This window comes from Zonotrichia leucophrys, chromosome 3, assembly GCF_028769735.1.
Source record: "Zonotrichia leucophrys gambelii isolate GWCS_2022_RI chromosome 3, RI_Zleu_2.0, whole genome shotgun sequence".
Taxonomy (NCBI): Eukaryota; Metazoa; Chordata; class Aves; order Passeriformes; family Passerellidae; genus Zonotrichia; species Zonotrichia leucophrys.
The window spans coordinates 100,221,171-101,289,323 of record NC_088172.1 but is presented as its reverse complement, the minus strand read 5'-3'; the positions used below and the strand labels follow the sequence as shown (position 1 = coordinate 101,289,323).

The window sequence follows — 1,068,153 nt, the reverse complement described above, 5'->3', positions numbered from 1 at the left end:
TGGTATTTTTCACTTCCCACCCCAAACCACCATGCTGGTTTGCTGTGACTGATTAGGCATTTTCCCCCTGTCCTGTGCAGAAGATTGTTCTGGTGGTGAATGAAAGGATCCACACATATCAACTGTTCATTTGTTTGTAAAAAGCAGAAGAACAAGCACGGGACTATTCAATTAATTAAGCTGTGTCTGCTCGGAGCTCAGCACCCCTGGGCCCTGCACTCCATTCAGAACACGCCAAACAGAAATAGGAACCTGAGGCTGAAGCTGACAAAAGGGCTTGAGCAGAGACGGAAAAATCCTCCAACAGAGCATTTTGACAGTGCTTAAAACCGCGTTCTAACATACCTGCGAGGCAGCATGGGGGGGACACACAGGTGAGCAAAGGCTGGGGCTCACTTCCAGGCTTCAGGTTCCAAATGCTTTGCCCGTTTGCAGACACACAAACCCCATCAGCCTCTCCTGGTGGCCCGGGGGGTGACCTGTGCTCTGTTCTCATCGGGACCTGACCCGAGAGAGGCGCCTGACCCCGAGCATTCTCCTCCTGCCGCTCCCCGTGTTCAGTGTCCCCGCTAGTTCAGCACAGCCACCTCCCGCTGTTACAGCTCCGGGACAAACCCTGGCCCCCGACAGCACAGAGCTGCCCCAGCTGGGACATCCTGAGCGCCCCAGCCCGGAGTTTCGCTCCCTCAATACTCGCATTATTTATTTTGCAGGAGGAGCGCGTTTGTTCTCTATGCCCGAAGCGCCGGGGACGCGCTGCCCCCTCGGGCGAAAGGCTGACAAAGAAAGGCGGAAAGGGGGAAATCCCCGTCCCTGTACCCGCAGCTCCGGGCGGAACCCCGGTGGCGCGGGGAGCACCCCGATGGAATTTGGGGAGCAGCTGCGGGGCCGCCGCTCGCCTTGGGCTGCCGCACCCGGAGCGTTCGGTCCCCGCTGCCGCTGCGGCCACGGAGCGAGCCCGGCCCCGGCGACCCCCGCCCAGGTAAGTGCCGCCGGTTCGCTCCCGTCTCCCCCTCACCGCCTTCCGTCCCTTTGGATTTTTTTTCCCTCAAAGCCATTGAATTCCGGCGATTTTACCATCGGGCAGCGCCGCGGAGAGCGGGGGCCGCCGCTCCAATCGCTAGCCGGGGATCCAGAGAGAAACCGCCTCTGGTCCGGCCGCGCTTCCAGCGGCTCCGGGCAAACGGGACCGACCGCAGGGGCAGTGACCGCAGGCACCGGTGACCGCAAGCAGCGGCTGACCGAGCGCGGCGGGGTTGAACCGGGGCCGCGGGAGGTCGCCCCGGACCCGGCAGCCTGTGCTGGGGTGAAGCGATGCAGAAGGGTCCGCTCGGAGGGCCGCTGCCCGCCGGGGCACGGAGGGGCCCGGGTTCCCGCTCCCCGTCCCCCCGCAGGTCCCTTCTTACCTGGGCTCCGGGCTCGGCTCCGCCGCCGGTGCTGCCGCTCCCGCCGAGGCACGGACAGGCAGCAGCCACAGGGAATTTGGGGTCTTGCCGAAGCCCTGCCGCCCTTCCCGAGGGGGGTCAGGGCCGGCGATGCCTCCCCCCGGCCCCGGGATCCCCCCGGTCCTCCCCCCGTATCGATTCCAGTCCGGCGCTGGCAGCGTTTAGGCCAGGATTGGGGGATAATAGGAATATCATCTGGAGACAATTACCTTTGGAGCGCGCTCGCTTCTCCTCCCAGACACTGTTATTTGAGCAATAGGATCATTTGATTTCATATCGCACTAAATAACCCCCGGCCGCCGCAAATTGCCGCCTTCTCAACAGCCACCCCTTGGAATAAATTGCACAGCGACTCCTTGGGCTCCAGCTTCTTCTTATTTTTTTTTCCCCCTTATTTCCCCCCTCCTTTTTCTCCTCTGCAGAACGGTATTTCGGGAGAAGCAGGGACAGAGGCCCGATGCTGGTGGATAAACTGCGTCCAGCAAAGCTCCAGCTCCCTTAATAAACTAAGCAGCCAAGCCCTACCCGCACTGCTTTTCCTCATGTTTTTCTCCCCCTCCCTCGTCTATTTTTTTTTCTTTCTTTCCTCCTTTCTTTTTTTTTTCTTTTTCTTCTCCCCCTTTCAAGCAGTTTTTCCCCTGCCAGGTCCCACTGACTGCAGGGCTCGATGTGCCTTTAAGGCTCTGTCAGCGCTCGCCTGATAATCTGGTCATCGCCGGCCTCATTAGATCTGTATTAATGTCAGCCACGGATTGCTAATTAGATTTGCGGGATAAATGAAATTACCCGAGTGGGCGGCGTGGGAGGGGGAGTGCAGTCTCCCAGCGCTTCCCAGGATTTACGGGGGGGAAAAAAATAAAAAAGGAAAAATAGAAGGGAAAGATAGAATTTTATTTTCCATTCTTTTCTCCTTCCTTTCCCCTCCTGAGCCCCATCCCCTCCTCAGGCTCCCCTCTGACAGCCACTAACCAGAGAATTCCCCAAACTGCTCCGTAGCTGGACCTGGGGGTTCTGCTAACGGAGCCCATCAGTGCCGCATCGGGTGCTCCGTGCCGAGGGATCCTGCTCGCCTTGGATTCATGGATCCCAGGGAGCAGCACTGCACTGCTGGGGTCTCACAGGGGTCGAGGGAGAGACTGATGGCATTATTCATCCTGTTTATTTATCCTTATTAGAAAATGGGATGAAAGAACAGGCCCCGGCGCCTGCCTTTAAGCACCGGCTGAGCAGCGCACACACAGCCCCAATTAAACACTGCCCGGACGAGGCCTCTCTCCATATTGGAAACCCAGCTCTGTTTAACGAGGACCAATTAAATCCTGCTTCATTTTACCTGCGATCTCACAACAAATTCCTTTTCTTCTTCCCTGGTAATTACAGGCAGAATCAGCCCCGCTGTCGGGGCAGGAAGCCCTCCCTGATAACCCACCTGCACCCCGGCTGGATTCCAGCAGAACCAGGGGCCCCTTCCTGCCCCCAGCCCCACCAAAACCCGGCTGGGACCAGCCCGGGCCTCCAGCCCTCTCCCACTTCAGCCCACCACGGTGCTGGCAGAGTGGGGCCCCTCCTGGGGAAGCATGTGGAGCTATTCCAGCCTGGCTCTTGCCTACATTCCCAGGCCTCCCCCGAGCACCCCACAATGTTAAAAACTGCACCCTGTCTCCCAGGGGACATCGCTGCAACCGGGACATTCAATTAAATAATCCTGGCCCTTTGCACCACAAATAAATGGCTTTTTTTCTTCCCACAAATATTTCCTTTCCCAAGTTCCCTTTCAAAAGGGAAAAAAAACCAACAACAACAAAGAAACAAAACCCCAAACTGGAGAACAACAGGAAAAAAAGGAGAGGGGGGGAAAGAAAAGAAAGAAACTGTTCTCCTTTCTTTTCCCTGTGTGCAGGGTAATTGATAGGCTCTATCAGAGGTCAGGATTTGCATAAGAATTAAGAGCAGTAAATTAATTTAATATTCCATGCACATCTCCAATTATTCCTGCAGACCTTTGTCTCCCCGGCTGGCAGAGAGAAGGTTCAGCTGCTCTTCAACCAAACAACATCTGTGCAGTTAATAATTTGATAAACAGCTCATACAAATAGTTTCTGAATTATCTGCCAAACCAATGACTATTCAGTTTGGAAACACTCGGCAAGGGCTGTGCCGGCGGCTCCGGAGCCCCAGCCCGGGGATTTGGCTGCGCGGACAGAGATTCGCCCTGCGTATCCCTAAAATATCAGCAGCCCTCTGCAACAAAATCCCATCAAGAACGATATGTGAAATAAGTTTTTAGCAGTAATTAATAAGAGCCCACGCTGCCCAGTGTGTGCACACCACCTGGAGAGGCTCACACGGCTCCCAGCTCTGGGCTCCAGGTGCATCCATGTGAGGTCTGTGGCCCCATGAACTGCTCTCACTGGGTGCAGCATTTTCAGCCCTTCAGCTGCTTCCTTCCCTGCACAGCCCCCTGGAAAGGGGCTGGGTTCTCCTGGCTGTCTCCTTGCCCCCAGTCTGCAAGGAAGAACAGCTGACAGTTTTTTCCTGCTAAATCCAAATTTCAGCCCAGGAAGAACATCCTGATTTTCTGCCAGGGAAACCCAATCTTAAAATAAAACTGAGTTGGCTCCTTCCTCCTTACCCACATGGATGCAGAGGTCCAGCTCCAGGCTGGCTAAGCACCACCAGCTGGAGCTGAGTGCCCTGGAGCTGAGTGCCCATCCCTGGAGGGGTTCAAAAGATGTGTGGGTGTGCAACCTGGGGACACCGTTTAGTGGTGGCCTTGGCAGTGCTGGAGGAATGCTTGGACTCGGTGATCTTAGAGGGCTTTTCCAACCTTCACAATTCCATGATTCCATATCTGCATGGTTCCTGCAGCACTCGCAAGCCTGACCTTAAGTTAGAGTGGCAAAGAGCTCCACTGGTGCTGCCACTGCTCCTCACTGCCCTCAGGCATTAAGCATCATTCCAAAATTAATAAAATGTTGATTTTTAAAAGATTATGAAGTTCTCCAAGCTAAAGAAAAGGTTAATGCACTTCTCCATAGTCATACAACTTTAATGTCTGCTGTCATAAAGAGCTGATTTTTTCTCCCATTTAAAAGGAGAATTTACATCATGAACAGAAATCCAGTAACAGGGACACAAACAGAAGCGCAGGGATAAGGTGCCAAATTTGGAGGTATGTCTGGGGCTTGATAAACCACTGCAGGCTTAACACAGCCAAAACAAGGCCAGATCCCCGACTGGGACTGTGGGACAGGCCAGACCTGGTGCCTCCCCTGGGGGAGGGAGATCCCTGCGCCCGGTGGAGATCCCACATTTGGGATTTGGAGCTCCCAGGCTCCATTCCTGCTGTTACCTGGCTGCAGCGTCGGTTCCGAGCTCACCATGGGGAATCAGCCCTCTGAATATTCAGCACCAGCAGCTCCAGGGCTGCCCAGAGCCAGGGATTTGCTGGGAAATGGAAGCTTTTTCCACTCCTTTCCAAAATTCAGATCAATGCACTGTGCTGTCTCTGGAGCCTGAGGCTGGTTTGACCTGAGTGTGTGTTTTGCCTCAGCTTTAATTAAACAAACACATTCCAGTTTTTATTTTGGAAGCTAATTGTGCTGTTTTAAGGAATTCAAATCCCCCTTTTTCCAGCCCCCAATTCCCAATGCTTCATGCTGTAAGGAGGGAATTGAACCCTCAGCTGTTTTCTGTCACCTAGCATGGGCATCCCTCCCTCCTGTCACATTCCTGTGGTTTGGCAGCCCAGGGCCTGGCACGGTGGGTTTTGGGACTGGGGAGATGCAATGCTGGCTCTGGAGAGCAGGATGCTGGAGATGTAGCATTTTTGGGGCTGTGGGCTCACCCTTGGAGCCCTTTAGCCCTTCTGGTCCCTGGATTTAACCCCAGCAGGGGGATTTCAGCACTGACACTTGCCAAGGGGCGCTGGGCAACTTGATTAATGTTTGCAGAGCTCTGGGCAGAGAGTGCCGTGTGTGTGAACATTTTATCATATTCCAGTTAGGCCACAGCCCCCCTGGACATCCTGGCACTGCCACATCAGCCACATCCATGGCTGCACAGAGCTTCCTTTGGCATCTCAGCCACCCTACCACCACCAAAGGCTGAGGAGGAAAAATCAAAACCCCAGCCTGTGGAGATTTCTGGTGCTCGGAAGCCACAATCCCAACACCGCTTTTTGGCACGGAAGATCTCTCTTTACAGACTTGCTGTGCGCCACTCTTTTCTTTATGGAGCCACAGAAGTGTCTGTAATGAGAGATTAAAATAGTAGTCGTGCCCCGTGATTTATTTTTGAAGTTCTCGCATCTCCGCACGTGTAAACACCCCGGGCTGCGGGATAAATAACGCAGCGCAATATATTAACGGGGGAGAACACAGAGATGGAGAAGGGGGAAGGCATTTGCTGGGTGGTAAGTTATGGGGCCTTTGGAGGCAGGGCAGGGGGAGGCTGAGTACGGGGAGGGTTCGCTCCTGCCTTCCCCCCACCGATAAATCAGCAGTCTCGCGGTGCTGGAATAAAATATGCTGGGTCCCTGTGGCGGGGTGGCACACGGCGCGGGAGCGCGGGCCACGCACGCTGACTGCAAATGGGGTGGGCCATCAGACGCCGCCATAAAACACCCCCTCGCCTCCCCCAGCTGATTATCAACTTCATGCATAGCAAATGACAGAGCGGGAGCGCCGGCGGCGCCTCCACTGCTCTGCCCGAGGTAAAAAAAAAAAAAAAAAAAAAAAAATATTTACAGACTGACAGGCTAATGGACACTTTGCCAAAGAGCCGTTCGAAAGAAGTAGTAAATGGGCCCGTGCTGATGCAGGGCAGCGGGCCCGGTCAGGGATCAGGACACACGGCACCGGATCGGATAACATCTAATTGGCAGGTCACATCCAAATGAGTGTAGTCATGCATCATCCGGAAGGCTTTCTGCTGGTTATAAAGACACTTGTAAACAATTCAGCCGCTGAACATGGCAATAATATGTTGATCCGGCATGTAATGAGGTGTTCCTGGAATCAATAAACTAGTCATGAAGAGCAGGGAGCAAGGTCAGCGCCTGCCTTTTTGATGACCTTTGCTGGCTGGTGAGGACATCATATACTCTGAAGAGGACTTTTCTCATATTGCAGAAGGCGCCGAGTGTCAGAACTTCCATTCGCAGCAAGCAAATGAACAGCCGGGCTCTGCATGCTAATGAAGTCCAGGCTATTTTCCACCTTTTCATCTGCACATTATGCTCTTGACTTTGGAGAAGGTGGGAATTAGGTTGGACCCTCGTGTCAGACTGCCTGATGGCTCGGCTCCGGAAAACTGGTAATTGAAGCTGATGACTGATGCGGAGGAGGCCTGAATTTGGAAATAAACAGTTTCAAGCACTGCATGTCATTTCTAGAGAGACTGCTGAGTGAATGGAAATGAGCTCCGTTTCGCCGATCTAATGCAGTTTCTCAGCAGGAAAAACACTGTCTTTGAGACAACAATGCCAATCAGTGAGATTTAAATGTCCTGGCGATAATGTAAGGAATAGCACCTGCCTCGGCAAACAGCACTTAGGGAAATGCTGCCCCGTGCTGGGGCCTGAGACTTGTGTCCAACCCCCAGCTCCAGGCTGGAGGAGCTGGAACGCTGTGAGGCCAGCAGCAGGGACTGGTCCTTGCCACAGAAAAGCCACCGGTGACACTGAGGAACGTGGCTTTGAGTGACCTTAACTGAACGCGGTGCTCTCTGTGCCACATCTGCTCCTCCCTGGCACACTGAGGAGAAATCCTGCTGGCCTCATCCCCACCATTCCTCTCCTTACCTCCTCCAGTCCAGCTGCTGGCCCCACAGGGATTAAAAAATGGGGTTTCTAGACAAAGCACCCAAAGGCCAGTAGGTTCAGTCTCAACTCTGAACATCCCAGCAGCTGGAAACAACATGGCAGATGTTATAAACCCTCCCCAAGTCCTGCTTGGGGGTGTGGAATGGGGCACAGCCACCCGTGTGCTGGGGCAGAAGCAGTCTCGCTGAGGCTTCCAGGGCTTTGAGGTGTTTTCCTTCAGACACAGAATCCTGGCTTGGAAAGACCTTAGAGTGCATCTCATCCTACCCCCTGCCATGGGCAGGGACACCTCTCACTATCCCAGGTTGCTCCAAGCTGGCCTGGAATGCTCCCAGGGATCCAGGGGCATCCACAGCTTCTCTGGGCCCCGTGTATCCTTTGCAGGTCCCCCCAGGCACAGGCAGGACTGTGACTCACCTGCCCCACGTTTCTCCAGCAGCCAGGCACCCACAGCTCCGTGCTGGAGGTACAAAGTGGGGTGAGCTGCAGGCTGGCGCTCCCCAGAACCCCCCAGGTCCCCGAGCAGAGGGGTCAGTGTCCCCCCAGGCCACCACATCCCGCTCCCCGCTGCCGAGAGCCGCCGGCTGTCCCCTCCCTGGAGGTGGCTGCAGCAGGAGCGGGTGTGTTTGTGTAATAGTTTGCAACCCTTCAACATGAAAGGATGGAGACGGATGCGAGTTATTATTATGAAAATGAACCGAGCAACAGACAAAAATATTCAGGAGATGTAATCTGCTTCCCTACAATGCGCTCGCGGAGAAGAGCACTTGGCAGACAGGAGAGTCGCCGTCAGATACATTGCCTTTTGTTAAATTGCTTTTGCTCTGACAATGCCTTTTAAAACCACATGCAATCTTAATTTAAAATACCCAATACCTCAAGGTATAGGGGCCCAGTGCCGGTCTCCAGCTTGGGATTTGTCCAAAACTATTCCCTCAGCTTAATACCGCTATTCCTCGTTTTAATCACACAACAAATGTGGGAGCCTGAATTTGCTTGTAGGAATCCATCACTAAAAACTAATGGGGCACAGGTTGATTCCCCTGCCTGCCACCTCAGTGTTGCCCAAATCCCCAGAAGGTTTGCCCAAGGTTTCCCTGAGGGGCAGCTTTGACATGCATGATGGTCGGAAAGTAAAGCTCAGCTTTTTCATCCTTTTAGGAAATGGTTAATGGTGAGGAAATGCCAAATGTGGCAGGGCAAGACACTATTGCATTTTTATTTTCACAAAGAGAGTGGTGGGGAAAAACCCCCAAACAAACCAAGCAGCACTTGCAGTTTGCTGCTCCTGCTCTTGCCCTACTCTTGGCCTGGCAGGCCATGTGTCACTCCCAGCATGGAGCATGAGGCTTCCATGAACTGAGGCTTTGGCTGTGGGTGCCAGCTCGGCACCGCTTCACTCAGCATGCAGAAGAACACCCCACCACTCCCTCAGAGGCCCCTGGGTGCCAGATTTATCCTCTGTCCATGGGAGCTGAGAGCCTCGAAGCACGTGGTGGCATTCTGAGGCCATCCTGAGGAAGGGCAGGTGTGTGTCCAGGCACGATGCTGGCTCCAGGCTCAGCCCATCCATCAGAGCTCCTCCGGCCTCCCACCTCCACAGATAACCTCCTTCCCTATGCTAATTCCCTCAGAACATTATGCAGACTGTTTATATTTCTCTACAGCCAGAACAGGCTGCTGACACAAATCAGCCATTAGCCATTCACACTGAGGAGTCTCCGCTAATTGTGCAGAATGTAATTAGTGATTATGTAATATCTAAGCTCTTGCAACTGTCATTAATGTCCACTATTCACCAGAGATAGTTCTTACTGAATTAGGGAATGATTACTGCATGCTAAATCTACTTAATCCTAAATATGCTAATTAACACCGCCTGCACTTTAGACAGTGGTTAAAAGCACTAGTCACCTCAAAAAAAGGCTCTGATACACCAGAACCCAAATTGCCTGCGAAGGATTTTCCCTCAAAAGGTAAATTTGTTTAATTAAATGCTGTAGTAAACTGTTGGGCACAGCCCTTGATTAGTGCAGCCCAAGGAGGGGCCTTCTGGAATGATCTTGTGAGGTGCCACCGCAGGGCAACCATGTCCTGGAGCATCCCAGGCCTCCTGCAGCATCCCAGGTCTCCTGCAGCATCCTGGTCCACAGGATGGACAGCACAGCCTTTCCCCCACACCTGCCAGTGCTCCCCAACAGGCCTGACATGAGCAGAGCCCAATTTAAAACAGTATTCCAAAGGCTGTCCCTCCAGGATTAACCACCCCACTCCTCAGGTCATAAACAACAATATTCCTGCAGGCAGATATAGGAGCTTCCCCTCAATAAATTCTGGCTTAAATTCTAATTTGAAGATCAATTGTGTAATTTTAAGATTGATTGTGCAGAACAGACTTCAAATATGAAATGCTAAAGGAATGGGATAAACAGAGCAATTGTACAGGTTTGAAAGGTCCCTTTCAAAGGCCTGGGGTGTTTAATGTATTCTGGGTTTCTGTAGGAAAAAAAAAGATATGGCTGTCATGAACCCCAGGATAATAGCAGCCTGTGATTTATGAAGATTCCTCCTGCTTATATATTTTAGATAAATAATGCCCCTGTGTGTCTCTCTGCACTCATTCATAACCAAAAGCTGCCCGGGCTTGTGCAGGAACCTTTGGAATCAGCTCAGAGGGATGGGATAACTCAGGGATCAGACACTGAATAAGTCACGGTGTGACAAGGCCAGGGGTGCCCTGGGCAAAGCCACAGAGAATGGGCACATCCAGAGCCAGAGGTGTGCTCCACACAGGAGCAGAGCCAGAGGTGTATTCCACATAGAAGCAAACCTGGCTCAGGGGGCAAACACGGCCCAGGGATCTCGGCTTGCCCGCCACTGCAATCACCAGCGCCACGGAAATGAAAGAATTAGCCACACAATGAACCCCTAATTGCCTGGCAACAGCATTTAGGCCCCATTAGGTAGATTTGTAACTGCTTCCAGAGAAATAAACTCCTGTGTCATTAGATAACAAGGGAAGAAATAGGTTATTTCCTTTTTGAAAGGTATGAAAGCTTCCAATTGCCTGATGTACGTGCTCAGTAGATTATTTTCTGTCATCTCAGTTAATTGAATTTTACCCATTGCTCTTAGAATTCCTCCCTTTCGTGTAAAGGTTAAAAAGTTCAGAGGAGTCATATTTTTGAGCGGCGTCCATTTATCGCACGAGCCAACCCCAGCTGCACAAAGCGCGCCAGGAACAGGGAGCAGCGGCCAGCAGTGAGGGGATGGCTGCAGCATCCGGCTGGGCTGGCCTGGGATCATGGAAAAACGTCACTTGTCAGGCAGCCTCCAGCTGGGACATTGCCTGGAGCCACAGGAAGGAACCTGCTGCGAGCTCCGTGGCTGCTGTGCGGTCATTGTGCATCCTCCCATGCAAAACCAAACTGGACAGCCAGAGTTAAACTAATTGCTCAGACTGCTAGGGTGCCAGCTGGGATGGAGTGCCACGGGCATGGGAGGAGCCTGTTATTCCAGCCCTGCTCCAGTGGTGGCTCTGTCACCCTGTGTCACTCTGCCTGCCATCGCTGGAGGTGCCCAGCCCTCACCCTCAAACAGCCCCGTCATTTCTGTCTTCCAAAGCAAATCTAGGCAGACATCCTTGATTTCTGAGTAAATCCAGAGCATGTGTCATACCTCTCATCATCACTCTTAAACCTCACCAGTTCCCCCCAGTCACTCCTGAGAGGCAGCAGCACCTCACATCCCCAGCAGTGCTGCCGTGGGGAGCTGAAAGCCAAACTTAAACTTCTGTAGGGAGCTCTGGTTTGATGTTGTGGGACATTTGCTTTGCAGACCAGCACCTCCCAGAACGAAAGGGCTGGCTTGGCCACAGAAATATTACCGAAACCATCATCTGGTGACTCCAGAGCCACTTAATTTTAAACCCTCCTGAAAAGCCAGCTCCATTTTCTGCTTTGGTGGAGACCAATTCCCTGCGCTGGCGTAGGAGAATAGATCAGCCCCGGCAGCGGGGCGTTGTTATCCAGCTCCCAACTATTATGACATAGTTTCTATCAGAGCAGTTTTCTTCTGAGCCAGTCGAGTGGAATGATCCCTGAAAGCCGCAGTTTGCGGCAGGGATGCGCTCGGCGCTGTCAGAAATCCGCGGCTGCCCACACGCAGGCCAGCAGCCGGAAAACAAGGCCGTGCCAAAGGGCCTGCAAAGGCACTGGGCAGGGGGCAAGCAGCAAAAAAACTCCAAGGATGGGAGGAAGAAAAATAAGTATGGAGAGATGAGTAATGTGGAGCAGCCAGGCCCAAGGAATGCTCCTTCCCCAAGTCTCTGAGGTGCTGCGTGTGTTGGGAGCTGGGTGTGCCTCCTCCATCCTGCCAGCCCAGCTTGGGGACAGGGAAACCTCCTCAACACCACAGGGGCATCTCAAACCTCGGGACTGGAGGGGTCTGGCACTGCTCCTTTTCCCCAGGAATGAGGGATTCAGGACTGGGAGGCCTGCTTTAGAGAGCTGGATGCCAATCCGGCCTCTTTGTCGGCTGGTTTATGGAACTCCTGAGGAGGACGGGAGAGGCCCCACAGGCCCCACATCACCTCCAGGTGAGAGGCCTCACATCACCTCCAGGCTCACCTGCAGGGCTCTGACCCCAAAGTGCATGGGGGGCCATTCCCCCCATTTGGAGAGAACAGGATTTGGTTTCTGCTGAGCTGGTGATCCCCAAAACCCATCCCTTGTGGGCTGGATAGGCATCACAGACACCAGGGAGGCGGAGAAGACGGAAGGAAAGAGCAGGGTTGCGCTTTTCCACGCCGCCTTTTTGTTTTATTTGGTTTTAATTGCACCCCAGAGCCCTCGTATTAAACATCCCTAATTAAGGAGGGCCAGGGAGCGGGTGGTGGCCGGAGTGAGGCGGGAGGCAGCACGGAGCCCCTCCACCAGCAGAGCCGTGCGTGGGGACAACCTTGTAATCTACAGAAATCTGGGAATTATGATGGATATTACATAAATCAACCCCCCTGTGTCAATAAGGAAAAAAACATTTTTAAAAGAAAAGCAGCTGATAATTAACCCTGAGAGCACGGGTTTAACCCAGATCACCTTGGGGAAGCGCCCGGACAAAGGCAGGCATTCATCCCGGCCTTTCTCATTTAAATAACCCGGCCTTCATTGGCTCCTGAGGGATTGCTCGGGAATTGCTAAACCGGAGGTTTGTTCGGGTTTGATGTGTAGTCGCATTGATTTCCCCCCTCCCTCATCTTAATAAAAGGCATTTTACCGAGCCCCGGAGCGGGGCAGGGCGAGGCATCCCGCAGTGGGTGTTTGCCAGCCCACAGGAGCTCTGCTGACACCTCCGTGCTCACGGAGCTGCAGGATGGCTCTGAGCAGCATCACCAGCCCCTTGCTCATTAGGAATAACCTAATTATTGCTTAGCAAACCAGCTTTGCCCAGAGAAGCTGTGGCTGCTCCTGGATGGGGCTTGGAGCAACCTGGGATCGGGGAAGGTGTCCCTGCCTGTGAAATGAGATGGGCATTAAGGTCCTTCCAACCCAAATCTTCCTGTGCTCCTCTGCATTGATTTTGAGCCTGCCTTTTGGCTTTTTTCAGAAGCCCATAGGATCATTTAGGTTGGAAAAGCCCTGTAAGATGAAGTCCAACCAGTAGTGCCAAGGCCACCACTAACCCACGTGTCCCATCCATGCATCTGTTTAATCCCTTCAGGAATGGTGACTTCCCCACTGCCCTGGGCAGCCAGTTCCAATGCCCAACAGCTCTTCTGGACAAGAAATTTTTCCCAACATCCAATCTAAATTTGTTCTGCTGCAATTTTTGAGGCCATTAATCCCATGGTGTCTCCTCAGACAAGCACCTGGCCAGTTTTGCTCTTAAGGCACCCAGCAAACCTGCCAGTTGGTCAGACCAGGCCCCAGGGAAGCTTCTCCAGGCTGGTTCCTGCCACCCTTCCCTAATGCTCCTCGCTTTCCCCCTGCATCCATAATTATTCACAGGGCAGTACCTGAAAACTCACACCAATCCTGGTCTTTGCTCTCGTTTTTCCTTTCTACAAGCCATCTGTGTGTGTGAGTGCTGGAACCAGGATAAAACAGGGATGGCTCAGGAGAGAAAGCTGTAGGCTGGAGGGAGAGCTCCTGCAATGCTCTTTCCTCCCATGGCTGCTGCTGGAAAGCCTGGCAGGGATGCTCCTGCACATGGTTCTGCAGCACCCACACACACACACCTCCTGTAGCCCTCAGAGAGTTCCCTGTCCAGGTCAGACCCTGCTGGCAGCCCCACACGGGCCAGAGAAGCCAAGCACACAGCCCTGGCAGGGAGGACACACAACCTGCCTGCTCACAGAGGGCTGCTGCCGGTGATGGACACATCCTTATTCGTAAGTATTTAATGTTTCTTAGGAAGCACTTCTAAAAGAAATTGGTATGTAATGACAGCACTCACTGGAAAACAGGCCGATTATAAAATGCACTAACTTATCTGGTATTCATTTGAAAAGTAAATGGATGCAAGTAAAGGTGAGAGTTCACTACCAATTCAAATATTTTGCTCTAACAGGCTCTAGCACTCCTACTTTAATTCAAGCAGAAGCACAAGTATGAATAATCAAACTGGATGATGCTCATCAAAACCTTTGTGCCTTGCACCATTTCAAATGGTCATTGAAGCTTAATGGCAAAAAATTTACATTATTCCTTTAATTTGTATTCTGTTCCTTCCTTCTGAGTGATGTGATTGTGATTTTCTGTTGCCGGCTGTATTATTTTGATGCAAATGTTATGTGCTGCTACAGTCCAATTTCCTGCTTCGCCCTCCCCTTTTCTTCCCCCAGGAAAGAAACGACAGCTAAAATAGTTCAGAATTGGGGAGGGATTCTGAAATAGTTCCTTAACTACCGCTCCCAATTAAAGCAAACAATGCAGGGTCTTGAAGCACCCTGAAAAGCTGAAAATTAATTATTAGCTGAAGGGGGAGGGAAGTGGCTTTGCTCCCCGGACCTTCAGAAAAAACAAAAAAAAAAAAAAAAAAAAAAAAAAAAAAAGAGAGAGAAAAAAGTGAGGGATCCCAATTCTGCCTACAAAAGAATTAGAAAAGAAAATTTGTAATTCAGTTAAAAACTCCTTTTGCTGGCACATAATCACCTAGGGATGAATGCTTTATTGAGAGGCATGGGGCTGCAAACCAAAGCTTTGAAAACAGGAGGCCCCCGGGGTGCTCCCGGCACGTAATATATGCACCGACTAATTTATTGCGCTGTGACTAATTTCCATTCCTTGTGCTCGGAGTTGCCTGGCTAATTACAGGGATGTTTTCTTAACTTGGGTAATTGCACTGCCCGTGCGCCAGCCCCACGCTGGCTTTGATGCGCCCCCATGGGGTGGCGGCGCGGGGCACCGCCCTAATTAGATTGGCTGCCTTAATTAGGGGAGATGGATGTGGGGGTGCCCAGCTCCCCACCATGCAGGCACCAGCCTGGCAGGGCAGCAGGGTGACACCCAGCCCCAAGCTGGGCTCTCCCAAAACCAAAGGACATCCCAAAACCAAATGACATCCCAAAACCAAAGGACATCCCAAACCAACCCATCCTGTCCCACCAGCAAGGCCAAGCTCCCAACAGGAGCACCCCTCCAAACACAACAAGGGGACAGCCTTGAGTGCCCGTGTCACTGGGGACAACCCCATGTGCCCATGGGGACAGCCCCGTGTGCCCGTGTCACTGCTGCTTTGCCCAGCCCATCTCCAAATCCGCTGCCTTGGCTCTTCCTCTGGCGGTCACTCACGCGGGCACAGTCGTTATTAGGCAGATAATCACTTCCCTGAAATAATTCCAGCACTCAGCTCTAATAAAAAAGGTTTCTTAGCAAGGACTCTTGGTGAAAGGGGCTCAGCACTGCTCCCTGCACGGTGTGGGTCAATTGGGTTCTGCTCCGTCCTCTCTCCAGCCCAACAATTGCCTTTCACCCACTGAAGAGTGGCCCAGGACACCCATCCAGGGCCAGCCTTGAACACTCACCTTAATAAAAGCTTGACATCTGAAATTCTGCTGCTTTACCCCTGCCCTAGGAAGGACTTGGCCAAGATCCTGGAAAATTAATGTTGTAGTGGTTAAAACCCATCCCCTGGCAGGGAATGCCAAGGGAAGGTGGCAAACACCTCAGTGCCAGAGGCTCCTTCAGGGTGGTGGTGATGGAACCACATGGGAAGCATTGCTTCCCGCTGGGATGTGCCAGCCTCTCTGCAGAACTGGGCCATGGCTGTGCCACCCACACCCATGGGATCCTGGCAGAGGTGCCAGGGAGAGGCCATCCAGCTGGGAGACTGGGCAGCACCAGGAGTCCCCAGGTTGTACCCAACCTATGGGCTCTGACAGACCCTGCACTCCTCCAAGGTGATTTAAACCCTCATCCAGCTGCAGACGCTTTCCTCCGAGCATTTGGGACCTCTGGCAGCTTGAGGAAACAGTAATTTTCCTTTTATATTCAAATAAACAAACCAAGTGTTTCAGCTCCTGCTCAAAGGACCTAGTTTCACACACAGAGACACCTGAGATAAGGAGAAATTCGGTGTCTCTACCCCAAAGTGAATTGACACAGACACCCAGGCAGGGGTGGATCCAGCACCGCAGATTCTCTCCACGGCTGCCCAGCCAGGCTCTGGGTGCAGCCCTTAAGCAGCCCCCTTCCCAACACACCAGCAGGCTGGAGGGCTTGGAACAGGTTTGGGAACTTGGTTTGTTCACCACGAAGCCAGCTCCATGTGGCCTGCTGTGCAATGCCAGCCATTCCCAGGTGGATTTTGGGGTGAGGAGCCCGTGGCTGCCGGCACGCGGCGCACGGGGGCTCTCGTGGCCCGCCGGGCACCAGGGGTGCGTGGGAGATGCTCACGTGTGTGAAGCATCTTCTCAGGCTCACACTTGCTGTGAAAAAGGAAATAAAAAGAGCCTCCCCCCCTCCAGCTGCCTTCGGCATCTCCTTTCTAATAACTTGGCATATTCACTTAATACAGGCCAGCTCCTTCCAAGTCGTTAGCGGTGGCGGGAGACACAGCCGGAACGCTGACCTGGTTTGCTTGCCAAGACAGAGCAAAGAGAAACCTTCACATAATCATTTCCAAACATTAAAATGGCTCCATTGTCATTATAGCTGAGAGATTGAATTCGCCTCATCAAAGCAGCGTATGACAGGTGACTCAATAGGCTGGTGCCAAGCGCGGAGGCAGGAGATTAGCAGGGCACTGATATCATTATTTCCGCCTATCACAGATTCGGCAGGGAGGCAATTGTAATTTCTGGGCTTATTAGTCTGCATTCGCAGGAAAAAACCTGGTGATAAACCTCAGTGTGACAGCCAGGCATTTGTGCAGCAAGTGCTGTCACAGTGACACTTGGAAAATGCCAATGTGGATACGTTCTCCTAATCCCCCCTAATGGAGGTTAAAGCCTGGCACAAAGGCACTCTTATCACTGATCGGGACACTAATAACATTTGCATTTTTAAGTTAAATATAGTAAGTAAAGAGTAAGTCTCCTCCTCGCGGCTTCGGCAATTAACTCGGCCTCGGAAGGATGAGAGCCGAGCGGAGATTCCAGCCAGGAGCGCTCTCTCCCATTCCCAGAGCTCCCACCTCCACTCTGGGTGGGTCAGCATTCCCAGAGCTCCCACCTCCAACTCTGGCTGGGTCAGCATTCCCAGAGCTCCGACCTCCACCCTCTGTGCTCTCCTTATCCCAGGATGGGACCTGGCAAAGCAAGGGAATGCTGGCTGGTGGAGGCTGGGCTGGACCAGGGCTGCACTTTCCCCCATCAGAGGAGATCCTTCCCGTGCTTTCACACACTTTTACAAGTGGTTTTGCTTCAGATGGACTCCTAAAAAACTCTCAGGGTTTGTTTCCTGCCCCACGGTGCCAGCTGGGCTTGGGGCTCCTGTGGGAATTCCTCCCGGACACGAGCCCGGCACGTGTGCCACGGGCGTGCACACACACGCTCTCCACAGGAATTTCTTAAGGAAAAGAATAATTACAGGTGGTAAACTGTTACTTTTCCACATTTAAATAAGAGACCAATTAAGAAGACTATGTAATTCAATTCTGGAGTGAGTGCCACTGAATTCAATTTGTTTCAGGTCAATGAATATAATGTGAAGTTATTAACAAAAAGGTCAGGGACTGCATATAAAATATACACACATGACACAGGCAGAGTAATTAGTACACATTTCACATGTTCTGCTGCTCAGACATATGGTGTAGAAAACCTGAGCGGGATTAGATGGTAATAAATGTTCCCCTCTCCCTCCCACCAGCTCCCTATTTAAACAGGGTTTATGGCTATTTCCCCGGTGTTCCTGCCCGAGGCTGAGCACCCACAGCCCACACAGCAGCCACACCTTTGTGGCACCCTCACCAAAAATCACTCTCTTTTTCCCTGCCTGTTTGCTACAGGTGCACACTCAATGTGAAGTTACTGCATTAATGATCATAAAACAGTCAAATTAAACAGTTAAGCAGTGGTGGAATTTGAAAAAGTCCACAGCACACATTAAAAAAAAAAAAAAAAAAAAAAAAAAAAAAAAAAAGAGGATAATAAAGTCCAAAACATCTTTCTGACCCTGAGATTGAGTACTGGACACCTGGATTCTCTTGCAGGTAAAGATGAACTTTCAGAGGGGAGGAACACAACTTGGGGAAAATTACTCTGAAAGTAACAGGAAGAAATCCCAAGGTATGAGAACTCTGCCTAGAGGTGCTCTGGTGTCCAATCAAACCTGCTAGGGATTCTCTGCTGGTAAAGGATAACCCAGATGTTATGGTTTGTTTGCTCCAGCATTTTCCTTGGCATCTTGTGTTAAGAATGAGATACACAACCCATTTCCCAATTATGCTTTACCTCCAGTGTGGCCTGATGTGCTAAGGAAATGAAGTAGTTTGTGTATATTGATTAATAATTGCCATTTACTACTGAACCTGTGAGCAGAATCCTCAGCTGGAGATATTTATTTTACCCATCATTCCTGTCTGGGTTTTGTACAGCTGGCTGCAGAAAGCAACAGGAAAAGCAGGAAGTGGAGAGCTCCAGGAATGGTAGGGACAGCCCTGGATCCACACACGTTTAGGATTTGTCTGCAAAGAGGGAACTGCAATATTGGCTCGTACAGCTTCAGGGGAGAATTACACCTGAGATGGGTGTGTTAATTCATGTTGCATTGGCCAGGTATTCCAGGCAGGATCCCATCTCCAGAGCAAGCAGCAGGATTCTCTGGGTTTGCTCTGAGGTGTGCTCTTAGTGCTCACAGGATAGCCTGTCCTTAAATCAGGGAGAGAGGGGTCTTGTGAGGTCTGGCCACAGCTCAGCCCTCATCCCATTCCTCCCTGCAGCAGCCCCTTGGGAACATCCCATGGGGATCCCATTCCATGGGATGGGGCTGCAATCAGCAGCAATCCCAGGCACAGCAGCAGCCACCTGGATTCCCCACAGGTGGCACCTCCCAGGCACAGCACAACCTCCCTGGGCTGTTGGGAAAAGGTCTGATCAGTCCTGCTCAAACTGGCAGATTTCTCCCCACTTCCCTAAATCCAGCATCCCATATTCATCCACAAGAAGAGGAGTGAATAGGTTGCTGAATATACCATATGGAGATGCCAAAAAAGGCAAACAGCAAACAAACAAGAGAAATCTATTTTGTTGCTAATTAAGAAGTCATTCCTTCCTAACCGCTTTGCTCTCCCCCTGATTCTCTGGTCATTAAAAGCACTAAAGCAATTTAGTAAAAAAATTAACAAAATTTTACTGTCTGGCCTAGTAGGAAGAGAACCAAATAAAAAGCAGGGAAATACCTACACAAAGCCTTTGTTTTATCTTTCCCCCCCCCCTTCCTTCTGAATCTTCTGTTCCCCTACCCTAAAACCCCACAGCGCCATTCCCCAAACCTCCCCATGACCGCAGTGCTTCCCAGCGATGCTGCCACCCCTCTCCACGCCCCAGGCTGGGATTTTTGTGGACACCCCAGGGATGTGCCCGGCGTTTTCCCATTCCCGGGGGTGGGAGCAGACCTCCCAGGCTCGGGCCACCGCGGGGGCCACGCGCGTTGGGGACAGGAGGGGACAGGAGGGGACAGCGCGCTGCCGCCCGCGGGGTCGGCGCCCCCGGCCCCGGCGCCTCTCAGCGCCGCCGCTCCCCGGCGCTCTCATTAACTGAGGATTGCGAATGGGTCAGCAGATCTATACACTCCTGTGTTCCCCGGCCTGCTTTATTTATTTCTTTCTCTTTGCAGGATGCTGAATAACTAACCTTTCCCTCAATAGGCAGATTTGAAAAAAAAAAATAGGATCCATCGCACAGCAGCAGGATAGCCTTGCTCTGTTTTGACCTTTCTGAAATTAATTTCCCAATCTTAGCTTTCAAAATCAGAGATTGAAAAGACCTATTAGATCAGCCAATCCATCTTATCACTAGCACGGCAGCAAGCAGAGACCCCAGCCAAGTGCTTCTCTATGCAGGGAAAATATTCTGGAATAAGACGGGGCATGAATTTAAAGTGAAATACCTGTTCTGGAATATTCTGCACGTGGACACGTACTCTGGAATAACTGCAGCTCATCCTGACTCTGCTCAGTTGACACCTGGAGCTGCCCACTGGAACAGAGGGGAGAAAAAAAATCCTATTTTAGGGTAAGAAGTAATTTTTGTGGGGTGGATCTGGGAAATAATTCTCCCCCTCTGACCCTTTTTTCCCAGGCAGGCTGTTGCTCACAGGGCAGCACCACCAGGGAGGAGAGGGATGGGTGCTCAAGGAAATTCTGCCCTGACCTGCAAGGGTGTGGATCAGGACACAAAATTCTGGTCTGCAGCTACTCCAGGAGCCTGGGGTGTTAACAGGCACCTCTCCCAACCTGCAGTGTAGCTCCTTTTCTGAGAACACTGCTCTTCTCAGTGGGGCCCTGCTTTTCCAGACATTTGGGGTAAAACCCCAAATTTTATTGTTTGCTGCCCTGGCCAGCGCTGCCAGCCCATGGTGGGGGTGCCCAGGAGGGCCCCTTGGTGAAGGGAGTGCTCCTGCTCCCTCTCCTCCTATTCCCCTTGGAATCCCTGGGGCTCTGAAGGCTGTGTGGATCAGGTGGGAACAGGTCACCACCCTGTGCGGACCTTGGTGTCCACCTCCACCCTGCCCCTCAGTGCCCAGCAATGCCTGGCAGGCTTGGACATCTCCAGTGTGGCATTCCCGGGGCTCTTGGGGATGTCTGCGGGGTTTGGATGCGCAGGGCAGCACTGAGGGGAATCCTGCTTCTCAAAAATGAAGCAGGCCTTGCAGCGGGTCTGGTCACACCAACCTGCCCCAGGTGGCTCGGGGAGGTGGCTCCAGCAGCACATGGAGCCCAGGTGTAGCCTGTCCCCCCTGGAGTGACTCCACTGTCACACAGGGATGGGGGAAGGTGCTGGTGATGCCAAACAGAGCCGTGGCTGTCACGGATATCGGTGCTGGGAGACAGGAGAATGCATTCCAGGTGTGTGGGAAGCAGCTTCCCCCCATGAAACGTGGAAGGAAGGAAGGGAAGGAAACCCTGCCGACACCTGCAGCGAGCGTGTGCGCCGAGGAGCTGGGAGCTAACACCAGCAGGTGCCTGGCAGCTTAAAGCCTTGCTACATTTCCTATCAGCGCTGTGGTTTGGTGAACAGCTCCAAGTCTTTTCCCATGGAAACCTCTCTGTTCTGCCTGGGCAGCTCTTGCTCTGTGCACCCAGCACGCCCTGCTCGGGGAGCACCGAGAGCACACAGCAAACTCTGGGCACTCAACAAGTCCTCTCCGCACACACTCAGGGCCAAAAGATCAATATTGACACTTTAGATGATTTCTCTCGATTTGTTTTTTCTTCAATTGTTGGGGCAAAGTTCCACTTTTCCAATATCTTGGGTTCTCAGCTAATAGAAACAAATAAAGTGAAAGCTTCTGTCCACAATGGGTGAGGAGCATCCATTGTCAGCGGGCGCTAATCGGATTAAATTGGCTCCTGGCTCTATTGCTCGGGGATAACTCACTCCTAAATTTTTTCCCATCTCAAGGGGATGGGCCATTGTTGCTTTTCCCCCCCCTTTTTTTTCCTATTTAAATCTGACAGATAGAATGAGGAGCGGCTGGAGCTGACGGGAACAAAGAGCGGAGCCCAGCCCGGGGCTGCGCCTGGTGCCGGCCCCCCAAGGCCCTTCTCCTGCTCGGGCATCTCTGCCCTCTGGAAACCGCATTTAAAGCCTGGATGCGGCTAGGCAGGGAAAAACCTGCGGCTGTCCACGCTCAGGTGGCTGCCCATTATCATTTTAATCCTGGCACAGCCCCTTGGAAGGAGCAGCAGCAGCAGCAGCCACGTTCCAGCGAGCAGCCCGAAGAGAAGAGAGACACGGCCTTAAATAATGCCACCTTCGCAGGGAGGCCCCGCCAGCCGCCAGCCACATCTTTGCCCGGAGTCTGATAATTTTCAAAGCTATTGGCAACCTGGGAATTTTCCTGCCTTATCACCAGGGCTCAGCTAACTTCACTAACACTAATCAGAGCTGGAATCATTCATTCAAGGATTGCATGATCATGTTTTTCTTTAGCGGTGACAGCTGCCTGAGCCGCATTAGCAATGCAGATGAGTCAGCCTAATAGGTTAATGCAGAACACGCGAAAATTAGGTTTAATCCCCAGTGAAATAATCTAACATTTTCACATTTCTTGATGTTGGGATAGAGACATTGGTGGTGACTCAATTAGGTGTAATGTAGATCAAAGCAAATTTACCTTCTGGCTGAACCTTCCCCGTAGTTTAGATAGAAGAATATAAGGGTTCTTTGCTAATTGGCCAATGGCTGTGGGGAGAATTGTAGGGAAAGGGAATCACGCTGCAGATCGGGGTCTGGAGCAGGACATGGCTCCAACACCAGGCACAGCGAGCAGCCCCTGCTCTTCTCCATGCAGCCTCACAAATGAAGATGTCTGGGGGCTTTTCTGCAGTTTTATTTTACTCCCCCATTCGTTTTTAATGTCCCGTGCCGCAATATCCCCGGCGAGGTTTGAAAGACCTTGTGCGATAAAAGGAGCGTATAAAGGAGAGGAAGGACCCCACCCCGTGTAATGTTTCCATTCCCGGGGAATAACATATCAAACAGCAATCGCTTCCAGTCGTAAAGGGAGGGGAACAAAAAATTACATGCCCTCAGTTGCCAAATTATTTTTTTGCCTTGACATCTTAATTCTTAATCCTTGTGTGTGGTCAAATCAGCCTACTATAGACAACCAATCAAGCAATTATTCCTAAATTATATTTGCCCAGCTCACATTGATTGGTTATTCTTTTCTTATTGGGTAAGCTCATTAATTCCGAGCAGCTTGCTTATTATGCTTTCCACATCATTTTCCTTCGGAGCCTATCTACTCACACCAGCCTGCTGATGTTTCAAGATGCCACGCAGAAAAAAAAGGCCGAGTGATCTATTGCATTGTCTCTTCCAGCAATTACAATTCACATTGCTGATTAACTTTGATGTGAAAACTAATGAGATAAGGCAAGTTATCAAGGCGGACCTGATCGTCATCTCATTTATAGAGCATTTGCCATCAGTGAATGACAAAAACTAATGAAGATGTATCTGACAGCAGGCTGAGCCGCGGCCGAATTTCGTTTCTCATCAGCGAGTGCTCTGCTTCGAACTCATCAGTCTATCTGAAACATGTGGAAATTAGCTTAATAATGAAAACACTTCATCCAAATAGACAAATGTTTACATTAAAACAGCTACGTGATAAATAGATGTTAAAGATTTTATGCCTTCTTGAGTCTAAACAATGGAGCACAAAATATGTTCTCATATTCACTAAATCATGCCCATAAAAGCTCCTTCCCTCCCCACGTGCCGCCGCCGTACCTGCAGCGGGCTCCCCTCCCTGTGGCTCACCGAGATTCCTGGGCTGCGGCTGGAATCGCTCGGGCTCTAACTCAGGGATGGATGCCCGTGTTGGATGCCAGGGGGGCTGGCCCTGCCCACACCTGCGGCACACGGCTCCCAAAAGCAGCTTTTTTAGTTCTTTTTTAACTTAGAGATGCTGACATTTACCCAAGGTGGAAAAGAGACCCGGTTGGCCCCCTCTGTACTTTACAGAGTGTAAAGCACAGGCATAATTCATGTAAATACAGCAGCGTTCCTCTCCTGAGCCGTCACCAAAAAGCCGCCTGCGGTATCAGCCCAGTTTAGAAATGTTGTGATAAAAGGGAGGCAAGGCAGAGCTGCTCCCATTTTTAATATTGTGGCTTTGGTATCTTTATTTATGAGAGACTATTTCATATTTGTCGGGCACTATTTCACACGCTGCTGCTACGTCCAAACGTGTCCCCGAGACGTTTTTGCATCTGGAATAAAATATTCGTCCACAACGCTGGTATCAGAACAACGCTATTTTTAATAAAAAAGACAGGCATCTGCAAGGCAGAAGGGCGAAACTCTCGCTTTGAAAATGATTCTAAAAATTGCGATACTTCAATTAAAATAAAGAATGGGTAAAAGATTCTGTTCCTTTAATATGTGATTTCCCTCTCCCTGAAAAATCTATATGGACAGGCTATGAAGCATTGCCTCCTTTAGGAAAAAAACAAACCCAAGCACGTTATCCCCAATGTAAGGGGAACTTTAAATTTGATTTTAAAAAAACGGTTATCCAAGCGGATTGGGAAAAAAAAAATTAAAAAAATCTAAAAAAAGAACTAAAAAAAGAGAGAGCTTTTGCAGAAAAGGCAGAGGAGCTGCTATAAATTCCGGGCAGCGGTGGCTCCGTGGAAAAGCCAGCGGGTCGCGGTGTCCCCAGCGCGTTCCCTGCGCCCCGCACTCACCGCATCCCCGGCTCGGCCCCGCTCGGGCTGCCCTGCCCGGGCATTGTGCGGCTCAGATCAGCCCGCACAAAGGGCCCGCATCCCGGCCAAGTTAAAAGAAAAGCCTGCTAGGAAGCGCCGGCGACAAATTACTACTTCAGCGCTGGATTAAATGTAAAAGCCCTTCACAGAGCCGCAGATAAATCCTGCGCGCTAGAAGGAACCATAAAAGTACTCGTTCAAGAGCTGCAGGCACAAGTGGAAAATTGACCCCAAAGATTTTTTTTTTTTTTTTTTTTTTTTTTTAAAGTAGACGAAGTTTATAAAATTTCTGCGGCCGCCGCAGGGAGAGGGTCGCGGCAGTGCAGCGCTCCCGGGCACCGGAGCTGGACACGTCCGCGGCCACCGGAGCGAGCATTCCGCGAAACCCCGGCAAGGTTTGCTTGGTGCCTCGGAGGGCTTTTGCTTTGCGCGTCTCTTGTTTGTTTGGTTTGCGATTTGTCGGGGTTTTTGGTCGGGTTTTGTTTGTTTGGTTTGTTTCTTTTATTCCCCCTTTTCCCTCCTTTCTTTTAGCCAGCTAATGAAGCAGAATGGTTTCGCTTTCACCACCCGCGCACGGAGTGGGAAAGCACTAAAGCACTGCTCCCATCCTCATTTCCCTTTTTCCCTACATCCTTCCCAATCCTGCCGTGAGACCCCCGCATCCCGCGGGATGCTCCGGGCGCGGCAGCCGCGTCCCTCCGGTACCCAACAACTCTGAACGTGTCACCCGGGCATGGTTTATCCCTCCGGCTGCACAGCCATCGTTTGACATCTCTCAGGTGCCATCCTGGGCACGGCCTGGCCCTGCTGGCTGTCCGGGTGTGCATCTCCGTCCGTGTGTCCGTCCGGGGAGAAAGACACGGATGCTGCTCCTCCCTCCCCCTCCCCGGCCTTCATCCCGGCCGCCTATTTTAATAAATAATTACAGGCAGCTAAAGGATTTGTTCATTCCAAAAGGTCTCCCCTTCACATTTCTCGGAGGTTCAGCTCAAGGAGACACCATGATAATAAGGCTGACTCGGGATCCCTACTCCACAATGTCATTATGAGCTACCATTTAAAATGGAAAAAAAAAAAAAAAAGTCTGTATATTATACCTAAAAGCATTACAAGGTTAGTGTCTCAGCTTGGGGAATATTTAATGCTGCTGGGAAAGCAGCTCTGCTGCTCTGAGGAGGAGGAAAAGGGAGAAAAAAAACACAACGAGAGAAAAATCCTTTCTGATACACAAGCCTAGAAAAAAGATGTTGGGAGCGAGCAGGGAGATCATTTGCATTTCCAATGACTGGGACTAATCCTCCGCTACCACATTTATATTTTCTTATTACTTTTCCTAATTGTCTTTTTTTTTTTCTCTCTCTTTTTTTTGCTTGCAGCTTTTCCTCCCGTCTCTGTTCCCAGCTCCCGTTATTGTCTGGCTCGGGCTGGATCACCCAGAGCTGCTGATGGCCCCTCCACACTGCCCAGGCCCCACAGCTGGGAAAACCTGGGTGCCTCACACACACACAGAGCCTGGGTGATGCTCCGAGGAGCTTGGCTCTCTTAGGGATTGCCAAGAAACATTTCTGGGGGCAAGGAAGGGTTTTTGTCTGGTGCCCGGGGCATGGCGCAGGCAGAGAGCAGCCCCAGCAGTGTCCCACCCTGGCATGGGCACCTCAGGAACCAGCCAAGCCCTGTCACCTCCCAAAAGCCACCTTGGGCTGGCAGGGAGTGGAGAACAGACCAGCCTGAACCCCTCAGCAGACAGATAGCACCCACCCAGGGTGTTCCCAAAATCCCAGGTTCCCTGGGCAGGGAGCGTGGTGTAATCCCCAAACCCTGCTCCAGAGGCTCTCAGCTCTGAGCGCTGCCTGAAACTGGGGCTGTGCCTCACCCCCAGCTCTCTCGGCTGAGGAAATTACACAACCAAATGCCTGCTCGAGACCAGCCACTAAACCGCTCCCACAGTATTATCCTAAAATTTGCTAATAGTGGCTCTTTCACATAAATTAAGTTATAATGAAAAAAAGCCTCCCTTTGAATTTATATATATTTCAGCAGAGAATAATGTTTTATTTAAAATAGTTACAGCGTGCCTTTTGATTTGGAGTTTAAAGTAAATAATATTTGTACATCTAAAACATACTCAAGACAAATGAAAAGCCTCTAGATGCTTTTGTATGAGATGCTGAAGAGCTCTACAAACTTAAAAGCACAACCTCAATTAAGCCCATCTTCATCTGGAAAAAAAATTAGCAACTGAAAGCTGAATATATTAGATAATGCACACTTGCAGGAGAGCATTCTCTTAGCAAAAAATTCTTGATAACCAACCTAAAGCTGGCCTTCGAGTTGCTCGATGCTAATTTTGTTTGAAACTGTTTAACTAACTCTGAATAGATATCCATATTCAACAAAGACATAATTAATGGCAACCTTTTCTTCTGCTTAGAAGACATCATAACAAGCAGAAAAGTACAAAAAGATTTTTATAGTAACTAATTTAAGGACAAAGGGTTGACCTCTAGCATTTCATTAAATAAATGGAGCGAATGAAAGAAGAGTGACAGTATTCATCCTTGTTCAATTCAAGCAGCCAATTTCAAAATGCAAATCATAATCTGCAGATGTTGGAGCCTGATATATTTTTTTAAAATATCATTTGTTCAATTTAAGAACATCAGACATTTGAATTTTAAATTATTAAAAAAAAAAAAAAACAACAAAAAACCAAACCAAACCAATTCCCAGCTCCAGGTTTAGGCGCAGCGTGACTGCGCGCTCGGAGCCGGGGTCTGCTGCCGGGGCTCTCCTCCCTCCTCACCTCCCCAGCCATTCATTTTAGACATTATTCTCAAAACCTTTTAATGGAGAAGTTTTGCTAAGCTGCACATTATTCCTGATTAGCAGAGCTGGCCGGTGCTGCTGCCTCTGCAGCCTGGGGATGGCCGAGAGCAGCTCCGCATGCAGCCTGGCCAGCGGCTCCATCCCCACCTGTGGGCACCCTGCTCCCAGCGGCCCAGGGGGATGGATCCTCCCTGCATGTGCTCCCATGGCACAGGGACAAGTGTCCTGGCTCTGGTCCCCATGGGTGCCAGAGCTCCAGGAGGTGACCAGAGCACAGGTGGGGACAACAACGGGCGGCGCACTGACTCTGAATTTGGGAACACAACCCCAAACCTCCAGAGCTGGGTTTTCTTCCAGGTGCCAAGGTGGGAAAGGAGGAGATTTTGGCTGGACCATGGATGATCTGCAGTCCTTTAGGAGGGGAGGGATGGAGTCTCAGTGTCTCACACCTGTTCCACAGGGCTCTGGGGAAGTCAAACATGAGCAAAGGCACAGGGGGAGCCTGGGGGAGCAGCTCCAGACCAGAGGGTTTCACACACTGTGCTGAGTACAGATCCACAGGTCCATGGAGAGCTTCCTTCCTCATGCCCTTCAATCCCCTCATTCCCTTCAATCACCTTTCTCCCCCGAGCTCAGTAGTGACATTAAGGGACACTTTTAATGTGCCCAAGGGGACCAAAGGATCCGTGGCCACGCCTGACACAACGGCAGCACAAGTTCTTCCCTTCTCCTTTCTACACCAGCTCCCACAGCAGTTTCCAGATTTGCAGGGATAAAATAGAGCTGGTACTGCTGAGCCTGGACACCTGTGGGGTTTGGTTTCTCCCAGGAAATGGCTTTAGGGTGTTTGGAAGTGTTTTTGGAGAAGCACGAGATTTTAACATTTATTTTGGCCACTGAGACACACAGAAGTTTCTGGCCTCACTGAACTGGGCACAGTGCACCAACACTGACATCTCCTCAGCGAGAGCAATTCCCTTCCTTCCTTCCTTAATAAATGGAAAAGATCCCACATTCCCACCAAAGGGCCCCTAGCTACTGCTAAGTTACAGTGAAGCACAACCTCTGCAGAGGCATGTATATTAATTAAATTGCTGCTGATTAGGACCCATCAGAGTGCGCGGAGAGGGACTGAAATAAACACCCAGGAGCATCCCTGGGGAAAGGAAAGGAGAGCAAAAGTGCTGTGTTGTGGCCTCACCCTGAGCAGAGCAGGGCCATTTCTGAGAGCAGTTTTGTCCCTTCCCAAAGGCCACGAGCCCATCCTGGCCCCACTGGAGCTGGGCACGGGCAGGAGGAAGGGCAGGGCTTTGCCAGCCCTCCTACACAAACAGACCCTGCAGCTGTCGCAGGGCAAAATAAATGACTTCCGGAGGTTAGGGAGAATAAATGAATCCATTCAGGCATGAGTGAAGGGGACATTGTTTTCCCCCTCGAAAAAAAAAAAATCTCTCCCCAACAACCTATATATTAAGGTATCAATGAACAACAAATTCATTCAGTTATGACACAGGAAATCTAAAGCAGAATGGGCTGCAAAACAAACTCGATTTATCTGCGCCACACACGCAAGAGGAAAAAATGCCTCTTGTTGGCTGCTCTGCCAGGGCTAGGGCTCCTCTCGAGGATTCCAGCCACACACAGAGTGTTTTCTGCCACTGCCTTAGCTGTGGGTGCGAACTTCTGAGATTAAGATTGTTCCCTTAGGTTTATCCTCTTCAGGGACAACGTGTGCACAATACGCCTTTGGAACGCATTTAAAGCCAGGCTGCAGATGCACATAATCTCCATCCTCCTGCACCACAAACAGGAGATGTGGAGGTTTAGTTTGTGGGGGTTTTTTTTCTCTAAAGGGAGGGGAATTACTCATTCAAAGGGAAACCGAGTTTTCACTGTGGAAACTTTCATTTTTATATTAGAAAAGAAGAGGCAAAAACTAAAAGGCTTGAGCCAGACCTGATTTCTCAAAACAAGCCAGCAGCTCCCTCCTCTCCCAGCTCTCAGCAGCAGCCCTGAGCCCACCCAGGGGACCCCATCTGCTCCACTGCATGTCTGGGCACATGCTGAGCCCGAGGGGACACCCCCAACCTCCAGAAGGACAGAGGGACAGTGCCTGTCCTACCCTTGGCATTGCCATGGACCCGCTTCCCTGAGCCCACTCCCCTTTGCTGTCCAGCACCACAACCCCAAAACGTGGCTGAGAAACAAAGCCCATCCTCCTCTTATTTCCAAAACATTTATGCTTAGCTGTTTTCCCCGAGTAACGTTAAAAAAAAAAAAATCTCTTAAAAACAGAGTGCAGCGGGTCAATCCTGCTGTAGAAATGTAGAATTGGTACCCAGCTGCAAGGAGCACTCGGCGTGCAGGGGAATAATCCAAAAGGTTTTAATTAGGCAAAGCAGCAATAAATGAAGGAATATGAGCTTGGATGAGAACACTCAAACGGATAAATAACGGGGAAAGGCGGGATACGGGAAGGGGAGCTCTCGCTCCTGCCAGGGAGCCCCGAAACAAGGCAGGGCACAGACCCGGGGGCGCATTAATGCCGAGCACACCCCCGATCCCATGGGCAGAGCCTGCAGCCCAGCCCTTCCGTCAGCCGCTGGCTTCCTCCGCGTCCCGGACAGCTGCCCGTCCGTCTGTCCGGCCGCGGCTCCCTCGCTGCCCGGCTCCGGAGGGCTCCCCGACAAAGGCGCGGTGCGCCGGGGCTCCCTCCCGGCCGCTCCTTAGCGAAGCAAGTCACGCTGCCGCCACAACTGCTCCTGTGTGCCTGTTTGAACTGTCCCTCCCAATTAGCAGTAATAAGGGACTCTGTAAAGATGAGCAAACACGGCGCATTCATTAGTCCCGGCGGCCCCCGCCCTCGCTGCCGGCAGCCCCGGGAGATCCCCAGGGCACCGCTGCCGAGGATGCCGAGCGCATCCCGCCCGGCCCCAAAGGCAAATTAATGATGAGCCGCTCCGAGAGTTTGCCCGAAATTATTTTATTCTGCCCCAGAATTGATTACTCCCCGCCTGGAAATATGTCCAAATCAATACGCCGAAGCCCAAGACGAAAAAAAAGACATGCTCTAGCCCCATTTATTTATCCACTTTTTTGAGGAATGGCACATAATTTACTGGGTCGGAATTGCTAAGCCTTTCCAGAGCGAGGACTAATGACAGGCTGAAGGGAAGCAATGCCTCCCATCCATCTCCCAGGCGAGCCACGAGTCCCCACACGCTGCTGGTGATGACCTTGGCAGTGGCCAAGACGCCCACGGTGACAGAATGTGCCTGAGGCCATCGTCAGGCAGGTGGATACAGATGTGAAACATGTGGGTCGAGGCAGCCACCAAAGGAAATGCTTTTAAACCTCCCCACAAGGATGAGTGGTGCCCAGGTGGGGGTCCCTGCACAGCCTGTTCCTGCCTGGCCAGCTGGAACCAGGCTAGAGAAGCCAGTGCCTCAGGAGTGAGCTGAAAGTGATGCTGAACATCCACCACAAACCCTGAAACTCTGGGCAACACCTGTGGCTGGGCCTCAGCACCGCCCAACAACCACCTGCCCTACCCAGGGCGTGTGGGCTCAGCTCCCCAAAGCAAATGGCACGAGGGACGCCAGGGGACAAGGACATTTTGCTGAGCCCCAGGCCTGTGGGAGGTGGCAGCAAAGGCTCCCCACTCTCCGGGTGACACGTACCTGCCAGAGTGCCCCAATTGCCAATGCTCTGCATGCTCCACGGGGCCCTGCATTTTCCAGGGCATTAAACGCTCCTATCCCCCCTGGGAAGCTCGGTGGCAGCTGTCACGCTGCTCACGGGGGGTGGCTCCTGCTGCTCACCATCAGTGTCACTCGCGAGCCGCTGGCGGGTGAAGGACGAGGTGGCCCCGGTGGCCCCAGGAGCTGCCGGCACCAGCACTGAGGGGCAGCTACAGCAGCACATCTGCATGGACACTCACAAGGCCTCCTGTGCACTGCCACCCACGGAAAGGATGCTCCTGACCGTGTTAAAAAAGGAGAACTCAATCCTTTCTGCCTGCTGCGAGCCCTTCAGGCAAACATCTGCATGTAAAACAGAGATGTGAAGCAGCAGAGCACTGCAAAAATCCAAACCCAGGGCTTGCTGGCTTCCCCTTGAGCAAATCCCTTCCTACCCAGGCTGCTCCAGACATCTCTGAGGGCATGGTGTCCCCAGGCCTGGGCAGCCTTGGGCTGGAAGAGAATTCCCCTTGGCCTGGAAGAGAATTCCCCTTGGCCCCATCTCACAGACGAGAGATGCCAGGGTGGGAGAAGGGAACCAAGGAAAGAGCAAAACACAGCGGGGTTTGCAGCACACCTTGCTGAGCCCCAGCTCAGAGGCAGGGCAGGGAGAAGAGTGGGTTTGTACCCAGAGAGCCCAGCCTGGCACTGCTGGTGAGCCCAAGCCCCCAGCCTGAGCCCATGGCCAGGGGCTGCAGGGCACAGCCCAGCTCACACCCTGCTTCAGCTGCACTTGGCTCTGCTCACAGGGGATCTTTCTAGACTGAAACACTGAAACACTGCTGCTCCCCCATTCAGAACGGGAACATCTGTGAAAAGGGATCATTCATAATAAACTTGTGAGGGCTGGGTAGGGGAAAAAAAAAATACTCGTCCCAGCAAACAACACAGCCTTTATTTCTCAGTGTGGCCGCCTGAGCCTGCAGCACCCTGGAGGGTGGGGCAGGGAGGGCTGGGGGGCTCAGCTCATCCCCCTGCACCCCCAGGCTGCACAGCTCCCCAGGAACAGCCTGGTGCAGCAGGACAGGACAGCAGGGACACACGGCAGGGCCCCATTCCTCCACTCGCCTCCCTCCCAGCCCAACAGGCACAAATCCCCCCATGTGGCAGCAACACAAACGAGTTTTATTACTCAATAAAATATTTGGAACAAAATAAATGGTTTTGTCAAACACTACATCTCCTCAAATAATAATGATGCACCAGCTCACCGGGAAAAACAAGCGACATTCATATTCTGTGGCAAAGGTTTATTTCGCCTCCCCGAGGAGAGGGGAACAGGCATCTCAATTCGGAATTCAGACACTGTATGGGAATACAGTAACTATAGTTCTCAGAGGGTTTGTGCAAATGCCAGCAAAACAAACCCCAAATCAAATTTATTAGCTGGTGGAGATCTCTAACAATCTTACACAGTGACTGATGAAGCCATCGGGGAATTCCTTTCAACATTTAGTGATTTAAAGCCCCTACAGAAACTTCATTGTCTGCTCCAAGACAGAAAGAGTTCCTTGGTGCCCAGTGCTGCTCCGACAGCAGCACTGGGGTGGGTGACATTGCCAACGTGTGCTTTCTTTCATCTGGAAACATTTCCAGGAATCCTAACATCCTGTGGAGCACCATAAAGGGAGGAAGCACAAATGAATTAAGAACGGCAGCCTGTGTCCTGAAGGCCCTGTCTGTGGTTTGATGGCAAGGTGGGGATGTTCACTGCTGCCACAAATGTGCTTCCAGAACCAATCTGGACATCATTCCCCACACGGATCACCCACCTCTGCTCGGCAGGGACAGGGCAGAGCTGCAGGTTTTGGACACAGCCAGCTCCCTCCAGAACAGGGCTGGCTGTGCCTCAGCGGATCAGAGCTGCTCTCTGGGAAAGCACCAGGACTGGGAAAGCACCAGGCTCCCACTCCAGGTGAGGCAATGCCCTTCCTGAGGATGCCTGAGGGAAGGAAGGCGAAGGTGAAGGCACAGCTCTGCCCCCAGAGCACCCACACCAGGCCAGCTCCCACAGAACTGCTTTTGAAAGCAAACCCAGAAATGCACAGCTCTAATTGCCAGGTTTTTTGTCATGCACGCTCATCACTGGGTCATTTGCATTTTAGCTGCTAAAATATCAAGGGGATGTTACTTAATCAATCACTGCAGCTCACAAAGTCCTAAGTGAGAGAATATTTTTTGATTGTCTCTGCTTGTATCTAAACATCTCACAAACCCGCCAGCCAGTTCTTCATTTCAATTAGGGCAATGCTGATCGTTAGCTAACTAATAAGGACCAATTTTCTGTCACAACTATTTCCTAATTAAATTCAAAACAGAGATTTCTAACCCAGATGGTCAGCAATGCTACAGATTTGTTTAAATTTGGTATCACAGTAACAAACTACTAATTAGGGTTTGTAAATACGCCAATTCCCTTATGACTTAGTTGTTAGTAATGCATACAACCGGTTTATTAAAGCACTAATTGTGTCTGGCTTTACTTGGGCCTAACACATAATCCACTTATCACATACTGGTACCAACTCATTTTGAAGGGATTATGAATGAAATCATAAATGAGGTCTCGCATCCCTTTCCTGGTATGCTTAATAAAGGTTTGCTGTCATATTTAGATGGCATATTTAGATTTGCTGCCTCTGATGGAGAGCGGCCCCGCAGCGACGCTGGCGCTCCATCCTCCAAAGCCCGTTTGACACAAAAAGTTTCTGCCCCAGCTCCATTGGGCAGCAAACTGTCCCAGCAGCCAAGCCACTCCAAAGGAGCTCTGGCACTTCCCAGAGAAAACACTGAATTGTTTATTTCTGAAGTCAAGCTCAGCCCCTCCACAGTGTTGAGGCCTCTCAGAACCCTTGTCCCTTTGCCTCATGAGCCTGGACCACGTTTCTGTAGAGGGATGGAGGGCACCAAATCCTCCTGGATTTGGAGGATTCCCTCCTGCCCCTGCAGAGGGACAGCCCTCTGGAAAGGACCCTGTTTTTGAAGGAAGGCTTTGTTCTGAGGAGCCCAAAGGGGTGACACCCCACAGCCGGGGCACTGACGCCCCTCGCCACCACGGCTTTATCAAGAGTGCACAAAGTAGGAAATAAATGATAGATAACTGTGAATTGCAAGGTTATGTAAACATGGAGGGGGTTCCAGAAGAATCCTATTAAAGCATAAAAGAAAAGCGTGGATGGTTTATCACATCACTAAGACCCAAGAATGCATTAATAAATAGAAGAATAGATAACGAATCGTGGAGTACAAGGCTAAACTATCCGCTATTGTGAGGATCCTGTGACAGTAGAAACAATGAAGGGGAAGAAAAAAGCTTTGTTGGTCTGCCACCAGAACCTTGTAGTGTATCTTTTATAGCCCATTTTTAATGAATTCACAGCACCTATCAGTTATTCTCTGCCCAAATCCCTCATTTTCCTCCCTCTTGAATGCAAATTCCCATGCTGCACTCTGCCTTCACCATGACTTCCCCCGTTAAACTGGGGGGCTCTCTGGGTTTCAATGGCCTTTCAGCCACAACCAGAACAGGTTTCTGCTTTCATATTTCCAAAGGGTTTTCAGGATGGTAACAAAAGTGGGGCTCAATGCAAAGCAGGAGTACCTCTGAGCCTTGCTGCATCCTTTGCTTCTTCTGTGACAGGAGGGTGAATGCTCAGACAGGTCTGATTCAGCTCAGAGTGATGATGCTCAGACGTGCCTGCAAGGGAAAGAAAAAACCAAACACATGAAAGCTGCTGCTCCCCTTGCTGTTTTCCAGCCCTCTGCAAATAACGCTGAGAATTGTTGGAGGGGACTTCATATTAATCCAAGAGATAGTACCCTCTTTGTGGACACTACTGAGACTCACTAACAGTTTATTTTCACTGCTCTGAGGGGGTTTTATCATTAAATAAGGGCCTGGGATACATTTACTGTAGATTACTTTTATTTTTACTACAGCATCGTTAGGTACAGAGCACTAAGGAGCCAGGGCTGACGACGACACACTCTGCAGTAAAACCCCACAGCCTCCAGCAGAATCCAAAATCCTGATGGACTTCCATGTAAAAAATCCCAAGGACTCTGTGCTGCTGTGCTGGCAGGTTGGTGTGGCACCACCATCTTGCAGAAGCACAGCCTTGGCAAGGCTGGCAGGGGCAGAGGAGGATCTGTGTTAGAGATGGGCACAGCACAATGGATGCCCAAAGTTTCAGAGCTCTTTTGGTGGCAAACCCCACCTGCTGCAGGTCCCCAAACTGGGCCTAGTTTGAGGCTCACACTGGGAACTCCTCCTGCCTCCTCACTCTTCACATTCTGCCTCCTCACTCTTCACTTCTGCCTCCTCACCCTTCACATCCCCAGAGGATGCTGCAGGTAGGCAGGAGAAGTCAGCTGCCTTTCCTCACTCTGAGGAAATGGAATTAAAGAGACCTGACTGAGCCCCAAGCAGGGGGCAGAAATCTGGATTTGCCTTTTTCTGGACTATCCCCCCTCAAGATCCCAGCAGCTCTTGGTGCCTGTCCCACCAGCACATCCCCTGTGAGCTTCCAGGGGGTCCTGCAGGACAGCCACACCACAGGGAGGGTCCCTTGTCCCCAGAGACAGGACAGGGAGACACCTCCCCTCTCTTTTGTGGGTGCCAGAGGCGAGGCACAGGCAGGGAGCAGGCTGCCCTCCCTCCCCTCAGCCCAGAGCCTCTGCTCTGACCAGGAGGAGCAGGGAGCAGGCTGCTGCTCTCCCAGGCACACTTCAGGCCAGCGAGGAGTACAGCCGAGTGCTCAACAGGCTCTGGAAATAAGTGGAAGTCAAATAAGTTTGCCACTCTTTGTCCCCCTTTCAATATCTAGCTTTGATCAAAATCCTTGGATACTCAAGTGGTTGTTGACTTAATGTAGTAATGAGACATAGCCTTAAGTGAGGCCATTTCCGTGCCCATTCAGGCTCTCTGAGAGCAAGGGACGCAGGAGGAAAAGCCTCTCCTGGTCTCTGGGAGCTGCAGCAGAGCCCAGAGCAGCAGGAAGGCCTGGTGGCCACAGCTACACGAGGCGCGCTTTAACATGTAACACTTCAACATCCTTTTTGTGCAACACAGCCGCTGGCATGGCGCTGGCTGACACCAAGAAATCCACTGAGAACACCTCCTCCAAAAGCTGCAGCAGGTGGCCAGCTCCAGAACACCACTGTCACCATTGCCTCCTCCTGGGGAGCACTGGGGAACAGGGTGGCACCATCCCAAGGACGTGGACTGGATGATCCTAAAGGGATCATAAAAAGTTTTGGGATTCCCTGGGGCAGGCTATGGACCTGAGGCAAGCAGGGAGGGAAGAGCCCAGGAGCCCTGAGAAAAGTTAAAAATTCTCCAGGTGACGGGGAGCAGCTCAGCCAATTAGGATTTTAATTCCCCTCGTTATGCACAGCCAGTCAATAAATTCTGCACCAAGCAGCTGCTCTAATTCTTAAGCCCATTAAGCCCTACATCTGATAGGCGGGCGGGAGGGGCTGCCAAGGGGCACAGACGGTGCTCCTCGAGATATGAAACATTTCCTCTTGTGCATCTGGGTCACCCCAGCCAGCCCCACTCCCAACGGGTATTTTATGGAGGCAGCGAGCAAGAATTTATAGAAATATCCTGCCAGAGACACACACACACACACACACACCACATACGGAGAGAATAAAGAGGTGGCTGCATGAGATGCGGGGAGGGAGCGCTGGTGCTGCGACGGAGCAGGAGAGCAGAGTCTGGGATGGAGCAGCAGGATTTGGGTGTCTGGAAACAGAGGGAGATGCTCCCAAAGAGCTGGGCAAGCAGCCAAGAGGGAAGAAAAGCAGGATCAGAGATGCAAGGAGGAAGAAAACTCCTGGAGCAGCATGGCAAGCCTGGAGAGGGCTGGCTGCCTCTGCGGTGGGAGGAGGCCAGGAGCCACAACAACAATTCCTGGAGAGAAGGGGCAGATGGCTGGATCGGAGGTATTCCCCCCACTGCAGAGATGAAAGGCAGCAGAGGAAAGGGAATACACTGGGAGTGGAAAAGCCTTTGGCAGCCAAGACGGTTTTGCTTGTTAATTGGCAACAAGCTAACACATTAATTACAAGCTAACACATTAATTACAAAGTTACTGGATGGTCAGGAAAAACACTGGCAGCGGAGCAATTCGCATTCCTCCGGAGACTGAGCAGAGCCTGCTCTAGGAACGCTGCCTCTGCCCACCCACATCCAGGATCTAAGCACCCCAAAGCCCCAGAGCCAGGCAGAACATGATCAGGGATTAAAAACCACCCCACCTTCAGCTGAGATCTCGCTCGTCTCAGATTAGCGTGAAAGATTAATTGCAGGACACGTGCAACCGGCCAAAATTTAATTTATTCTCTTTTCATCCCTTAGACACAAATTTGAAAGTAAGCTGCCCACTGCACAGCAGGAAAACACCAGCCCTACAAGGCACTGCTCCCCCTGTCAGCTCCACAGGGCCCTGGATGAGAGAGCAGCCCTTAAGCCTTGATCAAGGCAAGGGGTACAAATGAAAGTTTGCCCTCCACTGATCTCAAATGGAAGAATATTTTGCTTTTCCCTGAACCTCCCAGCAGCTGGAAGGTTGGTGCACTTTGGTTTGGATTCAAAATCTTCTTCCTGGAAGGAGCTTATGGGTTCAAAAGCTCCATTATTAGGAAGAAATTCTTCCCTGTGAGGGTGGTGAGGCAGTGGTGGAGTTTTCCCAGAGAAGCTCCATGTGTTTATTGCAACTCCTGCAAACAGCACTAATAAGTTTGCTAATAATGGCACAGATCAGTGGCTGCTGCTGGTAAATTAATTAGGAACGGCATCACTGTGCTCTGATTAGTTGCCATCCTTCCACCTTGTAATTTTGTCACCAGCTCACATTTCAAACGCCACTAGAAGCCCACTCGAGCAAGCCCATCCAGAAGGGGGGACCTGCAGTGCTGGGCTCATGCTCAGAACTGAGAGAAAATGGCTTGAAAACCTTCAGAGCTTGTCAAGGCCAGTTTATTCAAGGTAATTAATCTGTCGTTTTGAGAGCATTATGTATTTCCTGCACAAGCCAGCTGACAACATGAGGCTGCTGCAGAAGCATCTCAGTGCAGCAGGCCCCAAGAAGCTCAGGGATCAGCCTTTCCCCTCCCAAAGCACAGCTGAAGCTGGAAATTCATGATTACGTGCATTGGCTTCTCTCCCTTGCCTGCTGGGGTTTGAACTCAAGGAATTAAGTGAAAGTTTCAATTCCAAAGCCCACTGAACACTCCAAATCCAAGGAATGCACCTCAAAGGCCTGTGGCTGCGGTGACAGGAGCCAACACTCCACATCTAGAACTGCAGCCCTCAGCTGTGGCAGCAACAAAGAGGGGGCACAGAAATCTTTCTGTCACTTCTGAGTTAGTAATTCAGCAGGAAATGGGGTTCCTGCAGGTCATTAGCATTAATTATTCTGCAATGCCTTGCCCCTGAGGAGAGACTGAGGACACTGTGACACACCCAGTGATGCACTGATGTACCTGCCTGTCCACCTGCAGCAGAGAGAATTTTGAGTGGAACCAGAAAAGCCTTCTGAGGTTTGGGGGAACAGGCAGCAAACCCTGCCAGGGCCGTTCGGATGCTCCATGGTGCAATCCCTGGGTGCCGCCACAGCAAATGGAGATCAAAAGCAACAACAGCCTGCAATCAAGGATATCTGCATAATAGTTTTCCTGAAGGATGTTTGTGCAGGTGAGCGAGGAGTAAAGCATTGTTTCATCAAATGGTAATTTCCTTGTATCGCAGAGAATGAATCCCACTCGCTCGCCGGGGTATAATTCAATTAAAGGGAGAACCCTACGCCAGGCAATGAAATCTATCGGTTTGACTGCCATGCTGCAAATCACACCAAGCAAGAAAATGGCATTTGGTCCTGACATCATGATTTATTTCCTACTCAGTATCTTATAATTCTTACAAGATAAGCCAAGACGAGAAATTATCACGTGTGCGTGGGGGTCGCGCCTGATCCTCTTTTATTTTCCCTTCTCAACTGCAGGACTGTGTGTTTCAGCCTTATCTTTGAAGAGGCCAGTAAAATAAATGGAAATATTTCACAGAGGCCAAGCAATCCTTGCTCTGCACCCATGGCTGGCTCAGGCATCTCCAACATCCAGCCACGTCCAGCATGGGACCAGAGAGCCCCATTGCTTCTCCTCCCCCAGCCCACTCCCCTTTCCTCAGGAGGATAGAGAGGAAGGAATGCTCTGCTCCATGGGGAACTCTCTCCTCTCTCCCTCCACAGGGAGAGTCCCCAGCGGCTTGGGAAGGCTGTCAGCTGTCCTGGATGAGGTCCCAGCATGGAGCCCTGCCAAGGGGAGGCTCTTTGCCTGCCAGCCTAGGGACACTGTCCGTGCCCCAGCTGTGCCCAGCCCACCTCGCCTGCCCACATTCCTCTCCCCTCCCTTGGCAGCTGCCTGTAAAGGCACCTCAGCCCATCTCCCTGGCTACCAGCAGGAATGCCCGGACAGGGGGATGTGCTGTGGGGTTGCTGTCCTCCCCAGTGAGCGTGTCAGGAACCCTTTTCCATGGACAATCTGTGAGTTCATTGTCCACCCAATGCAGCTCGGCTCTTGGGCTGCCCATGTCACAGATGCCCTTTGCACGGCACTGGGGGAAGCTGTGGGCAGCATCACCAGACACACTTGGCTTCCTTCAGAGAGACTTTTTTAGCTATTTGACCCTCCTCCTCCTTATTTGCTTTCAGGAATTTAAAATCTTCCCCCTCTCACCATCAGGGGAGCATCTTTTCCTCTCCTTGCCCACACTCCAAATTCCTGAGCACAGGTAAACAGACATTCATTCCAGCCTGTCAGCAGGCAAGGAAAGCTAATTAAAGCATTGGTAGCACTGCTGGATGGCATTGCAATCCTCTGCAACTGGATCAGAAAGCTGTCTGGCCAAAAATAGGCGGTATTTGAATTTATTGTATTTTTATTGTATGCAGTTTACCCCTTTAGCACCACTCCCCACAACATCTCTATCACAAAAATGTCCCCACTCCATGGAAATCTCTTCTCCCAGACCTTCCTGAAGGGCTGTGTGCCCACACAAACCTGACCTCCCAGTGAAGGCTGTTTTCTCCCAAGTGCCCTAAAAACTGTGCTAACAATGGGGGCGAACAGGCAGGCTGGGGAAGCTGCAGCAGAGGACAAACCACCCCAGTGTGAGTCAGAGGAATAGATGGGTGACAGTCACCTTGTGCTTTGCACTTCACCTGTTACCTGCCCGCACTTTTCCCTCTGGGAGACGCGGCTGCACCGAGTCACTCCAAGTTCCATTCCTGAACCAAAAGTTAATCTGAGTTTGAGAACAAAAGCAGTGCTGTTTGTCCTTGCACACCAAGGACTATGACTATTGAAAGGGTTCCTCACCATAGGCTTGTCACTGTCCCTGCTTTAATCTCCTCCTCTCCTCTGCTCCCTGCCTCCCTCCCACCGCTCCAGAATTCTTGGCCAGGCCAGTGGGATGCTCTGGGTGAGCCCACGGCCCCTTCAGCTCCCTAACAAGATCATCACCTCCTGCCAGAGAAGAAACTCCCACCAAAAATAATTCTGATATCCAAACCCCGTTACGAACTGCTCTTTGACACAAATGGCCTCGGCAGCCCCAGCAGATCCCAGCGCTGCTGCGGGTCAGGCATGTTGTGCCTCCAAAAGCCTTTCTGGAACTCAGGTTTCCCTTTCCACAGAATTTATTGTGCTCATCTGCCGACAGAATGAGGCAAAACCCGCAAACAGCCATTTTTAAGACACCCAGAGCATTTCAGGAGCCGGGGCAGCGATGTCACACACATTAACAGCTGGTGACAGCCCAGCGCTGTCACATTAGTCAGCGCTGCAGCAGACAAGCATTATTTGCCCATCAGCCTTGAAAGCTATCGCCACGACCTGGGAAAGAGACAGAGACAGGGAACACATGGCTTGGATGGAGTCACACACAGCATCGTTATCGAAGTGAAAAACAGCTCGTTTTCTAAAGCTGTTGGCGGCGGAATTCTAGGTTATCCAGGTTATCTCCCGGCCCGCACAAGGAAATCTTGGCGCAGCCATTATCTGAGAGCAAACTGGTTCTGTAGTTCGCAAAATTAATAATATTTAGCCCGCTAGTTTCCGTAGTAACCAGCCTGCCATCCCTCCCTGGCTGCCCGTGGCAAGGTCTCTGAAGCATTTCACATAGTACTTATCCATTTTCTTGCTCTCACCTCGCTCTCACCTTTACTTTCAGCGCAGAACGCAACACAATCCACCGCCACTAAAGACTAGGCTGAGAGTCAGATTAAAATTATCCCTGTTTGCCCTGACCTCTTTTCTCTGCAGGTGAGAGTGTCCCCATTCAGCAGCTAAATGAAGCAGAAATGATGGAGTGTTTGTTTTCCCTGACTTTTCCTCAGCTTGCCAGTAAATTTACAGCCACGAATATGAAGTGTTAATTTAATGTTCCCACTGAGCATCTCATTGTCAACAAAGGCTTCAAACCCTACGAGAGGAAAAGGTTAGCTCATGCAGAAAATGACCCTTATGGCTTGATTGCCTTCTGGTCCAGACTCGCTGCGAGCAGAAAGCGGAGGGCTTTGACTCGCAGCTTAATGCATTTGATGGCGATAAATGGGAGCTCTCTGCTTGGCGCGGGGACGGAATCACCTGTAATGCTCACTTATTTGTCCGCACACACAATCTCCGCAGCCCCAAAGGGAAGTGGCCTGCTCGTCGGGCCCCCCCATCCCCTCCTTCCCCCCCCAAACTAATTTGACAGAACCGAAAAGTTAAACCCTTCATTATCCCCCCCCAACTTCAGCGGAAGGGGCTTGCTGGCTGCAGATTACAACAGGACAAATTAGCGGTGGCGTGAAGCATGAAATTGCTTTCTTCACTTGGGTTTCAAAACTTTAAGGCCTTGGCTCTGATGACGTGCAGGGAAAAAAAAAGTTCTTCCAGGGAGGAGAAAGAATGAAAAAAAGAAGGAAGGAGGGAAGGGAAGGGAAGGGAAGGGAAGGGAAGGGAAGGGAAGGGAAGGGAAGGGAAGGGAAGGGAAGGGAAGGGAAGGGAAGGGAAGGGAAGGGAAGGGAAGGGAAGGGAAGGGAAGGGAAGGGAAGGGAAGGGAAGGGAAGGGAAGGGAAGGGAAGGGAAGGGGAAATGGAAAAGGAAAATGGAAAAGGGAAAAGGGAAATGGAAAAGGGAAATGGAAATGTAAAAGGAAAAAAGGGAAGGGAAGGAAAGGAAAGTTACTTTGTCTGGAAAAAGGAGCTTAATACCCACTGTAAGTAACATTAGCAGAACTAACTTGTGAACCAGTTGGAGCACAAGCAAGTGCCACCGCGTGGTTTGTGCTACACTAACCCTGCTTGGGATCTTTAGGAGAAAAAAGAAACCCTGATGGTGGTGTGGAACAGGATACAACAATTCAAAACAGACTCAAATACCAGATTTTATTTTCCTTACAGCTAAAACTAAACCTGGAAGAAAGACAGAGATTATGACACACGCTAACGCACACATGGTGGGACTATTCACTGGGAAATCAAGCAAAACCCTCTATTAGCAGCCAAAATGTTAAAAAAAAGAAACATCCCAACCCTAGCCAGAAGCTATTGACTCAAAACCCACAAAAATGCCTTTCCACAAGCTTTTCTGAAAGCCCAGTACCAGAGAGGATTAATTTGGGTGAAACCCTTTTTTGCACTGCTGCTGGCATTTGGACTTCCAAAGCCTGTCTGGAGTCAGAGGTATAGGTAGAAGAAAATGTCACCACCTGGCCCAGCAGTTTGCAGCCCGTGTCTCACTGCTTCCCAAGGCAGACAGGGATTTCAGAGGTCACAGCTGAACCACTGGCATTTCATCAAGGACCTAAATTACACAAACGAGTCTCTAACTCATCCTGCTGGCTGTGCACCTGCTGGGAGGCAGCCCCTCGCATCCCACATGAACACACCACTGAAATCCCAGCCCCAGGAAATCCAGGGGAAGCCAATGGGGCTCACAGGGACACAGGAAGCATTCACGAACGCGAGAATTGAATTCCACAAGTGCCGTTTGAACAGAATTTCCTTCAGCAGGGAGCAGGCACAGGTCTGGCATGTCCCTGAGAGGAGCAGGAGTGTTTGCAGAGACACAGCTGCTCCCAGGCCCCAGTGTTTTATTCAGTGTGTGCCCAGCCACGCCAGGCTGGAGCTGCACGGGCTGCTCCCAGCCACGCCGCCTTTGGGAGCCATTTGCCGGTCACATTGTCAGTTAACAGGAGTCATTTTGAAAGCAGCAATTCAGTCTCTACACTCCTTTCCTAACAGCATTTTCAGCCTGCAATTTGGATGATAGGAAAATTACAACCCTGCTGCACTATATTATGTGATATAAATGTTATTGCAATTAAGCCGATGAGGAGAAACCCCAGAAAACAAAGATGTGTCGTCGCTGCTTTCTCCGTGTTCTCTCCCCAGAAGCTGAGCAGTTATGGAAGGGCAGTGCAGGGGAAGAAGTTTCCATGAGCTGGAGGGGCTGCAGGACCATGGGAGCAGCACAAAGCCCTGGGGACATGCTGGGATTTCAGCCAACGAGTGATTTCCCTATGGCACACACGAGGGAGAACTCCTCTGAGGAACAAGGAATGGCCAAAAGCAGTCCAGGCATCCTTCTGGGGATGGAATAGGACACATCAGGGCACTCTGGAGGGGATTTCCCACCAATTAAGCCAGAGATCTTCATTCCTCATCTCCTCAGCACCCACCCATAGTTTCCTTCTCCCAGCTCAAGCTCCAAAGGCCTCTGGAGCATTTTGATGTATTTGGAAGACATCACCCAGGTAGCACAGCATCACCTCCCTGTGCAGAGCAGGAAAATGGAATTACAGGATACCTGTGCTGTGGGTGAGCCAGCCCCAGCCCCAGTGTCACCTACAGGCAGTGCCTGGGGACACAGCCTGTCCCAGACACCAGCCAGCTCTGCGAAAACCTGGCACCTTCTCCCCAAAGCCTCAGCTGGGCGCTGAGCAAATGTTTACTGACAGGAGCAGCAGCCACAGTAAATGACTTTGATTTCACTGTTTCTGAAGAGGGAAAAAAAATAAAGCAAAAAGGAGTCCTAGCACTCATCATTTACTCCAAGGTGCTGTAACCAGGTAGAAACTTGTCTTTTATATGCTGAACTGTGTCCATGAAAACACATTATCTTTAAGTGGGCACTGGAGGAACCACACTCAACATTGACTTCTTCATGCCATCGCTAACACTGGATACTTCAATCATTTGAAGGTTTAAGTGGAGATTAGCAGAGACCTCACCTGCATCTCTCTCTGGCAGTTCAGCATGTTTTGGGCATGCTCTGCAGCAGCAAAGCCCCTGGAAGGCAAAGCCCTGCAATCTGCAGAACAAGGTCTCTGTCACAAAATCAGAGCCTGGAGAGGCAAGTGCCAGATCCCGCTGCTCCTGCAGCTTCCAAAGGGTGCCCAGCTCTTCCCAAGCCTGGCTAGCACCTCAGCAGAAATTCTGTTTCCTCAGCAGTGGACAAGCTCAAATGATATTTAAGAAATACCCCAAGCAACTCTGCCATGCAAGAAGCCGGAGAAGCAAGACAGTTATTTCTTCCTTTTTATTATTTTTTTTTTTGGGCTGCCAGGCCTGGACACTGGAGGACTCCAGAAAGTGCCAACCACATGTGGCTTCTTTGAACACCTTTAAACATCAGGAAGCTGTGGAAAGCACTGGTTCCCATTATTTTGGGTGGAAGATCTCCAGTCCTCCAGCAGACAGATCAAGCCCCTTGCTGGCAGGGAAGCCGGGGTGCCCAGAGCAGGGCATGGGGCTCAAGCCCTGGAAGCTGGATGCTCCCCAGCCCTGTGGAAACTCTCCTGGTCCTGCCCCTGCCCTGGCAGCACGGGGACTGGCAGCCACACGTCCCTAATGGCCAGCTGGGATGTGCTGCCACGTCCGGCTGATTAGCTACGGGTGATCCGAAATGTCAAACCATTATGTGCGACAGCCAGCGCCACCGGCGCACAACGCCCTCCTAATCATGGCCTTGCTGGCTGTAAGTGGGAAAGGTGATGCTTAAAACACAGAGAGGAAATCAGCCTGAATTACTGAAACAAACCAGCAAAGCCCTTTGTTCCCGTCAGCCTTTCCTAGGCTGGCGAAGGGCTCGTGTCCTCGCAAGGCGATTTGCAATATTCTAACTAAGATTAAGGGCATGAAAAGCCTCCTGTCCCAGCCCTGCACCCAGGTACCTGCACACCTGCCCTGCTGTGGGTCCATGACTCTGCTCTGGGAATGCTCCCACCCCTGGATGGGAGGAAAATGCTGCTGAGGGCGAGGGGGACAAAGCTCCTCACAGCACCTGCAGCCCGTGGAATAAACACCCCCTTGGTGCAGGGCAGGACAGGGGCAATCAGCTCCTCCTCACATCATTTGCTTCCAAACACAGCTCCTGTCCGCACGTGCTCTCACCCCAGCACTCTGGAACAGGCAGCCTGAAAACACTCCTGGCCAAAACCAGACCCAAACGATGCTGCATTCAGCTACTATCATGCTTGACACTTCTTATGATTTCTTGGGAAAATGTTAATTTGAAACATTTCTATACTCCACGCCAGTGCCACAGCAGGGAATAATCGCCCCATTTCAAGCTCAGAGCAAGGCTCGGATATAGGGAAAAATTAAACAAGGATAAGAGCAAGAAACCGTTAAATGTCAAAAATATTTTACTGCCAGTTCAACAACAAAGTCTGGAGGAGATAAGTCTGTGTGTGTACTAATGTTATATAAAAAAGTGATTATTCAGCCCTGGGAACAGAGCTATTGATTCCAGTAACAAAGGGCACTATATACACTACAGTGGGTTTGCTCTTTTTAGCCTGGGAAAATTGATTTTCTTAAACTTTCCCTTGAACCTGCAGTAGGGTTTAATCTGAACCTAAAGGAGCCTTTTAAGAACTCCCATAAATTAAAATTATATCTCTTCATTTGGCACATTTTGGGTTCCTGCTGTTCCAGCAGAACCACGAGAAGCGCTGGAGAAAGAGGTGGGAGGAAGTGATAAGGGCATTTTGTGACAGCTTCCCTGCACACGTTTGTTTCCACACACTAGAAATAACAGGTAAACATTGAGATGTTTGTTTCCATACGTTAGGAACAACATGCAAACATTGAAAGTGACAATGGGTGAAGGTGTGAGCACCCTTCATACCCATCTCCATGACCATGGGTGAAGGTATGAACACCCCACAATCCATCTCTATGGCAATGGGTGACGGTGTGACCCCTCTCACCTCATCTCTGTGACCACGGGTGAAGCTGTGAGCACCCCACATACCCCCTCTCTCTATCACTGGATCCATGGAGATGTGACCCCTCCCAGAGCCCCTCTCTGTGTCCCTGGCCCCCGTGGAGGTGTCCCCCTGCCAGGTCACACCATGCCCAGCCCCACACCCGTGGTGTGCCCTGTTTACAGCTCCTGCACACCGTCTCCTTTGTGGCCCCGCTGAAAAACCGCAGTGTGCAGCACACCACTGTACATTTACGCTCTTGTTTTCCCCCCAGTGAGGCAGTAAATGACCTTTTATTCAAACAACAATTCCTAAAACAAAACCAAAAGCCAGCCCCTGGTCAGATGTGCGCGCGGCGAGGCAGGGTTTGTTATTTAAGCGGCAGCCAGACTGTGTGCTATGCAAACAAACCCCACGCTCTGTTCTCCCAACCTCCTGCTGACTTTGCAACTAATTTTGTTAGCGAGGAGAACACACTGAGCCTGACATCAATGCAGCAAAGAGCCCTGAGACGTTTGTTCATAACTTTGTAACAAACATTGATCAATCGATTTTTTGCCCGCGTGGGGAGGGAAAAGCCCGCAAACAAAACAAAACGCATATGGGGAGATTTTTTTTTAATGGCACAAAGGGCAATTAGGAACCCAACCTTCCAGTGAAATGAGATTCCTTACAGTCCTCTGTGCTTTTAAGTCTTCCCCTTATGCTCAATGGAAGCAAAATCTACTGCCAAGCCTACAAAGGAGGAAAAAATATCAGCTGCAACCAAGAGATGGTTGGTGGGCCTGGCGCAGCATTTCCGAACGCGACAGAACAAAGACAGGTGAAGGCTCCTGACAAAGTGAAGGACACCCCATCCCACATGCACAGTCTTTAGCACCGTGTACCAGATCAATGCAGAACCAGCAAAACAGAGAAAACACTAATTAGCCATCCAAAGTAACTGAGTGCTGTGCAAACAGCCCAACATGAGCGTGTTTACCCAAGCCCACTCCTCCAGCTGTGCACCACAGCAGCACACAGGGACCCTGGGGCTCCTCACCTGGCCAGGCAGGACAGGTGGCACAGGATCCATGGAGGCACAGCTGATCCAGCCTGCATTCCCTGTGGTGTCTGGCACAAGCTGCTCCCTGAGCAGCCTCCCAGCCACTGGCACTGTGGCTCTGCTCAAAGGCAGCTCCCGGGCACATTTGATCACAGACTTAGGCAAAACTTGATCTGAGCATGTTTCAGCCAAGCCTCAGCCCTCAGCCTGGACATTTAATCACCCTAGGCAGGTGCCCAGGATCCTGCCTGCCCTTTTCCCAAGGTGTTCCTCAGCACTAAGGGGTCAGCAGGCTCCCACCACTCTCCTGCACAGCCCTGGGATGTTGCAAAGACACAAACCCACCTGGAAAGGGAACTCTCACAGGAGGGACACTGAGCCTGGAAAACCAAACAGCTCAGACACTGCAGGACCCAGAGAAAACACCCCCTGCATGCAAGAGCCCAGGGCTGCCTTACACAGCTCCAGGGAAAACAGCATTTTGATTTCAGATACAACAGCAGCCAGTGGAGAAGAAAGATGAAGCACAACTTCCAAAGTTACTCTTGCAGCCTAACTAACAGCTCACAACAATACTTCCTTGGCAAGCAGCTGTGACCTTATTTTTCCTTTGGAAACAGCCCTGAGGTTTCACTGACACAGACATCACCTGCTCATTAGCAGGTCCCAGAGCAGGGAAATGCCACGGGGTGATTCCAGCACTGCCAGGCTGCTCCCGGGGAAGGAAGGTGGCTGCCCAGACTGTGTCCCTCCTACGGCCGGTGACATTTAGCCAGTCCCTGGGAGCTGCTGACCCACAGAGCCCCTGGCTGTCAATCTCCTGCTCTGCATCCCTGGGGGCTGTAAGAGCCCCTGACAGCAGCATCCCCTCCCAGCCCTGCCCCTCTGGTTCCTCACAAACCACTGAGACCCTCTGCTCCAAGTCCATCCCTGCCGCCACTCTGCCTGGAGCTGCACGAGAGCAGGCGGTGCCACTGGGCAGGGAGAGCTGGATTTTAAAGCTGCCCCTGATAAAATGAGCTCTCCTAATAGTTCAGAGTGCTTCTATACTTATAAATACTTAATTTTTTTTATAAAACAGGACAGCTTAAAAGATTTCTGGTGGGGGCTGACAAGAGAAAACAGGAATGTTTTCCACAGATTGACCAGATGAGCACTTGGGTCTTGCTGTGCTTGCAGGCTCAGGGGCTCAGCCCCAGTGAACCAGCCTCTCTCTCAGGACTTTAGCTGCTCAGAATGATCCCAAGATGCCTTAGAAAGTCTCTTTTTCCAGCCTGGCAGTTGAAGAAGCAGTCAGAACTCTTCAGTTTTCAGTCTCAAGGTTGTTTATTGTTTCTTGTCTATAAAATTCTTTCTCTGGGCTGCCGAGGTCTGCTCAGCAGGTCAGACAGAGGCACACTGACTGCCCTGGGGCAGTGTCATCTTTTTATACTAAAAACTACATGTACTTTACTTACAATAACTTCCCAATACCTATCACCTATGTTAGACAGTGAGCTTCTACCTTAAACCAATCCAAAAGTGCCAACATCACAGCAGAAGATGGAGGCCAAGAAGAAGAAGAAGAAGAAGAAAGGCTGGACACGCCCAGATTCCTCCATCTTACCTCCTGAACGCCCATTCTAAAAACCCCAAAAAATCTATTTTTCACCTGGTGACAAACGAACTATTATTCTACTTAGACTTTCGTGGCTTGCAGATCCTCATATAAGGTTGGTAATTTTTTCCATGGGTCATAACCAAAGTCACAGGTGTCTTGGGCTCTGTGCCAAGGTCTCTGAGTCCCCTGGCAGGGGGATGTCCTGAATTCCAACACCTCTCCCCAGAGGCTGCTGTGGATCAGTCAGGGGAGCACAGAGCACCACCATCCATGCTGGCTGAGAGTTTGGGAGCCCTGTCCCCTGCGCGTCCTGCTCGGGACAGAGGTGGCACAGGGACAGACATCGGCCCAGCCGGCGCTGCAGCCGCACAAGCTGCGCTCTGCCCTGCCGCTATTTACTCACAGCTACAGATGTTGACAAAACAAAGAGCTACAGACAGACGGACAGAACAGCAGCAGTGTTGGGGTGCAGACACTGAGGGCTCTATTCTTCAGGGAAGCGCCTCTGGCTTCCCCACTCAGCCCTGTGATTCCTTTGGGAATCATCTGGCCTGGTGAAGCTCGCTTTCCTGTCGTGGGACAAAGCTGGTGGGAGAGAACATCAGCCTTGCTGTTTGTCCCTGTGCTGAACAGAGCCCTTATCAACCCACAGAAAAAACCAATTGTTTCAAATCAAGGGGCTGGAAGCTTGGGGATGCACTGGCAGCGTGCAGCTTCTGCTCATCCCTCTGAGGAGCCACACAGGGAAAATCCTGGCTTTGCACTCTAGAGAGCCAAAATTAAAGGGATGACTTGTTCCACAGGAAAAAAAAACCCTCACAAGGTGGTGTGTCCCTAAATACTTTTTGGGACACACCACCTTGCATTTGAAAGCCACTTAACTACATAAAAAACCATTCAAACAGCAAAATGAAAAAATTTTCAAAAACACAAGACAGTGGCCAGAGGGGTAGAAAGTGGCAGAGCTGGGTGTGGGAGATGTGCCAGCGAGGCCGTGCAGCACTGCCCAAACTCTGTACAGACTGTGCTCAGCCCTGCTCTCCGCCTGGCCAAGCCGTGCTGGGATGTCCTGAGAGCCCTGTGCTGCCAGTGACAGTGACACAGGCACTGACCCCCACTCTGAGCCCATCTGGGAAAGCCACAGCCCCACAGCAAGCCCTGCAGCTCCAGGGCACTGCTGTGCTCTTGGGCTGGCTATGGGGACATGGTGCATGAGGGGACGCGGCCTGCAAGGCCTCGGATGCCTCAAGCACCCCGCAAGCTGGGGAAGGGATTCAAGTTTTTAAACAGTTGCTTTTTTTAAGCTTCTGGTGTGAAGCAAAGTTCAGATCCTTCACAACTGGTAGGAAAAGATATTATTGCCTGGAACCATGCCCAGAAAAACTCAAAGCTGAGCTTCCTCCTGCCTGTGCTGGCTGCCAGCTCCCAGCGCTCCACCATGATGCCATCTGGTGCCCACAGGCAGAACGGCCAGAGAGCTTCTCCTGGGCAGATTTGGGAGATGTTCAGGGGGGAATCAACAGTGCCCAGGCAATAACTCACAGCGTTTGTTCTGCTGGAAGATTAACACCGCCCTTGCACTGCAGCAGTGTGTCTGAATGGCTCAGGCTGGGCTGCAAGGAGAACATGGGGTAATAGTCACTCCCAATCTTGAACATGGGGTAATAGTTACTCCAAATTTTGCTGTTGTCTCCTCTGGATGGGGATTTGCAGTGCTGCACTGCAGATATCCATCCCTGCTGCTGGAGAGCTGCCCTGGCACAGCATGCAGCCCCAGAGCAGCCGCCCACCCCACAGCCACACACCAGCGGTCCTGAAGGGGCTGTAAAGAGCCCTTCTGAAGAGCAAATAAATGAGTTGACTTCATAAAGAAAAGCAGGGAGCCAAGTATCCTCCTTCCCTCAGAGAAATGAGACTGATTATGAGGTAGGTGGGCTTTGGAGGACCTGAGAGCAGCAGCTTTGTGCTGTGGCCGGTGGCCAGCAGACCGTGTGCCAGGACAGTGGCGACAGGACAGATGCTCTGACTGTCCCTGTCACCCCCCAGGGTCCCAGCACCTCACAGATCCCTTCCCTGTACTGGGTGTTGCAGCAGGCACAGCTGGGGACACGCCAATCCTGGGAGAACCCAGAATTCCCTTTAATTTAGCCCATTTTGCCATGTCCAAAGCACACAACAGGAAATAAACTCGGCACCCTTTTGGAGATCTTGCAGGATGCTGTTTCCCAGCATCCCTGGGGATCATCAAGATCTTGATTTACACTGGATCTGCCACTTGATTTACACTGGATAAAACCAGTTTGTCCCCATCACCAGTACACTATTGCTTGGACAGCACACTGGTGGGCCCTGCTGTACCCCAGAAATGCACTCCTTCCTCCACCACGCTCTGCAAACATTCCCCACCACAGGCCAGGGAAAGTGGAGGAGATGAGTGGCTGGGTCAGAAGCTGGAGAGCTCCTGCCATGAGCACCAGCAATGCTGGATGCACTGAAACCAAAACAGATCCCCAGGGAGGAAAGGGGAAACACGAGGCGAGATGTTTTCCAAACAATCCGCAGGGAGCGTCCGAGCCTAAAGCAAACACAAACTTACTGAGTAGAAACAATGCAGGAGGAGGAGATGTTCAGCCTACAGCTTTTTTTATGAGTCCTGGGAAAACAAATGTGCATTTTTTACAGGGAAAAGGTGCTCGGAATCCTGCCGCAGCTCCTGTGGGAGGCCAAGTGTCCATCCAGCCGCATTTCAGGGCTGAGTGACTGATCCCTGAGAAGTGCCAGTTTTATTTCCTGGTGCACATTGCCACCTCGTGGCTTTCCTCCGACTTCCAGAAGAGCCTGCAGGAGTCAGAAGTTGTTTGGAAATACTTCCATTTGTTCCACCACAACCCGCAGATGCAGAATGACCAGGCTCTGGAATATCACTGTTTATGGTTATAGAGCTCAGCCTTGAGAACTTTAATTCCACACCAGTATTTTCCCCAGTTCCAGTTTGTATTGTCTGACATCATGGTAGGAGATAGAATCAGGCAAGTAAAGAATTTCACAGAGAAAAATGATAAATAATTAATTAACCCCCCCTCAGTAACTGCATCGTCTGCATTTCTCCCGTTCCTCTGCTAATTCCTGGGGAAGTTAAACAGGTATGTTAGCTGCATAATTATTTGTTTGCAGAGGAGGTTGACACTGGTTTACAGAGTACAGACAAGCATGTAATTCCTCTGTAGCTACATGGTAATTATTGCACTATTATAGAGTAATTAAACATGCAAATAAGCATTAAACCAAGGGGTCTCTATGGTTGCTGCCAACAACTGCAGGACAGAAAATCAATAGTAAATCAAATTACAGTGTACTACAGCAGTACCAGCTATAGCAGGTAGTTAAAGAGCATCATCTTTTACACAGCAATTTTTGTAGCTTTTCTGGCTGCACAAGTGCCCGGCCTAATGACCCAGGAGAGATCTAATTTTGCAAGTTCTCTATGTGGGTTAATCATTTTGCCATCCCATTATGCCTCTCCTTTTCCTGAGGATGGCAACAAATCCATCACTGATCCTGAGACTGGTACAAACCCTCCAGAGAAGAGTTCTCCAGAGCTCTGTGACACACATGAGTTTGGCTTTGCCCCAGTTGGTTCCTTCAAGAGATAAATCTGAATATGAACATACCCCTGTCCAGCTGTGAGCTGGCTGCCCTAAACACAAAGTTCTTTGCTGCACACCAAAGTCAAAATGTTCACAACATCCCTCAAGCCAAAATGTTCACAATAAGACCTCAGAGCATGTTCAGGGGTAGGACCCGACAAACTCAAATCTCATTTTTGCCCAGAGATTCTCCACCTGCCTTTTTTACTTCTGAAAATGTTTGAGCACAACCTACCCCTAAAATTAGGGGGGTGTGTATGAAAGAGAGATCACAACACACACTGGGACAGAGAAGCTTCCCCAAGTAAATCAGTTGTATTTTTACTCCAAGTTTGTACCCAAGCCTGTGAGCCAAGCAAGCTCAGAAGGACCTACACCTTTAACATCCTTTCCTAGGGATCTCTGCCCTGTCATGCTCACTGAAAGGAATATCTGCCCTAAAATAGCAGCTCCCTCCATTTAGTCAGCAACTTCCACTGCAGAAGCATCTCTGCTATGCCCTGGCTGTGGACAGTGACGTGGCTCTTGCACCAGCCCAAAATGCACAAAACCAGACTTGGGGCAGGCTGGCATGAGCTGTGGCCACTGCATTTTCTGAACTACCTGACACATGTGCCATGCTTTTCCAGCCCTGGCTCTTAACATAACAAAGACAAATAAATACCATAAACCATTTACACCTAGTGCCAAAATTCTGCAGTTTCCAACTTATTTTGGCCCCTCCAGTGGGCTCTTTGCAGGACTCAATCCCACACCTGCTGCAGTCCAGGGGAAGCTCTGCCTCCATCCCAGGGGACCTGGATCAGGGCTTGATGTAAAGGCAGGAATTAATGAAAGCCATTTCCCTTGCACGTGTCTGCAATGAGCTGCTCCTCACAGCAGTTTCCCTTCCTGGCGCTGTGCTGCCATTGCCAAGGCACAGGCACTCAGTTAAACCTTGTTCAGGAGCCCCAGCACAATTTTAGATATTTATACACATTCATTCCCAGTGACCAGTTGAAACAGACACATTTATTTTGACCACTTTGAGATACATACCAAGGCTCTTCTGACCCTTAGTTCTCTTACTCTGTTTCCAAACACAGAAATCCTGCATGGTTTAAAAGCAGGCTCTTGCTACCTTTAATGCATATATTTGTTAAGGCAGCAACATAATCACAGCCACTGTTACCCTTCCCCTGCTCTGCCCCCTCACTTAGCAACCAGTCTGAGTGCTGCCAGGATTATTCTTGGCCTGCCAAGGAAACTATTTCTGTCCCCTGAATTTCATTTCCTAGCAGAGTTTAATTTATATTTTGATGCTTTCTGGTTGTCATGAAAACCCTCTTTTCCCTGCTAATAACAAGGAACTCTGCAGCCTCCTGCTCCCACTCCACAGATCCCAGTTTCTACCTCCATCCCTGGGGCTGCACCCACAGCTTGCTGAGGATCACTCACTTGTCAGCATGTGTGCCAAACATAACATCTTTTCATATTTCATCCATTGGTATCTCACAGGAGACTTCTCAGGAGAAAGGAGTTTTCCTGCCTCTACTCTGAGGACAAACCCATGCAGCTGGAGCTCCCTGCAGAGGGAGCAGGACCTCCATCCCATCACAGCCAGGGATGGGAGTGGAAATCCCTCCTTTCAGATAAGCATCTGCCACCAAACTTACCTGCAGTCCCTTGCCAGCTCCATCAGGGCACCTTGCTCTCTGTGTGGGAACCAAACAGAATTCTTGACTCGGGCTCCAGGTTCCCTCACTCAGCACCACTGGCACACCTGCAGAAGGGAAATAACTTTCCCACACTGCTAGACTTTTCTAGAATATTGGCCAAGTAGTGCTGGAAACAAGAGGTTTGGTCTGGAAACAAGAGCTTTGGGCTGGAAGCAAGAGCTTTGGGCCAAGGGACTTGGAGAGGGTCAGACCATCACATTTCTCCTCCCAGGGTGTCCTGCTGCAGCACATCCTGGTTTTTGTGGATACCCACAAGAAAGGAGGGAGCCCCTGAAGGCAGGGGGGTATTTTACCTCTCAGACCCCAGCACAGGACCCCTGAGTCACAGCAGTCCTGCAGGGATCTCCCTCACCCTGCAGATACCCATCAGTTCCACCTGTATCCTGCTCTGCCCAGCTCACGGTGGGTCACTCCCAGGAAAAGACCAGGCCTTGCTGGTGGCATCACCAGTGATGCCAAAGGGATTTAAACCTTTCCAGCTGCCAAGAAGCAGGAAACCCCTCTGTAATGGGAGCCCAGCACAGGCCATGCACAAGCACTCACAGCCAGCAACACTGGGGTACACAGGCACATAGCAGGACCTGCTTTTACCAGGTCTTACCTGATTTTTACACCAAAGCAGCTCCTCCACAGGCTCCTGAGGACCTGCTCCAGCACCCCAGGCTTTTCTACTGCTCCTTTGTGCCTTAGGGCCCTCCAGAGCACACCAAGCCCAGCCCTGCGTTTTACCTCCTCTCCAGGTGACCAGGAATGCTGGCAAAGCCAGGGTAGAACAGTGGGGAGCTGCAGCCTCTTCCGCTCAAACACAGCTTCCCCTAGCAGCTGGGCAGTGCATGAGAATAATTTGTCAAACAGTGAACTGGAACTGTGGATAAGAATCATGCTTTTTGCACAGAAAATTGAAAATGAAATAGTGCCTAGAACTGCAGCTATTACACGGCACATTATCTTGGAGGGCTTTGGTGTAATTTAGATAAAACACCATATCTCTGATTTCAGAAATGTCAACATCATTCTAAATGTACATGTGTTTTTCCATCCTTTTCCTCAGAACTCAGAACTCCACGAGCCCCTCTCTCTCTTGTTCTCTCCATTTTCTTTTTAAATTGGCAAATGAGTATTCCATCTTTCAAAATTTCAGGTACATTGTTATATGTGGGAAAAGTGCATGTTCAGAGATGGCCCTGAATGGCTCCATTATGGATCTCATCAGCTGTGACACGCTCTCTGAAATAAAATCCATGCATTTGGATGAAACAGAAAAAATTAATACCAGAACAAGGATGAACTGTTTCACTTCCCTCCTGTGCCCCTCATATTCATGCTGCACTTCATCCCTAATGCTCTGCACCTTTTCTTCAAACCTCCTGCAAAGAGGAAAACACACAAACTGCAACACAGAAAATCCCATTCAAGCATACAAATCCCCCTTTTTCTGGTGGCCCAGGTTATCTGCAGAGGCTGTGCAGGCTCCATCCTTAGATATATTCCAAAAGCCAACCAGACACAGTCCTGAGCTCCCTGCTCTGGGTGTCCCTACCTGAGCTGATCCCAGAGGCACCTGCTGGCACCACCCACTCTGTGGGCTCCTGTTTCATTCTAAGTTCATTGGAAAATGTGCACAACCAACATGAATTTTATCTGCTTCTTGCCATCTCCAACCTCTGATCAGGTTTCAAGAGCGTCCTACGCTCTCCTGCTCATTGTCCTCCAATGGCTTCGCACTGTTCTCCTGGGAGAGGGGAAAACAGGGCTGGCAAATAAAATAAAAATAAAATAAAATGAAATGAAATGAAATAAAATAAAATAAAATAAAATAAAATAAAATAAAATAAAATAAAATAAAATAAAATAAAATAAAATAAAATAAAATAAAATAAAATAAAATACATTTTACTTAACTCTCCTTTCCCAACAAGGGAGCTGGAGCACACAGCCCAAGCTGTGGGAAATCCCCAGTCCTGGTGGATTTATCCTGGTTAAAATGTCCTGGGAGTGGATAAAGGGGCAGATCCCCACTCCATGGCTGTTTGCAGTGACACCTGAGTACCCCAAGCACTTGTGGCTGTCCACCACTCCCAGCAGTGCACAACAGGAATAAATAAAGGCGTTTCTAATTAGATTAAGGCAGATCAAAAATACACAATGAATTCCCATTCTTCTTTTTTACAAAGACAAACACTTTGTGAGATGAATGCATTGCCATCGAAGCCTTCAGCTTAGCCTTCAGAACTCCTTACACTAAATCTTGCCACTTCCAAAGTGCCATGGACAGTTCTGGGCACCTTTACCCACTGCTCCTGCACACACACACACAGAATCCACCCAGGGAATGTTTACAGGGATGCAAGCCTGCAGCTTCAATTTACAAGTTCATTAACAGTGTCCCTGCAAAGATCAGGTTTTTTTTTCAGTTGGAGCCCTAATTAGCAATGAATTCTCATTATTTTTCATTGAAATCCCAAAGCAGCTTCGGCACATTCCCTTTGTTCTCTCGAAAACGGGGAAGTGGAGGAGCGCAAGGAAGATAAAGACACAGCTGATGATATACTTGGGGGGGGGGTGTGTGTGTTTTCTCCTTGAGCCATTAATACACTTTGCAGCAATTTTCTTTACTATTTAAGATTTGAAGAAATATTTATTTCCATAAATAAGCGCTAAGACCACTATTGGCTGCCCCCCATCCTTCCCAGAAGGATGTGTCCCTAGGATAAGATGCACCCTGTGATGAGGTTTGCTCTTCATTCTGTGCTCAGACAAAGCCTCCATCCATGTCCAGAGGCATTTTCCAAGTGTGGGGGGCACGAATCCAAATGGTGGCCATGAGAACAAGCCTGAGAAGCAGCCAAGCAGCCCCTGACTGCAGTGCAGCAGCAGCTCTGACAGGGAAATGTTAATCAGGGGGAGAGCTCTGCCAAGGCTTTCATTAGCCCTGATGAGGTCAGGGCCTGGCGCAGGCAGCTGGCACTGGCACTGTCCCCTGGCAGCTCCAAGGACCAGGCAGAGGTGGCTCTGATGGTGGAGGGCTCTCAGAGGCTGCCTGCTCACTCTCATTCCTCCTGAGATGTAAATGCAACATATCAATATCAATAAATCTAATCTTTCCCTGGGTTTGAGTCCTTTCGTGGCCCAAGCGCTTTGGAAGGGCCACAGCAGGAAAATAACCAGTCCCACTAAATTTGATCTCTCCTTTTTAGCACAGCTGATAAGCAAATAATGGAACACAGGTCAGTTTTCCCCACAGAAGAACAGTGCAGCACCTGGGGCATCTCTCCCTTATCCAACCTGCTCTGCATCCACTCCTGGAGCTGTGTGGCAGCACAGGGACATCTGGCAGGGCACTGAGGAACACAGGCACAGCAACAAATGTCACCCACCCTGGTGACAAGCAGAACTCAGGAAAGGACTTGGGCTGTTACACTGCGCTGGTTTCTGCTCCAAATCCAGAGATGTTTTGGGCTCTTGGCAAATTCTGATTGTTTTTTGCCAAGGGGATGGATAATCATCAGATTGTTTCCACAGTCGTCCTACAAATTATTTTGATAATAAGGGACCTCCTGTGACATTAAGTATATTTTAATTACAACATTGTCTGTAATGCATATATCTAATTGCAAATAATTATTTTATCATATTTTGTCAGTAGGCCTGTTAGATGCATCAGATATTATCTTCTGACTCAGTGGTACAGGTTAATTAAAATTTCTCTTTTAATACTGTTTCAAAGCCAACCACATAATTTCATCTGAACACCAGCTGTGCCAGTAAAAAATTATTTTTTTGTTAGTTTTTGTCATGCTTCTCCATGGAGGAAAACCCGAGCTGTTTCTGCAGGCTGTAATTACTGCACTGCTTTCTGCAGTCGTTCATTTGCAAAGGAAGAAAAGAAGGAAGAATGTGTGGAACATCAGTGGCCAGTGGTTGCTTTGTGTGGTGCTGCTTCATTTTGAAGGATTTTTTTTGTTCTCCTTCTCATGTACAAAAAAGCATTTGAGATCTTCTCTTCAGAAGGAGAACTGAGGATACCACACAGCCTGGTTTGTCAGGATAAACTGCACTAAGACAATCACAGTGGTCATTCTGGGTGCTAACAAAGCCCAGCTTAAAGGTGATCTCAGTCAGAGTGATCATTCTGGGCGCTAACAAAGCTCAGTTTAAGGGTGATCCCAGTCAGAGTGGTCATTCTGGGGGCTAACAAAGCCCAGCTTAAAGGTGATTTCAGTCAGCAGCTTCCTCCCTCATTCATTTTTCCTCTGAGTGATAAAGACCCAACACAAGATGAGAGAAAAATGAAAGCATGAACATAACTTTCAGTCAAAGAAAAATGAGACTTCAGGTTAAATACACAGCAATGCAAACCCAAGAAAGCTGAGGAGGGGGCACGAGGACAACAAAAACTCTTTCTGCAGGTGGCAGGACCCTTCCCCTGTAACTTGCAGGAACAAGTGACCCTTCTTTCCCCCTCTGAGCATCATTTGCTGGGACCAGAAGTGTTCCAACCCATCAACCCCTCCGAGCTGTTTCAGACCCCACACTCTGAGCGCGTGTGCTCAGGGCTGGCAGGGACAGGGTTAACAGCGTCCCCAAAGGAGGGGACCGGGCTCTGCCTCACCCGGCCAGAGGTGAACGCTGCCAGGAGGAAATTGCTGCTGCAGCTCCAGCGAGATCACAAGTGACCTTTCCTCTTGGAGAGGGGCGAAGTAAACAACACTTATCTGGGATTTAATGCGCCCGAGACAAGCAGCGCTTTATCTCTGCTCCACACCACAAGGAGCAGGGAGGCACAGGGATGATTTTCCTGTTTTTACCACATAAGCCATCTCTTAGGACAGCCCTCAAGTTGAGCTGAAGCGTTTCCTCATGGAAAGATCTCTCTTGGAGCAGCAGTGGGTTATGGGCTTGCACAATGTGCCACACAAACTCCTTGGTGCAGTGCAACCTTTGGCAAAGGCACTCTGAGCACTCCTTGGTGGGTTGGTATTTTTACTCCATGAAATTTTCACTTCCTCCAGACTGTTTCCTTTAGGGACATGCAATCCCTGTTCTTTCTATTTCGGAATTTTTTCCATCAGTAGACATAAATCCTTCCCTTTTCCCCTCTGCACAGTTGGAGATTCTGGCAGAAGGAAATCTGACAGGGCTTTTTGACAGTGGATTTCTCCTGTCTATCATTTTTACTATAAGAATGACATCTGACTGCCTCATATGCTGCAATGGGTGGAAAATTTTCCACCAGGTTTTTCCTAAATAAACCTCCACAGGCCAAGGGACAGTGAGAACTCCTTTGGGTGCCAAATGAGAAGGGCTGGAGGAGACCCTCAGTGAGGGTTAAATGGATGAGACACCTTTGCTTCCATAAACTCCAAACCTTTGCAGAGGTTGATCCATGGAAATCAGATCACAGGATCCAGACTTAGAAGAAATCATTTAGCAGAAATTCAGCACTTTCTGTGTGGTTTGAGCCTGAAGCAGAGCTTTGCAGGAGCAGGGATCCATGCCTGCATGCCCTACAGGAACACTGCTAGGAAAATAACCCCTCAAACCCGGAGCCCACTGGAAAAGTCTTTTCCACAGGCTTAGTCATACCAGGGCAGAGAGGGCAGAGCCTCATTTCATTATGCAGCACGCTGGCACAGCACCAAAGCTCTGCACCTGAGCCAGGAAGCATCCAGGGAGCTGAATCCAATGCAGGGATAAGCAGCTCAGGCACCTTAATGGATGTGTTGGACCAAGGATATGCAAGAGGACACAAAACCAACTTTGGAAACGCAATCTGAAGCATTTGGTTCGAAGGACAGAAAGTCAGCAGAGGCATTCCATGCTAAGGAAACCATTACCTCACCTGTAGGTTGTCTCCTGTGTTTGCTTTTCCCCTACCTTTTCTCCTGGGCTCAGTATAAAGTGTTGTATTGACACAAGCAAGCGGAGGAGTTCCGTAATTTAATCTCTGCCATTAAAATTTCAGGCTCCACGGGAAAAGAAACCCTGCCTGTTCATCAGGTCCAGCGAAATTCAGGTGGCAGCCGGTGTCACATTTCCACAAACTCCACAAACCCTGCACACCAGGCTGTTTCCAGCATGGGGGGGAGGAAGGAAGGGCATGAGCTGTGTAATCCAGGGAGAGCGTGCTGGCCTGCGGTGCAAACTCATATTAATAATTCAGGCCACTCTATTTTGGACTGGGAATGTGCTGCCCCTCACCTGTACTGCTCAAGGCAGTGCCTGAAATAGAAGCTGCAGCAGGAGCAGCCCCGAGGGCAGTGCCAGCAGCCTGGCAGGGCGGGCACTGCAGGGCAGCCTCTGCAAGGTCAGCCCTTCCCCTTGTTCAGGGAGCTTTGGCTGAGCTGTGACAGCCCAGAACTCTCCCCCAGACTGATGGAGGCTGGTCTGTCCTCCTGTGAGCCCAGCCAGGTAGGCAGGGTTCTGCATGAGGAGGATTTTCCCAAGGAATACTGAACCCCTGCCCAGCGCTGCCATGCCTGCGCTGGCATTGTCACCTCCCCCAGGACACCACACGGTGCTGGGGCCTTTAACAATTTAATTCTGCCACAAGTGATCACTGCTCTGTTGCCTCAAGTGACTGCTTTTTATAGATTTTACCTCAGATCCTGAAAGCTGAATGACCAAATCTCTTTCAGGAAATTATTCTACCTTAAGCACCGGCTTTCGGAAATGCATCATCTGACTTTCTGGAAATTGCAAATGTTGCATTGTCAGAAAACACAAGTCACAAGCTGTTCTCCTGCACAGGCTGAAGTCACTGCTGCAGGTTTACTGGCATTCTCTGGCTTGTGCCGTCCTACGCCAGCTCCTAAGTGAATAATTTGAAAAGTTGTGTTTGGTGATGTTTGAACTCAAAGGGAGAGCAAGGGCTGTCCCAGAGCACTGTGATTCCAGGCATGGCATCTCCGCTCCCTGGAGCTTTTCACAGGCAGAATTTCCAGCACACCTCAAACCAGTGAGTGCTTAAAGCTGTGTAGTTTGGTGCTAAGCACCACAACGATGCCCTGCTTATCACACAAGTTATCAGACATCAGAAGAACCACAATCCCTGAAGCTGCAATGGCTCCTTTCTTAACAAAGCAGAACATGAAAAAAAAGTGGAACAACCAGAAACTGACAGAAGAGACAAATTGGAAGCTGTTAGTTTTGTAAATCAATTAAAATAAAAGGGAAGGAAAAAAAAATTAACAAGAACAAGCCAAGAGTTTAGTTATGTGCTTCCTCAGCCAGCTGCAGAAATTGATTTGTGCCAATGGAAGGGGAGAGCCAGAATAGCCCAATTCACTCTCTCAGGAAGATGCTGAAATCACACCACATGACCCAAAATTTGAGAAAATTGCCAGAGAATGAGAACTGCTCCAGAAGGAGATTGTGTGTCATGGTGTGATGGGAAGGGTGTGCTACAGGAATTACCTGGGATGGGAAGGGTGTGCAATAGGAATTATTCCCAATGATGGGAAGGGTGTGCAATAGGAATTATTCCCAATGATGGGAAGGGTGTGCAATAGGAATTACAGTGATGGGAAGGCTGTGCAATAGGAATTATTCCAAATGATGGGAAAGGTGTGCAATAGGAATTACCTGGGATGGGAAGGTGTGCAATAGGAATTACCTGGGATGGGAAGGATGTGCAATAGGAATTACCAATGATGGGAAGGGTGTGCAATAGCAATTATTCCCAATGATAGGAAGGTTGTGCAATATGAATTACCTGGGATGGGAAGGGTGTGCAACAGGAATCACTGTAAGCCTGAGCCCAGCTCCAAGGCAAGGGACGATGTGACAGCAGGGAATTTTCTGACTCCAAGCATTCAGCCTTTCTGTGTAAGAAAAGGGATTAATCTTTTTTTTTTTTTTTCATTTTCAACACTGTGCATCATCACTACCCATCTTCCTGACTCCTACAAGTGATTCCTCACTTCTTACCACAGGGTTTGGTAGCACAACCAGCCCTTGCTCTGCCTTTCCACAACCCAGCTGTGCTGCAGAGGGGCAGAGCTGTGCCCTGCTCTAAAGCAGGGCAAGCACTGCCTGCAGCCCCCTACTCCTTTATTTATGCATTTTTTTTGTCCACTGCAACTTCCAAGCAGAGCCTTTCCCTGCTCCTGCATGCACAGGAGGAGCTGGGACTGCCCTGTCCCCAGGGGGATGTGTTTAGGGCTTGTTGACCTGCTGTTTCAGTGACCTCAGGCCTCTGCAGCAGAAATGATTGCTGAGAGGGCTCAGAGGAAGTGAGATTTCTGCTTCTAACAATAGTAATTCCTGTGACATTTTATTTTCTACACCAACTCATGGCTGTAAAAAGAATTTTTATATGATGTGTAAATTGATCATTTCATTATTTTGTTAAAAACTAACAAGCATATACACAAGCCATTCCCCTGAAACTCCTTGTTTGTTTTCTTTCTCAGGACCACAACCTGCTTTGAAACTTACTAGAATTTACTTTTTAGCCCAGGAATTTTACTGGGGTCATCTGATGGCCTTTAACTGAAACCCTGCTGGCTTCTGCCTCTGGGATGGATTGTGCTTTTGTTGTGTAACTAAAAGCCTGCTCTTTTACCTTCCCTGGGTGTAAAGACAGGGAAGAAATGAATGCAGAAATGAATAATACGTCATTACACACAATATATGTAAAGACACATTATTTATATTCATATATTGATACACTTACAGTGCAAGTGACTATTCAAAACCTGAGTGTTTTCCAGCGGAGATCCGCACTGGATATGGGGAAGAATCTTTTCCCTGTGAGGATGGGCTGGCACAGGATGCCCTATAATCCCTGGAAGCGTCCAAGGCCAGGCTGGACGGGGCTTGGAACCCCCTGGGACAGTGGAAGCTGGAAGGGCTTTAAGCTCCTTCCCACCCAAACCTGTGGTTCAGCGGTTCCATGGCAAACCCAGAGCCTACCTAGGAGCCAGCTCCATTCCAGCTGCCCTGCCCGGGGCATTCCCGCGCCTCTCCCGGGATGCTCCGCTGCGCATCGCGGCGGTGCCTGGAGCCGCGCGGGGCCCCGCCGTGCCCAGGGGCTCCTCCCGGAGCTGCCCCCGGTAATTCCCGGTAATTCCCGGTGGTTCCTCCCGGGGGTCCCGGTGCGCGGGCTCCCGGCGACCGCCCCGGTGACGTCAGCGCCACGCCGCGGTGACGTCAGGAGCGGGGCGGGCGGCAGCTCCCGGCGCGCCCCGCGCAGGGCGGGGGGCGGGAGCGGCGGCGCGGGGAGCGCGCCCGGCTCTGCGCCTGCATCCCTGCCCGCCGTGCCGCCGGCATGTTCTCCAGGAAGAGCCACGCCGACGTCAGGAAATCCACGCAGAAGGCGCTGGACCCCAAGCGGGACGTGCTGACCCGCCTGAAGCACCTCCGCGCTCTGCTGGGTGAGCGGGCGGTGGGCGCGGGGGGAGCCGGCCCCGGGGCCCTCAGACCCTCGGGGGGTGCCTGGGCAGAGCCGCGGCCGCGGGCGGGTCTGCGAGCGCTACTCGCCCTCCGCTGCCGTGTCCGGGAGACAGCAGCGAGCTGTAGCAGCTCTCCGAGGGTAGCAGCTCTCCGTGCTGTGGGCAGGGAGCCTCCTCAGCCAGCCCCGGGCTCTCCCCGCCTCAGAGGCGGCCCCGGTGCGCGCCCTCCGTGAGGCGCTGCCGGAGAAAGTTTGGGGTGCCTGGGGAAAGCCGCGTGTGCCGCTGTCCCGGGGCTCGCCTTGGGCTCGCTGTGGAGCCGCGGGGAAACGCTCAGCCCTGGTCAGTTTCAGAGACAAGCTCGCAGAAACTCCGCTCTTGTCAATATCATCAACTCGGGGTGTTTGAGCTCTGAGAGAAGTCGCGCTGTGGCGTTTTGTGGTGACTCCATGCTTGGGGCAAGGCTGCACGGGTCCAGGGGCGCCTTGCAGGTGACGGCTTCCACCCTGATGGTCGTGGAAAGTCGCCGATGGGTTTCGGCTGTGATCCTGCTGCAGGTGGAAAAGCCACCGATGGGTTTCGGCTGTGATCCTGCTGCAGGTGGAAAAGCCACCGATGAGTTTCAGCTGTGATCCTGCTGCAGGTGGAAAAGCCACCGATGAGTTTCGGCTGTGATCCTGCTGCAGGTGGAAAGGCGCCGATGAGTTTCGGCTGCGAGCCGCGGTTCGGGAGGGTTTGTGTGGCCTATGTTCGGTGTTCACAGGCGGCAGGAGGAGCAGGGTGTCCTGAGGGGAAGAGGCTGTGCTGGGTTAGTGCTGTACCCCGCTGGTTTGCAGGTGATGCTGGTTTGTGCCACACTTGTTCCTTGGGATCTCCTTAAGGAGCTGGCTGGGAGCAGCCGCTGGGGGACAGAGTGTGGGGTTGATTTGGCCTGGATTTCTCAATTAAAGGTGTTTGTGGACGCTGATTTCAATTAAAGGATTTTGTGGGGCTGTGGTGTGTCCAGCTGCCCGGCTGGTCAGTGCAGGCACTGTCCGAGCAGCTCTGGGTATGCCCCTGATATTTCTGCTCTTGGCAATTCCGGTGTAAACATTCATGGTAGCACGGGAGTGGCTTCTGGAAGATGCTCTCTTGATAGATACCCTTGCCTGGGTGTCTTCTGTTCAGCACAGAAAAAAAACTCCACACGTGGGAGTTGTTAAAAAATATCTCCCAGCATGTAAAGCTTTTGGTATAAAGGCTCAAAAGTGGTTGGATTTTTTTTTTTCTTGGTATAAAGGCTCAAAAGTAATTGGATTTCTTTCTTCCCCTTCTCCCCAGATGTGTCTCTCCTTGTCCTGGCCAGGGGTAGGATTGTGTGTGTGTCTGCTTCTCCAACTGCTTCCCTCAGGCCACAGTGCCACAGGTCCCCCAAATAGCTGTTCCTGCTCGCCTGTTTCCTTGGGAGATGCCAGCTCCTCTTCCTTTGCTAGTTTAAATCACGGGAATTTAATTGTAAACAAAATGTCAGTTACTCCTCTGTGATCCCACTGCAGCAGGAGGATACGGATCAGAGGGAAGACGATCATAGGGGAGGGATGAGCAAAAGGAATGTGTGTTTCCACAAATAAGGGCTCATGTGAGCTTTGGATTGCTTCAGGTCCTTTAGTGGCACATCTGTAAGTTTGTCCAGTGCCCAAAGTGAAAGAAAATATTCCACTTAAGTTGGTGTTGGTTATGTTGGTATCTCTCAAGCCTCCAATGGCCTTTAGGATCTGAGTTCCAGCTCTGTGGGGTGCTCTGTCCACATGGCAGGGCAAAATGCTACCCAGATCAACAACAGGACTTAAAATTGGGTGTTCAGTAGTGTTTGAGAAGTGACCAGAACATTTCCCTTATTTCTTTATTGCTATGGAGACGTTCTCACGGCCAGAACTTCTGTTAACTTAGTAAAGTTCTGCATACAGTTTGTGGAAGTGCCTTTTAGTAGTGTGGCCTTTTTTTTTTTTAAAGATAGACTTAAAAAGCAATGGCCTGACAAAAACTGGTGGGGATGTACAGATTTGGCTCTTCCCCACTGCCTGGCCACAAATGAAGCTTCTGCTCTTTCCCAGAGTGGTTTCTGTGGGACTTTTCTAGGACAAAACCAGACCACTGTGCCTTAAGAAGTTTTTCTGTGGCTCTTCTTGGGTAAAAATACCATTTTTATATTGAAACTTCTCTTTCAATAATGTGTTCTCCTTGGGCACAGGAGTCAGAAGTGCTGCTGCTGACAGATGTGGGATGCTGCTTTGTCCAGTGCTTCAGCCTTTTCTCTGCGAGCAAACACATGGGAGACACACAGAATTAAGACTAAATGTGGAATTTATAAGGTTACCAAGTACAATCCTTATTGTTGCCTTTAAAACATACCTGTTATGAAAGCCCATGCTTTCCATGGACATGCCTTGATCAGAGATGAGATGACAAAGGAGAGTTAGTGGGGTTTTGCTTCTGGCACTGCTTGGCCTCTTGTAGTTTTCTGCACAGCTGCAGGACCAATGCTGGCTGGGCAGAAACTTTCATTTACTGACAGTCAAAAAGGGGATGTGTGCACACTTCCTGCTGAATTCAGGGCTGGGATTGTTCTGTAGAGCTGCTGTGAAATTGGAGGTGTTAACATCATTTTGGAAGTTGTTCCAGTTGGAGGGGTGTTTTAGTAACGGGCTGTTTCATGCTGACATACTTTTTTTGAAGATAAGTGAGAATTGTGCATTATTTCTGGGGTGAGGCTGGTCGTAAAGGTTTATCATTAACCAGGGTGTGGCTGCAAAATTCCCTTCATCTCCTTTAATTTTTCAAGTACTTGAGGATTAAGAGAGCTTTGAGAAAATAGCATGAAGTGACTTTGGAAGTTCATGGAGTTAAGGGATGATTATCACAGGTGTCTGTGATAACATTTAGCAGCTAAGAGGAAAATAAAAGCCAAGGTTGTGTGGTAGGGACAAGCTTAGTGTTCCCTCTGAGTTTTTTTTTTGATGTGAGGAACAGCAATGAGAGTTTGGCAATAGACTCAGGCTCTTAAGTGGTACCTGAGTGTTACCCTAAATTTTAAATTTAATAGTAAGGCGATTCAGTGTGACTGGCAGTTATTGGTGAGCCCACATGTCCTGTTTATAGAGAAGAAATAGGGTGTGACCCTGGTGAGTGTCTCACTGTTTCCTGAGTGTGCTGCAGCAGCTCCTGTCAGGTGTTTGCTAAACTTGAGAGCTTGTCCTGTGTGGGAAAGGGGGAAATTCTTTGGGTTTGGGGTGGCTGCTGATGCTTGCCTGAGGGGTGAGTGCTCTGGGTGCCTGTGTGCAGCTGTAGCGACCTGGGAGAGAATTCCATGAACTTACTCTGGGAGTAAACACAAAAATAAACCCAAATTCCTGCACTTCAGCCCCAAGCTTGCTGCTTCATTTCCTCGGGTGCTTCTCAACTCCTTCAGGCAGTGCACTTCCCCAAAGTCAGGGTTTTATCTTCTTATCTCAAGTGATAAATGGCACAGGAAACTTTCCCCGATGTTTTCCATGTCTGAAGCAGGAATGAGCCCTGCTGGAAGTTACACACATCTGTGGGAAAGGGCTGTGGCTGTGGGGATGCAGCTCAAATCACACTCACCCCTGAGTCACCACCGAGATGCCACATTTAGAAAAAAGGAGGATTTGCTTTCTTGGTGAGGCAGTTCCTTTCTCCTCCCGTCGCAATTTAGAGGGAAAGTTTCCTTTTTGTTTAGATTTTAATGACCTCATTCCCTCGTATGAAATCCCTGTAAATGAAAGCCTTGTTTTCCCCTGGAGTTGTGTTTAACAGGATGCATTCATGGAGAGGAATAATTGCACTTAGCTTGCAGATTCAGAGCAGTAGTTTGCAGGAAACAAATATCACGTTAAAGAGTTTCCCTGCTCTAATTGTTTCCATAGCACAAGCAGCCAAGCAGAGCCTTACTGCTGGAAAGGTACTAATTTAAATAAAAATCAGGTTGTCCAGGACTAAAGTTATTCTTTCTTCTGTAGTTGTGGGATACTATTGAGCCTTCTTGCTAGAATCAGCTTTATTTTGGGTAACAAATGGGTTTCTTGCAAGGTGAGGCTTCAAGGAGGATATTAATATTGATATTAATTTATTAATTTTGGCTCTTCATCTTCCTCTGGGGGAAATGAGCCAACTTTCCTTGACAAAACCAGTTGCAGTAAGGACCAAAGGGAGGAAATTCATGTGTGTTTAGCAAGTGTCAGGCTTAGAAAACAGTGGACTTCTTTCTTTGTAGAAAATAAACTTATTTCAAATTTCAGACCCCAGTTAACACTTAGGAAAGTGCTACGTGCTCGAGTTGCCATTATTCTAATAAATGAATTGAGAATATGCTGTTTTCTGCTTTGATCTGCTTGCCAGATGAATGCAAGAGGTGAAATTGCATCCAAAAAAAATTTTTCCTCCTTTTTTCCTCTCTTTTTTCCTCTCTTTTTTCCTCTCTTTTTTCCTCTCTTTTTTCCTCTCTTTTTTCCTCTCTTTTTTCCTCTCTTTTTTCCTCTCTTTTTTCCTCTCTTTTTTCCTCTCTTTTTTCCTCTCTTTTTTCCTCTCTTTTTTCCCCTCTGTTTTCCCCTCTGTTTTCCCTCTTTTCCCTCTGTTTTCCCCTCTGTTTTCCCCTCTGTTTTCCCTCTTTTTTCCCCTCTGTTTTCCCCTCTGTTTTCCCCTCTGTTTTCCCCTCTGTTTTCCCCTCTGTTTTCCCCTCTTGTTTTCCCCTCTTTTTCCTTTTTCCCTCTTTTTCCCTCTGTTTTCCCCTCTGTTTTCCCTCTCTGTTTTCCCCTCTGTTTTCCCTCTTTTTCCCTCTGTTTTCCCCTCTGTTTTCCCTCTGTTTTCCCTCTGTTTTCCCCTCTTTTTCCCCTCTGTTTTCCCCTCTGTTTTCCCCTCTGTTTTCCCCTCTGTTTTCCCCTCTGTTTTCCCTCTTTTCCTCTTTTTCCCCTCTGTTTTCCCCTCTGTTTTCCCCTCTGTTTTCCCCTCTGTTTTCCCTCTCTGTTTTCCCTCTGTTTTCCCCTCTGTTTTCCCTCTGTTTTCCTCTTTTTCCCCTCTGTTTTCCCTCTCTGTTTTCCCTCTTTCCCCTCTTTTTCCCCTCTGTTTTCCCTCTTTTTCCCTTTTTTCCCTCTGTTTTCCCCTCTGTTTTCCCCTCTGTTTTCCCTCTTTTTCCCTCTGTTTTCCCCTCTGTTTTCCCCTCTGTTTTCCCCTCTTTTTCCCCTCTGTTTTCCCCTCTTTTTCCCCTCTTTTTCCCTCTCTGTTTTCCCTCCCCCTCTTTTTCCCCTCTGTTTTCCCTCTCTCTTTTTCCCTCTTTTCCTCTGTTTTCCCCTCTGTTTTCCCCTCTTTTTCCCCTCTGTTTTCCCTCTCTGTTTTCCCCTCTGTTTCCCTCTGTTTTCCCCTCTGTTTTCCCCTCTGTTTTCCCCTCTGTTTTCCCCTCTGTTTTCCCTCTTTTTCCCTCTGTTTTCCCTCTCTGTTTTCCCCTCTGTTTTCCCTCTTTCTGTTTTCCCCTCTGTTTTCCCTCTGTTTTCCCTCTCTTTTTCCCCTCTCTTTTTCCCTCTGTTTCCCTTTTTTCCCTCTGTTTTCCCCTCTGTTTTCCCTCTCTTTTTCCCCTCTTTTTCCCCTCTGTTTTCCCCTCTTTTTCCCCTCTGTTTTCCCCTCTTTTTCCCTCTTTTTCCCCTCTGTTTTCCCCTCGTTTTCCCTGTTTTCCCCTCTGTTTTCCCTCTGTTTTCCCCTCTGTTTTCCCCTCTTTTTTTTCCCTCTGTTTTCCCCTCTGTTTTCCCTCTGTTTCCTCTGTTTCCCTCTGTTTTCCCCTCTGTTTTCCCCTCGTTTCCCCTCTGTTTTCCCTCTGTTTTCCCCTCTGTTTTCCCCTCTGTTTTCCCTCTGTTTTCCCTCTGTTTTCCCTCTCTGTTTTCCCTCTGTTTTCCCCTCTGTTTTCCCCTCTGTTTTCCCCTCTGCTTTTTCCCCTCTGTTTTCCCTCTGTTTTCCCCTCTGTTTTCCCCTCTGTTTTCCCCTCTGTTTTTCCCCTCTGTTTTCCCCTCTGTTTTCCCCTCTGTTTTCCCCTCTTTTCCTCTTCCTCTGTTTTCCCTCTGTTTTCCCCTCATGTTTTCCCTCTGTTTTCCCCTCTGTTTTCCCTCTGTTTCCCTCTGTTTTCCCCTCTGTTTCCTTGTTTTCCCCTCTGTTTTCCCCTCTGTTTTCCCCTCTGTTTTCCCCTCTGTTTTCCCTCTGTTTTCCCCTCTGTTTTCCCCTCTGTTTTCCCCCCTGTTTTCCCCTCTGTTTTCCCCTCTGTTTTCCCCTCTGTTTTCCCCTCTGTTTTCCCCTCTGTTTTCCCCTCTGTTTTCCCCTCTGTTTCCCCTCTGTTTTCCCTCTGTTTTCCCCTCTGTTTTCCCCTCTGTTTTCCCCTCTGTTTTTTCCTCTGTTTTCCCTCTGTTTCCCTTGTTTTCCCCTCTGTTTTCCCCTCTGTTTTCCCCTCTGTTTTCCCCTCTGTTTTCCCCTCTGTTTTCCCCTCTGTTTTCCCCTCTGTTTTCCCCTCTGTTTTCCCTCTGTTTTCCCTCTGTTTTCCCCTCTGTTTTCCCCTCTGTTTTCCCCTCTGTTTTCCCCTCTGTTTTCCCCTCTGTTTTCCCCTCTGTTTTCCCCTCTGTTTTCCCCTCTGTTTTCCCCTCTGTTTTCCCCTCTGTTTTCCCTCTGTTTTCCCCTCTGTTTTCCCCTCTGTTTTCCCCTCTGTTTTCCCCTCTGTTTTCCCCTCTGTTTTCCCCTCTGTTTTCCCCTCTGTTTTCCCCTCTGTTTTCCCCTCTGTTTTCCCCTCTGTTTTCCCCTCTGTTTTCCCCTCTGTTTTCCCCTCTGTTTTCCCCTCTGTTTTCCCCTCTGTTTTCCCCTCTGTTTTCCCCTCTGTTTTCCCCTCTGTTTTCCCCTCTGTTTTCCCCTCTGTTTTCCCCTCTGTTTTCCCCTCTGTTTTCCTCCCCCTCTGTTTTTTTCCCCTCTGTTTCCCCTCTGTTTTCCCCTCTGTTTTCCCCTCTGTTTTCCCCTCTGTTTTCCCCTCTGTTTTCCCCTCTGTTTTCCCCTCTGTTTTCCCCTCTGTTTTCCCCTCTGTTTTCCCCTCTGTTTTCCCCTCTGTTTTCCCCTCTTGTTTTCCCCTCTGTTTTCCCCTCTGTTTTCCCCTCTGTTTTCCCCTCTGTTTTCCCTCTGTTTTCCCCTCTGTTTTCCCTCTTTTTCCCCTCTTTTTCCCCTCTTTTTCCCCTCTTTTTCCCTCTTTTTCCCTCTCTTTTTCCCCTCTTTTTCCCTCTCTTTTTCCCTCTCTTTTTCCCTCTTTTTCCTTCTTTTTTCCCCTCTTTTTCCCTCTCTTTTTCCCTCTTTTTTCCCCTCTTTTTCCCCTCTTTTTCCCTCTCTTTTTCCCTCTCTGTTTTCCCCTCTTTTTCCCTCTCTTTTTCCTCCCCTCTTTTTCCCTCTTTTTCCCTCTTTTTCCCTCTTTTTCCCTCTTTTTCCCTCTTTTCCCTCTTTTTCCCCCTTTTTCCCTCTTTTTCCCTCTCTTTTTCCCCTCTCTTTTTCCCCTCTCTTTTTCCCCTCTCTTTTTCCCCTCTCTTTTTCCCCTCTCTTTTTCCCCTCTCTTTTTCCCCTCTCTTTTTCCCCTCTCTTTTTCCCCTCTCTTTTTCCCCTCTCTTTTTCCCTCTTTTTCCCTCTCTTTTTCCCTCTCTTTTTCCCTCTCTTTTTCCCCTTTTTTCCCTCTTTTTCCCTCTGTTTTCCCTCTCTTTTTCCCTCTCTTTTTCCCCTCTCTTTTTCCCCTCTTTTTCCCTCTTTTTCCCTCTCTTTTTCCCCTCTTTTTCCCTCTTTTTTCCCTCTTTTTCCCTCTTTTTTCCCCCTTTTTCCCTCTCTTTTTCCCTCTCTTTTTCCCTCTCTTTTTCCCTCTTTTTCCCTCTTTCTCTTTTTTCCTCTCTTTTTCCCTCTCTTTTTCCATCTTTCATTTTTTTCTTTTTTCTTTTTTTTTCCTATTTTTAAAATTTATTTTTTAGTGGAAAGCAAATGAACCAAAGCCCCACTGCAGACTTTTGTAAATTTAGTGAAATCCTTTGCAAGGATGGACCAGCAGTTTGGTGCAGAATACTCAGTGAACTCACTAAAATAGTTTTGTATTGCATTTATTTCATTCTCTTGTGCTAAATTTGCAGAATGCCTGAAATTCTTGTCTTTCTGCTCTTGTGTAATTGCTCTGTTCCTCTTTTCAGATATTGTGGATGGAAGTGACCTCAAGCAGTTTTTTGACAACAATTATTCTCAAATTTATTTTATATTCTATGAAAACTTCATAACACTGGAAAACAGCCTGAAACAAAAAGGTGAGTTTTGGGGTTTTTCCAGCAGCTGTTGGTCAGTGTTCCATAGCTGTGCTCCAGGGCATTCCATTCAAGGCTGTCCAATGGTTGTCTAGTCCTCAGTTTTCTGTATTTACACTAACAGTTTCCTGCAGTACAGTGTGAGTGTTAATCACTTTAATTTTATGGTAGCAGGAGAGATGAGCATGGAAAATCACTCTCTGAAATGAGAGCAGCAGCTGATCACATTTCTGGGTTCATTTCAGCATTTGCATGCCCATCCTCTCAGCTTGCTCCAGGCTCCTGCAGCTCCCTCTGCTCAGCTGAGACACAGCCAGGGCACAGAGGGGCACTGCAGCCTGGGCACAGCTCACCCTTGGGACCTTTATTTAAGATGAGAAATAAATTGAGTGGCATCTTTGACTTGAGCTGAACAAGCCTCATTCTGCTGTCTTTTATTGTATGTTTCTGGCAAGCAACGTTGTTTTGTGTCTTCTTGCAGGGAATAAATCACAAAGGGAGGAGCTGGACTCCATCCTCTTTCTTTTTGAAGTAAGTTTTCCATACCATGCAAACAAATTTGTGTTTTAAATGTCACTGTCATTCTGTGTTTGCTTAGAGCTTTGCAGTGAGGGGTGAAAGCAGGTGTCAGTCACCTGAGTTTAGAGATGTTACCAAAATGCCCTGGAAATCCAGCAAGAACACCTCAGTCCTGAGGATCTGGGAGCTGATGCTCTGAAAACAAGCCAGGTGGAATTTGGGAGCACTACTGCAATCAGTATTTGGTTCTGTTTTAGACTAAGGCTTTCAGGAAGTCTGCTTTCTGTTGTTTCTTTTCTGTTTTAACTAAACAAGAGTTTGCTCCTGTGTTTCATGGAGGGCCAGTTCAGAGCAGCAGCACTTTCCCCTCCTCTGTGTTTATTTTCCATGTGTCCCAGCAGGAGGCTGGGCTCTGCCCCCCTCCCTTGGAGGCATTGCTGTGATTGCAGTGCTGGGTCCTGCAGCTCGAGGGAAATAAAAGGACAGGAATTGTCAGCTGCACATCAGCTTGATCTGAGTGTGTGAAATGCTGATTTGCTAATTTGGGTTTTTTTTGTTCACTATAACATCTTTCATTTCCATATCCTTCCCTCCTGCCCAGCACTGGCCACCAGAGCATTGGCAGTGTCTGGGGAAGAAGTGTTACCTAGTTAACTTTTGCATAATCAAATTAGGATTGCTTTAATTTAAGCAAGAATAGTCTGGGATAGATCATTTTCCAAGATACCTCTTTGGAGTTATTACCTAAATGTATTTGGATGTGAGAAAATATCACTGGACCAGATGAAAGCCTGACACATAAAAATATTCTTATAATGCACACTGAAGTTCTCAGCTTAAGCTCTGCCTGTCTCTACTGAAAAAGCTCTGGCAGTTAATTAAGTAAATAATTGGCCAGATTTCTCTCTTAAGGTTAAACACGTCATCTACTGATTTCTTTCTCTTTTCTTTTTTTTTTTCTCTTACTACAACAACTAACTTTTTACTTGAGTATTGCATCGCAGAAATGTCATTTTTGTTTATATTTTGGGGTTTGTTTGGTAGGGAAAAGCCCTTCAAACTTTCAGTGGGACTCTAGAAATTGAAGCTAAAGGTTAATTGTTGTCAACTCCTCTCACTTCCTCTGAAACACCCCCCAGACCCTCAGAAGTATGTGGCTTCATGGTTTTGCATTAGTGAGTAGTTTGTGGTTGAAATGGAATTTATAGTGACAAGAAGAATGATGCTGTTTAGCCTAATGTGCCTGTTGTGGGGAAAGTGGCCATGAGAGTGATGACATGGAATCCTGGGGCTTTGTGGCTTTGAATTCTCACTTTGCTGCCTCCCTTTTCCTCTTGTCCCTCATTTCCCCCTCTGTGAGACCAGATTTTCACCCTGCTCCTTGTGGCATTAGCAGGGGTCTGCTCTGGGGTTGTGCCCGAGGCAGTGGCAAAGAACACGAGCTCACAAATTTGCCAGGACTGTTTGGGACAGGAGAAACTCTTCCTCAGAGCCCAGCTCGGCAGAGAAGGTGTTGCTGTGTAGCTGAGCAAGGCTGTGCAGGTTTATGGAAGCTCGTTAATACGGTGGGGCCTTGAATAAGGAATGACATTAAATAGGAAACAGCCAATGCTTGCTCATCTGAGTGGAGGGAATAACTGGGCATTCCCAGGGCTTGGAAAGGGGTGGCCAATCACCACCCCTTAATACTCCTTAAAAGCAGTGGGAGAACTTGCTGTCTGAAGGAGAAAAAATGGATGGTTGTGTCTCAAGCAGGGGCTGCTTGGGGTCCCAGCGGAGAGAGCTGTGCAGCAGCCTGGTCACCCTGGGGGAGAGGAGATGCTTTCAGTGTTTGTGTGGGATTCAGAGTGATTCCCTTCAGTGTTTGTGTGGGATTCAGAGTGATTCCCTCCATGATGGAGATCTGCTGGATTGAGTGTGCAGTCCATGGATAGCTAACCCTGGGTGAGAACAGCCCGAGAGCCTCAGCGCAGGACAGGGAGTCAGAAATGCCAAGTGATGAAACATTCATACTCTAAGCCATAGGAAACAGAACTAATTGATTGTTAAGCTTTCCATATTTAGTGTGATGGCAGCAGGAGCCAGGGGGATGCTGCATTTTCTGCTAATTAGCTAAATGGGTAGTTACTTAGGATTAACAAATCCTGAGTCCCCATGCTGAGGGTCAACAGCTTAAAAATCAATACAAATATTTATGAGGGAATTGCTGCCTTGGAGGTTTAGTGGGATTGTGCTGCTGTTGTGGAGTGACACCTAGTGTGTGTATTGGGCAGCAAAGCTTTTCCCACAAATCCTCTGGAAACTGACTTGGCTTGGTAGTAATTTATGGAAGTTCTAATTTTACACATAAGCTGCACAGCTTGACCACACAGCAACAACTTCGAACAGCATGGTACTCAAAGAAGAAATGTTAACCAGCAGGGAGGAATGCCAAGGGTTAACTGTTGCAATTAATACTGCAAAATGCTTGGCTCTAACTCTATAAGGTGCCTTGGCCTTTTCCCAGATAGATATTTGAGAAGTGATACGGCAGCAGTGCTGTTATTTTTCCCTGTTTCAGCTAAAAGCCCAGAATTATGTGACACACAATTTTTTCCTGTTGAGCTATGGCTCTCTCTATTTGCAGTGCATTTGCAGAACAGGTTGCTGTTGTTCCTTGTGTCCCTGTTCCCTTTTGAGGGAGCAGCTCAGAACCTCAGATTTTAGGGCAGCTCTGAGTCCTGTGTGTCACAGACCTGCCATGAGGTGCGCTGTGTTTATGTCCATTTTCTGGCACCAATAACAGTAATGTTCGTTATATATGTTTATCTGTTTGTGAAAGTTTGGGGAATTTTTTTAAAATAATAAATTAAAAAAATACTGATTCCTCTGACACTGTGATTTTTTAATCTTTAATGAAGTAAAAGCAGATTGATGGTTTTGTGATACATAGATCAATTTCCTCCCATTCTCTATAATTTTTCTTCTTTAGTTGAGAGCAGCCACATCTGTCATGCTGATGGTGTCATAAAATTCATTCCACTGATCCGGCAGGTTCACTGGATGAAATGTTTTATGCTCAGAATTTTTCAGATGTAGAAAAGCTTCCCCAAGTCCAAGTTTGTGGTTTCTTCAGCCTGGTGCAGATGTGAATGCTGAGTGTCAAGCTCAGTAGAGTAACAAAGGGGCTTTTTTGTTTATAACAGTGAAAGTGCTTGTAGCTCTACTTTTCTACACATAGAAAATTACTTTTGGAGCCATTTATAGTTTGTTCTGCCATAGTTCCAATAACATTGCTGCTATTCTTATAGCATTCTGTGATAAATTCTAGCTGTATGTTTCACATATTTTACTTCAGAGATCTTACTGTTTCTTGTTATGGCAGGGGCAGTGCTAAGTGCCCTGTGTGCTTTGGGCAGACATTTTCCCTCCACAAATAACTGTAAATAATTTATTAATGCAATAAATGGAGTATCCCTTATTGAGCTTGAGCTGCTGCAGGCACACTGACTTTGTTGGCCTCTTGGCTTGTCTGAGCCTGCGAGTAGGAGATGGAAAATTCCTAAATTCATGCAAGCTTTGGTAGTTGAACACCCTGAAACCACCAGCAGCCCTTGAGCACAGAGAGAGCCTGGGAGAGCTCTTGTGCCTTGGCTTGGCTTGAAGTAGATCCACCTGCTGCTGACTCCTGGAAATTGTGAGTCCATTCCCTCAGAGGGGACGTGATGCAGGCTGGGCACTGGCACTGATTCTGCCTCCAGGGGTGGATTTGCCCAGCGAGGGCACCTTGGGGTGGCTGCCATTGATCCAAGACCATCCTGGCATGTCCAGAGCAGCGGAACAGCAGCGCTCATTGTCCCCCTGTGGCCATGGAGCTGGGAAACATCCTCTGGGATCCAGGTGGGGCTTGGGCCAGCCTCAGCCTGCCCTGTGTCCTGCAGCAGGGGATGGGCACAGAGCTGCCAGTCACGGTGAGATTCAACCAGGGGGGCAAAAGTGAAGGGTTTTAAAAAGAAATAGCAGTTTTGGTGAAATCAGAGGGAGTCTGTCGAAATATGAGCCTGGGTGTTTTTTTGTTTTGCTTCAATAAAAGAGAGAGACACAGCTTTCAAAAAGCAGCATCCTGTGTAAACTAAGATTTAAAGTTAACATTATTCCTAGTCATGCAGGAAGTCCAAACGAAAAAGAACTATGGATAATCAGTTAAAAGAACTGACAGATACCCTGATGTGTTGATCAGTAGTAATACCTAATTTCTATTTCAAGTGTGTTATAATGGATTACCATATAGATGCAGCAAAGCACTAAGCATTAAATAGATCTATGTGTTTTCTGAAAAAGCAATATTATTTTGCACTGTGGGGTTTCTTAAAATATTTCTTATTAGTGTAGTGTGAAACCAGGAACAAGATGTCAATAGCCAGCTCGGATTCACAGCGGTGTGGCTGACAGCCTGGGCTGGAGGGGAGGAAACTCTCATTTGTTACACAGCAATAGCAGTGCATGTTCTTTAGAGCACCAGGGCTGGGGAGGGTGTACAGAATGTTGCTGGATGTGTGAAGTTGAAAAGGGAACAACTGGAGCTGGTTCATGATTTGTGCAGTCTCCTGTCATGCTGCAACGCCACCTCAGTCTGGGAGTGAACGGCAAAAATCACCAGCTGGAAGCTGTGCTGGTGGAACTGGGGCTTAGCTTGGAACCTTCAGAATTTACATTTAATGATGCAGACTTTGCACCTGGGTGCGATTTCTTTTTGCATTGCAGGAGCAGAGGTGGGCTCTGCATTTGTGTCATTTAGAGTGGCCCTGCTCTGCTGCAGAGCTGTGCTGCCTGCGCTGCATGAGGAGGGACAAGGTTGCTTTTTGAGAGTGCCTTGCTGTGAGGCAGGACCATGCAGGTGATCCTTGCATTTTTTCAAAATGCATATATTTATTGTTTTCCTGGTTTTGAGATGCTGAAAAGGAGAACACAAGGGAAGTGACTTAAGTGCCCACATTTTTTTGCTGTATGAAAAGACTCTGGAATATGGGAGCTTTTCTCAGATAGGAACTTCTGTCCTCTTACTGATGGTTTGAACCCTTGGATTGTTTTTGGTTCAGTCACCTGACAAGGGTGTTGGATTCTGTGTTTTGTAAAGAGAACAGAATGGTAAGCTTGTTGTTTTCTGCCCTGACCCCCCCACTTTCGTGCAGTTTAGAGTTTAAGCTTGTTTTTCCTGCTCGTTGAACTGTGCAGCAGCATTTGTTTTTCTGCTTTTCTTTGCATACAACATAAAGTTCTTTGAGACTTGGATGTGAAAATTGTTACCAAATTCTTTTTCAAATGGGTCTTTATTATGGAGCTTTACACTTTTGCAGCCTATGCAGCTCGGACCTCATCACAGCTCACTTTCTGGAAGGGAACTTCATGTTCAAATTTAGATGAAACTGTGTAACAGACTAAAACAGTGGAAACAAAATACTTGTGCCTTTGTCTGATTTTCCATGATAAATGTGCCCATGTGTGAAGCTTCCTTCCTGCAGTGTGACACCTGAACCCAGCCCAGTTTTTGTGGCTGGTTTGCCGTAGGGTTTTGTTTCCTGGAGCTTTTCCTCGCACACCTCGGGCACACGGCTTGTGGTGAGCCTGGGCACAGACCCAGCTCCCACGCAGAGCTCCTGGGTCAGCTTGGGTTAGGAGTGCTCCTGGGTTAGCTTAGGACTCCCTTCTGCCCCGTGCCAAGTTAAGTAATGATTAATGATAGAAGTAGTCTGGAGAAATGGTGAGCTGCCAGTGTTTTAATGTTTAGATGGATAACCATAACTCTTTGTCCGTGGATCCTGCAATCTGATTGGCAGAAGCCTGGTGCTTAACTAACAGGTAAAGCCCCAGTGTGAGTCATGGCCTCATTTTCAGCCAGTCAGATCCTTCATCCCAAGCATTCCTGCTGCCCACAGACAGAGAGCTCGACCTCTGGACCCGCTGCTCCTGGGGTCCTGCTGCCATGGTGTGCTGGGGGAGTGACACTGAAACAAAGTGCAAGGAACATGGAAAGGACCTGCCTGGTTTGCATTTGTATTCTGGTTAACCTTTCAGAAGTGCTATTTGCTGTGTGGGGAGCACATGTATGGGGAAGGTGTGGAGGACCAGCCTGTCTGTGACCTGAGGTCTAGCTCCCTGTGTCCACAAACTTGTCATGACTACCATCCTCTGCCATGGAGAAAGTTCTGTGTCCAACAAGACTGTTCTGAGTGTTGAATACAATTTCTGAAGCCCTTTATTGTCAAAAGCAAGAGGTCTGTCCTGCTCCATGTCTCGAGCACATGCTCTGGCAGTGGTTGTGACTCTGTCACCCGGCTCCCAGGGGTGGCCCACAGTGCCAGCTGCTTTCTGGGCTGTGATGCTTTGTTTTTTCCTGTGAGCTTCTGTGCAGAACACCCTCAAATGTGTCACTGTTGCTTAGGTGACCTATCATCCATTTCCATCTTGCATGTGGTATTACTGAGAACTTAGAGGTGCTTTGTTGTGCAGAAACTTGTGCCAGTCATTTTATTTGATAATTGCAAGAAGCTCTGTCAGTCACTTATAACATTGTTTAATTTAATTTGATTTCCAAAAGGAAGAGTGTTCAAAACTAGTTTCCTGTTTAAATATATCTTCCTAATTATTTCAGTGCTGTGAAGTTGTAAGTTGGAGATGGTTTTTTGTGTGGAATTTATGTGAAGCCCTGTGTACTGCCAGACCTTTGTGAGGCAGCAGTAGGTGAGCTGTGCTGCTGCCACACCCGTGGCCGAGCCCTAGTCCATGTGGCCAGTAGTTTAAAAAGAAACTCTGTTTGTATTCCCATCTCATTTGTATGTTGTGCATCTGTTTCTCTATATCCCCTGATGAACCAGTTCTATTACAGAGAATTTGACTAGTTTTGTTTCCTGCAGAAAATATTGCAGCTGCTACCAGAGAGGATTTTTTATCGATGGCATTTTCGCAGTATAGGTAAGAAGAAATTGTTTTTTTTAAAAATGTGGACTTTTTAGTAGTTTTTTCACATCAATTTTTCTTTTAATGAGCAATATATTAGTAGAGTTATGAATACATGGTATTTGTGCAAGTTTGTCCCCAGCTGTCTTTCCAAGATTCTCATGAAATGGGGGATTTTCCCAGCATCCTGTTAGAATATGGCCTTGGCCATGACAGACACAAGAGACTGTTCTTTCCCTACGCTCCAGTGCTATGGAAGCTTCTGGAAGAAGGGAGGGTGTAGGAGGAGTCTGGCAGAGAGCAGCCTTGGGTGGCCAGAACACCTTGAAATCCACTGAAGTGGTTTAACTTGATAATTTCCTCTGAATCAAATGCCTTGGATTCGTCAGTGCTTTTCAAATTCTGCTTCCAAATGCCACCAGTGTGGCAACAATGGGTTTTTATGCTGCTTATTAAAATTTTTGGGGGGGGGTTCTATTCCTTCCAAGTAGGGCTTTTTGGTTGGGGTTGGTTTGCAGCGCTGTCTGACCAGCTGCCATTTTTGTCATCAGAACAAGGAATTGCTTTTGCAGAAGAACAATGAGCGGAAGTTAAAGGTCAAGGGAAGGGCTGTTGTCACATTTCCACTCAGCACTGACAAAAACAAGAGGAGACATCTGCCTGGCCACTTCACAACGGTTCAGCTGCACTAGTCCAGACCAAATTGGTTCCACTTGGTTGCTCTGTAGCTGATACATTCTCTATGCTTCTATTGAGTGGTCTTAGTGGCAGAATTTTTTATTTGTGTCCAAAAAGTGATGTACGAAATTTGGCAGAGCATTTATTTATGCCTCTGCTTTGTGATTTCCTTTTGCTTAATGTTCGTGAATGTGAATTTGCTATATATGTTAATAATTTCTATATAATCTTGTGAAATGGCGAGATCTTGCCATTGGGAAGGAGCCCATTTAAGGAATGTGTGTAATTCACAAATCTTACTATTAATGAAAATAATTTGAGACATGGTCCTCTGAAGAAAACCCAGAGGAAAGAGACATCACAGTTAATCTTGGGTGGTGGTGATTGTAGCTATATTCAGTTGGGGGTTTTCCCCCATAGTTGTCTCAATACTCAGTGCAGTGGCCCCAGAATAAATTAAAGTAGGTTTTTATGAAATATTTTTGAAAGCATTGTGGTGGGACATGTCTGATAATGTCTCCTTAATTTTCCTAATCCAGGATCGATTCTGAAGAAGCTTTTGCACACTGGAAATTCTCTCAAGGTATCATGTTGATGTTTTCATATTTCTTTTCACTTAAATTCCTGTGAAGTATGCTACTTTGCAGCCTTCCAATAGCAGTGTTTTCCAGATTGTTAGGCTTTGTAATTTTTTCTTGCTCACCTTTTAATCTTAAGTTTTATTATTGTTATCCTCGATTATTTTAATATGTGTTTTCAGTCATTTTGCTGCTGTCATGACCTTTGTGAAGTTACCTGGAGGATATTGCTTAATACCTAATTTTGCTTAATACCTAATTACTTAATTAGGTTTTGGTATTGCTTAATACCTAATTTTTTGAGCTTTCTCTGGCATTAGAGCTAGGATTGTATTAATAATGTGAATACCCTTGGTATGATGGCAAGACTTTGCAGCACCTAGCAGGGATGAAGCTCTCGCCCTGCCTGCTGTGAGCTATTTACCCGTGTTACTGCGCTTACAGACGTGTGTCACTGCCCTTTCTGCCCCCCTTGCAGCTCAGGTGTGAAGGAATCCGCCTGTTCCTGCTGTGGCTGCAAGCCCTGCAGACCAACTGTGGCGAGGAGCAGATCCTGATGTTCGCCTGCCTGGTGCCCGGCTTCCCCCCGCTGCCGTCCTCGCGCGGGCCCTGCACGCTGGAGAGCCTGGTCAGCCCCCCGGCCGCGCCCGACGGTGAGCCTGCTCCTGAGGGGAGAGTCAGCCCCTTCTCCTCTGGGATTCATTCCCTGAACCAGTGAGAGAAGCAGAGAAAAGAGTGATCCAAACCATTCTTATCCGCTGCTCCTGTGTTGTGCCAAACTGGAATGCAATATGGAGGTTGTTCACCCAAAGCGATGGTGTTTTGTTTCCTTGGCGTGTCCAGACTCTTGGTCAGCAGTCAGGAGGTTTTGTTCACTTGAGTTCTTGTTCACTTTCAGTTTAGATGTAGTGTAATATAGTATGGAACAATAGTATCATAAAGTAATTAATTGGCCTTCTGATAGCAGTGGAGTCCTCCTCATCATTCCTCCCACCAACTGGGCGAAATTTCAATGATAGGATGAAATCCTAGGACTGTGATAGTGTTCACAGGGGTCTTAGGATGAGGGAAGCAACGCAGATCTGACTCCATGTTCCAGAAGGCTTGATTTATTATTTTATGATATATATTACATTAAAACTATACTAAAAGAATAGAAGAAAAGGTTTCATCAGAAGGCCAGCTAAGCTAAGAATAGAAAGGAATGATAACAAAGGCTTCATCTCAGACTCTCTGTCTGAGCCAGCTGGGCTGTGATTGGCCATTAATTAGAAACATCCAACATGGGCCAATCACAGATGCACCTGTTGCATTCCACAGCAGCAGATAATCAATGTTTACATTTTGTTCCTGAGGCCTCTCAGCTTCTCAGGAGGAAAAATCCTGAGGAAAGGATTTTTCATTAAAAGATGTCTGCAACATAGGACCTCCAAATCCTTCGGGGGGACCTCCAGGTCCCCCTGCTGGAGGAAGGGACAATGGGTGCTGCCCATGAGCCTTCTCCTGGGATGCCTCTCCTGGAGGAAGGGACAATGGGTACTGCCAGCTGCCCCTGGAATTCCCAGCTGGCTGCAGTGTGTGTCCGGCTGCTGGGCTGGTGTGGCTCTAGAGCTGCCTGCTCTTTTCCTTCTGAGGATTTGCTCTTTGGCTCTAGGGTGATTTTAATCCAGATGCAGCAGCAGTGGGAGCATTTTACTGCCCCTCAAGCAGATGTGGAGGTTTCCTCCTTGTTGGCTTCCTGCTGGTGTCAGCCCTTCCAAGCCACCAGGAATCTGGTGTCATCCTTGCTAGGATGTGCCAGGACTTTGGACATCCGAGCAGCTGCTGAACTTGCACAGCTTGGTAGTGCCCTAATGGGTATTTTCAAGTCAATCTTTTACAGAAAATAGCTTTTATTTCAGTATTTTAATGCTTAAAATATTATTTCAGTATTTTTATGCTTAAAATATTTGATTTTAGCCAAGATATTTCCAGAAGAAATAACGCCGCTTTTGCCAGCTGTCTCTGGAGAGAAAATTGCAGAAGACCAGACCTGCTATTTTCTCCAGCTCCTGCTAAAATATATGGTAATTCAGGTGAGGAGGATGGATGTTTAAAAATGTTCATATTTGGAGGATGTATTTGTGGTAGAAATTAAGCCTACACTACATCTGTGCAGAGCTGGGTTTGCCCTTCCCCAGCACATTTTTTACTCTTAAGTGGAAAAACATCCCAAAGGTATTTCCTCGTGCCATTTTTGGTGAAAATAAGCAGTTTGTCACACTTCTGTGATAAGAGTTAATGAATGTTATCCAAACTTGCAGAATAACTGACTGTTTTATGTGCTCGTGGTTGCATTTAGAAAATTGATGTGGGGTAAAGATTCAGTTTGTTCTCTTTGGACACATACTTAGATGAAAAGGAATGTAAAGGACCACTGGAGGAAGAGATAAAGAGAGATGGCTTCTGTGATGTTTTTAAAAGGATGCAAGTAACATGTACATAAAATTTAATTAGAAGTAGATCAGATGAATCTGTACAGGAAATAAATGAAGATAATGTATATATTTTAAAAGTACAAATTAAGCAACATTTTGAAATAAAGTGGAAGCTGTGCAGACAATGAACATTAAAGAGCCTTGTTATTAAAAAGAGATAAATTATAATTAAATACTTTGAGATACACTTTTTAGTATGAAAAGGCAAGACCAAAATAATATTTGGAAAGGGTTTTGTCATCTTGAATAAATGCTTTATTTTAAAAAGTGGCTGTATGAAATTATCAGCTTCCTCCACAGCACCCTTTGTTTTACATATCAGAGTCTCACAACACTTCAGTTAAAGACAAAAATGTCACTCTTCTTTTTGTGCTCTTGTTACCTGTGTGGGGTCTAAACAAACCTGCTTACTCTACAAATCCCATTGCATAGTGGTTCCAGTGTTTGTTTATTTGTGTTTATTCTGACAAAGAAAATATTAATGATAAAAGCAGAGCTCAAAGCGACTTTGTCAAAATGTAAGAAGCAAATTTATTGGGAGCAAAACAGGACAGTTGCTCTCCTCCTCTAGTTAGAACAGCTCAAATCCACTGGCTTCCAGCGAGCTTGCTGGCTTTGGGGCGATGCTCTGTTCCTACTTTCTGTTCTTACTGCAGTTTGTAAAGGTAGTTTTGGAGCTGTGCTGCTTTTTCTTTTCTTGTTAAAGTGTAGTTGCTTGGGTTTTTTTGTGTTCAGGGGGAAACAATTGTCAGTATAACACATTAACTTAAAACTTTTTGTTTGTTTAACTTTCTGACAAAGGCTGCCAGCTTGGAGTGGAAGAACAAGGAGAACCAAGACACTGGGTTTAAGTTTCTCTTTACTTTGTTCAGAAAATACTATCTTCCTCACTTGTTCCCATCTTTTACAAAGCTAACCAACCTCTACAAGCCTGTGCTGGGTAAGTAGTGGGTTTTGCCTTTGAAGAAGAAAAAGTTAATTACTGCTCTCAGCAGCATCTCTGTTCCCAGCTGGTGTATCGCTACAGCTCTGTGGGATGAGGAGCTTTTTCTCCCTGGTTTTGTGTAAAACTAACTTACATTGTAGCAGGGCTGGTTCTTTGTTTCAGCTTTTGCCCTTCTTTTTGCAGCCCTTCTCTTTTGCTTTCCTTTGTTTTGAGTGATGCAAGTGATAACCTCAGGAAGGAGCTGTGCTGTTATGTTCTCTTGAGCAGTGATAAAGTTAGAATAGAATACGGCATTAATAAAATAAAAGCAGTCACTCATAGCATCTGTTACTTTTTTGGTGATATGTTCAGTACATTTAGGAAGCAATTACTAAGATTCCACTTTGTTTCTTTCTTCCTTTTTGTCCCTCCCTCAGACATCCCTGATATCAGGCCAAGGCCGGTGTACGTCACTGCAACACGGAACAATGAGAGTGTCTACTGCACCAAAATCCCCTACATGGCAGCTCGGGTGGTTTTCATCAAGTGGCTCGTTACCTTCTTCCTTGAAAAGAAGTATTTAACTGCTGTTCAGAATACAAAAAATGGAGGAGAAATGCTCCCTAAAATTATTCAGGTGGGCTTTAAAGTTGAGCTCTCTTCTTGCATGTGTGCTAACCTTGCAGGTGATCTCACTGCACTCACAGCTGAAGCACAAAGAAATGCTGCCCCATAGTGAATTAATGATGTAGCTGTTTATTTGATTTTCTTTTTCTTTGGTGGAGGAGGGAATCTCCAAGTAAAACCCTTCAGTAATTCACTAGAAGTTTTTTCCTTCATAACTTGTTTCATCACCAGCTTCAGCAGTATTATATTTAGACTTTTGGAATTTACTCTGTAAACTGTCATACTTGGTGGTTCCATGGACCATTTCCCAGTGACATCAAAGGCTGCTTTGTTTTCCTCTCAGTTATAGCAGCTGTTTACAATGAGATATTAGAGAAATATTTCATTTATAAACTCATGGTTGAGACTCCTCTGGCATTAGATGCCTAACAATGAATTTTATAAATCCATGTTTTTGAGAGACTCTCCAGCTTCTGTCAAGAATTTAGAATCAATCTCAGCTTGCATTTGGTCTTGAATCATAGGGGAGCATCAGCTGTGAGCTCAATAGAGAAGCAACACAGTTTTAAGTAATACTAGCCTTCTTGAGCCAGGTTTCATAAGCTCTTGGAGATCTATTACTCACCCAGGATAGTTCAGCTACCTTTGGAGGCATAAAATCAGCAGGATGGCTTCTGTGGTACTATTGGAAACAAAAAGGTTTAATAAAAAGCAAAATAACAGAGAAAAACTGAGCCAATTGCAAGAGGTTCTTGCTCTTGGTAAAACACCTCACAAAAGTGATTAATTTATTTTTCTTCTTTTTCTAGTAAATTGCCCAAGCAGGACTTTTTAGCTTCTGTCTAATTAGCTATCCTTAAGTTTGAAGTGAAGTCTCCAAAGTCTTATGAAGTATCTTTTTCACTTAATTGAAGAGAGAAACTTCTGAGCTCCTTTCCTTTTTGAGAAGATAAAAGATAATTTTGTCACTCCATCAACAGAGAGCAAATTCCTATAGTTTGAGAGGTTGCAAGACACAGGCAGTGCCAGAGCAAAATGTGGCAAAAAGGTGTTGGGCTTTATAATGTGTAGTGCTATAATCCATCTTTTCCCCAAGGTAAAGGGACTTGGGGATTCCTCTCCACTGTGCCTTCCTTTATTCTCTTAGCATGGCGTGGAGAATTCAGTTGTTGTGTGCCGTCAGGAAGTGTCCAGTTTGCAAAAACGAAATTCCTTCTTGGATGGAGTGGCAGACTGAAATCTGTTCTTGAGTGTTGTGCCAGACAGGCTATCCTGAGCTCTCCGTGAGGATCCCAGAGTGTGGTGGGTGCTGCTGCAGGGAGTGACAAAAATCACATTTTGGCCCCAAAAATCCCCTCCAGTGTTACAAGCTGAGTACAGTGTGGCTGGACAGTGTTCAGGCAGAAAGGGACCTGAGAGTGCTGGTTGACAGCTGGTTGAACATGAGCCAGCAGTGTGCCCTGGTGGCCAAGAAGGCCAGTGGCATCCTGGCCTGCATTAGGAATGGTGTGGCCAGCAGGAGCAGGGAGCTCATTCTGCCCCTGTGCTCGGTGCTGGTGAGGCCACACCTCAAGTGCTGTGTCCGGCTCTGGGCCCCTCAGTTTGGGAAGGATGTTGAGATGCTTGAGCCCGTCTAGAGGAGGGCAACAAGGCAGGTGAGGGGCTTGGAACACAAGCCATGTGAGGAACATTTGAAAGAACTGGGGCTGTTTAGCCTGGAGAAGAGGAGGCTTAGAGGTGACCTTATTGCTCTCTACAGCTGCCTGAAGGGAGGTTGTAGACTGCTGAGGGTCGGTCTCTGACACAACAAGAGGACACAGTCTCAAACTATGGCAGGGAAGGGATAGGTTGGATATTAGGAAAAAAATTTTTACTAAAAGAATAACAAAGTACTGGGATGCTCTTCCCAGGGAGGTGGTAGAATCACCATCTCTGGATGTGTTTAAGAAAGACTGGACGTGGCACTTGGTGCTGTAGTGTAGTTGAGGTGTTAGGGCATAACTTGGACTCGATGATCTTGGAGATCTCTTCCAATTCTGTGATGCTGTGCTGTGCCTGCAGACGGTCGCCGCGGGCCAGGAGAAGAGCGCGGAGCTGGAGGCGGGCGCGGCGGTGCCGGCGGGCGAGCAGGAGCGCGGCCACTCGGGCAGCGGCAGCAGCAGCCTGTCAGACAGGAGGCTCAGCAGCTGCAGCCTGTGCAGCGTGGAGGAGCAGCACCGCGGTGTCTACGAGATGGTGCAGGGCATCCTGCTCTCCACGCGTGGATACGTCAACTTCGTCAACGAGGTGTTCCGCCAGGTCTGCTTCTTGTTTCTGTGTGAGACACACCCTGGGGGGCTGGTGCTGGGCTGTTGAAGTGAAGGGAGCGACTCACTTTTGTCGGTTCAGCATCTGGCTCTAATTTATTGATCAACTAGGCACTTTTTATAACAGTGTTAATTCACTTCATGCATATTGCAAAATCTGAGCTCCCGATAGGCTGTAGAGAAAACTTCAGCTCTTCCTTTTGTTTACAATACTTGAAGTTAGTTTACTGAAACCAAGATCAGTGTTCTCACCATGATATGAAAAGTTCTCAAAACCTTCATATCTGTTCCCAGTAGCAGCCAAGGACAGAACGGTCTGAGAATCTTATTGTTTATATAAAAGGTGGCTGAGAACCTTAATTATTTACAGAATCAAGCCTGGGAAAGGCTGCTTTACAGCAGGCTTCTATCTTTCCCTCAGCTGGGTACCTTCATGGCCTCTTTCTTTAAGCCATGTCTGAACCAGGCTCTCCACACTGGGCAAACTTGGTCTGTCACAAAACTTGCTGGTCTGTCACTGACAAGTTTTCTGAAAAATCCTCTTTGCCCAGGATTCTTCTCCTGGGATTCTTTCTTTCATTTCTTAGAGAGAAATGAAAACAATAATTATCTCATTGCTTCTCCTGTGTTTTGCTGCTTTGCAATACGGTCTGGAGATTGTTTACCAACTGGTCATTGTTTGATTGGCTTCATGTGAATTGTTTTAACTTCATGACTAATCACCATCCAGCTTTGTCAGGACTCTGGAAGCAGTCATGAGTTTTCATTGTCATTCTTTGTAGCCTTCTGTCTGTATCCTTTCTCTATTCTTTAGTATAGTTTTAGTACAGCACTCTATAATATATCATATAATATATAATATCATATAATATCATAATAAATTAGCCTTCTAAGAACATGGAGTCAGATTCATCAATTCCTCACTCACCAGCAAATACCACGCTGGTCACAACAGCAGCCTTTGAGGTCGGGCTCCTTCCTAGCTCTAGTTTAACGACCAGATTATGGAATTTTTGTGGGAACTGAAGCTTGCTGCTTAAAATGGCAGTGTGGGTGGTGGTGTGTGTGCCTGTATGCACCACATTTGTGTCCTGTGTGGAGTGAAATCTGTGAACTTTCCTTTTCAGGCTTTTTTGTTGCCGCCTTCTGATATCTCCGCAACGCGGAAGGTGGTAAAAGTGTACCAGAAGTGGATACTGCAGGAGAAACCTGTGTTCATGGAGGAGCCAGACAAGAAGGAGGACAGCCAGGACGCTGTTGCTCCCTTGGAAGACTCCTCAGTGCAAACAGACGGTAAACATGTATGGTATCCCTGTTCCTTACTTTGTCTGCTGCAATATGGGGCTTTTCACCTCACTACGTAGAGGAGTAACATTTTAAAGTGTAGGGGAAAATAGAAGTTAAAAAATGCTTTCAGTTAAGGACTCAGAGTTGAAATACTTACTGAGTAGCACTTAGAGTGCTGAGACAGTTGCCGCTGGTTTGAGAAACATCATTTGTGGTTATTCCCTGCATTTGTGAATATGACAGCAGGAACTTAATGGAAGAAACACTGATGGGTTTTGCAGTGCTAAAATTTACTGTCTGGTGGCCTAAGGCATGGAGAGCTATTTCATTTTGGTGGTGACAAACTTGACAATATGTATTAATTTCTGTATATTGTAACTGGATGCCTTAATCTAGAAAATTTACCTGTAGATAAAGTTCCTGTGCATCATCTTTTAATATCCTGTTTTGAACCATCAGTAACTGACACATGACACTGTTAAAAGGGAAGTTTTCTAGTACTGAGTAAGAAGTTTGATTTATAAAACAGTGAGAATTACAGGGTTTTTATTTTGTTTTGTATTTATAGTTTTGCCACACTTAAATTCACTTGTTACTACAATCAGTGACTATGAAAAGTGGTGAAAAATATTTTAGGTAACATACCTTCTAAAACTTTTATGAGCCTTCAAATTCCACGTGCGGAAATGAAGAAAAAACAGCCAGGAATTCCCTGTGGAAATGAGTGCATGCCATGCCAGTTCCCCTGCTTTTGCTGCTGACCTCAGGGATGGTTTTGTTTGGGTTGTGGTGTGTTCCTTTGTGCCCTGCCCCTAACCAGGCTGTGTTTGGCAGCTCTCCTCGGAGCCCTGCGGGCACAAGCGCTCCTCCAGCTGGGGCAGGACCTACTCCTTCACCAGCGCCGTCAGCCGGGGCTGCGTGCTGGAGGATGAGGACAGGGACGTGAAGGCTGGAGCTCAGGCTGCACTGCAGGTGAGCTGGGTGGGAGGGGAACACGGGGGGCTGTGACCTGCCTGGCCACAGAACTTGCACTGCAAATTCCTTTACCATCTCTGAGATGGAGGAAAAGAACTACCAGGGCTTGATTGGTTCTATAAGACACAATTTGGATTTCATGTGTCACTCTGAAACGTGTATATTAAACCGCGTGACCATGTCTTAGGGCCAGATATCTGTGTTTTAACACAAAAGGGTAATTTTTTTCCTCCTGTGAGTACTAGGAATTAATCAGAACCATGCATTTACTTTTTCTGAGCTTGATTTATTGAAAATACTGGTGGCTGTTTAAGCATATGATGGCAGGAAATGAATTGCTAGAGGAATGTCCTCTTGCCTGCCCAAGCAGAGGAGACACCCACAAACCACATACTGAGCCTTGGTGGGTGTGTGATGGCTGGAATAACAGAAAAGTAAAGTGATGGGTAAAACATGAAGCTTCCTCTAAGGAAAGGAAAAGGTTTAACTAAAGGAACACAGGTGTTTTGTTGTAGTCTTGCCTGTTTTCATTCCTAACACTGTGCAAATGGACTGTCAATGCCAGGTATTCCTGACAAACTCAGCGAACGTTTTCCTGCTGGAGCCATGCACTGAGGTCCCTTTGCTGCTGAAGGAGCAGGTGGATGCCTGCAAAGCTGTTCTCAGCATCTTCAGGCGCATGATAATGGAGCTGTCCATGAACAGAAAGACATGGTAAGGTTAACACACTGTCATTTAAGAGAAAAAGTTGTTACCGCCCACAACCAAACAAGCTATTTTACGAATGATCTGTGAAGTCTGAAGTGTGACTGCATTCTCAAAAATAAGGCTTTGCTGCAGGAGCAGGTACAACTAATGGAACACAATATTTTGTTTTGGAATCAGGGAGCAGATGCTGCAGATACTCCTCAGAATAACAGAAGCTGTGATGCAGAAGCCAAAGGAGAACCAGACAAAGGACACGTTTGCTCAGAGCATGGCGGGGCTGCTGTTCCGAGTGAGTGAGTGGGGCTGGTTGGTTTGCTCTGTCACACTGCCCAGTTTTAGTTGAGTACATTAAGCCTACTTGTATTACTGTGAAAAAGGGGTTTCTCATGTTTTGCAAGTAATTATTTTTTAAACTTACTAATGGAGGGAGAGTTGGGTTTGCTCTGTTCTTCAGGGCACTTTTACAAAATGTGGTAGCACAGATGGGATATTTTAAGCGAGTGTCTCTAAAGTGTAAGAATCAAATAACTGTTTTCCTAAAAGTCCAGCTGGCAAGTCAAAACTGAGTCACACTGAGTGAAAGAGACATTTATGCTTCCTACTATACTTCCAGCCTGGATAGTGTATCTGGGTGTGTAGTGCTGCCCCAGGGCTCTGTGGTTCTGTGGGTGTAGGACAGTCATTCATTCTGCTGTTATTACAGAGTGTCTTATTTCAGTTTGCCAGACAACATTTAGTCTGATTTTTTTTTTATTTAATTTCCTTCATCAGTAACTTTCCCCATTATTTCTGGGAGTGTTTTTTGAGGGAAAATGCTGAGGCACAACTGATGTGCAGCACTAAGAGCCCTTGCTGATGTGCAGGTTGGAGTTGTGGGATGGGCTTGGTGCGCTGAACTCATCTTGTCAGCCCTGCCTGAGCTGCCACTGGTGTCTCTCCCCTCAGACCCTCATTGTGGCTTGGATCAGAGCCAACCTGAGCGTTTACATCTCCCGGGAGCTGTGGGATGAGCTGCTCAGTGTCCTGTCCTCCCTGACGGACTGGGAGGAGCTCATCAACGAGTGGGCCAACATCATGGACTCCCTGACAGCCGTGCTGGCCAGGACTGTGTATGGTGTGGAGATGACAAACCTGCCCCTGGACAAGCTCAGTGAGCAGAAGGAAAAAAAGCAGAGAGGCAAAGGTTCGTCTTTGTGCTTCGGTGCTTTTTAGTATCAAACCAGTTAAATATTGAAGCTTAATCTTAAAAATTAATATAATGTTAAACCCTACCTAATCTGGTGTAAGAACCTGTTTAATCAAATGTGAAGCACTTGGGATTTGTGTGTTGTCATCCTTCACTGGGGAGGGCAGGTAGCTGGGGAGAGGCTGGGGTCTGCATCTACAGTTAGGGTTTTTTGGATGGCAGAGATTAAATGTGATTTCTTGTGCTGTTGGCTGGCACTGGCAACTCTGTAAAAATTCCTTTCTGTGTGTTTTTAGTAAAGTTTCTAATTGACAGTATTTTAGCTGCATTTGCATGCCACCTTGAGATTAATGCACATAGTTTGAACTGCCAGTTGGTTTTGATTAATAGTAAAAGTTAACCTGTGTTCTGTAAAGTATTAATATTTGTCATGTCTGAGTCCATTCATACTTCAGCAAAAATTCATACTTCAGCAAAAATACATACCGAAGCATCCAGTGCCCAAAAATTCTGTGTTCTTTATCCTAAGGTGGTGTTTTAGAGCCTCAGAAGACAGCTGTAGTAGGAAGATCTTTTTCCTTAAGCTGGAAAAGTCACCCTGAAGTTGTGGAGCCAATGAGATTCAGAAGTGCCACAACCTCTGGGGCCCCAGGAGTGGAGAAAGCAAGAAACATTGTCCGTCAGAGAGCCACAGGTTAGACCTCAGCTGGGTGCTTTGGTACCCAGGCACTCGGGCACACTCAGGTTTTACATCTCCCTCTGAGGGGTGGCTGCTGCCAAAAGCAACTCAATAATTTACTGCCCCAGAAGAGAGGTTGCACGTCCGTGATGTCTTGGCCAGTGTGAATCACAAAGTATTTTGGGAAATTCTCTGTGTAAGCTTTTAGTTACAGGACATTGAAGTGTGAGTTAAACTTGTTCACTTTAGGGGTTTTTCTAGAGGTACTGGCTATTTTTATCAGTTCCTAAGAGAGCATTTATTACTGACAGGCAGATAGCAGATATTGATGCAACTGTTTTCTGGGAGCACAAGGTAAACCAGGTATTTAATAAATAATATTATCCTTTGATAGTTGTTTTATGTGCTCTCTTTCTTGGCATGATGAGGATTTCCTCTCATGTTTACTTCTGCAAAGAGGAAAGCAGGAGGGAGACTGGGGAATGTTGGGGTAATGACTGAGACCCCAGACATGGAACAGATCTCAGTCTGTTCAAGCATTTCAGCAGCCTGAACCTGGCCTTTCTTTATGCCATGTCAGCGTGTTTCCATGTGCTGGTTTGCTGGGGCAGACTCCTGTGGAAGCCCCCTGCTTTGAGCAGGAGCTGCTGGGCTGCACAGCTCCCTCCCCAGCTCCTTACCAGGAGAGCTGGAAGGAGGGAGAGCACTCGGGGTGGTTTGTGGCTTCCTGGCCGAGCCACGGCCTCCAGCCTGGATCACAGAGTGCTTTGGCAGTAAAGTCAGTTCAGTCTGAGTTTTATTTCTAAACTCAGTGAGTCCATGTTTGTGCTCCAGTGAAGGGTTCTCTCTACCACTGCAGCATTTTCCCCTTTGACATCTTGCCAGAGCAGTAGGGAGAACCTGGATGTGTTGATCCACAACATTTCTTGTTTGTGTGTGTTCAAATGAAAGGCACTTCCACACTTGCTGTGGGTCAGAAATCCTGATTATTACCCTTTCAGTGTGGGAGAGTGTAGTACAATATTAACTTACATCTCAGGGGAGAAGCCCCTGGGCTTACTGCTAAAAAGCTTTATCCCAAAACTCTGGGTTTTATTGTGTTGTGACACTCAGAACTGCAATATTTCACTGTGTTCCTGATGTAATTATTGCTCTATTTTTTCCTGTAAGCTAAGCGAAGCCAGTCTATCAGCAACTGTGTCCATCTTTATGAGGCTTTGCCAGCCACTAAAAGTGTACCTCTTCTGCTTCACACTGTGAGCTCTCTCTTCCCTGGTATCTCTTACACTTCTTGCTCTCACAGACTGTCAGGTACTGTACTTTAAAGTCATCTTTGATATCAGTGTTCTTTATATTTTTAAACTGCTCTCTGTCTGTTCCCTTTCTGTCTGGTTGGTTCTTCTCAGAATGTTTGCAGCACTGCAAGCAAAGCAATTTTTGTTCATGTTGATATTAAAGACTGCCATCAATTGCAATTAGATCTATGCTGCCTAGTAACTAAAGTAAAAATTCCCATGTTTTGCTTCCTGGGAGGGATTTGTGACTCCTGAATCCTGCTCAGACTCATTACCTGCAGTAGCTAGAGAGAGTTCTCTCCATGGTGCTTTATGGCCCTGTGGGGATTCCTGCTCAGTGAAACATCTTTGGTGTGTTTTCATCTCAAGTTATTGTGGTGGGAATGCTGAAATTGTTCCAGTTGGTGAATTGCATTGAATGTTTTATTTTATTGCCTTCTGTAAGACATTGAAAGTCCGCTGAAGTCAGTCAATACCAGAAATGTTCATTTTTGTGCACGTGCCTCCTGAGATAACTTTCTGAAATACCTACATTGTTTATTAAGTAGTAAAGCAGTATTAAAACTTGTACACTGCAGGGTGGAAACACTGGAGTATTATTAGCTTCTTTTTTTTTTCCCAAATGCTAAGGGAAATGAACTTCTCAAAGTGTTGTGTTGCTCTGCAATCTCAAGAGTTCCCACTGCTCCTTCCCCAGCATGTCAGTTTATTTTCTCTTGGAAATTTTCATGCCTCTCTCTCCTCCTTTTGTTTCTCATTTGCAGTTACAGCCAAACCAAAAGTTGCCTGGTTGGATTTGTCCTCACAAGCTAAACCCAAGTTATTTGTACCTCAGAGCTTTTTTTACTCTAAGTTTTTGCCTTTCTTTATTCCTCCTCCCTTCCTCTGTTTCTGGAGGCACTCAGGGAGCACAGCCAGCCTCTCCCCACATTCAAGGGAGTTCTGTTGCCTCTCCTCTTTCTGTCTCAAGAATGAACAGGGCCCAGTTGGGGTCTCCAGCACTGAAAACCCAGCTTTGTTCATGGGACCTGCTCCTCTTTAACTCCCAAAATCACTTCTCTCCTTTTGTAGACCTTTTATCCTGATCATGCATCTCTAAACTTTACAGTTTTCTAAGGATATTTTAGAGAACTGAAGTTATAATTTGTAAATTTTATCTTGGGAATTTTTAAAATATTTGCAAGGGTTGCTTTTTCATAGAGCTTAGGTGAGGAGTTCACAGATGTACATATGAGCTCCTGAAAATATTTTGTGTTGTAATTAAATCAACAGAAGTTGAAGAATCTCAGCAGCTGGAAAATTCAGAAGGAACAGAAGCTGCAGGCCTTTTTGCAGACCAAGAGCAGCAGCTAACTCGAAGCAGCAGCACTTCAGATATTGCAGATCAGATTCCATCTGATTTTTTCCAAGGTAATGCTAATAAAGTGCGGCAATACTGTGTTTTTCAAGGAAAAGATTTGAGACTAGTTCAGCCTCACAAATGCTGCTCTTAATTAATTTAGTTTCCAGCTCTCCTCTAAAATACGTTTTTAGCTCACTTTCTTAGTTGCTGCATAGTTGGCAAGTTGTTGAAAGAACTTTTTTAAAGAAGTTAGAGACTGTCAGTGCAGGATGTGACCTTTTGTAAAGCAGGGAAAATGAAACCTGGAATGTGTGTGCACTTTGTATGTAACTCTTTGACTTTTCACCTGACTTGCATCTGAATTTTGTGTATTCAAGCTGCAGTTGGAGTTCACTTCCTCTCTTGTAAGTATGTTATGCTTCTGAAGGATTTTTCAAAGCTTCTTGTATCCCATTTAAGTGTTGTGTGGCCCTTAACTATAAATATGAGACGTGTAAACATAGCTGAAATTTACATGAGACCTCTTGTGTGTTTTGGTCCTGCAAATGTTTATAGTTCTTGTTTCCTTTCTGAACCTTCTAGGTAAAAAGGCTGGAAATTCAACTTCAGACTCCAAATCAGTTCAGGAAAATAAGGGATATGTAAAGGAGCACGAAGCTGAGCAAGTAAGGCAAACCCAAAAGAAATGTCTGTGAAGATCCTAGCAGTATTTTCTTTCTAATCAGAAGCCTTTTAGCATTCAGAAACTCTAGGAGGTGAAAGTGTGAAAAGTGATTAATCCCTTTTCTGGTGTGACATCAGGAAGTGAGCCCTGTAGCAGGTTATTGTCCTGCTGGCTGTGATCAGTCTGTGCCTCCTGATCTCATCAGCTGCTTCTGCAGTTGCATCTCTGCTCTAGTCTTACACAAGGCTTTGGTCTTTTTTTGAAATATCAACAAGAAGTTTGTAACTGTTAAAAGATAAATAATTCATGGCTATTACAGAGCTACAGTACACTGGAATAAATGTTTGATGGTTTAAAGCACTGATGAAAATGCTTCTGTTCAGCACAGCTCCTATCACCAGCCGTGCATGGCAGATGTTAGTGTGAGTTGACATCAGCACAGGCAAACTTCATACATTTTTAATGGCAACTTTTGACTGAACAGTTGAAACACTAAATGACTTAGCTTGATCATCTCTGTGAAATATGAAGGCTGAAAGATTTTTTTTATACCTTAACAAATTTAGATGTGTTTGAAAAACATAGGTAAAAAATCTTGCTTGTTGATGTGAAAACTGAAGTTGTGAAAGGGAGGATAAAGAATGAAATGGAAAGCCTGAAGGACACTGACAAACACTTGGGTACTCTGAATATTCATGAGGATGTCTTGACCGGGTTGTGGTTAATTTCTAATGACTGTGTGTGTGTGAAATTTGCTGGAGTGTGGTGTAGTGCTCAGAGCCCTATAAGCTGAGATGGATTCTTTCCCTGCAGGTGCTAATGCAGAGGAGCAGCAGTACAGCTGAGTTGGATCTGAAAGCAGACTTGCAGCAATCTCACGGGTATTACAGAGAGAGGGAGAAAAGTGAGTGCCCCTTTTGCCAAGGGCAGCACCTGAAATCTGCTGTGATTTTGGTGCAGCCAGCCGGGACGCTTCTCTGGAGCGCCCTGCTGCTGCAGGTGTGAGCAGCACCGTGCTGTTTGCAGGTGAGAGCGTGAGCAGTGACACGTCCCTGGGCTGTGCAGCTGACGTGGACATCGCCCTGGTGGCCTGGCAGGCGGCTGAGGATGAGCCCGAGGCGGGGCCGGCCGCGGGGGCGGGCGGGGATCCTGCGGCACCGCGCTGGCTCCAGCTCAGCCCCTCGCAGGAGCCCGCCAACCTCACAGGTACCACGGGGTGTGTGCTCACACTGTGCCCCACAGAATCACAGAGTAATGAGGTTGGAAGAGACCTCTAAGGTCATCAACCCCTAACACCTCAACTAGACTATAGCACCAAGTGCCATGTCCAGTCTTTTTTTAAACACATCCAGAGATGGTGATTCTACCACCTCTCTGGGAAGAGCATTCCAGTACTTTGTTATTCTTTCAGTGAAACATTTCTTCCCAATATTCAACCTATACCTTCCCTGATGTAGCTTGAGACTGCATCCTCTAAAGAGGAGCTTGTGCCCCTTGCTTGGCTTATGTGGCACAAGGCACCAAGGACCCTTCATCATACTCACTCAGAGTGGAAGGGGTTTGGATCATCCATTGATTTGCCAGTAAATGATGATCCAGAAAACCACTGCCCACCCAGCTGAAAATAACTGGGCTTCTTAGAGTGGTAGCTGGGCACTCATGGGCCTGTCCATTAGCACACTAATATATGTTTCAACTGAACAGGTTTTATTTCATAGCAGTGTGGTCTGAGGAAATGTCTCACTGTATTTTCTGACTGATAGGAAAGAAATGGTTCATTCTTTGCCATTTGTAAAGGTACCCTTCATCTGGTAGTGCGAGTCAGATAGTAGGTCAGGAGCTTAGTGCAGTAATGTAGGGATGTCTTACAGGCTGCCTTCCTGATGGATACACAATTTCAAGGGTACTTTTTCATGTTGACTTTTCCTTTGAAATATCTGTGCTTTAATGAACCAGCACACACCTAGTCCAACTGGGACTGCTGCTGTACAAAAAGGTAATACTGCCCATGGTAAGAATGATCGTGTATGATAAATTCATTGTTTGTTGATGTGGTGCAAGAATTGCTCTTTTGGGGGTACAGAGGAAGAACCACATGTAGCAACCTGGCAGGTAGTGTGGAGTGAAAGGAGAAGTGGGTAACAGATGTGTCATTGCCCAGCAGAGCCAAAGTGCCCTTGACTGCATTCCTGCCTCAGCCAAGCCACAGCTTGCTCTGCTGTGGAAACCTGATAGGGTAAGGCAGAACAGCACTGCCACTGCCACTAAGCAGCAGAGATGCCACTTCCCTCAGCACAGGTCTGTAGGAGGTCATTCTAATGTGCTGAATAAATAACACGTGGTTTAGCACTTTGAGACTTTGTAATGCTACAAAACAAAAGGGAGGAAAAATCCCCAGAGTTATTTTTTAAATATATTCAAACATAAAAGCATCTAAAATGCCTTTTATTTCACTAACCTTCTTTGAGTCTTTGAGGACATGAGTTATTTCCTTCTGCCTGTGTCGAGGTTTCCTGCACCCTCCTTCCATGCCCTGGTTGCTGCAGGTATGCCAGGAGCAGCATGGCTGTGCTGCTGTCTGTGACAGGAGGGCAGCTACCAGCTCTTGTCATTAAAATGTGCACTTCAGTGTGGATTTGTACTGTTTAAGAGCGTAAATCCCATTACAAATCCCTGACAGCCTTCTCCAGGCTCTGCTGTCTCAGGAGCTGCTCTGCATCAGTGGGGATGCCTGAGCACATTCCTCAAGACTCTTCAGCTGTGGTTTTTTATTCCTTTGTCCAGTTGCATTGCCAGGTCTTGATACACTGTGTGATCTTAAAAAAAAAAAAGGAAAAGGCCTTTATAAATATAGGAATACTACCTGTAAGAGTGAGTTATTGATTGAATACATCCCTCAGGTACCTGAATATTGCATTTAGCTGAATTTGCCTCCCTGCTGAAAAGCCCTCTGGGGTGGGGACAGTGTGGAGTGGCAGTGCTGTGCCCTGTGGTGCTGTCACCTGTGAGCCCCTTTGCTGTCATGTTTTTCTTTGACTCTAAAGCAGCTCCAGCAATAAAAGAGAGATTTGGGGAAGAAAATTCTTGTGAGATGGAAGATGGTTAGAAGGAGTAAAGACCAGATTTTGTTGACTAAGTTCATGCTTAGGCTGCATTTCTAACTTGTGGAAATGGCACACTTTAAATTTACAGACAGCAGTGAGTTCCTGGCTGATGATTGCAGTATAATTGCTGGTGGAAGCCTTATTGGTTGGCATCCTGATTCTGCTGCTGTGCTGTGGAGGAGAATCCTGGGAATTCTTGGAGATGTGAACAACATACAGTCACCTAAAATCCATGCAAAAGTTTTTGGCTACCTTTATGAGCTGTGGTTTAAACTTGCAAAGGTATGTAATACTTACAGCTAATGATAATGACACGTTTCTTTTGTTGTGGAAATTATTATTAAATGGGATTTAGTGTTGGCAGCTGGAGCATAAACATGGCATGGGAGGGCTCTGCTGTAAAGGAAGCTTTGTCTTGTTTGGTTTCCAGCAGAGAATCCTGTCCAATGACAAGAGAATTTAAATGGGGTGAGGAAACAGCAGCAAAGAAAAAAGTAGTACAGACATTGGTATTTGTGTAAAGGCCCACAGTGTGACTCAAACTGGCAATGTTTGCTTTGGCCAGGGAGCAAGCATAGACCAAGCTTTCCTGGTGGCTTTGGCTGAAGTGGGAGCTCTGTATAGCCCCAGGTGTAGTACCTGAATGTATATAAAGTAAAAGTAAAATGTACTAATGCAAAAAAAAAAGAGTGTTAGAAGAGATATTGGTTTTATTAATGCTGTTCTTTAAAAACCATCAGATCCGGGACAACCTCGCTATCAGCGTTGACAATCAGTCAACTCCCTCTCCTCCCGTCCTGATCCCTCCTCTCAGGATATTTGCATCATGGCTGTTCAAGGTCAGTTCTGAAGTTCTCACACAGGCGTGTTTTCTTCTGTATCAGAGCTGAATTGGGTGTGCCTTTAGTTGCCTTATTTTTAACTTCCACCATCGCTGCTGGCCAAGACAGCGCGTGCCCTCCAAAGGCTCTGTGGAGTTGAGCTGGTGCTTTGTGGGAGGGCTGCTGGGCACGCCTGGCATGGGCTGGCTGGTGGGGCAGGCAGGGAGTGATGCAGGGTGTGTTGTTGTTGCAGGCAGCCATGCTGCCCAGCGAGTACAAGGAGGGCAAGCTGCAGGCGTTCCGGCTGCTCTGCGCCATGATGAGCCGGCGCCAGGACCTGCTGCCCAACTCGGACTTCCTGGTGCACTTCTACTTCGTCATGCGCCTGGGGCTCACCAGCCAGGACCAGGTATGAGCTCTGCTTCCTGTGCCACTGCTGAGCCATGCCAGGGCTGCAGGAGATGCTCCAAAACCTGCTGTTGCTGCTGTGGGCACAGCAGTTGTTCCGGGTCTCCCTGTCCTCAGGAATAACGCATTCGGTGCGAGGTGAGGAACAGACTTAGTCAGGGTGTTGAATGATGGTTGTCTCACAGAAACAGCTCAGTGCTCATGGAAACTCTAAGAAATATTCTTTGGACAAAATAAAGACTGTCTAAGAGCACTTGAATGTTTTTATAGCTGTAGGAATGAGAGCTATGGTTGGCAACAAAGGGCAGAGGGACCGCTCAGGAAATCCTGGGAGTTACTGATTGTGCCTTTAGGAAACCAGACAGGTTTGATTGTTTCTGAGATGATAGAGGGAAAGAAGGAATTGTTACCAGATTCTTGCCCCTTCGTTTCCCTCCTGAAAAGTTAGAGCATTTGGAAAACTCTCCATTTAAATAGATAAGAATAGAGACAGGGGTTTTCTCCTGGAAAATCCTAGAAGTCCTGCTGCAGCTACCCATTGCTCCAGGGTTCCCCGGGTATTTTGTATCCCCCATGGTGCAATCCCTCCATGGTTTCCCTGGGTATTTTGCAGCCCCACACTGCAGTCCTTCCATGGTTTCCCTGGCTGTTTTGCAGGCTGCTGCTGCTCTTTGTTCTTGCTCCCCACTCTGGTGGCTGCATTTGCCTCTTGGTGGCACACTTGACCACAGGTTGGCTGCTGTGTGTGTCCTTCCCGCCTGTTTTCCTTAGCTGTGGAACTGGATGAGGTGTTAACTGGCAGTGCCTTGGAGCAAGGTGTTGATGGGAAGCAGGATCCTTAATCCTGCTCCTGTATTTCCAGGGCAATTGGGTGCTGGGAGAGTGGGAGCCTCTTTATCAGAGAGAGTGTGGGATCACTGGAACAGGGATCCCAGCATGCTTTCCAGGATTTCAGAAATAAAGTAAACTTGGGGTGGCCTTTTTAACACAGAGTGGGTTTGTCTGCTTATCTCAGGCATAAATTTCTCCCTAGTAAGGAACGTTCTCAGAAGAAAGGGTAGGAGGTGTCTCATGGAGGAATTTTCCTTCTGTATGGATCACTAGTGCAACTTTTAGCATTTATGTGGGAAAGCCACAGAAAAACACCCCAGCTCCAGGCAATCACCTTGGCTACTTCAGAAGAGCTTTTTTTAGGTAGTTACATAATTAAAAGTATTACAGTCAGGAACCTCTTTCACCTGAATGGCTTTCAAGATTTTGGTTTGCATGACAAATGTTTTTTTGAACTGTATTTCTCTTTTTGCTCCTCACTCACTTAAGGATGCGAAAATAGGAAATTGCTGTTATGTTGTGTAGCTTTTGGTGCTGCTAGAAAAACAAAATAATACAATTTTGGATATGCTATGAATGAGTACAGAATTATTCCAGCAAGTGCAGCCCAGCTTTGCAGCCTGCTCTTGGGGGGTGCATAAAAGAGCAGTGTGAGGAGGGTGTATTTTATAGGAGGCTCCCTTGGCTCTCCGAGCCCAGGATGTAGCAATTAGCTCAGCAGAGGAGACAGCAGGGTAATGAGCTGCAGCTAATTTGTCCATGTGGAAGTGTCTAACAACAAACATCCCTGGAGAAGTGAACAACTCTGTGCAAGAATTGCATCACCTCTCCAGGTGGGAGAAGCCGGCTGCAGGGAGCGCAGGAGGGGCCCGGGGTCAAGGGCCAAGTGACCATCTGTGGGGTGCCTCCCTGCTGAGCTGCTCCAGCCTGTGGCACTGCTCTGCTGCTGGCCTAGTCTGGGCTTTTTTCCTGGTTTTTTTATGAATGACATTCATTTAGGCTCACAGCCTTCCCTCCCTGGCCTCCAGCGTGAAGGAAAGAGAACTGGGATGTTCACTGCCACATGGGGGCTAGGGAAGGTGCTTTACCTATGGTTAGGGGGTTGAAAATCAGGAAATGTTCCTGGGGAGTGGTTGGTAGGGGTGCTGTGGGATAGCCTGCTGCAGTTTGGGTGGGCATGACTGCCTTTGCTGCCAGGTGAGCCTGATGGTCAGAAAACTCCTGTTGGAGCAGCTGCAACCAGGTGTGTCCTTTGGTTTGGGTAATAAATGCAGCTTTGTTAATCAGCCCAAAATTTGACACTGCAATGCACAGGTTTTGCAAATACCTGAACCAGGAATAGAAATGTATTTTATTATTGCTGTTATATTACTATTGCTGGCTGCTCACTGTAACATTACTTTTTGCTTCATTCACCTGAAAAAGTTGATAAGCATCTCCTTGCTCCACAGCTTCCTCCTTTTTGCTGAATAACAAAAGGAGCAAAACAATCCCAAAAAAGCTACCAACACTTTTCAGAAAATGGCATAATTGAGATTCTTCAGCTTGAGTCTTTCTGGCACTTAAATAATCCTTTGAGATTGCTGGTGATTGTCTTCTGAGAATTCTGTGGACTTTTGTGTTGCCGTTTCTTATTTCTGTCTAAATTTCTGCACGTAGAGAGAAAAAGGAAGTGCAGGTGAGGTTCTTACCTTGTAGGCACACTGTAAAAAGAGGCAGGTTTTCAGTTCTTTTTCAGGGTTCAACCCTCTGCTGCTCAGCGTCATTTTTTAGCCAGTCTCACCCTATTACCATGGTGAGCATCACATACTGTGCCTGGTGCCACCTGTCACCAATGCTGGGGTGTCACCTGGAACTCAGAGGTTACCTGCAAAGCAAGCAAGGGGGTCACTTGTATTCCTGACTTTAAGAGTGAGTTTAACAAATAAATTTGAATTATAGTCATGCTTACTTGCCAGAGGACCTCTGGAGTAGGACGCTTATGTTTTTGGAGAACATAATCAAAGGTAGAGACTTCAAAGGTTCTGTGTGGAAAGGACAGTGGATGGCCAAGGGAGGAGACTCTGCTGGTGGCTTTTTTAGTCCAGTGATATGAGGAGCAGAACAAACTTTAAATATGGAATAAGAGGAAAATCGCCACAGTCCAGCCAAGCTGGCAGATGTCCTGGGTGATTAAATGTCAGCACAAGCAGCAGGCCTGCCTGTGGAGCACAGCCTGGCTGCAGCCAGGGCACTCAGCAGCTTTGTGTTTGTTCAGTTCCTTTTAGCAGTGCAAAGATGCTGTGGGTGAGAAGCTCTGTCAGTAGAGGTGCTGAGATAACAGTGCCCATTGTCCCAAAGTTGTCCCAAAGCCTCTTTATTTGTTCCAAAGGCACTGTAGGTGATGAGGGAAAGAAAGCTGCTGCAGCAGCTCCAAGCTTCTGTAGAAACACCCACTGGAGCTCTCTGTGTGGAAAATGGCTAATTTGTAATAGGAAGCATTTCTCAGCAGGGCTGCTACCAGAGAAGTCATTAATTAACTCTTTGTGTTAAAAAAACACCCCAGCATTTATGGGCTTTTGTATCTTTCTGCCTGATGGTGGAGGTACAACTGAGAGCAGAGAAGGCTTCAAGCATCAGCACTTTCTTGTTCTCCAGTAGAACCTTTCATAGCCTTCATCTTACATGCCCTGCACCTGTGTGTCCTCTGTTCCCTTTGGTGTTTGGTCAGTGCCCCTGGGCACTCCAAGGCTCATTGCTGTCAGTGCTGCTCTCCTCTTCTCACAGCTGTGCCCATTGGGGCTGGGCTGCAGCCCCACTCCCCATCACCACAAACTGAGTGCCTGCATCTGCCCAGGTGTCCCTCAGCAGCCAGGAGCAGCAGCAGCTGTGTAAAGGTGCAATAAGTAGTGAGTAGCTTTGCTTTTGTCCCCTGTGGAACGGGTGCTCCTTGCCTGATGGTGTTGTACAGAAACCATCATGCTGTTTAGATTCTTTAAACTGCCATTTAAAATGAAATAACCTTAATGCAGTCTATTAAGGCTTAGATTCCCCTATTTTAGCTTCTCGAGACTTCTTTCCAATGGATGCCATGATTTTCTCCCTCTTTTAATCCACCCCTTATCTCATTTCCTGTGGAAAATTTGCCTGTATGCTCCCATTATGTGCTTTGAGTGCTTTGAAAAAAGTGTTAACAGACAGCATGTTTCCAGTAGGGACAAACAAAAGTCCAAATGCCAGGGTCTCATAGGAACTCTCACATCCCCCTCTGCTTGCCCAGACCAGGCTGAGTGGGAAGTGCTGGATAAAAAAGCTGCAAGATTGACTGGAAGCAGGGGGGAGCCAGGCCCTGCCAACTGCAGGAGCTGTGCGCTCTGGAGTGATTTTGGTATTTTTATTCTTTTCTGTTTATTTTGCTGTAATTCATTTGTCCTTCCTGAGGTTCCATCCCACCCAAATTCTGCTCTTGTGGTCTGTCAGAGCTCAGAGCAATGCTGCCACAGGCACTTGGGATTGATGTGTGTGGGGACACAAAGCCACCTCAGCCTTCCAGGCAGTGCCATGGATTGGCACCCACACCCTTGTACCTGTATCCACCAAAACATTTATTCTAGTCCTTTATCCTATTGCTCTCCCCACTTGTGAAAGCATCAGACATGCCCCAAAATGGGAGAAATTAAAAAAAACTCCTTCTGTTATATTCCAGCCTTGAGGGACTTGGGGTATAAAATGTAACTGTTTTGGGGTTTGGTTTTACCTGGCACCTTGAAATGCAGCTTTCTGATAAATTAATCCTGTGTCTCTTTAGGTTGTCAAAATACTTAATAAATTTGTGTTGCAACTTAATTTTTGACAAGTTAACTCTTACCTGAATCTTCATGGTAGGTAGGAAAACTTGACATAAGTAAATGGAAGTAAATTTGTTCCTTTAAAGTAGAAAAGGGAAGTCTTAAGCCTTCTGTAAATTAATAATCTTTCCCATGCCATAGATCTCAGCTGCCAGTGAGGTGTCTGTTGGTGAGGAACAGAGTGAACTTTCAGTGAAAAATCCATGTTGTTCCTGTGGAGGGACAATTGGAAACATGAGGAAGGCAGCTGGCAGGCTATTTGGTTACACCTGTAATCTGCAAAATCTTCAACAAAAATTAGGTGAAGAATATTTTTGCAATTGACCTTTCAGTGAACTTGCATATATTTATTTCGCTTACTCAGTGGATGTTTACAACCTTATAATTTGAATTACTAGATTAACCTACACTGAAATATGATGCCATTTATAGGGTTAATGCATTTGAGAAGGACATGCATGCGATTGCCCCCTCCTCTTCCCTCTTCCCCAGCTTTAACACCACAGAGCATCATTCTGAATTGAAATAGTCCATAATGGTCCTTTTTTTCACTTTTCTTTAACAACATGAACACTAAATTATAGCTGTGCAATTATGTAAACAATGGAAATGCTTCCAGAATGAATACTTCCTTTTAAATTTTCATTTTGTGTAATTGCTGAAAGGTTTGGAGCCATAATAAACCAAAATTATTTTACACATTTATCGTTCTAAAGGTCAATTATGAAAGAAGTAAAGCAACAACACTGTGCAGAATGAGTAAACCAATTTCCACGGCCATCACCATATGTTTTTCTTATGGCTTGTGTTTTCCAGTTGCTGTGTACATAGCATTCAATTAAAGTGATTCATTGACCAGCCTGGGAGCTGCTACCCGGAGTTTACGTTTGCAGGGAGGGAAGGAAGCCCGGCTCTGTTTGAATTACCTGATTTTGCCCTATCGCTGATAGCACAGATGTCCTGGCTCCCTCGCCCTCTCACAAGCCTCTCTCTGCTGATAAGCTCCCTGAGCCCCCAGATTGCTGCCCCAAATCCTGTGGTACTGTGAGCTGGGCTCTCTGCTCACTGGGAGAGGGGACAAACCTGGCAGGCCACCTGAGTGCTGTCCTGGCTGGTGCTGACCCTCCCCAGGCAGGGACAGCCTGCCCAGCCCCAGCTGAGGTGCAGGGACCCAAAATGCCCAGGGTGATGTGCTCAGGGCCTGGGGTGAGCCCGGCTGAGCAGGTTTGTCTCCTGCCCTCCCTTGGGAGATGTGTGTTGTGCCTTCCCTCTGGGTGTGTGTGCCTGCACTGGGAATGTGAAGGGAAGCTAAGGACTGCTTCAAGAGCTTTTCAAAGGGAATTTTTGAAAGGTTTCTCACTATGGAAAATGATTTATTTTTAGTAGCACTACATCTCGTAACCAGCGAGTAAATCCCTGCATCCTTTTGGACCGTGTGTGCTGTCACAGCATTCGTGTGTGACAGTAATGTTTTGTGGTTCTCCTTGCCCACAGATCCCTTGTGCAGGGATCCGTGCCCTGGTGTGTGACAGATGGGAGCTCTGGGGTGAGGACAGGAGTTAATGCAGTTGTTTGGAGCAGCTCCCTGTGCCGCCAGGTTAGCCCGGGCTCTTTTATTGTGGCACATGTCAGCAGCAGCCTGCTCCCATCTGCTGCTCTGCTCAGGGCCAGCCCAGCCTTACCTGGCCCTGCTGTACAGGTGTGCTGTGCTGGAGCAGCACGGAGCGTTAATCAGCCCTTAATTATAACAAGGTATGTCCTTTGTTCTGCGCCGACCGAGAGTTTACCACCCGCTTTATGAGCGGCTGCATCCATCTGCTCTGCTTCTCAATGTTTGCGTTGACCCATATTGACTTAAAATGTATCAAAGGAAGTGATTAAAACAAGTTTAAACATTAACTTGAGTGGCATTTTATCTTATTCAGGAAAGTGAAAGCATTATCTGCTACTATGTTAAAAACTAATACTGTTTATTTGAATATATAGCAGTTTCTTCATAGGATACTGGTGTTGCAAACGCTTAGTGGAACACGAAGTAGGAGCTGTGCAGGTGTTTAGAGGGCTTTGAGAAAATAGTGGTGATGTTCAAGCATCTCTCTGTGAAGAGAAAATTGGGTTTGTCAGCTTTGGCTTCCTCATGTAGAGATTGAGCATGTGTTTGTCAGCTTTAGCTTCTGCATGAGATTGAGAGGACATTATGGGGGTCTCTAGCTTAGGCTGTCTTTGACACATCATGAAACCACTAAGGATGGACACGGAAAAAGGTTTTCCTTTGCAACTTTTCAAAATTTTATTGAGTGGAAAAATCATTATCTAGTGAGTATAGAGGTAACTTGATGTAGCTCTTCAGCAAATAGTGTCATATGTAAAGGATTATATAGATTTTATACCTAATTTTAAACCTGCTGAAAGCTTGCACGGAAGAAATCTTCACTCAATATAGGAACTTTGCTCTGGTTTGGAGAGACTGTGAAGACTTAAAATGTGGAAGGATTAGAGATGAAAGGCTTATCTGGAATGTGTTCTGTACCGCAGGGTGATGGTGAGCAAAGCTGGGCCTGCTGCTCTGTTCCTTCAGGGCACCTGAAGCAGGGAGCAGGCCTGGGAGGGCAGCTCATGTTCTTGTGGCATGGAATTCTGAGAGATTTGAGGAACTCACTCCTCTGGACTGCTGCCGTGCTTCATCTTATGTCCATTCAGTGTTTGGATGCTTGAGTCTGAAGTCTTGTTTAACAGAATGGTTTTGTTTAGGCACAAAGAGACGTGAATGGCGGTGTGGGCTTTGAACAGGAATTTAGGGGTACAAATGTTTCCAAAATCCCAAATGCACTTTGGCTACTCCACACCCATGAAGTGGGAGGTCATGATTTCACTGAGGTCAGTTTGCACACGGTGCTCTGCTCTGGGAATTTGCACCTCAGTCAGTGTGGGACTAGGGAACCTCAACGTTAAATCTTCTCAAACCTCAAAGTTAAATCTTCTGACACTCTCCCTGTTGCTTTTGGGTGTCCTGGCTTTTCTCACAGGTGCCTTCTCTTGCAGGACATCCTGAACACTGTCATAAAGCACTGCCTGCCGTGGTTCTTCTTCCTGGGGCTGCCTGGCTTCACGATGCTGATCGGGGACTTCCTCGGAGCAGCGGCGCGCGTGCTGAGCGCGGACACGCCGGAGGTGAGCGCGGCTGCCTCCGCACAGCCACGCTGACTGGGGCAGCTGGGCTGGGAAATCCTGGGAGAAGGCAGCACACTGCTGCTGCAGAGGTGTTTGATCCAAAGGCTGATGCGTGAGGAAAGCGTGTCCTGCTGTGAGCGCCACTGCAGCGAGCAGACACTGAGAGAGAGCGGGGAACTCTGGGTGAGGCAGCATCTCAGGCTAAATGTCAGCACTAACAGAAATGTGACTCTAAATGATTAAATTATCGAAGGATAAGTCAAATAGCAAGTCAATGAGGGGCTGCCAAAATAAAGGTAAAGGTCTGGCAGTCCTGGGAGAGACAGGAAAGCTCTGTTGCATGTGAGGCACCAGCTCATGGGAGACCTTTTGGTCTGTTCTGGCTCAGGGCTTTTGCTGCTGCTCTTGCCATTTGTGTGGCTGAGCAGGTGGCCCTGTGCAGGGCCACAGCCCTCTCCTGTTACAGCAGAGCTGGAATGGTTATCCAGCCACACTTCTTCCATCAGCTCTTAAATAGCTTGGTCAGCCTTCCTGTTGATCCAAAGCTTAAATGCTAATAAGAAATGGATGCTCAGTTTTCCAGGAAAAAGCCATAAACCAAAACACCCTCTTCATTTCTCCTGTGTGCATAAAACTGGGTGTGCATTGCATTTTTAACATATACACAGTAGTTAATGTGTTTGTAGCTCGTGCTGTGGTGCTTTTGATGGCTCTATTGGAGCAGGGATTTCTCTCACATTGAGATCACCTATTTTTTTGTGACTATTTCTTCCTGCTTGCCCTTCGCCAGGCTCCCCGCTCTGAAGCTCACACCATCCTTGGTGCTCTTGTGTGCTTTCCCAACACCTACCAAGGAATCCCACAGCTGGGACCCATCTCAGAAGCTGGTGAGAGCATCACAGGAAGTGCAGATTTGAAGGTAAAGCCACATTTATTGTAAATCCTTAGGTAGCCTAACCTGATTTCCCTATGCAGTGACTTCATTCCTGCCCAAGTGATTGCCCTCACACAAGCCTCTGTTGCTTTTGATAAATGTGAGGCACCACAGTGATCCACTGCTCAAAATTAGGGATGGCTGGGGAGGAATCTCAGAGTTCCTCATGTGTGGCCTGAGCAGGCAGAATCAAAGGGAATGCAGAAATCCCTTCACATGCTTGGCTCCTGTTCTTGCTTCTTCATCAGGCCTTGGAGAGTCGCTGGAGGTGTCTTACTTCTAAAATTAAGACAGCTTTGTGTACTAAATAATACACTAAATTTTTCATGACATATTTTGCTTAGAGCCTGAACACTACAGTTTGTATGGAGCGACCACCACTTGTTGTTTGTAACTGCCCCTTGACACTGTAAATGAATTGATTTCCTCTTGCTGCCTGTACATTAGTTGTAAGCTGATTTGATTTGTCCTCAAGGGCCTGTATGTTTGAGTTGTAATCAATGTTTCTCCCTTGACAAAATACAACTGGCATGAGGTAAAGATGCTTTAGCAACAGATGGGGAATTAAAGTCACTTCACCTGTAACTATGTCCAACTTCAACAACTTTAAGATAGATGTATGACAAAGATGCTAATTCTAATTTATTTTGTTATTTTAGTGTTGCCTCATAAATATTTTATTGAAGAATGCCACAGAGGAGCCATGTGAAGCTGCAAGGTAAAATACCAAGTAAAAGAAATGGGAAAATATCATAGAATTGGTTAGGTTGGAAAAGACCTTTAACATTATCAAGTCCAACCATTTATGACTTAGAAAAGTCTTTCTTGCTGCTTATCTTCTGCTGCTGCCTTGTGGTTTGGTCCTGTGAGGTTAAGCCTTACTCTGCACCATCAAGGTGCTGGCCTGTCGTGCTGGAGGGGAAACAGAGATCTCATCTTTGTGCATTTTTTTCCTTTTTTCCCCCCCTAAATATTGCTTTAAATCTCCTGCCCAGCTCTCTTCCTTTTCCCAAAGGTGCATAGCCATCTGCGGCCTCGGTGTGTGGATCTGCGAGGAGCTCACGGAGTGCACGAGCCACCCCCACGTGAAGAAAGCCATCAATGTCATAGGTGTGACACTGAAGGTATTGCTGGGGTGGGCTCTGATCACTGTGCTTTGGGAAAAAAAAGCATTTCCACTTTGCAAATAACCACTGATAATCTGAGGCACAGGCTGCTGCTGTGGTGTCCTGTGCAAGCACACAGAATATTTGCAAAATAGCCTGTGTGCCTATAGACTCCTTCCCCAGCAAACTCACATAAAAGATCACACAGACAGTGTCAAACCTGCTGGTTCCTGATGCTGACCATGGGATCTCACAACACTAATTATTTTTTATTTCTTGCAAAAATGCAAAATAATGAAATGTAGAAAATCTGAACGCAGTGTCTTGTATTTGAATATTTTATTTGGCTTTTAATCACCTTTTTTCTTCCAGTTTTCCAACAAGCTGGTAGCTCAGGTAGCCTGTGATGTCCTTCAGCTGCTGGTGTCTTACTGGCGGAAGCTTCAGGAGTACGAATCCTCCCTGTGCCGGAAAATTACGGAAGTACGTCAGATTCTTTAAAATGTTTGTATGGAAATCATATGCAAAGTTGTCTTAATCCCTTCCTTGGGCTGCTGTGATTTTGTTAACTCCTTTTTTTTAATTGTGAGGGAGGTACTTCCTACATTCCCAGTGTAGGTCCCTTGTTTGTAGTGACTCCTTTGCAAAATGCTCAGTAAAATGTTCTCATTGATTGGCACGGGCAGTTGGGTGCTCCTAGGAGAACTTAACCTGTTCCACGCCCTGTGGAACTGTCTTCCACACCCTGTGGAAGGTCTGTCTCTGCAGAGGAAGAAGCTGAGTGCCTTTCTGACACTTGTTTGTTTGTCTGCAGATCCTGGTGGCCACCATCGCGTTCCTCCTGCCCGGTGCTGAATACTCCTCCATGGAAGCGGATAAAAAGGTGTGTCACTGAAAAGAGCTGTTTGAGGGGGGCTTTAAATGAGGTTGCTCCTAACCAGAGCTGAATTTTAAACTTTCCAATTCATACCCTAAAGTCTGGGTGAATATAATAGAGTGTACCTAAGCACTGTGTTCTTGTTCAGTTCATAGTTTCACTGCTGCTTTGCTTGCTGGACTGGTGCATGGCACTGCCCATGAAAATGCTGCTGGAGCCTGTGTCTGCTGGTGCTGTGGAGGATCAACATGCATCCAGAGCTCCTTTGCTGGATTATATTTACAGAGTGAGTACGGGAAGAGAAGGTGATTTGCTCTGCCTGGCTGTTTAAAGATGCCTTTCACACACCCAGAAGGCACAGAAGCAGCTTTGTCAAGCACTAGAAAATCATGTCACCCAGGTGAGAAGTTAAAATGGAAAATGTTAAGAAGATAAGATTAGAGATGTAGAACAGACAGGGGATGGTGAAGACAAAGGTAAAATGCTTAAAACAACAAGCCAGGCAAAATAATCTTTGCAGTACTATTTGGATTATTTGAAGTGGGCTGTTAAAATACAGAACAAGTCCTGAAGCAAGCTGTTAAAAGCACAGAATCAGTGCAGATGGAGACTGTTAATTTAGAAATGCTGAATTTGGACATGGGTGGGTTGTGTAGTGTGTCAGAACTGGGGATCCTGCTTGCTGGGTGTGTTGGGGACTGTCCCACGTTGTCACTGGCTCCGTGTCCCCGCAGGTCCTGCACTGCTGCATCAATGGCTCCAGCACCTACACGCAGCAAAGCCACTATGTGCTGAGCCTGGCCGACCTCTCCTCCTCTGACTACGACCCCTTCCTGCCCCTGGGGAATGTCAGGAGCTCCTCAGAGCCGGCCCAGTGCCCCTCCTCCACCGATTTGGGCGACCTGCTCACCGTGGCTGAAGGTAAATGCGTGCCCAGAGTGTGGGCTGGGCCAGCATGTGTGTGCAGCAGCGGGAAACAGAGTTCCAGGCTCCATCTCTGCCTTGGGAACGTGCTTCTCCTTACTGCATGTAGCAACTGTTCCTTCAGAATGGGGAACAACTCTCTCTAGTTGAATTCTGGTTGCTTCTGTGATAGGATGTTTGAGTTCATGGCCAATGCTGTTCCTTAGAACAAATTTGTGTTTAGAAGGTGTAAAAGGAAGGAGAAACACTGTAATAGTTAAACACAGATAAATAGTTTTACACTGAATATGAAAAAACCTAGAAATGAGGAGGTTTCTGGCCATAAAAGGAGTAACATTCTCATGGGAGAAATGGAGGCACAGCTCAGAGCAAAGTCACTTAAGGAAATACGTGATGGATGTGCCTGTGCTGAGGGGACCATGTGAGCATCCAGGAAGAATCTCCCTGCCTCCCTTCCCACCTGCCAGGGATGGAGAAGCATTGCTTTGCAGTGACATCTCTGACTTGCCTTGGCTTTTCTGCCATGCCACCCTCCTGCTCTGACAGCTCTGTGGATGTGGTGAAGTAAAAAAAAAAAAACTGTGGAACAGATAGGATTTCTTGGAAAGCTGTTGGAAATATTTCCTTGAACAGAAAGGATCAGCAGGTAACGTAGGGCTGCAATGTGGCAGAAATCTGCAGGTGCTCCTTTTGTGTTGCCTCTTGCTGCTCTTACTGATCCATTGTGTTTTCCTTGATGGTTTCAGAGAAGAGGAGGAGGAATCTGGAGCTGATCCCTCTCACAGCGAGGATGGTCATGACTCACCTGGTGAATCACCTGAGCCACTACCCGCTCAGCGGGGGCCCTGCCATCCTCCACAGCCTCCTGAGCGAGAACCACGACAATTCCTACGTGGAGTCCTCCGAGCTGTGCTCGGAAGTGTTCCGCAGCCCCAACCTGCAGCTCTTCGTGTTCAACGACAGCACCCTCATCTCCTACCTCCAGATCCCCGCTGAGAAGAAGGCGGGAGCCGAGCCGGCGCCGCCGTCGGACGTGCGGGTGATCGTGCGGGATATCTCAGGGAAGTACTCCTGGGATGGCCGGGTCCTGTACGGGCCTCTGGAGGGCTGCCTGCCCCAGCGCAGCACGGCCGCTGCCTTCGCCATCTCCAGAGACCCTCAGCAGCAGCAGGGCCTTTCCCAGAGCGATGGCTCCCAGGTGGAGGAGGGAGAGGACGCCCTGGACCAGCTGCTGGAGAGGATCGGGAGCAGCAGCCCCGAGTGCCTCCCGCACCCGCAGCGCAAGCTGAACGAGCCGGCGCCGCCGCCCTGCGGCATGAGCGCCGAGCAGGAGCGCGCCATCACCGAGGCCCTGCTGCAGCAGAGCGCCCAGGAAAGGGAGTTCATCCTCAAATGCAGCTCGGACTGCAGCATGAGCGTGGCCCGCCAGGAGCCACCGCCGCCTGCCCAGCCCCAGGCCTCCTTTTATTTCTGTCGGCTGCTGCTGAACGACTTGGGAATGAACTCCTGGGATAGAAGGTAGGGAGAGAGGATCCGGAACATTCTTAGGGTACTCTCCTCACTTTTTACCTCTGACACTCTTAAGAAAACAAGGATCATACAGCTGGGGGTAAGAGCAGAGTTTTGAACTTCAGTGATGATTTGAAATACACACCAATAGATTGTGTACAACAATAATTCTAAGAAACCATATCATGTTAATCCTCTTAGCTATTTGGATGGTGAAATACTGTGTCTCCACTGTGTTGCATTTGTCTTCAAACCTTTCCTATTTTTTTTCAGAAAAAGCTTTCATCTGCTAAAGAAAAATTCAAAGTTGCTGCGAGAACTGAAGAATCTGGATTCCCGCCAATGGTAGGTGATGTGTTCTGAACAGACCATTGATAAGGTTTGTGTTTCCCAAGGAAGAATGAGTCACCAGAACCAAAACTTCATTCCTGTTGAATCCAAATATTGGTATGAAAATTGGACTGTTTGTTTCTCCAGAGTTCTGTAGCCTGAATGGAGAAGCCACCTGTGTTGACACATTCTCTGTGTACAGAATACTCCAAATCAGTGGCAAAGAATAAGAGATTTTTCAAGTTTCTGTTGGCTGAGAGGGAAGGGAGTAAAATTGATTGTGATCTGGGTACAGCTGATACAAAACAGGATTTTGTACAGGGTGATCCCTGTGTCAGGGGCCGTACTTTGAGGGGTGATCCACCCAGAGCTGCTCCCCAGCCAGGAAGTGGCAGAATGAATTTCTGAATGTTACAGTTATATTTTTTTTCATTACTTGACATAGAGCTGTTTAAAAAACATCTGCAGCCTTGCAGAGTTCTGAGTTTCTTCTGTCCCAACAGTTTCCACATCAAATGCACTTTGCATGTTTTCAGATAAGCCAACTGTCCCTGTCAGCCTTGTAAAACTTTGCCCAGGGTCTGAAAGTCAATAATGCCTCTTCTGCCTAGTATGTCATCACCCTGTAATTAAAATTCTGTAGGTCAAATTATGCTCCCATTAACACCTGTGCCACCTCACTGTCTCTGCAGTGCTGCACAGATCTGAGTCATTAACCCTGTAATTAGAATTTGGCCACCAGTTCTGTGGCTGATGTACAGGAGGACCAGGCTTGACTCTGCTCTCTAAGCTGGGGTGTCTCTGCAGGGATGTTTTGGTGGCAAAAAGTGGGAGGAAATCTCAAAGTGACTGATGTATTTGTGTGCCTAGAAGAAATTGACACACAGAGCTAAATGTGGGTCATATGTTTGTTCGGAGTGCTGGGGGATCTGAAAAATAATTTTGAGTTGAAGCTTGTTTAATTTTGATTTCTTTTTCCATCCCGTGGCAGTCGTGAGACTCACAAGATCGCCGTGTTCTACATCGCTGAGGGACAGGAGGACAAGTGTTCCATCCTGGCCAACGCCAGGGGAAGCCAGGCCTATGAAGATTTTGTGGCTGGGCTGGGCTGGGAGGTAACAGCCGTAATTTAGACAAGCTACCTTGTTGCTGGGGACATTTATGCAGTTTTTAATTAAAAAAAAAAAAAGGAAAATTTGGTACACACTGATGTGTAGCTGCTTTGAGCTCTTGCCATGGTCAGAGCACACTCAGCACAGGAGTTCTTTATGACATGTGTGGGTTTAATTTGCTTTGTCAAAATGGTGTGTCATAATCTAAATGCCATGGACATTTTGGTGTTTGGGGAATGTAGCTGCATGTCACATTTAAGGATCCAAGTGCCACAGCGAGATGCAGCATCCTCAGGCTGGTGCTGTTGGGAAAACAAACAAACCTTTGGACTCAGGCTTGACTTCAGAGAGGTGTTTCTTCTGAATGAACTTCTGGAATAATTTATTCTAAGGGTGTTTTTCCTGTACAAATCTCCAGTTTCTTTTGCAGTTTTTCTGTTTTTTTCTCTCTGCCTTTTGTGATGCTCCTGGCAGTGGGAGCTGCCAGCCCCACAGGGCCCTTAGCCAGCAGTCTGTGGCAGAATGCTGTTGTTTCCTTGCTGCTGTTTGCTGGAGGAAGGTAAAATAGCTGGATAGATAATGACTCAGAACCAAGTTCAGAGAGATTTACTTTCAGTAAATGTCAAATACAGGCACGGGAAAGACAAATCTAACGGAAAGATCGCAGAGCTGTAGGGAATACTTCTTTTTGTCTGGGATGGAGAGACTTCTTTTTTGTCTGGCTGCAGAAACCTAGGGTGGTGATTTCATGAACCTTGACAGAGAAGCAAATCCTGGTGATGTGTCAGTGCTTTCAGGTGGCTGCTGTTTGTCTGTCTGTGCCTTTGGCTCCCTCAGGTCGACCTGTCCACGCACGGCGGGTTCATGGGCGGCCTGCAGCGCAACGGCAGCACGGGGCAGACCGCGCCCTACTACGCCACCTCCACCGTGGAGATCATCTTCCATGTGTCCACCAGGATGCCCTCCGACTCAGACGACTCACTGACCAAAAAGGTAAAGGCTTTGCAGTGTGTTTCCATCAAAATCTGAGCTGGAATCAGCCTTAAGCTGACTGGCCCTGGCAGGCTGTGCCTGCGTTGCCACGTGGTGCTCCTGCAGCTGGGCTAGCTGAATTAAATGGCATCTAAATTCTGGGTTCTGAAACACAATTAACATTTCCATGGTAGCCTCAAATGCCACCGTGGGTAATAATATTAGCAATAATTTCATTTGTACATTGTCTGCCTGCCAAAACTGCTGTAGGTTGGTAGAACAAAGCAACCAAATGCAGCATCATCAAACCGTCCTGTGGGGAACAGCCAAGGGAAAGAGGGCTGACAGGCTCAGGAGCTCAAGCAGCCAGCTCAGAGTTCAAGGCAGCAGCCAGTTAGACACAAGTCTGACAGGCAGCCTCTGCTTCAGACAGCCAGAACCAGCCCAAAATTGTGTTGGTATTGGTACTTAATTGTTTGTCTTTCCTAGCGAGGAGTGGTTTCAGGTTATGCTGTTTGCCAGCTGCTGCTTAGACTCAAAGATTTTTGGGGCAAATGAAATACCTGCCTTTTTAATTAGGATGGGCATCTTGCAGAGGTTGTTAGCATGCATCAGTAATGCTGCAGCAGCCATCCAGTTGGTTTCAGAATGATGTGTGTTTTAATTTGAAATATAAAGGTACTGAAGTCAGACCTTGTCTTTTTATTCTGTTATCTGTCACTAAAAAAAGGAAAATCAACAAAATTTCTTGTTCTTCTTCATGGATGCAAGGCTATGGAGAAAAGTACTCTGAGTGCTTCAGGAAGGAGCAGTGGGGTAGTGGTGTGTAGGACAGGGCTGTGGAGTCTCTATGACCATACCAGTGTAGAACTGTTTTTATTTTCATTATTCCTGACGAGTATTTGTCCAGCTGCTAGACCAAAACTCCGATGATGAATGATTTACAGTTGCCCTAGGCAACACCCTCCATATTCCTGTGCTCCACTTCTTGTACCACAGAAAAATCTCTGGTAGTGCCTATTTTGCTTCAAATTAAGCCCATTGATTCTTACCCCTATTTCACATGGATGTGAAGGGCAGATTATTTTGCAGCACATTTATGCATGTCTGAGAACTGCTACCATGTCTTTCCCAGATTTAGTTTTCCTGCACAAACTGTGGCCATTTGTTTAGTCCAACCTTCCCTTGCAAGTCCTGGGTTTTGTGGAAGCCTGACAAAGACACTGGGATATGGTCTGGCTGTTGAGTAATTCATCACCTGGGAGAGGAGAGGAGAGCACAGTGTGGCAGAGCTGCCACAAGGGGAAGAAATGGATTTAGCTGCAAACAGTCCACTTATTCTCCTTATTTTCATCTATGTTATGAGTTATCACAGGCACTGAGGGTCTTGTTATTCTCTTTGTCTTCCCTGTGTTTGCTCTGAGAGAATTCCTTCTCTGTGAGAAACAGAAACCAAAAGCATTTAGTAGCTGTCAGTCTCCAAGTTTTGTAGTGCCAGGAAACCAGGCCAGCTCCAGCACATGCTGTAACAGAAAATAACTGCAAAGGAATTGCTCTGGGACCTTTTCAGAAAACCTGAGGTCTGCTCTAGGATTGCAGCCCTGTGGGGATCAGACTGGGAATTCCAGTGAAGGACAAATCTCTGAGCAGGCTCAAGGACCCGAGGAGCTGCAAGGAGAGGCTCAGACCTGATGACTTCCAGAGGGGTTTTCAGTGTGTACTCATCCATGGTTCCACTCACAACAGTTTCATTCAGTTTGTCACAGCTTCTGTTGTGAGCACACATGCAGTTCTGTGCAGATGAGCAAGGATTGTTGACAGATTTTGCAGCCCTGCAGCTGTGAGTGGAGAAAAGGTGCATTTCAGAAGCACTGCACTTTCTGGAAGGTGGCAACTCTCTGGGCTTAGGTCCTTGCCTCACATTGTTGGGGTAGAATGGCCAGGTTAAAAAGATTATTTCTTACTTCATATTTATTACTTCTGGCCATCAATGCTTTTGTTTTATGGGAGTATGGAGAGAAAGATGGAAGCCCATGGCATTCATTCAGTTCCTGCTCCTGCAGCTGAACTGTACCTGGTGATACAGGGCAGTGGTGCTGGGAGGAGAGAAGTTCATCAGGATGCAATGGGGGCCACAGCTTCTCTTTCCTTGCCCTCCCTCTGGGATCTAAGGTCCCCCTAATCTCTGAAGTCTTTGTGATTGCTGGGGTTTCTTCTCTGCTTATTTTGCCTCAGACCAAGAGAGGCTTCATCCCTGTCAGCACACTCCCAGCTGAACAGAAGGACTGACCACCTGCTGCCCTGGGGAGCCACAGCAAGGCCATAAATTCTGGGGGCTGGGGAATTCAGCAGATGTAGTAATTTTACTTAAATATGTTATTGTGGTTCTTTTTTTTTACTGAACGCAAGGATAACTTAAGTTCTGGTATGAATTTCCCAGAATAAGTGCATTTCCACTGGGGATGAGCTTGGCCCCTTGTTTTTGTGCAGTAGAGCTGTGATTTGCAGTCTGCATATTTTTTATTTGAGGTATATGCTGATATTATATTGCTAATTCAGGAGGAAAGAAAAAAAAAAGAAAAAAAAAAAAGGAAGGAAATCTCCTCTCCAAATAAGTCTTGGCCCTGACAGAAATCTTTCCTAGTGGAGTAAACAAAATTCAACTGATCTCTTTTGCTGCTGTAGGCTTCAGCATCATTGGTTCCAAAGTTTATCTGCCTGTCTTGTGGCAAGAGTGAAAATCAATCCCAGGAATGGCATCCTACAGTCCCTGTCTCATTCTGCTCAAATTGTGCTTAACGCTTTAAAGATGTGCTGCTGAATTTCCCAGTGATTTATTTCATCTTCTCCATTGTCAGAGCAGAACTTTTTCAATTCAGAAATCTGGTTGCAACCCCATACTGAACTCTTGCTCCTTTGCTGCAGAAATTTGTTAGCTGGGGCTAGATTAGATTTTTAGCAGCTAATCTGACTGCTGTAGGGGTTTGCAGAGTGGGGACAGAGCTGTGCTATTGGATTTGTCCAATTCATTTGACTCCAGGACTATAATTGCACTTATGTCTTACAAGGCTTTTATGGCCTCGGGCTGGCGAGCAGCAGAAAAACAAATTGGCAGTGATACAGTGAGAGTGAAAGGGAATGAAAGGCACACATTATCAGTCTCCAGGCAGCCCTGCTCTGGCAGGAAGTTTCTTGCTTAATTTACAAATAAAACTTAGATTTTAGGATGGGCACACAGTCAGCCAGACAATGGGGATGTCAGGCCCCACTGTTACTTAGCAAAAGTAGCAGCCATGCCTCCCCAAAAGCAGGAATTCTTCAGTCAAACAGACGACTCCTCTCTGGAGCCAGCTGGCTGTGTAATGCAATTAGGAGGGAAAGGAGGTCATGCCGGAGGTGTGCACCGTGACCAGTGTCACCCACAGAGCTGGGGCTGGGGCTGGAGCTGGAGCTGCCCCTGCCCTCCCAGGGCTGGAGAGTGCAGCCCCGGGCAGGAACAGCAGGGCTGACCCAGGCCTGGGGCTGGGGCTGTGTCCCAGCACCCTGTTAGCCAAACCAGGGCCAATTCCTGCGCCCACCAAAAATTCCTGTGCACCAGGGAGGACATGCTGCCAGTGCCACACTGCCTTCCCTCACTGTGCACATCACTCCAGACTGCTGTTGGGGTTTGCTTCTAAAACCAGTCTGATTTCATGTCTGCTTTGGGATTTTTTGTAATGTAGTTTTTCTCTTTATTCCCCCCACCCCTAAACTGGATGGGAGCACAGCCTGGAGCGCTGGCTCCGCACGCATCGACCATGGGGCTTTCGACATTTCTTGCTGAAGTCCTTCAGGGCACTGAGTTTGCCCCACAGCTGCTGTTTTGAATAAACAACACAGGAAAATAGCAGCTGGCTTATTGTCACTGATGAGATTATTGTAACGGCTTTTTATCAATGGAGTTGCCTCTCAGTAACAAATATTTTTGATTAATGCCAGTTTTTTCCTTGTAACATTATACCTTGAGACTGTGATGCTTAAGGATGTGTGTCTTCAAAACAAGGGCAGTAGCTCAAGCTCTGAAACAAGTTGCTGTCATGCACTGGGGACTGTGGCAGACTCATGAGCACAGCAAGTGTTGGTTCAGCTAAGTTCCCTTCGTCACTGAATTTTGTTCTGAAGGGTGCAATATCAGTACAAATACAGAATATCAGTACAAAGTGTTTGATTAAGATCAGAACAGTTCCTTGGGATTTTAAAAATGGTCCCTCAAGCAGTATTTGGACATATTTTCATGGCTGTTTTTATAGCAATATATGTTGTTTCTCACCCCAGAAGCCATAGGAGGCACAGCAGTACAGAGCCTTTTCTTCAGAAGAGCTGAGCTGCGTTTGTGAGCTGCTCTCCACGCCTGGGCAACGAAATTGTCTTATGGAATTTATTTCATGTTTATTTTTTGGACTTCCTTCAGCAGAGGAAGGTTTGCTGGGTGCCACCATTGTAGACTCTCTGTGCAGGGGAGCCAGTGCCAGAGCTGGCTTGGGCTCAGCCTGGCAAACGTGGGCACTCCCAAATCCCTGGCGGGGGTTCCCTGAGCTCAGCTGGGCTGAGCTGGGCCCGTCCTGGGGCGGGACAGCCTGGCCAGGCATCCTCAGCATCTGGGACCTGCTGTGCACAAGGTCTGCTCACCCAGATGGGTTTAGGGTGTATCTGACTAAACCTGACATCTCCCTTCTGATCACTTTGGAGGTGACCTGGCTGCAGCTGGTCACAGAGAGTGAGATCAGGGTTTTGTCCCGTGGGTGAATTCCTGCTGCCTTTGGTACGTGTCAGTTTGTGACATTCCCAATGTGTTTTTTGTGGGTTGCTTTGTTTTTACTAAGCTTCTGCACAGATATCAAGGTGACCACAAGAACAGCAATTTCTGTTTGCTTTGTACATGTAAGAAGCTCTAGTAATGGTATTGTTCATGTTCCCATGTTTTTCCAAGATAAAAATGATTCATATTTTTTTCAAACAGAGCTAAAATTACCTTTATTCATGGGTGTAAATAAAACAGAATTATTATCTTCTGTTTAATTTGAAATAAACTGGGAATCTCAGTCCTTCTGGGAACTGAGCTTTACTTCATTCTGCTGGAGCATGAACTGTAAGCCAAGTTCACAGTTGTAACTTTTAAAAATTTTTCACAGTGTGTTGGTTTTGCCACACTTCTCTCGTGACTGAGGGGTCCAGTTTGTCACCAATACGTAGGAGTGAAAGTTTTTCCTTCTAAAGGCTCTGCCTGGCTCTGAATAGGGAAGCCTCATCAGCACAGTGTGGGCTGATCCAAAGCGTGTTGGGGTTAGTTGTTATTTACCAGTGAAAATCACCACCTTCTTTTCCCTTTTTTCTCTCCCCCTACACAGAGTGAAGTAGCAGAGCTTCGTTTTGGCTTCTTTGTTCGCTCTGTTGTGCACATTGTTCCGGGGGTAGCACCAAATTGGAGGGGGGGGAGTGTCTTTTAAGCTTTAAGTGGGACTTAAAGTCTCTTTATGCTTGGAGCTGGCATTGTGTGTGTGGATTACATTTTAACTTTAAAGCTTACAGTTGAAACCATTGTGTGAGGCTTGTACGTGATTGCCAAATAGTTTTTGCCATCTGTTAGATCACCTCCAGCTCCTCCAGCAGCAGAGCAAACACACACACACACACACACAGAGGCTCTCAGAGGCTTTCTGTGTATGTCATGTTTAAATTTTTTCTGTATTTCTTGCAGCTCTGCTCCAAATGAAAAGGTGTAACTGCCACAGTATTTCCCATTCTCCTGTACTTTACCCTGCCCAGATATTTTGCTGACGTTTCAGGCAGGAGACCCCTCCAGACACAGTCAGTGAGGAGATGTTTGTGGATAATAAATTCTGTTATAGTGGTTCATGACAGGCAGTTTCTTGACATTCTGAGTCAAGGCATTTTCATATTTCTGTGACAGCTGCCTTATTTTAGCTGGAATACAATGCTCTGTTGGTTAATGCTTTGTTCCAGTAATTCAGTTTTCCATCTTAAATCACTGTAGGTAATGTACATTTACATATCATGCTAATGGCTAGTTTGATAATGACTTAATTAAGCCATCAGACAACAATGAGTTCTAAATGAAGCAAATTATTGAGCCGATGCTTTCATGAGCAACTGGAGAAAAACAATATTTTAACTTTTCTGTAATGAAATATTCCTGCTATCGAGCATTGTAATTCAATTTGTGAGCCGTGACCCCTGGTGCAGCGTGGTTATCACAGGGATTAATAAAGAGCCAATTTGCTGTTGCAGCTCCGTCACTTGGGGAATGACGAGGTGCACATCGTGTGGTCCGAGCACACGCGCAACTACCGCAGGGGCATCATCCCCACCGACTTCGGCGACGTCCTCATCGTCATCTACCCCATGAAGAACCACATGTTCTTCATTGAGATCATGAAGAAACCCGAGGTACGTTCTGGGTGCCTCCCTGGCCCTGCTGTGCTGTGCCACAGTTGTGTTGCTTTAACCAGGGCTCAGTGGTTTAGAGTTTGGTGGCCGTTTTCTCCCAAATCAGCCTGTGCATGTCAGGTGAAGGATAAGCTGAGCAAAGTGCCTTGCTGACTCTACTGTGCCACTGAGCAGCAGTTCTGCTGCTTTCAGCAGGGCTCAGGATTTAGAGTTTGAGAACTGTTTTTGCCCAAATCAGTCTGTGCATGTCAGGTGAAGGAAAAGCTGAGCAATGAGCTGACTTTAAAACTGGCTTTACTCATGGTGATCAGTGATTGCTCATTTGTTTTATAGCCATACTTAGCCCTGAGTGAAACACTCCAGAATACTCAACCCACAGAAGTTACTGGGCAAAGATCAGTATTTAGGCCATTGTGAATAGTTTGCTTTCACTGCTTCAGAGGACATTCATGATTTGAGTTCCTTGTGTGGTGTTGGGTCACTGCTGTACCCACGGCACCAAGCAGAACCTCACACGTCTGTGGCACTGTCATTGTCACCTGACTGGGTGGGATGATGCAGACTTTGGGCATCCTGTCATCAAACAAAGTATGGGAGGTTCACAGCTGAGACGTTTTTTGGAAAAAAATGCATTTTTTTGCAAAATGTCAGAGGTGTGTGTATGTACATCTGTGCATGTGTGTGAAAAAGCCACTGCAGTAAATGCTCGTCTGGTACATTGTGGATGCAAAAATATGCGTAAAATATACTTTGTGAAAGTAGTCATTGTGATAAATACCCTTTGCCTTATGGGAGGGACAATATTTGTCCAAAGGGGTAGCCAACTGTGGTAAATGCCTCCATCATATCCCATACTGACCAGGTGTAGACACTGTTTTTTGAGTTGTGCGTGATGGAGTTGTTGGATAGTGACAACCAGTGCTTTGTCAGTAGACATTTCAAACTTGAAAATTTTCTAGTAGTGGGTTGTTGGGGTTTTTTTACGCTCAGTGTTGAGCTGTGCAGTTTAGTTTTTGAGCATTTTAGCTTTTAGGTTTTTTTAATGTTCCATCAGGGAAATGAGAATTTAGCGTTAGGAACACGCTTGAGACTTCTCTGGAGCGATGGAGAAAAGCTGTGTCATCTTACATATTAGTCAAAACCACCCAACGGGCAGCCAGAATAAGAGCTAACTGGAAATTTAGTGTTATCCCTACATTTAAAGTACAAACCATTACAATGTAATAAAATTAATCCAGACATTTCCAGGGCAAGTGTGGCTGACCTTTTGTTCACCAGCTACTGACCCCAGGGTGAATGAACGAGCCTTGCAGAGAGAAATGTCTGTTGTTTGGCTTCAGTCCCTGGCATTTAAATTGCATTCCCTAATCGAATGAAAAGGCTGTCCTCTCTATCAGGTTACAGAATCCATGGCAACATTTGGCCTTTTATATCCATAATGTTAGCCTTTTTGTTTGCAGCCAAGTAGAGACACCTGGAGCAATGTTAACATTAACCGCTTTAGCATTAATAGCTTCATTATAGAAGAATTTCTGATCAGATAGCTGTTACTTTTGTTATATTGCTTCAGCTTGTATTGTTTTCATTTTTGATCTCCCTGCTTGGCAACCCGGCAATGATTTGCAAATTTTTTTGTCTTGATTAATTAAGCAATATAATTATCAGGAACTGTGCTGCAGTCTTTGCCCGACAAAGCTTGGGAGGGAAGACAATAGTAAGTCTGTTAGTGTGAATGCATTCCACGCGTCACAGATGCACGAGGATATTGGGAACAATGAGAGGAAAAGCTGCCTGCGAGAGGGGACAAAGCATGCCAGGCAAGCTCCGCACTGCACATACCGCCAGGGACATGCTGCGGGTTCCCTGGGACACAGATGCCTCGTTAGATTGCAGCTCGTCATCAGAGATTAATTCTCAGCCATTTGGTACAATAATTTACCCATTCCCCACTCTTTTAACTAGTGCTGCTTGCTGTAGAGGGGAAGTCTTTGTGCTCAGAAGGTTTATTTAACCTTGCCTACTTTTACTGCGGGCAACAGAAATAATGATTTTGCTGTTGGAAATTGGAACGAAGCAGGTGTTTGCGGTGGGCTGAATATTAATTTTTGCTTCACGGATAACTTGCAGTGACATTTGGAGTACTCACAGAAGGGGATCTTTCCCTCTATTTTTTTTTAATTGATTCCTGTCAAAGCAGGCTGTTTGTTTGTGGTGGCCACTGAAGCCCTGCTTTGCTGGCAGGGTGTTGGGTGCCGGACTGGGAGCGGAGCCGGGCGGGGAGCGCGCCCCGCACGTTCCATTGGCCTCCCCCCAAGCCTTGTTAGGGCAGGGCCCCCGTGCAGATGGAAGCTGAGGAGATGCAGCTCCAGTGACTTTAATGACCCTTGGCGAGGCCACTGTGTGTGCTGGGGAATGAATAATTCCGAGCCCTGCGCGCACCCGGCTCGGATCGAGGCGGGCTCCGAAGCCTCGGCTCTGCTGCTGCTCTCCCTGGCCGGGATACACTCACCCTGTCCCTGGGTTACATCTGTAAATTCTGTGGGGCAGTGGTGAGAGAGTCTGCCCCGCTCCCCAGCTCCTGGTGAGTGTGAAACCGTGAATGTAAGTGCTGTAAGCAAAATCTGCTGGTCCAAAAAGCCCAGCAGGGAATTTCCCTGCCCCAGTAGCATCTGCTGATCTGACTTTACATATCTGGTATTTGTGTGGTGCTATCACTTCAATACTAGTATGTACTTAACCTCCTTATCTGTACTTTTGCATTCTTTTCTCTTGCTGTCAATGCTTCTGGGCAGTGCATGGGATAAAAATTTCACTTAAAAACATTACTGCCTAAAGAGGCAAAACTTCATGCTCCATAATGTTATCATTTTGGTGGCATTGATTTTCCTCTGACCCCTTCCCTTCCAACTGCCTGGATAGTCATGCCAGCAGTAAATTTAAAAAATTGAAAAGAAGGCAAAACCACTATGGAAAGATTTTAGACTTTTTTGTTTTCTTGAAGGGTGGGTAATTATTTGAAGTAAAGGAATGACAGAATAAGTGTGCGCAGAGACAGCTGTCATTTCCAGATGTTACATTAAACCAAAATTTCTTCTGTAATTCATTGCCACTTCTAATTAGAGGAATTCCCTAGATGCAGGGGATTTATATTATTCCCTTTGTCCATTTATTGAATGACTGTCACAGTCACCCACAAGCAGTTGGAGAAGAATAATAGAGGGTATTTATTTATGTGATAAGCCTCTGTACAGATGGAAAAAATCCGTAGCTTAAATATTGATAATTGTTGGTGGCTTCTATCTAGGGCTTTAGTTGGGGGGTTGTTTTTTTCATTTTGAGTCTCTGAGAGGGAAATGAATTTGAGTACTTGCAAGTACTGAAAGTTGTGCATTTAAACATGAAAATGTTCTGGGTTGGGCAGGCTCAGGTCTGTTTTGTGTCTGCAGATCTGGACAGGGTTTATTTTTAGAAAGCATCTCTTGTTTGTAGTGTTGTCTTTATCTGCAGAGCCTCAGGTCACCAGAGGATGTCACACAGGGGTTTCCTGTGGAGGTGGCCCTGAAGGAGCAGCATTTGGCACCTTGACCCACTGGGCCCATTTGTGCTGTCCCCACCCTGTGTCCTGCCCTTGAGAGAGCCCCTGCTCTGCCATCTCCTCTGCTTTCCACACACCTCCTGATCTTGGACCAACCCAAGGGTTTTTTTCTCTTCTGTGAAGTTCATGAAAGGAGTTTATAGAGGATTATCTGAAGTAAATGTGTCTTTGCAAATCCTCCTGCCAATGCTGAAGTCAGCCAGTGAATCAGGGTCTCCTGTTGGGATCCCAGATGGAAAACAGCTCCTGACATTCACTGCCAAAGGCATATTGATTGCAAATTCATAGATGGCCTCAGTTTCTATGTGTAGCAAGCCTGTGCTTACCCAGCAGAATGTTCTGAGCCCTGTGTGTGTCTGTGTGGTGTGCTCATGGCAGTCATGGGGGATTGAAACACTCACCAGCTCGGGAGATGAATGTCACACTGCAAGTCTCAGTGTGAAAAACAATGTGGTCACACTGTTTTTGTAGCAAAATGTTGTACTAGTCTCCTGCAGTGGTTCTGAAGCCTGCTTTTCTCTTTTGGGGCGCCCAGGTGCCGTTTTTTGGTCCCCTCTTCGATGGCGCCATCGTGACGGCAAAGCTGCTGCCCAGCCTGATCTGTGCCACGTGCATCAACGCCAGCAGAGCCGTCAAGTCCCTCATCCCTCTCTACCAGAGCTTGTATCCTTTTCCATGGGGCCAGGCTGCCCTTGTTAGGGTTCTCACTTGGAGCATCATCCTGCAGAGAGGTAGGTTGGGATGAAAATCCCTCCTGTTTGATTTCATTGGGAAAGGTCAGAGCTTTCTTTGCATGCACTGGATGTTCTCAGTGGCTCACACGCAGGTGCCATCCCATGTTTTCAAAATGGAATGGTAACAGCACTGGAGTCTCTCACCAGCAGCTTCCACCTCACTGCTGGTGGGCTTGGGCTTTGATCTGTGAGGAAAGGTTGCTTTCACACTGATAGAAGTCATGGACTGTGTATGTCAGGCTGGTAGCCAGAGCTCAGCCATGCTCTTATCCTATCCAATTAACTTTACTTGGACTCATTACATTAATAAGGCAGATGGGATTTGTCCTCAGATACAGATATTTCAGGTCCCAAATTCCTGTTTCTTTCCAGTCATGCCTGTGTTTGGGCATTTTCAGAACCTGTTTTCCACCAGTGGCTGGAAGGCAGCTGGAGATGTGCTTCTCTGGGACAGGAGTTGTGACACGGACTGTGGTTCTTGGCTGCTACACAGTGTTAGCACTGGTTTGCACCCATGCTGGGGTCTTCTCCTAATGCCATCATAGATTACATAGCTTGTTTTGCTAATCACATCACTTACCTCAGGACAAACACTCACTGCACTTTGCTTTCTCTGGGGAGCATTTGATTTGAGTATTTTTCTAATCACATGACTTTGAGAAAGTGTTTGTGAAATGTTTTGATCTTTGAAAGAACCTTGAGGAATTAGTTTAAGATGCACAGTTTTTAAACGTGGAATATCCTCAAAGTACTTGTTAGGGTTTTGTTTTAAAAAATAAACTAAAATAAATAAATTTTATCCAATATGCTTTGCAAAAGTCATCAGAAATTAAAAGTATCATTGCAGTTAAATAGATTTGTGTTAATAACTAATTGTTTACTCATTGTAGAGCAAATGGTGGTGGTTGTGCAAACCATGGCAATGCCTGACAGGTGAGTCAAGGCTCGCTGTGTTTTTTTCTGTTTCTTGAGAGAAATCTAACAAATTCCTGAAACTGTGCTGTGCAGAATTTATCTTCATCTGTTTCTCAGTATTTAATAGTAAAGTAACAGTGTATTAAAATGGACATAAGTAGCAGCAGTTATAAGAAGGAAGCTGTCCCATCCCCTCGCTCCCAGCTGGAGTCCTCCCATGTTTTGGCACTGCGCATTTTGTGAGTGAGCAGCACTCGCCAGCTGGCCGTGCTCCCGCTGTCCAAGGGGGCGTCCCCGAGGGTCCCCGTGCATCCCTGGGGGGACAGAGCTGCACAGACCCTGCAGCACAGGGCACTGCTCTGCACAGGTCCGAGGCAGCATCTGTCCCCACATTCTTTTCCGCCTTTTTCTGCATCTGCTTTTGCACCTGTGCTGTCCATAGTGAATCAACCGCCACTTGTCTGTCTGATAAATGGAAGTGGATTGAGAAACTCCTGAAATGGCACAAAGGGGATGTGGTGGGCAGGTCCCTCTGGGGCCATACTGGAGCAGGAGAGAAAGCTATCTGTAATTCATTCCCCAGATAGTGCAGACTCTGAGATGCACTACAGCCAGCAGCTGGAATGTGAGATGTGTAAAGGTGGTGTTGGGCCTGTCCAGTGCAGCTCCCAAAGGGTGAGTGACTCAGGTCTGGTGTTTGCTGTGCCAGCTGCTGTGAGCAGGACAGGAGACAAGCAGACCCAGCAGTGCAAACAGTAAATGGAAGTGCCATGGTCAGACTGGAGGTGGAAATAACTCAAGAAATATCAGTGAGAGGGAGAAATAGAAAGCAATGTCCCTGACAAAGTGAGGGATGATGTTTGGCACACACCAGTCATACCTGCAGTTGGAATGAGGGCTGCAGGCTGAGCTGAGGAGGATCTGCAGCTTCCCTTTGGCTCATGGGTCATGTTAAAAGGCAACATCCTGGCTAAGGGTCAGTAGCTGAAGCTGTTTGGACTCTGGTGTGGTTACAAACGGATCAAGCCCTTCATCTGGTGTCCGTGTGGGTTCCATGAGGTGCTGCATCCATGCTGGAGCAGTGGCAGGGTGTGAAGTACCTGCAGGGAGTCATCCCTGTCCTGCCCTGGTGGTGCAGGGAAGCCGGGGCAGCGTCTTGCCAGCAGTGACAGCTGAAGTCACTTGTTGGAAAGTCTGTAAACTCCGGCTACAGCTGCACTTGTCAGGGGCTGTAAGGGAAGTGTAATCAGCCACAGAGATTAATTTGCATCTCAATTAGGAAAGAGTCAGGAGGAAGCTGTAGGGTCTGTTGCTGGAAGGTTGTGGAAGAAATCTCATCAGGCACAAAAGGCTCCCGACTTGGTGCTCCATCGAGCGGAGGACAATATCGGAGTCTGGTTTCCATGGGGACCGGGACCGCAGAGCCGCGGGAGCATCGCGCTGCCCGCAGCCGCTTGGTCACGATGACACAAATTCCACTGCCGTGCCCAAATACACATTTCTGTTGGAAATCTCTGTGAAAATTAGGAAGGTAACTACAGCAGACCACATCAGATTTTTAATATCTTGTTTTACATTTATGTAACGCTTTTGGTTTTAAGGAATTCAGTAGGGCAAGAGATTAGTTAAAAAACAATTAACTATATTTAAACTTCAGTTTAGAACCGTTGTGGCTACAGGTTCTTTGTGTCCATGGAAGGGCACATGATGGCACTCGCAGGGTGCTGCATGCACAGCTCAGTTGTCTTTGGAACAGCGCTGTCTCTGCTGCTGCCGCAGTGCTTCCATGGGCGGGGATGATTGTGCATCAGTTTATGTTCCAAATTCCCATTTTATTCCTCCTTGGTGCCATGGAGCAGAGAGGCTGAGTGGCTGCAGCCCCTGCTAATTGGGACTCTTGCCATCCTTGAGTAACTGCTGAGCATGAGGCAATGTGCTCCAGCAGCCTCTCCAGGCTGCTTTTTTCAGGCAGTGTCTGACTTTTAATGTGACTAGGACTTACAGAAATCCTAAGTAATAAGATGACTTAAATTTTACAATAACAAATAATATTTAAGCTTACTATAATTGTTGTATTGAAAGGAATATATTCATGCAAGTTTTTGAGTGCATCCGAGCCTCTTTTGTATGTGCTGGGGAAAGGAAGAAACAACCTCTCTTGCAAACAATTAATTACATGTCATAACTAAGCAAGGGTCTGTTGTGTTTCCGGCAATGCTGAATTTTTCAAAACCTGGTGGGAGTGGGGCTGTAAAAGTGCATCTCTGAACGCTCTTCGAGCTTGTGTGAAACAAGCTGTGTGCTGGGAAGGATTTCTGAACACTTGTGTGATCTGGAGTGCTGTGGCACTCAGCTGCAGCAGAGCTCCTCTCCGGGAGCTGCTCTCGTCTGAGGGGAAACAGGGTTTGGATTGAAGTATTACAGCTCTGTGGCAGCTGCTGTCTAAGCTGACAGTTCCTAAGCTCAGGTGCTAGTCAGCCTTCAGACATGAAAATGTAGCTGGTTTGGCAGGTATCAGGCCTTTTGGTTGGCCCATAATTCAGTCCTGGTCTCCAGAAAGACACTGGGATTTGGAGGTAGTGATGTCTGAGCAAAAAGCTCCTCTTAGAATGCCCAGGGAAATGCAGTTCTCACTGCCCAGGTTATCTTTCCAAATGGAGCTATTTTTTTTCTCCTTGGATTGAATTGGCTTAATTTAAAAATTGTTTCAGTGTTATTTTGAGTATCTCACCACTTTTGTTTTTTTATTTCCTCCACCATTTCAAATAACTCTTGTACTCTCCGTCCTTCCTGACTGGGATGCTAAGTGAATTTAGAGAAAAGTAGGAAATACCTCAATGTGTCTGAAACATTACCTCAGCTTTGAGGAGCTCTTTGTAATCTGCCCTGGGGAGAGTGGAATGTGTCCTGTGTGCCAGTGCCAGTGGGCTTCTTCCCTGTGTGTTTTCTATTTCTGTGTGTCTTCTTCCCTGTCTATTTTCACTGTTTTTCAGTGACTTCTGGTAGTCTCCAGGTTGTCTTAGCAATTCAAGCCTACTACATGTACTCCTGTGAATGGGTAAATAGGGAGCTAGTTCTTGTTGGGGTTTATTAAGGCACTGATTATAAAATTATCTCTGTGCACAATCTCACTTTTGGGATGAGTTGTTTGTTCCTATGGGCAGCAGAGGGGTTTGATCTCATGCTGCCTGCGGACTCCTGCACTCCACTTTGCTGTGACATCGGGCTCTGGAGGTGTCTGTGCATCAGGACGGGCACAAATGAGCATGGTGGGGATGAGAGCTCCTTGTGTAATGTCTGAGCACTGGATGTCACCGTTTCCCAGCTCACAGTTTGCACTCCTTTTTGAGGACCTGAGGAAAACACAGCCCTTACCCTGAAGAAGTAATTTGATACATGAGTAACTCTCTCACTGTTTTCTCCACTGTAGTGGCAGTGGTGTGCCTGCTGACCTGTGCCAGCCAGCAGCTCGCTGGGGTAAAGCCAAAACTCCATCTAAACACATAACAAAAAGACATTCATAACTTTAATTCATTACAACTCATCCAGATATTGACATACTAATATATCCTAGATGTGTTAATATCTGGAACCAAGAAGATTAAGCAAAGAACATCAGCTTCAAATTCTGAATTAAATCCCTTTCTTGGCTTAAGCCAATTTCTGATTAACCTAATAGAGAGTGCCCAATCTGCTTACCTGCTTTATCTGTGAAAGAAAGGTATTTGCTATGATGGACTTAATTGTGTGAATGGCTGTCAGATGTTCTGGAGGCTCGTGTGGTGTCAGACACGTTTTGTGTCCCTCTCAGTGTGTGTTTCGTGGCACTGGCATTTGGAGCTCTGCTGTGGGTACAAGGCAGCGTTTGATCCTGCCGGGGAAATGAGATGGAAAGCCTGTTATTCCTTTCAGAGAGGGTTCACAGTTTGTCCCCTTTATTTCATCCCAAGCAGTGGTGCCCTCCAGCTATATCGATGCTGATAGGAATGGCTATGAAATTCTAAAGCATGTGTCACAGGAGCTGTGACAATTTATGTGACATGGCACCTGACGGTGTGCTGCGAGCGGCCGGCCCTGGCTGGCAGGAGTGCTGTCAGTGCCCAGTGTCTGTGGGCAGCAGCAGGTCCCTCTCCCTGCCCTGGGCCAGGGGTGCCCCGCCCCGAGGGGGGCCAGGCACTGGCAGCTCTGCCCTTCATCTGCACGGCCCCTGCTGCAGCCGATCAATGGCCGGGCTGGCTGTGTGCTCTGCCTTCCCTCCTCACAGCCAGAACCTTCTCCAGGCAGCGATCGATGCCTCTAATCTGCTCCAGCCTGTAATAAGTCATGCGAGGCAAAGCTTTTAGGTGGCATTACATGGGATTGTGGAGGCGGCTCCTCAGCTCTCATTCATAGAGCTCTTCATGGACTCGCAGAGAATCCACTGCGTCCCCTCGGTGCATATCTAAAGAGTATGAAATGCTTCTGCAGGTCTAAACTCCACATGCTGCTGCACTGTGCACACACAATGGGATCACATTTCTCTATTTTCTGTTTCGTGTCCATTCCTGAACCTGCTGGCGGGCCCTTGTTAGACACACAGCTTGTACCCGCATTGCTGGGGGAGCAGGGAGCAGCCAGGGGGGCTGCACAGCAATGGTGCACTTTATTTTGTCACTTTAACATGAGGCACCACTGTCCTCCCCCACGGCTGGGAGCTGCCAAGTTTGCTGAGGGATGTGGAGAAAGTCCCAGACTGATTCTGACACGGAGTTTCTGAGCTCTTCAGTAGCACTAAATAAACCCCAGCAGTAGTAGAGGCTCTTCTTTGCTGGCTGATATAATGGAGAGTTCCAAAGAAAAACCTGGAGTTAAGTGACATTGAGAATGTAATATGTTTTTAAATGAAAAGTGAATTCACTGTGTCAGGGGGAAAAAACCCAACAAAACAAACTCAGCGTTGGATTTCTAAATTACATGTGTATTTGTATGTGTGTGCTGGTTGGAAACAAGGGTCCCAAACTACACAGCCATACCTCTTTAAGCCCTGCCAGGGACCGGGAAGTTCAGATCTTGCTGGAAATGGTGTGGTTTGGGTGGTGTAACCGTGCCCTGCCAAGGCCCTGCCCAGCAGCCCGGGATGGGGATGCCTTGCAGGCAGCTTGCAGGGGCACACAATGTGGTACGGGGCTTTGTTTATGAGCAGTAAATATCCCTTTCACGAGAAGGTGTGCACACAGGTGCTAACACCTGTCCTACCACGGTGCTTAATGTTTTCTCCTGGGTTACACAGAGCCTCCAATTTGTGTTTCATGAGACGCGCTCATTCTTTGGTTCTTTGACAGAAGCAAAATTGGTATATTTGGGTTACTAACAAGACGGGATGAAGTAGTTGTGGTAGTTCTTGCCGGTTTGCGAGGGCTTCCCATTCTGTGTCTTTGCAAAGCAATTTTTGCCGTTTCCCCCCCATTAACTTTGAAGGGATGCGCGTAGCTAAAGCTCCATTGTCTCTTTCAGGAACTTTACTCGGGTTTTGTCACAGGCGGGTCGGTGAAAAGCAGAGTTGTGTTTCTGTGGCCGGGCTGAGCGAGGGGCGCTGGCAGGAGCGGTGCCGCTGTCGGTGCCGCAGCCGGAGCGGGCGGCGGGGCCGCGGGCCGAGCCCTCGCAGGGCTCCCGCGGGCCCCGGGGTCGCTCCCCCGGGCGAGCGGGGCTTTGTGCGGCCGGGCCGGCTCATTAGCATGCGGGCCGGGCGAGCGGGGCTCTGCTGGCTTACCAGCTGTTCCTGCTGCTCCCGACAATGTCCGGCGGGCCGGGCTGGCCGCGCTGCGCGGCCGCCGCTGCGCTCCAACAGCCTTTCCGCTGGGGATGCCCACGTGGCACCGCAGCGCCGGCCGGCCTCGCATGGCATATGGTGTCTGGATTCATACAAGATGCAAAACTATTCTGCCGCTAATGCACAATGACTCATAGCATTGCTAATTTTTCCAACAAAAGCCCACTTCCACACCCACACTTTTAACCCCTCAGGCTAAAAAGCCTCTTCTTTAGTTTCAAAGCCATGGAAATGTAAGGAGGTGGCTTCTGGATCAATATCTGAAACCCTATATTTATTTAAAGCATATGCACGCTCTAACGCGTATTTTAAATTTCTGTGAAAGCCGATTTGCAAATTGCCACTATAACGTGCGGCAGGTTTTTTTGTTCCAAAGTGGATTCGTTGTCAAATGCTGGGGTTTTAAAATTTTTCGGTAGTTAACGTATTAAAAAAATAATCTGAAATTGCCACCATAGATAATAAAAGGTTATTTTCATTTAAGAGGAGGGAATCCAAGCACTGTACCCAGTGGATCTACAAGGATTACGTATTCCAGCACAAGTTCCCAAGCCGCTCTGTGTAGGCAGTTTGTAGTATTTGGGGATCTTTGCTATTTTACTGGCTCTTCAGGGACAATAATAATGCACTTTCCAACTAGAGGGAGCTGCTGGTATCTCTGATGCTGATTCTTAACCTCCCAGTCTAATTCCTTTGTGCGGAACGTATGGCGATCGTTCCGATGTTTTAATAAAATCAAGTTAAATTACCCCGAGTCGTTTAGATTAAAAGGCTGCCTCTCAGTTCTTGCAGCGCAATCATCAAATTAAACTGCGAAATTCGGGGCAAACCGAAGCAGATCTTCGTTGCTTTTTGCGGAATTATGTAGGTCGTGAAAAGGCTGGCGCAGAGCGCTCCGAGACAAAAAGCGTGCGGGAGGCAGGAGTGCGGGAAGCGCCCGCTCCGCTCCCTCCGGCGGAACAAAGGAACAAAGGGACCTGTGGGCAGGCTCCGAGGTGGCCGGGCTTGCTGCTCAGGCTCCCCGGGAGCCACTTGTTACAGGGTCCCCGCGGGCAGCGCTGCAGCAGGTGAAGGCTCCTGCCGGCAGGGATTTGGGAAGGGTCTTTCCTAGGGAATGGTTTGAGAGCTCCTGGTCGGCTCCATGGTGGCCTGTGGTGGGATGCACTGTGTCCTAGGCAGAGCCAAAGGCCAGGTGCTGGCTTTGGAAAGGCGGTTTCCATCCAGCAGGGCTGTTCCCTTGTCCCAGGAACAGCGGTGGGAAGGCTCAAAGGGTGCAGGAGAGCAGATCCGCGTGTGGGCATTTCCATGGGTATTTCCCAGCACTCCAGGGACTGGTGGTAACACAAACATGCAATCACCAGTACAGGTTTGTGTCATGTTTCAAACTTCTCTTTTGAAGAGACCCTGACTTCAGTGTGCGGTTCTCATCAGCCATGCATGCTGAAATTGCTTAATGAGAAATTAAGGAATTACTTTCTAAACAAGAAAAACGTTTTTAGGCTTAGATTTGTATTTTCTTTATGACTTTGTTTCTCTGCTTTGAAAATGAGTGGCTGAGTTGAGTGCTGGCCATGTTTTGAGGAGGTGAGACAGATCTGACTCCCCTCCAGCCTGACTGGCTCTGTGCAGCTCATACCAAGAGGAGGCAGGCACAGAAATTTTTGTGCCTGCTATATAAAAGATACTTTGATGGGCAGCACCATAATCCTACATTGCCCTTTAGAGAGGCAAGGCTTCCCCTCCACCTGCATTTGAAAAACTTTGAAAGCCATCCTGTTACTGGGGACATGAACATGGTGACATCAAATGAGAGGAACAGGAGAAAGCTACTTTTTGTAGCAGGTTTTCTGGCTGGCATAGTCAATTTATGGGGTTTTTCTCCTCAGCATTGTAGTTCTGTGTGTATTTCCCAGTGCTTTTAACTGTCAGGTTCTACTGTATAAACAGGAGCAGATGGCTTTTGATGATTTCTTAAACCTAATGTTTAGTAACAATCTAGGGCATGTACAGTATTTCCTGTTAAACAAAGTCTCAGGTAATCTTCTAGGTTTTAGTACTTCTCTGAATTGGCCTGGGTCAGTTTTTTGGAGAGCTCTATCTGTAACTTGTGCTGAACAGCTGGATTTATGGCCCCTCTTTAGGTCATCCACCTGGCTGATTTTCACCCATGAGACAGTGTAGATTATCTGACACCTTGCTGGCCTATGGTTTGTGGCTTCCTGAAGTAAAACTGCCCTTCCCCTGCACCCCTTCCATCTGGGAACCCCTGAAGGGCTGTTTGGGGAGCAGTTATTTCTCTGAAATCTTGGTGTCACCTGTGTAATAAACTTGGGGGTAGCTCAGTCCTGCAAAGCCTGAACACCAAAAATGTGCTGTGACAGTGAATCCATTGCAGCTTAGGGAGAGAGCTCAAGCTCCCAGGCCTTTGCTTTTCTGTGTTTCCGAAAGCTCTTTCCTGAACTTGTGCCATCCCTATGACCCTGACTGGCTTCTTGGTATTGAAAGGGGGCTTGTGAGGACTGTGCTTGCCAGAGTGGCACCCTTCAGGCAGGATCACAGAGGCCCAGAGCACTTTGGAGCACAAGCCCTGGGGCTGATGCTCAGACAGCCCCCAGATCATAAGTGAACAGGGCTCTGCACTTTGAATTTCTGTGTCCAGCCCACCACCTTCCTCTCCCTACTGCCAGCCTCTCTCAGAGCTGGGAAATGTGAGGCTCTGAAAACACCTATTCCCACATGCAGCTCTGGTGGTAAGAAATAGAAGATTTTTCTGTCCTTAACTGTTAAATACAAGTCTGTGTTATCTGAAGGTTTCAGGTTGTAGGAACAGCAGTTACACCCACAAGTGCCAGGCTGAGTGATCGACAGAGAGCACAACCCTCATCCTAACTCCCGAGCCTGGCAGGAGAGAGGGATTGTTCCACTCCAGGAGAGCTGTTTGAATTCAGAAACTTTTCCTTTCTAGGCTTTTGCAGAACCTGTTGGGTTTTGTGCTCCCGTGTTTTATGACTTGTTGCCATGATAATTCAGCTCATCTTACAGGTTTCTCTAATTGTGATTGATGTGTAATCATTCATTTTATTGAACCTCATTAAGGTCTGTGAACCTCTGTCCCAACTTGCAGTAATTAGAGCCCAGATAGCCATTCCATCTGTTCCCAAGCACTGTTTAATTAATGAACTTTTAACGTGTTCTTTGCCTTGTAAAAGCCCTCAGTATTCTCAAGTTGCTGAATAGGATTTGCATGCCAGCATTTCCGTTTGTTTCAAATGCCACAGCAACGTGCAGTTTGGAATCCCAAAAGTCAACACACAAAGTCCCAGGATCTCGGAAAGCAAAGTGGAGAGATTTTACTTTCTGTTCCCACTTTGTGCATCAATTACAGTATCTGTGAAACTGGAGTTTGCAAACAAATGCCTCACAGGGTCTCCAGTGTTCTTTACTGCCCAAACCAACGGGTTTGAATCTTCTGTTGTATTGCTAAAGAGAATACACAGACATCAGTAAACCAAGTGTTTCATTTTTCATGGTAGTACTTACTGGAGGAACATTAGAAATGTGATACCTACAGACACACATTTTCCTGCCCTCATATTTCATCCTTTTGTTACATTTTGAGCATCAGGCCTGAGACAGCTTTGCTAGTTTTATGTAGCATTCATTACAAGGAGATTTTTAGGATGGAGCACAATCCACCCCTGCTGCTGGAGTTGTCAGAGAGAATGCTGTGGGCCAGGACTGGGAGAAATCAACAGGAGCCAAGCCTCTGAGAGTTTCTCTGCTTCACCTCTGTGCATTCGGACTGTGCAGTAAATGCTGAGTCAGTGATCTGTGTGCAGAGAATAAATCATTGCATTTTTTAAAAATTATTTCAATTTCTGTTTGCTGAGCAGACAAGAGAGGCAGCATTTCCAGTGGCAGGAATTCAGAGAAAATGTTGGGGGTTTTGTGCATTGTTGTGTTTGTGATCTGCTGCTGGTTTTTACACACAGGACTGTAGTGCAGGGCTGTAGCTGTGGTCTGCCTCATTTAGATTGATCTGTGTTTATCTTCAATATTCAGGACAAGAATTAAGTCATACTGCTCAACTCCCTCAAAATCCCTTTCAGCATCCAAAGGCCAACCATCTGTCCAGTGCAGCCATTCTTTCCTCCCCCAGTATGTGTTTTAGCCAGTGCTTTGAGCGAGGCTGCATCCTGAAGAAGCAAAATATGAAGGGAAATAAAGGTCTTAGGCCTGGGGCCATGTTTAGCAATGCAAACCCTGTAAATTGCAGATAATTTTAGTGAAACAAGTGCAGAGAGCCCCTGGTTCTGTGGTATTCAGTGTGCTGGTCTGTGGCATGGTGGGTGTCCAAGGCACAGGCAGGCTTCTCTGTGGAGAGATTTCCAGAACAACTACTTTTAATTCTTCTTCCAGTATTTCTGTGTGCCAGATCCTCATCTCACCACTAATCCCACGTTTCAAACAATCTGCTTGGCGAATTCATGTGTGCTCCCCTGCTCCTTTTTAGGACTGAAGCATTTTAAATTACTGGCAGATCTGCAAGAAAAATGTATTTCTTTCTCAAGCATTTTGGGAAGAGCAGGTGTTTTGTCTGGAGATGTGCTGGCTTGTGTGCAGTGTCAGGTGTGTGGGGCTCAGTCGTGGTGCTGCCTCTGCTCCATTGCTGATGTTCTGCAAGTCCAAGGCTGGGATCTTGGTGAAGCTCTTCCAACATGGTGTTCCTCTGGCTGAGATTTAGTCAGAAACAAATCCATTCAGCATGTGCATTACTAAGGTGTGTTTGTAAATCATACCACTCCATTAGAGCTGATACGTAGGGGGTGCACTTCTGTTTACATGAAGGAAACTGGGATGTTCTTCCTGAGCAGTCCCTCTCCTGCTCTCCACAAGCATTTGCACTCTGTTTAACACATTTTCACATGAAAAAACATGCAGACAATCTTGGTGAGGTTTGAGCAGCAATCGGGTCATCCAGGTGAAGGAATGAGAGCAGAGACCTCTTGCCCCTCTCTGGTGGGATTGTGCTGTTGCCTGTGCTCTGATTTTCTGGATGTGCAGAGATGTCCCCAGTGTTTACTTCTTGGGACTGATGGATGTGAATCCTACTGCAAGGACACCTACAGGCACAAATCTCTGCTTTAATGCAACAGAATGAGTTTAGATGCTGCATTTGTATTTTAGCAATATTTTCTTTTAAATCTGTAAGCAGGGGTTGCATTCCACCTTTAGTTAGCTAAATGGAAGCCCTAATTAAGGGAATTACACTTAAGGCTGTTCTCTGTCAGGTAACCAATTTTATACAATAGGCATTTTACATTAAGATTTTAATATTGCCTGTATTTTGTTTAATACAAACTTATTTTTATTTTCAGATTAAAAAGATTAAAATATTTTAGCAGCCTTTCTGTAGGTTGCCTTTAAAATGTTTGCTGTTATTTGGGTTTATTAAGAGAGATAAGAGGGATGTTGTTCTATCAGCTGTTAAATATTATTGCATGTTAATCCATATTTTAAAAGTTCAAAGTCTGTGCTAGCTCATGTTTCTCTGTTCTTGTTGCGGTTGGTACAGAAGTGCTCGTATGGAGCATTCCCATTTGTGTGAAAAATAGAATTCAGCTCAGGCTATGCATAGATTGTCAGAAAGATTAAAGTGTGCATCGTGCAATTTTTCCTCTTTCAGAAAGGGGCCTTTGATGTGCTAATGTTCACTTTCTCTCTTTTCATGGCGAAGTGCTGGGCATTGTTTCGGGCTGCAGAGCAGTGTCTGCCTCAGAGAGGCAGATTCGAACGCCCCAGAGCCCAACCTTGCAAGGTAGCAGCATCTGCAGGGAGACTGTCTGCTGGCATTGTCCAGGGATCAGATAGCAGCGTGCCTGCTCAGATAAACACCAGGGCAGGCAGCGAGGAGAGGTGGTGCCAAAACAGCCAAATATTTAATATCCAATATCCCACTTCTGTGTGCCAGTGTTCCTGCTGTTACACCGAGTCACACTCCGCAAGCCCAAACTGGAAAGCTTGGCAGTGCAAGAGGCACTCACTGTAGGCTCTGAAATCACACCCAAGACAAGGCTGTCATGTATTTCCAGAGTTATTTGGCAAGTGAAATTATTTGAATGGGCTCATCTTGGGTTGCAATGGGCATTTTCCAGCTAATGGATGAAATCCTGCAGGCTGCTCACAGGGCCAGCTTGAGCTGATGTAGCAGGGGCCTGATGTGAGTGGTGACAGTCATAGTGACAAAGGTGTGGAGAATGAGCAGCTATGAACTGCCTTTCTAATGCCAAAAGACACCAATTCTCCTTTTGTAATAGACTGGGAAGGAATGATTTCCTGAGTTCCTCAGAATGTAAGAATGGGAAGGGACAGTGTGTAACTGGGCAGGAGTGAGTGAGTGCTGGTTGTGTCCAGCAAAAGACGGATTAGTTGGTATTTGAATGATAAAAGCCTTTCTTTTCAAACTGGGTGAAATTTGAGACAGTAAGTTAAACAAAACCTGGAATAAAACTTGAATACAGGAAAACCTGACAGCAGCATGCAGTGTTCCTGCTGTGTAGCTTCTTCCCTGGGTCGCTGTCCCTGCATATCCCCCCCTTCTCCTCTTCCACCAACTTTGATGCTTCATTAAAAATTCATCCTGTGGTCCAAGCCTTCTCTCTGGGATCCTCACGATCTCCTTTTATACCCAACATGACTCAGCAGTTAAGGATGTCACAGAGCTTCAGAAGTTTAGCTTAAAGGGCACTGGCTGGAAGCAGCAGCGAGAACACTGAGGAAGTGATGAGCTTCCCAGGTTTGTGCTCGGGCTGGCTCTGTGTGGAGGCAGTGCCCAGGTGGCAGCAGGATGGAGCTGCTGGGCACACACACAGGCTGGCTGCTGCCCCGGGGTCCTTTCTGAGCTGTGTGGAGCTGCAGACGGTGCTGGGAGGCACGTGCCGGGGAAGGGTCGGCCTGTGCTGTGATTTGTGGTGCCCTCACAAAGGAGCGGCTCTGTGCTGGCTGCAGAATGAGACGTGTCACAGGGGCCTGGCAGGAAGCAGATGGAAGGGGCTGTGCGGAGCAGAGTGCCTGTCGCCGGGGGCTCTGGGGCAGGTTTTTGGTAGCCTTGGAAAAATGACTGGAGCAGCTCACATGTCACCAGTTGCCATCCACCTCTCCTGCCTGCGCTGGCTTGCAGGGACCGGTGACTTTTCTGCAGGATTCCCCCCTCCCATCACAGCTGTCTGTGCAGCAGCACTGCCTCGCTCATTTGCCATCTCAAATCAGATTAATTGTCCATTTTAACAAAGTGCTGCCGCTCTGCGAGCCGGCCGTAATCTCATCGGGGTGGAAGTGGGTGCTCCATAACCCAGACACCTCGGGGATGCAGGAGCCCAGTGCTTGCACAGCACAGTTGCTCACTGATGCTCTTCCCTGGTGTATCTGTGTGACCCCCAACCTTGTGAGCACCTGGGGGTCCCACATGGGCACAGGTCATTGCACCTCCCACTTGGTGACATGCAGGGCCCAGCCCCAGCCTGCTCTGCTCCTGCACTGCTCTTCAGAGGCTTTTAACATGAATACACAGAATGCCCCCAGCTGGGAAGGGCTCCAGCAGCACCTCAGCTTTTCTTTGAGACTGCCTTGTGATTTGTCACTTCTTGTTTTTGCCATATTTATTCCAATAGGCAGGAGATTTTCTTTTGCACTGTTCTGGGATTCAGCACTTCCATTCCCCATCCCCTGTGTTTTAATACCTGTATCCAATATGTACCTGTATATCACAGTCTGGTTGCTGTCTCATTCTCACTCCTTTTCAGAGCTGGTTTGAACCTGGCCAGTCCTGGAAGCAGGCTGGCAGCTCAGGTGTGCAGCCAGCCAAGCAGCCTTTCCCACTGCCCTCTCTCCACTTCCACCATCACTTCTCTTGTGCTTGGATTTAGAAGTTGGTTGTTTAATAGTGTATTGCACTGCTCACTCAGGAACTTACCCTGTAATTAACTGTAATGATTAGACTTCATGGCCACCCTGAGTTACTAGAAACTTAGAGGAAATTTTTTTCAGAAACAGTAGAACATTTAGAGGAAGTTAAAGGCAATGCATTGACTTGCCTTTTTGTGAAGGAGTCACTTATATTTTCAGCTTTGCTCCCTCTCCACTCACACATCCCACCTCATAAGTTTAATAAAAGCAGATTTTATAATTATGCACCAGAATTTTAATTACTCCTCTGGGGAAATGGGAAGCCATCACAGCATACACACTGGCTGAGCTGTGCTGTAGGAGTGGAATCCAGTTTCCCTACTGGGAGGTCACTTTCAGGGGAAAAAAATGTAATTTTAAATGTTGACTTAATCTTCTGCTTTTGGGGATGTCGTTTGGCCGAGGCAGCCGGCAGGGAGTGCGTGCTGCTCTACCTGTTGTGGGCTGTCTGTTGGAAGGGTATGTTCATTTAATGGATTTTAAGCAACATTATTCAAAGATCAACAGAAGGCATTCTGTGTTATATGAATAAAAGATTTCCCCGTGCTCCTTGTTAACCCCACAGTGACAGTCAGTGTCATTGAAGTGCAGCCACCTGGCAGGGTGCTCTGGCCTCAGCTGCTGCAGGGCCTGGCTGGAGGCAGCACCAGGTGTTGCTGTGCAGTGCCAGCCACTGGTCAGCGTGCCCAGGGTGGCCAGAGGGACCTGCTGGGGGCACAGGTACAGCAGGGAAAGGGACACGAAAAATGGAGCCCTCACTGAGCCCTTGGTCAGCCCTGGGAGGTGTTTGTCTGTGCCACCCACAGCCCCATCCCAGGGCAGCCCATGCTCAGAGCCTGCTTTGGAATATCGACAAGTGTCTCAGGTGTTAATTTTAAACCTCCATCCTCCTTACAGTGGTTTTAATTTAAAGTTGGGAAATCCTTGCTGTTTCTTACTTGGCTTTCTCTGACTTGTTCTTCCTACATCGAGCTATTTCCCAGCTTGTCTCACCACAGCAATAAGTCTGTTTTGTGTTAAGCGTCTTGCAAATGGTGTCACTCATAATGGATGTGACCAGCCACTGGTCAGGGTGGCCAGAGGAACCCTCTGTGGGACACAGGTACAGCAGGGAAAGGGACACTAAAAATGGAGCCCTTACCAAGCCCTTGTTCAGCCCTGGGAGGTGTTTCTGTGCCACCCACAGCCCCATCCCAGGGCAGCCCATGCTCATTCCCTGCTTTGGAATATCCACAAATGCATCAGGTGATAATTTTAAACCTCCATCCTCCTTACAGTGGTTTTAGTTTAAAGCTGGGAAATCCCTGCTGTTTCTTGCTTGGCTTTCTCTGATTTGTTCTTCCTTCCTACCCTCTAACATGGAGCAATTTCCCAGCTTGTCTCACCACAGCAACAAGTCTGTTTCGTGTTAAGCATCTTGCAAATGGTGTCACTCATAATGGATGTGATAATAAGCCCCAGTTACTTGTCCCTGATTGTAATAAATGTAATATATAGACCTATAATAGACCTGAAACTGAGCCATTTAGTGTTAGACCCAGAAATAATGAAAAGGTCTGTAATAAACTAGAAGGGGCAAAATTACTTTGTGTAATTGTATTTTGTTCTGCTTGTAGCTGCCAGATCATCGTACCCTTATCAAACTGACAGGGTTTGGTAACATTCAGTAGGTGATAAAATATATTTATAAATTGAAAAGACTTGTTCCTTAATGAGTGAGCTTTGACAGTCCATCAGTTACATCCAAGGCACAGAGGTGCCCCTTTCTGAGATGTCGTTCCACAGGCTGTGATTCAGTTAAAACTAAATTAATTGAGCTTCTTTTAGCAACAAATTCATTTGGCATGTGTATTGATATTCCATATAATTCCAGGAATCCCTCCATCTGTGTGCTGCTCAGCAGCAGCTCAGTGAGGCTGTTCTCCTGAGCACACAAAGCCACCTTAGTGTCACTGCAGTTGTTCCATGGGGTGGGAATCACACCCCATGAATGGCAGCGCAGATAATTTTGTTCTAGACTGAATGTAAACAATTTTGTGGCATATTCTCATTTACAAAGAGTCTGGCATTATCTCCCCTTCCCCTGTCTCTGGCAATTTGGGTTCAAAGCTGGGAGTTCCAGAGGCTGGTACCTTCAGGTTCTGAATGGTTTAAAGTATGGCATTATCCCAGCAGATTCCCAATTGTACCTTCACTTGGGTAGTGCTGTGATGGAGCTGACCTGTTCCTTGTCACAGGTGCACTGTGGAGCAGATCTCATGAGGCATGTGAACTCTTCTGGTGACATTTCTGTCTTTAGAATATCCTTGTGTTTGGGGAGAGGGGTGGCAACAAGTGTAGGAATGTTAAATATATATGGCTGTTATATTGGAGACACTGCTAGTCTGTGTGTTTGTGTATGTGCAATGACCAAAGCATAACAGCACCAGTGCAAAAACCTTTATAACCCTCTGGTTTGGGTTTCTTTTAAATTATATAATTTTAAAAATAATTATATAAAATAATTATTATAAAATTTTAAGATATAAGTGAATACCAACAGCATTTTTTCATCAACAGATATAATTCATAAAATAAACTCACAAACCTTGTGGGCCAGTCTGTGCCTTTCCTACATGTCTGGGTATAGGACAGGAAGGTGTAGCTGGCCCAGCATCCCCCTGCCAGCAGCTCCTCTTCATTTATGGTGGGAGAATCTCATTGCCCAGCTGTCCTGCTGCACCACCTTGGGATCTGGAGTTTGGCTGGATCCCTGTGAGCTCCACCTGGATTTCACAGTGGAGCTGGTGTGGATCCTGGCTGAATGGCTTGCTGTGGTCCTAGCATGGCTTCTTGCTCTCCCCAGTGCCCTCAGGAGAGAGGAGCTCAGCATCACTGCTCTGGGGCATTAGGAAGGTGGCTTTCAATGGGACCTGGGCAACTCCTGTCCCTTTGTCTCTCAGAATTGAGGAGGGAACTGTATGGCTACTTCCAGAGAAAGTATATTTGGGGGGAATGATGCCCCACTAATTTGCTGGTGGAAAACCTTGTTCCAGGTGTCACAATACAGAACTCTTTCATCAGCAGCCTCTTGGTGGTTAGATCTCAGTGTGTCCTGCAGAATGAGTTACCAGTGAGGGCTCCTGCAGCTCTGAACTGGTAACAGGCCTTTATGTCACCAGTGTAATTAAAATATTTTTATACAAGCCGTGTTAGTACAGTGGTAAGCATGGAATGCAGTGGCCAAGTGGACCTTGGATGGGCAGAGGGCTGGTTGCACCATACTAAATGTAGACTGCCATGTTTTAGGCACAGTTGTGTGTGGTTTGTCACCTCTGAAGCACAAGGAACATGCTTAATGGGAACAAAGTTAATAAAGGGAATGATGTGCAGGCCCAGCTTTTTTTTCAACACAGCAGGTACAAGCACAGCTCTAGCTGGGAGGAGAGAGAGCATTGCAGGGTAGAATTACAGAGCTTTGGGCAGGGATGAGCTCTGGTGCTGTCACAGTACAGAGTGGTATGGGAGCAGGGGGTGACCCGGTGTCCCTTTGCTCCTGCTGCAGGGCAGTTGGTCTGTAATGGTACGTGTGTCTGCTCCCAAGGGCTCCCCGCCTGCACGAGTGCTTGGAAATTAAGATGAAAGCTTCTTTTCTGCCTTATTCATAATAAATGCAAGGTTCTCCCCTGAAGCACTTGGCATGACTAATGTGCCACATATTCTTGCTATCCCAGAGCAGCAGGCGAGTGCTTCTGCCAGACAGGTGCTCACAGCACACCTTGGGCCCCGCGCTGCCCAGCAGCATCAGGAGCCAGGCGCCAGCATGGAGCTCCCCACAGACAATCCTGAGCTGGAGCCTTTAGCCTCAGGGCACCTTCAGGATGGCTTTGCTGTTACACTGCTTGATTTCCTCAGAGATGCTCTGAAACCGTGTGAAACGTGTTCCTGTTGTTGTTTTGCTGCAGTTTCCCCTTTAAGGCAATTACTGGCAACCGTCTGCGTGGGAGCCGCCGTTTCGCACCGTGCGTGCTGGGAAATACTCCCTGTGACTCGGGGCACTCACAGGTTCCCTGGGACCTGAGGCCCACCTCCATCGGTCAGCACCAAGGTTCTTTGGTGATCTTTGTGATGGATCCAGGTCCCACTGTGGGGTGGAAGGTAACAGAGCTACAGGCACCGTGCTGAGGCACTGGGAAAACAAACGCTTCACAAACAAGGAATCCATTTGCAGACCTCTCTGTGCCTGTGGGTCTCAGGGGGAGTCATGTCTCTTCCACACCAGGGTGTTCTGTTCCAGCCATTCCCCCCCAGCACAGAGGGCTGCCTGTCAGCGTGATTGGTGGCACAGCAGCAGAAAATTGTGCCACAGAGAGGATGAGCTCTTGGTTTTGGCAGCAGAGAATCCTCTGCCTGTTTTGGATAAGGAGGAGGAACAGCAGCCCTGGCACCGGCCGGCCCTGCTCCGCCAAGGGAGCCCTGGCTCCCCTGACTGCAGTGGGGACAGATGGCCGTGATGGGGGCTGGCCATGGGGACAGGGGCCCACAGACCCCCTCAGTCACACAGCCTCTGCTCTCGTGCGTCTCATGTGTTACATGGACCGATTCAAGGCAGGCATCGCTGGAAAGTTTCCATCTCAGATGCTTTGGTTTATAAAAAGCACAGAAGTCCGTGGTGGCTGACAGGTACAGTTTGATTGCACCTGTTTAGTGAAAGATATACGTTACTAAAATTCCCCCAAAAGTTCTCGGTGAAATTCGTGCGGCAGTGGTGGTCACTAGACCGTAAACGATGGCGAGCCCAATCAAGCAGATTGAGTTTCACACCAAGACTGCCTAATACCACATTTTAAAAGCACAGTAACTCCATCCTCTTCAGAGCTGAGGAGGACAATTAGGTGCAGAAAGGTCATCAGCCAACACATCTCTGCTAACCTCAGTTTTATGGTCCTGGCTTTGGTCTGCTTTGGTAAGTCCCAAACATTTATGTTCTTGTTTTTTTCAAACCGCTGTCGCAGTGTCAGGAGCAAACCCTTTTTGTGAACCATGATACAATCAGGAGGAAACTGAAATAGATATTTCTTGCATTGAACAGTAAATTCAAAGATTTTCTGCAGGTCTCTAATTGGATAAAGAAGGAATTGGCATTGAGGACATACAGCCAGCCTTGATATCCGATGGGCTGGAAAGAGCTGTCTCCCTCTATACTTTGAGCTTCTCCACTGGCTTGATGCCCCAAAAGCCTTCTCTGGGTGGGCTGCACGTGGCAGATGGGAGTTGCAGCAGGGCCATGCCGGCAGGCCGCATTAGGGTCCCTCTGGAGCCACAGGAACAGGCGTTGCAGCTCCCGTAGACCCTGGCGGTGTCCTGGGTGCCAGTCATGGCACTGGTGCCCTGTGGTGTTGGCACAACCTGTGGGCATGGAGAGCAGCCAGGCATTTCTCCCCAGCCTGGGCACAAACCCACTAACAGTCCTGTCTTTCACTTGCCCGCTGTCTCAGCAGAGTGCACTGTTCCTTCCATGTACTGGTGACAGTATATAAATGCTGCCAAAATGTTTTTATTTTCAAACAGTAGCATGGGGCAGGATGGGCTGGCCATTACCATCAGCAGGAGTGGGGCCCTGAGAGCTTTGCTTGAGGTCAGCATGGAGTTCAGGTTAATAAGCAAAAGTTCTGTATTTTCAGGATCTGCTTGAGTTTCTCAACAGGGCAGTTTGTATGGTTTAGTGTTGTGTTTGTATACAGGGAGGGAAGCAGTGGGAAGATCCTGGCCCTGGGATGGCTCAGGTCACCTGCAGAACCCAGATTTTGAGAACTTTGAAGGGTTTTCAAGGTCATTATGTTTTGAACTGTGTGTCTGAAACTGGCTCTGTGTTGTAGAGGTTAAACGTGGAAGTGATGCTGGTGCTGGCTGGTATCTGCTTCTCCAGTGAATTTTCAAAAGCTTCTGCCTTTTGTCTTCCTTTGCATCCTCCATCTGGAAGGATGTCCTGTGTGTTTCACTTTGCAGGTCATCCTGCTGCTACAATAAGATGTTGTGGTTTTTTGTGAATAGCTGATAGCTGATGTTTACATTTTAATATGTTGGGGTTTTTTTTCAAACAGCCTTTAAGGTGTGGTTGAAATGTTAAAATAATTGGTATGCTGATAAAACACTACTAAAAGTTCATAATATTCAAATAATGAGATTTGATTGCTGTATTCAAATAGGACCTAAATTCCTGCTCTCCCACAGTTTTATATGTCAATATATATCAATAATTCACACCTTGTCATGGCTCTCAATGTCATTATTTCATATGAAATGAAAAAAAACCAAACCTGTTTGTGTCCATCTAAAACATTTTGCTCTGGAGTTTTGCCTTGGCAGAAGCAAAATGTAAAATAATGAAGCCGTGGAGGGGTGGGTCAAATTGCCGTACATATTAAAAGAGGAGCTTTTGATCAGCTTCTTTGAGGGTCTGGTATAACTCCATTTATCTGCAGATCTCAGGGGACGCCCCGAGCCCCCAGATAATGGGGGACTTAGTTAATCAGGGCAGCCAGCTGTCCAGCTTTCCACCGGGGTAGGGTTCAAGCTCACAGCCCATCCTGCGCATCCAGGCCTGCTGCAGCCGTGGATTTGTGTGTTCCCTGCAGCGCTCCAGCCCCAGGCTGCTCTAGGAAAGCCAGCCAGGCACTTGGGGCTCCCTCCCAGCTCTGCTCTGAGCTGAGGGATTGCTGATCAAACCAGTACTTTGTGTGGCACTTGATCTAAATTCTGCTTGGTGTTGGGGGCACCTTGGTGACAGAGCTTGCAGGAGAGCTGTGATACAAAGGTCAGGTTAAAGAGGTTCAGAGTGAGGTTCTAATGTTTGTAACTCAGTGATATTTTGTGGTTGGCTCTTGGGCTGAAGGCACAACATGTTTCTATAGGGCAGCCCTGACAGAAGTATTGCTCCAGAGATTTTCAGGATAGACTCATTCCTACAGGGCAATAAATAGGAAACCTTGCGATGCTTTTTTACAGAATGGACGTGGTTTTTTTACAGCTTGTTCATGATACCTCCACATTCAAATTCCTAAACTTCAGTAAAATTTCAGTTGACTTTTTCTTTTTTTAATGAATCCCAAATGTGCGTGTATACTGAGACAGAGATAGCAGGGAGCTTAATTTCACTTTGCTGCAGTCACTTAAGTCCCTTCTGATTAAGCTGTGAACACAAACAAGCAGGGGCATCCTGCTCGCTGCCCGTTTGGCAGGAGCTGCTGTGCTCTGCTGCTGCAGGGAGCCCAGGAGGGCACAGGACTGCCAAGCCAAGGTGGGTGGGTGGAAATGGGGTGCCAGGAGAGGCCTCGCTGCCCTGGGGGTATCTGCACCTACTCTTCTGCCTTTTCAGCCGGCAGCAGAGGTGCTGGGCTGGGCGCTTCCTTGCGTGCCTCCAAAGCACTGGTGGATCTGCGGGGCTCTCCCCATCTTGGAGTGTCCTTCCTCAGCTGCCTCTCCCGTAGCTGCTCAGCTGTTTGTCCAGGCGGTTTTTCCCAGTCTTTTGTGTGGCGAGCAGCATCCTCCAGCTCATCAATAGGATTTTACCAGGTGCAGAGCAAACCTGGGCGGCGTTTCCGTGCAGCGTTTATCTGAAGCAGGCAGCAATGTGAGCTGTGCCGAGCCGTTCGGGACCCAGCAGGGCATTATCAGGCAGAGCCTTTTCCTGGTTGGGAGCATCCCCGGCTGGGGCCGAGCGATGAATCGAGCGCTGCCGGCCGGCCGCAGGCTCAGGTGGCCGCTGTCCCCCGGTGTCGCCGAGCCCTTTCAGCGATTTGTCACGGCCGGCTCCGCTCCCGTTGCGGCAGCACGTGCCAGCTCCGTGTCACAGGGGCCGCTGCCAGACGGGCCCGACACCCCCGGACAGCGCCCGCCCGCCCGCAGCCGCGGCTCCGCACGGCCCTGGCAACAGCCCAGCGCCGAGGAATCAGCATCTCCATAATGAGGAGTGAATGGCATCCATCAGTCCCTTTAGAATTGGGCCCAGGCGTGTGCCTCCTCTCCGAGGAAGTTTGGCAGCCTATTCATTAACAAGAGTCATCAGGAGTTCAGCCCATAAAGGGGAGGCAGCCCCGCACGCTGCGGGCTGGCGCTGTCAGGAATGCCTTCTCTCCCCGGCTTCGGGCGAGGCAGGAAAACTGAGCAAATAACGCTGTCAGCAGGTGCAAACGCTGAAATGCTGGCTATTGATTTTCTTTCTTTAGGCTTCCACGGGAAGTTTATAAGAAGATTTATCACATATCAATCGTCCTCTGCGAGCGTTAAATGCAAAATTCTTCCTTTCTTTCTCTTCCCTTTGTTGCCACCACGCCTGCAGGAACTCGCCGTGCAATGAGAAAGTGCTTTGCTTATTCCCTTCGAGGTCGCCACTAGACCACTGTCTCCTGGTTTAAAGCACTGCTTTTCTCTGATTTTTTTTTTTAATAGTGTTTCAGAGTGGTTTTGTTAATGTACTGCAAGTCACAAATGGCACTTCAATATTAATTAGTAATGCTTTTCAATTCTAAATACCCTCACCTGCATTCTGTTGTCACTGGTGTTATTCTCCTGCTCCTAATTTCTAAATTCAGCTTGGCCTTTGCTCCCACCGAACAGCCTTGCGGAGCTCGAGTGCATTTCCCCATAACAGAAACACAATGAGGCGCTGAAAACTTTTGTTTTCACTGAGGAAACGGAGAATGAGATGTCATCCTGGCTCCTGCGAGCCCTAATTCATAAAGTCATACATGAGGCTCTCCAGCCCATTGTGGGTTTGTCCCAGGCGTTATCCTGTTATTGGAAGTGTATGATTCACCTTCTGAGCAGACAGAAGCTGCACACAAAAGGGGAAGATTTGCTTTCTCCGCTGTGAAAGGCTGCCGCAAGCAGGGGTCCTATTAAGACAGCTGGAAAGTTGCTTCAGCTTGTTACGCTTGTAAGTTTTATTGGTGACTGGTTTTTGATTACACATTTGAATGCTGTGTGTTCCAGGTTGCCGAGTTTTAATTAAAAGGCAATAGTCTCGATGTTAGCTCGCTTTGTTGTCTGCATTATTCAGGCCATAATGCATGCAAGTTGTGGGCTGGGTTTGTCCACTGTGCATCATTTATTTGGGATACATAAGGTTGCACCTTCTAGCACCTGCCCTAAATACAACCGTCACGCTTTTGGAATTGGTTTATTGTGCTTAATTTCTTCCAAGAAGTCCAGTGATCAAATGAATGTGGGGGGAGGGGGGGTGTTATCCCTCTTGTCCTGTAGCATTTTTTTCTCCAATCTAGTTACTTTTCTGGTCATTGGAACAGGAATATTGAGTGCCAGGAGCTTCCCATAGTGCCACAGCCTGTCTGTGGTGGAGGGTTTTGATCTGGGGCTTTGCTCCTGTACTCGGCAGCTCCCAGTCAGGAAGCTCAAGCGGTGTTATCCTGAATTTCCAGCCCTGAATGTATCCCCTGCTTGTTGCTCCCATTCAGAATCACTGGGCAGTTCTGGTCTGGCTCCCTGCCCATTCCAGCCTGGTCAGTGTGGATGTGGGGCTGGGGGCTGGTGCTCAGGGATGCCGTGGGACAGCCTTGAGCTCTGCACACACCTTTCCTTAACGGGGCATCGCAGCTACGAGGAGAGAGCTCTGTACCTCGAGGCCATCATCCAGAACCATAAAGAAGTGATGACGTTTGAGGATTTTGCTGCTCAGGTCTTCTCTCCCTCTCCCAGCTACTCCCTCGGTGGAACTGGTGAGTTCTGTGCATTATTCTTCTTCTCTGTAGCCCAAAGAAGCACTTGAGCAGCAGATGTACACCTGTTTTTTGTAGATAAATGCTTGCAAATTTAAGACGACTATTCTTCCCCTGAATCAACTAATGAATATCAAAAGGAATGATGACATTCATTTTAATTTGTTTTGCATCAGAGCTATTCACACTGCTCCTTTCTTCAGCTATCCTGTTAACCTCCAACTCCAGCAAGGTTAATGAACTTTCTCGCAGTGATGGGCTCGGGCTCATTCAGGACTCCGGGTTCTTGCTGAGCTGGGAATATGTTGTTCAGAAGTGAGGCCTGAATTGGGGCTCACTTATCAGAAATAGTTCCTCGCAGGGGAAGCTGCTGTTAATGCTAAATGGGGATTATGCTGCTGAGCTACCAGGGTCAGGGATTAATGCACAAGAAGCGCAGGATTGGTGCTGTTGGGGAATCGCGGCAGCGTGCGGGATGCAGGCACGGGGTGCTCTGCGGGCTGCCCTGCAGCACCTGGCCTGGAGCCTCTGCAGCAGGGCTTGTGATGGGGTGTGGGTGTGAGGGGGTGTGCATGCACATCGGTGCTCATCACTCATCTGCCTGCTGAGAGGTGACAGCAGCGTGCCCAACTCGGGGAATTTACTCCTCGTGTGCCTTGTGGAGGGTTACGTTAGTGTGCAGTGTGCTGTCGCTGTCCAGCTGGTTTGATTAAGTTTAAGTGAACCTCTCCTGAAAGGGAGCTTTGGCTCTGAAGTGTACATTTCTGGTGCCTTCAAAATGCGTTTTTTTCCAGCACCCAGCATGTATCTGGTCACCATGTGCTGGACTCTCTAACAAAGATTCCTTAATCTGTCGTTGACACTCCTAGGGTGACACTGGCACTTTCTCCTCATTCCCTGCTTCTCTTTTGGATTGCTGAATAGATTATTTCCAACCTGTATAAACGTTGCAGGACATCTGCTCTATTTCTCTTTAGCCTGACTTGTTAGCAGATATCTTCCATCTAAACTGAAACACTGAAGGAAGAAATTAAATTTGCTCACATAAATCACTTAGGAATAAAACCAGCCGTGCAGCATTGTCTGGCGTTGCTGGCTCCAATCCTGGCGTGCTTGGAGCTTTGTGAGGAGATAAGAGGCCTATGCTGGCCGGGCAGTGGTGGCCAGGAGCAGCAGGCAGAAGGCTTTGGAGATAAGCACTGGCAGGAGGGGGGAGGAAGCCGGGGCCATTTACATAATCGCACCTCCTCGTCCTGGAGAGGCGTCAGGGAACATGGGATGGATCTATTGATCTCTGCTGAACTGGAATACTAAACAACGCTAGGAAAGCTTATAACTTAAAGCTTTGATTAATGTTTCCTACATTAAAAAGTAGAACAGCTGTGCATTAAATTCTTTTATACACCCTGCCAAAAGTCTGAGACAAAAAAATCGCCCATTTCAATAGGAGCGCAGCTCGTGCCCAGGGCTGGTTGTTAGCACTTGAATCGTTTATCTGTCGACGTATCAGCAAATAGAAATGTAGATATAGTGATTTGTTTTTGCTCTGTGCATAGCTGTGATTCATTTTCATGTTGTTCTTAGCACATGGTGTTGTGTCACATGTGGTTTGACAGGGCAGACCCCTCCCCAGCCCCACTTTCTGAAGGATAAGCTGTGTGTGCCAAACACATTTAAACTGTTTCCCAGTAGCTCAGGATTTCAGAACACTGTTAAATCAGGAGTACCCGGGTATGATTTAATTATTTTAATTGCTTTAAAGTGCAAAGCCTCCCCCAGTCAGGTCCCAATTTTCAGACCTGTGAACCTCAGAATTAATTTCCCGCTCATGAACTGGAGGCTGGCCATGACTTCTGGTGTCAGAATCTCCGCTTCAGAGAGTCTCCTCACATTACCTGCTGATTCTCCTGCATATTTAGCCAGTGATGAGCAGGGGCAGTGTCAGCTGTGGCCATGGGGATGTGTTTTCCATCAGATGCCCCTCAGCAGTCAGCAGGGAGGCTGGATGCAGTCCCAGCAGCTCCACTGTTCCCCAGCCAGGCCTGCTCCAGGCATAGATCCACCTCTCCTGCACCTGCAGGAATCACCTGTCTGCCACTTAGGAATGCAGGGGGCATTTTTCTATTCTGAAACAGAAAAAAGGAGTCAGGGAGCAGTTAATAAAAAGAAGCACCTTTCCCTGAAGGAGTGGTCAGGCACGGGCACAGGCTGCCCAGGGAGGCACTGGGTTCCTCGTATCTGGAAGTGTCAGGAGATGATCTTGGGATGATGATGGTGGTGCTGGGTTGGCCACTGGACTTGTTGATCTCTTCCAGCCTTGATGATTCTGTGGGATGCATGGTGCTGGCACAGGTGGCAGTACAAGCCAGCTGGTACTGCTGACTCTGCTGAGCATAAACTGCTCAGGTAAATTTAAGATTAATTCTCATCTGACCTGATTCTTGTAATGCCCTTCAGGTGTGATGCTGTCAGTGCTGCAAATGCATGTGTGCAGCAGAGAGGGTCAGGGAGTCAGGGTGCTGCTTATCCCAGTGCAGTGTTCTCAGGAGTTACCCCAGCACAGGGAGAAATCAAACTCAGCTCTCAGTGACATACTGGGGTCTCGCTGACTATATTTGATAATTCTGAGATAATTCTTGGAACTGGATGTTTTTGTGTTTCTGATGCTGCCTCTGGGGATGCATCCCGACTCATGTGGGATGTGGTTTTCCTGCCCTGGCTTAGTCTCCCTGTCACCAGTCTTGCAGGTGCTGCATTTTCTGCAGGAAAATAGTCCAGCTGATGTCCTTTGCTGTTTTGTGGAGCAGAGCCTTATACTCCCTGTGTGGATTGCAGATAGCCCTGATACCTTCAGCCTCATAGGCAGAATGGCCATCCCCAAACTCATGCAGGGGATGTGCAGATTAGGAACAAAAGCTGGGAATACGGCCCTTTGTTGTTAAACTGGTGCATTACATGCTGTATTTTAATTAGGCAGGGTTTGAGAGGCAGCCCAGGAAATCCTCCATAATCCAACACTATTGAATTATTCTCATTCTTTCCCTCTGCAGATTTCTCTTCTTTTAGTGGACAGGCTTTAAGCTGCTGCTCTTGCTCTCTCAGCCAAAACCAGAAATAATTATTCCACAAAATACTTGTGTGTTCTTTAAAAAAATTGGTGAAGCTGAAGTGGGCAGAGCAGCACCTCGACTTCATCTGCCTCAGTGGCTCCTTGGGGCTTTGGTGTGCTTTAGTGTAAGATCAGCAGGCAGAAGCAGGGTGTGAACCTTTGGAAGTGTATTCCAGGAGAACTCTGCAGTCACAGAGGATCCTGTGCGAGGGGTTTGTGCTGGCCAGGGCCGGTCCCTGCGTTCCAGGGAACCCCCTAGCGGAGCGCTGCCGCCGCCGGCGCCTCAGGGGTTAATGGCAACGGGCACACTTGACTGCTGAGAGGACTGATCTAATCACTGCCATATCCAAGTGCATCTGTTCACCATGAGGTCATTCTTGTGCATGCTAATGACTTGGAAAATAAAGCACAATGCTCAGCGTTATCAGGGAGGATATAGTGTAAATCTTGGCTTTTTTAGTTGCTAATGGTAGTGTGGAATGGGCAGAGAAAGCATCTTGGATTCTCCAGCTTAATGTTTTTAAAGAATCCTTTTCAGTAGATCATCAGAAGAGCTGTGCTGGAAAACTTGGACATGTGGTATCTGTTGATAAATGGATTCTTAAATGAATATTATGGCATTGCCCAAGCGCAACACTTGAGTCGAGGAACTATTGAGGTTTTCAGCATTCCCTGGTTTTAAAGCCCCGGGAGCTGTGCCTGCTGATTTACATAAAACCGAGATTTTGCAGCCTTTTTGTTGCAAAGGTGACACATGCTTTCCTTTTGTCTCTGGACTTTTGCATGCATAAAGTTCTTGTAGAAAATATTTGAATGTACAGCAAACAAGATCTGGCTTATTTTAAACCACTTTTTGTTCAGTGCTGAGCTTTATCTTTCCTACTTTAAAGCAAAAGGATTATTTGAATTGGACATGCAGATTTAAAATAGATTTTTGACAGAAACAAAACCAAACCCAGAGAGTAATTCTTGTTTTAAACAGGACTGATGCTTTTAGTAACAGTAACTGAGCTAAGGATTCATTTTGCTTTAATTTGGTTTTTCTGGGGTTTTTATACTACTTTGGGATTTTTGTTATTTTGTCTTTTTCCTTGAAGCTCTGTAGGTGTTTTGTCAGATCTGTGTCCATGTCCTGTGTGTGTATATATATATATACATATACACACACACATATATATAGATATGTAGGATTTTTGCCTATTTTCCTGGGAATTTTAAGAACATACACATCTGAAACCGAGTAGCTGTGTCCTGGTATCAGAGCATGTGCAGTGTGCCAGGGGTTGGGTTTAATCCGTGTGTCAGCCTTGCCTGAAACAGAAAAATTTGTTTCTAATATATGGGATTTAGGAAATTCCTGACTGTCCTGGTTCCCGGCAGAACAGGGAATTGTTGCTAGCATGGAGCATGGCTGAGGTGGGACACTGTGCAGTGTTGGTGCTGCCATGGTGGTGCAGGTTGTCCAGGCAGTGAACAAAGAGGAAAAGCTGAGGGAAGTGGAGCAGAGGAGCCAGGACAGTTACCACAGGAGGCAGGACTCAAGGGCTTTCTCTTCTTCCTCCTTTCCTGTGGGGCACAGGGACCTGTCTGTGGCTTCCCCATCTGTTCAGTCCAGGTAGTTCCTCATCCTCAGCAGAGTGGAGCCTGCCACAGCTGGGCTGCCCTTGGGAAGTTCCTGCAGTGCACCAGCAGAGGTGGGAGCTGCTCCTTGCCTGTGTGCTCTTGCTTATCAGTGCTCTCCCATAATTTTCCTGCCTTAGTGTCCCCGTGAGGGCCAGGAATGGTCTGGCATTAAGCAGGGCAGGGTCACAGGTGCCACCAAGTGTTGGGGCAGCAGCTCTGTCCCCCTCCAGTTTCCTGTGGCTGATTGATGAAGGGTGTGCCCAGGAGCCCAGATCCCTGCAGAGCCCCAAGGAAGTGGCTGCCTGCCCAGTGTGCTGGGGCTGTCCCTTGTGCCCCCACTGAGGGTGGGCAGTCTGAACTCATCCCCCGAGGCTGGGCAGGTGCTGGGACTGCTTCCCCCTCCAGCCTGATGCTCCCCTCGGGATCTCCAACAGTGCAGGGGGGCGTGAGAGCCGCATCAGGGTTCTCAGCCTGGCCCCCTGCCTTTCCCATGTAATTAATTGGCTCACAGGGTGCTCCCCCAGCTTCGCTCTCCAGGAGAGGAGGTGCTGAGGGAGGGTTTATCCCAGCAATCAGTGCTGGGATGGGCAGAAATATGAGCTTGATGGGCCGTCTCTTCTGCCCAGTGACAGCTCCAGCTGCTCGAGCTGTCAGCTCGCAGAAGGCTCCAGGCAATGTGGCCCCTTTGCATTTCCCTCTGCACTGAGGCTCTGGCAGAGACCTGCAGCAGAGGCAGAGCAGAAATGGGGCAGAGCTGTCCTGCAGGGCTTGGGCTGCCCCACCTGTGACACCCACATAGCCCCCAGCACTTGGGATCCCTCTGCCTGAGGCTGAGCCTTGCAAAACTAATCAGCAGCTGCTCCAATTTGAGAGTAATTAAAGTTCAATGTGTACATTTCAGGCTTATTTCCGAGGTGCTCAAACCCTGGAGGCCCACAGAGGTGCCAGGCACTCCCACCTGAGCTGGGAGCTGTGGGTGCTGTTTTAGGGCCCATTCTTCCCCAGTTATTAACCTGTAGTGTCAGATTCTCTTTACTGTGTCACTTACAGCTTTCCAGGGCACTGGAGGAAGTGTGTAGCTTTAACCCAGTTTCAGTTATCCATGGGTTTTTCTACACAGGCTCAGGATGCTGCTTACAGTGTACTTGGAACCTGTCTTGGGGAGTTGGAAGCAGAACGCTGTGCAGAGTTATGACAAGGATTCTCTCGGGAATTTTATTATCTTTGCATTTACTAGGAAGGAAAACAAAGATTTCCACAGACCTGTCCTGGCTGAAAGGTTAATAGGGGATTGGAACAGTTCACAGCCCATGTGAAAACTTCATGGTTCTTCTCAAGTACCAGTCTTCAGCATCCTTACAGGTCATGGTCTTACCCACCCTTGCTTTCAGGGGTGTTCTGCTGCTTCATGAGCAGTGGCTAAAATGCCATTCCTAGGGCACATGCCCTGGGGAAGGAACCAGGTTTATTCTGTAAACTGGATTTAAGATGCAATACACCATCTCTCTCTGGCTTCCTGCAAGGTAACCTTGCATTTATAATGCCATCATCTATATTTTAATTGTTTTTAATCCCTCCTGCAAGAAATGTATTTTAAAAGCTTAATGCTCTCTAAGCAGCCTCACCTGTGAGAGGCCCTCCACTGTGTGTGTGTGTCTTAGTGCAGGTGTGTGACTGCTCATGGACAGGTTTTATGCATTCAAGGACTTGCTCTTCTGGCACCAGGATGGCTACACTGCTCAATTCCTGGAGTTTTAACCTGGCTATAGTGTCACAGATATCTAGGTCTCCATGAAGCCTCAAATTTTAGTCAGTTTTAAATGGTGTGACCAGCAACAGTGCTGAACGTGGAGCTGAGGCATGAAGGAGCTGCACACCGCCATCGCACAGCAGCAGGTTTGACAGAAGATGAAGCACAATGAATATTCATTCCAATTTTTGCCAGCTTTCCCTCCCTTGGTTGTTTCAGTCCTCAGACCCCAGGAGAAAGTGCATGGGGGTGTGTTTCTGCAGGTCCCTGAGGGGAGCTCCCCTTCCTGCCTTTAATGGGGTGTGCTGTGTCAGGTTGATGCAACCACAGCAGTCACAGGGTGCTGGTCCTGCAGTGACATGGTTCTGTTCCCCTCGTTGGTCCTGCACTGACATGGTTTTGTTTTTCCCCTTTGGTCCTGCACTGACATGGTTTTGTTTCCCCACTTTGGTCCTGCACTGATGTGGTTTTGTTCTCTCCCTTTAGATTAGAGTGTTAATGCTCTCGGTACAGTAACAGCCACAGGTAAGAGCAATGCTTCCCGCAGGCCCCTCTGCTGTGGTTCATCAGGAACAGCTCTCCTTGCCCTCCTCCTCCCTTGCTGCCTCTGCTCCATGCTCAGCTCACACCTCCTCTGCTCAGCCTCCCATGCTCTGTGTTCACCTCGTACCTCCCAAACTCTGCGTGCAGTTCTGCCTCCTACAAACACCACAGTAATACCTCCTGTACATTAATGCCCACAATATGTGTACAGTAATGCCATCTCATGATCTGTGAACAGTACAAACTCTATGTGCCAGGTAGTGCCTCCCGTGAGCCACACGCAGTAATACGTCCCACGATATGTGCCTGGTAATTATTTTTTACTTCTAAGCTGCTTCAGCTTGTCCATTTGGAGAAAACTATTATTTTGACCATCTGCCATTCTGCCTCACTGCAGGAATGTCAAGCACAACACCTCCCTCGAAGCCCTTCCCTCCCCCACGCTTTTCTCCCCAGCCAATAGCACCACAGGTTTTGTTTTAATCCAAAGTTGACAGCTCTCCATTTTTCACAGAAAATGCCTTTACAGGCTAAGTCACACTTTCCACCTTTTTAAAATGTGCTATTTCCCCTCAGTCAGTTTTCTCAAAGAACCAATCTGGTAAGTAAAGGCTGTCTTTGAGATGCAAACGCAGGGCTGCAGGCAGGCTGAGGGGGTTCACACTTCGGGCTGTGCTGCTGCTGTTCCACTCCTGCTTTCAGTCACTCAAACACCCAGAGCTGCTCAAGCACAAGCACAGGTTACATCTCACCCTGGAAGTGCAGCCCAGAGCCAGGGTGTCTTTGTCCTCAGGCAGCAGCTGAGGGCTCATCCTGCTGCCACACTGACCTGTGGCCATGTCCCCACCTGTCCTGCAAGCACAGTGCCCTGCTCACCTGTACCCGAGGGCCAGCTCAGCCAAGGCCCTGCTGCATTTTGGGGCATTTTGCACACATTTGAGATTTACCTGGGCTAGGAAGGTGAAGGGAGGATGAAGAGCTGTGGCCTGTCCAGGCACAGCTGAGAATGGAGTCAGTTGCTGCACTGGAAGTGGGTCTATGCTTCAAAACACAACCATCCCTCAGAGGTTCAGAGGGGGTGCCAATGGTGCCAGCCTTCAGAGAGAGTTCAGAACATTCCTCTGCTCTCCCTGCCTGGTTCCAAGGCTGTTCCTCCCTCCTACGTGTAATAAAAAACTTGTGTTTACACTTCGGGAGAGAATTGTAACGTGGTTTAAAAAACACTGTTCCCCTGAGAAATGCCTTGGGACAGGTCGAGCCCTCAGGAGCAGGGCAGGGTGTGTCCCTCACAGAAGCTGCACCTGGATTTGGTCATTAGTGCCTAATTTAATGACCATGTGCTCGCCTGTTCCCCCTCAGCCAGCCTGGCCTCTAGGGAATAACCAACAGGTGACTCCACTCAACAACAAAGCATAACCCCCCATACCCACAGCCCCCCAAGACCCTTCCCCAGTGGTGACCATGAGCACCAGTAACAAGGGTACCTGTTACGTAGTGGAAGAAATTGTGATTCTCTAGAATTTTTCCAAAGGTTAAGGCACCTTCCAGGGAGAATTCTGTGCCAGCCCTCATGCTGGGAATGCTTGTTTCCAGCTCTCTGTAACAGTCCAAACAGACAAGAACAGTTTAATGACACACAGCAACAGTTTTGTGTCACCCACACAGAACTATTTTATGTTGGAGCTTCAAGTGTGGAGGATAGGAGCTTCCCACCTCCCTCCCATGGAGCTGTGGGGCCCTGAGAGCCACTGGGGGCTGTGCAGACCAAAAGGGGGTGATGCTGGGGGGCTCAGTGCTCACCTGGACACCCATGGCCTCTCAGGGCTCCTCACTTCTGGGAGCTGGCAAAGAGAAATCCCTGCTTTCTCTGGGAAGCATAGCATGGCAGTTCTTCAGCTGCCTACAGCAAATTCCTCCTCTGGAGGTCAAGTTCACCTGAGTGATCCCAGGGGAGGGGCTGAGCTGTGCCACACAGTTATTCTGAGGACACAGCTGTTTTTCCTGACTGGGTTTTCCATGTCTGCTCTGTTTTCCAGGCTGCCTCACCACAAGTGCAAGCGCCGACCTCGCTGGCGTCGAGCTGGTGGAGCTGCCCCTGCTGCCACGTGCCTCCAGGAGCAGGGTCTCTGGGAAGCTCTGCCAGCACCCTCAGCAAGGTGTCCACCTGAGGTGTCCACCTGAAGTGTCCACCTGAGACCCTGGACAACAGAGCTGTGGCTGGAGCAGCCCACAGCACCTGAGCACAGATCAGAACGGGCAGTCTGGGTGAATACATCTTGAAGGGGCTGGGTGAGGGGTTTGCTCTGTGAAATGGCCCTTCCCCAGTCTGGTCAGACATGGCTGGGGACTGGATGTCACCTGTGTCACCATCACCACTGCACTGGCACCAGGTGAGCAAGGGCCCCAAGCCCCTGGGTGCAGGTGCTGCAGCCAGAGGTGAACTAGCACTGAAAGTAGTTATTTAATGTACCCTTAGAGCATTGCTTTAGTCATTCCAGGCAGCACTAACCTGTGCATTAGGGAATTTCTTCTAAGGAGAGGCTTTCCTGTGACTGGCCAGGTAGATGTTCCCTGCTGGAGCACAGGTCGTTGAGGAGGAGCTCTCTGGTTGGTGCTGTCCCACTGTGGGAGTGCCATGGCCTTTCTGTGCTGTGTGCAATGGCTGTGCACTGGAACTGCTCCCTAGAGAAACAAAAATAAGCAAATCCCTTTTAGAAGAACAAAAGCCACACTCCTGCCATGAGCCCTTCCCAGCACAGTGTGAACAAGTGGGTAACCTCCTCACCTTGTCCCAGCAGGCTGTGACCTGTCTCCAGCCAGAGTACAACACAGCTGAAGGCTTCTGAGGACTCTGTGTGCCCTCCTGGCACCTGCTGTAGTGGGCAGAGCTCCTGTTGGCAGTAGCTGATCTGTTTTGGTTTACACGTGTCATAGGCTGATGGGGTGAAAATTGTTATAGTTCAATCCCAGGTATTTTAAAGTAACAGAAATCTGAGATGCAGCAGCTACAGAGCCCTGTCCTGCTGCTGGTTGCTCCTGGGCACACACACACACATGCACACCTCCCAGCAGAATGGGAGCTGCTTTAAGCAAAGGGATTGTGTTTTTAGGAAATGTGCCGTTGGGCCCCCATCTGTTTTTGCACTTACACTTGGTGTTACAGCCATCTGTCTGTCTGACCGTCTGAGTGCCAGCACCTGGCCAGAGGCCACCTGTGCCTGTGGGGCACATTCCAGCCATGGCCAGTGATGCCAGTGTGCCCAAGGGGCAGCAGCTCAGCCTCAGTGCCCAACAGGAACTCACCTGGTGCAGCTGCTGGGAGGAGCCTCTGTCACTGAGGGCTTGGACAACTGGTTTGATTTTCTGCCTCAACCCACAGTTGGGTTTTGCTTTCTGTTGATTTTCTGTCAGTGAAGGAACCTAGAAAATAAAACATGTATTTTAATTTATTTTACATTCAGGGCCGGACAGGCAAGGCTGTCTGGCACTTAGTTATCTAATAGCTGGTCTGAAACAATTTCAAAGGCATCCTTCTGAGTAAGGAGCCCTTTCTCCTTAGAGCAATATGTACCTCTAATTCAGGGAAGAATTAAGACATCAATGAAAATCATGTTTTCCTGATGTCAAAAAACTGTTAATTTGTACAAACTCCGCTGTGGTTTTGCACCCTGAACTGGATGACAAAGCCACTCTGTTCCCCCTCACAAAGTGAATAAATCTTTGCTCACAATAAATTTCTCCCCAGAGCAATAAAAGGCAGTACCTGTGGTGTGTGTGGCGGCGGTGGGAGGTGCTGGGGCTGGAACTCGATGACACTGGTGGTGCTGTGGGTGCCATGGGTGTGCAGGCTGGCTCACAGGGACAGGGACAGTCCCTGCTGGACGCGGTTCTGTCCCTCTCTGCAGGAACAGCTGCCAGGTGTGCAGCAGGCAGGGGTGCTCCCAGACCGGAGTGCTCTTGAGGAGTTCACACCACGCTGTGACTGGCACAGGGGCACCCACGCTCGTGCCCTGCAGGTCCCACATGGCAGCAGTGCCCTCTGCCACCCTGCAGGGTGGCACCTCCTGCCAGCCCAGCACTGCCCACGGTGCCAAGCACAGAGAGACTTTTGGGGCACCCAGAAGCCACTGTCCATAACCTGCTTCCCTGCAATGTCTCATGACCCAACCCCCCACGTTAAAAACAAGACGTTTTTAGTGGTGTACTCTACAGTAACATTCCTTAAGCAAATGCAGGGGGCTGCACTCAGCCATTACAATGTCTGAAAAGACAAAGGAAAGTTCCCTTCTTTTGCTGAAGAGCCACAGCAAAGTCCTCTCCTGAATTGCTTTCAGGTGCTCAAAGCAGAAATGGAGAGTGAATCCAGCTAGCTCCAGATAAAGCTCCCTTTGCAGCAGTAACTGCCCACACTATCAAGCTGCTGGGAACCCAGCTCCCACCTACGTGTCCCAAGGAGGATCCCAGGCCCAGCAACACCACCCTTGGAGTGGAGAGCAGGCTGGGGCTGCTGCTCTGTGCACTCAGGGGCAGTGCTGGCACCCCTCACCAGGGCTGGCACCCTGGCAGCAGCCAGGCCAGGGCAGGCTCTGGCTGGAGGGCATATGGCTCTGCACAGCCTGGCACTGGCACCCAGGGGGGCTGGGGGCACTGGGGACACAGGCAGGACACTGCACAGCCTGGCACTGGCACCCAGGGGGGCTGGGGCACAGGGGACACAGGCAGGACACTGCCACAGCCAAGGGGCTGCAGCAGCACTGGCAGAGCCAGCCCAGCATGGGGCAGGAACTTGGGCCCAAGGCATCCCCAGCTCTGCACCGATGGCAGCAGCTGCAAAAATGGCATTAAAATAATATACTAAATTAAATAATATATATATAATATATATAAATAAGCTTAAAGGCTAGTTTATACTTACCATGAAGTCCCAGATCGGATTGTGTTGGAAAGGAGCTTAAGTTCATCTCATTCCACCCTTACCAAGGGGAGGGACACTTCCCACTATCCCAAGTTGCTCCAAATCTTGTTCAACCTGCCTTGGAACACTTCCAGGGATCCAGGGGCAGCCACAGCTTCTCTGTGCACCCTGTGCCAGGGCCTCACCATCCTCACAGCCAAGAATTTCCTCTCAATATCCCCTCTAATTATACCTTCCTTCAGCTTTAGAAGGATGCCTAACATTTTTTACAAACATTTGTATAGGTATTATCTTATTCCTACACCCATTAATATGCACTCTTTAACTACAGAATATATATTAGGGATCTCATCCTATGTTCTATATATTGTATGCTACAGTATTTCAAAATATATATCTAATGTTAGATGTTATTAATGTCTATATGTTTCTATTAGCTAGAATATATATTATAGGCATTAAATACACACAGATACAATATTATTACATCAAGGAAAATATATGCAATCTATGATGTATAATCTAGGTATAATGCAAGATATATATAATGTGATATGCATTATATATTATACAATGTATAATAATAATAATAATAATAATAATAATAATAATAATAATAATAATAATAGTGTATTAATATAGTCAATAAATATTGAATATAAGGGTAATAATTTTAGGCAAAAATGGATTATAGGCTACATAAATACAACATATTCCCTTTACATTATATGTGTATATCTACATATGCACACACCCCTGGAATATATTTCAGCTATATGTACATATCATGACAAAAACTGTAACATTTCTTTGCTAACTGTAATACTGTGTGCAAATACATGCACTATACTTTTCTTTAAAATGTATATAAGAAAATCATATAAATCATATCAGCAATGTATGGATTCTATATAACGTGATATAATGAACATGCAATATTTGGCACATATATGATGTGCATCATGGAGTATTTAGTGCACTAAAAAGATCATGACTCTCATGTATGTGTAGTGGATATGCCAGCTGTGCACACCTACACTCTGTCCTGCACAGCACACAAATCCTGGCTGCAGAGCTGACAAAACCTGTCAGATCAGAGTGTTTCATTACATCAACATTAGTAATGTATCAGTAATTATGTATAATGCATAGATGATATTATGTACTGTAGATAATATATTTAATATGCATTGTCTAAGTGGCAATATATAACAGACATATATTAGTATCCATTGTATAATATAAATGCTTTGATATAATACATGTAATAGATTATTACATTTATATATAGTGTAATATATTACATGTAATACATTATTACATTATCTACAAATTACCTGTTATTACTATCTGTGTTATTACCTACATATTCTGAAGTTTACTTATACAAATCATTTCTATTGAATATACTGCTATAAAAAGAATATATTTTTTACATTTATTTTATCACAGAATCCTAGAATAGTTTGGGTTGGAAGGGCACAATAAAGCCCATCTTATTCCACCCTTACCATGGGCAGGGACACCTTCCACTATCCCAGGTTTTCCAAGCCCCATCCAACCTGGCCTTGGACACTTCCAAGGATCCAGGGGCAAATGCAAAATATAATTTATTCTGTGTAATAAATTCTGATTTTCTTCTGTGTGTGTGTAACTAAACCAAAACCTCCCAACTCAGACATCCCCAACTGTACATAATTTTCCTCACATTTGTCATTGGACTGGTAATTCACTATAGGTAATTTCCTTCTAAAAAACTGTAGAAATGAGCCAGTAAAAACACCGTGGTCCCATACCCTGAGAAAGCAGAACCTGGTTTAACCTGCAGCTGAACCATGCTCCTTTGCTCTGGTTAAATCCTCCCTGTCACTCACCTTCCCCATTCCCTAAGGAAGGCTGAAAAGCCTCAGCAGAGCCGTACAGCACAAGAGCCAGGCAGGAACAGGCTGGGCTGTGCATGCCCTCGCCTTCAGAGCTGCGAGGGGGCTTTATTAGAGCTTAAAAACAGTGGATCTTTTTAAAGAGGAACAGGTGGTTTAGCTGGGCCTGGCTGCTGCAAATAATGTCCCAATTACCATGTCCTAGGAGGGCTCCTGTGCCGGCGTGGGGCTCCTGCTGCTGCCACTGTGCCCATCTTTGTCCAGCTTCAGTCCCTGGCTGCCTGCTGAGGAGAAAACAGCATGGTCACATCAGCACTGGGGGCAGCCCAGCACATGGATCCAGTGGCACAGCTAAGAACCAAGCCTGGCAGTGTCCGGTGTGGACAGCCCACACTTGGCATGTCCCATCTCAACGATTAATGTTGCCAGAGGCAGACCTTTGTTATGTGGACTGTAAATGACATTTTATTTCAACCATTTATAGTCCCAATGAGGCTTCTTAGCTGCATGGAAGGATCTGAGGTGTTTAATACCATTCGCAAGGATGCACCTGCAAACCCAGATCCTTCACCGAGGGGAGATGCCTGGGTGCTTCAGGGAACTGCTGACCCACCCAGCCTAAAACACTTACCACAACCCAGCACTCCTGACCCGGGAGCAATGGGCAGGAGGTGTGTTGGCACCAACACCACAGCACCCTGCAGCACCCTGCAGGCATGGCACACCCCAGAGAAACACCTGTGACTCCATGAGCCATTTCCCAGCTCATCAACAGCAACACCTTTTTTTAAACAGGCTTGTGTTGTGTGAGGAAGAGTGAAATCCAAGGCAAAAGCCAATGTTTGTCCTGTTTCCAGGCTTGCCTCAATCCCATGGATACCTCCCAGCTGCCCACCCCAGGAACAGACCAGGAGGTGCTGGGCAGGGTCCCCCAAAACCCTGAGCTGTGCCCAGCTGTGTTTCCCAGTGAGTGCATCCAGCAAGGCAGCTGACAGATGCCTTACTGCACTGATGGCTACGAGGGACAGTGGTGTTGGTACCAAAACTTGTAAAAACCTTCCCTGGGGACAAGCATCCTCCAGAGTCTTCCGCTGTGGACAGGAGCAAGAGCAGCTTGCCCCAGGTCCCCAGCAGCTCTGAGCCCCTGGGGCAGGGATGGTGTCCATGCTGTATTTTCAGGACCCTGCAGGTTCCTCTATCCAATCTTCCTTTCCCTGTGCTCACAACACTCAGTCTCAGACCACACATTTGGCTCTCAGCGTGCTCAGAGAGGAGGAAAGCTCCAGCACAGCAGGCAAACCCCTCTGCCTGAATGAACAGAGCATGAGCAACCTCTGCACCAGCTGCCTCCACTGCATCTTATTTGGGGCAGGATCAGTGTTTTCCGTGGTGCCCAGACCTGTTCCTGCTGGAGGCACTGAGAGCCATCAGCAGTTGATTTGTTAGCTGACGGCAGGAGGCTTTGTTTGCGCAGCGCTGGCCAACCGTGCTGCCAGGTGGCCGGGACATGGCACCCACCAGGCAACACCTGCATTCCCAGGGTCTGCACTGAGAGCACTCTGGGTTCAGACATGCTGCTCGGCCCCTGGGACAGCCACCAAGCCACAGTGGGCTTGGAACTTCACAGACACACAGCAGGAGAGAGGCCCAGTGCTGGGGGCCTGGGCAGTGGGACAGGGTAAGGCAGGAACTGCTGAGGGGCAAAGACAGATCCATCCCCAGAATACTGTCCAAAGGATACTGGTGTGAGTGGGAGGCTTTGTAACCTGTCATGGAGGTACAATGCCCTTCACTGCCAGGTGGCATGAGATGCAAAACAGAATGCTGATGGCTCCCTGCAAATCCCCTTGGGTTGGGGCTCACCTTCACCAGGAACCTCTCCAGAAACTCCTCAGGCCATCAGGACTCACCCTCACAAGGAACCCCTCCAGAAACCCCCTGGGCAGTCAGGGCTCAGCCTCACCAGGAACCTCTCCAGAAACCCCTTGGGCAGTCAGGGCTCAGTCTCACAAAGACCCAGCGGTGCAGATGAGGGGAGAAAGGCTATAGACAGAAAGCACAGCAGCTCTGCCCAGGTTGCTGCAGATGTCAAAAGTTAATTCCATCCCTTTTACAGGATGTTTGTGAACAGAGCCATTTCCAGCATACTCTGGTGTCACCTCTCCTTACTCCTCCCCAACACAGGAATCTCCACTAATCACCCTTCCTGCTCAGCAAGAGATGAAACACATCAGTGCCATAGGTTACCCACACAGCTCAAAAAACCTGGGGAATTCTAGCCCTCAGAAATTTCAGCTGATTCTTATCAGGAGAGACGTGGATTTATCTGACTATCAGGAAATGGACAGCAGTATGAAGCTGTCATTTTGTGGCCTGCTGCTGCCACAGGGATTGAGCACAGATTTCAGCAGGGACACTGCTGTGACAGTGTGGATGGAGCCATTAGGCTTCTCTGGAGGAAGTGCTGGGCATGGTCTGGAAATGGTGTCCAGTGGCCTGAGAGAACAGCCACGTGTGCTGGCAAAGTCCCCTCGGGAAGCAGAGAGCCCGCTCCACGGACAGCTGCAGCACCGTCTGCACCAGCCCAGGATCTGGGGCTTTCCAAGGCCAGGGAAGCCAGGAGAGGCAAAGCTGCACCTCTTGCCAGGCAGGCTTTGCTGCCTGCATCTCCCTGGCTGAGCTCTTTTCCAGTGCATTGATTTACAGCTAAAACCACAGCATTGCCTAGGTCTGAAGTCAGCCCTGGTACTACCGAGTCGGTTTTCTAGGAGCATACCCATACACTGATACTGTTCAGCATGACTGAACAAAAAAAACCCAAAAACCAACCAAAAAATCCCCAAAATCCCAAACAAATATTTCTCTAGAAAGATGCTCTTTCTCTACCAGCTTTGCTTTATCATAAAATACTCAGCCTGTTCCAGGAAACTTTCCTCCAGGAAGCTCCACCACCTGCCTTTCCCACAGTGAATCAGAGTTAGGAGTCTTTAGGGGAGAGAAGATGGCAGGAACAGGCTGGAAACCTCTTCCAGGGAGCCAAAGCCTCAAAGCATTGCTACCTCAAGACAGAGCAGCCCCTATGCCCACACCAAGCCCTCACAGCCCCCTGGCCCTTCACACACCAACCAGTTTGGGAGCAGGGATTTGCTCCTGGGGCTGCCAAGCAGATTTGTATGCCGTAAAGTTCACACTGTACCTGCTCCTGCTGGCAAAGGGGGAGATCCTATAGGTGCAAACAACACCTAACTGTGAGAGGGGTTTCACAAACCCAGCATGCACCTTCCCACTTACACAGATTTTACAACAATTCTGACCAAACCCATCAGGATTCCCACATACAAACACAAGCCCTGGAGATAGATCTATCTGCATAGATCTGTATGTATCTATACATACAGTTTCCAAAGGCTGCTGCAGGGCACAGAGGACCAGGCAGGAGCTGGCTCCAGCCCTGCTAAGAAGCAGAGAAATGCCTGGCCTTCCTTGCCCCAGCTCCACAGCTCATGGCCAAGGCAGGGTGATGCTGCTCTGCCGAGCCCCACACCTCAGCACTGAGCACACCCAGCAAACAGCACAGCCCTCCTAGGCAGGGATCTCTACAAGTTCTGCACTTACAGGTGCTGCCTCTCCTCGAGCTTTCCCTGCAACACCTTCCAGGGAAGGCACCTGGCAGCTCTCCCCAGCAGCAGAGCACAGGGCAGGCTGTGCCCAAAGAGAGCAGGGGCAGGGCTGGGGCTCCAGCCCACGGCCAGGGGACCCCTTTGCTCAAAGGGCAGCCTTCCCCCAGAGCAGCCATGCTGCACCCTGCTCTTCTCCTCCCTTTAATTCCTTTTTAATTAATCTCATCAAAGGGCACGGAGCAGGCTGGTGCCTATGGAGGCACCCTGCCAGCTGCAGTGCAGAGCCGGGTGCCAGCCCCCTCCACCCCATCCTCCCCGAGCCCCCAGGGCCAGCCCGGCAGGGAGAAGCAGCAGGGGTGGGGGCATGCTTGAATTTGAAAATATTTTATTCGAATAGTAAATAATTATACAGTTGAAACAGTTCTATCGAAGCACTCTATAAATAGCTAACAGTTAAGAAAATAATGTGTGTAGAAAAAGAGATTGCATCTAAAAGTAAGAGCTGTTGGTTGCACGGGATAAAATGGTTAAGATCATGTGTTATTCTAGGTATAAAAGTTAAAACCTTTTTAGCAGATCCCTTAAGAAAAAAAGATCTTCTAAAACGCACAGTGAAATGGCAGGTGGGGAGACAAAAAAGCGCATTAGAATATCTGCAATCAAATAATATCAATCTTCATAATTAATATAAATAAATAACAAATAAATAACATAATTACTCAAACCAACATATACAGATAGACAACTCATGAGCTACCTTAGAAAGGGCAAACGAACAGAAACAGAAAGTTGGCATGTCACAGTTAAGGCAGTTTCTACAGCATTTTCTGGAGACCATCAACAGCAGAGTCAAGGCATTTGTGGCTACACTAAAGGAAACGCTTGTTTCTCTCAAGCAGTTTGATCTGTTCACATCGATAAAAAACAGAGCAAAGGAACAAAATAAAAAAAAAAAAATAAAAATAAAATAAAGAAAACAGAAAAAAAGAAGAGAGAGACCCCGGGAAGGTAAGTGTAAAGCCAGATTCCAGCAGGTCACAAGCTGTATTAAAGCTAATCGTGTGGCGGCCCCGGGGGAGCAGCGCGGGGCGGCGGGGAAGGCACGGGCGGCTCAGCAGGCAGGGCGCAGCGGCACCTGGAGCAGGATGACCTGCCGGTTCTCCGAGGGGTGGCACTTGTTGATGTGCCGGGTGAGGCCGGGAGAGCTGTAGAAGGTGGCCGGGCAGTACTTGCAGGGGAAGACCTGCGCGGCGTGCAGGAGGCGCAGGTGCCGCTCCTGGCTGCTCTTGCTGGGGAAGGTCTCCCCGCACACGGGGCACAGGCGGCACTCGGCGGCAGGCAGCTCCTCGGCGCTGGGCTCCGGGGCCGGTGCGGGTACCGGGGCCGCCGTGGGTGCCGGTGCAGCGTGCCCCAACAGGTGCTTGCGCAGGTAGGCTTGCCGGCGGAACCGCTTGGCGCAGCGGGGACACTCGAAGAGCCCCTCCTCGGAGCCCGCCTCCGAGGCTCCGCCGGGGCTCGGCGTGTCCCGCTCGCTGCCGCTGCCACCGCTCGCCTCCTTCGGCGTCTCCTCCGCCGGGGCAGTACCCGGGCCCGCGGCCGGTGCCCGGCCCGCCTCGGGGCCGCTCTTGGTGGCGGGCGGACGCGGTTTGTGCCAGCGGCGGTGGGAGGCGAGGTTGGCGGGGCAGGAGAAGACCTTGTCGCACTCGGGGCAGCGGTACTCCACCCGGACGATGCGGGAGCAGCGGTGCTGCGCCAGCGCGAAGGGGTCCCCGTACTCCTCCTTGCAGAGCTGGCAGATGAACTCGCCCAGCGGACGGGCGCAGCCGCCCCGCGCCTTGGCCGGCACCTCCACCGGGCCCTCCTTGATGCGCAGCCCCAGCACGGGCGAGGTGGTCACTTCGTCCTCGAAGGTCAGCTTGCGGATCGCCTTCGTCTTCTTGCCCGACGGGGCCTTCTGCCGCCCGGGTTCGGAGGCACCCTGCGGGCGCTTGGCGGGCAGCGGGCGGCCCGAGGCGGGCGGCGCGGCCGGGGCGGGCGGCGCGGGCACTCCGCCGGGGCCGGGGTGGGCGGCGGGCGGCTCGGCGTGGCCGGCAGCGGCCCAGAGCTTGAGGTCAGCCGGGGCGAAGAGGATCGGGTCCATGGTGCCGGGCACGGCCGGCGCGGGGAAGGACTCGGCGGAGACGGGCGAGCCCAGGCTGAAGCCGCGCTCCAGGTACTTGTCCCTGCTGACGGGCCGCGTGGGGCTGTACAGTGCCTGCACGGCGGCATCGGGCGTCCCGAACGGCACCGGCGGCGGCGAGTCCCGCGGCAGGGGCGGCGGAGCGGTGGGGCAGGCGGGCGGCTGTGCGGCGCCGGCGGGGAGCGGCGGGCCGGCGGCGGCTTCGCGGCAGCAGCGCGCCCGGTACGACACGGGGGTGGGCCGCCGGCTGCGCTTCACCAGGAAGCCCCGGGGCATCTTCGCGCCGGCTCCGGGCCGGCGGCGGCCACGACGGAGGCTGCTAGCTCTGCCCGCGGCGCGGCCGCCGCCGCCGCCTTTAAGCGGGCCGGGGCCATTGTTCGGGCCGGCGGCGGCGGGACGGGCCAATCAGCGGCGGCGGCGGCGGCGCGGCCGCACCTGAGCCCGGACCGGCACACGCCCGGCCCCGCCCCCGCCCGCCCGGCACGCGCGGCCTTTGTGTGCCGCCCCCCGCGCCGGCAGCAGGGCCGGCACCGGGTGGTGCTCTCGGGCCGCCCGCCAGCCCGGGCCGCGCCGCCGGCAGGCTCGGCACGGAGCGCCGTCCGCTTCCGGCGGGCCGACTGCTTGCGGGCTGCGGGGAGAGGGGAGTTCGGCGGAGGCGAAAGTGGCGTTTGTGGCGGCGGCACAGAGGGGAGCGGAGCTGCCCGCCGGGGGTGCTGCCCAGCGGCGGCAGCAGGTGGCCAACGACGGGTCTGTCCGAGCGGGAGGAATAACGAACGGGTCACCAGGGCCCGGCCGAGCCGGCAACCCTGCGAACGCAACAACTCCGCGCTGCTGCGGGGTCGGGGCAGGCGGAGCTACAGCCCCGGCCCGCGGGTAACCGAACCTGTTACTCTAACCCTAACGGGTGAGGCCCGGTTCCCAGTACACGCAGGGACGGCGGCAGTGGCGCTCGGTTTCGGCCCGAACCGCTGCGCGTCGGGTACGAGGTGCGATGGGGAACGGGCAGAGGGGTAGGTGCCCAAGCAAACACGCCCGGAGCCGCCGAGGATGCGGCAGGTGCAGCCGCGGCGGGCAGAGCCCCGGGCCGCGGCCCCGCTCCCGCAGCCCTTTGTCCGTGGCGGCGCGGGGTTGCGCGCGGGGGGTCGCGGGGCCGCCCCGCAGGTGGCGGGACCGGGGGATGAGGGGCGGGGGGGGAGCGGAGCCGCCGCCAGGCCGGGGGCGCGTGCGGGCAGCGCCCTCCCCGCCCCCCGCCGGGCCCTTTGTGGGGGGCGCGGGGCACGCGGGCGGCACGCGAGCGAGCGGGGCCCCCCCGCGCGCGCCTTTGTGCGCGTCATTAGCATAAAGCTGCGCGACCCTCGGCACAAAGGGCGGCGGGCGGGGGGGCGCGGGGGCCGCCGCTCCCCCGGACACCCCCCCGGCGGGCCGGGACAGGCGGCGGGGCAGGCAGGCAGGCAGGGAGGGGGGGTTCGAGGGGCCGCCCCCGCCCGCCCGGGTGGGACAGGCGTGCGGCGCGGCGGGGCGGGGCGGGCGGCCCGCGGCGCATTAGCATACAGCTGCGGCCCCGCGGGCACGCGCCGCCGCCGCCTCCCCGCCGGGGCTGCGAACCGAGACTCCCCTTCACCGACGGGGCTGCGCACCGACAGCTCCCTTCACCGACGGGGCTGCGCACCGAGACTCCCCTACACCGACGGGGCTGCGCACCGAGACTCCCCTGCACCGACGGGGCTTCACACCGCGACCCCCGGACACTGCCGGGGCTGCGCACCGAGACCCCCATCACTGCCAAGGCTGCGGCCCGAGACCCCCCTGCCGTCTGTCTCTTACCTGCGGGCGGGAGCAGTCTGTAAGGATCGGTCGGGGCGTACATGGGCAGCTGGGCGCGGTGGTGCCGCAGGTAGCACAGGACGGGTTCCCGAAGCGATGGCCGGCCGGGTTTCAGCCTAGGCAGCTGCCCGGGCACCTGCAGGACAGAACTATCTGTCAGACAAACGGGACTCGGGGCACACGGCAGCGGGGTCCCAACACGGCCTGAAAACATGTCAGGGTTAGGATACAGGCAGCAGTGGGGTGTGGAATAGGGCTCACACTGAGTACGCCCTGGGGCCGGTGGTGCTCGACTGTTTGTTCACCTCTCCCTCACAAATAACCAGCCACAGGTGCGAGGGTTGTGAGGAGCAAACCCGTGCGGAACCCCTGCCAGAGGGGTTTTGCCAGAGGAATTCCACACTTCCCCCCCACCCCCTCCATGCCCTGTATTTACTGTGGTGGCTTTTACCCGAGCCTCAGCCCGGCCCAGCTGCCGCCAGAGCACCAGGCCATGACTGCTGACGGACCACAAGCGCTGCTCCGGTAGCTCTGGCACAGCACGTGTGCCCAGGCCGTGCGGCAGGCAGCATCCAGCAGCTGATGGAGGTGCAGCCCCCAGCCCAGCCCTGCCATCTGCATGTTTGCATCGCCGGGGCTGCCACAAACACATGGCTGCAATCCCCGAGGGGTAAACACGGCCCGTGCCAGCGGCCCTGCCAGAGCCCCGCGCTGCCAGGGCAGCCTCGGGTGACAATTTCAACACAGGCTAAATGCACAGCCCGGCCCCAGAACATAACTGGCTTTTCTGCGCAGTTAGTGCTTCGATTAGCAAATATTTCTGTAAATATTATCCCCAGTGCAGGACATTTTCTCTTTTTTCACTTTCCACTTTCTCTGGAAACTAATCAGAAATATCTGACTTCTGTGCATTTATGCCCACAGCTCTTAAACATCTCTCTCCCTCATTTTTACACTTCATTAGTAATTTTTCTGCATGCTGAAATGAGCTAGAATATGAGCATCAGGAGGCAAAGACAGTAGGTCTCTTAGTTCATACAGAAATACAACCAGTCCTGAGGCATTTAAGAGATATTCCAAGAGCACATGGTACCAGCTCTGGATCTGGGAATGTGCCCAGAATGAACACCCAATGAAAACATAAATTGTGACATTTAGTAAACATAGTTAAAATCACTGTGGAAAAAAAAATAGAAGTCCAAAATGCCAAATTTTCATTCAGATGGAGATATCATCACCTACGTCCACAGGAATCCTGACTCACACAGAGCTGATTCCAGGCTGTGCAAGGAGACCCTCTGTGTCAGGACTGCTGCCACAAAGGGTAAGGCAAGCAAGTCCTTCATTTGTAGGGCACAAATTCCCTCTCTCCCAAGTTGTTCACACTAACAGCATGATAAATAAGTTTGAATGATGGCAAGAAAAACACTTCACATCAGGTGCCTCATTCTGCACAGAACTTAATTTTGCACTCTTTTATAGAGGTCTTCCAAGAGAACCCAAATTAAACTGCACCAAGGCCCTTTCTGGGTCAGGACAACAGGAGGCAAACAGCTCTGAGCCCTTTGGGGAGAGGCAGGGCTGAGCACACATGGCTGCAGCTGGGATACAGCAGCATTGGGCTCTGGGCTCCACTTCCTCCTGCCACCCTGCCTCCATTTACACTCAATTCCATTTGTTTTCTGCACAGTTAAAAACTCAGTGAGCACATGTTTAAAACCCGGTGCCACCATCTGGAACCACATGGGGTTAAACAAAGGCACAGCAGTGTGAGCAGGGACAGGGTGAACTGGTCCCGGGTACTGGGCTGGAAGCACTAAAATCAGACCACAAACTCTGTTTGGGATCAGCCAGAAGTTCCTCAGGAGGTGGGGAAGGCAGCTCTGGGGGCTGCCTGGCACCTGCTGTTATTAGTTCTCCCCATAGAGCACAGTGACTCTGGATTTTGGGCAGGCAGTTCCTGGCTGCTGAGGCTTTATGCCTATGCCTCTGTTATGGTGCTAGGGCCAAAGCTGTAAAACAGCATTAGCAAACATTTTAATTCCACCCTTATTCAGGAAATCCACTTATCACTGAAAAAGCCACTTGCTTTCACCCTTTGGACTACGAAAGGTATTCCCTGTGGTTAGGTGTTGAAAAACCTACCCAAGGCTCTGCTGAGAGAGGTGTAGGATGGATGGCCCATAGCATATTCCTGTTAGGGAACACCCCTAAACCTAAGGGGGATACATGGACAAGCCAGGCTCCAGATTCCACTTGTACAAAATTGCAGCTATAATGCAAAAATGCAGTCATGGACAACAAAGCAAGTTTGAGTTCTACTGGCAGATTTGAGAATACACCCAAAGCAGAAAACTGAACGCTGTGCTGTACATGGTGACCCCCCTGGGAGGTACACAGTCTGCTCTGGCTTCCCTGAAGAGAGAGGTAAACAGAAATATAAAGCTTCAGGATACAGATGGGAGCAGAAATCAAAGTGACCAACACCAACAAATTGCCTAAATAATAAAATGCACTCGCCAGTCATTTTTCTTACCTCTTCTGACATCAGCATTTGGTGCAGTTCCTTCTGCAGATCAATAAACCGATCGTGATAGATGGCCAAAGACCAAGGTTCCCTGAAGTAGCTGGGTAAAAAAGAAGAAATTTAGTTATCTTGTGAACCTCTCATTAACCACTAATAAAGTATTTACCTGCTTTTTTGCCTTTATAAATTACAGTTCTGGACCCATCATGATCGTTTGTTCATAAAATGCCTCCTTGTAACAGCATGGTCAATCAATTCTTTTAATGGATGTTCCTGATGTACAGCCAGCTCCAGTAATTACATTTAAAGTGGCTTAATTCAGAGCTGTGGCAAGACCCAGTGAAGAATCCTGATTTTATCAGAATTTAAAAGCCTGAAGACCTGTAAAGAACGGTGTCTCCATTATCTGTCCTCATTTGAGAAAAGCAGATTGCAGGATTAACTGAACTACTGCATAAACAAATTAAATTTGTGTAGACAATGACACAAATGTTGTTCATCATTAAGGTTTCTGGATTAATAAAAGCCAGAAAAACAGGCCACCACAGCGCTGCAATATGTTCTTTGCACTAGTGTGATGAAGCTAAATTGAACCGATTCTAGGAGGAAGCTCTTGTAACTTTTTCTTTTCAGTGACAGCATTCACAGCAGCATTCTTCCATGAAAAAGGAGGAAAAGGATGGAGAGGGCCCTGCTCCCTGTAGAACCTCATGGCTGTAAATATAACTGGGGGCAGCCAGATTACAAAGCTGTGATTTATTTCTCTCTATAATGAAAGATAAATTTTACAGCTTGGGTGAGATGCTGGGAGTGTAATTCTTGTTAATGCTCACAGTGGTCAGGAGGTGCCCTGTGCTCATCTTCATAATGACCGAGCAGATGTCAGCAGGCTCACCCAGGAAATTGGGAGAGGGGGGAATTTGTGTGGTTGCCACCAACATTCATGCCTTGGGAATGGCAGCAGGACCCTGGCACTGCCCTCTGGAGCACAGGAACCTTCTCCTGGTTCAGCTGTGTGGATTTTAAGTAAGCACCTACATAAGGCAATTTAAACATGCTACACAGATTTAACAATCCTGAGATTTCTGTCCACAGAGAACTAATGTGCAGTTTCCTCTCTGCAGATTTTACTTCCTCCATGTCCAAGGGCAGGATTTCCCCCTCCTGCTCCAAAGACACCTCAGCTCTCCCTCACACGCATTAAAATGCTCTGTGCACCTGGCACAGCTTGGCTGGATGTCCATGTGCTTGGCCCTCTCTATCCCAGCACCTCATTCCCCTCTGAGTGCCAGGCTGGCTGGGGCTGCCTCTTGGAATCTGCTTGGTCTGCAGCACAGCAGGGCTCTCTCTCCCCCACAGACCTTTTCAAAGTATAAATATTTATGGACACCATTCCAAGCATCACATCCGTGCTATAGCAAGTGCTGCCTAGCCCAGGAGTTACTGGGACTGACACCTGCTCATTTGGATATGCAGGTTAGGATGAGCTCAGCTTTAAGGATCCTTGTTTCAGTAACTGCACACCCCAAAAGGGTGCAGAGAGCTGGAGAAAAACACAATATCCCCCAATATTTAAAACCTCTTCAATTTCAGAAGAAAAACCCCACCCAACACAAACCTTTAACTCACTGTTGATAATAAATAACAAAGAGAGAAAGGGAGGTGTTATACAAGAATACATTAAGGTAATTAAAGACTCTGTTTTTACTGATATGCTGTGGTAAAAGCCATGTTCTGCTGGCCAATTGTTTTGTCTTCAAGCTGGCATCTTAAGACTATAATCCTGAGCAGATGATTTCCTCTCTCAACTGAGGTGCAACCTTCCCAACTGCCTTACCTCAGTTAAGGGGCTCACCTGCCTCACTGAGGCTTTGCACTTAATGCTTTTTATAAATGTTTCAGGGGTGCTACATATTCCTGCTATTGTCACCAGCGCCATCTATAATCACAACTTTACTGTTCTGGTCAATTTACACAGATTTGGAGCTCAAAACCTGAAATTGGAATATTAAATGCAAATAAAATGCCTGGTTTTGGGGAGCAGAGAATGCCTTGTCCATATTTTCTAGTTAGACTGCCAGAAGGAGCTCCTAGTAACCAACATTTACTCCCAGACTTCCTTCACTTCCTTTCACCTGAAGAACACCAAGGGCCATTTGGAGATTCAGCTCACATAAACAATTCACTTTCTTTGCCGGCTCTGTGCTTCTATCTATTTATCTTTTCAGTTCCAATCACCTTTCTCAGAGAGGGTACACGGTGTTTTTGACAGAGCAGCTCTACATATGGCTGCTAAAGAGAAGCTTAATAATGAAAACCCCCATTTGAAACCAACAAGTTGACTTTCTGAGGCTCATTCTGAATTTTATTACCACTTCAGCAGCAGTCCCTCAGGGCAAGCCGTGGAAGGCTTCAAAGTATAAAGCTCTTCAGTGTATGAGACAGAGCTGGCACCCTCCCAACAGGGGCTCAGCGGCTCCTCCGCTATCACAAGAACGGCATCTGCCACATGTGTTTGCACCATTTAGTCTTTCATAACCTGCCAGAGTGATCAGGCTAAATGTGTACAAGATGACAGTGTCTGCCAGGAACATAAGGGGTGTGCAAACTTGGTCACTTCCTAGCGGGGATCCCTGCTGGAAGCATTTCTGGCGATGACAGCGATTGGGGGAAGGCGTTTGTGATGGGTGGGATGGAACAGGCTCCTGCAGAAGACAATGAACAACATCCTCTGCGTTGCTAAGGAGCTGGGCTCACCTTTCATTGACAAACAACATCTCAAGTCTGTTCTGCCTCATTTGTGAGGTGTAGCCTACATTAGATGAGAGGCAAGGAGGAAGGAAATATTTTGTGGCACAGAATCCTTCTCTTTGCAAGAAATATAAATAAAATGGACAGAGCTGGGCAGTGCTAGCAAGCAAAAATGAGTGTACACACAGCTGTCCACCTGAGAGCTGCCTAGAGTCACATACCACATTTGGAGAAGAAGCCTCTGCCGCTGTGGAAGACTGTTCTATGTCCTGGCAGCAAGGACCCAACACTGACCTGCCACCTGAGTCAGGTCTGGTGGCACAGGGTTATAGCACTGGCAGCAAGGTGTGAAGCCAGAAAATCTTTAAAAGTGAATCAAAAACCTTCAGAATAACACCTTTTCTGTTTTCTGCAAGGATGAAACAAAAAGGAAGTTTTAAAGATAACAAAAGAAATGAGTAATTTCAGCTCTGTGGTACATCCCCTACCTGCAGGGGAGCTTGTCCATGCCAAGTGCCCCATGCTCTGGCCCAGGATCTAGTTCCAGGGATCAAACCTGACCCCTGAGCTGTGCCACACTCTGGTGCCTTCTTGCTGCAAGGAGGCTGGGATGAGGAGGGGATTTTCCACTGCTCAAAGGGCAGTTGGCATCTTGTGATGGTGCCTTTGAGAAATTCCACTGCAGACTGGTCTCTTCTTATGCTTGCTACTCACAACTTGCATGGATGGAAACAACACACCCAAATTAGACTCCTTGCATCCCTCCTACCCATTCTTCCATTAACACACACACTTCAAGGGAAGTTCACAAACTGATGTGGGTTGAATCTGCAGCTCTCAATGTCTCTAAGCAATCCTGAATACAGATCCCTTGAAATCCCATTTGTTTCTTCCCAAAGCCATCCACGAGTCACCAGTGCCATTAAGCCCAGGGCCCTCTGGTGATGGCTGTGCCACCAGCACTGTGAGCACACACAGAGCAGCACTATGGCTTTTAGTACACAATACAAGCAGAGCCACTGATCAGCTTAATCTCCTGGTAATCTGTAAGGAGTGGATGGAGAGTCTCCTTTCCTCTCTGTACCTTCTCAAACTTTGTACAACCCAGGGAATCTTTAAGATAGACGTTCACCTTCCTAGGTCGAATTGTTTTTCTAAAAAGAGATATAATGCTTGAAATGCAAAATTCTCTAGGCTGTTCATCTGGAAGATACTCTATCCCGGCTGAAATTCTCAGACTTCAGGACATAAAAAGTCATTCTCCAGCATGTGTGGATGGCTCTGGTGGTGTCTCTCATTGGTGCCTTTGGCAAGTGATGGCCAAAGCTGGGAGCCCAGTCAGGCAGGGAAAGGCTGCTGCTCACACATCCCAGGAATCACCCCAGGAGAACAAGCACAGAGGAGATTGAAGCTGTTCAGCTGACATGGGCTCAAGTGGAACACAATTACACCAGGAGTGCCTACACAGAGCAGGGACTTCCACTTCTCAGGAGTGGGAAGAGTAAAGTGCTGTGGAGTGATGGGATGCAATGCAATTTCAATTTTCAGGCCATCCTGACAATACTTCCCAACCACAGCCTGAAGATGAACAAAAGTCTTTTCTCCAACACAAGCACACAAGATGGAACATCCCATCTTGCCAGCAAAATTAAAAGTGTTGTTTTGAGAACAAGATATGCATGTCTTTAAGACTCTTAATTACAAAGGTATGGTAATACCAGCAAAAGATACCAAATGTTTCCTGATATACCTTGGATAGCTGGACCAGGAATCATAGTGTGTTAATTTAAAGATAATATAAATAAATGCTCCAGTGAGCACTTCCCGCATTCATATGACCAATAATTTCAAAAGACAGCTTGTTTACATAGGTAAAAAGCAAGACCAATTTGTGTAAAATCCCCTAGAGCACCACCTAAGAGCATTGTTCTTCAGCACAAGGGACATAACATATTCCCTGACCTGCAATTTCTTAACATTCACCTACAACTGCTGAGCAGCAAATGCAAACCAACAGCCTGTTTGTAGCAAGAAGGGCCTTTACTGCCTTGCTCTGCAGTTGTGCTCCCTGAACACCTGCTTGTCCAGGTGTTTGAATATCTCCTGTTAAATTCAGTGGTCCGTGACTCTGTTACTGCTCTCACTCGGTAATTAGTGAAACCAACAGCCTTATGGACAACAAATCTGAGTGAATCCACAGAGCAGGTTCACAAAGTAACAATAGTGCTCACAAATTCACAGGCTGACATTTCTTTTGTTCCTTTTGAGAAGCAAACCCTGCAGAGGAAGGCTGTGCTGTTTTACCTCTTCTCACATAAACAGCAATGTCTTGTCTTTGGAAGAGGGCTGGTTTAAAACTCGTGGTTTACAATCCCCTTTTAAACAGCACTGCAATGGCAAACCAGAGCAAAGGACAACTGCTCTTGCAATTCTTGTTCTGGAAAAATGGCCACTGGCTCCAGACCTCGTTGAGGGTGACACTGCTCCTGCTGGTCCAGACCAGCCTCCCTGGGGCTGCTGCAGGGACCTGCTGACGTCAGGGGGTGACACTGCACCACTCACCAGCATGCTCCCTCCCAATATGCTGGTGATCCATCATGACTGATAAATCAGCTCTGCTGCAGTTTTAATATCCTGGAAATGTTACAGCACTGTACCCAGAGGCACCTTCAGAAAGCAGATCCTGGTATTGAGATAATGCAGTCCTTTCCTGTTCTCCTAAGTGGCCTCAGGAGAGACTCTCTGTTATTTCAGCACTGGTATTTGGTAAAGTTTAGACACCTTAGTTAGATCACAGCAGTTGTGGTGTACCAGCTCTCACTGAACTGCTCTCTGAACTTTCTAACCTCTGTGCTTTTTAAAGCTGCTGTCTGTGCTCTCTCTATGAGCACTTTGTGGCTGACCCTGACATCAGGCTTACTGCATTTTTTTCACATAGTGTTATTTCACACATAATGTATTATGGAAAATTATTTAAAGGAAATTAAACCTGAGGCACAAAACCATCAAACAGGCTGTGTGCAGGAGTATGATTGCTTTTCTGCAATTGTTTATGGATTCAATCATTCATAATGGTTTGCATAATTACTTGTATGAATCAGCAAGGTTTGGCTGCAAATTAATGTGGCAGGGTTCAGCTGACAAGCTTTAACTTACTAATTTGAATGTGGGGTTTCTTAGTAACATGGCTCTTCATTGGCAAGTTAGCTGCTCCTTTAAAGCTACTTAATATCTGGAAATCTCCAGCCATTTGTATCGATTTGCTCAGTAAGTGCAGCTGTAGCAGAGCACTGCGGGGTGAGCGGTTAATTCCGGGAGCAAAAAAGCCCTCAGTGCTTTGATATCCCTTCAACGTGTTCCTCTTTCCTTACCCTGGCTCTCTCTCCTCAGGAAAAGCATACACATTTCCCTCTAATTAGGCTGCAGAAGGTACAGAGCAGCACTAGTCCCTCTCAGTCATGCTCACTACCTGTTACAGAGTTCCTTTTTGGTCTTTTTTAACCGTGCAGAAGAAACATCTCTGAGTCTGCCTGATGAACAAAAGCCTACAGTAGAGTCCCTCAAATGTAATCCCAGTGTGCTAATGGTGTGGGATCCAGTAGATTCCAGACAGCAGCAGGGCATTCTAGTGCTCCTCTTAACAAACAACCACTCTTCATTTCAGAAAGCTTGGGTTAAAACCAGCTTTTCCATGTAGCATTATTCATGTGTAAATAATCACTGATTATCCAGCCTGTAAGTAATGAAATTCTCACTACCTTTCAACAATAATGCTGAAAACATTAAATGTTCTTCTTTACCTTAATGCATTTGTTACATTGTGAGCTTTATTAGTGTTGAGTCAATAAACAGTCCAGTGTGGTGTTTCTGCTTGACAGTCTCACTGGATGACACTGCTTAACAGATCACCTTCAGCCTAATGTTAACAGCACCAGGATGTGGGAAGTGAACTTCAGTGGAAAAACCTAAATGGTTACTTCAAAATAAGATAATGCAGTTCATGCAGCTCAAAGTACTTTTGAGCATTTAGCTTGAACAGCCAATATGAAAATGCAACGTGAAAATAAAAGACAGGGCTTGAAGAGAGCAGCCAAGGAAACATCTGGTGCTGTTATCCATGTTTACAGTTTCAGGGTGGATTTTCCAAAGCCTCTCAGGGAAAGGGAGCCTGACTCCCTTCACATATTCCTGCAGCATGTTTGGCAGCCTCATGTTCCATGGCCTGGTGCAGTTGAAGCTGTGCCACTTTGTGGATTTTCTTCAGGGTGCCCAGCTCCTGGACAGCACCACACAGGCCTGCTGGGAACCACCTGGCATGGATCTCCACAGATCCATGAATGGATCACCTGTTCCCTTCCTCAGGGAAAACTGAATCCTACCTGCATTCTGGCACTGAGGAAAAAACATTTTTTTGTGACTACAGTTTACCTTAATCCCCTGTGCTTTTTGTCCTACCCTCAAGTACTGCCATAAAAGCCACTCTTCTCAGCTCCTTCTTGCCAAAGAGCCCTGGTCATGTCTGCTGGGGGCTTCTCCCCCCTCATGGTGCCCAAGATCCCTGTGCAGAGCAAGCAAATTGTCCAATTTGACAAGTCCTGGAAACAAAGCTCTTGAAACAAAAAATAACCAAGTGTTTTTGAGCTCTGCCTGGATGACCATGCCTGTGAGGTTTCTCTGCTCATCCCTTATTAAAACAGCCCTGCCTTTGTGCACTGCTCCCCTGTGCCCCTGCCTGGCGCTGCCCTCACCTCACTGCTGTGAGTGCCACACAACTGAGACACAACCAGCATCTTCTGCAGGTCATGGCTGACAACCAGTTCATTAACACACAATTACAAAATCCCAAGTAAAAGCCACTCACACCTCATTTGCAAAACAAGCTCCTTAAGTATTTTAGAATCTAGTGGGTCAGATTTTTATGCATTTATGTTAGATTTGATTTTCATTAATGCCAAATGAACCTTACATAAAGCACTTCTATCTCATATTAAAGGCATGATGCCAGTGAGCATCCGTTTGGTTGCTAAGTATCAGGAGATCCTCTAATTATCTGTTTTGTACTTAAGATGCAGCAGAGGGAGATTCCACTGCTCTGTGGACATGTTCCATAACTTGGCAACTGCCTTGCAGCTGCCTTCAGCTCAGGAGGACACAAAAGGAATGCTGGCTGCATTCCTCCTCTGTGAAGCAGTGCGGAGGACTGATGACCAGTAAATCTATAAACTTAAAAAGAAAAGAGAAAAGCTTCAGACCTCTCTCTCCACCCCTCTCTTTTATCTGCTGCTAGGGCAATAATAATGGAAATATTCTGAAGGCCTTTCAGCAAGTGAGGGGGGGCAGGAGCATAGCATACACCATGGTATCCCTTCAGAGCACATCACCAGAATTTGCTTCCTTTTTTCTTCAGGAAAAAAGACTCCCTGCAAGAAAGAGCCTTGCTCTTGGGGACTCAAATTCTAGTTGACTTTTTGAGATGCAGCCTGATGGGAAATGAATAAAAATTGCAGAAAACTCCTTCCTGAAGTGGATTCCAAATCTAGTGAGTAATGCCATTCAACTCACAGGTGATGAGCCTTTGGCGCCTACATTTTTTCTTGCCCTGGCATAGAAGAACTGCACTGTCAGGCCCCTCTGCTGAGAAATGCACTGGCTGCAGGCCCAAGTGCAAGGAGAGCACCCACTGCATGGCACAAGGCAACAAGAAAGGAGGACAATGTATGCCTCACCTCCTCCAAGAGTCCAGGCAGTGACCAATCCTTCCTTTGGTTGTGGGTCAAGTCCTGCAGCTTTTAAAACCTGCTGAACTCACACCCAAATCAATGGAACTATTCTCCAGACAAAAGGGAATGTTGTTTCCCTCATTATTCCCATTAGCTATGGTTCCAGGCACACAAGCAGAAGGGATGACTTTGTCAAGTTTGCTGGATCTCAGGGGCCTGTTGTTAAAGCTAATTTGAGAATGGCATTGGCACATTCTGGCCAGGAAATCCAGTACCACGGGGTTAACTTTCAGCTCTTACACCGAACACAAATCAGTGAGGAAATTCACTGCTAGGTGCAGTCTCTAATTATTTAAAAGATAATTTGCATGCTACACAGAAATAAATTAGCTCCCAGGTGACAGCTGTTCCACTGTGTCCATTCCTGGAACGAGATGCCATGCTGGGAAATCTAAATGCAGACCAAAAGATTAAAACACTGCATTTTCTCGCCTTGTAGGAAGGCTCTTCCCAAAAGAGAGGCATAAAGAAGAGAGGAGGGGAACAGATGTTTCCAACCATCAAGTTTACAAGCTGAACTAGCACACCACATTTTCACAGTCTATATTTTCATTTCACTAAGGGTATTTCACATCTTGCCAGTAGATGTGGATGCAAGTGTAACAGGTACTAGTTTAAAAGGAAGGTTTTGAAATCCAAAGACAGGAGCTCAAACCTCACATCAGGTTTGTGTTCATGTGGGAACCTTACAGACCACATGAACAAGGCCAAAAACAGTTGTTTTATCACACACATAGAAATCAGTGAATGCATTTTCCTATTCTACACCAAAAGCCAACCAGGCACCTCTTTTTCTCTACATAAAAATCTCAGGACAACTCACAAGAGATGCTAAACCCTTTTTCAGTGGGTTTTCTAACAAACAGTCTTCTCATGGTTTGGTTTTAGCAGTGTCTGTTGCACACTGCACACACATGTATGCACATTTTATGTGACACTGTACTGTGGGGAGGTAGATGTGCTGTAGATGTGAAATATTATGAGAGTACATTATACTGCCAGCCTTCCTCTGTTGCTCCATGTCCTTCTGAAAGCATCAAGTTTCTTTGCCAGCTTGCTGTGTGCCAGGACTGCTCCATGGGGATGCCAGGGAGTTTACCTGTTACACCTGCTGGAGAATGCTCCCTCCTCACAGGGTGGACATGTGTAACAGGAACACTAGACTGGGATGAGTGGGAGTGTCTCTGTGTGTGTGTTAAAGTGCCACAAGAGCCACACAAGCAAGGATTAAAGAGCAGCATATGTTCACTGCTGCAGAGCAACATATGGGATTTCATTCATAGGACCAAACAGCAAGAAGAGAAGGAACAAATCTATCTAAAGATAAGGTAGAAAGAAGACTGAAAACAACTGGAGGCAATAAAAAAAAAAAAAAAAAAAAAAAACAGATAAGAAAAACCTGGCAACTGTAATTCAGGAATTCTGCCACAGGCTAATGAGAGGCGAGATAAAATAATGAGGCAAAAGGTCCCAAACAACATCACTGTCTAATGGCTGTAAAAGACAAGTCCAAAATTAGTTCATCATCACTAATTAAGGAGAGCTGAATGGATGTGATGAGGCCCTGATACATGGTATCCCTCTGTGCAGCACACCAGGGATCCTTTGGTCAAGGTCAGGAAAATACTGCTACCTGTATATACCACAGGCTGAAATCCCAAAGCAGGATGATTTATTCTTCCAAATGTTACTACTGGTGTGAAACTTGCTGGTGCCTCTGACAAATGCCACATACCACATGTCAGAGTGGTTCACAGAAGAGGTGATCTCACAATGTGTGTGTGCACAGTGTGATGCCCCAAAAGGACTGATGGCACCTTGCACAGCCCGAGGAGTTCTCAGAGTGCTCCAAATGTACCATCAGCATGAGTAGTGACAAGGAGAGGAAACCAACTGCTTAGCCCATCTCTCATGCACTTGTGCCACCCTCCTTCAGTTCCTCTTTGACACTCACTGACAGTGAATTTCAGGTGAATTTCACATCTGCTATGCCCCGTTCCTCTCTTGTAAAACAACCCCAACATTTGCTATAAATCAAGCCCTACAGCAGCAATATTCACAAGCATCTGGACCACAGTACACTCTTCACAGCAAACTTTTACAAACTATTATCTAAAAAACAACATTTAATCTGAAAATTTTGATACCATTTGTGTCTTTCTTCTAATCACTTGTAAATAGAAGAAAATCAAACCTGGAAATGTTTCAGGCACCACTTTGTATCACAATAAAAACTGATCATTTGTTCCTGAGCCTGGCTTCCTGTCTCTACCCAGCTGATGTAAGGCAGTACTTCACTACTCCATCTGTGACAGTTTCTGTTCCAAAGCACCATTTGTGAGGGATTTCTTCAAATGAAAATCAAAAGCAATGAAACATTCTCTCAGAGGAGATGGCACATGACTAGAACTAACCAGGCCTTCAATCTCTCTCACCAGATAAAAACAGGCAAGTTGCTGAGTGTGACTATCACCATGAATTATTTAAAATCTCCCTACGAACCTCTGACTTAAAAATTTGATTCAAAGCAACAAAAATACTTTTAAAAGCGACTTTTGAACATGACTTCAGTAATAAAGGATTGTTCAAGTTCAGCTTAATGATTAACCTACTGAATATTCTAAACAAAAGTTATAAAGACACCAAAATGCTCATTCAGATGAAAAATAATCAAGTAAACCATTGCTCCTCCTCTAAGTAAATCTTAGACACCAAGCTCTTTCCAGGAAGGTCTTCAGGACTTACATTTTTACCGACAATATTGCTAAATAATGGAAAATATTTTTAAATCTGTTTTTCTACCTTTTTTTCCAATGAAAAGCAGCCAAAAGGCAAAGCACAATGGGACAAATGTTAAATTCTGCCAGAAGGAAGATTTTGAGCACAACAACGAGCTCCTCTCACCTGTAGAGGTCTGTGAGCTGCCCGGCCCCCCAGCGGTAGTACAGGTCATTGAGGAGGCGCTCGTGCTGCCCGTACAAGCAGATGTAGTTGGACACAGGGAAGGGCTCCTTGGAAAAGCAGGTGATGCTGTCCACCATATTGTATCTGCTGAAGTGTATCCTGAAGTAATTCCCCTGAGTGGCCTCCCCTGTTACAATCTCTGTCCCCTAGAACAGAAAACACCAGGAAAGCTGTGGAGAAACAAGAACACCTGACCTGGCACATGTACAGGGTCAGCAAGGCTTTCCCACTGCTTAATATCCACAACCCTTCTGTTAAAACTGAGAGACCACTCCTGGCACAACAGTTCATTGGGCATGTTGCTGTGGTTTGGACACAGATTTTCCATGTGGTTTGGTTGCTCACATCCCACTGTCACTGCAGACACCTGGGGAAACCCAGGCCCTCTGGCTGTGCTGGCAGCATGACACCAGATCCACAGGGACCTGTGACCTCCTGGAGCAGCAGCTGGAGTCAGGAAAGATGACCTGGGGCATCCCAAACAACACTGGATAGCTCTGTTTGGGTAACTGAACTGAACTCTGTTCAGCTCCTTTATGACACAGAGCACACACATGACTTATCACATTTACTGTCAATAAAAAAACACCAATATTGAATGTTCACACTCAAATTGTAGCACACGCAAACTTCAGCCACCTAAATCAATCACTCAGACAAAAACGTAAAAATTTCTTTCAAATCTCACATTGCAGTGGGATGATCAGATAACTTGGAGCTATTTTTTCCAGTTGTATTCCTGTCACAGTTTTATACATTTGTACAACCTGTTGCTAGGCTACAGAAACCTTTAGTATTTCCACATCTAAGCTAGTACCTTTCACTAGCTTCTCTTACTTCTTTCTTAGAAAATCCTTTTAGGATTTTTACACAAAGTTTCTGGAGTGGCTTTAAAAAATATCGTCCCTTTTCAGGTAATCAGGAGGTAATCAGAGTGGCAGCAAAATAAGTCTAATCATATTCTAGCAATTTGGAGTAACAAAACCAATTCCTGTCTCTAACAGTGCTTTCTGCTTTCCACTACATGCTGCTTTGGATGGCTCATCCTGGATCTGAAAAGCAAGGTGAGCCATGCTTTGATTCCTCTCCCTAAACCATTTCCTTTTTAAAAAGCCCATTTGTTTCACTGCTGTTCAGGTTTTAGAATCAGCACTGAAGTACCTTTTTAAAAGCTGCTCTTTAAATCAACTGTAAAAATGGGCTTGATGAAGAAATTCCTAAGGAAAAAGGTAGAATCTGTATGAAAGAGAATTTTGTCTAGGTGGAAAGTTCTCTCTGGCTTTAAAAGACATTAATCTAGTACTTTTCTTGCCTCAAGTTCTCCAGTAAGAAAACATAGCCCAGCATGGTGAGTGCTTCCCCGTGCCCTGTTCCAAGACAACTCTCACAGCTGCAGGACTTGCTATTTTCTAGCAGCACAGAGCATCTCTTCCACAATACTTTCTGCTCTTCTAGAAATCAGCTCAATTTCCCTGCCAGACTGCCATCATCTGTATGCACTTGCAGCACCATACTGCAGGGAGTAAAGAAGGCTGAAAGCATGAAATGCTGCTAATACTGTTCTGTGTCCTCTGCATGAAACCAGGCATCTTTAGAGAAAGCCAAATACTAGGAAATGTGGAAAGGAACACGCAAGAGGTTCAGTTAGCTCCGTGACTGCTCCTGGTTTTCTCTCCAGCTGTACCTGGTGTGTACTGTGCCTCCAGAACCAGCTATCCTAAACAGGAACATTTTTTCAAACAAACAGAGAGGACAAAACAAGAAAAGATCCATTGTTTAACTTACACGATCATACGGGTCAAGTTCTACATCCAAGGGCACAGGGATTCCAGGCTTGGAAATGTGCAAGTAGTTATAACCTCCAGGAAGAACACCACCTGCCATAAATGAAAATATGAGGTTTATTAGATCATAAACAATAAAGAAAATAATGTATTTAATTATTATTGATATAATGTATTATAATGCAATGTTTGTCCTCCTTCTGCCATTATCTTTTTCCAGTACATAAGGAGCCTTGAGTGCTGTACTGCACTGGTTTAGATGGTTTTGAAAAACCATCATTCCTAAGGTGAGATAGACCTGCCTACACTATAGAAGAGCAAAAATATCTGAGAGGGGATGGAAATGTGACAGAAATCCAGCTGGACATACCTTGAACTTTACACCTCCTGTATACGGGGATGAGTCTGTCTGAGCCTTCTGGTGGCTCAGAACTGGGCTGAAGCTTTGAATCAAAGAGACTCAGCATGGAAGCAGCAAGCTCAAAGCCAATCTCCTTGGAGTTGAAGTTGCTGTGTGTTAATTCATCCCTGTAGTATCTCCTGGAGAACTTTGTCAGAGGACCTGCAGCCCTGATGCTGGCATCATTGGTGTGGAATTCTGTATCAATCACAACTCTTCCATCAAAAACAAGGCAAGCATCAGTGACAGCCTTAAAGATGTCATAATCCAGTGTCCTGTAGGCAAAGCTAAAAAATGCCTAAAAAGAGATGTAAATAAGTGAAGATAATTGTATATTACTTATTGGCTGATTTCATAAATTAAAACCCAGACCTTATTCTGAATGTTATTTTACAAAACAAGAATGTGAAATACAGTGTGATTTTAGCCACACTGTCACAGCAGAGAGATCCTTCTGAACCAGCATTTACAGTTACCAAAGTTAAGACCAAGACAGCAGAAAGGAGAATTACTAAATTAGACTCATCTGCTTCTGGTTATTAGATAGTTTAAAAACTCCCACATTTCACTCCTGTGAAACACACAGGAGTGAGTTTCAGTGCTCTCAGCTTTTAAAACCATCAGACAACAAGCTGCTGCCCCTCCAGCAAGAAATATTCCTTTACTGGCTGAGGAAAGGGTGGAAGGGTCTCAGATGAGCACATTTTCCCTTGTTGCCTTCATTCTGAACAGCCCAAGACTTAATTGTGCCAGGCCAAAGCAGTATCTGTAATCTGTCCTTCCCTTAGCACCAGCTCAGGACAAATCTGTGACTGGGGTAAAGTTGTTACCCAGTTGTACCCCCAAAGAGCTTTCCTGGGGACTAAGGGCAAGTATCAGATACTCAACTGCTGAAAGAAAAGGCACAGGGAGCTGGAAATTTTAGCAGCACTGGCATAAGCAGAGATGTGACAGTGAAGGAGATAGAGCCACTGGTCTTGCTTATAGATAAATTGAATTATTAACTATGCACAGCTAAGGGAATTTTGACAATCTCAGGGAGCCAAAGATCAAGGAAGCTCTGCCCATGAGTGCAAGAGGACCACACAGCCCCACATCCTGCTGGCTGACAGGCAGGGCAGGGTCACTAGAGGAGGGCTGCAACCTCCAGGTGGGAGCCATCTGTCAGCCTGGGCAGGAGGTAGGGAAGAGGGAGGCTGCTGCTGTAGGGAGAGATTTTCTCCTGTTGTTTTTATCCTGCAGGACTCAACAAATTAAGCCCCCAAGAACTGCCAATCAACAGTTGATACTGGCTGCAATCCCAAAAGGCCCAGAGCTGCTGCAGAGATGATTCCTGCAGAGCCTGGTCTCTCGTGAATGCAGCTGCCTTCCTGGTGGGGCTGCTCTCCAGAGCCTGCTCCTCCTCCGAGTCCAGCCTCCCACATGGCTGGAGGCAGACACAGCAGCCTTGCATGGCAGCTGAACTGGTTCTGGAAAATACAAAGCCCTTGACATCACAAGTAATTGAAGGTCTTTCATCTTAGAGGCTGTGAAAGAGAGACCTCCACAGGGAAGGACCATGGATGGAGGAAGGAGGAGCATGGGGCACAAATGGGCAGGAGAAAGAAACCCCAAAGCAAGGGGCACCTGAAGGAACAGTGTAGGACCATGCAGGCAAGGTGGTGGGGAAAAGGTGGGGCTGGTCAGTGGATACCAAGTTACAAAAAAACAACCACGTTGAGATGTTTGTGGAAGGATAAAAATAGAGAGATTTCAAGGAAAAAGAAGAGAGTGGGAAGAACATCATTACTGATATGAAGACCAGGAGACTACTATGGATAAAAGTGCTGGGTGAGGTCTTCACCTCATCACAAAAGGCTTTACCATCCCTATGGGAAAAAGAGAAGGGCTGCAGAGCAGGGACCCCAACGCCTGGGGAGCTCTCTGTGAGAGGCACAGGGCTCACCCTCTCCACATTTAACCCCAACAGCTGCACAGAGGGGAGTGCAGAGGGTCTTAGTGGCTCCCTATGGATGCAGGTTTGGAAGTGTCTCACTCCTGTGGATTAGCCCAATAAAGGAAAACAGAGCTATGCTGACCCTTAGGAAAGGCTAGAACCCGCCCCCAGGCTCAGAGCAGAGCCACACCAACAGCTTCCTTAAAAATATTGGTACTGGAAGTGAAAAAAACTGATGTAGAGGGAAAGGAACTTGCTTAAAATATATTTTCATTAAGTTACATACTATCCCAGTGTTTTTGGCTTCTACTATGACAATTAAATGCACATAACTATAGACAGGAGTAACTGCACATTTAAATAAGAAAAGGATTTCTGGAATTACTTTGAAAATGAATTAAGAGTATTTGTCACTCAGCAGTCACAATTACTTGTGTGTCAGGTGACTTAAATACATTTTAATCCAAATCAGTCACGACATTAACAATAGGTTTAGTTGGATTTTTAAAAAATAATCATTGAGACTAACAAATTCAATCTCCTAGAGACAATGAGGATATAGATAAATATATGATGGAGCAGGTAAATGTGATGGCTTTTTATTGGAATTTACCAATATAGCTGGATGGGATGTGCCTCAGCTTGTCTGGCCCTTGCTGCTGAAATAAATAGTGGCAGCCGTGGTGTTTTACCCCAGAGACACTTTTGGCTGGCTGGATGTGTGGTGTTTCACCCCAGACACTTTTGGCTGGCTGGATGCTGCAGCTGGGCACTTGGAGACAAGTCCAGGCTTGCAGGAGCTCTGGAGGAGGCAGGATGGAGCCTCCTCCTTTAAGAGGGTCTGCTCCTCAGGTTTACCTCTGGTGGAGAAGCTTTAAGGGGATGGTGAAGGAAAGGAGTCAGTTCTGATGGAGGGTTTTGATTCAGAGTTTTATTTTGGCCCACAGGCCTCTGAATCCAGCAATAGCTGCAACAGAACTCTCTGAACAGCGTGGTTACTGTTCCTTTTAACCCCAGGGAGAGGGGAAGGGAAGGGGTAGGAAGCCACCAACCAGGTACAGAAGAGGAGGTCTCAAGGGACAAAGGACACCTGGATGGCCCAATGCCCCCCAGGAGTAGAGGGCATCCTTTGAATCTGCCAATCACTTCTGGAATTCTAGGACTGACAGACAGTGCTCAGCAGGAGAAAGGAGAGGTGATTGATACACCTGGGAGGGAATCTTCAGGGAAAGGACCTGAAATCACAACTCAACAGCTTCCGTGTTAAAAGCCCAGCCTGAAGGGAAGGCGCGGGCAGCGCGTACTTACAGAGCACTGCAGGTGGAGGAGGGTGGAGGCAGTGGTGAAGGCAGCCCAGGTGAGGAGGCCATTGTCACCGTGTCCCCACTGTGCCAGGATGCTGTTGGGGTGCACAACCACACGTGCCCCTTCCAGGGCCTCGCACACTGCTTGTTCCAGGGCAGCCTCGAGCAGGCAGGGGCTGGCAGAGCCCGGCGGAGCCCACACCAGATGGATGCGGGAACCCTCGATCCCAAGGGATAAGAGGGCTTCTACCGTGGTGTACGTGTCAATTGTGTTCCCATAGACAATGATGTTCTCTAAGAGGGGAAAAAAAAGGGCAAAAGATTTCTAAGACATACAATGAAAACCTTATTAGTGTAACTCAGACGATAATAATGTGGAATTGCACTCTTTGACCCTCTTGTTTCTCTGATGCTATGAAGCAAACAATGTTACCTAGCAACAGCAGCTAAGATAATTTAGTGAAGAATCTGTACAAAACATCCCACAAAGTAGGCAAGTACTTAACACAGAAATATGATATTCATCCTGACCCCATAACCTGAATTATTTTGATTGAAAAGCCTCTAGGGGTGTATAAATAAATAAATAAATAACCATTTTTATTTTGTTTTCCCCCCTCTCCCTAATTTTGCTCATTCAAAGGACTGTTAGAGGGGGGAGCAGTCGGAATCAAACTCAATACAGCATTCAAAAAACCCCCACAAACCATGGAAATGCCAAATTATAGAAAACAAGCCCTTGTGCCACGTGGAGGTCACCAGTGCTGCCACTCCCTTCTGCCAAAGCCTGATCTCCAGAGAACAGGGATGTACCTGTCCCTGGTGGTGAGGAAAGCTCAGCACAACTCTGAGGCAGCTGCACATGGCACAGAGCCCAGCCCAGAGCCAGTTCCATCCCTGCTCACTGCTGGGAGCTCAGCAAGCTGCAGGCAGCCATCCATCCCAGCAGCTGCCATGACAGCAGCGTGTAGGAACTGCTGCTCCTTCTGCAGAGCATCAGCACCAGCACAGAAACAGCTCCTGAATGCAGCCCCATCCTCCTGCCCTGGGCAAAGGGAGCTCAGACCTGATCAATCCCTCCTGCCTGGCACTGCACAGCTGCAGGGCCCTGCTCATTCCTGTCCTGAACTTCAAATGGTACAGTCAGAGCTGAGCAGGAACATGAGGAGGGGAGGGTCTGTTCTGTGTGAGCACGATAGGGCTCTTTAGCCTAAGGGCTAAAGCCCTCCTGACAATAGGAGGGGCAGAGCTGGGAAGCAGCAGAGCAGCTGTGTGTTTTATCTCAGGATGGCTTCATATAAAACCCTAACATTCCTCCGAGCAAGACTGAGACCTGCTGCTCTCCCTTTCATTCCCTCTGCCCTCTTCTTGGAACAGGCAGCATTTGTCTGTTGTGTGATCCACTAAGCCTTTAAGCAACCCAGGCAAAATGGAACTCCTCATCTGAGGGCCAGAGCCCAGCCCTGCAAGCTCTCTGTGCACCACACACCCCACAGCCATGCCACACTCAGCTGCCCCAGCCCTGAGCGAGTGGCAGGGTCTAGAGGGAGGCAGGAACACCCCCACCTGCCTGCCCATGCCCACATCAGCTCCTGTGTTTCAGATGTGTCCTGTCAGTACAAGGATGCCCAAAAACCACCTTCCCAGTGCTTTCATGTTTCTCACCTGGGCAGTGCTACAACCACCCAATGTTTGTCTCAGTGGTGGCATTTCCATCACACCACAAGTGACAGCATCCCCAATGCCCTGAATTGTATTTTTTATGGGCTAAGCTAATCTCACTGGACCATGTTTTACTGCATGAGATGCAGGGCAATACTAATCTGAGCAGGCACACAGCCCCAGCTCCCAAGAATATTAATGATAAAAATGTTAACAGATGTTCTACTATTCCCCTTTGACTACAAGGTTATTTCATTTGTCCCCATCAGTTTGGCTACTTGTAGGTGCCAAAGAAACATCTCTCTTCATAGCTGCCAGAGAAAAGACTTGCCCCATGAGGACACTGCACACTAGTGACAGAAAACATGTTTCTGCTGTTCACAGCCATGACCCGAGGGATGAAACCATTTTATCTGCAAATGTATCAATTTGAAAACATGTGAAGAAAAGATCTTACTACTTCCATAAATATAATATAGAATACAGGAATGTTCCAGTGAGTCCATCACTTCCCAAGCCAGAAGAATCTATCCCATAGCTTGTGCCTGCCAGGACACCTGTCTGCAGCTACACTGGCCTCAGGAGAGTGCCAAAAGAGAAGACAGATGTAAGCCTGACTGTTTTTTCCCTGCTGCAGCAGGGTGTAATGCAAGAAGCAGCCCAGCAGAACCCGTGGGTAAAGACCAGCTTTGCTCTACTCATTTTTATTAACTCCATGTGCTGACAGTGCAGGCCAGGATGTGGTGTGCAGGTGTTGACAGCCTCGTGCTACATTTACATGTTTTCAGCTTGCAGGGAGTGAAAAGGATGCTGTGGCTGGAAAAGGAAGGTGAGGAGGGCTTCCCTGAGGCACAGCCAAGAAAAGCTCCATTCTGACTGCAGGGCAAAGCTGGGCTGAGACCCTTCACCCTTGGGCAGCACAGCCCCCTCAGAGAGAAGCTCAGTTCCTGAAGTAGACACTGGCATTTGGGGATGGACAAGATCAGATGAGAGTCCTACATTTCTCAAGCAAAATTAAAATTCTGGTTTATATGGTAATATTAAATACAACTGCATTAGATCAGGGAAAGCAATGCTCCTTTATTGACCTCTTGTAAATCAACAATTTACTGCTTCTGCTTATTACAATATTAGTGGCTTTTTAGATGACAGTGCTAGTAGTCTAGGAACTGCAGATATTCATTATGGACTGAAATTATGTCTACCGAACAGAGAGCAGTTCCTCAGGATGCTTTTATTATTTAACTACATGAAAATGTATGTATCTGTGAGTAAACATAATAACCTTCTACAGAAAAAACAGCCATAAATAAAGATCATTACAGTAGTTTTATCGTTTATTACCTGAATGTCAGCGTCCTGCTGCAGAGCAGACTCATTAATTTTCCACAAGTAAGAAGCACAAGATTTCAGTGACCCTAATGTGACCTGAATCTTTGCAGTTTGCAAAAGCCAAAGGAGAAACCCAGTATGAGCTAAAGCATTGGTGGCTCCAGTCAGTGATTCATGCACTGGAATTTTAATGCAAGAGTATTCCTACAAACACACTTTTAATAAGGCAGTAAACTATGCTTAGGTGAAGAGGAAAAAAAAATAATTGCTTCATTTTGGGCCATTAAAGCAGTTTTGCTCCTTACTTTACTTCCATCCTACTTTTATTTTCATGGAAAGTGCAGAGCTAATAAGAGATGAATTTCAATTAGTCCCAATTACAGCTGTAATAGGTTCCATGCATTAGGTGGCTGGGTTTATCAGTAAATCACAGTGGCAGCCATGGGGCCGGTGCTTGCCCTGCTCTCAGGCCCTCAGCAGCAGAAAGCCTTCCCAGAACCCTGGCACAAGCGTCAGGACTGAAGGAACAACGTTGGTAAGAAACACAGCTGGAAGAAGCAGCAGGGTAAGGAATGAGAAACTGAGATCAGTGGAGGAAGACTCTCCACTGGGCACTCTGCACAGCAGCAGAGAACGTGATGGGAAGAGCATGGAGAGGGAACTGAAGCCAGAGCAGGGGGAAAGGGGAAGATGTCACATCTCTCCTGGACCACATCTCCAAAAGTGCCTCCAGACCAACCTCATGGTGTTGTGTGTGAATTTACCTTCTCTACACATGAAGCCAGGCCAGGGCCTCATGAAGGGATGCAGCTCCACCTTGCAGCTAAGGCCAGCAGCAATAACAAAGTGAAGATGAACATTCCACGGCTCCAGCACTGCTGGGGGAGCAGGCGCACTCATGCCAGGGCAGGTGAGACAGCCTGACTGTGCCATTTGCTGCCGAGTGACTGATCCTCCTGGCACTGTGCATCCCAGGCAGCAGCTGCTCCCAGGCACAATCCTGCACAGGGACACCAGAGCACATTCCAGGACTGGGCACACAGGGAGTTACATGAAGGACTAGCAGCAGCAAGCAGGGACAGCTAACACTCTCATGTGCCTATGCAAAGTCAGCTGCTGTAGCAGCTGGATGCCAGGTAAGGCTGTGTGGGCAGGGCTGGCACCAGCTGGAGGACAGGTGGAGGCCAGGAAGCTGGCCAGAAACACTGCCATGTTTATGAACCCCTGTGCTGATCACAGCAAGACCTGGAGGACGATAAAGGAATTCCCAATGCTTTTAGAACTTCCCTAAAGGACTGCCAAGCAGGCGTGAACCTTGCACCACACCAAAGCACTGCCAATTTTCATCACACTCCACAAACAAGGCAGGTAAAACACATCTTCAGGAAAGTCCTGCTCTTGCACTCTGCCAGCAGGAATTGCCCACAAGGACAGCTTTCCTGCTCTGAACTCTCCTGACTCAGAGCCAGCAGGAACTGACATTTCATCAACTCATTGACTCTCTGGTCTCTGTTTTTCTAGTTCAAAGTTGACTCAGAAAGCTGGATGGTCCCAGGTATTTTCCACAGTGCACACACTAGTGAACATACAAACAGAGCACACATGACAAGGCTGAGGAAATACAGGGATGGTGCACATCAGCATAAAAGTCTGATTTTAAGGGTTAAAAAGCACCAGAAACTTGCAGTTCTATGTGAAAATCTGTCACTGATGCAACTGAATACAATGCTGTCAGACACTTCCTAATTTAGGCTTATTTTCTTTTTTTATGCCACAAATCTAGATATTTTTCTATACAGTAGAAACCCACATCCACTAATTAAATTATTATTTCACTGGTGAATTAATGACTCCAGACAGATTTGCATTTGGGACTCATTTGGTTTTCTATAATAACTGCAGATAATTAATCTATCTCAAACCTTTCTTTCCCAGCTAAATATACTGGGTATCAAAAATAACTAAAATTCTAAATTAATCTGGAAAACAAAGCCCACCAGATGAAAGACTGTTAGAATCCATCAGGCACCAATTATACCAGGGAATAAAAGAAGTAATAAGCCTAGGAAACATTTCTGTAAGTGTGTGTGCTTACCTGTGGACTTGATGAGGCGGTGTTCCTCCAGCCAGAGTGCTGCCTCAAAGCAGTCCTGGGCATCATTGAGAGTGAAGAGATTGGAAGGGACTTGCTCTGTGTATCTCTGTGGCCACTGGCTCGTGACTTCACTGATATATTCTCCCATGGGAGCCAGGGCCTGGAGAAATGAGTCAGTGAGTGGATATGGCACAGACCTTGGAGATGTTAAAACAAACTGACACCTTCACTTTGGCTACCCAAGGGCTGCTGTTCTGGCACATCCCAGCCCTTTGTCACACTCAGCAGCAGCAAACACACCCATGGCCACTCAGGGAACATGGAGTGTACATGTGTGCACGTGGTCCCTGTTTCCTGTGGGATGTGGGTGACCACTTCAAACAGCCCTGCCAGTGCAAGTGCACGTGGCAAACGCCAGGGACTGCACAGCAAACAGCAGAAATGTCCCAACACACAGGGGACAGGCTCTCAGCAGCTGAAAAGGATCTCAGCAGCTCTCTGAATAACAGATCACTTTTAAAAGCTCTGCCACCACCTTTTGTCAGCAAAAATCAACCTTCTACAATGACAGATTTTGTCCCAGAGAAAGGGATCAAAATCTGCTTGATAGCTCAGATGTGAAGATTCAGTAACATGGTCACTGTGTAATGCTACTTTACAATAACAAACTCAGTTTGAGTTTGAAAAAAGGAAAAAGGGAATCTCATCTCTGACTTCCTCAGCATCACTGAGTCACATCTTGAACCCTGTTCTCACTACCAGCCAGATCAACTGAAATATTGCTGGGTCATATAAAACCAGGCATGACACCAAAAGATCTTAACAACTAAATCTCCAAATCATAACGCATAATGTTTTACTAAGCATTAATTTGACTGCTTACCAAACATGGAACAACTTAAAAAAACTACGGACTAGAGCTCTGTGTAATAAAACAGAAGCTACTAATTTCTTCTTATTCTTTTGTATTGTTTGAAAATGAGAATAGATGATGGAATTTCTCCTCAAGGCAGATAAAACCTGCCTTTTCCCTTGCTGTCTTTACCTTTCTCCCCCACTGCAGTTACTTGTCATAAATTATTTTGCAAGTCAGAGTGACCTCCAAACACCTTTACCAAGGAGCACTTTTCCAGCCCACACTTCAGCTTTTGTTTCATGCCTGCTGAGCAGTGCCCATGGGCTCCTGTTTAAGTGTGCCTCTGCCTGAGAAGGGATCACAGACCACACAGCCTGCTGCACACAGGCAGCCAGACACTGCTGTGGGATGTGGCACAGCTCTGCAAAGCTGCACACATTGCTTACATCCATCTCCTGATTTTAAAGGCAAAATGCCTTGCTCACAACTTCTACCCCAAACCATCCAAGTAAGGCAAAACCCAGCAACAAAGGGGCTGCACCAAGCTGCCTGTTTGGTTATGGGGCCTGAGGGTCTCATGGGGATACAGGAGCCAGGGAGTCTGAGTGGAAGCTGACCCTGTGAGACTGGAACTCAACTTGATTCCACATCTCCCATGCAGCTAAGGGTCTGCTTCAATCTCACTGGAAACTCAGCTGTGTGCTACAACACCAAGCAGCACCACGGACTTGCCTAGGCATGGTCATCACGTGAGATGAGTAATTAATTTGATAAGGAATTCTCTCCATTTCCAAAACTAGGTCAAATGGTGTTAGACCAGCTGGAGTTCAGTCTCGTGTGGCTGGGACCACATGTCAGTTGAGCCTGCTCCTCAGCAGGTTTAATGGTTATGGTGGCAAAAACACCAGCAGCTTTGCCTCCTGCCCAACCCTGAGCAGTAAACTGTCCAACTCTCCTCTCCTCCAGCTTCAGCACCAACACAGCCCTACACCCTGCTGCACTGCAGGGCTGCCAGCTGCTGGTGCTACCCTTGCTCTGCCTAATCCCAGGAACACCACTCAGTGTGGAAAACCTGGAAATACTGTGCTGTTCACTCTGCTCACCTGGTAGCTCTGTCCCGTGCACAGAACCAGGTAGTCGTATGGCACTTTCTCCTTGGAAACGACGACGTATTTGGCACTGCGGTTTATGCTCGTCATTTTACCAACCACAACGTTAACCCAGGAACAAAGTGACATCTGTGCATAATCTTCATCATTAAAACAGTGGCTGCAAAGAAAAAATATCTGTAAGTGACATTTCGGCAGCTGACAGCAGGCATTAATTAGACATCTGGTGAGCTCAGCCCAGGCCCCCAGTGGTTCCTCCTGCTCCCTTGCTGTGAGTTTACTGCAGCCTGTGGTAAAAGATTAGGCATTAGGAAATACTCAGTTACAAATTGACAGCTTTCTGCTGAACCCAAACAAGGCCTTACAATGACATAATTCAAGAACAAAATCAGAAATCTATGCTTTGCTCTGCTTTTCCTTTGCAGGCTGATGGGAGTTAGAAGCTTTTGAACCTGCAAAGAAAATAATTCAACAGTCCAACTCTTTCTCCAAGACAAGACTTCTTTATTCAGCTTTTCCTCAACTTTCCTTCCTTTGCTATTCAACTTCACCAGTCATAGCTAAGGTGAGACACAAATGCAGGGAATGCACCCTCCCATTTTAGCATCTGTATTCCGAAGTATTAGTCCATAAAGTTTAAAAATAAATAGAAAGCTAGAAAATGGTTGCCAGAGCTAAAAGCAAAAGGCAGAGATCTCAAGTCTCCTATTGGTGGCCCTTTTCCAAAAGAACTTTTCAGCAATGCAAGAATGACAAATACTGAAAGCACATTAAACTGGTTCTGAGTGGTGCAGTCCAGGACGTTCTGGGTGTGCATAGAGCACACATCACAAGCAAGGTTCTCTGACAGTGTGAATTCCATATCAGTACCCTAAAAATCATGTGTTGGCTTTGACAGTCTCAGACAAGGTTTGCTTTTCTCAGGTTTTAAGGCTGTTACAGCCTGCTCCAAGCAAAAAGCATTGGATATCCCTATGTGTGAGAGAAGTATAAAAGATCTGGAAGCTGCCATTTTAAAAAGCCAATTTTAAAGCAAAATACAAGTGGAACAAAACCCCTTTTAATGCCTCAGCAATGAAAATTACAATTACTTTCAAAGGCTTGGAGTGTGCCCTCAACCAAGGATCTCCAACCAAGTAAATACCAAGACACTTCTTACTGCATTTGTACCACCCTCTCTGTTAATAATAGCCTTTGGCAAAGACAAAGATTCCTGAAGATAAAATACTTCCATACAGATGCGCAACAAACATTATAAAACATGAGGAGAACATTCCCAACTAGGTCCATCATGACTCCTGAATGCCATGAGCCTGGCAATGGCCCACCATGGAAATGCACAAGAGGTTTCTGGCTACTGTGCACACCCAGCTGGGCTCAGCTCCATCCCCCCCCAATACTGAAAACCTGCACCAGGCAAAGCTAGTCAGGTTCTTTCAGTAGAACTGGACAAACATATTCATACCTTTGTAGAGCAATAAACCCACAGGATCTAGCAAAGAGAATGCAACAGGTTTAAAACATGCAAAAAAAGAATGGCTGGTGTAACACAGGTGTCTGGTTTGTGAGACCAGAGCCGCTCTATTAGAAGAATCACTGTGAACAAACTACATGAAAGAAGCTGAGCCTCACCCCTGCCAGGACCTCAGGAGGGGAATGGCCAGCACAGAGACCCTGGGCTTCACCCAGGCTGTCAGCTCAAGTCACCACAGAAAATACATGGCAATTTAAAGGTCCAAAATCTTCACTTTCTATATATACTTAGTGATGAAAAATATTCCACTTTCTCCCAAAGGCCTCAAAGTGATTAAACAGAAGGGGCTGGGCCCATGCTCAAGCATTTGATGTTTTCTGTGGCACCAGCAGCTGCAGCAGAGAGTGCAGGCAGAGACCGCACTGACAGCTGCTGCTTTGCCATTAATACCAGGATATACATCCCAACACAGAGCTCCTGGTTCCATGTTAATCATTGCTACCAAATTCCCAAAACTGGCATTCAGGATGCCACAGGAACAAATACAGTTGATTTCAAACCTGGAGAATTTTAGGATTGAATTGCCAGGCTTTCTGTGATGCTCTGCATCCTCTCTGCTCAGAGACAGCAGAAGGGAAAAAAAAAAGGGAAGAAAAACACTGACAATTCTGAACTGTAGTAGTGCAGAAATCTGTAAATAAAATGGACATTAAGGACAGAGGAAGGTTTCCAAAAGCACCTCTATAATTGAGGTGCGCAGCTCCCAGGAGATTGACACTTCAAAACCACTGGGATGCTTTCAGAAATCATACCCTGCAGAGTTCAATTTTCACTCTTAATCTACTTTCAGATTTTAACAGCCAAATCTGTTGAGGTGGCTCTGAACTACAACTTTCTGTCAGGAAGGATGCTTTGTTAGTACAACTCTTTTCTACAGTGAACTTAGGAAAGAGACTATGTGCATTTATGTGAGAATATAATTCCTTCATTTGCTACATTTGCACTTGAACACACCCCTTTCTACAGTACAAAAAGTAATACAGGCAACTACTTTTACAAAATCTCTTGTCAGTGCAAAATGAGATGGTTTTAAACAGGTTCCTACTACATTATTTTCACATCTTTGTAGAGATTCCATTTGTAAGGTTCAGCAAGCAGACATGGAGCTGTTTTGTCATTTAAAGAGCCAGTCCTTTAGTGCACTGCAGCTCATGGAGGAAAAGATTTGGTGAAATGCAATGTAAAGGCTCCAAAGAATCACATGCCAATTCTAAATAACTTAGTATATTTTCATTCCCCAGCTATTCAGAATAATTGATCCATTTTAATTCTATGCTTCTCAATGTTCAAAACAATCACGTCCAAGTCCACAGTGATGATTTCCCCAAAACAAAACCCAAAAATACTGTATTTAAATGAGAATTACGTACTTAGAATTTTAAAGAGGTAAGATTTTATCAGGCTAAATGGAAGCTGTTATATTTATTGGCAAACAAGGATGCCTGAAAAGTGTTTGACAGTCCCTAGACAAGGCTCTTCCTCCATTTCCCTTCAGCTGTACACAGCTCTGGTCAGGACAGACTGCCACAGCCCAGGGATTGGCACTCACAGCCCACAGCAGCAGAACTGATGCAGAACAGTTCTGCCAAACTGATCAACAGCAACTCCCCTGTACCCAGCAAAATCCCCACCAGCACTGATGGGCTCTGCATCCCACCACACACTGCCCAAAGTCAGTCCCTGTCACGTTACCAATATTGATTCTTGCAGGTTCTTTGGTTCAGCATTATTTAGAACAAAACTCATGGAAGTTAAAAACCAAACAAGATTTAAAAAGTAAGCAGACATTTTGTGTCATTTGGCTTCAGCCTGGAGATTTAAACAATCTAAAAAACCTCAGAAAGCTGGGGCCACTTCCAAGGTATAACACAGTGGATTGCTGTCCTGAAGTTACTGCTTTGGCACTATTTCCCTATTCATAATTCTATCCAATTCCTCTTGTAGGTGAGTGCATGCTGGATAGACAGACTGGAGTATTTTGGGGCTCTCTACGGATGTATCTAAGATCTAGGACAAGTTCACAAGAATTACAGAGTGTTATGTTTTCTGCAGGAGTTATGGAAGTGTTTAGACATGAAGTCAAACCTGTTAATTAAAAATCTTCTATATTTGGAGATCAGTGGGTCTTTTCCTGGAAGGCCATGAATGGAAATCAAGGTCAGGTTGTTGAACTTCAGACGTGGCCTGTGGAAAGAAAAAGAGTCCCAGTTGGAAGAAATTCAGAGGGCACATCCAAGGAACAGTATAGCTCAGAATTCCATGTTCAGGAGGATACAGAAAGCAATTCCTTTACACAGGGTCAAAGTGTTTCACTCTGCCCAAATGCAGGTGGCTCTGGATACAAAGAGAAGAACAATTTCCACCAGTTTCAGCAATGCCAGGGCAAGGAGGGGGACAAGACTGACAGTATGTTGAACTAAATGTGATCTGACATTTGAAAACAAGTAAATATGATGAGTGATTAAGCCTTCTAATCTTCAAGGCTTTCTGTAAGTTAAGGATGGACTGATGCAAATGGTACAAAGGAATCAGAATGTTTTTTATCAACCAATGTTAATTTGTTATTCATACATTTAAAAAATATATTCAAACATAGTTAAAGGTCATACTTAAACCAAGGAATTTCAAGGTTATGGCTGCCCCTCTCAAAATGCATATTAATAGTTTAATTCTGGATTATGGATTATCTGTGGTAAATCTCCATGCATACTCAGGCCAAACACAAAGTAATAAATAACCTTAATGTAACAGAGTGCATATATTTATACAGATTATGGGTCTGATTCTCATTTAAATTAAGGTCACTCTACAAAGGTGGATGTAAATAGAATTTGCTTTTCATTTATGGCCACCTTATGCTGCCTGAGTGATACAAAATGGTCTTCATGTAAATGAGAGTGAGCCTGATCCACAAGGCTGAAAGCAGAGTGTTGAAGCGATGCCATCTGCACACCGGGAACGTCGCTCGTGGGGTGCGAACAACAACTACAGCAACTTCACACACCAACAGAGCACAGCTCCTTGGCATTTATTTACATGGATCAATTACATAAACACCCTACACATCCTCCCAACCTCAGAGCAAGGAGATCTCATTGCAGTGTGGAGCTGAAGGCATCTCTACATGCTGCATGGTCTCTTACCAACAGGTGCCCAAATCCAGGGGCTACAGTCACATTACATTTAAATACTGTTAATACTTAGGATGGAAACCTTGTGAGCTAGCACCAGAAGCATGGCATAATCGAAGTTCTAGGCACTATTAATGTACCTCTTTTGCATGACTGCACGATGATGCACTTCATTGATCTGGTCACATACCATTTTCCTCTGCAGATGCTCTACCTCTATTGAATCCCCACGCAGGCATCCAGGATTTCCCCAGTCATATGGTATTTGTTCCTTCTTCCCCACTGAGTGGGAGGCTTCAATCAGACCTTCCAGTCAGTACAATTTACTAACTAATGATTTACTTCTACCTCAGCACTCCCATGGCATCCCCATATTAACTCATGTTTCCCACTCATTCATCTTGTCAGCATCAAAACGTTGATTAGCATCTTCTGGGATGAAATGAGAAAAAATGAGTAGAATCTTTGATTTCCCCTTCACACTGAGGAAAAGCCAGGCACAAAGCATGGTGGCTGGCAGCTCCCCAAGGGCAGGGTGGTTCAGGGGCAGAGCTGCTGGGGGTGGGGGCTGTACTCTGAGTGCCACGCGCTGCCCCTCTGGCTCCATGGTTCCACACAGCTCTAGGCAAACAATGGCCCCGTCTCCACACACACAGAGACAAATCCCTGCTGCTGCAAAGTGTCAGAATTTGGTCAGTGTTTAAGCACAGGCTGGTGGTATTTGTGCAAATTATCAGAATCTTTAAATAAGTACCAAATGTCCTATCTTGTGTTCCAAAGGCCTGGCTCCAGAAGCGTAGCTGGCACGTGTGACCCCAGGATTTAAAATACATTTACACACACACAGGCACTTAAGGACAAGCCTGAGCACTAGAGGGGAGCTGCAGCTCCTGCTGGCACTGGCAGAGTCACCACAGGGTGACAGGTGGGGGATTTTGTGCTTTATTATTTCTAGGCTAACAAAAGGATGGCTCATTTACTACAGCTTTGGACTCCTTACTGGTGCCTAAAAGCTCTTAACTGGAGAATAACCAAGGCCCTGGACATAGGCAGTGGTGTCAGGACAAGGACTGACTTAGATGCTGCTAATAACAATGTCCAACATAAAACAGGGCAAAGTGAAGGTTCCCATTTGATGAAAAAGTCTTCAAGTTAAGAGCCTGAAGCAGTGCAACGTTAAACAAGTGCACCTGCATTTTAGAAGCAAATAATTCCAGCAGGGATTCACGTTGCTGTGGATACAGAGGGAAGAACAGCTCAAAGATACTGGTAAAGCAGGGAGGGATTAGAGTATCTAGGGAAATAAGTAAAAGGTGTTAGGTTTCAGTGCAGAGCTCTAGAGGACAGCTACAAAAAGAAACTGAACACTCTTGTCCTCAAAATAAAACAGGGTTACCAATCTATTGAGCATAATCAAAAGGACACAGAAAAGTTTTAGTACAGTTTTTACATATATCCTGGTGTTTGTGAATTTGTTAGAGCATTCCTTGCTCATTTTGCTGGATTTTTTTGCCTGATGTCTGTTTGGTATTTTTTTCCTTCTGTGTGTGGCATAATGATGGAAGCTTAGATGGTGGAAACTGCCTGAGCAAATAATTTAATTACTTGCTTTCATTTAACCCCTCATTATCACAACAAGTCAAGCTACTTTTGTTACAAAAAATAAAGTGCAGCAAAGCAGTCTCCATGAACCTGAGATCTCAATTTATTCAAAATCTTGCACTTTATAGGATTCTTTTCCCAGTTATAAATAAAAACTAAAATAAAGGAGTGACAGAAGATAATGTTTTATCTGCCTCCTAAAGTTGGTAACTATGTGAACTGTTCTCCTGTGTACACAATCTTTAAACAATAATATCTGAAATTACAACCTATCCAAAAGTAAAGTCCTAATGACACTGGACCCTCAGCTTCACTGCATCAGAGCCCTTATAAAAATGGCAGCTCAAGATCATTCTGAAAATAGTAAAAAAAAAAATCTGATTTCAGCACTAAACACTGAAAAGTAAGATGAGATAAAGTCTTGCAATAACAAAATTTTGAAATCATCATTTTGAAATCAAGAAAAATCTCTGTCCTGAAACAAAAAAGGAACACTAACTTTTTGCAGGGAGGAAGAAGCCCAGAAGCAGAGATGATAAGAGTCCCAACAGGCCATAACCTGTGGTCAAGGCACAGGAGCTCAGCATGTCCAGGTGTCACTCTCACTGTACAAGGCAGATGGAGACAGTTCTCCTTTCCCCCATAAATCTAACAATTTAACCAAAGCAGGACTTTTTTTTTAAGGAAACATTTCAAGAACACAGCAGTCAGAAGAGAGAAGACACTTCTCCAAAAGGAAAAGGAATCCAACAGATTTCCCAGCTCCACACCAAACTCACACAGCTTAACAAAGGTTTCCCATACAAATAACTAGAAAGAAACCCCACTCACTCAAGTTGTCCCTCTAGGATAAATGTGCTACTCAGTACTACAACCCTGCTTTCAGCCCCTCCCCAAACAAGGTGTTCCCATGCTGTCTCTCCATTAATTCCTTTGCCAGCCCCAGGGTTTTCCTTCCCCTCTGCTGCCTCTGCCTCCCCAGACAGCCACACTTAGCTGCAGCAGCAGCAGAAGGGTTTGTTGTTTGTATCAACACCTACCAAAAGCAGCTCTTCTCAAGAACCTGCTCTGAGGGCATCAATTACAGCCCCCAGAGCAGGATTCCAGATTCACTGCTGACCAACAGATGTCCATTTCCAAGATATCCCTCTTCAATTACCAGGAAACAAATATTAGCCAGTCCTCCCTTGGATTTACCTTAGGAAAAAGTGTTTAAATTGTGAATGAATTTGCTCAGCAAAAGAAGGGATAACAGCAGTGTTCACTGGGACACTTGTCAATGCAAGGGTCAAGGAGGGGCTTTCCACTCACCTGGCCCATGACCACCCTTCCTCTCTCAGCAAAATATTTCATCATGCCCCAGTTGCTTCCTCCTGGTATTAAAACAACAGGGTCCCTTCAAAAACTTCTATTTTGATGAAAAGATACTTCGTTTTTTGGGTTTTTTAAAGAAACTTCCTGCCAGGTTTATTGGTAATTTCATCAGATGCTATTATCCTAAGAAGAGCAACCTCTAAGCCCAGGCCACGAAAGCCACCACTGTCACCATTTTCAACATCTTAGCAAGAATCCATTAAAGAGCTAAAGAACATTTCCTTCACCCTTTGACTAAAACCCTTCAAGGATGCTTAGGAATCTTTCTCCAGCACGGGTAGCTGGGCGTCTCACCAAACTTTGAACTTGATGGCTCACTACTTAGTAACAATTACATCAGCGAGTTATCAACGTTATTCTCATACTCAATCCAAACACAGCTACTAGAAAGCAAATTAACTCTATCCCAGCCAAACACAGGGCAATCCTGTCTTAGAAGATGTTCCTCTCCTGTTAAATTTGGATTCTCCTGCAAGGTCTACTCCTCTCACTCTTCCTCCTTCAAGTGATTAGCCCTAGATTTCCTTCTCTGTGGTTATTTTACTGTGGCTATATTGCTTGTCTCTTATCCTCTGTGCTGATCCTTTTCCTAGACAATATAACTAAAAACACCAGCAACTCTGACTGTTGACTTCCAATTCCTTTACTAATTCCTACTTTTTTAGGTGGCTTTATATCAGTCTACAATCTTGACTTCTCACTGAGCATTACCAAACATTTTTTTCCAGTTTCTTCTTTTGAATTCCAATCCACATTATAGCTCCATCCACCTTGTCCCCCTCCTGTGGCTTCACTGTTTTTGTCCCTTCCAGTCACCTCTCACTTCCCAGAAACTGGTTTGCTTACAGAAACTAGAGCATTCACTCAAGATCTGCGGCATTTTCACAATCTAGGTTACTAAAACCAACATGGTAAAGTTCCTACAGTATGAATTGTTCTGAAACAGGGCAGGGAAAACTAAAGAGCTCTTTTCCTTGCCCACTCAAAACACACAGCTAAATCAGACCCATCCATATCCTTCCACAGCTACAGCATTCACAAGGGCAGCCCTCCATCCCAAATCTAAGTTAGCTTTGAGTCTGACCTAATCAAAGCATTACCCAACCACTCCTTCAGTGAGAGCACTTCCTGAAATTACAATTTCCATTCCACAAGTGTTCCAGCATTTCATTTTCTTTAAAATTGGCAATTATTTTTCTAGATAGAAAATAAGGGATATCTGATGATGGCCTTGGTAGTTACAGTCTCTTGCTGTTTAATCATCTTGCAGATTCCAAACTACATCTGAGAGACATCAACACCATTTCCCATAAACAAAGGTACCATAAACTGGGCAGTAAAACTAAAGTGTGGTAGAAACTTCATCACTTTGCCCACTGCTGTGCCAGTGCTTCAGTGAGTAACACACAGTGCAGATTCCAGCTTGTTAATAGGACATTTCCAATATTAATGGCCAATTACCTATGTTTAAAGCTAAGGTGATGGGGTTTTTATGGCTGTATACAACACTCCAATTTTCCAAACTATTGGAGAGAAGATAAGTATTCTGACCCCATGATGTAACCTGGTACAAATCTGGCAATGCTGCCTTCAGAGTAGGCACCCTTGAAATATTCCCAGATGCTACCAGGCAGACAGCCATTAAACCTGGAAAGGGTTGAGGTCTAATCACATGTGCTCCTCCAGCCAGCAGGAAAACACAAAACTCATTGAAGTTGCACATTCTAAGGCATCCTTGCAGTACCAGGTCCTCACAACATAAGGCTGGCAGCCCACTTCAAAGGACAGGGACACAGCTGGCAGAGGAGTCAGCTGTGCCAAAACTCCTGATCCCAAACATTCATTTTTCAGTTATTGGCGTCCACATCTCAGCACCCTCACTCTGGCCCTCACCGTACACACACACAAACAGGAATCAAATCCATGCTAATCACTACTGGGAAGGATCACAGCTTAGCCAGACAAGTAATTTTTTCTCCACTGCAGCAGCCTACCCAGTCTGCTGTGCTTCCAAGGCAGCCTGGAGACTGCTCTGGAGGGCTCAGCACTGCACCTTCTCCACAGCTCTGGGAACAAACTTCAAACCAATTAACAGAAGGGAAAGTGGTGACATCTCCATAGCTTTAGCAGAGAGCTGGAGAAGCTGGGTGCAGTGTTTGCACTTGGAATGCTGCTGTATTTGCTCTGAACTGGATCAATCAGAGGTACCAGGTTACCAGGCTCAGAGCTGTGGATGTCCTGCTGAGTCACCACGAGGAGATGACAGATGCAGCTCAGCATTCTATAAAAACCCTTGTGACTCATTCCAATTCTGAGCAGGCTTTTTATAAGAAAACTACTATTTCCAAGATCAGCTTTAATACTCACCAAGAAGTATTCAAATATAAATAGTAACAAGAAAAAAAAAATCTACAAATACTTACAAATTTCAAGTATGAAAGAACAGTTTGGGCTCAGAGACATGTTTGCATATGTTCAAAGGACAAGTATTTCAAGTTGAAGCAATCTTATTTAAAACTGCAGACAGTCTCAAAAGCAAGATTGTAACTATAAAATAAGCCCATATTGATGCTAATTGAGCCTCATTTTCTGGCAGAGGCTGTTAGGAAGGCTGCTCCTGACCCACATCCTCTGCCCTGTTTATGGCTTGTATCAGTCACTGCCAGCGTTCATTGTGATGCCCACTGCGTGACAAGGCCAGCCCTGACCCATCTGATTTATCTCTGTCACAACTTGAGCCCTGCTCACCACAAGTGATGGAAGGCAAACAATGACTGAGGGATGCAGCCTGGTGACACTGAGCACATGGCCTGGGCCCGCCCTGCTCTGAAGGGAAGGCAGAGGGAAGCACATGTGTGTCAGCTCATGTGGCAAAGACAGATAGGACAAAACAGTGGGCATCACTAACCCATTCATTGCATGTTAGCTCTGTGATCAGCAAGTAAGCACTAACTATTTAATTAGTCAACTAATTAGTGACAGGCAACATGGAAGGCTTCAGATGTTCCCAGACAAATGCAAAGATAAAAAGCCTAATTAACAATCAAGCATTATGCTAACTACAGCCAAACAGGCCAGATGTGTGGGATATTGTGTGCCCCAGCGCTGCCAGATAACGGGCTCTGACAGGAACCCTGCTACCTCAGAGCTGATCCTGGGTGCTCCCAGCAGGAGACACTGTCCCACAGCAAAAAACTCAGGCTTACTGTGCTGGATTCCAATTCTACTCTGAGAAAAAAAACTCAGCCCTTTGATTAAAATATACTTAATTCTATCTCGGTCTTATATGCAATAATTATTTTCATGTGCCCATAGGGAGAAGGAAATAAATTTCATAACAATTTCATATTAAATATTGTGATTTTAGGCACCATTCATTTATGGCTATCTGATGTAGCAGGTTATGTACAATCCAACATCCTCAGAGACATATTTGCATCAGGGTTTGGATTAAGGAGGTTTTCAAGACCATGGATTAAAAATGTTTTTCCCTAAAATCAAAGACAATAGTAATTTCCACAGCTATATGCTAAGAGGTGGATAAAAGCCAATGGGTTCCCTGCTCTGGAACCAGTGACAAGACATTGCTGGGAGCGTGCTCCACAATCCTTAAGCCTTGCCACCCTGCATTCTGCTCCAGGAACCAGGCATTGGCACTAAGTGGAAACACTGGGGTTTGTAACCCTATGTCCTTCTGGTCTAACCCCACTGCCCTGCTCATCCCTTTGAAACTAGCAAAGGAATGAAGAAAAAAACCAAAACAACCAAATAAGAACCCACCCACTGTCACACCTGCAGCCCCAGAGCTGCTGTCACACCAAGACCTGGCCAGGCAGGATCTGCCTCTCCTGCTGCAGTGCTGCTGCCTCCACTGGGCACCTGGCCCTCTGGCAAAAAACCAAAAAATCCCTGTGCATCCTCAAGAAAAGCAGCTCTACAGCTGAAAACATATACCTGCACATGCTGCCTGAGCAGCACGGAGAAGTCTAAAGCTCCTTTGGAGTTTGGGTGGGTGAGCAGTGGTGCCATGGCTCTGTAGCACTGCACCCCAGGATGTGCTGCCCATGGCACAGTGGGAGGTGTCCTGCCACGGGGCAGCAGAGCTCATTCTCAGGGTCATTTCTCTGCTTAATGAAAAATGGATCTCTTCAGTCTCAAAGAAGTTGAAAACACTTGCAAGATCGAGTTCCAATAATTGTCACATCAGTAAGTGAATTACATTTATGTGTTTCCATGGTGACTGGTAATGTAAAATAATTAAGTATGAAGAATAATGATGAGAAAACAACTTCCTCTTTTTAAGGATTAGGGCTCACAAATTGATTCAGTCCAGCTATTTTTAGTGCATGTAACCTTTGCAGGGAATATTAGAAAATTATGAGTAAATTAAACTAAATTGTTTTAAAAGGCCTTCACACTGATCAGGAGCCTGATGTGAAAATTAAAACCTAATCTTTTGCAAATTTATCCCTCTATTAATATACATGTTGTGACACTGCACTAAGTGCTGGCTCTGAGGTTCTCAGAGCAGCACCCCATGTCTGAGGCTGGGTGCCAAGACAAGCTCCAGGACGATGTGTCCTGCAGCAACTCTGCCACAGTTTGGTTCAAATTCAAGCTCTGGCTGCAAAGGCTCAGCCAAGGGAGCTCTGAGGGCCACAGCTGCAAAGGCCTGTTCACTATGAACAGACTCAGCTCTAAAGGTCAGGTTTAACTGAATTTGGAGTGGAACTAAAAGCCCAAAAGGTGCTGGAAGCAAGAGGATGAGGGGAAACTATTTACCATGAGATGTGATGCTTTACAGGAAGTCAAGAACTAAGAGAAGGGCAAGAAGCAGAAATTTTCTTCTACACTGCTCCAGCAATACAACATCTATAAATCACTTAAACTCATTCTTCTCTTGATGCATTGAAAATATAATTTGTGATGTTATCAATGGCTGTTGTAGAAATAGCTACAACTCCTTGCTTAACTGAAAAAAAGGCAGAATTTTCCATTCTCTGCCCCCCACAAAAGCACCAGACAAATCTCAGTTCTTGCTGCATCTTGTAAGAATCACATTCAGATTTTGAGTTTTATATTCATTTATGCAAATCTTTAAGTATTTGATTAAACTCTGCATCAAAGGAACTGCATTCTCACAGTCTGACTGCCCAGTAAGCCCCTGGGGAGTACAACAGTGAGACAGCAGAGAGAGCACCCTGTCCTTGTGCTGTGAAGGCTGTAAACAGCAAAACTCATCCACAGGTTTCCCTGCCTTAGACTTGGGGAAAGGGAGATCCAGACAGGTTTGGGATCCCACCAGGAACAACTGGTTTTAAAGGACAATACTGCTTGGGGGCATTGGCTCCACCTCCCCTCACAAGACTGCAGTTTAAGAACAATGGCCAAAGCAACTTCAGGTGTTTTCAACACACATTTTCAGCATGCATTCACCTTAAGGGTCCACATGCAACCAGGAGTTGCTTAGAATCCCGTGAGTCCCAAGGCATCCAGGATGCCAGCACCCATCTCTCTCCATCCACACTGGAATCCCGTGAGTCCCAAGGCATCCAGGATGCCAGCACCCATCTCTCTCCATCCACACTGGAATCCCGTGAGTCCCAAGGCATCCAGGATGCCAGCACCCATCTCTCTCCATCCACACTGGAATCCCGTGAGTCCCAAGGCATCCAGGATGCCAGCACCCATCTCTCTCCATCCACACTGGAATCCCGTGAGTCCCAAGGCATCCAGGATGCCAGCACCCATCTCTCTCCATCCACACTGGAATCCCGTGAGTCCCAAGGCATCCAGGATGCCAGCACCCATCTCTCTCCATCCACACTGGAATCCCGTGAGTCCCAAGGCATCCAGGATGCCAGCACCCATCTCTCTCCATCCACACTGGAATCCCGTGAGTCCCAAGGCATCCAGGATGCCAGCACCCATCTCTCTCCATCCACACTGGAATCCCGTGAGTCCCAAGGCATCCAGGATGCCAGCACCCATCTCTCCATCACACTGGAATCCTGTGAGTCCCAAGGCATCCAGGATGCCAGCACCCATCTCTCCATCCTCACATGCTCAGACATTTAACACCCAGTACAGAGAGACAGACTCAAGGAATGCTTTAAATACAAAAAACAACCCCCTTGATACAAAAGGGAACACATTCTTTTCAGCAAAGGAAATAAAATTAAAAACTTACCAAAAAATCAGTGTTTCCAGAAAAGAGATTCCAACATCAGATGCACCAACCACCACAATTCTACTGTTGATACACACTTTTGGTTCCAGCACCAGCTTTCGATTTATGAGGTTCAAAGAATATTTCAGCTGTTAAAAAATAGGTAAGACATCGAAATGCATTAAAAAACCAGTCAAAGCCTGCTAGGAATCATTAAACTCTCAGTGATGCATTACCTTGCATTCACACAAAACTTCTTATGGCTCACTGACATGACTAATACCATTTTTCTGTGCACAGCACCAGATAAGTGGTACTAAAATATGAGGAATATGTGCATGTTTAATAGGTCACAGAAAATTACAAGAGCTGAATGGTCTGGTTTCTCCTGAGTAAGATGCTCTGTAATCCTTGCAGGAGAGGACAAAACACTGCCTCTGCTATCACTCATGGCCATTTATCAAACACCTCAAGAACTGGTATTTACATACTGCTAAGGCCATTTTTATATTTCCTAGAGCAGTTTTTACTCTTGCTGATTTATTTATGGAAATGGTTTTACTTGTAAATTAATTAGGAACTTAAGTTTGAGTGGTTGTGTGTTTAATTGAAAACTCCCTTTCCAAAATTATCCCTCTCTTTTCTTAAGTGCAGAGCAGCTACCTGGAAAGCCAGATTGCCACACAAATAGAAGAGGAGCTCAATGCCACTGGGACCAGTGCTCCAGCCACAAATCTTACTGCCACGTTGGTAGTTACTAATTTCAGCTTCCACATCACTTCATGCACATTCTGGCTAGGGGAATAAACTCCACGTGGGTTTTTTCCATGTGTCTCTGGGTCTCACTACCTAATAGAGATTCTCAAAGCAAATATGCAGCTAAGAGACAAGAGATATTATTGCATTTGACAGGTTGGATTGTGGATTTTTTTTTCACCTTGACTATATTTAGCTTTCAAATTTCTGATGAAAGACAAGGAAATACTTTCCATCTCATGGTACAACACACTTTGCACTTTTCCTACTTCTCTGGGTTGCCTATATTCCCATTTCACAGAATGGGTAACTGCAGGTTCATAAATGCACTGGGAAGACCAATACAAAATGGAGCCACTTTTGATATTTGTCAGATACTTCTCCTATAAATTCCTGCTGTGGCACTCAAGAAGGAAGCAATCTAGGGCTGCTGTGGCACTCAAGAAGGAAGCAATCTAGGGCTTCTAACAGGGTTTCCTCTACTACAAATAGGAGACAGCACCAGTAAAATTAAGTCCTCTAAATTCCTCCTATGGTAGTACAGTAGAAATATATTCTCTAGATATCAGCTGACAGAGTAACTCACTAGATGAAGAGTACTTTCTTTAAAAGCTGTGGTAATTATATGGGCCTTCTCAATAAGTACATAGCACATTGAGATCCCCAAGAGATCTTTAATGCCATGTCTTTGCACTGGTGGGGCTCCACAGCTGAGGTTTCAGCACAGGCCCACTACACTGTGTAATCACTAGAGTGCTGTCCTGCTCCCTTAAGGAAGCATTATGGATCAATTCCCTGCCCAACAGCATGACTGCACAGCAAGTCATTCAGAATGTGGCAAAATTAAATGTCACCTTTGGTCAGGCAACATTATTTTTTACTGCCAGATAAATGTTCTTTGAGCTGCACTTCACCACAGTGCAATGATGACATCCAGTGGTGAGCCAGATTCATCTCAGGGGCTGGACTGCCCTGGGAAAATTCCAGAAGATATCTCAAAAAGCATGCCAGCCCAGGATGGTTTATGGTAACCACTTTATGGTGATCAGCTGTGTGGCAGCCAGCACAGGCCCACAGTGAAAAATGCCTTGGTGAGGGACAAAACCACCCTGCTACTCCAAACCAAGTTTGCACAGGACACAGGCAAGTCCCTACAGAGAACCTCCATCACCCCATTTAAACCCAGTGGCCTTGAAATGTTTGAACGCCCCTTACACAAGGATCTGCCAGCAAAAAGGGTTTTAATCATAAATTAAATAATACAGACTACACCTGTAACAGTTCCACATTTCAGAAGCTGAAAAAGCCCTTTGTATTTCCCTGGAAGCGTACGTCTTCAGAAGAGATTTTAGGAAATGAGAAGAATCAGTGCTAAGTATTGCAGACATCCCCCACGACTTAAAAATCAAGCTCAGACTGCATTTCTTATAACACACTCAATGGTTATGCCCCAGCTACAGGAGCTGTTGCTCTGCTGACACGTGTGGAGCTCTCCCAGTCCCACAATAAGCTATGGAGGACTCTGTGCCCTCACCTCAGAATTCACATTCCTGGAATTGGCAGACAGCAATTCTGACAGGCTGAGAATTGCTGCACACACAGACTTGCAACTTCCTAGAAAAGTGAGAGTTTTCCTCCTTCTGGAGGAAAAAGGATTAAGTGATATTTGTGTTGAAATGCAGCTTTTAATAAATTAATAAAATGGTAAAAACCATGAAAAGAAACTACTTGTAATGTACCCAATCAATGAAAATAGGCAGGAATGCCAGCAGCAAACAGCATAAACCCAACAGGCCTCAAGGCAACGCCAAGCCCAAACATCTCCTCCTGCTGCTGGGCTGGTGGTTTATTTTAATGCACTGCAGCAATGAAAGCAGGAATACAATTTCCCTGCAGAGAGTTGTCTAATTTACAAAACAGCTCCTGTATCAGTGACACGAAGGCAGCCTATGAGCAGAATATAACCTGGTTTGTTCCCCACACAACAGCCCCAGCACCAACAGCTGTCATGCTCCAGAAATCACCTTGCTGCAGCTAAGCACACCAAACAGCCCCAGGGAGTGAGGAATTAGATGGACTGGTCCCATAATACCACCTATTTTAACAAAATGTCAGGACAAACAGCTACCTGTGCTCCCCAGAGGGGTAATCAGACATCATAATTGACAGGTCAATAGCAAACTAACATGTTTGTTTTGTATCCAATCTATTAAATAAACCAGCAATCATTAACTAATGCAAGGCAAAAAGCATTAATTGCCATTGGTAGAAAAGGCATATGTAGAAAGGAGGATTTCCTTTGGTTATCAGATGATTGTTTGGGGTACTGGCACCCCTTAACCCCATGCTGTTCCCGTCTGGGTGCAGAGGGACAGGGGTGGCAGTGGTGGCCCTTGGCATCAGCCCATGGGGCTATTCCTGCACACAGACAGCCAGTGCCATCACTGAGTCCTCACACTGGACCTTGTTAAAGCACTGAAGCAGCCCCCAGACAGTGACAACACATCCCCTGCATGGAACCACGGCTTTCACTTACAATTCTCACAGCACAACATGGGCCAGAGCAGGATTAATCTATGCCATCCACAATTCACACATCCTTCTACCCCAAGCAACCAATGGAAAAAGAGTCATGAAATATTGATTAGGTTTCAGCAAACATATTATTTCCTTTGCTCATACAGCTTCACATCCAGCTTTTTTGTTTGCTTTGCACATGCCTTGGGAATGGATTCATGGTACATTTATCCACAATTTTACATTAAATGTTGATGGTATAAACACACATCCAGAATATTCTGAGGATCCTTTTAGTTCTGATTTTAAATATTGGACCTTGGGATAGCTGTAGGTTTTCAACATATATTTATAATAATTGTTCTACAATAGGTCAGGGTTTACATTAGCTTTGTTCTAACAAACAAAATCATGGAAATTGAACACCCAAAAATATGAAACCAAAAATTAGGAAAAAGTGTTTAGGCCCTGACAGGAAGAAAACAGCACTGTGTTCTGAACTGGGCACTGAAAGTCTATCCCAGTAACACTCAGTGGTGTGTCAGAGCTGCTGCAGTCCACTCTGGGGCTCCATAATGCTGCAGAATTTGCAGCATCACACAATTCTTTTTGTTTGGAAAAGACCTCTAAGGCCATCAGCTCTAACCACTAAACTCAGACTTGACTTTATTAGACCCTGAGGACTTGGGCTTTGCCCAGCTAAAAGCACTGAAGTGTTGGCTGCAGTTCAAGCACCTAGCAGTGGTCCACATTCAGAAGGGCTGCTCGGGGCACTGCCTGGCAAACACGGGGCAGCTTCATTTGTTGTGTTCTTGGTGTCTTCACTGCTCCCTCGCTACTGCTTGGAGGGGCCCTCCCAGCCCTGGCTTGTGGGATTCTACATCTGCCTGCAGTGCTTTTGTTTTATTCCAACATTTATTACTGAGAAATCCCAGTGATAGTTACCGCTCTGGAGGATCCACATGATCTGAGCTGTTACTGCAAAAACCACCAGAAGCAGTGAAAGCAATTAACAACGCTGTTAGCAGAGGAGTGCTGAGCTCAGCGACAGTGACAGGCAAACAAGAAGGTGAGCAAACAGAGCTATTTTAATTTCAAGCTCCATTTGAACCACAAGTTAAAAAAAGAAACATCAGTGTTTACCAAGGCGATATGAACCAAACTGATTGGAAAATGCAAGCTTTTCCAGCTTGCATTAGGAATTGTTTTCTAAATACTAGCTACATTCCAAAAAGCCTCATTAGAAATCTCTGCAAACATGTTTTCAAAAACTGTTTCCAAGCATTCACAGATTTATAAAAAACATCAGAAACAGAAGTAAAAGAAACAGTGATGAAGAGTGCAGCCTTAATTGTTTTGCCTTCATCAAAGAACCCTTCTTTAGGTACTGTGGCACGGACAGATAACAACTCACCTTTACAGAATATTTTCATCCACAGATCCCCAAAGCCTTTATGGATGAAGTCAGTATTATTAAACAATTATTATGCCTATGTGGGTAAATGCTGATCTTCAGCTCCTGGGAAAAGCCGCCTCTGTACTCATAACCAATCACATGCCAGTCCCAATGGCTCCATACGAAACCAAGGATTTCCTGCCTGACTCCAACCAGCAGCAGAAGAGAGCAGAGCATGGACACATCTCTAATTTCCTCACAGAACCACAGTTACCACGGTAAAAAGATGCTCTTTTTCCCTTTGAGCACTGACATTTGGATCCCCAGCCCAGACAGGGCTGGGCAGTTCACACTCACCTAAGGACCTGACTACTGCTTGCTGCTCTGCTTCAAAGGCCAAAGAAATGAACTCAGAATGGTGCCACTTTCAGAGAGGTCAGTTCTCCCCTGTTTCTCTGGGAAGAAAGGGAAGGACAGGAAGGCACAGGAATTCAATCAAAGCATTACAGCTGGCAAGGGGGCAAAGCACATGGCTGGCTCTAGTCCTCTGACAGCAGCCATTGCTTCCCAGGTCACCTGTCTATGGCTTATTCTTCAAGGCAGGAGGAAAGAGTGGCAAATACAAACTTGGGCTTTGGCCAAGGTCTGACCCCATTAGCTCCACATCCCTCAGAGAGAAGCAAGCCTGACTTTCCCTAGGGAAAGGAGCCCTACAGGGACCCCTGGCCTGAGCACAGGGGCAGCTTGCACTGGTCTCTGGGCACACTGAGCCAGCCTGCACAGGCAGTGCCCACACACACAAACACCCACCAGCAACAGAGCGGAGCCAGAGCAAGAGAAGGCACAGGCACCTCACTTACAGACTCAGGGCATCAGAGGCAGCAATTCAAATATACTAAACTGAAAAACATGAGAGGTATAAGTCAAAAGCTTGAAAAAAACAGAATAAAAATCTTAACATTTCATACTGAAACTAATGAACATGAGGTAACAAATAACAGTCCAGGATATGAAGGGAGATTGATTTGTAGGGTCAGCAAATCATGTTTTAGTGAAAGCAGACTTCTGTGGCAAAAATAGTGGTTTCCTCCTTATAAACTGGAATTATCAATCTAACAAACAGCTTTGAAAAAGCTTTAAGCCAAGTCTGACCTGTTTGTAAGCACAAGTGCCTATTTCAGTTTACTGCAAAAGTCATTAACACCTGTACAGCACTGACACCACACTTTCAAAACAAAGATAGGTCATCTTACTTTTAATTTCACACATGCACATAAGTGGTAAACATTCCTGTTAATGATGCCATCTGGTGCCTCCCACAACGGTGTGACACTCAGCCTTCCAAACAAAATGTAATGGCAGCATCACACAAACCCCACTGACATTTACAGTGAGGAAATTTGTTATCAGCCTCACTTCAGAACGCCTGTTTGTGTGCCTACTGGTGCCATAAAACCATCACCTTCACCAGTGAAGGGGAAGAACAATAAATAATGGATTTTCATCCATGCACATACTACAAAAGCATTAAAAATTCATTACTCAAGCACATGAACATTTTAAGCAACAGTTACTGCTTTAAAATTTAATACTACTCCCCTGGTTAAGTGAAAACTATCCACAGCAAGCCTTTGTTTGTAATCCCAGCATCCACACACAAATTGTAACATGAAGGAACTCTGCCATTTTAACTTTGATACGTGAGCCTTGATATTTAAAATGCAGGGAATTCTCTTGTCCATCCTCCTTAAGCTCTCTGCTATATTTGCTCTTTATCTTAGTAGAGGCCTGGTGATGAAAATAAACCCCAAACCCTGTAAAACCTTCCACATTTTAGCCACATTCAGTACATTCCAGTGCTTCAACTGCACATAAATAGAACTGAAACTCCAGAATAAACCTTTATTTGCTACAGGTACGATACCAAGCCAGCACACACTTATCACCAAGGCAGACAGAGGGTAAAAAAGCAGTGACTGCTTCCCCTGAGTTACTCCAGGCTCTGCTGTTCCAGAAGCACCTCCAGGAGCAGAGCTGGCTGTTCCTGTGGTCATGCCAGCAGACCAGAACAGGGAATGGCCAGTGCTCAGGATGGGCATATACTTCAAAGCAGAGGCTCTGCTGCTTCACAGAACTTGTGCCTCTCCCTCTCCACCTTCTTGACATTTTTCTGTGGACACATAAGGTGACAAACCATGCAGTTTGCACTCTCAGCTGCAGCTGGAAGCAGGGAACTTTGTTTGCTCAGAACAGATTGTTCTGTGGCAGCCTCTGTGAACAGCCTCTCCCCCCGTGTTTTAAAATTTCATTTTAAATCCTTTGAATTACAACTCAGCTAAAATTTTCATGCTGTAGACTGGCTGGGACTGGACAGCAAGGTGTTGTTATCAGTCAAATTATCAATTCTGAGTCCTTTCTGTTCCTCTGCCTGCATTGGTCAAGGTAAAGGCTTCTGCTCAGTCTGGGCACTAATGAAAGGTTCAGACAGCTGGTAATGAACAGGTCTAAACACCAGAAAGCAGAAGCCACAGAGAATAAGTGAATAAAGTAGAGCCCGGGGAGTTTGTTGGAGGGGACAGCAGCATCTAGGGATGAGTTTTCCATAGAAACACTCCTATAGATCATTTCATTTTTGTTTTTTAAACAAGCTTTCCCACAAGAGAAAGTTTGTCAAGTTCAAAAACTTTCACATTTTTTTCTGTTTTGATCTGATAGCTAATTTCTCCTTTTCTTTTTACAAAGCATGGTAAATATATACTCTTTTAAAGTCCTGCAATTTTATAATGGACATAAAAAGCTCAGAGAATAGAGAATCTCATCCAGGATGGCTCCTACATTCACAAATCATTTGAGTATGTAGTTGTGAACATACATTGAAATGAAACTAGTTCTAGGATGAATCTAAAAGCAAGCATCTACTGTCCTCTCATGTTCTTGTTTTAATTATTATTTTAAACTGCTCTCAGGCCATTTACTCATAGCCTTTACCATAACCATCATTGTGGAATCAGAGAAACACAAAAATACCACCACACTTGCACTGGAAACTGTTGACTTTGCAGTGCCTTGGCCTCCATTTTCTATTTGAACCTCACACTGAACTAACTAAATTTATACAACACTTCATGGGCTTCAGCAACTGTTCTGTCTTTTTATGAGCTGGAGCAGAAAAAACAATTCTAAACTGTGCAATAGAGCCTGACAGCTTGAATGCAGCCATGAAATAAAAACATAATAAACCCAATAGCATGAAAAATAATAAAAGGGCAAAAACAAGGAAATAATTCAACAGATGTGTGCCATTTTTGTTCTTCATTGTGGATCAGTTATTCTTGTTAATTATATCACCTATTCTTCCCTTACATTGATAATTACATGAAGCAGATGGAGAACAGAATGCTCCCAGATGGTGAGAAAGCAAACAAGTTTATAAATTGTTTATTTATGAAGAAATAATTAAGAATTATTTCATTACCTATAGCTTTCTACTCCACCAATAATGACATGCATCATGAAGGCCAGCAGCACTTTATAAGATATTCAGGATTCTGTTGTAACCCACTGTTTTTTGTGTAACATGACTGCAGTGACTGACAGATGTGCGAACCACAATAATAATCTAATCTGTTTTAACACTGAGGGAATTAAGAGTTTGGATCTTTGGATCTCCTGCCAGTTGGCACTCCAGCACTGATTGCTGATCCAGAACACAAAAATTAGAGATTTCCTTTTGCTCTGGCACAGCTGTACAAAGTGTTTGATCTAATGAGTAGGCAGGAGCTCTGTCAGGTCTGTGCCCTGAACCCCAGCAGAGCAGATGTGTGGCTGATGCAATTCTGAGCCAGGATGTGGCACCTCTGCCACACTTGCTGCTCAACAGGTATTCTGAAGTCTGGACACCTCAGGACCAAATGCAAATCAGCAACTGTGTCATTCCAGAGGGCTGCAGGACTTAATGGGAGGCAAGCTTAACATCTCCTGATTTATGCCTTCTCAGACTAGCCTTACCCAATTTATCCAAATCTCTTCAGCAGAGCAACGGGAGACAGAGTTTGGTAGGAACAGACACACAAAATCAGCAGCAAAATATAATTCCAAAATGTATTTCCAATCTCAAAGTAAGGAAGAATTTACAGCCCTTCAGGAAATGGAGCCACTGCCTGGGGAGTGACAGGGTTTCTGAGGCAAAGATGAAGCAGCACAGAGCTGTGGTTTAAAAGAGTAAGTGAAAAAACATGTGATGGCCTTAAAACCTACACCAAAGCATGAATGAAAAGGATGGCAAATAGGGGAGGAGCAGGGAGAGCTCCCAAGCTCTGTATTTCTCTGGAGTCAGTAATTTTAGCAATAAGCCACAACACACACCAAAAGCCTGTCTCAAACCAGAAACAAGACTGAACCAGGGGAAATGCCACAAGGGCCTGGAGAGAACAGGCTGAGTGGAGAACTGCATTTAAATGGCCACACAGGCAACACTTGGCTGTGGAGTTATAGGGTAAATTCCTGGAGTTTAGGAGCTCCTTTCTCCAGCTGACACCTAGCTCTGACAGACAGCCCACAGGAGGAAGGATCTATGCTTCCTTTAAAAGCACATAAACAGCTCATGCTCCCTGTATGAGACAGGAGGGAGCAGGCCAGGAATCCATGGGAGTGGCACTTCCCCTTTGGTGGTTTTTCCAGACACCATAGAAGAACAGAGAAAGCTGACGGAGGGACAACAAGAACAAGTTGCCACACATTGTGCTCATCTCTCTGTAACAATCGATCCAGACCTGCAGAAATATCACCTCTCCAGCACAGATGAGATCCATGTGGACTGGCAGTGCTTGGGAATCAGTTGAGAGCGGAGCTGCTGTGGTTTAGATAGATGGTCTCTCTTCTGGCTTTGGAAGAAGGGAGCAGGAAAGAGTCCATGCATGCCCTGGATCTGCATCTATGACTGAATTCCCTTTGTGCCCTAGGCAGGCTGGAATGTCCTGGGGAGACAGTGACTGACAGAGCCCCAGGGCTCCCACCTGCACTGAGATACAGAGCCACTGACAGCCCACAGACAGCCACACACAAATCAGGAGCTGTGCCCTCACACAGAACTGCTGAGCTGCTCAGCCCCAAGCTCTTACTGGGGAAAAAGGCACTCTGCAGCTAGAAAAGGGGAGCAAGAGCTCAAACAGGGCTGGAACAAGAGGAAGGCAGCTGAAAAAGCAACAGATGAGAGGCAGATGTTGATTTGTTGATTACTTGATATCAAGGGGCATCTTGTGGGTATCAAAGCAAGAATATCACTACAATTATCCCCATTACCAGCAACAGATACTCAAGCAACCAATTAGGGCAGGCAATCAATGAAAATTTTACATTTCTGAAATCAACTTGCATTTACAATCCTCATCCTGTAGTTCATGTGACAAATTCCACCACTACTACAGACCACTCTAAAGCAGCAGTTACAGTGATAACCTGCCCTCCAGCTCATGGGAACCAAGTGGGCACAGATTCACCTCTAAAGGAGCTGCTTTCAAATAGGAGAGGGCAAAGCCCCCTTGGTTTAAACCAGCTTGGTGAGCTGGTATAGAGACATGGGATAAAGAAATGTGGAGTGGTCTCAAATGCCTGGAATCCCTGCTTGTCCAATCTAAACATCTTGCAAGATCCTGCCCTGGTCTCATTTGAAACCACCAAAACAAAGGTGATAGGAGACATTTTCTCCTTACTCCTCTGCAGGTGCTGGCCTCAGACATCTTCCCACTAATTCCTACTCCAGACTCTTTGTCTGCCTTTCACCTTTCTCCCTTCTCTTCTCCACACTTTGCTCACAACATTGCTCTCCCATGTCCTTTTCCCCTTATTTTCCAGCCTGTTGGCATATTCTACAACCAAAATGTGTTTCACCTTATCTCACTGTATTTCCTAAGGTGACACTTCTCAGCCTTTCCATTCTGCTAGCACATTTATCTCCTTGGTGAGACAAGTTGTTCTCTGCCTCACAGATTGCACCTTACTGTTTACAGTCGATCTGAGAAGCCTTTTAATCACTACAAAAAGGCAGAAAGCTATTATTGTGCCTACTGAAACTCGGTTATATTCATTTATAAGACACACCTGAGTTTATTTGTAACTTCACTACAGTATTGGGCAAGTAGTGCAAGACCATTGATGGGGATCAATCTTCCTTTACGAGGCATCTGAGCAGAGAGAGGGCAAGTGCCTTGTGCCTGGCTGCAACCCAAGGTCTAAAAGCAGCACCACCTCCTTTCTGATGAGTACACTCAGTTTCCCATGGCAGCCTGCTCCTTATGTTACACAGCTTCCCAACGTAGGGTGGCCAAAGGTCGCTTCATTCACTCAACAGAAGAGTCAATTTAGCTTTATATGGTTTCAAGTTCTCGGTATTTCAGAGAAGCCAGCAGTAGCAGCAGACTAGCTTTATCCTCAAGTTACGAACCAGCACTTAGCCCCAGATGTCCATTCTGATAGAGCACAGTCTGTCAAAAATCTATAATTCATGTAGAGGCAGATGCATGGATACTTGGCTGGCCTTGAGTTGGGGTTTTTCCAGTATAACTTCCTAGCAAAAATTTCACCCATTCTATTAAACAGAACTCTGAATCTGAGATTTCAAACCATTATGCCACTACCTACAGAGAAGCTCAGAAAACCTCAAGAAGAACACACTCAGACAAAAGACTTGCAAATTTTTCAAACACAGAATGTCTGTGATTTTCCAGCTTTAACAAAAATGCTAAGATGAGCTCTTTTAGGAAGAGAGCAGTCACTTTAAAAGTTAAGAATAAGAAGCAGTTCAAAGAAAAGCAAGAGTCCATTCTGCAGATAAGAGAAAGGCAGGAATGTGCATGTGAAGGGAAGGCTGTTGAACAAAGCCAAACCCAGACCAACAGCCTTAGCCATGTTCTGGATTTTGCTTCGCCAGCTGCTGCCTAATGAAGAGTTTTAGGTGCCAAAACCTACTGACTAACTGAGAAAAGGACAGCTCTAAAAATATTATATGGAAGCCCATCTCAGCCAACTGGAAGTTAGTAGACAGACATAAAGCTCCCTAATTATGTTTCTCCACAAAATTACGACTACCTACTGAGAGAACCCATCACTAATTGTGATTTTCCTAATATTTCAGCTTCACTAGCTACTCTTTTGAGGAATCACCTTCATGCCAAATTTTAGTTATTTTAAAAATGTAAGAGAATGGGGTGTAAGTTATTTTAGAAATGAAATTTAAAGAGACTTTTCATTAAGAATCTCCAGGCTGCAGTTCTTTGCAAGTAAAACCATTTGCTACTGCAAACAACCTTTTCCTTTACTGTTAAGTCACTTGGTGTTTTAAGAGTGTCATGCATGGAAGAAACCTGACTTTGGGACTGAAAAATAAAACATAGTGAAGCAATTTCTACAGAAAGAGTCAACAGCACGACGTTGCTTTTTTCCCCTTGCAGAGCACAACACCTAAATAAAGGCAGCAGGAGCAAGGGCTCAGCAGCAGGCAGAGCATTTAGAAGGCACTGGGAGGCCACGACAGAGCTTTGCCATGGTGGGCAGCGGAGCGGGAAGGGCTCTGCTCCAGCGGCTGCTGCGTACGCCGGGCGTGGCGGCGGAGCAGGATGGGGATCGGGCAGCCAGCGCGGCTGCTGTAATTAAGGAGCAGCCCGTGAGCACTGGGAGGTCAATGCCAGCCCATCTGCCAGGCCCTGCACGAGCTGGCACGGTGCCTCCCGCCTGCTGCCGCTGCTGTTACCCACCTGATCCTTGGAGACTTGCTCCGACGGAGCGCTCACGCCAAGCTCTTGCAGAGGATAGACAATCTGTCGTCTCGGCCGCACGGGAGCCATGTAATGAAGGGCAGATGTCAGGGAATGAGCACAGGGATGCTGGAACTGAAAGACAGCAATCCATATTTCAGCAGAGAGAATGTCAGAGCAGTGCAGCGCAGATGTCTGCTGCATGGCTTCACAAACACACACTTCTTAGTTCTGTTGGCTAAATCTGAGACAAAAATCAGCAAATAAACAAACATACTCAGAGCAGAGAAATGAATTGCAGATAATTCCTGACACTAATGAAGATAATTATGAGAGTAATTACATTACTATCTCTGTGGGAATGACAGATAAACAAGTGGTTTGGTTTATGGGATTTTTCAGCACAAGTATTTTCCCCAGGAGGATATTTTTCTCCATAGTGATCATGAATCAGCTTGATTTGACCTCATTAAGCTGTGTTATCTGCTCACTGCTAACCTTTGCTCGCCTGGCAAGGAACAGAGATGAATTTATATAGAAATTCTATACTGACTGAAATGTCTGGTTCATCAAAGTGATAAATGTTAATAAACTGTCAGAAATTTGAAATGAACAAAACCCTAATGCTCATCTGAACAGCCTTGATCATTAGAAATAGCTGTATCTGTCTATTACACCATGACTGCCTCTGGCAAAATGGACAATATGGAAGGGAAGAAAATAGGAGAATTACAGGAAATACAGAATTAACATTAATGCAAACTAAATTACACTGAAGTGCCATTCCACCCACAAATACTAAAAACTTGAAGTTACTATGTTGAGAACTAAGTAAAATATCACACTTAGCAGTTATTAGATAATAATATTAGATAAGCTTAAGTAACTTAGAGTAACTCTGTAGCCAGGTAGCCTGGAAACAGTCAAAACAGGAATCACAGGTAAGATTTAGCTTCTCTTCCATCCAGTGCCATTAAACTGCATTTTTGTGAGTGCCTCTTCAGAATCTGAGAGCCTAATGCTACACAGGAACATTGGTTCCTCACGGGAACACTTAGAGTTCCACAAAAGTGCATGGGAAAACACATCCTCCTGCAAATGTACCCAAGTCTAACCTGTCAAAGAGTTCCCACGTGAAAGCCAGTGGTGGTTCAAAAACACCCAAATCACCAAGGACAGCACCCATCTCAGTCACCATCTCAATGCCAGGCGCCCCGTCCAGCCAGCCAGGCAGAAGCCCAAGCTCGTGGTCAGTCTTCAGGGGAAAATTCCATCTGTCTCAAGACAGCCAGGTACAACTGAGGGATGAACTGCCTTTGGGATGCACTGTGTGTTTCCAGAGGTGCCAGGAGCTTGGGTGATTGCCCAGGACAGGCAACAGCATCAGACAGTTCGCAAATTTTATCTTGTGCTGCCTTTTCTGACATGAGACTGATGACAAAACACATGTGTGACCACTTCTGAATTACCTTCTTCTTGGAAATGGATTTTCTCCATTGGAAGTTCAGTTCTTACAGTTCTCCCATGACACTTGCAGGAACACAAGTCCCCCCCCTTCAAAGCTAATGAGGTGCCTGGGTCTCACTGAATTTTGGTGAAACACAGCCTCGAGTACCTGAATCCCCTTGGAAGGGTTTTTATAAGCCGCCTGGATGTGTTCAGGATGATCCCCTTGCATTTACTCGGGCTGCATTACCCTTGTGCTGGGCAGGGAGCCAAGGCTATTTCCACTCTCTGCTCCCACCACACTTCCTGAAGACACTGATGGACACCATCGATCAGCCCTGCTATGCAAGAGCTGTGTCCATGGGTCCAGAATATGTCAGGTGGGAAGAAAAGAAGGTACATTTGGTGCAGATTGACAAGAAAAATCCCTGTTTGCAGTCATTCATTGAAGCAAAGAAAAAATAAAGTGACAAAATATGGCAATATTAAATACAAGAAATACTAATCACATTCTCCTTACCGTGCTCTCCACATATTCTGGATAAATAGGGTAGTAAAGAGAAGATTTGTGACCCAAGCGAAGAATCTCCTTTAGAAAGTATTTTGCATAGTGATGAAATACAGGATTCAAGACAAAGTGAAAAAGATGTCCATGTTCCTCTTGCTGGTGGTTGTTAAAATTAATGAAGTCCTCAATATTGTAATGTGATCGAATATACTCAGTATCCTGGAAAATTAGGAATTTCTGAGTCAGCAGTGATCAGCAGCTACCTTGACAGGATTTTAGAAAATACCAACCAATAAGTCACCTTCTGTCAATCAGGGAACTACATTTGAAACCTGAAATCAAGTGTCTTTGACAGCTGTCATCAATTAAAAGGCACTGACTGAACAGATTTTTCTTGAAAATCTTTTTATTGTACCAAAACCTCTCCTTGCAGCTTGCCCTTATTTACAATTTACATGCACACCCAACCCTTACCCCACAATGCCTAATACAAGTTAGACATCCAAGTTGGGGGGAAAAACCCCAATTGTTTTTCTGCATTCAAGGCACAGAAGCCCAGGCTGTGCCTCTCACCAAACTCCAGCTGAAAAAGGGAATTCCACAGAACAGAGCTGTGTAAGAAATGCCCTCCAACAAGTCTTCCTTGCTGAAGTGGTAAGCTGATATTTTTGAACGTTTATTCACTCAATCTGTCCTCTTAGCTCTTAATATAATCAAGAGAATTACTCTCAGAAACAGGAGTGACTGTTCTATTGTGAAAACTAAGCATTAGAACTCTGAACAACCTAAAATCCACCTTTTCAGTCCTAGCAGAATGTCTCAAAAGTAAGACTTGGAGAATGTTTACTATTCAATAATAATATGCAAAGTCTTTTTTTACTCCATCAGGGAATAGGCTTTTGTTCTCAAGTACATGATTCACAATCACTTAGACTCTACTGTTGGATAAAAAAGTTATAAAAGCAAATCTAGAAGAAGAATTACTGCTCTTTGCAGGATGTGGCAAAGCTGCTTATTGACTTAGAAAGCAGAAGGGAAAGAGGTGATTAAACACCTATTTAGAGGCAGAATGGCTTTGTGCTGAAGTACCAAAAAAGTGCAGGAGGAAAACTTTCAGGACATAGCAGCAACTTCTTGAAAGTAACAGGATCTTTTTTTCATCTGTGTGTCAATCATTATCTATGAGCAGAGAAATAATACAGTGGGCATAGGGTAGACAGCTTCTACAAGCAGCATTTTTACAGACACTTTGTTAGGCATAAGTACAGTGCCCAGCACAAAACTCAGCCTTACTGTGAGCAGCAGGCACCACAGAGCTCATGGAACACAAACTGAATTTACCATTTCATCCCTAGTGACAGCAACACCAACGACTTGATCCAAAACCTGTGCTACAAAAGCCTGTAGTGGCATCCCGTCCTGCAAGGTAAAGGTAACATTTCCAGTTTCAGTAAAATCTCTTCCTAGTGGTAACTGTGTATTTCACCACAGAATCCCAGTTAAAACACTCTCCTCCCAGGGCAGTTCCCAGGCACCATCCCAGTTTAACCAGCCAGCTCCCCAAGAGGGCCCTGTTTGAGCCAGGTGTGTGGCTGCACTCTGGACCACACAGACCTTTCCTCACTGACACTTCAGTTGGGTACAGCTGCTGCAGGAGTGCTGCAAGCTCAGCTACTGCTCCAGTCCTGATCTTAGGACAGAATTGAGCACATTTCACCAACAAATACTCACTGGATCCGTGCGAGTCTCAGTGAACAACTTTGAGTCATTCCACATATTTTCATTCAAGCTAAGATTTTCAATGAGCCTTTTGACACCCTCCAAGTCACTGGTTGCTGCTTTTCTTACATTAAATGACCTAAAAAAAGGACAAAAAAATAATTAAAGTTGACTCTGTGACAAAATAAGGACAACTGCCAAGCTTAAGACAACACCCCTTCAGAAGTACCAACAACACCATTCAGAAATTGTAACTGATTGCTAAATAACACTTGTTCCAAAGGCAGATATGAACTTATTGCATGTAATAGAAAAAAAATCAGAGCACCTACTTGAGACAACTCCAGATTCCTGCTTTATCTGCTATTAAACACTCAGCCCAATCTATAACCCAAGGTACCACCTGCCTTCAAATGACTAAAAGTCAGAAATAAAGGCAGGCAAAGAACCATAAAATGAACATGGAATCTTAGCTGGACATTGTGGCACATGGGGAATAGAGCTAGATTAAAACAGGGAAAGGCAAGAAAAAATGACAAAAAGACAGAAAAATAAAACTGAGCCAGCTGTCATGGTACAAAGTAAAGTAAGATCATAAATTTTTCTGAGAGCAAAATTACTAATTTTTGTGTTAGGCCTTGGTGCCTCAAGCAGTAACACATAAGGATAAACCCACGTGATTGCAACACCTCTGCTAAGTGTGGAGTGCCAGTTTGTAATGACACAGTAGTGACCTGTACCAGAATGCCTGTGCCACACATGGAACACCTCACCTACAGACAGCAGTAACCTGGCACTTAGCTCATTCACAGAATATTAGCAAACACCTTCCCACCTAGTAGTGAGGAAGAAAATTCACTTCACACAGAGTCTACAGCAGCTGAGGAGCTCTCCCAGTGTCTGTCAAAGGCAGAATCCCTTCCTAGATACACACAGTGTGCAACCCACACTTGTGGAGTACTGTTCAAGAAACTGAACTACAGCTTCAGTTCCAAGAAATAAGTTCTTTTACCCACATACAAAAAGTTGTGATTCACACAGTATAATCTTTTTATTCCTGTTATTCTGGCTTCCCATTTAAAAGTGGATGTGCTATTCTTCAGCCTCAGTCACACTGAGAGGCATCTTGTGGAATACAAGCTTAATGCATAGCACTGGTGCCATAAAAAAACCAAGATTCTGGTATGTTATGAGAAATTCCAGAGCTGAATTCATTGACCATTTTTGAGTGCTCAAAAGCACACATTTGGTTACTAAACTACAAATTAAACCTGACCTAAGCGAGCATCAGCTGAGCCTCCACAGCTTCTCACACATTTCCACTGTGGATTGCAAGACCCAACAGTGCTGAGAGCTTCAGCTCACTCTTGTGAAAAGTGCATATTATATAGCTCTACACAGATGTTTACTATATGTATTATCTTGTATTGATTAGTAGTGCTGTATTAACATTTTACTAGTATGGTAAATGGTAGTTTTGTAATTAAAATGTAACTTTTGTAGTTAAAATAGAAACTATGTATGTGGGATATTTTTTTTAAATAAATGAATGAGGTACTCACACTGAGATAGCAGCCACAGGAGACCTAAATCTTTCAGAGAAATAGAATTTATTGCTCCATTATCAGAAGAAATTAACTTCTCACCTCACTCAGCCTTGAAGATGCCATCACGATTAAGAAGAAGCTGACACTGACCAGACAGAATCCTTGGTTTGAATGGAATTTATGCATCATGTATGAGGTGTATGAATATGCAACAAGCTATTGCTTTTAAGGGTTAATCCTCTGTTAATGTGTGTCCTTTTTCAGGCTTATTTTGCCCAGAAAGAGGTACCTGGACGTCCGTAGCTGTTTGTTTTTATTGTCTTGTATTGTCCTAATCCCAAGTGTTCAGATTCTTATTACTCTAATTATATTGCTATTTTTATAACCATTTGATTACTATTAAACTTTTAAAATGCTAAAAACCAGTGATAGGTGTTTTTCACACTGCAGCCCAACTCCTCCCATCACTGCCCAGCCCACCAGGTTTGCCCCACCCCTGCCCCAGGGAAAGCAGCTGTGCCTGCAGGGAGCTGCATCTGGAGCGTGACAAAAACAGAACATGTGAAAAGTTGAAACTGCCTTTTTTAAAAAGAGCAGATCTACCAGCTCCACTGGGATTATGGAACAGGAGGAAGGACTATCCAAGGTCTGTACTCATTTCTCTCCCAGCAATGAATTAACTCATTGTAGATGCTCAAGCCCTTTGACTGCTCAGAGACAAGGACACTATTATTATTATGCCTTTTAGTGAAAATTGAGGCAAAGTACCCATTAAGAACCTCAGCCTATGCCTTGTCATCTGTTATTTTTTTCTCCTTCAGTGTTAAGTAGCAGACTCACAGTTCCATTTGCTGCACTCTTGCTTTTTGTGTACTTAACACTTTTTCTTATTCCTTTTTACTACCTGTACTAATCAAGAGTTCATTTTGTGCCTGTGCCTCTTCTGACTTTGCCCTTTCACATCCTCATATTCCCCTCTTCTTACCCCACTTTTCTTTTAGTCCATTTTCTGTGACTTCCTTTTCACTGACATGCTTTTGAAAGCCATAGGTGCAAGTACAATGTGTTGATCTTTCACTTTCACAGATTTTGGTTATTTCCAGGAAGGTATCTGCTGTTGTACCCTGTGGGTTTTGTTCTGCAGAAACTTTCCAAAAGCTAACTCTGGTTTCTTCCAAAGCTTTTCTGATCCTGAACCTCAATAAGCAGCTATTTTCCCTTACTTTCCTGCAAAGCTGCAGGGGGATTTGGAAAATGCTACTGATGACCCTATTTTGTTTTCATGAAAGGACTGGTGTCATTTGGAATATGCACAATGTAATCAGGATGGTAACTTTTTTTTAAAGAGCCTTGATAACAACTTGAATTTTGCCCAAAATTGCAAGAGGACATATGACTCCCAGCCCTACTGGTGGATTACTGAGCAGCTGGGCCTGAGATTATCAGGAATTACTCCAGCAGCTCTCTCCAGCCAGCTGGATTTTTACTCAGGGCCCAGAAGGAGAAGATTCATCCCAGGGCAAAAAGCTTCTGCCTCAGTCCAAGAGTAGCTGGCCAGCTCTTGCATGAAGTATTTGTGTACCACCAGAGGTGATTAGGTACACAATTAAACCTAGAAGTACTTTGCTAAAACCACACAGTATTTGGTACATTAGGACCAAAACCAAAAAAAAAAAAAAATCTCTAACTATACCACAATTTAAGCTCGGTGTTTGGGCCAGAATACGCTCGATATGCAAGCAAAACTTCGGAAAACTCATTACATGTAACAGAAATCACAGCAAGAAAGGTTTGGTGTTGCAATTCACTGATACCTCAGCCTACAGAAGTTTTTAGAGCATCACAGAAACTGAAGGTGTGAAATAAATGATTCAACACCAAAAGTAAAAGAGAAATTATATAAAACAGATACTCAACAGTGTTCCTGCTGTGATCTGTATGTCCCAAAAACACATGGCTACAGTTCTCTTAAGAAAGCTACAGCATATTTCCAAGAATTAAACCTATACCAGGCTATCAGGTGCCAGTGTCACACAGCCTGACCCACATCCCCAAGGTCAAACATAGCACTGTTGTAGTTATAGCGCAAGAGTTCTATTGTCATTATATTGCAGAGGTTCCATATTGCTAGAGTTTCGTACTCCTTGATGTTTCTTGTGGGCAGCTCCTCTAAGCACTGGCTCTTCTTTGTCCTCACAGCAGCCATCTGACTCCAGTTCCCCCTCAGCCAACCAATCCACTCTTCTATAACACTCTTCTTATTGGTTACAGCTGTGGCCTGTTAAAATCAGGCCTGCTCCTAATCTTTAGTAATTGGTTCAGCTGCAACTCTTTAGGGGATAAGATTACATTCTATACCACCTTCATTTACCCATACTGTATCCCCCTACACAGCACCACACTCCTCTGCTGGCCTTGGCCCACAACCAGGGAACTTGGAGCCACTGGTTTATACCAATGTCCATCCTCCCTATCTTAGTACTGTATACACAAACCCCAAATGAATCCTCTCACTTTGCTGGGGTTTTACAGAGAGCACCCTCCCTACAAACGCTGGCAGGGGTGTCCCACAGCAGGGCTGTCCCAGGGCATGACTCACGTGAGCAATCCTGCCCTGTGGAACACGTACAGCTCCCGACCCAGCCTGGACGGGCAGGAAGGGACGGCCCGAACAAAGCTCCGGATCAGCGGGAACTCAGGGACATGATGTGGCACCAGGATGACACACAAGTCTCTGTCCTGAAAGACATTGGCAGGCAATAAAAGCATTCTCTAAGCCCTCTGAGGGGACAGACAGCCCTGAATGTGAGGTTTATACTGCACACCTCCAAGCACTGCTCTGCCTGGGCAGCACCAAAGAATTGACAGCTCAGAAATGGCTTCACTTTAAGCAAACTATGGGATGAACCTTCCTTACTACATCTGGTGTTTCCATTGTGACATTTTATTTCAAAGACTGACATTGTTGGATGGATAAATTACATAAATTTAAAATTTCTGGGTCAGCTCTCTCTAGGAAGCAGTGTTTTTGAGTGTGCTGCTTCTTAGGGCCACAACAGTGTCTCTGGTACCCAGGGCCTGTCTCTAAGGCACACTGCCATACTGTTATTTGTTACATGACTTTACAACAGTGGTGTGCATTAGAAAGTCTCAGAAAGTGGACTTTGTTACCCCAGAGTGATCACACGGGGCATGAGTGGGAAACAGCTGTTGCACTGTGAATCCACAGTGCCACAATTCAGTCTGTAGGTAAATATTATGAATCTCCTTAATACCATTGTTTTATAGGTTTTAACTCCATCTCCTTTAATAAATTTTGCTGATTTTGTTTTTTATGTAAGTTCAGTCTGGATCTGTACATGGTTTTAAAGGAGTTGGAAGCATTTCTTTTTCTAAATCTGAATCTTAGAGGAGTCCTTATGGAACATAAACCGGCGAGGCTATTTACAAGAGCACATAGTGGCAGGGAAATGCCTTCACACTGACAGAGAACAGGTTTAGATTACATGGTACAGAAAAATTCTTCCCTGTGAGCGTGGGGAGGCCCTGGCACAGGTTGCCCAGAGAAGCTGTGGCTGCTCCATCACTGGAAGTGTCCAAGGTCAAGTTGGAAAGGCTTGGAGGAATCTGGTCTAGTGGAAGGTGTCCTGCCTATGGCAGAGGTGGAACTGGATGATCTTTAAGTTCCTTTCCAACCCAACCATTCCAGGATTCTAGGATAAACAGAGGACTTAGGTATGCATTCCATCAAGTCCAGAAGCAGCCAAGGAGGGGAGTAGCTCAGCCCAGGGTAACCAGGCCCAGCACACATATGTGGGGCAGACTCACTGGAGCAGTAGACCCCCATCCCCTGGCTGCCAGCTGCCCTGCTGTCCCACCACACAAAACCATTCCAACTTTCATTATACTCACTGGGAAAACATTGAAAGCATACTGCAAAAAATCCAGTGACCTGCAACAAGAGCAAATAAAGCACATATCAGAATGATCTGACACACTGTGATATTGACATCCCTGCAAGCCCAGGAGCATTTATTCAGAGCTGATCAGAAAGTCCCAATAGATCATCAATAACCAACTGCTCTTGTTGCATGCCGCACAGCAATTTCGGACTCCTAGTGCTTAAAGCATCATTATTAACAAGAATAACCAGGATGTTTGACATAATACATGAAGTTCCTCACTAAAAGGGTGGGGAGAGGAACTAACAAAACATTGGCTCTCATGTTGTTGACTCCACCCTCTTCAGAAGCCATTCCTGGACTATCACAGCAGCATTAGTATATAGCAAATATTACTTCAGGTTACAAAGAGCTGTTGCTGTGTTCTACAGTATTTTCAGTCAGCACCAAGGGCTCTGTGACTTTGCACTCAGGAAAACCTGCCTGATGTGCTCTGACAGACTAACAGGAACATCAATACTTAGAATTGTTTTTAAACACTTCTTTTCACTTCTCACCCAACTGACTTAGAGCTGTCCCAGTCTCTTTTCCATGGTGACAGCAAATTGTGACATTTCAGTTTAAAAAGACTTGAGAAATCTCACCAAAGCCCTGCTGTTTCTCCCATGTCTAAGGCTATCAAAGAGCTCAAAAACCCAGTTATGCTGAAATTTCATAAAACAATTTTCCACCACACAAGATGTATATTTTGGAGAAATTCATACAGATACATGTTACCTTATAAACACTGATAAATCCTCTTCACCTTTCAGAACTGTAATTAGGCTCCCTTTAATTACCTCTTTCATAATATTACTTAAAAGAGAAATAATTTCTAATTGCAATATCTATGCCTGAATAAAAAAATTAAAGCTGCAAGTACAGATCAGGATTTGGGCATTATATATTAATCTATATAATACATAACTAAGACTAGTTATATTACAGAAGAGCTAATCAGGGGAGAGCAAAATGCTATTGCAACTATACTGGACTTAATTTTCTCTCTGGTATCCAGGACCTTGTTGGCAGTAAGGACCACAAGAATTGAGGTAGGAGTTTTTTCAGGGGGCTTAGGAAAGTATCAGATATCAGCAGATAAGCCAGTAGTTCAGTTTCTTCCCATTTCACTCTCAATGCACTACCCAGCCACATAACAGCTCTGTGTTTAGGAGATGGAAATATTTAGCAGCTTTAGGGGTAACAACTCCCAAGGATCAAACCTCCATCAGGGCTAAGACGCAATCACACCTACACTCCAAGCCAATTGCTATTTCTGGGTCCATGCTGTGCAAGGCCAGCAGGAACTCCCTCAGGACAAGATTCCAGGAGGCAGCCAGCATCACCTTGTGTCCTCTTTTACATATATTTGCTTTGCTAATATTTCTTCTATATGCAGGTGGATCAAGCAGAGGCAAGCCACAGAAGCATACAGAAAAAATGTTTGAAAACACCAAGATCTACAGATTCCTCAGCTCTGCATGAGGTAATCTCAGGAAAAGTCTTCAGACAGAAATGCTGTCTCCTCCTGATACCCATCTTGGAATCCACACTGCTCCACAGATGAAAAAAAAAAATAAACTGGGAGCACAGCATTGAATGATAAATACAATGAGAAACATCTTGAACAGAAACAGCAAACAAAGCAAAGAGCTCAGGAGGCACAAAAAAAAAAAAATCAACATATCTTTAGAACAGGAAACTATGAGCAGAGAACTCAAGAAGCCTACAGTGAGATTATTTACTGACATAAATCTCTAGCAAAGCTCTGAACTGCTGTTTCAGTATAATGGAATCATTCCACAGCAAGCCCCTTGCCTCACTAATATTTCAATATAAAGCTTTCTTATTCTGCAATAAATATCTTGCTCACATTTTTACACTAGATTGTCCCTAAATTAACTGTTCTGGCACAGTCTCTCAGCACTGCATCACACAGTTCTTATCACACATTTGTTGGTTAACGTTTCCAAGTACAACACAAATCTTTTATGTTGACTTCCTGCACTTCACTAATTAAACTAGTTCTTAACAAACCTGAGCCATATTTCTGGGTATATAATTTTGGAAATAGGTACATAAAAGGCAATGTCTTTGCTCTGTTTTGGTAGCCTTGTATATTTCCATTTGCAGCAGATTCAGTGTTTGATCCCCTTGGGTAGGTGCCCTTCTTAATCAAAAAACTGCTCAAGAAATAGAGACAGTTTAAGGAATTCTCATTTTTCCTCTCAGTGAAGTTTACTCTTACACTTCTTTTAAGACAGAGTTCAGAAGTTGCTACTCACCAATGACTGAGCAGACATGTTTTTTCAAACTGTACATGTTCAACTGTACACATGTTCAGCTCATCTATCAAGTCCTTATCCTGATGCCTGCTGTCTGCAGATATGACATGGATTTGAAAGCATGGAAGATCCTGGGTGTGCTCAGCTGCTTCATCTATGCTGTATCTTCCTATCTACCATCACATTGAAAAGGAAAAAAGTTCCTGGAGAAGTTTCTGCTGGTGTGGTTGAATATATTCAAGTGTGGAGAGAAATTTTAGAAAAAAAGAGTCTAAACCTCATTTATAGCCCTATTCTAATCCATCAGGATCTAAGAGTGTGAGGTCAGCAGCAGCAATCAAAGAGAAAATCCCTTTGTCTCCCCCAGCTGTAGAGGATTTTAGGATACAGAATAACTTCTTTCAGTGACTGGAGACAGTGTTTAGAATGGGAAAATTTACCTGTAGAGCTAAGAACAGCTTTATTGCCCCATGCAATGAGATAACTACTGTAACATGTAGCTCCTCTTGCAGCTAGCCAGCTTCAGAGTGTCTCCATAGAAGGAAACATTAGCCTTTTCCCACAACCTCAACTCACATTTTTTCCAACAAAAATGAATTCTTCACATTTTGCCCCCATAGACCTGTCAGAGCTAGGAAGTTGCAAGTGGAGGTTGAAACATTATTACTGCAGATAGAAAAAAAATCCCATCTAACCACTGCAGGTGCTGTCACTTTCTGATTTGTCCTGAAAACATAACCTTGACAATGGTTATTAATGGGAAAGCAGTGACTTCTCCTCTTTACTTACCTACTTTTGTACTGCTCATCGATACAAAACAGACGGATACTGAAAACATTTGAAGCTCCTCCGTTCACAGGATGCAAATCCCCCTCCTCACCAGTCTCCAGCAGAGGTGCTGCTGAGCCTTGAGAGTCTTCAGTCTGGGAAACGGTAACAGCTCCATCTTTCTGCAACAATAACAGACAAGGGCTCCCTTACAACACTTCACAAAGTGTTTTCATTAGTTAAGCCCCATCCTTCCTCTTCTCTCTGTCACTCTTTCTTCCCACCTTGATGGCTGCTCATGGGGAGCTGGATGGGTAAACTCAGCCTGACCAATAACTCTGACCTCCTCCCTCCAGACCCCAGCCAGAGCAGCTTCTGACCCATGCCCCACAGCAGAGGCACACCTGGGCCAGAGCAGAGGATGGGGCAGGAGGGAAACTCAGCAGTGTTTGCTTGTCCTCATCTCTGCCAGCCTTGCTCTGTATCAGCTCTGAGAGCCAGCAGCACTGCTGGGTGTGTGCACAGCAGCACTGTGCAGCATTACCTGCACAGCTGCATCTGCACCAGGAACATGTTCCAAGTTTTGAGAAGAAACAGGCTCTGGCTGTTGACTTGTTTGGCTGCTTTCATCTTCATCTGAGCAAAGTAAAAGAGAAGGTGCACAAGGTTTAATAATGTGAGCTTTACTCTCAGAATCACAGCAATAGCTGGAGTGGGCCAGGCTATCTCTATCAAAATGCTTCATTTTAACAACCACAGTTAAAGCAGACCCTCCTACAGTTACTTGGTTAGAGCTTCATTAGACCATTTGATTTCAAAGCAAAAAAAACACCAAAAAATCCAGGGCATTAGTTGTAAAATAAGACCTGAACAAAACAGTTTGGAAGGAATTCCTAACTTGTGTTTATCCCTGTGTCAAATCTTTGCCCTATCTGAACCGAAAAACAGGAGTCAGTGTATTGACTGATATCTTAAACCCCACGTGTTGCTAACTTGCTTTAGACAACCAAGGGTTCTTCATTCTCAGATTAGTTCTCCTAATATAATTGCAATTCAGGTTAAATCCCAGTCAAACCAGAGCTCATACTGGTGCAGTAAGAGACAAGAAACAGGGATCATAATTCCTTTATAAGTTTTACACAATAAACTCCTGAGGTGTAGGCATTGCTGCTGAAGAAAACTCATCAAGCAAGGACAGCCTTGCATTTGGAAAATCGAGTAACATTAAGGAAATAAAGGTTTCTGAGTACCAAGAAGAACACAAAATGAGCTTCAGAAAACAACATAACTAACAACACACCACAACACCTTCTTACTCTGAATTTTACCTTGGGACACTCACATAAGCTACATTCATAGACAGAAGCATTTCTTCACACAGTAATGGGCACTTTTAAAAAAATACCTCAAAGGTTTAAAATAGGCAATTAGAAAAAAAAATAGCCAGAAGCAATTAGAAAAAAAAATCTCGTCTCAAAATCTGTTTCTCTGTCAATAAAAGAGTGCAGATGCAACATGCAGGGCAAGGAGAAATGCGGGGGTTAGGAATCATGGATTCTCTGGGGGTATCACAGATGTGAGCCTTCACAGAAATGATCAAATGTCGTCTTGATTAACCAGCTCCATTTCTCATTACCAACAGCCTTGCAGGTGTCAGAAGTTAATTAATACAAGTCTCTTGTTGTCATGTAAATATTGATATGTTGTTCTGACTTCATACTAAAATGCAAATCCTTAATGGCTCCACCATCCACTCCTGTCAGACGTGGCTGCATTGCTGTTTACAGACACGCTGTACACGGGTGATGTGAAGAACTGCAATACTATCACTAAATCAAGTAAAGACCACAAACAAAGAAAATTAAAATAATTCTGTGATTGCTGGTTTGTTAGCTGAGGTACAGTCATCAGGATCAAGAAGCCAGTTCACCATGAGGCCTGATGAAAAGCCCTTGAATCATTCCCACTGCATCATGTTTTCTAGCAACTAATTCATGACACCATATAGAGTAACAACCAAATTACTGTAATTACCCTGAAACCTAAGTGGCATATCAGTACAGACTGTTGTATACTCTTTCATTATTATTCAGCATTACATTTTGAAAGGAAAAAAAATACCAACCTGTGGTCTCTACTTAAAGCTAAAGAGCTTGAAAAATAACCTTTTTATATGTAGGAACATAAAATTACGAAGGAATGCAGTTTACACTTTAAAATTTCCAGCCTTTGGATTCCATAAAGCCAAGTCCAGATCTTCTATTGATGTCAGGTCACTGAACCTGCTCTGTTCTCACAGCAGGACACCACCCAGCAGCAAGTTCTCAATGCAGCCTTCATGGAATGGGCAAGGCTTTGCAATACCCACAAATGCAAACCACATGGGACTAACACCACAATAGAGTTCGAGGACACGGGCTGGCCTTCATGTTGGAAAGGCTCAACAATGGACTACTGGGATGCCACTCTTCTATTCTAAAATGTGCAAAGCTACAACAAAAATTTTAACTACTATTTCCTGATAACAGAATTAATGTTCTTGAGCAGTGAAGGGACAACTTTCAACTTTGCTATTAGGTTTCTACTGTAGTAATAGAAAATCTCTGCTCCCAGAGGTGCATTAAAAGAAATTCTGTTTTTATGATAGAACAGCTCATCCTTAAAGTAGCACCCTAATAAGCTGACATGGCCCATGAAAGCAGCTGTGAGGTAGCTGCAAGGTGTGGGAGGGACTTTTCACACCACCGCAGATTTTCTCCTTTCCTGGGCAGCTGATTCACTGTGACATTGAAGCCCCAAGAGAATTGTTTCTTGTGGCAAAATCTTCATAGCATAACAAGAGATTACGCTCCCTAAGCAGACGGAAGAAAGACTATTATAAGTTTTGTCTTACATTGTCAGTGGGAAAGGAAAAAAGGTGGGGAGGAGAAAGGTTTTAGTCTGTTTTTTTTTCTTATTATTTTTCTCTTAATTGTGTTAATAAAGTTTTCTTTGTACCCTTTAATGTTTGTGCCTGTTTGGCCCTCCTTCTCTTAATACTGATCTCTCAGCAAGAAAATAAGTAAATAAATTGTAGTAAGTGCATTGGCACTTAGCCATCACTAGACCCACTACATAATTGGGGCATTGGCCAGGAAATCGAACAATTGGCAAGCCAAAACCTCTACAATCATTAATGATTTGCACTCAAGCTAACTGGAAATCTACAAATAATTATTTTTCCCCAGAGCTGCTCTTGTCATTCCAAATAAAGGGATACTACTACTTTAAGGAGTTTTACCTGAAGGCAACCCACAGGACTGCAACTACCATCAAATCTAATGAAGTTTTTAAATGAAGAGAGAAAAGAAGGGAGATAGATTTACAGAACTGCTAACCATGCTGCTTAAAACATTTCTAAAAAGCACTCAGATGTCAGATTCTCAAGAAACTGAACAGAACCCAGTTGCTTATGCTAAGTTTTAACATTTAGAAGAATTTCTCCAAATTTACTAAATTATAAAAAACACATAACAGCTGTATTGTCAAACCCTGTAACCACACTCTCACTGAAAAGCTCAGCAGCACAGAATTTTCCAGAAAACACAGACCTACAGCTTGCAGGCTCTGGAGAAGGGAGAGGACACCAGGACAGGAACAGCCCTGGGATGGGTAAGGCTGGCAGAAGGCCCTGGTGGTCACCTTGCCCAAGCCTCTGCCCAAGCAGGGTCACCCAGGACTGGGCTCTGCCTCCTGAGTCATCTCTCCCCCTCCTCAGTCTCATTCCTCCTCCTACCCACGTCTGTCACCTCTTCTGAGCTAATACTCCTGGGGCTGCAGGAGCACAGGATCAAACAGGACACAGGCAGCTTCCTCCATCTCCTACGTGCAAGATCTTCCTTGCAGGGGAGGGGAAGTCCACAGGAGCAGCTACAAGACCCATTTCTCTCCCTTTTCTGTTCTGTGACTGCCAGATTCAAGGTACCAGCTGGTGACAGCCCTGCAGCTCCCTGGTTGCCTTTTTTGCCTGCTGCTTTGTGTTCAGAAAAGCAGAAACATAACCTAGTGGTGAAGGTGTTTTATTTCACTACTGATAATTAGTAGACAGCAAGATGCAGCCCCTTCTGCACAAAATGCCCTTTGACACTGAAAAATAAAGACAACAACTGTAAATCATTTACATGACACTTCTGTTCTACAAACAGGTGACATATTTGTGCTACTGGTTTTTATCACTCACAGGAAGCAGCTAGCACATGTGTTGCTATATTGGGCTAAATATAAAAGCAGAATAAAGAGACAGTCTCTGATCTCCCAAAATCTTGTAACCCAGGAGACTGCAAACAATAAGCAAAGAGCAGAAGCTGAACCACAAGGAAAAAAGATGACATAAGTCAACAGGACAACATAACAGGCACAGTTAGGCCAGCTGCTCAGCTACCAACAGACCTCACTTCACCACCAGATTTTACAATCTCATCTTCCTTTAACAGCACAACTGTGTCTGATAGACAGTATATGCCACACAACAGCTTTCTGAAACTTCAAGCCCACATTTATCCCATAGTTATCCCACAGGGCAGCTCCCCACAAACAGCAATCACTTCTGAGTCAAAGACCAGGGCTATCAAAATTCCCCTCCTCAAGCAAAAAAACCCAGGCATCCTACTTCAAGACCAGGTATGTTAATTTGTGTTTTCTTGCTAGTAAACCTATACATCCTTTTCCAACCTTCTGCAAAACCTACTCAGAAGCTAGACATGAACACACCTTGTATTTGTTTAGCAATATTTAGAATATAGATACCTCCTTGAACACTTGGCTTCCGTGGCACTTCGAGAATATCCTCAGGATGTGGTTTGCAGAGTCCATGGAAAGGCCCTAAGTCAAAACACTCTTGTAACAAGGAAATGTTCACATCAGAACATAAGCTCATGAATCCTACTGCAGTGCCACCAACCTGGAAGATAAAAGCCATATCACATGAACCTGCCATGCTAGGAAAGCACAAAAAAAAACTGAACAAAAAATTGCTGAAACATCAACTTTTATGTTCCATCTCTGTGGAATGACTCTGCATAATGAAAAACTATAAAGGAGCTATTTCAGCAAAAGTTAAAGATTTGCTTTTATTTTTTTCCTTGTAACATGGGTACTAGGACCTCCACAGTAGATCTTCAAATTTCTTTTTTAGCTGTGACTTGCAAGAGTGTTCAGTTTATATATATAGGCCAAATAATGACCTGGAGTTTCAGTAAAACATTTGCTATGGCAAATCTACAACATTCCAAAAACATATAATTTTGTTTAAACTTACAGTACAGCTGAAATAGAATCTGCATTCAGTTAGCTGTAATAGCTGGCTCATTACTGGACACTGATTTGGACCCAAATTGAGGTCAAACTCAAGGGTGTATTTTATTCTCCTAAGAAATTAACTCAAGAAATCAATTATGCATAATATAACAAAAGCAGTAAGTATTATTTGTAGCACTTGTAAGCCCAAAATATTTCTGTGTTCTGAAAAAAACCCAAGAACTAGTCTTAAAACCGAAATGCTCTGGCAAACATGAAAGTGATGGGATCCCTGCAGTGCTGGCACCCACAATACTCTGTGCCTGGTTGCTGCTGGAGTTCTCAGCAAGCTGGAGCCCTCAGCATGACACACACTGGGACTAGGGAGAGCTGGCATGCTGGAGAGTTTCTGGTTTTAACTGGGACAGATCTAGAAGAAGGAAGCTCTCCAATTTTTATTAGTGTATGCAACTTTCTGGTGAAACACATTATCAAAACACATTTTTGTTCCTCCTCAATGCACATAATGAAAGCCTTTATAAACCTAATGAAAACTCACATGCTGGATTTGTACAGCTGTTTTATCAAGCCATCAGCACATCAATAAAGACTTGAAAAAGTGTGACGTTTAATTTTTCTGCCCTCACACAACAAGTGATTGTTTGTTTGCCTTGTTTGCGTAACCAACAAAGCCGGGGTGCCACAGTTGCCTGGCTGCTGTGTAATTTCAGGCCCAAGGCTCAGCAGAGGCTGATTAACCAATCCATCTACCATATGTGCAAAAAGAGGCTGCCAGCTTCCTTCTCCACAGGGGAAGCTGGCATCCATCATGGTCTGTGTGGAGGTGCTTTCCCAGCCCGCCGTGGCAGTGGCAGCTGGGATAAACTGGGGCTTGGAACACCTTTTGGTGGTCTCACATTGAGCTCTGAACGTGCCACTGGAATGTCTTATTTATAGCAACAGCCCTCTGCAATGTGCCATTACACTAATGGTGCATTGTTTCCCATTTGGCTCCCAATGGCAGTGATTACATGTTGCAATTTTATAAGACCATTTACCACAAAAAGCAGATTTTGGGAATTAAGGAGGTTATATTGCCTATCAGCTTGCACTACCATGCACAATTACCAACACATGAAAATCAGGAATTTTCACTAGGATAACTATTACCACTGCTTTCTTATTTAAATTAATTCCTGGGTTTGTCTACATTTCAGCAAAAAATTTGTTTGAACCAAGAGAAAGAAAAATTATCTACAGGACTTAAAACTGTGAAAGGATTACTGGCTACTCATTTTCACATGCAATATTAGCTGTCATTGGGAATGAAAACAGGTCAGCTATAATGCAAATGTCTAAAATGACAACATGGCTTCATCAAGACAGCCTGTCCAAACTACTTGAAAATTACTGGGAATTGCTGCTTTATTTCTGAACTGGAAACATCACTCCTGAGGACAGACACAAAGTACATTGAGAAGGGCACTCACTGTGTGGGTATAGAGCACGAATTCTACTTTTAACAGGTGGGCTGCTGTTTTTGTCCCCTGAGCTAGAGTGAGCTGTCACACAGGACATCACTGAAGCTATGATCAGACAAAATCAGAGGTCATGGCAGACTGACCTCACAAACAGCTGCCTGATTTTCTTCACCTTCACGTTCTATGAGATCAACAAGGAGATATTCACCATAGGTTTCCTTCAGAGTCTCACTTTGAGGTGTCCAGATTAGCATGAGATCATCATAATCTTCCAGCCTACAAAAAAGAGATTAGGTAATGTCCTATGGCTCTGCCATTAACAGGCCATGATACTTCTGCTCCACTCCATTAATATAGGGAAGAATATTACAAATACTTGTTCCAAAGCCTGCACCCACAAATCACTTCACCTAGGACACATTCCAAGTGCACACTAAAGTGGGAGTCTCAGCAGAGACAATCACACCCAAAAGCCAGCAGAACCCACCAAAATCTGCACTGCTCAGTGGAGATGTTTCTCTTGCCGTAAGAAAATACACAGGAATCCCAGCTCAAGATTCTCCTGCCTCACTCTCCTACAACTGTAGTGGAGCACTCATACAGGTCCCAACCTACATGGATTTTTATTTAAACAGGCAACAGAGACTCTTTCCCACTAGACTGTTATTTATAGCCAGGGTCAATGTAACTCTGAATGAGAAAATCCAGCACTTTTACCAGAACAGTGGCACAATTCCTGAGTCACCCATGCTGAGACTATGGCACAAAGGTGGGTGGCAAACCAGCTTTAGCACTCAACTGCTATCAATAACACGAAGCCACTTGTATTTATCTCTCAATAAAATGCCAGAATTGAGTGGTACAACCAAAAGCGGCAGAGAGGAAACTTCGCCTGCGTTGGGCTGCCAGAAGGAACAACTGCAACAAACTGCAGGGGAAGCCCTCCCTGCTCCGGGCCGGGAGCAGGCGGCTACCTCGGCTATCAGACCGACAACCCCAGGAACACTCGGAGAGGCGGCACCGGGGCTGTGGGAGCCCCGCACGGTCTCTGCCGCCACCCGGCGGCCCCGCCAGGCACGGGCAGCGGCTCCTCCGCTTACTCAGGATGCTCAAACCTCCTCCTCTTCCTGCACAAGAACCTTGACCGAACCGCGGCCCTTCCCTTCTTGTCAGGGATGCACAAACGTGCTGCGCCAGGGAGAACCGGGAACTTCGGAGCTTCCCGGGGTTTTGGGGGAAATTTCTGCTGTGTTCCAGGGTCCCACTGGGTCCCCCATGCCTGTATGTGATACCTGTAAAGTTGGAGATCATTGCTCCACACAGGCAGGAACCCAGAAACAATAAACAGATTCTCAGTGCTACTCTTTATGTGTGTCTGGATTTGGAAGGAGCCTTAAAGAAAACACAGCTGGGCAAAAGAGGTTCTGTTCCTCATTGTATCAAACACTGTCCAAGTTCCTAAGCACTGCCTGACTCCAGCACAGGAGAGGGGGTCAGGGGGGTCTCTGGATGCTTTTGCTGCTCCTGCACACCAGAATGGATGTGACCTCTGGGTACAACCACCTTTGTAACCAAGGCAAGGGACCCCTTGGATTCTGACCTTGGTCCTGCTTCTTTTTTCCCCCTCAACTAAAATGAAGCTCTGGCAGCAATGAAAACTCCATAAAAACTTACAGTATCTCATTCCTTATCCCTCAAGCCAAAATAGTTACCCTCATCTCCTTCACAGGAAGTATACCAAGGGAAAATCTGCAGGGAGGTTTTCTATTATCAGAACATCACCACCTCAGCACAATTAATTAGTTCAGCAAATCTGTTAATAAGCTCTCAAACCTCAAAAAAACAAACGAAGAAGGGTAACAGAAGAAGACTGTATCCTAATTGAACCCTGTTATTTTGTGGAGTCCATAGCAAATGCACACCTCCTCCAAATGGAACATTGTGCCAGGTGTTTTGAGTGCCCTATGTCATTCTGCTCTGTGGGACACAAGACAAGATCACACACAAAGGTGCGGATGCCAATTCCTGAAGACTGACCCTGTGACAGTCAATGAGACTCTGCACTCACCCATTCATCTCCCTGCACACTACTCTGTAGGAACACAACCATTTCAACTTGCTTATTCTGCTTTTAGTATCTTCCACCACTACCACAATGTTTAACAAAGTAAAGAAACCCTCCAAACCCCAGTAAGCTTTCCAATATAAAAATGCCACTAAATTCCTCTACTGTGAGTGCAAGCACAGAGCTGCAGATTTGACTCTTGCCTACAGGGCACAAACCCAAGAATAGCAGGATCTAGACAAGATACCAGCAAGAACCTTAAACATCAAAGCTTAGTGGGCTGCATTCTGACACATTTTCACATTATAGAGACCAGATAGAGAGCAAGTTCGAAATCGATGGTTAAACAAAGTATCAGTTTACAGCTGCTTTTCGCCCTCTGTAAGCAGGGGAAGAGGGACAGAGATTAGGCTGATCTCCTCTCACTGCCCCAGAACATGTCGCTAGGCAGGTGGCTGCGGACAACATCCACAGAGGAGTCTCTAAGGGCTCCCACTAACTGTTACTATGGATGCCAGTGAAGCACAGGGTGAATGCGGAGAGAAGGGAAAGGCAGAGCTCCTTCTGCAAACAGAAATTAGCCTTACCTGCTATCCACTGATGGGCAACACTGAAGCATGAATTTTGTACCACCACTGTGTAATTTCAGAGGAAGACTGGTTTTCCAGTTAATTTTCTATTAGTACCAAAGCTAAAGAAATTTTTACTTTTTATAACAAACTACCAAAATCCCAGACAAGATGGCAGCGCTTATCAGGAATACTGCTATGGCCTAAGTGACATTTCCAGCCATGCAAAAGAACATTTCAACTGACAATATAAAAAAAAAAACCCAAAACCAGCTTAACCTGAAAAAAAAGACAAACATGATAATCAGAACCAAGACATAAAGACTTAATCTTCAGGCATTAACTCACCTACTGATGCCTTCTCTATATAAAAGTCTATTCACTTACAGGTGATACACAACTCAAAAGAAGCACTCAAAAAGCCTAACAATTGTACCTCTAGTTAGTATGAGAGAGATTTTTAACATATTTAAGTATCCAGAGCTACAGCAGGAGGATGTGAAGTGGCAAAGGTCAGGCCTCAGGCCTTTTTCTTAAAATGCTCAAAAGCCGAGCAACAGGAGGAGCACAAGCTGCAGATTTGCTTCAGACCCATGTGGTAAAATTTAATACATGCAATAAAACACCTCTCAGAGACAGGCTCCTGTCAGAATGCAGCCCAAGCTGGCAGCATGAACCAGCCCATAAACAAATGGTGTGATTTACCAATCAGACACACTCAACGTGGCATCACCATCTGCAGGGCACTGGTCAGTACAGACCCCCTCAAGTCCATACCATGTGCCAAAGTCTCCAAGGAACACACTTCTCCCTAAACGTCAGTCTCCACTGCAGGCATCAGAAATGCTAATTTAATCACCACTCTGCTACCTAGCCACAAAGCAACACTTACATTTACTACCTACAAAAACTCCAGAATAAATCAGTTAAATTAAACTACTGCTTCATAAAACATTACCCTAGCAGCAGTCTTCCCATGGTGAAGAGAACAAGTAACCCAAAATTTGATGGATACATGTTTTATTTCAACCACACCACAAAGAAGCACCTCCACAGCCACAACAACAGGAAAATCACCAGGCCCCTGGGTCAGAAACTTGGCATTTCTCACGTCCTGCATGCAACACTGGCACATGGCAGGAAAAACCAAGAGTGGCAAGAGCAGCCAGCAGATCACAGAATGAACATCACTGACAAAAAATAGTCTTCCTACATAGCTAACTAGCATTAGAAAAAAACACATCTTGTGATGAAAGAGAACAAAACCACCAAATCCTAGAACTACCTAGTTTGGTTATCACAGAAAGCTATCGCCAGCTAGGGGCTATGCACAAATCACAAACAGGATGGGACTGCTGAGGAACTGCCTTGAGCTGTTTTATTTTCCACCATCAGTATCATTACATGGTTATGACAATGGGAGGATGCTGTCAGCTCACATCCCAGGCAGCAGACAAAGAACTTATGTTACAACTTACTTTATAAGTTTTTTGACCAATCACACAAAGCAAAAGCATATTCACAGTAGTTCTACCCAATCACTATAAGCACACATTCCTTTGTTAAAATAACTCTTGAGAGCATCGTTTTAGAGCAGCCAAGCTCAGCTACTGATGCTGCAAACCAAAGAAGGAAAATGCTTCAGTTTCCCCCAGCCAGATGTGCTCAGGGAAGCAGGATCAAGGAGCTGAGTTACCTTGCCTGGCGCACGTACAGCTGAGGGTGACACCGATGCCTCGGGCATGCCAGCAAGGTGAAACGTCTCTCCACATTGGAGAGTGGAGCAGGCACAATCCTTTCAAAGACATCCCCCAGGTCCAGCTCTGAATGGCTAAAACCTGTCAGGGCAACAGAGAAACTTTATTATGCAAGCTTTTAATTAGCAACAAAAACGTCTGAGGAAAATGGAGTGGCAAACTTAAACCACAGATAGTAAAATGCTCCAAGTCTTTTAAGTCAGGCAATGAGGCTGAAATGACAGCAGCATAAATGTGTGAGAATCATCACCAAAGTCATCTAATTAACCCAGCATTCCAAACCTGAATAAGCTTCAAAGCAATCAGAAATTGGCAGGAAACAATCCCAATAAAAATAACATAGCAAATTCTCTATGCCTGTGGAGAATCTCTGTCAGGACTCACAATGCTGAAGGAAAGCTGATGTTGGTTGACAGGGTGGATTTGACAAAACCCTTAATTCAAGCCCTGTTTTCTGTAGTTGACACACCACTACGGTCTTTTAGTGTGACTTGGAACCAATATCTCTGGAAGCCACCATATCAGAAAAGTTCTAGCTTCCTTTCCAGCTCAATTAAGTTCGTGCTTGGTTTATCAGTCTGAATTCAGGACCAAAACTCCAAAATAGCACATCTGGTGCTGTTCTCTGCTTAACATGTATATTCCCTACCTTTGACCTCTGTTCTAGAGGAAATAATCTGAGTTTCCTTCTATGTCTCCAGCAGCCCCTCTGAGTCTCACCAAAGTGTTCTCTTCCAATCTGCACTGGCTTGGCTAAGCAAGAGAAAGTGCCCAATTTCAAGTCTCTTGGCTCTATTCAAACAGAAATCTCCACAAAACTTGCAGGTATTGATTTTTGAGATCTTTATTCCTTCCTGATGTCCTGTTTCCAGCAAATTTAAAGATTGCAGGGAATGGACAGAATGCTGAATGGCTGCTGGAGTGAGCATGGAACCTCTTGCACATGGGATCTTCACAAGAAGATACTTTTAGATTATGGTTTTCACATGTCTAGAAACTGATAACTCTTCTCAGTATTAAAAAAACACCACAACAAGCTGTCAGCACATATTAATTAGGTTTGCAATTGCTCACTTTGAAAATAAAACAGTTTTAAGCTCTTACCTAACCTCTTCTCAGCTGGTATAAAGAGAAGTATAAACTGCAGATCTGGGAGTAAGATGAAAGCTTTCCTGGACAAATAAACATATTCAGTCTTTCATTATTACACTCAATGACAGACAGCAGATAGCTTTTTAATATATACTTTTTCTTTTCTCTCCAGTATCTCTAACCTTCCTTCATAAGTCCATATGGCTCAAGGATTTAAACATTTCTGACAATGTCATGTGAAATTTATCCAGGTAATTTTGATTGGTTTTTTCCCCAACTTATTTCTTTCAAATTTCCCAATCTTTAGATTTCAAACATCCTCTTTTTTATAGCAGTTTCCCAGTGGTGAAATATTTAAGATATCAGGCTTCTGTTGGCAGATCTCTCATGGGGCATCTGGATGAGACTGCTTGGCTTGACAGATGATTTGGCAGCAGGAGAGGACACGTGCCTCACTACCCAAGGCTACACAGGAACTCACCTGACAATTTCTTGGGAACATCCAGCTGCATAACCTTCCTTTGCCACAAAGAGATGCACAAAGAGCGTGTTCAAAGGCTGCAAAACAAGAAGTGAAAGTCTACACACCATGTAGAAACTCATGTTTATTCCATCAGCCCAAGCATTAGTACACAGACATTTCCAACATACATGATCTGCACTCAAGGAGCAGCAAAATACACATAAGTGACTTCAAAGCATGTGTGGGTAAAGTTATGTGAATAAAGTGCTTTATATAATTTGGTGCTTCTGCAACATTTTTTCTTTGTACTCAGTTTACTATTGTTTGACTGCAATACACACTGTACACTTCATATTGAACAGTATTGATTCTTAACTAACAACATTCAGTCACATATAAACATTCAACATGTGTCTGACATTCTTTTAAAGTTAAAAAAACTCAAACCCAAAGCTCACCTGCTTCTCATAATCCTCATAATTTAAAGGTTTTCCTTTAAAGGTAGTAAGAAACATTACATATTTTAAGATGACATCATTAGACACACAAATACCAGGCAGAAACAGGGCAGACTAACAGACACCTTTATCTTGTGCACGCCCAGTAAACAGGGAAAACCCCTGTGCTGGAATGGCAAGGGCTATTAAATCAGCTGCTCTCTAGCATGTTAATTACAAGTGCTGGGTCAGTGAAGGTCTGCCTGTAGATAAAAATACTTGAAATGGAAAACCTGAGAGGTTCTGAATAGTATAACATTCAATTAAAATACCATAGCTAGGGGCACCAACAAACTTCAGCAATTTAAGAGCAACAATGATTTCAATAGAGGCTGCAGTACATGGACCAGCATGAGGACAACAAGCTATTGTAACAAACATCTAAAGACATCCCTAAACAAGGCAGTTTGTCTGGTTTTTTAGAAGCAAAGGGAAGAAATAAAATATATATTACTGTTGAGATCTGAGAGGACACCAAGTAAGCCAGACATGGACTCTGACTGTTTCTGAAGAGTGCTGGTAACCAGACAATCCAGTAAAGCATCTTCACAAGTCAATTCCCACTTCAGACCCCAAAATAATTTCTGTAATCTAGGAAAAAGACAGATCAACTATACTTCACAGAATTCCTATGTTCAGATGACCTCAGTTTTGAAAAGCACACCTGCATGGATTTAACCTACAGTTCACCAATGACATCTCATCAAATTATACCCCAGAAAATGTTCAGAGCTTCTGCCAATGCAGAAGCATAAAACACTGAATCTTCTACACCTCCTTTAGCAAATAAACTCCATTCTAGAAAAATAGAATGTTGCCTGTCTGTTTCAAGGTATTTCTAGGAAAATAGAATGCTGCCTGTCTGTTTTAAGGTATTTTTCACTACTGGTTCTGCGCAGTAATTAATTTTTCTTGTCTTTTCTCTCTAGGCCCCTACAGCAGATCTGCAGAGCCACCAGACAGTCTGAGGGACACCACAGCCCAGCAGAACCCCCCCAGCAGCTGTACCTGAATGAAGTGACTGCCAACAAAGTGCCACTTAAGGGACAAAAAAAGTCCATGACAAGGAAACCACAGGTCCTTTTTGCACACTCCCTTTGTACTGGTGGTGCTTCCTTTAAGAGCTCACATTTTCAAACACTGTTTTTGTCAGTTTACCTCCAAGCCATTGGTTAATATCACAGAGGACCCTGGGCAACTGATGAACAAAATGCCCAGAGATAACTGGGCAACACCTTGCTATGGCATTTGCTGCACACCTTAGAGTGCTTGGGATTTTACATTTTCTGTATTTTCTCAACAGTCCCACGATCCAGTTCCCAGCTGGACTTGGTGAAGGGGGAGCATTTGAGTGCTAAACTTGTAAAGGCCTGTTTCTAGTCTGTAGATCCTACCAGAAAGTCACAAGCAGCAGTGTCCTCACCAGCACTGACCAAGCTCACTGCAGAACAAAGTTTCCCCTTGCCACCACCAGGGTTTGACAAAGACTCCATCACCATCTGTACCCAGAATGCCTCAAATCTACTGGAAACAGACTGTAGACACCCACATGTATTTGCCATACCTGAGCCTGAAATGAAAACTCAACTAACATCACACAATTTACTTACAGTGCACTTATTGTCGGGGTAGTTTTCATGCAGGAATGGTTCCCATTCAGCCTGATCAGTGATGTTCCAATTTGGATAGTCCAGAAAGGCAGTATGTGCCATAACCTCATTCTTCTCATTGCAGAGTGTCAAAGCAAGATTTGATAGTTCTCTATTAAAACAATTTAATTTTGCACAAGTTGAAGAAATTTCACTTAGAAAAGTGACTGACTGTGAATTCAGCCTGCTGGAACAGCAAAATTAGCCATGTTCAAGAGGGTTCCCAGGATGAGGCCTCAATAAAACTTAATCATCCACATGCTAACTTGGAATTGTTCCTTCAGTTCTACCTATTTGTATTCTAGCACTATAAAAATTCAGGTGAGTTTTCAAATCCTCAATCATATTAGTAAATTTGAGATGCAAGACTTAAACATTCCCTTCCATTTGTTTGTTTCATCACAGATCTATTTTTCCCCAAACAGCCATTATCTGGGATGTTTGCTATTAAGGGGGAAAAATATAAGTGGCCCACCAGCACCTATCTGTCACACAGCCTGTCTGTTGATTGCTTTTTTTTTCCAACAGCATTTCTTCTGAGCTTTTACAAAAGGAAGCTAGTATAGAATTAAACCTTGTCCACCATGGCAGAGACCCAGGTTTGCAGTCATGCACGTGACAGACATAAAAGTAGATTTTCTTTCCACTTTTAGAAACGGCATAAAAAGTCATTACGTCACACCATGTCAAGGCTCAGAATGTTTTCCGCCACTTTAAGTGTAATTTCCCAAAAGGTGACAACCCAAAACACCATTACTTACAAGAGATAAGTGACATCCATCCTTCCAAACACATCTTCTGTGACAGAGCTGAAGAGGCTGATAATGGCTGGGACATCCCGTGACTCCGTCCTTCTGACTGTGACCACTTCTGTATTTCCACTTGAGGAGGTCACCGTGGCCATCCCACCGGCTGCCCTGGGAACCAAGGAAAACGCTGCTGGCTCCAGCGACCCCCTGCCCAACACAGCCACTTTAGGGGGGTTTTCATAACAACTCTAAATTGGGGCAGCTCCTATGGATTTGGTGCCTGGTTCCTGCGTACCTTCACACAGACACACTGCCTGTCCAGTGCACACCTGAAATGCAGCAGGCAATCACTCCTATGGGCTGGATCCTAATTGTTTTAATAGGCTACAGCTGCTTTCTATTTACTCATTTGCATGCAAACCAGCTCATCACCAAGAACTTCAAGCTCAAAGGCCTTCAGTGGGAGGCTCAGCTGCAAACAATCAGGGACACAACCTCCTGATTAAACAGCAGCTTCAGGTGAGTTGACTGCATTTTGTGCAAAACCACTCCTCAAATTTCTTTTGAGGTCAACAGCGGGGCTTAAATTCCTGAAGGAATTCAAAGTTCTACTTTCCGACACAGGAAAAAAAAGAAAAAAAGGTTTAAAAAAAGGAGGGTTTTTTTGTGGTTCTGCATTGACTGATTTGTTGTCCCGTCCAGTAACTTTAGAACACACGGGGCAGCAAATCCTCAAAGCACCTGCGAGCATCCCCTCGGGTCTAAGACCCTTCAGCTGTGCATCTCTGCTCAGTACTGCAGCTGGCAATCAGACATGTGAAATAAAGCAACCTAACAATGGCTTCCCGCAATTTCTTAAATGTGCGTGCAAAATATAGCAGCACTAACTAGAAAAAAATAGCAAAAAAACCCCAAAACCTAAACCAACACACGTAGACCAGCGGAGAAATCTCAGCGCTCTGCCAAATGCAACAGCTGACAGTGACTCCAAATACAAACGTGATGCGCAGTTATTAGGCATCCCCCTTCCCAACTAAAAACCAAAATAAATGCATATTTTGGCACCTTTTAAATACAGATAGAGTCACATGCGCTCCTACATCTTTCACAGACAAACAGGACATGCCAGCGCCGGTCCTGAAATTAACCTGAAGTGACACATCCCCTACGAACACGCGTCAATTTAACAAATAAAAACTAACACGAACTTTAAAGGGCCATTCATCGGCTGAGCTTAGCGCACTAGGATAACTTCAACTAAGGAAAGCCGCTTGCTGCAGTATCACAGTAAATTATTTAACTTAACGCAAAAACCCAAAAAAACATCCGCATCTCCACCGGCTCCCCGAACGCTCCCGCAGGCAACGAAAGCAGCATTTTCACAGTAAAAATGTATAATTTTCTAAGGAAACGCGCTGTTCCTACAGCAGCTCTTGCCCTCGTCCCGCGGAGTAGAGGGTTCCCTCCCACCTCCTCACACAAACACTCTTGAAGCAAATAAGATTCCACGCGGGTTTTTTTGGAGTTTGTAGCCCAGAACGTACCGACCACACACATACCTCAAGAGGGCTGTGAAAAAAAAAGCTGCGGACGGGCGGCTCTAAATGGGCACCCCCGGTGGCGCGGGGCGGGGCGGGGCCAGACCGGGGGCGGTACCGCGGGGTTGGGCGGGGCCTGGACACCGAGGGCAGGACACCGGGGGCTGTCCATGGACACCGGGGCTGGACACCGGGAGCTGGATACCGGAGTTGTCCATGGACATCCCCCGAGGCGGCCTCACGGACCCCCGGGCGCGAGCGGCCCCCTCAGGCAGGCGGGCCACGCCCCCGCACGCGCACGGACCCACACCGCCGAGCCGCCAGGGGGAGCCCCGCGGAGCACAGGGAACTCACCTGCCCCGTGCCCGGCGCGGAGCGAAGCGGCCACAGAGCGTCCCAAGGACACGAAAGACCGGACAGATGGAACAGATGAGCCCACGGAGGAGACAGGCCGAACAGGCGGTCCCACGGACGGAACGGACAGTCCCGCTGCCGCTACCGCCTGGGGACGCGTCGCCGTTACCGCGGCAACGACGCACGGGCGGAGCTGCGTGAGGTCAGGGGCGCCGGGGCGGGGCCTGCGCGCACAGCGGCGGCAAGATGGCGTCCACGGCGGCCGGGAAGCAGCGCATCCCCAAAGTGGCCAAGGTGGGCGGCGGGGACCCCCGGGACCCCTCGATCCCCCTCGATCCCCCTTAATCCCCACTCGCACCGAGCCTTCCCGTCCCGGCGGGCTCCGGCCCGTAGCGAGGCGCCGGAGGAAGTTGATGGTCTCGGTGCTGCGTTGGGAAACGTGAGCCGAGCCCCCCCCCCCCTTGTATTTGCCTTGCAGGTGAAAAATAAAGCACCCGCCGAAGTTCAGATCACAGCGGAGCAGCTTCTGAGAGAGGCGAAGGAGAGGGAACTCGAGCTTCTCCCACCGCCTCCGCAGCAGAAGATCACAGATGTTGAAGAGTTAAATGATTATAAACTCCGGAAGAGGAAGGTACAGTAAAAAAACAAACAAACCAGTTTAATCTCGACATTCACATAAAGCACTACAATTCCACTGATTTTAGCTTAAACACGATGTAGTCCCTATTCCTTGTGGACTTTCCAGGTAGACACCAATTCTTTAAAACTCCATTTTCATGCTACTCTTTAGCAGAACCTGCAATTTACAGATGCGTTGCTTGACAAAATCTGGTAGCAAGCTACATCACCCCCATGTCTATGTTCAGAACACTGAAACAGTAATTACTTACACAATTAATAGGTGTTTTATTCATTACCAACAGTATCTGGCCAGCCATTATAAAAACATGAACAAACAAAGTAAATAACATTACAGTAACGCTGAGTTATAGATCTTATTCTGAAATAATTGCTTTACTTGTGCACATTTAGCCACGGTTTTGCTTGGCTTTTTGCTTTGAAAGTGCCTAAGCAAAGGAAGCATTTTATATATATTATAATACCCCATAAGCCATTTTTTATGTGAATGGGGTCTGCAGAAGGATTTCTGACTTACAGATGTAACTTTCTCCTCAGACTTTTGAAGATAACATCAGAAAGAACAGGACTGTTATCAGTAACTGGATAAAGTACGCACAATGGGAGGAAAGCCTGAAGGAAATCCAGAGGTAACAATGCAGCTGCAGGCATCTCTTACAACCCTTTTTAGTCCCACACCAAAGCCTGGGAGGCACATTTTACCTGCCTGTGCTCCTGTTTTCCAGAGCCCGTTCCATTTACGAGCGAGCCCTGGATGTGGACTACAGGAACGTCACCCTCTGGCTGAAATATGCCGAGATGGAGATGAAGAACCGCCAGGTCAACCACGCCAGGAACATCTGGGACCGGGCCATCACCACCCTGCCCAGGGTGAACCAGTTCTGGTACTGTGGCTGAGCACTGAGATCCCCTTCTGGCCCCAAAAACCCACCTGGGGTTGTGCAGATTTATCCTGCTGCTCCCAAGTCTTCAGGCTAGTCTGGGAAAAAATGGAGGAAGGTTGAAGTTTTGGGAAGGTTTTGTACTTTTTAAGTGGCAAGAGAAGGATGTTGGTGTGCCTGGGTGCTGCCAGTCACTGCTGTGCTTACAGGCGTTTCTGGGGTGAGGGGAGCTCAGGGATGCACTCCAGAAATCCCTGGAGGGAGGTGCTCACCATGTGATGGCAGAACCTCCATCTGCTTTGCCCAGGTACAAGTACACGTACATGGAGGAGATGCTGGGGAACGTCGCTGGCTCGCGCCAGGTGTTTGAAAGGTGGATGGAGTGGCAGCCAGAGGAGCAGGCCTGGCATTCCTACATCAACTTCGAGCTCAGATACAAGGAGGTGGACAGAGCACGAAGCATTTATGAGAGATATATCCTTTCCAGAGCCTGGGTTAACGTCTCCATTCTGTATTTCCTTCCCAGGTATTCCGTCACTGTACTCCTTTTCCTTGTGGTGTGCTGGGAACGAGCCAGCAGGAGGTGTTAAAAGCATGTTTAGGGAGAGCCTCCAGATGCAGTGCAGTGGCTGTGGGTCCTGCCACAATAGTGTCTGTTCAACTGCACTGCTCATACAACCAGCTTTTGTAGCCTGCTTTGTTTTGGGTTTCTCCTCAGATTTTCCCTGACCTGTTGCAGACATCTTTTATGAAAAATCCTTTCCTTAGGATTTTTCCTCCTGAGAAGCTGAGAGGCCTCAGGAACAAAATGTAAACATTGGTTGTCTGCTGCTGTGGAATGCAACAGGTGCATCTGTGATTGGTCTTATGTGGTTGTTTCTAATTAATGGCCAATCACAGCCCAGCTGGCTCGGACAGACAGTCCAAGACCGAACCTTTCTTATTCATTCTTTGCTATTCTATTAGTAGCTGGCCTTCTGATGAAATCTTTTCTTCTATTCTTTTAGTATAGTTTTAATGTAATATATATTATTAAATAATAAATCAAGCCTTCAGAAACATGGAGTCAGATCCTCATCTCTTCCCTCAACCTGAGACCCCTGTGAACACGGTCACACTGACCCTTCTCCCTTTTTAACTTAACAGAAAGGCACAAAACCTTTTGCATGCTTATACCTGTCAGTGTCTTCTTCCCAGCTTCTTCCCACGTGTGTGCCATGCTAGGAGACGTCCCTGGGAAGAGCCCAGCAGGGGCTGTGCCACTCAGGCAGAGCTGTTTCCTTAACAAGAGCTGCACTTGTCCTGGTTCACCCCGAGGTGAAGAACTGGATCAAGTACGCGCGCTTCGAGGAGAAGCACAGCTACTTTGCCCACGCCAGGAAGGTGTACGAGAGGGCAGTGGAGTTCTTCGGGGAGGAGCACATGGATGAGCACTTGTACGTGGCCTTTGCCAAGTTTGAGGAGAACCAGAAGGAGGTAAGGTCTTCATTTGAGTCATGCCAGTGTTTTTCATCTTGAGTATCAAAGGCATTTAACCTTCACTGCAATACTTGCAGTTCCTGGCACCTTGTGACTGCAGTCTGAGTTAGGGGAACAGTTTTTGTTTTTTGCTCACCTCTAGTTGCCTTTTGGTGACATCAGTAGAATGTGCTCTAAGGGAGATCTGCCAAACCCAAGACCCAACAGCATTGGCTCAAACCTGTATCCTCAGACTGGAGAGGTTCTGAGAGGTTTTGTGCCTGCATAATAAAAAATTGGATTGGTCCAGATGTTTTTCACAGCCTCTAAGGTTCCCAGGCTGTTGTGAAATTGAAGACATTCTGTGAACCCCCAAACCACAACCTCTTAAATTCTTAAATTGATTTAAATATTCTAAACCTGTAAATGAAGAAGAGATGATGGGGGCTGGCATTTTCAGGTGTATTTTTTTCCCCCTCAAAGTTTACTCATCAGAGAGATCTGTGTTAGTCCTGTTCTAAAGCAATTTCTTACCTTAGGATGTCCCACAGTTCTATGTTCTATTAAATATTACCAAAAGCTCATTGAAAAACTGTCAGGGAGCACAGAAACTGCTTTGTAAATATTTTTCAAATTATATTTAATATTTTCAGTTTGAAAGAGTGAGAGTCATCTACAAGTATGCCTTGGATAGAATTCCAAAGCAGGATGCCCAGAATCTCTTCAAGAATTACACCATCTTTGAGAAGAAGTTTGGAGACAGGAGGGGAATTGAGGACATCATTGTCAGCAAGAGGAGATTCCAGTATGAGGAGGAGGTGAAGGTATGTGGGACAGGTACCCTCCAGGCTCACTGTGCAGCCAGCTGGTGCTTAAGGGACACGAGTATTTTGTGATATCAAGGCTGATGAGTTTCAAGTTACCCTTGAAAGTCAGTCCAAAAAAACACCAAGGGAATGCTCATTTTAGAGCCAGAATTCCATCCCTGGGGAAGAGAACGGTATCTGCATTCACTGTTTTTTTTTGTTTCTGCTTTCTGATTTAGATTGTGCAGGTGAGAGTTTTGGATTGAACTCAAGGCTTGGTACCCTTAAGGATAATGCACTTTAGCTTGTAGTTACTACTTAGGTTAGGGAATATCCATTCCAGGACACCTCACCTGTGCATAAATACCTTTTTGTGAGAAAACACCTGTGCCACAGGTGTTAAAAATGGGAACAGACTTCCAGTACTAAAGTGATTTCAGCATTTATTATAATAAAAAGAAAGGCCTAAGGCAAGGGGGCCCATGGGCCGAGCAGGAGCATTCCTGTTGAGGATGCTGCAGCACTGGGGCTGCTTCTGCAGCCATGTCCCCGAGGTTCCAGGTGGAGCTGCACTGCTTCCCTGGGTCTTTTTATCCTGTTTTTTGTGCCTTTGGATTGGTTTCTTTTTGGATCCTTCATTTCCATGAAGGTTTTAGATGCTTGATTGGCCCGTTAAGTTCTGTCCAGGTTGGCGGTTTGCTTGGGGAGTGGTGCACTTTACTTAGGTGTAATACAGTGTTTCGAGTATCACAATTCTTATAACTATCCTTTTAACCTCCTTTACAATAACCAAACTAACAGTACATGCTTAACAATTATCAACTGTTATACAACAGTTTTTAATCTATTTTTAACACACCTGTCTGCTGTTCAGTCCACACTGCACATTTCATTACTCCTTGTCCCTTCTCACACTTTTCTTGGATTGCCTTCATTGAGAAGTGCTGAGGGCAAAATAACAACAAAATTTAAAGCAAAGTCAATTATAACCCAAAAGCATTTTATCACTCCTTGTCCCTTCTCACACTTTACTTGGATTGCCTTCATTGAGAAGTGCTGAGGGCAAAATAACAACAAAATGTAAAGCAAAGTCACTTATAACCCAAAAGCTCCACCATCAGCATCCCCAAGAGTGACAGTTTTTGTTAATATTCCAGTGATCCGTTTTTAAAGGGGAAATTTAGAGGAGAATTTACTTATCTAAGTAAAGGATGAGGCTCTGTCCATGGTAGTGACTGCGGTTTGCTTGCTGTTGCCCCTGTCCCCTGTGCGTGGAAGGCCAACCCCCACAACTACGACGCGTGGTTCGATTACCTGCGGCTGGTGGAGAGCGACACGGACGCCGAGACCGTGCGGGAGGTGTACGAGAGGGCCATCGCCAACGTGCCCCCCATCCAGGAGAAACGCCACTGGAAGAGGTACATCTACCTCTGGATTAACTATGCCCTCTATGAGGAGCTGGAGGCAAAGGCAAGTAGTGACAATTTGGGGTTTTCCTTTCCTTGTAGGAAATAGCTGCTGGTGTTTTAATAGGAAAACCAAGAGCTAAGTGTTGTCTGTGTTAGTAGTTTTGTGTAGCATGCTTTACTATTTAAATACAGAGAAATTTTCTCTTCCAGTTTTCCCTCCTGTGCATAAGGGAAGTTGTGAGAAATAGCTACTCACTTTTCATTAAACCTTAAAAAAAATACAACAGAAGACTGAATAAAGAAAAAAGGTTATGGCTCCGGGGTCAAAAGATTTTCCCTGCCATGTGCTCAGTCCCCTCACAATGGAGGTTTTTCCCTTTTTAACCCTTCCCAAAGTTCTGTCCATCGACCCCTTCTCTGTCCAGGGGTGGAGATCTCTTCCTCAAATCCTGATTTGAGCTCAGATGTCACCACAATGACAAGCCAGCCCTCCCAGATGTCCCAATCCAGCTGTCCCTTGATAGCCACACCAGGAGTACAGCATAATTATAAATCTATAAACTTTTCTTAACCTATATACATGATATTTGTCCATTAATTGTGAGAGTCAATCATTGCATTAATCATCTATCAGAGAGGGGGAAAAAACAAACTTGTTTTACCCCAATTCATTCAGAAACACACTGGTAACAAAAGCAGGAGTGGGGATTTCTGATGGCCCTGGCTGAACTTGTGAAATAGTTTTATAGTTAATAAAAACTGTTTGTGAAGCAGCCACATTGTTGCTCTTGTGATCTTAGAGGCTGTGCAAGTATTTATTGGAACATTAGAGCTGCTCTGAGTACAGAAAACTTGTTCAGTGTCTGTTAAAGGAAAAGACTTAGTTTTCTTCCCACAACCGAGACACTCCTTGTTTTATTGTTGGCTTCCTAGCACTGAACCTTGCTTTGAAAGGTGAGTCTTGTTGATTCAGAAGCTACCACCTTTGAATTGTGCAAACTAAGTAGATAAGCATTGCTGATTCTAACCAGTTTGACTGAGATACTGTTTTGCAGTCACTGCAAGATTCAAATTCAGCATGATCTCAGCTGAGTAACAAAGTGTTTTACATGCTGCCTATTCTTACAGGATGCAGAGAGAACCAGACAGGTGTACCAGGCATGCCTTGAGCTCCTGCCCCACAAGAAGGTATGGCTCCTCCGTCAGTCTGGCTAGACTTTTGGGGTAAAATGCCCTAGATAAGATCCTTTAGTTCTCTTCCCCCATTATATTCAGGAATATAAGCAGCTAAAAAAGGCTGCTAGTGGGTTCATGAAGTCTTTGCTTAAAACTTCAAGTATCCCTTCCAGTTTCTCAAAACATCCACCTTCCAAAATGGTTTTCCAGTGGGGCCTCCATGGTCATCACCCCTGAGGCAGCTGTTTGACAAAGCAACTTTCAGGTCTGTCTTCCCCATTACAATCGGTCTTCAAGGCTGATTGATTGGGGTTTTCTGGGGGTTTTTTTTGCTTGTGAACTTTAACTAAAATATCCCTGTGGCCAGACCCTTACAACTGCATTGCTTTGGACTGTCAGAAAATCCTTGTTCATATTTGTCATTTATTGTGTCATCTGAGTGTCAGATTAATCTCAGTTATTAAGAGCTGATTAGCTATTAATTGATTCAGCAATAGCTTGTGTTTTGCCAGTTGATAATTGGTTAAAAAACTATTTTCTGCAGTTTAAAAGACTTCTGCCCTAGCCATTTTTGCTTTCACCCCAATATATTGTCCTGTTTTAGATAATGAACCCTAAACCTTTCAGCAGGAAAACACTGAGATCAAATGAGATTACCTCAAATGAGTTACCTGCAGTAAGAGTCATGTCTTGTATAGAAAGAATGCTTATTTTTTAAAGCAACTTGTGCAGTATTACATACTGACTTTCCAGCCTGAATAGCACTTTGTTCTTTTTCTTCCAGTTTACGTTTGCTAAAATGTGGCTGCTGTATGCACAGTTTGAAATTCGACAGAAGAACCTGCCCCTTGCCAGAAGGGCTTTGGTAAGCTTTTGTCAGAGCCATAATTGACTTCACTAACTAATAGTAACACAGCATCGGCATTAAAAGATCTTAAATTGTCCTTTTTAAATTGCTGATTTAATCCACTTAAAATAAAGCATCCAAGAAGTCTGCAGGGGCCAGCATTTACTGTCATGTATGATTTAAAAAGAAATGTAGCTTGTTCTGATGAATTAGCCCCGGGCAGAAGCACAAAGTGCTGCTCTGAATGCAGAGCACCCACATCAGCTCAGTGCTCTTACAAGTTCTTAGCTGCTGCTGATGGCTTGCAGTGATACTTGTTCTAACAATTGTGTTTTAAAAAGCGTTGTAGATGAATGGGAGGTTTGCCTCTAGGAAATTAGGACCTGCCAAGCTGTGTGCCAGTCCCAGCTGCTGACAAAGGCAATCACTGGGATTTCAGGCAGGCTCAGGAGCTGCTGAGCAGGTTCACTCTGAGTGTCAGCATGAGGGGACAGCAGGGTGTGATGGGGCAGCAAGAAATGGCATCTTTTGAAATGAAAAACTTCCTTTCCCTTCAGTTCAGATTTCTTAGTAAGCTCAGGGATAGCATCAGGCATTTTGAGAGAAAGCCAGTGTTGGTAGCAGTTGGGGTGGTGTGACTTTCAAGAGCAAACTGATGGGGTTTCCACCCAAACAGTGATGGAGGGCACATGGAGAAAAACTGAGCATATTCTGAAATACAGTGGCATCTGCAGAGCTGGAGGCCCATAACAGCGACCAAACTGATGATCCCAAGTTGGGTTTCCTCCATTTTTCATAAATTCCAAGGTACTAAACATGTAGGAACATGGTGCAGGAGAACTGTTGTAAGGGAATTCAGTCTCAAATTACCTCACATTGGCTTGAGGGAGCAGAAGCCACATTGCTTAATAAACAATAGTTGTCTATAGAAGTGACTCTAAGGCCAAGCTCACTACAGCCTGTCTCAGGTATAGCCCATTCTTAGCTCTTGTTTTAAGAGTTTCCCAGACTAAGAATCCAGAATTGCCTCTGACAGCTTGGCTCAGGAGAGACAGTTTTCTTCAGAGACTAAGATGCATCAGAAAGAAAGTGCTTTATAAAGACATTATTCTCCACCTTTCCATTGGTGCCAGCCAGCAGGCAGGGGTGGGCAGCCATTCTCTGTGCCAGGAGGAACAGTGTGAGGCCACAGTTTGTTTGGTATCATTTGTTTTATGAGATTCTTGGGAGCTGCTTACCTGCCAGGCTGGTACTGTGCAAAAAACCAAGTTGTAGTTCAAACACTTAAAAAATCAAGTGGGGGTTTTATTTTCCTGCAAGATCACTAAGAGTTTTGTTTTTTGGTTTTTTTTGTTTGTTTTTTTTTTTTATGCACAACAGGGGACATCCATAGGCAAATGCCCAAAAAACAAACTGTTTAAAGGCTACATTGAGCTGGAGTTGCAGCTGCGCGAATTTGACCGGTGCCGAAAGTTGTATGAGAAATTCCTGGAGTTTGCACCAGAAAACTGCACGTCCTGGATTAAATTTGCTGAGCTGGAGACCATCCTTGGGGACATTGACCGTGCCAGGGCCATCTACGAGCTGGCAATCGGCCAGCCCAGGCTGGACATGCCCGAGGTGAGCAGGGAGGGACTGAGTTAAGGTCGTCATTGCACAGTGTGGCTGATGAACGTGTTGGTAGGAAAATTAATCCACAAACACCAGAAGTTTATGTCCAAAAAGAAGACAGAGGAGTCCTTTTTGGCTTTATTCCCCTGGGACCTCTCAAATTTTTGGAGGACGCAGCCTCCCTTTTTATCCCAATTTCCTGGTTGCATTCCCTTCTCAATTTCCCTCTAATGTATAACCCTCCCTTTTACTTTTTAATTCTTAAAGAATTTAGGAGTTTTGCTTTCCCCATTGTTTCTTTCATCTTTCAATGTCTAATTTCATTTTTCAGCAAACCTAAGGTTTATTTGTAAAAGCAAATATCTTTTTCCATTCATCAATCAGTGGAATCCTTCCCATTGTTTCTTTTATCTCCCAGTGCTAGTTTTATCTACCAGCAGACCCACAGCTTGTTTGTAAAGACAAATCCACTATTGCTCTCAATGTCAATAATCCACCAGATAAAAGATGAAGTGAAAGCTGTGTGGTTGATGGGCACCAGGTTGGGTGCTGCTCAGCCCTAATCCCAGGCTGTGCCACCAAACACCCTGATCCCTGAAACTTTTCTTGTGGTATTTTCAGAGTTCCCCATTGTTGGGAGGAATTATTTGAATCTGACTGCATGTATTAGAAGGCTCATTTATTATTCTATGATATTATAGTATATAAAAACATGCTATACTGAACTATACTAAAGAATAGAGAGGGGATACTTAGAGAAGGCTAAAAGATAATAATGAATCTCGTTACTCTCTCTCCAGAGTCTGACACAGCCTGAACATCGTTGGTCATAAAGTTAAAACAATTCCCATGAAACCAATGAAACAATGACCAGTTGGTAAACAATGTCCAAACCACATTCCAAAGCAGCAAAACACAGGAGAAGCAGTGAGATAATTACTGTTTTCATTTTTCTCTGAGGCTTCTCAGCTTCCCAGGAGAAGAAATTCTGGCAAAGGGATTTTTCAGAACATATGACGGTGACAGTTTCTCTGGGAAATTTTACCTTTATCTGTATTTTCCCCTCCCAGTGTGCTAAGGAATGGACATGATGAGAGGCTTCTCTGTTGCAGGTGCTGTGGAAATCCTACATTGACTTTGAGATTGAGCAGGAGGAGTTTGAGAAGACCAGGAACCTTTACCGGCGGCTGCTGCAGCGCACCCAGCACGTCAAGGTGTGTGTGGGCACCCAGCACAGGGAAAGCCTGGGCTCTCATCAGCCCAGGTTCAGGCTCTGAAGGGGGGAGGGAAATTCCTGAATTCCATACAACAGCAGGTCTATCTCGGGTGAAAGCAGCTTTCCAAGCAGCCCTCTTTGCTGAGCAGCTTTGGTTGCCAAAACATTGCAAGGAAATCTGATTTTTCCTGTGTCGCTTGGTGCTGTCATTGACAAAATTCACACAGATTTCTCATGACTTGAAACAGACACAAGAAATTGATCCACGTGTCACTCTTGTGCTGAGAATGACACAGGAACAGGCGAGAGGCAATATTGTAGAAAGAGCAAGACAAGGCTTTATTCAAGAGAACCACGTGGTTTTATAGAGTGATATGAAACCTTTTATTTGATTGGCTAACTAACATAAACACCTTTATTATGCTCCATCCTTGAGGAGAACAGAAAGACCAAGTAGAAAAACATTACCAGATTTATACCACTACCAGAAAAACACTACTGCAGATTTATACTTAACAATCTTAAATTATAACATCCTTACAACGCCCTAAAAGTTCTCACAAGCCCCTGTGAGAAACTCTTGCTGTTTCTCTGTCCCATGGCATCCGCACACATGCCTTACATGAATGCTGTGTTCTGTCACAGACATCTTTTATGAAAAATCCTTTCCTTAGGATTTTTCCTCCTGAGAAGCTGATAGGCCTCAGGAACAAAATGTAAACAATGATTATCTGCTGTGGAATGCAACAGCTGGATCTTTGATTGGCCCATCTTGGTTGTTTCTAATTAATGGCCAATCACAGTCAGCTGGCTTGGACTCTATGTCTGAGACACGAACCTTTGTTATCATTCCTTCTTTTTCTATTCTTAGCTGGCCTTCTGATGAAATCCTTTCTTTTATTCTTTTAGTATAATTTTAATGTAATATATATCATAAAATAATCAAGCCTTCTGAAACATGGAGTCAGATCCTTGTCCCTTCCCTCATCCTCAGAGCCCTGTGAACACGGTCACAGAGTCCTGCTGAAGTGGGGTGAATCTCATGTGAAAAAACCGATTTTCTGAGCACCTGCTGGCATTGATCTTTGCTTTTTTATTATTTTCCTTTGCTGCTTTGTTGTTTGTAGCCTGTGTCCTGTGCGTGGTGGGACAGAGCAGGGCTGGAGCTGTGTGTGTGTGTGCTGTGCCCGCAGGTGTGGGTCAGCCTGGCACAGTCTGAGCTGTGTTTGTGTACCCACAGGTGTGGATCAGCCTGGCACAGTCTGAGCTGTGTTTCTGTACCCACAGGTGTGGATCAGCCTGGCACAGTCTGAGCTGTGTTTCTGTACCCACAGGTGTGGATCAGCCTGGCACAGTCTGAGCTGTGTTTCTGTGCTCTGTACCCACAGGTGTGGATCAGCCTGGCGCAGTTTGAGCTGTCGGCGGCGCAGGACGAGCGGCTGCAGCGCTGCCGGCAGGTCTACGAGGAGGCCAACAAGGCCATGCGCAGCTGCGAGGAGAAGGAGGAGAGGGTCATGCTGCTCGAGGCCTGGAGGAGCTTCGAGGAGGAGTTTGGCACCGATGCCACCAAGGAGAGGATAGATAAACTGATGCCTGAGAAAATAAAGAAGAGGAGGAAGCTGCAGGCCGAAGATGGGGTAAGGAGGAATGATGGCAGTAGTGGCTGTGTGCCCTCAGTGGATTTGTGCACGTGTGCAAACATGGGCTTTAATTTTCTGTTATTTCTCTAATGTCACCCTGACTTTTTAAGATTTTGTAAGCCTTCTGAGGTTTACATTCTTGAAACAAAATTTCTCACACACTTTCTGTAAAGAACTTATTTTGTTAGGAAAATTAATCCACAAACACCAGAGGTTTATGTCCGAAAAGGAGACAGAGGAGTCCTTTCTGGCTTTATTCACATAAAGGGAGAGGCCATGGGGCATTCCCCTGGGATCTCTCATATTTTTGGAGCACACAGCCTCTCTTTTTTATTCCGATTTCCCGGCCACATTTCCCTTCTCTCTTTTCCCATTGGCTGAGGTACTTGAGAGGTACAGCATCCCTAATATGCCTGATACCAAAGATTTCCCTCTAATGTATAACCCTCCCTTTTAATTTTTAATTCTTATGGAATTTAGGGGGTTTTTTTCCCCATTGTTTCTTTCATCTCTCAATGTCTAATTTCGTTTATCAGCAAACCTAAAATTTATTTGTAAAAGCAAATATCTTTTTCCATTCATCAATCAGTGGAATCCTTCCCATTTTTTCTTTTATCTCCCACTGCTAGTTTTATCTACCAGCAGACCCACAGCTTGTTTGTAAAGACAAATCTGCTATTCCTCTCATTTTGCATTCCTTTATAGAAGAGGAGAAATTTGCTGGGACTGTTGGTTTGTCCAGTGTCATTGGAGAGGTGGCACTTTCACCGTCCAATCCACTGTCACTTTTGGAAATCTATAAATGTTAGAGTCAGAAATTAAACTTCCCTATTTTCACCTTGAGAACACGTTTTTTCATGTCCTACAGTGACATTCTAATTTCTCTTTCTTGTTAGAAGCACCTCCTAATAGCCAACATTAACATGCAAATTAACCTCACTTTGTGGTATTTTTCTCTCTAGTCTGATGCTGGATGGGAGGAGTACTATGATTACATTTTCCCAGAAGACACTGCCAATCAGCCCAACCTCAAACTCCTGGCTATGGCAAAGCTCTGGAAGAAACAGCAGCAGGAGAGCGAAGCTGCAGCCATGGATCCTGACAAGGACATTGATGAAAGCCAGACTTAGTTCCTTGCCTTTTCCCACCCCTTTCTTGGGCCATTGTACAGTATTTTCATTGGTGATAAATAAATGTATTTGGAGAGTTTTAGTATTACTGACTTGAGGTGGATTTTGTGTGGAAAACAAGCACCATCTTGGGGTGGGTTCCCTTTAACAGTCCTGCAGGTGTCCATCAGTTAAAGGGCTCTGCAGCTGGCACCAGTGATGGGAGAACTGGGAGAACTGGGCAGTGACTTCACTTCCAGCACAAGGACCTGTCCAAGGCTCCCACAGCCTATCCCAGCACTGCTCAAGGACATCACTGTGCCAGGGCAGCAGACCTTGAGTGTGAGAGAGGTCTCCAGCCATCACCCCTGATGAATTCTCCAGTAATTCTGTTAAATTCAGTCTGTGTTTGAGCACTTCCATGTGCTGGCAGACCCCAGCAGAGCTGTGTCACTGCTCTGGGCTGGGCATCACTGACCTGTCCAGATCTGACCTGTCCAGCTGTGGCCAGAGCAGATTTTTCTGCCCCTCCTGCACCTCTAATAACACATGCTTCCCCTCCCCTGCCCTCTCATCCCTGAGTGTTTCTGCTGACCCACACCCCATCACATTGTAAATGCCATTTCTATTTTCCCTCTTTCAATCCCTCCTGCTGCTCTGTGCCCCATTGCTTTTCACACTTCATTTTGATGTTTCCCTCTTCCCTACTCCCTATCTCTGCTATTTAATTTCATTTAATTGAATTTGTTACGGAGTTTTCAGCGGTGCTAAGATGGTTTTCTTGTGTATATTTTGGCGAGGTTTTTTTGGGTGGCTTTTATTTTGTGTATATGGGGAGAGGTTTGTTTGTTTCTTTGTTTTTGCAGTGCATTTTCCAGGAATTCCTTCCTTTTCTGAAGGTGGAACCTTGCCTCTTTTTTTGCCGGCTTTGCTGCGTACTCTGCCAGTTGCTGGTGTTATCTCTCTTAATAAGAGCCATTGTTAAAAAACCAGACTTTTGGATTTTCAAGCCAGGTTGATTATCGTGGGGTGGTTCTTTGTAAGAACAGGATTTGGATTTTTTGCCTTTTCAAGCCTTGAAACTCCTGTGAGGAGTGATCTGGGCTGACACCCTGAATGCAGCACTTCCAGGAGTAAAACCATTCCCCCTTTGGAATAGTGGGACTTGGGGGTTCAATGGATTTTTCTCCTCCCACAGCCCTGTTCCCACCCCATTTCTCTCCCTCTGCCCTCTCATTGTTTCAAGCCCATCTTGAAAAGGGCAAACAGGAGGGTTTTATTCCACAAGTAAAGCAAAACCTATCTGCTCCTGTGACTTCTGGGCAGTGAGTGGTTCCATGGTTGAAGCATGACCTCAGGAGTGATAATGGACACAGATCTCTGCCCTCCTTTCCCTTGGAATGCGTGAGGCACCTGTGGAGCAGAAGCCTTGTGCCAGAGATGTCACAACTCTCCAGGAGCACTTGCCCATGTAACTCATGTCTCTGTTCCGCCCAGCATGAACCTGAGGTGTTCTCTGAACAATTTCAGCATTAATCTTTTTGCACATTTCCAAAATGAGGAAGCCAAGCTCAAGAGTGGGACTCAGTTTTCCAGGGACCTACAGCAACAGTTTTCCCTCACATTGCTGAACTGAAGGAAGGAATTCTTCCCTGTGAGGGTGGTGAGGCCTTGGCACAGGCTGTGCAGAGAAGCTGTGGCTGCCCCTGGATCCCTGGAAGTGTCCAAATCCAGGTTGGACAGGGCTTGGAGCAACCTGGGATAGTGCAAGATGTCCTTGTTCCATACCAGGGGTGGTACTGGATGAATTTTAAGGTCCCTTCCCACCCACACCCTTCTGGGTTCTCTCAATGCTTTGTAGCCTCTGTCCTCTCTGAGCTTGTGCTCTAATAGGTACTGAAATATTCCTGCCCATTTGATTTATGTCCATCTGCCTTGCTCCTGCAGAGCTGCTGTTCCCATGTTTAACTTATGAAACCCCAGTGCCCTCCTGGTCCATGCCTGGATTTATCACCAGGCTGGGTGGGAGAGAAACATTCCTGCTGGAAAGGCTGGGAAAGGAGAAGGGGGACACCCCAGTGGGGAAATGGCACCCCAAAGTTTAACCCTGCAGCAGCCTGCTACCTGAGGGGCTCTGGGAGAATGGCATGCTTTTAGATCTTGCAAAAATCAAGATTTTTGCAAAAATCGGGTTTTCATGTGGAAGACGGAACACAGTGTGGATTTGTGTAGTGGAAAAGTGATCAGCTCAAAAGCTACCTGGTCCACAGGGTGGGCAATGGAAAGATGTTGGGATTTAGGATGCATTTATTCTGGGACAGCTATTTCAAACCAGATTTGTACATGGAATTGCTTGTTCAAGAGAGGGCTGACTCCATCGCTAAGTTAGGAGTAAACAGATTTTATGCTCTGGAACTTGTGAGGCACAACCTAAACTGTCCCTGTCTCCCACCAACTGAGCAACAGCTGCTGCTGTGTTGGGGTCTGGAAATTAGTGACTTCAAAGGCTGCAGGCCACCCTTGGGTTTATAGGGAGCGTATTTTAAATGTCCTGACTCTGTTACGCACAGTATCTTTTGTGAAGCCGCCTTTTCACCTGTTTTCTATGAAAAATATCCTTCTCCGTGAAGGATTTAAAGTGTTTGTGTTCGTTCCACTTCTGTAGATATCATCAGTCAATAAAATGCTGCTCTTGAAAGAAGATAAATGCTTGTGTGTGCTTGGAAGTTGTGTTCTATCAGTGGGTGGTTTATCTGCTGCCACAAGAGCTCAGGAACGAGATAAATCCAAGGACCAGGATGGAATGTCCTTCCTCAGTGTGAGGTGGGAGGTGAGGGCTTCTGTCACTTTGTTGGTGACAATTTGAGGGCAAATTGAGGGCAATTTGAGCTGTTTCCTCCTACCTTGTGCCACAGGCACAAGGGTGGGCAAATCCCTGGTTGATACAAGGATGTCCAGGGAAAGAGGAGGAGCTCAGCAGTGAGACCCTTGAATAGAAATGAGGAAAATTCTGAGCTGTTCCATGGGAATGTGAGTAAATTGAATGTGTAACATTAGAAGAGGCAAATTCAGGGTAGTACGGGTGGGAGTAGTGCCATTGCTGTTGGGGTGGAATTCCCAAGAAGTCATCTTCCAGAGAGGGGAAGATCAGGGATTTCTTTTTTCTCCTGGCTGTGATGCAGAAAATGTAACATCTGTATTAGTGGTCTGGGGCAGCTTTGCAGCTCCTTCCCAGCATTATTCTGTGAAGTGGGCTCAGAGAATGCTTTTTGGGAGTTAGGTGTATCCATTTGGATGACATTGGGAAATGCTGATTTTCAAGGAGAGGGTAAGGGCCTGGGGCAGCATCCAGAGTCTGTAGCAAATGTCTCTGCTCTCTCCATGAATGTCCATGTAGTGCTCAGCTAAGGTTGATGATGATTTCTGATTCTTCCCATTTGGGGGAGGCTGGGAGTGGTGGAATCTGTCAGTTTTGTGGGTAATTTGCACCCAGTGAGAGGCAGCCAGTAAGGAAGGGAAGAGGGAGAGGTTTATGAGGTTTCTCAGGAAAGTGACGTGGTGACATCTGAAAAGAATAGAAACCTTTGAAAGCATTATGGATAGCTGTGGAATTCAAATTGGGACTGTTCTGTGCATTTTTCATATCCCTACCAGGAGGAGCATAGCAGATCTAATGTTTAATGCATGGACAGTAATAGAAGGCTGAACTGAACTCCACAGGCCTGTTTGTTCCATCACTGTCCAGAAGGAAATAAATTAGATTCTATTAAGTTCTAAGTTCTATTCTATGCTATTTGGACCCAGATGGTGCAGAGGGAGAGATCAGAAGAAGGAAAGCTGATTTTGGGGGGTTTTAGAGGGTTGATGTTTGGGTGACATCAACATAACATGCCCAAGGTGCAACTTAGTTAAAACCAACACCAGCGAGTGCTCTCTCCTTTGGGAATGTGCACAGCACCCTTAGGCTGAGCTCAGAATCTAAAAGTCCTCAAAAGGAGCCATTTATTCATAAGAGGATTTTACATTTGGTTGGACTGACGTGCTTGGTGCCCAGCATGCTCCAAGTCCCAGAACTTGAATTATGGGAGCATTTTGGAGACAAATGATTGTGCTGCTCAGCCTTTAGAGAGGTTGGTGGAACAAACCTGGGTTTTCTTGTTGGGTGTTGTGACTGAGACTCTTGAGAAGAGTTTGCAGAGGCGTCTGTGGAGTTCTGATCTCAGAACGGGCATCAACTTGCACAGAAAGACCAGAGGAGATTTTGGACAGCTTGGGGTATTTAAAGCATCAGCTTCTATGGCAGACTCTGTCCAGACAGAGGATCTTCTCCAAGACAAGGAGATCACCCTTTATACACACTTGTCTGCCCCATTTTAATCTTTCTTTCCCAGTTATGTAAAGAGCACCAGACTAATATTCCCTGTGTACCACTGGTAAGCTGATTCGCTCACTCCACTTTATCAGACACAAAAGCACTGCAGGGCTGGTTTGTAAATTGAGTTGGATTTTTTTTTTTTTTTACATCTGTGTTATTCCAAGCTCTTATGTAAATACTTGGAAAGCAATTTCTATATATACTCGGTTTGTTATGCAACTACTCTGTGCAGTGATGCCAAAGGGATTTAATTTTCTTATCGGTGGTTTTTAGAAGAAGTGATCAAGCATTCTTTCTGTGCAAGGCTCAGGGAATCACAAAGTGAAAACCAATATTAAATGGCAGAAAACAAGGGCAACTACAAAATTAAAAAGAGGGAAAAAACTAAAGTGTTCCTGAGTTACAGAACTATTTAGGGGGGTTATCACTGAAGGCCTGATTATTGCTCCAGTGTGAGTTGCCTTTGTTCTTTATGGAAATTATTGAATGACCAAACCATACATCTCTGTGCCAGCCCTGTGTGTGTGCTATTGATGAAAAATCTTAGAGCAGATGCTGCTGGGCTGGCCACTGCTCTCCCAAAAACCTCTTGGAAACCCGAAAACTCCTTGGCATGAAAATCAATTTTTAACCGAAACCGATTTAATTTTGCCACGAATTAATGCGCTACATGCTGAAAGGAGAACACTGAGGGAGAAACGAAGGCTGAAGCTCCGAGGCTGCTGTAGCAAAGCTCCTGGAGCCCCAGAGGGCTTTTCTGCCCATCTTATCTCACAGCCATCCCTAGAAAGCCACTGGAGAAACCCAGTCCTGATCCCAGCAGGCTCCTGTGACAGCGAGCTCCCTCCCTGCATCCCGAGCCTGCAGGATGCAGCTGGGTCGGGACATCCATGCCAGGTATCCCAGAACCTGGCTGCTGCTGAGCTGGGCTGCTCCTGGAGCTGGCTCCAGGCTCCCCATGAGCGTCAGGCTCAGTTTTAGGGCATTACTGTTATCCAGGAGATGATGAGGAGATGCTTCCACCAAGAGCCGAGCTTTGGCCACCAGCTGATTTAATTCAGCATCCTCGGTTGGGTTTGCACAGCTCTGGGAGCCCAAAGTCCAACACGTTGTGACAGATGAGAAATGCAATGATTGACTCTGACAATTAATAGCATGTATATATGTTAAAAAAAGTTTTTGGATTTATAGTTATGTTGTACCCCACCACGTGGTTATCAAGGGACATCTAGGGTTGGGACATCTGGGGTTGGGACATCAGGATTTGAGGAAGAAATCTCCACCCCTGGACAGTGAAGAAGGGGTTGATGGACAGAACTTTGGGAGGGATTAAAGGGTTAAAAAGGAAAACCTCCATTATGAGGAGACTGAACACATGGTGGAGAAAATCTTTTGCTCCCAGCGCCGTAACTTTTTTTCTTTATTCTGTCTTCTGTTGTATTTTTGATAAGGTTTAATAAACCTTCCTAAACTACAAAAAGTGACTAGCTATTTCTCACAACATCGTTTGCTTAATCCTTTGGAAGTCAAAGCAAACACATACCAAGTGGATTTTAGAAATATAAGTCCAGAGTTTTACACATTTCTCTTTTCAAAGTAACCATGCAAGCTGGAGGTTAAAGTGCAGCAAAACCTGGGTGTCTTTTGCCCCCAGAAGGTATGAAAACCGCCAATCACTTGTTTTTAAAATTTTAGAAGTTTAATAGTAATGAAATGCTTATAAAAATAGTAATACAATTAGAGTAATAATAATTTGGACAATTTGGATTAGGACAATATGAGACAATAAATACAAAGAGTTACAGATGTCCAGGTACCTTTTTCTGGGCAGCATGAGCCTGAAAAAGGACCCACGTTAAAAGAGGATTAACTCTTAAAAGCAACAGCCTGTTGCATATTCATACACCTCATACATGATGCATAAATTCCATTCAAACACAGGATTCTGTCTGGTCAGCATCAATTTCTCCCTCTTAATCCTGACAGCGCCTTCAAGCCTGAGTGAGGCTGGAAGAAGATCATTTCTTCTGATAATGGAGCAATAAATTCTCTTTCTGTGAAAAATTCAGGTGTCCTGTGGCTGCTGTCTCAGTGTGAGTCCTTTCTTTAGAAAAAAATATCTTACATAGCATAGTTTCTATTTTAACATTTTTTATAACCTAAAACTATATTTAACACACTACTTAAGAGAATTAATACAGCATTACTTTCTAACACAACACATATAATATGCAGGGGGTGCCCGTGGGGTTGGTTCATGGCTGCCTAGAACACAACTGGCTTTTTTCCTGGTTTACATAATGTTTAGAGTCCCAGGACAATCTCTGCAAACTCAGATGTGTCTAAGTCGCCACAGGCTGTGGGCAGGAAATAAATTTGCCTGCTCCTTCTCAAGGCTGATGTGAATTTCATTTTAAGGGGAGCTAAAATGATTTATTTTTAACTTCATTGTGGAATTCATTGCATAGTTTGACTCTATGGTCTTAGATGTCTTTTCCAATTTAAGTGGTTTCCTAACTATAATTTTCTGTATTTGAAAAAGGAATACATTGCCCTTTTACCACTTAAAAACACTGCTCCTCCTGCATTGTGCTCTGTTTCGGCAATATAAATAATGGCATTAACTTAATTTTGTATTAATTTTCTCATGCATGTAATGAAATCCAGTTCCCTTGTTAATCCAGCAATCTAAGCAAACACAGTACAGGACCATTACAGGAGAACACTTAATCCCCCCTCTTGTTTCTCTCTAATGTGCTTTTGACGTTTTTAAGGGTGAAATGAGAGTGTTCCTGTGCAGACAAGGCCAAGTGTTACCTTGCCACCTTTACTACCCAATTCAAGTTGTTAATGTTGCTGATGCACATCCAGCAGGTGTTGGCGGTTTCTGTCTGTACAATTTCTGTGTCTGTTGTGTGCAATTGAATTTTGTCAGGTTAAAATTTGGCAGAGGAGCTGTGAGCCCAGTGGCAATCCTGGCCTTTCCCAAGGTGGCTGCTGCTCCGTGTTTAAATAAGAACCAAATGCAGAGACCCTGGGGTTGGCCTGAACTGAAGCGGAATTAAGGCTCTGCATCGAAGCGTCACCATGATATTTTCTGAAAAATCTTCTTTGCCCAGGATTTTTCTCCTGAGAAGCCTCAGAAAAGAAATGTAAACAATAATTATCTGATTGCTTGGAATGTGTTCAGGAGGTTGCTCACCAACAGGTGCATCTTTGATTGGTTCCATGTGAATTGTTTTAAATTAATAACCAATCCCAGTCCAGCTGTGTCGGGACTCTGGAAGCTGTCACGGGTTTTTATTATTCATTGTTGTTTAGCCTTCTGATGTCTCATTTCTCTTTCTTTAGTATAGTTTTAGTATATAATTTCCAGAATAGAATAGAATAGAATAGAATAGAATAGAAAAATATAATATAATATATAATATAATACATAAAATATAAAATAATATAGTGTATAGTATATAATATATACTATATAGCATATTATAAAATATATTATATATCATATAATATAAAATACAATATATATGTAATATTTTGTAAAATGTAATATATAATATATAATATATTATATATTATATATTATATATTATATATTATATATTATATATTATATATTATATATTATATATTATATATTATCAGCCTTCTGAGAACATAGAGTCAAATTCTCATCTCTCACTCATCCTGGGGACTTCACAACCCCACACTGAAGGTCTTACATACTTGCTGGTCCTTTCTGTAGCTCTGAAACTCCAAAATCCCCAACCTTCATTAACTCTACAATTTGATTCCATGGGGGTACCCCCCTGAAGATGTCTGCTGGCCCTGAAATGATTAATGGCTGTGCTGGATTTGGGGTGCCTGTGGTGGAAGCAGCTGAGGGATGCAGTAGATCGCAGAGTCTGGCCAGGCTGGTGAAGGGTCCCAGCACAGCATCCACAATCACTTTAGGAGCTGTTGATCTGTGGTATCCCCAAGCCTGCTGCACCCTGCTCCTGTGAGAAATGGGGGAGAGGGGAGAGACAGAACTATCCCCACCTGTCGCAGATACCTTTTATGGAAATCCTTTCCTTAGGATTTTTCCTCCTGAGAAGCTGAGAGGCCTCGGGAACAAAATGTAAACATTGATTATCTGCTGCTGTGGAATGCAGCAGGTGCATCTGTGATTGGTCTCATGTTGGATGTTTCTAATTAATGGCCAATCACAGTCCAGCTGGCTCAGACTCTCTGTCCGACACACAAGCCTTTGTTATCATTCTTTTCTCTTTCTATTCTTAGCTGGCCTTCTGATGAAACCTTTCTTCTATTCTTTTAGTATTGTTTTAATGTAATATATATAATGGAGTCAGATCCTTGTCTCTTCCCTCAACCTGTACATTCAGCATGTGTCAGGCTGTCTTCTCAGGCTCATAAATAATGAATTGTGTGGATTGGAGGCTTTCTCTTGAATCAGAACACCTAAACCTGCGCACCCAAAATGTAATTTAAACTTCAAATTTGAAGATCATCCATGCTCCCATCTAATTTTAGATGTTAAACTTGCTCCCACCTGCTTTTTAAAAAACAGTGGAGATGCCTGAGTGGGCTCTCCAGAGCAAGCCTCAGGGTGGGCTGCTCCTCACACCCCTGGAAGAAGGTGCCACGATCTTGGGAAGTAAAGGAGAGCTGTGTATTTCAATCTTTAAAATTCTGTCAGCTCCCCAAAGTGCATAAAAGCAGACCATCTTCCTTTTTCCTAGTTTTTTGCTAATGATGCCTGTGTATTTTCACTTACTGGTTCCCTCATTTGGCTTCAGTTCTGCCAGATGACTCATGCCAAAAGCTCAGAAAGCCTGCAGTAAACAGCCTACTGTTCATCAGAGCAATTTGGGAGCTCCTCCTGGGAATATTGCTCATGTTCCAGCCCCAGGGGTGCTACAGTACTGCTGCTTTCAAAATCATTGGAAATCCTTGGGTGCTCTATATTTTTCTTACTCAGATGTCCAAGTTTGATGTTTGGAAATTAATAACTACACCCCTTTCCTTTTGGCAGCAATTCCTGCCCCCTGAGTGTGGTGTCCTTTGGACTTGAACTGCTCCTCATTATTGGAGGTGTCCATGGAATGGTGGCATGGTTTGGGTTGAAAGGGACCCCAAAGTCCACCTGGTTCCAACTCCCTGTGCTTTCAGCACTTATGTCTGGGCAGGTGATGTGTCCAGCTCTCTGTCCAGCTCTCTGTCCTTCCTGAGTGAGAGGAACAGCAGATTTGTCTTTACAAACAAGCTGTGGGTCTGCTGGTAGATCAAACTAGCATTGGGAGATAACAGAAACAATGGGAAGGATTCCACTGATTGATGAATGGAGAAAGATATTTGCTTTTACAAATAAACTTTAGGTTTGCTGAAAAACGAAATTAGACATTGAAAGATGAAAGAAACAATGGGAAAGAAAGACCCCTAAATTCCATAAGAATTAAAAATTAAAAGGGAGGGTTATACATTAGAGGGAAATCTTTGGGATCAGGTGTATCAGGGAGTCTGTACCTCTCAAGTACCTCAGCCAATGGGGAAAGAGAGAAGGGAAATGTGGCCAGGAAATTGGGATAAAAAGGGAGACTGTGTCTTCCAAAAATCTAAGAGATCCCAGGGGAATGCCCCATGGCCTCTCCCTTTATTCAAACAAAGTAAAAGGACTATTCTGTCTCTTTTTTTGGGCATAAACCTCTGGTGTTTGTGGATTAATTTTCCTAACATGAGGAAGTAAACTGGAAACCCTTGTGAGGATTGCAGGGGCAGCACTTCCTGCGCTGTTCCTGATGCCTCCTGGCTGCTTGTGGGTGCCCCTAGTCCCTTCCAGCCCCTTGCTCAAACAGCCCTGATTCCAGACTGTCAAACACGCATGGAAATGGTGCCAGGCACTGAGGGATCAGTGCTGCTCTCATCTGGGTAATTAAACCCTCAGCTGGCTGCACCGTTGGATCTGAGCTGCTCATCAAACCCTTCCTTCCTATTCCCACACGTGCAGCTCAGCCTGGGCTGTGATTTACACAGCCCAACATCAAACACTGCTCACAAAGCTGCTGGGAATTTTATTCTTTATTCCTTTTTAAATCCTCCCGGGCAGTCAGAGATGGAAGGGAGGGGGATGCCTGCTGTTACACAGGGTCATCTCCTCTGTGTGGCATCAATTTGAATGAATTCACACAAGGTGCTGAGCAGACTTCTGGGAAGGCAAGAACTTGTTCGGGATGGAGCTTCAGAGGAATCAGGACAACTTCCAAGCCGCTGCTCCTGTTTTCCCTGGGCTCAGGGAGCAGCCCTGGCCACATGGGAAGGGCTGTTCACTCCCTGGGCTGGCTGTGACACTGCAGTTGTGTAACAGAGCAGCTGCATCAGATGGGCTCCTGCTCCTGTGGGCTTTGTGCTCCGCAGCCAGCAGGCTGATCCCTGCCCCTCTCCAGGCCAGGGCCCTGCTGGGAAGGAGAAAGAAACCCCAGAAAACAGAGGGGAAAAGGAAACGCTGCTCTTCAGCAGCTGCTGGGGCTTCCCCTGCTGTTCCTGGATGTCTGCTGGGAACAGAGCACTGCCGTCAGTCTCTTCTCTTCAGCAGCATTTAAATACACAGGAGCTAGGATGCTTTAGCAATGTTAAGTAACAGTTCAGCACTGGTTTTCATGCCATGGCAATAAAATGCTTTTTTTTGCAGCTGAAAGAATCCCATTTTCCCCTCTTTCTGTTTGATTCTCTGCAGCTCTTCCTCATGAAAAATCTCCAAAGGACCCTCTAAGGGTTGACAGGAAGCCTGGCCACTGCTCCCCTCACGGCACTTTGGAAGGGGATAGAAAATGAGGAAGGAGCAGCAGGACCTGAGGCTTTCTCAGGGTGCTGGAATGTCCCAAGCCAGGTGCTGGGCTCATGATAGATGAGTAATGCAATGATTGACACTCACAATTAATGGACAAATATCATGTATATAGGTTAAGAAAAGTTTATAGATCTATAGTTATGTTGTACCCCCTCATGTGGTTATCAAGGGACAGCTGGGGTTGGGACATCTGGGAGGCCTGGCTTGTCACTGTGGTGACATCTGAGCTCCAATTAGGATTTGAGGAAGAGATCTCCACCCCTGGACAGCGAAGAAGTGGTGGATGGACAGAATTTTGGGAGAGGTTAAAGGGTTAAAAGGAAAAAAACCTCCATTGTGTGGGTGAGCACATGGAGGGGAAAATTTTTTGCTCCCAACAGCGTAACCTTTTTTCTTTATTCAGTCTTCTGTTGTATTTTTGATAAGGTTTAATAAACCTTCCTAAACTATGAAAAGTGAGTAGCTATTTCTCACAGGCTCGTGGCTGAGAGTAGCAGGAAGATGTCTGCAGGCAGCTGCTGCTGGGAGAAGGGCTCCTCCTGCTTCAGACCTAAATCCCACTTTTTCCTTACACTCCAATCCCAAGCACTGCCAAACACACTCCATGCCAAGTCTCATTCTGCAGTGCCACATCCTGCCCATCCCTGTGGCCACCTCTGGATGCAGAGGGTTATCACTGTGCTGTGGCATTCACATTCTCTGAAAAAATTCCTTCTCCCAGGATTTTTCTCCTGGGAAGCTGAGAAGCCTCAGAGAAAAGGAAAACAATTCTTATCTCATTTGCTTCTCCTGTGTTGTGCTCACATGTGGAATGTGTTTGGAGATTGTTTACCCACAGGTGATTGCTTGGTTGGATTTTAGTGAGTGGTTTTCACTCATTGGCCAATCAGGGCCAAGCTGGGTCGAAACTATGGAAAGAGTCACGAGTTTTTATTATTATTTTTATAACCATTTTATTACTATTAAACTTTTAAAATTTTAAAAACAAGTGACTGGCCTTTTTCACATTCTGAAAACTCCAGCCAGGGCCTCTTGGTGGGGTGTCTGTGAGCCCCCATGTTGCTCAGGTGTCCCAGGCAGGCAGTTTTCCTGTTGGGAATGCCCACCAGTTCCCAACACAATGGCAATCTGAATACAAACCTTTTTGGGACTTCTGTTAAGTGCTGGCAAACCACAGAGTGGCTGCAAATTACTGCTATTGAAATTCACATTCGCATTCCTGCATGAGCAATTTACTGTAGTTTTCTTTAAAAACTGTTTTTATTTTCTCAATAGAAAGTTCCCCAAGGAAATCTCCATGGTAACCAGAGATTATGTTAGGGGTCCTATGAAAATATGCTGCTGGTTTTCATGGACTCTTGGAAGAGAAAATAATCTTCCCAGTAAAAAATCCAGGTCAGTTGGTATCTCCCAAATGTTTTGGTCCAGGTGCTGAATTGAAGGGCCATTTTGCTCCAAAAATCAGGATTTTAAGGATGGAACAGCAGGAAGAAATGATGTTGCTCTGGCAGGCTAAAGGTACTGGTAAAAAGGATTGGAGGAGTTTAATTTGATGCGTAAATTAATTTGATGGACTAAAAGGGAAATAACTTCTGGCTCTCAGTCAATAAGACCAATCTCCAAGTGCCATGATTAAGGTGGAATGGATGAGTTTGCAGGTTCCAATCCTGAAGAGAGTGTGAGCAAGGAATTAAAAAATGGTCTGATTTACACAGGGTGGGAAATAATTAGCATAGACTCCATGATTCACAGAAAGCTGATCAATCTCTCATTATTATTATCATTATTATTCTTAAGAAACCCATTGCTTTTATAGGCAGTTACAATACAGGTAGACCTAATTGGTCCTCCAATCCAAACACCATCACCACTGGCTAATTAAGAAACCACCCTTTGGTAATCAAATCCCCATAACATTTTCCACACGTTCACAGCAACAGGTGCAGCAGGTTAAGATGAGAATTGTTTCTCATTCTTTTCTCTGATCTTCTCACAGACTTTCTGAGAGCTGCTGCCACAGGCGTGGCTCATGTTTGATCCCTGTTGGGAGCATCAGCTGCCCCTCTCCATCCCACACCAGTGCCTGTGTGACAAACAGGTTTTGGTCTCACCTTCATTTGTGGCACTGCCCTAAAATCCATCTCCAGGTGTTCCCCTAAACCAGGGCAGCTGTTTTTCTGTCTGAAAGTGTGCTGTAATTTCCTGCTGAAATGAAGTGCTCCCAGGGTGCAAGGCAGCGCAGAGAGAACTCTGGCTGCTTTAGGGCAACTGGAATGGGAATGGAAATGAAAATGGGAAAGGGGGCAGGGTTGGAAATGGTGCTCCAGGGCAGGGCTGGCACCATCACCTTGTCTCAGGTCTCCATGAGTTCCTTTCTTCTACTCCTTCCTTTAGAACTGTCCTCCTGTTCTCTTTAGAATTGTTCTCCTGCTTGTCCAGAGAGGTTGTTGGGGCTTTGTAACATTTTCCCTGCTGAGAATAGGAATATATTCAAACACAGTGGAGGGAAGAAAGGCTGGCATACTGGTGAGGCATAGCTCCATGGAAGCAGCCCTGGACAGCAATCCACTGCCCTGGATCCCAGGGATTTCTGCATCAATGGGCAGTGCTAGAGCCATGACTCACTGGACCACCACTACTGTTGTCTAAAAATACCTCAGGAGAACGTTTCAGTTTCAGATGGATATTGCAAGTGAGTCACTCTTCCCAAGAAAAGGGCTTCAGGAGAAGTATGTGTGCTGATGGAAATGACTTTCATCTCCAGGGCAGAGGTTCGCAGGGAGCACACAGGCCTTGGGCATCCCACTGCATCCATCCCAGCTGCTCCAGGCCCTGGAGCCTCTGTCCTAGAAGAGTGAGAACCTAATTAACATCAAAGGTGAAGGGATCAATAACCAACAGGAAACCAAACAGTAAGAACTGTGTGACTTGGGACCAATGAACATTGAACCAATCCATTTCTCTGAGTTTAGACTGTGTAAGTATGGGGAAAATCTAGTAAAAAGTCTGTGTGATGCAATGATTTTCTCTGCACAACCCAGGCAATGTGTGGATGAAGTGATTTGTGTTGCACAACCTGGCCAGAACAACATCCTGGACCGAATAAAGTAATGCCTTCATTCTCTAACACTAAAAATTGTTGGAGAGTTTTTGTTTTTAGCCACAATTTCAGTGACATCCTTGGAGCAGGGCCACTGTCTTGATTTGGGAAGACAAGTGTCTGCTAAGGAAGGCAGGACCCTCTTCTGAAATGGAAAATGTAAACCCCCTTCCTCTGAATTGTTACAAATCTGAAATTAAGGGGGGTTCTCAGGCAAAAATATGGGAGCAGGAATATCAGTTCTTTATTAGGGATGAAAATAAAAGAATAAAATAAAAAACACAGTGAACTAAAACAACACTGACAGAGTCAGAACACAACCTGACACCCTGTGGGGTGTTGGTAGCAGTCCAATTGAAATGTGGCTGCAGCCCTCCTGCAGTGTCAGGGGTGGTTCTGCTGGAGCAGGGATCCTGTAGAAAGGTGGAGTCTTCCTCTGAAGATCCAGTGGAGAAGCTGTGCTGGTGTTCCAGAATCTCCAGACTATATCCAGGTAGGAATGCTTGGCTCCTCCCTCTGGGTGGAGCATCTCCCAATGGGATGTTATAGTTCTTATCAGCCATGCAGTGACATTCAATAGTCTGTTATCAGCAGATGTCTCTTCGGAGGTGGAAGAGATACGGACAACTACCCACTTAACAGAAGACAACTGCCATACAGATGGCAAATAGAATACAATTTGCCTGGCAATCCAGGACAGCCAGGAACACACCTGGAGTAGCAGAGGGATGTTCCTTGCAGTCCCAGCCTCTCCTACAGCCTTTTTCCTGAGGGGTTTCCAGCACAGCTGATGCCTCTCAGAGTGGGCAGCTTGGAGATCCTGCTGCTCTCCAAGCAGGGAAGCTCCTGGGACAGACAGTCCTGGATTTTGAGCTCTAGGAGCTCATACAGCTGCCCAGCCTCGTGGCCACTTCCATGGGCAAACAGGGGTTTAAAGTGGAGGCTTAAACCCTGTTTGTGCTGATAAAAACCCAGAGTGTGTCCAAGGGAGACTCCTTCCCAGTGCCAGAGAGGCTGTGGGTAAGTTGTTCAGTTTCCTAAAGCCTGTGAGAAACAGCTTTGGAGGCAGGCAGGGAAATGCCTGCTGAATTCAGGCAGCTCCATTTCCACCTCTTGCACTGCTGCCTCCCATCCAGGATCCTGAAATTCTGCTCTTGGAGTGCTAAAATCTGCTCTTGGGATGCTAAAATTTGATCTTGGAGTGCTAAAATCTGATCTTGGAGTGTCAAAATCTGCTCTTGGAATGTTAAAATCTGCTCTTGGAGTGTTAGCCACAGCTTTAAAAAGTTTTCCTGTGCCACTGCTCACAGGGGCTTGCTGGAGCCCAGTGCTCAGCCCGGACAGTTCTGGAGCTCCAAGTGCAATTTATGGTGTTGTTTGGTCACTTTCTGACATTACTGTGTTCCTTGGAGATTACATTCCTCTACAAAATAGCTCCCAAATGAAACACTGCTGTTTTCTATGAGTTTTTATTGTGGGTAGGAAAAGAATGGGATGGGCTGGGATCTCGCCTGAGGCAGTTTGTCAAGCACAAGGAGAAGGCTTATAAACAAAAGGACAGTGAGGGGCTGGAATAAGGCTTGGGGCAGATTTAAGAGCAAATTTCGTAATTTTTTCCAAACATTAAGAGATCTTTTCCATCTCTCCAGCTACTTGAAAGGAGGCTGTGAGCACAGGTGGGGCTCAGCCTCTTCTCCTGGTCAACAAGTGGCAGGAAAAGAAATGGCCTCAAGTTGTGTCCAGCCCTCAGACACTGCCTGGAGAGGGGTAAAATGAGGGGCCAGCACACACAAATATGACATCTGTGCAGAAGCCCCCTTATGTAGCTGGCTGGCCACATAAGGAGCAGAGCTATGGATGCCTTCACTTATTTGGGCTGCTCCCCGTGCTCCCAAGCAGTGGAAATGTCCTTTGTTCCTTGTGGCAGGGTACAAACATTCCCCATCTCCTTCCTGACCCCGTCACTTTGATCCCTGTGCTTTTCCAGCCATGCCTACTGGCCATGGAAAAACACATCAGCCTGAGCTGATCTGTTTTTCCTTTACAAATCAAGTGAATTTTGTGCTGGGAAGTGGGGCAGGGAAGGGAGATCATGGAGCTGCAGGGCAGAGCAGCACATGCCTGACAAGGCTTCAGGCATGTTGGTTATTGCAGGCAGCAGAGATTTTGGGTCATGGCACCTCTGCTTCTTAGAAAGATTTGCTGTTTCTTCTTTGGTGCCCAAGAGGAAGCTGTTTGTTTCTCCTTTTGCCATAAAGAAAACAAACCCTAAGGTGTGTAATGACTCTGCCCTCTCTGAAGGCTGTTCTGCTTCAGCAGAGAAGATTAACAGGAAAAGAGAAACTTAGAAAATTGTATCAGCATAATTCTTCAGGCCAGCCTGGGAGTGAGCAGGGATCAGGTGCTCCTTTTCTGGATCCATTCTGTTGCTTTTGAGTGCTTCTCCCCATCCCTTCCCTCCCTCTAAAGCTTGTGGAACACGAAGAATGAGCCCTGCTTTGTGAATCTCTCAGCCCTGAAGGGAGCCCCAGGATTTGGGGGGCTTGACACATAATTTCTGCATAGCTGGGGCTGGCAGCTCAGCATTTAATAGCTGTGTGCCTGGAGGAGTGACTATAAAAAGTCATGTTTAGATTTCTGCAGCATTCATCATTTATTTGAGAAAATACAGCAGCAAGCTTGTAGGCAGCCCCAAATATGGTAATTGCTCTGCCATCTCTGTCCCAGACAAAGGAATAATCTGGGTTCCAACGCCTTCTCCTCATCCCAACCCACACCTGACACTAGCCATGCCTCTCTTAAGGCTGTTCAGCAGCCACCATTAACCACTGAACTCATGGAGAAGCAGGCCCAGCAATTAGCAGTTTAATGCTTAGAGCTTGGAAATATTGTCTTGTTTTGTTTCTGGTTTGTTTTCGTTTTGTTTTTTCTTGTCTATGTAAGTGGATTGCTTAAACTGAATTTAACATACACGGGGTCAGTCCTCTCTGACTGAAAGCTGTGTTAATATTATTTAAGTTTGGAAATGACTGGAGGTAAATCAAATTTAGGTCATTTTGCTTCTGAATAAGAACTTGCATTGAGGGATTGAATGCATTTTAACTAATCCACTTAAAGTCAAGCAGTGACTTAATTTAGATTATTTTTCCTGAGCAAGTCTGTCTAGGTAAGACCTTGCACTGCTTTCCAAGCCATCCTGCTTCACTCTGGAGGAGCTGTGTGCCACCAGCAGAATGAAATCCACGTACACAAATCAAAAAGTGTGAAATTAAATGCAAAATATATATCTGGGAGCATGAAGTCATGGTCTGGATGAGGTTTTATTTCTTTCCTTTCTAAACAGACAGTAGAAATACAGCACATGCCTATTTGGGGAAAAATACAGTGCATAGGAGAAGAATTTGAAGCAAGTCCAGAGACTATCTTTGCTGCCCCTGAGGCAGCACACAGTGCAGCAGCTGGGTAAGGGTCTCAAGTGATTTCATGGTCTCACCTGCCTTCAAAACACTTCTTTATCCGTTTTTTACAAAATACAGTGTCCTGATGAGTGTCAGCTTCCCATATGTGGTGTTTGCATGGCAGGCTGTTGCAGGTCACCCAGAAGCACGGGGCTAATTTGTCACTGAAACAAACGAGAGCACAAGTGGGTGATGTGGCCGCCTTTCTTCTTGGTGGGGCTGCTCACTCAGGAGATGGTGAAAGTGCTGTCCTTCAGGTGAGTAGAAGTTGTGTTTAGTAGTGCAAACAAATGGGATCCTGGATGCTTAATTAGGAGCTCATTTCACCACAAATTAACCCTCTATGAAGTAGGGATGGACTGTTCTGCTTTTCCAGCACAGCTTCTTTACACAGAACCACTTAGGTAGGAAAAGCCCTCTAAGACCATTGAGTCCAACCATTCCCCCAGCAATGTCCCCAAGTGCCACATCCACATGGTTTTTAAATTCCACCAGGGATGGGGACTCTGGCACTGCCCAGAGCAGCCGGTCCCAAGGCTGGACAGCTCTTTCCATGAAGATATTTTTCCTATTACCCCCCCTAAACCCTTCCTGGCAGAACTTGAGGCTGTGTTGTCACATCAGGGTCTCCCTGGGCAGTGCCAGCCCTGGGCAGTTCAGTGCCACAGCTCTGAGAGGAACAGCCCAGCTTGGGAGAGGCGTTACATGAAAAGGGATTTGATGAATAAGCCCAGGGCTCACAGACTTCCCTGGCTGGCAGCAGAGCTCGTTGTTTGGGCTGGATGTGCTGGTTGGTTCCTGCTGGCCGTGATAACGTGTTGGGAATTGGGAACGGTGGTGTTGGGAGCCAGCCTGGGATTATCAGCTCCTCACAGGGCTGCTGCCCTCTTCCCTGTGGCTAAAAGTGCCAGAGGGTTGTGCTGCATGCTGAAAACGTGCTGGTAACAGGAACTCCTGAAAATATAGCAGAACTTTTGCACTTGGATATTCATTTCTGAGAGACATTGGAAATATAATTTAATTTTACGGAAAAGATTTGAAATAAATTTGGCTAAATTGCAGATATATTTCTGCCTGAGAGCTAGTGTCAATCCAGTTAAACAAAACAGTAATGTATGTCAGAGTGTAGTTGTTTTATGTAGGTCAGGCCATGCCACTTGGGAAAGTGACAAAGTGTTGCTCCAAACTGTCACCTCCTGACATCTGAAGCACATTGTGTGTCACAACCTGGGCCAATACTTTGGCTAAATTAGGTGTCATTGAGGAGACAGCAAGGAGCTTAGCTTTTCCCTTTCCTTTCCTTTCCTTTCCTTTCCTTTCCTTTCCTTTCCTTTCCTTTCCTTTCCTTTCCTTTCCTTTCCTTTCCTTTCCTTTTCCTTTCCTTTTCCTTTCCTTTTCCTTTTCCTTTTCCTTTTCCTTTTCCTTTTCCTTTTCCTTTTTCCTTTTCCTTTTTTCCTTTTCCTTTTTTTCCTTTCCTTTTCCTTTCCTTTTCCTTTCCTTTTCCTTTCCTTTCTTTCCTTTCCTTTTCCTTTCCTTTCCTTTCCTCTCTCTTTTCCTTCTTCTCTCCTTTCCTTTCTTTTTTTCCTCTTTCTTTTCCTTCTCTCCTCTCCTTCCTTCTCCTTCCTCTCCTTCCTTTCCTTCTTTCTCCTTCCTTCCTCCTTCTTTTTTCCTTTTTTCTTCCATTTCCATTCTTCCTTTCCTTCTTCCTTTCTTTCCTCCATGACAAATGCCAACCAGTGGCTGTGACACCCTGGTATAATTTGTTTCTGGAGTGCTGAAGGGCTCAGTGACCAGAAGTGAGGGAGCTGCTTCCCCAGCAGTGTCCCACAGCAGCTCTCCCTTCCCACAGGGGCGTTTTTGGGTGCCTGTGCTGGTTTGCATTACGCTGATGCCTCACTAGATGTCTCCAGGAGCAACCTGAGATTCATTGCCTGATAAATCCGGTGCTGGAACTGAGTCCAAGCAGGAGCTGGCCTGTCTGCGTGCTGACACTGCCTCTCCTGGAAATGAGAACCCACCTCTGCAGCATGCTTTGGTGCTGAGAACTGTGACAAATTCTGTCATTTAACACATTTATAGGCAGAGAAGTGGGGGTTAGGGTTAGGGTGTCCCTGCTGGGCAGGGGGAAACACCCCAATGAACTCTCTCTTGGTCTTCTGTCAACCCAGGGAGGTTTCACTCACAGTTTAGGATGCCAGCAAAGCTTCCTACATAAACTGCCCCTCCATCTCCTCCTCTATGTGGAAATGAGGAAAATAAATGGTGAGCAATAAACCATATCTCTGCTCACAGGAAGGATGATCACAGCTTCCTTCCAGTGACTTTAATTAAGCCACTGTGGCTGGGCCAGTAAGTTCAGCTGCCTCAGCCAAGCAGCAGCACTTCTGCTCCTTGTAATTGTGAATTATCTCAGGAGCTGCAGCCCTGCACTCCGATTGCATCAGCTCATGTGTGAAGTGCTGATGAGCTGGTTTCAGATAGGCACCCAGGACAGTCCCAGGGATCTCAGGGAGCTCTGCACAGGAACTTCCAGTGCTAAGGGAACAAACAGCCCCCGAGGCTCTTGCACCTCTCCTGCAGACCTTGTTCTCCTCTCCTGCTGGCAGTGGCCCTGTACAGCCTTCCCTAAATCCAGGCACGCTGCTGGGAGGGTGGAGGGGAAGGAGGAGAGGAACACTGATCTGCTGAAGGGAACTCAAATCACCCCAGGGCAGCCACCTCTGCAGAGCTGAGGCCATGGAGACCCTGGATGGATGTGCTGCTCACAGGCTGGAGCTGCTCAGTGCTTATGAGAGACCTGGGGATGGTCAGAGCAAGCCCAAGGACATTCCCAAGCTGGGGAAGTGACCAGAGCTCAGGAAGGAGGCAGGGCTGCCATTCAGGGCATGAGGAGGAGGAGCAGTGGGCTGGCAGGAGCAAAGTGGTGGTTTGCTGGATGTGTCCCTTTTGTGGTGGGCAAAGCCTCTCCCCTGTGCTTGCCATGGCATCCTCCATGGTGTTTTTTGGAGGACAGTATCCCTCACAGTCAAGCCACTGGGGAGGAGCCCACCAGCCCCCAAAGTGGGGCAGAAGCATGGGTGATTATCCAAGATTTATATTAGATTTCATGGTCCTTTTTTTGTTTTCTCAGACTTTTACAAGCTGTAAACTGTGATCTCTGTATATACCAATGTTAGGATTCATTCTGACACTGCTATTTTCAATATTTACACAGCTACCCATCCTTCTTCTGCATTTCTGGATTTCTTTTTTGGCTTCAGAAACATCTTCCTGTGGCAAAGGGTCCTCTAGGGCAATTTCACTGCGTATAATAGGGTTTCATTTGCATTTGTTTTGAATTGTCTGCCCTTTAATTTTATTAAGTGTTGCTTTTTTTTTCCAGTGCCATCAGGCAGGTAGAAGAGCAGAGCTTTCCTCTGGAGCAGTTGCTATTCCCTGGGCTTTCCCAAGGTGGGATGTGCACACACACACCCACACACACACCACCAGCCTACAGAAGGGGAGGACAGCCCATAAGGGCACACAGAATCACTCTGTTTGTAAACCTGACCATTGATTGGAGAACAAACAGGCTGCTGCTGAAAGGAAAAAAAAAAAAAAAAAGAAGTGTCATCCTGAGGCATTCAGCAATGAGCTATGCAAGGCACAGCCTCAAACCACAGGAAGCCCTGATATCCCATGAAGTAATAAATATTTTTCTATAAATACCAGCGTTTTTATTGCCTCTTTCATCCAGAAAGAACCCTAGTTGGCTTTTATGCACTGCATACTCAATTTGGTAATTGCTTCTCGCCACTGAAGAACAAGATATTCCCAAAGATTCAGCAGTAGCAGAGGGATAATTGCTGGGACAAGCAGCTCCAGCAGGGGAGGGCTGTCCTGCTCCATCCTGCCTCTCTGGCCCTGGTAAGAGAAAACAGCACCCAAAAAGAGGGCTGCAGGAGAAAATACCTCCAAGCCTCAAAAAGGGACAAATACACATACAAATACAGGGTATAATACACTTTTATTTAGTGTGTTTGCTCGTGTGTGTGTGTTTAGTTGTGAATCATGAAGAGAGGACGTGGAAAGCTTTCGAAAAATGTGCACCCTAAGGAAAGGGTACAGACCAGAAAAGGAGTGAGGAAACTGGATGCTGCTGCTTTCCTTTGGCTGCCAAAGACCCCAAAACCCTCTGGCAGAAGGAGAGCCAGAAACCAGCTCTGTCACAGCCCAGTTTGTTTTCCTAGAGAGCAGAAACAGAGCGAGTGTGTCCCCTCTGCTCCCTCCTGTACCGCAAGCCTCCCTGAAACCCTGAGCTCTGCAGAACCTTTAAGTATAAACACTTTTCTTCAAGCTTTTCAGAAAGAGAGCTGCCTGCCTTCAGGAGGAGGACACCCAGCTTTATCCAAGGCTGTGACCTTAAGCTGTTTTATCTAAGCAGATGCAAACTTATTTAAATAAGTTCCTAAATAAAACGGGAACAGGCGTAGCCTAAACTCCTGTAAACTATTTTTACATTAAAATCCCATCAGCTGGGCAGCCTTTTGAACCAGCCTGAGCCTGGAGCACGGGTGTGTGTGACTGGCAGGAGGAGGTTTGTCCTCACTGCAATGACATCCCCGTGCTCCCTGGGCTCCCTTGGGGCACGGCTGGCTAGATTTACTGAAACCAGCTCATTCATACTGGGCAGCTCTGTTAAAAATGGGTTAGAAACTGCTGTAAAATAGCTGATAATTTTTAAGCATGTACTGTTAGTTTGGTTATGGTAAAAGGGGTTAAAAGGGTAGTTATAAGAAATAGCTACTCAATGTATCACACACAAGTAAAGCGCATCACCAGAGAGAACTGTGATGGGCCAATCAAGTGCCTAAAACCTTCATGCAAATGAAGGATCCAAAAAGAAACCGATCCAAAGGGACATAAAACAGGATAAAAAGGGGCATCTGACCCAGGGAAGCAGTGCTGCTCCACCTGGAACCTCGGGGACATGGCTGCAGAAGAAGCCCTAGCACCGTTGCTGCAGCATCCTTGACAGGAACACTCAGCCTGCAAGCCCCCATACTTTAGACCTTCATTTTTATTATAATAAATGCTGAAATCACTGTAGTTCTGGAGTCTGTTCCCGTTTTTAACAGCTCTACCTGGGAGCAGGGCACTTGGGCAGGCTTTCAGCTCGCTGAGCAGGCAGGATGTAGAGAGCAGTGGCAATCAGCAGCGTGTTTAATTGCATCCTCCCTGTGGCTTGCAGAGGATGCATGAGTGTGTCTAAGGTTTGTGGCTTGAACAGCTGGCTTAAGCCAGCCCCTCTCACCTCACAGGAGAGGCAACCATGCCAAGCCACCTCTTTGCTGCTGCTTTTAACTTGGAACTGGAGCTCGGCCACAGCCCTGGCACTGAACCGCTCAGGGAGGAGGCACAAGCAAATATCACACCCAGCAGCACACACCTGAGGTGAGGGTGCAGCTTTCCATGTAGGCAGACACTGGCAGGGAGCTGTGATGCAAAGGCAAGGCCTAGGACTGGAATTCAGGACAGGGAACCCTCCTGCTGTCCTCTGAGACCCAGCTGGAGCGCCTCTGCAGCAGTTCCCTTCGTGTGGAATGCAGCAGCAGTGAGACCTGGTGATTCTGCCATGCAGGTGCTCTCAGCCCCAGCTTCATGGTGCCCCTGTCCATGTTTGGCCAAGGCTCCAGAGCCACTTCAACCCTTCAAAGTGGCTTGGGGTGCTGCCCGCCAGCTGGGGATCACCCTCACTGGCAGCTGGATTCTGCCCGGCCAATGCGCATCGATTGTGCTCTGCTTGAATCCCAAATATTTTTCTCCAGGGTTGAAAGCTCTTTGTGAGCATAATCTGCAAGTCCAAACAGAAGAAAAATCTCTGTTTGGTCTGAAGCTCAGAACTTGGCGTGGCTTGCAGGGGAAGATGCCAAGTACGCGAGGGCTGTTTGCTCTCCTTGCAACAGTCACGGCTGCTCCTCGGCTCTGCTAAGGCACATCTGGCTGTCATCTCTGCACATCTGTATCCTGTGATTTACACAGTTTTCTCCCAGAGCTTTATGTGGTTTTGCACTGTGGAAGGAACAAAAGCACATCTTCCTGCCCCTCTGAGAGCCAGCTCTGTGGGAACCTTCCAGGGGCCTCTCTCCAGAGCATCCGTGGCCCTCCGTGGAGAGAGCTCTGCGTGGCACCAAGCGTGGCAGAGGTGCCACAAAGAAAACCCTGTAACCCTCATCAGTCATGTCTGGTCTTTAGCAGGTTATTTTTTGTGCAGAAGACTCCTGTAGAAGGTAAATATAGAGTGTTTCTTTCAGAATAGTAACATCCACCACGGTTCCCTTCCTTCTGTTTCTTCCAACAGATGAAGCTTCTCAAAGCCTGCTCCACCCACACACCAGTGGGAGAGAAGAGGGAATTCTCCTGTCCTCTGCTCCCCAGAAATGCACATGCTTCAGAAGCTAGTACTCACTACACTAGTAAGGCATTCTTGTGATTCTGAGTGGGAGATTTGCTCCTGAGCTTCTCAAGACAGTGAGCTCTCACCTGGTATTTACAAGCAGCCCTGCAAAGGGGCCAGAGGAAACTTACGATGGAGGCACGAGTAATGATTTTGCAGTGACTCTCAGGGTCACATTTTCAAGAAGTTATAGACTTCAAAGGGACATTTAAATGTAAAGGGAGTACTTTGGGAGCACTGTCACGGTGCTTTGTGGTGTCAGCAATGGGAACTTTCACCCCCAAGCCTCTCTCACCCATGACTGCTTTCCCATGGCATCAATTGGTGACAGTCAGGATCTCTTTCCTCATCTGGAGTGACTTGCTCTAGTGTTTGACAGTGCTGCAGGTTTCAGAGTTGTTTACTATGGGATAAAACCTGCCCTGCCAGGGGGAAGGGAGTGTATCCTACCGGGAAAAAACACAAACCAAAACAAAACCCTTCTTCCATAGTTACATCCTAGGCCAGTTCTCAGCTCCGTTTACTGTCTGGGTGGGAGCTGGCTCTGCCTACCCCGGGCCAACAGAGACACCTGTGTTGTTAAAGTTGTGTGTAGGAACATAAGCAGTAAATGAGTAAGAGTTGAGTTGGAAACTGACATCCTGGTCAAGTTCAGAACTGGCAGAAACCCTTTCAGGAGAGAGTGGGTGCACGCAATTTGTTGCTGCCCCAGAATGAGACTGTCTTCATTGAGAAAGGTTGGTAACTGACCAGAGCTACTGAAAGTGATGTTTACTTTCATTTCACTCTGTGTACAGCATGCCATGGCAGCTCTTGGGGAACAGACAGATCTTGGTAACAGATATATTTGTTCTGTTGTCCTATTCATTTCAGCTGAAGGTGGCATTCCAGCCAAAAAGGTCGATCCCTTGTGAAACTCCAGGGCCCTGGATAATGGTGCGTCTCCACAAGTGTGGGCCCTGCAGGGGCAGCTGTTCCCTGGTGTGTGCACTGTACTCCGGGCTCAGCACAGCCTCTAGGCGTTTGTGTCAATGTTCCAGCAGCAATTACGACATTACAAGAAAGGGGCGAAGAAAGGTTCTGGCTGGCCCAGGTTTCTCGAGCACGGCAGCCCCAGCCGAGGAGGGCTGGAGTAATTGTGCGTGGGCTGTCCGGGTGGCACAGCTCTCCAGAGGTGTGTGAGTGGGGTGCCAGGGTGCCCAGCACAGTGATGGGAAGCAACAGGGCTCACACAGGACCGGGATGAAGGGTAGGTGGCTGCTCACCCGGCAAAAAGTTGAGGGCAGAGTGTGAGAAACGGGAAAAAATTCCCAGCCACCCGCAATGAGAAACCTCTGAAAGGCGCAGGGGTGGCAGTGAGGGCTGCCTCCCGCCGTGCCCGGGATCACAGGTGAGGGGTCAGCGATGCGCTGGGGCTTTTCTGTGTCCCACACAGCACAGGCCGTAGCCTAGGCGGTGATGCTGCGAGGTCCCGAGCGGTGGCGGGAGGTGCGATGTGTGCGATGGAGCGACGCCGAGCGCAGGCGATGCCCAGCCAGCCGCCCCCTCCCAGGCAGGCAGGCAGGCAGCCGGCAGCGGGCACCGCGCCGTTGTCGTGCCCGCTCCGAGCGCTGCCCGAGGAGGGGCCGAGCCCCGCCGGCCCCGCCGCCGCCGTGCGGCCCCCGCCCCGTCCCGCCCGCGGTGGGCGGGCGGAGGCGGCGCTGCGGCGCCCGGCGGGGCTCGGCGCGGCGCGGGGAGCGGTCGGAGCGCAGCGGAGCGGCCGCGATGGGCGCCCCGGGCACGGCGGCGGAGCGGCGGCGGCGGCGGCGGCTGCTGCGGGGGCAGCGCTGCGCGCTCTGCTCGCTGGCCCTGCTGGCCCTGCTGCTGGCCGGCTGCGCGGCCGGGCGCGGCGGTGAGTGCGGGGCCGCGGCGGGGGGCAGCGGCCGGGCCAGCCCAGCCCGGCTGCGGGGCGGAGGGCGGCGCCGCGGGGGCCGGGGCTCCCTCCCTCACGGGGTCCGCGCCGGCCGGGGCTCCCTCACAGGGTTCGCGCTGGCCGGGGCTCCCCCACGGGGTCCGCACCGGGGCCCTCCCGAGCCGCGGTGTTGCGCGCTGGAGGCGGCCGCGGGAGCAGCGTGAAACTTGGCGGAGCCCGGCGTGTGGAGCGGGGCCCGCCTGCCCCGGGGGTCCCGGCAGGCACCGGGTGCCCGGAGCTCTTCTGCGGAGCCCCGGGGTTCGGGGTTCCAGGGGTGCCCTGCCCGCCGCGCTTGGGCTGCGCGGGGGGCGGTGGGAAGCGGTTCGCGTTGTTGCTCTGCGGAGCCGCGAATGTAAGCAGAAATTAGGCAAGGCTTATTTGCCTTTAAGGAAAGAAGAGCGTACGCCTCCGTGACTCGAATTTGCTTTTTGAATAAACAGACGTGTCTGAAGGGTTTCACGGTGTCCAGCATGGTGTGAGGAATGCTCTGATGTTCAGGGAAGAGCACAAACACCAGCTACGGCTTGAACGCAGTGTTTCTTGTGGAGTAGAACGATGTCGGGATGTGTTTTTAAGATTCGGGACTTTTATGCCCTCAATTTAATCGATTTGTCTTTTTTTTTTTACATGTCTTCTAAAACTTACGCTTTTTCTTACAAACGTGGTGGTTGCTTCCAAGAAGTAAGGCCAGGAAAAACATGAGCGTCGTTGTAAGTAAACAGGAGTTTATGTATGAACTGAGGTGTATTCAGGTCTGCCAGCACGGAAGATGCAGATGTGTGACACCAATATCCATCCTTGCTTTACCTAAACTTCAAAGGCTGCTGGTGAGAAGGGTTGTGGTGCTGGGGCCACACCTGTGCTCTCTTCAGCGGGAAGAGGGAGAGTGCACTCCTCTCTCTTAAGTGCAGTGCTCCTTCCCATCCTGTGTTTTGGGGTCCCTGCATGTGCAGAAGGATCTCCCTCTGCTGTAGAGGCTGGTGCCACAGGTGCCTTTGTGCTCTGCCTGAGCTGTTCCCCAGCTGGTGCAGCAGACTTGTGTCAGGGCTCTGGCTGCTTTGCTTCTGGCTGTTGTGATCAGTTTGCTCAAAGTTAATCTGAGAGGTGAGGAATGGCATTTGTCACGCAGAGCCAGGAGTGACAGGGAGAAGAATCATGTCACAGGGTGAGATTTACCACAGCATCCACTGCATCCGCTGGTGCTGCATGGGACCAAAGTGAGTGGGCTCTTGGGGAGCCTTGGATACAGCCTGATGCTCTCCAGCATTTGTGTTATGCTCAGGAGGTGGAAAGGTGTGTTTCTGTGTAGTTGTTTCAGTATTTTTCTCACATTATAGCAGCATTTAGTATCCCCAGCATAAACTTTTGACTAGACTGTAGTGCTTTTGTGTCAACTGGCATCTCTCTCTCTGCTGCCCTGGCAGGAGGCTCTGGGGTGGTTTTCGCTGTGTGCTGTTTGGAGTGCACGTGGCATAAGCAGCTCCCAACATCCCTGGTGCCAAAGGGATCGATGGCAGTGTGAGGTTGGGCACAGGCTTGCCCGGGGTGCTGCAGTGACTGCTGTTCCTGGAGAACCTTGGTGTCGAGGTGTGATCCAGCTCAGAAACCTAGGCTTGAATCACCTCTTTGCATGATGCACGCTCGTTTTGAGTGCGGCAGCTTTTCTTTGTCAGTCCCCTTCCCCTCAGGCACCGTTTCAGCCGTAGCCTGGATGTGGAGGAGCCAGGCTTTTGGGATCACTGCAGACCTGTGTGTGTCGGTGTTTGCCAGAGCCTCCTTGTGAGGTGTGTGTGCTGTCTCCACAGGAAACAGGCAAGAGGCAGGTAACCACAGCAGTCTGGTTTATCAAGCATCTGGAGCAGGCAACTCTAGGGGACAGGGCATGAGCTCTGGGGTTTTGCTCTGGTAGCTCCCCCTGCTTCTCTAAGGGCCTTAATCAAAGCTCTCTGGCTGGGTCTCGAAAATAAGGCTACTTTGTGAAGTGAGTTTGAGATCTCCTGTTGCTAAATGATGTGTAATAACAAAAGTGTTAAAACATTATAGTGTTCTGTGAGGCTCATTCCAATGATCTCTCTATCCCACAAGGGACAAGCTTTTGGAAATAGATATGGTGCTAAGAAGAAATCCAAGTTCACAGTTTGTCTGGGCAGTGATCATACAGCTGGGGTGCTCCTTTCTCGCTTGCTGGCATTGTAAGTCTGTGGTTGTGCTCTGGCATTAAGGAGGTCACACTGGTAACTGAGACCAAACACAGCGCTGCAGACCCCAGATCCAGCTGCCAACCTCTGGCTGCCCGACTGCCACCCGGGTTGAACAAAGTGTGAAGTTGGGTTTATTTTTTTTCCCTCTTTATCCCCCCCATCAGTGTGACTCGAGTTCTCTATTCTAAAGAAAGGGAGGAGTGGAGACTTCATTATATGAGACTGCCTTCTAAATTGTAATGATTCAGGTTTTTCAAGGGAGGTTTCTGAGTCAGGCCTCTTACCAGTTTGCTGTGACGGACAGCAGAAATAGCAGGGGCATCAGTCAGTGGGATTTTTCTCCTCTTCTTTGTGTCTGTGTCCTTGGCAGGATGGTGAGGAAAAGCTGGGTCTGATTCTGCAGCCCTTACTCATGGGGATGGGCACATCCAAGCACTTGGAGTGGCCTGCGTGATTCAAGTGTGGAAGATTCAGGTTTCTTTTAAATCTTGTTTTAACTTGATGGGAGTGAAGTGTTCAGCACGGTGGAGCAGGGCCCGCCAGATGCGTTTTGACTGGCTCTGGGACTTACCCTAAAAACGAAGCTCAGGCTGTTTTTCACAGGGCTGCTATTTGCCCGCTCCTTGTGGGCTGTGGTGTGTTGAAAGCATCCATGTCATGAGAGCACACTCTTAGAAAGCCTCTGAGCAATCCTGGGTGGTGTGATGAGAGATGGGGAGCAAAAATCCGGGGCACGTCCGCCTTCCACCCCTGTGCTGGTTGGAGGAGCTGCAATGAGCCACGTCGGCTGCTTGCTCCTGACCGCTTTGTCACGGGCCCTGCCTCAAAGGGCTTTTCCTTACAGATCTCCTTCCTGCCAAAATAACTCTGAAGAACCTTGGTGGGACAGATCCCGCTCCTCTAGCTGAGAGTTAAAGTGAAAACTCCCTGGTTGGAGTGTTTTGGTTTGTGCGAACCAAGAAACCCAAACCGAACTTTGGAGGTCACGCAATGAAAGCACACAAGCAGTTGTTTTCCTCACTTCTTCAGCGGAGCGTAATCGTAGCTTCAGCCTGAGTAATCCTAGCCCAGATGTATTGCTGTAATCGTTGGACCCCTGGATATGGGAATTTACCCTCACAAACTCGGGAGAGGCATCAGGCCAGAGCGTGGTATGTGACCTCTTTGGCAGGGAGCGTGTTTGGCCTTGCAGGAAATGACTTGTTCATTTATTTAGTACTTGTTCAAGGTCCTGCACCCACAGCTGACTGAGACTGAGCCCTTGTGTCGAGCAGCAGGGATGGGACATGTGGTGCTGCTTGCAGGGCTGAGGGGACCTGACCAGAACAGCTTGAGGTGCTGGCAGAGCAGGGCTTGCACACCTGGCTGTGGCTGAAGGACTGCCTTCAGCACTCCCATATTTCAGAGTCTGTGTGCAGCCCACTTCATTGAGGTGCTGAGGGAGTGCCAGGCTGCATGCCAGGGCTGAGGTGGACCCTGGCACAGCAGCTGCAGGGTGGTGGTGCTCGGGATGCTCAGGAGCTCTGGCTGCAGCAGGGTGTGAGGGCAAAGGGCTGCTGGCTGCCCCAGCAGTTCAACAGCAAGGAGAACAGCAGGCTGGCAGAGGGTGAGTTGCAGAAGGACTCAGGAGCTGATGTTCCTTTGGCTTGTGCTGCACACCTGCCTGTGCTGATGGGGCTCAGTCCTGCCCTGTCTGTGGCTTTTGGTCACTCCTGCCCTCACTGGTGCCTCCTGCCTGGGCTCTGGCATGATGGTGGCCCTTAGCTGAGCCTTTCCAGCAGGCTAACCCAGCAGAAAACCAGGATAAATAAGGAGGTTTATTGCCAAACCAGCACGCTGAGATGACTTGGTGAGGGGCATTAACAGAGAGCCCTTGGGTGGTGGCTATGGTCAGAAGAGCAGAGCTCATGAGGAGGGCTGGGCATGCTTGGTTGGTTCTGTCCAAGCCCTTTCCCAGTATTTCCTTCCTGCTGCTAATCTTCAGCAGTCCATAATTAGAAAAGACAGGCTGGTCACACTGTCCATTTTTGGTCAGAGATGCTCAAAATACTCGGCTGAACCTGTCATATATTCATGTGGCAGGTATTTGTGCCTGCATCCTCTTGGGAGGATACAGACATTAAAAAAAGTCTGTGCTGGGACTGGGTCATTTAGGACATCAGCATCCAGCCCTGCAGTTGTGAAACTCCCCTCACCCTGGACCTGACCTGCTTCTAGGTGTTAGCCTGTCTGTTTTGTCTCTGTTCTTTAAATTGATGGTAACTCTCTGGTAGTTAGGAAGATCATTGGATTTTTTTCTGGTTTCTGTTCCTTTGGAGTGGTTTAAGTTACCCCTTCTGGACTTCCTGTTGACGAGCATAGAAAATTTAGTAAAGCCTTAATTTCATAGAGCCTTCTCTAATACTAAAAGCTGAATAAAACAGCCAGGTTTTGTGAAACCTGAGCCTGAAAATGTCAGAATTTTGTGGTTTGGAATGGAAACCACATGAAGTTGACAGGAGTGCAGGGTCTGAGGGGTGCATCTTGGTGATGGGAGCTGTGCTGTGCTCTCTCTCCCAACTCCTTTCACAGCCCCCAGTTGAGGTACAGCAGCTCATTTTTAAAAACAAAGAGTTTAAAGCTTTTACTCTTTTTCTAGCCATGCCTTTCTTGCCCTTCTCTAGAGCAATCTTTAGGCTTTGGAGAGCACTGGGGAGGTTGAAAATCTTTGTTCTGCTCTGGGTTTTATCAGCAGGAGCCAAGTCAGACCCATGCCAAAAGCCACTGGTAACCTCATCCTAATTTTTTTTCCGCTGCTGTGGCTTCCTGGGCAGGAGTGGTCAGGCATGCCCAGGTGTGGGCAGCATGTTCCAGGCCCTTCCATGCTAATCATCCCTTCCTGCAGACATGCTCTCAGGAGAGCAGGGCTGCACGGTGAGTAAATCCTTGTGGCTGCTCGGCATTACTCACAGCATCAAAGGGAAAGCCTGTGGAAACAAGGTGGTAAATGAGTGTAATTTGCAGCTCGTGAATGGGTTCTTGGCTGACCCTACAGGGATGCAGGTGTTCTGCCTCTCCTCCCTGTGGGATCCTTGCTGGACTGGCAGACTCCTGCTGCCCTGGGCAGCCTGTCCTTGTTATTTACTGCCGAGGGCATCTGCATGGGGAGTTTGCAGTGAACTGATCCCTTGGGGTTGGATCCCTTTGTCTTGTCCCATGGCAAGGTTCACATTCCCTTTCCTTGCATCACCTCCTGCAGGAGGACAGGTCTCCAGAGCAGTCAGCAAAGGAATGTTCAGGTGAGAATGAGCCCTGATTTTGTCACCTTGGGATCCATAGGAGTGCAGCTGCTGGGACAGCAAGGTGGCCAAGGGATGAGCCTGCTGTGCCCAGGAATTTGGGAGGATGTTGAGGCCTCCATCACTTTTGGGAGGATGTTGTGGCTCCATCACTGATTTAGGAGACAGCTGAATCAGAGGATCAGCTGTACCTGTGTGAAACAGGAAATAGGTGCAGTGCCTGTGTCCATACTATTGCATGGCTGGATTTCAGCTTCATGCTCAGATTTAAAAATAAAGTGGGCACAATCTCTTGATGCTGAGCTTTTCTTTAGAAGCAGGCTGGGAAGACTTTGGAAATAACAGGATTTCTCAGTGTGCTTGATTGTTGGAGGGAAAAGAAGGGTAGGGAGTGGGACAGGATGTTGCATCCAGCAGAAAGGGCTGGACTCCAGGCCAGAATAAAGACTGAAGCTTGAGGTGAACTGGAGATGTTTAAACTGGGTTTTTCTTGCTGTCTTTCCTTTTGGTTTGTTTGTTTGTGGGTTTTTATTTTGTTTTCCTTTTTAGGTTTGATGTTTTCCTTTTGTGGGGTGGGGTTGGTTTTTTTTTTTGTATTCCTGGGACTAGGAGCATTGTACCAAGGACTCTGGGGAAAGGTTTTGGGCCTTGTTCTTCTGGAAGAAGGGAGGCATTGAAGAGGAGTCCAGATGTGGTGTCCAGGGAGAAAGCTGTGTGAGACAGGACTTGCTGGGACTTTATTTGCCTTTTATGGACTCTTTTGGCTAACGTGGAATGTCATTTGCCTATAGGCCTTGCCTGTGGGAAGCAGATGGTCCCCAGGTCCTGGCTGGGACCTGGGAATGGCCTGGAGGAGAGGAGGGGAGCAGGGTGTGTTACCAGCTGTATTTTGTGCCCCACATTCTCCTCTTGCTCAGCTCTGCAAGGCCAGGGCACGGGTCCTGCTCAGGATGTGAGTGTGTGTTGGGAAGGGGAAATACCTTCTTTTAGCAGGGGGAAAACCCTCTGGGGCACAAAGGAGTGTCAGATAGGGTTTGGAGGCATGGGTTTGGTTGTTTTGGGACATTCCTGTGCCAAGCTGTGTAAAGTGCTGGGATGCACAGCCTGGCCTGAGCTCGCTGCTCCTCCAATGATGTGCACAGAGCTCAGCTCTGGGCTGGGTTTGTGTCCACAGGCAGTCAGGATCAGGGCTTGCCTTGCAGTGTGTCAAATGCTGGGGTCCAGTTCAGGTGATTATCCCAGCCCTCCCTCACTCTGGCCATTCCTCAGCCCCCAATCCTGCCAGGGGAAATGGGAGCAAGCATGACAACAGACTGTGAGGGAGGGAAACTGAGGCACAAGAGAATTTGTGGGGTTCTCCAGGCTCAGGAGTGACAGGTACCCAGGTGGAGCTCTGGTCCCCAAGTGTTCTGCCCTGTTCCTGTGGATTAGCCCTGGGAGGTGTGTCTGTCCCCGTGGTGGCTGAGGGATCGCAGAGCGCAGCAGCAGGCATCACCTACCCAGGGAGAACTGCAAACAGATTTTAATGGTTTGACTGGGAAACAGCTTGCTGAAGTCCAGAAGAAGAATCTTTTTGATATGCAAGCCAAAAACATGCTAACTGAGCTACAAACAACTGAAGGGTCTGCTATTAAAATCATCCTTATTCAGAGAGACTCAACTGCTTTTTTTTTTCCCTAAGATGGCCAGAACATCCTGTAACATAAAGCAGGAGGAGAAACGAGCCTTACATGGACATTCCTTTTTCCTCTGACACAAACCTACCCTCCAATTCTCAGTGCACATATACATGGTGGTTGATTTGTGTGTTGTTGAGAGGATGGGGCAGAAAGAATCTCTTGTAAATGATTGCAGCAGTTCACTTCAGGGGAACCTGGTCCCAGCCATGCACAGCTTGTTGTTCAGCAGGTTCCATCCATCAGCTGTGCTCACAGCAAGGTGCTGCTGGCCCTGTGCTCCAGCTGGGACAGCAGTGGCATGGCAGGAGAGGCAGGCAGCACTTAAAAACACCCTCAAGTTAGTGAACTTTGCTGCTGGCTGTTGACAGAGTAAAACAAATTGAGTTTCGTGTTCTTTGGATTTGTTCTTGCGCTAAATCGGAGGAGGCAGCAAATGAAGCTTGTTCAGAAGTGGAGGAGTTGTCCAAGAAAGTAACAGAGTAATGAGTAATGTAAAAGCCTCTTGAATGAAGAAATGATCCAAAGGGAGATTGCAGGGTGCCTGTCTCCATAGCAGAAGCATCTTTGTGGCGTTGCTCCCACAGGTCCATCCATCCTTCCGTGGTGTCCGTGGAGCTGAGTTCCAGGTGGGGCCTCACACAGCAATATTTTTAAAGCTTTGATCACAAGGCTATTTTAAAAAATCCCCAAAAACCAAACCAGGCTTTTTGTTTCATTTTATGAAAACCACGTAGTGTCCAAGGCAAGCATGCGTTCTCTTCTTGCCCCCACTTGGTGCCCCTGGGGCATAGGGGTGGCAGAGCTGCTCAGGAGAGGGAGGCTGAGGGGCCAGGGCTCTGGGGCTGGCATCTCAAATTGTTTAAATTGCCTCTGGTGGCACAGTGCCAGCTGACACCAGCTGAGAATCTGGACAGAACAACTTGTCCAAGGTCACCTCACGGGCTAGGAGTAGAGCAGTGAATTAAACCTGGGTCTGCAGTGTCTCACTTCAGGGTAAATAAAGAATAAAGAGCTTCTTGGAGGGTCTGCCTGGCTTAGAGCCTTATAAAGAAAGGGCAGCCTCAAACACTTGATTCTGGTATGATGTGGAGCACTATCCTTTTGTTCCAGGACCTCTGGTTAAAAACAATTTTTTTTTCCTCTCTGTAGTGTTATTTATTTCTTAAAACACTTTGTAGCATTCCAGGCTCAGTTCATTTCTCAGAGGAGGGCAGGGTGCTGCTGGGGACTGGTACCTGCTGCCTGTCTTTTCCAGCAGGTAGGGAACATTCCCATGTGGAAAAAGTAAGAGTGCAGGTGCCAGTTTGGGTAGGGATTGCATCCATGTTATCTGCTTTTAGGGACATTTCAGGCATCTGCTAAGGAGCCTGTACAAGCTTCAGCCAAGCCTTAGACAGATCTCCCTTGGAAGCCTTCAGCTGCTTTGTGCTCCTGAGCCACCCTGATAAGAACCAGAGCAAAATCTGCTGGGGCCAGGGATAGTTTTTGATAATTCTCTATATTGATCTGGGGTGATTTATGAGGAGCTTCCTGGATGTGTGTCCAGAGAGGCTTTCCCTTTTTCCCCGGTCCCTTTTTCCCCGGTCCCTTTTTCCCCGGTCCCTTTCTCTCATCCCTTTCCCTCATCCCTTTCCTTTCTTCCCTGACTACCAGATTTATTTCTAGATATGTTTGCTTACTACTAATAAATATAAGAAAGAGATGTCCTGAGGCTTATAGATATATTTGTCTGTAATTAAGGTAGGATTAATTGCTTAAAATTCTGTAGAAGGGCCTGTTATGAGATCAGCAGATAAGAGCAAGGGATAAAATGCATAATGAATACCATTATGTTATAAATAATGGACACAGCCAGTGTACTGGCATCCCCGAAAGGTAATAGCTCTTTCAATATTTAATGGAGTGGCTACCTGAGGGAATTTTCCCCATGTTAGGAGTGCTTTTGGGCAGCAAATCCAGACTTGGTCCCAAACAGAGGGGTTAAATACCAGAGCCAGTGTCTTGTCTGGGGCTGAGGCTTGTCTCTGTTCCCCAAGTGCCTTTCCAGCACTGTGGAAGCAGTAAATAACAGCAATTAAACAAATACCAATTACAGATTCATGTGGTGGTGGTGCAGGGAAACACAAGGGCAAAGGAGATGTAGGGCAAAAGGACAGGAGAAATAGTCTTTTCATCCCTCATGCTTGTTTACTTTTATGCAAGATCCAGTTTTTTCATCATCTTTTGTGGAGAAAAGCATGAAAAAAATTCTCTCTTTTGTGATGTTTCCCCTATCATCAGGGATACCAGAGTGGGAGCCAGGACTAATGAGAGTCTTTTTTTCTTTTCCTTTCTTTCCTGGGAGTAGTGGCTTGTTTTTAGTGCCCCTTCCCCTAAACCATGTTGCTTCAAGCCCTGTCCAGCCTGGCCTTGGACACTGACAGAAATTGTTCAGGCAAAACTACAAGGATGTCACTTTTCAATTTAACTGGGGTGTAGTCATGGCTTCCCACATTTTTTTGTTTTGGTTTTTTTTTGGTCGTTTTTATTTCAGTAGAAGAGCTGCTGTGTTTCTTTCCCAGCACATTTTTATGGTATTTTCAGACTAAATTTAATTCTGCAGGATTCTATTTAGCTAGAAGTGTAAAAGAGAGCAAACCAAAATGAAATATTTTATTCCACTAAAACATTTCATTTGACCCAAAACCGTCTTTCCTCCCACTGTGTCAGCTCAAAATTAGGAGAGAAATTCAAAAATGTGGGGGAAGGAGCAGTGACTGCTCAGCTCCTGAGCACAAACCCCAGGTATTCACCCCTGTCACAGGGGCTTGAAATGCAGTTTGTTTTTTCTCTGCTTTTAAAAGTGAAAAACTGGGGTTTTTTTCGCTGCTTTTGAAAAGATAAATGCCTTCTCCAGAGAGTTAGCTCTTTCTGTAACACGTTACCCAATCCTTCCGAGAAGCAAGGGTCTGTCTGGTAACAGTGAGCCTCTCGAGTGCTGCCTTTCCAGCCTTGTAAGGTCATGATTGCCAGGTTCAAGCAGCCACAGGATCTTGGAATGGTACAAAAAGTAGCTCTCTTAGTGATGGAAAGTCAGCTGGAGATTAATTCATTGCTGCTCTTTTTTTTTTTATTTTTCCTCTCTGTCTACCATGAAGAAGGGAAATGGTGATGGATGGTTTTGATAGGGATGACCCAGATGTGCAGCCACCTGTAGCACAGCCTTGCTGCTGTGGCTACTGCCTTCTGTGAGCAGGGGTTTTTAGTGGAATGAGTAGGGTTTGCTAGTGGAATGTGGGAAAGGGACGGAGCAGGGGGTCTGGATGTGCTTTAGGATTCCCTGGCATCCCTCACAGGGAGCAGGGATGAGGGTGAGATGCATGAGAAGGAGTTTGGTCAAAGAGAGGGGCTGCCTCAGGGATGTGTTGGAAAGGGGGATTTGCTCTCCATCTCCTTTTTCTGCCTCTGAAAATTCCCTTTCTGTTTGTTTGGGGCAGGGGGGAAAGTGCTGGTGCCTGCAGCAGGGTAATGTGAAGGATGCTGCTTCACCTACTCCTGCAGTTTTCCTTTGTGACAGCCATAAGAGCAGGAGGAGGCAAAAGCAGTTTTCTGGTTTTCTGGTGTTAGGAGACTGTCCCATGCTTGGGACAGAAGGCAGAAGGAAACAGCAGTAACTCTATCAGGGGAAACATGCTGTATTGTGTTTGTGACGTCCCCAGGACAAAGTGAGAGATGAGGAATCTGACTCCGTGTTCTCAGAAGGCTGATTTACTATTTTATTATATTATATTACATTAAAGAATGCTATACTAAAACTATACTAAAGAAAGAGAAGGATACAGACAGAAGGCTTAACAGAAATGAATTATAAAAACTCTTGACTGATTCCTCAGAGTCCAGCACTGCTGATGGTGTTTGGTCATTAAGTAAAAATAATTCGCATGAAACCAATCAAACATGCACCTGTTGGATAAACAATCTCCACACCACATTCCAAAGCTGCAAACACAGGAGAGGAAAAAATGAGATAATATTGTTTTTCTTTTTTCTCTGAAGCGTCTCAGCTTTCCAGGAGAAGAAATCCTGGTGAGGGGATTTTTCAGGAAATGTGACAGTGGCAGTGCTGTGCCAGCGAGCTCTGGAAATCACGGCGGGCACTCCAGGGCTGTGAAGCACAGAGATGGTGCCAGCAGTGCCCAGACTCTGCACTGTGCCAGGTGAAATGCTAATGGGATCAGAGTGGCAGCAGGGAGTGAGATATCCCTGAGAAACCAGAGCAGGGAATCACAGCGGCCAGTGCTGCTGTACAGACCAGCGGGAAGCTGCTGCCTTGAGAATTATCTGAGTTTGGCCAGGGTCACAGAGGTATGTCCCTGGTAAAACTATGGAAGAGTTTTATAGAAATAGAAGCATGAAAACATTGTCAGGAGAAGTAAAACCCTGTTTACTTTAGAGAGGAGTCAAGTCACACGAGGCTGTGATAGGGAGAAGTAAAATATGGTATTTTTTACCAGGTGCAGGACTGTTCCTTTTGCACTTAGATGTAGATCAAGAAGAACAGAATGGTCAATTTCATGGTCAAGCTGATACAAATAGGAAAGAAAACATATGTTTCTGCACAAACTGGTAATGAACAATCATGGGAGCTTGGAATAATCACATATCCAGTAACAGTTTTTGGCACAATACAGCAGGGGAACACAAGACAGAATTTTATCTTTACTTAACTAAGCTTAATCCAGCACCCTTTGGGATGCAGGAACCAAGGGGTTCTTGGGGAGCCTGTTCATCTTTTGCAGGGGTACTTTTCCATCCCCTGGGCTTTGCTGTGTGAGGTGGTGCAGCACTTCACCAGGAGTTTGGTGAGCCATGGGTGCATTTCTGCTGAGCTCTGCCTGTCCTTGAAGTTGCTTTGCTCTCAGGGTGGAGCAGAGGCAGGCCCCAGCAGCATGCGTGTGGAAATTTCACTTCCAGAGGTTGGGCAGCTTTTCAGAGTTAAAATAAACCAAAAGTCACATTTTGCTGTTGCCATGAGAACTGTGGAGCTGTTGTTGGACCTTCGGAGTGTGCTCTGCCCTCCCCAACTCCAGCTGGGCTTTGTTGAGAGCGGTGCTGGGCTGGGAGGGGCAGGAGCTTTGTGGGACCCTCAGCAGGCTCTGTGCTCCTCAGGAGGGAGCTGGGGAGCCTCCCTGGAGGTTTTGTGGGGGCTGTGGGTTTTTTTTTCTACTGGTGATCACACAGAAAATATGTGAGAGGGTGTGTGGTGAGGGGCTGTTGGTGCAGGGACCCTGCTCTGCTTGGCTCTGGTTCTCTGCCTCACTCCTGTGCTACAGGTATTATCAGCAGTGTGCTTTCCCTGCCCTTCTGCACCTTTCCATGTAGGTCAGGATCCATGGAAATACAGTTTTGAAATCCGTGGAAATACACCTTTGAAATCAGGTGTAAGGAGAGCATGCTGCTTGTCAAAGCCAGGTGACAAAGCCAGGATTTCTGGGGCTTTTGTTGTTTGGGATTTTTTTTTCCCCTGAGGATGCTACATTTATGGCCCTGGCTGCTGATGATTTTGGAAGAAAAGCATCTCCCAAATCAGCCTAGGCAAAGGGCTGATCCATTTATGAGGTGTTTATGCAGTCACAAGCTCAGATCCTGGTGGTGGCTGTCTGCAGTAGGCCTGGCGGTGCAGGGGCTCACTGGACGTGTCCCTGAAGGTCTGGGGACACAGGGACAGGGCTGTGGGAGGGCAGATGTGGAGCAGGGCTGCAGCTCCTTCAGCTGTGTGCTGATCTTCCACCAGGGTTCATCATTCTGTCCTCAGGCCACCACACCACTGCTCTCCACTTCTGTGTTGGCCTGTGCAGAAGCTCGTGCTTGTTCCAGCTTTTTTTCTTCCCCCCAAACATTTCCCTGTTGTAATAACTGCAGGAACGATTCAGAGAGACAGAGATAATTCAGCTGATTGTGAAACCAACCCTCCCAAACCCAAAGCTGCCACCATGAGAACAATAGATAAAAGGGATGGACGAGAGAGGAGGAAGGGCAAGCATATTTCGGAAAAGCTGTGCTGTTTTTGGCTCTGGCCAGCAGTTTGCATAGAAAGTAGTTTATTGTCAGTGGGAGCTGTGGATACCTGCCAGCTCTCCTGTGCAGCAGCGCTGTGTGCCAGAGAAAGGCCCTGCCTGTCAGGTCTTCCCTGCTCCAGCCCCCTGCCCATCAGCTCTTCCATGCTCCAGCTGGCTGCTTACAAGCACTTTTCCATCTTTGTTGCCTTTCTTCACCTCAGTGTTGTTGAGCCAGATCCTCCACTGCAGTGGATGAGTTTTTTCTTCTCTTCCAGCTCTGGGGTTGGGTGTTCTTGTCTCCTTTGGCTTCCTGAAGCTCCATGTCCCTTGGGACCTCCATCTCCACACCAGCCTGCTTTGTACCCTGTAGGAGCTGGGTATCTGCTCTGAGGTCTTGGTGCTGTTCCATCTCGCTGGGGTTCCTGTGCCTTGCTTGCTGCTGAAAATAAATGTGCCTGTGAGATCAGAGTGCAGTTGGGGAACGCGGGGATGTTGTTGAGCATTGTAAGGTGGTGTTCTTCGTGCTGGGAAGTGCAGCCAGGATGAGTTTGGCTGTGTTTCTGCAGCACTGAAAGCTGTAAACTCCAGCCAGAGCCATCTGGAATAGTGTAAGGAGCTCCTGAGTTCCCACGTGGAGATCTGGGTCACACACAGAGCCTTTCCAGGAGTTCTGAGCTGTCTGATCTGTCCGTTTTTCCACTCCACCTCACTTCCATGCTGGAACAGGTGAGCAGTGTTGCTGGAGAGGCTGAGCCTGGCAGGGACAGAACTCCCAACAAGCACACACTTGTGCACTCCCTGTCTTATGGAAAGAGGCTGCTCGAAATGCACTGTCTGCATTGTCTTAGCTCTGTTATGAAATGCAGAGCAGGCACAAATACAGGGAAAAAATGACTCATGTACTTATTGTCCATGGGAATATCTCGGGGAGGAAGTGCAAGTAAAGCTCTCCAGAACCTGGGTTCTGAGTGTGTAATGTAAAACTGGTGCTGGGTAATTGTGGAGTTGTGGAAAATACCTTGTTGCGGCGTTCAGTGCTTGGAAAAGTAATTCTCTCTCTTTGAAATGTGCTATGGTACAGAGCTTTGGAAAAACTCTTCATAGTACCAGAGCTTTAGAGGATGTCACAGTGTTGCTTTAGTATAAAGCCAGCAGCTAGAGCATTAATAAGAACAGCGTTCCATCTTGCTTGCCCAAAGTGGCACTGCAGGTGAGGCAGTTTAGCAGTCTTTACCTCTGCTGAGAAAATGAAGAAAACTCTTTGTTGTGTTTCCCATTAAAAATAATCCAGTCCTGAATTACTACAGTTGAGAAAGAAAACTGTTAGCTTCCTTTTTTGTAAGTTTTCCTGCTTTTCCTTGGGAAGAAGAGTTTGGCTGTGATGGTGGTGTCCTGGCAGCCGTGCTGTGGAATTCTGTGGCCGAGGTGATGCCCCTGGTGCTTGTGCCTTGTGCCAGCACCTAAAGCAGGGCAGGCCTTGAGCTGCCTCCACCCCAGCACAAGGAGACTGGTGCCAGCACATGGGGAAACCACAGGGACCCTCTTGTGTGTCACTGAGTGTCCTTGTTAGCAAGGTTAAAAATCTCCACGTGTCCCTGTTTTCACAGGGAAATCCTTGGGAGGCCAAAGCTCTGAAAAAGGTTCATCTCTAACTTCTATTTTTCTCTTGCTCTGTTGAGTGAATTGTGTTTTAGAATGGAGATGCCCTAGGTAGGATTTTGGGGCTGGTGGGCTGCAGATTCTGCTGTGGGACAGACAGCTGGCCCTGCTCCAGCCTGGAGGTGCCAGAGGAGAGCTTTTCCTGGTCTCAGTCAGTGCATCGAGCTCAGCCGTGGACCAGATCCACTGCTATTTACTCTGATTTTTGTCAGTGCTGGATGTAGCCTTTATAAACACTCCTGTTGCCAAATTAAGCTTTTCCCCTTCCAAAGTCACCTTAAATGACATTGTTCTTCTTTACCCCTGGCTTGGAAGAGTTTCCCACCCAAGAGAGGCAGAGGTTCTGCAGGAGGTTGGGGGCCATCCCTGTGTCCTCCCTCCCTCGTGCCATTGCTCCATGCAGTGACACAGAGAAGCCTCTCTGGCTTGGAAAGGAGTTCCTCTGCTTTGAAAGCAGCTTGTATGTGGAACTGAAAGTGCTTTGCTCAGGCTAGCAGAGTGTTTGTTGTTAGGGGAGATCCCTGATGCTGCATTACCACTCGTGCTCCTTCTTGGAAATGCAGCCCGCTTCCATCAGCTTCATCTTACTGGTGCTCACGGGCTAAACTGACAGCAAATTCCATTCTCTAACATTTGTAAAGCATTGAAAGGACAAAGTGCTTGAAGTTTCAAATGATGGCATTTGGTTTACCGAGGTAAATGGTGGTTTTTTTGCTTAGAAAACAGGGGTGCTTCAGGCTGCTTTAGGCTCTTCCCGCAGACATGGCCCCAGATGACTCCTGTGTATCCTGAGAGAATTGGTCCCAGTTACTGCTGGTGGCCTGGGATGCAGATTCCCAGGCATCCCTTTCCCAAACATTCCCTCCTGGCATGGCATGGAGTGGCCTGAGCAGAACATGATCTGGGCAGGGCAGACAAGTCTCAGGCTGGGCAGCCCTCACAACTGGATGTGCCAGGGAACCAAACACAAGGCTTGGAACCTGCAGAGAACCTTTTCCTTTGTCCTTAATCACCCTCCGAGGCCCAAGATTTGGATCTCTATCCCACTGCTTTTTTGCCTGTGATCTGTTTGCAAAGTAGTGGACAGAACTGGGAATAATTCAGGAATCCTTGTGAGAGAGCTCATGTTCTGCTTGTTGGGAAAGGGATGAATGGCTGGGAGGAAATATCTCTCAGATGCTGTTTGTTACTGGAGGCCTGCAAGGTCTCCATTGCAAGAGGGCTGATTTGGTGTGTGGGTATCTTCTGGCTTTAACAAAAATCAGTTTTTTCTTCCTCCCATGAATCTGAACCAGCATTGGAGGCATGGAACTGACACATGAGCACGTTTGTCCAGCTGATTAGGCAGACATGGCATGTTCGGGGCTGACCAGCCTTGTGCCAGGAATATTGTAGAAATCAGCCAGCTGTCTTGTTGACATTGCTAAAACAGAGCTTCACTTAGCAGCACCAAGGAAAAGCTGAAGGGGAAGCAGAGCAAGGCTTGAGTCAAAGGTAGTGAGACAAGCACTGCCTCTCGTGTTCATGGATATTTCTTGTTACTGGAGGTGTGGAAACGAGTCAGAGGCGTGCTCTGGCTTCAGCCAGATGGTGCTGGGTGGGAAATCAGAGGTGCTCTCCTAGGATGAACTTCAGGAGCTGTGGAGGAGTGCACTTGGCTCCTGTGGGACGGGAAGCTGATGCAGTGTCCCTTCCAGTGGCCTTAGAAACTCTGCCCTTTAAAACCCAAGGAGCCATGGGACTTTTAAAATGCAAATGTTCTGGCTGCTTCAGGATGATCAGGAGTTGCCTTTCCTCATGTATCCACTGCTCTTTCCTCCAGGTTATGATGCCCTGAGCTACTCTGTGGGAGATGGTGACAAGTGGAGCGGGCGGCAGCTCCTGCAGGCGCGCGAGCCGAACGTGAGTGGCGCTCCAGAGGATGGGGGACAGCAGCTCTACATCAGAAACTGCACTGAGCCAGGTAGGAATGAAAGCAGCCTCCAGCTCCTCAGTCCTGCTGCTGCCTTCCTCACATCTCTACTGCCAAGACTTGCTTATTTCTAAATCCACACATGCATTTCCGCAAGTTTTGGGGAGAGGAGGGGAAGGGTTTTTTTTCTCTGTTCTTCAGGACTAATGTAGGTTACGTGCCCCAGGAGAAATTCTAACAAATCCAGTTCTGGCTGCACTTCTCTGCCTATAATTTTTGCTCTGCCATAATCCTTAATAACATTTCTGGACAGATGGATGATTATGGTCTTTTTTAGATAGCAAAAACTTGTACAAAAATTCTTCTTCCTCAATTTTTGCTTGTTTGCATAACTCTGGCACTGTGCAGACCCAGTGTTGCAGCCTCACACCAGCACTGGCAGTAATATTTTCCCCCACTGTGCTCAGCACCTTCTGTCTCACCATTGCAGCTGTTCCTGCTGCCCTCACCAAATAGAGTGGTTTGTGGGAAGCATGGGAGATTTTATTTGTGGTGTGTGAGTTTCCCCCCGCCCTTTTTTTCAGTAAGTAGAACAACAACTACTGAGCACCCTGTGTTTTCTCAGGAGAGAGAAAGCAGAAATACCTAGATATGTGAAATTACTGTTTCCTCTTGAAATTGTCATGATGTGACAACCCCGTAGTAGAAACTGCTGCAAAGTAGTGCAGAAAGGAAGTGAAAGTAACAGAGTTAAGGTCCTGCCTGTGGTTTTGTCGATTTTGTTTGGGTTTGTCACAGTGCAAATGCAAATAACATTAAGGAGTGTTAAGTGCTGTTGGTGTCAGGCCAGGTGCAGCCAGAAGCATTTGGGAGTGTTCCACTCCCAAAATTCAGTGTCTGTGGGAGTTACCTGTTGAGCTCAGTGGGATGAGGATGACCTGTAGGATGCACCAGTTGTGCAAACAAGTGAGTAAAAGAGCTGGCAGAGAGCAAAGTGGTGTCAGCTGTGCTTTCATGTCTGAAAGTGTGACCAGCAGTAGGGTGGCTCAAATCCTGGCCCAGCCTTGACAGCAGGAGCTGTGCTTGTCAGGCAGAGCTGCTGGGAAGTTCCATGCCAGGGCAGCGGAGTCTTTCCCTTTGGATCAGGTCCCAGATGGTGGCACAGCACTTGGGCTTTCACCAGGCATGGCTGCTTTGCCTTCTCCAAGAGCTGCTCAGGGAAACTGGGGCACTCTGTGGTGCTGCTGAGGATAATGCATCAGTGCTGTGTAACCAAAGCCTGGGGGCCCCTGTGACCTGGGAATCTGCAGAGCTCAAACCTCCCTCCAGTGTTGGCCTGCAAGTGCTTCTCCTTCCCTTGAGCAGGTGTCAGGAGGGAAAGGCTGCCTGAAAAAGAGGTTTTTTTTTTCCTGCTTACTTCCCAAGTGAACCTGTATAAACACCTCGCAGCTTGGCAAAAGTGGGTTGTTTAAGAAAGCAGTTTTACCTCACCTGCTGGTGGAGGGGAGTGGAATGCCTCCTGTTAAAATGTGCTGTGTTTTTTTACAGTGCTTGGCTTCTGTTGGCAATAAACACACCTTGACCTGCTAAAGGGAGGATCTGTGTTCTTTAGCTGCTGGGTGATTGCAGGCTCATTTGAATGCCTGCCATGACATTTGCCAACTGCTGCTTTCATTTCCTAATGGTTTATCCAGTGACCTATCTAGTATCATTTCATCATCAGAGCTGCTCCAGATAGTGGGGGTTTTGCTCCCTTTGCCTTTGCAACAAAAACTGTAGAAATATTAGAGTGCTGAAATGGACTGATTCCAGCCTAAAGACCATTTTTAGGATTTTTTTTTTTTGACGTTTTTCTGAGAAATGCCCATCATGGGCTCTGGCCTGGTCCTGTGGCTGATTGTGGTTGTTTTGAGTGGAAGCAGAACCACAGAGCAGCCTGCTGTCTTTTCTAAGGACTCCTCTGAGTATCCAGCCCTGCAGTCAGAGCTGCTTGTCCCCTCCCTCTTGGATCTTGGTGGCTTCTTACAGCATTTTCTGCTGTCTCCTACCCATCCCCTTGTCCTTGTGGTATCCACATGAAGGTGTGTGGAACTAGAGATGGACAAAAACAAATTGGACAGTTTATTCACTGGAGTAGTGATACTGTTTAAATGAAACACTTGTGATTCTGGGCCATGTTTGACAGTTTCAGCTCATGCAGAAGATGGTGAGGAAAGAGTGAGAATGACTTGTGTCAGTTCAGGCAAAGTATCATTTACTCACCCAGTCCTGTTCAGAAATGTGATTCACCCACTGGAGGCCAAGAAAAAGGATTAGGCTGGTTTAATGTTGGGTCAGGTCTCTGTGCTGCCAGATTCAGAACTCAAATTGCACTGGAGGAGCTCCAAAGCTTGCTCTCCTTTCTTTTATTGGCTGCCAGAAGGTGACAGGCTCTGGGGCTGGGTCAGGGTGGCATGTCCCATGCCTGGAGGTTCAGGTGGGACAAGGTGGCCAGGTCCCGGTGCCAGCTCCTCACCAGACTGACATGTGCTTCCTCTGATGAGCTGTCATCACCTTCTTTCCTCCCCCTCTTTAGCACTTCCACCTCAGAAAGGCTGAAAATAAAGTAACAGCCCTGCTTAAATGTGCTGTTTTAAAGTCATTATCAGTAATGGCAGGAAATACTTGATTGCTGCAGGAACAAAAAGATCTCCCTGTATTCATTTAGACCCTCAGGCATAAAAGTGCTTAAATTAAACAGCCTGACAAGTTTTTGTGCAATTATTTTTTTTACATTTCCTCATCTTATTTCAAAAGCAACTTTATCAATATTTCTCCAGTGAGTCACAGCTCATGGTAATTTGTAATGCTTGGCTGTGGAGCAGGTAACCCTTGCTGAATACTTGTGGCTGTGTTTTTGGAGCCCCTTTGGCACTGAACCACACACCCAGACCTCCAAGGGTGGAGCTGAGCATTCTGATCTCTTTCCTCATTTTTGTTTATGCATGTGGTGTGAGTTCTGCTGGGCTGTCATGTCCAGAGAACTGCAGAGTTTAGAAAGGCCTTCTTCCCAAGCAAATACAGCATCCTATTCACTCTTCACATGAGTGATTTAGTGTTTTGTTTTCCTTTTTTTCCTGTTCTTTCTTGAGCCTCAATCCAATTGAAAGTTGCCTTCCCTCAAGCAAAATTAATTTTATCCTAGCAAAAATGAAAAGTAAAAATTTGCTCCTGCCTTGCAAGTTGCCAAACCTTGCTTTCACTTGGGGGAACGTTAGCAAAATAAATTGCTGTAAGTTTAGTAACAAAATATCCTTGAGGAATAGCAAAAACGATGTTCTCCTCTCACTGAGCTATAAGTTTGGTGAATTTGACAGAAATTTGCTCGAACTTCTGCTTCCACGCTTTGCTTCTGTTTGTCAACTTCAGACCTAAAGCGTCAGAAAAACCGGAATGTTGGGGTTAAAACCTCAGGAATAGAAACAAAAACATGCTTATTTCTTCTGGGTTCTTGTGCTGGCAGGGAGCTGGGTTCTCCCTTGGTGCAGCCAGGAAGGAGAGATGTTCTTGTGATGGGGACCAGGGGCTGAGCTTTGGTGCTGGGGCTCAGGGAGGTGGGTCCTGGTCCCCAAGCTGTGTCCAAACACTGGATTTGGCTGTGTCCCAGAGCTGCACTTGTGGCTGAGTGAGGGCTTTGGAGCTCTCCTTGCAGACCTTCCTTTGCTAGAAACCACAGTGGGTATTTTCATTTTCTGTGCTGCGTGTTGGGCTTGGAGCTTGGGCTTCGCCTTCTGGGCTGGGCTCTTCTGTAGGTCTGCTGGATTGTAGGGTCTCTTAGCAATGAGGGGTGGTCACAAGTATTTTCTGTAGGATTTTCCAGCCATCCAAAGTGTGGCTGAGTGCAGGGGAGCAGGTGGCTGAGCACCATTGCTCTGAGGCAGGACCTGGTGTGTTCTACAGCAGGACCTGGACAGTGTGCCAAAGGGGGAGCTCAGAACAACTGCCTTTGGCTGGGTGCTTGAAAACTCTGGATTGATCACCAAAGCCATGCAGTTCCCTGTAAAACAGGCCCCTCTGGGCATACACAGGAGGCCAGTGGTGTTCTTTTTGCTAAAATTTTGCCCGTGTTCCCATGTGATTATGTGTGCAACTCCGAGAGCCAGAGCTTCAGGGAGAAGAATAACACAAAGCTGGTGAGATTAAAATCAAGAGGTGGCAGTGCTATTACCCAGTTCATCCTTGGTGTGTTCTGTTGCATCAGTGAAACAAGAGGAGGAGAAAGCAAACTCCAGATTCCAAAGCCAGCTTTGTCCCTGCAGTGTGCAGACTGAGGGGAGGTGCTGAGCTCCAGAGTGTCTTCCCCAAAAAGCTGCTGTCAGTTTTTCCAGAATCCATAACTACACATATATCAAACAGCTTTCAGCCCTGAAACTTGAGTTAATGCTTGAGGCCCCTGCTTACACATTCAGGTTTTATCTGTGAAATACTGTATTCACGAAAATTTAAAGCATGTGCTGATAATTACTTGCTCTGATTTCCTTCATTATCAAGCTTGCTCCCTCTACCCTTCTAGCATCATAGAGAAACTTTCAAACAGCTTAGGAAAGACACTGTCCTTTATGAGATCTGCTCAGGAACCTCATACTCTGTCCCAACAAAAACAACTCACACATTTTACATGGCCTGGGGTCAACACGCATTGAGGCAAATTCCTTCATTCCCAGATTTCTTGGTGTACTGCAAGTCTAAAATTTTCAACAACCAAAAATTTACAGCAGCACAGTAATTAAACTGCTTGTTCTGAGGAAAAGAGCCTTGGCTCAGCCTTCAGTGCATCCAGGTGTGCACCTGTAGTGTGGGCAGATCTCTCAGGCTGGAACTTGTTTGCCCCATTGGTGATGCTTGTGCTGGGCCTGTTTTCATTGTTTGAGTGTTTTAATTCCTGTTTTAATTGCTGCTCCTGGTGGGAATGCTGTGTTGTCACGGGCTGGCTGTGCAGGAGGGCTCACAGAGCTCTGGGGGAGGATCAGTGTGGCACCCTGCACAGGGAGTGAGGAGTACCGCAGGTTAATTGCCTGTTGCTGCCCAAGAATCATGTTTATAATCTTGAGAAATGATGGCAAGGGGGGAGGAAGAAAGGAATAATCCTTGTAGATAAAAAAGAACAGGAGCTGTACACTTGCTGCTGCCCAAGGCACGGGAGGAGGAGATTTCAGAAGTGCAGCCCCATCTGCATGGTAGCTCTCCAATGATGGAGTGGGGAAGCCCTGTGTCCTTTTTTATGATTATGTTTCCCCCTCTGGAATAACTTTAAAACACCCAGAAATTTTCTTGGGTTTTGGATTTATTTTGGCTTTTTTTCCTCCATTACTTTTTTGTTTGCTCTTTGTATCTGGAGGAATGAGGCTTGCTTCCTTGACCTTTCAGCAAGCTTGGGTTACTGTGTTGTGGAAAAGGCAGCAGAGAGGCTTGAAATACTGAAAGGGGACTCTTGCTTCCAAATCTTTAAATGCCTTTGCATTTAAAAGGTGTTAAGCAACAAAGCATGACTTCAAATGTGAATAAATATCACATTGTGCCTCCCTGAATTGGGTTTTACTTGTCTGACACTTGAGGATGCCAGGCTGCTGCTGTGCATCACTCTGGTAATCTGAGAAGTCTTCCATGAAGCCTGTGACCTGAATTTCTAAAGAGGCAGTGAAAAAAAAGAAAAAAAAAATTGTCAAGTCAGACTTGCTCCTTTCTCTGGGAATAAAATGCACTTGGATTTTCACAAGCTGAGCATGGAAAGCAGCACCAGTGGAAGGTTTGGGGCTGGCAACTGGGAAGAGCCAGTGTGGTCCCTTGTTTGGTGTCTCTGGCTGCCTCAGGGCATTGCTGAGGTGCAGATGGCTGCTCACAGCTGCAATAACATTGCAGTGATTCTGTACCAGATGTAGATGTTCTAGACTGGCCAGATACCAGAATGGTTTATTTTTTTTTTTTTTCCCACACCTGAATCATTTGCCTGGCGTGATAAATTCAAATTGTCCACTTAGCATTGAAAAGTACATTGCTGCATTTTTGTAAAATGTCCTAATTCTCCCCAGGAAAACCTGTGCTGCTCCAAATTTTTGATTGTTAAAAATTTTAGGCTTGCATTACACCAAGAAATTAGGGAATGAAGGGATTTGCCTTGGTGTCTGTTGACCCCAGGCCATGTAAAATGTGTGAGTTGTTTTTGTTGGGACTGTGTCTTTCCCAAGCTATTTGAAAGTTTCTCTATGATGTTAAAAGGATAGAGGGAGCAGGCTTGATAATGAAGGAAATGAGAGCAAGTAGTTACCAGCACATGCTTTAAATGTTGGTGTGTCTATAGTATTTCACAGATCAAACCTGAATGTGTAAGCAGAGGCTTCAAGCATTAACTTTAAGTTTCAGGGCTGAAAGCTGATGTAGCTCTAAGATCCAGGACAAGCCTTTCTTAGAGTTCTGTTTTAAATTTGGTATTTTTGAGCTATTACTGCAAAGGAAGAAAAATAACATCTGGCCCCATGTTGCAAACTGGATTTTTGTTGCTTGTTTTTTTGGTTCTTGCCAGTAGTTAGTAGTTAAAAATCAAAGGTCCAGATTTTCCACGAGTGTTAATTATTACTGGCTTCATTGACTTCATTGCATTTACACTAGATTTAAATGACCAAGAATCAAACAAACCATCCCAAGTCAGGTTTTAATACAGTCAGGGTGGAGTTTTTATCATCTGCAATCTGCATTTTAAGCAGTGCTTAATTGTGTAGTTTTTATATACAGACACGTGTGTAAATTCACTTATGCATGCACAGAATAATGGCTTCATGTATTAATGCTGAAGCAGTTTGATTTAATGTGCAGCAGTGGGTAAAATAAAAATATTTAATTAAAATGCCCTTTTTTGTGGACTGCATTAAAAAGAGCTCCCAGATTAGATACTGGCTGCCCATATGTGCAGGTCCTTTGTCATTCCCCTGCTGCTCCTGTTAGAAAATGGAGAGGTGAGTGGGTTTTCTTTCCCAAAGATCCCAAGATGCCAAGTGCTGGCAGAGGGATGGAGAACTCCTGCTTCAGCCCGGGCTCTTCAGGGGCTCTCCTGTTGGGATATAAATCTTCTGTGCTGGGTGTGGTGAAACCACACGGAAAGGGAGATCAGCCCTGCAATCCAGAACTGTCCATGGCAGCCCCAGGCACATGGGGGGAGTAACAGAACAGGGTGCCAGCTGCTTGGAGTGTTCAAACCAGGCTCACACCAGCATGGAGAGCTGCTCAGCACTCTGTGGATGCTCACCCAGAGATACTGGGTGCTTTTCAGATTTGGTTTCATTTCCATCCTGAATGTCAGGATTTTAGGATATGGTCAGATACCCTAAAATTTCAGGATGGGGTCAAATATCTTTTAAAAGGGTTATGCTGGTGCTTTGGGGAAAAAATGCTGATTGTGGGGCAGCAGCTACCCCAGTGCTTCGTGAGGTCTCTAGCAGCTTCTTTCTTGGGGGAACTGCTGCCCCCCAGCTCATTGAGTGCCTTTGCCAGTGACCAAAAGCAGTGTCCAGGCAGTGCCACAGCTTTCTGTCCTCATCCCTGGTCTTGGCAGTGTCCCCCATAGGCATGAGCTTGGATGAGGATCTGCCAGAAACTCTCAAGGTTGTTTGCACAGTCGTGGTTGTGCCTCTCTGCCTCTCTCCTTGGTTTTATATGTATGTGCATAGAAAAAAGAGAGGTGGGATAAAGGAAAGTGAGCAGTCCTGAGCAGAGTGAGTGTAACCAAGGCCAGTCCTGGTGAACACAAACAGCCCAGGCACCTGGTGATGGATGGATGGGCAGCTGCTGACAGCCTGAATGCCACTTCTAATTAGCACTCATTAAGAAGAAACCAACTGGAGGATGAGCTCCTGCCCCCATGAGTGTGAGTCCCCTGTGACCCAGGCACTGTGTGGCCCAGGAGAGCATCCCAGTGATTCTCCAGCACTGCAGTTCCGCTCCCAAAGGGCTCTGAGGATCCAGGAGCCAGAGGTGTGCTGCCTTCCCATCTCTTAATTGGCAGCAGAAGAGGAGGAAAGGAGAAAGTGATCATTATTTTATGTTAAAACAGAGATAATTACTGCTATAGAATTTCACCAGAAAACAAAGCGGCGATTAATTATTGATGGTCAGAACTCCAGCACAGCTCAGCAGAGTGGGGGTTCACGTGTCCTGGGGGCTGGGGCACAGGGAGCCCTGTGCCTTGTCGCTCTGCAGGGATGGCTCCCTCAGGGGGAGGGTGCTTTGGAGTCTCTTGGGGCTGCTGCCCACGGGAGCTCAGCCTGTGGCTCCATAAAACCTGGCTGCAAGCCGAGTGCCTGATGGCATCCCTGCCTGTGCTCGTGGTAGAGATGTCAGTGTGCCACAGCATGCCTGGAGAAGGGCTCTGGCAGTGGCAGAGGTGGCTGCCAGGCTGGAGGGCTGTGTCTGACCCTGCCTTCTGGCTCCCTGTATGCCCAGGGAAAAAGAGCAAGCAGAGTGTGAGATGTGTTTGCCACTGGGATGGGGCCAGTGGCCTGAGTGACACTTTCCTGGTGCACTCTTGCATCTCGCAGTAAGTCTGGTATCTCTGTATGAAATAGCTCCTTGTGTTTCATTTTCCCTGGGAATTTGAGTGTTTCCTGTACCCTTTGTGCTCTGCAGTAAGAGTTGCTGAACTTTGTGCTGCCTCTTGAGAGGAGGCCAGTGTGCTGAGGAAAAGGGAAGGAGAAGGCATGGATTTCCATGAGAGGACATCAGAGCCATTCTTGAAGCAAGCAGGATCTCAAGGACGTCCTCCAGGGCATCCTTGGTTGCTGCAAGGACCCTCAGTGAGCAGGATGCTTCATGCAGGGATGCAGTGACTTTCCTGTAGCCATAGCAACAGCTGGAGATGTGGTGGTGGCTGCTAGCATCCCTGGACTGATGGGCCTGTGAGAGAGGTGTGGGCAGGGCAGGGACCCACAGCCATGCAGGTGGGCAGGGCAGGTGTGCTGAGAGTGTCCAGCTGTGCTGCCAGGTCCCTTCTGGTCACTGCACTGTGCCCCCAGCCCCCAAAGCTGAGGGGTGGGCAAGGGACCAGACAGGAGAGCTCAGGGAGCACTGGACAGGGCAGTGCAGGTGGATCCCATTCTATGAACTATGTCCTGGAGTGAGGTTGTTGGATCCCTGTGGAGCCAGGCTCCTGTGGGTAGTGCTGAATCTTGTCCTCTCCCCCATCCCAGGTACCAGGATTACAGATTTAATCAGGATGCAGGAGCTGACAAATACCTGGACTGGGAGATGGAAAGTTCCACTGAGCCACCACCGCTCCTGTGCTTGGGGGGAAGCTGGCAGTGGGGGAATGGAGCTGTTCATGCTGCCTCTGCTTGAATTAATTTTATCTTCTTCTTGCACTTTGGACATGTCTTTCCAAACTCACTTTTTCTTAAAAAAACCCCATAAATTCCAAGTGAAGCTTTTGCTGAAACCCAGTACATCCTCTGCCCTACCTCCACTGTGTCTGTGCTGAGTGGTTTGGATTGAATCTCTGTCTCCTGGGAAAGGCTCACAGGGATATTTAACCCGCCCTCAGAACAGAATCAATGAGTAGGTGAGCACACAGGGAGCCAGGAGGCCCCAGCAGCCCACAGAGCTGAGTTATGTGATACATCCTTACCTAATACCTGCCTGGCCAGGTTTCCTTGGAGCTCCTGGTGGCTTTTGGTGGCTGCTGGAGGAGCCCTTGGTGTGCAGGCACGTGTGTTGGAGCACACATGTGAGAGCCTGGGTCTTGTTTGCTCTGCAGAGCACTTGGAGTGCTCTGCCCAGCCAGGGACAGCAGAGCTGAGGACAGGATTGATGTCTCCCCTGGCAGATTGTTCCATGTAGGAAATTCCCCGCTGCTTCAGGCCTATAAATCAGCATCAGATGGCCTTTTAAGGGTGTGTGCTGTCAGTCGGTTTCCCATCCTATCTTGATTTTGCAGATGCATGGCACGTTCCCAGTGGAGGTGCAGACTTGCCTGCAGCCAGTGGAACTAGAGAAAGTCCTGTTGCTCTGATTCCTTCTCCCAGCCCCATGGATTTTTAGTCCCACAGAGCCTGCCTGGGTGACACTGCTTCTGCAGGTGGAGCTTGGGCAGGCAGAGGGCTGGTGGGGTTAAAGCAGAGCCTGTTGCCCAATTTCAGAGGGAGGAGGTTTGCAAGCAGACCAGGTTTAATTTCCTGCCTTGTAATTAATTGTTGCATTGTTGTTGTGGGTCCTGGGATGAGGTGAGAGATGAGAATTGACTCCCAAGTTTTTAGAAGGCTGATTTATTATTCTATTCTATTCTATTCTATTCTATTCTATTCTATTCTATTCTATTCTATTCTATTCTATTCTATTCTATTCTTCTAATGATATACTAAAACTACACTAAAGAAAGAGAAAGGAGACATCAGAAGGCTACAAAAGAACGATAATAAAAAACCTGTGACTGACCACAGCCCCGACACTGTTGATTGGCATTGGTCATTAATTAAAAACAATTCACATGGAACCAATCAAAGATGCACCTGTTGGTGAGCAACCTCCAAACCACATTCCAAAGCAATCAGATAATTATTGTTTACATTTCTTTTCTGAGGCTTCTCAGCTTCTCAGGAGAAAAATCCTAGCAAAGGGGTTTTTCATTAAATATAACAGTAACACTGCTTTATTTTTCTACTCCCACAAGACCAGTAGAAGAAACACATACTTTGTAGTTTATCTGTAAAACCCAAAGAACTAAGTGAACTGCTCAGAGGTGCTGCTGTGAGTGTGTGGAGAACTGAAACAACCTGAGGCTTGTGCTTGGTGCTGGGAAGGTGTCAGGCTGTGTGCCACACCAGGTTTGTGCTGGAAATTGCAGAGTAGGGAGGTTCTGTGCTGTGTGGGAAGCTCAGGAATGGTTTGGGGTAGTGTTGCCCATCTGACAACTTTCATAGCTCAGCAGCAGGGCTGGGGCACTCAGGGATGTGACAGTGAGGTCATCTGATTTTTGGGGTAAACAGAAACTGCTGGGGAGGTTCTGTGTGGAGCCTCAGGTGTGGCTGTCAGGGCAGATCCGTCCTTATTTCCTGACATGCTTAGCAGCAGGCACAGTGGGATAGCCTCAGAGTGCTGACACAGGCAAACATACACTCTGGAGAGGCTGTGCAGTGTTTATATGGAGGTGAAAATACTTACAGGAAAGTCAGAATAAATACTTCCCTCTGTTGCCTTTATTGTTCTCTTTTTTAAAAACATTTTTTAACTTTTTTTTTTTTTGACTCTTCTGTGTAGTACTGTTTTGTTCACTCAAAATTTAAACAGAACAGCTTCACCTGATTTTTAATTTTTGAGTGGAAATACCAGAGACCCTTATCTTCACGTTTCGGCATGATGGTGCCACAGGTGATGCATCCTCTTCCCAGCCCAGGAGGTTGGGAGCAAGCTCCAGGATCCTGTGGAAGGCTGGAACAGCTGAGGAGAAACCTGTGCTGTTCCAGCTCTCCTCAGGCAGTGTGTCCTGAAGTGGGAGATGGAGCTGCAGTTTTTGGATTGAAACGTTTTGTTTCTAACATTGGCTGCAGCAAACAAGTCTGGAGAAGCATTAAATCCTGAAGCAATTAAATGTATCTGCAAAGATTTATTTTTTTTCCTTTTGTGAGATACTTTGCCAGCTGTTGTTTATGGAAAAAATCTCAATCTTTTTTATGAGAACTGTTTTTAGGTTTCTTTGTGTTTGGGGCTGATTTATACATTATGCATTAGCTCGGGAAGGCAAAACATTTATTTACCAGCCTGAATATTTAGAGGAAGAATAAGTGGGAGTCAGTGAAAAGCCTGTATGGATAGCTTAGCCACAGATTCAGAAGAGCTTTCCTGGTGTTAGAAATGGCACAATTAACTTGTAAGGGAAGAGCCAGACAATAAATGGACTTTCCTCTGCCTATGTGTGGGTGACCCCTGTGGTGGTGTTCTCAGGGGTCCCAGGATGAGAGAAGAGATGAGAATCTTGACTCCATGTTTCAGAAGGCTGATTTATTCTTTTATGATATATAATATATTAAAGAAAATTATATATTAAAACTATACTAAAAGAATAGAAGAAAGGATTTCATCAGAAGGATTGAAAGGAATAGACAGGAATGGAATGATAATAGAATCTTGTGACTGACCAGACAGTCCGAGACAGCTGGACTGTGATTAGTTATTAATTAAAAACAACCACATGAGACCAATCACAGATGCACCTGTTGCATTCCACAGCAGCAGATAATTATTGTTTACATTTTGTTTCTGAGGCCTCTCAGCTTCTCAGGAGAAAAGATCCCAACAAAAGGATATAAATAAAATATGTCTGTGATATAAAATATGTCTGTGACAGACCCCTCTGCCTGCAAGGCCTTGTGCTCCATGGCTGATGCACAAAGATTACAGAGATCCCTCTCTCTGCTGGATTTTGGGGACTGACAGCAGCTGGGGATTTCTCTGTTGTTGAGGGTGCTGGCTTCATGGAGGCCAGGGAAAGAAAGGACACGTGGAATGGTTCCTGACTGGGCTGGCTGTGTTTGGGAGGAACTGAGGAGGAGGAGTGGGTTTTCTTTGTTCAGGTTTGCTAAATGGTGTTTTTGAGGGAGTTCTTTTCTGAGGCACTGTGCTGAGAAATGCACAGTTCTTTATGCTGTTCTCTTTTCTTTTTGCCTGTGAATGAAAGGATGTTGATTAGAGCTGGGGCCAAGCAGCATGCCCTTGTCTGGGATCAGGCATGCCATAGGAATCCTGCTGCTACAGAACGAGGCTCTGAGGTGATTTTATTGCTGCTGACTGCAAAAACTTGCCACCAAATGATAGTTTATGAGAGCTGGGCTGTCTTGGGAACAAATGGAGTAAGTGGGTTGGAGCTGTGAAGAAAACAAACAATATGGGGGATAATATATCCTTATAGTTCAGAACATCAGTTTCAGAACAAGAAAACTACTTCCCTGGGAGCAGGTCCTTGGCTGCCTCAGGAGCTGGCAGGGAATTGTGAGGTGAATTTGAACAAAATGCAGCAAACTGGGCTGTGAGACCTGTGAGCTTTGCTTCAGCATGATGGCATTAAACAGAGGAGCTGCAAACCTTCCTGAGCATCGCTGTGGGAATGAGGGCTGAGCTGTGGCAGTCACGGAGCAACACTGTGAGCTGTTCCCTGGAAAAGCTGCAGGAACACACAGCAAGCAGCCAGGAATAAGGGCTCAGAGAGGGATTTGGTGTGGTCAGAGAGAGGGGACCATGTGTGGTCAAAGCAAACTCCCATGGGCTCCCCAAAAATCTCCCATTGTGTTTGCCACTGTGCTTGGCCATTTCATTGCTTTTCCAGCCAGGCTGTTCTGTGCCTGACTGTGGCTTCACTCATCCTCTGCTTGCGCTGAATAATGATAAAAGTATTATCATTAGGTGCGCTGAGCCTGGCAGAGAACATGGGGGAGAAAGCAAAGCAAAACCCCCCTGGGCTTTGTGTCTGAGGAGGAAAGAGAGGGTGTTGTTCATTTCTTTAAAGGGGGATGCAAGTAATCCATGCCTAGTTGGCAGAAAGCACATGGTCCAAAGCAGCCAGCCCCCAGTCCTGAAGGGTTCATTGATTTGCCCCACAGCATGTCCTGAAATAGTAATGTTTGGATAATGTTTTGGGGGTAACTAAGCTGGGACATGTGTATAACTGTTCAAGTTGTGAATGCCAAAAAAGGGAATCCATGTTAAGCTCAAAAATCTGGACTCGTCATGTAATTATGAAAAATGTTACAATTGTAGTTGGGTTTTGTTGCATTATGCTATAGGCTTTTTGGCAGGGATTTCATGGGAGATGAGGAAACAGCAGCTTGATGCTTCCCTCAAGCTTTTTTGAGCCTATTCTCTTTTTTGCCAAAGTGTACGTGACGCATTCTTAAAAAATCCATCTTGTGTTCCTCAGCCTCTGCTGGAAACCACTCTGGAGGGTAAATGTGGGACAAAGCAGGTCTTGAATGCCCCTGCTCCCCCTCCAGGGCTTTGTCTTTGAAAACCAGGGTGAGGTAAGGAAGGGTCTGGCCCTTCTGCTCAGCTGGACCTGGTGTTCGGGGAGGCAGGAGAGGTTCTGGCCATTTGTGCTCCATTGGGGATCATAATTTGTGTGATCTGCAGTAAAATCATAGTTAGGTGGGGTGGTCTTCAGTGTTGGGGCTGAGCTGAGCTGTCCCAGGGGTTTCTGACCCAGGCAGAGGCACTGAATGTCTCTGAGCACATGGAATGGGTTTATGACCCTTACACATGGAATGGGTTTGTAACCCTTACATAAGGGCATGCCCTGCATGGAGAGGATGATTAAACATGCAGAACCCTTCAATAGGGGCAGTTTCTCAATTTCTTTTGAGGAAAAATAAAGTCATAAGGGCTGTCCCTTTGCTTGCATCTTCAATTATCCCAGAGTTTAATTTGTTGCATTTGTTTTAGTTTGTCAGCTGAGCTCGGGCAGAGATACGTCAGAAATTTGTGCTTTACTCCTTAGAAAAAACCACAAAGCCTTACAGCTGCAGGAGTAGCAAGGTTGGTGAAAAGGAGTGAGGGGGGAAAAAGAGATTTTTAAAGCCAGTAGATTTCTTCTTTTAGTTGAGAAACCTGAAAATCCTGAGGTTTTTAAGCTCTTTTCTGCAAACACGGGGATTCAGGAACACTTTTTTGATGTTCGCTTGTTTTTCCTGGTTTTGCTTTTTAACTTGCTTGTGATGAAAATGGGTTTGACCCTCTGGCAGTGCGAGGTGGCACTGAGTGAGTGCTGCCAGGCTGTCCTACAGGGCAGCTGGCATGTGGGATGGGAGCTGGGAATGGGGACAAGGATGTGCCTCAGAGGGAGCCAGGACAGAGCGTCCCCTTTTCACAAGCATTGCCTGCTCCTTTAAGGAGTTCTGTTGGGGAAATCTCTTGGTCACTGATGGTTTTTATGCTGGCATGGCTGGCTGGGGAGCAGGGGGAGCTGGGGTGCAGGAATTGCCTCCCAGTTCTCCCCAGCTGTGGTGCTGCTGGGGGCATTGTGCAGGGGATGCTGGGCACTGAGAGCCACAGGCATATGGCAGCGGTAGGAGGGGTTTCCATGGAAACCTTTCAGCTGCATGACATCACCAGCGCTGTCACATTTAAGCTTTTCAAGGCTTTTTGGATTTTAGGGATTACATAACATTGGAGGGGTTAGGCTGGGGCTTAGATCTAATCAGTATTCAGGGTCTTAGTTGAATTAAATTTTTAGAAAATCCAAACACCCCAATCCAAAAGTGGCCAGCAGCAGCAGCAGTGGTTTTTTAGTTGTCTTGGGCAGGCTCTGTGTGAACAACGCCAATCACTTGTTTTTAAAATTTTAAAAGTTTAATAGTAATAAAATGGTTATAAAAAATAGTAATACAATTAAAGTAATAATAATTTGGACAAATTGAATTAGGACAATATGAGACAATAGAAACAAAGAGTTACGGACATCTGGGTACCTTTTTCTGGGCAGCACAAGCCCAAAAAAGGACCCATGTTAACAGAGGATTAACCCTTAAAAGCAACAGCCTGTTGCATATTCATACACCTCATACATGATGCATAAATTCCATTCAAATACAGGATTCTGTCTGGTCAGTGTCAGCTTCTTCCTCTTAATCCTGACAGCGCCTTCGAGGCGGGAAGAAGTTCATTTCTTCTGATAATGGAGCAATAAATTCTTTTTCTCTGAAAGATTCAGGTGTCCTGTGGCTGCTATCTCACTGCCAGTCCTTTCTTTAAAAAAAGTATCCTACATAGCATAGTTTCTATTTTAACATTTTTTATAACCTAAAACTATATTTAACACACTACTTTAGAGAATTAGTACAACATTACTTTCTAACACAACACATATAATGTTCATTTTAATATTTGCGAAAAGCCAATCATAAAATACATGTATTTTTCACATTCTGCAAATCCTGGAGCCTCAGGGGCTGGGGCAGCAGGAGCTGCTGGGCTGGCCACTCACACTCACACCCACCTTTGTGTAGCTGAGTCAAGGCTATTTTGCTTGGAACAAAAGAAGAATCTTCATCTTGCTTCTTGGTGTCTGTAATAATTTCCTAGTAGCTGTTTGTGTTCATCTTTCTGCCCAGTAACTTGTCTTATACGTGAACTTGTTGAAAATACTCTGTGGTTTTTTGTGAAATGTAACTTGGTGTTTTTGTGAGGCTTTCAAGACTGAAGAGCCTTGTGGGAAATTTGGAAATAATGCAATAACATCTAGTGAGGCAGCAAAGCCTGCAGATAACACAGGGAAAGTCTTGAAAGATGATGGATTTGTTTTTAACCACAGCACAACTGCTCCAGACTTGGGGTTCCTGACTCAGCATTCCTGATGGGAACAATTTCCAGCAGTGAAAGGCAAGTTAGCTCTAGGATTCCCTGGAAGGCAACTTTTAATCATGATATCTATTTATTTATTTATTCATTTATTTATTTTAGCAAAACACATTTGTGTATGTCAGAAGATGTCTCATCTGCCAGAAGAGTGTCATACATGGAATGTGATTCATGAACCAGATGGCATTTGTCTGCCTCTGGAGAGTTAATCTCCTGATCCGTTTGTCTTTTACCTGCAATTGTGTATTGCAGATGGGTATTTTAAGGGAAAATTATCAAACCCCCTCTTTTTATTAAACTAATACCACTAGAGTGCGCATAGAAAATTTTGTTTTGCTAACAAGAAATTCCTGGGACTGCCTCCAGTGAGAGAATTATCTGTGCAGGTAGCAGAATCTTTTCTGCAAAAGGTTATGGTTAGGAAAGATCAGGCTGCTTTTTTTAAGGAGACAAAAATGTTGCAAATCAATACCTGTAGCCAGAAATAATTGCATCTCCCTTGTTGAACAGCAGGATAGTTATGTTCAGTAAAACAGGGGTCGGTTGTCACCTCCTCAGCCCTCTCAGCATGGTGTTGGTCATGGGTCAGAGAGGGGACAGCTCTGTGAGGTGTGGCCTGAGCCACTTCTCCAGGTTTGAATCACTTCTTCTGTGGATGGCCAGAAGGAAGGAATGCCCCCTCCATGCTGGCCGTGGGCCTGTGTTACAAGATCTTCTAAACCTAAACCATCCAATTAAAAGCTGACACCTGGATTATTTCCCTTTTAACCCAATAACTGATCCCAAAGAGCTGCAATGTGGACTTTTCTGCCCAATTACAAAATGCCACCCAAACCCATGAAGAAGCATGAAGAAGAAACCCAGGATGACACCCTGTGCCCTCCATCTTGTTTCCATCCACAACATACTCAAAATCCCAAAACCTAAATTTCTCACCCAAGTGATACACCTACACCACTCTCTATAATCTGTTTCACACTTTTGTGGATTCCAGTCTATTCTGGAGTTTGGGAAGATTTCTCCATGGGTGAGGGTCAAAGTCAGTGCTTCCCTGGAGGTCAGGGCACCCCAGAGCAGACAGAGAAATATTCCCAGTGCCCTGGACTTCCACATCTTTCCACAGCACAGGGAGAGAGTCACTGTGAAGTGGAACTTGTTGGATAAAATGCACTCTGAGCTCTTATGGACGTGTGAAGTAGGGAGAGGATGCACAGGGTGAGTCCAAGCCTTTTCCAAGCTCCCTGGGGAGCCACTGGAGGAGTAAATCAATCCCTCAGGCAGGATCTGCACTGCCCAACTGAAGTTTTATGCTCCTGCAGAAGCAGGCAGTTTGGAAACAATTTAATAGATGGATTAATCCAGATTTGGGTCCTGGGATTGGTTGTTTTCCTTGTATTTGGTGGTGGTTTGTGTACAGAGGTTGGAAGGCAGCAGCTGTGAGTTGGGATGGAGCAGACCCAGGTTGCCATGAGGATGAGCACAGCAGCCACAGCTGTGAGAGGAGCTCCCAGCACAGCTCCTGCACAGAGGGCAGCCAGTGCCTGAGCTCTGGCACATGCAGCATTTCCAGCAGGGATCAGAAAATGTTCACAGCCCACAGCTCTACCGGGAGCTTGTTAGGGCTGCTGGCTGCAGCAGTGTCAGCACACTGAGGAAGGAACTCAGCCTGGAGCAGGTAAATGGAAAATACTGGGATAATCAGGGGACTCTGGAGGCTCAGAACAAGAAAACAACATCTTGGCCTTATTTGGTGCAATAATTAAAAAAAAAAATCAAGTGCTATCTGTGCATACCCAGGGGTTAGCACTAAACTTGTGGTAGGATTAGCACAACAACAGGGGATAGGAATGGGCAGTGGATAAACACAGGCTGGAAACAAGAAATTTTAGCCACAAGATAGGCAGTGTGGAAGAGCTTCCTAGAAAGGGTTGAGAGGGAAAACCAGCCCAGCCCCAAACTGGGACCAGTGAGGTCCCAGCTCAGATCCAGTGTTGTGCAGAAAGGCTTTTGAGGAGTACAGGGGGTGTTCATTGTTCATGGAGGTGCCAGACTGGAGCAGCTTCCTTGGGTGGAGGAATCCCTGCCTTGGGAGCTGAGGGCTCTCAGGGATCCTGTGGATGCTCTGCCCCAGGCATTCCTGGAGCACCAGGAGAGAGCTCTGGGAGCTCAGTGTTCAGGTGGGAACATGTTTCTCTTCTGCTTAATGAACTGCCATGAGACAGAAAGGTGAGCACAGCTTCAGGTAACTCCATCACTCCGTGGGCTGGTACCTTGGTGTGCTGAGAGTGCTTCATCTCCTAGAAAAAAACCTGCCTTTTGCTTGCAGCCCAGGGTCCCATGTGCTCACCCACGTGTTGAGAAACAGCTTGCAGATCATTATCTGATTGGCACCCAGCCACTAAACTTCCAGTGACCTGCCTGCTGATATTATTTTGTGTGCTGCGTTCTCCTGACATAGCCTCGTTGAGCACGTTGTGTTGGTTTTGGAATAAATATGAGGGTAAACAGTAAAAACTGCAAACAGCTGCCAAGGATGGAGGTGAAACATAAACTTTGTGGCTGGTGTTGGAAATAGGATCTTTGGTCTGGCTGCCCTCTCTGGAAAGGGGCAGGCTTGCTTGAGCAGTGCCAAAACAAAGCACACTTGACCTTTGCCCCTGCTGGATGCCAGCTCAGAAGGCATTGTATGCAGAATCTGGCTATTTTTGGATCTTGCCCCACAGGGAAAGTGCTGCAGGTGTGTGGCTTGGTGTATTTAGGAGGTATAGAGAGTTTGTGCAGTGGGCTAGGCCAGAGGTTGGTTTTACTGTCCCAGCTCCAGCAGAACTGAGTTGCACTTCAGCAGTTATGTCGAAACTGAGGAGTCTGATAGGCACTGAGAGGACCAGTCTCCCATGAGTTAGTCTAATGTGCTTTTTAAATTAATCTAAACTTTTTGGTTTTAAAAAGTCTAAACCTTTTGGTCTCTGCAGTGCACTGAAATGCAGCACCAACACAATGAGTGTCAGCCATCTCTAAAATCACAGGAAGTTGGGGCAGCCTTTTGTGCCATGCAGGGCTTGTCAGATATAGGACTGGCAGCCAAAATAAATCAGCAATGCAGGAATTTTGAAGCTTTATCATTCCAGATCTGCCACGAGCCAGCTGGGTGACACTGGGAGAACCCTTTTTGCACATGTATTTTGTTCACTAATAAAAGGTGCAAAGTTGATCCTGCTCTCTGTGCCGGGCCCAGCAGAGCACGGTTGGTTCTTGGGTGAAGCCTCCTGACTCTTTGCTGAACAGCGAGGATGTTATCCATGGTTTTTTGTGTGCTCATGTCCTGTTCTGGGTGGGGGAAGGTCTAACCTGGAAAATGCAGTGAGCAGGAGTGGCTGATTAGCAAATCCCTTCTTGTCTGTGATGTGGCAGCAAAAGGCAGATTGCTGTTGCTTACTGTGCTCCTGTGGCATTGAGGGTGGCCAGGCAATAAAAGTGAAACTGTGAATTGCACAGTAGGCAGGAAAGGACAAGAAAGAGGTGTGATTTGGGAGTGCTTTGTATTCCTGGTGTTTCTCCAGTGTTAATGAGCTGTTGGTTTTCTTGCTTTGAGTGATGGGACCCTAGCAAAGAGTCTGGGGATTCCCTCCGTGGCCTGGTGCCAGGGAGATCATGGAAGGTCAGCTCAGGTAAAGCCTCCTTGGGGAGCTTGACAAGCACTGAAATACTGCTGAAATGGAAATTTCAGTGTTAGGGAGTTTGGGTGCTTCTTTCTTCTGTTTGAAATATAGCTGTTGTTAGAGACATTTCAGCCAGACCTGCTTGCCCTTGTGTCATGGGTTGACCCGGAAGGAGTGGGAATTCTGGGAAGCTGTGGTCAAACCAATGAAGGTTTTGGGTTTCATACTGACACCTGGTGTAGCCAGTGGGGTTTGGACACACCTCCGAGAATACACAGGGGTTAAAAGCAGGGCACTGCCCTGGCACTTCCTCTTTTTGGACATCGCGGCCGAGGAGTTCAGACCTCTCTCCCTCGCCCGGCCCGCTGCTGCTGGGCGGGGGAGGGGCCAGCCATGCGGTGAGGCCTGGGGGCCTGGACAGAGATGGTGTTGAGGGGGCTTCGAGGATGGAAGGGTGGGGGAGCCCCAAGAGACATCGGGCAGCCAGCCACCCCCCCCCCCTTCCCCCCCCCAGGAGAGCAGGAGAGCAGCCAGCGAGAAGGGGGAGGAGGACTGCCCGGCCGCAGCGGCAGCGTGTGGGCAGCGTGCGTGGGAGCCGTCCGACAGACAGAGACTGAAAACTTTTAACCCTTTCTTGCATGATTGGGGCCTTACAAAAATGCTAATCCTCCTCGAAGCTGAATAAGAAGGGAGATGAGAGATAAGGACTTTGACCCGGAGATTGTGGAGATGATTGGATGGGGAGAGATGATTTGGAGTGGCCTTTTGGCTGGACTTGTTCTTGTAGCCATGGACTCAGTTGTTCCTGTGACACAGACTGCATTTAGGGGGAGGCAGTGCCTCAAAACCAGGAGGGTTCATTTGTGAGGACCCCCCGGCCCCAGGGGGTTGGAAATATATGGGGGGGACAGTTGTCCCAAAAGCAGAGACTGTGCCTTTTTGGAGTGAGACAAGGCATCCTTGAAAGACCACCCTAAAAGCAGCTCTGGCCATGTCTCGGTGGTGAGAGCACTGAGCATGGAAGGAACGTGTCACAAGCGGCAAATGGACTTTCCGGGCGGTGCCGGAGTGACAGGGAAGCACACGAGGGTCTCAGTGTGTCTCCACGAGAAGCCTATGGAACAAGAAGGACTCCTTTTCCTCTCCATGAACTGCAGTTTGAGTATACTAATGTGTGGGGCCAAGGCTGAGCAGTTGTTTTGAGAGAATGTATTGGATTGGGAAAGTCAGGGAGTGGGGAGGAGGAAAAGTGGTTTTTGTAAGGTTTTCAATTTTTTTCTTTTCCTTATAGTCTTTCCTATTTTTTTCCTGTAGTTTTAGGTAATAAAGTGTTATTTATGTTTAAGTTGGAGCCTGTTTTGCTTATTCCTGGTCACATCTCACAGCAGACACCAGGGTGGGGCATTTTCATGGGGGCACTGGCTCTGTGCCAGGCTCAATCCATGACATTTTTTGGTTCCCTGACCGGGAATCGAATCACGGGAGAATGATGAGGTAAAGCTGTGAGATGAGACCAAGAAGAATAAGGAAAGCATGTACTAAGTTAAGGTAGATAAATAGTCATAGTGAATCTAAGGTATTGTTGTATAGAAGTGCTTTGTAATTTTGTTGATAATTTTAGAAAGTGTATTCTCGGAAGGTGAAGGGTGGAGTGTCATGGGTTGACCCGGAAGGAGTGGGAATTCTGGGAAGCTGTGGTCAAACCAATGAAGGTTTTGGGTTTCATACTGACACCTGGTGTAGCCAGTGGGGTTTGGACACACCTCCGAGAATACACAGGGGTTAAAAGCAGGGCACTGCCCTGGCACTTCCTCTTTTTGGACATCGCGGCCGAGGAGTTCAGACCTCTCTCCCTCGCCCGGCCCGCTGCTGCTGGGCGGGGGAGGGGCCAGCCATGCGGTGAGGCCTGGGGGCCTGGACAGAGATGGTGTTGAGGGGGCTTCGAGGATGGAAGGGTGGGGGAGCCCCAAGAGACATCGGGCAGCCAGCCACCCCCCCCCCCTTCCCCCCCCCAGGAGAGCAGGAGAGCAGCCAGCGAGAAGGGGGAGGAGGACTGCCCGGCCGCAGCGGCAGCGTGTGGGCAGCGTGCGTGGGAGCCGTCCGACAGACAGAGACTGAAAACTTTTAACCCTTTCTTGCATGATTGGGGCCTTACAAAAATGCTAATCCTCCTCGAAGCTGAATAAGAAGGGAGATGAGAGATAAGGACTTTGACCCGGAGATTGTGGAGATGATTGGATGGGGAGAGATGATTTGGAGTGGCCTTTTGGCTGGACTTGTTCTTGTAGCCATGGACTCAGTTGTTCCTGTGACACAGACTGCATTTAGGGGGAGGCAGTGCCTCAAAACCAGGAGGGTTCATTTGTGAGGACCCCCCGGCCCCAGGGGTTGGAAATATATGGGGGGGACAGTTGTCCCAAAAGCAGAGACTGTGCCTTTTTGGAGTGAGACAAGGCATCCTTGAAAGACCACCCTAAAAGCAGCTCTGGCCATGTCTCGGTGGTGAGAGCACTGAGCATGGAAGGAACGTGTCACAAGCGGCAAATGGACTTTCCGGGCGGTGCCGGAGTGACAGGGAAGCACACGAGGGTCTCAGTGTGTCTCCACGAGAAGCCTATGGAACAAGAAGGACTCCTTTTCCTCTCCATGAACTGCAGTTTGAGTATACTAATGTGTGGGGCCAAGGCTGAGCAGTTGTTTTGAGAGAATGTATTGGATTGGGAAAGTCAGGGAGTGGGGAGGAGGAAAAGTGGTTTTTGTAAGGTTTTCAATTTTTTTTTTTCCTGTAGTTTTAGGTAATAAAGTGTTCTTTATGTTTAAGTTGGAGCCTGTTTTGCTTATTCCTGGTCACATCTCACAGCAGACACCAGGGTGAGGCATTTTCATGGGGCACTGGCTCTGTGCCAGGCTCAATCCATGACACCTTGTCCCTGACATGGGAACAGCTAAAGCTTCACAGATCCCTTGCAAACCTTTCCACTTCCAGTTTAAATGAACTCATTATGTTTCAGCTTGGCAGCAATAAGAGGAACAACGGGGAAGAGGGGAAAAATCTCAGAGTTAAAAGAGATTTCAAAAACACCTTAGGAAATGTTCCCAGCCAACCACAAACCCTCCCTGGGGATCCTATCCACATATTAGACCTCCAGCTGTGTATATCATACCGCTGAAAAAGGAAAACTTGGCCTCTGCAGTGCTTGGATGGAGAGCAGGCTGCTGTGGTGGAGTGCCAGAGAGCCTCGTCCTGTGCAGCAAAACCTTCCCTGCTCAGGGCTAGGAGGCCTTTCAGGAAACTCATCAGAAAATGCACGAGGTGGGGATGGTAATGCCTTCCCCAGGCATCATCCAAGGGCATGCTGATTTACAGATTAATTCCTTCCCCGTGGCTGGGGCAAAAATATTGTGCTTTGCTGATCAATGGAGCCTTGCTGTGGGAAAAGCACAAAGTGTGTCCTGTTTTCATGGCAGTGGCACAGTGGCAGCAGTGTGTGCTTTGGGAAGAGTGTGTGCTGTGTGGCATCCAGGGCTCTGTCCCAGGCACCTGCACAGTGGGCCAGGGATAAGTCAGGTGTGGGAAGGGAAGAGGGAAAATGCGCTTCCCTGCCTTGCACCAGGATGTTCCTGCTCTGGTTTGGGTAGGGAACTTCCTCCCATCCAGCCACTCTGTACAAGTGGAGATGCCTTTGGGTAGTTCTGGGGGGTCACATGCTGCTCTCAGTCTCAGCACTAAATTATGGCATTGACAGCAAGCTGAAGTGTGCATCCCAGATTTCCACCAGAATAACCCAGCCCTGGGAAGGCTCAGGTCCTCTGTCCCTCAATGCCTGAGCTGTATTCCACGTCCAGGTCCCCTCCAAGGGGTCCAGACCTCTGAAGCTGTCCTATTCCCAGCTTGCACTGTTGCCCTAGAAATCAGCCAACCCTGTATATTTAGGGCTTCAGGTGGATTAAAGCAGTCAGCAGAAAAACTTCCCTTAGTTTTGGTTTGCTCTGGCTGAGCCAAATTACGATAGGGAAATTCTCAGCAGAGAGCTGAATAAAATCAGGGCTTTTGGAGGCAGGAGACAGGCATTTAATGAAAATAATTTAGTTTTCTATAAAAGCTTTGTGGTTTGAGTCTCATAGCATCAAGCTTGAAGGGTTTTTATTGGGGTTTGGAAGGGGTGGGGCTGTTTCTGGTGATGATGCTGAGCCTGGTGGAAAGGAGAGAAAGTATTTGAGTCTGTGAGTGTGCGAGGCAGTGCCTTGGTTTGGTGCTGCTTTGCCATCTCATGAGTCACTTCATCCCCCTGCACCTCTGTGCTGCTCCCTGGAGTGACAGGGGTGATGCCTGTGCCTCGAGAGGATTGTCAGCTCTTTGCAGCAGTTTGGGAAATCTCATGGAAAGGAGCCTTAGAAGTGGAACAGATGGGTATCTGTGATCCAAATACTTGGTTGCTCCTTGTCCAATTCCAAATTTGCAGCTGCCAGCAACTGCTGTGTGCCATCCATCATTTTGGAGCTGGTTTTGTGCAGGCATGCAGGGATGCACTAATCCTGGCCAGCAGCAGCTGTTACCCTCCTGGTTTGGTGACCCCAACTCCTTGCTGGGCTCTGTGTCAGCAGAGATGTGCTGGGTCACACTGCTGTCACAGGGCAGGTTTCTGTTGGTTATGTTAATTATCACAGAATCATGGCATTGTTTGGTTGGAGGAGAGCTTCTTGGCTTTTAAAGCCTCTAAAAACTCAGGCTGTTCTGGAGAACAGAGCAGGAGATTGCCAAGCACCGTGGTGTTGTCATCTTGTTCTCTCTGAGATGTCCCTGCATCTCACCTGGGTGACAGTGAAGTCTGCTGCTGCCCCCTGTGCTTTAGGAAATCCAGTTTAGCCACAGGGATGCCAGATGGAATAAAATAAGATAAATGTAGATAAGTGTAGATAAAATGTTGTAGATCTTTTCCTTCCCTCACCAACAAAACCTGAGTCGGGACCTGTTCACTGCTCTGTTCCTACGTGGGATCTGATGGCTGTGCTCGCTGTGCTTTGCCCTCCACTTCCCTTGGTGGGGCTGAGAGGGGTTTACAGCCCAAGGAAGAGCCTTGGGTGTGGAACTGTGAGTGGAAAGGTGCTGCAGTGCAGAGTCCCCTGCTGTGTGTGTGTGTCAGGGCACAGAGATCTGTTTGCTGCTGTGCCTGTGGTGCTTCTCCTTGCAGAGTGCTGGGGCTCTCTGGTGCCATTCCAGCCATGGAGGGCCCTGCCATGCAGCAGGTTGTTAGCATGCACAGCCATGCCTTGCCTGGCTCTCAGCAATCCCCTTTTCCCACTCCACTGCAGCCCCAGGATTCACTGTTTCGTGCCCAAGGTTTGTGCACCAGCAAAACCCCGTGCCCCAAAGCTTGGCAGTGCATGGGGCTGTGCTGTGCCCTCAGTCTCTGCAAATACCCAGAGTTTCCCCTGCTGAAAGGGCTTCCAGCTGCTCTGCACACACATTTCTGCATCTGCATTGCATCCTCACCTTAGTTCTGACAGAAACCAGGCATAGAGAGGTGCTGTGCTTTGGGCTCCTGCATGGCTGGAATGGCACCTGGGAATAACGCCCTCAGAAACTGCATTGGGGGTGCACAGGGTCCCTTAGCTGGTGTGCCCCTGAAATGGCTCAAGCAAGGGAGATGAGAGGCCTTTTTAAGGCTGTTTGCAGATTATTGATGGCAGGGAAGTGTAACAGTTATGCAAAGGTTATGCCACCAAGGGAAACGTGGTATTTAGCTGTGTGATTGCCACTGAAATCCATTGCCCTTCTGGCTAAAGCTCCCCAAAGCTCTTTGAAAGTGTCTGGCATGTGTTCCCCGAGTGTGACACAGCAGTGTATAGGTCAGCAGAGGAAATTAGCCTGGATCATTGTGTGTGGCTGAGGGAAGCCTCCTCCTGACAGGATGAATCACTGGGAGCAGCTCACAGCCTGGTTCTGGAGTGTCCCCTCTGTGTCCCTGCTCACATCCCAAGCTGATTTGTGTCCCTTGCTGGCCTGTTTGTGCCTTTAGCAGCTCTCTGGCTCTGCATCTTCTGTGGTACAGTGCTTTTCTGTAGCCTGCTGAAACAGAAGGAGATGCTTGCCATCCTCCCTAGCTTTGCTTTAAGCATCTTCTCTCTCCTTGCAGCCATTAAAACTAAAAGCCACGTGTTGTGCAAGTGGATTTTCTCTATATTAATGCTTTCAGGGGCTCTGGGCCACTTCTTAGTGCAGCATGTACGTGCATTGTTAGGAAGTGGAGTTGGGCTGTGAATTTACAATGTGAAATGGCTGAGGTTTAAGCATTTGCATTTTCCCAGGCTCAGGAAGGTCCCAGTCCTAGCTGAGGAGCAAGTTTCCATAGCAGATTGTGGGAACCAGCACTGTCCTGCCCAGGTGTTTGTGCAGCAGGCAGCAAGGGGTGGTTTTAATGAGCTGCCCTTATGAGCTGTGTGTTGGAATGGGTAGGATTGATGGATTTTGTGTAAGACAGCAGCACACGGTAAATATTTGAGTCCATCTGCTGGAGATGGTCGATGCCTTGTGTGGGAGCCTGTCCTGGACCCAGTGGGGTGCAGGGGGGTCCCTCATCCCAGGAGTGCATCCAGAGCTGCCAGAGAAAGAAGGATGTGAGCTCTGGTTTTTGGGAATCTCTGGAGTTTGCTCAGTGAGAAGCAGAATGCAAGGAGGGGTTCTTGTCCATGATGTGACCCTTCTGCCATTCCAGCCTGTGCAGAGTGTGTGTCATGTCTGACTTCCTCAGGGATCAGTCCTTCACACAAAGGGACTTTCCTGGAGGGTAGGAATGCTGCCTTCTTGTTTTTCCATCTTGGAAGGCAGGAGGAGGAGCAGGGTGATGAGGTGGATGATATTTGCTGTAAAATGGAAGGTATTAGGTAAGGCATTGATGGGAGAACATCTCTGGGGTGCTCTTTGTCTGTCTCCAGCTGTAGCTGCAACATCAGCAGTGCCAGCACCACCCTGACAAGCCGGCCTCTCCATGACACAGGATTTTGCTGTGGAAAACAGAGCTAGGAGGGGCTGCAAGAGGAGAAATAGTTTAAAAGCCCCCTCAGATTGCTGTGTCATGGTTCCCTTCCTGCTGGCTGGTGACACCTCTGAATCCAGGACCACACCTTCCCTCCTCCTCTGGCAGGTCTGGAGCTCTGGAGGAGCACCAGAGGGAGGTTCTGGGGTGCTCATCAAAGGAGAGGCTGGAGGTACTTCCCCTGAATGCTTCTCATTTGTTGCCTGGTAAATGTAGGCTCTTCCAGGATAATGAAGTTGTAAGTGTATCCTCTGGAATTGATTGAAAGTCTGGCTCACCGTTTTAAGGTATTTAAAGACTTTAAAGACTCTCTTATTTGAAAACATAATCTTATTTTAAGACTCTGGATATTAGCAATGCAATGCTTCCATTTAGGGAGGAAGGGGAGGAAAGGATATAATTGGGATAAAACAGAAAATTAAAAAAGAGCCTAGTAGTACCTTAGTAAAACAGATGGTCCTTTCTCCAACCACACGTAAAAGAGCTCTGCCTGTGTGGGATTTAGATGTAATTACAGCTGCCCTTGGAGCTCCCTCTGATTGTTTGGAAGAACAAATTCTTGGGGATCCACTGAAATCAAACCTTTTTTGTGCCCAGCTTTCTCTTGTCATGTGGGGGAGGTGAGGGGGTTCCTCCTTCCTCTCTGCTTCTCCTTTCTGCCAGCAGAGAGCAATGAATGCTTTTTCCATGTCAACACAGAAAGTGTATAAATGTTTGCATATATAAAAAACATGAGAAACTTAAACCATCGCAAAGAGCAACTATTCTTTCACTTCTTCTTCATTCTGATTGATCCTTTAAGGTCAAATGATTGTGGTGGGAGGCTGTGAAAGGAGCTGCCATTGATGATGCCCCAGTCAGCATTGTCACCTGCCTTGGGGCACATGTCACTGCAATGAGAAGAAGGTGTTGCCTGTGTCCAGAGGCCACTGCCACCAAGGAGCTGGGACTCTGCTGAGGGCATCCAGGGCCTGCAGGGAGGAGGGATCACTGTAGGAGTGATCCTCCTGGAGAGGAGTCCCACCTTTGGGACAGAGCTTCCCAGCAGCCTGGTGTGGTCAAGCTCCAGGGAGCTGGCCTCGTGCACATCATCATTTGGGAGCTAATAAGCATGAGGCATCCAGATGGCAGGAGTGATGTGTGTATTGTAGCAGAGCTAATGCTGAGGCCCAGTGGTAATGCAATGTTCCTTGGGTATCAGTAGCGATGTTCTCTTCTAAAATGGTAATAAAGGGCACATTTGCTTATTAGTAATGAATGTCAAGCCATTCACCATCATGAAAATATCCTATTCCCATGACTTTGATAAATAGCTGCTGAAGCTCATGAATTTTTAACAGTAGTCCTATATTTAGGGGCTTTCAGTTTCTGGGTGAGATGAAAGGCGCTTCGGAGATGGAGTTCTGGAAACGCCTCGTCTTCTGCAACCACTGGTACCTATTTAAAGCCAGTATTGTCTTTCTGATGTATGAACAGTATGTTGACATTGATTGATGTGATTTTTATGCTGGAGATTGGGCTCTGAGCCTGCCTGTCACCATAAAGCAAAATGCATAACTGCAGAGGGACCTGCTGTGTACTTTGCTTCATCTGCATGAGCTGCGTGTTCACTTTTCCCCACAGTCACAGAATAAACTGAACCACTTCTTCCCTGTAGGAACCAGCTATGAGGAAAAGAGGAAAGCAAAACTGAAATCTGTCAGTGGGACCCCAGGGGAAAGGGCAGGACCCAGCTCTGGCATGTGACACAGGACAGGGCAAAGCCTGGGTGTGGGTTTTCCAAAGATCTGGACCCTGATGGTGCTCGCTCTCTGGCTTGGTCCCCTCAGCAGCACTGAGCTCCCCCATCAGGGATGCTCTCCTGGACAAAATGACAGGAAGAAGGAAGAGTGGCACTATATAGATAATTACAAAGGAGACAAAAAATCTGTCGAGCTTCCTGTGCAGTTCAGAGGTGAGATGTGGGGAACAGAAAGTGTGTGCTCTGTCAGGCTGTGCTGGAGAGCCAGAACCCCCAGTTTCACTGACCTCAGCCCTCTGAGGGCACTGGTTCCAAAGGGTGTTGTGACAGCCTTGCTGTGGGAGTCACACTGGTCCTTAGTCAGTGCTAATTGCTGGAAAGCAATTAGTTTGTTTAGACAGGGCTGTGGTGGTTCCCATCCATGGAAGATCTTGTTTGCTGCATCCTCTTCTTTCCACAGCCATCCCCAGTTCCCATCTCACTCTGCTCAGCAGAATGGTGTGCAGTTGCCTGGGCTCTTTTTAGAAATAATGTGTTTCATCCCATTTCTTGGGACAGCACGTGTCCCAGTCTTCTCTGAGATGGTCATTGCCAGGTGTATGATGAATGCATGTAATGCTGAGAAAATTGTTGAAATATCAGCCTGGAGTAAGGGAATTGCTGGTGGCAGGATAATAAGGGGGCTGAGAAACCTCCCAGTTGAACCTAGACATTTTCAGCTACTGCATCACAGTGCAGTAAAACTGGAAAAATTGAATTAAATAATGGCCAGACCATGAGCAGGTAACTCTGAGGAACTTGTCAGGTGTGCAGTTGGTGTGAGCTGAGGGTCTGAGCTACGCCTGGAGGAGCAGAGGGGTGTTCAGAAATACCAATGAACTGCACAAAGAGCTGGAGAAGATGTGATGAGGGCACAAGTAAGACCCCTGTGCTATGTGTTTCAGCCAGAGAGCTGACTGCAGCTCTCTTCCAGAAGAGCTGGGCTTGTGGCTGATCCAAGCCAAGCTGAAGCCACAGATGTTGGATGCCTTGGAAAAGGCTGGCTGTCATCCTGAGAGCTTTGTCACCTGACAATCCCTCCCATGCTAATGTTTACACCCCCAAGAATTCCCTTCTAATGTACTTTTATTGCTCTATCAAAGTAAAGAATTGCTCTAATTTCCTTTTATAGATGCTTTAGGTAGGTGTAGCATTTTAACCTTGTAATTTTGGAACAGAAATTTTCCCTGCCAGTTTTACATGCAAAGAGCTAAATGATGGATGTCTGAAGTATGGAACTGTCTCTGATTTGCTAAACATAATTTCCATAAGATTTAAGTGCCTGAGCACTTTAAGCACCTTGTGTTGGGATGGAAATGGGAAAGGAAAATTGCTTCTGTTGTGGCTGAGAGGGGAAGGGACCAGATCCTCTGGGTGTCATTTAAGCTTAAATGGAAAATCCTAACACGTTTTGGGTCCTGTCCTGTGCTCCCCAGGGTGTCAGGACAGGGGCTCCCTGTCATGGCAGGGCTGCCCTGCCTTTACAACCACCTCTGGGCCTCTAGAGGAGACAGGCCATGTGTCCTCATTATCCACAACTAATCTCCAAATAATGGTAAACACTGATTACATCAAAGTAAGAAAATAGTTAATGGGATGCCTAATGTAAAATAGCAGAGATTGTAATAGCTTTAAGCATTTATACATTCAGTGGAGCTTAAAGCATATTAGAGCTGCTCCACAGATGAGCCTGGACAGTTCAAATGTTGAAATTCATTTGCAGGCAGTAAATCCCTGCCCTGATGGCTTTGGGGGAGGCCTGGAGCAGAGGCTGCTTTGGCAGGAGGGCAGTGCTGGCTTGGGGGCTGCACTCTGTGACCTGTGAGGGCTTTTCCAGCCCAAAGGCTTCTGTGACTCCAGGGTCTCTGTGCCCCTCACATCCTCCTCTGGCCCAAGGTGCTGTCCCTGTGCCACATTCCAGGTGCTCACAGTGGCATTGCTCTGCTGCTTGCCAAAGCCAGCCCCTGTTGAAGCTGCCTTTATTCCTGGACCACGTGTTTAAGCCACAACTTTAAACATGTTTCTGGCAAAATCCAAAAGTTTGGTTCTTTGCAGGAGGTTGTTTTGGTTTTTTGTTTTTTTTTTTTTAATATGCTCCAATCCAGGTTCCCAGCCACCCCTGTATTCCTAGGGGAATTTGCTCCCCTCCTTTGAGCTCATGGCATCCCTGCCTCAAGTACTTGAGATGCTGAAAGATTAAAAAGTCCCTCCCTCTCCCACCCCCCAGAAAAGCAGAGAGGTGACAGCAGCATCTCTTCCTTTCCAGGTGGCTTTGTAGAAGTGCTTCTGTAAAGTTGCCTTTTTTGGTTAGCCTGCCCATGGATAGGAGCACAATATAAATATTTGTTACCCAAAATAAAGCTAATGAAAGAGGGACTGTATTCCGTTCCAAATCAGAAGAAGTCTGGGAACTCCAGAATAGCTGTAATTAAGCCAGTAAATTATTAGGAATTTCTGGCAGTTCGTGTGAGGACAGGAACCAGCCAGGGATGTGTTCTTTTCTTGCTTGGTTTTTGTTCTTCTTGTTTGGTTTTGCTGAGAGCCTTCCAGTACCAGCTATTTCTGCCCAGAGTGTGTGGCTGATAATGGATCACTTTGCAGGAGCATTGCATTTGTCAAGGGTAACATTTTGATCCAGCACCAGCTGTGCTCAGGTCTGTAAAAGTTGTACCACTGGCACTTGTGCTGATAGCTCCCTGTGCTGCCTCTCACAGGGAGCAATTGCTGCTCAGGATGGGGACAGAGCAGAGAAAAATTTACTATAGAATCCCAGAAAGGTTGGAAGGGACATGAAAACCTGTACAGTGGAAACCTGTACTCCCTGCCATGGACAGGGACACCTGGCACCATCCAAGGGTGTTCCAAGCTCCATTTAACCTGGCCTTGGACACTTGCAGGGATCCAGGGGCAGCCAGAGCTTCTCTGGGCAGCCTGGTCTTTTTCTTCTCACAGGGAAGAATTTCTTCCAGGTATCCAATCTACCCCTGCCCTCTGTCAGCTTAAGCATAAATTATATTTATACATATATATACACATTTTAATATATTTATATATATATTAAAAATATATAATATTTAAAAAATATATATGCTTATATAGATACATTATATATGTTCTATAAAATATTTATTATATATATAGTATTATATATTTTTACATATTATATTCTATATAATATATAGAATATATATTTTATATTAGATATATTTTATATATTATACATTATATACTGTAATAGAACATATATTTATATATATTCATATATATATAAAAATATATATATATATAAATGTATACTTACATATAAATATATATTTATATATAGTATGTATTATATATATAAGATACTATATATACATATATATACACATATATATAAATATATATATACATATACACACACACACACACACACATATATATATATATACACATATATATATATACACACATATATATATGGTCAAGTAAAACACGGGAAGATAAAAGCTCAAAGATCCTGGGAAACAATTGCCAGATTCTTGCTGTGACAGAAATTAGTTCATGTACTGAACAAAGGAAAGTATAACCTTCTCTTTAAAGGTCACTCGCTGCTGTTATTTGACTTAAACTCTCTCTGAACCATATACTGTAGCATATTATTTATTATTTCTGATTTCTCCCCCATTTTTGCTGAGATATATGTGCTTGTTGTCCTTGGATCTTGATGCACCTTTGACCTTGCAAGCAACTCATTTGCACTGCAGCCAAGGCAGAACCTTTTTGACTTCACAAGGGCTCTGCTTGTGTTCAGGGGTTTGTTCCTTTAAGGCTGTGCTTCCTGCAGTGGGGGAAAGTCTCAGGAGAATGTGTGTGCAGCTGGCATAGGGAAAGAGCCCCATGATGGAACAGGACTTGAGTCTGGGAGCACAGTGTCACCCAGCACACAGCCAGGAGAGTGTAGAGAAAAGGAGGACCACACTGTGTGGAGTGTGCAGGGCTGGGCATTTCATGTGCTTCTTTCAAAGGAGATGCACTTTGCACTTTCTGCACAGTTCTGAACATGTTAAATTCTGGAGAATTGTCAGCTAGGTGTGTATGGAAATGACAAGCTGCCCAGCTGCTGGGGACACCCACAGAACCATGCATGCCCTGGCTGTGTGCCTGTTTACACCCAGGTAAAACAGCCCTGCAGCCTGGCCAGAGCTGCCCTCCCTGGAGTTGGTGCTGAGAGGCAGCAGTGGGGCTGCTCCGTGGGTGCAGGCCCTGGGAGCTGCTCTGGCAGCTGTTTTCAGGCTGTGATTTCTCTCCAGAGTAGCAGGGAGTAATGTTTGTTCTCACTTCCCATGCAAATGAGCTGCCAGCTCTGAATTCCCTGTGGTGCACAGGGTTCACCATCTCATATCCCTCCATCTCCTCCCTCCTTTCTTCCCCCAGCCCATGCCTAAGTTACTCAACAGAAACACAGACCTGTCCCATTCTGTTGACACCACCCCTGCTCTGTCTGGAACAGGTACCTGGCCAGCCTCAGTGGCTCCAGCAGGGGTGAAGCTCCCACCCCTCTGCCTCTTGCTGCCACCTCTGTTGGGTGACTGTCCCCCCAGGGGCCAGGCACAGAGCCTGGAAAGCCACTGTAAGGTGTGGGATGGTAACTCTGGGCATGCTGCATGATTTACTGTGGGCTCTGTGCCCCGTGCTGCTTCAGCTGCTGCTTTGCAGCAAAGTGGAGACAGGAGTGAAACATTAGCAAATGTTTTATTATTGATGTATCACCATAGTTTGGCTCTCTTTGCATTTTGGCTCATGCCGCTGCAATGTAAGCACCATTTTCACTTAGTAGAGAGTAAAACATTATTTATATTTATATTTATATTTATATTTATATTTACATTTATATATATTTATAATATAAAATATAATTTAAATATATATTTAAATATATATTATATATTTTATATATATTACATATAATATATCATATGTGATAAATATTTTATTTAAATTTATTTATATATGATATATTTAAATTTATTCTATATTTATATATAGAATAAATATTTTATATTATATATATTTATATAAATAATATGCATATTAAATATATATTAATATATATTATATATTTATAGTTACATATATATATATGTATGTGTGTGTGTGCATATATGTGTATATATATATGTGTGTGTATATATATATATATGTCATAGGTGACAACAGCAGAATTCACAGAGAAGGAATTGTGGGGAGAGCATGAGAAAATGAACCAAGGCTGTAAATTTGTGAGTTTTCTTTTCTGGTAACTCACTGGCCAGGATGAACATCTTTCATTTCTTAAAGCTGTGGGAGATTTCCCAAGGGTTTTCTTGTCCCAGAGTAGAAACACTGGCTAGCAATATAAAGACTTCCTAAAAAAGCAAGTGGCTGTCACAGCATTTAGAACTATTGCTCCAGTACAGTGCTGGATTTTTGGAAAAGTAATCCTTTTGCAGAGGTGGGAACATTAAATGTGAGAGGGAAAGGAGGAGCTGGGAAGGGGGTTGTGAAAAGTGCCACCCTGAGGAGAGGCACAGCAGCACATTCTCTGCACCTGGGCAGAGACAGGTTTGTGTTGTGCCAGCCAGTGCAGAACCTTATGAAAATCACCTGTGGCCTGGGCTGAATAGGGTTCCAATTTTGCACACTAATTGAGAATAGCAGGACAAGAATTAATTCCAGCTCATTGTATTATGAAAAATAATTTTCTCTTGGCAGGTGTAGATCCAGATATTTTGTCTGAATCTGGCCATACCCTTTTGATGGTGTCCTCAAAAGGTGTGGAGTCCCTGTGCTGCAGAGCAGCCTGTCAGAACACCTGGGGTCAAGTGCAAAAGTGCACAGCTGCTCACACCTTATGCTCATCTGTGTCTGCAACATTTAGCTCCCTTTCCAAGGCCAATCCATATCTTGCTAATGGCCATCTAATTCCAGTTACTTCCAAATGTGAATAATCCTTATATTAATTCACAGTTCTACGAGTTGCCCCAGTGCCAGGTAGAACTGCACCCTTGGAAAGAGTGTTGTTCAGCCCTTGGTTTTCTGGGAATGTGACCCTCAGGAACTGAAAACTGAGACTGAGTTGTGTATGCCCAAGGGCTGGAACCCCCTGGGAAATGCACCAGGAATTGTGCCTGATGCCCACAATGCAGGAGGTAACTGGGGAGGCGCTAAATAAGCTCTGTGAAGATCCTGCCCTTCTGCTCCTCCAATCTGATACCTGCCAATCTGCAGGACCAGAGTGGATTATCAGGCTGAAGTGTTTTATTCTTTGAGTTTAGGTTCATTGCCAGGGTGGTTGGGGTTTTTTCTGTGCAATCAAAATAAACCTGGCAAAATCTGCACCTATTTTCTGACAAAGGCTGGGGACTCTTTTAGTGAAATAACAAACTGTCTGGGCTTTTATAATCCACTAAATAGGGCAGCTGTTGTTGGAGTGGTGTTCCAGCAGCACCCTTTATTTCTTCTTAGAAAGGAGCTCCTGTGTTTTGCAAAGCTCTCCTCTTATCTGTACTCATCTGCACCTGATGCAGCTAATAAAAATGCAGCAGATTTCAGATTTGCATACATTAGTTTATAATTGCATGTTTCCCAGTGTAACCCACTGAATGTGTTTGTGTTGGGGAGGATGTGCTGATGGACATTTTGGATTTTCTCTGAAAAGCAGGTGCATTTCCTGCCAGTGTGGGGTGGGAACCTGAGCCTGAGGGAGCACTGGGCATTTCTGCTGTGCGCAGGAAGGAGGGCCAGGATTCCCAGACACTACACTAAAGACAGCTTATGCTATTTTTGTACTGTTTTTTCCCCTTTATGCCTTTACCTTAGGTGCACTTCAGGCTCCTTGAGCCTCCCAGAGACTCTTGATAAAGGGATTGTATTTTTATCATCTGTCTGTAATGAATGTAAAGTCTCAGAGGCAGCTGCAGGAGGAGGGGAAGCACACACACGTGTATTGGCAAACAATTCTGCATATTGCTGCAGGCAGACCTCCCTGTGTTTCCTTTGGTCAGGAGTTTTTCTTAAAGCTTTGAGGGAAACACTGGATTTTGACATAATGTTGTTTTGCTGAGGAAAGATGAATCCTTTCCACCTCATTTACCTTTGCTGTCTCTCAGCTTCCACAGTGTTTTGTGTTGCTTTTTGGGGTTTTCCTCACTCCTGTCCTTGTGCTGGTACCTCCCTGACTACTTCCTTAGGCTGCACACCTAACACAGGGGTTTCTGGCAGCCTTTGGCAGCTCTAACGCAGCAGATGTGCTGGGGTGGGAGGGGAAGGCAGCCTGGCAGGACTTGTTCTGCCTTGGAAAGAAGGAATCACAGCTCCTGGAAGTGGTCACAGCTCCTGGTGGGTGAGTCCTGACTGGTGATGAAAAGTCACAGGCGTTGCTGGTTCTCATAAAGGAGAAGGGTATTCCTGTGTTCCTCTGTTGTGGATATTCTAAAGATGCTTCTGCTGGTTTGTTAGGACTCCTTATAGAATTTTCCAATCCATAGGAATACAATTAACAGTAATAACCTGAGCCTTTGGGTAAAAGACTGTAAAAAAGAGTGGTTTCCTCCTGTGGTGCAGTGCCTGGGTAGAGCTGTTACTTGCACGAAGAACAAAATTAAAATGCAGCTGCCTTTTGCTCAGTTATTGCTTCAGAGGCAGCAAAACCAGGAGAGTGAGCTGGATTGTTTTTCCATTTAATCTTCTGTGCAATTGCTAATTAAGTCCCTATTGCTGGAGCTTTATTAATGCTAAAGATGTGAAAGGCAGTTTGATTTTTTCCAGCTGATGGCTGAATGTGAAGAACTGACCATTAGAAGAAAGCTGTTGTTTCAAAATCTGGAATTACTGAGAAGCACTTGAATGCTAGACCATCATCTTCACACTGGCTTTTTGATTTATAACCCAAAGCCATTCCTGCAGCATAATTGCCAGGCTGTTCTTAAGAGCTTTATAATCCAATTAACATCCAGAGCAGTAATAAGGCATTTGAGCAAATGGAGGGAGTTTGTCTCTTGGTGACTTGCAACAGAGCATTTGCAGCCAAGGCTGTGAGGTGCTTGCTGTGCTCCTCTCCACGGCTCTGTGGGTTGCTGGGCAGTGGGAGCAGAGCTGCCAGCCCCTGCAGGAGATGCTGCACCTGCTCTGAGTGCTTCCCTCAAGGAAGGAGCCATGCTGTGCTCTAGGGGGGCATCTGTGGGTCACATTGTGGTGCTGGCCACAGCAGGAAATGGCACAGTGAAATTTGGGGAAGGAGGTGCCTGAGTTCAAGGTAAGCTGAGCCCCAGGGAGGTGAGGCAGAGCCTGTGGCAGCGGCTGCAGGGCTGGATGGGCACCTCTTGCGGTGCTACTGAGCAGCTCGTGGGGTGGGTGTGAGGAGCTGATTAAACATCTGAGCTTTCTTTCCCCCCTCCCTGCTTTTTGCAGCTCTCCATGAGTTCCCCAATGACATCTTCACCAACGAGGACAGGAGACATGGAGCTGTCGTCCTGCACGTCCTCTGTGTAAGTGTTGTGACTTTGCCTTTCTTCTCCTGCTGGCACGGACAGGGCCTTGTGTGCTCAGGAGCTCTGATTGAAGTTATTTTCTCTTTGGTGCATTTTCATCTCCTGGATGGACTGTGAAGTCAGGGATGTGATGCTTTTCTGTTCTTGGGATCTTCTGATATAAAGGAGTCAATAATGGAAGGATGGTTTAAACTCACTTCTCATTTTCATTCTTTCTATAGACACCATCAGAATGTCAGGCACAGTAAAAAAGAAAGTTGTCTCTGAAAATGGGACAGTTTAACATCTTTAAGATGAAAACTAAATGTCAGAGAGCTAAAAGATGCAGGAGTTCTGCAAGAAGTAACTCTTCTTTATGGGAAGTTTATGGGATGGAATAATTGACATAGAAATATCCATGGCATTACATGGATTGGAAAGTTTGCTTTATCAGCTCTTTGAGTTACATCAGAGACATTCTTAAGCAGCCAAGAAAATACCTGCTCCTAATGAATGTTTAGAAGCTTTCAACAATTTTTAGTCAAATGCTTTTAACAATTTTTAGTCAGCTTAAATGAGCAGTCACCATTAGCTGTGAGAAGTGATTCATGATTTCTTTTTGAGCATAAATTAGATTGCATTGTGTATTTTAATGTGAGCCCTCTGTGTAAGGATTTTATTTTGGCTAAATAGCTGCAGAAATTTGTTGAGTAACGTTGCTATTGACCGTGCCTGGCAAGTTCAAGAATCTCAAGTTTCCATGGGAACACTGAGCTTTGAAATGTTTTGGAAACTGAGCACTGGACCCGAGCTGGATTTTATATCACCAACAAGAATACTCCTAAAAATTCATATATGAATTCAGTTGTGAATGTGCCTTTAACACATACCAAAATGGAGTCTGGAGAACTGAACTGTCTAGTTCAGAATAAAGAGAAAAATCTGTTTTTAATGAGAAGTCGAAAAGCATCCACTGTCCCAGCAGAAATGTACTCAGTTTCTTCCCTGCTAGCAAACAGCAAGGCAGCTCCCTCCATCCATTGTTCCATGGGTGCTCCATTGTTCTCTGCAGCAGTTTGGTGGACTGAGGAAAATTTACTGACCACTCTTTGTCTTATGGTCCTTGAGGTGCAGGACCTGGCTGGATTCTGCCTCTCTAGTACTGGGATAGCTGGAGACAACCTCTTGTCAAAGTAAAAAATTATACTCAGATAAAACAGAAAATGTTAGCATTTAGCAGCCTGCCTCTAGTCTGGGTTGGAAAGGGTGCTCTGAACCTCCAGTTCTGTTTTTTACCTCCCAGAAATAGTTACCAAATGTGTGATGAAATCAGAGCAGAAGCAGAAATGCACTTTTTAGGGGAAGGAGGATACAGACACAGAGGTTTTTTTTTGCCTCTACTGAGGTTTCTTCGTGGGTTTGAGGAAACTGGACTGTAAAAGGAGCTCTGTAATGGCAGGGAGAACAATTCAGTGGTGATTAGAGGTCATCACCATGCTTCTCATGTTAGTGACCTCTCCTTAAGACAGTTTCTATTCATTTCAGTGAAAATGTTGTTCTCTGCCCTTTTGCCTGTACTTTCATGTTTAATTCTGAAGGACATCAAGGCAAAGCTGCTTTGCCAGAACCCAGAGGAATGGGACAAAACCTATCACAGGGACCTTGGGAAGAGCAGGAGGCTTCCCAGGGCATCTTCTCCCTGTTGTTCAATTAAAAGGGAAAAAAGACCCCAGCAAATCTTTACAGTGGGGCTGTGTGAATTACTAAAACTGATCTGATACTTCACAAAAATGAAAGTTAATCCCTAAACACTTGAAAAATGTGGGAAAAATGGGCAGGTCAGCAATAGTTTTAGGTCTGAACTGAAAATACTTTGGTTTGAAGGAGAAGTGGGCCACTGAGGCCATAATTCAGGTTAGAGTTATGGTGTTTAATTTCGCCTGGATACTTTTTCAGAGCTCAGCAGCTGGCTGCTTCATTGCCATTCATTATTTCCATGTCCCCTCTGAGAAGAGGCTGAGCTGCTGAGTATCTCCCCACTAAGTCACTGGTTTGGGATGTTCAGTTTGGAGGGGCCTGGGTCTGCATTTTAGGTCTGGTGCTGTTCCTGCAGCCTGGGAGCTCCCCAGCACCCAAAAGGCTTCTTTTTGCGATCTTAACATCACTGTTTGTAGAATCATAGTAGGTTGGATTGGAGGGAACCTTACACATTATCCAGTTCCAGCTCCCCTGCTATGGCCTGGGACAACTTCCACTATCCCAGGGTGCTCCAAGCTTTGTGCAGCCTGGCCTTGGACACTTGCAGGGACCCAGGGGCAGCCACAGCTTCTCTGGGCACCCTGTGCCAGGGCCTCAGCACTCTCACAGGGAAGAATTCCTTCCCAGTACCCAATCTACTGTGCCCTCTGCCAGCATGAAGCCATTCCCCCTTGTCCTGTCACTCCAAGCCCTTGTCAGAGTCCCTCTCCAGCTCTCCTGCAGTCCCTTTGGGTGCTGGAAGACTGTGTAGGTGCTCTCTTTGCCTTTTACTGGGTTTCATTTTGTTCCAGCTGACATCCCCATGTGGATCTTCAGCCCTGCCATGCTCAGGGGCACTTGCACCAGTTACCCCCTCCAGACAGGAGGGAAATGGCTTTGCTGAGAAATTCCCAAGGGGAATTTGAGAGAGAATGGGGGGTTTGGGTCTCTGCATTACCCTGGTGTTTTGATAGCACAGTGTTGCTTCCTCCTTTCCCAGCCTCCTCCAGCAGGTCTGGAATGCAGAGCCAGGATATTTTGTCTTGCCAGTGTGAGGAGCATGGTCAGAGCTGAGCCTGTCCCTGGGCAGAGCAGGGTGGAGGAGCAGTGTGTGTGCTCAGCCATCCATCGCTCCTGCTCCTGCCTTGCCACTGCCTCCTGTAGCCATGGGAACGGGCTCTGACAGCCCCTGCCTCCCTCCTGCCAGGAGCTGGGGAATGTAGGTCGCCCTGGACGGGCCCTGTCTCTGTTTCTGCATCGGGTCAGTAGCCAGACACATCTCATTCCTGCAGCACAGGGCTGTCTCCTTAGGGGGTTCATTTCCACAGTGCCCTGGCCGTCTGTGGGAGCACTGCTGGGCACATCATGGTGCACAACCTGCTGGGCACATCATGGTACACAAACTGCTGGGCACATCATGGTACACAACCTGCTGGGCACATCATGGTGCACAACCTGCTGGGCACATCATGGTACACAAACTGCTGGGCACATCATGGTACACAAACTGCTGGGCACATCATGGTGCACAACCTGCTGGGCACATCATGGTACACAACCTGCTGGGCACGTCATGGTACACAAACTGCTGGGCACTTCATGGTACACAAACTGCTGGACAGAGTCAACCCAAGCTCTGTGGCTTCCTGCTTTGGTTGGGGTTTTTAATTTCCCTCCAGCAATGGAGTTTTAGGTGGGTTTGTCTCAGAATCTCTGCTGGTCAGTGACCCCAAGATGTCTTAGAAAGTCTCTTTTCCCAGCCCGGTGCTTGAAGAAGGAGTCAGAACTCTTCTGTTCTCATTCTCAGGGTTGTTTATTGTTTCTTATCTATAAAATTCTTTCTCCTGGCATGACAAGGTGCACTCAAGAGATCAGACAGAGGCACTCTGCCTGCTCCTGGGGCAGTGTTATCTTTTTATACTAAAAACTATGTGTACATTATTTACAATAACTTCCCAATACCTATCACCTATGTTAGACAGTGAGCTTCTACTCTAAACCAATCTAAAAATGCCAACATCATCCAGAAGATGGAGGCTAGGAAGAAGAAGAAGGACAAGGCACGCCCAAATTCCTCCATTTTTGGGACCTCGAGCCCCCATTCTAAAAACCCTGAAAAAAATCTATTTTTCACCCAGTGACAAACTAACTATTATTCTAATTAAACCCTTTTAACTTGTAATTCTTCATATAAAGGTTGATAATTGTTTTTTCCTAAGGTTAGATCAAAGGCACAGGGGTCTTGCGCTCGAGTCCTCCAGGGCAGCCAGAGGAATTTCCTGGTTTGTGATGCAGTCAGAGTTGAGAAAAGCCCTGTGCTTGGTTAAGGTGGTTTCAGGGGTGGCCCTTTGCTAGTCCTGCCCCCCCAGGACAGGGTCTGTGGGGCAGCAGCAGGCACCCCACCCCTGCTTTGCTGCCAGCAGCAACCTCAGCCTTTCACAGCCCCCTGGGAAGGAGGCAGGGCTGCAGGGATTGCTGCTTCCACGGCATTCTGCTCTCTTGTGAAAAGCTTCCTTCACTCAGTGAAGCAAGGTTGAGTGTGAAGACTGTCATGGGAAGCTCAAAGGACTGCTGGACAAACACGAAGAATGACCATTTCTGTGCTGTGCAGTGGAGCAGGTATTTTGAGTAAGAAACTTAATCACCTTTAATGCAGAAATTGCATCTCTGTTTGTTAGAATCGTCATTTTAAAATCAGTCCTAATGTGGTACTTAATCTGGCATTTATAATCCTTTTATGCAGAGCCATTGCATTTTCCTAATTTTTTAATGTCCTTTGGGGGAGGAGGAATGAGTGTATTTTTTAAAGTGTGTTGCCTGGCTAAAGACTCCCATATCATCACTTAGAACTGAATGAAACTGGGGCTGAGCCTTATTTTGTGTGTTGAGTCCTCCACATTGTACTCTGCTGCCATTGCGCAGGCCATATTCTGTGTCCCCCAACCAATTCCTTAATTCCCAGTGGCACTTCCAGGTGGAACAGCCTTCAGTCTGTGCTGCCCTGCTCCTTTCCAGAGCTGCTGCTCCCGTGGTGCTCATGAAGACAGGGGGCCATGTGCTGAAGGAGAAATCCATGTGATTTCTTCGTGGAATCTCAGGATGACTTACTTGAGATCTCAAGATGTGATGTTGGCCCTCTCCTCACAGGACATGCCATACAGACTGGCCTCCTTGATGCTCCTGCCTCTCCTCCCTCTTGCACAAAAAAGCCCCCTCCTGCTTGTGTTCCTGCTGGCCCAAACTCTAAATATTGCTTTGTTGTGTTTGTTTAAGAAGCAAACAAACAAGCCCCACCAAAAAGCCCGAAGAACTTCCAAGGAAGTACAAGTGTCTATCCTCATGTGTTCGCTGACTGTGGGCAGCGTCCAGTGATTTAGGCTGTGAACAAGGCTGGGATTTAGCCAGATACTCCTTCAGTTCTGACACTTTGCACTTTATTGCACCCACTTGAATGAACTTAGGGAAGACTCAGAGCCAAAGCCAGCTTTGTGGCAGCAGTGAGGTCATGAAAGGGAATGCTGGAGTGTGCAGGTGCCATGGGCTCAGCCTGGTCAGTGCACTCCATCCTGAGGAGTGCCGTGGGTTTGCTTTAGTGCTTCCAGCTCCTGCAGCAGGGATACAGTCCCACTCCTGGGGGGAATGAGCAAGAGCCTGGAGGGGCAGTTCCTTCACATTTATTTTTCTGTTCCTTACTCATTTCAGTGCCCTTTTTGCCTTTTGTCTTGTACCTGATCCTACTAATAAGAAAGCCTGGGCGGACAAAAGCAAATTCCCTTGTCACCCTTGAAGGTGGTTGCTGTGCCCTCTCAAAACCAGGACACCATGAGATTCCACTTTGATGCTGGGATGTGGAGATGCTTTGGCAGTCTTGAGTGCACTGGAAGCGACACAATCCCTCCCCTGGCATCATTTGAATGTGCATCTAAGATTCCAGAGTAGGAATTGTCTCAACTGAAGAACTGGTGGCCCTGGTGCCTCAGTGAGCCCTGTGGAGTGTGGCATCATCTGTGGACACCTGCAGTGCAATGCAGTGCAAGTGTGGGGGCATCTGGGATGAGCTGCCTGGGTTTGGGGGCATGGGATGCTGCTTCCCCTTGGCCCCATACCCTTGCCTGGCTCTGGAAGGTGCAGGAAGCCCAGCAGGCATGCGGAGCCCTGTGCTCCGTGGGTGTGGATCGTGTCAAAGGGAGAGGACATGCTCACGTTGCAGGAATGATGCTGCTGGACAGATTAGCCTTCTTGAGGGGCATTACTGTGTGTTGGGGCAGGGCACTGAGGGCATGACTCACTGCAGATTATTATGATTAGCAGATCAAAAATCTAAGCTGAAGTTAGGCACCCTTTATCTGTTATGTTTCAATGGAATTTGGCCACATCACTCTCTGGAGCCCTTTCTGATCCTTGTTCCTATCTTCCTTTATCTCCGTTGATACAGTTGATGTTGTATCAGCAGCTGGTGCTCCCTTTGCAGGATCAGGTTCTTTGCTGCACCCAACAGAGTTGGAGACCTGGAATTTTGCTTACTCTTGTGGTCCTTGGGGCTGTTTTGCAGTGTAAGATTTTCAAAAAGCCCAAGTTACACTTACTCATGTTTATGATGAGGGACAAAGAAGCACAGAAACTATCCAAGTGACATTCTAGCACCTGTTGTGTCACGATTGTGCCAAAATAATTTGTTATGATGGAACTCCCATCTCTAATCCTGAAAAAAAAAATACACTTGAGTTATTTTTGAACTCAAAAGTTGTCATGGCTGAGATGTACAGTAATTACTGCCTTTTTTGCAGCAAACTTGTAACTCTGGCAAATTAGAATCTGTGTTTTCGGTGGGGCTGGGGGATTTAAACCTGTTCCTGGAAAATCAAAACAAGAAGAAAAAAACCTGTGGGCCATTTTTATTGCTGCTTTCTCTCCAGAAAAAAAATACTCTGGTCTCCTTGCATTGCCTGAGCTTCTGCAAGACTCCAACAGCAAGCAAAGCCAGAGGATCTGTGGGTGATGTGCTTGCAACTGTGGTTCCCTAAGATTAATACACTGTTTTTCTACAAATATTGGCCACTTCTCTCAGCTGTATGTAAGTCACTGGAGCTGCACTGCTTGTAGAAGTAACTGTGGAGTGAGCTCCTTCCCTGTGGGCAGGATGGGCCAGGTTGCCTTCCAGGGCTTTGCTGTGTGCATGTGAGCCACACTGTGCCATTTGCCCCTTGGGGCAGAGATCAGGCCCCAGCACATTCTGCTTAATAGTACAGAAACCAAGATTAAATGCTTCTTGCATGAAATTGAAGAGCTGATTGGCCCAGTTTCTTTTTGAGTCCTGTGTTCGCCCTTGGTTATATTTTTTCCTATGTGAAGTTCAGCAAGATTTACTGCTGGGACCCAGGTGACATGGCAGGGCACTTCAGTCCAGAAAAAAAGCTTCTTTTCCAGAACACTAGATTTCAAAAATACTCCTCCAGGGTTTAGATTTTTACAGAATGCAGTGATAGAAAAGCATTGCGCTGCCCAACAGGGATAAAAAGGAAGGCGAAAGTACTTCAGTGTGGCTTAGTAATGTCCAGAGTAAAAAAGAAGAAAAGCAAAAATATTTCAATGTGGATTAGCAATGTCCAGAGAATTAAAAAAAAAAAAGAAACAAAAAAAAAGCAGCCTTTATGGTGAAGATAAAATGTTGGCAGCTTTTGATAGTTTATAAGAACTTTCAGATAAATACTCCATGATTTTTCAGTTACATCCCAGAGAGCTCTATGAGTTCTTCTTGCAAGAGCGTTTTATTTTCTTGCAAAGTCTGTACCAAATGAAACCTGGGATGGGTTGGGCTGCTGCCACTCAGTTGTGTGTGACAGTCTCCAGGCTCAGCCCTCTCTCTCCTCCCTTGCAGGCTGTGTACATGTTCTACGCCTTGGCAATCGTCTGCGATGACTTCTTCGTCCCTTCGCTGGAGAAGATCTGTGAAGTGAGTGTTAGATGTTCTGCTCCTTCCTCTTGTGCTGCTTTCACAGCACTTCTGGAGAGCCCTGGGCTGTGGTGATGGTGTGTTTATTTGCTGTTGTCCTGCAGTGCTGCCTGTGCTGCTTGTCTTGTTGCTCAACATGATGTGTGCGTGTTGACTCAGCTCTGTGTTCTTCCTCGCAGGACAGGCTCTCCAGGTGCTCCAGGCATTCCCACTGGGGTGGTTCTGCTGCCTCTTGTTTGTGTGTCTTTGCAGATGTCTCTGCAGAAACACCAGGCCCTAGCCTTAGCTGACAGAAATTAAAACCTCTGGTGATTTATCCTGGTAGAAATCCATGGATCTTGTACCCTGCCCTCACAGTCATGACTGTCAGACCTTGTGTTGTGTGGGTGTGAGTTGTAAAGCAGCAGGGACAGCTAGGTCAGCTGTAAAGAAGCTTGTGAATGCTTCCAGCAATTACAAGGGACTCTGTTTCTCTTTGGTAAGGTCAGGATGCCTAAATTTTAGAAGACAAGGAGTACATTTTTGCCTAAATCAGCTCGGACAGCCACAGAGCGAGCACAGACCATGTGCCCAAAATTACTGCGAGCCATATCTGCTGTCAGTTCCAGCAGTGAAATCTCTGTGAGGGGAGAACATGGCTGGTCTTGGCAGTGAGAGATCTGTGCCATTTGTACAAGACACCTGTCCATGTGCCTGGGAAGAAGTGTCACCCGTCAGGGCGTGGGCTGTGCTGGCCCTGGGAGAGGTGTGGGAGCTGACAGGGCAAATAATTTGTGCTGACAGCACTGATGGAGGCGGTCTCCAAACTAATCTGATAGTTAAAGTTCAGCACTCTGCTGTGTGGGCCTTTTTTGCATCATCAAAGAAAAAAGCCCCCAGGAAATTCCACTTTTGGTTCTTAAGTATAGAGGTAACTGAAAGGTAACAACATAAGACAGGAGCTTCTGTCCTGCAAAGTTGCTGCACCCTCTGGGGCTGAATCTGGGGAACCCCATTGCAAGGTTCAGGAGAGGGAATGCTGGTGTGGGAATGGGGATAGGAGATGCTGGGGGATGTGGACACACTGAGTTCTTTGACCTCCTCTCTGCCAGGCAAGTGAACCTGACTGGGAAATACGGCTCTAGAAGCTGGCTCAGGTGTCTGTGGGTGAACAAAACCTGAGCTGAGTGAGCACTGTCCAGGACAGGCTTGTATTTTGGGGTGCTGTCAGTATGCCCAAGGGCAAACCACCCCCTCAGGAAGTCAGCACAGCTGTCTGGTGGCTGTGCCACCTTGGCTGGTGGCTTTGCTTTCAAGAGGCACCACCATGAGTTCCAGCAGCTGTTGTAGGATGGATGTCTCCATAGTTTCACAGAGCATCCTGCAGAGGAACCTGGCCTTTGAGGATCTGCCTCTGGTCCTGTGAACTTCTTTCATGATAGTTTTAATCCTGTTTAAAATAGCTTTCCATAAATCTGTATTTTATCAGGTTAAACAAGCTTTATAGCACTCCAGCAGTGCTGTGGTCTTCTGCTTCAAGGGCACTCCTGGTGAGGGCACATCCTGTCCTTTTCCCTTGTCCCCATAATTTATGTACAAAGGGTTGTTACCTATGGGCAATGGACAGAGTTACCCTCCCTTAGGGGTGAGGAATACCCATTGTGGAATCTTCAGAAACGGCTGCTGTGATGATTTCTGTTCTTGTCTCTGTGCAAAGGTACTCAGGCAAGGATGGAACAGCAGAGGAGCCCTGCAGTGCTGCAGGGGAATGGGGACAGAGGGAGGTTTGCTGTGTCCTGCCAGGCTGGGGGGCAAGCCAGCTCTGCCAGGGACACTTTCCACCACCCTGAGCTGCTTTCCCCATGCTCCTGGCTGCCTTTCCTGTGCTCCCACAGTGGCAGCTGCTGCCTTGGTGTAGTAACAGCTCAGGGTGGTTGTTGCTCCTCTTCAGTGCCTTGTGGCATCTGCTGAGCAGATGCAGATGGGTGCTGGCTCAATAGGAGCTGGTGCAGATGGAACAGTGGGAGTGCAAACACAGAGGGTGTAATTAACCAAGGAAATCTTTGGAAGCAGCATATGCTGATGAAGTTTTTGTAGAACAGTGGATCCTTTCCCTTCCAGAAGCCCCAGGTTTTAAGACAGTCCCTGGGTACTGCTGAGGGACAGGGACAGGAGGTCAGTGATGTAGTCCAGGAGAAAGGGAGTGAGGAGAGGGTAAAGCAAGGTATAACTTGTGCCAGGGAAGGTGGCTGGAGGTGAATGAAGCCTGAGCCCTGTCCCTGCCCTTTACAGGTGAAAGTGGGAAAGATGAGGTGTGTGTTGCTGGAGTTGTGGAGCACACAGACCCATGAGTGGTGGTGCTGCCTTCCCTGTTGGCTGCAGTGGTGACCTTTCCCTCCTCTCTAAAAGTGTCACTGCCATAGCCTGCCCTCTCTGCCAGGTGGTGCTCACTTCAGTAGCCAGTGCCTGTGGTGGCTTTTCCCCTATACTTAACCTTTGTTTACACAAAACTTTACAGGTACCCACTCTAAGCAGGCAGTTTGACGTTGGGAGTGGGATTCCTTCAGCTGCTCAGTGTGCTAATCAGTGACTGTGTTTCTCTGCAGCGCTTGCATCTCAGTGAAGATGTGGCTGGGGCAACTTTCATGGCAGCAGGAAGCTCTGCTCCTGAGCTCTTCACATCTGTCATAGGTAAGGAGCTGCTTCCCTAAACCTGCACCTTTCCCTGGCTGTTTTCAGGGCTGAAATGGGATTTCTGTGTGCCTGCAAGGTTTGTTGTAACACTGGGCACAGATGGCACTGACTGTGGAGAGTCCTTGCCACAGTCAAGGTGAAGTGACTTTGAGAGTGCTGTTATCCTGACCCTGCCAGGACCAGTGGGCACTTCACCATAGCTACCCATTATCCAGGTTTTGCCTACAGCATTATCCTCTCCTGTCCACTTTTCTGCCCCATCTGCCACGCTGTGGGAAAGGATTTCCCCCAGATTTCCCTCTCTGGTACCCTGGCACACTGTTCATGCCCTCAGTGGCAGACTCTGTGCCATCACCTCCCCTCTTGTTAGTCTTCCAACACTGCTTTTCCCTGGAAAGGCCAGAGTGGGGAGGAAAAGAGGATTTTAAATTCTTTCTTACAGCAACAGGTTGGTCAGAGCATCACATTTCCAAAGCAGCTCTCTGCTTATGGGAAGTGTGATGGAGGGATTCAACCATCCTTAAGTTGCAAAACCTGGGAAACTCTCAGAGAGGGACTGCAGGCAGTGTTACAGAGTGATGTTCTACCCAACCACATCAAGAGGGTGAAGTGTTCCTGCTGTGAAGCTGTGTGCTCTGCAGAGGTCTGATTGCACAAGCAAAGCCTTAACATTTGGGAACTTAAATTGCACCAAGTTGGGATTGTCCTTTGGTTAAGGGTAGTGCAGCACCAGGGTGAAAATAGAACCAGATTCCTTCAGGTGCCTTAGAGAAGCCCTGATGGTCACCAGGATCATTTTCCTGCTGTGGTGTAACCAGCCAGGTGCCCTGTGTCACTTGGCAGGTAAGGGCTTCTGTGTTTCTGAGAAAAGGATGAAGTTGGAGAAAATATGTGAACTGGTGTTGGAACCTTAAAAGCAAGAGGTGAATTTAAGCAGACTGACAGCTAGCAGGAGATGGAGTGTTATTTTTAGGCTGTCTTCCTAAGGAAAGGATTTTGTGCAGCACAGTGATACATGTGTCTGTCAGTTCATCTCCCTCACCATTAACCTCATTGGCCAATTTTAACCAAATTTGACAGAAGAGCTCTGAAAAAAGCTTGTAGCATAGCCCCATAACTCATCCTGAGAGACTTGTGAGTAGCTGTGGCCAGACACTCTGAATCATCTCCAGCTTCTACTGAAGCTTCATCCCACTGAAGCCAGTTGGGATGGGGATATGGGAAGGAGCAGAATACTTCTCAGGGAATATCTTAGGGGAGACAGCTTCCTGTGGATTTGTGTCCCACCAGCTGCTACCATGAGCTTGCAGTGTTTGTGGTGTGTATTGCCATAATGTTGGGTCACAGTAGCAGGAAGTTCATAACTTGGATGTGCTTGGTTTCCATCACACAATCCATTCAAGTATCCTCAGGAAACAACTCTCTGCAGTTTGCCTTTAGAGTCATTAATCGGGTATGAGGTCTGCAATTTTATGTGAAGAAAAGTCAGCTCTTTCCCATTTACACAGCTTCTCTTGAACTTGTTTTTCAGGTGTTTTCATCACAAAAGGAGACGTAGGCGTTGGAACCATCGTGGGCTCGGCTGTGTTCAACATCCTCTGTATTATTGGGGTGTGTGGGCTTTTTGCAGGACAGGTAAGAGCATTTAATGATTCCTTACAGTTCTTGCTTCACCCTGTGCCTTGGCTGAACTGCAAAATCAGATGCCAGGTTCACCACCTTACCACAAATTTCTCTGGTTTTGCTGTTTTTAATCGCACCCTGTGCCGTTCCTCCTGCATTTTTGAAATGAAAAACAGCAGCAGCAAAGGTCAGCTCAGGCATTTTGAGCTGCCCAAGGTGTGTGGGTGGGCAGAGGAATAAATGTTGGTTGTTTGCTCCTCATGTAGTTTGTGACTGCTCTCCAGCGTGTCAAACCACTGCTGACAACACAAGCTATTCATCTGAAATTAAAGCAATTAAGCTGTGAGATCTGAGCTGCTGTCTGAATTGCAGACATGATTGACTGTATAATTAAATACCTGAATCTGCATTTACCTTCACACTTGCCAACATGCCAAGTGTTTTTACAATCTCATAAATGTTCTCTGGCGTGTTACTGTGCAGACTTATTTGTAAAGAGGAGAAGCAGAGTCTTGTTACCAGCACAGGGCAATGGAAGAAGAAGTGAGAAGAACTTGGTCAGTGTGGGAAAGCACGCAGAGAGATGGGGTTTTCCTTATGATCCAGTTCTGTTTTCCTTATGATTCAGTTCTGTTTTCATTAGCAGGGAAGTTCTGCAGGCTGAAGGTGAACATTTTCAGTGTGAGGAGGCCTCAGGATAAGGTCACAGCAGTACTTTTTAACCACCCACGTGCCATGATTTGCATGCAACGTGCAGCTGGCAGCTACAGATGCTCGGTGTGTCAGTGGTTCTCCATAACTCTTACTGTGAAAACCCAGTTAATTGAGGTAAATTTTTAATGACCAAAGCCTTCCCAGGGCCATGAGGCTCTGCTCCCCAGAGGTATTCTCATGTCATCAACAGGACTTCTTCTCAGGCTGCTTTTTTCATGCAAATGAAGGTGATTAACTGTCTAGCAGTTAATGATGGCAGAGGAGCCAATTCTGATTTTTATTCTCCACGGTATTGATTGCATGCCTCAAACCTGCTAAAAAATGGCTACAAACCACAGCTTTGGAAAAGGCTGCTAGAGTTTGGGGCTTGACAGAGAACTTCAGAATGTCAGAGGCCTTTTACAGGTGGGAGATTGTTATTTCAGAAGCATAAATCACAGCCAAAATGCTCTTGTAAAACATCTTCAGCCGTGGTAGCTTTCAGAAGTTCAAGTCATCCTAGGCATAGTCTGTGAGTTTCTTTCAAGCCAGGCGTTGAGATTTTTACTTCTTTGCCCCATCTTTGTTTTCCTTGGGACTCTGCTGATGATTTGTGTGTGGTTTTGTCAAGTCACATAACCTCTCTTTGCTGCAGTCCAGCCCTCAGAGGGTGGGTGAGCACTGGAATGATTGACGTCACTGTGTGGAGCTGTGATTTTAGTGAGCAAGTAAGAAATGTCAGTGTCAATAATTTCAATGGTTTAGATAAAACTCTGGATCAATTCATGCTTTTTATTTTTTCCCAGCCTTTCACCAAAAAGTCATTCCCTCTTAGTGGTGTGATTCATCATTTGCTTTGTGTTAGTATGAGTAAGAATTTGGTTTTATTGTCAACAGTGTCTCTACAGAGGCACTAACATAGGTGGTAAATTTGGTTGTTGGTGAGATTTCTGTTCTGCTGGGGACCTGGATCTCAGTAGTGAGTTGCCAGGTAAGTCTGGGGTTGGTCACAGCTGCTTGCTGTGCTCCAGGATTTTTTTTCTTTGAGCTCAGACCTGTGGATTGAGCAGCTGGAGCTCTCAGATTTTCAGATGTATTGCCCCTGGACTGGGAATCCCAGAGGTCAGACCTGTAGGGGCCTTCTGCTGCATTTCTGTTTTTTATTTTATTTTTGACTGGTAAACAGTTGAATTGTAAAACACTGTCCAGCCCTTTCCAGGATACGTTTTATTTTTTAATTAGGTTGTAGTTTGTATGTGCTGTGTTGGATGTATTCTTCTTTGGCCTAAGAAAAGACTGGGTTTGGTTATGTGCACCATGTTTAGAAAAAGAACCAAATGCACAGCCCCAGAAAGCTGGCATGCATTTGTTTGAGCACCAGCCCTAATTGATTATTCTTCCAAGCCTTTACTGGCTGTATGCACACACTTTTCAGGATAAATCAGAATAAGCATCCCACTGCTGGAACGGGAGAAGGGAAGCATGCCCACGCCTCTGTGTGACACTGCACACCTTAAAAAGGCATTGAAAGAGCATTGTGAAGGTTGAAAGTCAAACACTGCAAAGTTAGAAAATAGCAGTGTGAGGGTTCCCTGTGCACCCTTAATTTGCCCCCCCAGTGTGTGTGCATTATTATCCAGGCTTTAATTACGGAGTCCCTTGCCGGGATCTCCACGGGCTCCCTGCCTCCCTCTGCACACAGAACGGACTTTGCTCACTTAATGAGCAGATATTCAGGATTTTGTTTTCTCTTATTGTTCACTCTGTGCCCTTCTGCCTTATTTACCAGGCTCTATTCAAGCCCTGTTCCAGAGGCAGAATTATTAATTTCCTCTTGAACTTCTGCCGATCTCGGCGCTATTGTATCTGAGCAGTTGATGAGCAGTTAATTAATCTTCCCCAAACCTCTGTGAGATGAAGGGATGCTTTAAAGATGGGGAAACAAAGCACAGAAAGATTAAATAAAAAAGAATAACTTGTCTTTTTAGGGGCCAATTAGAGCTGGCACAGGCCTGCTCTTTCCTGTGGTGCATAGGATTCTGTGGCATGCTCGTGGATCCTGGTGCTCCTGCTGCTCCACAGGACTTTCCAGCAAGGCATTGGTTTGAGTGGCCATGTCAGTCTGCACACAGCCCAGCTCTCCTTGGGAGCATTCAGCTCCTGGAACCATATGAGCCCCTCTTCTTCTCCTCACTCCCACCTCCTTCCACAGAGCACACACAGAATGCCTCTGTCCTGAGCCCTCATCCCCAGGGCTGTTCTTGTCTGGAGCTAAGCAATGACTTAACTACATCTCCTGACATTTAGTGGTTGCTCTTGCCAGTGTGGTGGTGATGGTGTTCCTTCTCCCTCCAGCTCTTGAGGCCTGAGAGAAAAACTTTCACCAGATTCCTGCCTTGGGTCATGCATCCACCCGTAGCAGCTTTCTCCCAGTGGTTTTGATCCCTTCTCCTCCACTCCTCTGCTCTATGTCTCCTTCTCCTGGCTAATGTTAGCCATGCCAGGCAGGCACCCCTTGAGATGCAGGAGTCTTCTCTGCAGCCAGGGAAATCGTGTTTTCCACTGTTTTCATCTCCTCCTGAGATTTTGGATTGGAGGAATTAAAAAAGCAACAGTGGATGCAGGCTGCCCATGTTTTTGATGGCCAGACAAGAGCCATCCCCTAAAGGCTGGGTTTTATAAACTAGCATCCACACTCTGAAAATCAGAGCTTTCAAATATAGCTTAATCTGGGCCTCTCCAGAAGCAGAACTTCATGTCTGGTGTGTGTTGAGATGTTTGATCAAGGCATGTTTGGAGTGCTCAAGTTTTCCCCATGGATAGTGAATGCTGCCCATGTGCCTGTGGCAGTGAGCCTTAGAAGCTCCTCCTGCTTTCTTCCTGCAGCCTGTTGAAATATTCTGCATAGCACTCGCACCCAGAGGAGGATATCTTTTATTTCATCCAGGCAGTAGATGCAACTTCTAAGCTGTAGATGGTTTCAGTGTATGGAAATAAGTTAGGAGCTGTTCTCATTCCCCACTTGCCTGTGCAGTGCAGGCTGGATGTGTCTGCAGCTGTTTCCTCCTATGTCCCCACACCTTTGGACATCAGCACTTCTCCTTGCAGGTAGGCAACTGCTAAGGCACATAACCCAGCTGTTGTTTTTTGGCTGCTGTGTCTGCTTTGCTTCCTTCTGGCAAAAGGGGGAACGAGGTCAGGGAACACGGAGGGAGAGTGAAATGGCAGCAGATGCAGCCCTTCAGTCAGTAGTCCAGCAGCATTCACGGGGACACAGGCTGGATAGCGGCGAGGAGGCTGCTGTCTGCCTTGTGATGGATTGCATCGGGCTTTTTCCATGCTTGCAAGCCAGCTGTGTATGGGGAGCTTGACCTTAGCCTGGGGTCCCCTCCAGGCCTTGGTTGAGCTGTCCTGCCTTCTCTCACGCTCATGTTTGTGCTTCCCAAGCCCTCCCCTCCTTCCCCTGCCCTCTCGCCGTCCTTGGCGGCAAGGACGCGGCATTCTCGGAAGCTGTCCTTGCTTCATTCAGCTCTCATTCAGGCCAGCACAAGCGGAGCTTGTTCCCTTTTGGACATTCCCCCATCCAGATTCGTCTTGTTTTCACAGCTCTGCTGCTCTCTCCTCGCCATGCTGTCCTCCCAGCACTGACCCACAGCGTTTTGCAGTGCTGCAGAGGAGGCTGAGAAGTGCTTATGTGCTTAACCATGAGTTGCAAGTCACTCCAGCATTACCATGTCATTTTGAATGTGCATGGCTTGATTTGTTAATTAGTGTTTAATTGCTCTGATTTTCAGTTGAGTCAAAGTTTCTCTATTTCACCTTTCCCCAGAAACAGACAGGCTTCTCTGGGTGGAGCAGGGGACCGGGAATGCTGGCTTGTGCCACAGATCCTCTTCCAGTTATTGGTTCTGTCATGGGGCATCATTCCTCAACATACTGGAACCGAAAAGGATGACTGTGACTGTCTGACCTGCCTCCTTCTTTTCCAGTGGGATTCTTTTACTTCAGGAATTAAACTAAATTCAGCAGGCTCTCCTTTGTCCAGGTCACAGAACCCCTGTGCCAGCCGAGGTGCCTCTAGGAATTATCAGCTGCCATGGGTTATGTCAGTGGAAAATACACCTGTGTTGACCAGGACACTAAACAGAGTTTAATAACCTGGTGGAATATTTTTTAATGAAGCAACTGGGACTTCTGTAATCTGTTTTACCCCACTTCTGCCATTCAGCCAGCTTGCATGCCTCTTAATCTTTTAAGCTTTAATTTCACTCACAACTCAGACTGCAGCCATTACTGACTTTTGGCTTTGATTGCATTCATGAGCTTTTTTATTTTCTTCTTCTTGACTGTGGAGAAGTTTTAAAAGGTGAGAGTTGAAATCCTGTTGCTTTTTCTTCATTGGTTTGTGAACATTGGTGGAAAACATGTAAAACTCTGGGGAAGTAGTTTAAGGAGAGCTTAATGCCAGCTGTTGGGACTGTTCATTGCTCTCAGAGCCCAGGACACGTTGGGGTTTGGTGCTGGCAGCGTTTTATAGTGACCATGAGCCTGGTCTTTCACTGCCAGGGCTGTGTTGCAGACATGGGACACACTAATAGGTCAGACTGAAGTAGTGCAGAGGCCCAGGCTGTGGTCCTTGGTACCTAAAACTGCTGGCATGGCACACACAGTGGTGTGTGAAAGCCCAGGTACAGGGAAAGCAGGGGGGATTGGTGGATGATGGCAGAATGCTGTGGAACATCAGGCAGTCTGTAAGGTGCCAAGACTGCAACCAGGACAGAGAGGTGGGGATGGAGTTTCAGGATAGAGAGGTACCATTAATTCAGAGGTGCTGCCCAAGGCAATCAGAAGAGTGGCAAATGGATTCCTATCAGCATCAAACCAAGGTTACTTCCTGATTGTCACAAACACCATCACCATTTTCAGTTAAGTTGTCTCTGTCAAAATTGACACACAGATCAATACCATGGATGTACCATTTGTAGGATATTTCCTCAAATCATTTATAGTGTAAATAAGGGAGATAATAAATTCTGTTTTTTACTTCTGGCAAGAACTGGTCAGTCTGAAGAGACTGGGAGATGTTTACTCTGTGTACGCCTTCCTGTCTACAGCTATCCTTGAATTCTGCTGTGGATCTTGTGGTCCAGCAGAGGCCTTGGGGTCCTGCTGCCTCAGCACTGTGGGAATCTGAGCTAAAGAGACATGCTGGTCCAAATAACTCATGGATGATTATAACCACCAGTTGAGCAGGGAAATATTTCTGGCTTTGTCCTGAGGTTTGGAGAGTGTCCACTGTTTCCATTCTGAGAATGTCACATAGACAGATTGCTGCAGCAGTGATGAAAATATCAAGAGAGGCCTAAAAAAGCAAATATTCTTGGGGAAGTAATGAGAATAGATGGAGTTGGTGCACAGTGTGCAGACTGGGAGCCAGAGTGAAAACTGAGCTCTGCAGAGAACGGCAAAGCAGAGGTGAAATTAGGGGGCTGGTAATTGGGAGGAGGCTTTCCTCACAGCAGGTCCCTTAGATCATGGCTGCTTTAACTGCCTGAGAAAGAAGGATTAGGCCTGGATTTTTCTTTGGCCTGACCTGTGCTCATATTTGGTGCTTTGCTGAAGCTGGGAGTTGTATTGGTCAAAGCCTCCAGCAAGCCCAAATGCTGCATCTTGAGACCCTGAGGCCAAAATTATGGTCTGGAAACTGAGCTGGATGCTTGCAGTGTCCTGGGATATTCAGGCACGGCCATGGGGTACAGTGCAGGACATCCTGCTGTGCTGTCAGTCCCAGCTCAGGGCCCTCTGGCTGATGCTGGCTGCCTGCTGGAAAGCCTGCCTGGCTTTCCTGGGGCTCTGCACAGGAAAGAATGGCTTTCCATGCAGGAGTCTGTCCAAAAGGTTTGCTGTGGCAGAGTGGTTCAGTGTGCCAGGAGGGGATGTGGGATCAGGACTCCAGCTGTGCTGGGAGATGGCACCTCTGGGATCCTGTGGACCTGCTTGCCTGATTTATGGATGTGCCAAAAGTGCCATCAGGAACCCACCACCCTCCAAACATACCGAGTCCTGCTTGTGTCTCCCAGGAAAGGGGCAGAGGCTCCACAATGGCTTGTTGCTGACAGCCACAGATGGATATACAGCCTAATTTAATGTAAAGATGGGTATAAGTAAGGCACTATCACACTTTCCCATCAATCTGTGATGCTTCACTGATACCTCGACCAGTGAGAATGAGCAGGCAGGTGGCAAGGTCCTTGGAATTACCTGAGCTGAGCAAAATAATCTGCTGCAGAGTTTAAAGGCAGAGCTCGTACCCTGATACCTGACATAGAGCCCTTTTTATTTTTGTATAATTCTGAATGCATAAGACATGGATTAACTGGAAACTGTGGCCAGCCTGATTCCTTGAAAATCTGTCCCAGACCTCCACCTGAGCTCACTGCTTCCTGTATCAGTGGCCAGCAGTTGGTCATTTCTCTTGCTTTGGCATGAGATCCTGCTGTTTTTACCACAGCACTGATTTGAAATCACATTGAGGGTTTGCAGAACAGCGGTGTGAGCAGCACAGCCCTTTCTGGAGGGGACCCCAACAGGCTTCAGAAGGCTCCTCCTCAGCTCTGAGGGCAGCTCCTGCAAGCCAGGAGCAGCATGTGAGGAGGTTCCATGGCACAGCTCACCCAGGGGGCTGACACAGCACTTGTGGGCCAGAGGCTTGTGAGGGATCACAGTGAGCAGCAGCTCTTGAGGCAGCACAGAAAGCCAGATCCCTGCATCTGCTAGGCTGGTGTAAGAGCTTCCCTAATCACCTCTGTGCAGTCCACATCAAAGAGGGGCAGCATGAGGAATGACCCGGATTCTCTGCTCCTGGATGCCTTTTGATGGTGGTGGATTCACTGCTGGCACGTCTCTGCTGACCTCCACAGACTCTCACAGCTAATCGCTTGCAGGGATTGTCTTTAATCTTTTGACACCCTAGTCCAAGCATTGCTGCCTCTCCACATCAGCAAATTAGGTTATTAGCTCTTAATACCTCAAAATCTAGACCTTCTGTGCCAGAGGGTAACAGAGAAACAAGATTAGGGAGATTGCTTCCAAAGCCTGGCATTTCTAGCAGGGTTAGTAGCTGATCAGCGCTTGAGAATGTCAAGCAAAGAACCGGCCATGAGATGAGGAAAACCCTCAAAACAATTCAGAGTGAAGAAGATCCCTGAAGAACATGGATGGGATTGCATGCTTCCCCTGGAAGTTTAGCAGCCAGAATACTCAGGAGTGCACATGCCTCTGGACATCCTTGCCAAGGAAGCAGCAGCCCCGTTCTGGCACATGTTGCTGCTGTGGGCAGAGCAGGCTGGAAAACAGCCACCAACAGGGTGGCCTCTGGTCATGGATATCTCCTGGGTGGAGATAGAGCTTCCATGCTCCTAAGGGCAGAGAAACCATTTGGATGAGCAGAAGAGAGAAGGGTCAGTTTTACAGAGGATAAAAGGTGAAGTCCGAGGATGAGGCGTGGGGCATATTGCCCCTGAGGTCCTGGTTGCCCTGAGCCAACTTCTGTGCTACAGGAAGCAGGAGCAGTGTGTGATTTTAGGGAGATTTTCCCTCTGGTGGCTCTAGATTTTCCCTCTACACATGTGCTAAGTGGAGGAGGTGGTGTGTGCTACATAGAGCCATGGCTTCGGGAGTTACAAACCTCAAAAATCAAGCTAGAACTGAGAAAATCTTGATTTTTCTGCTCTCCAGCCCATCAAAAAGGGAAATAAGCATTCTGAGTAGTGAATTTTATATGTGGAATTTTGCAGGGCGAAAGTTTACCTGTGAGAGACCAGGTAGCTATCATGGGTAAGTTTACCCTTAGGAGTGATGCTGTAGCATGCAGGGGAGCAGGCTCAGTGTGTCTTGTGTGGAGCATCAGGGGATGCTCTCATTAAAGCCTTGACTTCAGACCTCTTCTTTTCAGCTCAGCTGAACTGTGTTCAGTCCCCACTAACTGGTCAAGGAACAGCTAAAAGGCATTTGTCTGGAGTTTGGATTTCAGGTACTCAGTTCAAAAGGAAGAAACATCACTGCGCTGAGAATCAGTGGCTCTACAGATGCCTCCTTATGCTCAGCTCCCACAGGACCAGCTCGCTGCTGGGTTACAATATGAAAGTATTGCTGATTTGAAACTCAAATTTGATCATGTTTTTACCCAAGCTGGTCGCTTTCCTGATTTCTTTTCTGCCTTGCCGATCTGTAGTTTCAGTGGTTTCCAGCATGTTAAAGTTTATGTGGAGTCCTCGGTACATGGTTGCCTTATATGCATGGCTTCCCTGTGTCACATGGATCAAATGGCTCAGAAACTTCAGCTTGGTGACTTGGGCCCCAAAGATATCTGAGATTTAACTGCCCCACAGTTATTGCATCAGGGAGACCCACTCTGATGTCTGTGAAATGTGAGCAGCCTGTACAGGTGCCAGGCGTGAGCATCTTCCCCTACAATCCAATCTGGAATCAGCACAAGGGTTCTTGTGATTCCCACAGGATCTTGGTCTGTCAGTTCTGTGCAGTAGGACCCTGATAGAAAGCTGCATTTAGGATCTTATTGTGCTCATTCAGGTGCCTGAGGAAAATTCCTTGGGAAAATATTATCCTTCAGGATCATTGTAGAATACCAAAGAACAGGAGGAAGGCTACCTTGACTCCTCGTAGCCAGGCACCTTGCTTTCACAGGTGTGCTGTGCTGCCTGGTGACACCCCTTAGGCCACGGACACAGGTTAGGAGACAGAGCCTCTTCCTGTGGGGGCTGCCCTTGGCTTCAGAAAAGTGATTTCTGTGTGCAGATCTGAAGTTACAGCTGTAAAATCCCCACCAGCATGCATCCATGCTGAGGCAAGTGCAGAGGATCTTCAGCAGCATCCTGAAAGCTGAGTGGAATAATGTCCAATCGTTCTATAAACTTGCAAAATTTGTTTAATCAGAATGAAAGGGCACGCTGATGTAAAATGTGAGATTTAATTGAGGATCTCTGAATAGAATTATGAACCCAACTCCATGTTCCTACATTTGGAAATTTTCAACCAAAAGCATCTCCATTTATCTATGTCTGTGTGCCTTGGAATGTATTGTCTGCTTGTAGAAATCTGGTTTGACCCAAGGGCTTTAAAAGCCTGCATTTTTTGCTTCATGTAGGAGTTCCTAACATGTAAATGGTTGCATAAAGAGACTTTACACTGGGCATAAATGACATCAATTTTTTAGAAAACCATGCTGCTAAGAGACTGTAGAGATTTTTCAGGTATAATGGTCAGTATCTTTTTACAGCATTTGTTTCATTAGCAGTTTTGGAAAATTCCAATATTGTAAGAATTATTTTGAAGAGAAATTTGGAAAACTATTTTTGCTGACACTGAAATAGAACTGAAAATGATGTTACTGTTCATGTGACTGAATTCATGCACAAGTATGACTGGAGGGTACAGTCAGAAAATTAATGTATATGTTCAGATCCAAATCAGTGAAAATGAACCATCTCCCATCTTCCTCCTTCAGCTATGCACCTTTGAAGGATGTGATCCAGAGTGTTTGAAATGCACTCCAGGACTGGGAAATACAGATTTGAGGAGAAGCTTCTACTGAGGGGACTTCCTAGAGCTGCAAAGAATAGAATCATATTGAAGATGTTACCTCCACATGAATGCTTTTAATCTGTCCTTTTGACTATTCAGTGGTATATTCTTCTAAGATCTGAGTTGCAGGCTCGTGCAGCCTGCAGTGAGAATTATTCTTAATTTCTGTGGCTTTGGAAAGTCACAAGTGGCATGAACTGCACAGTGATCCCTTTTTAGTCTCCACTGCATCCAAATTCCTGAGTTTTGTTCGTTACACTTTGCTGGAGTGTTGACTTGAGTGTTTGTCCCAAAACCTGTGTAGGTGCACACAGAGCTGTAGTGATGCTCGTCAATGTGGTCGTGCTGGTAAAACCTGAGCTTTACTTTGCTGTGAAGCAGCAGCCCTCACAGATTGTGTGGGGACACACAGCTTGTTGTGGGGGACAGCTGAGTCCACAGGTTCTTGAAATGTGGCAGTTCCTGCCTGTCTCCCTTGCAGCTGTCCCTCCTGCAGCTACAGAAAGTGTTTCCTGTCTTAGGCCTCTTCCTCGAGTTCCCAGCATGTGTGGGGACATCTCCCCACACAGGTGGCACTGGGCATGCCCTGCTGGTGTGGCAGTCGTGCTGCAGAGCCTGGCTGACACCCTGTCTTTGCCTCTTTCCCCAGGTTGTTGCGCTGTCATCATGGAGTCTCTTGAGAGATTCGATCTACTACACGCTGTCTGTTGTTGCACTCATCGTGGTAAGTTTGTGAAGGTTTTGGGTGCCCATGTCTGCTGTTTGTGAAGGTTTTCCATCTGTGAGAGCCCATGTTTGCTGCCACCGCTGAAGGTGGCATAACGGTCATGTAGCTGAGATCCCAGCTCAAACACTCATGGGGATTTCTGCTTGTGGAAAGCTGCTCGTGGTCTCCCTGGCTCTGCTGGGAAGCTTGGCCTGAGGGCAGGAGGTGGAGGAGTGTCATGGTGGCCCTGTGCAGAGCAGAGCTTGTTCTGAGCCCCCAGGCAGCCCTGCAGTGGGAGGGTCAGTGCTCTCCTGGCTCCCATGACTTCCTGAAATGCATGTCACTCACCTGTAAGGAGGCAGCACTTGTGCCCAGAGGAGAGAGATCCTGAGCAGCTACTGCAAAACCTTCAGGTTAGTTTTTCCACACATAATAGGGAAATGCAGTGCATGCTGACAGCAAGTCCTCAAGCAAAATCTACACTTTCAACAGTTCTAAGTGCCTATCTCAATTTTCATCAAGCTCAGAAAATGCTCCAAATCTCTCAGAATTGGGCTATCCTTTGAAAAAAATTTGGCGCAAGAGTTAAATAAAGGCACTGCTATCATTTTAGCATTACCTTTGCAACCAGTACCAAGCAGTGCCAGGAAATGTAAAAATTGAATTTTCAGTTGCACATCTTTTTTCCCCCCACCCTAGCCTAATACCCTAGATTCCCTAAGACAGGAAGCGAGTGATTTTGGGAGGTTAACTTCCATATGTCAGCAAGAAGGGGACTTTAGAATCAGAAGAGGGTTGCTTGCAGTCTGGGTTACTTTGGTTGGTGTGTTTCAACAGGGGGTTTTGGTTTGTTTCCTGCTGAACAGGCCTGTGTTTCCAGATGTACTCTGTAGCTGCAAAGGCCTCTCTTTGCCTTGTCCCAAACAGGGGATCTTTCTCAACCTGTTTGTACTTTTATTCCCTGTACTTCAAGGTCAGCCTTTTTGTACCTGGTAAAAAATAACTTTTCTACATAATTACTAGCAATGAGCTGCAAAACAAAAAGCTTTTTTTTTGTTGGTTTTGTTTTGACAGCTTGACAGTAACCTCTTAGAAGACACTTCAGTGCTTTGCATGCAGGGATAATTTTTCCATATGAGGGCATTGAGACTTCTCTGCAGCTGGAATAGAGTAATCAATCTTAAAGAATTATATTGTTTGTAGGAGTTTGTTCTCATGGTGTTTTAAACAACAGCCTGTGGTGCTGTGTTAAATGTTGCACTCCACTGGTATCTTTAGTAATCATAAGTACACCTGAGGGAAAATAAATATATTCCTTCCAATGCTGAGATACAGCAACTTTAAAAAGCTTGATACTGTGCTGGGAAAATCAATATGACTTTGTCTCTATTTGCACTAGAAAAGGAAGTATTTCTTTAAATGCTCTTGTAAGAAATAGAGCAGTATAGACTCACCTATTTGCTGCTCCAAGCCATTTAGTGAACTCTGAACCACAGAGGTTAGAAGTAGATATAAACCACATTTACTGTACTTAATTCATCTTGATTCAGCCCTATGATTTTATTTACTTTATAATAGTATTACTTGTCTTCTAGTAGTTTGGTAAAATTTGCTCCTTGTTCTCTTGAAAGGAAAAAGATGCATGTGCATCTTAACTTGAAGGGACATGGTCAGAGTCATTAGAGGCAAAATTGAGATGGGTGTTATTTTTAGTCACAGAAGTCGGGTGCACACGCTTTCACCTCCCATCACACCAAAACATTGTAACCTAAAACAGGCCCTGTCAGATTAGATCACAGTGACTGGGAACTGTAATTTACAATGCTTTGTGGTCATGTTTTCTTCCAGTAACCAGTGTAACTCTTGCCTCGTGCTGGCTGTCACATAGGAGTTGCTATTTACGGCTGTGTGGCCAAGGGGAAGTGTTCACTGTGCTTTCAGGGCCTCGTTCCTTTTCCCTCCTGTTTACCTGGGGCACAGCCATGGATCTGTAATCCCTGGTGTGGTCACACGTTTCCCTGCTGGTGCTTTGGAAGGGCCAAATGGACCACAGCCTATCATGGGGCCATGAGGGCTGCATGTGATTCCAGCTTCAGCCTCCTGTGGAGGCACCGGCACCGTGGTGTGACCGTGTTCACAGGGGTCCGAGGATGAGGGAAGAGACGAGGATCTGACTCCATGTTTCAGAAGGCTTGATTTATTATTTTATGATATATGCTATATTAAAACTATACTAAAAGAATGGAAGAAAGGATTTTATCAGAAGGCTACTTAAGAATAGAAAAAGAAGGAATGAATAACAAAGGCTTGTGTCTTGGACAAACAGTCCGAGCCAGCTGGGCTGTGATTGGCCATTAATTAGAAACAACCGCATGAGACCAATCACAGATGCACCTGTTGCATTCCACAGCAGCAGATAACCATTGTTTACATTTTGTTCCTGAGGCCTCTCAGCTTCTCAGGAGGAAAAATCCTAAGGAAAGGATTTTTCATAAAAGATGCCTGTGACACCGCAGGGCCTTCTGCAGCCATCCCGCTGTGATGGGAGCAGGACTGGAGGCACAGGGAATGGCAGGGCTGGCAGGGCACGGCAAGGGGAAGGGCCTGGTCACAGAGCCTGGCAGCCACTGCCCCTGTGAGCCTTCAGGCATTGCCAGTGTGGGCCCTTCAGCCGCTGCCAGTGTGGGCCCTTCCCTCACCCCTTGCCATGGCGCTGCTGCTTCCTTCACAACTCTCACCATGGCGTTGGTTCTCCCTTGACACCTCTCACCTAGGTGCCGTTCCTTCCCTCATGCCCCTTTGCCATGGTGCTTGTCCTTCCCTCACACCCCTTCCCTCACACCCCTCAGCATGGCGCTCCCTTCACCATGGCTCTGGTCCTTCCCTCACACCCCTTCCCTCACACCCCTTCCCTCACACCCCTCAGCATGGCGCTGGTCCTTTTCTCACACCCCTTCACCATGGCTCTGGTCCTTCCCTCACACCCCTTCCCTCACACCCCTCGGCATGGCGCCTGTCCTTTCCTCATGCCCCTTCCCTCAACCCCTCAGCATGGCACTGGTCCTTCCCTCACACCCCTTCCCTCACACCCCTCAGCATGGCACTGGTCCTTTCCTCACACTCCTCAGCATGGCACTTGTCCTTCCCTCACGCCCCTTCCCTCACACCCCTCACCATGGCATTTGTCCTTCCCTTACACTCCTTCCCTTACACCCCTTCCCTCATGACCCTTCACCATGGCTCTGATCCTTCTCTCACACCCCTTCCCTCACAACCCTCAGGATGGCGCTGGTCCTTCCCTCACACCCCTTTCTTCATGACCCTTCGCCATTGCTCTGGTCCTTCTTTCACACCCCTCAGCATGGTGCTTGTCCTTCCCTCACCCTTCCCTCACACCCCTCAGCATGGTGCTTGTCCTTCCCTCAGGGAGGAGGTGCATCCCCAGCACTCTGGGGAAGCCACAGTGCCTGTCCATCGGCAGGTTGCCAAAGGGGCTGTCAGTAGCTGCAATCAGCTGGGGTGATGGTCACCCTGAGCTGATGGGAACAACACCCTGGGCCCAGCAGGACATGGCAGCAGCTGCAGAGCTTGCTGTGGATCTGCTGGTGGGTCACTTGGCATCCAGCTGGGAGCTGCTAGGGAAGAGGCCATGTCCAGTGAGAGAGCCGGGTGGGTAGGTGGGTCAGAGGAGTGCAGCCCTGTCTCTGGCTCACCACTGCTTTCCCTCTAACTGCTGCACAAGGACCCAGTGCCATTTGGGAAAGGGGTACCTGCCAGCCTTGACTAGCTGAGACTAACTATGGGTTAAGAAGTTCAAAGGCTTGGCAGGAGGGCAGTGCCAAAATACACCCGAGCTTGATGCCATTGCCATTGCCACGAGCCCTGGCTTGCTTTACTCTGTTCCCTGCCTCAGGTGATGCGCTGTTTTCAACTGTTGTTTTGTGTATAACATGCTATTTTTAAATCTTTTCTCCGCAGTTTATTTATGATGAAAGAGTTTCCTGGTAAGTGAATCCCTTTTCATTTTTTCTGGTTATACCACAAAGGCTGTCATAATTAGTGTTTATGAGGAGGAGAAAGCTGAAAAGTTCTGCAGGGCAGCTATTTGCTGCAGTATGAGAAACATCAGCACAAGATGGGCCAGAGTAACTAATTTTTTGAGCTAGAGAAGAAAGCCCAGGAGAATCAGACTGTTTCTGGTACAGGGGCTGCAGTCAGTGCCCTCTGCATGCCCTGCAGCAGTCTGGGGATGACAGTGTGCTCAGCAGAGCTGTGGGTGTGCAAGAAGGAGCCACCCAACCAGTCGTAAATAAGTGTATAGTTGGATTTTTCATAATTTAGTGAATGGCCAGTTAAAAGAAGTAATAAAAAAAATCCTATTAATGTGTTAAAGAGCAGTGCATTCGGTATGATAGTCTAGGAGGGCTGCAGATACTTTTCAGTTGCTTTGGTCTCATGGTTTTGTTTCTGGCACATCGCAGAGGTGATGTGGTGACATCTGGAGGTGACAGTGGAGGTGACAGCTTTGGCTTTGGTGTCACTCCCAGCTGGTGTCATTTGGATTACAAGCACTAGGGAGCGTCAGGCTGCTTGGGCTGGTGTTTTCCCTCACTGGCTCTTGCCCATTTCAGAGGCAGGTTTCAAACACCCGTTCTTGGCAATGGCCTGGTTTTCTTTGTTGATTTTTTGTGTGTTTCTTTTTAACTGGCCAGTTGTATTTAACTGTGGTCTAAAAAAAACCCCAAAACACATAACACAGAAGCTGAGTGTTGAATCTTAAGAAGCAGGGAATGAGACATTGATATAGTTAGTGCAATATCTCAAGAACCTTGTGGAGAAAATGTTCCATGAGTTTAGCATACAGTAGTTTGATAATGATGATCTCCACAAGGACTAGCAGTTTGCCATGGGGAACTAAGCAGAATGCAGCATTTTGGACAGTGAAAAAGATCACCTAGAAACAAGCTCTAAAAACCATATTGTAATTTGTTTTCATACAAATTTCATTATTCCATTAGTTTGACGTGGAAACAGCAGAGGGAAAAAGCTTGTCTGTATGTAATCAGCAGTTTGAACTGCTGCCTGCTGCGTTCTCAGCATTCCTGCAGCAGCAGTAGCAGCAGAGCAGCTGCCCTTTGCTCAGGTTGTCTCAGCACAATTGGTTTTAAAAAGCCCAGCATCCTGCTCAGGTTGTCCCAGCACAACTGGCTTTACAAAGCCCAGCATCCTGCTCAGGTTGTCCCAGCACAATTGGCTTTACAAAGCCCAGCATCCTGCTCTACACTCCTGCAGGCAGAGCAGGGTGGCTGCTCCCCTCCCTTGGCTGCGTCCCATGGTCATTGTCCTTATGGAAGTGTTGGTGGGCCTTGGGTGTGCAATTTGCTCACTGAACTCCTGGGTTTTGTCACTTGTTCTTAGCTGGCAGGTCAGTTTGGCCAAGTAAAGTCACAGAAGTCAAGAAAACAAAGAAGGATGTGTGAGCTATCTCTTTGTGCATCCTTTTTTTTAGAGGAGTGTTAAGACAGCCTAGGAGGCTTGAGCCTTTCTGCACACTTGTGGCATATCAGAAACATGAGGGAATGGCTGAACTGGGGCTGCTGATGCCATGCCCTGCTCTGATGTGTTTGTATTGCTCTTGTTTCCAGGTGGGAGTCCTTAGTCTTAGTGCTGATGTATGTCATCTACATCTTTATAATGAAGTAAGTCAAATGTACCCTCAGCTTATCTAAATTTGAAGGTTCCTTGCTCTCCTTGCCTCACCTAGCCCTTACAACAAGAAGAAGAAACAGCCTCCAGTTCTATTAGGGAAACTTTCTGGCTATTAGGGAAAAATTTCTGCACCAAAAGGGTTGTCAGGTGCAGGAACAGGCTGCCCAGGCCAGTGGTGGAATCACTATCCCTGAAGGGGTTTAAAAGATGTGCAAATATGGTGCTTAGGGACATGGCTTAGTGGTGGGCTTGGCAGTGCTGAATCAACATTGGACTGGATGATTGTGGAGGTTTTTTCCAACCTAAACTATCCTGTGAATAACCTGTGCTACATGGATCTCATCCTGTGTGAACTGACCAAGGCTTAACAGCAAACCTGTGGCAGAGCAGAGACCTGGATCCATCCTCAAGTCCCACCAAAACAGTCTCTTCTGACTTCACTTGAGCCTCCCTACTCAGAAATAAGCAGGAGTGAGATTCCAGTCTGCTTTTCATGGGTGCAAAGCTCTGCAGCAGTTTTTGCTTGCCTGGAGATCTGTTAATAAACTACAGCGCAGTCAGCAGTGATTTTCTGAGCACATTCACACATCTGGCCTGTGTGACTTCTTCCACACAAGTTCTTGCTAGTGAAACTGGTCTGTTCTGCTGTTTTGTTCACCTCCTCCTGTCTTGTTTTCAAAAGACAGTGGAAAGGAAACCCAGATTCAAACTGGAACATTCAACAAAACCTTCCAGCTGCCAAACACACCAGTGGTCTTGTCTCCACAAGTAAGACTGGAGATTTGTTTTGAAATGATGAATAGAGTAATATTGTGAGAGCAATTCTCAGTGAGAACAGCAAAACACTCAGGCTGGCTGAAGGGAGCACAAGTCAGAATTCATCTATTAATTAGAAATTTTGACATGGAGGGTAGCTTTTTACTCTTGGAACAATTAGCTGACCAGCAAGACAGTTGTAATGTGTGCAATTTTTTTTTTTTTCTAAAAACAATGTTGTGTTGTGAACAGGCTTTTCAGACCTGTTTGGATATAGCTTGAAAGGTTGTCAGCCTAGTTAGGGACCTCTGCCAGGTGTTTATAGGGGTCTGCCCTTGCCTTTGAGTGTCATGGGGAGAGCCTTGGCTCATATTTGTGTCAGCTCCCAGATGCCCCAAGAAGCAAGGATTATTCCCCACCCCTGCCAAAGTTGAGATGAATTTAGCATAAGATGTTGTGTTTCTGGGTTGAGTCCTCCCAGTAAAATAATGCTGATACTCACGTGTGATTGTGTGATTAAAAAAATATATTTGGATGATGGCAAGCAAAGATTACTCATGTTACAGGATATTCATCACACCTAACACATAAACATGCATGTCATTCAAGATCCATGGCTTCTATCTTTCATAGCATTCTGGGTATAGAGAGATTGTTTGATGTGCAGTTTAGCTGGAGCTCTGGGATCCTCCTTAAATCCAGAGGAGTTTACTTCCCTCCGTTAACTATATTGCACAGGATACAAGGCTAGAAAAAGAAGACTTTCCTAGAATTCCTTTTCAAGAATTAAAGGTACATCCTGAGTTTGTTTCCTTTGTGCAGGTACAACTCAACCATACATCACTTCTTTGAGAGGAAGACAAAAAACTCAGCAAATATGGTGAATGGTTTAGCAAGTAACACAGAGATGGATGACAACAGCAACTGTGATGCCACAGTGGTGTTACTAAAGAAAGGTAACTGTTCCAGTAAGTCACCCTGTCACTTGCATCATTCTGGATGTTCTCTCCTCACTGCTCACACAGTGGAAACTGCTGCTCTTTTGTAAGCCATGAAACAGGAGGGGGCAGGTGGTCCTTTGGAGCCCCTCTCCCAGATGTGGGACACAGTGTGGTGATCCCAGCCACCACAGCCTGTGCCACTGGAGATGGCTGAGGCCTCTTGTGGCTGATTCTTGTGCTGGACAAGGTGCTTGGCTGCAAGGACTCCTTCAAACCCAGGGGCTGCTTATCTAGCCTATTTTAATTCCTTCTGTGGGTGCCTTTACTCTGCACTGAAGTAACATGTCCAGTTAAATTTAACTCCACTCCAAAGGGACATCAACTGAGCAAGGAAAAAGGCCCTGCTTAGACCATTGTACACTTATCCCCAGTGAAGGAAGGGTGGGGACTCTCTGTGGGTCTGGGTACTGTGCTCTTACTGCACATGCTGGCTTTACCATGCACAACTTTTCCATGCAAGTGGTCTTTAAGGATGTTTCACTTATGCTGAAATCTGTTCCAGTTTGACTTTAGTCATGATCATGTATAAAAATGGTTGTATTTCTTCAGCTTAAAAAAAATTCCCCCATCCCATATCTCAGCAGCAGTTGTTCAATGTCTGCATTTGCAAGGATGTCCTAAACTCTATTCACAGTGACTTTGTCTTTTAAACAGTCAACAAGCATGTGCAGTATCTGCTTGGGATGTATATGTACCTGTTCTCAGGAATAACACCTCCCCTTTTCCTGAGGCACTGACTTAGCGTAAGAAAAAGCTCTGTCTTGTCCAAATCAGTCCTGGTCTTTGACCACAGATGGGCTGCCTCTTGTGTTTAGCTAGTCTATCAAAAAAACCCCAACCAACCACCCAAAAATAGGTCTCTTTTCCTGCAAATGGGGCTTGAGAGGCACAGTATGTATACAGCAAGCAGTTAAGCATGAAATGTAGTGGGGTTTATTTGCAGCAGCAGATGAGTCTGACAGCTCTCAGTTCCAGGCCTGTTGCAGAGGGAAGGCTTTCATCAGTGCTGTGCACTCTGATTTGGGGAAGCTGCTTTTTTGGGGACAGCTCTGTGTTGCCTGGAGCTCTTCACAGCAGAACTACTCTGGCAATTCTGTACCAGGAAAGCTGGACTGGGAAACCTCAGTGAGCACAAACTCAGGCCTTGCACATCCAACTTTACCCAGTGGGATTTGGTTTAAATGTTCCCACAGTGGGTTTTTTGCATACTCTGCTGATAAATTTATGATTTGGAAACTTGTGGTTACTCACACTGGCCCAGGAAGGAAGACAAGAGGGTTGCTTCATCTTCTTGCAGATTGTTCCTGTATCTCCTGGGGACTGGGCCACAGGAGGCCTGGAGAGGCAAGTGGTGCTGCTTTGTGTCCCAGCCAGGAGTACAGGGCCACCAACACCACCTGTTGCAATGGGGTGCTTGGGGATTTCAGACTTCTGAAGCCTTTTCTGAAACCTTTTCGGAACAGAGGACCAAAAAGTCTGAAACAGAAAGATTTCTGTGTTTGGCAGTTTTTTCCAGGTGCCATTCAACAAGTGCCACTGTGGAAAAACTTGCAAGGAAAAGCTGTGTGGTTGGTTTTTGTTGTTGGTTTGCATTTTTATTTTTTTAATATGGAGGAGCTCACATATTTACTCCATGTAAGCCTCAGTAGGCAAAAAAAAGTAACATAAAGGCTGAGGAGATAGTCAGACGAACAGTGATGGTTAAAAATGGTGATGCCACAAAACATCTGCCAGTGTTTAACACTGGTTTTAATAAACCTGTGCAGAAGTGTGTTGGACAAGGCCTCAGGTTTCCCTGCTGCCAAGTCCCACTCCTGGCACAGAATTCAGAGCCCAAGGTGTCATCCAGGTGAAGGAAGGATGATCCCCAGAGGCAGCAGTGGGCATTGGCACTGTGCTCCAGGTGGAGCACGATCCAGGGACCGGCCTCTGTCTCCCTGTCCTTTTGCTCCCACACTGTGGGTTGCTCTGGCACATGCACTTGCTGCTGGGTTTGGTGGCTGTTCTTAGCCATGAGCTGCAAGCCCAGGGTGCAGGAATGTTCTTTTCATTTGTATTTGTACCTTGCAGGAACACAGCAGTGGATGAGGACAATATCCTCACAGAAGTACAGGTTGCAACTGGGAGTAGCTGCCTGGGTGGGATAGCTGCTGTTGAAGCAGTGGTGTGTCTAACACAGGCCTGTGATGAAGTGTGCAGAGCAGATTTAGTTCTGCATGAGTGGTCATACTGTGTTGACAATTTATTTAAAACCAGGAGTATAAGGTGTGTAGAAGGCAGAAATTAAGGACAGATGAGGCCTGTTTTGAATGGTGTGGCTGAAGGAATGGTTCTTATAGAGAACTTCTGGAACCCATGGGTTCATTCTTCTTAGAGCCAAACAGAACAGAAGGAGAGACTGCTGGAAGGCCTCAATTTGTTTTTGTTCCTTGGCTGCAGGAAATTTCCACCGAAAAGCCTCAGTGATCATGGTTGATGAGCTGCTCTCTGCCTACCCGCACCAGCTTTCCTTTTCCGAGGCTGGGCTCCGGATCATGATAACCAGCCATTTCCCTCCCAAAACACGGCTCTCCATGGCCAGCCGCATGCTAATCAATGAGGTGTGTCTTTATCTCCTCCCCCACCTGCCCTGCTCCTCCTGAATTTGCATTTTCCTGTAGCAGTGTCTGTCTTGAAATGAAACTCTGGTGTTTCTTCTGGATCCCTGATAGCGCTCTCCCAGATTTTATCCTTCTGGCACTGACTTCACTGAATGTCCCTTGCTTTCTGTGGCTGTGGAGATTTTAGCAGAGGTTGTTATGTAGCTGTTACATGTAGCTGTTGCTCACAGGAGGTGCCCTCTGCACAGATCTGTTTGATAATATGATACTACCCCAAGACTGTGCTTAGTGTGTCACTTAGTGGTCTTGGAGTACTCCTGGAGTCACTTCTGCTGGAATTGACCTTGTAAAAGTTGGCCACTGGACCTTCTCTTGTAAAAGTTGTACTTGTGAGATTTTTCTAGTGGTCTGCAGGCAAGCATCATGTTGTACCCACTGAAAATCATTCTTTTTGCTTTCAAAGATAAATTTGTAAAGACTTCTACACACCTCTCTTTCTCTGTTCCTCCCTTTTGCTTAAAAAAAAAAACCCTCAAATTTAAAAAAGTCTTACCTTTCAGCAAGGCTGCCTTTATTTACAGAGACAGAGGCTGATCAACAGCAGGACTTACACCAATGGGGAGTCAGAGGTAGCCATCAAAATCCCCATCAAGCACGTGGTGGAGAACGGAACGGGCCCCAGCAACTCTGCCGAGCGCAGCGTGAACGGCACGCGGCGCGACGAGGACGCGGCCGAGGCCAGGAACGAGAACGAGAACGAGGACAACGAGAACAACGAGAACGACGAGGAGGAGGAGGATGATGATGATGATGATGATGATGATGACCATGAAGGGCCCTACACGCCTTTTGACCTCCCCAGTAAGAAGCTCTCCTGTGTTTGCGTGGTGTTTGTTTGGATATGGTGGAAAGCATTGCGGGTGGATGTAGAGGTGGAAGTGTCTCTGAGGGCTTCCATCAGCTTTCACTTGGCAGTGAGGCTCATGGTCACATGTAAAAAAGATGGGGGACTGGGAAGCAGCAGGAACCTCTCAGGGTTCCTTTGAGTCACAGTTGTCATAGCTGGAAAGATTTGCTGTGTTGATGTCCAGATGAGCTGGAATACTGTAGGGAGTGGACCTGTCCTTCGAAGTCTAGATACGATTTTGGGAACTCCTGTTCAGGTCTCTCTCAAACAGCATTTCTGGAGTTTGAGTGACAAAAGACCTGAGCCATAAAGAGAGTAGTTTAGGTGTCCTGTGGACTTCCATAGTACGTGAAAGGCTGGACCTCTGGAGATCTCTGGTTCCAACCTCTGCTCAGAGCAGGTCCTCCTCCAAGCCTGTGTTCAGTTGAGTTTTATTATCTATAAGGACGGACATCCCACAGACTTTTGGGTACCTGTTCCAATGTTTGACCACCCCCTCCCCCCCCCACCCCAACAGGAAAAGAAGAGAAAATTCACAACTTAATGTACTACCCATTCTGAATTTCCCTTTTTGGAAGTTGAGTCCATTGGCTTTTGTAATTCCCTTGTGCAAGGAATTTTGTAATTCCCTTGTGAAGGGCCTGCCTCCATCTTTTCTGTACCCTCCCATTATGTGATTGAAGGTGAATCAAATCTGTTTCTTGGACTTGCATTTTATGTGGTTTTGAAAGAACTGGACTAGGGTATGCATGTGGTCTGACCCATTACTTAAACTCTTTGTTAAACCTTCATACTCCTGTGCCTATCTCTGCCCTCCTATCTGCCATCACATCATTATCTTCTGAAAAACGAATGGCATTTTAGCATAACAGGCTGAGGTATCCCTGGCATCTTGTTTGCACATGCTGACAAAATAATAACATTCTGAAATGTGATTGTTTCCCTTTGTTTTGTTGTTTGGCAGCTGGCAAGATCGAAATGTTGAAGTGGGTCTTCACATGGCCCTTGAGTTTTGTCCTGTACTTCACAGTGCCCAACTGCAACAAACCCCACTTGGAAAAATGGTTCATGGTCACCTTTGCTTCTTCTACCCTGTGGATTGCAGCTTTTTCTTACATGATGGTGTGGATGGTACGTACCAACTAATCCAGAAACCGTTGTCTGGTGGAAGAAGCAGGAGGGGGGTTTGGCAGTCTAGAGAAATCTTCGGTTTGCTTCTATTTCTCTTGGACCTGTCCACACTCAGAGAAGAAAACTAGGGGCCATTAACCATGGCCTTTGAGCTTGATTTAGGGCTGGCATTTCATTCAGATCCTTTACTTTGGGCAGCAATTACAGCTGCAGCAGTGGAACATCTCCTTGTCCTGCAGGGTAGTGTGAGGGGGCCTGACTGACAATCTGGTCACAACAACTTTTCATTCTCTTGGACCAGGCTAGCTGAAGAGACATGGAATTGTGAATGATCACACTTTGAACTCAGCATGAGCAATAGCATGACATTCAGTCAAATTCCTGCAGAACTAGAGCCATAGGGTGGTTTTGTGTCAGCTTAGCTGGTATTTGCATATAACAATGTTTACAAACCTCATCTAAGCTAGTATTTGTATATAATAATGTTTACAAACCTCATCCAAGATCAGGAGGCAGTTACCCAGGGTAGTGAGCCACCATAGAGTCTCTTTTCCAGATTAGTATCAGGAAAACTGTGGAGGAAATGTATGGAGCAACTAACCTGAGAGGGTACTCAGCAGGTGAGGGCTATCCCCTGCCAGTTGATGAATATACCAAAAAAGCCTGCCACTGCCTCTGTTTAAAGGAAGTGTGAGTTTGCACTGAGAGATACCCTCTTTCTTACAGCACCTTGCAGATTTGTGCCAAGTTGGTGTCAGGTCTTAATCGTTGTAAACAGCTTGACAGATTATTCCATGCTCTCCTTAGGTGACCATCATTGGGTACACCCTGGGGATTCCAGACGTGATCATGGGCATCACTTTCCTGGCAGCAGGAACCAGCGTGCCAGACTGCATGGCCAGCCTGATCGTGGCCAGGCAAGGTGGGTCACTGCAGGGATGGCTTCCTGCTGTGGAGCTGTGTCCTGACATTCTGCTCCTCCTCAGGCAGCACAGATGTTCTCTCTGCAGAGCTCTTTCCACCAGCCTGGAATTTAAAACAAGAACAACAAAGGAAATAAATTGTGCTGCTATTGTGAAGCAGTTAACAGGTTCTCAACAGAAGTTCTGGCAGTATTGTCGGCTTTAAGCCTTCCTCAATAATCACAGTAATTTTCTTAATTTGAATATCAGTGGTATAGAACTATTTAATGGCATAAGGATCTTTCTGGTCACCCTCCACCTTTTCTTCACAGTCATAAGGACTGGAAGATGCTGCTGTATCTTCCTGTATCTTCCAGGAAAGCAGCTGCCCTTGCAACAGGTATGTAAAGAGGAAAAGCAAGAAGCCACTACTGCTTTGGGGAGCAAAGCCAGTGGCTTGTCACTGAAATAAGCAGCTGCTGAAGAGGTGACTCAAAGACCTTTTGCAATCAATCCAGTGCAGAAACTCATGTCATTGTCGCAGTAAAGGGTCAAAAGTCCCCCTGAGCATGGCACCAGGGAACTGGCAGGTCACAGCCAGCACAGCAGGTCCCCTCAGCAGCAGAGGATTAGTGGAGGGGAATTCTCAGATGATCCTGGAAGGTGGATTAAGCTCCTTTAAGCCTGCTGGCCTTGTGTGATGGGGGGCAAAGGGAAGGGAGGGATTGAGGGGCATCCTCCACAAATCTTGGCCTTAATTGGGGGAAATTGCCTGGATGACTTCAGATTAAAGCTGCAGGACTTTTCTGAGACATGTCTGAGTGTTTGTGGTTTCCATTCCTGCAGGTATGGGGGATATGGCCGTGTCCAACTCCATTGGAAGCAATGTTTTTGATATTTTAATTGGCCTAGGCCTTCCATGGGCTTTGCAGACCCTAGCAGTGAATTATGGATCATACGTAAGTCCTGCATTTGTTCACATCATTGTTACTTATTTGTTACTTATTTATTTCTTTTTAATAAGCCAGATCTCTCTAGGAAAAAAAAAGACCAAAATTCTATGGATTTTATTTGAAAAAATAAGTAATTTTCTCTGTTACAATATGGGAGAAGTAGAAGTTAATTGTCACTGGACATTTCTCATCCTTTTGAGGACAAGCACTTCCATTTCTTCCTTGAAGACAGAAGTCTGTGCTGAAGTAAGCTAGTTTTACTAGAGTGCACTGGATTTTCTTACTCTTGAATCTATTCTAAGTAAGAATGACCTTGTTTTTAATAAGGCAGAGGGGATAAACACACAGATGAAATATAAAATGTAGATGAGATCTGTAGGGCTTTTGCTAAGAAAAATTCTGGCATTACTAAACTGTTAACACACTGCAAAGTGAAGGAAACTGTTAAATTATTGGATGTTTCAGAGCATGGCCATCAGCTGGAAACTCTGCAGAGCTCTCCTGTTTAAGACAAAATTACCAAACACCAATGAACTTTTATCACTTGGGAAGTAAAGGATAAGAGCCAACCTCTGCCCCAGAGCTGCTGCAAGGTTTCTTCTGAGAAGTAAAAGCAGGAGATACCACAGAGTTCTGGAGGGAAGTCACTGTGGCTGTTGCTGTTACCTGGACCCCTCTCAGACAGCAGGGTAGGGCAGAGAGAAGAGTGTTGATTACAGTCACTGAGTGAATGCAAAATTAAAAGGCAGGAGAATGACAGAAGTGCTGAGCTTGATAAGTCCCTCCGTAGATTGTCCAGTCCCCAAACCTCTGCTCAAAGCTGGGCCAGCTAGAGAAGAATGCTTAGAACTTTGTCCTGTTGGAACTTGGGTACCTCCAAGGTGGAGTCTGCACTGCCGCTCTCAGCACTTTGCTTTGGTTTTAACCACTCTCAACAGTCAAAAGCATTCTTACATTATAATGTAAGTCTATTTAAAATTGTGTGGTTCCTCTTGTACTTTCAATGAATATCATGCAGAAGAATCTGGCTGCACCTTCTCTGTGTTCTCCCATCAGGTATTTATGCACATGGCTCAGATCCCCCTGAAGCTTCTCTTCTCTAGGCTGAACAGTCACAGCTCTTTGAGCCTCTCTGTGTGTCAGATGCTGCCATCCCTTAAATCTTCCTTGTGGTCCTTCACTGGACTTGCTCCAAGAAGTCCACATCTTCCTTGTATTGAGGAGCCCAGAACTGGACCAATGTGCGGAGAGAAGGATCATCTTCCTCTCCCTACTGGCAGCACTTCTCCTGATGTAGCCCAGGATGCTGTTGATGCTCCATGTCACAGGAGTGCATTGTTGACTTCAGCTTGGTGTCCACCAGGACCAGCAGGTCTTTCTTGGCCAGTCTGCTTTCCAGCTGATCTGTGGAGGTATTCCTTCCCAAGTGCAGGGCTTTTCATTTATTTCCCTTTGTGGATATTAATGAGTTTGCTGCCTGCACATTTTTCCAGCCTGTCCAGCTCCCTCTGTGTGGCAGCACAGTCCTCCAGAGCACGAGCCACCTTCCTTGGTTTTGTATGGGCTGGGAACTTGCTGAGCCTGCTCTCTCCCCACCATCCAGTTCATTAAAAAAGGCACCAAAATCTCTCTCCCCATTATCCAGTTCATTAAAAAAGGCACTAACATCTTTCTCCGCATCATCCAGTTCATTAAAAAAGGCACCAAAATCTCTCTCCCCATCACCCAGTTCATTAAAAAAGGCACCAAAATCTCTCTCCCCATCATCCAGTTCATTAAAAAAGGCACCAAGCAGTCCTGACCCCTGGGGTAAGGCCCTAGTGACTGGCCCCCAGCTGGGCTTGGAGCACAGTGCTTTGGCTGCTTATCAGGCCACTCCACTGGCCACTTTTCCAGGCTGTTCTTCCTCTGTTTGTCTCTGAGGATGTTTGGGAGAATGCCAGAAGCCCTGCTAAAGTCAACATAAACAATGTCTGTTGCTCTCCCCTCACCCAGCAAGTCCCTCCTCATCCTACAAGGCTGTCAGGCAGGGTCAGAGGGATTTCCTCTCCATAAATTAACATGTCTGTCCTTTGTGTATTTAGAAGTGGTTCCCATGATCATGTGCTCTGTCATCTTCCCAGGGATCAAGGTCAGGCTGACCAGCCTTTAGTTCCTCACATCTTCCCTCTTCTTGGATATAGGAGTGCCACAAGGAAGCAGTGCTGTAGGAATAAAATCCCTTTCTTTAATGAGCAGTTTATCTGTAGCTCATCTATGTTTTTGTGGAAAAGGATGAAAAGAAGTGGCTGAACAGAAGCAGCCAGCTTTCAGGGAGGCATAACAGTGTCACTACTGTTTTGCATACCCAAAATGTCCATTGTACAGTGTGATCACATGGTTAGAAAAGGCAGTCTTGGAAACTGCCCCACAATTAGCCAAAGAGAGTTTCCTCAGTTTTCACTTGCTGTTCCTGGATTTCTCGCCAAATTCTTGGGTAATTGGACTTTAAAACAAAGCAAGCCCCCTTTCCCCACCCTGTTATTAGCAATTAATTTTTGAAGTATTACTCCCTTGCCAGCAAAGGCTGGCATTAGCTGGCTCAGGTGTACCTTGGTGACAGTGCCTAGAGCTCCAAGATGCTGGTTGTTATTCCAGGAGTGTGGCATCATCCCTGGCACCCAGGTCAGAGGGGGCAGCACACGTGGAGCTCCAGCTCCTGAGGTCTGTCAGGCTGAGCCTTGGGCTGCTTGCATGAGCCCTGATAACTTCCCTGGGGTTCGTGGGCTCAGGCCAGCCTGGTTTTCCACTGAATATCACTGGGAGTCAGAAGTATTAGGTGTTTTCTGAGCTTATACAGGATTTAGTACTGCTCCTTTGGTGTTGGGCAGGACCCAAATGTGTCTCTGTAGTATCTCATCCTTGTAAGTGGCTTCATGTGGAATCAGGACTTTTTGTTTAAACAAGCTTACTCCATGGGATGGTGTCTGAGTGGGGAAAAGGCAGCTTTGTGATCTAACAGAATGAGTCAGGAAAAGAGCAGGAGGGGGACCTGTCAGAGAGACAAATGGGCTTGCTGGAGTCACAGTAGGTGAATGCCAGAACTGGAAATAAGCTGTGAATCCCTGGAGACATGTCCTGTGTCTAAATCTCATTTTGATTGAGTGCCTCTCTTGTGACTGCTGCTTCCCCAGCCCCATTGTCAGTTTATGCTTCAGCTTAGTATTTATTTTATTCTGCTTTCCTTATTACAAGAAGGGAGAGGAAAACCATGATTCTCAGGCTGCATCTTGGAAGCATCTGTCAGGAGGTTTTCCTTCTGTGTTCCTGCATTAAATGAAACATCTTCCCCTAGGATGTGGTTACATTGCAAGTGCCTCACCCTTTGCCTTCAGCTCAAGTGTCAGTTCCAGAATTCCTGGCTTGGACCAGTCCACTGACCCTTTTTCCATGAAAAGCCAGATCTGTTCAGGATTAAACTTTCCACATCAGATCCCTTCTGTTTTTACAATGCCAAGTCTTTAACCCAACCATATGTTTATTATTTCAAGGGCCCTTGTTTCTGAGCACTCAGTAATGTCCAGGTGCTAACTCTGCCTTCCTCTGCTTCCCACTGGAGCTTCCAGCTCCACTGCTCATGTGGCCACCCTCTTGCAGCAGCTCTCTCCTTCTGTTGTGTACACAGCTAATCTGGCAGGCTTCTGGAGGAAAAGCAGAAAAGCAGCATCCCTCTGGCCCTTGAGAGTCCTTTGACATTTTCACTCTCTCCTCTCTTCCAGCACTGAGTCCTGGACACGTTGCTGACTCTGTAATCCAGCAAGCATCCTTCCCCAGTGCACCTGGCATATGCAGAGTGGAAGGATTTTTCCTCCTTATTTTCTATCCAGTTGCTTTCCTCTGGAATATTTTTTTTTTGCATGTAAACCAGACATCATCCAGCAGTATTTCAGAGAACAGGAATTTTAGCCTAAGGATAAAGAGCCAGGTTGATTTGATCACATCAGCATTTGGGAGTATAATCATGTCAGTCCAGTTTGCTCCTTTTACCTGATAACTTAAAGTTTCAGCAAAATTTGACAATACATTAGAAGTCTGAGAGACCTGATATTCCATCCATGCAAGCAAGCAGCTTGAAACAGCAGAAATAATCATGCAATCATATTTACGCATCAGAGGATGCAGAGGGAAGCAAATGCTTGCAAAGCACAGATGGAGATGGGAAGCCTCACTGCTCTGCTCCTCGCTGACCAGTTGATTTTCACTGGTTGAATTCCAAGGCACTGTTTGTTAGGACAAAGCTGGCTCCTTGGCTTTGTGGCAGAGAGATTTTTGGGATAATTCTGCTCTAGTGGAGCAAAATCGTCCCTGCCAATCCTCCTACCATTACAGGAGTTCTCTCCAGTTACAGCTCCTGCATCTCCTGCATGATACTCTGAGTGGCCATGTGCAGCACTCGAGGTGTGTACCCTCTGCAAAATGAATTTTGTGATATGGAGCAAAACAGGGACACTTTCTTAGTAGTCTAAAAACAGGTTTAAGAAGGAAACTCCATTTAAACATGGAGCAATGCATCAATGTTTGAAGTTCCAGTTTGCTTAGACCGCTGTCTCATGGCAAGACCTCAGGAATGCTGGATTTAGACTGAATTTCCACTGCCAGGGAGAGACACTGAAGCAAAAGGATACCCAGACATACAGAAGACCTGCAGCTTTTTCAGCTGAGGGACTGGAAACAAAGCATAGCCCTTCTGAAATTCCTTACTGGGGTAATTTCTGTCATATTAAGCCCCTGAAGCAAAACCAGTGTGGGTTTTGGCAATGGCTCCTTGTTTTCCCTTAAGCAGCTGCCAGAAAAGAACTTAAGAATAGAATAACTTTTATATCCATTGTTTTTCCTCTGCTGTTTGGCTTCAGCCTTGGTTACCACAGCAGCATGGGAATGGCTGGAGCTGGTGGCAGCCTCTTTGCATTTGCTGCAGGAGCAGCAGGGAGGTGGCCCCCTATTGAAGTAGAGGGAGACGACTCATCTTCTTTGATCAGCATCTGACTCTGTTTATTGATTCAATCAGTTACTTTTTATAACTGTGTTAATTAAGTTCATGCATATTGCAAAACTCGAGTTCACAATAGGTCAGAGATAACACACTAACCCCTCCTTTTGTTTCTAATACTAAAATTTGTATTCTCAAAGCTTACTTTTACTTTCTCAAAACAGCTAAAGATAGAATATCTACTTGTTAGGAGAAAGCTGCCTAAGAACTCTAGTATACAAAGTTCTCAAAGCCTTCATGTTTGTCACTTTTACTTGTAATTAAAAACAACTTGAAAACTTCTACTGTTTACAGAAACAAACTGTGAGAATTTGCTCTTCACAGCTGCCTTCTAAGCCATTTCTGAAAAAATCTCCAACAGCCCCCCTCAAACTCTGACAGAGGAGGCTGTGAATGTGCAAACCTCCTGTGCATGATCAGCCAGAGCAGCATTTTCTGCCTTGCTTCAGCCCCTGCACACAAGCCAGTCCTCAAAGGGGAGTTTGGGAATACTGATTTTTCCTCCTTGCAGCATGAGGGAATGCTTCTTCTGCAGCTCCTTTTCTCTTGGGGAAGAGGCATTTCCTACTCTTAAATGAACAGGGGACTGGGCTTTTCCTTATGCAATTAAAAGGACTCCAGCTGAGACTCATTTTCCAGTCTTTGCCAAAACCTGAAATTATCTCCTCCCTTACTGTGAGTTTTGAATGTTTTGCTGCCCTTGTTTTCCCTGAACTTGCACATTTTCACATATCCCAAGGAAATGTATTCTGTTGCCTCTTGCAGGAAATGCCAGTCATCTCATGAGAGGGCTGCTTGACTATTTCTGCCCTAATTTGACAGATCAAGGACACATTTTTCCTAAGCTTCCGTTTCAAATTTCAGCATCTTCTGGGCCTCTGTGCTCATAATTAAAAGTCATGATAAGAAATGGGGTAGGCTGGTGATTACCATAGGATTAAATCTGCATTTCCAGAGTCAAATTCAGGAAAAGAAAGGGTTTGTCAGGAAGCTCATTTGGCTGAACTAGATACACATTACAGCTGGAATTTCTGGAAGAAAAAGTGCAACTGTTTGAATAAAAAAAAAAAATTCCTGGTGAGCTCAAAGTACTGGAGAAGGTGTGAAGGATTCCAGATGTTCTACTGAGGCTTAGGAGGTGATGTAGGTGTGGCACCTCCCTGCCATGGAGCAGGTAGAAAAGGGTTAGAAAAGGACAGAAACCACATATGAAAAGGGATATAAAACAAGAAGCAAATAGGAAATAACAGGAGGACAGCTAGAACAAGTGGTGCTCACACTGCCACATTTGCTTGGCCCACATAGGAACAGCATGATGTGTGTGGCTCTTACTGCTGTAAATAATTAGCATACATTTTCTGCTTTTGAATTACCCCTAATAATTCCATCTTTTATTCCCCTAAATGACCTCCAAGGAAGAGCCTTGCACGTAGTCTGAAGAAAGCAGCACCAAACATCTCTTTTTTGAAGCAGTGCCCTCAGCAAATTAGACACAGAGGCCTTTGGAATACTCTGCTGGTTTTATGGAGCATGAAGTTGTAACTGAGAAGCAGTGTTAAGGTTAAATTTTTGCACTTTAGGTTAAATTCAGACATTTTCCATGATAAAATAATTCCGTCTTCTTAATTTGCTTCTTTTTCCTCTAGATCCCTTTCCAATTGATACATTTTATACTGACAGTTTTTAAAAATATTTGCACTAGTCATACAAAATTCCTGACCAAAATCCAGACAGGAATTTATTGTAAAATATTATCCCTTTCCCAGCCAGCTGCTGTTCATTTGGCATATAGCAGGGAAGGCAGCTTTAAGTGTGTATTTTAGTTTCAGTACACAGAGTCAGTATAGGGCTTTTTAGAACTATATAATAATGGAAATGCAAGTTAACTGTTACATGTGGGCCATTTGAACTTTATAATAATGGAATGCAGGTTAACTGTTACATGTGGGTCATTTGAACTTCATAATAATAGAAATGCAGGTTGACTGTTACATGTGGGCCATTTGAACTTTATAATAATGGAATGCAGGTTGACTGTTACATGTGAGCCATTCTGGTGGGTGAAAGCAAGAGAGGAGTGGATGCACAGGAATGACTGAAGCCAAGCAGGCTGGTCCATCTCTGAAATTTACATTAGCAGTGGAACCATGATATTTTTCGTCTTCAGTTATGCAGACAGTCCCAAAATCAGTGTTCATGCCCTAAAACAATCCAAATACTCATTTCTTTGAGCAGTTTGATGAGGATATTGTATTTAAGATGTAATGGCCATAGGAATGTAATGGTCCTGCTGTCCATCCATACTCTTACAGCACAGTCATCCTAAAGAAATCCTCAAGCACCCTTCAGAAAAAAATTATCATCATGGTTGTAGCCTTTTTTATGGTGTCAGCAATCAGTAGGGAACTCAGCATGTGTAAAGGGAACAGCAATGCTCAGCATGGATTGGCTTAGAAGAACCCAAATCATTACTCTGGATTTAGGAGCAATAATGGGGTGAAAATGATTTCTTGGCTGTGGTACAAAATAATACAAGTGTATCTGTATTCCTGCAATCTTAAAATTGTAGTGCTGCTTGACATGTTAGTAATCCCCACTTCCTTGCAATTGGGATTCTTTATAATCTGACTAGAAGGATGGGAGCACTGAGAAGCCAACCTTTCCTAGAAGGATGTCCCCTCCACACAGTAGTTCCTGCAGAAGTGCCTTGAGAGACTCCTCTGAGTGCTGCCCTGATGATGCTGTCTGAGGTCATATAAAAATGCCCAAAGGATAATGATTAAGTTCCACAAGAGAAGGATGGGAAACCAAGGAGAAGTGTGATCCTAGCTGAGGAGCAGGATTGGAGAGATGGCTTTACTCCCTGTAGCTTCTTTTGTAACATTAGGTTTATGTCTCACAAAAATCACATTTTAACAAGTATTTGGACCTTAAAGATGCAGGTGAGTTCCTTAGGTTAGGCTCAAAGCCTCTAAAAGTGGCAGTTTAATGGCTTCCCAGCTTTGTGGACCTGCATCTCAGTTCTCTTGGGCAGTGACTGTAACTGGGGCTCTGCCTGAAGACAGCTTGCACCAGAGCCTGTGATGTGCCTGCACACAGCTCTGCAGGCAGTAAATTGCCTCCTTGTCTGATCTGCCTCAGTGCTAAATCATGTCCAGCCTATGTTAGTGTGCCATGATGCACTGATAGACAATTTTTCAGCACCTTAGGCTCTGGTTTTGAGGTTATTGACTTGTTCCCTTCACCAAGAGGAGTAAGGTTAGGGAAGAAATAAGGTGAGAGTGGGGAAGAAATCAGGCACTTGTGTGTGTCCTTGTTTATTTTCCCCCACTGTGAAGCATTAATTGGTGACTGAATGCAAAATTTCCTTTCCCCTGTTGGTTCTTACAGGACTCATATAGGAGTTAGAAAATGTCATGATATAATAGTACAAGGGATGGCAAAGCTCAGGTGTAAGTGGAACATTGAAATGTTGTCAGGTCCAAAGGACTTTCCTCTAATAACACTCCTTCTTTGGCAAAATAGGGAGTAGGCAAATTTATCTGCCATGTAATGGTCTGACTTGGCATTTACAGCTTGCAAGCCACTGTTGAGCAGCTCAGCAGTTTAGGATTGTGGAAATATAAGCAGAGAGGAATATTGTGTGAAATTGTGAGATGGTTTGATGAACTTCCTTCTTTTACAGATTCGGTTAAACAGCAGAGGACTTATATATTCTGTTGGTCTCCTGCTGGCATCAGTTTTTGTCACAGTATGTATATAGACTTTTGTTCTTCTTTTCCAAAAGAGGGATTTTTATAGACATTTTCCTCACCTGCTCCTTTCTCACCTCCAGCTGAAATAGTGGTTACAAAGTGTTGTTATGGGGTAGGGGTGCTCCCTGCTTGAAAAGCTTCCCAAGGCCTTGATTTGGCTGTTTGCAGGAGCTGTTGCTCCATGTGAGTTTTCCATGGGAGGAGCCGGGGAGAGCCATCAGGAATTTCTGTGGTAGAGCTGAAGCAGGTCCCTTGATGCATGATGAGATCCATTGTCCTGTGAGACAATCAGCCAAAATGCTGAGCAGGTTGCTTGGCCCTCTCTAGGATCCTTCTGAAATACAGCACAGGCCAGAAAAAACAGTGCTGACAGTGTTTCTGTTGAAATCAGTACTTGGTGTTCCCTGACCTTACCCAGAAATGATAGAAGAGGAATGATGTGACATCTTCCAAATCTTGAGGTGGGAGGGGCGTCCTGTGCAATGCACACCAACACAATTCCCATATACACAAGATGTTAATCTTTGCTGGGAACAAACTATGCTAAGTCAAGCAGTCTTAGACTGTGTGGCTCTAGATTGAGATGCAGAGGAGCACATGAAGCATTTTGAGTTTAAAAAAAATAAAGGAACCTGGCCTTTAAATACATTTCTGATTGACTTAAGTGGGATTGTTCTTGCCAAAATTAAATTCCCTGCAGAAACCTAAGGTGAGGTGATGCAAGTCAGGGTGGCCTTTGTGACTGCTGCTCTGATTCACTTGAGCTGTGGTTTTCTGCTCACTTGGTGCAGTCTGTGATTGCTTCCAACTAACCATCCCCAGTAAGGGGACAGCCCTCTTTTGGCTCCTGTAGCTGAGGAGGGGTTTTACCACTTTATTCCAAATGTTCCTGCTGTGGTGGCTTACTCTGTGTTTATTGTAGGTTTTTGGTGTCCACATGAACAAATGGAAACTGGATAAGAAGCTAGGGTGTGTGTGCCTTTCCCTTTACGGCATCTTCCTGTGTTTCTCCATCATGACAGAATTCAATGTTTTCACTTTTGTGAACTTGCCAATGTGCAGAGATCACTAACCCAGGTGGCAGACTGTCGGGAGGAGCTTCCTTTTTACCTGTGCAATACAAGCCACGGCTGGATTTCCTGGATGCAGTGCACCTCCAAGTCGTGACCTATATCCTGTTCACTGTTCATAGGACCCGTGGCCCCGTCTAGGTTTGCCCTCTCCCTGGCCCCCACAGCCTGGAACGATCCTTCATCCGTGTGAAGAGCTTTGTTCTCAACATCCATGTGATTTCCTTGCTCAGTTTTTGAACAGTGTGACTGAGACTCAAGATGAACTGGCTGCTAACTGGCGTTAAGCCTGTCAAAACTGGTCTGCTACAATTCCTTCTTTTTTTAAGTTATTTGATGGAAGACTAATTAATTTATGACTTAAGACTATTGCTACAATGCAGGAGAGGGTACGTCGTATGGAGGCTGACTTTCAAGGAGAATAATTTTTTTTTTTTGGTTGTGGGGAGTGTTTTTTGTTTGTTTTTAGCTTTTAGTTTTGGGTTTGCAGGGGTTTTTTGTTTGTTTGGGGGTGGGGGTGTTGCTTTTTTTCTTTTTTTTTTTTTTTACTTGCCAGAGATCAACGTCCTCTCTTGCATCTTCTCCTCCTGAGTGCTGGGTCTCCTGTAACAATCCAAAGGCCACAGGGCAGTGTAAAATGGAAATGCAATTCAAGGTACTCAGCATAAGAATGGATAAAAGAAGATTGTCAAGGAACAAAACTGATGACTTTTTACTATAAATAATTAACCTTGTACAGGTTTGTTAAAGAATGCAAGCTAAATGTGGATTCAAAGGGTAAACACTGCTACCATTTTACTATGAATGTTGGAGTTTTATTACTAGGGTGTTTGTTATTTCCAAGCAATAGTTTGATCTCCAGCCCAGAAGGGCTACCAAGGAGGTGTCCTGGTTTTTAATGGTCTGTACATGGAAATGGAAGTTCAGAACTTTCTCTGCTTCATCAGATTTCTTGTTTTGGGGGGGATTCAATAGTTCATGTCTTACTTGTTCTGAGAAGGACATAAGTACATGTGAAAACTTTTCTAAATGAGTTACAGACACTGGTTTCTTTAAGAGGAAAGAGGCATATTTTGCACAGACATAGTTACTGAAGTCATAATTTGCCATTCTTTAAAGAATACACTGGACCTGGCCAGATATTTTTCGTCTTAAGCAGCTGAACTTATCTGATAACAGATCATGTGGATTCATCACCTCTCCCTTTTGGGAGGGAGGAAGACACAGACAGAGATGGCACATTTTAAAATGTGGAATATCTTCAATGCAGACTCGCTCACAGATCTTAAGTTATTGTGAAAGTTTAGCTATTCCTTGTTCCAATATCCCTGCTAGATTTTGTATAATTCTGTATTAATATGCAGGCAGATTCCACCCCTGAGAAACACCATCACTGCTTCATTTGTATGTATTGATACTGTGCGTTCCTGCCACTGCGGCTCTTGTATTTACTTTGAGCACTGATCACTTCTGATCCTCCTGTATATGTTCTGCTATGAAATGTATTAAGAGACTACCAGCTAGGTGAATGTTTTTGTCTATGGTACAAACAGTGGCAAATAATAGTGAAGGTACAGCAAACCCTGCGTAACAGAAAGAAAGGAAAAAACCTGAAACACCAAACCCTAAACTATAGCAGGAAAAGAAAGCGCTCCAGTTTAAAAGAAAAAAGAAGAGAGCCACGTTGTGTTCACAGATGAAAAGCCAATTTTTTTTTTTTTTTTCATTTGCACTTTTGGAATTGATTTTTTCCGATCTGATTTTCTTTGGGCAAAATGTTGTAAATGAAAATATTTACACCCTGTGGTTTCCCTTCAGCTGAGCAGCTGGTTTTCTTTGTTTGTTACACCAAACACGGGGAGGCACTGGCAGCTCTTGCACTGTGTGTGGCAGTGAAGTCCTGTGGAAAAAACCATGTCCCACTGGGAACAGCATGTGCTGGTGGATCCCTGGCAAGAAGAAGAAGAAGAAAAGGTCCAGGGACAGACAGCAGAGAGAGTGAATGGCATGCCTGCATTGCCAGTTTTCATCCTGGAAAGCAATTGTGTTGCTGCTTGTTGAGCTCTGCAGCTGAGGTTTGAGCAGCCTTCTCATACCTGTGCCCACAGGACATCCCCTTGTGTTAGCAAGCCCACTGTACCTTCCTGTTGTTGAGTTTTTGTTTCTTTTGTTGTTGTTGTTAATGAGATGAATAATAATAATAGCAACCACTAAAATGCCTAAAATACTTCTGTAAGTCAAATGATGTTTGCAACGATGTGGCACACGTGTCACTAAAGCCACCCCACAAACACGCAGCTTCACTTCATAGCGAGTTGCTCCTAAGCAGAGTGTGTCCTTGCTGATAAGGGGAAGGAATAAAAGAAGTTTCATATCAGGGCCTATTATTTCTTCTATTTTGAATATTTATACTGCTGCTCCAATGGAGCCAGTTGGATCTATTTCTGCGAAATAGCCATTACCTATCCCATGGCACAAAAACTACACGTGTATTTCTTAGGAACTTTTCCTACTGGTGTGCGTTAAATACTGTAGCAATTGTAGTTTTGTGTTGTGTGTAAAACCTGAAATACCTTGCTTTGATACTTGTGTGTGTTGCCAGAATGTTCTGCAAGCAGCTTGTTCTAAGCAAGAGCAAAAGGTACTTTGAACTGCCGTTACCTGTGCCGTAGATGGCTCGATAAGCACGTCCTAAAGCGATGCTTTCTGATAGATGTGCTGATGATTTGCAGCAAAGTTATCAGGTCCAGGCCTGCATTGGAACAGAGCAGACCAACTGAGTGTGCCAGGAGGGAGAACACCTCTCATTCTTGTTAGCTCAGTCACAGCCTGTGTAGAGGAGCAAAAAACCGGCAGTTTTTGGCATCCTTCCTGTACGCTGCCTCCAAAAGTGGCATGGACAGTTCTCTTCCAATGCAGGGCATACTCAGAGCTTTCCTGGGCCTTGCAGAGGACTGAGTCTCCCAGGAGCTCTCTCCTCCCAGGGGGTTCTCTCTGCCCTCCCGAGGTCAGGCTCTGGAGGACAGCCAGTGCCTGGCTGGGTGTCCCCGTGGGAGGCTCTGCTTTGCCCATGGCCGCGAGCAGGGCTCAGGAGCCAGCCAGGCTGGCACAGCCACTGGGGCTGCAAAGAGGGAGCTGGGGGGCTCTGAGGCTCAGGGCTGGGGGCTGCAGGGAGCCACCAGGGAAGCTGGGTTGTGTTGGGCATTTTGAGCATGACTGTGATTCATTTGCGGTTTTCATCTTCTGAAAGCAAGGGTCACCTTCGCGTCCGAGGCTGCTCTGGTTCTTGGACCAGGCAACTGTTTTTGTTTCCATTCCTTGCAATTTCAGATGATCTTCAGTGAGTATTTCAAAGGGAGATTAAAGAGCCTTTTTCTCCGTGGAGAGGCTTCACTGCAGTTCTTACTTTGACTTAAATATGTGACCCTTGGCTGGCTTCAGATCTGCTTGACATGGATGGCCTTCCTTTGACAGTGGTTCAAAGGCAGAATGACAGGACAGGGTATGATAAGAGATGGTCTTAAGACATGTTGGGAAAACTGCTTTTGTCCCTACCAAAGGTGAACTTTTTACTTGCCTTTCTCCCCCATTTTTTTTTAAATTTTAATTTGCATGTGCTGCGCTTTTTAATAGACTTTTTATGTGATAGGAACACCAATATGAAATGTGTGCATGGGAGATTTTAATTTGCATAATTTGTTGGTTTTGCTGTGATGTCACTTGCATGCTTGGTTTCCAGATCTCTGTCCTCAGCTGTGCCACTGAAATCAATTGATTAACTTTGGATTTGTGATGGTGGTGCTTGTGGAGAACAAGGTGCAGGACTGGGCTTTTTTCTTGACAAAACAAATCGGGTAGAACAGCAGTCATGTTTTAGAAAAAACAACATTCAAGGCAGGTGGAGTAACCTGAAGGTAACTTTTAATACCCTGCTGTCAGAACAGGGATTTTTATGTCTTTTCCAATTGATACTTGTGAGATAAAATGTACATTCAGTATTGTTGAATAACTTTTTGGAAAACCATAGCTTTCTGCTGACTGACAAATATTTCTTATATTAAGATTTTTGGAAACACTAAACCTTTCAATTAAAGTTCACAGAGATGCAATAGTGTGAGGTTTGTCACTTTCAAAGTTACACCACTGGAGCTTTAAACTTGTTTAAAAATATATTTTAAAAATCAATCTCAGTGGACCATGCTTACCTGAATTTAATTCTGCCTTGTGCTTTCAAAGTTTTGCTTGATCAGCAGCCACTGCAAGTTAGTCTAAAAGAGACTTAAATCCTGGTAAAAATGTCCCTTTTAGACTGGTACAACTTTAACTGGATCAGTTTAAAGCCATGGTTTTAAGGAAAGCAGTGGAAGTTTGAATATTTGAAAGACCTCAGATTCAGATTTAAGGATCTGCAGAATCTGAGTGTGCTGAATGGATGTACCCAGCAGAATGCAGGGCTTAGTTTCAGGAAGGGATTGTTCAGTATTCAGGGACTTGAGTGAAATCTGACCTTTGTGAAATCAGGGGCAGAACCCCTGTGAGTGTTGTAGGGTCAGTGTTGTGTTTGTAGCAGAGTCCTGGAAGAGATGAGGGCACTGCATATTTTTGGGTGAGTGGACTTTTTATTTTCTTACCTGAATAGATAAATGACTATTAATTAATAAGACCAAGCACCTTTAAGGCAATTTACATAAATACTCTGTTACCACTTAGTGGCCTCAAATCTGAAGCACAGTTCCAAAAAGCATTAACTTCTGCCCAAACTGCTTGCGCTTGTCTGGCTGAATCTGCAGAATCAAGCTCTGGTGAGGATTTGATCCCTGCCTTTTGGAGAAGTTCATTTTATTCTGGTAAAGCAATAGGGTAAGGAATGGAAGTCTGTTTAGTTGTGCCCTGGGGATCTAAATTGGCTATGAAATTGATTATTTGCTGGCCTGAAACAGTCTGACATCTAGGCCAAGTTATCCAAGTTTGGGTAGAAGCACCTAATTTCAGGAAGGCTTCCAAAAAAAGCAGATTGTTTTAAGCAACACATTTTTATATGTATTTATGTAGCAAAAATTATTTTATTGTGGTGTTTTTAGATAGGTTTCTGTTTTTCTAATAGACTTGCAGAACAAGTTTGAAACCCCCCACACCAGAAGAACCTGACAGAAATCTTGTCAGTGTAATCTATCTCTGCCAGGTAGGATTTGAATGGTGCTAAAAGTCAACGTGATAATTTTACAGCAGCAATTCAGCACAACATTTTTACTGCCAGCTGAGGAAAACCACAGCACTGCATGCCTGCCCCTGTGAGGATGTTTGTAGCTGGTTACAGCTTCTCTCCAGTGCTGAGCATTTGTCACTGAGGTTTTCCATTGGTGTGCCCAAAGTCTCTCCCAGGGGCAGATATATCCCTGTACACCCAGCAGCCACCCACTTTGCCATCTTATTTTATCTTGCTCCTTGTGTTGCCAGGATTCAGAATTTTGCTTCCACTTTCTCATAAGCTGTATCCCTCTGGCCCACGTGCTGCTTTTTGTAACACAGAATTAATGCTCTGGGCGTGCACAAACAGTGTGCAGGTTTTGATCCAGTAAGCTGATGGAAGAAAATGCAAGGAGATCCTTGCTTGGCACACCAGCCTGTGAGCACCTGGCTCCAAACAGCACAAATTGCCTGCCTGGAAAGTGCCTGGAATGTTCCACTGGGATAATCAGGCACTGCACAGGACATGGGAACACTTCTCACGTGTTTTCAGAGACTCCCTCAAGGGAATTTTGCACCCTGAGCAAAGACATGCATTATACAGTAAATATAATTGATCTAATTAAGGGATTTTAGATCTGACCTGGGCCTTTTACACTTTTATGAAACCAGATTATACTATGGGAGTTTTACTGAGGGACTTGGTCACAAGTTTATATAATTCATTGTCAGGTTTTTAGTGGTTTTTTTAAAAATATATGGACATAGATTTGTATTCAAGCAAAATATAATATTTATACATATATATACACTTTACCTAGTAAAGTATATGTGTGAACTGTTGTTAAATTGAAGCCCTGTGGTAACCAGCTCTTTCTGCATAGGAATAAATTCTTACCATGGTAAGTGCTAAGATACTATAGGTGTATGAGTATTTAAGACAGTCTTACACATGCCTATTTATAAACTCAAGCAAAGTTTTTATTTGTTTTAGCAAGGTATTGTGAGTGGTGCATGGCAGATGCCATGCATCTGTGTAATACATCTGTGTACATTGAGTAATATTTCTAATTATTGTTAGTCATTTGAAATTCCAGTTCTATTGCTGAATATAAAGTCAGCTTTGGGAGAGAAAAAAAGAGCATATGTGAGACATTGAGGAGGTCAGAAAGTTCTGTGCTGCAGTATTTGTGCATTTTATTTATTTATTTATCAAACACAGAGTGCTGAGCCCCTGCTTCAAGAAAACATTTCCACATGCTGGCAGGAGATTTAGGAACCTAATTTTGGTCCCTTCCTAAAGCCAATGCCAGGTTTCCCTGGGTCAGGGGCCAAGCAGACTGAGCTATTTAAAGTATCATTCTGTCCTTTTAAGTGGCCACAAAAAAAGGGGTGAGACCTTCTCACATGATTCTTCTAACTTTTATTAGTAGAGAAGCTGAGAAATGCTGAGAGATCCAAAGATGCTTCTGCAGGTGATGTAGAAATATGTAAATAGTAAATACTCCTTGCACTTTTAATACTTTTAATATCACTGTCACGAGGTACCATTTGCAATAACCAAAATCCACATTTCATAAGTTACCCACAATAAATTTTTTTTTTTTTGAGGGTTTTTTGTTCCCCCTTTCTTATTAAGGAATTACTCTTCCTTTGACTTGTTTTCCCTCAGTTCTTTTTCAGCAGTAAGCGATTGGCTCTGGTTAAACGTGAAGATCCCCCTAGACCAGGTGTCATGTGCCAGCTAATGCTTGGGGGAAGCTGGCATTTATTGTCCCAGCTTTATGGCAGGGCTGTCCCCATTTACAGCAGGCAAGGACCTCCCACCTCGAAATCCTGCAGTAAAAATGGTCCCACCACTCACAAACTCAGCTCTCCCCTCTTTCCACCACACTGCTTTGGTTTCAGGGCTTCAGCAGATCTCCAGTGTAGGGAATCTGTCACATCATCACTATCAGGGGGGATACAGTAGGGCTTCCTGGGGGAACACACAACAGCAACAATGGAGTCCTTTTACAGATGTAAAAGGACTTTACAGTGTATTCAAGGGGACTTTATTTTGCCATCTTTTGAAGATATGAGGCAATTTGAGATCAGGAAAGAAAAAAAAAAGGAAGATAAAGCCTGATTGTACAAAGTACAGCCCTCAATCTTTCATGAAGATTTGTAATAATGGTCAAGTTTTACATAGAATGAGCTCCCATATTCTGTCAAGCATAGAGCTCAGCTGAGTTTTTCATCCTTGGTTCTCAGAAACAATCTTTTCTTCTCATGTTTCTCACTGCAGTCAGGACCTCTGAGCATAACATGCATTTCTGTATCACGGAACTGCCTTGTAAAATTGCTTATAGGTGAAGTGAGCAAGCACAGAGATTGAACCACAGCAGGTTTTTGAAAGAAGCCAAAGCAAGCGTGTTTGTGTAGTAATTTCATTCTGAATTCTTTTTAATGGATGCCAGGAGCATAGGACACACTGGGAATCTGTAATCATGCAGCACCAGTGGAGAGCAAGTGCAGGCAAAAATAGTATGGCATCACAAAAATTTGTCTGTAATTCAGTTTCACAGGGATCACATTTACCTGAAGATTTTTCTGGATGCTACTTGATCTTTGCAACCCTTGGTCTTTGTTCAGGACAGGTGAGAAGTACTCTGTCCCTTTCTGAGAGAGAAAGGAGAGAGATGCCTAACCCAGTATGTCCAACTCTTACCCTGGCTGCATGGATGTGCCACAGTCTGTGCACCTGAGAGTTCTCTGTTGTGAAGATTTAGGGATAAATTTTAGTTAGCATTTCCTTGAGGAGCAGTGTGATTGACATCACTGTCCCCCCTTATAAAGCTGAGAATCCCTACTATGCAGGCAGTATTGTGTGAGGTTACTGATGGAATGTTACCTTCATCCTTGCATCCAGTCTTTGCTTTCAAGACTGAAACACTACTCGGAAGATGTTTGTAACAGTTTGGGGGATTTGTTTTTTGTTTGGGTTTTTTAAAAATTTTTTTGCTGTCTGTCAAAGTCCTGTGCAATATGAAGCCTCCTGGCAAGGTCTGGCAGTGTGGTTTGGGTGTTCCTCTTGCTGGTGCATTCATCAGAGCCCCAGCCAGTGGGACATGTGGGAGGGTGGGAGTGCCACTTCTCCTGGGTGTGTGACAAGTGGAAGGGGCACTTCTGCCGAGCACTCAGCACAGGCCTGGCACTGGGAGTTGAGACTCAGGTAAATCAGGATTCCAGAGAACAAAAAGGTGAGCAGACAGACTTGTTAACCCTCTAATATGCTGTGCAGCTTTTAGCCCCTTCCAGTGTTTTTTCCAAGCCAAACCCAAAGTGATGTGTGTGCATGGGTGCCAAGCCAAAGGCAGCCAAGCTCAGCAGCCACAGTCAGCCTGGCATCACCAAGGCCTGTGGGGACAGCCCCAGGGCCAGCTCTCCATCCTGGGCAGGGGGGAGGATGATGTTTAAATCATTTCAGGGCCCAGCAGTCAGCTGTTCAAGATCTGATAATTTCACAGAGCTATAATTGAAAATTTGGGTTTATTCTGAAGTTTGTTGCTGAAGTCTTAGGCTGCTGAATGTGATCGCTGCTGTGGCTTGTTCTAAACCAGAGGGCTGAGAGTGTGCCAGTCCCTGAATCGTGGGCATGGAGAGGTCTCTGCTTTGTGATACAGTCACAGCATCCAAGCTGCAGGGAGCACAGCAATAAAAGTGACTGATAGGAGCACTTTCTGTTTGTCTGGGGATCAAATGACACTGTCTGGGTCCCTTATCTCTGGGCAATTCTGTGATGCTTCTAATCATAAGGAAGAAAATGCAGGAAAATGGAACTGAGTGCAAATGTACATATAATGTATGTTCATTTACAACCAGCAGAAAGCAAAACAAGCAGTGGTTTCTAGTAATATAATTCTACTCAAAATAGCTTTCTATTAAGTCAGCTTGAAAGTGTTAAAATGGTGGAGCCACAGACAAAACATTTGTTACCTTTTGAAATTAGTTGCAATGGTTTTGTCATACTTGTACAAGTGTTATAAGGTCAGCCTTTCTGTATGTTTTACAACTTAATCTAGAGTAGTCTTCTATACATAGCTGTTCCACTTGCCTGTGTAAGTTACAAATCTAACAGAAATGAAAGCATGCATTTTTCTCTGTTTGCTGGTAACCTATGAAATTAGAAACTTGTATTTCTGTGTTTTTAATGTGTTATACTATAAACAAAATTCACAGCACTATTGTCTATGGAATATCAAAAAGTTTTATCAGAATGAATTACTTTAAATGTTTTGTCAATTGATTTAATAATGTGTCAGACATCTACACTAAGACAATATAACGTTTATCAATAAAAATATCCTCTCTTTGTACTAACTTAACATTTCAGGGTGTGCTTGGACATAGGACTAGAGCACCCCTTTGGGTTCCAATCCCAATGATTTGTTAATTTTTGGCTTAATTTTGAGAGTACTTCATACCCCTTGTTTGACCTGAGCACTGGATTAGGGAGTGAAGGAAGAAGAAAAGAGCTTTTATAATTGTATTACCTGTGCCACTGAATGTGTGTTTGCTGTAAAGGTGTGTGCCCCACAGCAGCTCCTTTAGAAGTCATCCAGTACATGCTTCAGCTAAATTCAGTTTCATCATTTCCTGAGGAATCCAAATCAAATCCTGAAGGAAAGGTTGGAGATCCTGGCATGTAACTGGGTCTGGCTGCCTCACCTCAACCACCTTTACTTGTGTCTGTGTAACATCTGCTGACAAAAGGATCTGGGCCTTCTGAAGTGCACTCCATGTCTCCAAGAAGCAGTGCTGTGTCTCAGGCAGGTTATTTGCACATCCACAGCTCCTTGCAGGTGCAGAAGAACCCTGCAATGCAGGAAAGGCACATGTGCTGATCCTACACTCCACGAGTGCAGGGGTGAGGTGCAGCTTTTGCTGTTAATGCAGAAAATGGCTTTGATCGGTGCCAGCCCAGCAGTTGTCTTGAAAATATTTTCCATTGGTGTGATTGTTTGATTTCCATCTCTGTGTGCTTGCAACCCAAAGCATATGTTGGAATCCATACAGATGCTCCATCTCTCTAAGTATTTCCCCATGACTGGTTTTCTGGTTCAAGGATAATCTTGTTTCTTGTCACAATTTGGTGAACTCCAGTTGCCTGTTGGTCTCTGAAGATGCTCTCACTCCCTGCCCTGTGCCATGGTGATATGACAAATGTGCATCTTTTTTGATTCTGCCTTGCACGCTTCACTTCAGAAAATTTTTATGTAGCTTACAGCCTGGAAAGTTAGAAATTGTTTTCAGAGATCAGGCAAGTGTATAAATTTCTAACTGCTTCCATTAAAATTAGGAAAATCAGAGTGTGAAGGCAAGCCATCATTGCTTTCAATGGAGTAGATATGGATGAACATGTATTCATATTCATGTATTCCCTTTGCTTCTTTAGAAGCTGTTCCTGTCTTGCCTTTACAGTTATTCTTCAACCATCACAAACCCTGACTAAGCAAAGATGTGAATTCTTAGTGCAGAACAACAAAAAACAAAAATAAAGAAGCATCAGAGCAAAAGTACAAACCGGTTAAAAGAAAACTAATCTTCCTCTCCCAGTGACTACCTTAAATATGCAAAACTAGAGCACAAATCTGGGGGTTTTCCCCCTTTGGAGCTCACCTCTAGCTTGCTTTACAGAGGCTTGACTTGTGTCTTTGCCACCCCAGCAGTTATTTGCTTTGAAATAATACTTGCAGAGGTAAGAGATCTGTTCTCTGTAAATTGCAGATAAAAATCTCTCTCCAGGCTCTGCCCACTTGATTTTGACCTGTTTATTCCAGCAGAAAGAGTGTGTGCGTGCTGGGCAGGCCGTGGGGCTGCTTGGCACCCCAAAGCAATGGGGTTTTACACTGCAGGAAGGCTGGGGCATTTCCATACAGCCCTGTGCACACCTCCCAGCTCCAGGTGAGACTTCCTACCTACCTGAGGCTTCTCCCCACTTTGCACAGGCATGCCAGGACATGGACATCCTAGACAAGCCAACCACACCCTGGAAAAGAAGGGCTTTAGCTGTTAGAGCTTTTAGTGCCAAAATCAGATTGTTCTGCTGCTTGAAGCTGGGCAGCCTGCGGGTTGCTGCTGGGCTGCACAGCTCCTGGAAGTGCAGCTGGAAGCGCAGCTCCCAGTCCCTGCTGCTGGAGATGGATGCACAGGGGTGCTCCCAGCACACTGTGCTGGCTGGGAAGCTGAAGCACAGGAAACATGGCCATGCCTTGGGGAGAGCAGTGTGGAGACACTGGGACTTGGGGTGAGCTGCAGGTATGTTGGGTTTGTGTGGTTTCCCTCCCTGCTCAGCCCTCTGGGCACAGCTGAGCTCCTGCCCACTTCCCGTCCAGCTGCCTCCAGCAGGCTGCAGCATTCAGAGAGGAGGAGGAGGAGGAGGGTGATCTTCAGCCTCAGACTGCGGGGAACAAACAGCACTCTCTTCACAGTGCCAAGCAAGTCACTAGAGAAGAGTAGCACAGAATGAACAAAAACAATTGAGTGCCACAGCCTGGAGAGAGCAGGTGCAGTGAAACTACTTCAAACCGTGCACACTAGAAGATTTTACAAGTGAGCATTTTAAAAACAACCAGGGAAAAGAAAAAGTGGCATAATCAATATATCAGCTGCAATGCAAATGTCTCAAACAAGTAACATTTTAAAAAGAGAACTCTGCTTTGTGTGTGAACTTAAATCAACACTTGTCCTGCTTGAAATCCTTTTGTGCTGACTGCAGGGAGAGCTTGGATTTTAGGAGTGTATTTTCTAATGTTGCAGAGCAATGCCATCTAGGGCATAGAGCCTTACAGTTACCAACAGGAATGCTATCCATCCTTAGTGACAGAGCTTCCTGGATTGAATCTTTATAACTGGTTCATCACATCTGCATTAGGCCTGTTGAAATTTGCTCTTTTTCAATATCTGTTTCCAGTTTTCTGGACTATGCTCAGTTGTCAGATCTTGTCTCAACTGGAACATAATGAATTTCTGGATATACCTTATTTCCTCCTTAAATCCTCTTGTTAGCTTTCATCTGTGCAGCTCAGCAGGGATTACTGATGGTCTCTCTAATCTTCAGCTACTCGAGGAATCCACCATGGCTGTGATTAGAGCCACAGTACACTTGGGCAGCAGATTAAAATATTAAACCTAACAGGCCAGATCTTGTCATCCTTACTCAAAGCTTTTCACTGTGTTGCTGAGGCTCTCCTGTTCAAACCTAGCTGCCTCTAGAGTGCTGAACACAGCCCAAGAACTGGCCTGTCCTCACTCCAGGCTGATGCAGCTCTCTCCAGGCTGAAGGTGAAATGCCAAATACCAGGTAACAGTCTGCTGGGTTTTGTCAAGTAATGATTAATCAACTTGGACTCATGGGTAGTACATTTTAGGTACTATCTCTTCTTCTTGCTTCCTGCCATTTGAATTCATGCTGCTTGGCCTTTCTAGGGAATGGTAGCGATGTTTAGTGGCACTTTAGACAAATACTTTTAGACAAACAAGACAAATGTTTGTCTCTGCAATGGGTTTTGTTCTGTATACAGAAATTTGCTCCCCATTATAGAAAAGCAAGTGCTTTAGCTCACAAACCAGTCTCAGGACATTCTTCAAACTCCCAAGGCTGCACACCAGGTTCTAGACCAGCCAGCTTCTGCCTGCATCTGTGAGAGTTACATTTGCAGCTGATTGTCCTCAAGTTACTGGTTGGGTATGACTTTGTTGTTTTTACAAGCAGCTCCAAACCAAAGGCAAAATCCTTGGCTACAATTTGAAAGCATACTGGGAAATGTTAGTATTTTCGCTAATAAACACAAGAGCTTTTAATGTAGCTGCAGGAATTCTTTCCCCTCCCCTGGAATAGTGGCATTCCTGTTGCCATCTGAGCATAGAGGAGGCCTGATTCTCCTCCAGGTTCATAGTGGTCTGGTGTGGCTGCCAAGGTAATAAAGCAAATGCCTGCTGCTGCCTTGGAACAGCATTGTCTGTGGGCACTCCAAGTCTGGGGAAGGATTAAATATTAACAGTATTAATTAAGAAGCATAAAGTACATTAGTAATTAAATTTTTGTAGGGTCTAGTTAAACAGTGCACTGTCAAAGCATGATGCTGAAGTGACAAATAATTGGTTCATCACAGTTCTCCCTAATGATCTATTGTCCCATAAATTGGTATGGTGTATGGCACTCCTTGCTGTAACTGGAGATCTAGAGCACAGATGACTTTATTTAGAAAACAATTTTAAAGCCAGGCTAAAACCACTCTCTTTTTCCTTCTTCAGAGTAAAGATAAAAGGATGAATCACAACCATTACTTTCCTGCAAGTTAAGACAGCTGTGAGAGAAATACTGGAAATGTCAGCCTGGTTTTTTTGAAGGTGATGAGAGCATGCTGGTTTTTGCCAGGACTCCATCCACCACAGTGAAGGCACAGCTGGTTTACTCAGTAGCTGGTACTTCCAAATCCAAACTTGGATCAGCTCAAGTTGCTGTGCTTCAGTGGTGGGTCAGAGACAGAATCAGGGATGCTGAACTGGGGTGCACTGAGGAAGTCCTTACCCAAACACAGGTCCTACCACTGCTTCTCTCCTACCCACTCTGTGCCACCCAAAAAACAGATACATGTTCATCAGTGGGATCAGAATATGGCTCAGATCATTCCCAAGTTCCTGAAGATTATTCACAGCCAGTGTCTGGCAGTCATCATCTCCCTTGACAGAAGGCTCATCCTTGCTGCCATGTTACTTTGGTTTGGATTATAGAGAAAGGAATGGCTTTTGGCAGATACACAGCTGCAGTGAGCTTTCACTGGCAACTGGAGCCTCTTTATTGCACCTCCCTTCTTGCTCCCTGAGCTGGTGAGGTTGCTGGTGAGGACATGGATCAGATGCCATGGCCCTCACCTCTTCCTTTCACAGTGCTCAGAGATGTGTGTGGTGTTTCTGTGCTGCTCTGACTGTGCAGGGGCTTTCTGAGAAATTTGGGCTTATCCTGCACACCTTCTTTGGGAACTGAGATGTCCAAGTGTTTGCACATCCCTGCATAAGTAAACATTGTGTTTGAATACTGTTGTCAAAAAAAATCTTGAAATTAAAAGAGGGAAAGTAAAAAGTAAGTGCTGCTGAGCTGGAAACACAGTTATGCAGCTTTTCCACTTTTTCATTTCCTGGCTGGTCAGGAAGTGTAGCTGTTGGCAGCTCTGTCATCGGAGCCCCACCATGGGGATCTGTATTGATGTGAGGGAGTGTTGGAAAGCTGTTGGCCAGATCTACCTTCATGGGACAAGGCTGAGAGAAGGGGAGGAGGTGGAACAAGGAGAGATTCTGCCTCACTGTACATTGTGGGCCAACAGAACAGAGCACATAACAACTCAAGGTCCCAATACTAGCATAGCTACAAAATCTAGGCTTGCAGAAAAACTAGTTGGCTCAGTTCTGTGGGGTTTTGTTCCCTTGTTGGTTAGTGGGGTTTTTTGGTGGCTTATTTTCTTTGTATGTGTGTAATTATGTTCCCTTTGATATATTCACAGCGTATGAAAAAGGAATCAGGAAAACTAAACAGAACATCTCAGTCTGTTTTGCTCCTAAGCAGTTTTTGCTGTGCCTGCTTCATGTAGTTTGATTTTCATCTCTCTCCTTTCTTGCTATAAGGAACAGCTGAGTGCAAATCAGAACAAGCAATCCAGCTTGAAGCTGAAAGTATAATACACATAATGCTGCCAAGGGCCAGATTTGGAATGCACTGAAGTAATAACTATCACATGCTGTAAAATGAAGCACACATCATGTTTTCAGGTGAGAAAAGGTCACTCTGAAGTCATTGGTGGACATGAGCTGGTTGTGGAGGCTGGGGTGGATGCACCTCCATGGCTGGGGGATGGCACAGCTGTTCCTGTGGTTTCAGCTCACAGGAGAGAGATCCCAGCAACTGCTGTCTTTTCCTGGGCTGTGGTTTCTCTTCTCACTCCCACAGAGCTCACAGCAGTGTGACAGGCATCTAGGGCAGGAGCCAGAGCAAGAGGAAAGTGTCTGGTGCAGGAATCTTGGCTGCTATGAGAGAAACTAGCCAAAGGAATTAACAGTTTCTGCTCCTTGTTGCAGCTGCCACCGTGTAGCAATAGATAAGCAAGTCTGTGTTCTGTCCCTGTGGCATCTTCTCAGGACACTGGAGAGCCATCCTGGTAACACACTTTTCCTTTGAATTTGGGACATGGTTTTTACAGCTGAAGTACATACTGCCCTGGCCCAGTCAACCCCAAATTCTATGGGAAAGCTTCCCTCACCGCTCCATGGTTTATGACACAGCAGAGCAGCAGCTTGGGGAAGGCTGATGCCAGTCTTGTCCAGACTAGTCAGGTGCTCAGGGCCATCCCACCTTAAATCCTTCTGCCTACAAATTGGTCTCTGACCCACACTCGTATGATGGGAAATACAGCCCAGCTGTTCAGGGCTTGGAAAAATAAAAAAAATAAAAAAAACAAACCCTGCTGTTCTGCAGGCTTTCTGTATGCATAGGAAACCATGCCAAGCCCATCTCACAGCTGGATTGAGGGGAGGGGTCTCAGGCATAAATAAGAAACACAAGCCATGAAACTTCACACTAAATCTCAGATTCATCAAAGGCAGAGGCATTTCCAGTGAATTTTTCCAGGCCTTAGAGCTCAGTTCTGCTCCAGTTTGGTGGGGCTGGCTATGCCCTAACTTGCCTCTTGTTTACTGCATTTTCTGCTCTCATTTTCTGTGGCTGGCAGCTCACCTCAAATGTTTGGTGGGGAGAGGGGAGCAGCAGTGTCTCCCCTTCTCTCTGTAGAAGGGTAGCCAAAGGCTCTGATGGCTCTACCAACAAAGTTACACTTCATTTCAGTGTTCCAGGCTCCTGAATAAACACCAGCAGCTCCCATTGGACTGAAAAGCCAGTCACAATATAGTTTGTAATAAGTGCATTTTAATGTCCCAGTTCTGTGTGGTATTCATGCAGGTGGAGCCTTTGCCAGTGACCTTGCAGAAGTCACCACTGCTGTAAATGGTCAGCTGTAAATTGCATGGAGGCTGCAGCAACCGGAGCTGCTCAGGGGGCCAACAACGACCTGAAGATAAATGGGAGCTTTCACGGAAGTCATGGATCAACATAAAAATCACCCTCTTGGACATGAGACAGCATTCCTTTGTCCTGCCTCCTCAAAACTAGGTAAGCATCTACCTTTCATTTTAATGGTCTCGATTCTGGAATTGTTTACACCCCCTTTAAGCAGATTTTGCCACTGTGGTGTGTCTAAGAATGTGTATGAACTTGTTTGTAACCAGGCTTGATGCAGCAGCTGCTCCTCACTGTGGTCACTGGCATTCTTAATGGGCACTGCTGGCAGCTGCCAGAATGGAAGGGAAATGTTGCTCTCATTGTTTTGTTTTTGAGATAACTTGCACTGAAACGCAGCCTGGAACGAGCTGTGGAAAATACACAGCCTAATAGCATCGAGGCTGCGAATGATCTTAACCAGTCTCTTCAGTCCAAATCGGAGAACTGCGCCCATCGCACGGGTCCTGGTGACTTGGAGACATCTGAGGCCATCCTGCCCCACAAGCTCCGTGCCCGGGTTGTCCCCGGTGCCCTGAGGGGCTGTGCCTGGAGCATCCCCGGTGCCCTGAGGGGCTCTGCCCACCCGGCTCCGTGCCCGGGCTGTCCCCGGTGCCCTGAGTGGCTCTGCTCTTCCGTGCCCGGGCTGTCCCCGGTACCCTGAGTGGCTCTACCCGCCCGGCTCCGTGCCCGGGCTGTCCCCGGTGCCCTGAGGGGCTGTGCCTGGAGCATTCCCGGTGGCCTGAGGAGCACTGCCCGGCTCCGTGCCTGGGCTGTCCCGGTGCCCTGAGGGCTCTGTCCGGCCCGGCGGGGGCGGAGCGCCTTGCGGGAGCGGCGCATGCGCAGGGGCCGGGCCCGGGGCGGCGGAGCGGCGGCGCAGAGCCGGCCCATCCCCGCGCCTCCGCCCGGCCCGGCCGGCCGGGGCGGCTCCGACTGCGCTGCCGCCGACGCGCGGGAGGCGAGGTGAGGCGAACCGAGGTAAGGAAAGGACGCCGGGACGTGCGGGGTTCGCGGCCGTCTGTGCTGTTCGCGGGTCCCGATCGAAACCACCTCCGCGAAAGCGCCGCGGGAGCGGGAGGGCCGGGCCCCGCCGAGCGCCGGCAGCCGCGGGTGCCGCGGGGCAGCGTTGTCCTCGCCTTGCTCTCACCAGGCTCTGCCCCTTTCCCAGCCAAGGGCGGCCGGGTCGGGCCGGTCCCGGGGCTGGGCACCTTGCTGGTGTTTGTCCCGCCACCTCCCTGTCCCCTCGGGTGTCCCGGGCTCGGTGCGATCCCGCGGTGCGGTCCCGGCCCTGGCAGCGCCCGCCGTGGGCAGGAGTCCGGCCCCTGCTGCACGAGGAGTCCTCAGTGCGGGCATCTGAAACGTGGGCTCCTGAAACGCAGGAATGCGGTGTGTGTTTGCCTGCGTCCTCCTCTGAGGTGTTCCCTTGTAAATATTGCGTCAAAAGTTTGTTTTAGGTCGCGCAGGTGTGGTTTGGTAGGAGCAGAAAAGCAGACGGTGTGTTATCCTCTGTGAGCTCGTCTTCCCATCTTTTCAGGCTGCTCTCCTCTCATTTGTTTTATTTGCTGATTTCCCGAAGTGTAACTCTTCGTGGTATTTCATGAATGATTCCTATTAAATAAGGAAGGTCTTTATGTGCCTTTGCCAGCCCAGCTGTGTTGATGAGGAGTGAGCAGAGCAGAATTTCCACCAGGTATTTCCATGACAGCAGATGCCCCAGGGGATGAGCAGGACAGTGCTGGCTGGAGCCCTTTCTCTCTCCCTTTCTCAGAGGATAGCTTGGGGTTACAGGTGAGGAACTGGTTGGGTGAGTGGAGTTCTGGTACCTGAAGAGGTGTGTGCTTGCTAGGCGAGGGCTGGAGGGCTCATTGGGCAGTGCTTGGAGAGGCAGGGGTTCCACAGCCATGACTTTGCTGCTCTACAGCAGCTCTGTGTTCAATTCAGCCGTGTCTGCACCGGTTCCATGAGTAAGTCTGTGTTTTGCTGTGGTAAAAGTATGCCAGTATAGCCATGCAACCAAGCCCTTGGCTTTCCTCAGGCTAGATCTATATTAAGGTTCATTAGCTTCAGATCTGTTTAGCTCCAAAAATACCAGTTTATTCCTTGGGGCTTGGCTATTTAATTGGATCAGCAAGAGGAAGTGGAATGAGGCTGTGCTGGTCAGGGGTCTGTTGGCTGCCGTTGCTGCTGGCACAGCTGGATGCAGTGCTTTGGGGGGCTCTTGTGAGTGAGCTGTGGTGGATCACTCTCTCACCCTGTTGCACTCCCAGCCAGCTCATTTTCTCTCACTGCACCTCTAGGAAAGTAGTTCTGGTGTCTGTGTGAAGCTCTGCTCCAGTGTCCCCTCCTCCTCCCAGCCTTGCTGAGGCATTTGGTGAGTAGTGGGCAGCTGGACAGGTGTTCTGCTGTGTGGCTGACAGGACCAGGAGGGGTGGCTCCTGTTGCTCTTGCTGTAGAAGAAGACTGGCTCTTCTACTTAACCATTTTTGAGTTGTTTTTAAAGTTAATTCAAGCAGTGGCTGCTGAGAGACTGAATGATCAGTAGGGTGACTGAATTTTTTTTCAGAAGGAACCTGCTGCCTTGAAAAGAACAGCACTGTTACTATAGCAATTAAAGAGCTGCTGTTATTTATGAGAATAATGTGGGGTGATTCATCTCCCATCAGTAGGGGATTGATGGAGTGCTGTATCAAGTAGATATGGACTCAGGTCTTAACATCTCACTAAATCACAGCCACAGATTGTTTCTAGGATCACTAAGAGACTCTGTATCAGGAGGAGAAAGGAGATAAACAGCAAAATCGTGCTCTTACCTTGCAGACATGGTGACTTCAAACATCGGTGGAGCAGCTCACAGAAAACTGTTCTGTGGTCGAATGTATTGCAGGCTCCGTGGTTGTGTAGCTCCTGCCTGTGGCTGTAATAAATATTTGGCATACCACAGAGATCTCAAGAGTAAGAGGTTTAAGAGTAAGGGAGTAAGAGGCTTTACCTGTCTCTAATGTGCAACTGGAGATTTCTCAAGATGTGTCTCAAAAAAACTGTCTAATATTCCTCAGTGAGGAGTTGCTGTGGAGACAATGCTGGGCAGGGTCAAGCATGCCAGTTACCTTTTTTTTGTTTGAGTCACCATCCAGTCAGTAATGCCTGTCAGGAGAGGGGTTGGAAGTGTGGCTGAATATTCAGTACCCTGTGTTACACTGAATCCCTGTTTAGCAAAACACAGAGCTGTTTTAGTATGAATTGGATGGATATGAGGCTCTAGTTTTTTAGTACTTCAGAACACTGTAAATAAATTCCTCCTGACACATTAAATGCTACCTCAGTACACTTAATGCAATGCAGTTGTCCTGTGTCTTCTCATGGAGCAGCTTCAAAAGAGATCACGGATGCTTCTCACCATTTATGGTGCTTGTGATGCAGAGTAGGGCTACACTTCACATTACTGGTACCACCTGCAGTCAGCCAGTGCTGAGGTGCTCTGGTTCACCTTACCATGAGTTTTCAGGAGTCCTGAGCATTGGCAGCTGGAGCAGGACAAGGAGGAAGGGCTGTCAGGGACATGGAATTTTCTTTGTCTCAGCTGCTGTGAGCCATGACATGGTTTGTTTGTGGAAGAGCAGCTGCTGCTGCTGCTCTGCATTCTTGGCTGTGGAGTCTGAAGTGTGTGCATGCTCTGATCCTGTTTTTGGTCTGAGCTCTGTGTGATCCTTACCTGGCAGGTGCTGTAACCCAGACTGTGTTGATTTGGCTTCAGGGACCTTTTTGTAGGTATACCAAGGCAAACACATGCAGTTGTTTCTCTGCCTCCTTGTTCTAGAAGGCTGCTGCAGAAATGGAAGGTGGTGAAGGACCTGTAGGCACACCACAGCAGTGCATGGCTGCCTCCACACTGGGCATTCTGCCCCAAAAAGCATCCCCTGATGATGTGACTGGTGAGACAGAGGCAGAGGTTTGCGGGGTGCAGAAGCACAGGTCCTTTTGTCATTTGGGTGTTGTGCTGCTGGGAAAAGTGTGGGTAAAGTGCACTCTGTGCTCTGTGCCCAAGAGTCTCTGCATGGAGGTGTTTGTAGCTGCCTCTTTCAGCTGCCTAAAGTTTTCAGGCAAAACAAAAAGCATAATAGTGTAGCATAGCATTCCCAGATTCTCTCAGGCTTGTGAAGTCCATTCTTTATGAGGTTCATTCTTTAGTCAAAAGAGGGTGGGCCTGGTTCTCCTCTGCTGACTGTGTGTTTTATCCTTTATTGGCTTTAGGAGAGTTGCTTCTGAATTTGTGCTGTTGTGAATGCTGAATGAGCCCCAAGAGCTTGGCTTTATCCATGTAACTTTTACTTGCCTTATGTAGATTTTATGAGCCTGCATACGTAGAACCCATTGTTTACTTTTTAAAGTAAAATTGAAAATTTTGCTGGATGGCTAAAGCCATGTTTCTACCTTGCAGTGAGCAGAGTGAAACTGCACATAACAGAAAATAAATTGTGGAGCTGCAGTCATGTTCTGTCATTAGGGTCATTCAGTTTTTTGGAAATTTTGATCTAAACAATTAGCTCAGTTGAAAATTGTTGTGTGTTAATGCCTTACTGTTTCCTTTGGAGCTGGTAAGGTTTCTGCCATCAGCATAAATACGGGAGAGGAGTGTGAAGATCTCACCATGATAGAGTGAAAATAGCAAAAGGAAGTTCCTGGAGTCCTACCAGTCCTCTGGCAGGAATAACAGTATTTTGTGGTATGTAATTGTCATTATACTGCTTGGAATTAGTGCACCCATTTGTGTTGGGTGTTGTGTGAGAGTACAGGTAATGATGCTGCACCAGGGAGGGTTCTGGTCTGTGAACACTGTGTATAATGTGAGGGTAGGGTGAGAAAATGACATTTTTCCTCCTGATCTTGGAACAGGGTTTTCAAGACAGCCTTGTAAATGAGTATTCTTGGAAGATGTCTTATCTATAACTTGTCTTTGAAGAGTAAAAGCCCTGCTTTGCACATAAGCAGGTGTTGAGTCTTGAAGAGTCTGAAAGCACTGGATTGTTTTGTATGGTATTCAGAAACAAAAGGACAAATCTGCTGCAAATTGCTGTTGCTCCTTTACAACTGGCAGAGCACTGCAGGTTGACTCTGGTGAGAGATGTTGTCACCTCCCCAATTTCATGTATACACGCTTAGATGCAGACACAACTCTTTTCTGAGGGACTTTTCTCAAAAACCTCCCCCAAAATTATTCTTTTTCCTCACTCCACCAGCTCCAGAATGTGAATGTCATCTGGCCAGATGCCCAGAACTAAATACAGTGCTCTAAACAAGGTCTCACAAGTGGTTTGCACAGGAAAAGAAAGAGACCACAATAGCCAGATACTTTTTTGACTTTTAAATGGTTCTTTTGCACTTTTTTTTTTTTTTTTTTTTTTGTATCAAAAATGATGGTTTTGGCTTCTACTTTGTATTTGCTAAATAGAAACCTGTGCTTTCCAGGAATTAACTCCAGGGCTCCTCAGTGCTGACTTTGTTGAAACATTCATGCTTGCAACGTGAAAACAGCCCAGAACCTTACTGGTTTTGCTTTCATGCTTGGTGTGTGTTGCATATGCTGACATTCCCTTCTTAACTTGACTGTGGGTCTGTAGCCTTGTCTTCCTCTAAATCTAAATCCTTTGTTTAGTATTTTCTCCTAAAGGATGATGATTTTTGAGCACATGCCAAAAATCATGGCATTTGAGTCTTTAAGTGCATTTGAGAGGGAATGTGGCAAGGTGCTGCTGTGTACTCCAACTTTGTGAGCCTTGTTTTAATTTTAACTCAGGAATTTAAAAAGGCCTGGGGATGCCTGCAGTCAGTTTTGGATCTGGCTTGTATGGGAATCTGCTCACTGTCTTTTGGAAAGAAGTTCAGTTTTTTAACTGATTTTTTTTTTTTTTTTAATGCAGCCACAAACTAAAACCATAACCTTCAGAAAGATAAACATGCATCCTCGTGCCAGCTGGGGCCTTGGCAGGCTTTGTGCTGCATAACTTGCTGAGACTGTAATTTTTTTTCAAAAAGCAGTTAGATATTGGCAGCTATGAAATGTCAGCCCCCAGTTAAATGTTGTAATAAGTTATTTTAACTACAGCTGGAGATTTAAAAAAAGAATCATTTACTCACAGCATTCTTGGTGGTTAATGCAAGAAGAAAAATCAGACTTTGGACACACTGAAGAGCTTAGGAGAAGGAAGTAGGGTTCTTGTGATGTGTTTGCTAAGGGCCACAACTGTCTGGATGCATGACTAGGAACCTTTAGGGTGCTCTAGGTTATTTAAGTTGTGTGTACACCTGTGCCACAGCATATCACTAAATTTTTACTTTGGTTTTACTAGATTTATCTAGATACAGCTGTTAAAATGATGGTTGTTTTGGAAGTTTATGAGAATTCAGTTTTGGGAGGTGGAAGTAGAAAATGTGCTGGGGACTTGAACTTGAATGACTTAAATAGTAGGTGCAGTAAAACTCATCCTGAAGTTTCTCTGAATCTGTGTTAGAGCTGGGAATTTCTGGTGAGGTCTTTGTAAACTGAAACTTTAGGAAATTATATTTGAGGAGTTAAGTAGAAAGGCTCAATTCTAACTTATTGGTGTTCTTAATTTATGTAGTGTATCCTCTACAAACTGTAGTGCTTGGACTTTTTAGCAGAGGGAAAAATGAGTTCACCATCAAGCCAGCAGCTGGCTTTCCTTTGGATAGTTCAAAGTTTCTATTTAGTGGTTCCATAAAAATTCTTGGTTCATGTTTGTTACACTGATAGATGCATAGCTCCTCCACTTTGGCAGGAAGCCCTACATAGATATTTTCAGCATCTGTTTTGCAGTATGTCTCTTTAAATGTTCACCTTTATTGCAATTTTTTCCCTAGAATATAATGATCTGCCAGAGTAAATATTTGGTTTGTTATAGTGCACGTTCATTTTTTGATGTTTATATGGAAAATATTTTTTCATCCCTTGGTATTTCATGAATGCTTGGGCATATGTTAGCTATCACTTATGGTGATACACCATGATAGCTGTGGTGTGTTTCCATGTGGTTTGCAACAGCTCTGGAAGCCAGAGAAATGTTTTAGCTGGATCCTGTGGGATTTGATCCTTGCTGGAGTGGTGTGCTCTCTTGGCAAAGACACTGGGCACCTTCCTGGGCTGCTGCTGGCCTTCTGTTTGCCATTTCTCAGAGAACCATGGCTTTCACCACTCCACAGTGAGCCAGAGGAGGCAGCTGCTTTTTATCTTCTTTTTAGTATGGCACCCTGAGAGCTATGTCTAAATTCAACCTTTTCATTAAGGTTTATTTAAAGCAAGGAGTGCCTAATAGTGTGGCAATTCCTCTGATGCTCTGTGTGTTGCTTTTCATTGTTTTATGTGTTCTAAGACATACAGTGGGAACATACAGAGTTGGTTTTCAGTAGTTACTATCAATATTGTGACTGTTAACTCATATAATCTCAATAATGTTCCTCCTGCATCACAGGAGTACAGAATGTAAAACTAAGAAAGTCTTGGGGTTAGCTGGGTAGTATGTTTAACTGAGGATTGCTGGATTGAGACCATAACTTGGAAGCAGTGAATTGAAGAAAGTAATCTCAATATCAAGGTTGTTTCATACCACCTTTCCCTTCACAAAGGCCTGTGTTCATCAGTTTGGTTAAAACTGCTGCTAGGAGGCAATGCACCAGTCATGATGAGAAAACTCTTGGGGTTTTTGTTTCTGGGCCTTCCAGTTCCCACATGCAGGTGGGTGTTGTGTTCCTGCACAGTTCTGTCCATGAGGATATTTCCTCTGCTGCATGGGATCAGATTGCAATGATGCTTACAGGCATTTGCCCTGTATCGAATCAGGGCATGCCCTTGGGCCCTACAGAATAGCAAGACAGCCTTTATTTTGCTAGTGGAAACCTTCCTTTGGAACATTTTGCTGAAAGTTGGTGCATTAGGAGGAAAAGAAATCTAAGAAAGGTAAATTGTAGGTTCAGCTCATTGGCCAGTAAGCTTTCCATGCAGTGTTTGCACACTATATATCTAATTTTAGCTATGAGTGATCCATCAGTTTTTCTCTGTTCGTGCTTTTCCTGGTTGATGCGTTTTCTTAAAGTAGCACTAATTCAGGCCAACAGACCATGTTTAACTCTGGAAACTAGGGAGAGGTCTAGAGAAAGATAAAACATCAGGACTTGTCACTCACAGGTTGGATACGTGGTCTCTGACATTTTTATCTCTGACATCATGGTCTTTGACATAGTACACACTTTTTTAGTCTGGGGTTACAAACTCTGAAGAGTAGCTTGTGTAAAGTTTTGGCAAACTTGATTGTGTATGATGCCTGCAGGGTGACTCTTCCAGCATTTTATGGAATCTTTTCCTTCTATTCATCCACTGTCTGGTGGCCAGCACAGACACCTGGTTGTCAGTGGAAAGGCTTTTGTCTCAAGCTGGCCAGCTTTTAACTGGAGGCAACATGGTTGTTTGCTTGGCTATTTAAACCCATTTCCAGTCTTTTCCCTGCCTTTCAAATAGTCATTCACCACAGCAAGGCTTAGAGCTTCCTCTTACAGATCGATTTCAGCAAAGCTCCTGCCCCATTGAGTCCTTGAGCCTGTGGTGTGTAAGTGTAGGCTAACTCCAAACTGCACATAAAATGGTCATCACTCAAAGGTCAGCTCTTCCAAGGCTGCCTGTGAATGTCTGGGGCAGTTGGCAAAATTATAATTTCTTAGGGAGAGTTTCTTATATTACAGCCTTGGTGGTTGTAGAATGATAAATGGAACTGTTAATTTTACAGGCCTGAGTGTGATAGTGTAATTTGTGTGTAGGTGTGAAATGTGTTTGTGCAATGTTTCTGTGTGGATTCACTGTGGGCTTGAGGACATTGGAGAGAGATGTTTTTGTGTGGCAAGGTGCCAAGCGGCACGACAGTTGTTTGAGGGTGCTGCTGGGCTTGGAATCTATTTCTGATCAAGAGATTGTCATGCAGAAACTGTCAGAAGTTCATTGAACATGCAAGTTTCAAACAAGTAGCTCCTGCTGCAGAATTCCGCAGTGCTGGTACCATGGGGCAGCCAGTGTTTGCTGTGCACAGAAACCGTGGTGGGAAGCTTAGGCTAAGGCATCATTGGCAGGATGGACAGAGCAGAGGGGGAAGCTGATGCCAGCTCCTTGCTGGGCATTGTTCATGTTCACCTTCTCCAGCAGGCAGGAACAGAACTTTGTAAGCAGGAAGAGATGCAGGACAGCAGTCCTGGCCACTTGAGGTCATGGTCCACAAACTTGTTTTCTCCTTGATTTGCCCTTTGGTGCTGTGGTTTTAGAACAAAGGCAGACTGATTGGGAACAAAAAGATTAATTTTAGGGTTGGATTGAGTTCCCCTAGCTCAGTCACAGCAGGTCAAGTGACTCAAGAGATTTGTGACTCCCCAGGGACATGGGTTTGCGTTTGTGCAGGGAATATGTCATAGCTGAGGTACAGAGGACAGAAATGGACTTGTTGGTGTTTATTTTTAGAGTGGTTGATAGACCTGGAAGTTGTTGAATTTATACAAAGAAGCTCCATAAAAATAACTGGCACCAGATGTAGAAGCAATAAACGAATGGCGTGTTAAGTCTTGAAACTGTGCTGTGTAACCTAAGAAGTATTTTCACCTATTGGCAGCTTCCTCTTTATTATCTGCAGAACGAGAGTGATGGAATTTACTAGCTGTTAAACAATTTAATTCTTCATTTTTAAAAGGGCTCATTAAATGTGTATCTCACTACACTTAGCCTGAGCTGGTTGCCAATGTTTATTGCTGGCAGTCATGGAAATCTTTTGGTACCAGTGTGTCAGCAAGAATTAAGCCCTAGGAAGCAGCCTGTCACCTGACTGCTGCCTTACTTCTGGGTTTGATTGCATTTGGTTCGGATCTGAAAGAAAGAAACTAAGTGACACCAGCAGACTGTCTGATCTCTGTGCATAACATAACCCCCCAGTACAGTGAATATGGGGAATCACCAGTGTGTTTGGAGCTCTGCTTTTGGCAGTACTTGGACCCAGTTTCACCATTTCAGCAAATGAGGTTTATTGCCTTCTAAAAAGCCTATTTCAAAACACAGTGTCCCAGGAGAGAAAAAACAAATTGTTTACACAAGCAAACTAAGAGAGAAGAGCTAAACACCCACGCTTCTTTCTTCAGGAGTTCCCCTGCTAAGAGTTTCTATGAACTCATTAATCCATGAGGAAGGAGAAACTTTTTAGTTCTAATCAATTGGGTCTTGATGTGACTGCTGATGCTGCTGAGGAAGGAAATTTGGTTTTGATGGTATCCACCATTCAATTGGGGGATCAAAAAGAAGTTAGAGGAGGGAAAAGTGCTCATCCCAAAACCTAGGGAGAACCTTCATTCCTCCTAGTCTGGAAGGGGACAGCCTGGGAGAGGCTTTAGGCTGTTCTCCTCGCTGTTAGAGCCACCTGGTGCTGTGGCATCAATTCCTCCCTCTCTATCAGTGAGCTGTTTATGTCCTGGCCTTTCAAGGGACTGGAGGAAAGAAGCAGATGGGGAATTACTAAGGTGTGATGATCTTGGTCCACCTTCTTAAAAACAAAAGTGATTGAAGAAGGGGAAGGGATGAGAAGGCTCCTCAGACCTGCATAAATGAAGGTGTTGTGGAACATACACAGTGTCCGCCTTATAGTGGGAGGTGTCCCTGCCCATGGCATGGGGGTGGAACTAGATGGCCTTTAGGACCCCTTCCAACCTAGTTGGTTCTTCTGTGATTCTATGAATATGAAATCCTTCCTGCCTGGGATCCTTATGCAGGTGGCTGGGAAGAAACAGGTAGAAAAGGAGAGGAGCTTTAGTAGGAAGTAGAAAACAGTGAAAACTGAGAAGCAGGAGGGTTGGATTGGTGGATGGAGACCTTACAGGTTCAGGGAAGGAAGCTGGCAGAGCCATGAGGCTTCATCATCCCCAGGGATTCAGCTGCAAGGATGAAAGCAAGCTGGGTGTTGGGGCTGTGACAGGGGAGTCTGGGGCTGCTCAGGATCAGCAGAATAAGAGGATGCTGCTGGAGATGGGAAAGGGGAAGAGGGTTGGGAAAGCAGCAGTAACCTTTGCACTGCTGATGAATTTACAAGTCAGCTGTTGACAGAAGGTGATGGGGTTATCAGGGGGAAGAGTTGCAGGGAGAAGTCTGAGGGAACAATTGTGCTTGGGAGGAGCATCAAGAGGAGCCCCACGAGGACAGGAAGGGTGACCTGTGCTTACGTGACTTGGGAGTTACACAGGTTGGGAGCCGAGCCAGGAAGTTTGGTTCAGGCTGACATTGCCAGTCCCATGGTGCACGCAAAGAAAACAGGAAGAGGAGTGGAATTAACTTGAGACAGATATTTCAACAGCCATCAGTTTTGAATTTCCTGGGTTTCATTGCTGTGTGTCATAACCTTGTTTTTACTATTTAAGATTTTTTTTTCCATAAAGAAATAGGATGGAAGGAGAAACATTTAAGGCTCTTTATCAGAGTCATATGTTATTATTGATTTTTCTCTTTTGCTTGGTGAACATGTATTTGGAAATGAAGTTGCACATTCTAAATATTTGAATATTTGGAACTCCCTTGTCCCTCAAAAAGAAAACATCTCCAAGGTGAGTCCCTCCACCTCTCCAGTCCTGCAAATAAACAGAAGTTCAATAGTTGTATGAAAAGAAAAGAAAGCTTAGTATTTCAGAGCATAGTTGGTCAAAGTTGTGCATGGATTTTATAGATCAGTCACTCTTTATAACCAGTCTTATAGACCTGGTTGTTATGATGAATATAGAAGTGTCTGAAATGATTTTGAGAATTTCAAATGACCTCCTGATTTTTCCAGATAGCACAATGCATGGTATTGCTTCTACCTGACATATCTGCAGACTTGGTTCTGAAGAACTGCTATATTTCCCTATTCACGCCCTTCCTCTGACCCAACTAGATCCTCTAACAGGCAAGAAATAGACTGTGCAAATAGAATTTTTCTCTCCAGGATTTGATTTGTGGGTTTGTTTTGGTTTTTAACCTCCTAGTAACACAAAATAAGTGCAGGCATTCCATCTCCTCTGATGTGTGTATGCACAGCTGACAGGAGAGTGACAACGTGTGCTTTGGGTGTATCCTGCTTGCTGTGTTGGCACACTCGTGCAGCAGTGAGCTGGCACACATTCATGGCTCAGTCTGCTTTTTCCAGTCTCTTATAGGAACAAATGACACATTCTGAGTTAGTGGTGGCTTTTCTTGTTACATGGACTATCCTGGTGTGGAGAGCAGATGACCTTGGTTTAACTAATGCAAGATTTTCTTGGAGTATCTTCCGTGCATAAACCAAAACAAACAGGTCAAGACATAAGCACTGTTCTTTTGAAGTTTTTCTAGTGAAAATATTTTCTTTTGTTCATTGAGAAATAAATCTTCTCCTTGGTACTCAGCCTCATGGTTTGCTGTGTTGGTGCACCCTCGAGGGTGTGGAACCACATTAGAAGTGTGCTACAAAAAGTGCTTCTTAAATCTGCAGCATTCTTCAAAAATTAGGAGTGAGTGCTTAGTGAAAAAAGAAGCAAACTGTCCATCATGTCTGATGTCCAGCTGTTTAAAATAAACAGTGCAACCACAAAAACTCACATGTGATCTTCCTCATGCAGTCTGCTGGATTGCATTAACCTCTTGGTCAGAAAGCACTAGTGCAAATACAACTAACGACAAGCAAACAAAATTGTTATTGAACAGAAAGCAAATCCACCCCTGCAGCTGGAGTGCCCTCAGGTTAGTCACTTGGTGTTGTTCAGGATGTGGAATGCTTTGCATTCTTAAACAGGCAGCTTGAAAATGGATCCTTTCAGGAATTTCACTGCCTTCACACTAGGTGACCTACAACACTTAGGGTACTTGCTTTAGGGGTGAAAAATCAGGTTCCATCACTGCAGTTTTTCCTCATTTGTTTAAACTTGGATAAATATTTGCATATCACTTACTAGGTGAGCTGCCCAGGGTATTTTTAAACATTTCCCAGTGGTAGATAAATAATAGTTATGGTTTGTTTAGATTGTCCCTGTAAAAAACATACATCCAAATTTTTATCCTTCCTATTGATATGTAGTTCCAACAGTATATTAATTTGTTTGCTCCAAGTTTAGTTGTTTTTTTCCCACAGTTTTTTGTGCTTGGGGGTGTGTCATTTGCTAATAAATACAAAGTTAAAAGTCTGATTTATTAATTATTTAAGCTGATTATGCTTTATAATTATTATTTAAGCTTTATGTTACATTATTGAAGCTGATAGTATGCTTTTTGACTTAATGCTTCCTTTTGGGTTATGCAAATTTAGCAGTTCCATTGTGATGAAATGTAAAAATGGATTTTGGAGCAGTGGAAGTCTCCCCCTGCTGTGAAACTGAGAAAGAAAAATTTATGCTTTTCCTCTGATATTTTGGTATTGCAAAAGAGGCAAACAAAACAAACCAAAACCCCACCAAGAATAATGCCCACCCTCCCCAGCACACACTTCCCCATTCCTTCCCCTTCCCACTCTGTGACGCCTTTGCAAAAACCAGAGGTTAGAAGGGGATTGCAGAATTGAGCTGGTCCAGCCCTCCCTGCAGGCTGATCAGGGGCTTGGGACCTTGTCCCACTCCTCTGCTCCCACCTTTCTTTCCTGTGCTCGTGTCCTGGTGACGCTGAGGGGTTCCTGTGAGTCACCCCTGTTTCCAGTGTCTGGAATTGTCATTTCTGAGGGGTTCACTCAATGAGAAAACCCTCTGACGTAGGGCAGTGCTGTTCTCAATTTTCATGGGGAACAAAAACTAATTACACATCAAAGTTCTCACCAAATGTGAGGCCCATTTCTTAAATCACAAGAGTGCATAAACTCTGGTACTTCTGGACTGTGCATAGACCAGAGAGGGCACATATGCTTCCTGAAATCCCAAAACATCTTTCTGTTTTAAATACAATGCTACACTGTTTAGGTTTGTCTCCTTGGTGCTTGTGAACTTAGTGTTTGGTATAAAACCTGAGTTTCTGTGGTCCACAGAATTTACTATTTCATGTAATATGCTGAAAGTGTGAATAAAGAAGAAAGGGTGAAATTATTCCTAACTAATGGAATTAATAACTTAGCTAAGGGGTAAGCTGAGAAGTGTCCCAGGTGATTACATCTTAACAGTTTTGATTAAGAAATTCAAATATGAGCATTTACCATGGACTCAGCTGAAATAAAGCAGTCTATATTTAACTTAGTGTACTCGGCTCAGAGGAAGAGCAGCCTGTGTACTGGAAATGAGCAGCTTCTGTCACTGGGAGCTATCCAAAAAGCAAGGTGCCAAGTGTGGTGCATTTCTGATGATCTGACTCCTCAGTTAATAGCTAAACCATTAGATTAGTGGCCTTTACATATTATCTTTTGAATGTGTCACACAAAGATGAGCATAAGGTCAACACCAGAATAAAGAGAGGGGTGTTGGTTCCCTGGTTAATCATTGGTCTGTGCTGAAGCTGAGGTGCCCAGCACAAGCTTTTACATGGAGCTTGGAATAACAGCCCAAGGGGCTCCTGATCTTACAGATTCTTCTTGCACACCATGTAATGCCCTGTGCTAACTCATTCCAGTAATTATGGCCATCCATGGAAATCTTTCTGTTGATTCTGTGAAATGCAGGATGTAGTTTCTTTGGCATTGGCTGCCTCCTGAACAGCAGTTTTTGCAAAACATTTCATAGGGAATAATGAAACCATTGCTTACTATTATAAGGAGTTATTTTCTTACAAAGAGATACCTGTTAAGCATATTGGTGATGCAACAAACACAACTAGAAAATGCTATTGCATAAAAGAAGATATATTTGTCATTGTTTGTGGTATACAAACTACTTCACATTTTTCCTTTTTTTTTTTTAGTAATAAAGAGCCTAAAAGATATTTAGGGCTTTAAAAATCACAGGTTTTGCAGTTCCTTTAAGATCACTTTTCTGTCTTGCAGTCCATGTCTCATATTTACTTTTTAGGTGAAACAACTTTTAGATCTATCTGCCATTATTTCCCATTTGTGTCCATGTCTCATATTTACTTTTTAGGTCAAATAACTTTTAGATCTGTCTGCCATTGTTTCCCATTTGTGTGTTGCTTTAGGTGAACAAATGCAATCCTTTTCAATGAATTATGTGAAGAAGAGTTTATCAAAAGGATTTGTGTTCCCCTAGCCCTGAATAGAGAATTGCTCTTACTGGAAATCAGCTGAAGCTTTTCTGGAAGCATTGAGCAAAATGAGCACAGGCTTTGATGTAGATGAGACTCTGCCACAACGAAGAAATGTGTTAAGGTGGGACAAGGGGGAGTGGCTTCAAAGTGATGTGTCCATCTAGATGTAGGTGCTGAACCCCGTGTCCCTTTGCATTAAAGTGTCACTAGGAATTCTGGAGTTTCTCCAGACTGTGAATCTAATATTGTAGTTCATACAATTACTTTTTCTTGATTCTCCCAGGAAGCGCAGCTCTACGTTAAACTTTTTAAAGATGTTTGAAAACACTTGTGAATGTTATTCTTTTTATTATTCAGTGGTTTTGGCAGGAATAGTAAGTGGAAATTACAGAAATACTGCAAGAAACATTAGTTTTTGTGAGGTATGTAGGCCAGGGAATTTGGGAAGAATAAAAACCTTCTGAAAGGTTATCCAAATCAAAGTCAATCTCTTCCTATATTTATTTCCCTGACATTTCCAGAGGCAAAACAAGACATGAATGTATCAACAAACAATCATTCTCTTATAAGAGACTTGGTAGTATCCTCCATGACTGAATGCTGTGCCAGAGGAAATGACTTGGGGTTTTATTCCCTTTCAGTAATGTGGAAAGTATGCCATGGGAGCAAGCAGGAAGAGGTTGTTTAGTGGAGGAGAGGAAGAAGAAACTTGGGAAGGGGTGCAGAGGGACAGTGTTAGCAGCAAACAGAGCTCTCCTGGTGGGGTGCTGTGCTTTTGCAACATGCCCTGCTCATACAAAGCTCTTGTAGGAAGCTTTTTTGAGGATTGGCTTTTCTGAGGCAGTCAGTGTTTGCATAACTGTGTGCTTCTGCTGGAAAGAGTGATGCCATGTCTGCTCTTGTTGATGGGAGCAGAGCCAGGATGAATCTTGTGCCCTTCAGATGGGATTTTCAGATGCTTTCATTTCTGGATTTATGGCTTTGTAGATAAAAGAGGTGGATAGACAGCTGGGAGTGAGACAGTGGATCTGCCCAAAATCTGATGGGACTTAAAGTCTCTCCTGAGAGTGCTGTACTAAAACAAGTTCAAAGTAATAACTCCTCTTTATCCTTTAGCCTCATAAAAGGCTGCCAGCACATAGGATCTGGAATCAAGGGGAAAAAATAAGCCTGCTGGCTAAAGATTGGTTGAGGCAGGAGTGATGACAGGCTCATCACAGAGCAGATGTAAAAAGATCAGTGGATAAGTCTGGCAGTGATGTTCCCACTTTATGCCATGACTGATGCATAGACTGGATCACAGCCCCTGGAATTCGGTCTGTCCAGGTGGGTTTCTTGTCACAGCCCCTGAAGATCAGTCTGTGCTGGTCACAGCTTCTTAAACACTGGCTTGTCCCTCATGGTGATGTGGAGTGTCCTTGGAGAGCTGGCTGTGATTTAGCATCACTGTTGTGCTAAGCCAGATGAGCAGCACTGATAGAGTTTACCTGTGACCCCTCTCACTGCCTCTGGAAAGTTGCAAATTTCTGTTTCCTTTGCAGTTTATGAAGACAGCATTGTTTCCTGAAAAGGATTGCAAGCAGTCACTCATGGCCCTTCTGCCTACATGTAGGGAATGGCTTTGTAAAATCTTCTTTACACCCAGGGCAGAAATACTGACTGAAGTACTCACTGACCTCATACTGGTGGCTTTCTTCAGGGAGCAGCTCACACAAACACATTATTATGTTTAGGTAACAAAAAACAGTATAAAGAGTGCTTGAAGGAATATGAGGGTGAGGGAATTTTTGTTATTTGCAAGGTTTTAAAACTCTTTAAATAAAATGGCAAAATACAAACATTTTGTAAAACTCTTTGTGTGTAAAGAGTGACTTTCCATTTTTGCTGTATGTCTTACTTGTTTTCTACAAGTAATGTGCCCTTGCATTACTTGAATTAAAAAAAAAAAGAAAAAAAACTGTAAACCCTTTCTGCAGCCGGAAGAATGATGGAAATTAGGATTTCTTTTTACATAATCCCCTCACATTTTGCTTGTGGATACAGCTGTGTTAACACAATGCAACATTTGAGTTGAGAGATCTGCCAGATCCTGGCACCAGTGATAGTTTGCAGACTGAAGGTCTTATTTGATAGATTTTCAAAGTGATACTGTGCTCAGTTGTATCTGTGTTCCTGGAAGGAGGCTTGCAGTCAGCTTCTCAGAGGAAATACTTTCAAAAGGAAAAGTTTAATTTTGCCAAGATTCAGATAAGGTCAGAGTAATTGGACAAACCAGGGCTTTGTAGGTTAGAGATGAACACAGCCTGCTCCCTGGGACTGGCAAATGCACTGGGAGAACAGGGAAATGAACTGCATGAAGATGATTACATTTGCTGAAAATCTGAAGTACTGTGTATATCTCTTGGCACATTGTCAAGTGTAGAGTTGCATTTGAGCAGGGTGGTTTGTTTTTACTTTTTTTTATTAAGTAAAATGTATTTATCCTTCCCGTTACTGGTTTCTACTTTAACCCACCAGAAAATGGGTTCACCAAATTAATTTTAGTTATTTTAATACTGTGTATTTATAAATTGCTGTAAAAATTGATTGTAATATGATGCTAATAGGTTTTACAAGTACATCTGTAGCAGCTTCTCCCTAGCTTCCATGCTTTTCTGTTATGGGGCAGTAGGGATTGTATTCCAGCTGTATCCCATGCTGGCCAAGGGCATGCTCTGACAGGTAGCAGCCAGCATTAGTTCTGACATCAGTGACCTTTGCCAGCTTATACATAAGTCTGGAGTGATATTTTCTCCTGTGTTTTCTTGGCTGCAGAACAGTAAAACCATTTCTTCATTTGCCTGAGGTAGTTTCTGTGAGAGTTTGTGCCCAGTGATTGCACAGCCCTTACAGGCAGAGAATGAAAGAGAGCAGACTGAGTTTCTTCAGTGGCGTAACTCACATTTAAAATGCAGGAAAAATAAAAAGGTGATAATTCTGTGGGTCAGCCAGCAAAAGGAAAGCTGCAGATCTCTTCCTTCAGTGGTGGCATACATGGAGTCTCTTCCTGCTGTCTTTTTGTCTTGTTAGGTTGGCCAAAAAATCAAAAATCCTAGTTAGGAACTAAGGAACAGGAAGCTAGTGCAGTTGGACAGCCTTGATTCCTTAGGAAAGAGAAGAGTTGGGATTGTGGGAGGATTGTGGGCAGGGAGTTTGTACAGATTGCTGTGGCTGAGCTTGGGGGAGGCAGAGACAGACTGTTTTGTCTTTGGGCTAAAGAAAATGGGATGTTTTGCTTTGTAAAAGCAAGATTGGAATGAGAGGATTAAAGGGAAGGATCCTGAAAAGTCCAGTGAGGTGGTCTTGTCACAGACATCTTTTATGAAAAATCCTTTTTTTAGGATTTTTCCTCCTGAGAAGCTGAGAGGCCTCAGGAACAAAATGTAAACATTGATTATCTGCTGCTGTGGAATGCAACAAGTAAATCTTTGATTGGCCCATGTTGGTTGTTTCTAATTAATTGCCAATCTTGAGCCACAAGCCTTTGTTATCACTCTTTCTATTCTTAGCTAGCCTTCTGATGAAATCCTTTCTTCTATTATTTTAGTATAGTTTTAATGTAATATATATAATAAAATAATAAATCAAGCCTTCTGAAACATAAAGTCAAATCCTCATCTCGTCCCTCATCCTAAGACCCCTGTGAACACGGTCACAGTGGTCTAATATAGTTAAGTATAAGAACATACCAAAAAATCTAAGTAAAATTGCAGTAGAGGGAGTAAAGCAGGAGCTGTTTTGATGAAGAGTCAGAAATCAGATTGCATACAAGCAAGTGAAAGGTGCTCTGGCATTCCTGTGTGAATGAAAACCAGCAGGAGAAGGGAATGGAAGACAGATAAAAAGCACCTGTTTTTTTGAAATACACAGTTTGCATGAGCATCATGCAGTAGCATTGGACTTGAGGGAGGTTTTCCAAGCAGACAGATCATGCCTTGTCCCTGCCCTGTCCTGTTGGTCACACACAGGAGCTGCAGGAAGGCAGTGCTGTGGGTAGGGAGTGTCTGGGAGAGCTGGGACAAAGCCCTGGAACACAGAGGAGGCTTTTCCCTCCAGATGGCCAGGCAAAAGGAATGAATTACACAGTGAGCTGGCTCCTGCAGCCTGGTGACATTTCCAGGTGGGTTTCTGGGCAGGCAGCACATGGGCAATGTCTGGGTGAATCTGCCTCGGTGCCTGGAGCACAGGAGGAGGAGAAAAGGCTTCTCTGCAGTAGGTGCAGCAGATGACAAGCTTTGCTGACTTGCTCCACCTAGCTTCTCAGTCAGAGGATGGAGATTTTTTGTTTCTGACAGCCTCATGCTGTCCAAATTCAACAAGGACAACTTCAGAGCAGTGGTTTTCCAGCCTGCCTTGGATCTGAGTAAGATCAGATGTGCACAGCTATAGAGAGACATGAAGCCTCCTGACAGCAGGTTTGTTTTTCTGCAGCTTTTTCTGCATGATATGGAAATAACTCTCAGCTCCAAGGTAGGAGCCTGCCCCCAGGTTTTGGGGTGTTGCACCCAGCCTGGCTGTCCATTTACCAGCAAGCCATAATATCTTGTGTTATTGAAAAAGAAGTATCTGCACCAAAAGAACCCTCCCAACAAACACAAAGAAGCCCAGCAGTGTTTCCCATTGTGCTGATTTTAGTCAGAAATACTAAAACCCACTCAGACTTGAAATATTATTTAGATTACCCTAAATTAGTTTGAAATTACTTATCACCATGAAAAGTGGTGGAGATTGAGGCTGTGTGGAGCTGAGAAGAGCCCAGCTGAAGCTCAGGGTTAAGGTCCTACTGATAGCAGTAATGTTGCATAAACAGTGACAGTAATAGAAGTTATGAAGAGATTTAGATTAGTATATTTAGAGCTCCAGAACCTCTTACAAGTGAAATAAGCAGTGGTTTTGTTTGAGGCTTTCTTCTGACTGGAGTCATACCACTCTTTGAAGTACACAAACTGTGTGTGTGTGTTCCTTCCTCTGTACATTTGAGTGGAGAATGTAAAAATACCAGCATGGTCTTGTTTTGGTAACAGGATTGCATGCAGACATCCTTGTGGTTAAATTGAAAAAAAAAAAATTAAAACCCATGAGATTTATTTTGAAGGGGTTGTTGTTTGCAAATGGAGTGATTAATGACTGAGAATGGAGATGTACAGACAACTGCAGGATCTTGCTCATAACCCTCTAATGTAACTCCTTAACACTCTCAGGTGAAAATTTTCTTTCCAGAAATTGATCTAAAGAAGATGTTTTAAAAATATATAATTTCTTATGCTCCCCAGAGGGGACCAGCTGTTCTGTCCCCTTGTGTATGTGGCAAATGAGGAGACAGAGCTCAACTCATTTAATAGCACCTGCAAAACCACCCACTGAACATCATCTCTTATGGGATTATGCAGTCAAGTTATTTAAGCACACTTCTAGCTCAAGAAACACAGTTCACAATTCTTTAGAGCTTCACCAGGAGTGTATCCTTTAAATAAACTGATTTAGGAAGAAAGTTGGAATTTTTTATTTTTAAATTTTTTTCTTGGCACTCTTTTTAGTCTTCTCTTGCTCATTCCCCAGTGTTTGGTTTTCACAACAGTGCAGAATTCAAGATTTTACTTTGAGCCTTCAAAGTTTGCGAACTCTGCTTGGAAAACTGGCATGTTGCTGAGCTTCCTGCCATGGCTGCTTTTGGAAAAATGTAACCAATTGTAGTGCTCTTGTGGTAGGACCTCTGGAAACAAGATGAACTATTTAAAGCCTCTTGCTACATATTAAAACTAAAATGTTTCTTTGCTCCTGCTTGTACCTCTCTGTTTCCTCAAGTACTTTTGTTTGACTGTGTTTTTCGTTTAACCCTTCTGCCTTGGTCTTCCTCACTCCCGTCAATTCTTTCCCTTAAGGCATTAGAGGGAAGCAAAGCATGCATGTGTTTGGTGTGGGGTGTGTGTCAAATTTGGGGTTTTACCTGTCAGCATTCTCTGTCCCAGCTGCTTTGTTCTGCTCCATCTCCCTCTGCAGCCACACCACTGAACTTGGTTTTCACTGCTGCTGAAGCATTTTATTTTAATTTCTGCTTGTATCAGATCAAAAACTGTGTCTCTGTCTCTACTCTATAATTTTTTGCACTTGTATTATTTGCCCCTTTTGATAACTGAAACTTCCAACATAACTCCCTGCTATGTGGTTGGAAAATGTGTGTGCAAGGAGAAGAGTTAGGGTGTTAAAATACAGTCACAGCTCACCTAGAAAAATCCTAGGATGACTTTTTAGCCATGGAACTGAATCCTGCTTGGTTCAGAAGCTGATTCACAAATGACTGCTGTGAATTGGTTGTGACTTTAGAGGAACTCTGCTACTCTAGTTCAGATGGAGATCCCCCTCTTGATTTTCCTCGCTGATGGATGCATTAGTGGATTGTGCTGGGTGTTGAACTGTTCCTTCAGTTTACCTGACAGCAGAAAATGCTGTTTCTTCCTAAATTCATCTTCAGTTCCTGACTTGAATATGGCTCAGTTGCATTTTAGAAATCTGAAGCAGCATTTTTTAGGGGTGTTTGGGCTTTTTGTTGTTGTTTGTTGGTTTTTGCTTTAATGGTAGAGTGTTTTCTCCCTTGTGGGTAATTTTAAACTGCTTTTTTTCCCCTCCTGATAAGTCCTGCTAATACTGTAATATTTGAGACTGGATTGTAATGACATCTAACATTTTGTTCTGTTTGTACTGCAGACTGAGGTCAAGTAAACAAAGAAAGCAATCATTATGTTTTAGCATTCTTTTTTAATGAGCACATTAAAATCGAGTCACAGCTACAGGATCAGCTGTGAAAAGAAGGGAGAGACACAGAGCTCTGAGTAACACTGTATTTTTGAAGCAGTTTATGGAAAAATAATGGACTGAAGGGATATGGAAGGACTCTGGTAGGAAATAAATGGCACGATGTTGTTGACAGGAAGGGTTTGGCAGAAGGCTTGTTGTGACTGTTTCTGTGGCTTAGAATTGCAGAGGAATTTCCTACAGACTGGACTAACCATGACAAAAATGTGTCTGCTTTTAGGAGATCAAGGCATACAGTGGAGTCTTCTCAGGGAAGATGTCGTCTTTGACCATGAGAAGCCGTTGTGTGGACAAAAGAGGAAGTTTCTTTAAGGTAAATGGGATACTTAAACAGAACATGAAATACTTGGGTTTATGTGAAATGAGCACAGCAGAATGTGCAGTGCTCTCTGTGATACATAGTAAGCCTTTTCTGTAAAATGAGAAGTACTTCTCAACCATTTCTTTTTACAGGCAGATTTGTGGCTAAGATCACCCCCCAGTTATTTCACATGTATATTTTTTCTGTACATGGAGTAGAATATTTGGTGCAAAATAGGTCATGGCTTTCTTTGCTGCTAATGCTGAGAACATAATCTTTATTTTGCACAGGCATAAAATTATTGGAAGCTTCATAAACTAGATTTGTGTCACTTAAAGCTGTGGTACAGATTTATGATTTCCATTACTGGATTGAAAATTGGTTTCATTTCCTTGTCTATTTTGAGAACAACTGGCATCCCAAGAAGCCAGGCTGCACTAGGAGTTACCCACTGCAGTTTTCAAAAGATGATGTGCCAGGGTCACAGTGGCTGCCTTGCTGGGCAGGGTTTTGCTTTAGGGAGCCATCAAAATTTACATCCCTTAGACTATTCATCACTTGCTGTAGCTTCTTCCAGTGAAAGATGCTGATGCTGCCATCTTGGGGTGCTGCTGTTTTCATTCCTTCTCTTCCTCTGGGGCAGAAGTTTCCTTTGGGGAAATCTTTAGGAAATGAACAATCGTGTTTTCCTTTTGCCTTGCCCAGCAGTTACCAGGATCATCCAGTGACAGGAACCACCTCTCAGTTCTGCAGCACACTTCAGCTACCTCTCATAACTCAGGAGTGCAAACATCAGCCTTGTTGATAGCCAAAGAGGGAGAACAGCCCTATTTTCTAATCACAGCAAGGAATTCTCTCAGTTCCAAGAAATATCTCTAGGTCATCTCTTGCGTGTATGCTGAGGGACTCCTGATGTCAGATGGGACTGTAAGCAAGCACCCAGTCATTTTCTGCAGTCTTTGGGATTTCCTTAGGTAATTCTTATGTAGAAAAGAGATGCTGGAACAGCTGTTTTGTTCATGATGATGGTGGGGTTGCAGTTACTCTAAATGATTAGAAATGCAGTCTGCAGTCTGCCTGGGCAATTTCAGGAAACACTGTCAGTTAGAAAACTAAGGTCCTACATTTTCTTAAAGACATCTGGCAGGGAATAAGATGCCTCCAAGCTCCTTTTCCAGCCCTTGGAAGCTGCACTGTTGGACCATGGTTCTGAGCACAGAATGTGGGACTGGAAGCTGCACCCAGCCTGTGTGCAGTGCACCTGGTAGCTTGTGTGTGTACAGTGAAATTACCTTTTATTTTCTCCTTCTGCCATGTGAACAGAATTGTGACAACAGCTACATTTGTTTGCTACAGCTGAGCTGGTGAGCAAGCAAAATACTTGGCGCATCAGATTTTTTGAGTTTGCATTATTTTAATTTGCTTTGTCTGTCTGTGTTTAGGAAACCTAGTAATCGTGATATGGCCTTTTATCCCTGCTGATCTGTTCTTCAGGGTGCTCTCCCACATGGGCAGACTGTCCCCTGTCCTTGCACATGGCTCTCACATTGTGCTTTTTAAGAAACCTTTACCATGTTGGTGTGCAGATTCTCAGGGCACTTAAATCTTCTTGAGGGAGTATCTTACCATTCTCAGCAACATTTGCCAGAAAAATTGCTGACAAATACCAGTGGGGAAATTCCAACTTTATCTTTTCTTTTCTGGTTCTTAAGTAGTTCTCATTGCTACAGCTTCTAACCATGTCTTAGTTTTTTTCACAGCCATTCTTTTCACATTGTTTTGTCCCCATTTTAGACAGAGAAGAAGTCCCTGTTTTTGACAGTACTGTCCCCATTTTAGACAGAGCAGAAGTCTGTAGTTTTAGAGGCTAAATTCTGTGGACTCTACACCTTGTGATTGGTGAATGCTCAGAGCCAGCAAGTAATAAGAATGAGGCAATGATGGGGTTTGTCTTGGATAATTCTGGGACTCAATAGCTTGCCAGTGATTACAGAGAGAGTCTGTGGTAAGGCAAGGGGCTGAGTATATGTCTCTGACAAATGTCCTCTTTACTGAATTATCCTCCTGCTCATCAAAATGTTCCAGTGTTTACTGAACTGGCATCAGAGGTTTTATACCAGCAAAGCTTTTCTGTTTTACACCAGCAAAGCTTTTCTGTTCCAAAATCAAGCATCAGGTAAAACTTTGTTTCTGATGAATAAGATACTGAGCAAGGTCAGCAGCCCTGAGAATTCACAGCTCACCAGAATCTGCAGACGTGTATCAAAATATTGGATTGCATTCAGAGGCTTGCACAAGTTGAGCAGCAGCGTTCTCAGACGGGCTCATCTCTGGCACTTGGCCACCTCCTCACACAGAGCTCTCTGTGAGGGTTGCTGCGTTCTGCTTATCAAAACAGGAAGGAAAAGATGTGATGCCAAAGAGGATGCAGGTCTCCAGAAAGAATGAAAAATGAGATGCTGGCAGGAAGGGGGAGTGGTAAGTGCTGAGGCTCATTTGTCCAGTCTGATTCTAATCTTGCTGTCTTCAACCCGTGTCCCCTTGCCCGATTAGAAGCACCCATCTTACCTTTTCCTCTTGAGTTCTTGTAAATCTCAGGGCTTGGAAACATTCTGCACTGGTCATCTTGGCTGACTCTTTTAGTGCTTCTCAGAATGATGGCAATTTTGTTAATTCTCTGTACAAGCTTATTTACATTTGAACACAAAGAGCAGGAATTCAGTTGTCACGCAGTTTTTTCTAAAAATGTCTGGGAGCAGACATCAAATCAAAGCCACCTGTCTTTGGGAATAGGAAAGTCTTCAAGTCCAGTGAGTAATAAGAGCTGTAGTTATGCTGGGTTTCTGGGAGAGGCACTGTCTATATCTGGTCCTGGGCATGTGCTTGCTTTCCCTGATGCACAGGGATGTGAGTGTCAGTAGAGCAGCTTCACAAATGTGACTGGAACCCTTGGGAGTGACTTGCTTCTGGTGAACACACTGATTTTACTGCTTGTAAAACATCCTGGACGATGCAAAGCAAAAAATGTTGTGTTATAGTAAGAGAATGCTGAGGTGCCATGGTTGTGGGCTGTATGTAGGAGTTCCACTGTCACACTTGCCAGCTCCCAAAAGCTGAGCTCAGTCTCATAGAGTTCTGAATCAATTGACAATAAGCAGAGTGTGGTGCTTTATGAAAGGAAATGCTGTGGTTTAAGATGTTTGCATTTCCTCATTTCGTTCATGGATGTTAGGAATGTAAACAGTTAGTACATGGATATTTGGCAGTCTGATGTTTAGGATAGATTTGGTTAGGCAGTACTGTACTGGGCTGCTGTGTGAATTCATGTTGCCTGAGTCATTATTATTATTTGGGTTTACAGTGGTTATACTGTAGTGTCTTTTGAATTTACAGAGCAGTGCTTTATCAGAAATAAATTTTAAAGGAAAAATCATTGCACACAGAAATAGCTGTTTTATAATGTTATATAAATCTCATTTAAATTTTGGTTTTTTTAATACTTATTAATTAACCACCTGAGAAGATGTCATATTTCCAAATGCATTTTTCAAGTAAACCTCCTCTTTCTATAGTATAGTAGGGTAATATCTATTTCACAGACCTAAACAAGATTTCTTCTGATTACTATTTAATTCATTGGGTTCATGTATGCTGTTTTACACTAACAGAGGCCTCTGACAAATGTATACATCCACTTCTCTTGCACTTACTGTGTTGATTTCAAGTCTGTTGAAACAAAGGGATGAGTTTTCCTATTATTTCCAGCCAAAGAGGTACCATACTTGTTGCAAATAGAGAGGTGTCTTTGAAGAATTCTGATATTCTTAGCTTTGCACTAAAAAGGCAGAGCCTTCTGCTGCTGCTTGTTTCCTCAGGGCTGGAGCTAATAATAGTACATAGCCAGGATCCTTCCTGTGTTTTCTAGAAACAGGTTATTATTAACAGCTCACCTTGTGTGATGCTGGTCACCTGTGCATCATGTGTGCTGTGTAATCCCCAGAAGCTTCATTGGCCCTAAATACTGGGAAATGCTGTCATAAAATCATGACTGCACCTCACATTTTTTGTAGAAAAATGCTGTTGTAACAGGATGGGTCAGATAACTGCAAGGATACACAAATGATGTGACTCCATAAGATTTTCGTGAATCAAGGGAAGAGCAACTTTTTTTGTCATTAAAGAGAATTTAAGGAAAATTAGTTGGAAATTGCAGAAAATATTAGTGGTTTATTCTAGAAAAAAATGAGGGGTTTCTTCCTAGAGGTCAGTGTTTTAGTTCAAGTGGAGTTCAGGGTGGTAGGTGATTGGTCTTGGTTGGGTTGTGGTGTGTTCCATCCTGGGGAACTTCACAAGTCAGTCTGGGGTTTGATGCCACACTTTAACCTGGTTTCCTTGCCCAGAGTGTTGATTTTTTAGAGACTAAGAGTCTTTTTAGAGACTGATTTGTCATGGAGGCTGTGTAGCACACCCAAGAAATGTAGCCTGTAGAATAGAATGTGAGCATAAGGCTGCTTGAAAGGTGCCATTTTGTGCAAGTCCTCTTTAGAAAAAGAAACAAAATTGCTAAACATGGAAGAATTCCTCTCAGGAATAATTTCTGCAGAGTTCTCTTCAAGGCAGGCATACAAATTCAAAAGCATTAAGATTACTTGGCTGTTAGCACAGTTTGGATGAGAGTTCTTTGCTGAGATTTTGTTTTCTGGGGGGGAGATGGGTTTTATCATAGCTCAGGTCAAAGCCTGCTAACAGAGTTAACTCAGTTGTATTTGGTTTCCTCTGGGTTATTGGTTTGCCTTTAATGTTGATTAGTTTCTCGTTCTTCATTCTCTTGTCTATCTCTTCCCAGACCAGGAGTCTTGGACTATGCCAAGGGTGATGTTTGGAGTTGACATTCATTAATGGTTGTTACCTTTTGTGTCTTTTCTATTTTGTGTGCTGCTCCCAGTCTGCTGAGATGTTAAGGTCATCCATCAGACCTTGTGGTGGAACAGTCCTTTGAAAAGAAACTTTAAATTCCTTTGTCCCTGACTAAAGTTATATTAAAAAATGCTAAACTTATATAATTTCCAACACTTTGAACTCTGACTTGGACAGAAGAAAACCCTTAGGGTGTGGGTAATGGTAATTCATTCTTACATAAGGTTCAGTTATTGGAGTTGGCCAGTTGTAAGCAGACTAAAACTTCATTTGAATTGATTGGAATAATGGTGTTCAGCAGAGGAGAGTGTGAATTCCTGGGGTGGAGGAAAAATTCAATGTAACAATTTAGGAAAATGATGCCTGCAATTCTTTGAAAATGCTGCTGTACTGAGTTGCCTGCCCTGAGTGGGACTCAGGCTCACACCTTCAGGGCAGCTGTGAAAACTGTTCTGACTTGGACCCAAAGCTGGTTTTGCTTCATACTCCAGGATTTTTGTTTGTTCTGATGTGCAGGGGTGGTGGTAGAGATTGCTGCATCACTGCAAACCTTTTATTAGGTTCCCTCCTGGTAGGAGAGAGGGAAATCTGTTAGTGTTTATAGGCTCTTGTGGTGGGCATGACAAGCAAACTTGATGCATTGGCTACAAAGAAGTGTTCAAGAGAGCAGGCTTTGCAAATTTCACGGTTGGTTTCTGCTCAACAAAATGTTTCCCTGAAGTCTGGCTAGCAAATTCTGTATTTCTCACAATACAACCTTAATGCTAATCTTGCCTACCTTAAAATGAGTTTTTGCCCTCATACCCAGAATTAGGTTGGTGTTCTGCCTGAGTTGAAGGGTTGCAAGGCAATTCTTTTTTAATTGAATTGTTGTGTTCAAGTGGAGTCCAAAACCTAATGTGAAAAGCAGCCACCCACTCCCTTCTTGCTTCATTGCTTTTCATCCTCCACAGCATTGTAATTCTGGATTAGTGTCCCTAAAAACTCTTGCACATGGAATTCTTCTAATTTTTTTTTTGAGAAGGTAAATGGTACAAACAGCTAAATAATTTAGTTATTGTAAGATGCTGTATAATGCACAACTGCAAATTCAGTTGTGTAGGCTGCAAATTCAATCCATTTAAATTAAAAGGCTAACCAAACTGGAAGGTTTTGTTCTGGCACAGAACAGGAATTACTTTTCCTCTGAACCTTTAAACATGGCCCCAACCCTTACTTGTTCCTTTGCAAGGGGAAGTCCAAATAGGATACGATTTTACAAAAAAAGAAAAAGTTTGCAATCTCTGGTGACTAAACTTGCCCTGGCTTCTTTTCCACGCCTCTTCCACTCACTTGATGTCATACTATTTTTGTCCCTTTCTAGCTCATTGACACAATTGCCTCAGAAATCGGAGAACTGAAACAGGAGATGGTACAGACAGATCCCCCAGTGGAAGATGAATCTACTGATTGGCAAAGGTGATTAAAATGTTTATTTTCATGGTTCTGGAGAGTCTACCACAACAGGAATGTTTTCGTTGTGCTTTCTTCTTGGGTGGCTTATGTCCTAGCACTTTTCTCCCTGGCAGCATAAGAGGTGTAGATAATTTTGCTCTTGATCCAAGGAATTTGCCTTTGTGCAGGAGATTCAGTTGTTTGGTGTATTTGCCTTAATATCTTCTAATTGCAACTGAGCTTCACTTTGTTGTTAAAAACCTTGGATACTGATGAATGTGTAAAGCAGGAAACTACTGCTATTATTACCATTGTCTGTGGCACAGCTTTGCTTCATGCTGTAAAGACAAAATGTGCATTGCTTCAAGTGGCTTTTTGAAGATTCAAGATACAGTAACATGAATTATTTATGCTCTCAGGTTAGGAAGTAAAATATTGACTGCTATGAGCTGATGCATGTGTGGGTTATGTGTTTAAGTTAATTTATATATGAGTAACTTGCACATAAAAAAATAAAATTGTACCTTTGAGTGGGCAGAATGGGACCCCAACATTTTGGCTTTTCTTGAACACTTACATCTGCTAAACATCTGGAGGATAAACAATATTTTAGTCCTGGTGTTAACAAGAGAACATTTTGTACTTACCTGAAATATTTGCTGCAAGAGGAAAGCAGCCAGTGGTAGGTGTTGTGTTTTATCTGACTGCATGGTCCAGGCCAGCTCTGGAGCTGTTGGGCTTTGTTCTTCTAGCAGTGAGTTAATGAAGTGGAAAATTGTTTTTAGAATTAAATCCAAGATTTTTAGCTCTTTTTCTTCCTGTGAATTCTGTTGAAATCTGCTAGAACTTAGAGCAAAGCATGTGTAGATTATTTTCAAAAACATTAAGCAGCAGCTTTGTTGGCCAAAGAGTAAAGAATGTCAGACAGTTGAACTAATTAAAGTTCTTGGCTATGGCCCTGGTTGAACATTACTCAAGTTTCAGAGCTTTTGAGAGTTCTTTTAGAGGGACAGAAAGGATATTTTCTTCATTTTTGTCAATTCAGCTAATTAACTTCAGAGATCATCAGCTACTTTTCAGTAAAGAAAAGGCTTCTTGTGTCTTTGAATACATCATATGTATGAAAGGCTAAGGTCTACTGATTTAAAATCTTGGTGGAAGCACTCAGCTGGAAACAGTCAACTAAACCTCCCCATTTTACAGGTCATGAGTTTTCTTTTTATTGATTTTTTAACGGATTTTTAATCTTAATTTGTTAATCTTGACTGCAAAACATATTATGGTTTAAGATAAAGTAAACCTAACATAAAAATTAAGATAAAGATAAACTTAACATAAAGAAATGAATAATGAAATTTCCATGAAAAATAATAATAGCCATCAAAAAATGTATTTTCAAGATGATAATGTGAAATATGAAGGCTGAATAAATGAGCTAAAGTCAAACCTACTGTGTCTACAAAATTCTGAACTGCCTGCTTCTATGTAAGGAAGAAGTTGTATCAAAGTTGGTAAGTTAAGAAATTTAGTTGTGCACTGACACCTTTTTTTTAAATATAGTGCTACAGAGCAAGATTATAGTAATTTCAACAAGAGTTTTCCAGAGTTCTTATTTAAACTAGACACCTCACAAGGCTGTGTTTACTGTCATAACTTTTATTTCTTTGTGGTTAATTAAAAACCTAGCAGTTAATGGAGTTTTCTTATTGCTTTCTGCTGTTCAGCAGTTGGTGTGTAGAAATGACCTTTGGATTTGTGTCTAGGGATATTTGAGCTCAGTGGAATGTCCATTTTTCTTGCTCTTTTTCCACCTTAGCAGGTATCCACAGACACCCAGGGCAGTTCTGGAAAGGCATTGCAGAGCTCTCAGCTGAATTCAGAAAGATAAGGACATGAAATTGTGTGTCTGCAGCCTTAGTAGTGTGGTTTGAGGTTTTTTGTGGTTATGTGGTGACTTTCAGATTTATACTCCTCATTTTATATGCTCCTTTATTTTGAGCTCATTTCTCCATTTCATACAGTATGATTCCATACATACAAGACTGTGACAAGAATATGACTCCATTTCCTACAAGAATGATTCAAGGGCTCACTTTGGCTTGTAAATATGTAAAAGCCAGGCAAAAAAACAGGCTTGCAAAAATGTGTTTTAGGAGGGACTGTTTCAATATACCACTGTTTTGATGCCTCACTTTTTTCCTCTATTGAGACGTTTGTCTCAATAATTCAAATGAGCGGAGTTGTCAGAAAAGGCAATCAGTGGGACAGGTTTCTGTCATGCCATTCCAGTGACCTTTGAAAGAGTAACAAGAGAGCTCCTGCATGCAGTGGCAGCCAGGAGCATGTGGGACAGGTCTGGTGGCACCTGGATGATCTTTTAGGTGCCCCCAGGCCCTCTGCAAATCCATGTGAATGTCCATGAGGAGCCAGCTCTTCCTGCTGTCCTGGAGGGAAGGCTGTAAAGCTCCAGGGCACTTCCCAGGGAATAGTTCAGGGATGCTTTGCTGCTGGTGGCAGCTGCAGCATCTCATTCCCTTCCTGATCTGTTCCTGTGGAAGGAGCAGGGCAGAGCTTTGCTCCCTGCCTTGTGTCCTGCCCTGCACAGCCCTCACACTGCTCTTTTCCACTTCAGCAGAGCCATCTTCTGTCCAGCACAGAGAATAATTTCTGCTATTGCTGACAGGCTGGCAAGTGTCCAGAAACCTCCTTCCCAGCTGCCTTGTCTTGTCCTTTTGGCTGCAATGGGATGCAGGAGGAAGTTAGCAGTGGCTCTCTGCCCCTCCCGCTGATGCTCAGTATCACTGTATAGACTGGGCAGGGTTATAAAGAGCTGTTGGATTTACAGAAATCCAGGAAAATAGTCAAACTGTGAGGTGGGTAACTGCGGTGGGACTGGAGCAAGGTTCACATCATGACCAAGGATCATCCTGGTTCAAAGCTTGGGCCTGATCCTTGTCATTTTTATTGTGAGCTGAGTCTAATCAGGATGCAGCACTGCATTGTTTATCTTGGCAGTTACCTCTCTGTACTTCCCACGTGTTTATGGGTTTTGTCAAATCTAAGGAAACTTGCATGAGTCATGTGTTTTCTTTAGTTCATTGTGAATAGTGTTTAAGCGTACCTTTCTCACTGAAGAGGAACTGTGTAGCAGCCCTGAATTAAAGCACACCATTCATTAAGGCTGATTTGTGTTTTGATTTTGAGTTTGCTGTGACCTGATCAGATTGTCTTTTATCAGGAATCTTTTTTTTCTTTTTCAAACTCCCAAACAAACAACACAAACCAGCCCAAACATCCTCCAACCCGAAAGTAAAACCAGGAGAGGAATTTAGTTGTTGCATAATATACATAATTTGTGAGCATATTTTCCTAGCATTTAGGTTACAGGAACTTCTTATTCTTGTTCAGTACATGAGTTAATCTGTTGCTCATAAATTCAAATGGTTATTCTTTCCATGCAATTGTTTCCAGAGTAGTTCCCCACACATTCCAGTCCCAAATAATTTTAGTCTAACTCTAACACTTACTGAGTTTTGAGAACTCCCATGTGTCATAGTTTGACTGTATGTCTAATGCCCAGATCATTAATTAAAATTATTTTAAGAACAAAAAAGTAAACTGGGAATATGATGCTCAGTAGAGCTAGACCACTGCAAATAGGCTGTCAAAACAGACCAGTGGGGGTTTTTTACTGGTTTTGCTCCCAGGCCTTGGGAAGTGGCTTCTTGTAGGTTGTATGTGGTTTGCCAGGTGTGGTTTTTCCAAGGTGTGCTTTTCCCAGAGTTTACCAGGTTAGATGTTTCTCTCTGCCTCCTTCTTTATCATTTCGAAAAAGAAAATAATTTTTAAAAAGTGTTTCATATTCCTGTTTACCTCACCACAGGTTGCAATAACATTCTAGTGCTGATTTATCCGAGTTGCATTGGTGCTGTTTGAACCATTTGTGTTTAGGAGTGGCAGAAATTCTGAATCAGATATTGATAATCTTGGGTTTATTTCTTGAGGGAGCAGAAGCAGCTGCCTTAAGGAGGTGCCTGTGTATGTAAGTCAGAGAGTTTCCTCCTTGGACCTCAGCATGTGGGAGGGATTGTGCATGTAAGTACCTGGAGGTTCAAAAAACCTGAAAAGTTCCTTTTGTATTTGACCCTTGTTTGTATTTGACCCTTTTCCTGACAGAAGGAATGATGAATCTGACTCCATGTTCTCAGAAGGCTAATTTATTATTTTATGATGCTATATTATATTAAAGAATACTCTACTAAAGAATACAGAAAGGATACTTACAGAAGGCTAAAAAGATAATAATGAAAACTTGTGACTCTGGAAAGAGTCCCAACTCAGCTTGGCACTGATTGGCCAAAGAGTCAAAACAACTCACACCAGAATCCAATGGAACAATCACCTGTGGGTAAACAATCTCCAAACACATTCCACATGAGCACAACACAGGAGAAGCAAATGACATAATTATTGTTTTCCCAGGAGAAAAATCCTGGGCAAAGGGATTTTTCAGAAAATGTGAATGCCACAGCTCCCCATTCAAATTTTTGGTGGTCTAGGGGTTGTGGGACAGCACAAAGCCAGTCATAGCAAAGAGGAACATTGTGACCCTAAGACTCTAAGTGCAAACTCTTGCCAGCTTTGGGTTGTTTTGTGGTATCAAGCAATGCCAGCATTCTAGCTCATCCCAGTCACACACCTTTTGAATGTGAGGTAGCTGTCCTTAGCAGGAAAAACACTTTCCCTCTTGGATATATTCCCCCTTGCAGCATATTTGGTTTTCACCTCCTGACCAAGGGGAGTTGAAATGATTTGTATCTGTTTAAGCTTGCAGCCAGCATTGGTGTATAACTTGTACTTTGCCACAGCTCCCTGTGGTTTGTAATGCAGCTAACTGGCACTGAGGGTGAGTGGGGAATTTCTAAACAGTATTTACAGCTCAGGAAAACACTTTTGTGGTTCATGATTTGATTTCTTGGAGATTCCTCCATTGCAACACTAGGCTCTGCTGGGACTGGTTGAAAAGGGAAGCCAGTATTCCTACTGAGGCAGTTTCAGACCTGCTCATGACTGATGTAAAAAGCACTTCCCTCCTGCACCCAGTGTGTTTCTGTGTATTTTGTGCCCCTTGAAGGCATCCTGGCTGTTAGTAAAAGCTTCTGATGCTTGTGGGCAGGGGAGGAAATCATCTGCATCTGAGATGCCTTGGAAATCCGAAAAGCATCACATCATAAATAAGCAAACAGAAAGAGGAAAAATAAATAGGCAAACTCTGCTAGTGGTAATTGATCCAGGTAATGAAATGTCAAATGATTTTGCCTGCTCTTAGCTGATCATACAGTGAAAGTTCTCTTCCCCATTTACTTTCCTTGCTTGCCCTCTGCAGAGATTCTGCAAGTTGCTGAAGAAAGCAGTTTGGTAGTTTGGGGGTTTTTCTGTTGTTTGGTTGGTGGGTTTTAATTTGGTTCAGCTTATTTTCTTTGGTGTGAGGTTTTTTGCAGGGGGAGCAGAGAGGCTTTTTGTTTGTTTTGAAAGTATTCAGTGCTCCTGTGCATGTGAACTCTGTCCCTGCTTGCTGAGGGAACAGGAGCTGGCATAATGAGGGTGGTAAATGCTGTTAGTGATGCTTGGGGCCTGTCCAAAGCAGGGAATTCAGGAGAGCTGCACAGTGTGCAGTGGGGAGGTGGAGCTGTGTTGTCCTCTCCTGCTGCAGAAAAGGTCTGCAAGGGGAACACATCCTCTGCAGGGTGCTTCTTGTCTCTTCCTGAATTCTATCATCAGGAAGCTGTTACCAGAATAACTGCTTCATAGTGATTTCTAGCATGGGGAGAACCACGGGATGTACTTCTAGCTCAAAAATGAGGAATTTGAGCCAGCAGCACATGTGCACTTGTACTGGGTGTTCTGTACTATATGAGTGGTGGTGAAGCTCTGCATAACTAAAGGAGTTCTCCAAGTATTCTGTTTATTTGGATTTTTAATAACAAGAATCTGCAGCCTCCAAGAATTCTACTTTAATACTGAATGTAGCAGTAACTTCAGATGCCCTGCTCCAAATACATTTTAACCTTACATTATCTTGTCACATTCACACTTAGCTTAAGCTTTTATTTCTCACATAGCAGTCAATCCACAGCCAAAGGAATTTGGAGCATAACTATACAATTCCTTACTTGTTTCTGATCCTGGAAAGTGTAGTATTAAAATATGAGGTAAGGACCTTTCATGGCAAAAATGGAAAAAAAAGTAAATATCTGCAGAACTTAGCAGGATTATGATAAGAAGTGACTGCCACTTATGACATATTTTTTAAGGAAACTCTGCCTTAGGGAGGATTATTTGGCGATTTAACTTTTTTTTTCTTGTTTCTTTCTTGGGTTTCTCATGTCTTTCTCACCTCCTGTCACTGTGACCTCTTAGCAGAGGGGAGCAAAGATGGATATGCAGCTGTGAAGGCAACAGAGCTGCTGGAGCAGAGACAGTAGTCTGGGCATAAGGTGAAGTGATGGTTTGTGGACTTGTGTTGTGAAAATAATCCCTCCAGACAGATAAAGTCCTTGTGTCTGGTGCAGTGGTCACCAATAGGTAGTGGGCTGCTCCATTGTCAGAGTATTGAACAGATTTTTCTGTCAGGCATGAGAGACCAGGATTTCTGTGGGTTGCAGCATGTGCAATCAATCTGGCAATAAAAGTGTCTGAATTGCATAAATATCCTTGAAGAGAAGTTTTTCCATATCTTAGCACAGCAAAGAAGGCAAGTGAAACATTCTCTCAATCACATCTGCACATACAAGTGTACCTGAAGTGATGGCTGAGTTTCTCCAACCTCACAGAAGAATGCTAAGGCTTATCTTCAAGCTGGCTTTGAACTGAGAACCTTTAAAAAGAATTTTTGTGTATGCTAAATATAAGAATTCTCAGTAGGATAAGTACCAGCCCAGAGTGTCAGCAGCACATGAGCTTTGTGGTAATTCTGTTCACTGACCTAAGTGATTGTTCATAAGAGGTTAACATTTCTAATTGTTTTTTCTAAATTTTCCACAGTCTAATCAAGGATATGGATAATATCTCTCCTGAAAAAAATGATGTCAAAAGCTGCCCCCGGGACTCTGGATATGACAGCCTATCCAACAAGCTGAGCATATTGGACAAGCTCCTCCATACCCACTCTGTGTGGCTGCAGCTTGGTCTGAACGATGCTGAAGCCTTGGAAATTTTGCAGACACAGCCTCCTGGGGTAAGAAGAATCTCAATTTCTTTAAGGACGTGCTTTTCCCAAATGTTGTGCTGCCATTTTATGTGACAGTGTTCACAGGGGTTCTTGGGATGAGAGAAGAGATGAGGATCTGACTCCATGTTTCAGAAGGCTGATTTATTATTTTATGATATATATTACATTAAAACTGTACTAAAAGAATGGAAGAAAAGGTTTCATCAGAAGGCCAGCTAAGAATAGAATAGGAAGGAATGGTAACAAAGGTTTATGGCTTGGCTCTCTGTCCGAGCCAGCTGGGCTGTGATTGGCCATTAATTACAAACAACCAACATGGGCCAATCACAGACCCACCTGTTGCATTCCACAGCAGCAGATAATCAATGTTTACATTTGTTTCTGAGGCCTCTCAGCTTCTCAGGATGAAAAATCCTAAGGAAAGGATTTTTCATAAAAGATGTCTGCAACAATTTTATACCCAGGTGTTAGATCCAATACAGTAATGACCAAGTGAATTTACAGTATGTTTTGGAGCAGACATCATGGGATTGTTGTGGTTCCTTTTTGTATATGATCTGTATTTATTCTGGCATCTGTGATGAAGCTAATACCATGTTTTTCTGCCTTCTCCCCAACAGATATTTCTGGTTAGGAAATCTGCAAGGCTGCAGAGGAAAGTCATCTCTCTGCGTGTGTCCAGTGACTGTGGGTCCTGCCTGAAAGAATTTGCCATAAAAGAAAGTACATACAGTAAGTTGTGAGTTACATACTTTTCAGCTGTTCCTCAGGTACTTTTTCCCTGTAGGATGCAGGAGCATTTGCACTGCTGAAACCCACAGCAGAGGATACCCAAAGTCATGCAAATAATGTCATGGGCTGCTCTCTGAGGTGGGCTCTGGGAGTGGGTCACACTACTTGAACTGGAATGTTTCTACTATGTACCTTGCTGAATCCAGTATTCATTTATTTTTATGGGTAGTTTTCATCTTAGAAACTTCTAATCTTTTGTAGAAACATGGTCTGTAATCCTGTCTGCTTTCAATGAAATGTTCTTGAATGCAACTTTGTCATGAGCTCTCTGAACTGAGGTGTGGGATGGGTTGTTGGGTTTGTTTTTGTTGTTGGGGTTTTTTTGGTTGTTTGATTTTTATGTGTGTGATAGCTAAATGGATTTTAACCTGTTAGAACTGTTTCTGTTGCAACAGATCAATGATTTCCCTTTTTAATTCAAACTATATTTGTTCTTTCTTTTTTTAGTAGAAATGAGCAAATGTTAACACTCCAAATTGTTTTGAACCAATAATGCCCTCATATCTTTAGAAGGGAGAGTGTGAAAAATAAGTTTGAGATTTAGGAATGAAAAAAAGGAAGCTGCAGCTGGTGAGTGTATGTGGTGCTGAAACTGCAAGCGGAGCAAATATTTCATTTTAACGAGAAAGAGAAAACTGAAGAAAATTAGCAAAAGTTTCAGTTAATCATCCCTGAAACAGAGAGTCTATAGTTAACTTCTATTTCTATTTGTAAACTGACATAATTTTGGTTGAGTTTTTCCTTTTTTATCTCTCCCTCCCCTCCACCCAGGAACAAAAAGTTAATTCTATGTGGTTTTAGTTCCAGCTACAAGCAAGGCAAGGCAAAGAGAAAGTTGTCAGTAATAGTTGATGTAAGTGTGGTCTAAGGCTTTGTTTATAGGCTTGAAATTCCTATCTAGAAAAGAATTATGTGCTGTCTTTTATGAAAAAAATTCTTCCACAAGGGGGAGATATTTACTGATGGCTTTAGCCATTTGTCACAGCTGAGGTTTTAGACCAGAGGCAAAAGATCTGGATCATTGCACTGTAGGAGCTTTTTCTGCTTGATCTGTGAGATTTGCTACTGGCCTCAGAGAGAGCCTGAGGTAATCTCATTATTACTGAGAATAAGTGTTTGTATCAGTAAGAAACAATGGTATCAAGTAGGGAAAAATGAAAGGCACTGCTCCTGTCTTCCTCTTCCCTTTTGCAAGGCAGTGGCATGCAACGGCTGTCAGAGTTTTTAAGCATTTTCAGGTTAAAAGTGAATGAAAATTTATCTCCCTTTATGTTCTACACTCCTAGGGTGAAGACAGTGATAGAATAGAATTGAAGAGGAGGAAATAAGACATTTAAAATTAGGTATATTAGTACACTGGGCAAACAAAGCCTCAGTTATTGATTTGTTGTCTATTAGCAAAACATTGTGCAGGCCTCATCACACTTAATCTGTTTTACAGGAATTAGACCATATCCTTGGAATACAAAAGCAGACCAGCCACCAAGATTATCAGTATATTCTTGAAAATGCCTTCAGCAGGAATATGTACTTCTTCACAGAGCTGTTTTCTGTTAATCAAATAGTAGCTAGTTTGATGGTGAAAACTTATTAACTTCGTGCTAAAATCTAAGATATATTTTATTAAATTGTTTCAAGAAACAGTGGATTAATGTGTGATTGTTTCTTGTAACTTCCTTTGCAGCATTTTCCTTGGAGGGGTCTGCAATAAGTTTTGCTGATTTGTTCAGACTCATTGCTTTCTACTGTATTAGCAGGTAAGATGGTGCTGTGTTCCAAGCCACATCTGCTAGAAAGAAAATAATTTCAAAAAAATTAGTTTTGAGGAGTTGTTTCAGCTGTTGATGCTATTTATGTTGCCAATCTGTGAATATTCCTGGATACCTTAGAAGGTAGTGGTAGAAATCAGAGATGAGTCTTGGAAGCAAGTGTCTCTGTCTTACTTCATATTGATTATTGGGAGGCTGATGTGATTTTACACACCCAGCTGTGAGGTGCTGCCAAGCTGAACTTTACTTTAGCTGATCTCTTGTGATGCTTTCTTAAGTGCTCTGTAGCTCATTTAAAAGCAAGCATAAACTGGCTTGCAAAGTCCATTTCTTGGAATTGCTGGTGAGAAGAATTTTTGGAGCATAATGGAAAAATGTCAGATATGTAGAATATGACAATTGGGAGATGTCATTTTAAATAGTGAATGACAAAAATGGCCTTGTCAGCTTTGCAGTTTATGATTGCCAAACTTGCTTTCCAGGTATGCAGAAAAAATGTAGCTGGTGTTTTTATCCTTTATGTTCAATTTGACTTCAGTTTACTGGTGAGAATTTCCAGACTGAGGCTTGAGCCTTGTATGCACACACAGACAGGGCACAACCGAACTGCCCCAGTGCACATTTTCTGAAGGAAGCAGAGAGGCAGCTGTGATAGCCTCTGTCCTTTTACTGCATCAAGGCTGCCAGTTCATGCTGACCATGTGATGATTTCTGGTGTGGGATGCTCTTGGGTGCTGGGCTTGCTGGTTTTGTTTGTGGAGGAGAAGCATCTTGGACCCCTTTCCTACAGCCTCTGTTTAGCTGAGCTGTATGTGCATGTATAATAAAAGCAGCATTGGTGCCCCATGGGTAATTGGTCAGAACTCAGAAGAGAAATGAGCTGAAAATGTGTTTAAATGTAGTTTAATGAGGAGATATTCCTTGTCTTGTCACCCTTTCAGTCCTGCCCACTTGAGAGGCTCTGGTAAATTCTCTCTAAGTACCTACAGGATCATTCAGAGATTTCATGCATTAGTCTATCCATTTTCTTTCACTGAAGGTTCAATATTGCTTTGTATAGACTAAAGGGGGCAGATAGGTAGCTATTGTGAGAAAGAGACAGAACCATTTGGTACATCACAAGAAATCCAGGAGGATTTTCTAAAACCACAGGGAATTTCTTCCAGGAAGGCAGTTTAATGAGGGTTTACCTATTTTTGAGTTGCAACCATGATGATGATCTGGACTCTGGATTTTCTGTAGTACCATGTAAAGTGCTTTTCAAATACTTTTAATCTAGTGTATCACTCTTGTGGCATATGCTGGGCTTGAGTGTGAGTGGAATTCTGAGTTCCTGTTTTTTCAAGAAATTAACACACAACATAGAGAATATTTATGTGATAAAGACCTACTGTCTGTCTGTGCTGTAGCAGATGGTTGGCTTGCTCACAACCTTAAAACCAGAATTCATGCTGACACCAGTTGTGTAGGATTCTCATTTAGTCTTAATTCTGTGGGTACTACAGATGTTGCTGTTTAGCAGCATTTAATTAGAATAAAATTCTTATTCTGAAAACTGGAATAACAGTCAACAGTTTACTCAGAAAGTGAGAAGCTTTTTTGAAGTGTTGAGGGCAGGTAACAAGTTTGTATCTCACTGATCTGCTTGTAGAAGACCAGGTGTAAAAGCTTCTGTTGGAAAGGCAGAAAATTCTGAATGGCTCTGTGGAAATGATCCTAAGGAAAGTGTTGGGTGCTTGGCTGTCATTTGCCCTTCACACCTCTCTGCAATGTAAAGGAGCTTTGGGGTTGGTAATGTAATGTTTAACTGTGCTGTGTGTTTGAGGATCTTGCTACCTGACACAGCTCAAGAAGATAATCAGAAATCATACAGTGTTGCCAGTGTTGTGTTTTTTTTTAAAAAGAGATTTTCAAACCATGGATGTTGCCAAAAACCATAATGATTTTTCTCTTTGGAAACAGGGATGTCCTTCCATTCACACTGAAGTTGCCTCATGCAATTGCTGCAGCAAAGACAGAAGCTGAGCTTGAAGAAATTGCTCAGCTTGGACTGAGTAAGTAATTCCCTACGCAGATGTCTTTCCCTGTAGCACACCTGTAACATTGAAGAAATAATCTGTATCAGTAAATAGTTCATATTGGTTAGTGATGATACAAATTTTGTTTAGAAAAGCAATTTCTCTTATTTGGGAAGTCCAGACCTCCTTCTGGCCAAGGAGTGGTGCTCTTCCTTCCTTCTGTGCCTTCTGTGATATTTTTGTTAGTGCTGTTTCTTTCTTCCTTCTTCTCTTCCCTCTCTGGGCAGCCCTTGGGCAAAGCAAGTCACACATTCCCCACACAGAGGTTGATGTGGCTTCTGCTCCAAGACCAAACTGCATGCTCACATAGCACTGGCTGTGTGAGGCTGTGTAAAGCACTGGCTTTATAATTTATGGTGAGGAGAGTGTAGAAACTGAGGTCCCCTGTTGATAAAACTTCTGTTCAGATTGACATGAAAAGTTAAAATGGTGAATTTGTAGAGCAGTGCCTCAATGAAGTGGCATATTTAGAAAATGAGGAGTGTATATATGATGGTGTAGAATGTATCCATGGGCAGGGGTTAGGTGAAATTTTTAAAATACCAGAAGACAATGCAAGAGTGTCCTTGCATCACTTGGTTGATTCAGCCAAACACAGGCTCATTGTAAAGCACACCTTGAGCTCAGAGGAGATGGATGCAAAGCTTTGTAAAGCATACCTTGAGCTCAGAGGAGATGGATGCAGAGCCATTGTAAAGCACACCTTGAGCTCAGAGGAGATGGATGCAGAGCCATTGTAAAGCACACCTTGAGCTCAGAGGAGATGGATGCAGAGCCATTGTAAAGCACACCTTGAGCTCAGAGGAGATGGATGCAAAGTCATTGTAAAGCACACCTTGAGCTCAGAGGAGATGGATGCAAAGCCTCCTGGGATTTCAAACTTGGGCACCACCCAGATGAGTCATTAAGCAGCTCTGCCTTGAGCAAAGTGCTGAGTGGCTTCATTTCCTTCTCCAGGAAGGGAAGGTTTACTGTCAGCAACCTTTTTGCAGTAGATTTTTTAATAATCTTTGATTTTGAACAGGATCCTCTCTAAATCAGTGTGCTGAGGATCTTTTGAACTGTCTGGTGGGACTTTGCAGTACAACCATACCCAGGGATGTATTGCAGTGCCTTGCATTTTGGTTTGCTGCAGTAGCAATGCAATTAAAGGGTTTGTTTTAGAGAGGAGAGAAATGACTTCTGCACTGCTTGTCTGCAAGTTTAGATAATCAGGTGAAACTTTGGGTTATCATGGGAATAGAGGCAAATATGGTAGTGTTGAGGTCAATTTTTAGATGGGAAAAAGAAAGTAAAAGATCTGACTGGGATACAGTGTAATGAAGAGAGTCTCCCAGTGACACATGGAAGCCTTAAAGTAGCATGAGGTGAGTCTCTCCAGAGGAGATGGTAATGGTAGTGTTGATCGAGCTCTCCAGGCTAACCACACTTTGTCACCAGTACCCCAGAGCTCTGTGGCCTGCTTGCTGTAGAATTAGTCTTGTTCTTCAACATTCTCTGCATTGTGTGTGTTTCTTCTGTAGCTACTACATTTGAAAGCTGATGGATCAGTGTCTGTATTTGGGATCAATTACCTGACATACACCAGATCACAGTTTCCATGAGCTAAAAGCAGGCAACAAAGTTGAGATTTTGATGGAGTTTTAGGTGTCCATGTGCAGAAAAGCACACCAGAAAAGTCAACCTTTTGATGCTGTGGACTCAAGAGAGGCCTAAATACTCTCAACAGCCCTTCCTGTTAAGTGTGAGTTTTCTTTGAGGAACACCTAAGCACAAAACCCTGTGGTCTGTGAACCCAGGGCTGTATCCCCTGTCAGAGCTCTCTTGTGCAGTAGGCTCAGAGGGAGAGCTGCACAACACAAGTGAATAGCCCAGCAAACCACATCAGGAGGAACTTCTGCTAAAGATTGCAAGGCTGTTGCCAACCTGCAAGGTTTCATGTGCTGGACATATGATTCTCTCTCAGTCTCCCTCGTGCTTCACCTGCAGCAGTGCTTACATCACGTATGTTTGCAGCAGCCACGTGCCAGGCACAGGCACTGAGAGATCCGCAGGCAGGATGTGAAGTCATGAAGCTGAGAACACCAGCAACATGGCATAACTATGCAGAGAAGCATGCCTGTGCCTGTAGACATTCTCTGGCTGTGGCCTGTCACTGTGGGCTGTTTCCTGTCCTCTGCCCCACAGGCAGGACATGGCTCTTGGGCATGGACTTGTTCTGGATGCTTGGCATTTGTGCCCTTGGGCTCAGATATTATTGCTCTGTTGCTTCCAGTGAGCCATCTTGACACACTGTGGGAAAAGGACCATGTCAAGATTGGCAAATTTTAGCTAAATCTCCCTCCTCTGGTACTTTGGCATATTTCAGCATGATTTCTGCCTTCCAGGGCACATCTGGTTTCAATCTTCATACCTTCAGGCACCAGTGCTCTTTAGCAGTGCCTTGGTTGCACAAACATGCTGACACTTGTCTGGGATAAGTGCAGAGGCTGCAGCTGCAATTTGCTGGTGTAGCATAGGTTTTCCATGCCACTGGTGTGGAACTGCACGTGGGTCTCTTTATGTGTCACTGCAGTCTGTATTCTCAGGCAACCTGTCCCCACAGCAAAGGCAGGGCAGCAGGCCAGGACCTTTATTAGGCACTTGATTGCTTGGTCCACCTTGCTGAAGGTGATGTGTCCATCCACCACAGCAAAATGGGAGCTGCCTTTTCATGTATAGTTTCATGTGTTCACTGTGAAAAGAAACTGAAGCAAGATACTTGTGGAGTTTCTGGAAATGGCCTTTAGCTGGTGTAAATCAGCTTAACTATTGTCTTTAATGAAGTGAGCTTATTAATACCAACTGAGAATCTTGCTTTATTTCTCCTGAGTGAGATGCTAGTGAGAAGCTTGTGTTCATTTCAGTCTCAAGCCAGTAAAAAGTATTCTGTTACAGTCTCTATTCCTTTCTTTGATTCTCAGTTTAATTTTAAGCTTAGTGGGCTGTTTGGGAGCTATGCATTGCTCATGGTATTTATAAATGAGTAAGAGCAGCCCCAGGAATGTAGCATACAGTTATGGCTGGTGGTACTTTAAGAGGTTCACTTGGATTTTTTTCCCCTTTTAATTAATAAAATCTTGCCTAAATTTCTCGGTATTTTAAACTGATGTTGTTGAGTTGAATGTTCTGAAATCCATCTGCATGGTGTTTAGCATTCTTACGTTAATGCAATGATGATTTTCAGACTTTTGGAGCTCCCTGGCTAACAGCAAACCCCCGGATCCTTCACCTCCCTGTAGGCCTGTGCCTTTGGACAGTGCTCGCAAAGACTCACGCCAGCTCTGCCTTATAAATGGAGTGCATTCTATACGAACCAGAACGCCCTCGGAGCTGGAGTGCAGCCAGACCAACGGAGCTCTGTGTTTCATTAATCCCCTCTTCTTAAAAGTGCACAGCCAGGATGTCAGTGGAAGTCTGAAAAGGCAGAGCCCCAGAACTCCAGACGTGAATGGCACAGCGAGGGCCCGCTCCCCCCCGCCCCGGCCGCCACCTCCTGCTATTAATAGCACCCTGACGAGCCCGCAGATTTCCAGGACTATAAAGCAGGCGAGCATGCCAGAAACACTCAGCCACAAGAAGGAGAGGGGCTCGGATTTGCTGCAGAACAAGCCCACCCCGATTCCGCCTCCTCGGCTGAAGAAGCAGGCGCTGTGCTCCGAGGCAGACGGTGCCTCCAGGAGCGCGGCCGCGCTGCAGCCCCGCTCCTCCGTGTGCGTGCCCGAGGCGGCCCCGGCTGCTCCTCCGCGTGAATCCCCGCCAGCCCTGCCCCAGCCGCCTCCAGCGGCTCCCAAAAAGACTCCGGCTGCCATCTCTGAGTCACACATCCCGTGGAATGGAGGCCGGCAGAGACTGAGCGACATGAGCATTTCCACCTCCTCGTCCGACTCGCTTGACTTTGATCGGAGCATGCCGCTCTTCGGCTATGAGGGGGACACCAACAGCAGCCTGGAGGACTTTGAGGGGGAGAGTGACCAGGAGAGCATGGCACCCCCTCTGAAGCCCAAGAAGAAAAGAAGCAGTTCGTTCGTTCTCCCCAAGATTGTGAAATCTCAGCTACGGAAAGTCAGTGGAGTTTTCAGTTCCTTCATGACCCCCGAGAAGAGGATGATTAAGAAAATTGCAGAGTTGTCCCGGGACAAACGTACCTATTTTGGATGCTTAGTGCAGGACTATGTCAGCTTTCTGCAAGAAAACAAGGAGTGCCATGTTTCCAGCACTGACATGCTGCAAACAATTCGTCAGTTCATGACCCAAGTCAAGAACTACTTGTCCCAAAGCTCTGAACTTGATCCCCCAATCGAATCACTGATTCCTGAAGACCAAATAGGTAAGAAACACTGTCCTGTGTTTTTGGGGGGAAGGTGAAAATGTGGAAACTGTGTTTATAAAAAGTGATAGTCTTTGTCCAGTTCAGAAAGGTGGGGCTAACTTGGCTAGAAGAGCTTAAACCACTGAGTATTTGAGTCTTAAAAGAAGACTCAATTCCTCTCCTCCATTCCCCACCCCAAATCACACTGTTGACTTGGGTTGATTACACTATGAAGTTGTTCATAAGAAGTTATCCTTAAAATAAGTGCAATGTGGACTTTTTAATCTGTGATTATTACTTTTTTTACCTGCTTTACTGTTGACAGTACAGAACCCTTTATTTTCTGGCACACATGTGTTTTTCTCTGAATTGGACTGACATAGTTCTCAATGTTTGGTCTAAAACTGCCAAAGTTGACCATATGGACTGTAGCTGTAGAACTGGAATTTATTCAAAACCAATGATGTTTTATGACAACTTAGTTTTGAAATAAATCTGATTCCTCCAGACATTCTTAGTCACTTCTAACAAAGCTGTACTATCCCTGCACTTGAAACTAAATAAAAAGATATGTAAGAGTTTTAGAAAACAAACATGTGAAGGAGACAGAAGGGGCTGTTGTTTTCTGTAGTTTTCTGTACTTCTCTGTTAGATGTGTTTGTGGGTGGTTATGGATGAGCTATATGTTTTAACAGGAGAGAGAGATTTGTGTATCCAAAAAAGTGAAATCGTTGTTGGTGCATAAATCTCACTGCCTCTCTTGCAGAGTCTGAGCAGTATTTGTTAAAGAGCCTGTAAGCCACATTTAAGAGGTAAACACGCCTCAGGGCAGAATACTTTCCTTGTGAGCTCACTTCAGTCCTAATTTGTTTGTTTTTCTCCCTACCCCAATGTCCCAACAGTTGGCTCAGTGCAAATTTGGCAGACACTTCCTTCCCTGGGACTTGAGGGTAATTTTATATTGACATTCTGTCTGTCCTTGACCAAGATGAAGTATTCTCATGTAACCTCAGCTTCATTTACACAAAGTCAAGCAAAAGTCACAAGGGCTGCTAAAGCAAATACAGAAATGTGAAAAGTGCCCTCAGTATTCAGACTCAAAGACATGTAATATTCTCACTATAATAATATAGAGTGTTAGGTGGATGTTACATAGAAGAAAAAGCACCAAATTAAGCAGGGGATGGAGGTGCATTTTTGCCTGCATTTCTGTAGAGTGCTGGATGTTTGACAAAGCAATACAGATGGAGTTTGGTTGTAATTTTGTGAAAGCCTAGTTTGTTATGTAGTTTTCATTTCACAAGGGTGTGGTTTAATCTGAGACTGTGGGTCTCCCAAGACTGGAAAAAATGTTGTCTGCTATTAACTGTTTCAGACTTTGGAGCCCCTTAAGCTATCAGGTATAACAACTAAAACTGCCCTGGTTTTCTTCAGCGACAGAAAGTCTGGTTTTGATCATGTGACTAAACACAATTAATTTATAAAGTGGGCTGGTTTAAACAAAAAAAGAACTTGCTTTTGAATCATCTACTGCCTTTGGCTTGAGCCAGCAAACAACTGCAGTGGATCAGGAGCATCAGATGTTGCTGATCTAAGGAGATAACTATGTGACAGCAAAATTCAGTCATCCCTATGGAGAACTTTTTATGAAGTAGAGTCCTGCCTGTTGTCCACAGTTTTCCTTGACTATTTCAATATGGAATTGCAGCCCAAATTGTAACTTTGTGAGTGGTTGTTTATCCTCTCTCATCTGTCCTCACTTCCGTGGTGCAGTTTTTTCCTCCAGCGTGTCAGCCTGGTGCTGGATGTGTGCTTCTGGGATAATGCTCCTCCTTTCTGACTCATTCAGCCCTTGCTTTCATCCTCTTTTGTCTCCTGAACTTCAGTAGGTGCTGCAACAGCTCCCACAGGTTTGGTGGAACCCTTGATGTTTGGAACTTCTTTCAGTGTCTCCATAATGATCTTTTTGATCGTGTAGCTTTTCTTTTAGAACTGCATCATGGACTCTTTCAGGCAAAAAACTTCTGCAGCAGATCTTTTGAGCTTCCCAGATAGGGAAAATTGTTAAGCTTCTGCAAAATCACTGGGAAAATATCCTTCAGGGTTTCTAGTCCTGACAGATGCCTCCCAACCTTAGCACTGCAGGCTGTTAACCCTCCCTGAAGCAATGGGACTCCCAGTGCTGGCACAGAATCAAGAGTAAGGCCCATGGCTCTTTATTGTTTAAGGATGAATGTAATTTATTTTTATAAAAGGCATCCACACCTCAATTTGTATCCACAGAATAAAGACTGGTCTGAGGAGATCCTGGTAGTCCAGAGCTGCTTGATCAGCAAATGTTTGAGAGTTTTTGTCTTTTCATCTTTTCCTGGCTTTGAACAGAGCGGAGTCAAGTTGAATGCTGTCACTTTGCCAAGTGGGATCTAACATCTGACATCTAAACAACTTCAGTCTCAGTGCCCAAATCTGGCCCTGAACCAAGAAATTTCTGGTTTAAACTACTTGTCAGTAAGGTACTAACTGATCATGTGGGAACGTCCCTAAACAATTCCTTCTATTACTTGTTTTGGTATTTCTGATATGTTAGGGATATTTAAATGCTGAGTGTTAAAGAAGCTTGGGGAGAATGTGCTGGTCCCTTACTGGCAGTCCATGCCTTATTGAAGGTCCTTGGGTCTGTACAGAGGACTTTCAGGCAGACTGAGCTGGACATACAAATTAACTGGAGCCCAGGACTGACCCCCATGGTACCTCTTCTCCAATGTCTGCCTTGTGTGACAGCCAGCCATGGATACTTGGGCTTTCAGTGCAGTGTTCTGTGCACCTGTTAGTGCATGCTGCTTATGGTTATTACAGCAAGACAGTATTTCCCTGGTTTGTTTATATGGAAGGTGGACAGAATTAAACCTAAATTAGGTCTTAAAAAGGTTAAGCAGCAGCCCACCCCAGATCCCCTCTTCTTTACTAATCCAGTTACCTCCTAAAGGAGCTGGAATGGTATGTCACTATTTCTGCTTGAAAAACTCATGCCAGCTGGTTTTTTCACTGTGTTACTTTTTTAGGTGCTTGTACATTTGTCCTGGTGTCCTGTCCTTCGTTGTTGCATCTTTTCATGTTGAGCTCAGTCTCACAAACATGTCCCTCAGTGCCCCTCCTTTCACCACAGCAGTGACAGGACAGGGCAAGCAGGAAGCAGTGGTGCAAGTACTGAGCAGAGGCTGGGACCAGGTTCTGTTTCTGACCATCCCTTGGATTTCCTTTGGGACTTTTCTCCTGCTTCTTTTCTCTCCTGCTTCTTCAAGAGAAAACCTGTGCTTACCACGCAGCTACAGCATGAGTTTTAAGTAACTCACAGCTGCTTAAAGCAGAACACACCTAGCACAGATAGCTGTGATTTTTTGGTGTGTGTTTCTGTAGGCTAGATGAGGGGAGGCTTACTTTCATCCCTAGTTGCTTGGTCTCTGCCACCACTGCCTGTAGATCAACCACCTCAGTTTTCAGGGTTGTGCTGATTATCAAGGAATATAATGTGGGTTGTGTGAGGTCCTGGTCCTGTGGAGGAGCTTGCCATGTCTGCACCCACCAAGAAATGGGTGCTTGGCCATCACTCTGTGGTATTCCAAAGCAACTTTGTGCTTTCAGCTGCCAGGCAGTGTGACCTGTGCAGGACTGGGCCTTTTTGTGGTGGCTCTCAGGCTCACTCAGTCTGCTGCTGACTCTCATTGCCCTGGTCAATGGTTTGGCCACGGTGAACAGGGCTTGAGTGTAAATTGGGGGACTGGAATGGGACAGTCATGTCAGCAATAGTTGGTAGGTAGGAGGAAAACAGGGCCTGGAAAAGGTGAGAGCGTGCCTAGAGTTTGGGGAAGTGAGGGCTGTAAGGAGGCTGTGTAAGGACACTGGCAATGACTAATGTGTTGTCTTGTCTAGATGCAGACTTTGTGTGGTTGGCAGCAAAACAAAAATAGCATGTCAGCACAGGATACAGATGTGTTTCCACAAGTTGCAACGAAACTAGCTGGCTGGCCTTTACAATTCATTTATCAAAGCACTTCCAGTTCCCATTTTGAGGCTACAGGCTAATTATAAGCATTTCAGGAACGATACACAGTGTTCAGCTGATATTATATTCAGTTAAAAAAATTATCTGTTTTGGTTTTGGAGTTGTAAGCATCCTGGGAGGATATTTGAAAACATGCATCTGAAATAAACAAGTTTTTTTGCTGATTTGGATCTTAAAAATATACAGAGATGTTAAGGTAAAAAATAAGTCCTCAATTCACAACTTAGATAATGATTTGCCCGGGAAACCCTCATATAATTTTTTCTGGCTCTTAAAAGTCAAACAATGAAAACTGCTGCTGGCTGAGAATTGGTTTGTGGGATCTTACCCAAAAACACCTTTCTGTGAAAGCAGCCAGAAGCAACAGTGCTGAAGAAAGGAATGGATGGTGGCTGGGTGGTCTGGCCCCAAAAATGCTCATAGGTGCCATGACACTGAATGTTGTTCTAAGATTCAAATCACAAGAAGTGCTGTCCTTCCAGGCTTTAATAATAATGTAATTTTTTTTGTAAGCTTTGTATTTATTAGGATACATATGGGTATTATTGTTGACCATTAAAAAACAACCCAGCCCTTATCAATCTTGTTGCAGTTAGCCTCACCATCTTGTTAGATTTTGCCACTTTTTCATTTGAGGGCAGAACTCAGTGGTTCTCACGTGTGTGCCAAGAATTCATAAAGGAGAAGAAAAGGTTGTGTGTTGTTTTGAGGGTTTTTTGTGTGTGGTTTGAAGGATTTTTCAGTTTGTTGTGGTTTTTTCTTTGTTTTGTTGTGCCTGCGTGGAGCTTTGAGCACAGCCACGAGTTACATGATCCTTTCCTCTGTGCTGCTTCAGAATTATTTCAAGTTTCCATGGAAACTGTGGAAATGTGATGGAGTAAATTTCAAAGCAATTTCCAGGCACTGGAAATTGGATTACAGATTTTGGATCTTGTGACAAAATAGCAAATGTGAAAGAAATCTCCTTGCCATCTTGCACAGCTGTAAAAGTCTGCATGGTTCATCTGTGGAAGTGGCACTGCCTTTGGAAGGGTTGAGGGCAGAAACCCTGAGCATCCAAGGAGCACAGCCAAGGACTGGGGCTCTGGGGAGGAATTTTGTCTCCCAGCAGCATCCAGCTCCTGTGGGATCTGGGCAAGCCCTGCTTCTGCCTCCTGTTCCTGTCTAGCATCAGTCACATCCAGAAACACACTGAGTTTCCCAAGGCTCCTGTGAACAGATGTTGTGATGACCCCTCTTTATTGAGATGAAGGATGGTTTGTGCTCAGTATTCATCTACAAAACTTCCAGTGGAAGAGTTCAGCTTTCATGGGGACAGAGCTCTCTCACTTTGCATTACAGAATTATGAGATGTTTAGCAGCACCAAGTGCTTTAATAAACAATCCCAGGTGCTTGGAATGCACAGTGCAGAGGTGTTCCTCTTACAAGCAAAGCAGTTGGTGTTTTTCCTATTTGAAAAAATCAGGTTGTAGAAATAAAACAAGCTGAGTTGCCAAAAAAATAGTCATTAGTGAAGATAGCAAGGAATTATTTGTATACTCTAGAATAGAAATTTAGCTAGCCAGTGTACCTGTGGGTGAGACTCGTGTGTTTTCTTGGTGAAAAATTGTTTCTGCAATTGTTTGTGTCCCATGAGCCCTGAGGATTGCTTTGATGGCAGGGAGAGGCAATTTCTGTCTCTGTGCAAAAGAATGATGCTTCTATTTACCTGGCTGGTTTGGTGCTGATTGTGTGGCTCTACCAAGTACAATAGGTAAGGATCAGTCATTTGAAGTGTTGCCACTTGTTAGCATTGCTAATTGATGGCACTGATCTGGTGGGAAGCTGGATCCAGCCCTTCTTGTGTGAGAAGCACCAAGAACATATCTCAGACTGATCATGCTTTTTCCAGTGCTTTTACTGACAAACACAGAAAAAATGCTACATATGAAGTCAGGGCACCATAGGATGAGAAATGTGTGTGTGAAGGGTGTTTATATGGGAAAGAGAGGGATGGAGACCCAAAAGGAAAAAGGGCTGGACACAAGAATATGATAAATGAAAGAAAGAAGCAAGAAAACAGAATAATGCTTGTTTGGAGAGTGTGTGTGTGTCTGTGTAAATACCAAGCCTTAGAAATAGTACATGATTAAAAAAACAACAAAACAAAAGGGAGGGAGAGTAGAGAGAAAAGAAAGAGGCTGTAGTCTGAAAAAACCACAGAAGTACAGGCAGAGAACCTGGGATGGGCATGAGGTTTAATGAAGCTGTAATGAGTCACTGTTACTCACAAGAATGTCCACTGCTAATTTGTGTAAAGGTGTGACCTGGCAGTGACACAGCCTCTCCTGCGTGCTCTCTGTCCTTGTGTCCCCTCTGCCTGCTCCAGGCTCTGGAACTGCCCCACTTTGATGGCACAAATAATTGATTTAACTTAAGAACTAATGTAAGCTGTCTTGCCATAAGGATGCTGAGAAAGGAAATTAGCTTTTAAAGAGCAAAGAGCTTTCTCTGTTGGCACAGTCCATACTATGAAAATGGAGAATGAGGCTTACAGAAAAACAGGAGTAGAACAAGAATTAAAAATAAGTCCTGAAGTTAGCAGTTACTGTGCTATGTGCATACAATTGCCAAAGAACTTCAAACTTGATGACAAAGCTGTATATAAGCTTGTGTGATGAAATCTGAAGCTGGAAAAACACAGCTTGGTTTTCATTTATAGTTTAAAGCCTGTAATCTGCCCAGCTTCATAAAGATCCTGACAAAGTTGTGCCAAGTTTTAGGAAATCTTTGTTGAGTTATAGTTTCCAATGGAAACTATGCAAAAAGAACAGGCTTTAATGCCAAAGGAGACAAAAATTATGATTTTGAACGTGTTTCACGTTAAGTTTGGGAGTTAAAGCTAAACTTAAAGTAAAATAAAACTTGCAGACTTCCAAGCAACAAAAGAAAAGCTTTAATAGACCCACAGCTTTTTTTTTGTTTGTTTTTGTTTTAACCATCTGTAGTCTGTCTGTGTGGGTGTGGGTTTTTTTATTTACCACATTGCCAGAAATGACAATTCAATACAGATTCTGCTCTGCCTCCTGTTTTCATGTTAACAAACATCTGGAAACTCAGCTTGTGTAATAAATGGGCCTTAGAAAGTAAGTTTTGCTCGACAGGGTCTCTTCAGGGAATGGTTGTGTTAATGCTGGCTCTGCTTTAGAGGGGGAAGTCAGCTGGATTTGTGTTTTCCTGTTGCAGATGTTGTGCTGGAGAAGGCCATGCATAAGTGCATTCTGAAGCCTCTGAAGGGTCACATTGAAGCGATGTTGAAAGAGTTTCATACCACAGATGGTTCCTGGAAACAACTGAAGGAAAACCTGCAGCTGGTGAGGCAGAGGAATCCTCAGGAACTGGGTGTGTTTGTCCCAACACCAGACTTTGTGGACGTTGAAAAGATTAAAGTCAAGTTCATGACTATGCAGAAGATGTATTCACCTGAGAAGAAAGTCATGCTGCTGCTGAGAGTTTGCAAATTGATTTACACTGTTATGGAGAATAACTCAGGTATGGTGCTTCTGGTAGCTCAGGTTCACTGATATCTCACACCTGATGTTCAGCTCTACTGCTGAAGCTCTTGCAGCTTCTCCTTGCCCTTTTGAGAGGAATTCTTGCTCTCTCCTTCTGACCTGCTGTCTCTGGACTGTCTGGCTGCATATCTTAAAAACTCAGTCTGAAGCAGAGTTGTTGTCATGGGTGGAGTGTGGGCTTCAGGCAAAGTTGAGTAGAGAAGCCCTCCCATGGTGCAGGAAGGACCCTCATGGTTTCTGAACTCCTCAGAGAGGAGCCTGGGTGCAGCTGGATTCAGTCTTAGCCCAGGCTTTGTCAATGGTTTAAATTCCAAGGAATTATAGAGGTGGGATTGAACCTTTGTACAACTCGATCCTACAGGATTAAGGATGACAAACCACATATAGTCATATAAAATGAATTATTTATTATGATAAATTGTTAGACCAAAAATATCTTCATCTAAATTATCTACTACACAGTGTAGAAGTAAAAGCTACACTGTTTTGATATAGTGCATTATACTATACTAGATTATACTAATCTAGTATAGTATAATGCACTAAATCAAAACAATTATAATAAAGAAATTATATTAAAACTAGCAAAAAGACCCAAAATGATTACTGAGTAGAGATTGATGTTTCTTAACCAGGGGGGCCAAATCTCTTTTGCTCCTCGAGGAGTGGCTGTCAGGGGTGTTCCCACCCAAGGGAGGAGTGTCCACACACACTCCCAGAAAGGAAATATTAGAAGATCCTGCTGTTTGAAAGCAGGACTGGACTTTTAGAGTACAAAGTGATTGACTGTCAGCCAGATACCTCCATGCCAGCTGTGTCAGCCTCTGTGTTTTTAGATGAGGATACCATACTCTATCTGCCACATCACTGTCAGGCTGTTTAACTTTGGGGTTGATGAGTCAGACTGGGTTTAGCATAATTCAACACCAAAAGCAGCATGACACCACTTCTTAGTTCACCATTGATAACTTTGCCAAACAGGGCATTGTTTTACCTCATTCCAGGCAGAGCATCCTGCAGATGTGAAGTAATTGAAAAAGAGCAACTTTTCTTAACTGTAGGCTTTTGAAGTTGCCTGGCAGAAAGACTGTCCTGTGAGCCTTGAATTTAACATTGATTCTAAATGAGTATTTTTCTGCAAATTGTAAATACACCATGTATTTAGCTATTGTCATTCAATAGCATGTATGCAATATGAGAACTACAATGGTTTTATCTTAATGTGTGGAGAAAAGCAGCCTCTAAGTATTTTTGGCTTGCTGTGCCACTGAATGTTCTCATTTGGACACTTTCTGTCATGCTTTTGGAACAGAAATTACATCTATTTCTGCACTGTCGTAAGAATCCAAAAGCACCTTTGAAACCTAAATAATGAAATGGCACTACAGGCCAGTCAAGACCTACTGAGCAGTCAGTGCTCCAAGATGCTGTGCTAGATGGCATGAATTTATAGGTACAACTGTGACATTCTCTCTCGCACACTGCTATGACAGGTCATGAGCTAAGGTGTAGCAAAGCTATGGTAATGGGAGATTTTTTCCCCCTAAGTGAGTATGAGCTGCTGCAGGTGCTTGGCAGTTTTCTTTCTAAGGAAGCTCTGCATGTGCAGCTGGGTCTGGTGCAGATCAAGACACCTGCTTTCTTTGGAGATTGGAGATTAATGATGAAAGCTCATGGCTGTTAAAGCCCCCCAAATACTTTTACAAGAGCTCCTGCCCAGCTTATTACTGCATTTCAAAATTCTGCATTTTAAAAGTGGATATAGGGATCTTGGCCTGAAGTTGTGTGAACTCATCTCTCCATACTGTGATGTGATTGCATTGAGTAAGGTATTTCCAACATGCACAAGGAAAATACTGAGAGGCTGCTGCTGGTCAAGTGCTGCACTGGGAGACTTGGGCTGAGATGTGGCAAGTGCTCATTGGGCTGTCTGGTTTTGGCATGTGAAGTTTGTTAAACGTGGCATTGAGCCAGCAGCTGTTTGGGTATCTATCCTTCCAGCCAGGTAAGTGCTAGCTGGAGCATGTGCCTCAGCTGGTGTCACTTAAATTCCACCAGAGCTGTGAGCTGGCTCCTGCTCTGGGCAGTTCTGAGTGACCTTCACATCCATTCTGCAGTGAATTTTGCCTGACCCAGAGATTTGGCCACATTGGGATTTCTGAACAGAAAGTCAGAATGCAGGAAAAGTGCCAGGAGCACAGACAGGCTTAGGTACAGCACAGTCTGTGGATTATTGTCATTCCAGGCCCTTCAGTCACTCCCCATCTTTCCTGTAGGCTCCCTTCAGGTGCAGCACCTGGTGTTTGTAGAACACCTCTCTGGTGTTTTTGACAATTGTCTGTCAAGGCAATGAGTTGAGTTTTCTTGTCAAATCTATAGGCTTTTATATTCAGGCTTCTCTGCTGTGGGATTCATGCTCAGAGACTGGTGTTTGTGTCTGGGTGCTTCCAGAAAGTGGATCAATCCCTGGATATATAAAGAAAATGCCTATTCCTCAGCTCTTAGGCAATGGTAGCAGGGCAGGTGAAGGTCAGGCCAGACTGGCAGGGCAGCCTGTTCAGCACTTCACCAGCTGAGCTGCTGCCAGGGTGAGCCCAGTATAATTTCTGAATTTCCCTTGCATGCCTCAATGTGTGCATCCTGCTTGTTTGAAGGACAGGACTGAGCTTGTCTCCTGTACAGTGAGTGCCAGGTGCTGTTCTCTCTGCTGCACATTGGTGACTTTAGGAGGTTCTGGAGTAGAGAAGGCACAAAAGAGTGTTTTCCTTTCAGACATGGGAAACTGGTAAAAAAATGTGGTTTGTCTCTCACTGCCTGTGTTCCCTTCCACCCAGGGAGGCTGTATGGAGCTGATGACTTCTTGCCTGTGTTGACATATGTGCTAGCCCAGTGTGATATGTTGGAGCTGGATACCGAAATCGAGTACATGATGGAGCTGTTGGATCCATCCTTGCTGCATGGAGAAGGTAATTATTTATTTTTATAGAACTGCCTGAAAGACTAGTTGAGTTCTGTTTGAGTAGGAATCCTATTAAGGGGAGACCTAATGACAGTGTAACCAGAGAATGTCATCATCATTTCCACTGCTGGGGCAGCTTGCAGAGCACAAGCTGGAGTGGCTGGAAAATCTGCTGCTGTGTGATGCTTTGTGAGCAAATACATTGTTTCCAATCAGTTTTGACTCAGCAGGCAAACACATGTGCAGGTGCCCAAAGGCCTGAGCCTTTTGTGCCTGAAAGTTTCCTGAGGGGATTTATGGGGCAGCAGCACTCAGCAAATTGTGAGGCACATAATAAGACTTGGGTTATGTGCCTTGTGATGACCTCTGGGGGACTTCCTTGCACCTTTGCAGAAATGCTTTTGAGGATATTGCCCCTTTTTAATGAACTTTGCTTCTTCCCAGCATTTGCTTCTCACAAAGTGTTTTTATGAGCTCTAGCAGTATGTTTCCTGAGGCATTTCTTGAATGAGGGCTAAAGTCTGCTGGAGGCAAGAAAATCTGCCTCTGCTGTTCCCATGGCAGTATTTTTAATAAAGAAGTTTTCTGCAAGACCCTGGTAGGTCCCAGAAGCTAAAAGGTTTATGAGGAGGTTTGAAGGCTCTCGCAGCCAAGCTTAACTGTGTGTTTGGGTATATATGTGTGTTTCCTGTTCCTGCTATACCTTGCTTTCTGAAATTGCTTTGCATGTACCCTCTTGCATGCTGTTATGCCTGGGAGAATCATGCCATAATTCCCTCAATTTGGCACTAGTCTGCTCCTTGCTTGGTGTACAGAACATCCTTGGGTGCATTGCTAGGACTCTTAGCATGGAAAATACTTGAGATGTGAAGCTGGAGATCATTAACATGCTTGAAAAGCAGAAAGGTTTATTGGAATATTAAGTCTTGCTGTTTTGAATGCAGCAAGGAAAGTCTGTCTGTTGGTTGGGCCTGTCATTGGCACTAGCTCAGCTCTGCTGTGCAGAGAAAATTGTGTAGGGCTTTGGGGTTGGGCATTTCTACTGAAATGTACTGTCCAGTTTGTCTAATGGGTCTTGCATGAATTTTATGTGTTCATCTTATTGCAGAGCTAAAGGCTGAGAGGGAATGCTGTCAGTAATACAGAAAATACTACTGTGGGCATCCCATGCATCTCTGAATGCCTCTGAATAGACTGAGCACTCCCACCCAAATAGTTGCCTTTAAAAAGAAAAGACAGCTTGTCTTTTGTTTCTCCTGGTTGCTGCAGAGTGTTGCCTCCTGTTGAGACTCTTTTACTTTGTGATCCACAGCTTCTTTTGTGCATTGGCAACTCTGTTGTTGCTTTAATTTGTTCTCTACTCATGTTATAAAGGGGGAGTGTGCAGGACTGTACACACCATCTCCTGAATTAGCTGGATATTCTGGAGAAAGATAGATCAGTAGTTGTTTTAAAAATAAAGGCAACTCTTTGGGTTGATTCCAGAGTACAAGTCTCACACTCAGTTGTTGCTTTATTGCCACTGAGAATGGTTGCGTTTAAGTTGATGAACAGGGTTAGATTGTTTTTTACTTTGTTTCAACAGCCATGTTTATTTCATCTGCCTCTGAAGCCTGGGAAGAAACCAAAACACTGTTAGAAAATTGTTTAGAATAAAGCTGGTGTTCCAAGGTTGGAGGAGTAAATATTCAGGAGTAAAGGAGTTACAAGAGTTGTTGGTTTTCCTGGCTTTTACAAAGATGGGGCAACTGAGAGGAGTTTTAAAAGATTTTATTCTCTTATCAGTCATTTAAGGAAATGGCTTTTCAGCAGGAGTGGACCCAAGGTTCCACTGTGCAATATGGAGCACATGCAACCCCTGCATGTCTGTGAGCAGCTGAGAACACACCCTCCAGTGCTGTGCAGGCCAGGGAGGGTTTCCTTTTGTGTGTAAATATTCTGGCAACTTTCATATCTGTGTGTGTGGCTGGGTGCCTCTCTGTGGGTATTTATATATATCTCAAAGAAAACTGCCTGCACTTGTGACTGTGACCACTCTGAGAAGTTCTTCCCTTGCTGTCCTTCACAGGGGGCTATTACTTGACCAGTGCTTATGGGGCACTTTCACTGATCAAGAACTTCCAGGAGGAGCAAGCTGCCCAGCTGCTCAGCTCAGAGGCCAGAGACACGCTCCGGCAGTGGCACAAGAGGAGGACAACAAACAGGACAATACCTTCAGTTGATGATTTTCAGGTAGAGCTTAGGGCTGAAGTAGAAAATGGGATGATTGTGTTGCTGGAAATACCTATTTGAGAGGTGTCATTTGTAGCAAATTCCCTTGATGCTACAAGTGGAGTGAAACAGTGCTGAGATTACAGGTGGCAAATTTGCTTCTTTGAAGTCTTGGCACTCACTTTTTATCAAACAGTTTCATTATGATGGTCTGAAGAAAACACTAAATAATAGAGCTTTCTTACCTTCCTTTTTAAGTCATGTGAAGCAAGGACAAACTGCATTGTATCTTAGATTCAGCTTTTTTGCACACTTTATTGTTCAAAAGATAAATCCAGATTTCCAGGGGTATAAATCAGCCCAGCTGCCCAGCAGCCAGTGATGGCTAAAGCAGGTAGAAAAGAGGAGAGGTGGGAGAAATGTTCCTCAACAGTTTTGAAGTAAGCAGGCTGCAGAGTTTTGTGATATAGAAGTCCTCACATTTTTCTTTTTTGTCTTTTTTTTTCTTGTTTGTCCCCTGTATTTTGTACTGCTCTTCCAGAGCAGGGCAGTACCTTCACCTGGAGAATAACAAAGCAGTGGTTATCACTCCATCTTCTGTGCCCAGGCCTGCATCTCTTCCATCTGCTTTGGACTGACTGTTAAGGTGCAGCAGTTTGTGAGCTGAAGGAGGGGAGGGAGTTGGAATTGGGAAGAGAGGATTTGCTCCTGGGAGTTCAGCAGTCTGCAGTTAGGAAGAGGAGAAGCCATTACAAGCAGTTCCAGTGCCCAGAGCCTGTCCATCTCCCTGGGATCCACCTTCTGTTCTCCTGACCTGTACTTAGGTGTCAGATTCCAGCAGCTGGAGTCTTTGTTCTTTCTGCCAAAACTCTGCACTTTCCATAGGCGCATCCAGCACCTTTATTTCTGCTTGGTGAGGAAGTGACAGAAGATTCTTTCTGCAGGATTTTGTAGGAAGTTCCATCTTCTCTTTCTCTGCAGATGAACTTGGTGCAGGCTCAGTGTTCACTTGGATGCAGGAAGATGCAGGGGGCAGGGAGGAGCAGGCACTGAGTGTGTCCAGTGCTTCTCCTGCTGCTCTTTCAAAAGAGAGCCTGGAATCAGTGGATCCCACCACCCTCAGGATGTGCTTGGCACAAATGCAAGTGTTTTGCTCTCTGCTCAGAATGGCAATTTTCTCTCTTCTCTCTCTGAGTCTTGCAGTCCTGAAATGGAGCACCTGGCCTACAACCAGCATGGAACAAACATATCTGCAGCTCCAGTCATCCTCCTCCAGGGAATCAGGGTGTGGTCATGGCATTTCTGTGCTGCAGTCTCACAGCCTTGCTGGCTCTTGGGCCCTGGAGGCTGTTTTTCTACCTTCCCTAAATGGAAAGAAAAGCAAAAACCCCAGTGCTTTGATGATGATGAAATACAGCTTTCTGGGCATCTGTAAAAAAACTTCAGCCTTTCCTTCCAGCAATCCTGTCCATCTAAAAACTTGTGCTTTTCAGGTCTTGTGTGTGGTAGCTTAATTAAAAATTAAATCTGGTGTGTTTTGCCATATTTAGGGCTGGGTTTTTTCTACAAGTTCTTCAGGTAAAAAAAAAGACTTAGTTCTCTTCAGTCGGGTTCAGTCCCAATTTTTAGAATCTATTGCAGAGGTTTAGTGTTCAGTCTTTGTGGTATTAAGAAATACTTGATAAGACAAGAGTGCTCTTTGAAACTTAAGTCATTGGAAGATTCTTTTCAGTTCTACCTTTCAACAGCTTATTTCTGTGAGAGGTAAACCTCTACCAATGGGATTTTGCACACTTTATTTATTCAGCATACAAACCATGGGTGCCAGCCCAGTCAATAAACAACTCTTTCTCCCTTCAATTTTTTCCACCTCCTTCAATCTTACTGCAATTTAGTCTTTAATTCCAGCTATTTTTTTTCTTTTAAAACTGTCTCTGGTTTAGAGACAATTTTTGGAGAAAACACTCTGGAATTAACATTTCTCTAAAGAAAATGAGTTTGGGCACTCCTTTGCCATCAATAGGAAAGGAATTTCTTGGATGAAAGTGACAAAAACAATTTATTTCAGAAACAAAGTGCCCACAGGGCAGGCAGGGAGAAAATTAATAACTGTTAGATACTCAAGCTCCTCGCTGCTGTTGGATTTTGAGCTCCCTCTTTAGCTGGCGTGGCCTCCCCCAAGGTCCAGAGCCAGGATGCAGCATCCAGCTCCCAGCAGTGGTCTGGTTATCACACCAAAGCTGAGCCAAGCAGTTCCAGAGGAAGGCACACAAGTCACTGGAGGATTGCTGTTGCAGTCCCAGGAAAACCTCTTGCCTCAGCTAATAAAACCAGGGTAGCCCAAAGCAGAAATGTGACTCCCTCCACACCACAAAGCCAAGCACATGGGGAGTGAGTGCCTGAACACAGCCCGTGCCAGAGCTCCCCCAGCTCACAGCCCTCCCCTGCACCCAGCCTAAAGCTCCAGGACCCATTTCTGGGCATAAAGCAGCCCATGGGGGAATACAGTATTACCATAAAATCACCTCAAGATGCAAACAAACAGGAAGCAGATGAAACTGCATTTCCATGTGGGGCCTATTTAGAATGTATCCGTGTGTCAGTTTCTACAGGAGGAATCCAGCTTTTGCCTCAAGATCAGGTGCATTTACTTGAATGTTGCAGAGTAAATTTTCTTTCTGAATCCCTGTAAAGCTGTTCTGTGAAGCAGGGTTAGGCCAGGCTTGGACACCAGGCTGCAGCTCCATGGGATGGCCATAAGGAATCACCAGAGTGTGTTTCACAGCTGGAGCAGGGAGAGGCTTGCTGTTTGTTGCTGACTTTTCATTTTTCAGAGGCTAAGGACTTTTTTGACTTCCTGATGTCTGCTTTCTTGTTCACAGAACTACCTTCGTGTTGCATTCCAGGAGGTTACCAGCGGCTGTACGGGAAAGACTTTGCTAGTAAGGCCATACATCACTACCGAAGATGTCTGTCAGCTTTGTGCTGAGAAGTTTAAAGTGGCAAATCCAGAAGAATACAGGCTGTTTCTTTTTATTGATGACACCTGGCAACAACTGACAGAGGATACCTACCCTCAGAAAATCAAGGCAGAGTTGCACAGCCGTCCTCAGCCCCAGGTTTTTCACTTTGTCTACAAGCGCCTTAACAGCGACCCATATGGGGCCATCCTTCAGAACAGCCACGACTCGGCTGCTTAGAACCAGCAACCTGCCATTTTTATATCTGTTCCTTGGTAATTGTTACAAACATCTTTGTTGGCTGCCTTCCTTAGGAGCTAAAACGTGCCTTAAACCTGAAGTGCCTGGTGAAACACGTGCTGACAGTTCTGATGTCGCTTACAGGACCCAGGGGCACTGTGCACGTGGCCAGCTATGCAGAATATTCCACCAGCAAGTCTTGAGGAGACAGCCCATGAGCCTGCATTTCCTGTACCATGGGCTCTTTTGCAGCATATTCTACTGTGGCCTTTCACAGGTCTTGGCTGTAGTGTGCAAAATACAATTTTCTGCCACTCCTTTATTTCCCCAGCTGTCACTTGCATTTGAATCCGAGTGCGTCCGTGGGCTGGGGTGAGCTCAGTTCTGCCAGCAGGAGTTTGACAAGACTGTCCGATGCAGGGCATCAGTTCACTCAGCATTACCTGGATGGTTGCATCCTTGTCTAATTTTTTTGATTACAGAAAATTGTCATGTTTATATATATATATATATATATATATATATAAAATAGATATTTTATAGCAGTTGCAGGTAAACTGTCAGGGTTGGTTTTTGAAATATTTTTTTAACTAAAATATTCTATAATTATGCATGTGATTTTTAACATTTAATACACAAGAATAAATCTCTTGCTGGTTTTAGAGTCTTGCATTGATAGTCTGTGTGGTTTCTCTTCTTCACCTGTTCCAGGAGAATTCTTAGGAAACCTCTGTACCCTTGAGGCAGTTTTGCTGTCTGTTCTCAATTGTCTTCTGAAAATCAGACCATTTTATTCATTGTGCTTTGCAAAACACATCCTAGCATCTCATCACATTCATTCTGAGCACACTGTGTGTTTGGCCTTCTGCCTTTTCCTCTGTCCTTCTCCATGCTCCACTCCTGTTCCTCTTTTATTCTGTGTGGTGCTTTCCATGCCATTCTTTCCACTGGATACTTGTGAGCCACTCCCTGTCCCTGTTCTTTTTAATCCCTCTCTGTAATGCTGCCCATCCCAGTCTGGTTTTCTTTGGTTGGTTGTTTTTTGATTTTGAGGGTTTTTTGGGGTGGTGTTCTTGATGTGGGTTTTGTTTCTTGGGGTTTTTTTGTTTGGTTTGGTTTTTTTTTTGTTTTTTTGTTTGTTTGTTTGTTTTGTTATACCTTACTTGTATTTCTTTTTTATTCTTGGTGGCTCTGTGGTGCTCCCATGTGCCATTGTTTCTCTACTGGATCCTTGTGTCCCGTTCCCTGTCCCTATTCTTTTTTAATCCCTTTCTGTTATGCTGCTCATCCCAGGGTGTGTTGTTGTTATTTTGGTTGTTTTTTTCAATTTCATTCTGCACCTCATTCTTACTTTTCTTCCTGTGTCATCTCTGCTTCCACTCTCTCTCTCTGCCTCTCTCCTCTGACTGTGGGGCTGGGGAGGAACTTCTGGGGGTTCCCCCATTCTTGTTGCAGCAGAATCCCTTTTGGGGGAGATGTACTCATGGAAAGGCCTTAAATAAAGCACCACACTGCTGTCCAGGGCAGCTTGACTCGTTCTGTGCCTTCTTTGGGGCTGAGGAAGGAAGATTGAGGGGGAGGAGGTGGAGATGGAGGGGCTCTGATGTCTTTTGGGGCACCCCAATGTCCCTAGGAGGGAGAGCCAGGCTGCAGCCGTGATATTTTCTGAAAAATCCTTTCCTTAGGATTTTTTCCTCCTGAGAAGCTGAGAGGCCTCAGGAACAAAATGTAAACAATGATTATCTGCTGCTGTGGACTGCAACAGGTGGGTCTGTGATTGGTCTCATGTGGTTGTTTCTAATTAATGGCCAATCACAGTCAGCTGGCTCGGACTCTCTGTCCGAGACACAAGCCTTTGTTATCATTCTTTCTTTTTCTATTCTTAGTTAGCATTCTGATGAAATCCTTTCTTCTATTCTTTTAGTATAGTTTTAATGTAATATATATCATAAAATAATAAATCAAGCCTTCTGAAACATGGAGTCAGATCCTCGTCTCTTCCCTCAACCTCAGACCCCTGTGAACACGGTCACACCAGGCTGTGGTGGAGGAGCAGGTGAATGGGGAATGAGGGGGATCATACTGGCCAGAAAATTCACAGGGACGGCTGGGTGTAGAATACCAAAACCTGTCAAATTTTTTGTTCTTATAGGTATTGGCAAAGAATTGGAATTTATCTCTAAAACCATTTGGAAAGAATGGTTTGGAAAGAATCTATCCATTCTGTTGTATACAGGAACGTAGGAGAAACTGACTAGAGATAGGTAGTTAATTTTTAAACCAATGTTACAACGTTTTTACCTAGGAAGGAACCAATCAAGTGCCCTGTGAAAAACACCAATCACTTGTTTTTAAAATTTTAAAAGTTTAATAGTAATAAAATGGTTATAAAAATTGTAATACAATTAGAGTAATAATAATTTGGACAATTTGAATTAGGACAATATGAGACAATAGAAACAAAGAGTTACAGACATCTGGGTACATTTTTCTGGTAACATGAGCCCAAAATAGGACTCACGATAACAACAAAGGATTAACCCTTCAAAGCAACAGCCTGTTGCATATTCATACACTTCATGATGCATAAATTCCATTCAAACACAGGATTCTGTCTGGTCAGTGCCACCTTCTTCCTCTGAATCCTAATGGCACCTTCGAGGCGGGAAGAAGTTCATTTCTTCTGATAACAGGGCAATAAATTCTTTTTCTCTCAAAGATTCACGTGTCCTGTGGCTGCTATCTCAATGTGATAGGATCTTTTCTTTTAAAAAAGTATCCTATACAGCATAGTTTCTATTTCAACATTTTTTATAACCTAAAACTCTATTTAACACAGTACCTAAGAGAATTAATACAGCATTACTTTTTAACACAACACATATAATATTCATTTGAATATTTGCGAAAAGCCAGTCATAAAATACATGCATTTTTCACACCCTTAAACCGCAGGAACAGCTGCTGGGTCTGAAGGGAATAAATAAATACCAAAGGCGCTCCGGCACCTTCGGCCTCCGTTCCCTGCCTGCCCCAAAGCGCGCCCAGCCCGGCGCGGGCAGGGGGCGGTGCTGCCGCCTTGTGGGCAGAGCGCGGCACTGCGGGCAGAGGGGAGCGGTGAGGCGGAGTTAGGAGGGCAAAGGGGCGCGGCCGGGCTTGAGCGGCCGCCGTGCGCGGTGGTGGCTGGGAACAGTGACAGCGGCGGGGCCCGCGGAGGCACGGTCGGGACAGAGCTGCCTTTTAAAGATGGCGAAGCGCCCGTGTACCGGGACTATGCATGAGCCGGGTCGGGCTCCAGCCACACTCAAAATGGCGGTCCCGGCAAGACCCCGGCATAAGCGTTGCCGCCGCTCCCTGCCGCGGCTTGCGGGGCTCCGGTGCCGCTGACCCCGCCAAACGTTTTGTCCCGTTGGGAAAGGCGGTGGAAAATCGCGCTGAGAGCCCGGCATCGTATCGAGGCCGGGTTGAGACAAACGACCCGAACTGGACAAACGCCTGTGTGAGGAGCGGGGGATGCTTAAGGCACCACAACAAAGATGGCGGCTCGGCCGGGAGTGGCTTCTGCCAGTACCAAAGGGGAAATCCGGGAGAAATGGCTGCTGGCTCCTGGCATCCTGGGCTTGCCAAGCAGGTTTTGTACTTGATTGCAAGGCAGTTTTCCTGCCTCTGCAGGGGGTGGAAACTGGAAAGGGGAGAGGAAAAAAGTCACTTTTACGCCACACCCAGTTGGTGTGAGCATACGCAATCGGCGTAGCTCTGCGCAATCGGCGCAGCTCTGTTCAGTCGGTGCGAGTATGCGCAGTCGCCGTAGCCGTGCGCATTCGGCGTAGCCCTGAGCAGTCGGTGTGAGTATGCGCAATCGGCGTATCTCTGCGCATTCGGCGTAGCCCTGCGCAGTCGCCGTAGCCGTGCGCATTCGGCGTAGCCCTGCGCAGTAGGTGTGAGTATGCGCAGTCGCCGTGAGATACGTGAAATAAGTACAAAACCGAAAAAACCCTTAAAGAAACCTAAATGAATTTTAAAACTAAAGTAAATAAAAAAATAAAATAAAATAAAATTTAAAGAAAACCAAAACACCAGGAAGGACATTTGAGCCACCCAGCAACCTCAGATGTCCCTCCCAGGGCATGGGGGAAGGAGCAGCAAGGAGCCCACACAGCTGGAGTGGGGCAGTGAGAGCAGCATAGCCAAAGCTCTCAGTGCTGATGGGGGCAGCTAAGCCAATTGTCACTTTTTTGGACACCTTATCTGCCTACTCTGCCCAGGACATGGCCCAGCAACAGGCAAGCTGGCATCAACCCTGCTTGCTCTTTTGCTCTGCTTCATTGTTCCAGGGGTTTATTTCCTGCTTTCTTTATTGCAGAGGCACCCAAACTCAACATAAACATGATCAGTGTTCAGTGGGCCAATATGATCAATGCAGCTGTAAGGTGTAAATTTGCCATGCAAAGTTCTCCTTTGTTCTGCAAGGGGTTTGTTTATTCCTGCTTTCTTTCCTGCAGACACACCCAAACCCAACATTACAACACCTGCCTCAAAACAATTCTCATTTTGACTGTCCCTGAGAGTTCAAAGCTATACTCAGAGCATTTCCCTGTCCCCAGGGACAGGCCCCAAGGCTGGGCTCTCTCCTGCACAGAATGAAGAAGAGCTGCTGCACTTGCCAGTGGCTCTGGGCAATCAGAATCTCATGATCAGGGCTTGGAATGCAGCTTTTGTACACACTCTGCCTCCTAAGCCCAGCAGCATTCCTGGGCATCAGCTACCAGCACCTCATGCTATGGAAATGGCACCGCTCAGCCTGCCAGTCTGGGAGGGCTGGAGGGCGTTGGGTGCTCATTTGCTGTCAAAAATAAATAGTTTTGTTGTTGTCATTGTCATCATTGGAGCGTTTCTTTCATCCTTTCATCCCTGGGCAGCAGGGGAGGCATGGCAGGGCCATCTTTTCTCTGTGCTTGGGTTGAGTTCAGGCAAAAGGCCCAGCAGCTGTAAATGAAGTTTGCAGCACTGATCTCTTAGGAACATCCACATTCCTGAACATCCACATTCCAGCTCACCCCAGAACCTTGGGACCTCCATTCCATGACCCCATCTAACTGTGAGGCTGTCATTCGTGGGAGTGCAGAAGACCGAGGCAGTGAAAAGTAAAATCACATCCCAAAAATTCAATCAGTATAAAAAGAAATTTGAGTCTTCTGCATGCCAGGCACAGGATGAACACTAAAAAGCACTGGGATCTACTCTCCCAGCCCCAATATACCCAAAAGCCAAAGTAAGCTGTCAGCTGAAGGGGAGTCAAGGCAGATACACAAAAGCTACAGAGAAACAGAAGCAAGAGTAAGAATGATCTGCCACAGCAGATTTTATTGCCACTGTTTGTAGGCTGGTAATTTTTGCACAGCCATGATCATTTCCACTGCAAAAGGTGGTTATGTCCCCAAATCCTTCTATCCCAGACAAAACAGGGCTGGGGTCACTGCCATGGAAAACATGATTCATCTCTAGAGTGAGCCAGAAGGCAATTCCCTGTCCAGAACTGTTTTCAAGGTGGAAAAGGATCATCTGTTCCTGAGTAATTGAAAAACAGAAACCTGTTGCTGAAATCAATTTCTGTGGCCTTAATTGGTCACAGAGGCAGCCCTTAAACATAATTGTGTTAGACCAGAAAACAGTCTCCACTTTTACCAGTAAATTATCAGTAAATAGATCAGAGCAGCTGTAGCACTGAGACAAAGTGAGGAGATGGACACCTGCTTTTCTGTGTCCTTCTGTGACTTGCCAGAGGGCCACAGGTGGCACTGGAACCTTTCCAAAAGCAGCTGCTGGAGATGGAAGGCTAAGGTGTTCATCCCCTCATTGCACCTATTGTTTTATCCAGGGGGCAGGCAGAGGGTGAACTCAGTCTTTCTCACTCCTTAAGGGACAGGACACCCTGCAGAGGATGTGTTTTGTGTCACTGACAAATGATCCAAGGCACCTGGGAAGAAATCCCTTCTCACCTGCTTGTCTCTGGAACAGCTACACACTTTGTACACAATGCTGTCTCTCGTGTTGCCCACACACACCCTGCTCTCACTCCTTCTACTTGTGCACAAAGCAAGGAACTGAACTATCCATATCAATTAATGGTAGTTAAATATTCCCACTCCTTATTCTCTGTTTGCATCACACAGGAAAACGTGTAAAGCTGTGGGATCTCAGGATTTATAGGAGACATGCAGCTTATTGACATCCAAACGTTCTTCAACTTTGCTCTTTTTTGCAGTGGCACTTTTTTGGCATTAACTCATTTCCTCTGAGCTACTGCTTAGGGAAAAGGAGCAAAGCAAAACAGCAATTTGGATCACAATTCATTCTGATCTCAAACTCCTTTGCCTTCCTTTGAAAGTTCAGAGAACTGAAAAGTCCCAGACCCTTGACAGGACAGGTCTGACACCTACAATGAAAAGCCAAACCATCACACCTATTTCCTTTACTGAAAATATGAATACAGAGATCAACGAAGACACTGGTTTTGGTAAAGGACAAGAAAGGTGTTTAAAGCATGATTATAAGTAAACAAAATTGAATTAAAGGCCTAACATTAGACTGTACAAAACATACTTCTAGACAGATGGAGCTTTCCCTTTATAGAATTGGAAAAATCATGGTCTGTGTCTGCACCTGGGGGGAAAAGCACCATGACCAGGTCTTGGCAAAGTGAGTGGGGAAACAAAAGCATACTGGCCCTTTGCAATAAATGGCAACAGGTAAAATTGACTTTGGATCTCTTTTAATGAAGATACAAAGGCAGTCTGACAAACAAAATGTACATCACTCATGAACACACAAAGGTTTAGAAAAATTCAACAATTCTGCTTTTCTAAATGAAGCAATCGCCCCCAAGTTTGTCCTGTGATCCCACTGATATCTGACCATGATTGGGGAAGATCAGCTTGTGTTAAGAGCCTTGCAGGCCTGGGAACTTCAGAAACTTCCTGGCATTTCAGGCACGGAGGAAACCAGCACCAATTCTGTGGGCCAGTCCCTCCCTGAGCCACAAGCTGCTGCCCATGAAGTGGAAAGCACTGTCACCACACACCAGGGCTGCTGCTGCTGGAAATGCAAACTCAGCTCGAGCCTGCAGGGAAGAGGCAACTGCTGCAGCTGGCAGACACAGCGGGTAGAAAGAAGAAATGGGGACTGCTCTGGATGGAAACTTTAAACTCTGGAAGGAAAATGTAAAATTTTGATTTCAATTTAAAGCTTTCTGTGAGTAGCCTACTTAGTAAGGCCACGGGCAGGAACAAATTCCACTAGATCAGACTGCTCACAGCCCCATCCAACCTGGCCTTCAACATTTTCAGGGATGTGGCACCCACAGCTTTCCATCTGCAGCACAGCTGTGCCAGCTGTGAATTCCTTGTGCTTCTGCAGCTTCCTGGCCAGCCTGGACCCTCCCTGGCAGCCATGGTCCCTAAGCCCATGCAAGCTGAGACAAAAGGGATGCAGGGGAGGGAGTGCACCCATCTCCCATTTTCTCTGAGTGCACCCATCTCCCATTTTCTCTGAGTGTGCCCACCTCTCATTTTCCCTGAGCAGAGGAATTGGATGACAAACGTCCCAAGGCACCAGAGCACATTGCTCCTCACACAGACAGTGCTCGTGAAAGTTCAGATGAATTAAACCATGGGTCTGTGACCACTGGGACAACACACAGGGAAATTTCAGGTCAATAAGACAAGGAAATTCTATGTCCATAATATAAGAAATGTTTTCTTGATTAAAGGAAAAGTGTATAATCTTGTTTAAAACAAATTTTTCTTCCTCCACATTGCTATTTCCGACTGTGTGGAGACAACTTGTTTAAACAAGTGAGAGCACTTTTTCTGTCAAAAGCATTAACTCTTGTCTGTTTCCCACTTGAAAATTACTTAAGGAAGCAGGTTGGGTTTTTTCTTTTTTCCATCGCAATGGCAATAAAATACTGTCTATCTCCTAAAATATTAACATCCTGTCAAACCTTCAAACCTTCTATCTTCAACTTCCCAGCAAGTCCACAGGGTGTCTACTTACCTTATGTAAATGCATTTCAGTCAGAAGGAGGGGATGTTTAATAAAGCATGGTATTCCTTACTGTATTATTCAGTCCCTAGAGACATTTAAAATATTTTTTTTTAAAAAAAAGCAAATGCAGCTGGTGGAACTCTGGGATCTAAGACACCACACCTGTCTTTGAGAACATATCACACTTCAAGCAGCCTGCTTCCCATTGTGGTGCCAGAATCTCTGCTGGCCAAAAAACTCCCCACACCTTTCCCAGTCCTACAGATCACCTCCCCATTTCCCTCCTGCCTTCCCTGCCTCCAGCTGGGAGCACAAATTGTCCTTCTGGTACACAATTCCCCTGGGAAAAGCAGTGTTGCTCCAATTAAATTCAGGAATAAGTAGCCCTACTAGCAAATTCTTCTGTACAGCCCAAATGTAAGGAGCACTTCAACTGGAATGTGGTCATGATAAAATGAGTCCAGAAATAAAACACTGACTACATTAATTGCAATCTTGAAAGCACAGGAATGACAAAGGCTGTTTTTCCCTGCTGTTCTGAGGTTGCTGGTCTGGAATGCTGCTTCACTTTCCAGAAGGCAAGAGGCACTTGTTTTAGAGGACTGTGCAGTTTGTGGCACTTAACTCTTTGGTAAATCTGCATGGCAGCAGTGCACTGAGGACATGTAGGAAATCCAGGCATTGGGGGATTTGTGGCTCCTTTTTGCAGCTGCAAGTGCTGGTGCTGGGTTACCAAGGTGGGACGTGAAGGGTCACAGGCTCACCATCTCTGGGAAGTCCCAGGATACGTGGTGGCAGCAACAAATCCACATGAGGAAAGGAGATATTAGAATAATGGGTAAAGTCAAGGAAGAATTATCAGAGTGGCCATGTCCTTCTCGTGTCCCTAGTAAATAATGCACATGAAACACCTTCTAGAATAGTCAGAATTGCTGGAAAGGCACCAGAGTTGCAGTGAAATACAGCTGCTTACACTCAGATATCCAAGCTGAAGGAAAACATTGAAGAAGTGTTTTCCAGGGCTTCTTTTAAAACAGCACGAAGCATGGTGTAAAAAACATTTCCTGTACAGTAACATTAAAAAGAGGAACATTAAAAAGAGCATCTGCATCTTGCTTTAGCTCATGTTAAATTTCAGCACAGCTCATGGAAACCACCAACAGCTGCTCTACACAGCCCTGAGCGCAATGAAAAGGAGTTCACTGATGGTGGAAAACTGGAGACTGCTCCTAGCCCTGTGCCATCCCAAAAAAAGGTGTGGATTGGAAAATGTTGTTCCCCTAGATGGAAACAGTTTTTTAAAAAAACACCAAGAGAGAGCTGTGCTGTTTGCCTGGTTATTTGAGACCTTCCGCATTTCTGAAGGAGAGAAATTCCAGAGCCGCCTGTTACGAGGAATTCTTCTCCTTGTACTTCTGGTAAGCATCCAGTATCTCCTTGACAACGCTTGGATCATCAAGAGTGGTGACATCTCCCATGTTGCTCGATTGCTCAGTCACTACTTTCCTCAGCAGCCTTCTCATGATCTTCCCAGATCGGGTTTTAGGGAGGCGCTTCACCACCTGCAAAGGAGGGAAGGATGAACCTTTAATGGAACTGGGGTTCTACTGGAAACCACACACAAGGAAATCTGGCTGGACTGTCCTAAGCCTGGCACATCCTATTTCATGGCCACAGCTCCTTTGAGGCTCCTGGGAAATGGATCATTGTGAAAAATGCATGTATTTTATGATTGGCTTTTCGCAGATATTAAAATGAATATTATATGTGTTGTGTTAGAAAGTAATGCTGTATTAATTCTCTTAGGTACTGTGTTAAATATAGTTTTAGGTTATAAAAATTGTTAAAATAGAAACGATGCTGTGTAGGATACTTTTTTTAAAGAAAGGACTGGCAGTGAGATAGCAGCCACTGGACACCTGAATCTTTGAGAGAAAAAGAATTTAGTGCCCTCTTATCAGAAGAAATTAACTTCTTCCTGCCTTGAAGGCGCTGTCAGGATTCAGAGGAAGAAGCTGACACTGACCAGACAGAATCTGTGTTTGAATGGAATTCATGCATCATGTATGAGGTGTATGAATATGCAACAGGCTGTTGCTTTTAAGGTTAATCCTCTGTTAACTGTGTCCTTTTTCGGGCTTGTGCTGCCCGGAATGTCCCTAACTCTTTGTATTTATTGTCTCATATTGTCCTAATTCAATTTGTCCAAATTATTATTACTCTAATTGTATTACTATTTTTATAACCATTTTATTACTATTAAACTTTTAAAATTTTAAAAACAAGTGATTGGCATTTTTCACAATCATGGAGCACACAAGATTACATCCAAGGAAAGAAGTGTCACATACATTTTATTGTTATTTTAAGTAGATTTTGCTCCCCATTGCCATGTACAGACTGAATGCTGCAGGATGCACAGCTCCTTTAGGAATCAGGTCCTGAACATGCTGTTAACTATTAAAATCTAATCACATGTGAAAACTTAGGCACAAATGGTGACACAAATCTCAACACATTACCAGAACAGACAGAAAAAAAAATATATATATATATTCAGCTTTGCAGAGCAGGAATATAAAGCAACACAATTCTGCACATCAGCTGCAGGGTCTCCTGCTCCAGGGATATCCCCTGCACCTGCCCTCTCCTTCCCTGGATCCCTCCTGCCAGTTTTCTGTTTTCCTGCCTCTTTATCCTGCAGGCAGGACCCTGAGGGCTGTGTGATGTGACCATTCCCTGCTGCTGGCACCAGTTTCAGTCTCCCACTTACCAGGATGTGGTCAGGCACTGCATACTTTGCTATCTTGGAAGAAACTATGGTTTTGAGCTCTTCTTTGATGTGGTCTACACGAGCTGTCTGCTCCTTTAGCACTATGAAAGCAAAGGCACCTGGAAGACAAATGAGCAAAAGCCACAAACATCACATTAGATACTCTCTGGAAAAACCAAGGATGCTCATTTGAATGCCAAACAAGGTTTCAGATCATTCCTATGCACAATCTAGGGACTGACAAGAAAACTATTGATCTTTTTTACAAAGGCAAGTCAGACTGCAGCCCTCAAATGATGGCCCAACCTTTTCCTGGCACCTGTGACTGATGCCAGTGACAATGACAAGTCAGCATAAATGACCAAAGTGTTATTGGGATCAGAGGTTGGCCAATGTAAATCAGCCATTCCCATTCTGTTCAGAGCACACTTCTAAGCACAATCCTATTAAAGGAAGCTCAACCATATACATGAACACTGTGTATGAAAACAGTTTAGAGAGTAACAGCCAGGTTAGGAACACATAGCTATTTTCCTGGCTGTCTTTGTCTCTTGGGGCTGCAGTGCCAGTCAGCCTAAGGATATCTGCCCTCCCATTCCCTCAGCAACTCCTAACAAGCAGCCTGGGTTAGAATTTAAGGGAAGTGTGTGCAGATGTCATGTCAGGACACTGCTTTTCACATACCTTCTCCTTTGATCTTGTGTGGATACCCAACCACAGCTGTCTCAGGGACCTCAGGGTGATCAGCCTTCACAAAAAGTCAAGCAAAAATACACAAATCAGAGCTGCTGAAATCCCTACAGGAAAGCTGGATGCCAGTGTCCTGCTGCAGGGTCAGCTGGTGGCCATGGCCTCAGCCATGTCTCAGGGAGTAACTCTGCACTGGCCCTGCTTTTATAAACAAAAAATAACTACCCACTGCACACCAAGCTGAATTTGCAACAGCTGGAAACCCTCTTTCTCTTTCTTTGTGCATGGCTGTGGTCCCACATGGCAACTGGCCACTGCCAAACCACAAGCAAAGCCAGTCGTGCAGTGCTCAGTGCTACAGAGAGCTGTGGCCAGCTGAGGTAAAAAGGGAACCTGCCAACATCACAGCCCACACTGGACTTATAAGTGCCCAAAACACACAAGAAGGCAGAAAGAATCAGATTTCTTAATTCCCTGACCCAAAATGCATTTTTGTTACTATGCTACACATCAGTGATTACTTCTGTTGCACTGCAGAGTTTAATTCAACATTCTTCTGCACAGACCAGAAGAAACCATGCATTTGCATCCCACACCCAAGAATGGATTGTGTTATCTTAAATTACCTTAAAATATGAAAGTAAACATCATAGAGTAATCTAATATATTTTCTTTTACACATGCATACACATACATAGATTGTGAGAGGAACTGGAGCCTCTAGCTATGGTCAGAAACTTGCACAGACAAAAGAATTACTTTTATAAAGGATAAAGTAGGATCCTATATTCCATGCAAACACAGCTCAGGTTCATCAGATGTTACATTTAAGTGCCATTTGCAAGCAAGGCACATAATATAGAAATAAATATACAGGTCAAGCTTTAAATATAAACCCTCTGAGGACTTTTTGTTTTCAATTCCCAGAGATAATATAATTTTCTCTCAAAATGGCAGGCTAGTTTTGCAGCTGACATAAATCAATGTTGCTTTCTGTTTAACATTGCCTAATTCTCAGGCCTACTCAGCCAGTTCAGATAAGCAGGAACCACAGGTTTAGGGAGGAGAGGTCAGGTATAGTCACAGACACATTTTATGAAAAATGCTTTGGTTGGGATCTTTTCTCCTGAGAAGCCTCAGAAATTAAATGTAAACATTAATTATCTGCTGCTGTGGAATGCAACAGGTGCACCTTTGATTGGTCTCATGTGGATGTTTTTAATTAATGGCCAATCACAGTCCAGCTGTCTCAGACCGTGTGGTCAGTCACAAGATTTCATTATAATTCCATTCCTTTCTATTCCTTGCTAGCCTTCTGATAAAGTCCTTTCTTCTATTCTTTTAGTATAGTCTTAATATATAATTTTATTTTAATATAATATAGATCATAAAATAATAAATCAGCCTTCTGAAACACGGAGTCAAGATTCTCATCTCTTCCCTCATCCTGGGACCCCTGCGAACACCAAATACATTTTCTTTTACTCATGTAAGATATTAGCAGAGGGGAAGGAAGAAATAGGAGAGACATTTATGAAGTGCCCACCATCTAACTGCATCCCTGAGAGGTAACACAGCTCTGAGGGCTCAGTTGCAGGCACTGCCCACAGCGTGGCTCCCCTCACTTGCTCATTTGCTGTCTCCTCTTGCACCTTTGCTGTTCATTGTGCATCAAGCCGTGCCTATGCAGGGGTTTGAAAGCTGCTTTGAAAGGGTCACCCCACCCCACAGAATATGCCCTGCCAAGGGACCCCCACCTGCTTGGAACTTCTTACCATTGCATCTTCAATTTCTGCCGTGCCCAGCCTGTGCCCACTGATGTTAATGACATCGTCCATGCGCCCTGTGATCTGGTAGTAGCCTTCGTGGCTCCTGTAAGCACCATCCCCTGTGAAGTAGTAACCTGCAGAAAGACACAGGGCAGGTCAGCAAGTGTGCCAGTGTGCTGGAGTCCAGGACATCCCTCTGCCTGCCCTGGAGGGCTCCAGCCCCTGCAAGGAGGCTCAGAGACCACAAAAGTTTAAGTGGAATGATAGCTAGTTTGTCACATGGTGAAAAGTAGAATTTTGGGGTTTTTTTAGAATGGGGGCTTGGGGTCCCAGGGTGAAGGAATCTGGGGGTGCCTTGTCCTTTTTTCTCCTTCTTCCTAGCCTCCATCTTCTGGGTGATGGTGGCACCTGAATAGCACCAAGGTGGTGAAGCTCAGGTGTGGTGGTGTTCAGAGGGGTCCCAGGATGAGGGGAGAGATGAGAGTCTTGACTCCGTGTTTCAGAGGGCTGATTAATTATTTTATTATATATATTAAAACTATACTAAAAGAATAGAAGAAAGGATTTCATCAGAAGGCTGGCAAGGAAAGAAGTGGAATGATAACAAAAGCTCCTGACTCTCAGAGAGTCTGAGACAGCTGGACTGTAATTGGCCATTAATTAAAAACAACCACATGAACTAACCAAAGATGCACCTGTTGCATTCCACAGCAGCAGATAATCAATGTTTACATTTCATTTCTGAGGCTTCTCAGGAGAAAAGATCCCAACAAAAGGATTTTTCATAAAATGTGTCTGTGACACTCAGGTCTCTGCCAAGATGGACAAATCACTGCAGGCAATCAGCAGCAACCAGGGGCTGATGTTCCTGATGTAAAACCAAGCCCAGCCACACAACCCACCATGCTCAGCTGGATTTACAGACCCAAGAGGGCTCTCTGATCTCTCTAAGAGATCATGCCAACATCTGCACAGCAGCTGTGTGCTCACACCTCTTGGTGCACACAGTGCTAAGGCAAAACCACTTCAGATGCCATTTGCCATCATGCCACAGGCTACTGGTCAAGCTCAGAAGTGCTGCTGGCAGCACCCAGTGGAAAACTCCAGCTGTTCAGCTGAAAGGGAGCAGCTCTATTACATTTGTACATGGGAACACTGCCAGGTTTTTTTTAATCACTTACACCAGGATGGATGAAAAGCCATTTTCCCTCCCGGCTAACAAAGATCCAGATCCCAGATAACAGTCACTCTCTAGCAGGTGAATGTGGGAGAAACACTGCTAATCAGATCAGCTAAAAACTCCAAACCAGCCCATGATAAGCATGGAGGGTCTAAACCATTTGATGGAAACTGGAAAAGGCCCAAAGGTTTCCAGGAAACTCCAATGTCACTGAGGAACATCCTGTGACACAGATTGTGTTGGCTCTTCACCAAGCCCATGTTTAGATCTGGATTGTTCCAGTGGCACATCTGAGAAGCAGCAGGCAGCTACTGCTGTGAAATCCAAGGGTGGTTCTTGCCAGGACCCGTTACTGCCCTATTCATGGACTTCCAGTCATGTTTTCTGCCCTTCCAGATCAATTAAACAACTACCAACTAAACACCAACAAGACATAAATGCAAATGTAGAGAGTAATAAGAGACTATGGGGTCACTCAATTTCTTGTACCAGTTTCCCATTCTTTATATCCAGCCCATTTTATATTTTGTACAATTTTCAGGATTGCCTGTCTAGTTCTTGCCACCCTGTAGCTTTCAAATCCCTTTGAATTTCTTCTCCTGAGTGAAGACAGTGGTCTTGTCCAATGTCCTACAAAAAATGTTTCCCTGCCACTTCTAGTTACTTACCAGACAACTTGACCATATTTTAAAAAGGAAGGTTGTATCACAGGGTTAAGATTCAGTGATGCATGAGGTATTTCTCATCCAATATGCCTTTTTCCAAGTGAGATACAAAGCTCCAGATAAAAGATACTTGGACTTTAAAGCCTGGGCATTAAAGTTTTCTAGAAAATACATCCATTTTGACAGCTAGAAAGGTCAACACTACCTAAAACCATCAGGGCCTGCTTGCAACCTGTGACACACACCCCAAGCCACCATGGCACAGAAATATTCAGTATTCATGCTGAATATTCAATATTCAACAATTTCATGCTGAAAATATTCAGTGTGCTTATTAGTGCAGTGAAACTGCCTTCCCTTGGCCCTTTCCTTACCTGGGTAGGCTTTGAAATAGGCATCAATGAAGCGCTGGTGATCTCCATGGATTGTTCTGGCCATGCCAGGCCATGGCTGGGCAATGCAGAGGGCACCAGACACATCATTGCCCTCTATCACCTCTCCCTGCAGGTTCAAGCACAGCAAGGATGACACAGGTGAGCAAAAGAGGAATAATAAAGAGCTTCTGTTTGTCATTGATCCACTGCAGACTGCCAGGGGAGGGTCACAAGAGGAGAAAATAAATGCCAACAACTCTTGTAGACACTTGCAATGCTCTGTTGAGAAATCTGTATGGACAACTGAGATATGCTCTCTCTCTATATATATAAATATAAATATATGAAATTATAAATTGTAAACATAAATATATAAATATAAAATTAAGAAATTATGTAAATATAAAAGGATAGAATATATAAATATAAAATTAAGAAATTATGTAAATATAGAAATGTAGCAATATAAAATGTATAAATATATAAGCATATAGATATATAAATATAAAGTTATATTTATATAAATTGATCATCTATTCCACCATTTTTAAGGAGAAACAAGCCTCCTTCTGTATCCTGCTCCTTTGCCATCCAAAAGGTGATTAAAGCAGAAAACACACACCAGCTTCTCATTTGGGCACCCAGCACAGCTCCAACTCACATTCTCATCCATGAGCACAGGCACAATCCCAAAGAAAGGTCTCATAGCCATGGCTGGAACGATCTCAGCTTCCTCCTCTGAGGGCCGTGGAGCAATGCAGATGCCACCAGTTTCTGGCAGAAAAATTAAAAACAAAATATATGTAGTCCATCCGCTGCTGGGTGAAAGCAAATTCCAGCTCTTCTTAGGTCAAGAAGAAAAGAGTGAAGGCACCTTGCAAGAAAGAGCCACTGGGAATGGTTTCTGCAGGACCCACAAGCACAGGCCTGGCATGGGCAGCGCTCAGCAGCCCCAACTCCCACCCAGAAGTGATTTTACAGGGAAAGCAGCAGCATGTCAGGGGATTTATCTCCCTCTAGTGTTTCCACAGCTGACTAAGGTTAGCAGGAAAAACACTTCAGGAGTGTGAATTACTGTTTTTACAGAGCATGAGATTAACCCGCCCCTTACAGGCAGGTTGAGCTTATTTTCTAGTCAAAATTGAACCTTTTAATCATCCTTTTTCATTCCTGCTGGGATGAACATTAAATCAGACTCGAGCCTTAATGAGGTCTTTTCTATTCTAAATCTAATTCAGAAACACAAGAGAGAAACAAAAACAAAGGAGAGTAAGGCTTTTAAAAATACAGCTCTATAAATAAAGGTATGTTCTGCCACATGGAGAGTGCATTCCTCTACCAGCTTTGCTGAGCTTGTGAAAATTGAAACCAGGGGTTGGAATGGCTGATTTTGACCCTGAATTGGCATCCAGCTCTCAAGAAGGGTCTCTGATGTCCTTAAGCTTTAGATCTCTAGAAAATGTTTTCACATGTGGCTCACACATAGAAGCGTTTCCCATGTCATCGATGGGCATGCATTCACTTCATGTTTTCTGTAACTTTTGAAAAGAGGAGCTTGGATTGTTCCAGGAAGAAGCCCCTGCTGATCTCTGTTTGCACAGACAAACCCTGCATCAGAACAGGGTCCTTGAGTGGGCTGAGGGCTGCTCTTGCTCAGCCACTCCTCATCCTCCATGCAGCACCGAGAGCTGTTCCAGCACGGTGTTTGCCACATCCCAGCCACACACCAGCCAGCAAAGCCTCACTCCTGAGGGAGCTGCATGGGAGCAAGGCTGCCTTAAAAATTATTTGCATGGTGAAGACCTGTTGTAAATTGGTTTAGAAGTACCAGTTTTAGCCACTGACAGATGACATCAAGCAAAACTCCTAGGCTCTGCCCTGCCCTTATGAAGCCTTTCTGTTCAGAGGCAGGGCTGGCAGGGAAAAGCTGTGCTTCCACATTGTCAGCAGGGTACAAACCCACCCTTCCATGGGGTATCCAGAGGTGTCTTTCAAAACCAGCTTCTCTTCTGTCAGGACCCAGGAATTCCTCTGGGTGACTCAAGACTCTGGCAGGGGGCTCAGAGACCTTGGCATGGAGTCAAAGACACCTGTGCCTTCAATTTTAGCCCATGGAAACAATTACCAACTTTGTGTGAAGAGTTACAAGCCACAAGAGTTTGAGTAGAATGATAGTTAACTCGTCACAGGGTGAAAAAGTAGAATTTTGGGGTTTTAGAATGGGGGTTCAAGAGGAAAGATGGAGGAATCTGGGTGTGTCCTGTCCTCCTCCTCCTCCTTCTTCTTCTTCTTCTTGCCCTCCATCTTCTGCTGTGATGGTGACACTTCTGGATTGGTTTAGAGTAGAGACAGACTGTCTAACATAGGTGATAGGTATTGGAAAATTATTGTAAATAAAGTCCACTTAGTTCTTAGTATAAAAACCTAACACCAGCCCAAGGGCAGGCAGTGTGCCACAACCCAATCTGCTGGACAGACCTCAGTGGGTCAGAGAAAGAATGGAATAGATAAGAAAAAATAAACAACCTTGAAAGGCAAAACCAACAATTTTGACTTCTTTTTCGGTCATGGGGCTGGGAAAGAAAAGACTTTATAAAACCTCAGGGGTCCCACCTCAGCCACAGAAAGATGAGACTCCTCATGGCTGCTTTATTTTGGTGAAATCAGTGACAAAAGTGGAAATACCTAGTGACTCTTCTGCATCACGAAGAACTACACCTAAACCTCAAACACAGCTTTGGTTCTACTCCTGTCAGTCACAACCTGGTATCTGAACAGCAAGATCCATAGGAACTTTTCATCTGCACTCACCCCACTATTCAAATTGCTTCTCATGATTGCTCTCTCACTCATTTGCCTCATCCAAAGGCTTTAAAGTGGGTTCTTCAATCACCATTTGCTGATGTCTGCCAGGCTTTATTAGCTGGCAACAGGTTGGTGCTTTGGAGAGCAGTGTCCCGTGGAGGACACAGCAGCACAATTAACCAGCAATTCTGGAGCTGCATAGGAAAGGTGACACTGCAGGACCACAGCCAGCATCCATCACATTGCTCCTCTGATCGCTTCCCACGCTCCTTTTATGTTTAAATGGCATATATAATCTTTCCAGGATTAAATTGGCTTCCTCTTTACTAAAGCATCAGCTGTAGAAAAAGATTGATTCCACTTTCTAATAAAATCAATGTCATGAATATTTATCATGAATTATACTTCCAGGAGCTGGTAACTGTTTACCTACAAAACTGTGCCTGGCTCAAGGCAAGACCAAGTACTTTGCACTAACAGACTGTGCAGTGGGTGTTTTTTAACCCCTCACCTGACAAAATCCCAGAAGAGATACAGTTTAATACAAGATATAACACTGTACTTTGGAGGAAATAGATAACACAGCATGAACACTGCATGCACCAGCTAAACAAACCAAAAAGTGTTAGGGCAAAACTGGATTTTTCTCAATTCCATCAGTGTGCAGTAACCAACTGCTTCTCCATGGTGTTTTCCTTCAGAGAAGTGAGGAAGAAAGCAAATGATGAGCAAAGACCCAGCCAGTCATCTTCCCTTCTGCTCAGCATGTAGGAACCCAAAAGATTTAAGAAATCAGTAGGTGAAGTAGATAGCAGTTAACATTGCTGCTCTGAATTCTGAGGTGGTTTTATTTCAATTCTGAAAATTAAAAAAAAAAAAAAAGAGAGGCTGCAAGTCTGGTCTGGATTAAATGGAACTTGGTTGTGTGCCAGAAAAAAATTTATCACACTGAGATAGAGAGCCTGCTAGCAGGAATAAGGACAAAATCAGGAGCAGCTTGACTGGAAAGGGAATGAATGTGCTGCTCAATGGTAGTTCAAGACTATTTCTCAGCAGAGGCAGAATGCCAGCAGCTGTGCTTCTGTCTCCATGGCAAACTGGATCTCATGACTTGAGAAGGACATATTGCAAGACACCTCTAGCAACTCCTGAGTGCTGGTGCCCAGAAAAGAGAGGACTGGGTGCTGGGGAAGGAGCCAGGAAGGAGCTGCAGGATTTCTTCAAGCAGAGGGTCCCACAGGCAGTGCAGCCCCACTCTGGGCACAGCACGTGGCCTGGAGGAAGAGGCCAGCTCTACTCCAGCTGGACTGGAGACAGCACCCACTGTGTCCAGCAGCTTGCACACAGCAAAAAATCCTCAACTGCTGCACTCAGCTGGGCCAAGCATGCTGCCAATACACAGGTGCATCCTTTCTGAGGCATCAGAGCTCCAGGGCCAATGCAGCTACAGAACATCAATTCAATCATGGGACAAGGTGCTCTTCAGCAGCCCTGCTGGGGGGTGGCCACTGTCCTCCAGGCTCCTGGTGGGCAGCCAGCAAGTCTCCACTCACTCCTTTCCAATCTGCACCAGCAGTTGCACCAGGTCCCTTTGAGCACACAGCTGTTTTCCATCCTGCCCTGATCATTCCCAGAAAGGAGAACGAAGCACACCTAAGTATAGATTGTGGCCATGTGGTGCTTTCAGTGCTTTTGCATGATAACACCATAACAAGGTTAGTACAGCTAATAAACTGAACATGAGTTTTGCAATTCAAGTTAACTATCACCAGCTTTGCCCAGAAATTCAATTTCTGCCTCATCATTCTAGCAGCAACTGGCATTTTCCAACACTCAAAATATCAAAGAACATTTAGAGGAAAACAAAAAACCCAACACTGCTATTGCTTTTGTAAAACACATTCTGCACATAAATTGCTGTTACTCCCCAGTGACTCTCCAAAGCTTACCCAAATGCCAGGAGGGGTTTTTTGACAGATTTGTTGGATCAAATTGAAATGTGTTGATCCCTCTCTCCCCAGCAGCAGCCTGTCAATGGTCAGGGTCCCCTGTGTCCCCCCTTACCTGTCTGCCACCACGTGTCCACGAGGGTACAGCGCCCTTCTCCCACCACCTGGTAGAACCACTGCCAAGCTTCCTTGTTGATGGGCTCTCCCACTAGAGCAAAACAAGAAAGAAATCAACCGGAGACCCAGGAGACTGCAGGCAGTTCATTCTCCCTCTTGGTGCACCACAAGCTGAACACAAGGTCTCCGAGCAGAACGCTCACCACACTTTTCCTGGCATGCACCAAGGACTGCGATGCATTCATGTCAATGAGGATTGACTTTTTCCAGAAGGACCAAAAGGCAAGAAATTAATATCACTGAAAGTAACTAATCAATGCAGGTCATGTAATAAGAACCGCCAGAACAGAAAATAATGTAGGAAAATGCTGCTTGGGTCACCTATGCCAGTAAAATTCAAAGTGATGCCCTTTAACATTACATAAATCTTTTTAGCCAAGAATGTGACCCTGCAAAATAATCCAGGAAACAGGCAATCATACAAAAGTCCAATGGACCCAAAATGTGATTCTTCTGCTGAGAAAATATTTGAAAAGCAGACACAGAGCCTGCTTTATCATCTTTTTTCTAACCACATTTCATGTGATCAGCTGAGCTCCTCTGGCATCTTTATTTCACCAGCTAGAACCCTTTGTCTTTTTCAGATGAAGATTTCATGTCCCTTACCTGAACCCAAAACCCTCAAGGAAGATCTGTCATATTTCTTCACCCACTCTTCTCCATAATTCAGCAGCAGGCGTATCGCCGTAGGTGCGCCGTAGAACTGATTAATCTTCAACCTTTGCACCACTTCCCAGTAACGACCTGCAAATCACAAAGTGCCTTTTTCCCTTTCCAGCACTGATATACTGCTGCAAACGCTCAGCTGAAAGGTTAACAGCCAAAGCTGGGAGCTGTCACTACTGTGAGTACACAGCAGAAGCAATGACAGCTTCTTTTCCCTACCCTGGATTCACAGAGGTTCCTGAGTGTTGTACACACGTGATCCAAAGCAATGGAGCTTACCTCTCCTGAGCAGGCAGGTCACTCTGGACAGGTCTTTAAACCTCTTTTACCACATCCAGCCAAACCTTTTCCCACCACTTCCTCACCTGGGTCAGGGTACACGGGGGTGCTTTCAAACAGGACAGAGGTGGCTCCATTGCAGAGTGGTCCATACACAACATAGCTGTGTCCTGTGATCCAGCCAATGTCGGCCACACAGCCAAACACATCGCCTTGCTGGTAGTCAAACACATACTGCAAAGATAAATGTAAGGCCAGCTGATTGCCTGGTGCAGGTGCTGGGCTGGGCATCCAGCTGGGAGCAGGAGAGTGCACGGGGCAAGTGGAGCCACAGGCACACAAAGAGCAGCCTGAGGTGAGGAAGGGAATCAGAGGCACCAGGGCTCCCAGGCTCCTGGCACATTTGCAAACACACAGGAAGCACAGCTGTACCAGCAGCTGCTCAACAACGCTCCAACCAAAGCTCAGAGCCTTGGGTACCTAAGGATGCCTGCTCCAGGCTCTCCACACAGTAGAGCTGATTCCAAGTTGCAGGGAAACTGCAGACCACAGTCTCAGACCCATCACCAATATCAACAGATTTCCATCTGGAGAGATCTGGATCACCTACCTGGAGATAGGTGCCCATAAGACATTTACTGGGAAATATTCTTAGCTGCTCAGCTTCTCTATATTGGAGCATCACTTTCCAGACACTTCCCTCTCCTTGCTCATCAAATTCAAGATAAAGATCTTGGGAACTCATTATCTTCTCTTGGATATGGCAAATGCTTCCCACTGTAAATGTAACTCCTCTACCATATGGTGAAGAGGTCCTGACTCATAAGGAGTCAGGTTTATGGATCAGAACTAAAACAAAAATCCATGAGTGTGTGACAAGAGTGTCACATGTGAGTGCAAAGACCACAGAGATCACATAGGTCAACTGATCTCTCTATCTAGAAAAGACAATTCTCACCTTACTTTTCCATGTGCCTTTCCCTCTCATGCACTCTGCAGGTGGAGAAAATGCACCAAGGTGCAGATCTACCTTCTGGACTAAGGAAGAGATGCTTTGGTGTTTATGCTGTCACTTAGGAAAGCTGATGTAAAAAAAATGCCCTTCATGACGCTTGAACATTCAAATCTTCTAAAAATTCAATCATGTCAGCCTGAAGAAAGAAAACCTTCACATGAATTGTGTGTGATTACAAACAGAGTGATACCACTAAAACCAGATGGGGATCTTTCACCAGAGTCCTCTCCTCATCTCACTGTTACCTTTTAATATGCAGACCTCAGAGCAGAAGCTTCAAGAAGCAGTGCCTTGACTCTTTCCATTTTCATGAGAAAGGAGGTTAAAACATTTTCCCTAGATCATCCAGAAAAGCAGAACAGAAGTGCAACCACAAGAGGAGAAATACAACTTTTGTTCTTCAGACAAGTACTATGTGAAGAGGCTGGTTTAAGAGTCCAGATCCTCTCTGAAATCAAAAAGTGCAGCATCCCAATGCAAAATACTACAATAATATCCACATTACCACTGCCAGTAAGATTCTTTCCAGAATCTCCTCAGCTGCAAATTTTGGGCAGCCAACATTGGCACGTTTTAAATGCAAGAACAGCGCTGCCACTTCCTTGCTTTCATAATTCTATGTTCAGGTTTGCATAGTATCATATTGCTCAGAAAAAATCCTGGAGATTAATTACACAGCTCAGATGCTTTCCAGCTTGTTTACAGCCAATAAACCAACAGGGCAGCAAGCAGAGAATGCAGCACTCCTCCCTTGTCAGCACTGATAAAAGGCAAGTGAACCTTTGTCAGAGGGGGCAGCTGAGTTACCTTGTGTGTGAGAGCAGCATACAGCAGGTACCCAGCCTGGGTGTGGACAATTCCTTTGGGTTTCCCAGTGCTGCCTGAGGTGTACAGCATGAAGAGCACATCTTCACTGTCCATGGGCTCTGGAGGGCAGACAGAATCTGCCTTGCTCATCTCCTGAGAAAGAAAATGTGGTAATAATGGAAAGACTGGTTATATGGAGCCAAGCACCACTCCCTCTGTAAGCAAGGCCACAGCATCCAGAGATAAGAGCCACCACTGCTGCTGCCCCTCACAAATGTCCATGGATATATCACAGCTTAAATGGGTTCACCTGGCGGAAAGGTTCCTAGCACAGCATCTAACATTTCCACCAGCACCTCTGCTGGGCAGAGAAGTCAAGGAGAACTGGCCAGATAAAATAACATTTCAGGGGGAAAAATGGTAAGTCATAGCTTCTTACATTTCAAGCCTTTGCAAGCTGCTGGTAGAAATCCAAAATGTGACTGCAAACACTTGACAGCAGCAGCAAGGCTGGCTGGGTATTGTTTTCCTTTTCCTGTAAAATCTGCAGTGCTGCAGTTAAACTGTGTGTTCACCTCCCTTCCCTGGCCCCAGCAGTGATGACTGTCCTGTATATCCTCAAATTCTGATTTTCTACCCAGAAGAAGAGTGCTTTACTCTCCTGCCTCCATCACTCTCTTCACACTCCCCTGTTTGGCCAGATGGGTGAGATCCTCTCCTCACCCCCACAGGAGGGAAGGATGCAATGCCCTGCTGGGTCAGAGCCTCTCTCGAGCTCTGTCCTGTCCTGATGAATAATTCCTGCCAGAATTATTAGGTGGCCCCTTGGAGGAATTTCTTGGAGCTGCCTTTTTATGAGAATACACTGTAAACACACTGTACTTACAAGTGAACATTACCATCAGCAGGTCCAGTTGTTTAAAAGTGTCTGACAAGCAAAGCTCAATAAAATAGGAAGAGTTCACAAAATGTAATTCTTAGCCCCTGAGTTACAGCATTGCTGCTCATCTCAGGTATTTCTCATGACATTTCAGCACTGCCAATTCAGGTTGACAGTTTTTGAAACAAAGATGGAATCCTCATATGCTCCATTATAACATGAGCTTAAATTTTGCAGTAAGCCATTGCACAAGAGCTGGGAAAGTACAGCTGCTGTAAAGATCAGCAAGGACAGTTAACACCAATAACTGTTTCATTCTTGTTTTTTTTCTGATCCCAAAACTGACAATGGGATGAGCTCAGCTCTTGGATCACTAAAATACCTCAGGCTGTTTGCAGACCAAGGAAAACAATCAGAACGTCCTTTGTGGAGTAAGGAGTAAGACAATTTCTGAGTAAAGGTTGTCTTCTCTGTTTAACTTACTCTACTACTTCTTCCTATCTCATGTGACCAGCACAGAGACTCTTGAGCAATTATCTTGCCAGCAGATTAGCTTTTTCCAGGCATTATTAGCATGAGTAGTTCCTGTTTACTGCTGCCAGCAAACTGATAAAGCTACTTCTGCATTAGGCTGGGATCCCATGTGTGCCAGCTAAACACATAAAAACAACTGCTGTTCTCTTCCCCAGGAAGCACAGGCTCTAAATATTTCCAAGCCATCACTGTTCTACCACCATGGGACAGCCACAACACTGTTCATGGCTGGATGAAGCCTCTCCAGGAACTTCATTATTTCTGCACTGCCTTTCAGCAGGGTCCACTCTGAGTGCACATGCAATCCATAACACAGTGTCTGAACACAGTAAAATAACAACAGCCACAATGGTCTCCATGGCCTCTGGGTCTCAGGAAACATTCCCTAAATCTCAGAACTGTTTGCAGGACTTGTGAAAGGGAGCAGCACAGCCCCTGCCCATGCTGAGATAAACCAGACATAGATTGAGCTGCTTGCACTCACAATCCTAGCAGGCTGTAAATACAGGCAGTCCATTTGAGGATGAAGATGCTGTAAGGAGCAGACCTCAGGTCCCAAAAGCACTTATGGAGAGAAAGATTATCCTGGCCAACACTCAGACCTGAAAGGAGTTATCCAACAAGAACATACCTCTTCAAGGGGAATATCACGGTCACCCATGTGGACTTTGTTATCTGTCCTCTGAGCCACAAACACATGTTTGATGCTTGGACAGTTCTTCACAGCTTCATCCACAGTTGCCTTCAGCTCTATGGTCCGGCCTCCTCTGACTCCTTGGTTGTATGTGATAACTGCTTTGCATCCAGCTAAAAAGAGAAAGAGTTAGCAGACGTGCCAGCCTGCCTTCCAGGCTCGTATGCACACCCAGCTTTCAATACTTTGGGGGTGATGTGTAGGACAACATGTGTGACAAACACTCAGAACTGCTGCCAGTCAAAAACCAGTCAGTGTCACTGATGAAAGCACTTTAACACCTGAGACACACAGAGATTAAGGGTAGCTGGGACTTCCATAGGTTATCCAGTCCAAGGCAGGGTCTGCTTCAGCTAAACCACTCCTGACAGCTATCCCTTCCATCTTCCTAAACACTCCAGTGGCATCTACCCTTCCCTCTCCCCAGCAGTCCACTCCAAAGCCTATCATGAATGAGAGGAAAATGTCCACTCCAAAGCCTATCATGAATGTGAGGAAACCTTTCCCAACACCCAGCCTCACTGTCACTCACTGCAGTTTAAACCATCCATCCCTGCCCTGCAAAGCTGGCATGCAGAGCAGCTTCTTCCCAGCTCCCTGTGTGAGGGATAACTAAAACATGCAGTTGTTCTCTGCAGATCAACTCCACTGGAAAGAAGAAAAGAACATGACAATTTCTGTAAAACTTGTTCCCTCACACTGGCCACAAAGAAACTGGTGTGACTGCTAGGACATGAGCCACTGGCTATTTCCCTCTTCCCTGGCTATTTTTAGCATCACTTTTTACCTAATCACAATGTACAAGTACTTTGGGGCTGAGAACAGCTCAGTCTGCTGGTAGAAGGGCTCACAGAGCAGGGGCAGGCTGCCAACACTTCCAGTACTGTACATAAATCACAGGATCCCAGCTGAGAATGCAGAATTAGTTCTGTCCAAGAGTATCAAAGAAACACTGCAATTATACTGCGAAACAACAAATCAGGCCCTATCCCTAAGCTCTGCTTTTCCTTCCAGTTTCACTGCTGTCAAGCAATAACCCAGTGCACACTGAATGTTAAGCAATTTATTAAGTGCTCCAAGGCCAGAGGACACTGCACGTGTCACTCAGGACAAGGCTCCTCACTGCACTCTGCAGGGAAGAGTGAGCTGCCCTGCCAGGCGAGAATGAACCAAGGAAACTCTTCCTGCCAAGAAAACACAGGGCTGGGACATGTCTGGAGCTCTGAAACAGAGGTGTTTGTTCCCCAGGCTGCATCGACTCACAGTCCATGATCCTGCCAGCCAAGGACTCGGCGCTGAATCCAGCGAAGACCACGGTGTGAATGGCGCCGATCCTGGCACAGGCCAGCATGGCAGCCACCGACAGCGGGGACACAGACATGTAGATGGCCACCCTGTCCCCTTTCTGGATCCCATACTTCTTCAGCGTGTTGGCAAGGCGGCAAGTCAGATCCTGAAGTTCCCTGTGGCACAGAAGGAACGCTGTCATATGGCTGCACAACCTGATTGACACGGGGCTGAGCAAAGAAAAGATGGACTTGGGCAAAGTGAGGCTTCATGGTCACCTCTGCACCTCATCTCAGCAGTGCAGGGCATCTTAAAGAAAGGGCAGAGTGGTGCTTGCTGCAGAAGGACAGGAGAGAGAGCTGCAGGCACTGTCCAGAGCTGCAGGGCTGTAATGGGACCACAGCAGGCAGCAAGCCAGGTGCTGTCATGCTGCCTCCCTGTGAAAAATGCATGTATTTTATGATTGGCTTTTTGCAAATATTAAAATGAATATTATATGTGTTGTGTTAGAAAGTAATGCTGTATTAATTCTCTTAAGTACTGTGTTAAATATAGTTTTAGGTTATAAAAAATGTTTAAATAGAAATTATGCTATGTAAGATACTTTTTTTAAAGAAAGGACTGGAACTGAGGTAGCAGCCACAGGACACCTAAATCTTTCAGAGAAAGAGAATGTATTGCTTCATTATCAGAAGAAATGAACCTCTTCCCACCTCGAAGGTGCTGTTAGGATTCAGAGGAAGAAGCTGACACTGACCAGACAGAATCCTGTGTTTGAATGGAATTTATGCATCATGTATGAGGTGTATGAATATGCAACAGGCTGTTGCTTTTAAGGTTAATCCTCTGTGCAGCTCGTGCTGCCCAGAAAAAGTACCCGGATGTCTGTAACTCTTTGTATTTATTATCTCATATTGTCCTAATTCAATTTGTCCAAATTGTTACTACTTTAATTGCATTACTATTTTTTAATAACCATTTTATTACTATTAAACTTTTAAAATTTTAAAACAAGTGATTGGCATTTTTCACACTCCAGAAATCAGGGCTCATTTCAGTCACTCCTGATGCCTTTTTTACCCAGTCAGAAGCCACTGGGAACACAAGTGGGATAAACACAAGATGGAATGGAAGTGTTGTCCAAAGATTTGCCACACTGTTGAAGTGGGGCAACAGCTGGGAGTGCTCCTCAAGCAGGAGCTGCTCTTTAAATTGCAAGGGTAAGCAACACGTTTGCATGCACGAGGAAAGAGAGGAGGACTCTGGAGGCACTTGTATGAGGGGCAGATTGTACAAGATTCTCATCCAAGCTGGATCACCTGCAGTCCAAGAGCCTTGCACAACACAGGTACTGCTGCCACTCTTGCACTGAGAAACTCGGGACTCTGCCATGACATGGTGACAATAGCAAAAATGTTCCTCTGAGGAACGAAAAAGCACTTTGTGGGCAAGGGCTTGCACATTCCCTGCACAGGGGATAAGACAATAAAATAAACCTGGGACCAGGATGCTGCCATGGAGCGAACAGCTCTGTGTGCCTGCAGTGGAAGGGCTTTGGGAACAAGGAATAAAGAGGTCTCATGCCAAGGGAGGAGGTGCTGGCAAGGGGCAGCAGAGCTCTCCTGCTGGTGCCAGTCATCAGCTCTGAGGAGCACACTGGCAGAGCCTGCCAGGAATTGTCCTTTAGGCTCAGGAACTCTCTGAGTACCAAGGCCCAGAGAAGAGAAACATCTTTACCCTCCAGCATGTTCATCAACCTGCCACCTGTGAACCCTTAGGGGTTCTAAGCTACACCACCAGGGACCCCCATAACTTTTAACAAAGAAATTAATTTGGAGGAGGTTACATTCCCTAATAAGCTGTAAAGCATGAATCCTTATCTTAAGTATCCTCTTCTTCCATAACTAGCAATAGCTGCAAAAAACCCCAATTTTCACCAGGTGGCTAAGCTGCAAATAAAATGAAAAGTTGTTTCTGGTCCATCAAAAAATATTTTGTTCCTTTTTTTAAACCTTTGCGAGTCAGAAATAAAAGCTGAAATACTCTGCTTTGGAAATATCAAAACTATGAGCTGAGAATAAGTAATTTTTGGTGTCCACCCCTTAACTTGTCTTAAATCAAGAGAGAAGACAAGGAAAATGAGACAAATCCAAGGCACAGCACTTCATATTATTTATTCTATATTATTTATATTTATTCTATATTATTTATTCTAAGACTATTCTTGTATCATCAAGTAAAGAGTCCATTTCTGAACTCAGAGAGGTGGCCAGACGTGTTCAGTGCCTGTTCTCTGACAGTAACTGGTAACAGCTGCCCCTGCAGTGACCACAAGCCTGCAGAAAGCAGGGATGGAGCAGATGCACCCCAGACTGAATTCTCCCCAATCCCTTGTAGTGGAAGATCAGCCTAAACTCAAAAGCACAACATTGAACCCCTCTTGCCAAGCCCCTCATGACCATGGAGGTGCACAGACAGATTCATTATTCTGCTTTTCCTGAGCTCATGAACTGAGCAACTCTGTGCAATAATGAATTCCCAGCCAACCATTGGTTTGGTGCCTTGTCCTAAAAGGCCACATTTTCTGGTCTGGAATTTAGCTGATGCTGCATTAAAGAAAAATTTCAATGAGGATAAAAAACAAAGAGGCAAAACAAAAGGTGCTCAACTACAAAGCACATGAAGGGAAACCAGCCCAGAGAGACAGCTGTGAGAAAGTAAAAGGAAAACTTCTTATCTGCAATGGAAAATACTCAAGTGCTTTCTGAGCTGCAGCCTCTTTCTCCTATACAGGAATGCCAGAGTATCTCTGGCTAAGGTTTGTTTTTTAACCAACTCCATGATTCCTCTTGCTCCTTTTGCTTATTCAGGATTTGGTGACCACAATGGCAGAAGCTCTCACTGTTTTTTATGATTAACCCCAATTTGATATTTGCTTAATGAGCCTGTGTAAGTAAGGTGATAGACAACATGGATCACTCTTTACCCACGGATCTATCTGCCTCTTCTTTGTAATGCTGGGAGAGAAAAGCCTTGGAGGTCCCTCAGAGCTGCAGCACATGGAGGAATGCACACAAAGGTGACGAAAAGGTGAAACTGGAGAGCAAGTCAGGCTTGCTCTCCAGTTCAAGCCAAGGGTAACTGAAACCCTCAAACCCAGCAGTGCCCCAGCCCTGGCACAGAGGCAGTGCCATGGAATGCTGGCCAGAATGGTGTTGGTAGCATGGCACATCCACCTGCTGCCTGCATTCCCTGGGAGAATTCCCAGCGCAGCCACTCAGAGCAGGGCACTGCACCCAGCAGAGGGAGGCAGGAACAACCAGCAGAGAGGAACAAAGCACACAGAAGGTGCTGGAGGCTCTGTGCAAGCAGGGCAGACAGCAGGAGGATCTCAGCAGAGCCACTGCAGGAGAAGGAAATGTGCTGCAAGCCAAGGGAAGTGCTCAGCCCCTCCTGACACAGAAACCGCAGGGCCAGTTCATGGCAACAACAATCTGAGGATCCTCTGCAAAAGCAAACTGTAAGAGCTGAGAGCAAATAAGAGAACAAATTGGACAGGAAGACACTGCTCCAGTGGGTAAAGTGTCAGAGCAGAGAGGAGAAAGGGAGAAGCAGCAACCAGAAGGGGAGACCATTTGCTAAGGAGAAAGAGCAAGAGATCCAGTCTGTGCATTTAGAACAAAGCAAGCCTGCAAAGTGGCAGAGGCATCAATGAACACAGACAAAGGATCAGAAAGAGACATGTGGACCTGCTGCTGGACAAATGTGGGTATCAGTGGTGACCAACAGGGCCTATTTCTTTCTGTATGATTTAGGATTTGAGTGTGAAGGGCTAAAACTACTAATTAACGTTTGTTTCCCTCTCTATAAGGTGTGCTTCCATTTTGACCATAGATAAGGTTTGAGCCTGTTGTGTTGCAGACCCATCACTCACACTGCAGGCTACCCCTCAGCTACCACAGCACCTCTCCCAAGCCCAAGACCTACAAGGCTGGCCCTCCAACAGAGCCAGCACATCATTGCTCAGGCCAGCCCTTCTGTTTAATCCAACAGACAGCGCTCCTCTCCCTGTCCTCACATCTCTGTTCAGGAACTGACAGACCATGTTTCTCCCAGATCCCTCCCCAGACACAGCTCCCAGAGCCCACTGCTCAGTGCAGTGTCTGGAACAAGTTCTGTAAAAGCCATCAGCACCACGTGGCCCTTCTCTGACGCATTTCAGGGATGCTTTGCACAAACAGCCCTCCAGTAAGAAGTCTGATGTTACCTTTTGCCACAGCAAGACAGCATACAGCTTTCTAAACAAAGGAAGTCAGGTCCTTTTACATAAAAACAAAAAATTGCAGCAAGACCTTCTTTGGGAAGCAGCCTCTTGCAAAATGATTCTAGACTTATTGTTAATACATTCAATGCCTTATACAGGCTTTGACAGTTTCTGGTTTGGAGCCTTAGCCCAAGCCACGTTCTCTGCTGTCATGGCACAAAAGCTGGGTTGGCTATTTCTTGCAGCAATCAGATTATTTCCTGGAGCCATAGTTTGGATTAGGCTGAAACTTTGAAAATTCAGGCCAAGTGTCCAAACTGGGCATTAGAGCACAACTGCCCAGCCTTCCTGCAGATATACTGAACCCAAGAGAGAGGAAATTCCTTGTAACCTTTTTCAGGTGAGAAAGTGAAAAATCCATGAGCTGTCTTGGATGGGGAAAGCTGCAAGCCTGGGCGAGATTTACTTGCAACCTCAACTTACAAAGGCAGCTCTGGAAAAGAGTTTTGCTGCCAATGGCAAGCACCACCATGGCTTCCAGCTACAGTCTTCACTGTGATCTCTAATACAATTCCATCTATTTTAGCTCAGGCTTAGGAGCCCATTTTTAAAGGTATAGCTGTCATGCTGCTCATGAAGATGTCCAATCACTTCCCTCCCACCTACCTAGGACCCTGATTTCTGCTCCTTTAGCTTTCCTCTCTCCCTACTTTGTATTTTGCATTTTGAATTCTCCCTCCGGCAGCAACATTTTCTGCACCAAAGTGATCACCCCTTCTTTTGAGAAAGTGGGCAAGTAAATCTTGCCCAGGCTTGCAGCTTTCCCCATCCAAGACAGAATTTTTCAGTTTCTCACCTGAAAAAGGTAACAAGGGGTTTCCCTTGCCTTGAGTTCGGAATATCTGCAGGAGGGCTGGGAAGTTGTGCTCTGATGCCCAGTTTGGACACTTGGCCTGAATTTTCAAACAGTTTCAGCCTAATCCAAACTATGATTCCAGGAAATAAACTGATTGCTGCAACCCTTTTGAAAAACAGGTTAGCTAATGCATTCTGCTGCCCACTTCCCACAGCTCCCACTGACAACAGCCATGGGATTCTGCAGATCCACTGGGTCACAGGTGGATAAACTGTAGACACCATGGTAAACCAGGGAGTACCAGAGAGAATAAATAGCTCCACGTCACACAGGGGGGGAGGGCTGGCATAACTTCAGCTGCTGTCTTCAACACCTCCTGTTGTTGAATTTACAGAGGCTGCAACCCAACAGCTCTGGACATCAACTCCACCTGCTTTTAAAAGGCACAGAACCTTTAAAAATCCAGCAACGCACTGGGGAATTCCTCTGCAAGGTTTCAAAGCCCTGAGCCCTGACAACATCCACAGAGCAGGATAAAACACTCCTGGTCTGGCTGGACCCTTCTGACAATAAATTCAGCTGTCAGCTCACAGCACCACAGAGCTGCTAAGCCACTGTCCCACCAATGAGCTTTTGGTGGCTCAGCCTCTGGAGAGCCAAAGAGCCTCTCAAAAACTGATTTGCATGATCTGTCCCCACTCTGCTGACTGCAGCCACCAAAGCCCAAGAGGGTTGTATTCCCTGTTGGTACAAAGCAGTGAAAAACCAAGTCTCCTGGCTACTCATTCAAAACCACAGATGATTTGAAACTCAGCTAAATTTCTGCTTGAGAGAAATGAAACCCACAGGGAAGAAAAAGCAAAAATGGACAGTGAACTTTTTTTTTTTTCCTGAAAGGCTGAGTTGCATCAACTAGAGAGACATGACAAAACTCAGCAGGGAAAAATATCATCACAGCTGGGCTTGTAAGGGCAGCCACCATCTCCTGGTGCAAAAGTGAAATGTGTCACCCGTGGCTTTGGGTATCTTTGCCCACCAGCAGATGTTTGGATTCCTTCCCTAGCACTCAGCACATGAACTCTGCTGCACAAACACAACCCACCTTGCTGACAGGGATGTGGGCTGACTGACAGCACAGCCCACAAGCTATTTGCCCACAGTGGAGGCAAATTGAGGCTTTATTTCTGCCAAGGATGAGCCAGCTGGGACAGCACTTCCAGTGCAGCTGTGTTTCCAGCCAGTGCATGGAGGTCCTATGTCGCAGACAACTTTTATGAAAAATCCTTTCCTTAGGATTTTTCCTCCTGAGAAGCTGAGAGGCCTCAGGAACAAAATGTAAACAATGATTATCTGCTGCTGTGGAATGCAGCAGGTGGATTTTTGATTGGCCCATCTTAGATGTTTATAATTAATCACAGTCAGCTGGCTCAGCTCTCTGTCCAAGCCACAAACCTTTATTATTCATTCCTTTCTATTCTTAGCTTAGCTAGCCTTCCGAAGAGAACATTTTCTTTTTTTTTTTTTTTTGGTATAGTTTTAATGTAATATATATAATAAAATAATAAATCAAGCCTTCTAAAATACAGAGTCAGATCCTCGTCTCTTCCCTCAACATAAAACCCCTGTGAACAGTCACAGAGGACAACCCACTGATGAAGGTTTTTCCCTTCCTCAGGGAGGAGAAAGCCTGTTCCAGCCCTTTTCCTGCACATCCACCTTCTTCCTGTGCAGGCTGTGATGGGAACAAGGCCAGCACTTAGCTGTTTTCTTGTCCCTGACAGCTCCCCTGAGGAGAAGGCAGAGGACCAGGCCAGCAGCTGCATCTTTCCTTGTGTTGCCCAGGGCTTATCTCTGAGGAGAAGCAGCTCACAGCAGCAAGCTTTGCAAAGCAGATAATGCAGAAAACTGGCAGTATGTTGCACATATGCCCTGGACAGCTCTCTCCCAGCTGAATCCATGACCTTACTCAAAGCTGGTCCATAAGGCAGTGCCCAAATTAAAGTCTTTGTTTTCCTAAAGTGCTTGAAAAATGCATGTATTTTATGTTTGGCTTTTTGCAAATATTAAAATGAATATTATATGTGTTGTGTTAGAAAGTAATGCTGTATTAATTTTCTTAAGTACTGTGTTAAATATAGCTTTAGGTTATAAAAAATGTTAAAATAGAAACTATGCTATGTAGGATACTTTTTTAAAAGAAAGGACTGGCAGTGAGATAGCAGCCACAGGACACCTAAATCTTTCAGAGAAAAAGAATTTATTGCCCTCTTTTCAGAAGAAACGAACTTCTTCCCGCCTTGAAAGCGCTGTCAGGATTCAGAGGAAGAAGCTGACACTGACCAGACAGAATCCTGTGTTTGAATGGAATTTTTGCATCATGTATGAGGTATATGAATATGCAACAGGCTGTTGCTTTTAAAGGTTAATCCTCTGTTAACTGGGTCCTTTTTCGGGCTCCTGCTGCCCTGAGAAAGGTACCCAGACGTCTGTAACTCTTTGTATTTATTGTCACATATTGTCCTAATTCAATTTGTCCAAACTGTTATTACTTTAATTGTATTACTATTTTCATAACCATTTTATTACTTTAAAAAAATTTAAAAGTTTAATAAAGTGATTGGCGTTTTTCACACTCTGAGACTGCTGTGCCATTAACAGAGCATCCAAATACCAAGGAAAGGGGCATCCCTCTTCTGCCAAGACATGTCCAGCATCCCTCATTCCCCCTTTCCACTGAGGCTGATGTGCTGCAGAAGGCTCACCAAGGACCACCAGCATCCCAGCTCCTGGGCCACCTCCTTCCCTGACAGGCTTTCCCTCACAAAATTTCCAGCTCAAATAAGGCACTACTGCAAAAGGCTTTCAACTGAGCCTTCCTGACCCATTAAAAACCTGCAAAAATGCAGCCCAAAGACCACAGAAAAGGCAAAATACTCATAGGGTATTGCTGTTTTCAACAAAGCTATTCCTGCCTTAGTGAGATAACCAGAGAACTGAGTGACCTGTCTTACCACGAGGTAGGACCAAAGTCTCTTGAGAAACTCAAATGCAGCCACACCTGACCCAGAGTGTCAGGGAGAAACAGAAACATGGCTCTCAAATACAGGCAGAAGTTTGAAAATAGAGATTGCCAATACATCTTTCTCCTTTCTGGTACCAGTTACTGTGTCTCTGTAAGGCTGCACAAAGAAGGGTTCAGTTTTTAGATACGGGTTACTTGTCTTCATGTCACAGCAATCACAATTCCACAGGTTGAAAATATACTTTCTTCTAAATGCCCAACTTGGGCATGGCCAGGGAAAAAAAAAACAGTCCTGTTGCAGTTCAGAAAAGCTGTCCCTTATCTCCAGAGATTGCAGATAAGATGTTTGAGTGTCTGCAGCAGCTCAGTACATTTCAAATATCAGCCCGAGGGGAAGGTTAGAGTCGCCTTGGATGAGGCTGTGCTGTCTGTTGGGCTGCTTCTCTTATCAGGTTCATCTGAGCACAATTGTCACCTCTTTCCTACCCCTAGTGTTCGTGCCTGAGGCATGAAGAGAGAGGTAAAAGTGCACAAACCTGGGAGAAAAACATACATAAACTCAAGGAGAAACCTCAGGTTCCATCTCCACGTTTACCACCAGAATGGCAAAATGCAAAAGCACTTAGCCAAGCTGCCCAGCTCATTATCACATATTTATATCAAAACAGGCCTAAACACCCTGCCAAACAACAATACCATGATTAAAACCAATGCACTCCTCTCACAGATTTAGATCAGACAGTGTTTATTTCGGTTGCATGGAGCACTAACCTCTCAAAGTTATTTTTACACTCACTCCTCCCTGCTGACCACTTTTCTCACTCAAATGAATAATGTTTCCAGGAGCTTTCATAAATTTTGGAGATGAATCAGACCACTAGAACCTATTCAGACCCAAGGAGCTCTAGGAATCCCAACAAGTTCCAGCAAACATTCTGTAAAGGTCTGATGCTAGGGACATTCTTCATCTCCTCTGCTTTCTGATCTAACAGAACAAACATCTGGCTCCCTGAGATTCAAAACATGCACTGAGGAACATACAAGTCTGGGAAACATTTAAATCTCACTTGAGACAGAGATGATGTAAAAAAAGGCAGGACTGTCTCCTAAATGAGGGCACATAACAAGAAGAAATATGCTTAAACCTGCCATCTTCTAAAAAACCCTGCAATCTGTAGCATCAATCACAAGTCAGTGTCACTCAGAGCAGCCCCAAGGTTGCTCTAAACTGCACTGAGGATGGGAAAGAGAAACGTGGAGAGCTTAAAATCCCCTCCAGCCAGGGCTCAGTGTCAAGCTGTTGACCATCAACTCAAGATGTTTGCACCAAGACGTTTTCTACTCTGCTGAAACCAGAAGTTAATCACAGAAATTTTCCCATGTGTATCTCCAGCAAGCAAAAAGGAAACTGTCAGGTGAAAAAATCCCATTTCCAGGCATAGTGAGAAGGTGCCATACCTGTATGTGACATGCACTGCAGTGCCAGGTTCATCTCTCTCCCAGATCAAAGCCACTCTGTTTGGAGACTTTTCGACGTGCTGATCCAAGCAATTTACTGTAAAAAAAAACCCAAAGGCTTAAACAAAGCCTGAACATAGGAAAGGTGCTTTGTAAACCTAGCTTGGTCAAGTGCAACAGCAAGCAAATAGAAGATGAAACATCAGGTTTTGGGTTGCTAGACGCACACTAATGCGTAACACAGGAACTGAGAGCATTTGCAGCTTCAGTAAAGCTATACAACAAATTCTACACTTAATTGGCACAGTGGCCTTAGAGATGGATACCCATGAGAGGCCATGGCAAATCCAGACATGGGCTGAATTCATGGCTCAATTCAGCCAGCCCAAATCCTTCCCCTGCTCCCAGCAGCACAAAGGCAAGGCACCCTTTGATGTTTTTGCTCCCCAGAGCAGCATTTCACTACAGAACTCGGACAGTCTTCCCCAGCTGGCATATTTAGCACTGCACCATTTGGATTTTCTAATTAAAGCTCATGTGAAACATTTTTGTTCCAGGGTATAACAAAGAGCTGAACCTCAGCTAACTGAAAATGTCTAAAACTGTGGGATCTATGGTAAACTCAGAGTTCAGACATCTACAAATTTTCAGACCCATGGGAAAGATTAATGTGTCTCAGGCTGTGTATTCCACCTCCTAAAATTTAAAGGTACAAAATTCCCTTTTAATGTTGTATCTCTCCCCCTCAGCAACTTGAAATGGAGGACTTAGGGAGAGCACCCAACCTGAAGAAATTTATAGAATCCACAAAAGAAACCTGCCTGCATGTCCACTAGCAACTTGCCTGATAGTTAGAGAACATCCTTGTTAAATATTAATTCCAAGCCTATACGACACTTATTGCATTGCAATATTTCAAAGGCAGTTACTTTATTTCAATATGCAACTAGTCAGGGACACTGCTGTATAACACAGAGAAAACCCCTTTTGAAAATTGCTGGATTTCAGATCATATTTCCTGGAAATATGAATGCTAATGGGAAAGGATTTCATTTTTCCAGATAAATTTTAAAAAGGTGTGTGCTGTAGTAGCTTTGGCTGCTCTGTGATCACGCCATCACACGGGGTGGGAATGAGCCCCTAAAGGTGCACAGAGAAAGAAATTTCTCCGAATTTAACACATTTCATTGCAAGACCAAGTGTTGGTCTCAAAAATTTGAAAAAGCATTCTTCAGCTGTTTAAAGTCTTATTTTTAATGCAAAACCCTGCAGCAGTACTATAAAAATAAGACAAAGCCATTCTTTAGCCATCCTAATAAGATACAACAGGACAAGTGTCGCAGACATCTTTTTCACTAAAAATCCTTTCTTTAGGATTTTCCCTTCTGGGAAACTGAGGCCCCAGAAAAAGAATGTAAACAATGGTTATCTGCTGCTGTGGAATGCAACAGGTGTATTCTTGATTGGGCCATCTTGAATGTTTATAATTAATGGCCAATCAAGGACCGAGCTATCTCGGACAGAGTCTGAGAGAGCTGGCTTTGTTGTCAATCTTTCTATTCTATCTTTAGCTTAGCTAGCTTCTGAGGAAACCTTTTCCTTTCTATTTCTTTTTAGTATAGTTATAATGTAATATATATATATATTATAAAATAATAAATCAAGCCTTCTGAACATGGAGTCAACATTCTCGTCTCTTCCCTCATTCAAGAGCCCCTGTGACCATGGTCACAGACAAGAGCTCTGGTGGGGAATTTTTTAAGCAGGCATACTCTGATTTCCTCTGCCTGTGTCCACAACAAGCAGCAGCTCCCACCTCCAGGCTCCTCACAGCTACACCCTCACATAATGTGCCACGCTACACTGAAGCACAAAATGGAATTCACTGCCCAAACAACTTTTCTTACTCATGAGCAGCCAGACTGGCCTTTACAGGGAATTTCTGCTGCAGAAAGCCCTGGCTGAGCCAAGTGGGAGATTTAGCCCTGTGCTCAGTGAGAACCAGCAGGTGAACCAGAGCCAAGTGCTATTATTTCCTTCCTGATCTTAGGCTTACATGAGCCTTTTGCTCATTTTACAAAATAGAATTTAGTGACCTTCCCCTTACTACTACACCCTAGTGGTTTCTCCATACATTTTCTTGCTTCCTTGACTGCTCAGAAACAATTAAATCTCAGTAAGACAAGCTCCTGAGAATGTGTCCTGGTGGGAAATGCAGTGGTTTGCCAGGTTATTCTCCTGGCCAGGAGTCACAGTGCAAGAAACCCAGAAGCTCTGAAGCTCAGAGGTCCCCAAAATCCTTCTGCAAGGGCCCCCAAGCAAAGAGCATCAGATGACTCAGTTGCTCATGGTCCAGCTGTGCTGGGAGACGTGCACACAGGATGTTCTGGATCAGGGACCTGAATTGCTGCCATGTTTCTGCAAGCGTTCAAATCAAGTGGTGAAAGGACAAAATCAGAGTCTCCTAACAGAAAAACTTGGCTGTGGCAAAGTGCTGAAAAAATCCCACTTCCTGTGCTCCCCACACTGCCTTCATCACGCTTGAAGACAAAACCAGCAATAGCAAACCTTTTTCATTCTGTGCATCTGTTTCAAAGGTCTATGATTTTCTTTCATGTATGCAAAAAATACCAAAACCTGAGTGGCATTTTCTGCCTGCTGAGGAACCAGACCCAAGGCCAAGCAATATTTGGATATCAAAGATCTGACACAGAATCCAGAAGAAAAAGTGTTGATCCCACTCTAGAGAGGAAAGAAACAGATAGGCTGTGCTCAGACAAGATCTTCCTTTCAACAGGAATTAATGCCAACAAAACTCTGGCTAAAATCCTCTGATTGCTGGGTGCTGGGCACAGACTCATCTCCAAAAGCTTGGGATCCACTGCTGGGCATCATTCCCTGGGAGGAAACACTCTCTTATGCTCTCTGGAAGACCTGAGGAGGGTTTCCTCTTTTGGCTGTAAAATAAAGTGGCCAGAGATGTTACAGTTACTGCACTACTGAACGAGGAACGGGAAATGAAGGTCAGAAATGTTCCCTGTTAAAAGCCATCACCACTGCCTGGTACCCTGGATAGGGATGGAGCTCGCTCCCATGGGATGAAGCACAGCCAGAGGACACAAGAGCCTTCAGGGCAAGACATGGCATGGACAAAACTCAAAGGAAGTCAGGCAAATTTTACTCTTGTTTCATGTTAAGTGGTGAAATTGGAGGAAAACACCAAGATCCTCGTTTAAAACAAACAAACAAACAAAAAAATCCCGGCAGCTTCTGCCATAAAAGCCTGGGACCGTTCCCCAGCTGTGGATCATGCTGAGCCACCACGGGGCCGGGCAGAGCCCAGACTGGGCATCCCGCAGGTCGAAGGGCGAGGCAGCGCCCGGCCAAGAGGCTTAGCCAGGGTTATCCCGACTTCGGATTTTCTCCCCGCCAACAGCATTTCGCAATTCCTGGCTTGTTTCCCCTCAGCGCCGCCCAACCGCAATCCTCATTTTCACCCCCAAAAACGGGCGATGGCGAAACTTCGCCCCTCGGGAACGCCTCCCGTCCAGCCCGGCGGGGGCTGCGCGGCCGGGACCCCTTACCGGAGACGTTGAGGCGGCCGCCGAGGAACCAGCGGGCGGAGCCGGCGGTGTCGCCGGGCTGCCAGGCCGTGTGGAAGGGACTGTCCCAGCGCAGCCACCCCCGCGCCACGTCCGCCCAGAACCCGGCGGGGTCGCGGGCCGCCCGCTCCCGCCACGCCCGGTACCCGCCGGGCGGCAGCGCCCCGGGAGCCCCCGCCGGGCTGCAGCGGCTCCGGGACGGCACCGGCAGCGGGACACGGCCCGGGGGGCGCGGGCGGCTGAGGGCGCGCAGAGTCCGCGCTCGGGCGGCCGCCAGCGCCATGGGGACACAGCGCTGTCCCCGCCGCGCCCGCCCGGACCGGGAGAGCGAGGGGAACGACCGAACGGGCGAGAGAGAAATACAGAGAGAGAGAGAGAGAGAGAGAGACCGCCTGCGGGGAGGGGCTGCCCCGGCGGGGCGGCAACGGGGGCGCCGCACCCCGCACACACCCCCGGGAGCACCGCGCAGCCAGGGACACCCCGCAGCCCCGGGAGCGCCCTGCACCCAGCGACACTCCACACCCGGGGACACCCCGCGCCCAGGGAGCACCCCGAGAGATACGCCTACACCCGGAGGGAGAGACCCAGTCCTTTGCCCTGTGGGGATATCACCTGCACGGATGTGCGGGCAGGTCTGCGCCCCTGTTCACATCCTCGCCGCCACAGCAGGGGTGAGGATACAGCCAGGTACAGCCAGGCACTTTAACATAAAAAGCAGCTCCCAGCACACACGTGCGCTGTCCTGTCTACAGCTGGTGTCCAGCACCACGGACGCGGACACTGAGCACGCACTCCTCATGTACACACAGTACTTGTGCTCCTGGGTAGGTGGCAAACACATTGTGCCCTCCTACACCACCCTACACACAGTGGTCAAAACCCTGTTCCCCTCTGCTCGAAATGAGGTGGTGTCTCTAAGCAGAGTACACATCCCTTTTTTAGTTGGCAGCCCTGCCAGCACCATCCTTAACGTGGAATTCCTGGCTTTGGTATCACAACACTTCTTCTTGCATATTAATCTAAGATTTTACCCCGACTTCATGGTGCCAACCCTCAAAAATGAATAGCAAGGTTTTACAGAAGGTAGCACAGAGCTTATTCCTTGTCTATAGCAGAGACACGCTCTTTTCTGGCACGAATTCTTTTAGATAGCTTGGTCCAGCCTCCCAGCACAGAGTCTGAAAGCTCAGAGTGGTCTGGGCATCCTTAAGAAGTGCCAAACTACCTGAACACCAACTCAACTCACCCCCAGGGTTTGGGCAGGCAAAACACATTTCACGTTCAAGATTAAAAACTTAAAATAACTTTATATGCTATGAAGCTTATTCTGGCAGTGGTAGAAACAAATGGTGGTTTTCTGTTCTAAATATATCACCAGACACTTTTTTGTGATTTTTGTGTGAGAATTTTGGACACTGCTGAACTTTTCTACTGTGTTTTATAGGCGAAAAGCAAGAATAAATACAATTTTAATTTCCTTGTAAAGTTGGCATTAGTCCATGGCTGCTGTCGTTCGATGTTTCTTGTGTTTTGCCTGTCACTTTCGGTTTGCCCAAGCCCCAAATTGCAAGCAGCAGCACGTGTGCCACCTGGTGCCAGACGAGGGCACGGAGAGCACTTCGGCCTTCACTTGGTTTGCCCAAGGATTGCTCAAAAGTTTCCTAGCAAAGATGACTCATATGCAAATCCTACCCCTTTCAGGATTTCATAGGAATGCTATTTCACAAAACAAACAAACGAGTTGCCAAAAAAAAAAGAAAAAAAGAAAGCATGAATTTGAATATTTGGCGTTAAAGCTTACCTGCTTCATTTGCAGCCTTTGAAATCTGGGAACCCTTCTCTGGTTTTCTTCCACCAAGGCTGAGTTCCCTCTTCTGCCAGCAAGTTTTGTTTTGCTCATGATTCACCAGAACATCCCCTGCTCTCAAATTTTGGCTGCCTTTTTCCTCAGAGAAAACCATGGCCAGCAGCAACACAACCCAAATCCAGTCTGATCACTGCAGGGAGATGGGTTGCTGAATCCAAGCACAAGCCCCAAAATCTCCTTTCTTGCCTCAAAAAGAGATGAGGAGAGAGGAAAAGAGTCCCTGAGATTTTGCAATGCCTACTTGCTCTACCCATGACTTTCTGAACGAGGGAGTGAAGGCTGGCACATCAGGTTGGTGACTTTTTGACAACCAAGGGGTGTCACAGCAATTCTCATTTTTAAGTATTTTGAGTATGCCAGGAAAGGCTGGTGCTAGAACTGTAAGGAAAAAAACCCTAACCCAAAATCCCCCAAATTTCCATATCTCTCTACTCCTATTCTTAATTGCTACCAGCAGTTACTTATTGGTCTTATCTCTGATTCCTGTCAGTGTCACTGTCATATTTTCTGGAAAAATCCCTTTGCCCAGAATTCTTCTCCTGGGAAGCTGAGAAGCCTGAGAGAAAAAAGGAAAACAATAATTATCTGATTTGCTTCTCCTGTGTTTTGCTGCTTTGGAATGTGTTTGGACAATGTTTACCAACAGGTGGTTGGTAAATTGTTTCATTGGTTTCATGTGAATTGTTTTGACTTATTGACCAATCAAGGCAAGCTGTGTCGAGACTCTGGAGGGAGTAATGAGTTTTCATTATTATTTTTTAGCCTTCTGTAAGGATCCTTTCTGTATTCTTTAGTATAGTTTAGTTTAGTATTCTTTTATATAATATAGCATCATAAAATAATAAATTAGGCTTCTAAGAATGTGGAGTCAGATTCATCATTCCTTCCAGCCACGGGGCAGCCCGCAAATACAATACTGTCAGTATGTAAAAGACTTACTCAGTGAGGTGCTATGTTTCTCAATTGCTCATCCCTCTGTTTTTCCTATTTTTAATGACCTAAAAAGAAGAATAGTAAAGTTGTGGAATCCAGGAGTGTCACCTGGTTGGCACTGATCTGCTCCTCGCTGTCCTTTCCAATGGTCTTTTCACATGGTGTGCACACAGCTGATATCTGGCTCCACAAAGAAAGTCAGGGCCAGGCAAAAACACCACCACAGAGCAAAAGTACATGCTGGTCTGTGTTAGAAATTCTCCCAAGCCACAATTAACCCAGATTTTAATAAAATCTTTTGATCATTTCCAGCTGCATTTCTGCCTGCAGATTAAATTGGACATTTTCCCAGGTGGCTGTTCTAGCAGGTTTCTAAGCCCATTCAGCTACATCTGCAGAAGGGAGGTTTAGACCAAGGATGAAATAAAGCTAAAATGCAGTGGCTAAGGTTCCACTTCAACAGATGAGCACAGACCGTGTGTCCAAAGCAATGGGAAATGCAGCAGGTTTGAAGGAGCTGAGTACCTGAGCTAATCTGGAATGTGAATCTTTGTCAGAGCTGGTTACACCCGAAACAAAGGTCAAAACTGTGTGAAAAATGTAGATTTGCTGCACTTCCATTTATGAATGTGTAATAAATGCCCATTGAGTGATAGGGGAGAAAAACAATACTTAAAAATATCCAGATAATTAGATATTGATTATATATATATATAAAATATATATATATATATATATATATCTTGTCACCACAAATACCCTTTATTACCACCCTGGCCCCAAGGGACTGCTCTGGTGGGGGGAAAAGTCCTGGCTGGGAGGTGTGCCCCACAAGGGATGGGAGAGCACAGCAGCACTGTGGAAGCTGGTGTGACATCCCACTCACAAAACAGATGGGAACCTCCATCTGTGGATGAACACCAGGCTGGGCCTGATGGGGACAGGGAGAGGCACCAGAGTGTGGCAGGGAAGGTCTGGGAGCGGTGTTTTGTGAAGGTGAATAAGGCACAGAACAGTACCCATCCTCAGTTTGGGACAGAGGCATGAATATGGATGATTTGCAGTGGAAAGGGAACAAGAAGGCACAGCCATGAGCGTTGCACAGAACATCTGGAGGAGCCACGTGCTTATCTGTGCTCCAAGTACAACATGATCCACAGTGAGCTGGAGCAGGGAGAATGGCACTGATCTGGAGCTGTGCCCCTCAGGGTAGGGGAACAGGGAAATTGTCCAGGGACAGGCACACTGCCCAGCTGCATGCAGGGGCAGCCTCACTTGTCTGAGCCTTTTTTGGGTGCTGCACCCAGCTGTGAGCTGCTGGCATTGTTCCCAGCCCTAGCAGGGCAAGATCTGGCCCAGTATGGACAGGGAATGTTCTGATCCTAGCGGTGCAGTGCCCAGGCCAGTGCCAGCGGTGCTGGTCCTGGCCCCAGTGCAGTTCCTGGCCAGGCTTGCAGCGCAGTGTAGTGCACCAGCCCCTTCTTGGCCCCGGCCCCAGAGGACTGGAGTAAAAAGCTGCAGGTCAGCACTGCTGGGCTGACTGCACTGCCAGCACAGGGCTCACACCGCTGTCGCTGCCGGTCCCTGTGCAATGCACAGCCCAGCCTCAGGCAGATGTGCCGGCTCTGGCCTGGGTCCCAGCAGTGCAGTCACCCGGCCCTGTGCAGACCGTGCCAGCGCTGGCCGCGCTCCCAGGGCAGCGCAGTGCCCAGGGCCATGCTGGCCATGCCAGCGCTGATGCCACCAGCGCAGAGACAGGCACCGCTCCCGTCCTGGCAGGGCCCGCGATCGCGCTGGCACTGCCGCTGCCGGTCCCGTTCCCGTTCCCCAGGGCGGGGCAGCGCCGTGCCGCTCCTGTTCCCGGTCCCGGGCCGAGTCCCACGCCGGTGCGCTGCTTCCCGGCGCGCTGCGGAGCCCGGCCGCGTGAGCCGTCCGCCGCTGCCCGGTGCCGCCTGACGGCGGAGGCGGGTCCGGGGCGGGCCCGGCCGGGCGGGGACGGCCCGCGGGTGATGTCAGGCTGATGCTGTCGGTGCGGCGCGCGGTGCATTGTGGGCGAATCCCGCCGCCCGCCGCGGCTCCGAGGGGGAGGATGCGCTCGGGGCCGGCCCGTCCCACAGCCGCAGCCGCAGCGCGCCGGGCCGGCGGCACCGCGCCCGACGAGCCGCACTGAAGGGCGTGGGGCATGTGCTGCCTGCGCCAGCCGCAGCGGGAGGCGCCGGCGGCGGCAGGGCCAGGTGAGCCGGGCCGGGCCGCGCCGCGGCGGGCACGGGAGGAGAAGGGAGGGACGGAGGGAGCGTCCCGCTGGCGGCCTGCGAGATGCGGGACCGGGGACAGCACCGGGCCGGGCCGTGCCGAGGCTGCGCGCGGGGCACTGCGGGAGATGTAGTTTGCCGCCCCACCCGGCGCCTCCAGCCGAAGCGAGAGAGTCCCGCGCGCGGGACTCGGGTTCCCAGCGTGCCCGCGGGGCTGGGCGGGCCAGCGGCGGAGTGACGGCCCGGTGCCGCCAATGAGAAGATGGGCCGGGTGGGGCGAACCAACTGCCGAGAGGGGCGGCGGGGATGGGGGGGCGGCGTGCCGGCAGCTGCAGTGCAGGGGCGGACGCGGCCACCTCCTCGGCGGGGGGAGGCGGGACGGCCCGAGGTGAGGGCAGGGCAGGGCGGGTGCCCGGGCGGCGGCCGCCCCTCGGCACGGCTCCTGCCCGGCACGGGGGTCGCGGCGATGCCCGGGGCTGCCGCCGCGGGAGGGGCGGGCAGCGGCCTCGCTGCGCTCTGCACGGCAGGGGCGGGGGCGCCCCGAGCGCTGAGAGGCTCCGCCGGAGGGAGCGGCCCCGCCGGGCGGTACCGGGGACCGGCGGTGCCGCTGTCGGGCGGGGGCCGAGGTGCGAAGGCAGCCACGGCCCTGCGGCGGGCCGGGCTCCGGGGAAACGCATGGAGGGTGTCGGCCACCTTGGGAGTCCTGTGCCGCCCGGGGCTGGGCACGGCATCCTGCCCGGGGTCGACGGTGCCTGTCCGGCCGCACGGGATAAGCCAGCCCGATCCCTGGAGGGTTCTGTGGAGGGAGCGAGCGCTTCCTTCCGCCGCGGTACCCTCGGATAACTCCGTGGTGTGCGGGTTGCAGGCGGGAGACTGAGAGTTTCTCCTTTTGGCGGGGTGCAAATGGAGCTCCCGTGTGCGTGGCCGTGTCTCCCGAAGCTTTGGGGCTCACAGTGTCCCGCTATGGGCTCGGTATTGCTGGCGGCGCCCAAGCTGACATTGCTGGATGTGCCCGTGGTCATTGTGCTGCTTTCCCTGCATTCCGCGAGAGGAGGGATCCGCTAACCTGGGTCTGACCCGCTGAGGACTCTCCAGATGAGCACCGTGACCTTGACGTGCATCGGGGATTTAACAGGGAGCCAGAATGCTGCACGGAGCACTGAAATCACACTGGCACTCTGACAGCTCGAGTTCAAGCCCCACTGTGTGTTTTGAGGGGTGGGGACATCAATACCTGTTGGTATCAGCAGTTCAAACCAAACCTGTTCTGAATTTTCTTAGGCTTGATTGATAGAAGGAAAGGTTTCCTAATTCTACCATTTCACATGGATTTCTGGTAGTCTCACTGAAAATGTTGCCTTTTAGCAATAAACTTCTCAGTGAGTCACAACAGAGATTTTCAGCCTGGGGACTTCCTACGAGTGGAATTTAGCTTCGTGTTGTGTTGTGCCACAGGGTGTGCTAATGCTCCCTCAGCTCGTAGGTGCTGTGCCTGTACAGGTGCTCGGAGTAAAGAGCATCAGTTCTGTCTCACGAGTGTCAGTGTGTCACTACGTTTCAGTGTGCTGCCTTCTTCTGAGAGGATAAAGAGGGGCAGAATAGGAATGATGGGTTAATGTTCTGGTTTTCTTCCTTTGTGTGCCAGTGATCATCCAGCTCACAAGGAGCATCCTCCTCCTGGTGATATAGGTGGAATCAGAAACTTTTGAGGTGTGGTGTACATGAATGGTGTATGTGGTATTCACTGCTGTTAGAAATAAAACACTGGAATCTCTTGTAGGACACTTTTATCACACCTTGGGGACACCTGCCTAACCTTTCTTTTTTTTTTTTTTTTGGAATAGTCCTCAAGGGAGAATCAGATCCCTATCAGTGCTCTTGGTCCTCCAGAAAGGAGTGTCTCTAGTGCTAGGAAATCTATTCCCTCAGCTCCCAGTGTTGGTGCTGATCAAGTGGTGCTCATGGCCCATGTGTGGATTTCCTTCCCTCTCCATCCCCAGTGGTTGTTGGTGAGGGCAGCAGGCAGCCTGTAGCTCTCCTCCACTGGAAGCAGTTGGCACTTATTTTCCAAAGCAGGAATGATCAGCCAGATCCAGGAAGAGCCAAATCCATCTTTCTTCTCTATCTCCAGTGTGGGAATCCCTACTTGCTGTTTCTTGCTGTCTCTTATGGAAAGATTGGCTCACGACTTGGTGGTTTGTCAGGTAGCACACTCCTCTCACGTGGGTCTTGCTGTGGACCCATCTCTTCAATTGTGTCCTTTCAGTTTTTTGCCTGTGTGTGTATCAATGTGCAGCATCCAGAAAACACCTCAGGAGCGGTTCCTCATCCTGGGAAGCTCCTAGGCTAGATTTGTTTGCCAAGCTCCATAGTGACCTTCCAGTAACATTGATTCACTTTGAAAACAGAGCAGAGGACAGAAAATAGGTCCTTATGGAGGAATAGGTGTTTATAAAGCCTTCAAGGACTTCATAAACTTCCTTAATTTTTAAGGACACGTGGGCTTTGTTGGTATCTTCCACTTCGAGTATTGCACGGCACAGTCTGAATGTTTGCTAGAGCCATTGTGAAAGCATTTGCTAAAAAACTGTTTTAGCTCTGCTGGTTTACTGAGCAAGATACAGGAGGGACACAAGCAGTACTTCCTCCCCTTCTTCCATCAAAGATAACAAAAAACTGAGTATTCCTTTGAAACATCATGAAATCCCCTTAAATGTCATTGTGGGACACAGTCCCTTTGGAATAAATGTTGAGATTGCTTGGAGAGGGAGGAATAAGGAAGACCAGCTATGAGATCTCCCTCCCTAGTCCAGAGGAGGAGTGGGAGAATCTTCTGGCATTTGTTGAAACTTTAGGAATGAGAGGTCAGGGAGATGGTGTGGCTTTTACGTGGTGCATCTGAAAATTGAGACTCCCTTGCAGGTGAGAGTTTGCCCAGCTCTGAAGTGGACAGTGGCAATCCTTGTTGGTCAGGCCAATCCATGGTCTTCTCCACAACAGTGCCCAGTGCCTGTGGATCACAGTGTTGAGAGCCACAGCAGTTATCCCCAAAAATATGGAAAATAATCTAGCAATGGCAACGTGTCTTGGACATTAATGTATCGAGTGGTTTTCCACATGAACTTTTCTGCTTTTTTGGACACTGGTGGATACATCAATATATTAAGACTCAATGGGGAAAATATAAAACTGCCACAGTAGGTTTTTATCATGGGATTCACAATCCCTTGGTCCCTTTTGGTCTTACCCAGTCCCACACTGTTTTCTGTTGGGCCTTTTCCTCTGCTCAAGAGCTGCACGCATGGGAAAGGATCTTTTTTTTTGTGGTTGAGAAGGAAGATGTTGACAGTGTGATGGACTGTAGAGCTAATCAAACAAGATGTGTTTGGAAACCCCTTCCTTTTGGTGTCAGGCTGTGTCATCTTTAATTTGGTGAGCAATATGAAAGGAACAAACTGGATCCTCCTGGGCTGGCTCCAGCCAGATAGGTGCAATGGAGAGCAGAGAATGCCTGTGGGCACAGGTTTCCTCTTAGGAGAAATGAGGCATCCCAGCCTTCAGAAGGAGATCTGGTGTCAGCTGAGGCAGATGGAAGTGGATTCCTCTCTGTCTGTGCAGCAGGAGATGCTGTCAGGCCCTCTGTCAGCCCAGGAGCTGCTGGGTGCAAGGCTTTGGTGGCCTCCCAGTCAGACAGGAAAAGACAAAGGGAGCCATTGATGTCTGTCTGGTGAAAAGGTTTTGATTTCAGGATCACTCAGCTGCTCAGGCCAAACCCCTGCATTGCTCTAGTCCTTTCTCTACCAGTGACCAAGAGATGATGCTCAAGGAAGTGTTAAGAAGATGGGCACACTGTGCTTGCCCTGGTCACAGCCCTGATACCTTTGGGAGTACAGGATGCAGCTTTCCAGCCTTTTTTATTTGGTGGCCTGAGTCATTTTCCATGCACACAAGGTGTGCTAAGAGCACTCTGTTGTGAACCTCTGCATTCCTATGTGTTTTCCTCTCTTTTAGCCAGTTATTAGTTTTAGAGAAAGTTTAGTTTTATCCTGGAACATCCTCATTTCCAAGGTCTTTGGCCTGATACCACACATGTGCTTGTTGAGTTTTCCTAAAAGCACCTCACCTATCCTAATAGATCTATAAATCAGGGCTTCTCCCTCCTGCCTGCCACTTAGTTTAATTTTTAATCTTCAGTTTTCTAAACATGTCTGAGTGGAAGACTGATTTTCCGGATCCTCTGCAGAGCTCTTCAAAACAAACAGCAGCCAAAAATCCTAGATATCTTCTTTTTCATCTTTCCTTAAGTCTTTCTATTTCTTATCTGCCCATCATTTAGCAGACTGGCTGGGTGGCCTCTCATCACATGTGGGTAGAAAATATGTAGATTTTATCCAGAAGAATTTACTTAACCTCTTCTACATCGTCAGGAAAAAACATCATCACTTGGAATCATTTGTGCTGTTTTCTTCTTTTGCACATATCTTCTATTCTAAAAACCTTCTGTTGGTCCAGTAGGTCAGAATTAAAACAAAGTAGAAGTTGCACTGGCCAAAGATTTTCTTTCTTTTTATTTTTTTTTAAGGTGATACATTTCTGTTCAGCAAAGTGGAATTGTTTGTAAGTTATATTTAAAATTTCATCTTTGTGATATAGTCTGATCTGCATGAGGAAACTGAAGTTCCCCATTGCCTCCTGTTTCCTAAAGGCACAGGCCATCTGTTCTCACATGGCAAATCACTGTTGCTGCTTTATTCTGGTCTGATGGGGCAGCTTTACTATTACATTTTTTTTATTTAGCCTTGATACAAAATTATTTCTTTATCTCCTGTGAGACTGTCTGTTTATTTTGTAGTGTGCAGTGCTCTTTCTCCCCTGGAATGACCTGACCTTTTTCTGTGTACCTTTTCCATGGAGCCCTGGAGAATGTGCCTGGGTAGCAAGAATGAATCCATTCCTCCTTGTTCCCTACCATACCTCTGAAACCTGTTGCATCTCTTTGTTTTTTTGGGTTCTATTTAAATACCTTGTAATCCTGAAACTACTCTTTCTCTCTTTGTGTGTGTGTGTGGTGTTTCTTCTAAAATTCAGCCCATTTTTTCCCTGAACTTGCGTCTCTTTGTGAGAATCTTCCTCCTAGACAGAGGGAGAATCTGCCATTCCTATCCCAGACTGAGCTATAGCTTCTTGACATGCAGCTTAAACCCTTGGTACTGTTGTTATTTGTTCTCTTGGTACCTGTTCTGCTCACTGAAACAAGGGCATGGTGTAGCTGTCCAACACTTTCACCTTCACAGAGGCATCAGCACAGTGCTTCTCTTGATTGGACACTCTAATAAATTGTCTGGCTTGTTTCCCTCATTTCATGAAAGTTGCTTGTTTGCTTCCTGTAGCACCTCAGCCAGAGAATAGAAGTCACCTTTGTGGTGACATTGTGTTAGGAAGCTTAGACTTTGTGGTCTGGTTATGTCTTGAATTATTCAAACAGAATCAAGCTGCATCAGACTTCTAAAATTTACTAGTTTAGGAGTTGTGCAAGTAATTTATTGAAACTGATTTCTTCAAATTTTGTTATCCCTGGGGAAAAAGAAAGGTTAGCCTCAGGCAGAGTTACTCCAGTAACTCCAGAGTTGCTGTTTTTAAGCAGAAGGGACTGAATCTTGTCATTTCACAGAAGGCCAAGAGCTTCCTGCTGCGGAGACAAGCACAGAGCACAGCTTGACTGGAGCTGAAATGGATCTGAGGTCTGCTCCTCTTGCATTTGACTGACCCTACAGTGAACCAATTCAGGAAGCTCTAAGCCAAGGAAATGCTCTTATTTATTAGGAAGAGGAAGAATTTTTCTACTAGTACAGGTCACTGAACCCATGGTGGCCCGTGGTGGAATCCTACATACAAGAGTTCGGAGCTGGGAGGAGACAGGGGAACTGTTTCTCTTCATTTCAGGCAGATTTTTAGATTGGTTAATTAGGAACCTGAAGCTGTGGATCCAGCACTGGGCTCTGTAGGATTTATGGGATAGTGTAGATAATATGGTGTAACAGCACTCACCTTTCATTCCTTAGTGTCAAAGCACCCTAAATGTGATTTTTGGGTGGGTGTTGGGTTTTTTGGGTTTTGGTGTTTTTTGTGGGTTTTTTTTGTGTTTCTGCTTTTAGTAAAATTGGTAGTAGTTAAAGCATGCCTTCTTAGAGGTGCCCAGCCTTGGTCTGAAAAGAGAATCCACCCTCTTTCTTGTTCCAAATCCTGTCCTTAAGGAAAACCCCCATGAAAAACTAATTTGCAGTTGTCAGGTTTCAGTTTCTAGGAGAAGGTGAGCTAGAATGTCAGAGCCCTTCAGTTTCTTAAATTTTCATAATAGAGAAGTACTTTTCCACTTGATTCCCTTTTTTGGGAGTGGGTTTCTTTTGGCTAAGTTCCATGCATTTTAGAGAGTTTAGTTTTCAGGTGGAAGACACCTTCCAGCCTTTTTTTCTGATACAGGATTTTTAGTAGCCATGGATTACTGTGCTCTACCAGTCTCTGCTGACTCTCACCAGTAGGCAAGGACAGAATTGCCTCCCTTTTTTAATTTTTGGTGCTTCTCTCTGTAGCAGTGCTCTGCTCTGTGTGCATGACCTCTATGGCTTGTTCATAGATGTCTAAGCATGAGTTTGGTTGTATTAAGGAGCATTTTGTTGAAGATGCACTTTTTTCTTTTTGCTCTTCCCCATTTTTATGAAGAAATAAGGAGTGGTTGCTTCTCAAGCAGAGACAAGGTTTATGGGGCTTTGCCCATTGAACAGGACAAAAAAGAAAATGTAAAAGGTGGCAATGCAAAGGGCAGGTAGTCTAGTAGTTTGTCACTCTTGTGACAGTTTTCTGGGGGAAATGACAGGAGCCATTTGGTTTCCAGGGCTCACAGCTATCTGTTGCATAGGTCCTGCAGCCTCTTTTCAAGTCTGGTGGCAGCTCAGAAGCTGGTATTTCTGGTGTGCTTGTTGCTTCTTTTGCAAAACACATTTTCTTTAACCTTGCTGCCTGTGTTTCTGATTGGGATGAGATTATAAACATTTTTTCCCCTTCCAAACATCCCAGGCTGGATTTGAACCAGTAATTGTTCTGTCTGTGGAGTATTTATTATTAGAAGCATTCACCAGGAGCCAGCTTACTCTGGCAAGCTGAACACAGAATGCACAATTACTCATTTCAGGTTGAGATAGGTTTGAAGAATTGCTATGAGCATTGACCAAGTCACGTACAAAATTTACTTTTCCTGTACTTTACTACAGCTATGAATAGAAAACCATTTTTACATTAAAAGATGGTGTAAGGTTTATGATGCTTTTTCATAGAAACAAGTTCTGACTGTATTAGTTCTGTAACAGGAAATTCTCAGAATCCATTTACTTGGCATAGCATTGAAAAATTAAGGATCAAAGAATAAATGTGGTTTGTGTCAATGAATTGGTCCAGAAGAACACATACTAAAGTTTTGTTGGGGGTTTTAGTGATGTGGTTTTGATTGTTTGTATTGAGGGTTTTGTTGGGTTTTAGGGTTTTTTCAATGTAAAATCTGATAGCAGAAGGAGAAGGCTCAGACATAGAGCTGCTTAACTGCACAGATAGGAAAACTCCTGGATGGGAAGCAACTGTTTGCATGTTCTGGGAGGGTTCAGGCAGGTACTGACAGCTGAGAACTAGATGGCATTCTCAGCACATGTGGACACTTTTTGATCACTTTTTGATTGGCTCAGAGTAGAGACAGACAGTCTGACATAGGTGATAGATATTAGAAAATTATTGTAAATAAAATACACATAATTCATAATATATAAAAATTAACACCACCCCAAAGGCAAACACTGTGCCACAACCCAACCTGCCAGACAAATCTCAGCAAGTCAGAAAAAGAATATAATAAATAAGAAAAAATAAACAATCTTGAAAAGCAGAACCGACAAATCTCGACTTCTTCTTTTGTTGCGGGGCTGGGAAAAAAAGACTTTCTAATACCTGGGGGTCATCTCAACCACAAAACCCAAAAGTGCACCAATTCTTTGCAAAGGAAAATGACATCTGTGTGGAGTCTTGGTGTGCTTTTGGGTTGGGTCATGCAGCAAGAGTCTCATGGAAAGAGTGGAGGTTTCCATATCAGCAGGGAAGGGTGTGTGGTGGAGAGGAGATATACAATTTGCTAGAATCAGTACAGTTCCTGCAGAAATTGCTGTGATGCATTCCCACCCCACAGGAGAGGCACTGTGGGAATTCTGTAGGAATTACCCAGCCCAGGGCAGCTCTAAAGGCTGTGGCCAGGCAGCCTCTGGGACAAGGTGCTGTTGTGGCACTGACTAGAGGCAAAGGCCAAACCTGATAAACTCCAGGACTATGTATAACGAGGACTGCTCAGCAAAAGAAGAGAGACAGTGGGAAAAGTGGGAAGCAACCCAAAATGGTGATGGAGCAGGGACAATTGAGGCAAAACTGATTCTGCCAAAGAAATATTTAATCACTCTGGCTGGATGGTTTCATGAAAAAGCCCCAGGGGGAACAGAGGCAATAGCTAACAATGTCCAAAAGGCATGGATGGCTCCAGAGAATCACAAACTCTCTTTGGAAGGTTTTTAGCAAACAGCAACTTAAATCCCAGTGAATCCAGCTTCCTGGATGCATGTGAACGCTATAGAAAACAGTATGTTTTCTATATGCACAGAGTTCAAAGAGCAAAGTGTGCTCAGTAATATCCATCACTCCCCCTGAAATGCTGGTACATCATATACAGCCTGGAAGTGAAGTGTTAATTAAGGCATTCTTTAGGAAATCCAAATTAGAACCTGTGCAGGAAGATCCATGTACTGTTTTATTGGGTGCCTAGTTTGCTTTTAAAGATTCAGGTAAGGAAAATTGAATATGCCATTCTCACATGAAACAACTAGTGATGATCAACCAGTTGATAAATGAATGGCTTCTGAGAATCCTTCATGATTTTGTATTGGGAATCACTTAAGTATTTGTGCACAGGAATCTATAACCTTGGACTCTACCCTGTGGTAATCCTGTTTGTTTCAATTCTGTTAAGTTTCTTATTTGTTGTGATTTTGTAGGACATTACTACAAATAAGGACACTTATTCAACACCTCAAAATTGTTTTCTTTTTCCTTTTACTAGGTTAGCAGGTGAGTTTAATTGAGATAAAGGAAGAAATGTTGAGGAACACACCTGGTGCAGGGAGCTGGGTGTGCAGCTGCAGGTTGTGCCCTGGGTGGCAGGAAATGTCTGGAGCCCAGGCAAGGAGCCATGAAATGGTGCCACCCCTTTGCCAAAGAAAGGACATGGGGACATGTAGAGCTGGCTGGCTGGTTCATCCAGAGATTGTGGAGCCCAAATAAAACAGGAGAAGACCCCAGACCAAATATCCCCATTTACCAAGCAGCATGTGCAAGGGGCACCAAGAGCACGAGAGGAACACAGCCTGTGAGGGCACAGAAGTCCAGTGGTGCCACTGTGACTCCCAGAGCGGTTCCTGAATGCTCAGACAGCAAAATTCCCTTAGCCAGCTGTCTGCAGGCTAAAAAGGGATGAGACAGAAGACCAGAGAATGAAACTGGAGATTTGCAGGCAGCAGGGGAGGGATGAACCTGCTTCCCTGAGCATGCTCCAGCTAGGGGGAAGAGTTCCTTACAAAAATGGGAAAATGGGCTGTAGAAGGATGGTTTAAGTGACTAACAGTTGGCATGATTTGTCATGGTTTTGTCAGTCCCAGGAAACCTCTGCTGTGTAATAACAAATAGAATATCTGTTGTGATCAGCATTGGTCTTGAACACTGAAAAAAATTTGTTCCATTTAGTGTCATTTAGTCTGATGTGACATCAGTGCAGCAAGTGGCAGTTGCCCCACTTATGCTAATTTTTATGATGAAACTGCTTGGTAATATGAAGTCTACATGGCGAATCTATAAATACATGAATTTTCCTAGGAAAATACCCTGTCTCCCAGAATTTAATCAAATGATGACATCTCTTATCAGGAACTTACTGTTATGTTCCTAACCTCTAAAGAACTTTTTGGCAAGTTTATTTAATAATTGATGGTTATAGTGACTGCATCTATCATAAAAATTTTTGAATGGGTAAGATGAACAAGCTTTTTCTGGAATGGAGGTTTAAAATGTTTGATCTCAGGCTGTGGGTCCTTTAATAACCTGATATAATAGGTTATAATAAGACCATTGAGCAGCAGATGTTATCAGTTTGCTGTGTGCCTGAGTGGTTTTTTCAAGATAAAATCTGTTCTTCAGGAATAAGGACTCAAGGAAGGTCCTGTTGGCCACTCTGAAAACTGACTTGGAATGGCCACATTTGATAGAAGGTGAATAACAGGGTCTGCACAAAATCAGAGAGAAGGGACAGGACATGCCTGATGGGACATTCTGCATGACCTGAGGGTCTGGTCACACTCTGCTCCAGGATCAGGTGATGACAACATACCCTTGTGTGTCAGGTGTAGGTTGAGTCTGATATCATAAGTACAACCTATGTTTAGTTCTTGCTTTTACTCAGATATATTTGTTTTGGCTGCCAGCAGACTACTCAAGCTTTTCAGTAGTGATTTATATTGATTTTGCAGGTACAGATACTTAAGCTGCAGTTAAATGTTTATTGTAGGCAAACCATAATGCTTGCCTGTTAAATTAGTGGAGGTTGAGCTGGTTATGATATCAGAGGGATTTCCTGGAGTTGGATTTAATATTCTGCTTGTTTCAAATTTGGAGAAACTCTATCAAGGAGATTGGTGGAAGATAATAACAGACTTTCCTTTCAAATTGTCCTGCTCCCTATTGTTTTGCTTTTACTGCTGAGATGTATTTGGGGAGGATTAGGATCACATAAACCCCTGGCAGTGTGGGTGTGCTTATCTGCTGTGTGTTCCTAATGATTTGTTGTCATAATTACCTGTGCTGATTCTCCTCCAGATATAGGTGGGTTTGGCACAGAAATTACTGGTGTGTCTGACTGCTCTGTAATGTGTGTGAATGCAGTCTCTGGCAGTGTGGTGGTGTTTGTTTGGGGGTTTTGTTTGATTTCCTCTGGTCCTGTGCTGTTGCTTTCACTGTGCAGGCAGTGATAATTCAGTTGGCTGTGCAACTGGGTAGCCATAATAATGCTATCAAGGTACATCTGTTACTGTGTTTAATATGTATATTCTGCTCAGTGCAGCCTCATGTTAGCAGAGAATCTGGACCTTGATTGATTGCAGTCTGTCTTGATTGCAGCTTTTTTGTTTTTATTTGTTTTTCCCAGTTACTCCTTAAGGGCCATAAACCATTCAAAGATGAAAAATAGCCCCAGCATCTTGCAACCTCACCTTTAGATGTTTTGATTGTTACAGAAGTGAAATGCTGTGAACATCAAGTCCAGAATTTCTAAGTCTGGTGCCATTCCCTGCCTATGAGTAGAATATATCCCAGAGGAGGCTTTGGGCTGCAGCTGATAGGAGCTGAGCCTGCTCTCTGAGCAGGGTTTGCTGCAGCAGGGGCAGGCAGTGAAGGGAGATCTCTTCAAGGAATAATTCAGAACCTTATGAGCTCCTGCTGTCAGACCTACACTAGCAGTGAATAGCTTGTTTTTCATTGCTGTTTCAAGTTCAGCAGGGAGTATGGTGCATCCCAGGGCTGAGGGGTTGTTAGTCCAGTGCACTGTATTTTTTTAAAATCAGTTTACTTTCCTGTACTGTTACACACATTCCTACCCTGATAACAGAATGCTAGTGCATGGTACAAAGGTGTAAGGGCTTTTTGTTTGTTTCAATGTGAGTGATTTCATTTTTATGGTTGGTATTGGAAGGAGATGATGTTGGAAAACGGTGAGGGACACTGAGCCCATGCAGCTACTGCTGCCAATAACTGAGCCCTAGTGCTGCTGAGCAGTGGCACTTGGAAACTCCACTGTTTTTTGTTTTCTTACATCCAAGCATTCTAAGTCCTACTGGTTCTATTCTCATCTTATTCCCCAGCCCATCTGTTTCATTCATGTCCATATTGGGAACAGCTAAATTATGTTTAAATTCTACGTACAACTGTTTTTTGGTTGTTCCTCTCATGCAGGTGTTGGACAGGGAGATTGACCTGATTTCTAGACTGCAGTTTATTGGGCTACTTCTTTTGGTTTTGCAGTTATCCAACTTTGTCTGAAAAGTTGTAGTTTACATCAACATTCCATAACACCTCTGGGATCCACTCTTAGGGTGGATCATGCTCCTGAGCTGGTTTATGATGGAGAATTTGATCAAGTAAAGAGGGTCATGGGTTACAGCAGTCTAAATTGTTCTAATTTGTAGACTTCCAGAGGTAAGGATGTGTCCTGAAATGAAGTGGGATATTGCAATTCCTCCACAGTGAGATTAAGACCCTTAGTAAGGTGGTGAGAGACAGAATTCCATAGCTTTGTTCTGCTCTTTAATAGTCACCTCGTGTCTGATGAGTTTTGAGCTTGATGTGAGTGGGTTGTGTTTTGAGCACTCCAACTGTGATATACTGGGACTGAAGCAAGCCAACATAGCAAAGATCTCATATATTCATTAGGAATTCCTACAGGGTGTGCTTGGTATTTATAGGTTTAATTTTAAGAATGCTATAATCCTGTAAAATTAGGAAATATTTTTATTCCAATAAAGCTGTTTAAAATTTTGCCGGTATAAAAGACAACCTTGTAAAGATGTATAGGTTGTGTATATGAGACTTCTTCCCATTGACTCTTTATTTTTTTGTTCTCTGGCCAACTTGAAGAGCTAAAGAAGACATATATATTATATATACACTCCTTCTGCTGAAAATACACTCCTCACCAAAACACAAGTCAGGCCATACTGAGTCCTACCACAGGTCCATCTAGACCAGTATTCTGATCTGAGTTGGCTGGGAATGGGTATCTAGGATGGAGAATAAAAGCTGGAAAGGCATGTAAAATGACTCCTCAGACTGCTCTTGCCACTTTCAGTATACTGGTGAACATGGGGTTTTTGCATTTCTTTTATTAAAAATGCCAAAACTAAATTTAAAAAAGCTATAAAGTTTGTATGTTTATAAAGTTTCTGTAGTTGGCTGAAGGAGATATCAGTGAGGAAGAGCTGATTTCACCCTTCTTTATGCTGAGGCTGGCCAAGAGATGGAATTTGGTCCTGCTGTTGTCCCTGTTTACTTCTCAGCTGCTTTCCTTTGTGCTTCACTTGCTATTTCTAGAAAAGCAGTTTTAGAGTGTCTTAAGCTTGCTCAACTCCCTTGCATGACTTCATGGGACAGGGATACAAGAATCTCCTGACATCTTGTATTTGTACTACCTCAGGAATAAAGTTCGGATTTGTGCTGCTACTGTGATCTAAACCAGCTTGGAATTCATTTCAGCCTGTAATTAAATTGGCATTTGCTTTGGCTGCATTACTCTGGTGATACCAGAGCATGTCTGGAAACTTAGTTCTGTAATTCCATATTGCCAAATGGCTGCTATTCATGGCATTGCCCAGGAGGATTTTATTCTCTTTCAAAGCCAGATTCCTTTAAATAACAGACATGATATCTTTGTACACATGTATTAAAATTTTGATAAAGTGGAATAGTGCACCAGGGAAGGCGATTGTACCTTGCCTGGCTTTGAGTGCTCGTGGACTTCCATGCTCAGTCTCTCCTCCAAAATTATTCCTTGGGATGACTTTCCACCATAGTCACCAGGGTGAAATCTTACTATGCACATTCATCACTAAAGTGATGTGAGGAGACCTTCAAGAGTAGGGAGGGGATACCTATTTCTGTGTCTTATTATTGTTTGTAATGTTAAAAGTTTGGGGCAGTCTATAGTTAACTAAATTTTCTTTAAATACCAGAAGAAAAGGCACCATTAAGGGAGGTTCTTGCAGGGGTTCTCTGTGCTGTGCCTCCTGAGGTGATGTGCAGGGAGGTGGTGTGCTCAGTGCTCACTGGTAGCTTGGGGATGGCTGGTTCAGGTGTTCTGGTGAGCATAAAGGAGCTTGGGAATGGCATTCCACTTGCTCGTTAGAAGAAGAAGAGGCACAAATGTTGTGCTGCCAAACACAGCAGGTACTTTTTCTTTCCAGTTTCTTACTTCTGTACCCAATGATTGAAAGCACAGCTACCCCATACAGATGCAGGACTCTTTCAGTGAGAATTTGGAACATTTTTGCAGCACCTTTCTTCTGAATCTCTTTAATACCCAGGTTTTTTCCTTATTTCTCTTCTATTATTTTGATTATCCTTTAGCAGATGTTGAACTGAACATTTCTCAGCAGCCCTCTTGCTGAGTTGGTCTGCTGCTCTTTTTTTTTTCATGTAGTTATCTTCTATATCTGGAATGAAATCTTCTTTTGTGAAGATTTTTATAAGATCTCTGAGATCTTTTGTTCATGTTTTATTTGATCATCCTTTGTCTTGCACTTTTGACATACTTCTGTCTGCTGCTTCCTTGTGCACATTACATACTGGCCCCTTCACAGCCTTCCCTCTCAGTCCTTTTATTGCTAGGGAATGTGTTATTTTCTCTACTTGAGCTCATAATTAGCTGGTAGCTTTTTTGCCCTTTTTTTTGAACCTGAAGAAATGTGATGGTTGAGTGACCAGCTCTAGTATTTTTTTAAAAATTTGGTATTTATGTTGTTAATCTAAGTTTGCAACCAGAGTGCTAAGTAACACTCATTTTTAGAAAGGAAGATATTCGTATTTTGGGGCAATGACAATAGAATTGCCAAGATCCATGCTTAGTAAAAGATACAGCCTAATTCTAAAGCCACTATCTGAGCAAGATCTTTTATTAGGCCTGTTTCATTCATTTTCTTCTAGGAAAGCCAAGTTAATGTGTTTCTCAAAGTCATTTTTGCTGAAGATTTATAACAAAAACCCCTTAAAATTAATATCAACATGGGCTATCTGGAGCTCTATATAAAGGCAGGAAAAAGGGGCTAGATGAATGCCACAGGCACAAGGCACAAGTTATCTCTCTGTATTTCAATTTTATCATCTTTACACTGTGTGTAGGGTATGAGGAGGTCTAACTTGCACCTGGCTGGAGCCTTTTCTGACATTCCCCATCTGCTCTGCTTGGCTGTTCATTACAATGATGTGTCTGTAACCCTGGCCCTGGACAGTCCTTCCACCCTGTTCACACTTTTTAGGCTTATTGAATGCAATACCTGGCGAACCTTTCTGATTTGTGTTGGATGCCATCCAACGCAAGCCATGAAAGCTGCTGAGGTGGCAGCTGCTCTGCTAAGGCAAGACTTCTTCACCTGGTAACAATGAGAGCCCTTGCAACGTTTTGGTGTTGGATTCTCCTTGCATTGTCAAGCCCAAGAGCTCTGGACTCCTGCATGGTGTAGCTGCTGGTTGTTGTCACCCTTTAGTTTGTGCTGCTGGCTGGGAGCAGGGTTGTGTCTGTCAGGTCATGCTTGGAGTGAGCTCAGGTGTTTGCAGGGTGAGTTTGCCTTCTTTCCCAAAAGTCTGGCTCTGATTTAGTCCTAAACAAAACCTGTGAGAATGCAGCATGGACTTGCAGTGCAACCTGTAATAATTCTGTCATTCATTCCCCCTGCCCCTTTTTCTCCCCCCAGATAAATGGCTCATTTAAACTGGGAGCTACTGAAATACTCTCTGGCTGGCAAATGCAGTGCCTAGCAGCAGTCATCAAGGACGAACCAAACATGAGTGGTGGAGGGGAGCAGGTCGACATTCTCCCGACCAACTACGTGGTCAAAGATCGCTGGAAAGTGGTGAGTACCTCTGGATTTAATGGCCCAAACAAACCTCCTCCTCCTCCTCCTCTCCTCCTGCAGTGGCACAGCAAATTCCCTGCTTAATCCTGGCCTCTGGCAAGCAACACTCGAGTGGTGGGGTTTGACATGTCAGCAAGATACTGCAGGGAGAAGGGTTTTGGAGTGGTATTTTCAGAAGGCTAAATCTGCCAAGGATTTTTATGTAGGATTGAACTGTTGCAGCAGGCTGAATAGTGTTCTAGTAGAAAATTAGATTTCAAATGACTGTGGCAAAGAATACTACAGACATGACTATAAATAAATTGCATTGCAATAAAGTAATGTAAAACCAAATGTTTTGGGTTGGAATGGCAGCTACTTCAAGAGTCAGGAAGTCTATGATTAACCAGCTAGTTCAACTTCTGTGTAAATTTATTGAGATACTTCTTAAAATTATATCATCGTGTGTTAAGAGTTCTAGTTCTTATCTCACCTGTTGTGCAAGCTGGACAAGCTTTGCTTTTAAAATGCTGAAAAAACATTTAAATCCCATGTATAGCATTGTCTCAATTTTTAACTGGGATTACCAGCATTCTGAATTGTTGAACTCTCAGCAGAAGCCTCACTAGTTTGAACTACAAGTGATTTGCAGTAATAGCACTGAGTTGTTCTTTTTGCTGACTGGCTGTGGTACAGTGGCCCTGGGAGTTTTGCAGTGGAGTGTGGAGAGCAGAGGACTAAAAAAGCTTGGGACTCTGAATTCACTTCAGTTCCAGGCGGTGGATAGGTTATTTTTCAATAGCACACTTCAGACAAAATATTATCCTTTAATTAGACCCAGCCCTGTTCTTGTTGCTCCCCATTGCTTCCCTTCACTTTGTTCCAGCATTCTCCTCAGCCTTCACTTTTCTGTCTGGCCAATTGCTGAGCAGCCTATTTATATTTAAGCAATTCAAACTGTTCTTCATTCTCCTGGCTTCTTGAGAGCAGATGGAGGAGCTCAGTTTTTTGAGCTGTGATTAGACACCAAAATGGAGACAACCCCTTTGCCCCTCCCAAAGCTTTCTGTCACAGCTGAAGGAAAGCTTTGCTGAGCTCCTGCAGCTCTGGACTGGAGCTGTACTTGTTCTGGAGGGATTATCCATGGTTAACTGCCATAGGGGACTTGAATCATGCCCTGTGCTTACCAGTGTCTCAGAAAATAATGATTGCAGCTTTTATCTGCCTCTCCCTGCACAAACAGAAATTTCCCCAAAGCCTGAATTTGGTCACATTGGTGCTTGTTCTTTGCCAAGCTGAATTGCAGCGCTCTCCTGATGCCTTTGCTTCAGGTGCATGATTGCTAAAACTCATTCCTCCTTAACATGAGGAAGAACTTGTTCACACTGAGGGTGGCAGAGGGTTGGAACAGGCTGCCCAGGGAGACTGTGGAGTCTCCATCTCTGGAGACACTCCAAACCCACCTGGATGGGTTCTTGTGTTACCAGCTCCAGGTTGAGGCAGAGGGGTTAGGCTGGCTGATTTGCAGAGGTCTCTTCCAGCCTGAACACTTCTTTGATTCTCTGTTCTCCTTTACCTTGGCCAACTTTAGCTTGTACCATTTCCTATTCATCAATCCTGGAGTTGCTCCTTCATAGAGGGGAGTGCTAAAACTTCTGTAAATGATGGGAGTATTTTTGTAACAGAGTCTAAACAAAGTAACTTTGTTCTTGGCAACAGCAGAACTCTTACTAGCACCAAAACCTCCAAATAAAGTCTAAAATAAGCTCGGTGATGCTTACAGGGAACATTTCAATTTTTAAGTTGGTAGAGGCACTAAGTGTGGGATTTAGTGCTTCATTGTTGCATGAGTCTGTGACTGAGGCGCACTAGAAGCTCTGCCCACTAACTCTGCCTTAGAAAAGATAGAAATGTGCAGCTGTATTGTCAACAACTACCTCTAATTAGAGGAATAACCTTTTATGTTTTATAATGTCTCCCAGTAGCCTTAAATACTGCAGTGAGGTCATTGCCCCACTTGAAGGCTCTGAGAAATGACATGACTTGCTAAAGGCTGTAAATAGCAATGAGAAATCCTTTTTTCCCAGCTCTGAGTAGAGCTGGGAATTTGACCATGTGCTAGCTGACTTGTGCATTGTGAGCCTTGATTGAGCAGCAATTCCTCCCACCCCAAAAACAAGAGTGAAGTGCAGACCCTTTCCTTTTAGGCAGCCCTTCTGTGCCTTTCCCTTTCTTTAAGCTGGTGTGGGACCAGTCAGAACCACAAGCTGTGGGGGGCTTGGAATAATCTGGAAAAGCTCTGAAAATACTTCTGGTGACCCAAGGAAATGGACAGCATAGGATCAAGTGACCAAGGAAAAAAGGGACTGTACCTTAAAGTGAGCATACAGCTGTAGTATCAGGAGTAGCATTTTTCCCTTTTGTCACAGATCTTCCTGAATCTAGCCCAGAATGTGCCAGCTGTTTGGTCCAAACTTTGCTGTGGGTGATGGATCCTGCTCAAGCAGGTGTGTGGCATATTTATGTGATGCTGGGGTGCAACTGCCAGAAGGTCTTTTGTGTAATTTGTCCTCCCAGTGTCTCTGGCTGGGCATCTGCTTGAACCTTGTAGCTCTTAGTGCTGGCATATTTCCATTATTGAGCCAATTTCTAATTTTAGATTGGTGTAATGTATTCCTTGAATTCCTTTCCTTCTTTCCTCCTTTCTGCTGGCTGACAAAGCTTTGACAAATGGAGATGCTGGTTCTCTGCAGTGAGCCTGTTGGTCGTTCATTTTCCTGTCACTTGAAGTCAGTAAAGTTTGGCTGTCTGACAGCAGTAACATTTTTGTTCTTATTTATGAAAAAAAGACATGGACAGGGTGTGCTTATGGTTTTTATCAAAACTTGTAGGTTTAGAAGTATTCTTTATAGTCATCATTCTTTACTTGCAGATACTTTTGATGAAGTTTAGGCAGTACTGGAACCACGTTTTGCTGAGTCCCCTGAGGGTCTTGATCCACGTGTGCTCTGAATGATGTGAACAATTTTGTTCAGGGGAGGGAACAAAGTGAGATGTAACTTGTACTTGCTTTGAACTAGGTATGGATGTTAAAGCTGAATTTTGATGTATCTCTTTATTTCACATAAATGCCTTTTACTGGGGATTCACAACTGACGCTTATTAGCAAGACAGAGTTGGCAGCTCCTGCACTGAGCTTTGAACACAAGTGATGACTCCTGTACATGTGTATGTTCTTTTCCTAGGTGCAATCCATGTTTTGTTTGCTTTCAGGTTTCTGAGCCTCTTGATCTGAAGCTCTCCAGTTTGTTTTGGAAACCTTGCCAGAAACCTCACAAAACTTTAGTGGATTCTTTACCTTGTCTTGTTTAGAAAGGCAAATATTCCAAAAGGGAAGCTGGGACAAGGAGGGTTCTTTGTCAGACTTAGGGCCTGCTTTGGTCTGACCGTGAATGGCTTTAAGTGGGCTTTGACAGGTCTTCAGATGATTTAGAATGTGGCTGGCTGAGTTCTTGATTGGCTTCTCAGTTCATACCTGTGCACATGAGTTCATTTCCCTTGAGATCAGACCCAGTCCTCTTAAGCAAGTGGAGTGGGCTCTGGAGAGTTTGGTGAATAAAGGTCAGCTCTTCCTCAGCTGTTAAGTCAGATGAGACCTTCTGGCCTTTTCTGGATCAGGTATCCCATTGAGCTGGGCTGCAGGAGTTGCAGGCTTGGCTGTACCAGTGCTCCTAGGAGACAGCCACAGTGGTCACTGTTTGACATTGTCAAGTCTTTGAAGGCTGTGGATGACAGCCTTGACCCTGGCTGAGTTCACTAAAGGTTGCTGGCTTTCAATTTGGTCCTTTGCTCTGGATTTAGAGTGCTGCACATTTCTTTACATTTCCACCAATCCTGACACCAAACCATTCCTGCCCTGGTCCTGGAATGTTACCCTGGGAAGGTCTGGTCTTTATATGATATCCTTGGAAGGCAGACTTTGTTCAGAGCAGTAGTGTTGTATATGCTTCTGGAATAAAAGATGAAATTTGTATTCAAGCTTATTTTTGGCTGGGGTTGTGTGTTGCCTTGGTTTTTTGAACTGTGTCTGAAAATACTGATTTTTGCTTAGTGAGAAGGCTGCGTGTTGTTGTTGTTGTTTTGGGGTTTTTTTTTAGTAAGCTCTGGTAGACTGTGCTACAAGAACCTTTTTCAGGATGAATCAAAAATATTTCAGAATATTTAAAGGAGACTTCAAAGGGAGCCATTTGTGTGCTGTGTAATTCCTGATTGTCTGTGTCCAAGCCCAAATACCTACCTGTTTGATCAGATGAACTATTCCCTTGATTCCACACCCAGTTCACACAGGGGCTCATGCATTAGTGGGATGAACCCTGCTGGTGTTGGCAGCCTGTATCCCAGTCAGAACAGTGAGTGAGCAGAAGAGAATATCCCCAAGGCTTAAAATGAGTGATGACTCATGATGGCCACTTAGGTGATTCTAGTTAGATGTTTCCTTTTCTTCCTTGACTTTGTGTTTGCAGTTTCATTACTGGTTTGGGGTTTTTTGGGTGGCATGTGCCCATCTCTCCTTTGTGTCCAACAGAAGGCTGTTCCCAAGTGAGCTCCCATGGAGCAGCCAGACAATGAGGCAATGGAAGTGACATACGCTCCTGACCTCAGCCAAGACCTTGACTTACAACAGCTTGCTCTGGACCAAAGCAAAGGAAATGGCTGCTGATGGCCTCATTGTTGCTGAAAAATCAAGGAGTGTGGCAGTGCTAGTGGTGATGTTGAATGGATGGTACCATCTGGTGTGCTGGGAAAAGTATGCCAGAGAATAATTTCCATAAGAGTGTGAGCAAGGATGCAAGGAAACAAAGACAGCTTTGACAGCCTTCCATTGGCTGGAATGTGTGTATAAAATCAGTTTTCTGATTCAGCAGAAGCTTTGATCTTGATCTTGTGTGATCTCCCCTTTGTTTCTCTGTAGACCTTTATGTGTCCTCCAGTTTGGCTGTTTTGCCAGGTGTGCAGACTCAATATTGTCCCTCCAGTTCCCAGTTTACCTTTTTGCCTTCTGTAGCCTCTACTTTCCCTTTCTCATTAACATATCAGACAACAGAAGATCTTGTGTACTGAATCCTGAGGTATTAGCTGACGTGTTGTTGCTATGCTGAATGTAGCACTGTTTTGCAAGAAAGATTTTTAATAGCCAGCTCACTTAGTGTGAATTTCCAAGTGGAAGTAGGGCTGCACTGTAATAATTTATGAATAATCTGTGGTGACCTAGTTATTGGGTGTTTACTGCATAAATGTGCCTGTTTAGCCCCGTGGAAGGTCATGAGGAAAAATGACAAGAAGTTGCTCTGGACAGCAGCTTTCAAAGGGTTATCAAGTTATAGTTCAGAAACAAGGCTGGCTGTCAAGCTGTTAATATGGAAAACACTTCCTTCTTCAAGTGGAACTGTTTTTCTTGACCTGGAAGCCAGAAAAGCAAATTATTTTGGTCACCTTTGAGAGGAAAGAACCCTGCCATTGGTAGGCAGAGCCCTTTGTTCAGCAAACTGGACAGATGCACAGGACAGGCTTTTGGTGGTACAGAAGACACTAAAATATCATCTAAACATTGTGTAAGATCCATGTTTGACTGATATCTGATATCAGTCAGAAACTTCAGATATCAGATATCTGACTGAAACTTCTTTTCCTCTCTTAAGTGTTAAGTGTTATTCAGTGTAAACCTGAATTTCCAAGTGGGCAACACAGTAGGCTTTAAATATACCTAAGAGAAACAAATATAAAATTATTTTCCTGGCATAGACATTGACTCTTGCAGCACAAGAGGAGTCTTTATTGTACATGATTATATATAACTGTGTGCACATATGCTGTCAAGTCTCAGCAGAAGGAGGATCAAGGAATCACCTTCCAGGAAAGGCAGAGGATCCTGACTTGCTCTCTGAATGGAAGGCTACTCTACAGCAGGCAGACAATCTGTCTCTAGAAGGTGCATATCAAATATGCTGAATCTTATGATATCTTTAGCTTTGAGTTTATGTCAACTGAAGTCATGGATTCCTATTGTGGAACCAGTCTTTAATTTTGCTCAGAGACACTAAAAGCATAGTTTGGTTGGGTTTCAAACTAAACAGAAAAAGGGGCTGAGAAAGAATGGAGTTGTACTGGTGGCTTGTACACAACTGTTTTGAGGTAATGCTGTTAGCAGTTCTTTGAAATGTGACCCTGAAGTAACTTCACTACCAGAGCAGGTAAAGAATCTTGTAAAAGATTCCAGTGGATGTTTTGTTCTGTTTTAAAAGTCTTTTAATGAGATGTAAACATAATTTAACTTATTTCTTGAAAGATTATTTCCAGCTACCATGGTTATGTTTTACTGCAGACATGTATTTGTTGGGGGGAGAATGACGGTGGTTCTGCTGTCTCCTTGAAGGGTCTTTCCTTGAATTTTGGCAAGAACATCATGGAGGCAATAGGCATTATCATTTGCTTTTAAAAAAGTATCACCTGTCATTGCTTGCTAGGCTTGTTCTTTGTAGTTAGAGCAAAGAATTTATACATAGCACTCTCAAGTGGGTAGCTGGACTTTTGCCAGGCTGTGCAGTGAAGGGATTCAGGCACAGCACAGATTGGGAACTGAGCTTGCTCTCCCTGCACAGCAGAGGAGCAGGCTCTGTGAGAGGCAGCTTGCTGATCCCTCTGTGTACATTTTAGCAAACCCCTTTGTACTTTTGCAGCTGAAGAAGATCGGTGGAGGTGGCTTCGGGGAGATCTACGAGGCAATGGATTTGCTGACCCGTGAGAATGTGGCCTTGAAGGTGGAATCAGCTCAGCAGCCCAAGCAGGTTCTCAAGATGGAAGTGGCTGTCCTGAAAAAGCTGCAAGGTAAGGCAAAAGGCCATTTGGAAGAACTAAAAGTGCATGTTAACTATTAGAATCCAAAGTTGCAAATGGTTTTTATTGTTTTCTCCTCAGCTTCCATCTATATGTGATGTCCTGTTTAGTCATCCAGCTCAGAAAGTTGTTACATTCTGCAACTCAAGTGAGATCCAACAACAGGGACTATTTTGTCTGCCAGGATATAAGGACAGTGAGGAGGCTTGGACTGAACTCTTGGTCCACTGGTCTGTGCAATCTAGTGATGCTGATTAGAAAATAAGGAATAGAGGGAGCAGCATCTGACTAAGAAATGAGGTTGCCTCCTAGAGGACATGGAGCCCTGAAGCATGACAGAGTCTCCAAGTTAAATGGTTGACTAGTAGACAAATGCAAAAAGTGGACAACAGGAGGTATAGGGAAACTGATTATTAACTAATTTTTCATGTACTTCACTATCCTGAAGGCAAAGTGTGAAGTGATGTGCCTGTTCTTAATGAGAGTGGATGGGAGCTGTCTTGATGCAGTTGCTCCTGGCTGAAGGAGGCAGGTTTCTGCTGAAAAGATTGCTATGGAGGGATGTAAACAAGGAATTTCTAAATCTGCCTTTGAGGAACTGAGAACTGCTCTTGGCTGAAGGGCATTGTGCATGGATTTCCTTTTTAAGGCAAAGCCAGATATTGCCAGATACAGTTTATGTGTTTTACTGTAAAATAAATTTTTAGGGATGTTCCTTTCTGCAGGATTCCCACTTGGGCTGAGGAAACACCTGCTGGAGCAGTGAGTAGGATCCTTATCACCAGGCCTCATGCTTCAGAGATAATGTTGTGGCCCTATGAGTCTGTACCTTTACCTTTGTACAAAATCTCCAGAGATTTAATTGAATTTGAGGGCGAGGCTGTTGCAGGCCTTGTGAAATGAGTTACTCAATGTTTGTGACAGATTGCCTCCAGGTAAAAGCCAGTGAATTATTTTTGAAGGTCACATAGTTTTCCACATTTCAGCTCTCCCAAGAGGAGGACTGATAAGGCCTCTTTTGAATACTCTGGATTGTGAAAGATGCAGCTGAGCTGTGTAAAGGAGAAATCAGCCCAGGTCATTGTGAGGACTTCTTGATCTGTGAAAGGCCTGGGTGCGCAAGCTCCCAGAGAGGAGCAGAGTGGGTGTCTGAGGTCTGGACACACTGCCACGAGGGCAAGTAAGGCTGTGATTGAGATTTTTTTGTTTGGTTGTATACTTGAAACTGCTCTGAATTGAGTGAGGGCAGGACTGTGTGGAATGATGGATTTTAGAGTACCACAAACAGTGCTGTCAGGCTGGCCACTGCCAATAGTTGCTGCATCCAGGGCAGGGAATGCTTGAAAAGCATGAGCTGAAACCACTAAAGCAGATCAGAAGATGTGCGAGGTGTTGACTAATACTTGTGTTTATTTCTGGAAGATTGTTGAGAATACCAAATGCTTGAAAAAACACCCACATTTGTGTACAGGATGATGCTGGTAACTGGGGAGAGGGAGTGGTGCTGTATGGAACTAGAAAAAGCCCCTTGGCAAAGCAGTTAGTAAATATTCAAGAAAAGGACAGAAAAGACAGAAGAAGCAGAATTGGCTGTGCGTCAGCTATCCTGTGTAAGAATGACACATTACTGCAGCCATGTTCTTTATAAATCAAGCTGTTCTGTGAGGAATTTAGCTTTTTTTGGTTGAAGGTTAATCCCCAAATGCTTTACTGAAATAAATGATAAAGTTAAAATAAGAAATTGGGTTGAGAGCATGGGGAATCACGGATTGTGTATGTTTTCCCTGTGAGTGTTGCAAAGAGGTGAGAAACATTTCAGGAAGGGAGATACTACCTTTTCCCAACAGTTGGTGGGTAGAGTAAGTTTTTGGTATTGACATAGGTGATACAATCAATTCATGGATTTCCAGATGAAAAGCAAGGGAACAATATTGTCTAAAATTCCTCTGTACTTTTCTGATAGAATTGAAAATTACAATCCCTCTTAAACAGTGCAACTTTATTGTTTCCTATTTAGGTGTCACACCAACCTTAAGGAACTAATGAATGAGCTGCTGCTCTTTCCAGAGCTTGTGATCAGAATTTTACAAGTTACAAGAGTTACATCTTACAAGAGTTCAGCAGAGTTTGGGATAGAGAAGGTTGGCCATTGGGCCATACTGCAGACCTGGTTTGGGCACAGCCTGACCTCTGAGAGCAGCAGCTCCTGGTTGGTGTGGACTGCAGGCTGTTGCCAGCAGTGAGGATTTCTGGGACAGTTTGTGGAATAGCCACATTTATACCAAATACCCAGATTTAATCAGGGAGCTCAGCTCCTGGTAGGTCCCTCACAATGTCCTTCCTGGACTAGTCAGGTAATGACTCTTCTAGAGAGTCTCTGAACCTTCTGATAAACACCATGTGTAGTTTTCTGCTCTGAGGGTGGTCATGTGCTGGAGCAGGTTACCCAGAGAGAAGGTTGGAGATACTGAAAACCCAGCTGGATGTGAGCATGGAAAACCTGCTCTAGCTGTCTCTGCTTGATCAGGGGCAGGGACTGGACGATCTCAACAGGTCCCTTCCAACACCAGTGGCTCTGAGATACCTGAGCTTGGCTGTGTGAGATCACTGCCATGTCAGTATCCCTCACCTGCTCTGTAGAGTCATTTTGTTCTGCTCATACTTGATTTGAATTTTCTGGATGTACAGTGAGTTTTCTGCATCTGTTTAGATATATTAATATGTTTCCCAAAGGCAAAATTCTTTCTAACTTGCATTGTTACTTGCAAGGATCATAAGTTGTCTTCTGACCAAACTTCCAAATGTGTTCACTGTCTTGAGTCACTGAAACACCAGCAATGGTGCCCTTTTGTGCTTTGGGTGAAACACAATTGAGAAGTGAGCTTATGGAGTTTCTTGTTCCAGCAGGTGATAAGCTGAAGCTCTCAGTTTCCTGTTGTTGCACCTGTACCCAAGAAGTTTTTAGCAGCATTTGTGTCTTTTTCTTGCTTTCCATAGACTTTATTAGTCAAAATGAACACCTGGTCCCGCAAAGTTGCTGTAGAATATTTCCTTGTCCAGGCTGGACTTGCAGGACTCAGGGCATTCTGTCTGGTGCTACTCTATCTAATTTCTAATCAATTCCAATTTATAATCAGTTCAGATCCAATTCTAATCAGAGCACCACAAGATAGCTTTTTATTTTAATCTTTGTGGAGCAGTATTTGCCTTACATTGTCTTGTTGCTCCTAGAGAAGCTAGTAGAGAATTACACTACTAGGGTTGAAAATCTTACCAATAACAAATTCAGAAACTGTTTCAGGGACAGTTAGGGCACATCTGCGCCGTGAATTTGTGCATGAATACAGCTTCTCTGTCAGAATACCATTTATGTGCCAAGCCCTCATTTTATTCCCTTAACCACTACTGTAAATCTATCTTTAAGTGAGGTGTGTGTGTGTGATTGTACCATTTGCACACAATTTTAACATAATGGGATTTTCTACTTTGCAGTCAAGCACTTTGAAACCAAGCCTAAGCTGCAGGGACAAAACTCTTCCTGCAGATTCTCTCCATCAGAGGAACTTGCTGGTGCAGTTAGACCTGCCAGTGTTTTGCTGTGTAGAGAAGCCTTTGGATCACATTAATTTAAAAGTAAATGGAAATAAGATCTGTATGGCTAAGTGAAGGAGTAACTTGCATATCCAGAGAGCAAGGGCAGCTTTGGCTGGGTTTTCTGTGTTCCAGCCTCTGAAGCAATGTCTCCATTAGTGAGCAGTGGGGAGCAGCAGTTGCTCATGCCTCTACATCTCCAGCAGATATGGCTTGGGCTTTACACTATAAACTTCATGGATTTATTGGGATTTTGAATTGGGTTAGTTCTAATCTGCCCTCCTGTCTGAGGGTGCATTTCTTGGTTTGGCCTCTCATGTAGGATTTGGGGACTACTTGGTATGCTCCTGAAATAGAAATTCATGGTCTGCTTGCTCAGAGAAAACCTTACATGACCCAAAGCCACTCTGGGAGCACTGATACGTGGTAGTTGGGATGATTTAAGGTAGTATGGGGGCTTTCTTTAAAACCTCATTGCTTCTGTAAACCAGGACTCTGAGGCTCCTGGTTTTTTGAATGATGAGGAGAAAAAAAAAAAAGTGATGGTTTCCTATCACTGAACATATGGAAGGGAGAGTACTATCACATCTGGATGAGCAGATGTGTTTCCATCTCCTCAATTATTTTCTAACCCTTTGAAATACAAATGGACAGTGATCTGCCTGCTCTCTCTGTGATTTTTTTCCCAATGCTGGATTTGCTGTGGAGCAATATTCAGGTGGCAAAGGAGCATCAGTACTACCCAGACTCAGTTTCCTGTCTCTGAGATCTTTGAGGTTCATCAAAATGCCACATCTCTCTCTGTGAGACCAGCTCTGGCATAGCTTTTGAGGTGCTTGGCTTGGGCTGTCCCTGTCAGTCTGCCTTTCTGACCTTAATTGCAGAAACCTCACTTGCAGAAATTGTAAACCAGTATCCCTGATTAAATCCAGCGGGCTGCTGCAGAGAGAGGTTTGGAAAGTATCTTAGGGGCCAAACCAGGAATTGTGTTCTCTCTAGATGCTCAGCTGGGGCTGTGTGAGGCTCAGAAGCAGATGCTTTGAATTCAAAGGCATTTCCCTGTCCTTACCCACTTCTTGGCGGGTGTCTCTGGGAGCACCCTGGGGACCTGTGAGACCAGAGCACTGCACAAAGATCTGTCACAAGGAGTGCAGTTTGTATATCTTCTGGTCCACTGGCTCTCTAAATATGGCCACAACATTCAGTGCCCTATGCTGAGATTCTCTTTGGAGCAGCCTAGCAGGCTGTAATTTAAAATGGCCAGATTATTTTTGTGCTGAGCAACGTTTTCTGTTCATCTGCAGTGGCAATGTTGCCCTGGTGTGAGGTTACAAGGCCCTGAGTATTTACTTTTGATCTCTCTTGGCTGCCAGATATTGCTAAGCTCCCTTCAGTGTGTTGTTTTCTTTGTAAATGCCTTCTTTTCAGTGAAACCAGTTCCATTGTGTAGGACTCTGATTAATATTATTCTGCAGTGCAGAGATCTTCTGCATATTGAGTAGTTGTGCAAGATGCAGCCTGGTCACAGGCAGTGTAGTTTTTGAGTACCTGAATTTGTTACAGCAGATCCTGTACTGCTTGTTCCCTCTTTATTGCTGGGGTTGGACAGATAAGAGTTTCCTAGCAAAATAATGGAAGAAGAGGAACCTTGCTTTTCTTACTTGCTGGTCCTAGGGGTTTTTGTTCTTTTTTACATGTGAGTTTTTTGTGTTAAAGTGCTGCCTTAATGCTCTGTGATTCCATTTCTTTTACTTTTATAGACACAGTTTATATGTTTCTACAATATTTTTCTAGGTGGATGTAAGCAAGCTCTCTGCAAAGACAAAAAGCAGAGTGAATTGCCCTTGTCAGACTTGCTGTAACTTCAGCCTTTCTTCTCATCACTGCATTTTTCCATGTGGAAGTTGTTTGAATGAACTGGCATGTGGTACACATGATTTTTATGCTGTGGTGCCATTGGGTGAGGGAAGGTCATGGCAGGGCTGAAAAAGGATTTAAGCCACTTTTTTTTTTTGAGATTGTGTTGAATTTTTGCTCCAGTAGTATTGTGTCTTGACCTGTGTGGGATCTATTATCAGTACTCCTCTTCAAGTACTGATAATTTGGTTTAGGGAAACAACTAGAGGAAATTATGCTGTGCAAGGTCAGGTAGTTTTACCTTTAATTGCTTAGGGGACAATGACCAACCTTTTGGGTTTGTGCCCATTAGTTCATTGATTTCTTGCAGAAGCACTAGCAAGCTTAATCCAGTTGGTTAAATCCTAGCTGATTACTGTTGAGTGATGTAGTTATTTAAGCCTTACTTCCAGCAGAGAATTTGTCTCCTTTCATGTTCAAAACTCCTTTGTCCAGCTGAGTTGACAAGTCCCTGAAGTCTGGCTGGTTTTTCTGACCAGAGATAAAACTTGGTAACTGCAGAGGAAAGAAGTCTGTGTGAGCCAGCTCTGCCAAGTTAAAGGCAGCATTTCCAAGTAAAGTTAGATGATGAAAATAACTCTCATTTCATTTTCTAGTCCTGATGAATCCTCCATTTCTTTACAATATTTGCACAGAAGTGAATTCAGTATCCCCACAATACAAAACCTGTGATAAGCTGATAAACCTGACACTGACAGGCAAATAAAGAAGAGGGTGGGTGTAAAATGTGCACTATAATATAGAGCACTGAGAAACAACTGCAGCTTTCCAAATACCAGTGAGAGCAGTTGTACAACCTCATGTCCATTGCTGTGCATATCACAGAGACCCCAGCAGGGCCAAGTGCTCAAGCAAGTTATGTCATGGTTAGTGACCTAAGCTCTTGGGCTTTTCCCAGTATGTGACACAGATCCAGGAGAAAATTTAGGCTCTCAGGGAAGACCTCTGGAGGTCTCTAGTACAACCTCATGCTCCAAGCAGAAAAGAAATAGATCTGGTTGCTCTGGGCTTTTGTCACTGAAGTTTTGAATAACCTCCAGAGGTGGACACCCCACAGCCTCTCTGGGCCCCTGTTCCAGGGTTTCACCATTCTCATGGGGGAATAAAGAAATAGCATCTAATAGGAGCTTCCCATATTGCAGCTCATGCCCAGTAGTGCCTCTCTGTGTGTCTCTCTCATGGATTAACCCTGGCTGGCACTAAGTACCACACAGCTGCTGACTCAGCACCCCTGTCCCCATGGGATGGGGAGGAGGGCAAAAATATCAAACCCATGGGCTGAGATGAGAACGGTTTATTGATTGAAATAAGAACAATAACAGTAGCAATGAAAAGGGAGATAAGAAAATGAAAGGGGGGAATAAAACCCAAGAAGCACAAGTGATGCACCACCCTCTGAGCAATGCCCAGCATATTCCCAAGCAGTGGCTCCTGGTGAATCAGCCCCAGGTTTTATACCCAGGATGACATCCCATAGTAAGCAGGATCCCTTTGGCCCATTCAGGTCAGCTCTTCCAGCTGTGCTCCTGCAAGGCCCCAAAAAACTCTCTCAACGAAGCTTTTAACAAGGTTTATGGTTGTTCACTTAGATACACAGGAGAAACACCAACAAGATCTTCTCAAGAGGTCCAAACAACAAAATAGCTTCTCTGGTAGCTTTAGAAAATCAGAGAACTTTGGCAAAAGGCTGGGAGCAGCATTGATTCAACACAAAACACTTCTCAAAGCATTGATGTAGCCTACTCAACTTCACAAACTCGAAGCCCATTTGATTTTAAGTAACTGAAAAAGAGGGAATTAGAAGAAGGAGAAGGACAGAAATGATACAGAGAAGGACACATACAGCTGCCAACTCCTGGGTTCCAACAATGTTCAGCTGCTAGAAACTCCCAAGAGGAGGTCAGGACATGTTCTTGCCACATATTTGGCCTTAAATAGCTCTTGGCCTTCCTCACCCTTCCCCAGGTGTGACTCCTGGTCACTTGGCCGCTCAGGAGCTGGGTTAGGGGCTCCAGGGGTGGGATGTGGGGCATTTTCTCCAGTGTGACAGTGGGCAGCTCTGTCAGGCTGGGATGCTGGCTCTAGGGGTGCACTGCCAGGACAAGGCCCAACCTGCCCTGCCCCACACACGTGCACCCTAAAATATCTTGAGACATCAACCTTTGCAGCCTCTCACAGCTCCCTCATGGCTTCTTGTGCAGCTCCTGATGGGCAGAGCAGGGGAACAATGAAAAGTCCTTGACTTAGGGTAGGAACTAAGCAACAGCCTAAACACTCAGTGTTATCCACACTGTTCTCATCCTAAATACAACACACAGCACTGTAACAGCTACCAGGAGTAAAATGAACTCCAGCCCACACAAAATCAGGACAAGCTCTGAGGAAAGTCGGGCTCCATCTTCTTGGCACTCTTGTATTTGGTGGCTTGGACCAGCAGAGAGTTTCCCTTCTGCTGCCTTCCTAAAGGCATAACAAACCCAGTTCTCAGGCATTTTCTGTTAATTTAATCTGTTACATTTTCCTTTCCTTGCCGCCATCCTGGTGGCCCTGCTGAACTCGTGATGTTGGTATTGTGCAGGAGAAAATGCAAGAATTGGTGAGGTAACAGTAATAAGAGTAACAATTGCTATGAGATTTATGATAATTCATGCAGCAGAAGTTACTTCAGTGTTTTGGGTGAACTGATAGGAATGAGACAGCTACTCCATGGAGGTGAATCACAGAATTTTAGCATAAAATTAAAAGATTACATTTTTTAATTTCTTTGTGGAGAAGAGTGGTTACTGATTTTCTGATGAAAACACAGGAAATATGGAGTCTCTTAGAAAAAAAAAAACCAACTTCAAGGTTGCAACAATAATGTCACATATTTCCTTCTTAGTATTTATTTGATTCGTTTCATTGCTGCATTGAAACTACATTAGGGATATTTAAGAACTTAAATGAGTAGAAGATTGGAATGAATATTGGTGTCCACCAGTTTGAAATTGATCCTTGTGAAAAAATAGACTCAAAAAAAGGATCATAATTTAGGTTCTTTTAGGGGCTGTGTAATGAAAGCTTTTCATGTAATGAAAATTTTAAAGTATTCAAATGGAGACTTTAATCATATCTCTACAAGGTGATGAATATCTCTCCAAGGGTTGAAGGGGTTCTTATACATGAGAACATAATTATTGACTGTCATTTTTAAGTTTCTTCAGGAAAAGGATGGTGAAGACCATTTCAGTGCCTGAAATCTTTCTTACCCCATATTACATGGGGCATTATTATATTCATTGTAGTTAAAAGACTGCAGTAGAAAGAATATTTTTCTATGGCTGAACATTAAAATTTTGCCTTAACTAAATGCTTGTGAACAAAATAAAACACTCTGAAACTTTTCTCAAGTCAGTGCTTATGAACATTGGGCTGATGTATTCCTCCAATGTTAGATAATGAACTGGCCAAAACTCTTCATAATCTATTGCCCTGGTTTTTGCTTTGTTTTAGTAACAAACAAAAGCAGATACAGAGCATATTTTCTATGGTATAACTTGTGACCCTATGGAATATCTGGGTGGCTGTTGAGCAGAGCAGTCTAGCAGTAAAATGGTTGTGATGCTTCCCATACCAAGTATACCTTGGAAAAAAAAATACATTCCTCCCCTCCCTTCTTTCTTTTCTGGGTTCAAATATGCTTTGCTGCTCTCTTCTATGATCTCCATGCTCGAGGAGGGCATGTGTGAGAAGAGAGGCTATTTCCTGCTGCCTTAAAGGGAATTTATGGATGGAATGGCAATTCCAGCATCCTGTCTGCACAGGAGGCAATTAACACGATTGTTCTTGTGTGCTTCACAATTCTGCTCAGCCTCAGGACTGAGCTGCAGGAATCCCAAAATCACACCTGACTGTCAGCCTCCATCTGCTGCTTCAGCATGGCATGAGCTGCTCCAGGAGAGCAAACAGTTGTAATCTGGTGCCTCCTTTAGATGAAAAATGAGCGAAAGGCTCTGGAACCCAGAGGGTTTGGTGCTGCAGGCATTCATCCCACCTGTAGGACTGGCTGGCCGTACACGCAGCACTTCTAAATGTGGCCTGCCTTTCCTGCACTCTGTTATATTCCTTTTGTTTCACGCAGAAATGGGCACGGTTTCCCTTCACCTCCTTTCTTCTGTTTTCCTGGTGTTGCCTGTGTTGCAAGGCAGTGCATGGCCGAGCTGTTCCAGGCAGAGCCTAAATTCCCAAGACCAACTTTGGTCAGGTTTGAGCCTGTTTTAGACTGGAAAGGAGGATTCAGTATAAAATCATGTCAGTTTGGGGATGCAGGTAATCAAGAACTGTCAGTCCATCATTTTCAGAAATTATAGTAAGCAGAAACATGTTGTCATCCTAAACAAGCAAAAAATTCTCAAAAAGAATAAAAACTAAAATGCTTTTTCTTTCTGTAAAATGTTGTGATCCAGAAAATAGCGGTGTTATGGAGGAAACTGATTTAAAAGAATTTTTAGAAATCAGCAAGGATGTGTCTTAAGTCATACCACTGGACACTACCCCTCTGGTTTCACTGAAATTAGTGATTTTGGTGGGCAGGTTCTCCCTGGCAGAGGGTTGTTTTTTAATGCTTATCTGTAGTTTTGCAGCAACAAAAAGCATGTGGTGTCCAGGCTTTGCAATTATTAAAAAAAATAAAAGCAAGTTTAAAAAAAATGAGTAATTTACCCTTTTCACCACACAATAGCTCTCATTGTCACTAGAAACAGTCGCTGTGTTTTGGCTTTTGCCTCAATATCCATCTCCTGGTGCTCTGAAAGGCGAACAAAGCAAAGTGGGACTCTGTAAATCTGTGAATCATGGCTGGCATGAGTGTGGGCTCCTCCTGTCCATCCTCTCTGCCACCTGTGTGGGTGGCCAGTTTGCTGAAGCACAGGAGTGTCATGAGATCCTAAAGAAACAGAACTGATTCTTTCTGAGGTTGCCCAGATGTGTTGACTCTGTAGTGACAACTCTGGCTCTGAGGGTCCCTTCACACTGGCAGGCAGCTGATGTTATTTCTACACTGCCTATTTCCACTGAGATATTTGAAAAATCCCCTTTTCATTGTCCCCTGCAGGGTGGGGATGGTCACCTCACAGAGACAGGGACAAGGCAGAGGTGTTTAACACATTCTTTGCCTCTGTCTTCAACATGGCTGATGGACCAAGGGGGTCTCAGTGCCCTGAACTTGGAGGATCTTGATTGTGAGAATGATCAATTCCCAGCTGAGCCTGAAATTGTGCGGAGTCTGCTGCTCCAGCTGGGTCCCTACAAATCTGTGAGGCTTAAAGGAATTCAGCCAAGAATCCTCAAAGAGCTGGCTGATGTCATTGCAAAGCTTCTCTCAATGATTTTTGAGTGGTCTTGGGAATCCGGAGAGGTCCCAGGTGACTGGAAGCTGGTGAGTGTTGTCCTGATTTTCAGGAAGGGAAAGAAGGAGGACCCAAGAAACAACAGGCCTGTCAGTCTCACTTCAGTGCCTGAAGTTGCTGAGAAGATTATTCTAGGAGGCATTGAAAACCAGCTGGGGCAACCCTGGGTGTACAGACTGAGGAATGGAATGCTGGAAAGCAGTGCCATGGAAAGGGGCCTGGGGATCCTGGTCCATGGCACGTTGAACATGGGTCAGCAGGGCCCTGGCAGCCAGGAGGGACAACCCTGTCCTGAGGGCATCAGGCACAGCATGGCGTCTTAGTTTGGAAAGACAATTGTCTGCTAAGGAAGGCAGGAGCCACCCCTGAAGTGGAAAATGTAAACCCCCTCCCTCTGAATTGCTATACATTTGAAATTAAGGGGCTCTCAGGCAAAAATATGGGAGCAGGAATAACAGTTCTTTAATAGGGAAGAAAATAAAAAGATAAAATAAACAATGCAGTAAACCAAACCAGCACTAACAGAGTCAGAACACAACCTGACACCCTGTGGGTCAGGGTGTTGGTAGCATTCCAATTGGAATTGTGGCTGCAGCCCTCGTGGAATGTCAGATGTGGTTCTGCTGGAGCAGGGATCCTGTAGAAAAGGTGCAGTCTTCCTCTGAAGATCCAGTGGAAGAAGAGGCAGCTGCTGTTCCTCTGGGGAATCCAGTGGAGAAGCCGTGCTGGTGTTCCAGAATCTCCAGAATTCTCAGATTATATCTGGGTAGGAACACTTGGCTCTTCCCTCTGGGCATTTTAAAATAAAATTGCTTTTATGTTTCAGTGGATTATTCCCATAAACATCTTTGTTTTTCGGTTGTCTCTGACTATAAAAATCAGGGTTTGCTCATGTTGAGGTAGCATTAGATTAGCTGTTTCAGGGTAAGCAGTGCTAGTAGGTAAGTGTGGTGGTGGTGTGTACAAGTACTGAGTAAAGTTGGTGTAATGAGCTGAGCTCAGTTTGTTATGTATAACTCCTTACCTGATACCATTTTATGGGTACCAGCCCTGAATCAGAAACCATTTCTCTAAACATCATGATCACAGGGTTATTTTGTGTTCTTTTCTGTTTCTTTTCAGGGAAGGATCATGTTTGCAGATTTATTGGCTGTGGAAGAAATGAAAAGTTTAATTATGTGGTCATGCAGCTTCAGGTGAGTTCTGTCCTTTGCCTCTCCTGTCTGTCCAATAGAAATGGCATCACTGGGAAGGATTTACACTGAGAGAATAAGGCCAAGCACTGGTGTAAAGACTTGGTTGTACATAGAAAGAGGGTGGAATGGAAGAGAGTGAGAAGGGCTGGTGCTGCTCTTGATACCCCTTGGGATGGCTCCAGTCGTCAAGATGTGCTAAAATATTTCATAGCTCTGCGTTTCTGTTCAAGATGGCTTTCTGTCAATTTTCTGGGGAAAGCACTTCAATTCAGAATGCTCACAGGAGCAACCCACAGCATTGTGCAGCAGTGGCAGCTCTTTGGAACACCTCCTGCAGAGCTGTGATGCAGCATTCAAAATATGCCTTGTGTCAGAGCTCAGAGTGAGCCATGGTGTCACAGCAGCAGCACAGATTTTCTGTGAAAGGCCACGATCTCTGGCTGCCCTGTCTCTCCCAAGCTCAGCATTCTGCTCTGGAAGTGTTTCCTCCTGTTTGAACACTGCTGATATCAAGTCAATAAGGGCAAATACTTGGGTAGCTACCACATGGTGACTGCACTGCTAGGCAGTAGGTGAAACAAAACAGGTACCAGCAAATCCCACTATTTCTTTAAAATAAACGTCTGATTCTTTTGTAGTTCTGGTTTGCAAGACAGTTGTATAAAACCAGTAAACTCCTGGTGCTTGATTTTGCCTTGTATGCACCATTGGCATCCCAACTGCTGTTATGGATAGAAAAAAAATCCTTTACTTTCTAAACAACCCTGTCTACTGCTGCTGCTGCAGTGTGGGCATGAATATGATTCATGAAAGGGCTAGCCTGGAGCTCATGGAAGAACAAGGCTTCTACCCTCCCAATCCTGTCCTTACCAAGCCTGATAAAAGAGACTTTATCTTGGAAAGAAATTTCTCTGCATGGATTCTCTTACTTTCTAGTTTGTTCTTGACTATGTAACTGAGCTCGTAGAGTAGGCAGAGCTAAAAATAATTTCATTATTTGCAGATGAAGATGTTAATACATAAGGCATTAGCTAGTTCTGCACCATCACTGTTCAGGCTAAAATTCTCCTTCAACTTCAAGACCTGCTGAGACATGGTTTATCATGTGTCACTCTGAATGTTGTGTACTGCAATTCTCCTTTTCTCTTCGGTCACCAGGACTGAGGCTTCCACTCTCAAGCTTTGCAACTCATTGCATCTTCACTGTTCCATAATCAGCCTGAGAGTGTTTATTTGGAAAATAATGCTCATTTTGTGTCTTTTTCTGGTAGCAATAGCAGCTAGGGAAACTTACACCACATTTCAGCGTGCAGCCCTGAAAAAGATGAGCCTTGCTTTCCATATTATCATTGGATAAGAGAGCTGGTGTTCAGGGAGCAGCTTTAGAGTGGAAAGCAAGATCTGCTGTCAGTTCAGTAACTTGGATGTTTCCGAACAGCAATGACAAAGCTGTGCTGCCTCTAGTAAAGTGTCACAGAAATTCAAGAAGATAAGCACTAGAGAGGTGGTTTAGTTTGATTTTGTTCATGTTAAGGAGCAAACCTGGGTGGACTGCTGTGGCTTGGCTGTATCTGTGAGCTGGCCTGTGTCAGGTGTGATTCTTCAAGGGTCCAGAGCCTCAAGTGAATCATGGCTCAAAACAATTTGAGAGACTTGTCATATGCTACATGAGCCAGCTAGCACCTTGATGTCTGTACCTAACTTCAGAACTGGAAATAAGTTGATGAAGAGATTGCATTTGGAGAGCAATCTCTGTTTTCTTCTCAACTGTTTGGAATTTTTTATATATTTGCTGTTGGGAAATTTGCTTGAATTCATGTGGACTTGTATTATAAGCATATGTCTTCTCTAGATGCTAGATGTGTTCTGTATATGTTTTACAGAAGCAGAATCAAGAGATTCTAAAGCATAGCAGTGAACAGCATGTCCCTTAGCTTTTATTCCTTGTGAATGTTCTCTGAAACAGCAGGCTCTTGTTCCTAGTGTTTTTAATGAGTTGGTAAATGCATTAGTTCTGTGGGTTACAAGAGCACTCTGCCGTGGAATACAATAATTTTAGTAGCTTCTCTTTACAAAGCTAAAGAGGTACAGACAAAACTGAGATGACAGACATCAAATAATACTGGGATTTTTTCTTGCATTTACTCTGTCATTTTTTCCTTTTTCTTTCCTAAACTGTCTGGAATTTCATGCATAGCTGGTAGCCCTGTTGTTTTTCCTCAGAAATTTAATTAACTGCAGGTAAATTAGCAATTTGTTTTGATAAGCATTAAGTCAGTGGAAAAATCCTCCTCTCCTGATTTTGGGTATGATTTTCTTGATAGACAACTTTCCCCATCGTAGTGCTGCCACAACAATGCTGGCTTGAGCTTGAACCAGACAATGTGTGCTAGGAAGTTTCTGATGAAACTGCAGCACCACGACCTGCTGATGTAATTTGTACTGCTTAAATCTTTAGAAGGCTCAGAGAGCAGCCAGAGGTTGTGCTGAAATCAGCTTCTGTATGGTCTGGGTTTAACAGTGAGGAGATGCTGGTCTCTCCAGTCTGAGGCACTGCTGTCCATGCTGTGCCTAATGTGCAAATAGTGACCAGCTGACTTCTCAAGATAACAGTCTGGTATCTTCTTATCAGCAAATACATCACTTAAAAACTAAAATGAATTACTGGAAGATCTTACAAGAAATAAAGCAGATATGGCATGAGCTCCTCTCTGGGTAGCATGTCTGATTTTTGGGGTTGCATGTTAGAACTCACAGCTGTGAAAGGCTCTGTTTTCCTGTGGTGGTTTAAGTGTTCTATTGACTGTTTCAGGGCAGAAATCTTGCAGATCTCAGAAGGAGTCAGCCTCGGGGGACTTTCACACTGAGCACAACGCTGCGACTGGGCAAACAGATTCTGGAGTCAATAGAAGCCATTCACTCTGTGGGGTTCCTGCATCGGGACATCAAGCCTGTATGTTGTTTTGGAAATTTTCCTTTGGTTTTATGTCTGCCTGTTCTGCTTGAGTCAGAGCAAGTCTCAGCAGATACATTTAGGTTTCCTTGCACACTTCCACTGTCTGACATGTTTGATATTTTCTATAGGTACAGAATAGTAATATTATATTGTCCTTCCTTTAGGCGCATAGAAAATCAGCTTTTATTGGCAGAGGCTGCTCCGTGGTGGGTTGGTAGCTGTCAGTCCTACTTGCACCAGTCAGGATCCCATGATGAAGCAGTCTAGTTCTGAATGGCCCTTTGGAGCCCAGCCAATTATCTCTGTAAAAGTTGTTCAGAAAGGAAGTCTTGTTCTGTGACGCATCACTCGAATAAATGTTAATTCATGTATTTGACTTAGATAAATCATGCTCTTAATCCTACATGAGTGATTGCCAGAAGAACTGGAGCACAGTTTCCAGTGTCAGAAGCACAGTCACATTGTTGGTCATCTGCCTAGGCAAAGCACAGTAATTCCAGGTCTCACTGTAGAAGCCAGTCTTCTTCCTACAGCTATTCTCTACTTGACCTGAACACTTGTGGCTGTGCCATACCTGTGACCAACTTCTTTCTAGCAAACTCATTTACTCCTTTTAAAATCAGCTCCTTTTGGCTGACTGGATTCAGCTGAAAACCAGTCACTGATGTGATTGGCCACAAATCCTTTAGCAGCCACCCATTATGGTAAAGGATAGAACTTTAGGATTGAGGTTAAAAAAAGGAAAAGCTCTGTTTTCTTGTTATTGGTTTATTTACTGAGAACCAAGCCTGGTGTTTTCTATATGCCTCAATATTCAGATAGATCTTGGCAGTGCAGTGCAGTGCAGTAAATTGAGATCTTGGGAGTTAGGGCAGAATAATTCATGCTAGCAGCTGAACTAAGAACAGAAGCATTTGCCTACAAGAACTCCAGCCTGTTATGCAAATCATGGAGTTCTCACTGCAGAACTAGTGGTGTTAAATGTAGCTCTTTGTCAGAGCAGCAGAAATTTAGCTAACCTAGTGTGAATTTTAGCAATTTTGAGACTCCTCAGTCTCTCATCTGCAAAGTGAACTTCTTATCAAGGCAGTGATTCTCCAATCATGATGTTTAAGGTGCATCTTAAAATGAATCTCTTTGACTCGTTTCCACCAGAGGCGTGTGGAGCTGCATGATGGAATTTTGCTAACAAATGGCCACTCTTTCCCAAGCTGCTGGCATCAGTTTGACTTTTCTTTCCTTCTTTGTCCAGTCCAACTTTGCCATGGGCCGGTTACCTTCGACGTACAGGAAGTGCTACATGTTAGACTTTGGGCTGGCCCGCCAGTACACCAACACTACTGGGGAAGTTCGACCAGTAAGTACATTTCAGGCAGTGTTTTTCCATTTCTGCCACTGATTAGGAATGGAAAGGTTTTGTGATTCTTTTTGTTTTGTTGCTGTTGTGCCTGGTCGTTACATTGCGCTGCATTTTCTGCAAGGTGAGAAGCAGCAAGTGACTTCAGCTGAGTTGGGGATCTAAGAAGGGGTGATAGATCTTGTCTAAAAAGATGTGTGGCTTTTTTTTGTTTGTTTGTTTTATTTCCTTTAGGATAATCATGTTTTCCACAGGCTTGCAATACTTACTGAGTACAATGTGGACTAACAAAGAGGGTGAGCCCAGTGCTGGCCATGTAACTTCTGTAGCCCCAGGGGACTGGTCTGGTTCAGTTCTCTGTGGTCTCGGGAAACAGGTTGGTGTGTTCTTAAAGCTTTTGATGAAAAAGTGTGCTAGAAGTTAAAAGCTCACCTGATCCCTGGGGCTGAGCTTACTGTGATGCTGTTCTCACCCTTCCTGGCTTTGGTTTTATGTTGACTGCCCCTATCCAGATTTCCTAGCAGGGATATTTCAGTGTGCCTGTCTGGAGGGGAGGTAAGGGCAGGGGGCATGACTTGTGCTGTGTAATATGGGTTTTATCTTCAGTTCTTTTGCCAGCATGGTGTTATCTGGGGTCACTCATAAGGATGTGTAAAGCTTCAGGTATTCTAGGATCTGTCAGAGAATTCCTAGATTTATTTCAGAACACAGTGCAAGCAGAGAGTGCTGATACAATATCTCTGTTTATCATCCTAGGCTTGCAGCTTTGGATCTGCACACTTTTTCCACCTGCAAGATAATTGTTGTTCTGGAAAGTGTTGATAATGTGCTAGCTAAACACAGAGACTCTGTAGTGCAGGGTATTTTTGGGGAGTGGGAAGAAAGCAAAGGCCAGAGAGCAGATTTTGTGTCTTTAGCAGATGAATATAGCTGGGGAGGTTTTTTTTTTCTTTTTTTTCTTCTTTCATAAGTCTTTTCAGTTTTCTTTTTCTCTGTAATTGGGAGCAGCTCCGAAGGTTGTGCCTGCCTCTTATTCTTAGAGAGACACACATTATATACTACTGGACTTTCTTGTCAGTGCTTTTTAGTTTGGGGATAACCCTTCTCCATATTGCCCTTCACAAAATATAGTCCCATTCCTTTCCTCTTTCTGCAGTCAGAATTGAAGTCCATTACAGCTTGAAACTGGTATTTGATTTGCTGCAAAATTCCTGCTTTTCTTAATGAAATCATTTTTTACATCTGTATTTCAAGTCCCATTATTTGAACACTGCTCTTTCTTTACAATTAAAGAAATTAATTTTTCCGCATGTCTCTTCTTTTGAATCCTCTGTTTTGTTCCTTTCTCAGTGTAATTTAAAATTATTTCACTTTTAGTTTGCTCCTAGGCCCTGTGAAAAGTCTCCATTCATTTGGGATATAGGAGGATCACGCAGGTTGTAGTCTGATATACCTGATGTACCTTCTCCCACACCACACTTCAGGGGGTCAGGCTTTTTGACAAAAAATAATACAGCATAAAACCACACAAATATTCACTTCAGTGCCTTTTAACATTGTGCAATAGTCACTGGGCTCTTTGGGCCTTTTGTGTCCCTGCTGCCTGATACCACTTTGAGTCCCACTTATCAGAGCAAGGCATTTGTCTGGAGAAGCACAGAGTGATTGCTGCCCAAGTAATGCACTGAGGATTAGGAAGGAGATGGATGGTGTGAAGGCAAGAGAGATGAAACATTTTGTGGTGTTTTTGCATTGGGGTTTTTTAAATAAGAACTTTATTACTTGTTTCACTAAAGAGATATTATTTCAACCCAGTAAGGTAAATTCTTTTTTCTCCATTCTCTTTCCGTTCATTTATCCATGGAGAAGACATTTTCTGAAAAATCCTGAGCCTAGTATTTCTGTGGTTTGGTTCTGAGGTACAATACACAAGATAGGTGAGGGAAGGGCCTCACTCCCTTTTTTTGGAAGCATGTCTGGATTTTGCTCTCAGTCATATTCAATTTTTTAACAGAAATTTTCTGCTCACGCAGGTTCTCTGCAGTTTCCTAAAGTTTCAGAAGCATTGTCATACTTTATGAATAATACCATAAAAGCATCAGCTGTTTTCATATCCTCTGAAATTCAGAGCCACAATCTTATTATCACCTTTTCAAAAAAACTCTGAATCGCTTTCTAAGTAATACAGATAATGAGCCCGGTCTTTAGGATGCTGTGGGTTTGTTGGGTTTTGGGGTTTTTTTTAACTTACCTCTTGCCTTCTTACTTTCTAGAGGCTGATTAAAGCTTTGAAGTGGGATCATTTCAAGGGCTATCCCAGCAGTTTTTATAAAGGGAGCTGTTACTCTCCTGAGCCTTTGATGAGTGTTATGGATTTGATCTCTGTGTCTCTACAGAGGATGGGTACTTGGCACTTGAGCTTGATAGATCAGCATTTGTGAAGTTATGGCCCATTTGACGTAACTAAATCCAGATTTATCCTGAATCTGAATTTGTCCTGTGCTTCTAGGAAAACAAAACTGATCTCCCTAGTGTGGCATGCTAATATTAGCACAAATGCCAGTCCTTGGAGAGGAGCTGTTGTGGCACAGATTTGCTTTCACAGGAATGGTCTCACCCCTCTGCTGCCTGCCCATTGCCACATGTTACAAAGTCTGCTGGGCAACAGTCTGCAGGAACTTACATTGCTCCATGAAACAGAAGATGGTCGAGACCAGAAGGTGTGTAAAGAAGCATCCTGGGCTCTCTCACACCCTTGCTTTAAGTGTTGCCACAGCTGCTGCAGCTCTGTTAGTTATCAGTTTACTGTGCTGCTTATAAATGCCATAGAGGGAAAATTAAATCAAAATTTTCATGCCAAAGTTTTTGTTAAACATTAAGAACCAGCCTCACAGTTAAACTTTGATATAAAGGAAAACATGTTCTGAATTTGGCTGATTTCAAAACTCCTTGTTTATTGCCTCTTTAGAGGACAGCTATAGTTGACACCACTCAAATGAGACAGAAACGTGTTTTGCAGTGCAACTTCTTGTAATGTGGACCTTTTGAGAGGCTGATATTTTTGAGAACTCAGCTGTACTGTATGGGCGAGCTTGCCCTTGCCTATATGCACAAATGCTGCAGAGAAAACTGTTGGTGATGTGCTGCTTTCCCTTAGAAAAGCTGTGTAGACTTTTCCTAATCAGAAAGGTAGCTATCCCAGCTAGTTACATTTCTGCTGTTTCTGTTCTTTAGGAGAGTGTCAAATTTTCATTCTGAACCATCATTACGCTTTTTAAAAATTAGTATTTTACATGCCAGATGAAACAGAATACATCTGCCCAGCTCCCTGTGACCTTACCTGCAGGATATCCAGAAGCATCTCCCTTAGGGCTGGAGACAGGTTACCCTGAGTGCTGCAATTGTTGTGGTCCATATGGAATAGGCTGATGAAAACTGCAGCACCTTTTTAGTGCCTTTGTACAAATCTAGATGAGGTAACAGCTGCTGATGCATGGGATACCACCTGTCCAGTTTCAAAGAAGGTGTTGCAGATCTAAGCAGTGTTCAGAAGGCAGCAATGACAAACTTGCATGAAGTGGGATTGAAAAGATTGTGATTATAACATGCACAAGATGAATGAAAGGAATTTTATTAAAGTCTGTAAAATACTAGTTAGTAAGTGCTTGCAGTTGCTGAGGATACTCTTCTAAAAAATGAGAACAGTTTTTCCTTCCTGATTTTCTCCCCTTCCTTTATCCTCTCCCACCAAAAAAGTCTGTTTTGTGGAGAATCCCAAGACCTTTCATAACAAATTTGATATTGCAGGATGCAGTGATCTGTTTTAAGGATTTAACTGTTATTTCCCCTAGATGCAACCCCTGCTGTGGCTCAGACAGAGACAGGAGCAGTTTTATTCACCATGGCTGTACAACTCAGCTTTGCCATGCAGCAGTATCAGTAGTCAGTGCTAAGACAACAGAACTAAGCAACTGGGGCATGAGCTGAGAAAATTTTGTGTTCTTTAAATATGAAGAATGTGCACAAGTCAAATTTTTCATCTTGCATTAATTTTTATAGCAGAGAGCTGGACTAGCAGAATCTGTTTGATATGGAGAGCTAAGGCTGAGAAGAAAATGTGAACTTGAAGGGGGAAATGAACACAAACATTGTTATGCAGATGATGAACAACATATGCTTATGTAATGGAGGTGTTCTGAGTCATGAAGGTCTTCTGTGCTAATGTAGGTCAGGTTTTGGACAAGAACTCCTTGATCCTTGCTTGGCTCTGCCTGTTTTGTCACGTGCAGTTACAGAAGGCATGGTGCCTGTGGTACCCTGACTTCAGAAACACATTCCTGTGCCTCCACAAATATTAATTGCAAGCATTCAATGCTTTAGCAGCTTCCTCTTAATTATTTATTTGAAAATAAAGGCTATGTTGTTTTTTTTCCTGAAGCCTCTCTCCCGTTGCAGGATATGACAGGGGACTGTTGTGCTCAGCCAGCATTTCATTTTAGCTTAGTCAGCTGCAGCCCATTGATCAGATCCCCATCTCCTTGTGGCTCAGACTGCACTGCAGCAGTTTGCAGTGCCTTGCTGGAGAGGAGGCTGCACATGCACGAGGCGCTCAGTGGGCACAGGGATGGATGATGGTGTGGGCAGGACAGAGCACACAGCCTGCGCGCAAGAGCGCGAGCGAGGCTGAAGAAATGTGTCAGCTAATTGAGAAAAAGGTATTTGTTTTCCAAATGTCTGGGCATGGTGTTAAAAATAAACTTTGCTGCAGTGAGTAAGGTATTAGAAGAGGAGATGATGGCATGTTTTTCTACTAAGTAGTTTTCCTCCCCCCCGCCACTGGAAAATGAGCTGTAAAATAACACAGAGGACAGGAACTTCTACATCCCAATACCCCAGATACTCAGACAGAGAAGCCCAGTAGCTTTATACCTGCTTTGTACTTGAAGTACATGTAAATCTGTAGTATTATGTAAGAGATGAACATTTTGGAGTAGAATAACAGATTTGTGGAGCTGTATTACTATATTAGCTTGGGTGGGAACATAATTTTTGTCTCAAATTTTGTATTGTGAAAAGGTAATCACAGAATAGGCTGAAAACACAGCACAGTCACATTTGTTCAGAGATGAGGGAAAGGAAAAAGAATAGACCTAACTCTTATAAACACTGCACATTTAATATACAGTAGAAACACAATTTCACTGGGCACAGGTTAGTTATAAAACAAATAATCACAAAAATTATGTTATGGTTCTCATTGTTACTTTAATTGCTGGAGTAGCAACTTTGCACTTGAGAAGTGAGATTATGTTCTGATTTAAAATGCCACAGTTACAGAAATCCAATGCTGTTGAAATTACATGTATGGAAAGCAGACTAGGTGATGGATTTGAAACTCTCTTAGCAAGCAGGGAATCTGGTATTTTGCTACATGTGGCTGTTTCTCTGCTCTCCTCATTGTAAAGCCCAGGGTCAGCCAGGGTGACCTCAGATCATCTACATCAGGCTGGTGTTGGTTTTATTTTACCAGCAGCTGCTGAGGGGGTGAGAGAAAAGGAAGGACAACTCAGGCTCAAATTTTATGTGTACCTGCAGGGGACTGAGATCCCATTTTCCATCTCTGAGTGCTTTTACTACCAAGCTGCAGGGGGGTATACATTACATCTGAATGTGTCATTTCCTTCTGGCTGGTGCTATTCCACTTGAAGCTCTGATTATTCTTCCCACTGGAAAATGGAGGGAGGAATATAAAACTCTTACTGTGGCCAGTGATGAGGGAGCAGAGGCTTTGCTCCCTAGGTGAGTGAATATTGGATTTGAATTGGATTGCAGGTCAGATTTCCCCTCAGTCAGGTAAGTGCATTTGCTGCCAGGTCATACTCTTCCTCCCTCTTGGTAATAATTATTCATGTATTCCATGCAAAAGGTATCATTTCCAATCTGTGTGTTTTTAACTTGCATCTCAAGGCACCCTTAGGGATGAGAGTGTCCTCTGGAAGGAGGGTGATGGTGCTTACATGTGGGCAGGTTTGAACTTCAGTGTGCTGCATCTCAGTGATTGCCACATCTGCCTTTTGTCCTCTTCCTTTTGATAGAAAGGAATCATCACCTCCATCTGGTTCCAGGAAAGCGTTTTGAGCTCTAAATCCCAAAGGAGATGTGACTCCAAAATATTTCCATTTCAGTAGTTCCCTAGGTCTGTTTCAGTGGATGAAAATCTTCTCTTTCTTACTTAGCACTCTGTTCTTTCTGTGGGGATATTCAGTGCTGCTTTTTGCCTTATGGGACCTTGCATGTAAAAAACAAATGCAGCTCTGAGGCCAAAGCTCTCTTGTTAAAAATCATGACAACTGAATAATAGGATTACAACTGAAATAAGCTTTTGACTAAAAAAAAAATACTTGTTCTTTGTTTTTACTGGGAGAAAGGCATTCTCATCTTCAGCACAAGTTCAAGTGCTGTAATCATGTGATGCATGCTATTTAAAAAGACAAAATACCTTGGTCTTTAATGATGTTGAATTCATTGGAAGTTTTGAACTCTCCTAAAGTAAAGTAGGATTGATGGCATTTTAACTCAACTGCTTTGTGTCTTTTGATTTGGAAAGAATAGCAGGAGACTTAAATAGCTTTCTCAAATCTAAATTTCATGCAAAATTTATGGAATTGTTAGGATTTGCACATTTTTAGGAAAAGGGAATAGTAAGACTCAAATAAGAAACTCCATTGTGTGGATTGCTTTTGATTACTTGATTTCTATTGGAATAAGTATCTCTCAGTCAAGCTCTTTCCTCAGGTCGCTGAATTGAGTTTAAAGGTTATATAATATATTATAATATCAATTTTTGCCTCTGATGAGGATGTCCCTCAGATTTCTCTGCAGTGCCATTCACAGATGCAATGACTGCTCATGTGACCTAAAAGCAGCCCTGAGTTTTCATCCTGCTCTCTCCCAAACCACCATTGTGCATCTCCCCATGGACAGTGGAGCACGGCAGCAGTCACCAGGGAAAGGGAACATGCCTCAAGTTGGCAGCTGAGAAACCTGTAAAGTTGGCAAGCCACTGTTTGTGTGGAGATTGATTGTGAGAAAGCAAGGTAGTGGTTGCAGAAAAAAACCAAATATCTTGGGTGAGAACCCGTAACAATTCAAATAGGAAAGGGGACGTTGCTGTTGATTTTTAGAAATTGTGTGCTAATGTTAGAACTTGCTCTGGATGAAAAGGGCAAGAGATGAGGGAGCAAATCCCCTTGAGGGCTATTAGATCAGTTTGGTTAGGGGGGGAAGTGAGGAGCACACGCCAGATAATTGTAGGAAGGAAAAGCACAGTAGAAGTGTACAAGTGACCTCTGTGGTAAGGCTGTCTGCATGGCTGCTCTCAGCTTTGTTTTTCCACTTATTAGGTGTGATGTGCAGGCAGGGGAAGGTTTTCCCTAGGGGGCCCCCTCTCACCACTTACAGAGCACTCACAAATCTCACAGGCTCACCAAAGGCTTGGTGTGTTTTCTGGCTAAACGAAACTCAGCACAGGATGGGCCAGCAGCCCTGGGAAGGGTGATGGGAGATGGCAACAGCTAAACAAGACACAGGTTTCTGTTGGGATACAATATTGAATGTTTTTTAATTTATTTCTGTTTAATTTTTTCTCATTTTGTTGGTTTTTTTTATCATGTTTTTCTTTGGGTTTCTCTCTGTTTTACAGTTCTTTTGGGCTCTTCTTTTGAGGCTGTGTTTGATGCGTTGGCTTCCCATCCGCTGCTCGTAACCATCTCTGCTATGAGTTGTGAGTGAGCCATCACCATGCTTCTGGGTTTTCATTTTGGTTTGTGCTTTTGTTATATATGGAAGTCCAAATTACACCTGGTTTTCTTTTTTCCCTCATGATCTGTTTGTTTTTCAGCAGGATTGTGACAGCTACCTAAATGTGATGCAAAGGCCTAGAGCACTTGGGATTCTCTCTGAGGAGCTGGCAGATATTTGGGTGGTGCCAGACTGATTTTGTGAATTCTGTGGTTTCAGAGACAAAGGGAGGGGAGTTTTCTCATCTTACTTTTCTGTCTCCAGCTTCCTCTAGTCATTTCTGACTCCCTGTGGACATAAAATATAATGCAGTCATTAAATGATTCCACAAAATGCTGCTGTTTAAGTTAAGAAGTCAAAATACATATGAGAGGTGTGGATTTTCTCCCCACCAGAAGAGGTGGAGAGGCATGAACTTGTCTGAAGAAGCAGAAGGTTCCTAGAGGTCATAGGAATGCTTCCTTTTAGTTCAGCTAAAGCTTTCTTTCACTTTTCCTTCTTACCACAACCTTTCAACACAAGTCGTTTCTATCCAAGATATATCTCCAAATGCTTTCCATGATCTGTGGCATCTCCTCTCCCATTACCACCTTCTCTTCACACTGTGCTAACATTTTTCAAGTTCTTACTGCTGAAAGTCCTTTTCCTGATTCCAGGAGGAATGGGTCAATATCCTAGATGACAGCAGGCCTGCCATGGGCAAAGGTTGTGCATCTCATGAGGTTCCAGAAAGCTGGGGAGGAACCAATGGTCATGGTCATGAGAGCACCACAGTCACAAGAAACAGCAGGAGTGCAGTACTGGCATCCAAATACAAGCTTTTAGGAAAGCACATTCAAAATATCCAGTTTCCTTTTGCTGGTGAGGCAAAAAAGGAATAATTTTAATCTCTACAAATGAACATGGTGTGAGGGGCAGGGATTCACATTAATGAGAAAATATGGGCACTCCTCTCATAAAAGGGGAGTGTGCAGGAAAGACAGACTTCATGTGAATCATGAGGGGGACGCTGTAGACACTTGAAATAGAAATGATCCTGAGTGTTTAACCTGGAGAATGATGGGTGTATAAGAGCACAGTTTGGAAAACACTTCCACTTCATACAGGATTTTGTTACCTACTTCTGTCTCTGTCTGTGAGGTGGTCTACATTGCTAATGCAGTGAAAGGAACACAGAGTATAGGTTTTGCTCTGTGGTGGTGATCTAACACATTGTCCCAAGCTGAAACTCATCTTAAACCAAGTTTCTTACACAGTGCAGCACTGTGTAGTAAAGTACTTTAGCTTTGTGGTACACACAATCTCAGTGAGAGAAGAGATATGCTTTATAACATTTTTTATAGTAACACTGATGTGTAAAAAAAGAATAATTTATGGTTTAAAATTGTATTTCAACTTGCTAGCTTATTATATATTCATACTTTTGGGGATTCAAATCACTTGGATTATATATAACTTCATAGTCTGAAGCTCCTGAGTGTTGCAATTTCAGTTCTGTCTCAACTGTGGACTGGTCTGGACAAAAAAGGATGGTGTATCCAGGCTCTTTCCCATTGCTGACCAGTGCTGTGGTGGGATGAAGTTTATTAACTGGAAGAAATGAAGTGTGTAAAGAAATCATCTGGAAAATCAATGTTTATGAATTCAGAAGAAAAGTCAATAATAGTTGGGTCTGCAGCATGTGCCACAACAAATGCTCAGGGAAGAATTGTTTGTCTGAGTGGAAAACAAGGGATGTCTACAGCCTGGGAAATGCTGGATTGCAGTGACAATTCCTTGTGACTGGCAGGACAGCAGACATGGTTAAAAGAGGTGCAACCTTTATGAGCAAAGACCCTGTTACACAGTTAGCATCTGTTTTGTTCAAGGGACTCTAAAGGTCCTGTCAAAGCAACTGCAAAGTTTTTCCAGTTGCAGTGCTCTCCTTTCCCTGAGGTCCCAGGAGAGAGAGGAGAGGAGGAAAATCCCTCTGGGTTCAGGTGTGGGGCTGCTGGGGAGCAGCAGGGTCATGTTGGGACAGATGGAAGGGTAAAGACCTGCACCAAAAGCTGGGATTTGCTTTGCTTTGCTTCTGAGAGGTTTGCTACCAATGCTTGCAAACTGCCTGGCATTGGTTTCAGAGCAGATCTAAATAAAGGCTGCACAGATAGCCTGTCTGCCAGGAATAGTAAGTATTGATCTAAAACAATTTTTAGAGGCATTGCTGACATACTGAAGCCAGCACACGTGGTACTTGGTTCAGCACTTGCATGGACTGCAAAAATGGAATAATTTTTGTTCTGAAAACATTGCAGGTTACATGTTAGAATTGTTCACAATATACCCCTATGGCTCATGATAAGTATCCAAACACACAATCTTCCATTCATAATGGAAAAGAGGAATATCTTCTTTCTTTTGAAAGTGTAGAGCAAATTTATGGTGATGGCTATATTCCAATGGCCAATATTGTGCTTTTCAGGAACTCACATCAGTGAATCCTGTGGAATTCTATTTTGCAGTTGTTTGTCAGTGAGAATCCTGAATTGCATAGTTCTGAAAGCAGTGAGGTACATGATCACAAATATAATATCTCTGCTATTACCTGCTGCTAAATAAATATCTTATAGCTCAAGCTGCACTAGTGCAAGATTAAATGCTGGATTAAGTGCATGGGATATGCATATGGGGTCTCTTTGGGGAGTATTTGATTAGCACAAAAGTTGTAAGATAGACTTACAGCTTTTTTTTTTGCTTAGAGTCATTATAACTTAAGAGCTGTACAGGTGTGGGTATGTTACATGGTGTTGGTGAACTTGTTAAAAAAACATTTGAAATTTTATTCTTTCTGAGAATATTGAAATTCAGAGCAACTTCCCTGTACCCCAAAGGAAGCAACTGAATTGTACATATTTAAAGTGACAGAAGGGTGCCCTAGAATAAAAGTACAGAGTTTTAGGCCTGGTTCTGGAAGTACAGGCACAGCTGAAAGAACAAACCTGAATCCACTGACCTCTGTGGGACAAGTTAATTAATTTGTTATTAATATGTTCAATTTGGAGTAGGAACTTCATTTTGAATACGTTTACCTCTTTGCTCAAGCTTAGCCTTATGATGGAAGAAGTCTGAACCTGGTTTACTGCAGGAATTTTGAAACCACTGCTGTCAAGTCTTGTTAACTCTGGTGCTTCTAGTTCAACTAAGAGAATTTGGTGGATGTCATGATTTAAATGCAAGGTTTTTTCAGAATGACATCTGCATAAGTGAACTCACATGGTCTAATGTTCTTGTGGAGGCAGCAGTAGAAAGAGTTGGAACAGTTGCTCAGCCCCCAAAGCAGAGAAAGCCTCCAGATGGGACAAATAAGTCACAGGAGGACTGCCTTTCCACACCCACTGTATCAAGCCTTTAGTTCCCAAGGACATGAAAAAGAGAATCAGGGAAAGAGAAAAGAAAATAAAGATAGGATATACTGGGAAGAATCTGGAAAAAAGCAAGAGCTCTGAAAGTCAGAGAATTTGTTGAAGTCTTCCAGAAGATGCTTACAGCAGTGGTCATCTGTCAGAGTAGGTGATCCTCATTTCCATCCTGACCAGGCCATCTTCAGGCTCTGCTTAGCTCATGTTACTCATGACTCAGTTTTGCTCTTCTTTACTAGCTTTTTCCTTGACCTGCAGTTTAAAAAGGAAAATCTGACCCTGGTTAATGTTCTTCTCTCTATGCCTGGACTGTCACTGTTCTAACACAGCACTGTAACCACCTTGCCTTCTCTGTAGGGCGAGCTTTCCTCGATATGCAGAATCCGAGAACGCTCTCTGTGTAGCTGCTAGAGAACAAGAAGGCACTAAGAGCCTCCTATTCCTTGGGTGCATCCAAAATAGCAATTTAGACAAGGAGTTCTCAGCAGTTGGCTGCACAGGGGATGCAGTCATCCACTCTGTTCCTGAGATATTTCTCTTGCCTCCCTCCAGCCTCGCAACGTTGCCGGTTTCCGAGGAACCGTCCGCTATGCCTCCGTGAATGCACACAAAAACAGGGTGAGTGTTTTGGAGATATAAGGAGTTGCCAGTAAGATAATTCCCCCTCTGAGACCTATTTTCAGGAGTAAAGGAGCAAGAGGTGAGAGTTCTGTTTTGTTATCTGTGGAAGTTAGTATATCAGGAGATTTCCATTGGGTAGTTAAGGGTGTTGACTGTAAAATCAAAATTATGCTTCACTTATTGGGTCCCCTATAGTTGGCAGACTTTAAAATTGTAATTATTGCATTACCAGACACTTTTTGAGGGCAAGAGTAAGCCACACTGAAGGGGAAATCTGGTTGAGTTCCATGCTGCTTGCTGCTAGTTTCTAGCAGAACTTGGCCAGGAATTACCAAGTGCCCGGTCCCCAAATGTATTCTTGATCTGTAATTTTAAATATTACCATCACACCATCAGGAGATGAGCTACCTGGTGAAAGCTAGAGGGTTTTTTTCCTGAAAAGAATCATTATTTAGATAGTGTCTGGCTCACTATAAATGCTTCTAGAAGGCTTATCTAACATTCTTGTCAAAACACTCCTCTCTCCTGTTTCAGTAGTGCTCCTTTGCAGACAATAAACAGTAAGTTTGGACAATACTGTCAGGCACAGGGTGTGATTCTTGGGGTGTCCTGCACAGGGCCAGGAATTGGACTGATGGTCCTGATGGATCACTTCCAACTCAGCATCTTCTGTGGTTCTTTCTAAGTTGTGCATTTCTGCTGCCAGATGGAAACTGTCAGCCCCCCTGCATTACCTCCAGGTTTCTGGCCTTACTTGGAATGAGATTGTAGGATTATCTGTACAAAGAAACGTCAGGTTTTTTTAGGGAAGGAGCAAGATATTGTCTACAAGAGGTGGAAAGTGAGATGTGGGGAGGGCAGCTGAATGCCATCCTGGATTCTTTCTGTTTCTTGAGAGACACTGAGAAACCTGAGGTATAATTTTTGCAAGAGCTGAGTAGGCCCAGCTGTAGCTGGCATGAGCTGAATGTATATTTAGACACAAAAATTGCTGTATAATGCAGGCTATTTTGAGAAATCATATCCTAGACATTGGAAGTTGAGCACCAAAAATGAGTTCATGTGCTTTGAATTTCAGCCTTTATCCCCATGTTTCCATTTCCCATTCACTAACCCAGGAGGAGAGTTGTATGTGGAAATGTTATAAATCTGTAAATTGTTGTGGTGCATGATGGTGAGTCTTCTGCAAAAAACTCTTGAGCGGATTTGGATTATATTTAGGCTTAAAAATAATAATAAAAATGTGTTGTATATACAGTTTGGGGTTTTTCTTAATCTAGGTTATTGCATTAGTAAATATGTATCTTTAGCCTGTAATTTGGCTTTTTTAATCATTGACTGGGAAGTGTGACTTCTCTTCCTGCCCTTTAAAATGAGGTGGCTCATCTGGAGAGTACACCTGGAGCCCTCAGCCATGGGGAACTTTGCTCCTCAGTCTTGGTCTCTGTTTTCTGCAGGAGATGGGCAGACACGATGATCTGTGGTCCCTCTTTTACATGTTGGTGGAGTTTGCTGTTGGTCAGCTTCCATGGAGAAAGATCAAAGACAAGGTAGGAAAACTGGTGTCGGTGCTTAAGAGAGGGTGCTACATTTTAATTATTATGACTCTTTATTATTCCTCCTGCAGCTCAGTGCAGCTTTTTTTCTGGAGTCAAGCCAGAATCTCCTTTTCATCAGGTCTTACTGTAAGCCGCTAACCTGCTTTTGTGTGTTCTGATACACAGGGTGGGCTTCTCTTATTTTGAGCAATCAGACTTTTTTTTATGAATATTGTTAATCATATTTTACTTTTTTCTTGCAAAGTAAACAATACAAGTAAACAATACAAGTGCAAAGACTGAGCTTGTCCTTTTGACAAATAAAGAGAGCCTTTAGGAGGGAAACACCTTGCTGTGCCAAACAAGCCAAATGGGATTTGAAATTAGAAAGTTGAACAGAATAAAGCTAAGTGTTCATATTGTCTTGGAAATACTTTGTGCTAAAGAATAAAATCCCTGGAAGGAAATAGGTCACCTGTGCAGCAAGCTTCTGACTCAGGATTCCCCTTTAGCCTCTGCCTGCAGTGCTCAAGCTCCTTGTGCCTTAACAGCAAACAGGAGGAGTGTGTAGGCACTGTGCTGGGTCTAGGAAGAGTCTGTGTTCCAGGAATGATAAATGTGAAGCAATGGAGGAGATTCTTGGCTCTGAAATGTTTTTGTTTGTTTGTTTGTATTGTTTTTTTTTCCAGGAGCAGGTTGGCATGATAAAAGAAAAGTACGAACACCGAATGCTGCTAAAACACATGCCTTCAGAGTTCCACCTTTTCCTGGATCACATTGCAAGCCTAGACTACTTCACCAAGCCAGACTATCAGGTCTGTCTTTGTTACTTTGTGATGCATGGCACTATGGATTGGCTTTTAGATTTTTTAACATTTCCATGAATGTGTTTATATCTGTCTGAGTATTGGTGAGACAGAGAGATGGGCAAGACTGAGTGGTGATCAGAGTCCAAATTTATTGTGGGCTACTTATGCTTATTTACTAGTCTAGGAAGGCTAGTAATTTTTTACTACAATTATTGGGTTAATCATCACAGAACAAACTTATACATTTTGCAACATCTCTTGCTTGTAGTTGATTCAATCTTCTTTCCTGTCAGCCAGTCTTGATTCAATCTTCAAAGATCTGTTCTTGACAAGGCATCCTGATTATCAGATCTCTTGTGTTAATCAGGTCTAAAGTACTCTCTGTTCTGTGTGCCCAATAGCTGAGGAATACCTTTCCTAGAACCAGGAAAAAGAGGATGGAGTGTACAGTTCTTCAAAACCTCAAGAGTTCCTTCATCTCCTTCCACCACCCTGTCCAAAATAATCCTGAACTCCACACTAGATAATTCCTCCCAAACAACACAGTACTTTTGGCTCATTAAGACACAAAAATTTTGAGGTACTCCAAATGTGGCAGAATTTTGGCACAGCATGCCAAGGTCTTAGAGCCTACACTGACAGCTCAATGGTGTACACCAACCCCTTTGATTTCTTGAAGACTTATATAGGCCTTGACCATTATTATCTCTTTCTTTAATATTCTAACATAGGGTTTTTTCTCCCATTCAGTGTTTGCTGTCAGCCTATATGTGAGTAACTCAGACCAACACAACACAACTGAAGCAACTTGATTCTGTGTTGCTTTTTTTTTTATCACAGTGCTTTTCTGTGTACATTAAAGATAGTGATGGAAACAACGTTTTATAAGCAGATCTGTGCAGTCTTATCTGAGTGCCTGGTCCTGTTGATAGTGCATCAAATGAGTGGGAAAGTGGTAGGAGGGTGTTCCAACAAACCCTCTCCAACAGTGCCTTTGTGGTTTAGCCATGTACATGTTGTAACATAGCAACCACACATTTTTTAAAAATTAGAAGGAAAAGGCAAATATTTTCTACATCGTGCAGTGGAAAAATAACATTTGCCACTAAGAGGGAGAGCTACAGAGGGATGGAAGTGGACTGATGAGATGCAGAGGGAGCTGGATTTGTTTGTCCTGGAGTAGAGAAGTCAAAGAGGGGATCTGATTGCTCTTTCACTGCCTCAAGGGACAGTTGTGGGGAGAATAGAGGCAGCAAGGGTAATTGTGACTAAATCCAGCATGGGGGTGGAAAATTCAGAGTGTGGGTTCTTATATACAAAACAGGTACTTAGAAAAGCTGTGGAATTCCCATCCTTGGGGATTTCCAAAGATTGGCTGAATGACAAATATAATCTGCCTTTTAAGTAGCTCTGCTTTGAGCAGATGGTTGGATTAGAGATTTCCAAAGCTGCCTTTGAACCTACATGCTCCTGTATCCTATTCCAGCTTAAAATAATTGTGTCCTAATGGTACCAAAAAGCCATCCTTGAGACTGAAATGGAAGGAGATGTTTCCAGACAGAATTCAGGCAGTACTAAACACAAACAGCTCTTTCACAGTAGGGCATTTGACTGAAGCTGTGAATTGCCTTTTTGCCTTCAGTTTCTTGCAGGTGCAGCTCGGGCAAGAAGCCTCCAAAAGGGAACTCCCCACAAAAGTCTGGCATCTGAAGCTTGCCACTTCTAGCTTGACTTGGAGACCTGTTCCAGACAGCAAATTCTCCAAGCATCTCAGCTTCTGAGATGTCTATGTGTTGATTTATCTGGATGTATTACTCTGAAATATTAAGAACTATACCAAGAGCCATTTGAATTTGTCACCAGTATCAGACCCACAGAGAAATAAAGGAAATGTTATGCAGAGTGGCAATTACAGCTTTGAGTCTGTGAGATGATGTCTCCAAGAGACACATACCAGGCTGTAACAGGACACTAAGTGTGACCAGAGATCACTGCTCTCTGATGGATAGATGACACAAGTTTGCCAAAGCAGGGGAAAGGAAAATGATGGTAGAATAAAATAGACTTGAGCTGTCAGGTGATGGATCTTATACCCTGTGTTTTTGTACTTCTTGGGCTCATGTCCTCAGGTGTCAGGTCTGTCCCTTTAATGGATCGCTGTCAGTGTTGGTTCATGGTTAGGATCAAACTTTCAGCACTTTCACAGCAGGAGGATGTGGGTGTTGAGGCAGCATTTTGGGGTTTTCTGACTCATTTGACAGCAAGAGGCATGCCTCTTCCCTGGAAAAGTGCAGATAGGATGTAGTAGAAAATTTTTTGTACTACACTTGCATATAGTCCATCTGGTAGAAGAGCAGCTTCAGGTGTGGCTGGCTTTTCTCTCCAAAGATATTTTTGCAATGAGTATCAGAAAAGTAATAGTGACCTTTGCTCCTGCAAAATTATAGAACTTTAAAGTGCAAAGGCAAGTGTCTTTGCTTGGGAAGCCATCCTATTCCCTCAGCTAGGGCATTGGGAATTGCATTTCAGTCAAGGAAAAATGATCAGATCAGCTGTTGTTATATGAGAGAATGGCTGTCCTGTACACATCCTGAGCAGAGGTGGAAAGGTGAGTTTCCTATATGGACATCCTCCTTTAGATTCAGTCAATACCAGATATTGTCAGAGCAATTGGGAGAGACTCCCTGTGAACAAGCAGTTCTGGTTTGAGTTCTCTCATGCTGACCAAGTGTGGTGGTTCAGCTCCAGCTGGCAGCTGTGTACTCTGAACAGTGGGATGGGGAGGAGAATCAGAAAAAAAAGAAAAAAAAGAAAAAAAACACAGGTTCAGACAAGGACCATGCCATAGTTGAAACAAATAGAATATAATAATCAAAACTGTAATTAAGGAAAAAGAAAAAGATAATAATAATAGAAAATCAAGTGATGCAAAATACAATTGCTTGATGCCCAGCCAGGCAGCAATTGGTCCCTTCCAGCCAACTTCCCCAGTTTATATACTGGGCATGACACTCTGTGCTATGGAATATCCCTTTGGCCAGTTTGGGTCCCAGCTGTCCCAGCTGTGCTCCCTCTCAGCTCCTTGTGCAGCTCTCCACCAGCAGAGCATGGGACACTGAAAAGTCCTTGAATGAGGGTAGGCACAACTGAGCAACAGCCAAAACATCAGTGTGTTATCAACACTGCTCTCATCCTCAATGCAGAGCACAGCACTGCACCAGCTATTGAGAATAAAATCAACTCTATTCCAGTTGAAAACAGGACAGCAAGTTACTAGATATCTTCCATCACAGTCCTAGTGTTTTCCCCCTGGAAATTCTTGTAGGACTTACAAACACACATCAGGAGCATTCCCTTATCAAGAGGGGACCTCTTCCACTAAAGAGGTGTGCCTGATATTTATTCTTAAATACTGTGTTGTAGATTACAGTGCAGATTAGAAAATTGATCAAGAGCAATTTGCTATGCCCAAAGTTTCTGCTGAAAGAGTCCATCTTCTTAGATAAACCCCAAAGAATTCAAGGCTTGAGCACCTGGACAATCCATAACTGGTTTGGTACATTTTGTATGTGATATTTCAGGATTGATTGTGATTCCTTTCCTGAGCCTTGGCCAGGAGAAGCCATTTAGACAAGATGTATCATGACAGCTTAGTGGGTAATTTGTGCCCCATTGGCTGCTTCCCTCTCATTCTCTGGGCCATCAGCCCAAAACATGGCATGCTGCTACATAATGTGCAATTAAGCTTTATATCCTCATGGACAGTAACATCCTTAATAGAGAAACATACTGCACCTCTTCTTTATCAAAAGAAGTCTTTATCAAAACTAGTGGGTTTGATACTCAGAGTTGGAATTGCATATTGTCTTGCCCAGCAGAAGGAAATTCAACATGACTGTGGAAACTTTTCTGATTCTTAATATTCTGTCTGTAGGCAGAGGATCTGTGGACAGAATCGAGTGACTTTTTGCATGGCTTTCCAGGAGCAGTGGCTGTTGCTGGGACTGCTCTGTGCAGTTTTCCACTCCACTTCTCTCCTTGTAAAGCTTTGACCTTTCATCAGGAGTATAAAGGTTTCAGAGAAAGCTGAGAAGACTCAGTAAGCCCATTAAATAGCTTTAGAATAATGGCAGGTGAAGATACCTGTACCCTTCAGCCATGGAAAAAGATCCTACAGGGAGTACAGTAAAGGGCTGTAAAATCCCTAATGGCCTGCAAAGTCAAGTGCAAGAGTTACAGAATAAGTTATAGCAGAAAGTAACAAAAGTTGTTTCAACTGAGTGAGTCCTTAAAGGGATGCTAAGAATAAGGCAGCTGAACATCTAATTTTATCATGTGATTTCTTACTTCAGACTGCTTCAGTGTCAAAGGAATGGAAGGTGGCAGAAGCAGTACCAATTTTTAAATAGCTTCACAAGATACCACTCCCTGATACTGACATGTCCATCACAAAGAATCAAAAGCTGTGATTAGACTGGCATTAGTGGACAGATGGGTGAGGATGATCTAATGAACTGAAGCCAGTATGGCTTTTATAGAGGCATCTGTCTACAAATGTGGGGAGCTCTTGCAAGGTATCTTTGAGTTTGTGAGGATAATAATTTCTAAAAGATATTCTACAGTAATAATTTCCAAAGTAGCAGCCAGAAAACAAATATAATCCTAAGAATTTCCTGTGCCTTGGTCTGATTGACACCCAAATCTGGACATTCTGTTAATCAAATCTAGTTTTACCACAGGAGTGTGCACCTCATCCTAGGGTTCTGGGTCACAGAAAGGAGGAAAAAGTTGGCTCATCTGAAAGCTGCAAATAGGCATTTTTCTGCAGTTTGGTGGAAGGTAGTGGGAAATGGGAGGCTTTCCTGTCCTTCTGATCATGCTGATAAACAGAACTGGAATATAGTTGCAAACAGGTTGTTTGCTCATGCTAAATTTTATTCATAACTTAGTGTTGATTCTACACCATAAGCTGAATGTTTTAGCCATCAGATTGTCTCTCCCTGTAGAGGGAAACTGTCAGGCTGAATCCTGTCAGTTCTGCATTATTTAGCTGCTAAATAATTTTATTAGAAATGTAGGACCTCACAGCTCTGTTAGCCTACAGCATCCAGTTTCCTTTTGACAGCACAACATCAGATTTCTCTGCTAATGCATTGGTGCATTGAGAACTACTGACAGTAATTTCATTCTCTCCTAGAGGATACCAGTTCTTAGAAAAGGAACAAGCATGGAGCACATCAGCCATGAGCATTTGTACCTGCCATCTTATAAAGAAAATTGTATCATCCTTTTTAGAGCTTTATTTTCTTAGGCAGCCAAGTGTGTCAGGCCACATTGTGCACATTAAACACAACGTAGGGCTCCTGACTAAGCCATATTTCAGCCAGACACTGCAATGAGTCTGCATCCTAGGGCTGCCTTTTCCTGTTCTCTTTATGTCTTCTGGCAGCCCTTGAACTCTGCATATCAAATGTACTGTTCTGCATAATGTACTGTCTAACCTAGAGGAAAGCTGAATTGAAGTTATGGATTTAGAGTTGGAGTAACAAGCTAACTGCAAGGTTTCATTGAATCAGTGTCAAAATGTTGCATGCATTTCTTTTGTAGGTTTGAAGAAATTTTACTTATGAAGCCAAAACCAACTGTTGCAATTTCATAAGTTTTCCTTTCATTTTTAGCACTTTTCATAGGCAAACTGGATGCACTTGGTCCTCATGCACATCCTTCACATTTTTGGTGAGAGCCACTCTCACACCTACTTACCAGAAATTGTTCTTGCAAATCTCTTCCAGCTAATCATGTCAGTTTTTGAGAACAGCATGAAGGAAAGGGGCATCACTGAGAATGAAGCCTTTGACTGGGAGAAGGCTGGTACAGATATCTTGTTGTCCACTAGCACCTCAACTCCACCACAGCAGAACACCAGGCAAACAGCAGCCATGTTTGGGTGAGTGTTGTGGTTTTACCAGTCAGACAGTGGACAACAAGCTCAGTTCTGTTTTTAAAGATTTCAAGGCCATTATGATTCTGGGAAGTTGGAACAGCATGGGAGGCACCACTTGATGTGACTTTTTTGATATTAATTTATGTCTGTGGTGGTGGATGGTGAGCTGAGTACTGAGCACAGCTGAGTGCATGCTCTGCTCACCCCTCCAACACAGCTCCTCAGCCTGTTCACAATGTGTTTCATGTGCTGCTGCAAAGGTACACAGAGACTGATGCTCAGAGGTACAGATGACTCCAAATAGAAAAGGCTTGATTAGGCCTGGTACACTGGTCTGTCTCGGTGCTTTTGGGGGGCTGACATTAGGGGATAAGAGTAATCCCTAGTAATGTTATGGAAGATAAAAACTGTAGGGCCTCATAAGCATCATTTGCTCGTGCAAAAGGAGAGGTTTCTTCACAGCACTTGTGAGGAAGTTTTCAGTTTTATCAAGGGTCCCAAGATGCTTTCACTGATCCATCCTACTGTCTTTGTAACTTTAATTACACAGAATCTTCCTGTTTTGATTCAGGATGTCACATCTGGGACTGCCTGATTTTCAACTAAGTAATACCCTAAAATCTGCTGAGGAATTCCTATGGGGTGATGTAACAAGCTGCCTTCTGTATATACTGATAATTTTACCTTTCTTTTTGTCTCTTTTATAGGGTGGTTAATGTCACTCCGGTGCCCGGGGACCTGCTCCGTGAGAACACCGAGGATGTCCTGCAGGGGGAACATTTGAGTGACCAAGAGAACGCTCCTCCCATCCTGTCAGGCCGGCCCGTGGAAGGCCTTGGGCAGGCTCCGAACACGGCTTTCAACGAGGGTGAAGTTTGGGAAGAGACAGATGTGAATCGCAACAAACTCAGGATCAGCATCAGCAAAGTAAAGAACTTTTCCTTGTCTCCTGTGGCTCTTGGATGTAGGGCAGTGGTTTCACAGACTGCTAGAGGCCACTCAGATCCACTGATGTAGCATCCTGTGTAGTAAGCCCAAAAAGCATTGAAGAATTCTCCTGTGGCAAGGGGAAATTACAAGGAATTTTTTCACAGAGTAAAAGCCATTGGGATTAATTTAGATCTTTATTCAAGTGAGATTTTGGGGGCCAGTAATGCTAAAGTGAATCTTTTTTACCATCATGTCATTATCTAGGATTTTGATACTTCAAGCAAGGAAATTCCAGTCCTTGCATAGCTGATATAATATCAGAAATGTCCCAGGCATGGAAATTAAAAACCAAAATTTTATTGTGTCCCAACCTCTTGTGTTACTATAGGACACAAAACACAATGCACACACACTGCTGTTCTTAAGGTGAAAAAAGGGAAGTTTGTTTTCTGACTCTAACGTTTATAGATTTTTAAAAGTGATGGTGGATTGGAGGGTGAAAATGCTACTTTTCTAATAACACTGGACAAACCAACAGTCTATCAAATTTTGCTTCTTCTATAAAAGAATGCAAAACAGTAAGTTATTTACAGAAACTGTGTGAGAAAGTGTGTTGCAAGAATGTAAACATCAGAAGGCTTAGAAAATCTTAAAAAATCAGGATGACACTCTTGGGTAAATAAATGTAATCAGAGATGTCTTCATAAACTGTATTTTTCTGTACCTTGAATCATCACTCATTTTTCTCTTCCTTTTCTAACTTTCTCTTTTAAGGCTAGGAAAATCTATAGGGAGCATCTAACAATGGTTTCCCCCCTGTCAAGAGTGAGAGAAACCATTACTTAGTATTCTTATATTTCTGCATTCCAAGATCATATTAAGCTTTTTTAGCTTACATAAAATGTATACTTCAATTGATTTTCCTCATAATCTCTAAGGTGTTTCTGCATTCCAAGATCATATTAAGCTTTTTTAGCTCACATGAAATGTATACTTCAATTAATTTTCCTCATAATCTCTAAGGTGTTTCTCAGTCCTTTCTTGTAAATGTTACCTAATTTCTTGGAGGTATCCCCAGTGAAGGTTGATTCCATGATAAATGTCAAGTATTAGAATCTGACAGTTAGTTTATTAATAAAGTAAATTTACATACTGCAAGTAAATTAGTATTAGTGGCAGGTCATCAGATACATACAGAATCTGTTAGCAGAGAAACATTCATCAGGCTTAAAATGTTGTCAAGGCTTATCAAATTCACATCACAAAATTGTCTTTAATGGACATTTGTGGAGTGGCATTTTAAGTGTGTTAGTCTTCTGAGGCTGACCAGAATTCACTTCAAACTCTACTAGTACAAAGTTAGTTCTTATTTCAGCAATATAGGTATCTCCACTATCTTTAGTCTTTTTAGAAATGCATGGACAAGAAATAATCTAATTTACTTTAAATTCTCCAGTGCAAATAATTCAGATCAATGTTTTATCTGCTTGAAACATTACAGGGAATTCACCGACACTGAGAAATTATGAATGAAGTTCAAATTACTTCTTCATCTCTCACTGGTAACTCTGCATTCCCAGAAGTTTTCATTTGAAGGTATATGAAATGAGAAAAGCCTGATGGAGAGGGACAGCTCTGTTCACACAACATATATTAAAAAAAAAAAAAGAATATTACAGAAAAATCCTAGCAACTTTTGTGTGTTTTTCTTTGCATTTCTACCACCAGGTGCTTTGATGCTCTTCAGTCAGACTTTTCACAGGGGAGTCCTTTCTGCATGCTAGCTGTGTGTTCTCTCTTAGGTCCTCATTCACAAGTCCTGTCATAACAGCAGCTACAGGCAGGAAAGGTTTCTAGAAGTTCCACAGCACAGCCAGGTGACTCTTGTGCCAGGCTATTTGTTGTCAAGCTGCTGCCAGAGGAGCTTTGGGAGTTTCTCAGCATGGCAGGGAGCACTTCAGCTCTGACAGGTTCTGTACGTACACAGCAGCCTGTGCAGCACAGCCCAGGGCAGCAAGCTCTCCAGAGCTGAAGTCCTTTCTTTGAGGGTTTTTATCTTTGGTTTGACTCTTGCCTGTCCTTTTGCTTTGCTAGACTTACTGTCTTCAGTCTGTTCTCTGAGAGAGGATTGGTTTTTATTTAAGGAGCAGTCACTATGTGGAGAAAAAAAGGATGCTACCAATTTGATACCTAAGGGCACAGCTCTACCTCTGCTTGTAATCTGAGGCACCAGAACCACAAGGGCACTGGTGTGTTTAAACACCCTTCTATTTCACAGCATCACATCCTTCATCTTCCAGTCTTGTAGCACTAGAATTAACTGGCTCCCCCTGTCTTGCTCTTTGTATACAGCAGAGGAGTGGAGCTTGCCATGTTTTTTCTCCCTAATAACTGTCTAGGATGATCCTTACTTCTCTGTGCAGACAATTCAGATCTCCTTCTGTCCCACTTCTCCCATTTCTGTGTTAAGGACAGAACTTCTCTCACCGTTCTCCCACACCATCCCCCAGTTGAGTCTTACCAAGCTGATGCTACCCAACAGTTACATCAGCACTTTGCTCCCTTCACAAACACATTTGACCTTTGTTTGTTGCTAACCTTCTCCTGGCCATGACTGGGTTACAGATTAAGTCATTATCATCTATTCTGCTTTTCCTCTAATGCTTGAAAGTTCTCTTCCACTCTCCTTAGCTGCAAAAGCTCTTTAGTTATGCATTCCAACTCTGGCTTGGGTGGTTTAGGTCTGCTAATTTATGGGCACTGGCTGACTTGCCATGTGCACATTGCATGCACAAGGCAGCTGTCTGGATCAGCAGCGTTTCACTGAGATGCTGCTTGTGTTCAGACCCTCTGGCATTAATGGGGGACAAGGGGAAGTAGGGCAGGGAAGGGTGAGCATTCTCCATACAGATCCCCACACACAGGCGGTGTGCAGCAGCTGATGCTGCATGACTGGCCAAACAGCAATGTTGAATGCAAATCCTGTGCTGCTGCTGTGCTTTTGCCCCTTCCTTCCAAGGAAGATCAGCGCTGTGGAAGGCAGAGGGCAGCTGTGTTGGTCACCTACTTTTTCTCCTCTGTTTTCTGCTAAATTTAAAAAAATCAAATTTAATAAGGCAATATGAAAGAGGAAATATGGAATGATAGAATGTCCATGAATGTGTTCAGCTCCCTGCATGACCTTGGTTCTGTGGAGAGCTCTTACTGATGTTGTGGTTGAATGGATATCGTGGAAGACTTTGTTTAAAGGACCAAGATTAAACAAACAAACAAAAAAACACAAACAAAAAACCCAAACCACCCTGGTAATTAGGAGATGCCTTAGTCAGACCAGATGTAAAAGTGTGTACATTGCAATGTAATGCATGGCCCCTGATAAAATGAATGTTGACAAACAAGGCTCTTAGGCATCTTGGATAAGCAGTTAGGGTTTGTGTGTGCAGTAGGTTTACCCATGAGAACTCCTTTGGATCAACACTCAGAGTAATTGAAATGCACAGACCACCTTGTAAAGATGTTTAAATATTTGAATTGATTTTAAATCCATACCTTATTTTAATAGCAGCTGATTGCCAGGGCAGAGGGACCCTGCCTCTCTTCAGACATTGCTTGTGTAGATTGTGAAATTGTATCCTGGGAGAAAGTCCGGAGCAACAGTGAAGGATGGAAATCAACGTCTTTGGCCAGATCTTGAAGTTCTTTGTGTTTCCCCCCTCCAGACTCAGTGCATGGTGGAAGAGGAGCAGAGAAACGGGGTGTGCCCCAGTTCCCCTGTCCGAGTGCCTCCGGAGTCGCCGACCGCACAAGTGCGCTCCCTCCGCTACCGCCGCGTCAACAGCCCCGAGTCAGAGCGGCTCTCCACAGCTGATGGAAAAGCAGATCCACATGAAAGAAGGTTTGTTCACCCTCTGTAGCCTTCAGCAAGTCCTGAGGATTCACTCTTGAGACCAGCCTAATCATTAGACCAGCAGCCAATGCTTGCAACTTTATCTACATTGACTTTCGGTTCACCTCCTTCTCTACTTCCCCTTTCTTTGTCAAAAATGTTGATGTCTCACACATGGAGGGCTTTCCCCCGAAGAGTCTGCAAGGCTTCTGGATGATGCTTGTTGAAAACACACTGCAGTTGTCCTAAAATCTGGGCAGCAGATGCTCTGGCTTTGTGCAAAGCAAGCAGCTGATGTAGGCCAAATGAGAAACATTGATCAGAACATGGTTTGAGGGTTTTTTTCAAAAGCCAGTCGAACTTAACAAAGGGGAAAGGTGTTGTTGGGTGGAAATGGTTATCATCCTGTCTGCAGGGGAAAGAGATGCTGAATTGGCTGTCATACTGAAGCGCTTCTTTGCATCATTGTAGGTTCTAAAGAAATATTTTTGTTTAAACCTGTCTTTCTAAAGTGTACCAAGAACTGAGTGAGAAGAACCTACACAGGCTTTCTCTTATGGTCACTGTTGTTGCCTGTAGCCATGATATTTTCTGAAATATCCTTTCCTTAGGATTTTTTCTCTTGAGAAGCTGAGAGGCCTCAGGAACAAAATGTAAATAATAATTATCTGCTGCTGTGGAATGCAACAGGTGGATCTGTGATTGGTTTCGTGTGGTTATTTCTAATTAATGGCCAATCACAGTCAGCTGGCTCAGACTCTCTGTCTGAGACACAAGCTTTTGTTATTCATTCCATTCTTTTTCTATTCTTAGCTAGCCTTCTGATGAAATCCTTTCTTCTATTCTTTTAGTATGGTTTTAATATAATATATATCATAAAATAATAAACCAAGCCTTCTGAAACATGGAGTCAACATTCTCGTCCCTTCCCTCATCCTGGGACCCCTGCGAACACGGTCACAGTTGCCCACAACCCTGATGTGTTTTGAATGGCTTCTTGTTGTGTCCCCAGGTCTCGAATGGACATCCCTGGCTCTCCGTCCCGGCTCGTGTGCTCCTCGCAGCCGGCCCAGATGCTGTCCATCGACACGGGCCAGGCTGACCGGCAGGCCAGCGGCAGGATGGACGTGTCGGCCTCCGTGGAGCACGAGGCCCTCAGCAACGCCTTCCGCTCGGTGCCGCTGGCGGAGGAGGAGGACTTTGACAGCAAGGAGTGGGTTATCATTGATAAGGAGACAGAGCTGAAGGACTTCCACCCCGGCGCTGAGCCAAGCACCTCTGGAACCACGGATGAGGAGCCCGAGGAACTGAGGCCTATTGAAGATGGGGAAGAGAGAAGGCGCCTGGGGGCAGATGCTGCAGTGAGGCCGAAGACTCACGATGGGCGAAGTCGGGGTATGCTGCCAGTGACTGAGGAGGACAGTTCCCACAGACATGAAGGACCTTCTCAAACAGTGTCTGACAGTAGACATGAACAGCAGACAGGAAGTCCAGCCCACTCCCCCTTACATTCAGCACCAGCCCTCCGACAAAGGAGACGAGAATCTGAACCTACTGGTCCTCAGAGACAGGTAAGATCCCTGGGTCTGTATCTTGTTGCCTATCATAGCATCATCTTAGGAAGCCTCAACTGTGCTGGAGAAGTATTTGATTACAAGCATGGATGCTGTTGTAAAACTCTTCTGACAGTGCTGGCAAATGTTGTGAACACCTTAGAAGTGCTCCCAAAAGCCAGTGATGTCCTTCTGAGGACACACTGTTATGAAGATCTTTCAGCCATTTCGGTTCAGGGACAAGAGGAGAGCACAGTTGTGATTTGGGTATCTCTACTCTCTCCTTTTATGCTCTCCCACAGAGGATTTTTAGTAACTACTTAGCTGTATGGAGGTGTTGCTAGCAAATCTTCTCCACATAGTTTCTCGGCAACAATAGGAGTGTATTGCAAGAGAATGACCTCTAATCTAATCACACATCAGCACTGCACAGCCCCATAGCAATGCAAATCATAAAATAACTCCCTAAAATTAATCTTTCTTCTAAATACTTAACAAATAGCTCAGAGTAGCTGCACATACATCTCATCAACCTTGCTTAAGTGAGAGGCATTGCTGTTACCATGTATTTACTCACAGAAATGTTCTTTACCTATTGTGTTTTTTCCATATAGTTGTAGAGGGCTTTTTTCCTTTCAGTTTTGCTTTTTTTCCTGTGGTCTTCTGATGCTATAAAGTAGTTCAGTTTTTAGTAGGATGTTATTTATTAGATTAGCTGAAAAAATATGATACACTAGGCACAGAGTTCCTGTCATACCTAATCTTCTTGTTTAAGAAGAAGGCTGTCCCAGAGTGTTCAGTGCAAGAGGCAATCAAATTGTTCCCCTAAGAGCTTTTTGTATTTATATGTTGATGAAGATCTCTCATGCACATGGGATCCATAAGCAAAGCAAAGAGCAGGCAAGTTTTTGAGTCATGTACACAGGGATACCCTCCTATGACAGTGCAGTCTGCCTGTTCCTGTCTGGAAGATGATAATTTCGTTTCTGCTTCCTTCTTGAGCTTATTCTCCAAGGAAGTGTTCACTGGACTGGAGCATGATAAAAGAACATCCTTCTATTTAGGTCTTGCCCAGAATCTTCTCTTCTCTGGATTCCCAAAAGATACAAGAAGAAAACCGTGAACAAGACAAGAATTTATGTAAAAGGAATCAAAGCAAATCTTTGCAAATCACCAGGCAAGGTGTCCCCTGTTAAGGTGTATGAGCATTTGCAGGAAGGGTGGAAATGCTGACAGTAGGCACGAGGGCTGTCCTGCTGAGCATGGAACAGAAGCAGCACATGTTTCTCATAGAGACTGCATTCCAGTTGCAGGGCTCCTAGGTGGAGGTGTTTGCTGTAGAAAGCCAATATGTTGAATGCCCCAGGTATCTAGAAATTGCATAAGGCAAGATTGGCAGAGTTGGAAGGGTCTGTGTCTGAATTTGCTGTGGTCTGTACACTTTGGGGGTTGGTCAGTGCAAGATCTGCAAGGTGCAATGAACATGGTAAGAGCCAGCTGATAAGAACCAGCTGTAAACAACAGCAGGGACACTTCACTGACATATTTAGTGTGGCTAAAGGAGCCTGGAGAGGCCTTCTTGGCCACAGCACATGCACCCCTATGTGAAATGACTGGGGGAGTTGGATATGATGCAGCACAGACTTCTTATCACTGCACAGGGATATTTAAAGAGCAGGAAAAAAAGGTAAAATAATGGGATTGGGGGTGATTACTGCTAATATATCAGGCAGCCTTTGTTCTCCAGCAAACCGCATTTTTTTGTTCCTATGTTCTCAAATACCCTCTATTAACTCTGTGGCCTAGCTTTGTACACACAGACTAACACTGGACTTCTTTAGCTGACTGGGATTTAGTGGTTCTTCCTTTGATGTCTGAATCCTTCAGTTACCACTGCAGCTGTGCAGTGATACTCATATTTTCCCACTTGCTGTCACAAAACCAGCTATTAACTCTCAAAGAGACTTGGTGCCTAAAGGGAAGTAGAAACCTCTTTTCCTTGGGTGCAGCAAGTATGAAGGGATGGATGGCTGGGACACTGATAAGAATTTAACCAAAGACTTAACTAGTGAAAGTACTGAAGGCCTCATTAGCAATGACAGATGTTTCCTGCAGCTCATGCATGTGCTTCTCTGGGTTTGATTAAAACTGTGATTGTGTGTGTGTGTGTGTGTATTGAGGTGAGTAAATCTTCCTTATCTTTAAAGATGAACTGAGCCTGTAAGATAGGTAAAAATGTCACTAAATGCTGAAATACCCTGACTGAAGTCGTAGGCTTTGTTGTACCCATCTGTGACCTCGTTCTGGTGTCCCAAAAGCTGGTGATCATCCCTTGGTGTCAGTAGCATGCTCACTGAAAGCAATGGGGAATTCCTGCTCTATGTGCTTCCTTCTGTTTCTCCATTCTCTGGCTCCAGTCTGTGAGCCATCACTTGTAACTGGCAGAAAGACAGTGCCTCCTGGATTGTCACAGAATCACAGCATGCCTGAGCTTGGAAGGGACCTCTAGAGATCATCTAGGTGTACCCTCTGCTCCAAGATGGATCATCTAGAGCAGGGTGCTAAGGACAGTGTCCAGTCAAAGTAGCTCTGAGGATGGAGACTCCACAACCTCTTTGGGCAGCCTGTTCCAGTGTACAATCACTGTCACGGTAAAAAACTTATAAAAATGTTTAAATGGAATTCCCTGTATTTCAATTTCTGTTCCTTTCTTCTTTTACTTTCACTGGACATCACAAAGAAGAGTCTGGATCCATCTTCCCATCAGGTATTTATAAATGTTGTTAAGGATCCCTCTGAGCCTTCTCTTCTCCAGCCTAAACAGTCTCAGCTCTCTCAGCCTCTCCTCAAATGAAAGGTCTTTCAGTCCCTTCATCATTTTTGTGACCCTTCTCTGGACTACCTCCAGCATGTCCACGTGTCTCTTGTACTCAGAACTGGAGCACAGCCCTGCAGGTGTGACTCTCAGTGCTGAGCAGAGGGCAAGGAGCATTTCCCTCAGCCTGCTGGCTGCACTCCTGACACATCCTGAGGGGCTCTTGGCCCTTTTTGCCACAAAGGCACCTTACTGGCTTGTGTTCAGCTTAGAGTCCACCAGGACCTCCAGGTGCTTTTGTGTCAAGCTGCTTCCAAAACAGGTGGCCCACAGTGCGTTCTGTTCCTCCACACTTCCCTTTGCTGAACTTAGTGAAATTCCTTTTTCCCATTTCACCAGCCTATCCAGGCACCTCTGAATGTGAGCAAAACCTTCTGGTGTGTCAGCTGCTCCTCCCAGTATTATGTCATTTGTGAATCTGCAGAAGGTACACTCTGTCCCATCATCCAGGTCACTGATTAAGTTGTTAAACAGTAGTGGCTGCATTATCAGCCCCTGGTTGCACCATTAATGACTGGACATTTTTTCTCCAAACATGGTATTTTATGACCAGGAGCCCACAGTTTTCAGTCTAATTCACTATCTACTTATCTAGCCTGTATTTCATTGTTTTGTCTATGAAGATTTTATGGAGACAGTGTCAGAAACTTTACTAAAGTCAAGATCAACAACCTCCCACCCAGTCCTCTCAGAAAGCTCTTGGGTTCATCAGACATGACTTCCCCTTAATATATCCATGTTGACTGCACCTTCTTCTTATGTTTGGAAATGCCTTCTTCCAGGAGGATTTGCTCCATGTCTTTCAAGCCTGACCAGCCTTTAATTCCCTGAGTTATCCTCATTTGGAACTCAGATGTTTCTTCAAATATGTCAGTCTTTTGGAAGACAGATGCTGTAGCTCAAATGTGAGAGATGGTGCTGTCCTCGTTAAAACTCTGTGGGTGTAGGAGGGAGCACAGAATGATCAGATGCTGCTGTGAGCAAAGTCGAGTACAGAGGAAGCTCTGAACAGCCTGGGGGAGTTTTTGACCCAAATATTCTCACATATTAGGAAACTCCCAGTTTCAGATGACAAGAAAATGGCTGCAGTGGAGCACAGATCTCATGGGAAGACCTGGTATAAAGGGAGAACAGAAGCTGTGTCATGTTCAAGCCCTTCTCTCTGTGCATCACTCACTACATCTATTTAACAGAGCTCTGAGGGTTTACTTTAATGTATGCATTTCAGGGATGACCTAATAAGACTCAGGGGTTTTTTTTAGGCACTAGTGTGCAGATAAAGCTGTAGAAATAGATAAAGAATGACTGGAAGAAAAGATTGAAGCTGCACTTCTGTTTACCTATTAATCCTGACACAGGGTTGCTGTTACTGCTGGAAATAATTTAAACCCGTATCTCGCAATATAATTTAAAAATCTGTCAAGCTCTTAAGTATGCTGAATAAATTCACTGATATTTGACAGGGATGGCAACTTACTGCTGCCTTCTGCAGTGAAAAGACAAGTGTTCATACATGCATGAATTTTAGAAACTATTTCTGACTATGCTCAGGTCTGTGTTCATAGGTATATCTTGACTCAGTCTCCCCTGTTGCTAGTGCAATTGGCATTTTACAAAATGTTTGGGGATTCACCTGCCTAAAACATGCCTGTTCAAATGACGTCACATGTAAAAAACCAAAAGAGAAGCGAAAAATTAAAGTGGGAGCTGATACTTACTCTGCTTTACCTATCCTTGAATATATTCTGCAGGGTTCAGAGAGCATTTTGCTTAGGCTAATTCTTACAGGCCTAGAGTTCATCTGTTAGAAAAGGTCCCAGTGTGAAGAGGCACTACTGTGGTTTTCCTTACCAACTCAGCTGTGTAGTTAAAATCACTCTTTAAAATCATCTTGATGCTGTGTTCAGCCTCTTTCTCACACAGCCAGGAGAGTGCCACAAGTGGACTTGATTAAAATTGTTCGTGTCTCGAGCAAGGGCAGCAGGGGAAAAGGAGCTGTGTCTCTTGGTTTCCTTTGCCTTCTACAGCATTTCTGTGGGCTGCTCTGAGGCAACCTGAGGGGCCATTTCTCAGTGGTGAGGGATGGGCATTGGCAGAGGGGAAGACTCATTGCTCCTCCCCCAGTGTAGTTCCCACTGGTCTGTGTTTGATGCCTGTTGTAGATGATGGGATTCTTTGGCACTCAGCTCCTCTGTCTTCCCTCCCCATGAGAAGAGAAGGTTGTCAGCTGATGGAGAAGGATGAGTGTAGAGCTGGCCTCTTACACTCTTTAGATTCAAGGTCCCTGTCCATCCATGTGTTAGAAATAAAGGATCAGCAAAAGGGTGGTAGTGGAAGTAATATTCACATATGTTCCTTAAATATAAATATAATTATCTATCAGAAAATAGCAATCAAAACCTTAAGCTCAGTAGACATTCCTAATTACATTTTATATCTGTAACATATACTGAGTTCTATCAACAACATATTCTCCTGGACTTCACACACAAAGTGTCCCACTGACCCTGTCCAAACAGAGCAGGATAGGCCTGATGGAAGGTGGTCCAGCCTGATGGCTGCAAAGGGATAAAGGGGGGCAGCACCTTCAGCATTGATGGAGTAATTCAAGCATTAGAGCATCAATGAGAAAAGTGGCATGTCTGTAAGCTCAGCTTCATCCTGGAGGCAGCAGTACCAAAATGCACTTGCTGATGGGGTGTTGTAATTGCTTCTTCATGGCCTGGGCAATTCCTTGCTCCTGTGCTGTAGAGGAGGTCTCTCTGGGTAGCTGGAGTGATCCTTTGAGATCTGACAAGTCTTTACCATATTGAGATGACATATACCTTGGAATTCATACAATATGCTGAACCCAAACGTGGAACAAAAATTAGGAATAAAAATTCCAGTAACGCTTAGTTGTGCAGCTTGCAAATAGCACACCCAGGGCTGAATTTCTACACTGTCTATGCAAAGAGAAGATGGTTGTCTTTTTGAGAAATTAGAGCTGCTGTCTAGATTTTATTTGTCTCTCTTGAGTACTCTGTGTGACAGCATTACATTATTATTATCTGAGACTCTGATCTATGCAGTGACATGCAGTACATTTAGGACTGTGAATAATTGCTTTTCACATTCAATGCAAACCACGAACTGAGTAGCTCTGAGGCTCTTCTGAAGATAAGATATCTGCCTCAAAGCACTGCAGAGATATTGAAGGTGACAGGAAAGAGATGACACTGGATGACATTAAGCTCTTTTTCTAGTGCAAGGGCAACATCTCCAGTAAGGTAAGGAGAGCAGTTTAAAGAAAATCCAATATTGCCTTTCTGCATTTCACCTGCAGAGACTTCCTGAGAAGAAATGCAGCATAAGGAAGGGAATGCATTTCCCATTTTCCCTTCCTTCCCTTGAAGGGAAAAAAGTGATTCCAGGAAAAAAAGGTCTGGTTCTGGAGACTGAGACTGCTGACCCTTGTGAAAGTGCTAGTTTCATAAAAGAGGTAGAAAGGGGAGGAAGGGCTTAGCACTTCCAGGGTGAAGGATCTGAAGTCATCCCCTTAATGCCTCTCTCTTCCATGCAGAGCATAAAGGGAAGGTAGGGACTGCAATCTCATCCTGGCACAAACTGTCCTCAGTGGGTGCACTTCCTCTCTCTCCTGGCTATCCCAGGGTCACAGAAGCAGAAAAGGAACCTAACAGTGCATCTTCTCCTCATGTCCTCGTATGGTTCTGTGTTTTGAATTTCTCACTGAAGGGAGAATTATACTCTGCCTGCCTGTCCAGCTGCTGTCTATCCACTGCTTACCAGAACTGAAAGCCTTAACACTCCCCCTGCAGGTACTCAATATAAAAATGTATCAGGAGGCCAGCAATGTAAGTGTGAGAAAAGAGAAGTCTACTAACAGCCCCCAAACTTGCTTTTTCAAATCCCTGGAGTGAGTTTTAATAAGATTCATTGAAAGAGCCCCTGAGAATCCCTCACTTTCAAATGCACATAATCATTTTAGCACTGTTTCACCTTCTGTCATCCATGTGATTCCCAAATGTGTTCAGAGTTGGACTCTTACCCATATGCAAGATGTATGAATAGCTTAGTGGCATGCCAAGATGAGCACTGCCAGTGAACAGAGAGGTGTGAGGCGTGTGGCCTGAAGAGCCAGAGGAGGGGACAGAGCAGCAGAGCCTGGCATTGCTGCTGTCCCTCTGCTCTGTCTGTGGCTGGGGAGAGCGTGGCAGGCCTCCATGGTGCCCATAGCATCCCTGGGAGCTGATAGCCATAGAGAACAGTAGGTAAGGCCCTGTGTAGAGCAAAAGCATTTTTCATCCGCCAGCGAAGATGTCCGCAGCATGCGCATCACAAACCAGGGGCGAGTCAACTCTTTTGCCTGACACCTTTTCCTCCACTCTTCTTGGTCTTTTTCAGTTGGAGGAGGACAGGCCTTCTCAGCACTCCCTCCCGAGGTACAGCCCCCTGAGAAGACTGGCGTCCTCCGTTTTCTCCTCCTCAACCCTGGAGACAGAACACTACCCTCACGTTGGTGGCACTTTCATACAGCGCAGCCGTTCGGCGGAGAGCAGCCCCGTGCGCATGCCCCACCGCAGGCACATGCCCCTCACGGCAGGAAACCACAGACTCATGCCTTCCGTCCTCCGCATTTCCAGGTCCCAGCTCCAGCAGGTGTGGGCCCGCTTCACACACAAAACATAGCCTGTTCAGGGAAGCAGCAGCCTCCATAATGCAATAATAGATTTCCCACCCACCCACAATGTGTCACCACTTATAATGCAATATTGAATCCCAGACAACACTGGCCTAAGGTACTGTAACTTCCAAAGCCCCCCACGAGCAGACCCCACAGAGACTGGAATCTAAACCTGCCGGCAGCCCGAGCGAGGGGCGGCGGCGAGGACGAAGATGAGAACGCAGATGGTGAAGGTGGTGCTGTGTGAAAGAGGCCAGGGCTCCTCTGGAAATCCCGCTCGGGCCTCGGGGTAGGAAGTGCAGGGCTGCCTCACTCAACAGGAGCAATCGAGCGACAAAACGTTGTCAAGTTCTGACTGGGATGGAGAGACTGTGGAGGTATCAGCAAGCATTGCCTTCCTCAGCACATGGGTTCGAGCATCTCTGCTGGTGTCTTACACTGGGCCCAATCTGTAGGCGGTTTTACTCCATCTAGATCTAGGCAGACTCCCACTCAAAGCTCACCTGAGGCAGGACCTCAGGTTTGTCCCTCTTGTGGAGTTACAATCATGTATCTCTTTGTTGCTTTGGCTTTGGAAATCCCCTCGCTTTTATTGCAGTTTGGTTTCCATACGGTGACCACACATTTCTGTCTCTCTGGCCGTGCCTCTGTTACATGACAGTGGGACTGTTTGTCTGCTCTCCACTCCTAAGCTGCTCCAAATTTTCCTACCTGCCCCCAGAGGCACTGACTGTCAAGTTGGATAGCAAAAATTTTCTTACTGATCCAGCTGTAAATTATGCTGGTTTTAAATTCCAGAAATTTTAGGCAACTGCAGCTTTTCAATGGCAGAGCAGTCCTGCTTCTTGGCCTTGCTTGGAAATGCCTGTGATAACAGATCTCATTTGAGAAATAAAGTGGCCTCAGCTCCTGGTATACAGAGCCCATGAAGCCCTTTGCTAAAACTGTGAATCTCAAAAGAAGAGGGAGTTCTAAGTTAATTTAAATTGCCATAAGTATCCTTATTTCCTGTGTTTGCACAAATATATTGCCCTTCTCAGCAGAGTTGCAGTGTAAAACACCAGACTGTATGAAGACTTATTGTAGTCAAGTGAATGTGGTAACTATTTTCTATTGCCATGAGCCTTTGGTCTCATCTTCTGGGAGAACAGGCAGGGTGGATGTTAAGGTGAAGGAAGAAGGGGTCATTGCTGGTGCTCAGGGCTTTAGGGAAGTGCAAGTCCAAAGTAAAATACTGTGCAGAAAATATACAAGCCTAGGATACAGGCAAGAAAACGTGCAGAAAGCTCAGGCAGATGTGAAGATGGGTTGGAGTAAGTGTGGGTGTTGGAAGGAAGTTGTGGCATGGAGGTATCACTGCATGGGTAGGGTGTTTCCAGTGGGCTTTCAAGGAACAATTCCTCCCAAGCAGTGCTTTCTGTAGGTCCATCTGTCCTACCTGAAGCTCCCTTAATATTAGATTCACCCTCCCCTAAGCAGGAGCAGACAGTGCATCCCCAAACAGGGTGAGTGGTGCTTTCTGAAGCTCCTAGCACTGGCCCGGTGTGTCTGCATGCTGCAGGACATGGTCTGACAGGCTGACATGTTGACTGAGCATCCTGGGGGTGCAGGGATGGAGATGGGGGTCAATACACCTTCCTTGAGAAGATTCAGCACAGGTATGAGCAGCCTCTTCCCACAGTCATTCTCGAATCAGTGGCATCAATGTCTTTTGATTTGCCCCAAGAACATGTGTGAACAGGACAGTTTACTGATCAGACAAAATTTTTATCTGCAATTTTTTCATGGGCTTTATTTTTTAAAAAAGGCACTGGCATTGCCAAAAATACTTGGATTGAATTAACCACTAGCCTAATCCTATTTGGCAGTTCCTTTGTCAAGGACAGATACCAGAAAGAGCAAGGATTTGCTCTTCTCAAACTGACATGAGAAGGGATGATTTCCTTAAGTAGACTCTGCTCTGATGTTATTTTTTTCCATCTTCATGAGAGACTTTGATGGAAGAACAGATTCCAGAAAAAATAGAATTTGTGAAAGCACTAGACTTAAATCAGTAACTCTTAATAATTTTTGTTCATAGCGTCTAAAACAGTGATGTTTGCTTTTCAAGGTCAATTTTAGGAATTGAAATTACTCTTGTTCTATTTTTAAAGAAAAATCAAACAGTTTTTAGTTTTGCCAGTCAGGAAGGGGAACAAACTGGATAACTGGGTATTTATAAACTCTAAGCCTTTTGTTCAGACAAAAACAATGACAAGCTAATAAGTAGCTCCATACATAAATTTCAAAGGTCAGTAATCTGTCTAATGCTGCTTATCATAATGATACTCACATAAACTTGATACTGCTTTTCTAAGTTCAAAAATCTGATTTATAAAGTGGTTGATTTATATAGACTTCAGTAAGACTTTCTTCCAGTTAAAATTATTAATAAATTGAAAGCCAACTAGACAAACAAATATGTTTATATGTTGCTATCTCTTACAAGAGGGGCTGTTTCTCATTAGGACTCCTGACCTCCTACCCTTAACTCAGCACTATTCCATGCCTTTAGTGGCTGTCAAGAAGAACAAAGAAATCACTGAGGAGAAGGTTTGCAGTGACAGAAGGTGGGTGGTTTGATAAAACACTACTGACAGATCAGCTCTGCAGAAAGATCTGAATTGCTTGATAAATTGCTTGTGTTCAAAGTGATGATTGCATCTACACAGGGACAAGGGCATGTTTGGAGTATGAGAGATGTAAGTCACATGTACAGAATGAGAGAAACTGTGCCCTGGGAGGTGCTGTCTCCCAAAATGAGGTGGCAGTTAGGTGAAGTAATTAGCTGCATCTAAGTTCTCACTATGCTGCAGCAGCAAAAAAAAAACAAAACAAAAAGAATAAATAAATTCTTCTTTGGTTTATCAGCAGGAAAATAGAAAAAATAGAAGAATGGAGGGAGATCTTTCGTGGTGGTGAGATCACTACCAGACATATCCAAGTTTTGTATGGAAATTTCTGTAAAAGATTTTAAAAACCTAAAAGAGAAGAAGTCATACAAGAATGCTTCTGTAAAAGCTGCCTTGTAGAATAAGCTGGAAGAAATGCAGTCTGTCATTAAATACAAAACTAAAAAGTGACATGATTGCTGTTAGGTGTCTCTGCCTGAATAGAGCAAGAGGGGTTTTAACCTGCCAGGCAAAGATATGAGTCTAAGTGCTGGAAGATAAAATAGCAAAGGTAAACCTAGAAGCAAGATGCTCATTTTAAAGACATAGGTATGTGGTAAACCACTGAAATACATTATTTAAAGACACTGAATTCTTTGCTGTTCAGTCTCTGTAATTGGTTTCTAAATATTGGTTTCCAAACCAGTCCTGTTAAACCATCAAATTTGGGCTCTATACCAGAATAATTGGACATGTTGCTGTCACCTGGGCTTTATGGGAAGTCTTATTTCATGATCAATATGTCTTTTACAATTTAATTCTGAACAAATTAATTGGTGCTAATGACTGGAATCCTGATGTTAAAGTATTATGCAAAAAGTATTAAAAATAGTCAATTTAAAGGGTTTTTTTAACATCTTCATCTAATGCTGTATTAATTACTATGGAATCTACATATTGTTGAGGAACAGTTGGGAAATTAAAGAAATGTGAAAAGAGGTCTTTTTTATATATATGGAAATGTAATAAATTAATATTGAAACTAGTTGCAGTGCAATTCTAAAAAAAATCTTATGTAGATTACATTTATATTGCATTTATTTATTGTGTTTAATTTATAATGACTGCAATTATAAATGTAAATATATCCAAAATCAGCTGGCAAAAAACCCAGCTGATGGAAGGCTTTTGACATGAAAATTGATCATGGGGCTGTGGGCTGAAAAGTTAGTTGCCCTACTTATTTGTCCTTTTATGTTTGGTAGGGTTTTTTTAGTTCTTCAGATGGAAAAAGCCAGTGGGAATCAACACTAGTGAAATAAAATTCCCTTTCAGCATCAGACTCTTAGGCAAATTGAGTTCATCAGAAGGGTCCAAGAATGGGGTTTGCATCCTGAGGGAGATACTCTTCTTTTCCTTCCCATTGTACATAGCACTTGTTCTGCTCAGAATCCAAATTGGAAATGAGCATTTGCCACTCCCTCACAGAGATCATTGGCATCAGGACAGGAAGCTGTCGCTGGGATCTCATGATCTACTTCAAGTGAGCAAATGTTCACCACTTGTATATACATATAAAAGCCATCTTTTTATATCCTGGCCTCTTGGCTCCTTTCACTTTCTTTCTATGCAGAACGGGAGATGTTTCCAATTTATCGCTCTCTCCTCAGCCTCCTTCCCTCAGGAAGGAGCTAATGAGATATGATTTCTGTGAAAATGTTACTGTAAAAGCTTGGGTGAAGCTAGCACTGGGTAAATGTGGTTATGCCAGCACGCATTCACTTTCAGGGGAGGCAGTTCTGGTGGGAGGGGGTTGGCTGAAAATAAATTGCACTGGCACAGGTGCAGTTCTGCAGGTGCCACTTTTCATTAGGAGTGTCCTCTTGATACCCCCATGATGATGAAATCCCTGGTGTGAGCCTGACCTTGCCTACCATTCCCATTATTTTTTACTACTGTTAGGGGGCAGGCATGTGAAAGAGTTACAGTGCATCACCTCTCTCACTATTTAAAGTCTTCTGTTGTCGTAATGACAGAAAGTAAGCTAGAAATGCCCTGTAAAAGAGCCATATGGGTGGTATAACCCCATCCTTACACTACCTCTTCATGATGTGGTCACTCCTGTCCTACCACTCCTTCTCTTTGTAGTGTGTCTGAACCTGGGCATTGTGGTGGTCAAGGCTGCTGCAGGACTGTTGTTCTTGAAAGGACAAGCTTGTTCAGAAGTTGTGTTTGTGGGGCTGAATGGCAGCTGACACCCCCCCACCCAGGATGGAGAAGCTGTACTTGGACAGTGGCCTCCAGGCTGGATTGGGATAAGGCAGCTGATGTTCTCCTCTGGGATCTTCTCCTTGCGCTGTAAGCAGAGACATTGCTCAGCAGCTGCCACCCAGCTTCTGCTCAAATCTGGATCTCAGTGCAAGGACAGCAGCAGTTGGCTATAGCCCCAAGCTGCTGGTAGACTTCACATGCAGAACCACCTCACTGAGAAGTTCTCTGAGATGTGCTTGCCTCTTTGTTCCAGTTTGCCTCTCCCATCTCTTCCCCAATGACAAAGTCTTTTTGCTCTGCCTTGGTTTCCTGCGTGTCCCACTCCATGCATTGGTAAACCCCTGGTTTACCTCCATTCCATTCATGGAACATCATCCTGATTGCATCCCTGGATGCCTGCACTCCCTTCTGCCTTTGCCATTCCCAAGAACCTGCAGAGCATGTCTCCTGCACCCATTTCTTATGCATTGCATAGCTCATGGTGCCCCACACAATCCCTATCGCACTTTGAGCAGCCAAGAGGCCTTTCCTCCCTCTGACTTCCTTGGAGGAAACTGCAAAAGAATGGCATGTTTTGGCAACTGGAGTAGTCTCAGCTCTGCATGGAATCTGTGTGAGATCAAACTGTTTAAAGGCAGCTTGATTTCAAAAATGAGTATGGAGGATACCTTCCATTTTCAGGGCAGTTGCATGAGTTTCAAGCCCTCGAATCCTTTAGGACTTAGCAGGCTCCCCCCAGTTATTGTCTGCCTCAGCAGCTAAATTTAGACAGCTGGCAATGGTCTTTCCCTCAAGATATGGGTACCATCTGCATTTTCAAACCATGTAAATAGCTGGCTGAACACCCCTTCTGGTTTGTGAGCATGTCTCCAAGTTCCACTTCAATCAGTTCCTGGTGTCTGTGAGTGAGAAAATGTCACAGCTCCTGTTGCAAACTCTTCAAGTTCTTCCAAATGGATGCTTTTCTCGGCTGGCAAATTGACTGTCCCCATTCTCCAACCTAGGAGCTGGGAGAGTGAGGAGATTTCAAATAAATTGGGTGTTTCAAGCAGCCAGGAGAGGGCAATTATAAATGCACTGAGCTGACTCTCTTCATTAACTATAATACACCAGTGTTTCCTCCTGCTCCTGCTCCTGTCTTAAACTGGAGATATCACAGACTGGTAGATTCTTTCTTGGGGATTGGTCTTCTTTACTCTGCCACATATAATGACTGTTCTTCCCTTATGAAGCCTGTGCCACTGCCATTAGGCCACCAAAGTATCTTGTTGTTTGAAACAAGCTCTTTGTTTCTTCTGCCATTCCATTTGATGCCCAGCTCTCCCCAGATGTGTAACACCAGATCCAGGTGTTACTCAAGAAGGCAGCATGCCTTTGAGAACCAGTCAACAGTCTTTTTTCCTTTTTGCTATATTTTTTAGATACCGAACCTCTGGAAAGGGGCCTGTTGCTTGAAGTGATCAGCCATAATAAGCAAATGTGTTTTCAGCACCTTCCCCAGGCACAGAGGTTGAGTGGCTCTTCGGGAGCTGGGCTGTTTCTTTTCCAAAAGTGGCTCTAAAGCCAGCGAACACACACACTGTTCTTCTAACTCTCCTAGGCTGTGAGCACTCGAGACTAGAAACAAAACAAGTGTCATTTGGGGCACTTCTCTGCTCTGTGCTTCAAACATTTCTTCCAAAGGTTTAACTTTGGAGTGGTTATCTACCTCATTTGTCTTTTATTTCAGTAGCATTGCCAGGCTTTGATACCATCTTTGCCTCTGACCACTTTGTCCCAACGCGTGCAGCCTCTTTTGAGAGTCTTGGTGATTTGTTTGGTAGTAGAAGCCTTCTGCAGTCAGAAAGACCCTTCTGCAGTCTGGGAAACCAGAACAAACACCTCAGTTTAGCCTTTCCCGAGTTTATTCTGAAACAACGCTTGTGGCATTCATACCTTCCTATGGGCTCTTAAACTCTAAAGATCTCCAAGTGCTTTATTTTTCCCATGAGTCACTTCCCTGCTGTTTTACATGGGGGAGTCAGCAACAAAAAAAGCCTTTTCAGAACATGTCAGGATAAAGCCAGATGTTTGGTTGCACAAAGGGAATTTCAGGAGGCTGCATATTTTTTCATAATCTGCAGATTGTCAGGACAGTGGGTGGGACCTATATACCAAATACAATAAATATCACTGACGCATTTCTTTCACTGCAAATCACCAGGAACTTCCCTTGCTCTCTCGTGGAAAAAAAATGCACTATTTGAATCTGGTGCTGTGATCCTTTGTAAATAAATTAAGGCAAGAAAATACAACCATTGCTAGTTCACTCCTCTCTTGTAAAATAGCTCAACAATAGGATGCACTGTGAGACTGAAGGTCAGAAAGCAGGGAAAGATGTGTTCAGTCCTTTTCCTGTTTTCTAGCATCCTTCCCTCTCGCACCACCAAAAATCTTTCATGATATGTATATGTGGAGCTTTTAAGAGCTTGACAGCAGCACAAGATTATTCTTGAAAAGAGAAGATTTTCTACTGCATATCTGGGGGGATTGGTGACAGATACCAACCATGTTTGTCCAGTGGGTCTGGCATCCCTTCCTTAGGCTACATGGAGTCTCTGTGGTATCCAGTTACATTTGTATTACAGCCACATAGTAACTGACGCAGGTCTGCGTCAATGGCTGAATTTATTTCTATTGTCAACTGCTGGGTTGTATGAATGACACATTTTATTAATGGTTGTCATTAAAGATTTATTCATGACACTCTCAGAACTTTACCTGAAGCTGAGACCATTTTGCTACTTTCACATTGCATAAGAAAGGGCTCTTTTTTCCCAATCTATTCAAAAGAGAAGCTTCTATTTTTATTTTTGCTTTTCTTGTTTCCCTTTGGTAAAAATGGGAAAGAACAATTCGGAGATAGCTATTGTATATTTGTCTAGCTCTGCTTGGCAGTAACAGATGGGCTGCAAGAGGCTAGCTGAAAAAAAACAAAATTGCATTTCCTAGCACACAAGGTCTGAAGCCTTTAAAATCATGGATAATTTGCAAACCCCTAAAATCCTGTTAGTGTTTATTGTGAAAAAATTGCCTCAGCTATTTCTCAGCTGGAGAACATGGAGTACCTTTTTCTTGACCTGCTTCCCTGTTGAGACTTGCCAGCTCTCCCCAGAGAGAGTGGAAGGGAACAAATAATTTCTGGGGAGGCTGACCAAAGCAAGCCAGATGTGCTTCCTGATGTCAGTGTTGTCCCCAGGATGGTGTTGGGATGCTTTGTGCTGGAGCTTCCATTTCTGCTGGTCTGTGTGTTTGTGTGCGTGCGTGACCCACGCGTGGCGTGCAAACTGTCACACGTGCTCCTGCCTTACAGAAGAGCTTCTGTGCCAGCAGTGGGCCACTTTGCACACCCCCAGATGCTGAAAAGGATGTTGCAAAGAACAAATCTCAGCCACTTACAGAGAGTACCTTTATGCCATCTGGCTCAGGAGGTACACCCGGCCTCCTCTGTGTGCTGGAGATCTGATTTCAGCAACCTGGCCCAGCCCAGGTCTCTTCATTCAGCGTGTTGTGCATAAATACACAACACAAAAATCTCTCCTTTCGCTGTCAGCCAGTGGCAGAGTGTTCTGGTGATGGGAACAGTGCTGGCACTTGGGACATAATTTGTAGTATGCAAACACCTACTTTGGGTAATGTTAAAAGATGAAATAAAACACACAAAGGCTGATCATTGTGGCACTACCTTGCTTTTTGTTGCGTTTTTATGCCACGTGTTTTGTGTTTGGGTCACTATAACACAAACCTGCATTGGCAGTTCCAGGGGACAGCGCAAAGATTAATTTCTGGGAAATGTTTCTAAGTGTTATTTGCTGTATTGCAACTTCTTTATATCACACCTGCCATTGAAAAAAAAAATGATGTTACAATGAATGTACATTTTGAACAAGCTGCTAACCATGTAACCTGGGGGTTGGAAGCAATCCCCATTTTACATTCACTTGCATGTGTTCTAGTGTTCAAAAAGAAAATTGCTTTATGTTTGGAGGTTTTATTTTTTCATATGCAAAGTGGTTCAATGAGTTACCTCATCTAGTGCACTTGCCTCATAAAAATCCCCAGGGTTTCCTCCAACAACTCCAACAAGTTTCTCAGTTTAATTATGAGTGCAATTAATTATCTGGCAACATGAAACACGGTAATGGCAAATTTCCTCTGAACAAGTCAGATAAGGAGGATTTCCGTGGGACTCTTGCCCCTTCAGCTTGGTCCTTCCTAGAAAACCCCTACCAGATCAGGTTCTTACTCAGCACTGCTGACTTCTGGTTATTTTTATGACGTAGGAAGATGTTTAGCTTTCAGAATATTCTTCTTCTTCTTTCTTGCTGCTATTAAGTTGCCTTTACAGTTAGGGACTAGAGGAAATTTTTGGGTTATCATTTCCTTCCACTTTGCTCACTATTTCCCAAGTCTCCAGTGAGTGATACAAACGAAGTGTTCCCCATGTCTGCTCAGACAGGGAGCTCTGCTTTGTCTCTCCCTGGAGACACTGATGGGTACAGAGTTGAGAAGCTGAGTGGCAGGCATCCCACCCTTTCAGAGCTTTTGCTTCCATCCAAGACGCTAGGAAAACTGGCACAAACCCAACCCGTGAAAGCACAAACAGGGAGGAGCAGAGCACTTATCCAGCACAGGACTGGATTGTCCTATTCACCTTGGTAAAAAGAATGAAGAAAAAGGCTGTGGAGCGTTGATGGTAAGGTGCTGGATAGAAGAACATCTCTAACATTTATGGTGCTGATTCTTGGAACGTGGAGATCCTGCAAGTAAGCATGGCAGCTCTAAGACCCCTGCTACTTTTACCTCATCTGATGCTGGTTTGAAGAAAGAGCTGCTGCTTCAGAAACTCAGATTCTAGGTTTTTTCCACACACTGTTGTCAATCCTGCCAGATCTCCCAGTCCCAATCAAGCTTAGTCTATGTTGGCAGAGGATAATGTCACTTCCAGGATATGCTAAGGTCCTGATAGTATCCAAATAAAAGCTGTTACAGGGAAGACTGGACTACAGCTCTTGCTGTCTGTGTGCCATCTGCATCTCTCAGGACTAAGGCCTCTTCCCATTCCGGTTGGAACAATTAACATCGTGTTGAGAACTTGATTTCTGCTTCTCAGACCTTTCAGCTCCCATAAAGAATCTCAGGGACCAGCATATCCTTCCTTTGCATTACCTTGTGTCACCTGTTAGACTTCTGTTGCTGCTAAGCAGGAGAGTTTATTTATGGTTAAATAAACCATATTTAACCAACTGCTACTTGAGTAGGAGGTGAATGTGGGTTTCTGTGGTCGTTGCTACTGAGAGGAGACAAAAGCTGTAGAGGGAACCTGTTGTGCTTCCTGGTTTGCTTGAGAAGCTCCATCTGCTGGGACTTGAGTTTGCTTGAAGCAGTGGATCTCGGTGCAGTCCCCTTCAGGCAGGTCTCCAGGACTGAGAGGTCCAGCCGAAGGGATTCCTCGGGCTGCCAGGAGTCCTCATGGACTGCTGGGGACAGAAGGCTTGCAGAAGCTGTGGAAGTTTGTCTCAGGGGGAAGGCAGCAGGGAGAGGGAGGGGACGCAGCCTGCTGTAGCTTTAAAGGCAGTACTGTGTAGGGATCCATTTGGAAGGACGTAGTTGACTAAAGGGATCCAAAGCTTGTTTTCCTTGAGTCTTTTTATTCTTCCTTATCTAATCCCTTTAGAGCCTAAGGTCAACCCCTTTTTGTACTGCAATAACACTGTAATATATGCTTGCACTAATTCTTCTGGTATACCAAGCATGCAAGACCAATTTAAAGCTTTTTTTTCAGAAGAAAAAGACTGTATTATTGTGTATATAGAAATACTGAGAGAGAATTTGAATTCTGTCTCCTGTATAAAAGCATGCATTGATTACCTGTATGTAGATCATGCTGTAAATGCTGCAGAGTACTGTAAAATCCTACACTTGAAACCACAATGAACAGGCAATGTCATCAAAAACGAATGAAACAGAAGCTGTGCAATGGATTTTGTGCCTTTTTTAAATCCATGTATGTTAATCCAGACAATCGGGAAAAAAAGAAAAAAAAAAGAAAAAATGAACAAACAAAAAAAAAAGCTTGTATACTACCAAAACCTTATTAAAGAATCAAAGGCAGCATCTTGTTGATGGCTGGGTTTTTTATTTGCTTTATTTCTTCGCTTTTCTACTTCATTTGCTCTGGGAAGGTGTCTCCTGCTCATGCTTGGGTAGGTGGGAGGCCTGCACAGGGAGTTGAAGGAGATCTGGTACAGATCTGGTACTCTGAACAGTGAGAGTTCCATTACTGCTGACACATGTGATCGCTAAAAACTTGCAGTTAAGACACATCTGGGAACAGAAACAAAGTTATGTGACTGTTAGAGATGTGGTCTAGGTACTTGGGGAAGGCCACAATGTGGTTTCAATTCAAGGCACGTGAAGGCTCTGGTACCTGTGTAAAGTGTGGTGGAAATTTCCCACATGCAGAAGAATCCCAAGACTCCAGCTGCTCAAAAGCAAAGAGCAGTTTGTGCAGGCAGGTGATGGTCTGGAAGAAAGAGCCTGGGTAAGGCTGTGGTCTCAGAGGGTTGTACAGTGTGTGAGTCCCCTTTCCTCCTGGGAATTCTGTGGAGGGTCAGGCAGGATTCTTCTGAGTCTGCCTTTGGCAAGGTCCAAAGTTTATCTTCTCCATGCTTCACAGTATGTTTTAGTTTGCTCCTGAGAGGCTGCTGGTGTGTGGCAGATGTGTATGTCTGTCAGGCTCTGCAGAAGGATCCAGTGGTGCCATGGTTTATAGCGTGGTCTGAAACAGAACAGTGGGTAGAAGAAGTGCATCATTTCCTGAATTTATGTGAGATAAATATTGTGAGGGGTTTTGGGGTTTTTTCCTGTTCCTGGTTGATTTTTGCTTACAAGAGATGGGAGAGAAAAAAATCCCAAATTTTAAAGTAAAAGGGAACATTTATTAGGCTTATATGGAAACTGTTCCCTTTGCCCACATCAGTGCAGAGCTGCTTAGGAGAGCAGGCTTTTCTGGAGGACACTGAGCCCACTCTGTACCATGTGCTGCATTAAGGGTGTAGAAATTTTGACAGAAAATAAACCCACTTGTTCTTGTCACACACGTTTTATGAAAAATCCTTTCCTTGGGATTTTTTTCTCCTGAGAAGCTGAGAGGCCTCAAGAACAAAATGCAAACATTGATTATCTGCTGCTGTGGAGTGCAACAGGTGCATCTGTGATTGGTCTCATGTGGTTGTTTCTAATTAATGGCCAATCACAGTCAGCTGGTTCGGACAGAGAGCCACAAACCTTTATTATCATTCCTTCTTTTTCTGTTCTTAGCTAGCCTTCTGATGAAATCCTTTCTTCTATTCTTTTAGTATAGTTTTAATATAATATATATCATAAAATAATAAATCAAGCCTTCGGAAACATGGAGTCAGATCCTCATCTCTTCCCTCATCCTAACACCCCTGTGAACACAGTCACATCTCTCTAGGGTGATTCCTTTTCCTCCTCTTCCGCCTCTTTCATTTCCATCCATACAGATCTTATGCATATCTTACACATGATTACCTGGCTTATCATTCATAATAATCCACAAAATCTAATAATTACAATAAAAACTAATACCAAAGATTGTAATAACCAGCAAGTGAAAAACCTAACACCCATGCAGAAACTTGTTTAATGTCCATTTTCCATACTAAATCCAAGATCTCTATTTGCTCTTGCTATATACTTCATATGATCCAGTTGTTCATAAAGATCCTTAGTTACATTTGATATGTGAATGGAGCAGGTATCATCAGACAGGCTCACCCATCCACACACTGCATTTTCAGGCCACAATAAAAGTCTAATTTTAGTCTGTTTTGCAAAGCCATTTTTGATGTTGCCTGCAATTGTACCTTTGCTTCCTCCAGTGCCACATGAGCTGCATTAGTCAATGCTTTGATTTGTTCAGCAAGGTTATATAAGATCATTTGATCTGGAATGCCATCAGCTGGGGTGTGAAAATAGCTTCCAGAGCCCACCCCACCACAAGTCCACTTGTCACAAATGTCTTGTTGGTAAAGACAAGCTGGTGGAGAAGCCCTTTGTGCTGCTCACATGGCCAAGAGAGAGGACAAAGAAAAGCAAAAACACAACACAACAACTGAGCCTTCGCGATTACAGACCTCCCTCTCCCCCTAAAAAGCAACCAGTGGGGAACAGGGACAAAACCAAAAAACAGGAAAGTACCATTTCTTATTGTCCAAAACCAAAAGTCAGTGCTGCTGGGTTGTCTGCTCTACACCACCCAACAGAGGCTCTCCATCAGCAGTGATGGCTGGAACTGGGGCAGTGGCCGGAACTTGTGGAGAGAGAAGGGGCTCTGGATTTCTGGGCAGCAGCAGTGAAAAGATCCAAGGAAAATGTCCTCCCCAGCTCCAGAAATAGGGATTGCTTCCAGCAAGAGCAGCCAGAATGGTGTCAATAAATTCTCTAAAGCCTCGAGAGAAAGGGACAGTGATAATCTTGGGAAGGTTGGCATAGGAAAGATACAAAGTGCAAAGCACATTTTTTGGATTACCCAGGACACACATATTGCCATTGACTCCCTTTTGATTCATCCACACACACCACTGTTGTAAGAGGCTGCTTCCTCCAGAGGTGACACTAATCCCAGTGTGTGTTGGCATCACCATCCCTCTGCAGACCATATTCCATCACTGCTGAGCCTCTTGGTGTGCCCCTCAAGTGTGTGCGAGCTCTGAACAAATAATGTCAGGCCTGGTGTCACTGTTAGTCAAAAAAGACCAGACACTGCATTGTGACACTCCCCACACCCTTGGAATATGCATTCCTCATGGTATATTAGTGCACATGTCCTGTGGATGACGATAAATCATAGAAATCATTTCCCTGTTAGTCACAAATATGAACAGTGGCACAGGGATGTTGCAGTTCCATGTGGTTGTATTGTTCTTGTGCCACTTCAAAACACATTTTCCTTAGTCGAATTTGTGTGGTTTTTTCACATGATCTCCCAAGTTTTGGTCAAATTCATAGTTAATATTTCCCAAGAACTGGTGAGCTGGGAGACTGAGGGAGATGAACACACAGGGCTTTGAGGAATATTGTGTGTCCATCCAAAAGCTTGGATTAACTGCAGCATAAGATTTGAAGTGAGACCTGAACCTCCATCTAGTAACTCAACCTCTTGAAGCATTTGTCAGGACCATTAGCTTGGGAATATTATGGAATGTGAAATATCCATCAGATTTCTTCCTCTTTGGACCAGTCTTGAACCATCATGGCTGTGAAACATGAGCCATTGCCACTCTCAGTTTCCAGTGGGAAGGGGAATGTGCTGAACCATTCTTTCATAATTCCACTGACACCTCCCAGATGGACAGACCGCTATAGGTTCCTGAGCAGTGCCTGCAGGTGACACTGTGCCCTCATGAACTACATCTGGGAGGTGAGAAGGTCCCCTCATGATCACACTCTGTCCTCTCTTTATCTGTTCTGCCTGTTTCACAGGGAGACCAGTCCTTTTCAAGATCAGGGCACCTCATTTTGGTGGCACTGAAAGAGTGGGAGCCCAACTCCAGTGGTGTCTCCACCCCTCCTGGCCCCTTTTGCCATAGATTACAATGAGGCCCATGCCCACTGAATCCCCATTCCATGTGAATAAGGTCAGTTGGGTGTATGGAGCTGTTGGAACAATCTCAGTTCACTTCCTAGCAATTCTAATACATTCACGTGCACTTACATCATTCCCATGATTTTCCTTTCCTCAGTAGTTCATAAAGAGATCAAGCACTAATGAAAAGAAAACATGGTCAAGGAGGGGAGTTATGAAAAGCATGTCCTTCACATCTAGGGCAGTCAGCCAGGTATGAGCAGACCCTGTGGCAGTGTCACCATCTCAACAATGTTTGGAACTGCAGCAGTGGAAGTTGCAGTATTAGCAAAAAACTGTTGACAATCCATGATGAAATACGGTTTGTTTACTGGCCATAAGGCAAGTGGTGCTTCTTTTTTCCAAATCTGTCACCACCCAGTCCTCATTGAGTGCTACTGTTGGTAGGGGGCATTCCTTGACATTCATGAACTTGGGAGAGGGCAGTGGTATTGATGTTCTTAATAGGTTGGTGAGTTTTGCAGACCCTGAACTCTCCCACATTCTTTCAGATTTTATTTCTATCTCTGGCAACCCAGTTGCCTTCTGTTAAGAATCTCTGCAGAGTTCTACCTGGCAGTTTCTAGGTTTGACCAGAAAGTAGGTAGAGTCCTAAAATATTTGTTTGGGCAGCACTCACAAGCACTTCAACCTCAGTGAATAATCTAAGACAAGTTTTATTTAGAGACAGAGTGTTAAAGAGGTGAAACGTGCAGACTTTGTGGTAAACACATGCTCAGACCCATGTAATGCCACAGGCATTCCTGGACAAGTGACCAACAAGTCAAGAGGAGTCAGGAGTGGAAATCTGAGGTCCAACAGGCAGGAAAATGTGACTGCCTTAGCTCATGGTTGCTGCTCACAGGAGAGTGAACCTGACAGAGGGCTGCCAGGATGACCAGGAACTAGAAACATCTGACATGAGGAGAGGCTGAGAGATCTGGGTCTGTTCTGCCTAAAAACAAGATTGGTTGTGGCATCCTTTTTCTTCATTGAATTGCCTGATGGAGGGAGATTCCATACTCTTCTCAGAGGTGCACAATGGAAGGATGAGATGTTATGGAAAAACGTTTCATGAAAGGAAGGTTAGATATAGGAATTAGATCCTAAACATCCCAGCTTTTTCACCATGAAGAGCCTCAAACTCTAGGAGAGGGTCCCAAAGAGGTTGTGAGATTTCCATCCTTGAAGTACTAAAAACTCAGCTGGATATGGCCCAGCAAAGGGCAGTAAGTGCCTCTTACCAATCCAAGTTCCACATCTGCCATCCTGATACAAAAGGTAGAGTGGATCAGTGAAGGCCAAAACCAGGCTAATACAGAAACATCTTCAGGGCCAGGCTTCAGCTTCAATGAAAGAAGAGAAGCAGCTTTGGATTCCAGTGGTATTGCCAAAACCAGCCTGTGTTTTAATTTATAAGATATAAAAATAAATATGAACTGGATAACAACTCACCACCACACAGAACAGCTTGGTGCTGCCCACCAACCTATTTGAAATGTCTCTGTTGTACAGGAGCATAAAAATAGTACACTTTTCAGCACCATTTTTAATTGTGCCATTGGCCTGAAAAGCCACTGAAGGCTTTTTCTCCCGTTTTTCTAGAGACAAAAAGATCCATTCCCATGGCCAGGTGAATGTGGTAGCTGTGAGCAGCTCTGGAGCTCACATGGTTAAGTGGGTGCATGTTTATTGTGTAGCCTAAATATCCTCTGGCAGTGTCAAATGCCACTGGAAAATGCAGATGTTTGGAGCCCTGCTGTTCATGGTCAGGACTTTTCAAGGGTAACATGTGATGCATTATTGACCAGTTGATTTTATGGAGAGGTTACAGTTTGCCAGCCCTAACAGAAGTGTGCTGTAAATGATTTGGTTTAAAATCCATTCTGCAGAGCGGTGCTGATGGGATTTTCATTTGCAACTGATTGTTAATTAGGCCATGCTTGACAGGCATTTCCTATTTATTTTGGCCTTGTTTGGTCAAGTGTGTGCATGTGTGCGTGAGCTCCTGTTTTTCTGTAGGATCATTTGCAATCATTTCACAGCCTGCTACTGCCACAGGCTGGAGGAACAGTGCCCCCACCACCACCTGTCCTGTGTGCCCTTCACTTCTCCTGCTTGGACACCCCAGGGCCTGATGATGACACTTTGTGTGCCAGCTTTCATGACTTGCTGATGATTTCAGTGGAAGCAGAAGCCTGTGGGAGGCAGAATGAGGAGTTGCTACAGGGATGTGGGAGCAGAAGAGGGGATGATGGATGGTGCACCAGGGGAACACAGTAGCACTACAAGTGTTAGTGCCCCAGGGGCAATGGTGGATGCTAATGGAAAGTGATCAGGAAATTTATCTAGCCCAGAGGTGCCCCTTCAGTTCACTGGGCATAAAAGCGAGTTGCTAAGTGGTTCCAGTAAGAAAGGAGTGACTATGTAAACATATAAATACTTAAATAAATACATAAACACTGAAGAAGATTGAGAAATGTGAAAAAATCCTGAGGAATTGCTTGAAAATTGTTCTTTTAGGTCCAGGTTAAAGACTGCTAACAAAGGAACTTCTTTGGCATGTTTTGTTTCCTTCGTAGATAAGTATCTGTGAACCTCTCTAAGGTTTGTATGAATCAAATGATGGAGTGATGACTGCTCAGGCATGTATTTTGGAACCATGAGATGGATTAGATGCTTTCCATGGATTTTTCCTGCTGCTGTTGGTCCTGATGTGTTCTGTGTCAATGCTGCTGTTTGAATGCTAACTCACCCTCTCCTTTTGTCACACTTGTCTTCCTGCAGGCATACATGCTGAAGTCATTTGAAATAAATGGCCTGCCCAAGGCGGTCCCTTTAAGTTTGCCTTACCAAGACTTCAGAAAAGATATGTGCAACTACTGGGAAAAGCCTAAGTTATCCCAGCGGATAAAGAAAGTTGATTTTTCAAATATTGTCTTGACTGCTCCTTGCAAACCTCTGGAACCTTATCTGGAAATGAATGGAAAAGAGGAGGAGGAGGAGGAGGAAGAAGAGGAGGAAGACTATGAGGAGGAGGAAGATGAGCAGGATGAGGGGGAGGAGGAGGAGGAGGGCAATGAGATTGACATGCACAGTGATTCCAGCAGCGACCTGAGTCAGAAGAGCACGGAGCGCAGCCAGGAGTGCGCGCCGTCCACTCTCCTGGCTGATGACCAGAAGGGCTCCAAGGGTCGAGCATCCACTGCTGATGGGGACCTGGAGCTGGAGGAAGGCTCAAAAACATTAGTGCTGTTTTCACCAGGTGATCTGAAGAAGTCTCCAGTGGCAGCAGAGTTACCTCCAGAAGTCGATCTGGGCACTCTTGCTGCGCTGACACCTCAGAGCGAGCGGCCGCAGCCCATGGGGAGCCAGCTGGATGTGTCTGAGCCAGGAACCCTGTCCTCAGTCCTTAAATCAGAACCAAAGCCCCCCGTGGCAGTGGCTACAGCCTCCTCCCCGTTCACCAAAGTGGAGCGCACGTTTGTTCACATCGCCGAGAAGACCCACCTGAACGTGATGTCCTCCAGCGGGCAGCTGATGCGGCATGAGGAGCACGGCCCCCCGGGGCAGTTCGAGGAGGTCATCATCGAGGAGGAGCTGGAGGACAACCTGGTGCTGGTGGAGAACGGCAGCATTCATTCCGGGCTGGAAGGGGCAGAGACGGAGAGCTGCGCGCTGTCGGCCAACCACGTGGAAACCACCTCAGAGACCGTGGGGGAGCAGCCGGCCCTTCCCAACGGTGTGCCAAAGCTTCCCGAGGAAAAGCCAGAGCCCTCTGGCAAAGCAGTGCTCTCACTGGACTTGGAAGAGCCTGCCAAGGTGGCTACAAGGGAGCCTGTCCTGGAGAAGGCAGCACCAGGGACAGAGCACCTGAAGCGAGCAGAGACCGTCCTGGAGACGCCGCAGCCGGGCCCCAGGAGGCCGCTGGGCTCCCGGTACAGGAGCCGGATACCCATTTTGTTCTCTGAGGAGGACACTGGCTCAGACCTTTCAACTTCACTCTCAGCCAAAGAAAGGCTTTATAAGAGGGCAAAGCAACCCGACCTGGCTCGCCTGGTGATGGAGAAGAGGCAGAGCCGCCTCCTGCGGCTGGCCTCAGGGGCCTCCTCCTCGGCCTCCTCCAGCGACGAGCGGCGCCGGGCCTCTGAAACTCTGTCAGCCACTGGCTCCGAGGAGGACACCCACGACTCCGATGACTCCATCCCACGGAAGGGAGAGAGGAAGGCTGCGCTGCTGGGGAGGGAAGAAAGAGCCATAAGCACAAGGAGCAGAATTCCTCGTCCCATTGTGCCGGTGAAAACGCCATTGGAGGTGGCGAGGCCGGAGAGCTCCGTGGCCTCTGCGGTGGCAGGGCTGGGCAGCTCCCCACAGGATGCAGCCGCTGCCTGCAGGTAAGGCCAAAGTGGTGAGAAATGCAAAGAGCTGGGCTTGTTGAGGAGACACAGCCAGGGCTTTGCTCACCTCCCATGACTTCGTCCTTTACTCAGCTTGAATGCATAGTCCATCCTTGTTTCCTACAGTCATGTCAGCCCACATTTCAGCCCTCATCTATGTGAAATACTCACCTCTCTGTCTTCTTTTTTTGAAGCCTCTCTTTGCTTGCCCTGGCTTTGAGACCTTTCCTTTTACAAGCCCTTTCACTTGGTCTGATAATAGCAGATGCCCCTGGTGTTGAGCTCTCCATTTGGCAGCACGGCCATGACTCTGCAGGGAGACCTGGCTTCCTGGCCTGACTATTGTGATTAGAGCTGCACGGGCAGCGAGGCTGCCAGCTGGGATTGCCTCAGTTGGTTTATCCTCCATCACAGTTACCATGAGAGCCCAACTAGTGCAATTCAACTCATGCCCACATTCTCAAATTGTATGTCCTGCCTTGGAAGAGGTTGCTGCATCCATTCTGCATGTTAAGAGAAGTCCCACATGCCGTGCCTGCGTGTTGACTCAGAGAATGCTGGAGCATCAAGGCAAACACTTAGCAGTTAACTACACTGAGTTACAGGATGGTGTTCAAACTGGTGCCCCATCTTGTTCACAGCATAGGTTCTCCCATCCTGGTGCTGGAGACTCCTTGTAATTGCCTGGCAACATTCATGCCAATCCTGCCAGGAGCCCAAGAATCCCTTGCAAAATTCCCCTTCATCCTCCCTCTTCTCACTCTTTTCTTCTCTGCAGGCTTCAGACACAGAGACCAGCTGGAAGTGTCCCGTCCGAGGGCCGAACAACCCAGGTACAAAGCCGGCTTCCTTCATCACCGAGCTCCAGTTCCCTTCCTGCACGGAGCAGCTCGCAGAGGCCCAGTGGTGCATCCCCCAGGAGCCCTGTCCTTCCTTCCAGGAACCCCAGTACATCCCCCAGAAGCCAGCTGCTGCCTCGGAGGGAAAGTCCTTCTCCCTGCCGGCAGCACAAACCAGGGACTGCTCCTCAGCGCGTTCCTCCTTCCCCCCGACCTCAGCCCTCAGCTCAGGCCCCGGGGCCTACAGGAGATTCCCTGCCGTCTCCTGGCGTGGCCAAAAAACGACAAAGAGGAAAAACCCAGACTCAAAGTCCAGCAACCAAAGGAAAGCAGGTGTCCCTGGAAAGTAAGGCAGCTGCCAGATAATGACCTTCCTCTGCAAGCCCAGCAGACTGGGTAACTTCTGCATATAGTATACACTTGAGATGCTGCAGCACAGCCTTCCATGCTGGACCCACGAGTGTATAGCAGTAGCTGTACTTGAATGCTTCACTCACTCTCACCCCACACTGCAATCAGCTCCCAGGGGCCTGGCAGCCTCTGAGCCACGGAGCCTTTCCAAGGGAGACCCCCCCAGCCCGCAGCTCACGCTTGCTAACGCACAGCACCCAGCCTGCCCAGTGCCTGACCTGCCTCCCTCCCCAAGGATTCTCCTCCCCATTAGCAATACCAGTCCTCAACACCGACTCCAGCTGTGGAAGGAGGAGCAGAGGTGACAAGAGCAAGGCCTGCTAAAGAGGAAGGGTCCTGTCCTTCAGGCAGCTCCTTCCTTCCTCCTTGCTGGGGAAACACCAGCCTTGGTCTCTGCCATCTCCCTGAGTGCTGGCTCGCCTCCCACCACCTGTGTTAGCAAGGGATTGCCACTAGCTTATTCAAGAGGGATGGAAGCATCCTTGTGTGCTGAGATAAGAGGAGGGGTAAGGAGGGGAGGGCTCTACTCTCCTTTCCAGAGGTGCCCTACAGGTGGGAATTGGGAGACAGGCAGGTCTTGCTGGATGCTCCCACCTGCTCCAGTGTGTCCCACAGAGGAGGCTGTCTGGCATTGCTTCTCAGACTCTGCTGCTGTTTCAGCACATGCCTGTGTGGTGGGTGCTTAGGTGGAAATAGAGATGTGTTGGCAGCTTGCTGGGAAATCAGGAGCTCTTGCTAATTAATGTAGAAGGGAGCACACTGCAGCCACATCTGTCACAAATACCAAACCATGATCTGTGGACATCACATCCCCCAGCGAGGGTGGTTCCTCTCAGCCTGGGCGTGGTTGGTGCCACACAGACCTGCAGTGCACCAAACACAGCTCCATTGTGAGGATGTGGATAGTCACTGGATGCCTTTAGCCTGGGTGCCCCCTGCACCTGAATTCCTTGTGTTTTATTGTCACGCTCTTGGTGTTTGTGAATTTTGGCACTGTGGTTGAAAGTTCCCCTACAGGGCAGGGTGGGAAATTATTATCCTGTAGTGTACCCAAAACCTGCTGCTTTGCAATGAGAGGTTTGCTGGCATGCCATGGCCATGTACATTTCCATCTGAGGGGACAGTGGGTTGAGGGGCAGAGGTGGGGTTTGAATCTTTTCCTGGTGCTCACCTCTGCCATGCATTGAGGATGAACAATGTGAACATAAAAGCAAGGGCTGTGCTCTTAAGTAATATTATCTGAGCATAAGCTAACACTCAGCTAGAGCTAAATCAACCAACTGTTTAGCCCCCAGACTAATTAGGAAGGCTTGAAAGTGAAAGCAAGGAGGACTGGTACCTGTCTGATCCTGATGAGATCTTGAAGTAGACAAAATTCTCCCCACACCTCACAGAAGAAAACACTCCAGACTCAAATACTTTGTGCTTCACACCATTGTCATGCCTAAAAGAGGCACTGCATGAGGCAGAACAAAAATACAGCTGCTCTGTACATCTATTCCTGCAGTTGCAACTACCTGCAAATTTACTATTTGCAGACAACAAAGTTTGACAGAGGAATCTGAACAGTAATGACCTTGATTCATTTGAACATGAATGCAAACAGTCACACACTGATGGCCATCGAGTTCAAGGAATCCTGAAGCTGCTCATATCTCCAGGAGTCCTGGAAAGGAGTATGAGAGCTGTGACAGGGTGTCAGGCAGAAACTCCTTGCACACCTGAACAGGGAAATGTGTAGAAACAGAAGACAGGAATTACCCCTTCATGTGACAGTCTCAGTGTTGCCAGCACTAAGAATTCATTTCACCCAGCTCAAAGTGTTTTCCATCGATTTCCAAACATGCCCTCATCTTTGCAGAGCAGCACTGGAAGCTCAGAGGAGCTCAGGCTGTGGTCTGATGGACTGAGCTGATATTGCCATCAAAAGCAACATCCCTCCAAGTTCCAGCTGTTTAGTTGCACAGTTCCACCACATTTACAGTGCAGCAGCTATTTGATAAATGGCTGGAAAGGCTGATCCAGCATAATACAAACTGCTCTGATTCATCACCTTATTTTTCATCTGGTTCATTTCATCACTCTGGTTCACCATTTGGTCCCACAACAGAAGGACACACAGAGAATGTGACCACTTCTTCTGGTGGCACTAAAACTTCCTCTGAGTTTGAAGTGTGGGTCAGACTAGAACCTAAGTATGCACTGCAGGTTTAGAAACCAGAAAACAGAATAAACTCAAAGACAGATTCTTTCCAGAAATATAAATCATAATGGGACTCCTATTAATTTATTGAAGGTCTATTAATTTTAGAGTGCTCAGATGGTAAGACTTGGTTGTGAAGCTTTTACCAGTTGGTCCATCCATGTCTTAATGCACATGCCAAAAATGACATTGAGAGAGCTTTGAAAGAGGACTACAGGATTATTAACAGGGTTAGCAAACCTGCCTCATCATGGGAAGCCAATAAAGCACAATCAGTGTATTTGTTCAGGAAAAAGTTTAAGGGACAGTTTTCTGTGGCCCAGTGTCAGAAAGGAAGCTCCAGGGCAGACACAAAGCTGTGTTGGACAGGGCATCCTGGTCTAGTGGAAGGTGTCCTTGCCCACAGCAAGGGGCTGAAACTGGATGGTCTTTAAGGTCCCTTCCAACCCAAACCATTCTGTGGTCCTGTGGTTCTGTGGTCTTGCTCTGGCACATGAAAGCAGGGAAGTCAGAACAGCCAAGAACAGCAGATTAAGAAATTGGGCAGGCTTTTAATTGTGAAGCAATCATCCAGTGAAGTCTTTTCACAGGACTATGGGGACTTTCTTATTAAAAGTTTCTGTGAAACTGAGCTGTCTTCTAAGAGGTCTATCTACCATGACCCCACCACAAGAAGCAGGCAGGATTCTGGTGGCACCAAGGTATCATCATCTCCCTCTGTGGTGCAGCAGATTCCTGGTCCCACTGGGATACATGCCAAAGCTGGGATATACTGGAGAGCCACCTGGCAGATCCCACAGGTTTTCAGAAAGCACAGCTGGACATCAGGCACAGGTCTATGCTGAACTGAGCAGGAGTAATAGATCTGAATTGCTCCAAACCCCCTGGTTTATTATGCTTTTTTGCCCCTGAAATTTTTGCCTCAGACAACTTTTTTAATAATAATTTTTCTTTTGTTCTAATCTGGTTGCAAGGAAATTAAAAATATAAGTAAATAGATAATCCATGTTACAGAAATTAAAGAAAAGTTTACATTGAAAGGAACCCTTGGAAATCACCTTGTCCAATTTTCTATGGAAAATGAGACCCTGGATTAGATTATGTAGGGCTGTGTCAAGATGAGCCTTCAGTGTCTCCAGCAAGGAAGATTCCACCACTTCCATGATTTAATGAATCAAAGAATGGTTGAGGCAAGATGGGACTTCTGGAGGTCATCAGCAAAGCTGTTCACAGTGTTGTCTGACAGGGCTGGGCTGAGGGTACAGCTAGGTCTGTAGAGATCTGAGACCAGCATGGGTCATCTCTCCTCATGGTTGTGCTGCCAGACTCCTGCACAGCCCTGCTTCCCAGCTGTCCCTGGCATGAAGGGCAGCAGGAAAGTGCATGGTGTGCCCCAGGCCACGTCCTCCTGGATGGGGATGCTCCCATCTTGGGCAGCAGCACACACAGAATTTCCTCTGGGTCCTGTCTTCTCCTGCTGCCCTGTGGGAAGGTTGAAAGGGCACCTGCCATAGCTGGAGCAAACAGAGGAGAACATGTCTGGGGACAGGAAGGGATGAGGCCTGTGATGTTAGGGAGAGGTCAGGTGGCTGAGGAATGCCAGAGCATCTAGTCTGGCCTCACAGGACATGGTGGGCTGTCCCATCCCAGACAGGTGGGAGAGGCAAGGCCCTGTTGCTCTCTGCTGTGAGTCTGGTGCAAGCTCTGCCAAGCTCGAGGGCACAGGGGCTGCTCCAGCACTGCTGGGCTGTGTGGCTGTGTCCTTGCAGGTGATTTTGCCTGTGTGTGTGTTTTGGGGGGGCTCCTGGGACAGGCCAGCACTGTTCCTTCATTAGTGTGAGTAGGGAGAGACACGTCTTGCTCATGTGTGTTGGAACCACAAGAGCCCTTGGAATGCCCTGAGTCCTCACTTGTAGGCCTTGCCCACAGCTGAGATCCTCCCTGGCTGCTGAGAAGGCTGCTGCCTGGCCAGGAGCTGTCTGCTAGGAAGCTTGGATACAGGGGGATGTGCCAGTGGGGAATGTGGAAGGCAGCTCTCAGCAGTAACCAGTGTGGCAATGGATTGTATGAGCAAAGGGAGAAAAGGACAGATGGCACCAGACAGACTGATACTGTGGAGAGGCTCAAACACACGGATGGATGGAGCTGCTTAACTGATTTGTCTGGTTGGCAGCACAGGGACTTGTGTTTGCCTTGGTGCAAAAGGTGTTTTGGTAGCAAATATCTCTGTTGTTGTGCTTGGAATCAGTGAGAGGCGGGAGACTTTGCTTGCCCTTTTTTAAGTAAAGAATATTATAATATATATATATATATTATTACAACAATATAAGTAGTGACCATTATATATAGCAACTAAAGGTTTAAAAGGGTCCTGCTGCCTTCAGAGAAGTCTCACCTGTGACTTCAGATGTGTGCAGGGCTGACTGCTGTGTGCAGTGAGTGTGCGTGGGGGAACAGGATACCACTGTACCAAAGTGCACGTCAGCTGTGAGGCTGCACCTGCCTGAGCACAAACCAGGGCTGAAACACGCCAGCCTGGGTGGCTGACAGCTGTCCTGCCTGCCACCAGACCTGCAACAGCTGCTGGACAGACACACAGCTCTGTGGGGCATGGAGCAGGGTCTGGAGCATCACTGTTCGTGTGCCTGCTCCTGGCTAACACGAGCACTGAGAGTTTGGTGGTGAAACGCGTTGATCCAAAGCAGGTTGTGTTGGGGCAAGAAAATCTGTCACATTTCTCCTTTCCCACACAGAGGTGTTTTCTCACTGTCGATCCTCTGTAAGAAGATGATCACTGATAGCCTGGGCAGCTCCAGTAGCATCCCAGTGGTCCCTCAGCACACTGCTTTTTTCTCTGTACAGTTTATTGACCCACAGCTGTTCCACGTGCACTGGCACCAATGCCCACCTAAGGTCTTGCCCCACACATCAGCCACCTGCAGTTAAATTAACCCTGTGAACACAGTAAGAGTCCCATTGTGGACATCATGAGTTTGGTATCAAATGAGTTTCTTCTGGCTGAACTGAAACATGGCCATGCTCTAGCAGTGCTAGGCTGGTTTGACAAAGCCCACAGGCACCACCTGAGGGTTTGCAAGTTTGGTTCCATCTGTTTGCCAGCTACTCCTGCACCTCCCCATGAGGAGGAGAGCTCAGGCTGCTGTTCAGGCCCTTTCCTTGTGTGGCATGTGCCTGTACCTGGGCTGCTGGGTGGGCTCAGTGTGTGCAGAACCCCCAGTGGTTGTGCAGGAGCTGCTTCCCAAGGGGCTGGGACTGTGCTGGCAGGGGCAGCAGAGCCAGCTGATGTTCAGACCTCCATGAGCACTGGGGTTGGGAGTTTTGCAGGGCCAGGGAATAGCTCTGCCTGCAGGCTGGGGTGAGCTGTGATCCCCAGAGCAGCCAGAATCCCAGGAGATGACAGTGATCTATACACCATCACTCTCCTGTCACTTCATTCCTAATGTAGCTCCTCCAGCAAATCTTGCCTTCAAAGTAACTGTGTGTTCCCTCCAGGTCAGTCCCTTTTTGCCTGGGGGGTTGAAGCCCTCCTGGATTCTGCAGAGCCTGAGGCAGACTTGGCCATCAGCCTGTGCACCCCATACAGGCCATGTGCTGGGTCACAAGGAGGAACATAATCCCTTTTATTTCTGGAGCTGCAAATGGCTGGAAAGCAGGTTCAAAGGGAACACTGATGCCCTCTGTGCTGAAAGGAGGAAGGGAGCTACCAAAGCAAATCCAGAGCTGGGTTCCCTGTAGGGACCAACATAATAATTTCTCCTGCTCTTAACTCCTGAAGCAGAGGGGGCTCAGGGGTGAGAGCTGGGCTTTGGTGACAAGACCCTGCAGGACTGGTGCCAGCACGGTGCTCCTCAGGGGCTGCTCTGCCTCTGGCTGGGCCCTTGTTGCCCTGCCTGGAGCTCAGGGAGCTCTGCACAGGTTCCTGCAGGAGGCTGGGGCTGATGTTTCCGCGGGAGCGCACGGCACAGGCTCGGGACCGTCCCTGCGGAGGGTGGGATGAGCTCTGCAGGACGTGGGGGCACCCCTGGCTGTGAAACCAGGACTGCTGTGCTATGGGACCTGCTGCTTCTTCTCCAGACAGGAATTGGAGCTGGGAACACAGATGATTTTATAGATCTCCTTTTAACACGATAGCATGTGACTCTACACTCAGACGTTGTACCTGGCGCACCGACGTTTTCCTTCGCCTCTGGCACACTCTGGAGACAGGACTTCTGCTCCTTCTGCCTGGAAATGTGACTGAATCCCAAGGCTGAATCTCTCTCTACATATCTTCTTTGCATTCTTTAGGAAAGCAGCTGGAGAATGTTTACACACTGCAAACAGAATGTAGGACTCCGACTGAGGAACCACAGTCTGGTTCAACTGCATGGCGAATTTCTTGGCCATAAAATCTGGCATGCATCACAGAAGCCCTGTCTGTGTACAGACCCACTTGGCATTTGTCTTAATTTCAGATCACATCTTAAAAAAAAAAAATAAACAATTATGCCATTTCTTGTTCATATCAGACACAGTTGTCATTAGATTTGTTATTAAAAGGGGATTCTGGATCATGCCATTAAAAGCCTGTCTACCTTTTCATTGGTGTCTTCTCCCATTTATTGGTGTTGCAAGACATGTTCCTTCACCACAAACCTTCTTTACACCCACACTGCAGGCAGCAGGCTCAGCCATCCACTCCCAAAACACTTTGTCAGAGAGAAAAGCCTGCTTTCTTAACAAAAATAAAATAAAATAGATATGCTTTGCACAGTCAAGATGCCACAGTTAAGATGCCACATTTGGAGACATGTTGGACCTGCACATTAATATGTGGGAAGTGGAGAAAAAGCAAACCAGTAACTTGGTATGGTTTGACTTTCAATACTCTCTGACCACCTGATGTTGAAGCTGAGGACAGTTTTTACAATATTCCTTTTACCATGCTCAAGTTACCTCATGCCGATGGTGTGCAGACCACATCCAGGGGTGTGTGGTAAGAGTTTAGTGCCCAGCTTTAGGAGAGGGTGCTGGAGGAGGGAACAGAAAAGAATAAAACACCGTACTCCCTTGGAAAGTTATTGCTGTGATGACAGATTTTACTCTTTCTCCTATAGCCAAAAGAAAACACATTTTACTCCAGTGTAGAATCCAAAATGATAAAAATAAACACTGGGACATAAAAGCTCCTAAAAGTCTATGTCAGGAAGAGGCAGTCCTGTAGTCTTCCCAGCTCCTGAGTCATCATTTCCTGCTCATGCTGTTCCCTCAGCCAGTGGGTTTGTTTTGAGTTCCCTGGCAATGTTTTACTTCACACAGGATTATCCTGTCTAAGTGAGAGGACAATCAGATGGAATCTCACCCCTGAAAATATGTGATCCTGTCTGGACTTCCTGTTCCTGCTGTGTCTTTCTTTCCCTGGCTGAAGGAGGAGTTTGGATTTGCCTTTTCCTCTGTAAAATGCAGACAAATAATTTGGGCTGAATCTTTGTCTTGCTACAGTTTCCCAACAGCACCAGTTAGAGGACAATGGCACTAAATTAGTTCCATGAGGTAGGGAAAGGTGAAGAAGGGCCATGAGACTGGTCTGGAGGATCTTTTGGGGAAGCAGGGAGCATACAGGTGTTGGCTGTGGATCCATGATCCCACACAGCAGAAGACATGGAAGTGGCTCATGTCCTTTCACACTAAGGAAAAATCAATGTTGTATTTTTGACAGGTAAGAAAAAACCTTTGGCCAGACTGTGAAAAACGCCGATCTCTTGTTTTTAAAATTTTAGAAGTTTAATAGTAATAAAATGGTTATAAGAATAGTAATACAATTAGAGTAATAATAATCTGGACAAATTGAATAAGGACAATATGAGACAATAAATGCAAAGAGTTATGGACAGTCCAGGTACCTTTATCTGGGCAGCACGAGCCTGAAAAAGGACCCACGTTAACAGAGGATTAACCCTTAAAAGCAACAGCCTGTTGCATATGCATATATTTCATACAGGATGCATAAATTCCATTCAAACACAGGATTCTGTCTGGTCATCATCAACTTCTTCCTCTGAATCCTGACAGCACCTTCGAGGGGCGAAGAAGTTCATTTCTTCTGATAATGGAGCAATAAATTCTTTTTCTCTGAAAGATTGAGGTGTCCTGTGGCTGCTATCTCACTGCCAGTCCTTTCTTTTAAAAAAGTATCCTACATGACATAGTTTCTATTTTAAAATTTTTTATAACCTAAAGCTATATTTAACACAGTACTTAAGAGAATTAATACAGCATTACTTTCTAACACAACACATATAATGTTCATTTTAATATTTGTGAAAAGCCAGTCATAAAATACATGCATTTTTCACAAGACCCAGTGTACTTGCAAAGCAGTTGTCATTTGTGCAGTTGAGTAAAAGAGCTGCACACAAGACAACTATAAGCAATGGAAAGCAAGAGTCTTGCTAACGTGGCACCAAGTCAGAATGGCATAAAATCCTTTTCTTCTGTGACCAAACAAAGAGCCTCAGGAGCCCCAGGACCTCTTTGTTGGCTGCACCTTCTCTTTCTCCAGCTGAGCTACAAAACCTGGTGTGCACACATGGTGCCAAGAGTGTTTGGACACACTGCTGCAGCACAGTGCAGCCCAGACTGACGCTGCAGGGATCCTCAGCTCTGTGCATCTCCCTGCCTAAACTGCCTTTACAAATTACAGAAAAAATTTGTAGCCTCCCTCTGTGTGTTGCATCTCCCTCCTGCAGGCTGCACTGAGCTGCAGTGAGAAGGGGACTCCTCTGCCCTCCAACAGCAGGTCCAGCTCTGATGGACACAGATTTTCATGGCACTGAGGTGTAACTTGGAGAGAACAGAGAAAATGATCATTGAAGCACCATCCTGCAAGCACTGATCAGATCTCTGTTGAGACACCTGAGGGGTGGCTCCAATTGTTAAAGGAGTAAATCAGCTCCTTCACTCCTTGCACCATCCAGGCTATTGCAGCTCCATAGAAGGTGTTAGGAAATTACTGCTGGAAACAGAAAAGCTAACACCTTAGTGACCAAGTAATTGAATAATCCACCCCTCTCAACAAGTAGCTGGCATCCTGAAAAGGATCAGAAAGATTGCAGCAGGAAGTGTTAGATGTGTGAAGTAAAAAGTAAACTCTTCCTTTCAGCATTGTGTGTGACAGCAGTAGCAGCAGCACAGGAGTCTGGCTGCTCTCACCAGGCATTTCCAAGCTGTTTGAGCCAGCTCTAATTAACCAAGTTGTTAATTCAGTCAAGTCAGTCACAGATCTTGCACATGTGTTGGCCATTAACTGAAGCTGGTGACTGGTTAAAGGAGCACATTTGGGTTCAAGAAACAGAGCAATGTACATTTCAAGGAATGCAGCAGGAGCAGTAGAGCCCCAGGAGCTGCAGAACAGTGATCCATAATCTCAATTCTGACTGGAGAGGCTGGATCTGTTTGCAGTTTAAATATTCAGCACCACATCATTTAGAGTTTCTCTCCCTTGCTCTTAGAAGACTGGTGATGAAAAAAATAATTTGTCCTTTAGTTCAGCTTCAGCTTAAACTGTAACCCTGGAGGCACAGCATTGTCAGGTGTCCCTGCTTCACTCCTGTGTGCCTGTCCTGGGATGAGCACTGAGATGGCTCACTCCATGGCACTGGGGCAGCACATTAGTGAAACATGGGTGGCCAGGTATGCTGCTGAAAGGGGGAAATGTCTCCTAAGGTCACAGATCGTGGTGTTACTCTGCTCTGTGCCCTCGCAGCACTTCTTGTCTGGGCGACACACAGTCTGGGCCATCAGCCACAGCAGGAGCCCTTTTGGAAAAGCTCTTTTGCATCTCCTCATCCCCACCTGTTGCTCTGCAGCCCCTTGTCCCCAGCCCTTGGCTGCAGGGCAGGGCAGGGCAGTGCAGACAGGCAGCTCCTGGCACTCAGCACCACTTCCAGCATTCCCTGAGCCCAGACCCTGCTGTGCTTGCATCCCAACACCAACCAACCCTGCTTTCATGTGAATGGCCAAACTGGAGCTGCTTTAAAGCAGAGCGTGTCCCGGGGAAACAGCTTGGAGAGAGGCTGAAGATGATGCATCAGCACCTACCAACACTCAGGAGTGCAGGGCTGGTGGAGGAGAGAGGGAACAGACACAAGGAGAGAGGCACAGAGGGTGAAAATGCAGTGGGAGATAACTCAGAGTGAGCTCTCAGCAGCTCCTTTGGCTGTCACCTCTGTCCCCAGGGCTGGACCCTGCAGAGTGTGTCATGGCCCCAGCATGAGAGGTGCAGCCTCTCTGCCTGCCAGCACTGCAGCTCTCACCAGTTCCTTGCCTTTGTCCTGGCAAAACACCTTTCCAGGCATCCAGGAGAAAAGGACTTTTCACTTTTTCCATCCTTTGCAGGGCACAGGTGAGCAGGTGGCTCTCACCCACCCAAAGGGCACACACACCTCCCTGAGACACATCTCCCTTCCAGGCAGCCTCTCTGCACTACCTGCTCCAAGGGCATGGCTTGACACAAACCACACCAAAACACACTTGGCTGGAGCTCAGCAGCCAGGCTGGGTGTCCTTGGATGCCCTGACCCAGTGGGACACCCCTGCTCCTCCCGAGGCCGCTGTCACAGTCCAGCAGGTCTGGCTGGTGACCAGCTCACAGCAGGCAGAGTTTGCTGCAGGACCTTTCTCGGGTTGGCTGTTGATGTTCTCTGTCCCGAGAATGTGTAAGATGGTGAAGAACGAGTCTGGACTCTTTGCTTTTCGGTCTTCAGGTTGTTTATTAATTCTTATCTATAAAATTTTCTTTCTGCCCAGCTGAGATCTGCTCAGCAAGGCAGCCACAGGCACTCTGACCGCCCCTGAGGCAGTGTTGTCTTTGTATACTACAAACTACATACATCATATTTACCCTTAATCCCCAATACCTATCACCTGTGTTAGACAGGGCACTTCTACTCTAAACCAATCCCAAAGTGCCAACATCACAGCAGAAAATGGAGAACAAGAAGAAGAAAGAAGAACTAGACACACCCAGATTCCTCCATCTTGTCTCCATAACCCCCACACCAAAAATCCTAAAATCTACATTTTCACCCTGTGGATATCTTATTATTACACCATTCAAACCTGTGTGACTTTCACATCCTCATACAAAGCTGGCAGTTTGCTGCAAGGGTCAAAATCGAATCTCCAGGTGTTCTGGGCAGCATGCCAGGGTCTCTGAGCCCCCTGACGCTGTCCTCGGCAACTCTGGACATTCAAAGAGATGTGCTGAGTTCCCACAGACCTTCATAGGAGAAATGGGAGTGTCCCCACAGCCTCCCTTCCTCATGCAGATATCCCTCTCCAAAATCACAGCAGCAGGAAAGGACTCCAAAAGGATCAGGTGCCCTGTGCTGGGTTCTTTCCAAGGGATGTGTTGTGGGCTCACAGGATCATTCCTTTGGCTGTGCCCTAAATGAAGAGTTCCACTGTGACTTTTGACACCTTCCAGCAAGGTCTCAAAGTCCAAAGAGGTGGCGGTATGAAAAGCCATGGGAAGCTGAGCTCCAGGAGCAGAGGCTGTTTTTCAAGCTCATGTTGCTGCTCCTTGGTACCTAGCTGCTCTGAATGAGCAAACTCCACAGGAAAAAAAAGATGAAATTTGAGGATCTCTTGCTGGAAATTGGGGGCTTTGGCAGATTCCAGATTTTGATTTTGGCTATCCTCTGCCTCGCAAGGACCAACCTTCCCATGCATTTCCTGCTGCACAATTTTCTCGCTGCCACCCCCTCTCATCACTGTGCAATTCCACACCGAGAGGCATTTGTGAATCTCACCAGGGAGGAAGTTCTGCTCATCAGCATCCCTCAGAAGCCTGATGGCACTTTCAGCTCCTGTGAGATGTTCTCACAGCCTCAGTTCCACCTGCTGCTCAACTCCTCTCTGCAGCCAGAGAACAAATCCATCATCCAGCAGTGCCAGCACGGATGGGTCTATGACCACTCTCAGTTCACCTCCACCATCTCCACCCAGGTAATTCCTGGCCTGGGATCCAGACAAAATTGAAATTAGCTCTGTGCTTTTAGAGAAGGAGATGGAAAGGAGTTTGCTGAGTGCACAGAATGAGAGGGGAATCTGTGCATTGTGGGCATGACCTGGTCAGAGAAGATGTCCTGGGAGGGGCAAGCTCTCTGAAGCTCACTATAAGAGCTAACATTTATTAATATTATTTTTGTGAGCATCTCCTCTTGCTTAGGTTGATGCCAACATTTCTCATTATAGTCATCCAAATTTCTCCAGATGATTGAGAGATTTGGGAGGGGGTCAGAAGGCAGTGGAAAGACACAGATATAGGATTTTCTCTGTGTGGCATTTGCACAAGATTGCATGAGCTCTTGATTTGCTTTCTTGGTTTTCCAAACTCTTTATAACTTCTATTCCCTTGGCCATCCTTCCTCACTGATCTTCACTCTCTTCTCTTCTCTTCTCTTCTCTTCTCTTCTCTTCTCTTCTCTTCTCTCTCTCTCTCTCCTCTCCTCCCTCTCTCCTCTCCTCTCTCTCCTTCCTCTCCTCTCCTCTCCTCTCCTCTCCTCTCCTCTCCTCTCCTCTCCTCTCCTCTCCTCTCCTCTCTCTCCTCTCTCTCTTCCTCTCCTCTCCTCTCCCTCCTCTCCTCTCCTCTCTCTCTCTCCTCTCCTCTCCTCTCCTCTCCTCTCCTCTCCTCTCCTCTCCTCTCCTCTCCTCTCCTCTCCCTCCTCTCCTCTCCTCTCCTCTCCTCTCCTCTCCTCTCCTCTCCTCTCCTCTCCTCTCCTCTCCTCTCCTCTCCTCTCCTCTCCTCTCCTCTCCTCTCCTCTCCTCTCCTCTCCTCTTCTCTTCTCTTCTCTTCTCTTCTCTTCTCTTCTCTTCTCTTCTCTTTTTTCTCCCCAGGGTTGTGCTGCCTCTCTTCCCTTACCACCAATATCTCTCTCCCAAATCCAATGTTCTCTCTGAGGGTCTTCCACTGAGCTCGTAGCCAGCCATAACCTTGAGCCTGCAGAAGGTCCCTGCCCATCAAACATTAACCACCCACCTTCTGAAACACTTTTCCAGGGCTAGCAGTGATACCTCTGGGTGTTAATGCTTTACTTTCCTTGGGAAACAGCCCAAACCACACAAGGTCTCAGGGAAGGGGAAGTTTGGTCAGGAAAAAGGGGCACAGCTGGGTTAGAAGGATGGTGCTGGTTGTCTCAGTGGGAGCAGGGACAAATCTTAGCCTGGAGCTGCTGCTTCCTCCCCACCACCCAACCACTCCTGCTCCTCACAGGGATGAGGGTGATGTGTGCCCTGGCTCTGCACCTCATTTCTGCACTGGAGATGTGAAGCAGTGCTGAGGGAGAGGGCAGAAGGAGAAACTCTGCACATGGAGCCTCCTGATGCTGCTCCCATGGCCAGAGGCCCTGCAAGGGACCAGGACTTCCTCTGGAATTCTGCTCTTGTAGCAAGAAAGGTTGCTCGAGGTCTAGCTGGCTGCAGGTCTGGGTTGATGATTAAATTTTGCCACATTTGCACATAGAGAAAATTATCTCTGCATTCTGTAGAGATTTGTGATATTTGCAATTCCAACAAAGTAAAATTACGTTCATTAACTTAATTAGGATGGATGTCCAAACCAACCTCTCAGTAAGAAATCAATAGGTTGGCATTAAGAGCAAGTATTTGACCTTACCTCCCCTCTGCCCTCCTTCTTCCTTGCACAGACAACTTCCAGGGAAACTAGACAGGGCAAGAGGAACTGGTCATCATCACAGCTCTCCCCAGTGCTCTCTGAGGGCTGGCCGTGACAGCTCACTGCAGTGACAATGCCATGAGACTGCCCTGCCAATGCCCAGCTCACCAGGGCACCCTCAGGGCACAACAGAGGGAGCTGAGGAGAGACTTGCACGTGGGCAGGTCTGGCAGAGGTCAGGAGAGGAAAATGGGGAAATCTCCATGTATGGTACCCAGGAAAGTTTCTGATGCCCAACTCTGTCCTAGGGGCATCAGGCAGAGCATCACCCACCAAAGGAGGGGATTGTCCTGATCTGCTCTGCACTGGGGCAGCCTCACCTCAAGTCCTGGGGGCAGCTTTGGGCACCACAATATAAAAGAGACACTCAGCTATTGGAGAGCATTCAAAGGAGAGCCACGAAGATGGTGAAGGGTCTGCAGAGGAAGCCACATGAGGAGTGGCTGAGGGCGCTTGGTCTGTCCAGCCTGGAGAAGACTGAGGGGAGACTCCATTGGGGTCTTCAACATCCCCACAAGGGCAAGTGGAGGGGCAGACACTGCTCTTTTCTCAGTGGTGAGCAGTGACAGAACCCATGGGAATGGGCTGAAGTTGAGTTAGGGGAGGTTTAGTTTGGATATCAGAGAAAAGTTTCTTACCCAGAGGGTGGTTGGGCACTGGAGCAGGCTCCCCAGGGCAGTGGTCACAGCATCAAGCATGACAGAGCTCCAGAAGCATTTGGACAAAAATCTCCGGCACTTGGGGTGACTTTTGGAGTGCAGGGCCAGAAGTTGGACTCGATGACCCTGATGGGTCCCTTCCAACTCAGCATCTCCTACGGTTCTGGTTCTGTGATTCCATGAAGTGTTCACAAAGGGGCTGTCACAGTGGGGATGGATAACTGAGACTTTTGTTGCAGCTTTCCATTTCCCAGGACTGTGACGGTGTTCACAGGGGTCTCAGGTTGAGGGAGGAGACGAGGATTTGACTCCATGTTTCAGAAGGCTGATTTATTATTTTATGATATATATTACATTAAAACTATTCTAAAAGAATAGAAGAAAAGGTTCTCCTCAGAAGGCCAGCTAAGCTAAGAATAGAGAGGAATGAATAACAAAGGCAGCTGTCCCAGACTCTCTGTCGGAGCCAGCTGTGCCATGATTGGCCATTAATTACAAACAACATGAGACCAATCCCAGATGCACCTGTTGCATTCCACAGCAGCAGATAACCATTGTCTACATTTGTTCCTGAGGCCTCTCAGCTTCTCAGGAGGAAAAAATCCCAAGGAAAGGATTTTCATAAAAGATGTCTGCGACGCAGGACCCTGGCCCTGTCTGATGTGCAGTTTAGTGCAGGATCCCACCGGTCCATCAGACTCAGCAGACACAAACTGCAGGATACAATGGAATGAAGGAGTGTGAGAAGGCAGCAGGGGCTGGGCTGGGCACTAAAGTGTCATTTTGGCCTTGTGTTTCAGTGGGACCTCGTGTGTGAGCAGCGTGGGCTGAACCAGGCGACAGCAACCTTCTTCTTCATCGGCGTCACCGTGGGGGCCATGGTGTTCGGGGACCTCTCCGACAGGTTTGAGCCCTCCCAGGCTGCTCCTCAGGGGCCTTGGCTTCACAGACAGAATTCCACACACATGCCACCTCCAGCAATCAGTCAGAGGGGCGGGGGAAGGAGAAAAGGCAACTGCAAAGGGAGATCCAGCCTCTCACTGGGAAATTGGATTCAAGGGAGTAAACGCTTCCTGGATCAGTGAGCCACAAAATGCATCCTGGATCACAGAAGCAGCTCTGGCCTTGGGCAGGAGGCAGATGCACTGCTGACTGTGGGCAGAAGTGCTGCAGGAGCAATAAAAAACAAACAAAAAATTCAGTCTGCCAGACCAGTTTCAGTCTAGAAATGGATTGAGCTGATTGATAGAAAGCTGGACAAAAAGGCTAAAAGAGTGAACTCCTTGCAAATTAATCACAAATTAACTCCTTGCAAATTATACTCAAATTGGCTAATAACACCCAACTGAGGGGCTCAGAGGAATTTCTTGCCATAGCTCAAAAGAGTTTCTGTGACTGTGTTCACAGGGGTCTTAGGATGAGGGAAGAGACGAGGATCTGACTCCATGTTTCAGAAGGCTGATTTATTATTTTATTATATATATTACATTAAAACTATACTAAAAGAATAGAAGAAAGGATTTCATCAGAAGGCCAGCTAAGAATAGAAAAAGAAGGAATGATAACAAAGGTTTGTGGCTCGGACAGAGAGCCTGAGCCAGCTGGGCTGTGATTGGCCATTAATTACAAACATCCAACATGAGACCAATCACAGACGCACCTGTTGCATTCCACAGCAGCAGATAATCAATGTTTACATTTTGTTCCTGAGGCCTCTGAGCTTCTCAGGAGGAAAAATCTTAAGGAAAAGACTTTTCATAAAAGATGTCTGCGACAAGTTTTCAGCATGCAAAATCTGACTCTGTCATTCCTAGAGAATCAGGGTAAAGGAGATTCTTTACAAGCAGGGAGGTATTTATTCCTTAAGGAAGAGGTAAAGCTATGAAGGAAACAGAAACAAAGCTGCTCTCTCTGGTTAAATGTTAGGATGTAACAACATAAACCTGAAAAATAAATCCAAGTAATAACCTAGAAAGGGCATCAGATAAGAAACCAAATATTTTTGCAAGCAGCAAAACCAGGAAACCCATCAGAGGATACAGAGTCCAGGCATGCATTTGGGATGTGCTGCTCCCTGTTCATTATTCATAACTGGGAAACTGCTTCCTGATTTCCTTCCTGTGGGAGGAATTAGAGTACAGCAAGCTGCAGAATCACTGCAGAGGGGAACCTGAAGTGTGAAGGACCCAGAGACTTTAGTGCTTGTTAAACACGCCAATCACTTGTTTTTAAAATTTTAAAAGTTTAATAGTAATAAAATGGTTCTACAAAAATAGTAATACAATTAGAATAATAACAATTTGGACAAATTGAATTAGGACAATAAATACAAAGAGTTATGGATAGTCCAGGTACCTTTCTCAGGGCAGCAGGAGCCCGAAAAAGGACACAGTTAACAGAGGATTAACCCTTAAAAGCAACAGTCTGTTGCATATTCATACACCTCATACATGATGCATAAATTCCATTCAAACACAGGATTCTGTCTGGTCAGTGTCAGCTTCTTCCTCTGAATCCTGACAGTGCCTTCGAGGCGGGAAGAAGTTCGTTTCTTCTGATAACAGGGCAATAAATTCCCTTTCTCTGAAAGATTTAGGTGTCCTGTGGCTGCTATCTCACTGCCAGTCCTTTCTTTAAAAAATGTATCCTACATAGCATAGGATACATAGCATTTCTATTTTAACACTTTTTATAACCTAAAACTATATTTAACACAGTACTTAAGAGAATTAATACAGCATTACTTTCTAACACAACACATATAATATTCATTTTAGTATTTGTGAAAAGCCAATAATAAAATACATGCATTTTTCACAGTGCTGCAGATGGGAATTTTTACATCCATATCTTTACCCGTGGTTACCTGGCTATGCTTGTACAAGGACCCAAGGCACCTGCATGATTTTCAAACTGTGTGCCTTGGCTTTGTAACAACAACAGTTTTATAGCACAGCTGGAGGGGGAGAAAATCAGAATTGAGAAAAGGAGCAGGACAAAATATGGCAGAAAATAAGATAACACAAGGTAGCACAAAATGAGAAGTAATTTGTTTGACAAATGGATTGTGAGAGGGGAAGAGCCAGCAGAGGATGAAGGCATAAAAGGAGCATCTGGAAATAAAAAGGCTGTAGTGTGAGACATAAATGAGTCTGTGCTCACAGTGAGAGAATGTGTAGAGGCAGGTGCTGGAGCCGGAGCTTTGAATGAGCTGACAGAAGAAAGCAGAGAGGAAAACACCAGAGGAATTCCAGTTAAATGCCAGGAGTAAGGAGACATTGTCCTGGAGCCCTGCAGCATCCTGGGGATAGAAAACCTTTTAAATAAGCTCTCAGGAGTGCCAGGCAGCCTGACCTCTGTCTGCACCAGGCAAGTTGGCAGAAACTCCTCTGAAAGGTGGAGCCAGAGCCCCAGGGGGAGGTGGGACACGCCAGTGAGGAATCAGCTGGGTTTCCCTAAAGATCCAAGCCTTAAAAATGTGCAGGATTTCTTTGCATGGATCAACAGGCATGTCAGCAGAGGAGACCACATCTCAGCCTCCTCATCAAACACTCCTGCAGAAACTGAGCTGCCCCAGGGTGAGAAGGAAGGTCTCAGCATGACTGAATTAGTAAAAGAGAGGAAATGCAAGTGCTCCATTATGACAGGGGAGCAGCCTGTGCTTGGAATTCTGTGCTTTTAAGAGCACTCTTAAATAATCTGGGAAGGGAGCAAGTGGGGAGGGGATGCTGAGCCTGGCAGGGATGAGGTCAGAGGCTGGACACTTTGCAGAAGGAGCTAAAGGACTCTGTGGCCAGATGAGACAGGGCAGATCAATCTAAAACAGAGAAACAATTCAAGCCTCTCATTTAAAATGGAGGCTCTGAGCTGACCACAGCTACTCAGCAGGAAGATTTTGGCATTAAAAACTAAACATAATTTGAATTTGGCATTATAAACCAAACATAATTTTATATATATATATATATATATATATATATATATATATATATAGTGTGTGTCTATATATATATCTATCTATATATATAGATATATATATTGTGTATATATATATATTGTGTATATATATATATTGTGTGTATATATATATATAGAGGGTACATATATATAGTATATATATAGTATATATATACTATATATGTATATTGTGTGTATATATATATGTACAATATGTATAACAGAAATAATAACAGAAACAATATATATATAACATATATATTTTTTCTGTTATTGTCTGCTCTTCTCCAAAGACTCCTTTTCTACCTTGTCCTTGTACTGAATTGGTTCAATAATGCTTTGGCAGACTTCCAGATTGGGGTTTATTTATGAAAATGGCTTTTTTATTAATTTTTATGCCTCTGCAGTCTGCTCCTTTTATTGTATTTTCTACAGTCTTTCAGAAGGTGTGCTTTCCTACCACTCTCTTTGAAGACAATTTTAATGGCATTATTTCTAGCAGCCTCCTCATATCCTGGTTTTCCTTTTCCTAAGAGTGTAGTAATGGTTCCTTAAATAGCTGCCTTGACTCCTGTAGGGAATATCATGGGTTTTATACCCTCCTTACTGTATTTTCAAGGAAAATCTTAATTTACAAAATGTATCTTCTTTCTTGGGCAGTTCCCCACTGGAAACTGGATCCAGCTCTATGGGATTCCTGTTCTGACCCAGGGGCATCAAGGTGTCTTTCACAAACTGTCCCAGCTTAAATTTCAAAGCAGATCCAGCAAACTCCCTGTACCCAAGCCACAAACTGGGGGGGTTTGCCAGTAGGTTCATTTATCACCTGCTGACTGAAGTAATTTTTGATTATTTTTGGGAATGTTACTGTGGCATTATGTCCTGGCAATGCCACTTTTTCCCCTGGAGCAATTGTTCCTGCCACCATCCTTCTCAGGGGGGCACTGGGAGAGCCCTAATGCCAGGATCAGAGCAGGATTTCAGTCCTTGTGGACTGCACATCACCTGCAGGCAGGCTGAATCTACTGCTGCTGCTTGAGCCTCAGCTTTCCTAGCATGCAGTGCTGATGCTCCTAAGGAGACTGACGCCTTGTGCTCCATTTTGATTTTTACATTTTCATAGGTTGTGCAGAAACACATGCAGACATGTGTTTCTCTGTCTGTGAGAGTGTGTGTTTATATACATTTATATTGCATTTGTGTGCATTTGATGTTCTGTATTTCTCCACACTCCATACAGGATTCTGGACAATGGGGTAAGGAAACCCCAGGGGAGCAACATCCTGGCAGATTCCTCAGAAACCACTTTAGGATTTCAGGGCTATTTGCAGACAATGGGATTCCTTCCTTTTCCTTCCAAGGAGCAGGGTGAAAGTGTCACAGCTCTGTCACCTCCTTGAGAGTGGTGGCAGTGGCCAGTGCTGAGTAAGCCATGGGAAAAGGACACTGGAGTGATCAGGGTGTGACAGCAGCCCAGGATTTCAAGCTGGCATCACTGCTTTTGGTGGTGCTGTGAGCCAGGAGAGCCAGATTTGTTGTTCTGAGCAGCACTGCTCTTTCCACTGGAGATTCCCAAAGTTTATGGGGTGGGATCTGCATGGGATTGCACCAGCTTGATCTAGAGCCATCTTTTTCCTCTCCAGCATGCTGCATCCTTTAATTTTCCTCTGCAATCTCTGCTTTGCCCATTTCAAACCCTGCTCCCACGCCAGGTTTCCAGCCAGTGTAACCCAGCCTGTGCTCGTGGCAGGTTTGGAAGGAAGGCCATGCTGCAGCTGTCCCTGCTGTGCTCCCTGGTTTTCGGGATGCTGAGCGCCGCCTCCGTGTCCTACACGATGCTGGCCGTCACACGGACCCTCACCGGGGTGGCCCTGAGTGGCCTGTCCCTGATTGGCCTTCCTCTGGGTGAGTGTGGGGCTCCTGGCAGGCCGTGGGTGGGGAGGGAATTCTCTGCCAGGCAGGAACAGCGGTCTGGGAATCGCCGCGCGCGCGTTTTCCCGCTTGCGAGGATCCCAGAATTGCAATTTGCTGTTGGTCTAATTAATATTTAACATTCTGCTCCATGACAAATGCAGCAGCCACTTGTCAGTACTTCTGTTGCAACAAGCTGCCCAATTCCTGTCAAGTATCATCAGCAACACAATCAAAGCCACACTCCAAAGTCTCTGCCCCTTTTCCACTCAGTACAAAGTTCTCACCTTTCAAGCACTGTTAGGACAATCCAGCATTGCCCTGTCCTCAGCACAAGAGGATGCTGTGTCATTTACAGGGTGTTTCTACTTCCCCAGTTTCAAGTTTTCCTAAGCTGCCAATTTGTATTTTGCAATGAAGAGAACTACCAAAAAAATTTTTACAAATCACGCAGAGCTAGGCAAAACTGAAGCTGAAGAATTTAGGTAATTACATAATAAAAAACAAGCTCCAGATTTCAGGATATCCAGTAAATATTTTGTAGATATCCAGTAAATCAGGATATCTACAAAATGGATAATTTTGTAGATACAGTTGGGCCATACTGGGTAAAAAGTGTTGCACCCAAGAACAATTAACAGTTGCAGCAGAAATTTCCAGGATTTTTGCCGATCTAGTCAAAATCAAGCTATGATGGCTTCAGCATTGGAAAAGCCCATACAAGACCTGGCAAATCCCAAGGGCTACTGTGTTTGTTTATTGCTCTAAAAGTTGATTCCTGCAAGTCATGGTAGAGCTTGGGAGGGGCATTTCTGATTGTTAGAGGTTGTAGCAAGAGGTCCAAACCTTCAGAGGAAAACTGGCTTTTAGTTCACACACACAAACAAGGAAACTCCCAGCTGGTTTTACACTTCTGCTGCTGTCTGCTCTGGGTGGGCTCCATGTGAACAACAATTCTTCCCAATCTATTTCTTTAATCTGAAATAATGAGTGGAAATGGGAATAATGAGAGAGAAATGGGAAACTGTGCAAGCAAGATGGCTAGGGAGGGGAAAAAAATCTGATTGATGAAGAAGACCAAGTGAATCCTATTGAATGGGATAAAAAAAATATCACCAAGAGTGGTTCTAGCACTGTTCCTTAACACAGCACTGTTCCTTAACATAGCACTGTTCCTTAACACTGTCCAGTATTTCTTTCCCTGAAGTTTTATTTTAGTGGCTGACAGCTTTGCAACAGCCTAAGTACTGCGACTGAATATTTCAATATTCCAAATATCAGCCAAGCAGTGGAACTTTGTGAAGGAACAGAGCAGGGATATTCCCTTGTTTTGCCCTTGCTAAAAAGCCCTGCATGCCCTCCCTGCCTGGAGAAGTCCTGCATGTCCCAGCTGGATGCTGCCCCCTCTTGCAGGGATGGAGTGGGTGGACATCCAGCACCGCACCTTCACCGGGATCCTGATCAGCATCTTCTGGAGCGTGGGGAACATGCTGCTGGCCCTGGCAGCCTACCTGGTGAGGGAGTGGCACTGGCTGCTGGTGGCCGTGACAGCTCCCTGCCTCCTGAGCATCGTCTGCCTGTGGTGAGTGCAGCCACCAGAAGGAAGCACACTGGGATTTGCCTCCTCTGTGGGTCCTAGGAGTTGTTCAGGAGCCCCTCAGGATGAGCAGGATTCATCTGAGTCCTGTACCTGGATTGCCCAAGTGTGGCAGCTCTGGAAAACTGGGGTGGTGGGAGAGCTTAAATGAGGGATGTGGGACTCCAGGGGCTCTCCAAAATGCAGTTTATTCCATCCAATATTTACAGCAGCCCAGGGAGGTGGGTGACAGAGCTGTGCCTGCAGCTGTCAGCTCCAGCTGCAGGCAGGCCTGGACACCCTGAGTTTAGGTTACAGTGCATTATATACTTTCCTTTGCTGAGCATCTTAATACAAAAGAACCAATCTATACCTTAACTTTTATCTATAGCCTATCATAACCACTATAATTACCATATTCATGTTACTATTCTCCAATCACTAAAAGTTAGTACATTACAGTTTAAGCTAGCAGTTGTTTTTCAGTTTTCTTGCAGTAGAAAATTCTGAGACCTTTTTTCTACTTGCAACATTTGCTGACTTGTTTGCCTGTGCTATCTTTCTGCTTGGTAAAAACATCATCTTGTTTGAAGTTTATCCTTTGCTCTAAATCATAAAAAACCCTTCTAACTAACACACTCTTTGCCTCCTTGGTTATCCAGTAAGATTGGCTCAGCAATTCTTTTCTTCTGTATCAAAGCTTGCTTCCATCTCCATTCCTTCATCAGACTCTACATTTAAAAATCTTTCTGCTAGACATACATATCTGTGAGACTTTCTCGTCAAACTTTCATCCTTCCCAACAGAGTGGCCTGGGTTTTGTCTCTCCCAAGGCTACATCCCAGTTTTGGGGACAAGGAGGAGGCAGGAATGAGGCTGAGGCATTAGGATGACAAGTCAAGTAAGCCTTAAAATGGGATATGGTTCATTTAATCAAAGAAATTTTAATTTTTCCATCTGCTTTTTTTTGGTTTTTTTTTAATTTCCCTGTGTACTAATACAAATTAGAGTACAGAGTTGATTCATTGACAGTCCAAAGAGTAACTTCTGGTATTTCACTGATCAAGTCCAACACAACTAAATTACAAGTCCTACTGACTTTTATAGTTCAAGTTGTTTTGCTCTCTTTCTAGGACAGCCAGCCATAAAAAAAACTAGTCCTTGGAAGTGCTAAAATTCACAGATGTATTTGGACGCCTCTTTTCATTATAACCATTTGATTTTTCTTCTTATGTTACTATTTTTATGGACATTAGTTCTCCAACAAATTATACTCTAGTCTTCAAGCACCCATAAGGTCAGTGATTGCAGAAAATTGAAAGTCTCTGAAGTATGGAATTAAAATCTAATTGAGCACTCTGTAGATATTATTGACACAATGTCAGAACTCAGTGGAAACAGCAGACAGCCAAAAGACATGGTATTACTCTCTACAGACAGTGGCAATGAGTGCAAAATGCCAACTTTCCTTCTTTGTATTTCCCAAGGTTGTAAGCCTGCGGGAAGGAGATGAAAACTTCCAACAAGACCAATTGTCCAAACATTTTTGCTCTCTCATTTTCAATTCCTGCTTGAATAGTGACAAGAGTTGCTCATTAGTTTTTCTGTAATCTGAATTAGGGCACATGAATCACAAACACTGGATTGTAGGGATCTGGTCTGGGACCATTCTAGTGGGAGGCTCCAGTGTGCAGAAGGCTTTGATTATTGTGAAAACCAAATCATTTTAGCAACTAATGGAGCATGTATAGAGCTCACAGAATCCTTTCTATATTGTGGTTTTTAATATCTGACAATTTCAAAGCTCAAAGAGTCCCAGAAAGCACAAATATGTAAATAAAAACTCCCCGGGGGCCAGTTTTAATTGGTAAGAGTTTGAAACTTCAGCCAGCTCAGCCTTTAGGGGTAGAAGAGCCTGTACCTGTAAAAAGTGTGCCCCCTTACTCCTCCCATGCACCACAGTTGTTATGTTTAGGTGGAATTCTCGTGGAAAAGATGCCAGAGCCATGGATATGGGGTGGAGAACAGGCAGCTCCAAGAGGAACAGTCTCCTCTCCTTGCCCCTGCAGGTGGGTCCCAGAGTCTGCCAGGTGGCTCATAGCCAAGGGCAAAGTGAAGCAAGCCCACAGGCACCTGCTCAGATGTGCAAGAATGAATGGAAGGAAAGACTTTGCTGTCTCACCAGAGGTAAGGAACTGGAGATCCAGACACACGTTCTTGTTCTCCCACTTTGTCTCTCTGTGTTTTACTTCTGTTTGATACCTGGAGCAATGCTCAGCCTGCAGTGTGGTCTGTGGGGCACGGTGGGCATTTTCCTCTAGAAAGCAGAAATTCACTCCTAAAGATAAAGCTCCAGCTCAGCTCCCATAAGGCCAGAAATCCCATCCATTAGGTGGAGTATCTTTCCACTTGTTTTTGCCATGGCAAGAGGGCTCAGTGGACTGTACAGTGGAGTAAATATACAGTGAGTAGAACTTATTAACTCTGTGGGTACTTACTGCTCAATCAATTGCCAAAAAGCCTTTTGGACAAGCAGTCTCTTCCTCTTCACAGGCGGTGAAGAAGAACTTCTTCTCAGTGCTTGACTTTTAAGGTTTTCTGTACTTATCTAAGTAGATGGATTAAATAATTACCCTTTAAATGAATGCACTCCTAAGAACAAAGCATGAAGCTCACTGCTAGCTTGTCATACAACAGCAGGCAGCCACATGGGGAAGAGGATGGAACTGGCCAACGCTGACTTTTCCATCTGCCATTTCTCTACAGACCTCTCTGCTACATGGGGCATGTAGGTGAGAGGGAAGAAGAAACCACGAGAAGAAAAAGAGGTCTAAAATAGCAGGCAACGTGTAAAGTTGTAGGAAAACACGACTCTGAAAATGTATGCTCAGGGAATGTATGGAAAATCTAAGGTGGATCTGGAGCTGGGAAGGGCAAAGTCCCCAGACTGTCTGGGGTTTCGTGTCTGCATCCCAACAGAACAGCAGCTGAGCTATTTCCATCTTTCCATCTCTGCCAGGCCCTCACAAGGATGGCAACAGACAAAAATATGGGAGGGAGTTACTCGTACATCAGCTTGTTCAAGACCCCAGTCCTGAGGAAGATCTCTGTGTGTTCTGGTGTGGTGTGGTAAGCAGTGTCACTGCCCAGGGGGGAATTCATCCTGCAGCTCCCAGAGGGATTTCCCTCGGTCCCATCTCCACCCAATCCTTGCAGGTTTGGTGTTGCCTTCTCTTACTACGGCTTGAGCATGAACCTGACTGGCTTTGGGCTCAGCATCTACCTCTCCCAGTTTGTCTTTGGTGTCATTGAGATTCCAGCCAAGATGGCCATGTACGTGCTGGTGAACCGAATCGGCCGGCGGCAGAGCCAGGCGTGGACGCTCATCCTGGCCGGGGTCTGCATAGGAGCCAACATCCTCATTCCCAAGTGTGAGAGGCTCTTCTGCTCTACACAGGACTTGCTAAAGGGGGAGGGAGTCCATTTGGGGCAGTGCTGGAGAAGGAGAGCCGTGGGTTTGGCCACAGGCAATTCTTTGTAGAAAAATCCTCCACCTGAAGGGTGTCCACAAGACAAGGTCACTGATGTGGGCTAACCCCAATATCTGTCACAGCAGGTGGTTTTGTGACTGCTGAAGGGTCCAGCAATGGCAAGGCACAGTGCCTATCTTAATTAGAGACTTTGTCCAATGGGAAATGCCAGGACCTATCCTGTCATCAATTCAGCTCCCACTTGGGCCAACACTTACTTGTGACGGTGTTCACAGGGGTTTTCAGACTGGGGAAGAGATGAGGATCTGACTCAATGTTTCAGAAGGCTGGATTTATTATTCTATGATATAAATTACATTAAAACTATACTAAAAGAATAGAAGAAAAGGTTTCTTCAGAAGGCCAGCTAAGAATAGAATAGGAAGGAATGATCACAAAGGTTTGTGGCTCGGCTCTCTGTCTGAGCCAGCTGAGCTGTGATTGGCCATTAATTAGAAACAACCACATGAGACCAATCACAGATCCACCTGTTGCATTCCACAGCAGCAGATAATCATTGTTTACATGTTGTTCCTGAGGCTTCTCAGCTTCTCAGGAGGAAAAATCCTAAGGAAAGGATTTTTCATAAAAGATGTCTGCGACACTTAATAAACCTGCATACCCAGCCTTTGGAGACAGCAGCTCCAGGGCTATGAAGCTCCCTGTTTTGTGAGTGGGAGCACTGAACCTTCTCCCTTCTTAGACCTGAAAGTTCCTTCCCAGAGGCAGCTCACTGCCATAAATGCCTTTCCTTCCCCTCAGCCTTCAGCTCCCTGCGTTCAGTAGTGGCCGTTTTGGGCAAGGGTTGCTCAGAAGCTGCCTTCACCACCGTCTTCCTGTACACCTCAGAGCTCTACCCCACCATTCTGAGGTAAGAGATGCCACCCAGCTGCGCACACCCCCAGGGCCTGGCTGGGCTGCTCAGGCCATCAGCACAGCAGGATGTGCTGGTGACGACCACGCAGCACTTGCTCCTTTCCTCTGGAACTATCAGTTTCTAGGGACTTCATATACTCACAAGAGAGAGGCAGAAGTCCACCCTTTCTTTCACCAGGGTTGTGGGTGGTTAGGTTGTGCTGACAGGAAGATTAATGGAAAGGTGAGGTGTATTCTGTGTGGGAATATCTTTGCACTCCATAAAGCACCTGTGCTTAGTAAAGTCTTTGTTCCCTGTTATAATCTGTCAGGGGCTGTTAAAAGAACCTGAAATAATAACTTGAAATACAAAATTTTACAAGGGACACATGCTACCACATGTTTGAGAGTCTTTTGGACATTGGATGATATTAAAGCAGGCATTAACCAGCCTTTCAGGAGGAAAAACAGAGCTTATTTAACATACCTGGGGAATGGTAACATAACACCAGATTGCATAGGTGGGGATATAGCTAAGTCTGGTGGAGGGCATCACCTCACTGATTTCTTTGTGGAACTCTGAAAAAAAACCTCATGAATGACAGTAGGCCTTGTGGGCTACTTCCCTTCTGTCCCTTCCTGCCCAGAGTACCCTCCTCTGCCATCTAGTGCTTTAGCTTTCCAAGGGGAAAGATGCACATTTAAACCAAAGCAGTCACACAGGTCTGCCATTTCTTATCCCAGATCAGTTTATATCTTTCATGCTCAAAGACATTGGCAAAGACAAAATTATTGGTTCCTTCTGCAGTACTTGTTCTGTATATGCGCAAGCAGGTCCTGGGATCCTTGTCATGAGTGTGAAATGCCACCCATCCCCTCAAAATTAGGTCTTAATTTCTGGTCTCCTCTCCAAGAGCTCCTTCCTTGGACCAAAAATGCTCACAGGTATCTCTAGTCTATGCCACCTGCCTAGAAATATCTGGGAGAAGTTGGAACTTGGATTTGCTCTAAGCAGATTGGAAGACTCACTAGTCTTACTATTAGAAAATGCTCTCAGGGTTTAGACATTTAAAGTGGAAACAGCTTTAGAGCAGGTATTCTTAGTGTGGAACTGCAACTTCTTCCTCACAATAGACATAAATCTATTTCTCACAGCAGCTACAGTTGATCTCTGGGGTAGATGATGATGATTTTAGGAAGATATGAGGAAAGAAAAGAAAACAATGGCAGAGGGAAAATGGCAGAGGGGAAAAGGGCGGAGGCCTGCCATGACACAAGTAGGCCTCTGTTTCCCCCTGTGGCGGTGTGCCCCTTTCCAGGCAGAACGGGATGGGATACACGTCGTTCCTGGCGCGCCTGGGAGGGGCGCTGGCCCCGCTGGTGTTCCTGCTGGACGAGGTGTGGCGGTCCCTGCCTGAGGTGACATACTGCGCTGTGGCCGTGTGCAGCGGCGCCACGGCCTTCCTGCTCCCCGAGACGCTCAATGCGCGCCTGCCCGAGGGCATCGAGGATGTGGAGAAGCCACAGTGAGTGACCCCCGTCCTGCCCTGCACATGGAGTCTGATGAGGAACGGGGACATCTCTTTGCTGCCTGCAGTTTCCCCGTCTGTGGGTGGCAGGGGAAGAGGGGACAGCCCATTTGGGTTGTTGGGCTGTGGGCCTGTTGGCCTTCCCGTTTTCCTGCCCATCCACACGTTTGAGCTGAGGGGATCAGAGGGAAGCCACCAAGGCAAAGTCCAGTTCTGCTCCCAACCCTTGTCAAGTCCCTGAAGAGCCAAGGAGGAAGCCACAGCTGTGAGTCAGGGTTTTAATGTGATTTATGGCACTGCAAAGCAGCATTTATAGAAGTGAGAGGCACATAAACTATAGAGTATGAAAGCAATCTACAGTGCACAGCAAGTCTGTGACCCTCCCACAGCACAGCTCCACGTGTTCTCTGTGTAGTCCATCACCAAACACTCAGGTAGAATTCTATTGGCACTCTCAAGTGTCTTTTTCATTATTTACTCAGCTCACATTTTCTATTGTGAGGCCTCATAATGAGCAGCAGTAAGTTGAAACAGAAAATACAGTTTACTGGTGATTTCTCTCTTCTGCCTGGAGCTTAATGATTTGCATTGCTCTTACCTTTTAGAAGACTTGCATTATTTGCTTTATAGTAGAAGCAAGTTCCATCTTTGCATTTACTGATTAATAGCCATAAAGGCAAAAGAGTGCACATCAGGTGTTTGCAGGAAGGTGTGGTTTTTTTTAAAGTGATTTTTTTTCTTGCAGAGTAAAAGTGCCACCAGAAGCCAGCACTGCCGAGGGCGTGCCACTGCAGGCTCTCCCAAAGTGAGGAATCCTGTGGGACAGCCAACATGGAGGACTGCACAAACTGAGCCATGCTGTGATCTGCCAGGAAAGAGCCTTTGCTGCCCACCAATCCCAATCCCAAGGGAAGTGGAACTGAGGACATGGGAGGAAGGAGGCAGATCAGGACACCAGCTGGCAGGAGCTAACACACTCTGTGGTGTGGCCAGCAGCAAGGATGCTCAGGTCCAACAGGGTGTGGAAATAAAGGCACCTTGTGCTAAGCTCTTCCAGTCTTTGGCCTTGTTGGACTTGGACCTTTCAGATCCGTGCACAGCCTTCCAGAAACTACAGTCCATTGGTTCCTACACGTGGAGAAACAATGCAGCCAGAAAAATACTGAGTGAGAATCACACAAACCCAAATAAGCTCTAATAAATCCAGCTGGGTGGTAATTTATGGTTCATTTCAAACCATAAACTGTAGCTACAAATATTTTTTGCATTTAGAAGAGGTCTGGACAGTTTTCACACTGAGGCTCAAAGCCAGAAAAAAGCACATGCAGGAGTCCCACTGGGAATCGGTTAACTGCAAGCATTTTTCCTACATACACAAAGAAGAAAAAAGGTTTTGCATTTAAATCTAGTGTATGTGCAAGAATTATACTTTAAGCTATAGGAAAAAAAAATCAAAAAACCCAAACCAAACAAAAGAATTAAACAACAACAAAAAAAGTCACAAATCCCAAACCCAAATTCCACCTTGCTACAGGAAACTTCCCATGGAATATTGAGTAGTCCATTATTGGACTTCATTCTGCTTATTGGTCTAACACATTGATCTTAACTCTGTGGAATATCTTTGCCTCTTGTGCTTCATCATGCAACCAACAGAGATGAGCCATCAAATTATCTATCAGTTGGAATTACCTATAATTTTGGAATCCTGATAAACAGCACGTATCCAAACTGGGAAGAGGGAATGGCTTCAGGATCTGAGTCCCAGGTGCTCTGTGATTCCCTGGGCTGTGAGGTGTTTTAACTCACAACACTGTGAAGAGAACACACACTGAGGATGCATCTGAAAACAGATCCAGAGGCCCATCCTATCCCAGGTTCAAGAGCACCTCCTAGTAGAAATAAGCTGCCTAGAGAATTTTTTTTAGCTGCTATGACAGCAGCTATTTTCTAAATTAATTTTTTCCATCCATGAATCACTTAACACCTTACCTTGTGCTGTCAAAAAAAGAAAAGGCAATGTGCAGGTCATGACCTCTCTGTGTTTCCTTCAGCAAAATGTTCCTTATTTCTTGGAAATATATCATGATTTATAGAGTATATGCAATGCTGATGTATGCAATGCTGATGTCATTACTCATACAGTGTCTGAAGGAAAAACAGGACATTAACCAACTCAAAACCTCATAATTTTCATTATTGATAGGTTTGTTAAGACAGACCTGATCTGTTCTGGGGAAGAAATCTAACTTCCAGGTTTTAATTTGTGAGATATCTTTGCTCTGCTGCATGTTTGTGAGGAAGACAGAGGTGATGGTTACAAACAAGAAGACCTTTCCATAAGCAGAAGGATCAAATTAGGTAGCAATGTAGGAGAAGATAAGGAGTGATTGGAAGAGCCAAACGGATTAGGAAGGAGGAGATCTCCTGGCTCAGGGGCGAGCATCCCCCAGGGGCCCTGAGCACCGGAGGGCAGCAGAGCCTGCAGGCACCAAGCCTGGGTGACAGGGGACACACGGGGCTGAGTCACACCGGGGAGCGGCGAGGCCGGTGACAGAACCGGGCCGGTGTCAGATCCCAGGCAGCGTCAGATCCCGGGCAGTGACAGATCCCGGGCAGTGTCAGATCCCGGGCAGTGACAGATCCCGGGCGGTGTCAGATCCCGGGCAGTGACATATCCCGGCCGGTGACAGATCCCGGGCAGTGACAGATCCCGGGCAGTGTCAGATCCCGGGCAGTGACAGATCCCGGACAGTAACAGACCCCGGGCAGTGTCAGATCCCGGGCAGTGACAGACGCCGGCCCGTGTCACGCCGCGGAGACGCTGGCCCGGCCCCCAGCGGGCGCACGCCCCGCCCCGGCGGCTGCACGGCGTAACGGGGCGGGGAGGAGCAGGAGCCGGAGCCGGCTCGGGCTCAGGATCGGGCTCGGGAGGGCGGTTCTGGTTCCGGGTCAGTCCCCGCCTGGGCAGGCTGTCGGGCGGTGCGCGGGGGCGGCGGCCCCGGCCATGCGGAGCCGGGCCGGGCGGCGGCGGCCGCGCAGGGCCCTGCCTGGGCTGCGGCGGGGCCCCATGAGCCGCCGGGGGTAGGGTGGGGAGCCCCTTCCCCCCCGCCCCGCCGCCATGTACACCTTCGTGGTGCGGGACGAGGGCAGCAGCGTGTACACCGAGGTGAGCCGGCTGCTGCTGGCCAGCGGGCAGTGGCGGCGCCTCCGCAGGGACAACCCCCGCTTCAACCTCATGCTGGGCGAGAGGAACCGGCTCCCCTTCGGCAGGCTGGGTAAGGCTCCTCCCCGCGCCCGCCCCGCCGCCGGCAGCAGCGGCGCTCCCCGCTCCCCCTCGGTCCCTGGCTGCGGCTCTGCCCGCCCGTCCCCGCTGTCCCCCGCCGCAGGGCAGCGTCCCCGCGGGGTCGCCGCAGCCTCTCGGAGCCCCGCGGTTGGGGATGCGGTGCCCCCGGCCCCGCTCCCCGCCCCGTCCCTGTCGCTGTCCCCGCGGCTCGGCGGCCGCCCCGGCGCCCAAACAAAGCTCAGGCCCCGCGGGGTCTCCGCGCAGCCGGCTCTCTGCGGGCCCTGCTGCTGCCAGCCGGGGCTCGAAGGATCCTCTTCCCAAGCTCCCCGAGAGTGATTTCACCGGGTCCCCCCAAACACCCGCCCGGCTTGAGGCCTGTGATGTAGTGAAGCAGTGGGAAGGGCAGGGGGGATGACACGAGGGTCGCTCGGAGATTCCCCCATGACATGCGGCAGAGCTGGGGATCCTGGCCCCCTCTGGTGCAGCCCAGGAGCGCCTTCCTTGCCCTGCAGCGGTGCTCTTGGGGCCGCTCGCACCGCTGCGGGGGGATCCGGACAAGCGGCGGTGCCTTTGTGGGGCCGCGGTGGCTCCGGCGTCATCCCCTGCCTGCTGCTGGGCACGGACACTGCGGTGCTGAGCTTACGTGGTGTGAGGCTTAGAGCTGTTCTGCCTCCTGCCTCAGGCAGCAGGAACACGGCTAAGCCAGGCTCGTTCAGACCTTCACTCCAGAGCCGAGCTGGTGGGGATGTGCCTCTGCAGGGCTCGGTGAGGGTGACAGCGCTGTCCCTGTCTGGAGCAGGGTGTGGGTAATTCCAGAGGCTCTGTGTGTGCCGGGCCCCCTACAACCGCTGCCCCACCACCTTTTCCCCTGCTGCCTGACCCCCTGTGTCACCCTGCCACCGTGCAGGGCTCTGTGTTGGTTTGTGCCCTGCCTGCCATGCCGCTGCTGCCCCATGGCACAGCCACCCTGGCCCTGTGCCCTGCTGGATGGTGCAGAGCCCGGGAGCAGGGAGGGAGAATGCCCAGGAACAGGAGAGCCAAGCCAGGCACTGGCAGTGTTGCAGGGCGTGGCAGGGAGCAGGGCTGCACTGTCATCTTGGCCCTGGTTTGTGTCTTTCTGGGGTGGTTTTGCAGCACTGCTTCTGGCTGCATGAACATCAGAACAGGCAGAGCCCCCTCAGTCCAGCAGCTCTGGTGCAAGATGGCTTTGCAGCCCCTTTCTTGCAACCCCTTTCTTGCAGCAGGGACCCATCTCTGGCTGCTCTTAACAATTTGCAAGTCACCAGTTCCAGCACCTCTCCCTTGTCTCCTGCACACTGGTGAGTGGAAAGCCCCCATCACATGGCAGTGCCATCTGGTCACTGCCAGTGCCTGCAGCAGGCAGGGAGACACCAGGAGAGGCTCAGGCAGCGAGGATGCTCACATGTGCTTGCAGCAGGCACAGCAGGCAGACCTGTGCTTTAACTTGCTCAGCATGGAGCACCTGTGAGCATCAGGCCTCATTGCAAAATGAGTGCAGTTCCTTGAGAGTGGGCTTGTGGCCATCTCTGACTAACCCCTTCCATCCTCTAAAAGTGTCCTGGAGTGATGGAAGGGCTTCCCTGAGCCCTCCAGCATGTGTTGCCATGGGATGCACAAAAACTCAAGCCATTTCTCACAGCCAAGCCATATCTATAACCCATGGAGAGGGGCCATGCTTTGGCACTGGCATCTTTAAACCATCCTCCTATAGCAGGAACTGGTTGCCTGAAATCAGTAGAGTTAGACCAAAAATAACGTGGTTATTTTGGTGCATTTTCCAAAAAGCTCTATCTTCTTCCTGAGCAACTGTTGCATCAAAGCTGGCTTGGTTTTCCTAAGGGCTCTACTCAGTGGAAGCAGACATTAATTCAGGGAACTGTAGGGATTTGCATTACTCAGGGCCTAAGCTGGATCATGGAGAGAAGTGGGGACTCAGCATGCACCACTGCTTCTGCCCAGCTGCAGGGACCTCTGCAGCTCTCACTGATAACCTAATTCCTGGGGGATTGTGCCCTTAAGCTGTGTCCTCATCTAGGAGAAAAGCAGTTTGTGCTGAGGGCATGGAAAGGAGGGAGAGGCTCATGTAGCAGGGGATGCTGGGCTCCATGCTCTGCTGGCCAGGAGAGGATTGCCACTTTGGTCAGTGCCTTGACAGCTTTTTAATCTCACTAAATGCATGCTGCAGAGCTCACAACATGCTCCAGAAGTTTCCCTTCCTGCCTTGCGGTACCTCTTTCCTGGCCACCCAAGTCTATGTTGCAGCCCACTGCTCCATGGCAATGCTCATGAGCCCATCTCCCCAGGATAAACTGGAAACAGAAGAAAATTTGAGGGGTTTTATTATTTTCTTTTCGGTAAAAGAAAAAAAACCTGCCTGTGCTGGATGCACCTTGAAGTGCCTGAAGCTACAGATCTTTTCTGCAGGATGGTTTTCAGCTATCTTGTATTTAAAGATTTGTGAATAAAAGTGACCCAGGTCAGGGAAGTGACTTTCAGGCTGAAAATAGATATTCCCTCTCTGTGATCTTGCAGCTGCCTGGTGTTTAAGGTAATGTTTGCTCCAGGCCTTTTTTCCCAGGCAGACACCAAGGAGGATAAGTAAAACCCTAAATCCTTTTTCTGGATTCTGGTCCCTCTCAGGGAGCTTCCAGCTGAGCACGAGTGTTTCTGTTCTGTGAAAAGGTGAAGACTTAAACATCTGGAGTCACTATAGGAAGGGCCACCAGTATAGTCAAGGGGACACAGCTTGACAGCCAAGCCCTGGGACAAGGACCTAAAGTCTGTATCTGTCTTTGGAGATGCTCAGGCTTTGGACAAGAGGTTGGAGCAGAGACTCCCAGAGGTTCCTTCTCACCTCAGGTATCCAACAGGACTTGTTGCAAACTGCTAGAAAGAAGCAAGACTCCAAGTGTTTCCCAGTGTTTTGTGGTCTCAGGCCCAAGAGGGAGTCGTGCTGTACATGACAAAGCAAAAAGGCCCTTTGCTGAGCTGTGATCTTTGTGTCAGGGTGTGTTTCCCTGCATCCTTCACCTGTATTTAAGAGTGACTGAAATCTTGGTTCTTACAAGCTTACACCAGCAGATGGAGAGCACCTCCCAGTTCCCAGTGTGAATTAGGAAAAAATTATTTTCCTTTGCAAGATGGATGTGTCAGAATAAAAACAAGTGGGTAACTGCATGGTTTTTTTGTAACTAAGTGAAAGAAACCACAGGGACCAGGACCAGTTTACAATCTGTTTCTGTAATGCAGGGCAAGGAAACAGCCTCCTTTTTTTAACTCTAATGCACAGGTCCTTTGCCCCAAGCAGCTGCTTTGCCTTTGTTCATTTTGGAGTTTGTCTGACCTCTGTTTCCCCTTCTCAGGCCACGAACCTGGACTTGTGCAGCTGGTGAATTACTACAGGGGAGCAGACAAGCTGTGCCGCAAAGCATCTCTGGTGAAGTAAGAAATACACTGAAATGTCAGATGGGCTTGGCAGAAGTTTCCCTTCTAACCCTTGTTGAGTGTTGAACCTGTTTGGAGGGTATTTCACACAACAGCTGCCCTGTGCATGTGCTGTCTTCAGGCTCCTGGGCTGCTCTCTGGAGCTGTTTGTGTGCACAAAGGCCTCTCTGTAACCTCAGGGGAAATGCCATTTCCACTGAGTCGTATCTACTTGAAACCATGGACTGTATTGAATCAGATTAGAGCCAAATCAAAAAGGAAAAAGAAACCCAAACGAATCTGCTCTTTTTCCTTGTAGACATTTAATTAAAACCTTCTCCTTTTATTCTCTGTTCCATACAGAGAAGAGACACTAATGTGCCTTTAGCTAATCAGATTTGTTGGTCAAACAAATGCTTGGAGACATCTCCAGGAAGAGCTCTGGGAGTTATTTCTGCATGACCTGCCATGCCAGGCTCTCCTGGGGAAATGTGGATGAACTTTCATGGTAAATAACCCTGTCCCTGTGCAAACTCTGTGTCTTTATGGCAGAGCTCTTGGTCTCCTGTGATTGCCCATTACAGTCTGTGCTGCCCCTCACTAATGCAGTCCTGCAGGCTGGGTGTGCTGATCCAAGGCCTCTCCTTCCTCTGCAAAGAGCCTCTTCCCAGTTCCTTTCCTGGCAGTGGTGATGGTGTTTGTCAGAAAGTGGCAGAGTATTTTTAAATAAGCACTTAGAGCAGTCCTCAGATGAATTCCTCTTTAGCCTGTTACCTGGAGTGCTGGAAGCACTTGCACACCTGGTTTTATATCCTGCAGCTTAGCTGACCTTTTTAACTGCAGGGTCAAGCACGCATCAAGCTACCTTGGAACCCACAGGACAACAAATGACATTCCTCAGGGCTCCCAAAGTGCCACTGACTCACTGCCATCCCAGCAGAGAGGCACAAATGCACAGAGAGTCAGCACCTCATGAACTCCACTTTTGGCTTTAAGCAAAGCACAGGCATTTAGAGAGGCAGGCAGCTCCCTTGACTTGGAAAGAAAACAGGCCTGAGCTCTGCTAACAGGAATTTGCTGCTGTCTCCAGAGAGATGTGCCTGAGGGATTCCAGACACCTTGGGATGTGAAACATGGAGCTGTGCCCTTGCTTTCTCTGGCTTCCCAGAGATCTCTTCATGCACAGCTGGGACACCTGGTCCTATCTCAGTGGGAATGGGATCAAGGGCTAAACACCAGCACAGACAGCATTACTGCTCTGGCTTTCCTTTTTCCAGCTGTGATCCTTCCTGCCCTGAGCCATGTCAGTGAAAATCCCTCCTCAGTTCCCTTGTGCAGGGAATGCAGCACCAGTTTTAGTTATGGGGAAACTTCTCAGCTGTTAGTTTCATGATATCAGTAAAATGTTTAATGAAAGTATGCAGGTTCTGGTTCAAAGAGCAGTGCTTTGCTGTGGGCTGGGGTTGCCATGATATCTTTAGGAAAACCCTAATTTGAAGGCTCTAAGGAAAACAGGATAATTTAGCACAGACTATCCATAAGCTGCCATTCATCAACAAGCAAAAGAGCCCAGTTAATGATGATTTTTCTTTATTAAAGAGGCCCCATGCAGGTGGGGACACTCTGGACATTAACAGCCTGTCTGTGTTCGCCCAGGCTCATCAAGACAAGCCCTGAGCTATCGGAGTCCTGCACGTGGTTCCCTGAGTCCTATGTGATTTACCCAACAAACCTGAAGACCCCGGTGGCTCCAGCCCAGAATGGAATTCGCCATCTCATCAACAACTCGAGGACAGACGAGCGGGAAGTGTTCCTGGCCGCCTACAACCGGCGCCGCGAGGGAAACGAGGGCAACGTGTGGATAGCCAAGTCCTCTGCTGGTGCCAAAGGTTCGTTCTCCAGCACCAGGAGCTGCTCCTCATCATTCCTCACTCTTTTTGCATGATCTGTAGGGTCACAGGGTTTGGCTGAGCCAAGCTGATGTGTCTGAAGGGCTCCACTGGCCATGCCAGACAGGCAGGGTGGTGTGCATGTGGTACCTAGGACATGAACATGCACCTCAAAATGTGGGAATGTGCTGTGGGGAGAAGGCAGCAGTGTGACAGTGTTCACAGGGGTTCTTGGATGAGGGAAGGGAAGAGGATCTGACTCCATGTTTCAGAAGGCTGGATTTATTATTTTGTTATATATATAACATTAAAACTATACTAAAAGAATAGAAGAAAAGGTTTAATCAGAAGGCCAGCTAAGAATAGAATAGAAAAAAATTATAACAAAGGTTTGTGGCTTGGCTCTGTGTCTGAGCCAGCTGGGCTGTGATTGACCATTAATTAAAACATCCAACATGGGCCAATCAAAGATCCACCTGTTGCATTCCACAGCAGCAGATAATCAATGTTTACATTTTGTTCCTGAGGCTTCTCAGCTTCTCAGGAGGAAAAATCTTAAGGATTTTCCATAAAAGATGTCTGTGACTCAGCAGGGACCAGCAAGTGGGGGCAATGTGGAGAGCAGGTTAGAGGGGGCAGAACAGGATACAGGGAGGCAGTCAGCAGGCAGGACAGTAGCCTGCAGGGGCAAGGAGCCCAGCTCCCCATGCTGCAGCTTAACTTGCCTTCTCCTGGGTGCAAATCCTGCTTGTCTTTCAGCCAGACTCACGTGCCTGGTGCCAGTGGTCTGCCTGTGGTCACAATGAGCAGCCACAAGCTCAGTGCGTCACAGTTGTACCCAGGCCTCAGGGGAAGGTACCAGAGCACAGACAATCAATGCAGTGTCTGTCTGTCCATTTAATCTGAGTAGGACAAACAGATACCCCAGTGATAATGTGTCCTTCCTTGTTCCAGGGTCATTCCATACTCACTCTGCAGAAATAAGGAGCTGTGAGTTGGCTGGACACAGCTCTAAATGCAGGGCTTTGGTGACTGTGTTCTCTCTGTCAGTTATGGTCTTATCATGAACACATTTTTTTGTTACAATGGCTATGTTTAAAAACTTACCTTGCTGTGTGTGCAGCAGAGCCTAGCCTCAGGAAGGACCTGGTCTTTTCAGGGAGAACAAGCCCATTACTCATCTTTGCAGAGTCACTTTGCATGCAGCCTTGCAGAAAAGAGAATGTGAAAGCCAGAGCTGGCTGCACCATAAAACTGTCCTTTACACCAGCTTCCCTCTCTGTCCTGCCCTCTTGGCTGTGTCACCAAGAAGAATTGGAAGAGTATCCTTGTTTTCATCAGGAATGAATGGGAGATGAGTCCTTTTGTTATGCCAGTGCAAAAATGTGTTTCTGTGGGGTAAACTGGCAGAAAAATCCATCTGGGCATTTGGAAAGGCAGTTGCTGTGGTCTGCTGCAGGCTGAGCAGGTTCAGGCTCTTCAGATACTTCATGCACATGTGATCCCATCTTTTCTGCACTAAAGCAGAGTAGCCTTTTGTATTCATCACTGTGCTGCTGCAAGTTAAAGTGAAAAGCAGAGTCTCATGGTAATCTTCTAGGGGGAAGTTTTATATGTCTGGGGATTACCTCTGATGAAAAAGAAAGCTTGTTCATGCTAATTACCAAGAAAGATACAGCTCAGGCCCAGCCCTTGTCTTGGGACAGGTCTAACAGAAGCTTAGTCATCCATCAGTAACAGGAAAATTCAAGGTTTAGTCAAACATTTGAAGGGTTGGCAGCTGTGGCTGGAGGTTCTGGTGTTTTCTTTGCCAGCTGCCCCCCATAAGCTGCTTTGCTGCCTCACTGGGTGGCTGCGCTGACCCTCCCCTGGGTTTGCCATCTGTCCATGTGGAGCAGGTGCCTGCTGATCTCCCCACTGCAGCAGCTTTGCTGGCTCTGGGATGTTGTTTCCCTCCTTCTCCCAGAGCACAGCCTTAAGTTGTGCCAGTGCAAGGTTCTGCCTTGCTCTGCTGTGATCAGGAGACTAAAACATCTTGCCCTCTGCATAAATCATGGGTGAGATACTTTAATTTCAGGCTTCCTTTCAGTGGAGGGTGCTGGGATGAATGAGAGGACAGTAGAGCTGGAAAGCTGAGCAGAGGATGCAGCAGTGGGAGTACCTGCAGGGCTGTGCTGGCAGCAACCTTCAGAAATCACAGCTAGGAGCATTTTTTGTTGGATGATCCTGTCAAACCCTGCCTGTGCTTCAAACCTCTATTATCCCTCTGATGCCCCCTTAAAGAGTGGGTTTGTGGTTTTGTTTTTTTTTTTGCACAGTATTTCCTCAAAAACACTCAGCACAAAATTAAGACCAAGTAATCAGGTTTAGTCCAGAAAACTTAATACCTCAAGAATGGGCATAGTGCCAGAGGAGGGTTTGATAACTACCTGAGCTGGCTTATCCCTCCTGGTACCATGCCCTTCCTTTATGAAATCCCAGAAGGAAAATGGGCTCTCTTCAGTGCTCTGCAACAGAAGTTTGCTATTTGGACTCTTGCAAGAGATGAACAGTGACAGCTTCAGCCAAAATGTAGGAGTGTTTAAATGGCACAGTTCATTTTTTTAATGAAGAGCTTCCACAGCAGGAGCACTGAGTACATGGATGAGCAATTTGAAATAGTACTTTTCCTTATTCAGCAATGATTTTAATAATCACTTAAATGAATTCAGTGAGCAGGGCAGCAGTGCACAAGTGTGCATGTGTGACTGCCTCTGGCAGCCAGAGAAGCCAGACAGGGAAAGTCAGTCTTGAGTCTGGGATAAAAAGCCCCACAAATCTCCCTCCCCAAATAAAAAAGAAGGGCAAAAATCTTTACAGAAAATGTGCCAAACTCCCTGTTCTCTCTAAACTGCTGAAAACCAGGGAAAAACAAAACCAAATTTGCCAAGTGCCAAATACAACCACCACCACATCCTCCTACCCCTGCCAAACCTAGATAGGAAGAAGAAAAGACATAAAAGAAGCCAGAATGCCCCCAAGCCAAACAGCTGCCTCACTGCCTGCCCAGTCTCTGTTTACTGTGCATCTCCTCTCACCTCAGCAGCCACCCCCCTGCAGACATGCCCTGGGCAGGCTGTGCCCTGTCAGATGCCCTTGGTTCCCATTTGCAGCAGGGCTTGTTTCTGGGGATGGCAAGGAAGAGATCCCTCCACAGATTCATTCCCGTGGAGTGACTGTGCCATTGCTGACCCTGGGGCCACGGGTTCTTGCATGTTGCTTTTTGGGCTAATGAGCCACTTGGGGCCTGAAAAAGCTCCAACAAAGGTAGAAGGATCCTCTGCCTAATTTTGTCTTCAACTTTCTGTGCCAGGGGAAGGGATCCTGATTTCTTCAGAGGCTTCAGAGCTCCTGGACTTCATCGATGAGCAGGGACAAGTGCACGTGATTCAGAAGTACCTGGAGAATCCTCTACTTTTAGAGCCGGGGCATCGCAAGTTTGACATCAGGTGACCTTTCCTGCCTTTGTAATAGCAGTTTTCTTGTTCATGCTGTTTCTTTGGGAGCCACTGAGGCTAGAATTTGTCCTCCTGTTTGTTCCCCCAGGAGCTGGGTTCTTGTGGATCATCAATATAATATCTACCTCTACAGAGAGGGTGTCCTGCGGACCTCTTCAGAACCATATAACAGTGCTAACTTCCAGGACAAAACCTGCCACTTGACCAATCACTGCATCCAGAAGGAATATTCCAAAAACTACGGGCGCTACGAGGAAGGGAATGAAATGTTCTTCGAGGAGTTCAACCAGTATCTGATGGATGCCCTGAACACAACGCTTGAGAACAGCATCTTACTGCAAATCAAACACATCATAAGGTAGCCAGCTGCCTGCTGCTGAGGAGGGCAAAACCCTTCAGGGGCAGGGAGTATGGACATAGAGCAAGAAGGAAAGGGTTTCAATTGCAGAAATTTAGGATAAGTCCATAAATGGCCCCATGTCTCTGCTCAGTGAGAAGGCACCTCCATGAGTGCTGTTGCTTCAGTGGTGTGTGTCCACATCTCTGTGATTTGCCAGCTGTGGCTGGAGAAGGATAGAGTGAAAAGGGAAGAGAGCCAGGGCTGGAGAGGCTGAGATTAAGAAAGGCATAAAGGTGACAGAGGGGAAGTGAAGGTGAACTCAAGTGTGCAGACTCTGGATGCTTCCTCCACCATCAGCCAGCACAGCACATAGCTGTTGCCTGGGTCATCTTACTCAGTGCATAAGAGCCAGTTCCTTCCTGGGCATAGAAACTGCCTGGAGAGAGATCTTGGTGCTGCAGGTTTGACAAAGCAGTCCTTCATGAAGGGATTTGCTTTGCCAGTACCCCACTGCTGTTAATTGCACTAAAAAAGATGTGGCGTAATCTTTGAGGGACTTGAAGGCAAATGAGCATCCAGTGGCAGTTCCTGGGGACCTGCTGCAGCCCTTGGTGGCATTGCACATCATGTTTTTCAGCTTGCCTGACCCAGTGGTGAGGGAGGATGCTCTGCAGCTCTTTGTGAGTTAACTCAGGGGTCCCCACATGGATTTTCACGGGATCTCATTTGCATGGCATGTGTTGGACATAACTTGTCATTTGGGAGAGTTCCAGGGCAACCCCTCTTATTTAACATGTCCACAGCAGCCTTAACCCTGAGTTCCTGTTTCTCCCTTCACAGAAGCTGCCTTATGTGTATAGAGCCTGCAATCAGCACGAAGCATCTTCACTACCAGAGCTTCCAGCTCTTTGGCTTTGACTTCATGGTGGATGAGGAGCTGAAGGTCTGGCTGATAGAAGTCAATGGAGCCCCAGCATGTGCCCAGTGAGTAAATCAGTTTCTGGAACACCCTTGTGATGCCACCATTCACATGCCTCACCCAAAACACCGCTGTGTCCCAGCTCCAAGTGAAAAAGGTGAAAGAAAATGAATGGTGAGGGAGTTTTCCAGGCTAACACTGGACACTGCTCCAAGTGCCAGTCAGTTTGGGTTCATTACTATTCTCTGTGTTTGGTATCCCCCAGCTTCTTTCCCACGTGGGATGGGGCACTAAAAATTTCACTTGAGTCATTTTTATTGCTTTTGGGTTGAAGTTATGTTTGCAGGTTTAATGTTTTGGGAGTCAGATTGTTTCTCAGTCTCTGTTGTGGCACCACTGGTGGCTGCTCTTTATATGAGCACATGTTAAATGAGGAGCATTAAGGGCAGCAGCTGGAAGTGAGTGACTCAATTTGCAGGCAGCAGGACTACAGAGCACACTGTGGATGCTGCAGATGTTACCAAATCTCTGAAAACCTAAGGAATAAAGACTCAACACCAATTTAGTGTTAAGGAGAGCATCATTTATTCAAATCACACAGGGATAACTCCTGAGTTTATGTGTCCATGTGATTTTACAAGTGTCTTGCTTATATTCAGTCACTACACGCATGTTACAATTTGCCCATTACCAAAAACCCTCCCCAGGTTCCCAGATTAAGTCCTTGTTTTGGCTGTGCCTGCATTCCTGAGCCAGATGTCTTCTTACCTTCCAGCCACCCTTGCTGGGAAAGCAGATTTTGCATGCCTTGTTTCTCTGCTAAGTGTTCACAGGCACAGTAAAAACTGAATTAACCCTTTTGGTATCACAGAGATCAGGTTATAGCTTCTTCCAGCAGCCACAGGGAGGCTGGAACAGCCCAACAGTCCTGGCCATGAACACATGCTGTGTAGGCACAGCAGAAAGTGCTGTATTACATGACTGAGACAGCTGCAGGAGACCAGAAATTTTTGCTAAGTGAGCATCTGTATCATATTAAAAAAAAAAAAAAAAACAAAAAACCAGAAAAACAGAACAGGCTGTACATTGCTGCATTAGAACTTTATGAGATTAGATGTTGATTAAATTAGGTTAGATCATCACTAACAGTAGACAAAAAATGCAGGTCAAACCTTACCAGACAGCCTGTTGAGCTTTTTCAGGGCTAGAGCTTGGGGAGCTTTCTGTGTCCAGGATGCCCTGTTCACAATGTGCATCATGGTGCAATGACTGCCTTGCACCTCCTTGTCTTGCTGTAAGGGTAGAATTTGGCTGTTGCTGGGTGGATTTGGATTGCAGCAGTGCCCTGTTTGTTTTGTGCCTCTTGGAAGAGCAAGGGCTTTGTTGGGCACTTGGAAGATTGAAGGCAGCTGAGGTAGGTTTTGGCTATTTGTGACTTCTCTTCAGAGTTATTTTTATTTGTAGCACTTGTATCACACAGCTCCTGTTTAAAGAGGAAAAAAATGGCTGCTGTAAGTAATACCATTCCCAGGAGCTGAAAAAAACATCTCACTGTCACACAGCCCCAGTGACATGGAGTAAAAGACATTGCTAATCCTGGGAAAAACAGGTTTGGTACTAAATATGTGCCAGATGCCAGCACATTCAGGGAGGTTACACATGCATTTCCTCCAGCAGAAAATGAAGCTGTTGTTAACTCAAACACCTTGTCTCTCCTCTCCCTAATCCTGCTGTGCCATGGTGAAACACATCCCACATGTCTGAGGGTCTTGTGGAGCCCCTGAGCTGCACCCCAGCACAGTATTTCATCAAACCAGGAATGCATCAGAGCAGCCCCTCTGGGGCACATTCCAGTGTGCACAGCATCTGGTGCAGTAAATCCCAGCTCCCTGAGTTGGAAGTTTGGTACAGGGAGCTCTGAGATGTTTTCTGCCCCTTTGCATCTTGTGGAGACTCAAGTCTCCTGAGGGTCCAGAGCCTCTGACTGTAAACAAAGGTTATGGGTTTTGTGGTTCTTTGTGAAAGGGAGCAATACTGGCAATTACCACCATGGTAAAAGAAGATATTTGTTGGTGTAAACAGGGAGGAGGTAGAAGACATACTGTTGTCCCCCTATTTGCCACCCTGAAACTCCTTGTGATGGGAGTAGGATCTTGTAGATTTTGCTGGGAAAATGCATTTCTACATAAAAACATCAAAATTGGCCAGGCATCTGCTGGTTTGTCCTGCCTGGGTATCTGATTGTCTCTCTCTCTCTCTCTCATCTCTTAGGAAGCTGTATGCAGAGCTCTGCCAAGGAATTGTGGATGTAGCCATCTCCAGCGTTTTCCCCCTCAGTGACACTGGGCAGAAGATGAGCCAGTCATCCTCCATCTTCATCAAGCTGTGACGATGACACAGCTGCCACCTCTGTGGACAGGGAGAGACTGCACCCCTCGGGTCAGCACACTCTGGTGGCTTATCTCAGTAACATGCCAAAAAGTGATAGAGACAGGCTTCATATTTTCTGGGAGACCACAGGGAAAAACAACAAAACAGGCATCCTCACAGAGCTGTGATGAGCCAGAGCTGCTCAGATAACTCTGCCTGCATTCACCAAAATCCACTTTAGAAACAGCTCCTGTGACTTTGATACCTGAAACAAATCTCTCTGGGAGTACAACAAAACAACCTTAAAATGAAACCCCAGCAGGGATACTGTAATGCTGTATTAGCTCCTCCTTTTCTATAGAGATAACATTGGGTTTTTTAAGGGAATTGAGTGGAGAGAACGATGGAGTTGTCCTCCTCCTGCTGTGTTTATCCTTTCCTCACCTACTGCATCATTAGTGCCTTAGCTCAGCTCCAAATAGGTGACTCCTTTCCTTTGTTCCTGCTCTGTTACATAGAAAGGAGCCAGCTCTCCTGGTGCCTAAAGCCAGGAACACCAAGAAATCAGTTTCCTTAGGTCATTTTCCAAGCTGGTTGGCTGAACACCCAGGCAATGGCTGGTAAAGGGTGCTGAACTGCAGGTGGTGAATTAACCCAAGCAAGGAAGGTGATTTTCTTTATTTATAGCTATCCCTTTTCCTATTGAGATTTGGATCAGTGATTGTCCCAGTCTGAGGCAGTTGGATTCTGCTTAAAAGAGGTAGAGAGACCCCCTCAGAGCTCAACAGCAGGCTGTAGGATTTTGAGCATCACTTTTGTGCTGAGTGTTTCAAGTAGCAGAAGCCTGATCTCAGTTTCTTCTGAGGCACTGCAATGAATTTAGGCTCTTCTCTCAGATTTCCCCTTCATTATTTACTTGAGGCTTGGACCTGAAATCTTTCTACCCAAATGCCATTTGTTCCAGCCAGTTTTATTCTCATCTGTTTGACAAATACTGTAATCTTCTGCCCTGAACACAGTCCACATCTTGACCTTAGCTAGGGGCAAGGTGGGTGAGGTTTTGTAGACCAGGAGAGACATTCCTGTTTGCCACACATCTGGGAAATCAGGTGCTTTGGGGGGAAGGAGAGGTTAGATTCCTTGAGGTCTCTGTATTTCAGAGCTAACATCTGCTTCAAGTATGGCCTAAACCTGTGTCATGTGTCCCACCTTGTGAAGTGTGTCTGAATTTGCAGTGTGAGCCCAGCACATCCCTCTGGCAGGGAGAGATGGTCATGGACAGAAAGCAGTTCCTGTTCCCCATAACAAACAAAGAAACAGGAGGACATTGTGGAGATTACAAACTGCCTGTGTGTAACGGGAAGTGAAGCAGCAATGGAATTTCTGCCCTCCTCAGAAGATCCCAGCATTTTGGTGTACTCACCTCTGCTTGTGATGGAGATTTCAGAGTTCTTCATGCAGCAGGCAGTTCTGATGGGAAGGGGCTCAGTGGTAAGGAGGGAGAAGGATGCTGGGAGAAGGATTGGTTGGGTTTTCTAACCTTATGATAGCACAGAGGTGTCAGAATTTCACTGCAGTCCTGGTGAAGTGTGGTGATAACTCACCAAGGTAAAATGTAGGCTGTTAAGGGTTCTTACTCAGATTGCAAAGTTCACCACATCTCCGTTGACATTTTCATGTTGGCTTAGCTGAGCTTTAAAACTGCATGGTTTTTATCCAGCAGTGGGAAGATCTCACAGCAATTGTTCTCATCCAGCATGTGTCTGAGCTCTCATAAACACTAGGGCAGACGAGAACAGAAAATTTTCCCCATCACAATGAACCAAGAAATGCTCAGATTCTGGGGGCTAGACCCATCCTTCTCCTCAGAAGGGAAGTTTAGATAATGCTTGGTGGTAGAGCCACAACTACAGATGATGCAGCTGTTCATACCCTGCCTTTCCAGCTGGGCTTGGGGAAGGTAGAGTTTCAGGGACACTTGAATCCTTTGTTTGCTGAATTTTTCAGGAATAAGCAACATCCTCTGGAGTAAAATGTGTACTTTACACCTTCTCTCAGAGTGTCCCCCAAAGTAAAGCACAGAAGGTAAATGATAAAGGACAGAGAGCACAGTGCCTAAAGTTTTGCCCAAAATCCTATAGCTACAAGGTGGAGTAGAGGATGTGTGTGTGGCTAAGGCCTGGGCATTGCAGCCTTGGGTGCACCTTGCAAGTGATGCTCACAAGCCCCTGTGAGACTTCTGTTTGTTTCTTTTTTTAGGAATATACAACAATAAATGTTTTCTAGTTTATTTCAGCTAAAAGGTCAATAGAAAAGGTCTTACTCTCTTTCCTGAGCTTTCACCCAGGATACTGCTGGGTTTCCAGAAGACACCTACCATACCACAGAATGTCTCTAGTCTTAGTTGTATCCCTTCATGTCATCCATGAAGAATTTCTGGCCCAGGTGTTCCAGCTGCGTTGTCCAGCAGGGTCTGGTCCTACTGGACTCTGGGTTTCAGGTAACTCCCATGTGGCTTGTTCCATACCAGTTAGTCATGTTGTGCTTCTGCTGAAATCCCACAGTCCATGGAGAACGCCGGAGAAGTCTAAGAAAGGCTCAAACGCCGATTTCATCCAGGTGACTGTGACCAGTGCCCTTCAGGACTGCTTGCATGTCCCTGCTCCCAGCATTTCTCGTTCTCCACACGCAGCTCTCTCCCGGGAGAGCGACGCTGTGCCGTTCATAATCGTGCTCCATGACCGTGTCTGCTGTGGCAGCCCTTGGGAAACCCTGGTGCTGAGAGGATTTGGGGTACACGGGGCGCTGCCGAGGCCGAGGATCAGCCTCGGGACCGTGTGTCCGGCTGCTCTCACGCCAGCCTGTGCATGTGGGGCTGGGAATGCCTGAGCTCCCGGCTCTGCGGTGAGCTCACATCTATCCGCATCTCTCTAAACCATCATTAAAACATGCAAACCCCACGGCCTGCGGTGTTTCCTTGGCGCAGCGGGTCCCTGGGCTGCCAAGTCCCCAGGAGCCCGGGCACTGGGCTGTCCCGGCAGCGCTGGGAGCTGGGGAGCAGCGGGGCTGTTCGGGATTCCCGGCGTGCGGAAGTGGCGGAGAGCGACGGGCATGGGTGGATGTCCCGGCTCCCGTTCCGAGAGCGCACGTGGCTGGGCCGGGAGAGAGACACGGATGTACAGGAGGTCCCAGGGGAGCTGGGAATGCGTGTCGGGAGGAGCGCAGCCCGGCGGGTCGGAACAGCGGGGCGGGCTCTCCAGACAGGAGCGGCACCAGGGATGGACGCGCTCCTGGAGCAGCCGCAGGGAGGGACGCGCCCCGTGTCCCCGGAGCGGCCGCAGGGATGGACGCGCTCCGTGCCCCTGGAGCGGCCGCAGGGATGGACGCGCTCCTGGAGCGGCAGTAGGAATGGAGGAGCCCCGTGCCCCTGGAGCAGCCTCAGGGATGGAGGAGCCCCGTGCCCCTGCAGCGGCCGCAGGGAGGGACGCGCTCCGTAACCCTGGAGCGGCCTCAGGGATGGACGCGCTCCTGGAGCAGCCGGGAAGCGGCGCGCGCGGAGGGGGCGGAGCCGGGTGCGGAGCGCACGCGCGGGGCCGGGCCGGGAGGCGGCGCGAGCTCCGCACGCGGCCGTCCCGGCGCCCGGCGCTTCCCGTGAGGAGGAGCGCGCGGCATGGCGGGCACCGGGACGGGGCCGCGCCCGGACCCGCACCGGCTGCGGCCGCCGCGGCGCGGCACCACCCAGCGCGACCTCACCAGCGCCCACATCGAGTCCTTCAACTACGCCGTCAGCGAGGGCGTCTATCGCGCCGTGCAGGTGCGGGGGGCGCGGGGCGGGGGGCGCGGCGCCCGGCCCTCCCCCGGCCCCGCCGCTCTGACCCGGTGCCGTTGCAGGATGTGCCCTCGGTGGAGTTCGCTCTGAAGGAGACCCGGCTGGCGCTGACGCTGGTCGGCGTGTCCATCGCCCCTCCCGCCGTGCCGGCCGGGACGGTGTGCCAGGAGAGGAGGGTGTTCCCGGCTGAGTGCCGCGGGCTCCGCAGCACCTACCGCGGCAGGATCACCGTAAGTGCCCGCCCGCCCCGCACACGCGTGTCCCTGTCCGGGCCGAGCCCCGCACACGCGTGTCCCTGTCCCGGCCGAGCTCCGCACACGCGGGTCCCTGTCCCAGCCCCGTGCTGTATTTTTAAAGGTCCCTTCCCGGCTCAGCGATCTCCGGGGGGTTCAGGGAGCGCTGTCCCCCGCGGGCTCTGCGGTGTTGGTGATGATGTGTGGCCTCGCTGTTTTTCCCCGCACATCAAACTTGTCGTGGTCCGGCCCCGCTGCCTTTCTTTCCCGTTTCTCCGGCTTGGAAGAGCTTGGATGGAGACCCGTGTCATCCCAGAGAGCAGCATAATCCAGATCTTGTTCCTGCGGGAATCCAGGTTTCAAAAGCAGCGTTGCTCCCATGCACAAGTCCAGAGCTATAAATCTCTCCTGTTCACAGGTTCATGGTTTTTGTGAAGTGCTTTGAAATTTGCCTGGGGAGGAAGCATCCCCAGCAAATATTTTCCTTTGCTGTGTGAAAGGATTGCACATTGCTGTTTTCTATTAAAATGATGTATTTGTGTCTCAGCTGATTGTTTATGTGAGGCACCTGGTGCAAGGGAGTTCTTGCTTGGGATTTCAGGTTTTTTGCTTGTTTTCGTTTTCTTTTTTGTTTCGTTTTTTTTACTTCTCTGAAGCTGTACACCTTGCCATGATAAAAGCCACTCCAAGTGCAGTACCTTATCTGAAAACTGAAAGTGGGGCAGTGCAGATTGTTCATAGCTGTATTCCCAGTGGATCTTAGATTTTCCTAAGCTACAACTGATTTTGTTTTTCTTACCTGAATTATTTCCCATCTCTTTTTTTCCCCCCATTGTCTGTTTAATGATTTTTTGAACGCTTGGAGCAGTTAGAACAGTTTGCTGTGCCTGGTGTGAAAAGGCATTGCCCTGTGCTGGGACAGGTTAACCTCTACCCTTCCCTGCCCATGCACAGCAGAAAACAGTCAGTAATCACTCCCTGTTTCCACCATACTGCTTTAGCTCCATGTTCCCACTTCCCCAAGGTGGGATGTGAGCCCCAGCCTGCTGAGCAGCTGTAGACCCTTAGTCATCAGTTCAGGTGTAGACAAGGCTGCCTCATGGATTTAAAGGGACACAGTAGCATTCCCTTCCCTTTTTCCAGTAATTTCTGAGACTCAGTTTACTCATTTTTGCTGCTCCCGGATGTTAAACCCATGTTCCTGTGTTGCAGTGCCAGTGTTTCTCTCCTGCAGGACAGCAGCTCTTCCAATCATTCTGCATGTAAAGTTAGGATTCTTTGCTCCCGCAGTTTTCCTTCACACACGCTGCCAGAACTTGTTAATAAATTTTCTGTCCTGCATGCTTTTCTTTCTTGGTTTTCAGATCACTCATGAATGTGCTGAGTGAAGAAAGGAAGGATTTTGTCAGGCCTGTAGTGTGGATGTCTTTTCAGTGGACAGAAGACACTTGCTGTCTTCTTCTGCTTTTAAGTGTTATCTTCTGCAGTTTCCTGTCCTGTCCTGTGGCTGCCTTTTTTTATTTATGCTGCTCTGTTGAAGGGTCTGGAAGGCAAAGGAAGCCAGACCAACCTTGTTCACTCAGCCAGCAGCTTCTTTGCCTGACTCCAGCCTTGTATGATTTTCTTCTGTGACCCCACATTGACTGTCCCCAGAGTGTAATCTTTATGCATGAATCTACTGGCTCTTTTTTATTATTGCTACCATTTTACAGTGCTACAAGTCTGTCCAGCTGCTTGTGGTTGTGTGAAAGGTGCAGTTGGTGTAGCAGGAAAGATGAAAAGGGCAACTTAACTTGCTCACTGTTGGTGTTGTGTTGTTTTAGGCCGACATCAGCTGGTCAGTGAATGACATGCCCCAAGGGACTATCAGACAGCCCTTGGGGTACATTCCAATCATGGTCAAGTCCAAATTGTGCAACCTCTGTGGTTTTTCTCCACAAGACCTTCTGCAGCACCATGAGGAGGAAGAGGTAACGGGGATTTTGAGGGTCAGGAAAGTCTGTGTTTTACCTGAGCCACTTGTCAGTTCACCTTCTCTTTGCAGGGCTTGAACATTGTTAGTTTGTTTCAAGTATGACTTCCCATTTTCTCTTGAAAGCAGATTGCTTATGGGGGCCCCATGAAGCGGCTTGAGAAGTTGTTCTTGAGCACAGGGATCTGTTTGGTGTCAATCCCTACAGTTTTGGTATAGAAACTCACCAGCTGCACAGCAAATGAGAGTGCTGTGAAGGGGACTCTGTGGAGAGAAAGATTTGGAGAACAGATTGAAAGAGACAATTCCATTCCCAGTTGTCTTCTGCAGCTTTTTCCCTGTCTCCCCAGTAGCATGTTAGCTGTCTATAATTGAACACAGACTCATTTAGCACTGCATTTTGAACTCACAAAAAAAGGCAGAGAAAACTACAAAAGAAAATCAGAAAAGTAAGCTTGTGTGTGACCAGACAGAAATCTTTTGCTCTGAAAATCCTTCTGGTTTATAAACTCAGTGTGAGAACTTCAGAGCTTTTTTGATTACTTAAAAAAGTTAATGTCAGCTATTCAGATATGTTCCATTGATCACAAAGATTTTTTCTTCCTCTAAATTGTGGAACATGCATCCTTTTCCTTGCACTCTGCTACGTTTAGACTTCATAAGTGTGAGTGCAGCCTTTCCAAAAGCAGTGCTGAATCATGTCTTGCTATTTCCCATTAAATGTTTGGGTTTCATTTATAGTACAGGCATTTTTTTCTTTTACTCACAATGCTAATTCTGAGTTTCTGAGTGTATTAAAATGATTTCTCTTCTCCTTCCAGGAAATGGGAGGCTACTTTATAATCAATGGCTTAGAAAAAGTGATCAGGATGCTGATTATGCCCAGGCGAAACTTCCCTCTTGCAATGGCAAGGCACAAGTGGAAAAACAGAGGCCCTGGTTTCACAGAGTATGGTAAGCTCAGCAGTTCCCTGCAGCATCCTAGTAACAACTGCTTGAGGACAAACAGGAGTGACCATCTGTAGCTGAATTTTGGTAGTTTTGTTACAGTTCTTGTGTAATGTTAATATTTTTTGCTGCACATTAGAATAAAGGGTAAACACACCACAAGCAAGAAGCAGGGACTTGCCTTGTGGGAGCTGTCTGACTTTCCCTTTGTCATGTATACTCAGTAAAACCAGTTTAAAATTGAATTAAGCCAGCAAATGTTAAACAGCTTTTTTAACTCAGGTGTTGCCAGTTGCTGATTTGACTGGACCATGGTGTTTGAGCACACACTGTAGCTCCACACTGGTTTATTTCAAGGCAGTGCCAGATTTGATGGTCCTTTTTTGTTTTATTTTTCTTTGTCCTGCAGATGATAGTGTAGAGCTGGGCCAGGAAACACTGCTGCTGCACTGCCACCCAAACACAGAGATAAGTGTGCCATTAGGAACACTAATTGTTTGTTACTCTGTCCTACAACCAAAGGTTACAAACAGGGTAGTTGAGGCCTGGGTCTTTCTTTAAAAACTTTGCGCATCTTCCAAGCTTCCTACCAAATGTGCTGACTGTCCTGAGACACAGCCCTCTTTGGCTAAGAGCTGAGTTGTTTATTTGAAGTGGCACACTGACAGTGAAGTGTGATCTGCCCCATGTTCTCAGCCATCAAGCACCAGAGTTTCTCTCATGAATTGTCTCACGCTCCTTGGACATGACACAGCGATGCAGCCGCTTGGTTTTGTGCAGCTCGTGCTGATGTTGTGATTTTTGCAGGGGTGGTGATGCACTGTGTCAAGGATGAGCATACCGCAATAAATATGAACCTTCACTACTTGGAAAATGGCTGTGTCATGTTGAATTTCATTTTTCGCAAAGAGTTGTTCTTCCTCCCCTTGGGATTTGCTCTGAAGGTAAGCAATGAATGCTTGTCATTTTTGTATTGAATAAACACAGAAGTTTTGCAAAGCATTTTTATTTTAAGTAATGAGAAGAAGCTAATTCCACTTGGAGTGTTTTCAGTGATTGGAGAAAGGTCATCCAAACTGTGCAACACTGATCAAAAACTCAGTCTGCAGCAGAGGAAGTGTCTGTAGGGACAAGAGATGAGGGCAGAGTCACACACTCATGGTTTTGTGGGGTTTTTCTAATGAATGGTCTGGATGGAGATCATTATCAGCGTATGAATATCCCCTGCATTGCTCTCTAAGCATCTCAACCCCCCAGCATTTTGCAGTTCTCATTGTGGAAGGGCATTTCTAGAGCACTGGGTTAGTATACAGCGTTAGTTCTTTAGCTGTATTTTGTAGACAGATGTTGTTATGACCTTATTTTTCTGATCTGATAAACTTCTGTCTCTCAGGCATTGGTTAATTTCCCAGACTACCAGATTTTTGAAGAGTTGGTGAAAGGAAGGGAAGATGATACCTTTTTTGCAAACTGTGTCACTGAGATGTTGAGAGCAGTGGTGGATGCTGGCTGTTTGACACAGCAAAACGTCCTGGACTACCTGGGAAAGAGCTTCAGAGTGAAACTCAACCTGCCTGAGTGGTACAGCAATGAACAGGCTGCAGATTTCATTCTGAGGTCTGTATGTGGCTGGGATCCAGTGTCACTGTGTTGAATTTATAGGCATGTGTGAGAGCATTATGATGATGTGTGTTTTAATGGATTGACACAAGTATTCCCAAAACAGTTTCACAAGAGGGTGACAGTTTTTATTTAGATGGCATTTTTGTGATGTCATTGATGAAAGACACAAAGGTTGAGGAAGAGAAGGTTAAAGCTTGCTCTGATCCATTTGGTGAACAGAAATTCTGCAGTTTATTATCAATTTCACACAATCTGTCAATTCTGAATAATTTTTATCTTTTAAAATGGAAGAAATGCTTTAAAATCATATGTGAGATAAGTTAGAAAGAAGGGGAAGAATTTGCTTTGAGACTGTCAGTGTGGCAGGCATTCAACTAAAAAATTCATTTTTCTGTTAAAGTAAGGTGTTTGCTCTTCCTCCAGCTTTAGGAATTAGATGTGGTTTTCCTTTTTTGTTTGTGCTAGACTGTTGCTCAGCCCACAGTTTTCCATACATGGCTTGATAGCAGTGGAGATTTGGAGTTTCTGTGTCAGGACACTGATAGTGCTAACAGAAATATTTTGTAGTTTACATCTACTTGCCTTGTTAGGCTTTTATTAAAAAAAAAATATTTAGGAGAGACTTGAAGAACATGAAGCTGTCATGAAGAGATCATGGTAGTTGTCCTTCTTCTTTCTCTTCCTTCAGCAATTGTATCTGTATTCACCTGACCAATAGAACTGAAAAGTTCTACCTGCTCTGTATGATGACCCAGAAGCTCTATGCTTTTGCCAAAGGGGAATGCATGGAAGATAATCCAGACAGTCTTATGAATCACGAGGTGCTTACCCCAGGACAGCTTTTCCTTATGTTCTTAAAGGTAAGCTCATGGCTCCTACGTCTTTATATTTCTTTACACATCAGAAAGTTGGTAACATGCTTCTGACTTTAAACAGGTAACTTACTACTAATCTACTCCAATTCAATTTGTAGGGAATACCTCATTTTAGGGTGCTGGGAGTAGAGAAGCTTAACTGTCCCATGAAGTTCACTGTGGAATAGTAGTTGTAATCCCCAAATAAGATACTTCCCTGTGTTATTACATATTTCTATAATCTTTATTTTCCCCTTTAGCCAGAATTTTCTTTAGCGTTGTTTTGTTGAAAGCCTGTAAAAAAATCTCTACTACTTGAATGGTTTGAAAAGGAACTTGGGGAAGCATTTTAGTGCTATGAAAAACAGCTACCAGGAACCAGAAAAAGTTGTTTTCCTGCCTAGCCCTTGCTGTCAGATCAGCAGGGGAGTGAGTTAACAGCTCCTTTTTTTTTTTTAATCCAAAAATCCTAAATAGTCTAAAGCAGACAGTAGGCACAGTGTGCACTGTATACAGAGTTATCCTTGTGGTCAGATGATAGGTACAGTTTCTGCTTTATGAAATTCTCTTATTGTGCTTAATTTGCCAGACTCATCACCATTCTGGGTGGAAGTGATTGCCAAGCTGTTGGGTGGGTGTTTTCCTTTTAGTTCTGTGTTGACATATACCATCAACATCTTGATAGAATGAAGCCAGTGTTGGAAATAAGTCTGAAAAACTGTCAGTTCCTTAAAAGTTGTCCATCTTGCTAATTTCAGAGGTGTTCTGTGGTATGTGCAACTGATGTTCTAATTCGAGCCTTTCCTGTCCTGTTTTAATTTTAAATCTCTCATTTTTAAACCGTAGGAGAGGCTTGAAACCTGGCTGCAATCTGTTAGGTTTGTTTTGGAGAAAAGAGCAGAAAAGACAGATATCAGCCTAAATACAGACAGCCTGGTGAAGGCATTTGGCCTGGCACCAGACTTCACCAAGCCATTTGAGTATCTCCTTGCAACTGGTAACCTGAGGTCAAAAACAGGTAAATCTGCAGGCTTGAGGTCACCTTTTATTTTCCTTTTTTCCTGTAAAACAAAATGAGGAACAACGTAAAATTGAGCTCTTAACTGGAAACTACAACTGTTTGTAGGCAGACATTGTACACTGTAACAGAATTGCTAAAAGGGGTTTGAAGAAGGGGGTAGTTGAGGAAAAAAGGCAAGATTTATGCACAAGCATAGGCATTGTGCACGGTACAGAACAGGTTAATTATGAAAGCAAAGCCTCTACCCGGGTGAATAGTTTAACTTAAATTTAGCATTGTCCAAAATGATGACCATAATTCTATTTGCTTTCCCAAATATTATTTCTTCTTAGAAGGTGCAATGCAGAGAAGGGGCATTTGTTTTAATCCTAACTGCCTCATTAGTCACATGAGCTTAAATGGAGAGAAACTGGCTTGCTGATGTAGATTCAGATTTATCTGATGCTTCCCTGAAGTGCCCACTATGACAGTGTTGTAATGGAGTGCCCACTAGGAAATGAAATTAGATTAAAAACCTGCAAAATTTTGGTAAAGCATACCAGCTGCAAATTCCTATTCCTAATTGCTTCACTGGCAATTGCTTCCTCATGTTTGTAAAAGGAACTAGATTTTAAGGAATAGCTTGGAATTTAAAGTCTCTGCAGGTCACTGAATTGCCTGTGCACGTGCACCTGCCTTGTTGGGATCCAGTGTGAGCATCTTTAGGGGTTGTCAGTGAAAAATAAGAAACTGCCTTGTAACATCCTGTGTTTGTTGAAGCTGGATGAGCTCCTGCCATAATCTCCCCTTTGTTCCCTAGGGCTGGGCATGCTGCAGGCCAGTGGTCTCTGTGTGGTGGGGGACAAGCTGAATTTCATCCGCTACCTCTCCCACTTCCGCTGCATCCACAGAGGGGCGGCGTTCTCCCAGATGAGAACCACGACCGTGCGCAAGCTGCTGCCCGAGTCCTGGGGCTTCCTGTGCCCCGTGGACACCCCAGATGGAGAGCCCTGTGGGCTCATGAACCACATGACAGCTCTGTGTGAAATTGTCACTGAGATGGTGCCCGTGACAGACATCCCGCCTTTGTTATGTTCCCTGGGTATGTTTCACTGGCCTGATGCTTTAGTGAGGTGCCTGGGAAGGGTTCTTCACACAGCATCACAGCACACTGCTCAGTTGGGAAGCAAAATCAAGTTTGACCTGTACTTACTGGGCTTCTGCTTAGTGGTAAATAACACATTGCTTGTACATCAGCCTGTAAAATTCAATGTTAGTGCTGTAGTGTGAGGATGTTCACTGAAGCACAAAGAATTGCGCAAGGAATTTCTCACAGCTCTGAGAAACTGGACTAAAAAAAAGCAGTAACTTTGTAATGACTTGAATTGAACTGCAGTTCACTTGTGATTACCTTCAATAATGAAGGTAATCAGAGAATAATGAGAATGAGACAATAATAATGAGAACCCTTATTTCAGTCAGAAAAATGGGGAAGGGAATGACATTCTAAGTTGTGTTTTTCATTTTCCATTGAACCTGCCTATGGCTTTGCTGAGAATTTTCTGATGTCTCAGAAAATTTCTAGGTGTGAACTGAGAAGTGCAGAAATAACTCCTGTGTTTTGTTTGCTTTTTTTTTTTTTTGCTGTTCTGTCCATCAACCCCCTGTTGCCACAGGTGTCACCCCCATTGATGCAGCTCCATGCCAGCCTTACTCAGAGTGCTACAGGGTTGTGCTGGATGGCTCCATGGTGGGCTGGGTGGAGCAGGAGCTGGCTCCTGAGATTGCACAAACTCTCCGCCGTTTCAAGGTTTGTTGTCCTGTTTGGAATGTTTCTTAGCTAAACATCTTCAACATGCCGTGGTCAAAAATAGCAATGTTTGGAACTTCTTAGGCTTCCTTCCTTTTTTTTTTTTTTTTTAATCTGACCCAGTAATTTATCTTTGGTTGTGTATTAGTATTGGAGTGTGCTTTTGTGTTAGCTTTTTTATTAATCCATATATTTCATCTGTTGTTTTATGAAGTTACAGTTTTTGAAAGAACATTTTCTTTGAGAAGGCAAGATAAGACATATTCTGTCTTTTTTTTGTGGAGATTTTTCTAAAAGTAATTCTAAGAACTCTTCTCTGTAGATTTTAATTAGTGGCTACACCAGTGGTTGACGTTACCATTGTGTGAGCAGGTGGATGCAGTTTAGTTAAACTCGGTTTGTGTTTCTAGCTTGTTATTTCTTTGCACCAACAGATCACACAAGAGAAGAGGTTTCCTGCACGGGCAGAAGTGGTCCTTATCCCAATGACAGGAAAACCCAGCCTGTATCCTGGGCTCTTCATTTTCACCAACCCTTGCCGGATGGTGCGGCCTGTCAGAAACCTGGCCTATGGAAAGAATGAATGGATTGGGACTCTGGAACAGGTGGGGTTTGCATATTCCCATGTTACAGAGGTACCTGGCATCAAAAATGGGTTTGGTGAATATTTGTGAAAGGAGCTGAGGAAGAGGCTTGTGTTGAAGAGCTGGAATAGGTGACAGAATGGGGTTTTTCACTCCTGCAAATTGATTTCTGGTAAATGTCAGAGCTGGACTGTAGAGATCTTTTTGAGATCTTCAGATCTGCACTTGGTATTAACTTTGTGAAGATTTGAAGTGAAGGATTGCTGTGCTGTGTGTACCGTGTCATCTTGTGTTGCATCTTGTTTGCCAAATGGCTCCTGGGCAGCCAAGCAGTGGATTGCAGGGGAGCTCATCCACTTGGAACTATTAAAGTGGGAGACAGAAAGGAGGAGACATTACTGCAGTTCTGTATTTCAGGATTCCTTCCATGCAGCTAACCTGTGATAGGTGGCTTACCAGCTGTCTGATTTGTCTTGCTAATACACTACCGTGCAGGCAACACCCACAGCTGAAACTGAAATGGACAGAAAACCATCGGAGACAGCTTTGTTTTGTTTCCTTCCCTTTAAAAGAAGGAAATGTACAAGCATTATCCAATTTGATGTTTGCAGATCTTCATGAACGTGGCCACGCTGCAGTCAGAGGTGGTGCCTGGAGTGACCACTCACCAGGAACTCTTCCCTCACAGCATTTTGAGTGTGGTGGCCAATCTCATTCCCTTCTCTGACCACAACCAAAGTCCACGGAACATGTACCAGTGCCAGATGGGTAAGTGCTGAAGTACCCAGGGCTGCAAGACCCTGGGCAGAGGGATTAACACCTCTAGTATATTGAACATATCTATATTTTCTAAATATATCTGTAGGATTAAATATAATATATATTCTATATATATAATATATATATTATATTATATATATATAAATATATATTAAAAATGTATATATAGGATTTATACCTCTAGTATATTGAATTTCTGACAGTATTTTCAGAAAGATGTCATTAAAACACTACTTCTTTCTCATATTTTTCTGTAATTAGCAATATGACTATTCAAAACTCCATTCCCTTGCCAGGATATTTATGCTGCAGAAGCAAATGCTTTTTGGCCTGGAAATACATAACATGGGCTTTCATCTGGGAAGCACTGGGGGGAAGACACACATACATGCCCCCCAAAAATGACAAAACAAAACAAGTAAACACACAAAAAAAAATCTCCAAATAAGCAAAACCAGAAGCACCATGCCAGCCTTAGTGGGGATTTTGAAATTGCAGAAAAGAAAACAAAATTAGATGTAGTCCTTATAAAATGCTGTGAAAGGCATTGAGTATTGTAGTTCATAGAAAAATTAGAGCTGGGCTTAGGACAATTATTAAATTCCAAGAGAGTTAAGATTGATAATCCCTCTAAATTTCTAAGTATTTCCAGCTTTTTTCTTAAAAAGACACACAGAGGAATAAATCAAGTTTCCCTCCTTCCCTCCAGGAAAGCAAACCATGGGCTTTCCTGTTTACAACTACAAGGATCGCTCGGATAACAAGCTGTACCACCTGCACACCCCCCAGAGCCCTCTGGTGAGGCCCAGCATGTATGACTATTATGGCATGGACAGCTATCCCGTTGGCACCAATTCCATCGTGGCTGTCATCTCCTACAGTGGCTATGACATGGAAGATGCAATGGTAAGGCACCAGAAGGGACAAAATCCTAATTCATTCACACCTGTGAATGAATTAGATGTGGAGCACTGGGAGTAGGGGTGATACTCAGCTGAGAGGACCCTGCTTTCTGTCTGTGCTGGTGCTCACACCTTTTGGGCAGATTCAGCAGCACAGTGGTTGTGTTGTTACAGCAGGCAATGCTGGAAGTGCTGGGAGTAGAGCAGAGCTTTGTTTGTCCAAGGCCATGGCCTTCCAGCTTTGAAAAATACTGGGGTTATGTGAGGCTTGAGCTTTTTGGAGTGGTGACTTACTGGGAGACTAAAAAGGCAGTATTCCCATTTTGGTCTGATGCTTACCTTAGTAAATCTTTTCTTCTTTGAAGTTATCAGCCAGTCTTTAACAGCCTTTTGTTTCTCCTTTTTAGATCGTAAATAAATCTTCCTGGCAGAGAGGATTTGCTTATGGAAGTGTTATCAAGGCAGAGAGCATTGACCTTTCCCTTAAAGCCAGCAGGGCAGGAGATAATTTAGTATTTGGCATCAGGCCTGGCGATCCAAACATTGGGGAGAAGCTGGATGCTGATGGATTGCCTTTTGTGGGGTCTATCCTGCAGCCTGGGGACCCCTTCTACAGCTTCATGAACCTCAACACAGGGGAGACCTTCACTGTGTACTACAAGTAAGTACAGCTTGTCACTCCTGGCTCTGCTCACATTTCCTTGCAGATGTTCCCTTTTCTCCTCACATAATAGTGTCCATAGCATGACAGGGAGCATGAAGTTCATGCTGTAGGTGACTCCCAGGCATGTGTCACATCTTTTCTCTAAGCCAGTGTGTGCTGCAGAGATGGCTTATCCCAGGAGGATTTTTTTTTTCGTGATTTGCCTGTGCTGGTTGTATGTGGACATGATAACAGTTAAGCCTGCAGCAGACCCCTGGCACATGGAATATCAGGCTGAGGGCTCATCTATAGAAGGAGCACAACAAGGAACTTGTCAGAGCTCATACTTTGCCTTCCCTTTCTGCTCTGAACTTCCCTCTCTACTGAAGAACTGAATTGGGTTCTTTATTTTGGGGTCCCATTGGTAAGGTGTGAATTTATTGGTGGTAGGGAGAGGGGCTGCTGCCTTAACACAATGAAAATGGCAATGGGATGCATTTTATCTGATACAAAGTGTGATCCAGATGAACCAGGTTGAAATGATCCTTATTTTAAATCATGGGTGGCACATTACCCTATCACCCAAAAGTGGTACTTGAATGGCACTTGGAAGATGCCTTTGTATATTTGTATTGCTTCCTTGCCCTAATTCTTACATAGCCTGAGTTCCCTCACTGCTGAGTAATACTTTGAAAAGTTGTGGTGTTTCTCAGCTCTCCAAAGGCATTTTATAAGTGGTTTAAGTTTTCTGCTTAATTTTCCTTTTGAAACTAAAAATTATCAAACCTGACACCTTTGTTATGATTGTTCCTACACAGGAGTAAGGAAGTGGGCATTGTGGACAACGTGAGGTTGTGCAGCAACGACCGTGGCACTGGGAAGTTCAAGAAGGCCTGCATCACTGTGAGGGTTCCCCGAAATCCCACCATTGGGGACAAATTTGCCAGCCGGCATGGACAGAAGGGCATCCTGAGCCAGCTGTGGCCTGTTGAGGACATGCCCTTCACAGAGAACGGCATGGTTCCAGACATCCTCTTCAACCCTCACGGCTTTCCCTCCCGCATGACCATTGGCATGTTAATTGAGAGCATGGCAGGGAAGTCAGCAGCCCTGCACGGCGTGTCCTACGATGCCACTCCCTTCACCTTCACCGAGAAGAAATCTGCTCTGAAGTACTTTGGTGAGACTCTGGCCAGCGCGGGTTACAACTACTTTGGCACGGAGAAGATGTACAGCGGCATCAGCGGGGTGGAGCTGGAGGCAGACATCTTCGTGGGCGTGGTGTACTACCAGCGCCTGCGCCACATGGTCTCCGACAAGTTCCAGGTGAGGACCACGGGGCCCCGAGACGCCGTCACCAACCAGCCCGTCAAGGGCAGGAACGTGGAAGGTGGGATCCGCTTCGGCGAGATGGAGCGCGACGCTCTGCTGGCCCACGGCACCTCCTTCCTGCTGCAGGACCGCCTCTTCAACTGCTCCGACGGCTCCGTGGCCTACGTGTGCACCAGCTGCGGCAGCATGACGTCCCCTGTGCTGGAGAAACTGTCCCAGGCCTCTGTGACCAGCAGCAGGAGGTACTCCTGCTCCGTCTGCGGCGAGGTGGATGCCATCGAGGTTGTCCCTGTGCCCCACGTCTTCCGCTACTTCGTGGCTGAGCTGGCGGCCATGAACATCAAAACAAAGCTCAATGTGGAGTAGCTTGGTCCTTGGTGTGGTGATGGTTGGAGGGAGGAGGCACATGTCAAGTCTTGTCGCTGAATTTCAGGTATTAAGTCAGTTCTCAGGTTCTTCAAAAGAATTCAAGATTAATTTGATGTTTGTATTGACAGGGTGCTTTGCCAGGCTGTAGATAGGGCAAGGAAAGATGGCTCTGTTGGTTTGTTTGGACTTCCTAAAGGATCACCAGCTATTGAGATGTGTATGAAAATCAGGCAATATTGCTGCTCCACCCAAGCTCCTGGGTTGAGAGTGATGGGGTTCTTTGAATTCAGGCTGAAACTGTAGGTATGAAGAGGTCATAAAACAGCATGAGGTGAATGCTGGAAATTACAAAAAAAAAATTTTTTTGTTGTTTTTTTCAAGAAAAATCTTTGAAAAATGTATGCCTTAATGATGGGGTTGTGTTGAAGTTATTGTACATTTTTTGTTTTTTTTTTTTTATTTCAATACACGTGCCTTGAGTCATAAAGAAGGTGGCACAAAGTTCTTCTCCGTGAAGCCACAGCCTTGACTGCAAGTAGCCAAGGCTGCCCTGCCAGGTGTATCCTGGAAGCGTTTGGTGTCACCAAGCCGAGCAGTGCTGGGCTTTGGGGTTTCTTTTGGTGCATTTGGCTGAAGAAGAATAAAACAGATGCATTTCCAGCCTGGCTCGTGCATGTGCAAACATGAATCTTGTAGGAGCTCGCCCTCCTTAAGTCCCCAGCAGCTACCACCCACCCCACTCTGTCCCAGGTGCCACCTGCCCTGGTCACCGCGGGGCCGAGCGTGTGTCCCGGGCACAGCCGTACCCTGCGGTGCAGCCCAGAGTCCTTTTGTAGTTTATGCCTCACCTGCCGGCAGCGCTGTGCTGGGCCGGGGCTGCTGCCGGGGCTCGGCGGGCGGGAGGCGGAGGGGGTGTCCCGGGGGGCGAGGTCCCGATGTGCGGCACCCCCGGGGCCGGGACTCGCTCCGTGGCGCTCCGTGGGAAGCAGCAGCGGCGCCGGCGGGGCGGAGCGGGGCTGTACCCCCGGCGGGAGGGCCCCGCAGCCCCGGTGGGCGGCGCAGCTGGAGCTGCGGCGGGGGCTGAGCCCCGGCGGCCCCAAGCGCTGCAGCTGCCATGGAGCTGCTCCGGGTGCTGCTGGCTGCCGCTCTGCTCCCGCTCCTGCCCCGTGAGTACCCCCGGGACAAAGCCAGGAGGCGGAAAGGCGGGGTGCCACCCAGCCTGGATGCAAAGGCTGAGCCGTGCCGTGCTGGGCGGGATGTGTGAGGGAAGCCGTGCCCCTAAACCTTGTCTCCCTCAGCTGGCAGGGCAGCCGTGCCACTGCCCACGCTGACCCCGCCACTGAGCATGGTGCTGGCCGGGCAGCGCCGGCAGCTGGTGGTGTGCGTGGTGAGCGACCTGGCCCCCAGCTCTGGCCACACCGTGTGGATCTCCGGTGGGAACGGTAGCATCCTGCAGTCCTTTGCCTATGGCGCCTCCCAGGAGGATGGCGGATCCGTCTGCTCCGTCTCCCTCCTCTCCAGTGACCCCCCGCGCGAGAGGGAACTCGCCTGCCATGTGGGGGCCAACAGGAGCTCCCCATCCCACAGCTCCCGCCCCATCCGCATCACGGGTAGGGCCCTGCTGCCGCCCCTCTGCCTGCCTTGGCCGCTGCTGCCCAGCCCAGTGGGTGCCCTGCCGGCCCCCGAGGAGGGAGGGCAGGGCAGGGCCTCTGGGGCCGGCAGAGAGCAGGTGTGAGGCTCTAGGGGCAAACTGTCCCGATCACAGGAAGGGGTTTGTGGCTGGCCCTGCCATGCACCTGGTGCTGGGCTGCCACTGCCTCCCCAGCTGCTCTTTCATCCCACAGGCTACGAGGAGGCAGCAGAGCTCTGTAGCACAGCTGGTGAGTCTCTGGTCCCTGCAGGCTGGCAATGTCAGCTGCCAGGGAGAAAGTCCTGGTAGTGGCTTGGCTGGGGATATGTGGTGGTTGGGATGGGTTTTCCCAGTGGTGTGGGACTGGGGAAGAGGGAGGGAAGCTTCACCGTGGTGGGAAGAATGGGGAAACTGGGTCAGAGCCAGCTTGTCCTCAGGAACAACATGAGGGTGACATCAGGTGTCTCCGGAATGTGTAAAGATCCCAAACATGGCCCCATGGCAGGCCTGGGAAAGATGTGGGTGCAGGGGGGTGCCTGTGGCAGGCATCACCTCACCCTTCCATTGCAGTGTCACCGGCCGCTGCCTTGGCGGCGCTGCTCATGGCTGTCCGTGTGGTGCTGCTGAAGGTCTTGCTCTCTGATGCCGTCCTCACCTCCATCCTCCTCGCCCGGAGCTGAGGGCATGAAGGGTAAGTCCCCCTGGTTTGCTGTAGGGCTGTGGCAGTCACTGGAAATATTCTGGAGACTAGAGAGGGGACCCCCAAGTGGAGGAGGGAAAGACCCAGTGTTGGTCGGGGGAGGTACAGGATGGGAATCTTGGCTTGAGGAGACAAGAGTGAGGAGCTGACACGTTTCTGTAGGGGTGGCAGGGTGGAATTTCCTGGAATGAATTATCTAGAGGTAGGGAAGGGGCCCCAGGGTACCTCGGAGGGAAGGTTTCCCTTATTCCAGAGGCAGGGAAGGCCCCGGGGGGTTGTGTGGGATACCCCGAGGTTCCCCCACGGCCACGTGCGCGCCCCTTCCCACGTGGGCGCCCGGCGGGACCGCCCGGGGGCGGTGCCACGGGGGCCGCGCGCCGCCGGGATTGGCTGGCGGCGGCCGGCGGGGATTGGTCACGCGGGTCACGCGCGGCTCCACCATTGGCGGGCACCGTGGGGTCGCCATGGTAACGGGCGTGGCGGGGCGGGAGCGCGCCCCGGAAGTGGAGTCATGGCGGCGGCGGGGGCAGCGTTGCTGATGCTGCTGATGGCGGCGGCGCTGGTGGGGGGCGACGACTCGGACTGGGTGCGACTGCCCAGCAAGTGCGAGGGTAAGCGGGGCCTCGGGGGGCCGGGCTGATCGGCGGCGGCCCGCTGCCTGCTCGGGCCGGGGGTTGCTGGTGCGAGGCTGCGCCCCCGCGGGCTGCTCCTCTGCCCGCCTCCTGCCCGCGGGCATCGCCGTTACCAGCAGCCGCTTGATCGCCTGCCGGTTCGTAGCTGGGACTGGTCGTGTGTGCTGCTTACAGTTTGGTCTCCGTGATGCTTCCTGTCTGAGTATCCCTTTGGTTCGCAGGCAGTCCGGGGTAGGTCACGACGGGCATTTGCTGCCTGGTGCGGTTTCCTCTGTCTTTGTTGTGCAGGCACATGTGGAGCTGGACAGCAAAGAGAAAATTTAAAAAAATAGGGAGTTCTTTACAAAACTTTCCCTGCCGAGGAAAAGCTCTGGAGATGCTGATATCCAAGTTCTGCTGTGGCACCAGCGTAACCTCAGAGAAGCATCAGAGCAAGCACTGACCACACTCTGCTCCTCTTCCTGCCCAGGCTTCCAACCTGTGTCAGTGCTCAGCCAAAGCCGCAGGGAGCATCTGGATAGCTGCACTCAGCACTGAGCACTCCTGGCATGTGTGGGGACACTGCAGCAGGTGTGGTGTGGAGGGGGACATCCTTGAGATCCAAGGGCCTGCAGGAAGGAGGGATCATCCCACAGTTGCCTCCAGGCCCCTGTGCCAGCAGAGAGAGGATTGTGCAGGAGCTGCACACACGGCTTCTCAACGCATGCATGGGAGCTCTGGAGAAGCCACCTCGCTCTCTTCCTGCCTGGGGCATCTCTCAGCTCACATAATGCCTGGCAGAAGACACTGGCTCATTGCTGTCAGACCATTCCTGCTGAAGCTTGGCACTTCTCCTAAAGTGGAGCTCGAAGAAGAGATGGCTCCTGACAAACAGGACCCCACAGCACTGGACAAAGCTTTCTCCAGCCTCCTGAGACCCTGTTTTTAGGGGAGGAATAGCCACACCACACCTGGCTTCCGTTCCTCCCCATTCCCACTTGTAAACCCCTGAGATATTTCTCCTGCTGTCTGTTTCTATAGCTCTATTGGGCTCTTTTTACAGAAGAAATAAAGCCTTCTTTTTTAGCTTTATAAAAATAACCCTGCACTGTGTTCTAAATCTGTTGATGATGTGGTCTCTGCTGCAGGCAGAGCCCCAGGTTGTGCTGCTGGAGGCCACAGCCAGCACTTTGTGCTGTCACCCAGCCCAGGGAGCCCTGCCAGCTGCTCAGTGTCCCCAGCACAGCCCCAGTGTCCCCAGGGCACTGAGAGCACAGAACCAGCACCAGGTGGGACCAGGTGCTGCTATCACAAGGAGAAGCTCTGAGCCACGCTGGGACTTGCTTTGCGAAAAGACCCCCATGCTCTTCCAAAAGGAGGAGAGCAGCTTGTGGCAGGGAGGTGGAGGCTTTTGGGGGCAAAGCTGAGCCTGTGTGACTTCCAGCTGTGCCACAGCAGCTGGTTTACACTGAGACGTTGGTTTGGGTGCTCCTGCTTCAAGTGATCTCCAGTGGAAGCAGCTGAGCCATTCCTGGTTATCTCTCTGGATGGCCAAAATGTGTTTTGTGCTCACAGCAGCTTTGGCCTGCCCGGTTCCTGGGCTGGTTCTTGCTGCTGTTTGTCACAACAGTGACACCCCCTAAAGCCTTTGTGCTCTCTCCTTCCCACAGTGTGCAAGTACGTGGCAGTGGAGCTGAAATCCGCCTTTGAGGAGACTGGCAAGACCAAGGAGGTGATTGACACCAAGTATGGCTTCCTGGATGGGAAGGGCTCTGCTGTCAAGTACACACAGTCGTAAGTGGCAGTGGGATGGGAGGCTCCTCTGCTGTCACTGCCTCCGGAGCTGGGGCTTTGGGAGGCTCACCCTGTGCCCTGGCTGATTCTGGGGGCTTTGGGAGGCTCACCCTGTGCCCTGGCTGTTCCTGGGGCTTTGGGAGGCTCACCCTGTGCCCTGGCTGTTGCTGGGGGCTTTGGGAGGCTCACCCTGTGCCCTGGCTGGTTCTGGGGGCCCACACCAAGCCTGAGCCTTTCTCTCCATGCAGGGATATCCGGTTAATTGAGGTGACAGAGAACATCTGCAAGCGGCTGTTGGATTACAACCTGCACAAGGAGAGGAGCGGCAGTAACAGATTCGCAAAGGTGAGGGAGGGACATTCCTCCAGTTCCTACTCCCAAATGTGCCTCACCCATCCATCCCTTCACTGCCAGAGTGACAATCCAGGGTCATTCTTCCCATCCTCTGGACCCCCTGATAGTGCCTGGCAGGCAAGGCCACACTGCCCCCCAAGTCAGATGTGGGGTGCTGTCTTTGGTGAAGTGAGCAGGCATGGAGGGAGCTTGGGGCTGTCTTCCTCTGGGGTTTGGGACCAGGTTTGCAGAGGGGAACTTGCTGCCACCTGAACTCCCCATGGTAACGCTGATGCCCCCAGGGATCTGGTTTGCATGTTGTGCATGGCAGGGCAGGGTTGTGTGGAGAGAGTGGGAGCCCTGCAGGAGCAGCCCCACCTCACCAGGCTGTGCTGCTCCCTCCCTCACAGGGCATGTCAGAGACGTTCGAGACCCTGCACAATCTGGTGCACAAGGGTGTCAAGGTGGTGATGGACATCCCCTACGAGCTGTGGAATGAGACATCCGCTGAGGTGGCTGACCTCAAAAAGCAGGTACCCCACCCCGTGGGATTGGCTTTCAGTGGCTGCTGTGACCTTGTAGGCTGGAGTGGAAGGGGAGAGAGCATCCTGGGAGCAGGATGTTGGCAGGACCTGTGGCAGGAGCCTGGCCCTGGTCCTGCCACACCAGCAAGTGTCTGGAGCTGGGCTCTCCTCTCTGCCCTAGTGCGATGTGCTGGTAGAGGAGTATGAAGACGTGATCGAAGATTGGTACAGGCACCACCAGACGGAGGATCTCTCCCAGTTTCTCTGTGCCAACCACGTGCTAAAAGGAAAGGACACAAGTAAGTTGTGGCTGCTTCCAGGGGCTGAAATAATGCAGGAATGCTCAGGAGGGCAGGGAAGCCTTGCTAAAGCATGGGAGTCCTGCCTCTCCAGCAGCACCCCCTCTGCCCCTCTCCTCATTTCCCTAGGCTGCCTGGCAGAGAAGTGGACTGGCAAGAAGGGTGATTTGGCAAGCGTGGGGGAGAAGCAGAGCAAAAAAAAGAGTGGCAAAAAGAAGAAAAAGGGCCAGAAGGATGAGCGCGAGGGAGCTGCCAGCCTTCCGGACACAGGGGAGGCCCTGGAGGGGGTCCAGGAGCAGGCTCCGCTCACCCACAGCCCAGCCGATGAGCTGTAGGCACGCAGCCCCTGCCCCCGGGGCCGCCCGCTCCGGGGTTTCACCCCGCTGTGCCTATGGGTACCAAAGGAAAAGGGACTTGTGACCCGGGGGAGACCGGAGCGCCTGGCCCCGCCTGGCCAGCCTGGGTGCTATCCCGTGATTCGGTGTCACGGAGCCGCCGGGGACCCAGCCCTGCCGCATCCCTGCCGGGGGCTCCAGCTCCCGAAGGCCGCGAGCGCTGCCCCGCCGCCGGTTCCTCGCACGCCGCCGGGACTGTAAATAAAGACGTTTTCCCCAGAGTCGCCGCCGCCACTGCCAGCCCTGCTTCTGCTGCGGCGCGGGGAGAGGCCGGTGAGGGGCGGGCGGGTCCCGCGGCGCGGGGAGAGGCCGGTGAGGGGCGGGCGGGCCCCGCGGGCCGGGCCCTGACCCGGCCGAGGCAAAGGTCGGGGCCGTGAGGGGGCGCGGCGCGAGCGCTGCCGGGCGGCGCTCATTGGTGGGGGCGCGGCCAGGGGGGCGTGGCCTGGCCGGGGGGCGGGAGGGGCGCGGCACGAGCGTTGATTGGCGGGCGCGCGGGGGCGGACGCGGCGGGGATTGGCGGGCGTGCGGGGGCGGGGCGCGGCCAGGGGGGCGCGGCGCAGCCGGGCTGAGGGGCCGCGGCCGTGTCGGTGTCCGGGTGCGGGTCCCTGACGGCGGCGGGATGGTGGACAGCGTGTACCGGACCCGCTCGCTGGGAGTGGCGGCGGAGGGGCTGCCGGACCAGTATGCGGACGGGCGGGCGGCCCGCGTGTGGCAGCTGTACATCGGGGACACGCGGGACCGCACGGCCGAGTACCGCAGCTGGCTCCTGGCGCTGCTCCGCCAGCACCGCTGCCGCTCCGTCCTGGACGTGGCCTGCGGCACCGGGTGAGGCCCCGCTCCCGCCCAGCTCCCAGGTGTCCCTTCCCCCTGCTTCCCGGGGCCTCGCTGCCCGCGGCCATGCCTAGAGGCCCCCGTGCTGCCCCCGGCCCCGCTGACAGCCGTGTCCCCAGGGTGGACTCCATCATGCTGCTCGAGGAGGGCTTCCAGGTGACCAGCGTCGATGCCAGCGACAAGATGCTCAAGTACGCGCTGAAGGAGCGCTGGGAGCGGCGCAAGGAGGAGCCCTTCGACCGATGGGGTGCGGGGGCTGTGGGGGCCGGGAGGGGCTGCGGGCACTGACACTGCCCCGGCGCACTGGCCATGGCCCCTAGCAGTGCTCAGGCCACTCGTGCGGGACTGCCGCCGGCCCGGTGGCCTTGCTGCGGGCACCTGACAGTGCCAGCTGCTCGGCAAAGACAAGCCATGGTCCTTGCCTGGCTGGCTGCTGGCCAGAGGCAGAGCGAGCAGCCACAGGGGCTTGGGGAGGGCTGGGTGATGCTGGGATGGGGTCTCGCAGGCAGGGGAGGCTGTTGCGTGGGCCTGACCTCATCCATTTCCCTGTGCTGTAGTCATCGAGGAGGCCAACTGGCTCACACTGGAGAAGGACCTGGAGAAACCAGGGGATGGGTTTGATGCAGTCATCTGCCTGGGGAACTCCTTTGCACACCTGCCTGATTTCAAAGGTGAGTTGGGGCAGGGGAGAGGAGGGGGAGCACCTGTGTGTGCATGGTGTCTTCCAGCAAGCTGAGAATGTGTCCCAAGTCATGGCATTGTTGGGATGGGATTGCACATAGTGGAGCTGCTCTTTCATGGTGCATCTCTAGGGAGGGTGGAGCTGAGGCCCCACTGCCCCAGTCTGTGACATGAGTGGGCCCACTGGGTTCCATGCTCATGGTGGGGGTTTGTGCACCAATGTACTGCTGTGACAAGGCTGGAGCACACCCAGACTTGTGCCACAAAGGCGGGTGGTGGGTTTCCCACGTGGCATGCTCTGCTCCAGTGAGGCTGAGAACGTGCCTGAGCTCATGCCACGGGTGGGGCTGTGGGTTCTGCAAGCTGAGATTTGGGGGCAGATGGTAGGGGCAGGTATTTGTGTGTGCATGTCTACGTGCATACAGGTAAGATGAGGGCATATCCAGTACAGCCAGTGGGGTACAGCCAGTGCTTGGAGACGCCATAGTTTCCTCTCCAGGGGACCAGAGTGACCACAAGCTGGCCCTGAGGAACATTGCCAGCATGGTGAGGCCCGGGGGTGTCCTGATCATCGACCACCGCAACTACGATCACATCCTGGCCACGGGCTGCGCGCCACCTGGCAAGAACATCTACTACAAGGTCGGTGGCTGGCACGCCCTGCCCCATCCCAATTCCCTTTGCCCCAGCCCCATGGCCTCAAGGGGGCCAGGCAGCAGGACTGTGCCCAGGCTGGGGACCACCAAGTCCCCACAGGACACAGACATCCTCCTGTGCTCTCCCAGAGCGACCTGACCAAGGACATCACCACCTCGGTGCTGCTGGTGAACAACAAGGCACACATGGTGACCCTGGACTACACAGTGCAGGTCCCCCCCACTGAGGCAGGGGCAGACCCGGAGCTGAGGTGAGAAGAGCTGCGGAGGTGTTGGCTCCTGCCATGGGGGGGTGGCTGGCACTGTCTCCTGCCTCACCAGCACTGCCTCCTTGCAGCAAGTTCCGCCTCTCGTACTACCCACACCGGCTGGAGGCCTTCACAGCCCTGCTGAAAGGAGCCTTCCAGGGAAAGTGCCAGCACACTGTCCTGGGTGACTTCCAGCCCTACACGCCAGGCCAGGCCCACGTGCCCTGCTACTTCATCCACGTCGTGAAGAAGACAGGCTGAGGGGGCTACGGACATGGGACTGTGGTGGCTGAGAGCTCCAAGCAGCTGTGGGTCCAAGCAGGGGGTGGGGACATGGCTGAGAGCCACCTGGGAGACCCCTCCCCTTAATTAAGAACACTTGTGAGAGCTACCTTGGGTCATGGTCCGTGTGTCCCTGTCTGGGCAGGGTATGGGGCAAGGGGGACAGCCACTGCCTCCTCAGGACTCTGTGGAAGGAGGTGCTCAGCCTGGGGGGCACAGGATGGGCGCAGGCACAGCTGCCCCACCAAGGCCCCAGCTGCAGGTGGGGCTTGGGGCTCCCCTTGAAGCGGGAAGGAGGGGAGAGCTGACTCCCAGGTGGTTGCACACCCCAGCTGAGTCCCTGCAGCACCACTCACAGCAGTGGGCTGGATCTGTTATCTCACCTGCACCTCCCAAACAGGTGCTGACTCCTGTTCTTGACACTCCTCAGACCCACACAGGGGTACCCACACCCCCAGTGGAGCCTCCAGCAGTGCTTTTGCTGTGGCTGCAGCTGCCTCCCTCCCTCCCACCCTGGGCAAGATGAGGTGCCCAGATCCAGCAGCACGGAGCACTGCGGTCAGGGAGAGCCCTGCCTGAACACGCTCAGGCACGAGAGCCAGAGCCACAGGGCTCCAGGGAAGCACCAGCTGCAAACTCACCCATGGAATGCCAGAAGCTGCTGTGAAAGCAGGAGCCCCAGGGGGAGCAGGCCCTCACAGCCACGCCTGGCCCAGGGATTCAGCTGTCAGCAGGCTCAGTGCCTACAGCAGCTGGGGCAAAACCTGGCACCAGCAACTCCCTGGGCTGCACAAAGCTGAGGGCAGCTGCAGGCACCTGGCACAGCAGCTGCCAAACCAGCTCCAGTGCCATTTGTTGGGAAGCAGGGGATGTGCAAGGCCACCAGCAGCTGCTGTGAGGCTGCACAGGGAGGTGAGGCAGGACCTCAGGTGGTCTGGGCCAAGTGGTGCTCAGCACAAATTAGTGCAGACTGGGCAACTCCGGGCTGTTCCAGACAAGGTTTGAGTATTTCAAAGGCTGAAGCTCCCCCTTTCCCTGTGACAAGTTTTTCCTCTCATCCAATGGGAATTTCTTTTCTGCCACTTGCTCCCATTGCCACATGACCTGTCACCCAGTGTCTCCAGCAAGAACTGGGCTCCTTCTGCAGAGGGAGCTCAGCTCACAGCCAAGCAAGTGCCTCTCCCTCAGGCATTCCTCATCCAACAAGAGCTCCAGCCATTCTAGCAGGGTGAGAGTCGCCCCTCTTGTTCACAGGTGTGCTCCCCTCTCTACCTGCAGGACAATGATTTCTCTGCACCACCAAAATTTTGCAGGGACCTTCCTGAGCCTACAGACACCAAAAGAAGCAACAACTTGCAGTCAGGCAGTGAGCACCTAGTGCTAAAACACCTGTATTTATTTAGAGACTATGTCAGGTCCAAGGCAGCTGGAGCAGCAGTGCCCTGTGTCCTGCTGCCCCTCTGGCCAGCACCTCTCATTGGGGGCTGACAGTCAAACAGCAGCTGCCTCCAGCCCTGCAGGTGCAGTTTGAGCCTTGCTCCCCCACCAAAGAATGGCCTCTCAGCCATGGAGACACCCCTACACTGCCCACAGCTCTGTCCCTGCAAGGAAATCACCCTGCTACGTTCCCAGCAGCCACAATGCACTGCTGACACCTGAGGGACCTTCACAGAGCCCACCACCCTCCTGGGTGAGCAGAGCAGCACTTCCAGCAGGCCTTGGCTTGGGAAACTGCACAGTCACCATTTCCATCCAAGCTCAAAAGAAGAGAGCCCAGGAGGCATCAGAGGAGAGCAGGCAGTGCCTGTTTGTGCCTGTTCTGCAGTCCCAGCTCTGCTGAGCTTTAGGAGGCTGCAAACTTCTGCTGGATGAGTCTGTACCTGAGCAGCTCCTGCTCAGAGACTGATGGCTGCAACCTGGCAGCAGCCTGCAGAAAGTCTTCCATGGTCAGGATCAGAGCAGACTTCTCGGTATCCAGCCCTGCATGAGAGAAACATGGAAGGGCTGAGAACAGGAGCAGCTGGTAAGATCCAAAAGCCATCAAAGGAAAAGCTGTGTCTCTCTCCTTCCCCCTGGGGCCAAGATGACCACATCTGCAGAACCTGCCTGCCTGGCAATAACCCAGAGCCCAGCACTGTGGTCCCAAAGCTGCTGAGGATCTTCTCACACAGCCCAGCAGTGCTAACTCTCCTCTCTGCCCCTGTGCTGGGCTGCTCCAACAGCTGGCACAGGTAAGGGCAGGGCTCCTACCTTCCTCAATCCACTCCACCTTGCGTTTGACAGCACACATCATGGCATCTGAACACAGGGCATAGATGTCTGCTCCTGTCAGCTGGGCTGGGCATTTTTCTAGGATGGTGGTGAGATTCACAGAAGGATCCAGTTTAAACCTGCCAAGAGAGAAAAACAGAGGTGTAAAGGCCAAGAAAAAACAGACAAGTGTGACTGGGCAGGAACAAGCAGAGTACTCATGCTTAGCCGCCTCCAGAATGTGCTCTGCATGCTCAAAAAAAAAAAAAATTTGCTTTACTGTTTTTTTCAACAGTCACTTTTCTTTGAAACATCTCTGCAGCAAGGTCCTCTCTCCTGCTAAGCAGGATCAAAGGAAACTTTGAATCACAGCACCACAGCACAGCATGGCCTGAGTTGGAAGGGATCTTAAAGATCATCCAGTTCCAACTCCCCTGCCACAGGCAGGGACACCTTCCACTGGACAACATGCTCCAAGCCCCATCGAGCCTGGGCTTGAACATGTCCAGGGATGGGGCATCCACAGCTTCTCTGGGCCTCTCTGTTTCCAGGCTAGGAAGCACAAAGGATGTAGGGATCAGTCTTGGAACCATGGTGCAGGATGAACTCTCCAGAACACCATCTGTTTATGCCACTGGTGTTTGACTTCTCACCTAGATAAATTAAGTGTTCCACATGCCTGGGAACAACCTGCAGTCATGGCTGAATGAGAACGTTTAATGAGAGACTACAAACCACTGTAACCCCAAACCACCCCATGACAGCCACCCTGCAGACAGTGAGCCTCCCTCAGCATGAGCAGCAGCTGCTGGAGGGCATGGTGGCCAAGACACAGGGTGTGACAAGCTGCTGGCAGCCAGCCCACACTCTCACCTCTCCTCCTAACTCACAGTGACAGGGAGAGGTGATCACAGCTACCCAGGACAGAGTCCCTGCAGAGGCAGTCACAGCCACTCACCCAGCTGTGGTGGGGGGCACCTCTGCACCCCAACTGCAGGCCTGGCTTCTCTCCCTCCAGAGATGCTCTCAGGAGCTCAGAGCAGCTGGAAAAGCAGCCAAACCCTGCTGCTCAGCGATCCCACACAACCAGTGATGGGGAAGACACACAGATCACAGTCTGAACACCCCTGTGTTGCAGACATCTTTTCATGAAAAATCCTTTCCTTAAGATTTTTCCTCCTGAGAAGCTGAGAAGCCTCAGGAACAAAATGTAAACAATGATTATCTGCTGCTGTGGAATGCAACAGGTGGATCTGTGATTGGCCCATCTTGGATGTTTCTAATTAATGGCCAATCACAGTCAGCTGGCTCAGACTCTCTGTCCGAGCCACAAGCTTTGTTATCATTCCTTATTTTTCTATTCTTAGCTGGCCTTCTGAAGAAATCCTTTCTTCTATTCTTTTAGTATAGTTTTAATCTAATATATATCATAAAATAATAAATCAAGTCTTCTGAAACATGGAGTCAACATTCTCATCTCTTCCCTCACCCAAGAATCCCTGTGAACACCGTCACACCCCTGAGCACCACAGGAGGAGAGGCAATGAGCTGAATGGAGCTGCCTTCACACTTGGATTGGCAAACAGCAGGGGAAATTCTCTTGCAGGAATCAAATGGGAGCTTCCTGTCCTGCAGCTGCACTGCAGTCTTACTACACCATCAGGATCTGGCTGAGCTCCATAAGAAAAGCACATGGCTGGAAAACTCTACCAACCCCTCCACTTGGACAGGCAGGCTGAGCTCCACCCATCCTGTAGAAAAACCAGTCCCAGCTGGAAATCGCTCTGTCCTCCTGCCCTACCCACTGGCTGTGGCTCAGCGACCTCAGGTGCTCCCCAGAGCTCAGACATGAATCCAAGATGGAGCACGCCATGCATGAGCCTCAGGAGGGCTGTCACCTCCTGGAAGGTGGTGTGAGGAGGCTGCAGGAGCACAGGGTCACTCACCTCCTGGTGACAGCACTCAGCACCTGCAGCTGTGATTCCCGGTCCTCGTTGATGCCCACGTAGACCAGCTTGTCAAACCTGTCAGCACAGAGAGGGCAGCTGGGCACAGACCAAAGCAAACCTGCCACAAGGGCTCAGCCTTTTGCACCAGGAGCTGCAGGACAGCTCATTTTGCTGTCCAGTCTGTGGGTGATACAGAGCCTGAAGCAGCTGATGTGCACAGAGGGGCAGCGGCAGGCTGGGGAAATGGACACACAGGAACCACCCATGGTCCAACAACAGCAGATACAAAGTGCTGCCCCAGGACAAGCAAGTCACAGGCTTGAGGAGTGGCTGGGGGGCAGCTGTGCAGAAAGGGCCCTGGGGCACCAATTCCTGCCATTGCTTGGTGCAACAGCAGCTCCCTCATGGCCCTGCTGTGCTGCTGGGGCAGCAACCAGAGCAGTGGGGGCAACAAGCTGTGGTATCTTACACTGCTGCTGCTACAGCCACAGGCACCAGCCCCCTCCTGGCTTCCTGTGAGCCAGGGGCCTTCACAAACAATCTCTGCAGAGGGAACGTGCTGGGGACACAGTCCTGCTCACCAGGGCCTTAGGAGCTGTGGGGAACCCCCCTGAGTGAGGCAGGGCAGGGTGGGACATACCTGCCCGGTCGTAGCAGAGCTGGGTCCAGGAGGTCAGGCCTGTTGGTGGCTCCAATGACAAACACCTCTCTGCTGGAATGAAGGCCATCAAGCTCTGCAAGGAGCTGTGAGACAACTCTGCAGGGAGCAAGACAGGACACTTAGAACTTGGCAAGTCACCCAGTGTCTCCCCTCAGCCACCAATGAAAAAGGAAGAATTGAGGATAGTGGCAGGTCCATTTCTCAGACTTCAGATCCTATTTCTCTTCCCTGAAGAGCCCTTACACAGCCATCCAGACTTCTCCATCAGCACAGCCAGCAAGTACATGGGCTCACTTCAAAGTAGTCCAAATCCCAGACAGTCCTTCAGAACAGGAAAACTGGATGGGACTGCCAGCTTAGCAGAAGAGAAGAGGAGGCCTAGGGAAAATAACCCTGTTCCTGGGTATCTCTAAGCTGTACACACTTTGCTTCTACCAGGAGCACCTGAAAGGTTTCCCACCCCAGGGGAACAGCAGCTAATAGGAGGACAGAACAGCAGGGGTGGGAAGGATGACCTTGGAGAGGCCAAAGGGAGCACTTGGCAGCCACAGAAGCAGATGGAGGAGACTGTCTTAATCAAATGTTTGCACAACTAGCTTGGGCAATCGGGAACCTGAGGCAATGCAAACAGCAGTACTAATGCTCAGAGAGAAGAGACAGGCCATGCTGAGAGCTGAAGATAGCAGAGAGGGGGAAAAACAGAGAAAGAGAGGTGGAATGGACTATGCCTTTCAGGGCAATCTCATGCACTGCCTGCAGCTGAGGCAGGAATCCTGCTCTCCCAAGGACACCTGATGCTCACTCACCTGTCCATGACACCCCCTGAATCTCCACTTCGCCCACGACTGGGGGCCAGGGAATCCAGCTCATCAAAGAAGATAATGCAGGGAGCAGCTGCCCTGGCTCTGGCAAACACTGTGAGGAGACAGCACAAAAGGTGAAAAAGACATGGAGGAGCAGTCAACAGCAACAGGACCTGCTACATTCCCAGCAGGGAACAGGTGTGGATGGAAACTAGATGTCCACTGTACCACCAACTGCTCCTGCCTGAGTGTCTCAATAGAATGGGGACAAGCAGCACTGAGCAGGATGGGCCCTGAGGCTCAGCTGTGACTCTGGGGAGCTGCTGTCCAAGCAGGAGGGCCCTGAGGCTCAGCTGTGACTCTGAGGAGCTGCTGTCCAAGCAGGATGGGCCCTGAGGCTCAGCTGTGTCTCTGGGGAGCTGCTGTCCAAGCAGGAACACCAGGGACAGGAGCAACAGGAGCAGAGAGAGCAGGAGGGGAAGCTGCAGGCAGCAGGGAACGGACTGTAGGAGACAGCTGGGTTCAAGCACTTGCTGAGAGCTGTGGGTGGGAGTTGGGAAGGGGGTTTAAGCCCTGCCTCCTTCCCTGCAGCTCTGCAGAAAAGCCCCATGTCCCCACATGCAGGAGCAGGATTCATGTCCTCACCATTGCGCACGTTCTCCTCGCTTTGCCCGACGTACATGTTGATGAGCTCTGGTCCTTTCACACTGTGGGGCAGGGAGAGGAGGAACCCAGTTAGAGACACCCATGCCCTGCCAGCAGGAAGTCAGATCCATTGTGAGAATCCCCCCCTCACATTTCTCCTCACCTCAGGAACGTCATGGTGCATGTTGTTGCCACAGCTTTTGCCAGCAAGGTCTTCCCTGTCCCTGGAGGCCCATACAGCAGCAGCCCAGAGCGGCACAGTCCCAGGGACAGCAGCTCTGGGTGCTCCAACGGCAGCTGGATAGTGTCCAGGATCTCCTTCTTCACCTCCTGCAGCCCACCAACATCCTGCCAGGACACTGAGGGGATCTGCCAAGAGAGGGACAATCCTTGTCAGCACTTAGTCCTGAGTGTGCCTGGGCAGCTCCAGTATCCAAAACTGACATTTCCCCTCTTCTGAGGTTTGCAAGGGAGAACCAAACTGTACAAACACATCCTCAGGCATGCTGCACTAACAGAGTGCACTTCATCTCAAATCCTCCACTGGGAGGAGGATCCCAATGGAAGGAGGACTCCAATCCTGCCCCTGGGAAAATAAGTCAGCAAAAAGTATCTGCAGCTTCAAGGGGAGAGAGTCTTGCTGCAGGCAGCCTTTGGGATGCATGAAAGAAGGCAAAAATAAGAATAAAAATTAAAAATTAACTGCAAGGGCTTCACACCTTGCAGAGGGATGGAACCTGGGCTGCCAGGAGCTCTGTGATGGCAAGGAGGATGTGACAGAGAGAAATCCTGCAGGACAGTGTATGGAACACTCACTGCTCTTAAAGGAGGATGCAAGAGGTAAGTCCACGTGTGCTCATAAGGGGGTCAGCTGAAGACATGTGAGGGGTCAGGGAGAACAGAGAGAAGACACCAAACCTGAGATGGGTGAGCCAAGGCCTCTTGGGTTATTTTGTGCTGAGCAAAACTATCCCAGAGCATGCTGCTGCTCTGCACTTTAGGAATAGCTGGAATGCCACAGCATGCATGACATCCTCCTGAGAGTCAGAGCAGCTCTCCTGGGAAAGCCCCACACTTCCCCCCACACCTGCTGGTGCCAGCACAAGTGGGGAGCTCAAAAATAGCTTAGGGCAAAATTCTTCCCCCACCTCAGCTAATTTGCATCTCCTTCCTTCACTACTTGAAATTATGTTATCTTATTTTATTTCTTTAGCTGTTCACCAGGAAAATTAGGCCAAACAAAACAAGGATTTTCAGAAAAAAACAACTTTTAAAGCAAAAGGTCACTGGCCCTTCTTCGGCAGTTACAAGGAATGCAAGAGCTGCCCTCTCCTCTGCACTTTTGCTCATCCTGCCTTGCTAGAGAGAGCTCTACAGACATGAGCACAGGAAAACTGCAGCAAGGTTGTTTTCAGGGGAGCACATTGTAAGTCTAAGACAGGGTGCAGACACTGCTAACAAGTGGAGGTTTGGAATCAGCTCTCTCCAGAAGGCTCAGGCTGTAAGTGCAGACAAATGTGTGACTCACCAGAAAGTGCAAGCAGGGAACTGAAAGCAATGTTGAGAGTATCCAGGTCTGCTAATGGGCTTCCTGACCACAACCAATTACTAAGAAATCAATAAAGGAATGTAAAATGCAAACAAAATTAACTCCCATTCACACAGCTCAGTGCTGAGCATGCTCTGTGGTTATCTGTCTTACAGCAAACTTGGCAAACACCATTAAACAGAGATCACTGCATGAATTAAGTGGGCAGCTGGCGAAGGTGCCAGAGGAACTGCTCCAAGGCCAAGGCTTCCTGTCCTGTGCTGAACTCAGCTGTTGGCACTCATGGGCATGGAAAAGAGCTTCTGATCACTTTGCTTGGTCCTAACACCACATTGCCCAGCCAAACCAGTCACCCCAAATGCTGCTTCCCTGGGACCAAGCTGCTAGGGAAGATCACACCCCTTCTGAGCAGCTGACTGCTGCTTTTCTCAGACTCTCCATGTCACTTTCCCTGAAGAAATCCCAAGTTCTTCAAACTGCCTGTCTGTCAGAAAAGTCCATCCCAGCTCAAGCAGCATCCAAGGCCAGAGATGAAGTCTAAGACTTATCACATCTGTGGAGAAACTGCCCCCACCAGCCTGTGCCACAGCCTCTCTGTCCCCTCAGGCCAGGTGGCTGGGGAGATCTCAGGGAGGCAGCTCTGCCCCTCAAGCTGCACAGCTGGCACCCCTCCAGCACCACTGGTCTGCATTTAGCACTGCACGAGCTTCCCTAACAAATTCCAAGCCAAGAGGGTGAAAACTGATGGGAGAAAGTCCAGAGGACTCTTTCCCACTGAAAGCTGAGCGAATACAGGGAAGGACAGAGCAGGAAGCAACGTGTCAGAACACAGCCCTGCAAGATCTGTGATGGGCATCTTGAGCCAAGAGCTCTGCAGAACCCAGCCCCTCCCTGGGCCCCAACATCTCACCTTTGGGGCTCCCACGGCCTGTGAGTGGGCATCATGCAGCTGCTCCAGTGCAGCACTAAAATCCTCCTCGAGCACCGGGAACCCTGCAGTGCAAAAATCCCTCTCCACTTCCTCGCTCAGCCCGCCTGGAAAACTGGTGAGGAAAGAAAGGGAAAGTGGTCAGACTGTGTCCCACTAGTGGCTGCAGGCCCTGCCCTCCCCACCCTGCTGCCTGTGCTACCTCAAGGCCTGGATGCGGGTGCAAGCAGCCCGGCTGCTGTGGGACAACAAGGCACAGAAATCTCCCAGCACAAATCCCTGTGGATGTGGAAACAAAGAGCATCAGTTCAGTCCCTCACCACAGTTACACCTAGGCCATAAAAAGCATAGGGAAAAAATCCTTGCAGAGCTGTTTCTTGAGCAAGTTCCTGCTTAAAGGCTCTAGCTTCAATTTTTATTTTTTTTTTATTAGCAGAGCTGAACATCAGCCAACACCTCTGTAAAAGGTGTGCACTACAAATCTGCATTTAAAAGCTGATGTCTGAGCACCAGGATTACCCACTGAAGAAGTTGTTTGGACTGTGGGAATTACCCCTTTCTCCAAGACCAGCCAGGGGAGATTGGCCCAGCACTGCCAGCCTGGCCATCCCCATGTGCTGCTGTGCTTTTACTCACTGCAGTCCTGCGGGCCAGCTTGGACAGGCTCACTTCTTTGCCCAGAGGCAGGCTGGCAGTCAGCATGCTCAGCATCAACCTCCTCTGCTCCTCTGAAGGGGCCTCAATCTTCACCTCATGGAGGAAAGCAGTCTGCACATCTGTGGGAACATCCTGGGGCTTGCAGGTTGTGCCAATCACCAGCACGGGGTGGCTGTGGGGAGAAAGGGGACAGTGCATGGTCTCAGCTCTCTGTCTCTGCTTCTCCCTTGGCAGAAGCAAGCAATTACCTTGAATACCCACAGCAAACGTGCAGGGTCCATACCTCAGTGCTGGCTCTGTGTCCAGGAGCAGCTGCCTGAGGGTAGCAATGACCCTGGCGTCCTCCCCGAGCCCGTCTCGCTCTCTGCCAAGCACCTCGATGTCTTTGAGCAGGAGCACACAGGGCTGGTACTGCTGGGCCTGGCTGAAGGCCACCTGCACTTTCTCCTCTGTGGCTGCACTGGTGTCACTGCACAAACTGACACAATCGACCTGCCAGACAAACAGACAAGGCAGTTGCAACATGCATGGCTGGGGGGACATAGGACAACATTCCACAAAGCTTTGCACAGGCAATTCAAGGCTCAGAGGAGATCAAACTTGGTGTTTCACAATAATTCCTGAATATGACATTCAGGTCATATTCAAAATAGGCACGTTCTGGATGCCTTAGCATGGATAACTGGCTGTCTCTTGCTTCTCTGCAAGAGGTGAGGTAGGCAGGAGGGTCTTATCTGAAAAAGGTGAGGCAAAGGGACCAGAGAAATCAATACAGTGGATATCACAGCTCAGCAACCTCAGCTGGAAGAGATGAGAGCTGGAAGGGAGATGAGAGCTGTGGAAGCCAGGGAGGACAAAGTATCTTGCACAACAGTGCAGTAAGCAGAGGAGGAGGCCCAGGAAACTGCTCAACCAGTGCCAGACCGGCTCAAAGTGCAGGAGGAAGGTGAAGGTGATGAGTGTTTGGGGGGAAGTTAGAGATGGCAGGAGGCCCAGACACTGTTTACAAAGCAAACACTTGCTGAAGTCATGCAAGGGAAGAGGTGACTGGTGAGCCTTGAACAGCAGCCTGGGAACAGGCAGTGCTGCCTCCTGGTGCTGTGAGGCTGTCCAGGGAGACTCAACCATCCCCAGGACTCCTTGAGTTTCATCCTCAGCCTGAAGCAGGGAGAACAGCTCCCTAAAGGGCAAGGACAGGGACATAGTGCAGAGGAACTCCCGTGCTCCATGTACTACAGAAAAAACCCAGGAGTTAGGGTTGTAATGGCAGCAGTATCTGTATGCAAGCACTAAAAGGCAGAGAGAAAGGACAAAAAGTTGTTTATCAAGTGGTGGACATTAGATTTCCTTCCATGAAAAGAGGAATCTTCCAGCCCTATTCTTTCCATTTTTCTTCTTCTTCTTCCATGTCCTTGCAAAATTTCAGAAAGTCTCCTAGCATGTGACTTCCTCTCACTTTTGCAAACATATCTCTACAGCTTCAAGGAAATTAAAACATTTGTGGGATAATCCTGGACTGTCAAGAGTGAACAAAAGAGGTATGCTGGAAGAAAATAGCAATTTTAACAAGTCACTGAAGACTCTGCTCGTTCCCAGAACCTTTTGTGCTGGACAGAGACAGGTGCTAGACCTCATTTTGGCCATCCAGGCACATAACATTCCCATCAAAAGAGCTTTTTCCAGTCAGATGTGGTTTAGTAACAGTAGATTTCTCATCCAAATTCTCTCACCTATACAGAGAAACATCTCCTTTAGCTTGCCTGCTCCCACCAGCTTCATCTGACAATCACAGGCCTCATGCTGGCACAGGGAAAAATAAACACCTTCCATGCTCTGCTGACCTCTCAAGCCCTTCTGAAAAATCTCTTTCAAAAAGATCTTGTAAAAACTTGTATCAGACTCTCTCTTCATTCTTTCTTTTTCAAGCTGAAGAATTTATTCAGTTTTTCCCCACACAGAAGCTGGTCTAGAAGCTGATCTTACCCAGTGTCCTCTGAATTTTTCCAGTTCAGTTTTATGCTTTTGTGATGGGGAGACCAGAACTGTGCATGATGTTCAAGCTGTGTCAAGAAATGGATTTGCACAGAAACAGCACCCACTCTTGAGTTTGTTTCATAAAATGTGATTTGATTTTTTACACATACAGAGAGCAGAGCACAAGTTTTCAGGGGGCCATTGACATAAAACCAAATCCTTAATACTGACAGTCAGCTGGAACTGTATCATATTCCACATTAAACCAACTCCAGTGAATTTCACATGCCACTTCACTGCTCTGGCAGGGGGTGCTGGTGAATGTGAACACAGTCACAGAGCAGCTGTTTTACACACCAAGAGACTTTGAGCCAGGTCTGGTACACGTGCTAGCATGAAACCAAGGGCTGCTTTTCTTTTCCTTCAGCTAAAGAAGATCTCAGCATTATTTGTCTGCATCTGCACGTGGAAGCAACTCCTGGATAGGCTCATGTCATGGCTGCAGCAGGGCCGACTTAAAACACATTTGCATAATCCTGTGTCTGCTGTAAATCCACCAATCCACTGTGCCCAGAGGAATTACCTTGAGGAGGTGGAGGTTGAGGCAGCTGCACACAGCTCTGACAGCCATCAGCTTCCCGCTGCCGGCGGGCCCCGAGAGCAGCACACTGCCCACGCCGCTCAGCGCGCTGGCCCTGCAACACACACCAAGGGGAGCTCTGCCCGTGCCCCAGCGCTCCCAGCGCTCTCCCCAAGGAATTCCCACTCACCGACGGCGCAGGTGGGGCCGGAGAGCATCGCAGAGCTGCTTCACCACGTCAGAAAGCCCTGCAGGAGACAAACTGCTCCAGAACTCACTGCTGTTACGGGCTGGGGCAGATGGGACAGTGCTGTTTGTTGAGCCCACCTGTGAGAAAGCAAAAACATCATCCAATAAAGACCGGTGCCAAGTGACAACATCTGTCCTGAAATGTCATTTTCCAATGGCAGGAGTGTGACAGTGGTCACAAGGGTCTTCAGGGTGAGAGAGAGACGAGAATGATGAATCTATGTTCAGAAGGCTTGATTTATTATTTTATGATATATATACTACATTATAACTATACTAAAAAGAAATAGAAAGAAAAGTTCTCTGAAGGCTAGCTAAGCTAAGAATAGAAAAAGAATGAATAACAAGTCTGTGTCTCAGCAGAGAGTGAGACCTAGCTCTGCCGTGAGCGGTCAGTAAATCTAAACATCCACAGGAGACCAATCACAGATCCACCTGTTGCATTCCACAGCAGCAGATAACCATTGTTTACACTTTGTTGCTGAAGCTTCTCAGCTTCAGCAGGAAAAATCCTAAAGAAAGGATTTTAATGAAAAGAATGTCTGTGACACAGGAGGCACAAGCCTCCCCAGGTACATTTGTCATCCACAGTACAAGCTCAGCCTCAGATCTCCCCTCTCTGCTCTCCACCAACATCTCACCAGATAGAGAGACGTGTTCTGGGTGTCCACCAGGTAACCCTCGGACTGCTCGCCTTCCACCATGCCGACAATCTTCTTCACCTTGAAATAAAGCTCTGGCCACCTAAGGGAAAACAAACAAGCACTCTGAAGTGCTTAGCCAAGATCTTGAAGGAAGGAACAATATAAATGTCAACAAGTAGACAGCTGATAAGCACAGGTAAGCAGAGAAACTCTAGTCCCCCTGCAGTATGCACAAGGATCAGCCAATGGGAATGTTGGGAATGACACTGGGAACACCCTTATCCTGATACAAAGGGAATGTTCTCCCATTTAGCACAACTGTCCCAAAGCCACACGAGCAAAATCAAGAAAGGCAGAACTGGTGGCCAAACAAAGTTAATCTAATGTGAACTCCTAGGGCTTATATGCACATTTTGTTGTTTGTCACAAGTTGAGAAGCCCAGCTCCAACTTTGCTTTATGTGGCTCTGATGCCCTCAAGCCACCCTTTCCTCTTCACTCTTTATCCCCATCACTTGCTCCACCTCTTTTTCTCCTTTCTTCCCTCCCTGACTATTCAAATGAGCTAACAGAGGCCTCCCTCTTAGCTTCAGCCCTCCATAATCCAGCAAAAGTATGTTAACAGATGGATAAAATAATAAAATCCAGGGATAGATCAGAATGGAATAAACTGATTTCAAGAGAGTCAATCATGGAAAAGCATCTATTGATATCTTCTGATATCAATAGAGCCACAGTGTGTTGACCTACCTTAGGAACTTGTCTGCATTTAGTTCTATAAACTCAGCATTTCCAAATGTTGGAACACACAGGATGTCTCCCTCTTGGACCAGCCTACAAAAAACCCAGAGAGTTTCATCAGTGAAAGAGAGTAAATCCTTCTGGTTGTGTGGCCTCCCTGCCCTGCACCACTTCTGTTTTTACAGAAAACACAGAGACTTGAGGGATGACTTCTGAAGGACAGGACAAGAAGAGTTCTGTCCAAGTAGAGCATACTCCTGACAGGACAATGCAAGGGGATATTCTAAAGCTACACAGCACCCGCACTGGGGGCGTGGATGTGCACATCCCCAGCGTGTGGCACGGACGGACAGTGCCTCTGCCCTGAGCGCGCACCGCGCACAGCTCACCGCGGCGTTTCGAAGTGCCTGTAGAGCACGCAGCCGTAGCTCCCCCGGGTGTTGTACGCCGGCGAGCACACGATCTCCAGGTGCAGCTCCTTGGCGAACGGCGGCACAGACAGCACGGACCGGCTGCCCTTCCCATCCGCGGCTCCGCTCCTTTCGTACCTCTGCGGAGAGCACGATGCGCACCGTGAGCCGCGGCTGCCGCCGCCGCGCTCCCCGTCTGCCCGGCCGTGGCTCACCTGTAGCCGGAGCTGTGCGGCGGCGGCGGGGTCGCAGCCCAGGTTGAAGGCCAGGGCCGGGGCCAGCAGCGCGGTGCCGTCGGGCGGCGAGCGGCGGGCGGCCCGCGGGTACTCCCATGGCGGCGGCCGCGCCAGCAGCGCCGCCAGGTGCTCCCGGGCCGCGCCATCGACGCCCACCCGCACCCACTCGCCCTGGAACAGCCCCAGCGCCAGCAGCCCGCGCCGGCTCACCCACACCTCCGCCCCGCCGCCGCCGCCCGCCCCGCCGGGCACCGCCCGCAGCCGCGGCCCGGAGGCGGCGGCGGCGAAGCGGGAGACGAGGGGCGGCGCGGCGGCGGAGGGGGGGCGGCCGCGGGCGGTGCCCGGCGGGGCGGGCGGCGGGGGGGCGAGGGCGGTGCGCGTCCCGCTGCCCAGCAACCCCTGCAGCGCCGGGCGCGCCTCCAGCACCAGCGGACCCGGCCCGGGGCCCGGCCCCGGCAGCGCCTCGCCCCGCCGCGCCAGCACCGCGCCGCCCGCCAGCCTCCCGGCCCGGCCCGCCGCCCCCAGCAGCACCCAGGCCAGCGCCGGCGGGCGCCGCACGGGCCACACGGCCACCCTGCGGCCGGCCGCCAGCCCCAGGCGCCGCAGCAGCGCCCCGCGCAGCCACAGCTCCGCGCCGCGCCGCCCGCCCGCCTCCAGCGCCACGGCGCTCAGCAGCACCGGCTGCGCCCCGCCGCGCCCCGTCGGCCGCACCGCCAGCACCAGCGCGCCGCCCCGCCCGCGCAGCGCCGCGCACAGCCCCGCCGGCGCCAGCAGCAGCGCCGTGGCCGGCCACAGCTCCGCCGGCGGCGCGTCCAGCGGCCGCAGCACGGCCACCGCCATCGCGCCGGCAGCGGGGGCGGAGCGGGGCGGAGCGGACCGCGGCACAGGCAGCGGGGCCGGGCCGGGGCGGAGCGCGGTGCCCTCCGCGCTCCGCCCCGGCCGCAGAGTGGGAGGTGCGCTCCGGGCTGGGGTGCTGCCCTCCGGCTCTCATTCCGAGCCGTGCGGGCGGCAGCGACACCCCGTGACGGTGACACTCGGGCCCGTCCTCCCCGGTTCCCGCAGCCTGCAGCCTGAACCTTCGGATTTCCCCGCCCAGAGAGGGAAGGTTGCCAAAAAGGCGGGCGGGGATTTTGCTGTTCGGCGCCCCCCCCGCGAGAGTCACGGCCGCCCAGTGTGGGATCGGGGGAAAGGACACTCGGTGGCCTCGCCTGTGGAGATTTTGCGGGCTGAACAGGTGCACCTGGTTTAAAAGAATGGACTTGTATTGGTGTTAGTGCTGAATTAACCTAGGAAGTCATACAATAGTCTGAGTTGGAAGGGACACAGAATCATCAAAGCCCAACTTCTGTCCCTGCACAGGACAGCCCCAGTAATCACAGAGAATGCCCGAGAGTATTGTCCAAACACTCACTGAACTCTGTCAGGCTTGGTGCTGTGACAGCTTCCCTGGGAAGCCTGTTCCAGTGCCCCACCACCCTGTGGGTGAAGAAACTTTTCCTAATATCCAACCTAAACCTCCCCGATACAGGGTTAGAGCCATTCTCTCGGGTCCTGTCGCTGGTCACCACAGACAAAAGATGCGCAAATGTCCTACTGCTTTAATCGTGCAGACTGAGATGGGGTCCCTGCTCAGTCTCCTCACAAGGATGGCTCTTCACCACCTTCGTAGCACTCCTTTGGAAGCTCTCTAACAATTTTAATGTCTGTTTTACATGGCAGCCTCCAAAGCTGTCCCCAGAACTCGAGGTGACGCCACCCCAGTGCAGAGCAGAGAGGAACAATCCCCTCACTCACTCATCCAGCAGGCGATGCTGATGCACCCCAGGACAGGGTTGGCCTATGTGAAAAACGCCAGTCACTTGCTTTTAAAATTTTAAAAGTTTAATAGTAATAAAATGGTTATAAAAATAGTCATACAATTAGAGTAATAATTATTTGGACAAATTGAATTAGGACAATATGAGACAAGAAATACAAAGAGTTATGGATGTCCGGTTACCTTTTTCTGGGGAGCATGAGCCCGAAAAAGGACCCCACGTTAACAGAGGATTAACCCTTAAAAGCAACAGCCTGTTGCACATTCATACACCTCATACATGATGCATAAATTCCATTCAAATACAGGATGCTGTCTGGTCATCGTCAACTTCTTCCTCTGAGTCCTAACAGCGCCTTTGAGGCGGGAAGAAGTTTGTTTCTTCTGCTAAGAGGGCAATAAATTCTTTTTCTCTGAAAGATTTAGGTGTCCTGCGGCTGCTATCTGGTGTGAGTGCCTCATTCCTTTCTAAAAAAATCCCACTAGCATCGTTCTTATTTTAATTACAAAAGTCACCTTTTAATTACAAGACTACATTTATTATTAAAATGTTAATACATCCTCCGCTCCCCTCTCCTCTCGTGTCCCATCGCCCAGCTCCACACGAGGGAGCGCTTACAAAGCGTTCGGGCTCGCTCGCTGAGCTCCCAGTCTGAAAATCCAACCTGCGGCTTGGCAGGATTGGCCAAAACAAAGTGACACAGATATGAACACTGCTAAAGCTGTACGGAAATGGCACCCTGAAGATGCTTCTGCAAATGCAGCCCTGCAGCCTTCTCTGCTCTGGGCCCATCACTGGGATGTAAGAAAACTCTGACTACCACTGGTTGGGTCATTTTATCTCTGCTTTAAAATATATATTATATTAAACCTATACTAAAAGAATAGAAGAAAGTATTTGATCATAAGGCTAGCAAGGAAAGAAAAGGAATGATAATAAAGTCTTGTGACTGCTCACAGCCTCAACACAGGTGGCCGTCACTGGTCATCAAGTAAAAACAATTTTCACATGCTGGGGAAACAATTCTCCAGATCACATTCCAAAGCAGCAAAACATGGAGAAGCTGAAGCTTCTCAGGACAAAGATCCTAGCAAATGGATTTTTCATAAAATATGTCTGTGACAATCTTCTGCTAGAGCAAGCCCAGCACTCGTGGCTGAGGGATGCCTGGGGCTCCTTACAAAGGGAATTTCATGGCACCAGGCCCTGATGTGGTCACCAGGACGGCTGTGGGGTCTCACATGGAGCAGTGGAGATGTATGCAAGTGGCAGCCATTGCCTGGCATCAGGGTCACACTCTTGTCACTGAACCAGCACGGGCTGAGCCATGGCTGGGTCTGGCTGCCACTGATCTCAGGATGGAGCAAACCTGAAGCAACAACCAGAATGTGCTGCCCTGCTGCTATTGCTGCTCCAAGCAGTGACCTTGGAGGACAGTGGACACTTCCCTGCCAGCAGCCCTCCTCTTGGCTCCTCCTTGCCAGCTTGTGGTGAGCACTGGGATCCCACCAGGCACTGCCAGGAGTGCTCCCCGTGCTTGCTGGATCCACAGAGTCTCCCGTTGTAGCGCTGCTGGTGGTGACGTGCCTGCTCTCACAGCCCCGCAGCCAGCACAGGGCAAGGAGCCAGGCCATCTGCACGCAGGCAGACCAAAGAGGGGGAAAAAATAAATAAATAAAAAGGATTGCAAGCATCCAGTGCCAGCGTGGCACAGCCCAAATAAAAGGTTTGCAGATGCTGCTCAGGCAGGATTAGGCCTCCAATGTGCTAAGTCTCGGCTCTCAGTGAGCCTAATTGCTGCTGCAATAAGCCCTGGCTGGTCCTTTCCTGAACCGTGCTCCCCACAGCCCCCCCAGCAAACTTTTTCTTCTTTTTTTTTTTTTTCCCTGCAAAGCTTGTATTTGCCATGCATGTGTTACCCCTCCCCACAGCAGCCTGGAGGGGTCTGGCTAAGCCAAGGAGGGGAAAAGCAGGAAATCTGCATGTGCCACTTACTGCTCTGCTCTTCCCGGGAAATGTCCCCCCTCCGTCCCCCTGCCCAGCACAGCCTGGAGCTGCAGCTGTGAGCAGCCAGGCCCAGCAGCAGGGGCAGCATCACTACCTGCCCCACACACCCCCTGAGCTGTGTCAGGACACTTTCCAAATTGGAATTACTCAGATTTTGATAATTTTCCGTTATGTTTTGGCTGGTGGATGAAACTGGAAGTGTTCCAGGAGAGCTGTCGAGGCGTGCGCATGGGCCAGTTCAGCCAGTGCCATGAGATGTGTCAAAGGAAGGTATATAAATTGCAATAGAGAGCATGAAAACCAAAGATACACCACAATTTTATTTATGGATGTGTAATAAATAAATGGTGGACAATACAGGAAGAGCCACATTCAAAAATCCAGATTACTAAAGTGCTTTTAGACATAAATATAGGGTGACCAAGAAACAGCTCTGACATTAACACTTTTTACAGACAATTACAAAATATCTTCTTATGTCACTTCACAAAATTGTTTAATTGCTCCAGGGTACTATGGCTTGCTTTTCAAAAAGGTCTGTTCTATCATGCATAGTGTGGCAAGTGACATTCAAGAGTGTACAAAATCATTGCATAAACAAAAACCTCCTTACCCCCTTCTCCCAGATACGAGTTAAGGAAGATACACAGTGTAAATCCAGTGATAAGGCTGCATTGGCAGGCTAGATCCTCAGGGAATATAAACCTGCCTGGCTGTCAGGTTACACCAGCTTGAGGATGAACCCTACCATGTTTAAAAACCCTGCTGAGGTGGAAGATTTGTGTGCTGGGCATGGAAGGACTCGCACACGGGCTCTGCACCAGGGTGGAAGCGCTTGGAGAAGGCGTCAGTAAACTCCTGGAGGAGGGAGCAACTCCCAGTGTGCTGCTCCTCTTTGTGCTTCTGGCTAGCTGGGGAGTGGTCCCAGCTCAGAGGGGAAGGGAAGGAAGGAAGGAAGGGGGCTCCTCCCCAGCAGCAGTGGGTGCTGACCGCAATGCGCGCCCGTCCTCGCACTGCCCCCGTCCCCTCTGCCACCCTCCACCCTGGCTCTGCTGAGAAGTGAACAGCTTGAAAGTGAGGGGACGAGGGGATGTGTGTGCCCAGTTTTTAAAATGCCCTGAATTCGGATAAAAGTTCCGTTATTTAAGAAAAAAATAATATATATATCAATAAATCAATAAATATTATGGTCTCGCCAGGATGCTGTGAGGTCTGGCCTCCTCCAGGCAGCCCAGGCTCAGTGGTCCCTGTCCTTCTGCTCTGAGGGGGGGTCCCCGTTGATGTACTGCCTCAGCACACCCCTCTTCTCGTGCTTGGCTGTCCTGGAGAGGTCGATGGCTGTGTCCTCCGAGTCTTTTGCAGGCCCGAGCTTGTCAGAGCCCTTCTGGGAGCTGGCCTGCGTCCCTTTGAGTTCCTCCTCCTCCTCCTGCTCCACTCGCCAGCCATCTGCCAGCTTCTCTTGGCTCTCTGCCTTCCTGCTTACCTCCATGGACTTTTTGTGCATACCTTGCAGAGGGGAGAGAGAAAAGCCAAGGGCACTGGTTGCTTATTTCTGCTTGAGACGGCTCAGAATCACCTTCTGAATTACTGCTGCTTCCCACAGTCCTTGCCTACATCCCAAGGAAAGCTCTCTCTAATTACCAGCCTTTCCCAACCCAGAGCCCTTCCACCTGCTCTCTGCAGCCCGAGGGGATGGCTTGTGGCAAAATTAGTTTGTGCCTTCCCTGTAGCAGGGAAGGCTTACAGGGAATGTGTGCTGTAATGACTCATTCTGACCTGGAATGAGCAGAGGGTAGCTCTGAGGTAGCTCTGAGGTATCTCCAGTTTAGGGGCAGGTGGTGGTGACTTCTTAGATGCCTTGCAACTCCTTGATACCCACCCACATGCAGGCACCTGTCTGACACAGCAGTAAAAGGTTTTCCTTTCCCTAGCTGTTCTTTGCAAGGAGGAAGCGGAAAACCGTGGGCAGTTGGCGGCCTATATACAGCTCAGGGCCAGGGAGGCCCCATTCCTTTCTGCAAAAGGGTGAGGGCAGCCAGATGAAAGAATCTGAGCCCTGAATGCCCCAGGTTCCCACTCACCCAGCAGCCACGGGGCGCAGGATCCCACCAGGCCACTCTTGGCGGAGTTGAGGATGGACTCGGGCAGGGGGATGGAGTGCCGCACCATGGCGCCATACAGGCCGTACTCCGCCATCACGCTGCTGCGGCCCCAGCACTTCTCCCGCTTCCGCCACTTGGCTCTTCGGTTCTGAAACCAAACCTTCAGGGGTAACAGCCAGGAGAGCACGGAGGGGTGGGTTGGGGAGGACACAGCCCCCACAGGCCGGTGTGTGTCCCGTGGGGAAGGAGGGAATGTGCATCCAGGGCAAGGCCAGCCGTGGGGGTGCGTGCAGGGGTGGGTGTGCAGACGCCGTGTGGGGAGGGGTGTGAGGGAGGGCACACACGTGGGTGTCAGAGAGGGGAGGAAGGGGGGGAGAGGGAGCACATGTTAACATCAGGCTGGTGGTGACACAGGAGGGCGATCCCAGCCAAAGTCACCCGACGCTGCTCCGCCTGCCTGCAGGTCCTCGCTGCCTGATCCACAAAGCACCAACCTCTCCACAAAAAGGGCTCCATAATGCAGTGACCAATGACGACAGAAGGTGCTCGGGTCCCTCTTCCCACCCCACTCCTCTATTTGAAGGTTCAAGGCAGTAGATATAACCATGCTGCTGCCCAGACCACCCCCTCATTGTTAAGCCCCTAAGCTGTTCCATAGGGGAGCAGCATCAGGCCCCAAAATGCCAGTTGTCCCTCAAAGGGGCAAGCTAGTGAGCAAGCTCCTGTGTCACAGCTTGGCCCAGCAGCTCCAAATTGCTCCCAGCTCCTGCCTGAGCGGGAGGACAGAGCCAGGTTGCCAGCAAAGAGTGACTGCTGGGGCCAGCTCAGTGCCCTGGTTCTGCGTGTCCCTTGGAGGCTGTTCGATGCCAGCAGGCAGAAGCTGAGCCTCCCCCCGGGCGTTTCGGTGCCTCCACGCTCCCACCACCTGCACCCACTGCCACAGAGCAGAGGAGACGGCCGGGTGCTGGCAGCCCGCAAATTCCTCGGGAGAGAGAGGATCGCTGCAGCCACCTACCTGTATCCTGTCCTCCGGCAGCTCCGTCTTCACAGCCAGCATCTCCCGGGCATACACGTCGGGGTAGTGCGCTTCATTGAAAGCCTTCTCCAGCTCCTCCAGCTGGTGAGCTGTGAATACGGTCCTGCCGAGAGGAGAGAGCATCCTGTCACACCGTCCGGACCCTTGGGCAAACAGCGAGGCTGGCAGCCCCCCACGCTGAGGTTTTCCTGCGGAAAATCCTCCCCACACCCCAGCAGCAGCCCTTTCCTCCTTTTCCTCCTTTTCCTCCCTTTATTCCCCTTGGGGGTACCGACCGCCCCAGCCCGGGGAGAAGAGGAACAGCGAGAGGATGGTGGCAGCAGCAGGAGGTGAGAACGGGGACACAGCCTGGTTCCCGGCGCTACCTGTGCCGGCGTTTCTTCCTCTTGATCTGGGAGCTGGACATCTTCAGCTCGCTGGCGTCCCCGGACAGGCTATCCTCATCTGGCAGCAGCATGCGGGAGGGCAAGAGTCACGTTCCCGTCGGGAGCGGGGCACCCGAACGCGGCTCCCCGAGCACGGTTCCAGCCGCCCGGGGGCACGGAGGGGTTCCCTCCCCGAGCTGGGCCCGCACCGGTGATGCCATCCCGGGGCAGGGGTGGGAGCCCGCGTTGCCGGAGGGTGAAAGGTGAAAGGCTCGGCATCCCGGCGGCACGGGCGGCACAGGAGCCGCAGGTGCAGGGCAGCCCCGGCAGCGGCTCGGGACGGGGGTCCCCGTGCGCGGCCACCCCGGACCCCGACCCCGCTCACCGGAGATGTTCTCCTTGTGGCGGCGGGCGGCGGGCGGCGGCCCGGGCGGCGGGCGGGGGCCGCGGGCGGGCAGCAGCGGCAGCGGGGCGGGCAGCAGGCACGGGGCGCCCGGCGCGCCCAGGCTGCACAGCAGCCCCAGCCCCAGCCCCAGCGCCCCGCCGCCCTCGTAGCCGCCGGTGGCCGTGGCGGCCGGGGGGGGCCCGGGGGGCGGCTGCAGCTCGGCTTCCAGCCCCAGCAGGTCGGTGATGGCGAAGCCCTTGGCCCGCAGCCCCGCGCCTCCCGGCCGCGCCGCCGCGCCCGGTGTCACCGGCACGGGCACCGCCACCGGCCCCGCCGCCGCGCGTCCCCCCGACGGCTCCGCCCGGCCCGGCATCGCCGCCGCCGCCGCCTGGCCCGGCCACCGCCGCCCGCCGCCCTTTTTATCGTCCCGCCGCTGGTGCCGGCTCCAATCACACTCCAGACCGGCGGGGGGGCGCTCCCAATCCCGGGATTAGCAGCCTCGGGCCCCCCTCCCCCGGCGCTCCGGGGCCACCGCCCGGCCCCCGCCGCCCCTCTCGCCGTCCCTCCCTCCGTTCCCTTCGGCCCCCGCCCCTCGGTGCTCACCGCCCCCTGCCGGGCCCCTGCCGCTGTGCTCGGACCCTCTCCAGGACCCCCTCTCAGTGCCCGGCCTGCCCACCCTGTTCCCCCCCATGTCCCATAAATCCGTCTCGCATCCCCTTGGGTTCCCTCTCCGGGTTTCCTCCCAGGAACTCCCTGCTGTGTCCCTGTGTCCCCACATCCCCTCTTCCACTGCCCAGTACCCCCATTCCATCTCCGGACTCTTCAGCCCCACATCCCAGATGGGACATCCCACTGGGCTCAGCACCCTGGAGATGGGGATGGGAACAGGCACATCCTCCCCTGACCCCAGGTATCTTGTCACCCGGGCCAGGGCCACCCCGAGGTGCCTGGCCTCTGTGCTCCCTTTTGCTCCCAGATTCTTGCACCTGGGCTGCAATTTTTTTCCCTCTTCCCTTCATCTGTTGATGGAAATGATTTACAACCGGCTTACACGGGCCGCCTGATCCAGGCCTTCATTGGACGGTCAGATTAACCGAGGGTCCTTCTGATAAAGATAATTACAAGGGGACTCCGCATTAACTTTGCATTATTAAAGAAAGACCCAAATCTCCCATCGCAAGCTGTTCCCAGGATTAGCAGAACAATAACTTTCATTTAGGATAATTGCCGTGGCCGGCACTGGGGGCTGGCTGGCGGGGGGGAACCCTCTGGACCGTGGTGCTTCTCACCAAGAAAGGCAAACGGGTGTGAGGGGACTGCGAGGTGTGCAAGTGTGGCCACCAATTCGGGGTGCTCGTGTGCTCAGGATGAAGGGATGCTCAGGGCATCCCCACCCAGAGTTGCCCCCTGCCCGGACACAGAGCACCCCGGGATCCCCTTGGGCATCTTAACTTCCCCAGAGTGGTTTTGCTGCAGTTTTGCTGGAATAGGAGACTTTCACTGCTAGGCAGGGAGGATCTGCCACAGTAATTAGAAGTCATAATCCGGCCACCACCCACAACAAATTTCCTGTTCGAGCAGATATTAGTGGTTAAAACCCTAATTTTTGATGTTGTCCCAGAATCAGCTTGATTTCAGCAGTTTACATTGAGGCTGAGCTGTTGGGAGAGATGATGAAGCCTTAAATATGCATATGGCCTAGGCATTTGGAAAGTTTGGGGATAAAGCACGTATAATTGCTCCTAATCAGTTTATGAAACATAAAAGCTCAAACCCAAGAGAAAGCCGATAGACGCAGAAATGGAAATAGCGATTAAATCTCCCCGTGCTGGCAAGGTGGCCTGGATATGGCGCTGCCTCCCAGGGCCAGGGTGAGCGAGGCCGTGCCCTGGGGGACGGGGACACACCTGCTCCTGGGACAGGACACTGGGACAGGCTGTGGGGACACTCCTGCTGCACCCCCAGCTCCCCCAGCCACGGTGAAGATGGGCACCTCCACCAGTCCTTTGGACAATAAATCAGTTAAAGGATATCTTGATATATGCTCATCAGATAGGATTAGCTGGGATTAGACTAATCAGTAAATGTTTCTCTGCTCATTATTTTCTAAGGAAGATTTTCAGCTGATTCTCCGACGCCGAAAGATTATTAATCGCTTAAAGAGCAGAACATCAAACATCGCCCCTTGCTCTAATTTCCCTGGGGTTTGCCCCCCCTCTCCATGGGCAGGGTGCCTGTGCCAGCCGGCCCAGCAGCCTCAAGGTGCCCCAGCAGCCAGAACCTCCATGGGGCTCTACCAGAGCAGCCCAAGGCCACAGGACCACAGCCTTGGTGCTGTCCCATGTCCCAGGGGGTGAGCACTGGAGCACTGCCTGCAGCTGATGCTGGAGCATCCCCATCCCTGCTGCTCTTTGCAGGATACAGCCAGCTGGGACAGTCCCCAGATTTTCCCCTGCTCCACCACCATGTCAGACACCTGCCGTGACCTGCAGGATGGAGGGCACACGTGATGGGATGGACACCTGGAGCTGTCCCACTCAGAGCCCAGAAACAAGCCTTAGGGGATTACAGACACATGCAGCATTTTGGCAGACCCTCCTCAGCGGATGATAACCCCAGAGCCAGCATTTGGTGGGTTTTTGGAGTCCCTGTCTTCACCGTGGGCTCAGGGAAAGCCCCGAAGGATGTGCACTCATCCTGCAACCACCTGCTGTAGCAATGAGGAGGGGGCAGCAAGGAGAAGGTATTGAAGGGCCTGGTTTAGGGGATTAGTAATGGGATAAGACAGCTTTCACCTCCCTGGTTTAGATATGAATCAGGTCAATAATAAAGGACCATCTGACAGTTTCAGGCAGCTCGGGGTGGAAGAGGCTCCTGTGCCCCAGGCTGGATGGAGAACCCATGTCCAAAAGCCCAGCTCTTACTGCACACCCATCAGTGACCTGCACCAGCAGTCACTGCCCAGTCCTCCTCCCCAGCTCCACCACACCTGCATCAGCTCCTGGCACACCAGCACAGGAGCAGGCAGGATCCTGCTCCCCAGGGATGATGCTGGCACCACAACCCTACACCTGCTGTGTAGGGCAAGCTCAGCCCTGCTCTTGGTGGCCTTGCACAGGTGCAGGGTGACCCAAAGGTGCAGCAGGGTGAGCAGCCAGCCGATGGCAACACAGGCAGTGTGGCAAGGGTGGGAACCTCAACAAGCATGGACAGAAGAAAAAGGGCTTTTCTTCTGCCTCCTGCACATCCTGCTGGGAAAATGGGGAAGTGGTGGCTGCTGTGAAAGCATTGTCTCTGACATTGGGTGAAGAGAAACTGAGAAACAGGCCATAGCTAGGGGAGAAGGAAGTAAAGAGAGGAGTGTTCGTGTTGCAGGCAGTCCCATTTGTCTTTTGCAAGGCTAAATCCCCACCTCGAAGTTACAGACGAGCCTCCTCCTTGAAATGCAGGCAATGAGACTTTCCTCAGTGGTGGATTGTGTGCACACTCCTGGCCAGTTAGGAATGGGTATCTGTAGTGGCCAAGTACCAATCATTTTGGGGTGATGGATTTGCAGAGGCAGGCAGTGTGAACAGGTTAAACAAATTAGGAAACCTGTGCTCCTTGCACTGTCAGGCTGTGGGAAGTGCTTCCTTTGCAGCTCCAATGGGTGTGGGTGAAGCAGAGGGTTTGCAGGCTGAGCACAGCCACAGCTGGCCACGCACCACCTGCTCAGTGCCGCAGCATCACCAGCCCAGCTGACTGCAAGTGTTGTCAGCCCTAATTTGGCACGAAGGGTCCCTTTCCTTGCCCACACACCCCAGAGACATCCCTACTAATTCCTCTGCACAGATTTCTGTCTTAAGGCATTTGCCTTTGATTAAAACCAGAAGAGCAGTCACGGTTTAAGTGGAGTTTAAGAGCAAAGCATGTGCCCCCACACAGGACGCTCACATCTGGAGTGTCACGGATTTAATCAAACTGCTGGGAAGTGCCACATGCAGACAGCTGTCACAGCAGCCTGGAGCCCATCTCCTAATTAATTCCTAGCCAGCACAGGGCAAACAAATGGCCAGCAAGGTGCTGCACCTACGACATCAACTGTGAGCATGGCTGGCAGCTGGTGAGTGAGCAGAGCTCACCCTGCGTATCTCCAAAGAGCTGTAGGTGATGGAGCCCATGGCAAGCACTGTTCCTGCTCCTAGGAGGAGCCTGGGGCTTGTTCCTGAGAGGAACAGGAAGGACAGAGTGCTCAGAAAGGAACACAGATGGAGCAGGCACAACAGTGGTAGCTCCAATTTCTGGTTGCTCCTTCAGCTGCTGCTTTTTGCTTCCCCTCCTTCTTGCTTCTGCCAAACTTGTTGCTTTCTAGTACCATTTATCTGCCCATCTCACATCCCTGTGGGCAATCCCCTCTTGTCCTAGAGAGGATGTGTGATCTGGAACTCGCAACCCTCCCCAGAGATGCTCTGCCTGGTGCTACCCAGGGCCTGGCACCTGATGCCACAGCCTTAAGCAAAATCTGGACAATGGCAAAGCAGGTCAGGCCCAGACTCGGTTCTCCTTGGTGCTCATTCACAGCTCATTAAAGCTAATTAAAATGACTACCAAAGCTGGGTCTATGTGGGTGTTTGGAAGCTCTGGGCACAAGGCACAACTAGGCTGGGAATATCCAACTGTGAGGAGCCCCAAACTAGCCAATGGACTGTCCACTCCAATTACCTCCACAAAGGAGCTATTATTCCTTTGCACTATGCTTGTCTGATTACTTTATCTTATTATTTTTTGATCATTCCTGCAAAATGTGCTAATTAAACAGAAATCATCAAGTCAATTAGAGAAACTCTCATTAAAGCCGAAAAGAAAAGAAAGTATCGGCAGAAGAGAAACGGCTGTGAGGGTCCCAAACACACACAATAGCTGCCATATTCATTAAATCAGCAACTCCTAAAAGAGGGGTAGACACTGTCCCACTCTGGTCTGTGCCCTGGAAATGAAACTTCCCAAGCAATGGAGTCAGAAACTTCCCGAGCAATGGAGTCAGAAACTTCCTGAGCAATGGAGTCCTCTCCCTCTCCCTCTCCCTCTCCCTCTCCTCTCCTCCTTCCCATGGCTTTCCCAGCTCAGGAGCAAAGAGAGCCTCCAGGCAGCACCTTCTGCATGTTCATACCCATCACCTCACCAAGCAGAAGCTTTCCAGAAAAATGCTTCCCTTTGCACCTCCCTCCCCTGGCCTGGAAGCAAGACACAGGAAAATGCAGGAGAACATGTTAACCAGTGATTTCAGCAAGTAAAGAAAGGGAGATCGCAGTTTGTTCTGACCCCAGAGTGGCAGAGTGTCCAGCTCAGCTCTGGTGCTGCCCGGCCTTCGCATTTCCAAACCAGTTCAGCCATGCCTAATCACAGGCACTGTGCTCTGAGACCTAACAGAAGCATTTCTCCTTTAATTAATCTCCAAGTTTGCTATCTGAGTGCTGTGCCATATGGTATTGATTTTTCAGCTGGGTATGACAGCACTTGCCATGAAAGAAACTAACCTAATTAAAGCAGGGGACACCAGCCCACAGGCAGCTACTCTCACTCTTACCCACAACACGGCTTTCCAGATCAGCTCTCCTCAAGTGGGGCACCTCTCCTTGCAGGTGAATTCAGAGCTTTTGGCTCTGCAAAGAGGTCCAGGTCCCTTTCTCAGCACTGGCCTGGGCTTGCTGTGAGAAATGGCACCTGGGCTTTCCCAGCCATCTACAACCTGCAGCTGAGCAGGGACGTTTTCAAGCATCGCTTCCCATTTATTTTCAGGCAGACCAGGTAAGGCATTAATGAGTTTCACAGTGTTCTCCCTCTCCCCCATTAACAACTGGGCTCCTAAGAGACCTATGCTGGGGTCTTTTAGCTGAGGACTGTTGTGGCAGTCTCACAAATCCCATCAGACATTACACAAGCAAATGACCCTTTACCCAAGCTATGTTGTCCCAAACAGACCATCTAAAGGACCTAGAGAAATAAGAGGAAAATAACATAAACATATTTATGTGCATGGATGCTCCTTCCCAGAAGAGTGAAGGCACACATGCTTCCCTCTCTCATCTTTGTAAGCTACCACATTATTTGGTGTGGGAAATACAGATAGCATTCCTGTAGCTCACTTCACCCATTTTACCTGACCCTGCGGGAAAGCTGCTCCTGCCCAGCTTTCCTCCACATACACAGGGATGTGTTTGCTGTGCTCTGACACTGCATTCTGCAATTTTCTTTTTGGATGCAGAAAGGGCATCTTTTAACACATGAAGACCTCCCCTTCCTGGTTCTCCTTTTGTAGCTCAGCCCTGCTCTCACCAATGTCACTCCTACACCATCTTCTCCTCTATTCTCTTACACTGGCAGCACTGGGTTGTAAAACTTGTAAAATTTTCTTGTGGGACTATAAAGGACAGATTTTATCACAGAGGAATTTCCAGCTTTTCTACCAGCTGCTGGGTTTTGCTTTGACAGGATTCCTCTAACACAGTCAAGGTGGGCCTTGATGCCAAAAGGGAACATACTCTACAAAATTAATAGATTGAATGTTGCTGAAAATAAATAATTATTTATTCATCTCAAACAGGACTTAAATTATTGGTATTGCCATACTCTGGGAAAAAGAGGAGGAAGAAAAGTAAACAGAGAAAGAAAACTCCTTTGTGGGATTATTGTCTGCAGTCTTGCCTTTTGGCTTGAGGTTATGATGGATTTTGAAAGTAGAACAAATGTATTTTCTTCCTACTTGGAAATTGCAGTGAATTGCAGTAAAATTGCTCTTGGTTCCTGTTGTTTGATGCCTAGAAAGTTTCCAGTTTCTACAGGGAAAAGATGCCTGGTCACCAGTTTCCTTCAGCATCCCCCAGCTCAGCCTCCTTTGCAGCTCCTGCAGAGCTCTCCCAGCCAAAGAGGTGAACACAGGGCAGAGACAGCAGAAACCCTGAAGGGCAATCCCCTTCCCTCTGCTCTTGTCTGCCCAGGGCAGGAAATCTGCACCTCATTCCCATTTTGGGGGCCATCCCAGCAGGATGCTCAGACCAGCAGGTTACCTGCATCTCCCCTCCTGGCTGGGAGCCCATCATCCATCCTTCCCTCTCTTTTTAAGTGACTCCCCCTTCGTTTCTTTAGCTCACAGGAGGAGATGTAACAAAGAGCCTCGTGGTCCTGCACGGTGTCTGAGTGTTCATTTGTTTGGCAAAGCAGCCCCTTTGGCTGGGGGAAGCCCTGAGAGTGCAGCTGAGATGTGTGGCAGGCCGTGGGGCAGCCATCCCCAGGGGCAACCTGAGAAAAGAGGCAATTAGCCAGCCCCTCACCAGCACAGCAGGGGCGGTTCAGAGAGAAAAAAAAGCCGAGCCCTGGTGGTAATGACATTTTTCCACATGGGTAAATGCATTGATCTGTGACAAACAATACCAGGCTGTGGCGCAGAGGAGGAAAGGATGGGAGAGCTTCCCCATGCCAGATGTTCAGGACAGAAGTTTCCTGGATTTTCCTGCATGAAGCTGAACGTCTGTGGAACCACAGCAGCCCAGTCTTGCCCAGGGCCACACTTCCCAGCAGGTGCCAGGAGCTTCTCCTTAAAAGCAAGCAGGTGATGCAGGTGAGCCTCATCCCACATCCTCAGAAAGTCCTGCAGGGCACAGAGCGCCCAAGTAAAGCTTCATAACAGAGCTACTCTGGGTAGATACCTATAAATGGAGGATAAGACAGTGACAAATCTGCTCCTGTCCCTGACACCGTAACTCTCCACACTAATTCCCTTTTACCCACTCCCTGCAGGGCGGTGACAGCAGGCTGATCCCATGCTTGTAGAGCACCTGAGGTAACGCAGCATTTCTGTAAAGTAACCCATGCCTGGATTGGGGCATCTCTCCAGTGCTATTCCTCTAGGAAAAACCAAATCCATAAAGGATGAACCCAGGCAGATGTGGACCTCTGCTTTGCTTGGAGCAGTTCCTTCTGCTTTCCTGTTTCCAAAATGTCCAGGTGAACACATATAAATACCGCTACTCAGACAGAAGTGGTGGGATGTCCCAGGCACACCATACACGCTCTGGAATGGGCATCATGATTGTCTGAGAAGAAACACACAGGAGCGTGTTATCAGTGTCTTGTCATGGAATGGACAAAGTGGTTTAGGAGAGCACAGGGCACGGCACACATCCTGTCCGAAGAGCTTAACTTCTAAGCTTTAATCAGAAGAATTAGGGCTTTGCTTTGGCTCCAATTTAATCAGAATGCATAGCAGAGATGGTGGTGCCATTTCGTAGGCAGGGTGCTATCTGCTCAGGACATTCCCTCCTACCTCACATCAGCCAGGCTGCACCCCTGGGTGAGCAGGGGTGACAGGCACTGTCCCATAGCCACAGCCAACCTTGGATAACCTTGGATAAAAGTCCTCTTGGCTCTGGGGGTGCTGCCCAGGCTGCCTTTGGAGGTTTAACTCCAGGTGAGCCTCCATGGGGCTGTCTGAGGTCTCAGCCACCTGCATACACCTGCACACATCCAGTGGCAGCTCCAGCAATTCCCCTCCATCTCTGCTCATTCAGCACTCTCCTCTGGGCCAGAGCCATCAGGGCACAGCCCTGGATGGTGGCTGGGTTGCCAGCTGGCCTGGAGCCTGGGACCTGCTTTAGCCCAGCTCCCAGCGCGCGTGCTGGGCCGTGGCTGGAGCAGGGCTGGAGCAGATCTCCGGGCAGCAAGAGCCAGCATAGAGGAGGGAGATTTGCTCTGTTCCTGGCAGGCCTCTCCACTCATCACACACAGCCTGCAGATGCTTTGGCAGGGCAGGACATGGGCACAGGGAGAGGACCTGGGGCTAAACGCAGGGTGGGCATTGCTCCTTGCCCCAGCTCAGCACCTGCCTCACCCACCACATCACCATGGGACCACCCCTCCCTCGTCTTTAGCTGCAAAATAGCACTTCTGACTGGCATTTCACCTGGCAAGCTCAAAGAGCACCAAACTGCAGCTAGTTAAAGCAAACCACACCATCCTCTGCTGAGAGCTGCCATGGTCAGAGGACTTTTGTTGCTTACCTTTTTCCACCCTGCTTTTTTTGACACTCTCTTATTTCTCTTTTGCAAGCACATCCCTCATTGCAAAGCCAAACCCCAGCTGCCCTGGGCACGGTGCCACCCCTCCACTCTCTTCCCTGGATGAAGCAAATTCCTGACCAGGGGTGGGAAAATATCAGGCACACACACTGGATGTAACCCTCATCCTAGATCTTCTCACTCCTTGCTGCATTTCCAGCTCACAGAAGTGGCTTCGATCTTCCTGAGCAAAATCTAATCAGGTCTGTGTAAAAAAAAAAAATAGAGTGGGAAAGAAAAGCCCTGACCATATTTTTAAATAATACCAAAAAGCTGTAAGTATGTGGTCGGCCTGTTTGTTCTTACTGCATGGGATCAGCCTGATTATTCAGGGATTCATTTTTATTTCTGAGTTTTATTTTTTTCTCATTCAACAGCTGCACATTAATAAAAACTCCATTTATTGGAGGATTTGGCTGGGATTGCTATAATAAAATAGAAGGATTTGTGCCGGGCACTAAAAGAACTCTCTGCAAAAAAAGTAGTGTTTTTCCTGTGATTAGGAGCACCAGAACATATTGTTTTGCTGTGTAGCACCATCACTGCCAAGGGTGGTGACAGATGTCTTGTGTTAATGTTGAATGATTAAATGCCATTTCTGAAGCCACTCCCTATCTGTGCAGCACGGTGCTGCTTCACCCTCACAATCTGCCTTCAATCTGTTCCCTTTGCTGAGAGCATCCCGCCCTGCTGGCTGCCATGGAGTCCCCATCACCTCCCTGCTGCACACCGTGCCCCAGAGCCAGCTGTGCCCAGCCTGGACATCAGCCCTGCAGTGCCCTGCCCCTCCAGGGCAGCTCAGAAACAGAGGATGCAGCCAGGGGAAACACAGAGATAAGCACAGCTCCTGGGCTTCTCATCCTGCCATGGCGGTCCTCACCCACATCAACAGCGAAGTAAGTTTGGTGGGAAATATGAGACCAGCCTAAGGAGTCGCTGTTTCCAGCTCTAACTCTGCTAAAAGAGGTGATATATTCCTGCATTCTTGCCTCTTCTCTATACAAAGACCACTGTCTGTCATGTGTGACCATCTTTGAGCAAGGCAGAGAGCATCCCAGCTGTGCGTGGCTGCAGAGCCGTGTCCAGCTGCGCCAGGGCCTCCACAAGGCCCCTGGCACTGGCTCTCTTGCTTTCCACTGTCCCCAACCCACCTCCCTTCACCCTCTTGCTCTCATAAACCACTACAGCCCCCAGACTGCATCCCACTCTGCCCAAAAGCAGGTAGGTAACTCAGCTCTGGCAAGACAGAGCCTCTGCCCAGAAGAAGAAGAAGATGGGCAGACCAGCAGTGAGGTGGAAGTGTTGGCTCACTGCTGTCCACCTGAAATTTAGTGATGTTCCTCTCCTAAGAGCCCACTCTGGCCTCAGCAAACACGCACAGAGACACCCTGAGAGAATCATGCACACACACAGATCCTTGATCAGGACATCTGCATCCTCTGGAAGAATGCCGTCTTCACAAAACCATCATCTGCTTGGCATCTGTTGCAATGACAAGTTGTGCACACCACTTCCAACACACACACACATCTGAGTCCCAGCATCACACAGACCACAAATAAGGTTTGTTTCTCCAAACAGAGCTGATGTGGTGAGGGGAATGGAGGAGCTGGCAGGGGAAAATCTGGCTGCTCACATGCATTCCCACATGTTGCTGCAAGTCCCGTCAGTCAGGGGGCACTTTGGCAAGCTGGGGGTTGCATGAAGATGTTGAAGAGGGGGATGCCTCTGGAGGAGCCCAGCCAAGATGATGCTGCTGCACATGCTCGCAGCACCTACAAACAACACCTTCCCCTCCTCTGTTCACCTCTCTCCTTGCATCCCGTGGATCTGGGGGTGGTGTTCCCCCTCTTTGTCCCAGCACCAAGTGCCACTGAAGATGCTATCCCTCTGCCTGCAGAAGGAAGCTCTTCTGCAAAGCTTGAGCAGGCAGGAGGGCAAGGTGGTGCCAAACAGCAAGAAGCCCAAATTGACTTATTTCTACCACCTCTCCTCTAAAAAAATATGAAGCCCTGCTGTCACTTGTTAATCCATCAGCCTGACAGGTCAAGTAAAAGCAGGTTGCCCACTCGCTTTCACTTCTCCCCCAACTTAATCTCTGTGCTAAATTACAAGTTGATAATGGGTTACCATTAATTATTGATTTTCCAGATAATACTTGTTAAAGTAGAATTAACGCTATTGTTTCTGAACAAATACTGCCCAAATACTGTGTTTAGTGGGCTTGTAATCAGCTTTACCCACTTCTCCTCTAATCTGATTGAAACAGATTTCCTACCAAATCTTTTTTATCATTTCGTTGATATTAAAAGGTCACATATTTATGCCTGCCCAAAAGTTTAATTTTAGTTACTGCAATTGATTATCATGACATATTCATGCTCAAACAGCAGAGTGATGGTGGAGGTACTTTAATTTAGAGTGAGAATGAAGAAGCAGAGAGAAACTGCCAGGAGGAACACTTTCTGTGCCATTCAGTGAGTGATGTTAGGCATTGTACATTTTAGCTTATTTTCCCAAGCCCTATATTATGATTCTGTTCATCATAATGCCTTTTGACCTGCTGCATTTACTCCATCATAATTATCCTTTAATACTCTTATAAATGAACTTTTAGCTTATCTTCTGTTAATTCTCAGAACAAGCAAAGCACACACGTAACAAACAAAGCCATCTAAATAAAGTGTTTAACCCTTGTGGTGGTTTTCCCTGGTTATTCAAAGGTGGGCAGTGTGTTTAAGAGGTAGGAGGAGGCTTAATTACACTTCCTGTCATAAGGTACAGAATGTGTGATGGCATTTCAGCCCCTCTTCAAGCCAAGCCTCACTGAACAAGTCTCTGAAAAGAAAAAGCAATGAATTTAAAGCAAAACACAACTAGCTGGCTGGAGTAACATAGATCAATCTGGGACTTCTCCAGTGTTGGGCAGCTCCCTAAGCTGGGAGTTGGCACACAGGACCTGAGATGAGCTAGTTAGAAAGAGAAGGTGGAGGTGACTGGTCTCCAGCACCTGAGAGGATTCAATTTAATTGCCAGCTTATCCATGAGTTCTCAGGGATCTCTTGGACAACTGGCTCTCTAGGATACGGAGGGCATGGAGACAGGTCTGTGCTGTGTTCCTGTGCATTGGAACAGAGAGGGTTTATTCACAATACTGCCACAGTACTAAACACTATAACATCTCCCACCTTGCTCCTCCTTCATGCTCAAGCCATGGTGGGAAATGGGAATGCACCAGCTTGTTCCATTTCCATGTTGCAGAGTTTGGCACATGATCACATCTCAGCAATGGTCTCCACAAAGGTTTCTGTACACACAAACATTTCAGCAATACAAAATCTGGACAGCACATGACCAACACTGGTTTGCAGTTGTAGCCGGGTGCAGGCAAGACCTGACTGGAGACATCATCTGCCAGCAAAGTTCTCCTTGCCTTTCATAACCCATAGGGACAGGACTCTCCAATATTCCCAGTGCCTTGGACACCTGCCTCTCACCCAGCATGTCAAACTCCCACAGACTCTTCTGCAGATGGCAAAACTGCAACCCCTCTCTGCTGTGACCTGATTTCCCTGCTCCACCCTGTGAGGAGAGTGAGAGCTGGCTCTGGTCAGCTCCTGCCCCCCAAGGCAGAGGGCAGGCACCTGGACACTCACCCTGGTGCTGCCTGTGCATTCCCAGACATCCCAGATGAGGACGAGATCAGTGAAGCATCTGTGGCACAAGGAGGGGTGACACAGCGACACAGCCACAGCTCCTCTTGCAGTGCTCGCTCCAGGCTCTGTGCTGTGGCTGTTCATTATTAACATGACAAGCAAAGCAAGAGAAGGTCCCTTTCTTGGAGAGTTTGTAAACCTGGGCAGGGAAATGAAGCATTGCTTTCCCCACAGGAGCTGAGATCCAATACAGGCTGTGTCTACATGCAACCCTGGAAACCTTGAACACCTTCTGAGCAGCTGGTCAGTGGTGAGCCCAAGGAGCTGCACGTTTTCCCAGGACACATAACAAGGAGGTTCTGCAGGAAGAGGGAGGAACAGAAATGGATGGATGCTTCACCACCAGGCTGTTGTCCTGAAATGACTCCACATACAGCAGGGACTCTGCTTGCAGCGTTTCCTTCCCCACGCACATCCTGCATCTGCCTGTCCCAAAACCAAACTGCTTTTACTTTACAGCAGTCCACCAGAGAGTATCTCACCTGACTAGTGCAGAGGTAGGTAAAGGATAGATCGGCAGAAAATTCTGAAGATCCTATTTTATAGACTAGGTGAACTGCAACTTGCCAGAGTAACTCAGATTTTCACAGAAATTGAGTGATATTCAGCGAAAAGCTACTGGCACGCATAATGAGAAAATACCTAATTCTCCCAAAGAAGGTTTTATGCCCATAAGTGCATGGACAATAACCTGGAAGGGTTAGATTACAGCTAGTAATGTCACGCAGACCTCTAGAGGGGATTAACTCAGGAGTTTTGTTATTAAAGGTGCACCATTCATGAGCCTAACTCCACCACAGTGCTAGACACTAAACTGTACTAAAAGAGGTTAACAACTCTCAGCAGCTCCACAAGACAACTTGTACCTGTTGGTGCATATTCCAATTTAAAAAAAAATATCTTGAGAAATGACAAATGAAACCATCATCCTGTTTGGTCCCCAGCCCATCTTATTTGCCCTGTAATATTATTTGTCCTCACAAAATCCTGTTACAGTCTTTTCCCTTGTTTTGCCAGCAAGATGAGGATTCTTTCAGTCACGGGGCTGGATCCTCAGCTGCTGTGGACTGACCCAGCTTTGCCAGCAAATGGGACTATGTTGACTTATATCAGCTGGGAATCTGTTTGCTCCCCTGTTTCACATGGAATGGACTCACAAAGATTATCAGTTAGCTTTAAGACTATCATGTTTTTATTGTAAAGAAATCACTCTAAAAGCATTTTTCTCTATCCAGTTTTTAAGAATCCAATCCTCTGCCATAGCTTAAGGACAAACAATTTCATGATTACCACCAGCAGAGCCAAGGCCAACTTGACAAAATTTTATTTATTTCCTGATAACATAATCCATATCCCACTGAATTGCCATGTGAAATATACTCCTGTGTAATACCAAAGTGTTAATGGCACAGAGTAAAACCGCAAGCTGGTTTGAAATGCAGAGATTTTGAAGGAAAAGATATGAAATCACATAATGCAGCTCCATAATCGTTTGACAATAAGTGATCCTTTTATCCGATTATTATTTCAGTTGCATGCCTTTAATAAAATGCAGCAGTCACCCACTCCCCAAGGCATTTGGACCACAGTTATGACTGAAGAGCAGTGGCCTGTAGCAGGAAACTGCACCCTAATCCTTTTTTACCCCATGCACTTGCCCAAGCTCCTCAAATCTCATCAGGGGTGAGACTGAGGATCACAGGCACAATTTCTTTATGCTGCAGCAGCTCCAGGGAAATCATCACACCAGTGGGTACCAGCTAGGAGGCAGGAACTGGCAAGGGCAGACACTGAAATAAAAAGACAGCACTGAAATAGACTGTGACTAATAGAATCAAAGAAAGTAAGAAGGAAGTTCATGCTTTTACCTAGAGCAAACTTATCTACTGTTTTGTTAGCTGGCCTTTCTATGAGATGCTGATTGTTGAGCTGCTATTCACAGTTTAGAGCAATTTTCTTGAAGTCAATAAACTTCTGCAGTTCCAAACAAGGAAAGTGGTCACATTTTTGGAGAAAGCTGCAGGTGACTACCTGCTCCTTTCCTTTACAAGGAGGAAAAGTGGGTAACACAACATGTAAAGAATTTGAGAGAGCTAACACAGCATCTATTTGGGAGAGCTAACACAGCATCAGGAAGTCCTGCTTTTATGGTTTCAGAACAGACAAATGGCCCTTTTCCATGACATTATAAGTTGGCTCAAAGATTGCAAACATGCTGTTAAAATACTACTACAGCTTCTTAAAGGAATTTTATTTCATTCTGGTTTAAATAGAAATGAGTGTAACACAAAACTAGCTGTGCCCATATTGGCAAGTTTTCAATCTATTTGACTGCTAAATCCTCAAATCAACATCAGCCTTTTCTCAGCCCAGAGGAGTTTGGTCAACCACTGAGCTGCAAAGAAACATTAAATTAATTACTGATTTTCCATCACATTTGCAAAGGTGATAAATCAACACTAAATAGCACAGGTCAGATGTGCAAGCAAATTGAACCACTTGCAGAAATAGATTTTTACTTTCAAAAAACACATCTACCTCTCCATGGAAAAGATGGTGACTGGAGACAGTCCTTTGGAATGGCACCTAAAATAGCTAAGAAAATATTGAATAAAATGCCTTCAGTGGAAAACATTTTCTCCCAGAAGCAAGATGAATTTGGGTAAAAAAAGAAGGGGCATATCTTTTTCAGCATGGATTCCCCAATTTTTTTTACAGCAGCCAAAAAAATGTGCTGTTCTTAACTGTGCCAACTATGAACTTGACTGTTCATACACAGTGTGATGTGCACATGGGGTAGAGTGACACCATTCACCCTCAGAAAAGACATTGTCAGAACCTACAGCATAAAGATATGAGGCAGAGATGGATTTCCTTTTATTCCTTTTATTATTTTTATTTTTGTGGGGGACTGAAAAGCTATGAAATGAGCAAGAAACTTTGCACAACCCGTTACACCACCGTTGTGAAAAACGCCAATCACTTGTTTTTAAAATTTTAAAAGTTTAATAGTAATAAAACGGTTATAAAAATAGTAATACAATTAGAGTAATAACAATTTGGACAATTTGGATTAGGACAATATGAGACAATAAATACAAAGAGTTACAGACGTCCGGGTAACTTTTTCTGGGCAGCACGAGCCCGAAAAAGGACTCACGTTAACAGAGGATTAACCCTTAAAAGCAACAGCCTGTTGCATATTCATACACCTCATACATGATGCAAAAATTCCATTCAAACACAGGATTCTGTCTGGTCAGTGTCAGCTTCTTCCTCTGAATCCTAACAGTGCCTTCGAGGCGGGAGGAAGTTCGTTTCTTCTGATAAGAGGGCAATAAATTCTTTTTCTCTGAAAGATTCAGGTGTCCTGTGGCTGCTATCTTGCTGCAAGTCCTTTCTTTAAAAAAAGTATCCTACACAGCATCGTTTCTATTTTAACATTTTTTGTAACCTAAAACTAGGTTTAACACATTACTTAAGGGAATTAATACAGCATTACTTTCTAAGACAACACACATAATATTCATTTTAATATTTGTGAAAAGCCAATCGTAAAATACATGCATTTTTCACAAGCATCAATCCAGAGGATTAGAAACACGAAGAGAATCACTATTTTCCTGCTGAGGGACTCCATCCTCTGCCTGTCCTGGCCGAGGAACTTCGCGCTGGTGGGGAGAAATTCGTTCATCCAAATTACCTTTTTTTTTTATTCATGGGCCTTCCTTAACAGCAATGCTAAGAATAACAAATCCTGTGGGAGCAATGTAACTAATTCACGCGCGGATGTGCAAATGGGCAATTTGCAAACTAATTGCTCCTGCACAATGCTCCGCGCAGACAGGTTGTCCAAACACTGGCTCTGCGCACTCTTTGCCTGGTAAGAGGCGGTTGAAATACTTTCTGGGCAGACAATGGGCTTGCTCAAGTGTGCAACTATTTCGGAGGGAAGCTATCCCGCCCACCCTGGGTGGCGAAGGTTTGTTCTGCCTCCGTCCAGCTGCCGCCTTGTGCCAGCAAAATACAGGGGCCATGTGCGGGACAAAACAGTTTTTGCCTTATTGCCTCTGCCAGCTTGGGAGGACGCAGGGAGTATCAGCAGCATATGGACCCCGGGGGATTTCGGCCATTTAACAAACATTATATGCTCCATAACAAAACAACAATATTTTGGTACTTAGATCGACCAAGTAACTAAATTAGATTCCCTAGACGGTGAGGACTGGTATGCTAATTGGCTCGCCTTGTGGATTTTCTCTATGTGGCTCCCCAAGAAACAGATTGGCCCATTTTTCAGGCAACTGATTGTTAATTGGAGTAATGAATAGCAGGCTGGAGGGTCCATCACTTGGCTTGGTAAATTCAAACCCCCGTTATTCATGGGGATAAGCGAGTGGTTTTCATGGGTGGTGGGCAAACGGCTGGCCCCAGGTCAGCTCCAATGCGTTTCCCTTTACTCCAGGAGCAAAGGGGAAATTCAGCCCTTGATTCCACCATCCCCAGGGGATGCTGCGCTCCCTTCAAACGGCTGAGTTGTCCCCAGGAAGGGCTGGCCCCTTTGGCTGCAGAAGGCCAGCCAGTGCATTTACTGAGCAGGTTTCTGCTGATCTCCTCTGGCAGTGCTCCCTAACACAAGCAAGCTCTTCTTTTTCTAGGAAAGTCCTCGGTTTTGGTGTCCTCTGCTTCCCTGGTAGCTCTGATGTGACCCAGACCTCAAGCCCCACCAGCAGGGATGAAGGCCTTGTTTCCCACCCCACTCACCCTCTCCAGTGTCTGCCTTTGATCACAAACAAAGTGTGGAAATGGTGAGCTCTCTCTGTTCTCACAAACTTAGCTGTAAATCAGCCTCTCCCGTCTCCCTGGGGCTGAGCATTCCTCTCCCACCTCCCTGGGGCTGAGCATTCCTCTCCAGACCAGCTCTGTGGCTGCTCACAGGACACCTGCCTGCTCTGCTGGGCCACCTTCCCTGAAACTGCTTCCTGCACCATACAGACTGCCCGAAAACCAACCATGCACCAAAGACAATGCTATGAACATTTCAGAAATGGTTCATTTCAACTACTATTCCACAACTGATGAGATTTACAATTTGTTAGCTGAACCAAAAAATAGCTTTTTTCAAATTTACAGAGATATGCAACTAAAATATTTTAACTTGCTAAAACGCCACCTTTCCAGACAGCTGTGGTTATACACCCTACTAAAAAGTAGAGATTGTTTCAGTTATTAATTTTTAAAAAAATGCTCAGTTTCTCTTTCATGTTGAGCATGAAGGTGGCTCAAACCAGCACACAGGTGACTGACATCAAAGTCTTTTCCTTCTGGAAGGAAATGGAAATCTTGCAACATAATTTTTCTGCATCACAGTGTCAAAGTAACTGAGCTCATCAGAGAGACTGAGATAACATTTTGCAAGAAAATACTTATTTTGATAAGTTATGATAGAAGACAGATGGGTTGTTACTCTAGGACACAAAATAATACAACGCGGACACACTGCTCTTTTTAAGGTAAAAGGGACTTTTTAATTTTTGAATCTAACATTTATAGATTTCCAAAAGTGACAGTGAATTGGAGGGTGAAAGTGCCACCTCACCAATGACACTGGACAAACTAACAGTTCATTAAATTTATTTTCTTTCATAAAAGAATGCAAAACAATAAGTTATTTACATAATGTGTGTGAGAAAATTTGTTATAAGAATGTAAACATCAACAGGCTTAGAAAATCTTAAAAAAACAGGACGACAATGGGTGACACTATTTACTGAGAAAGCAAACGTAGCACAATAGGTTGCACTTTATATTCAAAAGCAATTAATGGATGTTGGAGTCTGCATTTCTGAGTGCACGGGGTGGGAGCTCCTGAAAGTGCAGTAAACATTTCCTATGTTTACTTCTCTGAGCATCATCACTGTTGCTTTATAAGCAACAAAGAAGAAAATTTATTATATACATAGCAGAGAATTGGCAGCCAGCTGTATTTCCCTATTTCCATTTCTACACGTATCAACCAATGGAGTATCATGAATATTAAGGAAAGACAGACACTTTCAGTTTTCTGTTTTTCATAATGACTTTAAATTGCTTCTGACATGCTTTACATAATAGTCATTGAAAATATCACCAGACTCACACAGAAAATTCACCATGAAACTAAACAGCGTGAAAACAAGTAATCATCTGAAGATGCAAATCGTCTCCAAAATCCCAGGACTACTGTCTATAGTCATAATCTTGTGGCAGCTGAATAATAAGAGAGGCTTTTCCCAAAGATCTTTAGTGACAGCATGAGAAGTGAAAGTCACAAACTAAAACATGGCAAATTCCTGTTAGGTATCACACAACATATTTCACATTATGGGTGGTTTAGTCCTGGGACGAGGCCCCAGGAGTCTCCATCCTTAGAGGTACTAAACAGCTGACAAGGCTTTGAGCAATCCAATAAAACATGAAATTTGGCCCTCTTTGAGGTCAACTCGAAGCTAAATTATTCTGTGTTTCAAATATCATGTTCAAAAAGTTTGTTTGTTTTTGTTTTTTTTTTTAAATCAGAGCATTTTTATCAAAAGCTGAACCTTAACATCATACATAAGCCAGTAAGAGCTTTTAAAAGCTCTGTGGAAGAGGTCAGGATCAATCTTCTGCAGAGGAAGCAGGATGATAAGGTGAGAAATTACTTCCTTCTCCCTCAGAATATTCACAATTGACTCCAAGATTATGACAAGATCATAAAAATCTTTCTTAACAAAAGCTTGTTCAAGCCATGTCTATTCCAGCAGACACTCAACAACCACCCTACCAAATTAATAATATTTCAACAAACACTTTGCTCACCAACCCGCTGATAAAACATTTATTTTTGACTGCCTGGAAATTCATCCCCAACATGAAACACAAGTTTCTGAAATTGCAAACAGTTAAAAATGGCAGCAATTCATTTTCACTTTTTTCATCCTCCCCACCCAATTTTTTCCTCCAAAACCAGCTACTTGCAGTCAGCGCTATGTGCCAGCCCACAGATGGGTGCATTTATGATGAATTTGGAGCAGTGAAAACCACAGCGCTAGCGGACACAAAACAAAAATCTGGGGAATTCTCCTTAATTCGATTACACTCAGCGCTCCCTGTCTGTCTGAATGGGGACAGGGCAGTGGAAAGGGCCTGGCAGCGTCGCTAACACAACCGAGGGGGTCTGTGGCAGCAGACATCTGCTTTAAACCCTGATCCAAATCTGCCCCTAGAGGCAAATCAGCCAGGCTTCGGATGTCAGTCTGAAACGTTAAAAGCAAAATTCATCCTTGCGGGGAGCAGGTGCAGCTGCACTAAACTCACCACATTTCAACGGCGCCCTGGGTTTCAATCAGCTCCAGCAGTCTGCAAGTGAGGCACAGGCACAAGGAGAAACAGAAATATAAATTTATTCATTATAAAACGCTCAGCTGTCAGCAAGGTGTGGTAATGCTGCTTCCCAGCCTAGAAAGGTCTCCAAAAAGTGACCAAAGTGCAAAGCACACTCAGCCCCTACCCACTGCCCGACAAATCAAGGGCTTGAAAATTTTGCTGTGTTGTGTTTTCTCCCTGATGCTTAATTTTCTTGCTTACAGACCTGTTGGAGGATCTTGCATACATATCCTTACTTAGAAAAGCAATAAAAACAATTTTCCTTTTTTTTTTTCCCCCCTCTATTCATGGCTTACTACAACAGTCTATGGTGCATGTTAAATATGGAGAGGCCAAGGAGGAAAATCTGGCAATGATCCTCCTGTGCATCATTTCAGACAGCAGGCACGCACCTCAGAATAAATAAATAACTGCTAAGCCATCCCCATTCATGTTTATAATTAGTGCAATCTATTTAACAAACAGACACATAATATAGGTCAATTATGTAGGTCATGATAAATTTATGAAGAACTTCAGCCTGTAGGGCACCAAAAAGACCACGTTGAGGCAGCATTTCCAAAGTTACAGTTCATTTCTGCACATGGTTTGTGAGCAGCAGTGAGGAACAGCAGAGACCTCCTCAGTTTTTCTGGTTTGTGGTACTATAGCCACAACCATCAAGGAAAACATCAGCAGCATCCCCTGGGAGACACCCCCTATGATACAGAACTGCCCCTCCAAAATATTGGACCAGTTACCACTTTCAGCCAAAATTGCCAGGAGCATAAATGTCTCAATGGTGTTTAATTTATGTGACTTTGTCAAAAACTGATGGGTATCCAGAGGGGAGATAGAGAAATATGTTTATTTCTCTGTTAATTTCAATATTTGTGCTTCCTCCACAGGAAAGGATGGTAACTCAGCATTTGTCTGGTATGTTTGATCATGGCCCTCTCGACCAGGGACAGATGCAGTTGCAGAGAAGTTGTAGTACATGCCAAGTCCTGCCCTGCTAGGAGTTTTGGGAAGGAATGATGAAAGAATCACAGTGGAGGGCATCAGAGAGTAGCAGGTGCTGTGTGGGGTTTCAGGTAAGTGATGGAGCCTCAGAGCTACCTGTCCTTCTCTGGAGAATGGGGAGGATGTGGTGATAGCCACAGAAAAAGCTACACATGAATGGTTTGCAGCAAGGAGACAAATTTAATGTTCAAGGTTCAATGAGCATCACACTTTTCTGCTGCAGGTCATCACGAGTATAATTTGTCCTTTGAGATGAAGGAACCTGAACGGAAATTGGAGCTACAGGTTTAGTTGTTGTTCCTTCTCCTTAGCGTTTCCAAGTACTGCAGCAGACCAACTCTCTTGCTGGGTACACATCAGCTGGTTGAACACCCCTGTGCCTCTCTGAGGATGCAGGGACATGGATCACTCAGTGGGATTTGGCACATACTGCTACCTGGCATGCACAACATGCCAATCACATGCAGTTCATGGGCACACTGTGCCAAAAACACTGACCTTGTACTTACAGCACAACATAATCTTGTTACTGTTCACAAGAGTTGTCACCAAATTGGTGAGATAACCTTTTAATTGTACAGATTCTTCTATCCATACAATTTGCCTTTGATCCCTGTTTATTAATTCTCATTCAGACTTCCAAAACAATTATTCTTATAACATGGGAGTGACAGAAATAATATTCCAAATGGTACCCAAACTCCTTCCCAATAATCTGCTTTTTACCTCAGATTTGATATATATAATATACTAAACTATGAATCTAAATGTACAAGTAATATGTACAATATGTAGATATCACAATTTAAAATCTGTTACAAATCTCAGACTGTGTGGCTTAATTTTAACAATGACCAGAGTACTGTGTGTGACACAGTTTCAGAAATGGATCCAAAACTCTTTAAACCACCTACATTTAATCCCAGGTCCACAGCTGAGGAAAGAGGGTTTCCACAAATAGCCTGAGAATTGTTCCCATGCACATAAGTAATGCTTTTCACAGGAGGGACAAAAAAAAAACCCCAACTCTGTATTACATTCCCATTTTTTTGGAATCTCTTATCCTAACAGCAGCCCTCTTTATGAGCATATATGCAAGATATTTCTATTTCAATTAAGAGAAATAAATACTGTACTATTTTGCCCCCGTCCCTGGGGAAATGACGTTCCTGACAAAGTGCTGCTCTCTGCTGGCCTTGACCTGCTTTTCCTCAAGGGCCTCAACTCCTGAGATCTGCCTTCCCTTGTGAAAAGGGGGGAAAAAACCCTCTTTTGCTGACCTAGCAATCAGTGACAGAACCATTTCTTTATTTAGGATTGAAAAAAAAAATTTTTGCTAAGGAAAACTATGCTGGCATAACAGAAATCTTCTGTCGTGAAGAAAAAAGGCAAGTAGTCCTTTACCCCTAGTAACCCTCCAGAAGTATTCCTGTTTTCTTGCAACCTGGAGGAAGAAGAAACAGGCTGTTGATGTAGCAGGCTCTCTGTTCTGATGAGTTCAGATGACTGAGTGTTTCTAAAAGAAGGGACTCAAGTCCTGTTCTAGGTTTCAGGAAACTTGCTCCCAGATGGGTTTTCACAGCAGCCCAAAATCCCAGTGACAACCACAGAATTTCAGATGGGGCTCCCTAGTATTTTAATTTGAAGGACAGAATGATGCTGTTAAGATGATGAAGTTGACGATTATGAAGAAGAAGTTGAAGATGACTAGACAGAATCTTGTATTTTAATAGAATTTATGCATCATGCATGAGATGTATGAATATGCAACAAGCTGTTGTTTTTAAAGGTTAATCCTCTGTTAATGAGTGTCCTTTTTCGAGCTTATGCTGCCCAGAAAAAGGTACCCAGACGTCTGTAACTCTTTGTTTCTGTTGTCTCATATTGTCCTAATTCAAATTGTCCAAATTATTATTACTCTAATTGTATTATTATTTTTGTAACCATTTTATTACTATTAAACTTTTAAAAACAAGTGATTAGCGTTTTTCACAACTATAATGAACATATTTCAGCTATAGGATACACGGACCTTGAGTGTTTCACCAAGCTGGCAATGGATACATCAACATGTCCATGATGTACCTCATCCTCAAAGCTTTTTAGCTCCATGGAGTTCTTGACCGAGTGATGTTAACTACTGTCACAGACATCTTTTATGAAAAATCCTTTCTTTCCTTAGGATTTTTCCTCCTGAGAAGCTGAGAGGCCACAGGAACAAAATGTAAACATTGATTATCTGCTGCTGTGGAATGCAACAGGTGGATCTGTGATTGGTCTCATGTGGTTGTTTCTAATTAATGGCCAATCACAGCCCAGCTTTGTTATCATTCCTTCTTATTCTATTCTTAGCTAGCCTTCTGATGAAATCCTTTCTTCTATTCTTTTAGTATAGTTTTAATGCAATATATATCATAAAATAATAAATCAAGCCTTCTGAAACATGGAGTCAGATCCTCGTCTCTTCCCTCAAACTGAGACCCCTGTGAACACGGTCACAAACTACCAGCTGATTTGAGACACTCCTGACACATCCCACATATTTTCCGACACTGTTTCTCCACACCTTTCTGACCTTGCGGCATTTCACCTTTTTTTATTTATTTTGTTTGTTTTTAAGGACATTTCCGCGGGGACTCAGCCGCTCATGGCACCGCCCCCTCACGGGGCCCCGCGCCCTCCCCGCGCCTGCGCCGTTCGAGCGGGGCCGCCCGCGAGCCGAGTGGCGGCGGCGCCATGGCGGGGCCGGCGGGGGCGGCGTGAGTTTGGGAGGGACGGAACAGGGAAAAGGGAGGGAGGAGGGAGCCGGGAGGAGGAAGAAGGAAGTGCAGGCGGGAGGACAGTGGGACAGAGGTCTGTGTGTCAGCGAGGGGCACCCCGCGGGGTGGGTTGGGCTGGGCTCCCGGCTGTATCCCGGCTCCGGGGCGCCAGCGGGGAGCTTCTCCCTTGCAGCAAACCGTGGCGTGCCCTGACAAAGGCAGGTCAGGGACGGTCGCGGTTCTCTCCAGGCAAGCGGGGTTAGCGCTGCCAGGCTGCTGAGAATTCTCATTTTCCATCCTCTCTCGTGTCTCCTGGAAGGATCCGCCGGTCCCTGCGGCTTTCCTTCCCCTTGTGACATTTATCTCTGCTGTGGCCGCCGCCGAGGCCTTCCCGGCACCGACCTGCAGCGATTGGCATCTGCCTGCGGGTGGAGGCCAGGAAAAATTTTAATTTACTTGCAATTAATCTATTTTTTTTTTACTTGTAGTTTAATTTTTTAATTTTCTTGCAATGCCATCTTCCTGATTTCTGTGTCATGACAATCTACAGTTCCCTTTCCCTTAAGCTGATCCATTCTTTATGTGTATATGTGCCTGTGATTTTGTTTTCCTCCATTTTTAGGAAATGTTGTCTTCCCTTTTTTTGGAAATACTCTGTAATCACTTTGATTTTAAGTTCCTCCCCTTCACACCTTCCTGAATTCTCATCAAGAGGTTACATATATGTAAAAAAACTTGTTTAACTCACCTGTATCAATTGTTTTCCTTTCACTTCATTACTCTATCAAAAAAAGGAAAAACTGTATGTAATTTTTCTGCCCATAAATTACCACTGAACTGCTTTTTAATCATCTGAATGATGCTGTGTGAGGCCTTGTAGATTTTGTGGATTGTGGTTTCTTTCCTGGTGTTGGGGATAGGGGAGGAGGGCACTCAATTCCCTGGATCTTGCATCTTGCCATTCAAAGTTAATTTTAAGTTGTCCGTGTTCAGTCTTCTGGGACCTCCCTCACCATCCAGGAACTAACAAAGATAACTGTCCAGAGAAGCTGTGGGATATTCATCCTCAGAGCTTTTCAGAATGCTCTTGGATATACCCTTGACCACATGGAGGGTCCCTGTTGGATGAGGTCCCCTCCCACCTTGGTCACTGTATACAGCTTCTCTGAACCCTCCTTATTTTGTGCCTTATTTGGCCTCTAGAAATGGGGGAAAAGAAGATTTGTGCTGCCCCATGCCTTAAGTGAGCTGTGGGGCTGGAAGAGGAGGTTGCTTTCCTTCTGTTCATTGGGAAAGTAGTGTCCAGTGTCATGGGCATCATACTTTTAGATCCTTCTATCAGTTTGGGAAAATAAAACAGATCCTTTCTCTTCTGTTGGATGTAGGAGTGATGTGGGAGCCAGCTGTTCTGCATGAAGGAGGAGGAACAGACCATCTGGTAAAGGGAAGAAACAAAACATCCCATTAAATGGAAGCCATGAAGATATCAAAGCGCTTCTTCGCTTTTGGCATTCTGACATGCATAGCTGTGTATGTTGCATATGTGAAATGGCACTTGGGCTCCAAACCATTTGTGGGAGCCACAGAAGGAGTGGCTGAAAGCAGAGGAGATAAACTGATCCATCAGGCAGTGAGCACAGATCTCTCTGTCTTCTATGGAATTATGTTTGATGCGGGAAGCACGGGAACTCGCATCCATATATTTAAATTTGCTCAGCAGCCAAGAGGTATGTCCTGCTCATTGCATGACAGATTAAGTCTTCCATAAATTGTGGGGGAGATTATTGATGACAGTTTTCTAGGGTCTACTTGAACATACGTGCTTCAGGTCTTTCCAGAGAGCATCAGGAGGGATGAAATTATTCAGGAATTTGGATGAAATTATGAAAATGTTCAACAAGGAGAAAATGCTGTAATGTCAGAATATGAAGTAAATAGCAGCTGTACTTTTACAGTAGTGTCTTGAAGAAAGGCAGTTTTTCATCACACTGGTGGAAGAGAGAATTATAAATTCAAACTGCCTTATTTCCCAAAACTTTTTATGTTTGGTGTCTCCAGTTCCTGGCAGTGAGCTGCCTCTCTCTACAGTGTCTGGTTTAGTGCATCCTTGGCTTCAGGGTTGGGTTTAAACTGCAAAACAAAACAAAAATTGCAAATAGTTCTGTTAAAATTGCTGTGTATTGCATCAGGACAGAAACTGCTTTGGAGAATTGAGACAAAGTGCACAAAAAAGCTCCAGCTTTGCTCTGCAGTAGTAAGCTTCATTTGTTTGTATGTTGTGAAACTCTTAAAGCTCAGAGAGCACTTATGGGTGCTGTTAGTAGGTGATCTAAAGGCTGTGTGGAGGATTAGCAGTGTGGTGTGATTGGCCCCTTAGGTTAAACCACAGCCTATGGATTTCCTTCTTTCCCTGTATCTCCCAAGTTTTTGCTGCTTCCTTGCCTGCTTCATTTGAAACACAATTTCAGGATGTATCACAGCAAATGGAGTGTAAGTGTTGCCTGCACTGCTGGTTTATACAAGGTACTGAAGTCTGCATCCCTCTGCTGCCGTTGAAAGTAGGCGAAAAGCTTCCATTAGGTTTTGCTGGAATCAGGTTTAGCCAGAGCAGGGTAGGCTGAAACAAGAAGTCTTTTTTGCAGGTGCAGTTTGAAAAGCTGCACATGGCAGGTGCAAGGCCTCAAAGAGAGAGCTTGCACCCATCTGGTGACTGATGTGCATAGTGGACAGCAGCACCTGACAGCCAGTCATGGCTTTAAAAGTGGTTTTCTCAGCTTCTAATTCCACAGCCAGGGCTGTATTTAAAGGTCAGGTGGCTGATAATAGTTCATTAGACAGAGGCTTCAATTGACTTCTATTAGCACATAATAATGGAATTTTTAAATGGTTTTCTTTCTGTGCATGCAAAATTATTTGTACCATTACTTATTTTGGAATGCTGCTTTTGAACAGAGACTCCCAGGTTAACCCATGAGACGTTTAAAGCACTGAAACCAGGTCTGTCTGCATATGCTGATGATGTTGAAAAGGTAATTTAAGTTACTTCTTTCCTGTCTCCCTTGCCTTCTGGTTTGCAGGGATTTAGGGACTCCTAAGAGCCAGACTTAGACCCAGCTCATAGTGTTTTACAAAAGCCTTTGCTTTCTGAGAATTTATCATACTGCCCTTTGAGCTTTTTGTAGCCAAAAAATTTGGTGGCAGAGTTCTGTTTCCCTGTTTGAAAAAGTGACTCTGTTTTGGGCCAGTTGCTCAATATTTCCCATTATATCCACTAGGCTTTATGCTGGTGAGATAGTGAGTCCTGCACCTTCTCTTGACCCCTTTTGATATTAATTTGTCTCTGTTTCACATTTACAATGAATCATAGCTCTGAGCACCCTTTTGATCTTTCAAAAGAGTTTTTAACAGTTCTTTTATTGTTCTTTGCTCCCAGAGTGGCCAGGGAATAAAAGAGCTCCTGGAGGTGGCAAAGAAGGAAGTTCCTATGGAGCTGTGGAAGTTTACTCCTCTGGTCCTGAAAGCCACAGCTGGCCTACGGTTGCTGCCAGGAGAGAAAGCTCAGAAGTTGCTGGAAAAGGTATTCTCTCTTGTCTTTCTGTTTTATTTCCAGAAAACATGCCCCTGTTAAAAATGCAGCACCCTGGGATGTTCCTGCAAGCTAAGGTGTCCATCTCCTGCCTTTCTCATGTATCTATGATACCAATTCCAGCAAAGCCAATGGGATTCCCTTCCCTACCCATGTCCATCTCTTGTTAATGGCATTTCTGAGCAGTCTTCATGCTTGGAAACCCAGCATATCCATCCCTGTTTCTGCACCAAACTGCAGGGCCAGCACATAAAGGCTGCTGAATGTTGGTCTTTTGAACTTCAAACAAAATGATGAGCACCAGTCAGGCTCTGGCCCAAGCAGAGGAGTAGTAGTAGTGTAAAACTGGGGTTTTAAAAAGCTTGAAAAAGTATTTCTCTGAATGTGACCTTTATTTGTACTACAGGTGAAGGAGATTTTTCAGGCCTCCCCCTTCTTTGTAAGGGATAATTGTGTGTCGATAATGAATGGAACTGATGAAGGTGAGCAACTTTATAGAGGGTCTTTCTGCACTCCTGGAAATTCCTCTGCACTTTGACAAGTCCCTGCCTGCTGTAGTAGGAGCAGGTTTGACAGAAGCAGAGTTTTTATGCAGCCACAGAAATCTTGTGCAGTTTTTTTCCAATTTGAAGTCCTGAGCTCTGTCCTGATCTTGAAAGCTCTTAGTGTTGAGCAGTTCCTGTAGGATCATCAGAAAGCCCCTGTGCAGTCAGCACTTCTGGAGAAATTTTTGAATATCTGCTTGTTGAAATGGTCTTCAACAATTGGGTTAGCCCACTCTGCTCTTGACAATGCTTATCAGAGCTCTCTGGAAGTACTTGATGATCATAATGTTAATTTTTCAAGTTCAATCTGAAAAAAAATGTTATATAGGGAAGAAAATACATGCTGAAGTAACTTCATGTTAATCCAAAAATGTTGAGGACAGAATGTCAAAATTCTAAGTAACTGAGTGTTGAAATGTGTTTTAAGTCTGCTCAGAAACCAAGCTTTAAAATAGCTGAAGCTGTTTATGAGTTTCTGTTCTTGCTGCTTAATGGAGGACATATATTATTTTTCTTTTGTTTTAAAATCAGTAATTGCAGTGATAGCCTGAGTTCAGCCAAGGATTTTGAAGTAGGCCATGCTCTCTGGCATGCCTTGAGTTTTAACCACATGAATAAATATTTGAATTTGTTAACATAAGGTCGCTGGTTCACCTCATTTATGGCGACCAGTTTATAAAACAAGAAAAGGACAAAATCAGCATAGCTCACAAAATTGCTTAGAGGAAAACAGGCAAAATTAGAACACTGAAAGATGAAAATTCTTAGTGTTCATAAAGATAAGTGGAGTGACTGACATCAAACAAAAGCCAACAGTGGATGTTTTCCTAGAAAATGAACAATGTGAGTTTCAGTCATCTCTTTGTCTTTTAGCTAAGGACTGAAGCCTTTGTGACTTCCTGCCTGAGTTTTTGACCTGTGAAATACAGAATTCTTCAAGCATTTCATACATGGGGCTTCTCTCCCAAATATCACAAAAGCTCTGATAGAGAAAGTCATTCTCTTTGTTCAAACAGCCTAATCTTGATTTTGTCAGCCATTGACACTTCTGGAAACCTTCTAATATGGCTTGACTTACTTGTTGCTGCTGTTAGATGGAATTAAATGTTATGATCTAAGCATGTGTCTTCTCAATCTTTTCCTTATTAGGTATTTCAGCCTGGATCACAATAAATTTTTTAACAGGTATGTGTACATGACCATGTGTATAAAGATATGACCAATGCTGTGAAATTCCTGCTTTTTTCTGCCCCTGTGTGGAATTTGCTCATTCATTGGGGTGGAATGGGAGAAAGAAGGCTCTGAGAATAAGTCAGCATTTTGTTTTTGGCTTGGCCTATTTAAGTCATTAGGATTTTGTCCATTTACCTGATGTGAGGAGTTTAATACTTTTTCCTGGATGTTTAATGTAGCTTTTCTTTCAGTTCCCTGTAGGGTACCAGAGCATTTGATTCCTTTTTAGAGCCTGCTGTGACTTGGGCTAAATTTTTTGTGTGAGTATTCTAGATGTGCTTGGCAGCTGCAGAGAGTAAAAGAAAGTGCTGTGGTACTTCCTTACAGATTTATAACACAGAAATGTCATGGGTGTTTACACTGCTGAGTGAGAAAAGGGTAGCTGAAGAGTAGAGAGAAAACTGAGCTGAAGACCTGTCTGACAATGCATAAAGCACTCTGCCATCCAAGTGCTCTGTTCAGCACACAGCCTGTGGGGCAATGTGCTCTGGAGCTTTTTGTGCTCCCAGGAAATAGCAGAAAGGTCAGGGATCTTCAAACATCAGCTATCATGAGGTGTACTGAGGTACTTGGCACAAATTGTCCTTGTCAGAAGGGTGCATTTGAAGGATCTAACTGAAAAGAACTAGATCTAAATGAGAGCAGAGGTCTTGGCTGGCAGCAGGAAGAATTCCAAGAGAGCTGAGTCTCTCAGGCCAGCTCTTTTCAGTCTGTCATCCCTTTGGCCATAGGAATCTGCAAAATATTGCCAAGGGATCAGGGAGAGGTGGCCAAGACAACCACATTCCTCTGTGTTACAAAGTGGTTACCAGAGCAGAGTTTGCAAAAGGTCTTTGCATCCAAAATGTTTAGGAAAGCAATACCCAAAGCTGCTGTGATTAGGGCAGGAACAGCCACTGAAGAAATATGAGACTCTTGTCACTTTAGGGTTTTCAGATCTGATAAAGCCAAAATCAGTGCCCAGTGGAAAACAGTGTGATTTAGTGCTGTGGGAAAGCTGAGAGTGGAGTCAGATTGTTCTCTTTCCTTACCACTGTACTTCTGGTTTTGTTCCTAGCCAGGTTTTCTCAGTGCACACTATGGCTTTCTCTGTTCTGTCACACATTTCAGGCAGGCTAGATGACCCCCAGAGGAGAAGTGTAGGGATGCTGGATTTGGGTGGTGGATCAACACAGATCACCTTCCTTCCACGTGCCAAGGTAACGTGAGCATGCACACTGTTGGGAAATGCTGCTGCAGGAATCTCTCACTGCTCAGGTTTCTTTCCCTTGGAAACAGAGCAAGAGTTTTGTCAGTGTGACATGAAGCCACACTTGTGACTTTGTCATATGTGCCTTTTTATAGTCAGTCCCAGAGGCATTCACAACTCTTTGTCCATCCTCTTCATCCAGTTCCATGGGTCAGTGGTGCTTGTGGTGAGTCTGCCAGGGCTGCTTTATCTCTGGAGGACACCATGTTCTGAATGTCTGAATCCTTGACTTTCAGTTTGTACAGCTTACAACAAAGAGCACAAAAACCAAGGCTGTTAATGAATTCAAACCCAGCATATGGCCTACACTGGGGTTTAAGAACACAGTGAGGTGCCTTCTCAATCCTTGTTTCTGATTGTCCTGAGTTCCCTCAGTTGCAAATGAATGCTATTTTAGCTTCCTGGCATTTTTACAGCTGTTCTGTGAAGCCCTGTGGCTCTGGTATTGTAAGGCTCTGGCCTGAGCAGAGATAGTGCTCATAGTAAAGCTGCACAAAAGCAGAGGGAGTGTCCCAGCCTGGGATAATCAAGACATTGCACTGTTTCAGCAGAATGGCAAGGGATGTGAAGGGTCCAGGATGTGGAAATTCTGGAGATAGAGAAAAGGTATGAGCAGCACTGTGGCCAGAGCTTTGCTCCCCACAAACACTCTAGCTGAGCTGATGCACTTGGGGAACAGGCTGCCCTTTCATTCCTTCAGACCACAGGCTGATCCTTGCTCTGTTCCTTGGCAAGCTCAGGGATGTGCTTTTCCTCTGGCTTGTGCAAGTTCACAGATGAATTCACTGGAGTAGGAAGTTAATGCGTGCCTGGCCTGCCTATTAGTTTGCACCCAGTTCTTGTAGTAGGGATCATGTGGAGAGGCAGTTGCTGGAGCCTCTGGACAAAAGCAGTTAAGAGTTGGAGTAAGGATTCCTTTTTAATACAAGTAATTCTTGTGTGGACACAAATATAACCAGTTTGAACCCTGTCATGTGAAGACACCTTTAGCTCCAGGTTTTGTGGCTGTCTTGTGCATCAGCAGTCAAATTTAAATCCTTGCAAATTCATCATTTCTCTCTGAATCATGCTAGGATTGTTTCACATTTTTCCTAATGTGTTGGAAGATTACCTTGTTGATGTTTGCTGCTGGCTGGCAGAAACCTGCCAGTGACATCTTTTTCTCCCTCCAGGCAACTCTCCAGACATCACCATCTGGCCACACTACTTCATTTCAGATGTTTAACCACACCTACAAGCTGTATTCATACAGGTTAGTTGTGGAAAAGAGAGCGCAGTGCTCAGATGGAAGCTTTCTGTGAAGCCAGGGAGACTGAGGTGTTTTTCTGGAGTGGAGTCCTTGCAAATGAATACCATGAGGAAGCAGAGAAACTTGAGATATGTGATTTTGGTGGATTAACCTTGGCTGCCCACCAAGTCCCTCTATCACTCCCATTCTATCAACAGGACGGGGGAAGAAAATGTGACAAAAAGCTCATGGGTCAAAATGAGGACAGGGAGGTCACCAGTTATTGTCATGGGTGAAACAGAGTTGACTTTAATTTCATTTATTTAGTATTTAATTTGATTTATTGCCAATTAAACTTTAAGATAATAAGAACAAAATCAAAAAAGCTTTCCCTCCACCTCTCCCTCCTTCCCAGGCTCAGCTTCACTTCCAACTTTTACACCTTCTCACCACTGATCAGCACAGGAATATGGAGAATGGGGGTTGCAGTCAGTTCGTAATGCTTTGTTATTTCTTCTGTTAGTTTTTCCTCCTCACTGTCTTCTCTGCTCCCAGTGTTTTGGGCCAGCAGCTTCTTCCCACCTGTATTTGCTTTGGAGTCTGGTTAAGCTCAAAAAGTCAGTTCTGTATGCAAGTATCAATGCTGCCTTTGAGGAGGGTGGGAGTACCCAGTGAGGTACTAGGGGTAGAGTTAGAGAAATGCCATTGCCAGTTCTCCAAGAGCCAGATTACAGCTGACAGCTATTGCCTGAGCTTTTTCAAAGATAAATTATCCTTCTGGATAAGGTAATATGAGAACAGGCTGTCACACCGTTCCACTCATGTGCATGAGCTGCTGACTTGAGCCACTTTAATTACCATGGCTGTCAGGAGGAGACTGGCATGTCCCAGCCAGGTTGTCAGTGGAGTCTCAGAGGAAGGATGTCTGTTGCTCACAGAGGCTTTTCTCCCTTTGCAGTTACCTGGGACTTGGGCTGATGTCAGCAAGGCTTGCCATTTTGGGAGGAGTGGAGGGAAAACCCTGTAAGTTATGGGCAGTGTTCAGATCCTGGTCCTGAGCTCAGGGTGTGTGGTCCTGTGGTGGGGGGAGGAGCTGTGAATCCCCTTCCCACTGGGCTCAGGGTTCCTGAGTGGCATGTGGGCTCCTGTCACCATGGCTGGGTGCATTGGAGAGGAATGCAGGAGGTGACACTGACAGCTCCCAGGAGACCTGGATTTTTGCCAGCCCTAGGTTGGGGGTGGCATGGGACATCCAAACCATGGCTGGGCTGTGGAGGGGCCTTGCTGAATCTGCAGGACAGTATGGAGAAGGGCTGGGGGTGAAGGATCTGAATTTACTCCTTGTGTTTTTTCCTAATGTGGCTTTGTTTTATTTCTGCAGTAGGAGAAGGGGAGGAATTGATCAGCCCTTGTTTGCCACCTGGCTTCAAATCCGAATGGCAGCACGCTGAGATAGTGTACAAAATTAAAGGACAGAAGGCAGGTATAGTGATTTATCACTCTTGCTATCTAGGTTAGCTGCTAGTAGCACAGTAAATACACACTCATCCTCTTTCAAAGACACCAGACTCTGTTTACTGCTCTGTCTGGCTTCTCTTGATGTGCTGTCAAAGAGATCCTGCAGTTCCTTTGTCTTGTGCCATGATGTGTCTGTCCAGTCAGTAAAGCTGCCAGACATGATGCAGACAGAGTTGAGCAGTCCTTGAATAGGTCTTTCAAAACCCTTCTGCCTCAAATGATGTTGTCCATTTCTGATCTATCACATAGTCCTGACATGAGGATGGTAGGTGTCTGCCTCTAGAAGAAGATTCAGATTTCAGTTCTCTGTGAAGAGTTTTGCTATTTTGCAAAAAGGTGCCTGTTTCCTGGCAGATCCTAAATAAAGTCTATATATATTCAATTCTCAGCCTGTAATATGATTTTTTTTGTCTTTTAGGTGAGCCTTTATATGAGTCTTGTTCTAATAAAGTGGCAAAGATGCTCTACAAGAAAGTGCACAGAGCTGGGGAAGTGAAGGACCTGGACTTTTACATTTTCTCCTACTACTATGACTGTGCAGCAGAGGCTGGTCTCATAGGTATGTCTGCTTCTGAGGTGGTTTCATTTTAAATGGCAAGTTATGGAAATAGTGGGAACACTTACACACATGGAAATTAGTCTGTTAACATTGCTGTGCAGCATTGACTTGATATTATTGTCTATAATATAAACAATATTATCTATGACATAGACAATATAGACCGTATATTCTCTATTGTCTATAGAGAAGATACTGGGCCTGTGAAATAGGACCTACAGCCTTTGATAATAGCTTTTAAACAGCTTGCTTTCAGAAATGTTGCCTAATTAGCTCTACAATCTGAAATAGAAAAAACTTTATGATGATAAACATATTTCTTGAGCAGTAAAGCAGTAAAAATTATCTGGGCTGTGTGTTTGCTCCACTGACCTTTTGATGGAATGAAGATTTTCAGATATTTCCACATGCATTCAGAATTAATCACATCTCTTTTCCAGTGGTGTGCTTGTGTACAAAAGGCTGGCATATTCAGTGGTAAAAAACAGATAATGAGATCTCAAGTTAGTTTGGACAAACACACCTCCCTTCTCAGCTACTCTCTTTTTACAAATAATTTCAGATTTAATGTGTTGCACTGTCAGTTCTGGTCACAGGTGCTCGCTGTCCAAGGCAGTGCAGAAATGGGGATCAGCTGAGATGGTCTGTAAGCTCTGTTTCTGCAGGAAACAAGGCTAAAGGTTCTTCATAAACCAAGACTTTTGAATCTATATTGAGAATTTTTGAAGGTTCTTTTACCTTTAAAACCTGAATTTTGTCTGAATTTTGACATTGATTTCAGTGGCTCAAGGTTTAATTTCTAAACAACTTCTATGATTTGAGTCTACAATAGCCTTTATACAAAGACCGTAAAAAAGTGTTTGGTTTTTTTTTTTTTTTTTTTTTAGATAAAGAAAAAGGAGGAAGCTTAACTGTCAGTGACTTTGAAATTGCAGCTAAATATGGTGAGTAAAATACAAACACACACTAGAAATTGGGTGTAAATTCATTCCAGGTGGCAAATGTGAGACACACTAAGAAGCCTGATGCTTTTAAGTAAATATTGAGTCCCTCTAAATAGCATCTAACCAACATTTCTGCTTATTTCTGAAAATCTCACCTATTTTTATATTAACTTCTGCTTTTTCAGTGGGTTTTATTTTGAGTTTGGCTTTTTCTTTTATGTTGTTAGGCTTTTTTTAATTTGGTTTTGTCAACATTTGTTAAGTTGGTGCTCAAGAAAGATGACACACCTGTGGTTGCTCAGATATTCAAAGACTTGAAGTAGATAAAAGAAAGGCTCTTTTCCTGGAGAGATACAAGAAACTGCTGTTAGGGGACAGACAGAATGTCTTGACTTCCTTACAAAGTCTATTTGCTTATCCTAATGTGTGTATGTCATTTCAGCCCCATTGTAACAGGTTCTATCACTGACAAGTGATGTTTTGTGGATTCATTTGAGATTTTTCACAGTGGGGCTGTTGTTAGACCTGAGCCCACAGTGTGCATTCAGACACTGTTTTCTTTCTTCTCAGTTTGTAAGACCATGGAAATCAGCCCTGGGAACAACCCTTTTCTCTGCATGGACCTCACATACATCACCTTCCTGCTGCAGGAACTGGGCTTCCCAAAGAGCCAAGGCTTTAAGGTGAAGCTCAAAGAGGATTTCTGGGGAGAGTGGGCAGGAGGGTGCCAAGGCAGGACTCATCCTGCCAAGAGCTTGGTTCTTGATTTTCCTTCTTGCTACAACACATGGTGGGTGCAGCAGCACTCTCCCCACAATGCTGGTAACTTTGTCATAATCTTCAGCACTGTATCAGCAAGTGCATGCTTCAGATTCTCCCAAAAACATTGTGTTTTAACTTTTCTGCTTGTGTTTTTTGTTTTTTTTTTTTTTTTTTTTGTCCAGCTTGCCCGGAAAATTGACAACGTTGAAACGAGCTGGGCGTTGGGAGCCACTTTCCATTACATCGACTCACTGAACAGACTGCAGTACTAACACTCCTAGAAGGTGACTTTTTGGAATTCCCTTTTTTTGGAAGCCCAGCATGGGAGACCCTGTGGAAGGGTGTGCTTTTGGCTTCCAGAGTCCTTTGGAAGATCACCATGAACTTCACTACCTTCCTCCCAGCCCTTGCCAAGCCCCCACCATCGCTAGCTCTTTTTTACAGTGCAGAGTGTAAAGGAAAAGCCTTGATTTGACAGCATGTGCCATGAGCTTAATGTAAAACTTGATCCTTTTGGAAGGAAAACCAGGACTCTGCAGGACATCTATGATCTCTATGAGAAAAACACAACTTTTTTGGAATATGCCTGTACTATGTGCTTGCCGTGTGCTGAAGTTGCTGAACGGTCACTCCAGAAGGAACTCTTTACTGTCCTGATTTCAGGGTGTTTTTTCCTGTTTGTCAGCAGTTTTCAGTGATGATTTTTATTTCACTACTCCTGTGTTCGAAGGTAAACTTGTGTGTGTGCTAAAACGGTGCATTTACACATTATGCTGCTGACAGGCAGCAGCTTTGAAATGCAGCGTGGAAGTCACAGCTCTGTGTTCCAGTTGCCAAAGGAGAAAAGCTCAGGAAGACTCTAGAACTGGATATAGGCTTGGAGGCATGAGTTGGAGCCTGTGTACCTGTAGGGTCAAAGGCTAATGTTGATTCCCTGGCTGTTGGGAGGTGGATGATGGAAGGCAACATCAGATTTGCTGCATGAGCAAGGCTTGGGAGCTGGGTACAAGGATAATGATGGATTTGACAGTTCTAGAGCTGATCAGAGGAAGATGGAGCAACAAGATGCAGCCACAAAAATAAACCCTGAGCATGGCTTACTGGACATTGCAGGGCTGGGGATTAATGCATTTGCATGGTATTCTGGGTGACTTTTCCTGCAGACACATCTGTGCTAAATGAATGTATTTGTGGTTGCAATGAGCCAGGGCAGGGTAGCTGATGTGCTCCACTCCAGCAGTGCCTGGTATGCAGGCAGGGAGTGATCACAGGGGCTGGAGGAGATATGCTGTGTTATTTGTAATCTAACTGTGAATTTGTGATGTATTTAATGAATGTATAAAGAAGGCCCAGGTGGTCTTTTGGGGGTGCAGAAAAGCCCGGCTTCCCCGAGAGCCCTGACTCACGGGCTCAGGGCAGCAGTACATGACACAGTGACCTGCTGCGTGGGGACACTTGAGCCTCGCTGTGCCGACAATAAACCCCCAATTTGAAATCAGAACGTGGTGGTGATGAGGAGCCTTTGCGCGCCAGAGCCCGCACGGGGGGCGGGATGGAACTCCCTGCCCTGCCGCCATCAGTTCCGCCGGTCACTCCGCCATCCGAGCGCTCCGGTGCCGCCCCATCCCCAGCGGCCCTCCCGGTGCCCTGGGCCCGCCCCGGCCGCGCTGCCGGCCCCGCCTCGCCGCGGGCGGAGGAGGCGCAGGCGCGGCGGCCCCGGCCCTGCCCCAGCCCGGCTGCGGCGGAGGCAGCGGCAGCAGCGGGATGGCGGCGCCGCTGAGCGATGGGGACCGTCGGAAGCAGATCAGCGTGCGGGGCATCGCGGGGCTGGGGGACGTGGCCGAGGTGCGCAAGAGCTTCAATCGCCACCTGCACTTCACCCTCGTCAAGGACCGCAACGTCGCCACCCCCCGCGATTACTACTTCGCGCTGGCGCACACGGTGCGCGACCACCTGGTGGGGCGCTGGATCCGCACCCAACAGCACTACTACGAGCGGGACCCCAAGGTGAGCCCCGGCGGGACGAGGGACGGGGGAGGGTGGCTGTGCCTTCACCGAGGGTGTTTCCGTGTCTACCTGCCAGGTGTCACTGTGGGTGTGACCCCTGGAACTTGTCCCTTGCATGCACCTGCCTGTGGGGCGCCTTGCCATGGCCGTGCCCTTCATGCATCTCACAGTGATTTCTTCCCTGCGGGCATCATGACACCTGTATCCCTCACACACACCCCGCTGTTGCTGTGTCCCCATGGCCACGTCCCTTGTACACACCTCAGCATGGCTGTGTCCCCATGAGCCTTGCCTCATCTGTGTCCCCCATACACATCTTGCCATGCCTTTGTCCCCACAGACATCACCACAGCCATGTCCCTTGTGCAGTTTGCCATGATTGTGTCTCCACAAAGTTCCACTGAACCTTGCTGCAGCACTGTCCCCCCTCAGACACCCTCATAACTGTGTCCCCCTGCACCTTGTCACAGCCATGTCCCACTCTGAGCAGGTCCTTGCTGCTGCCAGCTCCTCTGCAGGCTCCACCACAGTCACGTCCTGCACTCACTCTGCTGCTGTGTGGTGTCCCCTGTGGGCATCATCTCCTCCATGGCTCAGCACAGCTGTGTCCTGCCTTCACTCCTGCAGAGCATGCAGGCAGCTCAGCTTTGAGGCTGGAGAGGAGTTTCTTGCCTTGTGAAAACCAGATAAGCTCTCCCAGGTCACTAAACCCAGGGGTTCACTTGCCAAGTCAGAACAGTGATGCTGGAGGTGTTGGGGGATGCAAGACATAATTCAGACTTAATCCTTTCGAATTAAGACCCAATCCAGCGCTTGACTGGAGAGCCACAGAGAGCAGGTGTGCACAGAGAAAGGCACATACTTCCCCAGGGTGCAGGCAGGCAGCCACCTCCCTGAGTCAGCTCTGTTCCCAAGATGATGAATATTGCCTTGACACAAGAAACAAAGTGCACTTTCACTTCAGAAGGCTGTGTGTGCACTGAGAGTTACACTGGTGCATGGGACTCTCCCTTTTGTCCCAACTCACACAAATGTGCCCTGATCTGTATTGCAGCACCCACAAAAGGGGTTGCACAGATCCCATAAAGGCTCAGAGGAGCCTGGAGTGAGTTTGCTTACTGTCCTCCACACTTAGATTTTCAGTAGAAATGTGCCCCTGTGGGAGACTGAAAGGAGCAGAGCATTTGTGTGCCATGATTCCTGTCTTTCTGATGAGCCCCAGGGAACAGACTGACACTTTCAGACTCCCAGCAGAGGTGGCAGAGTGGGGAATGCTCTGTGGCTCTTTCCCTGCTGCTTAGCAGGGAAAGATCCACACTACAATGGAAAGAGATTCACAGGAAAGCACAATTTAAATTCAGGTAATTGCTCCATTAAAAATTCTGGTTTATTTATAAAAATATCCATAGTGATGAATCTGAGTGAGGGCAAAAGTTTGCACAGCCTGCTTCTCATCCCACAAAGAGGCTTTCCTTAGCATTTGCAGCACAGACACGGCTCCTCTCAAACTTGGAAGGTCACTGCACAGTTGTGCCAGGAACCCTGCCACCTATGGGACAATTTACTCGTTCAACAGGGTGAAATGGGAGTGAAACTCAGTGTGGGGTGAGCAGGAGGACCCATGAGATGGGAGTGCTGGAAAATTCCTCACAGGAGGGTGCTGGCCCTCAGCCCAGCCAGCCTGCAGGGGCAGGGGGCTTGCTCTGGCTTTTGGGAGACTGAATCAGCTCAGCCTCGGAAAACTTTAAAAGCCCAGCGTAAACATCACCTCAGCTGAGCCTGACAGTGTATAAATATATCATTCAGCATCCTAGATAATAGTTGCCCTGAGTTAATTAGGGAAACACTTAACAGGCAGCGAGATTTTTCTATAGAAGGCTGTTGGCAGGGAGATGCGTGGTGGAGGCTTGGCTGGCGTCCCGCTCGAAATTCTTCTGACAAACAACTCTGGTGCGTGGTGTTCAGGAGCAGGCGCCAAAAGCCAGTCTGGGAAGACATCCCTGCTCTGGAAAATGCTTGGGTCTGCTCTTGATTTGAAGATTTGCTTCAGTGGAAGCAAAGTGCTGTGCTGTGTGTAAACGTCTCGCTTTGCCTCCCCAGCGCATTTACTACCTGTCCCTGGAGTTCTACATGGGCCGCACTCTGCAGAACACCATGGTGAACCTGGGCCTGCAGAATGCTTGTGATGAAGCCATTTACCAGGTAAAGTCTTGGGGATGCCAGGGTCCCCCTGAGGCTAAACTTTTCCACACAGATGGCTGAGTATCTTTATTTCTCAGGGCTTTACCTGAGGAGGTTGTTATTTGGACTACACTAAATGAAGCTTGGCTCTTAGTGTTTTTCATTCTCTGGAGAGGACAATGAGGGGCCTTGGGGTTCCTTGGAGTTGGAGTTCATTTTTCCAGACCGCCATTGGAGTTGGAGCACATTTTCCAAACCACCCTGTAGTGAATGGGAGAACCTAAAAGTGTATACTGAAAACAACACCCAGTATCCTAAATGACATGAGAGTCACAGGCTGCCAAGAGCTTTCCATTAGTGGGAGAAATGATGGTTTATCACAGGAGATGTGGTGTAAAGGGAGAGACTGGGACTCAAGCAGCAAAACACCAAATTACAGTTCATACATTGAGGTACACAAAGCATAGCAGCAGTGCTGGCAGGTAGAAGTTAATTGGTGGGAAAGGAGAAAGGAGGGAAATCATTTGCTGGAAATAAAATGTCCTCAGATGATTTCCATCTTGAAAAAAACACAGCTGGGTATCACCAAGGCAATCACTAATGTGAGGCCATTGTTGCTTACTTATATGGTTATTTGCAGGCACCTCTGCAACAGCACAGTGACCTTTTCTGACAGAAAGAGGTTTTTGGCTTTCTCACCCAAACCCTTTATTTCTCCCAGCTTCCCCTCTGATCCATGTTACTCTTTGTAGCAGAAGTTGGGTACTTCTCTGTCTCTCTACATGAGGTGCTACAGTTGCTGCTGGAACATCCTGGCATGCACTTTCCCTGGCAAGAGACCGAAAGGGATTTCCAGGGAGGCACCTGTTTCCTCTCTGAGGAGGAAACAGAGAGAGAGCAGGCTGGCTTTTTTCAGGAACATCCTCTAAGTTCCTTTGCAAGACACTTTCCAAGTGCAGATTTGGCCCGACATGCCAAGGCTTCCCTTGCTGCAGCCTCCAGCCTGTGGAGCTCATCATGGCCCGTGGCCAGGCTGCTTTGAAGGTCTCACATCCAGCATGGCTCTGTCACTGAGAGAATTCGTCTCAGTGTTTGTGTCCCCCTCACTCTGTGCATGAGCCTTTTCCATCTCATGGTTGCAGACCATTGAAGTGCTGGGAAAACAGTTTGGGGAGCAGCTGTACTGGCTTGACACTGTGCTGTCCCCCCTGGCACCAGGGTGAGCTGCTGCTGCTGCACCCCTGGACTCCTGGAGAGTCCTTGCTGCTGGCAGCCTCAGCCTTCCTCTGGCAGGGACCCCCAGACCATGGAACAAATGGCTCAGGAGATGCAGGCAACCACTTCCAGCCGCAGACTGCAGCCAAGGAGCTCAGGGGCAGGATGTGGGAAGCACAGGGAGTGATGGAGAATGCTGCAGTCACTGCTGCCAGCCTGGCCATGCCCTTCCTCAAGGACTCAATGCACGAGCAGAGGGATGATCTCCCCTGCCCAGGCAGAACTTGGGGGTCCCTTGCACACTGGCTTGACCATTCCCCCCATACTGTCTCCAATGCCAGGTTTGGTCACAGGGCATCCTCACCTGAGGGGCTGCTAGGGCATGAGAGTTTTGTCTGAATTCTCTAAGGAAACCTTTGTGGGAAAGCAACAGCTGGTGATGGGCTAAATTGTTTTCCAATCAACTGGGCTGTCCAAGGACTAGGTGCTGGTGAGATGCTTTGTGGGGAGGGAATCAGAGACCTTGTGGGTTGAATTTCCTTCAGTGTGGGTGGTTTTGGGATGTGTTTGTCCTCCTTGGAGAACAGCTCAGGACATAGGGTTTGTTTGGTGACATATTCTGCTGTGGTTCTTCTCCAATAGCTGGGTTTGGACTTGGAGGAGCTGGAAGAAATTGAAGAAGATGCTGGACTGGGAAATGGAGGCCTGGGCCGCCTGGCAGGTAATACAGGGCGAGGGGAGTTCCCTCCTCATGCAGAGTGCCTGGGGACCAAGGGTGGTGTGGCTGTCACACCCTCACCACTGCCATCTGCCAGTGAGACCCTCCTGGCTGGCCAGAAACACCAGAGACAGCAGCCCAGAGCTGTAGGTGTGTGCTCTGCAGTGCAGCAGGCAGGGCTGTGGCTGGAAGAGGCTGTCTGGAGCCTTTCTCCTCACCTCCCTGTGAAATCTCTCACTTCTCAGAGGCACTCAACAGCTCTCACACAGGCAGATTGTTGGCTGCTATTTTAGTCTGCCTGTCCCGTGGGACAGCTGGAGATGAGAGCTCCCCAGCACAGAGTAAATGCTGGGGCTGATCTTTACCAGAAGTGCCTGGATTGAGGGCTGGAAGGGTTTCCTTTGGAAGCAATAATAGTTAAGGAGCTGGTGCAGCAGGTCGGGGTCAGAAGCTCTGCTTTACTGGGCAGACAGGCTTAGAGCAAGGCAAGTTTTGAAGAGCTCTCACTGCAGCAAAGCTGGATTTGGGGTTTTGGTGATCTGTCCTTGTCACCAGCAATTTTGGGTGTTTGTGGTTGCTCAGCAGGACAGACTGCCTCCTTGTCTCCCTTTTGCACATGAGTTTCCTCTGAATAATAAACATTTCCAGCAGCACTGTTGTGGCAGCTCCTCATCTCCATGCACAGCACATGCAGCAAGCAAGGAGTGAGGTTCCTTGCAGAGTGCCCATGCTCTGCTCCTACAGCCTGTTTCCTGGACCCTTTTCAGCCTGTTTCCTTCACCCTTTCAGCCTGTTTCCTTCAACCTTTCAGCCTGTTTCCTGGACTCCATGGCCACACTGGGGCTGGCAGCGTACGGTTACGGCATCCGCTACGAGTTTGGGATCTTCAACCAGAAGATTGTGGATGGCTGGCAGGTACTTGGAAAACTCAGATCCCTCTTTCTCCCTCTCTTTCATGCTGTGGACAAGGCCTGGATGTAAAAGGCACTGCAGTGCCTTGAACTGCTCTTAAGCTGGGCATTTGAGTCCATCACTGGGTGAGATGATGTGGGAGTTGAGCCACAGGGCATGGCTGAGACCAAGGTTTGCCTGCCTGGGTCTCCACAGTGCAGCTGAGCAGCCCCAGAGTCCCATCCAGCTTGGCTGTGAGTGAGCAAAGCAGTCAGGCTAAGGATGGAGATGTGCCTAAGTGCCTCAGGAAGGTGTCTGGCAAAGGATATTTGATCATTATGGAAAACAGGCAAGTGTCTGGGGTGATTGCTGCTCCTGTGAGTTCCCTGATCAGTGGCAGACAGGGATTAAACAGGAATATTCCTGTAGCATTAGTGATCATACTATTTTCCAGTGAAAATAGGCTAAAAAAACTGCCTCAGCTGGCAGTTTTCCTTAGTGTGTGTCTGGAAATGGTTTTCATTTGGAGACTTACCTTGCTTCGGAGTATAGAGTATCTTTTTCTCCTTAAAATACCACTCTGTAGGTCAGGGACCATGAGAGGTTTGAAAGTTGTTTTTTTCCTGCTTCTCCACAAAGAAGCTGCAATGCCCGGCCCCATAAATGGTAAAAACAGGGAGGGGAAAGCTTCCCCTGTATTTGACTTCATGTTTCTTAAAAAAGAACAGGGGTTGTGGCATGCTGGGCTGTGGCCCTCCCCCTTGCCTTGCCCCTCCTTGTCCCACTATCTCCCCCTTCCTTCAAGTCCCTCCTCCCACAGCAGAGAAATGCATGGAGGCACAAAACATCTCTGGATAACACCAGCCTGGGTGGCTCTGATGGATTCACTTTGCTCCCACTGCCACAGTTGTGAGCTGCGGGGAGAAACCCCCTCTGGCAGAGGGCAGAGCAGTTGTGGCTTGTGGCCAGGAGCATCACCACTGGCTGCCTCATCCCACATATTCCATAGTATCCACACTCAAACTGGATGTGAAGGCCTGGAGACATACTGAGAGCAGTGGTCTGTGCAGTTTGCATGCCTTAAACCTTAACAAGGATCTATAGAGGCTGATTTATTTATCCCAGCTGGGATGCACTCATCCAAGCTTTGGAAAGCCCAGTGTGAAAAACGCCAATCACTCATTTTTAAAATTTTAAAAGTTTAATAGTAATAAAACGGTTATAAAAATAGAAATACAAGTAGAGTAATAATAATTTGGACAATTTGAATTAGGACAATATGAGACAATAGAGACAAAGAGTTACAGACGTCCGGGTACCTCTTTCTGGGCAGCATGAGCTCAAAAAAGGACCCACGTTAACAGAGGATTAACCCTTAAAAGCAACAGCCTGTTGCATATTCATACACCTCATACATGATGCATAAATTCCATTCAAACACAGGATTCTGTCTGGTCACTGTCAGCTTCTTCCTCTGAATCCTAACAGCGCCTTCAAGGCGGGAAGAAGTTGATTTATTCTGATAATGGAGCAATAAATTCTTTTTCTCTGAAAGATTCATGTGTCCTGTGGCTGCTATCTCACTGCAAGTCTTTTCTTTGAAAGAAGTATCTTACATAGCCCAGTTTCTATTTTAACATTTTTTATAACCTAAAACTATATTTAACACAGTACTTAAGAGAATTAACACAGCATTACTTTCTAACACAACACATACAATATTCATTTCAATATTTGCAAAAAGCCAATCATAAAATACATGCGTTTTTCACACCCGGCTATCCTCTAGAGGCCTCTGCACATCCATTTTTAAAGGCAGCTTGCTGAAGCTTTACTTTTAAACGGGTTTCCCAGTGAGGAACCACGTTCAGCCTTCTCGTGGAGCCACAAGAGCCTGTCCTTGATCCAAGGCTCTCCTTGATGCCGTGTCCCTGCAGGTGGAGGAGGCGGACGACTGGCTGCGCTACGGGAACCCCTGGGAGAAGGCCCGCCCCGAGTACATGCTGCCCGTGCACTTCTACGGCCGCGTGGAGCACACTGCCGACGGCGTGAAGTGGATCGACACCCAGGTACCAGCGTCAGTCTCCCCCTGCTGGGCTGGGGACGGCCGGCAGGGTCACCCTGAGGTCTTCAGGCTCTGCTTCCCTCCCAGAGTGGCCAAACTTCAGTTACAAAGGCGACTTCGTAGCCTAGGGGGTTGGAGGAGATAAAAACTTTTGTTGAATTGTTGCAGCAGGATTTGAGAAAAAAAAGAGAGATCTGTTGATCTCCAGGGCAAAGCTGCACAGTCTTACATGGATTTATGTTGGAGGAGAATTGTAGGCTCCTTCCATGCTGCTGGCCATTCACACTCTGTGGATTTTCAGCTGGTTCTGATGCAGCTGCTGTGCAGAAGCATGGAGCAATGTCGTGGGTGTTTAACTCTTGTGAGATCAATAACTCTTTCCCAGAGCAGCCCAATGGGCAGGGTGCTGTCAGGGGAGGCTGGAGGTGTAGGTTCCAGTCTCCAGAATGCCTGGAGGCCTTGTTTTGTGGCATCATGGAGCACAAACCCTCCTTCAGCCTGTCCCACAGCTGAGGAGGTAATGCTGTACTTCAGGAGCCTGTCCTTGTTCAGGCTGCTGCATCACAGGTGCATTCCCATTTCGCTGCTAACAAAGACACAGGTGAATCTAAGATGCTTCAGCCTCTCCTCTGTCAGCACTGCTCAGGGTGGAGGAAGGAAGGACAATGAATTTCTGTGTGATTCAGGGGGATGACCTAGCCTTGTTCCCATAATGTTCAGCTCAGTTAACCAAGGAGCTCACAGCCACAGAGCTCAGCCCTTCTCTTCAGCACCAAGAGCTGAAGCTCAGTTACAGAGTCACCTGGGCCTGCTCAGAGGACAAATAAACCATTTTGTCTCTGGTTGTCAGAGGCTGTGAAGTGACCCAGGTGATTGCCATGTTAACAGTGCAAGGATTCAACACCAGAGCTCCAGCACAGGGAATATCTTGGGAGCACTGTGCCAGAGCTCTCTGTGCCCCAAGTGCAGCAAGTATCCATCTGGGGACCAAGTGCCATTGTATTTCAACATGTCTCTGTTCTGATCCTGCTGCTAGTCTGGGGTTTCAGGGATCCCAAACACTGCTTCCTACAAGGAGGTGACTTTTCAGATAGTGCTGCTAAAGGAACAAGTTGGGAAGGCTCAACAAAGCCAAAGATGCAGTCTCCAAATATAGCATGGCTGAGTTCATGTGCTGTGTGCCCCAGTCAGTGCCTGGGCAGGCTCCCTGCCTGCTTCCATGTTCAGAGCTGCTAACAGCAGCTTGGAGAGCCTGAGCTCCTGCTGGCTGTCCCCAGAGGGGAGCTGTTGCCCATGCCAGCACAAGGAGGCTGTTCATGACCCACATGCTGATCTGCCCAGGTTTTCCCTGCTGTGTGAACTGGGAGGTCCAGGATTACTCCCTGTAGCCTCCTGAGGCTTAAGCATCATCTGCAAACTGCATGAGGAGTTTCACACTCATGTTCAGTTCAGGTGCTGGAGATCTCAGTGGAGTTATCCAAGCAGGTTCAACAAACCCTGAATATTGGGTGGATGGCTCTGGAAATGGTGCTGCAGGTGTAGGGTTTGGTTCTGGCAAGTTGCAGAAGGCTAAAGGGCAGGATTCAGGCTGTGGAGTTAATCCCAGATGGAAACACACAAGTCCAAGCTGCCCTGGCTTTTCCCCAGCACAGACAGAATCCCTGTGGGCAGCTGAGGGTGCTTTCAGTGCTCTGACAGGTACCCCAGTTAATACAGGAAGGTCAGCAGGTTTCTTGTTTCAGTAGAGCTCCAGACAGCTCTGGTTCTCCTATGAATGCTTCCCAGTAGGTGGTGGAAGTGCCCATGATAGAGGTGAGATTCCTTCCACAGCCAGGACTTGTCTTTGTCCTCTGGATTCTTCCTGCAGAGGTTTCAGCCACTGTCCCACATTCTCCAGGTCACTGTGCTGTAACCAGGGGGGACACTGTCCTTTTCAGGTTGTCCTTGCCATGCCTTACGACACCCCAGTGCCTGGATACAAGAACAACACTGTGAACACCATGAGGCTCTGGTCTGCCAAGGCTCCAAACGACTTCAACCTCCAGGAGTGTAAGTGCTGTCCTCCAGTGCCTCTCCTCTGGCCAGCTGGGACACAGCTGTCCCTTTGTACATGGTGCAGCACTTCACATCTGCCCTGCTTTGTGTTTATTCCGTAGCTGTCTCCAAAGCACAGCACTGTGTGCACATCCATGGATCACACTACCCCCAGACACCCACCCATCTCCTCCTGCCACTCCAGTGCCTTTCACACATATATATTCCCATCCTGTTCCATTAGTACCAGCCTGAATATTCCTGTTCCAAAACCTCTCTGCAAGAGAGGAGGGAAAAGTGTGGTGTCAGGGACCTGCCTGAATCTCTCCAGCTGCTGCAGTGCTGTGTGTGTTTCTCTCCCTGCAGTCAACATGGGTGACTACATCGAGGCAGTGTTGGACAGAAACCTGGCAGAGAACATATCCAGAGTCCTGTACCCCAATGATAACGTGAGTGACCTGCTTGCCTCTCTTTCCTGTTGCTCAGAATCATCCTTCCTGCAGTTGTAGCTCCTTGTTTGCCAACACTGGAAGGTCATGGCCATCTGATGCTTATTGCTCTGCTTTAATACAGTATAGGTTGTCCCTATAATTCCCAGGGAACAGGAATGGCTCTGCTGGCTCCAGAGGGCTGATTAGCAGCTAAGAGTCTGGCCCATGTGGTGTAGCTGCTCTGTTCCATACTGTATGGAGAGGAAGACATTACTCCTTCAACTTCAAGGCACAGTTTACACAGAGGGGACTCATTTCCATCCCCAGTTCAAGGGATTTTTCATTGCAAGTGCTGTACCAGGCCAAGCACTCACTGGGCTCTGGGTCCAAAAGAGAAGAGCCCTCATATCCAGCCATGGATTGGCATCTGTTCTGAAAAAGCAAATCCCTTGCACTTTGCCCCACACCCTATCAAACCTGCCAGTGTTTTAAAATAGACCAGCACAAAGCAGGGTGTGTGTGAGGCAGCTGCTGTGTCCAGAGACACTCCTGGCTATTGCAGAAAGCCCAAAATCCTTTGCCAAAAAACTCTGCAGAGGATTTTGCCATGAGGGAGGGATCTGTGCTGGCTCTGTAGGAGTAGCATGGATGGGGCAGGTTCTCTCTCTCTGGAAGCAGCTGTTTGGGATGCCAAGCCCCTTTGTGAGTCCCTACAGCTGCTGTCCACATCAGAGACATTTGAGAAACATCCACATTTGCCCTGGTGAGGAGCCAAAGGTGTGAAGCCTGTTGGGAAGCCCCTGAGGGTGGAGAGGAGCATCTCCAGGGCTTTGGCTGCCAGGTGGGGATGGCAGCTGCAGCTCCAATGGATGTGCTGCCCCCTCTTGCAGTTCTTTGAAGGCAAGGAGCTGCGGCTGAAACAGGAGTACTTTGTGGTGGCAGCCACTCTCCAGGACATCATCCGCCGCTTCAAGTCCTCCAAGTTCGGCTGCCGGGACCCTGTGAGAACGTGCTTTGAAACCTTCCCAGACAAGGTGAGGCTGTGGGCAGAGGCACTGGGGAAATTTCAGCCAGACCTGCCTCTCTTGAGGGAGAGCAGGATGCTCAGGACTAAATGGGGCATTTATACAAACACCCTGGCAAGTTGGGTTGTAAAACAGATGATGTCTGGGCCTGTTTTCCCAGGGAAAAAATTGTAATTTGGAGCAAAACTTGAAAAGTTTGAATAGCTCCATTACTGAGAAGTCTGTCTGTTTCTGGGTTGTGAGTCGTGAGAAGAGCCTTGGGGCTTAACCCTTAGCCAACCCCATGCACTGTCACAGTCCTGTCACTGCCAGAACTGAGACCAGCAAGTCTGTGTTGCAGGTGGCTATTCAGCTCAATGACACCCACCCTGCCCTCTCCATACCAGAGCTCATGAGAATCCTGGTGGATGTGGAGAAAGTGGACTGGGACAAGGTGAGCAGAGTTGGGAGGACTGTGCTGAACCTCACAGGGGAAGGAGCTGTGGGATTTCCTTTTCCTGCCTGGCCTGGGTGCACGTGCACTAACCTGCTGTCTGTGATGCAGGCCTGGGAGATCACAAAGAGGACCTGTGCCTACACCAACCACACCGTGCTGCCCGAAGCCCTGGAGCGCTGGCCAGTCTCCATGTTTGAGAAGCTGCTGCCGCGGCACCTGGAGATCATTTACGCCCTCAACCAAATGCACCTGGATGTAAGGGACCGGCGCCAGGCTGCGGGAGCTCTGGGGACCTTGGTGTGACCACCGTGAGGATGGGAGTGCTCCCAGGTGCTGTGGCCGTGTCACTCATGTCCCTGTCCCTGCCTGCAGCGTGTGGCAGCTCTGTACCCGGGGGACATCGACCGCCTGCGCAGGATGTCGGTGATCGAGGAGGGCGACTGCAAGAGGATCAACATGGCGCACCTCTGCGTCATCGGCTCGCACGCCGTCAACGGCGTGGCCCGCATCCACTCCGACATCGTGAAGAACTCGGTGTGAGTTGGGACACAGCCAGGGGTGCACGCCCTCCCCTCACTGGGCTTTGCCTGCCAGCTGGGAAGGGTTAGCCGGGGCAGCTGCGTGTCCAGCTCTGCTTTGGACTCTCTCCCTTTGGAGCGGGTGAAACTCTTGGCAGTACGGCTGAGGAAAGGGGATGAGAGGCAGCAAAGTGTGATGGAGCCTGCCCCAAGTCACGAGCACACACTGGGGGGGCTCAGCTGTAGCTCAGGTGGTGGTGGGTGGCTCAGAGCTCTGTGGTGTTCCAGGTTCAAGGATTTCTACGAGCTGGAGCCAGAAAAGTTTCAGAACAAGACCAATGGGATCACGCCGAGGCGCTGGCTCCTGCTGTGCAACCCAGGACTGGCTGACGTTATTGCTGAGGTGAGTGGTGATCATGGAAAGTGAGGAGCTCAGTGTGATCCCTTTGGTCACCTCTTCTTCTGGTCAGGTCAGCCCTGAAGGTGACTGTGGTGGTCCCAGGAGAGGGAAGAGATGAGAATCTTGACTCCATGTTCCAGAAGGCTGATTTATTATTTTATGGTATATATTATATTAAAGAAAATTATATACTAAAGAATAGAAGAAAGGATTTAATCAGAAGGCTTGAAAGGAATAGAAAGGAATGAGAATAAAATCTTGTGACTGCTCACAGCCTCGACACAGGACCACAATTCACATGGACCAATCAAAGATGCACCTGTTGCATTCCACAGCAGCAGATAATTATTGGTTTTCTTTTCCTCTGAGGCTTCTTAGCTTCTCAGGAGAAAAACCCTAGCAAAAGTATTTTTCAGAAAATATGTCCATGGCAGCTCTGTGGGGACAGCCTGGGCACCTGTAGGTGTGAGATTGGCTGGGCTCTAAAGCTGATGATGAAGAGTTGGCCAAAAAATGCTGCAGAAATCTGGATCTGGTGCCTGCCCTCGTGGGGACTGCACACAGGCACTACCGAAGGGTGTCTGGACAAGTGTTCAGCTTCATAGGCACAAGGGAGCTCCTCCCATGGAGGCCCAGCTCCAGTTCTGTCCCTTGTATTTCCCAGGCCCTTTAGAGCAGGTTTTACATGCCATGACTGAATATCATCCTGTAGTTAAATGAATCTTCATGTCCTGCCCATTGGTTTCTCCAGCTGCCAGGAGGCCATGGCACACGTGCACACATCTCCCTCTTCCTGCTAAAACTCCTGGAGAAAGGGGGGCTTATCTGAATTTTTGCAAGTGCCCTGTTTCTAATGGGCTTCTTTGTGATGCAGAGAAATAATCTCATAATAAGAAACTGTGCCTCTTTTCCTATGTGCCCCTTTTCCAGTGTGGCACACTGCCTCTTCCAGCTCCCAAGGGGACTGTGGCACCTCTGCTGGGAAAGGGCAGTTGTGGACTGGGTGAAGTGTCTCATGGCATTCCTGATTTGTTGTTTTAGAAAATTGGGGAAGGCTTTATCACAGATCTGAGCCAGCTGAAGAAGCTACTGGAGTTCATCGATAATGAGACTTTTATCAGGGATGTGGCAAAAGTCAAGCAGGTAATGTGCACTGGGGGAAGAACATCCAGGAACATCCCAGCAGCAAGTGCTCACTTCTGATGCAAGCCCTGCCAACTCATGCCTGTTCCTCAAATATTTTTCTGCCAGGAGAACAAGCTGAAGTTTGCAGCCTACCTGGAGGAGCATTACAAGGTGAAGATCAACCCTATGTCCATGTTTGATGTCCAGGTGAAGCGAATCCATGAGTACAAGCGGCAGCTGCTGAACTGCCTGCACGCCATCACCCTCTACAACCGTAAGTCCCCCGGCCTCCCACTGCCAGGGCTTCTCTCCAGGAGGGAAGGCAGAGTGGCTGGAGGCTCTTACAGAGCTCTGGGGAAAAGCTCACAGCCCAAATCTCCAGCCCAGGTAACCTCCATACCTGTTCAGCTGGTGCAAGTTAAGGCCCCATTTCCCATTGTATACTTGGGGCCCCTGCCCATTCCCAAAGGGAGGCAAGTCACTGGAGCTCTGCATTGTTCTGCCTTGAGGAGTTCTCCAAGGATCTGAATCCCCAAGGATTCTGTGGCTGTTTTTTGCTCACCACAGCTCCAGCAGATGTCTGGTTGGGCATCAGGGTCCTACAGGGTCCTTGTGACATGGGCTGAGAGCCCAGCCTGCTTCTGATCAGGCACTAAACTCTGCCCAGCTTATCTTCAGTTCTGAAGATTTTTAATTTTTTGAGTTTTTTTAAGATCAAATTTGAGCTTTCAAATTTGAAACAATTTTGAAGAAAGATCCCTGCTCTTTCAGGCATCAGATGTAATCCATCCAAATCCTTTGTGCCCAGGACCATTATGATTGGAGGAAAGGTAACCTGCATTCCAGACTCCATGCATGTGTGGCTTGGGGGGTGGATGGGGAAGGTCCTGTCCCCTTTCTGTGGCTTTGCTGGGCCTGCTGTAGATTAGCCAGCAGCAGGGAGCACCTCCATGAACAAACAGGACTGAGCAAGGCTCCATCACTATTACCCAATAGCTCAATAAGGTGTTTTACCTAATTCATGATTTAGAGAGGAAGAATTTAGAGAGAATTAGAATTGTTCAGGCTCTGGGGAGATTTTATGGTAGCCTTTTAGTGCTTGAAGTGGGCCTTTTAAGAAAGATGGGGGAAAATGTTTTAGCAGGACCTGTTGTGCTAGGACAAGGGATAGTGGTTTTAAATTGAAGAAGAGTTAATTTAGATTAGATCTAAGGTGGAATTTTTTTCAATCAGTGTGGTGACCCACTGGAAGAGGTTGCCCTGAGGTGATACATGCTCCATCTCTGGAAACATTCAAGATAGGTTGGATGGGGCTCTCAGCAACCTGGTCTAGTTGAAGATGTCCCTGTTTATTGCAGAGGGGTTGGACTAGATAGCTTTCCAAGGTCCTTTCCAACACAAACTATGCTGTGATTCCATGTGAACAGCAGAAGTGAGGCTCAGACTCACTGCAGTGAGAACCCCACACTGTCATCTCTTATGCTCTCCCTTCCTTAAAAGCCTTCCCCATTTCTGGACTGCTCTTCTTCAGGCAGCCCCTGGCTACCACATGGCCAAGATGATCATCAAACTCATCACATCCGTTGGTGAGGTCATCAACAACGACCCCTATGTGGGGGACAAGCTCAAGGTCATCTTCCTGGAGAACTACAGGGTGTCCTTGGCTGAGAAGGGTATGTCTGGTCTTCTGTAAGCACCTGTCACAAGCTGGGCACGTCCCAGCTGGGCCCAGGAACAGGCTGGCCCGAGAGGCAGTTGTGGCAGGACACCTGGCTGTCCCTTAGGAGGAGCCTGAAGGCTCCACACAGGGCAGGAAGCCAGCTTCATTTATGCAGGAGTGGCAGCAGCTGCTTGGGGTCATGGCAAAGCTGAGCCTGGCCCCAGAGTTGTGCTGTTTGGGCTGAGGGGGAGGTCTGAAGGGCCAGTCCTGGTTGTGGGGAGCTGCAATGTGCCAAGGATTAACTCCCACTTCTCTTGCACCTGGCAGTGATCCCAGCAGCGGATCTCTCCCAGCAGATCTCCACAGCTGGCACGGAGGCCTCGGGCACTGGCAACATGAAGTTCATGGTGAACGGGGCCCTCACCATCGGTACCATGGACGGGGCCAACGTGGAGATGGCTGAGGAGGCGGGCGAAGAAAATCTCTTCATATTTGGCATGAGGGTGGAGGACGTGGAGGCCCTGGATCGGAAAGGGTTGGTGAACACCAGGGCTTGTCAGATGGGCTCAGCTCTGATGGGGAGAGCCATGTTCTCTGGGAGGAAGGGACACCTTCCTCTCTGGGAGCTCTGGAGCAGGAAAAAGCAGGGGGCTAGAGGCAGTCTTTGCCTTGGGCTGCAAGGATTCAGCAGCGGGACATGGTACGAGGTATCAGACACTGCTGCTGGTGTGAGCCATGGAGCAGGGTGCTGCGATGGGCATGGCCCCTCACTGAGGAGCTGTCCCACCTCCCTGCCTGCCCTCCCTGCCCCAACACAGGGAGGAGCAGCAGTGCCTGAGGCTGTCTCTGCTGGCACAGGTACAACGCCCGCGAGTTCTATGAGCGCCTGCCCGAGCTGCGCCAGGCCATCGACCAGATCACCAGCGGCTTCTTCTCCCCTCGGGACCCCGGCTGCTTCAAGGATGTGGTGAACATGCTCATGTACCATGACAGGTGAGTCCTGGGAGCATCCCTGTGCAGGGGAGCACTGCATGCTCATGGGAGGGAAGGTGTCTGTCCTGCCCAGAAGGCAAAGCCCAGCCAGACTGTGCTTTGGGTTTCAGGTTTAAGGTGTTTGCAGACTATGAGGCCTACATTAAGTGCCAAGGGCAAGTGGACCAGCTGTTCATGGTAAGGTTTGCCCACTGCTGAGTGGGAACACTGGGGGTAACTGGGATGAGTGGAGCCCTTCTCATGGACACCGCAGCACGTGGGTGCCCTGGGGCAGGGTGAGGCAGGTTTGGCTGCTTCAGCAGCCCCACACCATGGGGTTTTAAACTAGCCAGTGCCCCAAGCCAGGACAGAGCTGGGCGAGCAGCTGAGTACTGACACTGCCTCTCCTCTTGCCAGGATCCCCGTGAATGGACGAGGAAAGTGATCAGGAACATTGCGTGCTCGGGCAAGTTCTCCAGTGACAGAACCATCACGGAGTATGCCCGTGAGATCTGGGGGGTGGAGCCTTCTGCCACAGCCATCCCCCCGCCCAACCTGCCCCGAAACTGATGCGAGCTCAAGAGAAGGAAGGAGGGATGTGCTCCCATCGCAGGAGGCCTCACCTGCATTTCACCACCAGTCAGATGGGCTCAGCTCTGCAGAAACAAGGCCTTTCCCTCAGAGGGATAGAAGATGCTCTGAGGAGGAACCCTGACCAAGGAACAAGAGCTGGAGGGCAGGAGAAAGGACCTTGTGTTTGCACCTACCTAGCCTGCACGTGCTGCATAGTGCTTTTAGTGAGATGACCATGGATACGTCTTCCATGGCTGTGCTCCATGCTTAAGAAGGGCTTTCCAAGTAAACCTTCCCCTGCCCCTGTGTGCAAGGGCCTGGCCTCCTTGACCCTGCCCCACAAGTAGGATTAGCCAACACAGAGTGTGTCTTTCTCCTGCAGGGTCTGCCAGGCCCAAAGCTGGGGGAGGCAGAGGCCAATCCTTGCCCATCCCCTTCCCCAGAATCACCTAAAGAAGGGGGGCTGGCTGTGAAAGCAGCTGGCCCCAGGGCAGGCACCAACACTGTGCCACAAGCAGGAGAGCCTGGGATCAGCCACTTCCTTGCCACAGAGCTTACTGTAGCCTCCTCCCACACCTCTTCCCTAACTGAAGGCCCAGTAACCAAGCCACTCCAGGGATTTTTAGCCTCCATCTCTGCACAGGGAGGGCTGTACCTGCTGGCTCTTGGCTCTGCAGCTACAGCTGTGTGTGTGCTGCTCAGGGGCTGAACATGGATCACACCCCTGGCACTCTTCCTTAGCAGGGTCAAGCTGCTCCACGTGTCCCTCCCAGTGCTGGGGTCACACTTTAACACCCATAGTGCTGTGTAGTGCACCAGTACTGCCCTGTTTGACACCAACTCATTAAAACAACCCAAACACCTGCTGGTTTGACTTTGGACTGACTTGTGACTACTCCATGCCTCTGGGTTCAGGTTGCAACAAGTTCAGGCCACAATGCCTGAACAATGCCAAGTTCAGGTGACAGCAATCACTGCTGTCCTTGCCCAGCTGTGGCTTTGTGGTTTGTAGTCCCTTGCAGCTGGCAGGGTGCTGGCACCACCATGGAGGGACAACATGCCCGTGACAGCTGACTCCATGCACTGGAGTGGGGGTTTGTGTTGGGTTTGCCCTGCAAATGGCACACAGGGCTCCTGAGCTAGAAGTCACACAAGCAATTCCCATCTCCCCCATTCCCAGGGGAGAAGCATGGCCTCAGCTGCAGCCAAAATAAAGGCACAGACCCTCTGGGCTCCAGGTGAGTCACTCCTCTAGAGCTGACAGCAGCCACAAAGATTTGCCCACTCCCAGCTGCACAGCCCTACTGCAGCCCAGCCCCACACCCAGCTGACCTGCTCAGTGTGGAGAAAATGTCCCAAAAACTGCCAGGTAAGACTGGTAAAGCTAAAGTGATCAGCAGTCAATGCCTTTATTAAAACTACACCACTTTCAGATAAACATTTCAGTTCAAATTTCCAAGCACATCACTGGGCTGCCAACAGGAACGGTGGTGCTGGGACCACCCAGAGCAGCAGCTCTCGTGCTCGACTCCCAGCTCTGTCCCAGCAGGAGGAAGGCAGCCAGCCAGGCCCCACTCAGGCTGCACTTTGCCCCAAGCCAGCTGCCAGCAGCAGCTCTGACTGGAATGTGTGTTACTCTCCAGAGCCAGGTAAGTGTTTCTCATCTGTCAGTGCAATAAATCAAGGTTGCTGCACTTGTATTGTAGTGGCACAGCTACTTCATGAGTATCAGGGTCAGAAACCTCGGGGACAACTGCACTAATGGCAGAAGAATCTTGGTACAAGAACAAGCTACTGTCTCTTTTGCAGCTAGGATGAGCCTGCAGCTATAACTCTGATGCATGCTGAGCAGTTTATTACTATGCTGTACACCCCTGACCGGATCCTTGGGGCAGCACAATTCCCTTTGAGCACTAGTGACTAAACCTACAGCACCTGGAACTGTCTCTGTGGACTGACAAGGGGCAGGACCCCAGCAAGGCAGTGTGTCACTGACTCCTCTTTCAGTGGCATAAACCAGCCCCACTTCCAGCCCCAAGCAGGGCAAGGACATGCCCAGAACCTCTTCCTGTGGGAAAGGCTCATTTCCACTTCTGCCTCCTGAACAATGCTACTGGAAGTGCACAGAAGGCAGGGGGGAGAGATGGGGAATGGCACCCCAGACTTACTTTTGCATCAAAAACTGTATCACTGCCTGCTTTTAGCCACAGTGGAACAGCACTGCCACCAGGAACAGGAAAACCTGACCCAAGGAGTTAAAAAGTAGTTGAGGAAAAAAAAAACCTTGCTCTTCTCACCTAAAAGCAGCACATGGCTGTCTGGGTTTGAACAGGAGTAATGGAAGACATCCATTCCAGCAGCCTGGGCACACACTGTCCATGGAAGAGGAGATCAAGCAAAAAAGTAATCTCACAGTTTCTGGCTTAAACACCCACATCTTCAGTTTATATACATGTGTCATTCCAATCCTAATAGGAATACTTGTGAAGAAGGGGAGCAGGGATGAGAGCAAAAAATAATGTCCAGAAGGAAAAAGGTGCAGGAAAGATAAAAGAGCACTAGCCTTGCCCATTACATAGATGTTTCAAATGGAAGAACAAAAAAAAATCTTTCATTTTATTTCCAAATGTGTGCAATTACCCCAACACTTGCAGCACATTGTGACTGAAGAGCTAAATAAAAATACCTCTCACTACCTGGATCCTCCGTGTATTTGCAATTACAGCCACTGATCAAAGAGGAAAGGCAAAACATGTATTGTCTAGAAAGAGAACACCTCAAACTCAAGCAAGACACCTGCGGTAAGGAGACGTGGCAAAAGCCATTTGCCTACAAATGTATCTCTACATGATCCAAAAACAGCAGCAGTGTTTAAAAGTGAAAGGAACATCCTTGGTCATGACACAGTGTCCTAGGAACATCTGTCCTCAGCGGTACCACGAGGGATGGGAAGCTTTGCTGTGATTACATTTTTCATGATTTGGTACTGGCTCCTGGGCTGTCACCACCCCTCTGTCCAAGTCCAAAAAGAAGCCAAGAACTTCTTCCTTCTGCCGTCACAGATGCTGATGCCAGAAGCTGGAGTTGCCAAGGGTACACATCAGGACTGGAATGGGAATCCCTGACCTCCTCTAGTGCAGGGATGGAAGAACGGCAGACTGACCCACAGGGAGAGGGGAGGAAAAAGAGAGAGGAAGGAAATGGAAATCTCTGTGCTGACAAGCAGACAGTCTTCAGTGATGATGCTCATGTTCAGATTTTCCCAGGAATTCCCTAGAAAAGGAAATGACAAAGCAGTGACTCTCCTATACTCTGGTGCATGCTACAGCCTGCAGGTCTTCCCATTCCCCTGGCAAGCACTCAGCATTTGCAGCTACAGGGAACAGCGCTGAGCTCTGCTCTCACACCATTAGAGGCTCCCACTGAAAGAGCCAAACTGAAGCAACCACTCTGCAAACAGCCCCTCCACAGCATCCAGCTCACAGCAGAGATGAGCCAGAAAGTGCTCCCAGATTTCTGTGGCTCCCCTTCCAAAACCTGCTTTGCAAGGAAGTGGAGAGCTCTGACTCCTGTGCTAAGCCAGCCCTGGTGAGCAGGCACAGGGTCTGCAAGGCCTCCCTGGCAGTCAGGTGCCTAAGACAAGAAATGCCTTGTCATGATGACTGGAGCTAAGAAGCCCCTCTCCTGCCCTCAGACCCTTGTTATCTCTCTGTAAGACAATAAGTCACTTTCACCTCCACCCTTACTATTAGGGTGTTTCCCAAAACTCCTGTACCCTGTATAAACCCCTACTTCTGCCCAACTCAGGAGAAGTGCTGTCACTGAGACCCTTGGGAGAAGCTGCCAATAAAGACATCTCTGCAGAACCTCATACAGTGCTTCTCCTCTCTCTCCCTGCATCTGCTGCTGAGGCACTTGGCAAGCAAAGAGCTGAAAATCACCAAAGAGCTGATCTCACTTAGGAGCTGAGCTTGCTAAGATTGCCTAGAGCCTGCCTAAGGGGCCCAGACATGTAAGGGGATACAGTATGGGTAAATGAAGGTGGTTTAGAATGTAATCTTATCGCCTAAAGAGTTGCAGCTGGACCAATTACTAAAGATTAGGAGCAGGCCTGATCTTAACAAGCCACACCTGTAGCCAATAAGAACAGTGGTATAAAAGAGTGGATTGGTGGGATCTGGAGTTAGGTGGTTATTGCAAGGACCAGGAACAGTCAGCACTCAGAGGAACTGCCTACAAGAAGCATTGGGGAGGTATGAAACTCTGGTGATATGGAATCCTTGCACTATAATGATAATAGAACTCTTGATATATAAGACAACACAGACGGGTTGTGCTTAACTGAACTTTGCTGTCTGGGACACCCCAGCACTTATTTTTGGGGAGATTCCAAAATCCCCAGAGCCACATGACCCCAGTATCTCCCCCTCTGTGGAGAGCACAGGGTGCCCAGCCCGGCCCCGGGAGCGCGGTTACCGCAGTATCCGAGGTAGCTCTGGACTCCTGTAGATGTACTTGTGCCGGTAGCCCAGGTCTGTGTGGAAGGGCACAAACTGCACCTTGTAGTCCCGGAAGCTCCGCGACGTGGCCGCGATGTTGTAAAGCTGCACCCAAGGGGAGGCAGGTGAGGGATTGGTGTCACCCCAACCCAGCTCCCCCCGCCAAACCCACTGCCCCCTCAGGCACGGCTTTGGTAGCTTCAGCCTCATTGCCCCAGTGATTTGCCACACTGCAGGACCTGCAGTCCCTCTGGGCTATGTTTTACCCCTTTCCATTACTGACTTCTTGCCCGGCTGAGATGTTCTATCCACACCAGCTCCTCCCATCAGATCAGTTTGCAGAGCCACGTGTGTACCTTTTTTCCCAGATGAAATGGTACCACTGGATCATCCTCAGCGTGAAGGATGAGCAGGGAGCAGGAAATGTATTTCACACTGTAAAACAGAAAACAATGTCACAAAGGCTCAGAGCAATCCCACCATTTCTCCAACACCAGCATGTGTGCATTTTAAAGAAAACTGTAATGACAAGCATGTCCTGTGGGTTATTAACTACAATTTAAAACCTTCTCTGGGCACCATTCATTTGGTCTGTAGAAAATTTACTAGTGACAGACATGCTTATAAAATTTTCTTGCTGCTTAGACCAGAGAAATGTGGCTCACTCCACTGTAAATCATGACCTCCTCTCCCCCCAGGTCTGGTTTGGTTTCAATACTGGAAACTCACAAATGATCTGGCCCTTCAATGAAAGACTCAGTGAAAGGAGACAGGCAAGGTAGCTCAGGCAAACACACAGCAAAGAAATCTTCCCAAACCTTCCTGCCATGTTCCAATGCCACAGTTTAATGTGGAAGGTACACTTGAAAAGCATAAATGGCATGAACCCAATCAGGATATCCCTGAGCAGTCTCTGTTCTCTCTGTTGCATCTGTCCTTACTGTGAACAATTTAAAAAGACAGAGCTCCACTGTGCTGCTCTCAGGGCTGTGAGAGTAATTGAAATCACTCCAGTAAGAGCAATGCAGCAACAAAAAAAAAGCCAGAGTGCAGTCTCATGTCTGTTCTCATTGATGCTTGCCATGGCTTGCTGCAGCCACAGCTGAAACCCCAGCAAAGAGGGAACTCACTTCTCATCGTTTGCAAATTTAATTCCACTTGTTGTGATGGGGTCAAGGAAGAACCAGTCAAATCCAGGGAAGTATCTGTATATCTAAGAGGAAAGATGTGCATTAGTGGCAGGCACCAGCAGTCCATTGATACAAAGAGCACTAACAGGGCAGGCCACTGCCATCTCATAACATCTCCTGGCTGCTGACCATGCTCTTTGCAGTAACACTGCCCCTGTTTCCACCACATGATTCTTCCTCCCCTGTTTCAGGCCTATCTTACCAGCCTGCTCAGGAGCAGGCCCTGTGGGTGGTGGCATGGTCAAAGTCCCCAGGTATCATGCAGGACTGTGGGCAGTTCTTCCTGGAAGAGCTTTATTCCAGGGCACCTCCTCACTAGCTTGGCTGTATGCAAGACCTGGCCTGGGTGTGTGCTCAGTTCAGAGCCAGCTCATTCCCATGCTGGACACACGGCTCTGGCTCTGCTCATTGTGAGCAGCTGTCTCCAGTGCAGCTCTTTAGCCCCAATGTTTACAGATACCAAAAGTTGTGCAGTTAGCTCAGCTCCAGCACTTCTGAAGGTTCATTTCCATGCTCACAATTCCATGCCAGCAGTGAGAGTGTCACTGTGTACTTGCCACAGAAAAGGGATGGCTCCGTGCCTCCTCCCGTATGTTGGTGAATGGAGATTCCAGGATCAGGGCATCCGGGGGCGTTTCTGAAAAGCCAAAGGCAATGTGCTGAAATGCAGGGCTGCAGCCAGCCAGCAAGGTCAGGCTCTGCCTCACGGGAGCAGCTGCCACCACGGTGCACCAAGGACAGCTCTGTCAGCTCCCCAAATGTCTGTGGGAATCTGGGACAGCAGCAGGCTGCTGGGAATGCATGGGTCACACTCACCTCTCTCGCAGAGGCGCCGCACCAGGTTTGTTGCAACTCTGGAAAGAAGAAGGAACATCGAGTTAGCACAGGCCCTCTACAGAGAAAAGCAAGACACAATTCTTCCCAAGAATATTCTTATCTTATTTGCTGTGTCTGTGTTTGTGCAAAAGGGGAATGCAACATGGAGACTGTTTACCCAAAGTGATGGTGTTTTGTTTCCTTGTGTGTGTGTGTTGGGATTGTCAGCTGACAGTCACGAGATTCTGTGCAGTTGTGTGCAGTTGAATGCTTGGCAGATTCAGTTTAGATGTAATGCAATATAAGATAGAATAATGTAGTATAATAAAGTAATTAATTAGCCTTCTGATAAGATGGAGTCAGATGCATCACTCTCTCCCCTGGCTGGGGGGTCCCTGTAAATTCCCTGCAACTCCACAGCCACGAGGTCCCTCCCACACAGCGCTCGAGGTCTGGCAGCTGGCCCACAGTGACCTGTGTCCTCACATAACCCGACTGCCCCAAGTGACACCAGGGGCCTGTGTTTAATGAACAAGTCCAAGGAAGAAACACACCAGGCAGCCCCTTGGATAGACTCCTTTCAGGTGGCTCCCAGCACATCCACAGCGGGGTGACACAGCCTCCTGCCTCCAGACCACAAGGGCTGAGCAAGCAAGGGGGGAGTGCAGGGGAGTAGGCAGAGGGGGGCTGTGTTCCAGGCAGCTGCAGTGCAGCATCCCAGGGCTACCCTGCAAGGAGCTTCCCTAACTGGGACAGAAAGCAGCAAAGTCTCCCCTGTGCATCACCCTAATGGGACAGGGATATTTCCAAAGTTGCCAAGTTCTCCAAGCACAGAGCATTTCACAAACCCTGAACTCCAGACTGGCTGTGGTCACTAGAGAACTCAGCTGGGTACCAGTCTCAGGACACTCTGACTGCAGTGCTGGGAAACATCACAAACATGCTCTGACCCAGAAAGGGATTCTGAACAGCGCAAAAAATAGAGGATGAGCCAAGAAAAAAATCTTTGTCTTCTCTCAAACTAAGCAAGGTGTTTAGTGTCACAGCAATAAGAGCCACTTCCCTGAAATACCTCCCTGACCCAGCATGTGTTTCACAGCCTTTGTGGTCTCACAGTTCATCTGTACACAGCTCAACTCAAAGGTAACTCTTGTGTTTGCCCTCTGCTCCTCCACGATCACAAGGGTAAGAACAAGTGGTGCTGAACATGACTTGCCTCCAGACAACCATGGAAAAGGAGGAAGCAGGAAATGAATGTTAAAAAACATGAAGGCAAAGGCACTTGACACCTTGAACTTCCCTGAGCCAGGCATAATCATGCAAATGTCAGAGGTGGCCAGCAGTACAGTCATGCAAGCATCTGCCCAAGCCCTGATTACGCACAGCATGTTCATCAGGACAGGAGGAAACCTTTTAAAAGCACAAGGCACACACAAACGTGGCTGGTCTGAGACACTTTCAGAATACCAGCCAAGTCTGATGCTCTGCTCTGAAAGACAATCTGCAATCTATAATTCTAAGTGTCTTTCTAGTGTGAACCCTGTGGACAATGAAGGTTCAAGATCCATTGCTGCAGTCATTCACTGCAGCCCTTCTCACTCTGTACAGTGCAGAGGGGGAAGCCACCCTCCAGAAATTATGCCACAGATGCCAAGCCATGCCAGCCCAGGGATTATTGCAAAACAGCACCTTCATCCAAGGTCAGTGCTTAATGTTCTTTAGAAGCTGCTTCTTTAGAAATGCCACTAATATTAGATGCTTACCCTGTGCCCAGGGAGTGTCCCCAAATATAGACGGGGTTGTCTCCGCTCCGGGCTTTTATCCAGTCGAAGACATGAAGGGCGTCGTAGGTCATTCCCCTCTCTGAAGGGCTGCCTATGGAGTCACCCCAGCCTGGAACACAGAGAGTCCTGCTGAGAATCGCTCAAACTGCTCAGCAGAACCAGCTAGCTCCTCCCATGCAGCCCATCTGCAACTGCAAAGGGGCCTGGGACACGGGCACTTGCTTTTCACCTCACTGTGCACCTCTACAAATTGGGGCTGAAAGCTCTGGTTGACTCACAGTCATCCAATCCAGGTGACTGCTGTCTGCCAAGGAGGTTTTGTGGATTTAGTCAACAACAAAACCAAAGATTGCATCTCAAACACTGCCACAACAGCATTCTTGCACGTACCCACCTGCAACAGCTCAGCTCCCAAACCTTCCCTGCTTCTCCATGCATGTAACCAATAAGTGCAGTCTCTGACAGCACAGGATTGGATGCTTAGGGCCAAAACCCAATCGTGCCTCACTGAGCTGTTGCAACATCAGTTTGTCAGTTTGTCTGTGCTGTTCAATCACTGCCCTCCAGCAACTTTCCATCCTCCTGACTGTCCTGGCTCCATCACTACTGCAGCACATCCACACATTGTATGCTCTTAGCAGCCAGCACCCCACATCCCTTCTGATTCCCAATGAGCAGTCAGAGAAGCAGCTGCCAGCAGGACTGAAAAACAGGGCAAGCTCCTACAAATGAACTTCTCCCAGGTGTCTTCTTGATAAAAATGCAATGGATTCATTTCTTTCTGGTATCTGCAGTGGCATTACACTGCACCCATGGCTTAAATACTAAGAAGATAAAAAAGAAGCAGTAGATGCCTGACTGCTGGTGCAGAGGTGCAGTGGCTTCTGCCAAGTATTGCTAGCAAATCATTTACTCTGCCTTATCTCAGCTTTTAGAAGGAAGTAAGTGCAAGTTCAGTTCCCTGTGTGACCTTAGGAGAGTCCACTAGATCTTATCCAGAAGGATTACACCCAGGCAAGCCCCCAGCTCCCATGTGTGCCCCTGGGGAGTGCCTGAAGTGGATGCTGTGACAGCCTGGCTCACTCTCTGCTCCTCAGCTCCCAAATCAACAAGCCCTGTGCATGAGGACACACAGGAGCCACAGCCCACCCAGCTGGACATCAGGGAAAAGAAATTGCTGGAAATTCTCTAGATAGCTATGAGGGGGAAAAGGAGAAGCAATAAGCACAGCTAATGAGCTGGCAGCAAGGGTTGGCAGAAGAATAAACCACATACCTCGATAGTCAAACGTCACCACGTGGTACCCCAGGGAGCTGAGGACCTGCAAGGCAGAGAAACACAGAACCCATTACAGAGTTCCTGCACCAGGCCAAGGTGCAGGCATTCATTTTATAAAATTATTCACATCCTAAATGGCCAATTTACAGCTTTTCAATGTAGCAGGCACAGAGCTTTCCAAGCACTAATCTCAGCCCACTGGTTTTACTCCATTTGTTTCCTGGACCTCATATCAGGCTACCTAAGATGTTGATTGTTCCTTTAACAGCTTTGACCTTAAGATCTGCAAATATCCTACTGTTTCCCCTACAAAGACTTTCATGTTTTTCAGTGAAAGAGTACAACTGCTTCAATTACATTACTCAAATTGGCATAAATGTAAGAATAACATACAGGAACCCGTGGCAGAAGGCTTAAATGTATAACTTAAAAATGTGCAGTTGCTCTATTATAAATATTCATGTTATAGCCAATGGTAGTCCTAAAAGTAAGGATTTACTTACTTAAAAGTAAGTAAAACCACTCAATGTTAGACCAACTTGATTGGAAAAAGTGCCTTGGTAAAAACAATACAAAACAATACAAGCATTCCAAGCTACCATTGCTTGATATGAACCTAAAAGCTCTGCCGTAGACAAAAAAAAAAAAATCAACAAAAAGTTACAAAATTATTAAAGTGTTTCTCTTGTGATCCATGTATGATACATGATTTTTTAGAAAGCAACATTAGTACTATGCTATACTCTAAAGAGGAAATATAAAACCAACACCCTTTCTAGTGGTACTGGGAGTATTGTAGTCTACAAATGAAATTAATTGTAGTCTACAAATGCAATTAATTGTAGTCTACAAATGAAATTACACCTGTCAGCTGAGCATTACTTATAGCACAGTTTTAAGAGATTACATGTTTTGGGTAGATTTATAAACAAACATTTCACAACCACTTTGAGGCACACAGTATCAAGTGGAGCTCACACAGACAACTGACTGAAAAGGGAGAGAGCACTTCCATTGTCCCACCAGACAAATTAGATGCTCCAGGACAGCTGTTTCCAATGGAATCACTATATGACATTTTTATAAGTTCACTCACACATTGAATTTCCTGACTAGACATGCAGAAGATGAAGTTTCTTCCTGAAAAGTTTGGTTTTTAGCTTTACAATGTGATTTTACTGCTAAGATATCATATACAATCTCACCTTTTCTAGGCCATTAAAAATTATTTAATCTGTTGAGAGTTCACCTGTCTTCTATACACGTTTTATGTGTTGGCTGCATTGAAGGCCTATTAAAAGCACCAGCAAAAAGGACAGCTGGTTCATTCTGCTGGAATAAACACAAACCTGGAGTTTCTGGAGTGGTTCTGCTAAGCCCATGCATGTGTTCACTGACTGAAAAAGGCAAACCAAGCAGCTTGTCTGGATGTTCTCAGAAGCAAAGAATAGCAGACCCAGGAACAGAAACCTTGGGGTTTGGTAAACTCTGTTCTCTGTCTATGTACACAGAAACACACCAAGTCTGTGTATTCTGAAGTACTCCTACTCTTGTCCATCAAAATCAAAACCAACTCCTCTGCTTGTCTTGGCCAGCACAAAATGCATCACAGCACAGGCTGGTTCCAAGAAAAATGACAAAATAGATCATACATGACAGTCTCCTCAACCAATTTGCTGCAAATTAGCTAATCTTTTTTTTATCCTTAAAGGAAATGAAGTATCACCTGCCTTCTTGGGGTTGCTAAACACTCTTTTCTAAGCCATCTGAATTGAAAAGATTTTGCAGCAGGGGATCTTGCATTGAATTGCAATAAAGCTTTATGAGTGCCAACATTGACACAAATAAAGAGAAGAACAGACTCAGACCTCTCTGAAATGAACCAACAAAACCAATTATGTCTCTCTTAGAAACATGTGATATGAGACCAAGAAACTGTGTGGGGGAATTTTAGCCAAAAGAGAGTTTAATAAAGTAAATTACCCCAAAAATCATTAGACAAAACACTCAAAGCAGCTGAGTTCTCATATAACTCACACCATAGTGCTACACCTGGGGAATTCATTGGGTTTTCTACAAAACCTTCTGCACTGGAGATGGCACCACTCATACAAATGCACTGTGCCTTGAGGAAAGGGGAAATGCAGGCTGAATGCTCTGAAATGGTACCTTAAATTAGTCCACTAATCAATCAAATTGGGGCTGTAATGAAATAAAACTCTTGATTTTTCCCAGAAACTGTCTTGGTTAGCCTAGCTGGAGCTGGCAGTTAACAACAGCAAATAAAAGACCTTTCAAGCATCTTGGAAGATGGGAGGAGTGTGCTTGCTCACAGCTTGCAGAGCCTTTTCCCTTACAGGCTTCCCTTGGAAGGGCCCTGAGAGCCCCAAGGGCTGTGCCTGTGGGCTGTTTGAGCATTCTCCTCAGCTCTGTGCACACCTGAGGTGTTAATGCAGCTGTCACCCACCCTCCAGCTCTTTGGAAAGCTGTTTTTAATGCAGCTCTTTGGACAATCAGCCTCTTACCTTGTAAAGCTCCACCCGGTGATCCCCTCCTCTACAGATGAAGAAAAAAGGAGAGGGGGAAAAAAAAAGAAAAAACATTAAACAACCAAACAAAGAAAACAAACACAATAAAAAACCCAAACCAACCACATTTGAGTATTTAAGTTTCCAGAAACATACTTCCCAATTGCCTTAGGCAATCTAACAAAAACATGCCAAACATAAGCAACACCATAAATGCTTTGTCACAGGCTTCAAGGAGACAGCCAGGCTCTGTTGAGCTATGCAGGACACAATTCTGAAGTCAGCTTCTCCATGTAAATCTTGCCTCACAGCAGGTAAAAATGAACTTTTCAACCCACCCTGCTGTCTGCCTTTTCCAAAGCCTGTAATACATCCAGAACAGCCTGTCCCTTTTTGCTCTGCCTACCCTGATCTCTTGCCACAAGTGCTGCCCCAGCCAGTAGCCCTGATTTTCAAAAGTTTGATGCTGCCAGCAGAAATAATGACATTAAGCCAAGCAGGTGGATTTTACATTTCCTCACCTGGCTCCAAGCTCAGGGAAAGAAAGGACATGTGCAAAAATGTGAGCAGAGAAAAGCAGAAGTGAAAACTGTAAAGTCCAGGGGAAGAATCTGCTTTTATTTATAAATATAAACTGAAACCCAGACAACAGAAAGAAATATGAGTGTGCCATTACATACCTTAAAATACATGCACAACATGACATGGCTAATCCATACTCCAACTTCAGTCTAGTATTGGTGTTAAGGTAAATGTACTCTTGAACTTAGGAAAACTCTAGAAATTTCATACTGTGACTGGCTTGGTCAGTGTAGACTCTAAACCAAAATTTAGAACACATGCACTTGCCTACCTACCAAAAGCTGTCAGCTCCAACTATGCTAGAAAACACCTAATCCAGTCAAAAACACTCAGGGCAAAATGCAAGGGGTTGCTTGTAAATAATTTTGAATCATACAAGCCTGAAGATGATGATCCACTTGCTTGAAAAGTCACCTTTCACATGCACACCTTTGTGCTTTTCCATGCTTTCCTTGAAGTGTAACAGAGGAATTTTCTAAGGGGATTGAGAACACAACATTTTTGCCTCAGCCCCAGATCATTCAAGCCAAACAGGAGGGCAAGACAGTGCATTTCACTCATGGTTGATGCAGCCTGCAGCAGTAAAGCAGCCCTGGGACAAGCAACTGAATGTGCAGCACAGAAACAAACGTACAGCAGCACACATTAAATCTGAAATGGCAAAGCCAAGACACCTCCAGAGCACACTGTGAAATGGGAAATATGTAACTGAGCCCCAGCTCAGTCCTTTATCCCAGCAGCACTTGAGGGAGTTGAGAAGGAAATTTAATCAATACACAAAAAGATACTGGCCCCAAACAGCTACCATCAAGCTGCAGGAAGTTTCCCTTAAGCTTCCCTTAAGTTTCCCTAAAGCTTCCCTTAGTATCATTTCCTACACTAAATCAAGGTAAAAAAATAAAAAAATGTGAAGAAACGTCTGAAAAACAATGCAACAATTTGATTGAACCTTGCAATGCATCAGCACAAGAAGGCAAGGGCAGTTTGCAAAAAAAAACCCATCTGTTCATGCATTTCCTGGGTTGCAGCACACACCTTCCATACTGTGCCCTTGTGCCAAGAAAAGCACAGTGCTGAGACAAGAATTGCTGTGAAAAATGTTCTTGTGATGTAGAGGTTAGCAAACCTTCACTAGCAGCACAGCTAAAAGTGTTTCTTTACATCATGGAACTTGTTTTCCTGCAATGTTGCTGCTCTTGCAAAGTATCTATGGGCACACATCAGCTTCAAAAGAAGATGCAACAAGAAAATACATCCCACTCAAAATCCAGCAGGGGATTGATACTCTTTTGTAAAATGCATATTTTTAGGAGAAAAAACCATGTTCTAAGAAACAAATAAAAGCACTGTAACATGTGGAGAGGTGGCAGGAAGGACATGATCCTGAGAAATATCTTCACACTGCATTAATGGTTTTTAGCATCCAGCAACAAAGTACAGAGAACTCATCTACTACTTTAGCCAATAAACAGTCAACTATAAAATTACAAGTTTTAGAAGTGCTCCTGGTCCAGACAAATGTCCTGGACAGATGCAATAATGAAACAAGATCAGCACATAACCTTCCTCTTTCCTTCTGATTTTCCTTCCTCAGAATGTGTTAATTACTAAAATAAACTCACAAAAGGAACTGGAAGGTTTATTTAATTCCTGTGAGTCACATATACAGAAGCACTAGTACCATCCCCTGTCCCAATTCAGGAAATTTCTGTATTATACAGAAAAGAAGACTTTCCAACTCCTGATTCAGGAAGGGTCTCAGCCTCCTGGCTTCTAGCAGAGGATAGAGGATAACTGCAATAAATCCATTCCCACATTCAATACTGGAGAGGGATCATTCCATAAAATGTATGTGTCTTCTTTTAAAAGGAGAAGCACCAAATTAATTTTAGATTTTATTTTGGTTTTAATCATAGAATAGTTTGGGCTGAAAGAGACCTTCAAAGGCCATCCAGTCCAAACCCCTGCAAGGAGCAGGGACATCTTCAACTAGATCAGTTTGCTCAGATCTCCATCCAGCCTGACCTTGAATGTTTCCAGGGGTGGTGCCTCTGCCACCTCTCTGGATAAGCTGTTCCAGTGTTTGACCCCCATTCTCACTGTGAACAATTTCTTCCCTGTATCTGATGTAAATCAACCCTCTTTTAATTTAAAACCATTATCCCTTGTCCTGTCACTACAGCCCCTAAGGAGTTTTTCTTGTCTTTCTGAAGGTGCTGAAGCTGTGACAAGCCAGGAAATCACCTCCTGAACCAAAGCCAGCAGTGTTTTGTGCCTCACCTTGTCCCTGCATTGCCATGCAGGTAAAGGATGACAGGGTGGGTGGAGCCCAAAGCCTCTTCAAACCAGGGCTGGTCCTTCCCTCGGGCATTCTTCCACAAGGCTGCAGGGACTGTGTGCCTGTGGACAGAAGGAAAATCTGCACTGTCCTGCTGCTCTTCAACACCCCAGTGTCTGCCACTTGAACTCTGAGATTTCCTGTTCAACTCCTTCACTCAGGGCTACACACCTCACACACACTGTTCATAAAACTGTCCTGATTAGCTGACAAATGATCAAATTGAAAAGGCAGTGGCTGCATTTATTTCTACATTTTCACCTCCATCACCACTGCCTTCAAAATGTAGAGCTGTCTGTGCAAGGCATCGAACTTCAAAGGCACAATTACTGAACTTCCTGCTGCTCTGGCAAAATAATCACAGTTCCTCAGCTTTTATGGCACTTAATTACTTCAATTAACATAACTTATATACCATAAACAAGATTCACTGCTAGGTCAGCAGATGTACAGAGTAATCAAAGCCAGTTGGGCTTGGAAAGAATGTTCAGTGATTAAGAGTCATATCTGCCTTTACAGGCAATCCGAGGAAAAGGAGGAGCCCCGGCTCTGAAGAGAAGATAAAATGTTTTCAGGCACAAGGTTCTTGAAGGTGTAACATTTTAACTGCAAGAGTTACAATCTACAAGAGGCAGGAATTTTTAACTCACAGCAGTTCTTCTGCAGATAATGCACCTATGTGGCCTGTGAGAAAGAATTCAACACTGGTGCAACAGAAAGAGGAATGACAGACTGAACAAAAGGCAGGTAATTAAACTGGATAATTAAAATACAAACACAAAGCAAGGACATGCCCACAACCATGTGAGTTGTTGCTTAGAGCCATCAGAAGTAACTTAAACACTCCCTTTTACCTGCAAGGCAGACAAGCTTGCACCTACCACAGCAATCCTCCCCAGATGTAAAGCTCAGAGCACACAGAGGAAAACAATGTAAAAAGCCAATTTGCTTGCATGCAGCCAGCAGACACCAAGGTCTTGAAGAGGTAAAAAGCCTCAGTAACTGTGAGACTCAAAAATTCAACTGTTCTGCCCCAAGACTTTTGCAAACTTTCAAACAAAGCAGGCTGAGGACTTTGTTTCAATGTACCAAACACAAGATCTTTGCCTTTTAAAAGCAAGGTTACAAACTTTTGTGAAAATCTTCTATAAATATCCAGATAAATGACAGCCTCTGAATTGCCACCACAAGCTGGAATTTCTGTTTTAGCAAAGATAGAATTTTAATTGTCCAAGTGAAGAATCAAAGCACTATTTATCAGCCTATCCTGGAAAGACTGAAGTTTTCAAGTTTCTAAACATACCTTTCACTAAAATTTACTTAAAGGAAAGAAAATGTCCTAATGACAATGATAAGAATATCTCTATCCCATTTAAAGGTTATGTACCTTTATCTCTATCCCATTTAAAGGTTATGTACCTATGTTGAAGAGAAAATCTCTACTGCATTTAAGGACTTATTTAAGTTGCACACACAGCTGAAAACTCCAAATCCTGCCCTTCAGAGACTGAACATCACTGTCTGTATCAAGGGAACACCCTCTTCCCTCCATACCTGACACAATCCAGGGCAACAAGGAGCTAAAATGAATTGTCCTTACCTGGGCCCAGAAAATCATCACTGAGAGAAAGAAATGACAAATGAGCTCTGACACTGCCACTTGTTTTGTGAAGAGTGTAAACTGTGTGTTCCGTTCTCACCCACTCTCCAAATCTTACATATGTTTTATGAGCAGAATTTTCTTCCTCCTACTCTGAACACTTTGATCTGTTTTCCTATCTTCCCCCACATGTATTTTGCAAAACAAAACACAGAATCAGAGTTGAATGACAAAAATCTAACTCCATGGGTCTGGTCTGATCTGGAGGCAGGATCTTTGTGGTGATGCAGACCTGTAACCTTTAGAATTCCAAATTTTGATGTTTCTCTGAATGCACAGGTTGTCTGACTGTGTTTTGTGCATTGCTGATCCCAGCTCAGATGAGCCCCAGAGATTTGCATACTTTTCAACATGAACTCGGTCACTTGGCAGAGGAAAATACAAACATCCACAAATGAGAGCATGCACAGCAAAAAGACTGAATAGGCAGCATCTAGAACAAAGAGAAGGATAAAGATGCATGGCACATACTGCACAGAACTGCATTCCTTACCAGACTCCAATGGTTACATCCTCCTCTGGCTGCAAATAATAATTACAGGTGTGGTTTAAACCTTGATCCTGTGGCCTTTTCAAGTCAATGAAATATGGGACCCTCACTGAAATGAAGAGAGAAAGAAAGAAAAAAAGAAACATTTTAATTTTCATTTATTTTCTCACAAAACTGCTTAACCAAAGCACTGGAGGGCTGTACTAGCTGGGAAGACCTTTTTGTGTAAAAGGAATAATTTGTTACAGCTGTGGTTTAAAAATGAACAGCAAAGAGAGCAACGTAAGAAGACACAGGCAACCACCAAAAACACAGGGAACAGGCTAAAATTAAGAGAAGGCGGGGAAGACAAAGCTTCCTTTGACAAACATTTAACCATCTCTGTCCAGTCTGCTTTATAGATCTCTGCTGCTGATTTGGATTCAGTCTTTTCCCATAAAATGGAGCTCCACCACAGCAGAACCAGGAAGTCTGTCTCCCTGAGATTTAATTAACACACCAAAGCTTTTGTTCTACTGACACAAAAGAAATACTGATAATGGTAACAGCCAAATCTCACTCCACTTACCTTCTCAAAAACTGTTAAACTTCACACAGACATAAAAACCAATGCAGACAAGAGCCAATGTTAACCTGACAAATGGGGGCCCTCAGACTGCAAATCTTTATCTGTGCAAGTGTCTGCTCTCATGCAAAAGCAGATGGGAGAGTGCCAGACAAGCCAAGCAGGGCACCATCACCTGCTGCATCCCATGAGGGCTGTGGATCCTCCAAGAGGACAGCAGCTTCTGCAGTCCAGGTCTGGACCCAAGTCACTCCCACCAGTGCTCTGGGAAAATCATGCAGCTTCTCTGTGCCTTTGTGGTGGTCTAACACCAGCCAGTAATTCAGATCCTTTGTGTCCCCAACTCCAGAACCCCAGGGGTTGTCCTGGAGTCTCTCCAGGTGCCTTTTGCTGGAGACTCCAGGAAGGACCATTTTCTCCCACTCTCCATGCTACTCATGACTATTCACCTCCAGGACAGGTTTCTGGACAATTTCCCTAAAAATCTCTGTCCTGACTCTAAACACATTGTGGACCATACTGAGGAAACCTGGCAAACACAGCAACAAGAACATGCTACAGGACAAATTATTTTGGTCACTTGTCAATGAACAGAGGTAGGAACTTGAGTGAGACCTAACAAAGCTCTGCAGAAGCAAAATCACTGGAGCCTGCACTATTCAGGTTATGTGGCTGTCAGTTCTGACAACCAAAGCACAAGAGCTGCCCTGCACATGTGCACACTTCACAGCAACCACGGTCCAAGGTGTGAGAACATGCAAAGCATGCAGTCAAAATTAGACAAGTTATGTACAAAACAATGTATCCATAGTTGGTCCTTCTAGCTTTGACAGAGAGGAAGATATTTTTCAAAATTTCATATAAAATATAAGTAAGGTTTAAATGTAAATTTAGATTGCTGGGTTTAATTCCACTTGCTAGCTGTCTACTCATGCAACTGTGAGGAACCTCTCAGAAAAACACAGCTGACATATTGCACAGTTTTCCTGAAGGAAAAACTCTTTTGGCTGAAAATTGGCTTTGGTTTGGTCACTCTATTTATACAAAGACATGCTACACCAACCACACAGAATGCTTTCCAAACCACAGTCTGGGGAGGTTTACAACCTGTGAAAGTTCACGTCCTTCACAAGCTGCTCAGATTCAGGGTGAAAGTGAAGGCAAACAAACTCCTCTTGTCCCCTCAGCCACTGAGTCACTTACCAAAGTTTAGGAAGACCAGCTTGGCCTGAATAGCAGGGCAAAGTTTCACTAGAAATGGGATGGCTATATACACTCCCAGCAGCCAGAGTATCACCTTCCTCAATCGAAACCATAATCCGTGTCGCCTGGAAAAAAGAAAAAATATAGAAAGACAGAGCTGAATACAGAAGAATTTTTATGGAGCAATTTTCACAATGATCTGCCTGCTTGGTGGTTTTGAAAATCTGGTGATTTACACTTTAAACAAAAGCTAATTTCAAACAGTTTGTGTAGCCTCAGTTGTTTGAGAGAAGCAGAAGTAACCAAAACACCAGCTGATGACATGCAGCTTAGAAAAAGGGAATAGAAACTCCCTACTGATTACATTTTAAAAGACTTTGTAACAAGAGCTTTTCTTCCTGCTAACTTAACAGATTTCAGAATCTCTAGAATGCATATCACATGTTCATCTCCAAAAAGCAGCCCAATCATACTTCCATTTACATCACTATCAGATTTTGTTCAGTTCGATTGTCACGTATTTTGAGGAAATAATGTGTAATGAGACTGATAAAATTACACATTATCTCATGAACAGACTGGAGCAGACATTCTGCCTTGTCCAGCTAAAAGGATTACCTCTCAATGCCCTAAAAAGCAAACCCTTCTAAGTTATAAAATATAATACATTTCATAAACTGCAGCATTATTCTCTAAGAATTGCCTCAACACTGTATTTCAATTTTCTCGAGTATTCTTATTAGTAAGAATAAGCTACAAAAAAAAAAAAAAAGAGAAAAAATCCTAACCAACACCAAAAATCCAACCAAAAAAAAAAATCAAGTAACACACAGCAGCTAGTTAAATGATATATCTCAAAATTCCCTTTATTATATCAGAATAACTACCAAATACACATTCATATGTGTGTTTATATATGCACATATGTTTACATAATGGCTTGTGTGCAATGATTTAGTTGACCAACATTTCATGTGCACTGAGGTTTCTCAACCAGCCCTGCAATCAAGAACTAAAATCCATGGGAAGCCTTCAGGCAACACAATTTCTGTTCCTTTTCAGCAGACAGTCTTGAGCAAGAATCATGTTCCATGCCAGTGAGCAAACAGTTCCCAGTGTTGGGAACTGCAGGCTACTGAAATCAGAGAACAATCTTTCCAAAAGGCATGAAATTATTCATCTCCCATTTGGCAATTCTTGGAGCTGACAAGCTAAACTTGCTCTAGACTCGAGCTAAGAGGGTTTAGCCACTGTCAGCTATTGTGAAATAGAGAGCCTAAAGATCTGGTTTTTACACATTTGTACAAGGAAAACGAGTGTACAGACAGAACTGGGATGGAAATAGTTTAATCATGTACCAAAATTTTCAAAATCTGAAATTTTGTGAATCAAAAGCCAAGACTCTCAGGAACGCTTTTTCAGCGCAGCAAAAATGGAGACGTTCCAATCTCCCCTTAAGTTTTTGGCATGACTGCTAAGGTGCTCTCAGGGAAGAGGATATCCTCTTATTCATCCAAAATCTGCCTTCAGCACACTACTACATGCCTTCAAGTGCCTGTGTGCCTCCTCTCACCCTGGAACCACATTCTGGACTTCAGAAACATGGGCTACCAAAATTAAAGCCCTTTTCTTCACAAGTTGAAACAACTGTTATTTTTCAAAAGGGGGAAAAATACATTACTAAGTCACTGTCACCCAGCTGTGGCTGCAACAAGCCCATGTTGAAAGGTTCAACAGATTTTTATACTTCCCGCAGCAAATTTGACAATGAAAAGGTAAAGAACTCCATCAAGGCTTCCAGTGACATTTCCACACCTCAAGCCCAGTTTTCTAAAGTAAGAAAAGCAAAAACAGCAAAGGACTAGCAGAGGAAATGATACAAAACAGGATTTAAAAGAACAGAAGTGAGTACCAAAGCCTCAGACCGACCCACCTATGCCCACAACTTTGGGAAAAAAACCCACACAACATTTTGTTTGGGCCAATCACTGAGCTGACCATTGCTCCCTACTCTCAGATTAAACCCAGCTTTCCACTACATCAGCACCTACCACCTATTTTCATAGCTGGAATGGATTTGTGGAAGACAAAGGGAGATCACCAAAGGACAGCTGACATTTAACTGCTGAGCAACTGAAATGTAACTCAGCTCTCTCCAATGAGAAAAGTGTGAGGTTTGTTAAAACATTTTGTCTAGCTATTTTTTCCACTTAGATTTATCTCTCCTTATTGGCAAAAGGAGAGTGGTTAAAGCTAGAAGAGGAGGTAACTCATTTTGGAGTGTCCATGCCTTCAAATGCCTCAAACCAAGGCACTGTGTCCTCTCCAGCTTCCCAGTAAGAAGCAGAGCACAGGTGAGCAGCCAGGCAGGATGGGGCTTCCCAGCAAGTTTTCCTGCCTGGGGCTCAGATCCTGCAGCAGCCAGAAAGAGCTCTGCCAGGGGAATTTTGCACATGCCAGGATTTCATTCCTACAAAACAAAACCCCCACTCGCTTAGGAAGACAACAGAGCCAGGTCTTAACTCCTCCAGGCACAGCCAGAGCACATCAAAACAGGGCAAAGCACTTCCCAGAGCCCAGGCACAAGCTGGAACCAGGAACACAAAACACTCAGGAGGATATTTGTCCAGGTAACACTGTCAGAGCTCAGGAATGATTCCAGTTTCTCCTTTTTGGAGCCTGAACTGAGGCATCCCTTTCTTTGCTCCCATGGCCCATGTCAGATGCTAATCAGCAATGTGACATTTACACCTCATCTCCAGGGAGATGTCTACTTACAATGTAACCAGGGCAAAGCTTCCATCCACCAGACAGCTTTTCTCCTGATAAATCCAAGAATATACACTGAAGTACAGACATTATAAAATTATCAGGTAAATCTTCAGTGAGTTATTTAGCTAAATTAAACTCCTATTGCTTGGTAGAAAAGCTATTTCAGGAAATAGATGCCCTGCAAAAGAAAACTTTGGTGTGCTCAGGCAAAAGCAACATACTTGTTTTCACCAGAAAAGTCAGAAGGTCTTAGTTGGAAAATACAAGCGATGTAGAAAATAAGAAGCTGCTAACTGAAGATATTTAAGAATATCAGAAATCGATTTCCTGGAATAATAAAAACAATGTGTAAAAAACCCTCAAAACAACAAAAAAAGTCACACAACACAGAACACCCAACAATAAAAATCCCCAGCATCACATTTTCCCCTCTGCATTTACCAAAGGCTTTTTACCAACATCTGGGCTCTGTCCAAACACAGGCAAAACATGAAATGGTTTTTGCTTCATGCACTTTCCTGAAGTGAACATGGAAAAGCACATTCCCTCTCCAGACATACTTCAGTCTGACAGAAGGAAATCTTTCCTGGAAGTGTGACATCAGAATCAGAAGGTTTTCCTCATAGCTTCCACCTGGATGAAGGTCCCACATTCACCCAGAAGAAGCACATTCTGCATTTGGGCACAGTGTGAGTGTCTGGCTGGCAAGGAGAAGCTGGGGACCCCCTCATGACAGCTTCCCCTGAGTGCAGCCCCCTCCTCTCCAGCAAACCTGGGAGGTTTCATGAACAATGTCCAACCACCAGAGTCCTGTGCCATGCTCTGGCATCCAGATTCAGATGGAAATAATTTCTCCTGCAGATCATCTGAATCATGTCTACACTGGGAGTGCTTCCATTAGCATCTCCTGATCAGATGTGCTGGCAGGGTGAAAGGGCAGGCCAAGGGTGAAACAAGAGACTAAAACTGATCCTGTCAGAGCTGCAGCAGAGCAAGGACAACATTTATCAGAAACATTATCAGAAATACACACAGGCTGTGCTTGCAGTCCCTAAAGGATCTACAGACAAATGCACCCACAGCCCACCGTGCCCTTGGTGATCTGCCTGGGGCAGGAGTGAAACAAAACTGCTGCAAACACCAGAGCACGAGGCTCTGCTTGTTCAATAGTGACAGGGAATGCTGTCACTCTGGAGTCCCTCATGTCCCCAAACTGCAAACAGCATAGTTCTCCCAGCAGGAACTCAGAGCACAAGATATGGAAAGCAAAGGCCTTGAGCACACAAGTGACAGAAGCGACTTTATGGGCGGTAGAGGAAAAAACCAAAATACATGGCATAACAAGAACTGTCGCAGACAACTTTTATGAAAAATCTTTTCTTTAAAATTTTTCCTCCTGAGAAGCTAAGAAGCCTCAGGAACAAAATGTAAACAATAGTTATCTGCTGCTGTGGAATGCAACAGGTGCATCTGTGATTGGTCTCATAGAGTTGTTTCTAATTAATGGCCAATCACAGTCAGCTAGTTTGGACTCTCTGTCTGAGACAGAAGCTATTATTAGCATTATTTGCTATTCTATTCTTAGCTGGCCTTCTGATGAAACCTTTTCTTCTATTCTTTTAGTGTAGTTTTAATGTATTATATATCATAAAATAATAAATCAAGCCTTCTGAAACATGGAGTCAGATGCTTGTCTCTTCCCCAATCTGAAAACCCCTGTGAACATCATCACAAAGAACATATCCTCCCACTTTCCTAATAGAAAACATATTAAAAAAAATACATTTGTTCCCCCAGACAGGCATCAAGAGCATAAAATCAGGAGGTAGATAAAGACATGAGCAAAAGATTCAAAAGAATGAGGGCCAAAGGAAGCTTAAAGGACTGGGATGATTTTTTGGGGGTAAACAGAGTTGTATCCAAAACAACCTATTCTACAACTTGGAAACTGCAGAGTCCCAAGGCATTCAGGGGCAAAGAAACAATACAGCAGCCATGCAAAAGGTAGGACAGCCCACACATCAGGTCCCTGGCAAGCCTTCCAGCTTTCCTTGTTTTGAACAAGATCCCAGGCAGGATCATTAAGAGCACTCATCTTCCTTTCCTGCAGAAAGTCTGGACAGTGGTGCTGCACAGGGCCCTGAAGGATCATCCAATTTTTTTTTTCCTCCGCCACCTGAGCCACCCAATCCAATTAAGCTTTCATTTTATTTCACTTGTTCCTTCTCAAAAAGTTAAAAAAAATAAAAAGGAAGAAACCTACCAGCCTTTCAGCTGCACACAGAAACAGCCTCTCAGCTCCTGAATTTGAGTTCACAGGCAGTGTCTCCCCTCTCCATCTGGACTTGGTACCAGCAGCTTTTGGACAGCAACACTCAACAATGTAATGTTCCACTACAAGATTAATATGATTTTTTTTTTCCCCTATGGGTTTGCTGCAAAAGCTGCTTTATGTGCAGCTCAATGCAAAGTGAAAAGATGCTCACGTGCAGGGGTTTACCCTCTCCTGGTTTCTGTGCACAGTGAATAAACCTGCATGGGCAAACAGGCAATCACACGACTCATTTTGGGCACTGCTATAGAATTCTCAATGAAAGCTGCAACCCACAGCTTCACTGTAGGTACTGTAGCTTAAAGTACAGAAAATTCATCCAATCCTGAAAACAGATCTTCCCTGAATCCATGAAAGCCATTGGTAACAGTAGTATTTGCCAGAACTCTAAGGATCTGAGTGACTGATCCCTCCCTCTGGGATCCCTTTAACAGGATGAGTTCACTGCAAAACAACACAAAGAGAAAAATCAAATCTTCCAAATGCATCTTCCTATTCTAGGGATTAAGCAAACATCCAAAAAAAAAAAAAAGTCAAACCCCAATCCTGGAAACAAGACACAAACATAAAGGCATTGCTCTTTCCCCCCCAACTTGTTTCATAAAATAATTATAATGTCATGTACAAAAACTGCATGGCAAACTGCATTCTCAGGGAATTTTAGTTTCAACCAGTTCCTGAAAACTTTTGCTCTTGAAAAGATCTGGAAAATAAAAAGAAAATCAGCTCTACCAGATTCTTCTGCCATCTCCTACAAGAAGTTTCTTAAAATCTTGAACCTTTGCTCCTTCTGAAGGAATATTCTGGTCTCCCTTTCACAAACTTAACTGCAGAATAGCACAACCCCAGCAGAAAGGAGCCTGGGGGTGGGATGGGAGGGGACACAGCTGGAACAGCTGACCCCAACTGACCAAAGGGATATTCCAGCCCATATGGCATCATGGATCAGCACACATAGCTGGGGAAAGAAGTAGGAAAGGAGGGATATTCAAAGTGATGGTGCTTGTTTTCCTAAATAATCACTGGATTACTTAGGAAGACAACTACTGGTCATAAAATGTGATTATTCCAAGCAGCTGTGTGGTGCTGATCGACAGCTGGGGCTAAAACACAAGTATCACTTATTCAAAATAATGAAGGTTCTCTATTGCACAGAGCCATGCAGAACATATTTGTATAAGGATAAAGAACTCAGAGTTTTCAGGCATCCAGCAATGGAATAAATTGTTACTGACACATGTCATGTCTTTGAAAGACATTATTTGCTTTGATGTTTCAAAAGACAAACTGATCTTTCAGCTATTGGGATGAGGTAGGAAAGTCCAGGTACCTTATTTGTTCTTTGACAACTTCCATAATTCAAGTACAAATCCATCTGCATGTAAACACAAGCATTAAGAGTAGTTGGATCTGTTGTGTGGAAGTATCAATTAATACAAGGTACACTATTATTCTAGTCCATCAAAGGTACAGAAAATGCAACAGGTAAGTTTATACCTGATCCTACTGCCCTCATCACTGTAGCATCCAAAATGTTCATCACTTGACTTAAAATAAAGGAAGATGAGTGTTCCTAATTTTAAATCAGGGGCTGTTTCAGTCATGTCACAGATAGATGAAGAGCAGAGAGGCTACAGAAGATGCCAAGAAGTCAGCCAGCCCCTTCTCCTCCTCCTAGCAAAGACAGACTACCTTACACAGCTGTCCCCTTAATTCCTCCCACAAACACTTGGCAAACTGTGACAGCCCACGCTTCACAACCTCCCTCTGGTGACCCAGAGCTGAGCTGAATGGGCTAAAATTTGCCAGGTTTAAGCAACAAATCAGACTGGCTGCATTCTCACTGAGCAGTGATTTTTCACAGAAAATAAGAAGGCTACCAGAATACAAACAAAGCTGAATAATTTGCCCACTAGGCAGAAACAGAAAAAGCTACCCAAACCTCAAAATCTGGCTAAAGCTGCTAAATGCTCCTATTTGCATCAATGGAAAAAAGGTAGAGAGAGGAGAATAAAACACTAAGCAAACCTTCTTAAATATTTGCTTTAAAAGCTAGGATGAAGGAAGGTATTCAAGCCTCCATCAAGAGAGCCTCAGAAAAGCTACAGCACTCCACAGTCTCACTGTACCCAGAAGCAAAGATTTGGGAAGTTCTGCTATTCCTCTTTAAATTAAAAGACAAATCAACAGGAATAATTGGCTTAATAAGGTGGGGGAAAGGCAACAAATCTAAAGCCTAAGGGTTTTCATTAAAAAATAACCAAAAAGACAAAAGAAAAGCAAGCTGAGATTTTTGATAATCTCTTTAAACACGCAAGCTCTACCTCCATGTTTCTCACAATATTGTGACAGCTTATTTTGTCAACAGACACACCACCATCAGTGATGGACAGTAAAGGTGTCCCAACAGAGGAAAAACTTCAAAATCAAGAAATTACAAACTCTGAATTTCCTGTCAAATGCTAACAAACAATTCTAACAATAAAAAACACTGCTGGCTACTGAAATTTATTCTTCTTTGCTACTATTATAGAAAAGACTGTAAATCAAAGAACTACAATCAATCAAAGAAAAGACTATCAATCAAAGACTGCAATTAAAAGATGCTGCTTTCAGTTAGGCCCTCTGGAACTTTTATCCTCTTTAAAAAATCCCCCCACATGACCTGCAGTCAGAGAAGTCACCTCAGTTCATTTGACAAGCTCTCCATGAGTAAATATGCAGTTTATCCCATCTTCCATCCACTCTCACCTATGCAGCCTGAAGCTGGCACTGGTTAGTGGGGCCACAAAAAGAAGTTCATTGTAGAAAAGACCCAACCCTGTACCTGCATTGTAACACATAAATGCAAACACACATAAAATTAGCTTTTTAAATAGGTAAATTTGTGGAGATGGATGTGGTAGAAATACCTAAGAAGGTTCCAAAGAAGGAGCCCTCAGGACCAGCTTACAGAGATTGTACAAATGCTGCCTCAGACACATTCCTTTCCCTCCTTTATTGCAAGCTATCTATTCCCACAAACCCTACAAACCATCTCCTTTTGGCTGGGCTAACATCTTCACTGTTGTTCCACCTGCCTGAATGCAGGTGAGGTTGGAAACTTTAAGCTCCCAAATTCCTTCACTTCACTACTTCATTCCCCTCTTACAGCCCAGATTATCACAGACTGCTTCTGTGCCTCCTTCTGATTAATATCAAGTGGTTAAGCATTAACTTAAAACACCAATCAGCAAGAAGGAAACCATCTAGCCAGTCAAGAATTTAGCTCTGTTCCTCCAAGAGATATAAGTGCAAAGTAAAGGAAAGCATTTCAATCAATTTTTTTCAGGAGGGGACACCAAGCTCCACCTATTGAGACCCTCACAATCACATTTCAGCTTGGAGAAGAAAAGATCAGGGTAGGACCTGAAAGAATCAAAATTCTGATGCATCAAGTGGGGGGAATGTGGCATCAGCACTCAGGGTGAGAGGAAAGCTCTGCTGGGCAGGTCGATAGCACTGAAATGCCAGCAAAGGTTATGCCAGGACTCAGAGCGCTGCAGGAAAAAAACAAAAACAAAAACAAGCCCATGAAGGGAGGGAAAGGCAAATGTACAGCATTAATGAGCAGAAACAACAGAGCTGCTTGCAGGTAATGTGTGGGTCTCTGTCCATGGAACACACTTGCAAAAAGCAGAATAAATTAAGCAAGGGAGGGAAAGGCTCTCACAAGCATTTCACAGGACAGGGACATGGAATATCTAACTTTTGCCCCATCAGCACCCCATCCCTTCCCAATGCCAGGGCTTGGGCTCTCCTCCTCACAACCACTGTCTAAGCTGACTACCCTAAATGCAGTAATAACACAGCTTGTCTGATTAAATCACTATGCATTGGCACATCCTTTGAAGTACAGCAGTTTGGAACATCAGTCTTGATAACCTAACATTCCAATTGCATGAAATCTACATGTTTCACAGAGCAGGAGACGAGAATGGGCTGAACATTTGGCAACGCAGCACCAATTTATTTTAAATGTATGCTGACAACATGGCCTAAGCAGCAACTATGTTATTTCTCAATGCTTGGGTACACTGGTATTACCATTAGTGTGAACTGCATGTGACAAGATTAACCTGAAAGCTACATTTTAAAAAGGAAGAGGCAGATGATACTGTCATTTTAAGTATGTAGCAAACAACGAATAATTAAACCCTCAGCAACAGAACAAATGACTTTTGGGAAAAAAGAGCAGGCTTGGGGATTTGGGTTTTAAGGTTGTTGACTTTTCCTGGATGCATTTTCTGCAACAGCCACTTAGTCTGTGCCCAAACCTTTCTGGTATGAGCCCTTGTTTAAATTCTAAGGACATGCTTTCTCCAGAGCTCACCAGCAATGCTGCTGACACTAATCAAATCTGAAGTCACCCACATCAGATTTTAGTCGAGCTTGGCACTGAGATACAACAAGTACACTCCCTCCACAGTGTTTACCGAATCCTTAAGTTTTTTACCCATTTCACAGCTGACAGCTGGTTTATACTGAAGGCACAGCCCTCTCAGTACTCTGTGAGCTGGGGAACTCATTAGCTGTCTGCTAATGAAAGAGGAAAAAAGAGAACATAAACACCAAACGACTGAAACAGAACTGGAAGTGCAAAACAGAAGCTTGAGAGCAGCCGAGTCTGGAAATTCTCATTTCTCCCAAGCACACTCACCTCCATGGGGAGGAGAATCAAGGTGCACAAGCAGAGTTCAAGAGCAGAACTGGTTCAGACACATAATGCTCCAGCACAGCTCCTAACCTGCATTTAAAGCCATTTGCCTGCTGAATGCATATCATAATTGAGGCAGCACACAGTACAGCCAAGCCAATTCCCCCACCACCAATTGCTCCTTTTTAACCCCACAGACCTGCATGAGTGTGTTAACCTTGCAGCAAGAACAAGAATCCAGGCTCATTTTTTGTTCTTGGGGATACATGTGAGGGAACAGATCTGTATTTCCAAGCAGCAGAACTTGGTAAGCATGAAATCCCATTTTCACACAGCAGTTCTTGTGAGGCAGCCACACAGCCTGAGAATCACCACCAACAGCAGACTCTGTGGCTCTGGCTTTCATCTAAATCACCTGAGCAAAAGATTCATTTGTGTATTTTAGACATTTTTCCTTCCAAATACATGAAAATGGTCATCTTATACTTCCCAGCTGAAAAAATCTCTACTTTTGCTGGCAGAGATCAGAAGCCATTCCTTCTGAGAAGCCTGAAGAAAAAGAATGGTTTTGTGTTAGCAGTGATACTGCCACCTTTTAGATTCAGAACACATCGTTAGCAATACATTTTGATTACAATAGACCAACTGTTCCCCGTTGGAAGCATACAAGCAAACAAGAACATTAAACAATGCCAAAACATTACATATGCTGACTGTCAGCCCAGCACAGTTACATTCAGCTGGCAGTCACAGTGTCCTCTGTAATTGTGACCCGTTTAAAAAGGGAGGCTTAACAAACACTGCATGGCCATAAAACAACAGCCAGAGTTAAAGAACAGATGTATGAGCAGATATAGAACTGCTGTTGGCCCTGACATACTTTGAACAGGGGGTCATTTTGCATATAGGCAGGCAGATTAATCTGTGTTCATCTGTGCTTTATTCAGGGATTCCAGCTCTAGCTATCATCTTGTGGAGGAAAGAACTCCAAAATGACAAAGGCTTAAAAAGTTAAGGACAATTAAAACCAAAGACATTGCTAACACTACAAAACCTTCAAAAAACCAACCCAGAAAATACAAATGTCAAAGGGAAAACCAGATGTTGGAGTTTTTACTTAACTGCAGGGAAACAAAACAGATCCACAGAATATTCCCAGTTGGAAGGGACCCACAGGGATCATCAATTCCAGCTCCTGAGCAAATGGCCCACAGAGGGACTGAACCCACAACCTTGGTGTCATTAGCACCATGCTCTGACCAGCTGTGCTAAGCAGCACTTGCACATCAGCCTGCCAAAGTTTAAAATTAAATGTTGCCCCTACTCTGGTAGTGAAAGGGGAAAATAATGTTTTATAAGAGACAGCACAAGGCTATCAGAAACTGAAAGCAAAGGTCAGTCACTGCATTTCTGCTGGGTTTGCAAGAACAAGAGAAAGGGCTATTTCCAATGACTGTGTGCAATTCACAGTTTTCACATTCAGCAGTATAAAACTTGTATTGTCAGCTTTATTCCTGCTTCCTGAAGCTGCTCTGAAACTAATCAAAACTTTACAAAAAGTGAAATCAGACTGCTTTAAAGGAGAAAAGAGTGCCAGGCTTCCCTTCCTGAGCACTGAAAGAAGTCTTAACATCTATTCAGTTCTTCAACACCTTGAACACACTTTGCTCCACAAGCAAGGATGCTGCAGCCTGGGAGTCCTGACTCCAAGTTTCCAGTTTACATCATCCTCATCAGTGCAGGCTCCTCTGTCTCAGAATAGTCACCCCAGGGGAAGCTTTACTGCCAGGGGAAGGGAAACCAGGCTCTGGAGAGGGTAAATGCATTTTCTGTACTCTGCTCTGAGCTTGCACAATGCCACTGATGTGTACCCTTCCAAAAGGGTTTCTTCAGTTATTCACATATTCTTCAGTTTATTCATTTCTTCAGCTGTGCCACATGAAATCCTTTATTCTGCACACTTTTAGTAAAAAGGGAGATGAGACTTCACATGACCTTATGGCCCTCATTACTCAACACTAATCTCTTTTCAAGAGGAATTAACAACCACTTTAAGTGGGTACAAATCGGACAGATAGTTTTGAAGAAGGGCAGTGGTGGGACTTATCTCAAATATTTTCAAGTGTTTGTGTTTCAGAAGTTAATCTTCTAGTCTAACAATCTTTTCTTGCTCTATTTCTCAGTAAGAGTTACACTCTTGAAACAAATCTGGGTTAAATAAACACTTTGATTTGGAAAGCAAATAGTCATGATTCCTGTTAGCTCAGTGAATGATCAAGGCACGTGATAGACTCTAAAATTAGGAAATTCTGTTTGAAAGTTTGAATTGCCTTCAATGCGAAAGAGGCAGATTTCTGGAGCCAAGTGTTGCACTAGCTTCCCCAGCTGCTAAGAGAGAGAGAGAAGGAAGGAGATGTGTGCCAGGAAGGCAAAAGTGCACAGCCTAGGTGGCAGCCTCCCTGTCTGGCTGAGGGATATTCAGGGACACATGACAGCTTACAGAGGTGACTTACCTAGCACAGCTTCACCCTCTGTCACCATTCCTATCCCTGTCACAACCCCTACCCTCTCTCCCCACCATCCTGCCAGCTTTGCTTGTGTCCTGGTGACCTTTTCACTACTTGGCTATCTGCTCTGAACTGCTGACTTCCCCATCCATCAGCCCTCATCAATCCTCTCCTCCTCTGTTTATCAATAGTAACTGATAACCAACTCATCCTTGGGATGATTATATACAAAATTACACACCTTTGAACTCAAGGATCAATCCCACTCCAATTTCCCAGTTGTTTCTCTCTCCATTGAGCCAATTTTCAATAGAGATATCACGCTTTCCATTAGTAGTCCAGCAATGTCAATAAAACTACAGTACAAAGTCAAGTGCTTTGGAGAAACAATTTTATTGCTGATACTTTGATCAAGCAGGCTGTAATCTTGACAAACCTGTTGCATTTTACAGTGTCCTTCCACAGGACAGATCTACTTTCATTAGTATATATATATTTAGCTGTTAAATCTTCTTCCACTGAATTTCAAATTAACTCTTGCAATTTAAATTGCACTGACTCCACCTCAGGCTAATGGCTTTAAAGTCTCCTAGGTCTCCTGTTACCCTTTTAATACAGCTGAAGCACTTTCTTTTAATCTTCTTGTGGTACTGATTCAGTCACAGCTACATTAACATAGTGCTCTCACATTACATCCTTAGTAAAGTTCCCTTGCTTGCAGTCTCTCACTCACTCCCCATGCCAGAAGCCAGCTGCTGCTGGACCTCCAACAGGACACAGCACAGTTACCCAGTGAGCTCACAAAACCCCAGGTTTTATGGGGGAATTGCTGTAGAATTCACTAATTTCACATCCTGACATGATTTACCAAAATAATCTGCCCTGCCCTTCAGGCCTAGGAGGATAAAGTAACTTGGCTGCAGCCTCCTAGGCAGGCACTGCTCCTTTCCAAGGAGCAGCAGAAGTCCTGCTGGGGTACACCAGGCTCTTGAACATGGAGCAGAAAGGGGATTCTGGAGAGGAAATGATGTCACCATCATTACTTTTAATAAAAACACCCCAACATTGTTTTCACCAAAAATAAATGCATCTATGCTGCACCCTGGAGAAAACCTACAGATCCACTGCAGTGACCTGTGACTGCCTCTGCAGAGAACTTGATTTCTGGCACAGCAGCCACATTCCAGAAAGGACAGAGGAGAAGATGACAATGCTGGGAAGACCCTGATCTCCACAGGCACCCTCACTCCAGAGATGACAGGGAAGCCCTCTTGGTCCCAGGAGTTACCAAACCCAAGGGAAGTTTAGGGATACTCAAACAAGCAGAGGCAATTCATACAGCTCCCAAGCAGAAAGTGCTGTAAAGCAGCAGCAATTAGCAATACCATGGTAATTATTAATTCAGACACAAGCCATCAAAGCAGAGCAACTGAACCCAGGGGCAAGGATGATGTCAGAAATATTGCACTGCAAGGAAATCAGGAGTTTAGGGAGACCAACACCAAACCAGAGGGCAAACTCTCTTCAGCCTGAACATTCCTGCTTGAGCAGAGGTCTCTGTGAGAAATAGGGAGACTTGAGGAAACTGCTCAGAGACTAAAAGACACAACAGAGCAGATGCAGCAGAAAAAATGCTGTGCTCTGTTACAGAAAATCCAGAGGGGCTCATGGTACACTGGATGCAAAGAAAGAAATTTTAGGTCATGCAGAGAGACCTGCAGGAGGATGCTATGAGTCTCAAGGGATGCTTAAGAGAGTAAACCACACCTAGTTAACACTAAAAAAAAAAAAAAAACAAAGTCAGTGATGAAAATGGTGAAAAAAGATAGGCTGTAACAGTAACACACTGAGGCACAGAACTGCTACATGTCAACATTATAACTTCACAAATCTTTAAATTAAAAAAAAAAAGAAATTAAAACAACCCACAATAACAAAACAAATAATTCCCCACATTGCAGGGAATATTGCTATTTTTGCCAAATGACTAATGTGTCATTGAGAAAGAGTGGGGAGAAGATGAGCACAAGGAAAGAGAATTATAATGGCTGGAAAAGATGAGCAAACTGGGAAGATGCTGCAGAGAACGAATACCTAATGCCCCAGATTGGTAACCTGGGAGAAATTCAGAGGCATTCCCCAGACATAAGCTGCCAAAATGGCTGACAATGCACAGGACAAAACAGGAGGCAGAGCTACTGTGATACCCTTCAAATAAATAATTAAAAAAAAATAAAAAGGAAGACATACAGGTGGAAAAAGTTACACAATCCTATTTTTGACATATCTGAGCAAAATATTACAGTGCATGCTCTTCAAGAATACTGCAACAAAAAAAAAGCCTAACAAAAAATCCCAACACAACCAAAACCAAAAAAAGAGCCCCACACACTAAAAAAATCCTCACACAAAGGAAACTGTTTTTTCTTTTACCCATTGGAGGGACTGTGATTCAACCTGTATTTACTATGAAAGAAAGAACAGGCAAGCAACTGGAAACCATTTCACAGCTCCTTTGTGAACTCTGCTCAAGAAAAACTGAAATAGAGGCAGTAACCCAGTAGGAAGGTGGAATTGGTGAAAAAGCAGCATGATTGATGAAATATCTCTATGCAGGCAGCCTCCTTCCTCTTTTGAAAATCCTGACAAGTAACTGGTTTAACTTGAACACAGTAATTAAGAGAGACAATAGCATAAAATTAACTTGAGGAAAAAAACCCCTTAAATATATTGATGAAAACTTGCAGGAGAACAATTCAAGTATTTGTCATCCGTGCTACAATGGAACAGACTGGAACAATCATAAAAGACTCTGCAAATGCTTCTAAAAAAAAGTAACATCAGAAGAAAGGGGGCTAGGTCTAGAGATGTAAGGATGGGGCACTGAGAGGACAGAGGGGCAGATGGCCAGGTCAGAGGGAAGGTACCACTGGTTAAATCCAAAAAGACATGGGAATACATGGGGCAGGATGGCACCAAGGGTCACCACACATCACATTTGTCACATTCGAGCACAGTCAGTGTTCCAGGGAAACTCAGCTGCATCAGAGGGGAAGGGCAGAGCAGCCTGCTGCACCCTCTTCCCTTCAGCACCTCCCTGCATGTTCATAAAACACCCAGGAAATGCTCCACAACAGACAGGAACAAGGCTGACTGCAGTGGAACTGAAACTACATCCAATTGTAGTGTCAGCCCAAAAATATCCAGCTTGAGGGGTGCACAGGCTGGACAGGCACTGGAAGGGTCCCAAAACTTCCCCTTGTGCCAGCATCAGGAGGTCTCCAGGAGCAAAGGAACCAGGGACAAGGAACAAAGCTCACACACATGGGATTTGGAGCACTTCACTGCTCCACAGCATGGAGAGAGACTGAACAAGTTCTAACGTTTGTAGCAAACAAGTGTTTCTAGAATAACTGTAGAATAATGGCAAAATTCACACCTCAAGTCGATAGTCTGACTATTGATTGGGACTGAATGAGGATCAGATAACCATGAGGTCACAGAAGTGAAGGGTAACATGCATGTGACCTTTTATCACCAGGATCAGGGTTCAGCAGAAATGAGATAGGAGAATTTGCTCTGGTATCTAATGTCAGTATTAAGCTAATTTGATTTTCTCTATTCTCTGTACTCCCACATAAAGGTTTTCCACATCTATGGCTGCTCAAACACATTTCCTCAGAACATCACAGCCACCGAGCACAAAAATGAGTCACAGCAAGTACCCAAAACACAATGCCACCCTAATATCCATCTAGCACTTCCAACACTGGCACCTGGAAAATGCCTCACAACAGAAATATTAGAGGAATGGCCATCCACACAAAACAGACATACCAGGAAAAGCAAGCACTGCTTATTATTTCTTTATTTACTGTTTTATTGCTTTTAATAATTTCAGACAAAACAGCTCCTTTAAAAAAATGATTCATGCACTTTTAAAGGCATCACTTGTAAAGTGCTTAGGTAAACATCATAGTAGATATTATTGCTATCTATGGAAGAAAATTGAAATACCTGCATTTGTTCATTTCTGGTTGTAAACCACTTAAGGAAAGCCACACTGACTGCACTATGCACTAGCCAAAGCCACATAAATCTTATTTATCAGACATCCATCTCCATTACACTTTGAAGCACATGCACACACTTTCTGTAATAGAAAGTCAAAATGCACAGCCACCTCTTTAGAATGAGTTTCAGCTCCTGCATGAATGAGCACATTGTGATGCTATGACTGAACAAAAACTGAGGGGCAAACGCAGCGCTGGTAAAAATTCAAAAATACTGCTGTAAGAACAAACTGCTGCTGGTGCTGAGCCAGCTCTGTATCCCATAAACATCACCTAGGGTGCTGTTTAGCCTTTGCTGAGGAGCTGGATGCGAGCAGGAGAAGCTGTGCTGGAGAAGGGCACACAGCAGCAGCCTCCTGGCCACTGCTGCAGTTGCAGGCACAGCTGCATCTGCAGCTCCCTCTCCTTGCTCCTGACCCATGGAATATGGCACAGGATCATGGAATATGGCTGCACAACCACACAGCCACTGGGGACTGGTTTGCCTTCCCAGCCAGGGGCTTGTATGGTTCACAAATAAGAGGTGGAAACCCACAGGATGAAGCCAGACATATGTGCTGCTTCCCCAAGCCAGCAGCACAAAATGCAGCCAGCCCAGCTTCCCCTTTAACACAGCATTCATGAGTTGATTTTAACTCTTTCATCAAGGAGCAAGCTAAGAACAGTCTGGTACAAATCTCCAATTTCAGATGTTATGCCACCTCCACCACCTCAGAAACCTTGCAGCTGAATTTTCACCTCACAGCTTCAGCAAGATAGGGAGTAAAACTGATGTAACCCACTAAAAACAACAACCAAGGACTACTAGACTACTTTTATTCCCAGCAGTATAAGGAATGCTGCAATAACAGCATGACCTTGCATATTAAAATATGATGATCTAGATGGTGTAACAGCAACTTGTTGGCCACATAACTGACCACAACTGCCCTGGGGAGGTCACTGCATGCATTTCCCCATGCTCTTCCTTAAACTCTCCCTGCTGTCCACCAAAGGTGGGATATGGAGCTAAAGGCTGTCTGACCTGACTCAGGGTGATTGTTCTGGACAAGAACCTTATCTCTGAGCATCATAACTTCTTCTGCCTGGACCTCCCCTTCCTGCACGCTCAGATTCAGCAATGTGTTTGTTGTCCCATAAAAAACACTGCTGGAAGGTATTGGCAGACAGAGACACTTTGCCTGCAAACCACTGTCTGAAGGCTCACAAGGTGAGGAAAGACAGAGAAGAGCCACTGAAAGTCAGTAAGGAAGGTAGACAACACCGGACAGCATGAAAGAAAACAAAAACATCAGAGATATTTGAAAATGTGGGAAAGGAAAAGCCAGCTTCAAACAAGATCCTCCTACAATGTCATGAGTTTGAGAAACACTGCTGTGTGGAATATAGAATACCTGACCCAAAAAGGACAGGGGGAGGTTGGAAGCAGGGAGGAAGGGCCAGAATCCATGTAGGACTTCAGGAATTACTGAAACAGGCTTCAAAAGTGGAAAATGGAGAAAACCGAGGAAAGCCTGACTGCTGACCGTTTTCAAACGTGTAAATGGAGAAATAAACGCAAGAGCATTTCTCGCAGACAGGATGTGCTTTCCCTATTTTTAGCTTGGCCCTCCCAATACAGCTGTGCTGTGTCTGGGATCCACAAAGCACCTGCCTGCCTGCCAGACCAAGCCACCAGCCTGCACTCGGAGCTCTCAGGGCTTGCTCACCACCCACAGAGCATTTCCATTTGAGTGAAAGGTGCCTGAGTGCCATTCACAATGCTGAAGAGCCAGCAAGCCATCACTCGAGTGCCACTGGTCTAGGAGACATCCACTTGGGCAAAGAGAATAGATGTGCCAAATTTCAAAATGTTATAAAAGCAGAGCACTGTCGCAGTTGGATCCACTGCACAGTCATGGAAACTGAGAGATCAACTCAGCGCCATTTTCAATTACCAAAAGCTTGTCATAACATGTACAGAGCAGTGACAGCATCCCAAAGGTTTACCTCCAGGGCACAAAATTAAATAGCTATTACCCAATATGAGAAATCACATTTTAAAGCCTCTGTCTTTGAATATGACAAGTATCCACAGCTCTTTTCAAATGCTAATTTTGTCTATGAGAACAGAAAAAAAATCTCAGAAAATTTAGCAGAGAGACATCCACAATACCTCATTTACTAGAAATGCACTGATAAGCACCTTTAAAAAAAATAAAATTGGCTGGTGTATTGCTGAAGCACAGCAATTTGATTTCAGCTACCCAAAGCACATAGCTATTCTACACATTCTTCACACTTTGAAAACACAAAGAACACCACCATACCGGTTTAGAGGAAACTAAAAGCTTGTGTCCTGACTCGCAGCTGCAGAGGGCCAGGGAGGCAGGTTCTGATCGTGTATTGCATCCCCCCAAAAATCTTGCACGATGAAGGGTCCAGGTGATAAGCATCTTCTATTGTTACAGCCTTTTTAGAAAGGCACACAAATATTTCCCCATTATAAATAGATTTAAAACGTTAACATGCCTGGCAAAAAGCCACGGCTAAACTCCTTCCAACAGCCACGCATGTCAGCTTCTCCTAGTGACCCCTAAATCTGATTCATTTACGGCAAAGAGATCACTTTGACAGCCACCAGCTTCTCCCCAAAACGCACGCATCCTACCTGCAGGGCCCTGCCGCTCCACATACGCTCTCTGACGGAAGGATTCCGTGCTAGCCATTTTTATTTTATTTTTTGGGAGAACGCCTGCCTGTTCCAAAGGGGGATGGAGGCGGTAGCGCCCAGGTACGAGGACCGAGCACCAAACCCCTCCCATCCTTGGCTGGTCCCGTTACCGCCCCGCTCTCCGGCCAGTCCTTTGCCCCGAGAACGGAAGGCACCGCGGGGCCGGTACCTGACACACCGGGAAAACAGGGAAAACCAGGGAAACCGGGGAGCGGGGCTGAGCTGGGCACCATCCCGGGCCCGCGTACCTGTCCGTCCCGCCGGCTCCTCGGCCCGTCCCCTCTGCTCGCCAAACCCAGCCCCGCTGCCGTCCCGCTCCCCGGTGCCCCCCAGACGGTGACACGGAGATAACAAAGCCCAGCGGAGCGACGGCGGCGCTCACCTGCCCAGCGGTCGCTTCATGCCCTCGGCAGCGGCGGAGGAAGGCAGGCGCAGGCTTCGCCTCAGGCTGCAGCCCTTGTCGAGGGGCCCGGGCACGGCGGCAGCGGCGGCGGCGGCGCGCTCATGCTCCACCGTGACCGACTCGTTGCGTTTCCTCATGCCGGGGCGGGGGCGGCAGCGGCGGCGGCGGCGGAGACGGCGGCAGCGGAGCGGGGCCGCGCTCACTCGCCGCGCGCCCTGCCCGGCACTGCCTGGCCCCGCCCCCCCGGCGCGCCCGCCAATCCCCGCCCCCGGCCGCGCCCTTCGCCCCGCCCCTCCACCGCCCCCGCCAATCCCCGCCTCGGAGAGGCCGCGGCGCCATCTCTACTGCGGGCACGAGCCCGGCCGCCATTTCGCTGTGGGCCGGGGCGTGGAGGGGGCGGCGCTGCTGAGGGCGGGAGCTCTGCGGGACCGTGAAAGAGTCCCTTGTGAAAAACGCCAGTCGCTTGTTTTTAAAATTTTAAAAGTTTAAGAGTAATAAAATGATTATAAAAATAGTCATGCAATTAGAGTAATAATAATTTGGAAAATTTGGATTTAGGGCAATATGAGACAAAAGAAACAAAGAGTTACGGATGTCCGGGTACCTCTTTCTGGGCAACATAAGCCCGAAAAAGGACTCACGTTAACAGAGGATTAACCCTTAAAAGCAACAGCCTGGTGCATATTCATACACCTCATACATGATGCATAAATTCCATTCAAACACAGGATTCTGTCTGGTCAGTGTCAGCTTCTTCCTCTTAATCCTGACAGCATCTTCAGAGCTGAGCGAGGCAGGAAGAAATTCATTTCTTCTGGTAATGGAGCAATAAATTCTTTTTCTCTGAAAGATTTAGGTGTCCTGGGGCTGCTCTCTGGTGCGAGTACCTCATTCCTTTCTTAAAAAAAATATCTTACATACATGGTTTCTATTTTAACATTATGTTATAACCTAAAACTATATTTAACACACTACCTAAAAAATTAATACAGCATAACTAACATAACACATATAATATTCATTTTAGTATTTCCCAAAAGCCAATTGTAAAATACGCATTTTTCACACGGCACAGCTGGTTCAGGGATGTGGGGAGAGTCAGAGCCAAGCTACTGATGGAATCGGCAATGGGAACGGGGATGGGAAAAAAGGCTCTTTGATGGCCAGAAGTGTTATGATACTACAGTGGAAAGTAGGTCCTCATTTGACTTATTCCCAAAGAGGAACCACACAGGCAAGGCAAGGAAGTTACAGAGCTTCCCTGGCTTTGTGCTGTGAAAAATCCATATTTTAGGATTGGCTTTTTGCAAATATTAAAATGAATATTATATGTGTTGTGTTATTAATTCTGTTAAGTAGTGTGTTAAATATAGTTTTAGGTTGTAACAAAATGTTAAAATAGAAACTATGTTATGTAGGATACTTTTTTTCCTACAGAAAGGACTTGCACTGAGATAGCAGCCACAGGACACCTAAATATTTCAGAGAAAGAGAATTTATTGCTCCATTATCAGGAGAAAAAAACTTCTTCCTGCCTGGCTTGGGTAGGACTACACTGTCAGGATTCAGAGGAAGAATCTGAATCTGACCAGACAGAATCCTGTGTTTGAATGGAATTTATGCATCATGTATGAGATGTATGAATATGCAGCAGGCTATGGCATTTAAGGGTTAATCCTTTGCTAGTGTACCTTTCTGTGAGTTATCCTCAGAAATTACCACACACACCCCAGAAATCAATGCACAAGATCCATTATGAATTCCAAATTAACCCCCATGGTGGAATTCTGGTCGACTTGAGAGATGGCTGAGGCCATGGTCCACTATAAACCTTACTTCTGCTGCTGTTTTAAGCAACCCAGGGTGAAATTCTGCCATCTCTGCTCAACAAATGCTGGCTCTGAACAATGCAAAACAGCTGAGGAAATGTGCTGACACAGGATTTCTTACCAGCCAGAAATTCTACAAAACATGTACAGGAAGAACAGGAAAATCGAGTCTGAGTAAAGGTTGGGAAAGAATTTGGGATTTCTTAGCTCAAGGCATGAACAAAGATTACAATAGAGCAATAGGAGAAACTATTGCTATGGGCAAGGACACATTCCAAAGAGTTCCTGTGTGTGTGGAGTGATCCCAAAGGGGTCTGGAGACAGACCATGGGGCAAGGACACAGCCTGCTGGACTACAGCAGGGTAAAGCTCCTTTCCATCCTGTATTCTTCAGAGGCAGCTGCACCTGGATTTACCAGCCTGTTCTGGAGATGAGGCAGACTGATGGGAAGCAAAGGACAGCAAATGAGCACTGATCCTAAGTAATGCTCCCAAGAGAAGGAATGAGAGCTGTGTTTGGCTGTGGATGAGCTCAAACAAATCGCCTCCAAAGACAGAACCCAGAGCAGGAGATACTGAAGGGAACTGGAAAGACCAGGGGAAAGTTCTGGTTAGCAAAGCACTGTGAGAAAAGTCTCTGGAGAGCACAAGGATATTCAAAGCAGCAGAGAAACCAGAAAAGGGGCAGAGCCATCTTGAGATGGTACTTGAGAAGGAAATGAAAGGCAAGGAGAGGTGAATTGAGGCAGAGCAGACACTGCAACATCCTGCTAAAGGCAGCCTCTGGAAATGCAGAGAGGCCTGCTAGGAGGAGAGATTTCTGCTCCTCAGCACCATGGGTTTCTTCATCTGCTTGCCCAACTGTCTCCTAGCTGGACCATGTAGAGAAAACTATGAAGAGCTCAGATGGAAGGTGGAGCCATCCTTCAATGCTGAATTCATCCTTCCTGAAGGCAGGGCAATCTCCCAGCCCCTCACCTTGCAGTCCTAGCTCAGGGGCTGACTTTGTGGCAAGACAGGACTGCTGGGTCTGGCACAGCAGGTGCTGCAGGCTGGTGGCATAACAAGGCTTGTAGCCCTAGAGCAGGGTGCAGAAGGTGAGCTCAGGACTCCATGTGCTTGCCAGGAGGAGGTCACAGGGCTTCTACTGCTGGATATCAGTACATGCAGAAGCATGGGATTGGCAGCAGCTCTGGCTCAGTGATGCCTTCGTGGGCAGTCCCTGATGTTTGAGACCCCAAAAGATTCCCCACTGACATCCTCCTCACTTTCCACCCTTCTGGAAAATTTGGAGATGGAGGCCTTCACGTTTACCTAGCTGTCCAGGAAAAAGTTTTCCAGGTTTAACCCTCTGCAGAGTGCTGTGGGCAGGCAGGTACAGAATGAAGGTCTGGGGCCAGGCAGGTCAGGAGGCAAGGAAGGAGCTGTGGGTAAATGAGGGGCCAGAGCAGGGAGAGGAGAGCTGGGACTGGTAAGAGCAGTCAGAGATGCGGAGATGAGGAGAGGCTTCCAGAGAGTCCTTCACTCCCTGGGCTGGGGAGCATGATTCCCCAGCTGGGAGCATCCCTGCTCTAGGATGCTCCCCGAGGAGATAAAAGCTGTGTCCATGCCTGGGCTCAGCGGGATGAGCCCTTCGGGACACATGGGCTTGGCATGGGACGGCCCTGCCCCCCGCTGGCTCCCCTTTGCCTTGCACCCCATCCCCTTTTACCCACCGCTGCTCCCCCGACCCTCGTCAGTCCCCCAGGGAGTGCCCACCACGCCTCCATCCTCCCAAAGCTCCCAAGAACTCCCTGCTCCTTGGAATCCTTGCCCTTTGCCTCGCAGTGCCCAAGGACTCCCCCAAACACTCCTGTTCCTTTGAACCCCAAACACTCCTGCCTCACTGAGCCATCCAGCAGCACTGCTGCCCATGGGGCTCCCCAGAGTGCTCCCAATTCCCCCTTAGCCCCTGGAGACCCTCGGATGTGCCCCCTGCCCTGCAGATGCTCAGGGGCTTCTCCTGCTGCCCCCTGATAATGCCACCTTCTCACCCTGCCTGCATCCAGTGGGACAGGAATTTCCCAAGGTTTTCTTCCATTTCTGCATTCTTTTTGGAGATGACCTTGATGGCCACAGTGTCAGACAGAAGTTAGGCACAAACATCAGTCACTTGACACGAGGAAAAATCAGGGACCAAATACCAGTTTGGTGAAGCTGAGTTTTACCAATCTCCAGGACCAAGGAAAGCCAATCCAGAATTTCATGTGACAGCTTTTGACAGGGAATTATGATAACTACAAACTCTTCAAGCAAGTGGCTTTTGCCTGCTCACACTGTCAGAGTTTCCTGCTCACAAGCACCCAGATGGTTGTGCTGGGGCTGGGGTCATTTGTGCATGACACAGAGGAAGAACAACAGAAACCAGGACCTTGCTCTGCTCCCGGGGATCAGGTCAATGAAGATGATAAGATCAATAAGCTGATGCACTGATCTTTCAAAACACTCTTAGGGAACTTCTTCCTCACATGCCACGACAGGTAAGTTCACCCAATGCCTGAAAAGACTGTGAAGCACCTCTGATACTACCCAGAGCTTTTTGCCCACCTGCACCACCTGCTTGAAGGTGACACTTGCAGGCTGTTGGACACCATCCTCCCCCTGTGAGGATGCAGAACCACCCACCAGTGAGCTAATCGGGCAGCCCCATGTGAGCAGGGCAGTGTCCTAAACCCCTGTCCCAGGAACAGCCTTCTCCATACCAGCAGCCACAAAGCTCCCTCCAGCTGTACTGGGCCTCGCAGTGCTCACAGGCACATTGTCACCCTTGGATCCACCAGTTTCACTCGCCCCCTTATTCCCACCAGCAGCCCCCCCAGAATTGTGTATGGGAGCACTGATGAGGCCCACAAAGATGGGGTGCAGCCCCGGGGACCAGCTCAGCCTCTTGGGGCTCCTCCTTCTCGAGCGATGCAGAGCAGAGCAGGAAGGCGGGACAAGGAGAGCTGACACGTTTCCTCCCGCTCTCCAGGAGCCCCCTGCAGGCGCTTGCCGTGTCCCGGCAGCGCCGCAGGCCCCGGTCCCTCCCGCGGGAAGGAGCCGGGCCCGAACCCGCGCCGGGGCCGCTGCCCCGGAAGAGCCGCTCCCGCAGCCCCGCCCGCTAGGGCGTGCCCGGCGCCCGCGCGCCCCGTGGCCAATCAGAAAAATCGGCCGCCCTGCGTCAGCGGCACGCGGCGGCGGCGGAGGCTGTTGCTAGGCAGGCCGGCGCGCCTGGCCCAATGGGAGCGGGGCGCTGCGGCCGGGCCCGGGCGCAGGCGGCGGCGGCGGCGGCGGGCGCGGAGCGGTTGGGGGCCGGCGCTCACCATGCCCTACAAGCTGAAGAAGGAGAAGGTGCGGCCCCGGGGGCGGCGGCGGCGTCGGGGGAGCTCCCGCGCGCGGCGCGGCGGCCGACGGCTCGCTCCCGCCGCCCCTCCCCGGCGCGGCCTTGCCTGGGCTCAGCCCTCGGGCGGGGGCGCGCACGGGGCTGTGGCCGGCAGGGGGCGGGGGCGCGGGCGCGCGCCCGCGTCGGGCGGGTCGGGTGGCGCAGGAGGGCGGCGGGGGCGCGCGCGGGCCCGGGGGAGGCGGGCGGGAGGGTGCGAGGGGCGGCCGGCGGTGCCTCCGTGCGAGCCCGGCCCGGCCCGCCCTGCGCGCTCCGCCGGCCGCGGGGATGCTCCCGGTGGGGGAGGTACGGCCGCACCCACGCCCCGGCCCCGCTGCTCCCGCCGCCGGCGGGGTGAGGGCCCCGATCCGCCTCTGCCGCCGCCCAGGGCGGCTGGGCCGGGGCTGTGGGCGCCCTGGCACCGCATATCTCGGATGAGGCCGCGCCCCGCGGAAGGGCTGGGTGGGCACCAGGCCCTGTCACCCGGCGGGGTCAGCCCGCGGTGACCGGGCCGGGAGATGCCAGCATCGCTCCCGGCTCGGAGCTTGGCCTCGCCCTGGGCGCCAGCGCCGCGGGAGCCGCTCGGGATGGGAGAAAGGGCTGGGAGGGGATGTCCGGAGCAGGGCGTGCTCTGTGGCTGCTCACACCTGAGCTCTGCAGAGAGATGCTGACATTCTGGGCAAGGTGGAGTTTTCTCTGATTGTATTCTCATCCTTTCAGGAATCTCCAAAGTCTACCAAAAGCACCACAAAGCCTGGCAGCAGCAGCAGCAGCAGCAGTAGCGGGAAGGATGGTGGGGCAGAGAATTCAGAAGAGGTAAGGCTTTCACCTTGGGTACAGCAGTGTGCATGTGCAAGCTTTGGGGAGGAATAAAATCTTTCATTTTAGCTGCTTCAAGCTGTTCCACCAGATAACACATGTCACCAGGATCTTAAGAAGTCGGAGAAGGAAAATTGCCCCAAAGGGAACAATGACTATGGATGAGACCAGCTGATGAGTCTCATACCCTACAGACCTGCAAAAAGACATTTGGCAAAAAGCTGAGGGCAAGTGGTGCTCACAGAGGTGGGCAGGGCATGGCAAAGTTGGCTGCAGAAAGGGACATGCCATGATTATCAAGGAGGTGGAAGCCTGGCAGATGGGAACAGCCTCCTTGCTCCTGTCAGAGCAAAGTGCCATCAACTCTGTTGTCACTTTGTGTCAGAGTGGGAGAGTAGTGAGAAGCAATGGGAAAAGATCTGTTCTTCTGAGGCGTTTTCTGGAGGAGTGAGATTAGGAAGTAATGGATAGGAACACTTGAAAGAATGAACTGCTAGAGATTAAATGGCTCTCCTTTGGTGTAACAGCCTTGTTGCTGAATGCAGCGTTCCTCACAAGAAGGCACAGTCTGTATTCCCAGATGTGCAGTCTCACTCTCAGTTTGGATGTTGCCAGGGTAGATACATTCGAATGGCCTCAGCAGAATATGATAGTATGATAAGCTGTCCTTAGAGTTAGCACAAAGTTGTGTTCAGTGGAACTTTTCTGGTAGTCCTGAGTTTGTCTGCCATTCAGGCAGTGGTTGTGGAATTTGAGAATCGTCTCACAAGAATGTTATAAGCATGCATGTATGTGTGGTTTATTTATTTTAATGCTGCTGTTTGGCAAACAAGCTGTGCCACTTCTACATCCATAGAGGCTTGTGTGCTCTCTTCTTGTCTGGGACACATTGCACTTGTCATTTGGAGGGTTGGGCATGGGAGAGATGTAGGGCCAATCAAGACTGGGAAGAAATGTGTAGTACAGTGGCATGGCTTTAGTCAGTGTTGTTTTAGAGTCTACTCCAAAGCACAGATCTGCATTGCAGAGCCTCAGAAAATAAACCCAGTACAAGCAACTCAGTTTTGTGCTCATGCCTGACCTGCCATGTGGCCAGCAAGGAATCATTCTTACATTGTGTGCTTTGGAGCAGGCAGCAGTTTTGTAGCTCCTCCATCCTGGCCTTTGCCTCTGTCTGTTTTATTCTGTGTATGCAGCTGAAAACAGCTTGGTGGGAGAGCTGCCTACAGACTCCAAGGGAGTGAGAGAACTCCTGTGTTGGCATTATGGGTCAGACTTACCTTTTATTTATGTGTAACTCTTTGCTGAGTTCACAGCTCTGGAAAGGTGTAGGAAAGTTTGGGTCTTGCAATGGATAGCCAGCAAAGCAGGTCACTCAGAAGAAGGGAAGAATGTCACAGGTGACAGGCTCCCTTTTGTGACCTGAAATAGCATGTAATATTTGCCTGGGTGCAGGAGAAACTTAGGAGTGATGTGTCTAAAATTCCCTCCCACAAAACATAGCTAGCCACTTCCTCATACTCCAGACAAAATCCAGCCCTCCTTTAAGATGGAAAGCTGCCTCTCCTTTGATCATAGGAACAGAGAGCAGAGCAGAAAGGAGACACCTCTGCAGTGTGTACTGCCACAGGTCTCTTCTTCCTTTCCCTGTTGAGTCTGCAGTGAAGTTTGTTCCTTCTTGGTGCTTTCCTCTCTTTGGAGTACTCTGCTGCAGAATGGAAGAGAGCTCTTTGCTTGATAAGAAGAAATGTATACCAGTTTGAATGCGATTTTCTTGCTCTTCAGGAAACACAGAAAGGTATTTTGACTTTCACAATGGGTGAGGAATTAGGTAATGTGTGCTGGGAGCAAAACTCCTTCCTTATGTCAGAAGCAGGAGGTGGTTTGACTTGTGAAATGCTGGGAGTGGAGTTGTCTGGTGGGGTTGATGGGCTGAGCCCAACCTGGATACCTCTGCAGCCATTGTGAGAGTTTCATGCCCTGTGAATTCTCCTGTGGAGCTATGCTTGGTTGGTTGCCTGTTCTAGGGTGAAAATTGGGTGCACTAAAAAAAAATCTTTCCTTTTTCTTCATCTCTCAGTAGATGTTTAATGGGCTTGCAGCAGGGGAGCAGCCATGTGGGCAGCCCTCCTCCAGTTTGTGCTTTTCTCTCTCACACCATGCTCCATGGAGCAGGGAAAAGAATCAACTTTAATTTATCCTGGTACCAGAAAGTTATGATTTGTTTTGCAGGCAACTTGTCTAGCTGGTGGGATGAGTAAAGCTTGTTGCAGAGCAGCTCTGTTTTGATGGATCTGGGCAAATGCAGTGGACAAAGAGCTCCTGTGGGGATCTGTGTGGAGGGAGGTGAAGAGGGTAGGAGCCAGTCCAGAGCCCCCTAAGCAAAGTGCTTTGTTCTGTGCAGCAAAGGAGCTGGTCTGGAAGGGCAGATATGTTGAAAAGCAGGCACATCCACGAGGGAAGGGGAGTGTTGGATTCTCTCTTAAGTCCAGGGGTACTGCAGTGCTCTCAGTTTTACTCCAAGATGAGCATCTCTCTGATGTGAATAGCCAACACAGCCCCTGGCTTTGTGGGGGCAGTTTGCTGTGGGAGAGACAAGGAGCAGTGGAGTAAAACATGAGAGCAGGGAAATGAAAGGTATGTTTAATTCAGTCCCTCTGGAGCATGATGAGTATGTGAATGCAGAGAATTTCTGGGTAGCTATTTAAGGAGAAAAAATAAATAATGTCAGAGACCAAGGCAGCATTGAATGAGAGGATGAGAAAGAGTTACTCCTCCTGGCCAGAAAGACTGGGAGAGGCAGCTGGGTGGGGAAAAGAGTTAATGACCTGGAAGTGGGAGCAGGCATTAGCAGCAGTAAAGATGGGAGTTGCTCTGCAGCCTCAAGGGCAGCTTGGAGCCTTGCTGATGAGATTTGCAGCTCTGGGAGAGGCTGTGCCTTTTCAGTGAGCTGCTGTATTTTCATGTTTTGCACATATCTCCATGGGGCTTGTTACTGCAGTACCTGGAGTTCATTATTCAGAGCCAGGCATTACAGTGTGTTCGTGCTACTTCTGAGGCACAGAGCCTCATTTTAATAGGGAAGCTGTGTAACAGCAGACAAAGAGAGCAGGTACTGACTTGAGGGATGGGAAGGGAAGAGTCATCTGAGGAGGAGGAGGAGCTGAGAGCAGATCTGGGCTGGGAAGCTTAGCAAGCAGGGGATGCTCAAGGGAGCAGTGAGGCAGAAAGGGCTTCCCGAGTGGCGATGCACCCAGCTGCAGCAGGAGTGCCTGCAGAGGTGAGGTCATGCACGGCTGGGGGAGAGCAGGAGGAGCCAGCACAGCTCAGGGGGGCTGGGGGAACAGGATCTCTGCTCTCTGGGGTGAGGAGGAATGGCACAGAGCAAGCTCAGGGCCTGGGGCTCATTGGCTTGTGCAGGCAAGTTCCTAACTGGGAGGAGAGGTGGTGGGAACCAGCAGGGAGGAAGTGCTCTGGAGGCAGGGAGATTGTGTGCAGGAGTTCTAATTAAGTTTCATTTAGGGGTGAATGAAATGAAACCCCTAAATTTCATGTCCTGTTTGCACAAAGAGCTGCTCCACTGCAGTGGGGAAAGTGGGCCTACCCCACTGTGCTTGGTGCAAACACCTTGTGCTATTCTCTGGTCACTTCAGTGTAACAGGCTCAGCAAACAGTGTCCCCCAGGCTGTTGGCTTTGTCACAGTGTGTGAGCCCTGCTTGTCAGGAGAGGCTGAGCCTGCTCAGGGAGGGAGGTGCTTGCAGCCATGGAGCTGGTGTTGGTGTCAGGGAAAGAAAGAGTCTGTACATGAAGAGAAAAGCTTTCAGGTTCAGTAGTCTGCTGTGTTTTCAGGGATGGAAACTTCAGGGAAGAAAGTGTTAGGAAACTTAAAATAAGCCTCTACTGATTCATGTGGCCAAGGTAGGAGGTGTTGAAGGCAGCAGGACAGCAGGCCTGCCACAGGAAGCACCTCCTGAAAGCAGGGATTCAACTTGATCCCAGAAAGTGCCTGTACAAGCAGCCCATCATAAACTCTGCAGCATATGAGTGTACCTGACCTCTCCAGCCATCAGGTTTTCCCTAGCAATCTCAGCTGTGGGACTTCTGCATGTACATGGCTGTTTCTTAAATAGCTGGCAGCTAAACCTGAAACTATGGTTTGTCTCTCTTCATGCAAGATGTTGGAGACTGGTGGACTTTTCCAGCCCCCTGATGCAGCCTGTTCACATGCAGTAACCACACCATGCTCTGAGCATTTGCCTGTGGGGTTTTTGGGTGGATGAGGAGTACACAGACATGTCCTATCAGCTAGGAGGGCCCATGTGTCCTGCTTCCTTCAGTGTTACCTGGGAGGCCACCAGTGCATCTTCTGTTTCTCTCTCTACCATCTTTGCTCTGTGGTGGCTCAGCATTCAGATTTTTTCCCTTCTTCCCTGTGGAAGGAGAGTGATGCAGAGGTGAGGATTCCCAAAGGCATCTGGACAATATTTTGAGTGGCTCACACTGCCCTGATACCCAAATATTCAGGGTGAGGAGTGAACTTTTCAGTCTTGGAGGCTGGTCAGCAAGGCTTTGTCCTGGCTTAACTGATCATAGCCTACTCTTTAGGATGAGTTGCCTCCAGTTTGTAGTCTGGGCCTGCTTTGTTTGGCAGACACTGCAGCTTTTATCACAAGCTCATCTGGCTCCCTCCTCTCATCATGGGACAACGCTGCTCTGTGAAGGGAATTGAAACAAATGTAAACTGTAGAGAGTTGAAATCTTGTTGTCATCCCCCCACCTTGGCTTGGAGCTGAGCTTGAAACAGAACCACTCAAGATTTCCTTCAAACAGAGCCAGACCAGAACTAAAATTTTTCTGATTTCTCATTCAAAGTAATGGCTTGGCAAAAAAAAAAAAAAGGATGTTTTGCCTTGGGCCCTGTTGTCCATGAGGAGTCTTTATACTTGCTCTAAAGATCCCAATCTGTAGAGCAGCATCTCCTTGTGGACAACTTTCCCTGTTCCTACCTTGCTGCCTTCCCACGTGCTGCAGGTACAGTAACTCTTGCTCTTGCACTGCAGTGCTGTGCTGCACCTCTTTGGAAACCAGGGAAAGGAGTGTGCAGAGTAGCTGCAGCTCAGCCATCTGGAGGGTGGCAAGCTCTGCTGAGCTCCTGCACTCCCCTAAAACCCTGCTGCTCACTGTCCTGGTGATGTCTGCACTCCTACCACTGGGCTCTATGAGAATTATGGGGAAAGAAGGAGGTGATGTCCAAGAATTCCACTCACCTCTGCTCCCCATCCATTGTGCTGTTCTTGCTGTGTCCTAACAGGTTCATGCTGCAGCTCCTTGGCTTCATGTAGCAGCAGGAAGGAGGTGGCTCATGCAGCACAGCCAGGGCAGGCTGGGTGCTGGTTCCAGCTAATCCCTCTCTCTGCTTCCTGGCAGGATGTTGCCCTCTTTTGTCTGAGTTTTCCACAGGTTGGGTCAGTGTGAAATTAAAGGGTCAGTTATTGAGTCATTATGGTCCAAGTGGGACTTGAACCAAGAGAGCTTGAGCAAGGTCAGAAGAGAGCTGAACTGAGCAAACACTGGCTTGAGTTTCTGGTCACATGCTAAACATGAGAAAGTGCCTCTGGTAGTGCAGTGGGAGAGGAGAATGCAGGCAGAGAGTTTGTGTGGCTGAAAGGAGAGATGTGGGAAAAGCCCCTCTGCAGAAGTCCAGACAGCAGTGAGGCAGAGATGGGAGAGAGCAGCCAGGATGGGCTGGCAGAGCCCACAGGCTGGGATCTAAGGTTCTGTATGTTTGTGTGCAAGATCCATGTGGTTTATAGGTGATCCTGGACCATGAGTGCAGCAATGATTGCCGTGGTCTTCACTGTTGCCTTTCGAAGGCCTTTATGTCTGCTCTGTACTACATGCTTTGCTTTTTCACAAGTGATTCCCTGCACAGGGACAAGGAAGCAAATTGCTGCTTTTCTAAACTTGCTTGTGTGTGTTGTACAGAGTGCTGCAGGGACAGCAGCACGCTGAGATTTCTGTTTGGAGTACAGAAAGTTCTTATTTCTGCTCCATGTAATTTGTCACAAGATGTGACTTTGCTTTCCACATCCATAGCACTGGCTGTGCTGAGAGGCTCCAGTGTTCTTTGTGGCACCTTACAGACATGAGTAAAACTGATGCTTACTTTGCAGGTATGCTGCAAAGGCAACCAGCAGCTCTAGAACTGGTGAGATGCCCTCAACTGCAAGTACAACAGTGAAAAACCTGCCAGGTTTCTTCATTCCAAGAAGATGCTGGTGGGCATCTGCTTATGAGGCTTGTAGCTAAAAGCTTCTGAGTTGTCTTTTCCTCCCTCACCAGGCCCAGCAGCCTCAGCAGCAGCCTCAGCAGGCCCAGCAGCAGCCACAGCAGCAGCCAACCTCAAACAAGCGGCCCAGCAACAGCGCTCCCCCCCCAACCCAGCTGAACAAAATCAAGTACTCAGGGGGACCCCAGATTGTGAAGAAGGAGCGCCGGCACAGCTCTTCCCGCTTCAACCTGAGCAAAAACCGCGAGCTGCAAAAACTCCCAGCCCTCAAAGGTAAACAGGTAGGGGGGTGGAAGTGACCTGCATGGCAAGCTGCAGTTTCTCCAGCTAGTTACATGGAAAGGTGCTTGGCTTGTTAGCACATAGAGAATCGATGGATGGTCTAAAATAATCAGATTATTCTCAATGCAGACTTCATACTTACCTTCCCAGTTGAGGGAAACCTGCTTCTTTGTACTGAGGATTGGCTCAGATTCTTCAGCAGGTTGTGCAGGAAGGTGGTAAAGTGCAGAGACCTTGGTGCAGGCTGTGCTTGGTTCCTGCATCCACCCATTCCTGGGGAAGGACCAGGCTTCCTCCTCATTGTATTTCCATTGCAAATTATGATAGTGCAATTGAACCTGTTCACATTAGGGCAGCTTGGTATTAGCACTTAGTGTACATTATATTGCAATTAAACATGAGTATGGACAAGGAGAAAGCATTTTCAGCAGTCATTGAGGCAGAGCCATTTCTTGGTGCTGCTCACAGACACAGACAAGCCTTTGGGGAAAGCCGAGGCAGTGTGTAGTTTCCAGTTGTATCAAAAAGAGAATCTGTTAATGTACAGCTCCTGCCACCCTGGCCCTGTTTTCTGGCAGGAGGGTTAGGCTACAGCATGTGCTGCTCAGCTCTCTTTGTGTCTCTGGGCTGCAGGACATGGTTGCCACTGCTCTCCTTTTTCAGTGTACTCTGTACACAGAAGAGATCAATGTTTATCAGGTTAGAAACTGCTGCCACGTTTGAAATCCCCTCATGGGATTTCTCTGCCTCCCTTGTCCCATGTCCATAGCAGGGATAACAGTGCCTCAGTTCAAGAGCAGTGTGACAGGGGAGGGGGAAGCCACAGGGGGAGCAAAGCACAGGAGGTAAGGCAGGAGGGTGAGGTGCCTGTCTGCAAAGACAGATGTCCCTGCTTTCTCTGACAGATGCTCCTCCCCACGAACGAGAAGAGCTTTTCATCCAGAAGCTGCGGCAGTGCTGCGTTCTTTTTGACTTCATCTCTGACCCCCTCAGTGACCTGAAGTTCAAGGAGGTGAAGCGAGCAGGTCTCAATGAGATGGTGGAGTACATCACACACAACCGAGATGTTGTCACCGAGGCCATCTACCCTGAAGCTGTCATCATGGTAGGGCACAGAGCCAGTGTTTGTGTGGCTTGTGTGTGCCAAAGAAACAGGGAAGTGTGGGAGGAGGAGGGGATGGGGATTTGTCAGAGAGGAGTGTGACCCCAGTCCTAGCCATTCCTTGTCTCCCCACCTCCAGGAAGAGAAGTGTGTGTGGGGGTGGTGGTGGTGACAGTGCCTGCTGTGGGGAGAGGTGGCAGCTCTTGTCTCTGGCACAGACTGCACTTGTGCAGAGTGTAGCCCTGCAGCCTGCAGGAAGGGATCAGCCTGTGGGCACAGCTGGGACAAATCACACTGCAGTGAAGGATTTGTTCTATGGAGGACCATCATGAGGTGTCACAGTGTCATTCATGCAACTTTTTCACTCACCTCAGTTTTCAGTGAACCTTTTCCGGACACTCCCACCATCGTCCAATCCCACAGGAGCAGAATTTGACCCTGAAGAAGATGAGCCTACATTAGAGGCTGCCTGGCCACACCTTCAGGTGAGGAGCAGTGGGGGATATAAATCTGGTGAATTTATCTCCAAGAAGTTGAGTCCATGTAGAGGCTGCCAGCCCTGCCACTGCTGCTTCACCAGCCTGCAGGGGTTGCTGAGGAAAGACCAGGCCTGCCACCCAGGGGTCAGAGGTGGCTCTTAGGTAGTGCAGGAAGCAAGGGTGTCCTGGGAACTGGGTGATGCCTCTGTGCAACATTCTCCTGCAGATGGCTTTAGACAGACTAGATAAAAAGGGTTAGGAAAGTGACAAGTGAGCGTGGTTCAGCAGAGCTCAGCAGTGGAAGTCAGGAGGAAAGCTCGAGGCACTGGCACAGGGATGTGTTGTCAAGCAGACAAAGGCAGAAAAAGAGGCAGGTACTGCAGAATGAAGTAGAAAATACAGAGAAGAAATAAGGTGTCATTCTGCAGCAGTGGTTAATCACTTCTCACTGCTGCAGTTGACATAGGGATGTGAGCATTGATGGAAATAGCGTGTCCTCAGCACCAGAGTGTTGTGAATGCTAGGCAGCATTTGTTTCTCAGAATTGAGTCAGCAGCAGCCAGCATGGATTTCTGGCAACTGAATGCTGAGCTTTTTGGTCAGCACCTCAGTTTTTTCTTTAATGCTGTCCTTGGCAGCCAGGCCCTACCTGTAGATGCATGGTCCTATCATTCCTTCAATTCCAAAGTCAGACCTTTCAGATGCATTGATCTTGTTTGGCCTAGTGGCCCCTCAGGACCACTAGGAGAAATGAGAGTGGACTCAGTCCTCTCAGAGAACAGCAGGACCAGAAGTTGATGTTTCAGCACTGACAGCCTTCTTAAAGCAAGCTGCCCTGTGTTTTCCAAGTGGGACACAGCACGCAGCTCTCCTGGCTTAGTGAGGCCAAGCCAACCTTGAGTCAGCACCCAGGAGGCAGAAGACAGTGCATGTTTTTCTGGGGTCAGGACCCAGGAAGCAGAAGACACTGCATGTTTTTCTGGGATCTGTTTCATTTCTCTGCTCTTCTGTGATTCCGTGGCGTGTCTCAAGGGCATCCAGTGAGTCTGAGCCTTTGACGTCCCTGGAGATTTCTGATATCTGTAGGGATGTATGCTGAAGATGGGAGAAGAGTTTCCCAGGCCTAATGTGTTAATCTGAGGAGGTGGGTGTTATCTTTGGGAGACCTGAGGTGATGACATCTCAGGCAGATTTGTGCAGCTTTTTGCCATCAGAGACTCTTGCCCATTAAAGCAAGGGCAGCTGAGTTGATCCCACTAGGTAAGGAAACACTGGCTTTTATGCTCCAGTTTGAGCTTCCCAGCCTTTCCCTGAATCCTTAAGGAGAAGGAAAACATAAAATGTGAGTAAACACTGGTGAGAGGACAGGGAGATTTCTTAAGTAATCTCTCCTTTTCCCCCAACAGCTGGTGTACGAGTTCTTCCTCAGGTTCCTGGAGTCACCTGACTTTCAACCAAATGTAGCCAAGAAATACATTGACCAGAAGTTTGTGCTATCTGTAAGTAGTTGCTGCCCCTGCCACTGTGCACCACCTTTATGGAGGAGCTGCAGCAGATTTTGGTGCTTGATGCTGTGTCTTTTCTTTATTTGTCCTGAATGAGCAGACAGAATTTTCTGTGCAGGGCAAGACTGTGTGAGCTGTAGTCACTGGAACTCATAACTCATTGTACAGGTGGAGGAGGGCACAGGGGCCTTGCAGGGGAAATCTGGGGATGTGCAGCTCTGTAGAATGTGCAGGCCATCACTGTGCTTCTGAAGGTGAAAGAAATGATGATGGTTCCACCTTGTGACTAGGAGGTGACATTTTTCAGGGAAATGACCGCTGTGCTCTGGGTGCTGAAGGCATCACTCAGCTGAAGGAGCTGTTTTTGCCAAGCAGGAGCAGTGCCCAGTGCTGCTGCTAGCTTTGCCCAGACAGGCAGTGTGCAGGCACTCACTGAATTTCTCTCCCCACAGCTGCTGGATCTCTTTGACAGTGAAGACCCCAGAGAAAGAGATTTCCTAAAAACTATTCTGCACAGGATCTATGGGAAGTTCCTGGGCCTGAGAGCATATGTGAGGAGGCAGATCAATAATATATTTTACAGGTGAGGTCTTTCTTACTACCATGTAGACTCCCTGTCTCCAGCATTTTTCCTTCCTCTTGCTTATCGAACTGTATCCAGCATTTGGCAATGACTTCTCATCCTTTTCTTCAGGTTCATCTATGAAACAGAACACCACAATGGGATTGCAGAGCTACTGGAGATCCTGGGAAGGTAAGGGCACTTTTGGGAGTCCCAGAGGGCCCATAGTGAGAGTGGCCTCCAGCCCAGTGTGCTGTGTGAAAAGGCAGCGCCTTCCTTCAGCAGTCCTTGCAGGAGGCACCTCTTGCAGAGAATCTGTCTGACAGAGCATGAAGTACTCCCCAGTGTGCTGATAAATACAGTGGTAGCCTTCTCCTCCCCAGATCTGTCTCCTATTCTTTATTGAGTCCAGTCACACTTGCTGTCTTGCCTCAGCAGGCAGTGAGAGAGCAGAGCTCCTCACAGCTCTGAGAAGCCCTAGCAATGGGCAGCCTTCTCCTCTCCCAGGTTTCAGCTTCCCTTCTGTTTGTGGCCCTCTTGTGCTGCCACCCTCCTGCTCTGTAATGCAAGTGTGTAATGTAACACAATGTGTGACCGTGTTCACAGGGGTCTTATGTTGGAGGAAGAGACAGAGATCTGACTCCATGTTTCAGAAGGCTTGATTTATTGTTTTATGATATGTATTACATTAAAACTATACTAAAAGAATAGAAGAAAAGGTTTCATCTCAGAGGGCTAGCTAAGCTAAGAATAGAAAGGAATGATAACAAAGGTTTGTGGCTCAGAGAGAGAGCCTGAGCCAGCTGGGCTGTGATTGGCCATTAATTCCAAACATCCACATGAGACCAATCACAGATGCACCTGTTGCATTCCACAGCAGCAGATAATCAATGTTTACGTATTGTTCCTGAGGCCTCTCAGCTTCTCAGGAGGACAAAATCCTAAGGAAAGGATTTTCATGAAAAGTTGTCTGGAACACACAAGACTCAAGCATTGAGCTCCTTCAGTGCTGGCCTTCCCCAGAGGTTCTGCCTGAGTGTGTGTGGGGCTGAGCCTGGCAGGGACAGAGCAGAGCCCAGGCTCATTTCCCTGTGGTACCTGCCAAGAGCAATCACTGAGTTCAGTGTGAAGGCTGGGCTGCAGTGACCACACTTTTGGGGGGTGCTTCCTCAAGGGGCTGGTGAGAGGCACTGTATTTCTGCTGGTTCAAAATTTGAATAATACTCTTGTTTCTTCTCAGCATAATCAATGGGTTTGCTTTGCCTCTGAAGGAAGAGCACAAGATGTTCCTCATCAGAGTCTTGTTACCACTGCACAAAGTAAAGTCTCTCAGTGTGTACCATCCACAGGTGAGAAGTGCTTCAAGTTCAAGGGCAGATTGGGATTTTGCAAGAGCTTATAGCTGTTAACTGCTCTATATGTTTATATTAGTTTATAAGCTAATTGTTTACAGCTATCCACCAGGCCACATTGTACAAGTTTTTGCTGTGAGATGTTCAGGGCTCTGTCCCATACTATAGTGGTTATTCCATTCTTGTGCTGTCTGGGCCTGTGCCACTGGATTATGGAGAGTATTCTGACATTTCCCAGTGTCTCAATGCTGTGGCTTGCTTTGTCTTCCTGTGCTGGAAGCTTGTGAAATACTGGGGGCCTGCTGAAAGCAGAGAGGTAAATTTCCTAGCTGCAGTCATCAGCCTGTGCATGTGGTGTATCAGCTATTAGTCACCACTGAGATATGTGGAGAAGTTGGCTTGCTAGTCTGCTAGATTGGTTTAGAAATTATTTTTTTCCAATTTTGAGTACATAACAGAAAAATAGAGAAGATGAGAACTTGGGATAGGAAGTGAAAAAATATGGGTACTAAGTAGAGATGTCTGTTCTCTCAGCCCTGTTTCTGTGGGGCAGGGCTTTGTGTCAGTCAGGTTTGTTCTTCCCATTGTGTGCAGCTGTGCTTTCATCTATCTGAATGTATTGGCTGTGGACTGCTCTGGGTGACTGAAGTTTTGTCCTTTGAATTGCACAAATGTCCTGAGCTCAGGCCCTGCCTGCTTGGTCTTAAAGTCTTCACTTGCCATCAGTAAACTGGATTTGTTTAGAGCTGCAACATAATGGGCATGGTGTTACTGCCAGCCTAGGAGGTGGTATGGTAGCACTTGGGTGCACTTGAGGAAGCTCTAATCTTGCCATGTTTTTTTCCTGCAGCTGGCATACTGTGTTGTACAGTTCTTGGAGAAAGACAGCAGCTTGACAGAGCCAGTGAGTAATCTTGCTTCACTTCTGTGTGACAGTCAAGTCCCAAAAAGCTTCACAGCTTCCTTAGAGCAGCCCTTTTTCACCCTTGCTGTAAGGAGGCTGGGATTCACTGGTATTGTTTGCTGGGTTTGCCTAGCTCCCTGCGGGTAGAAGGGGCTGTACTGCTCATGTGCAAGCCTTTAGCATTCTCTCCTGCAAGCTTCAGGAAGGTGGGCTGCAATCTTCCTCTGTGCTTCAGATCTTGGTGTAGCAGAAGGAACAGGATACCAAGCTGTTCTTCCAGGGCAGAGCTTCTGGCTAATGAGGGATACTGCAGAGACAAAATACATGACCATCTGATGGAACCAGAGCTTGTGGGAGCCCTGAAATAGTAAGAGTTCCTCCAGACTGCTGGAGTTGGCTGCAGAACTGTGGGGATGAGGTTAGGAACCTGGGGCACAGCATCTACTTAGGCATGCCACTGTTCCTTCATGAAAGTATTCTCCTTCCAGCTTTAGCATCAATTTGCTACCTTTGTAGAGGTAAGTGACATTGTAGACACATTTACCTTCAGGAAATGGTGCTGGGAAACAGCAGGTTCTAAAATGTGAGCAGTGTAAGTGGTGACCTCACATATTCTAGTTACTGTCTGCACAAACCTGCAGTGTTAACCAGGCTGAATGCCAGCTTGGCAGAGGGTGCAAGAAGGAGACAAGTGTTTCTCCACCCACTGCAGGCCAGGAAATGTCTTCTACAGAGCTGAGCTTCACAGGCTCAAAACAGCAGATGGGCAGAGAACACACACTTCTGTCAGTGTAGCAGGGAGCACCAAAAGTGTGAGTGCTTTAATGAGTAATGCTGGCTGAGGTCGTTCTGTTCCCTGGCTCAAATGTGTGTGCTCATGGTGAGCCTGCCTGTGCTGGGTAGAAGCTGGTCAGCTGCTGTCATCTTTCTGGCTCCACAGCTCTGACACCAGCAGTGCTGAAACAGATCTCCTAGCTTTTCCTTTAAACCTGGCTCCTCCATTTCCTATGTTCCCAGAAGCCTGCTCTGAAACAAACCACTTCAAGTAGCTTCCTGACCGTGCTGAGTACTTCCTGTGGCTGACATCCAGTGCTACAGCCTCCTGCCAAAGCACCTCAAAGGTTGAGGGAGAAGAGAGGAATAGAAATCTGTCAATATTTCACTTTGCAGCTTATTCAGACAGTAAAGCTCTGTAGCTCATCACTTTTTTCTGGATAACTGTTCAGTGGCCCCTGGATTACAGACCCAGGTGGAAAGCAATGGAATGACCCAATTTCACCACCTTCAGTGCGTGTTGTGTTGTGTTTCAACCAGGACTATAGTGCCACAACTTGGGTTCTGTTGAAGCATCTTGCTTGTGAAGGTTTTGAATAGAGCCCCCTGGTGTTACTGAAGGCTGGAAGAATTACAGGGCTTATGCATCAGCAAGTCTGAATGCACAGGGAGATGTTACCAGCTGGAAGGAGGCCAGATCACTCCCTGGGTCCACACTTGCCTCAAATGGCCCCCCAGAAGCTTGCTCAGCAAGGCTTGACGTGGTAGCTCTTGTCTCAACAGCAGTCGGGTGAACAAGGCCTCAGAAATGCTCAGGAATAGCAAACACAGACTCCAGACACCTCATGGCACCTTAGTTTGTAGGTGAAATGACTTCTGAGTCATTGAGGCCAACTCTTGCCTGAATGGCAGACATGAATAATGACAAACATTGAGAATAATGGACTGCTGGTTTCTGAAGCCTTGAGTTGGCAGAAACATAATGCTCAGATATATCTAATCCTGTGTTGCAATGCCCACTCCTGACCCTCTGCTGCTCTGAACTTCCTCTCAAGTGCCAACTTCAGGATCAGGTAGCTGAAGTGCAGAGGTTTGAAAGGGCAGCTCAGCTGTGTGTGCCTCACACAGGTGTCCACAGAGTAAGCATCCCTTCTTCCAACAGGGTGAAGGTCTGCAGCATCTTGGATCCTGCCTTTGCAGTGTCTAGAAGCAGATGGGCAGGAGAAGAAGCAGTATTAAAAATAAAAAAATTAAATCTAGTGAGATATAGTCCTTCCCTATTCTTGTAAGCAATGGTTTTACTCAGCCAGAAGTTGCATCTGCATTGTCATATTTAATTATAACCATTAGGTGAAAACTCCATGAACTTGTCTGTTCCATTCTGGAGTCTGCTTCAACTTTGAATCTCTACAAAGTCTTGCAAGAATGAGTTCCATAATCCAGTTACTTTTGTGTGAAGCAGTATTTCCCTTCCTTGTCCCAAACCCATCCATTGCTTTATTTATTCAGTGCTCCCCAGTATTCAAGCTCTGCAGTGTTTTGAATAATGACCCTTCAGAGACCTTCTCTATAGCATTTCCAGTTTGATTAGTTGAACTTCTGTGGTTACTTTGCACTGTCTGCCCGCTGCTGCCCACTCCAATTTCACCCTTCTGTGCTAAGCTGTGGTGGGGGATAAGAAATTATTGTAAACTTTGTGCTTGTAATAAATCATAGCAGCCTAGGGAGAGCTGCCCCATGAGTGTAACTTTGCAGAGTTTGGGCTTTTGTCTTCTTTCTTCACTGATCACCCACCCTGACTCACTGAGAAACTCTATTCTCTTACTTCCTCCCCTCTGCTGTTGTGACCACATGCTTAAAAATTTATTTTGCAGCTGGTGTTGACTTTGAGCCTCTGACTGTCTCTGTATTCTTCCCACTCAGGTGATTGTGGGCTTGCTGAAGTTCTGGCCAAAAACTCACAGTCCCAAAGAGGTGATGTTCTTAAATGAGCTGGAGGAGATCCTGGATGTGATTGAGCCATCTGAGTTTGTGAAAGTTATGGAGCCCTTGTTCAGGCAGTTGGCCAAATGTGTCTCCAGCCCACACTTCCAGGTAGGTTGCAGTTCAGGGAAGAGATGGAGCATTGACTTGTAACCCACTTGGCCTGTGAGGGTGGCACCACAGTTTTGGGCATGTGGAGGTGTGACCAGGGCAGGTATTGGTGTGACACCTGGTGGGAAGCAGTGAGCCCTCAGCACAACCACAGCCTGAGCCCATCCAAAGAGAGCACAGAGCAGGTCTGTGCAGTCTCTCCTGCTGCTCTGTGCTGCTCAGCACTGGGTACTGCAGAGGCTGGGGCTGCAGCACAGGTGCTCTGCCACCTCCTGTTCTGCCTAGCAAGGACAGAGGACATCCATCCAGGGTCACCCTGCTGAAGTAAAACTGAGCACTCTGCAGTGTTGGACAGAGGCCAAGCAAAGACACTGTGCTGGGAAAGTCCTTTGTTTTATTCTGGCTCAGGTAGTAAAGAGTGAGGTGTGCTGGAGTCTGTTTCTTCCTTGTTTCCACTGAAGGGAAACTGGTTTTAGTAGCTGGCTAATATCATCTCTGTGGTTGGTTTAAAATGTACAAGGTGGTGGGACCTGCTAGTAGCTCCTAGCAGGTGTTCTTCACTCACTCATGGCAGTTTTAAACTGCCATGAAGAGTGCCCAGGAAGAAGAGAGCTTGCTGGTCAAACACATGGTTGAGCTAGGTTTAGGTGGAGTGTTAAAGAAGAAATGACTCAACCATCTCGCAGTGAGACTGAGTGCACAGTGAGGCAGGCTGGCTTCAGTTTGTTTTTGGGTATAGAGAGGTACAAAGTCATGTGTTTACAAGGCAAAAATAAGGTCAGTCTAGGTCACACATGTATGTAAAAAATGAGTTTTGTGTAAAGGTCTAGGGGAGCATGATGGAAACCAGCTGGACATGGATTCCTAGTGGGAACCAAAGGACTAATGTGACCTTTGGGTGTGGAGGCAGCTACCAGAAGGAACTAAGGAGCTGGAATTAAGTAGGGTAAAGGCTGGAGGAGAGACATCCTGTACTTGATAGCAGCCCTCATCTGCTGCCAAACTCTGAAGAACAATGCTGAGAAACCTGGAGAAGGTGCAAACACTTTAGAGCCTAAGAGAATTAACCCCAAAGGTGTCCCATACAGTCAGGCTGAGCAGTCTACAGCTTGTCTGAAGAGCAAAATTAGGAATTGACTTCTTGGTGAGTCTGAGCACCTTGGTGGGAATCAGTGTTCTCTGAGTGGACTGTGTGTTAATCTAGCAGAAAAAAGCTTAACCAGATCTTGAAAACCAAAAGCTAGGTAAGTGGATACAAAATGAGTTTCATTTCATTTACTTCTGTGGAATATTAAGGGGGTATAGCAAGTTCTGCATTATCTGAAAGGCAAAACTGAGTCTGGATGTCTCTTTTTCTAGGTTTTTAAACCATTCTCAAGCTGGCACTAAATGCAGAAATTAGCCTGCGTTGTCTGTCTCTGTGTGGAAACTTGCTTGACTTGTTTCTCTTGTTAGAGCAGGATGGCTGCCCCAAAATTTTCCATATTTTCACCTTTACTAAATCAGGGGGTTGAATTGTGGGACTGGTGACTGAAGCATGCTTCAAAGCCCTGAGAGACTCTGTTGTGGGAAAGCCAGGGAGGAGTGGAACTTTACAGAGGACAGGCTGAGGAAATGAAGAAGGCTTGGAGCTAACCTGAATTGGGACCTGTAGTAGATGACATTACTGTCCTTAAGTGTTGGAATCATGGGTATATTGACTTGTCTGTTCAAGAACATGAGGTTTGTCCCAGAAAAGTGAGAATTGGGACCTGTAGTAGATGACATTACTGTCCCTAAATGTTGTGCAAAGGGTGTTGGAATCATGGGTGTATTGACTTGTCTGTTCAAGAGCATGAGGTTTGTCCCAGAAAAATGAGAAGTGTCTGGCAGAGGCTAAGGCAAAGGAAGGATGGATGGCCTCAGAGAAGCTCATGAAGGTCAGCCCTGTGCTGTGGGGAAGCATGTGGGCTCCTTGGCTGGGTGGTGGCACCACAGGAGTTCCTGGAAGGAGCCTCTTCAAGGATGCCTTTGTCTCTTGCTGCAGGTGGCAGAGCGAGCGCTGTACTACTGGAACAATGAATATATCATGAGCCTGATCAGCGATAATGCAGCCAAAATCCTCCCAATCATGTTCCCAGCACTCTACAAGAACTCCAAGAGTCACTGGAACAAGTAGGTCTTTCCCCCATGCTCTGACACTTGCTGGATTGTTTGACCCACTGGCAGTCTAGGGGCGTGCTGCTGCAGTGCAACAATGCCACAATGCATGGGCTTGGTGGTGGTATCAGCATGTATCGTGGAAAAAGATTTCCTGAACCCTCTGAGTTTTCTGTCAGCACCCAGGAAAAGCAAAACCCTTGTGCCCAACCAGTGTCCTGTTTGGGGGACCCTTCATTGGGCAGTCCTGCTGGGTCAGTTCAACTGCCTTATTCAGGGTAGTATGCCAGCAGCATAAGAGGAACCACTCAGCAGGTCTTCCATTTTATTTATGTTCCCTGTTGCTGGTGACTGCCAGTGCCTGGGAAGGACTTACACTGATAGTTCATGGAGTAACATTCCTTATAAATATAAAATTGTGACAGGTTAAGATTCCGGGACTGACTGCCAGTGAAAGTATCTGACTGCAAAAACATATTCAAAGCAATTCAGAGAAGCTCTAATTCCCAGTAAAAGTATCCAGTGTGCAGAGTACATTTCTTACCCACAGGGGAAGAAGATGAGTTCAGCCTGGTGACTGATCCCAGTAGTTACAACGGAGTCTTTCCTAACTTCTGTTCTCAGCTTACTTTTGTGCTATTTCTTTATGTTTAGGTGGAGCTCGAGTGACTCTTAGTCATACATGACTTTGTTACTGATTGGTGTAAAATTCTCTCACTTTGCTCAGAGGTGTAGTCAGTAAAGCACAGAGCACGTGCCCTGTGAGGGGTGGTCACACTCTGGGGTTGGGATTTTGGGAAGGGGATGTGTGTTAATAATTTGTGTTATGGTGAACTAAGCTCATCCAAGGAAGGAGATTTTTGGAAGGAGATGTGTGTTAGTGCAATTGTGTTGTAGTTAAAAAAACTCATTCAAGGAGGGGGATTTTGGGAAGGGGATGTGTGTTAGTGCAATTGTGTTATGGTGAACCCAGCTCACCCAAGGAGTGGGATTTTGGGAAGGGGATGTGTGTTAATACAATTGTGTTATGGTGAACCCAGCTCACCCAAGGAGGGTGACTTTGGGAAGGGGATGTGTGTTAGCACAGTTATGTTATGGTGAACCAAGCTCACCCAAGGAGGGTGATTTCACCCCATTCCTGGCTAAGCCACAAGACAGCTCCTATCTCCCGTGGCTGACAGGCCCTGTGCAGTTTATCAGCTGCACAGCACCATGGAGATCCCCTCCCTGCCAGGACTCCAAGGGAGCTTGGCTGTGGTGTTCCCACTCTGCTCCACCCTCTGTTCCATCCCCCCAGCAGGGGCTGTGGCTGCAGGTTGTGTCTGTGGGGAACCATCCTGGAGCAGGCTTGGAGCACACCAACAGCATTCCATCCGGGGAGCAGCAGCTGCATTTTACCCTGTAAATCCTATACTGTTACAGCTTCTGTTAGGATGTGAATATAAGTTTTCAGTGTCCTCTAATTTTGCCCCCAGCCATCTCTGCACAGCATGGAAAGGGCCACAGCAGAGCAGAGCGGCTTGCTTCTGCAAGGGTTGGGGCACCTGCATTTACCAGCCTTGGGGCCTTGAGTCTGCACAGAGTTTGATACCTGCCTATCACTAAGGCTGCCAGAAGTGTGCAGTAGATTTTCCATCTGACTTCTGGCTGCTTGTTAACAAATGTCCCACCCTTATGTTCTCTGTGACCAGAGAACTTGGCTAATACAGTGTCTGAGTCCTTGAGTACAGGAAAAACAGAGAAAGCAGAGCTAACTGGGCAGCTGTCCATGTCAAATATTGTCCCCTGTGTCTGATTCCTAGATGCTACTCTGTTTTATGGGTCTCTTATCAACTTCCTTTCTTCTGACTTCTTCATTTACCTAGTTAATTCCTTACCTAGTTAATTCAAGTTTAATTAATTTGATTTTACTCACTTCCTTTAGTGAATTAGCTAAAAATTAATTCTAGGGAGGCTGGACAAGTCCAGAGCTCAGAAAAGGACTTTATGTTCTTGCCTGAAACCTTTCACCAGTTCCATGTGCCTGCAGCAGCCAAGATTCATGATTCTGCTGTTCCTGTCTTTTCTGGTCTGCTTCCCAGTGGTATTGCAGAAGAAGATCTGCAAATGAAAGTCTTTTCCTCTTATTTCTCCTTGTGTTTGAGCAACATCCCCATCTTCTCAGGGCAGGTTGAGTCCCTCAGATTCTCCTCTTCCTTCACATGATTCATCTGTTTGGTCAGACAGCCTGCTTAAGTCCAGCAGGGTTTCATCTCTCTTCAATATTCCATTTGCAGAGCTGGTAGAGACACAGACCTTGGTCTGCTGAATCTCATCTCTTGCCTCTGGGTCAGGTATTTCAGAGACAGCTTCAACACTTGTTTGCATTCCCTGGGAGAGTCTTTGTCCCACAGGGAGTTCACACACAGTGCAAGCTATCCATAAATCACTGGCACAGAGCTGACTTTCCTTCTGTGATATTCTATGTGCTGGTTCCCATCTCTTCAGGGCTGTGTTTTTGGGCAGCTCAGCAGAAAAGCTCATGACCAAATACTGGCAGCCCAAACCAGTCATTGTGGATGTGTGGTGTGAACTGTGGGAGGCACTAAAGCCCCCTTGAAAACAGCCTTGAACATGCCCCTAGCAACCTTCATTTCCCACTTGTAACTGCAAGAAATGAACACATGAATGTGTATTTTTGCACTCATTAATCTGACCACAGCAGGCCTGTCCCAAGATCTTCTCTTTCTTCTCCATCTCTTTCCCCCTGTTGTACAGTTCCTGCTGTGTTTATGGAAGGGATTTTACCTTGGTAAGAGCTGGGATTGTGTGAGAGTCTTTTATCACCTCACTGCAGAATGAGTTGCTGCTGCTGTTGCCTCCTGTCTGTACTGCTGGTGCCAGCTCAGCTGGAAGAACCTGCCCACCATGACTTGTTCTCCTTTCCTCCTTCCTTTGCAGGACAATTCATGGGCTGATCTACAATGCACTGAAGCTCTTCATGGAGATGAACCAAAAGCTTTTTGATGACTGCACACAGCAATACAAGGCAGAGAAGCAGAAGTGAGTAAGAGTTTTTTGCCAAGTAACTTGAACTCATCCTAAAATCTCCTTGGGGTACAGTAACAGATGGTAGATGGCAGTAGACAGAGGGGAAATGGAAAGGTGGTAATTCTGTCAGAAAGTTGGATTCCTTAGCCATAACTGAGTAGGGATGAGGTGTGCCCTGATAAAAACCCTTTCAGTCCTGCTGAAGCAGGTAGCCTAGAAAAGGCTGACAGAGTTTGCTGAGTCATGAGCAAATAGATTGCCACATAGAGAGTACTCAGCTTTGTTCTGCCTTGGAAATACTCACCAGTTCATAAATGTTGTAGTGATGTCAGTAGAATCTATTGCTTTAGAAAGGCTTTTCTCAAGAGTTTTGCTGCAGTGGGCATAATGCATCTCTCATGCCACAGGATGCTTTCAATTTTCCAGTGATAAAGATGGAATAATTCCTGCAGTTTCAAAGAGTGAATGGTGGGGATAAAATCTGTGCTCAGCAAGTACCTGTGCCATGATGCTGTAAAGAGGAAAGAACTCCACTTTTTCTGCTGCCTTGTGCTGATTTTGGTGCTTCTATGGCTTGCCTTGGTGAGCTGAGTCAGTCCAGTAAGCAAGAAGGAATTTTTTTTTTGTTTTGGATCTATTTTCTGCTGACTTAGTGAAATAAAATAGTAAAACAATGCTCCTCATTCCTGGATGAGCCAGGGCTGCTGGTGGGGAGAGCAGAGCTGATCCTTGCTGGGAGTGTGGAACTCTGGGGTACATTCTGTTTTGTGAAATAGGAGTAAGTAACTCAATAACAAGTAATAAGTTGATTTATGAATCAGACCTTCGGATGAGTAACCTGCTTATGGAGAAATTAAGGTTTTTTAGTGTCTAAAATGGGAGCAAGCAAGTTTTCTTTTTTTCCCATTCTAGGGCGTTTATGAAGCCCACCAATATTTTCACATATATTTTAAGTGACAGTACATTTTCTACAAGATCTACCTGGTGTTTCCATCAGGAGTTTTCTCTCCCTTATTTAGCTGCTGGCCTGCTGAAGGTGACTGTTCCCAGCACTGGTGTGTGACTGATGGAGAATTGTTCTGAAAAAGCTCAACAAAACAGTGCTGTCCAATAAAAGGATGGGTAGTGCTGCAGTTTTCTGCTCATGTTAGGATGATTTTTTTTTGTCTAGTGCCTCTGTGCTTAATTAGGCTTCAGAAAACCTTGTACTGTGAACTAGAAAACATGTGTGGGAAGGATTGCATGTGCAAACAAACTGAGTAAATAGGAAATGGGGAAAGAGAGAGAGAGAGAGTTGTATGTTCACTGTTGGGCTGCAGCCAGATGTTGAGAGGTCTGATTATGGCTTAGCCTCATTTTTAATTAGGTAACATGTCTACAAGTGCCATGCCAGCTCAGGGCTGGTGGTCATGAGGGGCAGACTCTGCAGGAACATGTGGAGAGGCTGTCTCTCAGTGCAGATGGGCTGACTGCACCTTTCCAGTCTCCCCAGACACCTTTAAACTGTTTGGATTATCAGAATCCTTTAGAAAACCAGTGAGGAAATTGGGGCAGGTGGTGTCTTGTCCTGGATGGGTTATTCATTTGGGGTGTTTTGGGGTTGCTTTGTTGGAGGTGTTTTTGTGACTCTGTGTTTTCTGGTGGAGCAATCTGGAATGGAGCTTGGCAGCTCCATTCTGATTCTGAGCCTACATGACTCTGAAGAGTGATGTCATTACAGAGTATAAGAACTTCCTTAACATGGATACACAGGGCACTAGAGAGACTAGTAGCTGGGATGAAAGTCATGTAGTTAATAGAAATAAAGCTGAGATTTTAGTGCAGCTGTTTAAAGTGTAGAAGAGAATAACAAGGGGTGGTGGATGCTCATCTCTGTTTGCACAGAACGTTCACTGTCCTGTGATTTATAAGTGACCCTGCTGTGTGCCAAAATCTGCCAATTTCAAGAGCTGTGCCTGGGCTGTTCAGGCAGCTCTCTGCTGTGTTATGGCTAGAGAGAGATGGAGCAGTGGGCAGTGGAACCCCAGTTCTGTTGGAAAATGCAGTTTGTCCCTCTGCATCTGGGGAGCACCAGGAAAGTGTGTGTTTGAAATCCAGACTGGTGTCATGGCATTACCCCAGACATTCTGGTGTTAAACAAGACACTCTGCTCTACTCCTGGCAGCACAAAGCCAGGCCAAAAGTGCCTGTGCAGCCCAGTGTTGCCACCCTGTGCTCTGAGGTGAGCGAGGAGCATGCCTGCCTACCCTCTGCTAGCCATAGTGTGTGCCCTCTTCTTGCTTCATCTCACCTGTAGATTTAGGTAGAATTAGGGGTTTCTGAATGACAGAGCTGCACTTCCCCTTGCCTGCACTTTTCTGCTATCTCTTGCTTTTATCATGCTGTGAATAAAAGCTGGGCTTTCCCCAGGAGTTCACACTTGCTCTCGCTCTCTCTGTGCAGGGGAAGGTTCAGGATGAAGGAACGAGAAGAAATGTGGCAGAAAATAGAGGAGTTGGCTCGACTGAACCCCCAGGTGAGTGACAACAGCACCTAGGATGAATGGGACAAGAATGTGCTGGGGGTCTTGACCTGCTTCCTCAGCCCATGAAAGCAGGTTTTAGTATCTGATCTCAGCCCTGTGGACACTGCTGCAGCAGTGGTGTCTCTCTCCCAAAAAACAGCATCCTGGGAGTGTGGCAGTGTTTTATCAGGCTGTCCCTCTGTAGCACTGACCTCTAAGTACTGCCCTATAGAGAGCATGTGTGTGTTTATGGGCCACACTGTGAACTGCAGCGTGCTGAGAGTCAGAGGGCACAGGGGAGGGGAAGATACCCTTCCCTGCCTGTGTCCCTCCTGCTGCCTTCCTGGGGGCCAGAGAAGGCAGCTGGAAGAACTGTGCCGTGCTGTGTTATCATGCTGGGGGAGAAGGTGTGGTGTTGGATGGAGTGCTGACTCTGCAGCTGTCTGTGTTGCCTGCAGTACCCCATGTATTATGCACCTCTACCCTTGCCTTCTGTGTGCTGTATGGAGACGGAGACCCCGACTGCAGAGGACATTCAGCTCCTGAAGAAAACGGTGGAGACGGAGGCTGTGCAGGTGCGTAGGGGACTCGAGTCCTTTCATACTTGCTCCCAGTCCAGCCAGGAACTCAGCATAGCCACAACTGGCTCTTTCCAAATGTTCTGAAGGTAAATGCCACTACTCTCACCCTTTATCATTAAGAGATCAACCTGTGGTATGAAGAGTGGAGTTTTTCTAACCTTTTCACTCTGGAAAAAGTGCCAGTGGGACTTGCTTGTGTCCTTTTGGTCTGTTTGGCTCTCAGCCTGTTCTGAAGCATGCTGCAGTGCCACCCAGCATAACCTAGAGCAGTTGGAGTCAGAGGCTGAAGGCATGAAGGGGTTTGCTACTGATTCCTGACTCCTTTGATTTGTTTGTAGATGCTGAAAGACATTAAGAAGGACAAAGTTTTGCTGCGCCGGAAGTCTGAGCTTCCGCAGGACGTCTACACTATAAAAGCCTTGGAGGCCCACAAGAGAGCAGAAGAGTTTCTCACCTCAAGCCAGGAGGCTCTCTGACGGGCTCAGGAGCTGGCCCAGGAAGCTCTGCCCCATCCCTTTCCTCCAGGGGTCATGGAAATGCACTCGGTTCTCATGTATAAGTAAGGAATGAACATGGTGAGCTGTGCCTGTCCTCCACTCCATCTGCATACCTCCAGGGTAGATCTGGTTTTATGTTAGAACTTGTATCTCACCACTGTCCTGTCCTCCTGCTTTTTCTCTGTCCTCCTGCTTTCCCACCTTGGCTCTGCAGGCATTAGGGGAGCCTGCCTGACCTCTGCTTTTATCAGCCCAGGCAGGACTCACTTCACTGTGAGCTGCCACCTGATTTTACTCTGCCAGGCAGCCAGAGCCTCGCTCAGGGCTCTGTGTTGGGCAGAGCCTGCCGTGTGTGGCTCAGTGTGCTGCTCCAAACTCCAAGTGCCCATCTCCTCCACACCTGCCCCTGTGCAGCTGAGCCCTGCCATGGTCAGAGGCCAGGCTAAGCTTGGGGCAGAAGCAGAGTTTGGAAGGCTCTGCTGTCTCTCCAGCCTGCCTTGGGGTGCAGCTCCACAGCTGAAGGGTCTTAATGTACAGCAGAGGAAATGTTTACTTCCACCTTTCTTTTGCTACCAGCCCCTTGTTTTGTTCCCCTGTTAGTGGAGTGGGGGTTCAGTGCTTTGCCACCCCCAGTTAAGCTGGGTGCAAGCACTACATACTATTGCAGTCCTCCCTTTAGAGCATCCTTAGAAGCTCTCTTGTGAGAAAGTGAATTCCTTCTGCTGTTTGTGTTGGTCCGTGCTGACTCATTTCCTTCCCGATGTCTCGGGTTAATTGTGGGCCCAGAATTAACTTTCCGCTTTGTAGCAGGTGTCAGCCACTGACTTCTACTTTCTTCCTCTACCTGCTCAATTAAAATACTCCTGCAGCTCTCCCTTTGTCTCTGTATCCCATCCTTAGCTCTTCAGGGCCAGGGTTTCTAGGAAGCTTGTGCTGCTAGTCATTTCTGCAAGCTAGTGGAAGCAATGGCTGCGCCTCCTGGGGCGTGGCCGAGTTTGAGTGTTCACTCGTCTCCTCATTATTATCAATGGCTAAGCACTAGTGCTGAATCGCTGCTTCCGTGGGTGCTCTGAGCAAAGTTCACCTGTCCTGTCACGTGTGCACCTGCTGTGCCCGAGGCCCTTGTTAGTTATCACCTGGTGCATCAGGGCCCGTGCTAACTTAGCATTTAGAAACACTTGCTGATAGCCCAGGGGCTGTGCAGCGCTTGGGTGCTCCTGTGATCCAGCTTTCACCCGTGTTGTTTGTGGTGCAGACTCAGTGCCAGGCCGAGGTGCCACCTGGTTTGTCATAGAGAGGGAGTCCTTGCTTCTTACCTGCTGTGCCTGCTTTCTTGACACATGAGCTTCAAAGTGGGTTTGCAGTAGTGCAGGGAGCCTGCGGGGTTGGTGCTAGCCTGGCACTGCTTTGCAGCACCACGGGATGCTGTAGAAGGTTCTGGTGTATCTGCTTGTCCTCACCAGGAAACCATTTCCAGGTCAGAGCATCGCCCCCTCTAATCTTTGTGCTGGTGTGCAGCACATCTTCCCTCCACCCCAGCGAGGCTGTTCTGACCTGTGTACCTGCATCCCTGCCCGTGTAGCTCCCTCCTCCCGGCTCAGCCCTTATCAGGAATGCCGCCATCTCTTGGGAGGAGCTGGCGGGTGCATGTGCGAGATCCCCCAGTCACGCCGGGCCCCACCTCCCCTCCGCCTCACGCAACGGGCCAGTTCTAGTGTCAGGAGACTTCAGAAACACCTCAGGGAGGTTATTGCTTATTTTGAACATTAGTCTGAGCTCATGATCAGCTGCCAATCGATTACCTCACGCCTGGCACAGCATGTGGACGTGCACCGGGTGGTGCCAGAGCAGCACAGCTCTGGAAATGAGGGCTGCCAGGCTCGGGCTGGGCAGGAGGCTCCTTCCTGTCTCAGCACAGGCTCTCCAACTGGCTGCTTAGCTTTGTGCTGTAAGCCAAGACCTCATTTTTAGATTGCTACAGCATGGTATGCCCTCACTTGAGCCTGCTTGCTGCTGGGCAGTGGCTGCCTTTCCCTGCTGTGGGCTGCTCTGCCTGCAGAGGGAACAGAACCTTGTGGTGTGCAGGGGCTGGCACTGTCCTGCAGATGATCTGTGTCTGCTGGCAGCCCCTGACCCTGGCCAGAGGAATGCTGCTGGGGTTGTGCCATGTGCAGGGGCAGGATTGTAACACATCATGATTATGTGCTGTACAGCTTTGATGTTCCCATAGCTTTTTGTGTCTTGTTTTGGGTCAGGGAACTTAGGCTTAGTACCTTCACATCATCCTTTGTTTGCTGCCTATTCATTCCAGTGTCCTGGACACCTCAGAAGGGGACCATGTGAGACAGGGGGGAGTGTGCTCACCCTCTCACCACATGTACTGCTCATAGGCAGACCTGCATCTGCCACGCTACAGCTGCCCCTCGCTCAATACTTGGTTTCTAGCATTAGTGCTGCTCATTTCTGCCTATGCCTTTCCCCACATCAGCCAAATGGACAGAACTGGAGCTGCCTCTTCCACTCCACCTGGCTTGCTCCTCCCAAGGGAAAAAGCAAAACTACTGCATTCACACCCTGGACACAAGTATTAAGCTGCTTACAGTTCATATGTACATATGGTGTACTTTATTTTCAGTAGAGCATTACATAGTATGAAAGTGTTGGATTTTGTACAGATGTCCCTGTATGTACAGAACTAAATAAAACCAATCTCTTGGAATGACACATCATGCTCCACCTGTGATATTCCAACACACAGACCCTATCCTGAGAGGAGGGGCCCTAGCCTGGAGAATGACTTCTCTGGTACTGTCAGCATGGGGCCAAGTCCAGTGTTTGTCCTGAGGGAATCTGGGCAAAGCCAGCCAAGCCCCATTGCCCCATATGCATCCAGGCATGGAAACCAACCTGCTTCCTCAGAGGTAGAGGAAGCCAACACAAGGTCATCACACTGACTTATGCACCAGCCAGAACCCAGAAAAAGGAGTGGGAAGGAAAACCAGACAATGTCAGTGGGACAAACTGGGAGGTTGATACTGGCAAGTCCTGTCAGCACCTGGCTCAGAGGCAGTGGGTGCTTCCAGGGCAGAGGGAGGGCTGGGGTTTGGAGCCCGGGTCCCGCAGCGCTGCCCTCAGTTCCACTGAGGCCGGGGGCCGCCGAGGCTCTGCCGGGCCTGCAGCGTGCGCTGCACCACGTCCTTCCACTGCTCCTCCGAGATCTGGTTGGCCCAGGCGGGGATGCCCAGGGTGGGCAGCTTCACGCTGGCCATCGTTCTCTTCACCAGCTCCACATGCTCTGGGAACAGAGAGGCCGTCAGACCGCGGCGGAGCCCCGGGCGGGTCCTGCCGGAGACGCGGTTACCTGCATCCATGGGGATGGAGCTGTGGCTGCTCTGAGCCGCGGCGCCTCCCGCTGCCTCCTCCTCATTCTCTTCCTCGCTGTCCACCGGCGGGTCGGGCAGGTGCAGCCTCAGCATCTGCGGAGAAAGGCGGGCAGCGGGGGTCGGGACCGCGGGTGCCGCCACCCCCGGCCCGGCGGGAGGCGCTGGGCGGTACCTGCAGCCGCTCCTGCAGGCCGGGGCCCGCGTCGCCGAGGCCCTGCTCCGGTTCCTGGCTCAGCGGCTGATACAAGTACCCGCCGCCCTCCTCCTCTTCCTCCTCCTCCTCCTCCTCATCGCCGCTCCACCCGGCCGCGCCGTCAGGGCCCTCCGGCGGCCCGGGCTCCCGGGGACAGACGCGCTCGGGGCCCATGCTCCGCACCACCGCCATACACCGGGCGCGGCGCCGAGGAGGTGCCGCCGCCGCCGCCCGGAACCGCCGCGGCCGCCGCGGGGCACTCTGGGTGTTGTAGTCCCGAAGCGGCCCCGGGCGCGGTGGGCGGTGCCGCCGGCACGCGCCGCCGGTGCCGTCGCGCGTCGCCATTGAGTGTCGCCATCTCGGTCTGGGCCGGGGCCGGAGCAGCGCGCCGGGGCCGGGCCCGGGCGGGGCGGGGAACCCAGGGAGCCGCCCCTGAGGGGGGCCGGGGCCCGGCACCGCGGAAGGGCCTGTCGGGGCCGCGCCGCTCCGGCGGGGGGGCGCCCGCGGACCCGGGCGGGGCCACGCCGCACTACAAGTCCCAGGGAGCGGCGGGAGCTCGTGTCGGAGCGGGGCTGTCGGCGCTCCTTGTACGGGCACAGGTACGGGGCTGGGGCTGGGGCCGGGGCCGCAGGGGCGGGGGGAGGCTGAGGCCGGTGGGCCCCGCCGAGCCCCTCCGTGAGGGCCGGGGGCGCGGGGCCGCCGCCCAGCCCGGGTGCTCTCGGCCGGGCCCGCGGGCGGCGGGTGGGGGCGCGGGGCGCACGGAGGGGCTCGGGCGGGGAGCGGCGGCCAACGGTGCTGGAGCGTGTCCGGAGCTGGGTAGAGGAACTGCTGAAGGGTGCAGAGAGGGAGTCCTGTGAGGAGCGGCTGAGGGTGCTCAGCCCGGAGGAAAGGCAGCTCAGGGGAGACCCTGTCACACTCTACAGCTGCCCAAAAGGAGATTGTCACCAGCTGGGGGCCGGCCTCTTCTCCCAGGTAACAACTGACAGGCAGGTCAAGAGAAATAGCTTCAAGCTGCACCAGGGAACGCTTAGATTGGATATTAGGAAAAGATTCTTCACGAAAAGGGTAGTCTGGCGTTGGAACAGGCTGCCCAGGGAAATGGTTGAATCACCATCCCTGGAAGTGTTAAAAAAATTTATAAATGTGGTACTTTCAGGACATGGGTTAGTGGTGGGCCTGGCAGCGTTGGGTTAATGGCTGGGATCTGTGATCTTGGAGGTCTTCTCCATCCTTAAAGCATTCTGTGACCCCACACATCCCCATCCTCCCAGGCAGGTCTGTGTTAGGAAGGCTGCCCTTCTGCCCTGGCATGACCTCTGCTGTGCTTTCTCTCTCCATCCCGTGGGCTCATGTGGTTTCAGACCCTTTATTCTCTCACCCAGTCATGGCTGGCGTGGGGCTGCATGCCAGTCCCATGTGCCAGGCCGAGGGAAGGGAAGGCTGGCACCTGTGAGCACCACCCTGCCCGGGGATCAGTGTCAGTGCAGCAGAGGGGCAGAGGAACAAACTGATGCAGCCCTGTGTAAAGCTGTCAGCTCGGCTTTCCTGAGCCTGCTTCCCAAACCAAGGGCTGTCCTTGGCCTGGCACAAACAGCTTGACAATTTGGCTGAGCCAAATTCCTGATGGGGAACTCAAGCAGTGTCTCCAAAGCTTAGGCATACTCTATAGAGAAACTGGGGTTTGGGAAGCATGGTGAAGAATGGAAGCCAGCTGAGTAGGTGCAGAATCCAAATATTAAGCAAAAGTAAGTGAGCAAAATATTTGGTGAAAAATAAGGAGATGGTGAGGCTGGCTGTGGGGATGCCACTGGGATAAATTTGTGCCTGAGCAGTGTGGCCTGTGGTTCCCATGGCTAACATGAGCTTCCAGAGCAGGGTCAGCGCACGAGCTCCAGGGCTGTTCTAGCACCATCTAATTTACTGGGGCTGGAATTGCATTGTGAGTGTCTGAGCTGTTGAATGTGCAAGCTTGCAGTTTCACACTGCCTTAGCACAAATGCTCCAAGCATTAGATAAATGTCAAGCACAAGTGAAGAAAGCAGGTTGTTCTCATGTTATCTCTAACAGTATGTTGGATGTGCTTGAAATAGAACAGTCTATATGGACTGCTGTGAACTGGCTGGGCTATTTTAAGGGTTACTAAACCTTGTGGCTGGTGTCTTTTGGGAGACAGGACTGAGGCAGCCACACGGTAGGATTTGCTCTCTGGGGCAGCTTTGCAGGATCGGCTGCTCTTCTTGGGGTGCTGCTGTGATTCTGGGGGTGGCAGAATGAGCCCTTGAAAATCCAGGCTGCTGGGTTTGTCCCCCTTGCTTTGGGAATTGGGTGCAGCAAGGCTGATCTGAGCAGGTTTTAGGAATGGCTCTAGGTTTCCTTCTGTGTGCATAGAGGAGTGAGAGAGCCCAGGGAGCTCCCTTTGAGCAAAGTGGATCCAAGGATATATGGGTTTGCTTTAAGATCATCACCTGGCTGCTGTACTTGGAGATGCTCAGTAGCTTTCTATCCTGAATTAATTATTTTCATCCCTAATTGTAGGGTTTGGAAATATCAAGCCTAAAGTCAGTAGAACAAACGAGTGAAAAATCTGACTGAAACCTGCTTTGGTTTTTTTGTTGTTGTTTTGGGGATTTTCTTCTATCTGTGCCACAGTGTTCAAGTCAGCACAACAGTTTTGGAGCATGTGCTAGTGAGAGATTATTGAGTGATATTTGTGTTGATCTCAGGTGTCCATGTGCTGTGTTGTTAGGCTCTTGTTAGTGTAAGCTGCAGCAGTTGAGATGAAGGTTCTTGCAGGCATTAAGTGCATCTTGAGGCAACAGCACAAGCAGAGATATGGGAGTGCTTTCTGTAGGTGCTGTATTGAAAGAATGCAGAGCTGAATGAAATCCGATTGTTCCCTGGCTTAGCAGTGCAATGCTCCAGGTGCTTTGTGGCAGAGGAACAGCACACTGCTGTTGTCACTTAATTTCCAGCATCACCAACATCAGGTACTTCACCAGTAAGTGAAGCATGTCCTGATTTTTAGAAATGCTCTTATTCCATAATGACAGGACCTACCAGGGGTTTCAGCATTTCTCTGCATCCTCTGTGCCTTACTGTATTTCTGGCTAGATCATGGCAGACCAGGGAAAAGGGGAGTTGTGAAGATTGCAGGGTTGGAAGTAAGAGATCTGTTCATTTTTGGAGAGTGAAAGTGAGGATCTAACACGAGTCAGTGGAAGCAAGGATGGCCTGAACAGAAGCTGTGATTCTGTGTGCCTCATCCTGCAGTGCCCTCCCAGTTCTCTAATACAATTTGCCTCTGTCTTGTCAATATTTTTGTGTTTTATAGCCTACATCACTGTTGCTGGTGCCCTAAATGAGAAACCACAGAATGTACGTTGCATAATCTAATACTGTACAATTGGGGGAAATTGTTAGTAAATCGTTTCTTATCAATTTTGCTTTTTCCCCTCTCTCCTTGGCTGTGTCCTCTGTGATCTGTAAAGAAATCTAAGCTGTAGCTTAATGTCAAGTGCTGCACTTCTCCTACTAAGAAATCCTCATAGGAATGGGACTGAAAAGTGGTTTATTTATGTCCTCATTTATGTCATAAAAATTAGCATTGGAAATCAAACTTGAATGGAACTCAACAGTGTCCATAGGTGTAGGACAGAAAATATAGTTTTTTCTCAAAATATGTGTCTAACTCTTATTTGCAGATAGCACACAGAGGGGCTCAGAGGAGGAGAATGCTTTGGGATGGAAGATTGGTCTAAAGAAACAATTGTAAATAAGGCAGGCAAGGAGAATCTGGAGCTGGGCATAGACAACATGGGGTGGAGCAGGGGAGGCATCCTCAGGAGACAGGGCTGTGCAGGGAGGAGGGGAAGCCAGGCCTGTGTGAGGCTGAAAAGGGGCAAACAAATCCTGGTGGTGGCAGGAAGATGTGATGGTTCCAGGGCAGGGTTGTGGCCAGTGGCAGAAGAGGAAGATGAGAGTTTGCACGGGTGTTTTTGTTACAGGGTACAGAAGAGCTCTTGGGTTTGGAAAATCCCTGCCAGCTTGTTAAACCCTGTGTTTCCCCATGACCTGTACAGATTACTTCACACTTCTGGTCACTCTGTCTTGGTGAAGTGTTCAGATGAGTGTTTGCTTTTCTTGGCTCTGAGGAGGGGCAGCAGGAGGCTGTGCTGGCAGAGCTCTGTGTTTGCTCTAAAGGGGTATCCCAGCACAGAGCCAAGGCAAAGCACAGCCAGCTTCCATCCCATTGCCCTCTCCACCACTCCAGACCTGCCAGTCACCTGGGGAAAACCTTTCCCAATAATTGTATGAAACAGCATTCCAACATTGTTGCTTCATCCTCAGCATCTTTCTGGCAGTGCCTGGAGCTTCTCAGTGGACCAGATTTAACCTCTTGGGATGAGCTTCCTTCTGATGGGAATGGCAGAACTGCTGGGGCAGGGTAGCCAGCTCCTGTGACAGTGACAGGACCAGCATCCTTGCACCTGGCTCAAGGGAAGTCCCAAGGGTGAGGAAGAGTGTTCCCAGCTTTTCTGACAAAAAATACAGGGGCCTTGGTACAGTGCCTGCCAGCTGTGCTCCTCTACCTCAAGTAGGAATCAAGCAGAGAACTTGGAAATAAGATTGATCCTCTTGGTCCTCCTGGATTGGGCTCAGTCTGAAGGGTATTGAAAATATTGATGGTGGTGATAAAGACCAGTTAAGCTCCTTGAGGAGTATTTAAGAATCACTTAAACAAGAAGAGATTAGGAGGGAAACATTGGTTAGATTTTTCAGGAATAACTTGTGACTGAGGCAGGAAACAGATTTAGATATGTGAAGCCTTCAAAATAACTTGGAAGGTGCCTTTGGTGGGTTCCATGGAAACTCATCTGTTCTGTAGCTTTGCAGAAGACTTATGCAAGAGTGCTGCCTGGCTTAAAAAAAAAAAGATGCTTAAGGAAAAAAAGCTGTTAGATCTGAAATTGAAGCATGGCCTGTGGAAGATGGGGGCTGTTCCTGGGCCCTTCTGGAGCACCCCTGCTGGAGCAAAGCTTGCTGCAGCTTTCTGTGTTACTGACTGTAGTTTAGGTTAGGGTGGTTGCTGCAGGAACAGGCAGGTTTGCAGGAGAGACTCCTGTTGCAATACGGCTGCAGGATGGTCTCTGTGTGGGCTTTGCATGTGTCCTATCAAATTCATGTACAGAGCATGAAAACAACTGAAAAAATAAATAACTTTTAAAATAAGCTACTCAAATTTTAATGACATTTGAGAGTTCTGGAATGAGGTGAGTGGTTACTGAATGGTTTTGAGCTGCCTATGGAGTCAGTGGATGATACTGGAAGTCTAAACTCTGCTGCATGCCAGGAGCTCCCTGTTGGTGGCATCTCTTATTCTCCCTTATTCTAAAGGAGGGATAAATGTGAGAGTGTGGGTGTGCTGGGCACTGGGGTGGCCAGGCTGCTGGTTGGCCTCGTGGTGAGCAGTGATTCCACTTGACTGAGGGGCTGGGGGTGGCCTGCTGGAGCAGAGCAGCACAGCACTGCCCCTCTTGCTGCCCTCCAGCTATTTCAGAAACCTAAAACAGGAGAGAAATCCTCCTTGCCAAAATTCACTACTTGCCAAAATAAAATGGGGCAGAGCGTAGGAATTGTATGTGTAGGAATTTAGTCCTTGTTCAAAGGCATCCCCAAATTTCTTTGGATTCTGCAAAGGCTAAAACTGTTTGTGAGATGGGAGCATGCTGAGTGAACCTTTCAATAACCTAGAAACAATAAATGAAATAAGACAATTTTATTTGTGCTGTCTGAAACACTGACATTTCTTCTAATGCCTGTTTTCAGCTAGGAGAAAACTGTTAAAAATCAAACTGAGCTGCTGTTTCAGAAGCACCTGGGCAGGACTCTCCTCTTTGTTCTTACATCCAAAGGAGAATCTCTGCAAGAATCAGCTGTGGTGACTTCTCTAAGATATGATCCAAGCCATCTGTTTGAGGAATGAAGGATATCAGTTGCTTAACAAGATATGATGCTACAGAATTTTCTTAGTTATGCCTGGGTTTGCTATGGGAGGAAAAGACCTTTTCTGAGCATCACCAAAGAGCTTTTTACCTAGATTAGGGGGTTTCTGCTCTCTTGTGTTAATTAGCTTGAACCCTAGTGCTCAGATCAATGAGTCCAAATGCTAATGTTGTCACCCACCCCTATAATGGTGTGAAAAACGCCAACCACTTGTTTTTAAAATTTTAAAAGTTTAATAGTAATAAAATGGTTATAAAGCATTAGAGCAATAACAGTTTGGACAGTTTGAATTAGGACAATATGAGACAATAAATACAAAGAGTTACGGACGTCCGGGTACCTTTTTCTGGGTAAAATAAGCCCGAAAAAGGACCCACGTTAACAGAGGATTAACTCTTAAAAGCAACAGCCTGTTGCATATTCATACACCTCATACATGATGCATAAATTCCATTCAAATACAGGATTCTGTCTGGTCAGTGTCAGCTTCTTCCTCTGAATCCTGACAGTGCCTTCGAGGCGGGAAGAAGTTCATTTCTTCTGATAAGAGGGCAATAAATTCTTTTTCTCTGAAAGATTGAGGTGTCCTGTGGCTGCTATCTTGCTGCAAGTCCTTTTCTTAAAGAAAGTATCCTACACAGCATAGTTTCTATTTTAACATTTTTTATAACCTAAAACTATATTTACCACACTACTTAAGAGAATTAACACAGCATTACTTTCTAACACAACACATATAATATTCATTTTAATATTTACAAAAAGCCAATCATAAAATACATGCATTTTTCACAACGGGAAGTTGGTTGCTTTATGTAGGGGTGATTCTTTGGAGTTTTTTTTGTTGGGTGTTTTGTTTTTAATCTTTTCCTCTGCTGTTTCTCAGACCTGATCCAAAGAGCACGCTCTTCCCTCTGGGTTTGTTCTTTTCACCTTCACTGCTGGCTCTCGCTGCATGTTTTCATTCATGCACACAAATGGCTCTGACATGACCGTGACGTGTGCGTGCCCAGGCCCAAGGTGTTTGGCTGGGGCTGCCTGTGCAGCCACCCTGAGGGGTTCTGTGTGCAAGGGCACCTCTGCTTGCTCCTCTGAGCCCAAGAGGAACATTCCCAGCTGGGAGGCAGGTGAATGAGGTCACACTGAGGTAACCTTTGCAGCAGGCATTCAGGGAAGGGTGGATGTTGTTATTTTGGCCTTGTGTGTGTGTTGCAGCCCTTGCAGCAGCCTCGGAAGCATGCGGCTGTGGCACTGGGGGCCCTGAAGAGCGCCTGGCTGGCAGAGGAATGCTCCGCTGGGCAGTGCACTTGGAAGGCGGCCCACGCAGGGTGAACCACGCGGCCGTGGCTGTGGGCCACAAGGTCTATTCCTTCGGTGGCTACTGCTCGGGAGAGGACTATGAGACCCTGCGGCAGATCGACGTGCACGTGTTCAACGCAGGTAAGGAGTTGTATATACTCCTTGTATAGGAGTCCCTGTAAAATCTGTGTACTGTGTAAGTGGCCTTGCCCCAGTCCTAGTTATTCTAAATGAGCTATGGCTGTGAAGTCCTTAGTTGGGCAGCAACTGTGGCTCGTGAAGGCAACTAGGATAAAAAGGGGGTGGGTTGAGAGCCTTGGAGGAGCCCTGATGGAGCCACAAGGAACAACACTTCTGAGAGGAGCTGCATGTGAGAACACCAGCCAGAAGGTATGGACTCTAGAAATATAATAACAACAATATGATTACAACATGTCCTTGTGGGCACAAAGGGCTTGGCTTGCTGGGCTCACTTACTGCTTTTCTCACCTGCTGATGCCTGACATGTTATACCCTGTAACATGCTGTCTGACTCTTAAATTTCCAGAAAATGTTGTCAGAGTAGGTAGAAGCCTTTTTCTTTGTGCAGCCTTGCATTTTCAGCTTCAGGGGCTCTAGTTCATGTGACTGCTAGAATAAGGACTCACTGTGGTAGTCACATAGCCAATGGTTTGGTTTGTCCTTGTTCTGTGCAAACACAAAGTCAGCCAGGTGCAAAGAGGTGATAGGGAGCTGGCTCAGGTCCCCCCTCATGGCAGCATGTCCATGTTCAGCTGCCCATAGCGCGGAAGGAGCACGGTGTGAGACAGTGCACTCGCCAAAGATTCCAGGTGTAGACATCTGAGCTGTTTCCCTGTGGGGGCAGCTGACAACTGGAGTCAGTAGGGGCATGTGGCTAGGAGGGAGGCCTTCCCTTTTTGGTAACAACTATCATGCAGATTCACAGCATAGCTTAGAAAAGCATCTGCAACTGGAGCCATTTGTGTAGGGTAACCAGTACCTGTCATGAGGCTGAGTTGGAGCCATGGTTGTGCTGGCACAGGCTGTATTTCTTGATTGAGTGCTCCTTGAACTAAAGAGGTTACTGAGCTGGTCCCTTAAGCATTTCCCTGTAATTAGGCAGGTGATTAAAAAACTGCAAGATGCTTGGGTGGCTCCAGCTAAACAGGGCCAAGAACAGAGAACCAATGACCAGTTTTGGAGACTGGACAGCATGCTGAATGCACTGTGAGCACCCACCCACATGTAGACAAACCTAGTTTGTCTGTAAAATGCAGTGAATTCACTCCTTTAAGACTGATGTGCAGCAGGGATAATAGCATTGGTTACAGAGGGCTGCCAAGGTGACCTGCTCTCAGGGTGGAGGGGGTGTAGCTCAGGATCCTGTGAACAGTGACATTCACCTCTGTCCAGAGGGACTGGGCTTTTATACTCAACACAGCTGAATGTTGTAGAATGTGCCAGGTAGAGCAGCATTATCTTCTGGGGAAGCATAATGACTGTGCCCAAAGGAATGCTCTTGTGTTGTCTTTGCCTCTTACCACTCCCAAGTATTAAAGTGTCAGAATGCTGTAGCCACCACAATGACGGTGACAGTGGCTTCCCAAGCCCTTGCTCAGCTAGCACTGTCAGGTGGCAGTGCCAAAGCCAAGATACCAGATTTTGAATGAGTCTTCCAAAGATGAAAACTATGTTTTAGGTAGGAAGCATCCAGTCTAGCTTGACTTTAGCATTGCATGTGCTTCCTCAGTGCCCTTTCTGCCTGTGGGGTAGATGCCCACCTTTTGAAATGCCTGACTTTTCCCTTTCCCTATGTTAGTATTTCAGAGGAGCTGCAGACTGTTTTCTGCTGTATTTTGTATCAGCTCTGTGTAGAAAACAAACCTGGAGGCTGTATGTGGTAGAAGGAGGGTGACTGGTGCTGTTATGTAACACTTGCTGTGGCTCTTGCACTGTGATTAAACCCTGTAATACCTGTTGACTGTTCTGGCTGCTGCTGGACATGACACACAGGAAGAGGAACCTGTAATCCCAAAGAACTCCTATTAGTAATGCAAGGTTAGCAGGGAGAACTTGAGTACAGATGGAGTAAAGGAAGCAGACAGCCACCTCATCTGTAGCTTGAAAACCAAAACAAAAGCAAACAAACCCAGTTCCTACAAAACTGCTGGGTTGCTTTATTTAAACTGTGCTTGTGCAAGTCCAAGTGATGCCTTCAGGTGTTCCCTTGCATTTTTCTGCTGTGAGTTATTCCTGTGCTGCCCATTCTCCCAGCTTTGAGTCTCTTCAGCAATCTCACTGGCTTGAAGTAGTGTCTGCATTCATGGTCCCCTCTGTACTTCTTCATTTTTCTTTCCCTATTTGTTTATGTATGTGCTGTACCTTTCACTCACAGTCTAGGATGAGCCAGAGTGGAAACCTTTTCAATGAATTGTTGTAGAACAGAGCCTGGTTTTGCCTTCTGTATTTCTTAACTAGCTGCTACTCGAGGTCAGACACAGCTTTCTCTTGTTTACTCACCTGCTTCTGCCCCTTGTCACGGGGTAAAAAGCACCACACAGGATGGGTTATGAACTGTCAGCAATGGGCTCAAACTTGTGTTTCCAGTGTCTCTACGCTGGATCAAGCTGCCTCCAGTGTGGACAAACAGCCGAGACCACGTGAGGGAGGTGCCCTACATGAGGTATGGGCACTCGGCCGTGCTCATCGACGACACCGTCTACATCTGGGGCGGCCGCAACGACACCGAGGGAGCCTGCAACGTGCTCTATGCCTTTGATGTCAGTAAGTTCCAGCTTCTCACTGCTCCTTGGCACAGCTGGTCTTGATCACACCTCCTCTCTGCCCCCCAACATGTTTTCTTGTCCCTCAGTGACAGTCTGGAGGAAATGGTGTCACTGTCTGTTTGAGCAGTTTTAGAAGTGGAGTATGGTGGCCATTGTGCTTACAAGCCTTTGGGCAGAGATTGCTGATCTTTTCTAGTAATGAAAATGGTTTTAATTTTTCTATCAGCTTTGTGTGCTCTCTCTGATAGTAGCTATAATTGAAGTGTTCTCTCTGTGTGATATAGTATTCCTTGATTGTGGTTCTTCTTTCTGAAGGTGTGAAGGAGAGTGAGGAACAGCACAGGAGTAGTCCAGGACAGGATGGCAAAATCAGGGGAGACATGAGTCAAGTTAGATAAACCTGAAAAATAAACTCCTTGAGCCTTTTAGTTGGCTTCTCCATAGCATTGCTGGAGCACCTCTGGAGAAAAGGCGCCATCAGGAACTGCATGGACACAAGTGTCAGGAAAGAAAAGGAGTATATCTGGATTCTGGATGCAAGTCCATCTAAATACTGGCCAGTAACTGTCTTACTGAGCTTGCAAGGAAACTGCTTGCTCTGGTGCTTGGTCCATGGATCTCTTCTTTATCAGGAAGAATCTTACAGCTTATGGCACAGGGTTTCCCCCTTCCTTCCCCTGCCACATGCAGCTGAGAAGCCACCAGTAAAGCTCTGCCTACATAGAGGCTTTGTGGTGGGACCTGCCCGGTCTCCCTGGCAGCTGCAGTGCTTTAGCATTAAGTGAAAATTTACAGAAAGTCCTGCTCCAAACCCTCTGCAGCTGTCTGTACACACAGGCCTGCCATTCCTGGAAAGTGTGGCTGGCAGTCACAGTGCCATGTCTGCAGTGTAAGTTCCACTGTAGGAGTCACATCAGGCTAAATAAAGTCCTGTGTGCGTGCAGTTTTGTCTCTGCAGTGTTGAGCAGATCCCAAATTGAGGTTTTTCCATGCTGCAATTGGGTGAGCTTTTGCTGATACAATGTGACTGAGTTTGGAAGCAGCCCCAGGGAGAGAAGGAACTCGATAGCCCTGGGATGTCACACTAGAGGCTCCCCAGGGATTCTGCTGACCTTGCAAGACCCTTTGTGTGGTGCCAGCTGGAGCATAGGTGGACACTTGTGTCCACAGGCCAAGTTCAGGGAAGTCATCCTCGTGCTTTGGCTCCACAACTCTCTGAAATAAGCACTGTTCTTGGCAGCCAAGGGCTGTTAGGGAGGGTGGGGAATGTCTCCTGCAGCCTCAGGGCTTATCTGTGCCTCTGGGAGCTCTTGGGGCAGGTGCCTGTTAGCAATTGGCACCCAGTCCTGGCCTGGCTCTGTGCTGTCCTGGCATGGAGAGCAGCTCTGCCTGGATTTAAGTCATCTTCTAAATCAAGCCAGCCCCTGGAGTGTGCAGGCTGAGGGGCAGAATGTGTTTGGTGCAGGCTCACAGGGAGCATTGTGAAGGGTGGAGAGTGAGCAAGAGGAAAGGAAGAGTGAGGAAAGTGAGAGAATGTAACAAGTGGAGCAGATAAGACAGGGAGAGCTGCACTGCAGAGGTGGAGATATGCACAACAGCTAACATGGAGAACTTGTGATTAAATGATTTGTATCTGGTTTTGAGAGCTGTTTTTCCTCAGTCATGCTCAGTTACTGAGCATCTCCACGCCTTGAGGTCAGTTGTGCCACTTAGCATTATTGCTTCATTGTAATAGAAAGTGTGAATGCAGAGTTGATAAGTGACTCACGAGTACACTCTGCAAGAGATTCTGTAAAAGTAACATTGTTCAAGCCCTGCTGTACTACTCACACTTAAAATGTGAGCTCTTTGGCAGGTCTGTGGCCATGCCAAGAGGCTGAGGATTCTGTCACTGTGTCCCTCTGTGGGGGCTCAGGCAGGTAGCCTTGCCCAAAGAAGCTTGCAGCCTCTCTGGCAGGGCATGTGCTTTGTGAGAAAGCAGGAATTATTTTTGCCTTAGAAATTTAAGAACAGCAGTAATAGAACTATCCCACCCCAACTCCTACTGTGTTTTCTCAGCATTGCCTCTTGTTTTGTTTCAGACACACACAAGTGGTTCACACCAAAGGTCTCTGGAATGGTCCCAGGGGCAAGAGATGGGCACTCAGCCTGTGTCCTGGCAAAGAGCATGTTTATCTTTGGAGGCTATGAACAGCTGGTGAGTGATCTCTGTAACTGTTAATTGGTGAGCCCTTGGGAAAGAGGGTGTTGATACCCAGGACACTGATAGAGGCAGGACACGGGGGTGTGTTTGTATTCCAAGTCACTGTCATTTTGTAACTTAGCAAAGTTATGGCATTAGTGCCCAGGTTATGCTAATTGTTTTATGGAGAAGATGGTTGGAGAAGCAAGTCCAAAAAAGTGTTGGATTTTTTTTAAATTTCACAAAACATATTTACCACAAAGAGGTAAAAATTTAATTTTTTTCTGGCTCATTTCTCAGCCAAATGTAGATACATAAATACACAACATTTTTAATAAGTATATATTGATCTACATTTATTTTAATATGGCTCAGAAGTGAGCCAGAAAAATCACTTTCTGCAGTGTTGCTGTGAGGTTTTGTCCTAGTCTGGTGTATGTTCCCTGCAGTCTTCACTTGCTCTGACATCTTGAGGATCCCTTTCAGCAAACATTTGGTTGCATTCCCATTAGGAATACCCTGAGCCAAAGTTCATCCTGCAATAGCTGTCAGTGTACCTAATGCTCTTTTTAGCAAATCCTCATGATGTAATCTTAAAAAGTGGGTAAATAAAAATTATCACCAGATTCCAGAACAAATGTGCAAAGTCACGTCTGTTTGTTTGGAAGAAAGTTTGAGCTCTGTTACAGAAATTTCTGGGTTATTCCTTCTTTTCTGAGGGTGATAGGCCAAATCCATTATATTGATCACAGCAGCAGGAGGGGTTCAGATGTTTTTTTTTAATCAAGACCAAATAAACCTTTGGCTGTCTTGCTGCTCTCTACCTTGCCTGGAGATGCAGGAGTCCACATTGTTTGTGTGAATGCAGTGTCCTCCAGGCAGCCAGCTGCAGATGGGTTTTGTGGGGCCTCAGAACCTGGAGTGTATTTGCTCCTGGATGGTCAGCTTCCCAGAAGTAATCTTGGCTTCTGCATCTCCTTAGGCAGCCTTAGCAGAGCCACTCTGACTGTCCTGCTAATGCCTCTTTTAGCTGCTGCTACATGGAGAGGAGGCAAACTCCTGCCATGAATGTACTGTGTGCAGGACAGCCTTTGTGGGAGGAACTGAGCACCAAATAAATGGGAAAGCTGCAGGAAGAGACAGGACACCTTTGGGAAGAAACGGGCTTTGCTTTCCTCTTGTTAAGTGATAAGTGCTGCCTGAGCAAGCACCTTGTTTCTTAGGAAGTACTGAATCCAAAGGGATGCTCCAGCTCTGCAGGGCAGCATCCTTCTGGGGCTGGATGTGACCAGGCTTCTCAGTCCCTTTGTGACCAAGCTGCTTTTGTGTCTTCCAGGCTGACTGCTTTTCAAATGATATCCATAAATTGGACACCACAAACATGACGTGGACCTTAATCTCTGCCAAGGTCAGTGTCTGTTTTTCCCTCTGGTTTGTGGAGGAAGTTTTGCATCTGCCATTCTCTGGGGTAGCTGCCCACACTTGTCTCACAGCTTCTGGCTGATGTGGCTGGGCTCTACAGGATGGGGAGTTCTCCAGGAGAAGGCAGCCATCCAACTTCCCCATCAAGATGTGTTATTTCCCTGGCTGATCTGCACTCTTTCTTTTGTTTTTATTTTCTATTCTGTCCCTCAGGGTACTCCAGCTCGCTGGAGAGACTTTCATTCAGCTACCATCATTGGAACAAAGATGTACGTGTTTGGTGGCAGAGCTGATCGCTTTGGGCCCTTTCACTCTAACAACGAGATCTACTGTAACAGAATCAAAGTGTTTGATACAGAAACCAACTCCTGGCTGGACTCCCCTCACACCCCTGTGCTCCCTGAGGGCAGGAGGAGCCACTCAGCCTGTGAGTGTGGGTCTGCTGAGGGTGGAGGGAAGTTTCTGCCACTCAGCCTGTGAGTGTGGGTCTGCTGAGGGTGGAGGGAAGTTTCTGCCTCTCTTAGAAGGGGTGTTTGCTCTGCTGGGCAGGGCTGTGGGTAAGAAAGGGTTGCACAAAGCCCAGTTTCTGTGCAAAGCTGCTGCCCACCAAAAAGCCTTGCACTCCCCACTGCACATGAAGGTGATATAAGGAGAGGTGGACAGCCAGCACCACGTTGGTTTGTGTTTGGTGTTGGGTCAAGGACGTGCTGGGTGCCCTCTGATGTCTGTGTTTACTCCCTACAGTCAGCTACAACGGGGAGCTCTATGTATTTGGTGGCTACAATGCACGCCTGAACAGACACTTCCATGACCTCTGGAAATTCAATCCAGGTATTTATGCTTCTGACTTGCTGCAGTGATAGTGCTCCAGGCCCTCAGGCATGTGAGTGCTCAGAGGAACATACTGTCCAAGGAGTGCTGCTGGGGGGGAATGGCTTTTGGCTCTTCTGACAGCAAATCACTACTGTGCCTGTTCCTTCTTGGGATGTTCCCAGATCTCAATTATAAAATAGAAAATGAGGTATTGCTGAAAGACATATTTAATTGGAAAAACTTTGTCTTGTTCTTAAACATGCAAAAGTAGTGGCAGAAGAGAAGATATGGGAAAGAAGTAGGTTTTAGGGAAGAGAGAGACTATAGCTGGAGAAACCATTCAACTTGAGCTGCAGGATCACCATCTCTTGGTACCAGCTCAAACTGTGCTGCAGAAGGGGGGTCTTCAGCTGGTACCCTGAATATCACTCAGCTGTGAGCCAGTTTGGGGTCCTCAGGCACGTTTCACTGTCTAGACTCATTTTGTTTGCTAATTACTTTGTAGTAAATTTACCTGAGAGCAGCCAACCAGCTGCTCCTCAAGCTGATTGTGAGCTGGCAGAGCTCCTGCAGGTTTCAGTCCTGTGCTTTGTCGCCCCCAAGCATCCTTGCCGCAGAGAGCAGCAAGAACTAAGGCTGCTGTCTCCACCTGGCCCAGTTCTCCACGCCCTCCTCCCACAGCCGAGCTGTCCCAGCGGCTGAGGCACCTCTGCCCGGCTGCTCTGCGATCGCAGCCTGCCAGCAGATGGAGCTGGTTCCTGGATCTTCCTCCTCCAAATCCCGACCGCAGCAGGCCCTGGGGAAGGGAGGCTGCCTGTCTGTCCCTGCAGCTCTGCCCAGCAGAGCTCCCTGTGATGTTGGACCCGCTGCCGTGGCAGTCTGTGGGTCCTGGTGCTCAGGCTTTGCAAGTGAAAGGCCTTGATGTGGCCCTGAGCAACCTGGTGTAGTGCAAGGTGTCCCTGCCCATGGCAGGGGGTTGGGACAAGATGGTCTTTAAGGTCCTCTTCCAACCTAAACCATTCTATGCTATGACCTGCAAATCCTGTCTCAGCAGGCAGAGCTCCAGGACTGTGACTGGCACTTCAGGAACAGCCTCATGGAAGTGCATGATTGGCCATTAATGAGGAAGTCAGGGGAGAGGCTGCATATTGGCTAGCTGGTGTCTGTGGGGTACTGGGTCTCTGCTTTTCCTGTGATCTCTTTAAATTCATGACCTGCTTATAGCTGGCCTTGGCCAGGCTCTTGTGACAAGTTTTCTCTCTTTTCCTCCTGTTAGTTTCTCTTTCCTGGAGGAAGATTGAGCCCAAGGGGAAGGGGCCATGTCCTCGGCGCCGGCAGTGCTGCTGCAGAGTGGGGGACAGAATCATCCTCTTTGGAGGTACCAGGTGAGTTGTGTGAGGTGGCTCCTCCAGAGGTTTTGCCAGTCCCTTCAGCACACAGTGTCCCTTCACACTCTGACCCATCAGATGGACTTCAGAGGCACGTGGCAAGTGTCAGCCTATCTGACAAGTGTAGGTAATCATGGACATCAGGGTCCCCTGAAAAAAGGCCATGGGAGAGATTGAAGTGTCATGTAAGCTTGTAAAGCTTCTGGTGACAAGCCGTCTTGTACATGTAGAGACAGAAGGGTGTAACAGGCTGCTCAGGAGGGGCTGTGCAGTGCTCAAGCTTTCTGGTAAAGAGGTTGTGGGGATAAGAGAAGAGATCCTGCTGTCAGAAGGACATGTATCTCAGTCTGCTGTGCCAGAGCAGACCTCAAACTGACTTATCTTCACCTACATGCTGCCCTGCTTCTCCCTCCAGAGCTTCTTTCTTCCATTGGCAAGTGTGGGTTCAGCTGCCAGGCTGCAGTGGGATGTCAGCTCAGCTGGGAGCTGTTTGAGGAGCCTACACACATGACAAGACAGTGTTGCCTTCTGCCAGTGTTCCTTAGCAACATTGCCATTCACAACAGGGACCTGGTGTTATGGATTTAGCTGTCAAACACTGGAAGTGATACTGTCAGGGTGCAGGGCAGCTGGATGTGGCCAAGAGCCTTAACAGCTGCTAAAAGAAAGGAAGTGGCCTATCACCAGGACACACTCCATGCTGTCTGGAGTGACAAATTGCAGCTCTGGAGCACAGTCCTGCTTGCCAGTATCTACCTTGCAGAGACATCTTAAATGCTTTCAGCTTTCCACATGGTTGGGAAAGCTTTGGGGCTCTCTCTGGGTTCTTGACAGTAGCTTTTTGGGGATGCTTCTGAAGCAAACTTGGGGCACAGAACCAAGGGTGACCTGACCATACCAGTGTGTGATGGGGTGAAGGGGGAGTGTGCTTAGCTGTAGGATGTCCATGTCACTTTGAGGGAGTGCTTAGTGCAGGTGAGGTATGCAGAGGTGCTGAGTTTATCCAGTCTCCTCAAAGATACTGGCTGCTGCTCAGTACAGCAGAAGGTAGGGCTTTAGGGGAGTTTTGGGTGGTCCCAGATTCTGTGCTGTGTAGATTTCTGTTGCAGCAGCAGCTGAACTTTGATGTTAAGCCTTGGTACTCCTGGGGAATGCTAGCATACCACAACAAATTTGACACCAGCTTTTTGGAGTTTGGTTCACTCTTGCCAGGCAATGCAGCAGTGCCTTGTCTTCTCCATGAACCACTTCAGAACTCAGCTTGTTGCTTAGGTCAGGCTCAACCCCAATACAGGCACATTCATCAGCCCTGGTGTGGGCTGGGAAGAGCTGCTGGCAGCCAGGAATGCAGCCAGCTTGGGCTGGAGGGAGGGTCTTGGGGAAGTGGGAGGTGGGGGTGGGCCGTGCTGGCTTCCTGTAACAGTTATCAGGTGTATTCTGGAGCTGCCTGGCGAGATAAGAAGTTTTCCAGGAAGTCGTTGTAATGGAGAACTCCCATGGGTCTGCCTGCTGACCTGTGCTCCCCGGGCTGGCCAGGGGGAGGGGTGGGGCTGTCCTGCAGGGATCCTCAGAGGATGAGCCGGCAGGCTCAGCTTTCTAGGGAACAGCAATGGGGGATGGGCAGCAAAGCCCCTTCGTGTCTGCCTTTCCAGGATTCACACTTCCTGCTGAAGAGGCGCTTCTGCAGGCTGCTTGCTCCTAGGGCATCCAGAAGCTTTGTTTCTTTGGTAGTCCTGGCCAGAGCTTGGTGGTTTTGCCCCAGCTGTGGCCAGGAGCAGTCCTTCACTTGTGTCCCATTTAAGGGACCAGGAAGCTTGGTGTTCCCATTAGCTGTGTCACAGTTGTAGCCCTGGTCTGGTTTCCTCCCAAGCCCAGCAGCAATTCAGTGTGCAGAGACCATCCACAAGGAAGAAGTGGGGGGAGAGAGAATGCTATAAAACAATTTTGCTGAAGAGATGCTGATCCAGATTTGGCTTGGGACTGTGTTTTCCCTGACAAGGCTTAGGAATTCTGGCTCTGGTGAGGGAATAGGGGCTGTCACTGAGTGCAGGGTGAGTTGTTTTGCAGCTGGAATGAGCAGCTTTGCTGGGCTCTGGCTGCCAAAGGTGTGCCCTGCATGCTGCTGTGCTGCCTGGGGGTTGCCTGGTCTTGAACTCCAGGCTCACCCTGCTACTTTCCTTTTGGTGATTAAAGGCACAGACGTGGTGCCTGCTGGCTTTCCTTTGATAGATAAGGGATGGCCTGGGGTTTCCTGTGACGTGGATGTGAGATTAGATTGTGGTGTGGTGAGCACAGAGGTGGAGTTAAGGGGGCTCCTGCCTGTATCCGGGCAGATGGGTCCCATCAGCAACAGGTCTGTGCCAGCACTGAGCTGTGCTCTCAGCTTGGCCTGAGGTTGTGGGGACCTGGGGGAGCAGGTACTGCCTCATGTCCCATGAGTGTGAAGCTTAGTGGGGAAATAGAGACACAGGGACAAGGAGTCACTACATGAGGTCAGTCCTAGCTAAGAGGTGAGGGGACACTAAGTTGTTTTGTCACAGACCAAAGCAGGACTTAAAACATTTTTCCTTTCTTTTAAATTCTCCAAACAACCATCAGCCAAGGGAGTATTTTCCCCTCTTTCAGCACAGGCTGATCTGTCTGTGCAAGGAGATGTAGTGTCCAGTCTCTCAGGTGCTTTGGTTGTTCCATCAAGACCACTGTGGCAGGAAACCATAGGTGAGGCTGGCTGTTCCCTAGAAATGCCTGGTGCTGTAGTTCCTCATCAGCATTCCTGGACCAACATCAAATGGGAGTATCAGTAAATTGGAATTGGTTTAAAATGACTGCTGCATTGCTCAGTGCTCAGCTACAGTCTCCTGAAATGCCATCCCCATTTTGGCTCAACCACTCCAGCTGTGCCTGGAGTCCAAAGTGATTCCTCAGTCAGACTGAGAAATGTCTGTGCTTGCCCTGCCATGCAGATGTTTAGATGTTTTCTAGCTGCTTTCTCTACACTCCTCTCACAGCATCTGAGGGGCCAAGCTGAAATAAATGCAGTAGATCTTAAATACATGAGAACAGGAGTGATGGACAGGTGAGGTGAGGGGGAGGCTCATGGTGGAATCATCATGGTCATCCATGAAAAGGAGGCAGATCTCCCATGCCCTGCAGAGGAAATAGTGTGGGTTTCTGCTCCCTGGCTCTTGTGCAACTCTGCCTACTCTGCAAGGAGCTGAGAAAGTGATGACTCTGAGTGCTCCTTGGGACTTCAGAGGGGATCACAGGGCCCCTGCCTGGGACAGGGACATTCCTGGGCTTGCTCAGCCCTTGGTAAGCTGGTGTATAAGAATTTTGGCACTGACTGACACACTGTGCTTGGTTTCTGCAGCCCATCTCCAGAGGAGGGAATGGGTGATGAATTTGACCTGATGGATCACTCAGATCTCTACATCCTCGACTTCAGTACGTGAGCACTTCCTGCCCAGCCTGTACCTCTTACCACAAGGTGTCCTGTGAGCAGACCCTGCTGTGAAGCACCTAAATGTGCTCTCTGTGGCTGCAGGTGCCATGTCCTGGAGCCAGACACCTGTGTCTGACCAGTGTGCTTGGCTCAAGGCACAGCAGCCAGAGGTGCAGCCATGCTTTGTGCACTCCTGCATGCGAGGCCTCTTGTGGGAGCACCCCAGCCTGTCCCTGGTGTGCACTCTGTCCCTCAGACAAGGCTCTGCCCTGTTTCCTGTGGCACTGACTGCATGCTGCTGGGGCCTCCATGGTGTCCAGTCAAAGGCTGCTGTAGCTAAACTGCTCTCTTTTCCCAGGCCCCAGTCTGAAGACGCTGTGTAAGCTAGCAGTGATTCAGTACAGCCTGGACCAGTCCTGCCTTCCCCACGACATCAGGTATGGTGTGCCTTGCTGGGAGCTCACCCTGGGTGCTCCCTGACCTGCCTGAGGGCTGCCCAGGGCCCTGGGCACCTTTGTGGGCTGGGCTGGAGACTGTAGCTGAGGCTGACATGAAGCAAAGCTGCTCTAGCCCTGGGCACTGTGTTTGTGCTTTCTCTGAGTGTGTGTCCTCTTGGTGTGTTACAGATGGGAGCTCTCAGCCATGACAACCAACAGCACCATCAGCCGCCCCATTGTCTCCAACCAGGGCTGAAGAGAACTCGTCCTTCCACCACCCTGCCCTCACCCCTCCACATACTGACCTCTTGCTCCACTGCCTGCATGAATTTTTAGCCCTTTCAAGCAAGGAATGTGTGAGCTCGGTTTGTCTTGCCCTAGCTAGGCCTCCCTCTGCCCTTGTCATGCTTTGGGCAGCACAAGGGGGCAGGCAGAGCTGGCCACTGAGGGAAAAACTGTCTGGCCCCAGCAGCACAGCTGTGACCCCTCTCCTAACTGGTGGTTCTAGAGCTTCCTTTCCCTTTGCCTGTGGAACTGCAGCTGTGCTGTCCAGTGTGCAGCCACTTTCCAAGGGCCTGAATCAACTCTTACCACCAGCCACAGCCCTGGGGTTGATGTCAGGGTCCACCTGAACTGTTCCTGCATTGCCTCGAGAGCAGGAATCTCTACATCTGCTCCTGCCAGCACTGACAGCTTCCTGGCACTGAAGGGCAGGCCCCAGCTCCCAGCTGAGCACAGTGTGGGGGCCTGGGCCCAGCTGGACACTGCCCAGCTCCCATTGTAAAACAGCAACTGGGGGAAGTTTTATAAATGGTGAGGCAGACGTGGTTTCTGTGTGTCCTAGCAGATGAACTGGGGGAGAAAAGGCTTGAGAGGGGAGAGACTGAACCAGGTGCTTTTCCCTGCAGCTGCAGGCACTGGTGGCTTGTGGCAGTGGCTGATGTGAGCCACAGCCCTGCCTGGGGTGGGCAAGGGAAGCTGGGCCCCCCTCCAGCAACACTGCCATGGGGTACCTGCCTCCTGCCCAGAACTGTGCTGTCCTGCAAGAGGACAGAAGGAAAATGGTGTCTGTCTCCTTGGGCTGCACTGCCTCAGGTAGGTGGGTGCTCTGGAGCTTCCTGCTTCAGGGCTGAGGTGGAGGGATGCCTGGGACAGCCTTCCTGCCTGGCACAGAGGGCTGTGCTCAAACCCTTTCTCACCAACGTGAGGCATCTGATGTGAAGAGGAGCTCCAGTGGCAACTGCAGTGGGGCTATTGCAGAGAAAGCTAAGGAAGCACTTGGGGCCTTTCCTGGGATGTAAAGTCACAGGGGGTGCTGAGATGGTGGTGGCTGCATGCCAGGAACATGGGTGGCAGAGGGCTCAGGCTGTCTGTCCTGCCCTGAAGGCTGGCACATGGCCAGGGACCAGTGCTCATCCATCAGCACGAGGTTGCAGAGGTGCCTGGGCTCCTCAGCCTGCAGGAGGTGGCCAATGCAAGCACAATGGAGCAATCTGGAGTGATGTGACAGCAGTGAAACCCCGTGGCAAGAGAACAGAAGGCGCCACAATGGTGACAAGAGCTTGTTCTTCACACACTGGCAGCACTTCGCTGTGAAGGTGATGAGCATCATTGGCCTGGAGGGAAGCAGGCTCTGCTGTGACAGCACATCTGGCTGAGGGGGAGCAGCTCCAGCATCCTTTGTGGTCCTTGGCACCTGCAGGTTACCAAGAGGACTTAGGAGAACATCTCCCATGTGTTATCCAGCAGCTCTAACTCCTTCCCTCTATCAGCTGCCTCAGCCACAGGCCCTCTCTCAAGCTGTGAAATAAATGGTGGAGTTTTTTTGCTGTGCACTAAAGCACCAAGCTGACTCTCCTTGCAGGCTGCCAGGCACTAGGAAATGCCCCCTAACACCCAGAGTCCCTGTGCTGGGCTGTGTGGTGCTGAGCACAGAGGCTCCTCAATTCTGTCACTGGGAGGAATCTCAGTCTCTGGGGCAGTGAGTGGAGACAATCAGCCCCAGAAAGGCTCAGCACCCCATGCCAGCTGCCTCTAGGAGAGCAAACCTTTGTGGGGGACAGGTGTCCTCTGGGAAGGAAAGGGGCTCATCAGGGAGTGGAGTCACTGACACCCCTCTCTTCTTAAAGGGTTCTCTTGGGTCCAGGGGTGCTGTGGCTCTAACCTGCCTCTGCCAGGAACCTACTGCAGGCCTGGGCATGGCACACTGCTCACCACCTTGGTCCTGGTGTTTCCACCTCTATTTTCTTTCTTATCAGCTCCTTCTCCCAGCTCCCAGGTCAGTCATCAGTGGTGCTGGAGAGCAGCTCCCATTCAGGCAGACTTGACACAGGATGTTCTGCAGGGCTGGCAGGAGCTGGGCAGATGTGTGCCCCACAGGGAGATCCCTGCTGCCTTTGTCACTGCCCCCTCCTGAGCGGCAGGTTTGCTTTAAAGACCCTGGCTTCCTTTTATTACTTCCCCTCTCAAATTTCAACTGCTTGCAAGGGCTATTTTTAGCAGCCTGCCTTCTAAAAATAGCCCCGAGCTGTTTGGAGTTGCGTCACAAGAGGTAATTCTCGCCCCTGAGTGGCTTGGCCTCTGCACCCCGGGAGGCTACAAAAGGAGGCCGGGAGCAGCAGGGTCAGCAGGTTCAGCCACAGCCGCAGGCGAAGGAGGCAGCGGTTCCCTGCCAGCGGTTCCCTGCCGGCCCCAGCCATCCCAGCCCCGGCAGCATGACCATCTTCTGCAGCCACTGCCACCGGCCACTGCAGGCAGAGATGAGCTGCCTGCCCGCCAGGGCCAAGCAGGCGCCCAGCGCCCCGAGGCCCTTCAGGTGAGCTCTCTCCCACCTCCTGCCCTCCCTCGGGGCTGGGATGGCCTTCCAGAACCCCGGGATAGCTGCTGTAGGCTCTGATGGCCCTTGCAAGGTGCTGACACCAGCCTGGGACAGCGGGACTGCCAGCCAGTGCATGGGGAGGAGGTGCAGGAATTTGGAGGGGCAGAAGTACTTTAGGTGGTTTAGGAGGAAAGGCATATTGTACTGGGCTGGGGTGCACAGATGTACTTTCCATCCTGGTGGGGAGGTTGTGTTACATGGGCTCAGGTCATTGTCCAGCCTGGTGCCCAGCAGGAGAGGCACCAGCCATACCAGCAGCGTGTGCCCCTGGCTAGGCTGGAGCACCTCTGCCTGTGCCCACAAGGTTTGCTCTCCTAGAGGCAGCAGCTGGCACGGGTGCTGAGCATCTCCATATCCCCGAGCTGGCAATTCTTGCCACAATGACAGGCAGGGAATGCCATCCCTTGCCCTCCCTGGACAGATGTCCCACATGGTTGGCTTTGCAGGTCAACCAAGAGTGCTTCCAAGGCTCGCCGAGACCAGATCAATGCGGAGCTGCAGGCGCTGCGCTCCCTGCTGCCCATCTCTGCCCAAGAGAAGGAGCGGCTCTCCTACCTGCACACCATGGCCCTGGTGTGCCTCCGCCTGCGGGGGGCTCAGCTCTTCCCTCCAGGTACCCTCAGCACTGCTGCACTCCACGCTCCCTTGGCTCTGTGTGGGGCACTGCCCCTGCCTCATCCAAGACAACTCTTCACCCTCCTCCCCCTGCAGGCTTGGCTCCTCCTACGGGACCGGCCCTTGGCACAGAACTACTCTCCCTGCTCCCGGGGTTTCTTCTTGTGCTCTCAGCAGACAGCAAGCTGGTCTACATCTCAGAGAACGTGGCTCAGGTCCTGGGCCTCTCTGTGGTAAGGCCTGCTCACTGGGCATTTGCAGTCACTGTCCCCATACCCATCCTGGTGCCTTCATTGCCTGCACGGCACGCTGTCCCAGCAGACACTGGGCTGTGGCTGCAGCAGGCTGTGCACCCACGATGGCAGCCAGGGCCCACTGAGACAGGCACAGTCTCTGAGGGCAGCCCTCTGTTTGTCAGGTGGAGCTGCTCGCTCAGGGGGACACGCTCTTTGACATCCTGGATGGGCGAGTGGGAGAGGATGTGCACAAGAAGCTCCTCCTTGCCCGGGAGGAGCCTGGCAGGGGTAAGGGACACTTTGGCTGGCATCTCATGGATCTTGCCATCCTGCTCTGGCCCTTGGATGTGATTCCAGAGCAGGGCCAGCCCTGCTTGGAGCAGAGTGAGGGAGCTCCTAACCCACTCTGAATGGTTTGTTTCCCTGCAGAAGTCACTTTTGTCAGCGAGATGCGCACGTCCAAGGCCTTCCGGCTGCAGCACGGGGGCAATCGGGTGATGGCAGTGTGTGGGCGCTTTGTGGCCCTGCACTGGCCACCCTCCCCCTCCAGCACAGCCTTCCTGGCTCTCTGCACACCCCTTGTGCAGTCACCCACAGATGGCGAAGCTGCTTCCCAGGATGACATATTCCAGAGCATGCATCTCCTGGACATGACGTTTATTGATGTCACGGAGAGGTGAGGGGTGCCTGCTCGCACACAGTCCCAGCTGTACATCTCAGCCAGCAAGAATAATTCCCTTCACCTAGCCTGTGTATGGGATGCAGGCTCCATACAGCACTCAGTCTCCACTCCCCTTGTTTTCCCCAGTGTCACCTACCACCTCGGCTACCACCGGGAGGAGCTGGTCGGTCAGTCGTGGTACAGCCTCCTGCACCCTGAGGATGCTGAGCTGGCAGCTGCCCAGCACAGGGCCCTGGGTGAGTGTCACACCCAGGAACGTGTGTGCTGTCCCCTGGCCCAATGGTCTGGTTATGCCTGAAACGTGGCTATCCAGGACAGCAGTGCCAAAGTGAATTCAGCACTCCCTGTTGTGAGTCCCTGCTCCAAAAAGGATGAAGTGGGGAAGTGATTACACGCCCCATACACTGTCTATAAGTAGTTTCCAAGCTGGGGGTGGGCATCCTGCTTTGCCACGGTATACAGAAGAGGGACAAGCCTACCTGAGCCCCATCTCTGTGTTGCTTCTGTCCTGCTGGGGCCAGCGGCAGAGCCCACCGGGGCAGCCTGCGGGGCTCTCCCGGCACCCCGGGGCCGTGCCCTGCTGTGGCTCACGCAGTCCCTTCCCTTGCCCGCAGCGCTGGGCGCCGGGGCCGGGCCGGCAGCGGGGACCGCTGTGCTGCGAGTGCTGCGCAGGGACCGCGCCTGGAGCTGGCTGCGAGTGTGGGCGCGGCGGGACGGCGGCTGCATCACCTGCACCTGCCGCTGCCTCAGGTGAGCGGGATCCCGGGAATGGGGGCTGCATCACCTGCATCTGCCGCTGCCTCGGGTGAGCGGGATCCCGGGAATGGGGGCTGCATCACCTGCACCTGCCGCTGCCTCGGGTGAGCAGGATCCCGGGGGGTGGTGGGGCTGCATCACCTGCCGCTGCCTCAGGTGAGCGGGAACTCTGGGGAGGGGTTGTATCACCTGCAGCTGCTTCCTCAGGTGAGCGGGAGCCCGGGGAATGGTGGTGCTGCATCACCTGCACCGAGCGCTCAGCCAGGGTCCGCAGGCTGTCGCTTACCCCGTGTCCCCGCAGGGAGGAGGAGGCGGCCCACCTGCGCTCCCGGCAGCCCCGCGCCGCCGCGCCGCCCGCGGGCGCGGATGTGGCCCGGCTGGCCGAGCAGCTCCGCGCCCTGGCCGACAGCCTCTCGCCGCCCGCTCCGCCCTGCCGCTGGTCTCGTCCCGAGGAAGCCGAAGACGATGCCTCTGTCTGCTTTGGGAACTCTCTGCTGCACCACCCTCCTGCCCAGTTCCTTCGGTTTCCCTTCGAGCAGAAAATAGGGTGCGACATTCCAAGTGTGCTCCCACAGGTGTGGAGTGCTCAGAGGTGCTGACACCCCTTGGTGTGCTGGCTGTACCTGTCCTATGCAGGCCGCTGTGTGTAACCACAGTTCAGCCTGCTAGTCACGTCCGACAGCTGCAGGTGATCCAGCTGGAGGCCATGGCAAACCTTCGTTTAAACTTGGTGCTCGCATTAGAAACAGTCTGGGCTGCGATAAATACGCCATCAGGACAGCTCAGTCCCGCAGCGCAAAGGGATCCAGATCTTGCACTTAAAAACATTTATTGACTTCTTAGTTGGGTATCCCCAGGGCCTTTGTGTACATAACCCGTTCCTCAGAAAGAAAGGATTTTTTTCTTAAAAAAAAAAAAAATAATAAAAAAAAAAGACAATAAACAGCGCTCCCCCACGTGACCGCCTCTGCTCCGCTTCCGGTTCCGCCGGTGCCGCGCGGGCCGTTCCGGGGGCGATGGGGCCGCGCCGTGAGGGACCGGGATGGGGACGGGGACAAGGACGGGGACGAGCCGCCGCCGCCGCCCTCACAGAGAGCGAGGAAGAGGCGGCTGCGGAGCAGGCGCTCGGGAGGAGGCTGGAGCCGGCGGAGGAGAGCTCTGGCTCCAGCGACGAGAGCGACGACGGCGGGAGCGTGGCGGGGGCTGGCGGGAAAGGTGAGGGAGCCCGGCGGGAGCGACTCCGGGTGAAGGCGGCACCTCGGCTCGGTTTGGTGGGAAAAGTGCTGCCAAAGAGCTCGGTGCCCTCTCGTATCCCAGCTCCTGCCCAGCTGAGCAGCTCGGGATCAGCAGCGGGGTTGGGTGAGAGGTCCCTGGAACAAACTCGTGTAGGGGCCACTTTTCCCCGGTGCGGAAAATCGCAGAACCATAAATTGATTTGCTTGGAAGGGTTCTTAAAGCTCACCCATTTAACTCCACCCTCATCTGGCTCCAGGCTGGGTTGCTGTGGGAGATGTCACAGGTCTCGGGGGCAATGCTGGGTGCCAGGTCAGGTGTGCAGGAGCTGGAGAGGCCCTGGCAGCACAGCAGAGGAGAAGGAGCAGGCGGTGCCCGGCTGTGTGGGCTGAGGGCCGGCATGGGGGCTCTCATCCACTGCAGCAAACACAGTTTGGTTTCCCCGTCTCAGAACGATCCGAGTGAGAATGAAAACCTTACAAATAATACAGCAAAAGCCCTTGAAGGGAATCGTGAGGGAGTGGGCATTGGTGTTATCTGCAGGCACAGCACAGCGTGTCACGGGTGTGAGGAGTCACTGATCCTTGTGAAAGGTCTCCAGGGTGTGTCTGTGGGGAAGGCACATCTCTGCAGGTGAGATTTTGGCAGTGGGTTTCAGAGGTGGGCAAGGTGCCTCGCCATCTGTTGTAGGCATTTTGTTTTTCTCTGGTGAGCAAAGCTCAGAGAGGGGATCACTGGCAGGCACTCTTTCCTTCCCACAGCTGGATGGGAATGGGAACGGGAACAGCAGCTTTGCTTTTGCCATCTGTCAGGGCACTCTGTTGATCTTGTTTCTGGAGCAGGAGGAGTTCTTTTGGAGTCCAGCACTGATTTTGTCTCAGCAGGGAAGGACTGGGCAGATATCAGGCATTTCTTTAGGCCATCTGTGTGCTCTGCTGGTTGTATAGCTCCCTGCAGGTTCAGCTGAGGAAGACATAAGGTGTCCATGTGCCACAGGAGTCTGGGAGGAGAGGAAACACAGGACGCTGTGCTTGAGAGCAGGAAATGCCCCTGTTATCTGCAGGTAACAGTAGCTTATCAAGAGGTGCAAAAAGAAGGAAACAATCCACAAAATAATGGATGAAGGGGAGAAGTGGCAGGAGGGAAAATTAAATGGGCAACAAATACAGCAGAGAACAGGTAAGTTATATACTAAGGGGAAAAAATAGAATGAAAAAATTGGGAAATTAAGTCCTCAAGCAAGAATGCAAGGAACAAGGAAAATAAGCTAATCCTGCCTTTTTAACCAAAACCTTTTCACACACACAGTTGCCAATTCTGCTGCCCAGCAGTGAATGCCTGCTGGGACCACTCACTTCTGCTCCAGAACAGGCTTTCTTTTTTTTTTATAGTGATGTTTTTATCACTGTGAGGGGTTAATTCAGTCTCCTAGAAATAGGCAGTAGGATGTATCTTGTGGACTGATACTACCATGTGGAAATAATTTTCCCTATCAGGTTTTAGGTAGTCAGGTTTGGTCTCCTGTACCAGTGATGAAATACTTTATCATGGAAACTCTGCATGCCTTTGCTTTGTCTGATTTATACCAAATCTCCTTTTGGCATCATTTGATATGGTGTCTTTATCTCATTTTCATTGAAGTCTTTGCTATGTAAACAGCATTGTTTTGGAATTTCAGCCAAGTGGAATATTGGAGTGCAAGTGATGGCGCCTTGTCTTCATCAAGTGCTGAGAGTATCTTCCACTTCATAATTCCTTTCTTTTAATGCTTTATTTGTCCTTTTGGTTGTCCTTGTTCCGGATTTGGATGGGGTGGGAAGCAGTGCAATGAAATCATGCTGTATTCACATTTCCTTTGTCCCTTGTGCAGCAGACTGGATAGTCCCTGCTCCTGTACCCCACCTCAGAGCACTAATGAGCATCATCAGAGCAGAGTTCCTGAGCGTTCAGAGCAAGCAAAATGAAAACATTTACTGAGGCAGCTCTTGGCTGTGCCCATGATGTTTTCTGGATGATGAGAGTTGTTTCTGAAGGTCATGGTTATTGCCAGGATGAGAGTGCTTGGGATGAGTCCATGCTCTGAGCCAGTGTGACTGACTGACCTCGTGTTGCTTCCTGAATTTGGCAGGGCACACAAACCTCGCTCATGGGACAGTTTTGTGTTTGTGTGGGAAGGGTTTGGGAGTGAGTGGGCTCCAAGAGCAGCTTGTGGGGCACCTGGTATCCAGCCAAGGTATCAGACAGGCTATGATGGTCCCTGCTGGGCCACACTTGGTGTGTTTTGTATTGCAAAGGCTCAGAAAGACCATGTGTCTGTCACTGCTCAGGGGTGCTGAGCAGGCAAACACCACCTCAGTCAGTTTGCCAAGGCTTTCTGTCGCAGAAAGGATCTTTCCATAGGATCTTTCATGGAAAATCCTTTCCTTAGGATTTTTTCTCCTGAGAAATTGAGAGGCCTCAGGAACAAAATGTAAACATTGATTATCTGCTGCTGTGGAATGCAACAGGTGGATCTTTGATTGGACCATATTGGTTGTTTCTAATTAATGGCCAATCACAGCCCAGCTGGCTCGGACAGAGAGTCTGAGCCACAAACCTTTGTTACCATTCCTTCCTATTCTATTCTTAGCTGGCCTTCTGATGAAATCCTTTCTTCTATTCTTTTAGTATAGTTTTAATGTAATATATATCATAAAACAATAAATCCAACCTTCTGAAACGTGGAGTCAGATCTTGGTCTCTTCCCCAGCCCAAAAACCCCTGTGAACACGGTCACAGCTTTCCCTCCCAGAAGGGACACAGTGCAAACCCTGAGTGGAATGAGCATATCCAAGTGCTGACTGAAGAAATGCTTTCAGTTGTTGGTTCTGAACACCTAGAAGTGTAAATCTAGAATAAAGAATAGTATGATAATATTTTTGCATTCTGGTTATAAGAAGCATTAAAGGTTACTGATATTAAAGAAACATTAAAGTGGGAAAGTCAGGACTTAGAGGTGACCCCTCAGAATTCACAGTGCCCAGTGTAGAGCTTGCACTGCTCTTTGTGCCAGGTAAACACTTTGTACTGGTCTTGTGTGTGCTGTGGAGTGGAGAGAGAAGCAAAGACACTCTGGGGAGAGGGGGAGGCTGCTCTGTTCTGGTGGTGGAGACTGAAGTGATCAATGGCAGAGGAACCAGAGGCTGAGAGATGCAGGGGTTTCTCCCTGCTGTGCAGTTGTACAGGGATGGCACCACTTGTGCCATCCTGTGCTTGTGTCACTGTCCCAAGCTCTGAGGCAGCCCTCTTGGTGGAGTTTGGGGGTGAGAAGTGCCTTGAGGAGCTGTTCAGCTCAGGTGTGCTCTGTGCTCTCTTCCAGGTCAGTCTGACATGTCTTTTGAGGAGCTCCTGCGGGTGCAGAGTGATGCAAAGACCAGAGTAAGCAGGAAGGTGCCTGCTGGGAAGAAAACTGCACAGCCTGCCAAAGCTACACTGAAGCAGCAACAAGGCAAAAAGGGGTAAAGAGGCTCTTTTGTGATCAGAAAAATGTGTGTGTGTGCTCTCTGCATCCCAGAAATTACACTGGGAGCTCCTCACAGCAGTGATGTTGCCTTGGAGCTGGCATAGATCTCCTTTAATGTACTGGACAATAATGCCTGTCACTATAGTTTCATTTGGGAATGGTCTGGTGCTGTTTTCAGAGCTCTTAATATCCTGTTCTCTTCAAATCCCCAGCAGCCACCTGACAGTTAAATTGGCACTCAGTGCCTTTATACCCTCTAAATTAAGGCACTTGTAACCCTTGGCATGGTGTGCCTCTCAAGCTCTGTGACAGTGTCCACTGTGACCTGAAATAGTTGCCCTGCTGGTTCCTAAACCCCTTCCAGCTTATCAGTATCTTCTGCCTGGCTCTCACTGCCTGGACTTACAGACAATTGTTCTGGAATTCCATTTATCCTTCTCTTGCTGTCTCATCTGTGGCTTGTTCATTTTCCTTTATTCCCTCTCTACAGAACTTGCCATCACAGACTTTTCCCTGTATTCACCACAACAAAAGCTATCTTACCTTTTTACAGTTCTCCCCAGGCCCCCACTGCTAACAGCAATACCCTTACCCCTTATTTGCAGTAATTAGGTAGTTTTCAATCCTCAGAGTGGCACCCAGGTGATTTGAATGGGTTTCCTCTCTTACACTGGCACTCCCTATCTTATTTCTGAACCTCTGCTCAATGCACAAGCAGAGAACACAAAATACATTTCTTCTGCCATAAAGAGTTGGTTAGGATAATGCTTCTGCTTTACTTTTTACCCAAGACTCTGGGGATTTTGTGTAGTGCAACATCATCTCTCAGTGTCTCTATTTCTGCCACGCAGTTTGCATAATTCTGCTTTTGTTTAATTCCTCTAATCCTTTAAGTAATGTATTGCTGGAAATCCCACATGCTTTTTCTCTCATGTTTTTGTTATGGAAGTGAGCTTCTTAAAGAAAGGGCTTCAGGGAATTCCCTGGCACTGAGCTGTTTCAGCAGTGACTCCAGAGCATTGTGCAGGGTTGTTGCCTCAGAGGATGTGGGAATACACTGAGCACTGCCCTGAGAGGGATTTGGAAAACCTGTGCCTGTGGGGTTGTGGCTGGCTGTGGCTGCTCTCAGCAGGTGTCCCTCAGCAAGTTTGCTGTCAGCAGAAACATGGGAGGAGTAGCTGCTCCACACAGGGCTGTGCTGCCATTCCATGAGACCTGGGCAGGCTGGGCACAAAGAAGCTCCTGGAATTCAGCCATGGCAAGGGCAGGCTCCTGCAGAGAAGGACCTGGGGGTCCTGGTGGACAACGAGCTGTCCTTGGGCCAGCCCTGCCCTGGGGGACAAGAAGGCCAACAGGATCCTGGGCTGCATCAGGAACTGCAGTGCCAGCAGGGCAGGGAGGGGATCCTGCCCCTCTGCTCAGCCCTGGGGAGGCCAGTCTGGAGTGCTGTGCCCAGTTCTGGGATCCTCAGGACAAGAGAGACACGGAGCTCCTGGAGAGGATGAATCCACTAGAGGGCAAAAAAACCCCAAAGAAACATTAGGGAACTGGAGCATCTCTCCTGTGACAACAGGTTGAGGTAGCTGGGACTGTTTAGCCTGGAGAAGAGATGACTGAGAGGGGACCTTATCACTGGAAATATGTAAAGGGCAGGTGACAAGAGGATGGGGCCAGGCTCTTTTCAGTGGCATCCAGAGACAGGCAAGGGGCAATACAGAAACACAGGGAGTTTCACCTGAATATGAGGAAAAGCTTCCTCACTCTGAGGGTGACTGAACACTGAAAGAAGTGCTCAGTGAGGTTGTGGAGTCTCCTTCTCTGGATTTTTTTAAAACCCACCTGGATGCAATCCTGTGCAATCTGCTCTAAGTGACTCTGCTTTAGGAAAGGTTCCTTCCACCCCTAGCCATTCTGTGACTTCATGAGAAGAATAATCAGTTCAACACATTATTGATGCAGGTGGTGGGTTTTCACTTGATACAGAGGAGCTGTTCCAGGTTCTTTGTAGGGTTGTTTTAACCACATTTTGATATATTTGCTTGTTGTAACCTTCTGTGGCTTTTGACTGAGCCACCTCTTTGCTTTCTATATCATGGTAAGGATTGAGCTGGGAGAATCTCTTGTGCAGTAATGTTCTTCTGAGGGTCCAAATGACCTCCCAGTATATCAGCTTGGGCCTCACTCTGGCATTTGCTCCTCTTAAATCCATTTTTCTTGTTTTCAGGCCACTGGAGATGTCAGCCAAGAAGCCTGTACCTTTCCTGAGACAAGTGGTCCCTGTTAGGAAGAAGGTGGGTGCTGCCCCTCCCCAGCTCAGGGCTTGCCTTAGTGCTGCTGAAGGGCACACACTTGGGAATGGGGCTGCTGCAGGTGGCACAGGCTGCTTCTGGAGGACAGGGCTGGACCATGGGGAGTGCAGGCAGTGACAGTGTTACCCTGGGGAGAACAATGGGTGGGTTGGAGCAGCTGCAGGTTAACTTGAGAGTTTGTGACCCAGATGTTTCTAGAAGGTGCAATGACAGCCTCCAATGACAGTTCCACTGCAAACTATGGTCATTGTTCTAATCCCAGAAGTTCAGATGTCCATCTATTTTCCAATCTGAATCTAACTTTTGACCTATCATTGCTGGATCATTGGAATATGGTAATTTCCACAGTTAGAGACCTCTTTGTCCCACCCTTTTTGCATGACCTGACCCAGTTAATCTGTGAAAATCTAGATAGTTATGAGTTCACAAATCCAGCACCTTGACAACACACATTCAGCCAGCTCTTGGTCTGGGAGTTGCAGGTGTTTGCACTCCTGCTGTTATTTTTGGCTGTTCCTGGGTGGCAGACTGGCACATGGAGATGTCTGTTGTATGATAAACTTGATGCAGGCATGACTTTGGGAATGCCACCTTGACCATTGAACTCAGTCTTTGCCAACTGCAAATATTTCAGTGTGGAAGCATAACATTGCTGGGGAAAAAAATTGGCTGATCCACGAAGGGAGAGTCAGCAGGCTGTTAACAGGATAACAATGGCTACAGCTCTTGCCTTCCTGCTGACAGGTCCAGAGAGACCCTCGATTTGATGACCTGTCTGGAGAGTATAAGCCTGACATATTTATGAAGACCTACAGCTTCCTGGACAGCATCAAGAAGCAGGAGAAGGAGGTGATGCTCTGTGCCTGTCCTTGCCTGGAAGAACCTTGCTTGGCAGGGGCTACTTCTTCAAAGGCTTTTCACAGGGGAGGGGACAGGCAGGCAGTGATGCAGCTTTCTGCTCTCTTCTTCTTCAGATGGTTCAGAAGCAGCTGAAGAAATGCCGGAACGTGGAGCAGAAGGAGAAACTCCAGCGGCTCCTGAACCGTATGGTGAGTTCAGTGAGCAGCTCCTCTCTGGGGGCACTGGCAGAGAGGATGTGTCACCTGAGCTCTGACCCAGTGCTGACACAGGCCATCCTTTTTGTACAGACACAGCAGGAACAGGCACAGAAAAAACAGCAGAAGCTGAGAGAGAGGGAGCTGTCTTTGAAAAGACAACAGAGGGAATTGGCCAAGCAGGGAAAGAAACCTTTCTTCCTAAAGAAATGTAAGTACTCGGAGTGAGCATGCTGCAGGGGCATCTAGAGGGAGAACTGCTGGCAGGAATTCAAGCTCTGGGAGCAAGGTGTCCATACCATCCCACACAGCTGTGGGGGAATTGTTCCAGTGCTGCTGCTCAAGGGAGAAGCTAAGCCTGGACCAGGGAGGGAGAGGTGGGAAGGGGCTGCTCTGGAGAGATGTTCTGGGGCTTCAGTTTAAAACTCAACTTCCCTCTGCTCTGCAGCTGAGAAGCGGAAATTGGAGCTAGCTGAGAAGTATGCAGAGCTGAAGAGGAGTGGAAAGCTGGAGAGCTTCCTGAACAAGAAGAGGAAGAGGAATGCCATCAAAGACAAGCGCCATCTGCCCTCACAGAAGAACTTGTGACTGTTGGACAGTCGTGCTGTTGTCTGGCACTGGCTCATTCTGCCTTGGCCAGCCCTGGAGGATGGTTATCCCTCTTCCCAGGACCTGCCTTCCAGTGTGCAGTGATGCTCTAAGGCAGCAGAGCAGGGGCTGAACTGAAGGAACTACATTTATTTTGTAGCTGAAGTATCTGCTTTGCTTGTGGTTTAGATCATGCCTGGGTGGTGACAAGTGTGTCATGCAGATGCTGATGGTGATGACAGCTGTCTTTGCCCTTGCACCTGCTCATTTCTAACTCCAGCAAGGAAAGCCTGAGTCCTGCCCTGCACTGCTGGCTCTACTCCAGGTTCTCTCAGACTTCCACAGAGGCAGAAAAGGATGTGGGACAATCCCTGCTCAGAGCAGCCACCCTGACTTCAGATCAGGTTGCTCAGGGCTGCTTTGGTGGGATCTGGTAATGTCCAAGGACAGATGCCTTCACCTCTCTTGGCCTCTGCTCCACTGCTTCAGGTTCTCAAGATGGAACTTTTTGTTCCCTCATCCAGGAACCTGTTTTTACTTTATTCCCACTGTCAGTCTGTTACAGTCAAAAGTGTTTGACCTTAGGGGTGTCAGTGCCTCTCTCCAATATCCCACCAGCCCTCTTGCTTCTCCTTGTTCCTTTTTCCCCCTGTCTGCCATGGCTGTGCTGACAAGGGGATGGCTCAGATAACCCCAGCGTGAGAGGTCAGAGTGTGCTGGGAGAGTGCCTGGGCACATCTGTGCCCTGTGGGTGGCCACAGGTGTTTGGGGCCTGGGGACAGCCTTGCTGGGACCAAACATGGAGCAAGGAGCAGGTCAGCCAGCCTGAGGGTGCCGCTGAACCACTTAGCTCCACTGTAATTCCTGTGGGTGAAGCAAGTTCTGCTCTGGTGAGGGGATTAAGTGGAACTGGGGGAAGGCAGTAGCCATGGGATGTGCCAGCTTGGCAAGAGACTGCTGCCAGGGCCTTGCTGAGGGGTCACTCCTCAGCATTCCTGACTCCCTGTGTCCCCATCCCCTGCTGCTTATAGGTCTGGTGCAGCAGGTGCACCCCCAAAGTGGTCCTGCTTTCCCCTCCTGCCCCTCTCCACACGCTCTGCAGACACCCAGTCACACAAGGCCCCCAGAAGAGTGGGGGAGATTGCTTGCTGGCAGGGATACAGAGAGGAAAAGGCTGCAGGGCTCAGGTCTTTTATTGCAAAGAGGGAGATACAAAAAAAGGACAGTCACCCCTTTTTAGGTCTCCCCAAGCCTGCAGCTGGCTGAGAGGGGTGACAACAGGGGGAGGTCCAGGCCTTGCTCCCCCTGCATGGGGACCTCAGCTCACACAGTGGGGAGCAGGCTGCTGCCAAGGACCACACTGGAGCCAGAGCCAACCACAACAGAAAAGTGGGTGACCCACTGTGTCCCCATGCAGCAGCCAGAGAGCAGTGCTGCACAGGGAGCACTGGCAGGGAGCCTGGCACCGGGTGGGGCTGCCTGGCCTCACCCAGACACACCTCATGGCAGGCGGCCCTGGCCTCATCCCCTGCTCCGTTGTTTTACCAGGTGGGCTGCTGAGCTTCCAAACTGCCCTGCAGCCTTGCAGAGGCTGCTGAGGTTCCAAACTGCCCTGCAGCCTTGCAGAAGGTGCTGAGGTTCCAAACTGCTCTGCAGCCTTGCAGAAGGTGCTGAGGTTCCAAACTGCCCTGCAGCCTTGCAGAGGCTGCTGTGGGGGCCCTCACCACGCGCCCCTCAGGGCCCTGAGCGGTTTCACCCAGGGAAGGAGGGAGCGGGGTAGTTCCCCTCTGTCCAGGCAGGGAGCTCCACAGCCTGCCCCGGGTCTGTGGCTCCGGCCAGGCGTGGGGATGGCCAGGCTGTAGCTCCTGCTGCCCCGTCACGTGTTGTCCTGGGCCAGCTCCTCGGGGCAGGCAGGCTGGTCCCGGGCCTTGCGCAGCCCCGAGGGCGGCTGGGCCGGGGTGCTGGGCTGCGGGTCCGGCCCCGGCCCGGGGGGCGCGTGGTGCTGGTGCCGCTGGTACTGCACGAACATGCAGACCTTCATGCCAATGGCCAGCATGTTCTTGCCCATGAAGATGCTGGAGACCCGGGCATCCCTGAAGAACACCATGTTGCTGCCTCGGATGAAGATGGTGGCGATGTTGACAGTGAGCATGCTGAGCATGGGGTAGAGCATCATGCGGTGCGGCACGATGCCGATGCCCTGCATGCTGATCTCGCACAGGGACACGCAGGGCAGGACCAGGAGCAGGATGTAGCAGTAGAAGAACATGATGCCCTCAGCCCAGAGCGGCAGCCCTTTCTTCTGGGGCTCCCACAGGTTGGCCTGGATGTCCAGCACGTCCAGCATGTCCACAATGACCCAGAAGAGGCGGTTACGGAGATCCTCCTTCTTCTTGAACGTTCTGACGTACTCCATGTGCTCCGTGGCCACCAGGAGCACGTAGAGAGCTGGGATGCAGATGGAGAGCAGCAAGGTCAGCGCTTTGCGGGCGATGAGATCCAAGCTTTTCCGGTCAGCTTTGTAATTCTGGTATACAAAGTAGACTTTGATCTCCAGAACGAAGACGTAGAGGAACCAGAGGATCATGGCGTATCCTCGCTTGGCTGTCTTTACCTCTGCCCCAACCCAGATAGCCACGTAGCGGAGCACCAGCAGGAAGCAAATGTCACCCACTGCCACCATGACACAGATGCCCAGCTTCCTGGAGCCCTGGCTCTGCTCCACCAAGTAGGCATCCATGAGGACGAGGCTGGTCATGATGAGCACTGTGGAGAGGCACACATGGGGCTTGCTGACAGGTGGTGGGGGAACCATCCTGCACAGAGGAACAGGCAGGGTCATCAGGAAGTTGCTGAGATTTCCTAGTCCCACCCTTGGGCCCCCTTCTGCCACCCTCTCAACACCTGTGAGTGGCTGAAAGAAGGGAGGGAGCCATTCATAGATTTCTCCCATCCTATGTGCCTGGCTTGTTCCAAACCTGCACATTTCTAGCCAAAGAGCTCCTGAGACCGACCAGGCCATCCTGGTGGCATGTGCTGGCTGAAAGCCAGCTCCTAGGAAGCGCATGGTGGGGCAGGCTGGACACTTGGGATGCATCAAGCACTTGGGATCCCACTGCCTTTTCTGGTAGCTCATCACACTGAATAGCCTCTGCCACCATGAAGGTTACATGCCTTATTTTCCATGGGATTTCCCTGCTTTTATTTTCCCCCCACAAGGCAAGCTAAGACTAGACTTATGTGTTTAACCCAAGCAGGCCCTTAAATGCTACGATCCAGGACTGCTTTTTTTAGTCTCTTTATTTTTATGCACAGCACAAGATGAAGCCTGGGTTTTTTTAGCCTGGCTGTCTTGTGGGGTGGGAGGGAAAAATTGGCCAGATATTCAGTTTCCTTCAGGTTAACACCCCCAAGAGCTTTGCCCAGAGCTATTTGCCAATGCCCACCCTGCCCCAACACCATAAACCAAATGCAAGGAACAGCAGCATGAAGCCCAAAGCTCCAGCACACAAGGAGCTCTGCAATAGGCCCTGAATTTCTGTGGGATGCTCAGCTTTCCTGGGCTGGGGCAGAGCAAAGCACTGTCCCCAAAAGCCCCCTGCCTGCTTTGTGCGGCACCAGGGCTGTCACACTCCCTCCCCTGACCGAGCACAGCTGCGGGCAGCTGCCTTCAGAGGCAAGGAGGGAGGACAGAGCTGGGGCCTCACCAGGCAGAGAAAAACTTGGCAGCTGCTCTGGAGGGGAGCCAGCCCCCCGGATGAAATGGAGGATGGAGCTGGGCTGATGACTGTGTGGCACAGCGCTGCCCACGCCGAGCCCGCCTCTGCCACGCCTGGGCTGTGCACGCCCGGGACACCATCCTGCTCATCCAGGGGACAGCGTGCAGGTGGCACCTGAGCACCGAGCAGGATGGAGGCCGCACGGTTCATGGTCAGCCCTGCACACGGCCTGACACTGATGGCCCAGGGCGCTGGGCACAAGCTACCTGAACTCCTGCTTTTTGGCTTTTGAGGGAGCAGGCGTCCGGCGCAGTCGTGCATCCCTGGGCCCAGCAGCATCCTGGCACGTTGCGGGAGGCAGCGAAGCCTGAACCTGTCAGACACAGGTGCCTCTCAGGGGGAGGCAGCACAGGCGGCGGGCACGGGGGAGCCCGTGGATGTGGCACATCTGGAGCATGCCACACGCCCGCCGGGGGCTCGCCCGCCTGGCCTGCCCGAGCCTCCGCGGGGGCTAGGGGTACCCCGGGCCCCGGCTCAGCACGGGGCTCAGCCCCAGGCCCCCAGGAGCGGGGCCGCCCCGCCGAGCTCCGTGCCCCGGGAGCGCCGGCCCCGCCTGCCCCGAGCCCCCTGCCCACAGCGGCCGGGCCTGCCGGGGGCGGGCGCTGCCCTCCGGCTGCGGGGGCCCGGCCTGCCGCCCCCCCGGCTCCCGCTTACCTCGGGCGGCTCCCCGGGGCTCAGGGCGGCGGCGGCGGCCCCGGGCCCGGCGCGGCATCGCCCGGCGCGGCCCGGCGGCAGCGGCGGTTCTGCGGCGGCGCTCGGCCCCTCCCGGCGGGCGGCGGGCGGGGACTGCGGCGGCCCCCGCCTCACCCGCGGGCCCGGCACCGCCCGCCGCTCCGCCGGCTCCGGGCACCCCGGCCGGGCTCGCTGCCGCTGCCGCCCCGGGGCCACCGGCTGCATGGCCACCCTCTCCAGCCCCGAGCAGAGCCGGACCCCGCAGGCCGCAGCCCGGCAGAGGCCCTGGGCGAAGCAGCGGGAAGCCTAGCCTGACAAGGATGTCTGCCCTCCGGGAGGGACTGGGGCCGCGACCGCTCCTTGCTGGGGGGAGAAGGCAGGGGAAACATGGGCTGACACCGAGCAGTGGCGGTCTGCAGGGTCCTGGAGAGCCCCAGCCTCGCCCGGCTCTGGTACAGGTGGGCTTGGCACCACCAGGGGCTTGTGTGCAGATAAAGCAGGCCAGGGAAGGCAAAAGGTTTCCATGACATGGTGGACATACCTCTCTGCAACTGCTCTTCTATCAGCCTGAGCAGCTTTTTGCATTTAACTCCAAACTTTCTCTGCAACTGCTCTTCTATCAGCCTAAGCAGCTTTTTGCATTTAACTCCAAACTTTCTTCTAAGTGATTCAGGTGTTAGCTACACAGAGAAGGTTTTTCAGTGTATTTCCTCTCTGGCTTTGAAATGGTCATTGTAGATACATGTATGTTGGAAGACGGGGAAGCTCTAAGATCTCTGGAGATGGGCTATGAGCAAAACCAGGCACAGACCTAAGTGCAAGTGACAGAGTGCCAGGGGAGGTGCAGCCCTCCTTGCATCCAGCTGCTGACAGAGTAGCTGTAGGTCCCTGTTGGATCTAATGTTCTGGGGCATTGCCACCAGGAACATATAAATCTAACTTGTGGTGTCCTTGGGAAATGGAGACCCTGGACCAGTATCCAGGCTTAGCTCAGGTGTCCCACAGTGGGTGTGGACTGGTTGATGCAGGCAGGTGGAGGGAGCAGAGCTCTGGGTTAGACAGGTGCAGCAAAGTAAGGGGTTTGGCTGTGGGAGCATTCTCCTAAGCCAGGAATAAACTGCAATCCCAGAAGGGCTGGAAGAGCAGAGAAACAAAGCAGCCAAAGCAACCTGCCTCCAAAAATGAAAGGAGACCTTGCAACTCGAGTGAAGAGCAATGTGAGGCACAAGAGGGCAAGCTGACACTGCAGAAATCGCCTTCTTTCCCCCAGGACACAGAAGCACTGGCTCTCTCTATCCCAGCAGTTTCCTGCAGGATGCAATAGGAGCAAAGGGCCTCTGTCCATGGAGGCACCGAGGGAGGGGAACACCACACAGATATCCACATGACAGAGGTGAGAGAGGGCTGCTGGAGGAACCTACCAAGCAATGGGACTAAAGACAAGATGATTCATCCATGAGCTGGAATCATAAAACCCCTCCACTGGAGACTGGGACAGGAGGTGACAACATTTGTGTGGGAAGCAGTAAAGAGCTGCTTTGACAAGGCACATAAAAATCAGGAGCCAGAGCAAGAACAGATACTTGTGTGCTTCTCTAGAACACGATGCTGGAGCTGGGGTGCCAGAGTTGGTGTGTGGATGCATCTGTATCATGGATAAAATTGAAGGGAACCAGAGGGGGTACACCAGGGTTCCCAGCTGCTCCCTGGCTGCTGCCACCTCCAGACCTGGGTGGAGAAGCATTTTCATAGCCCATGAAACCTGCACTTTCAGTGCTGTGAAAAATGTGTATTTTATGATTGGCTTTTTGCAAATATTGAAATGAATATTATATGTGTTGTGTTAGAAAGTAATGCTGTATTAATTCTCTTAAGTAGTGTGGTAAGTATAGTTTTAGGTTATAAAAAATGTTAAAATAGAAACTATGTTGTGTAGGATACTTTCTTTAAGAAAAGGACTTGCAGCAAGATAGCAGCCACAGGATACCTGAGTCTTTCAGAGAAAAAGAATTTATTGCCCTCTTGTCAGAAGAAACGAACTTCTTCCTGCCTTGAAGGCGCTGTTAGGATTCAGAGGAAGAAGCTGACACTGACCAGACAGAATCCTATATTTGAATGGAATTTATGCATCATGTATGAGGTGTATGAATATGCAACAGGCTGTTGCTTTTAAGGGTTAATCCTCTGTTAATGTGAGTCCTTTTTTGGGCTCATGCTGTCCAGAAAAAGGTACCTGGAATGTCCCTAACTCTTTGTCTCTATTAATTCAATTTGTCTAAATTGTTATTACTCTAATTGTATTACTATTTTTATAACCCTTTTATTACTGTTAAATTTTTAAAATTTTAAAAACAAGTGATTGGCGTTTTTCACAAGTGCCATCACTGGCACTGAAAAGTCCCTTTTCAGAGATGGGGAAATCCATCAGTCGTGTTAACATCCCCAAAGGGGAGCTGTGGGAAGCAGAGGAAGTTTGTCAGCAAGGGACAACAAGCAGTGGCTGTAATGGAGAAAGGCAGGCAGTGGCCTGGGGACCGTGCTGAGAGCTTCAGCTGTGACACATAAGAGAAAATAAGTAAAAATAAGCTTTTCTGAAGGCACATTTCAAATGGGTTACCTGGATGCTGAAGAGCATTTCCCTGATGTCCTCAAGGATCATATCCACAAGGGAGCAAACCTCAGCAGGTGGCTGGCACACAGAAAGGTCTCAGCATAAGAGGAGCTGAGAAAGCAGTGAACGTGATGGCAACTCTACCAGCCTCTGTTTAAGCTGGAAGATAACCAGGCTTTGGGACTTGCAGTGAAAAACACAGGATAATTTTGACCCCAGAGAGTGGGGAAAGCCACCATGTGTGGAAGAGCACAGCTGTGGGTAGGTCATGCTGTAGGCACAAAGTCAATATAACATGAAGACAGGAAAAAAATGAAGAGTGGGCTGTGCAGACAAGCCCCCAGATAAATAAAGCACATTGAAACAGCCTGAGAACAAATATATAAATATAAATTCATCTGTAAAAAAGACAGAAGGCCAAAAAACCCCAAGTGAGCTGCAAGAAGTACTTGAAGGGAACTGGCTGGAGGGAAAAAGGCAGAGAAATGCACCTCAGTCCCACTGAACATCCTTCCAGGGGAAACACAGCAGAAAAGAGGAACCTCATCAACCAGAAACTGCAAGTGGTGGCTGTGACAGCTAAATGACCTGGGACGGTGCCCTGAGCTCCAACAGCTCTGAGAAAGAATCACGGATTGTAAACCATGGCACAGCCCCAGGGCAGAGCAGAGGTGGCTGGAAGGGATGGGCATCCCTCAGGAAGGTGGGGGAAAGGGGGAGCAGCAGGAATGCCAGCCCTTGGGAAGTGCCTGGAAGGCAGTCACCTCAGCAGGCAGCCCTGGGCTCAGCAGGGAGGTGCCTCTGGAACTGAAAACCCGGAGCACTCAATGCTATTAAAGTACCCACAGATAGCCAGGAATGGTGACTCAGACTAGAAAGCAAATGGATGAAAGCAAACAGCTGGGGAGGGACTGCAAGGGGTTTTCTCAGGGTAAATCATGACCCTAGATCTAGGAAGCTCCTCTGGAGCAGGCAGCTGCTTTTGGGAAAGGCAGCGGTGATACCCAGCTGAGGTCAAACAGTGGTGGGTGAAAATGCTGCGAAAAAGGCCATGACCATTGTGTGATTCTGGCTGCAAAGCCAAGGTTTCCACATTAACTGGCAGAATGCTATGAAAATGCAGCAGCTCATCCTTGGTCCAGCTGCTCTTACACAAAGGCCTCTGCTAAGATCTCCTAGAAAATGTTCTTAGAGAACCAAGGCTGTCAGCAAAGGTCCTCTTGTGCATTAATGACCCACTTAAAGGAAAGCAAATGCATTAAAGCAGCAATCAAGCTGTTTTGTGGGCAAGTCAGGAGGTCTGGGCAGCTCTGCTGTGATCCATGCCATTTATCAGATGCAGAAATGGGCTGGGAACAAGAAGTAAAAGCTTGATGATGGTTCAGATTGTCCATCTAGTCAAGCTGGAATCTGGTGTGAATTCCCAGCACGTTACTGACCATCCTGAACCTCAACAGCAGGGCAAAATGTAGACCTGACAAATGCAAGTGAAAAGAAGAGGTGCAAGGGACAGATTTCAAATTATACATCAGTATTCAGGAAGGTGCCCCTGAAATGTTTACTGGTAATGTTTTGAAAACACAGTACTCAAGATTGACAGTAGAAGCCATGGATGTTTTAGGCTGCTTTGCAAGCTTATACTGCTGCCACTTTTCTGAGTCTAATTCCTCCACTGGCATAAGCCACATTTTACAATCTGCCTGGAATTAACACTGCATCCATGGAAAACTCTGACACTGCTAAATGCATCAAGAAGCACAGGTCCCTGCAGAAGCTGCTGGCTTTTCTTTGATTTCTGTTTTGACCACTATTGACTTGGCTGTTTCTTTCACACAGTTTTCAGTGCAGCTCTTGGACCATCTCTGCTTCCTTTTGGGAGCCCTCAGCCAGTACCACCCTATTATGATTATTTGATTTCTCTGACATCCCATTTTTTCAAGAGGCAGAGGCATTTCAGACAGATGGAGGCAAGGTACAGGAGGGGAACTTTTATGTTTTCTACCAGAACAGAGTACACTTGTCCAGCTGCAGTGTCACAGGCTTGCCCTCACCTCTGTCCCTAGGGATGCTCTGCCCTGCACATGCTTTAAATCTGAGCTGTTGAAGCTCTGGGCACGGTCACCAGGTCACAAATGGCTTTTACCCATTGTTTTGCTATTTTGTGGCTGCCACCACTTGCAGTTTCTGGCCGACGAGGTTCCTCCTTTTGCTGCATTTCCCTGGAGACCTTCAGTGGGACTGAAGGGGATTTCTGCTTTTCTCCCTGTAGCGTGCTCGGAGTTCCCAAGTGTTTCGAGGAAAGAGTCAGGCAGAGGTCTCGGCTTCCTTTTGCCCTCAACCCGCCGTGCCCGCGGCTCCGGCTGCTCCATTCCTCCTCAGGCCCATCCTCCGGCCGGCCCTGGGGTTCCGCCCTGCGGCGCTCCATGGCTCGCCATCGCCGCCACTCACGCAGGGCCGAGGCTCTGGCCAGCCCCGGGGATTCTCCGCCGCTACCCGGTGCGGACGGACAGACGCACCAGCCCCGGCGGCAAGACGCGCACCCGACCGCGCCCCTGGGCGCGCTCCCGCGGCCGGCGGCCGATGCGCTTTAAAGGGAGCGACGCCGCGCCCTCCTACCCCCGCCAAGCCGGGGCAGCGGCGCCTCTCCCATTGGCTGGCCCCGCCCCGCCGGCCTCTCCGATTGGGTAGCGGCCGCCCCGACCCCGCCTCCCGCTCGGCTCCGATTGGCTGTTTGCCATCAGTCGGAGTCCTCGCCCTTTCTCCCGGCTCCGGTTGGCTCGTGCCCGCGCCCCGGCCGCGCTCTGATTGGTCACGGGCCGCGAGGGAGCGGGGGCGCGCGCGCGCGCGCGCGCCGGGGTGGAGGCCGTCGCTGAGGCGAGGGGCTCGCGCCGCCCCCCAGCGCCAACGGCGGCGGCGGCGGGATGGCGGCGATGGCGACGGCGGCGGCGGCGAGCAGCGTGCTGGGCCCGGGCCCCGCCGCGGGGCCTCCGGCGGCGGCCGGCGGGGCGGCCGCGACAGCGACCGCGATGGGCAGCCCGGTGCCGATGCCGGTGCCCATGAACCTCTTCGCCACGTGGGAGATCGATCGGTCGGCGCCGAGCTGCGTGCCCAGGTGAGCCGCCCCGCCGCCGGGGCCGCGCGGAGCCCGCACACGAGCGGGGCCGGAGGGAGGAGGCGGCCCCCGCAGCATCCCCGCTCCACAGCGGCGGGAGGCCCGACCCCGGCAGCGGCTGATGCGCGGCGAGCCCCGGCGCTGGCCCCTGCGGCGGGAGCGGCCCCGGGGGGCGGCGGGCAGGGGGCACAGCGCCGAGCGCGGCTGCGCTGCCTCCATGTTGCAGCCCCTGGCGGGTGCGTGCCGCGGTGGCCCTGGGGCTCAGAGGGGCTGTATCGCGTATCGTCGTGGCCGTGCTCGGGAAAGCTGCCTCTGTCCCCCCGAATGAACGGTGACGGTCCCACAGCCGCTTCCCTGGAGCCAGGCAGTGCCCACCCGCATCCCTGGGCCTGTGTCAGCTGCGCTCCAGACCTTGGGGAGCGGCAGGAAGGATTCACTGTGCTGCCAGCTGAACTCTGAGCTCTATCTCTGGTAGGGCTGGGAGACAAGCTGGGTGGTGTGGATGTCATCACTGTCAGTACGGCTAGGTGTGCTTGTGAACACCTGTCACAGACCCAGCAGGTGCCTGGTGTGTTAACGAGGTGGGTGGGTGTCCTTCGGCTCACTCATCTTACCAGACTCGGATCAGGTCTTCTCATGAGAGTTACAGGGCAGATTCAGGAAGTGACCGTGGTTTCTCGTGTCTCTGGGCTGTGGTGTGTTGTCTGCAATGATGTATTCAAGTGTTTCACAAAAATTAGAGGTGAAATTCAAGAGGGTGAGCAAAAAATCCGTTCCTGTAGGGCAGCAGGATACCAGCCGTTGTGAAAGGGCTTTGCTGGATGAGTGTGTGTGTACAGGAAAACTCAGTGACTGTGTGGCCAGATGGGCTAGAGTAGAAACGTTCCAAAATACTCCAAGCTACTAGAGCAAGCCTCTGTGATTGTGGTGCCCAAGGGAGTGCTGGGCTCAGCAGGCAGCAGATGTGAAGGAGTTTGCAACATGTGTCTGCTGAAAGCCTGTGCACCTTTTGATGACACATGCTGAGGCTGTTATGGGGAGCAGGAAGCAAGTGATCATTTCATAGCTTTAAAGTGACTTGAGGTGTTGTTCATTTGTGGGCAGCTTACTCCCAGGCTGGAATTTGGAGAGCAGGACAGAATTATCAGGTTGACTTCCTGTAGAAAAAATTTGCATATGCAAAGCACGGAGCTTAGTGATGGTGAAGGATGTGCATGTTTCACAAATGGAAGTGCTCCAGGAGCTTGGGAGAGGAGAACTGTTTTGGGCAAACCACCACAGCATGACTGAGAATAGTGAGTCTGAGTGTAGAAGTGGGTTACACGGGTGGCAGCATGCCAGTGGGTGAGAAGTGATGTGTAATCAGTCTGAAAGTTGTTTGTAGAACTGGTGTTTGGCCCAGTGAATCCTGTGTCTTGTCACAAGGACAGTTTCCATTAGCATTGTGTAGATGCTTGTTCTAATGCACGAGTTCTTTGTGTGCTGCCAGCCCAGGGGGCAGCCATCTGACACAGCTGCTTGCAGGGAATTTCTGTGAAATTCATCTGAAATATCATCTCTGGAGTATCTTCAAACACAGCATCTGCTAAGATGGGAGGAAGCTAATGGAAGCTGATTCTTCCTTCAGAGCCATGGCTCTGACATGATGTGCTGTCACCTCTGTAGAGTCAGCGGGTCTGGAGAAGCCCTGCCAGTGGCCACAGTGACCAGTGTGGGACTGTGGTGCTTCTGTGTTTTCCAGCCTTCTGTTAACCCAGGCTTTCCTGAGTGAGCAGGTCATGCATAGGCACATGTCAGACAAGTGTTTCAGTTAGCTGAAGGGAGCTCAAGCCCCAAAGCTGAGCTGTTCATGGTGTCTCTGTGCACTGTGCTTCCTTATTGCTTGCCTGTGTTCTCTCTCTACTGATCTGCTGGTGTGTGGTGCAGCCTTGATGTGTTCTTCTTTTTGATGTGTTCTTCAAGGCAGGAGCTCTGCTGTACCATCCCCGTGCCCAGCACAGGTGGTCCCTGCTCTCACTGTGCTCTGGGAGTGGTGGCAGAATAATTTCCACCCATGGGCAATAATGTCCTTGGGCTTCTCTGTCCCTTATGCATGTGTAGTCTGCATTTTTTCATACTTATGGATATCTGGAGAAAGAAGAGCTTTGCACTGGTTTTAATGCTATAGAAGATGCATTTTAATGCATATTGAAGATGTCCCTGTGCTCCTTCTTAGGTGTTTGATTTTCTGCAGCTCTGGCTGCTGCAGGAGTGGGGCTGGGCTGGGTCCGCCTTTGTGGGGGTGCTTTGTGCTCGGCTGTTATGCAGGACAGGTTGTCCAGGCCTTCAAGCTACCAGAAACAGTCTGGGCTTGAATAAAATACAAATGGGCAGTGGGAAGTACAAGCCCCAGTGCATGGAAGGGTTCAGTAGTGACTGCAGGACTTTTGATGCCCTGCAGGAGGATCTTGGCTTTCTGAGCTCAGCTGTTGCCTGTAATGGAAGGTTTTTTCTGGCTGAATCGGGCATGTGCCACTGAATGAAGTCCACATTTATTTTTGGAGATTGCCTTGCTGTCTGGATGGAGGTATCATCTCTCCTGCTGGGGTTTTTCTCTTTTCAGGGCCAGGTTGGGAGAGATGTGTGACCTCTCAATGACCAATCTTTGAACTGACTGAGCACAGCCTAGACCATGCTGCCTTTGGCTTAAGTGACTGCAGGGGAGCCAGAGCTGAATGTTATGGGCAGTGGGAAGTAAACACCTGGAAATGATACAAAATGCTCTTTGCATCTTCAATGGGGCTACCCATGGGCTCAAAATTATTGGTTTGCCATCACAGTGCCTTAGAGGGAAAGCAAACCTGCCTAATTCACTATGCAGGATGTGAAGCATGCTTTGGCTGAAATATCCATCAATCAGCCTTAACTTCCACTCACAGTTGTCTTAGTAGAATCTTTATAGCAGTGTTCTGAGGTGGGAGTGTCTTTATTGAGATGCCTTGCATGTAGGTCCCCTTAGGGGTTGTAGCAGATTTTCCCTGTGTGGAGAGGCCAGAAGTGAACCAGAGCATTGCCAAGGTAAAATGTCCGTCTGCATCAAGGTAATGCCTCACTGTGTTCTCATTGTTTTGTGTGTTGGGAAAAAATGTGTCAAAGGACTTGGTGCAAACATGCTTGAGGTCTTGTTATTTCCACATAGTGGTATTTTCCACCTCTTTTAATAGGACTGCTCTTTTTATTTTTTTTCTTTTAACATCTGAGCGTCCATAAATGTGAGTTCTTAATTAGGAAACAAGATAAGATTGTGTGATTGTGTTCACTTTTTCCATGACACAGCTACTGTGTTCAGTGTTATGTGGATGTTGTTTCAGTGATAAGTAATCATATTTCTAGTTAGAGGTGAGAGATACAAGTTGTGTTTTGGTTGCTGCATCAGTATGCTGCAAAGGCTGATTCTACCTGTGCAGATGCTGCTGCTGCAAGGATTGGCACTGAAGAATGGCACTGCAAGGATTCAGATACCCTGCATTTCATCCACAATGCCTTGTATCTCAGTACAATGCATGAGGAAACATTCCAAGTCTTGCTGCCACCCACACAGTGTGCCTGAACACAGTGTCTTCTGTGTATGGTTGTTAGAGAAGCATTGATTGATGGAAATGCATGTTCTGGGCTCACTTTGTGACACTGTGTGTGTGTGTACCTTCAGGATATTACATTCCAGCAGGTGCTCTGGATTCTCTATCATTATAAATTGCAAACTTTTGTTTTGGAGAGTTACAGCCTAATGAATGTCTTGGAATGAGAGCAGTTATTGCAAGTACAACTGGGAGTATCCCAGAAGTGCCAGCTGGGGTGATCCTCTGGAGTTCCATGAGATGAATGCTCTCGTCTCTGCAGCCCAGCTTTCCTGTTTGGGCAGCCAGTGTCCATTACCTGGTGGAGAGCAGGTTAACTCTTTATTTGTGCAGGTGTGGTTGCATGCTTCCATTGCCTGAGGAATCCTTTCAGTGACAGTCCCTGCCCTGTGGTGTGGAGTGAAGGAACGCGCTCTCCTCTGGCACAGCCACATCCAGGGGCTGCTGTGGGCTCAGGGGTCTGTTCACTCACAGCACAGAGCATTCCCTGTCTTTTCTACACCCCCAAGAGTTTCAGGAGCCTCTGAACTGGGTGTTCCTTTAAGAAATGCTTATTCCAGCTGGAAGAATATGTATTTATCTGCCTGAGATGTTCTTGAGTGGTTTCCTGGGTAAATCAGACATTTTCATGGTAAACTTCCAACCTCAGCAAAATCTGTTCTGTTTGGATAAGCTACAGAGTTGCACCTCTGGGAATGTTAAATGATTCCAGATTGTTCCTTCAGAAGACACTGTGATTCCTTGACAAACTGATGTAGCTTCAGACCCAGAGTGCTTGGGAGAGGCCACAATTTCTTGTAGGGAAACAGTCTCTTATAACTGGTGATATGCCCTGTTTGAATTATGATTTCCTTGCAGACCTATATAGAAAACAAAATGTTCTAAACAGCCATCAGATTGCTTATTATTCTTAATATCATGGGCTTGGCTACAGGCCTGCAGGATAATATGTCTCATATGTTGTCCACTATCTGTAGCTCTCTGTGGCAGTAGAACACATTTGGGATTTCTTCTGGCAGTGTTTGGTTCTCCTTTTGAGCATACAATAATTGAGCAGAACCTGGGACAAGTGTGCCCTCCTGATGTGATTGATGTGGGTGTGCTCCTTGCAAAATGTTCATAGTGACTTCCCTGAGGGTTTGATTTTATTTGGAGGACCTGTCAAGCTGCATCCCAGCCTTGTTTTCCAGTGCTTCATTCGTTAGCCAGGCTGTGTTGCAACAGGTCTCTGATGGTTTATCAGAAATGTTCCATTGTTCTTGCTGTGCTAGGACACCACGAGTGCACATTTCCCTTCTTCTGGCATCCTCAGTCACTTGTGGCTGATCTTTGGCAGCCATGTTGTTGGTGTACAGCCCACCCTTCTCTGGGATCACAATCCCCAGGGCTTTGTTCTGTCAAAGGAAGGAATTACTGAGCACCAGCAGCTTACAGGGTTCCCTTAGGGATCCATTCTGTGGTTTAAGTCTGTGCTGATGCTTTTGTGTACTTGTTTGAGCATGGAATGACTCTAGATTGAAAGCTGTGTCTCCTGTCAACTTTAAAAGTTGTTTCCAAAGAGAGCCAGAGGTAAAGAACATACTGCATTTTATAGCATGCCAGGTGAGCATATGGCCAGAGCTGTTTTCCAAATACCTTGTGGTGTTATTTTGTCCAAGCTTTCAGCATCCCAGCTGACAGGGAAGCTGTGCTTCTGTTTTGGTTTGTTTTGGTTTTTTTTTTTTAACTACATCAAAGCTGGTGAATCCTGTTTTGGGAAACAAGAAGTGAGAGTGTCTTACTCCTCTGTGTGGGATGTGGCAGCAGGAACTTGTCTCAGCCTTTGGGGAAGCAGACAGCTCAAGTGATGCTGCTCTTGTAGCTGGAAGTCTCTTAGCTAAATGAGGCTTTGTTTGGATACTTCAGGACACTCGTGGCAGCGTGCTGGGAGCAGAGCTGCAATATTTCAGGTGCCTGAGCACTGCAGCTGTGGCTCCAGAGACCACTCCCTGCTCTGCAGTGTGATTCAGCCTCGGTGCACACAGCCCAGCACCAGGCTGACGTTTTCTGCTGGCCTGTTGCAATGCCCTGGCCTTTCTAGTGCTGCCATCTCTCATGCCCTGCTTTGTGTACTGTGGTCTAACTCAGTGAGGGCTTCTGTTCAGTAAATTAGAGCTCCTGTTCTATGTTTGTTCTGTGTTTTCCTTATTTACTTACTCATGCTGATTTTTAAACTTCCATTTCTTATCATGTTTCTTATTCTTCAGTGTGAGCATATTTTAAGTAGCATGAGATCCAAAACCAGGGCATGTGGGACCATTTCCTGGACAAAAAATGTCCAGGTTCCATGCCCAGCTATGTATTTTAATGTATGTATTTACTGGTTTTCTGTATATGTGATAAATAAATTCTTATCAGTGTAGGCAGTTCAGGATGACAGCAGAACTCATGTCTTTAGTTCCATTTTCCAAAACTGAAAGCTGTTAACAATTAGGTGTTGGACAGTTGCAATGGTAGCAGGGTTAGAATAAGAGTAACTCCCTGGTTAAGGGTTTTGCTACACTTTTCTTTAATAGCTTTCTCTACCAGGAGAGAAGATCCTGTTCATGCAAAGCCTCTCTGCTGTTTCATTTCCTGTAACAATTTAAGTATCCATATTATTTAGATAAGTATCATTTAGGTTTACATTGTTTATGTACTTTTAGAAGAGCTCCTGTGTATTTAGGATTTCCCTCCATGTTCCTTCAGCTGTTTTCTTTTAGTCTCTTTTCTGTCTTATCAATACATTCCCTTTTTTCTCATTGCTCCTTTCCCTCAAAAGCCCTGCCTGTGCCTGTGATACTTTTGACACTGTTCTCACGATTTTTCCTTGCTTCTGGCTTTACTTGCATACCTGTAATTGAGCAATCTTTCAATCTTAGTCTTCATTTTTCCCTTCTCAAAGTAGTTTGATTTTTTTCCTCATAATTTAAAGACTATTCCTTGTGAAGCTCTAAGCTACATCTAGTTCTTGTATGGCTTGTGTTTTTCAGCTGAACTATGTTCTTGATCTGCTTGGGTTGTTTTTTAATGGCTTTTACATTTCTTCAGTGTTAATGAATATCAGCTTTTTTCTTCTAGACTTTCTGAACTTTCTTTTATGTGCATCCCTGAAATAAGTCCCATAAATCAACATTTCTTTCAGTTCTCTCATACCTTGTGCTCAAGGCTGCTTGTTCCAGATATTCCTTCCTTTCCTGTGTGCTCCTTTGTCAGAAGCAGAATCTGAATGTCCTGTTTGGATTTCACCTCCTGTGTGTATGAATAATTTATTAAATTTCTCCTTGACGTTTGTCAAGTCCCTTGACATTTCAAGCTTTTCTTCCCCTGCCTCTTATGTTCCTTAAGTTCCAGTCAGACAAAAGGACAACATTCCCATTGCTCTGCAGTTACACTGTGTTCATCTCATCTGTGTGTTGCTGAAATGTTAATATTATTTGGAGGTGATTTTAGCTGCTGCTGTACTGATTTGTGGAAGGATGGATAAGCTTTGTTTCAGGCTCCCGCTCCACTCACAAGGATCTGAGCAGAAAACTGCATTGTACAGGCACTGGTTATTAACAGCTTTTGTTGATGAAAAGCCCAAGAACAAATGTGCCAGCTTTGGTAAGAATCACTCTTTTGGGTGAAGAATCTTAACTGTGCAACTCTTTAGAATTAAACTTTTTTTAAATGGTTTTTTTTTCCTTAATTTTTTGAAGAAGCCTCAAAAACAGATGTCCATGGTGGTTTGTCACTCTTTCACGGGCTCGTATTGCTTCAGTGTGTTGTCCCAGGTGTAACTTAACCCGGCACAATGTTCTGAGCCTGCAGGGATTCAGCTCTCAGGTGCCTGCCAGATCGAGATAAAGCAGAGGAAGTGGAAAGGATGGCAATCTTGTGTCCCTGCTACTTCAGGAGTAGCAGTGTAATGAAATGTGAACTCTGCATTAAGCATTAGTAGGAAAAGTGTTAAGTACACTTCAGGGAGGCTGCTGTGTGGCGTGATTGCTTTTTGCCAGTGTGTGTGTGTAGATCTTTACCCTCTGTATAATGGAAGGAGTTGGTGTGTGTCAGTGACCTAACACTGACCTCATTTCACCGCTTTTCCCAGTGTGGCTGCGTTGGCACAGCACTCTTGGAGGTGCATCCCTGCAGACTCTGCCAGGTGATGAGTGTGAGAGTGTGGTCTGTTCTGCATCCCCATCAGCACTTTCTCACTTGGTTCAAAGGTGTCACCGTGTCTGAAGCACTTGTGCTTTCCTTTCTGCAGAGAAGGCTGCAAGTGGTGTTTTTGTAATCACCGCTTTGTGGTGGTTACTTCATTAACACATTTTATTTTAGCCTGGAGACTGTAACGAGCTGTTCAGCAGCAGGGCCCTGACAGGCTCGGAGCAGGTGTGGTGCACCTTGACTGCTGCTCTCTGCTAAACTGGCGCTGCAGCAGCTTTTGTTAAAGCAGCCTTGGATTTGGGGACAGCTGGTGCAGCAATTCTCTGCATATGAAAATAGAAAATTTCAAAATCTGTTACAATTTTGAAGAAAGTTCCCTGATATTGGCCATACTATTGCTGCTGCCTCATTTCAGCATAGCTAAAATGCTCTGGAGAAGATGAGTGTGCTGCTGCAGACTTCACTAATTCTTGTCTGTCCTGAGATGGCTTTTGGGTAGAACCCCAGTGAACAACTGGAAGTTTTAACACAGTGATTTTAAAGCAGTGACCAGGTAAAGATGGAGTGTGTCCCACCTAGTGTACCCCTTTTGTTGCCTAGAAAAGATAATTTTAAAAGTTCAGCATGTTACCATTGCCCTGTGGAGTGGTTAGTAAGCTCTTTTTAAGGTTTCTGGGGAGGCTGTTACACATCAGCAATGAATTTGGTCATGTGCTCTTTGCTAAACAAGTAAAAGTTTGAAAATATTGTTTGAAAATAAAGCAGAAAGATGACCTTGTGGTTAGGACACTGAAGTGAGGCTTAGATTCAGATCTGAAGTTGCTTGCTCTTCTAGTTGAGGTATCCTTTTCCCTCCCTGAAGCCACAGCAATGACTCACGTTCCTGTTCTCCCTACTTTGCTCACAGCTGTTTCCATGCCAGTGTTGCCTTTTCCTTGCATGTGATAGGGAGAAAAACCACCTGAGAGTGAGAGCACTGGCAGAGTTTGCTTTGCTGCCCAGCCTGCCAGATGGGAATCCCCTGGGAGCTGGTGGAATCTAGCTGAGATTTGGGGAGCAGTGTGTAGAAATGATTTGGACTTTCTGCTGAGGTTTTAAAGGCTTTGTGCTGAGAAAAGCTATTGCTCCTGGTTGAGGCAGTGAGTATCTGCACAGCTTGCAGTGAATGTCAGAGAGGCTGATGGCTCTGTGACTGGGTGGAATGCTGTGCATGCTGGGCCAGGGTTCAGGCTGCTGGGGCAGATCCTCATGCATCCCCAGGAGATGCTTCTTGACAGTGTCCTTATTATCTGGAATTCAGCTTGTGTGACAGGACATGCCAGGAGGCTGTGGCACAGCCTCACATCCTGTTGTGGTAGATGCTGCATGATGTGCTGCAGTGAAATGTTGCTTGTTTTGTGGGGGTTTTACTCTGTGCTTTGGAGGGGGAAGCAGAGGTGAAGGATTCATCCAACAGTTAAAAAGTGGCAGTGACAGATTAAATCTTATGTCTCTGCCCAAATCCAGATTTAGAGTTGAGATCTGGATTGCATCACTCTAAGAGCAATTAAGTCTTGCTGTAGCAGGGCCTAGGAAATGCAGTTATGTCACTGCAAGTTTCCTGTTCACACAGTGGGGCAACACTTGCTTGGTTTGTCCTCAGTTAATTTTCCTTTTTATTTTTTGTCCCTCCTTCCCAAATATTCGGGTATTGTGAACAACACAGCCAGTGAGTTGTAGCCTCACACAGAAATCTGCTAGGAAATTACACAATGCCTGTCCAGCTCTCTCAACTTCTGATCTGTTTGCCCACTTTTGTACTGTCTTGTCATGGGCAACTGCCCCAAAGAACCACATTTCATAAAATCTGTGGTTAAAGGGAGCTTGGAGGTCCTGTTGGGTCCCCTGTGGTGGAGAATTGGCTGCCTTCCAATCCCCTGTTTGCTGGCTGGCTGTGCTGTGGAGGTAACTCAACCACCTCAGGGTTTGCTGTCTTTTCTAGTGGGATGGTATTGAGAATCTGGAGGGGGAAAGGAGGAGAGAAGGCAGTCTGGAAAAAGCTGATATGAGTGCAGGAAAGGGGGTGGGAGAGAATGGTGCATTTTCAGGCTAAGCTGTTTCAGCTGTGTTCTCTCCAGTGATGCATCTGTGTGGGCTTGTGGTGTGAAAGGATGCAGAGCTGAGAGATTGGTTTCAAGGAGTCTGTTTCATTCATGGTTTGTGCAGCAAGGTGCACTTGCTCCCTGCATAGGTAAATGTGCCTTTAAGTCCATGAGTAGGAGGCAAAATTAACCCAAAATTAACACTCCTCTCAAACAATTGGAGTAGGAACAGTTTAACAGCCACCCACTTGCCTTGTAACTTCTGCCTACTCACAGCCCAGGCAAGAGGAGGGAAAGGAAATCTCTTAACCTGATTATTGTTTGTGACTACAGGAAGCAATCCAGTTACAGCAATACTTTAATCCTGACACTGTTGGATCCCACTTAGAACAGAGAAATCTTGGTTTCATACCCTTGCAGGCAGGGATGTGGTGCCTGTAAAGAAAATCATCAAACCTCCCCTTGCTGTGGCCTGAAAAACTGTGATGAGGCTCCACACTGAGCACTTGGAGTTTGTTGAAAGAACATGAGAACAGTTGGCCCCAAAATTTGAGTCTTGTCTATCTGTCTAGGTATGGAATGACTACCTTTGTAGATCTGAGTGTCTTTTGGGGGAAGTTTGAAGCTTTTAACAGATCCTGATAGTTGTGCACTCATGGGAAGAGGAATCTTGAGAAGCATTTTCCAAAGACCACTTCTGCCATTGCAGCCATGGTTATTTCTCCTCTGGGAGCTGGCAGAGCTGTGAGATTAGGGAAGAAACCAGGCTGTGGCAGCTTGTGCCTGTGACAAGGGAAATGGTGGGGGGTGAACTGGCAGGAGTGGTCACATCCCAGCTAAACACAGCTGTGAGCAGAAGGCAGAATAGGTATTGCCCCCCAGAAGATTATTTTCTTTTTGAGAAATGATGAGGCACTTGTCTTGTGTGCAGTCCTGATTGTTGCAACAAACACTCCTGTTGACATGAATATGAATAGGTTTCAGGTCCCAAGTGACCAAAGGTTTATAACTCTGCTTAATTACAGCCTAATTTTTTTCTAATACTGTGAGAGTAAATGACTTTTCAAGGAGACCTGACTGTGAGATGTGCACGATATTGGAACTCTCTTTGGGAAAAAGGCAAAATTAAATAGATCAAGGTTTAAAATCCAGGCTAAATTTGTGTGAGAGAAGCTCCCTGGTCTGTGCCTTTAGAGTAGGTGTGTTTTCAGGCCAGACAAAGTTTCCATTGAGGTTGGCAGTGTTCAGTGTAAATGTGTCCCAGGGTGGTTACAGAACATCTTCCTTGTGACATCACAGCACTCCAAAGGAGATTATGAAGAGGAAGTGTAGAGTTACATGGTGTTTTGCCAGCACTAATTATACATTTTACTGTATAAATAAAACAGGTGAAGCTTCAGAATTCAGTTCCTGTTATCCAGAATAACCATTTGTTGCTGATGGCTCTCTGGAAGGATCCCTGAGTTGTTGACAGTGCAGGTGAATTCGTATGTGAAACAGTTTCTCTGTATAAGGGCAAACAGCAACACGGGGGAACTTCCTCAGAAGCAGCAGGTGGAACAATAAATGCTGAAAAAGAGAATCTCCTAGAAAGAAGGAAGGAAGAGAATAAAAGAGAATAGAAGAGATTAAAAAAGGAAAAGAGATTGGTTGGTGACAGTGTGAGGATTTCTAGATGTATCTTTTGTGTGTCCTGGTTCTTATTTGTTCACTCTGAGAAATGAAGCCACTGAAGGGAAAATAACTTGGTTCTTTCTGGGCCTGAGAGAGATAATCTCAGGCTGCCTCAAAGAAGACTTTTGAACAACTACTTCTTCCCTTATTTTTGCAGTAGGAAACATCCCTACAAATTAAGTGTTATATGGGACAAAAATGGAGGAAAACTTTTCCTATCCTGTTGAACTGAAAGACATTTTGCAACTGTGTCATTAATTGTATAACTGTGTGACAGCTGTCAGCACTGCAGAAACTCAAGCCTGGGCCATTTGCTTATTATTTCTCTGGTTCTCACAGTTCTTAAGTTTTTACTCTATCTTAAAACATCTAGGTTATGTAAAGGACAGGAGAGGCTGAGTGAAAGCCAGCCATGTTTTGTGCTTGCTGATTTTCTTCCTTTCCTATTTTCAGGCTTTGTATTACCTTGAGATTTCCCATTTTTCAGCTTGTAAGGATTAAGCCTTCATGTTTAGGATTAAATAAAAGGGGTGTTGAAGGAAGGAGTCTGTTCTGTGCTTGGTGACATTGGTTTGTGCATGGACAGCCTGCAATGTTTGGGAGGAGAAGCAGCTCCTGAACAAACTGCTCATGGACTAGATCTGCTAATGACAGATGGTTTGGGGTGGAACTGCCTGGTAGTAAAATGACCAGGCCAGTGAAACAAGATAGCAGAGAGATTTGTGGGGTTTGGGAATTTGCATGAGGTTTCATACAACTGATTCAAAAGAGCTTTTCAGTCTTGTACTGTGTTGTAGCTTACACTGCCAAAGTTCAGCCATTGCCAATCTGAGATGCTGAGTTTGGTTTTGACTCGTTGTCTGAAGATTTACTGACTGGAACACATTGATTCATTGCTTGTGCTGAGTTTCACCACAACGTTTCACTGTCATTGAATTGCCCCAATGGAAGATAAACTTAAAGCAAATTCATCTAAGTGAATGCTTTCTTTGCTCTGATTTACACCAGCTTTGCCTTGGGGAGTGAACCTGATGAGCTCTCTTGCAGTATTATGTGGGTATCCAACAAATAGGCCCTAAATATAATTTATTTTTTCTTCTCTAATGGAAGGCTTTGAGCTATTAGGAACTAGGAAAAATCCTGCTCTTCCATATGGATATCCCTGAGAACAAAAGTGTTTAGAGTTCCCTAGGACCCACAGCAGTATTTCTTCCTTGCCTTCCTGTCTTCCCTGCCCTTGCAGAATTTGGCATGTGCTTTCTGTTGCAGTTATAGTAGGAGGTTTCTTGTAAAGCTTTGTGATTATTAAAGGCAGGCTTTGTTTTCTTTTTACTTTGCCTGCAGAGGTTGTGCTTTGGAGGATTGTCATCCTCTGAATAGCAAGGCTAGCAGCTTTCTTCTTCTTAAGAATAAAGATCTAATTTTGAAGATGTATGCACATTTTGCACTGAAGGAAGATAGCTAATAAAATAAGGAATTTCCAGTGTATTTCTTTGTGGCTACAGCTACTAGATGAAATGGATGAGAGGCTCCTAAATCATCTGTGTGTTGTGAATTACTGGGCTCCATCCAGTGATAAAAGTGGGTGTAAAATCCTGCTCCTAACTCCAGGCAATTCTGGAGGCCACAGGTCCATATCATACCAGAACTGAGAGAGCTGAAGTGTGAGGTGTGTGGTTGAGTTTGAGTTTCCCCCCTGTCCTTTCAGATGCATTTCAGGCTGTTTCTCAATGGCTCTTGGCAGACTTCCAGCCTCTTGCTGCCTTGCTCAATCATCTGCAGTGTGAGTAGTTTAGTAACACACCAAGAGAATTACAGCAAGCATGAGGTGGTGTGGCTGCCTTGTGTGAAATATTCTGCTGTGCCCTGGGAGTTCAGGTGGAAAATCTGCCTGGAAATGGCTTTTGGGCTTACTGGTTAGTATGAGTTTGAGTGCAAATCCACCACTAACTCCCAGCAGCTGGAGATAAGTTTGTAGTAGTTGTTTTCTCTCTTTTGAGTGAGTTTTCTCACCAATCCAAAGGAGAATGGAGGAATGTGGCATGAATTCTGAGGAGCTGCCCCTTTGTAGAAGAGCTTTGCCTTTTTGGGACTCTCTAGAAGTAGCAGCAGCCAGAGGGCAAAGAGAGGATGTGATCCAAAAATGGTTACTGGAAGGAAAATCCAAACATGGTTACTGGAAGGATGCAATGCTTTTCATTTCTTCAGCCATGGTAGCTGGCTTCCATCTTCTCTTCCATGGATCTGGTTTGGTGTGGTTTGGTAGAGAGGAGACAATCTGCCAGCTTTCCAGCATTTTCTAATGCAGCTGTCAGTGAGTGGGTGGGTGGGCAGAAATGCCAACTTTCCAGGCATGACCACCCCTCATCTTTACTCCTCCCTGTCAGGAGATATCTTCCAGTGCTCTGTCCTCCATCCTTTTTTATCCAGAAGAAATGGGAAGGATCTACTAAACTAACTATCTGACTGGAGAGGCTTCTGGAGGGCTAGGTAGTTATAAATGTTATTTCTTAGAAAAGGAAAACCAAGATTTCTGAAGGCATTTCCTCTCAGTTACTTCTTCCCTGGGAATATGGAAAAAAGAAAAGCTGTCTGCACCCCTTCTGGAAGTTGCCTGAACATTTGGCTGACTCTGGTGTGGAGCAAATCCTGCACCTGTTCTACAGGTGCTGGGGGAGTTAAGATATTTACAGTTCAGATATCAGGGAATTCTCTGAGCTGTAAGGGATCCATGAGGATCACCAAGTCCAACTCCTGACTCCATATAGGACAACCTAAAATTCTCAAACTTGTCAAAACTCCAAATTGTTCACCATGAGGGTGAATAGCCCAGAGAAGTTGGAAGTTGTGGATCCCCTGTCCCTGGAAGTGCTCAGGGCCAGGCTGGATGGGGCTGTGAGCAGCTGTGCCTGCTCATGGCAGGGGAGTCAGTGGGAGCAAGGTGATCTTCCAACCCAAACCAGTCTCTGATTCTGTGATAATTGTCCCCATGTCTGAAGAACATCTCCCTGGCTGTATGTCAGTTCAGGATGGGAACCAGAGCTCTCCAAAATGTTATAACTGTTTGTAGGTGTAAAGATTTTGGCACTGTTTAATGCAACAATGACCTTGAAGTTGTTGAGCTTCAGTGTTGAATTTGGCTTCCAGGAATGAATACAGGACATCAGGCTGCTGCTTTGTCTGTCTGTTACAAGAAGTTGCATCTCATATCTGAGGTGCTTTTCAGCTCTGCTGCCTTTTTTATTCTGTGGACAGGGGGTAAATTTCAGAGATGGCTTGACACCAGCCCAAGTTTTGGAGCTTGCTGATAAAAGATGGATGCTGATAAACCTCCATTCTTCAGGGTTTTTTTGTAGGGGGATAGAATATAAGAAAATAAAGATATTATAGAAAGTAATCTTACCCCTAAGGAGTTGCAACTGGGCCAGTTATCAAAGGTTAGGAACAGGCCTGACTTTAACAGGTCACAGCTGTAAGCAATGAGAGGAAAAGTGCTGTAAAAGAGTGGGGTGGCTGGGTGAGAAGGGAACTGGGGTCAGTGGCTGCTTTGTGAGAAGAGTCAGTGCTCTGAGGAGCTGTCCATGAGAAACACCAAGGAGGTTTGAAACTTTTGTGATAAGGAGACAAAAGCATGGAACCCCTGCAATAAGATGACAACAATTTTTGGTGTGTTGCCATTTCTTTTTTGCCTGAGCAAATATGTTGTTTGTCTGTGCTCTACAGATCAGGCCAGCCAGACCTAAAAGACTTATGGCCCTCCTAATCTTAAAAAAATAACGGGAAAAAACTTCAATGGGAAGTCTTACATGGTGAGGTTTAGAGGCTTACATATTAGATGTAAGATGAGTGTTGGATGTAAGATGAATGGTTTTCTCATAAGTATCTTTTCAAATATCAACTTGCTGAGTTATTTTTTTATTTTTTTCCAAAGAGCGTGATTTGCATGACACCTTTCATGGGCTGTGGTGCAGGTAGCTGAGATGCATGACCCAAAGCTGTTGTGTGAGCTCTCAACACAGCACAGCCAGCCTTGTCCGTGGAAATCTGTGCAGCAGGGTGCAGGATTCAACACAGGACAAAATAGGTGAAATAAAAGTACTCAAATAAAGCCAACAATACTTGAGGAACTGAGGTGTGTTGAGGGAGAGAAAGGTGACAGGCACCCCTCAGTGGCTAATTGCTGTTGTCTTATCTTAACTGGAAGCCCTGCATGCCTTTCTGCTGGGTGATATGTATGGTTGGCATGACAAGTGCTTCCTGGGGGTGATTCATGCCTTGACTGGGTTCTTCCAAAGGAAGGTGGGAGAGCTTTGTTCCTTTCTCAGGCCCAGCTCCAGATCCTCTCTGCTGGGACTCAGCAGGGACACCTGCAGTGGCACAGATTGGCAGCTCAGCCTCACAGCTCTGCACTGGCTCTGCTTCCAGCACGTGCCTGATGATGTGAGGAGCTGGCTCAGTGCTGGCTGCAAGGAAACAGCTCATTGTGTTTTAGGTTCGTTCTCTGCTGGATGAACAGGCTGAGTCAATGTGTCACGTGCTCAAGCACACAGTGCTGCTTGGGAACCACAGTGAGGGAAGGATACCATTGTATTTGCAGGGTGTCTTGATGAAGGAAAGAATGATGAATTTGACTTTATGTTTTTAGAAGGTTTGTATTGTATTTTGGTTTTAAAAATTTTTAAAATTATTTTATTTTGTTGGGTTTTTTATATGTTTTTTTTTAATTTGGGTTTTTTAATTGTTTTTTTTTAAATTTGGGTTTTTTATTTGGTTTTTTCTAATTTGTTTTTTTTTATTTGTTTTTTTATTTGTTTTTTTATTTGGTTTTTTATTTGGGTTTTCTATTTGTTTTTTTTATTTGGGTTTTTTTTAATTTGGGGTTTTTATTTGGGTTTTTTTATTTGGTTTTTTTTTTATTTGGTTTTTTTATTTTTTTTTATTTGGGTTTTTTATTTGGGTTTTTTTTATTTGGGTTTTTTTTTAATTTGGGTTTTTTTTTAATTTGGGTTTTTTTTATTTGGGTTTTTTTTTATTTGGGTTTTTTTTTATTTGGGTTTTTTTTTATTTGGGTTTTTTTTTATTTGGGTTTTTTTTTATTTGGGTTTTTTTTATTTGGGTTTTTTATTTGGGTTTTTTTATTTGTGGTTTTTTTATTTGGTTTTTTTAATTTGTTTTTTAATTTGTTTTTTAAATTTGTTTTTGTATTTGTTTATTTTTTTTTATTTGGGTTTTTTATTTGGTTTTTTTTAACTTGGGTTTTTTTTAATTTGGGGTTTTTATTTGATTTTTAAATTTTGGGTTTTAATTTTTTTTTTGTTTTTTTTAATTGTTTTTATTTTGTTTTTAAATTTTTTATTTTTTGTTTTTAAAATGTTTTTATTACATTTTTATTTTAATTTTTTTAAATTTTATTTTTGAATGTTTATTATTTTATTTAATTTTTTAATTTTAATTTTTTAATTTTAATTTTTAAATTTTTAAAAAAATTTATTTTTTATTTTTATTTATTTTTAAAATTGTATTTATTATTATGCTATACTATACTAAAGAATACAGAAAGGATACTTACAGAAGGCTAAAAAGATAATAATGAAAACTCATTACTCTCTCCAGAGTCCCAACACAGCTTGGCCCCAATTGGCCAAAGAGTGAAAACAGCTCACATCAGAAACAAATGAAATAATCTCCCAACACATTCCACATGTGAGCACAACACAGAAGAAGCAAATAAGATAAAAATTTGTTTTCTTTTTTCTCTGAGGTTTCTCAGCTTCCCAGGAGAAAAATCCTGGGCAAAGGGATTTTCCAGAGACTGTGAACACCACAGGATACAGCATTGAGTTCTGGGAGTGGGAATTGGTTCTCCAGCTCCCTGCCTGCACCTTCTGAGAGGAATTCAGTGTTTCCAAAGAAGTGGGGTGTTACTTGATTTCTGTGAGCATCTGGGACAAGGGCCTGAAAATGAGCCTGGTGGGGAATTGTCCAGGCTCCTGTGGGACCCTGGCTGTGGGCAGTGAGTGTTCCTCACCTCAGGTATCTGCTCCCTGCTGCCCTGTGGCTGCTCTCTCATGGGCACAGCTGGAGCACAGAGGCCAGAAAATGGAGCTGTGCTGTTTTATCTCTGGGAGAAAGGCAGTGGTAGAAGGAAAGGTCATTCTGACTTAGTGCTGGTGTAAACAGGTTAAACCCTCCTCTTTATTTCTTCACAAATTTGTTTTTCTTTTGATTAATGTGGGTAGGTAGCACTCCTTACATTTTGTTTTGTGTTGGTTGGTTGTTAGAGTAAGGTATTTCTCACTGAGTTGCCAGTTCTAATGGGGATCTTATCAGGTGTTCTCTTCCCTGGCACATTTTTCCAGGTGACTCCTTGAAGAAAATTCCCTGCAGGGATGGAAATATGTCTCCAACTGAAAAAAAATAAAATCTTCCAAAAGCACCAAAGCTCAGTGAAGTTGCACTGAAGTACAGGGATCCCAAGGACATTGCTTGTGTGTATGTGAGAAATAATCCTTTCTCTTTGTGTTTGAAGCTACAGAGTTTCTAGTGCACAGAGGTGTTTTAAACCCAAATTGCCATGGTGTATCTGGGGCTCCAAGTAAATATTATTCAGCAAGTGGATGGCAGGGAAATTCCCAGGGCTTTGCAATCTTTTGCTAGAAACAATTTCACCAGGGGTGCAGCTCTCAGTCAGGGGTGTGTGCTGGATAAATTATCAGTAGTGCTCAGATACCAGCTTTATCTAAAACAGTGCAAACTGAAGAACCAAGTGCCAAAGCAGCTAACAAATACCTCCACAGTCTTTGTTCTGTGACTGAAATCTTCCCTTTAAGCCTTTCTTTTTGCAGAGGGGGGTAACTGACCTTGAGTCTGAAACCCAGGGCTGCAGTGTCTGTGAGCAGATAATACAAGTGTGTGGGAGACTGGCTCAGCCTGCCTTCTGAGGAGTAAGCAGCATTAATCTGGGGAGGTGGAGGGCTGGTTCATGCACAGGTGTGCCCACAGAGCCTGCTCATGGGGACCCAGGGACAGATACCCTGTGCTTTATGTAGCCATCCAACATCCAAGGTGTCTGCAACAGATGCAGGAGCTTCTCATAGTCATGTGCTCCATCTCTGTCCTGAGAGTTTGGTTGTCACCTGTATCTTCTGGATTTTTCCTTCGTATTTCACAGCTGTTCACATTGCTGGGTTAAATCTCTTTTCTTGCAGGAAGAGTTAAACCACAGATCTTAGGTTTTGTCTGTGCACATTTGGGGTTTATTATGTTTCACCTGTATTCAGTTGCAGAGTTTTGGCATCCCACAGCATCCCCAAAGGTGAGGCTGGGCTTGCTGTCAAATCAGGATATTCCAGAGGGAGGCAAAAGCCCCACTGACAGAAATGTGAGTGGTGGATTAATCTCTTGTTTCTGTTGGAATAATTTGATCTTTCTCTGTGGTGGTTCCAAGCAGTCAGAGGGGCTGACAAGAGCAATTGCATTAAGCCTGCTTAACCCTTGCTAATGCTGTGAGCCAGAGATTGCAGTATTGTCTGACTGAGGCTTAAGCCACTTGTTTAATATCAGCTACTTGAGTTCAGGTTTTGAGAGAGGATATAAACAAGAAGAAAGGGAAAACACCCAGTTTTATTTCTTTGATTTTTGGAAAATGCTGGAAGGTGCTTTAACTTATTGTCAGCATTTATGAAGTAGTTCTGAGGATTAATCACTCAGGTAGGTCTAGTTTGATGTTTTTGTTGCTTGTTGTGCTGAAGCAACACAAGCTACTTTTTAACAGAGAAAAATCTGTGCTGCACACCCCATGTGTGCTGCTCTCCAGAGTGTCATTCCCTCAAATGGAAAAACTTGGAGAATCAATCACAATGGCAGCTCAATGATCTGCCTCCCAGTACCTTCCCAGCTTGGCTTTGCTGGATGCTGAGCCTGCACTGGCCATGCCAGCTGTTCTGCTGTCCCTTGGAGATCTTCCATTCATAAGATTGAGCTGGGCTGATCTTACTTAGGCTTGCAGTCCTGCTGCCAGAGAACTGGGTAGCTGGCTGTCCTCCAGGTGCTGAAAGGGCTTTGCTGGCAGAGCGTTCAGAGTGTGGTGGTCTCCGGTGACACGGAGTTGTGGAGTTGCTCTGGCAACCTGCATAGGTTTCCTCAAGCCCCTGCCTGGTTTCTGGTTTCCAAATTGGCTTTGTTATTCATCCCACTTTGGAGAAGGGACGCTGTGGGCTGGGCCTTGGGGCAGCAAAGCAGCCTCTGAAGAGGTGGGGGCAGAGAGTGGTGCCTGCCTGCCTTCCCTCCAGCTGGGCACACCAACCAGAGCCTCTGCCTCCCTGCAGCCTCCCTGTGGCTTATTCCTGCTGTACTTGTAGCTCAAAAGTTGTTGTGTCCTGGCCCCATTGCATTAGGTCAGACTGATTTGAAAACCCTAAGCTGTTTTCATTTTAAGTGAAAAAATATTGATAACTCAAGCAGAAACATTGCTTTAAAGCAGTGCTTGCTTCAAGAGAGCTCATTCCTCTGAAGTTCATTTGAGTGGAATGTAGTTCAAAAAAGGCTTTGAGTGAAGCCCTTGGAAAGCAGAATTTTCCAAGCTTTTGAGGTAACTCAGGGCCTGATGCTTCCTAGCTGGAATTCCATCCCACACCCTGGAACATGCAGCCTGTGCAGAACTGTCCCTTTCCCTGTGAGCTCAGTGCTGCAGCCCTGTTGGCTCCACATTCTTGAAAATTTTCTTCTTGAAGCCCCACACCTTCTCATGAGGATGCCCACAAGGTCTTGGGTGATTCTCTTTGGGTGTGAAAATGTGAAAGGGAGAAAATGAAACTTCCTCTTTTATGTGGTTAGCTTCTAACAGCTAAGCAGCCTAAATAATTAAGTCCTATACACAGCTCTAATATAGGATAATTAAGGGTTGGAGAAGGATAAAATTATCTTTTTTTTCCTTTAAAATAATATTTTAAACACATCTTTTTATAATGATGCATCAAGGGTTATTATATGCATATCTTGATTGAAATTTTCTCAGGATCTGATCACCCATCCCAGCATAATAGTCTTGTTTTCCTGCCCTGCACTACTGCATACTTAGTGTTCAGGGCAAGCTAAACATGAAGTGTCTATCAAAAGCTGTTCCAATTTTTGTTTTCACTCTTACAGCTTCTGCATAACTGATATCTTGATTAAAATATAAATAATTTTTTCCCATTTCTGTGAAGTTTAGTAGCAAGTGCAGAGAAAAAGATAAGCTTAGTGAAATGCTACTTGGAGTTCCATATGAGCAAGAGTTGCTTACGTTTTGGGCTTGATATGTGCTTGGATCATGATCATAAGAGTTTAGAGTTGGAGGTTCTGGACTGTGGACAGCAGAAATGCCTTTATATTGTGCAAGTCACGTGGTTCACTTAAAGTAACTTTTGACTTAACTTTTCACAGCCTTGAGCCTGAGATGTTCTGGGTATTATTGTATGTCTCTGATAAAAAGAACAGAGAAGCAAATATGTGCTCAGGACTGGGATTGCTGCAAAGCTGATAGTGATCTCAGAAACCACAGGAGTGTCATGTTCCTCAGTTCCTAGATGGAGATGCCTTGGAATGCCTGTGTGAAATGCTCCAGGGCATTATGAACCTGCAGCCTGCATGCTGCACAGACCATACATGGATAAAGAGGAGCTGTTTATTGAATGGTAGCACGAGTTCTGATCTTCAGCCTGGCACAGGACTGTACCTGTCAGTGTCTGTGCAGTTTACTCACTGTGAAGAGGGAGTGTGTGGGGAGCTCTGGCACACCTGATTTGGCTTTGCAGCCCCCCTTGGGTCTCCTGGGTACCACAAACCCACCTGAGTATCCATGCTCAGACTGCTGTGGAGGTGATGGGAAATTCAGTAAATGAGGGGAGACTGGGGGTGATGCTGGGGGCACAGAATTGCTTTCACTTGTTTCTGCTTTTGCTCTTTGAGAGTCATCTTAAATATTTGTATTACATCTCATTGCATTCTGTGTCTTACTTGCCAAGACTGGTTGCCTTAGTCACCAGGGCTGTGGTAACTAGGACAACAAGATTAAGCAGGCAAATGTAGAAATAATGGTAATAACTTTCTCAACTCTTCCTGCAATTGGCTTGTATGAACAAATATCCTGCATGTGGGTGACTTGTGTCAGCAGTCTCTTCTCCCTTTGTGCCTGACACATGCTGAAATCCTGCAGGTGACACTACCCAAATCCAGCTGTGCTGGTGCCCTCCTGCAGCTGGAATAAGCCTGTCAGGGCCATGTGAATGTTGCTGTCCATCTCCTTCCTGAGCAGGGAGCTGGAACAGAGTGCAGGGGACACTAAAGGCCAGCACTTGTGTGCTCAATAGCTTGGTGGCAGATTCTGAGTGGGAAATATGGACCAGTGTCTGCTGGGATGGGGAGGCTGCCTTCCATGCAGTTCCTTCATAGATGTTGTCCTCTCCTGGAATAGTTATTTATGTGTTGATTTGTTTGCTCATTGTCAGACTGAGGAGGGTCTGGGAAATGGTAATTGTTGTCCTGTCTCATTCCTCAGTATACTGTTTGCACTGTGGGTATAGTTGGAGGTCAGCTTTTGATGCAATTTTACTTTGCTTTGAGAGCTGGCTGTTTCCATCCCACCAGGCAAACCCAAATCCTGACTTGGGACAATGAAGTTGCATCTCCCACCCCACCTTGGAAACATGTTGTTCCTGTTGTTCTCTTGCTGTGTCTGCACCTTGTGTCTGCCCTTTCTGCAGTAACAAACCAGGGCTGTGTTATCTACTCTAGAAAGCTGCCAGCCCCATGAATTTGGGATAGCAAGGCATTTGTCTAGTATTCCTCACTGCTCTGTGCATGGTTTTCCTTCTCCCTCCTTGCTTTTCCTTCTCCCTGGTTGTTTTCTCCCAGCTGAACATGACAGGGAGCTGCAGTGAGCACAGTAAAGGGATTCCCTGGATGCACAGGCCTCTTTTTTGTGGAAGCTTAACAGGCTCTTTTGAGCACTCTTGACAATCTCTGATTGATCTTTCATGTGGGGGAGGAGGAGGGTGATTGCATCCAAGGAATTGTGCTAACAAAAGACCCAGTGCTGTGGTATCTGCCTTCCCTGGGGAACAGCTTCCTCTGCCTTTTCTCCATATGTGATTATCCTGAGGAGTGCATTCACCTCTCCTCTGAACTCTTTATAGCTGCAAGCAGCATTTCTATTAAGGAACTGTCAGATATTTCTGAACTAAGTTTTTGCTTTCAGTGGTACCCTTTTTGTAGCCTTCATTTACGTTTCCTTCTCTGATGTTGTTTTCCCCTGACTTTTGTCCTCTTAAAAACTGTAACTGGCTGCTATTTTACAGTCACTTGCAGTCTTATTTTTGCCCTTACTAACCACAGTTAGATAGAGTCAGATTCAAAGGTGTCCCCTCATGGCTGTTTTAAAAACTTCTCAGTATTATTCTGGGCTGGAGCTAGCTTTTATTTCTTTTATAGGCTTGTTTTACAGTTTGATCAGTGAACCAAAAAAGCCATGTTTTTGTCCCTTCTGCTTCAGTTGGCTGGTGCAGAGCTTCCTGTGGGCCAGTCTCAAGATAGTGTGCGCACTGGCAAATGTTTTTCTGGAAGCCTGAGCTGAGGATAACTCATTTCAGAAATGTTTAATGACCTCCTTTATAAAATTCAGAGTACTTAGAAAAGAAGGATGCTGCATCTGAACGTACACTGGACAGTATATGCCCAGGTAATGGACACAAAGGAGTGCCTCTGTTGCACCAAATGGTTTTGTGTGCACTTATTGTGCAGGAAATCCTTCACTGCAGCCACAGATTGCTGTGGGTTGGTGGGAAGGGTTGCATGATAAATCACCTGTCCCTCCATTTCCTGAGTTCTTCAATAGGCATTCTGGTGCTTCAGTGAGCACTACAAAACTGTGCTGTAAAGAGACAAAGTGGTTGGTAGGGTGTTGAACTTGTGAAATATGTTACAAATTTAAATTTTCTTAGTGAGGGTGGTGTTGGATGGCTGCCTGTGCCCGGTGTGGCTGTAATACAGGATGTGGTGAGGAGGCACACCAAGTTATTTATGGACCCTTTTGCTAGGTGAAATGTGTGCTGTGATAGCTCCTGGCTCTGCTTGCAGCTTGCTGAGAAGGTGAATAGGCACAGTGATCCTTGGAAAGAATGTCCTCTTCCACTGGGAAGTGAGCAGCTGCAGGTGCCTGCAGTGTTCAGTGTGGGTGCTGCTTGCTGGCGCCCCAAGGGCCCTGCCAGCCTGTGAGTGGCTGTGTGACACTGCTGAGCCCCAGCTGCAGCACCTTGGAGAGTAGGGGCAGGCTGCTGGGGAGGGAATCTGGTGGTGCCAGGGAGCAGGAGTGGCTGTGGGCAGCAGCTGCCTGCATGCTTTGCCTGGAGGGTGCTCTGAGGGGAAGTTGCCTCTGCTTGGTCCACTGGAGCTCAGACTGTTCCCTGGACACATTTATTTTTGCAGCATAGCTGGTTCGTGTTTTTTAATGCCTGATGTTACAGGGTCAGAGGACCTGGACAAAAAGCAGTATTCTATTGCTGGGATGTTTTGGGAAGTACCATGGTGTTCCTGAGCCAGGGAATTTAGTGTGAGCCATAGAAATGTGTGCTGCCTTGTCACTCCCACTCCAGCTGCATGGATTGTGTGGCATCCCTGCCTCAGAAGAGCATGCACAGTGGTGTAGAAACAGCCCAGCAGCTTGGTATTGCAGTAGTGTTACAAGATGGATGTCTCTGCCAGGAGGGGCTGTTTTTGAAGCTAACTGATGAGGAGAAGCAGTGCACACTGCAGTGTTTGCAGGTACCTCTGTGCTGAAAGGAGAGCTGCTCTGTAGCACCAGGTGAGCTGCAGCTCCCTGCTGTGGAGTGTGGGGTAGCTCTGGCATGTCTGTGTTAGTGACAGCTTGGAGGAGCCAAGGGTCTTTCCAGGCAGATCTCAGGTTTTTCACTCCATCCTCTGAGCTTGTTTTTGTCACTGACTGCACAGACTGATGACTCTCCCATGATTTTAGCTTTCATAGCTTCCCCACTTTTCTGACAAGGGTTTGTTGTGTGTGGTCTGCACAGTGGCCTCACTGGTCTAGATTAGAGACCTGTGCAGCAGAGAGGTTTATAAACCTGCTGGGCAAAGCTCTGTATTGAATTGTGTCTGGAGAGAGGAGCCCTGCCAGGAAGGAGAGGCTGGAATAGCCCTGCCAGGGCTGATAGGCCATGCTCATCCTATTTGGGAGTTTGAGGTTCTGGGGAGGTTTGGCATCACAGTGGCAGCTGCTCTTTCCTCCTACAGTGGGACTAACCACATTAGCAGGAATGTCCCTGGGATCAGGGTAGGAAGGATGTGTATCTTGTGTGTAATCTGCTCTCCAGGCTGGCAGAACTCGTGGGAGCTCCCAGTCTGCAGGGAGGATCAGGAGGAAGCAGTCCTCAATCAGGAGGTGGCATTTGGATTCTATATTGATGTTGGCCATCTCTCTCTCTGCTGCCTGCAGTGTTCCATGCTTTCCTCAACACAAATCACAACACCAACAGGTACTAGGCCAGAGTGGTCCAGTTCTTTTGGAGGCTGCCTGTGTTACTGAGCCTGAAACTCTGGAGCCTGTAAAGGACAGTTGTGCTTAAAGAAAACTGCCAGGGAACAGGAAGGGAGCATTTCATAATATAGGCTTATCTTTGACTGGCTTCCCTATGGTATTTGAGAAAGCACCATTTGTCTTGTTTAGGAACTGTTTGCTTGCAGAGATGCTGGCACACACTTGTCCATGTGAGGAGGCACATCCAAACATCAGAGGATGGTTCAGCAGGCTTGGGGAGAGCATGTGTACTCTGGAGCTGTTGGCTGCAGCCCTAACCTGAGGGAATCCCAGAGATCTTGGCTGGTCTGAGAGTGTCACTGCTGTACTGGGGAAAAGGGAATACTCCTGTATGGCCTTGGCCAAGCATTTGTGGGAGTTTTCCTATTGCAGCCAGGCTTGCTCTGTCCTGGTTTGGGATCTCATGACCTCTGCATGGGCCCTCCTGCTGGGAACAGCCTCACTATGCCATGGACAGCAAACAAGCAAAGGGATCTGGGTGTTAGCTCCTGTCCTGAGTAGCCATTCTTTCACTGGAAATGCAGTGTTATGAGCAGTTCAAGTCTTTGATGTGCCTTCCTAGTATGGTAACATTTTGGCAGCACAAAAACAGCTGAAAGCTGTAGTAGATAAAGCTTTTAGGAAAAAGAAGTGCTCTGTACTCATCTGCCACTCCTGGTGTGGGGCTGGTGTACACTGGTGATGCATGTTGGCTGACCTTCTTTAGCAAGCATGTTCTAAAGCAAAACCTGTTAGAACCTTCCAGTGAAGGAAACAGTGGCAGGTCAAGGAGCAGTTTTGGCTGCAGTTTGGCTACACATGTCAGATAGCAGTTTTGGAAACCCTGAGGAAGAGGTTTTGTACATTTTGTTTGGTATTTAGAAAGATTTTTATATTCTCTTAGATAAATCCTACAAATCTCTTCCGTAATCCTGAGCAAGTCTTGGCTCTTGCAGACAAAATCAGTGAATCCATTACCTGTCTGCACTTTCCTCCCCTCACCTGGCTGCTTTCACACTGGCAGCAAGCAGCTCTGATGGCTGTTGCTGGTGATTAGCAGTAGCTGCTGCTGCTGGCTGAGTCATGCACGGTGTTGATGCCCTTATCCTTTCTCTGAACCTCCTTATCTCACTGGTGCACCTGACCCAGCCTGGAATGCCTGCCATGCCTTGTCCTGGCTCTTGTGTCTCTCTGGGACATGACCTGCCCTGTTCTCTGCCTCTGGTGAGTGTTGCAGTGCTCTGAAATCCATCTCTGAGCACAGAGGAATGCTCCAGGCCTGTGATGGAAGAGAAGATGCCTGGGAGGCCTCTGGGTGGTACTCAGAGCCCTGTGTGGTCCCTGCAGCAAGTGGGAAAGCTGCTTCAGAGTGTTTAGTAGAGCAGCTGGGTGCTGACCAAACCAGAGAATAAAGAGTGAGACACTCTTCCAAGGGCTGGCTGGAGCAGGACAGGCCTGGTAAATGTGCATACACACTGAGATGGTGATGTTTGGTGCAGTTAAAAATGCCCTGCCCAGTCAGATGAGAACAGCAGCGGCTGATGGTGTGGATTTTCCCTTCTATGGGGATAGGAAAATTAAAAAAATGAGGTGTTCCAATTCAGCACAGTGGTGCTGAGTGAGGTCCCATTTAATGCACTGCACTGGCCTCTTTTCAATGACTGCAGCCTATCTTGAATGGCCATTCCAGGGGGGGAATGCTAACCAGGACACAAGGCTGTGAGGAAAACTCTAGGCAGTAGCAAGAAGGCAGCCAGGAAGACAAGGAAAGGCAGATGTATCTTCTTGCAGGACACTGTTTTCTTCCCATTTGCCTCCTGACTGAGGATGAATTGCTTGATGATACCTTGCTCTTGGTAATGTATATCCTAATGATATTATTTTTTTGCTCTTCCCAGCATGACTTTGCCTATCCTTCTCCCCTGTAGTGCAGCCAAGTTGCTGCTGTGAGGATAAGAAACCCCTTCCTTTGCTGCGCCCTCAAAGGCAAAAGGAAGGAGGGTGTCATCTGTCCTTTGGGATAGCTGAGCATTGGCTTTGGGTTTGGTCTGTCTAGGGGCACATGGAAGGAGGGAAAGAATAGTCATGTGGAAAAACAGGCTGCATTTCTTGGCAGGCAGAGTTGTAAGCTGTGAAATGCTTCCTAGGAAAGGAAGGGGAAAGCATAACCTGGGGAAGTTTTGTTTTCTGTGCTTCGTGCTTTAGGATTTCCTTTGTGAATGTCACTTGGGAATTGGGATAAATGAAACCTACTGCAATTTGCAGTAACAGAAGCCTGCTCTGGATCCAGCAGCAGGGCAGACATGTGCTACTGGCAGCAAGCTGCTGTCAGGATGCAGATGAGCCAAAATGTCTGTCTGATGGCAAGGAGAGGAATGCTGGTCGGCAGCAGGGCTCTTGTGCTGCACACCACCTTGTGTGTCTTGGCTGAGGGACCTGAGACACAGCCACTATTTGGTGGCTCTGCCCTGGCTCCTTCCTTGCTGACCCAGGAGGGTGCTGTCATGTTTTTTGGCCTTTGCCTCTTCCTGTGTTACACTCTTTGCTGCAGCTTGCTTTAGTTGCCCATCTCGAGCTGCAGCAGCTGCAGTGGCCTGAGGGCAGAGAGGCAGCAGTGCGCTGGCAAGCCCTGAGTGCCCTGCCTCTCTCTCCCTTCCCTGAGGGGAAGCTCTCAGAGCAGGCTGGTGCTTTCCTCCCAATCCATCTGTAACTGGTGCACCTACCTGTGCTAATGCCTGATCTGCAGAGCCCGATGAACTGCTGCTGTCCCAGTTCATTGCTCTGTTTGCTGGCAACAGGGACTTGGTTTCTGAAAGTGGAGTAGGTCTCTCCTCCCCTCTGTGTCATCGGGGGTGTCTCATGCAGGCACCACTTGGGGCTCGGGGAGGAGCTTGTTCTCAGGAAGCTGTGGCACATTTCGAAATGTGTTTTGTGTGCTCTTCCCTTGACACCTCGGTAGTGGCTTCACCTGGCCACTCTCTAAGGCGAGCTCTGTGGATGGACACCCCTGTGATCGCATCTGCTTGTACAAGCTGCTCCATGCTCCCGGTGTCCCGGGTTTGTGTGCAGCCCGGCTGCCTTCTGCCCTCTAGCGGGAAGATGTTTGGGAATAGGTGTTGCTCCAGCGTTTGGGCAGGGTACAGGAGCATCCAGAGCGTCCCGTGCCTCTGAGCCCCATGGAAATTCTGGCATCTTTCCAGAAGGCCAGTCTCAGAGTTTAATATCACCCTGAAGGGAAACCTGAGCTGTCAGAATCAGGAAAAATATTAAAGAGCAGCTAAACTGACTCTTTTAAAGGCTCAGTCCACATCTGTGCATCTAATACAAGTGGTGGTGCTGACAGGGATGCACAGAGGGCCAGTGCTGGGAAAGGTGGATGTGTTCTAACATTTGTAGGTGGCATGGAAACTACAGGAGGACCCAGGGTTGGAGAAATCAGTGCAAATGTCCAGGGAAACAGTCTTGTCCAGAGAATGCGCTGCCACTCAGGAGTGGTTGGTGAGCCAAGCACTGAACAGCCCAGGATATCAGCAGGAGAAGAGAGCATTTCATGGGCTTGACCCTCACCTTGTGGGTAAGGCCTGGCTCTGAGGCTGGGGCACAGAGCAGGGCTGGGCAGTGACTCTGGATGCACTCTGGGCTCTTCCCCTGGCTTGTTCCAGCTGCAGCAGGCACCATGCCAAGAGCAGATTCTCCAGATGTTGCACATCAGTTGAAACACTGTTTTGTTATTTGGATGAGATTTTCTTTGGACTAGTACTTGCTTATAATAGTGTTTATACATACTTCTGGAAAAAAATCTAAAAGCATATTTTTATACATATACATTTATACAGGTAAGAGGGTGGTAAACATACAAATAATATTTGAAGACTTCCTCCAGAATGAGGAGGACTGTTGTCATTGCTCTTAAGAAGATTTTATTAGTTCTGTTCATACATGGAGTGAATCACCTGTGACCCAGTTTAGTGGCACAGTCAGAGCAGCAGAAAACCTTCTTGCTTTTCAAAACAATATTAGTTTTTTTTTAACTTGGGGAACACTTTCTTTTTTTTTTTTTTGCAAGGAGGAAGCTATGCACAGAGTACTGCCCAAGCAGGAAATTGTTGCATAATGCTTTATATTGACCCTTCAGTGAAAAGGAAAGCAAAAAACTACTTTTTGTTGTTGAAAAGCAAAAAAGAAGTAGATAAGAAAATGCTTTAATGTCCTCTTGCTGTGGTCTCTAGGAGGTAGAGAATTAGGTCCATTAAATCTGCAGAGAATTTTGACACTTTTACTGCAGTGCAATAAAAATATTAAATGAATTGTTCTTGGATAATATGTACATGATTTGGTATAACAAATAGTGATAAGAATGCTTGTAAAATAGACCCTACACATCTGTGTATTGCTCTGGCAAAAAATGGGGATACAATGCAGCTCTGGGCAGGCTTCAGCTGTATCAAAGTTAAATTGCTTAGAATTTATTTTGTGGAAGGGGTAGTGAACAATAGACCCAGGAAGAATAGAGACCACAATTAAGCTCCCATGTGTGTTTACAAAAAAGCAGATATGAGGATTTTTCAGAATTGTGGGATTTCATCAGCTGCGGTTTCCTGGGTTAGGGGAATTGACTCAGCCTCTGATAGAGGCAACCAATAATGAAAACACAGAACTTGTTGTACTAAAGCAATGAAATGGTGTCTGCTCCTTCTCTTGGGCTCCCAGATTATACAAACCCCTCCAATCTGGATGCACATGAAGTAAAGATAGTGGAGTGATAGTGCAGAAATTGTGACTGCACCACAAACCAGTCACACATTATTCCACTAAACTTAATTCAGTTGCACTGGGAGGACCAGCCTGTAGTAAATCACTGTCAGCAGCAGCAACAATATTGGAGAAAGCTGCCTCTTTATCCTGGGACATCCCATAACAGTCCATATCCACATGCAGTGGGAAAACTGTAAAACAGTGTGTGACCCAAGCTCTATTGCCTCAGTGGGTCATGTACACACATAGGTATGAGCTGAGCCTCCTAATGGCAGATAACAGCATCTTCAAAGGATGTGACACCTTGAATTCAGCAGCTCTCACACCTCTTCCTCATGATTTGAATCTCCAAAATTTGAATATTGTGTTAAGCTTTTGGCCCCTCACTACACAAAAGACACTGAGGTGCTGGAGCGTGTCTGGAGTTGGTGAAGGGTTTAGGGAATTAAGTTTATGAGGAGTGCTTGGGGAACCTGGGGCTGTTTGGCTTGGAGAAAAGGAGACTCAGGGTGACCTTATTGCTCTCTACAGCTCCCTGAAAGGAGGTGGTACTGAGCTGGGGGTTGGTCTGTTTTCCCAGGAAACAAGTGACAGAACAAGAGGAAACAGCCTCAAGTAGCACCAGAGCTGGTTTAGGTTGGATATTAGGAAAATGTTCTTCACTGAAAGGGTGGAGAAGTGGTGGAATTGAGTGTTGGAATCAGCACCCCTGGAAATATTCAGAAAACAGGTGGATGAGGCACTCATGTGTACATGGGTTACAAAGTTAGTGGTGAACATGGTCATGCTTTGTTAATGGTTTTAATGATGATCTTAGAGTCTTTTCCAACCTTAACAATTCTGTGCTTCTCTGATGGAGAATATCACCTGTATGATGCACATTTCAAGTAAACCACAGCCTGATTTAACTGACATTCTCTTGTATTACCCAAATCTAGTTCTTTTTGCAGGTGTTTTGTCCTCCTACCTGCAAGGACACTGTGGTGAGCAGGTAAAGCAATAGAAACAGAGCCACTCTTAGCAAGGATAAATGCACAGGGAGCAGGATTAGTAGCCTTGGCACATGCAGTGTCCTGGGAAGAGGAGAAATGAATTAACATCTCTATGGACTCCCAATATGTTTTTGGAGTTTGTCAGGCAGCAGGAATTTTATGGAAAGAATGGGGAATTCTTCAACATCAGTAGGACAGAGTATCCATCCCTTGGAGAAGAAATATTCAATTTGTTAGAATTAGTACAGTTACCTGTGGTCCTGCATGGTCAGGCAGGAAAGCTTCCTTAACAAAAATAAGCCACTGAGTGTCCTCTGTGACCTCTTGGTGGATGCTTTTGCAAACAACCGCTGGAGGCAGTGAACGTCACAAAATGCATGTTTATAAGAGCTTTCCTTTTCAAGATAAGTACAGGCCAGCTTGGTGAAAGCAGAAGTGCTTCACTGAAACTTGAGTGCAAAAGCTCCAAATTTTTCATTTAGTGAGGGAAAGAAGGCAGCATTTTTTAAGATAATACCAGGGAACAGTGAGTACCTCTCCCTAGTAAATGACCAGTAGAGGGGTGTAGGAGTACTGAGGTTGCAGGGGCTGTCAGACTGCCCTGTTGGAGCTCATTTTCCTTGTTGCTGTCAGTCCTTGTTGCTATCAGAATGTAACACAGACATATTTACCATGACTCAGTATAGCAGAAATCCCTGCAGCAGTTCCACACCTCAAGAACAGTTGCTACTTGTTCTGTTTAATTATAGGAGTAAGTAAATCCAGATTTATAATTTGTCTACATAAAAGTGATTTTCAGGGATCACACTGTGATCAGTTCTGGACAAAACCATGGGGTAGCTGCTGTGGAATTTGGCTGAAATGTTCAGAGCAGCATCTGATCACTGTGGATTGATCCTGTCCTGTGGATATCTGCAGAGATCAGTGTGGGACTCTCTGCTGCCCTGTACTGGCACTGGACACTCAGCACTGATGTAAATCTGGGTGATGCAGGGATTGGTTAAGTAACAGATCAAAAGAGGATCATCAGGGACAGCCAAGCTGCTTAAAAATTGTGTGCTCTTGTGCTCCAAGTACATTCAGACTCTAGAACATGCATGTTGATCCCTGTGGGAAGGGTGGTGGGATTTTAGAAAGCACTGTTTGGAGAAGGGCTGGAGCTGCAGGGTGCAAGCTGAACCTTTGAGTACCTTCTGTCTTTGAGTGCTGCAGGGAGGGAGAGCAGAAGGGGGGAATCACTTCTGGCACATGCTGTGGAAAGGATGTGGGGCATGCTACAGCACCTCTCACTGTGTAAAATGGATCTTGGAGCTGGAGAGGGATAGAGAGAGAAGAGTGCCTTATCAGAGATGAAAGAGCTGCCCAGGTGGGCAGAGCTGACCAGCAGGCATTCATTCTTCCCCTGGAAAAAAGACCAGGTACTGCCTCAGAGAGGAGCATGAAGAGCTAATGAGTGAATTAGTTTTTGATAAGAAGTGTGTTTCTACAGCGAGAACATCTGCCAGGCAGAATTATAACCTTTCCATATCCTCCAATTAAGACTGAATATCCTTATGTAAGTTTTAGTCTTTAAGAGATAATTTTTCATGCAGGTAACTGTCATGACTAAATTAGTGCTGAAGGAAAGTTGGAGTAGATGTGCTGTCCTTGTCTCACATGGTCAAGCCTCATTTTTCTCCATGGCTGGTCCAGCAGCAGTCACAATCAGCACTGGTTAGTGGTGGTTGTTAGCTAAGCTCAGCCTCTTCGCAAGCTTTCCTTCAGTACATCTGATGGAGTGGCTGTTCCCCTTTTTCTGGTGAGAACTCAGTCTCCCCCTCCCTGCCTGAGAGGTGTCTTTTTTGTCTTTAGCCATGCTCTCTGTAATTCACCCCTAACCTTGCCTAAGTATTTCTGGGGAGGAAAAAAACCTGCCTCAGGTAATGAGGTTTCTCCCTTCTTACAAGCAGAGGCTCAGAGGGGAAGGATGGACAGGGACCCCTTGTTGTAGTGCTGGAGTGCACAGAGTGCAAGAGCTTAGGGTCTGTGCTCTGGGTTTTGGCTGAAATAATGCAGCCATCTGGCCAAGGAGTGTGCAGAACTCCCCTGCTCACCCAGCTTCCTGACTTCTGGTCTCTACCAGGAGGGACCAGAACATGAAGGACAGAGCAGCAGGGTTGCAATCACAGTCCAGGAAACCTTCTGCACAAGCTGAAATTATTTTAGAAGGGGGGACAGGGGTATAGTAGGAGGTGAGTGCTTGCTAAGCCCTAAACCTGTCCTGTAGTTTGGCTCTGTCCTTCCCTTTTTACTGTCATTCCATCTCTGGGATTGTTCTACATGGCTGCTGTACATCACCATAGCAAGAGCAGGTTTTTTCCTTTAAAAATAAATAAAGCAGGTATTCAGAGAGAACAGTGTGTCAGACAGAAAGGTATTTGGTAGCAGCCAAATCTGTTCTCCAGGGAGGGTGGCCTGACTCAGGTCCAGCACGCTGATACCCATAGAAATCCTGGGAACCGGAGTCTGCAGCAATGGAGCCGTGGAGCACAGAGGGTAACTTGCAAAACACCAACGTGCTCTTACTGCTGGTAAAGCCTGGCAATGTCTGCCTTTGCTCCCTGACACAGAGCTCCTTACAACAGTGTCTGTGGGAGTCCTGCTGCAGGCTCCTAGGCAGGAGATCAGAGTGGCTGGCTGTTCCTTTGAGCAGTGAAAGTAGCTCTTCTCACTTAGCCTCAGGATCCTTCCTAGCTTTTTCCTGGAAGTGCCACTTACCATGCTGAGTCCCCAGGATTTGAGCTTGTCAGGGTGGCTGAAGCTGTATGAAACCTCCTGTGGAGCTGCTTCCCAAGTCAGCTCTGTGTGGTACCGTGCAAGAGGAGAGCCGAGTTGTGATGTCTGCATGGGAACATTTGCCTTAACTAAGTCCAGGATAAGGGTGGATTTAAGTGCTTTGGTTTATAAATAAACAGTGCTGTGGCCAAGGTAGATTTAAACAGAGCTGGCAACAGCCCTGCTTGGGAAGGGATCTCTTTACCACATGGCCTGCTGTTGGACTTCCTGTTGCATGCTAATCCCTTAAGCCTGCTTTAGCTCTGTTAATTTTCCTTCTTTCCTTTTTTCCCCGACGGGCTGTCTCGGTGGCGCGTGAATGCTGGCGTTCCTAGGCCAGGCCTGTGCCTGCGACTGGGCCAAGCATCCAGGCTGCCTTCTGAGCACTGGGTGCCATGTGGCAGGGCTCCAGGGATGGTGGTGCCTGAATGTGTCCCATTCTCTCTGTCTTACAGGCTCTGCAGTCTGCGCCTGAAGAAGCTCACAGTGCTGAAAGAGCTGGACAAAGAGCTGAGCTCTGTGCTTATCGCTGTGAAGATTCAGGTAGGCTCCTCTGCTTGCTGCTGCCTGATGGCAGCGAGCCGAGCCCATCCTTGTGCCCTCTGTGAAGTGCTGGTCTGCATGTCCCTTGCCTAGTGCCACCAACCCCTCTGTCTCAGTTAGCATGCTCAGGGAGATTTTGGCTCTCAGGCAGGTGGGAATGATGCCCCAGGGACAGCAGCAAGACACCTGCTGCTGCCTTGTATCAGGAATGAATTTGGTTAGACACTGGGGCAGAATCTGTCCTGCCTCCCTGCCTGCCTCTGCCAAGACCCTCCTCTCAAATTGCTGGTTGGAGTTTGTCATCCCACTGTTCCCTACCCTTTAAGAGAGGGTCAGTGCTGGATGGTTTCCAGCAGTGCCTTCCATCCAGATCACTCCCTGGGAAGTGAAGGGTGGGAAGGGAATGGTGCAAGGGATCAGCATCTCTGTGCATAATGTTCTGCTGATATTTGTACCCTGTCTGATCTCTAATATCCCTTCCTTTTCCCTGTGCATCCCTGCTAGGCCTGGTGCTTCTACTGTGAACCAGGCAGAAGGGAGGGGAGAGGATCTTTGTCACCAAGGGGACAGGAATTTACCACCATGCTGATATGTGCGATCCCTCCACCCTCTCTGCTGCTTGTAGTGGGGAGATGTGTTCCTGGGGATGCAGGCACATCCTTTACACCTGCTAAAGGACAGCATGGAAACAAAAAGCACCTTGAGCATGCTGTCCTGGTCACAGCTTCCCTGACCCAGCTAGGGTGCTGGTGTCCTTCCTTCGTTCTTGTCAGCTGGCACGACAGCAGCTGATCCCGCTGAAAGCACCGTGGGTCGGCAGCTCAGCAGCTTTGTGCTCCCACAGAGCTCTTTGTGCTGCACACATTAGGATCTAAATCCTGGATTAATGCTGGAAGCTGCAGTATTAGTGGAGCTCTGGGAGCTGGGGTTGCCTTCATGGCAGACCTGATTCACTCTCACGGAAGAAACTGAAAGCAAAATGTGTGAAGCCTGGGGCAGGGAGTGAGGACAGGACAGTAGGAGAGGCTGTGGTCCACACACTTGGTCAGTGTCCCACTTTGTGACATTTCCATCACTGTATGTATGGTGTCATTCAGGAGGGCTGGAACCCCTGAGACCTGTGCCCTTTTGGAGCAGGCTTTAGCAAGGAACCAACCTGAGAATAGAGAGCTGCCTGGCTGGGCCACAGCTGACAGCAGCACAGGACTGGGGGGCTGGCAGCCACCTGGGAGCTGTGGGTCCTGCTTCACTGGGAGGGCTGGAGTGATCCCTGACTTCTCTCCTGCACAGTCAGCCCAAGCTGAATGTGCTTCTCTGCATTGGGCAGCCTTGTGCAGCCCACTTGTGCTGGGGCTGGCATGTGCTGAGTGTGTCAGCCCTCACAGGCTGCAGATGTGGGACTGGGGAAGAGACTGCACAGTTGGGACTCCAGCTCTCTCAGACCATCCCCATCCCTGACACAGGCCAATCTGGCACCTTGATGGCAAAAGAAATTAATAGGCCTTAGCAGTTTGAAGCCACAAAGCCTTCTTGCTGCAGGGCTTCTTTTCCTGTTAGGGAGTGGAGGCTGCATCCAGGATTGAATTTAAACATGGGCACCTCCTCTCTGCATGGCCCTGTAGCTGTGGCTTCCTGCAAAGCTGAAGAGAACAAGGAGAATGCTTTTACCCACATTGCCCCATGGCTCAGCATTCCTTGTGGGAGTGGGTTGAGCTTGTGTGCCTCCCCAGGCTGCTTTCCACCTGCCTGGCCAGCTGCCCTGGCAGGGTTTGGGACTGCTGGAAGGCAGATGGAGGCTGTGGGCAGCTCCAGCACAGCGTGCCTACAGAGTGGCCTCAGATGGATCCATCCCTCCTGCTCCTCTCCTAGGTAACAAATGAGTCACTCTAGTAAGAAACTGTTTGAAGGCTTTCAGGGAGCATTCCATCTTTTGGATGGAAACAGCTGATGCACAGAATTTATAAAGGACCTGCAAATTCCCAAGGGGGAAGCTGGGGACTAAAGGAAGGGGAGGCTGTATTTCTCTCACTTCAGTAGTTGTTCTGTTAGGGTCAAGAAGTTGCTGCTCTGAAGGGTAGATTGCATGGAAATAAAGCTCTGACTCTGCCTGAATGGAGCTGCCACCCAGGCAACAGCTCCAGTGCTGGAGACAGCCTGCTTTAAAAATGTGCATGACCCAAAGGACAGTGTAAAGCCTGTCCAGAACTCCTGATCTTCTTCTCACAGTTCCCTTCTTGTCTTAAAAGACAGCTCCAAGGGTGCCATGTGCTGTTACCTGCTCCTTCATCTGGAAATACCACAGTTGAGGGGAGCTTTCTATGTCTACAGAACTTACCCATTTCCCAGAGGTGATTTGAATATATAATGTTCCATGGATTTGAGTGAGATAAAGCCTGAACTACTGTGAAAAAGGGGATTTGCTCTCACTCACTTGAGTGGTTTTTTTAAACCTTTGTCCCTTGTTATTTGTTGTAACAGACTGGAGCCATCATAGAGCATTTCCTTCTGTGTTTGCTCAGCGTGGCACTAAGAGATTTGGATGTGCTGGCTCAGCTCCATACAGCTGCAGATACCTGCCTTGGTATTGCAACTGATTATGGCATGGAGGAAAACACAGTGTTCCCTGTCAGCAGAGAGACTGAGGCTCACAAATACTCTGTCTTGAGCCATGAATAGAGGAAACAGTCAAAGAAAAAGAAGAAAACAAACCCCAGCACTTCCAGACCTTTCAGCTCCTGTGGCAGGTGCTGTGGATGCAGATCTTCCTGCATCTGCCTGCAGGATATAGCTGGTGACTCAGGTTCAAGCCTTGGAATTGTTGTAGAGAGATGATATTGGCAGTCACTACATAGGAGACAAGAGTGTGTGCTATGAACTAGACCAGGCTAAAAAGGTTGTTTGCCTCTGCCAGGCCTGCCTGCTGCCTGAAGGAACTTGGGCTTTTTTGGTCTTTCTTACTATGCAGAGTTTTCTGTTTATGCCTCACTCATGCTTTGTTTCTTATCTCTTTGTAACCACTTGTAGTATTTTTTTCACTCCTGCCTGAGCAATCCTAGCTGAACCCTAAATTTGTTTATTAATGGATTGTTCTCTCCCAAAATGTGCATTCAACTTGAATTCTGGTGTTTTGCTGTCTGCCTAGTCCAGTACCTGTATTAGTTCTCTCTTTTTCCAGATGTGGTATGCTGCTCTAGCCTCAACCCTCTTATAAACCATACCAACCAGGACAGATTTACACCTGAAATTTGGGGTTGTACCTTGCAAACCAGACCTGTGTATTGTAGTGAAAGCTCCTGTGTGTTTTCAGTTCTTAGGCAGGAAAAACCTATGACCATCTCTTGTCCCTATTGCTTTTCCCTTCCTTGACACTCTTTATCATCCATGATTTTCACTGTAACTGTCTGATATTAAGTTTTTCTGTAGTATTCATAGGGATATTCAACTATTCTGCAGAGAAATTGGTTTTACCTGACATCATTCAAGTTACAGAACAGCTGAGCTACATGAAGTGTTCAGTGCCATGTCCAGTTGAGGTTTGAATTTCTCAAAGAATGGAGAATCCTCAGTATTTCTATGTCATTGTCCTTGCACTGTGATAATGAAGCAGCCTTTGTCCCAGTCCTTGCAATTCCACCTGGGTGTGCACTGGCATTTCACTGAGGGATTGGATTCACCTGGGATTGAGGCTGGGTATGTAATTCCTTAGTGGTAAATGACAGTGAGGCACAGGACAGCAATGTTTATGAAGCAAACCATCATTTCCTGAACACACCACTCAGGATATCCTCACCTTTTCTTTGCCATAAGTCCTTCCCCAGAAATAGCATCTTCAGGAAGAGTAATTGCACTTCTACTTGTGTTTTGATGAAAGAATAAATCTTTGGTGGGTAATTTCTCTGCAACAAAGAGCAAATGATAGATGTGCTGAAGTAAATGGTCACTGCCATTGTGGCTGCCTATCATCTGTTATCAGAGGAGAGTTCAGGAAGGGTCAGTGTGTTCTTGGCCAGGAAGGCTCACAGATGGTGAAGGGGATGAGCTCCGCCTCCTCTTTTCCGTTTTAGGAAGACCTTTTGCAGGAAAGCCTTGCTCCTGGCACAGGCTCTGGGAACATCATTGCAGGCAGCTTTTGGGAGGATCTGTGGGTTGTGCCACCCTGCAGCCAAGAGGACCTGGTGCATGCAGACAGCAGTTTTCTGCCCCTGACTCATTCAGTGTCTCTGTCAGAAACCAAGACATAGAGATATTAGAGATAGGGCAGAGTAAAGGAAAGAGTTGGAGTGGGAACGTGGTTAGAGTGCCTCTGTTCCTGCCCTTCTGGTAAAAACCATTTCTATATGTAGAGAGATAAAGACTGTTGCCTGAGGAAAAGACTAGGATAGAGTTTTCTGATCACAAGCTGAGCAAGCAGGGGGACCCCTGTTCTCCTGGACATCCTGACTTGGTCCCAGCAGAGCCATCCTGCTGCTGTGCTTAGACAGGAATCTGCACTGGGCCTGTCTGCTTGGGGGAGAGATGTCTCCAGGACCTGGCCAGGGACTGTATTGGGACCCTTTCCTTTGCCCTGCCTGGCTCCCTCTGGCCCCAGGATTGTCCTTCCACAGCCTGGTGTGACCGTGTTCACAGGGGTCCCAGGATGAGGGAAGAGAATCTGACTCCATGTTTCAGAAGGCTGATTTATTATTTTATGATATATATTATATTAAAACTATACTAAAAGAATAGAAGAAAGGATTTCATCAGAAGGCCAGCTAAGAATAGAATAATAAGGAATGATAACAAAGGCTTCTCTCTCAGACAGAGAGTCAGAGCCCGCTGTCTGTGATTGGCCATTAATTAGAAACATCCAACATGGGCCAATCACAGATGCACCTGCTGCATTCCACAGCAGCAGATAATCAATGTTTACATTTTGTTCCTGAGGCCTCTCAACTTCTCAGGAGGAAAAATCCTAAGGAAAGGATTTTTCACAAAAGATGCCTGTGACACATGGGAGTGTCCCTTCAGGTGCAGAGAGCCAGATTAGGCAGGGCAGCCTTGTGAAGAGCAGCTGCTCCCTGGCAGGTGGGCAAGGAGAAGGGGCAAATGGCAGCTCAGGGGATGCTGCAGGCTTTTGCAGAGTGCTGATAGGCATGTGAAAGGTGGCTCTGCAGGGTGGAACAGAACCGAGTCCAGACATTCTCTCTTTCCTTGTGGACTGTGATCACCATTGTCTTTGTGTGTGTGATGCAGTGGAATCTGGTTGAGCTCAGTGTGTGTCTTTCTATCTCATTCCAGGGTTCAAAGCGAGTCCTGAGGTCAAATGAATACATCCTCCCACCTGGGGGCCTGATGGAGACCGAGCTGGAGCTGACCTTCTCTCTGCAGGTACCTGCTCCCCTGGGCTCCCTTACCTGGCATTTTTCAGCAAGCACAACCTTGGGGCTAAGTGTGAAAGGCACAGCCTCTGTGGAGGAGCCCACTGTGGTTGGCCAGCTGCTCCATTGCTCCAGGGATTGTTTAGATGGGCATTGGGGTTTGCAGGATGATAGGTAGGTGCAGGTGGCCTTTGAGGGACACCTCAAAGCTCAGCAGGTCAGATCCTGCTGTACACCAGCATTGAAGAAGAGTTTTCTACCTGTGTGTCGTGCTGAGCTTTGCCCTCATGCTGCCATTTTCTGTGTGCTTCCCTTGCCCAGTACCCACACTTCCTCAAGAGGGATGGTAACAAGCTGCAGATCATGCTGCAGCGGAGGAAGAGGTACAAGAACCGCACCATCCTGGGCTACAAGACCCTGGCAGTGGGAATCATCAACATGGCTGAGGTACAGCATGCTGGGAGCAGGGAGGAGTCCCACACAGCCTCCTGTGCCAGCTCTGGGCAGGGTCTCATTGCTGTGAGAGTTCTGCCTTGTTGGCTGGCTGTAATACAGAGAGGGTGGGCTGCCAGCTGCCATTGTGTCACCCTGTCACGGAGCTTGTCTGTTTGTCTGTCTAGGTCATGCAACACCCAACGGATGGTGGGCAGCTCCTGGGCCTCCACAGCAACATGAAGGACGTGAACATTCGAGTGGCTGAAATCAGCATCTACTCTCTGTCCAGCCAACCCATCGATCATGAGGATGGGAACGTCCCCTCAGGTCCTAAAATCAAAGCTTCAGGTGTGTTTAGTGCTCAGAGCTGCAGGCAGACATTGGGGACACATTTGGGTAACAGAGTGTGTCCCCAGCACTGCCAGTGCTTTCCCTGGAGCCATGACAGGCACCATGCTGAGCTGGGGCATTTGCACTGTCTGCTTTCAGATCGCTCCCCAGACATTGATAACTACTCTGAAGAAGAGGATGACAGCTTCTCCTCAGAGCAGGAAGCCAGTGATGATGCTGTGCCGGGTCAGGTAAGGGAGGCCTGGCAAGATGCCTTATGTCCTGGTCCTTTTTCTGGGGCAAGAGTCAGGCACTGAGGTTCTTGATCATCCTGAGCCCTCTCATCCCCTTGTAAACATTTGGCATTGTTTCAGAGGGCTGAGAGCTGTAATACCTCACAGCAAAAAGAAGGTTGACAGCAGTGGTCTGCTGTCAAGTCCATTGTAAGGCAAGGGACTTTGGAGACCCATAGATTTCATCTGTCTGTTTCTGGAGCTGTCTGGTCTGCAGCAGAAAACCCCTGCTGAGCCCTCTCCATCTTGCACCATGATTTTCTCCCTTCTCCCTGTGACACCACATCAGAGACTCCTCACTGTCTGAGAGAGAACAGGGATTTTAGGAAGAAGTAGTTCTGAAAATGGTCAGAGGTGGCAGAGCCATCCCAGCCCTGTGATGAGATGTGTCACTGCTGTTTGCTGTGCTGTACTCAAGGCCATGGAAAACCTTGTGGAAGTGTGCTGATAAAACACAGGGACAAACCCCTGGTCAGGCTTGTTGTGGTCTGAGGGTAACCAAGGTTATTGGGGCAGATCAGAGTGAAGCAACACTGGATGACCAGTGTTTATAAATATATATCCATATGGCAGGTTTATTTCAGAACAACTTGGTTGCAATGGAAAGGAGCTATGTGGCCATTTTGGTTATTGTTACCCATGATAATAGTATAAAAGTATAAAGATACCACTTCAGAAAATACAAGAGGAAAAGAAAGAGAGGTAAAGACACAATAAGAGTAGATAGTGGAGAGAGAAGACATCACCATCTGTGGATTCAGATTTGATTATTGCTTGGTTGAAGTGATGGTCATAGTCTTGCTGGGGGATGCCTGAAACAGGGAGTTCAGTGGTTAATGTGCATTCAGGTTTAGGTGGGAATGCCCAGGTACCTCCACTGGAGTGGGGACTTTTACACTGTCTAACGTAACACTGTGGTTTATGTGCAGTCCTCAGGTGAAAGGCCTCAGGAATGAGTCTAGGGGTGCTTGGGGTGGGTAGGGGGGTGGTCTTTGATAGTTTGGTGCCTTCTAAGACTTGAGAGTTCTCTCTCACTTCAGTGTAGTTGAGTCAGTTATGCCACATCAGAAGGGATGAATACCTTCAGGCCTAAGGGAGGGGGAGATGGGGGAGGAAGTTTTACACCTGAGCCAGTTGTGTAAGGGAGGATATTGGTCTGATGAAAAGCATTATCCCATCCAGCAGGGCCTCTTGTGGCCTCTTCCTTTATCTGGCTCAAAACCCAGCTTGTTGCTTAACTGAAGTTGGTTTGTCATGGTCAATCTCTGGTGATGGGTACTCATCCTTCTGCACCTGGGCTGTTCTTAGGCAGATCAGAGGCTTCTCCACCACACATCCAAAAATTCTCCTCCTCCTTCCCTTCTGTTTGCTGGGCCTCAGCAAAGCACACCTGCTACTTTTGGTTAATGACAAATGGCCATTTGTTCAAGTCATTAACCTTTATCACCATTATCATTTCAGTCTCTCACAAGGGTACTCCAGATTACCTGTCCCATCATGCTGGGTTAATACAGCAGGAGCCCGTGTCCCTGGGAGTTGTGCATATTGTTAAGGCTAATCCCTGGAAAAAATGTTTCTTTGTGATTCCTGTGCTCTCTGAGCTAACTCTGGAGAGGGGAGAGCAGGAGAACAACACATGGGTCCTGAGGAGGCTGTGTCTCCTCCTATCTTGCTGATACATTCTTCTCTGAAGAGGCCTGGGGACAGAAATGCTGGGGAAGAATGTCTGAAGGGGAACAGTGCTAAGGAGAGAGAAGGAGCTCCATAGAGAGAGGTAGCAGAAAAAGACAAGATTTTGGCAGCAGAGTGAATCAAAGCTTTTCAAAATGGAGGGCAAATGTGAGTCAGGAAAATTTTAGGAGGTGCTGCTCCATGAACACAGTTGTTCTAATGTACTATGACTTTTTGCCTGCAGGATCTGTTTGATGAAGAGGATGACTTGAGGAAAACCAAGAAGTCCAGGAGGAAAATGAGCCGAACCACATCAATTGGCAGAGTAACATCAGCATTTACAGCATGATCAAAGGGATGGAAGGGATTCACTTTCTCCCCTCTCTGAAGGCAGTGAGGGGTGTTGGGAAGAGGAGATGCTGACACTGGTGCAGAGCAGGGGAGGGAGTCCTTGGCTCTGAGAAGGAGCAAAACTCTTGCCATTAATGAGCTAGCTTGTTGCTCAGAGCTGTATCCCAGTTCATGGCCTGTACTGTGTTCAGCCTGGTTTTGTATCAGAGGTGATCTGTGTGCAGCAGTTTTGACTTGCTGCTATCACATGGTCTCCTTCCTTTCTTGAGGAAGGGGAGGGTGGGCACAAGGAAAGCTGAACTATTAGCACTCCTCTGCATATCTGCAGAAGGGAGGAGCTGCTCTGCCAGACCCTTCCTCTCCAAATTTCTCATCCCTGTTGACTTCAGCCCTGCAGATCCCTGGCCACCTTCTTCCTGAGTTTGTTCCCCATCTTTTCTTGCTTGAAGGCAGTATTGTTTCAACCAGGTGGTCTGGGGAGAAACAGGATTTAAATGAAGCACTAATTCAGCCTGTAGCAGAGAAAGTATGAATCCTTGCATCCTCCCTCATGCCCAGACTGTGGCTTCTTGTGGAGTACAGAGGTAGTTCCAAGTCCTACAGCAAATTTAGAGAGAGAGAGAGCAATCATAGCTGACCTTGGACCTCTGGACAGCATGTTAGAGAGAATAACCATGGCCTGTATGTTAGCTTGGAATGTGGTTTGATAGTTTTGCTGATCTTTTTTTCTTCCTTTCTTTTGTTTTAGCAACCAAACTTCAAGCAGAAATTTGTGGCTTTGCTGAGGAGGTTCAGAGTGACAGAAGAGGTAAGAAAGAGGAAAGCTGACCCATCTGGCAATGTCACCTGCTGATGTGCAGGTGTCAGAGTGCAGGTTCCCACTCACTGGGAGCACAGGGTTTGTGAGCTCGGGGATGTGCCAAATGTGGTGTGAGACATGGCAGAGACTGGGACATGGCTTTTCCAAAGCCTTCTGCCTCAAGAAAGCAGCTCTGGGCCTTGTGCTCAATTCAAAAAGCACCTTCCTGTTGGGGAAAGGTGCCCAGGGAAGAAGAGTGCTGACTCTGCACCAGGAGCTGGCATTGCAGGGGCAATCCTGTCCAGTTAGACTGACTGCAGGCTAACGTCAGCCTGTGCATGGCTTCTCTTGGCTGACAGCCCAGGCTAAGTGTGTGCACAGCCAGTGAAGGTCCTCCCAGGTGCCCTAACTGCCAGCAAGTGTGATAGGTGTCTGAGACTCCTCTGGATGTCATGGCACCCTCCTTTGGCCCCATGACAATGTCACTGGATGTGCCCCCCTGGGGTGGGAACAGTGCCATGGTGTGCCTCATGGCTGACAGGCAGCTTGTACATGGAACTCCATGTCTCCTCACTGCTCTCTGGGCTTGGTCCCACAGGTCCTGGACTCTGACCCTGTAGACCAGACCCAGGAGGTGGAAGAAGACCTGGGCTTGCTCTATGACAGCCTGGAAGAGTGCAACAACAGTGACAGTGGCCCAGAGATGGAGGACAATGAGAGTGTGCACAGCACACCCAAGCCCACCCTGAGGTAAGGGTGGCAGGGAGTCCCTGGCCAGCAGCACAGCCTGTGGGACCTGGAGAAATGGTCTCCAACACCTTTCTGCTGCTTGGGCTAATGCAGGCATTGTCTTGTCTCCACTCCCATTGCCATCTGCTATTGGCACTTCTGGCTCCTCAATTAAAACTGTCCATTAAATCTGATTTCCTTCACATTTAGTCTCAGTTTTCTGCCAGCCCAGCATCTGACACTGATCTGCTGGTAGAGCCCTATTTGATCTAAGCCCCAGCTGCTCCCAGCTCTGATATCTTTCTGCCAACAATCCTGGTGTTCTCTGGGCTCTCCACACTGAAGCATGCCTGTCTTTTGAGCCCTTTGTGACTGCTTGGGCCAGTCCCTGTGAGATGTGCATGCTGTGTTCCCATCCTGTGTGGAGATGTGATTGGCAAACAGCAGTGCTGCTCCTCACCCCATTCCCAGGCACTGGTGACTTGCTCTGCCAAGAACTGCTGACTTAGCACAGGGTTCTCCAGGATCCTGCAGGGAAACCAGGCTTTGCTCCATGTCATCTGTGCTCACCTGGCCTCTCTGCTCATGGCTCTTGTGCTGTCTTTTTGTGAAAAGTTGTCTTTTGTTGTCTTTCTACTTGGCTGCGTCATAGTGCACTTGTAGTCAAGCCAAGCTTACTTGGCATTGTTGTTTCTATGGTTTTATATATAGAATATAGGATCATAGAATGGCCTGGGTTGGAAGGGACCTGAAAGATCATCTAGTGCCAACCCCCCTGCCATGTAAAAAAAAAAAAAAACCAACCAAAAATAAACCAAAAAATCCCCTGCCATATATATATAATATATATATATAGATTAAAAATATTATTTGGTTGGTATCCCCACTGAAGTACTTGGCAGGAATAGCAGGCAGGGTTTGTCACAGGCAACCTGAAATGAAATCTGCTGGATTTTGGAACCCATAGGCCACTTGGGAAAAAACAGAAGCATGATAGAAGTTGTGCTTTACACAAACCCACAAGTTATTGTGAGGGAGACAGCAGGCACATGGGCAAGCTGCTTAAATTATCTGCTTGGACTCCAAAAGGAGTTTCACATGGTCTCTCATCAAAGGAGACAAAGGTGCTGTGGGAGAAAAAGGAAGGTCTTTCTGTGGTCAGATAGTGGTTTATGTATATAGACTGTGTGAAACTGTAAGAAAAGCCTATTGAGAGTATTTAAATGTAAAGACAGACCTCCACCCTGGTTCTGCAAGTGCCTACTTGCAAACATCTGATCACTGGAACAGCTTTCCAGAGTGAGTGCTGGTTTGTGCTGGTGCCCATAACATTACAGTATTCCTGAAGTGTTTGGTGCTATTCCTGAAAGGACATCCTAAAGTGTCCCATCCTTAAGTGTCCCTGGCTTGGTTTGGTCTCTGGTGCCTCAGTTTCTGGCAGTGCTGAATGTGTATCCCTTGAATTCACAAGGGAATACTTCACAAAATTCTGGGAGTGTTATTTTTTCTAAGGAGATGTGGAAGCTGCCTGCCAAGGTGTTTCATGTAGACTTCATGGTTCCCAAGTGCTGTGTAGCCTTCTCAGGAGGTAAATCACAGCCCAGCCTGTAAATTTGAGATGATCCTCACGTTGGATTTCTTGTCATGGACAGCCTTGTTGGGCACTGTAGACATCTGTGTGAAGCAAGGAGGGCACTGATGGTGTGCAGCCCTCAGCAGTGGGAAGGGGCTGGTGCCCTGGGTTGGGCCAGTGGTGCTGAGAGCTGATCCTTTTGATCAGCCAGGGGTCACACAGCTCCAGTTTGCTCCTGCTCCAGTTTGGAGCTGGAACTGAGGCTCTTACAGGACCTCAAGTCAGACCTGCTGGTTGAAGGTTAAAGGTGAATAAGCAAATATCTTCATAGATGACTGGGAAAATGGATGAGACAAGGGGGGCTAAATTAATTTAGAATAGAAAGAGGCTGTGCAGAGGGATTTCACCTAAATCTCAATCATGCCTGTAGGAGGAGAGCCTTAAACTGCAGAGCAGGAAATTGCAAAAGGGCTCTGTGCTTAATGTGGTGTCCTTGAGGGGTGAAAGCTTCTGAATTGCAAGTGAGAGAGGGCACAAACAAACACAGCTTTCATGGGGAAGGGGGAGACAGCCTGATTTAAATGGAGTGTTGAAAGCCAGAGGAAGTATAATATAATCCAGACACATCCAGTGTCTAAGAAAAAGGAGGGAATAAAGATACCTCTTTGTGATGCCAGTGGCACGAGGGGTATGTCACATTCTGGTGGGGTCACTTGGGACAGGATAGAGGAGTATGGAAGAGATGCTGATTGAGGGGTGATCTATCAGAAAACCTACATGTTTTTCTGGTTTGACTCTTAAGTTACTAATGTAATCTCTATGGGTTGAATTTCTGGCTGGGAAAGGCAAGTGTAGAGTAATGATTGCACAGAGTGGTGACAATGCCTGAGATTTTGTAGCAGAGGGTGGAGGGGAAGAGACAGAGGAAATATGTTGGTAAAAGGAGATGTAATTTATACCAGTGTGTGGCCTGGAGAAAATGTCCCACTAGGGCACTATTGTGACTCAAACCTGAAGCAACCTGGTCACAGAGCCAGTGAGGGGAAAATCAAGCCTTGACTTTTCCCAAGCAGTGTGTAAACACTGCTGCTGAAGAGCTGCTCTGTGCAGGAGCCATCATTTATTTACAGAGGTGGAATGTCCTTTCAGGAGCACTAAAACCTGACACACATTGTTGTGCCTGGCACAACATACGTACAAATGAGGAAGCTAAAGGAAAATAAAAGGAGCAGGCGGGATGTTCAGAGGAGATATCCTGCAGGAAACTGCAGGTAAATCCTGATGAGAAAAGTAGAAAACAATGGAAAGATACTCTGATAGAGTACTAACAGAAGAACTTCTCTATATCTTATGCCTTAGTGGCCATCCCTGGAAACCTGCAGCCTCATGGCCCTATCTGCACACTGTGCACATGAGGAGAAACATTTCCTGGGAGTTAATGAGCACATACACAAAGCTTAGAGGGAACCTAGCTCTGATCTCCTGCAGCAAAGTCACACATTGCAGGTGGATTCTGGTTGCTGTAAAGGTCCTGGGAAAACTGGCAAGTGAGATCTCAGTGATAGACTCCACTTGTTTCCTAAAGAGTGGTCTTGGAGCAGCCCACAGGCTGTGAAAGGGGTCCTTGGCAAAGAAATAATGTGTGGAAAAAGAGTAAGCAAAGGTGGAAGCTTGCACTGTAGTGGTGTAGACTGTCCTGGCTTCCCCAGGAATGTTCCTGTGTGAACTATGGTGACTTGAAAACAGGACTAGGAGCTGCATTATGCAACTCTACCAAAATGTCAGCTCAGAGACCAAAAACTTGGCAAATTTAAGTACTGTGCTACCTGAGGTGTGATTCTGTGTGCAGTACTGAGATCTTCAGAGCCTTGGGAAAGGGAAGGAGAATGCTGCAGTTGGAAGTGTGCAGCAGCAGCAGGCAGAGACAAGGAGCAATCCCTGGAAAAGGGGAGGCAGAAGGGAAGGCAGCAGAAGTCTGTGGAAGCTCTGATGGTGCAGAGGAAGCAGAGAGGTTTAGGGGCACTCTGAAATTGTGATGTTAACAGAGACTGCATACCAGTGGGCTGGGGTATAGTGGCAGCTCCTCACCTGCCCTTCAGGGGTAGGGGATCACCTGAGGCAGAAGGCACCAGGAGCCCCTGCCCTGAGCTCCCAAGGTCCCAGGGGCACCGCTGACAGCTCTGCTCCTCAGCTGTGCATCACCCACACACGTGGCTGTCAGGCCCTGTGTCCCACTGAGGACCTCTCCACAGAGCTCTGTGCTTGGGACAGGCCGGTGGGGATGTGCTGGGGTCATGGTGACTTTGTTCCTCTCTTATTCCTGCCTTTTTCTCTCCCGTCTGTCTGTCTGTCCGTCCGTTCGTCTGTCTGTTTCTCTGCAGGCGTTTCTTTGAGGGAGTCTCTCATTCTGGTTCCCAGACTGAGATCGGCAGTCTGCACAGCCAGAAAGGGCAGGATCAAGAGTCGGGCAGCCCTGTGAGTTACACCTCCACCTCCACCACCACCTCCTGCCCCTGTCCCTCCCCAGCCAGCCCAGCACCCCCACAGCACTCGGAGACCACAGCTCCTGGCAGCTCCTGCCTAGGGCTGCTCCTTTCCTTCTTTCCTCCTCTTCTTCCCAGCACAGGCAGGCAGGTAGCGATGGGGGACATCCTCTGGGGCCGCTCCCAGAGATGCCCTGGGACTCCCCTGTGGGAGCTTGTGTTCTGTGAGGCCAGGCACGGGTCACTCACTGGCAGCTGCCCTGCACAGGGTGCTCCATTCTGCTCTGACCCCATTCCCTGTCCCCCAGGACGAGGCAGACCAGCGGAAGCCAGGAGCACAGCGATCGCAGGAGGAGCAAGGAACGGAGGTCCCTGCAGTGGTGAGTCCAGGCTGTGGGATGCGGAGCTCTTTCAGAGCCCAGCTTGTTTTCTGGAGTACCAGGGGTGCTCCCCAGGCTGGGAGCAGGGCTGGGAAGATGAGTAGATTGTGCTGAAGAGCAGCAAGAGTTTAAGGAGTGTTAGAGTTTGCAGGACATGCAGCCCAGCCCTCCCAAGACCCTGCAGCCTTGGGTCTCGGGGAGGGCCACTAGGCTTCTCTTGATGATGGGCTCCCATAGTGCAGGGTTGCTCTTTGTTGGAGCTAGGAGAGCAGGGTGTGTGAAGTGACTGTGTGTGGCCCTCAGGAGCTGACATCAGACGAGTCCTGTTCCCGGCTGACCCCCACAGAGGCTGCCATGAGGGAGGGCAGCATGGACAGACTGCCCCAGCTGGGCTCTGGGAGCAAAACCGAGCTCCCCAGTGCTGTGTCCCCCAGGTAAGGCAGCTGTGTGCCCCCTCCCTGGCCTGAGCAAGCTCACACTGGCTCCCTGAGCTCAGATGGGGTTGGTGGAGATGAGATTTTCCTCAACAGTTTTGCTTCTCCTTCACAGCAAGGCAGAGAGCAAGCAGCTGTGGCGTCCCCGCAGCACCTCCGTGAAGGACAGGCAGAGCTCCAAGGTACAAGGTGGCCGTGCCAGCAGCCTGGACAGTGAGAGCTCTCCAGACTCATGGCATAACACCCAGGTGAGCCCACTTGGAGGTTTCTCATCCAAGAGCTGCCAGGCCTTCAGCCCAGGGTGGTGTCCAGGGTGGCTGAGTGGGGTTGGTTAACCTTTGTGGTGCTGCTGTCCCAGGTGCCTCGGAAGTCTGTTTACGATCAGCTGAACCAGATCCTGGTCTCAGACGAGCAGCTCCCCGAGAGCATCGTGCTGGTCAATGTTGCTGAGTGGCAGGGGCAGGTGAGTGGGTGTGATGGCAGCTGTAAGCAGGGTGGATTCTCCCAGTCATAGCAGGGCATCCCAGGGAAACTGGCACAAGCTGTGCCCTCCTCTCCCCCAGTGTGGCCCTTCCTTCAGGGAGACAGTGCATTTACAGGGTGCTGAGTCACATACACAAGAGTCAGGTGCGTCTTCTCCATCACACAGCATCACTGGATCCTCACAACATGATCAGTCCCAGAAAGGCTGGCTAGCAGACTGTGCCTTAGGCCTTCACTGTTTGCTCCTGGCTCCCATCAGAGCTCCTGGCTCCTGGGTCAGAGCTTTGTTGGATTCCCTGGCAAAGAGCTCCCTTCCTCTGTGGGCATGAGGCCCTGGGAAGCAGCAGAGGTATTTCCCACTCAGAGATGGAACAGTATCACCTGCCACTCCCAGGGAGCATGAACTCCATGCATCATCAGAGCAGGGTGGGCTGTGAGGACAGGCCCAGTCCCTGACAGACAAACACTTGCCTCCCCCATAGCTGGAGCTCTAAAGCCAAAGGTGAGCAAGGGAATGTGCATGTGTGCAAACATGCAGTTAGATCTAACACCTGTGAGACCCCTTCAGGATCCTGCAGCTACATCTGGCATCCAGAAAGGGTGCTGGAAATTTTTGAGACAGAAGAAAGGTCTTAGTGAAAGGTGGTGAAGTCTTGACTCAGGCCATGCATTCTTGGCTTGTTCCACTTGTCCTGGATAGGGAAAAAAGGGTCAGTGTCCACTCCCAAAACCAGCCCCCTTATCCATCTTGACTGCTTATTTTGCCACTGCATGCAGACACCTGAAGAGACAGAAGGATTTTGAAGTGCCACAGTGGGAGAGAGCAAGAGGAGGGAATGAGTAGAGGCAGAATGAGCCTAGAGCAGGGCCCTGCTGTGGGATGCAGAACTTAAATCAGAGGGTCCCTGGACCAAACTGCTTATTTCAAGGAGCACAGCCTGGTTCTTGGGACAGTTTTGCCCTTGCCATGGCGAGAGTGGTGGCTGCTGTGCTCAAAGGTGAGGGCAAGGGGCTGTCTGGCCCCTAGAGCAGACAGGCCCCTGGGAGGAGCAGGGATGCTCAAGATGCTGCTGTCAGTCACCTGGTGGTTTCAGCCTCTCTGCATGGCACAGGTGGGGACAGGCATCCCAGCTGTAACCTGGGGGCACAGGGCTCAGGGCAGGCATGGGCTGGTGCTGGCCAGCACAGCCACGTTCCAGGGTACCTTAACCTGAGCTCTCTCCTTGGCAGTACGTGAGTGAGCAGCTCCAGGCACACAAGCAGTTGGTTGTATCCACGTGCTCCGTGGCAGACATCCAGGCAGCCTTCAACACCACTGTCTCCCGCATCCAGCGATTGTGAGTACAGCTTGGGCTCAGCCTGGTGGCACTGGATGTCTTCAGAGAGGGGCTGGGCATGGCCCTGGCTCCCCAGGGCTCGTTGGGGGTTGTGGACAGGTGTACACCCTGGGGAGAGTGGGGGGTCCCAGTACTGCTTTTGCCCATGGCAGTGCACACCAAGCTGGATGTTCTCAGCAATGGGTTTTTGTCAGCTGGCCTGGCAAATTGTGTCCCCTGGCCCACCTGCTGAGCCACTGCACATCCCTCAGGGTCTCCTTTTCCTCTCCCTTTGGCAGCTGTAACTGTAACTCCCATATGCCTCCCCCGGTGAAGGTGGTGGTGGCAGGGGACCAGAGCTACCTGAGCGTTGTCCTCCGTTTCTTTGTGGAGCAGCTGGCCAGCAAGACATCCGACTGGCTCAACTACCTTCGCTTCCTGCTCGTGCCACTGGGTGAGAGCCACGAGGAGCCCAGCCCCAGGGCTGTCCTCTCCCTGCTCCCCAGACTCCCCTGCCTGCAGCCAACGCTGCCCTTCTCCCCTGCAGGCTCTCACCCTCTGGCCAAGTACCTGGCCTCGGTGGATAACAAATACAGCACTCTCTTCCTGGACACGGCGTGGCGGGAGCTGTTCAGCAGGGCTGAGCCTCCCACTGCAGGTGAGGAGCGGGGCAGGCTGGCACCAGCAGTGCCCTGAGGGACAGCCCAGCTGCCATGGCGGTCCTCATGGCTCTTTGTGCCCACAGACACTGTGGACATAGCAGGCCGTGTTGCCCAGTTCATCGCTGGAGCCAGCCTCTCTCACCAGCTGCCCATCTCCGAGGCCATGCTGACCTACAAGCAGAAGAGGTGAGTGTGGCCCCAGGGTGCCTGTCCTCCCTCATGCAGCCCAGTCTGGGACGTGCCCAGGACAGGAATGAGGGACACGGGACAAGTGAGTGAGGCCCTGCGTTGCAGTGAGAAGCAGCGTGGTGCTGAGGGGAGCTGGGGTCCCTCAGCACCATTCCCTGCCACCTCCCGGTGTGCTTGGCCCCTCCAGTAGCTGTGACTGTGACAGCCCCAGTGGTGGGCACCAGCTGCCAGGGCTGGGATGGGCTGGGTGGGGCTGCAAGCTGGTACTGTGCTGTCCGGGGGTTGATGCTCGTGTTCCAGCTGCACTCTCACCTCTCCCTTCTCTTGGTTTCTGGCACCCAAGGAAGAGAAGTCTCTATTTTGATTTTTATATCAGGTATTGGCTTGTGCTTGCTGTGCCGCTGCCTGGCCCCTCCCTGCCTTTCCCCATGTGCGTCCATCCGTCCCTCTTGCTGTGCAGAGGAGCCGTGACCCCACAGAGGGGCAGGGCTGCCCTCCCGCATGCAAGCCCTTTCCCAGCACTGGAGGGGACAACTCCTTGCCTCCTTGTGTAGTGTGCCCTGTGCTGCCATGTGGGGGACAGGGGGCCTCATGGGAGGGAGGGCAGAGGAGATGGTCCTAGTGGCTGTGAGCCAGCAGTGAGCCCTGCACTGCAGGGCTGCCTGGGCACAAGGTCAGCAGTCACACAGCAGTCGGTGCTCAGCACACCCAGACCCTGACCAGACTCTCTTCCTTCTGCAGCCCCGACGAGGACTCCTGCCAGAAGTTTGTCCCCTTTGTGGGGGTGAGTGAGTTGAGGGGCTGGCAGGGGCTGAGGGGAGAGGTGCAGTGCACAGTCCTGCTGATGCTGGGTATTCTCTGGTTTCTCCTTGCAGGTGGTGAAGGTGGGCCTGGTGGAGCAGTCTTTCAGTGCCTCCGGTGAGTCCCTGGCAATGCCCAGCTCTCTTTTCTGCAGGCGGGAGGCTCTTGGTGTCTCCCAAACCCTCAAACCCACACTTTTCCTTCCTAGTGGACTCGGATGATGCCACAGTCTGCACCCCCTCCCTGCTGAGCTCAACACCAACCTCCAGTATATCTGTTCCCTATGGCAAGGAGACCATCTGCACCCCACCTCCCTCTCCGTCCGTCTGCAGCAGCCTCTCGGGAACTGGGTAAGGAAACCAGGCCCCCTCAGCCTGCGGCAGGGGAGCAGGGGCACCACCTGTGTGCTCCATGTGCTGCCCCTGTTGCCCAGGTCCCCGAGCCCTGGTGTGGAGGTGATGGGCCTGCAGGTGGATTACTGGACAACCCAAGGGCCGGAGAGGAAGAAGGAGGGTGACAAGCGGGAGACAGGTATCAAGAACACCCTCAAGAGCAACTTCCGCTCGCTCCAGGTCAGCCGCATCCCCAGCACCGGGGAGCTGGTGCCCCCCAGCACCATGGCCATGACCGTGGTCACCAAGGAGAAAAACAAGAAAGGTAACCAAGCCCACTCCGGCTGCTCTCTGCCTGGGGGGGCACAGTGCTTTGTGGAGAGGATGGGGGAGCCTGCAGCAGGGCAGGGCTGAGATGTGGCCCGGCAGGGGCTCCCACTTAGGGCCAGGTGGGGACATCCTAACATTGCTCCTGTGTGGCCTTGGTCCCCAGTGATGTTCCTGAGCAAGAAACCAAAAGAAAAAGACTTGGAACCCAAAAGCCAAGTCATCGAAGGGATCACACGCCTCATCTGCACAGCCAAGCACCAGAACACCATGTTGCGAGGTGAGGGCAGGTAGCAGCCCCTTGGGGCTGTACTGGGGCAGCACAGGCTGCTGTGGTAGGGCTGTGCCTCACTGCAGCCTCTCCTCTCAGTCTCCATAGATGGGGTGGAGTGGAACGATGTGAAGTTTTTCCAGCTGGCAGCACAGTGGCCAACACACGTCAAGTACCTCCCTGTGGGCATCTTCGGCTACTCGAAGAGTGTGTGAGACATTGGGGCGTCCCTGGAACGGAGCTGCAGTGGGTTGCAGGAGACAGGGAGATGGACATGCTCTTGTCCCCATCTCCTGCAGACCAGTCCCTGCCTGCTCAGTGGGGGGGGATACTGCACCTGCACCCTGTGGGCCAAGACCCGTGAAGGTGAGGCCAGTGAGACCGGGTCCATGCACCCTCCAACACCAGCCAGGACACCATGCCATCTGCCTCCCATGTCCCCCAGCAGCAGCCTGGGACAAGGATTGGCACCATCCAGCCAGCAGGGCCCCAGGATGGGCTCTGGGCCCCACTCTCCACAGATGCACCTGCCAGGCCAGCCCTGTAGCCAGCCAGGGTCCCAGCTGGGCTGGTACCCAGGCAGGTTCCCCAGTGCTGCAGCCAGCCAGACTGCTCTGTGCAGGGGCAGGTGCTGAGCAGGGCCCACCACCCCTGTACCACCCTTGCCAGCCCCACTGCCAGCCTTGCACTGCTGTGCTGGCCCTGCCCTCTGCAGCACAGCCTCAGCAGCTTTTCCAGTCCCCCTGCAGCCCTGCTGCTGAGGCTGTCCTCTTCATCTCCCCATCCCTTCCCAACCAGCCCTACCCTAGGGTGCTGCCAGCTGGAGGTGTGGGGTGAGGGCACCTGAGTTTTTTTTTTACAAGATTCTATTTTTTTTAAATTTATTGTATGGTTACTTTTCGGGATTAATTTTAATAAATTAATGCTGTTACCATTATGGCAGGGTATGTGTGTGTGTGTGCCCTCCTGTCTGAGGGCATGACTGTCAGGGCTGCTTGAGCACACAGGGCTATGGCCTGGCCACACTTCCAGCCATGGACCAGCTGAGCTCCCCAACAGACTGCACGGTGGGACTGCGTGGAGCTTGGCTCATTTATTTAAATAAAACTCACACGTGTTTAGGAAGAGATAGACTGGATTCAACCTGAGTTCTCCCAGCCAGGTCCTCATCTACCTGAACGTGGAAAAAGTCTGTCTTCTTTCAGCAGAGGCCAGGCTTGCTGCTGTCTTGATCTCTACAGTATGGAAGGCAACCTGTGGCTGGACCTGAGAAGTGGGGAGCGTTGTGGATTCAGCAGAGATGTATTCCAAGACGTGAGGCCTCCCCTCCTGGCGCCGCAGGTAGCCCTGGTCCAGCAGGTGCAGGATGCAGGACAGCACATCCACGCTGTGGCAGCAGAAGCTCAGGAACTGCACCCCTGGGCCCAGCTCTCCCTTCTGACAGGCGTCGATCACCTGTGGCAGCAAGGCAGCCCCAGTGCAGTGGCTGCAGCCCCCGGGCAGCCCCTGTGCCCCCGTGCCCCTGCAGCCCGTACCCTGAACACCAGGCTGTCGATGTGCAGCTGCTTCTCCCCCTTGAGGATGCGGGTGATGAGGCAGCACAGGACGTTCCTCTTCCTCTCCAGGGCGCTCACCTCGGCCCCCTCTGTGCGCAGGTACCTCTGCTGGGGCAGCAGCCTCAGCCGGCGGCCGCAGCTCTGCGCCAGGGCTGCCTGGTTCAGCCGCAGGGCACCTGCAGCAGCACCCAAGCCAGGCTCAGCCGAGCTTGAGCTGGGCCCCGGAGGAGCCCCAGGGCACACGTGGGCCTGGGGGACCCAAGCTGGGCCTCTGTGGCTGCCTGCACCGCTGACACCCCAGCCCTGTCCCCACACGTGGACCCGAGCCATGGCCATGACACACAAGGCCTCTGGCCTGGCCCAAGCCCACACACAGACCGAGCCCACCCACCCAGCCACGCTGACCCAGGCCCCGTGCACAGCCCCAGCCCCACCCCACACATCACCCCGACCCCACACTGACACACACACACCTGTGCCCCGCGCACCAACACATGGAGCCAGCCCCTCACCAGCCCTACGAGCACCCCTAAGCCCAGCACCCCCTGGGGTTCAGGCCAGCCCCCCTCCCCTGGGTGCCCCAGCCCCACACTCACCCCCTGGAGTGCAGCTCCCCACCAGCACGGCCTGGCCCTGGGTCAGCGGGGTCAGCGCGTGGAGCACCAGGTCAGCAGGGAGCCCTGTGGCCCCCAGCAGGGCCTCCACAGCCACCTCCTGCAGCACGGGGGGCGAGGGCAATGGCCAGGGCTCACTGGCCACAGGCCCTGCCCAGGAACGGGGTCCGTGCCCCAAACACCGCTGGAGCCCCCAGCAGAGGGGAAGGGAGAACACGGCCCTGCCCTGCTCCAGCCCCCACCGTGGCTGCAGCCCTACCTGGGCGCTGTTGAAGCACAGCAGGATGTACATCTGCAGCGTGGACACGTGCAGCACGCACTCTCCAAACTGCAGCTCGGCGTGGCCCAGCCACGTCCACTGCAGCCGCCGGGGCTTGCTGCACTCCCAGCCCAGCTGGCTCTGGCCTGCCAGGGACAGTGTCAGGGACAGGGACGGGCACCAGCCCTGCCAGGCACTCCCAGCCCAGCACCACTTGTGCCTGAGCTGCCCTCCAGGCTCTGGGCACAGCCCGGCCACAGCACTCACTCTGCCGGCAGAAGTCAGCAAACTCATCCAAGGGGGAGCTCAGCAGCGCCGGGAAAAACCTCCCAGGGCTCTCCATGTAACAGAGCGGGGACACGGGCCAGCAGCGCGGGGACAGGGCCAGCACCTTCACCTCCGGCACCTCTGCCCCCGTGGCTGTGCCCAGCACCTGGGCACGGGGGCACAAGGGCAGCTCCAGTCAGGCTCTGGGATCCCGCCAGGAACGCCGGCGGCCCCCGGGCACCCCAGCCCGATCCCTCTCACCTCGTCCAGGCCCGTGTCCAGCTCCAGCAGCCGCTTGTCCTGCTCCTGCAGCTGGAAGAGGCTGAACTGCCGCTGCAGCTCCTCCGACTCGGCCAAGTTGCTCAGCATGTCCTGGGGAAAGCGGCTGGGGAAGCACAGCCCGATCTGCTCCACGATGCCTCCTTCCAGCCACGATGGCCCTTGCGTCAGGAGCCGGTCCCCCAGGTAGTGCCTGCCATGGCCACCAGCTGCAGTCAGGCTGGGCTGAGCCCCGGGGCCATCAGCCACCACCAGGGGACAGCCATAGCTCTGAGGCCATCAGCCACCACCAGGATTCAGCCACAGCTGTGAGCCCTGTGGCCATCAGCCACCACCAGGGGACAGCCACTGCTCCGAGCCCTGTGGCCATCAGCCACCACCAGGATTCAGCCATAGCCCCGAGCCCATCAGCCACCACCAGGAGACAGACACAGCCCTGTGGCCATCAGCCACCACCAGGGGACAGCCACAGCTCCAAGCCCGGCCTCACCCCACACACGGCACACGGGCTGGCAGCACACACGTGTCCCCTCCCTGTCCCCAGCAGGGAATGTGATTCCACACACTGGCAGCTCCCACGGGCCTTCCACACTCCATGATCCCATAAAAGCAAAGCAGGAGCAGCGCTGCCACAGCAGGCCAAGCTCCCCCTGCACACCAGGCCATGTGCAGCAGGGCCCTGGCTCTGGGCAGACACAGCAGCCTCACCTGTAGAAGTGTTCAAAGGTGTGGGCAAACTCCAGGCCATTGAAGACCACAAAGGGCTCCAGGAACTGCTCCAGCCGCTCCAGAGGCCCCGTGCTGCCCGCAGCCCTGCGGAGCTCCTGGATCTGCACATCAAGGTAGCGGGCAAACTGCTCACTCACCTGCAAGGGACAGGGCAGGCTGCAGACAGGGCTCACCAGGTGCCCACAGGGCAGGGCTGGGGGAATGTCCCTGCAGGGAGCACCAGGAAACTCTGGCACTGCTGGGCAGGGCCAAGGGTGCCCAGGCCCCAGCCCAAGGCTGGAGTGTGCCAGGGCCGGTCCCGGGCTGGGATGAGCCCCACGCACCTGAGCTGGGCACCACCGGGGTGCCAGGGCAGGGCTCTGTGCTCAGGGGGAACAGGACAGCACCCACCCAGAGCCTGCCCCAGGGCCATGGCCAGGGCAGCTCCCCAGCCCCTGCCCAGGGCATGGCCCCGGGACTGCGCTGCCCCACTCACGTGCAGGGCGGTGAGGAAGGAGAGCTGCAGCAAAGCCCCCGCAAAGCCCTGGCCCAGCGCCAGCACGAAGGCGGCCTGCTGCCCAAAGAGCTCCTCGGTGGCCCCGCGCAGGCGCTGGTACAGCCGGCAGTAGCGCTCCGCAAGGTCTGGCGCCTGCCCCGCCGCCTCCAGGAACCGCTGCACCTGCGGGAGCGGCGCCAGGGCTGAGCCAGCAGGATGTGCCCCTGGAACATCCCAGCCCTGCCCTGGAACAGCAGCTGCCTGCTGGCCCCTGGGACTCGGGGCCCTGCTGCTGCTGCTGCTGCTGTGGGGCTGCCGAGGTGGGAGCGCAGCTCCGGGGGCAGCCGGGGGCTGTGGGGGCACTGCGGGCACAGCAGCAGCAGCCCCAGCAGGAATGACAGCCCGACACCGGACCTGTGTCCTGGCCTGGCTGACACTCGAGCCATGCCAGGGTGGCAGCACAGCAGGGCTGTCCCCACATCGCTCCAGGCTCTGTGGAGGCCAGGTACAGCCCTGTGCCTTCCCCACGGGCACTGCCAGACCCCACTCCCTGCTCCAACCCCTCCCAGTCAGCCCTCCAAGCTCTACCTGCTGCTGCACCACGCCACGCCAGCACTGCGAGATTCCCCACAGGCCTCTCGACTTCTCCACCACCACCTTTGCAGTCCTGGCCGACACCTCCTTGTTCTTCCGCTCCTTCCCACCTGCCAAGGGTCAGCCTCAGGCTCAGTGTGGCTCCATGGGCAGGTCCCACACTGAACTGCCACAGCAGGGCTGAGGGGACGCTGGGGAGGCACAGCTGCTGCTGGGGCATGACCACAAGCTTTCCCAGCTCAGGAGCCTCTGTGCCAAGGGATGCTCCCCAGAGGAGCCCCATGGCCACAGCCTGGCCCTCTGCAGCAGCCCCAGGGCGGGGCAGCCCCGGCTCACCAGCTGCTCTGGTCTCCTCTGGCTCGGGGCCGCCGGGGTCCACGTGCACCAGGAGCTGGGTCAGGCGCCGCACGCAGGAACCAAAGGCAGCCCTGCGTCCCGGGGCTCGGCGGGGCAGCTCCGCGCTCTCCAGGTACTCGCTCAGCAGCCAGGCCAGGGCACTGACACCATCGGGGCCTGCGAGGCCAACCACACTCAGAGCTGGTGCCTCTGCCCGGAGCGCGGCACGGCCGGGGCCCGGAGAGCACGGCCTACCTGGGCTGGTGATGCTCTGCACCAAGGGGGTCACCAGGGCCTCCCAGAACGTCCTGCCCAGTGCCCGGGCTGCCTCCTCGTCGGGAAGGAAGCGGTTGGCAAAGCCCTGCTCGTGCTGCAGTGCCTGGTTCAGTCTGCAACAGCGAGCGGGCAGCGCTCGGTGCCAAGGGCTGGAGAGCTCCCGTGGCAGAGCAGAGCGCAGTGCTGGCTCCCTGCCCTGCCCTTTGCCAGGGCACCATGGCTCGCTGGCCCCATGGCCCCCAGCAGCCAGGGAGAGCCCTTGCTGTCCCCAGGGCTGCCCCCAATGGCCCTTGGGGCCCTGGCAGCCCCTGCCAAATGGGGGCTGTGCAGTGCCTGTGGCCACGAGATCCTGCTGTGCCCGGCCAACCTCTGCCAGGACGTGCCAGCCCCTGGGGAACCAGCATCCTGCTCTGGGGGTTAGCCCAGTTTAACCCAAGTGATCCCAAGGTGGCCCTGGCCAGGAAGGACCACTGGTGGCCAGGAAGGAGCAAGGGCCCCTCCCAACCAGCTGCTCCTTTCCCAGCCCTGCAGTCCCCTCACAGGCTGCCAGCCCTGTCCCCCCGGGCCCTGGGACACCAGGGATGCGATGGCACAGCCAGGACACCTCTCACCTGCCAAAGAGCTGCAGCAGCCGGCCCCGGTCTCGGCAGATCTCCTGGCTCCAGGCATGAGCCCGAGCAGTGCAGGACAGGAACGTCCGCCGGCACAGCTGCTCCCTGAAGATGGGCCAGAAGGTGGGCTTGGGACCCAGCACCTCGATGCCACGCACACGTGTGTCAATGCCACCCTAGGGGACAGCGGCACCCTCAGTTCCTGGGGCCCCGACGCCCCTCAGTGCCCGCTCCAGGCCCTGCCCCTGCTCCCCCTACCTGCTGGCACCGCTTCACCCGGATCTGGATGACGGGCCAGAAGCGCGTCATGTTCTCCAGCAGGATCACTCTGCTGTCCGAGGGCAGGATGGTCACCTGCAGGGAGGCACCGAGCCCTCAGCGTGCCAGGCAGCCCAGGGAGGCTCCCACAGCGCAGCTCCTGCCATTCCCAGCTCCCCGGGCCTCCCACCACAGCCAGACCTGCAGGGGGCACAGCAAGGACAGCCCGGCCCTCCCACGGGCACTCACCGCGTTCAGCTCCGTCCTGATGGTGGCAGGGCTGTCCCCGCCCAGCACCACCACCCTCGAGGGCATGTAGCTGGAGTCCTCGCTGGCCACCAGCATGCTCAGCTCCCTGCACACACAAACACCGTGGGGCTGCCCAGCCATCCCCCCTCCCTGCCCCAGCCCTGCCAGCCACGTCCTGCTGGCCCCAGGACAGAGCCACTGTGGCAGGGCTGGCACAGATCCCCAGGACAGAGCCACTCTGGCAGGGCTGGAACAGATCCCCCAGGACAGAGCCACTGTGGCAGGGCTGGCACAGATCCCCCAGGACAGAGCCACTGTGGCAGGGCTGGCACAGATCCCCAGAGCCCTTTCCTGCACACACAGCCCTGCCAGCCCAGCCCCACCTGATCACCACTCCACACTGCATGTGCACGGTGATGAAGTGGGAGCCCGTGCTGCCGTTCGACTCCCAGTAGGTCCTGGGGTTCCTGTCCGTGAGCTTGCTGGCCTGGTGCGAGTTGGAAGAGACCTGCACCTTCTCCCAGCACTTGTCCTCCTTCACCTCCATGCTGGAGCCTGTGGGCAGAGCACATGCAGCTTCCAGCCACCAAGCCTGGGGTCAGCTCCCCCTGGCTGCCCTCACCTTGGCACAGGTTGTGCAGGAAGACATCAAAGAAGGGGATGCTGATGGGCTGCTGGCTCCGGCGGTGCTCCTCAATCTGTCCCAGCACCAGCTGTGGGATGGGGCAGGGCTCTCACCAGGGGCTCCTGCTCCCCTCAGCCGCGCAGGGCTGTGCCTGCACGAGGCATCCCTCGGCAGCAGGGACAGCCTGGTGCCCCCAGACCCCAATCCCAGCACAGCTGTGCCTCCCCAGCCCACCTGGATGCAGCCAGCCAAGATGCTGCTCGTCAGCTTCTTGTAGAGCCCGGCGAACTTCTCGCACTCCGCCAGCAGCTCCAGCAGGGCCGGCGCCAACGGCGGCACCGTGCTGTGCTTCTCCAGGGCCTTGGACAGAGCCTCGTGGGTGCCCACGTGGCACATCACCACCACACAGTCCTTGCTGGCACTGCCCAGGCGGTGCAGGAAGCCAACGACCTCCTGCAGCACCTGCTGAGACGCAGCCCTGAGCACACGGGCACTGCTGGCAGCTCCAGGGCCCCCACAGCCGCAGCTGCAGCTCCAGTGCCCCCCTCCCAGCCCAGCAGCACCTACCAGAGCCTGGCAGGGCACAGCCAGACTGGGCATGGCCACCAGGACAGGGACACGGCCAGGACAGCCCCTCCCACCTCTCCCAGTGCCTCGGACACAAAGCCAGGCTGGGGCCACCAGCGGGGCCCTGCCTGCCCAGCCCGGCTGAGGCACAGCCAGCACAGCCACCCTGCCTGCCACGAGCCCCAGGGCCCCCTCACCTCCCAGCTGCTGCTGTGCGTGATCAGCAAGGACACACAGGGCTCCACACACTCATGCCAGGGCAGCACATCCTCCTGGTAACTGTCCAGGAACCTGTTCAGGATCCTGGGTGACAGAGGGGACCTGCTCAGGCTGGGGCACAGGGACAGCAGGGCTACAGGCAGCCCTGCTTCCCTGCCCCACCTGCAAGGCATCTCTCAGGGACTGGGAACTGAGGCTCCCTTGGCACCCTGCACAGCCCACCAGCCCCCAGGCACGTCCTCTGCTGCCCCTGCATGTCCCCACCACACCAGGCACAGCTGCTGTGGCCCCACGTGGCCCTGTGCCCCAGGACACCCCAACTGGCACCTGCCTACGTGCTGGGGTGAGCCTGCCCCAGGGAAGAGCAGCCCCACCAGCACCCACACACAGGCACTGGCTCTCCCCACCATGACCCCAGCACTCACACACCTCATGAGGAGGTCCCAGAGCCCCCCAGTCACCCTGCACCCACCTGAGGATGCTCAGGCTCACGGCCTTCTCTGTCCCCAGCAGCTCCAAGCTGCGCAGCAGCAGCCTGAAGCAGCTGAGGTCCTGCAGCAGCTGGGCCACCTGGCCAGAGGGAACGGGGCCTTGGCTGCACAGCTGCCGCTCCAGGGCCACCACCACCTCCTTGCACAGGCTGCCATCGTCCAGGCCACCCAGCAGCATCTGCACGCCCTTGGGGTCCAGCAGGGGCTCTGTGCCTGCCACGACAGGGACACTGAGCCCAGCCCAGGCCTCACGGAGCACCAGCAGCCCCTCGGGCTGCTCTGCCCTGCCGGGCCAGGCAGCCCTGCCCTGGCACCCGCGGGGCCGTGGCACCCACGGGCACGGTGGGCACACGGTACCTGCAGCCTCCGGGCCCAGGGGCAGCCCGTGCTCCGCCAGGCGATTGATGGCGCTGAGGGCCAGCACTGCCTGGGGGCAGCCGCTGCTCTGCCCGGCCCTCCAGCAGCTCTGCAGCGCCGCCAGCAGATCGCAGCTCGCCAGCTGCTCCGCCAGGCCCCGGTGCCCGTCCATCAGCATGTTCACCACCAGCAGGCCGTTCTGCACGCCTGAGGAGCCCCTGCAGGGACACAGCCGTGCCACTCTCCTGCCCCAGCCACAGAGCCTCTCCTGCACCCACAAACCACCTGCCCGCCCTGCCCGTCCTTCCCCCTGTGCATTCCCCTGGACCTCAGCCCTGTCCCCACTCTGCCCCTACCCTGCGACCCTCTGCATGGTGCTCAGAGCAGCAGGGATGCTGCTCAGCAGGCTGGCAGAGCCCTTGCTGGAGGCAGAGCCGATGCTGGCGAAGATCTCCCGCATCATCTGCGCGTCGCCGTGGTTCCAGGCCCAGCCCTTCCCGCCGGCGCCTCCCGGCTCCGCGTCCGCGGCTCCCACCAGCACCTTCAGGGCCTGCGAGGACGAGAGCGGCGCGGGGGCAGCGGCGCCTGCACCCCGCCCGGGCAGCCCGCGCTGCCCTGCCCGCCCCGGCGAGCCCCGGGCACTCACTCACCGCCAGCCCGGCCTGCTGCACCAGGGCGGAGCAGCCGTGCAGCCGCATGCAGCCCAGCACGGCCCGCACGCCGCCCTCCGTGGCAAAGGGCACGCGCCACTCGTAGCGGGCCAGCAGCGTGGCCAGCAGCCGCAGCGTCACCGCCACCAGCGCCTTCTCCGCCGCCGCCGCGCTCAGCAGCTCCACCGACACCTGCACCAGCTTCTCCCTGCAGGGCACAGCACACCTCAGGCACGGCCTCCTGGGGCCCTGACAGCCACCTCCTTCCAGCCCGCGCTGCAGCTGGCACAGCCCTGCCAACCTGGGACACAGGGACACAAAATGCCCCTTTCCTCTGGCCCTGCCAGCCGGCCTGCCTGGGACACAGGGACACAAAATCCACCTTTCCTCCCGCACACACCACCCTCCACGCTCCCGCTGCCACCTCCCGCTCCTCCAGCTCAGCACCGGCCCCACCCTGCCCACAGGGCCCTCCCCGGGCAGCAGGAGGGCTGTGCAGCACCCCAGCACTCACCCGGCGCTCCCGATGCCCAGCCCGCCCTGGGCTGTGCCAGCTTGCTGCTCCGACTTGGGCTCCTCCTCCAGCATCTCCAGGATGTGCCTGAGCCCAGCCAAGCGCAGCCCCACCGAGGAGCTGCTGCTCTGGATCACCTCCACCACAGCTGCAACCTTGGCCAGCGAGCCGCTCTCGCTCGGCCCCTTGGAGCTGCCCAGCGCTGGCCGGAGGGACGGAGCCATCAGGGCAGCAGTGACACCTCCAGAGCTGCCAGGGTGCCACCCAGCCACACACCCAGCACCCACGGGCACCCCCACCCACCTCAGGCAGCCCTGGCTGCCCGGCCCCCGTGCCCTGCCCAGAGTATCCCCTGTGGGGGCAGCAGTGCCGCTGCCGCCACCGCGCCTGTGCCCCAGCGTGTGCCAGGACGTTACCTTGGCTCTGCTCCTCCGTCACCTCTGGCAAGAACAGCCCTTCCCTCTCCAGGAGCTCGCTGAACAGCTGGGAATCCGACTTCTCTGCCACACCACAGCCTTGGGGCGGCCCTGGGGCTGCACAAAGGTCTCCCTCCGCTGCCTTGGCCATCGTGCCCTCGGGGCCGCTGCTCCTGTCACCCTCTGAGGACACTGCGGGGCTCCCTCCGCCATCCTGCTCTGCTCCCCTCCCCAGGAAGTGTCTGCCGTAGACACGGGAGCCCCGCAGGTCCCGCAGAGAGCTGCCCTGGCACCGCTCCTCCAGGGCCTGCAGCACCTTCTGGGCCAGCTCCGCAGGCACCGACAGCTGCACCAGCGCTTCCTCATCCACCTCCGACAGCCACACCATGGTCACAAATTAATCTCGGGCTCGCCACGCTCCCCACGCCCCTTGTGGCGGCTCCTGGCACCACGGACACAAAGGCTGCACCGCCACAGGCGCCCAGGGCCGCTCCCACTGCCACCCTCCCCTGCCTGTCCCCAGCCCGTCCCACCAGCCCACAGCTCCCACCCGTGCTCAGCACCCAACTGCAGCTGGCAGAGTGACCCCACGGCCTGGCCTCGCCTGCCCAAACCTGCACAGTCACTCTTCAGCCAGGGGACACTGCCTGTCCTCTCATCTCCATCACTGCTCTGCTGGGCCAAGCTCTCCAAGCTTTCCCCATCCCCACTCACCCTCCCATTTCTGCCCCGCCCAGGCTGGCCCTGCACAGCTCACACCTGCCCTCTCCTCTGGGCCTGCTCCCTTCCCCAATGTTCCCTTTGCTCCTCCCTCCCATTTCCCTGCTGCAGGCTCTGATCCCTACCTGCTCTCCCAGGTGCTGCTGGATGAGACAGGTGATCTCTTCCTGCTCCTGTGCTCCCAGCCTCCTCACAAAGAAGAGCAGCTCCCACCACTCGGCACGGCTCAGGGTGTCTGCAGCCTTGGGCAGCTGCTGGCCCAGGTAAGGCAGGGAGTACAGCCCCCCCAAGGGCTTGCACAGGAATGCCTGTGGAACTGCAGGGCAGCAGGGCAAGGGAGGGCTCTGTCAGCTCTGCCAGCTCCCCCATCCTCTGCTGCACACTCATTCCTCATGCTGGGCAGAAGAGGTCCCCACCATACCACAGCTTGCTGGGAGAAAGGAAGGTGACAGGAGGGCAGTGGGAGAGTTGGAACATGCTCAAAGGGGCTGCTCACCTGCTCTCAGTCTGTGGTTTCGTGTCAGGGTGTTCACCTTCTCCTGACCCTCCAGCTCCTTCTGTTCTGAAGGCCCAATGATCTCGACCATGTGCCAGTGAACCCAGTAGGTACAGCCCAGAGCTTGCCAGTACACCTGGGGAAGAAAACCCAGCACACACCCGGCTGGCAGAAGGCAAACCCAACCCCACCGTGCCCACGCCAGGCTGCACAGGAGAGCAGAGGAGCCCCTTGGATGGTACCTGCACCGGGGGCACGCCGTCGTTGCTGCGGCGGAAGTCGCCCTCGTCGCCGGCGCTGACCTGCTCGTAGTCCTCGAGCATGCGCACCCTCATGCCGCTCACCAGCGTGGCCTGCACGTACTCCACGTAGCTGCTGCGGCTCGGGAACGCCGAGCGCGTCCTGAAGGCCACGGGCTCCTTTGCTGGGCACGTAGGGGCTGCTCGGGTAGCAGAGCTGGCCGGGGGCTTGTGCTGGAAGATGGAGCGGGCAGGCCGAGGCTGCGGGTCCCGCCTGTGCCTGTGGCTCCAGCCCATGGCGTGCACCAGCTCCGAGATGAGGTTGGCCATGGCCATGCTGAGCTCAAACTCCTGCTTCACACGGCTCCTGTGCTCAGGGACGGGGCTGGGCACAGCACAGCCCTGCTGCTCCTCTCCCTGCTCCACGCCGCTGCTCAGCTTGTCCAGGAGAGAGGTCACACACAGGTAGCGCTTCACCAGGACAAACAGCTGCTTCCCAGGGATCTGCAACAAGCACCGCTCTCACACTCAGCCCCCAGCCCATTCCCACAGGCTCCCATGAGACCTCTCAGCCACCCTGCCCTCCCTGCTGGCACACCAGGCTCTCCAGGTGCCTCTGCACCACCCCAGCCTCTCACCAGGCCCAGGCCCTGTCCCAGCTCTCCCTACAGCCAGTCCTGCTCCCCTGCCCACCTTCAATGCCCTCCTGTCCCACACAAGGGTCCAGCCCTGGCCCCGCTCCCACCCTCCTGCCCCTCACGCCCCACAGGCCCAGGGCTGGGGGCGGCCCTGTCACCACCTGTGGGAGGTGAATCCCCTCGAAGGACAGGCAGGGCTCTGCAGAGGATGTGATCTCAGCAAACAGCTCCAGCAAGGTGCAGCGGCTGTCAAAGTCCATGTGCTGCTCAATGCCATCCTGCTGGCTCAGGGACAGCAGCACATGGGCCCAGATTCCTGCAACAACAACAAAAGCTCTTCAGGCCCCACAAAGACAACCCTCACCCCAGCTCCCTGCCAGAGACAGAGCTGCAGGGAAGGAACGGCTTTGCTGCTCCGTGTCACCTGATCCACGTTCTGTCCCTTCCTCTGCAGTGGCAACATTTTGCTCCATGCTGTATTTTCTCTACCCCTAAAGCTGAGAGATTCTCACAAAGCAGCAACCCCAAATAACTGATTCCAGAACAGGGTCCCAGGGAAGAAAAGAAGTCAAGGTTTAACCTGAATCAGCCCCTCATCTGCCCCACTTCAGAGCTGCATGAACTCAGGCACTAGGACAGGGAAAGCCGGATCTCCTGTGGGATACACCACAACCAGCAACCTTCCAGCTGCACCCAAGGCTCATCAGCCACTTCCAAACCAGGGCAGCCCCTCTGAAATGAGAGAACTGGGTGAGGACCAGCCTCTACCCACCAGGGTTGTGTCAAGGCTACATGGAAGGAGATTGTCTGTTCCTCTAAGTGTTTCCAGCCAAGAACCTTTTCACTGCAAAAAGTCAAAGTAAGAAGGAAGCCATAAACAAGAACATAAAGAATCACAAACCTGGCTGACAAATGCTAATGGTGCAGTGAGGAGAAACAAATCTGATCAGTCATAACAATTAGTGAGGACATCTGGACAACAATTAGTAAGGACATCTGGCATGTAAGAATGATTATTTCTCAGTAAGATTATCTGATTAATTGGAATTGGCAAGGAACACAAAAGGGGGTGCAGAGAAAGGGTTGTAAAAGGTGCCAGCCACGTTTAAGCCACAGCTGGTCAGTGTGTTTGTCTGACAGTCCTGTACCTGATTGACAGAGTTTGTCCTACTTTCCTATTGAATCTTTACTAGTCTGTCTCTGCCCTGTGTGTGTGCTGCAAGGACCAAGTGCCAGCTGCTGGTGAGACCTGCACGGGTGACACTTGGTACCACAAACTGGGGCTGTGGGAGCCCTGTGCAGTCAGCCGGGGGAGCGAGTGACAGAGGTGCCATCACTCTCTGGATCAAATCACAGATTTGAGCTTAGAACACCAGTTATCTGGAAGACTGGTGTACAGCTGACCCAGATCAATGGCTCAGTTCTGATCAGGGCTGTAGGAGTCCCTGGCCTGGTGTGCCAGCTGCTGGGGCAAGTCAAAGGTCTCTCCAGTGCTGGTGCCTGGAGCTGGCAGGATGCTCGGTCATCAGCCACTGGGGAGAGAACAGTGTGTGTTCTGAAGAACAGCTGCTGGAAGGGAGGCAAGTGAGGGGCTCAGCAGGTGAAGCAAGACTGCAGTGCCTGGGGCCAGTGGGAAAGGGTGTCTGCATCTTTGCCAACCCTGCTGTGCATGTAACTCCTTAGCAACACTTCATGCTGGAATAGCAAGGGGGAGGTCCTGGGTCCAGACCAAGGTATGAGGTGGGTGGGGGCTGGTGCTGGAAGTCCCAAGGGATGTGTGAATGTGGACTGTGGAACAAAAGTGCTACAGGTTTACTAACAAAGATCAGGCTTAACAAACTGATGAGCAAGGGGATCCCTGAGACCGGTAGAAGGGCTTGGAGCCAGGCACAGGTGCATGCTGGTACCCAAGGGATCCGTGAATGTGTGTGTACTTGTGAACCTGGAAAATGCAGTGTGTGCTGGCAGGAGTGACCTTGTGTCTCTGCCAGACAAAGAGCAGGAGGGGACACGGCTGGCTTGTGTTTATGTGAGTGCTGTAAGTGTGTCAGAGTCCTGCCCGTGTCTGCGCTCCAGGATGGGCAATCAGCTTTGCTACTGGTTGAACCTGCAAATGGGAAAGTGCCAGCTGCATCCCTCAGCTTGAGAAACTCCAGATTCCCCAGGCTGGGCTCCAGCAGTGGAGCAGGAGAGATGCTGGGGCTGCTAGAGGAGACAGCCACCCTTTACATTCCTTCACACTCCTAAGAGTTAATCAGCATCCCAGCTCAGAAACCTGGCAGGGGAAAGAGTTTCTAACTCCAAGAGCAGCCCAGACAACTGCAACCACGGAAATCCAGAAGATCCCGACTGATTCTTCCCCTTTTGCCGAGAAGCCCCGAGACACGCTGCTCCCCAGCACCTCACCCCTCCCGAAGGCTGGCACCCCCAGCTGCCCAGCCACCCTCCCCAGGGGCCCCGAGCAGGAGCACCCCCCACCTGCATCGTGAGCCCCCAGCGCTCGCAGCATCTCGCCGGCGCCGCGGCGGACGCGCCGCTCCCTGTGGCACAGCATGGCCGTCAGCAGCTCCAGGGCTCCCGCCTCCCTGAAGGCGCCCGCCAGGGAGCCGATGCTGGCGTAGGCGCCCAGCACGTGCACCGTGCTCAGGATGGAGCACTCGGGGCTCCCGGCCTCGGCCACCTGGCGCCCGGCTCGCCGCACCAGGCTCCTCACGTCGGCCTCCATCTCCAGCAGCGAGGCCTCGTCCAGCGGCGCCGCGTCCGGCGCGACCTTGTCCGCGGCCGACGGCCTCGTGTGGGCCAGCAGCGCCGGGCAGCTGGCGCGGACCTCTTCTGCAGACATCCACAGGGAGATGCTCTCGGCCTTGCTGTCTCCAGAGGAGGCACCGCCGCCGCCTCCCGCCGCTCTCTCTTCCGAGCTGACCACGCTCCACCGCACCAGGTATTCCGGCCGCTCGTCGTGGCCGCGCCGCTGCCGCAGCAGCTGCTCTGGGTGCGCCTGCAGCTTGGGGCCCAGCTGCACCAGCAGCGTGCCGGCGTGCTGCTCCTTCACCATGGCAGCAGCTGCGTCTGCAGGGACAGAGGGGAAGCAGGAGCTGGGGAGGGGTGGCTGAGGCATGCTGTGGCTAGAGATCTGTGTTCCCGTGTGTCACAGGGCTGGTGATATGGCAATGCAGCCATTAAAATGTGCTTTTGTACCGGCTGTACTCAAGGACAGTGCTGTACAACCCTAACACAGCAAGTATGAGATACGGCTCACTTACTCCTTGGAAAGCCACATATATGGAGTTACAAGATAACAGGGTAAAACTCAGTGATTTCTGGCCTGCCATACAGACTGTGGGCACGGCAGGAATACGGACAGCAGTGCCCAGGAACGGCAGCTTTTCCCAGGAAGCTCAGCTGTAACACCTGGCTGTGTGCTGATGGAGTGAGGTACCCGAGCCAGGCAGAGCCCACACGCTGGATCAGGGAGAGCCCACAAGCCAGTGCCGGTCTGCGCTGGAGGACTCCGTGCACATCACCGGGCCGGGACCGGGACACGGCGAGGGACAGGCCCGTGCCCGGGGCACACATGCTAAAGGCGGGATGCACGGCACTGCCGTCCCCGTGGAGAGGGCTGGTACGGGCCGGCCACGCCAGCGACACCATCAAAGCTCCTTCCAGGCGCGGGCAAAGCGAGAGCTCGCCGGGCACCGAGCACCGGACCCGGCCCGGTTCGGCCGCCGCACTTCATGCCCGGCCGGCCCGAGGCCGCGACCGAGACCTCCCCTAAACGGCGCGGGCCCGTCCCGGCTCGGCTCCGCTCGGGGCGCTCGCCGGCCGCTCCCGGCCGAGCCCGGCCTGCCGCCCTCCCTCCGCCGCGGGGCCGCGCCGGGGCCGCCGCGTTACCTCCGGCACCGCTCCCGCGCCGCTCCGGCCGCGGGCGCCTGCGCAGAGCCCGCCCGACGGCGGCCGTGAGGGCCGGGCCTGGGCGGGCGCGGCGGGACCGACCGGGGCAGTGCTGGGGACTCCATGAGGCACACAGAGGGAGCACAGAGCGGCACTTGGGGCGCTGAAGGACGGGGCAGGGTGGGACAGGGAAGGCGGCGAGGGAAGGAGGCAGCAGAGGGCCGGGGAGCAGTGAGGCGCTGCCGGGGCTGGGAGGAGCTGGTGTCCGTGATTGGCAGCTTCCCAGTCACCTTGGCTGGAAGCCACCTTCCCGTCCGCTTGCCTTCATTCCTCCACAAGCTGAGGGTGAGAGAAGAGCTCGGGTGTCCTACAGCTAGGTTTCACACGATTGTGCCAATTGACCGCACCGGGTCACCCACCAACCTCAAACTCAAGCCAAGGCAGTCCACAGCTCTACACTCATTTCTCCCACCAATCCCGCTCCTGCCAGAGACTGAACACAGCAGAACTTGACCTGTCTAAAGTGAGGAAAGGCCCTGTGCATAAAAGACATCAGTAATGTGACAGCGGTAGCATGAAAAACACTTTATTTGCCCCGGGCATCACTCCACTGCTTTGACCCGTGGCAGGTTGACGTAGCTTTTCATGGGAGGGAGAGGTTTGATCTTGCGGCCGGCCCAGCCACCCTTGCGGTGCCACAAGCCCGTGTGCGGGCGCTTGCCCAGCCAGCGGTTCCGGCCCGCCTTCCCGATCACCCGCTTGTTGTGATCCACGTTGGACACGCGGCCCACCGTGGCCACGCAGGTCTCCAGCACCTGGGGGACAGAAAAGCGCTGCAGCCCTCCCTGGGGGCACAAGGTTGTGTGCCCAGGCAGTGGAGCCAGGGACAGCACAGCTCCTTTACCTGCATGTGCCTTTTGGACGGCAGCTGCACAATGGCTGTCCCGTTCACCTTCCGCAGCAGCACCCCACAAGTACCTGCAGAAGGCAAGAGAGGAGGCAGCTGCATTGAGCAGCAGGACAAAGTATCCCATCCTGTGACAAGCACATCCCCACGCTGGTAACTCCCCAAAGTACTGTTGTACTAAATGTGGGACTCCTCGCAGAAGACAGAGCCTTGAGGAATTAACAGGGCAGAGCTGCCCCTGTTTTTCTGGAGGGATGTGTTGCACTCTAACATGAGAAGAAGATGGCAACTCCCTGTCACTGGCCAGCTAGAGCAGCGTCCCCCTGTCCTCCTCTCCACCTGTGCTCAGCCAAACCCCTACAAAGAGCGGGTTCCCTGTGTGGGAACATACCAGCTGCCCGGATGTACTGCGCTCCCTTCCCAGGGTGGCTCTCCAGGTTGCAGATCAGTGTGCCTACAGGCAGAGCCCCCAGTGGGTATGCGTCCCCTTCGCTGGCTGACACTGGAAGACAGAAGCTGACAAGTTGGGCAAGGAGCAGCCGACGAGCCCTCGGCAAGACCGGCACAGCCGCCCCTGGCCCTGGCGTGCACCTGCCATCCTGCTAATGTGAGGCGAGTTCGTGATGGTGCTCCCTGGCTGCATGTTCTCCGTGGCAATGATCCAGCGCTTGCGGTTGCCGCCGGCCACCAGGGCGATGTCAGCCGACCTGCACGGAGAACCCGCGGCGGCTGAGCGGGGGGCCACGGCCGGCGCGGCTGCCCGGGCCCGGGGCCGAGCCCGCACCCGGCACTCGCCTGCAAGGGTCGTATCGGACGCTGATGACCTTCTCGGCGAAGGGCTCCGCCGGGGCGCCTTCCTCGTAGCGCAGGCGCTGGAAGTCGATCATGCGGTAGCGCCGCTTGTGTCCCCCGCCGATTCCCCGCACGCGGACGCGGCCTGCGGGACACGGGAGCGGCTGCAGGCGGGACCCCCCGCGCCCAGCCGGCCCCGGCAGCCCGCCTGCGCCCGCCTTCCCGCCCGCCCACCTGTGTGGTCGCGGCCGCCCGTCTTCTTCATGCCCACGGGCCGCACGGTGTACTTGGTCCGGCACTTCCACAGCGGGTCGGTGGTGCAGCGAGGCGCCGAGCCGCTCAGCCCGCGGTAGGCGGCAGGCGCCGACAGCGGCCCCGGCAGCCAGGGCTGGGGGCCAGGCGGCAGCGCCGGGGGCCGGGCCCGGCGGGGCCCCGCCGACAGCAGGAGAGCACCGAAAGCGCGGCAGAGCCCCAGCGCCGCCATGGCCGCGGGAAGGCGCCGCCGGACGGGGCGGGGCCGCCGCGGGCCCGAGCTGGGGCCGCCGGCAGGTGGCGCGCTGCCGCCGGCGGGGCCGAGGCGGCGTCCATCTTGGATTTAAAGGGGCTGCGCCGCTGAGAGGGCGGGTGGTGCCGGCCGCGGGTCTCGCCCCGCCCCCGTCGGGACCGGGACAGCGACCGGGATCGCCATCGAGGTCTTGCGCCCAGCAGGTTGGACTGGCGGGGTTATGGGGGCTCGGTCGCTCCCCTCGGCGGCCGTGGCGTGGGGAGGACACGCGGAGCCCGGCGGCGCAGGCCGGAGCGGGGGCGGCCTTCCCGGGGCGACGCTCCCCGCCAGCCGGGGGGGGGGTCGGTGGGACCCTCGCGGGGCGCTGAGGAGGCCCCTGGGCTGGGGCTGGGTTGGGGCTGGCGTGGCTCGGGGACCGTCCCAGCGAGCCCCGGCCGTTGGGGCAGCGGAGCGAGCGGGGGCGAGGGCAGCGTTGGGGCCGTGCCTGCCGTAACGCTGCGGGTCGGCGCTAAGGGCGCTGCCGGCTCTGCGGACTTTGGAGCCGGCGAGGCGCGCCCTGCGGGATCAACCCCTTCAGCACCGGGGGAGCCGTGCCGTGCCCGCTGTGCTCGGGCAGCTCCCGGTATGCAGGCTCGGTTCGCCCGGCCTCCCCGCGGGCAGGGCCGAGTGCCACGCAGGGACGGCCGGCGGAGGCCGGGAGCCCCGAGGGAAGAGCGGAGTGTGTGCATGGCAACTGTGGGTCAGCCCGAAAACCCGGCCGTGGCTGTTTCCAGGGTGCTGTGGGCATAGACTGCGGGTTTCACTGCTCTATAATTAGTCTGTGTCTTCATTGCCGGGAATGGCTTTCCGTGTAACACAAATAATGTATGTTTGCGCTTCTGCTGTGTAACTTATGTGACATGTAAGCGTGCCATAGCTGTACGTACCCACAGAGCCAGCCAGATTTGCCCTCCAGAGCTAGGGAATGGAGGACAACAAGGTGCTTTAGGAAAGAAGTATGTGTTGTGAGATGAGGCAAGAGAGAACCTGCGTGTCACCAGCGCTGGGCTGGGCTGTGTTTCTCCTGGGACACGTGAAGCTCTTTCCCTTCTGGGGGAATCCGTGGGGAGGGACAGGAACACCAGTGCAGTCCTGGTTCAGGCAGGTGTAGGTAGCTGGGGATATGATGGGGAGCACCATGACAGCTGTGTGTTACCCTGCATGGGATGGCTGTAGCAACAATCCTAGCTGGATCCAGTGCCCTGTGAGAAAAGCAGGCAGAAACTGAACAAGTGCTTCCCAGCAGTACCCGGCCCAGCCCCTCACTGCGGGCTCCAGCCTTCCCAGATCTCCTGGATATGGCCATTGCTGTGGGCACGGCGATGGCAGCCACGCAGCTCGAGGGCTCTCTGCAGCTACCCCGGCTTGTTTTGGGGGCTGGCATGGGGTCAGCAGTGGGGACGCGGGCGAGGATGGTACCCCACAGGATGTAAAACCTTCCGCCACGGGATGGAGGGTGAGATGGAGCAGGGCTTTGGCGGGCTGAGCAGGAGCCCGGTGGTGGCCGGTGCTGCTCGGGCAGCGGGGGTCGGCCCTGCTCCTGGGCTCTCCCGTGGATCCCTGAGGAGGGAGCCGTGGGCTTGGCGTGCGTGGCGCTCTCTGCGCTCCCCGGAGAGCGTCCGAGCGTCCTGTTCGCGGAGCGTGTCCGCATCGCTCCCCTCCCCCTGCCGCAGTGTGGTTGGCTGCCGAGCGCTGGTGCCGCGCCGCCGCTCGCTCCCGGGGCGCACGGAGCCGCGCAACGCCGCGGCCGCCGCTCCGCCGCCGCCGCCTCCGCGAGCACCGGCGCTGGACAAGCCGCTGCAGGCAGCCAGGTACCGCTCCTGTGCGCCGCGGGGCGGGGGACATTCCCGTGCGGTGACTGAGACGGGCAGGGTGCCCGGCCGTCCTGGAACAAAGGACCGCTTTGATGCGCAGTTTCGGGCAGAGCTGGTGAAAACTTTTTTTTTGCCTTGTGAAGGTTTTACGTAGCCAGGTGGGCGCGGGATTTCTCTGTGGTGGTTCTGAGGGGTGAAGGGATTTCTCTGGCTTGTTTGTTTCAAGGATACGCAGCGGGCGTGCCTCCTGCTGCCAGACAAAGCCGGAGAAACGATGACGGAGGCAGGTCATACAGCAGTAGCTCTCAAAGAGCCTTGTTTCGCCCCAAACCGTATTTTCATTAATTAACTGCTTCCTAAGCCTTTCCGAAGTGGAGGTGCACCCTACGGAAGGTGGTGGGCTGGGGGAATCGCGGGTAAGCTTCTGTGAAGGGAAGGATGCGCCTGGGAGGAGGTGTCTGAAGAAGAGCTGGGGGATGGTGCTGCGGTAGAATGCTCTGGCCAGGCAGCCGGGAGAAATCTGCACAATGGTGGGAGGCAGCAGCACATTACCGGGAGCAGCAGGCTTCCCTGCGCCTTGCATAGCTGGCATCTGGCGCTCTGCTGCAGTTCCATGCTCGGCTCTCCTCTAGTGCCCTTGGTCTCCTCTCTGCCGTGCCACCTTGGAGATGTGGAAAACACCCAGCCCTGCCTGTGCCTCTGGGGAAAGAGGGTGGTGTTCAGGTCAAAGATCTGGCCAGCTCAGACACAGGGTAAATAAACATGGCTGTGCTTTGCTGTAATTGGCAGAAGGAGCAGGAAGCATGTGTTCTCTCATCTGCTGTTTTGGGGGAATGTCCAGGTTGAAACAACGGCATTAACCCCAAATACCAAAATGGCTCTTGGGGCACAAAGGACACGAGCAAGATACTGACCTTGGCAGAGTTGCTGGGTAAATGCTTAATTTGCTAGGAAAGAGCCACGTAGCTCTACAAAGAGCTTGAGCCAGAGATAGAACAGATCCTCTGCTTGTTTTGCAGGTAGATGTTTGTCTCTGTGACTTTGCCTGCCTTGCTGTGGTGTACAAAAGCTGTTTGCTTCTGAAAAAAGTAGCGCAGTCTTGCAGTCAGCTGCAGGTCTTTGCCGGTGCCCCAGGTACAGCATGGAGGGAGTGTGGGCACAGCAGAGCCCTCCAGGGCACACAGAGTGGCTCCAGAGCTCCTGCTGGTCCCATCTGCATCCTGGTTATCTCCTGTACGCGGCTCAGGCACATCCAGTGCAGAGCCCTCACATGAGACAGATGCCTGCAAAGGCACTGGCTCCTGGGAATTACTCTGCCTGCTTTAATACTGCTTCATGCTGTCAGGGCAAGGTAATGGCTCTGGCTCTGTTTTTTATAGTGCAAGACTCCCAATCAGATTCTGAAGCTGGGGAGAGATGCTTGCCCTGGCTCTGTTCCAGCTGCTTAGCTCTTGTCTCTCCACCAGCCTGGAAATGTGTTTTAATGGTGTTTCGCTGTAGTCCCAGGCGCAGCAGATGCAGAGTGGATTTGGTGAGCTGCTGCAGACACGAACAAGTTTAAAAACAAGGTCTTATCAGCTGATCTGGAGGTGCCAGCATAAGCTTGCTGGTGGGAGTGGTGATGACTGCTGTTCTCATTGCAGTGGCCTGCTGGAAGGGGCAGGTTTTCCCAGCCAGCTGGGGTTGTAAAAAATATGGTGTACAACCAGAGCAAAATAGTTTTATGCTATTGGCAAAAATCAGTGCTTTTTTTTTTTTTTGGTTGGTTGGTTGGTTTTGCTGTTGTTGTTTGTTTTGTTGGGGTTTTTTAACCCTTGTTGATTTCCAATATCCGTATTCTTTGGTGGTAACAAATGGGGTGAAACCTTTCTGGTTTTGAAAGGAAAGAATGATCTGATACAAAGCCAACCAGACTACCTGTTCTGTCTTCCTCAGAGTACATAACCATTCTGGAATTGGATGATGCTTTGCTAATACAGGAATTGCTTGCTCTGGTCAATCAGAACAAACACCAGCACCCTTTGCCTTGTCCATTTCCAGCTGTGGGCTGGCAGGTGGGAAGGGTATGAGAAGCTCCCTTGTTCTTTCTGTAGTGGAGTCACTGCAGCCAAGTCCTTGTAAAGCCACCTTATCACCACCTTGCCCTGGGTTTCAGGAAGGTTATGTGACGTTGTGTGTTTCATTAGAGACTGTGGGTGGTAGGGAGCCGAAGGGACAGAGAGGAGTGTTGGGAGGCTCCCTTCAAGCTCTTTCCCTTCAGCTCCTGTCTCCTTGGGACTTGAGCTGCAGATCCAGTTCCTCAGTCCTCATCCCCTGGGCCTCTTGCAGCCTGCTGGTTAGCACAGCCATTCCCAGCACAAGCCTTCCAGTATCTAGGGAAAAACCCCAGAGATGGCTTGTGTCAGCTGCTGGAAGAGGCAATCCTGGCCATGATCCCTAGACAGACAGGGATCAAGGCATATCACCAGCACAGTCACCTTGTATTGTGTTATACCTGACTCTGAGGGTTGGGGAAACTGGTTGGGTGAAGTCTTTCTGGGCTTGGAGACTGACTTCAAAGCCATGTGAGGAGATGTCTGGGTGCCAAGGAGAGCCCTGGTTTTGGGGCATAGGGGAATGTGAGTAAGACCACTTCTTGCCTTCACTGCCTGCTGTGTTGTTGCAAGTGGATTGCTTTGGGAATCCAAAAATCCCTGTGGGACATTGCTGGAAGGAAGCAGGCACTGCATTCCCTTTCTCTGGGCCTTGGGTCAGTTTCTAGTGCTGTGGTGCCTCGCTCCTTTGTCCTGAAGAGCTATGCACTAAAAGCAAAAGCATTGAGTTTATCTGAGGAATTCAGATGAAGAATTTTTTTCCTTACTTTTTTTTTTTTTCTCCCACAAGAGGATGGTTAAGTTGTGATACAGGGCTCTGAAGAGTTTGTGGGATCTCTGTTTTGGGAGGGGATCCTTTAGTTAGACACAGATACCTGCTTTGGGTGGGGGAATGGACCAAAGACCTCTAAGCATTCATTCCAGTTAATACTCTTCAAGTAATACTCAAGGCAGACTCTTACGGAGGGAAACGTTACAGCACAAGAGTCCCTCTATAGTGCTTGAAGTCATCAGTGTGTTGGTTTAACTTTACACTGTCTGCAGTGCAGGAAAGGTCTGAGCCTTGGGAAAGAACTTTGGGCAGAAGAAGGGACTCTAGATGTCCCCTTTTTTGGCAGTAGGATGTAGAAACTTATGAGACCACTGGTGGCAGAGAATATTATGGACATTAGAATTGAAGTGACATCTTTTGACTTTACAATTGCAGCTCAGAGATACGGTGGGTGTGACCTCCCAGGATGCTGACTCCTGACTGATGTCCTCTTTGTGTGTACTTAGTGGCTCTAAGGGAGCATCTGGGCATTTCTGGCAACAGTAACAAGCATCACAGAGCACCATTCCTGCTCTGTGCCTCAGCATTTGCTGTTTGCTGGGGTTAGAGCAGCTCTGGAAATACCAGCTTGGATGTGGAGCTGAGCAGCACTGGTTTGTCCCTTTTCCCCCAGGTGGCCTGGGGTGGTGACCCTGGGCACAGTGGCTCTTCTGGCAGTGGTGTGGCAGTGTGCAGTGTTCCTGGCAGTGTCACTGTGATCTGGCTGTGCACTGGAAGCCTCAGAGGCCCTGCACAGCTGACTGTAATCTCCTGCAATCTGTTTGCCTTCTGACACTGGTATCCAAATAAGAAAATTTGTGCTCATCACACAGCCTCTGTGATGGCTGCAATTTTGTCCCTCTGTTTGCTTTTTACTGCTTTATTTTATTTTCAGCATCCAAAGTCTTAGGTCTAGGTTTTGTTGCAGGGTCTCTTAGGGTGAAGCCTCGCTCTCTTATTTGCAGTCTCACTTCTGGCTTCATTGGTGGTCACCCAGTCATCCAGAGACCCTTTGTTGCTTAGCAGTAATGAGCTGGCAGAGGTCCAAGGAAAGACAAACAAACCAAAAAACCCTCCCTGCTTTTATCAAGTTGTTTTGCTTCCCAAATGTATAACCTTGCTGTTTCTCCAGGTAGCAAGTCATGGCTCACAGGAGGAGACTGGGACAATTATGATGAAGCAAGACAAAACATTTCTAAATGGAAACCATTGCTATCTCCCAAATGTGGTCACTTGTTCTTGCTGTGGGTCAGACTTACTCTTTTTTTTCCACAGGAAGCTTTTTTCCAGAACCCAGCTGTCTCTCTGCAAATACCTTACATCACTTAAATATCCTTGGATCACCTTCTCCTACGGAAGAATTTGCTGCTGAAAATTTTGCTGAAAATCTGTTTCACTACTTCACAGAAAGTGCTGGCAGACCATCTGCAGTTTGAAGGATACTGCAGTTATTGCCTTGTGCATGCAGGGAGGCAGTGAACTGCATCAACTGAGTTGTGTGTAGACCTGAGATCTCTGTCCTGTTGTAGCTGAATCCTGATTTTCCCAGTGCTTCTCCTCCTCACTCCCATAGTCTTTTCCAGCATTAGGCATCATAACCTAAACTTTAAGATTGACTTGGACCCATTTAATCTGGCATCCTTGTAGATGTTGTGGGTTGAAGATACGAGCAGTGAAGCTTCCAGCTCTTTCCTCTGAAAGGTCTCACACGTGGGAGCAGTTTGGAGAGGCAGAACAACGAGCTGCTGCAATTGCTGATGCACTTGAATGCAGGACGAAGGTTTTAGCCTGGCAGGATGTCCTTGCTGATGGATCCCTGGCTGATTGCTGCAGCTGCCACAGAGCTCAGTGCAGGCACGTTCCTGCCCTGCCCTCCAAAGGGAGCAGAAGAGGGGAGATGAGCTGGGTGCTGTCGGGAAGGCAGGCTGTTCCTGCAGCTCGCTGTAAATAGGGGAGATGTGCCAACTAGAGCGGAAAGGGGCGGGTGGAGACCTGGGCTGGGACACCTGCAGGTCCGTGAGGACTGCAGCAGCATAAGCTGGGAAAAGGACTCTGCATCTCTCAAGGAGCTCAGTGGAAAAGCATTCTTCCTGTTCCAGTCTGAGCCCCACCCTGCAAAAGGCAAACCATGATGTGTCCCGTCCTCCCTGCAGAAAAGCTCTGAGTGTTTTCTGCCTGGGTAAAGGGCACTCAGGGCCCCTTACTGAATGGAAGAGTGCATATACAGCAGCCTCACCCTGCCTGACCTTGGCACTGGCTGCCATAGCAAGTGTTTCCTCTTTGGAGGGCTGAGCAATGAGACTAGACCTGCCAGCACTAGAAATAAGCTCTTTGTGGGGAAATTCCTGCTTTGGAAAGTTAAGTCAGCTCCTGCTGGTGTTGGTTGCTTTTCTTTGCTTACAAGAGGTAGCAGCATTCAAAGACTTCTCAGCAGTCTCCTCTTTGTTTTTTTGTTGAGCCAGCTGTGTGTTCTTAGGTTTTGCAGCCTGTGTCCAGCCTGGACAATTCTCTGTCCACTGCTGAGCATGGAAGCATGTTGGTACCCAGCAGAGCTGTGCTGCCAGGATGTCACCCTAGGGCAGAAAGTCTGCGGTTGTTACAGAAGTTTGCACAGCCTGTGAGAGAAGAAAAGCCTCTATTGGGATGCCTTGAAGGATCTGAGGATGTAGTTGCAGGGTAGGATGAGTTTCACATGCTGTGGATCAGGATGTTTTATTTTTCCTTCTCAGACTGAAATCTGTGCAGTTTCAAAAACAAGTTGATTGTGATGACTGTGAAAGGCGTGAACATTTCTGCTAGAAGGGCTGAAGAAAGAATGTTGCTGTAGTAGAGATGCTGATGGTTTAGCAAACAGCAGTTTCACAGTTGAGGAGTAGTTGTGTACAGTGGAATTAATGAGGCTGATTTCTATGGATCTGGGTCTTCTCTGCCTGACTCTGTTACCTAGCAAGGTGTGAGGTCTGGTGGCTTTTTATCCTGTGACATGTTCCTCTTCCCAATGTGTTTGTATTGCACTTTTTAAAGATGCCAGCAAGATCTCTGTATGGACATAAGTGATGCTGCCATGAGAACTGTCAGCATTTCATTTCATACAGCTGGGCCTGTACCCACAGGGACTTGTGCTGCTCAGCTGTGAGAGTTTTAGAGCAGAGTTGTAGTTTTTTGGGTATGAGGCCGTTCCTGGGTATCTTCTTGTGTCCCAGAGAACTGTTTCCCTATTTGCAAGTGAGTCAGGGTGTGTTTCCTTCCAAGCAGGAACCAGTGATGGGGCCATTTAACCCTTTAGCAGTTATTACCTTGGCAGTACCAGCACCCTTTGGGCTGCCAGCCTTTTCTCTAGGGCTGGGAGTTGTTGCACATTTCTTCCTGAGTTGTGCTCCCCTGTAGAAGTCTGCATTAAGCAAGGCTTTCCTTATTGATTTAGCACTTGATCCCACTCCAGGTGTGTTGGAAAGGTGGGAAAAAGAATAACCAGGGGAGCTATTGTCTGGAATGGTTAGCTGCCAGTTTCTGGATAACAAGTTTGGAAGATGGGGTATGAGTGGGAACCAACTCTCAGCAAGCCCATTTTTCCTTTTGAAACAGCAGTCTGTGTCCTCTATCTTGACCTTAATGAGGTTTTTCATGCTATTCTTGTCATATAATCTTCTGCAAAGGAAACTGGCATAAGTCATGGTCCAGAGAGACTGTTTTGGGATAAAATGTGCAGGGTTAACTGCGTGTGGAGCATGACAGATACCCAAAAGTGAAAGATACCGTGATGTGTGACTCAGAATTGGTGCTGATGCTAGATCATGAAGTGATTATGAAGTCAGCATTGTGACTTTGGGGGAGGATGACTCAGTTCTTGTTCAGAGGTGTGAACAGAAGCCCAGCCTTCAAGAGACACGAGGTGTTTCTGCCCTGCTGAGGGGTTCAGTGAGGTCTCCTCTGTGTGTTGAGGGTTTGCCCCCCCTTCCTGAGGGATGGATGTACATCATGGGAACAGAAAGCAAAGAATTGAGAGGAGAGTTCAGGCCTATAAAACAGCTGGAGGAAGAGTGAGGCTAAAGAGGAGGAGATGAGTGGGTTTGATAATGAGATGTGTGTACTTAACTGTCCCAGTGCTGTTTGTCATCTTCACTTTAAGTGCTGCAGTGAGGAGCAAGCTCGGCCTCTCTATTGCTCAGGGCCCATTCCCCAGTATCTCCCTGGCACTTGGACAGAGTGCACAGATGAGAGAAGAGGAGCCTGCCAGAAAGGGGAGCTCTGCTTGCTCTGTTCCTGTAGCTGGGACAGGATTTCTGTTCTGTCAGTAAAGCAGGCACAAGGCAGCTGCTGAACAGAGAGCTCACACCGTGCAGAGGTGGGTCCAGCAGGAGGTCAAAGGCAGATCTGCTGGCAGCAATTGCTCACCTCCTCCTGTAGCTGCTGGGCAGTTTGCCAGCCTCCTGGCAGCAGGGCCCTGGGCACTCAGGTTGCAGAGGCCTCTGCCAGCTCCAGGAAGCAAGGAGGAGCTGCTGGGCAGGTGCTGCCTGTGCAGGGCATTGCAGGAGGCTGCTTTTGGAGTGACCTGATAGCAAGGTGGGAGGTGGCTTTGCTGTGGAGTAATGTGAGGAGGCTGCTGGAGTGGCCCAGCTGCTGGGAGAGGCTGGGAGTGTGCTAAATAAGGAGTCCTGGAGCAGCCAGGGTCCAGCCTGCCTGCTGTGCCTCTCAGCCTCTGCCTGTTGTGTTTCCCTAGCTCCTGGGCTTTGTGTGCAGGGATCTTGCAGCCACACTGACATTGTTGGTTGTAGTGCTGTGCAAAGGCAGTAGCTGGGCACTTCCTCCTTGTGTGTCTGGGGGGAACAGGACAGGGAAGGAGTACAGAGTTCTTAGGCCATCCTGAGGAGCCCTTGGGGTGGCAGCAGGGTGAATCAAGATGGAAAAGCTGTTGGTGTTTCAAGTCAACACCTGCACAAGGATTGTTAGTGTGTCTGTAGCTGTTAGTGTGAGCTTCTGCAGTCAGACAGTGGTGTGGTGTGCCCTGCTGGTGGCATGTCCCTCAGTGCCACAGTGGCAGTTCTGTGCTGAGGCTGCAATCCTCAGGATGTACTCTTCTGGTCATATTTTGGCACAATACCACTGATGCCCTCCTGTCTGAGATGCTCCTCTAGGAGATTTTCCTTTGAGGAGGCAGCAAGCTTTGAGCTGGCATCCCTCCACTTTATGTTCCCTTTCTTCTGCAGTCAGAAGAGGTGCTGAGCTCTGACAGCCTCTCTGCATCAGTGGTCTGTGGGCAGAAGGTGTATAGATTGCAACCCCAGCTGCCAACCACAAATCTCTGCTCTTAAATGGAAGCTAAATTAGTCTTCCCCCTGCTGGGAGCGTGGGGCTGTTGGAGGTCACCGCTGGTTGTCGCCTTTTTGTCTCCTGTCCTCGCAGGCCACCTGCGCTGGTTGCCAGCACTCCCAGCCACAAAAGCAGAAGCACCACGTGCCCTGACAGCTGCCTGCTGCCAGAGAGAGAGGGGAAGATGAAGAAGGGTTTAGAGTAGGCAATCTGTTAAATGCTGTCTCTGCTTGAAGGAGGTTGTGGTGCTTGTGTCTGCTGGTGGCTCTCTGAAACAGCGCTGGGACACTCAGGTTTTGTCTTGGTCTCCATGCAGGGCTGCAGGAGTAGGACTATGTCCACCATGGTGTACCCAAGGGAGGAGAAACTGGACAAGCTGAGCCAAGAGGAGATAATTTCCAACACCAAGCTGGTAATGCAAGGACTGGAAGCACTCAAGAATGAACACAACTCCATCCTGCACAGCTTGCTGGAGACCATCAAGTGCCTGAAGAAGGATGAAGAAGCCAATCTCGTGCATGAGAAGTCCAACCTGCTCCGCAAGTCCGTGGAGATGATAGAGCTGGGGCTTGGAGAAGCTCAGGTGAGAGTGGGGGGTGATCCCTGAGGTGTTATCTGGGATAGGCATGTGGCCATTTCCCATAAACTACAGGGTGGGAAGGGGCTAAGTGTAGAAGGCTAGCATGGGTGTGAGGGAGAGACAAGCCTGTGGTTGTCACTGACTGAGACCCTTCCCAAGGTGATGATGGCATTGTCCAACCATCTGAATGCCGTGGAGTCGGAGAAGCAGAAGCTGCGTGCCCAGGTGCGGAGGCTGTGCCAGGAGAACCAGTGGCTGCGTGATGAGCTTGCCAACACCCAGCAGAAGCTGCAGCGCAGTGAGCAGACCGTGGCTCAGCTGGAGGAGGAGAAGAAACACCTGGAGTTCATGAACCAGCTGAAGAAGTATGATGAGGATGTCTCGCCTTCGGTACGCCCCAGTCCTTTTGAGCAGCTGCTTTTGTGGGTCAGGGAGAACTGCCTACATGTTATCACATGATAGCCTTGTCCTGGATTTTGCCCCTTCCCATGCACAGCAATGCCTGTAGCTAAAGGGGGCCTGCATGGGGCAGAGTCTCTGGATTTTGTTTTGTGGAGGGAGATGATGGCAGAGACAGCAGGAGAAATTGAGTGTGTTGGTGGGCTGCAGAATGGCCGAGAGTTTGGCAATTGGCTTAGCCCTGGCTGCTGCTGTCTCTGCTGAGAACCAACAGTGTTTGTGATTCTCATCCTGTCAGGAGGAGAAGGAGGGTGACTCCACTAAGGACTCTCTGGATGACCTATTCCCCAATGAGGAGGAGGAGCATGGTCCTGGATGTAAGTGTTTGCTCATGCATGGGTGCTGCCTGTCTCTGTTTGAGCCTGCTGGGCCAACTGTGCTGTGTCTGTTTCTGTGCCCACAGTGCCCCACCAGCACAGCAGTGCTGTGGCAGCTGCCCAGCAGGGAGGGTATGAGATTCCTGCACGCCTGCGCACCCTCCACAACCTTGTCATCCAGTACGCCTCCCAGGGACGCTATGAGGTGGCTGTGCCTCTCTGCAAGCAGGCACTGGAGGACCTGGAGAAGACATCAGGCCATGATCACCCTGATGTGGCTACCATGCTCAACATTCTAGCACTAGTGTACAGGTGAGCATGGTGGGAAGGGCAGGATTGGGCCAGGACAGCTTTCTGCATCTCCTGTTTCCCTTTACAGCACATCCTGGGGCTCCCCAGGCTTCCAGGGGTTTGGCTTTCAGAAAGGTTTTGGCCTAGATGGTGTTTGGTTTGCCAAACTCACAGATATAACTAGGAACTGACTAAAGCAGGGAGGAGTGGGGAAAGAAAGGACTCTGAGGGCCGGGTCTGTGTGGAAGGAGCACATAGTTCATAGCTGTAATGTCCAAATCCCAGATAACTGGTTGACTTTGCACTGCAGGGATCAGAACAAATACAAAGAAGCAGCACACCTCTTGAATGATGCTCTTTCCATCCGTGAGAAGACTCTAGGCAAAGACCACCCAGCGGTGAGTGTCTCTCTCCTCTTCCAGTCACTTGTTCTCCTTTAGGTGCTGCTGGGGCTGTTCCAGCAGTGTTTTACTGCTTCAGTATTTCCTGCTGGCTGGTTCAGTACAGCCTGTAAGGAGTTGACTTCTCTTGGATCCTGTGATATAGGCAGGGCAGCCTTCTGTCTCTGGACCTCCTTCTCTTGAGAATCAGCTGTACAGCAGGCATAGGGAAATGTGACAGTCACTGTTACTGTTGCTTGTGCCCCTTGTTTGGTCTGGCTGGAATTTGATTTGTTTCATGGAGAAGCTTCTGTCTCTGCAGGTGGCAGCGACTTTGAACAATTTGGCTGTTCTGTATGGCAAGAGAGGGAAGTACAAAGAGGCCGAGCCACTGTGCAAGCGAGCGCTGGAGATCCGTGAGAAGGTACGAGCTCTTCCTGCTCTTTCTCCTTCCAGCTCTCTCTGTGGGCTTTCTCCCATTACCTCAAGGCATGTGGGAGATCCAGGGCCTATCTGGGCTGTTCAGCTGCTGATTCTGCCACCACCTTTCCTGTCTCTCTAGTGTTTGCAGCCCTAGGGAGGCCTGCCAGGAGGTAGAAGCTGGAATTTCTCCTCCTCTCCAGACTTTGGCTTTTGTCTGACATAGGCATGTGCTGGGGGCACTCCAGCATCTATAAACTCCAATCTTTGTGTCTTCTCTTCTTTTGTTCACCCAGGTTCTAGGCAAAGACCATCCTGATGTGGCCAAGCAGCTGAACAACCTAGCCCTGCTGTGCCAGAACCAGGGCAAGTACGATGAGGTGGAGTACTATTACTGCAGGGCCCTGGAGATCTACGAGAGCTGCCTGGGTCCTGACGACCCCAATGTGGCCAAGACCAAGAACAACCTGGTGAGGCACTGGGGAGAGGTGCTCAGAGACAGAGCAATAGCTGCAAGAGGTGGGCAGAGTTAATCTGTTTCCCAGAAGGGCTGGAGCTGTTTTGTTTTGGTTGCAGGCTTCCTGTTACCTGAAGCAAGGCAAATACAAAGATGCAGAGGTGCTGTATAAGGAGATCCTGACCCGTGCTCACGTGAAGGAGTTTGGCTCTGTGGATGGTTTGTACAGCAGAAGCTCTTGGGGCAGGGGAGGGGTGTCCTGGCTCTCAGCCTAGACTTGTCTGGTTCTGCTGTTGCCCACACTGAGGGATGGGATGCTTGCAAGGCCCCTGCTTTGGGCATCCATTGAGATGCTGCTGTTCTAGTGTGTTATGCTGTTCCCCCTCTTCTCTCAGGAGTCTCAACCCAGTCTTTTTACAGGGTTGGGTGTAGTAAATGGCACAATCATGCTGAAGCATAGGCTGAAGTTTCTCCTGTGCACCTGGCACATGTACTTGTGCTGGGAAAGCTTGTTCTTTCCTTCCCTTGTTCTTTCCTTCCCTTGTCCTGCCTTTGCAGTATTGGTTGCCTTTCTTGGGACTCTGGGCCAAGGGAAAAGTTCAAGGGAAGGAGTTCAAGGAGAGTCCTCTTGGTACTCTGGGCCAGGGACTGGGGGGAGGATCTGGAGTGTCACTTCCCCCTGATGAGGTGCTAGCTCTGGGGACAGAGTTCTGGGCTGTACAGGAGACAAACAGCGTGGGGTGGTGAATGGACGTGTTTTGTGTTCTTCCCCGCACAGATGAGCACAAGCCGATCTGGATGCATGCAGAGGAGAGAGAGGAGATGAGTAAGGTGAGTCTGATCCCAGGGGGTTTGATCTTCTCTTACCACAGCCTATCCCTTAACTCCTCCTTCCTGGAGAAGCTACAATCTGAAGAGCTACCAAGGCCAGGAGGTGTCTGGAGAGGGGGGATACAGCACTGCTGCTCCCTGGGCCAGCAGGGAGGGAAGGTCCCTCAGAGAGCAGGGTGTTTTTCCTTGGGCAGGGCTGTTCAGTCTCTCAGCCATGGCTGCATGCTCTCTCTGCTTTAGTGATTGATCCCTCTTGGGCATGCAGATGATGGAAGATGGCAGATGGCAGAGGGCTGTGCTGCAAGGCCTTGGCACTCTGTTCCAAAGAGCTGCCAGTACCCAGAGCATAACTGGCTTCTAAAGCAGCTCTGAGGCTGCCTAGGGAAAAAATGGAGGTCAAGAAGAAGCTGTTGCTGTCACCTTGCTTAGGAAATGGAGCCATATCTGAAAAGGCTCTCTGCACAGGGCAGGCCCTAGCTGGCCTCTGAAAGGGGATAGAAATGGACTGTGCTTGCCTTGGGCTAGGCTGAAAGGCAAAGCTGCTGTAGCTCCTGCAGCCCAGGCGCGGCTCTGTGGTCAATAAATGCAGCAGTTGTGTCTTTGCTTTTGCCAAGTATAAGGCCCCATCTGTGTTTTGGCAGGCAGGTGAAGCAGCAGAAGGAAGGGTTCTGATCTAGTCCTCTACCTGCAGTGGGACTCTCCCTTTTTTTTGCCCCTCAGGGCAGGCCTCAGCCCTCCAGGGTTCGGGCAGCAGTCTGGCAGGCTTGACTTAGTGCCTGATGAGTCCCATCCTGTCAGCCCTAGAAACAGGGCACTGGCACTGGGAGGTGCTTCCCACAGCATCCTGTGCCTTCCCATTGAACCACCCTGCATGGGCACTGCAGGGCACTGCTCAGCTTTACACTGCTCTGCTTGCTGTACTGCAAAGGTTCTGCTGCAAAGAATCTGTACTTGCTGCAGCACCATCCTGGAGAAATCCAAGCTGGAGTAGAGTTTGGGTTCTCATTGCCCCCTCTGGGACTGAGACTCATCTGGTGCTGTCTTTGGAGAATTTAGGGGTCAAATGTAGATAGCTGTGGTATGAAGCTGTGCTCCTGATAGTGCAAGCTCTGCCACGGGGCAAGGGAGCAGGCTGGGGGAGTCACAGCTGGAGTAAGAGATTCATTCTACATGTGAGTCTTAGGCAAGGGCTAAACCTCTTTCCCTGACTCTGGGGCTCCTCTCCCCAAGGCAGCTGTGTCTGTGCCCCATGGCAGAGCAAGGCTGGCACTCCTGTCCAGGCAGCAGCAGTAGTCACAAACCTGCTTGTACTCCTGGCCCAGGAGCTGGGGCTGATGTGCCTTGTGCTGTTTCCATATCTTCTGTTAAAATGTATGAAATTCTTCTGACAGAGCTTGGCTACTTTTGTCCCTTACCCCTCTTCCCTGGCAGCAGAGGGAGGCCAGTTCATGCCATCACTGGGGCCTTGGGCACAGCTGGCAGCCCTGGCCTCCAAGGCTTTATCTGCCCCAGAGGATTTGACACCTTGCCTGTTAGGTTCAGACACTTCATTTATGTATTGTGTTTCCAAAGGCTGGGCTGGTGCAGGGGTGCAGCCTGGGCTCTGAGCCTGGCATTAGTGATTTAGTGGCAGGGCACAGGCTGGAGAAGGGCAGTAGGTGTGGGACTAACAGCTCTCTTCTCTCCTCACCCTGCAGAGCAAGCACAGAGACAGCGCTCCCTATGCCGAGTATGGTGGCTGGTACAAGGCCTGTAAGGTTAGCAGGTAAGAGCTGCTTTGTGGGCAGCTGTGGACTCTGGGGGGGTGACCCCAAGGCTCCTGCTCACCTCCCTGTGTTACCACAGCCCAACTGTGAACACCACTCTGAGGAACCTGGGTGCGCTGTACCGGCGCCAGGGCAAGCTGGAGGCAGCCGAGACCTTGGAGGAGTGCGCGGTTCGCTCCCGGCGACAGGTAACGCCAAGGGACCTGCCCTGCTCTGGGGACATTGCAGGGCTGGGGTGGCACCTTGTGGCACTGCCTTTGGTGGGGTGTGGTGAGGGACTCTCCTGGGCCTCTCTGATGTTCTTGGTTTGCATTGCTGTGACACCAGAGGGCCTCGGCGGTTGGGGATGCGTTTGTGCAGAGATCCATTTGTGCAGAGATCCTCGTGTGTGGGTGTGTGGGGTGGTGCGTGTGTGCGTGGAGGGAGCAGATGTCCATGTGGGGGAAGGCATGGCTCACTGAGCGCAGAAATACTGCAGTGGGGTTAAGGCAGGTTCCTGGGCTTTGTCAGCTACTGGGGAGAGCTGCACTTACTGGGATGTTTTCTTCATACTAATTTTTTTTGTCCAGAGGCAAAAAATACCTAGAATTTCTTAGAGTACCTCTTGCCTTAAACTCCTCTCAGTCCTCAAATAATAAAGCAGGAGCTGTAAGCACCTAGCACAAAAGACTGAAGGACAGCTGAATCCTTCACGCTTCAAAAGGAGAAGGAAAGAAGCTGTCATCACCTTTGGGGTAGCAAGCCCTTGTTTCACATAGTTGGTTATGGCCTTGTGAGGACTCACTGAGCTGGGAGTTCAAACAGAGACTGCTAAGTGCAGGATGGCATTTGGCTCCATCCTGGTTGTGCTGGGCAGTTTTGGCTGGGATGGGACAGTGGCCAAGAGAGGGAACAGGAACCAAGCACAGTGGATCTCCAGAGGGAACAAAAACAAACTTGTAAAGACAAAACACGGTTCTTCCTCACCCTTTCCTACTTGCAGGGCATTGACCCAATCAACCAGACGAAGGTGGTGGAGATCCTGAAGGAGGGGGATGGCACAGAGAGACATCGGAGCCTGGGGGGCAGTGTCAAGTACGAGAATGCCACAGACGGTAGCGAGGAAGTGAGTATGGGCGTGGAATGGAGCGGGGTAAGTACAAGACACCATCAAGAACGGCCTCAGCCGGCTGCCAGAGGGCAGGGACAGCCTGGCTGAGGGCTGTCCCCGCGTGGCCTGTCGTGGCATCCTTGTCTGCCTCCATTCATTCCCTGCACATTTCCTTCCCCTCTCTTGGCATGAGCCAGCGGGCCCGCAAAGGTGCGTGTCTGGGTCTGGCTTCTGGTGTACAGAGCAGGTATTGCCAGCTGAGGGCTCCTGCTTCCAAGGAGCTGCCAGGCCCTGGCAGTGCACAGCATGAACTGGCCCTGGTCTGCCCTTAATCTTAGGCTTGTAACCTTATTAACATCTCTCCCTGCTGCTCCCCTCTGGAGGCCCTGGCTGAGAGCCTCAGCCCCATCTTGGGCTCACCCAGCCTGTGAGAGCCATGTGGCTGTCTGTCCTGCACTGTGCCACTGACAATGCTGAGCCTGGGCAGGGTTGTGTGTGTGTGATGTGCCTGGTGTGTCTGTGACTGACTGACAGACTGACTGACTGACTGCAGGGCACAGGAATAGTCTGTAGCCAGCATCTTTGCTGTCCCCCTCTCCTGGTCTCATGCCCTAGGCAGGTTCTGGCCAAGCAGAGGGGATAAAAGGCAGGTCTTTGCAGGATGGCAAGCTGGGCTGACCAGTGGGGGCAAGAGACTGGTGTTAGCTGAGGCACAGACAGGTGAACCTGAACCTTGCTCTGAGGCTGAAGGTGACTTTGGTCACTAGCACTGAGTCTGGAGAAAGGTAGTGATCCAGATGCCTTTTGTCTCCTGCAAGCAGGGGGATGGAGAAGAGGCAGCAAGTGAGCATGGTGCTGGTGGGTGCTTGGTTCAAGGGCTGCTAGAGCTGTTAGTGCTTACGTTCCTTCTGCAAACTCTGGGAGCACAGAGCAGCTGGGGTTGTTGCAGCCTGGCATAGGGAAGGCACTGAGCACACAGAGTCCTTTGCTGCCCCCTCACATCTGCTGTCACTAACCCTTCCCCACCTGGCTCTGCTCTATCCCCACCTGCATGAGCTCCCTCCCTTCCTCTTCTTTCTTCTTCCCTGTTGCCATGACAGCCCTTCAGCACCCAAAGCCTGAAGCCTGCTGGCTCTCTTGATTGTGGATTGTACACAGGAGGTGGCTGAAGGGGATCTGGAAAACAGACCTTCAAGTGGACCCAGCAGCGTTACCAGATGCAAGGCTGTCCTTTGCCCGAGGTCTTGGCAGCAGGGCCAAAGAGGGTCTTAGCTCTGGCAAGGCAACATCTCCAGGCCCCTACACTCATTAGTAAGGGGGCTGGACAAGCACAGAGGGAGGGCTGCAGGTTTGGATTAGAATCACCTGGTCCCTATGCTGGCTGGTGTCTTTCTGCAGCTCCTCCTGGCTGTGCTTGGTGCTGGGTGATCTCTTTGCACTGGTGATGGTGTGGGAGACCTTCCTGTCATCCTAAGGCAAGAGGTAGTGCCACCCTCTGCCACAGCCAGTCCCAGGGAATAGTCCCTGCTCGTATGACCCTTCCCTAGGGGTCTTAGCAGAGCTTCCCTGACCCAGAGAGCTGTAAATAGAGGATTGGAGGGCTAGCCCAGCACCCTGGGGGACACAGCTGCTGCCACATGATTCCTTTTGCAGCCTGCTGCACACATAGCCAGCCTTCTCTTCTGAACCAGCAGCCCTGCACTGTACAGAAGCTCCTGCAAAAGGAAGCTGAGGCAGCTCCTGCTGCTCCTGTCTGTCACAGCCTGTTGTTTTCTGGGTTGGTCCAGAGCCCTCAGAAGTGCTGCCTTAAAGCAGCCTGTGCTGTAGGCAGGGCTGTGGGAGCCCCAGGGTGCCCTGTGCCCCTAGGCAGCTCTGGGAGCACCCTAGGGCCTGGATCAGCTGCTGCTGCCCAGGTGTAACTGGGATGTGAGAGCAGGGGGATGGCACCAGCCCCGTGCTGCAGAGGCCCAGGAGCAGGAGGCCCAGGCTGTTCCTCCCTGAGCTCAGCTGTTCCAGCCAGCCCTGTAAGCCCACTAGCAAAGCAGTGAGGCTGCAGTTCCAGCCTCTCAAGACTCTCCCCCTGCCCACATGTGGCCTGTGGTCTCTGCATGCAGCCTGGGCCTTGTCCCACCTGCTCCCTATAGGTGACCTACAACCTCACAGCCTTGTGAATTGTGTCTCTCTCCTCTCTGTGCACTAGGCTTAAATGCCTGCCGAGACTCCCTCTTTCCCCTCCACCGCAGTCACCTGGATGTTTGTGTTGTATCCTCCGACTTTTCCTCCACACCATCCCTCCTTCCTCGGCGAGAGCTCCTGGCGCGCGAGGGCACCGCGACGCCTGCCGAGGAGCCCCTGGCCCAGCTCCACCCCGGGGCCAGCAAGAGCAGGAAGAAGCTGCGAGGAGCTGCCAGCTCCCCCAGGCCAGGGTGACGGCCCACCAATGTCCCCTCGCGTGTCCCCACCCCTGGCCTGCCCTTGCACACCCCTGCGGGGCGTTGTCGTCACTCCAGGCTTCACTCCGTTGTCACTATTCATGCTCAGCCCTCCTTGCTTGTTGCCTCCATGTCTGCAGAGGCTCGAAGATGGAGGGCTGTTGTGGGACAGTGATGCCTGGCCTAGGCAGGGCTGTCATGTGCCCATGTGCTTTCCTCCCTGTAGGCTTAGCTGATATTAGTGCCTTGTAGCAAACCTGTGCTGGCTCCCCGTGGGATGGGCTCTTCCTGCAGTCCCCATCCTGCTGCCCTCCTCCCTGCTGAGCTCTGTACCCAGGAGCAGTGTGGGGGTCTCTCTGCAGGGCAGCCATAGAGCTACTGTGCATCCAGGATGAGGTGGGGGCAACAGCCAAGGATTATGTACAGGAACTGGCCAGCACAAGCATGTCTGGCTGCACCTTCCTGACTGGGTGCTATAGCCAGGTTCCTCATCTGGCATTAAGGGCTGAATCAACCCCCCATTGCTACAGAGTTCTTAGGTGTGGTTGGTGGAAGAAGTGGGGTGAAGTTGTTTGCTGTTCCTTGAGAGCAGAGGAGGGGCAGGAGGAAAGGAGAGTTTTTTGCAAGGGACAGACCCCAGACTGTTAGAGGTGGCTGAGATTGGGAATGGCCTGGATGGGAGCAGAGTGGTTGGGAGAAAAAGAAGGTGCAAAGATGGATGTGAGGAAGGAGAGGACTAGGCTGGAGGTGCTCTGGGCAGGTGGGAGCAGATGGGATGGCTGGAGGGAGGTTGTTGCAGGGGTAGGGGCTGGGTTGCTCACAGGTCTGTGGGGCTGACTGCAGTGTGGCTGTCCCTAGGCAAGGGGTGGGAAATGTGTAACCCTGGTACCATAGGGTCACCATGCTGACCCTGAGGGGGTGTGGGGGTGGCCTCTGATGGCTTCAGACCTTCACAGGGTCTGCTGCTGTTAGTCATTACTGGGGTACAGAATGTGTTCCAGGGCCAGACCTCCACTGCCTTGGGTCTCACATCCTTGAGTGTACACTCTCATCCCGCCTCCTATAGGAAGGGAACCTCCCTGGCTCTCCTATTTTAGAAGAAAGCTGGGGAGGCTATAGGCAGCAGGCTAGAGCCCAGGGGCCAGCACAGGACTCCTTATTTATTTAGCTAGATCCCTTTTTTATGCTAGTAATCTGGCAGGTAGTGATACTAAATGTGCTTGTGTCTGTCTGGGCCTGGCTTTCCTGTGGTGGTGCAGAGGCCTTGGGGTGCATGCATGCTGCTCCCCTGGAGTTTGTGCTTACTGAAAGGAAGCTTGTCCTCAGGACATGGGCTGTGGAGCCCAGGGCTGAGTGCTGCAGGGCTGTCCTCTCTGTCCCAGAGCTGCTCCAGGCTTCTGGAGAGCAGGGAGTTGCCAGTGCAGGGTGTGTTTGGACCTCAGGGCCATCTGCCCCTGTGCTTTGCCATGTCCTGGACCTGGTGCTGTAACGACCATACCTCTAATTAAAGGTAGACTGACCCAAATTGCTGCCCTGTGCTTCTTTCCATGCTCTGTAGGCCAGCGTCGGTCAGCCTGGGGTGGTGGGTGCAAATGCTGCTGGAGCAGGTCTGGGGGTGCTTGGTGTCTGTCTGTCTGTACAGGGGCATGTGCTGCCCCCAGGGCTCCCCTCCCAGGCTGAGCATTGGAGGTGAAGGACCCAGCTCCACTGTGCCTTTTCCCTGTCCTCCAAATTGGAGTTGCTGCTAACCTCAGCTCTGTAACCATGTGTGGCAGGGCTGCCCTGGGGCATCTGAGCTTGGACCTTCCCCAAGAGGCATTTCTGTGTAGCCAAAGAAATACCCCATTGTGTCCCTCAGTGCTGAGCTCTACATGCTGCCAAATCCTGCCCAAGTCCTCTGCCTCCATGCATTAGGCAGGGTTGGAGCATGCAGTGGAGAGGAGCTCAGTGGTGGAGCTGCTTGGTTTTTTTTTGAATGCTCTCATCCTGGTGGGTGCAGTGGGGTGGGGGCTCTGCGGCAAACCAAACCCATAAATGTTCTGGGTTAAAAATAACCCGTCAGAAAAGGGAGTGGGGGGAGAGGAGAGGCTATTTTTAACCCAGCATGCAGCAGCATTTGGTTCTGGTGTTGGTCTGCAGTCAGTCTGCATCGCTGCAGCTGGGGAAATGTGGCTCCATCCTCCAGCTCTGATACAAGGGCATACTTCTGATCCTGCTGCCCTTGTACCATGGTCCTGCTCCCCTGTCCCAGCTGTGTTCCCTCTTCCACCCCTGGCTTGTGTGCCCTGGGAAAAGCAACAGTGCCTGGCATAGCAGTACCCTGCAGGGAGAGTGGTGACCCAGTGTAAGTCTGGTGGGGAGGCAGAAGACACCTCCCCATCTTTGTTAATGACCTCCCCATCTTTGTTAATGCTGCACGCTGATACTCAGCTCATCCAAAACCTGCCCAGAGTGCCTCGTGCAGGAATTGAATTGTTTACTTTGCTGCTTTGGGTGCTCTCTGCATTTCTGGTGATTGGGTCCCTTTGCAGCAGCAGCACATGGCTCTCAACTTGGAAAACCCTCAGCCCAATGAGAAGGTGAAGAGGTTCAATGCACTTGTTTTATCCAAGAAGGAATGAGAGGAATACTAGGAGAAAAAGGCTTGCTGGTAGGAAAAGTCCTGGTCAGTCTAGGGCTGGCTCAGCTTTGGTAATGAGAGCAGAGGAGGGCTGGAAAAGCCTTCCCCAAGGGCCACAATCTGTAATGGTCAGTACAAGGGGGTGACGGGCCTAAGGCAGGGACCCTGCCTACCTGCAGAGCTGCTTGGACAGTGTAATTGCTGCTGCTAGCCTGAGCCACAAGGCATTTGGGTCATTTGGAGTGCTTCAAAAGGGCTCCCTCACATCTTCCTGAGGAGTAAAAGGGCTTTTGCCCTCACTTCACCTCCTTTTCTTCTACCCCAGTGTTCCAGGGGCCATTCACAGCAGGAGCAGGGAAGACTGCTGTTATCCAGCCATCAGAGCAAAAGTAATTCCACATCAGCAGTGGTGTCACAGCCTTATGTAACAAGCAGGCCAGGCCACAGGGGAAGAGCTTGGCATGATGACATGGTGGCATCCATGTCACATCCATGGTGTGGTGCCATGCTGGCAGCCTGTGGATGCATGTGGAGCAAAGTGCAGGAGTGGACTGGAGCCTGTCAAGGCCTGAGAGTGCCTCACTGAGTACTGGGGACTTTTGGAAGCATGTGGGAGGAAACAGGCTCAGGAACAAGATTTCAGGATGGTTTTGGTCTTCAGAAAAAGCAGATAGACACAAAAAGCCCTCTGCAAAGTGCCACCCCCTGGGGCAGCTAGTGGGGCTGCATGCAGCTAAAGCTGGGGGGCCTAGGAGTGGTGGTGCCTGCTTGGCAGCGCAGTGCTGGTGCAGCCAAATGAATCCATCCCCTGTGGAGCTGCCTGAATTGCTCCAAAGGCTCAAAGCTAATGGTCTTGGAGGTGTTAGGGATGGGACAAGGCTGTGTGTGCAGTGTGAAATGGTCTTGTGTGATGTGAGTGAGCCTGCAGGACCAGGTGTGCGTCTGTATGAGTGCTGGACAGAGAGGAGGAATGGTGATGGTGTGGTGAAGAAGGGCAAGGGGAGGGAGAGGATGAGGATGGTCTCCAGCCAGCAGCAAATGAGGAGAGAGTCCTTGAAATGAAATGAAAGCCCCAGCAGCCTGTCCTGGCCTGACAAAAGTATCCCTAATCTTGGGACTCCCAACAGGGCTTGTTGCCTCTTTGGCCACTGGGACCTCTTTGGTAGTTGCTTCCTGAGCTGTTGCAGGTGATGGAGCTGTGTCATCTTTGAGCAGGACTGTGCAGATGCCAGTGCCATTTGTGCTGGGGGCAAGCCAGCAGCCTGTGTGGGTGTTGAGCTTGCCCTGGACAGGAGGGAGTATCAGGCTGGATGAGGCAGACAAAAGCAGCTGACTCCACGGTTACCATGTCCTGTGGAGAACCAGCTGAGGGAAGCCATGTAGTGAGCAGTGAGCCTGATTTGGGCCAGGGCTAATCCCTCAGTGCAAGTGGGCAAGAGGATGCTTGGAGCCAGTTCCAGCCACTCATCAGCATCATGCCACAGCCAGATCAGTGCCACTCAGCCATCACCCTGGCTTGTGTCTCTGTGTCCAGGATGGCAGTGGCACTCTCCAGCGCAGCAGCTCCCTGGGAAAAATCCGGGATGTGATACGGAGGAGCAGTGAGATGTTGGTCAAGAAACTGCAGGGCAATGGTCCCCTGGAGCCCAGGAACACCAGGTACGTGCAAGGGTCAGGCTGTGTACAGGGCCCTGTATGCCACCTTGTGTGTCTGGGTCTGACCTCTCACAGCACAATCACATCTGCTGTCCTCTGCTTTCTTACAGCATGAAACGAGCTGCGTCCTTAAATTACCTGCACAAGTCTAGTGATGCTTCATTTGAGGTAAGCACGGTGTGAGTGGTGGCGTGCTGCAGGGCTGCCCGTGAGGCTGGGGGCTGTGTGGCCAGTGGTGCAGGGGGTGAGGGGCATGTTAGTGAGCCCCAGGTGCTGCTGAGAACCCCTGAGCTTGTGGCCCCTTGTCTGAGGTCAGAGCTCCAAATCTGAAGGTGTTGCTTCCAAGGACCCACCTTCCTCCCCACAAAGCTCAGCCCTAGATTGGGAGCAAAGGCAGCAGCTACTGTGTGTGACAGCAGCTCCAGGGCCGTCCTGGCTTGCAAGGCAAAGGGTGCAGGAGTTGGGGTGGCAGCTCTGGGGCATGGGGGTGCATTGCAGGTACCTCATGGGCACTGTGTTTTTTCCAGGGCACCCAGGGCTTCCGTGCGGAGAGCAGAGGCCTGAGCGCCAGCAGCATGGACCTGTCCTCCCACAGCTCCCTGCTCTCCTCCAACTGAGCTGGCTGCTCGCCGCTGGGCACCCTGGCTTCGCGCTGCACGGGGCAGTGCCCGGCACCTCCCCACACCACCTACAATGTTCTCCCCACCACCGGTTCTCGTGCCACCGTCTGCCTGCCCAGCCCGGCCTCCCCGGGGGTCCCTAGCTAGTTCGGGCACCGCAGCCCGCCCGCATGCTCCTCTGCTGCTCACCGGGGCCGCAGCCCTGGTGGCCGCATGCTCGGTACCGGTCACACACACGCTCACCAGGTAGAATCGCCAGCCCGGGGATGGGGGGCTAGCCCCCAGGCCGGGGCAGCGGCGGGAGTGCCCCATGCCCCCGGCACGCCGGTTCCCCGCCGGATGATCGCTGTACTTTATTTTATTAAATAAAACCGACCCTAGAAGCGACCGCGGCTCGGCCTGAGGGGGACGGGGCGGGCGGGGCGGGGCGGGGCGGGCGCCGCCTGCCGGGGGGACAGCGGGACACGGTCCGCCGGGGCGCCAGGGGGCGCTCTCTCCGCGCCGGGCCGCGCGGTGCCGCCCCGGGGCGGTCCCTGGCCCGTTCCCGGCGGACGCGATGGCGCGGATCACGCTGGAGGACCTGGAGCGGCTGGGCGAGGAGCCCGACGGGGACGGCAGCGACAACGAGGACGACGCGGAGGGGGAGGCACGGCTGTTCGCGCACTGGGAGGCCGTGGCCAGCACGCACCGAGTGAGCCTGCCCCGAGGTGAGCCTCACGCCGGGCCTGCCGGGGCTGTCACGGCACGGACCGGGACTCCTTCTGCGCCGCGGCCGGGGCGAGCCTCGTCTCTCGTGTGCTTTGCCTTGCAGACATGGCAGGCCCGATCGCCCAGATGGCCCGGCACAGGCACGCTCGCGAGCCCGTGCCGTACGTGTCCCTGTCGCAGCACGGGAAGGTGAGGCCCGACCCTCTCCGCACAGCGCTGCCCGCCCGCCGTGGGGCCGCCGCCGGCCCGGGGCCATGGAGGAGCCTCTTCCCGGCGGGGAAGGGCCTCGTGTGGGCGGGCACGCTCCAGCCTCGCCGGGCCTCCTGCAGCACCGCGGGGTTCCGGGATGGCGCCTCTGGATCGGTGCAGTATTCCGGCATTTCTGCACCTCCTCCTGCGTAGAGTAATGGCAATGCTCAGCTTCCCGGCTTTTATTTTAAAATCGGACAAGCCGTGCTGCTTTCTCTGGTCTTCTGACTTCCATCTGCCTCCTTTAGCAGCCTGTTCTCTTGCTGGGGTGGGCATATCTAAGAAAGTGAACTTTCAGTTCAGAGCCTGCTCCCTGCCGTTCTCCCAACACCTTGTTGCATAGTTCGAAGTCCCGCTGGCTTTGTGTTTGTGCTGGTTGTGTTCACTGGTTGAGCTGGAGAATTCAGCTGGCACAAGATAAAGATGTGTCTGTGGGGAACACAGAGCCTGTGAGATGAGAGCACAGAGGCTGTCAGATGAGAGCATGTGTAGTTATTTGTCTCAACCACCAAGCCAAACATGGTGCCTTTTGCCGGAAGATCTTCTCTTTGTGCTGTCTATGTTGCACACTTACTTTCATCTCTTGCACATAAGGGTGCTTCTGTGCTTTGAGAAGTAACTGCTTGTCAGACTGGTTCTTGTGTCTCTGCAGGCCTAGCTGGGCTTTCTACCAAGAAGACATCTGTCAATTGTCCTCTATATGAGTAGTGGTTAACCAATTTCTTCTGGGCTGAGATCCAGCACTCCCTGTAAAACATGTCTGAGCATGTGGCTTGTGCAGCTTGGAACTGGGGCTTCACCACACTCCCTCTTTCCGTGTTCTGGATCCCAGGGACTTAATCTGGCCTTTTCTCTGCCTGTGCCAGTCCCAGGCAGGAACAGGGCCGCAAGACTTTGTGGGAACTGAAGAGCTTTTGTTGTTGTTGGCATCCCATCTGTGCCTGAGGAGGATTCTTGCAGTGTGAGGCTGAGTGAGAAGAGCCATGGCCTGACATCAGCGCCCAGGGGACTTTGGAGCTGGGGCTCTTAGGGACACGTTTGCCAGGCTCAGGCAGATCAGTAGGATTCGGTTGCTTTTCCTGATTCCTGCTTTTCCTATCAGTGCTACAAGCCCTCATCCTCTTGGAGGCAAGTGAATTATTATGCCACCTACAGCACTGTGCCCTGTCAGCACTCAGCCCCCAGCTCAGTTCGGGCTCAGTTCCCCAGCTCACATTGCAGGGACCTGTTGCTGCTGTGTCTGCATGAAGCATCTTCCTTATTTCTTTTGGACGAGTGTCATCCAGAGTGGTGGTGCCCAGTGGAAGGATCAGGCTGTGGCACAGCCAGGTGCTGTGACTTCACTGGGTTGATTCCTTTATTGCAGGTGATATGGCAGATGGAGTAGAGGGATTGGTGATTTCCCTGCTTGGAAAATGCTCTTGCTCTGCTCTGCTTTGCTTGGTGGGACAATGGCAGGCATGGCCCCAGCTAGAGGGGGAATGCCCACTGTGTTTTGGGGCACTCTTCTTACTGGCATCCCACTGATGCACACAAGCAGGCCTGCTGCTTTTCTTCTGCCTTTAGTTTGGCTTTCAGGGTAGACACCTGACTTGCGTGGAGGCACAGGGAGGCTGCACCCAGTGCGGAGTCTTGTCACAGCTTCCTGTCTCCGTCACTGCCAGCACAGCTGTGGAAACAAGAAGTTTGGGAAGATGCCTTGAGCTCCGTGGGACAAGGTTGTCTCATGACCACTTTGATCTGGATGAAGAACAGGCTCAGAGTAGGAGGACAGGTGCTGGCTACAACTTCTCAGCGCCTGTTTAGGTTACCTGTGCTCACAGACGTGCCAGGAGCTGACCCATGAACATACCCAGATGCAATTTCCCCATTCCCCTTGCCCCCCTTCTGTGTCAGGTTTGTTCAGAATACTGGACAATAGAGGTTTGGACTCCTGCCACCGAATTCCACAGCTGGAATTGGGCTCATGTCTCTTCTTCCTCCTGTCACTTCTTAGTATGGGAGAAGGATCTGAGGAGTTTTATTCCAGTCTTCTCAACTCTTCTGGGTGCTAGAGCTCTTCGGCTGGGTAGGGAGGGATGTTTCTGTTATCCTCTGTGCATGCAGTGTTCCAGGGAAAAGGCACTGCACCTGAGAACACCATCAGCCTTACTGGAGGCCTTTGGGTGCCTGGAATCAGGAACATCCTTGTGAGTAGGCCGGACCAAAGAGAAACTGGAAGTCCTGTGCCCCTTGCTGAGGATGTGCTGCATTCCTTGTGCATGCCAGGAGCCTCCAGACCCCCTTGCACCCTGTCCCTTGTCAGTGCCTCCCCTTTTGCTGACTCCTGCTGACCTTTGCCCAGTTCCCATGAGTGCCCTTGTCTGAGGTGCGTGTGATGCCAGCTGCCCTCACCTTCTTTGTCCTGCTGTGCCAACCACTGCCTAGCCGGGGCTCTCCTTGGGCAGGCTCGTGTCTCCCCGCTTCTTGCCTGTCAGTGTTGGCTTCCCAGCCAGCTGCTGCAGTGTTTTCAGCGTGCCCCACCCTGACCTGCCTTGTCTGTGGCCTGTTGCAGTGCGAAGAGGCGGCCTACGAGGAGCGGCGGTACCCGGCGGGGAAGTGGGCCTGTGTCACCATGGGGGAGCCCATGTATGAGCAGAGCATCTCCCTGAGCTTCATGAAGCTCATGCGCTACATCTGCAAGGAGAACTCTGTAGGTGTGTGCAGGCAGGGGCTGGCAGAGTGCACAGAGGGAAAGGCTTTGCCATTATCCATCTGTAGTGGGGAGGAGGGCTGCTGCTGCTGCTGCTGCTAACAACACGCCTGTCTCACTGCCTGCCTGCCTCTTTCCAGGTTGCCATCTGGGCATGACAGTCCCAGTGCTCAACGAAATCCACCTGACCAAGGAGGAGACCGAGCTGGAGCATGAGGTGCTAACTGCCTATTATCTCCCAGGAGCATTCCAGCAAAACCCCCCCGTTCCCATGGACCCCGAAATCCACATCACCGAGAGGGCACCGCTCCGGGTTATAACCAGGTGACCCCAGCATCAGAGGTGTTGTCTCAGCTCAGCAGAGATGTACAAACTCCCTGCATGGCTGCTGTGGTTCGTTAGGCACAGGGATGGGAGCTCTGGCCATGCCAGCATGCTGGCTTTGTTGTTTACACTATTCCCTTTGCTGCTGCTGCAGGGTTTTCTATGGGATGACCACTGAGGAGACGATTCTGAGGGAGATCAATATTTTCTGGGAGCTCCTGGGCCCCAGGGAGGGGGTGCTGAGGGGAACCTACATCGTGGCTTCCTACGAGAACCCCAGCGTCCCCCAGCGCCGCAACGAGATCTGGTTCATCTGCCAGCCCGAGTGAGGCCCCTGCGCCACTGCACCCGCTGCAGGTGGCACTTCTGACCCAAAGGAGACAGAGCACATCCCACTCTTCACCCACACCATGAGAGACTGAGAGACTGTGGGGTGGCTTTCCAGCCTGCCCTGCAAGGGTCCTGCCAGGGGAAATCCTGCCTGGCCTGCGCTTCGCCTGCCCCCGCAGCTGAGGCTGGAGCTGGCACCAAAGGCGACCTCTAGAGCAAGCTCTGGATGGGAAGCACGTGGTGGGGGCTCATTAAGGCAGTGACCTGTGGGCCTGTGTGATGTGCTGGCCTGACCTGCACTGGGCTTGCAGAGCTGGGCCAGGGTGGGTCCAGTGGTGGGCAGCATCACAAGGTGGTGGTGTCGAGAAGGTGAATGACTGTGTGCAATATGTGGGGCTCAGTGTGGCCTCTGGCCTGCTTCCTGTGAGAATGGCTGCCTGTCCTGAACAGAGCCACTGAAATGCTGCTACAGAGACAGTTGTGTTCAGAGGGGAAAAGGGCTTGAATTCAGGTGTGAATCCTGAATGTTTCCTGCTGGAGTGGTTCTCTTTGGACTGTTGGGTGCCTCCCTGGCTGTCACTCACAATTCCTCAGCCAGGACTAGGGCGCTGGCAGCCTTTGTCCATCTCTTGTGGGTGCTGTTTGCAGGCCTGCTGTGAGCTGAGAGGGGTGGGTCCAGAGAGAGCAGGAGCGGCACCACCGTGTGTTGGGTTGTGCATTGGTTAGTGAGTTTCACATCCATGAATGCCATCATGCTTTCCTGGGGGAAGCTGGCAGTGCCAACAGTCAATAAACCCAGTTCAAACCACTGCAGCTGCAGATCACTGATGGTGTGGATGGGGGGTGGCTGGGTTGGCTTGGGAAGAGCCTTGCTGTCTCCTTCCTGGAGATGTTCCAGGCTGCAAAGCTGTGGCTCTAATTCGCCCAGGTTACAGCTACACTCCCTCTGCATTACTGCACAGGCTGCTTCTGTTGCTGCTGCAAGAAGTGTGGGCACACTCTCCTCCCTGCAGGTAAGGTGGTTTGTCTGTTGGATGGGGTGTGCCTCGTTTTTCCCTGGTGCAGAAGTTGGATCCTGTGGCTGTACTCCACGTGGGCACCTGACCTTTGGGGTGAGAATTCAAATGCAGCTGCATGTCCTGCTGGTTGGGTGCAGGAGCTGGTGCACTCCTGCAGGAATGTGCTCAGCAGGCTTGGTGTGGAGAGACTCTTAACTGCTTCTGACACAGTTCCCAATGAGTTTTCTCACGCTGTGTGCCTTGCTGCCTGCACAAACTCCAGCTCTGGCCCTTTGTCTCTGTGCTGCAGCTGGGGGGTAGGAGTGGCTGGAAGGCCTGGCTCCCTCTGTGGTCTCCCTGCCCAGCAGCACAGGTGGCTTCTGCCACTCCTCTCTCTCCAGTCAGGTGCTGCTCACTGTCCCCTCTGGCTGTGGGGAGCCTGGATACCCAGCCCGTGGCTCTGGGAAGAGTGGGACTGAGCATGATACACCCTTCTCTGTAAGGGAGCCTGAGGCAGAGTCTGGGTGAGCACAGCAAGGCAGACAGTGGTTCCCTGGTTACCTTGTGATGCAGCTCTTGTTCCTGGGGCACTAAAGGCATTATGGACCCAGGAGATGCACTCACAGCCTGCAGCACTGATGTGGCAAGTGCTCCTTGGAGAAGTCATGATACCTGGTTCAGCAGGGCTTAGCTCACTTTCCCTCCTGGGGAAAGAAACAATTCCCTGAAGCTGGGGTCAGGTGGCTCGGTATCAGTGGGAGAACAAAGTCTGCTAGTGTGTGGGACAGAGACCCTTTCTCTTATCAGCTGCTTTGCTTGCCCCGAGCTTGCAGGTGGAAGAAAAACTTCCTTTCTACAGAGTGTTGAATAGGCTACCACTTCCTCTGAGGCTGCTTGGTGCCCAACCAAAACCAGAACAGCTTTTGGTGGCAGGAGGTGGTGGCTTTCCTGTGAGAGGGGACTGGTCTGTGGTTACTGGCAGAGTTCCACAGCTGCATGCCCTGTGGGAGCAGCTCTGTGGGGGCTTTGGTGCAGCACCAACCAGGCTGGTGCAGCCACACAGGGCAGCAAGCACACTCCAATCCTGTGCCACGGGTTTTGCTGAGTAAAGGCTCCAGCATCCTCTGTGATGCATCCAGCAGTGCTCAGGGCCATGTCTGATGGCTCATCTTCCACACAGTACCAAAACCAGTATTTTGGAGGCTCAACAAACCAGCCGGAAAGCTGCTGTTCAGAGTGACAGCTGCCAGAGCCGGTGGTGCAGGGCTGCAGCAGGTTCCACCAGAGGCACTGGCTCGGGCAGAGAGGCTCCAGTGTGGGCCATGCAGATGGACAGACAGCTCTTGCTGCTCGGGTCCTGCAGAGGAGCAACGAGGAGCGGCAGCGTGCTGTACACCGGGACTGTGCCCAGCCTCTGCCCGTAGCAGGGTTCTCCTGGCTCCTCGCTGCCCCGGTGCCTTTGTAGGGTCATTCACAGCGGTGCAGACCGGGATCCGCCATCAGTTTAACAAACAGCGCGGCTACAAGGAGCCCCCGGGCGGGAGGGGAGCGGCGTCGCCTCCTCGCAGCTCGGGGCACCGGGGGCGCTGGCAGGAGCATAGGAGGGTACCGGGGGTACGGAGGAGCGCGGCGCGGCCTCCCCGCCCCGGGCCGGCTGGGCTCTGCTCTGCGGGGGATGGCGCCAGCGAGCCCCGAGCACCGCGACGGAGGCACGGGGGGCCGAGCCGGGCGCTGCCTGGGGGACCCCGCTCCTCCCGACCCCGCCCGGTTTCCGGTGGCCGCCCCTCCTCCGGAACCCCTCCCGGCGGCGGCGGGCGGGGCGGCGGCGGCATGGCTGGGGTCCGGCGGGCACGCTGACCGGCACGGGGGATGGCGGCGGCGCGGAGGATGGCGGCGGTGCGGGCACTGCTGGTGCTGGGTGAGTGCGGGCCGGGACAGCCCCCGCAGCCTCCCCCGGGCAGGGAGCGCGGGTCCCGGCGGCGGGGCGGGGGCGGCGGAGCTTCGCGCCTCCGCTCCACTCCGTGCCTGGGCCGGCGGGCGGGGGTCCACGGCCGGCCCCGGGGGGGTGAAGGTGGAGCGGCCGTGTCCGGGGCCGAGCCTCCGGTGGTCCGCGCCCCCCCGGCTTCCCGTGAGCCCGGCGGCGATGGGGCCCGCTGGTCCCACTCGGGCGCGGAGCGGGGGCTGCTGGGGCCCCGTCTGTTCCCGGTGCGGGCCGGCCGCGCCCCCGGCCCGCCAGCCCCGCCGTGCTGCGGGAGCCGCCGGGGCGCCTCGCCCGGCTCTCCTTCCCCGGCGTGCGCCGGCTCGCCCTGCCCGCCCGCCCGCTCCGAAGGGGGAGCGTCGTGCCGAAATCCACGGGGATGCAAATGCGCCAGGCATTTGCTGGCTGGAGACGGCGAACGGGGCGGGCCGGGAAGGGTCCCGGAGACCCCTGAAGCGGGGCTCGGCTCCGACCCGCGCCCCGCCGGCCCCGGGGGCAGGGCTGACACCGGGCAGGCTGCGCGGAGCGGCGCGGGGTTTTTCCTGTGAATTCTGCTCAGATCAGACTCCCGAGGAAAAACAGCGGGCCCGCGGTGAGCTACCACCCGTGGAGATGGAAATTGACCTGCCGGCCGCCGAGGGGTTTTTGTCCCTTGCTGAGCGCATCTGGATGAGCGCTCTGCCCCGCCCCCCGTGCCGCTCACTCTTCCTGCCCGATCCCAGCTCCGCGGCCCTTGGTTCTCGGGGCTGCTGCTGCTTTTCACAGTGTAACTGCAGGGCCTGAGCTCTCCTCCTCTTGCTCTGCCCCGTGGTGTTTCTCCCCACTGCCCTCCCCGCACCATTTTCCTTGTCTGAGGAGCCCAAGGTCTTGGCTGTGCGTTCGAGCCGCAGGGGCTGTGAGCTGTGTTCCAGCCCGGCTTTGAAGGGCCCCACGGCTGCCCCGCGCCACATCACCTTGTTTCTTCACTTAGGAACCCTGGCAGTCGCTGTGTGCAGTCCCTTCTGTCCCACCGCGCACAGTTGTAGAGTTTGCTTTGCAGTTTCTGCTGTAAAATCAAGAGCAATCTTAGTTTAGCACCTGGGTGGAATATTGCCTCGGAGGGAAAGATATCTGCTGGGCTGCTGCCCGCCCATATCTGGAGCCGTGGCTGAGCCCTGCTGCCAGGCGGCAAGTATTGTCCAATTTACAGCTGATAAGCAGGGAAAAGCAGCACTTACTTAGCTGATTAGCGCCGTGATTGCCATCCGCCTTGGCAGCCTCTGGGAAGGCTGTTCTGGCGGGGGAGTGCCTGCTCTGGATTGAAGTGGAAGGGCCCTTTGGAGCTGCCACAGCGGTCACCTGTGTGCCAGGATGCCACCACTGGCAGCTGGGATGTGCAGCCCTGCCTGTGAGGGCTGTGTGCTGCCTCTCCTGCCACTCTGCAGTCGCTGGAGTTTCTGTGCTGCACCAATCCTTGTTTCTCTTGCTGAGCAGGATCACATCCTACAGCACTGGGGGTGACATGCAACTGTCCAGCTCGCAGACACTGAAAAATCTCAGGTGCCACCAATGTAGCCAAAACGTGCAGTTTGATGTGTAGCTTTTACAGGCTGCAGGTAAGTTTTGTAGGCTGCAGGGCATTGTCTCTCTGCCTGTGGATGGAGTTTGGAAAGAGCACCATGGAAAGACCTGGGAGGTGTGGAGTATCCGTGCCTCACACAGGTCCTTTGCCATGTATGTGTTCCAGAAGTGCTCAGTGCCTGGGCTGCTGCTCCCTTTTCCTCCACTTCCATTGTTCATGAAGCTGTGATCTTTCTGGCAGTGGCACTGCAGCGTGCCAGATGTGTGCTGACTTCTGCTGGAACATGTGGTTGAAATGCTAGCAGAGGAAATATTTGCTGAGTCAACTTTCCTTTAAAGCAAAAAAAAAAGAAAAAGCCCCAAAACCAAAAGGTCTATTTTGTTCTGGAAATGCCTCGATGTCCTGTGTTGTGCTGTGTGTTTCTGTATGGCAGTGCTTTTCTTGTGCTTCCTAGCAAGCCTGGTCTTAAAGAAGAAAATTTATGAGAACAGGAATGATCTGATCCCCCTTGGGACTTGGCTGTGTGCAGACAGTGCTCAGGGCAGGCTGGAACCTCCAAGTGCCAGGAGCTTCAAAGGATGGCAACTCCATAGTCCTGGCCATAGGCACTTTGTCTGCACAGTGGGCTCCAGAATCGCTGGGAGGGGGTCTGTCATGTTTAAAGATCCCTTAAAGATGTGTTCTGAGCTCTTAATCGACCTGGAATGAGACCATCTTCTAAAGGCAGATGGGCAGATGTTTGAACTGCAGCAAGCACCGGTGTTTAGTTGCCTGCTGGGTGATGAATGTTCGTGTTCCCTCCCAGTCTGCTGAATCCCTCTTGTTCAAGGGATGTGGGGGAATGGCAGCTCACATCTGCTAATTGCTCAGGTGCTAGGTCTCACCTTGTTTGGCCAAAGGCTGCATCCAAGCAGATAGGTGTGTGTGTCCTGGGAGGGCAGGCTGCACTTCCTCTGAAGGAATGGAGGGAAGAAGGTGGGAAAGGGGTAGGAAGAGTCTCACCTTGAGGCAGTGGGCAAGAACATGAGGGCCAGTTTGGCTGTGAGTGATAAGGCACTTCAAAGGGATCTGAAAGCTGTGGGGTCTGGTTACAGGTATTTACTGGAGGATCTTTACACTAATATTTTTCTTGCCTTCGTTTCAATTCATCTGCTATTTAAGTTGCAAAGATCAAAGCTGTATTCCAGCAAGCACACGTGGACTAAAGTAAATAGCAGGACCTAGTACACCTCTTCCCAGTGAATAAACACTCTTTCCTCTCTGAACATTTTCAAGCATACCTCTCAGGCCTGGAATGCAAAGTATTTCACATTAGCAGTGGGTGTTTCCACTGCTTTCGATATTTGGGAACTTGGAACAAATGCTTATTTAGAAGTGGACAGACCTGGGTACAAACGTGCTCTTTGTGAAGGCAGTTGCTGCTGTGGTGTTTGGAGGGAAATTCCCCTGGGACTGGAGGACATGCAATTGTTTGTGCAGACCCCAAGGAACAGTTCTCATTCTCCTGGCATGAAGTGTTGGTCTCAGGGGCTGGGACAGGCAGCTCTTTGGAGGCCTGGAGGGCAGCAGGGCTAGCAAGATGCTTGGCAGATGCACAGGAACATTCCTCTTGGTGAGGTTTAAGTTGCACAGGGTGTTAGCTTTGGGTTTGGTGGGGTTTGCAAAGGCTGTGAACCAGCACAGTGGATTTTGCTGTGTAAGGGAAAGAGGCAGCCCCACCTTTGGCATGGCAGTACCTGCTGGAGAAGGCTGATAGTGTCTGAGGTGGCAGAAGGGCAACTGCAGTGTCTTCCACCTTTACAAGAAAGGAACCATGTCTGTGAGAAGAGGAGGAAGAGAGATGGAGAAATAATAATTTGGCAGCTGGTAACGTGTTGTTTCCTGGGCTCAGTGTGTTTCAGCATGGCAGAGGTGCCAAGGTGGATGGCCTGATTCCATGTCTTGTTCCTTGCCTGGAAGATATTGGGAAGCGGCATCCCAGAGCTACTTAAAAATACTTTTAGTTTGTTGGAAGAACAGATATTGTATTTCACAGAGGGGTTAAAGGGCTGTGCTGTGCCTCCAGCATACCTTGTGTGCTGCCTTGCCTGAAAAAAGCAATCATGCTGCTGGACACAGAAGGATTTGTTCTCTGGGGGAGACCTGATGAGGAAGGAGGCAGGATGCTGAAGGTTTTCAGGCTTCTCATGTGGCTGCTGCTAGAGCAGTGGCCATTCCCTGGGTTCTGCCATGGTGTGGGGGCTCTGCACATGGGTCACATCTTGTTCCTGATGTCCGTGTGAGCTTTCAGCAGCCCAGAAATGTTGGGCTCTGGTTTCTGGGAGGCTCTTCAGAGGGAGTTGCTTGTAAGGTCAGGGGCCCTGGGCTCTTGTAGAAACTTTTTTGCTTCCTTCATAATGCTGACACTGCTGAACCACAGCATATGGAGGCAAGCACACAGATTTTTGATTCTGGAGGATGTGGCCTGTTCAGAGTCCTGCAATTCCACCTCCTTCATGCTACCAGACCCTGTCAGGATCTGCTGTGCTGATGAGCTGTCAGCTTTCCCCTTTTTCTTGCCTGCCACAGTGGCTGCTTTCCTGCACTGCTGTTGGGTGTTAGAGGAAGGAGCAGTGTCAGGTCACCCCTGAAGGGACACAGGACCAGCAAATCCACCTTTGCATTGCAAGGGGAGCTGTTGACTTTGCCATTTGGTTTAGAGTGGACAGCTGGTGTGCCTAAAAAAGGCCCAGACTGGAGGAAGGATCATCTTTGTGCAGAAGACCATCTCCTGTTTCAGTCTTCCTGTGTCTTCTGAATATGCAAGCAGTAGGAAGGAAAAAAGCTTGCAAGACATAAATGGATGTGTGTTGGTTTGGGAGCTAGACCAGAGTCTTATTTTGCAGGAGGCACACAGGTGTCTGTAGTGCCAGGGAGTGAAGAGCTGGAGGAACAATTGTTCAGGGAAATGGGTGAAGAAGAAGAGTGAAGGCTTCTGGAAATGGTGAAGAAGAAAAGTGAAGGCTGACTGTAGTGAAGCTCCTGTAGGCTCTTGAGGTTGGAGGCACATTCAGTGTTTTAAGCAGCTGCAACTCTCCAGGTTCAGGCTCTGGATCCAGGTGCTGCTTAAATAGAGGCTGAATAGGTTTGTCCAGCATTTCCTATTGTCTCTGCCTTCTTTGGCACGGGACAGCACAGTGAGGATGAACCCATGCCACCCAGTCACGGCAAGGACTCCATTTCTGGTCATTCCTTTGTTCCAGGGAAATAGTTGGCAGTCAGCACTGTTCTGTGTTTACCTGTGTCTCCTTTTAATCTGTGCAGCTCTTGCTGAGTAGCTGTGGAAGATCTTCAAGCCAAAACACAAGTGGTCTTTGTTTTAAAGCATCAATTTGTGTTGGCAGCCAGGTCTGCAGTGCATGTGCTTTTCATTGACTGCTGCTTCGGCTCAGTTTCTCACTCCTGCCAGCTCTTTTTTAAACTTAATACAGAAATGTTTTTCCTGAGCTTAAAAGGCTGACCTGTGCAGTACTTCCAGTCTTAACTTAAGCCTGGTCTTTTCCAGGGAAGCAGTCTCTGTCTGGTCACAGAATAGGTTCCTTACCTGTGCGTTGAGAGGTGACTAATGCACGCTGTCTGATCAGCAAAGAGAGAGGCAAGGGGGGGACTTCAGAGGGGTTTGCAAGTTTCTGAAAGCCTGAGCTGTGTGCCTGGGATGAGCAGTTTCGGTGTGCCTGCTCAGCTCTGCCTTTCCCCAAGCCTGCTTGTTTAGCAGTTTGGGAAAGTTGATGGGTGGGCGCTATTTTGATACTCTTTGCAGACTGTTACTGCCTGGGGCTGCTCCTTTTATTTGATCAGCTTTCAAAAATCCATCCTCTATTCTCTCATTTTGACCTCCTGAAATTGTTCTGCAAGGGGGCCTCTTCTGAGAATGCATTCTAATCCTTAAAAACTGTAAGTGCCATCCAGGGCAAGGCCTGTGTTGTAATTAAAACATTTCTGCTGGAAGTGAAGAGATGAATGCTGAGGTGTTCAGGTGCCTCCGAGAGCAGAATAAAAACTGAGTCCAACTGCAGAATTTAGGATTAACAGTGAGGAGCACTTGTGAGCATACAGATTGTGTGTCAGGGAGGAGGCATGGCTGGTTTTAGGTGGTGATTCCTCCTGTGAGATGGTGCTTGCCAGTGGGATACCAGTGGTGTGTCTCCCCCTTGTCAGATTAGGCTCTGACTGGAATGCAGCAGGCAGGGATCTGGCACCTGTGAACTGGAGCGTGCACAGGGCCCCTGAGCATCCATGAATTGGATCCAGCACTGTCAGGTGGTCTGCACTGCACCTCTGGGAGGTTGGGATGGCTTGGGTTATGGTTGTATTGTGCAGGATGATGAATGAAGAAAACTGACAGCAGCAGATTTCTGTCTGGAAGGTGGTGTGACACATTTGATTGCAGGGCATGAGCCTTCCCTCTCTGGAAAGCAAGGTGTTTCAAGGTGGGAGAAAGCAATGGGCTGCTGCCTGTGCTGGGACCCAGGGCAGAAAGGAGCTGGGGTTTGAGTGAGGATTACAAGGCTGTTTGTATTTCAGCCCCTGCCTGACCTGTGTTCAGTTCCTGGGTGAGAGCAGTGTCTGTGAGCGCTGGGCTCAGACCTTGGTGCTAACGCCTGAGATGTTTGTAGCTCTAAGATAACAAGGCTTTGTAACTTTTCCTCTCCTGTGATGCTGTTGTGAAGCAAGGTTTGGAGCAGCCAGGACTGCACCCTCCTGCTGTTGATTTGGGCAGTTGGCTCTGTCCTCTGTCACTCCAGAGCAAAGCCAGACAGGTCTGTCCCCAGAGCCATGGCATGTGGAGGCCAGGTCCCCTTCTGGCTGCAGAGGGGAGGCTCTGTGTGCCTCTGGGTGGGAAAGGGGGGCTGTCCTTTCTGTGAGTGATGCTGGCACAAGATAGGCACGGTATTGCTTAAGACCTGCTCTAAACTCTCTCCTCCGTGCAGTTGCTCATTGGCTTCTTTGGGAGCACAAAGGAAGCCTTTGATTCAAACCATGCAGTGGCTGTCCAAATGGTTAAGGGCAGGACAAGCTGCTGCTTGCAAGTGCCTTTATTGCTGCACTGCAGCGTGCCTTGGTGTGTGTCCTGGCTCTGCTGTGGCACGGAGCTGCTCCATGCTGCTGGGCCTGGATCTCTGAGAACCATTCATTGGAGAGAAGATTATGGATTTGTCTTTCCTAGCAAAGACAAGACCAGAGAGAATAAAATCTTGGAGGGTGCCACAAAGGGCAGTGCATCCAGTTCTCCTTAACCATTCATGGGAGCATGGATGGGTTTGGGCTGCTGAGATCAAGTTGTGCAGTTGCCTTTGCAGAGGGACCAGCACCACAAGTCTCTTTCAGCAGTGGCAAGAATTGTACAAATTGTCTGGGACGAAAAGAATCCAAAGCTTCTCATGAGTTACTTGATGTTCTTTGTTCCTGTCCATCCATATGGGCTGCTGCAAACACCATGAGCCTGGCACACACCTGGCAGGTGCTGTGGGGCTGCCAGTTCCTGGGCTGGGACTGCTCCTGCAGCAGTGAGATTTTGCTCTGTGGTCATTCTTTCCTCCAGCCAGGTTCAAGCAGTTCTTTGTTCACCACATTCCAAGCAAAAGCTGAGTGACAAAGGCAGCACATCTGATTTTTTTTCCATCTTCTGAGTTAACTCCTGCTGGCTCTCCTGCATGTTGTGTGAGTGGAGGAGCTGCTTGCCAGCACTCACCCTTCTGCCCCTGCCCTGTCTCTGTTTGCTGCCTTTTCCTGGCTCAAGTGCAGCTGTTCCTTTTCCAGCTGTGCCTCCCATCTCCAGCTCTTCCTGATTCCTCTTCTGCATGCAGACCTGCCATGGCTTGCCACACGCCCCCTTCTCAGACTCTGCTGCTTGGTTTCTCTCCAGTGCCTGCCTCTGGGCACTGCTGCTCTCCCAGGTGTGGCTGTGGCTTCCTCCTGCCATGCAGGGATTGCCTTTGTCTCCCTGAGCCTTTCCTCCAGTTCACAGCAGGTGATGGGAAATCAGGGCAGGGCTGCTGAGATGTTCAGCTGGTCCTTGGAAATCACGAGACTTTCTGGGTAAGGATTCTTCTGCTCAGCTGGAGAAAAGTCTCAAAGCCACGTGGCCTGAAGCAGAAAGCATTAATCTGAATGGTTAACATTTGGGCAAGGAAATAACAAAAGGCTGTCATCCTGGGCATGCTTCACCATCATGTTTTGTTTCTGTGGCCTTGCTGGGATTTTGGCCTGCCTCTCACTGGCTGCTGATGCATTCCTGCAGACAAAGGCCTGCCATGGGTTTGATGGAGCAATCCATTATCCCTGTGTTGCTGAGTGGCCTCACTGGGCAGCAGGCACCTGCTTTGAGCTCCCCAAGACCTGCTTGCTGAGTGTCTGCTGCCACTGTTTGTGTCCTTCCTTGCCATTTGGTTGCTTAGGGTGCCCAGGTACTCTTTGTGCTGGTGGCTTTGTACTGATACTCTTACTGACTGTCCAGTAAGAGCTATTTGTCCTGCAGGTGTATTGGAAATCAGCTTTTCTGCTGCAAGGGAGAAAAGCACTTATTTTTCAAGGAGATCTGGTTAGGAGGAATTTCTGTCTCAGTGAGTGTGATATAGCCAAGCTTATCTTTAATTTGACACGGGGTCTTTGCATTAGATTTATATGTAGCAAACATTCTGCCTAGTTATTGATTTGTAAAATATTCCAGAAAGTGCCCTGCTGCGTAGTCTTCCCACTCAGGGACTTTTTTCCATTTTTAGCTGGGATAATGTAGCAATGTCTCATAGAGAAGCTACCTCTTAATTAATATTGCATGAGCAGAAGAAATATTAGCTTCTCCATCTGCTTTCCTATTTTTGTGGCTTTTAATATAGATTCATAAATGGCTTTAATGAAAATAAACAAGGAACTGTTCTTTTCTGTGCCCTCTTTGCTTCCAGAGGTGATGGTGCAGGTCCAGCCTCCCTGGTGATGTTTTTCCCAGGAGGTGAGTCCTGGCCAACAGCACAGTTGTAAATGATGGCTGTGAGATGGGGCTGATCTTCAGCTTTCTAGCAATGCAAAGAGGAGGATCTGGGAGAAATCTGCAGGACAGAGCTGGAGACAGATATGGGGAGTTGTGGGTGGTGCATTGTAGCCAGAAGGAAGCCAGTGGCACCTGGATAGAGATGGATGTGCAGTGCACAGCAGGCAGTGTTTATGAACCAGCATTCCTGGTTCACTCTGAGGGTTGGCACAGAATCCCTGTGAACCCAGCAGGGAGCCCTGGGCAGCCAGTCCATCCTGCTGAAGCTTCAGAGGCAGCCAGAGCTCAAACCCCAACCTTGCAGAGCCCATTTCAGGTGTCTCCTCAGCGCCTTTTCACAGCAATTTTTACTTTACAGCACTGTGGTGGCTGCTAGGAAAGGTGATTCCCTCTCCTGGGAGCTTCTTTCCTTGCTGTAGGAGGGGAGCAAGCAGGTTTTTACCTTTGGTCATCCAAATGGTGAGGCAAGATGCTCCAGTGAGAGAGAGCCCCACAGTGCAGCAGTGATCCATGGGGAGCCCAGCAGTGGGGTTGCCCCATTCTGGTGTTGTGTGGTGGCATTTCCCAGCCTCCATGAGTTCCCCCTGTTCCTGGGAAGGCAGAGTGGCTGGGTGGGCTGTGCAGAGGCAGCAGCAGGAAGGAGCACACAGCAGTTGCCAGAGCATGGGTGTCATTTTCAAGAGCATGGCACTGCATGAACCATTTCTCCCATGAGCTGTAAGCTGTCTGCAGAGCTTGGCCAGCTGGATCTTCATGGCAAATCCATCTGAGTCTCCACAGGCACAGAACTAAGGGAAACTTAGCTGTAAATATACTGACATGACCTGGAGAGAGATTTAAAATATTTATCCTAGAGCAGAGCTTGGGATATAAATAAGCTCCCTGTCTGTTTCCCTGCACGCAAGGCTCAGAAGTGCAGCTGTCCCTTTGTCCCCAGCTCACAGAGTCTTGCTTGGGACCAGCAAGTTGCTTATGGGTGGGCTTGAAGTCCATGCAGATGGTGTAAACATGGAGCTGCCAGCAAAATGGAGAGGGTATTTGCAGTGGTGTAGATGGGAATTTTTGACTGCAGCTTTATCCCTGCTGGCTCTGCTCTGTAGCTCTCGGGGTATTTGTGGGGTTTGCTGCTGGGCCATGTGCTGGGTGAGGTTGTAACCCTCTCACCTGACCCCCTGAGCAAGCAGGATTTGCAGGATGTCCAGACAAGCACAGCCAGAGGGAAGCACAGGTTTGGGTGGTACTGGGGGTGTTTTCCTCCTTCCAGTGGGTTTGGTGGCAGCACGCAGAGAAGCAGCTCACTCAGGCACTTTCAGGGCATAAATAAGCTTCATTCTGCAGCACACAGTCCTGGCAGGAGTTCTGCATGCCCACTGCAGCCTTGTGAGCTCTCTGTGTGGAGGGGAGCTGGCTCTGAGCAGCAGCTGTCTCTAATGGTGCTGCATTGCTGGAGCAGCTGGCTCTGCTTGCAGGCCTCATGTGCTTGCTGCTCCTCTCTGCTCTGCTTCCCTTGCCCTGGCCTCTTCCCACCCCCACCCCCTTTTGTCTTTACAGCCTGTGCTCCCATTCTCTGCAGCGCCTGGCTGGGGCTCCTGTTTGCTGAGGGGAAGTGCCAGACGGTTTTATGGAGCTTCTTCTGCTTTTTCCCCTCATCTGGAACGGTGTTTCAGCTGGAACAGGAATCATGCAGAGCCCTGGCCAGGAGCTCCATCCACACACACACACACACAGAGTGCTGTTCTGGGGGAATCCCTCTTGGCTGGGCTTGGGATGGCAGCAACAGCGTCAGCCTTTGGCCCTCAGCCTGGGTGCAGGGATGTGGGGATGGATTGGCAGGAGCTGGGGTGAAACTTGGAGGTGCTGGCCCCAGCTGCCCTGGAGTGATACCTGTCCGTGGTGTGATGCCTGTCCCTGGTGTGATACCTGGAGATCTGGCCCCCCTGCCCTGGGATGAGCTCTGAGCCACACAGACCCTGTCCTCACTGCCAGCCCCAGGGCAAGCAGTGATGAGCCAGCCCTGTCACAGCTCTGCCTGCCTGTTCTGCACCACCTGGGCTCTCCTCTGCCAGCAGCAGTTTTGCTTCGTAAAGACATTTTCATTCTCACATGGCCCATGCTGGAATTGTGGGGGGAGCATCATCCTTCAGGGCCAGGCTCATCCTGGTTCCACTTGGCATCTTTCTGCTGTCTTTCCTTTGGTGGGAGAAAAGTGCAGTCCCTCTGCTGTGCTGGCCAGAGCTCAGCCTTCAGATCCCTGTGGATCCTGCCAGCAGCACACATCAGGTGTTTGTGAGGAGAGCAGGGAATTGCTCCAGGGCTCAGAGCAAGCCTGGCAGAGTTGGTTGGCAGGACCAGTGGGTGCAGCAGGTCTGTCAGTGCTGCTGAGTCGCTTTTGAAACGTTTGTGTTTCTCACTGGGGCTTGGCAGTGCAGCTGGCAGTGTCTGCTCCGGAGCCTTTGGCTGATGCCCCATGAAAGATGATTTCATTGGGCCAGCAGGATTCCCAGCTTCTGTCCCATTTGTCCCTCTGTCTCTCTTTATCTCCTACAAAGATGTTGTCCTGGAGGTCCCATGGCCACCAGTGCCTGTGATGCCCAGCAAGCAGCACTTCCTCAGCCAAAACTTCCTTTTCCACAGGCTGGGGGCCAAGTGGTGCTGCCAGCCCCAGCTGTGCCCTGAGTGTTTGGGCAGGAGGAGCAGTGACCTGGCTGCTGTCTCTGCCCTCTTCCTCTCCCAGCTCCGCTGCACTGCACTCAAGGCTTGGGCTGGTTTCTGGGCTGGCTGCTCAGAAATGGTATCTGGATTTCTCTGAGGGGCCTGGGAGCACCCAGTGACCCAAAAGAATGGCATGTTTCCCTGGTGCAGTGTCCTGTGGAGGTGCCCATGTCCCCTCTTGCAGCAGGTGCCAGGAGCACGGGCACAGCATGGCTTGGAGCAGTGTCAGTGTGCTCCCAGGGCAGGCAGGCAGCTCCTGCAGCTCCAAGGCCAGTTGTTCTGGTTCAGCAGCCCCAGCAGTTTCAGGGAGCCAAGGAGCTTGGCTACCATGGGGAGTTCCCTCTCCTGCTCCAGTTTTTTCTGAGTGAGTGAGGTGCTGAGATATTGGGAGAAGCTGGCACAAAGCTCAGCTCACAGTTCAGCCCTGACATGTTCTCCTTAAAGACCACTGGCAAATCCCACAGCCCTGGGGACAAACTGTCTGCCCCACAAGATCAGGTCAGCCTGCAGTGGGGTTGACAGCAGTCCTGCTTGGCTTGGGAATGAGTGGGAACCTCCCAAAACACTCCCATTGCTCTGTGACTGCAGAGTAGCACCCCTGCTTGCTGTTCTTGTTCATTGCCAGAGGAGCAGCTCGTTGTTCCCTCACTCCCCAGGCACCTCTCCCTGCCTTCAGAGGGTGTCATCACATCCTGCTGCTTTGGAGTGGCTTTGGGCACACAGGAGGGCAGGGTCTCTGCTCACTGCTGCTGTAAAGGTTATGGCAGAGTTAGGAAACTGAGCTTGGGATGGCCTTGGAAGGAGCAAGCCTGTGGGATGTGTGGCTGGGGAGAGGACTGGGATTCAGAGGGTCTGGGCTGGGGAAGTAGGGAGGGCAGCATGAGGAACAGAGGAAGGGAGCCCCAAACTGGTTTGAGCTGGGCAAGTGAGTGAGGTCCTGACATGTGCTGGCAGCTGCCAGAGTCTGCAGCTGGTTCCTGGGCTCAGTGTCCTTGTGCTGAGCCTTTCTGTCAGTTCTAAAGGCCTGCAGCAGATGTGTGAGCAGCACCTGCCTGCCTTGGGATGGGGCTGTGTGTGGCAGTGAGCTCTTCCAGGGCCAGCTGTGCCCCAGCACATCCCTGGCAGTGCTGCCTCAGTGTCTGCTCCAGCAATTGATTCAAACACCAGTGGCTTTGTTCTGGTTTCTTGTGATAACTGCTCAGAAACTGGGCTTGGCCATTCCCATCTGTGGAATCCTGGAAGGATAGGGACACCCCAAAGCTTGCAGTGTCTCTGAACAGTTTTTGGGAGGCTAAATTGCTAAGTGGTTGCTGCTTTTTCTCCTTTCCTTGTTTTTTGGGGTTTTTTTTCCCATTCTAAAGCTTTCTTTGCAGGGCAGAATTGGTTTCTCAGTATTTTCTGGGTTGTGTTCCACACAGAAAGCAGCAGAGAGAGTTGCTGTGGGACACCTGGAGCCAGCTCAGTGATGCTGTGCAGGCATCATGTCTCTGGCAAATGTGGAGTGAACTGCCCCAAAGGCAGAGGTTCAGTGCCCATCTGAGCACACCCCACACTCTCACAGCAGAGCTGCTGGATCCAGGTGTATGATACAACCACAGGGGCAAAGAGATGATGTTTTCCCAAGTTCCCAGTCATCTAGATCCACCACAGCATGACCTGGAGCTCCCGAGTACTGGTCCAGTTTCTCTTGCCTCCCTAGCAGAGCATTCCTTGGAAATGCTGCTCTGTGCCCATGATTGCTTCCCGGGTGCAGAGTGAGTTTTTGATTTTCCTTTAACTGGAATGGGAAAAGATGCAGTTTTAAAAACCTTCTATGCTGAGTGCCCAAAGACTTTCCAGATGTTGTGCTGCTCTCTGTGCTCAGAGCCCCTTGCCTGAATCAAACCATTTCCATCTGGCCTGCTGGTTTATTGCAAGAGAGCCTTTCTGGACTGGAACCTCTCGCATGGAGGATCGCTCTGGCTGGAAATCATTTGGAGATGCAAAATATCCCTGGGTGTTTGGCTTGGCTGCTGCTCCAGCAGTGGAAGAGCTGGGTTGCTCTCAGCTGCTGCTTTTTGTGGCTCCAGGGGCCTGCCCAGGAGGCAGGGGAGGGTTTGCTCACGTTCCTGAGCATTCATGATTTTCCTTGCTTGCTTCTCTTATGGCTTCAGCTGGTGCAAGTGAGCCTGCTGGCTCTGTGCTTGTGACCAGCACAGAGGAAAAGCTGACCCGTGTGTCGTTCCCTGCTCTGGCATGCCAAAAATCTGCTTTTATAGAGCGTGCTCGTAATGAGCTGTGCCAGGAAACACATGGCTTGCTGGAGACATGAATGGGAGGTCTGTATGGGGCCCTGTGCTCACTGAGAGCCTCACAGGGACAAAGAGCAGATGCTGGTGTGCTCTGCTTGCTCTGGGGCACTCTGTGTCCTGTAGGCTGCAGGGCATGGGGAGCAGGAGATAGGATCAAGGAATGAAGTGCTTGGCTGATCCAGTGGTGGCAGGGAGGACAGGACAGGAGGCCAGGTGAGTGGTTTTACTGCCTGCTGCTCTTTGGGGCTCTCCTGCTCTGGAGATGTGGCTGTTTGCTGGGTTAGAAGGATCTCAGGCACTGCAGGCAAGCAAAGTGCTTGCTGATAGCTTAGGATGGCAATTGTGGATGGGGATGAGGGAGAACAGGAGAGATATGCCAAGCCCGTTGGGCCCCCATAGGTTTAATGTGGGCAGAGGCACTGTGCCTGGCTGCAGCAGGAAGAAAAGGCTGTCAGGGCAGAGTTGCAGTGCTGAGCATCAGCAGCACTTCAGTGTCTGGAGTTTCTCCCTTGTGGGAATTGCTGCCCAGGCTGCATGGGCTGAGCTGGTGCTGAGCAATGCACACACAGCACACGAGGAGTTAAACCTGCCTGCAGGCAGTGCAGCCTTGCTCTGACAGAGGGCTTGTCAGGTCCTCTGGACCAGCAAGCTCAGGATGCTCTAGCTCAGTGATTTCATTGCCCAGCCTTTGGAAGCAAGCCAGGGCTTGAGCACAGAGTTTGCTGCTCTTTGATCCAAGAGTGACTAAAAGCAAAGCCCAAGTGCTGGAGCCATTCCCGAGGACTTGGCAGCTGAAGGAATTGCTGCCTGCAGACAGTGATGTTTAAGTTGCTCCTAAAGACAAGACCTGCTTGATGATGCTTTCTGGGAGTGTGATATTGAAACCTGTGAGAAGCCCTAACACCATCCCTGCTGTCCTTAGGATGGAGCACAGGTCATGGTATTTTCTGAACATGTGCCCATGGTTGCCATTGACACCACGCCTCTGCTGTGGCCGGATATCTCTCTCAGAGAATAGGTGATAAATTAGTCCTGAGTGTGAGCTTCTCAGTCTCTTCTGCCCTTTTTCCTTTGGGGACTGTCTTTCTTGTGGCCCCCAGCTCTGCTCCTGGGCTTGCAGGGAGCCAAGCCACCCTCCAAGCTGTGGTTCTGGATTGTTGGTTTTGCTTGGGGTTAGCAGCAGCCAAACATGCAGCTGGGGGGTGCAGTGGCAGCTCTGCCTGTGTCTGCCTTGCCTTGTTGGAGGTTTACAGAGCTGGGAGGGAGTGCATTAGCTTATCCAAATCCTCCTTTTCCTTAGTGGTTTCTCATCAAAGAGCAACAGCCTGTTCTGCTGCTGGACAATTTGTTTCTTCAGTGGTGTGAGCAGAAGCATGAAGGTCACAGTGTGGGTATGGTGGGGTGCTCATGTATTGAGAATGGATCTGAGGGGGCTAAAAGCTGTCACTGCCACCTTGCTTTGCTGAGCTCTGTTACTTAGCTGGCACACCCAGAGTTGGTAACTCAATTAAAAAGTGGTGGAATGGTCTCTTAATCCTGGTCTTTCAGTCTGAATCTGAAGTGCTGCAGCCTGGGGGTAGATTGAGGCTTCTCCTGCTGTTCACCTCGAGTTAGAGGTGGGGACTGGGGCATCTCTGGCCAGGCCAGCTTGCTCTCTCCCAGCTGTATCACTGGTCTCTCTTCTGCAGGAAGATATGTTGTGTGGCTGCACAAGGGGCCCAGGGTCTTCCTTTGGTGAACTGCTGGGGTGCTGCAAGGGCCCTGCAGGTTTGGGGAGCCAGGGGGAGCAGCTTCCCAGGGAGCATGGCATCTTTGCTAGCTATGAATGGAGATGGACAGGGAGCAGATGTTCAGCAGTGTGTTACAGAGCTCTCTGTCTCCTTCTGTGCTGAGCTGGTGCTGTAAATGCATTCAGCTCCTGCCTTAGGTCTGAGACCTGCACACTCCTGATTCCATGGTGGAGCTGGGACAGCTGAGAGCTCCTGCCTCTGCCATGGGAGCCTGGGAGCTCCACTCTGCTTTGAGAGGCCAAACAGATGCTGGCCAGTCATATCCCCTGCCAGAACAGCTGGCTGGGCCAGTTTTTGCAGTTGGCTGCTTCCATCACATCTTGGTGCTTCTGGGTCTTGATTTTGTTTCCTCTAAGCCAGGTTTTCCGCCTCCATAGCTAGGGTAGGTCTGAGGCCTTTTGCTGGCAGGGAAGAAGAAGAAGAGGATGGCTCCCTTTTGGGGAGAAAGGATGGATGCAGTTTGGGTGCTCTGGGCTGTGCTGTCCTGGGCACTGGAGAGTAATTGCAGCTCCTCTGAGCTGCTGTTCCAGGTGCAGAGCATTAAAGAAATTGGCTCGCACATCTGGCTGAGCTGACCCAGGGTGAATTTTGTCGAAGTGCTCCTGGAAGCAAGTCTGCAGAATAATGCTCCTGGGGCCTGGCTGGAGAATGGGGCTGGGCTGCAGGCTGCAGAAGCACAGAGTGCTGGGCTTGCTTTCCAAACTAGGAAACCTTATACTTGCACAGAGCCCTCTCCTGAATCCCATTCCCAGGCTTTTAGCTCCTGGTTTGGTTGCAAGCAGCTTTGGGATTACTCATATCCTGTGGTGTCTCAGAGATTGGTAAACTCTTGGGTACAAAGTGAAATGGATCCTCTCCTTTTCCCTCTCTGTCTTTTGTCCAGAGCTGTTTTATTTCAGAGGAGCTGGTGCCCAGGAGCTGCACACTGGGAATGCCTGGGTGGGGGCAGTTTGGGGTGGATGGAAGTGTGGATCTCCCACAGGGCTGGGCATGTGGAGCACTGCAGGGCTGGAGGTGAGAGGGGTGCCTGTGCACTCAGCAGGAATCTGGGGCTGTGCAGCAGCTGAAGCCTTTGTGGTTGAGGCCGCATTCCCAAGCGATGTCGTGAGGCAAGGAGACCGGGATTTTGGATTGTTTCAAGATGTAGGCAGCCTGGCCTGGCAGGCAGGGCAGGGGATTGCTGCCTGCTCTCCTCAGCTTGCATGGCTGCTCTGCAGCACCCAGGTGGTGCTGGGTGCTGGGGTGTGCCCAGGTGAGCCATGGAGCTGGCACTGAGGCATTAAAGCAGTGAATTCTAGCTAGAACATTCCCAAAGACATTCCCAGTCCGTGCTGAGTCTGCTGCCACATCCTTGCATTAATGCTGTGGCAGCCTTCGAGGGAGTGGCTGCCATGGGGCTGGGTGTCTTCTACCAGAGGTGTGGAGAGCTCTTTGCTTCCTGGCGATCCCACAGGATTGAAAACTTACTCTGTAGAGCTTCAGATGGCAGTGACTGACTTCACAGAGTTGCTCAGAAGTCTGTCCTGGATATGGCTTTGTTGATTTTGTCACCCTGAAAGGCTCTGCATGTGCTCAGGCTGGAGTCTAGCAATGGCCAAGTCCTGGTTGCAACCCCAAATTTCTCCCCACAGAGAAAAGGAAGGCACAGTTCTTCCCAGGAATATTTCTGGGTTTTGCATTCTCTGAACCTGAGAGAAAGAAAACACAATTCTTATCATTTGCTGTGCCTGTGTTTGTGCAAAAGGAGAATGCAATATGGAGATTGTTTACCCACAGTGATGGGGTTTTGTTTCCTTGGCCTGTCAGGGCCAAGTGTGTGTGTGTGTGTGTGTCGGGACTGTTGGGTGACAATCATGAGTTTTGTGCAGAGTTTAGTGCTTGGCAGGTTCAGTTTTGGATGTATAGAATAATATGGTATAATAAAGTAATCAATTAGCCTTCTGATAAGATGGAGTCCTGTCCTCCCCATCATTCTCTCTCCCCTCATCGGGAGTGCCTGCAAATTCAATACCTGGGGACACCCCAAGACAAAAAATAGAATTGAGATATACTTGTTAGAAGCTAGGACTGGTAATGCAGGTGTATCAGTGTCACTGTTTTTCCTGGGAAGCTGCTATTTGCCCCCCTAAAAAAATTAAATTAGTTTTGAGCAGAGGGTACCACTGCCTGAAGGATGCTGTGTTCCTGCACTCACATCTTTTTCAGAAGGATGATCTCACAGCCAGCATGGGATCTGAGCTCTTCTCTCCATCCTTGTGCATCCTACTAGTCCATGTCCCCTCCCTGCAGATGATTTGCTCTGTGGTGTGTGGGGATGACACCCTGAGGACCTGTAGGTACCAATTGAACCTCCCTGCACAATTCACTTAACCTTTATCTATTACCTCTACAGGAGGGTTTTGCATTTCAATTGAGTAGCACTGGCCACTGGGTGTTTTCAAGCGTGCTGCATTTCAAACATGTTTATCTAATCTGGCTGAAGCTTTCCTGAAAAGCTTTCTGTAGGCACAGTTGAGGCAGTTTTAGTCCAGACACATGTGTGGAGGGTTTCTTTTTCTCCCAGCCAGGGGTGGCTGGTGTCACATGCGTGTGCAGAGGGCGGATGTTTGCCAGCACACACATTTGGGGCTGCTCCATGCTGGCGTGGGCTCTGCAGGACCATGGCTGGCCCAGCTGTGTTGCTGGGGCAGAGAGAGCTCTGCTCTGCCTCTGTCCTGCTGAGGCTGATGTGGCATTGCTGGATCGTTTTTGAGGTGACTCTCACTAAGGGAAGCGTTTTGCTTTGTTCAGCAGCTCCCAGCAATGTGTCCCAGCCCAGATGAGCTCATGAAACCACAGCAGAAGCTGCTGGGAAGGTGTCCAGTGTGAGCTGGGGTTGCCTCTGCTCTCTCCTCTGGGGTAGCCTCCAGTGGCTGAGCCACCCATGGCCGTGGCTCTGCCACACAGGAGAGCTGGGAGGCCCTGCAGCTGCTGAGAGGAACAAACTAATTTTCTTTACTCAGCAGCAGTGGAGATTGTTGGCTTTGTACAGGTTTTACCCAAACTCTGGCATAATGGCATCCCACACAGCAGCCCTCTCCTTGGACAGCTTCCTTGAGCCCAGGAGGTGGAGGGGGATGCACGGACCCTGCTGGCTTCAGCCTTTTTGGGGGCCAGGGCTGTGCAGCTCTTCCAGGGCAGCTCCCATCTCCCAGCACTGGGCCCTGGTGCTCTGGATTGAAGTACTGTGAAAAGCTGTGGCCACCTCTGGGCTTCTGATGTCCTCCACCCCAAAACTCAAGTAGGATTCCTCTGGAGCACATCCAGCTGCTCCTGGTCTCTCCTTGCAGCCCAAATGTGACACATGGTTGGGACAATGGTTTCCAGCACGTGTAGTCAGTTCACCAGTGGCATCTTGGATGCTGTTGTCAGACAAAACACAGGTTGGTGGCTCTTGCTGCACTTTAACATTTATAGATCCCATTTTGCCTTGACACCTGTGCTCATGAGCTGTTCATCACGGGCATCTTGCTTGAGCTGAAATGGTTGTGTCCATTTCCCCAGCATGGAAAACAACAATATGAATAAGACCTCCTGTTTCACCAGGGAGCTGCATCCCAGTGTTTCCTGACACCTGGTAAAATCCCTGCTTCCCGTGTGGGACTTGTGCCAAGCCACCATCATGTCCTTTGTCCACAGAGCCATGTCCTCCTCCCTGGCCATTGGGCAGCTGAAGCTCTCAGTGATCAGAGCTGAGTGAAGTTCACTTGTGCTGTCAGAGATGGGCTGAAAAGCAGCTCTGCTGCTCTTTGGTATTACACTGGTAATGCTGATGATTTAATGCTAGAAGTGCATGTAATTTAAAATAGAACATCTTAAATATTATTGTATTTAAAATATAACATCTTAATACCCTAATGGTCTGCACCTTCAGAGAGAGGTGTCTCATCACAAACTCCAGCACTGGAGCAGAACAGATCCATCTCCTGCCTGAGCTTTGTGTACCCTGGCACTTGGCATGTGCTTTGTCCCATACAGGTGTGGTTTGATGGAAATATGCCTGAGGCATGTCTGGAGAAAATAACAGACCTGGGTTCTGTAGGTTCAAACCTGAGTGGATTTGAGTGCTCTGTTCCCCTTTCCTGCTGCCCCTTTAGCCCAGCAGCAGTTGTGGTGTGAGCTCAGCTCCTGATGCGCTGGAGCTTTTGGGCTGTGGAGCACATGGCTGTGTTTGAGTGAGGCTGGGTTCCTTGCTGAGTGCTCTGGTTGGGACAGATCTGATGTGACACATGTTCCTGCACGTTGTACACCTTGGGGCGTGTGTTCATCTCTGGTTCATGAGCCAGTTGTCACAGACTGGTGGATGGTTCCTGCCTTTAGGGGAGTGCATGGCAGCTGCCCGTGGAGACTTCACTGGACATGCTGACCCTTGGAGCTCAGCATGTTGGTGGGACTTGGCTCAGTGTGAGACTCAGGCTAACAGGACCATCAACAGGTTCCAGAGAAATGCATGGAGCTGGCTGTTCTGCTGCAGTAGAGGACAGCCAAATTCAGAGTTCATAGCTCTGGAATCAGAGAAAATTCAGTTGGGAATTCAGTGACAGAAGGGTCACTGCAAAATGCAGCCCCTGCTGCTGGCTGATGTGTTTGGGACAGGTGTGAAGCCCTGTTTGAGTGCCTTGCTGCTGCTGCAGGACCAGCCCTGCAGGAAATGTGTGCCTGACACCGGGGTGCCCATGAGCAGCATTGCCTTGGCCCCTGCACTGTGTAGCAGGCTCCAAAGGCTTTCCAGCATGGCAAGGGCTCTTATGGCTTCCTGGAATTTGATGGTCTTCAAAATATCTCTTTTGGAAAAGGATTCCTTATCCCTAGCTCTGTCTGACTGAGATGTGTTGTCAAATCGTATCCCTTCACCAGGTTTTTATACAGATGCCAGGTAGGAGGATGTGGCTGAGTGTCCAAAGAGGAGCTGACTTTCAGTTGGACTTTGATAGTGCTCATGTAACTTATCCAGGCAGCCACTCTGTGAAGCTGTTTCTCCTGCAGTGGTGGGAACACACTGTTTTGACCCTGCTCTTGTTCATCTTCATTCTAAGAAGCTCCAAATCTGCCTGGCTTGGCCCCTTTCCCTGCAGAGCATGGTGCTGCTGGCAGAGTCCAAGAGCCATCCTCATGTGCTCAATTGCCTTTTGTTCGCTTCCCTGGCTTTTCCAGCTGGTAACCAGAGCAGAGTGCCTGCAGGGCTGGTGGGGGCAGCCAGATCTGGGAGTGTGTGAGAGGTTCCCTCAGCAGCCATGCCAGGCACTGCCCAGGGAAGCACCCTGCCCGAGCTCCTGGATGGGCATTAGTGTGTCAAGGAGGGCTCTGGGGGGTTCCCATCTCTGTGGAGAGATGCCTCCAGCCCCTCAGGCCCCTGCCAGACCCCAGGACAGCTGTTGCAGTTTGTTGTTTCTGCTTCTGCTTGAGAGTGGGCTGAGTCACCAGCACAAGTTTGTGGTGTGTTCCTGTTGCATCCTCTTGTGCTGTGTTCCAGCAGCTGCTGTGTTTATTCACGTAAATAATCCTTGTTCCACACCAATGTTTCTGTGGGTGATTGCTGGGGCTGCGGAGGTGAGTCAGAGACACAGTCCTGAGGAGAGGGACTTTGAGGAAAACCTAGAAACAGTCTGTGCATGTTTCTGATCAGGGACAATCGTGGTGCAAGGCTGGAACTTAGGACACATCCCAAAAAACTGGACAAGAAGCACTTAAAGAACCATTGCAAGTGTCCAGGAAGCTGCTTGCTCTCCAGGGCTTCCTGGCTCATATATTGCAAGACATCTTTCTGTTCAGGCTGGAAGTGTGACACTCAGTAGTGGGTCGTGGGAGCTCCCTCTTAATGCCCCTGTCCCCAGGGAGCAGAGGGCTCTCCTTGGCTGTGGCAAGCTCAGGCAGCCCTGTTCCAGTGATTGCTGCAGACGGGCTTAAAGCAGCTGTGCTGGCATCCAAGCACAGATCTGTTCAAACTCTGAGTTTTGACACATGTGCTTTGAGCTGTGTTTTTCCTAACATGGCTCTGACTATCTGGAGACCCTTGAGAGTGACTCATGCTTACCTGATCCACTCTTCTCCTTCCCTGGCTCTGAACATGCCCTTCCTTTTCTGTCCTGCAGCCGTGGGCGCCCAGGCGAGCATTCTGTTCACCAAAGAGCCGTACTCGCAGGACGCCCTGCACGGCCGCAGCGCCATCCTCCGCTGCGAGGTCAAGGAGCCGGCGGACGTGGAGTTCCAGTGGCTGCAGGATGGAGTTCCCGTCCAGGACACGGAGCAGCGCTTCAAGGAGGGCAGCAACCTCCAGTTTGCCGCCGTGGATCGGCACCGGGACGCTGGGCTCTTCCAGTGCCTGGCGAGGAACGTGCTCACCGGGGAGGAGGCGCGCACGGCCAACGCCTCCTTCAACATCAAGTGTGAGTGTGGGGCTGCCCACGGTGCACGGGGAAAAGTATTCTCTTGGGAGGGCCAGAGCTGGAAATAGTTTTTCCAGGCTGTCTGTTAATGCTTGTGTGGGTCAGACGGGGATCGGACAGCTTGGGCTGCTCATGGAGGATTCCTCTCCAGCTGCCGTGTCCATCCTGCCCTGTAGTCCTCTTGTGTCTTCTGGTGTCCCTGAGGCTGTCAGAGATGCTTTCTACTGTCCCCTTTCCTGTTTGTGCATATGAAACTGGGACATTATTGCAGCAAGTGTGTCCTGAGCACTGCAGATCCTTTCAGAACTCACCTTAACTCTCAAAGAGCAGCTACATAGGGCAAAGTGGGATCTCTGCAGTGTGGGTGTCTCTTTGCTCCACGCTGCCTTGAGGGCATGTGTATCTCTAAGCATGCTTGTGCCCTTGCTGCCTCCTCTGGTTATCGGTGAGTCACCAATAAGCAGCACCTGGGCTCTGTAGGTTTGGAGAGCCAGCTGTGTTGGTGTTCTTTGATCCCACAGGGATTGAGACAGGCGGTGTGGTTCTGAAGCAGCCGGCCAGCGTAGCCGAAATCCAGCCCTCCTCCACAGTGGTGCTGCGGTGTCACATCGATGGCCACCCACGGTAAGGGTTGCCTCCTGAGGAGTGGACCCTGCCAGGGGCCCGTGCACCTTGGCTGTGTGGTCTCTCTTTCTCTCTCTCTCTATCCCCCTCCCTCTTCCCCGCCACCTTTTTTCTTTCTGCTCCTCCCCCACCTCCCCTCCTCTCTCCTGCAAGAATTCAGTAGAGTCAGGGAAGGCCAAAGGCAGGATTGAGCCTGTGCCGAGCGCCGCGGGAGAAGGCAAACGGCTTCCCCAGAGCCGCCTAGCGAGGAGCACAGTAAGGATGGGCTGGCACAGCCCAGCTGCTGAGCTGCTTGGTGTGCTGCAGTCACTCTCCGTTGCTTCCCAGTCGTGTCCCGTCCACCTTGGCTGCATGTCTCATGGCTTCGTGTGTGTGTCGGCGGCGGGACGGAGAGCCAGGGCACTGGGCCATCTCTGGGCTGTCTCCTCCGCACACCGCTCCCGGGGCAGCCCTGACGGCACCGTGCCCCTGCTCACCCGCCTGCCCCTGTCTTGCAGCCCCTCGTGGCAGTGGTTCCGGGACGGTGTCGCCCTCCCGGAGAGCCACAGCTCCTACTCTGTGAGCAGCAAGGAGCGGACGCTGACCCTGCCGAGCGCCAGCCCCGATGACAACGGGCTCTACTACTGCTGCGCCCGCAGCGCCGTCGGCTCCGTCTGCAGCCACGACAACTTCACGCTCAATGTCATCGGTGAGTTGTGTCCCCACTGTCACACTGCCCTGCCCACAGCCTGCTCTGCTGCAGGGGAACCTCAGCCTAGCATGGCTTTCCTCTGTGCAGAGACAGGCCCAACAAATCCTGGCCAGGTGTCACAGACGTGTTTTATGAAAAATCCTTTCCTTAGGATTTTTTCTCCTGAGAAGCTGAGAAGCCTCAGGAACAAAATGTGAACAACCATCCTCTGCTGCTGTAGAATGCAACAGGTGGATCTGTGATTGGTCTCGTGTAATTGTTTCTCATTAATTGCCAATCACAGTCCAGCTGTCCAGACTGTCTCAGTCAGTCACAAGCCTTTCTTATCATTCTTTTTCTATTCTTAGCCAGCCTTCTGATAAAATCCTTTCTTCTATTCTTTTAGTATAGTTTTAATATAATATATATCATCAAATAATAAATCAAGCGTAAAGTCAACATTCTCATCTCTTCCCTCATCCTAAAACCCCTGTGAACACCACCACAGCCAGGCTGGAGCCAGCCCTGTCTGTGTGTGTTAATTCATCCCTGTGTCTTTCTGAAGCAGATTTATGCTGTCTTCTTTTGTAATGGAGCACCCTGGAGGCCGTAGGTGCTTCTGGTTTTGCTAGTCATTGCCATGTGGCTAAATGCCCTGTTGGCCTTTGGAGGAAAGTCCTAAGGAGGGTAGGAATTGCTGACATTAGAGGAGTATTTGGAACTGGACAGGAGAATTTTGCTGTCCAGTGTCAGCTTTGATCTGTTCCTACAAACCAGGGTGCTCAGGGCCCTGCTGGAAACAAGAAGGGGTTTCCCTTTCTGATCAGCTCCTGGGCTCTGAGTCCCTAACTCCAGCTGTGCTGGCATGTTTGCCTCCTTTGGCCTTGCAGGGCGTACCCAGCTCTTCTCTGAGCTTTCCCAGAGCACTGGTGTGGGGACACCAGAGGCCCCTCTGTCCCCCTCACCCTCCTGTGGTCTGTGCCTTTGCAGATGAGAGCTTTCCTCAGGCAGTGATCGTCCCTCAGGACCTCATTGTGACCAAGAACGAAGAGGCCATGTTCGACTGCCAGTTTGCAGCCATGCCCCCTCCCACACAGGAGTGGCTCTTTGAAGACAACCCTGTCACCAACAGATCCAAGTAACAGGGACCCCAGGGATGGGGGCAGGGCTGGGAGGAGAGGGGCACTGTGTTCCAGAAGGGAGAGGTCAAACCCTGCCTGTACAGGAGAGCAAGCACACAACATCAGAGTGGTCATGGGGATTGGGTTTAGCAGGGGCTTGGTCCTTGTGCATGGCATTTACCTGAACAGGACTCAGGGAGCAGTTTGTCCTCACACAAATCTGTGAGGCTGTCACTTCTAGATGCCCATGCATGATGGCCCCGCAGTTAGGGATGTCTCTCAGCCCCAGATGTGGTGGTTTATGGAACCAGGGAAGCTCAAGCTCCAGAGGCCCACTTGGGGCAGTTCACAGTCAGGGATGTGTCCCAGTATTAGATGCCAACACATGGCGATCCCCAGACTTGGGAACACCTCCCAGGCCCCAACATCTGCACAGCAGTCACTGGGCCCATGGCTCTCCTGCACTTCCACATCCATGTGCATGGTGATCCCCAGAGCCAGGAGTGTTTCTAAGCCCCAGGCAGCCTAAGCATGGGGCAGCCTGCAGGGCAGGGCAGTGATCCTGGAGCTGGGATATCTCTTCCAGACTCTGGAAAGCAAGCAGTGCCATCTGGGTGCTGGCAGCCCCTGGGCGCCACCTTGTGTCCCCTGCCCCCTCCTGGCTCTGTGTGCTCCCAGAACTGGCTCCTGCTTGCTGATGCATTTTTTTGGTGCGAGCCAGCTCTTCACCAAGAAAAAAACTTCTGTGAGCTCATTTCCTCCATTAAGAACTTATCCCAACCATCTTGTTTATGTGCAGTGGGAAGCTTTGGCGTGGCCCCTCCTGTTTTCACAGGCTCATGCAGGACATCTCAGCTCTGTAGCTGTGGCATGTCCTGCAGAGATGCCCACTGAGCCCTTGCTCTCCCCGTGTGCCCAGGACCACCGTGTTTGCCAATGGCTCCCTGCTGATCACCCAGGTGAGGACTCGCAGCACCGGTGTCTACAAGTGTGTTGGCCACGGGCAGAGGGGGAAGACTCTGGTGCTGAAGGCAACTCTGCGGCTGGCAGGTGAGGTCTGGGGCTGGTGACAGGGTGGGCAGTGGGTTCCAGAGCTCCAGTGTCACCCTGGAGCTGTGTGACAGTATAGCAGCGGGTCAGTACATGCAGTGGTTCGTCCTTGCTGTCTGGATGAGGGGAGCAAACAGTTTGTGTGCTCTCACCTTTAAATGGTGCCTCCCCTGTGAATGATGGTGTTGGTGGGTTGGCTACATCTTCTTGCCCTCTTTGAGCCCTGTGGTCTCTTGTTCCCCTCAGAGATTGAAGACATGGCGCCCTTCTCCCCGAAGGTGTTGACAGCAAACCAGGGGCACCGCGTGTCCTGCCCTGCCCCACAGGGCATACCCACACCCCAGGTCTGGTGGGAGAGAAACCAGGAACGAGTTCCCACTGCTGGCAGGGTGTACCAAGAGGCAGAGCAGCTCATTTTCACAAGTATCACCGAGATGGATGCAGGGATCTACACGTGCCATGCTGCCAACAAGGCTGGAGAGAAGAAACAGGAGCTGAGCATCACTGTGGCTAGTAGGAAACTTTCTGAAAAGGGTGGGAGCAGAGGAGGGGCTGGGTAGGGGGTTAGGATGAGCTGGGCAGCATGGCTCATTACCTCACTGATACAGAGAGGCACCTCTCGTGGCTGAGCTGCAGGTTGCACACTGCCTGTGTGTTTGCACTGCTGCTGGCCAGAGGGTAGTGAGTGGCTCTGTGTAACCCTTTGCCTTTGTGCCCAGCGGTACCCAAATGGGTGGAGAGGCCCAAGGACAGCCAGCTGGAGGAGAGCAAGCCAGGATACCTGCACTGCCTCAGCAAGGCCTCCCTGAAGCCCACCGTCACCTGGTACCGCAACGGCGTCTCCATTTCTGAGGTGAGGCCACAAGGCAAGCCCCTGCCCCTCGTGGGCACTCCTGCTGGGCACCTGCCCTGCTGCTGCTGTTTCTCACCTTGTTGCTAGGCCCAGCTTCCCTGTCACCCCCACTTTGGCCTTATTCCTGGCACTAGCTCCATCCTGCTGAAGTGTGGGTGCACAGTTGGCTGGCAGTCAGCCCTGTGCTTCTGGGGACAAGAACCGCTGGTCTCGGTTCTCTGTGCAGGTCTCAGCAGGGCTGTGTTTATCTGAAGCACGGTGTGGCACGTGGCATGCCAGCAGTGCCACAAGGCAGGGCTGACCCTAGGGCTGGTGACAGCATCACTTGTGCCCCGCTCCTTCCCCCGCTCTGCGCAGGACTCGCGCTTTGAGATCTCGGAGAACGGGACGCTGCGCATCAACAACGTGGAGGTGTACGACGGCACCATGTACAAGTGTGTGAGCAGCACCCCGGCGGGCAGCATCGAGGGATACGCACGGGTGCACGTGCTGGGTAGGCTGGCAGCCCCTCACGTCCCTCCCTGGTGGCTGCAGGGGTGGCACCTCCAGCTCCAGGGAGCCTGAACGTCACATCTGTGTGTTGCAGAGAAGCTGAAGTTCACCCCGCCGCCTCAGCCCCTGCAGTGCATGGAGTTTGATAAGGAGGTCACAGTGTCCTGCTCAGCCACGGGCCGGGAGAAACCCACCATCCAGTGGACTAAGACAGGTCAGGGGGATTTGGTTGTGGTGTGCCTGCTTCTCACCCTGAGGCCACGGGAGCTTCACCTTGTCCCACCTCCAGCGTGGGTGAAGCAGCTGTGACCCCCTGTGTCCTGCACAACTGCTGCATCCATGCTGTCGTGTCCTGCAGATGGGAGCAGCCTGCCATCCCATGTCAGCCACAATGCTGGCATCCTGTCCTTCCACAAGGTGAGCAGGAGCGACTCAGGGAACTACACGTGCATCGCCTCCAACAGGCCGCAGGGCGAGATCCGCGCCACTGTGCAGCTCGTAGTAGCAGGTGAGGGCTCTGTGGCAGGCAGGGGTGTTTCCTGCTGGGCTGCCTTGGCCTGGGGGGCAGAGGAAGCAGAGTCTGGCCTGGTCCTGAGCTGTGTCTCACAATTTGTCAGGGCTTTGCATGCAGCCTGGGAGGGCACGTACCACTGTGGCACCGTGCTGGCCGTGCTCCTTGGTGGGAGCTTAGCACCATTCCCAGGAGCTGACAGAGTTCTCTGCCTTCAGTTTATGTCACCTTCAAGCTGGAGCCAGAGCCCACAACGGTGTATCCAGGCCACACAGCCATGTTCCAGTGCCAGGCAGAGGGGGACCCCGTACCGCACATCCAGTGGAAAGGGAAGGACAAGATTTTGGATCCTGGCAAGCTCCTGCCCAGGTACACAGCCTCCATTCCAAACTGACACGTGGCACAGCGGGACATTCCCAAGTATCCCTCATCCCTGCCCAGTGTGAGGGTGTCAGTGGTGCAATCCTGGGTTCATAGCTTGGTGGGCAAGTAGTTGACTCCACGTGCCAGGACTTGGACTGTGCTGGCCCCAGGGTTTCCCTTTCTGCCACAGCCTGCCAAGCTGTGATTGAGCTGCAGTCATCTGTTCTTTAGTGTTGGAAGCTGATGGCACTGGGGACGTGGGGCTGCAGGTGCTCCAGGCCTGCCTCTGTCCTTTGGTGTTTGCCAAGAGCTCTGTGTGTGTGGTTGGCAGGATTCAGATCATGCCCAATGGCTCCTTGGTGATTTACGACGTCACCTCCGAGGACTCTGGAAAATACACCTGCATCGCTGGCAACAGCTGCAACATCAAGCACCGGGAGGCATTCCTCTATGTTGTAGGTAAGGAGGGTGCCCAGGGCTGGGACATGACCTCCTGGAATCCCTGGCAGTTCTAGGCCCTGCTTCTGGCTGTGGTTGTGGCTGCCAGGCAGTCCCAGCAGCATCCCCACTGGAATTCAGCAGAGTGTGCTGTGGGATGTGCATAGTATGGTGTGGTTGGGTGAGGAGGTGGCCACAGCAGTGGGTAGGGGGCTTTTCACATCCCTCCAGCACATTCCTGAGCAGGATTTGGGAAATCCCTCCATACCCCCATGTGCTGGATGCTCTCTGCCCCACAGACAAGCCAGCAGCAGAAGAGAATGAGGGACCTGCCAGCCACACGCCCTACAAGATGATCCAGACCATTGGGCTCTCCGTGGGGGCAGCTGTTGCCTACATTATCATTGTGCTGGGGCTGATGTTCTACTGTAAGAAGAGGAGGAAAGCCAAGAGGCTGAAGAAGCACCCAGAGGGCGAGGAGCCTGAGATGGAGTGTCTGAACGGTGAGGCCAGTACGCCTGAGGGTCGGGGCTTCACCACAGCCCCCTGTCCCTGTGCTGGAGAGCCTGAGGGGCAGGGAGCTCCCAGGGGATGGGAGGACTCCTTACCCATGGTCTCTCACTCTGTGGTTTTTGCCTGGTGGCAGAGACCTGCTGCCAGGTGAGAAATGGGCAAGTCAGTGTGAAACCTGAATCCCAGCCTCACCTTGTGCCATCTCTGCCTGCTGAGTTGTGTCTCACTCCTGCATCCCAGCACCTCCACGTGGGATCACTGTCCCAGGGGAGGGAAGGATCCCTGGTGCAGTGTTATGGAACAGTAATGTTCTGCTGGCCCCTTCAAATCAGACTTCAGCAGCTCCTGGTGCTGAAGGGAAGATATGTCACTGAACTCCCTCTCCAGTGAGGGCTTGTAACTGGTGGGGTGCAGTTGAGCTTGGTGTCCCTAATTCCCTGGATCTCCCCATTCTCCCATCTGCATAAATGCAGATGTTCCCCCTCCCAGTTCTCCAGCACACAGCCACATCCTGACCATGTGCAATTTGCTGTGAGGGCCTGGCAAAACATAACTGCTAGTTTTGCCTCCTGGTTTTCTCCTTGCATTGGCACTTTGAGCAGAGCCAAACCTCCAGAAGAGAAGTCTGGCTGTGGGGAACCTCCTAGGAGCAGGGATGCAGGAGCATCTCAGCAGCTTTGTGCTCTGCATCTGCCTCTACTGTGAGATCTTTCAGTGGAAAAGCCACAGGCAGCTCACCTGGGCCAGCAGGCTCTGGCCAGCATCCCCTTTCTGGGAAAGAATTTATTTCAATTGTTTCTGAGGTGGTCTCAGATTTTTATCTTAACCTGTCTTTATTATATTTCTTTTCTGTTAGAGTTTGCCTCTTCTTATTCCCTTCATTTGGAACCAGGTTAGCTGCCAGGTGCATCCTCATTCTTACAAGCAGACCCAGCTTTCCCTACACTCCTTTTTGGTCCTTCCACAGCCTCTCTGGAGAAGTGGTTTGTGTTTGCTGTCAGCTCTAGTGGAGTTGTTCCATTCACCACAGTCTTCAAAGATCTGGCTCTTTGCCTCCTTTTGCACGTGTGGTCCCTTGTTAGCTGGGTGACACAAAGTGTTCCAGCACCTGCCTGAGTACCTACAGGTGCTCCCTGGCTGACCACCAGCTGACTTTTCCAGTGCTCTTGGGATCCAGACAGATTTAATCTCTCCATGGACTTGCAGTGGATCTTAGCTATGGATTTCCTGTGGATCAGTGCACTCCTGACCATCCAGTTACTTTCCAAGGTTACATCCTTGCTGTGCCACATACTCTGTGAGGAGAATTTGCTCTCAGTATCCATGGCTGGCTCTGCTGCTTTTTTGTTGTTGTTGTTGTTGAATACAGACATAGCATTTGGGGAGGCTCATGGCTGTGGGGACTGATTTCTATGCTAGTGTCTCCTCCAGGAGATGCTCCTGTGTCTGTAGCAGGTAGGTGGGCAAAGCCTGCAGCTTCCTCACACTTGGTTCCTCTCTGGACTGCTGGATACATGAAGCCTCCTGTCCTTTTGTTACCAAGTGCCTTGTCCAGGCTCTGTGAAACATGAACATGTGTGTTCTCCAAAGTGGCTCCTCTTGTTGCTGCCTGCTGGTGCTGTCTCTCAGTGGCAGCACACTCATCACTCTGCTGCCTTCTGGATTTTTTTGGCACAGTTGCAGTGGTCGTCTTGTGTTATCTTCTTGGCTTCAGGCTTGTGGTCTTGAGACAGATTAGTCATGAGTGCAAACAGCAGAGGGTCAGGCAGTCCTGCTGATAATGAGTGTAAAACCAGGGAGAGTGTGAGGAGCATCCAGCTTTGATTTATAGGGTAAGTGGTGTTTTTTTGTTTTTATCTTTGCAAATCTTACTCTACCACGTGAGAGCAGACAGATGTCAGTAGCCATAGCTCTTAAGTCAACATATCTCAGTGTTCACAGCTCCAGTCCTACCTGTGACAAAGCCATGGTCCCTGTCATGGTGGCCAGGCCTGCTCAGAATGTGCTGGTACCTGCCTTGCACACGTGCATTGTAAGCAGGCATGTACACACAGTGTGATGCAACAGCCTGTGGTGGAAACTGCAGGCAGTGGGACTCTGTTGGATTTACCTCATGCTGGTTTGTCTTAGTTTTGTTAAAAATTTCCTATTGTGTGACTGTTTGCCTAGTCCTTATTCCAGGAGGAACTGAAATGGAGTAGTGATGCTGGAGGGGTGAGTGACCCTAGCTCAGCGCTGTTCCCTGCTTTAAATTCCAACTCCTGCCTTCATCTTATGGAAAGTACCTCTTCCTGGTAACCAGGTCTGATCCAAGCACTAAATACATTCAAAATCAAGGTTTGCCATCTATGCAGTCATTTCTCTTCAAGCTGCCTATAAAATGCAGAGTTTTCTATTCTCTCAAGGCAGTTGTGCTTTGTCCTGTTCTCTGGATGCTTGTGTTTGTGCTAGGGAAGTTTCTAGTGAAGTTCCTGTGCAGAAAGCTTGCTGGGGCTGATTGCAAGGAGTTCCTAGCACTGCTTTAACCCAGCCAGTTAAAATCCAGGCTGGTCTGGTCTTACAGGTTCAGCACTTCCAAGGATATTCCCAAGGCTTGCTGGGAAGTGAGTAAGGAGCAGGGACATCAGAGTACAGCAGCTGGTGTCAGATAGACTTGAGAGTCTCTTGGATATCAAGAGACTGGGGCCATAGTGAGCAGTGTCCATCTGCTCCACCTCTGCCTCGCCCATCCCATCTCCTGCTGCTGCCCTGGAGGGTTTTGTCAATGGTAGTTTGGATGGAGCCACTGCTTGGGGATGACTGAGTGGGATGGACAAGGCCAGATGGGGCTGGCTGGCTCTGGGACCAAAGCCATTGCTCAGCATCTGATTTCAAGGGCTGCTGGGCTGCCAGAGATGGGGCAAAAACTGAGGCCAGGCCACTCTGCTGCCTGGGGCTGGAGTGCTCGGAGTGTCGGAGCCCCAGGAGGGGCTGATCTTCCACTGTGTGGCCTGGCAGGATGCTGCAGCTGTCTGTGCTTCCCTGGCAGGCGGTGCTTTGCTGCAGAATGGGCAGATGACAGCAGAGATTCAGGAAGAAGTGGCCTTGACCAGCCTGGGCAGCAGCTCTGGGGCCAGCAAGCGCCACAGCGCCACGGACAAGATGCACTTTCCACGTTCCAACCTGCAGACAATCACAACCCTGGGTATGCTGGGCCACCCTGCCCGTGTCCCCACTCCAGCAGGACACCTGTGGCTGAAACCCCAGCGTGTCCCATCCAGAAATCAGGATGTGCTGGGTGCAGAGGGCTCTGCAGCCCTGGAATGTCAGGCACACCTGCTGTCCTAACGCATGCCACCTTCCTCTGTGCTTCCCCACACTTGCAGGCAGGGGGGAGTTTGGCGAAGTGTTCCTGGCCAAGGCCAAAGGTGCAGAAGATGGTGAGGGCGAGGCGCTGGTGCTGGTGAAGAGCCTGCAGACGAGGGATGAGCAGCTGCAGCTGGATTTCCGGCGGGAGGCAGAGATGTTTGGGAAGCTGAACCACGCCAACGTGGTGCGGCTGCTGGGGCTGTGCCGCGAGGCTGAGCCTCACTACATGGTCCTGGAGTACGTGGACCTGGTAAGGGCCCTGCCAGCAGGGAAGCAGAGATGTGACAGCAGTGGGAGAGGGGCCTGGAGTGTGGCAATGGGCTGGCAGCACAGGGCAGCTGAGGTGTAAGGAGACCAGGCTGAGCTTGCTGCTGTTCCCAGCCTCTGGAGGGGTCTCAAGGGAAATGGGTCTCCTGCAAGACCTGGAAGCGACTTTGTCCTCTGCAATCTCCTAATTTCTGGTTTATGTCCTGGGCTCAGCTATACAAGCTAAGTTGTGTGACTCCATGCTGCAGAATGGCTAAGGGCTGTGAGGAGTCTGGAGTTTGTAGGAGAGAAATAAATTTGAGACATGAAAAACCTGGAGATTTCAGGCCTGCTTGTCCTAATCTTAGCCAGTTGAGGCCCAGAAACAAGATACTGGCTTGCCCTACAAGGCAGGGACCATGGATCAGGAGATGAGGATCTGTGGGCCTGCTACATCCAGGCACTGCAGGGACCAGTGAGCCTTGTCAGTATGTGGAGATGCTGACTCTGAATTGCTGTCTATCTCCAGGGGGACCTGAAGCAGTTTCTGAGAATCTCCAAGAGCAAAGATGAGTCTCTGAAGCCACAGCCGCTCACTACCAAACACAAGGTGACCGTGCAGCTCTGGAAGGGCTCTGGGGCTGGGGAGCCTAAGGAGGGCAGGCAGTGCTGACAGCTCTCTGGGGTCAGGTGTCTCTGTGCACACAGGTGGCCCTGGGCATGGAGCACCTCTCCAACGGCAGGTTCGTGCACCGGGATTTGGCAGCCAGGAATTGCCTGGTCAGTGCCCAACGCCAAGTCAAGGTCTCCTCCCTGAGCCTCAGCAAGGACGTGTACAACAGGTCAGGGAGCCTGACAGGGGACTGGGAGGGGGTGAAATGGCACCAGGTCTCACTGCCTGCCTGTCCTGCCCCCACAGTGAGTACTACCACTTCCGCCAGGCCTGGATCCCGCTGCGCTGGATGCCGCCTGAGGCCGTGCTGGAAGATGAGTTCTCCACTAAGTCGGATGTGTGGTCCTTTGGGGTGCTCATGTGGGAGGTCTTCACGCATGGGGAGATGCCCTACACTCCACTGGCAGATGATGAGGTGCTAGCAGGTACGTGAAGCACCTTGTGCTGTCCCTGGAATTGTAGGGGACAGCACAAGTTGCTTTACTTGTGGTAAAGGGGGCCAGATGGGCTGTATGATGACAGTGCTGGGGAGGCTGTCCCAGGCTGTATGGAGAGCTGCTGCTCTCCTTGCATCCCCCAGAGAGGGTCACACCCCTTGCCAATGTTTCCTTTCGTGCCAGGTCTCCAGTCAGGAAAGACGAAGCTCGCGGTGCCCGAGGGCTGCCCGTCCCGCCTGGCCAAGCTGATGCAGCGCTGCTGGGCCCCCAGCCCCAAGGACCGGCCCTCCTTCAGCGAGCTTGCCACCACCCTTGGGGACAGCCCAGCCGACAGCAAAGCCTGAGCCCCCCAGCCCTTGCTGGTGAAGGATGTGGCGGGGTGGAGCGGGGTCTGTGCGTGCCCGGCAGCCCCTGGCACTCCCACTCCCCTGATGCGCCAGCGAGCAGCTCAGCATCAGCAGCTGCTGGACTCAAAGCACAAGCCAGTGTACCCCAGCCCCAGCCCCCTCCCCAGTGGGTCCCAAAGACAGCCCTTGCTGCCTCCTGCCCCCTGCCTGCTCAGCCCGGTGCCCTCAGGCTGCTGGTGTGGATGGAGCAGCCGCCCCTCCCACGGCAGAGCTCGGGCGTCCCTGCTCACCACATCCACCTCTGCTGGCCTGGCCTGGCCTCTGTCCGTCCGTCCGTCTGTGCTAGGCATGCCTGCCTTCCCCTTGCCCATGGGGACAGGCCAGCCAACAGGAGCACAAAGTGCCTGGCATATGAAGGAGCTCACTACCTTTCCCAGTTACCCTGTGCCTTTTTTTGTACTTATGACTCTGGGCAGAGCCCCCTGTCTCCCTCTTCCAGAGCGCTGACTCCTCCCCACCATAGTATTTCTGTTACTGGAATGCAGCCTAGAGTTGGGTTAGTTTGTTTGCTTGAGTGGAGGGTACTGCAGCCAAGAAGGGTTGGGTTTTGTTGGGTTTTTACGTGCTGCTCTCAATAAAGAAGGCGCTTTTTTTTGTTTTGTTTTGTTTTTTTGTCTTTGTAAAACGCTGCTGTCAGATAGCGGTTTTTCTCCACATGGCTCCTGGGAAGGGTTTGGGCCTCATTCATCAGGCATCTTTCTGCTGTGTTTAACCCCTTTGCCCCCTGCTCAGGTGAATCTGAGATGCTGCTCCCAGCCCTGGGTGCCTTGAAGGGAGCGCTTTGCCTCAGCACTTGCTGTCTCTCTGGGCAGTCATGAGTTGCTCTCCAAGAGAAAATGTCCCTCTCAAAACTCCAGGCAAACAACCACTCATGGTTGTTGTGGATAGCTGGCCTTAGCCCAAATGCCCACCGTAACTGGTATTCATTCACATGCCTTTTTCACATCTCTGAAGTGAAACCTGCCTAATCTTTTTCTTGGTACTCTAATTAAACCTGTATTATTCAGGAAGCTTGTTTGTCTAACCCCTCTTTATGCTTAAGGAAGATGCCTGCATACCTAAACAGGACAAGGCTTTGCATCATAATTTTGGGCAACACGGTAAAAAAAGTGACTCTCAAAACATCTACACAGTTCTTGCAGCATTTCCAGCTTCAGGGCTTTTTCTACTGAAGTAGTTTAGACACACCCTTGCAGGATGACAGAGTTTATTAAATTACAGCCCACAATTCTTTATCACTTTCTGCCACTGGCTGAAACACCACAGTGACTAAAGAAACCACTGTGCATTCATAGATTCAGAGAAGCCAATGGGAGCAGATTTACCTTCTGCTTTCCCACTTAAAGGATTTTACTTTTGATGTTGAATTTTTTTGTTTGAATTTTTGTGTATGAATTCCTAACCTGTCGCCCTTTTAAACAAATTTTTTTAGGTCACCATGAAACATTAAGGTTGCCACAAAATGCACATATTGTTTTATTCCATTTCAAATTAAGCAAGATATTTTTTTCCATTTTATCCTTTGATATCAGGCATTCTCCCTAAGGTTGGTTGGCTGACCCCACTTCTGGTATTGATTGGGTTTGTGCACCCACCTCTGGCTGTTCCACAGCCCACGGTGGGTTGTGGGTTTGTACAGGAGATTTCCAGCTTTTGCAGGATGCTGGCAGGGCCAGGCCTGGATGGGGACCCTGGGGGATATTCTGTCACATGTGGTCTGCAGCCCTCTCCTCTGAACAATGGCAGGGTCCTGGCAGTCTCCTCAGGAAGGGAAAGGTGTGCACGTGGTGTACAAGAAGCCCCAATCCCACAGCATGAACCTGATCCAGGCCAGCATGGGTTTGTCCCTTGGAGCCACAGTGAGGCACCAGCAGCTCCACTTGGCTGCACAGCCCTGGCTTGGGGGTTATACAGACAGATCTGAGTCTGGCAGGAGCCCTGGTGGGGCTGAACTGGGGGCAGTGGGCACAAGCTGCACAAGGGACATTCATCCTGGTATTAGGGGAAATGCTTCCCCTCAAGGGTGATAAAGGTCTGAGTCCCAGAGAAGCTGTGGCATCACCATCATCATCAGAGATGCCCAGTGCTGGACCAGAGAAGTCCTGAACTACCCATAGTTGGCTCTGCTTTAATCAGGGATGGACCAGGTATGTCCAGGATCCTCTTCCCATCTCTGCTACCCAAAGAGGTTATGGAGATATTGGAGGGGGGAAGGTGCTCATTTCTTGAAATATGCTAGCTGGCCCTGAGCTCACATTTGGTCCAGGCTTGGAAACTGGGTGCAAGCAAGTTTGCTGGCAGCTGCTCTGCCAGTTATCAAAGGTGTTTGTCCCTTTTCCAATACTTGCAGGTGGAGATGTGGACTCTCCCCAAGCAAAGATCTCTTGGCAAGCTAAGCTGTGGCCGTGCCTGGGTGTTGGGCCCCTCTCTAGAGGACAGCAGGTCTGGTTTGCTGGACCTGGCGCTCCCTGGTGTGGTAGGCTTGGCAGCAGGTGACTGCCACCCTGACCTCTGGCTGCCTCCATGACAGTGTGGGACTGGTGGCACTGTGCCTGTTAGGGACAGAGGGATCAGGATGTGCCTTTCCTTCTACTCCTTTCAGCCTCATGTCCCTCTTGTTGCTCCCCCAGTGCATGTGCAACCCTTCTGATGCGTGAGTGTTGTGCCACTGCTGCTTATGTGCTCTCCAACTTGCCAGTGACCTGTCTCGTGCATTTGCTGTTGTTTGATGTCCTTTTGTTCCACTTCTCACACCCATTCCATTCCTGTGGACTTTCTTGCCTGCTATCCTTCCAGGTAGGAGCACTGCACTCTGTGGGCTGATTCCTGCAGCCAAGCCACATGTGGTGGCCTAGCCAAGCAGAATCTCAGCCTTGCCATGGTTAGAGACCAGAGATGCCAAGGATTTTGGGGGTACCACCCTTGTTCTGGCATCTCATGTGGTGGGAGGGTACAGCATGGCTGCAGTGAGCTGGTTCTGTGAGCAGCATCAGGACTGGGGGCTCTGCTTTGTCCCGACACATCCTGGAGGCTCCACAGCTGTTTGCCATGCAGACAGGACCTGGTGACTACAGGGAAGCACCCAAATGGAAAGTCACCAAAGCTAGGACAAGCTCCAGACCCAAACAGTGCAGAATGATGGGGGCTGGGATTGTGTATTTTTGGGAGTGACGTAATGAAAAAATTCTGTATCGTTGGGGAGGGGAGAGATGTTGGCCAAAGTAATTGGAAACAGCAAGCTGAGCAAATGCAGTCCCAGCTAAAAGTGGTGGAACAGGGCAGGGAATCAGTCCCTGCAGGAGAAGCAGAGCACCTTGGCAGTGGACAAGAGGTGGGATCCAATTGCCTCAGCCCAAGCTGAAGGAACACCTTGCAGAGGAGTGTGTGGGTGATCCAGGGCCAGAAAGAACCACACGGCTCCATCAGAGCGCAGGTCCACGCAGAGAGCCACCAGCTGCGACCAAAATGGAACATTTGCTAGACGGTGTAAGAGAGCAGCAAGCAGATGTGAGTCCCAATGAACAACTCCCTAAAGCAGACAGTTCCAGCAGGAAGTCCCTGGTGTTTTCTCTTGCCCTGAAGTTATCCAAATCCCCCCTGCAACCTTTGAGCACCCTGGTCCATGAGTGCTGTGCAGCTTGAGGAAGGGCTACCTGGTTTGCTCTGATTTCCTCTGCTGCCCTGTGGCTCTGCTGCAGCTCTGTGGAAACTCATGGGCCTTAATTGTCCTAAGCAGCCTCACCTGGGGCTCCCCCACACCCCTGAGCTGCATTTAAGCTCAAGCCTGTGCTTTCAGGTTTGTTTTAGGCAAGCTTGTAGGTGTTCCTGTCCCTCTAGCCCTGTCTTCTAGGCATGTGTTGCTGCCTTATTATCCAGTCAGGATTTGGCTCTATCTCACAACCAAGTGGATGCTGGATTTACTCCATGGCTTGCTCTGTGAATGGCCCCTGATGCCAACACCTTTTGCTGCTCTGCTCAGGTACTGTGGGTTTATCATACCTGTTCATGAGGATGTGGGGTCACCCCTCAGGGAGCAGCCCCATTCCTGCACCTGTCTGTTGGCCACAAAAAAAAAAAACCAAAAAAAACCAACACAACAAATTAAGAAAGGCCATAACCTAATTTTTCCTAGTACCTCTGTTCTAGTTGTTACTGCTCATAGAAGAGATCTGGCTGTTAAAAAAAGAGCAGCTAAGTGTACTGAGTAGTGGTCAGAAAAAGCAGCTGGAGTACCAAGAGCAGGAAGATCAGGAACAGGATGGAAACTATCACATCCCCAGCACCCTGCTGGAGTATGGATGAAGAGCTGGAAAAGGATGAAGCACTTGTTGCAGTGGCCCAGATAGGATTGAAAAGGAGATGTAGAGGGCTGGGGTCATGATGGCAGCAGGATCTGTGCTCCTGTGGAGTTGTCAGGCAGCTTGTCTGGAGGGAATTTTGGGGGAATTTTAAGAGACTTTTAAGCATACTGTCAAGTGCTGTGCCCTAAAGCTGTGTTTAAACAGGGCTAGAAATGGGAATTTTATGATGTGGGGGCTGTAAATAAGACAATCCCTGAAGGCTGGGAACTTGCTTTAAGCTGCTTCCAGTTGTCAGTGGCTGCCGGTTTGGCCAAGGGAAGACCTGCTGGTGACTTGCGTCCTGTGGGTGATGGTGGCCTGGGGACAGGGCTTGGCTCTCCAGCCTGGGTCTGGCTGCCTTGGTGGGAGATTGGCATGCCAGGAAACTGGGCCAGGCTGAAGCTCTGGGCCTGTTCAGAGCACAAGGACAGGCATCTTGGAGACAGCATCCACAGGATGAGGCTTGGGAAGGAAAGGACTGGAGCAGAAGGGATGAGCCAGCCCAGAAGGAGCCAGGTCTCACCTTTTGTCTGTGTAGACACTCCTGCAGCTTGGGAGCAAAAGGCCTTGCAATTGGAAGGCCCAGGGAAGAGCAGGAGGAAAGGAGTGTGTAGCTCTCCCATGAGCAAGAGGAAACCAAATCTTGCCACCTGCAGTGACTGCACACTCGTGCTGAGCAGGCAGACCGCGCTGGCTGAGGCCATCGGATCCATGTGCTCGTTGTCCCCAGCCAAAGTGGTGTCCCCAGCCCGGCTGAGGGTCCTGCTGACCCTTCCCCAGCCCAGCAGGACACGGCCAGGCCTCGGTCTCACCTGTGCCAGGTGTAGTTTGTGCTCAGCTCGAGGGGAGGGTGGCCAGGGCATGTGATGGGAGGCATGTGAGTTCCAGCAGCTCTGCTGGGAGCTATAAATGGCATGTGTGCTCACTGGAGGAGCATGGCTGGCGGGAGGAGGGGGAGGCGGCGGTGGCAGGCAGGGGGGTGTTGGGGTTTGCAGTTACTCCCTTGCTCTGTAGGAGCTTGGCCCTGGCTGTGGGGGACAGCTGTGAGGGCTGGTGCTGGGCGTGCGTGTCCTCTGAGGGATGAGGCAGATATGGAAAGGGCCCGTGCGAGCTGCAGAGCGCTCCATGGGTGCTGCAGAGCTCCAGGAGACAAAATGGCTCTGTGGCCAGACCACTGCTGCCCGAGGTGGGGCCTTGCCCCGGGTTGCAGCTCCTGTTTGTAGGACAGTGTGTGGGAGACCCCCTTGTCTCAACTAAGAATTCTCTGTCTGTCCTCACAGCTTTGGGCTCTGGAGCTGTGCCATCCTTCTCGCACCTTTGCTGCCCTATGTGCAGTGTGCCTTCCACAGCTGTCCTTTGTGGCCTGTCCCTCTGCTCTGGAGCTCCAGGGTCACACCTGCATGGAGGATGTGACCTGTGCTAGGTGCTTGGAGCATCTGCAGGGCATGACCCAGGGTGTGACAGCCCCTTGCCCCCTGCACAGGTGCTCTGTCCCACCCATGGATGGCCGCGGTGCGGAACCACAGCCTCACCCCCTGCGGGTTTGAAGGAACCTGCGGCCCATCCTCTTACACGGGACATCTTTTTCCTGCTCGCTAGCGATCGGCCTGTGCTTCAGCAATGTGTGTTTTGGACATATCTGCTCCACTCCTGTGCCCTGCACACCCCTGGGCACCCACGCCTTCTCGGTGCCTCGGCAGCCACCGGACACAAATGGACGGGACGTTGTCCTTTGCAAGCTGTAACAACAGCCGGGCTGCGGAGCTCCTGGAGCACTGCTGGTGGCATCGCTGGTGGCATCGCTGGGAGCCGGGCGCGGTGGCAGAGCCACTCCCGCCTGGATGGATCCCGACGATGGTGAGGCACGCAATCTTTGAGACACGTGCTGTGTCTCCTACGAGGACCGTGCCGGGAGCTGGCGGCGGGAAGGGGCCCGGGGCAGGGCTGGCACCGGGGCTGTCACCGCTCTCGTTCGCGGTCCCCGCTCCGGTCCCAGCGCCCCGCTGCCCCCGGCGGCGCGGTCCCTTTAAGAGCCGCCCTGCGTGTTCCAACCCGGGCGTGACGCGAGCACGGTCCGACCGTATGCAAATCAAACGCCAACCGGCGGCCAATGGGCGCCAGCGCTCGGCGGCTGCCAGCCAATGGGACGGCGCCTCCCGACGGGGCGCCGTCTCGCCCCATATAAGGAGCGCCTTCGCCATAAAAGGCAACATTGTATCGCTTTATATGGGGGCGGCGCGGCGCGGCGGGGGCGGCGGCGGAGCGGGGCCGTGAGCGCGGAGCGCGGCGGGGACATGGCGGGGCCGGCCTGACCCGGCCCGACCCGACCCGCGCTCGCCGCCGCGATGTTGCCGAGCCAGGCCGGGGCCGGGAACGGCGCCGCCGCCGCGCTGGCCCGCGGCTCGGGACTGGGCCGGTCGCCGGTGCCGCGTGGGGCGAACGGTGGCGGGGCGGCGGCGGGGGCGCCCGGGGGCTGCCTGAAGCGGGAGGCGCTGTACAGCGGCAGCGAGGGCGACTCGGAGTCGGCCGAGGAGGAGGAGCTGGGCGGCGAGCGGCGCGGCGTGAAGCGTGGCCTGGCCGAGGCGGCGGCGGCGGCAGCGGCGGCGGGGCCCGCGGCGGGAGCGGCGGCGGCGGCCGCCTACAGCGGCGGCGGGGGCGGCGGGGCCGTGAGCGGCGCCAAGCCCGGGAAGAAGACGCGAGGCCGGGTGAAGATCAAGATGGAGTTCATCGACAACAAGCTGCGGCGCTACACCACCTTCAGCAAGAGGAAGACCGGCATCATGAAGAAGGTGCGGCCCCGCGACTCCGGCCGGTGCGGGGGGGCGGGACGGTCCGGCCCGGGCGGGGATGCCGGCCGGCACCCACCTGTCCGCGGCACTCCCAGCCCGGTCCGAGCGCCGAGCAGGCCGGCGGGCCGTGCCCGGAAACGACGGCGGCTTCCCCGTGCCGCGGGCGGGACCGGGGGGCGGCCCGGCACCAGCCCTTTCCGGGGGGCTGCGCGGGAGCCCCCGGCGGAGCTCGGGCACGGAGCCGGGAGCGGGAGCCCCCGGGGCCGCGGGATGCCGGTGTGCTTGGCGGTCGCCAGGCGTGTGATGTGTCTCGGGAGGCCCATCCCGGTGCAGCGTCCAGCCTGTGCCGACCGGTGCCCTCGGGGCCCCTCGCTGGGAGCCGCCACCAAAACACCGAGTGTTTGGTGGCACAGCTGGACTGCCGTGCCCCCGGTAGGACCGGATGCTTCGGTCGCGGAAGGGACCGACGCCACGTCTTGGCCGGTCCGGAGTGCTGTCTGTGGTTCCTGGCGTGCAAAGACAGATTAGAAACTTGGGGGATTTTGGATGCTGCTGGCTGATCTGCATCCCTGGTGGTGCTCATAGCATCTTCTGAACAACTGGGTAGTGCTGCATGGCAGCTCAGCTGGGCATCCTGCACGCTGGGAGGGTGGGAATGGGTGTGAGGTACTGCTGGGCACATCCTGGAGGTCCGGGACCGCGGGGCATGGAATGAGGCAATCCTCTCTGTAGAAGCTTTTGTGAGGCCACTGGGTGTGCAGTGGTGGCATGTGAAGAGTGCACTTCCTAGTGCACAGGTATTCCTCACCTGGGGCATGGTGGCCTCACTGCAGGAATGCTCGGGTGCAGCTGTGCTCAGAGGTCTGGAGCCTGAGAGGGAAATCTGGGTCGGAGCTTGGATGGGGTGTTGGTGAGGGGAATGAGGTAGCAGAGATGTGTGCCAAGTAACATCACTGAAGGTGAGGTGAGGGAGGTGTCCAGATGTGTGTGGAGAAGCCAGTGGGATTTCCAGAATGGAGACAATCCCGTGTCCCCATGTTGTCAGACTACTGTACTGAGGGGACCACTCTACCCACGGCCTCTTGGCAGGCACATCCCTTAAGGGTGTGTGTACTAAAGGGGATGGGAACACAGCATGGGGCAGTTCAGCCTGTGGGGATCCAGTCCTGGGTTGGTTTTAGAGGCCGCAGCTCCTCTGGGGTGGCAGGGAGCTGAAGCTGGTGCAAAGAGAAGGAGAGGCATTGTGGGAACATGCAGGGACTCTTGTCTTGCACCGTGTGTTGTCCCTGTCACCTGTGACTCCCTGTTCTTCCCTTGTCCCTCTGGCAGGCCTATGAGCTCTCCACGCTGACTGGCACTCAAGTTCTGCTGCTGGTGGCCAGCGAGACGGGCCACGTGTACACGTTTGCCACGCGGAAGCTGCAGCCCATGATCACCAGTGAGACGGGGAAGGCGCTGATCCAGACGTGCCTCAACTCCCCGGACTCGCCGCCGCGCTCGGACCCCACCACTGACCAGCGCATGAGTGCCACTGGCTTTGAGGAGACGGACCTCACCTACCAGGTGTCCGAATCGGACAGCAGCGGGGAGACCAAGGTAATGCTGCTGGGCACCCAGGGAGGCCTGGGCTGTGTGGGAGCCCTCATCATCCCCGTGGGGAGCTGAGGATGAGTCCCCTTTCGCTGCCACTGCAGCGAGCTTGTGTTGTGTCATCTCAGGGCTGGCTGGCTCCTCGGCTGATAGTGGCGGTGATTGAGAGAGGGAGGGGAGTGGGTGGCAGGTATCCTGGTCCTGGTCCTTGTAGCGTGGCTCCCCACTAGCCCAGCCCACCCCCCTGGCCAGCTTTCAGCACTGTTATCTCTCCCCAGGCGTCTCCATGCTCTCACACTCATTGATAAAAATTTGATTCTGCCTCCATGGCCTTATAAGGCCTGGTTTCCCTCGCCAGAGTCCCTGGCAGGGCCCCTCACATTCCTTATAAGCTGCAGCTGTCTCTTGCTTTGGTGCTGTTTTGGAAGGGGGCAGGGAGGACATGGGGAATGGAAACATTTGGCTGGACAGACCATTTCTGCTCCCTGCCTGTTGTCCCTGCAGACGCTGGCCCCTGCCTGCCTGTGTTACTTGTGGCCTTTTGCCCAGGGTGGCCTGGCTGTGGGTGCACGGTTGGGCAGAGTCAGCTTTTGTGCTGGAAGGGCCCTGTCTTGTCCCTGCACTCCCTGGCACTGTTCCTCTGAGCTGTGTCCCACATCCCTGCTGCTTCCTTTGCAGGCTGGTGCTCAGATCCACAGGTGCTTGGAGATGGGAGGCAGGGAGGTTTGTGGTGCAAGACTGGGATGCCGTGCTGAATTTGGGGCTCTGCCACAGCTTCCCAGGCCTGTGTGCAGTTCTGCTGGGTGCTGGGAATTAGAACAGTCCTGCTGTGCCTGTGCTGGTGTCATGGGTACCAGGTTTGCTGCAAAAGTGTCCTTCCATTGGCCTTGTCCTAGGAGCTCTCCAGCTGTCCCTGCTCAAGCCACATTGTTGTCGTGCAGTAGCCTCTAGACATTAAGCAGACAGCACCCGGAGACCTCTCTGCTGTAATTGCAAAGGTGCAGCACTGAGATGTGCCCAGCATGTCTGGGGCTGCTGGAGTATTCAGCTGCCTGTTTTTGTGACAGCAAACAGCTCTGGTCATGGTGCTGCTGGGTACCCCCATTCCTCAGTGTGCCCCACATGTGTGCAGTGCTGCACCAAGCAAAAACTCAGCTGCTGCTGAGCCCTGAGAAGCATCAGCAGCCCCAGAGGTCCCTGCAGGCAGAGGAGCTGTGGTGGGCCAGAGTGTGGCTGGAGTCTCTGTGCTGCAGCCCTTAACAGTCCTTGAGAATGGCCCCTGCTGATGGGGTCCCAGCAGCAGTCCTGGCTGTCCCAGTCTGTCATGCCTCTGGTTGCTGCTGTAAGCTGTGCCAGCCCTATCCTGCAGGCAAAGAAGCCTTCTAACAGCAGTGATCTCTCATTTGTGCAGCCTGTGTTTGTAAGGACTTGTGCCTCCTGGGCTTCTCCTGGATGAAAAGACAAGTCCTGTGGGCATTTCGTAATGAGACAAATTACCTGGCCTTGGCATGAGACTTGACCACATTCAATCCCTTTGTACTCTTCCTGGAAGCACTGCTAGTTGGCCCCAAGGGAACTGTGCCCTTGGGGTGCAGTTACTCTGCAGAGACCTTCTTAACACAGCTTCTCTATTCTCAGTGTGTGATGCAACCCTGAAAGCTCCATCCCAGTGCCAGTGCTCAGTGTGGGGTTCCTGGTGGCCACAGCCAGCATTTGATGAGAGGCTGGAGGAGCCCTATGGCCCTGTCTTCTGCTTGACATTCTGAATAAATCCACCCCTGGCTGGCTGAGAGCTCCTGTCATGGCAAGCCTTGGGGCTGGGGACAAGGGCTGTCCTGTCTGCAGGCCTGGAAGCCTGGTTGGTGGCTGGGCAGAGACCAGCTCAGTTCAGATGGACCAAGAAGTCTTCTGAGGATGAAAGGAGCCTGTGGATGGGCCATGCTGGGTGGCTGGGGCTTGCTGATGGGTGAGTGGTGCACATGGGTGGGTTGCAGGTGCCTCACTGGAGGAGGTGGCAGGAGATTTGGTGCCTGGACTGTCAGGTGCAGCCACATGGGATGCTCCAAAAGACACTCTGGCCTTGTGAGAACTCTGATTCTCAGATCTCTGTATGGACAAAGCCTGCTTTTGTGCAGTGCTGCAGCAGAGTGGGGAGAACAACACGGCCAGGCTGTCACCTGCAGTCAGCAGCCTGCTGGTTATTCCTCTGTGCTACACCAGCAGCAGCTCTGAAATCCTCCTGCTGTGCCAGACCCACACTCCCTGCTGTGCTGCTGGGACTGGGGCTTGCTGTACTTTTGAGACAGTAGCTGTATCCTCATGGTGATACCTGTGTGCTTGTGTGGGAAAGGATATTTTGGAAGGAGCTCAGAGGCTCTAGATTGGGCTGAGAGCATGGGGAGTAGCCCTGATCTGGTCATCTCTCTGGAATGGGAAAACGTGGGACTTTCTACATCTGGAACACAGGCCAGGTGTTGGAAACCAGATTGGGATTTCCCATATCCCTCTGAGGCTTGTCCTGCTACACCTGTGTAATAATTTTGTCTGGGTGTCTGGGCCATGCTGAACAGCATTGCCTCAGGCAGTCCCTAAAAGCTGTGGAGGGGGATCATTTCTGTCCCCAAGACCCTCCTGTGGTCCAGGATGGGCATCAGCTGGCCTGGTCTGTGCCCTGTGACCTCCTCATGCTGCAAAGCAGTGGTGAGGGTCTGTGCTGCACCTCTGCTGTGTGCTGCTTCTGCAGACACTGAGGTTTGCACTGAGCTGGAATGGATGTGCAGCTGGATCAGGAAGGGAAGAGCTTTCAGGGCTGCTGTCCATGGCCCCTTGGGTGATGTCTGCTGAAGTGACCCATGACTTGTCTCATGTATGTGGTCTGGGCTTTGCAGGGCGCTGAGAAGAGCCAGGGTGCCCAGGGGATCACTGAGAGTCATGAGGAGATGACAGTGGGTGTCCAGTCCCAAAGTCTCTCCCAGCTCTCTCTGTTTTGGGACCTGTTGCTGCAGCCCAATAAAGATGGGTGGAATCTGAGTCTCAACAGGGTCAGAACAGGGAGGGCAGGGATGAGCTGTGCATGATTCAAGTCTGTTGCCACATCCTCTCTCCCAATCTCTTTGTTTTGTACTGAGATTTGCCCTTGTGCTCCTACAAGCCCTGAGAATCTCCCTGAGCTGAGAGCTGTGAACTTTCTGGGATGCCTTCTCCAGACCTGAGAGTCTGGAGTGTGACTGGGTGCTGAGTGCCCTGCCTGGCTGGGGGTTTTATCTCATGGGTTATATCTCATGGGTATACTACTTTAGAGCTATAGTGGGCATGAGCAGCCCTGGCTTTTCCAACTGGGAGCGCCTGTCCAGCCCAACTCTGCTCTGGCTCCCTAGTGGGCTGGGGGAGCTCTGCCCTGTCACCCACGTGGGGAGGGCACCCAGAGCCTCCCATGTCCCATGTGGGATGGCAGGAGTTTGTGGTTGAGCTAATGGAAAGTGCCTCTGCTGGGCTCTGCTCTGTTATCACGTGCCTCTGCTAATTTGGACTTCAGGGACCGCGGTGCCAAGGCAGAGGGGTGTTGCTCTCCTCCCTCCCTGGGCCCTGGGGCACGACTGAGTGCCTGGGATTGGATCCCCCTGTCCAAAATGGGCTGCCTTCCCTTTTTTAGCTGTTGGTTGAGCTGTGAATTCCTTGCTCCTGGCAGCTTGACAAGCTGGGAACAAGGCTTAGCACGTGGGAGAGCTGGGCCCACCAGCTGCAGTGGGAGGGGTGGGAGTGTGGCAGCCTTAACTCTTGCCAGGCGTGCTGGCAGCTGTGTCAGGGCACGGGGACAGCAGGCTGCCTGTGCTCTGACACGGGCTCCTGTGAAGTGCTGCATTCTCAGTGTGCTCCTGGCCAGGTGAGCAGGGCAGGAGAGGAGCCATGGGCACTCTGGGTATTCCAAAGGGGAGTTGGGGGATGGAGGGAAGTTGGGTGAGGTGTGACTGCCAGAGGCAGCAGGAGTCATGCAGGGCTTGGTTGGTTCCTGCAGATCCAAGGCACATCCAGCCACATGCTTTGTGGCTGTGGAAACAAAAGTGTTGCTGCAGCTTGGCACACACATTCCACTCTTGTGGAATTCCACCACGTTCCCACACCTGGGATGCCAGTGTTGGCCTGGTCTCTCAGGCCAGTTTTGGCTCAGCACAGAGCTCTTTCCTGGTGCTCAGCTCCTCTGGCAGTGCTGTCCTCTGACGCTCCTTGCAGGACCATGCTGGGTGCAGTGAACATGTGGGGGATCCTTTGGAAGCATTTGCCTCACACCCATCTCTTGCCAGTGGGTGGGCACATAGGTGCTTCCTGTGGTCAGGTTCTCCTGGCCTCTGCTTCAGGAGATGTGTGGAGGCATTCCCAAGGGCCTGCCAAAGCTGCTGTCAGGGCTGGGTTTGGGCCTCCCTAGTGTCCAGGTTTGCCTTTAGTCACCTCTCCCCTGTCACTTCCAGTGTACAGCTGCTTTTAAGAGCCAGTTCTCCGCTTGTTCTTGGTCTTGTGTTTCCTGCATTAAGGGAAGTGGTGTGTGTTCCTGACAGGAGACTCTATGCCTTTATATTTGTCCCTGCAAGGGCTGCTTTTGCCTGGTGTGTGCCAAAAAGAGGCTATTCTCTTCTCAGACATTTTAGGGACTCCTGGGGACTGGAACGGTTGCTTTGTCCCCTGGTGTGTTGTAGGGAGGGCTCTCAGGGGACCTCTGTGGCCCTGGGCCAGCATCTAAAGTTTATGTGGAGCTCTCTCCAGCTCTCCTCATGTTTGTGCAAGCAGCTCTTCTCTGCTCCCCTGGCTCTGCTCCATGTGCTGGCAGCAGGCTGTGGGGGGTATGGTTTGGAAACGGGATGATGCAACCTGCAGAGACTGGTTTGGTCTCACGCTGGTGCGAGCTGTCACAATGTCTCCCTTTGCAGGATGCCCTGAAACCCGCGTTCACTGTCACCAACCTGCCGGGAACAACGTCCATCCAGACAGCCCCAACCACCTCGACCTCCATGCAGGTCAGCAGCGGCCCGTCATTCCCCATCACCAATTACCTGGCGCCAGTGTCTGCCAGCATCAGCCCCAATGCCGTCACCAGTGCCAACGGGACAGTGCTGAAGACTACTGGAGCCAGTGCAGTGACGTCTGGGGGCCTCATGCCGATACCCACTGGCTTCACCCTCATGTCAGGTCAGTGCCTTGGGGACTGAGGGCTGTGTTCATCCATCTCTGCACCTGGAGACTGCTGCTGTTCTCTTCTAGTGGCAGCAGATAAGCAGAGTGGTTGCTGCTGTAAGGTGAGCCTGGCTGTGATTCCGTGCTCAAACCCAGTGGCTGGAGAAGGGTCGTGTAGTGAGTGTTTCTTTAGAGAGCTGCCAGCTGGCCTTGCTGCTGGGAGGTGGCAGGGAGCTGAGCTGGGACCCCAGGGCAGCACCAGGAAGCCTGGAGGGAGTGAAAAAAGGTGATGATGAAGTCTTTCTTTCTCCCGCCTTTCAGCAGGTGCTTCCCTTTCTCTGGGGACCCCTGCCATTCCTCTCACTCACTCACAGCTGCACTCCCTGGCTCTTTGCAGCCAGCAGGGCCAGCTGGACATGGGTACAGCTGGCACAGCAGACAGTCTTCCACATCCCTGCCAGAGCTGGAGGGCATATTGTGTTGCTGACAGGTCAGCACTCACTTCTCCTCCTGCTCTTGCTAGAGATGGGGAGATGGAGGAGTCTCTGGGCCTGGCCACAGAGCTGACCCCTGACTGTGGGAGCTCAGGGGAGGCAGAGCACAGGGAGCCCTGGCTAGGAAGACAGGGCAGAAAATGCCTGACATAAGCAGCAGCAGCATCCTGGGGGATGCAGACCAAGGCAAGCAGCAGATTTTCAGTCTCTAGCCCCAGGGCTTGGCCTGTGGCTAACAAAGGCAGGAGAGGCAGGTCCCTAGTGCAGCTGTGCTGAGGATGAGCTGTGCTGCTAGCACTGATGGAGGGGTAGTACAGGGGCTGAGGTGCCCAGTGGTTGTTTATTGAGTGCTGGCATTTGGCTCTGAGCAGCTGCCCTTGCTTCTGTGTTTGTATCTGCAGTCAGCCCCTGAATCACAGTGCAGGGGATTGGTTAGGGGAGAACCAGAGCAGAGTAATGATGCTGCTCTGCTCTCTTGTGTGCACTGTCCTTTGCAGGAATTTCTTCTTGTTCTGATTGAGGCTGTCTAGGTGTTTGTTCTTGGGCTGGGCCTGTTCCTGGATGGAGTTTCAGAGCAGGGCTGAGCTCTCCTTTGTGGTGGCATCCATCATCTGAGGAGCAGTGCTGAGTGACACAGTATTTCTCATGTCCTGCCTGTTTGTGTCTAGGTCCATGACTCTGGTAACTCCTGTGCTTTCTTGGAATTTTAAGGCTCCTGGAGGCCTGGGCAGATAGCAGGCTCCCATTCAAGGGAACTGGATTTCCCTTGTGATCTGGAGGAGGAGAATTAACTGATGTGTGTCTCTGGGGTGTGATGTGTGGGGAAATGCCCAGTCTGAGCAAGCTGGCCAGTGATTCTTGCTCTCTGGCATCCCTTGCTCTTCCCTCTGGAGGCAGGACCTCAGCCTTAGGAGACCTTGCTGTGCCAAGCTGTGTTTCTGGATCTGCAGTGCTTTGCAGGGATAGTCTGGGGCAGAGGCTGTGTGGCCTGCAGCTCTGGGATGCACACCATGAGACCAGCTGTTCTCTAATCCCTCTGTAATGTTCTTAAGGTCACAAGAGGAGGTGAGAGCTGCACCTTGAGTGCCCTGTGGAGGATGGAGCTGGGCTCCAGAGCGTGAAGGCAGCAGAGCCCAGCTGGTGTGGGCATTTGGGCTCTTGTGGTTCCATTTTTTGCAGTAAGGTCATCCTTGCAGAACTGGCTCCTCTCTGGGGAGGAAAGGCTGGGCCCTCTCCTCCCAACATCTGTTCTGTGTCTTGGTGGAACCAGGAATGGCAAGGAGGATCCCAGATGTTCTTGAATCACAGCTGGGAATTGGGCAAAAGCTGTTGTGGCCTTTTCTTCACTCTTGGAGCTTCGTAGGCCAGTTAACCCCTTCTTGGCCCACGTGCCAGGAAAGAGCAGGTTTTGGTCTCTGGTTTCTGCCACACACTGCTGCTGAGCCTTCCCCAGTGCAGCACAGAGCGGTGCTGTGGAGCTGTGTGCAGCCAGAGAAGGACTGGGGGGCTTTCACATGGCCCAGAGTGCCTGAATCCCTGTGGAGCCACGGGCTGACAGGCTCCTCTCTCTCCCCAGGTGGTACCATGGCTCAGCAGGTTCCAGTCCAGGCAATCCAGGTGCACCAGGCCCCGCAGCAAACGTCTCCCTCTAGTGACAGCAGCACTGACCTTACCCAGACCTCTTCCAGCGGAACAGGTATTGGTAACCACCTTCTGTCGGCCTTCCTCACCACTGCTGGAAACACCTCACACCAACCAGCCTCATGCCTGCTCCCTGGCCAGTTTCCTTCTTCAGGCCAGCTCTATCCAAGGCTGGCAGTTTCCCAGGTGTATGGATCCCTGTTGCCAGCTCCTGTGCTACACTGTATCCTATGTAGGCATAGGGGACCTTACGGGGGATTTCAGAGTCTCTCCAGATACATCATCTGCTCTCACTTGCAGCATGGAGCTGGGAACAGGTTGCTGAGTTCTCAGGGGGTTTCTTAGTGAGCCAGCATTGCCTTTAGCACAAAGCACTGGCTCACATCTGCTTGAGACTTTGACTGTCTATGCAGAAGGCATCTCTTTGTCAGCAGAATCTGAGTTCAGGTGCCTGGATGCAGGCTGAATCTAGTTCAACAGCTCTATTAAAGTTTCATCGGGGAATTGAGATACAAGTTGAATTTAGTCCTGGGATGTTTGGCCACTGTGTTTTCCTGCCCCTTCATACTCATGAAAGGAGAGGTTTGAGCTCTGTTTGATCTCTCAGGTGGCAGACAGAGCTGGGTATCTCCATGAGCTGTGCCCCAGCAGGTGGCTGGGGTGGTGCTGAGCAGTCAGGTGAGTGTTGCAGGTTCCTTTGTGTGCTCACATGTGCTGTGTCCCGCTGGCAGTGACCCTCCCAGCGACCATCATGACGTCGTCGGTGCCAACCACGGTGGGCGGCCACATGATGTACCCCAGCCCGCATGCGGTGATGTACGCGCCCACCTCGGGCCTGGCCGACGGCGGGCTTGCCGTGCTCAACGCTTTCCCGCAGGCGCCCTCGGCCATGCAGGTGTCCCACGGACAGGTCCAGGATCAGGGTAAGGCAGCTCCCTGAGAGGCCACTGACACCCTGGTTTTCTCATCCCACGTGTGTTTATGCTGTATCACAAAGGGTTTTCTTCCCAGCAGTGCTGGTGGCTGCACAAAGGCCTGGCAAGGGGAATGCTTGATGTGTGTTTTTAGGTCTTGCCGTTCTCTTGTGCAAAGGATTGCATGAGCTGTTGATGGGTAAAAAGGAGGGTGAGGGTTTCTGGGATGGGCAGGCAGGCAGCACAGGGAGCCAGAAAGCTCTGGAGAAGGGGCAAAGTAGCGTGAAGCCACACAGGCAAGACTTGGATTCAGGCCTTGTGCCTGCTTCTCCCAGTCACATTCACTAGTTTTCCAAATGCTTTCTTCTGGAATGTCTCCATGTGTGCAGATAGGCAGCTTTGTCATTGAGTAACTCCATACAGCTCAGATAAAGGATCCATGGGGGAACCCTTCTTAGGCGACAATGTCATTTGTGCTTCTCTCTGTGGCAGGTGGCGTTCCCCAAGTGTTCCTGACAGCCCCATCAGGCACGGTTCAGATCCCAGTCTCAGCTGTCCAGCTTCACCAGGTAGGCACAGAGTAGTACTTGCAGGTGTGTGCAAGGCTTATTCTTGCTCTTCTGCCTGCACATCCTTTGTGTGTCCGGGCAGACCTGGCTGGGTAGGATCAGTGCTCAGGTCTGGGAATGCGCTCTGTGCTGCCCACCCTTGGGTGAGGGAGTCTCATCCTCCTTGGATGGGTGCCCGGGAAGGACAGTGCCCCCTGGCTGCTGGCACACACGGCCTCAGGGCGTGCTGTCCCCCAGTGGTTCCTCCTCCCTTCTCTCTCTAGATGGCTGTCATCGGGCAGCAGAGCAGCAGTGGCAGCAGCCTGACGGAGCTGCAGGTGGTCAACTTGGACACCTCACACAGCGTCAAGAGTGACTGAGAGGCCTCTGCTGCTGGCCTTCTGTTTTCTGGCTTGTCATGCCAGTGTCGGGGCTGGCAGCAACTCCTTCTCGTACAGACTGCACCAGTTATTTATTGTTGCCTTTTCACGTTTCCTTCATCCACACATGCACACACACACACGCACTCACCCACCCCCACACACACAGGCATGCGCGTGGGGCTGCAGGAGCCACCCCGGGTGGAGCCGTGCTGGGGCCGTGCAGGGCTTGGGGCATTTGGATGCTGCAATAGCTGTGCTTGTCTCACGCCAGCCAAAGAAATTTGTCTTTTGAGGGGAGGATCGCTCTGCACTGTAAATAAATACTGCAGGCCATTCCCAGCTGGAGGCTCTGGCTCCTTCTGGGTGCTCTGAGTCACCTCGCCCATGAGTATTTACTCTGCGTGGGGCTCAGCTTTAGACCCGGAGCCGTGGTGCAGGTGCAGCTTGGAGCAGAGTGGGTTGTGGCTGTGCTGCTGGCCTCAGCAATGTGCCTTTGTGGGGGTGACAGGTCCTGGCCGCAGCAACTCACCCTGGGCTCCGCACAGGAGAGAAGGGCCAGCTCGCATGTGCATCTCTGGGCCTGCATGCCCTCTCCCCAGAGGGCAGGACGCAGCTGGTGGCACGTGGCCCTGTCCTCCTCGTATGCACTACAGTGAGCCCTCTGCCCTCAGTGCCTCCTCGCTGGGCTGCCTGGCACATTTACAGCCTGACTGGCCCTGCCCCGGTGGCTGCCCTTGCACAGGTGAGGTGGTGAGAGAGATGCCCAGGAACACAAAGATGCCCTGGAGAGCTCCTCAGGGGCCCTGTGCTCTGCTCAGCCCTGCACTCTCAGCCCTCGCACTGCTTCTGGACTCCATACACCCAGGGGAACGTGGCTGGGTCTGTCCTACATCCCCCTGCAGCTCCAGCCAGCGCTTTCTAAATTTCTGTATCTGATGCAAGGTGGAGAAACAACTCAAATGTCAAAGGGAAGAGCCCGTGGGGCACTGAGCTGCTGGGCAGGTGGCAGGCTCTTCCTCTGAGCACCAGGGTGACCTGCAGGCCATCCTGGGCTGTGGAGGAGCAGCTGTGATGCCTGTAGAGGCTCAGCAAGGCTGGGGGAGAAGGGCTGGGGCATGCTTGGTCCTGCATGGGAATTGCTGTGAATGGCTCTGCTACCTAGCCCTGTCCCTGGAGGGAGAGTGAGCAAGTGAGAGAAGCTGCTGAATCCTTAGGGGAAGAAGCAGCTACTGTAACTTTTTTTTTTTTTTTTTTAAGTTAAAAGACAAAAGAAGCCTTGGAGAGAAAAAAAAAAAGAAAAAAAGAAAATTACTTTATTTTTCTAAGTGTTAAACTCAGTATTTATGTAATTCTTTAAGGAATAAAAGTTTGGCTCCTGTACAGTTTTAATGGGGTTTGTACCAGGGGGATGGGAGAGGGGTGGGTGGGCGGGCATGGAGGCAGGAAAGGGGCCTTGCTTTTGAGTTTGTATTGTAACCTTGGACATGTTCCCTCAGCATTAGCGTTTAAGCTGCACTCTCCATCCACCAGCATGTGCCAGGGATCAAGCTGAACCGAGTGGGATGCTTGTTTCCTACTTAACTGTAACGAGGACTTCATACCCATACTTTTGGGCTTAATGGGCAGAAGTCAAGTGAAGACCAGCAGTGGTCTCTGGAAGTGGTAAACCCATTCCTCAGAAGCAGGCAGTTTGCAGTGTGCCCAGGAGCCAGAGGTGGGCTGGGTTTTCTGCTGACCACCCTGTTCACTTCTGGTCCAGGGACCTACAGCTGTTCTGTCACTGCTCTTGGCACGGAGCAGTGGTGCTTGTGACTGCCTGAGGGACATGGGTGTCCCCACTCCTCCCTGTGGTGAGTGACCAGCAGTGGCTAATCCCTGTTCTCCCTGCTTGCTGTGCAGGCAGCATCTCCTGAACTCCTGGGTGACAATCTGGGCTGTACTTCCCCCTCTGCAGCCATTCTGCAGTGCACAGATGGGGACAGGTCTCCTCCAAGCTCCCTGGGCTAAGAATTCCCAGAAGAGCCTTTCAGCCTTTGATCTGTTAGCAGCCTGGGAAGGGCTCATGGGGAGTGGAGTGGCCCATCTGGTGAGGGTGATGTTGCATGCTGCCTCCCCTTAGAATTCTTGCTCTAAGAGTGATGCAAACCCTGCAGCTCAGAGCATGTGGGAGTGCTGAGCCGTGTCCCATGGCTCGGTGTAGGAAAACTGCTCCGTGATGCTTCCAAAACCACATAGATACCTAGGAGTTCATCCAGGGAGAAGTGTGGGATCAGAGTTTGCATTGTCCTTTGCCCCAGCACATCATTGTGGCCTGGCTTTGCTCTGCTTTGCTTCTGCTGGCACTATGGAGCAGAGCTGTTGGGCCAGAAGGGCAGGAGAGCCCCTGCTGCTACAGGGTGTGTGACTGCATCCCCTCCCTGGCTCCCCAAAGGCAACTGCTGGTTAAACGCTAATGGTGTATTTTATTTAAGTGCAGACTTGTAAGAACACTTGTGTATCAGGGATGAAATGGCATTTATTGTGTGGTGACATTTTTAGTTCATTTTACTGGTTTGAGGGGTGTGTGTGCGCGCGCGTGTGTGTGTGTGTGTGTACGCATAAGTGTGTGTGGGATTATTTTTTTTTTTCCCCTCCAGTTTCCAGGGTTGTGTTTCTGGAAGGATGTGGAAGTAATCACAGTACTATGTACAGAGCTTTCTTTTGTATTAAAAAAAATTTACTCTTTCAATAAATGTTATCATTTTGTGCACAGATTTGGGATCTTGACCGTGCTTTGCGGGAGGGGGCGACGCACAGCCGAGGGGGATCATGGAAAAGAGGGGCTCCTCACAAAAGTTTCTATCCCCACTGATTCCTGCACAGATTATTCCTGACCACCTGGACTTATCCTCGGGAGTCTCAGCCTAATGTGTGGGCCAGAGCCTGACAGAAGTGCTGTGAGGGCTCTTTCCTGAAAGCTCTGGAACAATGTCCCTGGTGGGCAGGGCATCGTGTCAGTCAAGAGAAATAAAAAACAGCAATGAGGAGGAATGGGGAATTTTGGAAAAGAATTTCTGCAGGGAATTTACCTAATTCATGGGTGTTAATAGGGAGGAACAGGGAGACTTAAATTCCCTGCGGGAAACTGCTATGAGAAGATAAGGTAATATTCAAAATCAGTCTGCAGGGCCTTAGAAGCCAGATCAAGGACACATGGAGGCTCAGAAAAGTGTCCAAAAGTGTGTGAATAAACCCAAAGGGAGAGGAGCTCATTGCAATCATCAGGGCTGTTGGGCCAGAGTATGCCAGCTGAAAATGCAGCTGCTGGCCCCTCTATAGCATCAGGTTATGGAGCCAGTATAGTGTGAGGAAAGCTGAGCACTGATAAAAGTGCAGTTTGGAGAAAATACCTCAGGGGGGCAGAGGATTGTACAGAAAGTGCTTAGGAGCAGAAGACAGCTGAAATGACTTTTAGCCCTGTGCCTACAGCTGTGGCTCGTGGTTCAACACTACAAACACCCTCTCAGCACCAGCAATCCCAAATCACCTGTGCACAGGGGCACACCTGTGTGTCACTTACACACCATGGAGCAAGATACCACAGGTACAGAGCTTTACTTTTAGGATAAAAGACTAAGCATTGTGTGGAGACCATCAGAACAAAGACATAAGCAGGCTGTGTGAATACCACAGAAAACCTCTCCTTGTCACAAACAAGATGTCTTGGTAGTGAACAGGGAAGGAAAATGACATATAATTGAAAACAGAGATTTCAAGAGCATCTGGAAAGAAAGCATCAATAGCACCAACAGAGATCACATGTGCTAATGGAGAAATCAAGAGTGTGGCTAGGAAACACAAACCTTTACAATCCACCACTGGTGCCCACAGGTTTGGAGGATGGTCTCCACAAACTGATGCAGCACTGCACTGTTTTATCCAGCCTATAATTAATTGCAATTATACTGTTTGGATTAATTGCTGATTGCTATTGTAAAACATGGAAATTGTCTAATCCATTTCATTAGTAGTGAGGGTAGAAATTAGGCTGGGCACATACAAGTTGCTCCAGGATCAAAAATAAGAAAGCAAATTCTCATCTAGTTAGCTGATGATTTTAATGACTGTTTGTAATTTAAAACAAATCTTATCAGACTGATAGAAACTTGCGCCCCAAGGAAGGGCAGTATGGGCACAGGATAAGAATTTAGATTTTATGGTATGGACATTTCAGATCAGTGTGACACCAGAGCTGGAAAGGAGCTGGAAACAGGCCAAACTTGTGTGCAGCTGGCTTCAGCTGGCTCTGCCGCAGCACAGAGAACAGGGCAGCGTCTCAGAGCCCCAAACCTGCCGGGAGCCAGCACAGCTGCCACTGAAGCCAGCAGGGTGGATGGAGGGTGGGTGCAGGGCTGGAACCACCCCAGGGCCAGAGGCCTGACATTGCTGCACTGTAATTCCTGATTAATGGTGCATTTGCAGTAATAACATTAGTGCTGACATGCTTTTAGCCTTCCTGCCACCCATCCTGCTACAGCCCTCGAACACAATCACCAGAGAAATGGTACCAACACACAGCACAGCATTACTAGCTTACCAAAGAGCAGCTCACTCTAGCTGATGCCTTCTTCAGCTTGCAACTTCCATTTGAGCTTGTTTCTAACATCAGCCAGGGGAATCAGAAGATATTCCAATCTTTCATCTTTTTCCACGGCTCACCACTGTTCCTGGTGTGGAGGAACAGCAGCTTTGTGACCCATGGGCACAGCCAGGCTGAGATGCCGGCTCAGGCCTGGAACTGAGGGATGCTGTGGGGCAGCCAGCAGCGCTCTCGTGGCACATTCCCGATGGAATCCTGGGCTGCATCAGGAACTGCAGTGCCAGCAGGGCAGGGAGGGGATCCTGCCCCTCTGCTCAGCCCTGGGGAGGCCAGTCTGGAGTGCTGTGCCCAGTTCTGGGATCCTCAGGACAAGAGAGACCTGGAGCTCCTAGAGAGGGTCCTGCAGAGGGTGACAAAGATGGTGAAGGGACTGGAGCACCTCAGCTCTGAGGAGAGGCTGGAGGAGCTGGGCCTGCTCAGAGACACCGAGAGGAACCTCATCCATGTCTGTCAGTGCCTGCAGGGAGGGCCCAGAGCATGGAGCAGGCTCTGCTCGCGGTGCCGGGCAATGGGACAATGGGGCAGGAGCTGAGGCTCAGGAAGTTCCACCTGAACGTGAGGAAGAACTTCCCTGTGCAGTGCCCGAGCACTGGGACAGATTGCCCAGAGAGACTGTGGAGTCTCCCTCACTGGGGATAGTCAAGAACCATTCGGACACCATCCTGTGCCATGTGCTCTGCGATGGCCCTGCTTGAGCAGGGAGCTTGGAGCAGATGACCCACGGTGGTCTCTTCCAACCTGCCCCATCCTGGCATCCTGAGGGACGCCGGGGCACGGCGGGGACACTGCGGTGGGCGGGCGCGGAACTCGTGTGTCCCTCGCCGCCTCCCGTAGGAAGCTGCGCGCTGTTTCCGGCGTCTCCCGGTGCCGCCGAGGCCGAGGCCGCTCCGGGGCCGCGGCAGGGTCGGAGCGGTGCCTCACGGGCCGCTTCCCCTTCCCGCCTCGGCGCTGAGTCGGCTCCCCGCGTACCGGGGCTGGGCCCGGCTGTGCCCTGCCCGGCTCGCCGTCGCTCCGAGGGCAGCGGGACAGCGGTGAGCGAAGGGCCCGGCATGGGGGGGCGGCCCGGGGAAAGCCCGTGTGTTTCAAGGCACATCAGTGCGAGCTGTGCTCTGTGTGTGTGTGTGCGCTCTACAAACTTACTTAAGGAAAACAATTCTCTGGCTTGTGGTGTGGCATCTGAACTGTCACATTGTTACAAAGCACAGGAGAATTACTCGGTCTTTTTATTACAGAAGCTGCAAGAGGATTCCCCCCCTGGCATGCTGCAAATTCCAAGGAAGGCAGCACAATCGAAGGTAAGTGTGTATGTCTTGGCAGTTCACGCTGCTTCTCTCTGCACCTGGAAAATGTTTTTAATGTGCTTGTCGTAGTGTTTGATGGTTAGTGTCTTCTTTGGTTAAGTATGGATTGATTGTTTTGCTGCTATCTTGCTTCACTGCTTCTCTTGCCAGTGTGTGTGAGTGGTAGGAGCATTTCCCGCTGCCACCTGGCTGAGCTCCTTCCTATCAGCCTGATCTGGAATCCTCTGTGAGCTCAGTCCCTGGTTTTGTCTGCAGCTGCCTTGCTGATTGCTGGCACTCAGTCTTGGACAGCAAATTATTTCCATGCTGCTTTTTGCATGGATGAAAGCAGAGAAGCACTGTGTCTTCTTTGTGGTCCCAAGATGCAGAACAGAGTCTGCATCAAGTCAGGTAACAGAGAGTAGAAATCTTTTAGTTCTTTGGAATTTATCCACTGATGAAACATTGTAAAGGCAAAGAATTCTGAGAAGAGAGCAGGGAGGAAATACTGAGAGACTTTCAAGTAGTGAACCTTACCTGATATGTATGAACTAGATGTGAGAAACTGTTCATTTTCTTCAGGACCTGGTGATGTGAAGGTCCCCATGCACAGTGAGAATACCGTGAGCTCTAGGTAAACTCACACTCTAAACAATTATAGATGGTAAATAGGAAGAGGGAAGGCAGAAGTGCAAAAGCATCAACTTGTGTGGGTTATGTTGTGGACAGTGACAGGGATGCAAACAGGACTAGAATTTCTTGTTGTTTGCTGTTTTATAAAGGGCCTATTTTGCCTTCATGTTTTGTGTTAGTTTCCTTATTGAGGAGAACCTCCTATGTGTGCCAGTAGCGCTTGGAACTGGTTTTGTTTATGAAAAACTGTCTTATTTCCTTGGAAGGGGCATGTGAGCCTCTGCAAAGTGGGTTTTCCTTCAAACCTTTATTCCGACTGTAGGATCTCAGGATCAAAAGCTGCGCCACGACCATTTCTACTGCCAGTGCTGGCTCACACTTGCAGAAATAAAAGTTTGACCCTGCTTCCCCTCTGTCCCTGCAGACGCAGCTGCTGCCATGGTGAAGGAGCAGCACGCCGGCACGCTGCTGGTGCAGCTGGGCCCCAAGCTGCAGGCGCACCCAGAGCAGCTGCTGCGGCAGCGGCGCGGCCACGACGAGCGGCCGGAATACCTGGTGCGGTGGAGCGTGGTCAGCTCGGAAGAGAGAGCGGCAGGAGGCGGCGGCGGTGCCTCTTCTGGAGACAGCAAGGCCGAGAGCATCTCCCTGTGGATGTCTGCAGAAGAGGTCCGCGCCAGCTGCCCGGCGCTGCTGGCCCACACGAGGCCGTCGGCCGCGGACAAAGTCGCGCCGGACGTGGCGCCGCTGGACGAGGCCTCGCTGCTGGAGATGGAGGCCGACGTGAGGAGCCTGGTGCGGCGAGCCGGGCGCCAGATGGCCGAGGCCGGGAGCCCCAAGTGCTCCGTCCTGAGCACGGTGCACGTGCTGGGCGCCTACGCCAGCATCGGCTCCCTGGCGGGCGCCTTCAGGGAGGCGGGAGCCCTGGAGCTGCTGACGGCCATGCTGTGCCACAGGGAGCGGCGCGTCCGCCGCGGCGCCGGCGAGATGCTGCGAGCGCTGGGGGCTCACGATGCAGGTGGGGGCTGCTCCTGCTCGGGGCCCCTGGGGAGGGTGGCTGGGCAGCTGGGGGTGCCAGCCTTCGGGAGGGGTGAGGTGCTGGGGAGCAGCGTGTCTCGGGGCTTCTCGGCAAAAGGGGAAGAATCAGTCGGGATCTTCCAGGCTTCCATAGTTGGTGCAGTTGTCTGGGCTGCTCTTGGAGTTGGAAACTCCTTCCCCTGCCAGGTTTCTGAGCTGGGATGCTGATTAACTGTTAGGAGGACTTAGGCCAAGGGGATTGGCAGAGTGCGGGGTGACTCTGCTCCAAGCTGTCAGTTGGAAAGTCCCTGGCCTGTTCTTGACAGGGAGCCTTTGCTCAGGCCATGGATAGAGGCTACTCCTCATTTCAGAGGGGCTGCCATGGCTTGGAAGTGGCTGTTGAGCCTTGGGTGCACCTGGAAGGTGTAAGGTTGCCGGTTGTGGTGTATCCCACAGGAGATCCAGCTTTCCCTGTCGTAGTGCCTGAGTTCATGCAGCTCTGAAGTGGGGCAGATGAGGGGCTGATTCAGGTTAAACCTTGACTTCTTTTCTTCCCTGGGACCCTGTTCTGGAATCAGTTATTTGGGGTTGCTGCTTTGTGAGAATCTCTCAGTGTCAGGGGTAGAGAAAATACAGCATGGAGCAAAATGTTGCCACTGCAGAGGAAGGGACAGAACGTGGATCAGGTGACACGGAGCAGCAAAGCCGTTCCTTCCCTGCAGCTCTGTCTCTGGCAGGGAGCTGGGGTGAGGGTTGTCTTTGTGGGGCCTGAAGAGCTTTTGTTGTTGTTGCAGGAATCTGGGCCCATGTGCTGCTGTCCCTGAGCCAGCAGGATGGCATTGAGCAGCACATGGACTTTGACAGCCGCTGCACCTTGCTGGAGCTGTTTGCTGAGATCACATCCTCTGCAGAGCCCTGCCTGTCCTTCGAGGGGATTCACCTCCCACAGGTGGTGACAGAGCCGCCCCCAGCCCTGGGCCTGTGGGGCGTGAGGGGCAGGAGGGTGGGAGCGGGGCCAGGGCTGGACCCTTGTGTGGGACAGGAGGGGATTGAAGGTGGGCAGGGGAGCAGGACTGGCTGTAGGGAGAGCTGGGACAGGGCCTGGGCCTGGTGAGAGGCTGGGGTGGTGCAGAGGCACCTGGAGAGCCTGGTGTGCCAGCAGGGAGGGCAGGGTGGCTGAGAGGTCTCATGGGAGCGTCTGGGAATGGGCTGGGGGCTGAGTGTGAGAGCGGTGCTTGTTGCAGATCCCTGGGAAGCAGCTGTTTGTCCTGGTGAAGCGCTACCTGTGTGTGACCTCTCTCCTGGACAAGCTGAGCAGCGGCGTGGAGCAGGGAGAGGAGCAGCAGGGCTGTGCTGTGCCCAGCCCCGTCCCTGAGCACAGGAGCCGTGTGAAGCAGGAGTTTGAGCTCAGCATGGCCATGGCCAACCTCATCTCGGAGCTGGTGCACGCCATGGGCTGGAGCCACAGGCACAGGCGGGACCTGCAGCCTCGCCCTGCCCGCTCCATCTTCCAGCACAAGCCCCCGGCCAGCTCTGCTGCTCAAAAGCCTGTGTTGCCTTCAAATCCTGCTCCTCACAAGAAGCGGGGCTGTGCCTTCCTGAGTGCATCAGACTTTGCAGACAGCAGTGACTACACGGAGTACTTGCGGGCACACCTGGTGCGCGGCATGCGGGTGCGCCTGCTGGAGGACTGTGGTGACATCAGCGCTGGGGAGGAAGGCGAGTTCCTCCAGAGCACCAATAACATGCACACAGTACAGGTAGGTCATGGGGAGACTTCTTCTTCTGGCTGGAATGGCAGAGGGGAGTGACTGGGGTGACTGCTGAATTCCTAATGATGCCTTTGTGTGTCGGAGGTTGGACAATAGGTGTGGCTTAATGTGTATCACTGCTTCTGTCCTAGCAAAACACTCACCTTTCAGAGCTGGAGGGGTGGGTTGCAGGGAAGGCTAGTCTGGTTTTGTATGGGTTGTGCCACTAAGATTTCTTAGCCTCTAAAACAGGCCTTACCAAAAAAAGTCTGTCCCCATCTTTCTTACAAGCCCCCTCTAAATATTGAAAGGTCACTGTAAGGTTTCCCTTCAGCCTTCTCTTGTCCCAGTTGAAGAACCCCAACTCTCTCAGCACTTCCTCGTAGCAGAGGTGTTCTCTTACTGTTTTTGTGGCCTTCCCCTTTACCTGCTCCACCAGGTCCATGCCTTGTACCAAAGTCTTCAGAGCTGGATGCAGTTCTCCCGGTGGGGTCTTACCAGAGCAGGGCAGAGGGGCAGAATCACCTCCCTTCACCTGCTGGCCACACTGCTTCTGAGGCAGCCCAGGATATGCTTAGCTCTTGGGTCTCTGAGTGCACATTGCCAGGTCATGCCCAGCTTTTCATCCACCAGTTCTGCCAAGGCCGCTTTCAATCCCTTTGTCCTCCAGTCTGGAGTGGTATTGTGGTTTGCCACAGCCCAGGTGCAGGACCTTGCACTTGGCCTTGGTGAACCTCATGGGGTTCCCACTGGTTCCTTTGGATGCCATCCTATCCCATCCCATCCCTCAGGCATGTCAACTGCACTGCTCATCTTGGTGTTATCAGCAAACCTGCCGAGAGTGCAGCCAGTCTCACTGTTGTCACTGATGAAGATATCAGATGGTATTGGTCCCCATACAGACCCTTGAGGGACACCACTTGTCACTAAGCTCCAGCTGCACATTGAGCTGTTGACCTCTGAATATGACCATTCAACCAATTCCATCAAAAATAGTCCATCTGTTGAATCCATGTCTCTCCAGTCTGAAGAAGAGGATGTTGTGGGATTGCTGTCAAAGGCCTTACAGAAGTCCAGAAAGATGACAGCCATAGCTCTTCCCTTGGCCACTGATGTGGTCACTCCATCATAGGTGGCCAGTAGGTTGGCCAGGCAAGACTCTCCCCTGGTTTTCTGGAATCACCTCCCTGCCTTCCATGTACCTCAGTTAAAAGGCTTTTCTAGTTCTGGTCCGTGCATTGATGATGTTTCTATTCAGGCCTCCTCAGCTGAATAACTGCCTTGCATCTTATTTTTTTTTCTTATTTTTATAAACCACTTATTTTGAAGTGGTTTATAAACCTCTTTTATAGCACCCTCCATAAAGATAACTTGCAAAGGAAATGTATTTCATACTGATTCTCCCTTTGTCCTTATACATCTTGGTTTCTAATATCTCTGTTTTCCTAAAATTGTGATATCTGTTTTCTTATAAAGTTGTACTTACTTTTACTCTTGATAAACTGGGCACTTGGAAAGAGCATCAAGATCCTTTCATTATTTTCTCCTGTTGCCAGTGACATAAATGTCAAAGGGTTTTTGCTTCAATGTTTAGCTAAAGGGTACTGTTAGCTTCCATTCCCTTTGTCCTGTTGGTCCCTTGGGTTTCCTCTTCTGTTTATTTTTCTGTTTAATTAGGTTGAATGAATTTGCAGTTGCTCCATTCAGGCTTATTTTCAGTAAGTTATTTGTAAGGCTCACACTATTAACAAAACCAGATATGAATGGCAACTGGGCCAGTCCATCATAACTCTGTCTCTTACCTTGTCTCATCTTTCCTTTGTTGCTCTGATTTCTGTTGCTTTCCTTGCCTTTCCAAAGAAAGATTTTCCCTGTTGTGTCTGGTCCTGCAGTCCTATCTTTCCATGGGTCCTTTGAGATGGCATTTGGTACATAACTAGTTTAGGTCAGAGATACATTGAAGACTATTTGGTGTTGGGTGTAGTTTAACTCAACTTCCTTCCATACAGTGCTTCCCCAAAGTCTGTCAGCATCTCATCTGTCCAGCACAATGGGTTCATAGTAGCACTGGTGTAACTCCAAAAGAGCTCAGTGAAATAAGCAAACCATAAGTTTTTCTGCTGTTTTTTAAAGCTACTGACAGGTTGTACTTGCTGTTGCTGGGTTCTCCTTCTGCTCAGAAGGTTAAATGTAACACTATGGTATGGGAAGCCATAAAAAGTCCTTCTGATTTTTGAGAGACAACTTGGACAAAGCAGAGGCAAGAAGTTAGTAAAGATGGTATGACTCAAAACTGGACAATGTACAATAATTCTGTGGTCTTCTGCTTCTTTGGGAAGTGTGAGGACAGGTGTAGCAAGAGGACAGAACAAGTGAGCAGTTCTGATTGTCTGGATTTGTTTCACCCCCAGGTTTTACGGCAGTCGACGGGTCGGACCTACTGGGTGCGGTGGCACATCCTGGAGATTGTTGGCTTTGGGGACCAGTGGGAAGATCCTGCTGCTCAGGAAAAGGAATCTAGTGTGAGAAAGAGCTTCAGTCTAGACACAGGTGAGATTGTCATGTGTATATATCACCTCTTTCTTTCTGATTATCCTGTGGAATAGCAGTGGTGACCTTTATGTGGCCAAACACACAGCAAGTAGCAGGCTGGGTTTAGAAAGCACTCTTAGTTTGTGTGACCATGTAAAACTAGTTAAGGAATTGCATGGCTTGTGATTGAATGGAGTATTTTTGAACCCTAGACTTCTGTTGAGATGTATAATGAAAGTAATGATATAAAAAGTATAAAATTTTGTGACTGTATTCACAGAAGTCTCAGGTTGAGGGAAGAGACGAGGATCTGACTCCATGTTTCAGAAGGCTGATTTATTATTTTATGATATATATTACATTAAAACTATATTAAAAGAATAGAAGAAAGGATTTAATCAGAAGGCCAACTAAGAATAGAAAAAGAAAGAATGATAACAAAAGTTTGTGGCTCGGACTCTTTGTCTGAGTTAGCTGAGTTGTGATTAGCCATTAATTAGAAACAACTAACATAGGCTAATCAAAGATCTACCTGTTGCATTCCACAGCAGCAGTTAATCAATGTTTACATTTTGTTCTTGAGGCCTCTCAGCTTCTCAAGAGGAAAAATCGTAAAGAAAAGATTTTTCATAAAAAATGTCTGTGACAAAATTTGATTTAAACTGCAACTGTCAAAACTTTATGTTTGGATTAACTGACCGAACTGCCAAAACATTAATTTCTCTGACAACTTTTTAGAATTTCTCTGAGATGAAGCTCTCTGGGGGCACTCAAGTCCCCTTAAGTAAATGATAAGGATTTTTAAAAGCATGAACATAGCAACAATTTGTTTAACTTCATACTATTAAGCTTTAAACAAGGTGTTAAAATATTAAAGAACTGTTTTTGTAAGACATGTGCAACATCTCCTAGAACATTTAACACTGCCCTTGTACTGGGAGAAAAATGAAAGGCAGAATCCAGACTTCAGATACTCCTTTCTTGTTCAGCATCTGACATGATTCTAGCCAGGGAAACCTATTAAAGTAACTCTTTTATCACAGCTGTGGCCTTCTAGAATATCTTTTGTGTAGAGTGGTTTGGATTTACTGGCTGCAAGAGAGAATGTTGAGGTCAGCAGCAAATTGCACACTTTGAAACTATTCTTATTTCCTTTTGAAATGATGATTTCTTAAATGGCTTCTACCTCTTGTATTTAAAGGCTTAAATTCATGTCAGTGTGCAATGTCTAACTTAAAACAGACTTAGTTAGATTTCTCCTTTTCATGGTCTTTCTGATTTTGGGGAAGCAAAACTTCTCTGTATAACTCTTTCCAGGCATCATATCCCACTTAGAGTATGGATTGAAGTGTGGGGTGTGCAGCAGAGGATGGGGGAGCTGGCAGAGCTGACAGAGCCCTCCCTTGCCCTGCTGCCCTGCAGTTCCACAGGCATTCCTGTGCAAGCCCTTGGGGGGGCTGTACTCCCTGCCTTACCTGGGCCAGCGGCTGCCCAAGGCTGCAGACACCCTGAGCCGTGCCGAGTGGTGGGAGCTGCTCTTCTTTGTGAGGAAGCTGGGAGCACAGGAGCAGGAAGAGATCACCTGTCTCATCCAGCAGCACCTGGGAGAGCAGGTAGGGATCAGAGCCTGCAGCAGGGAAATGGGAGAGAGGAGCAAAGGGAACATTGGGGAAGGGAGCAGGCCCAGAGGAGAGGGCAGGTGTGAGCTGTGCAGGGCCAGCCTGGGCGGGGCAGAAATGGGAGGGTGAGTGGGGATGGGGAAAGCTTGGAGAGCTTGGCCCAGCAGAGCAGTGATGGAGATGAGAGGATAGGCAGTGTCCCCTGGCTGAAGAGTGACTGTGCAGGTTTGGACAGGCGAGGCCAGGCCGTGGGGTCACTCTGCCAGCTGCAGTTGGGTGCTGAGCACGGGTGGGAGCTGTGGGCTGGTGGGACGGGCTGGGGACAGGCAGGGGAGGGTGGCAGTGGGAGCGGCCCTGGGCGCCTGTGGCGGTGCAGCCTTTGTGTCCGTGGTGCCAGGGGCCGCCACAAGGGGCGTGGGGAGCGTGGCGAGCCCGAGATTAACTTGTGGCCATGGTGTGGCTGTCGGAGGTGGATGAGGAAGCGCTGGTGCAGCTGTCGGTGCCTGCGGAGCTGGCCCAGAAGGTGCTGCAGGCCCTGGAGGAGCGGTGCCAGGGCAGCTCTCTGCGGGACCTGCGGGGCTCCCGTGTCTACGGCAGACACTTCCTGGGGAGGGGAGCAGAGCAGGATGGCGGAGGGAGCCCCACAGTGTCCTCAGAGGGTGACAGGAGCAGCGGCCCCGAGGGCACGATGGCCAAGGCAGCGGAGGGAGACCTTTGTGCAGCCCCAGGGCCGCCCCAAGGCTGTGGTGTGGCAGAGAAGTCGGATTCCCAGCTGTTCAGCGAGCTCCTGGAGAGGGAAGGGCTGTTCTTGCCAGAGGTGACGGAGGAGCAGAGCCAAGGTAACGTCCTGGCACACGCTGGGGCACAAGCGCGGTGGCGGCAGCGGCACTGCTGCCCCCACAGGGGATACTCTGGGCAGGGCACGGGGGCCGGGCAGCCAGGGCTGCCTGAGGTGGGTGGGGGTGCCCGTGGGTGCTGGGTGTGTGTCTGGGTGGCACCCTGGGAGCTCTGGAGGTGTCACTGCTGCCCTGACGGCTCCGTCCCTCCGGCCAGCGCTGGGCAGCTCCAAGGGGCCGAGCGAGAGCGGCTCGCTGGCCAAGGTTGCAGCTGTGGTGGAGGTGATCCAGAGCAGCAGCTCCTCGGTGGGGCTGCGCTTGGCTGGGCTCAGGCACATCCTGGAGATGCTGGAGGAGGAGCCCAAGTCGGAGCAGCAAGCTGGCACAGCCCAGGGCGGGCTGGGCATCGGGAGCGCCGGGTGAGTGCTGGGGTGCTGCACAGCCCTCCTGCTGCCCGGGGAGGGCCCTGTGGGCAGGGTGGGGCCGGTGCTGAGCTGGAGGAGCGGGAGGTGGCAGCGGGAGCGTGGAGGGTGGTGTCTGCGGGAGGAAAGGGGCATTTTGTGTCCCTGTGTCCCAGGCAGGCCGGCTGGCAGGGCCAGAGGAAAGGGGCATTTTGTGTCCCTGTGTCCCAGGTTGGCAGGGGTGTGCCAGCTGCAGCGCGGGCAGGAAGGAGGTGGCTGTCAGGGCCCCAGGAGGCCGTGCCTGAGGCGTGCTGTGCCCTGCAGGGAGAAGCTGGTGCAGGTGTCGGTGGAGCTGCTGAGCGCGGCGGCGGCGGAGAAGGCGCTGGTGGCGGTGACGCTGCGGCTGCTGGCCACGCTGCTGGCCCGCTACGAGTGGCGCGTGCCCTTTGCCACGGAGGGCGGCGTGCGGGCCGTGCTGGGCTGCATGCGGCTGCACGGCTGCTCCGCCCTGGTGCAGCAGGCCGGGCTGGCGGTGAGTGAGTGCCCGGGGCTCGCCGGGGCGGGCAGGGCAGCGCGGGCTGCCCGGGCGGGGTGCAGGCGCCGCTGCCCCCGCGCCGCTCTCGTCCTCGCAGGCCCTGAAAGTGCTGGTGGGAGCCGCGGACGCGGAGCCGGGAGGCGCCGGCGGGAAGGGCTGGGCCTGGAACCACGGCGACGCGCAGATGATGCGGGAGATCTTCGCCAGCATCGGCTCTGCCTCCAGCAAGGGCTCTGCCAGCCTGCTGAGCAGCATCCCTGCTGCCCTGAGCACCATGCAGAGGGTCCCAGGGTAGGGGCAGAGCGTGGATAGGGCTGAGGTCGGGGGGAATGCACAGGGGGAAGGACGGGCAGGGCGGGCAGGTGGTTTGTGGGTGCAGGAGAGGCTCTGTGGCTGGGGCAGGAGAGTGGCACGGCTGTGTCCCTGCAGGGGCTCCTCAGGCGTGCAGAACGGCCTGCTGGTGGTGAACATGCTGATGGACGGGCACCGGGGCCTGGCGGAGCAGCTGGCGAGCTGCGATCTGCTGGCGGCGCTGCAGAGCTGCTGGAGGGCCGGGCAGAGCAGCGGCTGCCCCCAGGCAGTGCTGGCCCTCAGCGCCATCAATCGCCTGGCGGAGCACGGGCTGCCCCTGGGCCCGGAGGCTGCAGGTACCGTGTGCCCACCGTGCCCGTGGGTGCCACGGCCCCGCGGGTGCCAGGGCAGGGCTGCCTGGCCCGGCAGGGCAGAGCAGCCCGAGGGGCTGCTGGTGCTCCGTGAGGCCTGGGCTGGGCTCAGTGTCCCTGTCGTGGCAGGCACAGAGCCCCTGCTGGACCCCAAGGGCGTGCAGATGCTGCTGGGTGGCCTGGACGATGGCAGCCTGTGCAAGGAGGTGGTGGTGGCCCTGGAGCGGCAGCTGTGCAGCCAAGGCCCCGTTCCCTCTGGCCAGGTGGCCCAGCTGCTGCAGGACCTCAGCTGCTTCAGGCTGCTGCTGCGCAGCTTGGAGCTGCTGGGGACAGAGAAGGCCGTGAGCCTGAGCATCCTCAGGTGGGTGCAGGGTGACTGGGGGGCTCTGGGACCCCCTCATGAGGTGTGTGAGTGCTGGGGTCATGGTGGGGAGAGCCAGTGCCTGTGTGTGGGTGCTGGTGGGGCTGCTCTTCCCTGGGGCTGGCTCACCCCAGCACATAGGCAGGTGCCAGTTGGGGTGTCCTGGGGCACAGGGCCACGTGGGGCCACAGCAGCTGTGCCTGGTGTGGTGGGGACATGCAGGGGCAGCAGAGGATGTGCCGGGGGGCTGGTGGGCTGTGCAGGGTGCCAGGGGAGCCTCAGTTCCCAGTCCCTGAGAGATGCCTTGCAGGTGGGGCAGGGAAGCAGGGCTGCCTGTAGCCCTGCTGTCCCTGTGCCCCAGCCTGAGCAGGTCCCCTCTGTCACCCAGGATCCTGAACAGGTTCCTGGACAGTTACCAGGAGGATGTGCTGCCCTGGCACGAGTGTGTGGAGCCCTGTGTGTCCTTGCTGATCACGCACAGCAGCAGCTGGGAGGTGAGGGGGCCCTGGGGCTCGTGGCAGGCAGGGTGGCTGTGCTGGCTGTGCCTCAGCCGGGCTGGGCAGGCAGGGCCCCGCTGGTGGCCCCAGCCTGGCTTTGTGTCCGAGGCACTGGGAGAGGTGGGAGGGGCTGTCCTGGCCGTGTCCCTGTCCTGGTGGCCATGCCCTGTCTGGCTGTGCCCTGCCAGGCTCTGGTGGGTGCTGCTGGGCTGGGAGGGGGGCGATGGAGCTGCAGCTGCGGCTGTGGGGGCCCTGGAGCTGCCAGCAGTGCCCGTGTGCTCAGGGCTGCGTCTCAGCAGGTGCTGCAGGAGGTCGTTGGCTTCCTGCACCGCCTGGGCAGTGCCAGCAAGGACTGTGTGGTGGTGATGTGCCACGTGGGCACCCACGAGGCTCTGTCCAAGGCCCTGGAGAAGCACAGCACGGTGCCGCCGTTGGCGCCGGCCCTGCTGGAGCTGCTGGCGGAGTGCGAGAAGTTCGCCGGGCTCTACAAGAAGCTGACGAGCAGCATCTTGGCTGGCTGCATCCAGGTGGGCTGGGGAGGCACAGCTGTGCTGGGATTGGGGTCTGGGGGCACCAGGCTGTCCCTGCTGCCGAGGGATGCCTCGTGCTCTGTGCCTGGCACAGCCCTGCGGGGCTGAGGGGAGCAGGAGCCCCTGGTGAGAGCCCTGCCCCATCCCACAGCTGGTACTGGGACAGATTGAGGAGCACCGCCGGAGCCAGCAGCCCATCAGCATCCCCTTCTTTGATGTCTTCCTGCACAACCTGTGCCAAGGTGAGGGCAGCCAGGGGGAGCTGACCCCAGGCTTGGTGGCTGGAAGCTGCATGTGCTCTGCCCACAGGCTCCAGCATGGAGGTGAAGGAGGACAAGTGCTGGGAGAAGGTGCAGGTCTCTTCCAACTCGCACCAGGCCAGCAAGCTCACGGACAGGAACCCCAGGACCTACTGGGAGTCGAACGGCAGCACGGGCTCCCACTTCATCACCGTGCACATGCAGTGTGGAGTGGTGATCAGGTGGGGCTGGGCTGGTAGGGCTGTGTGTGCAGGAAAGGGCTCTGGGGATCTGTGCCAGCCCTGCCACAGTGGCTCTGTCCTGGGGGATCTGTGTCAGCCCTGCCACAGTGGCTCTGTCCTGGGGCCAGCAGGACGTGGCTGGCAGGGCTGGGGCAGGGAGGGGGGATGGCTGGGCAGCCCCACGGTGTTTGTGTGTGCAGGGAGCTGAGCATGCTGGTGGCCAGCGAGGACTCCAGCTACATGCCCTCGAGGGTGGTGGTGCTGGGCGGGGACAGCCCTGCCACCATCAGGACGGAGCTGAACGCGGTGAGTGCCCGTGGGAGGGCCGGGCTGTCCTTGCTGTGCCCCCTGCAGGTCTGGCTGTGGTGGGAGGCCCGGGGAGCTGGGAATGGCAGGAGCTGCGCTGTGGGAGCCTCCCTGGGCTGCCTGGCACGCTGAGGGCTCGGTGCCTCCCTGCAGGTGACCATCCTGCCCTCGGACAGCAGAGTGATCCTGCTGGAGAACATGACGCGCTTCTGGCCCGTCATCCAGATCCGGGTGAAGCGGTGCCAGCAGGTAGGGGGAGCAGGGGCAGGGCCTGGAGCGGGCACTGAGGGGCATCGGGGCCCCAGGAACTGAGGGTGCCGCTGTCCCCTAGGGTGGCATTGACACACGTGTGCGTGGCATCGAGGTGCTGGGTCCCAAGCCCACCTTCTGGCCCATCTTCAGGGAGCAGCTGTGCCGGCGGACGTTCCTGTCCTGCACTGCTCGGGCTCATGCCTGGAGCCAGGAGATCTGCCGAGACCGGGGCCGGCTGCTGCAGCTCTTTGGCAGGTGAGAGGTGTCCTGGCTGTGCCATCGCATCCCTGGTGTCCCAGGGCCCGGGGGGACAGGGCTGGCAGCCTGTGAGGGGACTGCAGGGCTGGGAAAGGAGCAGCTGGTTGGGAGGGGCCCTTGCTCCTTCCTGGCCACCAGTGGTCCTTCCTGGCCAGGGCCACCTTGGGATCACTTGGGTTAAACTGGGCTAACCCCCAGAGCAGGATGCTGGTTCCCCAGGGGCTGGCACGTCCTGGCAGAGGTTGGCCGGGCACAGCAGGATCTCGTGGCCACAGGCACTGCACAGCCCCCATTTGGCAGGGGCTGCCAGGGCCCCAAGGGCCATTGGGGGCAGCCCTGGGGACAGCAAGGGCTCTCCCTGGCTGCTGGGGGCCATGGGGCCAGCGAGCCATGGTGCCCTGGCAAAGGGCAGGGCAGGGAGCCAGCACCGCTCTCTGCTCTGCCACGGGAGCTCTCCAGCCCTTGGCACCGAGCGCTGCCCGCTCGCTGTTGCAGACTGAACCGGGCGCTGCAGCACGAGCAGGGCTTTGCCAACCGCTTCCTTCCCGACGAGGAGGCAGCCCGGGCACTGGGCAGGACGTTCTGGGAGGCCCTGGTGACCCCCTTGGTGCAGAGCATCACCAGCCCAGGTAGGCCGCGCTCTCCGGGCCCCGGCCGTGCCGCGCCCCGGGTAGAGGCACCAGCTCTGAGTGTGGTTGGCCTCGCAGGCCCCGATGGTGTCAGTGCCCTGGCCTGGCTGCTGAGCGAGTACCTGGAGAGCGCGGAGCTGCCCCGCCGAGCCCCGGGACGCAGGGCTGCCTTTGGTTCCTGCGTGCGGCGCCTGACCCAGCTCCTGGTGCACGTGGACCCCGGCGGCCCCGAGCCAGAGGAGACCAGAGCAGCTGGTGAGCCGGGGCTGCCCCACCCTGGGGCTGCCGCAGAGGGCCAGGCTGTGGCCATGGGGCTCCTCTGGGGAGCATCCCTTGGCACAGAGGCTCCTGAGCTGGGAAAGCTTGTGGTCATGCCCCAGCAGCAGCTGTGCCTCCCCAGCGTCCCCTCAGCCCTGCTGTGGCGGGTCAGTGTGTGGGGCCTGCCCATGGAGCCACACTGAGCCTGAGGCTGACCCTTGGCAGGTGGGAAGGAGCGGAAGAACAAGGAGGTGTCGGCCAGGACTGCAAAGGTGGTGGTGGAGAAGTCGAGAGGCCTGTGGGGAATCTCGCAGTGCTGGCGTGGCGTGGTACAGCAGCAGGTAGAGCTTGGAGGGCTGACTGGGAGGGGTTGGAGCAGGGAGTGGGGTCTGGCAGTGCCCGTGGGGAAGGCACAGGGCTGTACCTGGCCTCCACAGAGCCTGGAGCGATGTGGGGACAGCCCTGCTGTGCTGCCACCCTGCATGGCTCGAGTGTCAGCCAGGCCAGGACACAGGTCCGGTGTCGGGCTGTCATTCCTGCTGGGGCTGCTGCTGCTGTGCCCGCAGTGCCCCCACAGCCCCCGGAGCTGCGCTCCCACCTTGGCAGCCCCACAGCAGCAGCAGCAGCAGCAGGGCCCCGAGTCCCGGGGGCCAGCAGGCAGCTGCTGTTGCAGGGCAGGGCTGGGATGTTCCAGGGGCACATCCTGCTGGCTCAGCCCTGGCGCCGCTCCCGCAGGTGCAGCGGTTCCTGGAGGCGGCGGGGCAGGCGCCGGACCTTGCGGAGCGCTACTGCCGGCTGTACCAGCGCCTGCGCGGGGCCACCGAGGAGCTCTTTGGGCAGCAGGCCGCCTTCGTGCTGGCGCTGGGCCAGGGCTTTGCGGGGGCTTTGCTGCAGCTCTCCTTCCTCACCGCCCTGCACGTGAGTGGGGCAGCGCAGCGCCGGGGCCGTGCCCTGGGCAGGGGCTGGGGAGCTGCCCTGGCCATGGCCCTGGGGCAGGCTCTGGGTGGGTGCTGTCCTGTTCCCCCTGAGCACAGAGCCCTGCCCTGGCACCCCGGTGGTGCCCAGCTCAGGTGCGTGGGGCTCATCCCAGCGTGGGCCCGGCCCTGGCACACTCCAGCCTTGGGCTGGGGCCTGGGCACCCTCGGCCCTGCCCAGCAGTGCCAGAGTTTCCTGGTGCTCCCTGCAGGGACATTTCCCCAGGCCAGCCCTGTGGGCACCTGGTGAGCCCTGTCTGCAGCCTGCCCTGTCCCTTGCAGGTGAGTGAGCAGTTTGCCCGCTACCTTGACGTGCAGATCCAGGAGCTCCGCAGGGCTGCGGGCAGCACGGGGCCTCTGGAGCGGCTGGAGCAGTTCCTGGAGCCCTTTGTGGTCTTCAGTGGCCTGGAGTTTGCCCACACCTTTGAACACTTCTACAGGTGAGGCTGCTGTGTCTGCCCAGAGCCAGGGCCCTGCTGCACATGGCCTGGTGTGCTGGGGGAGCTTGGCCTGCTGTGGCAGCGCTGCTCCTGCTTTGCTTTTATGGGATCATGGAGTGTGGAAGGCCCGTGGGAGCTGCCAGTGTGTGGAATCACATTCCCTGCTGGGGACAGGGAGGGGACACGTGTGTGCTGCCAGCCCGTGTGCCGTGTGTGGGGTGAGGCCGGGCTCGGAGCTGTGGCTGTTCCCTGGTGGTGGCTGATGGCCTCGGAGCTATGGCTGTCCCGTGGTGGTGGCTGATGGGCTCGGGGCTGTGGCTGAATCCTGGTGATGGCTGATGGCCTCGGAGCTATGGCTGTCCCCTGGTGGTGGCTGATGGCCACAGGGCTCACAGCTGTGGCTGTCCCCTGGTGGTGGCTGATGGCCCCGGGGCTCAGCCCAGCCTGACTGCAGCTGGTGGCCATGGCAGGCACTACCTGGGGGACCGGCTCCTGACGCAAGGGCCGTCGTGGCTGGAAGGAGGCATCGTGGAGCAGATCGGGCTGTGCTTCCCCAGCCGCTTTCCCCAGGACATGCTGAGCAACTTGGCCGAGTCGGAGGAGCTGCAGCGGCAGTTCAGCCTCTTCCAGCTGCAGGAGCAGGACAAGCGGCTGCTGGAGCTGGACACGGGCCTGGACGAGGTGAGAGGGATCGGGCTGGGGCGCCCGGGGGCCGCCGGCGTTCCTGGCAGGGTCCTGGAGCCTGACTGGAGCTGCCCTCGTGCCCCCGTGCCCAGGTGCTGGGCACAGCCACGGGGGCAGAGGTGCCGGAGGTGAAGGTGCTGGCCCTGTCCCCGCGCTGCTGGCCCGTGTCCCCGCTCTGTTACATGGAGAGCCCTGGGAGGTTTTTCCCGGCGCTGCTGAGCTCCCCCTTGGATGAGTTTGCTGACTTCTGCCGGCAGAGTGAGTGCTGTGGCCGGGCTGTGCCCAGAGCCTGGAGGGCAGCTCAGGCACAAGTGGTGCTGGGCTGGGAGTGCCTGGCAGGGCTGGTGCCCGTCCCTGTCCCTGACACTGTCCCTGGCAGGCCAGAGCCAGCTGGGCTGGGAGTGCAGCAAGCCCCGGCGGCTGCAGTGGACGTGGCTGGGCCACGCCGAGCTGCAGTTTGGAGAGTGCGTGCTGCACGTGTCCACGCTGCAGATGTACATCCTGCTGTGCTTCAACAGCGCCCAGGTAGGGCTGCAGCCACGGTGGGGGCTGGAGCAGGGCAGGGCCGTGTCCTCCCTTCCCCTTTGCTGGGGGCTCCAGCGGTGTTTGGGGCACGGACCCCGTTCCTGGGCAGGGCCTGTGGCCAGTGAGCCCTGGCCATTGCCCTCGCCCCCCTGTGCTGCAGGAGGTGGCTGTGGAGGCCCTGCTGGGGGCCACAGGGCTCCCTGCTGACCTGGTGCTCCACGCACTGACCCCGCTGACCCAGGGCCAGGCCGTGCTGGTGGGGAGCTGCACTCCAGGGGGTGAGTGTGGGGCTGGGGCACCCAGGGGAGAGGGGCTGGCCTGAACCCCGGGGGGTGCTGGGCTTAGGGGTGCTCGTAGGGCTGGTGAGGGGCTGGCTCCATGTGTTGGTGCTCGGGGCACAGGTGTGTGTGTGTCAGGGTGGGGCTGGGGTGATGTGTGGGGTGAGGCTGGGGCCGTGCACGGGGCCTGGGTCAGCGTGGCTGGGTGGGTGGGCTCGGTCTGTGTGTGGGCTTGGGCCAGGCCAGGGGCCGTGTGTGTCATGGCCATGGCTCGGGTCCACGTGTGGGGTCAGGGCTGGGGTGTCAGCGGTGCAGGCAGCCACAGAGGCCCAGCTTGGGTCCCCCAGGCCCATGTGTGCCCTGGGGTTCCTCCGGGGCCCAGCTCAAGCTCGGCTGAGCCTGGCTTGGGTGCTGCTGCAGGTGCCCTGCGGCTGAACCAGGCAGCCCTGGCGCAGAGCTGCGGCCGCCGGCTGAGGCTGCTGCCCCAGCAGAGGTACCTGCGCACAGAGGGGGCCGAGGTGAGCGCCCTGGAGAGGAAGAGGAACGTCCTGTGTTGCCTCATCACCCGCATCCTCAAGGGGGAGAAGCAGCTGCACATCGACAGCCTGGTGTTCAGGGTACGGGCTGCAGGGGCACGGGGGCACAGGGGCTGCCCGGGGGCTGCAGCCACTGCACTGGGGCTGCCTTGCTGCCACAGGTGATCGACGCCTGTCAGAAGGGAGAGCTGGGCCCGGGGGTGCAGTTCCTGAGCTTCTGCTGCCACAGCGTGGACGTGCTGTCCTGCATCCTGCACCTGCTGGACCAGGGCTACCTGCGGCGCCAGGAGGGGAGGCCTCACGTCTTGGAATACATCTCTGCTGAATCCACAACACCTCTTGGTGGCCAAGCACAGATGACTTTCCAGTGCAGGCCAGCCCAGGAATCTGTGGAGAAGGATGGCAGAGACAGCCTGCACTGGTAGGGGTGCATGTCACCAGGTGTGGAGGGGTGTTCCTCTCCACCCTGTGTGTACATGGCACGTTTCTCCATGCCAGGCAGGATCCTGGCACAGACAGGGTGGAGGAATATCTCATGGCCATGCTGCAGGTGCCAATGGGCCACACGCTCAGTCCAGAGGAGGCAAAGCTGCTCATGAACCAGACAGTACAGCAGGTCCAGGACACTCTGAGCATACCAGATGATGTTGCTCGGCACCTGCTCATGCACTGCAGGTGGAATGTGGATTTCCTGATCCAGTGCTATGTGGAGAACCGTGAGGGCCTGCTCATCTCCTCAGGACTGCAAGTGCAGGATGTCCAGCCTCCCCCAAGCCCTGGAACCCACTGCCCAGTCTGTGTGAACCAGCTGTGTCCCACTGAGAAGCCACCAACCCTTTGCTGCATGCACTACTGTTGCAAGGTGAATGTCCTGGGCCCTTTGGTTCCTGCTACTTGACAGGCAATTGTAAAGTAGCTCAGCTCACTTTTTTGTTGTGATCCTTCACTTGCTGGCTTGTCTATTCCCACTTTTGTGCTTTGGGGTACTTATCTATGATCTGTGGCGTGCTGGGTGGGGATGGCTTCCAGGGTCACACAGCCCTGCTTAGCTCTGACCTCTGCTCTTGTGCCCTGGCAGCCCTGCTGGAGAGAATATCTCACAACTCGCATTGAGCAGAACATGGTGGTCAACTGCACCTGCCCCATATCCGAGTGCCGAGCTCAGCCCACCACAGCCTTCATCTACTCCATCGTGTCCTCCGAGGAGATCATAGCCAAGGTGAAGCAGCAGGGGGGCTGCTGGCTGTCCAAGCTCTCCTACATTTTGCTCAGCGCTGTCAGATAATTTTATTGCTGCTTTCCCCTTCCTGTTACCAAGACTGGCGGCGTGATAATGGTGGCCAGCCAGATTTTGTCTGTTTTCTCTGATTATGGTTAATACCAGCTTCTCAGGAAAGCATAACATCAACAAAAGAGCACAGTGGCATTTCCTCTAAATATATCTCTAGCAGGCAGCATTTCAGGGACATCATTAGTCCAGGACTAGATGAGAGCCATGGTAGCAGCTCATGACAAGTATCCTCTACTGGTGTGTTGGAACCAAAATAATAATAATAATAATAATAATAATAATAATAATAATAATAATAGTAGTAGTAGTAGTAGTAGCAGCCAAATAAAAACATGAGCAATTTCCTTTTACTGCTGCATCAGTGACCCTTTGTGTCCTTTCTCTTCCATTGGACTCTGGCTTTGAGCAGTTCAGGTTTTTATGAAGATGGCAGGGATTACCACATCAGACATAATTTTCACTCTGTGTGAGTCTACAGACATCTCTAAGCCAGGCTTTCTGAGCTCTGCTTGCCTTACTGCTTGGTCATCTGGCTAGATGTTAGTAGTAGATGCTTGTTCAAAAGCAGATGCTACTTTTTCTGTTTTTTCAGTTTTTAGGGCTGAATGTCCTCCCCACCTAATGGCAGAGCTGTAGCTGTCACATGACAGACTCTTTTTGTTAACTGCTGGGCAGAACAGTCTCATTTCCACTGCTCTGTTGTTTGACAGTTGTATCTTTTGGCTTGTTTTTTATAGAAAGTGTTTGGAGGATTAATGCATATATCTGGACAGTTAGTCCTTACTGCCCTTGCAAATCCCATAGTCACACCTGTCTGAATGCAGGATTTAATAGCCTGTTGCTGTGACTGTTTTATAAAAAGAAATAATTATTGCAGATTGACATAAATAGCAGCTAATTTTAACAAGATGCTCTGATGCTGTCACTGAAATGTTTTCCTTTTGATCAGTAAGTGGTGTGGCTGGAGTGTTAATGTCTGATGCAGAGTCACACATACAGTCATAGAATATTTTGGGTTTCAGTAATCTGTGGAGGTCTCTGATCCAATCCTGAGCTCAAAATAACTAGATTATTTTATGAAGATCTAATGCTGGGATTATATTTAAACATAAGAAAACTATTTGTTTGGGTTGGTTTTTTTTTCCCAATAGTAAGGGTAGTGAGACATGGTACCAGTTTGGGCAGAGTTGTGTCTGTGCTTTGGTGTATTCAAAATCCAATTGGACACAGCCCTGAGCAATCCTGCTTTAAGCTGGAGAGGTTGAACCAGGTTTTAATTTCCAGAAATGCCTCCCAATCTCAGCAATTCTATGAAATGCAACAGCTTCCAGATATGACATGGTGGGGATAGGAAAATGAGCACAAAAGGAATGGAAGGGTAAACTGACTGAGTGCTTTGTTGTGAGCAGCAGTTTGGTGAGATGCTTAGCCCAAAGCACCAGACATTGTTTTTAAGGCTTAACCATGCAGCTTCTCAGGCTTAAATCTCTTTCCTGGCTTCTCACTACAGTATGAAAAAGCCCTCCTCAGACGCTATGTTGAGTGTTGCTCCAACCTGACATGGTGCACCAACCCTCAGGGCTGTGATCAGATCCTCCTTAAGGATGGACTGGGTTATGGAGCAGCCTGTTCCAAGTGCTCCTGGATATCCTGCTTCAACTGCAGCTTCCCAGAGGTGAGGCTGAGCTGGATCACAGGCTGCACTGTCCTAGGTTTGGCACACACCCTTGTGCTTTTGAGTGCTTGACTGATTGTCTTTCTCTGTCTCTCAGGCCCATTATCCTGCCAGATGCAGCCACATGTCTCGGTGGGTGGATGATGATGGATACTATGAGGGAATGACAAGTGAAGCCCAAAGCAAGCACCTGGCTAAGCTCATTTCAAAGCACTGCCCAAACTGCCAGGCTCAGATAGAGAAAAATGAGGGGTGCCTGCAGTGAGTATGAAATTGTTGTGTTTGTGACTGGGTGGCACAGTCCCTGGCTGTGGTGCAGGGGAGCACTGTCAGGACTGAGGGATTCCCATTGTCCTTCTGCAGTATGACATGTGCAAAGTGTAATCATGGCTTCTGCTGGCGCTGCCTCAAGCCCTGGAGGCCGAACCACAAGGATTATTACAACTGCTCTGCTATGGTGAGTGGTTTGCTGGATCTCCTTGGTTCATGCTTGTGCTCAGAGACCCCTGTAGCCTCTCAGAGATGGTAAGCATCTCCACTTGGGCCCTTTGGACTTTGGGAATTTGCCAGTAACACTGGCATTTCCAGGTAGCCCTGGTACTCAAGGGAAATTGCTGCTAATAATTCCTGTACCTTTCCTTTCAGGTGAGTAAAGCAGCTTGGCAGGAGAAGCGTTTCCAGGATTACAATGAGAGATGCACCTTTCATCACCATGCAAGGGTAAGGTCTCCTCCTGCCTTTGCAGATGCTGTCTGCTGCTCAGCCCTGGTGAGCAGGGCACTTCGTGTTGTGTCAGTGTCCTCTCTGCTTAGAAGCAGGCTTCACATCCAGGCTGGGATCACTGGATGATCATTTTGCCCTGGCTCTGACATTAAGGAGCAGTCCTTGGCTGCTTTCTTCTATCCAGCCTGTTGTGGAAACTGAGCACCTGACTTGTGGCGTTGAGGGGCTCAGAGTGGTGCAGGAGTTGGAAGCAGTGGTGACTGAAGGCTGAAGTCTACTGTAAAAGGTTGAAGTGATGGCACAGTAGAAATGTAATAGCTGGATGCATTAAATGCTGTTCTGCTGCCTGCATCTTCTGGGATGGCACTTCAGAATGCTTAGCCATTATTTGTGTGGAAGGTGCTGTTTTTTCAGTCTTGTGGAGCTCGACAGTGACATTGACTCTTTCCTCCCCCCTCCTTTGGTTTTTGCAGGAATTTGCTGTAAGTCTGAGAAACAGCATTTCTTCCATCAGAGAGATGCCAAAAATTAGGAACTTGACTTTTGTTCTTGATGCCTGCAAAGTGCTAGAACAGGCACGGAAGGTAAGGCTGGGTAACATAGTCTTGCTGAGGTTTAGACTTAAATCTGCTGGTGTGAAGAGACACCAACCTTGTTCTTCTCCAAAAAAAGAGGAGACAAAGAAAGCTTGAGGGGAGGAGTAGCATCAGGACAGGGGAATAGCTCATGTCTGCCCTTCCCTGCTTTGAGTCTGAGTTGAACTCTGTTTGCAGTGTTCCTGACAGTAAGGTCATAGGATTTGGAGCTCAGTCATTAATTCATAACTGGAGTTTGCCACTTGTTGAAATGCCTTTGTTGTGGGCTCTTGGGGCTGCCCAGCACCATGCCTGCTTCCCTCTGGGCTCCATTCTCTTTGTTCAGCCTGGGCTGCCCAGCATTGCCTGTCCTGTGTGCTGATGGGTTTGACTTTTGGCTGCTGGTCAGTCACACTTGTATGCATTTACAGCCTGTGTTCTTGTGATGGTTTGCAGGTGGGAAAAATCAGTTATTTTAGACTTCAATATAAAATAATTGCACATTCATTTCCAATCCTGCCAGTAGCTGGAGTTAGCCAACACTGCTGTCTCTTGTCATAATGGCTCACTGATAATAATGAGGTCTGGAGGGGTTTGATGCTGCTCCCTTCTCCCACTCTGAAGCTGAAGGAGGGAGCTTAACAAGGTGTTCTGTACTTTACCAGGTGCTGGCCTACTCCTGTGTGTACAGCTACTATAACCAGGACACTGAGAGCATGGATATTGTGGAACAGCAGACTGAGAGCCTGGAGCTGCTCACTAATGCTCTGCAGATCCTTCTGGGTACGTCCTGCAGCCTCTCTGAAGTTGTGACTGGCATTTGTAGCTCTAGCCAAAGAGCAGCAGCTCAGTAGTGGGGTGATAGCAAATAGAGCAACACCCAGCTGGCCTCACTTCTCCCAGACCAGTCCTTGCCTGCTATATGTCATTTCTGAGGAAATCCACTTGAGTTTGGCTGCCAGTGGAGGTTGATGCAGAAATGAGCAACATGTTCTGTTCTGAAAGAGGGATGCATTTGCACAGGGGATCTGTGACGGTGTTCACAGGGGTTCTTGGATGAGGGAAGAGATGAGGATCTGACTCCATGTTTCAGAAGGCTGATTTATTATTTTATGATATATATTACATTAAAACTACACTAAAAGAATAGAAGAAAAGTTTTATCAGAAGGCCAGCTAAGAATAGAAAAGAATGATAACAAAGGTTTGTGGCTTGGACTCTCTGTCTGAGCCAGCTGGGCTGTGATTGGCCATTAATTACAAACATCCAACACGGGCCAATCATGGATCCACCTGTTGCATTCCACAGCAGCAGATAATCATTGTTTACATTTTGTTCCTGAGGCCTCTCAGCTTCTCAGGAGGAAAAATCCTAAGGAAAGGATTTTCCATAAAAGATGTCTTTGACAGGGATCTAAGCAGCTATGGCTGGCTTCATAATCAGAGGCAAGGATTTGGTCTCCTCAAGAGTGTGGGATGCAGCCTGACTTTGTTGGCCTTGAATTGCAGAGGAAACCCTGCTGCAGTACCAGGACCTGGCCACTTCCCTTCAGCTGCTGAAAGCAGAGCACTTCCACACGGGTTTGGAGTTGGTGCGGCAGATCAGGGAGCGGCTCTTTGCAATCCTCTGGCACTCCACACAGGTGAAGGCCACGTGGCTGCTCCTGCCTTGACTTGCTCTTGTGGGGGAGATAAAGGGCTTGATCAGCTGAGGGGATAGACTCAGGGTTGTGTGTGTGCAGGGTAGGGGTTTGCAGCACAAATTACATGCTGTTTCTTCTCTATTGGCTGTTCTTTCCTGCTAACAGGATTTCCATGTTGGGCTCCAGACTTCAGGAGATGCTGTTCAGAGAAGGTTGAAACTTGCAAATGTGCCTGCTTCAGCCCTTGCATGTACAGGGTGAGTTTTCTTAGTGGGGTAACAGGGGAAGGTGAGTGAGTTTTCTCCTGTGCTCACTGACATACAAAAGAGTGAGTGGCAAACACTGATTACTTGCATCCTGTTTTGTGGTTAATTGCTGCCTCCCCCTGAGGTAGCAATTTAAGTGATGTAGTGGTGTAGGGAAACGAGCAAAACTCCTGCTTGTGTGCAGCTGTGATCAAGAAAGCTCCATCACTGGCAGACTCAGTTATGGGAGCTGCTCTCCCTGGACTCTCCCAAGTTTCTTTGGCTGGGAATGCTGAGTTATGAATTAATGCTGAGGCAATGACAGGAGGGTGCTGTGGGGATGGGTCCCAGCTGATGCTCACAGCTTTTGTGCTCTCCTCCTCAACAGGCAAAAGCGGATCCTCCTGTGTGACTCTCCCAACACAGATGAAGGTGGCAAGGATGTTGAGGATGAGGACTACGATCCACAGTGGCAGGAAGACTATGATGATGATGATGATGACCTTGATGAAGACAACTTTATGATTGATAACGATTCAGATTGTGATTCTTACTTTGATGATAATGACAGCTATCGTAGCTAACACTGGAAGGGTTCTGTCACCCAGCCTTGCCACCTTGGACCTCTGCCTCTACTTTTTCTCAACCAGTTTGTGTTACTGTTTTTCCTCAAAGGCAGGGAGGAGCTCTCAGATGGAACAAAATATTTCCTCTGGGAGGTTTCTTGCTCAGTAACCCTTGAATGTGCAGGAACATGCTCTGGGTCTGTGTTACTGTGGCCACCTCTCAGAAAGACATCTCCTTGCCTCTTTCTCTTGTCTCCAGTTCTGCCAGTAGGTATTTCATTGAGTTAGAGAGCCCACCTGCAGAGTAAGGACCACGTGCCACCTGTTAAAGAGCTGCTCCTTGTCCTTGGTGTGCTGTCCCCAAGGGCTGGGCACTGGGGAGGTGGCACATGTCCCAGCACAGCACTGTCTAGCAATGGCCAGTGTCTAGAAATGCTGTAAAAAGATGCATTTACACTCAAAGCTTCCCAGCTGGAGCTGGTGGGATTCTCTCCAGCCACAGATGGATGTGGTTCAGTTCCTCTGGTTGAGAGGAGCTGCATTTTTGCCCTTTGTTGGAGTTTTCTTCTCTGTTATGAAGCAGGAATGGCCACTATGAGTGACACAAGTTTGCGGGATTGTTTAAGTTTATAAATATATGCACACACATATATTTTATATACATATATATATATATATATATATGCAGAGGTTGTTCAGATAATAATGTATCTTTGCAAAAAAAGGAAAACCCTGAGGAACAAGGGTTGAAAAAAGTTCTGTTAAAAAAAATAAACAGTTTTCTTCTAGCACAAGCCTTCTTGTTGTCTGTGGGGAGCAGGGGAGGGGAGGGAGAGCAGGATATCCTCAAGTGAGGATGTGACCTGAGTGTGCTTATCCCAGAAGTTATTTGTGAAATTGGCTGGAAATCATGAATGAGCTGGGTTTGGAATGCTCACCCAGACCACCCAGTCTGCCCTGCCAAGTTCAGGGAACAGTGAAGGGGTGTGGGGAAGAGGGCAGGGGCCTAGGCCATACAGAGCAGTGGGGCTGGTGTTTGTGGGAGCAGGTGCAAGACAGGATGCCTGCATGTTGATGGAGGTGGTAACATCTGATGCCAGCAAAAGGCAGATGTGGGACTGCTATCAGGGCTTGAGGGGGGATTTGGGGGTTGTTTTGGAGATACAGGAGTCTCAGGCCCTGGATATCATCTGGAAGGGATGTGAGGTTCTTATGGGATGTTGGACAGGGACCAGCTGCCAGACATTGAAGAGAATATTATTAGTGCCTCACCACTTAGAATGAGGAATGTACCCCACAAGGCAATTTCTAGCTGAGAGTCTGCTGCTCACCTTTTAGTGGCCATTGCCCTGCAGATCAGGAACTCAGGATCAAAATACATAATCAGCAGCGAGTTCTGCTGCCAACAAGAGAAAGATTGGAAAGATTCTAACCAGTCACTACCAAAGAGATACCAAAATCATCCTTCAGGGACCCCTGCTCAGAGGACTTGGTGATTACATGATCCCAGGCACCAAAGCACCCAGCATCTCAGGGTTGCCTGCCCAGTAGGCTCTGTGGTTCTTAGTCCCAGGATTCTGCAAAATTCAGGGACCATGGTCCTGAGGGTACTGGTGAGAGGCACTTTCTGTAAGTCCTCACCTTCCCTTTATACTCCCTTTGTGTGTGGTTTTGTTTAAGGTTTAGGTATAGCAAATGGTGCTAAAGAGACGGTTGGGGCTATGGTCAGTGTTAGGGTTTTAGGTGAAGGGTTTGTATTATGGTTAGGCTTGAGTTTAAGGTTAGGATTACAGTAATGAGGGATAAAGTTAGAGTTACCTTTGAGATCAGGGTTAGGGTTTATAGGGATAGCATTAGGTAGTGGAGTTAATATTAGATTTACAGTCATTTTGGTTACATTTAGGGTTAGGACAAGTGTAGGCCTTATATTTAAGGTGGGGGGTTAGTTAAAATATTTTTAGGGATAGAGATACAGTTGTTAGGGTTAATGCTAGAGTTATGTTTAAGCTTAACTCTATTAACTGGGTAGCAGTTTCAATTGTTAGGGCTTATTTTTTGTCAGGGATATGGTCATCTAGGTTTATGGATTTTGTCGGGCAGGATTTTGGTTAGTGATAGGCACAGAATTATTGTTAGGGCTTTTCTCTGGAGTGGTGGCAGTGTGTTTGGTGAATATTATATGAGGAGAAGGCACAGTAGTAGTGAGAGTGTGACAATGACTGTATCTGTTTTGGCCATTATGTGCTTAGTAAGTTTTTCAATAAGTAATTCAAACAGGAATCCTGGTAGCAGGGGAAGTCCTGCTAGGAAGACTAAGACTAATATTGAGATTTTTACTCTGTGTGTGGATGTTACAGTGATTGACAAGGGTGTTGGCCAACCAAATATCTCCCAAGGGTGCAGCCACCTCACTAACCAGGACCTGAAGGGGTTCAAACCAATGAGAGCATCCAGACTGGGTCTTTCAAACACCCTGCATAAGGGAGGGATTGGGAAAGTGAAGTTTTCCTGTTGCCACATGAAGTTTGGGGTGAGTAATCTCTGTCTCCTGTGCCCTCACCCATTTTTCCTTCTTTAGGCCCTTATCATTTGTAGTTTTTGAGCTTTGTTTGTGTTAAGAGCAAGCACTGTTGTGGCAATTATCAGGAAGTATAAATAGGAAGTTAGTATATATAAACTATTTATATACATATATATAAAACTTTTATATATATATATATAAAACTTCTGTATATATGTTATAAGGAAGTATAAGTACAAAGTTAGTATATAAAAGTTATATATATATATAAAACATATATATAAAAACATATATATAAGGAAGTATAAGCAGAAAGTTAGTATATATGCCATTTACTTATATATATATAAACTTTATATATACAAGTTTATATATATAAGTTATAAGGAAGTATAAGTAGAACATTAGTATATATGTTATTTATTTATATATATAAACTTATATATATATAAACTTTTATATATATATATATATATATATAAACTTATATATATATATATATATATATATATATAAAATATATATAATATATAATATATAAAGTAAGTTATAGGAATTAAGCTAGAAATTACAGGGGTTGTTGCTATTCAGCCATAATAATCATAGGCTCAGCCAATGAAATGCTTAAGACTTTTCAAATCTGTGTTTGATTTAGTCCAGTTCAGTCTCCTAGAGCTGCTGAGGCAAGGATTATGGTGGTTAATAATTTTGAGTAGAGTGATTTGGGACAAGAATGGGTGGCAGTGAATTTAATTATTGCTGATAGCAGTGACTAGGGATTGAATACTCCTGTGAATCAGGAATGGAAAGGGTCTGGGACTGCAATTGTTGTTAGTAGGTTTAATTTGTTAATGTCACACTGGTTCTGCTTCAAAAGACAATGAATGCTAAGGCAGCTGCTTGTGCTAGGGAAGTGTTTGATTGTGGCTTCAGTGGCTCGTGGGTGGTGGGATTTGCAGGTTTGGAGATGAGTGGAATGATGGTGAGGGTGTTAATTCCTATTCTTCTTCAAGCCATCATTCAGTGGTTGCTCACAATTGTAAAGATTGCTCCTAGAATTAAGCTTGAGGAGGGGATTCACTTTGCATGTTACAGCTCCAGCACACAAAAAATAGATCAATCCAGCAAGAGATTTATCTGCTGCTCCTGGTTCTAGTACAGGACAATGAATGGGCTTTTTTTATGCACCTGCTCTCTAACATCATTGTAAGCAGCTTTTCTCCAGACTAAGATAACCTTATATATTTAATGATTCCTCTACCAGAAGCTGCTCAAAAGACTTTGATTAACTTTGGTGCCTTTCTCTGTACATTTTTTTCTCTTCTGTGTGTGGACAGAGGTGGGTGCAGCACCCTCAGGGCAACCCCTGCGGTACCGGCATTGGCTCTGCATTTGTGGAGGAAAATAATCCTTTTTCAAGAGGGGTTTTACACCTCCAAAGTGTGAAAACCATCAATCACTTGTTTATTAAAATTTTAAAAGGTTAATGATAAAAAATGGTTATAAAAATAATAATATAATTAGAGTAATAAAAGTTTTTGACAATTATAATTAGGACAATATGAGACAATAGAAATAAAGAGTTAGGGATGTCCAGGTGCCTTTTTCTGGGTAAAATAAGCCCGATAAAGGACCCATGTTAACAGAAGATTAACCCTTAAAAGTAACAGCCTGTTGCATATTCATACACCTCATGCATGATGCATAAATTCCCTTTAAACACAGGATTCTGTCTGGTCAGTGTCAGCTTCTTCCTCTGAGTCCTGACTGTGTCTTCAGGGCTGAGCGAGGTGGGAAGAAGTTCATTTCTTCCGGTAATGGAGCAATAAATTCCCTTTCTCTGAAAGATTTTGGTGTCCTGTGGCTGCTGTCTGGCGTGAGTCCTTTCTTTAGAAAAAAGTATCCTACACAGCATAGTTTCTATTTTAACATGATGTTATAACCTAAAACTCTATTTAACACACTATTTAAGAGAATTAACACAGCATAACTTTCTAACACAACACATATAATATTCATTTTAATATTTGCAAAAAGCCAATAATAAAATACACTGTTTTTTTTCTTTTTTTAGAAAAGCGGACTTTGAGCATGGCATCCCCAGTGTCACCTGTACGGTGCTGCGTGTACCTCGGTCCCTTTGCTGCAGGAATTATCTGGTTGGGAGAGAAGAGAGCCCTGGTGGATCCAGAATCTGCAGTTCAATCCTGACATCTGCAGCTCCCGGCTGGAACTGCTGCAGCATCCCCTGCCCGCCTGCAGCTGGGCACACCACCCCTGCTTTCAGTAACCTCCTCAGGTGAGGCTGCTGGGGTTGAAATTCCTGGAAAAATTCACTTCTCTTCAAACAGCGCTTGGAAGAGAAGTGACTATACTGTAAATGAGATAGTCTTTTATCGGATGATTGAGTAGTTAAAACACACACCCCTGACAAATTAAGGAGAGATTAGCCTCGGGGGAGTGCCGGCTTATCAGCAGTACAGGGGCTTTTAGCCAGTGTTGTTTCCCAGAAGTTCTTGCACAACCTGTCCATTGCAAGAGGGGGGAAAAAAAAAGTTTGTTCAAATACTTTGCCCAAGAGATTCCAATTTGCCAAAGCTTTTTATCCCTTCGGTGCTTTTTTTCATGAAATCATGGAAAGGTTTAGGTTGAAAGGGACCTTCAAGATCAGTCCCCTGTCACTAAACCAGATCTGCTGGTGTGTGCCCAGCTGGGTCCCAGAGCTGTCACCATCCCCATCTGATCTCACCATTTCAGATCCCTGTGCTGGAGAAGAGCATTGTGCTCCATCCATCTGAGCTCCTGTGTTAGTGTGACATGGCTGGATTGATGAAGTCCTCGTTAAATCACAGCATATCTCATCAAAATGAAAGAGAAACAATCTGTTCCTGACCTAAACGTTTCTACCTCTGACTTTCTGCCACTGGGTACACTTGAGCCTTGGACCTCTCTAAAAGCTCTTCCATTGTTCAGTCAAACATAAAAGGCAGTTTTGGAAATCCTGTCCCCTTTTTTATTGAATCACTTTGGAGCTAGAGAAGGAAATAATTCTTCTGTGCCTTGATTGATTGGACAGAATAAATTAATCCATAAAGTTGTCTTGAAAGCCATGAAGGCCTAATGGCAGTTACTTTTTGTTAATGCTGTGTTAGAAATACATCATTATATTCAAATTATCAAATCATGCAAAATTCCCATCTCAGTAACAGCAGTCTGTTCATTAGAGAAATGATTTTTCTTTTGGGATGTGTGACTCATGCATCCCTCTAATGCAGTTCAGTGGGAATGTGTGTCAAACCACCACTGTCCTGGCAGCACAGAGGGCACATCCTGAGGCACAGTGATGATACCACAGCTTCCTGAACTTTTCAGCAGCTCCTGGCCCAGTTTGATGCTTCCAGCTTGACAATCAAAGCTGTTTGCTCAGCCTGCTGCCTTTTGGATGTGGCTGCTGTCCCACAGCATGACCCTCTCCCAGCCTTGGGGGACAAGGAGAGTAATAAGGCCTTAAAGTGAAATTGCACAAGGGAAAAAGCACAGAAATTATTTTTACAAATGTGGTTTAATGGGAAAAGGCTTCTTCTATTCCATATTCTGATTTTGGCCTTACACCCAGCCTGCTGTCTGAGCAGTGCCTGCAGAGCCATGGCTTCACACCTGAGCAGCAGAGCTGAGTGATGCAGAGGTCTGCCTTTCCTAAGACTTGTCCACATGAAGCAGGAGAGCTGGATCCATCATTTTCTCCAAGAGCTGAGACAGAGGGGCTGGTTCCCAGCTCCTGTTAGCATGGAGCTCTCAGGTAAGCTCTCTGGAGGGAAATGGGGGTTGTAAGCCCTCCGGAAGGTTCTCCTTGTCAGCGCCAGGAGCAGCAGCAGAGCCTGCAGGAAACACTTCCCCATGGATGTGGCGACCCAGGCCCGCAGGCAGGAGTGTGCCAAGATCTCCTAGTGTGCCTGGTGTGACTTGTCCCAGGCCCCATGGTTTTTCCAGAGCAGTAAAATGCAGGAACCTCCCCAGAGCATCCCTGCAGTCACCTCTGGCACAGGCACTGCTGGAGGGGCTGCTGCTTGCACCGGGAATTTCTGCAGTGGCACAAAACGTGCTGCCTTCGCTCTCCTGTACCCAGGCCCAGCCATGCCCAACTTCACAGTCACTCTCCTCTTTCTTTATTCCAGCCAGGCCACCTGGTGTCCTCCTGCCCCATGAAATTGCTGGGGGTTTCTGATGCCTCCTTTTGGGAAGGAGGGATGATGCCAACTCCTCATGTCACCATGATATTGTATGAAAAATCCCTTTGCCAAGATTTCTTCTCCTGGGAAAATGAAAAGCCTCAGCTTCTCCATGTTTTGCTCCTCTGGAATGTGATTTGGAGAACTGTTGACCCAGCATGTGAATTGTTTTTAATTAATGGCCAATCACAGCCAGCTGTGTCTGACTCTATGAGTCTGTCACGGGTTTTTGTTATTCATTCTTGTTAAGCCTTCTGATGTCTCCTTTCTCTTTCTTTAGTATAGTAATATAATATAATATAATATAATTAATATAAATATAATATAATATAATATAATATAATATAATATAATATAATATAATATAATATAATTAATATAATATAATATAATATAATATAATATAATATAATATAATATAATATAATATAATATAATATAATATAATATAATTAATATAAATATAATATAATAATCAGCCTTCTGAGAACTTGGAGCCAAATTCTCATCTCTCACCTCATTCTGGGGACCCTCACAACACCACAACACCCTCCCAAGGCCACAGCCAGCACCCAGATGAGGAGTTTGAAATGCTGAATGTTACAAAGGTCACCCAGAAGTCCAGAATTCCCTTCTGCTGCCTTTAAGGAGAATTCTGCCTGGCAGCCAGGCCCCAGAAGGAAATGTCCAGGTCCACCACAGCACATTGTTCCTTTTGGCTTCCTAACATCTTCAGACTGATGTGAAAGGCTTTTTCCAAGGGACTTCTGTCACCATCATATTTTCTGAAAAATCCCTTTGCCCAGGATTTTTCTCCTGGGAAGCTGAGAAGCCTCAGAGAAAAAGGAAAATAATTCTTGTCTCATTTGCTTCTCCTGTGTTGTGCTCCTTTGGAATGTGTTTGGAGAGTGTTTACCCACAGGTGATTGTTTCATTGGATTCTGGTGTGAATTTTCACTCACTGGGGCCAAGCTGTGTTGGGACTCTGGAAAGAGTAACGAGTTTTTATTATTATCTTTTCAGCATTGTGTAACTATCTTTTCTGTATTCTTTAGTATAGTTTAGTTTAGTATTCTTTAATATAATATAGTATAATAAAATAATAAATTAGCCTTCTGAGATTTATCATTCCTTCCTTCATCAGGGCACCCTGCAAATACAATATCTCAGAGATAAGGAGAAGGGGTTTTAGGCCATGAAATCCCAGGGTGATGGAGAAGGTTCACCCCACAGCTGGGCCTCTCCCTTTGTCTTGGCATTTCTCCCTTTGTGGAGCTGGGAGCCATCATCACAGCCCAGCTCCTCAGCATGAGGCAGACACAGTAAGTAAAGAGGAGAGAGGAGGGTGGATCTAAAACACAGGATGGGCAAGAAGCATTCCTCCCACTTTTCACCACAATATTCCTGCAGATTTTTTTTATTGTGAGATAGCTCTACTCCGCTAAACTGCTTTTTTCCCTGATTTCAGGCTAGAAGCTCATTTACAATCTGCTCTGCTGACTCAAAATGCCTGTGGAATATCACCCTAGAGAATACACATTCTACTGAATACCAAGTACCTTTCATATAGGCAATACTATTCCCTCTCTCTCTCCGTGGTAGGTATTTCAGCTCAAATCCTGGGAATGCTTCAGGAGATGCATTCATCATCTGCCTGAATAATTCAGCCTATGGAGATGATATATTTCCTCCCCTTTCCTTGAATGCATGGCTTTAAAATGCATAATGCTGTTTGCACAATAATCTTTCATCTTGCCCAGCCAGCCACGATACAGAGGTATTTCTGTGGCAGCTTTGCCTTTGATGCTGGATGGCATCAAACCTAATGGATGGCATGTAAAGCAAGGAAATAATGTTTCCTCAAGTGGAAAGCTGGATGTATTATTCAATGTGAAAAATGCCAATCACTTGTTTTTTAAAATTTTAAAAGGTTAATGATAAAAAATGGTTATAAAAATAACATTATAATTAGAGTAATAAAATTTGGACAATTAGGATTTAGTGCAATAGGGGACAATAAAAACAAAGAGTTATGGACATCTGGGTATCTCTTTCTGGGTAAAATAAGCCCGAGAAAGGACCCACGTTAACAGAGGATTAACCCTTTAAAGCAACAGCCTGTTGCATATTCATACACCTCATCCATGATGCATAAATTCCATTCAAACACAGGATTCTGTCTGGTCAGTGTCAGCTTCTTCCTCTGAGTCCTGACTGTGTCTTCAGGGCTGAGCGAGGTGGGAAGAGGTTCATTTCTTCTGGTAATGGAGCAATAAATTCCCTTTCTCTGAAAGATTTGGGTGTCCTGCGGCTGCTATCTCACTGCGAGTCCTCTCTTTAAAAAAAAGTATCTTACATAACACAGTTTCTATTTTAACATTTTTTATAACCTAAAACTCTATTTAACACACTACTTAAGAGAATTAATACAGCATAACTTTCTAACACAACACATATAATATTCATTTAAATATTTGCGAAAAGCCAATCATAAAATATTCATTTTTCACATTTAATCAGCACCAGCCTTGCGTGGACCAGTTCTTCTCTCAGGGAAAGGACACGGACTGGCTCTCCCAGACCTTTGGCATCCCAGAAAAAATATCAAATTTATCTTGGGGTGCAACAACAAAAATCCTTCCCACCGTGGCTTGGGGAAGTAGGGGCACGGGAAGGACTTGGATTTAAGGCTTGCACCTCCTTCCTTGAAGCATCCAGCCCTTGCAGGGCTTTGTGAGGAGCAGGTTTCCGTGTGCCAAGAGCTGCGAGCAGTGAGGCAGCAGCTGAGGCCAGGGAGCCTCTAGATGTCACTGCCAGACAGCAGAAAGGGACCCCAGAGCCACATCCTGGTGGCACAGCTGGCACCAGGGACACGGGGGGGCAATGGGCAGCCTGGTGGGGGCATCGGGAAACCTCCTGCGCAGAGGCTGCTGTGCTTTGGGACTGCCCTACCCAGGGCTGAAAATGTGCAGCTGATGCAGGGTGGGACCAGGCGCGAGGAGTGCAGCCAGAAACTGCAGCTGAAGTATTTCATGTGAGGAATTGCCAGGTGTGAAAAATGCATATTTTATGATTGGCTTTTCGCAAATATAAAAAATAAATATTATATGTGTAATGTTAGAAAGTTATGCTGTATTAATTCTCTTAAGTAGTGTGTTAAATAGAGTTTTAGGTTATAACATAATGTTAAAATAGAAACTGTGCTATGTAAGATACTTTTTTTTTTAAAGAGAGGACTCGCATTGAGGTAGCAGCCACAGGACACCCAAATCTTTCAGAGAAAGGGAATTTATTGCTCCATTATCAGAAGAAATGAATTTCTTCCTGCCTCGCTCATTCCTGAGGATGCCATCAGGATTAGGAAGAAAAAGCTGACACTGACCAGACAGAATCCTGTGTTTGAATGGAATTTATGCATCATGGATGAGGTGTATGAATATGCAACAGGCTGTTGCTTTAAAGGGTTAATCCTCTGTTAACGTGGGTCCTTTCTCGGGCTTATTTTGCCCAGAAAGAGGTACCTGGATATCCGTAACTCTTTGTTTTTATGGTCTCATATTGTCCTAATTAAAATTGTCCAAAATTTTTATTACTCTAATTATATTGCTATTTTTATAACCATTTTATTACTATTAAAATTTTAAAACTTTAAAAAACAAGTGACTGGCATTTTTCACACCAGCTAAGAGGGAAATGTTTCAGCTGCAGCCCTGCAGCAAAGAAATCCTAAAGACAGGTGCTAAGGCAAAGCTCCATAGTGCCAAATAGAGCTGGCATCCCCCGCCCAATGAGAAATTATCCCAATATTTGTCTGTGCCCCTGGTGAGGCACCTGAATGTGCGGAGGGGTCTCTCTTGACAGAACTTCCATCTGCTTCCTACTCAGAGAAGGACAAGTACCTTTTTTGAGAAAGTACCTGATATAATGATCTGTTTGAGACAGGTTTTATAAGCTCTTGGGGATCTGTATCACACCCAAGATAGCTCAGCTACCTCAGATGGCATAAAATTAGTGGGATGGCTTCTGTGGTAGTGTTGAAAACAGAAAAATTTTAGTAAAAATAGCAAAGCTCCATACAGAGAAAAAACGAGCCAGAGGCAACAGGCTCTTGCTCCTGGAAAAGCACCTCACAATTAGTTGTGATTAGTTCCTTTGTTCTCTTCTTTTTCTAGTAAATTGCTTAGGCAGGACTTTTTGTCCTCTGTCCAATTTGCTGTCCTTAAGTTTCGGGTGAAGTCCCCAGGGTCCTATGAAGATGAATCTGACTCCAAGTTCTTAGAAGGCTAATATAATATAATATAATATAATATAATATAATATAATATAATATAATATAATACAATTATATTATAATTGATTATATTATATTATTATATTTTATATATTAACAATTATATTTATATTATATATAAACTAATATAAACTACTATAATATAAACTAATAGAATTGAATAGACTAGAATATATAATAGAATATATTGTAAAATAAAAATTATAATATAGTATATTATAATATTTTATATTATTTTATATTAGGTTTTATATTATATAAATATAAATCTATAATATTTAATATACAATACATATATAATATAATACTATTATATTATATTATATTATATTATATTATATTATATTATATTATATTATATTATATTATATTATATTATATTATATTATATTATATTATATTATATTATATTATATTATATTATATTATATTATATTGCCTTCTAAGAACATGGAGTCAGATTCATCATTTCCTTCCTGCCACAGGGGACCCTAAAAATGCCACAGGGTCTCACCCAGCTTTCCCCTCTCCAGCCCTGCATGTGGTTATGGAATAATGAGCCTTTTTTTTCCCCTTGAAATTTTTTATTGGTTTTTCTCTATAAATTGCAGCAGCAGTTTCATTGTGAGACACCTGAGGCAGAGGCAGATGTGGAGAGGGAGGTCCAGTTGCTCCAAAGCTGGCCATGGGAGAGCCTTAACCCAGCTGCTGGCTCAGGAATCAGACCCTGTAGGTAAAACATGTGAGAACTTCCTCCTCTGACCACCTTGGCATGATTTGGGCACATCAGATATAAGATATGGGACCTTTGGGTCTCAGGGGAAGGGCAGTAAGCAGGAGGGCTCCAAGATCCAGAGATGCAGAGATTATTCTTGCTGGGTCAGCTGTCACCACTCTGCACCAGAGTCCTTCTAAAGCTAATGGTTGGCTTAGATCCTACCTAATTTCATCAGCTCTGTATCCCATCTCCTGTGCTAGGCAGCTCAGCATCACTAATCTCATCTGCTTCAGCCTGCTTCTTACCCTCTTGAGGGCACTGGCCTCATGAAGATTTAAAAATAGAGCATTTGTTCCAGGTCCTTCTCTTGCATTTCTAACAGCAGATTCTCTCAGGGCTTTTCAGGCTTGTGTCCCTGAGGACTAGGAACTGATTTTAATCAAAAAAATTAGAGAGGATATTATCATAATTGGATGGATCTCAGAGCCTTCACAAGTGCCAGAAACCTCATGGGGACTGCACTCACATTTCAGAGCTGGCAAACACAGATGAAGGGGCCTGAAGATTTTAATAGGGGGCACCATCCCCATAAAGTTGGCCTTCACAGCTTAATCACACAAAAATGAAATGTAGAAGTTTTCTCTCTTTTATCTAACACCCCACTGATCTGAGCTGCCTTTGTTTTCAGTGTTGGCCCCAGTATGTGTGAAATGTATTAAGCTTCTTGTTGCTTTTGGAAATAACAGTCACCACTGTATTATGGCCAAATCATTGCTTTTCTCCCTTATTGACCCTTTTTTTCTTCAGGCTACCAAACACCCTTGACTTTGTTTGTGGGATGGTTAATCAACAAGTCTGTCACAATGATGGATTCCTCCTGAGTTGTTGCTTAATTAGCTCGGTTGGAGGTATAAATCAAGTGGAATACCAATTCCTCCAGTGCCACAGACAGGCAGCCATGCTCGGTTTGACAGCAGTGAGTTATTGCTCTGCCCCAGCGCAGGATCAGCCTGCAGATCCTGCCTGCAAAGCCACAGGGGCCATGCCTTGGTCCCTGGGAGGGCAGAGCCACACACAGGCTGGTGGGATGGAGCTGAAGGTGCCCTCTGTACCTGGGGTCAATCCAGAGCATCAGCCCCAGCAGCTCACAGGGAGACAGATCATGGACAGGTGATGTTTCTCACCAGGGGTGCCTGGTGGCTGTGCCTGCTCTTCATTGAAAAGGAGAAATTTCAGTCTGTGGCCAGGCTGAGTTATGAGACAAGGATCTTGGTCTCCTGACAAGCGGAATTGCCTTCCACAGAAAGGCAATTATGCATCTCAACAAAAGGAGAAGTAATACACGGGCTGCAAATTAAGATTTTTAAGATTAATCTTAATGGCTTGGTATTTTTGTAGATGAGACTTTCACACAGGAAGAATTTAAGTATTTAAAGCAGTTGACTTGAATTTTGAAACTTGAACAGAGATGACTTCTCTGTAGCTACAAAGAGCTTGTTCCCAGCAGGTCTGAGCCATCTTGAGCACCACTGAACTTCTTCCAGAAGTACTTGAAGTTTTTTAATTATCCCAGGCTAAGCTACATAAACCTTTCTCTGAAATGATTCTACTAATAAACCGTTTTAGCAAAGCATATTTATTTTCCCATGGCCCCCTTTT

General features: G+C 48.1%; 32 protein-coding genes across 62 annotated transcripts; 22 read left to right on the top strand and 10 right to left on the bottom strand.

Annotated features, from left to right (window-relative positions):
* Positions 1-63,215: 63,215 nt before the first annotated feature.
* On the top strand, positions 63,216-159,173 carry RALGAPA2 (Ral GTPase activating protein catalytic subunit alpha 2). Of its 2 annotated transcripts, XM_064709622.1 has the most exons (41): positions 63,216-63,371; positions 71,618-71,728; positions 72,207-72,256; positions 79,138-79,195; positions 80,398-80,441; positions 80,915-81,089; positions 82,396-82,511; positions 83,715-83,853; positions 84,276-84,475; positions 86,527-86,763; positions 87,899-88,072; positions 88,893-89,030; positions 89,599-89,747; positions 89,919-90,030; positions 90,687-90,924; positions 91,457-91,621; positions 92,777-92,917; positions 94,174-94,311; positions 94,826-94,908; positions 95,721-95,811; positions 95,934-96,113; positions 98,100-98,293; positions 98,752-98,850; positions 99,086-99,241; positions 106,941-107,069; positions 107,860-107,988; positions 108,663-108,721; positions 109,019-109,127; positions 109,482-109,592; positions 109,924-109,992; positions 110,135-110,272; positions 110,721-110,907; positions 111,657-112,428; positions 112,693-112,764; positions 113,741-113,864; positions 114,699-114,854; positions 121,122-121,280; positions 125,411-125,538; positions 149,893-150,014; positions 156,983-157,021; positions 159,076-159,173. In XM_064709622.1, the coding sequence occupies exons 1-40, from the start codon at positions 63,266-63,268 to the stop codon at positions 156,985-156,987; spliced, it is 5,763 nt and encodes a 1,920-aa protein (XP_064565692.1). In that variant the 5' UTR covers positions 63,216-63,265; the 3' UTR covers positions 156,988-157,021; positions 159,076-159,173. The 2 variants fall into 2 exon arrangements, with proteins under 2 accessions (XP_064565692.1, XP_064565693.1); XM_064709623.1 differs by lacking the exon at positions 92,777-92,917.
* On the bottom strand, positions 151,786-254,018 carry CFAP61 (cilia and flagella associated protein 61). Of its 6 annotated transcripts, none has more exons than XR_010439667.1 (32): positions 253,890-254,018; positions 252,010-252,165; positions 251,210-251,360; positions 249,121-249,197; positions 248,652-248,719; positions 247,487-247,628; positions 243,300-243,432; positions 241,187-241,340; positions 236,946-237,037; positions 236,423-236,583; positions 233,320-233,359; positions 232,007-232,146; positions 227,873-227,999; positions 227,483-227,560; positions 226,154-226,360; positions 224,188-224,322; positions 211,789-211,916; positions 201,577-201,675; positions 197,952-198,117; positions 195,993-196,152; positions 190,908-191,197; positions 187,634-187,961; positions 187,265-187,356; positions 185,420-185,625; positions 173,994-174,084; positions 171,458-171,593; positions 164,030-164,118; positions 160,343-160,459; positions 159,825-159,974; positions 159,549-159,747; positions 158,524-158,636; positions 151,786-152,140 (listed from the first exon to the last, which is right to left on the bottom strand). XR_010439667.1 is itself a non-coding variant. In XM_064709625.1 (28 exons), the coding sequence occupies exons 2-27, from the start codon at positions 252,150-252,152 to the stop codon at positions 164,036-164,038; spliced, it is 3,627 nt and encodes a 1,208-aa protein (XP_064565695.1). In that variant the 5' UTR covers positions 252,153-252,165; positions 253,890-254,018; the 3' UTR covers positions 163,513-163,929; positions 164,030-164,035. The 6 variants fall into 6 exon arrangements, 3 of the variants coding, with proteins under 3 accessions (XP_064565695.1, XP_064565694.1, XP_064565696.1); XR_010439668.1 differs by having other exon boundaries at positions 159,549-159,721; XR_010439669.1 differs by having other exon boundaries at positions 164,030-164,115.
* INSM1 (INSM transcriptional repressor 1) lies at positions 167,843-170,007 on the bottom strand. Its single transcript, XM_064707084.1, is given in 2 exon segments — positions 167,843-169,956; positions 169,959-170,007. Coding segments are annotated over 2 exon segments (1,440 nt in total). The 3' UTR covers positions 167,843-168,565.
* Positions 254,019-254,082: 64 nt separating the features above from the next.
* CRNKL1 (crooked neck pre-mRNA splicing factor 1) lies at positions 254,083-266,787 on the top strand. Its single transcript, XM_064709627.1, has 14 exons — positions 254,083-254,183; positions 254,368-254,520; positions 255,066-255,157; positions 255,254-255,412; positions 255,717-255,883; positions 256,707-256,885; positions 257,521-257,691; positions 258,952-259,143; positions 260,211-260,270; positions 261,043-261,123; positions 262,486-262,725; positions 263,829-263,930; positions 265,321-265,569; positions 266,535-266,787. The coding sequence occupies exons 1-14, from the start codon at positions 254,136-254,138 to the stop codon at positions 266,700-266,702; spliced, it is 2,061 nt and encodes a 686-aa protein (XP_064565697.1). The 5' UTR covers positions 254,083-254,135; the 3' UTR covers positions 266,703-266,787.
* Positions 266,788-292,665: 25,878 nt separating this feature from the next.
* SLC24A3 (solute carrier family 24 member 3) lies at positions 292,666-403,303 on the top strand. Of its 2 annotated transcripts, none has more exons than XM_064709621.1 (17): positions 292,666-292,794; positions 309,532-309,672; positions 346,890-346,966; positions 354,564-354,638; positions 357,224-357,308; positions 358,843-358,946; positions 369,880-369,954; positions 373,915-373,940; positions 375,582-375,635; positions 377,224-377,357; positions 379,842-380,002; positions 380,584-380,863; positions 381,874-382,040; positions 382,848-382,962; positions 383,789-383,901; positions 392,610-392,675; positions 393,602-403,303. In XM_064709621.1, the coding sequence occupies exons 1-17, from the start codon at positions 292,668-292,670 to the stop codon at positions 393,749-393,751; spliced, it is 1,950 nt and encodes a 649-aa protein (XP_064565691.1). In that variant the 5' UTR covers positions 292,666-292,667; the 3' UTR covers positions 393,752-403,303. The 2 variants fall into 2 exon arrangements, with proteins under 2 accessions (XP_064565691.1, XP_064565690.1); XM_064709620.1 differs by having other exon boundaries at positions 377,224-377,369.
* Positions 403,304-408,689: 5,386 nt separating this feature from the next.
* Positions 408,690-471,545, top strand: RIN2 (Ras and Rab interactor 2). Of its 3 annotated transcripts, XM_064709616.1 has the most exons (13): positions 408,690-408,746; positions 409,930-410,139; positions 432,309-432,401; positions 438,670-438,764; positions 445,785-445,977; positions 446,592-446,703; positions 448,448-448,520; positions 450,495-450,586; positions 453,837-454,979; positions 462,251-462,556; positions 465,414-465,545; positions 467,607-467,770; positions 470,632-471,545. In XM_064709616.1, the coding sequence occupies exons 3-13, from the start codon at positions 432,345-432,347 to the stop codon at positions 470,947-470,949; spliced, it is 2,685 nt and encodes an 894-aa protein (XP_064565686.1). In that variant the 5' UTR covers positions 408,690-408,746; positions 409,930-410,139; positions 432,309-432,344; the 3' UTR covers positions 470,950-471,545. The 3 variants fall into 3 exon arrangements, with proteins under 3 accessions (XP_064565686.1, XP_064565685.1, XP_064565687.1); XM_064709615.1 differs by lacking the exons at positions 408,690-408,746; positions 409,930-410,139 and adding an exon at positions 410,907-411,003; XM_064709617.1 differs by lacking the exons at positions 408,690-408,746; positions 409,930-410,139 and adding an exon at positions 410,970-410,988.
* Positions 471,546-477,572: 6,027 nt separating this feature from the next.
* Positions 477,573-513,026, bottom strand: ACSS1 (acyl-CoA synthetase short chain family member 1). 3 transcript variants are annotated; one of them, XM_064709614.1, is made up of 14 exons: positions 512,543-513,026; positions 507,140-507,236; positions 497,516-497,715; positions 496,190-496,365; positions 494,145-494,297; positions 492,409-492,556; positions 491,984-492,121; positions 491,316-491,408; positions 487,069-487,220; positions 486,447-486,573; positions 484,234-484,361; positions 482,453-482,516; positions 481,769-481,887; positions 477,573-480,557 (listed from the first exon to the last, which is right to left on the bottom strand). In XM_064709614.1, exons 1-14 carry the CDS (start codon positions 512,700-512,702, stop codon positions 480,384-480,386), a joined length of 1,929 nt encoding a protein of 642 aa, XP_064565684.1. In that variant the 5' UTR covers positions 512,703-513,026; the 3' UTR covers positions 477,573-480,383. The 3 variants fall into 3 exon arrangements, with proteins under 3 accessions (XP_064565684.1, XP_064565682.1, XP_064565683.1); XM_064709612.1 differs by lacking the exon at positions 512,543-513,026 and adding an exon at positions 510,724-511,079; XM_064709613.1 differs by lacking the exon at positions 512,543-513,026 and adding an exon at positions 510,724-511,079 and having other exon boundaries at positions 487,108-487,220.
* A 2,617-nt stretch (positions 513,027-515,643) lies between these two features.
* TTBK1 (tau tubulin kinase 1) lies at positions 515,644-615,923 on the top strand. 2 transcript variants are annotated; one of them, XM_064709610.1, is made up of 15 exons: positions 515,644-515,775; positions 531,384-531,542; positions 538,262-538,409; positions 550,436-550,509; positions 553,322-553,462; positions 554,718-554,822; positions 566,573-566,638; positions 568,099-568,191; positions 568,869-568,994; positions 574,781-574,935; positions 575,640-575,859; positions 579,582-579,757; positions 580,761-581,319; positions 606,261-607,867; positions 608,649-615,923. In XM_064709610.1, the coding sequence occupies exons 2-15, from the start codon at positions 531,435-531,437 to the stop codon at positions 609,073-609,075; spliced, it is 4,005 nt and encodes a 1,334-aa protein (XP_064565680.1). In that variant the 5' UTR covers positions 515,644-515,775; positions 531,384-531,434; the 3' UTR covers positions 609,076-615,923. The 2 variants fall into 2 exon arrangements, with proteins under 2 accessions (XP_064565680.1, XP_064565681.1); XM_064709611.1 differs by lacking the exon at positions 515,644-515,775 and adding an exon at positions 516,134-516,181.
* A 5,029-nt stretch (positions 615,924-620,952) lies between these two features.
* On the top strand, positions 620,953-637,914 carry SLC22A7 (solute carrier family 22 member 7). The gene is made up of 10 exons (XM_064707083.1): positions 620,953-621,330; positions 624,519-624,622; positions 629,426-629,580; positions 631,000-631,168; positions 633,232-633,349; positions 634,182-634,291; positions 634,379-634,593; positions 635,455-635,563; positions 636,867-637,073; positions 637,822-637,914. Exons 1-10 carry the CDS (start codon positions 620,953-620,955, stop codon positions 637,883-637,885), a joined length of 1,629 nt encoding a protein of 542 aa, XP_064563153.1. The 3' UTR covers positions 637,886-637,914.
* Positions 637,915-639,978: 2,064 nt separating this feature from the next.
* On the top strand, positions 639,979-655,781 carry TTL (tubulin tyrosine ligase). The gene is made up of 7 exons (XM_064709609.1): positions 639,979-640,354; positions 643,746-643,824; positions 645,463-645,695; positions 649,048-649,183; positions 649,281-649,550; positions 650,373-650,516; positions 652,723-655,781. The coding sequence occupies exons 1-7, from the start codon at positions 640,198-640,200 to the stop codon at positions 652,838-652,840; spliced, it is 1,137 nt and encodes a 378-aa protein (XP_064565679.1). The 5' UTR covers positions 639,979-640,197; the 3' UTR covers positions 652,841-655,781.
* Positions 655,782-656,473: 692 nt separating this feature from the next.
* Positions 656,474-670,359, top strand: POLR1B (RNA polymerase I subunit B). Its single transcript, XM_064709605.1, has 15 exons — positions 656,474-656,635; positions 656,713-656,880; positions 658,707-658,853; positions 659,677-659,809; positions 660,611-660,747; positions 661,197-661,420; positions 662,115-662,286; positions 663,127-663,298; positions 664,101-664,382; positions 664,957-665,090; positions 665,525-665,695; positions 666,286-666,442; positions 667,164-667,360; positions 667,764-668,017; positions 668,818-670,359. The coding sequence occupies exons 1-15, from the start codon at positions 656,492-656,494 to the stop codon at positions 669,695-669,697; spliced, it is 3,372 nt and encodes a 1,123-aa protein (XP_064565675.1). The 5' UTR covers positions 656,474-656,491; the 3' UTR covers positions 669,698-670,359.
* Positions 670,360-670,799: 440 nt separating this feature from the next.
* On the top strand, positions 670,800-676,207 carry CNPY3 (canopy FGF signaling regulator 3). Of its 2 annotated transcripts, XM_064709608.1 has the most exons (8): positions 670,800-670,866; positions 670,999-671,310; positions 671,545-671,580; positions 674,312-674,435; positions 674,684-674,780; positions 675,179-675,301; positions 675,474-675,591; positions 675,721-676,207. In XM_064709608.1, the coding sequence occupies exons 1-8, from the start codon at positions 670,815-670,817 to the stop codon at positions 675,924-675,926; spliced, it is 1,068 nt and encodes a 355-aa protein (XP_064565678.1). In that variant the 5' UTR covers positions 670,800-670,814; the 3' UTR covers positions 675,927-676,207. The 2 variants fall into 2 exon arrangements, with proteins under 2 accessions (XP_064565678.1, XP_064565677.1); XM_064709607.1 differs by lacking the exons at positions 670,800-670,866; positions 670,999-671,310; positions 671,545-671,580 and adding an exon at positions 672,506-672,641.
* A 330-nt stretch (positions 676,208-676,537) lies between these two features.
* On the top strand, positions 676,538-678,793 carry GNMT (glycine N-methyltransferase). The gene is made up of 6 exons (XM_064709606.1): positions 676,538-676,811; positions 676,937-677,064; positions 677,375-677,488; positions 677,998-678,140; positions 678,284-678,405; positions 678,492-678,793. The coding sequence occupies exons 1-6, from the start codon at positions 676,606-676,608 to the stop codon at positions 678,661-678,663; spliced, it is 885 nt and encodes a 294-aa protein (XP_064565676.1). The 5' UTR covers positions 676,538-676,605; the 3' UTR covers positions 678,664-678,793.
* A 1,266-nt stretch (positions 678,794-680,059) lies between these two features.
* On the bottom strand, positions 680,060-693,799 carry PEX6 (peroxisomal biogenesis factor 6). The gene is made up of 17 exons (XM_064709604.1): positions 692,939-693,799; positions 692,703-692,863; positions 692,323-692,406; positions 691,571-691,673; positions 690,871-691,007; positions 690,684-690,795; positions 688,410-688,618; positions 688,106-688,298; positions 687,672-687,748; positions 687,452-687,584; positions 685,156-685,361; positions 684,993-685,054; positions 684,351-684,459; positions 683,524-683,640; positions 682,881-682,958; positions 680,935-681,074; positions 680,060-680,664 (listed from the first exon to the last, which is right to left on the bottom strand). Exons 1-17 carry the CDS (start codon positions 693,797-693,799, stop codon positions 680,528-680,530), a joined length of 2,919 nt encoding a protein of 972 aa, XP_064565674.1. The 3' UTR covers positions 680,060-680,527.
* Positions 693,800-697,209: 3,410 nt separating this feature from the next.
* Positions 697,210-701,044, bottom strand: VSX1 (visual system homeobox 1). Its single transcript, XM_064707081.1, has 5 exons — positions 700,672-701,044; positions 700,287-700,365; positions 699,901-700,024; positions 698,865-699,045; positions 697,210-698,289 (listed from the first exon to the last, which is right to left on the bottom strand). Exons 1-5 carry the CDS (start codon positions 701,042-701,044, stop codon positions 698,021-698,023), a joined length of 1,026 nt encoding a protein of 341 aa, XP_064563151.1. The 3' UTR covers positions 697,210-698,020.
* Positions 701,045-724,595: 23,551 nt separating this feature from the next.
* On the top strand, positions 724,596-737,772 carry ENTPD6 (ectonucleoside triphosphate diphosphohydrolase 6). 2 transcript variants are annotated; one of them, XM_064709601.1, is made up of 14 exons: positions 724,596-724,647; positions 726,033-726,374; positions 727,600-727,676; positions 728,081-728,224; positions 728,640-728,715; positions 729,928-729,963; positions 731,122-731,210; positions 732,433-732,512; positions 733,447-733,511; positions 733,870-733,971; positions 734,425-734,565; positions 735,453-735,509; positions 736,080-736,192; positions 736,454-737,772. In XM_064709601.1, exons 2-14 carry the CDS (start codon positions 726,116-726,118, stop codon positions 736,541-736,543), a joined length of 1,329 nt encoding a protein of 442 aa, XP_064565671.1. In that variant the 5' UTR covers positions 724,596-724,647; positions 726,033-726,115; the 3' UTR covers positions 736,544-737,772. The 2 variants fall into 2 exon arrangements, with proteins under 2 accessions (XP_064565671.1, XP_064565672.1); XM_064709602.1 differs by lacking the exon at positions 724,596-724,647 and adding an exon at positions 724,673-724,741.
* A 203-nt stretch (positions 737,773-737,975) lies between these two features.
* PYGB (glycogen phosphorylase B) lies at positions 737,976-755,396 on the top strand. The gene is made up of 20 exons (XM_064709600.1): positions 737,976-738,278; positions 740,379-740,480; positions 742,317-742,395; positions 743,204-743,307; positions 745,221-745,352; positions 747,286-747,397; positions 747,749-747,831; positions 748,704-748,847; positions 749,179-749,271; positions 749,383-749,529; positions 749,647-749,810; positions 750,081-750,195; positions 751,234-751,335; positions 751,444-751,591; positions 752,089-752,147; positions 752,849-752,990; positions 753,305-753,512; positions 753,836-753,970; positions 754,081-754,147; positions 754,367-755,396. The coding sequence occupies exons 1-20, from the start codon at positions 738,036-738,038 to the stop codon at positions 754,517-754,519; spliced, it is 2,532 nt and encodes an 843-aa protein (XP_064565670.1). The 5' UTR covers positions 737,976-738,035; the 3' UTR covers positions 754,520-755,396.
* Positions 755,397-755,901: 505 nt separating this feature from the next.
* ABHD12 (abhydrolase domain containing 12, lysophospholipase) lies at positions 755,902-793,185 on the bottom strand. The gene is made up of 13 exons (XM_064709603.1): positions 792,931-793,185; positions 773,456-773,580; positions 771,691-771,796; positions 769,480-769,599; positions 766,615-766,645; positions 764,087-764,132; positions 762,791-762,920; positions 761,028-761,065; positions 760,769-760,848; positions 760,152-760,234; positions 759,378-759,456; positions 758,999-759,126; positions 755,902-757,795 (listed from the first exon to the last, which is right to left on the bottom strand). Exons 1-13 carry the CDS (start codon positions 793,086-793,088, stop codon positions 757,756-757,758), a joined length of 1,164 nt encoding a protein of 387 aa, XP_064565673.1. The 5' UTR covers positions 793,089-793,185; the 3' UTR covers positions 755,902-757,755.
* A 4,840-nt stretch (positions 793,186-798,025) lies between these two features.
* PPP2R5D (protein phosphatase 2 regulatory subunit B'delta) lies at positions 798,026-825,814 on the top strand. 2 transcript variants are annotated; one of them, XM_064709587.1, is made up of 16 exons: positions 798,026-798,149; positions 798,898-798,993; positions 805,340-805,559; positions 806,474-806,673; positions 807,045-807,155; positions 808,556-808,648; positions 809,107-809,237; positions 809,349-809,408; positions 810,457-810,565; positions 811,419-811,472; positions 814,170-814,340; positions 816,367-816,494; positions 819,420-819,521; positions 821,952-822,024; positions 822,471-822,587; positions 822,932-825,814. In XM_064709587.1, exons 1-16 carry the CDS (start codon positions 798,123-798,125, stop codon positions 823,067-823,069), a joined length of 1,830 nt encoding a protein of 609 aa, XP_064565657.1. In that variant the 5' UTR covers positions 798,026-798,122; the 3' UTR covers positions 823,070-825,814. The 2 variants fall into 2 exon arrangements, with proteins under 2 accessions (XP_064565657.1, XP_064565658.1); XM_064709588.1 differs by lacking the exon at positions 798,026-798,149 and adding an exon at positions 798,402-798,483.
* MEA1 (male-enhanced antigen 1) lies at positions 825,693-827,048 on the bottom strand. The gene is made up of 3 exons (XM_064709599.1): positions 826,646-827,048; positions 826,452-826,566; positions 825,693-826,385 (listed from the first exon to the last, which is right to left on the bottom strand). Exons 1-3 carry the CDS (start codon positions 827,009-827,011, stop codon positions 826,222-826,224), a joined length of 645 nt encoding a protein of 214 aa, XP_064565669.1. The 5' UTR covers positions 827,012-827,048; the 3' UTR covers positions 825,693-826,221.
* On the top strand, positions 827,030-847,266 carry KLHDC3 (kelch domain containing 3). 3 transcript variants are annotated; one of them, XM_064709592.1, is made up of 11 exons: positions 827,030-827,265; positions 833,885-834,109; positions 836,576-836,752; positions 838,836-838,951; positions 840,273-840,344; positions 840,572-840,785; positions 841,103-841,189; positions 842,448-842,556; positions 845,930-846,003; positions 846,360-846,438; positions 846,628-847,266. In XM_064709592.1, exons 2-11 carry the CDS (start codon positions 833,956-833,958, stop codon positions 846,692-846,694), a joined length of 1,149 nt encoding a protein of 382 aa, XP_064565662.1. In that variant the 5' UTR covers positions 827,030-827,265; positions 833,885-833,955; the 3' UTR covers positions 846,695-847,266. The 3 variants fall into 3 exon arrangements, with proteins under 3 accessions (XP_064565662.1, XP_064565663.1, XP_064565664.1); XM_064709593.1 differs by lacking the exon at positions 827,030-827,265 and adding an exon at positions 827,429-827,638; XM_064709594.1 differs by lacking the exons at positions 827,030-827,265; positions 833,885-834,109 and adding an exon at positions 834,288-834,358.
* A 142-nt stretch (positions 847,267-847,408) lies between these two features.
* LOC135446092 (neuronal PAS domain-containing protein 4-like) lies at positions 847,409-852,561 on the top strand. Of its 2 annotated transcripts, none has more exons than XM_064709591.1 (8): positions 847,409-847,533; positions 849,763-849,929; positions 850,028-850,164; positions 850,350-850,455; positions 850,597-850,843; positions 850,976-851,085; positions 851,464-851,599; positions 851,907-852,561. In XM_064709591.1, the coding sequence occupies exons 2-8, from the start codon at positions 849,881-849,883 to the stop codon at positions 852,202-852,204; spliced, it is 1,083 nt and encodes a 360-aa protein (XP_064565661.1). In that variant the 5' UTR covers positions 847,409-847,533; positions 849,763-849,880; the 3' UTR covers positions 852,205-852,561. The 2 variants fall into 2 exon arrangements, with proteins under 2 accessions (XP_064565661.1, XP_064565660.1); XM_064709590.1 differs by having other exon boundaries at positions 847,409-849,253.
* Positions 852,562-852,581: 20 nt separating this feature from the next.
* On the top strand, positions 852,582-860,549 carry RRP36 (ribosomal RNA processing 36). The gene is made up of 7 exons (XM_064709597.1): positions 852,582-852,820; positions 856,197-856,335; positions 858,565-858,631; positions 859,394-859,498; positions 859,624-859,698; positions 859,798-859,915; positions 860,153-860,549. The coding sequence occupies exons 1-7, from the start codon at positions 852,622-852,624 to the stop codon at positions 860,290-860,292; spliced, it is 843 nt and encodes a 280-aa protein (XP_064565667.1). The 5' UTR covers positions 852,582-852,621; the 3' UTR covers positions 860,293-860,549.
* Positions 860,550-861,467: 918 nt separating this feature from the next.
* LOC135446094 (transmembrane protein 121-like) lies at positions 861,468-864,823 on the bottom strand. Of its 2 annotated transcripts, XM_064709596.1 has the most exons (3): positions 864,726-864,819; positions 864,278-864,384; positions 861,468-863,108 (listed from the first exon to the last, which is right to left on the bottom strand). In XM_064709596.1, the coding sequence occupies exon 3, from the start codon at positions 863,105-863,107 to the stop codon at positions 862,169-862,171; it is 939 nt and encodes a 312-aa protein (XP_064565666.1). In that variant the 5' UTR covers position 863,108; positions 864,278-864,384; positions 864,726-864,819; the 3' UTR covers positions 861,468-862,168. The 2 variants fall into 2 exon arrangements, with proteins under 2 accessions (XP_064565666.1, XP_064565665.1); XM_064709595.1 differs by lacking the exon at positions 864,278-864,384 and having other exon boundaries at positions 864,726-864,823.
* Positions 864,824-870,259: 5,436 nt separating this feature from the next.
* LOC135446090 (phosphofurin acidic cluster sorting protein 1-like) lies at positions 870,260-924,832 on the top strand. 5 transcript variants are annotated; one of them, XM_064709582.1, is made up of 25 exons: positions 870,260-870,466; positions 904,592-904,679; positions 909,957-910,046; positions 910,358-910,483; positions 910,657-910,819; positions 910,961-911,052; positions 913,010-913,090; positions 913,865-913,924; positions 914,514-914,665; positions 918,599-918,692; positions 919,009-919,080; positions 919,384-919,514; positions 919,630-919,762; positions 919,873-919,977; positions 921,228-921,334; positions 921,613-921,767; positions 921,861-921,971; positions 922,059-922,161; positions 922,508-922,540; positions 922,906-922,948; positions 923,040-923,082; positions 923,174-923,315; positions 923,399-923,622; positions 923,791-923,904; positions 923,995-924,832. In XM_064709582.1, exons 1-25 carry the CDS (start codon positions 870,276-870,278, stop codon positions 924,108-924,110), a joined length of 2,769 nt encoding a protein of 922 aa, XP_064565652.1. In that variant the 5' UTR covers positions 870,260-870,275; the 3' UTR covers positions 924,111-924,832. The 5 variants fall into 5 exon arrangements, with proteins under 5 accessions (XP_064565652.1, XP_064565653.1, XP_064565656.1 ...); XM_064709585.1 differs by lacking the exon at positions 870,260-870,466 and adding an exon at positions 885,565-885,674; XM_064709584.1 differs by lacking the exon at positions 870,260-870,466 and adding an exon at positions 897,356-897,431.
* A 202-nt stretch (positions 924,833-925,034) lies between these two features.
* LOC135446089 (cullin-9-like) lies at positions 925,035-940,274 on the bottom strand. The gene is made up of 30 exons (XM_064709581.1): positions 940,222-940,274; positions 938,809-939,399; positions 936,492-936,646; positions 935,696-936,196; positions 935,454-935,589; positions 935,083-935,273; positions 934,238-934,607; positions 933,822-934,023; positions 933,308-933,515; positions 933,014-933,207; positions 932,658-932,875; positions 932,282-932,513; positions 931,788-931,893; positions 931,258-931,485; positions 931,021-931,111; positions 930,782-930,953; positions 930,399-930,504; positions 930,150-930,245; positions 929,892-930,067; positions 929,260-929,393; positions 929,005-929,181; positions 928,663-928,778; positions 928,075-928,257; positions 927,579-927,736; positions 926,853-927,063; positions 926,592-926,757; positions 926,325-926,470; positions 926,048-926,165; positions 925,431-925,627; positions 925,035-925,350 (listed from the first exon to the last, which is right to left on the bottom strand). Exons 2-30 carry the CDS (start codon positions 939,383-939,385, stop codon positions 925,066-925,068), a joined length of 5,850 nt encoding a protein of 1,949 aa, XP_064565651.1. The 5' UTR covers positions 939,386-939,399; positions 940,222-940,274; the 3' UTR covers positions 925,035-925,065.
* A 517-nt stretch (positions 940,275-940,791) lies between these two features.
* Positions 940,792-942,430, bottom strand: MRPL2 (mitochondrial ribosomal protein L2). The gene is made up of 6 exons (XM_064709579.1): positions 942,155-942,430; positions 941,924-942,065; positions 941,720-941,835; positions 941,520-941,630; positions 941,126-941,199; positions 940,792-941,036 (listed from the first exon to the last, which is right to left on the bottom strand). The coding sequence occupies exons 1-6, from the start codon at positions 942,402-942,404 to the stop codon at positions 940,824-940,826; spliced, it is 906 nt and encodes a 301-aa protein (XP_064565649.1). The 5' UTR covers positions 942,405-942,430; the 3' UTR covers positions 940,792-940,823.
* Positions 942,431-942,470: 40 nt separating this feature from the next.
* Positions 942,471-966,798, top strand: KLC4 (kinesin light chain 4). Of its 5 annotated transcripts, none has more exons than XM_064709575.1 (16): positions 942,471-942,628; positions 952,809-953,075; positions 953,232-953,462; positions 953,770-953,848; positions 953,935-954,160; positions 954,450-954,537; positions 954,842-954,943; positions 955,236-955,409; positions 955,516-955,615; positions 956,175-956,227; positions 957,925-957,992; positions 958,073-958,181; positions 958,976-959,098; positions 965,670-965,794; positions 965,902-965,959; positions 966,319-966,798. In XM_064709575.1, the coding sequence occupies exons 2-16, from the start codon at positions 952,827-952,829 to the stop codon at positions 966,406-966,408; spliced, it is 1,875 nt and encodes a 624-aa protein (XP_064565645.1). In that variant the 5' UTR covers positions 942,471-942,628; positions 952,809-952,826; the 3' UTR covers positions 966,409-966,798. The 5 variants fall into 5 exon arrangements, with proteins under 5 accessions (XP_064565645.1, XP_064565648.1, XP_064565646.1 ...); XM_064709578.1 differs by having other exon boundaries at positions 942,474-942,628; positions 958,976-959,125; XM_064709574.1 differs by lacking the exon at positions 942,471-942,628 and adding an exon at positions 944,156-944,275 and having other exon boundaries at positions 958,976-959,125.
* Positions 966,799-966,887: 89 nt separating this feature from the next.
* LOC135446085 (heme-binding protein 1-like) lies at positions 966,888-971,527 on the top strand. Its single transcript, XM_064709573.1, has 5 exons — positions 966,888-967,118; positions 967,223-967,308; positions 969,923-970,064; positions 970,201-970,384; positions 970,539-971,527. Exons 1-5 carry the CDS (start codon positions 966,968-966,970, stop codon positions 970,711-970,713), a joined length of 738 nt encoding a protein of 245 aa, XP_064565643.1. The 5' UTR covers positions 966,888-966,967; the 3' UTR covers positions 970,714-971,527.
* Positions 971,528-973,525: 1,998 nt separating this feature from the next.
* Positions 973,526-1,007,837, top strand: PTK7 (protein tyrosine kinase 7 (inactive)). Of its 2 annotated transcripts, none has more exons than XM_064709572.1 (20): positions 973,526-973,630; positions 995,203-995,496; positions 996,018-996,120; positions 996,618-996,808; positions 997,781-997,928; positions 998,831-998,961; positions 999,208-999,474; positions 999,681-999,814; positions 1,000,172-1,000,307; positions 1,000,401-1,000,520; positions 1,000,665-1,000,814; positions 1,001,036-1,001,186; positions 1,001,512-1,001,639; positions 1,001,918-1,002,121; positions 1,005,160-1,005,315; positions 1,005,497-1,005,729; positions 1,006,255-1,006,335; positions 1,006,416-1,006,567; positions 1,006,645-1,006,823; positions 1,007,019-1,007,837. In XM_064709572.1, exons 1-20 carry the CDS (start codon positions 973,582-973,584, stop codon positions 1,007,177-1,007,179), a joined length of 3,168 nt encoding a protein of 1,055 aa, XP_064565642.1. In that variant the 5' UTR covers positions 973,526-973,581; the 3' UTR covers positions 1,007,180-1,007,837. The 2 variants fall into 2 exon arrangements, with proteins under 2 accessions (XP_064565642.1, XP_064565641.1); XM_064709571.1 differs by having other exon boundaries at positions 1,001,918-1,002,130.
* A 3,199-nt stretch (positions 1,007,838-1,011,036) lies between these two features.
* SRF (serum response factor) lies at positions 1,011,037-1,027,860 on the top strand. 2 transcript variants are annotated; one of them, XM_064709570.1, is made up of 7 exons: positions 1,011,037-1,011,221; positions 1,015,701-1,015,967; positions 1,020,884-1,021,142; positions 1,023,198-1,023,317; positions 1,023,994-1,024,185; positions 1,024,669-1,024,745; positions 1,025,009-1,027,860. In XM_064709570.1, the coding sequence occupies exons 1-7, from the start codon at positions 1,011,183-1,011,185 to the stop codon at positions 1,025,102-1,025,104; spliced, it is 1,050 nt and encodes a 349-aa protein (XP_064565640.1). In that variant the 5' UTR covers positions 1,011,037-1,011,182; the 3' UTR covers positions 1,025,105-1,027,860. The 2 variants fall into 2 exon arrangements, with proteins under 2 accessions (XP_064565640.1, XP_064565639.1); XM_064709569.1 differs by lacking the exon at positions 1,011,037-1,011,221 and adding an exon at positions 1,013,913-1,014,371.
* A 2,745-nt stretch (positions 1,027,861-1,030,605) lies between these two features.
* LOC135446082 (cullin-9-like) lies at positions 1,030,606-1,055,523 on the top strand. Of its 2 annotated transcripts, XM_064709566.1 has the most exons (42): positions 1,030,606-1,030,777; positions 1,030,979-1,031,041; positions 1,032,084-1,032,674; positions 1,033,468-1,033,622; positions 1,033,918-1,034,433; positions 1,036,836-1,036,974; positions 1,038,379-1,038,569; positions 1,039,045-1,039,414; positions 1,039,629-1,039,830; positions 1,040,137-1,040,344; positions 1,040,445-1,040,638; positions 1,040,777-1,040,994; positions 1,041,139-1,041,370; positions 1,041,759-1,041,864; positions 1,042,167-1,042,394; positions 1,042,549-1,042,639; positions 1,042,707-1,042,878; positions 1,043,079-1,043,184; positions 1,043,338-1,043,433; positions 1,043,516-1,043,691; positions 1,044,190-1,044,323; positions 1,044,402-1,044,578; positions 1,044,807-1,044,922; positions 1,045,317-1,045,499; positions 1,045,838-1,045,995; positions 1,046,466-1,046,676; positions 1,046,772-1,046,937; positions 1,047,059-1,047,204; positions 1,047,365-1,047,482; positions 1,047,903-1,048,099; positions 1,048,180-1,048,439; positions 1,048,517-1,048,880; positions 1,049,097-1,049,237; positions 1,050,820-1,050,984; positions 1,051,082-1,051,245; positions 1,051,348-1,051,441; positions 1,051,630-1,051,704; positions 1,052,181-1,052,291; positions 1,052,948-1,053,065; positions 1,053,791-1,053,924; positions 1,054,090-1,054,181; positions 1,054,558-1,055,523. In XM_064709566.1, exons 3-42 carry the CDS (start codon positions 1,032,098-1,032,100, stop codon positions 1,054,751-1,054,753), a joined length of 7,497 nt encoding a protein of 2,498 aa, XP_064565636.1. In that variant the 5' UTR covers positions 1,030,606-1,030,777; positions 1,030,979-1,031,041; positions 1,032,084-1,032,097; the 3' UTR covers positions 1,054,754-1,055,523. The 2 variants fall into 2 exon arrangements, with proteins under 2 accessions (XP_064565636.1, XP_064565638.1); XM_064709568.1 differs by lacking the exons at positions 1,052,181-1,052,291; positions 1,052,948-1,053,065; positions 1,053,791-1,053,924; positions 1,054,090-1,054,181; positions 1,054,558-1,055,523 and having other exon boundaries at positions 1,051,348-1,051,509; positions 1,051,630-1,051,703.
* The last annotated feature ends 12,630 nt before the right edge of the window (positions 1,055,524-1,068,153 follow it).

Coding starts and splice junctions, on each gene's coding strand:
- RALGAPA2 (XM_064709622.1), top strand. CDS start 63,266: ATGTTCTCCAGGAAGAGCCACGCCGACGTCAGGAAATCCACGCAGAAG. Junction 94,909..95,720: donor AGGAGCACGAAGCTGAGCAA/GTAAGGCAAACC, acceptor CTTTCCCTGCAG/GTGCTAATGCAGAGGAGCAG. Junction 114,855..121,121: donor ACGACTCACTGACCAAAAAG/GTAAAGGCTTTG, acceptor TTGCTGTTGCAG/CTCCGTCACTTGGGGAATGA.
- CFAP61 (XM_064709624.1), bottom strand. CDS start 252,152: ATGGCCACGGTGACCTCCTCAAGTGGAAATACAGAAGTGGTCACAGTC. Junction 211,917..224,187: donor AGCAAGTCTCCAAGGATCAG/GTGGGTAACAGC, acceptor ATTTTTTAACAG/CTGAAATATTCTTTGAACCT. Junction 196,153..197,951: donor GCACGGGACAGAGCTACCAG/GTGAGCAGAGTG, acceptor TCATTTCTCCAG/GCCCTGGCTCCCATGGGAGA.
- CRNKL1 (XM_064709627.1), top strand. CDS start 254,136: ATGGCGTCCACGGCGGCCGGGAAGCAGCGCATCCCCAAAGTGGCCAAG. Junction 259,144..260,210: donor ATGAGGAGCTGGAGGCAAAG/GCAAGTAGTGAC, acceptor CTATTCTTACAG/GATGCAGAGAGAACCAGACA. Junction 261,124..262,485: donor CCCTTGCCAGAAGGGCTTTG/GTAAGCTTTTGT, acceptor TATGCACAACAG/GGGACATCCATAGGCAAATG.
- SLC24A3 (XM_064709620.1), top strand. CDS start 292,668: ATGGGCGCCCCGGGCACGGCGGCGGAGCGGCGGCGGCGGCGGCGGCTG. Junction 292,795..309,531: donor CTGCGCGGCCGGGCGCGGCG/GTGAGTGCGGGG, acceptor TCTTTCCTCCAG/GTTATGATGCCCTGAGCTAC. Junction 383,902..392,609: donor CAGTGAATTATGGATCATAC/GTAAGTCCTGCA, acceptor CTTCTTTTACAG/ATTCGGTTAAACAGCAGAGG.
- RIN2 (XM_064709616.1), top strand. CDS start 432,345: ATGTCGTCTTTGACCATGAGAAGCCGTTGTGTGGACAAAAGAGGAAGT. Junction 462,557..465,413: donor TGTTATGGAGAATAACTCAG/GTATGGTGCTTC, acceptor CCTTCCACCCAG/GGAGGCTGTATGGAGCTGAT. Junction 467,771..470,631: donor CTTCAGTTGATGATTTTCAG/GTAGAGCTTAGG, acceptor TCTTGTTCACAG/AACTACCTTCGTGTTGCATT.
- ACSS1 (XM_064709612.1), bottom strand. CDS start 511,024: ATGGCGCTGGCGGCCGCCCGAGCGCGGACTCTGCGCGCCCTCAGCCGC. Junction 487,221..491,315: donor GGACACGTGGTGGCAGACAG/GTAAGGGGGGAC, acceptor TTTTTCTGCCAG/AAACTGGTGGCATCTGCATT. Junction 486,574..487,068: donor GGTGCCCAAATGAGAAGCTG/GTGTGTGTTTTC, acceptor TTGAACCTGCAG/GGAGAGGTGATAGAGGGCAA.
- TTBK1 (XM_064709610.1), top strand. CDS start 531,435: ATGCAGTGCCTAGCAGCAGTCATCAAGGACGAACCAAACATGAGTGGT. Junction 531,543..538,261: donor TCAAAGATCGCTGGAAAGTG/GTGAGTACCTCT, acceptor GTACTTTTGCAG/CTGAAGAAGATCGGTGGAGG. Junction 550,510..553,321: donor ATGTGGTCATGCAGCTTCAG/GTGAGTTCTGTC, acceptor TGACTGTTTCAG/GGCAGAAATCTTGCAGATCT.
- SLC22A7 (XM_064707083.1), top strand. CDS start 620,953: ATGAAATTTGAGGATCTCTTGCTGGAAATTGGGGGCTTTGGCAGATTC. Junction 624,623..629,425: donor TTCGGGGACCTCTCCGACAG/GTTTGAGCCCTC, acceptor TGCTCGTGGCAG/GTTTGGAAGGAAGGCCATGC. Junction 631,169..633,231: donor CTGAGCATCGTCTGCCTGTG/GTGAGTGCAGCC, acceptor TTGCCCCTGCAG/GTGGGTCCCAGAGTCTGCCA.
- TTL (XM_064709609.1), top strand. CDS start 640,198: ATGTACACCTTCGTGGTGCGGGACGAGGGCAGCAGCGTGTACACCGAG. Junction 640,355..643,745: donor GCTCCCCTTCGGCAGGCTGG/GTAAGGCTCCTC, acceptor TCCCCTTCTCAG/GCCACGAACCTGGACTTGTG. Junction 645,696..649,047: donor GTCCTCTGCTGGTGCCAAAG/GTTCGTTCTCCA, acceptor TTTCTGTGCCAG/GGGAAGGGATCCTGATTTCT.
- POLR1B (XM_064709605.1), top strand. CDS start 656,492: ATGGCGGGCACCGGGACGGGGCCGCGCCCGGACCCGCACCGGCTGCGG. Junction 659,810..660,610: donor CCCTGGTTTCACAGAGTATG/GTAAGCTCAGCA, acceptor TGATTTTTGCAG/GGGTGGTGATGCACTGTGTC. Junction 663,299..664,100: donor TAACCTGAGGTCAAAAACAG/GTAAATCTGCAG, acceptor TTTGTTCCCTAG/GGCTGGGCATGCTGCAGGCC.
- CNPY3 (XM_064709608.1), top strand. CDS start 670,815: ATGGAGCTGCTCCGGGTGCTGCTGGCTGCCGCTCTGCTCCCGCTCCTG. Junction 674,436..674,683: donor GCTGTCAAGTACACACAGTC/GTAAGTGGCAGT, acceptor CTCTCCATGCAG/GGATATCCGGTTAATTGAGG. Junction 675,302..675,473: donor TGGCTGACCTCAAAAAGCAG/GTACCCCACCCC, acceptor TCTCTGCCCTAG/TGCGATGTGCTGGTAGAGGA.
- GNMT (XM_064709606.1), top strand. CDS start 676,606: ATGGTGGACAGCGTGTACCGGACCCGCTCGCTGGGAGTGGCGGCGGAG. Junction 677,489..677,997: donor ACACCTGCCTGATTTCAAAG/GTGAGTTGGGGC, acceptor TTTCCTCTCCAG/GGGACCAGAGTGACCACAAG. Junction 678,406..678,491: donor GGGGCAGACCCGGAGCTGAG/GTGAGAAGAGCT, acceptor GCCTCCTTGCAG/CAAGTTCCGCCTCTCGTACT.
- PEX6 (XM_064709604.1), bottom strand. CDS start 693,799: ATGGCGGTGGCCGTGCTGCGGCCGCTGGACGCGCCGCCGGCGGAGCTG. Junction 688,299..688,409: donor GACACAGAGCCAGCACTGAG/GTATGGACCCTG, acceptor TTCTCCCCACAG/CCACCCCGTGCTGGTGATTG. Junction 680,665..680,934: donor GGTGGAGTGGATTGAGGAAG/GTAGGAGCCCTG, acceptor TCTCTCATGCAG/GGCTGGATACCGAGAAGTCT.
- VSX1 (XM_064707081.1), bottom strand. CDS start 701,044: ATGCCGGGCCGGGCGGAGCCGTCGGGGGGACGCGCGGCGGCGGGGCCG. Junction 699,046..699,900: donor TGCCGGAGGACAGGATACAG/GTAGGTGGCTGC, acceptor TTACCCCTGAAG/GTTTGGTTTCAGAACCGAAG. Junction 698,290..698,864: donor CTGCGCCCCGTGGCTGCTGG/GTGAGTGGGAAC, acceptor CCCCTCTGCAAG/GTATGCACAAAAAGTCCATG.
- ENTPD6 (XM_064709601.1), top strand. CDS start 726,116: ATGGAAGCCATGAAGATATCAAAGCGCTTCTTCGCTTTTGGCATTCTG. Junction 731,211..732,432: donor CCTTCCTTCCACGTGCCAAG/GTAACGTGAGCA, acceptor TTCTCCCTCCAG/GCAACTCTCCAGACATCACC. Junction 733,972..734,424: donor AATTAAAGGACAGAAGGCAG/GTATAGTGATTT, acceptor TTTGTCTTTTAG/GTGAGCCTTTATATGAGTCT.
- PYGB (XM_064709600.1), top strand. CDS start 738,036: ATGGCGGCGCCGCTGAGCGATGGGGACCGTCGGAAGCAGATCAGCGTG. Junction 738,279..740,378: donor ACTACGAGCGGGACCCCAAG/GTGAGCCCCGGC, acceptor TTGCCTCCCCAG/CGCATTTACTACCTGTCCCT. Junction 752,991..753,304: donor GGTGTCCTTGGCTGAGAAGG/GTATGTCTGGTC, acceptor TGCACCTGGCAG/TGATCCCAGCAGCGGATCTC.
- ABHD12 (XM_064709603.1), bottom strand. CDS start 793,088: ATGAGGAAACGCAACGAGTCGGTCACGGTGGAGCATGAGCGCGCCGCC. Junction 771,797..773,455: donor GCTGGTCTTCCTAAACTTTG/GTAAGTGACTCA, acceptor TCTTCATTTCAG/TGAGGGTCCCATATTTCATT. Junction 759,127..759,377: donor CATTTCATCTGGGAAAAAAG/GTACACACGTGG, acceptor CCTTGGGTGCAG/CTTTACAACATCGCGGCCAC.
- PPP2R5D (XM_064709587.1), top strand. CDS start 798,123: ATGCCCTACAAGCTGAAGAAGGAGAAG. Junction 819,522..821,951: donor TACAAGGCAGAGAAGCAGAA/GTGAGTAAGAGT, acceptor CTCTCTGTGCAG/GGGAAGGTTCAGGATGAAGG. Junction 822,588..822,931: donor TGGAGACGGAGGCTGTGCAG/GTGCGTAGGGGA, acceptor ATTTGTTTGTAG/ATGCTGAAAGACATTAAGAA.
- MEA1 (XM_064709599.1), bottom strand. CDS start 827,011: ATGGCGACGCGCGACGGCACCGGCGGCGCGTGCCGGCGGCACCGCCCA. Junction 826,567..826,645: donor GCCTGCAGGAGCGGCTGCAG/GTACCGCCCAGC, acceptor CTTTCTCCGCAG/ATGCTGAGGCTGCACCTGCC. Junction 826,386..826,451: donor CTCCATCCCCATGGATGCAG/GTAACCGCGTCT, acceptor CTCTGTTCCCAG/AGCATGTGGAGCTGGTGAAG.
- KLHDC3 (XM_064709592.1), top strand. CDS start 833,956: ATGCTCCGCTGGGCAGTGCACTTGGAAGGCGGCCCACGCAGGGTGAAC. Junction 840,345..840,571: donor GGACCTTAATCTCTGCCAAG/GTCAGTGTCTGT, acceptor TCTGTCCCTCAG/GGTACTCCAGCTCGCTGGAG. Junction 846,439..846,627: donor TGCCTTCCCCACGACATCAG/GTATGGTGTGCC, acceptor GGTGTGTTACAG/ATGGGAGCTCTCAGCCATGA.
- LOC135446092 (XM_064709590.1), top strand. CDS start 849,153: ATGACCATCTTCTGCAGCCACTGCCACCGGCCACTGCAGGCAGAGATG. Junction 850,165..850,349: donor AGGTCCTGGGCCTCTCTGTG/GTAAGGCCTGCT, acceptor TCTGTTTGTCAG/GTGGAGCTGCTCGCTCAGGG. Junction 851,086..851,463: donor TGCCCAGCACAGGGCCCTGG/GTGAGTGTCACA, acceptor CCTTGCCCGCAG/CGCTGGGCGCCGGGGCCGGG.
- RRP36 (XM_064709597.1), top strand. CDS start 852,622: ATGGGGCCGCGCCGTGAGGGACCGGGATGGGGACGGGGACAAGGACGG. Junction 858,632..859,393: donor TGGTCCCTGTTAGGAAGAAG/GTGGGTGCTGCC, acceptor TCCTGCTGACAG/GTCCAGAGAGACCCTCGATT. Junction 859,916..860,152: donor ACCTTTCTTCCTAAAGAAAT/GTAAGTACTCGG, acceptor TCTGCTCTGCAG/CTGAGAAGCGGAAATTGGAG.
- LOC135446094 (XM_064709595.1), bottom strand. CDS start 863,107: ATGGTTCCCCCACCACCTGTCAGCAAGCCCCATGTGTGCCTCTCCACA.
- LOC135446090 (XM_064709582.1), top strand. CDS start 870,276: ATGGCGGCGATGGCGACGGCGGCGGCGGCGAGCAGCGTGCTGGGCCCG. Junction 913,091..913,864: donor GAACCACATCAATTGGCAGA/GTAACATCAGCA, acceptor CTTTTGTTTTAG/CAACCAAACTTCAAGCAGAA. Junction 919,081..919,383: donor GAACGGAGGTCCCTGCAGTG/GTGAGTCCAGGC, acceptor TGTGGCCCTCAG/GAGCTGACATCAGACGAGTC.
- LOC135446089 (XM_064709581.1), bottom strand. CDS start 939,385: ATGGTGAAGGAGCAGCACGCCGGCACGCTGCTGGTGCAGCTGGGCCCC. Junction 930,505..930,781: donor CAGTGTGGAGTGGTGATCAG/GTGGGGCTGGGC, acceptor TTGTGTGTGCAG/GGAGCTGAGCATGCTGGTGG. Junction 929,182..929,259: donor GCAGAGCATCACCAGCCCAG/GTAGGCCGTGCT, acceptor TTGGCCTCGCAG/GCCCCGATGGTGTCAGTGCC.
- MRPL2 (XM_064709579.1), bottom strand. CDS start 942,404: ATGGCGGCGCTGGGGCTCTGCCGCGCTTTCGGTGCTCTCCTGCTGTCG. Junction 941,836..941,923: donor GTCCGATACGACCCTTGCAG/GCGAGTGCCGGG, acceptor TTCTCCGTGCAG/GTCGGCTGACATCGCCCTGG. Junction 941,037..941,125: donor CGTCCAAAAGGCACATGCAG/GTAAAGGAGCTG, acceptor TCTGTCCCCCAG/GTGCTGGAGACCTGCGTGGC.
- KLC4 (XM_064709578.1), top strand. CDS start 952,827: ATGTCCACCATGGTGTACCCAAGGGAGGAGAAACTGGACAAGCTGAGC. Junction 955,410..955,515: donor CCAAGACCAAGAACAACCTG/GTGAGGCACTGG, acceptor TTTTGGTTGCAG/GCTTCCTGTTACCTGAAGCA. Junction 955,616..956,174: donor GGAGTTTGGCTCTGTGGATG/GTTTGTACAGCA, acceptor TTCCCCGCACAG/ATGAGCACAAGCCGATCTGG.
- LOC135446085 (XM_064709573.1), top strand. CDS start 966,968: ATGGCGCGGATCACGCTGGAGGACCTGGAGCGGCTGGGCGAGGAGCCC. Junction 967,309..969,922: donor CCCTGTCGCAGCACGGGAAG/GTGAGGCCCGAC, acceptor GGCCTGTTGCAG/TGCGAAGAGGCGGCCTACGA. Junction 970,385..970,538: donor CCGCTCCGGGTTATAACCAG/GTGACCCCAGCA, acceptor CTGCTGCTGCAG/GGTTTTCTATGGGATGACCA.
- PTK7 (XM_064709571.1), top strand. CDS start 973,582: ATGGCGGCGGCGCGGAGGATGGCGGCGGTGCGGGCACTGCTGGTGCTG. Junction 996,809..997,780: donor CTTCACGCTCAATGTCATCG/GTGAGTTGTGTC, acceptor GTGCCTTTGCAG/ATGAGAGCTTTCCTCAGGCA. Junction 1,000,308..1,000,400: donor CGCACGGGTGCACGTGCTGG/GTAGGCTGGCAG, acceptor TGTGTGTTGCAG/AGAAGCTGAAGTTCACCCCG.
- SRF (XM_064709569.1), top strand. CDS start 1,013,928: ATGTTGCCGAGCCAGGCCGGGGCCGGGAACGGCGCCGCCGCCGCGCTG. Junction 1,014,372..1,015,700: donor AGACCGGCATCATGAAGAAG/GTGCGGCCCCGC, acceptor TCCCTCTGGCAG/GCCTATGAGCTCTCCACGCT. Junction 1,024,746..1,025,008: donor CAGCTGTCCAGCTTCACCAG/GTAGGCACAGAG, acceptor TTCTCTCTCTAG/ATGGCTGTCATCGGGCAGCA.
- LOC135446082 (XM_064709566.1), top strand. CDS start 1,032,098: ATGGTGAAGGAGCAGCACGCCGGCACGCTGCTGGTGCAGCTGGGCCCC. Junction 1,041,371..1,041,758: donor GTGAGCCTGAGCATCCTCAG/GTGGGTGCAGGG, acceptor TCTGTCACCCAG/GATCCTGAACAGGTTCCTGG. Junction 1,051,705..1,052,180: donor CCTTTCATCACCATGCAAGG/GTAAGGTCTCCT, acceptor TGGTTTTTGCAG/GAATTTGCTGTAAGTCTGAG.